Consider the following 1,153,433-nt stretch of genomic DNA (forward strand, 5'->3'; position numbering starts at 1 on the left):
TATAAAGAATACTTAAAACTCAAAGATAATAAAACAACCCAACAGAAATCATTAAATCTGCACCAATTCTCCACCAAAGATAGAAAATTGGAAATAAGAAATAATGCATCCATGATGTGTTACTAGGGAACTGCAATTAAAAACAAAGTTATATACACTATTATGCACCTATTACAATGGCTAAAATAAATTAAAGCCTCCAGCTTTGTTCTTTTCCTTCCAGGATCACTTTGGCTATTTAATGTATTTTGTAGTTCCATACAAATTTTAGATTCTTTTTCCTATTTCTATAAAGAATGTCATTGATATTTTGTTTTCTCTTGGTAGTATAACCATTTTCATAGTATCAGTGTTCCACGCATTGGAAGAACTGATACTGTGAGAATGACTATACTTCAATTACCTTCATTGGTGTTTTACAGTTTTCCTCATGGAGATCTTTCATCTCTTTGATTAAATTTATTCCTAGGTATTTGATTTCTTTCCTTTTTTTTTTAACACTACGGTTTGATTCTTATCTTTATCTCCTTTGTGTGTCTGCTCTGCCATTATGTTGTATATTTTTGTGTGTTTTATAATAATGATTATTTGTTTTTTGCTTCTAGTTGTAGGTCTCTCTTAAGCATCTCTTGTAAGCCCAATCAGGTGGTGATGAATTCCCTAAGTTGCTTGTCTAAGAAAGACTTTCTTTTTCCCTCATTTCTAAAGGGTGTAGTATCATGGCTGATATTTTTTCCCAGCATATTAATAAATCATTCCATTCTCCCCTGGTCTATAAGGATTCTGTGGAGAAATCTGTTGTTAATGTAATGGGGATTTTCCTTATATGTGACTTCATGATTTTCCCTTGCTGATTTTAGAATTCTCTCTGTCTTTGACTTTTGATGCTTTGATTATAATGTTTCAGGAATAATCTTTTTGGATTGAATCTATTTGTGAACTGTAGAGCTTTCTGAATCTAGATGTACGTATCTTTTTCTAGACATGGGAAGTTTGTACCTATTCTCTTATTACATAGGGTTTCCATACCTTTTTTCTTCTCTTTCTAAAAATCCCTTAATGTCAATGTTTATTCACTTCACAATGTCCCCTTAAGTCTCCTAGGTTTACACTTCTTTTTTGTTCCTCTGACTGAGGAAATTCAAATGATGTATCTTCAAGTTTACTGATTTTTCTGCTGGATCAAGCCCACTTTTGAAGCTTTCTGATGTATTTTTTATTTTGTTCATTAAATTTTTCAGCTACAGTATTTCTGTTTGTTCCTTTGGATAATTTCTATCTCTTTGCTGTATTTCTTATTCACACTGAATTATTTTTGCTGATGTCATTGGATTCTGTGCATTTTCCTGTATCTTGCTGAATTTTCTTAAGAATATTATTTTGAATTCCTTTTTCAGCAATTCTTTGATTTTTCTTTTTATTGAATTCTGCAATTTGACATTTATTTTGTTCCTTTGGGGTTGTCATACTGTAGCTTTTTCATTTTTCTTGGGTCCCTGAGTTAATGTCTATAGATTTGGTTAAATAATTGCCTGTTCCAAACTTTCTAGAGTGGCTTTCATAGAGAAAGCCAGTAGTAGGGTTTGGTATTAGTGTGCTGGTTGGGAGTGTGTGATGACTCTGTCTCCAGATAAATGCAGTTATGGTATATTCTCCATGCAGCCTCTTCAGCTGTGTTCAGTATCAGCAGCAGCCGGGCACTTCAGGCCATAGTAGCCTAAGCTATAGAGTTCTGTGGCAGTGGCAGCCTAGGTTGTTAATATTTTCAGTGTCAAGGGCTTCTTAGTTTCTTCCATTCTGCTGGAGACACAATGGGGAGCCTTAGCACAGATGTTAGGTCTGACACAGCCTTGAAGCAGTTGCAGTGGTGCTGGGCTCCCAGTGCAGGTGCTCAGAGTGGCTGTGGGGCTGAGATCCTAGGCTAAAGGTTTCATGACCCTATTACAGTACTAGTGTCCCGGGGTGTAGGTTTGCTTTCTGTGGTAGGGTTGAATGTAGGGTGCTCATATAGCCAGGATTTGTGACTGAAGCAATACGTGGTAGCTTGGGACCTGGGGGCCAAATTGTAGCTGTGGTTCTACCAGCGGTGGGAGGTAGGGCACAACAGGATTCAACTCTGGGGAAGGAGTCCTCTGAAGTTTGAGGCTGGGGAATGGGATACAGCAGCAATTCAGGAACCTGAGCCAACAGGACTCATGATAATTTACATAGCAAGGGTAAGGTACTGTATTCTAGTGACTCTAGACCGTGGGACAGAAGGGCTTAGTAGACACTGTGAGGGAAGGTGCTATGGCAGGTAATTACCCCAGAATTCATTTGGGCCCTGGGAGGAGGCACAAAGAAGCACACAGTGATGACTGCACGTCTCAGGGGTAAGGTGTCTCTGAGGCTCAGATTCTGGTGCAAGGAGTCAGGGTACTGGAGTTGCTTGTCCCATAGGGCAGGGTCTCAATTTAGCCACTGTCTGTCCCCTGGAAGGCAGGGGATCTTAGAAGTTCAGCCACTGTCTGTCCCTTGGAAGGCTGGGTATCTTAGCAGTTCAGCCACTATCTGTTCCCTGGAAGGCAGGGGATCATATCATTTCAGGCAGAAATGTGCCGCTGCTTGGCTCTCCCAAGGCACCAACTGTCCACCCAGGGCACAGTTTGCCACTGGAGCTCTAGCCTGGGGCCAAGACTGTTCCGGCTGGCTCAGGCATGCTCTCCCTGGGATGCTGGGTGCCACTTCATCCCAGCTATTGGGTGTGCCACTGCTCTGGGCAGCTCAGGAGCCAATTCCCATGTGGACTTCAGGCAGCTCCCCTGGCTGGGGTTGGGTGGTGAGGTTCACAGTGTTGACAGGGGTTGCTGGGGTGCTCTTGCTCACCTCCCCACCAAAAGGAGAAGTTTCTCCTGGGTCCCAGCTGATCCTAGTCGGAGAATGGGCTGGTAGAGGCCCAATGTTTCCTTCCATTGGAGTTTCTCTCCCCTCCCAGGGTTACTGATACTCCTCTGATACACTGCCACCCTCTATGGTTATTTCATTAAACTATTTGTTTGTCTGTTGTCTGGATGTCTTTGTCAAGGGGCCCTGGGCCATCATCTCTCCCTTTGGTAACTCCCCTTCCCTCCCTCAGGGGACTTCTTGTGGCATATATGCTGAGTTTCTGACTGGGCTGGTAGCTGTGGGACCTGGGTCTTCGCGTAGGTCAGAGAATCAAAGCACCACCCCTCCCTGATACCTACTTCCTGACAGACCAGCATTCTTCCCAGGACTATTCTGAATTAGAGTTGAAGAGATGGCTCTCTTGTTCCCTACATCATGACCTGTATGTACATGACATCCCTCCCACTGGTGAGGTGACTAAGAGAAGGAACCGAGATGACAGGCAGGGAGGAGAGAGACCAGGAGAAGCAGGAGGATCGTCACAGCTTGGGTTTCCCCAGGGGCACACTCCGAGGCAAGGATGTCAAGGCAACTAGTGTATATGGAAAGTAAAGGAAATGCCAATAGAGACTGTGAAAGAGAAACGTGGAAGAAGAGGAGGCCAACAGAGTGTGAGTTACCAAAGCAATTACCCCTGGGGTCAACGCACAACAACCCAGAAAGCTTTTTTTTTTTTTTTTTTTTTTAATTTACAGCAGTAAAGTAGATGCCTTTGGACAGAGCTTCTTGTGCTGGCGTTTGGAGAGCAGCAACTCCCTGGCTCCAAGGGAAACCAGATCATAAACAAAGATTGCTTAACAGGGATAGAATCAGAGCAAGATGGCTTAGATACTGGAATTCAACATTCAGTGGCCCCAGGCAAGGCAAGCAGGGAACATCTCTCACCACTACAGAGAATATGTGTCCTGGCCCCAAGAGCATGACGCAGAGGCTATGAGTCGTCATGGGCACCAGAGTTCATTTCATTTTTTTTCCTCAAACTTCCCAGATACCTTTTCATGTGGAACTATGTATGGATTCCCTCTCTCTCTATCTCTCTCTCTCTCACACACATACACAATCTTTAGTGGTTTCTGTATATCTAGCACAGTCCTGAGTGCTTAACATGCATTATCTCAGTTAGTTAACCTTCCATGCAGGTGACTTATCATCGTAAGCATTCCAAGATTATGACTCAGGTACTACTAACACTGTCCTTTTACAAAGGAAGGCATTCTTTCACCAGAGGATGTCACAGCATCCACTATGGGCTCGTATGTTGATCAGGACTCAGAGTTTGAAAGTGTTTCGTTGTTTTAACAACACTCCTTATCACTCTTCCTCAACATTTACTCTACTTTTTGTTTTTATTATACTTTTTGAATCCTTTTCTCTTCCAAAGATACTCTCCCTCTTCTTCTCTTTCGATATGCCCAGTTTTTCAAGAAGTACATTGTAAACAGCACTTGTTTTAGATTCAAAAGAGGGTCAGGTTTGAAACATACCTGTTTTACCAAATAGCCGTTTACACTACAGCAGGGCTCTAAACACTCCCAGACTTTCCCCCAAGGGCTCTGTAGAATCTACCTCATGCACTAAACAAGGTCACAAATGTAGAACCCCTTTGTGAACTGATAAATGCTGTGAAGACAGGAGGAGGCTAAAGCACAGGTGTGGTAAACCATATCCCATTCCAGGCTTGGGGCATCTCCCAAACCAACTTGTGGAATAAAGTGGAGAGCGTGCATGCCAGAGAGGGGTTTACAGTTGCTGAGTTCTGAAATGGATTGGCTAAAGTGTTGGGTTTTTTTTTTTTTTTTTTAACAAAACTGTTGACTAAGTAGTTTATCAGTCCTCGTGTTCAACCTGCACACATGTTTCATGCTCTGCAGCATCTCAGCAAATGCTTTAGTTAATTACCCACTAATTATAACATCATTGAATGGCTATACTGAGGCAGCCATATAATTATGGAGCAAAAAGCTCTGGGCAATTACAAGGCTGAGCATATTGGTTGATTACAATAAATTCCCAGCTCATTGTTGATATATGTCACTGCTTAATGTTCTAATCTCTTGATGCATGTGATAAACCATGTACAATACAAGAAGTAGGCTCTTTGGAGGGAATTTCCAATGTAAGGGGGGAGATCGGAACAGGTGTACAATTTATTAATGAATTGGATGACATATCCACTTCTATTTGTCTAGCCAACATGTAGTTTTAGGGAGTTGCAATAGTGGTCCTGGCGCTCTAGGGCCTTAAGAAGGGAGACAGTCATATGTGTACAATACACACACGAGATAGCATTGATGGAGAAGGGTCTGGAACGTTATGGAGTTAAACCAATGACTTAACCAAACACTGGAGAAGATCCCAGAAATTCTTCACAGAGGAAACATTATTAAGGTCTAGTTTCGACTTCAATAATGAGGTCAAAATGTGGCCAAGTGTACAAGAGTGAGAGGAAGTCTTTGAAAACAAAAGATTTTCAAAAAGGATGTGAGTGATTCAACATAAAAATTAGTGCAGCAACAGTACTGAGGAGCAGTGAGCCCAGCAGTTATAAATGGGGGACATCTCATGAGGAAACTGCTGTGAACAACTATTTTTCTTTTTTTTTAATTTTTGTAGATTTAGGGGGTACAGGTACAGTTTTCTTACATGGATATAGTGCATAGATGCAAAGTCTGGGCTTTTTAGTGTGACTATCACTTGAATGGCATTCATTGTACCTATTAAATAATTTTTCATCCCTCGCCCTCCTCTCACCCTCCCACTCTTCTGAGTCTCCAACATTTATTATTTCATCTATGTGTACACATTATTTAGCGCCTGCTTGTAAGTGAAAACATTCAGTATTTGACTTTCTGTTTCTGAAATATTTCTCTTAAGATAATAGTCCAGTTTCATCCATGTTGCTGCAAGGGACATAATTTCATTATTTTTATGGCAAGCTGATTTTTAAATGGGGTGATTCTTTACACTACATCCAGTCTCCTCAAGCAACCTTTTTGTGTTTTAGAAACAATCTTACCTAAAACCTTCCCTTGGCAAATCCTATAATTGATCTACACCATTGGAACTGCAAAGCAACCCTGAATCAATCTGGAAAAAAACTGTAAAATATAATGAAGTAATTTCAGAAAAGTTACTTTACATACTCACATTGCCATCCAACTGTAAAACTTTTGAAAGTGTCTTGGACATGTCAACTTAATCATTTTCTTAGAGGGAGGTTGTAAATATTTCAAAATATTGGATTGACATTTTCAGTCTATGGTATATGGATTTCCCTGCAGGTTTCTATACATTTTTTTTTTTTCCAAATCCTGCAGGCCAAAGCAAAAATTCCACTACTATATAATTGATATTTACCTTTAATACCTAAGATTGGTTTGGGAGTATTTCCCTGAGAAAACTGAAAGTAATTGATTGAATTTATTACATAGCTCAGAGCCATGTAAGTAGATTTTTTATGTGTGTAGAACTATGTTTCCCTTCTCAGCAAAAATATTGAACACATGATGAGTAAAAGTAGCAGTCAATTTCCCTTAAAACACTGTGACAACAGTTCTGTCCTATGCTTTGCGCACAGTGACATTTAATAAGCGTGTGTTGACTGACTTAGGAATTTAAGACATTACTTTGACAGAATTTCATCTGTGCTTGTAAGGGATTTAGGCTGGGGACAAGAAAGCAAAACACTATCAGAACTCTACACACAGTCAAAGCTTATTTTTGAAATCATTTTATCATAGTTTTTCTCTGCATGGCCTTGGAGAGTTCGCACCATCTCTTAAACTCTTGCCTAATTCTACTGCCCAATGTTCTTCCATGGGAACAGGTAACTGTCAGCTGAACCTTTCCAACCAATCACTGCTCAGATGCACTAAAAGTGCCAACATTTATTTACAAGTATTATTCTGTTGATTTAGGAAAATTACTTGTGGACATTATTGGACATTTTATTATTATTTTTTTTTGCAGGGTTTTTTTTTGTTGGCGGGGGGCCGGGTTTGGACCCGCCACCTCCAGTATATGGGGCTGGTGCCCTACTCCTTTGAGCCACAGGCACCGCCCCAATTTCATAAAATTAGAAGAATGAGGAATCATTGTTTTATCACATCTTAGACGTTATTAACACCCTCTTTGCCAATGTCACGTCTCATATGATGTCCTGAAGACTGGAGAGACTTTTCAACATTTTCTTTTCTTTATTTAAATTGTGTACATTTAGCTTCCCAATTTTACCAGTAAGGTTTATATTATGATAATTATACTTTCAATATATATAAATATGCCTATAATTCCTATTACTATAAATTAATATAACTGTAAATATTATATTTATAATAGGAGGCAGACATAAAGTTTGTGTGCAACTTAAAATAATTTAACATCAATTCATAATTGCCAAGTTTTAGAAGCAACCTAAGTGCCCATCAACCCATGAATGGATCAATAAACTGTGGTATATGTATACCATGGGATATTATTAAGCCATTACATCTTTTACATTTACCTGGATGGAGTTGAAATACATTCTTCTTAGTAAAATATCACAAGAATGGAAAAATACATATCCAGTGTACTCCACACTAATATGAAATCAATATATAAACAGTTGCATTGTCATAGGAACAATAAAACACTAATATAGTCTGGGGGTATTAGGGAAGCCAGAGGAAATAGGGGTGAGGACATACGGCAGAAGGAGGGAGGGCACAGGGTGGGATCTCACCTAATGTGCACATTGTGAGGGTGTATAACATGCCCCCCTGGGTGAGGGGCTCTTCTACAAATGTACCTTTACCCTGGAAGTGACAACAATGTAACCTAAAAATTGTACCTTCGTATTAATTTGGAAAAATTAAAAAATACTCAAAAAATAAAATAATTTAACATAGCAAATTGCACACAAACTTCATGTCCACCCTGTATATAAAATATAACGTATTTTGTTTTAAAAATTGGCAAGCAGGGCGGCGCCCGTGGCTCAAGGAGTAGGGCGCCGCCCCATATACCGGAGGTGGTAGGTTCAAACCTGACCCTGGCCAAAAACTGCAAAAAAAAAAATTGGTAAGCAATGCCCTGCCCGTTCCATAATTACCAAATAGAACATGGTATAATATAATCCACACTCATGCTAAGTAACTGGATGTTTATTGTGTCTAGTCAAGATAACCTGTCCAAGATTCAGTTTCTCATTTGTAAAACTGTAATGGAGATATGTATCCAGCCTTACAGCACAGTGCAAAGGACATAATGGCTCTCAAAAGACCTGCAGACTGTAAAGCTGCCTGCACAGGCAAGGAGTTGTCACCACTTGGAAAGATCTTTAGGGAGCACAGCAGAGGTATGTGAGCTGCTACTTCATATATGAGCCCCTCAGAAGAGCTAAAGCAGTTCCCAAACTTTTAAGTAAAGAAAGGGAATACTTAACTCAAAAGTGAAAGACCATTTGTCACTTTCCTCAGTGTCATGCGAACTCCAGGTCAACCTGCTCAACCATGCAGAGCCTCCAGCTGAAGACACTACATCATCCTTCCAAAAACATTATGTGATTTAATCCTCAAATCCTTGGCTTCAAAACCACTGAATACATCATTTCTTTCCAAGCCAGGCTGCTTAAAAAAGAAAGGTGTTCAGTAAATGTGATAATAAATGAGTAAAGTAGATTCTAGCTTCTAGGGCAGTATGAAGATTGTGTTACATGGGGACACTGGGACTCTGATCTAGTGCTGGAATTCTCATCCTTCTGTTTATTTTTTACGTATATATCATTAAAACATAGTATCACCTTCTTACGTCATATCCCCTTCTTATGTCATTATGCCTTTAGTGAATGGAATATCCTAGAACAGTGCTTCTCAACCTTCCTAATGCCACAATGTATTTTCATTGTTAAAAAGGGGTCGTGACCCACAGGTTGAGAACTGCTGTCCTAGAAGATGGAAAATTAGAAGAAATGTGAAAAGTAATACAATATTTCCTATGGTCAAGAAGGAAATACTTTTGAATCAGGAGGTATCGTTGTCCTCCATGATTTAATCTTAAAGCAGCTTTTTTGAATATTTAAAGAATTTTTAGAATGGAAGTTGAAACTAGTATAGAACTCAAGGATCATCTCATATGTAGTAGTGTCTTGATAAGGTGACATTCTATTGCCTGAAACTTGGTTTATTGTCGAACAAATCCAACCCATTCTTAAAGCTATTCATTCTAATCCCAATTTGGTATCTTTTGTTCAGTTCTTGAATTCATAGAAAGCTCAGGGACACATGGATTTTGAACCCTCTGTTTAAAAAGTTACTATTATGCAAAATAACCATGGAGAAAATACCATATTTACATTTCAGAAGAAACTGGTGTGGAAAGATTAGAGGAGTTGTGGGTACAATCTAGTATCAAAAATAGGAGACTGGCTTTCTTAAGGCTGGCAGCTCTCTTGTCTGTGCTGAAGGAAGGTGTATCTGGTCACGTGATATCAAAACATCCTAATAACTACCAAAGGAAACATGGAGTCCACATGCCTTAAAGTACTCAAGAAGAATTATGTACATACATACATACATGTGTGTACATATATATATATATATATATATATCCTTTCCTTACGAGTTTTGGAGCTAAAGTTCCTGTGTGATTTCTAGTTTGTCTGAGGTGTTTTGACAACAGAAGACTATTTAAGTCATAACAAGTAATTCCAGCCACCCTGATCTTTGCTTCTGAAACCAAATCTAAGTTGTCGATTGTTTTCCATGCATAAATGTAAAGGCTAACGTTCAGACACAAGGATATAATAACAGGCCCCTATAATAAGAAGTGAGGATTAAAGAAACAGATTGAGATATGCACACATATCCCTTCATTAGGACACCATAAACGGTGACAAAGTTTTCAGTGTCAAGGTGACTTTTGCCAAGGATGTAGCATCATGTGGAGAATAATTCTCCAAGGACTTCACTTTTTTTTTTTTTTTAATTCTAACTTAAATTTTTGACCAACATAGCAATGGTCAAAATCCTATATTTCCATCTAGTTGAAATATATATTTATATTTATGTATAGGCTTAAAATACATATACTTGCTTATCTGAAAATGTTTGGACACACCCTCTTCATAATATTTTTCCCTACCGCTTTAGGAAGTTAGAGTGTATGGGCCCTAGATGGCATATAATATAGTCTTCAGGTGCACCAGATGTGACAGTTATGCTGAGAACCATGTCTGTGAATCATGATAACTATTCCATTCTCTACACCATACTTGGGAGCTGGTGGCCCACTTGTCCTTGATTAATATTTTCAGGCAGCCATGAGCATGTGATCTCACCACTTCCTTTTGCCACGCACTGTCAGCCCTCATCTTCCATTTCCCCAAACCTAAAGCACGCCTGGATTGATTCTTTCAACAGACATGGATTTTTAGCTGGGGTGCATGGCTTTCATGGGATAACAGAATGACTAATGCATGGCCATGACTGTGCATGAGCTTTAGTCTTAAAGATAAATGAGCAAAGTTGCCAATGAATATACATACAAAGCAGATTGGTTTGCTTGTTCTAGGAGAGGTTAAAGAAGAGACACTGTGGTCTTGGAGGAGCAGAGGAGAGATGAAAATAAAGAGTATTAAGAGTAACATGGGACTCAAAGTGACTTTTAAGAGAATACAATAATCCATGTGGGAATTATTGCCACCATATAGATGAGTTGGAGGAAAGGATTGTGTTCCACAGCCTCTTTGACTTTTGGGGGGTAACTAACCATTCTGGTTTACCCAGGACTGAGGGTTTCCCCTGGATGTGGGACTTTTCACATTAAAGCCAGGAAGGTCCTGAACAAACGAGTCACCTAACATTCCTACTCTTTCACCCACATACGCATGTAATTTAGAGGTGAGCAGTTGACTTCACCTCCTGAATATTTCTTTAAAGCATCTCTGCCTCTCTTTTACCATCTTCATACTTCTATTCAACCTCTATAGTTTCTTGGCTGCATACTTCAATGGCCTTCTATTCATCTTTCTCCCAGCTGACAAGTGATCTTTCTAGGATGTAAGTCTTGTCATGTCATTCCCCTACGGGGAATTCTTCAATCACTCCTTATCACCTTCAAGATAAAATCTAATTATCTTAGTCTCTTAATTTTCAAGCTTTAATTGCATGTGTAATAATCATGTAACAGGAGGATCTCCTTAATAAATGAAATTCCCATTCATACATATATTTATAAATCCACAAATTCGTGCTAATGGTCTAACATATGTCAAACACTGATCTAGGAAACAGAGTTAAGACGAGCAAAGCAGGCCATGTCCCTGTCCTAGTGAAGCACATTTTCTTTCCTTTTTTTTTCCTTTGAGAGAGAGAGTCCCACTCCGTCACCCTGGCTAATGTGCCATGGCATCATAGCTCACAGCAACCTCAAACTCTTGGGCTCAAGAGATTCTCTTGGCTCAACCTCCCAACTAGCTGGTACTATAGGTACCCACCACAATTCCGGACTAGTTTTTCTGTTTTTAGTAGAGATGGGGTCTTGCTCTTGCTTAGGCTCATCTTGAACTCCTGAGCTCAAGCAATCTACCTGCCTTGGCCTCCCAGAGTACTAGAATTATAAGCATGAGCAGCGTGTCCCACCTGGAGCACACCTTCCGGTGAGGCATGGACGGCCTATTACCAAACAAGTATTGAGTGCAATGTCTGGTAACAGTGGGCTGTTAGGCTTTCCAAGAAAACGTGGCAAGTAAGAATATTAATGATATTTTAGGGAATATGGTACAATTTTAGGGAATATGGTCAGGAAAGACTTCTCTGAATGACACTTGAGAAAATAAAACAGGGTCCTAAGAATAGGAAGCGAATATTTTAACAGAAGAGAACAGCAGGTGTCCTGAGGTGGGAGAGTGCTTGGTGCTCTTAAGAGAGCAGGAGTCTTGGTGTGGCTGGAAGACAGAGAGAAAGCAGGAGAAGAGGGTGAGCCCAGAGCTGGAGCAGGCGTCCTCAAACTTTTTAAACAGGGGGCCAGTTCACTGTCCCTCAGACCGTTGGAGGGCTGGACTATAGCTTACAAAAAAAAAAAAAACTATGAACAAATTCCTATGCACAGTGCACATACCTTATTTTGAAGTAAAAAAACAAAACAGGAACAAATACAAACAAATACAATCACACGACCTCATGTGGCCCGCGGGCCGCAGTTTGAGGACCCCTGAGATTTGTAGGCCATGTTAAGAACTTTTGATTCCATTTCAAAGAGATGGTCAGCCACTTACATTTCAGATCAAATGAGTGACTGATTTGCATTTTTAAAAGATTTCTCTGATAGCTGTTGTGCAGAAGACTATTAGATAAAAGAATAAAAGCAGAGAGATCGTGCAGGAGGTTACTGTAGGCAGAGAAATGTTAACAGCTTGGGACGTGGTGGGATCAGAGGTTTAGGAGTTGGGCAAGATCCAGGCTTCCCTCCAGCAGCCGCACCTCACCCTTGTGTGCTAAGCTCACACCTCCACGTGTTGTTCACTCTGCCAAACATTTCTTTCTTGTGCACACGTGCCTTGCCTCGCCCTGGATAGCTCATGTTTTTAAGTCTAGTGGCAAAGTCATCTTTTTCAGGACATCATCCACAGTGCGGTTGGGTTTGGTGTTTTGCCTTCCCTGCATGGCTCCTGTGCTTAATGTACGTGCTGGATGGTCATGGCCCGTTGACTGCTCTATTTATATCTCACCCTGCTGATGCTTATTGTCAATCTCCCTTTCTCTCTCTCTTTCACGCACACCCCAGATGTGATCCTTTTGAGGGAAATAACTGGCACATTGTAAATGTAAAATATATATGTGTTGGGTAAATGAAGAAAGGAGCTTGCCTATTAAAATGAAAAGAGCAGATATTGAGCACTCTCTGAAGCTGTATCTCAGAAAGGCATTATAAAAACAGTGATAGTCTATCAATGGACTCATTCGCCTATTCTGCATACGTTGTTTAGAGCCTCCTCAGTGCAGATGGTGTGCTAGGTGTTGGAGATGCAATGATAATTAGACAGGATCCGCACCGATTGCTAGCCCAATCATGAATGCATTTCAGTTGTGACGGCAAGAGGCGTGCATTATCAAAGACACCTAAAACTAATAGGCAAACTGGATGCACAGAGCCTCCTACCTTGTGAAGTAATCCCAGATGGGACTTTGCAGAAAGCTCTCACTCCTGGAGTTGTGCTTTGATGCTACACACAGTAAAAAATCTAAAATGTGGGTGGCGCCTGTGGCTCAGTCGGTAAGGCGCCGGCCCCATATACCGAGGGTGGCGGGTTCAAAACTGGCCCCGGCCAAACTACAAAACCAAAAAATAGCCGGGCGTTGTGGCGGGCACCTGTAGTCCCAGCTACTCGGGAGGCTGAGGCAAGAGAATCGCTTAAGCCCAGGAGTTGGAGGTTGCTGTGAGCTGTGTGAGGCCACGGCACTCTACCGAGGGCCATAAAGTGAGACTCTGTCTCTACAAAAAAAAAAAAAAAAAATCTAAAATGTGTAACAAATGCTCTCTCTTCTAAAGGATCCAGACAGAAATGATTTTGATAGAAACTGTGGAGATGCATATTTAATTATGAGTGACATGAAACCAACCCCAGGCCAGGTCAGGAGCAAGCTATACAACACACTGCAGGCCTATAATAGAATGAGCAATGTGCCCAGTGTAATTCTGTGTAATGGAATCGTGATGGCAGCTATAGAGAGCAGTTTTTCTTTGTGCATAAAGACAATAAAGACCTAAAAGCAATTTACAGGACAGGTGGCTTGTGGCAAACACCACCTTCTTGTAAAAATTATATAAGACTGATGAAAAAATCCTGGAGCGAACCCTGAATAAGCGAAGCTCCCCAGCGTATGCTGAACCGACCGGGGACTTGACCTTCTGTTCTCACTATGACCAGGTTTTGCACAGGACTGTGGCCTTCTACTACCCACATTGTCAAACAGCTTGCAGCTGGAGCAGATAGCTTAATTACTGACATCCACAAACGCCATGGCCAACAATCCTCCTGGGGATTTCTGAAACTACTCAGCTACAGACGGAAGAAAGGAATCTGCTGCAAGATAAAGAACGGCTTGGGTTAAAAAGCATCAAGGCAACCGTGCATGCTGTGAAAACCATAACAGCATACTGCTCCTGTCTGCGGCTGCGAAGATGATAATTAACAGGAAGCCAGAAGGTGACTGCAGTCTCTGAGAATTGATTAGTGAAGGGCTAAAAATTCAGAGCTGGGCATTTGTTCAGGGCCCAGACTCTAGACAGACCTAAGTTCTGATCACAGCATTTTGTGTTTTTTGTTGACAGATCATGAAATATAATACCATTATTTCTTCTATTTATGTTTAAAATAATGTTCTTTAATAGCATTACATGCTCTATTGTAATTAGTCAACATTGATTCTTGCATATAACATCAAAATGTCTTTAGAATTAAGACCTCCTTTGGTCTCTATTCCTCATCCACGTGTATCATAACGTATTTTATGCTGATTTCATCAATGGAGGAGAAAAGAATGAAAATACCTGTATTTCTTTCTTCCTATTTTCCTTTATTCTGTTCTTATAGTGATTTCTTCAAATAGAAATAAAATAAAATACCTAGAAGAAATCTTGTGGACAAAGAAACTCAAAAGGCAGTTGAATCAATTGAATTCAGGTCTCTCACATTCATTCGGAAAATGATTATTAGAGACATTTCAAAAGCCCACATCTTCCTCAGTGTTTATCGAAATACCTTATGACAAAAATCAATCACCATGTATCAAGCAAGCATGAAAAGTTATTGATTTTATATTTAACCTACTGCTGGAAACTAACCTTTAACCCAATTTCAGCTGGTGCTGGTGAGAGGGCATCTCTGCTCACTGCACCAGGCCTCAGTGTCAGTTTTCCTCCCATCCCAAATAGTCTTTTTGACGCTTAATTGTGTCCATTTCAGATTATTAGTGAACAGCATTTATTATGTCTTGAGATTATATAAAGAATTCTTTGTAATCATATTTTTGAACCAATTGAGAATGAGAAAAATTTATATCATGTGGGGGAATATAAGACATGGATCAGAATAACTATTAGAAATAGTATCATCAATAAAACACCATCTTCAGCATCTGCTATGTTCTACGCACAATACTCATTTTATCAGGAAGTAAATTTTAATTCTTGTTCTGATATTAATTTTGTACATTTGAACAACTTATTTGGGCTCTCTCAGTCTCATTGCCTTCTATCAACAGGGTGCACTATTTCCTCTCACATGGGGTTGTTGTGCAAATTAAATGAGACAAAAATGCAGAAGTGCAGTGCCTGGTGTGGATAGATAAATGTTCAGCAACCATCTGAAACATGGCGTCAGGAGCTGACCTGCTATAAATCTGGTAAAAGAAAAAATAATGATGTGCTATTTATGATCATTTACTTCATAACTCTGTGTCTTCATACAAGCTTTGGACATGCCAAAACCAGAAGCAGGAGAGAGACAAAGGAGGGGAGCATAGCCCTGGAGTTAGATTTTAGGTAAAGACCTTCAGCTGATGGGATCTTGTTGTGCATTTGTAGTATGTCAATACTTCAAGACATGGCAAGATCACTGTGAGAATCCAGTGAATATCTGTTAATCAGTAAAAATGAGTGAGTGAATAAATGTATGAAAAGGAAAGAAGACGGAAGGAAAATGATTGCTATAAATTTATTACTATAATTTATTTTATTGCTATAAATTTATTACTATGAATTAGTAATGCATTCTAGGAGCCAGTAAAGCTTTGGGAGATGAGTCTGTGGTAAGCAAGGGTTTTCTTTGTGAGAATTTGTTTTTATTCACTAAAGCAACCCAGTGTCCGTCTCCAGGAACCACGTGTTTTTACTTAAAGGTGAGTCCACGTTTACCATTTCCTACGGAGAAACTTCTCACCTGTCCCAGCTGGGGGAGAATCCTGAAGAGTTGTCCTTATAGAGTAGAAAGGCCAGTCTTCCTAGAACACGTACATGGAACATTCATATCCAGCCTGGTACATTCACATCCAGTTTGCAGCAAAATATTAAGACATCTGCACTAGAGCTGGGCAGTAGCCAAGGCAGTGGCAGTTTCAGGGCAGTCAGAGAACTGCCTCCCAGGGCCATGGCCTGCCTTAGGCAGCAGTCGGAGCCATGATGGGCAGAGCAAAGTGAGAGGTCGGTAGTGTTTGTGTGGATGTCACTAAGGAGGTTGCATTTGTCAAATGCATCAGTGTGTGAGGAATCCTAGGAGAGACTGGCTGTCAGGGCAAGTGTCCACATATCATTCCCTCCCTATATGAGGGAATCATTAAAAGATATGCAACTGTGAGAAAGAAACCAGATCAATTTACTGGGACTAGAGGTACAGGCCAGGGTGACACCTCTCTGCCAATCATATGGTCCTTCCAGCAGCATCCACACTGCCTGCAGGAACAGTATTCTGGTTGGGGCGGATACCTCTATATGACTTTAATTGTAGAAAAATTAGAGATTTGAATTACAAGTATCAATTCCCAACTTGCGTAAATATTATTCAAAATCAATGTGCATGTTAAGTTCCACTTCTCCCTTTCCTTCCCCCTGACATGTATACCTTCATAAAAAAATGAATCTAATTTCCTCTCTAACTCAAATTATCTCTGATCTATTGGGTAAACAGGTCAAGGAACCCACACTGGAACTTTAATATGTGCAAATGGCAGCTAAGTTTAAAGACAGTTCTTCCTTGCTCTGAATTCGACCTCTGGCTCTTATGCTGACCCCCATATGTGAGCTCTACATGGCTTTCCTGGTCTAGATCTGCCTGGCTCTTCCCTAAGACTGACCTCACTCCTTAGCAATAACCAGCTTTTTTAGGCATCCCTGATGCTTTCCTCTCTGCTGAAAGCCGTTTGCCTCTTCAGTGCTAAACACACTTTCTGAAGTCCTCACCCAGCCTCCCTGGAATGCAGCAGTGTCTGTCAAGGAAAGTTGACTTGCTGGCATCTCTGTTCTCCTTACCTGTTCCCTATAGGTCTTACACATCCCAGACATCCTGTGAGTTAGTACACTACATGGAAATGGCTCTGTTATAGACTATGTTTTAGCCAAGTCAGGATGAGAAATCTCAGATAAGAGGGTGCTAAATGTGAGGGAGTGAGCTGTAAAGAAATTGTTTTTCCAATTTGTTGGAAGGTGGTACCAGAGATATTCATCAGATCCACCTGTGCCCTAGCTGAGTTTTCTCCCTGTGATGCGATCTGCTCATATGCCAAGGATGAAAATATGTTTTGTCTGATGCTGACATTGATCTAAAAGGTAATTTGTCACTTCTCAAACATACCACTAAATGGAAACGTGTAGACCGTATACGTTATTTATGAATATGCCAAACTTAAAAGAAAATAGATGTGACATAGTAGGAATCACCCTTGTCATGCCTTGCAAAAGGCCTATGTGGTAAAGAAAGTGTCATCCACATGCTGTGTGTGCTCCTAGGACCCCTGGAGAACAGGGATTGGCGCTGAGATGTGCCGTCACTTCCTCTCCTGTGACGCCACCTTGCTTCTAATTAGACTTTGTAACAGTGTCTAAAATGAAAGGTGTGGATTCCTATGTTTAATCTTTAGCCCACCTGCCATGTTGCAGATACTCAGAAGATGCCAAATAAGTGCCAACTGTTGAATATGGCCTTACAGACGCTCCACAGTACCATTCCCACCTGTGTCTTCAGCCTTGCCCCCACCCCTAGATTCCTGGGGGGCAGTTTGTGCTCCAGCTGAGCTGCGTGTGTGTTGGCACTGATTTTCACCCTTACCTTTCCACACGTGTGCCTCTCCTCCCCTGAGCTCCTGGGAGACTCTTCTTATGTGTAACTCTAAATGTCCAATTCATCCCAAATTTTGTTTCAAATCTGCCTTCTGTGTGCCAATGAATCTCTCTGCTGAACCCCTTATGGCACTATATTAATACTGTTTGGGGGTTTTTTTGTATTTTTTTCAATCTGCCTTTTGCTTTTGTATTACCATCAGCCTCTTCCTCATTTTTACCACTGGATTTGACTTCAGCGTTGTATCCTTTGGAATGTTTGATGATTTAAATGGTATATTTTCAAAAAGGGAGAAATCCTTTTAAAAAATCATAAGCAGAAGCTTTAAAGTCAAGTCAATAGCAGTGGCTCACAACCTTTTCGTGGGCAAAGCCAAAAGGAACTTTATTTATGAAGTCGGCTCAGGAAATTGCATTTTAACAAGCAACTCGAAGGATTTTGATGCAGGTGGTCCTAACGCCACACTTTGGGAAATGCTGCCAGCAAGAACAATTACCAGAGGGAGCAAGGGCAGGTGGTAGCCAATGTGTGAAACAAACAAGTATCTGTCATTTAAAACTGAACTCGGTTCTGGCTTCACAGGGTAGAAAGCTGGTCCAAGTATAGAAAATGGTTAGTTCTTGAGAATGAAAATCTCAAGCTTGAAAAAAGTGCCGTGGGAGGGAATTGTACTAGATGACAGTGCTGTACGACTTGAGAAATGAACGTGCACAACTGTTCTTTTTAAAAAAGGAAATAAGCTTTTTTTGAACGGATTCTGTTGGGTATGGTAACAGGCGGCAGAAATTTCACACAGATACCAAGTAAGAAACTTACTTCTAACCAGTCAATACCAAAAAAACCTTGTACAACATCAGGCGAAAGCTTAGTGTAGCTGAAGGACTGTAAGTTAGAGGAAGAGTGAAACACATAGGAAATAAGCAAATGTTAAGTATTAACTGCCTATATCTAATTGCATGCAGGAATTGTCTTTTAATTCTTTTTCTGATTTTGTGTCATAAATGGCAGTGGTTCTGATTTTGCTTCTAATTGTTCCACTTGCAAAAGACTCTAGTCCCACTGCAAAGTTCTCTCTGCTCCTGGGAGAACTCAAGGAGTAACATACACATACAGAAATATTTTAATTATGCACAGATGCTGAGTTGCTGGGCATCGTCAGGGTAGCACTATGTTTGCCAGGCTCCTACCATCTTTTGTCAGTCACCATGGGGTACGGCCCTGTCCACCAGATGCCGTAATCTCCTTCCATAGCCCAGTCATTGGCACACCTCCTTGGTGTTCCACACGAACAAGGAAGGCTGATTCTCTACTTTGGTTTATACTACGTTAGTGTGAACTTGCACTTTCTAGCTGAAGACCAACACTTTACAGAGCTTTTAGCTCTTTGCTGACAAATTTTCTTTTTCTTCCCCCCCCCCTTTTTCTTTGAGAATCTCCCTCTGTTCCCCAGGCTAGAGCACAGTGGCATCAGCCTAGCTTGCAGAAACCTCAAATTTCTGGGCTTAAGCAATCCTCCTACCTCGGCGTCCCTGGAAGTTGGGACTACAGGAGCCAGCTATGACACCCGGCTAATTTTTTCTATTTTTTAATAGAGATGGGGTCTTGCTCTTGCTCAGGCTGGTCTTGAAGTCCTGAGCTCAAGCAATCCTCCCACAGTGCTAGGATTACAAGCATGAGCCAACATATCTGGCCAAATTTTCACGGCACTTAGCTATGAACCTAAAGGCAGCTAGGCCAGAAACTAGTACGAACTATACACATACCACTGTCCTCCCTGATACACACCTGTGTATAAGCTGCTCCCAAAGTTCCCCATTCCTTGTGTGATTGAGCGTCTCTTGATCCTCCAATACCATCTGTGTCTAATTTTGTGTAAAATCCAACAAAGAGCATGGTTAAGTCACAGCTATGTTTTATTGTTTAAGTTCAGAACTCTATTTTATAGCGAAAACATGCTCTAGTAGGGTGGAATTATGATATTGTATGAAATATAGGCAGCGTGCCTATGAGAAGTTGCCTTTCTTTTTAGTTATAAAAGCTTAATGCAGAGACTACAAACCATCTGATGTATACCTATATACATTATATCATCAGTGGCAGAAATAAAAGAACATCTAGAGAGGTAATTCAGTTGCACACTGGCCAATATTTTTGTTTAGCCTGAACCATGTTTATGATTTTAAAGAATAATAATTGATAGCTCTCATTCACTCTGTGCTTATCACATGGGGATTTGCATGAATTTGACTCATTGAGACCTCAGAAAATACTATCTGTGATAACAGCCACATAGTTCCCCTAGCCTTTGAGACAGCACTGTCTTTTAAATATTTTCAATGTTTTTTTGTGATAGAATTCATGAATGGAAAAATTAACCTATTTAAGTGTGCAATTCAATAGTTCACTTCAACAGTTCAATTCAAATATATTTACAGAGCTGTGCAGCCATCACCATATTCTAATTTCGGAACATTTTTTATCATCCTAAAAAGAAAACTTAACCCTGTTAGCATCCACTCCCTCTAGGCCTATTACTAATGTCTCTATAGATTTACCTATGATGGATGTTTAATAAAAGTGACATTTTGTAATATGTGGTTCTTAATTTAATTTTTTAAAAGACAAGGTCTTGCTCTATTGCCCAGTCTGAAGTATAGTGGTGCAATCAATCCTGTAACTCACTGCGACCTTGAGGTCTTAGGTAGGTTCAAGCAATCTTCCTGCCTCAGCCTCCTGAGGAACCCTGATGACAGGCATACACCAATACACCTGGCTAAATATGTTGCCCAGGCTGGGCTCAAACTCCAGGTTTCAAGTGATCCTCCCACCTCAGCCTCCCAAAGTGCTGGATTACGGGCATGAACCACTGTTGTCAGCTGAGACAACACTGTTCTTAAATTCCTTTTTCAGCTGAAAACAACGAGGCAGAGGTACAGAAGAGCTGAGTAACTCATCAGAGATCCAGCCTAGTGAATGGTGGAACCAGGAATCAAACAGAAGGTCTCAAGCTCCACAGCCAGGCCTGTGTTAGATTGCCTCTGAAATCAGAATATTTCACTCCACAAGTCATATTTCTGGCTCCTGTGGAAAAATTAGATCTGTTAATATGAGCCCACCATTTTTGCAGGGCCCCAAAGAGTTGGAGGGGATGACGGCTGCCACCTACACCAGCGCACACACATAGCCACCTCAGCACAGCCCATCCCTCTCTGTCATCTCCTAACAGGGAGCCTTTCAGCATTATATTGGCTTGGTTGTCCTTCCTATAGAAAAGCTGAAGGGAAAGTGAAAGTTTTCCCTATATGCCTTGTCTCTAACCTGCAAGTTCCACAAGGCCACCATCCCACAGGCCTTCTTCACATGCTGCTTGGCCCTGTAGGACTGTGAGTTTGTGAGTGTAGACCTAGGCTTTCCAACTAAGACTTATGAAATGACAGCAAATCTCAAAAAAACATCTGTAGCTGCACAGTCTTCACTTCTACCCCAAAGGAGTAGAGCATACAGGTTTTGATCACAGGCTTTGATTTAGACAAATATAAGTTAAAGACTAACTCCATCACCTAGTAGCGGTGGGGCTCAGAATAATTAAATTTTAAACTCTGAGCCTGGTTTCTATTAATGTTCTGTGCATTTAATAAAATGCACAATACAGCCAACACATTCATAGTGAATGAGTCACCAATCAGGTCAATTAAAATACAAACGAGACTCTGTAAAGTGCTAAATGAAGAATGCCATTTTTTATTTTTTTTTTATTTTATTTTTTTTGTTAAATCAACTGTATACATTGATATGATCATGGGGCATCATACACTCGCTTCATAAACCATTTGACACATTTTTATCACAGTGGTTAACATAGCCTTTCCGGCGTTATCTCAGTTACTGTGCCAAAACATTTACATTCTACATTTACCAAGTTTCGCAAATACCCCTGTAATATGCACCACAGGTGTGATCCCACCGATCCCCCTCCCTCTACCCACCCCCCACCCCCCTTTCCCACTTCCCCCTATAACATTCCTTTTGGAAAGATATATGGAGAACACTCAGAGATCTAAAAATAGATCTGCCATTCAATCCTGTAATTCCTCTGCTGGGCATATACCCAGAAGACCAAAAATCACAACATAACAAAGATATTTGTACCAGAATGTTTATTGCAGCCCAATTCATAATAGCTAAGTCATGGAAAAAGCCCAAGTGCCCATCGATCCACGAATGGATTAATAAATTGTGGTATATGTATACCATGGAATACTATGCAGCCTTAAAGAAAGATGGAGACTTTACCTCTTTCATGTTTACATGGATGGAGCTGGAACATATTCTTCTTAGTAAAGTATCCCAAGAATGGAAGAAAAAGTACCCAATGTACACAGCCCTACTGTGAAACTAATTTGGGACTCTCACATGAAAGCTATAACCCAGCTACAACTTAAGAATGCCATTTTTTAAAACTCAGTTTCAAAAAATACTTTTACTTTGAAAAGGAAAAGTGCTGGTACTAATCATTCAAGGCTGTCTATATGCTGATGATTTTTCCCTTTGATTCCCCTAATCAAGATGCATGAGACAATGTTAAAGCTGCAGTTCTCTTGGATCTGTCCATTCTGTAGGCTAAGATCATCCTGCAGAACTAGCAGAGAAACCTGGCAGTTGATACCTAGACCGTGATCGATAGTTCTATTCTTCTAGAGGAGCGATTTTTCAACCAGTGTGCCCTGAGAAGGTCTTAGGTGTGCCACAAACATTTTTAAAAACCATTAATTTAATTATTTTCAAAAGAAGTTCAAAGCCCAGTAAGTATATTCTTTTCTTTTCACTCTTTTTTTTTTTTTTATCAACATAAGTCTGCCTTGGAAATTTAACTATAGGTTCAAGTGTGCCGTGACATAAAAAAGGTGGAAAAATACTGTTTGATAGACTGAAATGACTTTCACTACTTGAATGTACTCTCCCTATAATACTAACCGTGGGGAGGTAATTATTTGCTTGAACAAACACTTATTCCTTATCAACAGATCATTTACAGGATGATACCAAGACTGTTATTTTCCTATAACATTCACCTCTTTGCATTATAAAGTTTGGTTATATTACTGTCACAGTATTAGATCCTGGGAGTCCAATATTATTGAGGGTCCAGCCAAGTGTTTTAAGGAAAGCAGGCATTCCATAAATATTTTCTCAAGTTGCAAATGAATGGAAGAATAAAAGATGGAACGCAAGACAGGATGTTCACTATGTACATCCTGGTTTTCACTGAGATACAATTGGCCTCAGCATCAAGAACAAAAATAACAAAGATTAAGTCAAGGTCTCAGCAAAGCACCTCTCACCTCACTGAATTAGGCTCCCTTTGCATTTCCAGAGGTGGGCAATGAGATGCAAAGCTGGCTGGCTATTCCTTTGAGCATATAATGATTTCCTAATGGGAACTTAAAGGGCTGCATGACTGCCCCCATTAAATATACAAAGATTTCCTAAAGTTGAATTCAAAGGGGCATTTCTCATGGGAACTGGATGTAAAATCAAACTCCAAATGTCTCCTTTAAGCCACAGCATGGACCAGCTGTTTCCAAAAAATTTCTTAAACATGTCAGGATCAAAGAGTATTGTGAAGCAGGCATGGAATGAGAAGTCAAGTTCCAGTTAAACATCAGATGGGAGTTTTTATTATTCCAGAAATGAAGAACTGTCAAAAGATCCATAAATATACAAATCAGAATATAGGTTATATTTAGCATAAATAATTTCAAGAAATGCTTACATTTTATTTAGTTCCCTATAATCTGGCATCTGTGAAGTTTTCCAGTAAATGTTGCTATTATTGACAGTGAAAACATAAAAGTATGTTCTTATCTATTAAAGTATTATAAATGAGTAATTTGAAAAAAAATAAAATGCACAAATATAGCTTATAATTTGATGGTGAAAAAAATACATATTTTAAATATTTCCATATAGGGGGGGCACAGTAACTCATGCCTGTAAATCCTAGCTACTTTGGAGGCCTAGGTGGGAGGATCCCTTGAACTCAGGAGTTCGAGACCAGCCTGAGCAAGAGAAGAATTAGCCAGGCATTGTGGCAGGTGCCTATAGTCCTAGCTACTAGGGAGGCTGAAGTAATAGGATCACTTGAATAAAGGAGGGTGAGGTTACTGTGAGCTGGGCTGATGCCATGTCCCGACCCGCGGGACAGCAACGGGGGACTCAGGAACCACCTAAAGGAGAAAAACAAACAAGGGGCGCGAGAAAGGGAGACAAGGCAGTTTTCTGATCAAGTCTCCAACTTTATTGAAAAAACTTGTGCCTTATAAGCATTACCGGGAAGGTGGGTGGGTCTTGTTGGGAGGTTCAGAGGAGTTGTTAACTGGGGATTGGCTAGAGTAAGTAAGATGGGGCATAAGGTGATTGGTTGGCTAGTTGCCAGGTAAAGTTACCGGGAAAAGGTAAAACTGTTTTTTACTTAAAAAGGAAGTAAGGCCAAGCTGTACCTTATATGGCTTCTGACAATGCCATGGCACTCTAGCCTGAGCAACAGGGTGAGACTCTTATCTCAAAAAGCAATTTTTTCAATATAAATTAAGTTAATTTTAAGATGTATTGAAATGTGAATGATTAGAGCAAGAAAAATCTAATATCTTGAGATAATATCACAGGTATTCTTCATTATTTTCTAGGAAACATCATACAATGAATGATAGCTTAAACAAGAGAAATGCAGTAACTTCTAATTCAACATGATGGGACTAGAGCTATATTTATTTAATTAATTTCTCTCCCTAAGTAAAATAAATGATTAGGAAAAAGTGTGATGAATATCCTCTCTACAAGGAGAATAAAAATGGATACAAATCTCAATCCATAATCTGTCAAAGATCCCAAGAAGTACTTGGTTTAAACCAAGATGGAATTCCGAAGCTCCATGCACCTTATACCAGTCATGAGCAAATCACAGACGTGAACAGAACCAAAACACATTCAGAGTTAAAAACTAAACTAACAGCGTCCATAATGGGACCTACTAATACGTACTTTCTCAGGGGGAAGAAGAAAGAAACAAAACGAATTGAGGAAATGAATACATGATGAAGAAGGAAGAGGAGGTACTTTACAAACCAGAAATGCGCAAATCGTGTCAGTTTTGGCGCCTACCAGGAGTCAGTGATGTGCTTCCAGCCGGGATCAGTCCTTACTGCTGGAGGACTGAGTTTATGTTTCTTGCAGCCAGGGGTCTTTCTCAGATCCCTGTGGCTGCCTGCATTCCTCGACACCTTTCCCTTCCACCTTCAAACTTGCAAGTGTGTTTTCCTTCACATGCTTCTAATCTCTCTGATTTTTCCTTCTGCCGCATCTCGTCTGCTTCCAGCTAGAAAAACCTTCTCTGCGATTCAATTTGGGCTAATCTTCTATTTTAGGATTCCCAACCTGCTATGGTTTGAATGATAGTGTACCCTCCAAAATTCATGTTAAAACTTAATCTCCATTGTGGTGGTATTAAGAGGTGGGGTCTTTCAGGGAACTGATTAAGCCCCTGGGAACTGGCAAAGCCCTCATGAATGGATTAGTGCTTTATAAAAGAGTTTAGGCTCTTTTAGCCCTCTGTCCTTTCTGCCTTGTGAGGATACAGCGTTCAAAGAAACATCTTGGAGGCAGAGACATGCCCCACACCGGATACTAAACCCACCAGTCCTTGATCTTGAACTTCTCAACCTCCAGAGCTATGAGAAATAAGTGTATTATTTATATTTTACCCGTCTGTGGAATTTTGTTACAATAACACAAATGGACTAAGACAATAACCATAATTACATCTGAGAAGTCCTCTCTGCCATGTTACATGACACATCCACAGATACCAGGCATGAGAAAATATACATCTTGGGTCACCCTGCTTAAAACAACAGCAGCTTACATCCAACCTCAACTGAGTCCCTGTATTAATTTTTCTCAAAAGCACTGATCATAATTTACATTACAAAATTTACTTATTTATGAACTCTTCCTAATATGTAATTTCAAAAATGCAATAATTTTACATTGTTTTATTTTTTGCTATATTACTATAGACTAAAAGGATGCTGAGTATTCAAGTATTTATTGAATGAATGTGTTAAAATCTATTTGTCTAAGAATATAAAGAAAAAGTAAGTAGTATTCTGTATCAATTTATTTCAGATTTAGTGTAATATGTTAAAGTGTGACAAAGGTAGCTCAAACAGAAAAAAGTATTTTAAAAATGACTGAAAGTATAGGCACTGCACTACAATGAATCCTAGAGGGAAAAGTAGAATTGGTAGAGAGTAAAAAAAAGTAATTTCATACTTCCTTCTGAATAATTACTTATTGTTTAAATGTTTTAAACCAAAGATACATTTAGTTATTACTCAGGTAATTTAAATGTGTACAATGATCATTTATTTCCTCAAAACTAAAACACAAAGAAGAAAACTTCTGATCGTAGTCAAACTGATGAAAATCAAAGTTCTCTCAAAAATCATTGGAACACTGACAAGTGTTTTTCATGTTACTCTGAAAAAAAAAATAGGTTGAACAAATCACCAGAAAATTTCTTCATCAGAAGAGTAGGGAATATTAGTCATACATGATTAGATGGTATAGATTTTTATTGGCAAATGGATAAACAATTTGGAAACTCCAGAAACAGCACAGAACATATATAGGAAGTTAAGGTATGACATAGAATTTAATTCTATCCAGTAAAGATTTCTTCAGAAGTAAATTTGGATACCTTTACTAGTTGGAAAAACAAATAAATAATTCCACATCAGTATCTGATTCTTCATGCCCAAATAAATTCTAAGTAGGAAATAAATTTTAAATAAAAAACACTATTGTATTGCTAGAAAAAAAAACAAAGAGAAGAATTTTTATGTTCTTGAGTTAAATAAAACCTTTCTATGAAAGGCATAAATCCTAGGAAGCAAAATGGAAACAACTGATAAGCTTAATTATGTAGAAATATTAAATTTATGTACAATAAAGCTTCAGCCAACATTGGCAAAATAAGAAAAGCAAGTCTGATAGGATATATATATATATATATATATATATGAACGTCTGACAATGAAGTTCATGAACATATATATAGAAAAAGTGCTACCTACCTCGTTGCTGAGCATCACTACAGTCACCTTTGAAGTGCTTCCCTTGGGAAGCCAGGCACTAAGGCCAGCGCCTAGTCCACTCTTGCAATTTTGGAACTTCTTCCAGAATGGCCATCAGAGCTGACATTTATTGTCCTTGATGTTTTGAATGTCAACAAAATGTCTTCTTTTCAATATTTCCTTTATCCTCATGTAAAGAAAAAAGTCATTGGGGGCCAGATCAGGTGAGTAGGGAGGGTATTCCAATACAGTTGTTTACTGGCTAAACACTCCCTCCCAGGCGGTCCTGTGTGTGCTAGTGCATGTCCTGATGGAAAGCCACACCTTTTCTCATACTGAGATTTTCAGTTAAGATTTTCCTAATTGTTTCTCTATTAATGTGTATTTGGTCTGCTGTGTTCTCACAGTCAGCCAACAATTTTGACGTACAATTCCGTGATTTTTTTCAACATTTTCATCAGTTATGCTCATTACTGGCTTCCCTGACCTCTCTTCATCAACTATTTCTCTCTCCATAGAAAAACCTTTAATCAATTTGTACACTGCCAATTTCCTCATGAAATTATCTCCATAAACTTGACCAACGTGAGCCTGATTTCACTTCCACTCTTTCCACGGTTAACAAGAAATTTAACATTTGTTCATTGCTCTAATTCAAGCTTCAACATTCTTTCCATAGCACACAAACACACACAACAATAATAAATGCCACTCAGCAGCTCAGTGGGGCACCACCACATGTCCACACAAACACCACTGTGAGACACTGATATACTAAGGTTATGAAACCTTACTGAGTTATTGAAACCTTACAGCTCTGCCCACGTAAGCACACGTGGAGAGTTCACAAACTTTAATTATCAGAACTTGTATCTCTTTTTGCATAAAATGTATGTACAAATGGTATATTTATGTGACAAGAGATTAATTTTTCTTTTTTTTAAAATTGTTGGGAATTCATTGAAAGTACAAAGAACCAGGTCACATTGATTGCATTGGGAGATTAATTTTTCTTAATATAAAAATCCTTTTAGAAATAACCAAAACTCAGATACACAACATGATAAAAGGAAGTAAACAACATTACTTCTGAATGCATCAAAATACAGAAATGAACACACAGTTAAAATTGCAGATATGAACACTTTTGGTAGCCATGTTCACCAAGGAGATACAAAATGCTCATGCACAGTAAGAAAGACTTTAGAACATCATTTTAGAAGACATTTTGATTATCCATCTATCAGTCATCTATCCATATGCACATAGAGCATAGAGATCTCAACAGCAGCACAAAATACATAGGAGAAAATAGGTATTGTAGTAAGTACATATATTGATGCCTATCAGCTTCATTCTTATGTGTCATATACTCATACAATTGTACAAAGATATAAATTGAAGACTGCACTACAGTCTTTTTAATTATATAAACTGCAAAATAAGTAAATTGTAACTATTGTCAAGTGAATTATTGGCTTTTCATATGACAGCATGCTATACAGCTCTTATGAAGAATGGGTAACAAAATATACTGCTTCAGTAGCTACTTTTTTCCTCTGTATAACTCCTCTTTGTATTTAACAAATATCTTGAGGAAAATGCCTTGCTATTATGCAATTGTCTTGTTTTTCCTCAAAGAGGGAAATACATTTACTAGAGAATAGCATTTTTGTACAGTTTTTATTGTCTTTAGTCTTACAAGAGGGAGTCAAAATACCATTTTCTAAAGTTAATTGTGTCAGCTCTGTTTTCCTATCCCTCTCAGTGTGGTAATGTTAGTGAACTGTAAACCAATTAGACTAATTTGTTTTAGTTGGTATTCCGTACGGGGTTCAAAAAATGGCATGAGTCTGCAGCGCATCTTGCTTTTGTCTTTGCATATTTAGAAATGTCACTTTTACCAATGGTCTATACAACGCAGTGAAAATTAGAAGTTCTAATTTGCCTTACTTTTCAAGTGAGGTTTTCTGTTAAATTAAAAAAAAAGTAAGTCATACTCAAAAACAATCCCCAAATCATAAATGCACAAAAATAAAAACAATGTCTCATGCAGTTATTGAACTGAAATTTCAAGAGACAAAATTCTAAGTATATTCCTTGGACGTCCTTGGGTCCCTTGGTCTGCAACCACCACAATTTGATTTAGGAGATGCCCAGCCACATTTCAAATGCCACTCTCGGCTGTCTTTGTTGCCCTTTGGGCTCTCAATTATTCCCTCAATGTAGCTGTGCTCCCATCAGCCTGGGTAAGTACCCAAGATTTTTTGAGTGAAGATAAATAAAATGGTAATCGAGTGAATGAGATTCTACTTTGACCTTCCAAGAACCTAGTTTTCTTTGTAGATGTCTATTCAACTTCTTAACTAACGTGGAGCTTTAGACAAGAATTTCTAAGGTATTTTGAGAATCAAAGCAAGTGATTTTAAATCAGGCTGCAGTGAGTTCATTTTAATTGCAATTTACAGATGTGTTTAGATTTTTAAAATGTAGAGCAGTATATAATAAGAACAGATTTTCTTTGTATTTTAGGTCTGTCACTTATAAAACACATATACTACTGTGCTATCAATAGAACGATTTGAAACACCTGACAAGTGTTGAACAAACACAGTAATTCATTAAAACCTTGGGGAAGTTTTCTCTCCAGCAGTATGAATAGCTCCAGTTTTACTCCTGGACAGAATACTAATGCAGAGAGCCTGTGATCAAAGTGCACTGGAAATGTGCTTTTAGGACAGGGAGTTGCCCTACACTAGTGCTTCTGTTTGATTCTTTTGTTAAGTAAGAATGCCATTTGCAGCAAAAGAGCACACGCAGAGCAGAAGCCTGACAATTCTGAACAAGGAAATAAGGCAAGGCTGAGGTGTTTCCGATATCTTGAGAAATCTAAAAGGTGTTTCTTTGTAGACCAGTCTTTGCTATCTCCTCCCTCTGTTGTAAGCAGATCCACTGGCTGGGAAAGCGACAGCACCTCTTTCTAGCTGGCAGAAGTTGACAACCAGCCCACACAATATGGTGCATACTCTTGTGCTCTTATTACCAAAGACAGGCTGAAAATGCATTGCATGCTCTGGTGTCACTGTGGCAGCTGTTGCTAATGAGGTCTGTGTTTTTTTTGTATTGTTTTGATAACCAATTGAGAATTCTGTCCTAGGATAAGTCACATATGTGATTTTTTTTCAGGTGTGGATCTAGATAATTCTATCAGACTTGTCTGTAACAAGCTTAACTATAAATGGCTCCATTTCTTGTTTGGATGCACTAATTCTAGACTTTACACTTTGACATTATGTCTAAGTGCTTTGTAGAAGCATTTAACTCTCAGTCTTGCTTGATGTAACAAGCGGATTTAAATTAAAAACTAGCTCACTTTTAAAATATTTCTTTCTGATTATTTCATCTGTAATATGAAATTTTTACATGGAAATACATCTAACAGTAAAGAATAGCTATCATTTTATATTTATAAAATTTAAATCAAAGAATAGTTAATAAATATAAAATGGTAGCTATTCATAATATGATAACAGATATAGTAGGTTTAAAGATGTCATTATTTCAGTTCAATAAAACCACGTATACCTCTCTTTGCATTTCAACATGTTTATCATTGGAACCAAGTAAAAAAATCTAGAAATAATCCAATGTATGGTTGATTAACTGATATCAAGGATCCAAGGTAATTCAATGGAGCATAGAAAACTTTCTTCTGAAAGTGGCTCTTGTCAATTGGATATCCACATGCCAAAAATTAAATAATAAAATTAAAGGAACCCTGAACTTACACCTTATAAAAAATTTTTCAAAATCAATGGCAAATTTAAATGTAAAGCCTAAAACTGTAATATTTATGGGAGAAAACATAGGAGAAAATCATTCTGATGTTGGGTTGGTCAAAGATTTCTGAAGGTGAAAAGAGCCCAAACTGTAAAAGATGGGTAAATTGGACTTCATCAAAATTAAAACCTTTGCTCTTGAAAAGATATTGTTTAGAAAATGGAAGGACAACTCATAGAATAAGATAAAACTTTGAAAAAAATATATAAAGAATTCTTAAATATCAATATATAGAAAATAATCCGACAAAAGATGGATGTACATTTTTAATAGACATGTCACATATTGTCAACACCATTAGTCATTATGGAAATAAAAATTAAAATCACAATAGCATACTACTACCTATTTATTAGAAGAGACTGTATTAAAATTAAAAATAAAAACTGCTGCAAAAAGTGTTGGCAAGGATGTACAGCAACTGAAACTGTTATATATTGTTAATGGGAGTGCCAAATGTCAGACGCTTTGGAAAGAAGTTTGGCACTATGTTATAAAATGAAATATGTGACTCAGCAGCAATCAGACTTCCAGTGTTAACCCAAAATTGGCATAGACTTATCACTGTGCTAGAATTTTCTTGAGAAATTGTGCATCTAAGTTCATCATGGGTATTGGTCTACAATTTTCTTTTTTTGTTGCACTTTTGTCTGGTTTTGGTATCAGTGTGAGTGTGAGAGTATTTCTTCCTCTTCAATTTTTGTTTGAATAGTTTAAGAAGTATTACTATATAGTATTAGTTTTTATTTGAATACTTGGTAGAATACAGTAGTCAAGCCATCTGGTCCTGGGCTTTTATTTGATGGAAGACATTCTATAATTATTTTTGTTTGTTTGTTTGTTTTTTATTTTTTATTATAAAAGTAAAAGAAAAATGGACAACATAAAACTCATGAGTTATCTGACATTGTACTTGAGAAACTAATAAATCAATGTCTGGTTTGATACAAGTAATTGTAATTCTCACTGAGTTGTCAATCAGATATTTTGGTTCTAATTACACTGTTAATGTACTTCATCCTTGAAAATGCTCAAAAATGTAGGTGCTGCCAAAAATAGATGACATGAATATGGTGTGATTATAAAGCAAGGGATATTTGTTTGTGGGAAGATAGGACCTATAAAAGTCCAGTGAAGAGATATGATCAAATTATCAAATTTTTCAGTAAGTTGAACGTCAGATTGCAGCTCCAGGTCACCCCTGCTAAGACATTTTATTAATTCTTCTATTTTGTTACTTGCTATTGGTTTATTCAGGTTTTAGAATTGCTTCCTGGCTCAATGATGGTAAGTTATATGTGTCTAGGAATTTATTCGTTTCTTCTAAGCTTTCCAATTTATTTGCATATATTTGCTCACAGTAGTTTTTAATGATCCTTTGAATTTCTGCAGGATAGGTATAATGTCTCCTTCTCCATTTCTGATTTAATTTTTGTGGGTCTTCTACTTTTTTCTTAGTCTAACCAGAGGTTTACCAGTTTTATTTACCTTCTCCAGAGAACAACTTTTTGTTTCATTGATGTTTCATATTATTTTGTTCTTGGTTACAACAGGATCTATTTCTGATCTGATCTTTATTATTTCTTTTCTTCTACTAATTTTAGGTTTCACTTGCTCTTTTTTTTTTGTTTGTTCTTTAAGATGCCTCATCAGTTTTTTGAAGCTTTTCTACTTTTTGCAGGTAGACACTTATTGATATAAACTTTCCTCTTAGTACAGGGTGGACATAAAGTTCATGTGCAATTTAAAATCTGGATGCTCCAGTATTACATGTACGTATATTGTACACTTTTGGAGTACTCTCTCTCTCTCTTCAATAAGAGTATATATATATATATGTCCCTTTTATTATTATATACTGATCCTTTTTATTTCTTTTTTTTTTTTCTTTTTTGTAGAGACAGAGTTTCACTTTATTGCCCTCAGTAGAGTGCCGTGGCGTCACACAGCTCACAGCAACCTCCAACTCCTGGGCTTAGGCAATTCTCCTGCCTCAGCCTCCCGAGTAGCTGGGACTACAGGCGCCCGCCACAATGCCCGGCTATTTTTTTGTTGCAGTTTGGCCGGGGCTGGGTTTGAACCCGCCACCCTCGGTATATGGAGCCGGCGCCCTGCTCACTGAGCCACAGGTGCCGCCCCTTTTTATTTCTTTTTATAAATTTAGAATTGCACACGAACTTTATGGGCACCTTATACTGCTTTCTCTGTATCTGTAGTTTTCTTTTGATATGTTTTATTTTCACTTAGATTTATTTCGATCAATTTTTAAATTTTTTTTTAATCTCTTTATCGACCTATTCGGGAGCGTGTTGTTTAATTTCCATGTGTTTGTATAGTTTCCTATTGTCATTGATGTCTAGTTTTATTCCATTTTGGTCAAGGAAAATACTTGATATGATTTCAAATTTTTTTAATTTTTAAGGACTTCTTTTTTGCTCTAACATATGGTCTATCCTTGAGAATGATCCATGAGCTAGGGAGAAGAATGTGTATTCTGCACCAATTGAATGAAACATTCTGAAAATATTTGTTAGGTCCATTTGTTCCATAGTGCAGATTAAATCTAATGTTTTGATTTTATGTCTGGAAGATATGTCCAATGCTAAAAGTGGAGTATTGATAACTCCAATAATTATTGCATTGGGGTCTATCTCTTCTTTTAGCCCTGATAATTGTTTTACATATCTGGTTGCTTCCAGTATTACATATAGATACATTGTACACTTTTGGAGTGTCCGCTCTCTATATAGAGTTGTATATATGTATTCAATTCTCATTGAATTGTTCCTTTTATCATTATATAATGATCTTTTTTGTTTCTTTTTATAGTTTTTGACCTGAAATCTATTTTGTCTGGTAGAAAGATAGCTATTCCTACTCCTTTTCAATTTCAATTTGTGTGGAGTATCTTTTTCCACCCCCTTCATTTTCAGTTTATCTGTGTTTTTATAGGTCAAGTGGGTTTCTTGTAGACAACATATAGGGTTAGGTCTTCAAGTTAACTAGTTCTTTTTCTTGCATGATCAGTTCTGCTATTGAGAGACTCTGATACATTTTTTCAGTTTGTCAATTGAAATTTTTAGCTTTAGAATTTCTGCTTGTTTTATTATTATTTCTATCTGTTCATTAAATTTCTCTGATAGGCTTCCCAATTCATTCTCCGTGTTGTCTTGAAGTTCATTGAACTTCTTCTAAACAGCTTTTTCAAATTCTTTTTCTGGAAGATCACATATCTGTATCACTTTGCTATTGGTCACTGGTAACTACTTTAGTTGTTTGGTGAGGTCATGGTTTCCTGGCAGGTCTTGAGGCTTGAGAATATTTGTCTGTGTCCGGTCATTAATGAGTTAGGTGTTTATTCTAATCTTCATAGTGTGGGATGGTTCTTGAAAAGGCTGTCCAGATATTCAAAGGTACTTGAAGGTTTTGATACAAGTCTTTTGTCGCTGCAGCCATGTCAGCACTGGGCATCCAAGCCCAGTAATACTCTCACCCTTTCAGATTCTCAGTGGTACTGTATTGGCAGATTTGGTAAGATTTCCCTGGATTACCAGGCAAATTCTCTCATTCTTTTCCATCATTGCTATAGCTGGGCTGCTGGAATTCTGGGAGAAGTGATGTTGGCAGATCCTTGTTGGCACCACAACTGGTACTGTACCAGGTTGTACCTGAAGCTATCCCAGTCTCACCCAAAGCCTTTAGTGACTTCTTCTTGGTTACCTCTGAGTTTCTTCACAACCCAAGGACTCTTATGTCGGCAAATGGTGACTCCTGCTAGAACTGTGTCCTTTCCTTCGAGGTAGTGGCTTTTCTTCTGACCCAGAGTAGGTTTGGAAAGTCCATCCAGGAATTTAGGCCTGGAATTAGGGTTTTCAGTAATCTGCTTTGTACTTTATTTTACTCTGACTTTTACTAAACAAAGTCCTCCAAACTTGTCCCTATCCTTTCCCCAACTAGAAAAAGACTGCATCTGAGCTGCAGTGCCTACAGCTGGGGGGTGGGGTGGGGTGACAATAGGGATTGGGTTGGCTGCCACTGGTATCTCACTGAGTCAAGTGCACCCCAGTTCAGAGACAGCACAGCTACAAGAATTGCCAAAGAAATGCAGACTTTGTGGCCTGACTCTCTCTTTGACAGATTTATTCCAGGCCTCAAACTGCTTTTTGTCAGCTGGAGGTGGGGTTAACTGTGCTCAGATTTTAGGGCGGAGGATTTCCCTCTGTTCAGGCTGGTCAAAATTATCCCTCTGTGTGCACTGGCAGTATCCTGGCCTGTGCTATGTTCCCCTCTGACAAGGTGGCTTTGAGTTCCAGTGCAAAGTCCCTCAATCACTTCACTCTTCCTCCCCAGGGCACCCAGACCATTTTTTCACTAAGCATGCTGTGTTGACACTGCAAGAGGATGAGGGAGGGTTGGCATAGACAATGAAAGACTGTCTTTTCTGTCTTTAAAACCAAGTACTGTGATCACTCCCTTGAGTTTTTGTTATTCTGAAGGTGCTTCCTTGCATGGATAGTTACTGAATTTTCTGTTCATGCAGAGGGATGATCACTGGATTTATCTTGCTCCATCCACTCTTGATTTTGTTTTTTGATTTTGTTTTTGTTTGGTTGGTTGGTTCTTTTTATTTATTTATTTATTTATTTTGGTCAGGGCTGGGTTTGAGAGTTTGAACCTGCCACCTCTGGCATATGGGGCCAGTGCCCTACTCCTTTGAGCCATAGGCAACACCCTTGTTTTTTTTTTTTTTTTTTTTTGAGATAGAATCTCACTCAGTCACCCTGGGGTAGAGAGAGCACCATGGGGTCATGGCTCACAGCAACCTCAAACTCTTGGGCTCAAGTGATCTTGTCTCAGCCTCCCAAGTAGCTGGGACTATAGATGCCCACCAAAACTCTAGTTTTAGTAGAGATGGGGTCTTACTTTGCTCAGGCTGGTCCCAGACTCCTGAGCTCAGGCAGCCCACCCACATTTGCCTCCCAGAGTGCTAGGATTATAGGCATGAGCCACCATGCCCACTCTTATCATTATTAGTATTATTATTAGTATTATTTTTTGAGACAGAGCCTTAAGCTGTCACCCTGGGTAGGTGCCATGGCATCATAGCTCATAGCAACCTCCAACTCTTGGGCTCAAGCAATTCTCCTGCCTCTGCCTCCCAAGTAGCTGGGACTACAGGTGCCCCCCACAATGCCTGGCTATTTTTTGGTTGCAGCTGTCATTGTTGTTTGGTGGGCCCAGGCTGAATTTGAACCGGCCAGCTCAGGTGTATGTGGCTGGTGCCTTAGCCGCTTGAGCCACAGGCGCCAAGCCACCATGCCCACTCTTGATTTTTAAAAGCCTGAAAGCCAAACAGAACAGAAAAATAGTAGAACTTCCCCAGTTGACCACCTCCTTAAGTTGACCTAATTTTCATAGACCAGGCAAGCGCCACACGTATATCAGTACAGTAGGCCTAGTTCCTCTGTATGTTAACAACTTTGTTACAATCCCCTGGGGGTTAACTTATAGAGATTCTACTGTATTTGATTTTCAGAATAAGAAGACATAAGTACTACCTTTTTAAGACCCTGAAGTTCAGGGACATCAAAGATGTCCTCCAGAGAGCTGATTCCTAGTAACCGTTAAAAGAAATTCACTCTTTCAGGCCCCCAGAGTACAGCATGGAGGTCCCAAATTCATGTATGTATTATTGTCATTTTTTTCTTAATAAGTAATTTTAATTTTTATCAAACTCATACATGTCTGGCTCAGTGCCCATAGCTCAGTGGTTAGGGTGTTGGCCACATACACTGGGGCTGGCGGCTTTAAACCCAGCCCAGCCGTCCTAATCAACAATGACAACTACAACCAAAAAACATAGTTCCAGCTACTCGGGAGGCTGAGGCAAGAAAATCGCTTAAGCCCAAAAAGTTTGAGGTTGCTGTGAGTTGTGATGCCACAGCACTCTACCGAGGGTGACATAGTGAGACTAAAAAAACAAAAACAAACAAACAAAACTCGTGTATATCATTCAGTTAAAAGTAAAACAACACAGAAAAGTTTGTTTTTTAAATTCACCTCATTGTTCCAAAGACAATGAGACACTTTAAACTTTTCTAGGTATTTATTGGCATGTTTAAAATAATGTCTTTGTACTGTTAATTATTTTATTATCAATTTTAGCTGCCATCTATGGACTCTGTAGTATCCAATCGCACACCCAAACATATCTTCTTCCACATTGTTCTAGTAATGTTAAAAATTTTGATAAGTGAATAGCAGTTAATAGTTATAACTATGAAAATATTTATTTTTGCTTACCCATGCACAATATTATGACTAAGCTTTTTTTCTTCTACTGTTCTTGCTTCTCTTTATCTTAGAAGCAGTTATTTTCTTGTTCTTCCTTTTACTTCGATTTTTACCATTTATCTTTTTTCCTCCAAAATTCTTGCAATATTTTTAACTGCTCAGTGACATCATATAATTATTATAATTGATGTAATTTATGAATTTTCACTTTCTCTACTGGAAATCTGTCTCTTTCTGTAAGACTGCTCTGTGCCAGATAGATAGCTGTCATTCTGGGACCTGCCTTAGAAATTGTTCTGTGCTACTCCATGGCTTCCAATATCTTATGATTTACTATTTCTTAATTTACTCTCTCATTTTTTTTGAGTTACAATCTTATCTTCCTATGATAGAGTAAATGGAAAACCAATTTTTTGAATGCTCACATATTTTAAAAAGTCTCACCTTACCATGACATTTGCAGATAATTCTACAATGAAAATATATTTCCTAAGGATATTGAATGCATTACTCAACTTCCTTCTAAAATCTATGTTGCTCTTGAGAAGGCATATTTTTCCCTCATTAGAAGCTTTTAAGATCTTTATATTATGTCTGGAGTTTTGAAACTTCATGATTTTCATTGGTTTGGGTATTAATTTTCTTTCCATTTACCATACCAAGCATTCATAGGAACTTATTAATATGAAAAATTGTTTATGTATCTGATAACTTACCTTACTTTCATAATTTCATTTCCATATTTTTTGTTCTCTCAGGATCTTATATAAAGTTATAATAATATATTGTAAGATTTTTTTTCTTTTTCACTTTCCACATCTGTCTTAGAGTTAGGGAGCTTTTCTCAACTTAATCATCTCATCCTATAATTTTTCTCACAAAAATTTAACATTCTTCCAAGAGTTCTTTTCAGTTACTGATTGTTTTTCTTCATTAGCTTAAGTTTTAATTTTGTATACACAAATTGTTCTGATTTTTATCGATGATAATTCTTATCCTCCCACACACAGATAAATTTATAGAAATATATAAACACAAAAATATTCTACATTTGTTTTAATAAAATTCTTAATTTATGGATTCAAGAAGTTCTACAAAATTGAATTAGGATAAATACAAAAGTATCCACAAATAAACCCAATAACTAAATTTTTTGAAATTCATAAAATAAATATGTAAAATAAACAGAGAAAAACAGCTCATTATATACAGGGAAATAGGAATATTAACAGCAGACTTCATATGAGAAACAATGCAGGCCATAAAGCAGTGAAATGACATAACCCATGTACTAAAAGAGAAAAACTTGGCCAAGAAATTTATATCCAGAGAAGCAGTCTTCAAAAGTGAAAGATACTTAAAAACAGTAGCAGTTAACACAGGCATGGAGAATTCATCATTAGCAGACCTATCCTATATGAAATACTAAAGGAACATCTTGATGTTACAAGGAAATAATATCAGATGATAAATTGATAACTTAATATATAAATACAAATGTTTGCTTTATCCTATTAACATATTTAAAATACTTAAGATTATATAAAGCAATGTTCATATTACATAAATTTGGGGGTTATATCTAAGTATAATGTATATGACAATAATGCAAAAAAGGAAGAAGAAAAAGGAGATATATTGGAGTAAGTTTGCTATATTTAGGTGGAAGTGAGTATTTTGTTGAGGAGAGTGTCATAAGTGAAACAGTATAGTAAATAATGTAGTCACTATAGTAAGATCTAAGAAAATGAATTTTTGTAAACATAATAAAATAATTAAAAATTCTTTTTAATTAAAAAGAAAAAAAGAGTGCACTAAAAAGAATTATTGGACACAAAACAATAAAGTAGAAAAAGAAGCAAAAGAGAAACATCAGATATATAAAAAACTATTATGAAAATAGATGTGAATTGAAATGTGAAAGAACTAAACACTTCAAACAATAACAATAACAAAAAGAAAAACAGAAATAGGAAGGCTGGATTTTTAAAAAATAGCCAACAATATATTGTGAATATAAAATACACATTGGATTTAAATATACAAAAAGTTGAAATTTAAAAGGATAAAAAAAATGGCAAAGGATAAAATGAGTAATCATAATTGTTCTAGACTACCTGTGTTAAGAACAGACAAAGCAGACTTTAAGACAAGAAATGTTCCTAGGGACAAAGGGAAACACTTCATTGTGGTAAAATAAGAAGACTTAAGTTTTAAGTGTACACATACCTAAAAACATTAACCTCAAATATCCATAGAAAACTAACAGACTTGAAAGAGAAGTATAAAATTAAAAAGTAATAATTGGAGACTTTCACTCTGATTAATAATAGAACATTCAGACAGAAAACAATTAATGATGTGAAGAACTTGAACAACTCCCTGAGCCAGTTTGAACTATTTTATAGTATATCACTTCATCACTCCCGTCAAAGAGCATATGGACTATATGTCATGATAGGTCATATACAAGGTCATAAAACTGGTCACAATAAATATAAAATAGTGAAATTTTATAATACAATAGTATTACATATGAAATAAATAGTATAAAGAAATATAGATAATCTCAAAATATTTGAAAATTAAATCACACATATCTAAATAAACCATTGGGCAGAGAAAAGAAAGACAGGGGTGGCTCAGCACCTGTAGCACAGTGGTTATGGTGTCAGCCATATACACCCAGGCTGGTGAGTTCAAACCCAGCCCAGACCAACTAAGCAATAATGACAACTGCAACAGAAAAACAACTGGGCATTGTGGTGGGTGCCTGTAGTCCCAGCTACTTGGGAGGCTGAACCAAGAGAACTGCGCAAGCCCAAGCATTTGAGGTTGCTGTGAGCTGTGAAATCAGCTCTACCTAGGGGAACATAGTGAGACTCTGTCTCAAATAGAAAAAGAAAGGGGAAATTAGAAAGTATTTTGAAATGAAGAAGAAAAAAACGAAAACATTATAGTTTATGCAATGAAGCTAAAGTAGTAAGGGAAATTTACATCTTCAGCACTTATTAACCTACAGAAACTAAAACAATTACAGGTGATTACTCGGCATAACCTTATGTCAACAAATCAGACAATGCAGATGAAGGGGACAAATTTCCAGAAAGACACAATTGCCAAAATTGACTCAAGATGAAACAAAAATCTAAATAAATCTCTAATCAGTAAACAAATGGAATTTGTGATTAGAATTCTGCCACAAAGACCAAGACCACACCACTTAATCTTGTAAAATTTATCATTTACTTCAAAGAAAAACAAAAAAAAGAAAAAAGAAAACTGCATCCTTTAGGAATAAAATAAAATATATTTAACCAGCATATACTAAAACAAATCCACAACAACATAGACAAGAGGTTATCAAACAAGACAAAGTGAAATTTATAACAAGAATATAAAGTTAGTTTAGCATTAAAAATAATGTAATATAGGCTGGGCATGGTGGCTCACGCCTGTAGTCCCAGCACGGTGGGAGGCTGAGGCGGGTGGATTTCCTGAGCTCGGAGGTTCGAGACCAGTATGAGCAGGAGTGAGCCACAGTGAAACCGTCTCTACCAAAAAAAAAAAAAAAAAAAAAAAAACCCGGGTGTTATGGAGGGCTGCTGTAATCCCAGTTACAAGAGAATCACTAAATGAAGATCAGAAAAAAAAAGAAAATATGAAAAAAAAAAACCTTCAAACTAAGAAGAGTGAAAGCCAGCTGAAATTGAAAGCAAAAATAAAAAAGAAAATAAAAATAAAATAATGTAATACAATATAATATTAATTGTATAAAAGATAAATACTATATTTTCAATAGAAGATGCATTAATAAAATTGGATTACTATTCATGATATAAATCTCTCAACAGTAGGAATAAAATATATTCATCTATTATAATTCATATATATATAATTTAAGATGCATTAAATACAATTTGATTACAATTCATGATATAAATCTCCCAATAGTAGGAATAAAATAGAACTTTCTCAAGTGGAGAAGGGCACCTAGGAAAACCTGCAACAGTCTTCCTAATGTTAAATGACTGAATGGTTTCCCCATAATATGGTAACAAAGTAAGCATGTCCACTCTTGCTGCCTTTATTCTACTATTTAGTTTTGGTTGTTGAAATAAAACAAAAATAAAATAACATAAAAACCCTCAATATTGTAAAGAAAGAAGCAAAACCTGTCTTTGCAGATGTTTTGCTCTTATTTGAAAATACATACATGCATATTCTCTGACAGAACTAGTAAGTGAATTGAGCAAGGTTGCAGAATGCAAAATTAATTCTATTTCCAAATATGCCAATGCATAACTGAAAATAAAATCAGGAAAAAATTACTTCAAAAAACAATTTTTAAATTTTAGAAAAATGTTAACAGAAGATATGTACATGGGAAACTACACACGTTGATAATAGAAATTAAACAATATTCAAACAAATCAACATATTTCATGGTTATGGAGTGGCAATGATGTCAATATTATTGGGCACATTCTTCTATTCAACTATATAAATCAGTGTAAGCATTAGGCTTTTCTTTTCTAGATATTAACAAGTTTGATATGTATTTATAAATGCAAAAGAACTGAAATAACTGAATAACTTTGAAAAAAACAAGTAACGTTGGAAAAGTTGCACTACGCACTACTTAGTAATCAAACAGTGTAATAGTGGTGCAATAATGGGTAGATGGATAAAGGAATGGAATCGCAAATCCCGAAATAAACCTTATATCTATATTCAAAGAAATTTGATGAAGAAAAATTCAATAATGGTCTGAGATAACTGGATTTGGATATCCAAAATATTAATGTAGACAATTATCTCATACCATACCAATAGACAATTGTCCCATATAAATAGTAACTTAAAATGACATACAGAAGTAAAAGCATAAGCTAAAATTATAAATCTTCTGGAAGAAAACATAGGAGAAAGTTTTCATGACCATAGGTTAGCTAAAGAATTCTGAACCAAATCATTGGTCATAAAAGGAAAAAACTGATAAATTGAAATTCATCAAAATTTAAATTTTGAAATCTTTAAGCTATATCAATTACAAAATGAAAAGACAAGCACAAGCTAAAATATATTTCAGTCATGTATCCAATAATGGGTTTGTATCCAAATTACATATGAAGAACTCTTACAACTCAATAATAAGAGACAAAGAGAATAATTTTTAAAAATATCAACATTTTACCATAAAAGATATATAAGGAGGTAGCAAGCATATGAAAAGATGTTTATCATTGTTAGTCTTTAGGTAAATACAAATTGAAACCCTAATGAGATATCTTTCCACTTGAATGACTGTAACAAAAAAAATAGAAAATAACAATTGTTGGTAAAAATATGTAGAATTCTGCTCTTGCTGGTGGGAATGTAAAATGATAAACCTATTTTGGAAAATAATTTTTCAATTTATAACTCATAAATCATACTCTCATACCTACCCAAGAGAAATACAAACATGTCCACACAAAGAATTTTGTATAAATATTTATAGCAAAATTACTAATAATAGGGAAGAAACTGGAAATAATTGATATGTCCATTAATTGGTAAAAAAAAAAAATGAACAAAATACAGTACATACATATAATAGAATTTTTTTTTTTTTTGAGACATAGTCTCACACTTACCCAAGCTAGAGTGCTGTGGCAACAGCCTAGCTCAAAGAAACCTCAAACTCCTGGGCTCAACTCCTGATCCTCTTGTCTCAGCCTCCTGACTAGCTAGGACTCCTGGTGCCTACCACAACACCCAACTTATGATAAAATATTATTCATAAATATGAAAGAATAAGCCACTGATATGTGCTGTGACACAGATGAACCTTAAAAACATTATTCTAAATCAAAGAAGGCAGATACAATAATCTACATGGTATGGTATTTCGTTTCCATCAAAATTACATAAAAGGCAAAGCTATTGAGATAGAAAGCTGATCTATGTTTATCTAAGATTGATGGTAGGCACAAAAATTGACTTCAAATGGGCATAAGAGAATATTTAGGGATTATAGAAATGTTCTGAAGATTGGCCTGACAGTTGCACAACTCTAAATTATCAAAAAATATTTAATTTTAATTGTATAGTGTGTGAATTTGTAGTACAAAATTTATATACTCCCCTGGAAAACTATAAGAATAAAAAATAATACAAATAAGAGGGAAGAATAATGTATATGTTAATGTCAGTTCTTTTCAAACTTAAGAATTCTGGATAAAAGAAAAACTATAGAGTTCTAATAATGTTGAAAGGAAAAGTAAAGCTTCACTTTCCCTTTCCCGTTCCTTTTGATGGCCGAGTTTAATGTCAATTACATGAAAGCACTCAGATTTTAGTGGAACTCTTAGTAGAAGGTAGGTCTACTTACTGTTCCTCTTACTTTTATTCTTTGCTTTAGCCTTTTTCCAGCATGTCTTGCTGAGCAGCAGATTATAGTCTCAGTGCTATCAGTTCTACAGATAGAATTCCCCTAAGTGTGTTCCCAGATGTTAATGGGTGTTATTACCCCTCCTTACAATCATTGTTAAGAACCAATGAGCTTGGATAACACAGTGCTGGAAAAGGTTTCATTATTGCAGAGTCTGTCAGAATCCTCCGGATGTTATTGTAATTTTGTTTTGTTTTTACAAAACATATATTACATGACCTCATCCCATCACTCAAAGACCCACCAATGCCAATTTCAGTGATCAATTTCACAACCCAACCATATGATGGAAATGGAAATGGAAAACAATTTTAGCCTGCATTTCCCTTGTCAGAGCTCCATCACATGATTGCACTTAACTACAAGGGGCATTGGAAATGTAATCTAACACTAGGCAAATGAGAAAAGAAGAAATAGATGTGGTAAACATCTACTCCTTGTTAAAACCAAGTAACCTCACCTGACTCTGGTTTGTAGACTATGCGCTCCCTAGTGATGTATGAATATGACTACCCTTTGGTATACACTATACTTCTTCACCTATAGAAGAATATACTGTATCTAACATCATTTCTTCAAATTCCCAACTTTATCACCATCACCCTTTGTCCTCTATCTATGCTCTTTGAAATACTTTGCCTGAAATTGCAATAAAAAATGATCCCACAGAGGCAAATTGCATTTTTTAAGGGCACTTAATATTTTTTTCGCTAAATGTATAATGTGTTTATGTTATTTACGTTTTCTTTAGGTCACTCATTTAATAACATGACTAATGATTGTGGTGTGTTGTACAGCTTTCACATCACTCTTCCATGCAAACTTCCTTTTAATACTCATACTTTTCCTGGGAGGTATATATTATTTCCTCCATATTACAAATAAACTGCAGACGGTAAGGGACAGCATACTTTTTCACTGACACTAAGAGTCTCGTGATTTATTTTAGGGAATGTCTCACAGGAGTCCTTGGTACAAGTTCAAATCAAGTAAGACTGAGGGATTTTTCATGTCAGTCATTCACTGAAAATTTTCGAGAACCTGGCTAAATGACATAAAATTTACATTCAAAAGAAGGACTTACTCGTGTATCCTTTAAATGATATCCCCAAATTCACTAAGTACTTCTTTTTGGTCCCTATGTCAAATAGAAAGATTATGAAGGAGTTTCAAAATCAACTTTTTATCTCCTGCATGTAGCTTTAAATCTAACTTAAATGGCAGACTTGTCTGGGCAATACTGAATAACCCATGTGGATGCTTGTGGTAGTGTCGAATTAGTGTGACAACGAGGACTACGGATGTGGATTTAAAGTGATGCCTTGGGTTGGAGTAATTAGGAAAGGCTCCCCGAGGCTATGGAATTGAGCAGAGATGAGGAATATCCCTAGGTGTCTCAGAAGAAAGAGAGAAAGTAAAGTAATGACAGCATGAGCAATGGCGTGAAGCTAAGCAGAGAAGGAAGGAGTAGCATGGGGCATGCAAACGGCATTGTGCAGACCTGCTTCACCCAGTAAGACTTCCTATCAGGAAAACGAAGATAAGATTAGAGAGGAAACAGATGATGGAGGTTCCTGAGCCAACCATTTCAGAACAATTTCTATATCTAAAATTATTTTATTTATTTGTATCCTCTCGTTAGAAGATAAGCTCTCTGTTCACTAGACTTAGAAGAAAATTTACTTTCCATTCATGATACAAGCTCAGTAAGTGTTGACTACCTGCCTGATGGGCATGTAAGGTTTGTAGCCAGACTAATTTCCTGAACAATATAGATTAATTTATAGAATTAATTTATAGTGAAGGCAGAATGGATCCATATATTGGGAGACTATATAAAGGGAGTCCAGTGAGGGAGTTGTGAAGGAAGATCATAGGAACTTGGGGAATGATGAATTAAAGATTTTAAGTAGCAGGCAAGCATCATGGATAAATCTCTAGTTAAAAATTAAAATGCAGTTTCAGTCTTCCGCAAGTCGCCAGCCAGTTCACCCTGCACCATTTGTTAAATAGGGAATCTTTCCCCCATTTTTGATGGGCTTATCAAAGATCAAATGACCATAAGTGTCTGGGTTCATCTCTTGGTTTTCTAGTCTGTTCCATACATCTACTGCTCTATTTTTGTGCCAGTACCATGCTGTTTTGATCACTATAGATTTATAGTATAATCTGAAGTCTGGTAGCATGATTCCTCCTGATTTGTTTTTTTTTCACACCATGAATAAAAGTTGACTCTCACTGGATAAAAGATTTAAACTTAAGACATGAAACGATAAAGATTCTTGGCAAGGGCGGCACCTGTTTTTCAAAGGAGTAGGGCACCGGCCCCATATACCGGAGGTGGTGGGTTCAAACCCAGCCCTGGCTGAAAACTGCAAAAAAAAAAAAAAAAAAAGAAAGAAAAAAGATTTTTGGAGAGAGTGCAGAGGAAACACTTGAAAAAATTGGCCTGGGAGAATACTTTATGTCGAGGATCCCCTGGGCAATTGAAGCAGTATCAAAAATATACTACTGGGACCTGATCAAACTAAAAAGCTTCTGCACAGCCAAGAACACAGTAATTAAAGCAAGCAGACATCCCTCAGAATGGGAGAGGATATTTGCAGGTTATGTTTCAGACAAAGGTTTGATAACTAGAATACACAGAGAACTCAAACTTATTAATAAGAAAAGAACAAGTGATCTCATTTCATTGTGGGCAAGGAACTTGAACAGAAGCTTCTCTGAAGAAGATAGGTGCAAGGCCTACAGACACATGAAAAAATGCTCATCATCTTTAATCATCAGAGAAATACAAATTAAAACCACTTTGAGATATCATCTAACTCCAGTAAGAGGAGCCCATATAACCAAATCCCCAAACTAGATGTTGGCATGGGTGCAGAGAAAAGGGAACACTTCTGTACTGCTGGTGGGAATGTAACCTAAGATATTCGTTTTGAAAAGAAGTTTGGAGAACACTTAGGGATCTAGAAGTAGATCCTACTCACACTTTCATATGAAAGATACATCTCACAACTATAGCCCAGGATGAAGGAAGGAAGAGGAAGGAAAGGGGGAGGGGAGGTTTGATGTGGAGGGAGGATAATTGGCAGGACTACACCTATGGTGCATATTAAGGGTACATGTCTAATCTATTAAGTATAGAGTATAAATGTCTTAGCACAATAATAAAGTAAATGAGGTGAAGGATATATTAACTAGTTTAATATAAGCATTCCGAATTGTATATAAAATTAGCACATTGTACCCCCTAAATGCCTTAATATATACATGAAAAAAGTAAATACTGAGGTTATACTGAAAAAAATTAAAGTGCAAAAAAAGCACTACAGATTCTGAATGTCTTCTCCAGAGAACAACAAGAACATTGACAACAATTGGCAAAATCCATCCTTACGGAACTCTGTAAGTTAATCAAACTATTTGAAAATTTGAGAAGCATTTGCTAAGTGTTAGAAAGAATGCCAAACTTTTGGTTGTTTTAACTTATCATGTTTCCATCCCCTTCTGTCCAGCTCTGCAGTAGCCTTGAAAACCAGTCAAAATCATAATCACTGTAGCTCTGATAGTCAGCAGTCTTGCAGCTCCTAGAAGGAGCATCCAGGTCTGGATCTTTAGAAAACTCTTGCAATTTGAAACATCTCAAAGTTCTCTGGAAAATCCCTTCATAGGGTTTCTCTTTGAATTTGAATTCTCAATCCTATTTGCCTCAGAGTATTCTCAGTGGAGAAAGTCACATGTCTATATGGTATGTCATAAATATTCAGGAACAATTGTTTAACATTTCAGACTAGCTGAGTTAACATAACAAGTTGGAGCAAACAAGAAATTGATCAAAAAACTAAAAAGGAAAAGTTTTAGGATGAGGTATCACAGGTTTCTGAAAATTTCTAAAACATTCTTGGGAATCTAGAAAGATATGCACAAACAAAAGGCTGTACACATGTTCAGGGAAGGCATGAGAAAACCTTATCTCATGTCTGTCTGACTATGAGGTTTTCCTTTCCAAGCAGGAGGTGAAGAGTAAGCAAAATTGTAAACTGCTTAAGTGATAAGGATGTTTGTCAACACAAATGCAAAGCCCCTTTGCAATGGGTGGGGAATTTGTTAAAGAATTTAAAGAAATCTTTGTCCAATCCTTAGCTGACCATTATGCTAACTGAGCAATGATTTTGTAGCCACACAAAAGCAGTATGGCTCAACTTTGTGAGTTGTTCTTCAGTTGCCATGGACCCCCACAGGTTGAAGGTCACATAACCTGAGAATGTCCAGATAAACCAAGCATGCAACCTCATATAAAAGTATGGCCCATACACAAAGAAAAATGTAGCTAATAGAAATTATCTCTTATAATGTCCACGTTTTGGACTTAGAAAAAACTTAAAATTAGATATTATAAATTTCAAAGAACTGTAGGAAACTGTGACTAAATAAAGATAGTATAAGAATGCTGTATTAGCAAATAAGAATTACCAACAAAGAGGAGTAAGTTGCAAAAAAGAGAAAAAATTGAAAATTTGCAGTTGAAAAGTCTCACTAGACCTAGCAAATTTGAGCTGGAAGAATAGAAATTCAGTAACGTGAAGATAGGTACAATTGAGAATAATCTACTCTGAAGAACAGAAAGAAGAAAATAATTTAAAAAATTAGAAAATGTCTCTAAGACCCGTGGTACATCATCAATGATACCAATATAGGTATAATGATATACCAATAAGAAGAGAAAAAAAAAAGAGGCAAAAAAAATTTGAAGAAGTAATGGCCAAGAACTTCCCAAATTTGCTGGAAAAATAAAAATTAAGCATTACATCCCTTGTTTATGATGAGTCACATTTTCGTGCTGCCCTCTAGATAATGGCTTTGTCTTTCAACAGTTTAACTATCACAAATCTAGCTGTGGTTTTCTGTGAATTTATCATCTTTGATGTTCATTGAGCTTTGTAGATGTGCTGGTTAATATTTTTTCAAATTTGGGAGGATGTTAGCCATGAGCAATCATATGATAACAAATTAGATAATTTAGGTAAAATAGATAAATTCCTATAATGCAAAGCACTAAAACTGACTCAGTATGAATAGATAATTGTAATTGACTTATAAGAAGGAATTGAATTAATCTTAAAACTTCCCACCAAGACCAGCTTATGGACAGCTGACTTAATTGATAAATTCTAACATACATTAAAAAAAAAAAAAAAAAAACCTGTTCACAAACTAAACCAAACAAACAGAAAAAAGATGAGACTACTTCACCAGCCATTCTGGGAGGTCAACTGAAGGCATAACAAGAGAAGAAACTAGAGACAATATCTCTTACGAATTCAGACACAAAATGGTGAATAAAATATTATTAAACCAAAAGTAGTAATAGATAGTATGATACTGCATGAGGAATTGTGCTTCATTCCACTAATACACCAGATGGTTGAACATCCAAAATAATCGATGTCATAAAATTTATTAATAGAATAAATGGCAAGAGTACATAGTGATTTTAATAGATCTAGAGACACAAAGAGAGCATTTGATAACATCCAACATTCTTTTATGATAAAAAAAAAAAAAAAAAAACACTCAAGAGGCCAAGTAACTCATGCCTGTAGTCCTAGCACTCTGGGACACCAAGGCAAGTGAATTTCCTGAGCTCAGGAATTTAAGACCTGCCTGAGGAAGAGCAAGACCTTGTCTCTACTAAAAATAAAACAATTAGCCAAGTGTGCTAATGCACACCTGTAGTCCCAGCTGCTTGGGAGGCTGAGGCAAGAGGATCACTTGAGCCCAAAAGTTTGAGGTTGCTGTGAGCTGTGACACCACAGCACATTAGCTTGGGGCAGCACTCCAGAAACTAGAAATAGAAGGGAACCTCCTCAGTCTAATAAAGGGGATCTATGAAAAAATGATATGTGATGGTTTGCTGTATGGTTAAGATCAAATGCTTTCCACCTAAAATCAAGAAGAAAGTGAGTATGTCCAATCTAGTCACTTTTATTCAGCATTATAGTGGAGGCTCTACTCAAGGATATTAAGCAAGACAAATAAATAAAAGGCATCCAGATGAGAAGAGAGGAGTAAAACTGCACCTATTCACAGATGACATAATCTCTTATATATAGAATCGTTAGAAATCCAATATTTTCATAAGCAATTTCAGCAAGTGGCAGGATATATGATCAATCTACAAAAGTTGATTACTATACCATAGTAATAAATAATTCAAAAATAAAATTAAGGACATAATTCAATTTACAATAGCATCAATGAGAATAAAATACTTAGAAATACATTTAACAAAATATGTGCAAGATTTTTACAATGAAACTACAAAAATTGATGAAAATGTTAAAGAAGACCTAAGTAGATGTACGGACATCCCATGTTTATATACTAGAAAACAACATACTCAAGATGTCAATACTTCCAAATAAATTTACACGTGAAACACTGTCTCTATTACAATTCCACGTGGATTTCATTGCAAAAATTGACAAATTTATGTTAAAATTTATATGAAAGTGTAAGAATCCCAAAATAGCCAAGACAATCTTTAAAAAGCAGAAAGAGTTGGAGGATTCACATTTCCCAATTCAGAACTTACTACAGATCTACAATAATCAATACTGTGTTACACTGGCATAGGATAGACATATAGATTACTAGGATAGAATTAATAGTTCAAAATTAACTTTTATATGTATGATCAGTTGATTTAGACAAAAGTGCCAAGATAATTCAATGAGGAAAGAAATTATTTTTGTTAAATGGTGCCAGTACACCGATATCTAAATATAAAAGAATAAAATTAGACCTCTACCTAAAACCAAATACAAAAAATAACTTAAATGAATATACAGCAAAATATAAAAGCTAAAATTATTATATTAAACATAAATGTCAACCTTTCGTCTTTGGATTAGGCAATAGTTTCTTTCTTTTTTTTTTTTTTTTTTGTAGTTTTTGGCCGGGGCTGGGTTTGAACCCACCACCTCCGGCATATGGGACCGGCACCTTACTCCTTGAGCCACAGGCGCCGCCCATAGGCAATATGTTTCTTTTAAGTAACACCCAAAGTACAAGAATAAAAGAAAGGGATAAATTGGATATAACCAAAATCAAAAACTTTTTTTTATAACATACTAGAAAAAGGTATTCGTAAATTATGTATGGGATAAAGGCTTTATACTCCAAATATGTGATGAATTCATGCAATAAAATAAACAAAGAACTCAACCCTAAAAAGACAAATAAGCCAATTTTAAAAATTGACCATGCTTTTAAATAGACATTCCTTCAAATAACTCATATAAATGATCCATAAGCACGTGAAAAGATGCTGGATATCTTTAACCGTTAGGGGAATATAGATCTAGCCCCAGTGAGGAACCACTCTGATATAGCTTCAGCAGCCTCCTAACTCCCACTTTCATGACATTTCCTTCACTCAGTCTACAAAACATAGGGTCAGAAGGGCAACAGAATTGTATAACTTCAGAGGCCACCATTTACATTGCATTCTATTGTGACAGCGCTCCCTGGATTTGTGCAATGTCTCAGGACTGTCTGTATGTTTGAAACTGAAACAATGAGAAAACCCTGATGGATGGCGGCATCACACTCTGACAACCTGAAATGCCTCCTTCCTCTTGAAGAATTGATGTGGCAGTGGAACTGGCCAATTCTAACATCTGGATAATGCTAACATGCTAGGGAATGTAAAGGCCATGGATTTTTAGCCCAAGTTATCATCCTGGTGATATTTTGAATTATTGTTTAGAATATCACTTTATTCAGGCAAATGTCTTTCCACACAGCTGGACATGAACTTTAGTCACTTTATAGAGTTATCCCGGCACGTGGCTAAGCTCAGTAAGTTTGATTCTGCTACTTTCACAATCAGAAAATGGCCTTTGCCTTACAATTCTCTAAATATACTGATTCCTTTATTATAACAGCGTAAGGATAAAATATCAGCCAGAGAAGAGCTTGATCTCAGTACTCCGTGATGTTAAATTAATGTAATAGCCATAAAGATGTCAGTGGATTGATCAACAGAGTTTTCTTAGATATCATATTTACCTTGTAGGACCCTAAAAATACACAAAGGGAATTTTTCTGAGTGAGTTTGGCCCATCCCACTATTTTCCCATCAAAGTTCTAGATTTTTTTCCTTTTTTTTTTTAATCTATCACCTTTATTTTCATTAGGATTTCTGGAATTGCTTAAGACCTACAGAAGGTAATTATAATAACTTTTTAATATATCTGAAATGAATTGATAACTGTGGAAGGAATTATACTATACAAAAGCATTCTTTAATTCTGAATTGATAAAGAATTGAAGCTCAGGATTTTAGGAACTCAAAAGTTACTGGAAACAGAAGTGTTTGATGTATTAACTTGTTATGACCGTGCTACCTAAGTACCTTTAAATCTTCTAGTCAAAATCAGTTAACACAATGCAGTGAATCTTTGTTAGACTTTGTGCTTTATCACTGGCAAGGCTGGTTCTTAAATAATCCCCCACCACTCTATGCCAGGAATGAACGAATAATATTTCAATGTAAGGGAAGATGTTTTAATTTAAAGATGTTTAAATTAAACATCACTTGATGGCTGGTAAACTTTTGGGACTTAGAGATAATCAGAATTCCAAATGTCAGTTCTGTCCCTTTTAATATGATGACTTAGTATAAATCATTCAATCTCTTATACTTCAGTGACCTCATCTTCACGACAGGGTGGAGTGCACAGACCTCACAGGGCCATTCTGGAGCTTAAATAAATAATGTATCTAATGCATGTGGAAGCAGCTAGCACAGTGACCTGCACATGAAGCGTCATGACAGAAGGAAGTTAAGTAAACAGCAGTTTCACACATTCAACCAATAGTAATTGTTGAATGTCCACTCTAGGCCTTGAGATAGCCAATAAATAAAAATTGATTTGGGGTTAAGGGATACATTTGATTGTTCCTGAAGGTTATTTTTGTTTAAGACTAAGATTAATGTGTTAATAAAAGTTATCTTACATCAGCTAATACAGAGCAAATGAAGACCTGAGAGGCGCTAAGATATTTTAGACTCCAAATATATTCTTAATTCTAGGAGTCAGAGTTTTTCATATCCATTTCTTGCATTATTGAATAGCAATACACAGCTATAAGAGTATAAGCTCTAAAATCAGACCCCGTGGAATCAAGTCCTGGCCCTGTCTCCTTAGCTCTGTAAGCACGGGCAGTTCACTGAGCATTCATCTGTAGGGCGGTGGTACTGATAGAGCTATCTTTCAGGGTTGCTGTCAGGTTCAAACACATTAATTCATGTCAAGCCTGATACACTATAAGCTCTCAATACTTGTGGACTGTTTTTTTGTTTTTATTGCATGAACTTACCTAGGCCTCCTCTTTACCGAGTTATCACTTAGCTATGAAAATACAGAACAATATACTAAGAAGCATGATTTTTAACTTCTTAAAAGCTATTGTAGTTTGACTCATAATTTTTTGACTGGGCTTTGGTGAGGGCTTTGAACACTCTTTGAGCTGTGGGAGACACTTTTTTTCCTTTCTTTTTTTTTTTTGGTAATTCACAAAGATTTCCAGATCTCCTGAGAAAATTTCTCACATTTTTATCAGAAATGGGGTGGAGGGAGGGAGCATGAATTCTGAACAGGTTGAGAGAAAACTACATGGAGAACAGATTCTCTGACAATGGGAACAAAACACAGTAATAGACGACCAGAATGTCTTCTTTCATTTTTTGACCTTTAATTGAAAGATTGAAGATAAGTAGTTCCTGTGAGAAAGCAAAAGGCTGATTCACTTACCCTGTAGCTTAAAGTAAAAAAGCTTCCAGGAAGCCTTACTCTATATTATGAATCATTCTCTTGTCACTCTAAGAAGTTCATAGCTAAGTAAAATGCTGGGAATGGATTGATGCGGCTCTGACAGGCACCAGAACTGGAAGAAGAGGTGAAAGGCCTCTGGATGATACATCTGGGTCTCCCTCAAGGCATTTTGTGGTAAAGCTGATGTTTCTGACCTGAGGCTGTCCTGTCTCATTGTATCAGGAATGATTGCTCTTTAAAAATGCCCACGATTTTAGAGCATACCAGTCTGTAGGGTAAGGTTATAAAAAGCCAAGTGCATTTTATTGTCCTTTCAGTTTGAACATCCCCTGTGCCTTTTGGAATTATTTGGAGAAGGCATCTATAATAAGCCCTAAGGAACCAGTAGTCTTTGTTAAAGAAGTCATAGAAAATCCTATAATAGTGGAATCCTGGACAAGAAACTGCTAAAGAGAGAGAGAGTTCAATTTACGTCACTCTCGAACAGGTCACTTTAACAAGTTATACAATCACAGGTCATTTTTTTCCATCAATTTTTCCCCCCAAGCCAATCAAACTCATGTGTCTCTTTATAATTCAGCCACATTTGTTACCAACCCTTTATGGATTTGAATGCTGTCACCAAAGAGGCTCATCTTCCTCATTTAAATTAAGGTATCATTTGTTCCCTCCTCAAGATTTCCCTTCAATATTCTGGACTTTACAATATGCAAGGCATAATAAGTGCCTCAACCTACAGAGTGGTACAGAGGTCAAGGAGTATATTTAACTGATTGAAGATAACAAAAAAATTATGAAAATTACATGATTAAAGGCAGCTTCAGGTTAGTATCATATGGTGGTACAAAAAAAAAAAGTCAAAGAGGTCTATGTAAAGGACGGTTATACTATGGTGGAGAGTTCTAGAAGCTTCCTGGATCTTGGATACTATGTGAGAGAGATTGGGGAAACAGAGACATAGAGAGAGAAAAAGACAGAATCCTAAATCCAGAACTCAAGGTGACATTGTACAGAGGAAAAAAAGTTCAATAATGTGGTTTGCGGAAGAGTGAGCCGCTCCCTATGGCTTGAGGACATCACACAGGAACTGAAGTAGGCAATACTTCAGACAAAAGGATGAGCAGGCCCAAAGGTGTTTTACTTAATATTAAACAAGTTATTTAGCCATTTACATGCATTAAGCCACGGAAGAGGGGCCGGCCACACACTGCAAGAAAAGTGGCTGAGTTACGTGATCAAATAGACAAAGTTACGTAATGAATCTAATGTGTAAGAGTGAGTAAACCCACAGCTCACCACTGATTCCCACTGATTGCATGATGCTAAGCAAGTTACTTCTTATCTCTGAACCCCAGTTATCTCATTTATAAAAGGGAAATCATGCCTTATTTTAATGGCTGACTAATGTTTATAAGTAAGGTATATAAAATGTCTATCATTGTGGTTGGTAAAATCAGGCATAGGACAAAAATGATTAATAATAAACATTCATACCAGAGTTGACTATCTTATAGAAATGTTTTAAATTGTCATTGTTATTTGTATAATTATTATGGTCACCAGAATCTAAGCTCCCTCAAGACAGGAACTTATTATATTTACTGCTATATTTTTAGTGACTAGAAAATTGCCCAAACTGTAACATTTGATCAATCGACATTTGTTAAATAAATGAATAATTATTAATTCATTTTATTATTATAAATACTCATCGCTGTCAAAGTAAAACTTTAGGAAAACTATTCTGAAAGTTCTATGCAGGAAGGATTGGAGTAAAAAGAGAAGAAGTAGGTATGATTGCTCTGAGAATAGGTGGAATTAAGGGGGGATATTCAAGAGACATTACAGTGTGTGTGGATGAAATGCCAGAATTGATCATATGAAGGTGGGCTGAGAAGGGGACTGAAAAGAGATAGGCTGTTTTAATGTAAATTAAGAGAGTCCATGATGCTTAACAATTTGACCCTTAACACTTACAAGGATATTGATCTTAATTCACCAAAATGTGGATGTTAGGACATGTTATTGCCTTGCTTGTCATATGAGCTGTATGTATACACATATATATGTGTGTGTCATAATTTGTCATATAAGCTGTATATGTGACACACACATATATATGTGTATGTATATCATACCATATAGCAAACACAAGGATATAGATATATATATATATGTGTGTGTGTGCGTGTGTGTGTGTGTTTGCTAAGTCAGGCACTGTGCAAAGAACTTCATTATTACTTTAAATCTTTCTTAATGGTGGGTATAGTATTTACCTACTTTTTACATAAAAGAGGAAATTAAGGTATAAAGTAACAGCATAATATGCCCAGGGTAACATAAATAGAATGTTGAGATTTGCCGCAAGGCAGTCTGAACTCTAGAGATTCTAACCACAAAACCTCATTTTCATAGTTTGACATTGAGGTGCTATTGGGACATCACGAAGAGGAAGGAAAAAAAGTCATTCAAAACCTTGAGTGGAAAATTTTGCTATTCCATCATGATATCAGGCCCATAATATGTCTGGAATGATTTTTGATTTTTCAAAAGTCTCTTTCAAATTATTTCTGGAAATATCCACATCATAGAATAGCTTGCCAAATAACCCCAACATTTATATTTTCAATCATAAATATTTATTTGAATCTAAGCAGGACTTGGCAAAAATAGGATTCAGTTAACTCCTGGGAGAGCAATGTGAGGACTCCAAGGTGATACTGGCCTTTCCCTAGACTGAAACCAATAACACTCACCTGATACTCTACCCTGGGCTCCACAGGTTCTTAATTCCCATGTGAATTTCTTTAGAAACTATTAAAAATATCATCTCAATTCTCATTGATCAAATTTTCAATTTTCAATATAAATGGTAAAAGCAATTTAAGGTTGTATTTAGTTAATACACAAGATAAACTTCAGCAAAAGTTCTTGAGAATCTCCCTTTGTTTCCCATTTATCCAAAGAAGTCACAGATGACTATTCTAGTAAAGTTGAAAACGTTAGCAAATTTCTGATTGAGCCGGACCCTTCCCCTTTGCTTACATTTTAGCTTTCATGTTATATCCCAACAAATGCTTAATTATTAATCAAATTCATTTTTATGACATGGTGTCGTAAGTATCTAATCATATGGTGCTGATAGGCCAAAATCTAACAAATTGACTTGGAGACCTTGACAATTGCCGGCACCTAGGCAAGATAGCCAATAAGCAGCAGGATTGTTGAGCTGGGAACACTCATTTTTTCAGGAGCTCTGGTGGGAAAAGTTAGAATTTACATCTCAGGGATCATATGTCCCATTTGAATTTCCCAGTGGAAATTCACCAGATCTTGCACTTCAGGCTTCTCCTGCAACTCTGCAATGTGTCAATACAGAGCCCGAAAAAGCTCCTTTCTGAAAACTTTTAATTACTTTAATAATGACAGCAGTCGTTTCTTCAAAGAGAGTCAAGGAGCATTGAGAGAGACCCTTTACAGCAGTGATGCTTTGACTCAAGGTAATAGCAGGTTCTTGTGTGTATTTGAGGCTCTCCTTTGACTTCCATGCTGAAGAGGTTCCTACTGACACCCGCTGGAGCTTGCCACTTCACTAGGTGCAGAAGGCACACGCAGAGCCTGAGTGTAGTCGGTGGACACTTGTGGGTGTTTAGGTTGTAATCATATTTATTGAAAGGAGGTGCTCTTTTCCTTTGGTTTCTATCACAAGGATGCAGCAGATAAGTGAGAATCTTTTCAGCTTTTTCTAGCCTACTGAAAGTTTTGAGTTGTCTTGGAAAATGGAAATGAAAATAAAAGATTTTCTAGGTCTCATCTTTATAAAGCATTTATACACACACACACACACACACACACACACACATTAAAGAGCAGAGCAGAACTAACATTCCAAATGGATGGTGACAGTAATAGCCCATGAAATAAAATAGAGTAAAAATTTCTATTTGAACTTCATTAAGTTGTAATTTATATAATGTCAAGCTAGACTAGACATCAGTCTATTTTTAGAAAAGGGTTTACTGCCCCCAAAATGAAATAAGATAGAACAAAATGTTACCATAGATGGCCTTCACCAAGTTAGGGCCTTTTCAACTCCTTAAGCAAAGACATTGGCCATCAATTAATAAAAACTTTAAAGAAACAGAAAATAACAAATAATGATCTAATCATTAAAATATCAGGATGTTCCCTTGTAAGAACTTGAAAGTTTTGTTTTAGTTAATATCCATGTAGGGATCAACTATTTTAAAGCCAGTGTCACAGAGAAAAGATTTGTATCAGTGACTTGAAGAGAAGGCACTTGGTACCCATCTATATAAAAATTACTGACATTTATCACACATCTAATATGTGCCAGAACTGTGCCTACATTGTCAAATTTAATTATCACAACAAACTAGCAGGTGGTTATTTCCTTATAATGTTTTATAGACTAAGATACTGTAGCTTAAAAAGTTAAAAGCAATTTGCCCAAGGCCAAATGGCTAATATGTGGCTAAGACAAGCTTCAGAGCAGGGTCTGCCTGACACTAAATCATCAGCTCCTCTGTCAAACTCTTTCTCTGATTTACACAATGATTTCCATGTACAATCCCTAGCATATCAGCATCGAGATACCTTTACAAATTCTATTAAATGCAGAAATTCTATATCATGTACATACTACTTTGTAGCCTGGTTGTGTATTTTTTCAGATCTTTAAAACCATGTTGTTTTGATTAAGTGTGAGAGATGTGTTTCTGTGTGGATGGTTAGTTTGGAAGCACTGATATCAGAAAGGTATCGGTATAGTAACTAAAAGGCCACTATATCAAAGTGGACAAGGGAAGGGTCATTGTTAGGGATCAGGACATAGAAAGACAATGTTCAATTTGACAACAATTATTATTTTTTATATTTTTTAATTAAATCATAACCCTGTACATTTATGGGGTACCATGTGCTGATTTTATAGACAATTCGGAATGCTTACATCAAACTGGTTAACATAACGTTCACCTCACTTCTTTGTTCTATTAAGACATTTATACTCTACTTTTATGAATTTTGACGTGTACCCTTGCATTGCACACATTAGGGAGACTGTCAGCACTTTCAGGCATTCCTAAATTTTTTTTTTGGGGGGGGGGATTCATTGAGGGTACAAAGAACCAGGTTACACTGAATACATTTGTTAGGTAAAGTCCCTCTTATAATTGTGTCCTGCCCCCAAAAGATGTGTCACACACCATGACGCCCTACCCCTCCCACCTTCCCTCTCTCTGCTTTTCCCTTCCCCCACACCCACACCCACCTTGTTCTAGGTCATCAATTGTCCTCATATCAGAATTGAGTATGTAGGATTCTTGCCTCTTGTGATACTTTACATAGAATAATGTGTTGCCCTCCATACGGGTTAATACAAGAGATGTAAAGTCTCCATATTTTTAATGGCTGAATATTATTCCATGGTATACATACACCACAGCTTGTTAATCCATTCCTGGGTTGGTGGGCATTAAGTTGTTTCCACATTTTGGCAATTGTAAATTGAGCTGCAATAAACAGTCTAGTGCAAGTGTCCTTATGGTAAAAGGATTTTTTTTTTTTCTGGGTAGATGCCCAGTAATGGGATTTCAGAACCAAATGGGAGGTCTATTTTGAGTTCTTTGAGGGTTCTCCATACTTTCTTCCAAAAATGTTGCTCAGTTTGCAGTCCCACCAGCCATATAAAAGTGTTCCCTTATCTCCATATCCATGCCAACATCTACAGTTTTGAGATTTTGTGATATGGGCCGTTCTCGCTGGGGTTAGGTGATATTTCAGGGTGATTTTGATTTGCATTTCTCTAATAATTAGGGAAAATGGGCATTTTTCATATGTTTGTTGGCCATTCATCTGTCTTCTTTAGGGAAAGTTCTGTTCATCTTCCTTGCCCGTTGATATAAGGGATTGCTGGCTTTTTCATGTTGATTAATTTGAGTCTCTGTAGATCCTAGTTACCAAGCTTTGGTCTGTTTCAAAATATGCAAATGTACTTTCCCATTGCGTAGGTTGTCTATTTGCTTTGGTTGTTGTCTCCTTAGCTGTACAGAAGCTTTTCAGTTTAATGAAGTCCCATTTATTTATTTTTGTTGTTGTTGCAATTGCCATTGAAGTGTTCTTCATAAAATTTTTCCCCAGGCTAAATCTTCAAGTGTTTTCCTCAGACTTCCTTTGAGGATTTTTATCATTTAATGCCTTAGATTTAAATCTTTTATCTATCTTGAATCCATTTTTGTGAGTGGAGAAAGGTGCGGGTCCAGTTTCAGTCTTTTATAGTATTTTATATCCAGTTCTCCCAGCACCATTTATTGAATAGGGATTCTTTCCTCAAGTGTATGTTGTTTGGTTTATCAAAGATTAGGTGGCTGTAACAACAGATGCCACAGAGATCCAAGAGATTATCTCTGAATACTACAAAAACCATTGTGCCAGAAATTTGACAATGTGAAGAAAATGGATCAATATTTGGAATCAGACCATCTCCCTAGACTTAGCCAGGAAGAAATAGATCTCCTGAACAGACCAATTTCAAGCACTGAGCTCAAAGAAATGATAAAAATTCTCCCATTAAAAAAAATGCCCTGGTATAGGCAGCTTCATGCCAGAATTCTATCAAACCTTCAAAGAAGAGCTTATTCCCATGCTGCAAAAATTATTCCAAAAAAATTGAGGAGGAAGGAATCTTCCTTGAAATGTTCTATGAAGCAAACATCACCCTGATACCAAAACCAGGGAAAGACCCAACTAAAAAGGAGAACTTCAGACCAATTTCACTAATATGTATAGATGTAAAAATTCTCAACAAAATCCTAGCCAGTAGACCACAGCTTTTCCTCAAAAAAGTCATACATCATGATCAAGTAGGTTTCATCCCAGGGATGCAAAGGCTGGTTTAACATACGCAAGTCCATAAATGTAATTCACCATATCAACAGAAGCAAAAACAAAGACTATAAGATCCTCTCAATAGATGCAGAAAAAGCATTCAATAAAATCCAGCATCCTTTTCTAATTATAATGCTAAAGAGTATAGGCATAGGTGGCACATTTCTTAAACTGATGAAAGCCATCTATGACAAACCCATAGTTAATATTTTACTGAATGGAATAAAACTGAAAGCTTTTCCACTTAGAACTGGAACCAGACAAGGTTGTCCTCTATAGCCACTACTATTCAACATAGTGCTGGAAGTTCTAGCCAATACAATCAGGTAAGAGCAGGAAATAAAGGGTATTCATCTGGGAGCAGAGGAGGTCAAACTCTCCCTCTTCACTGATGATATGACCTCATACTTAGAGAACCCTAAAAACTCAACCAAAGACTACTGGAAGTGATCAAAAAATACAATAGTATCTCAGGATATAAAATCAATGGCACAAGTCAGTAGCCTTTGTATATGCCAATAACAGTCAAGATGAGAAGCTAATTAAAGACACAATCCTCCTCACAGTAGCTTCAAGGAAAATGAAATACCTAGGAATATACCTAAGAAAAGAGGTGAAGGACCACTATAAAAAAATATGAAACCCTAAGAAAATAAATAGCAGAAGATATTAACAAATGGAAGAACATACCATGCTCATGGCTGGGAGGAATCAACATTGTTAAATTGTTGATATAACAATGTTGATTCTTCAACATTTACTTCTAATATACATCCCAAAGCAATCTACAGATTTAATGCCATCCCTATTAAAATGCCAACATCGTACTTTCAAAACTTGAAAAAAATAATTCTTCATTTTGTATGGAACCAGAAAAAAAAACATATAGCTAAGGCAGTTCTTAGTAATAAAAACAAAGCTGGGGCATCAGCCTACCAGACTTTAGGCCGTACTTCAGGCCATAGTGATCAAAACAGCATGGCATTGGCACAAAAATAGAGACATAGACATCTGGAACCAAATAGAAAACCAGGAGATGAAGCTAACATTCCTAATTCTCATGTACTAAAGATGCTGGGCACCACATTCCAAAAGAAGTTATACAAAAATCCTGAAAGTTTGATATTATTTCAAAATTCAAAACATTTTATCTATTGCTTTATTAAAAAAAAAAATCAGAGGGAAGAATGAACTCCCTTTGGTGTCCTTTCATTTAAATATGATCTCAGTTTGTCAATGGATCACATTAGAAAACTTATTTTAAGTAATAATAATGAATAAAAATACATTTCCTTAGATATTCATTAAGTCAGAGCTAAATTCACTAAGTATAGCTGAATGAACTTTTATGTTGTTCTAAGTACAGTTTTTCTCTAAATTTCTTTGGCATAGCATACCACTATTGAACCACACATTAAATAAACCCAACTTAGGCTTTTACCAGATAGACTGTAAAAAAAAAAAAAAAAAAAGCCTCAAAAGAGCAGAGCCCCAACACTGGCTCTGCTGCCAGTGATTTGTGGACTAGAGTTTACATATATACACTGATTTGATAGACTGCAGACTATGAATGATCCAAGAAATGTGTATCTATGCATTAAAAAGAAATTTTTATTCTAGGATCCAAGAAGTATGTATCTATGCATGAAAAAGAAATTATTATTCTAGGATCATTTTTAAACTTTTCCTTTTTAAAAGTAAAGACTTGGTCATAGTTAAGGGAAAAGTTGACTCCTTTTCTTGACCTTCTCATTGCCCTTTTAAAAACTGAAACTTAGAAATGAGAGAAGGAGGTACTGATGAAAACCAAAGCTGTGACTTATCTTTGGCCAACAAAGGATAGGGGAAGAGTATTTGAAATCTTATGCTAACCCCTCAAGAAAACATTTATGGCTGGATAGAATTTAATCCTTAATTCCTAATGTTAGTCATCCATCAAGCTAAAGTATCTGAGTAATAAGTATGTACCATCTGGAAACATAACACCTGGAGCATCATAGGAAAAATGAGGCCCAGCCAAGTGGAAAGGCACATAGGCATATTAAAAGAAGTGATACAATGTTTCACCAAATGTGTATTTGTAATTATTAGGTTATTAAGTATGAAATGTCTTATTTTCTTAAGAATGAGGATGAACCGTCACAAGAAGTTTTAAATGTCAGAGATACCAACTGCCAAATGCACATTTTGGCTTATGATTACATTTCAATATATATATATATATATATATTTTTTTTTTTTAGAGTAATTTTTGTGAAACCATGGATAAGTCAACATTTTGTTTATTTTTGAAAATGAGTTCCACCATAAGACCAATACAGCACAAACAGGTCTAAGTATCAATGAAATGTTTAGGAAGAATGGCTAATGAACCCACTATATGTCAATGATTTGAGAAGTTCCATTCTGATGATGTTAGTCTTGAAAATAAACCACGTGAGACCAAGGTGTATAGTGATGAGCTGAAAGCTGCAATGGAAGTGAATCCATCTCAACTTATGCAGGAATTAGCTGCAAGGTTTAATGTTACTATTCCAACCACAACAGACCATTTGAAACTAAGAAGCTAGATAGATGGGTTCCACGTGAATTAAGGAGCATCAGAAGAGAAATGGCCTTGTGGCTTCCTGTTCTTTGATATCATGACATAAAGGCAAACCATTTCTGTATCATAGTGTTATATGTGATGAAAAATGGGTTCATTTTGACAACTGCAAGCATTCAGCACAATGGCTGGATAAAGAGGAAGTGGCGAAACACAGTCCCAAAGCTATGGTGTATGATGGTCCGTGCTGGTATTATCCATTATAGTTTCATAAAACCTGGTCAGTCAATTTCGCCAGATGTCTACTGCAACAAAATGGTGAGGATTCTTGGGATTAAACAGCCAAGATTGGCCAACAGAGACAGGCCAATCCTTTGTAAGACAGCACTCAACCACATGTCATACAAACAACGCTGGTCAAACTGTAGAAGGTGGACTTCCCCAGACCTTGCATCAACTGACTACCACTTCTTCCAGGCTTTGGACCACATCTTCCAAGGACAAATGTTCAATTCTCAGCAAACTGTGGAAAAAGCCTGTTGCGATTTAATCTCCATTCACTCTCCAGGCTTCTTTGCTGCTGGCATAAGTAAGCTATCATTAGGATGGCAAAATTATGCCAAAATTTTAGGTGCATACTTTGATTAATTGTACTGCACCTTGTTTGGTATATAATAAAAGAAGCCTTTGACTCAAAATTGGACATTTCATATTTAGTGACCAGAAACTAGGTGGGAAATACTGAATAAATCCTGAAAATGAAAATAAAGCTGCCAGGATTCTGCCTTAGAGGAACTCAAATCTAACAAAAATGATAAGATATGGGCCATGGACAGGATAATGTTCCACAAAATTCAGATGTTTATGAAAGATTGTAAACACTAGCCTCCAATGTACCTGGAAATAGGGCTTTTAGGAAGAGGTCATAAGAGTAAGATCCTATTCCAATAGAAGTGATGCCTGTAAGAAGAGGGAGAGAGAAAGCTGCCTTTTTCTCTGCACTCACCTGGGAAAGGCATGTGAGCACACTGTGAGGGCCCTCAACAGGAACTGAATTGGCTGGCACCTTGACCTTGGCTCCCCAAACTTCAGAAGTCTGAAGAATAAATTTCTATTAACAAGCCACCCAGTCTGTGATATTTTGTTATGGTGGTCCAAGCTGACTCATGGCTTATAAAATAAACAATTTTTAACCCAAGTAAATGTCATAGATAATTCAGAGAGAACCAGGGATGGAGCATTCAGGAAAGCCTTTCGAGAGGAGAGAAAGCCTTTATATCTTTACCATTTCTGCTTCAAGTTAGGAAGCAAGGACTTGGATAAATCCAAGTTGAATGGTGTGAACACAGTAAGAGTGAGGAGGGCTGAGCATGCCCTGAGCACAGCTAGCTAATGTGGGGGTTCACACATAGGGGAAAGGGGGATGGAGTCATGGGAGTAGGTTGGGCCCTGACTATTGAATCTTCAACACCAAGTTAAGAGAACTGATGCATCAGTGTGTATTGAGGGACCGGAGAAGGGGTAGATACAAAGAAGGGAGATCAATTTCTTTTGCTTTAGTGTAAGCAGACAAGGAGAGTTTTACCTCTGATGGTGACATCCAACAAGAGTTTTTTTCAATTCATGTGTTAGGAAAGAGGAAGTAAAATTATGTTTGTCATGCATAGCACTGACTTCTGAGGGGTCTAAGAAGGTTCCCAGCTGAAGGGAAATAGTGGAACAAGGTAACAACAGTCAAGGCACAAGCTGAGAAGGAAAGCACAGGGCTACCTGCATTTGGAATTTGTTGTTGAAAGGTGATTAGTTAGCTCCTATAAACACTGATGACTAACAAATACTTTCTGTCACCCAAACCTTTATCTTTAGCTGCTACAAAGATGCTTTCCTGGGCTTACTACATACCTCATAAGTACCTACCTCAAAATGAAGCATTCTCAAACTAAAAATCATCTTCCGAATCCCTCATCTCCGCTAAGAGAACGCCTACCAACCAACCCACCAGCCTGAACTTCTTTTTCTCTCCCTCTCACATTCAAAGGGCCAAGAGAGTTACATTATCCCAGGAATCTCAGCACAGTATTGTCCCTCTCTGTCCCTCCCTGCTGTATAACATTCCACTGTTCACAGTTCCAAATTCAATGACAATAGTCTTTCTGCTTTTTACAACTTTCTTCACAGACCTATTTCTAAAATGTAAATCTGATCATGATATGTACCTGCTTAAAATCAGTCTTTGACTCTTCATTATCTGCAAAATAAGTCCAAATGCCTTGGCATGACATTATTCAAACCTGGGCTGACTCCCTTTACAGTCTAGATTTCTGCCACAAGCCTCCTGGTGCACTGATCTGGTTTGGATGTTTGTTCCCTCCAAATCTCGTGTTGAAATTTGATCCCCAGTGTTGAATGTAGGACCCAACAGGAGGTGTTTGGGTCATGGGAGCAGAGTCCTCATGAATGGTCTGTGCCCTCCCTGTGGTGATGAGTGAGTTCTGGCTTTCTTTGGTCACATAGTGCTGGTTGTTTAAGACCAGCCCTTTCTTTTGCCACATGATACACCTGTTCCTCCTTTGCCTTCTGCCCTGACTGGTTGCTCCCCGAATCCCCCACCAGAAGCACATGCAGGTGCCATGCCACGGTCTGTAGAACTATCAGCCAAGCAAAACCTCATTTTTCGGTACATTACCTTAATAGCAACACAAACAAATACACGCACCATCCTATCCATCCTATGCCAGAGTTCACCCAAAATGCTTAAAATTGTGAACTTACATCCTATGTGATAAATTGTGTCACTCCAAAATTCACTTTCAAGTTCAATATCCATTCCTCAGAATATGACTATATTTGATGACCAGGCCTCCAAAGACCTTACTCAGTTAAAATGAAGTCATTAGAGCTGTCCCTACTCCATTACTCCTGGTATCCTTGTTAGAAGAGGAAATTAGAACACAAACAGGTACGGAGTGAAAATGATGTGAAGACATAGGAAGAAGACAGCCTTCTACAGAGAAGCCTGAGCCAAGTTATTGGTCCTTGGGGGAAACTAATGATTTCAGATTTCTAACTTCCAGAATTGTGAAAAAATAACTTCCTGCTGTTTAAATCACACTGTCTGTGGGGCTTTGTTACAGCAGCCTTAGAAAAATATTACAAAATAGCATTCACTGAAATGCCTGCTATGGTCTGAATGTTGTGTTCCCCGCAAATTCAGACATTGAAATCCTCATGCACAAGGTGATAGTATTAGGAGGTGGGGCCTTTTGGAGACAATTAGGCGATGGAGGCAGAACCTTCATAAATGGAACTAGTACCCTTATAAACAAGGCCCCAGGGACACATTTCATCCCTTCTACCATGTGAGGACACAATTAGAAAGTGCCATCCATAAAGAAAAAAGGGATCTCTTCTCAGACACCATCTTGGTGTTGAATGTCTAGCCTCCAGAATATGGAGAAATACATTTCTAATATGTATAAGCTACCAAATGTATGGCATTTTATTACAGCAACCAGAACAGACCAAGGCCTTGTTCAAGACGGTATTTATTAAATTTTCTCCTCCTCCTGCCTAAGATGTCTTTCTTGTATTGTCTTCCTGGCAAGATTTCCTTTATCCTCCATGACTCAACTCAATATCTGAGAAAGTTCCTCCTTGTCCCCTCTAAATACTTGCTACCTTCCTCACTCATAGCATGCGTCACATCACATTTTAATCACCTTAAAATGACTACTATTTAATGAAAGAATATTTGGACTAAAAATTTTGTGTGGAGGTATAGAATTATAACAATTTCAGAATTAGTCAAGATACTTGCCTGGACTTTCGTCTCTATTGAGTAGAACCACTCACTCATAACCTGTACTCTTTTGTCTCAGATTTTCCCTCTTTCTTCTAGTTGCTATTCAAGATAAATGTAATCCTGGGTATTCATCTGCCAATCTATTAATGCTAGGTAAGGGGGAAAACTCAAACTGGCAAGGTGATTTTATAAAACTTAAATAATGTTCTCCTGGCTGACATGTTATAAGAATAATAAAAAAAAAATTGATAGTGGCTATATTAACTCAATCTTTACTGATAATACATCCTCGGTGCCCTTCATCCCCATATCATGAAATAACAATATTTAATTTAGGATGAGCTAGAAAACGTTTTCTGTAAAGCACAAGATAGCATACATTTTTGACTTTGTAGGACATAAGTCTCTGTTTGCATCTACTCAAATCTGCAACTGTAGCACAAAAATAATCATAGGCAATGTGGGTATAAGTGTTGAATAAAAATGTACCTACAGGCTCTGCACCCATAGCAAAGTGGTTAGGGAACAACAGGCCACATACACCAGGGCAGGCTGGTTAGAACCCGGCCTGGGCCTGCCAAACAACAATGACAATTACAAGTACAAAAAAAATATCCAGCCATTGTGGCAGGTGCCTGTAGTCCCTGCTACTTGGGAAGCTGAAGCAAGAGGATCGCTTAAGCCCAAGAGTTTGAGGTTGCTGTGAGCTGTGACATCACGGCACTCTACCGAGGGTGACATAAGGAGACTATCTTAAAACAAAAAAAGTACCTACAAAACCCCATTGCAAGGTGAATTTGGCCTGAAAGCCTAGTTTTTTGGCCTCTAATTTATAGGAGAATAAAGGATATTCCTTTTACTACACATGGGATTTTGAAAATCAGCCCAGAGAATTTAGATTATTTGGTGGCCAGGATAACCCACAGTGATATATACTAAACATCTTCCTATAGATATTTGAAATTACCAATGAAACAATTTTATAAACTACTTATATTAAAGAATGGAAAGATAAGTCCTAAACTAAAATTTTAAAATATTTATATTTAAAAAGCCCAGAAAGAATACATGGAAGGAAAAAATAAAGATTGGCTTGATGAGAGCAATATGCTCATTAAGAAATTCTCTACTTATGGGTGGTGCCTGTGGCTCAAAGGAGGAGGGCGCTGGCCCCATATACCAGAGGTGGTGGGTTCAAACCCAGCCCTGGCCAAAAACTGCAAAAAAAAAAAAAAAAAAGAAAGAAAGAAATTCTCTACTTAATCATAGATCCCTTTGCCAATTGACCGTTCACAATCATTCATTTCCTGTCACTGATAACTCCAAATAACAGATCTGCATGCAATTTGCTCAAACTTATTATTTCCACAGTACAGGTAAGAGCTTTTCTTAGAGTAGGCCCCGTACTTTCTAACATGTGTTTCCCTGGCTCTCACTCCTTAACTAACAGAACTCCAAATCTGTTCAAGGTAGCACTGCACCCAGCTACAAATATCAAGTTCTAAGCCATCTTGTCACAAGGATGGCCAGATATACTTGTCTGCCAGTGATATAAAAATATGAAGAGGCTAAATGAGCCTTCTGGAAAAGTTTTATAAAGATGCTACCCAGAACTCTGCTCACTCATCTCTCAACCTTCTTCCTTCATGGAGAGAGGATGAGATAGCAAGAGAAGCAGCAGCCCTCTTGCAACAATAAGAAGGAAAAACATCTGCTGAGAATGCAAGAGCGGGAACCTGGGGGAGCTGGGTGTGGATTACACTCTTCAGCAGGAGCACCTGCTATGGGCTGCCTACCTCTGGATTCTTTGTTCCAGAAGAAAAGTAAAACTGTATGCTTAAGCCAGTGGTAATTCAACTCTGTATGTTTTTTATTATTATTATTATTAAATCATGTATACATTAATGCAATCATGGGGCACCATGTACTGGTTTTATATACAATTTGAAATATTTTCATCACACTGGTTAACATAGCCTTCCTGGCATTTTCTTAGTTATTGTGTTAAGACACTTATATTCTACATTTAGTAAGTTTCACATATACCCTTGTAAGATGCACCCCAGGTGTGGTCCCACCAATTACCCTCCCTCCACTCATCTTCCCCTCTCCCCTCCCTTCATTTTCTCCTTTCCCCAAATTCTTAGGTTATAAGAATTCTTGGGTTATAGCTTTCATATGAAAGCTATAAATTAGTTTCATAGTAGGGCATTAGATACTTTTTCTTCCATTCTTGACATACTTTGCTAAGAAGAATATGTTCCAGCTCCATCCATGTAAATATGAAAGAGGTAAAGCCTCCATCTTAACAAAGATAAGAAAATTGTTGCTTATAATAAACACAAGAGAACACACTGTATTGTTTTAGGGGTGCTATACCTAAAAACTTAGTGGCTTAAAACAGGAAGACTTGACCAGGTGTGGTGGCTCACACCTGTTCCTAGCACTGTGGGAGTCCAATGCAGGTGGGTTGCTCACAGGTTCAAGACAAACCCAAGCAAGTGCAAGACCCCATCTCTAAACAATATCCGAGCATCATGGCGGGCACCTGTAGTCCCAACTACTCAGGAGGCTGAGGCAAGAGAATCATTTGGGCCCAAGAGTTTGAGGTTGCTATGAGTTATGATGCCACAGCCATGGAATTCTACAGAGGGCAACAAAGTAAGACTCTATCTCAAAAAAGAAAAACAGGAAGACTTACTATTTTACAATTTTGTGTATAATAACGTTGAGATAGTCCTTGCAGGGCTAAAATTAAGGTGTTCCTAGTTATGGTTTTTTTCTGGAGGCTCCAAAGGAGAATGCTCTGTCTTGTGCTTGGTCCCCGGCCTCTCTCCTAGATCTTCAAGACAATTCTTCTGTATGTCTCTCTCTCTCTCACTCCAGAAGGAAAAAGTTGTCTGCTTTTAAAGGTGTGTGTGATTAGATTGGGGCTGCATATTTTAAGACAATCTCCCTATACCCAGGTTCTTAACTTAATCACATGTGCAGTTTTTTTTGTCATGTTAGCTAACATTTATAGGTTCTAGAGAGTACAATGTGAACACCTTTGTGTGGCCATTGTTCTGCCTACCACAAAAACATAAAGAAAATCATACAAATTGTGAATCATACGACCTTGTTTCCTGGTATAACACAAGTTCTTTAACAGTGTTATGCAAATAGTAGAAAGAAAATGAAAAAATAGCTGTTTTATCTGGCATGGGAAGTATTATATCAATTCTGGATATTTCATACTAAAGTAATACTATTATATCAGCAATAATCTACCTTTACAGGCTGGATAATGAGCCTGAACTTCCCTTAAATTGGGAAAGCTAAAAATTGAATTAGGTAGAAATAATGAAAAATTTTTATTATTCACACATGGGTTGTTGTAATTTTTCAGCAGGACAGATTATAGAGGTAGAAATTTTTATAGAACAAATGGCTGCTTCTCAGGAAAAGAAGTAGTTTTAGAAACCAAAAAGAAAATTAAAAAACTTATGTAAGGATACATATTTTTAAATCTTTCATAATTTATAATGTTAGGTTTTACATTCATTGCCCACTTAAGCCTATATTTTCCTTAGTATTAAGATAAAACATTAAACATGCATTTTGATCACTCCCTTTTATTTCATCTTCTAAATATCAAAAACCATGAAATCATTTTGTTCTTTTGTAGAAATTCCTTTTGGTTTCCATGCCTTTGCCATACCCACTGCCAATACTCATGCCTGGGGTTCTCATAATTTAGGGGTTAGCTTATCTAGTTTATTTGCTCTAAACTCTCTTCCCTACAACATATCCCCTATGCTGCTGCCAGAAAAACCTGAGAAACAAAATTTAACAAGTGTTGTAGATTTGTAATGGATATATTCATTTAAGGGAAGATTGAGAAGTAGTTATCCAGTCTTTGGTTTGGCACTTCCCGTAGCATATGATACTATGTTTTGCAAGGCTCTCTATACTATTTGTTTTGTGTTTTAGAATATTTCCATTCCATTTTCATCTCACTTTCCACTTTTGCTTTAAAGCTATCTGCATTAAAATCTCTGTTCTATGAAATGAATTTTCAAATATTTGAAAATAGTTCTCATTGGGCAGTGCCTGTGGCTCAAAGAAATAGGACGCCAGCCCCATATACGGGAGGTGGTGTGTTCAAACCCACCCCGGCAAAAAAAAAAAAAAAAAACTGCAAAAAAAAAAAATAGTTCTCATATCTTTTGTAAATCATAACTTATTTCAGTTAAGAATTCCCTATTTCTACAATTCCTCATTGCACACAGGAATTCAACATCTTTTTGCCCTCTTTTGAATACATCATAGTTCAGTGATGACAGACAGAAAGATGTATTGCTTTAGTTAAACTGCACTGTCCTAAGACTAGGACAGCAAAGCAGTGCATCTGGCCTTAGTCTTTTACATTATATGTGATTACTACTGGTTGTATGACTTACATGAAACATTTTCTCCATGACTTTTCATATGATTTATTATACATGTAATCTGTATCATCTGGATCTTTAATAATTCATATTTTCAAATATTTTTATCGTTAGGTACCTACATATATGTTTATTATAGTGAATAAACATTAAACAAAAGAAAAAGCAAACATTGTAACCAGTCAAAAAATTATTAACTGATGCAGACTATGTGTGAAAATTTTTATTTTCTATTTCAGTAATAGTAAATTAAATAATTTGGATGATCTTCTCACCAAGAGCAACTAGAACTGACAGATAAGAAATAGATGACTGAGAAAAGGGGAGCAAAGTATAAAGTAGTACAGTGATGTATAGATGCCTTCCAATTTTGAAAAGAACTATTTTATAGCAACCCTATTTTAAAGAAAATGGAAATCAGAGAGTTTAACCAGAAATTATTACAGATTTTTTTTTTCCCTGCTAGTGTTTGATATGCAGAGTGTTTGAAAAGCAATTGCGATAATATACTGGGGCAGGGGGAAAGCTTTTAGGGAGTCCAGGGTTCAAAAAGTATGAAAGTCTTTGGTAAACTCAATAATGTGGGTTAGCACTCTAAAGGGCTACAAGCTCAGAAATAGAGTTAACTAATAATAAAATAGGACTGGCTCTCACAGAGACTGCAAAAACAAAATAGACAAAAATTCTTCCAACATCCTAAATTCCCAGATTGCTGGCATACTCAGATATGTAGCAGAAGTAAATGTGAGCTCTTTATGCAAGATAATAGCATTATTCTAATCTTTAAATTACTTCTACAAATAAAATGTCCATTATAATATCAAAATGACCATGCCTAAAGTCTCCATAATTGAAAACTAAAAAAAGCAACAGATATAAACAGAACGACAGGAAATATGACTAACATTTTAATTAAGAAGTTGAGAAATTTTAAAGAGAAATTGTATAATACATCGTATAATATAAAAAGAGTGGGATTTGAAAGAATAAAGAAATTCTAGAACCGGAAAATATCAGATATAAAATCAAGAATTCATCAAATAAGTTTAACAGCTAATCTCACAATAATCATTAAAAAATTATTAATTAAATGTTAAAATACCAAATCCAACAGTATATAATGAGGATAACACATCCCAACAATGTATGCTGAATTCACAAGGGTTATTTAACATTTGAAAATCAATAAATGCATAGTAATTCACCTCCTTAGCAAAATAAAGGAGAAAAGTTGTATGATTTTTTGAATAAAGGCTGAAAAAGCATTGGATTGATTTCAATACCTTTTTATTCTAAAAATACTCAACGAATTAGAAAATTTCCATAAATGGCAAAAAGTATACAAAAATTCCTACATTTAACAGCATCCTATAACATATTGACCAATTCCCTCTGAGCGAAATAAAAATGTCAACTCTCTTGATTGGTTTTAGACACTGTATTCGAGGTCTTGGTCAATACAAAAAGCTATTCACCATAATGAAATGAGATTTATCCCCAGGACATAAAGAGGTTTCAATAAGTGTAAATCAAAAATGTGGTACAACATTTTAGCAGTTTTAAGGATAAAAATCATATTATCGTCTCAATAGATGCCAAAGAAAAGCATTACACAAAATTTAACAATTTTTCCTGATAAAAACTTTCAACCAATTAAGTATGGAAGGAATGTACTTCAAGATGATGAGACTACATATCACAAGCCTACAGTTTACATTATACTCAAGAGCGTAAGAGCTGGAAGATGGAAAGGGTATCCACTCTCACCTCTTCCAATCAATGGGGAAGTGAATGTCCTAGCCAGAGCAACTAGACAAGGAAAAAATAAACAAGTAAAAGTCATCCAAATCAGAAAGAAGTAAAACCGTTTCTGTTTACAGATGATATAGTCTCACTTATACGGAAAACCCTAAAGACATCACCAAAGAACTATTATAACTAATGAACAAATCTGTAAAGCTGCAAGATTTAAAAAAAAAAAAGAAAAGAAAACTGGCAAAGTCAGTAGTATTTCTATACACTAACAAGGAACTACCTGAACGGGAAGTTAAGGAAACTAATTCAAATAAATGGAAAGATGTATGGTGTTTGTGGATTTGTAATAAATAAAATTATCAATAGTTATACAAAGTGATTTGTATGTTTAATGCAATCCTTATTAAAAGTATAATGACTTTTGTTATAGAAAAACAAAACACAATTCTAATATCCCCAAGAAACACAGAAAGAGCCAAAGCAAAAAAACATGGCTGGAGGCATTATATACCCAGTTCTAAAATATGCTACAGAATCATTATAATCAAAGTGGCATGACACTGGGCATAAAAACAAGACAGATAGACCAAAGGAACGGAGCAGAGAACAAAAAATAAATCCATACATGTATGGCCATTTGATTTATAACAAAGGAGCCAAGAGCTCATGTTGGTGAAGGATAATCTTTTCTACCAAGTGTTGGATAACTGGATAACTGCTTGCAGAAGAATAAAACTGGACTGTTATTTCACAACATATGCAAAATCAAATCAAAATGGATTAAGACTTATAAGTCCTAAAAACTTAGGAAAAAGAACTTTTGACATTGATCTGGGAAAAACACAGGCGACAAAAGCAAAACAGACAAATAGAATTAAATCAAACTAAACTGATTCTGAACAACAATCAGCAGAAACAATCATTTCACTGAGCATTACTGTGCTCCAGTTCATCCATGTTGTTACAAATGATAGGATTTCCTCTTTCATGAGTCTGAATAACATTCTACTGTATGCATACATACCATATTTTCTTTTTCCATTTATACACCCATAGACACTAAGGTTGATTCCATATCTTGGCTACTGTGAATAATGCTGCAACAAGCAGGGAGATATAGCTATGTCTTTAATCAACAAACTGGACAGATAACCTATATAATAACAGAAAATATTTGCAAGCCACACATTTGAAAAGGGGTTGATATCCAAAATATATATGCAACTCAACACAACAGCTGCATGACAAATAGTCTGATTTTAAAAATAGGTGAAGAACCTGAAGAGACACTTTTCTCCTCCCAAAATAAAATATACAAATTAGCCAACAGTTATATGAAAAGGTGCTCAACATCATTAATCATTAGTGGCGTGCATATGCCCGCAATGAGATATCAATTTACGCCTGTTAGAATGGCTGGTATAAAACTGATAGCAAAAAACAAGTGCTGGCAAAGATGTAGAGAAAAGAGAAACTTTGTATATTATTGGTGGGAATGTAAACTTAAACAGCCATGGAAAACAGTATGGAGTTGCCTCAAAAAATTAAAAATAAAACTACCACATCACCCAGCAACCCTATGCCTAGGGTATATATATCCAAAGGAATTGAAATCAGTATGTTGAAGAAATAGCTACATCTCCATGTTCATTGCAGAATTATTTGTAGTTGCCAAGATAGAGAATCAACCTCAGTATCTGTGGATATATAAATGGAAAAAGAAAATGTGGTATATATGTATACAGGGGCATATATTATTCAGCCTTATGAAAGAAGGAAATCCTATCATTTATGACAACACAGATGAATGGGGTACATTATGCTGAGTGAAATAAGCTAGATGTGGAAAGACAAATACAGCATGATCTCACACATGGAGTCTAACAATGTTGAACTCAGAGAAGCAAGGGACAGGATGGTGATTGACAGGGGATAAAGGAGAAATGAGAAGACGTTCGTCAAAGGGTACAAAGGTTTATTTAGGCAAGATGAATAAATCCTGGGGAGCTAACCTACAGTAGAGTGAATATAATTCATAATACTGTAGTTCATACTTGAAACTTGCTGAGAGAACAGATCTTAAACACCCATTCTCAACAGAAAAAAGTGGGTGAGATGATGAATATGTTAATCAGTTTAATTGTGGCAATTATTTCATAATATACATATTTCAAGACATCACATTGTATAATACAAATATGTACAATTTGAATTTCTTAATTAAACCTCAGTGAAGCTAGAAAAAGATCATAAGGGCCCTTGATGATGTTCTATCCCTCCCAAAATGGTTAAGTTTGTTCTGGGAGGCAGAAACACCTGGCAGAACACTGCAATCCTTAAGTAGGCACAGCTTCATGCTTCCTAGCCCTGTTCCTCTTCTGATTTCCCCTTAATCCCCAAATATGATACTTAATCCCTTTTGTGGGATTGTCCTCCTAGGACGTGACCCTTTTGGAGTCTCATCTGGAAGCTCAAAGTGTTCATGACGCCTCTTCCACCTTTAAAATGCTTGAATTCCAGTCTCTGTCCACAACATAGCACAGATGCTGAAGTCGCTGCTCAGCTTTTCACCTTCTAGATGCCACATTTCATTTGGTTTTTAGTGACTCGCTCAATACACTCAGATCTTAAGAACTGGCCAAAGTCTTATGAGAGTATGCAGACAGATTTTGGATCTCCCTCACATTTCAGGATTTGGCTTGTATAATTCTAGATAACCTAAACTCTGTTTTTTTCCCAAGTGTTACTGGGGTGCAAATATCTTTGTTTACATAAATCATTTTAATAATGCTGGAATCCTGGTTATAAGCGTGCCTGTCGCACAGATAGTGCTCATTATACTGTTAGGTTGGTTTTCACTTATCCCCTCCTCCCTTCCTCCTGTTTGATTTTCATCGAGTTTTACTTGCATCTATGCACATTGTGTTCCTTGGTTGGTTCCAATTTAATAGTGAGTAGATGTGGTGTTTGCGTTTCCATTCTGTAGATATTTCACTTAGGATAATGGTCTCCAGTTCCATCCAAATTGTTATAAAAGGCATTAAATAATCTTTATTATCATTAAGTAATCTTTATTATTCATGGCTGTTATTCCATGATACGTATATAACACATTTTTAAATCCACTCCTGAATTGGTGGGCACTTGGGTTGATACCGCATCTTTGAGATTGTGAATTGTGCTGTAATAAACATTAGAGTGCAGATGGCATATTTAAATAAAATTGCTTCTTTTCAGTTGGGTAAATACCCTGTAGTGGGATTGCTAGATCAAATGGCAGGTCTACTTTTAGGTCTTTAAGGCACCTCCACACTGTTTTGCAAAAACATTGTACTGATTTGCAGTTCCACTGATAGTGTAGAACTGTTTCTTTCTCTCTGCATCCATACCAGCATCTATTGTTTTTTAACTTCTTAATAAAAACCATTCTGAAAGGAGTAAGGTGATATCTCCTTGTGGTTTTAATCCCTGATGATTAGTAATATTGAGGCTTTTTTTGGCCATTTGTCTATCTTCTTTAAAAAGCATCTGTTCACGTTCTTTAAAAAGCTTCTTCTTTTTTTCTTTTCCTTTCTTTCTCTTTCTTTCTTTCTTTCTTTCTTTCTTTCTTTCTTTCTTTCTTTCTTTCTTTCTTTCTTTTTTTTTTTGTAGAGACAGAGTCTCACTTTATCATCCTCAGTAGAGTGCTGTGGCATCACACAGCTCACAGCAACATCCAACTCCAGGGCTTAAGTGATTCTCTTGCCTCAGCCTCCAAAGTAGCTGGGACTACAGGCAGCCGCCATAATGCCCAGCCATTTTTTGGTTGCGATTTGTTCGGGGCCGGGTTTGAACCCACCACCCTCGGTATATGGGGCTGGCGCCTTACCCACTGAGCCACAGGCACTGCCCTAAAAAGCTTCTTTAATGGGATTGTCCTTTCTTGCTGATTTGCTTAAGTTCTTTGTAGATCAGGCTATTAGTACTTTATCAGATGTATACCTTTTGAATATTTTCTCCCATTCTGTAAGTTGTCTATTTGCTCTTCAGATTGTTTCCTTGACTGCACAGAAGCTTTTAATTTAATTAAGAGTCCCATTTATTTATTTTTATTACTGCTATGATTGCCACTGAGGTCTCTCTCAGAAATTACTTTTCTAGGAAAATATTGAGAAGAATTTTTTCAACATTTGCTTCTAGAATTCTAATGGCTTTATGGCTTATATTTAAGTCTTTTATCCATCTTAATTTTTGTGAGTTGTGATATATATGGACCCTGTTTTATTCTTTTGCATGTGGCTATCCAATTTTCCTAGCACCATTATTAAAAAGGGATTTTTTTTTCCCCAGTGTAGACTGTTGTCTGTGTTGTCAAAGACCAGTTTGCTGTATGTGGTTGTTTTTATATCTGGGTTCTCTGCTCTGTTCCATTCATTATTCTTAGTCTCTATTTCTGTGCCAATCCCATGCTGTTTTGGTTACCATAGTAGTACATTTGACGTCAAGCAATGGGATGCCTCCAGATTTGTTCCTTTTGCTTAAGATTGCTTTGGATATTAAGGTTCTTATCTGGTTTCAAATAAAACATAGAATTATTTTTTTCTAGATCTGTGGTATATAACATTGGTATTTTGATTGGTATTGCATGGAATGTATATATCACTTTGTATAGTATGGACATTTTTAAAAGTGTTGATTATAACAGTCCATGAACATGATCTGCTTTTCTGTTTGTTTAATCATCTGCAGTTTCTCTCCTCACTGTTGCATAGTTCTCTTTATAGAGATCTTTTACTTCCCTGCTTAAGCATATTCCTAGGTGTTTTTTTTGGGGGGGGGGTGTTTGTTTTTTTGTTTTATAGCTATCATGAATGGCATTGAGTCTTTGATTTGAGTCTTAGCTTGATTGGTATTGATAAGAAGGAATGCTGCCAATTTGCGAAAACTGGTTTTATAATTTGAGGCTTTGTTGAATTTATTTATCAATTCCAGGAGTCTCTTGGTTATATGTTTGTGGTTTTCTAAATACCAGTAGAAAATGATATTTTGACCTCCTGTTTCCTGATTTGGATGTCTTTAATTTATTTCTCTTGTCTAATTGCTTTGGCTAGCATTTCCAGCACTGTGTTGAATACAAGTGGTGACAGGGCATCCTTGTCTTGTTCCGGTTTTTAGTGGGAATGTCTTCAACATTTCCCCATTCAGTAAGATGTTGGTTTTACATCTGTAATATTTGTCTTTTATAATTTTAATGTATGCTCCATCTATGCCTAGTTTGTTGAGTTATATACATATATGTATACATATTTTATAATATATATATAAAAGAGTGCAGAATTTTGTTGGGTACTTTTTCTGCAACTCTTGAGATGATCACATGATCTTTGTTTTTGCTTTGGTTTATCTTTTGAATCACATTTCATCTATTTACCAAGGAGTTTTCTATTAATCAAGGAGTTCCTTGATTAGTCCTTTGCTAATATTGGATTGAACCATCCTTGTGTTCCTGGGATGAAGCCCATTTAGTTGTGGTGGGTTATTTTTTTGATGTGCTTTTAAATTCAGTTTACTGATTTCTTCTCACTAGCACATGGAATGTTCTCCAAAATTTATCATATTTTAGGCCACAACACACGGCTTAACAAATTGGAAAAAATTGAAATCAACATACCATGTATCTTCTCAGATCACAGTGAATAAAACTAGAAATCAACTCTAAGAGAAACACCTAATTCTACACAAAGTCATGGAAATTAAACAGCCTGTTGCTGAACAATTTTTAGATCAATGATATAATAAAGATAAAAATTAAAAGATTCCTTAAACTGAATGACAAAGAGGACACAAGATATCAAACTCTGTGGAATTCAACAAAAGCAGTCTTCAAGGAAAATTCAAAGCCTTAAATGACAGGAAGATCACAAATTAACAATCTAATGACATGTCTCAGAGAACTAGAAAAGGAAGAACAAACGAAACCCAAACCAGCAGAAGAAAGGAAATAAAAAAGGTCAAAGCAGAACTAAATGAAATCAAAATCAAGAAAATAATACAGAACATCAATGAAATAAAAGGTTTGTTCTTTGAAAAGATAAACAAAATTGATCTATCTCTTCTTAGACTAACCGTGATTTGAAGAGAAAGGGCCCTAAAAAGTTCAATCAGAAATGAAAAAGGAGATATTAAAACTAATGCCACAGAATTACAAATATCATTTGTAAATACTATGAAAATTTTCCATGCCCCAAAACTCAAAAATATAGAGGATATGAACAAATTCCTAAAAATATACAACCTCCCAAGGCTCAATTAGGAAGAAATAGAACTTCTTCCTGAACAGACCAATAACAACCTATGGGATTGAAGCAGCAATAATCTTCCAGGCCACAAAAACCCCAGACCAGATGGACTCACACAAATTTTATCAGACCTACAAAAAAGAGTTGGTATCAATACTGCGGAGAATATTCCATGACATCAAAAAGGAGGGAATCCTCTCCATTCATTCTGGAAGCCAATATCACCTTGATATCAAAACCCAGGAAAGGACACAGTGGAAAAGAAAACTATAGACCCATACCCCTATGAATATCAATGCAAAAATCTATGAAATGCTAGTGAACTATGTCTTCCTATCCAATTAATTCTACCAATCTTACTTTCTCAGCAAAACAATTCTGAAAAAGCCCTTAGAAGAAAAAGCAGGAATGATGATGGAGCTCATTTACCATGTGTCTCTCTTCGCACTGATCCTGGACCCTGAAGCACTACTTCCATTGGGTGCTTTTCAATGCCTTCCTGTATCTTTTTATTTTGTACCTAATTTTCACAGCTTTTATATTTCCACTTTCTACTATCCTCTTGGCCCCTCAGTAGGAAAATTATGCTGGCATAAACTTCTCTGCCTTAGCCAGAATTCCAGGTCCATCTTCTTTCTTCAAAATGTGTATAAAACTTTCGAGATGAAGAAGCACATCATATACTTCTATATTTCTTTGGTTGTCTAATTGATTTCTCTGGTTACAGTTTCCAACCGGAAAGATTTTTTTTTTTAACTACTTCATTTGAACTTGAATAAGGAGAAATAAAAAATGCAGACAATAGTTTTAAGTGAAACATTGTGGTAGTGAGAGAATCTCCGTTAAATCCAATATTAACGAAGGACTAATCAAGGAACTCCTTCAGGTATTTGGAACTGTGGGAATCATCCTTCAATAAATTGTGATTCCCTGACATCTTTCTGTGTACCTTTCACCAGACAGTGTGGGGCAGCAATTTTAATTCCTTTTGAAGTGTCATTGTTGAATTTGTAAACGGAAATACAGATCTACTTTCCTCAAGTGCTTCAGAAAATTTTATTCATAACAGATGAGGAAACTGAGAATCAGAAAGGATAGAAAAAGCAGAGACTAGAACTGAGTTTCACTGAATTTCCACTGAGAATCATGCAGGTTTCTTACACACAATGTCTTTTAATTTCCCACAACAATCCTAGGAGTTGAGGTTAGTAATCTCCAGAGATTAATTTCTAATTCTAGTTTCTCAAGTAATAATAAAATGTTCCTGGAACTTCAATTCATCTTCTAATTTACTTCAGTACAGATTCATATGCGATAGAAATTAGTATACACTGATTGAAGAACTTAGTGCTCAAATAGCTGCTATATACCCAGTTTGAGGGGACTGGAAACAACATGTTCAAGAATAAAAAAAACTGCTGATTAAAAGCAATTTTAAAAAGCTCATCATGATACAGAGTCATTAATAAAGAATTGAGTATCAATGTGTGCTTTGGAACAACTCTTTCCTAAGAGTTTTCACATTATTCAAATGCTACACACAAGTACTAGATGTAGATCTTGGAGACCTTTTAGAGAAAGATATCATAAAATTAGAAAATATAAATCTGACACCACAAGCTGTCCAGTATTTTGCTCTAATGTTCTATGGTATTTAAAGGAAATTGTTCCCCTTTGACTTAAAGCAAGGCTGGGAACTGCAGCAGACACTTTCATCAGAACAACAGACACGCACACAAAAATAAATCAAAAAATTATAGGCAGTCTGTACATATGTTCACACAAGTCAGCTGTTCCAAGGATTTATTGCGTTACTTCTTTTAAAATTTGGCCTTTGCACAAAAACATAACCAACATGAAGATCGGAAAAACTTCTCCAGTAGGTAAAAATGATTTTGCTAATTTCAAGTGAGGGAATCGGTAAGGTTTGTACTCTTTACTATGAAGTAGGATAAGGACCTTTGAATATCTCACATGTGCTTTAACTGCATATGATCTTGAGTAGGTGTGCGTAGTCTGGGTGAGCTAGGCAGAGAGATAAAAGTCTGGTACTGTCTGGGCCTCGAGGCTGATCTGCTGCTCAGTGTGCTCTGTCAATACCGTAATTGGGAGAACCACCTCCCTTGATGAAACCTCAACACAACTGAGTCTGTAATTTCACCAGGTTAAGCAAGGAATCTTGACTTCTAACAGAAAAAAATCTGCCCTAGCAATCATTTTCTTCCAAGGTTTAAGACTTTTCTGTTAAGATACTATTCCAAATCCTAATTTTTTTGACTCTGTCACTGTCCTGGAGGGGCTGACTGTACTTACAAAGTTCTCTAAGGTGACCACAGCTGTTCCACCTGAACGCCAAGTAAATATGATCTAGACAAAATACCTAAAATGTATTGTGTCTTGTTCAGGGAAGCGCAAATCATCTAACTTATTAACTCATTTATCAAAACACATTCTATTAGCAAAAAAAGTTTACAAAGAAAGGAAACAAATTCAAATATGCTCTTGCAACAAATTATTTATGCAAATTCTAACCTACCACATTGTCTAGAATTTATCCCTTAATTAAAGTCATAAGTGAAATGTAAAGAAATACATGGGAATGTAATTCTTGCCTCATCTTTACCATTTTCAGACAACTTTTTCCTCTGTTGCATCTCACATCTTAGCCTAATATTTCCTTTCCGAAATCAATATTATTTTAGAATTGTCATGAGTTGTAGATGTGTTCAGCCTTTCTCATTAGTATTTTTATTAAGAGTACCTCTTTTTGAAATTTCACATACTAGTAGAGGAGTGTTAAGCAAGCAGCACTGGGCAGAGAGAGAAGCTAAATTGTGATGTATTTCCAGTAGAGAGTCCAACCTATTCTGTGGTGTTCTGTAGAGCTCAGAGGGCCTTCAGAGTTTGCTTGACTTAAGATAACAGGGAAAGGTCTATTCCATTCCTCCTTCATTGATCAGTCATTAAATTGGGACTTCCCTCAAGAAAGTGGTCTGACCTTGAGTGAGGTCATTTTTTAAAACAAGAGTAAGCTCCAGAGTAAGATTTAGCTGCCATCTACCAGCTGGCAACATTGCTGGAAGCTGAGGAAGGAGTGCTTTCTTCCTATTGGGTCTCGTGGAGGGGAAACAGGTGGCAAGGAAGCGGCTAAGGGTGGAGAGTAGAAACCGAATTGTGGCTAGGAACCAACTGCAGCTGGGACTTGTTCCTTGCTAAGAACATACATAGTAAAAAGTTCCTAGTGAGGTCAGGTGTGGTGGCTCAAGGCAGGGTAATTACTTGAGCTCAGGAGTTCAAGAGCAGCCTGAGCAGGAGCAAGACTCCATCTCTAAAAAATAGCAGGGTATTGTGGCAGGCACCTGTAGTCCCAGCTACTCACGAGGCTGAGATAAAAGGATCACTTGAGCTCAAGAATTTGAGGGTGCTGTGAGCTATGACACCATGACACTCTACTGAGGATAATAGAGTGAGACTCTGTCTCAAGGTGTGGGGGGGGACTAGGAATAATAATAATAATTTATTTCAGTCTCTCTAATGATTCTGCTACATTCTCAAAATCACAATTTGGCAGAACTTTTTGCATTACATGGGGTTTTTATATATTATTCAAACATAAAAAGCCATTATAGCAAATTCTATGAAGCAAGCTAAGTAGTTTTTAAAATAATTGTGTTAGATGCATACCTCCTGGAATTTCTACTTCCAGATGACAGAAGGCTCTGTAAGAAGGAAAATAAGAGAAATTATGTTTGGATCTTAATGCCAGCACTTTAAAGCTGGCCTTTAAATAAATCACTTAACCTTATCTTAGTATCTAAACTTTCTCATCTGTAAAATGGTAAAAATATTATTTGGTTGTTTATATAAGACCAGCATGTTAATCTGATTCAATTATCAATCATTTATGCATCAAATATTTATTGAGCGCCTACTATGTGCCAGCTATAGTCATGCATGCCATTACCCATTACTGTGTTTGATATTATTGTTGTTATTATCGTGTTGATTATTACGCCACATGATTCCAGAGGGGCAAAAGAAAAATATTACATCTACTCATTTACTTCCTGATCTTCCTTAAACCGTTAGGGCTTTGGCCCATTATTTTCTGTTAGAAGTCCTTAAAGTTTATTCCGTTTGAGCCACAAAATTCCATGAAAATGAATAAACTTCTCTTTTTGTACAATGAAAAGTAACTAACTATTAAAACTGGGAAACATGTCGTTTGTCCTCTGTTTGTGTGCTGTTGTTTGTTTCTTTTCCTAGCAATAGAGACTCTAATCTCTAGCAACAGAGGATAGAGATACAGTCAATTGGCCTAGAGCCTACAGCTAAATGGTTTGGTTTTACATCTGCTGTGTGACCTTGGGAAAGTTATTTGCTTTCTTTCTGCTGCAGTTTATTTATATGTAAAATGGGAAAGAATACTAGGTAACTATTTTCTAAAGTTGCCATGGAGATGAATGAGTTAATAAGTACACTGCAATTAGAAAAGAGTACGGCCCATAATCAGGACTCAATAAATGTTCCCTCTTCGTATTATAAGTGTAGGGCATAATAAAGAATGATCTCCAATTTACCACACGTGTGAGTACTGCTATGTTAAGTTTACTGCATCAATATTTCATTGAGTCCCACAAAAATTACTATGACCTCCCAACATTCCATCATATATTTTTCTGTTAACCATTAGAAAAGAATTCAGACCTCCTATCTTCCCCTAGCGATGTAAACAACACATAACTATGACCCTCCTCTTAGGGAGTGGAGGTCAAGTGGATGGTAACCAGCAAATTATTTATTCAATATTATTTGTGGGTTTGCCCAATAAGAGAATAATGTTTAATTGGGACATAGATTGGAAAAAGGCATAACTTTAATTATATGCCTACTTGTAAGAAGATGTTTGCTGTAATGATGGTAAAAGTTGAACAAAGGGCAACAGAAAACTATCTGATAAAACATCCAAATCAAACAGTATAAATATTTCAGCAGTATTAGACCTGTCTCTCAGTTTTGTTTTCATTCCTTTTCTTGCCAACACTGGTTCTCCATTGCTATGTTAATAACATATTTTAACACTCAGTACTTTGTTTTATTGCCTGCCCTTACTTAATCATTCTGCGCTTGCTTTTATTGGCCTCAGAACTGACTTTGTGTTCCCCTTAGTATAAACCACTGTAGTAATTGTTGTAGGCTACGATTTAATTCAGTACCTCAATCTCTCTTTAATTATTATGTGCATTCTCTTAGTCTCATTATAAATCAATCTGCTGCTGAAGTTAATGATAGATAACTTTTATTAAGTTTATGTTATGAGCCCAGCATTGTACAAACTCCTTTGCATGTTATTTATTATTCACAGAATGCTCTGGCAGCATTGTCAACCCTTCATAGATAAGAAAACTGATGCTCAGAGAACGTAGATAACTTTTCCATGTTGATATAGCTGATAATTGTCGATAGTGCTATTCAAATCAAAATATGTCTCTAATGACAGATCTGCCTTGTATAGTCCTCTCTTAAAATTTTGAAATATTATTGAAAATACGTAACCATTGAATTATATCTAATCCTGCCTCTATAATTCTTTTATATCATTTATCATAATTTATACTGGGAGATTACCTGTTTCCCTATAATATACATACATACCATGAGTGAAGGGACTTTGCTTTACTCATGTTTGTTTTCCTGGCACATGGCAGAGGGCCTGGCATATAGTAGACACACAGTAAACATGACTGAGTGACTACGTGGGTCCCTAATTGATACATTTTAGAAAAATTCCTTTTTGCTGAAATCTGCCACCTGCCCAAAAGAATGGCCACACCATCTGTCTTAAGGAGATATTAACAATGTAGGGGGAGTCGGTCACAACTCAGAATTAGTATAAGACTTACTTTAAGAACAAAAAACACTTTCTGTTCTGAAATAATCACAGACTCCTGGGATATCACACACACAAAAAAAAATAGTACAGAGAATCCCATGAACTTATTTTTAAGTAATATACAATAAGGGTCATTGCAGATAATTTAAGGAAAAATAAAATTACAGGGACAAAAATCATGACTTCTTTCCATCCTGCCAGTAGTTCCCATTGCTGACATTCTGCTGTGCTGCCTTCCACAATTGTCCGCGTTGTCTAGTATAGGCATTTCTAAAGATTGGAATCAAATAATATGAACTTGCAATTAGTATCCTGATGTTTTCACTTAATAGTGTGATATGAGATTTTTCCTTTTTATATTTCAATATTAAGGAAATATAGAGTGTTTTTATTACATGGATGAATTATAGCTGAACTTAGGGCTTTTACTGTGCCTGTCGCCTGAGTTGTGTACATTGTACCTGACAGGTAGGTTTTTATCCCTCACTCCCTTCCACTCTCCCTCTAATTAGTTTCCAATGACCTTTACACCACTAAAGAACCCTGGGTACTCATTGTTTAGCTCTCACTTATTAGTGAGAACTGAGAACATGTGATGTTTGTTATGTTACTTCTGAGATACTTGGGATAATGTCTTTTGTTTCCATCCAAGTTGATGCAAAACACATTATATCATCCCCTTTTATGGCTAAGTAGTACTCCTTGGTGTATAAGATATATATCACTTTTTAAAAAAATATATATCACTTTTTTTTTTTAATCCACCCATCAACTGATGGGCACTTAGGTGGATTCCATGTCTTTGCAATTGTAGATTCTATCATGATAAACAGTCAGGTACACGTGTCTTTTTGATACAATGACTTCCTTTCCTTTGGTGGATAGATATCCCGAAGTAGGATTGCTGTATAAAATGGTAGGTCTACTTATAGTTCTTTGAAGAATTTCCATATTGTTTTCTGTGGAAATTGTACTAATTTACGGTCCCCTCAACAGTGCATAAGTGTTTCTTTTTCTCTGCACCACACCAACATGTATTCTTTTTTGATTTGTTAGCAATGGCCGTTTTGTTAGGGGTAAAGTGGTAGCTTATTGCACATGTAATTTGCATTTCCCTAATGATTTATGATGTTAAGCTTTTTTTTTCATGTTTTTGTTGTCTATCTTTTGAAAAGACCGTATTCATGTCTTTTGCCCACTTTTTAATGGAGTTGTTTGATTTTTTTTTTCCTTGCTAATTCCTTTGAGTTATTTGTAGATTCTGGATATTAGTCCTTTATCAGATGTATAGTTTGCAAGTATTTTCTCCCTTTCTGTAGGTTGCCTAATTACTCTTTTGATCATTTCTCTTGCTATGAAGAAACGTTTAGTTTCATTAAGTTCCATTTATTTATTTTTGTTGTTGTATTTCTCATTTGGGTCTTAGTCCTAAATTCTTGGCCTAGGCTGTCTAGAAGAGTTTTTCCTACATCATCTTCCAGAATTTTTATGACTACATGTCTTCCATTTAAGACTTTAATCCATCATGAGTTAATTTTTGCATATAGTGAGAGAGAGGAATCCTCTTTCATTCTTTTGCATGTGGCTATCCGGTTTACCCAGCAACACTTCTTGAATAGGGCATCTTTTCCCCAGTATATATTCTTGTCTGCTTTGTCTAAAATCAGTTGGTCACAGCTAATGTGGTTTTCTTTCTGGATTCTTTGTTCTATTGGTCTTTGTCTCTATCTGAATACCAGTACCATGCTGTTTAGATTACTATAGCCTAGTAGTGTAGTATGAAGTCAGGTAATGTGTTGTCTTCAGATTTGTTCTGTTTGCATAAGATTGCTTTGGCTATCTGGGCTCACTCTTGGTGCTAATGACGGTAAGATTAATTTATCTAGATTCATGAAAAAAGATTTCAGTATTTCGATGAGAATTGCATTGTATCTATATACCACTTTGGGCATTATGGACATTTTAATAATTTTGATTCTATCAATCCATGAGCATGTGATGTTTTTCCATCTGTTTGTGTCATCTGTGATTTCTTTCATCAGTATTTTGTAGTTGTCCTTGTAGAGATTTTTAACCTTCTCAGTTAAGTGTATTTCTAGGTATTTTATTTTCTCTGCATCTATTATAAATGATATTGATTTGATTCGAGGCATGATTGTTACTAGTGTATAGAAATGCTACTGATTTTTATACCTTGATTTTATAACCCAAGACTTTGCTGAATTAACTCAAGATGACTTTTGGTGGAGTCTGTAGGGTTTTCTAAATACAAGTATAATCATCATCAAACAGAGATTTGGATACCCTTTAATTCTTGCTCTTACTTATTGAAGTTCCAGAGGTTTGTTTGACAGGACACTGGCCTGATTGCTCTGGCTAGGAATTTGAGTACTATGTCGAACAGAAGTGGTAATAGTGGGCACTGCTATAACATGTGCACAATTTTCTATTATATTGTGTAGCCTTAAAAAATACCACATAATGTTCAGCTAAGATTGCTCAAATTAATTTACCATAAATAATTTAATTTAGGTGTATTTGATGTGTTCATAAAATAATCATTATAAATAATGCTATCATTGGGAATTTGAAAAATCTTGCATGACAGAATTCTTATTTCCTTAGGACAGTTTCCACAATAGTATAATATATGATAAAATAGTATTATTTTGATTATTTTTGATGCACACTGAAATATTTCTTTCCAGAAATTTTCAACTCATTTATTTTCACATGAGTTTTTATGAGAATAATTAGGTCTACTGATCCTTATCAAAAATAGATATATTTTAAAAAGCTTTTCCAAACTGATAAATGATTATGTCAATTTATTAAAAGTAGATATATCTGTTTTAAAAGCTTTGCTAAGTGAATAAGCAAAAAATAATGCTTTGGCCACTGTTACTTGGAAACCACAGTGCCACTGGTAGTGGTCTGCCTTTCCCTAGAAATAAAAATTAGTACACCTGAGGCCACATTGATAAGCCAGACCCATAACTAGAGAATTCCTGAGATGGACTAGTGGCTTCCCTTCCAAGACTACTTCATTTCATTTAGTTAAATATTTATTTTTTTAAAGGACAGCATGAAAGTGGAATATCCTAGGTAAATCAGATACCAAGAAGACATCTTATGGCACTGGATGGGATCAGGCCATGGAATCTTCCCACAAATACTCAGGCCCATTGTGGAACAAAGATATCAAGTCCATCTTGTGCAATTAGGTCTTTGTAAAGAACATCCTTCAGCAGTGACAGGCATAGCTGTATCCTAGGAACAAACACTTGAGGAAAATTTCCCTACGTCTCCCATCCTACCAAGGAAATCTATATGCCTCTAACCTGTCCCATCCTCTTGGGTGGCCAGAAGATCTTCCTTAGCTTCTGTTCCTGCATGGTGGACCCACCTGTAACCAATTCAGTCTACTGCTTTGACGTGGGAACTGCCTCCATTAGCCATCCATGGGTGGTATTCATAACTCAAACAGTCCTATTTCGTACACTTTTATGTGGAGATATTTTGCTGGTAATCTCCTGTAATTCTAGCTATCTAAGCCCCTTTATTTCATAAAAGATATCTCTAGTATTGTACTATGGCAAGATAACAGTCTCTTGTCAAATAAACTTCTAGGACTTCAATGAGAGGTTTCTCCAGGGCAGTTTTCACTTAAAGAGGAAGAATGTCTCTCTGTCAAAATTCAGTATTCATAAACACAGTTCAGCTTTCCTCCCAGCCCAAACTATACCCTCTCAACCTTATTTCAGCAGATTTGCAATTCCCCTGTTATCTCCAGCCTCAGTGCCATGGTTTTGAACACGGATTTATTCTCCCTTGAAAGCTACTCCAACAATTAGGAAATTGTACACTCTAATGAGCACTTACTGTGAGTTCTCCTGGGAGACATCTATGTTTTAAATTTAACTTTGTATATGTACCTCGGATAAACTTATTGAGTTGAGTAAAATCTACTCTTAATTCGCAGAGCTCCTATCATTTATCCAGGTAAGACGTCTCCTTTCCTTTTAACTCTTTAACCCCTAAATACAGTATCACCTGTGTAAAATAATGCATGTACATGGGAGAACTTCTGCTTTTGTTGTGATGGAATAACTGGAAGCAGGCTTACCTTCCTGCCATAAGAAACTAGAAAACAAGACAAAAGCATAAGAAATCACTCTACTACACACTGATTACAGGAATGTGGTCAGAGGTATATATAGGAATGTGATCCCTGTGAGGAAAAATATAAAAAAGATAGGTGAGTTCAATGATCTCCCTGGTAGAGATGGGAGCCCATTATGTGTGTGAAAGAAAGATGGAGAAGCCAGGCAGGAAAGTTCAGTGACACACAGAGCTGAGGAGACAGAAATTGGAGGAGGGGAAGAGATTACATAGTTCAAGAGTAGGAGAGGAGGAAGACCACAGATAATAGTTTTGGTACCTGTAAAATGACCCCTCGAGTGTGCGCCAGACCATAAATGACCATGTATATCATGAGACTTCACGAAGCTAAGCCAAGGCAAAAAATTAAGCTGAAGAATTCCTGGAGCTCACACTACACAAAGAGGTAGGAAAACTCTGACAAGCCAGTGTGGAGAGACTTTGTAGAATACTGGAGGAAGTCATGAGATACCTCAGACGAATCATGCCTGAGGAGGAAGGCAAAATTAGTCTTACTGGAAAAATGAATCCAGGCTTGCCTTAACAATATTAAAACCAAGCCTCAACATGATCAAGCTGATTCATATGTTATAGAACTATAACCCACAAAAAGATTCAATTTCCTTTTTAAAAGAAAACAAATACAGAAACTCAAAACTAACATATTCTCAATGATAAGCCTCTGAGACAAATTATTTGACATATGAAGAAAACAATAAAAATTTAAATTCAGCAAAATAACATTTTTAAATATGATAATGTCAGGACATTATGTCTATAAACTTAAATGCTTAGACAAAATAATAAACACAAAGAAAGGGGTAGATGTTGGAAAACTTACTGAATGAAAAAAAGTTTTTTTAATGAGATTCATAGTACAACCTCATTTAGCTAAATTTCAAAGATATACTTAAAATACCATTATATATTTTATAAAAGTATATATAATTATTATTTTTTTCCAATTTTTTACCATAATTTATGAACAATAGAAATCTCTGATTTTAAGTATAATGATTTTCTGTGTTTTACAATATATTTGACAACACAAATTTTCCCCTAATGACTCATCTAGGTATATCCAACAGATTCTGATATGTTGGTAAGACATTATCATTCATTTTAAAGCATCTTATTTTTTTTTGATGACTTTTTTTTTCTCTGACCCACGAATTATTTACCAGTATATTGCTTAATTTCATCTTCTCATTTTCCTTTATAAATATGGCTACCAAATTTTTTTAATTATATATAAATAATTTAAGTTACTGATTCAAATAACATGAGGTTTACATATTTCTAGTGGATAGTGCTATTCTAGATCCTTATTAATCTTTAGACTGTATAATTTATCAGTTATAAGAGAGAGAGAGGAAAGATATTCTTGGCTTGTATAAAGTTAAAGATTCTTACCTATGTCCCTCATTTCCTGAATATTTTTTATTACAAATATTATTGGACTTCATCAAATTCTTTTTCTGCATGTATTACAATAAATACATTTTTCTCCTATAGTCAAATACATTGGTGAAATATATTAAAAAATAGTAACACCTCTTTGTTGTTTCAGATTAGGTCTTTAGTTAACAGTGAAATTGAAAATTAATGACACATAATTACTTACATAATAAGTATTCCAAGTGAGAAAACTAAACTCAACACAGTGCAGACGTGTTTTTATTTTATTGAAGGGGGGTTAATGATTAACTACAAAGAATACCAAAAATGTGTCCAGGAAGTCGTGTAACCCAGAAGGCAAATCTAGAAAGACTGATTTACTGTGGTTTTGTGGGATCATCCATACTAATGTCATTTGAAGATGGTAGTTAGTGACAAACAAAGGCTCGGCTTGACTGTCCTCACTTGTTTATCTCTAACCCAGAGGTTTGTTTTATGAGACAGAAGAAAGTCTGCACCATGACAATCCTATCTTCTTTACTCTAAGCACCATTCACTCATCTCTGCAGAAACACACCCCAAAAGGAAAATTTTTCTTCATCTCTCAGAAAAATAGCACATACTAGAAAATTAGCTAGCACAAAAATAATTGCTTGACTATCATCTCAACACAATATATTTATTATCTGACATTACCTTTGATTTCAAGAAACCATAAATATAAAGCAGAGAATCCTGAAGAAAACAGTTTATTGTTTTTATATCTTAACATTATTTTACAATGTATAGTGTTCTGTGACCTTCAGGCAGCAAAAAACATCACATTTGGTAATTGAAGCTATTTTCTAATTTCTTATAAATAGTCCACTATAATATTACTTCCCTTTAATAACCCAATTCTCATTGTGATTTTACTAAGCTCTTGCCAAAAGTGAGATGTTAATCAAGACATGGATTGGAATATGACGTACATCCTTATGTTCAACACCATAAATATCTGGTTTATTCCTACATAATGACTTAAAACCTCTTACCCACAGGCTTTAACCAGAATTAGTATAATCATCCATTTTCTGGTCTAACACATAGCAACCCAGTCTGCATATGGCATTAATGCCAACAGTATAAAAAGAAACATTTAAAACCAGTAATAGGATTTTTAATATTAATGAATAAATTCTCTACTCATGTGTATTTCCATAGTTGCATTAGAGTTTCCGTGTATCTATTTATTTGTGTGCACCTAATGATAACAATTATACCTTGCTTGATAATGGAGACCAATTCTGAGAAATGCATCTTTTGGCAATTTTGCCATTGTGCAAACATCATAGAGTGGCCTTACACAAACCTAGCCCCACACACAGTCAACTGTAACACATGGTAAGAATTCATGTATCTGAACATATTTGTCTAGAAAAGGTGCATTGAAAAGGTACATAATAAGGGGTCTCCCAAAAGTCACAACAAAGAGAAAGCCAGTACATAGAGAATATTTTGTAAATAAAGGTAATTTGGCTACAATTTCCCATTTTCCCCTATGTAGGATGACTTTTGGGACCTGTGAGCTATGGACTTTTGTATTATGAGACTACTCTCACATTATGAGGTCCATCATTGACCAAAACATAGTGTTGCAGAGCATGACTGTAATTTGAACTTTGAAATATTACATGATGATTCACAAGTTGTTTTCCCATGTGTCATATCTTGTCTTTTTATTTTTTAAATTCTGGCAGACTTTTCTCCTCCTCCATCTTTAAGACCAATGTCTCATGTGTTTGAAATGACATAATCACATAAGTGAAAAAACAGACCACAAACATTGTACATAAATGTTTCACTACGTCTATCAATTTCTTGAGAGAACTAAATGATTACTCTCACATCAAAACAAAATGAAAATTTTCTTGGATTTCCTTCTTTTAAATTTTTATTACATATAATGGAAAGAATTGATTTTCTCCAATCAATATTTACAGTAGAATATAATTATTCTTGTATAATATATATGGAAATACGACATTTTGTGATTGATTACTTTCATACTAACATGCAAATAAAATTTTATTCATTGGAATACATTTATAGTATCTTTAAAAATTTCATAGTCATTATTTAATAGATTAACCTGAGATAGAAATTATGATGTTATATGGCCTGTACGTGTTACTGAAATTACAAGTGTTAACATTACAAAGAAATTAAAATGTCCAATTCATCACACAGAAAGTCCTTTTAAACTAAAATTATTGATCTGTGGTCAATAAAGCAAACTAAATTGATGTCTCACCTACCACACATATAACCTAAACATAAAGGAGGGTCTAATTTAAAAAATGGCAAAATATTTATATTATAGCTCGAAGCCAAGAACAAAATATCTAGAAATCAATGATTCAGAAGAGAACATTCAGGACTTGCTGTCTTATCTCCAATAAGGGAGGGGCACTCAATCGCTGTATATGACATCTCAAAAAATTCTTCTATACAAAAAACAAAAGTAGGAAATCCTTCTCTACTAGCCCATAAGAACTTGCCATCCTTGGGAGCCATCGGTAGAAATAATGTAAACAGCAAAGCACTGAATGTAATTCCTGTGCAGCATCTATGTGAAGCCCAAAACACACAGTTCTTGTGGTGCTGGATCACAAGACAAGCACTGAACATAAACATAGTCTGTAATAAGTAAAACATATTAGGCCCAACAGGGTCAGTATAAAGTCATCTCTGTAAAGTCACTTCTATGACTTGGGCACTCCCTTGGTGTCAGTGAAGTTTAAATTCATGATCAAAAATCACAAGCTACTATTTGGGAGATACTAGATATTTCTAAACCAGAATTACTAGACTATTCTAAGAGTGACATTTAGGCTAAGAATGTTTTAAATATTCAAGGATATTAATGGAACAGAAACCATAAGGCAAAAACAGAGCCATATGAGATAAAATGATTCCTGTGTAGTCTGAGTTAAGAGAGAAGGGCTGTAAGTAGAACCCTGAGAGGGAGACCAATATAGCTCCCAAAGGTTGGGGATCGATTTCTGAATCTAGCCGGAAACCTACAAAGGACTAGAGGTAAGTGGACCTCCCGCTCTGGAAGTGGGCTGAAGGCAAAGTGCTACTCCATTTTGATGCACCTGTTCAGCATCTGTCAGGACCAGGAATTCATGAATGATCCCTTGGGCCACGTGTGGGCCAGGTAGATGGAAAAGCATCCTTAGAGTAATAAACACATTAAGAACACATAGCTAGAAATGGGCACAAATGTATTTATGATCTATGTACAAAAGACTTACTAAAAAAATAAAATTATTAAAAAAAAATAGCACATAGCTAGATAGGTAGGTACTTAAGAAAGAGGCATCAAAAATCTGTGATCAGGATACTATCTCCCTAACGCTGCAGGAAGATACTGCAGGATATTGGAGGGCAGAGTGAAAGAACTTGGTTTATTTTATTCCCCCGGCTCCCTCACAGCTAGGCTGCAGCTTGGAAGTGACCACACTCCTCTACTTAAGGCCAAAGCTTTCTGGAGTGAACTCCGGGATCGTAGTGGCTTTGCACTGTCCCTAGCCATAGGATATGTCACTTTTCCTTAGAAAACATTCCTTTCATGCAACTGTTGGCAATCACCCCTCGTGGATGTGTTTCCTGCCAGGACCTTGACTGTTACAGACCTTTACGCATTAAGTTAGAACTTTCCTCATCTCCTTACAACACCTCCCAACCTCCTTAACCCTGCAGGCCTCAGACATGGGGTTAAGAAGCAAGGAAAGCCCTGTAGAAACTCAAAATAGAGAAAAGAAGCAAACCGCACCTCTCCCATCAAACCTCAGGCTTGCCTTATGTTCTTGGACCATGCTAGGCATGAGGAGCAGTTTCAACTTTGTTTGTTTATTTGTGTGTTTGTTTGTTTTGAAACAGAGTCTCACTTTGTTGCCCTTGGTAGAGTGCAGTAGCATCATAGCTCACAGCAAAGTCAAACTCTTGGGCACAAGTGATCCTTTTGCCTCGGCTTCTCATGTAGCTGGGACTACAGGCACCTGCCACAACACCTGACTATTTTTAGAGACAGGGTCCCCCTCTTTTTTAGGCTGGTCTTGAACTCCTGAGCTCAGGCAATCCAGCCACCTCAGCCTTCCCGAGTGCTAGGATTATAGGCATGAGTCACTATGCCGGGCCAAGTTTCACCTTTAAATCAAGTTTGGAGCCATGACAATTATGTGGGATTGTAATAATCCTATGGGACTGGAAACATAATTACTAAATTAAGACAATACTTAATGCTTCTAAATAACCAACTGACTCTGTTCTAACAGTAGGGAGGCAGAAATGTCATAGACTATCCACATTTTGCCTGCTACTTAAAGAGTAAATATCCAGAGCATCAGTTGAAGGAGACAAAGGGGACACAGGAAAATGCTTTATGATTGCATTCCCCAATTTTTGCATGTCCAATTGACCATACAGAATTTACATATAGAAGCAAAACACAGGTTTAAAAGCCATACACCAAAAATTTGATGGTAATGGCCCTTGGAGAGATGGTAACCAAAGGTAACTCGCTATTATAGCTTTACCTACTTTACATCTTTTATCAAAAAGATATCTAAACAACAGACCTTTTAAATAATTTTTGGAGGGTGGGTGCATGATTATTTATTGTATTATTCTTGATGCTCCCTCTTCTTTCTTTTTCAACTGGACTTCAATGTATTTCTAGTCTTCACAAACCCTATTTTTGTTTATTCCAAAGACAAGTTGATTTATACTATTAGCCTGAAAAATGACCCTTCAATTGGTCATTTCTTAATTGACAATCTGCTTTGAAACGTCAAGGGCCCTCACAAAGGCAGGAATTCAAAACTCCACTGCAATGATATAAATGCTAATGGAGAACTAAATGACATTGTTAGCTACAGTTCATTTTCCAGTTATAATTAGGGGCAGTCAGACATGGGCCTGTAACTCAAGAACTTAATGGGAATCCCTGAAGCAGAACTATTGAACTGACAAGAAAGTCAGTAAGAACTAGATATAACACACCCCAACAAGGATCTTTCACTGAAATGACTTCCTAAATTTAGAAGTTGACACTTGTCTGTTTTATGACTACGATTTAGAGGGAGTTGTTGATTTTTAGTTTTCCTTTTTTTTCCTACACCATCCAGTCCAAACCCTCAGTCAATATTACATTACTGTTCTATAATTTTATTGAAAGCTGTAAGGAAGCATTTTTGGCCTTTGACAAGATAGTCCCCATTCTCTGAAAATGATCAATGTACCTGGGATTGTGACATAGCCTAAATTAAACAGTCATCCAATTCTAGCTAGATGTCAAAACTTAAAGAAACAAAAACTCACATTCTTTTCCCTTCCCCTTCCAAAAAGAATGTGGAAGAGTGATGTGTTTCCTGAAGTCTATTGATGAGGCAACAGAGAAGATTTATGTTTTATACCAAAAAGCAAAAATTTTTGGAAATCATCTCTTCCAGATTTTATTCCACATTCCCCTCCTAAGACGGCACATGTTTCCTAAACTCCCTTACATCTTGCTTTTCACTGTTATTTCTCCATATGTTTGATGCCTTTGGTAAGACACTGCAACTCATTTGGGGGAAAATACTCTCATTTTGCATGCTTTTACTTTTTATATTCATCAATAAAGGGACATTTATAGAAAAAATCTAAGGAATGTCATCCAAATCATCTTAATCATAAAAGGAGGGACTTTCATAATTGTCTTTGCTGCTCAGAGTCTGTGTTAACAACACTCAGCTCCCCTCGGACTCTAAGAGAGAAATGCAAAGGGGGATGGAGAAAGTCTAAAATGCCCTGAAACTGAGTGTGGTCCGGAACACTTTTGGATTCAATTCCTGGGCTGAATTAGATGTATGATCCAATTTTCCTCCTCAATCTTTTTGCTCAAAAGAGAAAAAAAAGAAAAAAACTCCTCAGTTACTTAATAACTAAAGATTTTAAAGCAATTGACCTTAAGTTCCCTGTTATAGTGGCTTTTGTGCTAATGTACTTGGACCGAATTATTTCAGTTGTAAGGAGAAAGACGTAGGACAAATTTTTGGTCGTTACGTATCATTACCCGTCTCATATGGCTGTGTGCACTATTAATTAAAGTGGTAAAAACAAAACATTTCTTGAGACAAGTAGCACAGCCCATTTAATTTTAGAAGTAGGATATGCAAAGGTTAAGTGCATATGTGCACTGGGTGTGCCTTGACTTCTTTGGCTAAAGATATATTCTCTGGCAAATAGATTTTTTTTTTTTTTTTTTTTTTGCAGTTTTTGGCCAGGGCTAGGTTTGAACCCACCACCTCCGGCATATGGGGCCAGCACCCTACTCCTTTGAGCCACAGGCACCACTCCTCTGGCAGATAGATTTTAAGGAAAAGAAAAGCAATGGGTTTACACTCACAGAATTTATTACCTTTTTTTTACTAGTCAAGCAAAGCAGTGGGAGTGGGGAAGGAACAAAGGAATCTGTTAATACACTGGCACATCCCTCTCCTTAGAGCCTTTGGTTTAGCAGAACAAGGACTGCACTGCTTACCTGCAGCACCAGCTGACAGATAATCCCACTCTGGGGTGCTGTTTAACAGATACAATAGACCTCTTAAAACAAGAGCCAAGCATGGCTCTATCTTCTCCACATAGGCCCAGATACCAAAAAAAAAAGAAGATGGGACTGACTTTTCTTCCTATTATTCCTACCAATGCAGTTGAAGAATCTAGGATTCGTGTCATTGTGACCTTCACCTCAATGGGTTTAGGCACCCAAAAGCCAGAAGGAGAGAGGTTTTTAAGACCAAACATCATCAGGGTTCAAGTGATTTAGATGCTGCAAACACTTTTGGACAATTTGAGTTTCTATATAATGGTAAATGAACTGTTAGAGAAAGGGGTCACTTTACTGATCAGGGTGACTGGTCATGATTACCAGGGACAGTTGTACTGATGCTACGCACTGACACAGTAGCACTGTTTGTGTCCAAGAAATGCATAGTACAGTAGAACCTCCGCAATGGACCACCTCCCTATGCTGGCTCCCTCCGAGTTGACCTACTTTTCACAGACTGGACATGCATCCCCTGTACACATCAGTACAGTAGGCCTAATTCCTTGTGTTGACGATCTCTGTATGTTGACCAGTTTGTTATAGTCCCTTGAGTAGCCAAGTTACAGAGGTTCTACTTTGCCCAGTAGTCATAATAAGAGTTGGGAACTGCAGTAACCCAGTAAAGAAAAAGCCACCAAGAACTCAGACTCTACAGGAATGAAATGCTGTGTCACCTAATGGGTAAGAAATGCCATGGAGTTAATACACTAACAGATGTTACGGGAAAAACAGAATGAGTGCCAGGAAAGTATGGTTATGACTTCATTGATGCCTTCAGGTAAAACTTCACATTTCCAACATATGAACATGGCTACTAATATTTAACTTTCAGACAGAATTATTATTAAACTGCTATCACTCCATGATGATATGGTAATTTATAAATGAATTGAGGAGCAGGGGTCAGATGTGCTAGATAATTTCCATTTGCCGTCCATAGGCACTTTCTACATTTCTTCATTCTAGCTGGAAATCTTAGGCGATATACTGAACTTTTGAAATTAAGTTTCACGTGATGGCTCATACCTGTAATCCTAGCACTCTGGGAGGCCAAAGCAGGTGGATTTTCCTGAGCTCAGAGGTTCAAGACCAGCCTGAGCCAGAATGAGACCCCCATCTTTACAAAAAAATAGCCAGGTGTTGTGGTGGGCGCCTGTAGTCCCAGCTACTTGGGAGGCTGAGGCAACAAGAATCGCTTAAGTCCAAGAGTTGGAGGTTGCTCTGAGCTATGATGCGAGGCCACAGCACTCTACCAAGGGCCACAAATTGAGACTCTGGCTCAACAAAAAATTAAATTAAATAAAACAAAAAAGATGTATGACATTTAAATAAGTTTTCGAGCATAATTTTAAAATGAGAACTCATGAGCCTTTTATCCACATAAAAAACTAGATTACTAACATTCTTATTGTTGTACATTTGATCCCTTTATTTCTGGTTAATTTCTAGAAACATTTTTTCTCACTCATAAAAGATATAATAAACTATCCATCATCTGATTCCATTCACTCAGTCTTCAAAATATATCTAGAATCTGGTCATGTATTAACACCTCCGCTACTGAAACCACACATCCCCTAGACAAGTCACTGTGTTCTCCTGTTTGAACTTTAACTGATTTCCCAGGTTTCTCATTTGTCTGCCTCCTTTCTCTTCTCTCCATCAGAGATAAAATAATTCTTTTAAAATATAAGTTAAATCTCTTCCCATAATCATCTTATCCATTTTACTTCAGCCACTCTGGTCTTCTCTCAAGCTCGCAATTTTTTGTTAACTCTCTGCCTTTGTAGATATCTAGTCCCTCTGACTGTAATGCTCTTCTCTCACACATCTCCAGGGTTCATTCCCACAATTAGCTCAATTCTTGGTCTTTTCTAAATCCAGCTTTTCAGGGAGCCTTCTCAGATGACCTCACCTAAACTGGCACTAGCTTATCTTCTTGTCCCATCACTGCTCATTCCTTGTCCCTAGTTATACTCTATAGACATACTGTGTGTTTGACCTCTATATAGAGCCCACCCTTACAATACATGACAAAGATGGGATCTTTCCCTATGCTGTTCACTACTATATTTCCAACTTTCAGAATAGTCCTGGTATCAGACACTGATCCTTCAGTGGCTAAAGCCACCAGACCTTTTACTGGAAGCAGCCTTATGTCTTTATTCACACTGTGCTAATATTATTGTTGCTTAAGTGTACTGCGATATGAGAATGCAAAATGTTGGAAGGACTTAATTACACAGGAAAAAAGAAATATGAGGTACACACTTAACCCATGTAAAAACTTTTATGACAGTATTTAAAAACCTATAAAAGCACTGGACATGAATAAATACAAACCATAATATATTGTGTTAATGCATGTTTAACTCATAACTGCATAATCTGAAAAACAAATGCTGTAGGCTTGCAAACTGATGGTAATGTCCAATGGAGAGATATCAGACAGCATTTCAATGTGAGAAAATGACATATAATTATCAATATGAAGATTAAAAAAATCTAGGAGATAATAAACTTCTAAGTGATCACTGGAATATCAGCAGAAGAGATTTCAAAATAAAGAGGTTCATTCTTGAAGGCCTCAAAATATTCAGCCATTACAGAAAGAGTATTGAAGAATTAATTAAGACAAACTTGGAAGAAATATGCTACATTGGTTTATTTGAAGGTATGGGTTTATAATCAGATTTATACTCACTCAGAAGAATGCTTGCCTCTGGAGGAGAGCCACATAAACATGTCTAACATGATTGAAGTTATTATAAGAACAGATTCCATAAAAAGGTTCTTTAGGAAGAGTCCATGTAAAAATAGCTCCCCAGGAGGCCAATTCTGAATACTTAAAGATAATTAGGGATGTCTGGCCTTTTTTTTATTTTAAAGACCTTTTTGGGCGTGTTCAAGTGCTATCACAAAGCAATCGTTTTGTACTATTTTAAAATTTGTGTAGTGTAAAGTAAGAGTAGCGACACCAGCTACAATTATCAGCATTTCCTTTCACCTCTGCTAAGCCCGGCAACAAAAACACACATATGAGAAAAGTAAAAGCGAAAGGGCCAAAGAACAGGAAGAGAAACAGATTCTGACTAGAGAAGTAGCAACACAAGGCACTAAGTTTTCTTAAGAAGATTCCTAAAGAGTCCTTTGCACACCTATGAACAGACCATATGATCTTCTTTGAACAAGACAGAGCTCGGTCACTTAAGAAATTATACCCAAGGAACATATAAGTATGTTAGATATACAAAGCGATTAAGTTCTGAAGCCAACCACAAAAACGTACAAAAGAAACGGCAGCTGTTTTTTCACATGAAGCCAGAACAATCACTTTGTACTTCCTTCACAACATCTTTAATAATGCCCTATCCGTGTTGCCATCTTCGTCAGCGATCTTCCATGAATTGTCAGCATAAAATGAAATGTAGAAAATACAGAAGAGTCATTAATCTATCGAGTAAGCAATAAGCAGTGACAATTTTTGCCACATAGACCATTCATAGTCTGTAAAAATTATTAAGAAATCCCAGTGTGTTAAGTAAATTCTGATAAACTTTGTCCCGTGTTACAATGAGAGGGTGTCTAGGGAGGCCATTCCTAAGAGAGTCTTGTTGGTATTTTTATGATAAATAAGTACAGTGAAAAGCACTATAAAATTATTTTTGTTCAAAATTCATGTAGCAGCCACTCAATAATAGATTTTTATTACATATTGTTTTTACTTCAAAATAATAGGAAGATCTGAGTTGAATTATTCATTTTGTCTGCGGATTATTTGTGTTTTGCTTTCATAAAGCACTCAGTATTTAACACTTAATGTTTCTTATCTCTTATAATCTCAAACATCTCAATCATTTTAATCAGAAAAGCATACCCCAAATCACAAAATTCAAGACAGATTAAACTTAAGAAGATGCTTCTATTTGAAGGAGAAAATAAGCAGAATTAGGTATGTTCAGATATTTCCCCTTTTCTTTCTGTGAGTCAGAATATTTATTTTTGTGCATTAAGATCATAACTATGAAAAGTTGAGTATCATTCATTTAATTATTAAAACCTCAACAATTACTTTTATGAAATTTCTTTGTGTTTGATTTCAATATCTAAGAGATTCATTCAAGCTCTAATGTGTATTAATGTTTAGTTCCTTTTATCACTGAATAGTATTTAATTATACGAATATGCCAGGATTTGTTTGTACATTCTCCCGATGTCAGACATTTGATTGTTTCTAGTTTCTGACTGTTATGAATAAAGCTTATGTGAAATTCTGCACAGAACTGTCTTTCTAGACAGACGCTTAATTTTTCTTGGGTATATGGAATTCCTAAGTCATAGCAAATATTCTAGCATGATAGAAATGCTCTCTTTCTTTATTGTGGTGTCAGTGAAAGGGTTGTGCAAACTTTTTAAAGCTCATCATCCAGCTGTAAGCTTAAGATCTATACAACCTACAGCATATAAGCATAGCTTTAAACAAAAATATACTTAGAAGGTATGTCCCATTACTTTACTCACACAGTTAATAGTTTATTTATAACCAAGACTTAAGCACAAACAATTGTTCACCTATTCATAGACCATTTTATGTTAAAGAGTTTTATGAATATTAGTATAAAATAGCAACTTTATATACTTAATCGCTTTCACTCATTTCTAGATATGAAAAGTGAGGCTTCCAGAAACCAAGTGGCCTGTCCACAATGCTACAGATACTGGAAGAGCTCAGAATCATTGTTCTCTTTTGGGTTTTTCGTTTGTTTGTTTGTTTATTTGTTTTGTTTGTTTTTGTTTTTTTTTTTCAGGATCATTGTTTTAGTGGAGCCGACAACCACCAATGTTTTATGGAGTTATATTTGTAGAAATCCTCCTTATCAAATTTAGAATATTTCTACGTAAATAGGTTTTTAAAAAGAGCTTCCAATTATAATCTAATATACTGCTACTTGCTACTTCAAGCTAGAGGCAGTGGTAGGAGACCCTGCCCTTTCACAACCTCCCAAATGTACTGACAGCTAACAACTACATTTACTTATACTTATTTTTTAGTTGAAGTTGTGCTGGAACAGAGATTTTGTATGTGCATGCCCATTGTTGTTTCATCTAATAAAACATTTAGGAGGCTGAGGGAGAACTGGCAGAAATTACTAGATTTACTAGACCAAAAAGAACAGCAGCATTCCAGTAATAAAGCTGTGCCCAGAGCAGATGCTCATCTTCAATGCAAACAGCTCTTCTTGATATATTATCAGTATGAATAGTTAGTTGCCTTGTTGTACGCTATCATTTTTATGTCATGTGAATCTGAGAAAATTCCTTTGTGTACTTTCTTCTTGCCTCTCTCTACCTTTTTTCCCCATCTGGATTGTTTAGCAACCGACAGGCATGGCAGTGATGGGGCAAACTATTACTTTCATGTCCACACTCTAATCCAAGGTCATAATTACAGTTTCTTTCCTTTATATTTATATATATATAGTGATTTTTACAGGAGACATATGAAACAGTAACTTCTCACCTCTTTTGATACCCTCTGCTAAGACATATTACTAGTTCAAAAGCATTTCTCTAAAACTGTCTTTCCTCTTCCTAGCAACTATCAATCCTTCCCTATTTCTGTGTGTTTCTATGAACCAGGGAAAGGAAACAAATGGGAAATATGAAACAATTTGGTGGGGTGAGGGTTACAGAAAATTAGAGACAGTTCTCAACCATCCTACGTCTGACAGCAGCTACTGAGTGCCACTTATTTATTCTCACACATAAATTCAAACTCAAAGTACAGATTTTTATGTAAAATCTCAAATTCAGGGCATGTTGTAAACTTAATCTGTTTATTTTAAACACTGCACATCTGTTTATTTTAAGCCTCGATTCTCTCCTTTTTCTTTTGGGACAAGATAGCTGCATTTACCCTTTTTAGTTATTCCCAACTTAAGTTACTGCATGTTGGACGCTGAGTCTGAGGTGCAACTTGACTACCCTGGATCTCTGCCAATGATGGATGAATTATCAGTTGTAGATACCTCTCCTTTATTTTATAGAGACTGACATTATAGTCCTGCTTTGCATAGGTTATTCCTACTTAATAACACAAAGTGAGAACAGAAAATAAATACATGGAAACCAATGAACCCAGATATAAAACAACAACAACTAAATAACCACAATTTACCAACAACAAATCTGTCCACCTACTTGTGCCTATGTACCTCTCGTCTTTCTCATTTTACTATATAAACTACTCCTAATTATATCTAATACCAACCTCTCACTGTGTGTATTCTAGTTCTTGATAAGTTGTTTGTTTATTAACATTCCCCCATAAAAGGAATTTTTAAATAAAATTTAAACATATAAAATATCTCTTCCAAAAAATAAACTTTATAGAAACACAATATTCCAAAACATGTAGAATACAGTGAAAGTAGTTCTAAGAGGCAAGTTTATAGCATTAAATGCCTACATCAAAAAGGTAGGAAGATTACAAATTAATAGTCTAACATCACAACTCAAAGAGCTAGAGAAATAAGAACAAATCAAATCCTAAATTAGTAGAAGAAAAGAAATAATAAAGATGACAGCAAAATTAAATGAAATAGAGACTAAAAAGAACAAATACAAGGGACCAATGAAAAGAAAAGTTGGTTCTTCAGAAAGATAAACAAAATTGATAAACCACTAACTAGACTAACCAAGAAAAGAAGAGACAGATCTACATTAAAAAGTGATTAAAATCAGAAATGAAAAGGAAGATATTACAACTGATACCATAGAAATATAAAGATCATCAGAGACGATTACGAACTACTATACCCTCACAAACCAGAAAACCTAGAGAAAATGAATAAATTCCTGGAAATTTTAAACCACCCAAGACTGACCCAGAGAGAAATAGAAAACCTGAACAGAACAATATCAAGTAGCAACATTCAATCAGTAATATAAAAAAAAAAATCTCTCAATGGAGAAAAGCCTAGGACCAAATGTGTTCATAATCAAATGCTAGCAAAGGGACAAAGAAGAAATAATACCAATCTTCCTGAAATTGTTCCAAAATATTAAAAAGGATAGAATTCTCCCTAACTCATCCTACAAGGCCATGTCACCCTGATGCCAAAACTAGACAAGAACACAACAACAAGAAAATACAATGTACCAATATCCCTGAAGAACATGGTTGTAAAAATTCTCATTGAAATACTAGCAAACAAAATCCAGCACATAGAAAAGATAATACCATGATAAAGTGAGTTTTATAACAGGGATGTAAGGATGTTTCAACATACACAAATAGACAAATGTGCTACAGCACATCAAAAGAATCAAGGACAAAATCAATATGAACATCTCAATACATGCAGATGGCTTTTAATAAAATTCAGTATAACCTGTTGATAAAAATCTTTAACAAATTAGGCATAGAAAGAACATATCTAAAAATAATAATGGCCATACATGCAAACCCACAGCCAATATTATACTGATTAAGGAAACGTTGAAAGCATTCCCTCCAAGAACAAGAAGAAGACAAGCATGTCCACTTTCAGCCACTCCTATTCAACATAGTATTGGAAGTACTAGCCGAAGCAATCAGACAAGAGAAAAAAAAGGCATCAATTTGCATAAAAGGAATTCAATTATTCCTGTTTCCTGATAATGGGATCTGATATCTACAAAAATCTAATGTCTCCACCAAACCTCTTAGATTTGGTAAATGAATTTGGGGATATAAAACAAATGTACAAAATGCAGTAGCATTTTCATACATCAACAAAGATCCAGCTGAGAATCAAAGCAAGGAGGCACTCTCATCTACAATAGCTACAAAAAATATCCAGGAATGTATTTAACCAAGGATGTGAATGTACAAAGAAACTACAAAACATCTGTGAAAGAAATCCTAGATGACACAAACAAATAGAAAAGTTTATGGAGTAAAAGTGCAATATTTCCATATTCATGGATTGTATAAAGGTGAAACCAGGGCTTTTGGATAGGGCATCCATTACCTAAATAACATACTTTGCACTCATTTAGTAATTTCTCATCTGCCACAACCCTCCCACCCCCTCACCCTTCCACCCTCTATGTCCATGTATACAAATTATTTAGGTCCCACTCATACGTGGTAACATAATGTATACAGTAAGCCTGCGGAAAAAATAAATGGCAAGCTGGAGAGGGAGGAGCCACAGGCAACTTCTTATATTTCTGGTCACTTTCTTTCTTGTCCTTCTTAAGCTGATGATTAATAATCAGATGTTCATTTTATTATTATGTTTTTAAACTGTTCACATACTTTACACCTTATGTCCGCTTCTAAAGGTTTGATATATCCCACATAAAAACAAATATGGAAATATGACAACCTAAGTTTCTGGAGTGAAACTGCAGGTGAAGATAAGGATAATAAATTGCCAATCTCTATTCTTTTCTTGGAACTATCCAAAAGCTACAAGAGGAATTTCTTTAAATTACACACTCCATTAACTATGTAACAAGGACACGGATAAAAACCTCGAAATCCAATACAGTGGGAAGTGCGGTCTCACATAGTGGAAGGTGAGCAGGGCTATTCTCAGGGGAGAGAGAAGAGCCAACACAGAAGCTGCTGATAAGAGAAAACCAACAAAGGGACCCACGCTTCTCACAGGGGCGAGGCGTGTCCTAAGGCATCCACCTCAAATCTTGCTTGTTAAAGGAGAAATAGTGTACATGTGCTGGAATTACAGTATATAATCTGATAATTTCCTCAATAATTCTAGATAATGAGAAGCCCAGGAAATAGAACCAAATACAAGTCAGACGACTAGTTAAATTTTCACTGAGTAGTCTGCTTCCGTGACTTCAAGGGAGAAGGAACCTGTCACACTGAGAAATATCTCAGAACTACTTACTAGCATCAGGCAGCAAGAAGGAAAAGCCACTCAACCTCATATACAAAATCCTGGGACATAAAAGACACTTCAGGAACCCACCCTTCCTTTGAGCAAACACCTAAAAAATAACTATTGTGGGGAAAAGTGATACTCATCTGTTACTTAAATGATTAGTCAAAAAAGGAAACAGCAGAAAAACCTGCACAGATGTATTATAAGGAAAAGGTAGAAAACCTGGGTAAAGATAAAAAGTATGACCAAATTTCACCATAATTTTTTTTAATCAACAAAACCTTTGCTTCTCTGAAACAAAACCCAAGAGTACAAAGTACAATAGTTCAAGGAGGCAGCTGCCAATAGCAACAAGAAATAACAGCAAGTAGATAGTATTCAAGAGAGTACCTTAAGATTAATAATGTAAAATTAACTGTCACAGGAATTGAGGTAAATTTTAAAGGCCAACAAGAAGAATCAGACAATGTTGAAAATGTAATCATAATCATATATCACAGAAATAGAAAATAAAATGAGCAAAATTAAACAATCATAATGAATAAAGAGACACCTAAAAGAATTAAGTAGAAATCCCAGTTGTAGAATAGTGAAAAAGGGGATTACATATTGTAAAACTTAGTACCCAATTTATTAAAAATCTGGTATAATAATGTCATTGCTGCATAACAAATTACCTTGAAATTTAGTGGCTTCAACCGTTAACCATCTCATTTACTCAAATTCTGTGGGAGAGGAATCAGGAAGGGCTGAGCTGGGGAGCTCTTTGCTGTGGTCCTGGGAACTGCAGTCAGCTGATGTCTGGGCTGAGTCAGCTGTTCCAAATACATTTGGCTCTTAACACATGCCTGTCTTTCTACATGGCTAATTTGGGCTTCCTCCCAGTATAGTCTGACAATCTGACCATCTGACCATCCCACAGATGGCTTCCAAGAGAGAGAGTTCCAAGTGAGGAGAAAGTAAAAGTTGCAAGTTCTTGAGACCCAGATTTAAGGGGAAGATAATATTCCCTATCACTCTTTTGGTGGGGAGTTGCAAAGAATATGCACCCATCTACAGTCTAATTCATGGCAAGTACATCATTCAATAAAATCATACTGGAAAAAATAAAAAGAAAATGTGAAAAACATGCTGAAAGTATACTCTGTGTTCCAGAAAAATCTGAACCTTACTGAATAATCCCCATCAAAATGTAGGCTTATAATTTTCACAAACTCCAAATTATGCAAATAGATAACACTTCCTGAGTACCTATCACATGCCAGACATAGGGTTGCCCCATGCAATACTTGGGACATTTACAATAAATTATTTTATTTTTATGGAATTCAAAATTTAACTAGGCATCTTTTTACTTTATCTGGAAGTTCCTTCTAAGCAATATTTAATAAATATACTAGAGATGGAGCTTCAGAAAAATGAAAGAAAAATTACAAAACTAGGATAAAATATCAGTAAGCATTGAATTTAATTAATAAAATAACAAGATAAAAATATGTCAATTAGTTTATAGAAATAGGATGTAAACATACTCTGACTATGTAGACACCCTGTAACTGGTGAACATTTGGAGGTGGGAGTAGGAGGTGAAAGATGAGTAGAAGTGGAAATTGTACAGATTTTTTTCATTTTTAATATTATACAAGGAAATCAGAGTTTGTAAGTTAAAACTGACTACTCAAATTAAGAGCTGCAATCACTGTTAATAGTGTAATGGTAGACATTAAGAAAGATCATAATTAAGTAAAACTTGGAATTATAGCAGTGTGAGGGATGGAAAAGAAAAGGAATTATGCTAACTTGATCACTGCTTATAATAGACATCCTAGTCAGGGTCCCAGCAGGAAAGAGATGGCATTCTCAAAATAGGAAAGTTTAAGGAGGTTTATATTCTAAGGAACAATATACAATGTGTTGGTTTGAGGAAATCACAAGGAATAGAACATACATTAGGGTTGCTATTCCTCGCCTAGAAATAATGAGAGAAAAATCACTGCTATAATCCTGGAGTATGGAGAATTACATAGCATTGGTCCCAATAAAAAGAACAATGAGGGTAAGTCATGGGACATCCTATTTCTTGCTGGAGTTCATTGTTGGCTGAGCCCAACCAGAAACTAAACATAAGAATTTATTTATAAAGTCTAAAAGGATCAGACTTCTGGATCAAAGAGAGAAGGAAGAGAGGAAAAGTGTGGTAACAGAGAAGTGATAAAAGCTATCCAAAAATACAGATCTCTCAGGAGATTATATGATGATACAGTTGTAATAGTAACCACTATGGCAAAGTAAACATATCAAAGAAAACAGACATCAAAAAACAAAGCAAAGAAAGAGCCACATTAAACATCTTTACAAGCTATTAAAGCAGACAGTAGATTATAAAATACTTTGAGAAAACTCATATATACCATATGAATAAATACAAGTGGCTTGTCCTCAGTAAAAGAAAAGGTCATTCATATTAGCTTTCAAAGTAAAAAATCCTTTGGATTATTCATGAGACACATTCACAATGTGACTTTGGAAAGTAAATAATAGAATCTGTAATAAATGACATAAAAAAATGCAAACAAACAAACAAAAAGGAAGAGTGAATGTGACCTTTATATCAGATAAAAATAAACTATTTTAAAAGGCATAGATAGGACACTTCTAAAACCGATAGAAGCCATCTACAACAAACCCCCAGCTAATATCATACTGAATGGAGAAAAATGGAAAGCATTTCTTCCTAGAACTGGAACCAGACAGGGATGTCCACTGTCATCACTATTCAACATAGTTCTGGAATAATGGAGAATCTTCAAAGAGCTAAAAGTTGACCTTCCATTTGTTCTGCAATCCTATTATTATGTTTCTACCTAGAAGGAAAAAAAAATCATTTTACCATGAAGACATTACACTCAAACATTTATAGCAGCTTAATTCACAATCACAAAGATGTGAATAACCCAAGTGCCCATCAACCTATGAATGAATTAATAAGCTGTGGGATATGTATATCATGGAGTACTATTCAGCCATAAAATGATGGAGACATTGTTAACTTTCGTATTTACCTGGAAGGATTTGCAGAACATTCTCTTAAGTAAAGTATCCTAAGAATGTAATAGCAAACATCCCATGTACTTAATATTAAGTTGAAACTAGTAGAATAACAACTATAGGCCCATGTTAGAGAAAAACACAAATTCAAGAAAGGGCTGGGGGAAGGGGCTTTTGTAAGTTCCCACCTAAGAGGTCCAATGTATAGATATATGGCAAACTTACTGGGTGAAGGACTGAACTGCAACCCAGACTTTACCTTACAAACAAACAATGCAACTAATTGTATGTACCCTCATATTAATCTTAATTTATTTTTTAAAATTCTCTTTTAAAGCTTTAAAGCCATCTAAAACCTATCAAACAATATCCTCATCAAGTACCACATTTCTCAAAAATTTGCATTCTTTAGACATTAAATTATTAATGTTTTAAACTAATTTTTAAAAGTAAATTTGGTAATGAATTATGACTTCCAATAAAATTTATGGTAGATACTAAAGTTATCAACCACACTTAGGAGATGTTCTCCATGAGTACAATGAACAAATATTTAAAAAACAGAATTAAAGGCATGAACAAATATTTAATAAAAACAGAAATTAAAGACACTGTCTTATTTTAGGGTGTGCTCCCAAAGATGCGCTAGGTCTTATTTTCAGGGGACGTCTTATCTTTCCTGTAAGTAGGTCTTATTTTTGGAGGATGTCTTATTTTTGGGGAAACAGGGTATCATCCCCATTTTCTGAGTTGGTGCATTACTGATAATTTTCAATAGCTTATGAGAGCTCCTTTCTCTCTGCATCCTCAGCAATGGATTGAATTATTTATGGAGCTATTAAAATATTTAATTATGTCAACTTTCTTTGAAAGTTAATAGAATATATCAGTGAAACCCTTTGACCCTGGACAAATGTTTATATTTATCAAAACTTACTCTAAAGGAAATAGAAAATCAGAAAAGACAATTATAAAAGGAAAAAAAGGTTGTCAAACAAGTACTTCTGACAAAGCACCAGGCTGACAGCAAGAAGAGGTCTGCAACATCTTTTAAGACCAGCCAACTTAATGCTGTTTAAATCTCTCTAAAGCACAGAAATGAAAACTTCTAAATTCTTTATTGAAATGAGGATAACAATTTAGAACTAACAAGAGAAACAGCATCAAATAATACCATAAAAAATGTAGCAAATATCACTGTGACAATTGATGGTAAATTGTAAGTAAAATATGAACAAATAGAATCCAGTAGCACATTAAAAACTAATACAGACCCTGTGGTTCAGTGAGTAGGGTGCCAGCCCCATATACTAAGGGTGGCAGGTTCAAACCCGGCCCAGCCAAACTGCAACAAAAAAATAGCCGGGCAGTGTGGCAGGCGCCTGTAGTCCCAGCTGTTCGGGAGGCTGAGACAGGAGGATTGCCTAAGCCCAAGAGCTTACTGTGAGCTGTGACACTTAACCCCTCAGGCCTTCCCTCAGGGATAGGGTTCACCTTTGGGGCATGGGACACAAATATAAAAGGGTTCTTATCTTGGGCGGCACCTGTGGCTCAAAAAGTAGGGTGCTGGCCCCATATACCAGAGGTGGTGGGTTCAAACACAGGCGTGGCCAAAAACTGCAAAAAAAAAAAAAAAAAAAAAGTCCTTGCCTAACAAAAGCAATTAATGTAAGCTACTTCTGTGTACCCTCAATGAATCCTCAATAATAAATAAATAAAAATGTAAAAAACCTCTGACATAATTAAATACTTTAACAGCTCAATAAGTGGTTCAAATCTGGTGCTGAGGATGCAGAGAGAAAGGAGCTCTCAGAGCTATTAGTGACACTAAAAATTACTGCAACCTCTATGGGAAATACTATGGAGATCACTCAAAGAACTAAAAGTAGACTCATTCTCTCCAGCAATCCTACTTCTGGGTATTTACCCAAAAGAGAAGAAATCATTTTATTAAAAAGATGTATGTATTTGAATGTTTATTATAGCACAACTCATAATTTCAGAGGTGTGAAATCAAACCAAATACCCATCAATTCATGAGTGGATTAACAAAAGTAAAATATTTATACTATAGAGTATTAGCCAGGAATAAGGATGACTTAATCCCTTTTGCTGCAATTTGGATGGAACTGTAGGCCTTTATCCTAAGTGAAGTCTGTAAAGAATGGAAAAATACACAGCACGTGTATTCACTGCTAAATCAGAACTAACCAATGAGTACACAGTTACATAGAAGTCAAACAGGGACTAGAGGGGAGGAGATGATGGGCAAAACCCCTTCCTCACAGGCACAATGAACACTGTTAGGGTAAAAAGGCACTTTATACCCCCCTAATAATTTGAAATTAGAATATAATCTATGATAAAAAGATTAATGAATAATTTTAAAATATTTTGTATAGGTAAGTTACAAGGACAATGACAAACTGAGAATATTAATTTCAAATCATATCATACGAGCTAATTTTTAAAATAGGTATAGAAATCCCTCAAATTTAAAAGGTAAAAAGTCTGTTACACAAGGGAACATAGAACAGAAGGAAAGAAAATTTTAACGATTTCTAAACTTTAAAAATATAGCCAGTCTTATTTAGACTAAATGAAAATTAAACTATTTTTTAATACCGCTTTTTACTTATTAATAAAGATCGAAAGACTCGATGACTCACTGTGTTGGCAAAGATACGGTTAAAGATGTACCCACAAATATGGCTGAAAGAATCCATCATGTATCACAGAATCTAACAAAATTAAAAATGCACAGTCTTCTTTTAACCCTCTGTTACACCCAAGGGTTCCTTCACACTGATTGAAACAAGTGTGATATTTTTAATATATGTAGGCTCTAGGTTATACATTGAGTCATTGCAGGTAAGATTTAGAAATAATGTAATAAACTTTCATCAATAGAGGGTAGGCAACTTGGAGGAAGAATATCCTTACCCTGAAAACCTATTTGGCCTGAAATTATATTTAGATAGCTCTTTCTGTAATTACATAAGATGACTTCCAAGACATTTTAAGTGAGAAAACAAGCTCCATTTAGTAAATAAGAAGGAACACGCAAAAGAACATATGTGTGTATTTGACAGCATGTATATGCAGATTTTTAGAAAATACCTGAAAGACAGAAAATATTGGTTTTCTATAGTAAGGAAAATGGCCGAGGTCAGAGGTGAATCAAAGAATGTTTTCTAAATACTTTATAGGATGTTTTATTTTTATATTTGTATATTTCAGATCAATATGAGGATATAAATGATTAGGTTACAATGTTTGCATTTGTTAGGTAAGGTCCCTGTTGTAGTTGTGCCCCACACCCAGAAGGAGTGCCATATAGCCTTGCATGTGCCCATTAAGTAGGAGCACGCCAATCGCCCTCCCTCCTCCTTGTCCCCCACCCTTTCCCCCCTCTCTCCCCAACTTGAATTAAACGGTGTTTTTCTCTTGTATGGGCATGTATTAGTCATCGACTAGCTTCATATTACTATTGAGAACAGTTGATACTTGCTTTTCCAGTCTTGTGAAAAAATAGGGAACACTTCACGAGTTTGCATGTCACCCTCATGCAGGGGCCATGCTAATCTTCTCTGTATTGTTCCAATTTTAGTATATATGCTGCCAAAGTGGGCACTATATGTTATGTGTATTTTCCACCATCTGTATGCATTACCCTTTTAAAAATTAAAGATACACGATTTAAATAGATTCACAAAGGTGGGGGGTGGCAACTGTTGTTCAAAGAAGTAGGGCGCCGGCCCCATATACCAGAGGTAGCGGGTTCAAACCTGGCCCTGGCCAAAAACTGAAAAAAAAAAAAAAATAATAATAATAATACTAAATAAATAAATAAAAATTCACAAAGGGGGTAAAAGTAACTTTCTATTCAAGGAATAAACTGAAACATTATCATAAATAATTCAAGCATCTTATAAGGAGGGAGACATCTAACCCCTGAAATTACTGTTATGTCTCTACAAGCTCGCCCTATAGATTTTGTATAAAAAATGTCCTGGTTACACTGCCCTGTTCAATCCATGCATCTTCAGTACACCTGGAAATTCAATGTCTTTTGCTACTATTGAAGGATTAAAAAAAATTGACAGTAGATTTTTTTTTTTTATCCTCTCTGAGTTCTTGAAGTTAAAAAGTAAAGAGACACAAAGAAGATGTACTATATTTGATGGGTTGTATTAAAATTTCCAAGAACATAAAAATTTAGGTTTTGTGATTTTATTTTAAGACCAGGGTCTGGGTAGAAACCACATATCCACCAGCAGATGCATCTGGTGAACTCAGCCAAAGCTCCATTAGAATGATAGGAGACTCCTTTGTGGATGTTTGCTTCTGACACAAGCAGTCTTAAGTCAAAATAGATTTATGTGCATTGGCAGAGCCAAGTAACAAATGGAACATGTTCTCACAGTACGTCTGGCCTGAGCCTTTGTGATTAAATCTTGACTTTGATGAATCCCAGACCTTCAGGGAAGAGAAAATAAAGTCAGAAGACAGTTGGTTAATAAGAAATTACTGAATCAGCCAAGTTCTAAGACAGTGTAGCAAAAGGAGCAAAATACAGTAAGTATACATAGCAATAGAAGAAAAAAATTAGAGAATAAATATTATGCTTTTCCAAAATTATAACCCATCTTCCCCTCCATTTTGTTTTTATAAGTTTAGATATTGTAGACAGGTAGGATATTTTATCATTCAAGTTGAGTCTTTTATTAAATTCAGAGACAGTTTTATTATAACAATTACATTATTGCAACAAATATAATCTAGGACTGTTCTGTGCAAATCAGCTTACATGGTCACCCAAAGGCACTTATTCCAAAGTCTTACAAGATTGTGTTTATGTACCTGTTTTTTGAATTGTCTGTGTATTCCTTGAAAAGAAAGAAAATGTGTTAACCTTACATCACAGTTGACTCATAAAATGTGTAGTACATGGTTAACATTCAACATTTTGTTAAGAGAGGAGGACAATAGGTGTGTACCTTTGGATCAATGGAAAAATATCAGGGACACCCAATCTTCTAATAAAATTTCTTAGTATAGCGTATTGTCAAATGATGTGTTATAAAATTATTATAATAAAGTAATTTTATTTTGTCCATATTACAAAGTTATCAAAAAAGATATTATGTATCAAAAATGTGATAATTCAAAAGGTTAGAGCTGAAATTTGGAATGTGTGGATATAGAAACCCACATTCTACATGAAGTATTGCTCAGTAATTTTCAGTATTCTCAGTGACTTAGGCCTGGGTACTAGAGAGCTTTCTATAGACTGCTACTGTAAGCTTTACAAAGCTCAGTAAAATCTTGAGTCAAAATCTTGAGAAATTGAGTATTATAATAAAAATTAGTTAGAAGTGATTTATGTCAGCATCTAATAAAAATGCTTCTAAAATCTAGCAAACTATTTCTCAAAGTTCCCCTGATAAAATTAAAGTCATTCACTCTATAACAACATTATGGTCAGTGACAGATTACATACACAACTGTGGTCCCATATAATTACAATATAATATTTTTACTTTACCTTTTCTATGTTTAGATACTCAAATATTTACTGTTGTGCTACAATTACGTCCAATATTCAGTATAGTAACATACCCTATAGATTTGTAGCCTAGACTCAATAGGCCATACAATAGAGCTTAAGCCTACAGTAGGCTATATCATTTAGGTTTGTGTAAATATATTCTATGATGCTCACAAAAAGACAAAATGACTTCATGACATTTCTCAGAACATAGCCCTATTGTTAAGCAATGTATATCTGTACTTATAAAGATGTATTTATTAAAGAACTAATGGCCATTGTGTAGAATATCCATTTTAATTCCACAGAATTGTAGATAGAAAATTAGGCAGGATATACAGGACAATGCCTATTGTAAACTCTTTTTAGTTACTATCTCCAATGAAAAATGGAAAACCATGATACCATATCAGATAAGAACATCATGAGAATAGGTTCCAAAAATCTTAAATGAGATATTTAAGGATCCAAGTGCAGCCATGCATATAGACTACACATCGAATTTAGCCCAGGAATTTGGTCATGGCATATTATTAAGAATTTATTAGAAGTGACATCAATAAAAGTGGTGGAGTAAAGACCTCTGAGAATTTTCTCTCCCACAAAAGCAATGAGGACACTGGCAAAAATATTTATCAGAATAAACTTTTTCAGAGCCCAGAAATGTATTTTTATTTTTATTTTTTTGAGACAGAATCTCACTCTGTCACCCTTGGTAGAATGCCATGGCGTCACCATAGCTCAGAGCAACCTCAATCCTTGAACTTGACCAATCCTCTTGCTTCCTTCTTCTAAGTAGCTGGGACAACAAGCGTATGCCACCACATCCAACTAGTTTTTCTATTTTTAGTAGAGATGGTGTCTTGAACTCCTGAGCTCAAGCAATCCACCAGCCTTGGAACCCCAGAGTGCCAGGATTACAAGCATAAGCCACAGTGACTCTCCTGAACTCTGGAAATTAACCAAAGTCTTGCAGTAAACAAGACAGCATTTATCAAAGAAAAGAAAGCTAAGTCTCCATAAGCAAATTTGTAGCAACTTGCCCCATTCCCATATCCACCAGTTGTACAGCTTTTTGATATTTTAAAACCAGCGTCCTGTAATTGCAGTTAAGTGAATATCATAGTAGCCACCAAAGAAAGCAGAAAAGGACTGAAACATCTTCCTCCAAGTCCAAGAGGACTTTTGTTATCTGACCTATCTGGTGGTTTATTGGAAGATGCCTCTAGCAAGTCTGTCTTTATTTAAAGTAATTAAAAGTTGCATAGTATGAGTAGTCTTTTTTTTCTGGGGCTCATTTGCAAAATGAGGGGAAGTATTTGTAAAAGGAAAACAACAGAGACAAATGTTGAACATTACAGCTGCCTAAACTGTTGGATAACAGTTGGAGCACGTAATAGGCTCCCCAAACATAGGAACTTCTGGGTAATGGATGTCCACAGAATATTTGGAGAAACACATCCATATTCATGGGACTCTAAAATGTCATGGATGTTTTGTGTATTCCCAGGACAAGGTACATTCTCAAAAAAAGGAAGGAAACAGCCCTACACACTCATCTATAGCTTATCTTGATGCTCTGGACAAGTGAAGGCCAAGGCAGTGTTGTAAACTTCCTGAATGTTCAAGACATGCACTTACACATACATGCAAAAAGAGTCACCTGACAAATATCTGGAAATTATCGATTTGAAGCATCTAAGAAATCTCTGTGTAATTATCAGCTGACCACTAAGCTAACTTAGCAGAGACTTAAATGACAAAGACACCCACGATAAAGAGCATAAACCTTACAGAATTATACCAGAAAGTTTCCAAACATACAAACATACTATAACAAATAGCAAAACAAAATTCTTTGAAGCATAAAAAGAAAAATAAAATATGACCTCTAAACAGAAAAACAAACAAATAAATTGTCCCTCAGGAACTCCAGAGTTGTTTTTGTTTTACAACGACTTTAAGCTTTTTAATATATGTTTTTTTTAAAAAAGGATAAACATTTAAAGAACTAAAGGAACACATGAGAATAATGTTCACCAAGTAGGATATTAGTAAGAAAAAGAAAATTATAACCACAAACAAATAGTAATTTTGAAGTTGAAAAGTATTATCTCAAAAATTAAATATTTACTACCAGAACTTAATAGCAGATGTAAGCAGAAAGCATAAAGTGCCAATTACCTAGAATATAGCTTAATTGATTAAACACCCAATGGAACAAAAAAGAAAAATAAAGAGAGTAAAGACAAAGGAAGCAAGCCTCACAGTCTCATAGGACACCATCAAACATACCATACTCACACGATGGGAACTAAAGTGGAAAGGAGAGAAGGGCAAATAAATATATTTTTTAATAATTGCTGAACATGTCTAAAATTTGATGGAAAATATTAATCTACACATTCAAAAACTAGTGAACTCAAAGTACAATACACTCAAAGAAATCTAAACCTAAACACTTCCTGACTAAACAGTATAAGGCTAACAAGTGAATGAGTATCCTGAACACAGGGAGAGAACCAGCTCACCACCAATAAGTGATCTTAAATGTGACCACAACTGATTTCTCATCATAACCATTCAGTGCAGGAGGAAGTAGGAAAGTATATCAAAGTCTTGAGGGTAAAAGACTATGAAGAATTCCATTTAAAGTAAAACTCTTCTTCAGAAGAAAGTGTAATTAAAACACTGCAAAAAAAAAAGTTTATTGCTAGCATAACTTTCTTACGAAAAAAAAAGTGCTAACTGATGTCCTTCAGGTTGAGATAAAGGCATTAGATTATAATCCTATTAAAAAGTGGGGAAAGGATCTAAATCAGATGAAGACATTCAGATGGCAAAGAGGTATATAAAAAATTGCTGAACATCTCTAATCATCAGGGGAATGTAACTTAAAGACATAATGAGATGTCGTCTTACCCCAGTTAGAATGGCTACTATCAAAATAACAAAAACTTAGAAATATTGGCAAGAGTACAGAGAAGAAGGAGCTTATATTCTGTTCATGGAAATGTAAATTAGTATGTCTACTAGGAAAAAATATACAGAGGGTACCAAAAACTATATACACATTTTAAGAAAGGAAAAATCTATGTTAAATTTGTAATATTCAATATATGCCAATAACAAATCGTATTGAGCACCACTTGTAATTGTAGTAGTCAAATATGACTTGAGTATTATAAATTTAATATAGCCTTTTCCTTTCTTAAAATGTGTATATATTTTCTGGCACCTTCTATATATAAGGTTTCTGGAAAAACTGGATGTAGAACTGCCATGTGATCCAGCAATCCCTGTACTGTGTTTCTACCCAAAGGAAAGGAAATCAGTATAACAAAGGAAAACCTGCACCTCTATATTTCAACACTATTCACAAGAGCCAAGTGATAGAATCAACATAATTATCCATCAGCGATGAATGAATAAAGAAAATGTGGTATAAATTGCATAATGGAATACTATTCAACCTTAAAAAATCCTATCATTTGTAGCCATGCAGATCAAAGTGAAGGTCATTAAGTTAAGTAAAGCTAGGCATAGAAAGCGAAATATCACAAGTTCAGATTCACATATGGTGCTAAAAAAAAAAAATGATCTCATGGAGATAGAAAGTAAAATGATGATTATAGGGTCTAGGAAGGGTGAGGGATAGACAAAGAAAGGTTGGTTAATGGGTACAAGCATACAATAAGATAGAAGGAATAAGTTCTAGTGTCCAAGAAAAAAGTAGGGTGACGTAGTTACCAATAATTTACTATTTATTCCATCATAGCAAGAAGAAGATTTGAAATGTTATCAACCAAAAGGAATGATAAATGTTTGAAGTGATAGATAAACTAGTTACCCTGATTTGATCATTACACATATCATTACATGGTATGGATGTATCAAAATATCACATGTACCCCATAAAATGTGCAATTATTGTGTATCAGTGAAAATTTTAAAATGTAAAAGAAACAAATAGCACAAGTAAAAGTATTGATATAAGTAAATACAAAACTATATATATAAACAAATGGAAAAGTGAGTGTATAAATATGTTTTTGTAACAATTTTTCTCTTATTTATTAAACAGTTAATTTATTAATAAACAGTTTATTTCTCTAAATTAAAATGTACTAGATAAAGCAGTAATTGCAAATCTAGGCATACAATGGATAAAGATTTAATTTACATGACAATAACAGCAAAAGTAGGTGGCAGAGAGTGGCCAGGAACAAAGGCATTATATATAATTGAATTTACATTGATACTAACGTGACTCAGATTGTTTTACATTAAAATATTACTTATGGAATCCAAGAAAACCACTTTAGAAACAAAAAATAGTAAAATAAATGACAAAGGAATAAAAAGTACACTAGAAAATGTTTACTTAATAAAAAATTAGTAATGAAGGAATAGTGGAAACAATTATTGTATATGCGAAAACAAATAACAAAATGTCAGATGGAAATCTTACCTTATCAGTAATTACAACACGTATAAGTGGATTAAATACTTCATATCAAAGAAGCACAAAATGGACCAGGATAGTATCCATCAAAATGTGTTGCAAATTAACACAAAAAATACCATCCAGAACACACTAAAATTTCTACACACAAACTCTATTAAGAAAGTATCACTCACATATCAATTGCTAGAAATGTGACCAAATATCATGAAGGTGGGAAGAAAGGTGGAGACATCATCAAAACAGTCTTTCAAATGTGGACTATAAAATAATTCTGATTACTATATTAAATAAAATAAATTACAAAGTGAGAAATTGTACCAAAGGACTCACATTACTAAAGAATGTGAAATGTAAATTTTAGAACTGAAAATTACTAGAACTGAAGAAGAGAATGTAGTATATTGGAGTAAAACACTTGACATGTGACACACAAAAGCACTAGTGAATTGATATATTTCAATAGAATATATTCATACTGAAACACAAAGATAAAAGAATATAACCAATAAAGAAAAGAAGGCTAAAAACTTGTGAGCCATAGTGAGAAGAACTAAAATAATTATTTTTAAATATCCCAAAGAAATGAATTAATGTGCTAAAAATAACGAATGAACATATACAGACCAAGAATTTTCCGCAATTGAAAGAAAACAACCACTTACTTTTATGTAACTCATAAATAATCATAAGAAAGAAAAACACAAAACTATACATAACCAAAATGAAGACATGCTGCTAAAAACTAAATATAGAGAAGAAAATCTTATAAGCAGCCAGAGTAAAAACAGACATATCACCTTCAAAGAGCCACAATAAACTCACAGCTTACTTTCCAACAAAAATATTGGAAGCCAGAAAAAATAAGAACTGTCTTTCTTAAGTGCTGGTAGTATGAAAAAAAAAAAATGCAAAATTAGAATTGTATATGCAATGAGAATATTCTTCAAAACTGAAGGTACAGTGAAGATGTTGTTAGGAAAAGAGAAATCCTGAAAAAAATTATATCCCCTGCTGAATCTTACTAAAAGACTCACTAAAGGCACAAAGTGAATTTTTTTTTTTTTTTTTTGGTCAGGAGAGAAAGCATGCCTAATGGAAGCTCAAAAAAAAAAAAAATACTGAATAAAGAAAAACAGAATATATGTGGTTAAATATAAATATTGACTGTATTAAATAATAGTATTTTGTGGGATTATATAGTGGTATAGAATTAAGATATATGACCCAAAGGCACATAAATTCTTAGATAGATACATGGACTTACGTGTTCTAAGGTTTTTACACATTTACGATAAATTTGTAAATGCTCAATTTACCTTAAGTTTTAACAAGTGAATTATTTATGTTTTAATCTCTTCAGTAACCATGGAAATAATAATGATAAATGCATAACTACAAGGCCAACAAAGTAAAAATATAAAAATAGGCTTAATAATTTATTAATTTCTAAAAGAAGAGAAGAGAAAAAATGGAACAAAGAAAAAGAACAATGAGAAACAAATAGTACAAGAGATTGAATTCCAGATATATCTGTAATTTTATGTTAAGTGGACTAAATGTTCAAATTGGTTTAAAAAAAATAAGTTTTTACTGCATATGCAATGTAGTATACATTTGAGAACACAGAACAATTGAAAATGAAATAATGGAAAAAGTGTCAGGTGACAACACTAACCCCAAGTGAACATGATACAGCTGTAGTAATATTAGACAGAAGATGTACTGTGTTAAGATAAATCATTATTAGATATGAAAATAATGCTCTTTATTGGGTATGAAAAGGAATAACAAAAGTTTATAATATGAAATATGTTCTGCTCTCTATATGCCTAATAAGATAATGTCAGTAGAAAAAGAAAAAAAAAGATTTAAAGAGATCCAAACCATAGGGAAAGATTTTTCACACTTATTACTTAGTAACTGATAAAATAGAGAAATGAAAAAAGTTGTAGATGATTAGGAAATGTGAACAACACAAATTTTAGAAACAGAATCCAATTGAAATATATTAAATATTGCAATTAATAAAGAGTACACATTTTTCATGTGCCTACAGAATATTTACAGAGTGATATGTATATTTAAACATAATTAAACCCGCAACACTACTCTCTGACCAAAGTAGAATTGAGCCACAAACCCATAACCAAAAAAAAAATATATCTAGAAAATGCTCAGATAAACATTTAGGATATTAAGCATATACTTTTAATAACATAATGGTTAAAGTAGATAAGGACATTACACAATATTTTATCTGAAGGCCAATTGACATGTTACATGAAAATATAGCTAAATCAGCACTTACAAAGAAATTTAGAGGTGAAAACGCATATAAAATAAGTCCTGGAGATTAATATATGCATCCATTTTAAATGCTAGTGAATACCAGCAAATCAAATTCAAAGAAAATTGTTAAAGAGAAACTTAAAAAAAAAATCTGTAGCTATTAAGAAAAAGAAAACAAATTCACAATTGACAGAATAGTCACAAACATGGTCTTCTTCGAGAAGACCAATACAAGTGATAAACTCCTAGCAAGACTAAGGAAGACAAATCAAAATCACAAATTATATGTACTAAAAATTAAAAAATGGGAATTTTTACTCCATATTCTGAAGACATTAAATAGGTAATAAAAATAATTTCCAAGGAATTTTAACTAATAATTTTGATGTTTCTTTGAAAATACCACATACCAAAACTAGAAGAAGAAATGAAAACGTGAATAACCTATCTTATTAAAGAAATCAAAATTGCATTTAAAATGTTCCTACAAATATAGCAAAAGGCCCAGATGGCTGCCTCTTAAGTTCTTTTGAAGTTTTTAAAATGAAATGTGTTTTTAAAAACACAGAAACTATAGTGGATGTATTCACATGTACGTGTGTGGGTATATATGTGTGTGTGTATATATGTATTTATAGCGTGTGTGTGTGTATATATATAGTGTGTGAAAAAATATATATACACACATACATATATGTATATATGTATACACACTCATATGTGTACACACACACTATAAATATTTATACACCCAAATATGTATATACACACACTATATATACACAGATACATGGGTGTATATATATTTATAGTGTGTGTGTACACGTGTGTGTATGTATGTGTGTGTGTCTATAAAGACACTGTATGTACATAGTGTCTATACATATTTGGATGTATATGTATTTGTAGTGTGTGTGTGTACATATATATAGTATGTGTACACAAATGTGTTTGTGTGTGTGTGTGTGTAATATGTGGAGAGAGAGCACTTCCCATCTTATTTTACATGGTCAGTAAAATTTAATGTCAAAACCTGACAAGAAGCAAAATTTTAAAACTAATCTGGTATCATTCACATAAATTCTACCTTAAATAAGGGTAAATAAAATTTTGTAATTTATATAAAATATGAAAAATTTGGGATATTCCATGATTTGCAGTTTGGTCCAAAAAAGTAATAGTACATTATAATTCAGCATGTTACACCAACAAAGACAAAAAATGCTAAAATCATTTCATCATAGGCCATAAAGTTTTTCATCATTTTACCATCTTGCTTGTTCTGATAAAGAGTTCCTACAAAAGATGTATGTATCTTAGCAGTAAAAATGGAACTTTTATCCCATGGAGATAGTGAGCCATGGAAACATAACTTGTTATTAACACTTCTATTTAATATTGCACTAGAAGTCATAGCAAGTTAAGTAATAAAAATTTTAGGTAAACTAAAATTGGACTGGTCACGAACTCAAATGTCAACCAGCATCTAACTTCAGCTAATTCCAACAAACCCCAGCAGAACTTGAGCCTATTTGCACATCCATGAGAAGGGAATAAATGCTTATTGTGGTAAACCACTGAGTTTTGGATTGTGTTTCTGTAGCATTATCTCCTAATGCTGAAATCTGAACAATACAGTTTTCAAAGAATGAATGGATCCATGCGTAATTATTAAATGGATCCATGGACAATTATTAATTTGAGCCTGTAAATTTCTGAAGCCTTTGAGAAATAAAAACGATTGAATAATCAAATATTACTGGACAGTTGTGGTAAATTATAATATTTTAAATGAGTTAAATATCGCATGTCATTGTTTTATGATTTTCATAATATTTCAGAGCATTGACAACATAGAATATATTTGTGATTGGCGCTGAAAACTTTTCCTTCAGTAGAAAAACAAAACACTGTCTTTTCTTTTTCAGTGAAGAATGAAAACATGGGCAGGTTTCTTGCTTCTGGTGACATTTTGATTAAGCATGGCTGGTGACGTAAGTAAGTACATGGGGAGCTTGGGAACAGACATGAGAATTGGGATCTGTGCTTTTCTTTGGGGTTGCCTGGGACATCACAACGTGCATTCCCAGCACGAGAACAGACGCGCATGTAACTCTGCCTCTGCCATAGCCTTCAGTCTGACTGCATCATTCTCCTCATTATGTTCCTTTTCATATGCAGCGCAAGGTGTGATGTGCCAGTTTCTTCCAGCTGGGAAATCCCCAGAATCATATCCAGCAGAACTGCTGTGCAGATATATTTTTATTACCCCTCTCTACAGTGCTGCCAGTAGCAAATGATGTAGTAAATCCATTCTAAGTTTTCACACTAAAGTCCCTTAGCATTTTGCAAGGCCGAAACACAGATGGGCACTATTTTTAATTTAAAAGCACACTCAGATATTGAAAAGAAAAGAAGCTATTCCTGTTAAAAAGTATCACATTCTTTAAAAAAATGTATCTTTTTGTCTTAGTGTATGAAACCATTCTTACTTTTAAATATTATCTTTATTATTATTGTCTATATTCTTGTTTTATTCACATTATTACTCTGTAAAATACTTGCTTATACAAATCTGGGCATCACTGCATCTAATATAGAACTTCCTAAGAAAATGTCAACTGAAAGAAAGCTATAGACTTTTGTTGCTAATATCAATGCCAGATGCCTTGAAAACCCCTTCTGTACTGTTTAATACACATGGTTTCCCCATCTTTAAACTAGGAAGTCTTGCAAATCAAAATTTATCTCTTATAAATAATTATGCTATTTACTAATACAATCACAGTACTCAATGACAGTATATTATTTATAATCTTCTGGCTCCATATTTTGTCCATTTAGAAAATGAAATTAGGTTCAAGCTGAGAAATTTTTAAAATTAAAATACCCAATCAGATTTAATTAGAACATACTTCTTTTTAGACAAATTAAACTTTTTATTTTGTGACACTTTCAGATGCACATGCAATTGTAAAAAATAATACAGATAGATCCCTTGTACACTTTACCAAATTTTCCCCACAGCAAAATCTTGCAAAGGAATAGTACCCTGTCACAACCAGGTTATTGACATTGACACAGTCAAGGTCCTCATGGCTCATCATCACCTTACTTCTCCTCCCTCATTTTATAGCCATACTCATTTTCATTCCGGACCTTCCCCTTCCTTAACCATAGGCAAACATTAAAGTGTTTTCCATTTCTATAATTCTGCCATTTAAACAATGTTATTATAAATGGAATCATATAATACGTAACTTTTTGAGGTTGCGTTTTTCCACTCAGCATAATTCTCTATAGATTATCTAAGTTGTGTCTATCAATAGTATGTTCTGTTTTATTACAGAGTGTTGTTTCACAGTATGGAAATGCATAGCTTGTTTAAGCATTCACTCTTTGAAAGACATTTGAGTTTCTTCCAGTTTAAGCTATTATGAATAAAGCTATTAAAAATATTCTTACACAGATTTTTGTGTAAACACAAGTGTTTATTTCCCTGGGATAAATGCCTAGGAATGCAAATGGTGAGCCATATGGTAATTGTATGTTTAGTTTTTAAAAAGATTTTCTGTTTTTTAAAATGAAACTAGCTTTTCAGCCCTGGAATAAATCTAACATGGTCAGGGTTTATACTCCATTTTATATATTATTGGATTCTATTTGCTAATATTTTGTTAAGGATTTTTATATCTATATTTATGAGGAATATTAGTCTGTTGCTTTATTTTTTGGTATTACTTCTGTCTGCTTTTGGAATCAGGTAATATCAGCTTCTAAAAATGAATTGAAAAATCTTTCCCCTTCTACTATTTCCTGAAGACATAATGAAGATTTTTTTTTTACTTACTTTTAAACATTTGGTAGATTTCTCTAGTGAAAACAGTGAAATCAACAGGGCTTGGAATTTCTTTTGGGGGAGGTGTTTTTTAAATTAGAAATTCAATTTCCTTCATGGTTACAAGATAATTAAAATTATCTACTTCACAATGATGAGTTTTGTAGTGTGTGTTCTTAAGGAATTTGGAACATCTAGGTTATCAATTTTACTTGTAGAGGGTAGTTCATAATATTTCCTTATTATCCTTTTGGTGCTACAGAATCTATAGTGCTACCCCCTCTCCAATTACTGATCTTAGCAACTGTGCGTTTTCTTGTTCTTCGTCTTGTTAGAGGTTTGTCAATTTTATTATGACTTCAGAAGAACCAGTTCTCTTCTTCATTGCTTTTTTCTATTTTTTTCACCCTGTTTTCAATTACATTGGTTTCGTCTTTTATCCCCATTATTACCCCCTTCCTTCTGCAGCTTGGGGTTTAGTTTGCACTTCAGTTTCTGTGTCCCTTAGGTGAGAGTTTAGATTATCGATTTAAGCCCTTCCTCTTTTCTAATGCATGCATTTAGTGTTACAAGTTTCCACCTCAGGACAGTTGCATAAACTTTGACATGTTATTGGTTGGACCCAGATTATTTAGAAGTGTATCATTTATTTACCAAACGTTTGGAATTTTTTTGTTATCTTTGTGACACTGATTTCTAGATTGATTCCACTGTGAATACAGAATATCGTGTATGAATTTATCTTTTAAATATGTTGTAGTTTGTTTTATGGCCCAATATGTGTTCTACGTGGGTACAACTTCTGCCAGCATGTGAAAGCATGTCTGTTTTGCTATTGTTGAGTGGAATGTTCTATCAGTGTCAATTAGATTCTGTTGTTCCATGGTTTTGTGGAGTTGTTCAAGATCCTTCCTAATTTGAGCATTTTTACCAAATGCTCAGAGAGGGTGTTGAAGTCTCCATTGATAATTGTGGATTTGTCTTTTCCTCTTTTTTCTTTTTGATCCTATTGGTTTTCATATTGCATATTTTGCAGCTTTGTTGTTTGCCACACATTTAAATTCTGCCTTATTGACTTATTATTATATAATGTCTCCTATCACTGGTAATTTTCTTTGCTCTGAAGTTGCTCCAATTTGATATTAATGTAGTAATATAATACTACTGCTTTTCTTTGATTAATATTTACATGATGTATTTTTCATATCCTTTTTCTTTTAACCAGCCTGTATTGTTATATTTGAAGTGGCTTTCTTTTAAAAAGCGTAGAGTTAGATCATGTTTCTAATCCACTCTGCCAACCTATCTCTTACTTGGTATTTTTAGACCATTTCCATTTAATCTAACTATTGATATGACAGCATCAAGTATACCATTTTATTTCTTTTATTTTTGTTCTCACTGTTTTAAATTACTGTTTACTTTACCTTGTTGCTATGGTTTGAATGTCTGCTCCTAAGCATATGTTGAATTCTAGTTGCCATTGTGACAATAGTCAGAGCTGGGACCTGTAAGCAGTGATTACATCATGAAGGCTCCACCCTCATGAATAGGTTAATGCCATTGTTATGGGAGTGAGTTACTTATTACTGCATTCCTGCCCTATTTTCTTTCTTTTTCTGTCTCCAGTGTTATTGTACTTCTCAGCCTTTAGAACCATAAACAAACACATTTTTTTTCTTATAAATTGCCCAGTCCAGTGTGACTGCCTGCTCCAGTTCTATCTTTTCCCTTGGAGGAAATTACAGGGCCATGTGACCCAAAGTCACTTAAATGCTCTAGGTAAGATGGAAATGGAGGCATGTTTACATCACAAGAGCTAAAAACAGAATACCAAAACAGGGTTATATAATTATCTCTAAATGTTGCGCTATTATAACTTTGGGTTTCATTACAGATTTGTAGTAATTTATTATATAAAACATGAGCATTGTTAACCATTTAAAATGAGAAATTTAGACTTACATAGCAATATTTTTTTGCAGTCTCTTTAGTAATTTCTCCTAAGATGTCTATTAAATTTCTTTTTCTTTCTGTCTTTCTTTTTTTTTTGAGATAGTCTCACTCTGTCGCCCTGGGTAGAGTGTCATGACATCATAGTTCACAGCAACCTCTAACTCTTGGGCTCAAGCAAAAATCTCCCGAGTAGCTAGAACTACAGGTGCCTGCCATACACCTGGCTATTTTTTTTAGGGAGGGGTCTTGCTTTTGCTCAGGCTGGTCTTGAACTCAAGCAATCCATCTGCATCAGCCTCCCAGAATGCTAGGATTACAGGCTAAATTTCTTATTGCATAAGAGAGTCTAGTTGCGTAAACCCTGTAAGAGGGGACAGTTATACCCAGGCCGCTTACAACAGATATCATGATATCCTCTTTTAAGTCCACTGGAAGCAGGGACTTCTTTATGGTTGGAATGGATGCCTAGGTCCCGTGGCCTGCAAAGGCAAAATCCCTCATTTTGCCACCTGTTTAAGTACCTCTGATCTGAAGGATCAAAACTAATTTCCTCAAAATTAGCCCTTACAATCCTACATGACGCCCTTCTTTCATGATAGTCCCTGAACCTAGAGAAACGATGTTTGTAGTTTTAGCAGCAGGGTTTTAGCAATAGAATAGCTTTACTGAAAGCTCAGCACTTGTCCCTGAAGCCACATCAAAAAAAAATGGGATAAGCAATTTGATGAGAAAGAGTTTATTAATTTGCAAGCAAATAAGAAAGCTGGCATATCCTTGCCTCAAAGATGTGAGCATCCCCCTCCTACCAGAAGAACTTAACTTTTAAATGTTCTGATTAATCCTGTCATCCCATTTTGGGCTAAAACAATCTCGTAGTTTCTGCCCAGATTCATCTCCAACTAAGATAATCCCCTAACCTCCTCCACCCAGAAAATTCCGTCCAGCACAATTCCCTGGCACAAACAACAAAAGACATTCCCCTCCCAACCACTGACATAAGGCAGGGAAGTAGGTTTTAGTTCTCAAAAAATGAACAAACAAACAAAACAGGGGTTTTGAAGAGACAAAATATTTTTACCCTTTTTTCTCTCAGGCCATTCTCTCCTACAGTAGTTTTAAATTCTAGAGATATAAGGTAAATTTTGTTATTTACTTAATAATTGTCATAAAAAATTCTGTTTTTGTTTTGCAGTTGTTTTTTTTTTTTTTTTTTGGCCGGGCCGGGCTTGAACCCGCCACCCCCAGTATATGGGGCCAGCACCCTACACAGGTGCTGCCCCCCATAATTCTGGGTAGAATGTCCATACTACCCAAACTGATTTACAGATTCAATAAAATGCCCATAAAATACCAATGTCATATTTCAGAGAACTAGAAAAGATAATACTACCCTTCATCTCCAACCTGAAAAAACTTTTTTTTCAAAGAAGAAAATGTTGGACCATAGCTGATTACAAACTGTTGAACTTAAGACTATGTTTCCAGAAATGCCTCAGACATTTTATGGTTATCTACTGCTTAATTTACTTTAAGATTTCAAATTAATGAAAGGAATCTTAAAACTAAGACATAAAAACAGTCAGAAGCAAATCTCATAGATTTATAAGATTCTTCCTTTGCCAGTTTTCAAGTAGTTTATCTCCTCCACTTTAGATAATTTCTTGATTACTTAATTTAATGCCTTAAATAATTGTTGCTAGGCAACTCTAAATTTGCATTTCTAAAGACACGATTCTGTTAGAAAATTTACATCTCAACAAAATTTACATCTCAATGCATAGAACTTACATTTCAACAAAGGTTAAGTTTGTTATGTAACCATTGAGCCATTGTCCTTTTTGTGCTAAAGTTTTTAGTGGTTTAGGTGCAGAGTAGGAGGTGCCCACATAAATGACTTTTAAAATTCCAGTATCACCTCAATACAAAATCTGGGAAAAGACACACACAAAAAAGGAAAACTACAGACCAATATCACTTATGAAAATAGATGTAAAAATCCTCAAAGTAATACTAGTAAACTGAATTCAGCAGTACATCCAAATTATAACCCACCATGATGAAGTGGGCTTCATCCCAGGATGCAAGGATGGTTTAACATATGGAAATCATTAAATGTGATTTAACACATAAACAGAAGCAAAAAAAAAAAAAAAAAAACAGACCATATAATCATCTCAATAGACCCAGAAAAAGCATTTGACAAAAATTCATCACCCTTTCATGATTAAAACTCTCAACAAATTAGGCAAAGAATGAACATATCTCTAGATTATAATAGCTATATATGAAAAACCCACTGTCAACATCCTACTGAATAGGAAAGAGTTGAAAGTATTTCCAATAAGAACTAGAACAGAAAAAGATTTTTATCAACATAGTGAAAGAAGTCCCAGCCAGAGTAATCAGGTAAGATAAAGAAATTAAAAGTATCCAAATTATGAAAAGAAGGGGCAAACAAATTGCTTTTTTATAATAATAAGATATTATGTTTAGGAAATTCCCAAAACTCCATCGAGCCTCCTGGAATTGAAAAATAAATTTAGTGATGTCTTGGGTTATAAAATCAATGTACACAAATCAATAGCATTTCTATACACTAAGAACAGTGATACTGAAAATTAAAGACTCAATGCCATCACAATATACACAAAGAAAATAAAATACCTAGGAATATGCTTAAGCAAAGAGAGGAAAGAACTCTACAAAGAAAACTGTGAAAAACTGAGAAAAGAAATCATATTAATAGATGACACTAACAAATGGAGGAAATGTTATGCTCACAGATGGGTAGAATGTCCATACTACCCAAACCAATTTACAGATTCAATAAAATTCCCATAAAATACCAATGTCATATTTCACAGAGCTAGAAAAGATAATATTACCCTTCATTTCCAACCCGAAGACAGCCAGAGTAATCAGAGCAATTTTTAAGCAAAAACAAGCAATCTGAAGGCATGATACTACCAGAGTTCAAACGATACTATCAGACTGTAATAACAAAAACAGCATGGTATTGGCATAAAAATAGAGGCATAGGCCTAAGGAACAGAAAGAAAACTCAAGATATGAAACCATCCACATGCAGCCAACTGATCTTTGACAGAAGAGAAAATAATAATCACTGGGGAAAAGAAGCCCCATTCAATAAATGGTGCTGGGAAAATTGGATAGCCACATGCAGAAGAATGAAATAGGATCCATATCTCACACCACTCAGAAGTTAATTCAATATTGATAAAAGAATTTGAATATAAGGGGTTCAGCGCCTGTAGCTAAAAAATGGATAAAGAAAACATGATATAGTCAGTAATAACTAAGTATAATACTAATAAAGGCTACAACATGAATGAACTTAAAAGAATATGGCAAATAAAATAGTCATTCACAGAAGACCACATATCATATAATTCCACCCATATACAGTGGCTAGAATAACCAAATTTATAGAGTTATAAAGTAGATTAATTCTTGCTTAGTGCTGAGGGATATGGTATTTATACCCAAAGTACATAATGCTTCCTTTTGAAATAAAAAAAAAATATTTAAATGTTTAAATATTGACTAATAATAGTTGCATATATTGTGAATACACAAAAATTCACTTAATTGTACATATTAAATGGGTGAATTGAATCATATATGAAGTATATCTCAAGAAAGGATTTTTTAAAAGTTAAATCAAAACTGTTACGATCTATGGATGACCAGGCTGGTGTCTGGGTCCTCAGCAACTAGGCTAGTATCATGGTCCACTGGGGCAGGCCTCATGCCTGGATCCATGAATTCAGGCCTGAAGTTCATGTCTATGGAGGTTGAACTGGAGCTAAAGCCACATAGCTGATGTAGAATCTCTGGTCAGGCTGACGGATGAACAGCTTTTCCTTCCAAAGCTACTTTGTAAAGACTAAGAAGTGACTTGTTAAAATGGGCATACACCAACACAAGGCTACATCACAAAGGATCAGAGAACCATGGCACCACCAAAGGAACAAAGCACCAGTAACTTGAGTGTAACAATTACAGATTTAGGTGTTACCTAAAAAGACATTCAAAATAATCACCTTAGAGAAGCTAAATAAGAGAATACATATGTATAAAAACAAGGAAACAATAAATGAAAAAAAAAGCACTTTAACAAAGAAATAGCACAAAAAAGAAACTTTTTTTTTTTTTTTGAGACACTTACTTAGTCTCCATAGGTTAGAGAGCTGAAATGTTATAGCTAGCAGCAACCTTAAACTCTTGGGCTCAAGTGATCCTCTTGCCTCAGCCTCCAAGTAGCTGAGACTACAGGTGCCTGCCACAATGCCCCGCTATTTTTAGAGACAGGGTCTTCCTATGGCTCAGGCTGGTCTTAAACTCCTGACCTCAGGCACTCTGCCTGACTTGGCCTCCTAGAGTGCCAGGATTATAGCCATGAGCCACTGAGCTGAGCCCTAGGAAACAGAAATTTTAGAAGTGAATAACACAATGAAATAAACTGAAAATCCAATAGAGATCTTCAACAGTAGACTCAATCAAGCATGGGAAAGAATCAATAAGTTTGAAGAAAAGTCAAACACAGATAATTTTGAAAGCAGCAAGAGAAAAGCAACTTCTCTCACTCCCATAAGACTATTAGTGGATTATTTTTTTTTTTTTTTAGAAATGATACTAGTAATTTTTTTTTTTTTTTATTTTACAAACTTTTTTTTTTTTTTTTTTTATTGTTGGGGATTCATTGAGGGTACAATAAGCCAGGTTACACTATTGCAATTGTTAGGTAAAGTCCCTCTTGCAATCATGTCTTGTCCCCATAAAGTGTGACACACACCAAGGCCCCACCCACCTCCCTCCTTCCCTCTTTCTGTTCCCCCCCCATAACCATAATTGTCATTAATTGTCCTCATATCAAAATTGAGTACATAGGATTCATGCTTCTCCATTCTTGTGATGCTTTACTAAGAATAATGTCTTCCACGTCCATCCAGGTTAATACGAAGGATGTAAAGTCTCCATTTTTTTAATGGCTAAAGAGTATTCCATGGTATACATATACCACAGCTTGTTAATCCATTCCTGGGTTGGTGGGCATTTAGGCTGTTTCCACATTTTGGCGATTGTAAATTGAGCTGCAATAAACAGTCTAGTGCAAGTGTCCTTATGATAAAAGGATTTCTTTCCTTCTGGGTAGATGCCCAGTAATGGGATTGCAGGATCAAATGGGAGGTCTAGCTTGAGTGCTTTGAGGTTTCTCCATACTTCCTTCCAGAAAGGTTGTACTAGTTTGCAGTCCCACCAGCAGTGTAAAAGTGTTCCCTTCTCTCCACATCCACGCCAGCATCTGCAGTTTTGAGATTTTGTGATGTGGGCCATTCTCACTGGGGTTAGATGATATCTCAGGGTTGTTTTGATTTGCATTTCTCTAATATATAGAGATGATGAACATTTTTTCATGTGTTTGTTAGCCATTTGTCTGTCATCTTTAGAGAAAGTTCTATTCATGTCTCTTGCCCATTGATATAAGGGATTGTTGGCTTTTTTCATGTGGATTAATTTGAGTTCTCTATAGATCCTAGTTATCAAGCTTTTGTCTGATTGAAAATATGCAAATATCCTTTCCCATTGTGTAGGTTGTCTCTTTGCTTTGGTTATTGTCTCCTTAGCTGTACAGAAGCTTTTCAGTTTAATGAAGTCCCATTTGTTTATTTTTGTTGTTGTTGCAATTGCCATGGCAGTCTTCTTCATGAAGTCTTTCCCCAGGCCAATATCTTCCAGTGTTTTTCCTATGCTTTCTTGGAGGATTTTTATTGTTTCATGCCTTAAATTTAAGTCTTTATCCATCTTGAGTCAATTTTTGTGAGTGGGGAAAGGTGTGGGTCCAGTTTCAGTCTTTTACATGTAGACCTCCAGTTCTCCCAACACCATTTATTGAATAGGGAGTCTTTCCTCCAAGGTATGTATGTTCTTGTTTGGTTTATCAAAGATTAGGTGGTTGTAAGATGTTAGTTTCATTTCTTGGTTTTCAATTCGATTCCAAGTGTGTATGTCTCTGTTTTTGTGCCAGTACCATGCTGTCTTGAGCACTATGGCTTTGTAGTACAGACTAAAATCTGGTATGCTGATGCCCCCAGCTTTATTTTTGGTACAAAAAACTGCCTTAGCTATACGGGGTTTTTTCCGGTTCCATACAAAATGCAGAATCATTTTTTCCAAATCTTGAAAGTACGATGTTGGTATTTTGATAGGAATGGCATTGAATAGGTAGATTGCTTTGGGAAGTATAGACATTTTCACAACGTTGATTCTTCCCATCCATGAGCATGGTATGTTCTTCCATTTGTTAATATCCTCTGCTATGTCCTTTCTGAGAATTTCATAGTTTTCTTTATAGAGGTCCTTCACCTCCTTCTTTAGGTATATTCCTAGGTATTTCATTTTCTTTGAAACTATGGTGAAGGGAGTTGTGTCCTTAATTAGCTTCTCATCTTGACTGTTATTGGTGTACACAAAGGCTACTGACTTGTGGACATTGATTTTATATCCTGAAACATTACTGTATTTTTGATGACTTCTAGGAGTCTTGTGGTTGAGTCTTTGGGGTTCTCTAAGTATAAGAGCATGTCGTCAGCAAAGAGGGAGAGTTTGACCTCCTCTGCTCCCATTTGGATTCCCTTTATTTCCTTGTCTTGCCTAATTGTATTGGCTAGAACTTCCAGCACTACGTTGAATAGTAAAGGTGACAGAGGACAACCTTGTCTGGTTCCAGTTCTAAGAGGAAAAGCTTTCAGTTTTACTCCATTCAGTAAAATATTGGATGTGGGTTTGTCATAGATAGCTTCATTCAGTTTTAGAAATGTGCCACCTATTCCTATACTCTTCAGTGTTCTAATTAGAAAAGGATGCTGGATTTTATTAAATGCTTTTTCTGCATCTATTGAGAGGATCATGTGATCTTTATTTTTGCCTCTGTTAATATGGTGGATAACGTTTATGGACTTGCATATGTTAAACCAGTCTTGCATCCCTGGGATGAAGCCTACTTGATCATGATGAATGACTTTTTTTGATGATAAGCTGTAATCTATTGGCTAGGATTTTGTTGAGAATTTTTGCGTCTATGTTCATGAGTGAGATTGGTCTGAAATTCTCCTTTTAGTTTGGTTCTTTTCCAGGTTTTGGTATCAGGGTGATGTTTGCTTCATAGAATGTGTTGGGGAAGATTCCTTCTTCCTCAATTTTTTGGAATAATTTCTGCAGTACAGGAATAAGCTCTTCCTTGAAGGTTTGATAGAATTCTGGAGTGAAGCCATCTGGACCAGGGCATTTTTTGGTTGGAAGCTTTTTTATTGTTTCTTTGATCTCAGTGCTTGAAATTGGTCTGTTCAGGAGCTCTATTTCTTCCTGGCTGAGTCTAGGGAGAGGGTGTGATTCCAAATATTGATCCATTTCCTTCACATTGTCAAATTTCTGGGCATAGAGTTTCTGGTAGTATTCAGAGATGATCTCTTGTATCTCTGTGGGATCAGTTGTTATTTCCCCTTTATCATTTCTGATTGAGGTTACTAGAGATTTCACTTTTCTATTCCTCGTTAGTCTGGCCAATGGTTTATCTATTTTATTTATTTTTTCACAAAACCAACTCCTTGTTTCATTAATTTTCCAAATGATTCTTTTGTTTTCAATTTCATTGATCTCTGATTTGATTTTGGATATTTCTTTTCTTCTACTGAGTTTAGGCTTAGAGTGTTCTTCCTTTTCCAATTCCATAAGATCTCTTGTGAGATTGTTGATGTGCTGTTTTTCTGTTTTTCGAATGTAGGAATCTAAAGCAATGAATTTTCCTCTCAAAACTGCTTTTGCAGTATCCCACAGGTTTTGGTAGCTTGTGTCTTCATTGTTGTTATGCTCAAGGAAGTTAATGATTTCCTGTTTTATTTCTTCCTTCACCCATCTGTTATTCAACAGAAGATTATTTAATTTCCATGCCTTTGGGTGGGGTCAAGCATTTTTGTTAGAGTTGAGTTCCACCTTTAGTGCCTTATGGTCTGAGAAGATACAAGGTAAAATTTCAATTCTTTTGATTCTGTTGATATTTGTTTTGTGTCCCAGGATATGATCAATTTTGGAGAATGTTCCATGGGGTGATGAGAAGAATGTATACTCTTTATCTGTGGGATGGAGTGTTCTATATGCGTCTATCCAGCACAGTTGTTCTAGGGTCTCATTTAAAACTCTTATGTCCTTGTTTAATTTCTGTTTAGAGGATCTGTCCAGCTCTGTAAGAGGAGTGTTAAGGTCCCCTGTTATGATGGTATTATCAGATATCATATTGCTCAGACTGAGTAAGGTCTGCTTCAAGAATCTGGGAGCATTTAAATTGGGTGCATAAATATTTAGAATTGAAATGTCGTCTTGTTGTAGTTTTCCCTTGACCAATATAAAGTGACCATCTTTGTCTTTTTTGACTTTAGTTGCTTTAAATCCACATGTATCTGAAAATAAGATTGTAACTCTTCTTTTCTTCTGAATTCCATTTGCCTGAAAAATTGTCTTCCAACCCTTGACTCGGAGCTTTAATTTGTCTTTTGAAGCCAGGTGTGTTTCTTGCAGACAGCAAATGGATGGCTTGTGTTTTTTAATCCAGTCAACAAATCTATGTCTCTTTAGTGGGGAATTCAAGCCATTAACATTTATTGAGATAATTGATAAGTGTGGTAGTATTCTATTCGTCTTATTTGGTGAGAGTCCATTGCTTAGTTTTATTTTTTGCATCAGTGTGGAGGTTTGGTTCTGTCCTTTAATTTCTGAGTTCTTACTTTGCTGCTGATCCATTGTGGTGGTCAGTGTGCAGAACAGGTTGAAGTATTTCCTGTAGGGCTGGTCTTGTTTTGGCAAATTTCCTCAATGTTTGTATATCCATAAATGATTGGATTTCTCCATCAATTTTGAAGCTTAGCTTAGCAGGGTACAGAATTCTGGGCTGGAAATTGTTCTGTTTAAGTAGATTAAAGGTAGATTACCATTGTCTTCTTGCTTGGAAAGTTTCATTAGAGAAGTCTGAGGTCACTCTGATGGATTTGCCCCTGTAGGTCAACTGGCGCTTACTCCTGGCAGCTTGCAGAATCTTTTCTTTTGTCTTGACTTTGGACAGGTTCATCACAATGTGTCTTGGAGAAGCTCGGTTAGAGTTGAGGCGACCTGGGGTCCAATAGCCCTTTGAAAGCATTGTGTCAGAATCTTTGGTGATATTTGGGAAATTTTCTTTTATAATATTCTCTAGTATGGCTTCCATTCCTCTGGGGCATTCTTCTTCCCCTTCTGGAATTCCTATAACTCGTATGTTGGAACGCTTCATAAAGTCCCATAATTCTGACAGGGAACATTCTGCTTTCTCTCTCTTCTTTTCTGCCTCTTTTACTATCTGAGTTATCTCAAGAACTTTGTCTTCTACCTCAGAAATTCTTTCTTCTGCATGGTCTAACCTGTTGCTGATACTTTCCATTGCATCTTTAAGTTCCCTAATTGACTGTTTCAGTTCCTTCAGCTCTGCTATATCCTTTTTATATTCTTCATATCGTTCATCTCTTATTTGATTCTGTTTTTGAATTTCCTTTTGGTTATTTTCCACTTTATTAGCAGTGTCCTTCATTGTTTCCATCATTTCTTTCATTGTTTTCAACATGTGTATTCAAAATTCCCTTTCTGTCATTCCTAACATTTCTTTATAGGTGGAATCCTCTGCAGTAGCTACCTCATGGTCCCTTGGCGGGGTTGTTCTGGACTGGTTCTTCATGTTGCCTGGAGTTTTCTGCTGATTCTTCCTCATGAGTGATTTCTTTTATCTGTTTCCTTGCCCTAATTTTCCTTTCACTTCCTCTTGCTCTTTAAGTTCTCGTGCCTGTGGACTAAGGGTTACAGGACCAGAAGGGTGAGAAGGTTGAAGAGCAAAAAAAGGATGAAAGAAAGGAGGACCGAGTGATAAGAAAAAAAAAAAGAAAAATAGAGAAAGGAAAGGGGGTGGGTAAAAGGAATATTGACAAAAAGAAGAGAGGCACAGAAAGAGGGAGACAGAGCAATATAGGTGTACAGTAGGGTACTTTGATACAACCTTAAAAAAAAAAAAAACACCTTCTGGGGGTGCCCAGTTGGGTGATTCCCTTGAGGTCAGCAGCTCTTTGCTAACCTGATCAGACACAGTACCCCACCTCCACAAAGTAGAGAGGAAAGACAAAAATGCTATAAATCAAACCAAAACAAGCAAACAGAAAACTTTACGGGATAAAATTGGGTGGAAAACCAAATAATAGTGGTAGAAACCCTAACAAAAATGAAGTTCTAATTTTTGAAATAAGGCAGCAATGGGAAATTATAATTAAACTAGAAAAATTGAGAAAGAAAAAGGGATCTGTATGGAAAAGGTTGAACTTAAAAAACAAAACAATCTACAACATCAAAATAAACAAAAAAAAAACAACCAAACCAAAAAAAAAAAAAACACAACCAAAAACAAAGCAGTATGTATATATTATTGAATATTGTCTGGGCAACACGTGGTCTTCTAGGGTATGAGATGTTAATCACAGTTCTGATACGACTGGAAGCTGCTAGTTTCTCAAACCCCAGCAGGTAGACACCCTAAATCTCTCTTCAGCCCACTTAAAAGGCTCTTTGAACTTGTTCACTTGTTGAGCAGAAGCTTTCCCAGGGAAGTGCTTGTCGCTGGAATCACTGCTGAAGTGGCTATCCACTTACCCTGTGTGCCAAAACTGGTCTCCCTCTGCCCCCGAGGGTTAGGGCTGCAAGGCGGCTCAGACCCCACCCTTAGGCTACTTGGTGGCTGGGTTACCAGCTCCCACCCAATTCTAGCTCTGCGACCCTGAGGGCGGAGCTTGCCGGGGCAGATCGCTCACAATGGCTGCCTGTGACCCAGAGCCAAACACTATTAGCTCCGTCTGGCTCAGCGGCTCAGACTGGGGCCTTAGACAAAGGCCAAAGTTCTCCACACTCCCGCTCAGGCTCTCCCCAAGGCAGTTCAGGGAGTGCCAAGTCCAAAGACACCAAAGCAGTTCACAGGTAAGGCCTTTCTGGTTTGCAGTCTCGCTGCTACTGAACTTACAGTTGCGGGCGGGTTTAGACGGATTGAACACACGCGACCACTTGCCGGTTTCCCACTGTTTTAGTCCTCCTCTTGGGGTCCAGAAGTCTCTCGCTAACTCCCTGTATCCTCTCAGGGGTGATGATAGGCAGATCCCAGCAGCCAGAGATGCCTGGAGTCCTATCTCCCCAGACTCACGGTGCCCAGATGCAAGGAAGCTGTTACTCGCTGCCATCTTGCTCCGCCCGATCCGATACTCAGAATCCTCTTTGGGGTTGGGACTCTTTTACTGCCCACTCAAACACTTGCTTTAAAACACGGCCAAAATATGACATTGAAGCCAAATATGAAGTATTTGATGCAACAACTGACTTCAGGACCCTTGTAGTGCTTCCCGGACATCCTCTGGGTTCATGAAGGCACTTGCCCCGGCAGCCCAAGTTTGAAGCCCCGAAGCACGGTCGCTCGGAGCAGCCTGGAGGGGAGCGGGGGCTCAGCCGCGCCAGACCAACCGGTGGAGAGCGGCTTCCGCACCTCAGCCCCTCGCGCGCCGAGGCCACCGGAGCCGGGGTGGCCGCGAGCGGGCAGGGGAGCCGCGCACCAGAAGTCCGTGCCCCGCCGAAGCCGGCCCCAAGCACAAAGTGAGCTCCAGCGTCCGTGCGCTGGGAGATCGGCCCGTCGGTCCGTCCCAGGGCTTGGGCAAACGCGGCCGCGGCAGATGCTGGCGGAGACGCGGCTGGCTGGCTCTCCCCAAGACTATTAGTGGATTTTTAAAGCAGAAAACTTACAGACCCGAGGTCTTTAACAGAAATATAATACCCAGCAAAAATGACCTTTAAAATAAATGAAGGAGAAAGCCAGGCATAGGAGTGTACCTTGTAGTCCTATCTATTTGAGAGGCTAAGGCAGGAGAAATGCTTGAACCCAGGAGCTTGAGACCAGTTTGGGCCATATAGAGATATTTCATCTTTCCAAAAAAGAAAAACAAACACCACCCAGGGCATTTGTCACCGCTAGACCTGCTTTACAGAAAGTGCTAAAGGGGATTCTTCAAGCTGAAACCAAGGCCCCTAAACAACAACCTAAAAGCATGTAAGTGTATAAATGTGTCTGATACAATTAATTATATGGATGAAAATAGAGTAATATGATACTGTATACAAGATATGTAAATGACTTTTAAACCTGGTATAAAAATATGAAGACAAAATTATGACAAAAATATAAGTGAAATAATTAATTAGTTGATTCAAAATAGAACAAAATGTAAATTCTGACATTAATGGCATATAGTGTATGTATTGGGATAAAGTATTGAATTTTTGCATGCATTGAAATTAAGTTTTTATCAGCTAAAAATAGTCTATTATAAAAATAAGAAGTTTCTCTGCAACATTCATAATAACCACAAAGAAAAAACCTACTGCAAATACAAAAAAACAAAAATAAATGAAAGTACATCACTTAAAAAAATTATTAAATGACAAAGGAAGACTTTAAGCATGGAAGAGGGAACAAAAGTATTGCAAAATAGAAAACAATTAACAGAATAAGTTGTAACATATTAATTATCTTAAACATAAAGGATTAAACTTCACCAATTAAAAGACGGAGCTGTGGATAGAATTTTTTTAAAAAGGAATAATCTGACTGTATGTTGTCTACAAGAGATCTGCTTTGATCTAAGTACCCATGATCTAAAAATGAAGGAATGTGAAAAGAAATTCCATGTATATAATAACCAGAAAACATTAGGGGTGGATATACTTATATCAGACAAAGTTGACTTTAAGTAAAAATATATCACAAGAGACAACAAAGGACTTTACATAGTGATAAGACCATCAATTCAACAGGAGGTTCTAACATGTGCCCAACGTCAAAGCATCTAATTATTATGTATAAAGCAAACATTGGCAGATATGAAGAGGGAAATAGTAATATAATAATATGAGACCTCACAACAGCACACTGTATACCTTAAGTATATGTAATGTTTATTTCTTAATTATGGCTCAATAAGTCTGGGGAGATAAAAGAGATCTTGTCATTTACAACAACATGGATAAGACTAAGAGGACATTATGCTAAGTGAAATAAGCCAGACACAGAAGGGTAAATACTACATGATACCATTTATGTGATCATCAAACCCATAGACACTGAGGTGGAATGGTGGATGCCTGGAACTGGACCTGGGGGAGGTAGTAGTTAAAGTGTCTCTTTCATTGATAGAAAATAAATAAGTCCGCGTTGTACTGTATATCACAGTAACTAAAGTTAGCAATACTGTATTATATACAGGTATGTGCTAGAAGGATAGACTTTATGCAGTCTTCCCATCACAAATAATAATAAATAAGGCAGAAGAAATTTTTGCAGGTAGTAAATAGTTTTATGTCACAGATTGTGGCAATTGTTTCATGGGTATATATCATCAAATTCACATATTTTATACATTAATTATGTACAGGTTTTGCTACATCAAAAATTAATTTTACAAGAATGTTGACTATGAAAGAATAAAATAATACAAACCTAAAAAAACTCAAAATTAGAATGAACATAGCAAAGAAAAGACTTTTAAAAATACAAGTGAGTTATTATTATTATTATTTTTTCTTTTTTTGAGGGGAGCCGAGGCTGGGTTTGAACCCGCCACCTCTGGCATATGGGGCCGGCGCCCTACCCCTTAGAGCAACAGGTGCCACCCAAGTGAGTTATTATTATCGACCCCCTTTATTGCAGGTAAACATCAAGAAAAAGGAAGGTAGTCCTTGGGTTAGAGTGATCCCATCTGGGAAGTATTTGTAATTTACTTTGTTTGTGTTCATTTATGAAGACGGAATTCAGGGAACTCATAGTACATAGTACATATGCTACATATTAACCAGAAAACTGTACTAAAAGAATGATCCTTATTCAGGCCAGGATCAAATAAGAATATATTTAGCTGATGACCAAACCATAAAAATTAAGGTCATAAAGAATTTACATATGGAAATTTGGATGACATTTGATGTGGTGTTTTGTGGCAAAGACTAACATCAATGTTGAGCCCGTAATAACAAGTAAAGAACTATAAATATATATTTTAATTAGTGTTAATTAAAAATACATTTTTAATTTATTTTTTCTTTAAATTTAAATTTTATCAAATCATCACTGCATACATTTATGGGGTACAATGTGATGATTTGATATACAATGTGGAATACTTAAATCAAATTAACATAACCATCATCTCACTTAAGACATTTATAATATACTCTTAGGTGTTTTGAAATGTGCCCTTATATTATACACATTGGGTGAGATCCCACCAAATACCCTCCCTCCACTCGCCCTACTCCCATCCCTCTCCTCTCCTCCTTTCTCCCCTCCCTCCTTCTTTAGAGACTATATTTGTGTTTTATCATTTGTATGAATCTCTAAGTGATTATATATTGGTTTAATAATAGTATTAAGTACATTGCATACTTTTTTTCCCATTCTTGAGATACTTTACTTAAAAAGACTGTGTTCCAGCTCCATCCAGGTAAACATAAAAGTTGTAAAGTCTTCCTCTTTTATGGCTGCATAGTATTCCATGGTATACATATACCACAATTTGTTAATCCATTCATGGGTTGATGGGAATTTAGGCTGCTTCCACTACTTGGCAATTATTAATTGGGCTACAATAAATATTCTAATACAAATGTCATTTTTGTAAAATGATTTTTGTTCGTTTGGGTAGATACCTAGTAATAGAATTGCAGGATTAAACGGTAGGTCAAATTTTAGTTCCTTGAGAATTCTCCATCCTTCTTTCCCAAGACTGTATTAGTTTGCAGGCCTACACCAGCAGTGTAGAAGTGTTCCCTTCTCTCCACATCCACACCAACGCCTGAAGTTTGCATGGGGAGTTTGTGATGTGGGCTGATCTTACTGGTGTTAGGTGATATCTCAAAGTGGTTTTGATTTGCATGTCTCTGATGATTAAGATGATGAGCACTTTTTTATGTGTTTGTTGGCCATTTGGCTGTCATCTTCAGAGAAGTTTCTGTTCAAGTCTCTTGCCTACATAGAAATGGGGTTGTTTTTTTCTTATTGATTGAGTTCTCTGTAGATTCTACTTATCAGACCTTTGTCGGAATCATTACCTGCAAAAATCTTCTCCCATTCTGAAGGCTGTCTGTTTGCTTTTCTTGCAGTGCCCTTAGCTGTGCAGAAGCTTTTTAGTTTGATCAGATCCCAGTAATGTATTTTTGGTGTTGCTTCAATTGCTGGGGAGGTCCTCCTCATAAAATACTTTCCCAGGTCAATATCTTCAAACATTTTCCCTGCACTCTCTTCAAGTGTTTTTATAGTTTCATGTCTTAAATTTAAATCTTTTATCCACTGAGAATTAGGGTTTTTTTTTGGTTGGTTTGTTTGTTTTGTTTTTTGGTGGTTAAAGGTAAGGGTCCAGTTTCAGTCTTGTATAAGTCACTAGCCAGTTCTTCCAGCACCATTTATTAAATAGGGAATCTTGAAAGATTTCTATAATAAGAATTATGAAACACTGAGAAAAGAAATAGCTGAAGATGTTAACAAATGGTAAAACGTGCTATGCTCATGGCTGGGAAGAATAAACATAGTTAAAATGTCCATAGTACCCAAAGCAATCTACAGATTCAGTGTAATCCCTATCAGAGCACCAATGTCATACTTTAAAGAACTTGAAAAAATAGTACTTCATTTTATATGGAATAAAAAAAAACTCAAATAACCAATACATTACTTAGAAATAAAACAAATCAGGAGGTATCACATTACTAGACTTCATGTTATAGTAAAAATCTCTAGTGATCAAAACAGCATGGTACTGGGCATAAAAATAGAGATGTAGATATATGGAACAGAAAAGAGAATCTAGAGATGAACCCAGCCACATATCATCATTTGATATTTGATAAGCCTAGTGGGTTTTTTAAAGGCAACAAAGCAAATGAATTTTTTGTGATTAAGAGCCATTTTATTTGCTTTAAAGTATCACTTTACTTACATAGGCTTTCTATGATTAATAAATTACATGAGTAATGTATGCTGATTACCACTGAGAAGCTAAATATAAATATTTTTTTCTCTCTTTCCCAATACCTATGTATGTACTTAAAGATTTGTACTTTTGTTTGATCATAAATACAAATAAACATACATTTTCATACACACATTTTCATACATAAATATATTCTAGTTTGGATGAATCTACCTATACTCAGACATACATATTACTTAAAACTTCATTTCAATCAGATAAATGTTTAAATGTCAACACATCAGAGAGGCCTTTCTTGCTCATTCTTCTATTATTACTCTACACTTTCCCACCAACTTAATTTTTACATAATTTTTCACTGATTAACAGGGCAGGGATTTTGTATATAGTGTTCCCAATGACTAGAAGAGTATCTAAAACATATTACATATTAACAATATTTGTAGAATGAATAATATGTGTGAAAGTTCTTTTTAAGATATTATTGATGTCAATACTTAAATAGTCCTCTAATTTTTCTGATGACTGCATAGTATTCCTCATGTCTACCACTATGATATATTTAAATTGTGCTTCAGTGATGAGATCTCCCATCCCATGATATGTATTTGTTGCCTAGGCAAAGAATTTATGACTTATGACCCAAATGACAATTGAAACAATAAAAATAAATAAATGGGACTTAATGAACCTAAAAATTTCAGCATAGCAAGGGAAATGATCAACAGAGTAACTAGACAACCTACAGAAAAGGAGAAAATATTTGCAAACTATACATCTGACCCAGAATCTACAAATAACCCAAACAAATAAGCAAGAAAAAACACATAACTCCATCTAAAAGCAGGCAAAAAACATTAAGAAGTTTTTCAAAAGAAGATAGACCAGGCATGGTGGCTCATGCCTATAATTCTAGAATTCTGGGAGACCAAGGCTGGAGGATCACTTGAGCTCAGGGGTTTGAGATGAGCCTAAGCAAGAGCAAAACCCTGTCCCTACTAAAAATAGAAAAACTAGCCAATGTGGCAGGCACCTTGTAGTCAGAGCTACATGAGAGACTGAGGTAAGAGGCTCACTGGAGCCCAAGAGATTGAGATTGCTGTGATCTATGATGCCACAGTGTTCTACCCAGGGTGACAGAGTGAGACTCTATCTCAAATTTAAATAAATAAATAAATATAAAATGCCCTCAAATCTTATAAAAAGTGTTGAATATCACAAATTGTCAGGGAAACTTGAATTGAAACCACAAGGAGATACCACCTTAACTCCTGTCAGAATGGCCATAATTAAAAAGTCTAAAAACAACAGATGTCTGGCAGAGATGCAGAGACGATGGTCTGCATGTACACAGTAAACGAGACTGAAAACCAGCACCTTCCCTATGGAAAACAGTACAGAAATTTCTCAAAGAGCTAAAAGGTGACCTCCCGTTTGATCCAGTAATCCCACTACTGGGCAGCTACCCCAAAGAAAAGGAATCATTTTATCACAGACACCCCCCTGCACTTGAATGTTTATCACAGCCCAATTCACAATTTCAAAAATATTGTTCATGCTCATCAGTTCATGAGTAGATAAAGAAAATATGGTATATGTAGATAAATGGAGTACTCAGGTATAAAAAGGAATAGAGTAATGTCATTTTTAGTAAACTTGGTTAAAACTGATGATCAGTATCCTATGTGGAGTATCCCAGGAATGGAAAAGAAACCCCACGTTTTTCACTAATAAGTGAGAGGTACACACTGGTACAGAAATATGTAAAGGGCTTTGGAAACTAAGAAGGGGCCATGGTGAGAGAGGATGAGGGATAAAAAAGTTACCTGTTAATTGCATGCGCACTATCCCAGTAGCAGGCACATTGAAAGCTCTGACTTTGCATTATACAGTGTATTCATATAACACAAATATTTGTACTTAATATTTTTGTAATTAATATTTTTCTTTCCTTTTTTTCTTTTTCTTCTGTTTTTGGCCAGGGCCAGGTTTGAGCCCGCCACCTCTGGCATATGGGGCCGGCACCCTACTCCTTGAACCACAGGTGCTGCCCCTGTACTTAATATTTTTCAATAAAAATAATTATTCTTACTGAAATGCAGTTTAAATAATTTTCAAAATCTTGAGGGAATAAGACAGAATTTATAAAATGAACATAATAAAATGCAGATGGTTAAAATAAGAGATTCACTATCAGACCAATAATAACTCCAGAGGGTGAGAATCAGATAGTCAAAGAACATTTAAGATACATGCACATCTAATGATTGAATAGATCTCTCAAGTGCCCAGCAAACTGAGTGAAAAGAGACATGTATCATACCAGCCAAAAAATTCTGAAAATTAGAGTTGAGTTTCTTGACAAAAGCCAAGGGGAAAAAAAAGAAAAGAAATGAGATATAAAGAGAAATAATAATAAGAACGTGAGATGATTTGACAGCAGTAATGGCTACTTTAAAGAAAATGAACATTACTATCTTATTCTGCCTGGGAGACTATAAAGGAATACCATCAACTGGGTGGCTTCAATAATAATTTATTTCCCTTAGTTCTGGAGCCTAGGAGTTCCAAGATCATGGTGAGAGGGTGATTGGATTCTACTAAAGGAGGGGGAAAGAGGGAGGGAGGGGGAGGGGATGGGAAACAAGGGAGGGGAGGGAGAGAGGAGAAGGGGAGGGGGAGACAATCCCATGACAAAATTACCTCCCCAAGTCTCCACTCCAAACACCGTAACAATGGAAATTAAACTTTCAACATAGGAGATTTGGAAAGGTACACAAACTTTCAGTTCATAGCAATTGCTTTTAGAATTTTGAGGAAAAAATAACTTCAACCTAGAATTTTATAGTCAGTCCTTGATACCCTTGAAAATAGAGTGAAATAATAAAGTATAATAAAGGCATTTCCCAAAATATAATGGTACAAACTTTTACCTGTCATTGATACGTTCTAAGAAATTTACCACAGGGGGTGTAATAACAGAATAAGGAGGTAACAGAGAATGTGAAAAACTTGGGGTTCGGGTAACAAATAGATCCCTTCCTGATAGATTGATTCAACGTAACAAGTCTGGAAATAACCAGCACAAATGGACAACGTGACAGCAGAGAGTTCTCACTGGCCATCTCCTGCAATAGAAGGAAACAGAAAGATAATTGATATGATAGAGCAATAGAAATGTTTCCAAAAGTAAATACACACACACACACACACACACACTAATACACACCCTTAAGATATTCAAAGTGAAAAAGGCAAAAGGAAGTTAAAGTGAAAAAAGGGCTACCCAAGTATAGAAGGATGACAGCGCTGGAAGATTTGGATGATGATATTCATGTGGGCATTTTATTTGTGTGGGAAGTACTGTTTCAACAATTTGGGGAGTTTGGGGTGGACGGGCAGTGTAAGAGAGCTACATTCTCATCCACGTCAGCAAAAGTAAATCAATAATTTCTAAATAGAATCCATCGATTATTTGTTTATGAATATTTCATTTTCCTTCTCTATGTGGGTCCTTTTTATTACATTCATCCCTTGATGGGCCATTTTATTATGAACATTCTTTTCACTCAAAGGAAATTTTTTATATCGTCTTATGGATTGTTCTTCTCTTGTGTATTTTTGACTCCTTTAACTGGACATACTTATCTAAAGATTTGGGATATCCTAATCAAATCTTCATCTCTTTTACCTTTTTCTCATATTTTTAATTCCCTGTCATTAATCATTCTTGGACGTTTTCTTGGCTTATCCTACTTTTATATTCATTTATATTTGCCTTTTTCATTTTATCACAAATTTGTTAATTAAAGTGTATAACTATTTGAGTTCCTATCTGCTATCTCATGCTAATTGCTATCCTTTTGCCAAAATAATACTTGTTAATTATTGTAGATTTATAGTAAGTCTTGGTATTGGATAGTCTGTATCCTCCAATTTGTTGTTCTTTTTTCAAAATTATTTTAACAAAATTAGAATAGTCACAATTTTCCCTATTAATTTTAGAATCACCTTGCCAGTATCTATTTTAAACCGTGAATGAGCATCTTAATTAGGATTGCACTGAATCTTCTACAGAGTAAATTGATGAAAATTGAGAGCTTAACAATACTGTATCTAGTATTTTGCAGACATTTTTTGGCATGTCAATATTGCTAAACATTTTAGATAGTATATTTAAGCTTTGGAGGCAGCTAAAATTATTTAAAACTAATTCTGCTAAGGATGTAGGTGGTCAAGCTGCATAATTGGATAAAAGTAAGTTGTAAATCAAATGTAACGAAACAGATGTCCTCACATAGCTCGTGAAATTTCCAAAATATATTTTGCAATGGACACATTATAATAAATGCTTTCCAAGGTGACTATACTAATTCTCATTTAAAAATCACATTAACAGCTCACATTTCTTACATTTTATATTTACATGTGCATCAACCATTTTCCACTTTCCTATTAAATTGAAAATACATCAAAAGAGAGATCTCGTGTTACTGTCAACTTTCATGTGCCGTTGTCACAACAGTGTGCATTCCATAGGTAGTCACTGCTGGTGCAGAGAGAGTGAACGCATGACAGAGCTTGGAAATAACTCTAAGCTGAAATTCTAAAATGTCTCTCTCATTTTTTTTTTTTTGTGGTTTTTGGCCAGGGCTGGATTTGAACCCGCCACCTCCGGCATATGGGACCGGCACCCTACTCCTTGAGCCACAGGTGCCGCCCTACCTTCTTTTTTTTTGTGTGTGTGTGGTTTTTATTTTGGCCGGGGCTGGGTTTGAACCCACCATCTCTGGCATTTGGGACCGGCGCCCTACTCCTTGAGCCACAGGCGCCACGTCTCTCTCATTTCTTAATCCTGCTAGACAATTCACGTATCTTTCATGAGCTTGGTGGACACATGTATACAAACCTTTGTCCTCGGGTCTCATAGTTACATGAACATGTTTCACTACTTTGCAGACTGCTCAAATCCATTTAGAAAACAGAAACTTCTATTAGTAAGATATTCTAAAAGGAGAAAGGGAAGTTCTTTGTCCACTCATCCCTACAATTCCTCTAAGCAAGACAGAGTATGAAAGATGAAAAGCTGCAAAAGAAAATATAGATCGTTAACAAATCTTATGCATTACTCGCTTTGCTTTCATAAAATAATAATATAAAAATGAGTGTAAGAAAATGTCTCAGCAGAAAAATGCTCTATTTATATGTATGTAAAGTATAGTTTTGCAGGATTTCATTGGGACCATTTCCCCTGTTTATGACATATATATTCATATATGTGTTTGTGTGTATGGGGGCCCTGCTATGTGCATTTCTCCTCTGTGTTCATGATGGGAAGATGAGAAATAATAGTTGGAAATAGATAACCTTTTCTTTTCTTTCTTTTTTTCTTTTTTGGAGGCTGAGTCTCATTTTGTCACCCTCTGTAGAGTTTTTATGCTGTCACAGCTCACAGCAATCTCAAACTCTTAGGCTTAAGTGATTCTCTTGCCTCAGCCTCCCAAGTAGCTGGGACTACAGGCCCATGCCAAAGTGCCTGGCTTTATTTTTTTTTTTTTTGTTATAGCTGTCATTGTTTAGCAGGCCCGGGCAGGGTTTGAACCTGCCAGCCCTGGTGTATGTTGCCGGTGCCCTAACCACTGAGCAACGGGCACCGAGCCTGGATAAGCTTTTCTTTAGGGTAATGATTTGCAGGATTCTTTTTAGCGAGATGGGTATGTGATAACTGTGTAAAGCAAAGAGTCACAAACCTCATTCACTGGGCAGTTTTGACATACTGAATTCTGAAGGCTAAGTAAAGAAATCTACTTTGTTGTAATAATCTTAGCTGATAAGAGAAAGGATTGGTGCCCATTAACTCATCTTGCGGACATACATGTTAAAAAACAATCATCAGTTTGTCTATTTAACAAAATGCTATTTTGTTTGAATTCATGTATTTAAGGAAGATAAATGTTAATGATTAGTATATAGAGGTTGGGGAAGAGGGAATTAGCTTTTACTGAATATTTCTTGTTGAGGACCTTAAACAGTTGATCTCTTTTTCACCATTTTCTTATCTTTATTTTAAATGTAAGTTAAAGATGAGGGAAATGAACAAACTGGCCCAATATTGCAGAGCTAGTGAAAGAGACTCACCTTCAAAGCCCACGATTGGATTGTTCTTTTTCTAATTCATATGGGAAATGTGATAATTAATTTTGTATTTCAGTTTCACTGGATCACTTAGGTGCCCAGGTATTTACCTAAATGTGATTTCTGATTGGGCCTGTGGGGTTGTTTATGGGTGAGATTAGCATTTAAATCCGTCAACTCCCTAAAGGACATTACCCTGCTGGATGTGGGTGGGCGTCATCAAATCTGTTGAGGGACTACATAGAAAAATAGGCCAAGGAAACAAGAATTTATTCCTTCTGCCTAATGACTTGAGCTGGACGTTTGTCATTTCCTGTTCTCAGGTTAAGATACTACCAGCTCCCCTGGTTCTGAGCCCTTCAGATTTAGACTGAACTGCATCACCAGCTTTGCTGGGTCTCCAGCTTACACATAGCAGATCATGAAACTTCTCCTTCTCCATCATCCAATGAGCCAGTTTCTCACTTTGTATATGTATCTATGCACACACACACACACACACACACACACATCCTAGAAGTTCTGTTTCTCTGAAGCACTGCCACTAACACTATACCTATACCTAGGACCAACTATTCAGAGAACTAGTGGTCACTTGAGGGAGCTCATCTTGACCTTCTAAAGGGACAAGTGTAGGTGGGGTGAGAGGCAATGCTCACCTGACTTACTCCAGAAAACAAGTCTACCCAATTTTACTGGGCTGTGCTATCAGGTATCAGAGAGGAAGGGATAAGGAACTTGTCACTTATGGTTAGACACTGACAGGTCATAATTCATGAGAAACGCCAACCTTGAATGATGGTCAGTAATTTACAATTAGGCAGAGGGATGTGAGCCCAGGACAGGCAATGTAGCATTTTCTAGTAAGTCTGATGCAGGAGTCTCAGGAGTGGCATTTTATGGCACTGCCCAAAGCTCAGGCCCGTGAAGATACAAACATTGCTCTATATTCCAAAAAGGTGAAGAGAGAAAGATAAAATGTCAGGGGGAAAGAGACAAAGGAGGTTACTCCAGCGGGCCTTTAGAATCAGGGCGGGAGAGTTTTGTTCAAACAATGTACTTGCCGTGTTACTGTGAGGAGATTATTTGACTTTTCTGAGCGTGCCTTCTCACTGGTAAAATGGACTGGAGAAGATTGTAAAATGCAATGATCTTAGTGGGGACACAGTGAGCACTCGGTAGATATTTATTATTAATCAGGAACAGATTGGTGAAGACTGCAAATGTGTCATCTGGGCCAAGAAAATGGTAAGATGTGTTTCTGCTTCCTCTTGTTCCTCACATCCTGCTGTCAGAACTGGGAGCAAGGCCCAAAGCTTCTGTAGAAACAGTCTCGGTGCTGTGGGCAGTGAAGTCAGCCACCTTGAGATCCATATCCACAAATTCCACCAACCACAGATTGAAAATATTTGGGAAAAAAAAACAATACAAATAATAATACAATAATTCAAATAACAAAGCAATGCAGTATCGCAGCAATATCCATAGCATTCACGTGGAATTAGGTGTGATAAGTGACTAGAGATGATTTAGTGTATACAGGAGGATGTGCATAGCTTATGTGCAAACACTGCACCTTGTATATAAGGGCCTCCTTCGTCCATGGATTTTGGTATCCACAATGGATCCTGGAGTCAATTCCTTAAGAATATTAAGGAACAGCTGTACCAAGATGCAAAATATTTCTAACAAGAGTAGAAATCTCCAGTGCTGATCTCATGTCTCTACACTTCCTCCCAGGTGGCTGCACATCCAAGCTCTCGGCCTTCAGAACCCAGTAATTGAGCCCACACCCCTAAACTGGATTTTCACTGGGGGGATCATGTGTTCACATGGGAAAATCAGAAAAATGAGAGATTATGAGGGACAACTTTTGACACTTCTGCTACTATGACTGTTGAGATTGTCAGAATTTGTGAAAATATAAACTTGGAAAAAAAAAATAGCTTTGAAATGCTATAGCTTAGAAATGCCATCCAAGAAAAATTTCTTAGGAAGCAACGAAGAACTGTATTACGGTCATGTACCACATCGCATTTTGGTCAACAACAGACTTCATATACAACAGCGGTCCCACCAGATTATAACACCATAGTTTTACAGCACCTTTTCTGTTTAGAGACACCAGACACCAGTGTGGGACAATTGCCTGCAGGATTCGGTACAGTAACATACTGTACAAGTTTATAGCCTAGGAGTGATAGGCCGTATAATATCGCCTAGCTGTGTAATAGAGCATACCATCTAGATTTGTGTATGTACACTCTATGATGTTTGTACAGCAACAAAATTGCCTAAGGACACATTTCTCAAAATGTATTTCTGTCACTAAGTGATGCATGACTGCTCTTTTAAAATATTCCTTATAGTATATGATCCTCAAAACAACAGCTGATGGGTATTTTTAATTCTATTTTAAAGATGTGGAAAGTGAAGTTGAAAAGTAAGATACTAGTCAAAGCGGCACAAAATGATTCAAATCCATATTTATTATTTTAAGAATAACCTCAAAAGTTTATGAGTAGAAATTATCCATAACAGAAAAAAAAAAATCTCAAGGTAAGTTAAAGAAGAGGTCAGGCCTCTGTAATTCCAGCATTTTGGGAGGCTGAGGCTGGAGGCTCAATTGAACCCCGGTGTTCAAGGTTACAGTAAGTTATGGCCATGCCTGCACTCCAGCCTGGGCAACATACCCAGGTCCTGTCTCTTAAACAAACAAACAAAAAACAGAAGAAGAAAACAAAGTAAATAATAATCGCTCCTAAGTGCAAATGTATTTATTTTTATTTTTCTTTATTATTATTTGTTTTATTAAATCATAGCTGTGTACACTAATGCAAATATGGGGCACCATACACTGGTTTTATATACCATTTGACATATTTTCATCACACTGGTTAACATAGCCTTCCCGGCGTTTTCTTAGTTATTGTGTTAAGACATTTATATTCTATATTTAGTAAGTTTCACGTGTACCCTTGTAAGATGCACCATAGGTGTAATCCCACCAATCACCCTCCCGCCGCCCATCCTCCCCTTCCTTCCCCTCACCCTCCCCTTCCCATATTCTTAGGTTATAACTGGGTTTATAGCTTTCATATGAAAGCCATAAATTAGTTTCATAGCACCATTTTTAACATCATGTACAATTGCTGGCATTTTGCTATATATATTTTTAATAAAAATTTTAAACTCTTAAATGGGTTTTTTAAACATATCTCCTTAGTATTTTAAGGCACTGCTGGTATATCATATCAACGAATGTGCTTTTAAAGCATCATTTTAAAGTACTATGTAGTATTCTACTCTATTGATTTGATTTACCAATTATTCATTTTTTTCCTTTCTTATCTACAATATTTTGATGAGACATACTTATAGCTAGACAGTTGGTATAATTTTACTTCTGTTCTGAAAATTTCTTCAGTGAAGATATAAGACAAAGTAATAGGCAATTTCATAATGCTTGTATTTTCAGTATTATCTTTCATACTACATCAATTTCATATTAATATTATATCTTCTTATAGTAATGTAATATCAGTATTTATCAGTAGATGAAAGTATGTTTTTCCCAAATCTAAATAAGACAATAGTTTTTAAATAACATTAAATAGAAGTTTGATCATGAAACAGATAATATACGTTTTAGCTGGTATTTTCATTATTGGAAATGATGTAATTTTAAAATATGTGTTCTGGTCAATTGCATTTCTTCTTTGAGAAACTTCTTATTCTTGTTTAATAGATTTTTCTATTAGATTGATTCCTATTTTAGTAGTTAATTTATTAGTTCTTTCTCATAAATATTTTTTTTTATTAGAAACAAAAACCTTGTAAAGGACAAACAAACATAAATACATTCAGAAAAAGAATCAGACATCTGCTACATCAAAATATTAAGCAATAATAATAATAATGCAAAGAAAGTAACATTCACATTGTCAAATAAGGGTATGTCTATTATAGAATGCTTTGACTCTGAGATGCAGTATGAAGTCATCAGTTAACTTTTTTTTTAAGTATCAAAAAATAAACAACCAATATTTATAAATAGAAGTAAAAGAATTTAAAAAAACAGATCATGCTAAGTCTTGTAGACAACAGAAAAAGAAGAAATACATCAAATTAATTCTACTTGATCTGGGTACCCCTGATATTAAAGTTGGAGAAAATATATTATTATAAAGGAGAAATTACAAACATATGTCACTTATAAATGAGGATATAATATCCTAAACAACATGTTAACATGTCGAGTTAAAAATTAATGTTTAAGTAATATACTTTGGTCAAAATTAAAACCAATTTATGTAAAGATTAGTCACTATTTTCTTTTCTTTTCTTGTTGATTTTTTTTCTTTTTTTCCTTTCCCTCAGCCCTTCCCTCCTTCTCTGTCTGCTCTCCCCTTCCCTCAGGCCCCACCAAGTCATTAATTGTCATTAATTGTCTTCAAATCAAAATTGAGTACATAGGATTCATACTTCTCCACTCCTGTGATGCTTCACTAAGAATAATGTGTTCCACCTCCATCCAGGTTAGTACAAATGCTGAAAAATCTCCATTTTTTTATGGTTGAATAATATCCCATTGTATACATATGCCAGCCACAGCTTACTGAGCCATTCCTGGGTTGAAGGACATTTAGGTGTTTCCACGTTTTGGCAATTGTAAACTGGACTGTGATAAACAGCCTAGAACAGGTGTCTTCTGGGTAGATGCCCAGTAATGGGATTGCAGGATCAAACGGGAGGTGTAGGTTGAGTTCTCTGAGGTTTCTCCATACTTCCTTCCAAAATGGTTGTATTAGTTTGCAGTCCCACCAGCAGTGTAAAAGTGTTCCTTTCTCACCACAACCATGCCAGCATCGGCAGTTTTGAGATTTTGGAATATAGGCCATTCTCGCTGGGGTTAGGTGATATCTCCGGTGGTTTTCATATGCATTTCTCTAATAATTAAGGATGATGAGCATTTTTTCATATGATTGTTGGCCATGCATCTGTCATCTTTGGAGAAGATTCTATTCATCTCTCTTCCCCATTGATGTATGGGGTTGTTGGTATTTTTCTTGTGAATTAATTGAAGTTCTGAATAGATCCCGGTTATTAAGTGTTTGTCTGATTCAAAATATACAAATATCCTTTCCCATTGGGTAGGTTGTCTGTTTGCTTTGGTTGTTGTCTCCTGGGCTGTATAGAAACTTTTCAATTTAATTAAATCCCATTTGTTTATTATTGCTGTTGTTGCTATTGCCATGGCAGGCTTCCTCATAAAATCTTTCCCCAGGCCGATATCTTCCAGTGTTTTTCCTGTTCTTTCTTTGAGGACTTTTATTGTTCATGCCTTAAATTTAAGTCCTTTATCCATCTTGAATCAATTTTTGTGAGTGGAGAAAGGTGTGGGTCTTTTACATGTGGGTATCCAGTTCTCCCAACACCATTTATTGAATAGGGAATCTTTCTCCCAGTGGATGCTGTTGTTTGGTTTATCGAAGATTAGGTGGCTGTAAGTTGTTGATTTCATTTCCTGGTTTTCTATTTGATTCCAAATGTCTATATCTCTATTTTGTGCCAGTACCATGCTGTCTTGACCACTATAGCCATGTAATACAGCCTAAAATCTGGTATGGTGATACCCCTGGCTTTGTTTTTATTACAAAGAACTGCCTTAGCTATATGGTTTTTTTTTCTGGTTCCATACAAAACACAGAATCATTTTTTGCAAATCTTGAAAATAGGATGTTGGTATTTTAACAGGGATGACATTGAATCAGTAAATTGCTCTGGGAAGTATAGACATTTTAACAATGTTGATTCTTCTCAGCCATGAGCATGGTATGTTCTTCTATTTGTTAAGGTCCTCTGCTATTTCCTTTCTTAAGGTTAAATAATTTTCATATAGAGGTCCTTTACCTCTTTTGTTAAGTACCTATGGCTCAGTGAGTAGGGCGCCGGCCCCATATACCAAGGGTGGCAGGTTCAAACATGGCCCTGGCCAAACTGCAACAACAAAAATAAATAGGCGGGTGTTGTGGTGGGTGCCTGTAGTCCCAGCTACTGGGGAGGCTGAGGCAAGAGAATCACCTAAGCCCAAGAGCTGGAGGTTGCTGTGAGTTGTGATGGCACAGCACTGTACTGAGGGTGACAAAGTGAGACTTTGTCTCTAAAAAACAAAAAAAGTATATTTCTAAGTATTCATTTTTCTTTGGGGCCATGGTGAAGGGAGTTATGTCTTTAATTAACATCTCATCTTGGCTGTTGTTGGCGTATAGAAAAGCAACTGACTTGTGGACATTGATTTTATATCCTGAAACATTACTGTATTTTTTAATGACTTCCAAGAGTCTTGTGGTTGAATCTTTAGGGTTCTCTAAGTATAAGATCATATCATCAGCAAAGAGGGAGAGTTTGACTTCCTCTGCTTTGATTTGGATGCCCTTTATTTTCCTGTCTTGTCTAATTGTATTGGCTAGAACTTCCAGCACTATGTTGAATAGTAATGCTGACAGAGGACAACCTTGTCTGGTTCCAGTTCTAAGAGAAAAGCTTTCAGTTTTACTTCATTTAGTAAAATATTAGCTGTGGGTTTGTCGTGAATAGCTTCGATCAGTTTCAGGATTGTGCCATCAGTGCCTATACTCCTCAGTGTTCTAATTAGAAAAGGATGCTGGATTTTGTTGAATGCTTTTTCTGCATCTATTGAGAGGATCATATAGTTTTTAGTTTTACTTCTGTTGATACGGTGAATAACGTTTATAGACTTGCATATATTAAACCAGCCTTGCATCCCTGGGATGAAACCAACTTGATCATGATGTATGACTTTTTTGATGATAAGCTGTAATCTGTTGGCTAAGATTTTGTTGAGAATTTTCGCATCTATATTCGTTAGTGAAATTGGTCTGAAATTCTCCTTTTTAGTTGGGTCTTTTCCTGGTTTTGGTATCAAGAGTGATGTTTGCTTCATAGAACGTGTTGGGGAAGATTTCTTCCTTCTCAATTTTTTTGGAATAATTTCTGCAATATAGGAATAAGCTCTTCTTTGGAGGTTTGATAAAATTCTGGTGTGAAGCCATCCAGACCAGGGTATTTTTTTGTTGGAAATACCATTTCCAACAATGAAATAGGCAATTTCATAATGCTTGTATTTTCAGTATCAAGTTATCTTTCATGCTACATCAATTTCATATTAATATTATATCTTCTCATAGCAATATAATATCAGTATTTATCAGTGGATGATGAAAGTATGTTTTTCCCAAATCTAAATGAGACAATAGTTTGTAAATAACTTTAAATAGAAGTTTGATCATGAAACAGATAAATATACGTGTTAGCTGGTATTTTATTATTGGAAATGATGTAATTTTAAAATATGTTCTGGTCAGTTGCATTTCTTCTTTGAGAAACTTCTTATTCTTGTTTAATAGATTTTTATTAGATTGTTTACTGTTTTAGTAGTTAATTCATTAGTTCTTTCTCATAAATATATTTTTTAACTATTTTTATTCTTATGTAGTCACATGATCCTTTTTTTATACATGGCTTCTACATTTGATCTCATTCCTTCAGAATCCTCCCTCATACTTGAATTACATAGTCACTCTGATGCTACTTTCTCTATGTTTTCTGTGCTCCAACTACTCATTCATTTTGCATTTGTTTCACATAAAATGTGAGATAAAGAGACAATCCTAAATGTAACAGTCACCCAGCAGTCACATTTGGCTTTGATTTAAAATGTTGATTTAGTCAAATTCTTAATTCTTAAGTCATTGAAGCTTATATTTCTAATTTTAATTATTAGAACTTGATAATGGGTGATGTTTAGTCCCTGAAGACCTTTTAAACCAGCTGATAGAGATGCTACTCTTCACCACAAATGGACCAGAAAGAACCCATTTCACTGGGATGTCCAAAGACTATTGAATGTACTCTTTTCCTCCTTTACCATCTCCTCTACCAGGTGTAGCTAAAGTCCTGGAACACCCTAACCATTTACTTCCATTCATGGCTAAGAATCTTCTGCCTCCTTTACCTGACAGATTATGGAAGACCAGCAGTAATACTAAAATATATTTCAACTTTATCAAAACCTTGATGACTTCATTCTCCAGGAAAGTGCTCTCAATTAAAAAATATAAATAAATTTAACCTCCAAAACTAGAAAGTTAGGTGTTATTCAAACATTCATCTTAAGTACTTAGGGAAGAATTTTCCAAAAATTTGATAAAGAAGGGCTAATTGTGCCAATAATTTCTTACTCAATGTAAAATATTTTGGAAAAATAAATTGTAATTTGTCCAAAAGCAGGACACATGTCTGTCTTATGCCGGCCCCACTGTACTTTACATAATCCCCATGGTGCAAAGAATACTCAAAAACTATTTTGACTAATTGATTACACTTCCCTATTTGATTAGTTCTTTGCCTTCCTCAGAGGTTAAACAAGTTACCGAAAGGTGGAGGGAGGGTGATTAGTGGGTCCCCACCTGTGGTGCATCTTGGAAGGGTACAAGTGAAATTTACTAAGTATAGAGTATAAGGGTTTGAACACAATAATTAAGAAAATGCCATGGGGGGCTATGTTAACCAGTTCAGTCAAAATATTTCAAACTGTATATAAAACCAGCACATTGTACCTCATGATTGCATTATTGTATACAGCTATGATTTAATTTAAAAAAAGGGAGAGAGAGAAATAATTATGTAATTTTAATTGGCAATACTATGAATTTATAAATGTGTTTTGTTGGAAGAATCAAAACCTTTACCGTCTTGAATTTTTCCATCTAGGACATGGGTATGACTTTCAAATTAACTGAAGTCTTATACAATCTATTTCAGCAATTTTTTTCTTCTTTTCATGTGGTTCCCATTTGTTGTTGTATTCATTCCAAATGGCTTATTATGTGTGTTTCTATTGTAAATTAATTTTTAAGTTTATATTATCTAAGTATTTATTATTGCTATAAAAATAATTATTTGTATGTCTTTATATGGTAACTGGTCATATAACTGAATACTTTGTTTAGTTTTGGTATTTATGCAATTTTTCTAATTATCCAGAAATATAAGTATATAATCTGAAAATATTATTTTTGTCTATCTAACAACTGTATAGTAGCAAGTACATAGGAATTATTGTGATAAATATGTGGTACTGATATGTTAGCTAAATATTTGTTCAATGAATTAAAAGATGATTTAATGGGTATTAAAATATAGTCAACAGGACTCTATAATAAAATTGACGAGAACTAAGATAAGCATGTTCTTATTTGTTGTATTTCTTTTATTCCCTTGTTTTGCCTGGTTACATGTAAAAATACTAGTTAAAAGTAGTTAGAAAAATTAAGAAACTAAACAGAAATGCTGCTTCCACAGAGGATGCAAAAAGCATAAAGAAATTATTACACACATTCTGACAGTTAGAAAGCTCAAGATAATGTACAAAATCATCATTCATTGAGCTCATTAGAGAGTTGAGATTACAGAACCATCCAGTGATCTGAATTCCAAAGTGTGAGAAACTCCTCCAGTGAAAAGTCAAACACTCACCTCTTTTACTTTTGACAGCATGAAATGAAGAGGCTGCCATAAATCACTTGAAAAGAAAATGACTGAACTTTTAACAAATTCTTAAATTAAGTAAGGCCCAAAATGAATGTTTTATCTCTGAAAGATTCACATGTATAGTCCACACCAATTTACCAGTCTTCTCCCAACAAGGTCCTTCTCATCACACACATAAAACAATGTCAGGACAGGGTACCTGAAAGAACTTTCCTCAAAATCAGCAAGAAGGCAAGAATATGTAGTAAGCTACTTGTATTTCTCCCAACAACAGCTAGAATTATGCACCCCTCCATAGAAAAAGGCTCTTTGCAAAAGCCTTGGGATTCAAGTAGAGATTGTGTTGTAACATCTTAGTGAAGCCCAAAGCCTAGGAGGGTCATTCTAAGAATCATACCTAAGAGGCAGACTCACCAATTGTGGTCTCAGCTCCAGACCTAGAAACAGCACTGTTTTTCTTTTTCTTTCTTTTCTTTTCTTTTCTTTCTTTTCTTCCCTTCCTTCCTTCCTTCCTTTTTCTTTTTTTCTTTTTTTTTTTTTTTCAGACAGAGTCTAACTATGTCACCCTCAGCAACCTCAAACTCCTGGGCTCAAGCAATTCTCTTGACTCAACCTCCCAAGTAGCTGGGACTACAGGCGCCCACCACAATGCCTGGCTATTTCTTGTTGCAGTTGTCATTGTTTAGCTGGCCTGGGCTGGGTTTGAACCCACCAGCCTTGGTGTATGTGGTTGGTGCTGTAACCACGGTGCTACGGGAGCCAAGGGGAAACAGCACTGTTTTTAAAAGGGCTTGGCTACAGACCATTTTTCCTTGATCCTGCTACAGACCATTTTTCCTTGATCCTCCTGCCAATGTCATCAACCAAAGAATGCCACTGAGGAGGAATCACGCACCATAGTGCCTTGGCCGTCAGGCTTATCAGCTTGTCAATGTCAATCTCAGTAGTGGACCTGAAAGTTATTTTATAACTTGGCAGTCTGGAAGCAATTCTACCTGCATAGGATCATTTGTAGTGAGTTTTTCCATCAGTGAGTCTCATCAACAGTTCTAGTTTCCCCACATTAGTTCCATGGCAGCTTCTGAAATAGCCTAAAGCTTCTTTTCAGTTCTTTCCCAGATGTGGTTTGAGAATGGCTCTGCCTACCTGAAGAGAGATACATTCAGGAGTGCCCTTGAAGGCTGATTCCTGGCCTTAGTCCCATTGTGGAAATTAAAATGACCCTATAAGTTGACTCTATCCCTTCTCATGTATAGTCTGAGAGCAGGCCCGCTCACTCAAAAATATGACTGGAGACACACCAGTTTGTGATCCTAGAGAGACACTTGAAGATTGCAGTGTTAGCTGTGGATGCTGAAATAAACCTTGTGTGTAAGTTCCAGCCCATCTCAGCACAGACTGGATCAATATGGCAAATCCAATGACCCATCCAGTATCCAATGGCATCTCTCCCAGATACCCAGAGGAAACCATGCTCATCAGCACATCTGGTAACAAGCCCACTGTCTGTGTGATTCTGAAGCAGATCCTCATCCCAGCACCAGAAGACCAAGGTCCTAGAGATGGTCCAGTCCAACCAGGAACCAGATAGGACCCACACTCACTGGAGCCCCTAGTACCAGCCTGCAAACCTCTGTCTCCACTCTAAACCCAGTATCAGCCACAAGATCCAGATCCAGCCCCAATCTACTATGATCAACAAGGCAATTTCATTAGCCTAGAGACCTAACAGTAGAAAAATTAAAATTACTTAAAACAGTCTATAAAGACTGAAAGAGGATTTTGCTCTTTTAAATACACAGATCCAATGCAAGTATATACAGGTAAAAAGGAATCAGACAAGCATGACACCACCAAAGGAAATTATACTAAAACTGGTCCCAGATAAATGGAAATATATGAAGTACCTGAAAAATAATTAAAAATAAATACATGATTTAAATATTATTTCAAATAATTAAATGAAGCTCAATGACAAGAAAAATGGCAAGAAAAATGCAGATAGCCAACTATATAAAATTAAGAAAACAATATGAAAAAATGTGAAATTGAAGAAAGAAATAAAAATCATAAGAAAACATAAAAATGACATGAGGCAATAGCTATCTGTCAAAGAGGGAGAAGAAGGAAATATTTTCATATGGGTTGTTACTCTGGGCATAAATAATCTATACAGGGTGGCCATAAAGTCTGTGTGCAGTTTTAAGTTGGACACTATTTTAAATTGCACATGAACTTTATGGCCACCCTGTATATCAGTTGATATTCTTCTTTTATCACAATGTCTAATTATTTTATTTGAAAACTTCAAGACACATACATATACAAAAAGAAAAAAAATTTAAAGGGGCCTTTTATCAAAAGATAAAACAATCAACAGAACCAGATCTATAGGCTGCGCAGACGTAAAAATCATACTGAAATAATCATGATTGACATGTTAAATGATTTAGTGAAAAAAGTGGACAATGTGAATATTTAGCACCTTTCAAAGAGTTTGCACTATCATATCACAATTAAATGGACACATTAAATATAAAAAATGTAATACCTAAACTAAAAAATTTCTTTGCTGAGTTTATCAGCAGAGAAGAAACATCAAAAACTAAGTGCACTTTAAGAAAGTTTGTTAAGATGAACTCCATCAAAGTGCAAATTAAAAAAACACGTTTTACAAAACCAAAGAGTTAGTTAACAACAGCAACAAAAGAGGGAAAAAAGCATTCAAAATCTGTAAGACAAAATGAAACATAATAATATATCTATAATATGAGTCCTAGCAAAAGAGAGAGAGATCAGGGCAGAAGAAATATTTTAAAAGATATTTCAAATATTATCAAGAATTTTTCCAAAATAAACATGGCAACAATTCATGGTTTCACACAATAAATACCAAACAGAATAAATAAAAATATAAGCACTAGTAGTCATGTGATAAAATCTAAGATCCAAAGGTAAGAAGATGATGTTGAAACTTCTCTTAAGGGAAATCTTGCATTTAGTTAAAACTGTCAATGCATATCCTACTTATTACTTTAGAAGGAATTTCTAATGTTCTGCCTTCTAGACTAGACTTTCAGACATCAGTGCTTTTGGCAGCACAGGAGCAATCATTCACAAACATTTATAGCTCTGGTAAAACCTTCCATGTCCATTGGAATCACCCTGGAGCTTGTAACATTCTGGTAATCAAGTAAAATTCAAACACATTCTCAAGAGAATGAATAGACAAATTACAGAATGGGAGAAAATATTTGAAAAAGACATGTCCAGTAAAGGAGTGTTAACCAAAATATGCAAAGAATTCTTTTCTAATTTATTTTAATCAAGAAGTAAAGATGGTGTTTACTTTTGGTATATTGCATGATGTTTTGATATACATGTATGTTGGCTAAATGGCTAAATCAAATGGATTTAACATATGAATTACATTATCACTTTTGTGGTAAGAACACTTAAATTTTTCTAATATACAATATAATTGCTGTTAACCGAGGTCATCGTGATGTACAATAGATTTCTTAAACTTACTTCTTTTAACTGAAACTTTGTGTGACCAGTGTCTCCCCGCCCAGCCCAGCCCAGCCCACAGCTCTGGTAATCACCATTGTACTATCACCAGGAATTTAACACTTTTTCACTCCATGTACATGTATAAGTGAGATCAAGTTGCATTTAACTTTGGCTTATTTCATTTAACATATGTCAGCTAAGTTCCTGTCTGTTGCTATAAATTATAGGATTTTCTTCCTCTTTAAAAACAGCTATTATGTACATACACCACATTTTCTTTAGACGTTCATTTTTTGTTGACATTTAGGCTGACTCCATAACTTGGTTATTGTGAATAATGCTGCAATGAACATGGGAATGAAGATATCTCTTTAGCAAACTGGTTTCAATTCTTCACATATATACACCCAGAAGTGGATTGCTGAAATATATGTTAGTTCTATTTTTAACTTTTTATGGATACTCCATAGTATTTTCTTAATGTCTGTATTAATTTACATTCCCAACAATTCTAGGTGTTCCTTTTTCTCTACATTCTTTTCTTTTTGGTAATAGCCATTTTAACAGGTATAAGGTGATATCTCATTGTGGTTTTGTATTTCTTTGTTGAGTAGTGATAGTGAGCATTTTTCATATACTTGTTGGTCATTTGTATGTCCTTTGTGTATCTTTTGAAATGTCTGTTCAGATTTCCTTGCTCATTTTGTGGTTGAGTTCATTGTTCTCTTGCGATTGAGTTGCCTGAATTCCTCACATTTTGACCCTAACTTTTTATTAGATGTATGATCCACAGACAGTCTCTCATTCTGTAGGTTCTCTCTTCACTCTGTTGACCTTTTTCATTTTTTGTACATAAGCTTTTTAGTTTGAACAGTCTCCTTTGTCTATTTTTGTTTTAGTATCCCCAAAATATTTTTCCAGACCAATGTCATCAAGCTTTTCTCTTATATTTTCTTCTAGTATTTTCTGGTTTCTGGTCTTTTGTTTGAGTCTCTAATTAATCTCAAGTGAGTTTTTGCATATAGAGTGCGATGAGGGTCTAATTTCATTCTCCTGTGTGTGCATATCTAGTTTTTCATTACTAATAATTAAAGAGACTTCTTTCCTCCCAATGTGTATTTTTGGTGTCTTCAAGGAAAAAAAAAAATTGGCCATAATGCATATATTTATTTCTGGACTCTCTATCCTGTTCCATTAGGTTGTGTGTCTGTTTTTATGTCAGAACTATACAGAGAACTCTAACAACTCAAATCTAGAAAACCAACAATCTGAATAACAAATGGGCGAAATATCTTGATAGACATTTGATCAAAGAAGATGTATAAACATCAAATAAGCATATGTAAAGGTGTTTTGCATTTAAATGTCATTAGGGAAATGCAAATTAAGATAGCCAGGATTTATTACTACATTCCTATTAGACTAGCTAAAGTCCAGAATATGAACAACACCAAATGCAAAGATGTGTAACAGCAGATACTGTCACCCATTGCTAGTGGGAATGCAAAATGACAACCACGTTGGAAGACAGTTTGGCATTTTCTTATAAATATACTCTTGCCATATGATTCAAGCAGTCACCTTCCTTGATATTGACCCAAAGGCACTAAAAATTTATGTTCACACAAAAACCTGTACTCAGATGTTTATAGCGAAACTTGGAAGCAACCAAGATGTTCTTCAGTAGACGAATGGGTAAAATAAACTGTGGTGCATTCAGGCAGTAGAATATTATTCTTTGTTAAAATGAAATACACTATCAAACCATGAAAATACCCAGAGGAAACTTAAACTTCCCTAGGTGAAAGAAGCCTATCTATAAAGGCAAAACTATGAAGACAGTAAACAGTGATTGCCAGGGGTCAAAGGGGAAAGGGAGAATTATTGGCAGAACACACGAAGATTTTGATGGTTGCAAAACTACTCTGTATGATAAAATGTCATTAAATTTATTAAAAGGATTTGTTCTGTAAAATTTGGATTCAGTCACAAGGTCACACCCCAGTGATCCAGAAGGCCACATGTGTCCCCACCAGTGGAGGAGTGAACCCTAATGTAAACTATGGACTTTGGGTGATAACCATGTGTCAATGGAGGGTCAGTGGTTGTACCAAATCTACTACTATGGTGGCTGATACTGATCATGGAGGCCCCTCTGCAAATGTGGGTTGAGGGGTGTGGGGAATACCTTTGTACCTTTCACTCAATTTTGTTGTGCACCCAAAACTTCTCAAAAAAAGTCTATTATTTTTATTTCAGATTAATATGAAGGTACAAATATTTAAGGCACATTGTTTTTGTTTGTAAGGTAAAGTTCAAGTTGCAGTAGAGCCCTTCACCCAGGGGGCCAGCTGAGCACCCTCACTGACAACTTTGGTGCACGGGATCTGTGGGTTACACTTACAGAAGCAACTGAACTGTAACTAATGAAGTTTCCTAGAATAGGCATATTTTACTGATTCAGTGACATTTTTGTACTTTCTCAACTAAGCATACTATAACCAGGTGCAAGTAGGTTTAATTGGTAGGTGCCAGGGCAATAACAACTGTGGTGCCAGAAGGCATGAATACTGTGGAATCTACGGTGAAAATATCACCAACCCACACCTCCAAATGGAGGGTTAAACAACAATATAACTACTACAGTTTTGGTATATGCTAACTAAGGACTTACAGACAAACACTCATAATACAGATAGGATTTAAGGTTCCCTAAAGGCTCAGCCGGTGAAACTATTTTTAGAGAGACTGCTGTGCAAATTGTATTTCATGGGCCTCGACATACTTGTCAAGTTGACCCTGATTATTGTATCTTACTGGCACTCAACAAAGTTAGAGCTTAAAAAGCACCACATTTCTGTCCTTAAACTGTTATAATCTAAGATGATAGAGATGAGGATAAATACAATGAAATATGTAGCACAACATCGCTAGTCTTCCTTGAAACGATCTTTTCCAATTACATCATCATGGTGAAATTTATCGTCAACTTAATTTAAAATATTTCCTGTCTTTGCAACTACATTCCTTTTAACCAGCTAAACCATGAATGCACAAGAGAACTCTGAGTATAAATTTATTTGTTTTGAATGACAGTTTGCTTTTTTTTTTTTGGTAACACGTACTTAAATAATACAACATTATCTCTCCTAGGAGAATCTTCCTTGTAGCAGTTTTCTATTTTGTGGGAGAAAATTTGCAGCTGAATGCCACATTAACATATTCATTTAATAAGGTCATGAGATAACATTAAAGCATTTCCTGCTTCTTCCCTTCCAAATATTTAAATATAGAAATTTTCTTTGCAAGTTGCAACTCTCAAGTTTTCTGGCAAAAGACATCATGCAACAATTTAAGGGAAGACTTGCTGAAGCGATAATAATGCTTTGTCATCACACCTTTCCCTCAGCATCGGCAAGCCAGGCTCTCAGCTGAAAGTACTGAAGGACTCCAAGTCCAAACTTTTTTTCAGTAAAAAAAATAATAATAACCACAGTGGTCTTATAATGATTCAGAACTACAAAGTCATATGTCTGTATTATAAAGTCCTGTTCTATGCCACTTTCAGAACCAACCATTTTATAAAAGTCCTATTTACTTTTCCTTTAATTTACCATTATTGAATTTTCATAGAATTTCATAGCAACACTAGACATCACATACTTCTAGGGAGGAATTATAACTTTACTGCACCCTGAACTGACAGCCAACTCATAAAAATGAATGACATTCCATATCATAACAACTCATAAGCTGTTCAGAATGTTAATAGCTTACTTCATCTTTCTTTAGCATAATGAGGCAGACAGTGTAACAATATTCAACATGAAAATGAAGATTTAGGGAATCTGGATTGAGGCAGGAAGGTAACATTTAGGATTCAGAGAGCATGCAGATTAAAAGTTTCAATTAGCAAGCTTTTTATCACAAAAGCAAAGCTTTGTTACCCAAGACCAATCACTATTTTGAAAGATGTTTATCTATAGACACATTTCAGTCTTCAGCCTCTTTTTATAAAATGTGATAAAGTTTCTTACAGAGTTCAGCACTGCACGATTCATTAGATCAGATGGAACTATAATAGGTCATGAGGTAAAATCATTAAAAAGATGTCTTTCAGACACATAATGAAGTAATGCTTATCTCTGTAAAAACTATATTTAATCCTGCATTTCTGCATTTTTAAAAATTCTGTAGGTTGTGTTTGGATTGAGTTTATTTAAAAGACAGTTGAGGACATGCAAATGCAAACATGTATATTACATAAATATAAATTTTGTATAAATATATTTTTATAACTATGTGAAGTATTATATTTTAACGAATAAATGAAACAAATTCAGATACTTATAGTAGCATATAAACCTTCTAATTAGTTGTTCACCTTTGCAAAATCATACTACAATTCTTAACAAAAATAGGATATTTTGGCTCTCTGTATTTTTGTATAGAAGTAGCCTAGTCTGATAATTTGTTTTTCTTTATGTTTTCTTTTTCTTTTTGAGACAGAGTCTCACTCTGTTGCCCAGGCTAGAGTGCAGCAGCATCAGCCCAGCTCACAGCAACCTCAAACTCCTGACCTCAAGCAATCCTTCTGCCTCAGCCTCCAAAGTAGCTGAGACTACAGGCACCCACCATGATGACCAGCTAGTTTTGCTATTTTTCGTAGAGATCGGGTATGACCCTTGGTCAGGCTAATCTCAAACACCTGAGCTCAAGCAATTCTCCCACCTTGGCCTCCCAGAGTGCTAGGATTAACAGGTGTGAGCCACCACGCCCAGCATATTTTTGTCATCTTTTTAGGTATTTGAAGTGTTAATACAGCAAATTTTTAGTCAGTTAGGATGCCCTAACTGAAAATGGTATAGCCAGCATCAGATGGGGATAATGCAGTTTGCACACTAAAGCTGAATACAAATTGAGGGATGAGAATGTGGCCAGGAACAAGTTAGCTGTGCCTGATAGACTCACTCTGCCAAGGAGAAAATAAGTAGGAGTGTATGTAATGTGTCATATTTGAGCATTGCCCTATCCTCTATGTAACTTAGTGATGGCGTTACACCATCACTAAGACACCAAGATAATAGAAAAAACAAATATATTAATTCACATTTTCAAATATGTAAAAATTTATTTAATTAAATTTTGCTCCTCACTTTTCAAAATTTTAGAACATTCTTTATAGCCGTTAATGAGTGCTATAACATTAATAGTGATTTGAGATTTCTAAAAATTTGTGTACATAATTACATTATTTAAATTTCTTTTTATTTTTTTATTTGGATTTTATTTTATTTATTTTTGAGACAGAGTTTCAATATGTCACCCTTGCTAGGGTGCCCTGGTGTCACAGCTCACAGCAACCTCAAACTCTTGGGGTTAAGCGAGTCTCTTGCCTCAGCCTCTCAAGTAGCCAGGACTACAGGCACCCCCCACAACGCCTGGCTATATTTTGTTGTTGTTGTTGTTGTTTAGTTGGCCCCAGCCTTGTTCGAACCCACCAGCCTGGGTGTATGCGGCTGGCACTGGAACCACTGTGCTACAGGCACCAGGCCTTATTTTATTTTCTATTCTGTGAGTCCACTTTCTTGACCATACCAACTAAATGTTTGTTGTTGTTGTTTTCTGGTTTATCTTAATTGCACATTTATTTTTATGTATTACCCAATCCTCAGAGGTCTTTGAATTGCAACTTGTATTTTTCATTCAGTGCTTTAATTACGATGGATTTTTATGGGTAATCTAAAATTCTGTGGTGATACTATTGTATGACTATAGATTTAATGAGTTATTGAATTCTTTGAATTTATCACAGTATGTTAATTTTTCTTTGGAAAATCTTTCTACATTCATCCATTGCATTTCAGATTTGTTACATTAATGCATTATAAATTCTTATATGTGTAACTTCTAATTATGAATGAAAGTAATAATTGCTTCCATTTTCTTTCCTTTTAATAATTGCTCTAGTTTTTTATACTATGAGCTGCATTGTATTTTGGATCCTAAACTTAGAAGATCAAAGCTTATGCTTTATTTTCAGAGAAGGGAATCTCTAAACTTTATCTTTTTCTGTAGTATTTGTTGTTAAAGAGTATATTTTTGAGATCATACTATTTTATGTTCACTGCCTTAAGGCAAGAGAAAACATATTTTCTAAAGTACGATAATGCAAAGAAAGGACTGGGTTTCTTTTCTGGCCCTAGTTGTCTTTGCTGACCCTTGCATAAGGAACTGAATATTTTTGCATGCTAACTTGTTTCAGAAATAAAGGGGACAGAGCTTTTTTACTACACTTTTCAAATTGGACATAACTAGTTTTTCCTTCTTTTCTTTCTGGTCAATTTGGAGAACAGTCTTAGAATTGAACACTTAGAGATCTAAAAATAGACCTGCCATTCAATCCTGTAATTCCTCTACTAGGTATATACCCAGAAGACCAAAAATAACATTATAACAAAGATATTTGTACCAGAATGTTTATTGCAGCCCAATTCATAATTGCTAAGTCATGGAAAAAGCCCAAGTGCCCATCGATCCACGAATGGATTAATAAACTGTGGTATATGTACACCATGGAATATTACGCAGCCTTAAAGAAAGATGGAGACTTTACCTCTTTCATGTTTACATGGGTAGAGCTGGAACATATGCTTCTTAGTAAAGTATCTCAAGAATGGAAGAAAAAGTATTCAATGTACTCAGCCCTACTATGAAACTAAATTATGGCTTTCACATGAAAGCTATAACCCAGTTATAACCTAAGTATAGGGGGAAGGGGGGGAAGGAGAAGGGAGGATGAGCAGAGGGAGGGTGATTGGTGCATCTTACAAGGGTACATGTGAAACTTAGTAAATGTGGAACATAAATATCTTAACACAATAACTAAGAAAATGCCAGGAATGCTATGTTAACCAGTGTGATGAAAATGTGTCAAACTATTTATAAAACCAGTGTATGGTGCCCCATGATCGCATTAATGTACACAGCTATGATTTAATATTAATAAAAAAAAAAGAATTGCTAAATTTCCAAAGAGTAAAATAACTTTTAGGAATGGTGTAGATCAAATTAGGAAGGGAGGTGCTATTAAAGGCCAGTGTTTGACCTTTTGAGTAAAACGGACCAGAAACAATAGGAGTTAAATTCACCATATGACCCAGGAAAGAGTACACCATCCTGGTAAAGGATCTGAATCACATTTAGTGTGGCTTTTGACACATCAGCTCTCGCCTCTTTCTGCCTGGTTTTATTCCCCATAAACATAATAGAGATAATAAAATCTGATTCTGAATGTTAGTGCAAGAATTAAATAAAATATTAGAGGTAAGGTTATTAGCACAGTACCCAGTAAATAAAACAAATTTTAAATATCCAGCTATTTGTACTGGCTTTTACTGGCCTTTGTTCATTTAATGACAAAATTGTATAGCACAAACAAAATCTACAGGGTAACAAAAACCTAAACTTCTGGTTTCAGAAGATTTCAGAAGTTTTCTTCCATACTTAAGAAATGGGTATTGATGTAAAATTTAAATAGCTCACCTTAGAAATAGCTCAAAGTAACCCTTATGAAAAATGTTTCTTTCTGGGAGAAACTGGTTTGAAGATGATGAATGTAAAACTATCTAGATGTGCACATCTAGATGTACAGTGTTCTGATGCAACTGCAGAATTAATCTGATAAAATAACACCATAAATCATTGCAAATGCACACTGTGTAGCTTCTAAAAGTTAAATTGACATTCTTGTCGGAGTAGTGGAAATGATTATGTATTATAGTTTATGTTATGTCATGCAGTAAACGCGTCCGGTGGAGTAGGGCACAGAAAGACATAAATCTTCCTGACTAATGATTTAAATAAAGGTATAATTTCATTTAATCTGAATTTCATTGATTCTACCTCTAGCTAATTTCTGATGAGCTACAAGCAGAGATGCATAAGGCAAACAATTCAAGTAGCTTAGGAACTGACACAGCAAGTGATGTTACGTCAGTCAAGGAGCCTCTAGCCTTCTGCTCATTGAGAAGAAAGAAACTGGGTACTCGTTGGAAATCGTGAACTAACTTTGCCAGAGACACAGCCATAAGTAATGACAGGGCAGACTCACCACTTGGATGACTGATTCATGAACAGTACTATGGAAAGAAGATATCTTGGTTAGCTTACGAAATAAAAAAAGAAAAATAGAACCTAAGAACTCATAGAGAAACGCCCTAGACAAAACTGTCTGGCAGCATTCTGGTTTGCAGAAACAGTTACTGGTATTGGAATTGAGGTCCAAATACTGACACAGTCACTTAGCAGCTGAACTCTCTTTTGCAACTCACTTAATATCTCAGAGCTACTGAGATATTAGCGGAGAGATATGGTCATAAGTAAGTGGAAATAACACTATACTTGCAGTGTTGTGAAAAGGATTAGAGGTGATATATGCAAAGCAAACTGCAAGTGACAAATACATGGAGGCCATTATACATTCACAATGACGATGATTACCCCTTGCCTACAAATTGCCCATTTTGAGACGCCTTACAAATCTTCTCCTAGGAGGGTGCCCTTGATGCTTATGTGAAGCGGATTTTGCTTATTTTTAAATGAATGAAAGGAGAAAATAATGTAATCTAAATTTCTAGGACTTTGTATTTTCACTCTGTCCCTCAGGCCACACCCGGGTAGGTGCTGTGAAAAGAGTAAGAAGCTGTCTGGTACATTTCCACACCCATTCCCTGAATGTGGCATCCGAGAAGAGATAAACCAAACCCTAACGGCTGTCTTCTACAAAATTACAGAATTAAATGAACAGAGTTATATATGAGAAGGTTTTCTTCCAGCTTAAAACTACAAAAAACAACTTATTTCTTGTTAGTCCTGAAATTGTAAGGACTCAAGTTTCCATTCCTCTACTCTGCAGTGAGTGATTATTTTCCTTTTAGTTTTGTTGATTTGTTCCTTAGTCTTACTTCCCCCTTAAACTTTCTGGATTCCACAGAGTCGGCTCATATACATCTGTCCCTTGTAGCTCAACTGTCTGTCTGGCTGACTGAACTGCTGACCACCTCCCCAGGTCCCGGAGTGCTTGCATATGGATGGAAACATCTAGGATTACTTTTGTTCCATGTGTGGGGAAAAGCACATTCCTTAATTTCCAACAGGATAGCTGAAATAATACTTCAACATTTAAACAATTTGTACAAAAATTGAAGAATAAAAGAAAGAATGTAAGTATGGCACACATAGGGACGTGCAGCTAGATTTCACCAGACTGTGAGTACATGGCTTTAAAAGCATATACGTTCTTAGGGATTTCCAATGAGGTGTCCCGCCTAGCTCCTTGACCACTGCCCTGAAGCAGAGGGTGGCTTACTTTAGAACAGTGATGTGCTCCAAGGAAATAACCACAGAGTTCAGAAAGGAAAAGAAAACACCTCATGGCCAGAGCTTGAGATAAGGCTTTCTAGCCTTCATTTCTTGTCCCCTCTTCCAAGGATGATTTATGATGAGCAATTCCACAGCTCTCAAAAGACACCCATTCTCACCCCTTGGGGTGAACTTGATTGATGACCATCCATGGAATAATCCAGCAACGTACAACTGCATGATGGGAACATCTTTTCTAAGCCTGGGTACTCAATCACATCTGGGAAGCCATCACACTGGTCCAAATTGAGCTTCAGTTGTCCATACAGTCAGTACTTTTTACTATTCTACTCCCTTGGATTGACTATCAGGCCTGCATTTTTTTTTTTCAATCTCTGTTGCACTGGTTGGTAATCCAATAAAACAACTAATTGAAAAGGATTTAGCAAAAACATTTCCTCCAAGATTAAGTAAGTAATGATTTCAGAGATGGTAAAATCTAAAACCATTAGCGGAACTCAAAGCAGAGTATCTGCATAGATGAACTCCCATTTGCACCAGCCAAGTGGTTGATTTCTTAGTCTTGAGGAAGCTTGATTCATCACCTTTATCACTGATATTTAGGAGGAAATTTTCTATTTCTTCTGAAGCACAAGAGAACTTGCCAACATTATTTCTTAATAACTTACATTAAAAGTTTTGACATTTTCTCAATAAGACTAAAAAAAATCTGTTTAATAATTTTATTTTTTGAGACAGAGTCTCACTCTGTCACCCTGGGTAGAGTGCCGTGGCACCATAGCTCACAGCAACCTCAAACTCTTGGGCTCAAGTCATTCTCTTGCCTCGGCCTCTCCAGTAGTTGGGACTACAGGCCTGTGCCACCATGACTGGTTAGTCTTCCTTTTCTTTTCTTTTTTTTTTTTTTAGTAGAGGTGGGGTCTCACTCTTGTTAAGGCTGGTCTCCTGAGCTCAAGCAATCCACCTTTAAAGCTCAGCTCCCAGAGTGCTAGGATCACAGGTGTGAGCCACTGCACCCAGATGTTTAATAGTATTATTTAAAAACAAAAGTTTTCATTTACTTTCCCCAGCTTTAGTGAGGTAAAACACAACAAAAATTGTATATATTTAAGAGGTATGACATGATGTTTTCACACATGTATACATTGTGAAAGGATTACACAACCAGGCTGATTAAACATACCCATCACTTCACTGCCTTTATGCTAATTTCAAGTATACAATACAATATTATTAACTACAGTCACTGTGATATACTTTAGATCACTAAAACTTACTAATTCTGCATAATTAAAATTTGTGTCCTTTGCCCAAAATCTCCCCAGCTCATCCTCCCTATCCTTCTCTGAACACCACCATCATACTTTGTTTCTATGAATTTAGCTACTTGAGTGAGATCACGCAGAACTCATCTTTCCCTACCTGTCTTATTCCATTCAGTGTGTCCTCCAGGTTCATACACGTTGCATAGGACAGAACTGCCTTCTTTTAAAACGTGTATTATATTCTATTGTCTACACATCTCACATGGTCCTCATTCTTTCCTCAATGATCACTTAGATTTATTCCCTATGTTGGCTACTGTAAACAGTGTGGCAATGGACATGAAGGTAGAGATAGGCCTTGCACATGATTCTGATTCCTTCTGGTACATGTCCAGATATCAAATTACTGGATCATAGAGTAGATCCATTTTTAATTTTTTTGAGGAAGCTCTTTATTGTTTCCCAGAATGGTTATACCAATTTACATATCTGCCAACAGTGTACAGGGTTGCATTTTCTTCACATCCTTGCTGACATTTGTTATCATTGGTCTTTTTTGATAATAGCCATTATAGCAGGTATAGGATGATGCCTTATCATGGTTTTGATTTGCATTTCCCTGATGATTAGTGACGTTGAGCAGTTTTTCAAGTACCTGTTAGCTGCTTGTATGTCTTCTTAAGAAGACTCTTTTTAAGCTTGCACATGCTTTTCCCAAGAATAATTAGTGGATACTTGTTTTATATGTCAATAATTAAATGATTATTTTTGCTTTTATTCAGAAAAAACGGAAAACTTTAAAGGTAAAGTCATGTCACAATATCTTTCGAATAGAAAACTTTGCCCCAAACCGAGTTTACTATCTTTCTATTAAAGTTGCAGGAATAAAAGATAGAGGTGGAGGGAGGACGGGGAGAGAGAGAATGGTACCATATGTAACTATGTGCTCTTTATAAGATTAAAGATTACGATTCTTTATAAAAATTTGCTATTCATTATGAGCATTTGCTTTTGTAAAAGTAGACCCTTTAGGGCAGTGCCTGTGGCTCAAAGGAATAGGGCACTGGCCCCATATGCTGGAGGTGGCAGGTTCAAACCCAGCACGGGACAAAAACTGCATAAAAAATAGACCCTTTAAAATGTCACACAGCTATTCCAAATAGCTTTCCTGATAGACTTAGAGAAATACATCATCTCCAGGTAGATGGGTTCCTCAAGCTCATAGCTTACCCCACCTAAGTATTATTTACAAAATTAGAAAATGGAATCTCTTATTTTCTGAAAACTAGGGGAAGCCATCCCACTGCATGTTCAGAACCAGACAGCAGAGCATTAGTGAAGCTGTTCTCCACGTTCCCCTGTCTGTTGGGTAGCTGTTGGGATACGACCTATAAAACTTTATGCAGTAGCCGTAAGCCCTGATCACAGAGGTGTGATTGTGGCATCTCGCCTCTGGTTAGGGATCCCTTTAACTTCTTATTTCTCCAAATTAGAGATTATTCTTCTGGGTTCTTATAATAAATCTATTTATTAATTATATCAATTAGAATGTTTTAAATAGTTTAACAATATTACTCTTCTTGGTTTTTGTGGGTCAAAATAATTGACATCTTTCAAAGTCAAATTCTGAGTTATACGTAGACATTAACCCACAAGTCAAGGCTAGGAAAAGATAGTGAGAGAGGACCTACCAAATGTCCATCAACAGAAGAGAAACCAATTGTAGTATATTCATGCAGTGAAATACTGTTCGAGAATAAAAAGAACAAACACATCAACATCAGTAAATGTCAAAACATCATACTGAGCGAAAGGAAGAATGCAGACACAAAAGATAGCATTAGCTACAATTCCATGCATAAGAAGTTCAAGACCTGGCAGAACTAACCTGGAGAGATAGAAGTGTAATTTTATAAATACACTTTTGATTTTATTTAACAACAACAATAACAACAAAAAAGATGGAGAAATGAAAGTCGACACAGTGAACATGGACACACTGGTTTCTACCATGTGCAACAAGGCCGTGTCACCCAGGAGACGCTGGAAGATGTAGAGCACACCTCGTAACTGTCCACCTGAACAATGAAGCAGCTGTATACTGGGTGGTTTTTCTGATTTTATTGACTGATTGAGGGATATACCTTGAGGGAATGACTTCCCAGCTTTGGTTGCCTACTGGGAAGATCGCCCAGAGAATGTCCTCAGGCAGGGAGGTTTGGAGGTAGAAAGCTCTTTGGAATATATGAGAACTGTCAGCTGAAGCAGCAGGTGATTTCAGAGTGGCCTTAAGAGGTAGGAGTGGAGAATCCACAGCCTCTATTATAGGCATCGAGCCCAATGCACAAGAGCCTGTTCTCATGGGTTGTCTCCAATGTGTGGGCACAGATAATTTCTGAGAGCAAAGAAAAATGCTGTAAAAATAAAACAGAATGTGATAAGGAAGGACTAGAGGACAGAATGCAGGAGAGAAAAGAGGAAAGAGGGCAGATTAGATTCAATCATTACAGGAAATCTCTCTGAAGAGGAGGCATTGACATAAGTTCTGCAAAAATCAGCGGATAGAACGTTCCAAACAGAGCAAAATAGAACAACAAAGACTCTTGATGCAGGTAAATCTTGGCAATAGGCTCAACAATCAGGAAAAAAAAAAAAAAAAGCAAAGTAATGAGAGGTTCAAAAGTGATAAAGTAGAAGAGGGGGTCTGGTGACATGGATATTATAGGATATTGTCTATCAGTTAGACTTTATTCCAGTACACTGAGGATTCACAGGCCATTTTAAGCCCGAAAATGGCATGATCTTGTTTACCTTTTAAAAGTCATTTGGGTGTCTCGGTATGATATAGACTATCACGGTAGCAAGAAGGGAGTTCTCACAAGTAGTTGAGAGATGATGTTTGCTTAGTAGAGCTTGGTGGCAGTAGAGGAGAAAGAAACAAGCGGAGCAGGATATCTCATGAATATTTCATGGATATCTGGTGGCCACTGAAAGGGTTAATAGACTGGAGCGGAGAACATAAATAAAATTCTACTTTTGGGCCCGGAAAGTCACAGAACATTGAAAGAAAATGGAATGTTGGGAGTTCAGGTAATTTGGTTCTTGGCTTGACCTTAAAACATTCTAGCTGCATGATCTTAGATCAGTGACACAGCTACTTTAGGCTTCAACTTCTTCATTTCTGCTAAATGGTATTGACAATACCAATCCTATGTCAGGGCTATTAAAGTTAAAAACCACAGATGGAGAGGAGCCTTGAAAATTTCAATGTGGTATATAAATCTCAGGTATTTTTACTATCTTGCTTTTAAAAAATGCTGTGCTATCACATGCTACTCTTTGATAACCTTTTATTTATGATAATTAATGTGATTAGTACACTAATTTTCTACAGTTGCACCCTGGGGCAATCGTGTTACAGTTTTAATTTTAAAAATTGGGCAAATAAGTAAATGTCAATCTGTAATAAAAATCCAAATGAGTCTTTGATGAATGTTGATGGTGACTGGTAAAATATTGTAACTGCCCACTTACTTTGGAATAACTGATTTCTCGAAGTAATTACCGTGTTCTGCATAGTAAAGTGTCATCAGAGGGGATTTTAACACATAGCAATAATTTTTAATTTGCTGATTTAAGTATCATATTGATTCATGAAATAGCATTTTAATTCAGATTTTTAAGTCAAAAAAAAGGAACAAAGACTCCGTCACATACCACGGAGTGCTCTGTTGTGCAAGGGTGAGGCCCTGAGTCCTTTCTGGAATCTAGCACAGCTGTGACTTACAGGAAAGATGGCAGCAACTGTTGCAGTACAAAAGGGCGGCTCATTTCTCACCTTTTAAAACTCCCATTTAAAAAATGTCTTTCCTAGGACAGGCTCAGTGGCTCACATGTGTAATCCTAGCTAGCAATCTGGGAGGCTGAGGTGAGAGGATTGCTTAAGCTCAGGACCCCATCTCTACTAAAAAAAGAAAAATTAGGTGGGCACCTGTAGTTCCCAGCTACTTGGGAGGTTCAGGTAGACGGATCACTTGAACCTAGGAGTTTGAGGTCGCTGTGAGCGAGGCTGTTGCCATGGAACCCTGTCTCAAAAATAAATAAATAAATAAATAAATGATAAATAAACAAACAAAAATAAAACAGAAAATCTTTTTTTCTGAGAAAGTAAGATCTTACTGGAGGAAGCAGTTGGATACCATCTACCACTGGGTACCTGACCAATCTTATCTCTAAGACATGTTTAAGAAGTCATCTCTACCTTTCTGTTTTCTGAGAGTCGTACGTTATGATTTTATTAGGTCTGCAAGTAAACAACAAATGTATCCTAATGGTGTGGTATTCTGACATTGGCCATGATATTGCTCATTGTTCAGCAAGTTTCTGACTTTTGGTTAACTTTGCGTCTTGTTGTTTTTGTTTGCTTTTAAAGCATAAGTCTCACAGATACTATCAGTTCAAGAAAGCCCAGGCAAACAAGCTCACGATCCTGACTTGTGGATAAATGAGAGAAAGCCACAGTAATTGCCTGGAAAAGATAAGCGAGAGGTTGGGAAAAATTTAAAGGGACACAGGCGGACTTGGATATAGACAATATTTTCCAGGATATTTGAAACTGATACATGACAAATAGGCACTGAATAAAAAAGGGGTAGTCTTTTCAATAAGTGGTGTTTAGCAACCAGGTATCAATAAGAAAAAAGAAATCTGGACCCTTACGTTATTCACAAAAATCACTTCATTCATGTAGAGCTCAATGGGAAAGGTAAAACAATAACTTTGGAAGATAATAAAGCAGAATATCTTCAGAGTTTTGTTAGGCAAAAATTTCTTAAGCAAGATATAAAAAATTAAGATTTGAACTTCATTTCAATTAACTATTGGAGTTCCTGAAAAGTCACCAGTAAGATAGCAAAAGTTAACCGAACGAGAAGATTATTTGTAACTAACATAATTCACAAATGGCTTACATGCAGAATGAATAAAAACTCCAATAAAAAGAAATGCAGCCCTATCAGAGAGTAAGCAAGAATTTTGAAAAAGTAATTTACAAAAGAGGTTATACAAATAATCGAAAAACGTTTAAAAAGTAATGAAACTCTTTAGTCCTCAAGTAAAAAATAATTAAATCTATCATGACAAAGCACTGCATGTCCAACAGAACAACTAAATGAAAAAAGTAATTTGAAGTTTGGATGTGGATTTGGAACAACTGGAAATTTCTTATGATGTTATTTTGGAACAACCACTTTGGAAACAGGTCTCACATTGTCTGCTAAATTTAAAAACATACTTAATACATGCTTGGTGCGACCCAAGAATTTCATTTCTAGGCTTGTATTCATCAGAAATGTGCATACATATACATCGGTACAGACCTATAAAAATGTCCACAAAAGAACTATTTACTTCAGCCATAAACAGAAAACAACCTCTAGCAAGAAAGGAAAAAATAAATAATGGTGTATACATAGATTGGACTACTACTATGACAATTAAAGGTCTGACAATTAAATTGGCAAACTCACCACCATGCACAGAGCTGATGAAAATATTGCAAAAATTAGTCAATACAAGCCCAAATCATCTGGTGAATGTGAGAAGCATAGAAGATCAAGTAAATATCAATAGAGAAACAATTAAGAAATCTTAACCGAAAATCGTGGCATGAAAAATGTGTGTACAAAAATGGGCTCTTGCCTCGTAGCAGTGCAGCTCACACAGCACTGTTTGTGAGGGAGTTTTTAGCCAGGAGACAAATAAGACTCTTCCTACTCACCTGGTCCCATCTATAATGACTTTTTTCATTACCAGAAGATAAAGGAAATATTGAAAGGAAGACATTTTGAGGACATTAAGGACATCAAGGGTAATACAATGACAGCTCTGATGGCCATTCCAGAAAACGAGTTCCAAGATTGCTTTGAAGGAAGGACTAGAGGCTGGTGTCAGTGCACAGCCTCCTGAGGGGAGCACTTCAAAGATGACCATTGTGGTGCTCAGCAATGAGGTAGGTAGCACTTTTTCTAGGATGAGTTCACGAACTTAATTGTTAGACCTTTGTGCAGCTATCAAAATATATATGTAAAGATACAAACATAATTTTAAGAAAGAGGAGCAAATACACACAGATGCAAGTTTATTTAGAAAAAACTTAAAACGTGTTCAATTATTCTTTTCCATTAAAAGTCAAGATAATGGTTACAGTTTGGAAGAAGGGTCATGGAAGTGACAGGTATGGGACATGAGAAGCCTTCCTTGCCCTATTAGTCTTTCTTGACCTTGGTAGTTTCATGGGTGTGTTCACTCTGAAAAAATTTCTTAAGCTGCACACTTATGAGTTCTACAATTTGATGTAGGTATAGAAGAGTTCAGTGGAACATTTAAGAAAGAGAAATACTGCTGCTAAAATGTAGTAAGCAAATGGTTTGGGGGGGAGTAGACATTCACAGAACCCCATGTTTGCAAGAGGAACAATCTAACTGAACAACCAAAAGATCACATATCACATAAACAGGTGATCACAGACTGGGAACAGTGGCTCACACCTATAATCTTAGTATTCCGAGAGGCTAAGGTGGGTGGGTTGCTTTAGCTTACAGGTTTGAGACTAGCCTGAGCAAAAGCAAAACACCGTCTCTACTAACAATAGAAAAACTGAGGCAAGAGGATCACTTGAGCCCAAGAGTTGGAGGTTGCTGTGGCACTCTACCCAGGGAGACAGCTTCAGACCCTGTCTCAAAAAACAAACAAACAAACAAAAAATAATAATACAAGTGATTGCTCTTACCATTATTAACTGTGAGTCAAGTTGATATATTAATATTTTCTGATGTGGTGCAACAGGAGGTGAAAAATATCATCTAATATGCATTCTAGTCAAGCATGTTTACCTTGAAGCCTTTAAAGAATTAGTTATATTTTTAGATACCCAGATATAAGCTCAGTGATTCAACAAGAAAGCAATCAAGCCAAGTCTCAGAGGCAGGACATTTTGCAGGTCAATTGACCCCATTCCTATAAGTCACTATCATATAATCTTTGCAGAGTCAAAGAAAATTAAGGGGCTTGACCTTGAGATAGAAGGGGTGGTACTATACTGATACTGGTTTGAAGAAATCAGTTCTAAATAAACAAGTTTTAGTTAATTGAAAAAGTCTAAATACAATCAGGGTATTATATGTAATAAAAATGCATAAAAATATCAATGTGAAGATTGTTGGCTAGAAAATCAGGTTACACACAACAAGAACACAGGGAATGTTCACTTGATGAATACTAATACGTAAGGATGGAGGCAAAGTTATTAACCATGGCAGTTTCTGGTTGGTGGGAATATTTTAGCCTATTTTGCTCCTCTTCATTTTCTGACTTTTCTCTAAGAAACTGACTACTTTTATTTGTAATCATAAAAATTTATTGTTAAGTATGTCAAAATTTCTAAGCAGCAAGTTACGGTATATGTAGGCCATTTGTACAGCAATTGTCTAATGTTATAATATCTGCACATCATTCAGATAATATCTGCACATTTTAGCTTTTAAGGTTTAATCACAAAATCCTAAACTCATTAGTGGCAATTAATACCTTTTCCCAAAGTTTTATTTTCAAGGTTTTTGAGCTAATTTTTATTAGAGTTGTTGGTTTTCTTACTTCTTAGAATTCTGGAAGTGATCATGATTCTCTGAGATGTTCAACTGCAGAGAACTTATTAGCCTGCTTAAGGGGATGTAAACAGGGTTAAACATATTAGAGAGAACAAGGAGAAACACCCCCAAGCCAGGAAGGCCCAAGAGGAAGGGCAGCTTTACCTGAGCCAGATGAGGGCTGGGGGTGCAAGTGAAGGTCGTGCAGTAGGAGTCCTAGATTTGGAGCGAAGCAGCCACTGGTAGAAGCACAACACCAAACCAGGGGGAGGAAGCAGGGAAGAAATATCTCATTCTCCTCTCCACCTACCTGGAGCCCTGCAGGAGCCTCCCCCTGAGAGTGTTCTACTGGAATTCAGCCCATAAAGGAAATGATGATTTTGCATCCACAAGTGTGAAGCAAGTTAGACAAGAGTCGAAAATAAATGCAAGAAGCAAATAGAAAATACTAGAACGGGGGGCGGAGCAAGATGGCAGCCGAGTAACAGCTTCCTTGCATCTGGGCACCGTGAGTCTGGGGAGATAGGACTCCAGGCATCTCTGGCTGGTGGGAACTGCCTATCATCACTCCTATGAGGATACAGGGAGTCAGCGAGAGACTTCTGGACCCCAAGAGGAGGACTAAAACAGTGGAAAACCGGCAAGTGGTCGCGTGTGTTCAACCTGTCTAAACCCGCCCGCAACTTCCACAGGCACGAGAACTTAAAGAGCAAGAGGAAGTGAAAGGAAAATTAGGGCAAGGAAACAGATAAAAGAAATCACTCATGAGGAAGAATCAGCAGAAAACTCCAGGCAACATGAAGAACCAGTCCAGAACAACCCCGCCAAGGGACCATGAGGTAGCTACTGCAGAGGATTCCACCTATACAGAAATGTTAGGAATGACAGAAAGGGAATTGAGAATACACATGTTGAAAACAATGAAAGAAATGATGGAAACAATGAAGGAAACTGCTAATAAAGTGGAAAATAACCAAAAGGAAATCCAAAAACAGAATCAAATCAGAGATGAACGATATGAAGAATATAAAAAGGATATAACAGAGCTGAAGGAAATGAAACAGTCAATCAGGGAACTTAAAGATGCAATGGAAAGTATCAGCAACAGGTTAGACCATGCAGAAGAAAGAATTTCAGAGGTAGAAGACAAAGTTTTTGAGATAACTCAGATAGTAAAAGAGGCAGAAAAGAAGAGAGAGAAAGCAGAACGTTCACTGTCAGAATTATGGGACTTTATGAAACGTTCCAACATACGAGTTATAGGAATTCCAGAAGGGGAAGAAGAATGCCCCAGAGGAATGGAAGCCATACTAGAGAATATTATAAAAGAAAATTTCCCAAACATCACCAAAGATTCTGACACACTGCTTTCAGAGGGATATCGGACCCCAGGTCGCCTCAACTCTAACCGAGCTTCTCCAAGACACATTGTGATGAACCTGTCCAAAGTCAAGACAAAAGAAAAGATTCTGCAAGCTGCCAGGAGTAAGCGCCAGTTGACCTACAGGGGCAAATCCATCAGAGTGACCTCAGACTTCTCTAATGAAACTTTCCAAGCAAGAAGACAATGGTCATCTACCTTTAATCTACTTAAACAGAACAATTTTCAGCCCAGAATTCTGTACCCTGCTAAGCTAAGCTTCAAAATTGATGGAGAAATCAAATCATTTACGGATATACAAACATTGAGGAAATTCACCACAACAAGACCAGCTCTACAGGGAATACTTCAACCTGTTCTGCACACTGACCACCACAATGGATCAGCAGCAAAGTAAGAACTCAGAAATCAAAGGACAGAACCTAACCTCCACACTGATGCAAAAGATAAAACTAAGCAATGGACTCTCACCAAATAAGACGAATAGAATACTACCACACTTATCAATTATCTCCATAAATGTTAATGGCTTGAATTCCCCACTGAAGAGACATAGATTGGCTGACTGGATTAAAAAACACAAGCCATCCATTTGCTGTCTGCAAGAAACACACCTGGCTTCAAAAGACAAATTAAAGCTCCGAGTCAAGGGTTGGAAGACAATTTTTCAGGCAAATGGAATTCAGAAGAAAAGAGGAGTTGCAATCTTATTTTCAGATACATGTGGATTTAAAGCAACTAAAGTCAAAAAAGACAAAGATGGTCACTTTATATTGGTCAAGGGAAAACTACAACAAGAAGACATTTCAATTCTAAATATCTATGCACCAAATTTAAATGCTCCCAGATTCTTGAAACAGACCTTACTCAGTCTGAGCAATATGATATCTGATAATACCATCATAACAGGGGACTTTAACACACCTCTTACAGAGCTGGACAGATCCTCTAAACAGAAATTAAACAAAGATATAAGAGATTTAAATGAGACCCTAGAACAATTATGCTTGATAGACGCATATAGAACACTCCACCCCAAAGATAAAGAATATACATTCTTCTCATCACCCCATGGAACATTCTCCAAAATTGATCATATCCTGGGACACAAAACAAATATCAACAGAATCAAAAGAATTGAAATTTTACCTTGTATCTTTTCAGACCATAAGGCACTAAAGGTGGAACTCAACTCTAACAAAAATGCTCGACCCTATCCAAAGGCATGGAAATTAAACAATCTTCTGTTGAATAACAGATGGGTGCAGGAAGAAATCAAACAGGAAATCACTAACTTCCTTAAGCATAACAACAATGAAGACACAAGCTACCAAAACCTGTGGGATACTGCAAAAGCAGTTTTGAGAGGAAAATTCATCGCTTTAGATGCCTACATTCGAAAAACAGACAGAGAGCACATCAACAATCTCACAAGAGACCTTATGGAATTGGAAAAAGAAGAACAATCTAAGCCTAAACTCAGTAGAAGAAAAGAAATCTCCAAAATCAAATCAGAGATCAATGAAATTGAAAACAAAAGAATCATTCAGAAAATTAATGAAACAAGGAGTTGGTTTTTTGAAAAAATAAATAAAATAGATAAACCATTGGCCAGACTAACTAGAAATAGAAAAGTAAAATCTCTAGTACCCTCAATCAGAAATGATAAAGGGGAAATAACAACTGATCCCACAGAGATACAAGAGATCATCTCTGAATATTACCAGAAACTGTATGCCCAGAAATTTGACAATGTGAAGGAAATGGATCAATATTTGGAATCACACCCTCTCCCTAGACTTGGCCAGGAAGAAATAGACCTCCTGAACAGACCAATTTCAAGCACTGAGATCAAAGAAACAATAAAAAAGCTTCCAACTAAAAAATGCCCTGGTCCAGATGGCTTCACTCCAGAATTCTATCAAACCTTCAAGGAAGAGCTTATTCCTGTACTGCAGAAATTATTCCAAAAAATTGAGGAAGAAGGAATCTTCCCCAACACATTCTATGAAGCAAACATCACCCTGATACCAAAACCAGGAAAAGACCCAAACAAAAAGGAGAATTTCAGACCAATCTCACTCATGAATATAGATGGAAAAATTCTCAACAAAATCCTAGCCAATAGATTACAGCTTATCATCAAAAAAGTCATTCATCATGATCAAGCAGGCTTCATCCCAGGGATGCAAGGCTGGTTCAACATACGCAAGTCCATAAACGTTATCCACCATATTAACAGAGGCAAAAATAAAGATCACATGATCCTCTCAATAGATGCAGAAAAAGCATTTGATAAAATCCAGCATCCTTTTCTAATTAGAACACTGAAGAGTCTAGGCATAGGTGGCACATTTCTAAAACTGATTGAAGCTATCTATGACAAACCCACAGCCAATATTTTACTGAATGGAGTAAAACTGAAAGCTTTTCCTCTTAGAACTGGAACCAGACAAGGTTGTCCTCTGTCACCTTTACTATTCAACATAGTGCTGGAAGTTCTAGCCAATACAATTAGGCAAGACAAGGAAATAAAGGGAATCCAAATGGGAGCAGAGGAGGTCAAACTCTCCCTCTTTGCTGACGACATGACCTTATACTTAGAGAACCCCAAAGACTCAACCACAAGACTCCTAGAAGTCATCAAAAAATACAGTAATGTTTCAGGATATAAAATCAATGTCCACAAGTCAGTAGCCTTTGTATACACCAATAACAGTCAAGAGGAGAAGCTAATTAAGGACACAACTCCCTTCACCATAGTTTCAAAGAAAATGAAATACCTAGGAATATACCTAACGAAGGAGGTGAAGGACCTCTATAAAGAAAACTATGAAATCCTCAGAAAGGAAACAGCAGAGGATATTAACAAATGGAAGAACATACCATGCTCATGGATGGGAAGAATCAACATTGTTAAAATGTCTATACTTCCCAAAGCAATCTACCTATTCAATGCCATTCCTATCAAAGTACCTACATCGTACTTTCAAGATTTGGAAAAAATGATTCTGCGTTTTGTATGGAACCGGAAAAAACCCCGTATAGCTAAGGCAGTTCTTAGTAACAAAAATAAAGCTGGGGGCATCAGCATACCAGATTTTAGTCTGTACTACAAAGCCATAGTGCTCAAGACAGCATGGTACTGGCACAAAAACAGAGACATAGACACTTGGAATCGAATTGAACACCAAGAAATGAAACTAACATCTTACAACCACCTAATCTTCGATAAACCAAACAAGAACTTACCTTGGGGGAAAGACTCCCTATTCAATAAATGGTGTTGGGAGAACTGGATGTCTGCGTGTAAAAGACTGAAACTGGACCCACACCTTTCCCCACTCACAAAAATTGATTCAAGATGGATAAAGGACTTAAATTTAAGGCACGAAACAATAAAAATCCTCAAAGAAAGCATAGGAAAAACACTGGAAGATATTGGCCTGGGGGAAGACTTCATGAAGAAGACTGCCATGGCAATTGCAACAACAACAAAAATAAACAAATGGGACTTCATTAAACTGAAAAGCTTCTGTACAGCTAAGGTGACGATAACCAAAGCAAAGAGACAACCCACACAATGGGAAAGGATATTTGCATATTTTCAATCAGACAAAAGCTTGATAACCAGGATCTATAGAGAACTCAAATTAATCCACATGAAAAAAGCCAACAATCCCTTATATCAATGGGCAAGAGACATGAATAGAACTTTCTCTAAAGACGACAGACGAATGGCTAACAAACACATGAAAAAATGTTCATCATCTCTATATATTAGAGAAATGCAAATCAAAACATCCCTGAGATACCATCTAACCCCAGAGAGAATGGCCCACATCACAAAATCTCAAAACTGCAGATGCTGGCGTGGATGTGGAGAGAAGGGAACACTTTTACACTGCTGGTGGGACTGCAAACTAGTACAACCTTTCTGGAAGGAAGTATGGAGAAACCTCAAAGCACTCAACCTAGACCTCCCATTCGATCCTGCAATCCCATTACTGGGCATCTACCCAGAAGGAAAAAAATCCTTTTATCATAAGGACACTTGTACTAGACTGTTTATTGCAGCTCAATTTACAATCGCCAAAATGTGGAAACAGCCTAAATGCCCACCAACCCAGGAATGGATTAACAAGCTGTGGTATATGTATACCATGGAATACTATTCAGCCATTAAAAAAAATGGAGACTTTACATCCTTCGTATTAACCTGGATGGAAGTGGAAGACATTATTCTTAGTAAAGCATCACAAGAATGGAGAAGCATGAATCCTATGTACTCAATCTTGATATGAGGACAATTAATGACAATTAAGGTTATGGGGGGGTGCAGAAAGAGGGATGGAGGGAGGGGGGTGGGGCCTTAGTGTGTGTCACACTTTATGGGGGCAAGACATGATTGCAAGAGGGACTTTACCTAACAATTGCAATCAGTGTAACTGGCTTATTGTACCCTCAATGAATCCCCAACAATAAAAAAAAAAAAAAAAAAAAAAAAAAGAAAATACTAGAACACTACTCCAACTCAGCATGCATTCTTGCGTTTTGCTTACGTTAAGAAAATGCCTACTAATGGGATTGCAGGATCAAATAGGAGGTCTCATTTGAGTTCTTTGAGGATTCTCCATACTTCTTTCCAAAAAGGTTGTATTAGTTTGCAGTCTCACCAGCGTCTACCCAGAAGGAAAAAAAAATCATTTTATCATAAGGACATTTGCCCTAGGCTGTTTTTTGCAGCTCAATTTACAATTGCCAAAATGTGGAAACAGCCTAAATGCCCACCAACCCAAGAACGGATCAACAAGCTGTGTTACATATATACCATGGGATCCTATTCAGCCATTAAAAAAGATGGAGACTTTACATCTTTTGTACTAACCTGCGTGGAGGTGAAACACATTCTTCTTAGGTAAAGCATCACAAGAATGGAGACAAGAATCCAATGTACTCAATTCTAATATGAAGGCAGCAGATGATCTAATACAAGATCATCTTGTAGTGAAAGAGGAAGGGGTAAAGGGGAGAAGAGAGGGGATGAGGGTCATGGTGTATGGCACACCTCTTAGGGGCAGGACACAATTATAAGAGGGACTACCTAACAAATGCAATCAGTGTAACCTTATTCTTTGTACCCTCAATGAATCCCAAACAATAAAAAATTGAAAAAAGAAAATGGCACACCTCTTGGGTGAAGCACTCAAATACCACTGGAACTTTTCCTAACAAATGCAAATGCTGTAACCTACTCATATGTACCCTTATATACATTTGAAATAAAAAAAAAAATAGAAAACTGCCTCTCTAGCACAGGAGACCACAGTTCTAGTATGATTTAAATTGTAGTAAGCTGTCAGGACTCAGTTAAATTCCTGAACCTGAATTTTAATGTTACTCACCATCAGTACCCTTCATACAAGATAGCAAGAAAAGTGGGTGGAAAGAAATACCCAGTCAAGATAAGTATGTTAATTAGATGCTACTATTTTTGCTTTGGGTCATTAGGCCAAGTTTGATTGTTGTGATTTCTTTTTTCTATCATCCATTCCGTGTTCAAACTACACTTTCCTAGACTGCAGGGCAGGAACTTTTGTCCCATGAGATGACCCAAATCTTCTTTTCACAGGATCAAAGTCCCTGCTGATCTTGTCTTTATTATGTATTTGCCAGCCACATTTCTTTATTGGCTGTATTTATGGGACATGTGAATGCTCCATAGCAAATCTCCTGGGTCCCAGCTAGTCCTACTTGCCCAATTTTCCCTTGCTAATCAGTATTAATCACCTCTGCCAGCACAGTAAAGTTCTCTGTTACCAGTTAGGTCAAGGCCATTAGGAGCTAAAAATAGTGAAGGTGTAGTTTTTGGAAACACAGCTATATTTCTTGGCAGACATGTCCCTTTCTTGGAAAGCAGAATCTCCAATGCCACCAAGTACAAAGTTCTGGTTAAGGGCAACAAAATTCTGTGAGTATGAGATTAGGTAAAACAATCCATTTCTTGGACCTGTGTATTCTGGCATTTGGAAATATGGGACTATGTACTGGCTGATGGTTTAATCTGCTAGGCACAGCACCACAATTTCAAACAATGCTGAATCCCAGCTGACACTGAAACTGAGCCTTCAGGAGGGCAGTCTGTCACTCTATCAGGCCAGCTGCTCATTGGTAATGGGACATGTGGGGAAACATGAATTTCATAGATATGAATCTACTCTGACAATTTTTTTTGCTGTAAAATTAATTTCTTGGTCAGAGGCAACTGTAGTTTGGGATATTACAGTGATGACTAAGGCATTCCTATAAGGTGATGTATGATGACACTGATAGAAGCATTGAGGGCAGGGGAAGAAGCCCATCTCTAGAGTGTATCTGACTCTATCTAGACAAATGATTGTTTACTCCATATTGTAAAGGTCTAATGTAATCAGCCTGCCGCCAGGTGGCTGGCTGGTGTCCCTGTGGAATGATGCCATGTCTAGAGCCTCCCCAGTGTCCTCTAGTTTTGGCAGGTCACTCTGTGGGAGTAGCCAGAGCAGATTTGCTAAAGGATAGTGCATTTCGATGAGCACAGGCATATTTACCATCTGTGCGACTATGATGATTTTCTTTGTGGCTTCACTAAGTAAGTACTAGGGTCAAAAAACCTTAACAGACACCCAGAGGAAAGTTCATGCACTTTATCTGCTTGATTATCGAGCACTTCCTCTTTAGAGGATTCTTCTGGTGAATATGTCTGATGTGGAGGGAGACTACATGACTAGGCAGTGGGAGATGATAGGGGTCTGAGTCATCTGCTCATTCGATAGCCCATGACTGCTATTCCTGTTCATCTTCAGTTTCATTTATATCCTTTCCTTTTTATAATGATCTGCTTCTTTTTACACACAATTTTAAGATTCGATAACTCAGTGATGAACATTTCAAATCGCATGCTACATACTATCAATGGTTGGGTATTTATCTATTCCTGGGTTCAGTAACAAGCCAAACTTCTCAAATAGAGAAAAATATTCAGCAGAAGGGGACATGGCTTTGTTCATCATTAAGTAGGTGAACTATGGCTGTCTTCTAAGGATTAGTTAGAAGCTTTGAACAGCATCACTCTCAGCCATAGATACTTCGATCTCATGAGCCATAACCCCCACATATCAGGGAGCCTAGAGCACCCACAGAACATGCTGCAGCACCTCTTGTGTTCTGTTCCCCTTCTAAAAACTAACATTTTTTTAGTTAGCCCACAAATGGGTTAGAATACACACAGACGTGGTAATGCTGCTTCCGAAGTCCAAAGAGGCCTGTCAAGCACTCCACTCTTTCCACATTGTGGGCAGTACAAGGCAGTTACCTGTCCTTCTCTGTAGAGGAGATATCCGTACATACCACACTTTGTGATGGCTACTATCACAGCGGGGATCCTTGGGAGAGACGGAAAGCTATTCAGTGAGGGACTGAAGAGAGTCCAGCAGAGAGACTTTGGGGAAGGGTCCATTTACCTCAATTCAGAGGAGGATTTAGAAACCCAACAAAGGATGCTGTAATACCCAGAGACAAGAAACAGGGAGAATGGGCAGTGCCTGTGGTCAGTAGGTAGGGCACCAACCCCATATACAGAGGGTGGTAGGTTCGAACCTGGCCCCGGCCAAACTGCAACAACAAATAGCCGGGCGTTGTGGCGGGCGCCTGTAGTCCCAGCTACCCGGGAAGCTGAGGCAAGAGAATCGCTTAAGCCCAGGAGTTGGAGGTTGCTGTGAGCTGTGCCACCATGGCGCTCTACCGAAGACAATAAAGTGAGACTCTGTCTCTAAAGAAAAAAAAGAAAACGGTTTTGATTTGCATTTCTCTGATGATTAAAGATGATGAGCATTTATTCATGTGCATAATGCAAGGGTATATATCGGATTTATTAGTATAGAGTATAAATGTCTTAACATAATAACTAAGTAAACGAGATGGGGTATATATTAACCAGTGTGATGTAAGTGTTCCTAATTCTATATGAAATCAGCACATTGTACCCCATAAATGCATTAATGTATAAATGATCTATGTGTTTATGATTTAATTAAAAAAAAAAAAAGGCATTTCCCAAGAAACAGGGAGACGCTGTTAGCATCCTGGACCTGCAAGGACAAGGGGTAATACATGGCCATACTGCAGCCCAGGAAGAGCTAGTGCAGTGGAGAAGAGTCATCCGGTGGAAACTGTGCCCATGCAGAATCAGAAAGGAAATTGCAGAGAAATGCCAGAATTCCTCTTGCCCTCTGACCTCCTGCCACAGGTCATCACATTAACCCAGTTTAACTTGCAGTCAACGGGTGGTGGAACCTGAATGAAAGAGTCTTAGTAGTTCACATCCTGGAGCAAGGACGGAGCAGGGAAGGCTGGAGAAGGGATCAGAGTGAAGCTGACAGAATAACCAACACGTTATTTTTCTCCAACATGAGGTTTTTTCTATGATTATTACTTCATTTGAATATAATAATAGTGAAGATTGGCCGTCTTATATAATGATTTTACTTTGTTTTCTTATTTTTTACATCATCCTGTAACATATTCCTGTATGTTTGTGTTCGCGTCCATCAGACTTTGTATGTAAGTGTGTGTATCTGTTATGAAGGCACATAGTAGAAAAAATTAAAAATGACTTTTAAATTTGCAGATATATGTATATAGTAGAAGGACACCAAATACTCAGCCCAAACACTGAAAGGTTGAGTATCAATCAACACCACTGGTAACCTGAAACTAAATATTACTATCATAGCACAAATTCAAAGTTTTATAAAAGTCAAATTTTAATTCAATTTTGTTAAATTCCAGGATTCCAGGTCTTTGAGCTTATTGTGATAGTTCAGAGATAGCAATTCCTTCACATTGTCAGGGGCACGATTGCTCCTGTGGTCACCGTAGTGCAGGTAGATGCTAATTTGGCTAACCTTTCATTATCGTACTTAGGATAGAGCTCCTGAAAAATTATTATACATCCTCCCTGTATAATACAGGGTGCCTCAAAAGTCACCATACATGGGGAAAATAGTGGCTAAATGGACCTTTATTTATAATATTTTGTATGTATTGGCCACTTCTTTCTACAAACACATGAAGCCCTCTCTTCCACTCATGGTGAATACATTCCAAGATACCCGTGGTTATGAATTTTTCCTATGTTTGATGACTTTGGGGACACCCTGTATAAAGAATTGGATAAGTATTTAAAGATTCTGGATCACAAAGATGTTGATGGTGATGATGCAGCAGCTTCACTAAAGCAATTCCAACAACCACAGCTTTGCAAAAAACTGAATATTTTCAGAGGGGGAATTAGAATGAATGCCCTGACTTATATGTTTTTATTTCTCCATTTTTCTGCATTTGTTGCTCAATAATAACTTAAAGATATTTGTCTCTAAGTCTTGGCTTTTAAATATGGCAATGAAAGAATGAAATTAGCTTCCAAGATAAAACAATTGCCTTTGAATTTTCAGCTGTAGCTAACCTTTTCAGGATGCATGCTAATTTCAGCAATTTCCCCAGTTAAGATGACAGGGAGATATTCACTACAGCTGTCCTATAAAAAAAAAAAATGTGCATTCTAAAGGCACATTGGATTAGTGGTCTTCTCAGAAAATTCCTGCAAACAAAATTATTTCTCAACAAGAAATCACTGACTCTTAATAAGTCCTCCTATACAACTGTGCTATTAAGTTTTGTTCATTCAAGCAGGCACTTTAACACATAATTATTGCTAATGCATCTTGTATAGGTTCATAACAAAGCAGCTCCAAAATTTTATGCATGTAAGTCTATAGCTAAAGATTTTAAGATCTGGGCTAATCAACCCTTGAAAGTAAATATTCAGTTATTATAATAAATCTGAAGGCTTATTGTATAATTGATCCCATACAAGTTCAGGGATACCAGAAATGATGGAGTAGGTTTGTCTGATTTGATCCACATATGAGGTGAAAACTGAAGATTAATGGGTATGTGGGCCAATACGGAGGTAAAACTGAATATTGGTGCATTTTCAACATGTGTATGTGTGCACGTGCATTCCTACATGTGAATGCATATGTGTTCTGGCACCAGGTATGTATTTTCCTGGGCACTGAGAGAGTAGTAGCAGAGATAGACTGTTTAGGGACACATGGACACGGACCCTACCTTCATACATTTGTTAGGAGTATGGACTGATTCTTCATTTCAGAGAATGATTATGGATTTCTGACAAACAACAAAGAATATGGCAAAGAATTATAGAAAGTTCATTTCCTTTTATAGCCTAAGTAAATTATCAAAATAATGGCCTATGAATGATTTGACAGCAATGCTGATTTCCTCTACAGGAGCAAGGAAAGGGATGTGCTCCTTCATGTGTAAATCTGAGTCTCTGTTCTAAATTGAGAATTGACATATTTCTGGGACTTAAGAGACACCCACAGTCAACCAGAATCTAACATTTTATTCCATCTAAGAGTTTTCTTCATTCACCTAATAAAAATGTGTATCATATCTATTCATAATCTCTTTTAGTCCATGTTTTTTCCATTATGTCCAACTCCCACCCATCAGCTGTTGATCTACAGTGAAAGCTATTTTTAAGATTGTATAATTAATTATTCAAAATATGTATTTTCTAACTCCACAGATTTATAAAATCCATTTTAACCTCTGAATTTCTTTGCTTATCCATCTGACCCAGTGGTCAAGGAAAAATGGGACACGAGTCACGTATCATCCCCTCACTGTCTCTTTTACTTCCTTTTACTCACTAGTCACAGAAGCATAAGAGACCCAAAGGATTGAAGGAAGAAGCCAGGTGATTAAAAAGTTTTTATAAATATTTTTACATTTATAATATTTTATGTAATATATTATGTAAATATTATAAAATAGGAGCCACCTGTTCAAAAAGAATTCAGATGTCCTACAGGAAGACTCTGACCCTGGGTTTTCATTTTTAAATTGTAATTAGTCTAACTCTTCTAGTTACCAGAGGAAAATTTTTCTTTATCTTTTTATGTTGTTTATCTCAGAAAGGTAAAGTAAGAAGAGCTTTGTAACAACACCTAAGATAAGGGCCTCACAGATGGTGTGATCATATGGGATAGTGTGTTTGATAGTTTTAGATTCCTTAAAAAAAACTAGGCCACAACTAAAGAATATTTGATGTAAAAGCAGAAACCAGAAAAGAAGAGCAAATAAAGCAACTAAAGATGCTTATCTTGAAAGAAGATTTAAGGGTGACTTTGGAGCTCTTTTTGAAGTGTTTGAAGGCTTGCCAGTGAATGACCAAGGAGACAAATTTCAAAGGCATTTTATATATAAGTTTTACGATGGTTTATTAGAACTACTATAAGGAATGAATGATGCATATTGGGTGTAGGTTGATTTAAGGGTTTGCGGATGCAAACAGAAGGGTCAGAACATTAACAGTCTTGTTAAGAATACTGCAGAGCAAATCTGAACATTAAACAGGATGTTGGACTAATTAACTTCTGTTGGCCTTTCAGTTGGGTTGAAATTGTGTGAATTTGCCTGGATTATATAAAATCATATGACATTATACTGATATTTAAAGATTATGGTTTTGTTTTTTCCTATTGGTCGGGTTAATGAGATTGAAGACAATGCATGGTATATATTTCATAGTGTAGATGACAATATTTGTAGTTGAAAACTTGGGGGTTGAATTCGGTAGTATGACTGACCCTAGTACATTAGGATAAACAATTAACTTACCTGAGTCTCAGTTCATTTATTAAGAATCATCACAATTGTACTTTATACAAGGCTGTTATATTGGTTAAGTTAGATAGCACATATTTACAACAACCACCCCTTAGAAAGGACCTAATATGTGCAAGATAGTGTTATAAGCTGAGACTCAAAGATGAGAAAGAGGAAGCTGTAGCCTAAAATCTTTCTAGGTTTTCATCACATGTAGAGACAGCTATAATTCAGCATGGCAAAAGAATGGCATAATGGAGGTAAATTAAAAAGTAGATTATGTACAAATAAAGTTGGGAAAGTCAGATTCATTTGGGAGATGCATTAGAAAAAAGGCGCAGAGAAGAGGGGTCATAAATCTTACAAGACAAACAGAATTTAGGCAGTATGTAAAACGTATACAGGAAATAGCATGAGTAAGTAGATAGATATGAATAAAAATCTACCCTGAGCCCTCTGTTTGCAAAGAAATAAAATGTAAGCCCCACCTGCTGAACAATGAATAGTAAAATCTAACTTGATTGTATACTGAAAAACATCTCATATGGTACATGGAAAATAGCAGGCACATAGTACGCGCTTTTTTAAAAAAAACAGATTGTTTGATTTTTTTGTTCTGGTCATAACAAAATAATGACCTTCAGACTTTTTCTCTTGCAATAAACATCTATAACACTAGACAAGATATATGACGCAACTGATTCAGAGCATTGTACAACAATCAGCATTGAGTTGTGATCTTTAAATTGAGCTCCACATTTAAAGCTGGCCTCTTATATAGGGCTTCTTCCAAAACTTCAACAAAGGAAAGAGGAACCCAAATAGCAACAATTTTCTGAACAGAGAAACAGATTGTAGGATGAAGCTGAGGTGGCTGAAATTTATGAGAAAGACTCCAGAGAGGAAAGGATTACACTAGCAAAGAGATCCAAAAACCTACAAAGGGATCTTCTTGAATTTTTAGATTGAATCCTAGCTATGCGTGCACAGAGTAATATTTCACAAGGCCAGACCAAGAATTGTTCCTGAGGGATAATGAACTAAATAGACAGCACACCAGTTGAGCAGCACAGAGACAAAAGCCAAAGTTAAGATATTCACTGAACATCTATCTCTAGGCGTTTAAGTGAGAACCCAGAAAAGTAATGCTTTAAAAGTGGGCTAATCTGTCCTATCAAAAGAAATACTCTAAAATCAGCCTTAAAAAGTTTAACACCAAGCACCAAAGGGATCAAGCTGATGTTCTAGTAAACTAATTGCCTTCTCAGAACAAAATTCAACACAATACCAGAAAAGATGGAGATCTAGAATCTAAATAAGCCCTTCACTGCAACTGAACTTTACCTTATAAAGGCAAACAATGTAACCAATCATTTGTATCCTCATATTAATTTTAAATAAAAAAATTTCCGCAAAAAATAGAATCCAAATAATAAAACATACAAGATAAGAATAAAATAAAAGTAATTATTAAACATGCAAAAAGAAAAAAAAAAGCAAGAAACTGTAATAAAATCAGAAGAAGAAACCAGAAATAGAAACATACTTATAATCAGGACATTGTTAACAGCAGAAGATCACAGAACAGGTACTAATATATGTTTAAGAATTTAAAGGAAAAGATGAACAAAAGTGAAGAGGTCAAAGAATATCAGCAGAAAAAGAAAATTGAAAATTCTTATATGTAGCCAGGAAGAAAGGCACATAATATAGAAAGGGATGATGTTAAAGAATACTGCTCACTTCTCATCAGAACGAAAGTAAGTTAGATGACAATTAAAAAATACATATTTAAAGTACTATAAAGAAAGAATAATCACAGAATTATATAATCAGTGACAATAATCTTTAAAAATAAAGGCTAAATGAACACTTTTGGATTAAAATAATAAACAAAAGAATTTGTTACCTGTGGAATAGTACTATCTTAAATGCTAACGCAGTGTCTTAAGCTAGCAAACTTAGATATGCCAAAGACATAAAGAGTGAGCACAAAGGGAGACAGTTTTCCTTAAGAAACTATAACAAAAGCAAAAACATTAAAATTTCAACAGGAAAATCCAAAGTTGCATTCTCTATATTAGTTAGCTTTAGATTAATGTCTTGATTTAGTAATTGTCATATGTGTATCTGATGATCTCTGACAGGAACTTAAGATACACAGTTGAAGCGTTTCTTTGTTTTTTTTGTTGTTGTTGTTGTTTTAAAATCTGAAGTCTTTATTCCTTTTATTGAAACATGAGCTCCAAAAGGCTTTTGGAGCCATGAGACTTCTCAAATTTATTTTGTTTTCCATTTTTTACTCCCATGCCTTTGAGTTGTTATTATACAAAAGACCTTGAAAATGCCAAAGGTAGGGCAGAGGAAAAGAAACAAACAAAAATCAAGTATAGATTTCTTATGATGAATTGCTTGTATTAGTTTGAAACCAGGTAGGTACAGGGGTACCTTTTTCCAAACTATTGTATTTAGTCTAGAAGATCTTAGAAAAGTAGGGTGGCACCTGTGGCTCAGTGAGTAGGGCGCTGGTCCCATATGCTGGAGGTGGCGGGTTCAAACCCAGCCCTGGCCAAAAACCACAAAAAAGAAAAGTAGTATGTTAATTTCAAACACTAACCTCTGTAAATATTATATAATGAGGATTATTTTCAGTATCTTATATAGCAATATCAGGTTTGTAAACTGGATAATCTACCATTTTATGAGAATGGTAGTAGTCCCTTCGATTAAAATAGTCATGTTTTCAGTGTTTTCCATCCTTCAGAATACCTCTCACTGTATATGTGCATATATTCACCAAAATCAAAGCAAGCCTCAGTAGGTATTATGCTTCTGGGCAGGTAATCTAAAATTTGTTTACCTAAAAATCAATGTGACTGCCTAAATAAATAAATTGTACATTTTCCAAGTAAGCATGATTATGAAATATCATCAAGGCTAGCAGTAATGAAGGTAACAGATTATTTTTAATAACCCAAAACTGAAAAACTCAAAGGCCCAAAAAGTATAGAATGAATTATTTAAAAAAAAAAAAGCCATGATACGAAGAATTGAAAACTGCTCTTAAATATTACAGCAATAATAAGCATTCCACATTGTATATCAGATCATCACATTGTACCTATAATATGATGATGATACAGATATGATTTTAATTACAAATTTAAATTTAATAAAATTAAAAAAATTTTTTAAATAAATTTTAATTAAAAATTAATAAAGTAACAAAAATAAAAAATGAAAAAGATAGCAAATTTAGATGTTGATAGCCAAAGTTCATATATGTATGACCTAAAATACATGAAATGAAGTTATACTTACCCTTTCTTAAAAAAAGTAATGACCAATTGATTCATGCAATGACATAAAGTAATATCCAGAATATGTGAGCAAGAAAGCCAGGCACAAAAAGTCTGCATTGTAGCATCACATTTATATAAAATGCAAAATGCACAAAACCAATCTGTAGTGATGAAAAGGAAAATAATGGCTGAGGGTGATGAGAACTGTTTGGAATATGGCATGGGAGGGAAATGTTCTACTTGATTAGATGTGGGTCATAGAGTAATGCCTTAAGATTCGTGCATTTCACTTTATCTGAAGCATACCACAATTAAAAGGAAAGAAATAAATCTAAAAACTTGGAAAAGTAAAATCTGAGTCTAAAAGACTAATGATTTCTGATATTCCTCTTACTCTATTAATATGATTTTCACTTTGGATCACCTAGGTTTTCTAATTTTGCTTCAGCCCACCAAGTGAATATTTAACAAAATGCAAGGAGTATGTATTTCAGTTAAGTAATGACCAAAAAGTAGGCAATAAAAAATGTACTACCAGCTTTACACAATAGCGGCTCAAAGATATCCACACCCTAATTCCTGGAATCTGTGAATATGGCAAAAGAGACTTTATAGTTAAAATTGAGATTATGAAGCTTAAGATAAGAAGATATTCTTAATAGAGTGAGCCCAATCTAATCATATGAACCTTTAAAAGCAGAGAACTTTCTCCAGCTGGAGAGAGACTTGGCAGGGGGAGAAATTGGAAAGATTCCAGGTGAAAAAGATGGGAGACGCCATTGCTAGTTTGAAGGGCTCACAGCAAAGCACTCTAGGTACTAACACCAGTTCCTACCAGCCGATACCAACAAGGAAACAACAACCTGCGTAAGATACTAGACATCATTACGTATTGCTGCAAACAACTAAATTCTTCCAGAAACCCCAAGTCAACTTGGAAACATACTCTTCCCCAGAGCCTCCCAGTAAGAGCCCTGTCCACTAACACCTTGATTTGGACCTTCTGAGACCTGGAACAGAAGAACCAGCTGAGCCTACTTCTGACCTGCAAAAGCATGAGGTAATAGTTCGTGTTGCTGAAGTTGTGAAATTTGTTGTAATTTGTTATGGTGGCAATAGAAATCTAATACATTATTTTAGAATTAGACTGGAACATAAAGGGATTTTTGAGTTTTAAGGAGTTTGAAAAACGTATCTCATGGGTCTATGAAAACATGGAACATCTGAGGGGAGAATGAAATTGGCACCATCTTTAGCATTCACATTTTAGTTGTATCAAGTTCTGTTACATCACTCCTGCTAAACCATCCCTCTCCTTTTTTATCATCCTAGAGCTTTTCATTGCTTACATTAAAATCCTCTATAAGTATGCACTTTGTCCCAGCTACTCGGGAGGCTGAGGCAGGAGAATCACTTAAGCCCAGGAGTTGGAGGTTGCTGTGAGCTGTGTGATGCCACGGCACTCTACCGAGGGCCATAAAGTGAGACTCTGTCTCTACAAAAAAAAAAAAAAAAAGTATGCACTTTGTTTTCAATAAAACCTTGCATATATGGGTATACTTTAAATTTTCATTTCATTTATATTAGGGAATTTTTTTCACAAAAATTAAAATTTTCCTTTTTATTCCACTAATAATACAGAGGAAAATGAAATACAAACCAAACCAAGATCTTCTGATATTATTGCCTCCAGGCCTGTTTGTCAACCTCATCCATTTCATAAATTGGCATCCGTGACCACTATTCTCAGATTCCTTCCTTCTTTCCCCACATATACTCTCCCTACCCCTTCCTGAAAATCATTACTTCTAGTTAAAATAGATTTTTCCCATTTTTCATTCTTGTCACCATTTTCAGTAAAGCTTTTAAGAACCATTGGTGCTTTCTTTCATCAAAAGCAACTCGCCAAATACAATGTATTATCTTGCCTGTGAAGTAAATTTTTTCATGCTGGAGAGGACCAGAAGATTAGAAACCAAACCACACACTGTCTTGCTCACTGTAGTCACCAAAGGGGTAACTTAGGCCACTACTCAGACAAATGTGCATTGGGTTTTTTTAATATACCTTGATCTCAAAAATTCTCAATTGATGAGAAAATATATATCTAATTGAAAAAGGAACTGTTTGAGTTATTATTCAAGAGATACTAAGTCAAATAAGAAATTTTAAAAGTTTTTAAAAGCAAAACTTTATTTTCTTGATAAAACACGAAATGATGGCTTATTCACATTAAATTCCATGATTGCAACAAGCCCCAAAGAGAAAGTCTGGCTATTTTTCATTGAAAGCAAAAAAAGTTAACAATTGTAATAGGACATCTGAATTTATTGGCTTTAATTAAATGAGTTTGTTCAAAACTGATATAATTTAGAGATTCCCGTAGCAAAGATCTATTGTATATTCAGTACCACTTTGCCTGTCCATATAAGAATATTTTATAGTCTAATGAAAATAAGTCTGACATAATATATAGAAAACTATAAAATCTCTAATAATTTATTTTTTAATTTAAAGGCAAAAGTTTAAAAATAAACTTTATGTTTTATAAAGGAAGATAAAGTTTTTTTCTTTTCCTTAACTAAATACAAATGTTGCAATTTTAGAAGCAGCAGCAATATGAATTTCTGAAATCGTATACATCATCATAACAACTTAAGTGAATATTGTGGTTGAGATCAGTAACCAGAAGGTTTCTAATAATCTTATTGATTATTTACTTTTATTATAAATAACCAATAAACTTCTTCTTGATATATTTGAAGTATTAAGCTCATTTTAAATATTTTAGGGTCAGCGCAGTAGCTCACACCTATAATCCTAACTCTCTGGGAGGCTGAGGCGGGTGGATTGCTTGAGATCAGGAGTTTGAGACCAGCCTGGACAAGAGCAAGAGCCTGTCCCTACTAAAAACAGAAAAACTGAGGCAAAAGAATCTCGTGAGTCCAAGAGTTTGAGGTTGCTGTGAGCTGTGATGATGCCATAAGTACTTTACCCAGACTCTGTCTCAAAAATAAATAAATACATATTTTAAACATTTTAAATTGAACCAACATAATGAATGATTTACCATTAAGGTTTATGTAACACCTTTGTGATTATAGCAATAAAAGACATACATAGGAGCATTAAAAACAATTTTTTTTTCAGTTCTTACTGTGTACTATGTAATGAATTACCTCTTTATCATCAAGTTGAGGAATAGGAAGCAGAAGAGAAGAAAAGAGACAGGAAAGTGAGTAAGTTCATGCGGTGGACTACGGATGGGATGAACTTCCTGTTCATGGTATTTATTTACATAAGAATCTTATAGATTCAAAATTATCCCTATTCTATATATAAGAAAATCGAGACTCAAACAAGTAAAGTAACTCATCCAATGTTGCAGAAATGAGATTTCAGTTTTTAATTTGTCCAACTAAATCATGCCCGTTAAATGGTTCTCTGGAAAGGGAATACACTGGAAAGGAGAAAGAATAAACAAAGAATTAAAAAAGTTTCCAGTGAAACCAGGAAACACTAAACTCTGTAATGCACTCAGGGACACACAGACATCTTCCTGGAGCTAGTACCATGAGATTACAGCCCTCTCCCAAACTCACCTACCATTTCTTTTTAGTGAGCTATAGAGACATATAGAAGGCCAAGGCTCCAACTGCCTATTGAATGCTCCTAAGTGGATATAAATTTAAAATCTCTGTGTCTTGTACTGGTCCTGACCCAGGGTGAAGAAAGTGAGGCCATTGCTACTGGTGAAAAATTTAATAGGGTACCAAATAGAGTCAGTAATCAAGGTAAATGACAAGGCAGTATTTCATTGAATAAAAGTTAAAGTAAAAATCTATGATGAACATATATCATTGCCTTAAATAAAGACAAAACCAATATTGCTCATTTTTCCTTTCCTTTCAGACTCACATGTAGCTGGGCACTGTTACAAATCATGTTAAACTACTGAGTATCTGCTAAAGATGATAAGTAAACTTGATGAGTCAAGTGATACGTTCATATAAAATTTATACAATGAACATATTTCATGATGGTAGCTTGAAGTTTTAAAATTTCTTCAGTGTCTGGAGGTATAATACCTTTCTCTCTTTTAAAAATTTTCTCCCTTCTTTCTACTTTTTATTTGGACTAGCTAAAAATTTATTTTATCAGCTTTTTCAAATATTATATTTTGGATATATGTTTTATGTATTCCTGTTCTTCTGTTTTCAGTTTAGTAATGTTAGGCTCATTGGTTCCACCCGTGTTCTTTCTACTGTTTAATATAACCATTAGTTTTGAATTAGAAGTCTTATTTTAAAAAATGTCCAATATAGCTCACATTGTTTTCATGCACATAGTAGTTTCTCACATTCTGTTTATGTCAAAAATTCTTATTCCAAAGAGTCTTTACTCAGTAATTATAGATGATGGATAAACTCTGTTGTGTGTTTTCAAATAGATTTTCCTTTGAGTAAGTAAGCTTCCTTTTCCTCCAATGGAAGTGTAAGTTACCTATGTTAATAAACAAAAACATTCAAGCAATGATAAACAAGATAATTTCTAAGGAGAGCAGGCAATAAAACCTTAAATAAAAGTATTTAACGCTGAAATTAATAACTCACATTGAAACAGAAGAGAATAAATAGTTCAGAAATATAGAGAGATTTCCTAAAATAAGGAAGGATTAGATATAGATTTGAGGGACAGACATGTTACCATAAAATGTCTTAGGAAAATAAAAGAATGATTTAAAAAACATGAAATCCAAAATGATCATTCAAGAAACAAATCTGCATAAAAGATCCTGGAGACCATACCCCAAAAATCTAAGCCAGTCAAAGAATGAGCCAAAATAAGGGGCTGGGAACTAGCGATACTTTATGAAATGATGAAAGATAAACAGTAAATCCTATGAATACAGAATACAGATTAAGAAAAGAAAAAATTGTGATAGAGTTTGGATCACTGTGAAAGTTTTGAGATACATAAAAATCAAGAAACTTAAAATTTGTGTAGATGAAAACAAATGAAGCCCTCCCTGCAATACCACTAAGCCACACAAGTTAAAACTTGCATGGGTGAATCAGAAAGCATAATGCTGACTGTGTTTCTTGGAAGTCAAATAATGAACCAGAACACAATCTGTCTCAAAACTTTCATAGTGGGCCATGTCTAAAGTTAAAAGTATACATTTTGATAGCATAAAAATAACACAAGTCACAAAACTCCATAGGTTACAGAAAACAGGTTAGAAGAACTAAAAGAAGGCTAACTACATAATCTCTTTTTAAAAGACTTAGATTGATTCAATTGAAAAGTAAAATTTAGGCTCAGTGCCCAGAGCACAGTGGTTATGGCACGGGCCACATACCCTGAGGCTGGTGAGTTCAAGCCCAGCCCAGACCTGCTAAACAACAAAGAGAACTGCAACAAAAGAGGTCCGGACATTGGAGCAGGCGCCTGTAGTCCCAGCTACTCGGGAGGCTGAGGCAAGAGAATCGCTTAAGCTCAAGAGTTGGAGGTTGCTGTGAGCTATGATGCCAGAGCACTCTACCAAGGGTAACATGGTGAGACTCTATCTCAAAGAAAAAAAGAAAAAGAAAAGAAAAACAAAATTTAAAGCTCAAAGAGAAACCATGGAGACTTCTATAAACAATAAAAGCAGACTTGAAACTGATGTCAGAGCTCGGCACCCATAGCAAAGTGGTTACAGCACCAGCCACATACACCAAGGGTGGCGGGTTCAAACCCATCCTGGGCCTGCTAAACAACAATGACAACTGCAACAAAAAAATAGCCAGGCATTGTGGGAGGCGCCTGTAGTCCCAGCTACTTGGGAGGCTGAGGCAAGAGAATCGCTTAAGCCCAAGAGTTGGAGGTTGCTGTGAGCTGTGACGCCATGGCACTCTACCCAGGGTGACATAGACTCTGTCTCAAAAAAAGAAAAGAAAGAAACTGATGTTGATTCTCCCACTGAGGACAACAACTACAAAATCTTTTCCAACATATTAAATATTAACAAATTAATAGGGAATTATAAAGCCAAGATTCAAGAGGTGAGCTTCGCATTGAGCATCATGTTCTAGCTTAACGTTTCTACTGATTAGGAAGCTATAAAATAGGTTAAAAAACTGAGAAGTACTTTTGGCAGCCAAATGTACACGTTTGGGAGAGTGAGAGGCGTGGTGGGGAGATTGGAGGATAGGGCCAAGTGAGTTGGGGTCAAGGACTACACTCTTAAAAAGCCATGCCATGCATGGACATGGGGCTTGTGTCTGATCATCTGGGGACATTTGTAGATGGCGTTAAAGCAACCCTGAAATACTAGTTCCCTTAGCTTCCTGCAAAGAGAAGATATAATTCCTCTGAGGAGAAGGTTAATATTTTTTCAGAGCCTCAATTTCTTTTCAAATGTTCATATATAATGTCTATAGCTTAATTAAAAACTACAAATAAATAATCACCCAAGAGATATGATGGAGAAGAAATCATTAAAATAGAGGACATACAAGAAAGTAAATCAATAGAAAAAAGGTTTCTCCTTGAAAAACAGATAAATTTGTGTATAATTGCTTAAAAACGAGTACAGACATTTCTCAATTTATAATGGGCTTATATTCTGACAAAACCATCACAAGTTGAATATATCATAAATTGAAAATGCATTTACTATGCCTAACCTATTGAACATCACAGCTTAGTTTAGCCTACTTTAAAAGTGCTTAGCCTATGGTTAGGCAAACTCATCGAATACAAAGCACATTTTACAAGAAAGTGTTAAATATCGTATGTAATTTATTGCATAGTATACATTACATTGCACCATCATAATGTAAAAAAAAAATTGAAAGTTACACTATTACTAAGTTGAGAACAATTTGTATATTTAATTATGTCGTATCTATGTATAAGGACAGAAAGGAGAGAGGTAGAGAAACAGAGACACAAAGAGAAAACATAAATCACCGGTATCAAACATTAATAAAAGATATCACCACAGATTCTATAGGCAGCAAAAGAATTACAAAAGATATTCTGGTGGTCTCAGCTAGTGCAACAAGGCAATAGAGAGAAGTTAAATGTATAAAGATTAAAAAGGAGAGGAAAATGCTGTTTTGCAGATGACATGGCTTTGTGCACATATCCACAACTCTCTACAAACAATTAGAATGAAATGTCATTTAGTAAGGTGGTCAGATTGATGACGAATGCACAGAAAGCAAAAATCAATTGCATACCTATTGGGTACTTATTGTACCATTTATTTGATAAAGTAGAAATAATGCATCAAAGATAAAAAGAAAAATGAGGGGGAATGAGCCCGTCCTTAAATTGTGTACCCTAGGCGCTCTCTTGCTTCACACTCGTCTCAGCCCTGATGAAAAACTATTTATTATGTGTCAACGAAATTTAAATTAAAACTGTAATGACACGTCATTCTACATATACCAATTTGTCTAACATTAAAAAGAATAACAAGACAATTATAAATGAAGATATGGAACAATGGAAATTCTCACGGACTGCTGGAGAGAAAGTAAATGGATGAAGCTGTCCACTTGCATATTTACACTGCAAGATATATGCAAGAAGGCTGATAGCTAAAAATACGTAGGAAGAAATATTTAGCAATGAAAATGAACAAATTAGAAGTACATGTAACAAGGTGGATCTATGTCTCATGCAGGATGTTATGCAAAGAAAGAAGAAAGGGTGTGTATTAGTTTCCTGGGGCTGTTGTAGTAAATTGCCACAAACTTAGTGACTTAAGACAACAGAAATTTATTCTCTCCCAGTACAAGAGAACAAAAGTTCAACACCTGTTTTGCTGACCTAAAGGCAAGGTGGCAACAGGGCTTCTTTCTCCCTGGAGTCTCTAGCAGATAATGTGTTTCGCCTTCTGAAGCTACGTTTCTCAAATCGTGATACCTTTCTCCATTTCCAAAGCTATCAGCATAGCATCTTCAAATCTTTTTTATTTTTATTATTTTATTTTTTATTAAATGATAACTGTGTACATTGATGCATTTCTGGGATTCAGTGTACTGATTTGATATACAATGTGAAATGCTTACATTGAACTGATTACCACATCCATCACCTTGTTCATTTGGTGTGGTAAGGCAATTATGCTCTTTTCTTAATAGTTGTGAAATGTATCATTGCATTATGCACATTAGGTGAGTTCCCCCCAAATACCCTCCCTCCTCCCCTTCCCTCCCGTCTCCCTCCTCTTCCCTCCTTCTTTCTGGACTATAGTTAAGTTTTACCATTCATATGAATGTGTAGGTGATTATATATTGATTTAATAGTAGTATTGAGTACGTTGGATAATTTTTTTTCATTTTTGAGATGACCAAAAGTCATTTTGCAACAAAGACATTTGCACCAGAATGTTTATTGCAGCCCAATTCATAATTGCCAAGACATGGAAACAGCCCAAGTACCCATCGACCCATGAATGGATTAACAAATTGTGGTATGTGTACACATGGAATACTATGCAGCCATAAAAAGATGGAGACTTCATATCTTTTATGTTTACCTAGATGGAGCTGGAACATATTCATCTTTAAATCTTCTTGTTTTCATGATCACTTTGCCTCCTGCTTTTGGTGTGTATACCAAATCTCTCTCTGCCTCGTGTGTGTGTGTGTGTGTGTGTGTGTGTGTGTGTAGTTTTCGGCCAGGGCTGTGTTTGAACCCACCACCTCCAGTATATGGGGCTAGCACCCTACTCCTTTGAGCCACAGGTGCCGCCCTCTGCCTCCTTTTTATAAGGACATGTGGGATGCCATATCGGGCTCACCCAGTTAATCCAGGATGATCTCTTCATCTCAAATTTCTTAATTTAAACACACCCACAAACACTCTTATTTCAAAGAAAGTAACATTTATACAGCCTCCAGGGAGTAAGGTGTGTACATATCTTTGGGAGCCATTAAGGGGCTATCACAGAGTGCATGTACACATTTTAAAACATTAAAAAAAAGAAGTAACTCCAAATAGTGAATACCTTAGAAAGCATATGAAAAAGTAGTAATGTATTTTGCAAAAAAATTTTATCTTGTTCTGAGTAGTATAATTGCTGTGGTATTTGTTTTGTGATCATTTCTTAAGCTGTATAAATCTTTTTATATTTTGGACCTGTATATACATATTTATACATCAATATACATATAATTAAAATTTAAGAAAAAGCTATAATGACCCAATCACCTAATGTATTTTTTCATATTTTTCTTTTCTTAATAAAAGCATTATCTGTGGGGAAATATGAAGCAAGTAAATAAATGTAGCATTCTTAGTTAAAGAAATGGATATGATGGTATTCTCTTATAAAATTTTTCATATATTTGTCTTTTTCTATACATGGACATGTGTTTATAAACACATACATATTCCATCAGTATGCATATCTACCCAAGCATTTTATAGTATGAAATTTGAAACACATATAATTATTTTATAGCTTTTACAATAATTGTAGTTATTTGTTACTTTTAAATTTGAATAACACCAGAAAATGCAATGAAGAAAAAGAATATTACCCAAAATGAATCTTACCAACTGTTACTTCTGGTAATTTTGGGAACGTTAGGGAAATTTTTTGGAACTTTAGGGAATCGCTCATACTTAAAATAATAAGCATTTAGTAATTTATAAAATAAGCAAGGTTATTAGTACAAAAATCACTTAAATGAAACCTATGCAGAAAGTATAATAATGGAATAAGAGGAATAGGCATTTCCATAGCCACTTACTTAGTACCTATCATTATCATGCAATATTCATCGCGTATTACATTTGCTTTTTAATCATCATGATAATTTTGCAAGAGCTATACAGAAAACCAATCATTGTATCTATTTTATAGGTGAGGAAACAGCTTTGTGAGTTTAGGGGCACGGCCAAACAAACAATATTGCTGGGATGTGGTACCAGCTCTGCTGGCTTCAATGTGAAGAAAAAAAAAAAAGATTCTATATATTTTACTGCCACGCATGATGGCAGTACAATTACAAACTAATTATGACTGAATCAGCTGGATATACTTGCATTTCAGCAGCGTAGACTATTCAATGAATGTATCATGAACCATGTAGATCTGAACGTTTGTTTTTTCACCACACCTTTCTCTCTTTCCTCCTCCTCTATTATCTAACCTCTTTCTCAAAACACACACAATACATAGAAACACAGCTCATTCTTAATAGTTGAGGCCATAGCTAGCATGTATTTCAACACCAGAGTTTATCACAGTATCTAGGCCTAAAAGTTACCCTCAAGATGTTTGTTACAAACGAATTAGTGATTTGATTATAACTTAAACCCATGACCATTACCTCGGTTGCCATATTTCCAAGCAAGAGTTAGGTGCACCACTGAAGTCAGGTAGTCGTGACTTATGCACAAGCTTTGCAAGGAAAACCAGAACTTGGGTCTCAGTAGTAATCTTTCTTTCCCTGCTCCCCACGTGGAAAGACAAACTCATTGCAGTCACCAGTTCTCATACTCAGCAGTCACACGGTAGCTGTCACAAGAGCATGCAGGGCAATAGTCTTCCAAAATGATGCTAACTGAAACTGCGAGGAGCAAAACAATTATCAAACCGGATCAAATCAGTCTGACCACATTCTCTCTGTCAAGATTTTTACATTTGAGGATATCATAAAGGGAAGCAATTCCGAGGTAATCACATGCCTAATATGCAAATCAATCACATGCTGTTTTAATGCTTGACTGCATGAGATTAGTGTTATATAAATGGAGGCAAAAGCAAATAATCAGGAGCCAAAATTGTCTCTTATCAGGAAGAATTCATAATTAGTTTGCATTTTCACAAAATTCCAAATAGTACTGATTAATTAAGCCAATATGTATTCCAGGCAGTAATAGCTGCAATAGCCAGCCTGTTTGGGGAGAAACATAAATCCAATAAACTCAAATTTAATATCCCTAATTGTACCAATGTAAGTAACAATCAATGACGGAGCACACAGCCCTTTCCCTAGACAATCTCTAAAATTGTCTTCTGCTGAATTTTGTGAGCAGTATGTAGAGAAAGTCTAAAGAAAAGAACACAGGGAAGGCAAAAATATCTAAAATGCAAATCAGAAATCATTAAAATGTTTCCATGAAAAGACTGGTTTTCACAATTAAGGTCTTCTCTCAAGTTCAGTTTATCTTTTTGTTGGTGGATTTTTTTTTCAATTTTTCAATTTCTGGACATATTTATGTAACTCTTATTTGGTAAAATGTCTAAATTCTAGAAAAATTTTGTTAGCTTAAATGCCATAGAACAGGTTATATAGATTAAAAAAAGAACAGGATATATAATAAACAATTCTAACATATAAAATGTCTTTAGGATTTATAACCAAGCCCTTTTATTCCTAATCGAACTAAAATATATTACCTTATATCTGTGCCCCAATTAAATTATGATGGAATAAAATGAATATTTTAAGAAATGTCAGTTTTCAGCCTTTTATTTCTGCTTTATATCTAGTAAAAAACTAAATAACTAGCCCACCTTTGTGTAAGTAACTTTGTATAAGTAACCTTTCAACACTCTCCAAGAAAAAATATTTAATTCTGAGAAATCGTGACAAATAACATATATATGTATATATCTACACCTTGCTTTCAAAGAGAAAGAGATCAAATTGACAGAGAGTGGAAAGAAAGATGATTTGTTCTTAAAGATGCACAGGAAAGGTCAAGGTCTGAATTCTAGACAGGGTAACAGTTTGACAAGTGAAAAGAGGAAAGACTTTCTGATCTGTAATATATTTGCCATGTCAGAAAAAATAAGGTATTATGTTTCAATGTCAAAATATCGTGTATGATACTGTAGTTAATGGCAAGGGATATGGGTTTTAGGGAGAACAAAGGGACCAAGAAACAGACTTGGCTGCACTTCATCCAGGTGTTTCCTCTGAGTCTTTACCAAACTAAGGTTCCATATATTTGGGAATCATTGCTAGAACTTTAGTGTGCCTTAATGTTGCCTTTCAGCAGCTGCTTCTCTGTTACCTTGAAACTAGATTGATTTATTGATTGTGGTTTTGATTTGTTAAGTAAGAAGTACAAGGATATTTTAGTGCCAGACCAAGCTATCCACTTTATAAGGTACTGAAAATATTGTATGAAGATGCATCCTTTCCATTAAGTTCTAAAGAATTTAATTGACCTACTAACATAACAGGTTTCACTTAGAGACCTGATCGCCAAGTTACAAAGTGCTGGCTGGCTCACATCGGTCACTTTTAAGCTTGATGACCAGTCTTCCTTCAGCTTCCAAACATTCCATATGGAATTCCATATTCCATTAACTATAGTACTTGATGGAACACTATGCGTTCACCAAGAAAGAGAAATTCAATACCTTTACTCTTAACTCTTGATTGAGTAGCCTATATGGAGACAAAATGTAGCCTACGTGTCTCTAATGATTTATATGGTTGGAGGAATTCTGGGTTCACTAGATTCTGTACTCTGGGGCACTTATGTAAAATGTGCTGCCAGAACATGTTTGATTGATTTGGTTTCATTGCTGATCCTCTCACAATCTTGATTTCCCTTGACTGCCCATTCTGCAGGCTAGTAAGAGAATGTATTAGTGACAGTATCATCACACTTTTCTCTGAGGAGCTCAAAGTATTTTTCAGGCATCTCCTCATTAATCCTCATAACATTCCTGTGAAGTCAACAGCAGAGATATTTTATCTACTTAGTAGGTAGGATCGGATTTTTCTATGAAGAGGTAACTTGTCCAGAATTGTGTAGAATGTCAATGGAAAGGAGGGAAGAAAATTAGGTTTCCTATATCTTAGATATCTATGAAATTTAGCCTCCAACCTCAAAAACTTGTGAAAATAGAAAGGGCACAACTATGTCAGGGCACTGTCATAAACTGTGACATACAGTCACTCTACCTATATACCACTGAATGGAAAGAGTAACAAACCACAATGCTTAGCTGAAAGTCAGAGGTTTAGGAGAGAAATAGTGAGCTTGCTCATATAAAGAAATATATATTGAACATAAGCAGGACATCAAAGGACTTATTTCTTTATTTTGAGTTATTATAACATAAAATCCCAATACTACTAGTTTGTTACATTTACTTTCAATCTTTTGCTATGTGCTTTTTCAAAAATAGTTGAACTTATACCTTACACATAATGCAGTGTTCGGAATTTTTAATTTGACACGTCAATTTTTCCCCAATATACTGAAAATGCTTTATATACTATATTCTGTACTATATAATTATAGTATAAATAATATATAAATTATACATATACATATATATGGGATTTATATTATAAAAGTAAAATAAATATATATATGAGAATTAAAAATAATTTACTAAAACTGCAAGAAAAGAAATCTCAGATTCAGCCCAGAAATGGTATGCTGGGTAAGGACACAATGAAATAAGATTCAGAGAAGAGTTAACTCTAGAAAGAATTTAAGAAGACAAAGGGAAAAAGGCACAAGTCAAGAGGGTTAGTGCATTATAGTTGGGAATCTGTAATGTTAGTCAATGTGTTTAGATTTCATCCTATAGTTAATTATGAAGCGCTAGAAAGTTTTAGGAGATTAAAAGAAGAAGGGTAAGTAATGTGATCAGTTTGCATTGCCAGAGTATTAATTAGAGTTATTAATTAGGTAAAAGTAAAGGTATGACTGAAAGTGCCTTGCTTATATATATGTATGTATATATATATAGAGAGAGATACTCTAGTTCAAGATAAATTCAGTGACCATGTGTATCTGGATTGATTTAGATTTCAATGAATTTAGAGAGACAATTTCCATTTTTATAATTTAATCTTCTTGATAAAGTATACTTTCTACTTTTTAAACATCACCTTTTGTCCATCAGTAAGATATGGTATTTTCTTCCTGTAAATATTTTTCACTTATTATTACATTTATCATTAGGATATTTTTTAGTTGTGTTTATAAAGGGAAATTATTGATGCTCATATATTAATTTCATCACCAGCCATCTTTATAAATTCATGTAAGGTATTTTTTTGTTAATTATCATAGAATTTACAATAAAATAATTACCGATAATATAAATCTTGCTCCTTGGCAAACGGCAATTTTTATATCTGCTTTTTGTGCAATACATTACATTTATCTTGTAATATGTTCAATAATATATAATAACTACAATATGCAAAAAATAATATGTTTAGAATTGAAATCTTTGCCATTTTTCTGAATTTAATGAAATTTTATATTTAAACATGTTTATAAATTTGGTTCAAATTACATATATTTCATTATGGCATTCTATTAAGATCATTTGATGGCGAATGTGGGGTAAGATTTCTGAAGATAACCACTATTGATGTACTTCGACCTATTAACATAATAAATTAAAGTATTTCCCAATAATCATTTATTTTTGTTACCAATATGAACACCGCCTGATTTTGAAGTATGGTTTTGATTTGATTGTAACTTTTCATTATAAAATATATTTTTAGAATATTTGTATTAATATTCATAAGTGAGACAAGCCTGTATTTTATTCCATATGGTGTGGGGGGTGGGCATAGTAGGAGAATGCATGTTCAACTTTGATCAGGCTTATTTTGAATCCAGTGTTTATTCATAAATATATTTGAAATACTCTCATTTTATTTTTATGAGTATTAATAATGAAATTTTATTCTCAGATAAACACACATACATTGAATTATTGTGAATTGTTTTTACTTTTTTCCAAATAACAAGATCTTGAGTTTATTTCCTTACCCTGTCATTATATTTTCAAGTAATGATTAATTTTTTTAAAATATTACCAATCTCCTTGAAATTATTTTGTTAACATTTTGTTTTTTAACTTACTGCACAATTCAGTATATAATATATAACACAGGGTATCCCAAAAGTGATCCCTTAAGTCACCATACACAGGGAAAACAGGAAATTATAACTAAATGCACCTTTATTTACAAAATATTCATTATAAACTTTTACAAAGAAGTGGCCAGAACATAGAGACTATTTTGTAAATATTTTATAAATAAATATCTTTAATCTAAAAAATACATATTACGCCAAAAATAGCAAATTGTAAACAAGATAGGCTATGGTTAGAAGAATTATACTTACCAACATGGTGAAGTGCTTTTTACCATGTTAACCCTCCAGCCACAAAAAAATAAAATTATAAAACATATATGGCAACCTAATTCGGTCTGCTTTGTCTGTCTTCAAATAACTCTAAATAGTGTTAAACTCTTACTATTTATGTATTATTTTCATCTTGTTTTGTTTGATTTTTTTTCCTGCTTATACTCCATTTCCTTGACTAAATTTTGAAAATATCTATACTTCAATTTGCTATTTTTAGTGTGATATGATTTTTTCAGATTAAAGATATTTATTTTCTCTTTTGTCTTTCCTAAGTTCACTTTTCATATATTGAATTTACCTTATAGCTTCTTTAGAACCTATGTATCTTTCTTTGGATAACTTTTATTAGAAGAATTCCATTGTTATGGGGAAGATGATGTTTTGATTTAATGGAGCAGTTCATTTAAATTTTTATTCAATTTTTGACTCAATGATAATTAATTTGACATGCATTCTTGTTCATCTATTATTCTCATATTGTCCTTATTGATTTTTCCTATTTTACATGAAATATGTTACACAGGCATAATTGTGATATCTTTGTGATTGTTATGTTTGAATGGGGTCTGTCTGAGCTATTTATTAAAATTGTAAAGGAGGAAATCCGTAAATTATATCAACAGGCAACATCAATTCAGCCTATTTTCCTTAAATATTTTCTCTGCAGTGCAATGAACTGTGGAAATATTTCTCTTCACAACCAGCAGTACTAATTTGGCCTTGGGAACTACAACCACAGAACTAGATTTAGATATGGCAGGAAGAATCCAGTTGTATGTCACTTTTTATCTAGAAAACTTCTGACTTCATCAGGTAGAAAGAATTAGAAAAAGGCCTCTGACACGAATCATACAATAAGTAGTTTTTTTTTTTTTTAATAAAATCTAGTGCTTAAATAGTTTGGGTAGGCAAGATAGATATTAAAATCAGTTTAAAGATATAAGAAATATGATCTAGGGAATAAGGAATGCATTTTTACACCATTTAGAGTTTGTGAACAACTCTAATTTTCCCAATTTGTTCCCAAATTAATGGAGGGAAAAACCCAATTATTCTTGAGTATTTGTAGTTCCAGATCTCATTTTCCGATCAAAATTTCTGATAAATAATCAACCTGAGAAAGTAGCCACAATTCACTTGCATTGATAACTCTATTTGCTTAACATAATTAGTTGCTCAATATCTTCCCCTCTACCCCCTGTGGAAACTTTTAAAGGATAGAGATGAAGAAGTATATAAAACTAGAATATTCACTTTTTAATGATATTATATTTATTTACTAGGGGTATTAGTATTTAAATGTTTATAGATTAGCATTTAAAATGTTCAACTCAGTAGTTTAGGCTAGTACAAAAGTATAAGTTGTCAGTGGTTTAACATTTCACATAACTTAAGATTCATGATTCTGTAAGTTTTATTAGCTTTAATAAGGTTTAAGTACTCTGTTTGTTAGATAATTGAAGTGTTCACCAAGATAATTAAACATAGTAAATTTATAAATGCAGTTGAGGGAGTTTAATTAATTTGTAAATGGAACCAAACATTAATCAAAGTCTCTCTTAAAGTAATGTTTAAGGGTGGTGCCTGTGGCTCAGTGAGTAGGGCGCCGGCCCCATATGCCGAGGGTGGCAGGTTCAAACTCAGCCCCGGCCAAACTGCAAGAAAAAAATAGCCGGGTGTTGTGGCGGATGCCTGTAGTCCCAGCTGCTCGGGAGGCTGAGGCAAGAGAATCACGTAAGCCCAAGAGCTGGAGGTTGCTGTGAGCTGTGTGATGTCATGGCACTCTACCCGAGGATGGTACAATGAGACTCTGTCTCTACAAAAAAAAAATAATAATAATAATAATTTTTAAATGTCTTAAGTTTATAAATAGAATAATATTTCTAATTTAAATTAAAAAATTTTAAAAAAACTAACAATTTTTTATTTTAGCATGCTTTATATTAATTTAAAATATGAAACTTATTGTAAATAGTTTTTTTAATATTCAAGAGTCACACTGGAAAACAATACAAAATGCCCATTGGTAACTGCCTCAAACCCTGTAATTCACAGGTCCTATAGTGTATGAAATTTACTCTCTCTAATCTGAAGATCTTGCACCAATTTCTTCTTATTATTTTGTTTTTAATTTTAAAATGTTATACATGCACACAGATTAAGGAGTCAAATAGTTCTTCCATACATGTATGGTAAAACAGCAGTATCTTAGACCCTTTATCCCATTTGCTGCTTCTTGTGAGACCTTACTTTCAATTAGCGTAGCAATTCCTTGGACTTCACTTCTCTATATCTAAGTAATAAATCTGAAACCTTATTATTGCTCATCAATGGACATTTTATATTTATTTACCATCATGGCAGCTAAAGATTGAGCTCTCTTTCCCATCCTCCCCATTTAGGTCTGCCTTAACTTGGTTTGGGATAATAGTATTCATATTGTTATGACTAGGTCAATGCTACCCATAACTGGTCCATGGAGTGTAAATAGTTGTATTTCTTTGTTATGTAACATTTTCTTCTCTTGAATTGACTTATTTTTGTCTTATTTGGCTTTCTATATCTGTATCAAAAAGAAAACCCTCCAAACTCTACCCCATTTGTCATAATGAGTCCTACAATACACTGAGAACATTAGGTATTTTATCAGCTTTATCTTTTTGAAGACATTTTTTTCTAGCCAGTCCTGAAGCACCTGGAGAGTCCCTGTACTGTATGCCTTTCTCTTTCCTCATCTACTCCTTTATTTTAGTGGAATATTCTCCAGCAACTTCCTGAGATACAATATACTGGCTATATAGTTTTAGAACTTGGCCTATTGAATATACTGAAAACTTTTTCATTATTTTCTCATATCTGAGATAAGTTGAGTGCATATGTTATTCTACATTGGAAATAATTGTCTCCTTCTTCTGTTTTAGGGACAATTTTGTTTTTCCTCTCTGGAAATTTGAAGTCTTTTTTCTCAGTGTTCTGATTTTTTCATGAGTTTTTTTTTTTTTTTTTTTTTTTTTTTTTTTTTTTTTGGTTTGTTTGTTTTTAATTTTATGTTGGTATAGGTCTGTTTTCACTCCCGGAATTGAACTCTGGTGAGTGCATTCAATCTTAAATTCATGTACTTTAACTTTTACCTATTTTAAAAATTTACATGTATACTATCCTCCATTATATTTTTCCCTTTTTTGAAGGCCTATATATTATTGCCGGCCCTATTGGACTAGGGCCACTCCTCCTATTAAAGGAGTGAATCCTTTAATTCGCTAAACTTTTTCTCTCCTAATTTGCAACTGTTATTTTTACTTACTTTCCCAAAATATGTAATCAACTTTATCTTCCAAATCTACATATCTGCAATAAATTTTCAAGAATGCTTTGTTTTGAATATTCATTTTATGTCATACCTTGTATTATCTTAAGTCTCTGAAAAAATAAAACAACTTTTATAGACATGTATAAATACTATTAACTTCCAATTGCTTTATTTTTCTTTGTGTTTCTTACTGGCTATGCTCAGATTCTCATGGTTGTTGGTTATCTGTTTATGTTGAAGGGCAGTGCAATAAATGCTTATAATAAGCTCCAAGTAAAGGTAGTAATTCTCATGTATGGCTTTCCAAAAGAGTAATCTGGATGGACTATATCCTTGAAAGACCCCTTCATGACCTCCTTTAATTTATTACTTTCGGAAAAATCACTTTCTTACATGTAGAGTTTTTCAGTCACCTTCCATGAGCATATAGAATTAACAGACTGTTAGGGGGAAAAGAAGGATGAAGAATGGGGAACTCTTAGCATGCAGTAGTTACTGTTTGTTTTGGTCACCTATTTTATGTAAGACCAGTGAGATGATGTATCTGATACTGAGAGCCCCTATTTTACCTCTCAAGAGGGTAAATCTCACAGGGGTCCTCAAACTTTTAAACAGGGGGCCAGTTCACTGTCCCTCAGACCGTTGGAGGGCCGGACTATAGTTTAAAAAAATAAAAAAACTATGAACAAATTCCTATGCACACTGCACGTATCTTATTTTGAAGTAAAAAAACAAAACAGAAACAAATACAATCACACTGCCACCTGTGGCCCGCGGGCCGTAGTTTGAGGACCTCTGATAGAAGCATTCACGAGGCTTAATAAAGTGTGCATTGTGAAAAGACTTCTAATGAATCTTCCTGGCTTTCAACCTTACTTTTACCTCTAGTTTCAGGGGTATCCTGTGCAAACAACTCACGGACCTTTTATGGAATCATAAATCCCCACTGCCAGCTAACATTTTTTTTCTCTTTTATCAACTAAGTTAGTACTCACTCATCCACAAACATCCTATCTTTAAAAATGTTGCCATTTTCTCTTTATATCATTTTAATAATCCATTTACCATCACATTGTAGTTTCAGAAAGCAAAATATCTACATGTGTTCAATATGCTGTATTTGCACAATCGGCTGCTTTTACTCTTGCCATTTTTCTAAGAGAGGATAAATTGTCATGGTGTGACTAACTCATGGAAGGTGTCTGGAAAACTCTACCTGTAAGAAAATAATTATCCTAACGTAATAGATTGAAGGATGTGTCGTAAGGGGTTCTTTGAAGGATATAGTCCTTCAGAGTTTTAGTTGTCCATGGTGTTTACATTTAATAAAATTGGTGGCATTTTTTTCTTTTTCCATTTATTTCCCTTTTGGTTTTAGTTGTTTTAAGAAAGAAATGAAGGGTAAAGTTGCATTTCCTCTGTTCTTATTAACAGGAAGAACAGTTTGCACAACACAAACTCTTTAACAAAAAAGTTAACTTTTCCATTAAATTTGATAAAACCTGCTTGGGACATCATCTGGGACTCAAGCATTCAGGGTGAAATGACTTTACAGCTTTTTTATTACCTCTATTTTTGATATTGTCAAATGTTCTCATTTCTCTCTGCTTTATTTTTATTTTTATTTTTTTTTTAGGAATCTTTTTTTATTTTTTTTTATTTTGTGGTCAAAAAATATTTTTTATATTTTTTTATTTATTTATTTATTTTTATTTGGCCAGGGCTGGGTTTGAACCCACCACCTCCAGCATATGGGACCGGCGCCATACTCCTTGAGCCACAGAAGCCGCCCTCTGCTTTATTTTTATAGCTAAATTTTCCTTAAAAATTAACACCTTCATATATGTTTTCAAATATGTTGACCAAGATGCATGCATTGCATTCTTCGAAAATTTTAAATTATCCAGTTTCCCGTTTTTCTTGTGATATGTTAATATATTCTTGTTGGTTTTTTTTTTGGTTTGTCATTTAATTTATTTGTCTTATCAAAGAACCCTTTCCTGGGTTTATTGAAAAATTCCATTGGTGTTGGTGTGGGAGAAGATTAAATTCTTTAAATAAGAGTATACATTGTTTGAGATAATAGAAGTAATAGATGCTTACTGGAAAATTCACAAATAGTGCAAAATTTATTAACATAGACAGTGAAATACTTCATGCTACCATGTTATCCGTGGAATACTATTGGGCCTTCAGACTAAACAATTCTTCCTTGTATGGGACTATCTCTCCTATTGCAGACTGCCCATTATCTCTAACCTCTACCTCGTAAAATGCTAATTCGTACAACCCCAAATGACCCATGGTTACAAGAGCATTCTAAAGGAGTGATCCTGTGAAAGAGTTGAAAACTCTCTCAACTGTCTCAATTAGATCCCTATTAAATAGTTGATTGTGTACATTACCTCATATTTGTAAGGCTGTTTATAATTTGATTATGAAAAATGAAATAAAATGGTAACAGCTTAAGTTTTGACTAGTTATAATTTGTTTAAATGCAGGTAAAAAATGAGACAGCCATTTTAAAATAATGGTTAAATGTTTAATGGATATTTGAATGAAACATCAGGTCACTGCACATAATAATTACTATAATTTCATTTTTTAAATGTATATATCTATGTCTACTATGAGTTGGAGTTTGGGATTATAATTTAAATTTGTATTGGTGGGTTACTAGGAATAGAGAAAAGAGTAAGAGACGTAGAATTGTGGACAGGGAGCACTTTCAATTTATATTCAATCCACTTTGAGACTGAATTTCTATAACTAAACATAAAATGTTGTATCATTTATAATATCATTTATAAAATTTATTTCAATTAAAAGGAAGAACACCAGGTGAAAACTGCAGCATTGTAGTTTTCATAAGCATCTTTGTCCATCCTTCATGTCATGTTAATTGGTGCCTACTAGGGCAAGAATGAGATCCCATTCTGTATGCAATAAGGATGTAAACGTAGAAAACAAGGCCTACCTATCTGGGGGCCCTGCCTTCTCTGCTTCCTGTGCAAGATGGGAAGCTGTGGGTCCAACCTTACCTATATAGACTAGTGAGATACAGATACTTTTGCCAAATAACATTTCTCTCGGTAGTAAAAGTATTTTATGTTAGCTAACATAAAAGGTATATGAAATATGTTAAGGGAAACTGTGGTTCAGTGATGAAGAATTTTAATCAGAATTTTAATCATTTTTGAGATCACGTAATTATAGCCATGAGACAAAATGAGTTTGACTCAGAATAATTTCTATCAAAATAAAGAATGCTACTGCTGGCCTGCTTGTTCCCTGTCTACTGACCATTGCTCTAACACTGAAGCAAAAAACATTTTTAAATAACAGGTTAAGAAATAGAAAAAAACTGCTGCCTTTTGAAGGACAGGTTGTAAGTACTGAAGGAATTTGCAAAGGACAGTGATCGAGATGGTAATATATGAAGGGTAAAAAAAAACTGTGGGGCGATAAGGAGTGGGTAATATCTGAATGGCAAGATGGAGAAGAGCATTCTTGGTCAAGATAACATGAAAAGAAAGTCACAGAGTTGGACATAAGATTATACAGGAGGGGGCGGCGCCTGTGGCTCAAAGGAGTAGGGCACCAGCCCCATATGCCAGAGGTGGCAGGTTCAAACCCAGCCCTGGCCAAAAACTGCAAAAAAAAAAAAAAGATTATATAGGAGGGAGAGAAAAGAATATTCAGTGTGAATATTGAGAGCTGAGGTTTAGAAAATTTAAACAAAACCAAATGAAATAAAGAAACCACCAAGCTTAGTGGTATTATGGGGCCAGAGAAAAGAGAAAAGTTAAAGCAATAAAAAAGAGATTAAATAAATATAAGGAGAGAAAAATTAAGAATGTTTGTAGAATTTGATCAAAAAGTGGAATTAAAGTTATGCTATAAATGATTCTGTACACAGAATTAATGATGGATCAAAAAGGATAATCATCAGAGAGACAAACTATAAGCTTTTCATTTGTACTTTAGTTCAGAGCTTAATAATGTGCATATTTAAGTTAATCAGACATTTTTGGGTATAATTTATGCAAAAAGTATATATGTATAAGTTTAGAAAGCATCTTTATTGCATGTTTTCTAAAAATTAAAGTGTAAGATTTTACTACTTTACTAACGTCTTTCACAAAAAAAATCTCTTGGGTATGGCATCTAACCATGATGTTTCAGGTTTGATTCCCTTTCAGAGAGGTGAGATCTGACACGATGTCCCTTTATCCCCAAATAGACATAGTTAATGTGGCCCATAATCAGAGTCATCTTCAATACAGGAGTCATATCTGGAATCATTCATTTTAAAATGGTTCTCAGCTAACTGGGATTACTATCTTACGGGTAACTTTCACTTTTAGTCTTTACATTAGAAATGGTCCTGAAACTCTTTCTTAGTTTAAGAAAGATGTGACTATGTTGTTCTCATAAGAACTGTACCCTCAAAGAAAATAGAAACTCTCATGACGGGAAGATTAATGGGGGTCCTATAGTCTACAAAGTCATCTAGAGACTGAATGTTTAAAACAATTACTTCAATGAGGCTCAAAAATTAACACTCCTCACAGATTAGGTAGCAAGAGAGAGAGACCATTAAGCAATTAACCCACAGTGCCAGGCATTCATAGTAGGAGAACGAGATTTTTGTTCTCTGGGCGAAGAAACAAAATTTGTTTTATAAATAACGAAATGTAAATAGAGATGTTTTAATTTCTCCAATGGGTAGTTAGATAAAAATTAAAAGAATAAAAAATGGTTGTTATTATTGTATAAATATGAAAAGAATTATTGTATTCTTATTTTTTGTATAATACCAATGTCCCATAATTTCTATTTGGAATATAAAATCAGCAAAAAAGTATTTTTTTTTTTTTTTTTTTTGTAGAGACAGAGTCTCACTTCATGGCCCTCGGTAGAGTGCTGTGGCCTCACGCAGCTCACAGCAACCTCCAGCTCCTGGGCTTAAGCGATTCTCCTGCCTCAGCCTCCCGAGTAGCTGGGACTACAGGCGCCCGCCACAACGCCCAGCTATTTTTTGGTTGCAGTTCAGCCGGGGCTGGGTTTGAACCCGCCACCCTCGGTATATGGGGCCGGCGCCCTACTGACTGAGCCACAGGCGCCACCCACAAAAAAGTATTTTTAAAGTATTAAAAATGAATAGTGCTAAGTGACTTTAGTATGAAATATAGTAGTGTATATAAAGAATGTAATAAATTCGGGGAATTTTCTTTTTTAAAAAATACAATTTCTAACATTATATTAAAAGGTTTCCCTAATAATTCATTATAGTGTAGTTTTCCAAGAATGTCTGCTTATTTTGGTAAAATAACTCATTGCATGTGTTCAGGAATCAACCAAATTGCCTATGTTTTGTTATTAAAAATTATGCATTAGGGCAGCGCCTGTGGCTTAGTCAGTAGGACACTGGCCCCATACACCGAGGGTGCCTGTTCAAACCCAGCCCCAGCCAAACTGCACAAAAACTAGCCAGGCGTTGTGGCGGGCACCTGTAGTCCCAGCTACTCAGGAGGCTGAGGCAAGAGAATCGCCTAAGCCCAAGAGCTGGAGGTTGCTGTGAGCTGTGATGCTACAGCACTCTACCAAGGGCAACAAAGTGACACTCTGTTTCTAAAAAATAAATTAATTAATTATGCATTACAAATCCAAAATAAAAAGTAACTTACATTTACCTAGAACATTTTTATATTTCTGGATAAACTAGGCCCCTGAGTTTACTTGTTGACTGTTGATCGTGAATCTATTTTAAAATAGATAAGAACTTGAATCTATTTTAAAATAAACAAGTTTCTTATAAAAACAAATGGCAAAGATAGAAATTCAAATTCAAATTGAAAGATGGAACCAGAGCTTATCTGCAGTATCTGACAACATAGAAACGCACATCATACAAAAAGCAGAATTTATAAAGCCTCTCTCCAAAAGAGCACAAAACCAACCAGTTAATAGTTGATGTTTAAGTGAATAAAGGAAGTATAAGAAATGATAATTATATCAAAATCCCCTTTTAAATGTAAAAGTCTTAAAGTTTTGGGCGGCGCCTGTGGCTCAAAGGAGTAGGGTGCTGGCCCCATATGCCAGAGGTGGCTGGTTCATACCCAGCCCTGTCCAAAAACTGCAAAAAAAAAAGTCTTAAAGTTTCAGAAATCTAATTCAGATAAGAAATTGTCACCTGCATTCCACTACAAATAAAGCTCTCCATCTACCTTTCACCTAAAGGTTTTAGTTTTCAGTGTGAAACTTGACTCACACATTATTTTACTAGTCATTATAAAAAGGTAGTACATTCTCATATTTTTTCTTCATTAATTAATTAAATAATTTTGAAAATAACATTTTCTCCAAAATGTGTGTTGGTCACCTAAAACTATGGTTTGAAAAAGAAAAATAATATGAATAGATAAAAGCTTGTTTCAATTCTCCACCGGCCTTTAAAAAGGGATGAATTGGTGCTTCAGCAAACTTTAAGAGTTATTAAAAATGTGTTTTTGGTCTTATTTTTTTCTTGGAGATAGAGTCTCACTCTGTTGTCCAGGCCAGAATGCCATGGGGTCAGCCTAGTTCACAGTAACTTCAAACTTCTAGGTTCAAGCAAGCTTCCTGCCTCAGCCTCCGAGTAGCTGGGACAACAGGTACCCTCCATAACGCCCATAATACCAGCACTCTGGGAGGCCAAGGTAGTAGGGTCCCTTGATTTCAGGAGTGCAAGACCAACCTGGGTAAGAGCAAGACCCCTGTCTCTACTAAAAAAAAAAAATAGAAAAATTATCTGGGCATTGTGGTGGATGCCTGGGCTAGGCTGATGCCATGGCACTCTAACCTGGGCAACAGAGGGAGACTCTATCTCAAAAAAAAAAAAGGATAGATAGATATAAATGTATTATGTAATGAAAATTTAATGCAATTGTAATTGAACAATAAATGATGATTTACCTAATATTTTATGGCTGCCTACTATCCTCCACATTCTATTCTCCAAGAAGAGGAATAATGGCAAGGTTTGATATTCTCATCAGGTCATCAACAATATAATGGACTAGAAAGCCCTGTACACACCTCCCCATAGAAGGTTGGTATCATAGAGACACCAGTGCCCTTTGTGAAAAATCCAGAAACCAATTAAAAGACTCATGATGTACTGGTGAGCTCGAAATCAAGTGCATCCAAACCAGTCTGTGAATTTGTGGCATTCATTCCTCTCCCCTCAGCGTGGGTTGATGCAATAGGGAGAAATCCCCAAGCTCATAGTTATCTCTGGAGTGAGAAAGAGAAGTCTGAATGATAGTCCAGTATTCTGACATTTGCGGGGGGCAAAGGCTGCCCAAGAGACTGGCTTCTGTCTTCCCCGTGCTTAGCACACACAGGACAGGGTGCCAGATTGGGGGACTGCTGAGAATAAGGGCATAAATTGGACTAACAGTCACTCCAATTAGGGGGTATTTATCCAAAATAATTGTAAGCAGAATCTTGAGGTTATATTTGTACCCTATATTCCATTGAGGCATTAATCACAATGGCAAAAAGTGAAAACAACATAAAAGTTCATCATCAGATGAACAGATAAGAAAAATATGCTATATACACACAATGGATTATTATTCTGCCTTGAAAAAGGAAATTGTCTCATATGCTCCAACGTGTGTGAATCTTAAGGAAATTATACCAAGTGAAATAAACCAGTCACAAGGACAAATCTGTCACGATCCCAGTTATATGAGGTACCAAAAGTAGTCAAACTCATAGAAACAGAAAGTAAAATGTAGTTGCCAGGGCCCAGAGGGAAGAGAAAATGGGAAGTTGCTGTTTAACAGGTATAGAGTTTCAATCAAGCAAGATGAAAAAGTTCTCAATTTCTGGTGTACAATAATGTGTATATAATTGACACACTGTTCTGTATAATTTGAGGGCGCTAAAAAGGTGAAAAATTCTAGCTTTTAATTTTTAAGAGGGTAGAATTCATATTAAGTGGGGTTTTTTAATTACAAAAATATTTGGTGTGTATTTAGCTTACATTTTAGTGGGTTACAACAAATAAACTAATAAATCCTAGTCATAAGTACTGTAAGACTAGAGCAATAGAAGACATCGTATATGAGAATAAATTTAGGTAGTGATGATTAATGCACTCAAATGTCACGTGGACAAAGAGCTGCAGGAATGAGGGGGAGTCATACGGACACCCCAAGGCTAAGAGCAAAGCAGGTGGAGAAAGTAGGAAGGATAAAGTGTGGAATGCTTGCATGTTTCAAAACGACAGCAAGGACCCTAGCGTGACAGAGTAGAGATTGCAGGTTTCTTGAGAGATGTAGATACAGAGGCTGGTAGGCTTAGCAAGAACGTTGAACTTTATTCAGAATGAGATGGGAAGCCAGTGAAATGGTTTTAAGATGAGTGATATGAATTGTATTTTACCAGCTCTGTGGAATAGGGAGGTAAAAGGGCAAAGCTTGAAGCAGAGAGAAGCAGGATTTGTACAATATTTGTATGTGGGAAATGGTGAAGGAGATGAGAGGTGGTTGGCCTCAGACTGCCATTTCCTCTGCACGTTAGGGCTCAGGGACTTTCGCACTTTCTGGGGGGGGCCTCACAATTTTTATTTTTATTTTTCAGGTGCAAACATAATCCCTTCACTCTGTGACTGTCTCTAGATCAGCATCCTTGTTAGGGAGGCAGCAATCCACTTTTACTTTCTCGTCAGCAACTAGTCTTTAAATATTTTGATTTAATTGGTACAGTAATAAGGCTGGTGAGGAGGATAGTGAAGAGGGAAAGTTCCCCTCCTATGACAACATCAGCACTGGGAAAATGGAAAGAAACGTCTACACCTTTTTCCTATTGGCATAAACCCTTGTATTTTGTTAAGGAACAGTTATAAGGGAAACCTAAAAGGGTTCATGTACTTACTTTTAGGATGTCTTTTTTTTTTTTTTTTTTGGCCAGGGCTGGGTTATGAACCGGCCACCTCCAGCATATGGGGGCCAGCGCCTTACTCCTTTGAGCCACAGGCAGATGTCTTTTCTTTATCCTGGAAAGACTCCAAGATATTTTTGCTTCTGATTGTTACTTTGTGCATATCTGCCACCATCTCTTGTTACATTACTGACACTTTTCCTCAAATTTCGGCATGCTATTGCCCTTCATTCTAAATTTTCAGTAGCTGAAATTTTTCACCTTTTCAGTGCCCTCATGTTTATCTTAGTAAAATGTTGAGAAACTCTATAATGGAGTCAATCAGATTTTATTTTTCATCTGCCATAATTTTTGAATAAGGAAAACATCAACTCTTTTTCTCTTGACTTTGCACAGAATTTCCATGGAGAGGAAAACAAATCAAAACAGCTGCAAAATGTTACAGACCAAGGGACTTTATGAGGTGAAAGTTAAAATGAGAAAAAATGTCCACATTACTTTGGGCAATGCAACTCCTGGGAAATAGTAACTCAGCACTTGAGAGCTAAAGGATTCTATAGGACTAAATATATATTCTAGTTTTTTGGGGGGGTGACATCATAGAGAGATTAGGTCTATTAAAACATACATTTGTAAACATGTTGGTATGAAAATTGCTTTTCAGGATGAGAAGAGAAGAAATGCTTGTCTTATTTGTCTAACAATTCTGTTGGGTGCTTTTCCCTAAAAAAGAACCCCACCTGTGCTTGTAACAGTGAGGGTATAAATTGAAACAGTATGTTTCAATGAGAAACTAAAGATAATGTCTCCATTTCAAGTCAGAGTAATGCATCCTTGTTCAGTGTTTGTCCCTAAATTCTGTGATTCTATGAATAATTCCGAGCAATGATTTTACTTTCTTTACAGCAGCATTTGGCAAGTTTCCACTTCATTTTTGTTGCAAAGACACAGCCAAGGTTCCTAGAATGGGAACAACATCCAGACATAATTTTTCCATAATAAGCAGTATTGTGAAAGGGGCAACTGAGATATAGGTTATAGGGTTCTCAATTGTAAGGAAAACAAAACAGACTTCGCCTCAAGGAAAACTAGCAACTTGATAACTGTAGGTGGTAAAAGAGAGAGAAAATGACTGTGGGCCAGACTTGGAAAGGAAAAATTTTGTTAGATATATGTCACCCTTCCCCCAAGAAAAGAAGCTTGAGCTGAGCTGACAATGATACTTGTTATGAACTGGGTATCTTTGGGCCGCCAAATTCATATGTTGAAATGCTAACTCCCAACGGGATGGCATTAGGCGGTGGAGACTTTGAGGGGTAGTTAGTTCATGAGGGTGGAGCCCTTGTGATTGACATCAGTGCCCTCATAAGAAGATACAAGTAAGATGATTTTTCATTATGTTATTTAAGGATACAAGAAGACACAGTTGTTTGTCAACCAGGTAGAGAGCCCTCACCCAAGACCTAACCATGTTGACACCTGATCTCAGATTTCCAGCCTCCATATCTGTGAAAAATAAATGTTTGTTGTGTAAGCCACAGAATATTTGGTATTCTGTTATAGCAGCACATGTTGACTAAGATAGTACTAAGCCATTTATTGATGAAGATAGTATTAGACAAGGTATCCTGTGAGTGAAAACCTTGGGGTTATGGGTGATCATTTTGCTTTGGAGCAGACTTCAGCTGCTAAAACTTGAGACCAAAGAGAACTAAATAATTTACAAGTATCTCAACCAAAACATTTGGGGCAGAAATGCAGATCTAGTAGGGGGGTTGGGGGTGTAATAATATGTAATCAAGGCAAAAGTAAAATCACAATTATAGAGAAAATCCATTGGACTAGGTTCACGAGAAATCCATGATTCATTATATACCTGGATGCTTGTAAAGCATCAATCCTAATTCTAGATCTGCCTTCAGGTATGGGTCACTCTTTTCAAATGCTGCCAGCCTTACATCACAAATGGCTTAATATTGAAGGTAGTTGAGCATGCAGGTGTCTGTCTGGAGCTGAAAGAGGTCAGAGGTTTACCTTTAGGTAAACTGACCTGTGGTTAGCATCCTTCCCTTTGATTAGGGCATTTCAAATGGGAAAGTAAAACAATTACGTACATATAAACAATTGACAGTCTTTATCCAGTAACTTACGGAAATTCCTTTCTTTTTCAAAGTCTTCATCGTTAGTCTGTCTTACCACCACCAACTTCCCAGATGATCTCAAGGATTCAAAGAAATAACAAGTAACTTCTGATAAAAATGTTGGCTTCCCTGATATCATGCAAGACAAAACTTACCCTATGCTTGCTTTAACTATCTTTTCTTTCTGGAATAACCTGTCTCTTTCTACATACCTATCAAAATTGAGGCAACTTTTCCAAAAAGTCTTCCTAAATGGTTTCTTCCATCTCAGACCAAATTAATCTCTTTTTATTTATCCATTTTAAGAACTAGGAAAATAAGACTTGGTTTGAGTATATTATAGCACTTGTGGCCTCTTACCTAACGTTTCAGTGATTTCTGTGTGCTTCTGACTTGTGTATATTGTCAGCCCCCGGTGAGTTAGCAGTTTTGGTTTTCCAAATTTAAATCCATCTCTGTCATCCACTCTCATCCTCACCCCTCCCCATGATTAGCATATTATCAATAAATATTTATTAAGCTGAGCAGAACTTCCTTATTCTGTACAACCACCATATGCTCAGGCTCCCCTAGGACAGCAGAAGATAGTTTTTTGACTAGTTTATCTACCGATAACAATTGCTGCAAGGTCAGGAGCCACACCTTAGGTTAGACATGTCAATCTTGCCAAAACATTCATATTAAAAATAATGGAGGACACGTGCAAACAGAACTCAATAAATTATTTGTCAACAATCCCTCCAAAATATTAATCCTTCTCCTAACATGAGGTCCAAAATTTGATAAAATCCAAAAAGATTTCATCTCAGTTAAAAAAAAAAAAGCAACATTTTGATGTGATGTTTAATGAACTGTTGTGAGACTGAATAGAACCTACATTCACAGTTCTTCCTCAACATTTAAGTTGAATGATTCTCTCCGGGATTTTCTCTGTTCACATTTCCTTTCATTCTGTTGTTAGAATTGGCCTCTCTGAATGGAATCCTTTGAGCATTCTAGGCTTTCTGCTCTTTTCAAATAGGTATTTTGATCAGGACACCAAACTTTCAACTTTTGGTTGAAATTATGCTATTGGCTGAATGTTGGTGTCCTTCTAAATCAGCGGTTCTCAACCTCTGGGTCACAGGTTGCAGCATTAGGAAGGTTGAGAACCACTGTTCTAAAGTGATACAATGAAATTTAATCCCCAATGTGCTAGTGTTGAGGTGAGGCCTTTGCTATGTTACTGGGTCAAGAGTGGGGAGTCCTCATGAAAGGCATGGTGCCTTTATAAAAGAGGCACAGGGGAGCTTGTTTGTCTCTTTTGCCTTGCTGTCATGTGAGAATACAGCAAGAAGATACCAGCTATGAGGAATGAACTCTCACCAGATACACTATCTGCTGGTGCCCAGCATCCAGAAATGTGAGCAATCAATTTCCCTTGTTTATACATTACACGGTCTAAGGGATTTTGTTGTAACAGTGATAATGGACTAAAATAGGCTGTGAATATTTTTGGAAAAAAAATTAATATTTGTGTTACATTGCCTACTTTAGCTGAAATTTGCTTCTAGGAATATAGAATTAATAGCTGACTGACATTCAGAATGGCCAAGATTCCTTTCTATTTCTAATATTTTGTCTTTAACCATATGTATTGAACATAACAATTTGTTATAACTTCCTTTCTTAATTAACAAATAATTATTCATATTCATGGGGCAAATAGTAATGTTTCTGTACATATACTATATAGTGATCACATCATATAATTAAAATATCCATGGGAGAATTTTTATCAAAAAAACCCAGACAAGCTAAATTGTCCCTTATTTTCTGCTTTTACTAACTTCCTTTCTTTTAACTATATGCCAACATTTGTCTTCCTATTGTAATCTATAGATTAAAAGTAGTGTTATAAACACTCAAAGGTTAAATTGAGCTAGCTGCTAAAGATAGTATTTAATTGCCATTGTAACCATATTTACTAACCTTATTTTCTACTCTTCCTAGATTTCTAGGTCATGGCTCACTTGAACAATTATGATATGATTTACAATCCCATATGTATTTTTGCTTTATCTTAAAATATATTTTAATATATACATCTATATTTTTTCCTTTTGCTTTCAGAGAAATATTACAGTCATTGGGGCCTGTGTTCTTTACCTTTTTTAAGAGTTTTAAGAGTTTTAGGATTACACCTATAATCCTAGCACTCTGGAAGGCCAAAGGCGGAGGATCACTTGAGCTCAGGAGTTCAAGATCAGCCTGAGCAAGAGCCAGACCCATCTCTACCAAAAACAGAAAAATTATCTGGGCATGAGTGCATGCATGTGCCTGTAGTCTACCTGCTTGAGAAGCTAAGGCAAGAGGATCACTTGAGCCCAGGAGTTTTAGGTGACAGTGAGCTACAATGATGTCACTGTAGTCTACCCAAGGTGACAGAGCATCAGGGCCACTCTGTCTCAATACAAAACAAATAAACAAGCAAAGGTTTCCTCACAATTTATATCAAAACCTTGTTCCCTGAAATGAATAAAGCCCTTCGCTAAAAACTGCATTTAATGCATTATATTTTCTAATGTGGCGTCAATTCTCTAAGTGTTTTTTAGCTAAACAGTTAAGTATAGGGAGCACGTGTAGTTAGTGACGTTTCTTAACGTACTCCTCTGATCCAGAATCGCAAACACAATGGAGTAGGGAATAGGGAAAAGAAATTAAGCATGACTACATCTGCAAGTAACAATTGAAGCCACTTTGTCAAGGGTAAAACAATCATCAATGAGCTGTATAGATTGTTTGTCACCAGAATAACTAAATCAAGAAGTTCCGACTCATTGATTTTTTTCACTCCCACATGCCTGAACATCTGGGACACAAAGAAATAGTGTACGCGTTAATAGGCAAAGCAGTGGTAATGACTTCTACCTATTAGACGCAGTTGTCTATTTTCTCTTTATGATCTAAATTTTTCAAGAACATACTTTAGGTAAATTCTGATAGAAACTTAGAAGTATGGTATATGTGAATATAAAGGTAGGGTATTAACAGCATAAAGATTATAGCTTAAAATGTTTACAGTGAGAGAATTGTTGGATAAGCCATTTATAAGTTTGATATGAACTGATCATTTATAGCTAAAGGAGTATCATATTCTTAACTTTTTGTATGTGTGTTTTTTTTTTTTTAATTAAACAACTACCGTTAAGTGGCAACAAAAATTGTAGAGAATGTTGAGTTGTGTTTCATGTCTACACCTCTTGTTAGATGTTCTGTGTTTCCAATGTTTCATCAGGTCTTCAGCAGGTTAACAACATCCACTCTGTGAAAAGTAACACATAAATTATTGTGCAGTATAGTTGGAAACACTTGTGGTTTCTTCTATACTCAAATTTATAACCCCGTTTGGAAACTACCCCCTATAAATGTGGAAATACTATAATTACGCTCACAAATTGCTTTCTTAAGCATGCAAATTAATATGGTACAAACTGAATACATAAGTATGGGTGTGTAGTATAAAATAATTATCAAAGCCAATGGGATTAATCAAGGAAGGTTTCTTGAGGGAAGTGAATTCTAAACAGAATTTGATATATTTATTTAGCACTCATTTTATGTTTTCTAATTATAAATATAATATATTCTCATAGTCTCCTGGTAATTAATTTATCAATTTCAAGTTAGTAAAAAGAATAAAAGAAATTAAAACCCCACTGTCCGAAGATAATCACTCTTTAGGTTCTGTTCTTTTCCTTCCATTTTTTCTCTGATATTTTCTGGATAGCTGCCATATTACCCACTTTGTGTTTTGATTAGTCCATACATATAGACTTTGATTGATTCAAGTGCTTCACAGAAACTAAACTGAAGGCCATTATATATCAATGTACTATAATCACCAACTGTTAACTCCACCTAAATATTTGTTTTCTCCAAATCTGTTAACATAAATAACTCCAAAAATATCATTTTTATTTAGAAAATTGTTCCTACCGTTATTTTCTTAAAGTGGACTTCAAAAATTTATTATGATATATTATAAATCATAGTCATTTTAAGATTCCTGATGCATTTAAGTTCATCATATTTTCTATAAAAGGTAGTTTAAATCTACTCATGGTATATCCTTTGACTGTTCCCTTTTTCTAATTAGTTCTCTGGTAATTTTCTACTTATCCTCCAATCTGGCTTGTAAGAGGCTTTTAAGTCACGTTTTCAGAGCTGTCCTAATGTATGCAAGGAATTAAATCTCTGGCTTCTGTGCTGTTCATTTTATTTTACAATTAAATACCAAAATAATGAGACAAATCACATATCCTAAGTAATTTTGCATTTTCTATCTCAGGTACTATAGTTTGAAGTGTTTGAAGATAGAAACAATGGAAGCAGGTCTTTGTGCACAAGAGTTATTCAGTAAGAATTTCCTGAATAAATGATAATATAACATCCTTATACTTCCCTACAAACCATCAAAGAATTGCCACTCAGTCTGCTCTGTCTGCTTTTCTGATTTGAATAAACCACTCTCTATATCCAACTCAAAAAAAAATAAATAAATTGGAGCATTTCAAGAAGTAAAAAACATAAAAGAAATTATTCTAAATAATCATTCATTTACATATGAACTCATTCACTTCATAATTTGCTCCATAAACATTGAATGCCTACACATTTATAGGTACTGTGAATATACACGTAGCAGTGAACAAAACAGATTGGCAACATGAAATTTATATTCTAGTGGTCATTAGAGCCTGACAGGAGTTAGGAAAGAACAAGATCTGTTCAGATTAAATATAACCTTTACGTACAATAAGAGTGAGGTCACTGTCAGATATTTTGATGTTTGTCCAGGCTACTTGGCCTCTTCTACACAATCAGTGAAAAGCCATTAGTGACTTTTAAATGAGAAATTAATATGATCACAGAATCTCATGACATAGTGCAAGTAAAATGAAAAATACACATACAAATATTTTCAGCCCCCGATGTTCCCCGATGACAGATAATAGAAATTTGAATTGAAATGTGTCAATGGAAATAATAATGAAAGGGTGAATGTTAAATCATCACAGATGAATAAAAACTGGTAAAACTTGGCAAATGATGCGTAGTGCAAGGCGAGAAAGAATAAGGTATCAGAGATGATTATAAAGGGTAGGAGCCCGAGCGAAAGCACATCACTGACTTAGACATTACCTGGGCCATGATTGTAAGATGCTATCATTTTTAGCAGAAAGTTTCAACCTTCAGAGTTGAGATACACTGATTAAAAAAAAAAAAAAAAAAAAAAAAAGCTGGAGGCATCAGTCTACCAGACTTTAGGCTGTATTGCAGGCCATAGTGATCAAAACAGCATGGTATTAGGGTAAAAATAGAGACATAGATATTTGGAACCGAAAAGAAAACCATGAGATGAAACTAAGGTCTTATAGCCACCTGATCTTTGATAAACCAAACAAGAACATATACTGGGGGAAAGACTCCCTATTCAATAACTGATGCTGGGAGAACTGGATATGCACATGTAAAAGACTAAAACTGGACCCGCACATTTCTCCACTCATAAAAATTGATTCAAGATGCATAAAAGATTTAAATCTAAGGCATGTAACAATAAACATCCTGGAAAAATGTGTGGGAAAAACATTTGAAGATATCAGCCTGGGGAAAGATTTTTATGAAAAAGACTTCTATGGCAATTGCAACAACAACGAAAATAAACAAGTGGTACTTAATTAAACTGAAAAGCTCTGTACAGCTTAGGAAACAGCAACCAAAGCAAATAGATAACCTTCAAAATGGGAAAAGATATTTGCATATTATGAATTGGATAAAAGCTTGATAATTAGAAACTACAGAGAACTCAAATTAATCAACAGAGCCAACAATCCCTTATATCACTGGACAAGAGAGATGAATAGAACCTTCTCTAAGGAAGAGAGATAAATGGATAACAAATATATGAAAAAATGCTCATCATCTCTAATTATCAGAGAAATGCAAATCAGAACCACCCTGAGATATCACTTAACCCCAGTGAGAATGGCCCACATCACGAAATCTCAAAGCTGCAGATGCTGACATGGATGTGGAGAAAAGAGAACACTTTTACACTGCTGGTGGGACTGCAAACTAACACAACCTTTCTGGAAGGAAGTATGGAGATTTCTCCAATAACTCAGATTAGACCTCCCAATTGATCTGCAATCCCGTTATTGGGCACCTACCCAGAAGAAAAAAATCCTTTTATCATCACAACATTTTCTTTCTTTTTTTTTTTTATTGTTGGGGATTCATTGAGGGTACAACAAGCCAGTTACACTGATTGCAATTGTTAGGTAAAGTCCCTCTTGCAATCATGTCTTGCCCCCATAAAGTGTGATACACACTAAGGCCCCACCCCCCTCCCTCCATCCCTCTTTCTGCTTCCCCCCCCCATAACCTTAATTGTCATTAATTGTCCTCATATCAAGATTGAGTACATAGGATTCATGCTTCTCCATTCTTGTGTATCATCACAACATTTTCACTGGACTGTTTATAGCAGCCCAATTTACAATTGCCAAAATGTGGAAACAGCCTAAATGCCCACCAACCCAGGAATGGATTAACAAGCTGTGGTATATGTACACCATGGAATACTATTCAGCCAATAAAGAGAAATTTTACATCTTTTGTACTAACTTGGATGGAGGTGGAAAACATTGTTCTTAGTAAAGCATCACAAGAATGGAGAAGCAAGAATCCGATGTACTCAATTCTAATATGAAGACAATAGATGACCTAATACATGGTGGGGAGGGAGGGGAAAGAGGGAGCGGGGAGAGGTAAGAAGGGAGGGTGTTGGGGACCACTGTGTGTGACCCACCTCTTGGGGGCAGGACGCAATTATAAGAGGGAATTTACCTAACAAATGCAATCAGTGTAACCTAATTCTTTGTACCCTCAATGAATCACAAACAATAAAAAAAAAGAAATGCACTACTGATTACAAAGTCTCGTAATTATGAATAATTTGTTTTTACTTAAGCTAACGAGGATTCACTGATTTCCCCAGAATAACAACTCTCAACTTCTTTCCTATGTGCTTCTGCTCTGAGAGAGAAAGAAAAGTTGGTGGAGGTTTAGCTAAAGTTGAGATTTCTCTCTCGACAAAGTTGGCCATAGACAATGAGTATAAATTCAGTTATTATAACAATTCACTATTTCTTCTCCTAGCCTTTACTTCTTGTAGGGAAAAACTTTGGAGAAAAAGTTTATTTGCAATAAAGGAGAGATTGCCTTATGATTATGCCTTATGAAACAGCTATAAGGAAGTCATCTTTGACAAAAACTTGCTTCTTTCAATCTACCCAGACGTGAAAAGAAAGATTCTCTTCTACATCTTCATTACTTACTTACGCTGCCCTGTTCCACCCATACTGAATTAGTGCTACCTTCCTTTAAATAGTCAAGTTCCTTTTTGAAATCCAAATCTCTCTTTGGTATGTTCATAAGCCCCAGTACCTACCTTGGATAAGCACTAGACCTGGTACATTTACAGAATAGATGGACTTTTAATCCAAAATATGATCCAGTGAATTTCACTGATATATTTATGTTAATTTAATAATTAATATTCACTGAGCTTGTTAATCCATTACTGTCAAATATTAATCCATTACTGTGACCGTATGTATTTTATAAAAATATACATGGCTGGCAGAAAATAAAATATTTTATGCCATAAAATGAAGCAGATGTTTTTTATGAAATAAGACTATGTCTTTGCGAAATACACTCATTCTATAAACACATGCTTTCATGAAATTTTATTTGTCATGATACATGTATAATTACCCGTTGGTGTGCTGACAATATGTACAATGAAGTTAAACAGTTCCTATGAAACTGTGGGAAATTTTCAAATACTGAACTTGTAAATATATATCATGTATTGTAGCAACTTATGAATTTTCCTGGGATCGTTGCTATGTTTAAAATTAGATAGCTTAAAGAGCTTATTAGCTATAAGTCAAATTCTTTATTTCCTATTTTTATGTTAGTCACACTACTTTTGGATTATTAAATTTTCACTGTTCAGCTGATCAGAAACTCAACGGTGTTCATTTCATTACCCCATCTTTCTTGCATGAAATAGACAAGTTCAAATTATAGCAATTATGCATTTTTACACTAGTTTATTTGACCTTATTTAAATATAAAGGAGTATATTATTTTTCTATCTTCTAATGAAAAAGAAATAATTTCTTTATATATAAAATAATAATTAAAATTGCTATGGACCCTAGGTAAAATAATATTAAGAAAATTATTTTGAAAGATAACATATTTTGAATATTTTTAAATAAGTATTTGAGGTTTTGTGAAAATACTAGAGTAGGTTATTCAAATAATTAAGTATCTTTAAAAAACAAAATAAAATAATTCAGTGCCCCTAAAGTTTAAAAAATAAAATAAAATAATTCAGTGCCCCTAAAAAATGACATCACAGTTATTTGATTAAGATAACAAAAATACCAGGAATATTCCAAAGGCATTTATTGCTAGTGGTGAAATTTAGGGTATATTTTTGGTTTTGGTTTTGTTCATCTGTATTTCTAAGTTATCTACAGTGAACATGTATTATGGTATACTTTTTAATGATCACTTCACTTAAATCAAACCTTCTGTTTTGTTCTTGTCAGTGCTTGTACCTGACTTAATTCTACATTAGTGAACAAGTTGCAGAAGTTAGGAGACATCAAGAGATGCAGACACTTCACCAAGGATTCCCTGCAGAGCCCAGGAGCAGTAGGCTCATTCTCCTGAGGAACAAGTGGCTGATAGGAAACCTGCTCTAAGGGAAGCCCCAGCCAAGGGTTAACAACGCAGATAGGAATAAATTACGATGCCTCAGAACCTTTTTCTCCTAATGGAAGCTCAGGATGGTCTGACTATAAATTAGGACCTCCGGGGATAATAATACTCTACACTGGGCCCAACAAAGTATTTCTGAAATTTAGAAGAGCCATAAGGTTACAGAACAAGGACTTCAAAAAGAAGCATTTAAAATAGATTTTCATGGCTCAGTGCCTGTAGCTCAATGAGTAGGGTGCCAGCCACACACACTGAGGCTGGTGGGTTCCAGCCCAGCCCGGGCCTACTAAACAACAATGACAACTGCAACCAAAAAAATAGCTGGGCATTGTGGCAGGCACCTATAGTCCCAGTTACTCAGGAGGCTGAGGCAAGAGAATTGCTTAAGCCCAGGAGTTTGAGGTTGCTGTGAGCTGTGACGTCATAGCACTCTATTGAGGGTGACACAGTGAGACTCTGTCTCAAATAAAATAAAATAAAATAGATTATCCCTGATTCTGGGATAGTGTGGTATACCTCCTCAGTAAGGAGGACACAGGATTGCAGCCCCGAAAGTAGTTTGTCCCTGTTATATGTGAATCTATTTTTTATTTTTTTAAATATAAACCAATAGAAAATATATGGTTTTATACCTGAGATTTTAGTTTAGTTTAAAATTCAGTCCATAATCTTCTGCTTAACAAAATGGGTCTATATTCAAAATAATTTCTATAAAGCAGAGAGTAAAATTAATCAGGGTCCCAAAAATATAAGTTAATTAGTATTTGGAGGTTATTATTCTGGTTTGGATTTTTTATATATACACACAACAGTTTTAAATTGGCTTTCAAAATGTCCTTTTGGGACAATCACTTGTCCAAAAGATATAAACTATTTTCATAATAATTCTAGAACATTCTTTGCCTTCTGCACTCTCATTCTTTTGCAAGTGTACAGTAGAATATTACAAAGTTTCTATACATGTAATACCAGAACAGATTGAATGCAACAGTCAGGAGATATTCCTACTGTTTTTAATTAAGCCAAACATTGCAAAAATGTAAAGCAATGTTAATCTTTTCAATTATATTTGCTTTATAAAATATATTTGTCAGGAAAATGTCATTTATTTTAATATGCAATAAATTTATTATGTTTGCGAGTTAATAAAATATTTTTTAATTTCTGATTTTAATTTTAAATATGATTAATATACATATAACCAACATTAATTGTAAGGAGACCCTGACTCCAAAATGTTTGAGACTCCATCTATACCTCCAAGGTTAAGTCTCTGTGGTTCAAGGAAATAAACACTGGTGATAAGACTATTCATGTTTTAATCTTGTAATACTAGGCCCTTTATCTAGACCATGGACCAGGGATCAGCAAACTTTTTGCAAAGTGCAATATGTAGTTTGTGGGTCATATTGTCTCTGTTGCAGCTAGTTAACTCTGCCACTATAGTACAAAAGCAACTATGGTTAATATGTAAGCAAATCAGTGTGGCTGTGTTCAAATAAAACGTTATTTACAAAACAGTGTGTTAAATTTATCCCACAGCCTGTGAGTTGCCAACGAGTTCCAAATTTATGCTTTGGAGTAGATGTGTCAATATATGTGCATGGGGTGGGGGAGGAGTTAGAAAAAATCAGTATTTATGGTCATCTATTATGCATTTGACATTTACAAACAAATACAAAATTTATATATTAAATATAACTTTGTGTGTTCATTATAAACAGTAACACTAACTTCAATTTACAGGTAAAGAAACTATGGTATAAAAATGTGACACATGCTATAATCCCAGCACTCAGGGAGGCCGAGGTAGGTGTATTGCCTGAGCTCACATGTTTGAGACCAGCCTGAGCTAGAGTGAGACCCCATCCCTAAAAATAGTCTGAGTGTTGTGCAGGCGCCTGTAGTCCCAGCTACTTGGGAGGCTGAGGCAAGAGAATTGCTTGAGCCTATGAGTCTGAGACTGCTGTGAGCTGTGACATCACAGAACTCTACTGAGGGTGACAAAGTGAGACTCTGTCTCAAAAAAAAAAACAAAACAAAACAAGTGATGCAGATTAAACAGTAACACACACTTTGCAGAACATCAACTTAGGTTTGTACGCTGTCCTGACAACCAAGATGCCATGATGTCTGTGGTGACCTTCAGGCACCAGCAGCGGTAAGATCAACAGCTAACACTTTCATAATACTTTGTGTGTGTTTTCAGAGTCTTACTCTGTTGCTCTGGTAGATTGCCATGGTGCCGTAGCTCACAGCAACCTCAAACTCTTGAGCTCAAGCCATCTTCTTGCCTCAGCCTTCTGAGTAGCTGGAACTACAGGCTCCCGCCACAACAACCCATGAGGTTTCCTATTTTTAGTAGAGATAGGGTCTCACTCTTGCTTCTCAGGCTGGTTTCCAACTCCTGAGCTCAGGTGATCCACCCACCTTGGCCTCCTAGAATGCTAGGATTACAGGAGCCTAGCCCAGAGTATATTTTACGAGGTCTGACAATTAAGACTATGAACTTGCCACTGTGCAATTACATTGGCAACATTGCACAAACAACTTGTTAAGGTTTCATAACTTTGATATATTAGCATCTCACAGTTATGTTTGTCTCAATGTGTGGCAGCAGCTTGCTGAGTTATTGTTGTGTATTTTTGTGTGCCTTTGTAAGAATGTCAGAGCTTGAATTAGAGCAATGAACAGACATTACATTTCTTGTTAAACTTGGCAAGAGTGGAAGTGAAATCACATACATAGTAAAGCAAGTAAACATCAATGGAAATACAGGAAAATCTTAACTAAAAATCTTGACATGAGAATGGTATGTGCAAAAGTGTTCCCAGAGGAGCTCCCTAATGAGCACTGTCCATGAGGGTGTTTTTAGACATTCAACAAATAACTGTATTGGAATACCCTACCTACTCACCACATCTGGGCCCAGTGACTTTTTTTTTAACCCAAGGGTAAAGGAAGACATGTTGATGACATTCAGGACATCAAGGATAATATAATGACAGCTCTGATGACATTCTAAAATGTTCCAAAATTGCTTTGAAGGGTGGACTAGGTACTGGCATTGGTGCATAGCTTCCCAAGGGGAGCACTTTGAAGATGACCCTAGTGATTTTCAGCAATAAGGTATATAGCACGTTTTCTAGGATGAGTTTGTGAACTTTATTGTCAGACCTTCCTTGTGCCATGCATTCATAGGAATTACCTCATTTGCTTTTCGCTTACCTCAACGAATACTCTCCAGGTAGACCACTTAATACCCTGTTTCCCCGAAAATAAGACATCCTCTGAGAATAAGACCTACTTACAGGAAAGATAAGACGTCCCCTGAAAATAAGACCTAGCGCATCTTTGAGAGCACACCTTAAAATAAGACACTGTCTTATTTTCAGGGAAATAGGATGTTATCCCCAACTCACAGATAAAGAAAACAAGGTTCCAATTATGAGATTTGCAGTTATTAAATAGCAGACACAACTCTCACCCATATCTTTCAATTGCCATCCTAAATGTTCTTTTTTTCTAGATGACTTTGTAGAATTTGCTTCATTTTGAGATTCCTACCAATCAAATATTTATCCTTTCTTTGTACCTAATGGTTTTGCACAAACTTCAAAGTTACTATTTCTCTAGTAGACATGTATGGAATGGAACATAGAGTAGAAATGTGCAATTTTATTCCTATCACTATGAAATAGATTTTGTGCTGAATCAATGGAGAAGCATCAAAGGGATGGAAAAGACCTCAGTTAAAAATCAGTAGCATTTTCGATGACATATTCTTCTTTGAAGTGGAAGGTAATGGCGCTCCTACACTGTATGTGAGATACAGTTACAGTGGTTTTCTTTCCTTTATATCTATGATGACTGACTTGAAACTATAGCTCCCCAACAAACCATGATTATAATCTATGAACCAACCTCTTGTTGACCATTTAAAAAGTCCCACAATTAAAGTTGATTCACCTATTGGTGAAAATTTAGTATTTTCTACATTGATAAGAGTTGAAGATCCTGTGTAGTTAAATATTTACTTTGGAAAAGAGCAAGTTACAAACCTATGAATTGAAATAAAGTTGACATTTTTTTTTATTTTTCTTAAGCAAAAGCCATTGATTGAAGAATGAAATCAAACAAAACAAACAGGATAAAACTAAAATTGATTGTGAGCTTGAAAAAAAAAAAAAGCCAGAGTCCTATGTGTTAATATACATGTTGGAAAAAGGAATATTGAAGGTTCCCAGTTTCCCCAGCATGTTCCCCTTATGAAGTTAGCTTCAGCTGAAGTTGTCATTAGAAGCCCACTTTCTCTTTTTCCTACACTGAGCGTCCTCCTGCTGGCCACAGCCATGTAAATATCCACTATTTTCTAGATTATTCTCCTCATTTAACGTCATGTGCTTCCCCCACTCACCACCACCAGAGGCTGTAACGGTAGGGGGAATGTTGGACAACTCACTCTAACTTTTACTGTCAGTGCCCCTGACATCAGGGACCAAGAGAGAGCACTATTTTATGAAAAGCTGGCTGATGTTGATACTGGATTTCGTTTTCAGTAGGTTCTTGGTCTCGGAGACTTGAAGAAGGAATCCACAGACCACAGATCAGTGGTAAGATAGGGTTTATTTACAGAAAAGAATACAAAAACAGGGTGGCGCCTGTGGCTCAGTGAGTAGGGCCCATATACCGAGGGTGGTGGGTTCAAACCCAGAGCAACCAAAAAATAGCCGGGTGTTGGGCGCCTGTAGTCCCAGCTGCTCAGGAGGCTGAGACAGGAGAATAGTGGAAGCCCAAGAGCTAGAGGTTGCTGTGAGTCCTGTGACATCATGGCACTCTACCTAAGGCGGTAAAGTGAGACTCTGTCCCTACAAAAAAAAAAAAAAAAAGAATACAAAAACACTAAAGCTCCTGGCAGAGAGAACCCAGGTCCTGGAAAGAGCTCTCTCCCTCCCTTTGACCCACGCTCTCTGGGCTCTTTGTTCAGGGTATGGGGTTCTCTGTAGTTACATTTAGCCTGAACTCAGTTGTTACTTTCAGCAGGCAAGGGTCCTCCGTAGTTACATTTAGCAGGAGCTCAGTAGCAAATGAATGGCTAAATCCCCTTGGCGCCCAGGCCTAGGAATCTTACATGAAAATTGACCAGGCCTAGGAAATGGGAGGTTCCCTATTCAGCCGCAAGTGCAAGGGGAGGGAAACCTAAGGTGCTGGTGTCTCCCCAGCAGTTGTCTGGCCCCTCTGGCTACTGGAGCCTCCTGCAGGAGTGGGGGGCCCCTGCCTACTCTCCAGCCCACAGGTTCTTCTGCAGGCTGCCCCCTCGCCAACACCACCAGGGCTGAGTCGCAGGTCCTCCCCTCTCAGCTCGGCTGAGCTGATTGGGGCACCACCTTTCCTATATCAACATCACTAGGGTCTATAGAGAAAAACAAAAGGGAAAGAAAAGGTATGTCTCCCATAAAACTTTGATCTTATAACAATTATTTGATCATGGAAGTCTCACATAAAAGAGGAGTGAATGAAGTCAGCAACATGTTCAGACAACCTGCCACAGTGACCAACATCTCTTCCCCAAGGCTGAAGCCTAGGGCGTCTAATATGTGTTTTCCATCATAATTTCCATTCTTCCATTATAATTTTGATTTCTTGCTGTGTTATTCTCTCCATTTCTGAGAAACTACTTAGAATTCTTGAGTGAAAGCCTGTGGAAAGCAAGCTGAAAGAACTCCAGTAGAAATGCTGAATACTGAGTTATTCAGCCACTTGTGATTATTTTACTTAATGTGAAGTAGTACTGAAGTTTTAACTGGTTGTCCTTGTGGTGTTAGAAAAATTCTCCTCAATTTCAAAATGAGAACAAGCATAACGTGAGAAATGAGGAAAATGTGACAATGTAAATGCAGTGATTTATTTCCTCGGGTGGTTTGGACTCCAAGACTGAAATCCTTAGTGTGGGAGAGCTGGACTTAACAGCCTGTTTGGAAACCATGTAATGGACCTGCCTCAGACACAAAACAACCTTAGATGGGATAATTTGAAACAACTCCATGGCTCAGAGGAGGTCTCATATCAGGCTTTCTTACGACAATTTCTGCTTTGGAGGGCTTTGGTTCTCAAAGACTAGTGTGCCTAAAAATTACCTGGCTTCAAAAATGATATGCTGAGGGAAGAAAATCAGAAACAAAAGATTACTTATCATAAGGCCCATTGTTTAGAAATTCAAGAATAGAAATTCAAGAATAGAAATAATGAATGTATGCTGAGTAATGTTAGAATTAGGCTTAGCGCAGTTGGTAGAGTGAGGGACATTGACTAGAAAGGGGCAGGACGGAACTCTCTGGAATAAGAAAAATGTTTTCTATCTTGGTCTGCGTGGTCATCACACATAATTTACTGTATGTAATTACATCTCCATGGACTATGATTTAAAAAAGAACCCACTAGGTATCTGGTTAGAAATGTAAATTCTTGAAAAACAACCTCAGACTTCCTCATTCAGGAGATTTAGGGTGATTTTATTTCAAATGAGATAATATTTGAATCACACTTTGAGTTTCACTGATAAAGTGAATAGTGCTTTAGTTTTAGACAGAGCAAGTCTGGGGCTTTCCGGAAGCATTTTGGAAATGTCTTTTCAGCTTCAGGAGAAGAAACTAGGTTCTCCCCGTTCCTCTCTGCATTACATTAAAACCAGGCAGGTAGTTCTGCTCCTGCCTTTAGTCTCCAGGGGGTAATTAAGGTGGAATAATTGTTCCTGTCTCTGACGTGTGTCCTTGTCTGCGGATTCTCACGTGGGCTGCTCTTAGAGTTGAATGTTAATTTTGTCAGCTTACACCAGAAATGCTGCCTATTCTGTTTTCAAGATGCTACAGAATAATTGGCTGAGTTGTCAGGGGTCATGGGAAGATGACGAAACTTTGGAATATTGATGATTAGACATGTAGGTGTGTGCGTATATAGACATGTATATACTTATTTTGTTAATCCATTCCTTTATTTGTGGGGTTTGGGGTTATTTCCATGTCTTTGAGATTGTGAATTGTGCCGCTATAAATATTCAAGTGCAGGTGTTCTATTTACATAATGACTCCCCCCCACTTTGGGTATATGGTAGCTCTAACTTTAATTTTTTTGAGGTATCTTCATACTACTTTCCATAAAATCTTCTACTTCATAAAATCTTTCCCAAGTTTATACTAGTTTGCAGTCCCACCAAATGTCTGTTCCTTTCTTTCCACATCCATGCCAGCATTTGTTATTTTGGGACTTTCTGGTAAAAGTAATTCTCACTGGAGTTAGGTGATATCTAATTGTGGTTTGGGTTTGTATTTCTTTAATGATTAGAGATGTGGACCATTTTTTTCATGTGTTTGTTAGCCGTTAGACTGTCTTCATTTGAAAAGCTTCTGATCATATTTTTTGCTTCCTTTATAATGGGGTTGTTTGATTTTCTCTTGCTGATTTGCTTGAGTTATTTTTTTATTGTGGTTACTAGCCCTTTATCATATATATAGCATGCCGATATTTTTCTCCAATTCTGTGGGCTATTTACTCTATTGATGTTCTTCTTAGCTGAGCAGAAACTTTTCAATTTGATTGGGTCTCATGTGTCTATTTTTATTGTTGCTGTGATTGCTTTTAAGGTCTTCTTCATAAAATCTTTCCTGAGGCCAATACCTGTAAGAGTTTTTTCAATACTATCTTGTATAATTCTTACAGTTTCATGCCTTAGGTTTAAGTCTTTTACCCATTGTGAATTAATTTTTGTGATTGGTGAGAGGTGTGGATCCTGTTTCAGTCTTTTACATGTGGCTATCCAATTTTTCAAGTCCCACTGTGGAATAGGGAGTCTTCTCCCCATTGTACACTTTTATCTGCTTTGTCAGAAATCAAATTGGAATAGGAGAATGGTTTCATTTCTGGATTCTCTCTTCTTATCCATAGGTCCGTGTCTCTTTTTTTGCCCCAGTACCATGCTGTTTTGGTTTCTACAGCCTTGTACTATACCTTAAAGCCTGACAAGGCTTTGTTTTTATTCCACAAGGTTGCATTTGGGGTCTTTACTGATTCCATATGAAGGGTAGAAATATTTTTTCTAGATCTTCAAAAATTGGCATTAGTGTTTTAATGGGGATTTCATTGAATCTTTAAATCACTTAGGGCAGTATAGTCATGTTAATATGGCTATGCCATGCCATGGGCATGACATATTTTTCCATGTGTTGACATCCCCTGCAATTTTCTTACTTAGTGTTTCATGGTTTTCCCTATAGAGGTCTTTCACTTCCTTAATTAAATATATTCCTAGCTATTTTTTGTTATTGTTGTTGCTACCGTGAAAGGTATTACATCTTTTATTTGATTCTCCACTGATACTATCTTAATTTTTGTCTCAAAGCTCTAGACTTTTAGCCTCTTCCTTATAATTTATGTTTTTGATGTCACAGTTTGCATATTTTTATATCAAACTTTAGTTATTTTTGGTCATTCTGAATTTCTTTTTTTTTTTTTGTGGTTTTTGGCCAGGGCTGGATTTGAACCCGCCACCTCTGGCATATGGGACCAGCGCCCTACTCCTTGAGCCACAGGCGCGGCCCTGGTCATTCTGAATTTTAACCTTCATACTAGAGATAAGTATACACCATCACTACACTATTGTTGTATTCTGAATTGGACTATGTATTTACCTGTACTAGTATGTTTTATGCTTTGTAATGTATACATACTAGTACAAATGCTCCTTGACTTTAATGATAGTTATGTCCTGTAAAATCCATCTTGAGTTGAAAATCCTGTAAGTCAAAAATGCATGTGTCACACTTAACACATCCAACATCATAGCTTAGCCTAACCTAACTTAAACATGCTGAGAACACTCACATTAGCATATAGTTGAGTAAAATCATCTAATAAGGAGTTTATTTTAGAATAAGGTATTAAATATATCAGGTATTACATATACCTAGCCCAGGAGAAGTTTTTTACCACCATAAAGTAGAAAGCTAGTAAGCTGATTCATTGTAAGTGCATGAATTACTTACTGTTAAAAAACAGTAAGTCAAACTATCATAGGTTAAGGAACATGTATAATTATCACCTTTTTATTTTCACTTGAAGAGCTCTGTTAAGTGTTTCTTCTAAGACAGGTTTACTGGTCATCGATTCCTTCAGCTTTTGCTTGTCTGGGGAAGATTATTTTTCCTTTCTTTTTGTTAGACAGACTTCCTGGATATAATACATATTCTTGGCTCATGGCATTTTTTTTTTTTTTTTTTTGCTTTGAGAACTTTTTTTTTTTTCTTCTTCTTCTTGCAGTTTTTTGCAGAGGCTGGGTTTGAACCTGCCACCTCGGGCATATGGGACCAGTGCCCTACCCCTTTGAGCCACAGGCACTGCCCCTTGCTTTGAGAACTTTAAATATACCATCTCATTTTCTCATTTTCTCATTTTCTCCTGGCCTGCAAGGTTTCTGCTGAAACATCCACTGTTAATCTGTGGGGATTCCAATATATCTGACTTGTTGCTTTTCTCTTCCTTCAGAATGTTCTCTTTTCTTTGACTTTTGACAGTTTGACTATAGTTTACCTTAAACAGGACATCTTTGGCTTGTATCTGTTTAGGCATTTTGAACTTCATTAATCTGAATGTCTATATCTTTTCTAAGACTTGCAATGTTTCCTGCAACTATTTCATTAAATAAATCATTTTTTTTTCTCTTTAGCTATCTTTTTTCCATGAACTTCTCATAAGGTCAGTATTTATTTGCCTAATCATACCCCAAAAATCTCTCTAAGCGTTCTTTAACCATTTAAATTTTTTCTTTTTTTTTTCTAAGTCATATAAAAATACCTATCTTAAAGTTCCCAGATTCTTCTGCTTGATCAAGTCTGCTGCTGAAGCTTTCTATTGTATTTTTTTTTTTTCTCGTTTCATTGATTTACTTCATCAACTCTAAGATTTCTGTTTGGTTCTTTTATATGATTTCTATCTCCTTGTTGAATTTCTCATTAATCCAATTATGGATTGTTTCCCTGATTTCACTGAGTTGTCTATTTGTATTCCTTTTGTCTAACTGAATTTTCTTAAGATTGTAATTTGAATTCCGTCTTATGCAATTCATAGATTTTTGTTTCTTTGGTGTCAGTTACTAGATAATTATTTTCTCCTTTGGTTTATGTCATATCTGCTCGCTTTTTTTTTTTTTTTTGTAGCGACAGAGTTTCACTTCAACTGTGCTGTAGGTGAGTACAACCTCTCTGGTGCCCAGGAAACTAAAGACCTGGAGGCGGGGGGAGGTATTTCCTTCGCCGTGGCAGCAGGGGGCACAAATGCTCTGGTTTTGATAGAAGTATGGGGTCCTCAAGGGATGGAGTGCTGCCTCAGCTATGGTGCTAGGGCAAAACTGCTTCTGTGTCTAGAAGGCTCGAGGTCCCTGTGAAGCGTGCTGCCACCTGGCTCAGCCCCAGGAGGGAGTGTGCCAACGACTCCTTGGGGGGGGAGCCTGGGCACCTCTGCTGTGGCCTGGCTGTGGGGGATAGAGTGCCGCGGTGGCAGCAGCTTGGCACTATCTACAAGGGCACAGGACTGGGCAGCCAAACCTCAGAGATGTAGGGGTGCAGGGGCTGCCTGCCCCTGCAGCAGGAGGCACTCTAATAGAGGCCCTGCTCCCCAGCTGGGGCAGCGTGGTAGAAGCTGGGGTCACTCCTTCTCTGGGTGGAGCTTAGTGCGTGGACTCTGGGGAACTCCCTTGGCTGGGCTCAGTGCCTGTGAGGCGGCAGGTGTTTGTGGCGATGGCGCTGCTTGGGTCCTCTTGGTCACCCTTTCCTTTCAGAAAGCAGTCCCGCCTGGTTCCTAGCTGATGCCAGCTGGAAGACATGTGTCAGCAGTGAAGTTTCCTTTCTCTTTCTCTGGGTGGCTGTTCCGAGTCAATAAAATAACAGAATAAGGAGTCATAACTAATATGGCAAGAAAGATAAAATAGGACTATAAAATTCTCAATAAATCTAAATGAAGAAAGAAATGAAGATGTGGAACAAATGAAAAACAAGTAGTAGGATGATAAATTTAACCTAACCATATTAATCATCATGTTGCATGTAAATGGTCTAAATAACTTATTTAAAAAACAGAGATTAGCAAATTGGATAGATTGACAGATTTGCTACTTGCAAAATACTCACTTAAATATCGAGACAAATATAGTTTAAAAGTAACTAACACTAATGTAAAGAAATTTAAAATGGCTATATTACATCAGAGAAAATGTGTTATAGAGCAAAGAATTCTAACAGATTTAAAAATGTCATTTAATCATGATACACAGGTTACTTTTTTTAAGAGGAAATTACAGTCTAAGCATTTATGCACCTAGTATCAGGGCTTCAAAATATATTAAATAAAAACTGAGAGAATGGGAATGAGCAACAGATAAATGCTGAGGTATAGTCAGATAGCCACATCAACAGAAGAAATCAGTATAACTTTACACACATATAGAAACTTGCTATATGTGTATACATTTATATTTATATAGCAAGTTTCTATGTGTGTATAAATTTATATTGCTATCAACAAACTTGATCAAATTGACAATTATAAAACATTTGATCTTACAAGTATGGAATACATAATATTTTCAAATATGCAGGGAATATTTATAGATCTTATTCTGTGAAATAAAATTAGACACAAGATATTTAAGAAGATCCAAACTCATACAAAGTGTTTTGTCTCTCTATAAGGATATCAAATAACATCATGAACAGAACGATAGCTGAAAAATTTATAAACATTTGGAAATTGGAAAACACGTTTCTAAATAATCCATGTGTCAAAGAGAAGTCTCAAGGGACATTTAAAATATTGTGAACAAAATAAAATTAAAAATAAAGCAGCAAATTTGTGGAATATTGCTGAAGCAGTGTTTACAGGGAAATTTATACCATTAAATATTTATATTTAAAGAGAAGAAAGATAGAAAATTAAGAACATAACCTTCTACCTTAAAATACTTGAGAAGGAAGACAAATAAGACCAAAAGTAAAAAAAAAAAAAAAAAAAATCGGGGATGGAATTGAAGCAGGAAAACAACAGAGAAATTCAATGAAACCAAAATATGGCTCTGGGAAAATGAAAAAAAACTGATAACCCCCTCTCTATTTAGGAGAGAGAGAAAGGAAAGAGAGGGGAGATGACTAATATCAGGAATTAAACGAAAGACATCCTATTACTCCCACACACATCAATAGGAAAGTAAAGAATTAGGTAGTACTTACTATAAGCAACACTGTGCCTGCAAATTTGAAAACTTATAAAAATGGTCCCATTCCTTGACAGTCACAAACTACCAAGACTCATTCTAAGTAGGTAACATGGTTTCACAGTAATTAAAAACATCAAATTTATAGTTCAAAACTACCAAATCAAGCCCAGATAGTTTTCACTAGAAAATTCTAACAAACATGTAGGGAAGAAATAATTACAATTGTTCACAATCTCATCCAGAAAATAGAAGAGGAAGCACTTCAGAACTAATTTAAGAGGCCAGCAATACCCTGATTACAAAATCAGACAAAGCCATTATAAGAAAGGAAATATCAAATATAGTAATACATCAAATACAAGATAAGACACCATCAATAAAGATAATACATATGACCAACAGGGTTCATTTAAAGAATACAAGATTTGTTCAACAATTAAAAAGCCATGCATGAGAAAGTAGAAAGGTGGTTACTAGACATTGGGGAGCTGAGTGGGGTGGGAAGGTAGGAAAATGTTGGTTAATAGATATAAAATTATATCTATACAGAAGGAATAAGTTCTGGCATTCTATAGCATGGTAGGGTGACTATAGTTCCCAATAATTTATTGAATGTATCCAAATAGCTAGAAAAAGGGATTTTGAATGTTCCCAACACAAAGAAATGCTAGATGTTTGAGATAATGAATACTCTAATTATCCACATTTGATTATTGCACTTTGTATACGTGTATCAAAATGTCACACTGTACCCCACACATCTATATAGTTGTAATGTAAGTTAAATAGAATTAAAAGATGATATCGATAGATGCAAAAATATTGACAAAAATTCAAAATTCAACATTCATAATTTAAAAATTCCCCAAAGAACTTCCTTTACCCAACAAGAGGGTATTTGCAAAGAAAACCTCAGGTAATATCATTGGTCTATAATCCATTTTGGGTAATTTGCATTTACAATGTGAGATACGTGTTTCCTTTTATAAAAATCCACTTGTTCTAGCACCAGTTGTTAAGAATATTATCATATCTCCGTTGACTGACTTCGGAGGTTTGTCAAAAATAAATTGGCCCTGTTTATCTGAGCCTGTTTCTGGGTTCTGTAATCTGTTACACTGTCAATGCATTTTATACGTTTACCAAGACCACCACTATTTTAGTTACTGTAGCTCTATTATTAGTCTTGAAATTGAGTAATTTGTGTCCTTCAACTTTGTACCTGTTTCAAGAATTGTTTTGCTTGTTCTAGTTCCTTCACCTTTCCATATAAATTTCAGAATAACCTAATTTATAAAAATTTCTTAGCTACAAAATTTTGGGGGGGGTGAATTTGGGGATTAGGTTAAAGCTTTACACCAAATTGGAAAGAATTGACATCTTATTATTTGGTCTTCTGATTCACGAACATATGACAGTGTATGTACTAGAAATTTGATTTATTTTATCAGTGTTCTATAGTGCAAGCAATCTTCATTTGAACGAACTAAATGCTGGAAACAACACAAACAATCATCAATAGTGAATGGGTAAACACATTTAGGCATATCTGCTCAATAACAAAAAGAATGAGCTATTGATACATAAAACATATCTGACCTTCAAAATAATTATACTGGGTGAAGGAAGCCAGTCAAAAAAGAACACATTCCGTTTGGTTTCATTTGTTGGAAACGCTGGAAAATGTAAGCTAATCAATAGTGACAGAAAGCGGGTCAATGGCTGTCAGGGGATATTGCAGAGTTAAGCAGTGAAGTGTAAAATGGAAGATTTAAAAAGGGACCCAAGTAAACTTTTGGTAGTGTTGGGTATGTTCACTTTCAATGTAGTGATGTTTTCATGTATGTATCAAAACATGATACATGTTTTCATACATGTATCATGTATGTTTGGTCAAAGCTGATCAAACTATGTACTTTAAAGGCTAACACTTTATGGTAAAGGAATTTTAATTCAATGAAGTTTTTAAATTAAATTTGGTTCTGGGTTTGTAATCACTTATCAATAGCCACTTTGTCACTTGTTCCATATTTTCTCAAAAATTAAATCTAGAGATTTCACATAGATATCATCCTATGAAACTCTAGTAACTCTATCAGAACCAGTTATCATTCTAAGGTCAATCTTTTCTAAATATACTCCAGTAGCAAAGAAGCAACATAATCATACATTTATAACTAAACACTTATGTAAGGTAAAGGGTATTTTCCCCCCTGGAAGTCATAAATTGTAATGATATATTGCGTGAGGCAATTATAATTTGGAAGAACAGATAGTGCCCCATTCAGAGTGGTTGCTTAGGACATTATAATGAGAGTGTCAGATTTGTCACAGAATATAGGAGGCAGGGTGGTTAAATACAATGGAAAGGCCATTAATGTAGAAAGGTTTTAAAACTGTCATCAGATCCATTAAAGTTGATACCAGTATTTTACATAAAAATTGCCTGCTGTGAGGGTAAGGTATCTGAGATCAGATCATTTGAAGAAAATCAAATCAGATTTGTGATCACTAGATGACACGGCTGTTAAAAGGACAGATACAAATATGTATGAATAGAAGCTTGATGCGTTTGAAAGCAGAAATGTCAAGAGAAAGACTTCCTTAAAATATAGCCTGATTCTTTGGTTAGAAGCCAAAATAAAATGGAAATTCTTTTTTCAGAATAGACTTGGGGATAATACCTTTTGTCTATCACAGAAAAATATTCATAAACATGTTCATGTACTCTGCGCTCAGCCAAGTAATCCAATCAAGTAAATCATCAAAGTGACCTTTGTTCTCTTCTTTCTTAAATCTGAACATGGAAAATGCCACTAGAAAGTTGTTTAAACTTTTAGTGTCTCAGTATTAGGCTTTAAAACAAATATTATGGTTTCCTTTTCATATTTTGATATTGACTAAGATGTGTACTTGGACAAAGACCCGATGTAAACAGATTAGTGCACAGCGCTCTTCAACTTTTAATAAGGGTGTTATTAGTAGGACTTATGTATACTACAAAGAAACACTCCTCTGGTTTCAGTCTGGAGAGAATCAACCTTTTGGAGCTCTGAAATGAATCTTATCTTGGTAGTCATGTTCATGATTAGCAGAATTGTTAGGGGTTTCTTTGAGGTGATTACATTTCTTATGCTTAACGAATAACAGACATAAGGAGACAACTGAGGGGGGAAGAACGTTCTGCTTAATGGATTAACATGACAGCATTGTAATAAATTTATGGCAGGTCTGTAGTCCAATCTGGATAATTGTTACATCATCTTTATCACTTAACTTGAAATTTCACTCCAGGATCTGCTGAGGTTAGCCTTACTAACCAGAATGAAGGCAAAATCCTATGAAGAGCTCTAAGTTCTTTACTCAGACAGCTAGAATCTGAATGTCAAAATGTAACAATGGAATTAACGGTAGAATAAGAAAGGAGCATCCTGAAAAAGCCATTTTGTCCAGAACAAAAATCCTATTGGGTTTCAGAATGCCCAAGAATTGTTCAAGCTGTGCTCTCTTGTCCCTATACCCTCCTCAATTAATAATGCTGGCAGTTGGTGGGGTGCCTCGGGAGGGTCCCCTCAGTTTGTAGTGGCATGGTGTTTGAGTCCCCTGTGCCTTTCTCCAATCTCGTGGTCATGGTTTTTTTGTATGTGGATTCACGCTTCATCGTACTTACATCTGTGTTTATACAACATACTAATGGACAGATGATGCATACACTTATTAGGAACGAAAACTCCTTTCATTTGTTCAATAAAAATACTTTCTGAAAATGTAATAAAATGAAAATGCATGTATTTTACATTTTGATAAAAGTTTCCATCCTAAGGGGAGCTTTCTCAGAGGCATTCAAGCCACATAGCATAGCAAAATGTTCATCGGGAGAAAAAGACTCTAACAGGTTTCTTCCTCCTCCTTCTCTACTTTACTCCCTTTTCAGAATATGTCAAAGGAGCCAGTGTTTGTTTCTAAAACAGAAAAAATTAAAGTAAACTTTAATATAGAGTGGATTCTAACTCAAGAGTACAGTAGCTTTTTAGACAAATGAAGACATAGCACTAGCAAAGTAGCTAATCAAAAGGAACATTTTAAATTGAATATTATACATCTTTTGTTAGACTATTTAAAGCCACACTGAAGCAAAACAGGAAGAGGAGTGACCTCCCGTCGACTAATTGCTGCAGGTCTTCCAGTAAATATCTCCAGTTTCAGGCATTGTTTCCTAATTCATTACTTGATGTAAATTAAATTTCTTTTACATCACTTTGCTTTGAAAGAAGAAGGAAACCTCCATCTCACTCTGTAACCTTGTTTGCTGCGGACTATCTGTTTTGCTTTTGCGGTCATTCTTGGGAACAGCCCCTTGAGCCAGCTGATTACCATGAGATAGTGCAGTCTAATGAGACCACACAATCCTCTTGATAGGTCTTAATTCCTCCTCTTAATTCTATTTTGTGGTCTATAAACCATTTTGAACATATGCTACTTTTGGAATTTAATCAGAAATACTCCAACCAAAGAATTTTTCATTTGACATTTTAGGTTGGGAAATTGCTATAAACCATTTATTAATGACTTCTTATTTTACTAGAATAACACAATTCTTAGACTCATGTGGTCACTAATGGTACAAAACAAATGATGAGCCCATCATTATTTTGATTCTGATGGTGACCTAAGGTGTAACTTTGTTCTATATTAATGTTTAATTCATAAGACTATTTTGATTTTTCACATACAGGTGTGTATGTGTGTGTTTACATGTTTTTAATTAGTGAGCAACATTACATTTTATCAGTTTATTTTGTTATTTTGTTTTAATTCTCTTTATTTTCTTATTATTGTCTTTTAATGCCCATTTAAACCATCATCTTTAGTTAACTGGTATCAGAATGACAAATGACACATACACTCATTAGGAATGAAAATTCCTTTCATTTGTTAAATAAAAATACTTTCTAAAAGTGTAATAAAATGAAAATGTCTGTATTTTACATTTGATACCATTTTCGGTATCTTATAGCCATTTGCAAATGTACTCTTCTGCCAAAGCTGAAAATACTTTAAGTTTAAAAAAAAAATGGAACACCTGTTTTGGGTCCAATTATGAATTACAGAGAATTATCATTTATAATTACTAAATAGCTGAAGAATTCCCATTTAAGTCAAATCAACTACACTTGAAAATAAACCTAGAATTTAAATACTATCATCATTTATAATTCATTCTGCTTCTGCACACAAAAATAAGGCTCAATTCAAAAGCAAGCCTTGGGTAGGATATGTGCTTTGCAAATCTTACTGGGTGGTTTTCACACAAATAGCACCAAATTTTGAAAAACTTAATGAGAAGGGTTTTTCTTCTTAATCACCATTTGAAAATTAATCATAACTTATTCTTGATAGCTTCTTTATATCCCATCCCAAGTAAAGATAACATACAATAATTCTAAACTTATTTTTTACTGTTATCATTTAAACCTTCCATAAACCCCCAAATATGAAGCCAAATTTAAGAATTTTTGAGAATAAAATAACTACTTTTAATTCAAAAGAATGAGCATAATTAGATTTCAAAATCTAAAACAGGTATAGCTACTACTCCCGTACATTAGTAGAATCAATGACCCGCAGAAATCCAATGCTAATTTCTCAGGCAATACTAAGGGTATGACTTTTAGACCTCAAATGCACTTAATGTTCTCTTGGGAAAGACTAAAGTCTCCTAGCATCAATCTTTAATCGGTAGGTATGTTTTAGCTTCCTTCTGGATGCTACCAATCAGCAATTTCAATGTAGGGAACATTTATGTTGATTTGGAGAGAAGACATTTCACTCATTAATTTATGCCATATATTATTATAATGATTATATGTTTATTTTAAAAGGCATTTACCTATATTGATAGACACATGAGCTGCTATAAGAAGAAGAAGCCACCTTTTAAAATTCTGTTTTGTTAACCAAGCTTCCTTTGGTACATCGTTTTTAGACATGTTTGTTTATTGCTACTTAAAATAAGGTCATTCATAGACTTGCTGAGTATAGGAAATTCTCTTACTCTAAAAATTGCCTGATGTAGCACATACCTGACCAAAGCACACATTGCAGTATTGATTTGTAGAGGAATACGACAATAGTTCAGGTTAGGTAGATGGCAAGGTTTAGCACTCCCCTAAGAGTCTCTGGCCTTGTGATGATTTACGGTCAGTGGAGTGCATTTTGAATTAAACCATGTGTGCATCAAAAACAAAACCATAAATTTCTGTGTTGTGCTTTTTTTCAGTTTGTATGTCCCTTGTTTCTTTGCATTTTTCCATGTAAGGTAGTGTTGGTTTAGTACCCATAAAGAAGGTATGGAACCTCTGGGCCCGTTTTTGGAATCAGAATAATTCTGGAAACCCTCACTAATCATTGGTAGGGATAATAAAAAAAAATCCCCTGTGCCTTGTTCTTGGTGTATGACTCTGGGAAAGTGTAGCTTAGTATACATATACACCTCACTTCCAGCTCTTCTTCCAATTGTAAAGAGAACGTTCAAACACAGACTTTGGAATTGGCAGAACCATTTTTGAGTTTTGGCATTGTCATTCATTGAGTGTGTGACTTTGGGAAAGTCACTAACATCTTTAGGCCTCAGTGATATGCCCTACAAGAACGGAGTTAATGATTGCATCAAATTCTTAGCATATATAGGATAAATTGAAGAAACAATAAATGTAAGGAAATTAGTATCTGGCCCACACTGTTCAATAAATATTACTGTTACCATTATTTCTGAAAGTCATAATTTTTGTCAGCTTTATTACAATAACACTTACCAATACATTTTTTTATTGTTAAATCATAGCTGTGTACATTAGTGCAATCAAGGGGTACAATGTGCTGGTTTCATATACAATCTGAAATATTCTCATCAAACTTCAATGTAGCCTTCATGGCATTTTCTTAGTTATTGTATGTAGACACACTTCCCACATAGAGTCATGGACTTAAAGAAAATTTTGTGGCATCTGGTTTTATTTATTTATTTTATTGATGAAAAAAGTTAGGCCCTCTGAGGTGCAGAAAATTTTCAATGCTCACTAGCCTCAGCAGTGTCAAAATCTGTTAAATATCTCTCTCTTTCCCTTGGAATCAATTCTCTTCTACTTCACCAGACTGGTGGTTTTCTGGTTTAAAAAAAAAAAAATCTATCTCTGTGTGTTCCACAGGCCACTGTACAGAACAGAAACATTTTCAAGGAAGGCTAGAAATCCTACAGAGCTATCCAAGAAACAGGGCAACACGTGGGCAAAGGACCAGTCCACAGTAAATATTGCCCTCTCCCAAAATTTAAGCCCTGGAGACATCACTTGGTCTTTCAGTCTGGAAATCACTATAAAATTTTCTTTATCATTAGAGTTCGGAGATTTCAGTAATGTATCCAGAGGAAAACATATTTAAGAGAAAATAATATGCAAATTAGATAACTAAGGTATGAAACTTGAGGATGAAGTGAATGTAAAATAGAATAAGACAATTACATTAGAAAAACATGGAGGACTCTATCCATCACAAACACAAAGCAAAAATCATATGTTCTTTTATTTTTCTAATTCAAACTGTTGTTCTTGGGACAATCTGATGTGTCTTTGCTGGAAGACCTTGGCTTCTTGTATGATGAGTTATGATGACCTTGTATCCTTGCTTTGATTGGGCTTTTTAAGCATTGTAGAGCTTGTCATCAGAGTCACAGAATTTTAGCAGTGCTGATTCTCTTCAGAAAAAAGGGCAGGACTTAGAACCCCTAACATCTTTGTCTTAAAAGCCTGGTGACAGAAATGTTATCTACACACAATAGATAAAAATAGTGGCTTTCTAACATTTTATCACATATATTTTAAAACAATTTTTTAAAAGCCATGAATTACCTTGTACATTTTAAAATGACATCCAAGATTTCCCAACACTTTTACATTATATAGTTTCAAGGAATGTATTAACTAGTTTCAAAGAGCTAGGTTTTTAAAAAAAAAAAATTAATATGTAAAGTGTAATTTGTCTTAAAGACAAAATGAAATCACTATTTCAATTATTTTGAATGAACTGATCTCATTGTGATCTGGTACTCACCAGCATCCATGGGAAAAATGGAACAAGGTATCTCTCAGAGACTTGTCATTGTTTTTTTTTTTTTTTTTTGTAGAGACAGAGTCTCACTCTATGGCGCTTGGTAGAGTGCCGTGGCCTCACACAGCTCACAACAACCTCCAACTCCTGGGCTTAAGCGATTCTCTTGCCTCAGCCTCCCGAGTAGCTGGGACTACAGGTGCCCGCCACAACGCCCGGCTATTTTTTGGTTGCAGTTTGGCCGGGGCCGGGTTTGAACCCACCACCCTCGGTATATGGGGCTGGCGCCCTACCGACTGAGCCACAGGCGCCGCCCAGAGACTTGTCATTGTTCTGGTCCACCTGACCATTCTAACTCACCATATAAACCTTATCACTATAAAATAAATGTCATGGTATTAAAATATTTTATAGATCTTTCCATAATACTTAATAGCAGCAAAACCACAGGTAAATATCACTTGGTGTATCATTTCCTGTGCATATCTGTGTTGACCAAGGAAAAATAAATTTATTACAAATTTTGGCAAGTATTCATTAAAGATAATAAGTAAAATGTTATTAAGAATGTGTTTCTTAATGAAATAGATGATTCTTTTATTTTATTCAGTTAGTTTTTATATCCTCTATGAAAACAAAACAGGATTCATGCCTGTTCTTATTAATATGTGGAAGCTAAAAAAGTTAAATTCATAGAAGCAGACAGTAGCATAGAGGTTACTATAAACTGAAAAGGGTGAGGGACTAGGGATGGGGAGGGGTTAGTAGATAGATACAAAATTATAGCTAGAGAGAAGGAATAAATTCTAGTGTTCTATAGCACTGCAGGATGACTACAGTGAATGATAATTTATTTTATACTATCAAGCAGCTGCAAGAAAGGATTTTGAAATTTCCCAAAACAAATAAATAGATGTTTGAGGTAGTAGATATGATAATTATCCAGATTTAATCATGATACGTTATTTATAAATATCAAAATATCACTCTATATCCCATAAACATGTACAGTTATTATGCTCATTAAAGTTAATTAATTAATTCCTCTTTAAAAATAAAGCTGGGTTCAGGGTAAACTCTGTCGCCATGTTGTATAGACACCCATTAAGATAACTTGTTCTCACATGTAAATAGATTGGCATGAAGGGAGTTTTGTTATAGCAGTGAAACTTAATTTATTATTGAACTATCCTCAAATTATTAGACAAAAAATCACAAATTCTCATTAAGATAATGATCTGATTATCTTATAGATAATGATCAGATCTATAATGATCTGATTAGTAGATTGGTTCTTCCTCCAATGTTGTTGAAAGCAAAGATTTAGAACCCCCCTGATTGTCAAAATACATTATTTCCCTAGTTATTGCTATCATTGAAATTATTACTTTCATTAGACCTTAACCTACAGGTAAGGTATAAATGTAAAGAATCCCTTTGTGTAAAATTTATGAATTTCTTTTGTAAAATAGGAGAAAGGCAATTATGAAAGAGACATGGGTAAAAAAAGGATGGTGGGAAGCCTCCAGCATGATTGGCCTCTAGAAAATTATCAGGCAAATCAATCCTAGGAAACTACACATATGGCAGTAGAGAATTTGGAAATAGATTTTCTTAAAAATATTCATGCCAGAATGCCTGATGCAAAGTCTTCATGGATTCTCAGGGGAAAGTATATTCCAATATGAAGATCACTGCAGCACTGAAGTAAGAAATGTAAGACTAAGCCTAATTTTATCTATGAAAATTTTTTTCTTATGTTGCACTTTAGACCTCTATTAAAATACATCATCAGAAGTCTACCTGCTTCCTCAGAACTATCCTCACTAAAATATAATATCATTGATATTTTTGAAGAGTGAAAGAGTAAAAAAAATCACATATGATTAACTAGAAATAAGATTAACTCAACATTGCACCTATGGGTCAATAGGAAAAAAAAAGGATTACCCAAAGGTAACTTCAAGACTTCCAGTTTCTGAACCAACACCTAAGGAGCTTAGAAGTTGCCACTCCCTCCTTATAACAAATAAAAAGTGGAACAAATTACAAAGTTTAATTATCTGTAAATCCATCAGAGAAATGATGTCACAGAACAAGCCCCCAGAATTAGCAAGACAGGCAATATATAAAATCACAACTTCCTGGAGAAAACATCTTCCCAGGAAGCAGTGTTAGAGTCAGAAAACCTCAACTTTAATTGACAAATCAGTAGAGGCCACTAAGGCAGACAATTTTGACAGTTAAAAACTGACATCCCAGGAAAAGGGATATCAGCAAGAGAGCAGAATAGGAGGTCACAAACTTCATTAGCCCCAACATAAAATTCAGCTAGCAACTATTCCTGGGTAAGAACATCTTGGTGAAAACCCAAAACTTGGGAAGGAGCCCAAGACACCTGTGTGGAGCACCAAATTGAATAAACTACACATTGCAAAGGCAAGAGAAATGGCCTCAGTTTGACAACATTGCCCTTCTCCTCTTCCCCCCAAGTCAGTAACACCACACAAGGTGTTTCACCAGGGTCTGTGATTTTTACAGTGACAAAAGAGAAGTGCAGGTGGACATTCAGCTTCACAGGAAGCCTACTTCCATTTCACCACATGGGGGAATGCAAGCAGTAACATCATGGCTAGGTCACCTGGGATCAGGTAGAAACAGTGAGGAGGAGGAGCTCATCATGACCAATGTACAGATCTTTTTGACAGTTCTGTGTACTGCCAGAGGTGGTGTCTGATTAAATGTAGCAAGAGGTGGTGTCTGATTAGATGTAGCAAGGTAGCCCATACACAAAGTCAAACTATTTGCTCCCAGCAGTGATTGGAAGTTCTACCAGCTTGAATTCCTGGATGGCCAACTCTCAGCCCCTACCTTGTCCTCTAAGATCTCACCCACAGAAGAAAATTTCCACAGCATACTTCAATAAAGTGCAGGGCCTCATTCTACAACATCCAGGAGTTTAAATAGTACTCAGCTCACCCTTAACCCCCCACCCCCACAGGCAATGAGGCAATGAGACAAATTTTGATTATGTGTTTCTAATGAGCATAGCAGCCACCCCCAACCATCCTGAGCATCTTCTCCACCTAACATTGAGGGCCTTCTTAGAAGCCTGTCATTATGCAGAACTCAAAAAAAAAAAAAAAAATACCACTTAGCCAAGAAATCTACTCTGTGGCCCAGTCCAATCAGAGGTTATTCAAGTGCCCATCTGATAGTTCTTCTGTCCACCAGGGCCCAGTTATGTGTCCCATCCAAACTCAGAACAAAGACAATAGCCCAGCCATCTAGGAGAACAGGAAAGCCAGCTCAGCCTTTCCAGTGCCACTACCAGCTGGCCCATCCAGAATCACAGAATAGACTCAAGAGTGAAGATCTGTCTCCGACCAATGAAGACCTGTAAAGCCAGAAGTGATGGCTGTGTCCTGAAGTGCACAGACAGCAAAATGAGGACCTGAGGATTACAAAGACTCAGAAATTCATAGTACATCAAAAAGAAACCAAGAAATTCCAAAAATAAATCCTAAAGAAATAGAGATTTGTGATATAGCAGAAAAAGAATTTAAAATAATCCTTTTAAAGGAGTTTAGTGAACTACAAAAAATACACAGATAAAAAGTTACGTAAAACTTACAAAACAATACATGAAGAAAATTAAAAGTTTGACAGCAAAACAGAAACAGCTCACAAATAGAATAATGAATGAGAAAGACTATATATGGTTGTTGCTGATCTGTAAGCTAATAGTGTATCTGCTGGTGGTGATGAACAGCTATCGGTCTCTACTTGGAGCAGTTACCAGACCTGCTGACAGGACACATGACAACAAGAGTAACCGCAGCTAGAAATGGCAATGGTAGAGAGACCACATGACCTTGTTTCTATTTTCCACTAATGTTGAAGGAGAAGGCCTGCCACCTTTGTTGAATTCATATAGGTGTAAAGGTGCAAAGTAATAATCTTAATAATCTTCAACATTATCCTCAGTGGAGATTATATCATATTGTGTTGCTCAAAAAAACATGTGACTTTGAAGACTCAAAATTCCAAGGTAGAACCTTGAGTAAATTGTGTGAACCAAATCAATGAGTTCTCAAATTCCAGGCTTTATGTTGTGACCCATTGGTCACAACTTTTGGGGGCAAGACACGATTGCAAGAGGGACTTTTCCTAACAAATGCAATCAGTGTAATCTGGTTTATTGTACCCTCAATGAATCCTCAACAATTAAAAACAAACAAACAAACAAAAAACCATAGGTAGATATGCCAGCTGTGAAAGTCCATTCGCTGTGTGAGTGTTTTAGGTAACATGTTTTGGGCCATTCTAAATTCATTTACTCATTTTTCTAGTGATAACAGATTTCTGAATGAATCAATACTAACCACTTTAATTGGCAAACAATAATTATCTCATTTATTATGTTTCAAGTTGTGCTTCTAACATGAAAGATTGTAGATTAAGATTTTATTCCCTAATTGCAACTTTATGGGAAAAAATATTTTAAATTTAAGTTAATATAAGAAAATTAAAGATTTAGAGTGTAGATGTACTTTTGAAACTTACGTTATTTTTTATTGATAGATTGCTCTGGATGATAAGCCATTAAAGGTCTGAGCCAAACAAACAGAATCCTAATTTTCAATACAGAAATAAATGTGATGTTAATTATTGACTTGGCTTACAGCCTATTTCCAGACTAATTTTCTGTTTATTTCTTTAGACCTATCAGACTGTGCAAAAGACTGAGTAACCGGAGTTACTGAGTTTTGTTACAAAATTATATTAAGCTCTATAGGTTATGTGATCTCAACTCTGCTCTAAAAAAAGTTCTTGGGTGTACATGTATATGTGAAAATACTGGAAGACAACAAATGTATGAAATATTACTGGCTAAGAATATAGTTCATTTTTAAATTTTCTTTGTGCTTTTCTGTATTTTAAATGTACCATGTGTGCATAAATATGTTTTAATATCAAAGAATACAAATAGATTGACATAAAAAGAATAATGTGACAAGATTCTGACTGAATTTTTATAGATGACAAAGACATAGAATCAAATGAGGTTTAAGTTCTAACTTGACTACTACTAACTGTATTGTTTTAAGGAATATTGTTGTCTGACATAGTCCTTCTGCAAGATTGGGTGGCTGCATCGCAAGGGAGGTAACTGTGTGAGCTTTGAGGATCTTCTATGTGTAGTTTTACTTCTTCAGTGAGCTGCGTGGTTATGGGGTACATATAGATAAAATGTTCCATGCCTAACTTTACCCCCTCTTTCTCCACTTTTCCTACTGTTTATCTGAGTATCCTTCCTCTAAGGCAAGCAAACCTTTCAATTGTACCAATGAGCAGGACAGTAATTAACTGGGTGAGAAATACGCCCAGAGTCCATTTCACATGGAGCTTTATTCCAACCTAAGTAGGCCTACAAATAGTTTAGTAAAGTAAAAATAGCTGGGACAACCCTCTCATTACACAATAGGAACTAATACATCTATAAATAGTCACACTGGGATACTCCAGCCCAGGTGATAATCCTGGCAAGACAAACTCTGGGACTGGCTTTCCATCGCACTAGGCCTGAGGGACTTGGGAGGGCTTGACTCTAATTTCTGCCCCGGCAACAGATGATACACTGCTAAACAAACATACTCATCTCCGGAGAGAACACATGAAGCAATATAAAGAAACATTCAGGTGGTCCTTATATAACGATGTAGATGGTCAAATTCTCGGTAGTATGTTTGAGAGCGTGACTTTTCTAATCGATTTTCTCATATGTGCTCTTCACTCATTTATTTGTTCACTCATCTATTTACCAAACATGCCTTGAGCACTTTTTAAAAAATGTCAAGTCCAGTAGACAGTTTTAAGGGACAATTAAGAAGGCATAGAACTTGGGATGGGCAGGCTTGGGCTTTGAATTCTGATTCTGACATAAGTTGCATGGGGCAGACCCAGGTTTTAGAGTCCTGAGGCTTCCATAATTTCTGAGTTCTTCCCTAAGAAAAATATATAATATAAAGACAATGGGTTCATGCAATTGAGAAGCCCAGAAGCATAGCTTCATCAACTTCACAGAAATTCACATTTGTAGTGGAGCTTCATCTTGTGCCTCAGTGTTATGTTAAACAAGTTAGTTAGCCTTCTTGAGACCCTGTTCCCTCTTGTGTAAAATGAAGGTAAAATATGTTCCTTGTGTGACTATTTGACAGTGAAATTGTTATCAGAATTTCTTTCTTCAGTAGGTCCTTGGTCTGTGGGATTCGAAGAATGAACCCAAGGAACACAGATCAGTGGTAGGATAGGATTTATTAGAGAGAAAAGAATACAGAAAAAGCACCAGAGCGCCAGGCAGAGGGAAAGACTCAAGTTGGAAAATCTCCACCTGGGTCCTTTGTAGTTACATTTGGCCAGGACTTGGTAACAAATGAATGGGTACAGTCCCTTCTCTTGGGCAAAGTGAATGAGCCATTCCCTTCTTGAAATTGTCCAGGCCTAGGAAATGGGGTTCCCCCTTGCTCCCTGAGTGCAGGAACCCTTTATCACCCTTGGGACTATGAAATGCTCACAGGGGAGTGGCACAGCCAGAGGAGGGCTTTCTAGGTCCAAGGTGGTTCTGGGATTGGCACAGGCAGCAGCCCAGCCTGTGCCATGGTCTCCCTCAACTTACTAGGGATGGAGTTGGGGGGAAGGGGCTTCCTCTGCGCTCCCTGCTCTCTGCTGCACTTGGTTCTCCAGCCCTCTCCTCCCCGCATTCTGCTGCACCAACACATCCAGGGCAGCGATGCAGAATGTGAGGCAGGTCCTCTGCAGCGGCCAGCGTGACCCCAGCTGGGTGCCACCCGCCCTGTATCAAAATGAGACCATAAATATATGTAAGCTCTTTGTCCAAAGCTTGGTGCAGGGCAAGCACACGTGAAATGGTAGTTGATGATGCTGCCAGGGAGCAGGCTGTGAGGTCAGGCTTCTAAAAAGCTTATACAGACCACAGCAATCCATTGGTGGTCCCTTCATTTTTCTTCCCCCAGGAAAATGCATGCAGTTTAGTTGATTTCCCAGAAGCCCAGACAAATGCTGGAATGATGAAGTAAGTTTAAACAACAGAGAGACCCTCCGGAAAGGAATAAAAGAGTGCACCTGGCCTTAGGTAGTCTTTTATGTTGAGTTAATTGGATTCACTGAACTGACTTTCGAAATGACAAAAAGCAAATGTTTGGGATAGAAACCTTTCCTCAGTCGAGCAGAGCACCAACATTTCAAATAAATATTTTGATCAAACATTTCATCACATAGATCCTGTTTGCTCACAAAAATGCTTCTGCACCCATGTGGACTGGTTTTCTTCTTCTCAAAATATTTGCTTGGCATCTCCTGGACATAGATTGAGAGCACCAAAATAACAAACAAACAAACAATTTTCTTTTTACTTTTGTTCTTTTCTTTTTTGTTTCTTTTTTAAAACTATGCATTATCTAAACTCACTGTTGTTTTTTTAAATACTTTTTAAAAAGTATTTGATTAAGACCAATGGTAGGTGATGAGGAATATTTTGCTCTGAGTGGAATAAAACATACTTTTTCATTATGTTCTCTGGTTCACTTCCTTACTTTCTAGCACGAAACTCACAATCTTTCTCCCTCCTTCCATGTTTATTCCCAAATTCTGCATTTATCTGCCCTCTGCATAGGTTTAATCATCTTGATTCTCTTGTTTATTCAATGAAACAATTTTCACCTAATGTTTTGGGTTCAGAAATGCTAAGAGAAATAAGCTACCATCTCTTCTCTCGAGGCATATGGGAGTAATGATTCTACTATATTATGAAATATCTTGTAATAGACATATGTCCTGTATCTTAAGTATGGAAGATAAAATGCCTCAATGTGCCAAGGAAGGGGACAAAGTTAGAATGGGTGAGAAAAAAGAAGTCATGATGAAGTCACATCGTAGAGAGTGAAGTTTTACGAAGAGAAATGGTGATTGTCAAGAGGGAAGCGCATATACAAAGATCTTTTCAAGAAATCACATGGCATATCAGGGGAAGTATAAAGAACTCAGTAACACTGATGAATACCATATGCATGGGACTAGAAAATTAGGCTGCACCTGTATTTTTAAGATTTATATCAGGATGAGTTTAGTTTTTATCCTGTAGGAAATTAGGTAACTTTTGGGGTAGGATTTGTATTCTGAAAGATCAAGCTGGCTACAAATTCTGTGTCAGAATTGGCAGAGAAAGAGACAGGGTAAGTAGTAAAAGAAAAAATGAGGATCTGAACCAAGTTGAGATGATGAGAATGTGGAAGAGAGGATGAATTCAGATGTTATGTAGAACCAGCGTGGGGAAAGATGGGAGACTGAAAAGTCATGGTTGATTCCTGGATTTTTACATCTCTCTAGTAGTCATTTATAGAAATTAGACACTCACGTGTAGGTTGTATGCTTCTTAAAATATGTTGTGTGTATATTTTGTGATAGGAATTCCTGAACAAATGGTACCACTAAGTATGTTTCACTATTTATGAGTCTGTTATTAATATTTTATTATTGTGTTGCTAATAGAACATGAGGCCAGAAAGTCTCATGGCAATTTTTAGAAAATCTGTGATCCATTACAAATTTTATATCCCATAAGAAAGTTGCCAAAGTCTATGAATTTCTTGAAAAGAAGGGCTCATCTATCAAATTTATTTTAGCCATTACAGTAGGTAGAACTATTGCTAGATGTTTCCCCATTTCTTTTCATTATGGTGCTATTAATGTTTTGATATTAATTATTGAATACATATGAAATTAAATATAACAAAAGGAGCCTCCGTGTATTCCCGTCCTCCACTCTAGAAATGGAATGTGACCAATACTTTGAAGCCTCTGGATGCTTCTTTTAGAAGCATTTAGACCCTGGTTCCCAACCCCTTCCCAGCCCACAGAATTCTCACAGGCTACACATGGACACTGGCATGGGAGCACTTAAATACAAAGGATTCTGCTGTCACCAACAATTTAGGGAAAACACAGGAAATCAGAACATAGGCTTCCATAGGATCCATCCAAGAAAGCACACAGAATAATTTCTGTTGGTGTGGGAACCTGGTACAGACCCCTGAAATACGCTCTGGATGCTTCTGAATGCTTTGAAGCCTCTGGATGCTTCTCCCTGATCTATTACCTTCCCTCTACCCACATCTTTGTAAAATCTGTTAATACAGATTTAGTTTTCTTTCTGTTTGTTGTTTCCTGTTTAACCTCATATATATCATTAATCAATAATGATCATTTTGCATATAAATTAAATCCTACTTATGTCCTTGTAGTTATTTTTTTTTTTTTTTTGGCAGACAACATACTTCTTAGCTTCATCCATGTTGATTCATATAGCTGTGATCAAGCTTTGACTCTTGGGTTACAAACACAGCCTGATTTGTTTATCTATTCTTTTGTAGACTGATCTACTATGAACATTCACACTTTGAACATTCCTCCTTATCATATGATACATGACAATAGCTAATCAATTGTCTTTTGCTTAGAACTCCCTGTAATATCTTTTCCCATCATTTTATTTTCAAAGATTTAAAACTCCTTATATTTTAAAGGTATTTCTTATTAAACATATATACCATGATTCTCAGTCCATGTGTCCCCAAACTTCTATAAATACATGTTGTATATTATGTGTTAACTTAACACATTTATTAACTCCTGGAAGAAAAAAAATGCTGTCAACTAGAATTAGACCATCACTGTTATAAGAAGAAAGAAAGGTGATGATTTGTAGGAAAAATGGAACTTGATTAACATGAGATATATACTTAGAAACAAATAAGAGTCACCAGGAAAGAGCAAAGTATAAGCAGGAATAGTTCATACAGAAATAGTACCATGTGATTTAAAAAGCAGTGGTTGCTGGGAGGAATTACGGACCTTAAATGGAGGAAAAAGAAGAGGGGGAATGAACAGGGCCTAAACCTTTCCGAGGAGAAGGCCCCATAGTGCAGAATGCTCTAGTCCTGGAAGACTGCCTGGGGATACAGGTAGGGAGGAAATGGCATGGAACAACGGATGTATGTATTGCATGCTGATGTCGAGTGAAAATTACCGTAATTGCGGGTCAATAGTACCTGGGAAGATTCCAAGCGGTCATGAACTTAGACTGTTAGAATCATAATTTGTGAAGTAGAAGTGTCTTTCTTTGCGAGCTCCACTAATCCCGGTCCCTTTGGTGAGCGCTGGTGATCAGCCCCTCCATGCTTCCTGCTCCACACCCTCCAGTTGAGCACATTGTCATTTTCCTACTCCCACAGTCAACTTATACCCCATCCAACATGAGAAAGTCTCAGGCAGTGTACCCCCTAATCTTGATCAGAGCATAGAAATTACTCTCATAGGTAAACTGCAACATTGACTTCTGAGAAATGGGACACTTTGTTACATAGTTGTGAAAGATACAGAGAGCAGGGCAGCGAGAAGTAAGCACGGCAGTCATGCTGCCATCAGGGCACGCTCACTGCATCACATGAAAGCTTTCTGTCCTGCTGGTGTAACAGAACTTAATCCAGACAGCAGTGTTCAGAAAACGCAGGCTTGGTGCTAACAGATTATGTGACTCTTGGATACACTTATAAAATCTGTCTTACACTATGATCGTGATTACATTATGAACATTTTTTTTTTTTTTTTAAGAGATAGTCTCACTCTATTGCCCTTGGTGTGGTGTCACAGCTCACAGCAAGCTCCAACTCCTGGGCCCAGGTGATTCCCCTGCCTCAGCCTCCCTAGCAGCAGGGACCACAGGCGCCCACCACAACGCCCGGCTATTTTCCTGCTGCAGTTTGGCCGGGGATAGGCTCGAACCCACCACCCTCAGTAGATGGGGCCGGCATCCCACCAGCTGAGCCACAGGTGCCACCCGACATTATGACCATTTTTAAAGATTTTTTTAATCTATCAGTAATTCTAGCATTTGCGAGTCTGTTGTAAGTACCAGATGTTTGGGGACTCAGGAGTAGATGTAAGTTCTTTTAGGGTAGTGACTTGTTCCAATTAAGGGAAAGAAGGCTTACTAGCAGTGCCAGATAAATACCTGTTGGAAGAATGAATGCTGTCTCTTTCCATGTTTTCTAAGAGCGGCAATCTGAAAAACATATTTAACTTTTTAAAGATGATAAAAGGTAGTAATGTTAGCTAATGGTTAAACTTTTAACAAAAACGTGCAAAGTTTTATTATAAATAATCCTATTCATGTAGCAGGGAATTTCAGACAAAAAACCTACAGGGAAACAACTAGAAATGGTGATAATACATAAACTCAGCCAATTTCCCAAATCACAAAAATCAAGTAAATGAGATTAGAAAGAAAAATATGTGGCATGACTTATTTATTTTATGGATTCCTTACCTAGATATTAGTGCGTACTAGGGGTAGACACTCTGACTTAATGGGAAGACACTGACAATCAATATTTATAAATAAGGAATTGTTTAGCGTTAGAAGGACTCAAATGCTATGAAGAAAATATTAAGAATGAGCAGAAGGAGTTCAAGAGAACAGAACAAAGAAACTAAAAACCCCCTCCTTTATTCATTCTCAGGCATTCAGCCAGTAATTCCTAAGCTTCCACTTTGTCCCCAACACTTGGAATCTAAAGACAAATTAGACATGGCCCTGCTTAGTCTAGTTGACATACGTGAACAACAGAAAGAGACAAGCCCTCGTTTTCTAAATGCTCTAATAAAAATGGGTGCACAGTGCTGCGGGGCCTCCCAATAACGGCCAACAATTTGGGAAGCCTTTTCAGGGAAGAGAAAACATTTGCATTAGATCTTAAGAACAGGGTATGATTTAATCAGTGGAGAGGAGAGAAAGGACATTTCAGGTGGCAGGAACAGCGAAAGTAACAGCTTGCAGCTTTGAAAGTGGATAGCTATTCAAGGAGAGGAGAAAAGTTTGTTGCAGCTGAGACATAATTACAAGGGAAAGGAAAAGAGGGGTGTGTGGCAGGGACCGGCGGGGCTGAGGGAGCAGCTTTGTAGACGAGCCTGGAAAGGAGCCAGTCTTTCTACACACATCGCCACTTTCTACATATGCTGAATACATTTGTATGCCGCTCTGTATTTTGATCATATGAAACAGCGGGCTTAAAAGTGCGGTGGAACAAAGCAGTATACTTTTGTTTTTACCATGGGTATGCTTGGCTTCAACTAGACCCAGACTACAAAAATCCAAACTTACAAAACAGATAAAATAGGATGTGATTATTTTGTGAACAAAGGGATTCTTAACTTTATAAAAGGATTTACGTTCTTTGTTCTCAAATACAAAACTAGTGCCTGAGCTTGCCAACTCTCTGGATGTGTCAGGAAACTCCCAGAATGGAGCTCTTCCTGACACGCTTCTGACTCCTCAGTAGAACGAATTGTTTTCCTGCTTGGTTTTTAACATTAAAGTTCTGTATATACAGTTCAAGACCAATTCTCCATAAGGTCTGAATTTTTATTTCTATTATGGTTTTAGTAAATATTATGACTTTAGCTTCCTCCCAGCACATCCTCCCCATCCTTACAGATAAACAATTTGAAAGGCAGAAAGGGAAAGGCTTCACTTGCCCGGCTCTTATGGGGAGCATTCAGAACAACCCAGAGTTGGGGCTGGAGGAGAAGTGACAAATGAAGCTCATGAAGGAGATGAGAGCACCAGAGTCTACAGGGGGTGCTAACGGGGCCGCTGGCTCTGTGTGATAACCAATGCCAGTGATTTCTGGTAATGGGTGGGAATTGGGAGCCCTGGAAACAGTGGGACGGTCGTGATCTTCCTGATTGGAGCAAGTGAGATAATCGAAATTTCATAACAGGCAAATAATATCCCCAAATTTAGTTAAGTGGCATTTCTACTTGGAAGATTAGCTCACCAAGAACCTTAGTGTTGTGATGTTTCCTAGGAATATAGCATTGTAATTCCATGCCTTTATCAGTTATTACTTTCTCCCGCTTGAACGTTTAGTGGACCAGCAATTTTTTTGTTTAAAAAGTAACACATGCAAAGGTTTGGGAATGACCTCCTCCAGGTACCCTACCACCTCTCATGATGTTAGTTTTAATGCCTGAATTTATTAAAGGCTCAAAGTTTAATAATTGGATGGGTAGACATTTACTACTTTAAAAGTAATGTTAAATATACAGAGGATGCTGAAAAATGTATACACATTTTAAGAAAGGAAAAAACTGTATTAAAATTGTAATGCCCAAAATATACTGATAGCAAAAGATGAATATAAGTGACCTTTATATACACACCTCTTGTAACTGCAGCATTCAAATGTAACTTGAGTATTACAATTTTAATGTAGTGTTTTTCTTTCTTAGAATGTGCGTACATTTTTTTGGCAGCTTCTGTGTCAGTAAATGTACAAATGAAAAACATTTACTTTGTTGGCTAAAAATGTATGCTTTTCCATGCGTAGTTACCTTCAAATGATATATTTATATATATATATATAAATTATATAAATATATAATCTGGCATAGTACTTGAATCCAAAACATATAAAGGATCCTTATAATTGAATAATTTAAAAGTTAACATATCTAATAAAAAATTTGCACTAACTTGAACACATCCAAAAGTACCTTTACAACAAAGAACTTCACTCCTTTTAATTATCATTGTTGAAATAAAAAACCAGAGAGAGATGAATCTGTAGGAAAAGTTTTATTTGAGAAAAATATACAGGAAATAGGATTGTAATCTGGCTCATACGTATTGACCTTGGTAGCTTCTAGTGTGCTCATAGCACAAATGAAAAGATGAGGGTTTACTGAGGGGAAAGGAGGTTATGCAATTATTAGGAAAGAAAGCTTATTGGCACTGGCTGTGTCTTATCAGAGCCAATGAGTTCTGACTGGTGAGTGTCAGTAGTTGTTAGGTAGGACTTGTAATTTTGGAGTTACAATTAGGTCCTTGTAATTTTGAATTGGGTTTATGAGACAGTTTTTGAAACATAAAGTGGTTTTCGTAAAGCAGCAAGCTTTTTTTGTTGCTAGTACTTTCATATCATCATAATCTGAGCCCCCGGTTTTGCATCGTAATTATATTTGGTGCTAACAACCCAGTGATAACACGTCAGCAGGATCCACTGGAGTGAAGGCAGAGAAACCCCACAAATAAAGGTAATAAAGTTCTAATGGCCCATTCTACTCTTGCACATACCCGCCCCATTAAAGAGTTATCATTTAGCTTTATAGCATCAAAATCGTATAAATGCTAACTATAGTACTTCATGGTCTTCCTTCTATCTTGGAATTTTCCCAGTGTTATCCATTGAGGAGCAGATTGATCTCATATCAAACCCAACAGAACTGGAATGAGAATTTTATATCATTGTAACCAAATAGCCTGACAGATATGCAATTCCTTTATTGGATAAGGAAATAAAAATATACACAAAAACACTATTGTATTATTTTATTTGAACATTAAATTTAATCAGAACATAATTATGTAATTACTGTTTGATTTTACAGGTGCTATCTATTAAATCAAGTCTCATAAATGCCATTCATGCTTATGCAATTCTAAGAGAGAAGTTCTTGCTAATTTCAAAAGACAAATACTATGAAATACTATAAATAGACACATCTCAAATTATGAAAAATACCATTCTTAAATTTATAAATGATATTATAATTTAACCAACTTGGTTCCTATTGATGTTTCAAATTGAACTTATTTTTTTCTGCCTGTGAAAGTAATATGTTCTCATAAGAAAAAATAGAATATACAAAAGTGTAAGGGAGAAAAACTTTCACTTAATTAAGTTATCTAAACTTTTCCATGCTGATTACCATCATTTTTCCAGTAACTTTTTGTTTGTATATTTAAGATCATATGGTATACACATTTCTTTATGCTGCCTTTTTATTTGCTGACATATGAATGACATATTTTAATTATCTATTTTAGTCTAATTATAGGATTAATTTTCTGCAAAATTTTTGAGCAACACAGAAAATCATAAAACAAAAATAAAAACCTATACACTCCTACAGCCAAGAGATGAGTTTTATTGTACATTGTTGTATTAATATTTCCATCCAATTGTTCTATGTATTTATAGCTATTTAACATATGTATGAAGTTTTACATCCTGAACTAATTTAGCTTTGTGACTTTATTGTAAGATTATATACATGTTATTATACCCCTTATGAGCATTTCACAGTATAATTTTTAAAGCCTCTCTGAATATGAGTAGTGATATGTGGCTTCCAGTACCTTAATTTCCTTTCTGTGTTTCTATGGAAGTTTAGACATGTTTTCCAATGTTCTCTGCTATTTTTACAATGAGGTCTTACTATTTTTCTTAATAATGTGTAACATTTTCCCAGAAATTAAAGATATTAACCTTTGTCATAGCAGGTGCCAATTATTTTCCCACTTTGCCTCTTAACTTGCTTAGTCTTTTGCGAGACTGAGATTTTTAAATGATTAGGCAATTCACTAGATATTCTGTAGTGTAATTGCGTCTATTTCCTTCAAGCTTAGAAAGTCCTTATATATCCAGCCCTTTCTTGATATTCACCTACATTTTCCCTTAATTTTTTATGCAATGAAACACTTAAATTTTCTGCTAAATCTCTTTTACATTGCTTTGTGATACCCCCTAACATATTAGCATCTGTTTTGGTGGTATCTGCTCTATCCTATTTATCTAATTTTTAGTTCTCATACACAGAAATCTAATACTTTAATTAATGTTGTTCTATAAGATCCTAAAAATGTGTACTAGAGTAAATTCTTTATCATGAAATCTTCTTAGCTATGCTTATCTATTCAATTTCATCAAAGACCTGTAGAATTATTATTTTCTATTACTAGAAACAAAAAATCCATTTGTGTTGATATTAATTGTCTTAAACTATAAATTAATTTGAAATAGCTTGAAATATCTTTACAATACTTAAAATATGGTTTGGGTTGCATTACATACACCCATGTAATCTATGTAATCTCTTAATATGATTATAGTGAAAGTCATTATAGTTTTCTAAATGTTAAGCCATCCTTGCCTTTCTGATATGAAGTCCTGTGTAATTGAAGTGGAAAATTTATTAAGTGTGTAGTGCTAAACATGGTCTCTTTGTATTATATTACTGAATTATGTATTTGTTACCAACGGACTTGCTCTATACTCGTGAGCTCTTGGACATTTTTGTTCATTTGTTCCAGTATAATGATAGTTTAATGGAATAATTGGGTTTGTTTTCCAGGTATTTTTAAAGCTCTGAAATACTTTATATAACTCCGTGATTATCTGTTTTTGCAAACTCAGAAATGGCAAAATGTACTTGTAAAACATTCTTAATCAAGATACAGCATAGCTACACAAATAAGCATTTCAATATGATCTACTCTGATTTATATTTTTGTATAAGATTACGATTTCCCAAAATATTTGTATTCAAGTATACATGTTTTTTTTTTTTTATTAAATCATAGCTGTGTACATTAATGCAACTGTGGGGTACAGTGTGCTGGTTTTATATACAATTTGAAATATTTTCATCAAACTGGTTAACGTAGGCTTCATGGCATTTTCTTAGTTATTGTGTTAAGACATTTATATTCTACACTTAGTAAATTTCACATGTACCCTTGTAAGATGCACCATAGGTGTGGTCCCACCGATTACCCTCCCTCCACCCATCCTTCCCCTCCCCTCCCCCTTGTCTTACCCCTTCATCTTGGGCTGTAGTTGGGTTATAGCTTTCATCTATATAAGTGTGGGTACTTATAAATTGGTTTCGTAGTAGGGCTGAGTACATTGGATACTTTTTCTTCCATTCTTGAGATACTTTGCTATGAAGAATATATTCCAGCTCCGTCCTACATGGATTTTTTATGTAAAGTTAAAATCTCTTCTATACATGTTTTTATAGATTATAGCATAACACAGAGTTTTTTTACCATCCTAAGAATCCTCTCCTTATTTATTCTTCCCTCTGATTTATTCTTCTCTCCTTTTGTCATTGATTTTATATCAATTTGTTTCTAACATTTTTGTTGTTGTATGCACTTGAAGATTGATTACTGCTATCATTTCATAATTGATTTTATTAATGGAATTGCTCACTATCCCACTTAATGCTTTTTTTCTCCCTTGAGTTTCTCTTTGATGTTATTATTGTGACCGTTGTTTCCATTTCTTTCTTTTTTTCTTGATAATAGGAAGTTTACCCCATATATAAATTCATAACCAGTATCATCAATTGATTTAAACTTAATTCTATGACTTACTTTCACTCTTTCTCTAGGTTTTTTGCTCCTTAGCTACTCTGTATTTCTGGATTTTGTTTTGTATGCTTTGTTTTATATTTGCCAAGTAAATAAACATCTTATTTCTTGTTTGACTGGAAGTTGTCTTTCAGTTTGTAAAATATTTTTGAAACATCTTATTTTTGACAGTCATTGCTTAGAAATACACATTTAAAATGCATTTATTTAAACTGAGACCAAAATTCTGCATTACATAGTTGGGGTAGGGCATAGTTAAACGTATGGCTTATATATTTTAATAAAATAACTCCCCAAAATGAAACTAATTATTATAAAATTGGTGTTTGGTTTACTAATAAAATACTTATTATCATATTAACTAAATTTCATAATTTTTAGAAGGCACAAAGTGACAATTTTCCTGTCATCATTTTCTCAACAATATATGAAGCATTTTCAGGATCATGGTGCAAATGTACCAGGTTTATTTCATCTGAAATATTTAAAATACATGTAATCATTCTTCATTATTAAATGTATTTTATTTGTTAGGCCGTCATGAGAAATTCATGCAATATACAAACTAGTTGGGGAAACAGATATTAAACACGTAAATGAGAACACATACGTACACACAAAGGGACACACACACTCCTCCAGTCTTTGGTCACCTGCTTGATGTATTTTAATGAGAGGAGACAAGTTGGAATTTTCATATGCGGGTTAGAAAGTGAGGTGAAGCAAAGAAAAAAATATTCTGTCGTTCTCAGTCTTAGCCCTAAGCCTGTTCTCGCTCTGACAGTTTTTAGAACTGTTAGGAGGTCTTAAACTAGCACTATGGTATTAGACCATCTGTTTCCTAAGTATATTATTTCAGAATAACATTGTTTTTATTTTGGTGAACATTCTTGCTCCATTTTAAAAAAATTTGCTTATTTATTTAATTTTGGTATACAACTCACCTTTCAATTCTTACGTTATTAGGTTTTACACTTTCTTCTGACTACGGGGCAAGGCAAAACTAACCATCAGTATAGTCGTGGAAGGATTATGTAAGAATAGACATTGCACAATTGAGAGTTTTGTTAATTTATTCACTCAATATTTATTGAATGTCTTCTATATGCTAGTTGATGTGATAGGCTCTTGAAATACATTAATTAACAAAAAAGACAAGACTTCAGGCTATTGTGAGATTTCTCTCGTGAGAGATATCAGAAATGTAGATAAACAATAAAGGTGAAAATACTTTGTGTATTAGAAGGTGCTTTTTGCTATAAAAAATAGCAGAGCTGCACTCCAATCCAGGTGACAGAGTAAGACCTCCATCTCAAAAAAATAAATGAATAACAGAGCAAATGAAAAAGATAGGGAATACTGTGAATGAGAGCGGAGTAGAATTTTAACTAGGCCTTCTGGATAAAGTGACATTTATGCAAAGATTTGCTAGAGGTTAAGAGAGTTATGTGCACATACAGCTCGGAGAAAGATGTCCCAGGCATAGGGAATAGCGGCAACAAAGGTCTTTTTTTTTGGCCAGGGCTGGGTTTGAACCCACCACCTCCGGCATATGGGACCGGCACCCTACTCCTTGAGCCACAGGGGCCGCCCAAGCAACAGAGGTCTTGAATCAGGAGTGGTCCTGCTGTCTTGGAGGAATAGAAAGGACAACATTCCAGTAGGAGCAGGGACAAAAGGAAAGAGTAGCAGGGGGAAATGGCGAAGGAGGGAAAGGGCAGATAACTTAGGCCCTGCCGATTTGCACAACCAAAATTGTACGTAAGAGAAGAGTTAGCTACGTATTAAACAGGTGAAGTAATTTATATACCTAATTAAACGTATTTAGTTGGTTTTAGACCAAAGGACAACAGGAACATAATTCCATAAAGGAGTCCCCCCTCACTTGGAAGCCTTTTTTAAATCACCTCCATCATTCATTTAATAATTTAAAAAAAGAGCCATATGTGTGAAACTTCTATTCTCCTAGTCTTTGCAAACAGGCTGAACCCTGTCCACCACTTTTCTCAATGCAACCTACATAACTAATTTCCGCAATCGTGTTTGTGTTCTTCTAATTACCTGTGAAGAAGTTTGTGATATTTCTGCAAAATAAATTATATCACTGTGCATGCTGGGCTCCATTTACTACCTAAAACAATTGATATGAGTCAATGCACCCTTGGCATAATGAAGTAAACTGAAATGGATGTCATTAAAAATGTTAAAGTTGTCTCATGTGTACCCTTCAGGCTTCTCTCGTGGTGCTGAAATGAGGTGATGATTTCATGCAAACTCAACAAGCAAGCTCCTGCATTCCTTGTAGGCAGAGGAGGTTTACAAGGAAACCTTCTCTGATAGGCAGAGTTTTGCAGGGAGATTTAGGGAAGACACAGCCCCCTCTTTCCATATCCTCCTGCAGTGACAACCCTGTTCCAGCCCAGCTCAGAGGACAAAAGCCTTCAGTCACACTGTCTGCAACTTTTGCCTGTCATAAGAATTCTGCCCAACACTGTGGAAGATACACAAAGGTAAAAACTGTTCTCACATCTTCACCATTTGTAAAATATTTTATAAATTTTGAAAGAAGCCGCATACAATGTTACCTTTTTTTTCCTAATGGCATAACCAAAGGTTAAATATGCAGATTAGAGAACAGTTAGGTTCTAAACTATACACCCCTAGCCATAACCTCATTCTTACAGTGCGGAGGCATCTTCACTAGTATTAAAGATTGATCTACTGCTTACTAAATCCCCATGTGTCTCAATTTCCTTGTCTGTAAAGTTGGGGTAATAAAAATGACTTCTAATTGACATGAGGATGAAATGAGATAATCCTTTTACAGTGTGCACCATGATGTCCAGGACAATAAATATTGCAACTAGCATTTTAATTCTCTGTCTCCCATTTCTTATTTCTGGGTATGGTAGGGAGGACAAAGGTTTACTTCACAAAATTCTGTTTGTTACAAAACTGACAAATATTTTTCTCCTTTTTAGAGTAGTGTCTGCTCTTAACCCAACTATGGGAGTATATTAGCTGGTGACAAAAATGAAACCTAAGATGAAATAGAAAGGGGAATATGACAAAAATGTGGAAAAGAACGAGATTCCATATTTAAGTGACATTCTCTATTTGATGGAATCTTCCCCAGCTAAATAAAATTGTTTCTTTATTCATTTCCTGCCGGGGGAATAGGGAGGAAATGAAGCAAAACTACAGTTCAGATGGTGTTTCGGTCGGCACAGGCTGTGGTAACGGAGTATCACAGACCAGGTGGCTTAAACAACACTCATTTATTCTCATTGTTCCTGGAGGCTGGGAAGTCCAAGATCAAGGTGCTGGCAGATTAGATTCATCCATGAGGGCCTGTTTATTGGCTTGCACACAGCAACTATCTGGCTGTGTGCACACGTGGGCTTTTCTCAGTGCAGAGAGAAAGAAAAAAAAAACGGGGGGTGGATGGGTGTGGAGAGCTCTCCTATTATTCCCCTTCTAAAAGCACTAATCCCTTTATGAAGGCATTCCTTCATATGTTTAGTTGCATATGTTTAGGCTTGGACATAAACAAACATAATGCAAAGTGAGACTTAATAAATGCTTAAAGGTCTGTCTTCTTGGAAGACCCCCTCTTAGAAACTAGCCACCATGCTGCAGGCTTGACACTCATAATGAAAGACCAGAGAGAGGGAGGCCTAGAGAAAGAAAGACCATCTTGGGCATTCCAGTCACAAGAGATCTCTCAACTAAACGTAGCTACCTGAGTGACCTCAGCTAACCATGTGCGACACAGTAACTACTGAGAGTACCCTGGCAAACCCACCGGAACTGTGAGTAATAATAAATCATTGATATTTGCAGCTATTCAGTTTTGGAGTGATTTATTAGTAACAATGGTTACCTGAAATAGTCGATATATCCTTCCTTTAATTTAATGTAATTGTTACACAACTTCGATTTTGGCTTTTGCAATAGATTTTTATTTTTTTTGACTGGTTTGAACAATAGCAGATCAAGCAGAGAAGAAAGGTTTTATGACTGGACCTGGGAATGGATACAAAAATTAGGTGTAATGAGGTAAAAAATAAAGTAAATTATTAATAATGGCAGTAGAATTTCTCTTACATTCAGAATTGCATTTGTTTAGAAAAAGAAAATTCTTCAGTAAGTATATCAACACAGATTAGGTTTGGCAACATGTAATAGAAAAAAAAAAAACAAAAGCACAATAGCAGTGGCTTAAATAAGAGATGTTTATTTTCCTTATGTTTAAAAGGAAAACCAAAGTAAGAGAGTCCAGAGATATACAAGGTCTCCTATGATTTTCTAGAACTTAAGCTCTTTCTGTCTTGATTCTCTGCCATGTAACAGTGTTACCTCATGGTGGGTGATGGCCAGTCAGCCTCTGAAATTCAGGTCAATGCCAATCAGCAAGAAAAAAAGGGGAAGGTAAGGAGGCAGACAAAGCTGCAAAATATTTCTGCTTACATAAAATTAAGTAAAAAGGTTGCACATGGCTCTAAGGATTAAAGGAAAATGGAGTCTTTTATACTGCTAGACAATATGTGATGTGAGTGTTATCTATGGCCAAGAGCTCTTCATAAAGACTATCTTACTCAAATTATTTGGCATGAGAGAATTATGTGCCTGTGTTTATGTGTGTGTTTAATTTGGTGAAAAGACTGAGAGTAGCTCAGTGGGTAGGGCGCTGGTCACATACACCCAGGCTGGCGGGTTCAAACCTGGCCCAGGCCTGCTAAACAACAATGACAACTGCAACAACAACAAAAAAATAGCCAGGCGTTGTGGCGGCACCTGTATTCCCAGCTACTTGGGAGACTGAGGCAAGAGAATCTCTTAAGCCCAAGAATTTGAGATTGCTGTAAGCTGCGACACCATAGCACTCTAGAGAGGGGGACAAAGTGAGACTCAGCCTCAAAAAAAAACAAAAGCAAAAACTGAGAGTCACATATTGGAAGACGTGGCTGGAAGACTGGCATCAGTGTGATAGAAGATCCCAGAAGTGGTGGTGACCAACACTATGTAAGCCTCCTAGAGTTTTCTGTCTGAATAAATTTTAGGGGAGCACGTCATATAGATTTTAGTAGAGATATTGAAGCCAATCATGTCTTTCCTTACATTTTATTATATAAATTTGAAAGCATGCACAAGATCAAAGTAAAGATAAAATGGACCCCCATTTACCCCCATTTCATTTAAATAGTGAAATATGCACAAAGGAAAAGGTGGGAGAGAATTATTTAAGATTTGTCAATTGGATAACAAATAAGAGCTCAGAAGGTGAAGATAGAAGACAGATGAAGAGGTTGATGCAAATACCACTGACTATTTGCCTAATGTCGTTTCTCCTTAAGCTCCTGAGTAGTAGAACCCTGACTGCTTTCAGGCAGCAATGTGTTCTGCCAAAAGACATGACTAGCCCAAGAAGGTTAATTTCACTGAGAGGAATATTGAATAGGCTCTTTAAAGGCCTAGTGCAGTGGCTCCCACCTGTGAGAGCCAGTAGCACTCTCGGAGGCAGAGGCAGGATTGAGCTCAGGATTTCGACACCTGCCTGAGAAAGAGTGAGACCTCTAACTGCACTAAAAATAGAAAAACTAGGGCGGTGCCTGTAGCTCAAAGGAGTAGGGCCAGGCCCATATGCCAGAGGTGGTGGGTTCAAACCCAGCCCCGGCCAGAAACTGCAAAAAGGAAAAAAAGAAAAGGTAGCCAGGTGCCTGTAGTCCCCCATGCTCGGGGAGCTGAGGCAAGAGGATCACCTGAGCCCAGGTGATTAAGTTTGCTGTGAGCTATGACACCATGACACCACATCACCTCAGGGTGACAGATTAAAACTCTGTCTCAAAAAAAGAAAGAAAGATGAAAGAAGGAGGGATGGAAAGCAGGAAGGGAGGAAGGAAGAAAGGAAAGAGAGAGAGAAAGAAAGGAAGGAAGGAGGGAGGGAAGAAAGGCTCTTTAAAGGAGGTTGGTTCAGCTGGATGGGCTCAATTTTCACCTGTTGTATCATTTACCCTTTTCCTTCCACTTCCAGTAAATAATAAGTGATTACTGAAGTCCGAAGAGCCATCACAGGCCAAAAGACAGGGCATTGGAGCTCGCAGACCTGATGACTGTGGGGCTGACACATTGACTGTGGCTGACTGAACGGAGCACTTCTGACCCAGGAGAGAGAAGTAAAAGCTACTTTTGCAAGAGAAAGGGGGAGGGGAAGGTCTTCCTTAAATTTAGCCAAGACTAACTACACTGATAATAGGTACAGTGAAAGCAATGTAGTACAAAGTATTTGAAAGATGAATGGGGATTTTCACTGAGCAAAGTGGGATGAATGGAACATTTTTCAATTAATCAATAGATGTTGCTGTTCTGTAGAAAGTGTCTCTTTCAATTGAATTTTTAGATGACAGAGGCAAAGCATCAAACATTACTTGCAGAGCAGTTCTCCAAAGCTGAGCCAGAATCAAAGACTCCATGGTGTCACTCATTATTACTTATTAATTATTACTATGAGTACTAACCTCTTAAGTTCTGCAGTGCTTTGCCAATTTTACAGCGTTTTCATATAAATTGTCTTATATTCATTCATTTAACTAATATGTTTTGAGCACTTAATATGTGAAAATCATCCAAGTTAGACATGCTGAGGGGATAGAGCACAGCATGGAAAAATCATGATCAGGTAAGGCCATTTCTTTTGCCATACTTTGGACCCCCACTATGAGGCGCTACATTGAACATTTTACAGATGGTTTCTCATCTCACTTCATAATAATTTTGAGGTGATTATTGTTATCTCTCTGCTTTGGGGTCATAATCCTGAAGTTCAGAGAGATTAAAAACTCACCAATTCCCTCAACTGGTAAGCAAAGGCACTGGGAACCAAATTGAGAAGTCCAACTCCTAAATCTTCAAACACTTTTAACTCAAAATGGAGAATGCTAGGCATCTAAAAAAGATAATTAAAATGGTGTAATTAAGAGCTTAGAGATATAAAGTGCATGGGATCAAAGCTTGTGTTCTATTTCTACAGAAGAGGAAACTAAAACTGAAATAACTTTAATGATTTACCTGACTTGTCGCCACTCATGTTTCCCATACAAGGCACACAAATTATTATCCTCTCTTGCCCCTGCCCTGCTGGACAACCAGCTATACATCTTGCTGCCAGAAATCATAGGCGAAAGCATGTGAAGGGACAAAAATATTTACCTTCTGCTGGCCAGAATTATTGTATTAAGTCCAAGGAACTGTGAATGGAGGTAAAGCTGTTCACAAGGAGAAAGAGGTTTTGATCTTAATTCAATCTACCATTTGCATGATAAATAGTAGCCTAGTAAACACTACCTAATGGGAAATCCCCTACAGACAAGATAGATTTAGACTCTGTGAAGAGTCTAGGGGAGTCATGTCATTCTTTCCCTTTGGCTGTGTGAGGCCAGGCACCAGTAGTTGGCCAGTAGAGAGAGGTTAAATCTTGTTTCACCCCTACTTTTAAATGAACAATAGTTAGTCCCAGTGAAGACTGGGGATGAGGGGTGAAATAGGAAAGTGCATGAGCAACTGGACAGTCAAAACTAGGGTGGTCTTATTTGTCTATTTATTCATTCATTTTTTGAGACAGAATCTCACTCTGTCACCTTGGGTAGAGTGCTATATCATCATAGCTCACAGCAACCTCAAACTTTTGGGCTCAGGTGATCTTCTTGGCTCATCCTTCTGAGTAGCTGGGACTATAGGTGCCCATCATAAAGCCCAGATTTTTTTTTTCTTCTCTATGTTTAGCAGAGATGGGATCTCACTTTTTTTTAGGCTGTTCTGGAACTCCTAAGCTCAAGCAATTCACCTGCCTCAGTTTCCTAGAATGCTAGGATTACAGGCATGAGCCACTGCGCCTAGCCTAAGGGTGGTCATAATTAGCAAATAAAAATACACAGTGACTATCTAAACTTGAATTTAAGATAAGTAATGAATAATATTTTAGTATAAGTATCCCAATTATCACATGGTTAATAACAGGCTGCAAAATAGAGAAAATTTATTGTCTCCAATATTGTGTGCCACATGCACTCATACTAAAAAATATTAGTTGTTTGTCTATAATTTAAATTTAACTGGATGTCCTATATTTTATCTGGTGGCTTTAGCTAAAAAATATCTAATACTCTTATCAAGGTTTCTTGAACTTGTTAGAAGTTGAAAGTGAATGGGTCACATTATGAAAAAAGTTACATATTTTTTTCATTTTACAAGTTTACATTTCTAACACAATGCAAATACATTTTTGGTACTTATTAGCTAATTATATATTATATATTTAAAAATTAAATCAAGTATTATTGTTTAAAATTTTATTTTATTGTGGTAAGAACACATAAGGAGATATATATACCCTCTTAAATTTGTAAGTGTACAATGTATAATTTTTAACCATAGGTACAATATTGTACAGCAAATCTCTAGAGCTTGTTCCTTTTGCTTAACTGAAAGTTTATGCCTGTTTATTTGTAACTCTGCCTTCTTACCTTCTAGCAATAGGTAATTCCTACACTATTAAACAATGTTGCTAATATATTAAATAAAATATTAGTAAATTCAAATAAAATTAAATCATCATGCACTTTAGGCAGTATGGTTGTATAGCACACAAAAAATTTTAATGTTATTTTATTTCATTATTTTTTTTTTTTGAGAGAGAGAGTCTCACAATGTCGCCCTCAGTAGAGTGCCAAGGCATAAGAGCTCACAGCAATCTCAAACTCTTGGGCTTAAGTGACTATCTTGCCTCAGCCTCCCAAGTAGCTGGGACTATAGGTGCCCGCCACAACACCTGAATATTTTTTTGTTGCCATTGTTCAGCTGGTCCAGGTCAGGTTCCAACCTACCACCCTCGGTGTATATGGCTGGCACTGTAACCACTGTTCAATGGGCACTGAGCCACAAATTTAAATTTTATTTTATTTATTAATTTCTTTTTTTTTTTTTTGCAGTTTCTGGCTGGGTCTGGGTTTGAACCTGCCACCTCTGGCATATGGGGCCAGCGCCCTACTCCTTTGAGCCACAGGCACCGCCCAATACAAATTTAAATTTTAAACTCTACTTTAAATCACACTGTCTATCCCATGAAGGTAATTGCAACATTTAAATTGGAGGGCTTTAAAATAGTATGCTGGGAGCCAAACACCTCTCTCCCTCCCATAAAGCACTGGCTGCACTAGCCTCAAAGGAGGGGACTGGTCAGTTTCTTGGACTATCTTCCTTTCATTTCATCCCCTGGCATAGAAAGTCATTTTCCAGATTTGAAGACTGTGTTTTCATTTCTTTTGGCTACTGTAACAAACTACCACAAACTTGGTAGTTTAAAGCAAAACATATTTATTTCTGTACAGTTCTGAGAACCAGAAGTCCAAAATTACTTTTGCTGAGTGGAAATCAACACGCAAGCAGGATTGTGTTTTCTCAAGAGGCCCTTGAGGAGAATCCCTTCTTTGTTTCTTTGAGCTTCCAGTGCCTGCCAGCATTCCTTGGCTTGTGGCTATGTCACGCTGTCTTTGTTTTGTATTCAAATTACTTTTTCCTCTTTCATGTGTCAGTTTCTCTCTGCCCCCTTCTAATAGAGATATATGATTGCACCTAGGGCCCACCCTGAAAATCCAAGATAATCTCGTCATCTAAATATCCTTAATATTATCACATCTGGAAAGTCTACTTTTTGTGTCTTGTAAGGTAACACTCAGAGTTCCTGGGGATTAGAGTATGCATCTTTGAAGGTCATTATTCTGTCTGCTGCAGGGACTGAGGGGATGCTTTGCACACAGTCTTGCACACAAGCAGGTCCCTGAAGGACACAGGCTTCATTGCCGGCTCTGTCAGGAGTCAGTTTAGCTGTAGATGTCTCTCACTGACTGTGAAAGATCTGGAATTCAAACTTGAACTCTTAGTTATCTCACATACACCGTTGAAGTGATGAGCCTGAATTTTGTTCCTCTTTCAAATACAGACCTTAGGCTAACCTATATGTTCCCACCAAAGAAAGCAGTTCTTGTGGTATGGGGGCCAATCATATGTTCTCAATAACCTGAAATTCTGTCCATTTATTTACTGTCCCTTTTTGCTACAAAGAAGCTAAGTGTGAATGGATACATATTCACTATTTTAAAAAATTCTTGTTAGGTGCAAGAGATTGCAGTAGGCCACTTAGCATGGTGGTTAAAAGAACAGTGTCTGAAGCTGATGGTCAGGCTCTAGTTCCTGATCCTTTAACTGCTGCCTATTTGATCTTACCTCTGTGCCTCTCTTCCCCATCTATAAAATAGTTTCTGCTTCCTAAGGTAGTTGAAGATTAAATAAAAATATGTAAAGGATTTGAAGCAATGGCTGGCTGCTAGATGATTTCCCATCTCTTTAATTTAGTAAATGTTAGTTGCCATTTATTTGGATGGAGAAACCAAAGAGATAAGGAGTTGGGAATGGTGGAGACAAAATATAGGCAAAGAAAAAAAATTGTTTTTTCTGTTTGAGAGTTAAGATAAGTTCAACAAGAGGTATGCCCTTTGAGAGGTGTTTTTGTTTGTTTTTCCTTGTTCTTATTTTTTAGAACTCTGAATTAAGGAAATCAGGTAACAGATAAGGAAGAGGGAAGGAAAAAAATAAATGCTATGCTTGGAAGAAAGATGGTTGTGTGAGCAGGAAGGAAAAAATAAATGCTATGTCTGTAGGAAAGTCGGTTGGGTGAGCGGGCTGTGGGGTTACTAGTGAGCTTTGGGATGTGGTGGCCAGTTGGGCAGTGAGTTGTGGCTTGTGCTGGTATGAAGCGATTTGAAGCTCCAGCTCTGAGGTTTGGGACCAAGGTAGTTGTCACTAATACCTCTCTGAGTATTATCTTAGAATAAGTGGGTAATATCTACAAAGACGATTTGTTTTAAGGACTAAAGGATCTGAGAAATCACCCAGTTAAATGCAAAACGCTTTTGGTTTTCTACAGGACCAATTATTTGGGATACAGGCAAGCATGCACTTGAAGTCTTGATTCTGTTAAATATAATCTAAAATCACCAAACCTTGCCTCATAGTTAAGGAACATTTATTTCTTGGACATTCTTTAAACGTATATTGTGTCCTGGTATGATGCTAGGAGTTGCTGATACATTTATGAATATGAATACTAATATGAAATATTTCTGCCTAGAGAGACGCAACAGATTTAAAGTTGTGCCTAGAGAAACTTATGGACCAGTAGTAGGAGCAGTAATGCAAAGAGAAAATGCCACAAGAGGTGGGGGGGAGTAAGTGTAACACCTTCATGAAACTACCAAGGGACCACTGTAGGGAGCCTTTGGAAAGGAAGCTCTGTCTGCAGAAACTGGCAAAAGTAAATACAAGAATATTTTTATAAAAATCACATATAAAGAAGAGGGCTAAGTAGAAAATGACATGTTTGGTTTGGACTGGACTAAAAAAGATGCTCTGGAACTTTGCTGGGCTTTCTGCATATGGAGAAAACTGGGCTGACAGTCTAACTCCAGGGCCAATGAATACCTGCTAGATAATTACTCTGACACCTGGGAACACATGTCCTTAATATTAAAGGTGGCGTCTGGCTTATTAAAAAATATATCCTTGTATGTAGTATACAACACGCCTAAACAATCGCAGTAACAAAATCAAAGCGGGGTGCTGCGCACCCAGTGGGGTGGGGAAGGTGGGCGAGGACCCGGCACCTGCCCGCTGCTTGCTGACCTCGGGTTTTCAGAGCGGGGTTGGGGGGCTCCCGGCAGGGGAAGTTCAGAGCCAGGGAGCGGCAGAAGCACGTGGGCTGAGGGGGGTGGGAGGACGCAGACCGAGGAGTAACCGGTGGAAGTGTCAAGGAGGAAGGAGTGGAGGGCTGCCGGGGTGACAGGGTGTGGTCTGCGGGGGAGCTGGCGGACTGAGAGGAGGGCTGAGAGACCCACCAGGATCCGGGAGGCAGACGGGAACCTGGCTGCGTTGCTCAGTGCGGTGACAGCCAGAAGCGCGGCGCGGGGCCCGGTGGCAAGGGGAGTTTCCCGTCCTCGCTAAGTGGAGCTCCTGCACGGAGCTGCGCCAGCGCCTTCTGCCTGGGCCCGCGGTGCCAGACACCTGCCGAGTCCGAAGCCGGAGTGCGGCTGAGCCGTCAGCGCCCAAGTAAGTCTCGCCTTTTCTGTCCATTTCTGCTCCTCCGCCTCTGCCTCTTTATCTGCGGAGCGAGGAGCTGCCCACCGGGGCTGCGCGCTGAGCGCACCAGGGCGCTCCGGCGGCGTCCAGGGATGCTCCAGCCTCCCGGCGCGCCCCGGCGGCACGGGGACCGGCCCTGAGGCCCTGCCGCCCAGTTCCTGTGCCCAGCGCGGGCCGAGGCGGGGGCAGAGTTGTTAGCATTGATGGCACTCGTCTTTCGTGTCTTGTCCGATCCCAGAGCCATGCCAGGCCGGGGGGTGGGGGTGAGGGGCTGGGGGAGGCGGAAGCCACTTTATGGATCCTGGCCCCACCTCTTGCCCCCACCCCAGATCTTTCGGGATTTCCAAATGCCCCGGACACGGCGCAAGTGAGCGCCAAACCCTTCACTGGGCCAGTTGGATCCGGGTGGGCGGCCGGCTGGACCTCCACGCCGTCCCCTTCTTCTGATTTTTTATCTTTTTTAAGATACAGAATCTTTAACTGGTGGGTGCTGAGAGAAAGGGCTGACTCGGTGTCTGAGTGAAGGGAACGACCTACCTTCTTCTTTTTCGTGGGTTTGAAGGGAAAAGTGTGGGGGCACCAGGCGCCCCGAAGCCCAGAGCGTCCCGCGCTAGGTCTGGATGGCTCGCGCGCGGCCGGCGAGCTGGCGTTCGCTGGGTGGGTCCCTTGTCTGGCTCATTGTTCGCGGTGACTGTTCCTGGGGCTGGGCTCAGCAACAGAGACACTGCTTGAAGGGTTGTAAATAAAAGTGACGACTTGGAGGAGTGAAGGTCAAGGCCTCCGGGGGCGGAGGGAGGGGAGGGGAATGGATTACGCATTTTGGAAACGGACTTTAGCTCTGAGGGCAATAATAGTGGACGGCGAAACCGCTTCTGAGTGGAAAACTTGGATCTGACTCTCAATTCACCGACACAGCCTAGTGAATTAAACCCTCAGTAACAGAACCCAGCATTTCCCCCATTGAAATTTTTTTCGGAGTAAAGAAGATGGAGTTTTAAGTGTTATTGGCAATTGGCTGCTTTCTCTTGCTAGCACCTGTTTCCCTTAAAGGTTCCTGGGTGGAGTTTATTTTTTCACGCCCTCCCTCCTTTTATATGTGTATTCATAACATCTGTGCCTTCAACGGTTCAAATTGCTTGGTTCTGGGCGAAGAATCCATTTTTTGAAAGCAAAGTGTAATTTCCACTCTACAAATGGCCAAGCGCTGGTGTAGACGTCCCTTGCGCGCACACACCCCCTCACCCTAGCCGTGTGCTGACAGTCACAGAGACAGACGCGCACCCAGAGGCGGAGGGAGCCTGCTATCCCCAGTTAAAGATGCCAGAAACATCCCTGCGTGGAGTATCCTTCCTTTTGTTGGATGGTAGATACTCTTACTGGATTCTTTTCCATTCTTTAAATTTCAGTGTTGTCATTTATCACCTGCTCGTGGCGCCTAGTCCTTAGCCCACTACAAAGGGGGATGCATTTTGCTGAGAAAGATTCTCCTTACTTTCCTAAGGTCCTTGGTAGTAGTCAAAATAAGCTCTTGACAAGTCATATTTTTTAAAGATTATTATTTTATATAAGAATTTGGGTATGTATAAATGTATATATACATACAAGTTTAGAATTTAATATACAAATCTACAATATTTGTATTTATCTATATATGTATATATGAATATGTATTTGTAACTAGCAATAAATCCTAGCGATTACCTACCACATCCAACTTCCCTGGTTATATTTTACTTTGACTGCCTGATACACCTGCTAAGTGTATCAGACTGCTGAAGGCTGGAGTTCCAGTCCCCAGGAGAAATATGTAATATGAACACCTCTCTCTGACCACAGTCTAATTGCCCAAGGAAAAACTAAGCAGTGGGAGTATTGTTTAGGATATGGAGAGCTGTGTGACTTATTCTAAGGAGGGAAGAGGGAGTTAGGGAGCTGAAAATAAAAATGGAAACCTGAGTAGGCATCTGAACCATACTCACAATTCCACAAATAAGCAGAGAATACTGTGTTCTCTCTCTCTCCTTCATCTCTTTGTGTCTAGACCTTTAATACTTTTCATAGCAGCACTTGTACCTCTTGTTTGCATTTTCAGCTTTAAAAACACTTTTGTATTTTTAGCCTGTTATGTTATGTTTTTGATACCAATAGTGCCCATTGGATGCACTGGATCAGCTTTCAATTGTTCTTTTTGTCTATGGCTTTGCATACCTTATCCAACTTAGTGTGGGACCACAAACATAAGGAATCAACCAGGTTCTAATGAAGATTAAGGCATGAAAATTATCCACAGCTATGCAAACTGTATACTCATTTGACCACCTTCCCACATGACCAATTTTAGCTAGTAACTTGTTCATCTTCTCAAGTCTCCAGACTCCAAATTCCACCCCTATTGATTACTGCACTAAATCTTTGATTGTGCAAGGAACAGAACTTAATTATTTTGGTCTCATTTATCAGTCAGCAGAATTCAGTATTGCCAAGATAATTATATCATGGAAATATACATGACTTTAAAGTATGTTGGAAAAGTCTTTTTAAACTTGTTTCTTCATAAAGGAAAAAAAAAAAGTCCTTGTGAAGCCATAATTTCACGGCTGTGAGGGCCCCTGGCCATTTGTGTTTATTGAGTTTACTTTTCCACAAGAAGAATGAAGCATTGTTTTGTTGTTTAGGAGCTGAAGGAAGATGGAAAGGGAGAAGAGAAAATGAAGCACTTGTAAATGTTATTTTCTGTATTTGGAGAAAATATATTTTCAAGTAAACAGTGATTATTTTCTTAAATATTAATTAAGGGATCTTGAGGAGAAAGAATTTTCAGAATAGAAATCCTAGCTGTTTCCATATATTCATAAAAGGTTGGTGTACATAGACACATGTAGTTTTGAATCAATCTCAGGATGTTTTTGTCTTTCTACAGAATTATGAAATGTTATTCAATTATTGTTATTAAAACATTTTAATCTCATCGAAACCTATATTTCAATGTACTATCTTTTTGCAAGTGGTTTAATTGTAATAGCCTGTTTGTTGAGATTAAAAAGAACATCATTGATGTCATGGTGTGCTTTGCATTTTAAAATAGTAGCTAATGAATCACAAACATTCATTACTCCACAACCACTTGCTGAAATTTCTCAGGACCCCCAAATAGAGAATTATTTGTACTATATACTGTCACTCATGCCCTTGCTGAGTTTAGATGGATCCCATTTTCTTTTTCAAAAGTAATTGCCTTTTAAATTAATACTCTGTTGGATCTGAGCCTTTTATTATTTTTCTTCTGTCATAAATTTATGTGGCTATATCTTCAGTATGGTCTGGTTAGAGAACTGACTGTTAAAGACGTGGGAATTAGTGGGAGGAGGGGGTGAAAAGAGAAGAACCACTTCTAGTAAGCCTGCAGAGAGTCAGGACATGACACAGGAAAAGAAGGACAGGTTTCAATGAGGGAATTCTTTTTTGATGGTAACAAGTCCAACTTGTGTAGCACCCAGTAAACGTTTGGGGAATTCAGGAACTGAGTTCATATATCATAAGTCAAAGTGATAGAGTGTCATGGTGCCTTTTCTTTGTTACATTTGAATGGTGGCTTTTATTCTATTCACTTTTCTTAATAATAAGTATTGAAAACTACCCACCGTTTGTTTTCTTATGCTGTTTCTTTTGGAGAGAAGGGGTTGCTCTTCTATTTATGTAAAAATGAAAGTTGCGGATGTTTATTTTGGGACCATTTTTGTTTTAAAAGCTTTGTTTCTTCTATGAGGTTTGTTTACTAAATGGTGTTTACTACAGAAGATGATGTTTGACACTCAATTTTCATAACTGGATGCAACCAGAAACACATTAGTTAAGTGATTCAAATAAATCAATTTAAATACTAAAGTCTTCTCTCATAAGTTAATACGGAGAAAAACCATTGAAGTAGATTTTTATTTTTCCTCTTAATGGGAAGATTAACTTGATTGAGTAATAAAAAATGTAAACATCTATGAAATGAAGATATAAGACAATGCAGATTGTTAATATAGTATACTTACAATTTATTGCTTTTTTCCCAATAAATTTTTTAAATTTAAATTTAAATATTTAAAATAAATATTTTAATCTCAGAAGGAATGTGATTACTTAACTGACCACATTTTACCTTTTTCTTTGGGCGTGTGAAAGCTCAGAGCTAATTGGAGATCTAATTCGTTAATCATATAACACCCTGTAGGATATATACGTGTGCTATATTTCCAAATGACCTTCTCTTGGTCTGCATACGTGTACATTCTTTTTTATTAGGATGTCTCATTCTGTTTTGTTTCTGTTTCTAAATTGTGGAAGGAGACAGACCCATCAATGTTGATATGAGGAAGTGTTAGTAATACAGCCAAGTCTGCCAATAGTTATTGAGATCTAATACTGCAAGTGCTGGGGGGATGTTAGACAAATTGAGACAGACTTCTGAGCTAAAGATACTTAAATTCTGGCTGCATAGAAAAGTCATAAACACATAACAAATGAACTGATAATGAGCCGGCATACACAAACATCTGTTGCATTGAAATGCGAGCCCAAACCCTGTGTATCACCGTCCCAGTTCAGTTTGGGGAGTGAGTGTCTCTACCATCAGTTTTCTCTCTCCTGTGTGGTTTATGAACATGTTTCTGCAGATTTTTTTATCGTACTGAAACTGACCTTCGAACCTGAATGTACAATTTGGCATGCCAGTGAGAGTATTGATTTCCCCAGCCTGAATTTTTATTTTTTGGTCCTTTTGAGCAGTGCCAGATGACATGCTACTTTGAAGAAAAACATTGTTATGGCACCAGCCAACCAGTAAGGCAAAGTAGCCCAAATCGTTTAATTATCTGTGTACAGTAAAATATAAGTAGTTTGAAGATATGAGGGTGAGAATAAACGTTGGAAAAATTATTGTGATTCCATGGTAGCGGAAACTCCCACATCTATCTGTCTCTTTTCTTCTGTTCTTCTCGTTCTTACTTCTGTCTCTTCCTCGCTCATTGACTTTCTGCCTGCTGCCCTGGTGGACCTGATGGACAGGTGTGTCAATTCCCAAGACAAGCTAACCCTGCTGGGCTGGCAGCTTTTCATATTTCTGGCTATATAAATACAGTATTTGTTCTAAGTACTGCACTTAAACACAGTAGTTAAGTTTAAGTGCCTACTGGTTATTTCCCTTTGTACTTGAATCAACAACCATTTTCAGCTTTTAGAAGGGACCACCCACAAAACTGTTCTTTTGACTGGAGAAAAACTCTGGGAGAACAAAAAAAAAAAAAAAAAAAAGAGGCAAAAACTGGAAGAAAAATAGAAGTAAATTATTGACCCAGGATGACATGTTTATGGCTAACGTCACAAACTCTGAATTAAACTTCCAGATATAACCAGCCACCTCTAGACATAAATCTAATTCTCATCTTCTCTGTCATCCACATAGACGTGACTTTTTTTTTCAGACATCTTGATGACTGTTAATGTTAAAATAATTTAAAGTCTAAGATGCAGATATGCAGTCTGAAAGTGAAACAGTCATCTAGCAGACGGATGGTAAATATACCCATCCTTTAAACCTGGCCTTTTAAAAAGCACGTTGGATACAATGAAAATCAGTGTGTTAGTACTGTGTTCCCATTATGATATAAATAGTGCATAAAACTTAAAAATTTTCATCAAATTAATGTTTCTCTGACATACAAATTAACTACTGACATCTAAGGTGCAGGCCATGTGATGATTCTTAATTGGCACGTGAACCTCAGAGGATTATTTATAGATTACATTGCCACAAAGTGCTGGTGTAACTTCGCGTTGTGCAGCTCAATTCACATTGATGTTTGAGCTTTGATTCTCTTCACTTTTTCACATCCCTTTTGATCTTTAAAGCTTCTCAGAAATAGGCTAGCTAAGGTGCTAAATATATAATTAATAACGTTTGGACAGAGAATTTGTCTTCAAATTATCCCTGAGGGATTTGGAGACCAGTTAACGTTCCCTCACCAGCTTGTTCAGGTAGAAACATTCTTGGGGCTGTGAATTTAAACACAAAGGTTTGGTGGTATCTTTTTCCATCTAGAGCACATAAGATAAATGTTCACACAGGAAAAGCATGGAAGAAACTTAAACATTTATCAAGTGAATTAATTTTTAAGAATAGCTTCTTCTAAAGATCTAAGCGGAAATCCTATTTTATTCTGTAATGGCAATTGAGGTTTCTTTGATCCCATCTTTCCATGACAGCGTGTGTATGAGGAATGCAATAAGAGAATTATAACGTATCTACATGTTGTTAGTTCCAAATCTGGCCTTTCCTTTTTTTATTCCATGTCTGTGTAAAGATAGAATGACCCAATAAAAAATGAAAACATGAGGGAGAATGGGCGGAGGGAGGGTGATTGGTGGGATTACACTTATGGTGCATCTTACAAGGGTACGTGTGAAACTTAGTAAATGTAGAATATAAATGTCTTAACACAATAACTAAGAAAATGCCAGGAAGGCTATGTTAACCAGTGTGACGAAAATGTGTCAAACGGTCTATAAAACCAGTGTATGGTGCCCCATGATCGCATTAATGTACACAGCTATGGTTTAATAATAAAAAAATAAAACATGAGTCCATTTATTCTGCACGTTTTGTCCATTTTATATTTTGTACATCTCATGAAGCAATCAAAAGATATGTAAGTTTAAATTCCTGTCTACAAAAATCAAACTTATTATAGAACTTCATTGACCTTTTACATGTTTTCTTCATGTTGTACATTCAGCTTGGCATGTCCAGCTTTCCCCACAAAATTGGTCAAATGGCTACCTTTCCTTAAAGATTTGTGGAAAAGACACTTTGTTTTGGAAGGAACAGCTGCAGTTGGATTTAAACTTGACACTCTTTTGGTATGAGAGTGTGTGTGTGTGTGTGTGTGTGTGTGTGTTATAGTCATACTGAAAATAGGAAAAATGTTTAGAAAATCTAAACAATTCTACACAAATAGAGTACTTATTATAATGATTACTGTCATTCTGAAGCTAAGGCGTCAAACTAAATGTTGGATGCAAGCGACATGGAGAAGTGAGTACTTCCCTTGTTTTTAACACTTTGACTAGCGGGTGAATCATTTGTTCCTATGCTTGTTGCCTTTCACTGACAGATGCCTTCACTAGTGAGGAGACCGGGGTATGAGTACTCTCTAGGAAACTAGATTTCTCACTAATGACGGTTTATAAGGAACTTTGTCCCTTCATTGAGGAAAACTCACATAATTTTTCATAATAAACATTGGATGTGGACTTACTATGTGCCAGCTATTGAAATAAGAAATGAGCATCAAAAAGAAATTCAAAGGTCCCTGCCTGCAGGTATTTAGAATAAGATGAGGAATTAAGATACCAAATAAATGTGGTAAATAAAACCGTAAAGATCAGGATGCGAGATTTGGGGGGCTATGAGGAAGGGTATGTATCTCAATATGGGTTGGGGCAGGTGTCAGGGGAAAGCTCACTGGGAGAGGTGAAGCTAAAAAGGCAGGTGTAAGTTTAGTGAATGAAAAAGCAATGGAGTAGTCTCTGACATAAAGGTGCTGGAGAGAAGACAGGAAAGTGAGGCCTGCATGGGAATCCAAACATCCAAAAGAAAGTATCACGCGGTAGACTAAAGGTTACTATTCCACTGTGGGCTAGAGATAAAGACTGGGAGATTTAATCCAGATTAAATCTAGCTCTCTTATACTCTGCCTGCACCCACGCAACTGAAGATATCTAAGGAAAATTACACAACCACAGTATTTTACATTTATTAATCTTACATGGGTTCTTAAAGTTGCCGGGTCATCTTACTGTGCTTCCCGATCCCATTCCCTGTCCTAGAAGACTATCGGGAACACGTCCTCCTCTTCCCCTTAAACACTCAGTACCTTCACCCTCACTCTCAATTGAAGGCCTTGCACCCTATTCACTGATAAAATTGAAGCCACGAGAAAAGCTCTTTCATGGACGCCCATTGCACATGTATAATCCACCTTCTCACGCAAGGTTCTTTCACACAGCACTGACAGAATTTCAACAGTAACAATGTAGAAATGTGTGAATGCTGTTTATCGATGAATAAGACTATTTGCTTAGACCTAGAACTTCCGTTTTCTAGTTGCTTAGCCTTGGGAAATAATCAAGTTTTAAATGGAAGATTTATGGAAAGGAAGTTACCTAGAACAATGCAAAATTAGAAACACCACACTGACCCAAAGACAGTAAAAAACAATGGTAAGCATCACTTAAAATCCTTGTTTCCCAAAGAATAAATATCAACAAGTTAAGATGATATTATATAAAAAGAAAACTGAGTCACAACTGCATATAATGCATATAAAGACAATTTTGTGCAGAGGCACAAAAATGAGCAGAAAAATGATCCATGTTAAAAAAGTTGCTCTAGGGCGGCGCCTGTGGCTCAGTCGGTAAGGCGCTGGCCCCATATACCAAGGGTGGCAGATTCAAACCCGGCCCCGGCCAAACTGCAACCAAAAAATAGCCGGGCCTTGTGGCGGGCGCCTGTAGTCCCAGCTACTTCGGAGGCTGAGGCAAGAGAATCGCTTAAGTCCAGGAGTTGGAGGTTGCTGTGAGCTGTGTGAGGCCATGGCACTCTACCGAGGGCAATAAAGTAAGACTCTGTCTCTACAAAAAAAAAAAAAAAAGTTGCTCTATTTGAATTTGAGCTGGAAGGTGTTCTTTATAGTAGATCTTTTGTAAATATGTTCAGCTTAAAAGAGAAAACCTGATGGGAAACCTGGAGACAGAGAAAATGGGAATAAAAACAACTTGACTCTGTAGGGGTTCCCCTTGCCTACCACATCCAGCCCACAGACCAGGCCAGTAATAAGTGCTGCAAAATATGTCATGAATCTATTTAATTTTCACCATCTCCAGTGCTGTCTTTCTATTCTAAGATGCCATCCTGTCTGGCCTGGGTTTTTGCCTTGCTTTCCATCAGGTTCTTCCCATTGTTGCTCTTGCAGAAATAATGATCCAACAGGCCATGTTGCACAGTACGTGTATGAGTCCCAGCATTGCCCCTTAGTAGATGTGAGAGTGAGACAGGTTATTTGCATTTTCCCATTAATACAGTTGAGGATATTAGTATATGTCTTGTAAGGTCACTGTTGAGTGTCACTAATCCAAAACCATGAGATACAAAATAATCTAACATCTGAAACTTTTTGAGTGAAGAAATAATAGTCAAAGGAAATGCTCATTGTTGGAGCATTTCAGATTTTGGATGTTCAAATCAGGGATGATGAAAAGGGAAGTATACTGCATATTTTCCAAAATTAAAAAAAAAAAAAAAACAGTAAGAAATTGGAAACACTTCTGGCCAGGAATTTCAGATAAGGGATGCTGAACCTGTATCTAGAATAAAGAAAGTACTTTTATGTATTAGCTATTTTTCAAGACCTAAATTAGACTATATTTCTCTCTGTTTAAAATCATTTAATGACTTTTCATTACAATTTAAATGGAACCCTTATGATCACATATGCCAACTTCAACTCTTGCCATTCTCTGGGTCCTCAAAAACAAAAACAAAAACAAGTCCTGTTCTGTCACAGGGCCTTTGCATATGCTTTTCCCATTGCCTGAGACAGTCCTCCCTGACTCTCCATAGCTTCCTTCTGTCCTTCATGTCTCAGGTTTTGATTCCTCCTCTGAAAGCCTTTTCCTGACTTCTGTTCATCTATAAGACACCTTCTCTCTCCATTCACTCTTTATAACTTACTGGTTCCCTAAAAGACTTTGCCACAATTTGAGCTTTTTTTGTTTGTTTTGGTTAACTCTTCCTCCTATTCCTGCAATTTGATCACTAGAATTTAATTCTTTGAAATAAGAAATACAGATTACAATGTCTATTGTGATTACACTTGTTTCTCTTAATACCTAACAGATAGCCTAGTGTGTCTTAGATAAATAAGTATTGGATGGATGGATGGGTGGGTGGGTATGGATGGATGGGTGGATGCATTAATGGATGGGTGGATGGATGGCAGAGATTCTAACTATTATAATTGTGGAATTGGATTTTTAGAAGGGCTAATTTAATATCTGCAAGGTCTATATGTCACTAAGGAGATACAGAATGTTAAGTTATTAACGCTCATTATCACTTTAGCTGTAATACATGGTGCCTTAAAATGCTTGTCAAAACACAGGTGCATTTTGAAAGAGGTAGAGATGGATTGGAGGACTCTAGGCTTGAAGATTCTCCAGGCCGGGGCAGACCCATGTGCAGATGCAGTATTAGGGGTAGAGGTGGGCTGGGACTAAAGTGGGAAATATTGGGATGTTGTTAGTCCAAGTATTCAAGAGGAAATATCAGACCACCCTTTCTCAAAGAACCAGGTTAAAATACTAATGAGGAAACTTCCATAACATTTTGCTTATTAGATTTATGTTGAATAGGGCTTTGTATACATGTAAACAATGCTAAAGCAAGTGAATGAAAGATTTTTAAGATTAAACGAAATAGTTTATGTCACGAATTGAAAACAAAACTTTTTCTTTGAATCAGCTGGTTTTTAAAGACAGGCAGTCAAACCTGAGCAGGGGTGTTATGTGAGTGTGTCATCACAGACCAACTTTGGTTTTTGTTTTTTTCAGAGAGGAAGACACTTTATGTGGAAAAGGATGTTTTTGCACATTGCTTTTGATCATAAAATGGTAAAGTCACAGAGGTTTGTGTAAAGTGATGTTCCCTTTGTCTTACCAGGAGGTGGCACTACAGCTCATCAAAATCACTAGTGCATTCTGTAGGGACCCACTGGTGCCAGCGTTTTATCAGAATAGCAGGATCTGCCCACCCAGTTGTCTACCAAGTTACCTAAGGGAAATCTGATGAAAAGAAATGAATTATTCCCAGTGTCTATTTCTCCTCTAAACTAATGTTCCTCACATGAACTAGAGACTTCTTTAATATTCTGGAAACAAATGTCGTTCTTACTTTCCGTTGAGTGTTGAATGAGGACAGTGGAAAAGAAAAAGAGCAGAGTGAAAAAGGAAAGATGGACACAGAGGAACCTGAAGAGTGAAACCAGTGTTTCCAATCACAGCGAGCTGCGTGGAGCCCCCCATGCATGTGTTCTCTCACCCTTCTGACTTGGTGGGCGTCGTTGTCCTGCCCCGCCCCTTTACTAGCTCTCTCTGCCAGAGCTGTGATAATTGGAACAAAAACTATAATCTGGTGTTCTCTTAACACACCATCCCAGCTCTTTGGTACATATAATTTTTATCTCTTCTGATAATGTTATAAAACAAACATTAATACTAAAATTTTACAGGTGAGGAAAATCAAAATTGGAAAGGATGCCTGATTTGCAGTTATGATTGTGGATTTGACCATAGACTTCCCAGATTTCAAAACCACACCCTTATTCTTTTCATGATGCATTCCTTTCCACTGGAGACTTTCCTAATGTCCTTTCACCTCTGACCTTGACCCTGAGCTACTTAGGCACCCCTCCTCTGGGCCCCAAAGCATGTGCTGCTCACTCTGGATGAACACTCATCCGTCACGTGGCACAGTGTGGCCAGCTTTGAGGGTGGACAGGATGTTTTGTTTTTAGAACAGGTCGTAAGAGTCCTACCAACTGAATGGATGAACAAGAGAAAAAGTTCACGTACAGATGGGGCTCCAGGGTGGGTGAGGGTGTGGGTGAAAAGGCTGCAGAGAAAGGCAAGGACTACTGGGCCACCTGCCTTGACCCACTGCCATCGGCCGTCACAGGCTCCACAGCAACTTGACAGTACACAGGAAAGTCTCCACCTTTTTTTAAAGAGAGGGAACAGGGCTAACTACTCAAGAAGGAGGAGAAATTCATTGAGCACAGCCCACTCATTGTAGCTCCTCTGGGATTGGAGGTAAGGAACTGGTTTCTGAGGAGCTATATGTCCTCTGTCCTCCAGGTGGCAGTATGGCCCAGCTGTCAGAGACCAGCTCAGTTCTTGGACATTAATGCTGCCAGACTCAGACCTGTTCTCAGGGCGTTTAGTGTACTGGGAATGATTAATGGTGCTGCCCACTCACTGCACCCAGAGGGTAATTGAGCCTGCAATATTTTGGAGGCTGCAGAGAGGCTTTCTGAGCTGCCGTTTGATAGAAGGGTCTACGACATTTTGGACATTTTATACCTTGGGAGATGTCTTGGAGGACTTCTTGTGCCCGAAAGCAATCTTTGGCAGAGCTCTTTAAAGGGGGAAAAAAGACACCTGCTCTAAAATAGAGAGAAATTGAAAAGCGTTTTTTGTTTGTTTTTTTCTTCAGATACTTAGTTTGCTATGTACTCTATATTCTTTTTCCTTCCTTGGTTCTGAAATGATATTTCTTTCCACCTGACTTAAAGCCAATCCTCTGGAAGGTAGCTTATGTTAATTGACTGAGTATTTTGAAAGAGTGCAGGCAGAGCTATGTAAAATACCTTAATTCAAATAAGCTGTAAGTAAGCCCTTTCATATTGTAAGCTGAGGTATTTAAAAGGAGGATGATTGGAAATTTCTGAAGTTCCGCATAATTCACAAGAATGTGAAACATGGCAGAATGAACAACTGGCACAAGGCTACAGCTCCAGCTCCGTTTATTCTAAATATACACATAATATCAATTAGAGAAGACAACTAACAAAAGATCTTCAGCTTGTTGGGTTGGGTTTGTGTGACTGCTTCTTTTCATTTGGATTTTTAGTAACTGGGAAATATGCCAGATTCGAAACGCTGGAAAATGGTGTCTTGAATAAGATACACTAGTAGATGCCGAGAAAACAAAATCACTTAGGAATTCAGCAAACCTTTTCTTCATTTATGTAGCTAGATGGAGAATCTGAACCCTATCTCTCTGTAGTTTGGATTTGTAGCTTCCTCAGTCGTTTGTTTAACATTACTTTGTTACTTTCCAGAACAGTTGGTCTTCCCTAAGCCGTTGGGATTTTACTTTCCTTCACAGAAGATTCTTTCATGGTAGCCTATGATGATCCAAAGTTGTGCTCTTTAAGGGAGGTTATCTTCTACATGTTCAGAGAGCCAAACTTAACTGGTTCTCCTATGTGCTGGCACTTTTAAGTATCTGCAGGCAGTGAACTTGGTCTCTTTCCATCTTTGGAATAGAGTGGAAAGTCTGAAGAACAATTAGGATGACCCCTCAAATTGTATTTTTAGATTAGGTTGCAGGTGTCTCACAGAGTGTTCTATGCGGATCTATCTTTGCTTAGTTAAATTTATCTCAAAGATTGAATTCACGGTAGTTTTTTTTGTTTTTGTTTTTGTTTTTGTGATGAAGATCTAGGCATGGATTAAAAGTAGGGAGTGAGGGATCAGTTGAGATAGATCCACAGTAGTCTCTGACGTAACTATACCAATGGCAAAATTAGAGGAAAAAAACTTCTCAGGGTAGCCTAAAGTCCTGTTTGATGGTCTGTGACTCACTGAAGGGCTTTTTCCAGCCTGCCAATTTCTATTTCATTGGCTGCTTTGAACAATTTATCACAATGTCTTGATTTGATCCTTTGATATAGAACTCTGTATTTCTGTTCTCTCCTTAATTATTATGCTGTTCATATATGAACATTATGTAGTGTTCTAAGTATTATTATTATTTATATTTTTTGCCTTTTGATAATTTTTTTTTAAAAAAGAGATTACATTCTTGTTGATATTTAACTCCTAATTGCCAAGGAATAATTTTTGGATATTTTAAAATCATTTCCTTGTAGAGTTAAAAGGTTAACTGTCCTAGAAAAGAATAGTGTTGGCTCTACCTGAAACAGAAAGCCCAATGATCAGCTTTACTTTTCATAGCTTAATTTCTTGACATCTTTACTTTAGAACAATAATAGCCTTAAAAGTCAGGTATTGTTTGGGAAAAGAACTATCTAAATATGTTAGTCCTGAGTGACAAATCAAGAAGACTGGTGAAACAGAGGAGAGAATTTTATTGCATTGTAAGGGGAAAGCAAACTCCAGATAAAACAAAGGAAAGGAAAGCCCACTGTTTTCACCCTAAGGAATTGTGGCAGACAAAACAGTTATGGAATGAGGGAGCCAGGTGGTGAGTTATAAAGATGTTGACCTACTTTCTTTGAGGTCAAGATCAGAAAAAGTCTGTGTATATGGAAAGTGGGGTTGAATAGGGATGTTAGTTACATGTTTCCCAGAAAATCTGTAGGGAGACAGTAGGGTTTTAGAAGCTAGAACATGACCCACACGAGAGGAGAGCATGGTGGTGATAGTCTGCTTGGCTAATGAAGCCCCAAAGAGGGATCCAGAAGTCACACCCAGTGAGGCATTTAGATAATTTTGGACAGCAAGTGGACCAGTGAAGATTTAAGGACCTAATGGAGAAGCTGTTTGCCACGAATGGAGACTTAATAACTTGGAGAAACGACTGTGTCTATGGACACCGGTGAAGGGCACCAGCAGGTGTCCTTCCAAAAGACCACAGGGAACACATTTTAGTCATGACCTATAGATCTTCCATTTAGTAGGCCTGGATGACATGTTTGCACCATGCCGTACTTGTTAAGTATTTTGAGTCTTACTCAGTTATTCACAGAGGGAGTAGACTAGTTCTCCTCCTCTATGTCAGGGACCTTAGAGCATTCCAAGTTCCCTGGCATGGGTTGGAGCTACTTTTCATTTATTTTCATGAGCCCATAGTCAGCAGGGAATTATCTTAGAGAAAAAGGAAGAAATCAGAAAGACTAAGCATTACCATAAATAGTCTATATTCTCCAGAAAAATGAAGATATAAATGGCCCTAGTAAGAACTTAACTTTGACAGACTCAATATTCAAATCTCAGGGGACTAAAATAGAAAAATATTAAAATATTATGAAGTATTAAGGCTAAGTGGAGTGGGAAATTTAAAGAAGAGTGAAGTCAGAAAGAAATGATACATTCTTTTCACACCTCACAATAGGATGAGTAAATCTATGCCTCCCTCATACCAAGGGAGAACTTCAAAGGTGACTATAATGATATTCAGCAATGAGGTGTGAAGCACTTTTTCTAGGAAGAGTTCAAGAACTTAATTGTCAAGCTGCATACAATGACAGCTCTGATGGCCATTGCAGAAAAAGAGTTCCATAATTACTTTCAAGGGTAGACCAGAAGGGTGTAGGTGCCTCACTTCCCCCTTGAGGGTGACTGTAATGATACTCACCAGTGAGGTATGTAGCAGTTCTTCTAGGAGGAGTCTGTGAACTTGTCTGACCACGTATGTGGAATCTAAAACAGTTGATTTCATAGAAGCTGAGAGTATCATGGTGGTTACCAGGGGCTGGGCTTGGGAGTTTCGGGAAGATGTTGGTGAAAGGATACAAAATTTAAATTAGATAGGAGGATTAAGCCCAAGGGATTATTGTACAACATGGTGACTGTAAATATCAATATATAAAAATGACAACTAAGTGAAGTAATGTATGTTGGTTGGCTTGATTTGGCCATTCTGCAACCCATATATGTTCTACAATGTTATGTTGTATATAATATAGACAATTTTATCTGCCAATTAAAAAAACTGAATTTTAAAAATTAAAATGTGTATTTCATTGTGTCTAAGATCATGTTATTCCCCGAAGAGAGTGCTCTAAGACAGCAGAATAGGTGAGAACAGTAACACCTTGGCCTCTTCTTCATCTTTGCTCATTCTGCTTAGAAGGGCTCCTGTGTTGGACAACTCCTGAGTGAATCTTTAATATGGAAGGACGAAGCAGGGACCTGGGTTCACATTTGCAATTGGATGAGAAGACTTCTTTTTCTTTTGTTTCGTGAGAACAAGGAGAGTTAATAAAGCCAGGATTCAAACTTCACGTTTTCTAAATCCAGAGCCCAGAATTTCGATTCTACTTCATTGGCGCCAATATTTTTGATAAACTGTTGGTAGCAAAGGGTAACAAAAATATGGTGACAGGAGAGTGTGCAGCAGTATGTCATTGGTTTTGGGCTTCTCTGAAACAACTAAACGAAGATATTTCAAAGGGTCCAGTTTGGAGTCCCTTCCTGGGAATCGACTTTCTTTAAGTGCATCATTCTGAGGCCTAAACAGGAGAAAGGATGATGTGGACTGGTTTCCTTTCCGTCTTTCCCCTGCTGGTTTTGTCTCTGTATGTGAGCATCTATGCCAGGTAATTAGACCGTTAGGTCATTGGAAGTCCAATTTTTTATTTGTTTTTGTCTCTTTATTTCTAATTTTTCCATAAAAAATATTTGAGGAGGCAAATCAGTTAGGATAGTTAAATGGGCCTGTTGGCTAATGAAGAGGTTTATATTAAGGTGGGAAAGAAAGTTGACAACATACGGTTTCTGCTGCTATCATTACTGCTCGTGAATTACACCACCTGGAGAACTCAGTGATTTCCGTGAATTATCAGTGTCTTTCCGGCGAAGTGTTTTGGTAAGTGGTCTGGATGGGCAAAGCCAGGAAGTGATGAGCAAGGCAAAGCTACCGGACAGCTCCATGCCCAAGAATGCACGTATGTGTGCGTCTCCCTCCAAAAGGGCAGAGAAAACAGACACTCCTGTTTTGTTTGGAATATGGACACGTGTCCATGTGTGGATACGTGTGATATTTTAGGGATGCCCTCTAGCAAATGATGCAGTGTCGCTGTGAAAATCTGACTACAAAAGAGAGAGAAATTAATTGATGTCGTCTGTCTTGACCTGTGCTCAATTCTACCCTGATGAAACACTCCTCAAACCCTTGTTTTCCATAAGAATGAGAATTGGTATTTTTTTCTTCTCTCATGCCTTCTCAGAAGCAACGTGTAATGTGTTACTTGTTTAAGGTAAACATTTTACATTGTATGTCAAAGCAGTATCCTGAACCCCATAAATGCATCGATGTACAAAGTTATGATTTAATAAAAAATAATTTTTAAAAAAGATGTATTCTAGAGTATTGTGTGTGAGCTAAGATGCCTCAAAAATTGATGTTGTCTAAGTTCATACTGTATTCCTAGCACTGTGCTGCGTTAGCTAGTTCCATACATTCATTCATTTAGTTTTTGTTACGGAAGTTAACATTATGAACACTAATTGATGGATAAAAAAATGGAGTCTTTGAGAAGTGCGGGAGCATGTCCAACCTTCAGCTGAGGCCAGCCTCTGCAACTGTACTGTTCAAGGCCTGTCCCCATGCACCTGTACCTAGGTTGTGGGGGACAGCAGTTATATTTGTGAGAAGTGTTAAAGACAGTAAAGGGCTAGGAAACAAAGGACAATCAACCAGATAAACAAATCCAAGGGGTAGTTGTTGGAAAGGAAGTTGTCAACCCTTCTCTGGTTGGAGATTTACATGTTATAACATTCATGTTATCTATTAAAAACACAGTGTTGACAAAAAAAGCATAAAAAAAGCCTGGAGTAAATTCAGAGTCTTACTTTTAATTTGTAATTCTGAATATTTTAGTCGGGGTTAACTACTGTTAGCTCTTTTATTCCAGGGAATGTTTAAAATAAAGAATAATTAAGTATGCACCATTCTAAACAGCTCCAAATATCTGGAGTAAAGTCATTAAAAGTTTCAACCTAGTAGTAGGATAAAATTGTACATACAGTTTTGTCATTTCATGAGTGCTGACATTTTGAGGTTGAGTTAAAAAAGCATAGCAGTTTTTATTTTATTTTCTTTGAAACTTTATATGCATAGGTCTTACACATTTATAAGTACCAAAGAACGGCATTTGCTAACATTAACTTAGAATGCTGCCCCAATATTTCCTTGTTTCTACCGTTAACGAAATAATTCTTGAATTTTGTTTTGCAAAAATGTTACCAGAATTGGGTGGCGCCTGTGGCTCAAAGGAGTAGGGCGCCGGTCCATATGCTGGAGGTAGTGGGTTCAAACCCAGCCCTGGCCAAAAACTGACCCCCCCCCAAAAAAAAATATATATATAATCAGAACCATATGATAACTTAATGATTCCCAATTTCACCAGGCTGTGAGGTTTATCTGAGTGTACTTACAGGGAGAGGGTGGAGGCATGGAGGGCCAGAGGAGCCCATGTGAGCTGTTTGGGGGTAGTCTGTGTTTTTAGAACTCTGAGAAAGTGTCTTTTGCCTTGTCTTGTCTATTTAGTGGAAAGCTTGTGTGATTTGCATGTTGGAAGATTCCGTCTTTGTAATTTACTTCCAAATATAATTTGTTTCTCCATGATGCTGCTTTGTTTGTGGAGAACAATACTTACACAAATGTTTCACAAAGTAAAATGAGCTATCACTGTACTCTACAAAGAGAATTTCAAAATAAAAACTATTAAGGATGAATGGCATGCATTAAAGAAATCTCGACCATATGTCTGAATGGGCCTGCTGTACCAAGCTCCTTTATGAAATTCATAGGCAGTAGTTTAGGAGGAAAAGAAAGTGATAATGCTTTCAAGCCATAAAAGAACATAGAAATGTAGTAGGTATAAGAGATACATTAATAATCTTTCTTGTGACCCCTATTTCTGTCTTTTATATTGAATTATCTATTCTGAATCATATCAGAAGAATTGTTTTAATAATACAGACATTATTCAATCTCAACAGAAGTTTGCAATATCATTTCCTGGAGTAGGTGATTTGGAGGGTGGGAGAACTTGTAATCTCATGACACTACGAGGAGAACGAAATGAGGCTGAACTGCAGGAAGTTCTGTAACCAAACAATTTCTAAGATACAGACTCTGTCTCCACCATGGTTCATTAAATATGTCTCAGACGGTTCCCACCAATGATATTGAGCGTCTCATTTTAGCGGAAATGGTATAAGAAAGGTTTATGTAATCAGATTGTCTCTAAGTTCTTTTCAAAGAGAACGTGGACTCTTGTTTTTTTCAACATCATGTTCTGGGTCTGCCTATTGGAACAGACTCAGGTAATAATACCTTTTGCTATTAAAATTATGAGGGCTCAGAAAGGGGAACCCCAAAGCCTGGCACGTTGATGTGCTGAAAAGTCTTAGAAGCTGCTTCAGAACCAAGGCACTCTAGCAATGTCTCCCCCGGAATCCTCACCTCAACCGGGGGAGGAGCTCTATTTGGAATTTCCTTGTCTTACTAAGAAGACTCCTTTAAAAAAAAACGCAAATTTCTTAAGACATTCTCCTCAAAGAACCAGGAAAGAGTAATCACTGGGGAAGACAAATTTTTCTTCTAGTCTTGAGGGTACCTCTGAGGGATTGCTTGGAAGATTTTATCTGGGTAATAACTTTGACAGCACACTCAAATTATGTTGATCCAAAAAAAAAAAAAAAAAGTAAAAAAAGAACCTGGTTGAGTTTTCCTCTTACGTGGGTATATATTCGACCGTCTATTGGCTTCATATTAGAATTGAGTACATTGGATTCTTGTTTCTTCATTCTTGTGATACTTTACTAAGAAGAATGCTTTCCAACTCTGTTTGGGATCAGGGGAAGGAGGAAGCAGGGAGGGGGAAGGAGGGTGGGGGGTGGGTGTGCTCCAACTCAGTGGACACAATGTTAGGGCATATGGCACACATCTTAGGGGTGAGTCACAGTTATAAGAATGGCTTTACTTAACAAATTCAAACAATGTAAACTAATTCATTGTACCCTCAATTAACCTGAAATAATAAAAAAAGAATATACTTACTATGTTTTGAATTTCTTTCGAAAATAATTTAATTAATGACCTTTAAAAATTTTCACAGCACATCTAAGATCCTCTCATAGCACACCAGTTGAAAATCCCTGCTGTAGATGGTCTCTCCGAGTGATTTGTGAAGAGCTTTCACTTTGGCTAGAAGCGAGGGATATTAACTTATCTTAATATAAGATAAGATATTCTTTAATCGTTAAAGCCAAAGTCAGTGCAAAATTTAACTCATTGTGGTGCCGTGTTTTCCAAATACAATACCAATGGAGACGCGATAATTTTCCTCTATGAAGTATAGAACAATTCTCTCAGAAAATAAATAAAAATGCCAGTTCTTTCACTGTGGACCATTTAACTTGTGTGAAAGATTATTAAGGAGGTACTGCTCAACATATGGCCAGAGATAATTATTTATGATAAAATTAGTTGACAGATTTGGCCACTTATTTTATAGCACGTCAGATTTTACTACGTTTTTTTCGTTTTGATTCACCAGCATGCCATTCAGTAGACTTCATGCAGAGGGGCTGGGCATTGGGATTGGGCCTTTTCCCAGAGTTGGATCACAGAATGATATAATACAGAGATCATCTGGGTAGAAATCCCTACCCCATTAGTGATGCTTTTGGTTGCTTTGAGAGAGGTTTATGTTGGAGAATGGTTAAACTCCTTGGAGTGTAGGGCAATGTGGAATTTTTGAGGTGAAGAGATTTGAACATGAAGAAGATAGTACATGGGCTTGGAGATGAAGGAGAAAGGTTATCACAGTACAGGTTTATGAAGCACCCACTATGTTTTAGATATTGTGTCTGCACGTGGAAGAAGAGAAAGCCGTAAAGGGGAAGATGGGGGAGCATGGAAGGGGCATTTACCTGATGATAGTTTCCCCAATTCCCTTGCAAAGCTTCCTGCCTCTGTCATGATGAGTCACACCTTTAGAAGTAGTTTGCTCATTCCTGGCGTGTATTATAAAACCAGTTTCTGGATTACAAATGCCCTGTATGTTTTGTAGAAAGTATGCTACTAAGGAAAAACAATGAGAGATATATTGTCCCCTCCGTTCAGCCATTTATGCTTCTTGGAGTTTTCTGTGATCAAGACAGTGGCCATATATGTGCCTCTATATATACATATTTCTCTCAAAGGCATGACTACCCTTAGGTAGCCCAGCACGTAACTTATTGTCGTGACATAGTTGTGGCTGACGAAGAGTTTTTGAATGAATGAGTGAGTTAAGAGTACATTAATGAATAATGAATCTCTAGATTAAACCCAGAGTTTTTGTGAGCAGAGGCAAAAGCATATTTGTTGAGGATCTTTTATTTATTTTTATTTTTATTTAAGACTCTGTCTCACTTTATCACGCTAGGTAGAGTGCTGTAGCGTCACAGCTCACAGCAACCTCCAACTCCTGGACTTAGGCAATCCTCTTGCCTCAGCCTCCCAAGTAGCTGGGACTACAGATACCTGCCAGAGCACCTGGCTATTTTTTTGCTGCAGTTTAGCTGGGGCCGGGTTTGAACCCCCCATATATTGGGCCGGCGCCTTACCCACTGAGCCACGGGCGCTGCTCTATTGATGATCTTTTCACAGACACATTAATATGACTCTGCCAAGTATTGAAATGTATAAAATAGTAAAATAGTACATCATAAAATGATTATTATTGAAGAGACAGTGAGATTTTGGTAAAAAATAATGTGTATATTATTTGCTGGTGGTATTATCAGTTGATAAACCTTTTAACAGGGCTAGCTGTAGCAAAAGCCACAGATACAGTCGTATCCATTGCATTATACATTTTTCTGCTCTTCTGGGAACATTTGAACAAACTAAACATGAAAAATTCTTGTTGCAATCAATATTAATAGCAAAAAGTTAGAGATAAGTTAAAAATTCAGTAGAATAATGATTTTATAGATTATGGTGTATCAACCTAGTTTAATACTATGAAACCATTATAATAACAACTACACAGAAACATTGGTATGTTTATGGCACAGTATAAATGAAGATAATTAAATATAAAATACTATGATAAGATTATTGCAACAATGTAAGTATAGTGTTATGTGTACGTAATATGCATAAATCAAAATGGTAGTTGGATACATAATTTTTGCTTTTGGACATTTATTCATCTTATATGGCCCTTCAGTACGCTTCTAAAATTATCCTATTTTAAGGTCATAAATGGAGTCATGTAAACACAGTGTGCCTGTTCTTCTGACAATTCAGTGTCTTTAAAGAGCCTTAGACTCATTGGTTTCTCTCAATATTCCTTTACTGAAATTTTGGAATACATAGCTATTCAAGTTATATGTTATATTCATTCACTATATACATACACATACATACATACATATATATTAGTGACTTCAGGCCATATGCCTTTTCGGTTGTTTTTAAAAAAATAAACCATCCATATGCATTCATTTTCTTATTTTTTTTTTTAATTTACCCAAAGTCAATATACACTAAAAAAAAAGCAAAGGCCACGTGTACGTGTATTCTGGTGAATCTGTTGGCAGTACAATATAATGACCAGCAGGTTGGACCTATTAATTTTACAAATGGAGAACCCTGTGAGGCAAGGAGACAAAGTGATTGGACAGGGTAACAGTGCCCGTTAGTGGCAGAGCCAGGATTAAAGTTTATAAGTTCTGAGTGAGTTCAGAACTCTTCCATCCACCCCTTACCCAGAATGCTTTTCCCATTATCCAGAAATGAGCTGTCAGCTTCCTTCCAGCTTCATAACCAAAGACTTTTCTGTACCTACAGAGTCACATCTGCACTGCATTCCCAGGACTAAGGAAAACAGGAGTTTCCATCGCCAGCAATTTCTGTGTGATGCTGTTACACAGACCTGGGAAAGGCAGTTGCGCTGGGTGGTCCTGTCTGCATGTTCCCGCTGACTGCACCTCCTCAAACTCCGGAGTTCTGCAGCGCCTTGCCCTACAAAATTAGCCTGTTCACCTAGCTAATAGCATCCTCTCTGTCACAACAGCCTGCTGCAGCCCCCTCCCCACCCTCCACAGGCAGAAATCCTGGTCACAGCAAGCTGCTCCCTCCAGGGAAGTTTCCAAAAACCAACAAAAGCAAAATTAGTGCATGGAGCTGGAACATATTCTTCTTAGTAAAGTATCTCAAGAATGGAAGAAAAAGTATCCAATGTACTCAGCCCTACTATGAAACTAATTTATGGCTTTCATATGAAAGCTATAACCCAGTTATAACCTAAGAATAGGGAGAAGGGGGAGAATGAGGGGAGGGAGGGGGGAGGTGGGCGGAGGGAGGGTGATTGGTGGGATTACACATGCGGTTCATCTTACAAGGGTACATGTGAAACTTAGTAAATGTAGAATGTAAATGTCTTAACACAATAACTAAGAAAATGCCAGGAAGGCTATGTTAACCAGTGTGATGAAAATGTGTCAAACGGTCTATAAAACCAGTGTAGGGTGCCCCATGATCGCATTAATGTACACAGCTATGATTTAATAATAAAAAAAAGCAAATTAGTGTCCCTGATTTGCTTCAGAAACAAACAGCAAAGAAGCCTCTCCAAAAATGTTAAAAAAAAAAAAAAACGAATAGAGAAAATAGCTTCAAGGGACAATCTACTGCTACTCTTGAAGGCCACTCTGGAAGGAGACTTCAGAAAAGATAAATGGTTGCCGAGGACGGCTCACCCCTTAGCCTGTGGTGGGCAACGAGGCAGCAGTGGAAGGGAGAAGGAGAGGGGCTCAATTCATTTGAGGGTCCTGGGGAGCCAGCCTTGAAAGAATTAAAAAAAATAAAGTCACTTGATTCAATGAATATGGTGACATGAACACTGACTGTGTTTAATCCCTTCACTGATGCGCCATGTTTCCAGCCAGACATCATTTCAACACGGCTTCCTCCTCGGTGCCGTTAGTTCTTGCCCTTCTTCTCCCTTCCTTTATGTCACTATGGTGCGTAAGCCCTCCTCCTGTATCTCTCTGTTATGGTGTTGTGGGACATTTTATGATTCTTTTATCATCAGTAGGCAATTACTAGAAAACTCTCCTGAGTCTCTTTGGAAAACCATTATTTTATTGTCCTTTGCCAATAATATTCACCCAGAAACCTAGACAATAAATATGAACTGAGCCCCCAATGTGAATCAGGCACTAGTCTAGCCATCATGGGAGTTCCAAATCTGAGTAATGCTTTGCCCTTATCCTCGAGAATTTCAGAGTGTGAGAAGAGGCTGTGAGCAGGTAGAAGGTGCTGATTTAGTCAATCTATCTCCGATCTATCTGGCCACCCTGTGCATCTTCCATTTCTCATAGCTCCTGTGCACCACAAAAATATCCTTGATGAAAAAGGCAACCTCCTCCTCCTGCTTCTTCTTCCTACTCTTTTTTAAAATACAGGCTATTTGTTTCTGAGGTTGGAGAGCAGTGGTGCAATCATGGTCACTGCACCTTCAGACTCCTGGGCTCAAGCTATCTACCTGCCCCAGCCTCCTAAGTAGCTGGGATTATAGGTGCATGCCACCTGGCTTGTCTGATTAGTATTATTATCATTATTATTTATACAGATGGGGTCACAGTATTGTCCAGGCTGATTTACACCTCCTGGTCTCAAGCGATCCTTCTGTCCTGGCTTCCTAGAGTGTTGGGATTACAGGCCCTGAGCCACCATGCAGGATCTCCTTTGTGTGTTTTGAAACTACTTAATTTAGTACTGGATCAGAGAATCTTGGAAAGAGGATGGGATGTCTATTTTACAGATGTGTTCCAGGGAATGCTGATAGTTCACCAGGTGTGGAAGTCAACACTGAAAGAATCAATAATGCACAAGAGGCAGTGACTGTGGAATACCTGTGGTAGATAAAGCCATTGGCAGCCACACATGGAGACACGCTCCTGTGATGGCTAAAGATTGACACCTGTGGAATAAGATGGCCTAAATTGAAGTCCTGTCTTCCTCTTAGAGCCATGAGATTTGGGGCAAGCGTAAAATTTAGCTGGTCGCCAGTTCGCACACAAATTTTAAAAATAATGTGATCTATCCCGTGGGATTATTACAGAGATTAAATGAGTTAACACACTTAACATTTAGAACTGTGCAAGAGATATAGAAGAACCGAACAAGTATTACCCATTATTAACATTATAGTAAGGAAATTCAGATCATAGTCTCATGAAAATAGAGGATGAGGAAGTGGGTTCTCTTCTATGTAAGCCCCCAGAGTACATAAAGTCGATAACAACTTTGTGATATGTGCAAATCTCTCAGGAGATTTTTGATTTGTGGTTATTAGAGGCTGGCAGGCTGTTCCGTGTTTTGTGTGCTCGAGGGACAGGTGATAACTGGCCACTACCCTCATCGCTACTCTGTACTGCGGTACGTTCTGTGCCTTTCCATTTCTTCTGTTCAAAGATTTCAGGAATAATAGAAATTATGAAACATAGAGGAAATATGAAAGAGTTTTAACATCTCTTTCATTTTCTGTTTCTAATCATGGCCTTACATGGGCCCCAACGTAATATTAATATTCTGTTGTATTTGAATCAATCAAAAATCCTTCTGCTTATAGGCCAGTGGCTCACGCCTGGAAACCTAGCATCCTGGGAGGTTGAGATGGGTGGATTGCTTGAGCTCAGGAGTTCGAGACCAGCGTGAGCAAGCATGAGACCCCATCTCTACTAAAAAAATAGAAAAATTAGCTGGGCATGGTAGTAGGTGGCTATTGTCCCAGATAGGGGGCTAAGGCAAGAAGATTGCTTGAGCTCAGGAGTTTGAGGTTGCTTGCTGTGAGCTATGATGATGCTATTGCTCTACCCAGGGTGATAGACTGGGACTGTCTCACAAAAACAACAACAACAAAAATCTTCTTATCACTTACCTGATTCCAAGACTTCTAACTACCAGGTTGATCTTAGGCATGTGGTGTAGTACCTTGGGCTTAGTATTTTCATTTATAAATAAGCTTGGGTTGACCTCTAGGTTTAGCTGAAGAGTCTTCCCACCCCTGTGGTTCTTCTCATTCTGCCTCTTGTCCGAATTTGAATTGCAATAAGGAAGCTCTCCATTAATAAGAAGGAGTCTAATTGATCTAATTTCAGGATGCTGATTGGACCACAGACTTAGCCTGTGAATCTCTCCTTGGTACCCTTCCGAGGATGCTCACTGTTTTCTATGGTAGCTGGGCCCAAGGCCACTCCATTACTTCCAACAGGTAAATCTAGAGCTTTGAAAGGTATCACTGTGTATTCAATGAAATGTTAGTAAGTACATCAGAGAAATATTTCTTTGATAAAAAGATTAAGACATACTACATTAAATTTAAAGCAGTTCTTTATCTTTTCTATTACTCAGAGTAGAAAACGACTCCAAAACATTTTGATCATGAATCCTAACTTTCAAAACATATCTTGTGGTGTCAGCATTCCATGGAGGACATTTTTGCAAATGCTAGATGACTTTTGACCACATTTGACTTTCCATAAACAGGTACAACCATGTATCATAAGCAAGTTTCCTGAACTTCACTGAGGAAAAGTAACTTTCCTGTAGATGCATTCATTGAAAATAGCAGATGTGGCGCCTGTGGCTCAGTGAGTAGGGTGCCGGCCCCATATACTGAGGGTGGCGGGTTCAAACCCAGCCCCGGCTGAACTGCAACCAAAAAAATAGTCGGGTGTTGTGGCGGGCGCTTGTAGTCCCAGCTGCTCGGGAGGCTGAGGCAGGAGAATCGCTTAAGCCCAGGAGTTAGAGGTTGCTGTGAGCCGTGTGATGCCATGGCACTCTACCCGAGGGTGGTACAGTGAGACTCTGTCTCTACAAAAAAAAAAAAGAAAATAGCAGATGTGGCGCCTGTGGCTCAGTGAGTAGGGTGCCGGTTCAAACCCAGCCCCGGCTGAACTGCAACCAAAAAATAGTTGGGTGTTGTGGCGGGCGCCTGTAATCTCAGCTGCTCCGGAGGCTGAGGCAGGAGAATCATGGAAGCCTAAGAGCTGGAGGTTGCTGTGAGTCCTGTGACATCATGGCACTCTACTGAGGGCGGTAAAGTGAGACTCTGTCTCTACAAAAAAAAAAAAGAAAATAGCAGATGTGAAACTTTACAGAATTTATCTACCGTTGTGCTGTCATACATTCCATCATTCATATCAGAGATCTCAGGAGTGATGCAAAGATTCTGAATATTTCATTAAAGACTGTATACAAATGTGGGATGTGAGGAAGGAGGCTTAAGTCCAGATCATCTTCTAGTCCCTGTTGCCTGTCCAGGTCTGCTCTGCTGATCTTCACCAATGCTCATACTCCAGACAACACAGCTTACCTTCATGACAAGTTTTTCAAAGTTTCCATGTGTGGCTTAGCCTCTATATATAAAAAGGAAAAAGATTGAGATTCTGACTTTGCTTATTTCATGGGGCCAAAGAAGAATTGCCAAGGGTCTATCAAGTCCTTACACTGGAATGCCGGGCAGTTCTCATACCACGGTCAAAGTTAGGTTTTTGTCCTGAATGAAAGAAACTTACAACATTCTGTCATCTTCTTTTTTTAAGGGTGAGAGGAGGTGGGTAAAGAAAATGAGATAATTAGTCTTTACTTGTGATTGATATCCTGTTTCTGGAAAGATAACCATCCCCTGACCCCAGACCTATGCTTTAAGTTTCAAACTTTAATTTTTTTTAATAAGTTTAGCTTATTAAATTTGGTACCATTTTCCTAATAATAAAGGAAGATGTCATTAGCTTTTATGGTAGCTATACTTTTGTGCAACCTTGAATGAGTTTCAAATAATAATTCATCCAAGCCAGGATTTCTTCTTTTTGTACATTTTTATCTCAATATTGAATCCCGGGGAACACTCACAAAAAGCTGGATTTTCTGAAAGTATCTTGAATAAATTAAGGTCATTATGTGACCTCCTTTTCTTTGAAGATAAAAGCTGTGATTTTTTTGTAGGGTGAGTGTACTTGGCCACTTGATATTTCTTTGACCAAGTTGTTATGGGCCAAAACCAGAATTGATCTATTTTTTTTTTTTAAAGGCCTCCTTTTAAATATCCAGTCATTTAGCGATATGATTTTGGCAAAGAAAATGACGGTCCAGTTTAACATTTCATCAATAATAATACTAAAATTCACTTAAAAATAGTATAACTCTATTTTTTCCTTTAAATGTGAGAAATAGGAAAAGGGAACCATAATGCCAATGCCCATATAATGCCTGATGATATTTTGAAAAAGTCATGAATGTTTACAATTAGAAAATTCAGATTGTACATAAATACAAATTAAAAATATAAATGTCTTAATATCCTAACCTATCAGAGGTAATGGCTATTAACAATTTTTTTGTGTATAAATGCTTGATAATGATTACCATCATCTGTTCATTTTTGCAAAGTCCTGTATATTTTTTGTCTTTCAATTTGAAAATAGTTCATATTTACAGTTTGCTTAAAAATGCATAGCCTGGGGCGGCGCCTCGGGCTCAGTCGGTAAGGCCCCGGCCCCATATACCGAGGGTGGCGGGTTCAAACCCGGCCCAGCTCAACTGCAACCAAAAAATAGCTGGGTGTTGTGGCGGGCGCCTGTAGTCCCAGCTACTCGGGAGGCTGAGGCAAGAGAATTGCTTAAGCCCAGGATTTGGAGGTTGCTGTGAGCAGTGTGAGGCCACGGCACTCTACCGAGGGCCATAAAGTGAGACTCTGTCTCTACAAAACAAAACAAAACCAAAAAAAAAAAACGCATAGCCTGTATGCACTTGCACACCTGACTGTTTTCACATAACTATATATTTTGCATGTCTTTCTCCATGAATAATTACAGATTTACTTCATCATCTTTAATGGCTACACAGTATTTAGCCACAATATCTACCATAAATTATTCAGTGGGCACAATGTCTATTTTTTATTTTTGAGACAGAGTCTCGCTATATCACCCTCAGTAGAGTGCTGTGGCATCACAGCTCACAGCAACCTCCAACTCTTGGGCTTAAGCCATTCTCTTGCCTCAGCCTCCCGAGTATCTGGGATTACAGGCTCCTGCCACAACGCCTGGCTATTTTCTTGTTGCAGTTGTCGTTGTTTAGGGGGCCTGGGCTAGGTTCGAACCTGCCCTCCTAGGTGCATGTGGCTGGTGCTGTAACCAGTGCCATAACCACTGTGCTGGAGGCGTCAAGCCAGAGAAAATGTCTAAAAACTATTTTTCCTGAGCTTTTTTAGTCCATTGATAAGACAAAGTAGTATATTTCTAAGAATATATTTCTTTTCTATATACATGTATAACCTTTAGCTGCATGATTCTAATCTGATAACCTTTTGAAATAATCTACGAATATAATCTAAGGATGCTTTGACATATATATAATTAGAGATGATCTGCAAGCCAGAAGGGCTAGTTATTCTTCCAAAGCTATATTTAAACAAGATTTGAAATAAAAATTTTCCTTTTCTATTGTGACCTTAAATCAAACAAGAAAACATTTGGCCAAATTTATTACAACTTACTATTGTAATCTTACCATCAAGAAGGTTAGGCTAGGAAAGGGGAAAAAAAGGAAGGTGACAATTATTGAAAGGGTTTTATATGCCAAGGATTGGCTTAGATGTTAACACATATCTTTAATTAAAGGATTATTGTTATTGATTATTTAATAATTAGCTTTCCTAAAGTTACTTACAGCCACCAGGAGATAGATACTGGCCAAAAACTGCAAAAAAAAAAAAAAAAGAGAGATAGATACTGTAGATAGTCAAGGGCTTTTTTACTCCCTTAAATGCCATTTGTAACAATTCTGCCCATATGACTGATGATGAAAACTGCTGGGAAGGAGATAATATTGGAGAAGGCTCCGATGGACAGAGATTCTGTCCATCCGTCAACTGACAGATCCCCCACAAAAATGTACAAGCTGTGTTAAAATTAAGTTAACCCTGGCAAATTTTAATGTCAGTCTTGCAAATAAGTGTGGGTGCCAGATACCAAACTTAGGGAAAAAAATCTAGGGCATAAGCCAGGATAATTAAGAAATAGGAAAATTAAAATTCCAACAGTGACTTACAGTAGGGACAGTGAATTTTTCACTGACTGGTATTGGTTGTTATCTGTTCCTTTATCACTTTGTTGTGTGTACCTGTAAGGAGCCTTTGAGACATTTCACTTTAGAAGATAAGAAATAGGTTAATCAGTCAGAACTTTCTGCTTCCCAGACTGCTATTTTATCTCTGCCAGTGACATCCTCACCTGAAATTTGGAGGGTCCGTGATTATGAGCATGAAGCATTGAGCACAGTGAAAATCCAAGAGATGATTACTATTGTTAGGACGATCACTATTACGACAATTTTAGATTTGGCAATCCAAGCATTTCCGGCTTCCCTTAATAATAAAACTATCAATCATTCACTTTCTTAATTTCATTTCTTTTTGAGGGTATCCCCTCTCTCAAAGTAATGTGTACATTTGCTGCCCAATATATAAAGCAGCATTTCCTTTCTTTTTGCATCCCTTCATGACAACGCCTCCTTTCGTAATCTTTTTTTTCGGATGGGCTCAGAGCGACTCTACGAACACCGTCACATAGAAATCAAGGGGGGTCAGACGGAATGCAGCACACACCACGTGAGAGACGTGAATTCAGATCTTTTCAGAGCCTCCACTGTCCGCTGAACGGCAAGTCCTGGGGCTGAGATTATGTGAAGGCACAGAGTGCCTGGCACGTAACGGTGGTCAGAAAATACTATTTTTTCCACCCTGGCATCATCCTTGTTCTTTACATTCTTCCCTTCCCTCTTCTTGGCATCCCAGCATTGGTTACATTAAAGTTACATTAAATTATAATATCAGCTTCTCAGCTCTACTAAGTCACGTGCTCAATAGCCACACAGCTAGCAGCTACACATTTTGGACAGCACAAAAGTACGGTATTCCCAGTATCGCATTAAGTTCTAAAAGACAGGCTGCTCCCAAACAGTAGGTTATAAGTGAGGTCACTGTGACTGCAGAACCGAATTCTTAATTTCCGTTCATTTTAGTAACTGGCATTTAAACTTGAATTGATCAGCCGTAAGTGACCACGGCTACCATCTTGGACAGCACAATTCTAGAGTATCACAAGTATTCTTCAACTGCCTGGCAAACTTTAATTAGCTTTCTGTGGTTTTATCTGAGACCAGTGATTCTGAGCATTGGGTACACGATTCTGTCAACCCCAAGTGTTTGTAATGAATGGGTTTTTGATTCCTTTTCCTCCTCTGTGACTAGGCTAACTCAGCCCACATCTGATGTTCATGCATGCTTAATTGTCCCTATTTTTTTTTTTACTTGAAAACTCTTTTATATCCCATCAGATTTTATTAGCCTCCCTTCTTTTTTTTTTGAGACTGAGCCTCAAGCTGTTGCCCTGGGTAGAGTGCTGTGGCATCACAGCTCACAGCAACCTCCAACTCCTGGGCTCAAGCGATTCTCCTGCCTCCGCCTCCCAAGTAGCTGGGACTACAGGCACCCGCCACAATGCCTGGCTATTTTTTGGTTACAGCCATCATTGTTGTTCGGCAGGCCCAGGCTGGATTTGAACCCGCCAGCTCAGGTGTATGTAGCTGGCGCCTTAGCCGCTTGAGCCACAGGCACTGAGCCTAGCCTCACTTCTTTTTACACCTAGTGCAGAATCAACAGAGGACTTTTTGTGGTATGCCTAACATTGTTCGGTGAATGACAAGGTTTGAAGAAAGTGTATTTAAGAAAGTGACAGCTTGTAGCAGAAGGTCGTAACCACAGAGACACAACACACTGATGTCCTGTGATAATTCTGAGGTGTGTGGCAAGTAATTTGCGGCTATTGATAAAGTGTCACCATGTGCAAATTATCCCCCTTTTATTTTAAGAAATTAAAACAGTCTCTATCGCTGGGATAATGATGTCCTATTACTCATTTACATTTTCACATGCTCGCTTGAGTGGGAGAGAAAGGTAGCGTGGAGTTGTGTCTGGTATGCTGGTGGTTACTCGCAGACCTGGGCTCACTGAGGAGATTGGATCATTGATCTGAATGTCATCCACATGTGTCACCATGGAGAACACTGTTAAAAGCACCATGAGCAATAAGATGTCAAGCAATACGTTATACTGATGCCTGGTCATGGAGACTGATCACTCCTCTCTCACTGCCTGAATCTTAACAAAACAAAACAAAACTAGATGGCAGTAATTTAGTAATTAGACTGTTTTAAAATATAAAAACATTTGACTTAAATGAATGAGTTTTCAAGGTGAAATAGGGCCAGGGATTCATCTTGTTGACAGAGAGAAGGGAAAGGTGATGGGATGGAAGAGGTATTAGGGGATTAGGACGGAGTTGAAAAGCACAGTCTGGAAGGCTTCACAAGCAAATAGAGGTTTAAGCATTTAATGGAAAAGGAGGAAAAGGTCACACGAAGATGTGTCTGAAGGTCAGGAAGTCATATAAAACCGCTAACAGCAGGCACAATGATTATTTAACTGAGTTTCCTGAATAGGTGCAGGTTTTGTTGTAGATTCTGAAGTCACTTGTGTTTAGAATACACGTAACGAGGGAGTTTGACATCTGTTCTTGTCTGGTGCCTTTACTTTACTTACGGGTAGAAGAAAATTGTTGTAGAAAAGATGCCATGTTAGAAATTCTCACTGGACTCTGTAGTCTTTTGCTCTGATACAAATAAGAAACACGCTACAAAGGAGCTTCATTCTGAGGAAAATTACGATCACTTCTAATCTTGTTATGAAGGTAAACTTAATAACTTAAAAAGTTATTAAGGTGTAAATCAGAAGACTTTTGCTCAGGATAGAGTCTGAGTCTGTTCTAGAAAATGCAGGCAGGCAGGAGGAGCGCAGCAGACCTACCACTGCCTGCTAGAGGGAGGAAGAGGGGAATTTGGCTAATAAAGTATCGTCTGCCCATTTAGTTTGTTCTTTCTTCACTGATAGTTACATGGATTTAAAAGCCTATTAAGAACGAGCATGTTCTGTCTGTAAGCAGTGGAAGCACATGATCTGATGATGACTGTTCTATAAACAGACCTAAGCTTCATTTTAGACAGAAATAGGTTTTCATTTATTTGGAGGCTAATTATAAATTGGAACGATATTCTTTTTGATGGACAATTCAATTGCATTTAAATTCAAATTAGCATCTGCTGTTTATCTTGTGCCGTCTACCTGAATCTAGATAGAAGCTATTAAAGATCTGTGGCTAGAGAATCTTTGTTCTCTGAAGACTTTAAGAGAAAAAGAGCAATCTCTAAACCCTCTTTATTAGGACTATATGTAGTTGCCCTTGAACATCAAGGATGCTTTTCTTAGTCTATATTAAAGAGGGTTGTGCATATTTAGCACAAACACATATTGCTACAAAGGTGGCTGATAACAAATGTTGCACATTTTTTCAAATAATATATGTATTTTAAATGAATTAACACACACATGTGCTACTCATATTTTTGTTCATACGTAGACTTATATAAGAATTTAGTTCATGTATATTCATGAGTACATTTAGCCTCCTAGATATATTAATAGTATTAACACAGGATTAATTTATAGCACTTGATATATAGGAACTACATATTCATAACTGGTAAGATTTATAGGTAGATATATCATGAATATCCTAAATCAGTTTTTCAAAATTTCAAAACTGGCTGGAAATAATTAGCTAGAGCTTACAGTTTGGGGCATTTCCTTTTCTCTAAGCAAATTTCATCCACCTGCAGAACACTTGATAGTGTTACAGATTACGTGGAGCTGAGGACTCTTGTGGTGCTGAAGGCTTGAAGAACGTTTGTGTTTTTCTCCTGAAAAGCATGTGGTGTATAATAACAGAGAGGTGAGAATTGATGTCCAAGGATGGTGACAGAACCATGATCAGAGACATGTACAATCTATAGGTGTTATTTTTAAAATTATAGAATCGTAGAATTGGCATTTTTCTCCAAAGTACTCAGGCTAAATGTATAAAATGACAAGAGGCTCTTAGGACACTAATAGTCCTCTAAATTGAGTCCTGACATCTTACTTACAGCTCTGAAAAGAGGCAAACTATATCACATGGTCGTTTTTATCTTTCAAAAATACCAATAGGATGATGCGTGCATACCTGATAAGTGGAGGAGAGTTTAGTGTTAAATCAGAATAAAATTATAAAAATATATTTTTTGAATGAGAATGCACTTAAATAAACCTTACAAAGTCTTTGAATTATGTAAGTATTTGTTTATTAATTATTTGTTTGACAGATGGTTGTTTTGAAGCTGCAAAAGCTGTAACCTATCCGAAAGATGCTTAACTGCGATGTGTTACTGTCATTCCTCACAAAAGATCTTAGGAGGGGCACTGAGCTCTGGAGGTTCAGATTCCTTCAATTCTCCCTGCACAGAATCTCATCTTGATAAATGTCAAAAGCTGTTTTATGCTCCCCAACAATTCGTCACCCCAGAACTCTTCCTGGATAGCAAAGATTGACACATGACCCAAGCCTTATCTTTAAATTTTTCTTCTGTTGATGTCCAGAATGTGCCATTAAATTTTGGAGGAAAGGGATGAAGGTGAGGCTGGGGAATTGCAGAAGAAGCCAAGCCAGTAGTGTTCTACGTGGTATGTAGTGAGCCGCCTCGCGGAGAGCAGTGAGAATGGACTTAACAGTGACCCTGTGTGCTGCTCTCAGGCTTGCAGGATAGAATCAGAAACATAATTTCTTAGCTCAGATCTTAGAACCAGATCTGCTTTTCAAGGGGAACTCAAATTAATAAAGATTCAAAAATAAACATACGTGTATACACACATACACACGTAATCCTGGGTAGTAAATGTAAAGCAGTTTGCCAGTTTACCACTTCATCACAGAAGGAATAATGTAATACATGCTAGGATGTTCTTAACAGCACAATCTCAACATGTTATGTTGCAGGCCAATTTATGAGGAACCCAAATCATTATCAGAAATTTGCTTTTACAGATGAAGTCAAAGGAGTGACTGAATGGTAAAAAAATGTTTCTTTCAGAAAAGATATGCAATGCACATGAAAAATAAAGAGCTAAGTGTGAGCAAGAGCTTTACTCCCTGCAGAAAAATGAAAACATTAGCCAGGCACCGTGGTGGGCACCTGTAGTCCCAGCTACTCAGAAGACCAAGGCAGGAGGATCGCTTGAGCGCAGGAGTTTGAGGTTGCTGTGAGCTATGATGCCGCTGCTTCATTCTTCCATGCAAAACAGTAAGACCTTGTCTCCAATAAATAAATAGATGAGTCAATTGATGAAATAGTCAATTCCTTAATTTTTTTTATATCTGAATATACATATACATATATTTATTTATTTTTTATTTTTAAACTTGTTTCTAGTGATAGTCACAGTTCCTTTTTTTTTTATTGTTGGGGATTCATTGAGGGTACAATAAGCCAGGTTACACTGATTGCAATTGTTAGGTAACATCCCTCTTGCAATCATGTCTTGCCCCCATAAAGTGTGACACACACCGAGGCCCCACCCCCCTCCCTCCATCCTACATCCTTTGTATTAACCTGGATGGAAGTGGAAGACATTATTCTTGGTAAAGCATCACAAGAATGGAGAAGCATGAATCCTATGTACTCAATTTTGATATGAGGACAATTAATGACAATTAAGGTTATGGGGGGGAAATCAATTCCTTAATTTTAAAACGAGGAAATCATCAGAGAAATGGGCAAAAAATATAAATACCCAACAAGTAAAAACAATTCACAGAAAAATAAGTTCAAATGACCAGTAAACACATACAAATGATAAACATCACTCATAATTAAAGAATGATAATAAGATACAATTTTTACTCTATGAGTTTGACAGAAACTTAAGAATTTGCTAATACTCACCACTGGCAAAGATGGGAAGAAGGAGCTGCTATGGTATGGAAGTGTGTACCCCAATATTAGTATGTTGACATTTTATATGGTATGGAAGTTTGTGCCCCCAATATTAGTATGTTGACATTTTATATGGTATGGAAGTTTGTGCCCCCAATATTAGTATGTTGACATTTTATATGGTATGGAAGTTTGTGCCCCCAATATTAGTATGTTGACATTTTATATGGTATGGAAGTTTGTGCCCCCAATATTAGTATGTTGATATTTTATATGGTATGGAAGTGTGTACCCCAATATTAGTATGTTGATATTTTATATGGTATGGAAGTGTGTACCCCAATATTAGTATGTTGACATTTTATATGGTATGGAAGTGTATACCCCAATATTAGTATGTTGACATTTTAAAGCCTAAGATGAAAGTATTAGAAGGTAAGAGTTTTTGAAAGATGATTAGATCATTAGAGTGGAGACTTACTTCATGGATGGCATTAGTGACCTTCTAAAAAATTCTCCAGAGAGAACCCTTGTCCATTGGACCATGAAAAAGCCCAGCATGGTGGCACCATCTATGGTCCAAAAGGAAGCAGGCTCTTACCAGATACTGACTCTTCTGGCACTTTGATCTTGGACTTTCCAGCATACCAGAATAGGAGAAATACATTTCTGTTGTTGATAAGCTACCTGGCCTATGATATTTTGCTATAGCAGCCGGGATAGATTAAGACAGATACCCTCTGTGATAGCCTGAGAGGAGCTGTAGACTGCTGCAGCATTTCTGAAAGGAGATTTGTCATTTTTAATCAAAGTATCTAAGTCACAGTACCTCTGACCCAGAAATTTCACAGCTCAGATTTACCCTAATAATGTACTTGCAAAAGTATGCTAAAATATTTGTACTGGGTGTACCATGTAATAGCAAACAGTTGGAAAACACAGAAATTTGAATCAAAGGGAATGCAGATACATTTAAGTTTTAATGTACTGAACAAAATACTCTGCATCTCTGAAAAGAATAGGTTAGATTTATTGGTGCTGATGTAGAAAGAGCTTTAAGATGTATTATTAAGTAAAATACAAATAGAAATTGTGTGTGCGTGTATGTATATATGCGTGTATAATCCTCTTTGTAAGTATGCTACCTTTGTAATAGTTATGGGTTTACTAAAAGAATGCAGATAAACTTACAGGCAGTGGGAGATATTCAGCTTTCATTTTATACCTTCCTATACTACTTGAAAAATGTTACACAATTTGCCTACATTTCACTTAATTAAAATTAAATACATCCAAATTGTCACATTATATGTGTAATATATCTGAGTCTGTATATATGATCTATGAGCATACACATACACTTTTATAAAGTTTTCCTTAGCTAAATAACTTGAAGGAATCTTCTCCAGTATTGGAATGATCTGATCTGAAGTCTATTAGCCTAAATTTTGTTTTCTGATTATTTCTTGATTGGTCACCAACTTTACCTAATTCAGTTTTCTCTTCTATTTTCATTATTTGCTTGTTATGTGACTTCGGGACCTATTAATTAACCCTTCTGAGCTTGTACATGGCTATTGTTGTTTGTTTTTATGCATAAACGAGGTCAATGCCTATGTTCGAGATGCCGTAAGGATAGATAACGAGATAGCTGTGTGCGAAATTCAGTGCCTGGAACCTAAAGGACGCACCATCGATGGTGGCTGTTTTTCATTCGTCCAGTGCTTTAGGTTTGTTTTGTTTATTTATTTCTTTATTTCTTTATTTTCATCCATAATGCTTCTTATCCCCCTTCTTCATTATGTCTTTTTCTTCTACTTCCACTGCTTTGGGAAGCCAGAGTTAAAATACTTTAGTCAACCTTATTATGGGTCAAATATACTCTTCTAAGGTGGCTTGAGAATCTAACCGCCATCTATAAAATTGTTTACAGAAAATGACTCACACATTAAGTTGTGGAACACAATCTGCTGAAAATTGAAGGGTGCTTGGACTGTGACTAATGCGTCAAACAAAGATGCATTCTTTCGGCCTTGTGCTGATTATCTACAACTCAGTCATGCTTCTCACTGCCTTCCCAAAGTGTGATTGAGCTCTCGATAAAACCCTTTTGCTTTAAATACCATGATAGCCAAGCAGAGTATACATAGAGATGATGCTTCGCCTCCACCGCAGGGAACAGGAAATGTAAATTTATTGATCCTGGCCGTGTGCCATACACTGTGTCCATTGTCTGATATATGTTATCTCATTTAATCTTCACAATAACCCTGTGAGGGAAAATATCACTCTCTTCATCTTGAGAAGCAGGGAATAGGCTCAAGGAGGTTAAACAATACAGGAAGGTTCGTAGAGCTTCTTAAGTGGCAGAATCAAAGTTCAGAGCCAGGTGCAGGTGGTGCCAAAGCCCACCCTTCTCTCTTGATTGTTAACTATTTGAACTTTTCTACTCCAGTGATTTTGGTTTTTGTTCTTACATTTTTATTTTATTATGTTTTTTACGTTAATGCATTTATGGGGTACAATGTGCTGATTTCATATAGAATTAGGAACGCTTACATCACACTGGTTAATATATACCTCATCTCATTTACTTGATTGTGTTAAGACACTTATACTCTATACTAATAGAACTGACAGGTACCCTTGCATTATGCACCATAGGTGTGATCCCACCGTTCACCCTCCCTCCATTTGAGCTTTCCCCTCTCCTTTCCTGCCCCCCCCTTCATCCTGTGATTTTTACATCCAATTTCCAAAGCCATTATTTATATTTTTCTGAGTGTTGGCCTTGGCACTACACCATTTAACTCATATATAGTCCTTTCTGTACAACTTTAAACTTGCTACTTAAGGAAGTAAATTTTTGTTGACTGCCTTATAGAAGAATACGTTAGTGGTTGGCAGGAGCCATTATTGCTTAGATGGTTGCCAGGCACTTGTTAGAAGTGCTGGGGTTAAGAGTAAAGGTTTTATAAATGTACTACGTCAGGATGCTCCCCACTTTTCTCCACAGCTAGTAGAAGGGGACCATGGACCTGACCCCTGCCCATTCACAAAAGCACATTCAGTAAGATTCCATGCGGAGGTCAGAGCTGCCGGGTCAGAAGTACCCTTCCTCTCACATGGCTAAATATAAGATTTTAGGAAGCACAGGGCACTTAAGAAGGTGCTTTGTTTTTATCACCCTTTTCTCTTTATGGCCGTGGTTATCTTCCTCCTTGTGTTTTGTGCCTCGGTCTGCAACTGTTTCCTTCACCATCAATCCTGTATATAGACGTGACGTGTTCAGAGTTTATTTTTGTGTGTGGGGGGGATGGTGGGTGTGTGACATTCATTCTGTACTTCCTGTCAACATCTTCCATTCATTTTTTTCAAATACAAGGAACCTGGTTTCTTGATGCTGGCTACAACGCATTCAGTACTGTGTACTACAAGAGACCAGGGAAAATCGTATTCTGTACTTTACTATATGAAGTAGCTATTGCTGCAAGGCAAACCACCCTAAAAAGTAATGGCTGAAAATAACATCCATTTATTTAGCTCGTGATTGTGCAGGTCAGCAATGTAAGCTTCAGTTGGATGGGTACCTTTTCTGGTCTTGGCTGGACTTCTTTTTTTTTTTTTTTTTTTTGATTTTGACACTAACCAGTAGTTATTGATTTTATTTCTTTACCATTTAATTTTAAGATGTCGTATTTGAATAATATGCAGTCAAATACATGTAATCAAGTTTCTACATTAACATTTTTTCTGTATATAATATTCTGGGGAAATGTATATAGGTAACTTTATGCTAATATGTTATTTTTTTTTTTTTTTTTTTAATTTGGCCAGGGCTGGGTTTGAACCCGCCACCTCCGGCATATGGGACCGGCGCCCTACCCGCTGAGCCACAGGCGCCGCCCGTTATTTTTATAAGTGTAATTTTTCGTCTTTTTTTATTATTAAATCATAGCTGTGTACATTAATGCAATCATGGGGCACCATACACTGGACTTCTTTATGACTTTGTGGTCAGCTTCAAGTCAGGTGTGGACCAGTTTTAGTGATCTTGGATGGGCTCTCACGTGCCTGAGTCCTTGGCTGGGATGAAAGGTCTGTCTTGGCTCTGATCTACCTGGTGTCGCACCATCCAGCTCCCAGAGAGCGAGCAGATGGCAGACACAGTCTCGTAATGTCTGGGCTCAGGACTGGCTCACTGTCATCTCCACTATATTCTGTTGGCCAAAACAAGTTGCAAGGCCACCCTGGCTTACAGGAGGTAGGGAAATAGACCCCATCCCTTAAAAAAAGATCCGCAAAGCCACACTGCAAATGGTGTGGGTGCAGGAAAGAGTGGAGAATTCGGTCCCTTTCTGTAAGCAATCAACCAAAACATCTTTCTTTACTGCTCATCACTAACTCTCTCTAAAGCAACTTTTAGTTCTTGGCTAATCTATGGAAGGTGCTGTCAGAGTGAGCTATGTAATGGTGTGACAGGCACACAATGGTTTATTTGTGATGTTTTAAAGGTACGTTGTGAAAGAGTGTGTGATTAGACTGGCTACCACAAGCTGCTGTTCTCAGTGGAAGGCTGTAGGACACACTCATCTGCCTGGGACCCCAGCTGACTACTGGGGGTCTGTGAACTGCTGCTCACAGAATGAGTTTTGAGCTGCTGAGCTGGGTATGACGGGATGGGTTACCAAAGATGCGGTAGTGAAATGGACACATTCTCGACTATCTCTGATGAGAAACAGGACTAATTATCAAGGCCGTATAGATATCTTCCTACCAGATGCTCATTCTCAGCTGTCACTGCTGCCAAACATTTATCACCGCCCCAGAAATCAGGTCCTTCTGGTCTCTCAAAGGTGTTTGCTAACTAATCTGCTACTCTGGCTAAATAACTTAATGCGGGTCAGATATACATGTCTGCAGAAAATGCTAAAGCAGTGTCTGCAAACTTTTGATCTATGGAATAGTAACCCTCTTTGTTGTTACTTAAAAATTTGTTTCAGAGATAAGATAGGTTTGATAAATATTCCTTATTAAAATAATGATTAATACTTGTGTTGAATCACCACAGTGCATCTTAATATACTGTAATATCTGCAAACATCTGCCCTGAAGGAACATAGCTGCCTAGTAGGTTCATTTTTCCAATGTTCCTTCCTACAGTAAGCCTGAGGTCCTCTTTCACACACCCTGCTGTGAGTCCCCTGGAGAATCTCCCCTGTGGAAAGACTCACCCCGGCCCTGTGATGGCTGACCATCTGTTGGGTTTGGCCAATGGAAGACACTTGTAAAGGATAAAAGGGCAGGAAGAGAATGGATCCCCCACCCTTCTTCGTCTACATTGGCACCAATTCTCCAACAGTGGCTGGGCTCCTCGGTGACGACAGCAGCTGTGAGGCAGACCTGCCTTGTGACCCCAGCTCTCCCAGTTCTCTTATTTATGCTCTCCCCACATCAGCCCAGGGGACTTCAAGGGCTTCCTCTTGTTGCTGATCCCTGGGTACTTCCGCCTCTCTTGATTATTTAATTAGCCTTCAGGCCCTTCCTTAAGCAGTTCCTAAATTAAAGTCTGTCCCTAGGGGTTCTTGTCCAATAGAGGGCTAGTAAAGTTATACAAGAAAAAAAATGAACTGTGAACTTACATGGTTAAAAAATTACCTCTATTATTTCCGCTAATTTCTCAAAGAAATTTAGCTTTTCCTTTAGTTCTGAATATAAGCCAAAGCTATTAGCAGCACCCCTGCCTTTGTCATTAGCAGATACCACAGATATTTTCATATCACTACAGATGTTGTAGATATCCTGAAATATCGTTTATCATTGTCCCTGTTTTGAAGCTATGTGAGTAAACAGGGCTGATGCTACATCATACCATTTAAATGGATTAATAAAGAAGCACATTTTTTCCTAAACTAGAAATTTATTTTTAAAAAAATGTGGAAACAACCTAAACAAGCTTTGGCATATGTATACCATGGAATACTATTCAGCCATTAAAATAGATGGAGACTTTACAGCCTTTGTATTAACCTGGTTGGAAGTGGAACACATTATTCTTAGTAAAGCATCACACGAATGGAGAAGCAAGAATCCTATGTACTCAATTCTCACATGAGGACAGTTGATGACTTAGTACACAGTGGTGGGCCGGGGAATGGAAGAGCAGAGAGAGGGAAGGAGGGAGGGGGTGGAGGTGACAGTGTGTGACACCACTTCTGAGGACAGGACACAATTATAAGAGGGACTTTACCTAACAAATGCAATCAATGTAACCTAGTTCTTTGTACTCTCAATGAATCGCCAACAATTAAAAAAAATTTTTGTTAATTTAAATTCAATTTCATTGGTATCCTTTCATAATCTTTATGTGTTTCCTTTTACATATTTTTTGAAATGGAGTCTATAGGTTTTACCAGACTCCATGCCACAAATACACATGTACACACACACACACACAGACACACACACACCCCACACATGCAAATGTGCAGGATTAACTCCTGAACCACCTGAATAAATTATATTTCCCACAGGGTCCTAACTAACGTAGCACAAGTTCTTTGATTTATTTGACCAGGGAACTCATTTTTTGTGTTCATGGATCAGTATTTCATGGAACTAGTTTTTCACAAAATAAACACAGGAAAAGATATCCCAGAAGAATGAGTGGATAGGAGCCATAGTTACAGAGCTGCCCGGTCACGTCGTGGCTGCCCCTGGAGTCCCACCAGGTGCAGGGCAGTGCTTCTCAGACTCTGCCTCTTATGTTTTCCCCAACCTGTTTCCTTTCCAGACACCACACTGTTGCCACTTTACACCCTTCCCTTCTTAGTCCCTGGCCAACACCCTCTCCTCATGTCCTGAACCCTCTTAGTGAACCCCCTACTTTTATTGTCATGGTGAGAACACACTTAGCCTTGGCCATGACCAAACACACCAAAAACAAAATAGTGATTCAATGGTAATAAGAAGCTTCAGCCTAAGACAGATCTTTCAGCTCCTCTGCCTTTGCCCCCCAAAACGTGATTTGATTTAGTCCTGTTGGGGTAGTCAGCCTAGTCACAAGCATTTTTCCTTTTGTATTCATCTCTGGCTGCCTATTAACTGTGAAGAACTACAGACGACTACTACTATGATATTACAAATGCATGATCGTCTCCGTTGGCTGTGCTCTTTCAGAGTGACATTTTCCTTTTATTTATTTTGGTATTCTCAAGTCCTAAGGCCAGGCGCTCAATTATGCTTATTGGCTGAATAAATGAGATGCAAATTTAAGCTGGGGCAAAGAGGGTTTGCTTTGTCAACAGATTTAGTGACTAAAAAACCATACCAAAGGAACTTTAAGGACAGCATTCATATTTTATTCATCGTCAGGCCCACCAAAGACCATGAACATAGTGTTGGCTGCTTACTGACTGATCCCACATTTCATCCCACGTTCCTCAGAGGCACAGCCAGGGTTAGCACATTTACCCTTTGGAAAGGTAAACCGCAGTACTGACCATTCTCCTGAATATTTTGTCTCTTTGCAGATATTTACAAAGTCTTCACAAGGATTACAACTGTCTTCTTTGATTTTTTATTTTTTTTATTTTTGGTTATTCTCATCAGTGCTAAAACCTATCCATGCTAAACTTATCCATGTTAAGTTTAGGACTAACCTTTCAAATAATAAATCTTTGCTATTTACTTTAAGCAATATAGGAAAAAATGCGTTTATCTTTATAATTGCTTATGTGTAATATATAATACTAAATGCAGTTGTTGTTTATGCTTATTCAAAAGTCTTAAAATAAAAGTATTTTCCCTTTCAGCTAACCATCCTCTAGCATTTCCTTCAGCCCCTTTTATTATTTATTTATTTACTTATTTTTTAAGAGACAGGATTTCACTGTGTCAGCCAGGCTGGAGTGCAGTGGCTGTTCACAGTGACAGTCCCCCCACTGACCAGCACAGGCGTTTTGACCTGCTCTGTTTCCCCAAGCTGGGCTGGTTCACCCTTCCTCAGGTAACCTGCTAGTTCCCTTCTCCCAGGAGGTTACCATGTTGATGCCAGACTTAGTACAAACACCCATCAGCATGGTGCCCTGCAGCCTAGAACTCTGGGTTCCTGTGGTCCCCTGCCTTTGCTTCTGAAGAAGCTGGGACTATAGGGCTGTACCACCACACCATGCCTCCAACCCATTTTATTTTATTTTATTTTTTATTTTCTCTTTACATATACATGTGTTTATTTGGTTGCCACTTTTTGCCTTCACAAAATTAAAAAGGCTTAAAATTTAATAACAATAACAATGTTTAAAATAAGGACTAGAAACAAAAACCTTGTAAAGAACGAAGATAAATACATTCAGAAAAGAAATCAGACGATTGCTGCAATAAAATATTAAGCAATAATAATAATAATAATCCAAAAAAGTAACATTCACATTGTCAGATAAGAGTATGTCTATCAAAGAATGCTTTGACTCTGAGGTTCAGTATGGAGTCATCAGGTAACTACTTATTTTTTTTTACGAAGTCTCAAAAAATAGACAACTAATATATATAAATAAAAATAAAAGATAATTTCAAAAAACAGAACATGCCAAATCTTGTAGACAATAGAAAAAGAAGAAATACTTTAAAATCATTCTACTTCATCTGGATACAACCTGATATTCAAATTGGAAAAATGTATTATTCTAAAGGGAAATTACAAACATATTTCACTAATAAATGAGGATGCAGTATCCTAAACAACATATTAACAAGTTGAATTAAAAATTAATGTTCAAGTAATGTACTTTGGTAAAAATTAAATCCAATTTGTGTGAGAATTAGTCACTATTTTCTTTTCTTTTCCTTTCCCTCACCCCCTCCCTCCTTCTTTCTCAGTCTGCTCTCCCCTTCCCCCATGCCCCACCATGTCATTAATTAATTGTCTTCATATCAAAGTTGAATACATAGGATTCATGCTTCTCCATTCCTGTGATGCTTCACTAAGAATAATGTGTTCCACCTTTAAAGCTAACTTCTTATCTAAAATATGAAAAATTATGTTCTTAAAATTATCTTATTAAAGTACTAGGACTTATACATGATTTTTAATTTGCAAATTATATCTTCTACAAAAAAGTAGACACTAACTTATTGATTATATTCACTTTGTTGTGCTATTAAATATTATCCATCCGATCTATTGGTAACTAAGTATTCCCTGTAAAGATATGTAACTATCACATTCCCATGATAATTAAAAATAAAAATAAAGACATTTTTTAAAAGGTAATTTCCTAGCATAATTAATCTGTGAAGAATGTTTTCTCCTTTTTATCTGTTCTGTTTAAAGCCCATAACTTTTCTCTCAAAGAAATGTATGGTCTCTTTTCCCTGAAAGCTTTTTAAGAGTCTTCCTGGAGTTCGAGTCCTTTCCCTGTTTTCTCCCTTTGATTTTCATTTGTTGTCACCTGTGGCAGTGCTTTTGAAGGATTTTTATATTTAAGTCAGTATTTTAAACTGCACTGCACACGGCCAGTTTTCTGACATCAAACTTTCATGTTGTCATCCTCTGGCAGATGGCTCCGAGTTACCCTTCAGCTTTGAAGGAGAGGCTTGAAACGGGCTTCCTTTGTGTGCACTTTAGCAGTTGATAAATAAAATGGATCCTATGCCTCTGTCTGGCTTTTTTTTTTGGTGTCCAGTAATCTTACTGTGAAGCCCAAATTCTGTCTGGTAAGTAAAACTCTAGGTAGATTGGGAGAGGCTATTATCCTGCAAAATGTAATTTTTGGATTTACAAATGGTACATATATTGATTTGAATTTCTTTTTTTATATCTCCAGTAACATTCCCTTTCTCTGTGCTGTATCTTTTGAAGTAATATCTATAATAATTTACAAATCTTAGCAATAACTATAGATTCTTTTTATATGTTTGGTTTTAATTCTGGACAACTTTAAAGTTTACGGTTGGAAAAGATCGAATACTATTCGCTTTTAAATTTTCATTGTTTTAACTCTTACCCTAACCCTCACTTCAAGGACCAGGTTGAATATCCTTCCTCTATTCTTATATTACTGTTTACCATCAGAATTAATTCTCTTCTCTTATCCTTTGAGCTAAAGATATAATCAAAATAATGATAACTGCGTTCACTGGGCACTTACTGTTTGCCAGGCACTATGCTAAGTACTTTCCGTAAACTCAATTTTAACAATAACCCTGTGAATTAAGTACTCATGTTGTCTCCATTTTACATGCCAGGAAACTAAAGTGCAGACCATGCAAATGAGATTTGATCTCTGGTGTCTTTAACTCCACAACCTTAAACCACCCAGCACCATTGCCCCCATAGCAAACAATGACTTATTCATCATGTTATTCCCAGCCAGTAAATTCTTTCTATGTGGTAGGTGCTCAGTGAATATTTGTTAAATAACTATGAAAAGAAGTTCTTCACATCAATGAGAATTATCCAGTGGAATTACAAGTGCAAGTCTGGAGCCTACTAACAACTATAACTCATCAAAAATTTGCTTTTTTATTCTTTTTTTTGTCATTTGAGACAGAGTCTTATTTTGTCACCCTCAGTAGAGTGTAATGGTGTTACAGTTCACAGCAACCTCAGACTCTGGGACTCAAGTGATTCTCTTGCCTCAGCTTCCCAAGCAGCTGGGACTACAGGTGCCCACCACAAGGCCCGGCTGTCTTTTTTTTTTTTTTTTAGTTGTCATTATTGTTTAGCAGGCCCAGGCCGGGTTCAAACCCACCAGCCCTGATGTATGTGGCCGGTGCCCTAACCCCTGAGCTACAGGCGCTGAGCCAGCTCTTTTATTCTTAATTACTCCCGTCCTGATCCCCCACTTCCTGTCACTCTACAACAAAACTCATCTTTCCTGACATCTGCTTGGGTGCTCCCTCCTTCCCTGTTTAGTGAGGATATGGAAATGGCAGACCCTGATTGGTTTGTGTAGTGATGGAAGATCCTTGTTTTGAAGACCTAAAGGTCAAATGTCTACTTCTTCCACTCTCTTACACCCTGGAGAGCCCCTGGCATTTCCCAGTCTTGTGTACAGTAGAACGCCAAGGCCAAATCTCATGCCCTGCCCATAATTACTAGTTCTGCTCATTCTAACTGGAGGCCTGAGTGAGGAAAGCCCTGCCTCTCAGGGGCCACTTTTAAACAGGAGCCCCAGTAGACTTCCTTTTCCTTCCTTCCTTCTTTCTTAAAGACTTAATTTTTTAAAGAGCAGCTTTAGATTCACAACAAATTAGAAGTTACAGAGAGTTTCCATGAACTCCATGCCTCTACACATGCATGGCTTCCCTCGTTATCAAACTGCCCCACCAGAGAGGCCCATTTGTTACCAGAGATGAACCTGCCTTGGTACATTGTTACCCCCTGAAGTTCATAGTTTCTGTTAGGGTCCACTGTTGGTGTCACATCAATCTAAATCTGTGGATTTAGACAGATGTATAATGGTACGTATGCATCATTAGACCATCGTACACAGGACGTTCACTGCTCTCAAAATCTCCATGCTCCCCCTGTTTACCTTTGCCTCCACCCACACCTGCTGGCGGCTGATCTTTTTATTGTCTCCATAGTTTTGCCTTTTTCAGTTACATAGTTGGAATCAGACCATATGTAACCTTAACAGTCTGGCTTCTTTCACTTGGTAATGTGCAGTTACCGTTCCTTGTTGTCTTTTAATGACATCGTACTCATTTCTTTTTAGCACTAAAAAAGATTCTGTTATCTGGATGTGCCAGAGTCTTAGCATTCACTCACCTGCTAAAGTACATCTGGTTGCTTCCAAGCTTCGGCTATTGTGAATAAAGGTGGTACAGAGATCTGTGTGCAGGTTTTTGTATAGAAATAAATTTTCAGCTCCTATGAGTAAATACCAAGGAGCAGCAATGCTGGATCTTATGGTAAGAATATATTTAGTTTTGTAAGAAACTGCCAGACCGTCTTCCGAGGTGGAGGTGCCATTTGGGGTTCCCGTTGCTCTGTATTCTCGCCAGCACTCCGTGTTGTCAGTGTTCCAGACTTGGCATTCTAATCAGTGTGCTGTGGTATCTCGTTGTTTAAATTTTCTTTTCCCTGATGACGTATGATGTGAAATATCTTTTCATATGCCTATTTGCCATCTAAACATTGTCTTAGTTGAGTTGTCTGGTAAGGCCATTAGCTTGTTTTACTAAGGTGTTGTTTTCTTGTTGTTGAGTTTTAAGAGTTCCTCACATAGTCTGGATAAGAGTTCTCTATCAGATGTGTCTTTATTCAGAATAGACACACACACAGATAATAACATGGTAACATTACTATATAGGTTGAATTGTGTCTTCCCAAAAGATATTGAAGTCCTAATCCAAGACCTTATTTAAAAATCAGGTCTTTACAGATATACAAGTTCAAATGGGGTCATTGGGGAAGGGCCTAATCCTAATGTGACTGTGTCCCTATAACAGGGGGAAATTTGGATCAGGGACAGACCTAGGGAAGGATACCGTGTGACGGTGAGGGCAGACACAGAGGTGGTCTTAAGAGATCCTTAAGTTGAGGAGGCCAAAGGTCCATGAAACCTCCAGAAGCCAGGGCAGTGCCGAGGAGCAGACTTTCCTGCATGGTTCTCAGAAGGAGCTAACCCTGTCAGCACCCTGATCTCAGACTTCTGGCCTTGAGAACTGTGACAGAACGCACTTCTGTTATTCTAAGTTATCCACTTGATTCACAGTACTTTGTTCTGACTTAGGAAGCTAATGCAGTTATCTATGCTGAGTTCTCCCTCTCCCCATCTCAAACATCAGGGAAAGCCAGAAATAAACTAAGAAGGCATCCAAGTATTGGCCATAGATGCCATAAAAGTCACAGATCTACACCTGAGTGATTTGTTGCTTATGGGGTGTCACTCAGTGCCTTTGAAATGGGCAGTTCTCTCTCCTGTCTATCCGCTTTTCAAATCTGTAGCTGCAAAAGATGAGTCAGAGTGCCGAGAGGAATTTCCATCCAGAGACTGACAATGGCAGGTACCAACATACACTGATGAGATAGCAAGGGAGGAGTCCGAGGACTCTGGAGTGGTGGCTGGTGCCAGAGACAGCTGAGAACACAGCTGTGGGCAAAGAAGCCACAGACGAAGAGGAAGAGCCGAGCCTGGCTCTTGGTCCACAGACCTAGCTTGGGGGTTTTTCTCTCTAACTCCCCAGAACCTGTTCCTTTAGCTCATTCCACATCTTTGCTTCAGCTCTCATCAAGGATTGCTGTGACTTCTTTTTTTAAATTCATTTTTTTTTTTTTATTAAGTCCTTCGTGGCTTAATCATGCTTTCCAACCAAGTAAGTCTGTTGTTTCTGTATGTGCTTTATCCCTAAACAAGCTTTCCTTCTAAACTTCTCCAGCCAGCAAGAGGTCATAGGACTCATTTGCTAAAATCCTGATGACCACAGAAAGCAAAGTGCTCAGGAGCTCCCTTGGGTAGAGGAATTCCTGTTTGAACACATGATTAGTAAGTGTTCAGGGCATCACTGCATTGTCCGAAATATGACATGATTATCGTAGTGACCCTGAATCACAAAAATATTAAGAAAATAGCTACATTGTATATATAATAATACAGCTTAGAAAATCACTTTTGTTGTTTAAATTGTTAAAAGCTTAGTTTCTTTAAATTTGTGGCAGCCCACTTTAACTGTGTATGGGTATTTGAGAGCTGCTTCTGGGTCTCTGTTTTGTATTGTCACTATCTCTCTTTCCCTCTTCTTCTTCCCCTTCCTCTCATCTAGCACCTCCCTCCACTCACTCAGACACAGCCACAAACACACATGCAAGCATACATTCTCCTCTGTGTATGTGGGGCCAGCAGTACACGTGTGAAAGGCTGATATCTGCAATCAAGGTGCAATTTCAGGATTGAACTAAGGCTCACTTATCTCAAAACATCTGCACATTCATCTGGTTGCCACTCAGTATGTGGTGACCTTTTCCTGCTGCAGTGAATGATGTAAGTCATTGGGTGATCAAATATTCCTGTGCCAGGATTATGTGCATGCCCTTACACTTGGGTTTCTACTTAGAGCAACACCGAAGGTTTGTTGGAAGGAAGTCACTGAAACAGATATTATTACAAATAAATGGAACCTACATTTAAAAGAAACAAAAACAAACTTTTAGTTACTTTAGCATTGTAGTGGATACACTGCACAAATGATTGAGATATACTGGCAGCCTGACACTCTGCCTTGCAGATCAGCTGATTTACCAGGAAAAGCATTGGTTCTGTGTTAAGACAAATCAAGGCCTTGATGCCTTTGACCTGGGGCAAGTTTACATCCCATTTCCTGCCTCAGGTTTATCTATGAGGATAACAAACTGTCGTCACAAGATGCTTGTGCAGATCAAATAAGATGATAACACCATAGCACTTGGCTCTGTCCCAGCACCACCCAAACTTTTTTATTTCCTGCTTGGTTTAATCCCAGTCAATTCCTACTTGAAGTCCCTAATGTGTAGAAAGAAAAAATAGATTTAAGATCACCATTACCTTAGTGGTGTGGCTCCTTCCTTTCTTTGTTTAGGGCTTTGTCCCATTTGAATTTATCTCAACCCTGGAAGACTGAGACCATAACCCCCCAGGGAATGAAGTGCAAATAAGTGGAGTTTCCTTGGGCGGGAAGGAACTAAACACAGGGAAGGGACTAAAATAAAAATCAAAGAGAGGCAGGAGACCGGCTGGAGCACGTCTGGCAGCCTGAGTTCGCTGGGCCAGAGGCCAGCCCTCCCTGGGGTGCCCAAGAGGATCTTGCCATGTAAGGATGGGGAAAATGGGAAAAATAGTTCCTTCATAGGTTTACCTAGTGATGAATAAATAACTAGGAATGACTGTCCTTCTCTGTATTCATCATCACTCCCAGAAAATGGTCTTGCATATGGCAGCTTTCGGTACGTGTTTATGGAATGGATGATTTATTCAATTCATCGCTGAATATTAAATTGGAAGAGCCCTGAGAGAACGTAATCCCAAACTGTTTCTTTACAGCTGGGACGCTGAAGCCTAGAAACCACCTCACTGAGAGCACTCCGGAGGCTTGGACCCAGGTCTCCCGACTCTAAGGCGAGGCCCCGTGCAGTGGCCCTGGGTAGCCAGGCATGGAGGACCTGCATGTCAAACCACAGTTAGAGGGAAGTTGACTTTCGCCATCTGCTGCCTTTTTCCCTCTCTCTAGTTACAAATGCCCAGGTATCTTTTTCTTGGCATTACAACCAAAAGGCTGTTAATTTTCTAATTAAAAACACCCTGAGCATTAGATGCCATTCTTTGGTGTCAAGGGCTCCGAGTGTCTGGGTCCCCGTGGTGTGTTAGGCTCTCAGAGTCTCTCCACATGGTCCTCCTCATCATCGTAAAAGTGAGGTGCGGGTTATTGCAGCTTGTGGTCATGAATATCAGATGAAACGCTATTGACGAGGGTCAGTAACCATACTCTAAGGTGGCTGGTGCTGTGCAGCTGGTGAGGCTGTGCCTTGTGTGCGGAAATTAGCTCAGTCCATCATCACTGATGTCGGTCTCCTGGTCCAGACTCTACAGTTCATATGCACGCTGATCACTGCTTCTGCATAGCCTTGGTACTAGCTTTGGGCTAATCAAATGCTATGCAGCAGCAGTCACCTGTGCTGGGTAACACAGCTTCCTACCCTTGACGATTACAGTCACATTGGTTGGTCTCCCTCACCGCTGCATCCTTAAAACCCTTGCAGTTGGACTATCCATTTATTCTTTGTTACATTAGGTGTGGGACAGGATATGCTGTATGGTTTTTTCTTTGGTTTATGTGTTTGAAGATAGGGCCTCACTCTGTTACCTGGGCTAAAGCATATTCCTGTCTCTTACAGAAGACTGAAAAAACGTATTAATCCCTCACTGAATGAACATTAGGTCCCAAGCTCACTTGGATTAGGGTTGCCCAATAAAATATAGGAAACTAAGTTGAATTGGAATTGTAGATGCACCATGAAAAACTTGCAAGTATAAATCTTCCCCAAGTGGTATGTGTAACCTTACTATACTAAAAGTATTATTTATTTTCTGAAATATAAATTTAAGTGGATGTCCTGTTTTGTATTTGCTAATTCTGATAACTGTAGAATTTAGATTCTCCTTTGAGTAAAGAATGTGTGGGGATTAGCAATCAACTAAGCTTTTCTCTTTTAACTTTTGGAGCACAGGTCTGCCAGGATTTCCTGATTCATCAGCCACAGCTTTTGAGTGTATAACAAACACAACTTTTTTCTTATATAGAATCTGATGTATGTGAAGTTGTATATCTTTAATATATAATCCTTTTTACTTATCCTGGATTTTCATGGTTACATATTGGAATAATTAGCCAGCATATAAAATTCAGGCAAGAAAGCACCACAGTTGACATATAAATGCACGTAAACGTCAGTGTATGGTCAGCTTTGCCTGCCTTGCCCTCCGATGTCTCTGATCTCCGGTACTTAGCCTGGGGGTGGGTGCTCGTACACTGCCTCTCTGCTCTCACGCCCCAGCCTTCTTCATACAGTAGAGTCACAGGCCACAGGATTTCTTCCTCTGTACCCTGCCGGTCCAAGTGAGTACTTCCCAAAGTCTCCTTGGTCTTTGGGCCAGCAAGTGTCAGCCACACCCGGAAACTTGTGGGAAACACACATTCTTAGTCCCCAGTCCTGAGAATGAAATGGGAAACTTCCTGAGAAATTCGAGAGGGGGGGGGGGCCTCACAAAGTAGCTTTTATCAAGCTCTCCAAGTGGTTCTGGTGCACTCTTAAAAAGATCCACTGGGAGAACCGATGGTTCCCTGTGTTTCTCTAGGTAAAAATACAGATAATTGATGGGTAGGCAATGATCGCACTGCTTAAATGTACTTGATTTAAACAAATCTGAGGCACTCCTCAGACCTTAGTAGGCCTTGCCTCTCTGTTCTGCGTCCCCCTTCCACTCCTCCTGTGTGGTCTCCGCCCTCACAAGCTCAGGCCTTGTTTCTTCATTTTTGCTCAGTAGGTTTGTTGAAAAGAAAAGGGCTGCTCATTCTTCTCAGCTTACCCCTTTTCTTCCTTGTTCCCTTCCTTCTCCTCCCTCCACCCCCATCTTTTTTCCTCATTTTTCTCCATTTTATTTGGCTGGAATGTGCAGTTTAGCCATTGCAATCCTTCCAGCAGGTAGGGCCCCACCCTGTCTCTCTGTCTTGTTAGTGACTCTGGACTGGCATCTTCCCGACTGGTGCTACAACCTCCTCTCAACGCACCAGCCCTGGCTGCTCTGACCCAGCTCCGCACACCCTCCTGCTTGGTTCTCCAGCTTCTGAACACGTCTCCCTCTATCCCATCACTCTTCTGTAATGTTTGGATGTCTGCTGTTACTCACTCTGCTAGCAGGTCGCTGTCCAGCAAACACTCCTGTCCTGACAGATGCTTCCCCATCACTAAAGTCCACTTTCCATCACCATTATTCCCACTCTTTCCAGGCAGAGATGCTTTTAAATTCACACACATATTTGAAGAACTGAAATTTGCCACTTCTACTTTCCAGAATTGGCCGTTTACTAAGATTCCATATTTCTAACTTATAATTACTTCTGTTTCTTTTAGAGGACAGTTCTTCTATTTCTTATTGCATAAAACTGTGCCCCAGCAGTTTATCCCTTCATAAGATGCCAATTAGAACAAGAAATATTTCCTAATTCTTATTCCAATTTTCTTTCTTTTAAAAAAAATTGGTCCAGGGTAATTCATAGGCTGACCAGCAATTAGAATCTCTCTTTGGCAATTAATTTAATTTTATTTTATTTTGGAAACAGAGTCTCATTCTATCCCCCAGGATAGATGGCAGGGGTGCAGTCCTGGCTCACTGCAGCCTTGAAATCAGGGGCTCAAGGGATCCTTCTGCCTCAGTCTCCCAAGTAGCTAAAATCATAGGCTCGTGCCACGACACCAGCTAATGATTTTTGTTTGTTTGTTTTTTAGTTTTTATAGAGACAGGTCTTGCTGTGTTGCTCAGGCTGGTCCTGAACTCTTGGCCTCAAGTGGTCCACCTGCCTCCTCTTCCCAAAATTCTGGGATAACAGGCATAAGACACCATACCTGGATCGTTGATCTTTCTTTTTTTTCTTTTGAACATAGAATTCACATAATACGCAGTTCATCATTCTAACTATTTTAAAGTATGCAATTTGGTGGGTTTTAGTACATTCTACATTCACAATATTGCCCAAACATCACTACTCTTTTATTTCAGAACATCACTCCAAAAAAAGAAAAAACATTATACCTGTTAGTAGTCGATCCCAATTTCCTCCAATATATAATAAGAATATACTATATATTGTTTATCAGATAAAAAGATAATGAACATTTAGATTGTTTCCACTATTTGGCAAAAATGAATAGTGCTGTTGTAAACATTTGTGGTGATGTTGTGTGAGCAGTTCTCTTGGTTATATACCTAGAAGGAGAATTGCTCTGTTATATGGTTACTACATTTTGAAATTTTTGAGGAACCGTCAAACTATCTTCCCCAGAAGCCGTATCAATTAACATTCCCGCCATAAATGTGGGAGGCTTTAATTTTTCCATAATCTTTTTGAACACTTGCTACTTTATGGGGTATTGTGCGTGTGTGTCTGTGTGTGTGTTTTATGTTAGCCAACATAATGGGTGTGAAGTGTTATGTCATTATGGCTTTGATTTGCATTTATTCACTGAATAATGATCTTCATCATTTTTTCATGTGCTCATTTTCCACTTGTATATCATATTTGGAGAAGTGACTGTTCAAATCATTTGTACATCACACTTTTTTTAAAATTAGGCTGTTAATGTGTTTATTGTTAAGTTGTAAGAGGTCTTTACATATTCTGGATACCAAATTCTTATTAGGTATATAATGCACAGATGTTTTCTCCCATTCTATGGAGGTCTTTTTGCATTCTTCATAGTGTTCTTACAAAACAATTGAATTATGATGAAGCCATATTTTTTATGTTTTTATTTGCTGCTGTGCTTTTGGTATCATATTTAAGAAACCATTTTGCTTGGTCCAGAGTCAACGAAGATTTACACCTGTATTCCCTCCTAAGAAATTTATGCTCTTATCTTTTACATTTAGGTCTTTATTGTATTTTGTGTTAATTTTTCTGTATAGTTTTAGGTGAGGGTTCAAATTCATGCTTTTGCATGTGAATATCCAGCTGTTACAGCACCATTTATTGAAAAGGCTACTCTTTCTCCATTGAATAGTCTAGGATCATTTTATTGAAAATAATTTGAACCACTAAGGTTTATTTGCGTTTTATCTATTCCATTGACCTCTATGCCTGTTTTTACGCCTTCACTATATTTTTTTGATTGATGTGCTTTAGCCGTAAGTTTTGAAATCAGGAAATAAAAATTCTTTAATCTTGTTTTTCATTTTCAAAATAGTTTTGGCTATTTGGGGTCATTTGAATTTCTGTATGAATTTTGAGACAGCCCAACCCATGTATTCATAAATGACAGTTAGAATGTGGTAGGGATTGCATTGTACCTGTAGATCCATTTGAGGAATAATGCCATCTTAATGGTGTGGCTTTTAAGTCTTCCGGTCTGTGGACAAGGAATGTCTTCCCAGTTGTCCAGCTCTTCCTTGATTGTTTCAATACATTTTTGGTAGCTTTTAGCATATAAAGTCTTTTACTTAATTAATTATATTTTTCCTAATTATTTTATTCTTTTTGATACTATTGTAAATGGGATTGTTTCTTAATTTCCTTTTCGGATAGTTTGTTCTTTATAGAAATGTAATTGATTTGGTATGCTGCAGCTTTATTGAATTTGTTTATGAATGCTAACAGTTTTTCTTTTCTTTCTTTCTTTTTTTTTTTTAGACAGAGTCTCATTATGTCGCCCTTGGTAGAGTGCTGTGCGTCACAGCTCACAGCAACCTCCAATTCTTGGGCTTAAGCAATTCTCTTTCCTCAGTCTCCCAAGTAGCTGGGACTACAGGCACCTGCCACAACGCCTGGCTATATTTTTGTTATTGTTGTTGTTGCATGTTGTTTAGCGGGCCTGGGCTGGGTTCAAACCTGCCAGCCCCAGTGCATGTGACCAGTGCTGTAACCACTGTGCTATAGGCACCAAGCCGCTAATAGTTTTTTTAAGGTGTCTTAGGGTTTTCTATGTATAAAATCAAGGCATTCAAAAACAGTGATAATTTTTTTCTTCCTTTTTAATTTTAATGTCTTTTATTTCCCCCTTTTGTTTTGGTACTTTGGCTAAGAATTCCAGTACACTGTTGATTAAGGGTTAGAAGGGACATCCTCGCCATGTTCCTGATCCAGGAATCTAGGGGGAAAGATTCTGGGCCTATTCTAGTCTGTGCTGCCAGAAAAAAAGTGGGTAAGGGTTGGGATAAGCAATGTACTAAACAAAACACTTGAGAGGAATGGCTAGGAATGAGGTGCTTTTGGAATATGGACTTTGGAAAATCCTTGACATATTTCTAGGGATCCCCAAGAACAAGTGCAGCCCTAGGGATGTGTACAGGCTCAGGAAAGACCTGAGAAGGCCTAAAATACTCACTTCTGGCTCACTCTGACTCACCTCCAGGCTCAGTGAAACCAGGATGTGAAAATCTAAGGCAGAGGGTAAAGCATTTATTTATGCTCGTAAATGTTTTTGACAACGTCCACTGGGGTAACAGCTTTACTACTAGGCACATTTCCAGTCAGGTAGAATAAAGACTAACCTTCAGAGCTGGCCTTCCAGACAGCCTTCCAGGAGGCCAGGGGACTAAGAATTATTTTCTAGTGTGTTCTGTCTGTTCCCTTAGCTATCAGTACCTGGGATGTGGACTGTTATTTTCAAGGCTGCTGTTGAGCTGGGTAGCAGGGGATGGGACTGTGGTAAATTAAGACACAAATTCTAACTTCTTACAGACAATTAGCCAGATATTTTTTGTTTGCTAATTTATTTTACTAAATGTTATCTGGATTGCTGCAAGCATTTGGTTAGATTCCAGACTTCTGAAAAGGTTGATTCCAGTAGTTATTGCCAAATTTTTCACTGGAGGGGCACGTGTTTGAGTTCTTTAACCTGCCATTTTCTATGATATATGGGAATTGATTCTTGAAGGAGGGCAAGCTGTCTTTTTTCCTGGATAGCTTGTGAAATGGATCACACCCACTGGACGTGCTTAGTCCTGCCAGAAGATAAAGGATTAACAAGGAGCTTTCTCTAGCCCTGTGTCTCTATATTTTTCCAGAGAAGAATTCTAACTATTTAATATTATGATTCATAGCATTCTATGTGACCAATATCAGTAATAATGCAATTAATAACCAAATCATAAATTTATACAGGACTTTTAAATTTGCAACAGTGGCCACTGTTATATTATCAGTTTATTTTACTCTCCACCATAATGTGTAAGAAAGGTTTGTTTTGTTTTTTTTACATAAATGATTAAAGAAAATATATGAGAAAGTAATTCTGATTGCCTTCAGATAAATCCTGCCGTTGCTAAAGGTTATCAGAAGGAATAATTGCTTAAGTGCGTTTTATATGGACAAAATCCTACTACAGGTATGGTTAGGCTAAGGGTCAATTCCTCTCTGTAAAAGGAGAAAATGATGAGGAATTATTTGCTGGTTTTGAATATTAGCTAACATTTTCTTCAGGAATGGGAAGAACATAGATTATGAAGCAACTTGGGCAATAGCACCGGCCTAGGAATCAACATGTATAGCCTCTCATGCTCTCTAAAGTTCGATTTATTATATAACTACTGAAGGGATTTGTTAAGCAAGTGGCAAGCAAGTGACAGTGACATTGGAGCTCTCTGTTGGTAATGCTTGTGTTGTATTGAATCAAATTGATACATATAAAAAATGCCACCAGCTTTTAGAGTTTTTTGTGTTTTTGAACAGAGTCTTATTTAGAGTGGTTCAATGGAATTGGGTAGATTAGCACTACTCATGGGAATAAAGTTGAACTAGGGAGTACAGATAGACACTAGTTCAACTTTTTCAAACTACCTAATTTAGTTGTCCTGATCAGGTTCTCAGTATGACCAGACTCCCTATTGGCTTCCAGAACATAAGGAACTTTACAGAAGGAATTTAATATGTTCTATTCCAGGTCTCAGCACACGGGGTAGACATCTTGAGTCTGTGCACTTTACTTTATTAGTCCAACATTCAATATTATTCCACTTGCTAATCACCTTTCTAGGAGTATCTGACAATTCTCAGGGGAGTTCTGTTTTGCCAGCACTGGAAAGCAAACTGTAGGGATAAATAGTAAACTGTCCCAGTAGTCCCTGCCTCAAATTGCATTACTTACGGAGGTGGGAGGTAGTGTGAAAAGATTGCTGGACTAGGATTAAAAGGGAAGGAATGTTAGTCCCCACTGTGCCTTTAACTTTGTTCCCTTAGCTCCTGTAGGTGCCTCGGTGTTCTGAGTCTTCGTCCATAAAGTGGAGTAGATACCCTGTTTCCCCGAAAATAAGACAGTGTCTTATTTTAAGGTGTGCTCCCAAAGATGTGCTAGGTCTTATTTTCAGGGGACGTCTTATCTTTCCTGTAAGTAGGTCTTATTTTTGGATGATGTCTTATTTTCGGGGAAACAGGGTAAGTGGCTTTCCAAGGGTGATGTGCAGAACTCTAACAACTCTGTGGAGCTGCTTCGGATGATCCTGGATGTTGGGTAGGTCTGTATAGTGGAACAACATCCACAGTTCCTTTCCACCATAGCAATTTAAATTGTTTGTTTTGTATATTTGAGCCTCTGGACAAAAAGTTTTTGAGAGAAGATTCCGAGGCCCTGAAAATCTGTTTCGGAATGACTGCTCTTATAAATCTCCTTGACTCCTTGTTTCTGAACTCCATATTTCTGGGGTAAGCATGACAAAACTGCACAACTTAAAATTAATGGGCGTTCCAGAAGTAGCAACTACAAAACCAGAAGCACCCTTTAGGGGAAGGTCAGCGGTCAGAAGGACTCGTGGTCCGAGGCAGTCTCCAGAGCATGCCCGTCCACAGTGTGCATGTGCTGATAATGATGATGACACAAGTGTTCTGACAGCGGCTAGATATTTTTGGTGTGTGCGTGTTCTTTTTCGCTGTAGTGCATTTTTATTTTTGTCATATTTTGCTAAACAATAAGTAAAGACAGCATTAATATTCATGAGAGGTTGCAGGCAGAAAATGTTGAGTTTATTTTGCTCTCAGGGACACAAACCACTGAGAAGAAGATGCTATAAACTTGTCATTGGAGAATAAAATAGCAACAACAATAATAATGATCTGCCTAATTCTCCAGGGTACATTAGAAGCACCCAGTTGCCTTTCTGATTGTAAGTCACCACATCTCACCTTTTTTTATCCACATCTCACGTTTATACGCATACGTATGCCTTGATTGGACCCCCACCCAGTATACCTGCGCCCATTCTCATTTCCTCACATACAACAGAAACTTGAAGTTAGGTACAGAGCCAAAAGGGCTCCTTGGTAGTACAGTATGAATTACATTTAGCTGCCAATAGCTTTTGCTTTCCTTGAGCACAAGGAATCAGTGCTCCCCAAAGTGCCCAGAATAGCATTTGCCCATACATGAAATTCAATACATGTTTATCAGAGGGAAAAGTTAAGGGCACTATAGACCAAAATTTTATCTTTGTACATAAAAGCCTTTCTGCAGAACTCATACAGGCTTCCTGGCCTCAGTTTGCTGGAAGCCATGCTTAGGCATGGACCCAGGTCCTGCCTCAGGCTACCGACAAGTCAGCTGGTGAATCAAGGTGAGAACTTTAAGCAGAAGGAAAGGTGCTCCTCTTCTCTTTTATAGGATTTACTAACACTTACAAATAAATAGACAACTGAACTAAAAGTTCATTCAGTTTGCACATATGAGGAAATGATCGCATTCCCTTCAATGGAAATCCTACTTTCCAGATGTTCCCCAGGTTATTCTAAAGAGCAGCTGGAATTGAGAATCATGAATACCAAGAAAGAATACCGGCTTTGGAGCCCAACTCTCAGATTCAAACTCTTCTTTTTCCACTTGCTGTCTGGTGGGTGGAGCGGACAGTCTAGCTGTGAAATCTGAGTCTTTTACCTTGCAGTTGTTTATCAGTTTCCCATGTGGTAAATGGGTATGGCACTAGTATTTGCCTTATAGAATTGTTATGAAGATTAAATAAAACGTACATAATAAGTGAACTTATACGTAAGTAACATGTGATCAAGGACTTTGCCTTGGCAATTCTATGCAAATGTTTTCTGTTGTCATCATTGTTATTTGCCCTTGTAAGCTTTAGTCACTTCATCTGTAAAATAGGTTGTGCTATTTACCTTTGAAGGTTACATGAAGCTTTGAAATGAAGTTTTCGGTACATCATAAATGTTCACTAAAATGGAGCTGTTGTTTTTATAACATGATGATTGTAAATTTTGATCTCAGTAGTCTGATGTCCTTCTGCACATACAGTGATTTGTCATCCCCAAAGAGGGGCACACAAGTGGTCCTATAATTCCCTGTGGTCTCTGTCCAAGCTATCTGTGGTAAATTGTTTCTCCTAGAAAGGAAAATTCATTGGTCAGTTTGTTGGTATTTTGCTATTAAAGGAGACTTAAAGGTTTTTGGCTTAATCTCTGAAGTAGCACCTCTGATACAGAATCTGGGGTTTGATCATGGTCATACCACCTAATTTAGGTAAATTATTTCACCTCCCAGGTGATTGTAATCTGATTATTCTTAAGTAAAATATATGAACTATAATGGAGCTCTGATGAGGGCTGAATACACTGGTGCAGTGAAGCACTTAGTACAGTACCTCTGGTTGCTCAGGAAATTTATTTTCCCTCCTTTGCTCATCTCCAGAGTCAGGCCTTTTCAGTAGCTTTTCTTTTTACTATCGCTTCCAACTTCAATGCTTAGTCTTGATATGGGGGTGTTATAGAACTGAGTATGCTTCATGCTTTGGCATCTATGTGGACATCTTGCATCTGGATTTCTCATGTCATTAGGGGAATTTGAGTCCAATAAAACAGTCTTATAGTGCTGTTGAAATATTAACAATTCTGTTCTCATCATTAGTTAAACCAGATTGTCCTGACTATCTGAAGAGGGAAGATATTTGAGACATGAACATAACGACTGTCAAGCACCCGATATTCAAATTCATTGATTAGTCATAGCCAAACATTCTGAGATCATACAGGGATTTAGGAAAATTAATCAAACTATATGAATACATTGACTTTATGAATCCTATTGATGACTGGGAAAAATAGTATATGAAAACATAAATATGGCTCAGAGAGAAATCTTTGAAGCCAAAGCATTATGGAAGGTTTTGCTCTAATCCATTCAGACATCCTGAAAAGTAGATTGGATCTATCATCCTTGCTTAACCATTGAGGAAATTAAAACACCAAAAAGAATGAGAGATTCATCTATCTTCTAGCAAGGCAGAGACAGAGCCAGGATTATAATGCAAATGGCACTGTTATTAGACTTAAATAAAACAGTGTACAGCCCAAAATGTGTATTCAAAAATGCTTGCGGGAGTTACATGCTTTGGGGGTGTGTTTTCCCTCTGACTACTCAATGATCCATTCCAATCTTATCTAGTGGGCAGTATAAGGACAACAGAATGGTAAAGGTAGAGGAATGTTTGGAAAGCAGAATCCCTCCCCTGGATTTCACAAAGGAAATGACTGAAATCAAAAGAGAGAAAGGTTGGCGGTCCACTCGGCCAGACCCACACATACGTGGTCACTACCTACATGGTACAAAGTGTCCCTACGCGCTGTTTTAATCCTAGAAGCTCGGTTTTGTCTGTTTGAAGCTACAGTAGGGTTCGTTCTCTCTTTCTTTTACCCTCAACCTCTTCCTTCTAGTTCTTTCTCCTCCCCACCCTGCCGCCACCACCCCACTTACTTTCCAGGCCTTCTGGTTCCACTATAGTCTAAGCCAGGCGTCCTCAAACTTTTTAAACGGGAGGCCAATTCCCTGTCCCTCAGCCTGTCGGAGGGCTGGACTATAGTTTGAAAACAAACTATGAACAAATCCCTGTGCACACTGCACATACCTTATTTTGAAGTAAAAAAACAAAACGGGAACAAATACAATCACACCGCCTCATGTGGCCCGCGGGCCGCAGTTTGAGGACCCCTGGAGCCAAGCATATCGAAAGAGAGGAAATAATGGTTATATGACCCAGAGTTTGGCTTGATTTAGATTGTAGAAAAGTGGAAAACAGGCAGGAAGGGAGGAAGGGAAGGAAGAAGAAAAGGCTGAAAAGTGGACTCTTAGAGATCAGCCTGTGGAATAAAGCACTGCTTGCCAAACACGTGTCCAGTTCATGAGGACATTCTAGTTCTACCTGATCACACATTAGGTTCCCTCATCCAGGAGAATTACCTAGGTAGATGGGGAGCAGGTAGGAAGACAGCTCTAGAATACACTGGCTTTCCTCCTTGCATTCCTGACCCTTCTCCAAATTACCTGACAGGGCCAGTTGGGTATGCAGGAGGGAACTAGAGCCCAGAGTCAGGCAAACGGGGGTACGAGTTCCAGTTTTGCTATTTACCACTTGCGTGGCCTTGGACAAGTCACCTGATCTCTCTGGAATCCTAAAACTGCCTTTAAAATGGGATGAAAATATTTTCACAGCTTGTCATGGCAATAACATCAGATAATTCATACAGAAACCTGAATCAGGGGCTAGCACAGATTAGTACTTAATAATTGCATGGTATTATTATTTTGAAAGAACATGGACTTAGGTATTTTGAGTTTTGAACCCATTTTTGCCTGATTATGTGGGATTCCTTCTTGTAGTTGCTTTACCCAGGTTTTAAATAGCAGAGCAGCTAGGGGATCCTCAAAGCTGAGCTGCTTAATCAGAATTTTCTTCCCAGCTGTTCCCTTGTGTTCTGCATTATGCTTTACAGACCTGGGTCAGGCTCAATCAAGTCAGGCTTCATGCTAATGACCTGTGGTTGGTAGTGATGAGGAAGGAGCCGTGGGGCATATGCGAATGTACGCAAACTTTAGGGGTCAAGTTTGAAATTTTGCTAAATCAGCAAAAGAAAAAATATATATATTGAGTTAAATTACAGACTAATGACAGTTTGAAAAAGTTATTGGCATTCTTACGGTCAACTATATGCTGGATTGGAAATGTATCTCTTTAAAAACAATATTCCCAATAATAAAAGCAATCTCTGATCATTATAAAAATGGGGAAAATTCAGACAGTAGAGGTAACCATTATTAATAAGAAGGTATATTACCATTTAGTGCAAAATTTAGGTCAGTATATTATACATAGTATTATGTGAATACCTACTATTTAAACATGTTTTGGAGAAGTGGGTTTAAACTCTATTATTTAACAGCTGTGGTCTATAACTAAAGCTCTTGATGATAAGTTGTTGGAGGAGGTAGTGGCTGTCTGTTACATCCTTGACACCTCACAATGTACATTTCCAACACCCTGGAAACACACATAAACAAGCGTTTACATGCACTCACAAAGCGAAACTGAGCACCTTTGTTTTGTGAGCTATTTGAAAAATGGGAGTTTCCAAACTTGAGTATAGTTTGGAACTTGGGAAATCATCCACTGAGATACACAATTTTAATACAAAAGCTGGGGAAGGATTCAAAATAGAAAAAAAAAATAGCAAATAATAGAATAGAGACGGGGGAAGTTCACTGTTGCAAACCTAGGCTGGCAGAATGATTTGTGTGATTCACGGACATCAACTCATGAACTGGTTATTTGTGTGTGATTTGTTCCAATATAACTAACTTCTTATATCATTATTATCTGTGCTAAATTTTAAGAGCCAAGAAGGCAAGCACGAAGACAATTTAATTTTCTTCTACATTATACCATGAAGAAAAAAAACCCAAATGGTTTGTAATGATTTTATTGGAAGCCAGCCTTTTAGGAATAAGTGGAAGTTACTATGAGACGATTTCAAGTCAGTGTAGTTTTGTTGAATATGAAACAGACAATAATACTTAGGATTTGAGACATACTTGGAAATGAGAAGAGTTAGTTTTAAGACAAAATGAAGAGGCTAGAAAAGAGGCAAGAATGCCCTGATTAGAGGCTAGTTGCAAGATGTGCTAGCCGAAGGTGAGCACAGTAAGTTTTTATTTTTAAAAAAGTGGATATATGTATTTTTTAACTTTTAATTATGTGTACATAATTGTTTATTTTATACAGCTCATGTGATGTTTTGATACAAACATACAATGTGAATGATTAAATCAGGAAATTGGAGTATCTGTTACCTCAGGTATTTATGATTTCCTTGAGTTAGGAACATTCCAGTTCCATTCTTTCAGTTATTTTAAGGTATACCCTAACTTACTGTTATTATAGTTTTTTGTGCTATTATATATGTGTATTTTTTGTTTGTTGGTTTGTTTGTTTTTTGTTTTTTTGAGACACAGTCTCACTATGTCGACCTCGGTAGAGTGCAGTGACATTGTAAGCTCACAGCAACCTCTAACTCTTGGGCTTAAGTGATTCTCTTGCCTCAGCCTCCCAAGTAGCTGGAACTACAGGCACCTGCCACAATGCCTGGCTATTTTTATTGTTGTTGTTGTAGTTGTCTTGGTTGTTTAGCAGGCCCGGGCTGGGTTCGAACCTGCCAACACTGGTTCATGTGGCCAGCACCCTAGCCACTGAGTACGGGCGCCGAGCCTGTGCTATCAAATATTATTCCTTCTATCTAACTGTCTAACTATATCTTTACACCCTTTTCCATTCCCATTTTATCCCCCCGTTACCCTTGCCAGCGTCTGTGTGGTAACCATTGTTCCACTCTCTCTCTCTGTGAGATCAATTATTTTTAATCTTAGCTCCCATGTAGAAAAGGAACATGGCAAGATTTGTCTTTCTGAAGCACAGTTTTTAAGAAGGGATAGAGCATGATGAAAGGGGTAGACAGTGTTTTCACTGCTCTGTGTATCCCTTGATGTGGAAAATGACTTTAAATGGTAGAGCATAATAAAACAGAGATCACTAATGTGTGAGCTTTATGCTCCAGTAAGGGGTTGTGATTGGGAGCCTGGAAAGAAAGCAATAGATATGCAGTGTGTTCTTGCCCACGGCACTTTCTCCAGGACTTACTGAGCGATAGAATTTCATTCATCCATTCCTTCATTTATTCATTCATTTAGTTTTCACCAGAATTAATTTTGAGCATCTACCGTGTTCTAGACTGCATCCTGCATACTAGGGATACAGCAATGGATATAATTGCTAACAGTCCTTACTTGCGTGGACTTTACAATGTGAGTGGGGAAGATGGGAAATAAATATATAGTGTGATGGCAGTTAGTGATTGGTCATATGAATAGAAAAAAGGCAAAGGAAAAATTAGAGAGTGTATGGTTGTGCGAGTTTCGATGGCATTTTTAAACTGAAGAAAAAGAAGAGTTAAGCATAACCTAAGGAAAGTGGACCTCAGGGGCACTGAGCAACAGTGGGAAGGCTCAGAGGAAGAGCGGACAAAGTTACAGTTCAGAATAAAGAAGTCACAGCATGAGAAAGTCTGAGTGGCAGGGACTTTAGAATCAGAGAACTCTGGATTTCAATTTTTTGCATTGAGTGAGAATGTCGTGACTTTGACCAAGTGACTTTAAACTCTGTGAACTGTTGTTTTATCATCTGCAAAGAGGAAGATTACCTTTTCTTCAGGGTTAAGGATTCATGGTGTATGAAAAATGTATGAATTTGATTTTCGTTCTAATATCCTCATGTGTTATAAAGTATTGTCTCCTTTAATTCTCAGAGCAACCCTGATGTAGATAGCTTCACCCTCGTTATGTCGATGTGAAAAGTAAAGCAACTCGCCCAAGTTTATACAGTCTGGTGGCGGAGCAATGTTCCAAACTCCTGAGCAACCCAACTTCATGGTCCAAGTCTTTAAGCACTGCACATGCTTGTGCTGCCTGCTGCCCATTTTAGGGCTTCACCATCATCCTTTATGAAATGAAGGAGCCAGGATAGATGGTCCCTCAACACCATCTATTCTTGTGTTCAAGAGCGCAGTGAGGAAGAAGTACGTCTTTCCTGAGAGGTACAGTCAGCATGCACAGATGGGGCAGGGATACGGTTGTCTGGGCATGTCAGCTCTGGCCACAGTGCAGAATGCTCTGAAGCATCTGGGTGTCTGTCCTGGTCAGGAGGGTGCTTTGCTGTTTTATACCCATCTGAGTATTCACAGTCACTCTCCTGAATGTTCCCACTGTGTGCGTGCAGAGCATGGAGTGTGAGGTGTACTGTTGCACAGACACATTGGTGATCTTTGTGATGCTTATATTGAGAACTTGATCCTCTTCTTTTCAAAGATCTGTTTGTGTTCTGAACATTAAATACAGAAAGGTGAAAGAGGATTCTAAGCATAAGAGATTCCAAACACAGAGAGTAAATATCCATCAAGGAAAAATATTTATCTACGGAAGTCATGAAAAGGTGAAAGTGGAGACCGCAAGGGCGCAGGGACATCACAGAATAAGGAAAATCATAAACGTGCCTCGTGGGGATGGAAAAGTCGGAAGGAATTGAAGTTCCTTTCAGGGGTCGGATGGTTTCTCATGACCTTTCCCCGTCTCTCTGCTCTCTGCTCCTCTCTCAAGTGTACATGAACTTTTAGCAACCTTTCGTAATACTTTAAAGAAACAAGGCTGCCCCAGTCTGGGTCCTAGCAGTGAAAGAATCGAGCCCAGATTGTTCACATTAAAGATGTACAATGAGAGACTGCTGGCAGGGGCGTGGGCAGAATAAAGTAAATAAACAAGGGAAGAGATGCTTTTACAAGTAAGCAACTGATGGAGAGTTATTACTGTCCTTAAGTGTGAAAGGATAAAGGGAGAAAATAATATTAACAGAGCAAAGTAGAAGGAGGGAGCGCCAGCCCGTGGGAGTTAGAGGTGTGAGGGACACAGGTACAGACAAAGGTGCGGGAGCTGAGAGGAAGCAGGGAAGATATTCCCCATTCTCTTACAGTTTTGTAGGTTAGAAGCTCAATATGGCTCTCAATGGACTAAAACCGAGGGGCCCATAGGGCCACATTCCCTTCTGAAGACTCTAGGGGAGAATCCATCTAGTTGCTTTTCCAGCTTCTAGCCACCACCAGGATCCGTTTAATACATGGCCCCTTCCCCCATCTTTATAGCCAGCAACGCAACAGAGTTGAACCCATGTTTACATCCTCACATCTCTTTCTTTGACCACAACTGGGAGAGATTCTCTGGTTTAAAGATTATATGTGACTACCCTGGGTCCACTCAGATTGTCAAGGATGATAATCTTGCTAACTTAATAGCCTTAAGTCTAATCACACCTACAAAATCCCTTTTGCTGTAAGGTAGCAGATTCATAGGTTCCGAGGATTAGGGCATGGACATCTTTGGGGAGTCATTATTCTGCGTACTACTGCAGTCTCCTTGTGAGTGGTCTTCCTCATTAGGCGCACAGCCAGACAGAGAGGTAGGAGATGGGTCTGCGTGCGTGGAGGAGGGCCTAGAAAGAACAGCCAGCACAATGGCAACATGACGTCTATTTTTCATCTATAAAGTGGATAAATTTTATGTTTTTAACCACAAAGTGGTTAATTTTAATGTTACTAGTCTATTTACTTTTATATTTATTCAGTTGTTATGTCACCAATTACTATAATATATGGCTAGACTTTTGCTAACTACAAATGGAAAAGCCATACTAGGCATATGTGGTCCATAGATACGCAGTCTTGGATCCGAGAAGTTGATTATCTAACTAGGTCAAGCGTCGTTAGACCTGAAACTACTGGTGATAGGTTGGGGATAGGGTGTTGGAGGAGTGAGAAGAAAGGGGAGACAGAGGAGTTCTGTGGAAATCATGGAAGGTATTTCCTGCAGGTTGTTAGTTGAAATCATGGAGAGTATTTCCATCAGGCCAAACGCTGAACGGTAGTTTGGATTATTAGAAAGGAGAAAGGATTCCAATAATGTAGAAAAGGAAAGTAAAAAACTGGAATAAAAATATGAAATTTGAATACATTGTTCCTCCTGGATAGGAAGAGTAAAAAAAGAAGAAAAAAACATTCATTAAAAGGCAACCAGGCCTATAATATGTAAAGATCTACAGCGTATCCTTGGATTCCTTATTTTACATGAATTACTTAATTATATATGATATTTACTAGTAATAAAGTCATCACTAGTAAGCCTACTTCCATTTCTGTCTATTTATCATCTATCATCTTGCTTTCTTTTATGTTGCTTAATTTCTTCTAGTTCCCAAACTCCTAGTCAGTATGCATATACGTATCTGGATTAAGTATTGACATCTGACTCTAAACAGGTGAAAAGAAGTCCATCAGCCATTTTGTCATTTGCAAGATTATCAGACCCTCAGTGGTCAATTAGTTTTTAATAGCCCAGAAAGTTTGCAGAGTGTAGTTGAGCTTGGCACTTCCTCAGACTTTGGGATCAAGAGGCAAGGGATGGAGTTTTAATAGTCTCCGCTGACGATGGGGATGTGGACCTTCTAAACTCACATCTAGTATCATAAAATGATTCTCAGAGGATTAGAATGAGAATCAAATGCCTCACAGCTGTGGCATTGCTCTGAAAAATGCAGAGTGCCATGTAAATACATTAAAGCTAGCTACAATATCATGGCCTCAACATAGCCGTGAGCCCAAGGGTACCCAAACTGAATATCCTTTTCAGCAAAAATAGGTATTGAAATATCAGCTCAGTCAAAATTAGAAACTATTCTTATTTATTCTGAAAAAAAAAAAAAGAAGCATGATTTACCACATCCTAAGCTGTAGCAACTTAAGCAAAATATTTAAAAGCTATGCAGGAAAGACAATAGTTTTTATCCAACAAAGCCTATCACATTATCAAGCAACAAGTGAGAAAAATGTTTACAAAGGAAACACTCAAAAGTAATGAAAGACAGATGCCTGTGGGTTTAAGAAAACCCAGCAATCAGGAGTATATCCTGTCATAGAAAAAGCCCAATTTATTCCAAAGTGTCCCCAAAGCATCACTGTTTATGTGGACTGGAATCATGACTGTAATGATCAGATTATCACAGAAAGGTTAAATTGTGTTTGCTCTGATTTACTCAAGGCAGCAGAGATCTACACAATATATTCTAGAAAGATGTTCATTCAAAATGGTTAAAAATTTAATGACATTGAGAGACTTAAGGAGTTGTTTGGAAAATTTAGCTCTCAGGCTCTCAGATATCTGAAAGTTGTGGATTCTTTTTTTTCTTTTTTTAAGCATTATTCCACTGATTTACAATACATGTAGAGTGCTAGACATGACAACCTCTCATCCGTCTGGCTCCCTAAGACATATGTATTTCCAGAGTTGAGTATGAGGTAACAGTGGCCTCCGAGTTCTGGGTGTCCTGTTACCTTGTTTACAGAAGTTTGGCTAACTTTGGCATTAGAACTGGGAACTCTCAGTGGCACAACCACCGAGTGAAGCAGATTTGTCACACGTGTGTTTAATAAAAATTGCCAAGTTCTGAAACTAACTAATAGTGGACCAGCTGTATTCCAGGAACCTATCGTTGGCATAACTAACATGACTTCACCTGCATTGCCTTCCCACACATTGAATATTCACGAATGCCTCATCTATGCCAGGCTCTGTGTTAGGAACGGGGGATAACCTGCAAACAAAATGTTTTTAATTTCCTGTGGGTTCATCAGCAACCACCCTGCTACTTACTCCATGTTGCTCTCAAGCTTCAGGAAGGTAAGTGAGGTGGGGGCATGCTAGCGTGTAGACCTCCCCACGTTGTAGAAAAGAGTTCAATACTTGTGATTCATGGAGGTAAAGAGCTAGGCTGTGGACTAGAAGCCACAGGGTGGCTGAATCCATGTCACAAGAGGTGAAGGGACCAGAGAAAGGCATGGGAAGAGCTAACATGGAAAAGCTGCTTGAGAAACACAGTGGTTAAAGTCTTTCCCATAGGAGGCACGGGGAAGGAGGTGGTGTGAGCAGAAATGATTTGCATTTTCTAGGACCACTCTTTTTTTCTGAGACAAGATCTCACACCGTTTCACCTGCTAGAGTGCAGTGGCATCATCATAACTCACTGCACCCTCAAAACTCCTGGGCTCAAGCAATGTTCCTGCCTCAGCCTCCTGAGTAACTGGGACTAAAGGTATGTGCCACTGTGCCTGACTGAAGTGATTTTTCTGCCTCCTGAGTAACTGGGACTAAAGGTATGTGCCACCACGCCTGACTAATTTTTCTATTTTTTTGAGAGATGGGGGCGTAGGGTGGGGGAGGGGTCTTGCTCTTCTGGTCTCAAACCAGGCTGGTTTCAAACTTCTGACCTCAAGCAATCCTCCTGCCTTGGCTTCTCAGAATGCCAGGATTACAGGCATGAGCTGCTGCACCTGGCTTAGGACCACTTGAATTTGATGAAGAGATGTCTCAGCAACAAGCTTAAAAGAAGTAAAGGCAGAAACCATTCCCTATATTTATGGACCACCTAAAGATCTGGGACTATCAAACAGCTGGGGCAGTGGAAGGCCAGGCTAACTTCTAGTGAGGAATTGGAAGATTTAGTTTGAATTAAAAACATAAAGTAAGGTGGATATTTCATGTGCTTGAGAGCTGTGAAGCAGATTCATAGCCATGACTAATGAGTAGGCCATGGATCCTACCCTAGGGGAGCTTGCAGTCCAGAAGGATAATTTCCATAAAGTAAAACAAATCCTCTGTCATATTTTTTACTGGCAGGTTTTTTAGCATTCACAATAACCCTGCCAGGTAGAAAGGTTTGCCTGTGTTTTATTAATGTAACTAAAGGGCATCTAGTATGTTCTATCTATTAATGGAAATGTATACACAGCACAGAAGTAGCATTCAGAACAAGGCATGGCATACTGTGGATAACCATGGAATGTCCAAAATTGGAACATTAAAAAAAAGAGAGTGAGAGGAAAAAAAAAAAAACTTAAGCAAATGCTGAAAGAAAACACTTTCAAATGCTGTTATAGAGGAATGGCTTCATTGTGTATATTTGTTTAAAAACTTTGGTCACATAATTTTCCAAACCCTTTGGAAATTGTATAAAATGAGTGACAGTTCTTGTAAATAGCAGTTGCTGTCACTGGCACTCAGTTCAACTGAACGTTATCTTGGAGGAGTGAATGGAATAAACAGTCTCTGCTGTGTCCAAAAGGTCTGCCACAGAAAATGGTATCGGCCACTCCAGATTGAGAGCTGAGGGCCAGAGGTGACGAAGGTCACTGCATGGGGCTCTCTTCTGTCACAGGACAAGTGCTATTTGACACAGTTATGGACAACTTGAGCGTGAACCGATGCCATGTTTCTGCCTTAGGAATTTTCCAGTAGTCTTTTCAAAAAGGTAGAGGGATGACATACAGAGAATCCTTTTTCTGGTTCATGATATAGAAAGACAGGATGTTCAAGAATTAACGCATTAGGTGGTTTAGGCACCCAGCTTCACATTTACTTACTGCCTTCCATCTTAAGGCATCAGATCAGAGTTATCTGTGATCTGTCTTTGAAAGAGCACCTCCCAGAAGTAGCAGATACAAAAGGATAGGTCAGAAGGTGCCAGAAACCTTCCATACAGAGATAAATTGCAATAAAAAGTAGTCACAAGCCTTTCCTTTATGAAAAGCAGGTTTCTAGTTAGATCCACCATAGCCCTCCACAGTTCTAGCCTCTCTCTGAATTGTATGAGTCTTTTCTACAGCATTCCTGACCTAACTTTCATCCTGCCTTCGCTGGGACTCACCCTGTACTTCGTGAGGCAGATTTATGATCAGGAAATCTGTTGCAGTTAGTTCTACCCGTAGCTTTTGTTTCTAGAACATAGTGCATAATACCCACTTTCACTTTTGTTATGAAAGCCCTCAAATAATTTAAACATGACTCTGATCTTTATCCCCAAATACTGTACTTTAGGTTTCCTTAAATAACTCATACTGGTTGTTTTAATTTGGAGGTTCTGACGTTTTTAGGGTTTTTCCCCCTAAATTGTATAGAAGGGACTCAAGATATTTGATGAGGTTAGTATAGTAGAATTTAGAGTAGTAGAATTATTGCTTATTTTACACTTTATTTTCAAATAAATAACTACCATCTTTTAAATATTAATACCTTATAAAAGTTCAAGTCATTCCAATAAATACTAAGAAAATGGCAACACCTTGACCTATAAATTACATCTCAGCAATGCGTACTTCCTTTCTTCTCTTATTATAGCTATTCTGATAGGTGTGCAGTTGTATCTTTTCCTGGTTTAATTTTCCATTTCCCTGTTTGTTAAAGATGTTGAACCTCTCCTCTTGTGTTTATTTGCTGCGTGTTTATTCTCTTCAGGGAGTCTCTATTCATGTATTTTGTTCACTTCATTTTTAGCTATAGTTATCTTACTAAGAAAGCAGCAGAACTTACTCTTTCAACCTAATTGTAACTCGTAACTTTGGTCTCTTTCTCCGTCCACCTCCTCCCCCCTGCCGCCTCCAGGAACCACCATTCAACACTCTACTGCTCTGTGATCAGCTTTCCTGGATTCCAAATATAAATGAAACGATGCTGTATTAACCTTTCTATTCCGAGCTTATTTTACTTAACATTATGTCCTCTGGATTCATCCATGTTGCCACAGAAGGCAGCATTGCACACATGTTTACGGCTGGATAGCGTTCCATTTTCTTTAGTGTCTGCACACGTGTTTACGGCTGGATAGCGTTCCAGTCTCTTTAGTGTCTGCACACGTGTTTACGGCTGGATAGCGCTCCACTCTCTTTAGTGTCTGCACACGTGTTTATGGCTGGATAGCGTTCCACTCTTTAGTGTCTGCACACATGTTTACGGCTGGGTAGCGTTCCATTCTCTTTCTCTTTAGTGTCTGCACACGTGTTTACGGCTGGATAGCGGTCCATCCTCTTCAGTGTCTGCACACGTATTTACGACTAGATAGCGGTCCATCCTCTTCAGTGTCTGCACACGTGTTTACGACTGGATAGCGTTCCATTCTCTTTAGTGTCTGCACACGTGTTTACGGCTGGATAGCGGTCCATCCTCTTCAGTGTCTGCACACGTGTTTACGGCTGGATAGCGTTCCATCCTCTTCAGTGTCTGCACACGTGTTTACGGCTGGATAGCGGTCCATCCTCTTCAGTGTCTGCACACGTGTTTACGACTGGATAGCGTTCCATCCTCTTCAGTGTCTGCACACGTGTTTACGACTGGATAGCGGTCCATCCTCTTCAGTGTCTGCACACGTGTTTACAGCTGGGTAGCCGTCCATCCTCTTCAGTGTCTGCACACGTGTTTACGGCTGGATAGCGTTCCATCCTCTTCAGTGTCTGCACACGTGTTTACGGCTGGATAGAGGTCCATCCTCTTCAGTGTCTGCACACGTGTTTACGACTGGATAGCGGTCCATCCTCTTCAGTGTCTGCACACGTGTTTACGGCTGGGTAGCCGTCCATCCTCTTCAGTGTCTGCACACGTGTTTATGGCTGGATAGCGTTCCATCCTCTTCAGTGTCTGCACACGTGTTTACGGCTGGATAGAGGTCCATCCTCTTCAGTGTCTGCACACGTGTTTACGACTGGATAGCGGTCCATCCTCTTCAGTGTCTGCACACGTGTTTACGACTGGATAGCGTTCCATTCTCTTTAGTGTCTGCACACATATTTACGGCTGGATAGCGTTCCATTCTCTTCAGTGTCTGCACACGTGTTTACGGCTGGATAGCGTTCCATTTTCTTTAGTGTCTTAGGTTGATTCCATCTCCAGGCTATGGTAGATAGTGCTGCGGTACACGTGGGGATGCAGGTATCTTTTTGACACAGTGATTTCAATTCCTTTGTATATATACCCTGTGGTAAAGTTGCTCAGTCTAATGGTACTTCTATTTTTAATTTTTTGAGGAAATCTTCTGTAGAAATTATTTTCTATAATGGATGTATTAGTCTAGTACATATTTTTACCAATTTATTTGTAGCTGTTATAAATGGGATTGCTTTCTTGATTTCTTTTTTAGATAGCTTGTCATTGGGATATAGAAACACTACTGATTTTTGTCTGTTCATTTTGTAACCTGTAATTGTATTGAATTCATTTATTAGTAATTTTTTGGTAGTTGGTATTTTCTACATACATCAGTGTGTTGCCTATAAACAGTAACGATTTGACTTCTCCTTTCCAATTTGGGTCCCCTTTATTTTTTTGCCTTATCTTATTTCTCTGGTTAGAAATTCTAGTACTATGTTGAAAAAAAAGTAGTGAAACTGGGGAAACCTTGTCTTGTTCTAGAGCTTGGGGAAAAAGCTTTCAACTTTCCCCTGTTCACTTTGATGTTTGCTGTGGGTTTGTTGTATCTGGGCTGTATTGTGTTGAGATATGTTCCTTCTATACCTAATTTGTTTAGCATTTTGTCATGAAGTGATGTTTAATTTTTTTTCAGCATCTATTGGAATGATCATATGGATTGTGTCTTTAATTCTGTTAATGTGATGTATCACGTTATTTGATTTGCATTCGTTGAACCATTCTTGTCTCCTTGGGATGAATCTCACTTGATCCTGGTAAATGATCTTTTTAATGTGTTCTGGGATTCAGTTTGCTAGTATTTTGTGGAATATTTTTAATTTATTATTAAATTATTGGCCTTTAGTTTTTTTTTATTGTATCCTTGTTTGGTCATGGTATTGGTTTTGTTAGGAGTTTTCTTTATTTATTTTAAAATTAATACTGGCCTCAATATGAATTAGGAAATATTTCTTTTCTTTTCTAGTTTCTGGAAGAGATTGTGTAAAACTGGTGTTAACTGTCCTTTAAATATTTTATAAAAGCATCTGCTGAAACCATCTGAGTGTAGAAATTTATTTTATAGAGCTTTTTTTCTTTTTTTCCTCTTGAGATAGAGTCTCATACTGTTGCCCTGGGGCTAGAGTGCCATGGTGTCAGCCCAGCTCACAGCAACCTCAAGCTCCTAGGCTCAAATGATCCTCCTGTCCCAGATAGCTGGGACTACAGGTGCCCACCATGACACCCAGCTGATTTTTCTATTTGTAGTAGAGATGGGGTTTCACTCTTGCTCAGGCCAGGCTCAAACTCCTGAGATGAAGCAGTCCTATCTTCTTAGCTTCCCAGAGTACTAGAATTACAGGCATAAGCTATCACACCTGGCCAGTTTTTCTAGCGCTTTTAATCATAAATTCTGTTTTCACATGGCCAAAGGGCTTTTCAGACAATCTGTTGCATCTTATATGAGTTTGGGTGGTTTGTGGTTTTTTGTAGAAATAGTCAATTTCTTTTGCGTTTTCAGATTTATGAAAGTAAAGTACAATTGTATTATTCTTTTATTATCTTTTTAGTGGCTGAAGTATTTTTAATGATATTGCCTGATTACTGATATTGATGATCTGTGTATTCCTTCATTTATAAGAAGTTTATTACTTTTTGAAAAAATACCTATTTTCCATTTCACTGATATTATCTATTATTTTCCTATTTTAAATGTCATTGATTTCTATTCTTTATTATTTCCTTTCTCTGCTTGCTTTGGGTTTTTATTTTCCTTTTGATTTTTTTTTTCTAGTTTCTTTAGGTAAGAAATTAGATTATCAATTTGAACTTCCTCAAATCTAATATAAGGATTCAGTGTTATCAGTTTCCCTCTGAGCACTGCTTAAGATGTAAACCACATATGTGGATATGTTTTATTTTTGTTTACATTCACTTGTGTCTAATATAATTCTTTGTTGAACTCTGAATTATTTAGAAGTGTTCTGCTTAGAGATTTTCCTCTTGTCTTTGTGTGATTGGTTTCAAGTTTGATTCCATTAAAGCCAGGGAACAAAGTTTGTATGACTTAAATTCTTTAAAAATTTTTTTGTTTGTTTGTTTGCAATTTTTGGCCGGGGCCGGGTTTAAACCTGCCACCTCCAACATATGGGGCCGGTGCCCTACTCCTTTGAACCACAGGCATCACCCTCTTTTACATTTTTGAAATGTGTTTTGTGGAGCAAGATATGGATCTATCTTGGTGCATCTTACATAAGACCTTGAAAAAATTTTGCTCTTTGGGAGTAAATTGTTTTATGTATGTCAATTAGATTCTGTTGGTTGATTGTTTCATTCAGATATTCTATATCTTTTCTGAATTTCTGACTTGTTAAGGAAGAAGAATCATTTCCAATTATAATTGTGGATTTGTCTATTTCTTTTTCCAGCTTATCAGCTTATGCTTAAGGTATTTTGAGGCTAGAGTGTTCAGTGCATGTATACGTTTAGGATCATAATGTCTTCTTTATTGATTTATTATTTATTATTATACAGTATTTGTCTCTAACAACTTTCTTTATCCTGAAGTCTAGTTTAATGGCTATTCATAGGCCACCGGAGCATATTTTGATTAATGTTTGTATATCTGTTGGCATCTTTTTATTTTTGAATTGAAGGAAGCTTTCCAAGTTAATTTTTTAATTGGGGAAGGTTTCTTGTTAGTAGCATATAGTTGAGTCAATTTATTTAAATGGACAATGCCAGTCTCTTTCTTTTGTGGGGTGTATTTAGACCATACATTTAAGTAATCATTGATACATGATAACCTAATATGTTGTGAAAGTTATATGTATCAACTTTATTGGGCTAAGGGATTTTCAGATAGCTCATAAACTGATTACTGGGTGTCTCTGAAGGTATTTGCAGAAGATGTTACTATTTGAATCAGAAAAGTAAGTAAAGAAAATAAAGAAGATCCTTACCAGTGTAGGCATCCATCATCCAATTTGTTTAGGGTGCAAAAAGAACAAAACTGTGTATGAAGCATGGATTACTTCCTTGAGCTGAGACATCCATCTTATCATGCCCTCAGCATTAGCTCTCCTGGTTCTCAAGATTTTGGACCCTGAGACTTATACCACCAATAAGTGCCACCAATGTCCCACCTGAGCTCCTGGATTGAAATTACCCCACTAAGCTTTCCCAACAATCCAGTTTGTGGATGGCCAGTGGTGGACATCCTCAGCCTCCATAACTGTGTGAGCCAATTTCCATAATAAAGCTTACAGATGCTATGTATGTATGTATGTATCATCTATCTATCTGTGTGTGTGTGGGTGTGTATTTTGTATTGATTCTGTTTCTCTGGGGGACTCTGAGTAACACCTATATATATTTATATGTTTGAAGCCATTTTATTATTTGTTTTCTTCTCATTCTTCTCTGTTTTTCTTTTCTTGCCTTCCTGTGGGTTACTTAATTCTTTTTAGGATTTCATCTTTATTTAGTGTTTGAGTGCATATTTGTATATATTTTCTTAATAGTAGCTTCTAGATATTTTAGTATACATGGTAACTTAATCTACCTTCTGATTGTCAAAATTTTACCACTTAAATTGAAGTGTGGGAACCTCATTTTCATTTAGGTCCCTATACCTTTCTCAGTTCTAAATATTATTTTCTTGAGTATCAGATGGAGTTATCATTTCTACTGGGCATCAAATTTGACTTATAAAAATAGTTAGAGAGTAGTCTATTGTACGGACCCCTACTGCTGCTCCCTCCATCACTCATTCTCCCTTCCCAGTGCTCCAGGGTTCCTTCTTTTATATTTCCTTTTTATTTGAGGATGTTCCTTTAGCCAATCTTTAGGGATATATATGCTCGTGACAAAATTTTAAAATGTTTTTAATGTCTCAGGGTGTCTTTAGTTCCTTTCCTTTTCTTTGGGATAATTTTTTAAGATGTAAAATAAGGATGGCACATTCTTTTCTTTCAGCACTTGAAAAATATGGTGACACTTTTCTTCTGGCTTCTCTGGTTTTTGATGAAAAATCCATTTGTCATTTCTTTGTGTCTGATTTCAAAATTTGTTCTTTGTCTTTAGTTTTCAGAAGTTTCATGGTGATGTATCTTGGCATGTATATCTTTGGAGTTGTCCTGTCTGACATTTCTCGGAGTCTTGAATTTGCACATTTGTTTATTTACCCAAATTTGGGAAGTTTTCAGCCATGATGTTTGCGAATATTCTTTTAGCCTAGCTTTTATTCTCCTTTTCTGAGACACTGATGATTATGAATGTTGGACTTTTTGTCATTGACCCACAAGTCTCAGAGATTGTGATTTCTTTTATTTCGTTTTTGTTGTTTTTAGATCATTATTCGGATTGGGTAAATTATATTGCTCTCCACCCTCTGCCATCTCTATTGTGGTACTGAGACCATGTAGCATGATTTTTATTTTGGTTAATTTAGTTTTCAGTTTTATAATTTCCATTTAGTTCTTTTTGTAAAACATATTTCTTTGCTGAGATTTTCTTTGTTTCAAGAGAATTTGCAATTGTGCAATCAGTGTAACCTGGCTTATTGTACCCTCAATGAATCCCCAACAATAAAAAAAAAAAGAAAATATCCTTCATCCTTCATGAAAGAAAATGAACTACAGGTTATCTCAAAGATTGCATACATAGGAAAATTTAACAAATTCATATTTATATTTTATCTTATATTTTATTATTTTTACATTTGTATATGAACACAAATATTCTGTAAATATTTTGAACATTTAAAAAAAAGTGTTTTGGGCAGCGCCTGTGGCTCAAGGAGTAGGGCGCCGGTCCCATATGCCGGAGGTGGCGGGTTCAAACCCAGCCCCGGCCAAAAACCACAAAAAAAATAAAAAAAATAAAAATAAATAAAAAAATAAAAAAAAAGTGTTTTTATTATAGCTGCTTTATATCCTTTGTCAGATGATCCTCACGTCTGATTCAACTCAGTGTTTTATCTGTGATTATTTTTTTTTCACTCAAGTTGGAATTTTCTTGGTTCTTGATAGGATGGGTGTCTTTCTATTATGTCCTGGGCATTTTATCTATTATATTAGATATCTCTGCATATTATTTAAGTTTATTATTTTAGTAGGTATTCACCTTGTGTAGGTTTAAAATACAGGTCCCGACTAGGCATCTATAATCCTAACACTCTCAGATGCCAAGGCAGGTGGATTGCTTGACCTCAGGAGTTCAAGACCAGCCTGAGCAAGAGCAAGACTCCCGTCTCTTAAAAAAAAAAAGTAAAAATATCCAGTCTGTAGTACCAGTTACTCATAAGGCTGAAGCAAGAGGATTGCTTGAGCCCAAGAGTTGGAGGTTGCTGTGAGGTATGGCACCATGGCCCTCTACCAAGGGCAAGACTTTGTCTCAGAAAAATAAAAATAAATAAAATAAACATCCTGACCTATTTTGTGGGCCTTAGTACCAATGACACCTTATTTTTCAGAGTCTTTGTTATATTATTTAGGTCTTCCTGGTTTATATGGGGCACTAGGCGCTCCAATGATCCATGTAAGGTACTGCCTAAAGAGAGGATGTTCTTCCCCATCAGCGATCATAGTGTCTCCCAAAGGGGAAGAGAAGAGTCAGGCCTGTGCAGACAAAGAGACGTGCCTGGCTGGGCACTTGATGTGGTGGAGTTCCCTTGCTTGCATCATTCTGGTATCTCTGGTATCTGTTTATGTGGAGAGGGATGTCAGGCCCTTGGAGACCAGAGGCTGCTAGGAGGAGCTGATTGTAGAAGCACCCCTCTTGCTTGCGTTGATTGATAGTCCTGGTATGTCTTAGGGACCAGGGATGGGGTAGGAAAATTTAAAACGTGGGAGGAAAAGATAATGCTTCACTTAGCCACTTACTGTTAGTAAGGCTGCCGATTGATCCCTGTGGTTATCAGAGGGACTTCCGTTTGACCTGTGGCAGGAATGAGTCCAACTGGCTTCCTGCCCTTGTGATTTTGGCATCAAGAAATTCTGAGCTTTGGGGAGGCATTTTTCTGTTGATGCGGGGGGTGGGGGGGGCTTAAGATGCCCAATTGCTCTGTTCTTCCTTCAGTTCTGGTGTGTCACACCTGTTCACCTTCTTACTACCTTTCAGGGTTATCCTTTGGTGACACCTTACATCATTTCCAGGGTTTATAATTGTATATAATATAGCAAGGAGGAATAGGGAGAAAAAGTCTATGCCAGAAGTCTATAGCGCTATTTTTAATTTGCTGCATGGATCATTTTATTAGCTGATTTTTTGCCTTGTTTGTTCATGTGTTTGATTATTTACCGCCAAATGCTCCCTGTCTTATTAAAAACCTGTGACAGAGGGAACCATGTCTGATTTTCTCACTGTTGTATTGGTAGCACCTGTAACCTGACCTGGAAGATGAGGGGAATATTACTAAAAATCTTACCACTTGCCTTTCTGTTTGCACTCTGACTTCCTTTTCAAAATTCTTGGATCATTTTTTCCTTTTCTTCAGAAACTGCAATTTTCTGAGGTGTGTCATTTTTCTGTTATTTAGATGTATTGACTTTCAATACTATTTTATTTTATTTATTTTTAACATATTTATGGAGATATAAATCACCTATTTAAGTCAAGGCATGATGTGGGCTCATGCCTGTAATCCCATACTTTGGGAAATGGAGGCAGGAGGATCTTTTAAGGCCAGGAGTTTGACACCAGCCCAAGCAACACAATGAGCTATCATCTCTGGGAACGAAATGCTAATATAAATCACCCGTTTAAAGTGCATAATTTATGTTTTTGGTGCATTGAGAAATATGTGCAACCATAACCACAGTCAATTTTAGAACATTTTTAACTTCTCCGAAAGGAAACCTTGTATCCTTTAGCTATAACCCATTCATCTCCCCAGTCCCTAATGTTCAGTTTTACGAAACAAACAACTAAACAACTTTCTGTCTCTATAGATCCTCCTGTTGGACACTTTAGATAAGTATAATCATATCATAGTAGTGTTTTCTGACTAGACTATTTCACTTAGCATAAAGTTTTAAGGTGTAACCACATTGTAGAATGTGCCAGTACCCCATTCCTAAGTGTGGCTGAATAATACTCCATCGTATGGATATACCACTTTGGTTTATCCTTTGTCTGTTCATTGGTTGATGGACATTTGTGTTGTTTCCACCATCTTGCTATTATGAATAATGCTGCTGTAAACATTATTGTATGATTTTTTGTGCGTGTACATGTGTTTTCATTTCTCTTGAGTGTATACCTAGGATTAGAACTGCTGGTTGTGTACTAACTCTGTTTCAGCATTGAAGTACTGATGGAATGATTTTCTTTTCTTTCTTTTTTTTTTTTTTTTGTAGAGATAGAGTCTCACTTCATCACCCTCAGTAGAGTGCCGTGGCATCACACAGCTCACAGCAACCTCAAACTCCTGGGCTTAGGCGATTCTCTTGCCTCCGCCTTCCAAGTAGCTGGGACTACAGGCACCTGCCACAATGCCTGGCTATTTTTCTGTTGTAGTTTGTCTGGGGCCGGGTTTGAACCCACCACCCTCAGTATATGGGGCTGGCACCCTACCCACTGAGCCACAGGCGCTGCCCTGATGGAATGATTTTCAAAGTGTCTATACTGTTTTACATTCCCGGCAGCAAGGTGTGACAGTTCTGTTTCTTCACATCCTCCTTAACACTTTGCATTGTGTATATGTATATGTGTTTTATCATAACCATCCTCGTAGGTTTGAAGTGGTATGCCATTATGATTTTGATTTGCATTTTGCTAATGACTAGTGATGCTGAGTAGCTTAGCATGTGCTTATTGGCCATGTATATATCTTCTTTGGAAAATATCTCCTCAGATTCTTTGTCCATTTTTAAACCGGGTTTTTGGACTTTTTAATTATTAACTTTATTATTTTAAATATGATTATCAAAATATATTCCAGAAACATATTTATCTTACATATACTGTATATAATTTGGAGAAATTTTCTCCCATTTCTTGGGTCGTATCTTTACTTTCTTGAAAGTGACCCTTGAAGCACAGAAACTTTCAATTTTGATGAATTCTAATTTATCTGTTTTATCCTCTGTTGTTATATTTGCCACCAGAACCAGAATCTGATGGCCAGGTACAGTGGCTCTTGAATGTAGTTCCACCACTTTGAGAGACTGAGGTGGGAGGGTGGCTTGAGGCCAGAAGTTTGAGACCAGCCTGGACAACATGGCAAAACCGATCTCTATAAAAATAAATGCAATAATAGTTGGGCATGGTGGCATGTGTACCAGTAGTCTCACCTACTTGAGGGGCTGAGATGGAGGTTGACCCTAGGATTTCAAGGTTACAGTGGATTATAATTGTGCACTGTACTCCAGCCTAGGCAGTAGAGCAATACTGTCTCAAAAGAATAGAATAAAAGAACCTGTTGCCATCAAGCTCTACGCCTATTTTTTAAATACCCCTATCTATTAAAGATCTACCCATATTTTTTTTCTAAGAGTTTTATAGTTAGGTTTCCCCTTTCAATTAGATTTTTGTATATGGTGCCAGGTATGTGCAAAAGAGTCCAGTACATGTGTGTGTATGTTGAAATGTTGCAGTACTATTTATTAAAAATATTATTTTCCACATTGAATTATCTTGACACCCTTGTGAAAAATCAGTTGAGCATAAACTAAAGGATTTATGTCTGTACTTTGACTTCTACTCTCTGTCTATCCTGTGCCAGAACTACATTGTCTTGATTACTATAGCTTCATAGTAAGTTGAGATCCAGAAATGTGAGTCTACCGACTTTGTTCTGAGTTTTCCAGAATGTTTTGCCTATTGTAGGTCCCTTGCAATTCCATATGAATTTTAGAATCTGCTTGTCAATCTCTACAAACAAAAATCTGAAACTCTGCAAGGGATTTGTATTGAATCTTAGATAATTGGGAGAGTACAAGTTTTACCATCCTAACAATATATAGTAATTAAATCCATGAACATGAGATGTTTTTCAATTTGTTTAGATTTTGTCTAATTTTATCTAACAATGTTTTGTGTTCTTTCTGGGTGTTAGTTTTGCATATCTTTTGTTAAACTTATTCCTAGATGTTTAGTTCTTTTTGATGCTATCGCAAATGGAATTATCTTAATTTCGTTTCCACAGTGTTCACTGGAAGCTATAGAAAGGCAACTTTTGTTTATTAATTATGTATGTTTCAGTCTTGCTGAGCTTGTTTATGAGTACTAATGGTTTCTTTTAGTGGATTCCTCCATATTTTGAATGCATGAGAACAAGTCATCTGTGAATAGTATAGTATTAGTCCTTCCTGCCCAATACAGATTACTTTCTTTCTCCCTCTTGCTGAGTATCCCTGGCTAGAATTTACAGTACAGTGCTGAACAGAAATATCAAGAGTAGATATCTTTGGCTTCATTCTATTCTGAGGGTAAATACATCTGATATTTCACCATTAAATATGATATTCCCTATGGGCTTTTCATAAATGTTCTTTATAAAGTCAAAGATGTTCCCTTTTATTCCTAATTTATTATGTACTTTTTAGTGCAAAAAGGTATTGGATTTTGTCAGTTCTTTTTTTTTTTTTTTTCCTGTGATCACTGAGATAATCATGTGAATTTTTATATTTTATTCTATGGAGTTAGTATACTGTATTGCTGTAAATGATTTTTATATAAGAAGACTTTGCATTCCTGAGATAAATCCTATTTGATCATAATTTTTTAATGTTTTGCTGGATTTATTTCATTATGGATTTTGTTGAATGAGATATATTGGTCTGTAGTCTCCTTTTCTTATGATGTCTGTGTCTAGCTTGGGCATCAAAATGAGTTGGTCTGTGTTCTCTCCCATACCATTTTTTGAAAGACTTCAGGAAGCACTGGTATTAATTCTATAAATATTTGGTAGAATTCAATGTGGAAGCTATCTAGGCTTAGGTTTTTCTTTCTGGGTAGATTTTTAAGCAATAATGAACCTCTTCATTTGTTATAGACTATTCAGACAGTCTGTTTTTTGAGTCAGTTTTGGTAGTTTCTTTCTCAGAATTTATCTTTTTCATTTATCTAATTTATTGGCAAGTGTTCTTCACAGGATTTCTTTGTAATCCTTTTTTATATTTGTGATGTCCATCATAATATCCCCTCTTTGGTTCTTAATCTGGTGGTTGGAGACGTCATCTTCTTTTCATCAGTGTTGCTACAGATGTTTTAGTTTCCTCTGGTTGCCATAACATTCCTACAAAGTGGATGACTTAAAACAACAGAAACTTATTCTCTTACAATGGTGGAAGCCAGAAGTCTAAAGTCAAGGTATTGGCAGGGGATATACCCCCTCTGGAGACTCTAGGGAAGGATCTATTCCTTGCCTTCCTCCTAGATTCTGGTGGCTGGAGCATAACTCCAGTTTCTGCCTTCAAAATCACAGTGCCTTACCCTCTTTGTGTTCTCCCTGTGTTTCTGCATCAAAACTCTTTCTGATTCTATCTTATAAGGACACATATGATGGCATTTTGGCTACATCTCTGATAATCCTCTCTAGGCCCTCAAGATAATCATACCTTTTACCATGTAAGGTATCACTTATAAGTTCCCGAGATTGATAAGGATATTAATTCAGAGAGAATTTTTCAGCCTACCAAAAACAATATCAGTTCTATTGATCTTTTCAAAGAAGCAGCTTTTGTTTTCATTGATTTTTTATCTTGATTTTAAAAATATTTCATTAATTTCCAGTGTAATCTTTGTAATTTCATTCATGTGTTTGATTTAGATAATAGTTTTCTCTTCTCTTTCCAGTTTTTTAAAGTGGAAGTTTAGGTTATTGATTTGAGGCTTTTTTTTTATGTAGAAATGTACAGATATAAATCTCCTTACAAGCCCTGCTTTGCTGTATCCCATAAGTTTTGATATATTGTGTCTTCCATTCATCTCAAAAGTATTTTCTAGGGGCGGCGCCTGTGGCTCAGTGAGTAGGGCGCCGGACCCATATACCGAGGGTGGCGGGTTCAAACCCGGCCCCGGCCAAACTGCAACAAAAAAATAGCCGGGCGTTGTGGCGGGCGCCTGTGGTCCCAGCTACTCGGGAGGCTGAGGCAGGAGAATCGCCTGGGCCCTGGAGTTGGAGGTTGCTGTGAGCTGTGTGACGCCATGGCACTCTACCAAGGGCGATAAGGTGAGACTCTGTCTCTACAAAAAAAAAAAAAAAAAAAAAAAGTATTTTCTAATTTCTATTTTAATTTTTTCTTTGAGCGTGTTGATAATTTCCACATATTTGCAAGTTTGCCAAGTTTCTTTCTGTTATTGGTTTCTAATTTCATTTCATTGTTAGAGAAGACACTGTATTATTTTCTGTCCTTTTAACTGTAAAATGTATTGAGGTTTATTTATGGTCCACAATATGCTCTATCCTAGAGAATGTTTTATGTACACTGGAGAAGGATGTAAATTTTGCTGTTCTTGCATGAAGTGCTCTATAGATGTCTGTTATGTCTAGTTGTTCTATTGTGTTATTTAAGACTTCTGTTTTTTTTTTAATCAACACTGCCTAAGTTCTCTATCTATCATTGAAAGTATCTTATTAAATCCTCCATTATTATTGTTGAATAGTCTATTCTTTTCTGTCAAATTGCAAATTAATTTACAGAAAATAATAGACTTCTATTAAGTCATAAATGTTTATAATTGCTATATATTTGTGTATAAGTTATTTGTATATGTGTGTGTTGACTCTTTTATCATTATAAATGTCCTTCTGTATATCTCTTAACATTTTTTGTTTAAAAGTCTGCTCTCTCTTAGTATAACCACTCCCAATTTCTTGGGGTTATTGTTTGCATGATAAATCTTTTTCTAGTCCTGTACTTTTAATCTTATGTCTAGGTATTTAAAGCCTGCCTCTTACAGAGAGCATATTATATGTTATTTTGTTTTGATGCAGTCTGACAGTCTTTGTCTTTTGATTAGATTTTTAAGCCATTCACATTTAATATTGCTGACATAGTTAAATTTATATCTGCCATTTTCCTTTTGGGTTCTACATAGCTCATATCTTTTTTATACCTCTTTCTCTCTTTTATTACTTCTTTTTAAATTAAGTACCTATTTTTCTAATACTTTATTATAGTTTTTTACACCGTATTTTTTAAATTTTTGCACTACATTTTTGAGTTATTTTCTTATTCTTTAGGACTTACTATATTTACCTTCACTTAAAAGAATTAGCTGATATGAACTTAATTCCTGTAAGCCATAGAAATTTTGTTCCCTTCTCCCCTTTTTTGGTATTATTTTTATAATGATATATTTATATCATGTCTTCAAATGTTACAAACTCAACAGCATATTGTACTTTAATTATTAGTTTATATACTTTAAATCTTTTAAAGAAGCTGTGAGAATGGTTAGCAACTATGTATTTATAGTCTGTTGCATTAAGCTTCTTATTTTTCATTTACCTTCATTTGTTCCTGTGCATTTCAGTTACCATCTGGAGTCAGTTTCTTATTCTAATACATTTCTTCTCTCACTCTCCTTGCAGTGCTATAATTGATAAATGTATTACATTCATATCTTTTATGCAATTGATTTTTAACTTAGCTAAGAGAATAAATAAGAAAAAGATATACTGTCTTTTATGATTAAACTTAATCACATTTACTGGTGCTTTTTGTTATTCAGATGCAAATTAATATCTGGAATCATTTGCTTTTAGCCTGCAGAACCTCCTTTATTCTTCATTATAAGTGGGTCTGAATGTAATACATTCTCTAAATTTTTGTTTATCTTGGTATATATTTATTTCTCTGTCTTTTTTGATGGATTTCTTCTTCAGAGAATGTGTAGTTGACAGTACTTTCTTTGAAAATTTAGAATATGTTATGCCACTGCCTTCTGGCTTCTATAGTTTTGATGAAAAGTCAGCTGTTAATCTTAGTAGGTTTCCCATACAAGTGATGAGGTTTGGTTTTTATTTTGCTGCCCTCAAGATTTTCATTCTTGTTTTGGCTTTCAGCAATTTTTACTGTAATTGATATGTTTGTGTGTCTCTGAATTTATCCTACTTGAAGTCCATTGAGCTAGTTATGTTGATTAATGTTTTTCAGGAAATTTGGGGGAAATTTTAGCCAACTAAAAAGTTTTCATACACTTTTTCAAGTAAATGTTTTCTAATTTTCTGTTGTAATTAGGACCATTTCCAGATACCTTAAATATTGTTATAGAATAATTTTTCACTAGAAAGCAGATCTATGGAGCTCTTCTCTGTATCATGTCAGAAGGAGAAACAGCTCTAGTAATTTTGACATGCCTTTCACTATTTCTGACTTCCTTGTTTACTTTATGCCTTGGTTTGCTGCATATTATCACTGATCCATTTGTACTTTTTAAGAAGAGTTCATGAGTATTCTCTGAGTTCTCTTGTAATCAGTAAATCTTCCTTTTGCATTTGAACTTGAATAAGATTAGGTACTAAAATATTCTTGTTGTATATTTTTGTTTTCTTTAGAAATGTGTACAACTCTTTCTGTTGTCTTTGACATTGGAGAATGTTATGGGAAAGTCTGGGACCTTTTCTTTTATTTCTCTTTCTACCTGAAATTAAAATCATTTTTCCTTCACATTCTTTATTCTTAAAATTAAATATTAGGTTATTAAGTATGAAGTTTCCAGTTACCTGAGTACTAGGGTTGACAGTTGATATCACTGACATTTCACTTTGACACTTCTTTTTTTCTTTTATTGTGAAGAAACATCCTCATTTTTTTAAATAACACATTTTGGCTTGTGATTATCTTTCATCTTTTTGTAAGCAATTCTTGTAAAATCATGGATAAGTCAAAAATTTGTGTTATTTTTGAATATGAATTCCAGCGTGGAACAAATGTAGCATAGACAGTTCAAAAAATCAGTGAAGGGTTTGGGAAGGACGTGGCTTGTGAATGCACAATACTCCAGTGGTTTGAGAAGTTCTGCTCTGGTGATATTAATCTTAAAAATGAGCCATATGGGTGACCTGAGACCAAGGTAGATAATGATAAGCTGAAGGCAATAGTGGAAGCAAATCCATCCAACCAACCTACATGTGATTTAGCAGCAAGGTTTGATATTACTGTTTCAATGATATTGGGCCATTTGTAATAATCAGCTAGATAAAGAAGGTGGATGGATGGTTTCCACATGAATGAAAGAGTGTCAGAAGAGAAATTATCTTGAAGCTTGCCTATCTTTGCTGTCACAACATAAAGGTGAACCATTTCTACCCTAAATTGTTACATGGGATGAAAAGTGGATTCTTTTTGACAATCACAGTGTTCAGCATAATGGAGAATAAACATGAAGTTCTGAAACACAATCCAAAAGTGAATATTCACCATAAAAAGCTAATGGTGTCTGTTTGGTGGTCCAGCACTGGTATTATCCCCTATAGCTGTGTGAAACCTGGTTAATCAATCGCATCAGAGGTCTATTGCAACCAATTGGACAAAATGATGAGGAAGTTTGTGATTAAGCAGCCAAGATTGGTCAATAGAAATAGGCCAGTCCTCTTGTAAGACATGTCACACAAACTATGCTGCTCAAACTACAGAAAATGGACTTGGAAACTCTGTTAGCCACTGTATTCACAAGACCTTGCACCAACTGACTACCACTTCTTCTAGGCTTTGTACCACATTTTATGAGGAAAAATACTCCATTCTCAACAAGATGTGGAAAATGCCTTTCAAGATTTTATCACGACTTGCTCTCCAGGCTTCTTCACCACCAGCATACAAGCTATACTTAAGATGACAAAACTATGTTAAAAGTTTAGGCACATATGTTATTGGTACAGCTTCTTTATCTCAGCTTCTTGTCTGAGATAAAATCGGTTTTTGATTTGAAATCACACATTTCAAATTTAATGAACTAATAACTTATTATGTATATATATTAACTTGACAATTTTACATGGTTCATATTGTATCATTTCAAACTATATATTCATTTTTTTTCTTAAAGAGAACATTTCCTATATGTCTCTGAATATATTTTCTTACCCACATGTTGGGTTCTTTAATTTAGGGATACCAGTTATCCACATTCAATTATATGTATCTTATATCCATCATTTTCTCACCATTTCTCATAATCTTTTTGATGTATGCTTTTTGTTGTTTGCTATGATATTTTACAACTCTAATCCATTTTTCATTAAAAAAGAACTTTTAGGTATCTGATAATGTTTTGGTTTTCTATTTATTCTCCTTATCTTGGCATTCTCTCATTTTGTCATTTTTATCTATTGTTTTACATGTTCTTCTTTTCGAATTGATATTTTACTCCATTCAAATTCTTATTAAATTCTGGAGCCTGGAGCGCTTTTCCATATACTGTTTTGTTTGCTTATTTTTAGATTGGCTTTTTTTTTCCTAGTGGATTATTTGACTACTTTTTACTTTATGTCCCTTATTTTCATTTGTTTGCTTGACTTTTTTTCTTTTAAAAAGATGTATGTTTGTATAATTCCATGCTTTTCACTTCCCATTTTTCTCAACTCTGCACCATCGCTTCAGTCTAGACGTTTGTCATTCACAGAGTGGTCATCCAACCAGAGACTTTGGTATCACCTGTAAGTTTATTAGAAATACAGAATTAAAGACCCTGCCTAGGCCCATTTTTGAAACAAAAACTACATTTTAACAAGATCCCCAGGTGATCCTTATGAACATTAATGTTTGAGAGGCACTGTTCAGACTTCATTGCACATTGAAGTACCCTAGGGGAATTTAAAGCATAATAATACCTGAGATTCTTATTTAATTGCTCTGGGATATGGCCTAAGAGTTATTCTAAAATGCAGCTCTGAGGTGTGGCCTAGGCATAAGAGTTATTTTAATGCTGCAAAAATATTATGTGGGTCACTTCTTCTTGTAATTTTTCTAAATTTATCTAGTTTTGTCATCTGTCCCTTCTGTTCTACTCTCCTCTCTGCACAGCCCAGAAAGTAGATATTACCTATTATTTTTTTCTGTGTTCTGAGAATGTCAAAAAGGTGGAGGTGGTAAGGGAGGAGGAAAAGTTTAGGTATGCTTGGTAGTACTGGACTCAGCTCTTTCTTCTACAATCCCGTGAAATGTCTGACTTCACCAGCCAGGGATGCCTCTGACTCCTGTGGGTGTCATTTTTGGAGTTGGAAAGCCCTTATGGCCATCCATTAGAATGCAAAGTTGGGAGCTTTCACTCTTAAACATTGTTCCTTTAATTGTCCTAGAACCACCCATACAGGACCTGGACCTGCTTCTTATACATGTGTTGTAGGAAGTTAGTGAATAATTCTCAGGATTTTTTGACATACTTTTTTTCCTTAGTACTGTTTTTGTGGATTTATGGTGGGGCTAGGAGTTATTTTAAGACATTTTATAATTAAATTTTCTGTTTCTTTTTTGGTATTTGTGTCTCAAGGTTATCTACCACTCCATTCTTTTACTGCTGGTGAATTTTTACTCTTCATTTTTCTTCATTTTATTGGAAAGGTCTTGCTTAATTTTTCTATTAATCTAGATGCTCCATAGTTATTCACGCAGCTAAATTTGCGTTACTATTTTCAGCAAAAACATTTGACTTGACATTTTGTGTATACATTAGGTAGTAAACTGTAGACTCCAGTCAGGAATCTTTAAATGCCAGAGATGTTCTATTTGATTTTTTGAATTTTCTTTATTACGTTTTTATTTTCTGTGTTTTAATTATTTAAAAAACGTAAGTTTATGATGTGGGCTAATCTTACTGGGATTAGATGATATCTCAGAGTGGTTTTGATTTGCATTTGCCTGATTACCAGGGGCAATGAGCATTTTTTCATATGTTTATTAGCCATTCATCTGTCATCCTGAGAGAAGGTTTTATACATCACAACATTGCAGATGCTAGCACAGATGTGGAGAGAGGAGAATACTTTTACACTGTTGGTGGGACTGCAAACTAATACAGTCTCTTTGGAAAGAAGTATGGAGAATCCTCAAAGAACTCAAATCAGATCTCCCATTTGACCTCATGATCTCACTACTAGGCATCTACCCAGAAGAAAAAAATCCTTCTTTTTTTTTTTTATTAAATCATAACTGTATACATTGATATGATCATGGGGCATCATACACTCGCTTCATAAACCATTTGACAGATTTTTATCACAGTGGTTAACATAGCCTTTCCGGCGTTATCTCAGTTACTGTGCCAAAACATTTACATTCTACATTTACCAAGTTTCGCAAATACCCCTGTAATATGCACCACAGGTGTGATCTCACCGATCCCCCTCCCTCTACCCACCACCACCACCCCCTTTCCCACTTCCCCCTATTGTTAAGTTGTAGCTGGGTTATAGCTTTCATGTGAGAGTCCCAAATTAGTTTCATAGTAGGGCTGTGTACATTGGGTACTTTTTCTTCCATTCTTGAGATACTTTACTAAGAAGAATATGTTCCAGCTCCATCCATGTAAACATGAAAGAGGTGAAGTCTCGATTGAGGGAGACAAGATGGCGGACCGAAGCCAGCTTTCAACAGAGGCTCCCGTCCAGAAGGAGAGTTAAGGGACAAGAATTTAGTAGGTGTCCTGGTGGACTTGAGCCTCACCAAGAGAGAAGGTTGAAGAACGTACATCAACACCGCTGAGGCAAGCTGTGATCACAAGGACGCAAACAAAAGGTACAAAATCCACCACCAGGCGGACGGGAGTCCACCTCCCCCATGAGACCGGCTCAAGAGCCCCACAATTGAACAAGCGGGCAGAAATTAAAGGTCCTCCCACTACACTCCAGGGAGAGACCTTCTAAAAACTGGACCTACCTCCCCTACTGGGGTGCCGTGGCATTCTCCTGCCGGACATAGGGCTGAATAAAACTTTGGGAATCCTTTGCCGGCAACCCTGAATCCCCGGCGCTCCCCTCCCGCCCACTGAGATCTGGAGGCCTGTCCCCCAGGAATTCGGATCCTTGGGTGATTTCTCAAGGGGAGTGGACAGTCCCCGAGTTGCGACTGGTCAGCATTGACTCTGAGGCACGCGAGTGAGGAGAGGGCACCGGGCTGAAGGGGAGTCACGCCTTGGCGGCACTTCCCTGCGGTGCAGTGCACCAACCCTCCCCGGGCAACATTACGGGGCACAAGACTGAATAAGACTCTAGCTTCCCCGCTGAGAGCTGAGAGCCCCTACTCTCACTCGGGGTATGAGGGCCTATCCCCCCGGAGTTCGGATCCTTGGGTGATTTCTCAAGGGGAGTGCACAGTGCCTGAGCTGCGTCAGGTCAGCGCTGACTCTGGGACACGTGAGCGAGGAGAGGACACTCTGCTGAGGGGAAATCAAGCCTTGGCGGCACTTCCCTGCGGTGCAGTGCAGGAGCCCTCCCCGGGCCGTAGTGTTGCGTAAAACTGAATGAAACTCTAGCTTCCCCCCCCCCACACTCCCAATCGGGGTCTAGGGGCCCATCCCCCAACAGTTCTGATTCTTGGGGGATCTCTTGAGAGGTGTGGACCCAGCACAAACTGCGGCCGCTCAGTGCTGACTCTGGGGCGCGGGACAGAGGAGAAAAGGGTCGCCTGAGTGCCCACACCAGAGCAGCAGTTCCCTGGAGGTAGATCAACAGCCGTTTTTTCTTTAACGGCAGAACGCTCACTTCTGGATATTCTGAGGCCACACCCCCTGTCTCCCTGGGCAACCAGAGGAGGCCACCGGTGAGTGGGGGATTTCCTGACATGGCTCACAAACCCGGGAAACTTCCAGGGCGGGGCCGACCCAGAGAGGTGTTCGAACGCAAATCTCCAGCAGCAAAGACGTTTGAGCTCAAAACAGCCCATCTTCTGTAGGCGATTTCGACAGGAACAGAGACAGAACCCCGCAAAGTTGTCTGTTCTGTTCTGTTCTGTTCTGTTCTGTTAGCAGCATCCATCAGGGACAGGGCTAAGCCTGAGTGAACACCTCCTTCCCATCACCTGCATCAAACACTCAAAGATGTCAGGCCCCATCTCTTCCTGCTAGATAGCGGCAGTCTGCGGGGGCCTGGCAGACTTCCTTGTGATTCAGGCAGGTGCAAACCCCTGGAGTGTCTGTTCACTGCAGGCAACTGGGTTAGCCATCTGCAGAGATACCAGTGACTGGGTCCGACGGAGGGGCAAAGTGGGGAAGGAGACGTCAACCTTCCTAGACTGCTCTGTTTGCTGGGTGGCTTCTCCTGACTCCACGTTGCACTGGGGTGAGCCGTGTCAGAGGAGTCACCAGGCCCCTGTGATCCAGTTCCCAGAGACCTCTTGAACTCTCCCACCCGAGACAAGTGCCGATTGAGACAGTGGATTTGGACCTTTTGAACTGGGCTAATAGACTGAGGACTTTTCAGGCGGTGCCCTGGGTGTGCGATTGTAGGAAGGTTTGATTCTCCTTTTCCAACTGGGGCCAGAGGTGGGCAGGCGGGGTGACTTAATTGCTAATTTTTCCACACAGCTGAGACTTCAAGCCAGAGTAGAAGTTGCAATAGGATCGAACAGAAACCAGCTGAAAGCAAGACAGAACCACTTTGCTCCACCACACCAGACAGGGCCCCAGTTTCTCAGGCCACAGCACTGTACGGGCCCTCGATAAAACCCTAGGGGAAAAACCAAAGGGAGTAAAATAACCATGGGGCGGAATCAGCGGAAAAACTCTGGTAACATGAATAACCAGAATAGATCAACCCCCCCAAGAAAAGATACGGCAGATATGATTGAAGATCCCATTCATAAACAACTGGCTGAAATGTCAGAAATCGAATTCAGAATTTGGATTGTAGACAAGATTAATAAAATGGAATTAGGAATTCGAGGAGAAATTCAAAAATTGTCTCAAGAATTTAACGAATTTAAAGACAAAACCACCAAAGACTTAGACACACTGAAGCAAGAACTTACAGCCCTGAAAGATAGGAAAAATACAGTAGAATCCCTTAGTAACAGAATGGAGCAAGCAGAAGAAAGGATTTCTGACATTGAAGATAAAGTCTTCGAACGCTCCCAATCTCTCAAAGAGGAAGAGAAATGGAGAGCAAAAACGGATCACTCACTCAGAGAACTCTCAGATAATTCGAAAAATAGCAACATAAGGATTATAGGAATTTCTGAGAATGATGAAGTCGCCTCCAAGGGCACAGAGGCCCTTCTGCATGAAATTATGAAAGAAAATTTTCCAGACATGCCTAGAGAATCTGAAATTCAGATAGCAGACAGCTTCAGAACCCCAGCACGATTCAACCCCAATAAGTCATCCCCCAGACATATCATAATTAGCTTCACTAAAGTTAACATGAAAGAGAAGATTCTCAAAGCAGCCCGGCGAAAGAAAACTATAACGTACAAAGGTAAGAATATTAGAATAACTGCAGATCTCTCTGCTGAAACTTTTCAAGCCAGAAGAGGCTGGTCATCAACTTTTAATCTCCTAAAGCAAAAAAACTTTCAACCCAGGATCTTGTATCCAGCTAAACTGAGTTTCATCTATGATGGAGAAATTAAATACTTCAATGACATTCATATGTTGAAAAAATTTGCCATAAGTAAACCAGCTCTTCAGGATGTTCTCAGACCTATCCTCCACAATGACCAACCCAATCCTATACCACAAAAGTAAACCCACTCAGAAACTTCGGATCAAACTCCAACTTCCACACTGGTGAAAGGATTAAAAATGTCCACTGGACCTTTGAAAAACTCGATACCCAAAATTCCACCAGACTTATCAATGCTCTCCATCAATGTGAATGGCTTAAACTGTCCTCTAAAGAGATATAGGTTAGCTGACTGGATACAAAAACTCAAGCCAGATATTTGTTGCATACAAGAGTCACATCTCAACTTAAAAGACAAATACAGACTCAGGGTGAAAGGATGGTCATCCACATTTCAGGCAAATGGTAATCAGAAAAAAGCAGGTGTTGCAATTTTATTTGCAGATACAGTAGGCTTTAAACCATCAAAAGTAAGGAAGGACAAGAATGGTCACTTCATATTTGTTAAGGGTAATACTCAATCTGATGAGATCTCAATTATTAATATCTATGCACCCAACCAGAATGCACCTCAATTTATAAGAGAAACTCTAACAGACATGAGTAACTTGATTTCCTCCAGCTCCATAATCGTTGGAGATTTCAACACTCCCTTGGCAGTGTTGGATCGATCCTCCAGAAAGAAGCTGAGCAAAGAAATCTCAGATTTAAACCTAACCATCCAATATTTAGATTTAGCAGACATCTACAGAACATTTCATCCCAACAAAACTGAATACACATACTTCTCATCAGCCCACGGAACTTACTCCAAAATTGACCACATTTTAGGTCACAAGTCTAACCTCAGTAAATTTAAAGGAATAGAAATTATTCCATGCATCTTCTCGGACCATCATGGAATAAAACTTGAATTGAGTAACAACAGGAATCTGCATACCCATACAAAAACATGGAAGTTAAATAACCTTATGCTGAATGATAGCTGGGTCAGAGATGAGATTAAGAAAGAAATCGCCAATTTTTTGGAACAAAACGACAATGAAGACACAAACTATCAGAACCTCTGGGACACTGCAAAGGCAGTTCTTAGAGCGAAATTTATAGCACTGCAAGCCTTCCTCAAGAGAACGGAAAGAGAGGAAGTTAACAACTTAATGGGACATCTCACGCAACTGGAAAAGGAAGAACATTCCAACCCCAAACCCAGTAGAAGAAAAGAAATAACCAAAATTAGAGCAGAATTAAATGAAATTGAAAACAAAAGAATGATACAACAGATCAATAAATCAAAAAGCTGGTTTTTTGAAAAGGTCAATAAAATAGATAAACCTCTGGCCAACCTAATCAGGAAAAAAAGAGTAAAATCTCTAGTATCATCAATCAGAAACAACAAAGACGAAATAACCACAGACTCATCAGAAATCCAAAAAATCCTTAATGAATATTACAAGAAACTTTATTCTCAGAAATAGGAAAATCTGAAGAAAATAGACCGATACTTGGAAGCGCGCCACCTTCCAAGACTTAACCAGAATCAAGTGGAAATGTTGAATAGACCCATATCAAGTTCAGAAATAGCATCAACTATACAAAACCTCCCTAAAAGAAAAGCCCGGGACCAGATGGTTTCACGTCAGAATTCTACCAAACCTTTAAAGAGGAATTAGTACCTATATTACTCAACCTGTTCCAAAATGTAGAAAAAGAAGGAAGATTACCCAACACGTTCTATGAAGCAAACATCACCCTGATCCCCAAACCAGGAAAAGACGGAACAAGAAAAGAAAATTATAGACCAATATCACTAATGAATATAGATGCAAAAATATTCAACAAGATCCTAACAAACAGAATCCAGCAACACATCAAACAAATTATACATCATGACCAAGTTGGTTTTATCCCAGGGTCTCAAGGCTGGTTCAATATACGTAAATCTATAAATGTAATTCAGCAGATAAACAAAAAACAAAGACCATATGATTCTCTCAATTGATGCAGAAAAAGCTTTTGATAATATCCAGCATCCCTTCATGATCAGAACACTCAAGAAAATTGGTCTAGAAGGGACTTTTCTTAAACTGATAGAGGCTATCTACAGCAAACCCACAGCCAATATCGTATTGAATGGAGTTAAATTGGAATCATTTCCACTCAGATCAGGAACCAGACAAGGCTGCCCATTGTCTCCATTGCTTTTCAACATTGTAATGGAAGTTTTAGCCACCGCAATTAGGGAAGAAAAGGCGATCAAGGGTATCCATATAGGGTCAGAAGAGATCAAACTCTCGCTCTTCGCAGATGATATGATTGTGTATCTGGAAAACACTAAGGACTCTACTACAAAACTCCTAGAAGTGATCAAGGAATACAGCAGCGTCTCAGGTTACAAAATCAACATTCATAAATCGGTAGCCTTTATGTACACCAACAACAGTCAAATTGAAAAAGCAGTTAAGGACTCCATCCCATTCACAGTAGTGCCAAAGAAGATGAAATTTTTGGGAATTTACCTAACAAAAGACGTGAAAGATCTCTATAAAGAGAACTATGAAACTCTAAGAAAAGAAATAGCTGAAAATGTTAACAAATGGAAAAACATACCATGCTCGTGGCTGGGAAGAATCAACATTATCAAAATGTCCATACTACCCAAAGCAATATATAATTTCAATGCACTCCCTATTAAAGCTCCACTGTCATATTTTAAAGATCTTGAAAAAACATTACTTCGTTTTATATGGAATCAGAAAAAACCTTGAATAGCCAAGACATTACTCAGAAATAAAAACAAAACAGGAGGAATCACACTACCAGACCTCAGACTTTACTACAAATCGATAGTGATCAAAACAGCATGGTATTGGCACAAAAACAGAGAAGTAGATATCTGGAACAGAATAGAGAACCAAGAGATGAATCCAGCTACTTACTGCTATTTGATTTTTGACAAGCCAATTAAAAACATTCAGTGGGGAAAAGATTCCCTATTTAGCAAATGGTGCTGGGTGAACTGGCTGGCAACCTGCAGAAGACTGAAATTGGACCCACACCTTTCACCATTAACTAAGATAGACTCTCATTGGATTAAAGATTTAAACTTAAAACATGAAACTATAAAAATAGTAGAGGAGAATGCAGGGAAAACCCTTGAAGAAATTGGTCTGGGTGAGTATTTCATGAGGAGAACCCCCCGGGCAATTGAAGCAGCTTCAAAAATACACTACTGGGACTTGATCAAACTAAAAAGCTTCTGCACAGCTAAGAACACAGTAAGCAGAGCAAGCAGACAGCCCTCAGAATGGGAGAAGATATTTGCAGGGTATATCTCTGACAAAGGTTTAATAACCAGAATCCACAGAGAACTTAAACGCATCAGCAAGAAAAAAACAAGGGATCCCATCGCAGGCTGGGCAAGGGATTTCAAGAGAAACTTCTCTGAAGAAGACAGGCGCAAGGCCTTCAGACATATGAAAAAATGCTCATCATCTTTAATCATGAGAGAAATGCAAATCAAAACTACTTTGAGATATCATCTAACTCCAATGAGACTAGCCTATATCACAAAATCTCAAGACCAGAGATGTTGGCGTGGATGCGGAGAAAAGGGAACACTTCTGCACTGCTGGTGGGAATGCAAATTAATACATTCCTTTTGGAAAGATATATGGAGAACACTCAGAGATCTAAAAATAGATCTGCCATTCAATCCTGTAATTCCTCTGCTGGGCATATACCCAGAAGACCAAAAATCACAACATAACAAAGATATTTGTACCAGAATGTTTATTGCAGCCCAATTCATAATAGCTAAGTCATGGAAAAAGCCCAAGTGCCCATCAATCCACGAATGGATTAATAAATTGTGGTATATGTATACCATGGAATACTATGCAGCCTTAAAGAAAGATGGAGACTTTACCTCTTTCATGTTTACATGGATGGAGCTGGAACATATTCTTCTTAGTAAAGTGCCGCACCCACGGCATATAGCCGTAGTGAGGCAGTGCTGTCCGCGTTACAGAACGACGGGAAGGTGGTTTGTGCTCCCCGGAGCTTTGCCCCCAGCGCCCCCAGTATGCACAGCATCAGAAATGTTGCCTAGCATACTCAGTTACCCGCTTAAGTTTAAAGATTGTGGCGTCTACTCATGTGTTTGTCATCCTGTACCAGAAGTCTGTTTGTTCTGATAAATTGTCAATATGTACTTTCCTAAGAATGAGCACAATACACTACTAATCCAGATAGAGCACAGCCTTGTGAGCTGCTAAACTCAGTGACACCAACAATGAGCACATAAAGATGTTTTCCCACCAGTGAGCTAAGACAATAAGCCCAAGGACATGAAATACAAATTATCTACATAAGTTACAAAGTCACTGAAACACATCCACCCACCATAAAGTCCTGTTCAAAACATCTTGTTTCACCAATTGTCACGCATAATAAAAATCAATAGGAAAAATAATACTTGTCAAGGAATTTACTCTAAATCAAAATTATAATTATCAATAACAATAAGATCAAATAGTAAATGTAAAATTAGTCAAGCATTAAACATAAAGAAGATGTCAAGCTGTTCTAAAAAGATAATAAGAAACTGAGATAGGAGAAAGTGGGCAGAGTTGACCAATAACCGCCACCCTCCGGAAGCGGAACGTTAAAACATAACAATGCATAATAAATCACACTTGTAAACGCAAAGATAACCCGCACACGTAAGCAAAAAGATTGCATTATGTAAGCTCTGTAAAAATGTATAAATACCAACATGTATACCCAATAAATTTACAGCTGCTTCCTTCATCACATGCTGTGTGGCAGTCTGTCATTTTTCCTGCGCCGACCTCTCAACTTTCCTCGTTCCTTCTCCCTGCACCCCCTCGGACTGAAACCCACCGACAGGGCGGGCCGTTGCAGGTGGCGCCCGAACAGGGACCTGAAGGACAGGTAATCTTCTCTCTCTTTCTTTCTTTTTCAAGGTTGAGGGCGGCTCTCACCAGGGAGCTGCAGTCCCGCCGGTAAAGGCTGACCGGTTAAGTGTGAGCAATCAGCAGGTACCATGGGGCACGCATTAACCAAAGATATTAAAACATGCATGGATGCCTCACCAGCGATAGTCCAAGATATGGCCTATGCTGCAGCAATGCAAGGACAGAAATTCAGCGCCTATATTAAAAATACCTTCAATAAGGGAGGTAAGGGGCCGAGAGCTCCTGCTGACACTTGCTACAATTGTGGCAAGCCAGGTCACATGCAGAAGGACTGTAAACAGTCCCATGCCAATAAGCCGAGGGGGGAACCGCCCGGCTTATGCCCTCATTGTAAGAAGGGGCGACATTAGAGAAATGAATGTAAATCAAAATTTCATAAGAATGGAACCCCCTTAAATAACAAGGGAGACACTGATCCTGAGGATCAGGACGTACAGAGATCAAAAAACTAGATAAGGGGCATTCTCCCAGCCCAGGCCCCAAGGGAGAACAGGCTGTAGCTTGTAACACACAGCCTTTATCTACATTGAATCCTCAAGCCCCTGAATTTACTATTCATGACCTTTCACGGGGCACTCCTGAAAGTGCAGGTTTAAATTTAGCAAATGAAAAGAATGTCTTATTATCCAAATGGGACGGTGTTACTTTAATCCCCACTGCAATGAAAAGGCAACTTTTACCTGGAACGGTTGGAATTATAATTAGTAGAAGTTCAAATTATACTAAAAACTTTGAAGTTATTCCAGGAGTAGTTAACTCAGATTCGGAAAAAACAACGCAGAAGGAGGCGCCAGCAGCTGCTGCAAGATCTCACCCGCCGCTTGAAGAAAATGAAAGTACACTCACCGATAGCGAACAAAACCACCGGACGCATTTCCACTGACTCCAAGACAGCTGAAAAAGCCCAGCAGAGAAGGAAGCTAGGGGCCCCCCTGCCCTTCATGGGGCGGGCCTGCCTCCCAAGTGTTACAGCCCCCAGACAGCAACACTGGCAGAATCCCAAGGGTGAGGTTTAGAACCTTTATTATTGGCCCTTTGCCACTAGTAATTTGTATAAATAAGAAAAATATTTTTACAAACTGAATCTTTGTCAACGGATAAAATTCTTACCTTTTAAACCTTCTAATTATCAGTTTAACTGAGTGAATAAGTGACTTCATGGTAAACTGGAATCCTGTTTGGTGAAAAGTAAGTTTTTGAGAGTAAGAGAAATTAAACAGAAAGGAGAATGACATTGTGTAAAGAAAGAATCTTGTGTGATAAATTTTGTCCTGAAACAAAATAGTTATGTAAGAAAGTAAAAGGCAGGACAAAAGTTCAAGAAAGTTTAGAATGTTTGTAGATGGTCTGTGCAGGTTAAATGAAGCTCATAAAAGAAAATTTGTGAAAGAATTTACATGTGATCCAGTTAACTATGTATTTCCTTTAAAATCTTTTAACTTGTAAAAATAACTAATTGTATTGCGTCCTTTAATATGCAACATGATAAACAAGTAAATGTTATGTTAATTGTAAAAAAAACCTTCATATGTAATGTTACCTGTAGATCTACAAGACAATCCATGGTATGATAATGCAGCATTACAAGTGTTAGAAACACTTAATGAATTAATTAAGCCTAAGAAATTTGTAACAGCTTTAATTTTAGGCATTACAGCTTTAATTTCTATAATCACTACTTTTGCTGTAGCTACTACAGCTTTAATACAACAAATGCATACAGCATACTATGTCGATACTCTTAGCAATAATATAACTTTAACATTAATGACACAAACTAATATAAATAATAAGCTTAAAACTAAATTAAATGTGTTAAAAAAGGTAGTCTTAACTTTAAATCAAAACATTAAGTACATACAACAGAAACTACAAACAAAATGTCACTCAGCATTTCAAGCCATTTACATTACACCGTTACCATATAATGTATCTAACTCATAGAACAAAGTACAAACACATCTTCAAGGTGTCTAGAGAGACAATAATATAACACATAATTTACACAACTTACAACAAGATATTACAGCCATGAGTCAAGCTCATTTACCAATAACTTCTCTTAACACATTGGCTCAATCTTTAACTAATGGGTTTAGAACACTCAATCCTCTTAACTGGATCCAGTATATTGTGCTCATAACCATTATTAGTTGTTTGTCATTTTATGTTGTGTTGTTGTTACCATGTCTCATACAGTATCTGTTTTCCTCTATTAACTCTATACGCCAAGAAGTCTTTGAACTGCGGTTTAAAAACAAAAAAGGGGGAAATGCCGCACCCACGGCATATAGCCGTAGTGAGGCAGTGCTGTCCGCGTTACAGAACGACGGGAAGGTGGTTTGTGCTCCCCGGAGCTTTGCCCCCAGCGCCCCCAGTATGCACAGCATCAGAAATGTTGCCTAGCATACTCAGTTACCCGCTTAAGTTTAAAGATTGTGGCGTCTACTCATGTGTTTGTCATCCTGTACCAGAAGTCTGTTTGTTCTGATAAATTGTCAATATGTACTTTCCTAAGAATGAGCACAATACACTACTAATCCAGATAGAGCACAGCCTTGTGAGCTGCTAAACTCAGTGACACCAACAATGAGCACATAAAGATGTTTTCCCACCAGTGAGCTAAGACAATAAGCCCAAGGACATGAAATACAAATTATCTACATAAGTTACAAAGTCACTGAAACACATCCACCCACCATAAAGTCCTGTTCAAAACATCTTGTTTCACCAATTGTCACGCATAATAAAAATCAATAGGAAAAATAATACTTGTCAAGGAATTTACTCTAAATCAAAATTATAATTATCAATAACAATAAGATCAAATAGTAAATGTAAAATTAGTCAAGCATTAAACATAAAGAAGATGTCAAGCTGTTCTAAAAAGATAATAAGAAACTGAGATAGGAGAAAGTGGGCAGAGTTGACTAATAACCGCCACCCTCCGGAAGCGGAACGTTAAAACATAACAATGCATAATAAATCACACTTGTAAACGCAAAGATAACCCGCACACGTAAGCAAAAAGATTGCATTATGTAAGCTCTGTAAAAATGTATAAATACCAACATGTATACCCAATAAATTTACAGCTGCTTCCTTCATCACATGCTGTGTGGCAGTCTGTCATTTTTCCTGCGCCGACCTCTCAACTTTCCTCGTTCCTTCTCCCTGCACCCCCTCGGACTGAAACCCACCGACAGGGTGGGCCGTTGCAGTAAAGTATCCCAAGAATGGAAGAAAAAGTACCCAATGTACACAGCCCTACTATGAAACTAATTTGGGACTCTCACATGAAAGCTATAACCCAGCTACAACTTAACAATAGGGGGAAGTGGGAAAGGGGGATGGGTAGAGGGAGGGGAATCGGTGGGATCACACCTGTGGTGCATCTTACAGGGGTATTTGTGAAACTTGGTAAATGTAGAATGTAAATGTTTTGGCACAGTAACTGAGATAACGCCAGAAAGGCTATGTTAACCACTGTGATAGAAATGTGTCAAATGGTTTATGAAGCGAGTGTATGATGCCCCATGATCATATCAATGTATACAGTTATGATTTAATAAAAAAAAAAAAAGAAGTAAAGTCTCCATCTTTCTTTAAGGCTGCATAGTATTCCATTGTATACATATACCACAATTTATCAATCCATTCGTGGATGGATGGGCACTTGGGCTCTTTCCATGACTTAGCTATTGAAGCAGCTTCAAAAATACACTACTGGGACTTGATCAAACTGAAAAAAATCCTTCTATCAGAAAGACATTTGTTCTAGATTGTTTATTACAGATCAGTCACCAAGATAAAGAAATGATCTAAATGCCCATCAACTCAGGAATGGATTAACAAACTGTGTATATGTATACCATGGCATACTATTCAGCCATCAAAATGGTGACATTACATCTTTTGTATTAACCTGGATGGAGTTGAAACACATTTTTCTCAGTAAAGTATCAAAGAATGGAAAAGCAAATATCCAATGTACTCAATACTAATATGAAGCCAGTAGACAATCTTTATGCCCACATAGTAGAAAAACTCATTGTAATTCAAGTTGGGGGGAGAGGGATGAGAGAGAGAGAAGGGGGTTTTGGGGTGTTCCCACTTAATGGACACAATGTAGGGGTGTATGGTATACTTTTGGGGTGCAGGACACAACTACAAGACACTACCTAAAAAACTGAAATATCATGACCCGGTTGTTTATACCCCCACATTAACCTGAAATTAAAAACAAACAAACAAAAAAAAAACACAGAAAAATGTTAGTTTATTCAAACAACCTAGGCCTATTCCCAATCTTATAAGTATTGCGTGCCTATGTATACAGTATAGTACATAAGTAAAAATAATCTGTCTTTTAAATAGGACTACCTGTATATTCAGAAGTGTTCGTATTAATAGTATTGTTAGTGATGAACCAGATGAAATTTATCTAAGCATTGATAAGTCTAATTTAGAATTTAAATAACAATAGAGCTCAATTTAAGGTAAAAGAGCTAAATATATTAATTTTTTTTAAAGCAAAAGAAATTGTATTACACATTACATTCTCATAGACTAATATATAATAAGTTACGTCATTGTAACTTACTGTGTATTAATTCAAAATCTTATTTTTACTTTGATTCCACTTCTATTTTTAATTACACATAGTGTAAGGGTCTTATTTTATAAACTGTTTTCAGTTTTCAGTAAAGTTTTTCTGGGACTAACAGGGTTTCTCAACTGAATTTCTAATGAGTAAAAGTTCAGTTACGCATCTGAGGTCATGACAAGATATATGGACATAAACAACATTGGAATCTTAGTTACTTAACCAATTCCCAGCTCTTTCTAATAAGATGCTTCCTTGAATTAAGGATTTTTGCAGCATCAGCAGATAAATTCTATTCAGGCAAAAACTAGCTCTCTTGTCTTTAAAAGTCTCCCATCATCCTCAAATATGAATTGCTAACTTATATTTTTAAATTTACCTTTATTTAATTTTTACTATCATATGTCTGAGGCCACTTGAAATTTTGGTGAATCTATGAATCTGAGGAGAATTGACATCATCACAATATGGAATTCTAATTCAAGAACATGGTATAGCTACATTTATTTAGCTCTTCCTTATTTCTCTTAGAAATGTCTTATAGTTTACAGAGTAGAAATCTTGAACACCTTTCATTATATTTATTCCTATATTTATCATATTTCATTATATGTATCAAATTCATTTTTATAATTCATCTGATTTTGATACCACAGTAAATGCTGTTTTGAATTTTTCATTTCCTAATTCTTTAGTATAGTTAGTATATGAAAATATAAGTGATACTCATACATTGACCTTCTATCCTATAAGTTGGCCTAGTGCACTTACTACTGCTAATAATTGCTTTATATAGATTGTTTAGGGCTTTCTTCATAGACAATCACACCATATAGTGACAATTAAAACAGTTCTGTTTTTATATCAATCTTTATTTTTTTCTTCTTTAGTGCACCAGAGGAGATGTCTGGTACAAATTTGAATAGAAATGGTGAGAGAAGAGATTCCTGCCTTCTCAATCTTAGGGGAAAGAATTTAATATTTTTCCAGTAACTTTGTTGTGAACTCTATTAAAGTCATGGCTTGGATTTTGTAATTAATTTTTTACTATATTTGCTTTACTACAAACTATTTAGCAATTCATTTCCCTATGGATCTGCCTCTCTCTTTTTATAAATATATATTTCAAACTAAATTACAGACATCTACACATCTTACCCCCAAACAAGGAAGTGCACATATTATTAACTCTGTATGGTTCATTGTTTAGCCACAGTCCTAATTTTTTTCTTTTGATGTTAAATTTATATTTAATGCATAAACCTGAATTATTTCATGATTTTTTGACAAATAGGTTTGTAACCCAAACTCTATTGTGAAAGACAAAACACACTGGGCAATTAAGGATGTTATTTTATTTGTGCTATTGTGAAAATATTAGTGAGGAACGTTTCAAAGGAAAGGAAATGGACACAGGGTTTTATAGAGTAAGTAAACAAAGGAGTCATCCTTGCCAGAGTGGGAAAGGGTGGAGATGAGTGTCCACTGGTAGTTAGCTGCTTCTAGGTGAACAACACTGGGGATGTCTCAGCCATCTCTGTATTTAGGGAGCACGAGGATTATGTAAAGTTCAACATCATCAGTTGCTGCTTTGTTTAAGAAGAATGCCATTTGTTGTACAGCCCAGAGATGATACACTTCATGAACCCCCTGAGTGTAGCAAAAAAAGGTCTAAGAGAGAAAGTTTCTGAAGAACACGAGCAGCATGAATCCTGTACGATCAGTTAAGTAATCTTTGAGAGCTGGTGGCAAAAGTCAGTAGTTTCAGAGTCCTAGAGATCAGGTATTTTAAATAAGGGATGCCTGAAATTAAAAAAGAAAATATTAATATAAAAAGTCAGGTTAAAGAAAAGAACCAGGAGTGGGAAGGACCCTGGGGGTTACCAGTCCAGTGTATTAGCAAAGGTTGGGTAAAAATCTTCCTGTGTACAGACAGCACTGCTCCTGGGGCTTGAAGCTGTCGAGCTGGGATGTTGGTGCTCATGTTGCCCCCATTCTTTTTTTTTTTTTTTGTAGAGACAGAGTCTCACTGTACCGCCCTCGGTAGAGTGCCGTGGCGTCACACGGCTCACAGCAACCTCTAACTCTTGGGCTTCTCTTGCCTCAGCCTCCTGAGCAGCTGGGACTACAGGCGCCCGCCACAACGCCCGGCTATTTTTTTGTTGTTGTTGTTGCAGTGTGGCCGGGGCTGGGTTTGAACCCGCCACCCTCGGCATATGGGGCCGGCGCCCTACTCACTGAGCCACAGGCGCCGCCCTGCCCCCATTCTTAATACAGGGGGATGTATGACCCAAGCATTTCACTAGACTTTCTGTCTAGGGAGTATTTTGGCCCATGCATCATCTTTTGTTCTTCTGTTGTGGTTCCTTCCCCCACTCCCTTTATTCCTCCCTTTTGAAACAGCATCTTATTCTGTTGCCCAGGCTGCAGTGCAATGGTGATCACAGCTCGTTGCAGCCTGGAAATCCTGGGCTCAAGTGATCCTCCCACCACAATCTTCCCTGGCTAGGACTTTGGGCACTTGCCATCATGCCCAGTTAATTTTTATTTTTTTATTTTTTGGTAGGGACAGGCTTTTACTGTGTTGCTCATGTTGGTCTCAAGCTCTTGGCCTTGAAGGATCCTCCCACCTCAGCCTCCCAGAGTGCTGGGATTGAAGGTGTGAGCCATACCCCTGGTCAATTTGTAATGCGTCTTTTCAAGGCTTATGTCAAGTTGCTAGGATTCAGTTTTACCTGGAATGTAAAGAGTTGCAAAATAGCTTGAAGACATTGAACAGAGGCAGCCCTCTAACAACCCAGAGGAGCGTGATATTGATGGCCAGTGGTTTTCCCCTTAGAACAATACTTCTTTCTACCGTCACCCTTCTTTTAATTGAATGTAATCACAAAGAAAAATTATTCTTGATCACAGAAAAAGGCTGATGATCAGATTAAATTTGGCCTGATTATTTACATAATCCATCATGAATAGTGATTTACCGCCATGTAGACCCGGTTGGCTGTGCTGGAAATTTTCATAAGGAATCTCAGAGTTGACTTTTAAAAAACCTCTTAAGAACAGGAGACCAAATCAAGAACTTGCCACCTAACTTCACCTGTGACACCTATAAATTGGGTGGAATTTCTCTCCTGTCAAAGTTCCCATAATATCCTACGTGCCCTGAGCCCAAGATCCAACCTTCCTCACTCACCTGTGAGCCTGGGAACTCCATACGTTTGTTATTGGTTCAGTAGTTTGTGGGTGCACCATTTGCTGTGAATCTCCTAGGGAATTCTGAGGGAATATGTGCTGTTTGTTTTGCCCTTTATGGTTAATTTTAATGCCTCAAGAGTGAGCTAACTCTTCTAAACTGGGAGCCCTCTTTTGTTCTGCCTTAATAAAAAATAGGACCGTAGACGTTGTCTTTTGTCCTTACAGCGCTGGAGCTTGTTACCTGGACAACAACATCTGCACTCTTCCCTAGCAGCATTAATTTTAATAGAGACTAGCTGGGTTTGGGCACTTATGACTTACGTTAAGAGGACCTAAGAAAGGCTAGAGATCGATAGTCTTTGCTGCCCCTGTTGAATAAAAGCCTTTGAACGTGCTAATAGCCACATAGAAGGCAAAAATCTGTGCTTAAACGAACAGTTAGCCTTGAAAATAATGCTAAATCAACACAGGTAATTTCTATTTATTCAGTTTTTTTTTTGCAGACTTTAGCTAGAGTTTTATCCTTAGCCAGAAAATATATTACTCTCCACATCAAAAAAAATAAGCCTGTTATACTACCAAAGCACTTAGCAACCTTTTATATGTCATTCAGGTGTAAATTAGTGAGTGTTATTTTTTCTAATCACAGTTGCTATCATGATGTATTAACAGGGAAGCTAATTGAATAGCAGAAATCTTTGAGTGAAATAGCTCTTTCAGTTGGCTCTGGTTTATCATATCATAGCAGCGTTTCACTAAATCCTCATAAAGTACCACAGTTATTTAAAATGTAATAATTGACTGTCAGTGGAAAAGAAGTGATAATGGCTAGTAGAGGGAAGGGGAAACTACTGCCAGCGGCTAGTCTACCTGCTGCGTTTTCTCACAGTCAGGGCATCTCTTTGGTATGGGCCAGAGAGAGCTGAAATGTACTGACCCCTTTGTAGAGCTGGGGGTGTGGACCCAGAGGCAGCGGAGAAACACAGCACATGCTGGGCGGCCCACAAAGCCCCCATTATTGCTGTGCAGGGCAACTCCGTTTGCATCTCATTGAAAATGTTGTCTTAGGCATCCACATAAGCAATTAAAAAATAAAAGAGGAAAAACATCCGCCTGCTTGTTTAAGATGCTCAGCAAAAGAAGGGAAGCTTGAGATTTGAGAGAAAGGGGAAGGGAGGTTTGTAATATCAAACTCCCGTCCTCACCCCCCTACTGAAACTTGTAAAGCTAATTAAAAAAAAAAAAAAAAGCCTTTAAAAGAAGAGGCGAGGAAAGCTCTGAAAGAAGCTTTCATGTCTGCCAAAATGTAGGTTCGTTAACCAGTATATAAAGAAATGAAATTTTGGTTCACTTGCTGTAATATTAACTCCAAAGTAAATTGAATACAATGTATTTAATTTTTTCAGGCTGTGCCTCCAGGGCGCAAGTTCTATTTATGAGCTCAATAAATACACAATAGCAAATCGGGATTGATAGAGAAATAGAAATACAAAGCTAAGAAAAGTTGAAAGGAATCCTAGAAGCAGGGCAGGGAATCGAATGTGTGAAGAGAAAACAGATGAGAAATTAGGGAATGAGCCGGCAGCGAGGATTTCAGAAGTTGTAGCTGAGGAAGGGAAAGTCCCCCAGAGGTCAGCTTCACAGGCCGTCTCTTCCCCCTCTGCCGCCCCAGCTCTGCACACCTGATGTCACGGCATGCCTCTCTCCCCAGAACCTGTTCATCTCAGTCCCCTGGGCCATTCGTGTCAATCAGGACATTTCAAAGATGCGCCAGTCTCCCAGTAGGCAAATCTGTCTGTGAAGATGGGGAATCATTCCTTACCTGAATGCCACCTAATTTCTGACAGAGATTGGTATCCACAAATAGATCTGCACATGCGTCCCGTCCGTCCACATAGAAGCTGCAGTTTAGATTTATTGAGGAGGGTGAATCTGGCTTCTTTTGCTTGACATTATGCTGAGAGATTCATCCTAATTTTCATGATAGAATACTGAATACTAAATGTAAATAATCACACTATCCTATTATGTTTATCACAATTCATTAATCTGGTCCACTGTTGATGAGCATCTGGGGAATTTTCAGGTTCTTACTATTGTGAGTACTGCTGCTACAAACACTCTAGCAAATGTATTTTGGTAAATGAATGGACACATTTCCGTTGGATATATACGTAGGAGAGGGACGGTCATAGAGTATGCATCTATTCAAAGTTTTAATACTTTTAAATGTTGTACATAGTGCAGACTTTTTTTTTTTTTTTACAAAATTTGGAAACTTTATGGGAAGGGAAGGGAAGGTGCTAATATGCTTTGAGAGTCTGCTATATGTGGGACACTCTGCTGGATGTTTCCTGGCAACTTTTAATGTAGGTGATATAGAGGACCCTTGCCTATGTGTTCTTTATGGCATTTTTCCTGGAATTAGTCCCAAGGCTCAAACTATGTCTTTTTCCATTTCCAAGTGAGCTTATACCAGCACTGTCGGGCAGCAAACAACACTCCTTATGTGACCTTATTCACTGTGGTTCCCCGAAATTGAATATAATAGGACCTAGAATTTCTAGACTCTAGAGAGACTTTTAGTCTGATTTCTCAGAGACCAAATGACTGGAAAACCCCTCACAGTGGTTTTCTCTCTCTCATTGGAGGCACAGAAATGCCCCATGTTCCACCCCATCCCCATCTTCCTTTTTGTTAATTTCCTAAGTTCTCTAAACCTCAAAGCGGCAGGACCTGGCGTGTGATCGTTTGGCAGACACACCAAACAAAATCAGCGGAAGGAGAAGTGCGTGTGTGCATGTACATGTATGTGTGTGTGCATATGTGTCTGTTGTGTATTTTTTCCCTCAAGCACATGTCCTGTCCTGAATCACTAAATTTAAACACTCATGGAAGTTGGAACACCACAGAGTCAGCTGTTTGGCATTGGAGACTGTTGGCAAAGACTGATAAATTGGTTGAATTGTTCTTTGACTTTCAGTTGGAAGCTTTGGTGTTTACTTACAGCTAACATCTGTCTCCTCTCACTCAATCCCTGGCACAATTCTTGTCATACTCTAATTTTTCTTTGCCTATAAATCCCTTACTTTGATGACTTTCACATTTGACCTGAAGTGGACAGAGAAGTACTTGGGTCTGTTTGACCCCAAGAAGAAAGCGCCAAGCCTCATCAATAGTGGGTGGGCTCTGATTGTTGCTTCTGCTTTCCCACCATCCTGGAGGAAATGTCCAGCTGGAGAGAATTTGGGGCTAGACCAGCAACACCACAAGCAAACCAGTGCAATACTTCCCACATGGGTGAACCTGTCTCGACTGTGTGATCATAGCCAGCCCACCTACTCACCCTGCCACAGCTGGCACAGACATGCACAGACAACATCTGCTCCCGCCGGAGCCTTCAGAAAGGGTCCTGACCACATCTGCTACTGCTCTGCACTGGTGTCCCAGAGATAGGAAGTGCCAGGTTCATAACATCTCTTTCTTTTTGATCTATTTTTTAACTCCCTCTCATGGTTGAGTGAGCTGTGACTTCCATTTCCTGTTATCAACCCTACTCCCAATTCCAGTTTGATTTACATGAAGAGCTTATATCTAGGAATCCCACAAGCCTGGCCATTGCCACCAAAACTGTCACCAGCACCCACAACATATCCAAATCATAGGTTTCCAACCAGAGTCCTTTTCTTAAACCAGAAGCAAAAGGCATGCATCAAGTAGTGTACCTGGTGTCGAAGCTGTGAAAGTGTTTGAGTATCCGTCGGTAGGTATACTTGAACCTATTGTTTACATAGTGAAATTTAAACACTTGTTATCATTGACATCATATTACAATTAAGTTTGTAACATGCTGCCATGTGCTTGCATTGGCAGCACTGTACAAACAACTTGGTAAGGTTTCATAACCTTAGTATATTAGTGTCTCACCGTAGTGTTTGTATCAATGAGTGCTAGTGTCTTGCTGAGTGGCCTTCATTATTGTGTGGTTTTATGTGCTGTCATGAGAATGTCAGCACTTGAATTAGAGCAATGAACAAATATTAAATTTTTTGTTAAACTTGGTAAGAGTAGATGTGACAGCACAGACATGTTGGTCCAAGTTGATGGCAGATGATCACACGAAAAAAAATAGCAGTGTACAAATGGATTAAATATTTTTCTGAGGGGAAAGAAAGCATGCTGATGAACAGAGGTCAGGGTGGCCAATAATGAGCAGAAACTGACAAAAACATTGCAAAAATTCATCAAATTGTGCATCTGAATCATTGACTGAGTGTGAGAAGCATAGCAGACCAAGTAAACATCAATAGAGAAATAGTTAGGAAAACCTTGACTGAAAGTAATCGTGGCTAACAACTCATGGTTCTTGCACCTCAGCAATGCATCAGCACACACAGCACTGTCAGTGAGGGAGTTTTTAGCCAGTAAAAAAATAATTGTATTAGAACATCCTCCCTACTCTCCTGATCTGGCTCCATTGCTTTTTTCATTACTTTAAGTTAAAGGAAATGTTGAGAGGAAGACATTTTGATGACATTCAGGGCATCAAGAATAATATGACAACAGCTTTGATGGCCATACCAGAAAAAGAGTTACAAAAATTTTAAAAGACAACCTTAAAAAACCATAGGGCATAGTAGAAAAAACACTGATTTACATTGAATCTATAGCTATGGTTCTATATATGCCGCTGGGTCCCAGTTTCTTAACCACTCACAGAAGGTTATTTTAATGGGCAAGTCCCATTGTCCTTTGCAGGTTTTTAAGTCAGATACTGTGAATCTATTAGCAAGTGATTAGGCTTGAACATCTAGGTTCTCCTATAAATTTAGGATTCTACTATAAATTTTGTGAGTTCTCTTCTCAGTTGCCCTAGAATTGGAAAAAGTATAGGATGTGTTTTCCGAGGTAATTACAAGGACCGTGTCCTGGAAAATGTGCTGTAGAGTTAGGAAAAGTTCTGAGGTGCTGTTTGCCATGCCATTCTATTGTCAGTGTTGCATTATTTCCCGTATCTTCTTTTTAACCCAATTTCTAGTATTTTCTAGCAGAAATGGGACAAGCTTCCTTAAAGTGCAACAACAATGATTTCCTTTATCACTCAGTTCTTTAGAACTTTGCTTCAGGTACTTTTAAATGAGCAGTCCCGAAATCTTGAAATTAAACTGCCTGTTATTAGAGGTGATATTTCATGCCTCACATGGGGCGCACCTCCTTTTCATATTGCATTTGTGATAGACAGTTCCTTGCATGAATAATAGAATGGGCCTGAATGAATTCACGTCAGCTCTGCCTCGGGGAGAAACGCAAGGTGAGCTCTGTGACTCCCAGTGTGATCCTTTGCCTGTTGACATTACTTTTAAACTTTTCTTCCTTAGGCTGCAGCCGTGTGTATTAAATAAATGATAAACACTATTTCTCTCCCAAGGCTGGCTCACCATTTGAGCTACAAAGAATGCTTTTTAGGGAGTTGAGAGGTTAATATCACTGAATTATTTATTCTGTATAGTTTAAACATTCCTATTTTCTGCCTTCTTCCCCTTCCTCTCTTTTCTTTTTAGCCTTCTAGGGACTGATTTGGAACGGAAGAAATATATAATCTCCAGCAAGGAGAGAGGACAAAGATGGCCTCTGCCTTGGTGGAAGAAAAAGAAAACGGGTAACAAATTTTGTTACTTTGTTGGAGAGGAGTTCACATTTATTTTTGGTTCTACAAGAAAACAGTTGGGAGAATGTAGACACTTTAAAAAGGGGAGGAAGAGGAAAAAAGGAGAACAGAAAAGGGTCAAGGGAGGATTCTGCCATGAGGGCACTGCCTGACACCGTGCAGATTTCTCAGAACCCATGTTGTATGTTACCTGCATCACCTTCTCCCCTGTAATTATAATTCACATGAAGGTGGATGAACTGAACAAGGGCATTCTTAAGGGTAAACAAAGAGAAAGAGAACTGCAGAAAGCATCACTCATCCTGAGGAATTAAGTCGCTAGAGAGCTGCTCCTGTAATGCTGTGACACACTTTTGTAAGTCCTTCAAGCACCCTGAACTTGCAAGTGAGAAAATCGTTGCACACATTCCCACCTTTTGTTCCTGTCTCATTTCTGTCCTGGCTTCATACTTGAAATTATCCTCTCACTGGTAACAGCCTCTTTAACTTTCCCTAACATTTGTAGCCTATTAGATGACCATTTTTAAAAAAGGAACCAAAACTTTTATGATTGCTTTTTTGAGTGATAATGAATGAAGAACAACCACGCTGGGCATATTCACCAGCTAAATCATCCCATGCAAGTGTGAGTTCTATGCCTCATTCAAAATGCAGGTACCCTCAATGAATCCCCAACAATAAAAAAAAAAAAGAAATATCCACCATAGGGCAGGTACCATGGCTGAAGACTGTAATCAATCCAGGCACTCTGGAAGGCTGACGTAGGAGGATGGCTGGAGCTCAGGAGTTTCAGACCAGCCTGAGTAAGAATGAGACCTCATTTCCAACTGCAAAAGTAGAAAAATTAGCCAGATGTTGTGGTGGGCACCTACAGTCCCCGCTTCTGGGAAGATGACTTGAGCACTGGAGGTTGAGGGTTCCCTGAGCCACTCCAGCCTGGAGCCACAGAGTAAGACTCTGTCTATAAACGAACAAACTAACAACTCAATTTTATTTATTGGAGCTCTGGTATAATACATCAAACTGTTGGAATTTCATTATATTAATCCTAGTATTTATTTTATGTCACTTATGGGGAACATTTTGGGGGACTTGTTTTTAGCTTCTAGAACTATATGTAAGACAATGAATTTCTGTTGGTTTTAACTCTCCCTGACCCCACCCCAGTGTGCGGTGCTTTGTTACATCAATTCTAGGAAACTGACACAGAGAAGTTTAATAAAGAGAAAGCTGTGTGAGAGGGAGAATAATGATGGAGAATCCCAAAATATTGGCTCTTGAGAACAAAGCAGTGTAACTGAGAATGGTAAAATCAAACAGCTTTGCTGTTTGGCCTAGGACAACCCTGAACCTAAGGTTAGTGTTTCAGACTGAAGTACAGTAGAAAGTTGATGATTTTCTAACAAGTGCTAAATAATAAAAGCGATTCTGTTTCACAAGAATGAGAAAGAATCAAGCCACAGGCTGGGAGAAAGTATTTGCAAAACACATCTAATAAAGGACTGTTATCCAGAGTATATAAAAAAACTCTTAAAACTCCAAAATAAGAAAAGGAACAACACCATTAGAGAATAGGCAACAGACCTGAAGAGACAGCTCACCAAACAAAATACACAGATGGCAAATAAACAAATGAGGAGATACTCAACTTCGTATGTCTTTGTGAGCAACAAACAACAAATTAAAACTATAATCAGATGCCATTACAAACCTATGACAATGGCCAAAATATGAACCGCCAACACCACCAAATGCTGGTGAGGATGCACAGGAACCCATTCACGGCTGGCTAGTACAGAATGGTGCAGTTGAGAGAGGATACCAGAGAAGGGTGAGGTCTAGGAGAACAGGTCTTCTCAAGGAGATCACAAGGATACAGCTGCAGGGTCCTCTCCATGGTGACTCAGCTCTTGGGAATTTGTAAACTTAACTTCCTGGAACTTGGAAATTTCTAAGTTCTGTGAAATCCTGTAGTTCTGTAGGGGGTGGAATAGCATCTCCCGCTTGATTCAAACTGGCCAATGAGAAGGGTACCTGTGGGGTGGAACTTTTTGACTGTCGATAAAAAGGGAAAGACCAAGCCAGTTGGGGAGTGCGGCCATTTGGAATTCTTCTATGCCGTAAGCTCCCGGGTGGTGAATAAAGCCCTTCCTCTTATAAAAAAAAAAAAATGCAGGTCCCTACCAGGACTTGTCTGAACTTTAGAACTCTGGACTGGACCAGGCCAGCCTTCAGGGTGCCTCATCGCTCAGTCCCTGAATCTATGTGTGTGACCTACCTAGGAGGTGAGTCTCTAAACCCTGAGTGGATTCCTTCAACCTACAGAGATCCCGGAGCCCCATTCTCTGCACAATGAACTTAACCAGGCCTAGAATTTCTTAAGCCTATATGACTGACATAAGTTGGTTTCACATTTTTTATCTCAGTACACCTTTACACTCTTAAAAATTATGTTTAAGAGGGTACTGTCTATCCATACATAGCATATTAGACATTGAAATTAAAAAATATATGTATTATTTCATTTCAAAATAATAATGACACATTAATATGTAAATAACTAATGGCAGGGCATAGTGGTTTGTGCCTATAATCTTAGCACTCTGAGAGGCCAAGGCAGGTGGATTGCTTTATTTCAGGAATTTGAGACCAGCCAGAGCAAGGTCGAGGCCCCTTCTCTATAAAAAGAGAAAAAAATTAGCCAGGCATTGTGCTGAGTACCTGTAGTCCCAGCTACTTGGGAGGCTGAGGCAAGAGGATGAGTTAAGCCAAGAATTAGAGGTTGCTGTGAGCTGTGATGCTATGGAACTCTACACAGGAGAACAGAGAGAATCTCTGTCTCCATAAAAAAAAAAAAAAGATAACTGATAACTTATTTTTTTTTTTAAAAAAGAATATATTTTCCAAAACAAACAAAAAAATTCATTGTAAAAATTGGCATTGTGTTACAATTTTTGTAAATTGCTTTACTATCTGGCTTAACAGAATAATCTCTGTAATGATAGAGTTACTAGAATATAGCTAGATTCTTATATCTGCATTAGCAATTGAAGCTGCTATAATATGTTATAAGTGAAACATATAAACTCTAACCTCCCACAGAAATACATTTGGAAACAGGAAGACTTCTCAGATGACCCAGAATGGTCTTGCAGCTCTCCAGAGCTCCTTGGCCCATACTTGGAAAACCTTTCATAAGCAATAGTCTCTGCCTCTCAAGGACTAACCTACTTTTCGCATAATCTGAGCCTCCCCACCCCCTTATAGACCATTCTTACCATTAAAACTACTCTAAAGAGATTGAAGCCGGCTGTACAGGGAAGGAAATGGTCCAGCTCATCCCAGTGTCTAGCAGGCGAGTGACTGGAGCTCTCTTGTGTCCTCTTTTCTCAGGTGACAGTGTAGCTCTCAGCCTCTTTGCAGTGAGTGGGGCCATGCGAGCTAGTTTTGGGAAGGAAGGCGTAATGAAGGATGATATCTCATTTCAGAACTTAGGCACAATGAAAGCTCAAGGGCCTTTCACCCATGATGTGGGAAGAATGACTGAGCTGTGTTCCAAGTGGCGCAATCAAAAGACGGTGGCTTCTCCATCAGCTGGGTCTGTGAGTGACTGTAAACCAGAGCTGCTCGGTCTGTATTGGATACACAGTGTGAGCAAGAAATAAGCCTTTCTAAGGCTAACGCGTTGGTATGTGGCTGTGAATTCATTACTGCAGCATACCCTAGCCCACATTAATTTTTTCTTAAAAACAGCTCTCACAATTGGCCATGCCTCTTCATTTCTACTAGTAAAATTCTGTTCCTCTCTTTACTTCATGCTTGAGATACAGCCACACGTCCCAAATTAGCTTGAGATACAGCCACATGTCCCAAATTAGCTAAGGTGCCTCTGATTTTTCTCCCGCATCCCAGGACCCTGGGGTGGAAAGGCAAGTGAATTCACTGAAGGTCTAACCTGGGCATTCACTGTAGTAGTTGCTTTGGATTTTCTGTCCCTCTTAAGCTTCACAATATCTCTTTCAGGGAGGCCTTGATTACCCTGTTTTACCAATGTTGAAATGAAGACTGAGAGAGTTTGATATCACAGAAGTAAAAAATGGCAGAATTAGGCTGGAAACAAATGCCTGGTTTACCCCAGAGTCCACAGAATTTTTATACTGGTCTGTACTCTTTTAATAAATACTGAAGGGCTAAGGGAGTGAGTGATGAATGGATGAATTCATGAATGGGAGGAGTGGTGGGCAAATGACTTGTAATGCGATGATTTTGTGTTCCTTTGCAAGCAGAGGGCTGTTGCTATCTCAGAGGTGGTAGCTGCTGTCACCCTGCTGTGAATATTCAGTTTTCAGGTCTGAGGCAGGTCTCCCACCTGTACTCTCTTCCTTAGGACAGCAGTGTGCAACTTAATCAGCTGGTCTTGAGAGAACTCTGATTGGGAGCATACTAATGCTTCCTTCAATTAGTTTCCTCCAGAGTTAATCTCATTTATTTTTCCTGTTCGGGCAACCAGCTGTTCAAGGTTGCTGGGCAACCCAGAGTAGAAGTGGGGAGGGAGGAAGGACAAGGAGAGGTAGAGGCCCAGAACCTTCTACCAAGGTGAAGATTAAATGAGAATCAAATGTCACAGAGGATTTATTCTAGGGGCACCAATAGATGGTTCCAAAATGAACATTCAGAAGGTAAGCTAAACTCAGTTCAGAACATTTGTTTTTCAGTGTTTATATTCTTGGCGTAATCTAATTTTTCTTCTGAAACACTGTAGCAACAAAGAGCTGAGGGGATTAGATTTTGAGTGAAAGGAAAAAGTGTGGCTTCGGGGAAAGCAGGAGTGGTTGTGAAATGGCAGCTTTCCTGTGGGATAACTGCGTTGTTTCTATAGAAGTGGATTAAACAATTGAGTGTGTTCAATCCTGCAGAAACTTCCTAGCACAAAGCAGGCAGCTGGATCTTACAGGAAGTACTAATATTGGAGAGAGAGAGAGAGAGAAAAGAAAAACAAACCTCAGAGATGGGAAAAACTCCAGACTTTATGTACACACATCAAAGAAAAAAGAGGAAATGGAGTGTGGGCCCTAAGCCCCAGCCCCATGATGGTCTAGATCCCCAACCTCCCCCCCATCAGCCTGGTGAGCGTTAGTGGTGACAGGCTGAAGCTTAGAAGGGGCCGTGGCACTGTTACGTCATTCTAGGGTCCAAGTCCTTACCCGAGGAAGGCAGGCTCCTCTCAGGTACCCATGCGTGTGGAGTACAAAAGGTAAGGGCCGGTCAGTAACCTAAAAGTAAAGACAAACTTCCAGGTTGTCTTGGGGAGAAAGTTCGTTTCTCTCTAACATCTCTGCAGTACTTCATCAGCAGACTGCCTATTTGACAGAGGTATTTTCCTTCTAAAAAATACAAGAGTACATTCACATCTCTGGCTCAGGCCTATACGTAACAGAAATTGCAGGAATCACTGCAAAGATGTCAACTGAGGCTAAAATTCCTGAGACCACTGGGGTTGTTATGTCACCTTTGACAAGTCAAATAGTAACCCAGACACGAAAACAAAACAGCATTCTTTTTTCCTGAAAATCAGAGTGTTTCCCTTAACACCCAGCCTCACGTGCTCAAAAGGCAATTACTTCCACCAATTCTATGGGAATTGAAACGAAAGAGGAAGAGAGGCATCGAGAAACTGGGAGATTGAGAATTGTTCATTGTAAACAGATAAATAGCATGGTTGAAATGTAAACAAATATATCGTTTGATTAAATAACAGTCATTGAAACATTTTAGATGGAAAAATCTAAAATTTAAATAAATGTAAGTCATGCATATCACTGGAAATGATTTATATTTAGTTAATATAAATATAGTATACAACATGCTATCAATTTAATTATTTATACATGCATATATCGAAATGCAGAGTAACCATGCTAATGTCATACCATTTCTTTGACAATAACTGAGACATGAAGATAAGACTATAAAAATGACCAAAGCTTCATGAATTAATATTTTCCGTTAGTTTTTTTTCTCTCTAATACAAACATCCAATATGTGGAGCCAGAAAAACAAAAACTTTCCCACTCACATGCGTTGACAAAGTAAAACATTTGTTGCATGAGTTTATTTATTTTAAGAAATATGCAGCCAAATGAACAGAGCTGTATTACTCAGATTCGTCCATACAGATGTGGAAGTAGCCCTCTTACACAGAATCATTTCTATGATGCCATCTCGTATAGTAAATTTCTTTGCTTTGGAAAATACAATATTTCAATACTGGACACACAGGCTGCCTCAGTTGTCCCACTGTGTTTGGGTCTTCACTCAGACTCTTGGATGAAAGGACTACAGCATAAAATTCATATCCACGTTGGATATTTAATGGCAGACAAGTTAATGGAGGAAAAAAAGAGCCTCAAGTCTAAGATGGAAATTCTTTGAAGGGCCATGAAAATTTGGATAATTCCATTCGGAGTTTCTGAGTGCTACAAGGACAGACAGATCTTCTTTTCTGTGTGAGAGTAATGATCATGTATTGCCTTTGTGTTCATACGTTGCCCCCAGAGAACAACCTGGGCCGATGCCCAACGTTGTAAGCCTATTATCTGCAGCCTCATTAATTTCTCTACTTCTCACTCGTGTGATTCAGAAAACCAAGTCAGGAAAATGTGGACCCTGAGGTTCAACCTTAGAACTCTAGCCCTGGACTCTCGCCCACAGATGTCCTCTAGGATCGGGCTGGAAACTGATGACTGAGCCTTTATTAAGCCCAGGTGGCTGTCTGCCTTTTCTTCCCCCTCCTTACCAACTCATTTACGTGGAGCTTTCGGCCCAGTTTTCTAGAGAGTTTTAGGGAATGGAGATCATTTCCTTTTTAAACTGATACCACCTTTACTTCCAGATATTCACCACTGGGCCCTACCTGTGCCACTCTTGTCTCTGCCTCTTTGGTTTTCTCTTTACACCTCCTTCCAGCACTCATGCACTTGATATTATTACAGAAAGTTATTTTCGTCATTATTATTGTTTGATGATAACTTCTCTTGGTGCTGGCCTATAACACAACACTGCCCATCGTGTTTGATTACGTCTGTCTAAGCTAGATCAGTCTTCACAGGTTCATTCTTTGTCTTGTCTCTTTCTCTCAAGTCAAAACAAAGTCTGCAACAGTAAGCCAAGTTTTGGCCTCTTGTCTCCTATGAAATTGAGTTAACATGTTCCACCTGTTGACATGTTTGTGCAGGAACTCTTGTGTATAGGCACAGTCATGCAGAATTTCTGCTCTCTGCTCCTCAGGAAATCTCTTTTCTCCAGTGGATGTAGCACACATTAACATGGATAAATAACTCATGTTATTTTTAGAAAATAGAAAAACAAACAAACGTGTGAATAGAACATGCACTGTTTTACTCCTGGAAACATTGACGGAATGTTGGACATTGGTTGAAAGGCCACCATGAGCTTTGAAAGACCACTGTGTTTAGAGAATTGGGCCATAAACTGCAGGAGTATCCCTTCATTTTGAGGGGTTTACAGTGGGACTCAGGAGGAAAAGAAAAACAGGAAAAACTGTAAATGGGAATGGCAGTGTCCTCGGTGAGTACCTACTGGCTGTATAAAATTGCTTTTGGACGTGTTTCATGATTCCTCATAAAACAAAGACTTAATAAGTTTACTTGGCAGCTGATGGGCAAAGTTTTAAAAAAGTAAAATGAGTTTTTTGTTTTCCTTTAAGCAGATCCTGGCAATACTTTCTTTTTTATTTTAAGCAGATGGGTTTCAAAACAATGATTGTATTTTGAGCCTTCAAGAAAGCTTGTTAAGCATGGGTTTGATGAGCTGCCTTAGATCTGAACCGTGAGCCAGCTGGGTACTCAGGTTGCAGGGCCCAGGAACCCTCGTGTTTCTCCACGTAGGACAAACGTGGAGAAAGGAACATGGGAAGGTGAATGAACATCAGCCTTGCCCTGTCTGAGAGTGAACCACAGGGCATGCTGTGTAGTGCTGAAGACTGACACTGTTAATGAAGCCTGGGGTCTGGTCAGGCACGCAGCGGGATGGTGACCTGGATGGAGTAAATCTTTATCATCAGTTGTGATAGCATCATCCCTGAAACTGTTTCCCAAGTGAACGGATATGCCAGTCCAAGAATTTGCCATTCATTTCATGCAGGTTGGCAGTCTTTGCTTCCACTGCACTGTGCCTTGCTCTCCTGGCCGTGCGGTCGGTCTCCCAGCAGTGCTCTTGATGAGATATTTTGTCTTTATCAGGAAACCGATTTTCTTGCATCTCTTTCTGAGATGACAGACTCCAATCTTAAAGTGAAATGACTCAGTTTTTGGAAAAATGTCTAATTTGGGACTGTGGTGGTTGGTTTTTAGCAGTCATAGGATCAAGCTGAGATTGAGCAAGTCAGCGGTGGGGGTGGGGCTGAGGGTGGGGGGTTGGCAGGGCAGCCTAGGTGTCTCTTGGCCCACCCAGTTCTTCCCCTACCCCCAGGCAGCACCTGCCCCCTCCATCAATCCACTTCCTCACAGCAGGCTTCCACCCTGGGGGCAGCCTACTCCATCAGAGCTTGTCACTCAGTTTCCCTCCTAATTCTGAATCTTGATTGAGCTTTCTATTCCTATTTCTTATTCTAGGCATCCTGGCAGTTCCTTGCTGGGCTATCTGCCCTTACAGTGATGCATTTTTTTGATTTTTGGCAGATTGGCCTCAAGTCACTGCTCTTCCTTGATGCTGAGAGGCAGCTGAGTGGCCTGAGCGTGGCTGAATGAAAGCTGGACGCCTGGGTCCCGGACTGGCAGAGTTGGTTGCACTCTGTCTTCCACAAGATGTGTACCAAGCAGTTTTGTTACATGGAAGGGCTTTGGCCACAACTCCTATGAGGAGGAGGTGTGTATTTATATTTCACCTTGACGTTTTATTCGTGACTCATCCGTTGTTTAGTTAGTGAGGGCAACAGGGAGTAGGGAGTCAGCCTCTTTGTCTGAGTGTAGTTAGCTCAGGTCCTAAACTCAGAGCTGGCTTCGCACAGCAGATGTGTCCAGATAGAAACAACTATGGCAAGAACGCCCAACTAGCACTCTGGGAGGCTGAGGTGGGTGGATTGCTTGAGATAAGGAGTTCAAGACCAGCCTGGGCAAGAGCAAGACCCCATCTCCACCAAAAGTAGAAAACTAGCTGGATGTGGTTGCAGGTACCTATCGTACCAGCTACTTAAGAGGCTGAAGTAAGACGATCACTTGAGCCCAAGAGTTTGAAGTTGCTGTGAACTATGATGATGCCACAGCACTCTACCGGAGGTGACAAAGAAGACCCTGTCTCAAAAAAAAAAAAAAAAAAAAAGAAAAAAAGAAAGAAATGCCTGGGTGGTTCAATTCATTGGATTTTGCCCTATGACTATTGTGCTCTTTCTATATGAAGAAATGGACTCAATTAAATCTTGCATAATGTGCACTTTGTCGGTGCAAAAAGATACTTTCTTCTGAGTTGCTTGTGGCGTCCCTGGTATTTATTCTGCAGCGTCAACAGTGCTCGGGGGCCAAATGCAGAGCAAGGTCGAAGCAACTTTTTTTTTTTTTTTGGTTGTTGTACCCGGGCCAACATTTTTAAGAACTGCCTGAAAAGAAACGTTGGAACTGTGTTTTGAAAGTACTTCTCAGAGCCCTGTACTACTGGAGAAGTTAAGAACTTTATAGTTCTGAAGAGAAAAAAAAAAATGTAAAGACTGTGGGAATCTCTCTCCCTCCTCCTTTGTAACTATGCTAATTCCTTTCAGGCTCTTCTCAAAACTAAGAAATAAAATGTAAAATGTCACAAAAAGAGTTTCTGTGTTGTTTCTGATGTTCTGGCTTCCCTCTGAGGTAGAAAAAGAACAGCTCTTGTAAATAATGAAATGATTCTGTCTTGTACAGAAAACAAAACAAAACAACCCAGTGCTCTCTTGGCAACACGCCTCTGGGTGTCTTCTGCAGGACTCTCCTTCCGTACTTTTCAGAGACCTTCATTTTTCCCTACCTCTAGCTGAAAGGCTACTTCTAAGGTGGAATGTGTATATTGCTTACATTTTTATTCTTTCCTTCCCAGCGATTGCCAACAATTGACAAAGAGAGAGATGGGAAGCCAGTGATCTTAATATTTGAGAATGTTTATATCTCTTATTCTCTGCCCAGTGTGGAACAAAATCTGAAGCATTTCATTCTCTTGTGCAATATTTCCTTTGTCCTTGCTGCCTCTGAAAGGAATCATTAACACCCCTTCAGCCTTCACTTAGCCCTAGAAGCCAAGAGAAGCAGAAAGACAATAGGCTAGAAAGAGGGGACTGGGGGTTGAAGCTGCAGTCACTTGGCCCCGCTAGCTGGCCGGCCTGTGTTCTCTGCAGTGCTATAAAACAAACTTAAATATACACTTACTTGGGAATTATGAATTGTGCTGCAATAAACATTCTGGTGGAAATCTCTTTGTTGTAAAGTGACTTTTGGTCTTCTGGATATGTACCTAGTAGAGGATTTGCAGGATCAAATGGTAGGTCTACTTTTAGTTCCCTAAGTGTTCTCCAAACTTCTTTCCAAAAGGAACGTACTAGCTTGCAGTCCCAGCAGCAGTGCAGAAGTGTTCCCTTCTCTCCACATCCATGCCAACATCTGTAGTTTTGGGATTTTGTAATGTGGGCTAATCTTACTGGAGTTAGATGTTATCTCAAAGTAGTTTTAATTTGCATTTCTCTGATTTTTAAAGATGATGAGCATTTTTTCATGTGTCTGTAGGCCATGCGCCTGTCTTCTTCAGAGAAGCTTCTGTTCAAGTCTCTTGAAGACAAAGAAATGGGATCACTTGTTCTTTTCTTGTTAATAAGTTTGAGTTTTCTGTGGATTGTGGTTATCAAACCTTGTCAGAAACATAACCTGCAAATATCTTCTCCCATTCTGAGGGCTGTCTGCTTGCTTTACTTACTGTGTTCTTGGCTATGCAGAAGTTTTTTAATTTGATCAGATCCCAGTCATGGGAGAAGCCCAAGTGCCCATCGACTCATGAATGGGTTAATAAATTGTAGTATATATATACCATGGAATATTATGCAGCCTTATGAAAATATGGAGACTTTACCTCTTTTATGTTTACATGGATGGAGCTGGAACATATTCTTCTTGGTAAAGTATCTTAAGGATGAAAGAAGAAGTATCCAGTGTACTCAGTACTATTATGAAACCAATGTATAATCACCCTCACTTTCATACGGAAGATAAAACACAACTATAGCCCAGGATGGATGGAAGAGGAGGGGGAGGGAAAGGCAGAGGGGAGGTTGGCTGGAGGGAGGGTAATTGGTGGGACCACCCCTTTGGTGCATCTTGGAAGGGTACATGTCAAATCTATTTAAGTGTAAATGTCTTAACACGATAATTAAGTGAGGTGAAGGCTATGTTAACCAGTTTGATGGAAGCATTCCAAATTGTATATAAAATCAGTACATTGTACCCCATAAATGCATTAATGTACACAGCTATGATTTAATAAAAAATACGTACATATGTATCTTACAGAGAAGGTTTTTTAATGTTAGATTTTTTTTCGGGCTTAGTTATGTATTTGAAGATTTAAGGGTATCAAGAAAGCTCATAGATGAGAAGTTATTTTTGAAAATCACAGGTTACTCAAACATAAATTGTTAACCTTTATTTTCCTCCCACTTCAGTGGGAGCCTTGATTCCACAGTTGGAAGAATGAAGACACTTTCCTTGCTCTATTCTTCTTCTCCTCTCTCTGAAATGGCGATGGGTTGGCATGAGTATTTTGGTCCTTTTCAAGGCCTAATTTCACTGTGAATTTATAGAACCAAACTCCTGAAAGAACTATTGGTAACTCTCTAGGAGACCGATCCAGAGGCGTATTGTTGCATGGGGAAGGAAAATGTCTATGTCAGGGAGGTGGAGAGCTTTTAAGCAGTGATTTAGGAGTGGTATTAAAAACAGGTACAGCATACCTGGTACAGGCTGTACAATTAAGTTAAAAGTTCAATGTTAGAATGAAGCACAGAGTTAAAAAAAAAAAAATACAAATCTAATCAGAGTTAAATTTAAAATTTGCTTTGACATATACTTGGCCCCATAGTTAAAAGCCATTTAGTTGGGAGCCAAACCAAATGCCAGAAGATCTTATTTTTCCTGAATATAGCTAAGAAACGTTTCGCAGCCTTTCAGACACCTGCCACAAATATGTTCTATTTTTAGCTCCACCTCTGGAAGATTCTCTGATGCATGTGCCAAAATACTGGCTCCATGACTAACCCATTGTTGCCCTCCTGCTGGCCCACAGGGCCGGAATTTGGTAGTGCTTTCTCTTGGGTTGGGGCGGGGGGGTTCATTGAACCTCTCTCGACCCTGGAAGGAACCACTTATCAATTTTCTGATTTAATCAACCATTTACACTAATGTGTTAGAGGTGAAAGTCGTGTATCACATTTCTCTTTAATTAAGGACTTGCCTTTCAAATTCAGCTCCTTTTTTGAACCTACCCACCTAACCCCATTTTCTTTACCTGGCTGTTTAGTGTAGGGAGACTTGCTATTTGATGTATGAGAGCACAACAGCTACAGACAAGAATAGTCTACCTATGGGTTTTGGGGAGATGAATGGAGAGTGTGGGAGTGTGCAGATACAGCAATTAGGCTAATTTCATCAAGGCATGGCAGCCTATGGAAATAGCAGTTGCTATCCTATTGCCCTTTTTTCAATATATATTTTCCTCTATGACATTATGAAAAATCGATACAACTTTAGCACGCTGAAAATTAAACAGTCACAAAAAGCCATGGTTGTATATGCAGCTGAGCCTGTCCAGATAACCAGCTGACATTTATACATTTCCTTATTCACTGAAGCCTGTGCAGGTGAAACAGAAAATAAAGCAAGAGAGAATGTTAACTGAAAAACAATTTATGTGCCTGAACATATTTTATGACAATGTAAAAATAAAGAAGTAGATATACTGTTTTAACAGGGGATTCCTTTAGAAAGGTGGAATATAATCTGGTAAGTGTCGTATCAAGATATGAGACTTGTAATGGAAAAATACTCTTTCCTTTAATGGATGAGCAAACTCTGCCATAAATATTCACACATTGGTCACCAAGTATAATTTAAGGCTGTGTTTGAGGAACATTTTCCATATGAATGTGCTTCAACACCTGCACTCCTTTAAAGCTCACTGCTCAGTAAGGGGAATTGGTGGGCACATGGCTGGGTAGAAAAGGAGAAAAGCGAATGGAATTCTAAAAGTCGTCTTTACATTTTTGTCTGTAAAAAGGAAAATAAAATGGCTGCAATTATAGCACAGCCCTCTTCTTCCCCCTCCGAAATAGTTCGCAAGCCCATTTTGAGAATTTTTTTCTACTTTCAAAATGAATCATCAGAAAGCGGGTATTTTGCCTTGTTCAAGGGCACACCGAGCTCAGCCGGAAATCCCTGTTGCAAGCCAGTTTGGGGAATAGATTACTATCTGTGATATCCAGTAGAACGCCAAGTCAGGTTCTTTGGAAAGGAATAAATAACATATTTAAAAATATATGTTTGTCTTAGAAATATTTAGGCCCTAAATTCACAAGACATCCTTATGACTTCTCTATTGCTTTGTAAAGCAGACATGTTGCCAGGTACAGTGGCTCATATCTGTAATCCCAGCACTTTGGGAGACTGAGACAGAAGTATCACTTGAGGCCAAGAGTTTGAGACCAGCCTTGGCAACATAGTGAGACCCTCCCTGTAAAATGTAATAGTAAAAAAAAATAATAATAAAGCAGACATTTTACCTACAAATATCTATTAGTCCTTGATTTTGTTTCTTGCACAAAATTTCAGAAACTCTCTTTTAAGCCACTGTGTCATCAGGTGATTTAGTGCTCATCAACATTTTCCTGGCCTTTGTATACAACCCATTACTTCTTTCTTTTTCACTGTGACTTGTGTGATCCCATTTCTACCTCCAAAAAAATGTTCTTTATGATACCATAAGCATAATTATATAATGTCATGCTATTTTGGAAATGATAGAAAAGTCTTGTGGAAAGTGTTTATTTGTTCATTAAATACATAATCACATCTTCTCTAGACCAGGCACTGGCCTGGTTGCTGTGGCTATAGCAGCAATTTATAGGTCCCTGCCTTCAAGCAACTATTGTTATTACTAACTGAGTAAATGTGCAAAATGAGTGCCCATTGGAATAAACACTCTCAAGGTGTAAAAGGACTGATGAAGTAGATGGTGTTAGTTAGCTACAGCTTCTAACAGAAGAAGAGCGTCCTGGGAGGGACTGGGATGGGTCCTAGATGAGTCTGGAGGTGGGAAGAAGGGCCAGAGCATACTGGTCCTTTGTGGAGCTTATTCTAAAGTTTCATGATTCTATGTAGGTTAAGGAACATGACTAAATTTATATCCTAACAGGGTCACTTTACAAGGGGCAGTTGATGAGAAAGCCAGCATGGGTAAGCGGTGGTGAGGAGGTAATGAGACTGGCTTTGAAGGGGTGGAGCCCGCGGCCGTGAGGGTGAGGGCACAAGCTGGCCCTGGGAAGAAGAGCACCCACGGCCATCTCAGCTGTGCAGGGCTCTCAGCATGGGTGCCAGTGACCAACATGTAACCTTCACATCTTAGCTTAACGTAGACAAAACATTTTTTTCCTTCTCACTGGGAATACACACCTTGATTCTAAACATCAATAAAGGGGAAGTAAAAAATGCTAAAAGCATTTAGGACAGCTGTCAGCATGAGTCTGCCTGCAGGAAACAACTATTTGATATGGAATAAAATGGGCTAGAGAGTTCCCAGAGTGTGACTTAATGACTGAACTGTATCCACTGGATGGAACATTCACCCAACGCCTTTCATAGAAGTCATCGTGTTCCTATTTACCCAGTGGTAAAATGACCCATTATGTCAATGGAATGCTCCATCAGCTTTGTTTCACATCTGCCCTCCCGCAAGCTGGAGGGTCAAGTAGAGTGCTGGCTTATGGTTGTGTTTTAGGCCTCAGTCCTTGCCTCTCCTCCCACTGTGAGGGCTCCCTTAGCTCTTCTGCAAGAACCAACTCTTCTGACCCAGCTCTGGGCCAGCTTCTCCAGCATCCAGATGTTACCTTCAACCCTCCTGTTAGCAGGAGGGAAAGAGACTAATGATGATAGTAATATTAATAATAATAATGATAGTAAATTATATTAATCAAATATTTACTGTGTTTCAGGTATTGTTCTGCTTTACCTACATTGCCTCATTAGGGCATCTATAAAGGTGTCCAAAGTTAAAAATTACTACAATTTTAACATGAAAACTGAATGTAAGCTAGACTATGACTTGCCCAAGGCCCTGTTGGAACAGTGGGGTAAGCAGAGGTCCTGAGAAGAGCCAGGGACACACAGGCAAGGTGCAGAGGGAAGGCTGGGGTGGTGGAGGTCAAGGTGATTGCTTGCTGGGTCAGTATCAGGTGAACATATGGGTCAGTCTAGCCACAGTAATGCTCAGTGTGCAAATGAATCATTTGGTCCTTAGAGACTAAATCAATGAAACACACCACTGCTTTCCAACCAACTGTTTCATTTTTCTGTGCAGGACCACTCGAAATAACCAGTTGGGACAAAACTCAGTTTGATTGGAATTACTTCAGTCACTTAGGAACCTCCAGCTTATAATAATGCAAATCTCTCTCATAGCACATAACCTCCAAAGACAGTTTTTATCCAAATTAAAGCACAAATGATGCTCATCCAAATTTTTATTCAGTGTAATTTTGGATTGCTTTTGGGTATTTACCTTTGGCAGGGGAAGTAAAGCTGAGCCACATGGCCAGTAAACAACAGTTGTTTCAATAGAGACTGCAGGAGGGCTTTCTGTTAAATGAAGATGTATACTGTAAATTTAGCATCTATGGAGTCGCTCCAAAATATGGACTGGTAAGGAAATAATTAATGAGCCTGGCATACATCAAAATATTTGTATTGTTATTCTTGATGACAAACTACCCTTGATGGGATCTATTAAAGACACTTGAGTAACCTACATCCATTAAAAAGTCATTTCTCCCTTAGAAGCTACTGCTTACCGGAGCCATCTTGTAAAATAATAAGATTCTGTAGACGCTTGCTGACAAATTTCAGATGCATGTGTGTGAGCACTAAGAACAATACAGAGCTAGCGTGGAGAATTATTAAAGACATTCCCATTCCTTCTCTTTTTAAGAAACGCTTTGCAGTTGTACAGAGGAGCCAATCTCTTTAGGTAATGACTGTGGGGCGTACACATTAACAGATTAGCATAAATTTATCCTTGATGTAGCTATTAGTTGGGTGTGAGGGAGCTGCAGAAGATTGGAGATTCTGATTAATCGGAGCAAACATGGAGAATAATGGGATCATCAGATGCCGGGGAGCAGATGAGTTGTGCCCCGTCGGTGCCCTCCGGGCTCAGCTGCAGAGCCTGCCGCCCTCACGCTGAGGACTTTCTCCAGCACGTGTCGCTACTGTCTGCTTTTCTAGTCTTTCAGGCATTTCATTCTTAGCTGATTGCTCTTGTGTTGTCTGCAGTGCCAACTGAACTCGGACCACTTGAAAAATCATGAAAAAGGGAAATTGTGACTTTTGCCTATTTTAATTAAGTTGTAAAAGAATGCAGCCAAGTTAAAACGTTTAATGAGTACCCGGCGTGGGTACTACACAGTGTTGCTTCCGGGCATGTGTGTGAGGAGGCAGAACAGTGATCAGGAGAACTAAAGCATGTGTGAGATGTGGTCCCTGCCACTGACCAGCACACAAGCTTCTGTCCTACAGTCCTTTCACTTATGCCACCGGGTGTTTCTCTAACACAACAGATGGATTGGATATTTTAGAAGATTTCCTTCATGCCTCTCATTCTGCTACTTGTAGGTTTTACCTTGTTAATCAGTGGTAGCTGCCTGTCGTGGAAATGGTGGATCTGTTTTCAGAGAGGTTCAGGAAATGTGTGTATTGCTGTTGCTCTGGTCACTCACCATCTTTTGCTTGTGCCATCCATCTGTCTTCTGTGCGGTCCCCAAAGGCTAGGCATAGGCCAGCACAGCTGTCGTATGTGATGTAGCCGCTGCTCTGGGTCCCTGGTGTGCATCTTAAATGGGGCATTGTCTCTGGCCATCCCTGCTGCTGCCCTAAATCGCCCGCCACATTATATTGCCTCCTGTTTTTTTCTTATGTAAGAAAATCATATTCAATATTAAACTCGGGAAATAACATGGCTACTCAACTGCTTGCTCCATGCAAGGAGTGTATCGGAGTTCCAGGGAAAAGCAGCATCAACTCAAAATGTGGGTGAAGGAAGTGCCATGGAAGGAGCCAGAAAAAACAGGGTTCTAGTTCTTGTCTTTGGGCAAATCACTGTCCCATTGTAGACCTCCATAACCTTATCCCTCATATTAGGTGGTTAGACTCGGTGATCTCTGAGATACAAATTGAACATTCAATGGCACCATAATTTATGTCAGCAAAGATCAGAGAGGCAAACTGCTGTAAATAGCGACAAAAAGACCTCCATCCACCCAAATGCTAGCGTGAGTCCAGACCAGTGATTTTTCAGCTAGTGTGCCTGAGAGGATCTTAGGTGTGTTGCAAAAATCTTTAAAGATAATTAATTAAATTATTTTTGAAAGCAGTTCAAAAGATTGTAAGTATATTCTTTGTAGGGTCTTTTTTTTTTTTCAAAATAATTTAAATGTGCTGTGGAAGTTTAACTATAGGTTCAAGTGTGCTGTAAGATAAGAAAAGGTTGAAAAACGCTGATCTAGACAGAGGCTACTGGTCCATGCCATCCAAATCTTCTATGATGTCAGATATTAGTACTAGACATGTTAATTTTCTAGCCTTGGGACACCTGGGGGGCTTAACACCAGCACAAGAGAGGAATGTGAAGTTCATCAGAAATCAAACAGAAAGGAAAACAGTAGCTGCTCGTAAGCTAGGCCTTCTCTAAAGGTTACTAGTTGCCCTGGGAGCAGCCTGACCTTGGGTGTCGCTGCTCACCTGAGCTAGGCTAACAGCTGCCTTCAGCAGGACGCAGAAGCCCTGGTGCTGGGCCATAGCCTTACCTTATGCGTGGAGCAGCTGCTGCTGCCACTACCTCCCTGGTGATCGTCTCTCTCATCAACAGCTGTGAGAGGGGAGAAGCCCGAAGAGCAGTGGAGACAGGGTGGTTCTCTTAAAAATAGCTCCAGGTTCTATGCCACAGCATACTGATTTGGCTTTTGGGCAAATTTAATTTACATAGACTTCAGGAGTCTTCCAAACTCTGAAGGAGAAAAAATGGCAATATGTTTTATTTGGGCCAAATGGAATATCTAAGACTGGGTTGAGTAGAAAATATCTTAAATCTAGGACTTTTATTCAGATGTGAAATTAGGGAAAGTAGGAAGCAAGTGAAAGTAGAAAATTGTTGATGATGACTGTAAGAATAAAAACAATAAGGACATAGTAAGCTCCCAGTGTGGCCCAGTCCGCTGTTAGAGGGCATGCAAGTTACCCTTTTTAGTTCTCATAACAACCCTGAAATGTCGATCTAGGGAAACTGAGGTTCAAGGTGGTCAATTAATTTGCTCCAATTTACACATCATTAGTATGTGCCTTAATGTAATGTCTTCATGGTTTTTGTCCTTTTTAAGATTTTGTCAGTGTATGTTGCCCTTTTTATGGTGATATTATACAAGAAAATAGTTTTGGTTCTAATAATTTCCCATATGTCAGAGGATTTTTCTGTCCCTTGCCAGTTTTTCAGTGACTGATGTAAACTTTTCTGATATCATTTTGATCGGATCCTGAAAATTTTAAACAAAAAATGAGACAAAGAAAAGTATATTAACTGTGGTAGGTGGAATAATGGCCCCCAAATAACATGCATGTCTTAACTCTCAGAATCTTTTTTTTTTTGGGGGGGGGGGTTTGGCCAGGGCTGGGTTTGAACACGCCACCTCTGGCATATGGGACTGGTGCCCTACTCCTTGAGCCACAGGCGCCACCCAACTCTCAGAACCTTTTAATATGCTATCTTGACATGGGAAAAAGGGCTTTGCAGGTATGATTCAGGAGGCAGGTGAGGATATTTTGTGTTACTGGGTGAGTCCAATATAGTTGTAAGGGTCTTAAAAGTGAAAAAACGAGACAGAAGAGAGAATGGAGAGTTAGAGAAGGTGTGATTAGAGAAACAAGCTCAGACTGGTATCCTGGAGAAGGACTCACTTGTCTTTGCTGGCTTTGAAGACAGACAAGAGGGCCATGGACCCCAGACTGCAGGTGGCCTCAAGAAGCTGGAAAGGGGGCGGTGCCTGTGGCTCAAGGAGTAGGGCGCCGGTCCCATATGCCAGAGGTGGTGGGTTCAAACCCAGCCCCGGCCCAAAAAAAAAAAAAAAAAAAAAAAGAAGCTGGAAAGGGCTAGGACACAGATCCTGCTCAGAGCCTTCAGAGAGCAGTGCAGCCTTTCTGACAGCTTGATGTTAGCCCGGAGAGACCTGTGACCTACAGGTCTGTAAGATAATACATTTGTGTGGTTTTGAGCCGCTAAGTACATGGTAATTTGTTCAGTAGCCATAGAAAGGTAACACACTAAGTGACACTAAGCAGTGTAGTTTCGAAGTTTTCACAGCAAGGACACATGTCCTCCACTCTGGACTCTGAGTGGGCCTGTGTTGACTCTGGCTGTTTCAGGATAGACTGGCAATTCTGATTTCATTCATCTTCCTTTTCTAGATACATAGGAAAAATAGCCCTTTCCTGATTTAAAAAAAAAAAAAAAAAAGGAATGATAGAGCAAAAGTATGCCCAACAAGATGCCCAAAGATAAATAGGAGCGAAACTTCACCATAGCCTTGTGCCCCAGAAGTATAAAGCAACTAATGGACTTGGGCAGTTATTGAAAGTACACTTCTCAACAAATAGATCTGAATTTCAAGATAGATCCACTTGGTGTCTATGTGGCAGTGATTTGGATGCAGAAATTCTCCAAGTCTCTCCTGGAGAGATTTTAATGTCCCCTTGGGCACAAAAGGATATTCAAAAGGGATTTTAATGTCCCTTTGTAATAATTGTTCCAGTATCCAGAATGCTCCTCCCCAAGTACTTGGCTTACTTCCTCACTTCAAGTCTTTGCTTGATTCCATCTTCTCAGTGGGGCCCTTCCTGACGAACCTATTCAAATCATGTTCCCCCCAAGCCAGTCTCTTCACACTTTTCTTGATCCTCCCTGGCCCTTATTGCCATTGGATATACTCTATGGCTGACATGTATTATTTTTTTTTTAACTTTTTCCCTCCTCACAATAAAATATATTGTTCCCTTGTATATTCCCAGCATTATTGGGCACATAGTGGAAACTCAACTAGTATTTACTGAGTTAATGAAGGGCACGTATTTGTGAAGTGTAACCTGTCCCTGAAATGATGTCACTCGGTATATAAGTTTAAACCCAGTGTTGATGGTGGCACTCTTTCATCAGTTACAGTAAAGAGCAATCAAATGATATAGCCCTCAACTAGTGTGACTGAGAGCTCAGATGAGTGTTTGCCACCTCCCCTGATGTTAAAATATCTCCCTCACTACCTGTCCATTTGTCCCTTGCCCACATCACTCTGTCTGGTCAGAGCACATGGATTGGGTGCAAGGTTGATTGAATGTAGAGCATATTATGTTTAAATGCACCACCCAAGGGATTTGGACCAGTTGGCAATGTTTTAGCATGGATTTTATACCATTACGCGCAAATCACATTCTTTCTCCAGAAAGAGATTGTTGTGTTATCTCAGTCATACTATGAGTGACACCTCTGCGAATTTTATATATAACAGTTTCTGTTTGGGTCAATAGGGTAGCTTAGTATTTATTCTCATTTTGACTTGAACTGAATATGTCATATCAGACTATTCTGCTTAATGGAAAGGCATGTATTCTTCCATTTAAAAAGGACCAAATAAGTTAATTTTGGTTAGAACTGTTCCAAATCTTGTCAATCTTAGGAGTTTTCTTAAGATCACCCAAAGTATTTCAAAGTTCATTGTAAACTTTTGTTAAACAACTTAATAGTTCATATTTACTTCTTATTTGCTAGACATACTCTTGTTCTGATGAGAGAGATGTGTGTTTTCTGGCTGTAGTTACATTTGAGCTGAAAGTCTGATGACTATTCTTATCTGAACTATCACCTCACACCGAAGACTGAGATTGGCTTGATGATGTGAAATATGGGACGTTGGCCTACAAGACCTGCCAAGTTTGCAATCACTCAAATACATACAACAACAATATTCACTCTTGCTGAATTATTAATGACGTGAAGCTGAAAGACTTCCCCTGACCATCTCTATTCATAGTTAGATAAGAATTTATTAGGGAAACAAAAATATGCACCGAGTGTTGTGCTGGCACCTGTTTTTTCTCATTGATGTCTTCTATCAAGGTTAGAAAGAATAAGCACATGGATGTCTTATTAGAAATGTGAATTCATGGGCTTCTTCTTAGACCAACTAAATTAAATTCTCTAAGAGTAGGGCCTAGAGAGTCTGCACTTTGAGATAAGTTTTCCAGATGACTATTATGTGTTTTAAAATTTGACCAACCGGCTTAGAACATACATAATGTGGCCTTCCTAATATAGTAACACTCATTGGGTCGATGAACAGGGAGTGAATGGATTGCTGTGGCATTGCCGTGGATGTGGCCATGGGACAACCTGGTAATTGCAAAGTCATTAGAAATATTTATTGAGCAAGGTAGAATTGACTGACTTGGCTCTCTCTCCATGGACTATTCCAAAGTGCCCTGTGAAGGCTGTATACTCCCATCATGCTCATACTTCCTACTCTTGGGGGCTGCCCCAGAGGAAGTATCATGTGAGAAAAGAGAGAAAGAACAACATATTTTTTCTGGGATTACCAAATTATGTTGACAAAGAATAAAGCTGTTTGATACATTGTAAGATGCTGTCATTCTGTGCTGGTTGTTTTATGCCATCTGAATTCTTGCAATTTTATACTGTAGTCCGTTGAATAAAATTAAGGTACATTTTTTTTTTTTCATGAAGAATACATTAGTAAAGAATGTTCCTGTTTTGCCAGTTTTCTTGTTGCTATTGTCAAGACTTTGCCTTCTGATTTGAAGAAGCTTTGCGTGCTCTGAACTTTCCTGACCACATGGCGGCCCTTGCTTTTGGACCAGAGGCCAGAATACTTCCGTGAGATCTGAATTGCCCCCAAGGTAGCCAAGAGTTCCTCACCCAAGAAGGAGTCCTTCTCCTATAGACCAGAGCCTGCTTCCGTCCAGGCTTTCACACCTTTCACTGTGTCCGCTGTATGAGCACCTGCTACTGGCCGTCCTCTCTTCTCCCTACCACAGTGAATCGTAAATTGAACTGGGGGTGCTGATAGATAATGCTTAGAGAACATTTGCAAACTTTCTGTAAGCTCTAAAATGCTATTCAAATGAATCCATCTTATTGAAATAGTAGACAGGGGGGATTTCCAAGTAGAAGAGAGTCAAGGTTTCATGGTAACGCATCTCCTAGCTGGCTCTCCTATGAGGAGGCTCAAAGAAGAATTGTTTCCTTTTTTTTATTTTTGCTTTTTAAAGACTGTTTTCATTACAAAAGCAGTATGTGTTCATGGTGGAAAGAAATAGAAAATATGGATAAGAATAAATAATACATGTAGATATAAATAAAAATAGAAATCAATCATAATCCTACCAAGTAGAGATAAGCACCAACATTTTCCTCTCTAACAAGTTATATACATATTATTCTCTAAGTAATTTATAAAGATCTGTGACTCTTGAACTCAATATAGGTAGGAATATCTTCAATTTCAAAAGTGGTTATTGACAAAACAATATTTATACATGAGCATATTTCACTTTGCTAGTGGCACTCGATATCTTGTAGTATTGATAACAAAAGTGCCTGAGCCAAACTGCTTGTGTTTGAACGCTGATTTCCCCTAAGGGAGTGACTTAAATTCTCTGTGCTTTCATTTCCTATATACTGTGGATAATACCCCGTTTCCCCGAAAATAAGACAGTGTCTTATTTTAAGGTGTGCTCCCAAAGATGCGCTAGGTCTTATTTTCAGGGGACGTCTTATCTTTCCTGTAAGTAGGTCTTATTTTCGGGGAAACAGGGTAGCATTTATCTGATTGGGCTGTTGTAAGGATTAGTGAGATAATTAATTATGTGTTAATCACTTAGAATAACGCTCTACGCAGAGAGGACAGTCAGTACATGTTATGTTACTATTAACAATCTCGTTATTGCACATTCAGATGTAAGGAGTTTATTAACTGCAAATTTATATCATTTGGGCAAATCAAACCTCTTAGAATTAGATACTTAACACTTTTTTCCTAGGACTTGAAAACTATCAAGTGACAGAGGACCTGGGAAAAAAATTTAAAAATGGGATATGCATTTGAGAGAATGGTGGCAATGAAACTGATGGGAACTCTTAGATTTTTTTGCTCAGGATTTTCCTTAACAAGTCCTTCTTATCCCAGGCCTAAGGAAAAATACTATGAATTTTCTCAGCCCAATGACTACAAGACTTTTTCAAAATTTCTGTAGGAAATTAACAGGTGTGTTAATTTCAGAAAGGTTAAGTGGCTTAACTCTAGAATAGAAAATGGAAAATTTGGTAGCCATTACTGTGAGCCAAGTGTTCACTTCCGGCCGGCTGTTTGAGACAAGCTGAAGTTAGGTAAAGGATATACAATTAGGAAAAGAAAGTATTTCTGATAGTTTTGTCAGTATCTTTCCTTCATCTCTAAAATGTCTTTTCATTTTCTTCAAAGTAAAAACAATGACTGACTGTTACTTGCAGAATGGCAATTATACTAATTATGCTTCATCTTTTAAAACCATCTTCTCAAAGATACTTAGAAAAATTACATAAAAGAAATCTGTATGGGATGACATACTTGTTTGATCAAAGTGTGTTTTGTTTACAAATTTAATCAGGAATCTTGGGATGAGGAGAGAAATTCTGATGAGTTTTGCATGTTTGTTGCCTGCAAAAATGTATCAGAGTTTGATGTGGCTGTTTTTTAAAGATAGTTGAAGAGGTAAAGCATCTGGTATTAAGTACATATGTTTCAGGGCATAGTCAATGAACAAGTAGGAAGCCAAAAGGATCATATTCTAGTACTTAAGTATTGGCCTAGCCATAGTCTTTTCTCCCCAGTGTCTGTTTTTCTACATAGGTGAAAGGACCCTCTGTTCAAACCCCACCTCTCCCTCATAGTCATTGCATGTTGCTGGGTAAATTGCCCTTCTTCCCAGGCCTCAGTTCCCCTATGTGCCAAATGAGAATGTGCCATCTAGAGGTTATGTGAGAACTATGTCTACTGTATCTGGTGTAATTCTGGTGTACGTACATACAGCAGACATTCAGTAAAGACTGAGGCATTATCTTTCCTCATCTGTTGAGTCACCTATAATTCCTGAAATAAGTGAAGATTTGAGTAGGCCCTCTTAAGCAAGCCTAGAAAATCACCTTGTAATTTTTAGAATGAATGCCCCTGAGACACAGATGGGTTTCAAGGCTCATTAGCAGAACAGTTCCACATGCTTCCCCAGAGAGATCTGTGGACAAACAGCCCAATGGTCTCACAGAACGGGGTTGGCAATGGCATAGAAGTATGGGCTCATCATGCTTCTCTGTAAAATGTAGTGACCCTCGGAAGAAAACAAAAATCAAAATTTTGCCTTTTCTCCCAATAGCTTTAAAATAGAGCTTCATGGAAGAAATTATGGGAGTGGTAATTCCTCTCTTTTAGTTTGGACCTATTTTGGACGGGAGCTGAAGTGAAACAACCGAGGCTACTTTAGTTATTCACAGTTTTGCAGCTAACCCACTCAAACATTTTAATTGTCTTCTCTGTTATTTATTGCCTTGGCATGTTTTATCATACAGAGTGACCAAAGTTAAAACAGAACTGCCGTATCTCCTGACATCTTTCAAGCATAACACTCAGATTGCCCCCCCCACATTACTATAGGATTGACATTTATTTCCAGAGATGCATTTATAAAATTATAATTTACATTTAAAAGAAGTAATTTCTGTTGAAAGAAAAAACAAACTATAAACGAAGTGCATGTGCTCCTTGGTTTACAATGAGTTCCCATCCCAATAAACCGATCTAACTTAAAAATATCATACGTTGAAATGTATGGAGCCCCCTTATCTGTGGGTTTGCTTTCTGTGGTTTGTTACCCCCATCAACTACCCTTTGAAAATATTAAATGGGAAATTCCAGAAATAATTGATATGTTTTAAATTCCACACCGTTAGGCTAGGTGCAGTGGCTCCCAGCACTTTGGGAGGCTGAGGTCGGTGGACTGCTTGAGCTCATGAGTTTAAAACCAGCCTGAACAAGAGCGAGACCCTATCTCTAAAAAATATATATATATATCTATATATGCATTGTGGAGAGTGCCTGTAGTCCCAGCTACGTTGAAGATGAGGTAAGAGGATCTCTTGAGCCCAAGAGTTTAAGGTTGTTATGAGCTATGACACCATGATACTCTACCGGGGGCAAGAAAGTGAGACTCTGTCTCAAAAAAATAAAATAAAATAAATAAATAAATAAATAAATTCCACACCATTCTGAGTAGCCTGATGCAGTCCTGCGCAGCTCTACTCCCCTCCCTGGGGTGTGGGTCCTCACTTGGTCCAGCATATCTACGCTGTCTATGCTACCTCCCCGTTAGGCACTTGTTGGCTGTCTCGGTTACCAGGTCTAGGTATTGTAGGACTTCTGCTCAAGTACACCTTATATTACTTAATAATGGCCCCCAAACTCAAGAGTAGTGATGCTAGCAATTCAGATATACTAAAGAGAAGGCATAAGCTTCTTTAAGTGGGAAAGTAAAAGTTCCCAACTTAATAAGGACAAAAACATAGCGTATATAGGCTTCAGAACTCTCCACAGTTTCAGGCATCTGCTGGATATTTTGGAACATGTTCCCCATGGATAAGGGGGACAACTGTATACCTAACCTCCCAAACACCATAGCTCACACTAGGCTACCTCAAATGTACTCAGAACACTTACATCATCCTGTAAAGTCTGTGTTATAATGAAGAGTTTAATAGCAATAGCTCATGTAATTTATTGGACAATGGTTGTATGTCTTCTTGAAGTACAGTTTTCACTGAATCTTTACTGCTTTTGCACCATCATAAAGTTGAAAAATCATAAGTCAAATCATCTTAAGTTTGGGGACCCTCTGACATCATTCCTGAGAGAATGCAGGGTCACACTTCTCAGAAGGAGCCCTGACTAGTTGTGCGTGGAAACAGGACGTGGTTCATTTTGCCCCTGGTTTTCACCTTCCTCACAGTAAATTCTAAATTTGGGGGATCTGTGTGGTGTCAGAGAGATTCTTGTAAACACACGTTTTTTGTTTTTTTTTTTTTTTTAGTCCAGATTTGTGGCAAGTGAAAATGATAGATGAAGTGCATCTTTTTTATGTAACAAGAGTTTACTCAGTCTCAGAAAAACTGTATGCCCAATACTTAGTGATGTAAGGGTTGCGAGCTCAGCTGGAGTTTAGAAACCATATATTCCACCATGGTTATGAACTGAATGCTAAAAGAAGCCAGTCACAGTGCAGAGTCAGAGTGTGGGGTCACAGGGGTTATGGGGGGTGATCATGGGCAAGACGTTAGATTTCTGTTTGAGGTTGTTGTTAGGCCTTGACCTGTGTTTGGTAGAGTAGACAAGACTTACTTTAAATGTAGTCATTACTTACTGGAAATGGGCCAACTCCCTTTTTGGTACTAGTTCCCATGATTTACCCAGCTTGTAGAGTACAGCAGAGTCAACTCTGTGAGTTGACCATCCAAGGGAGTGTAACAAACTGGTCAACATAAAGAGGTGGTCAACATAAGGAATCATTCCTTTGAATGAATTGAATGAATCAGTTCTATTGAGTACATGTGGTGCATGCCTGGCCTATGAAAATTAGGTCAACTTAAGGAAGTGGTCCACAGTAGAGGTTCCACTGTACTTTGAAGGAGGATGTAAACTCCTGAGGAAGTTGCCCGGGGACAAAAAGAATGCTCTAAGTGTATTAAATGTAGTTGATGCCTTTTTTAACCTAATCTTATGTACCCTTTGAATCGTGATAGTAGTTGTTAATTGTTATGGAGATCTACCATGTACTAGAAACTTTTGTCTCATGTAATCCTCACAACAGTCCTATGAGGACAAGTAGCATTTTCCATGTCTTATCTGTGAGGAAACTAAGGTGCACACACAGCTCCTTCCAAATGTTACCCTGCATCACTGTCTAAGGGAAGATTCAGTCAAAGCAGAAGGAAAGAAATACCTGAGTATCATCTGTAGAAGTTGAAAACAGGCATATAGGTTCCTTGTTCCTTCATTGTACTTTTTCTTAAAAACTTCCTGGAAATGTCCTTGCCATGGTTTTATGGTCATTGTTGACCATAGTTCTTGCTTAATTAAGATTAATTATAGTGTGTAATTTCTTGGCCAAAACTGTAAACAAAGGTACAACAGTTTGCATACCCATTATTTAGTGCGCTCAATCTGACATCCTTCATGAGAGCTAACGTCATTATTGTTTTAAAGATTCAAAGTTATTAATGTAATTACCACCTCAGAGACACAGGAGTCATTTTAATACCCTTTTTTGTCTGGTGTTTTCACCTCTTGATTCTTGAGTATAATCTACTTTGGAGCCCACAGGGGATTGTGGGAGGGCATTGAATGTGATGCCTGCAGGATGGGTTGTGTGGGTTTTTTTAAAAAAAACATATTTTGTGAAAGGTATAACCCAGTTACAACCTAAGAATAGGGGGAAGGGGAAAGGGAGGCGAAGGAGGGGGCAGGTGGGTAGAGGAAAGGGGGTTGGTGGGATTACACCAGCGGTGCATCTTACAAGGGTATATGTGAAACTTGATAAATGTGGAATGTAAGTGTCTTGGCACAGTAACTGAGAGAATGCCAGGAAGGCTATGTTAACCAGTGTGATGAAAGTGTGTTAAACGGTCTGTGAAGCTAGTGTATGATGCCCTATGATCATATCAATGTACACAGCTATGATTTAATAAAAAAAAAATATTCTGTGCCAGAATAAGGTCATTTTGCAGTACAGTGATATTTACCCCAAAGTAAAAGATGTATTTCCATTTCTTTTACAAATTAAAAGTTATATTCTGGATTGGAAAACCATTTAACTTTGGGTCTCATTAAAATTACAGAAACAGAAATAAAACAAAATCTGTACATAGCTTTTTCTTTCACACAGCAGTTAACAGCAAAAGTCAAGAAGTACCCGGCTGTTCACATCTCTTCCTTGCCTGTGAGAAATCTCTTTTGGTGGGTTTATCTTGTATCTACCTGAGGCAAACCAATGTCTGTAGCAGCTAAAAACTGCGGGAGATAGTTCCCAGCCATTGGTCTTAATTATGGAGCTATCTTCCGTGACTTTGCCATATCCTGATCGTCTCTGTAAGGAGACTTCCTAGTTTGCCATACTTAGCAGTTTTTATCCAATAAAACACCTTCCCCAGGTTTGCAAAGGCAGGAAACAAGGTGTAACCTCACTTCCCAGGCATCTCAGCTCTGGATATGATGTTGGCCTGACCACTCCAGTGATGGGCTAAGGTTTATTCTGCAGTTGCAATGGACAGCATTCCTTTTTACTTAGGCATCTTTCTTGGGTTTCCCTTTTTATCTTCCTATTACCATCATCCGTATCTAAAACCACTTCATGTCACTGCTAGGTGATAGCCGTAGCTTCCTCTGCCTTCTTGTCTTCAGTCTCTTCCTCTCCATACTTTTCTCATGTGAACCAATGATTATGGTTCTTCCTAAAACAGTGGTGTCGCCATGATACTACCCTTTCCAGTTTCTCTCTATTTTCTACTGCACCTAAGATTGGATATAATCATTCTTCATTATCTGTAATTAAATTCCCTTCTTTTTACATGTTTATCATTCACATATTTGCTCCAGCTGGGCTGTTTTCCTCACCATGACCTGTCACAATGATACTTGATCATGTCTTTAGTGCTTCTACTTTCTCTGTGTCTTGTATCAATCCCTGAACAGCCTCTCCCTCCCAACACGGGCCTGGACTGCCCTTGCTTCCCTCTTCAATCCTTAAGTCCTACCATAATGTTAAGGGTGGAGTCATTAGACCAGCACTGTCCGGGCGAGATACACTGCAAGTGGCATACATGATGACACATGCAATTTTAACATTTGTAATAGCGCTGTTAGAAAAGTAACTATAAATAGGGGAAAATAATTTAAATAATATTTTATTTCACCTAGCATATCTAAAACATTATTTCAATGTATCTTCCATGTAAAAATTATTAATGAGATACTGTACTTTTTTTTTCTTAATGAAGTCTTTGAAATCAGGTGTGATTTCATGCTTACAACACTTCTCAATTCAGAATGGTAACATTTCAAGTGTTTGGTTGCCACCTGGAATCAGTGCCTACAATATTGGATAACACAACTTTAGGCCACTTTAGGCCATACTCTTTTCCTTTTGTACAAGTGTTATCTTGTAGAGCAGTTTTAGGTCCACATCGAAATTGGAAGTGACGTACAGAGATTTTCTGTATATCCTCTGCTGCCTAGCCTCCCCCATTATCAACATCCTCACAAGAAGAGCACATTTATTACCATCGATGAATCTACATTGACACATTATAATTGTCCAAATGCCATTAGGGTTCACTCCGGTGTGGTATATTCCGTGGGTTTGGGCAAAGGTATAATGACTTGACCTTATCATTATAGTATCATGTAGAATACTTCACTGCCCTAAAGATATTCTGTGTTTTGCTTATTTCTGTATCCCTCATCCCCAACCCCTGGCAAACACTGGTGGTTGTACTGTCTTCATAGTTTTGACTTTTCCAAAATGTCATATGTATTTGGAGCAATACATTATGTAACCTCTTTAGATTGATTACTTTTACTTAGTAATATGCCAAGTATCCTCCTGGTTTGGTAGCTCATTTCTTTTTAGTGCTGAATAATATCCCATTGCCTGGATGTACCAAAGTTTATTTATCCATTTACCTACTGAAGGACATCTTTGTTGCTTCCAAGTCTTTGCAATTAAAAATACAGCAGCTATAAACATTTGTGTGCAAGGAAAAGTAACTATAAATAGGGGAAAATAATTTAAATAGTATTTTATTTCACCTAGCATATCTAAAACATTATTTCAATTAAAAATACAACAGCTATAAACATTTGTGTGCAAGGTTTCTAGTGGACATAACTTTTCAACTCTTTTGGATAAATATCCAGGGGCATGATTACTGGATTATATGGTAGAAGGATGTTTAGTATCTTAAGAAACTGCCAAACTGTCTTCCAAAGTGGCCAAACCTTTTTGCATTCCCACCAGCAGAGAATGACAGCTCCTGTGGTTCAACATCCTTGCCAGCATTTCGTGTAGCCAATGTTCCAGATTTTGGTCATTCTAATGGGTAAACATTAGAATGGCATTTGTTTTAATTTGCATTTCCCTGTTGACATATGATATGGAGCATCTTTTCATACACTTATTTGCCATCTGTACATTTTCTTTGGTGAGGTGCCTGTTAAGATCTTTGGGCCACTTCTTAATTGAGCTCTTTTTTTCTTATTGAGTTTTTAAAAATTTATGCATATTTTGCACAATTGTTCTTTATCAGATGTATCTTTTGCAAATATTTTCTTCCATTCTGTAGCTTGGCTTCATAGTCCCTGGACGTTGTCTTTTGCAAAGCAGAAGTTTTTAATTTCAACAAAGTCCAGATTATCAATTATGCTTTCCAGGGACTATGCCTTTAGTGTTGTATTTAAACAGTCATCTCCATACCCACAAGGCCATCTAGGTTTTTCTTTTATGTTGCTTTTTAGGAGTATAATAGTTTTGTGTTTTACGTTGAAGCCTATAATGCATTTTAAGTTAATTTTTGTGAAAAGCGTGAGGTCTTAGTCTACAGCAGTGGTTCTCAACCTTTCTAATGCCGCAGTGTATTCTCATGGTTAAAAAAGGGGTTGCGACCCACAGGTTGAAAACCACTGATCTAGAGTCATGTATTTTGCAGGTGATGACCAGTGTTGCAGCACCATCTGGGCATCTACACTCTCTTGATTACTGTAGCTTTGCATTCCCAGCAAATCTTGAAGTTAGTTAGGGTAACTCCTCTAATTTCCTTCTTTTCCTTCAATATTGTGTTGTTTATTCTGGTTTATTTGCCTCTTAATATAAACTTTATAATTGGGTTGTCAACATTTACAAAATAACTTGCCGAGATTTTGTTTGGGATTATGTTGAATCTACAGATCAAATTTTTAAAGTTTTTAGTGATATAATCTCAAGTTCAAAGATATTTTTTCTTCAGCTATGTCTGGTCTACCAGTCAGCTCATCAAAGGCATTTTTCTTTGGTTCTTTCTTAGAATTTCCATTTCTCTGCTTACATTGCCCATAAATTCTTGTATGCTTTCTGCTTGATTTATCAAAATTCTTAGCAATTAATCATGGTTGCTCTAAATTCCTGGTCTTACAATTCCAACGCCCCTTCTTTATCTGGTTCTGATGCTTACTCTGTCTCTTCATATTGAGGGATTTCTTTTTTTTTTTTTTTTCCATTTAGTATTCTTTGTAATATTTTCTTGGTAGCTGAACATTTTGTGCCTTGTAAATGGAACAGATGTAAATAGGTCTTTAGTAATATGGTCAGGAGTGAGTGAGAGACGAGAATTCTGCAACTCTATGATTAGGTCTCAGTCTTTTAGTGAATATAGGTTCCTGGACTGTGAACATTGCAAGTTTTCTGTTTGTTTCTTTGTTTTCTTTCCTCTTCTTCCTGTAGGTAGGACAGGAAGGTTAGAAGGGGATATTTCCTTCTCTCATGTAAAAGGCTAGAGCTGATTGGAATTTTGTATTTCCTTTCACCACTTCATTTAGACTCTGATAATACCCTAGCAGGTCAGCCTGTGGTTAACTAGTTTCTCCTAAGGGCAGATTTCATGAAGACATTTAGGATGCTCTGATGTATTTCAAATATTTCTCTTTTTCCTTTCTCTACTGAAAGCATGAAGGAAGTTTTCTTCCATATTTCCCCTGAGAACCTAGTTGAGTTCCTCCAGGTAAATCTCACAATCCTGGGGGCAGGGGGTGTTCGACGTATTTCCTAAAGTTTTTAACTCTCAGAGTTGTCCACATGGAGGTTTCGACAACTCATCAAGTACAGTTCCAATGACTGGTTCCCAGGGAAGTTTCGTATGCATCTCTGTTAAGCCGTAACTCCTTGTATTCACCTGTCTGTGTCTCCCACTTGGGGAAACAGTGGTTTGCCCTGTGTCCTCCCCTTTCTTACAGATTCAAACAATTTGTTCAACTTTTTATTTGTTGTCAGGACAGGGTTGCATTTTATTCACTCCTTCCAGGTGTGAAACCTGGAAAGCAAAGTCCTCATGCATTTTTATTTCCGTCTGCCTTTCTTTGCTTCAGTATCTCTGACGACCCACTGAATGTCTCTGAAGGGAGCCTCCCCAGCCCCTTTCAGCTCACCACATCCAAGGAGACCTCATGAGCTTCCTCTGCATTCCTCATCCCATCACCATCCACTCAGTACCCTTGACCATAAACAAAGGTGTCCTGTCTTCTTACCTCTATTGCCCTGGTTCCACATTTTTTCTTTGTTACAACAAAAGCTATACCACCTAATTTCCCTTAATATGCAGTGATTCCTCATTAGGTGTTTTTTAAAGCCTGTGCTCTTCAATGTGTTAAAAAGGCCTTCTTGTCCTGACCCCATCTGCCTCCTTCTCTCTACACATCACATACTATAAATACCCCTGGGCATCACATACTATAAACACCCACGTGTTTTACAACTACACACAGTTAACCTTTTTCATGCTTTCCTAACTTAATATCTTCTGTTCCTTATGCCTACAATGCCTTTTGTCCAAACTGTGTTCTTTTTGTAAAATTTTTCCCTTCATCCATTAAGTCTTAGCTCAGCCATTACCTCCCCTTTGGAGTCTCTCTCTTCCATGTGGGTAGAGTTTGAGTGCCTCCTGTTTTGTTATAATACTTCACTGCCTGTGTTGCTTTTTTTGTTCTTTCCTAATTCCCCTTCTTAGACTTGTGCATTCCTTGAGAGCAGAGAAAGTGAGTGCTCATCATTTTTTTCCTAACACCATGAAGTGCCTGTTACATGAATAGCAGTGACTCGATACCTGGATATTTACTGTGCTGTGCTGCCGAATATTACATTGGCCTCTCTTCATGGCTTCATACTTACATATTTTGCAATTATTTTAGAAATATTATTAGCACTGTGCTGGGCAGACAAAAGTTAATTTGAAGCATGTGTGTGTGTGTGTGTCTACCCCAGGTCTTATCAACTTGGTTCAACCCAGGGAAGCCCTTCCTCCTGGTAAAGAATATCTGGTATAGAGGATTCCCATCTCTGTGGGCTTTGTCTCTCCCTAAGGCAAGCGGAACAGAACTGAACATCCAAATTGCAGGCTTTGGATCTGCCCCACAATGGGATGTAGGGATTAAAACCAGGGTTTTTGGTTTGGACATTTAATAGATACATGATGGAATACATTTATTATATCAGTCATCATATAGTAATATAGTAAAAGCTTCATAGTGGACCACTTCCCACATGGATCACCTCCTTACGTTGACCTAATTTCCATGGACCAGACATGCACTGCATGTACAAAGGCCTGTGTCAGTTCCCTATGTTGACCACCTCCATGTGTTGACCAGTTTGTTGACAGTCCCTTGGTTATACTGTATTTGTTGAATACTTACTGAGTGAAAAAAATGTGGTCATTCACCACAATCTCAGAGTCAAAAATAAGAGGTCTATGTCTGTTATAATTTTTTCACCCTCCCTGAAGAAACTAAGTTATGTATTCTTACCATCTTTAAATAGAAGAATATGTACATTCCTGTAAAAAAAAAAAAAAAAAAAGATCCCATAGTGCAATGAATATACATTTGAAGAAATATTTCTTTATGAGGAAAAATCACTTTTTCTTTCTGGATAATGAAATAGAAGCATATAGTTGTTTTATGTTCCTTATTCATCTGCCAACACATATTTATATGTCTAAAACATTTTTAGGTACTGAGCACTTATATTGTGATTGATGATCACAGAAGATGACTAGATAAACCCTTTCAGCTCTGTTCTATGGGATTGTTTTTTAAAAGCTTAGTAAAAACTTTTTCTCACTACACTACTCCCTAGAAAGCTGGAAAGCCCCTTTCTGGTGGGAAGACTCCATTAAAAACAGTAAGAGGCCAGTGCAATATCTCATGCCTGTAATCCTAGGGTGAGGCCCAGGCAGGCAGGAGAATTTGAGGCCAGGAGTTGGAAACTAGCCTGAAGAAGAGTGAGACCAGGCTCTACGAAAAATAAATAAAAATAAAAATAAATTAGTTGGATGTGGTGGTGTGTACCTATAATCCCAGCTACTCAGCGGGCTGAGGCAGTAGAATCACTTGAGTTTGAGATTGCAGTGAAGTATGATTGTAAGATTGTACTTTAACCTGTGCAACAGCAAGACTCTGTCTCTCCCCCCCAAAACAAACAAACAAAATCACAACTAAAACAAACAAACAAAAACAGTGGGAGACACTATCTATTTATCAAATTAGCACTATTGATTCTGAAAGTCTCTTTTAGCCATATTGTTAAGACTCAGGATAAGTCTATGATCATATAAAATAGGAAACTGTATGTAAAGACCTGAAGTTTTCTTTGACTTGTATGGAACAAGAATCAAACCCAGAAAGCAAGCAGATGACAATTTCTGGCAATTTCATCCATTTTTAAAAACCATATTTTAAAATAACTTTATACTTACTGAAAAGTTGCAAAAATAGTACACAGTTAACTAATTATACCTTTCAGTCATCCTTTCCTAATACTAGGAAATTAACCTTGATAGAATACATTCTTTCACAATTTTTCAGTTCTAGAATCCAACCTGGGATCTCACCTTCCATTTAATGGTGTCTTAGTCAGTTTCAATTTTTGACAATTCTTCATTCTTTCCTTATCTTTCATGTCCTTGAAACTTTTAATGAGTTCTAGCCACATTTCATAGGATGTCTCTCAATTTAGTTTTTTTGGATGTTTCCACGTGATTAGATTAATGTTATACACTTTGGGGAAGATGCTACAAAAATAATGTTGTCTTCTTCTCAGTGAAATATATCAGGGGTACAGGGCATCTATATGCATCATTACTGGTGATGGTAACCTCGATCACTTTGTTAAGGTAAGGTCTGCTGAGTCTCTCTACACAAAGGGGGTATTTTTCTCTCCAATCAATAAATACCTTGGGGGAGATAATTTGAGTTAATGCCAACAATCCTGTTTCTTCTCAAACACTTGTACATTGATTGTCGTGTCCACTGGTGGATGTTGCCTGCAACTGTGGTATTTCCTAAATGGTGAATTTGCATTTCCCCCAGATGGCGATTATTTTTATGTCTTCTTTCCCTAACTGAACATATTGCTACATACACCTAAACTCCAAGGGAAGAGTCTTATTAAAAACTTGATGTATTTGCAGAATTGATACATGCACTGAGTTTTAAAACCTGTTTGTATTAGTCTATCTCAGTCATTGTCTATCTCCATCTATGTATCTATCTTGCTACCTAATGTACTGACACACCTTTCTATCTATCCCCCTCTTTATTTTATGCATTCATGTTAATAAGCTCATAATAATAGAAGGTCAAGTTATTCAACCCTTCTTTCATTTACCCAGCCAAATATAATAAGCTGATAATTGTATATCTCTCACCTTTCCATATTGTCTGGATGAAGAGGTGGGGCATATATAGTATTTATGTTCAAAGGGCAATTGGAATCTTGTAAATCAATATAAAAACAGAAATGAAAAGAAGTAATATATTTCTATATTATTTCCTCTAAAATCATCACTCTTCCATTTTGTTCTTTGAAGAATCAAACCTCTTTCTCAGCTCACAAAAGGAGCAGGTATGAGGAAAGAAAAGACACTAACTTTGTTTGGGGCACAAATGACATACACAAGTGGCCAAAAAAAGAAAAAAAAATCCTAATGGAAAAAAGAAGTTCTCCATATTTTTGATATCATGGCAGCTGAGAAGAAAGTATGCAGGTGTTTGGTTTGGTTTGTTGTGGTTTTCTTTTCTTCAAGTACATAGACTAGAAGAACAAAAGAAACACATCAAAATGCCAACAAAATAAAAGACAATCAAGAAATAAATATATAACACAAGTTTATACATATTTTTAACAATCCTGAGATAACCGTATAAACATTTTGTTGTACCAAGATATTTACCTATATATTTTTCTTTTATAAATATAAATTTGTAAATCTAAAAATTAAAATTTAGTTTGATGTCTTTGTATTTTATCCTTCCCACAAAATGACTTGTCCTATGTTTACCTAATTTAGAGGTAATTTATGTGTTAAGTAATGTCATAAAGGTGTATTAGTTTGAAATATAACTACCAAATAAAAGAGATTTAGAATCATATCTTCAAAACTGAAGACTTCAAAGCATTATAATAAGCTTCTCTCCATATGGAAAATGCTACTGGCAAGGTGTAAGTTGGATGGGAACAAAGATTTATTTAAAAAAAAGGTTAATGATTGTCTTAAGCAAACACAATTAGCATGTGAAGAGTGTGTGTGTATCTAGTATACTACATAAATGTAGGCTATTTATACTATTGCTATCTCCCTACATATGCTTTATATATGCATATATACGTACACGTGTGTGTGTATAGTAAGTGTAGGATATATATGTGTTTATATATGTGGGTATATATAGATACAGTAAGTATAGTATGTACTGTTTTATAACCTGCTTTTTTCACTTGGGAATATTGTGAACATGCTTCTGTGACAGAGAATGTAGTTCAACCTCATTTTTAAGTGTGTTATTGTCTCATTGTAACCAGATCCATTAATTTATTTAAAGTCCTCTATTCATTGGCATTTGATTTTGGCTCTGGTATGTGCCATTGTAGACAATCTTTGTGGAGCTGTTAGGTCAAAGACTATGTCTATTTCTATACACATTTCTAAAATCACACATGGCGGATGTACCACACCTTCTCCAGATTCTCAGTGGCATTGTTCTTATCAATCTTTTCCTAGGAAAAACAAAGAGCATCTCATTTTTTGAAATTTCATTTCTCTGTTTTCTATGGAGTTTAAAAATCTCTCCCGTGTTTCTGGGCCATTTGGGGGTAGGGGTTTCTGAACTGCTGTGCTCAACTTACCAACGTCGTGATAGTGGGTGTTCTCTCCCGTGAGTTCTATCACAACCATATCTCAGAGGAAAAAACGTTATGCTCCACCTGGTGGCACTTCCCCAACTTAATCAATTTTTATAGAGAGTAGGGAATACTTAATTATCCATTGTCCTTAACTATTACATGCTTCTTTCAAAATAGGAGCAAAGGATGACGGTTTTCAAGTCCAAACTCTATGAGCATTAGTTCCATTCACATATTCTAATGAACTCTGACAGAATGCCCACCCTGTAAGATGCAGTGCCTTGCAAGGCCCTAGCTCCAAAGGAGAAAACACCCGTAACACTCCTCTTTACCATTCAGTCTCGTTTATGCTGCTTCCTGGTAGCCAGTGCTTTCCTCAGCATCTGCAGTCCATCCCTTGTGGTTGAGTTTGACCACTCCGGGTCTCCATTGGCCAAACTGTGCTTTCTTCAGTTGCTAAGGAGTTGCGTGGAGTTGCTAATCCTTAGAGAAAGGAATGGCTTACATTTTAATATTTCATTTGCCTCTTTTATTGTATCTTTAAGGCATCTTTTGTAGTCCAAAAATGAAATCTGAAAGTTGCTCATAAGAGACATAAATTTGCTGCCTCAAGCCCAGGTACCAGGAAAAAAAAAAAAAAAGAGTAAAATACTCATGTAACTAGTTATTAGAGCCTGCATGGGTAATTGGATTTGGATTTGTGGGAAATTCAGGTTTTCCAGAAAAGTGCCAAAGTGCCTCCTGTTAAATTACTTTGAACATTAGGGGTCCAAACCAAAGGTACTGTCCACTCTTCTCCATAAAAACCTTGCTAAGCTATATCAAATTGGAGGAGAAAAGCCACATGTTAAGCCATTACAGAAAGGGATTCTCTAATGCAATTTTCACTAATTTCTTTGCTGCTGGGCATGAAAATAGCAGGAACTAAATTCTCCCACAATCATGCTTAAAAATCTCCAATCAGAGGAAATGTTAAGGAGACGCAGAAATGTTATCATAAACACGATTTCATTTTACTTATGGCAATAATGGCTTTGCTTTTAACAAGTGCAACCCTCATGCCACTCTCAATCAGATAGGAGAAAGGCTCACTGCATTCCATATGGTTTGCCCTGCTGAGAGCATTTGCTGACCTACCCCTGTTCAGAAGGTGTTGCTTTCCTGATGTGCTCACTTGGGGCGTGAAGATCTGAATTGCAAACAGGTCAAATGGGAAGGACATCTTTTTCTTTCCTCACTCTTAAGATTTGCTGCTGCCTTCAGTTAAACAGATGCAGCCTGGTTTACATTTACTTTGTGGTTAGTAAGGGCAGAGGTGTCTACAGATAATGTTGCTGTGTGAATGTTGAAAACAGATCTGACAGGATGGACGGGGTATTTTGAAAGTACCAAGTGAAGCTCAGAATGTGGTTTGTAACATGTTGATTGTTAGGCACTGCTTGTTGAAGGAAAACAGGTGACTTCCTTAGAAGTGTGTGTGTTTAAGTAATTGAGATTTGTCATTGGTCGGGGAGAAAGAGATCCTCCCCCCCCCAATGCTCTTTGCTTACCTCCCCAGCAGAATCACAACAGCCTGGTTATGCATGGCTATGGTGAGTGGGCCGCAGATGTCGCTCTGGAAAAATCTAAAGACATATCCCAGAACCCAGGATTATGGTCTGGACACCTCAGAAGTGCCGTTTCTACCAGACAGGCTCCACAGCCAGAGGTGAGGTCTGTGCTAATTCATTCCATAACACTAGAAGTCAGCCCAGAGTCAGGGGACAACATGCCTTTTGAACAACCAGGTGCCTTTTGGGGAGCAGATACTATCTGGATGCCCTGTTTATTCCTTGGTGTCCACTGGGACTGGGCCAGCATCCTGGCTCCTCACCTACTAGTTGGGTGACCTTGGGTTGCCTCCTTTTCTGAAGTTTCCTCACCTGTGAAATACTGATAAACACATATAACTTGCAGAGCATAAACGTCAATCATTTGACCAGTGGCTCACTCATGCCCTGCAATAGATAAGCATAATAAAAATAGTAGTTACTCTAGTTTTGCTAATTGCTATGCCTCCGTATTTTCTAAGTGATTTTGTTAAAATCCACAAATGAGGGCATTCGGTTAATCACATTTCATTGTGAGTAGGCACACATGTTTGGATCGAAGGTTGTGGTAAAATTATGTTTCTGTGTTTAAATATTTTAAAGTCTTGTTTAAAGGTATGTGAGGAGAAAGCTTACCTTTGTCTTTACATAAAAGCCTTTTAAGAGTCCTTTTCGTCCCTGACCTTGTGACTTAGAAGTAAAAAATATAAACACAAGGTAAATGATAGATGTTAGGCAAGCACCAGTAAAGAACATTGTTCACTTAGCTGAGAACTTGTCTTATTAAGGAAAAGCAGGGCGTGCTGTGTTAGAGTAGGAAGCACTGTTGGGAGTGGTGCTTCTGCCTGGGAGAAGCGTTACAAACTTCTCCACGTTGCAAACCTCTCCACATTACATGCTCAGGGAGGCTCTGCAGGCAAGCTGAGACCTTTTCTCAAGGACAAGATAGGGAGAGACACTGGTGAATGCCTACTAGAAACGAGGATCAAGATGCTATTAATCTTTCCCTTATTTCATTGTCTCAGCATTATACCTATTGTGTTTACCATATCACCATTTTGCAAATATGGAAAACGAGGCTACCCTACTTGTTCCTGGATATACCACAAGTGACTAACAGAACAGATGTTTGAATCCTGATGTGCTAGCTTCCAAGTGTATTCCCCTTCCGAGTGTAGGTCTGGGGCTCACAGATGGAAGAAAAGCTATAGAACAAATTGCCAAAATCTGTAATTCAGGTGAAAATTTTGAACCTCGATTCTACATACCTTAGATGAAACAAAGAAGGCAGGAAGCATAATTCCCACCCCAACCCCCACCCCTGGGTAACTACATAGGGCTCTTCTTGGACATCAAACTAACATGAATTCTAAACTCATGTATATCAGGATACTTGGAGAAGCTTTTCTAAAACACTTAAATGTGTCCCTGAAAAGTCCTCATTTTCCCATCCAGGGAAATACTTCTGCCCTCGGGCAGTCAGCCTGACATTCCTGAGAGGATGACGCTTCTGCCAATGCAGCTCAGGGACCTGGCTGGCTGGAAGGCATAAGGAGTTCTTGTTAAGGCAGAAACAGTGATGAGGACCTCAACGGCTGTGGATAAAGGGCAGCATTCGCTACAGACGGTCGTTGCAGCCTCCCCAGGTGTTCCTTCAGGTTGGGGACCAAAGCATGGCCTGTGGCTTCACTGAACAGGATGGCGGCCCACATCCTGCCTGCGATGTGACCCACCCTGTCACTAGGGGCCAGCCCTGTCTCCTGCCGCCACTAGCTCTGGTGCATCCCTAGCTCCTGGTGGGGTCCTCATCTTCTTGCCAACTCGCAGCTGTTGGGACTCGGGGAAAGTAGACGAGAGAAGAGGCCCGTCAGAAAGAGATGGGGATGAAGCCTGCCTGGGGGAAACAGCCTTATCCTTGTTTGATCATTTTAATATTTGTCATCTTGTCATTTAGTTATTGTCCCTTCAGTCAAATTGTTGGAATAGACTTTACTCAGTAGTCATTCATTGTTACAGCAAATCCTAAGCTTCTTATTTCATTACTGTCTTTTTAGCCCTGATACTTGGTATAGATATTTTCATCAATTAAGATTAAGCTTATTCATTCTTTCAGAAAAGAAAAGAAGTTTTGGAGAACCTAAAATGTGCCAGGTGCCGTTCTTGGTGCTGGCTCTACACTACTGAACAAGACAGGTGATGTGACTCTCTGTCCCTCGGTGCTTTCCCAGGGGTGACCAGGGCAGAGTGAGAGGGACTAATTTCAAGTGTTGCAGATAGGAAGGAAAGAAACTGTGGGATGCCTTTGTGCAGAAAAGGAGCTGAGAGGGCAGAGAAGGCTCTGTGAAGGGGGTGTTTGAAACCAATGGAAAGACCACCTTCTGTCCCTGTCCTTAACCTCTTCACCAGTAAGCCACACAGCTCACAGATTGCACCTGTAATGAAGGCATCATGGTCCTGTGGTGACACTGTATGTCGCTATTATAATAGGAAGTTACCAGTATAGACACCTGAGAACATCAGGAGGTTTATGAAGTCCCAGCACCATTACCTCAAACCAACAAAGTAATATTAAAGTCAGAATGTTTTGGATGAAGTAGAGTGAACCATTGTGATTTCTTCTAATAATTGTCATATATCAGGGTGAGCATTGCTTGGGTACTTTCGGGTAATTTACTTCCTGCCTCTGTGTCTCTTTTCATTTCCTATATAACAATATTTCCTTTAAGAATGGCCCTCAGACCTAACTCAGAATCCACTTGGGTGGTTGTTAAAAATGTAATTTTTTGGCCTCTAGCACAGACTTTAAAAAGCCAAATGTATTTAGGTTTGGGGCTGTGTACTTTTTAAGCATCATCCTAAGACACATCTCCCAAGACATCCTAAAGTTTGAAAGACAGTGCTTGCTAGTCAGATCTTCCTGTCGTCGTTGTTGTCTCTACACAGTCATCACTGCCTCAATCCTTGGCAAAGATGCCACCCAGAGCCCACTCCCTTTGTGCCAGTCTCCTGCTTCCAGGCGGCACACTTAGGAAGGTGATAGAGTAAAACAGAACTAAACTGCTGCTCTGGTGGCCCCTGGTGGCCCCTTTACTGAACACACATGGACCTCCCCTCCCTCCCACCCAGGGATCCATTTCTCACACACAAAATGTGCACAATCTCTCGTTATGCTTCTCCTTTGACAGTCTGCACTTCCCATTTCATTCTTTTCCCTTTTTTTCTCCTCTGGTCTTGCCTAGGGCTGAGCATGTGTTTATGTGCCTGTGGATACGGAAATGTGTGTATGAGTGTATGTCTGCCCATGAGCACGTGATGTGGCTGAGGCGCAGTTCATTGGTAACAAGCTTTCTCTTTTCTTGCTGCCTGGGATAAGGTGTTCAGGGACAGGCACTATCTCATGAGAGGGATCATTACTTAGGCCAGATGTCTTATGGAGTTGGCTAATACATCCCAGCAGTGACAGTGACCAGAGTCACTGATGGGTGTGTGAGGCTGGAGTGATAAAGAGTCAGGCACTAAAACAGCACCTCTGCTTGTGTATGTTCCATGTTCTAAGTAGGTAGGTCAGTAGGTAGAAGGGTGAGTGAACCACACTTTGTGGGATTGGTATCAGTCCTAAACACCATTCATTAACTCAGCCAGGGTTTATTGAGTTCCTACAATATACCAGAATCTGTAGACCTACAAAGATAAGCATGGTCCTTGTCTTCCAGAAATGTTGCTCAAGAGTAGCCTTACATACATGAGCAAATAATGATTTCTCAATGAAAAATGTTGTGGGATCTCAGAGGGAGCCATGATTGTCTGGAAGGATCAAGGACACCTTGTCAGAGGAAATGACATTCAAGGTAGACTTTGGTCAGTGCATTATGAGATTGCAGATAAATGAGAGCGACAGAGTTTGTAATTACAGAACAAGGGTGTGAATCAAGAATGCATGCTTCATTATGGATGTGGAAGAATTAGGGCCATCCTGGAAGTGTGTGTGTCCCTCCTGCATGTCACACAGTCTGGATTTTGTTGGCCTGTTTTAGTCCTTAGCTCTCACAAGACCATCAGGATCAGAATGAACTAGGATCTAAGTTTCATTTCTGACCCTACCCTAAACCTCACTGACAAATTCTACTTGTCATTAATTTCACAATATACTCTGCCACAACTAAGGCCACAGTAAAAAAGGGACATGGTAGGAAAGTCTGGGTGGATATTTTTTGAAATAATCCAACCTCTGGGCAGCCCACATTATTTATTTTTAATTTTCTTGATCTAACACCCATGAGCATTGGGCAGATCAATGACCATATATTTCGTGTGTGTGCTTTGAAAGCACAGTCTGTAAGGAAATAATTCATATGTGTGCAAAGATATTTATAAAAGAATGTTCAGTGCAGCATTATTTATAATAGTGAAAAATTGGAAATCTAATAAATTATGAACAATTTGCTTAAGTAAATATTGTACATCCTTAAGATTGAAAGTGATGCAATAATTACATCATACTTTATCTATATGGAGAAAGTTAACTGAACTGTACACCTTGGGAAAAAACATGATATAAGACTAAATGTTTAGTGTTATACCTAGTTGGGGGAACAAAATAATACATGGAGTCAGACTAATGTATAAATGTGTGAGTGCCGAGATGAAATTATATAAGAAAAATGCAGCAAAACAGAAAACAGTATCTTTGGATGATATAATTACAAATGATTTCAAAATTTTCTATAAGAAAATATTGTTCAGGCTCGGCACCCATAGCACAGTGGTTATGGCGCCAGCCACATACACTGAGGCTGGCAGGTTCGAACCGGCAAGGGCCAGCTAGATGACAATGACAGCTGCAATAAAAAATAGCCGGGCATTGTGGCAGGTGTCTGTAGTCCCAGCTACTTGGGAGGCTAAGGCAAGAGAATTGCTTAAGCCCCAAGAGTTTGAGGTTGCTGCAAGCTGTGAGACTGAGGCTGGGTGTGGTGGTTCACACCTATAACCCCAGCACTCTGGGAAGCTGAGGCGGGAGGATCGCTTGAGCTCAGGAGTTCAAGACCAGCCTGAGCAAGCACGAGACCTGTCTCTACTAAAAATAGAAAAAATCAGCCGAGCATTGTGGCAGGCGCCTGTGGTTTCAGCTACTTGGGAAGCTGAGACAGGAGGATCACTTGAGTGCAGGAGTTTGAGGTTACCATGAACTGGGCTGACATCACAGCACTCTAGCCTGGGCAACAGACTGAGGCACTGTTTCAAAAAAGTAGAAAAGGTAATAAAAAAAAAAAAATAGAAGGACTGAGGGTTAAACACAGAAGCCAAAAACAGATCTTTAGTAGCTGTTTCTGCCATAGCTATTGTGAGAAGCCGTGGTACAGGAAGACATGCAAGCAGTGATGGCCCCATTTGCAATCCCCCAGTGCGCTCACAGTCCTGGACTGCAGGAGCAGCGGCCTGGGGGAGCGCTGAGAAGAGCTCAGTACACAGTCTGGTCTATTCCCTAAAACTGTGCATGACTTTGGCACGGGACTCACCTCTCCCTGCCTCTTTCTTATTATTCTTCTGATGTGTCAAGGTTCTGAATAAGAAGTGCTGAGTCTGTTGCCAATTAGTTCGCTTATCTGAAGAATGAGTGTAAATGGCATTAATGCACTTAATAGACATCTTTGGTAAGTCTACTCTTCCTTAACTAATGGCACTACAGGACGCCACAGTGCCAACAAACGCTGCCCCTTATTTACATAATAACTGAGCTGTAATTAGTTTGTGCATATTTATGTGACCTTGAGTGATGATGGAAGAATGCTTGCGAGATTGGCTACCAGTCTATCCTTGGACGTGTCAGCCAAGGCAGGCTGCTGAAATGTTGAGTCTAAACAGTATGCCCGTGAAGGAAAGGGGTCCTGTCCTCAGTAGCTTATCTTTAAGCTCAAGGCTTTTGCCTAATTGTCTGTTGTTGGTGTTGCTGCTCTGGTTAAACATAACCAGAAGGAACTGGGGAACTTGCCCCTGGTGGCGCAAGCAGAGGGAGGTGGCGGCTTTCCTTATACCATGCAAGCTGTGTTTTCTTTCCTTTGGGATGTAACTCAAGATGATTTCCTAAGTCCTCTAAAGCTTTAAATCAAGAATAACACTCTCAGTCTGGAATCTAGCTGTGGCTGTAAGGGACATGCCTGGACACAATCATAAAAGCTGGATCTGCCAGGTTAGGCCCTAGGGGTGCTCACAAGATAATGCGGATTTTTGAATAAAGGACTGTGACAGGACAGTAAGGCCCCAAAGTGGATGCGCCCTGAGTCATAGAACAGATATGCATACGTGTACAGCACAGTGCCCTGAACGTGGGCACTGCTCGGCCCTGGGCACGCGTAGCCTGTTGTCTATGCCATGTCGCCACCCCAACAGCTATTGACCATCTGCTGAGCTGTGTTACTGGAAGGACCAGAGAAAATCAAATTCAATCATTCAAACAAACCCTTACTGTAACCTCAGATCATTTAAGATAACAAGTTGATACATGACAACTGTTACTTTCGTGATTATTGTATATTATTTTTATTAGAAAGAATTCACAAGATGAGAATATAGGTTTGGTGATTTTTGCTTATTCCTTATTCCTCTAAAAGTTCATGAGTTTAAAATGAGCTCTGTTCAAATCTATAGTGCTTACTCTGGCTATCTAAGCCAAGTCATGGTTAAGAGCTTACAATATAATGAGTAACAGTTTGTTGTTAATAAGAGTTGCATTGTTGTCAGGTGTATATTGTAATACAAAATAGGGCCATTGATCAAAATGTAAGGAAAAATGAAGAAAAAATGGGTGAGAATTTGAAGGAAAATTCTGTAACCTTAAGTGAAAGCAGAGGCATGCTAATGTAGTTCTCTTGTAGTGAAGGTAGGTCAGATGTACAGGCCATCGGCAGGACCCCACTGACGACTTTATAACAGCTTATCTGAGTATCTCGATGGCAATGGAATCTTTAGTCCTGGACCCAAAAGTACCACCTAAAATTTGATGGCAATTGTCATAACATGTAATGGAAAATCGGCAATCGATTTGATGGTGCACATCATTCACTTAGTTGGCAAAGACTGATCGCATATCCCCTCTTCCTGGCTCTAGTTTCTGGAGATGATTAGGAAATAGAACAGACAAAATCTTTACTGTCATGGAAGTTATATTCCAACTATGTTCCCAACCGGGGAGGCAGACAGTCAACATGTGAATGTGTACTATGCCACTGTTGAGGCAGGATCAGGGGATGAAGAGTGCTGTGAGTTGGGAGGTGACTGTTTTTTGCAGAGTAGTTTTTAATCAGGTGACATGTGAGCCAATCCCTGAAGGAAATGAAGAAGCAAACCACAAACCAGATGGCTGTCTGTGGAGAAGACATTCTAAGCAGAGGAACGCGAGGCACAAAGGCCCCGAGGTAGAAGCATGCGGGGCAATTTCAAAGAAGATTTAGGATAAGTGGATGGAGCAGAGTGGGCAGAGATCACTAGAGTGGGAGCCACGGAGCTGAGCTGGAGTCTGTTGATGAATGATGGGACACTGTTGAGAAAGGATTGCCTGGAAATTAAGAAAAATGGGAGCGTGTTGGAGAAGGTGACAGTGAGTTAAGTAAATTGTTTCTCAGAACCAGCTTTATCTATAAACCAGGCAAAACAACTTACCCAAGTTACTAATAAAAAAAAAAGAAGTCAACAAGAAATGTACTTGGAAGAATGTGCAGTTGTACTGGTAACTCTGCTACCCTCTCTAGGGAGAACAGAAACCCCTCTGTACTTCCCAGGTACTTGCGGATGGGCATCTACTTTTCTGTTTCTCCTTTTAGGAACATGAAATTTAGGTATATGCGTATGTGTATATATATATATATATTTTCATTTTTTTTTTAAATCACATTTTCTAGAAAATATTTACTTTCTTCAGGGGTCAGATCTGGAAGCCATCAGCTGAATCCCCAAAGCTGGTTTCAGTTGGCTGACAAAAACACTGCAGATGTGAGACTGGAGAGTTAAATCTTATTGTTAGGCTATAGCCCCAGGCTTAAAATAAACCATATTAAGCATAAGAGTAGTGAGGACTAAGAAGGCACTGGTCCAGATAGAACTAGAAACAATAACACTCCATCCTCCTTTAGATTCCTGGTGTTTACTGATAGAATTCCCAGTGTCTCTAGTTGCCATGGGAATGGAAGGAACTGTTGGGGGTGTCAAAAGCTAAGGGATTTTTCCAACATTTTCTCCTAGAATTTTTGTGGTTTTTGGCCTTACATTTAAGTCTTTTGCCCATCCTGTATTAATTTTTGTGAGTGGTGAGAGATGGCTGTCAGCCTAGGCAAAGAATTTATGATGAAGACCCCAGTCCCACTCACAACAATAATGAAAATAAATAAATGGGACTTGATTAAATTTAATAGCTCTTGTGCTGCTAAAGAAGTAATCAACAAAGCAAATAGACAACCTACAGAATGGAGGAAATTATTCACAAGCTACACACCTGATAAAGGGCTAATATCCAGAATCTAAAAAGAGCTCAAGTAAATCAGCAAGAATAAAACAAACAACCCTATTAAAAAGTGGGCAAAAGACATGAGCAGAACCTTTTCAAAGATGATAGACAAATGGCCAATAAACGTGAAAAAATGCTAAACATCAGTGATCATCAGGGAAATGTACATTAAAACCACAATGAGATATCACGTTATTCTAGTTAGAATGGCTCTTGTTAAAAAGTCCAAAAACAATCCATGCTGGCATGAATGCAGAGAGAAAGGAATGCTCACACACTGTTGGTGGGACTGCAAAGTAGTACAACCTCTGTGTAAAGCAGTATGGAGAGCCTTCAAAGAAAGAAAAGTAGACCTACCATTTAATCCGCCAGTCTCACTTTGGGTATTACGCAAAGGAAAAGAAGTCATTTTATCAAAAAGACACCTGCATGAGAATGTTTATTGCAGCACAATTCACAATTGCAAAGATGTGCAAATAACCCAAGTGCCCATAGTTCCTGAGTAGATTAGCAAAATGTGGTATGTGTATACTATGGAATACTAAGCAGCCATGACAAAGAATGAATTAAGGCCATTTGCAACAATTTAGATGGAAATGGAAATATCTAAAGAATGGAAAAACAAACACTGCACATGCTCACTATTAAATTGGCGTTAACTGAGCACACATGTACACAGAGAGAAGTGAAATTCAGTGGAAAGCACATGGGGGTGGGGGAGGGGGTGTGTGAAAACCTACCCAACAGGTACAAGGAACACTATCCGGGTGATGGGCACACTTACATACCTGATTCAGGCATAACAGAATTGATACATGTAACAAAAAACATTTGTACCCCCAGTTAAAAAAGAAAACCTGAAAATAAAAAAACGGAGACATCTATAACTGAAGTTTAAGTGAACATTCTAAAACTAGAGCATGTTGTACCTTTCTAATTTTTTCTTTCTTTCTTTTTTTAATTTTCTGAAAATTTTCTTAGGCAATTTTTCAAATATACAGTACAGTTGAAAAAATTATACAGTGATCACCCAGATACCCACCACATACATTTTATGATTTTCTTCTTCTTCACATGCATGTTGTACCTTTTAAACCTATTCGGGATCTTAAAGCCTTGAGCCTCTCAAAAAATAAAATTAAAACAAAACAGAATAAAATAAATCATATATATGAAATCTACTTAGGTATAAGACCTCTCATGCCTGCCAGAGGAGTTAGGTTATGTTTATTCACCCTACCAGAAGACCAAAAGTGGGATTAGGTATGAGACCTCACTAATTTCTGGGTATTAGAAATAGCACCACTTGCTTGGGAAATAAAGGTCTATTTTCATTTCCATGTTTTTCCACTTAGAGATTGTATGATATCTCTCTCTATTAACATTGAGGTAAGATGTGATCAAATACTTTAATTATAAAATTATAAATAGGCATTTACTTTCATTATTAAGCAGCTTTGCAGGGCATCCCTCTGCAATGATTCTTATAACACAGTTTCAGTGAGGCACTTGTCATTCCAGGAAAAGTTAGACAAAGTAGGGCTGGGCGCCATGGCTAACACTCTGGGAGGCCAAGGCAGGTGAATCACCTGAGCTCAGGAGTTCTGAGACCAGTCTGAGCAGGAGGGAGAAAGACCCTTTGCCTAAAAACAGCCTGGTGTTGTGGTGGGGCCCCATAGTCCCTACTCTACTTAGGAGGCTGAGGCAAGAGGATGGCTTGAGCCCAAGAATTTGAGGTTGCTGTGAGCTGTGTCACCGTGGCACTCTGCCAAGGGCAACAAAGTGATACTCTCTCTTAAAAAAAAAAAGAAAGAAAAAGAAAATCTCCCTCTGGGGCTTCAGAAGGCACTGCTTTCAGGCTCTTCAGAGTCCTCCTGCCATCTGGGAAGGTGTCTTCACTGGTGAGCTCAGGTTTTGTTCCACTCCCCTTGTCCCACCTTCACCAGCAGATCTGACAGATCACCAGGCTACCTGAACACTTCTGAGCTACTTCATCTTTGGGCCATCAAATCCAATGACATTGATCCACATTTGCCCTAGTACACTATATTACTTTACCTGGTTTTTTTTTTGTTTGTTTTTTTGTTTTTATTTAATGCCAAAGGGAGCCCATTAACCTGATAAGGCTCCAGTTCCTATGTAAGCAGACTGGAGCCCACGTAAACAGTAAAACCCAACTGGAGACTTTCCCAGTCAGCAACTACCAACTAACCCCTGATTGAGGCCTTCTCATGCTAAACCAATCACATGCATTTTCTGTGTCTGCACAACCCACTCTGAATCTTTGATGTTGAGCACTACCTGATTTATGAATTATCTTTGCTCAAATAAACTCTACTAAATTTAAGTTTTTCTTTTAGTAACTGTTAACCTTCTAAGAAGTAATAAGAATAATATTCTGTAGTTGTGAAGAAACATTATTAAGATGTTCTAATAGCATATCCCTAAGACTTATATTTTAAAGCAAAGAATTTTCACGTATTTGTTAAGATGATTTCAATGTTTGTTGTTTCTAAAATATATTATGATTACTCACTTTAGCATGGTATTCTGAACATAGTTCAAACTTTTTTTAAAATCTAAAATTATCTGTATGAGTAGCAGTTATCCTTTGTTCTTTAGAGCTAGTTACTGAGGGCAGCTCCCTTGTCCCTACACTAAACAGGCTCATATTACTTTTAAGGCATCCAGATGAATAGCTTTCTTGCTTCGAGTCATTTGTATCTTTCCTGTTGATTTACTTTTAGTGTAAGCCGTTGCTTTTATTTAATCCCTATTATGGTATTTCCCAAACTTAGAGATTTTAGTAGTATCGTTAGGCTCTTTGCCATATCAGTTTAATGTGTTATTATATATATAAAATATATGTAAAATATATATACATAAATATACACAAATACATATATATCACAAAAATAATGTTTCTTCTTTGAAAAAAGGATCTTTTCAAACTTAAAATTATCTAAAAAGAAAATTATATTACTCTATTAGCAGTATAAATATGATTTTATTTTTGTGAGCAAGAAAATAAATATTTAAGTACTTCTACTTCTGAATAAAATGAAGTTAAAAAGAGTAGATTCATACTCCTGCATGAAACAACTAAAAAAAATGGACAAAATATATGTCCATAACGGTTTTCGACACATTGTATGTCAAGCAGTGAAGGACAGTGATTCCTAAGGTATGAGACTAAAAGCAGGGTAGGGGCTGTGATTGCTGCAACTTCTCTCTTTGGAGGATTTCCAGGTCAGAGTGCAGGAAACCCAGGAAGAGCCTGGCATACTCCCAGGGTGAGGATGTGAAGCTGAGAGTCTGAGGTCAAGTGGCTGAAGTTCTCAGAAATTCTGAGACAAGAAAAGGGCATAAAGGAGAACTCCAGAGATCTGCTGAGGGCCCTCCTGAGAGGTCTCTGAAGATCTGGAGAGGGCCCTCCTGAGGACCCAGCTAAGTACTGAACACTGCGATGTTACATGGCAAGTTCTAGCTAGCAAAGTATGGCAAGAAAAAAGTCATCTAGGAAGAGGAAAGAAGTAAAACTCCTGTTTGTAAGTAACATGAATATCTATGTTAAAAAATCTAATGGAGTCTGCAAAAAGCTCCCTAAACGGGGAAGTAAATTTGACAAAATGATGGAAAATAAGATCAATATACCAAACTCTATTATACATTTATAAACTGGCAACGAATATTTGGAAAGTGAATTTAAAAGTTAAAGCTATTTTGAGTAGGATAAAAAAAAAATATGAAGTTGTTAGGAATTAATGTGAAAAAGAAAAAGATGCCACAACTTACAGAAAACTGTAAGAAATGAACTTAAGAACTAAATAAATAGATAAATATACTGTGTTAATGAATTGGAAGTCTTGATATTATTATATTAAGACGTCATTTTTCCTTAATTATGCTACACATTCAACACATTTTCAAATCTAATATGCTACACATTCAACATGTTTTCAAATCTAACGGTATGATTTTTTGTAGCAATTGACAAACTGATTCTAAAATTCACATGGAAATGTAAATGACCTGAAGTACCAAATGACAGAAAAGATAAACTCAGAGGAGTGACATTATGAAATTATAAGTTTTATTATAAAGCTGCAGTAACCCAGGCTGTGTGATAAAGATAGACAAATAGATCAATAGAACAGAATAGAGGATGCAGAAATAGATCTGCTCATACTTGGATGCTTGATTTTCAGCATAGGAACAAATGCAACTCGATAGAGAAAGTGTGGTTTTTACAACAAATGGAGCCAGAATAAACGAATAGCCATATGCAAAAAAAAAAAAAAAAAAAGCTTTGAACCATACTTCTTACCATATACATAATATTAAGGATTACAGACCTGAATGTAAAGCTAAAACTATAAAACTTCAGAAACAATATGAGAAAATTTATTTTCTTGAGTTAGGGCAATATTTCTTCGCTATGACACCAAAAGCATGATCCATAAAAGAACTAATCAGTAACATGGGCTTTGTCAAAGTTAAAAATTGTTAAAACACTGTTTAGAGAATGAAGAAGGAGACACAGATGAAGTACGTATCTGATAAAGAGAATATGTTCACAATGTGTACAGACTGCTCAAACTCCATAACAAGAACACAACCCAACTAACATTGGGCAGAAGATTTGAACAGACACCTCATGAAAGAAGTATGTGCGTATACTACTTGACAAGTAAGCACAAATTGGCAGGATTTGGAAAACTGGAACTTTCACACTCTCCTGGGGAGATTGTAAAATAGTTTTACTACGTTTATAATTTTCTATTTTTTACAAAAAGTTAAATGCACAGCCATTCCCCTAGATTTTCACCCATAAGTAAAGATACGATAGCATTGTATGTTCATACAAAGAATTGTGCATGAATGTTCATATAGCTTTATTTGTAACAGCCCCAGACTGTTTATCAACCAACTGTTTATCAACAAGTGAATGAATAAACAAACTGTGATACACAACATATTCCTATAATGGAAGACTAATCTGCAATCAAAAATCAAAAACGAACTATTGGTACATATGAAAACATGGATGAATCTCCAAATAATAAGACTGAGTTAAAGAAGCCAGATGCCCCTCCAAAAAAAACAAAAAACAAAAAACAAAAAAAACTATTTGATTCTATTTAGCAAAAAGTATAAGGCAGGGTGGGGAACCTGCTTCCTTTGGGTCACGTGTGGCCTTCTGGGTCCTGAAGTGCAGTCTTTGGATTGAATCCCAACTTCACTGATCTTATCATTTTTATTAATACATTTTTGTCCATCTTTTATATTTTAGTTTTATTTTTTAAATGAACATATTAAAAATACAAAAGAATAAATGAAGTTTCAACCATTTACACCCGTGATTTAGTCCTAACTCCCCCTGCCTGACCGGCACCACGATTGCACAAAGCTGGTTGGTGAGAGTTGGTGAGGGTCGAGGACATCAGTCTTTCATCAGCTTTTGACAGCAGTGCACTGTGTTTCCATACTGCCTGCGTACTAGCCCATTAAGAAGAAGGCTAAAAGAAGGAAACAGATTTTTTTAATGAAGATTGGGAATTGTAATATTAGCTTGTTTCTGCTAAAGATAAGATGATGCGTTTGCTTTGTGATACTGTAATGAAAACATTAAAGAAATTCCATGCTCATCAGCATTGTAACACTCATAAGGACCACCAATATTCTAAATTAAAGGTAGAGTCATGAAAGGTTGTATTGCAGAAATTAAAAGATGAAACGCAAAGCAAAGACAATGTTTTTCATGCAGCAACAAGACGTGGCAGCAATGTCTCTGAAGCATCTTAAGCAGTAGCTGGTATACTCAGGAAGAAAGGGAAGCCACTCAGTGATGCTGAAGTTGTGAAAGAGTGCGTTGTCTCTATTATGGGATGCTTAGACTCCAATGACATTTCAAAGTACAAATAACTGCCTGAAGTTTAAGGCTTACTCCTGCTGCCAATAACTGATTGGCAACAGGAGTAAGCCTTAAACTTCAGGCAGTACTTCAAAAGGAAAATATGTTATTCAATCACTTTGGATGAATCAAACGATACTGTTAACTTGGTGCAGGTTTTTTACTTAATTCGGGTCAGATTTTCTTTGCTCTGAAGAATTACTTGCTTTGGCCTCTATTGTGAACAGAACACAGGGCATAGGTATCTTTAACAACTTTCAAGATAAATGTTATGATCTTCAGTAGTTTTCAAGGTAAATGTTGTGAAATTGGACTGAATTTGGTCAGTTTAGTGAGTATATATGAATAGTGCACCTTCTGTGGCAGGAAAACATGAAGGTTTTCTTGCACGGATAATTGATTGGCGAATACATGAAAGGTTTGCTGACTTTGAGAATCACATCACATTCAACTCAGCATTTCAGCCTCCCCTTGTTGATGTCAGCAAGGCACGTGAAGAACCACAGGTGGAATTGACTGAGCTCTTGGAGATGACAATTTAAAGTCATTGTTTCATGCTAAGAAAGATCCAACTGAAATACGGAAAAATGCAGTAGAATACCCAGGCCTTCAGCAACGTACCTTAAATATGCTTACTTTTCAACTACTTACTGCTGCAAGCCTGAATGCCTTATCAGCTGAAACTGTAGGCGTCCTTGCTACAACCAAATATTGGAATGCTTTCCAGCAAAAAGCAGATACAACAAAGTCATTACAAGGTTAGTTAATGTTAAAATTAACGTTAACTAAAAAAAATTCATTTTTTTAATTATTAAGTACACAATAGATTTTTACAAAATCATATACATTTTTAAGTATATCTAATTGAAGTTTCTTGAATGCAGCCTTATTTATTTACAGCTAAATTAATGTGGCCTTCCAACATGAAAAATTCCCCACCCCTGGTAAGGACATTCAAACGAATGTATTATGACAGAAACCAGATCAGTGGTTACCTGGGGATGGGATTTGGTAAGGTCAGATAAATGTCAGAGTGGCACACGGAAGCTTTAGGGAGTGATGTTTCTTTTCTTGATCATGGCAGTGGTTTCACGAGTGTGTACATCCATGTTTAAACTTGTCAGATTATACTGTTTTGTCAGATTACACAGTTTAAAATACGGATATTTTATTATGTCAGCTATATCTCACAACAGCTATTAAAAATACTAAGTATATAATTGTTTTGTTTTGTTTTTGAGACAGAGCCTCAAGCTGTTGCTCTGGGTAGAGTGCTGTGGCATCACAGCTCACAGCAACCTCAAACTCCTGGGCTCAAGCGTCTCCTGTCTCCGCCTCCCAAGTAGCTGGGACCACAGGCGCCTGCCACAACGCCTGGCTATTTTTTGATTGCAGCCATCATTGTTGTTTGGCGGGCCCAGGCTGGATTCAAACCCGCCAGCTCAGGTGTACGTGGCTGGCACCTTAGCCGCTTGAGCCAGTTGGTTTGAATACCACCCCAAATCATCCTGTATATTACCGTCAGGACACTGTTGCTATCTGTGTCAGAATTCGGGGTTCCCAAAGGATCAGTAAGGCAAAGACTGAGTTTAGTGATTCCGGTTTTGCCAGCCATATTACAGCAGTGAGTTGGGTTTGCTGGTTCGTCCAGCTCTCCTAATCAGTATGAGGACTCTAAGAGGCTAGGTTTTTATGTTGCTTAGGGGTTTTCATTTCAATGAGGAAATAGAGTCTTGAAAGGCAGTGGAATAGGATTAGGAGACCAAAATTCTTGGATGGCAGTACTTGGGTTCTTATCTCCATTTGTTCCAGGTGTCCAAGAAAGTCATTCAATGTCATCTCTGGGACACTTAGAAAACAAGAAGCTTAAACCTGATCCCTAAAGCTTCTTCCATGATGGTCCTATTATCTCTGGGACGTAGCTGTGTTGTAGAGGACTGGGGTCACTAGATGTTCTATTACCAGATGACAGCACGAGGGAATGAGAGAAGAGTTAAGGGACTTTAAATAAAAATCAAATAAAGCCAATTCAAATTTAGAAACAGAATGATTAAAGCGAAATTCTATGGTGACATAGTAAGAGCTGAATAAAAGTATTGCTTATCTCTTTCTCTAATTTTATCAAAAGAGTTTTAAAAGCACATCATTTCATCTAGGAATGGTGCCAAGTTTCTGTCTTAAGAGCATTTTTCTATTTTTTTCTCACAACATTTAAAAAAGAAGTTAATACTGTCAGAGCCCCACCTAACTCCAGCAGAACCTCTGCTTGCATTAATATAATTGATGACAGCCTGCAGTCCTACCATAGGCTCTGTCATTCCTCTGAAATATATTTTTTAATATAAAGCCAATTACATAAAGCCCATTTACCTTGGAATGTCAGGAACAGCTTTAGAGTGACTGAGAAAAACTAAAATCTAAATTAAAACCTAAAAAAACTCAGCATACTTGATGCTTCTTCAACAAACAGAGACTTATTTGTAGCTGGTGTTGAAAATTAAATGGAGTAGGCTCTTCTGAGAGAAAGTAGCTGTGTCCGTCCAAATAACAAACGAAAGTATTGATCAAAATTTCTGATCATTTCAGACTGTAGCAGCACTTGTTTCAGTGACCTGCTAGACACCCGTAATCACAGTGCAGACTCCAGGTGACTGGAACTGAAGAGATACTTAAAAATCTATGGGTGAAAAAGAGGGTCAAAAGTAACAGTGCTTTTGCTCTTCAGGTTCTTCTATAAACCCGGTGTAGAAGCTGCTCCTCTGCTGAATGGGTGAACGCGTTGCAGCTCTCAGAAAGCAGCACAGGAGACACAGAATCACCACGTGCTGTCACTCCCTTCATCATGCCTTTTCCTCTGACGGAATCCGTCCTTGGAAAGCCAGCGGTCACACATTCCCTGTATTTCTCTAAAATAAATCGAATCTCCTGGGCCCAGTAAATCACTAATAATTTAGCATGAATACACTTGGTGTGTCATTCAGAAACTTGACAGTGTTTCCATGATAGAAATTGATGCTTCCAAACAGGAGAGTTTCTGAGGTCCTTCCGTCTTGCTGCACAGACACTCCTGCCCTCTGCTCCCTGCAGGCTCCACTCACAGCCTGCTCTCCTCCTATGAAGGTCTGGTTCAGTTCATGCTGTTCAATAATAATCTTTCCAATCACAATAATTTCAAATTTTGTGTCCTGAACACCATTCCCAGAATACATATTTAGGGATAAGGCTGAAATATCTGCTTCATGCTCCCTGGGGAAATTTGTTTATTTGCTATTTATTCTTTTATGTCATTTATCAAACACTTACTGTGTACCATGAGCTCTGGAGCCAGCCAGAACACCTGGGTTCAAACAGACCCATGTCAGTTATTAGCAGGGTGACCTTGGAAAAATTACCTAATGTTTTTCTTCCACTTCTTTACCATCAGTAAAATGAAGACATTAGTTCTTTACAGGGCTGGTGTGAAGAGTTAACAACTTAATATATACAACCTCTTAGAACAGTACCACGCAGGTGCATACTACATGTGTTGGCTGTCACCACTGAGCTGCTACTGCTGCTCTGGGTTGAGAACCCTGATCCAAAAATTTGAAATCCAAAATGCTCCAACATCCAAAACTTCTTAAGTGCCAAAATGAGGCCACATGTGAAAATTTATACCTGACTTCATGTTGCGTTCAAAATTTTATTTCATGAAAAAAATATTTTAAATGTATATAAAGTTACCTTCAGGCTATATATATATATATGGTGATATGATATGAAGCATAAATAAATTTATTTTAGACTTGGGTCCCATCCCCAAGATCTCTCATTATGTATATGCCAAGATGTCAAAACCTGAAAAAATTCAAAATTGAAAACACTCTGGTCTCAAGCATTTCAAATACAAGATGCTCAGCCTATGTTATTACTGTGAACGGGGGAACAGGAATTCAAAGGTGCGTAAGAGAACCTCAGCCGCGATGATATAAGATCAGGAGGTGTTGTTAAAATGGAGGCAAGGACTAAATTCCAGTTTAAGCAGGGTCGAAGTAGAGAAGCAAAGGGTGGGGGGTGTTTAGGTAAATAATTAAGATGCACTGAGTTCCTCATATCCTTAGGGCACTTTGCCAGTATATATGTAGTCTCATCATATCTGAAAGCAATCTATAGAAAAAGCATAATATACCAATAAGAGATCATAACCTCTGATTTTTATTTATTTATTTATTTTTCTTTTTTTTTTATTAAATCATAGCTGTGTACATTGATATGATCATGGGGCATCATTCACTAGCTTCACAGACCGTTTACCAAGTTTCACATATACCCTCGTAAGATGCACCGCTGGTGTAATCCCACCAATCTCCTTCCCTCTACCCACCTCCCCCCTCCCTCCTCTCCCTTTCCCCCATCCCCCTATTCTTAGGTTGTAACTGGGTTATAGCTTTCATGTGAAAACCCTAAATTAGTCTCATAGTAGGGCTGAGTACATTGGGTACTTTCTCTTCCATTCTTGAGATACTTTACTAAGAAGAATATGTTCCAACTTTCATGTAAACATGAAAGAGGTAAAGTCTCCATCTTTCTTTAAGGCTGCATAATATTCCATGGTGTACATATACCACAATTTATTAATGCATTCGTGGATCAATGGGCACCTGGGCTTCTTCCATGACTTAGCAATTATGAATTGGGCTGCAATAAACATTCTGGTACAAATATCTTTGTTATGATGTGATTTTTGGTCTTCTGGGTATATGCCCAGTAGAGGAATTACAGGATTGAATGGCAGATCTATTTTTAGATCTCTAAGTATTCTCCAAACATCTTTCCAAAAGGAATGTATTAATTTGCATTCCCACCAGCAGTGCAAAAGTGTTCCCTTTTCTCCACATCCACGCCAACATCTCTGGTCTTGGGATTTTGTGATATAGGCTAGTCTCACTGGAGTTAGATGGTACCTCAAAGTAGTTTTGATTTGCATTTCTCTGATGATCAAAGATGATGAGCATTTTTTCATATGTCTGAAGGCCGCATGCCTGTCTTCTTCAGAGAAGTTTCTCTTCAAATCCCTTGCCCAGCCTGCGATGGGATGCCTTGTTCTATTCTTGCTAATGCCTTTGAGTTCTCTGTGGATTCTGGTTATTAAACCTTTGTCGGAGACATAACCTGCAAATATCTTCTCCCATTATGAGGGCTGTTTGCTTGCTTTACTTACTGTGTTCTTGGCTGTGCAGAAGCTTTTTAGTTTGGTCAAGTCCCAGTAGTGTATTTTTGAAGCTGCTTCAATTGCCCGGGGGGTTCTCCTCATAAAATACTCGCCCATCCCGATTTCTTCAAGGGTTTTCCCTGCACTCTCCTCTAGTATTTTTATAGTTTCATGTCTTAAGTTTAAATCTTTGATCCAGTGAGAGTCTATCTTAGTTAATGGTGAAAGGTGTGGGTCAACTTTCAGTCTTTTAAGGTTGCCAGCCAGTTCACCCAGCACCATTTGTTAAATAGGGAATCTTTTCCCACTGAATGTTTTTAATAGGCTTGTCAAAGATTAAATAACGGTAAGTAGCTGGATTCATCTCTTGATTCTCTATTTTATTCCAGACATCTACCTCTCTGTTTTTGTGCCAATACCATGCTGTTTTGATCACTATTGATTTGTAGTATAGTCTGAGGTCTGATAGCGTAATTCCTCCTGCTTTGTTGTTATTTCTGAGTAATGTCTTGGCTATTCGAGGTTTTTTCTGATTCCATATAAAACGAAGTATTGTTTTTTCCAAATCTTTAAAGTATGACAGTGGAACTTTAATAGGGATTGCATTGAAATTATATATTACTTTGGGTAGTATAGACATTTTAACTATGTTGATTCTTCCCAGCCATGAGCATGGTATGTTTTTCCATTTGTTAATATTTTCAGCTATTTCTTTTCTTAGAGTTTCATAGTTCTCTTTATAGAGATCTTTCACATCCTTTGTTAGATAAATTCCCAAATATTTCATCTTCTTTGGCACTACTGTGAATAGGACAGAGTCCTTAACTGTTTTTTCAACTTGACTGTTGTTGGTATATATAAAGGCTATCGATTTATGAATGTTGATTTTGTAACCTGAGACGCTGCTGTATTCCTTGATCACTTCTAAGAGTTTTGTAGTAGAGTCCCTAGTGTTTTCCAGATATACTATCATATCATCCGTGAAGAGTGAAAGTTTGATTTCTTCTGACCCTATATGGATACCCTTGATCACCTTTTCTTCCCTAATTGCAGTGGCGAAAACTTCCATTACAATGTTGAAAAACAATGGAGACAATGGGCAGCCTTGTCTGGTTCCTGATCTAAGTGGAAATGATTCCAATTTAACTCCATTCAATATGATATTGGCTGTGGGTTTGCTGTAGATGGTCTCTATCAGTTTAAGAAATGTCCCTTCTATACCGATTTTCTTAAGTGTTCTGATCATGAAGGGATGCTGGATATTATCAAAAGCTTTTTCTGCATCGATTGAGAGAATCATATGGTCTTTGTTTTTTAATTTGATTATGTGCTGGATTACATTTATAGATTTACATATATTGAACCAGCCTTGAGATCCTGACATAAAACCGACTTGGTCATGATGTATAATTTGTTTGATGTGTTGCTGGATTCTGTTTGTTAGGATCTTGTTGAATATTTTTGCATCTATATTCATTAGTGATATCGGTCTATAATTTTCTTTTCTTGTTGGGTCTTTCCCTGGTTTGGGGATCAGGGTGATGTTTGCTTCATAGAACATGTTGGGTAGTCTTCCCTCTTTTTCTACCTTTTGGAACAGGTTGAGTAATACAGGTACTATTTCCTCTTTAAAGGTTTGGTAGAATTCAGACGTGAAACCATCTGGTCCCAGGCTTGTCTTTTTAGGGAGGTTTTGTATGGTTGATGCTATTTCCGAACTTGATATGGGCCTGTTCAACATTTCCACTTGAATCTGGTTAAGTCTTGGAAGGTGACGTGCTTCCAAGTATTGGTCAATTTCCTTCAGATTTTCATATTTCTGAGAATAAAGTTTCTTGTAATATTCATTAAGGATTTTTTTGATTTCTGAGGAGTCCGTTGTTATTTCGTCTTTGTTGTTTCTCATTGATGAGATTAGAGATTTTACTCTTTTTTCTTTTTTTTTTTTTTGGCCGGGCCTGGGTTTGAACCCACCACCTCCGGCATATGGGACCGGCGCCCTACTCCGTGAACCACAGGCACCGCCCTTTACTCTTTTTTTCCTGATTAGGTTGGCCAAAGGTTTATCTATTTTATTGACCTTTTCGAAAAACCAGCTTTTTGATTTATTGATCTGTTTTATTATTCTTTTGTTTTCAATTTCATTTAATTCTGCTCTAATTTTGGTTATTTCTTTTCTTCTACTGGGTTTGGGGTTGGAATATTCTTACTTTTCCGGTTGCTTGAGATGTCCCATTAAGTTGTTAACTTCCTCTCTTTCCGTTCTCTTGAGGAAGGCTTGCAGTGCTATAAATTTCCCTCTTAGAACTGCCTTTGCGGTGTCCCAGAGGTTCTGATAGTGCATGTCGTCATTGTTGTTTTGTTCCAAAAAACTGGCGATTTCTTTCTTAATCTCATCTCTGACCCAGCTATCATTCAGCATAAGGTTAACTTCCATGTTTTTGTATGAGTATGCAGATTCCTATTGTTACTCAGCTCAAGTTTTATTCCATGGTGGTCCGAGAAGATGCATGGAATAATTTCTATTCCTTTAAATTTACTGAGGTTAGACTTGTGACCTAAGATGTGATCGATTTTGGAGTAAGTTCCATGCGCTGATGAGAAGTATGTGTATTCAGTTTTGTTGCGATGAAATGTTCTGTAGATGTCTGCTAAATCCAAATGTTGGATGGTTAGGTTTAAATCTAAGATTTCTTTGCTCAGCTTCTTGTTGGAGGATGGATCCAACACTGCCAAAGGAGTGTTGAAATCTCCGATGATTATGGAGCTGGAGGAAATCAAGTTGCTCATGTCTGTTAGAGTTTCTCTTATAAATTGAGGTGCATTCTGGTTGGGTGCATAGATATTAATAATTGAGATCTCATCATAGTGAGTATTACCCTTAACAAATATGAAGTGACCATTCTTTTCCTTCCTTTTGTTGGTTTAAAGCCTATTGTATCTGCAAATAAAATTGCAACACCTGCTTTTTTCTGATAACCATTTGCCTGAAATATGGATGACCATCCTTTCACCCTGAGTCTGTATTTGTCTTTTAGGTTAAGATGTGACTCTTGTATGCAACAGATATCTGGCCTGAGTTTTTGTATCCAGTCAGCTAACCTATGCCTCTTTAGAGGACAGTTTAAGCCGTTCACATTAATGGAGAATATTGATAAGTCTGGTGAAGTTTTGGGTATCGAGTTTTTCAAAAGTCCAGTGGCCATTTTTAATCCTTTTGCCAGTGTGGAAATTGGAGTTTGATTCGAAGTTTCTGAATGAGTTTACTTTGGTGGTATAGGATTAGGTTGGTCATTATGGCGGATAGGTCTGATAATATCCTGAAGAGCTGGTTTGGTTATGGCAAATTTCTTGAACATATGAATGTCATTAAAGTATTTAATTTCTCCATCAGAAATGAAACTCAGTTTAGCTGGATACAAGATCCGGGGTTGAAAGTTGTTTTGCTTTAGGAGATTAAAAGTCGGTGACCACCCTCTTCTGGCTTGAAAAGTTTCAGTAGAGAGATCTGCAGTCATTCTAATATTCTTCCCTTTGAAGGTAATGGTTTTCTTTCTCCTGGCAGCTTTGAGGATTTTCTCCTTCATATTAACTTTAGTGAAGTTAATTATGATATGCCTTGGGGATGTCTTATTGGGGTTGAGTTGTGCTGGGGTTCTGAAGCTGTCCGCTATCTGAATTTCAGAATCTCTAGGCATGTCTGGAAAATTCTCTTTCATAATTTCATGCAGAAGGGCCTCTGTGCCCAGCGAGGCCACTTCATCTGTTTCTGGAACTCCTATGATTCGGATATTCGCCTTCTTGAAATTATCCCAGAGCTCTCTGAGAGAGTGATCCATTTTTGCTCTCCATTTCTCTTCCTCTTTGAGAGTTTGGGAGCATTCAAAGGCTTTATCTTCGATGTCAGAAATCCTTTCTTCTGCTTGCTCCATTCTGTTACTGAGGGATTCTACTGTATTTTTCATATCTTTGAGTGCTGCAAATTCTTGCTTCAGTGTGTCTAAGTCTTTGATGGTTTTGTCTTTAAATTCATTAAATTCTTGAGACAACTTTTGAATTTCTCCTCGAATTCCTAATTCCACTTTGTTAATCTTGTCTGCAATCCAAATTCTGAATTCGATTTCTGACATCTCAGCCAGTTGTTTATGAATGGGATCTTCAATTGCATCTGTCATATCTTTCCTTGGGGGGGTTGATCTATTCTGGTTATTCATGTTACCAGAGTTTTTCCGCTGATTCCGCCCCATGGTTGTTTTACTCCCTCTGATTTTTTCCCCTGGGGCTTTGTCGAGGGCCCGTACAGTGTTGTGGCCTGAGAAACTGGGGCCCTGTCTGGTGTGGTGGGGCTAAATGGTTCTGCCTTGTTTTCAGCTGGTTTCTGTTCCACCCTAGTGAAACAGATACTTTGGATTGAAGTCTCAGCTGTGGAGAAATATCAGCAATTAAGTCACCCCGCCCCCCCACCGGCAAGCAATTGGAAAAGAAAAATCAAACCTTCCTACCACCATGCACCTAGGGTACCACCTGATTTGTCCTCAGGTGATTGGTTCAGTTCAAAAGTGTCCAAATCAATTGTCTCAGTCTGCACCTGTCTCGGGTGAGAGAGTTTAAGAGGTCTCTGGGAACTAGATCACAGGGGTCTGGTGACTACTCTGGTGTGGCTTGCTCCAGTGCTGCGTGGAGTCAGGAGAAGCCACCCAGCCTATAAATCAGTCTGGGAAGGTTGCTGCCTCCTTCCCCACCTTGCACCACTTCACACCCAGTCACCGATAGCCCTTCAGTTGGCTGACCCAGTTGCCTGTAGTGAATCGGTACTCCAGGAGTTTGTACCTGCCTGAATCACAAGGAAGTCTGCCAGGCCGCTGCGCTCTGCCTCTCTCCAGCAGGAGGAGGTGAGGCCTGACAACCTCAGGTGCTAGATGAAGGTTGAGGGGTTTTCACTCAGGTCCAGTCTCGCCCCTGATTAATGTTACTGACAGAACAGAACAGAACAACTCTGCGTTTCTCCTGCAGAAGAGAAGCTGAATTGAGTTCCAAATCAGCTTGTCTTTGCTCTTGTATTGTCTATAGGCTGACGATCCCCTGAGGGCCAGGTGCGTCTTAGGTTTAGTAAAGTGGACCTCTGGGTCAGCCCCGCCCTGGGAGTTTCCCTGGTTTGCAAGTTGGAGTTGCCTCAGGCAAACTCAGAGTCTCTGGTTGCCCAGGGAGACAGGGGGTGTGGCTTCAGAATCTTCTGTAGTAAGCCGTATTGCTAGCAAAAGAGGGCTGCTGCCTTATGGCTCAGGCAACCGTTGCTCCAGTGTAGCTCCCCTCCAGCCAACCGTCCTCTCTCCGCTCCCGTATCCCAGAGTCTGTACCCACCAGCTGCAGCCCAGCACTGTCTACACCCCTCGAACAATTGCCCAAGGGTCTGGACCCCTGGGAGACAGGCTTCCAGACCTTGGAGCGAGAGCAGAGGGGAGTGCGGGGAGCGCTGGAAGCCTGGGGTTGCGGGCAGAGAACACACACAGCTTTACACAGTTTTATGCCTGGCCGTATTGTCACCAAAAGACGGCTGTCGCACTGTGCCTCAGGGAACTGCCACTCCTGTGCATTCCCCTCTCCGCACACTGACCGGGACTGGCCTCCAGACCCCAGTGTGAGCGAAGGGGAGCGCTGGGAGCTCAAAATTCCAGGTAGAGACTATATACAGTTTATACAGTTTTATGCCTGGCAGGAGGACGCCCTGGCACCCTAGTAGGGGAGGTAGGTCCAGTTTTTAGAGGGTCTCTCCCGTGGAGTGTAGTGGGAGGACCTTTGAACTCTGCCCGATTGTTTGTGGGGCACTCTGAGCCGTTCTCATGGGGGAGGGGACTCCCGTCCTCTTGGTGATGGATTTTGTACCTTTTGTTTGTATCATTGTGGTCCCACAGCTCGCCTCAGCGGGGTTGACGTGCGTTCTACAACCTTCTCTCTTAGTGCAGCTCAAATCCACCAGGTTACTTGCTGAATTTTTGTCCTTTAACTCTCCTTCTGAACGGGAGCCTCTGTTGAAAGCTGGCTTCAGTCAGACATCTTGTCTCCTCCCCCCCAACCTCTGATTTTTAAAATGTGCCCAACTGAGTTAATCTAACTGGTAATTGCCAAAGCCAGCGTTCAAAGCCAGGTCTCCTTGACTTAAGAGTGCACACACAGACACACACAAACACATTGATTTTTGTTCCTGCTGTGGCATACCATCAGCGACTCATTCTATGGAAAGATTCAGTGATAACTTTTCAAAGGAGATGATATTTAAAAAGTATCCTGAAGGAAGAATGAGAGCTATCCTGTAGAGAATGGAAAAAGCATTTGAGGTGGCGGAGACAATGGGATTACAGAAATTGAATACATTGGGTGGCTGGTGTTGTCCTTAGCCAAGCAGGTGCTGTAGCTACCCTGACAATCCACTCCTCAAGGATATGGCATAGGAGAACTGGGGGAAAGGACCAAGGCATCTAATGGCAGAAGCATTTCCCAAGCTCCCGGCTCCCCTGCTCTTCCAGAGCAGACCTAAGTGAAGAAATTGCTCTCCATTTTTCTCTCCATGGTATAAACACAGAGTGGCTCAGCCCTAGTCATTTGTCTAAGCCTGATTCTCCCGCACAGAAGGGAATCATATTCATTAGGAGCAATACTGCCAGGAATATTGATAACTACTTTCTTCTGAAAAGCTGAAGGCACTTTTTGTGGATTTGATTTTATTTCATCATCAGAGGATGTTATGTGAAATTTTGCAGGTGCAGGCTAACATCTCTATGAGGCACGGGAGCTTTTATTTGTTTGTTCACCCTTCATGACTCTACAGGGCATGTTGGTGCATCTGGTTAAGCCCAGAGAAGAGACATTCACAGGATTGGGCCCCAACACCCTAGCACCGTGCCAAGATGTTTTGCATATAAAGACAGCAGAATATTATTTAGTGGTTCTGCCGCTCAAGGGCCTTTGTCTGATTGTTTTAAAATGTGAATGCTTTTTTCATAGATGATTATCATGTGGGGCTGTAGTATAAATAAGGTGCTACAATGAATTTTAACTGCATTTAAGCAGACACTGCTATTACCAAAAGATGCAGGAAAGAAAGTGGAATTGAGATCATTATAAAAAAATATGGATCTAGAGATAAGGCCTAATATAAAAGCAGATTTTGGTAACTGCCTGGAGTAAATTGGAATTTGGTCTCAATGCTAATGTTGTTGAATATATTCAAGGATAAAATACTGGCTTAATCTTGATTATCACTACGTGGAGATAAACTCCTCATCCGTGGAAGATGAAATGAAGGTTTCACGCCGGGACTGTGTGGTGCACAACCACAACAGCTATAATACAACAACAGCAAATTAACTAAGTGGGGTCTATTATGGAGAGCGACTTTATGGCAGCTTCAGAGCAAGTTACTCATTTTAGAAATCAGTAGAATACAAGGTTTGTTTTACCAACGTCTCTAGGAAAATGCAAGTGTGTGTTTGTATCTGTACGTGATCCTCTAAGAGTGTTTTCATTATAACCCAGTCGTGTTCCTTAATCGAGTTTCTGATTGCACTGACCTTGATTAAAACGTCATAGAATTTCATAGGTTGGAAATGAAAAACAATATCCAGAGATTGTATAAAATCTGCTCCGGACTTCTAATCCACAGCAATAATTAGGCAGAAGCTAAGTGAATAAATATCATGGGCTTCCCGACACTGGCCTTGTATCTTACACATAGCACATAAAAATAAATGTTAGAAAACTGAATTACAAACAGTAACTTGAACATGGATTTAAATGTTTGCGTATCTTTGAGGTTTGATATTCAAAGTATTTTGTCAGCAGGGCTTATTTTCACACGTTCACTGTGTTTCAAGTAACAGCAGCAAACTGCAGACGTTCTGAATCGAGCCATTGTCCCTTTCCACCTGCTAGCTCCACAGACCTGGCCTTTCCACGTAAACACAACTTTCAGTGTTTGCTTTTCTGGGTCTTTTTCAGAAAAAGGGAAGGTGCGGGTGGGGAGAAGACAAAATCCGAATGTTTCTAATGCAAAAGCTTATGCTCACCTTTATTATTAATAATAGTAAAGCATTATTTATATTTCTATTAAAATACCTAAAATGGTTGGACTAGTATTTTAAAACGAACTGTAAGTGTTCTAGTTTTGGCTATTGAGCTTACGAGAGATGTTGTGGCTATTTTCATCAAGCACAATTTCTTTCTAAATGGCACCATGAGTGGCTTCTTTATCTTACCTCATCAGACCAGACCATTCTGTTTATAAGATTTCCTGTACCTATTAGGAGGTAGGGAACCATAACATATCCATTACTGCTGCTGTTTTGCTTATATGCTAACTTTCAGCACCAAAACTCCTGAAGTATTCTACATTTGCCGTAGAATCATAGTCAAAATCAAGGTCAGATTTTTCTGTTGGATAGATGTTAGAATTCTCTTCAAATACCCCATCCATCTCTCAAGCTGTCCAGTCCCCTCTGGGTACCTGATGCTTTCTTGGTCCTGTCTCTCATTGTATCTTTTTCTTCCTAAATAAAATATTCTTTCCACCCATTTCCATGTGTTTATATCTTATCTACCCTTAAATGTTCAACTAAAATGTTAAAATTCTAGAAGAATTCCTTCATTCCTAAGAGTGACATAACTTAAACGCTCTCTCTTTCTCTCTCTTTCTCTTCCACCATATGTATCTAGAGAGGTAGAGAAATATTATTATTACTATTACTAATTAAAACTTCTGCCCACTTTAAAGGTTAATATGGCACTATGATGAGCACTTTAGTATAAAATAATGGTAAATATTAAACATATGTTCTATAATATGAAAAGTTTCTCATGTTTATTATCTGATTCAATCTACAAAATAACCTTATAAGGTAGGTGCTGTTATTATTCCTAGTTTGTAGAACAAGTAATTCTTTTTTTTTTTTTAATTTAGGGGCACCCAGCCAGAACAAGTAATTCTTAAAGAGGGAAGAAGAATCTTCCCTGTTTAGATGGCTGGTTTGGGGCTGTGTCCCTGGCAAATATACTGTCCCTCATAGCTGTGCCTCCTTTTCTGTGTCACCTACCACTTTCCAGTTTGTTGTGTCATTGTCTGTGACCTGGATTGCTAAACTTGTTGTTTCTTGAAGGCTAAATTTGTTTTTGATTTTCCTGGTGTTCTAAACAGGACTCAACCCAGTGCCCAGTCCAAAAGTAAGGGTGTTTTAAAGTATCTGGTAGGCAAGTGAAAAATTTAGAACCTTTCATATATTCTTTTATAGCTCTGACATGGAAGGGTTTTTTTTTTTTTTTTTTTTTTTCCAGACAGGAAAGTACTATGTTTAACTGTTATCCAAATAAAATGAAAAATATAGCTTTGGCCAACAGAAATGATGTGTTCTAAAAGAAAAAATGAAAACAGGACTTTAAAATCCATTATCCAGTAGATCTGAAAATAAGTAAGAAGAGTGACGGAAGGAGTAAACACCTGTAAGCTTTCATGCTCTTGGTATGATACCCATCAACATGGAGGCTAGAGGTCTGTTTCCCATGGAAACTGAAGAAATTGTGCTTGACAGAAAGAAAAATTAACACTAATGAGACAATAACTAATAGTAATAACATTCCTATAATTAATACAAAGTGAGTCATAACATTTCCTTTTATTATAAATACTTTATACCCTATTTATTTGCATTTGTAATATACCAAGCAGAGGGATGGGGTGACTGACTGATCGTCCTCCAGGTGCTTGTCACTGAATTGTCAGAAGCTTCTCATTAAAGTAGGGAAAGGTGTTGAAGATAAGATGTCTTATCTAGAGACTAATAACCTTTTCATCCTTAACAGGCTGTCTTATCTTTACTACCCTGCTATAAAAACCCAAGAGAATAGCAGCCTTAGATACATACTGCTGTTTTCACCTTCATGTCCTCAGGCTGAGGCAGAAAGGACATGTCCCATCAGAAGGACGGCATGTAGTCCAGGATTATGACCTGTGAGTGGCTCACCCTGAATGGGTGAAGAACCTTCCATGCAGGATCATTTCACTGGGTCTTCCTAAGCCCATCCCCAATGGTATCTTGGAGAGTAAGTTAGAATTCTTTTAGCTACTTTCTATTCATGAGATAAACAGAGATGGGGATGAAGCCTTTAGTTGAGTGACAGTTTTTGATTATATCATTGAGGGCTTAATTGAAAAACTTCCTGAACATTAAGTATGTTCTCAATATTGGATATGTTGCATCAAAGACCCAGTCACTCAAAAAGGTTTCTTGTGGTTGCCTCCTTCCCCTGTGTACTTAGCATCACTAAAGACACAACCAGGCTGACCTAATTTTATGAAATGGTTGTTGGATATATATTGTTTGGATACTGGGACATCGGCATCCTAACTGGCAATTCTCTATATAAATGTGTAACATTATACAGATATCATGAGTGGTACTCTTAAGGTCTTTATTTACTATTTTTATTTTCTAGAGACACGTATGTTTGTGTATGCACATATGTGTATATACACACACACACGGAGAGATATACACAGAAAAAAATTCATTCAACAATGAATGTTTAACCTTTTCAAGTATCACAAAAGATGCCGGGTTTTTGTTTTGTTTTGTGAGAGTGTTACTTTGGTATCCTCAGTAGAGTGCTATGGCATCGCAGCTCACAGCAACCTCAAACACTTGGGCTCAAGTGATCCTCTTGCCTCAGCCTCTCAAGTAGCTGTGGCTCCAATTGCCACGGTGCCCAGGTAATTTTTAGAGGTGAGGTCTTGCTCTTGCTCAGGATGGTCTCAAACTCCTGAGTTCAAGCGATCGATCTACCTGCCTTGACCTCCCAGAGTGCTGGGATTATAGGTGTGAGTCACTGTACCCGGCCAAGATACTGAGTTTTATGATGGTGAATTATACTGAAACTTCCTTCAGAGTTAGATGCTCTGTTTTTGTAATGGAGACCTTAGATCTACATCTCATTTAGGATACCCCTGACCATAATGAACAAATTCAAGTGTTTCCTAGAGCTAACAAAATAAAAATGAAATTCTTTTTCTTGGCATTCATGGTAGATCGTGCTTTTGCTCCCACTTCTGCCTGCACCCTGTCCTTCTAACAAGGAGGTGCACACCCTGTGCTTTTACCTTGATATGTTTCGTGTGCCCTTCCCACTGAGCATATTCCAACTGAGGGAGTACGTTACCTTCTCCCTGCAGAATTCTGATGTGCTCCAGAAGGACTCATCTCTTCATCTTCTGAGCTTCAATGACAGGTTATACCACTCTTGTCACCCTTATTGTATTATTCTAAATTTTATTATTTGATGTACCCAGCTTGAGGGAGTATATGAATCTCATTCTCAAGTCCACCACGGCAACTAGGGACTTGCCTGAAAATGGTAGAGAATAAACATCTGGTGGGAAAGATCGGATGAACTGTCCTTTGCCCAAAGACAATAATGAAGGCAAGTCTGTACCATTTGTGTAAAATATTGGATAAAGTGATCAAGACTGCTGCATGAAGAATCTTTTCCTTTTTTTAATTGAGAGCATTAACTCAGACAAAGGATATGCATACAATAATGAAGGCTGTATCTTAAGTTTTAAGATTTAGAAAATATGTTTCGCAAGAAATCAGCATCGAAAATATTTAGTTTTTCTTCCCCTTATGGAATTCTTAAATCGCTGATAAGCTCTTCCCTTCTTCCCCATATATATATATATGTATATATGTATGTATACATACACATGTATATATATTTATTTTTGGTTTCTAAGGTAATATTTACTGTCTAGGCATCATTCCATGGCCTTTGATGTGCTGATACTTTTTTCAAGAACCCTATTTTGAGGCGATACCTTTTCTTGATTTAAGAGCAGAGGGAAAAATATTTTCCCCATCAAATGTCATGATGGCTTTCAGCAGAGAGGTGGACGGTGTTCATGATTCAAGTGACTCCAATTCTTACTCTTCTACTTGAGGGAGTATATTAATTTCAGTATCACAAAATGTCTACTCAGTATCTCTTGAGGGAGTATATGAATCTCTTGAGCTCAGGGTAGATTATAGAACCACATATACTCTTCCTTTAAATTTAACTGTACTGGCCCATCTTTCTACTCTTCTCATACTGTCTTTATTGAAATGTTTTCTGAGTGGTTTGATGCAGGTATGTACATTGGCAGTGGGGATGGTGCAAAAATGAGGTGAATTCATGAGAGTTTGGGGATAAAGATAGAGCAATATTTGAGATTTTATAGCACTGGTAGAGCATTGGCCAATATTTAGACTTGTGGCTCCTCAGTTCTAGGAAAAAAAAAATACTACTGTGTTACGAAACCCTTGTCTTTCGTCCTGCAAAAGCCTGTAGAGCCGGAATCTTTTTCTTGGTTCTCTATTTTACTTTGAGCAGCACACGGCAGAATGTATCCTCAGTAAAACCCAAAGGCTCTGAACCTAGTTGGGTATAACACATTTTGCCCTCCATGCTACTTATAACTTCTCCTCACACACATTTTTCTGTACCATTTGCAGGATACAAGTTGACTGATGTCCTCAAGCACCTCTTGTTACCAGTGGGGCTTTCACTGAACTATATCAGGGTAATAGTTTTATGACAATCTGTATGGAAAGAATAAAATCTGAGAGAGGTACATTCAAATAGTACCCCCAAGTTGTGTCTGCATGACCCCTCAACATCTCACCAGTTCATAACCGACAAGTAAAGTGTAAAGAAATAACAGTAAGATACTATTTAATATGAGAGCTGGGAGGACTATAGAAATAAGCATATTCAAATCTCTCATTTTGAAGATGAGAAAACTGAAGTTTAAATGTTTTAGTTCATTTCCTCAATATCATATAGCCATTAAGTGACAAAACAAGGACTCCCAATTCCCGATCCAATTCTTCCTCCTTTGTACCATTAGGTCCCTGTAGGAAGAACAAGACTCAGAAATGAATTACCTGCTATTTATTGAACATATGATGAAGAACTCAGAAGCTTTAAACTTTATCTTGTCTTCCACTAAGAAGTTCCTTCCTATCATTGGATAATCTGACTATATGCACCACATTCCAACATGGTTAACATTCTCAACATCTAGTCAACCCAGTGGTCCTGGTTATTCTTAAGAGCATGTAGAGCAAACCTGTTTCCTCTTTCCCCTTGAAATAGTCTCGCTATTCAAAGACAGCTGAGGTTTCTTGTACCCACACTCCATGCTGTCCTGCAATTTTCTTTTCAAAGGGAAGCATTCTCAGTTCCTTTAGTCCTCCATGTAAAGAAAGAAGGGAGCGTTTTACTAAGAAGAATATGTTCCAGCTCCATTCATGTAAACATGAAAGAGGTAAAGTCTCCATCTTTCTTTAAGGCTGCATAATATTCCATGGTGTACATATAGCACAATTTATTAATCTTCTTAGTAAAGTATCTCAAGAATGGAAGAAAAAGTACCCAATGTACTCAGCCCTACTATGAAACTAATTTAGGGTTTTCACATGAAAGCTATAACCCAGTTACAACCTAAGAATAGGGGGAAGGGGGAAAGGGAGGGGAGGGAGGGGGGAGGTGGGTAGAGGGAAGGGGATTGGTGGGATTACACCAGCGGCGCATCTTACAAGGGTATATGTGAAACTTGGCAAACGGTTTGTGAAGCTAGTGAATGATGCCCCATGAATATATCAATGTACACAGCTATGATTTAATTAAAAAAAAAAAAAAGAAAGAAGGGAGCGGGGAAAGGGTGTTTTTAGGACTGCTCATTGACTGGTCTATATTTTTTCCACTGTTTTTAATTTTACATTTTGTGTTTAAGTTTTATAAATCATAGCTAATGATTCCCATGGCTTAATAGATCTCCTCGGCCATCACTCCTCAATCATTCTGAGGTTAAAATTTAAGATTAGAAGAATCTTCTGTTTTTGACAAAGGAAAGGCAAGTTGGGATTTATTATTGAGCCAGAATATGTCCTTTTCCCTGAAGTTTTCCATGTCTCCCATTTAGTGAAGAGGAGGTTAGGGTGCGTGGGGTGGACGGAGCCCACAGTGAATAGGCACGTCATGCTGTAGTTAGAATGGCTGCTTGCCTTTCTGCAGAGGAGAGATTCTGTGGTCAACAAAGGCCTTGCACCCATATTGTGTCTCTATTACTGGCACATAAATGCAGAAAGAAGAAAAAAGGGGGACAAAGTGAGTTTATTTAATAGCCTTAAGCTGTCTAAAATGCGTGTGCCCAGCCCTGAGGGACAAAAACATTCAAAGATTTGTGAAATTGTTCTAATGAATTCATCAGATATTCTACGTATTATTTTAAACCAATTTAAGAGAAGATTCTTAAAGACCAGAAAGAAATATTTACATATGCCATTAAAGATGGAAAAGCTGTGCTTTTTCCAGCTGGGGCATCACACTGTAATCTTGTGTACCCAGGTTCTGCATTCTGAGACTAGGCTCTTCAGGGGTCTCACTGGATGTTCAGCTTCTAGGCGGGCAGAGGGACAGACCGAGAGAACTGGAGAGGGAAGTAGGGAAGAAGGCGAGGGGTGCTGAATGAAGGATTCCAAAAACCCAAGTGCCACTCAGTTAAGTACAGACAGGAGGGGGAAGATGCTAAAGGGCTGAAACAAAAATATAGTTGAATGTCTGTAAATTGACCACCCGTGGGGCTGTGACAAACGGGTCAGCATATGGTGGTGGTCGGCATACAGAGCTAGGCCTCCGGTACTGGCAGGTACATGGGGTGCATGTCTGGTTTTCAAAAATTAAGGAGGTGTTCTATGCAGGGAGATGGTCGACTAGGGTTCTACCATAATTAAATTTGTAAGAAAATAGTAGATGCTGATAACTTTACCTCCTCCAAAATTTTGTCTTGTAGCTTGTTCTCCTTTTACTTCTAGATACAAATGAAAAGCTTCATGTTTTGTTTGTAAATGATGTTGCCTAAGCTTAGATATTCATAAATCAAAAATCAGAGGCAGGGAAAATAATTCAGATTAGATAATTATCAGAATAAAGGGTGTGCGTGTGTGTGTGTGTGTGTATGAGAGAGAGAGAGATTCAGAAATACATTCATCATTGCAGTCGTTTTTGAGATAGCAGATGTCTGCTCTAACTCCGCAGTTTTGCTGTACCCTGAAACCCTCCTTTCCATTTGCTTTTCCTTTCAGGACTATGCTCCCCTGCTTAAATAGCTTTTAAACCACCTCTGGGAAGAAAAAAAAGGCAATACACTTGACTGCAGAGTTAGAGAACTGCTCTCTTAAATCTAGCAGCCTTTCCTTGTGATTTATATTGCAGATCAGAGTGTATCAGACCTTTGGGCTAGAAGGACATGCAAATTAGAAGGCTGTGTTTTCCCAAAGCAAAGATTATAATCACAAAAACAATTTCAGGGGCAACATTTTTCTGTCTTAAATTGCTCTTCCAAGTCTCTGTTTACAGTATTTCTAAACACGACATTCTACACTGGATACCATCGTGGGTGAAGGAAAACCTTAGAATTTTAGAGCTTGGACGGAGACAGTCTAACCCCAAGGGAAATTCTGAGGACTGATGAGAATTGGCAGCCTCCTCAAGCCTGGGTTATTTGGTTATTCCTATTATAATCATACCTCCGTCTTTTGGTTCTTCTCTTTCATTTTTTTTTTTCTTTTTCCTTCTCCTCACCGTTTACAAATGTTGATTTAAGAGAGACCAGCAGAGAAGGGGGGGAAAGGTGGCAAGAGAGAAAATAAACCTAAATCCCTTAGGGAGGATCATCCTTAAAGCAGAAGGAACAAGTAACAATAAGTACTTATGAGGTTTCTACTGCTGCTCTGCAGAAGGAAGAACAGAACTCGAAGTCTGAAAGGCGGAGTGAGTTAGGCCACGAGCATTTTACAACACGAGAAGTGCTTCAGAAGGCACATAGGAGCACGGATGAGGACACAATTAATTCTGGGAGAATCAGACAATTTTGAGCCAAGATTTGAAGATCTGTGCATGAAGGTGCATGCTGTGGGAAGATGAAGAGGAGGAATTTAAAACAGCCCTATATAAATAAAGAAGGGAGGAGAAAAATGCTTTACCAAGGTGCGTGTCATGGGATGTGAGCTGGACGGTGCCTTCGTCCTCTTATTTCACAGAAGGATAAAGAACAACTGAACTAAGTTTCCCGTTAAAATTCAAGTGCAGCCGCATGGGTAAGGCATTCATTTTTCAGAAAGATCTTCTGTCAGGTCTGTCCCCGCGTTCATTTGACCCCCCATCTCCGTCTTCATCTCCCCTCTCATGAATCTCTCCTAAGGGCCCCACATCATGCTGGTGGACCCAACTCCCCCGACTCTCAGCCCAGTGATCATTTATAACACAGCCCCAAACCATTGTATTGTATTCTATGCATGAATGAGAATAGGGAAAAATCTCAGTTGTTTATAGTCAGGTAAACTACCCGAATGGGGGGGTTAATTTTCAAATCCTTCCTATTTGGATTGTGAACACATTTTAACACTTACATAAAAGGGAACTGTGCATGAAATTTTGGTAAAATACTCCAAACAAAACACAACAAAACAAAACAGAAAATAACAAGAGAGAAGATGCCAAGTGAAATCTGTCTCTGGAGGAGCCTGAGAAATGTTTGAATATGTATGCAGCCATCTACTGTGTTTACAAAGTAACAAGTAAAGTCAGAGACTGAATCCCTTTCACCCTTCTAGCGATGACATGCATCAGCTTCTCCACCCCAAACAGGCCATTTGGGTGGGGAATCCTCTCCACAATTATCCTTAATAGATAGGCATATCATAACAATGTTTGCTAATATGTTTCAAATTTACTAAATATATTTAAACCCAATTTTGAAAAATGTCCATATTTCCATAGCCTTCTGATATTTTTAAAAAATCATTTCCCAGAGCCCCCCATACTCTAGACCAGGGCTTTGAGTTTTCCCTGAAGACATGTGATGCTGTCCTCCAGACTCTTCATGTGCTTCTCCAAAGATTGTGTGGGTGCTACAGGTGAATGGAAGCCTCCCCAAGTCTTTGAATTAAATGATGCTAATGTCCCTGGATGGATAGCAGCTACTTTCCTCTGGGGAGTGATCGCTGTGACTCATGGAAGACCAGCTATGGGTACCATCAGAACCACTGTTTATCACTTGGCTTTTTTTGTTTGTAACCTACTTCATAACAGGAGTTTAGGGGCCTTCCCAAGTTTATTTATAGGGAATTTTTCTCAGTAATAAAATGACAGACTAAAGATTTAGTCTTCTCCTGCAATTGCTTCTGAGTGACGATGTCCTTCTAAGCATGGGAACTTACCATGGTCGCTAGAGAGGAGGTAGAGGAATAAACTGGGATGACGGGAAACACGACTCCTTGATCTTTCAAAAGCCTTCTGAGCCATCTGCTGAAAGGATCATCTTTATGTGTTCTACTTTCCTGGTTTCTGAAATGAGTAGGAGCCCACCTGGCTGTAATTTGTTCCATGGGGCAGAAGTGGTGCTGTACTAATGAGGCTCTTTCCACACCCACGTGGGTGGAGGTCTGGGCTGCTTCAGTCCCAGAGGAAGGCTCTGTGTGTACTCAGGGATGGGAGCCCTGACTTGGGCAGCAGGGCTGCAGCTGTTTCATACACAAGAACACTCTACTATTTTATGAGATGATTTTCAATTTTTAAACATACATTTTGGGTGTCTGTCTCTGGGCAGTAGAACCTCATTCCTTTGGTGTTCACCTTAAATGTAAACTTTGGGGGCTTCCAGGAAGCCTGACTTTTCACACTGCCACTGAGAACAGTTTTAGTTCTTCCTGATCATATTCAATGAGCTGTAAGATCTTTTATGGAATTGATTATGTCATCCCCTTGAATCTTAGACATCCAGATACAGTTCTCCCTTTTCTGGACTCAAAATGTCTTAAGCATAAGAACTGTATTTCTTATGGCACCTAGCAGAGTGAGATACGTATCTGTATATACATACATGTAGACGCAAATCTATATATATGTATATTCATTGGTATTTATTGAATAGTCAAGCTCGTTAGTCTATCTGTACTTCATTTTCTTATCTATAATAATGATTTAATCAGGGCTGTTTTGAGGATTAAATGACTTAATACACGTGTATCTCTCAGAACAATTCCTGGCTCATGGTGGCAATTGATATTTTCCTGGGAATAGGAAAGTGTGGAGAGATGGAGAGGGGATTTCTCCCTCCTCTGCTTGTTAGGAATGATGCTGAGTCAGAATGAAGATTTAAGGTTCTGCAACAAAGACTATATGCAATTAGAAGACAGAATAGGGCCGTGCCTGTGGCTCAAGGAATAGGGCGCCGGTCCCATATGCCGGAGGTGGCGGGTTCAAACCCAGCCCCGGCCAAAAAAAAAAAAAAAAAGACAGAATATATGATCTATTGCAAGCACTTGAATGTTACCTTAAAAACTCAAATTCTTAGTTTAGAACAATTAAAACAGTCTCTCCAAAGATTAGTACTTACTAATTTTATTGATAGAATGAGCGTGGAGAAAAGAGAAAGAAAAAGGAAACAAATGGTAATTGAAAATGGAGAAAAAAAGAAAGAAAAAAAATGTTCCTCACATTTTCACCAGTTTATAATGGCTTTTCATTCAGAGATGCTTTTTCAAAGTTAGCTTCAGTCTTGTGACAACTTTACTAGGAATACTGTGAAACTTTGTGTAGGTGTTAAGAGATCAAATAGAGCTAAGGGTGAGGGGAAATAGCACTGGTGGAGGTTTTGTTTTATTGTTAGGGATTCATTGAGGGTAGAAAGAACTAGATTTTACTGATTGTATTTGTTAGATAAATTCTCTCTTATAATTGCGTCCCACCGCCAAGAGGCGTGTCACACACCATGAGCCCTCACTCCCCTTCTTCTTTTCCTCCCCCCACCCCCATTCCCCTATCCCCCACCATATACTAGGTCATCAATTGTCCTCATATCAGAATTCAGTACATTGGATTCTTGCTTCTCCATTCTTGTGACGCTTTACTAAGAACAATGCATTCCACCTCCACCTGGATGGATCATTCCTCCATCCAGGTTAATACAAAGGATGCAAAGTCTCCATCTCTTTTAATGTCTGAATAGCATTCCACAGTATACATATACCACAGTTAGTCCTTTCCTGGATTGGTGGGCATTTAGGTTGTTTCCAAAATTTGACAATTGTAAATTGACCTGCGATAAACAGTCTAGTGCAAATGTCCTTATGATAAAAGGATTTTTTTTCTTCTGGAAAAAAAAAGATCCCAGTAATGGGATTGCAAGAGCAAATGGGAGGTCTAGTTTGAGTTCTTTGAGGGTTCTCCGTACTTCTTTCCAAAAAGGTTGTAGTAGTTTGCAGTCCCACGAGCAGGGTAAAAGTGTTCCCTTCTCTCCACATCCACACCAACATCTGTTTTGAGTTTTGAGACTTTGTGATGTAGACTACTCTCACTGGCATTAGGTAATATCTCAGGGTGTTTTTGATTGGCATTTCTCTGATAATTAGGGATTATGAGCATTTTTTCATATGTTAGCCATTCATCTATTTTCTTTAGAGATGGTTCTATTCATCTCTCTTGCCCAACGATATATGAGATTGTTTACTCTTTTTTGTTGATTAATTTGAGTTCTCTGTAGATCCTAATTATCAAGCTTTTGTCCGATTCATAATACGCAGGTATCTTTTCCCATTCTGATGGTTGTCTGTTTTGGTTGTTGTCTCCTTAGCTATACAGAAGCTATTCAGTTTAATTAAGTCTCATTTGTTTATTTTTGTTGTTACAGTTGCCACTGAAGTCTTCTTCTTAAAGTCTTTCCCGAGGCTGATAACTTCAGGTGTTTTCCCCACACTTTTTTTGAGGATTTTTATTTTTTCATGCCTTAGCTTTAAATCTTTGGTCAAGATTGAATCAATTTTCGTGAGTGGAGAAAGGTGCAGGTTTAGTTTCAGGGTTTTACCTGTGGATATCCAGTTCTCCCAGCACCATTTATTGGGTAGGGTTCCCCCCGCCAGTGTATGTTCTTGTTTGGTTTATCAAAGATATTAGTTTCATCTCATGGTTTTCTGTTTGGTTCCAGATGCCTATGTCTCTGTTTTTGTGCCAATTCCATGCTGTTTGGATCAGCTGATGGAGATTCTAATGTGGTGGGGGTAAAAGACAGTAGAACAGTACCGGAGCATTCACATCCACAGCCCATGCTTGGTGTGACTTCAGCTCCAAGGAGATTTCAGAAGGGCTTTGTATTAGACGTGGTCCTTCAGGCTGAGAACTTCTTTTTCCCTACCTAGCCTTCTAACCAAGAGCATACATTTTGCAGGATGTTCATTCTGGCTGTAAGAGAATGTGCCATGGCTAGCCATATCAGGCGAGAGCATCCTGCTCAGAGGGGAGACATGCTAACACTGAGTGAATCCTTAAGTCCACTAATGATGTTTGGATATTCCTGAAGCTGTTATCCCAGATTGCTTCTGACATTTGTGCTTTTGTATCAGAGTGCAGCATTCTTCAGGGTCCCCCCAGTACATGTTGAGCTTAGCAGACACGCGTAGGTCTATGTGAGCAGCTTACGTTGACAGAAACCTGCAGACCTGTGCTATCCAGTGTGTTAGCCATTAGCCACAGTGTGACTGTGCACACCTAAATTAAAAAATGAGCAAAATTTAAAATTCAGCTGGCAGTCACATGGGCCATGTTTTAAGTGCTCACTAACCATGTATGATTAATGGCCACCATATTGGACCGCATGGGTTTGGATACTGCTGCTTGAGACTACAGGTAAAAGGCAAGAAAATTAATCAGGTGCTGAGAGAGAACAAGTTTTAGAAAAACTCAACCTGTGAAAAGCAGATTTACAGAGAGGAAAACATTAAAAGGAATTCATTCTGCTCATATGGCAACACAGTAAACGTTTCTATAAATGTTTCAGTAAACTGCCTCCACTGATTTTTTAAGTGTTAAGAAGTCTTTAAGCATATCTAGAAAATAGTCAGAAAATAAAGTGAATATAAAAGAAAGTAAAATAAAATGTAAAACTATAAAGAAACAGTAATCATGGGAAACCATGTACATGGGTCATTACAAAAGATTTGAGATATAAAAAACTCCAGGAACATAAAATCTGCGGGGATGGAAACAAAGCCCTCCCAGCAACACAGAGCAGTTGAGCAAGTTGAAACCTGCAGAGTGAATCAAAAAGGACGCTGTTAGCTGTGTTTCATGGAGGTGAAATAAGGGACCATAACACAGTCTGTCTCAAAACTGTTGTAGTGACCTGTGTACTGGGCACATTTTATCAGTGAGTGCAGTAGGAAAAAAAAGACATTTGAAGTATATATCCACATATTTATTTGAAACCAGCTGGCCTGGATTTGGGTCCAGCTTTGTCTCTTGGCTAATGGTGGTCCCATGAGGAAAAACTGGCAAAACCCTGTAGGGTTTGCATGAGGATTCACTGAAAGCATCTGTGCAGAACAGCACACAGGATGTGGCTACCCTGTTTCCCCGAAAGTAAGACATCCTCCAAAAATAAGACCTACTTACAGGAAAGATAAGACGTCCCCTGAAAATAAGACCTAGCACATCTTTGGGAGCACACCTTAAAACAAGACACTGTCTTATTTTCGGGAAAACGGGGTAGTAGCTACTGGGCACTTTCCCAGTTCCTGTCTTCTTTTCCTCTTCCTCGGGGGCTTCTTTGCCTCCTTCCTGTCTTGCATCTCAGAAGCCTGGGCCATGCCAGTTCCACACTCCCCACTCTGCATCTCACGATCTGGCCATATGGAGAGAGACACCCCCTCTCTTTCTGCGACAGTCCCCTGACCAGTCACCCCTCATTCAGTCAAAATGTGCAAAATGTCTCCCAGGAAGGGACCCCAGCCATGGGAAGTTCATGGCCCATGGTAGGCCACCGATTACACCGAGAGGAGGAAAATAGCTTTAAAGGAGAAATCAGAAGTTTAGGGTACAAATTTCAGTACTGACAATGATCCCTATGAATCCTGTACTTCATGACGAGTTTTAATTGCTCTTTATAAAATGGAAACTGCCCTGTTCAGTGTAAGCTTCCATAAGGACTACTGGTCACCTCCCAGCTAGACTGGAAGCTCCGGAACGGCAGGGATGTAGACTGCCTGTCCCTGCTGTGCCCCGTGATGGGATGGCTGGATGGACAGGATAGGATGGATGGATGGATGTCCCTCAGTGCACATGTGAGGGACAAATGAACGAGTGGAGCCAACATGCCTGGCTTGAATGTGCTTCTGTGGGGAAGCCCTGTGCCTCTCTTAACCCTCTGCCTCCTCCTCTCTCTGACATCACTGCTACCTTTGTAGAAAGTTTCGACAGTTCCCCTGTGTTACTCCACAATTTCTGATTTCTGCATGAAGGTTGGGCTAGGAAACAAACTGAACTGTGTAATTATCCTTGCAACACTCTTTGAAGACTTCCAATTTAATAGAATTACCAAGATTTAAAAACATTAAAACAAAAATGAGCTTGTTAGAGTAAATTAGGCTTCATAAATGTGTTCTCCTTTTATTACAAAATACTGATTTCTGTGGTCACCTTGTGTAAATTATTGAAAATCAAGTGAACTGCCTTCATTGGCAAGGAGAAATGTCACAGCTGACTCCCATAGAAGCTGGAGGATGGGTTGGGGGGAATGAGTGGAATAAAGAAAGAAAGAGGAAGGGAGGCCGGGGCCCAGCTGGCCACATGGTCAAGTGGAAATCATCATGGGGAAACAGACACACAGGAAGCTCTGTTAGGATAACTAGACCAGTCTGGGAGAGGAGTGGATACATACTATGCTAATAGGGTACAGAATAATTAAAGTGCCTTATGATTCCATAGCAGGAAGCAGAACTCTTTGTTTCCAAGGCAGGAAAATCCTTGTTCATGACACTGGCGCTCAGCCTCAGGCAGACTAAGCAGTAGACCGACCCCTTGCCAGGATGGCTTTAATCCCCAGGCTCTCTGTGTCCCTGTCTCACACTGTGAGTGATGCCTGCTGTCTGGACTCTTGGAGGGCTCTTATGTGGACTTGCCAGCCCCAAAGAAATTTGCTCTAGGCTCTGAGCTTCTTGGAGATCACAGTAATCAGTGGGGACAAAGCCAACTGCCCTCTCTGGAGCCTCCTAACCACCGGTTGGAGAGGAGACCAGTGGCTGCGGCCAGCCATAATGAAGCCCGCACAGTGGTGGCTGGTGCAGGGAAGGGTGGGGAGGAGGCAGCTGCAAGCCTCTGAATTCTGCCTTTAGAACTCACTCATTTTCTTGTTACTGGGGGATTGGCCGATTGAGAGGCTGGATTCCTCCAACTAGGGCCAGTGGGATCTTCCAGAGGCAATAACCTCAGGCTGCTCATTTGTTCTTGGGGAAAAGTGTAGGCTCTCTCAAGACAAAGACCAAACCCCGAACCCCAGAGCCTGCTGAACTGGTCTGACTTTTGTAGCAAACTTTCTGGATACTGATGCCTTTTATACCTGGGTTGAGTTTAATTAGAAAGAAAAGTTCTCCAAACAATGATAACAGTAGTAACAACAGTAATTATAACAGCAGCTGATACATAGTGTTCACTTACTATATATCAGAAACTGTTCCATGAACTTGGTAAGTGTTAATTACTCTCAAAAAAAACTTGTAGGAGACAGCTATCATTACCATTCTTCTGTTTTACACCTGAAGAATCTGAGGCACAGTGGGGTAACCTATGAAAGATCACAGAATTAGTAAGTGGTGGATTCTGAAATGTGAAACCGAGTTGTTTGGTCTCAGAGTCTAAACTCTAAGCCACTGTGGTCAGAACACTCTCTTGAAACTGAACATTCATTAAACATTTATTATAAGGCTAACACAAAGTGGGCCTGATGGGGGTCTAGGAATTTGAGTTGGCCTTTTGAATGCAAAAGGTAACCCAATTCTGGACTAGGTAAATAACATGCTGGGTCCCTTTTTCAAAAAGTATGAAGAATTTTCAGATATTGATGTTAAACCCAAGGTGGGGCCTTCTGAGCACAGGTGGCAACCTCAAAGCTGGCCCCACCCCCTCCTCCCTGAGTGACAAATCCGGACCTAGTGTACAAAGCAAGTGGCAGACATATTTGTAGAAAGAGAATGGAAAGTGCTGTGACTCTGTCACTGTGCAGGCGACAAAGGCAAAGGCAGTCTGTGCCAGGGAAAGGCAACGGGCAGGAAGCTGACAAAATGAAGACATTTACTTCCGAGTCTGGAGCCAGGTTGCCTGGGAGCCTGTCCACCTTGTTGATCAGAGCCTCACGCAGTTCTTCTTGTTCTGAAACAAAACTTTTTAGAAGAAGTCCTGGTAGGTGGGTGTGGGACTGTTTATTCTCAGGCCTTTGAAGCTGCGGGTCAAACCAGCGGTGACTCAATCCAGGAGCAGCAGGAGCCCAGCTGTATTATATTATCGCAGCTTCAAAATGACCAAGGCCTCCAGGACTGTTTGTCTCATAATCAATCATTCGACAAATATCAGAGACCAGAGAAAAAAAGGTCTGAAGGGATTTTTTAGTTCAAACAGGCTAGCTCCAGGGGCCCACTCAGGGTCAGCACGCAGGATGCTGGGGAAGGAGCAGGGTCATTGTCATTATTTAGCTGTGCACGCACCTGTGGGATTTTATACAGTAGCTATCATTTGTTTTCTATGTAACCAACATAGAATGGTTTCCTGAAATGCGTTTCCTGACCCCGGGAGGAAAGCAGGCAGCCACCCCTTCATCCAGTGTCTCTTCCTGCTGCCCGTCCCCCAGTGTCCTCTCTGCTTTTAGCATCACACCCACTTCCTGTCCCTCATTCCCCCCTTCCCTCCCACTGCCCCCTTTTCCTGGATCCCGGACATAAATGATTCTGGCCATCTCAGAACAGCTCCGCTGTGGTCTGTGTGCGTTGGGCTGTATCTCAATAGGATCCGGGCACATCTGGCTGCCCAGTGGGAGCACCACACTCCAAAGTGCAAAAATAAAACCACAAAAGATCAAAAGAAAAGCATGGTAGGCGAGAAATTACCCTTATCTTTATCTCCACGGAATCCATCAAGTACAAGCATCTGAGAGATGGCAGGCAGCCAGATAACAAAAGGGAAGCTGGGAGGAAATTAAAAGCAGCCTCCAATCATTAGCCTTTCAGCTGGCCTGGCGGGGCCTAAAAGGCTCTGAGAGGGCATCCCACAGACACAGCCTTCGTTAGGAACCAACCTGAGCAGAATGGACGACACGCTGATCATCAGGCCTTGAGATGACAGCCTGGCCGGGCGAGGTTAAAACCCAAAAGCCGATTTTATTTATGCTTTGCAGTTCGGATAGCTTCCTCCCTTGCTTAGCATACGCACTTTGCTGTTTCCTGGGGTTTGGAGTTTTGTTTGGTGAAGTGTGAATAATTTTCCTGCCCCTGCCCCTGCCCTGTAGCTGTGCCCAGGGACTCCTGAAGGTGGATAACCCCCTGCAAAGCCGAAGAACTCTTCCCTGTGAGATGAGGACTGTGAGTATCTTTCCCCAATAGCAATTTGTTTCAAAGTCCTCATCGAATCTCTTGACTGGGTCCAGTTTCCACATATTTACAATGAAATGAGTCTGCTGATGCTTGAGCACTGTTCAACATAAATTGTGCTATATGTACACCATAAAATATTATGCAGCCTTAAAGAAAGATGGAGACTTTACCTCTTTCATGTTTACATGGATGGAGCTGGAACATATTCTTCTTAAGAATCTCAAGTATCTCAAGAATCTTAAGTATCTCAAGAATGGAAGAAAAAGTATCCAATGTACTCAGCCCTATTATGAAACTAATTCATGGCTTTCACATGAAAGCTATAACCTAAGAATATGGGGAAGGGGGTAAGGAAGGGGAGGGAGGGGGGAGGTGGGCAGAGGGAGGGTGATTGGTGGGATTACACTTACGGTGCATCTTACAAGGGTACATGTGAAACTTTGTAAATGTAGAATATAATTGTCTTAATACAATAACTAAGAAAATGCCAGGAAGGCTATGTTAACCAGTGTGATGAAAATATGTCAAATGGTCTATAAAACCAGTGTATGGTGCCCCATGATCGCATTAATGTACACAGCTATGATTGAATATTAATAAAAATAAAAGCAATCCCATATAAAACAAAAAATAAAAAATAAATGAATAAAATACGTAGGAAAAATTTAGCCAATAAACTGAAAAATGTATGCATGATAAACTCTAAAACATTAATGAAAGAAATTGAAAAAGAAAGAATTAAATGAAAAGATATCCCATGTTCGTAAATTGGAATAATTAATATTATCTTTGTATTTTAAATTCTTTCTTTCTTTCTTTATTATTAAGTCATTTGTACATAGATCATAATTGCATTTATGCCATTAAAAAAAAAGAAACAAAATTCACCCAATTTCTTTTTTCTTTCTGAATGTATTTAATTTACAAGATTTTAGAGTATTACCTGGGTCTGTTATGAGCTGAGGGAGCTCTTTACAGCAGTTAAAGTTGTATTCAAACTGGAATATAACCAATCACAAAGGATAGAAATGGTTTAGACAGAAGGTCAAACTCACGTCACTCTGATGTGTCAGTTACATACAATGTACAACGCCATGTGCCACAATTTCTTAGTCTGTTTGTCCCTTGTGCATCTATCTTATTAAATATCTGATTGTTGACAACAGGTGTTGTGTCTGGGTGTACACAGACTGCAGTGTGAGATGCCAGGGGAGCCATTCAAGCTGTAATTTTCACAGGTGGCACCCTCTGGAGTTGTGCAGTGTGAATCTGTGTGGCAGCTCTGGATACGTCTGTAGTACTGGGACAAAAGCAGTCATCTGTTCAATAACAGTAAGAATTCTGAGAGGATAGTACAGTCTCTGCCTATCAAAAATACTCTGTGAGAAAGACAAGGAAAGCCAGGACATCGGCACTGAAGGGCCTGAGACGTGTCTGAAGCATGCACAGAACGCAACTGGGAAGCAGAGAGGAGACAGATTACCTCTGCCAGAAGGGATCCAGGGAGACTTCACAGAGGAGATGACACTATGCCTTGGTATTGAGGGATGCGTGATTATGACACGGAGTGAATAAAGATTCCAGGAAGAGGAATCTTTATGTAAAGACCTAAGTTAATAAAGAGCACTGGTTGTGGAGGCAAGAGATTCCTTAAAGCTGGAAGCAGTGGGGACACTTGTGGCAGACAAGGAGGGGTGTAAAGAAAGACACACTTAACAAGGTCGGGTTGTGGCAGATGACGAAAGACCCTTGCTAACTGTTTGGGGGCTAAGATAAAATTTTTATCAAGAAGTGGGTTCCATACTGACTGCTTAGCCAGGTAAGCGCCAGTCAGAAAAATGAAATTCTGTCTTGCCTGTAGAGGCATCAGAGTAATGTTTAAAGGGATGTAGTCTAGAATGCAATTGCATGGGTTATCCCTTAAAGTTAACCTCTGTACTCTTCAGTTTCATCAGCTCTTAAAGAGGATTCAGCAGCGTACTGGTGCAATCGGTTGGTGTGAACTTGACCTGAGATAATCTACGCTGCAGTTCTCTTGCTGGAGAGTCTGCTGCTCGGGAAGCATGCAGTGGCTGTTGGGGGGTCTTCCCATACTTCTGCTGCAGCTTTCTTTCCCTCTTGGCCTCCTCTTTGTCCCCTCTCCTTCAGATTTCCGTTACTATTGCAGAGTTCACAGAGCCAGTGTCCAGATTTTCTCCTTAATTCTACTGTAACTGGATTACACATAACTAGTCTACTTTGGGCAGATATCAAATCTCAGGTCACCTAGAAATCAACTTGGTGTTCGCAACACTGAAATCAGAAGAAAATCAGGTGGATTCCAAGTGGTTTGTCTTCTCACACCAAAGTTATCCCTTTTTCAAAAGCTCCACTGTCTTCTGGTATGGGGCATATGAACTGATTCCTGTTTATTGCTTTATGATAATTTACATTTTTCTAAAGTATTCAGCAGGATTACACTTCAAGCTGTTTTAAAGGGAATTGCTAGAAATGAAAACTGTTAATCCATGATTTCACCATTATGACTACTTTTCCCGTTCTGAGAGAGAAAGATATTAATGTAACCGACTTTCTTATTAAGTAATACTACAAGCCCTATATTTAAGATGACAACATAGGTATCTCGTTAACATTTTAATTAAATAATGTTGGAGCAAGCCCTTTTCCTTTCTGAAGATAAGCCTTGGCTCCTAGTCAAAAGTTTCAGTTTAGCTTTGACAAGTTGAGGACACTTCTGAGAAACCAAGGGCTTTCTGTGGCTTACTGCTCCCTTTTTCTTTTCATAAGAACATTTAATGTGTAACTTGAACATGATATTTAGGGCAAACATAAAATAGTGAAAGGACAATCCATTTAGCAGCCCATCTGATCTCTCTCCAGAGGGGCACACAGCATTTCATCTTCGTATTTAGGTTCCACTGTGCATAACCCTAAAGCTGTTACAAGAGTCACCCCTTTCTTAAGACATGGCCCATCAGCTCCCTGTCTGGCTCCCCTGCTTTGACAAACCCCACAAGCTGCTGACCATGCAGTGGTCCAGGGAGACAGCTCATCAGTTGCTGATCAGAAAGCTTTGAGTCTCCTCGGCATGAAAGAATCCCATAAATCTTACTCCCCAACACTGCAGTTAGGCAATGAAGTAAGTTTGCCTGGTTCCTTGATTCACTTCCCCTCAATACCGACTTCACGCACCTGGACAACCCTTTGGCTAGCTTGTGCCTTTTAACAGAAGGCAGGAAAATCAACCTTACTGAACTACATTTCAGGCGCATGTAAGGAGTTCAATAAATGCTCACCAAATCTCTGCATTGATTGCCAGACCTTTCCATTTCCATTTCACAGTTGTGTTTAACTGGAAGCTCAAAGTTTGTGCCCGAGTAACAGAACAAGAATTGGAGATCACATTCATCTGATCAAAAATCTTTAACTTTCTATTACGTCTTAGCTCTTCACATTTCTTCCAATCACCCATGGAGAGAGATGCCGTCTTCCCTAGAGAATCTTCTTAGTCCCTTTCTACCTCAGGGATCACACTGAACTTCCCAGATAATCTGCGGGTACTTGGCTGGGGACCTGCACCATGCTTTACTTGATAAATAACTTGTGGGCAACCATATGGGTAAATGTCACAAACAAGGTGAGGCAAAAGAAGCCAGATCACCTCTTATGGTTCCCTTCCAGAAGTTAAAGACAGGCAAAACAATTGGTGGTGTCAGAAGTCAAGGTAGTGCTTGAAAGGGGGTCCAAGGGCTTCTGGGCGCTGGTCATGATCTGGAATTGATGAGCTGGGAGCATTCTGTTTGTGAGAATTAGAAGATATACCTATGATTTGTGCACATTCCTGTGTGTTATAATTTAATAAAAATATGTTCAAATGTTGCATCAGGCTTAGAGCTTAGAGGGTTTTGAAGTAACTTTGAATTCTCTGACACCTTTACAATGGACTGAAATTTTCTGGGGCAAAAAAAAAAAAAAAGACAATTGTTTGTATAAAAAAAAAATCTTAGAAAATTGCCCTCCTACATCTTTCCATTATTGCTTCATCTTTGTTTCATCTACTATGTTGGGCTTAGATTTGAATCCCAGTCTGTTATCAGGATTTTAAATCCTCCTGTTGAAATTCAAAAGTAACAGTTCTCCCCTTTTCCTTTCACTGTACGATGCCAGTTGTGATGAAAGGTGATTCATTTTTTTTTTTGTAGAGACAGAGTCTCACTTTATGGCCCTGGGTAGAGTGCTGTGGCCCCACACAGCTCACAGCAACCTCCAACTCCTGGGCTTAAGCGATTCTCTTGCCTCAGCCTCCAGAGTAGCTGGGACTACAGGCGCCCACCACAATGCCCGGCTATTTTTTTTTTTTTTTTTTTGGTTGCAATTCAGCCGGGCCGGGCTCGAACCCGCCACCCTCGGTATATGGGGCCGGCACCCTACCGACTGAGCCACAGGTGCCGCCCAACGTGATTCATTTTTGAAGCTGACTGATGATTGTAATAGTCACAGATGTAGTATTTTACCATATACATGAAAGGTTAGTGTGTTAGAATTGTGTTGGATGACCAGCCGCTGCTACAGTGTGGGTTATTGCTTGCCATAAGAATAAAAGGAAGTTCCTGATGATAGACAAAACTTTCAAATAGTGAGAGACTGTGGTTCTGACTAGATAATCTACAAACAGTGTGCAGCAAGCATTTATGTTTTTCATGAGTCACCTACTGCAAAGTAAGTATGAAAATAGCGTGCATGAACTGAGTGCATGAATGCCAGAAATGCGTGAAGACCCCATGCCGTTTTAAGCTTGTCGCATTGGGTTAACTCACAAAGCTTCATGACACAGTTGCTCTTACCATCCCCATTTTACAGATGAGAAAACTAAGGCTCTTGTCTGTTACATAACTTGCCTAAGATTGTAGGGCCAGTAAGGGGCAGAACCAGGATATAAAATAGATCATCAATTTGGCTTCTATCTCCTGGCAAAGGGCAAGCTGGTCATTCTCAAAGTTTCACTCCTTTACCTTCCCTACTTAAAGTCTGTGGTGATTTCAGGAATAAATTACATGGGAAAGTGGTGAGGATTTAGCAAGGTTGAAATAAGAAAAATCTCGTAAATTAAAGGATATTAATGATAGTATAGAGAGGGTATTGTGTTCATTTGATGGAGAGGAAAGAATAGGGGCTAATGTGGGAGGGAGCAAAAGAAGTGATATAAGTTAGGGTTGCTTTATAAGAAACTTGGATGCTGTAGTAAACCTTCCATCTAACTTGCTGCCAGCACCCAGACGCAGCAGGATCTGTTTAGTGGGTCCAATGTCAAAGGAAACAACATGTGGCCAAACATCATAGCTGGCTTAGAGTTCCCCTAATCAACATGGACTCCCATTTACTTTTCCTTTAGGGCTACAGTTGGTAAAAAGCCAGTACCCAGGTGTTTCATTAAACCAAGTTCTTCATCTAGGATGACATTCTGTAGATCTTTTTCTTTCCACCATAATGTTCATTCATCGTAAAAATGTCCTCAAGGTCTAGCTTCCTGCCAGAGAAGGATGATACACACTTAAGTCCTATCTCCATGTCTCATACAGACTAATATTTATTGAGTAAAGTAAATGAGCTATTTTGTGATTGATTAATCAAACAAATGAATCACACCAGTTTATCTGCTAACCTCATGCTTAAGAAATTTTTAATGTGTTAACCACTCTCTCCTCCCACTTAGGATTCCAACCCAAATCAATGAAATCAAATACTTTCTGAAGGAAACCCTTCTAAAAGTGGTACAGAAGCCAGCTGCTTCAGGAAGGGTAGACGGAAGACACTGTGAACATACAGGAGCCTGAGGGACCCCGCAATGCTCTCACAGCTGCATGCTCTGTACATGTAGCTCAGAGAAACTTGTTGACTCTTGAATACCATTGTTTTCAGGAAAAACATGGTATCCTGTAACTTGTGAGCCATTAAAAAAAGTTGAGACACGCTAAGTCTTTGGAAGATGGAGCTCTTGCCCCCGACCTCCACCTCCCCGTGGCTGCCTCTTGCTCTGTTTTGTGCTTAGAGATGGTGATCATCTTAGGTAATGTTTACGGAGGACTTAATTCCTTGCCAGGCCCTGTGCTGACAGACATGTTCTCCAGGATGACAACAGTGCTATGAGATGGCAGCAGTGACTCCCCCACGGACAGAGGAGGATGCAGAAACATAGCAAGGTCAGGCCCACGTCCTTCCGGTCTCCAGGCTGGCACTGCCAACCCCTGGAACGCAGGGTGTCTGCCTGGAGCAATCTTACTTTTTCCATTTTCATCCTCACTTCTCAGATCTTCACCCATTGCTTGGACCTGGTAAAATCTTTGGCTTTAGTGGTTTTGACCTTAGAGCCCTTGCTTGGTTGGCGCCCAGCCTCTGGCTTTATTTGCTCATGGCTATTCCCGGTAACCTTACCTCCAGATCGAACCCAGACCTAGACGCCAGGTCGTTTTTGGTTAGTATCACTCCTGACCTTCAGGCAAGGAAGAGATCCACCATACCAGCCTGGGACACTAACAGGAAATTCTCATATCTCACGTGCGTGAACTGACGGGTGGTATAAAACATGGAAATTGCGTCTTTCTTTTTGTTTGCAAAGGTAGAGCTGGCCCTGGTGAAATAGATGCAGAGCAGACGCTGACTCCATATTTAGCCTCAGAATACGCATAACCCGAGCGCTCCCTGTTTAGCTCACCTCCCAGCTTCTGCTGCAAATGTTCCCTGAGCTACAGCTTACAAAGCACAGGTCTGCAGGGGCCCTCTGAACCCCTTTGATACACTGTTTCCCATGATTAGGTGCGTGTGGTGGCGGCCATGTGGTCAGTGGAAAATCACCATGTATTTAGTGTTTTAATAAAACCACAATGTTGTTTATTTTGTGGCCTCTGGTTCCAAAAGGGAAAGGAACAGCCACATTAAACTTTGCCCCTAAAACTCCAGAAACTCCCTCCAGGACTCTTACAAATGTTAGCCTCCTGCCACCCAAGCTATGTTTGCACTAGAACATCCTCCACTGCTAATTCGAGTCGATAATCATAGGACTGGCCAGGGTCATTTTCAGGCTTGAGGAAAGAAATAGAATCCAGATTGTGTGTCACAAGAAACATAACTTTAATTCCTAACTTCCAGCTCTTTGATGAGAAGGTCACCAAATGCCAAACTTAGATCACGGAACAGTAATTCTCCCCAAAACACACAAGCACGGAATCTGTCTCAGCTTTTACTTCCCTGCCTGCCCTTAAAAGGACTTCGTGGCCATCTTAAGCCTACTGGGAAGCACCTGCGTTGTGCCCCGCACTGTGCAGTACAATGACCAGAATCAAGCCAGCGAGGTGTGACTTCACAGGGCCCAGGTGGCCCTGTGATGCCGTCTCAGGGGCTGTTGGCACGGCCACCCACTTGTGCGTGTGGTGGCGGCCATGTGGACAGTGGAATTGTAGCAGGGTAGAAAGGCTCTTCTCCCACCTCCCTCTTCCTATTCTGCAATGCTTGCTGTATTTTTAAAAGAAACAGTGGCGGAAATTAAAGATAACTGAAAATGCAATATCCCCCGTATTTGACATACATAATGAGAAAAATTAACTCTCACGCATGCTATGATCAGCATCTTTTCAGAGTTTCTTTTTTAAGAAAAAAGAACCCCATAGCATTGGATCCTGCAGACCTAGAGTGGGAAGAAAGGGGCCTCTATAGAAGATGAGAATAGGAGAAAGGGAGAAAGCAGTGTCCCTACCTCGCTCCCCAACACGCCCATCCACAAAGAAACTGAATTTGCCTTAATAGTACATCCTGAGGCATCTGTACATGTGTGATGGAGAAGCTGATTATTTCTCATCCTCCTAACTAAATATCACTATTTAATTTATCACTATTATTCTTCACAATACTTCCTGGTAAATTTGAGGCTGTTTTCTACAGAGTTTTTTTTTTTTTTTTTAATTTTAAAAAAATTATTAGCAAGCCTATTTTCTCTACTGTAAAAGTTTCCGTGGCTTTTGAATGAACAATCTAAATGGAAGACTGAATCTTTTAGTTAGATAAAGGCAAATAACTGGTTTCTCCCATTTCACTGAGCTTCTCAGAAGCTCAAGCCTAAGGCTTGACCATGAGCAGGGGTCATGGCAATCTATTCAGCAATAAACAACTTGTTCTTTTTTTTGTTGTTGTTGCATTTTTTTATTTTTATTTTTTTATTAAATCATAGCTGTGTACATTGATATAATCATGGGGCATCATCCACTAGCTTCACAGACCATTTACCAAGTTTCACATATACCCTTGTAAGATGCACCGCTGGTGTAATCCCACCAATCCCCTTCCCTCTACACACCTCCCCCCTCCCTCCCCTCCCTTTCCCCCTTCCCCCTATTCTTAGGTTGTAACTGGGTTATAGCTTTCATGTGAAAACCCTAAATTAGTTTCATAGTAGGGCTGAGTACATTGGGTACTTTTTCTTCCATTCTTGAGATACTTTACTAAGAAGAATATGTTCCAGCTCCATCCATGTAAACATGAAAGAGGTATGTACTGGCTAAGCACTGGGCCTCAGAAGCTGTTCAGCTTAGCTGGCAGAAACTAACCTTACTTTGAACATGTATTAGGGCAGAGAAGGCTGAGTAATAGCAAATAAAAAGGAAAACATTGTACCTCCCAATTTTACTCACTGTCGGTATGGAGGTCACATATCTACTCTGTGTTATCCATGCAGATTAGAGACCTAGTGGGAAGAATATTACCCTAAGGACCTGGAACATTTATTTGGAAAGGAAAACATGGACGAGAATCAGCAAATTGGTCACGGAAGAAACCCCCTTGGGGCGGGGTAGGGGTAAAGAGAAGTCCTGGAATTTCTGGTTACCCTTCTTCACAGCTGTTGAAAGAACCAAGCAGAAAGTTGTGGTAGAGCTCGTTCTTGGGGTTAAGGCTGAATCTTCTTTCTTTTGGAGGAGCTTCTTAGCAAGAATGGCAATGTGTACAAGCCAAATATGAGCTGGTGAGATTAGCTGCCTCCTTAATCCTGCTAGACACACCCTCTCTGCCTCCTTCCTGACATTCTCTCCAGGCAGAGTACACTATTCCTTCTCTAACCAGGAGGCTCCTACAGAGGCCACTTGCCAGTAGAAGTTAAAGTTTAGATTGGCTGTTTGTACTGCAAATGAAGCACACTGTATTAAATATGCAGGTTGCCCGTGTGATCAGTGAGGCATCTGTCCTCAGACTCAAGGCTCTTATACAGAAAGGAGGGAGGAGCAGCAAGGTTAGAATACAAATGGCTCCATGCTGAGCGAGATGCCTTATGCATCCTGCTGTCAGAGGTCTCCAGGAACCCACATGGAGGAACATTAGCAGATCTTGGTGGCTGGAGCTGAGTGGGAAAGGTAAGAAAATGACTGCTGAAATGTCTTCCCTCCTCCTGATCAGATGAAAGGCTAGTTTCTCCAGCTCCGCTGTAGACCTGTTACAGAGAAACACAAGGACAGTGTGCTCCAGCTGCTTACGACTCTTTCTTGTTTCCCACGGGGTACTTCATCACTCTTCATCTCAGAACATATATATTATTTGTTGTCTGCTCCACTTTTCGTATTTTTTAACTGCATTCTGTTTGTATTGCTCCTTGGGAGATGTCTGAGAAAGCTGACTTAGCCATACTAGGAGTCTAACATTTAGAGACTAGAAGTCTCCAGCCAGTATTGATACTGTGAAAGCGAAAATTACCTGGACTCAAAAAGATCTGTGGGGCAGGGCCTGTAGCTCAGTGGGTAGAGTGCCGGCCACATGCACCAAGACTGGCTGGTTCAAGCCCGGGCCTATTAACCAACAATGACAACTGCAACAAAAAATAGCCGGGCGTTGTGGCAGACACCTGTAGGCCCAGCTACTTGAGAGGCTGAGCCAAAAGAATGGCTTAAGCCCAGGAGTCTGAGGTTGCTGTGAGCTGTGACGCCAGTACTCTACTGAAGGTGACATAGACTCTGACCCCCTCCCCCACCAAAAAAAAAAATCCATGGAAGCTGGGAGCAGCATGAGTATGAATCAAAGCATGTGGGAAATTAAGGAATGTCGCTGGGGCAGAACAACCCTAAAATCCTGAATAGAAAGTTTTTCAGCGACCATTTGTCAACCGTGCAGCCCCATGCTAACCTTCGCTTTTCCTTCCCTCTGTTCCTCTTTCTTCTCTGATTTTCCTTCTCCACTTCCATCTTTCTGTTTCTTCTCAGAGTCTCCATCTCCTCCTGTCCAATCTTCAAGGAAGATTGCTTGTTGTTTTAATTTTTCTTAGATAACGCCCGTTGAATGATAATATTGGTGTGTATCCTAGTTATACCAAGTGTGTTAACTGCCTGGACAGCAGAGGCCATGACTTCATACAAGGCTGGAGAAGGTTAAAAAAAAAAAAGTCAAATTCAGTTTTCCAACACTTCAGAAAAGAATTTGTCTGTTGACCTAGTTACAGTTGTAATTCTCGTGAGACTAATTCGTACAAAGCAAAAGAAGAATGTGGGTTTACTTACATAACTCTGTTTAAAAAGTAAGTGACTATGGGTACATAGCAAATATAATTTTATTCCTCTAACAAATCGTACAGATTAGCATTTACAATGCGCTGAAGGAATTTAAAGCATAATAAATATTACATATAGATTTATATTCCAGCAGATTAATTGGGGAAAAAGTGAAGAGCAAATGATGGTATGTATGAAAAAAATAGCGCGTTCCTAGAATACGTTTGAATCTACTCAAGCTGCCTGCCCCAGCCTGCAGGTGTACATTGCTTGTGTTAATAACTAGAAAGCAAATTATTTAAGTGGAGCAGCACTGTGTCTTCAAACAGTACGCACTGTTAAAATGGACTTAAAAGTTCAGTTCCTCTCTTTAGAAGCAAACATGTCTGTAACACCTGATGGGCTATTTTCAGGGACAAGACTTTCTGGTAGACACCCGGAGGGCTGAGTCCTGCGGCCCTGGCCTCCCCTGGCTCACGCACACTCTTTCTGCAGCAATTCTGCCCTTTCTTTGACAAAGCTGTCTGGGGGGGTGGGGGGGATACACCTTTTAACTTCTTTTCTTATCTCAACCTGCATTTCAATATGACTAATTCAGACTGAGGCTTGACGGTGAGCACAGCAAAAAATGTACCTCAGCACCCCCTGCCCAAACTGCCTTCTACTTTTGCAAAAGCAGATGCCAGACTGGTTTCACAATGGAGATGTTGACCGTAAAAGTTGGCTCCATCACAGCGTCCACCCGGTGGTTATGTGAATGGTTGTTTATAACTTGTGTTCGGCGTCCTAGCCAAGCACTAGTGTCGCCTAAAATTGCTACTGTGAGAAAACCAAAATGCTATTTTGTCAGCCCAAACTGTTCATCTAAGTTTTGGAAAACTGCTCTTCTTTCTGCAGAGCTTGCTAAAGAAAGATAAACAACTCTCCCCAGACAATGGGAAGCCGGGGAGCAGTGGCTGTTTATTAGGTTACATGTCACTGTGGGGAGGGACAGGGAAATGTGTGCCTAAAAGGCGGTTGCCTTCTGGAGGGGTGAAATATATTACATATCAGCAATCTCCACAGATCCGTGAGTTGACCCTTTGTGGATTTTTTAATTTTATATTTCCCATCATCATGTCAGAACCATAGTTCAGATACAAAGTCATCTAATGTTTTTCGGTTGTAACCGTAGTTTAAACAATCAATTTGACTTAAAATAATAAAAAATGAGTACCTAAAAGCCGGATGAGGGTCCCTGTTTTCCCCTACAATTCCTTGCCAGCCAGCATCTGGACGTCTAAAGAAGCCGTATGTGATGAGTAATTGAATGCCTGGAGATACGTTAGATTTTTATCTCAGGGCACCGTACAATTGTAAATAATTTATTTGACCTGCCTAGAATTATTAAATTTCAAATGAAAAAAATTAGTAATAAAATCTATGCAGGGTGATAGTAATAATCTAATTTTTTTTTCATTTTGACTGAATTTTGAATCAAATATATAATTCATTCCGTGATAATAAATTTGTGTCTTAATAACATGAAATGATTTCAGGGATTAGTTGTCATCTTTGGAACCATAAGAAAATAGGTACAAATGGGCTTCTGGGGGAAACTGGATAATTCCTAGTAATGTAAGGAGATGGAAGCGGGACTGTCTACAGCTTCTGCTGAGTGCCTCCCGGGCTGCAGGGATGAGAGAGAGCAGGCAGTGCTTAGGAGTGGAAAAAGCTGTTTTGTGGAGGCATGAAGATCAGAGCCCATGAGTCCTGGCAGGAAAGTAGTGAAGGGCATGTGGAAAATGAAGCCACATAAAATGCAAAGGCATTTTACTTAATTAGTGGAAGGATCAGAAGTTACCCGTAGGTGTTCTGCCTTGCTAGCCAATGTGGAGGCTATCCCCAAGTAAGGCAGGGAAGGAGGGGCTGAGTTAGGTGGGACAGTGCCTGGGGGTAGAATTGGAAACGTTGTCTGGAGCGTAAAAAGTCAGCATAGTTTTACAGGTGGGTAGCCTTTACTCCCTTGCCCAGGAGTCTAAAGGGGAATAGTAAGGTTTTTATGGCTGATGAGAAGCGCAGAGGGAAGTCACAAAACGGCTTCCGCGTTCCTTTTGGTGGGAAAGTGTTGTCTTTCTGATCCACGTTTAGGATACCTACCTGTTTGCTGACATTCCTGTGTGTTTGTTTATAATAAAATGTTCATATGAAGGTATATGTATGTTATCTGGTCATTTTCAGTTGAATATATTAACTGGAAATAGTCTTTATGGGAAAAAAATCAAAAGCACATTACTTAGGTCTTGAAAACAGTCTTGAAACATCTTGGTTGAGTGATAATTGAAAGGTGATTATTTTTTTTCTATCTAGAAGCAGACTGTCCCCACCAAGGGTGGCTTCCAAAAGAACTGTGTTTACAGGAAATGCTCTTTTCGAAATGTTAAATAGTGAAGGACAGCCTTCCTGAGCAAGTGTTCCGCCGGTTGCTGGATGTGTTATCATTAGGAAGTGTGCTTTGTGCATCTGTTAAAATTCAATCTTCCCTCCCAATCTAAGAATTTTCATGATAAAATAAAAAGTCCCTGCCTAGTCCCTGTGCCTCAAAGTTGGTGCCCGCTTCTAAGACAGATTTCTTACTGTCTTGCTTATTTCAGTTAGGACAATGCATTGCAAGAAGCTGGAATAAATTCATTGTTTTCCACCAGGTTCTGCCATCCGTACCCTAATGTGCTATGGCTTGAAAAGATCAAGTTATGTATATATATATATATATATATTTAAAAAATCAGATTGTGCTCAACGAATCCAGATTTGACTTAATCATGTCTGTAATCTGCAAAATGGGATTAACTGAAGTGGCCGAAAGCTCTGTTAGTATTAAACTCTGTTTTGCCATCGCAGAATGGAATGAGCTACACTCTGGGCCATTTCCTGAGTGTATATCTTACTTCCATATGTAAGCTGGACATATGGAAGGCACATTAACTCTGACAGTCAAGGTAAGCAGTTTGTAGTCAGTTGGCAAGGGATCCCAGAAGAAATGTACTTCATTTTCTCAGATAATTCTTTCCCTTCTTCTCCAACCAGGGACTTTGTTTTAAAACAGAAACAATCAGTTAAAAGGTAGAATTCTATTAGAAAAATGGTTCTGCCTTTATAACTGCTATAGTCTGGAATATAATTGCCAACCTAGCTATGAACTTTTGAACTTATAAAGCCTTCATTGACATAGTTAACTGATTGAGACCTCTTTTATATTATCTCATTAATAAATTAATTCAAATCTTTTACATAAATTTTTATAGCCTTTAGGGTAGAAATGTGCTTGGGGAAACCTTTCCCAATAGTGGTATTTGCAAGGAGGAAGGTATGTATGTATACAAAATCATTATCAAAATCAGTATTTAGCCCCTTCAATTACATCTCCAATATGATAGCCAGAACTCTGCCCAGATGGGCTGAAGCATCAATGAAGATACAAGGTTCTTGCCTCTTTGACCCTAGAAAAATCATGATCCTCCACGTCCTTGGAAATAGGGGGACAGCTGACAATCACATACTTCATCAGGGCTATAAATACCAGGGGGATGAGAGAAAATTCTGTCTTCTTCAGGACAGTCACAGAGGGAAGTCTCCTGTATCATTCCAAGAGACAAAAATTAGGACCATCACAAGCCACTATTCACCCAATAGTACTATGAGATTAACCATCAGGAGTTCAGTGCAGTCAGAGGGCTGAGCCTCTGATTTAGCCCATGCTTTACGCTGCTGCCCCTGGTAGACTTCCAACTCCAAGAGGATAAACTTAGGGAGAATATACCTAGATCTATACCCTACCTGGGCACTTGAGTGGCCCCTGGGTTGTCTCCAACATCTCCACAAGTGTTTGTAGGCTTGGTTTATACTTTTAAAGGAATCTTCTTTAGCATAAAAATGGCTCAGGGATCCCTGTCTTAAAGACTTGATTCATCAAGTAATTATCTATTTGCAAGACAGTTTCAACAATAATGCTGTTCCCTCTTGCTATATTAATTTAGGGATGTTCTACTAAAAGCAACAGAGATTACATCAAATATTTCCTCACCAAGGAATAAAGCAGTGTGCAAAGTATCCTCAGAGCATTTACAGAATCGTATTCACCTGTGTCCCCCTCCAAACCCAGCACTGATTTTGGTCCACCGTAAACATTCAGCATATCTTTGACAAGTGAATAAATAGAGAGGGCCAGGTAGGAAAAAGATCATTTATAACCATGCATAAGGGGAGGTGGTACATATGTTCTCAAAGTCTCATTAGTCACTCTTCAGAAAGTTCGTTAATGGTGGCAGCAAGTTCAATGTCAATTAAAGATGTTAAAGCATACAGCACATATCCCCCATAATTCTATATTAATTACATCATCACATTACCTTGCACTTGCATACAATTGTGAGCTTTTTCTTTTCAGGGCCATCACAAATGTTATTATACTTGTCTTTGCTCTGTTAAAAAGGTTTTCATTTATAATAAACTCTACAATGCCCCCTTTGATAGATCATCTTGAAATCTTTAAGGCCCACCAAGCCAGAAGGACCACCTTCCTGATGACCTTTACTAATTCCCAATTAGACTGGTTTCATGAATGTGAGACAGGTCTCACATTAGGGACTGATTTGAATAAGACAGACCCCATAGAAGGAAGTCTTTGGTGTGCAAGACTGTGGATGTGTTCTTGCTCAATAACAGAAACAGCACCCATGGGATATTTCTACTAAAGGGCTAAACCCACAAATGTGATGCCACTAATTGGATTTCCCAAGTGTCTGGTGGAACCTGGGAATTTGTTCTGACATGTTTCATTTTAAAGATTGTAAATCTACCATAATCCATTGTAGTTTACACCATGTAGATATAGTTGAAGTTCTCTGCTGCAGTTATGTTGAACCAGATGTTCAAAGTGTGAAATCTACTAAAAGAATGTTTGGCTCTGAGCCCAGGAGGCTGGGAGCTTCAGCCTGGCTCAATTCATAACTTTGCATTTCTGTTATGTGTCTGGGCTACAGAGATGGTTTTTTTTGTTTTGTTTTGTTTTTATTGCAGTGGTTTTCATTTTCTCTTTTTAGTATTTTATTTATCATCCCTAGGGTTTGGCATGGGGGTGAGGTGTGAACACCTCCAGCTATTTTGACTGAAAGTTCCTGAGTCACTTTCACTTGACTCCTAAATCTAGGCTCATCTGGGAGCCTTCCTCCATAACTTTATTATAACAGCTATTTCCATGAATATTCTATAGAATGTCTATTGACTGATCATAACGGACTTAACGTGAATATACCTAGATCTATATCCTACCTGGGCACTTCATTTCTAAAATACACGTAAGGAGACCCTCCACATGAATTCCCTCATTTGGCATGTTCTCCTTAGTAAGCCCATGAATTGTCAGCATTTTAACAGTCACTTGTATATGTCCCTACGTCCATGCATGTAGTTATTCTTATTATTGCATTTATAAAATTGAATTGAAAAAATAATTATTCAATCAAATATGAATATGAAAATAAGAGCTGTTATTAGGGCAATTTGCTTTGATGTTGTGGAAACAGTCTTCTAAAGGCATGTCCCTTAAAGAATCTGTTGACAAAGTTTGTAAAGGTAACATAACTACAAACATTGGTGGGGGGAGGGGACCGAGAGCCACAGTTTGAAACTGTTCAGATTGCTTACCAAGCGTCTCAGAGTTCTGATCTAGCTTCCAAGGAGCTGAACCTGGAAGTTGAGGATAAGATATGGGGGTGTGGTTAAGGCACAGAAAATCATTAGAAAGAGGAGAGAAAACTCAAAGAAAATGTCTTGGCATTGTGTTGAAAATGTGTGAGTGCACAATACAGGCTTAAAGTTAAAATGCGCAGGGAACAGGTGCTTCGCTTCGTATTTCATGATTCCCCCTTTTTACTGCTACTTTTCATTTACCAATCAACATATGGCGGATGAAAGGTCTTCTTCTACATTTCTGTATGTGGTATTTCCCCAGGCTAAAAAAATCTGATTCTCTCCTCAGAACTTCCCATTTCTTTTTTTTCTTTTTCTTTTTTTTTTTTTTTTCATTAAATCATAGCTGTGTACATTAGTATGATCATGGGGCACCATACACTTGGTTCATAGACCATTTGACACATTTTCATCACACTAGTTAACATAGCCTTCCTGGCATTTTCTCAGTTATTTTGCTAAGACCTTTACATTCCACGTTTACTAAGATTCACATATACCCTTGTAAGATGCACCCCAGGTGTAATCCCATTAATTCCCCTCCCTCCACCTACCTCCCCCCTCCCTACCCTCCCTTTCCCCCTTCTCCCTATTCTTAGGTTGTAACTAGGTTATAGCTTTCATGTGAAGGTCCTAGATTAGTTTCATAATAAGGGTGAGTACATTGGGTACTTTTTCTTCCATTCTTGAGACACTTTACTAAGAAGAGTATGTTCCAGCTCCATCCATGTAAACATGAAAGAAGTAAAGTCTCCATCTTTCTTTAAGGCTGCATAGTATTCCATGGTGTACATATACCACAATTTATTGATCCATTCGTGGATCGATGGGCATTTGGGCTTATTCCATGACTTAGCAATTATGAATAGGGCTGCAATAAACATTCTGGTACAAATATCTTTATTATGATTTGATTTTTGGTTTTCTGGGTATATGCCCAGTAGAGGAATTATAGGATTGAATGGCAGATCTATTTTTAGATCTCTAAGTATTCTCCATATATCTTTCCAAAAGGAATGTATTAATTTGCAATTCCACCAGCAGTGCAAAAGTGTTCCCTTTTCTCCACATCCACGCCAATATCTCTGGTCTTGGGATTTTGTGGTATAGGCTAGTCTCACTGGAGTTAAATGATATCTCAAAGTAGTTTTGATTTGCATTGCTCTGATAATTAAAGATGATGAGCATTTTTTCATATGTCTGAAGGCCGTGTGCCTGTCTTCTTCAGAGAAGTTTCTCTTCAAGTCCCTTGCCCAGCCTATGATGGGATCCCTTGTTCTTTTTTTGCTAATGTGTTTGAGTTCTCTGTGGTTACTCAAAAATAAAAACAAAGCAGGAGGAATCACGCTACCAGACCTCAGACTATACTACAAATCGATAGTGATCAAAACAGCATGGTACTGGCATAAAAACAGAGAAGTAGATGTCTGGAACAGAATAGAGAACCAAGAGATGAATCCAGCTACTTACCGTTCTTTAATCTTTGACAAGCCAATTAAAATCATTCAATGGGGAAAAGGTTCCCTATTTAACAAATGGTGCTGGGTGAACTGGCTGGCAACCTGTAGAAGACTGAAACTGGACCCACACCTTTCACCATTAACCAAGATAGACTCTCACTGGATTAAAGATTTAAACCTAAGACATGAAACTATAAAAATACTAGAAGAGAGTGCAGGGAAAACCCTTGAAGAAATTGGGTTGGGCGAGTTTTTTATGAGAAGGACCCCCCGGCAATAGAAGCAGCTTCAAAAATACACTATTGGGACCTGATCAAACTAAAAAGCTTCTGCACAGCTAAGAACACAGTAAGTAAAGCAAGCAAACAGCCCTCAGAATGGGAGAAGATATTTGCAGGTTATGTCTCCGACAAAGGTTTAATAACCAGAACTTCCCATTTCATGTCTCTCATTAGTTTTTCTCCACTAACCTTCGTCTCAAAATCCTATTCGAAGTTCACTTCTTCCAGGAAGGGACCTCTGATTAACTTCACCTGTGAGTTTATTGCCTCTCCCCTGCGTTGTCCCTTTAGGCTCAATCTACCCCATCTCAATGGCTTATTCTTTTTTATTCAAAAAGCGAGTATTACATGCTTTTCTTATTGGCGACATTGGTCTTTCATAATAAATTACAAATTTTTCCAAGGCAAATACTACTTCTTCTCTGTTTCAAAACGTCCTTTAACGTCTCTGATAGCATGGGGTCTCCTCCCCAGTGACAGCAATTGTATGAAAGGAATAGAAAAGTCCAAACATTGTATGCCTGCTTAGCATTGCACAAGAGGTGCTTTAGAACAGATTGGAAAAAAAGGGCAAATTCGAAATATTTGCCGCCTTTCTAGTTAGTGCCTGTTTGCAAGTAGTCTGTTGTTTTGAGCTCAGCAGCCTGGATTTTTCTCCTGCCTCACCTTTCCCTTTCCCCTGAAACATCTTTATCAGCTTCCCACTCTTCCATCTGTCAGAAGTTCCCTTTTTCCTTTGAAAGGATTTCTGAGCAAGCTGACCTCTGTGGATTTCATCAGCCCTACTTGCTTCTACATGCTGCGACTCATTTTCACTAATTTGTGCAATGAGCAATGAGAAGGGGCCAGCAGAGGCCCTGCAGCCTGCAAAGGACTAATCAGCTACCAACTGTGGAACAGGAGATTGTCTGAGCAGAGAGCTCCAAAAGCATCTCCACGCCTCGCGCCCAGAAGCTCCTCCCTCCCCTAGATTTTGCTCTTGGATAAATGATGTGAAAGCAAACATCTCTAGCCCCGAGTCAGGCACACACTGCCAAAACCATGTAGAGGGGTAGGTGGTTATTTCCCCATTTATCTGTTTCAAAATTAACATTTGATTACTAAATTATGTATTTATTTTTTTTTTTTGTTTAAGAAAAAGAAACATGTTTCCTGTAGTCCTGGCAGATCATTTGTTGTGTTTTCTCACCCCTCCTGCTTCTCTCAAGTGTATTTGCAAAATGAGCGAAGGCTGATTTCTAGCAGAGGATATTTCGTGGCTTAGTTTCTCATCAAGATGATAAATCAGACTGGGTGCCTGAATAATTACATCCGTGGAGCTGGACTGTCATCTTCTACCACAGAGCTCACAAGGCAGTGTTCTGACTCACACACAACAGTTTTCGTAACTCATGCAAATATTGCATCCAACTTTGGGATGGATAGAGGGGTATTTTAGGGATTTTCATCAATACTTAATAATGCAATTTACACTACAAACAGAACGTTGTGATAAAGAATTCAAGAGCAAATAAGGGCCATTAAGTCAAGTCAGGGGCTTCGCAGACCTAGCTCCACTTATAATACCTTGTCTCCAGACGTGTGAATGTACATTTTGGCATAGTCCTAGTACACAGGATGTTATTCCTTTCTACTGTGAAGAGAACATGATCTTTGCTCTGGTAACAGGGAGTATCGAATTCCATTCTAATTTCCATAACCAAATAGCTGTGTGAATTTGTAAAAGTTTATTTCTTTTTGTTTTAATAGAGAAAAGCACCGCCTGGCCTCTGCTTTCCCTGAGATTATTTTTTTTGTAGCCTACTTTGGCTTTGACAGAGAAATGTATCTCTACGTTCATATACGTCTGAACTCAAAGCCTACAGATTCTATTAGAACTACAGCAGTAAGGATGTTTTTTGTTTTTGTTTCTGTTGTGTTTTTTTTTTTTTTTTTTGAGAACTGTAACAGTGAAGTTGGAACGAGGGATAACTGTAAATGAACTGTAACTGTAGATAATAACTCTAAATGAACCCCAAGTAAAGGACATCTGGTCCAACAGGGTATAAAATGTAGTCTGCTTCTCGGGAGTTAAGATAAGAAACAAGATGAGCCATCTAGCACTTACCGTATCAGCAAGGGCTTTTGACAGGAATTGAATAATAATTGGAGCAGAAGATTTAGTGTAAAAGCCTAAATTCAAAATAAGGTCTACCATAGCTAGTTTTGCAGCACTGGGCAAGTCGTTTAATTTCTCTGGGCTCCAATTTCCTTCTCTGTAAAATAGATTTGATAATGCATCCCTCACAGCATTTATAAGGATTAGATGGACTTGTAACATATGTAAAGCCAGTAGTACAATGCTTGGCATAGAGTGGCATAATGTGTCAATATCATTAGGTTCAAGGGGCTCACATTTGGCAGAGGAGATAAAATATCTACACAGATAACCATAACCTAAGATAAAAGAACTTAAGTATCCTTTTAAAAAGTGAAGATAAGCGGGAACAAGAAAAGCTTCCAAGTGGGTGTAGGGTCTTGGGGGAATCAATTATTTATCCATGGGGAGGATACGAAGGGTATAATTGAAAGAAAGCTAAGCAAAAGGAAACAAACTGTGTTAGCCCAAGGTCTTTGAGGAAGATACCAATACGTGATTAAATAGATGAGCATTTTATAAGGGGAACACCTGTGAGCAGAAACGTGGAGCCAGAGGGAGGCTAGGAGAAACGTCAGACCTTGATCTAAGACTGCCCCCAGGGGGAAGAGCGGAAAGGGTCCTAGAGGGTCATGCAGCCTGATGAAAGTTCAGTAAGACCAAAGTTGGCAGGTATTGGAGTCCGTGTCTCCTGGGCATGGACTTGACTTAGGGTCCTGTCTGCTCAGGCATGTGGGAAGCATGGCCTCTGAGCAGACCTGGAACTGGATTTCAGAGGGAAGCTGCTGGGAGGCTTGGTCATTTTCCCTCCTGCTAGTTGGAGGTCTACCAGGCATATTTATGAGGCCACCTCATAAGCCATTGCACAGAGACTGGAAATCAAGGGCTATTATAATAAGAATTAAATATCCTATGCATCAGTTGGGCTTGGACACAGAAGCAGGCACATTTATCTGTCCTTTTGTTTATTTACAAATAGAAGAGAAGCAAGGTATGGCAGTTAAGGAAGCAGTGGTTAGAACATTGCCCTGCAAACACTGTTATTATACACTTTGGGGCAGTCCATCTGTGCTCACCCACAAGCCCTCCTGGCCCTGTGGTTTCACCCTATTTCTGCTTGCTTCTCTTAGCAGAATAATTCAGAGGCAGCTAATTGATGTGACCACATCCCCAGAGGTAAGTTGTCTTCTAAGACACTGAGAATCCTTAGTGAGTAGTAACCCAGAAAGTGCAGTGGGAAATAATTTTCAAAGCATTCCCTCTTCTAAAAGTGCTCATCTCTAGTGCTCAATCAAGGAAATTTAAGGTAAATCTTGTCATCCCACTTTACTATTGATAATCTGAAGGTGCATTACAGATGTAATTTTCCCAAGGTCATACTTAACACTCTATTAGTGGACAAAATGAAAACAAAACCAAGCATGGATTGAGAGGAACTCAGATTCAAACCTAGATTTACTCCTTACAAGTTTCGTGACCTCGGATTTGTAACATAAACCTTTTGAGTCCCACTGTGCTCAATAAAATCGACCCTATGAAATTGTGAGGATTAAATGAGTAATGTAGAAAGTGCCTGGTCCCACACCTAGCATCTAGCAAGGATTCAGTAAATGCAAATTTCTTGCCTCGACTCAGTTACCGATTGGTTGAAATGACCCTTACATCGAGACATACAATATTAAAAAGAAAAATCAGAAAAAAATTTAGAGAAAGATGAGAGCTCCTCACCTCAGGAATGTAACCAAATATTGTGTGGTTAATAACAGAGGTTTGTGTGGCAAACAGACCCGAGTCCAAAATCCATATGTGCTATTTACTAGCTCTGCAGCACTAGTGAGTTATTTAACCTCCTAAAAACTGGTTCCTCATCTGTGACGTGTGTAAAATGATAGTAACACACTCGTAAGGTTATGTTATTAAAATTAAGTAAGGTCATTTGTTACAAAGGGCTTGGAATAGTCCCTGCCTAACTTCTAATACCTAGAAGAGTGATAAGCACACAATATCATTATATAATTTATGTTACTATTTTAAGGGTGATTAGTATTATCGTAATTTGATATTGCTCTTAGGCACCCTAAGAACAAAATAGAAAAGGGTTGGAGAAGGGGAACCATTTTCTGAGCAAATCTATTCTACTTAAAACATTAGAAATGGTAAAAAAAAAAAATGTCGTTAAATGCAAACAAACAATAACTAGATATGTATTTAATAAAATCTATTCTTTAGAAGTTACACACATTTTGAGTTGTTTTATATTTATTATTTTTTTTAAGGCTTACCTGAGTCTGTTGGCAGAACCCCACACATACCCCATTGGTTTCAGTTTGTACGGTTTCCGTTACCTGTGTTCAACAGCAGTTCAAAAATATTAAATGGAAAGTTTCAGAGATAAATTCATAAGTTTTAAATGTCTTGCCATTCTCAGTATCGTGATGAAATCTCTCATTGTCCAGCTCCACGGGCCTAGGATACAAATCTTCTCTCTCTCTCTCTCTTTTTTTTCTTTTTTTAGTAAATCATAGCTGTAACCACTAATGCATTTGTGGGGTACAATGTGCTGGTTTTATATACAATTTGGAATGCTTACATCAAACTGCTTAATATAGCCTTCACCTCACTTTTCTCATTTATTGTATTAAGACGTTTATACTGTACACTTAATAGATTTAACATGTACCCTTGCAAATGCAAAAAAAGGGTGTGTTTCCACCAAATACCCTCCCTCCACCCATCCTCCCCCCTCCCCTGCCCACCCCCCCTCTTCCCCCCTTCATCTTGGGCTATAGTTGTGTTATATCTTTCATATGGAAGTGTGGGTGATTATATATTGGTTTCATAGTAGAACTGAGTACTTTGGATACTTTTTCTTCCATTCTTGAGACACTTTACTAAGAAGAATGTGTTCCAGCTCTGAATCTTCTCTTTATTCAGCATATTCATGTTATAGACACTATCTGCCTGCTAGTCACTTAGTAGCTTTTTGATTATCAAAGTTTAAAAAATGTAGCATATTTATGTAGGGTTCTGTACCATCCCCAGTTTCAGGCATCCGCTGGGGGTCTTGAAATATATCCCCTGGGCATAAGGAGGACACAGAGGCTTTTGTACTTATTTATATCTTGTTACAGAAAGGCTTTAAGGAAGCTTTCAAGGATGTATAAAATCCACAACTCTATAAATTAAAATTAAACATACAAAAGAAAGAAGATAGCGTGGAGGCCTAACGGGTCTAGGAATGACGGTAAACATGAATAGTGTAAAGATTTAGACTCTTAAAACACGTGGGCTGGACACTGGGCTCCAGAGTTTTAGGGGGTAGCACTTAGTCAGTTACAAAGATAGACAAATAAAAATCGACCATTTCCTTAGAAGAAACACAATGATCATTTGGTGCAAAACTCCTCAGATAAAAATCTACCATTTCCTTGGAGTAAGCACAAAGATTATCTGGTGCAAAAGTAAGAAATGGTTTCTTCTACAGATCCCAATTTAATACCTGTGGTGAACTAACCCGTGTTTCAGTATCATCCTTAACATACTAAATTCTTCAAAACTGTTTATATTCTGATAGTCCAGTTAATTAGCATCTCTCCCTCAGATTCCTTATCTGCAAAACGGGAATGATATTAGAACCTACTTTATAGAATTGGCATGAGGACTGTATTAGTTAATGCACACATGACGTGCTTAGAATGTGCCTGACACATATAAAGCACCGCATAAACGTTTCCTACTGCCATTATTAGGAGCCTTAAAAAGCCGCGCCACGTCCCGGCGGCAGGATGCTTTGGGAGCCTGCTTCTTCCACCTTGCTTGCTCCACTTCCTGCCTCACAGAGGAATGGAGTCTGGAGAAATAAAGCAAAAGACATCTCTGAATTGCTTTCATCCAGTTATCCCATTTCTGGGAGTCCTCCCCGACAAAAAATCCAAGGCATAAAATACATTTTATTCTAAATGTATTTAGAAGTTAACTGTTGAGTGTTTGGTAAAAAAAATAAAGCTAGATACAAACCACCCTTCAACATAAATTAACGATAAGTAGTTGCCAAGTGACTATAGCTACTTAAATTATTATCATGGGTAAACAAAATAACGTGGAAAGCTGAAAATGTTTTACTCTCCACCCAGCTGTTTGGGCTGGAAACCTGGGAGTCACCGTTTAGTTCTTCATTTCCTCTCTCTTTCCGTACATACCTCATTTGTGGGAATTATTGGTTCTGCCTCCAAGAATTATTTCAAATGTATTTACTTCCCTCTGACTCCAAGCTACCTTTCTCTCCAAGTGGACGATTCCGACAGCTTCCTCCTGCTGGCTTCTCACAGTGCTGAAATGAACTTCCAGAAACATAATTCATTTCTATCACTCCCTCCCTACTTAAAATGCTTCAATTATTTTTCCACGAGAGCTCCGTTAGATGATCTTTATAGATTCTATCTGTTGGCTATTCTCATAATAACGCTAAGTAAATAATTACCAAAACAATTATTTAATCTTAAGCATCTGGAGGTCAGCTGGAGGTGAGTTGATCACAGTGGGGCTTAGCTGGACTTGACCCCACACTGCACGTTGGATCTGTGTCTACTAGAAGTCTCACATCCTTCTGTTACCAGTAGATGATCAGGATGAGTTCTACCAAAGTGACAGAAGAGCAGCAGTATGAACTTCACTCGGCAAGCGCATTTTAAACCCCTTTTTGCTTCAGATCTGCTAAGGTCTTCTTGACTAAAGACACAGCTGAGCCTAAAGTTAAGGGTTAGCAGAGTGCCCTAAGCCAAAGCAAGTCTCATGGCCAAGGGCAACAACAGGGAAGTGGGCAAATAGATTCATTCTCTGGGGGTGGGTGGAAGCGAGGAAAGAATTCAGCACAAACGCCTTTCTGTCCTAATCTCTGCCTCTCACCTAGAACCAGCCTCATCAGGTTTTCTTTCATTCTTCAAACAGGACAAGCTCTTTCCTGCCTTAAGACATTTGCAAATGTAATTCCCTCATGCTCTTTTCAGAGATGTTCTTCCTAATTTTAGCTTAAATATCAATTCTTCTGAAAGGTCTTTCCGAAAAACATTAGTAGGAGGTAACCTCTTGTGATTCTCTCAATATCCTGCTTCCTTCATAGCAGTTTTTATAAGTTTATTGTAGAATCCATCTCCCCTGCTAGACCAAATATCTTTTCCCTATTTTCTATATTGTCTGAAATGTTAGCTTCCCTTTACAAATTATTATTAAGAAGTGGGGGGATCCAGTTATGCCATTTCTAGGAATCTATTCCTCTCCTACCACAAAAGAATCTAAGATATATATAAAAAAAATGTTTTTAGAGGTTAACTGTTGAGTGTTGGTAAAAGAATAAAGCTGGATACAAACCAACCTTCAACATAAAATAATGATAAGTAATTTATACTAATTGACTATAATCATTTAAATTATTGTGGGTAAAAAAATAACATGGAAAGCTGAAAATGTTTTACTGTCCCCCCTGGGAGTTGTTTGGGCTGGAAACCTGGGAGTCACCGTTTAGTTCTTCATTTTCCTCTCTCTTTTGCTACATACCTCATAGTGAGAATTATTGGTTCTGCCTCCAGGAATTATTTCTAACGAATTTACTTCCCTTTTATTCCGTGCTACCTTTCTCCGCAAGTAGACCATTCTGACAGCTTCCTGCTGCTGGCTTCTCATAGCAGCTGAAATGAACTCTGCAATTCAGAGCAGAGTCTGGGACGTCTGAAGGGGCACATGAGTACCAAATTCTACTGTGGCCCGATTCTTGTTCTTCTCAAGGGTGGCATAGGTTTTCCTTCCTGAATTTGGCCCTTGCTTCCTCAGTTTCCCACAGTCTGACAAGTTCATCCCTTTTGCCCTGCTTCCTGTTGGGGGGTATTTCTGTCTATGCTGTGAGATACTACAAGCCCTCTACCAGACAGACGCTCATAAAAGCTTCCCCCAAATCAGCCATCAGCAGGTAACCCCCTCAGCCAGCCTGATTCTCTCCACTTTCTGAACCACTCTTCCCTGCACACTGCACACCAGCAGGGCCAGCCCAAAGCCAGCCTCCCGCCTGCCACTGTAGAACGCTTTCTTGTGATGGAAACCATTCTAGATGCCAGATCAGGTAGCCTGAGGTTTACACCAAAGGCTTCACTCAGCTCTGAGTAAGTACTGACAGTAATGAGTCTTCCAGCCTTCCTGCTGAACATTGTGCGATGGTCCCAAGGATCAATCCATCAGACGGTGCCTCCTATTACTGATTAAAAGACAGTGTCAGGTGGGCCGAGGAGAAGTGACTGTGTCTAACCAGAGTACTTTGGTTTCCAGTTGGCTGGAAATTAATACTGAATTGAGATAAACTCACCCTGACTGGAATGACCTTATCAGCACTAAATTGAACGGCACATTTCACAAAGAGCCCCAAGATGAAATTTGGGGACAGAAACAACTATTGATTTTTTTTTTTTTTTTTTTGGTAAGAGGCATGAAACTAGCTATTGTATGTTTTTGACACAAATGCATTTTTTGCTGAATGTTTCTTGTGGGCGTATCCACTGAAGTATGCAAGGGTCATTAGAATAAAGGCTAGATTTTCTAAAAAGAAAGAAAGGCAACTTTGATAGTTGGTACATTTTTAGAAAATAATGGAACTTGGGGGCACCAGCTATTCATACAGTCGCGCCTCTCTTCCCTGCCACTGTCCCTCAACGTCTCTCTTTTCATCCCTTCTCTCTAACTGCAATTTTTTTTTTAATTGTAAAACTGTCATCCCTGCAGAGCCTGATTGCCTGTTTATTTAAGGTGCTGTTCTCACCATATCCACCATGCATGCTTTTATAGCCCAAGTTCCTCATCTGAAGCACAGGGCACAGAAAACGATCTGAATTATAGCTTTCTTAATTGTTCTGAGGATGACACATAATTAGTACCATTCTAGGTGCACAAAAGAGAAGTTCATTTATTACAAACAAAGGATGCGGGAGTAAGGGCCCCCACCCAAAGATGTTCACTCCCTAATCTGTGGAACTGTGAGTCTGTTACTGTGTATGACAAGTGGAGTTTGTAAATGTGATTAAGTTTGCAGGGGAGATTATCCTAGATTACCTGGGTGGGCTCAATCTAGTCAAAAAGGTCCCTGTAATCAAAGAAGTCCAGAGGATCAGAGTCAGGGATAGATGTGAATATATTATGCTTCTGGCTTTGAAGAGGGAGGATGGTGGAATATGACCAGTAATCAGGGAATCCAGGCAGCCTCTAGGAAATGGACCCCCACTCCCCTCTAAAACGAACACAGCCTTCTAGGCATCCTGAGTTTAGCCCAGTGAGACTTCTGGGCCTAAAAGTCTGACTTCTCTAGACTTCTGACTTCAGAAATTAAGAAAATGAATTTGAGTTATTTTTAGCCACTAGTATATGGTAATTTGTTATGGTAACACCAGAAAATGAATACAGATGCTTTGGAACATTAGTCTGCAGAAATTCCAGTTGAGAAGAGTTGCCACCAGTTAAAGAAAGGCTCCCAGTGGAAATGGGGGACATTTCTGGTTGCCTTTGGCCATTGAGACCTTCATGGCATATGTCTGTAGCAGGAGACTCCCCTCCTGCAAGGTCATGATTTAGATTGGTTTGGCCACTTGCATGTGGCACAGTAAGAACAATGTATTTATGAATTTATGGTATTTAAAAAATCTTAACTGGGTGGCGCCTGTGGCTCAAGGAGTAGGGCGCCGGTCCCATATGCCAGAGGTGGCGTGTTCAAACCCAGCCCCGGCCAAAAAATCACAAAAAAAAAAAAAAAAAAAAAATCTTAACTTGCGTTCAAAAACAGACTCACCATTCCTAAAGAAAAGTCAATAGCAGAAATATTTCCCTCAGGGAAATAGGAAAACATGTCTCAGCACTGGAGAATATCAGCATTTCGTAAGTATTCATAGTGGGATCCAGAACCTATATTATTCTAATGACACCATATTCTTAATATACTTTAATTATCAAAAAACTAGGTTAAAGTATTCTACAATATTCATGGAGTGTTTACTTGGACTCTGCTAATCATTTAGTCCTACAAGATTAACAAAGCGGATACTAACATCATATGCACTTGGGAGGACCTGGATGGGAAACCAAGCATGCCAGCAGGGTATCCCCAGGTGTTCTGCTACTATGGGAATCTTTGCAGAATTCTGTGCAGTGTGGATCAACTACAAGGGAATGAAATCTACACCAGGCAGGTGCCTGAAAGCCTCATGCCCGCAAGAACCGCTATCTCTTGTGATAACAATGATATCACACATTATACCACATAGGCATAATTTCAAGGGTCTCTGCAAAGGACATGTCAGTTCAAAATTCATCATGCTCCACGAAGGCCCACGTGTGACTTCCTAACAAATATTTATAGCTCATGAAGGTGCCTCCCAATCTACAAGCAATTTATCAATCATGGGGGAGGTTGCATCTTACCATCAACAACATTGGTTGGCAACATAGCAAACATATTACCCTAAATAGGTTAGCCCAGCTTGAAAGGTAAATGAAGGGCATACTCTCATGCAGAAAGGAAAGGGTGATGTTAACTCTACTCAAAAATATGTTCTAAATTGTCCCTTTCCATGCATAACACTGCGTTATCATCATCACTGTTGTTCTTCATGGCTTCTTCTGAGGATGAGTATGCAAGTAAAGCTTTATGCTTTATATGCATTGGCTCAAGTTACCATATGAGCCTTACAGGGAAGACATAAGTAATGCCATCTTTTCCTAAATACATTGAGATTCGGAGAAGTTGACCAAACTGCTGAGTCTTTTAGCAAGTGAGAGGCAGGACAGTTGTTTGGAGCCAGTTCTGTCTGGTTCTTAAATCCACTCTCCTTCTCAGTTTGCTGTATTCTCATCCTTTGTTGCCAAAGTTGTGGCCCTCGTCATGGGCACCTTGTCTGTGTGCAGCAGGACTCTGCTCCCTCGGGACTTGGGCGCTGTTCTCAGCCTCTCAGACTCCCTATGGCCAGTTTCACTAGCTAAGGAGGGCATTCGCTTTGAAATAAATGTGCCCATAAAACAAAGAAGGAATTTGCACATGCTTAGTTTCTCAAACTCAAATGGGCTATCTTTAATGGTTAAAAATAATGAAAGAAAAGGAAGAAAGGAGCTGGGGATATATGAACACTTCAGCAGTTCACAATGGTCTTTTCACAATTACATTTAACATTTGGTACAACTATGCAACCCGAATGTGGGCAGACTGTGAAGAGTGCTGGATTCATATCAAAAGAGAGTGGTGAATTAGTTGGGGAGAACAGCCTTTAACTTCTTGTGCAAAGGAAGTCTTGAATGTGGAGGTAGTGAGGGTCAACCATATTCACTAATCACTTCCCTCACAAAAGAGGCTGCTTTCAGCTCTTGCTGACATCAATAGGAATACTAAATCCCTTCCTAGCATTTCAGCTGATTCCTTTCACAGCGGGATCACTACTGTTTCACCTCACTTTTGAAATACTGCAGTCTTCACTGGCCATTTGGTGGAGTTATAAATGATTGTTTATCTAAATCAACAAGTGGTAAATCTCCTTTAGTTCTAATTTGATTTAAATTAGCTTACCTTGGGAAGCAGACCTCCACACGTGCAAATTACCGTAAACAGCAGCCTTCTTTGATGATTTACATAATTAAATGAGAGAATATTAAGACATTACTGTGAAGTGGCAACCTATGATGCCTATTTTTTAAAGTGAAGAATAGGGTAATCCTTCACTGTTTCCCCGCTGCCATTTTATACTAAAGCAAACCTCATTAAGATCACTGTGGTCTAACAGATACGTTCTTCTGAGATGCCTTGCCCCCAAATGTATACAACTTTCCTAAACCTTTTTGAAAAACTGAGAAATGATGAAATGTCCAAATATATATATAATAATTTCCAAATATATATTATGGTATTACGGTATATCTGATTTATAAAATCACATATAGAATAGGTATTTTGAAATGTAGGAAACCAAGAAAGACAAAGTACTTCAATTAGTTGTACTTTGGAAAAGGTATTATACTACATTGTTCTACTAAGCATTGTGTGGGGGAAGAGATTTTCTTCCAAGTACTCTTGGGATTTCAAAAATACTTCTGCTTTTGGGGAGTGAGAGTTTTAAAATGTTATCGGAAAGTCTGGCAATTTTAGCATGAAAAATCTTTAGTAGCTTTGTCAATAGAGAAATCTAATGAAGTAGTTAGATTCTATGGAGCAGGGCAAGCCCTATTTTTTAAAACAGAAGGCTATAGGGAGAAGTTCACTCTGCATCTGTTTTTTTTTTTTTTTCAATCCTTTCATGGACTGTCAAAAAGATGCTTTGTTAATGATTGTGTGGTATAAAGAAAACCCTTTATTTTGAAAGAATAAGAAACTACAGTAGCACCTTTATACTCATAGTTGACCACCTCCTTAGATTGACTTAATTTTCATAGACTAGGGTCTAACAGTCAGTACAGTAAGGCCTAGTGCCTTATGTTGACCACCTGCATAACATTGACCAGTTTGTTACCATCTCTTGGGTGGTCTACTTAGAGAGGTTCTACTGTACGTGGGCATCACCAGTCATCACCTGCCTCTCCAGCATGCAGGTACTGTCACGTGGAGAAATGCCTTGATACCATGATAGCCTCCAACTCCACAACCGAGCAAGCTATACTAGAAGTTCTGGAACAGAAAGACCAAATGCTGATGCTCGGATCAATTTAAAGCACATAGCAGGAAGCATGGGGGAAAAATGGGGTAGATTAGCATGCCTAGGGTAGAACACAAACGTGGCTTAAGGATCACACTACTGGAGTCTCATTTGCACAATGTTCATATACATGATCAGCTGCTCAGTTCACGGGGCTGTATTGACAGAATGTGTATGTCCCCTTAGTTCAGTGGTTCTCAACCTTCCTAATGCCACAACCCTTTAATACAGTTCCTCATGTTGTAGTGACCACCAATCATAAAATTATTTTTGTTGCTACTTCATAACTGTAATTTTGCTACTGTTACGAATCGTAATGTAAATATCTGATATGCAGGATGTATTTAGGCAACCCCTGTGAAAGAGTCGTTCGACCCCCCCAAAGAGGTCACGACCCACAGGTTGCGAACCACTGCCTCAGATTCATACGTTGAATTAACCCCAATGTCCTGGTAACAGGAGGTGGGGCTTCTGATACATAATCAGGTTTAGATGAGGACATGGGTTGGGGCTCTGGGATGGGATTAGTGCCCTTTTAAGGAAAAGAAGAGACACCAAACATGGGTGGCTTTCTGTCTCCCCTGTAAAAAACAGCAAGAAGTCCGCCTTCTGCAGACCAGGAGGAGAGCCTCACTGACACCCAGTTATGCTGGCACCTTGATCAAAGACTTCCAGCCTCCAGAACTGTAGGAAATAAATGTCTGTTGATTAAGATACCCAGTCTATAGCATTTTATTATGCCAGCCCAAACTGACTGGAGCAGGGGCAAAGTGAGGATATGAGGCCCCTTGTTCAGAAAGTAGGAGGAAAATGCCATTGAAGATAATAAAATATCAAGATCTATCAATATCTATCTACCTATCTGACAGACATCTCCCCTCCTCACACACATACTCCATTGTCTTCTTATACAAAAGTTCAAAGAAAAAAAATGATTAAGGATTCTAGACCACAGAATTGTCCTTAGCTTGTCCTATGTCTCTGCCACATCAGCTTTGTCTGCTGATGGCCTTGAACAATATAGTAAAGGTTAAAGGACTAAGAAAGTAAAAGCAGAAATGGCTGGCTTTGATTTGGATACACACGTTAGGGGAGCCCCCTTAGACATCTACGTAGACCAGCGTTAGTACTCTCGGGCTCAGGCTTAGCTGGCGTATGAGTCTTGTGCTCAGAGGAGAGGTCAGGCTAAAGAGATCAATCAGAAATTCATCTACCTGTAGAGCTGATTCAAAGCCTTAAAGCAAATGAAATCACATGGAGAGATACAGAGAAGAGAAAGTACACTAGAGGAGAAAATGTTTGTTTTTTCTCTCTAGATTAGAAGCCTCCTGAGGGCAGATCACATGCTTTGATTTGTTTTATAATCCTACCAGTGAGCAAAGACTCTTACACATTACAGATGTTAAACATAGGTGCAGAGAATGAATAAAAGTGTAAACAGGCTATTGCAGAGTATTACTATTTTTCTCTAAGATTTTTTTGTAACTCTCCCTAATTTGAAAAGGGTTTGCTTTTCCAGCAGAAATTATACATTGATATACTATGTGCATGCTTGGTAGAGGTGATTTTACTGTTTTATTCCTGTAAGTAATTAACCTGTTTTCCATGCCTTCTGTGATACTAATTAAGAATATTTAGTGTGGAATAACTCATTCAGATGAAACTCGCATTGCCTTGCTCTTTCTCACTTGTCATTGAAGATGTTTTAATATAACTACGATATCATATATCCATTATCTCCAGGAGCTTCATAAGCAATTTCCAGTGGCTGTTAGCTTCACTGTTTGTTGACATTTTGTTCTTTTGGAAGAATTTCCATCACTGTTTTTCATCTCCTTTGGAAAGGAAAAAAAAAGGCAAAAAGAGAAAAACAATGTCTTTCAAAATGTGCTTTATGAACAAATATAAAACCTGGGGACTGAAATTACTGTACAAATTGAAAGGGTGTCAGCACTCCGTGCATCCCCCAGCCCCCAACACTTGCCCTAGCAAAAATCCACAGCAGTTTCTGTCTTAAGAAAGATCTTTTAATCCTAACCAAGGCATTTGCGACTTGGCTAATTATGAAGTACAATTAAGAAATGATTAAGAATTTTTCCCTTCTTAGCTGGAACTCAGGAAGTCTTCTCTTTGTTCTCACCTACTTAATCACCTTTGCAGTCATTTCCAATCTAACTTTACTCCTTTTGACATATCCTAAAATAGCCCTTTTAATTCTGGCCGGAGATGTTCTTTCTTTTTATCTGATCTGGCACTGTCTCCTGCTTTATTGGCTGCTATCAAATAAGATACCCTTTTATAGCATCTAAAGACATGGATACCTCACTTTTGATGCTATAAATCCCTGGACTTCTGCTTTTCTTTGTTAAGTCTCCAGAGTAGGACCACAAGTCCTAGGTTCTGTGTCTATGCCAATAAAATGAACAGGGTTTGTGGGGTTTTTTCCGTGTTTGTTTTTTTTTGTGTGTGTGTGTGTGGGCTTTTTTTTTTTTTTTTTTAATATCCTTGAAATGCTGATGAAAAACATTCCAATTCCTTTTCCCTGTGCCCCCTGAGGACTCAGCTAAGGATTTTAAAGAAATGGAAAGATACGGCTTAGCACAGAAAAGGGAAGATACAGTAAATTGAAACATAGGGTAAGGCGCGTGTGAAGGCTTGTAAATGAGAGCCAGGAAGTGGTATCATGAGGTAGCTTGGTCTATTCTAGTGTCCTGATGTCAGGTGATGGCCGAGTAGCTGTCATCAGCCTCTCAGAAGCAACCTAACGCCTTTGCTGTTAAAGCTCAAATAAGCCACAGGGAAGACCCTCGTCTAGGGAAGACATGCCTTCTATTGCAGGAAGAGCCACAACTCCACAGCCAGACTGCCTAGGTAAACTTACCAGCAACGTAACATGAAAATAATTTACAAATTCAAAGATATTTTAAAAATGTAAAATTTCGTACACTTTCCCAGTTAAAAGAAACCTTGTTGGCCATTTTTAATTTTTTCCCATTATTATCTGCATTTGGGGGATGAAATAACAACAGGGAATAAAAGAGATTTAAATGATTTGCTCAAGGTCATGTGGCTGGTCATTCTAGGCCTCAGGCCCACAGTGAGCTTTCTAGTCCAGTAAGATTCCCAGGACAGCTCCGCTCCCAACAATCTATTTCTAATCAAGCACCAAAGCCATATTCAACTTCCTGATTCTCTTACCAGTCGCCATGTGCTGAATCTCTCCAAGAATTTTCCTCCACTCTGGGCTTGGTAACTATACATCAGCCACCTGAATCCCCATCGTCCTGAAGCCTGACCTTCTAAACTTCAACTACACTGACATCCTAGCTGATGCCCGGGGTCTGCTTTTTGTATCTACGAATATGTAAGAACAACTAAAAAGATTTGAATGTGGCGGTTGGAGAACATGTTCTTCCTCCAGTATTACTCATCATCGTCGGCAGGGAAGGAAGGCTGATGCTGGCCAGTGTATTTTGCTGAGGAGGACGTGGTCATCTTCACCAAGGCCCCGTGAGAAGAGCCTGGGGAACTAAAGCACTGAAACGAATTTGGAAGACGATTATGTTATTGCACTCATTAGAGTGGAATTATGTGAGGACGAGCGTCAAACTAAAGGACAGAATATCAGGAGAAAAGACGCTAGGAAGAATGTCCCTGAGAGATGGGGCCATTCGCGAGGTCTGTCCATGAAAACATCAGTATGTTAGCATCACCCGGGCCCAGCTTTGAGCAAACGGTGGAACATACTGGAAAGTGTTGGTGGATATTGAATCAGACAAAGTTTTAAATAAGAAGAGTGGAAGTTCAGATCATAGACTGGGTTGTGTTTATTTGGAAGAATTTCACCTTTATGATCATCTTCTTAAGATGGTCAAGAGAGTTTGAATGAGTTCTGTGGAAAGTTTGCCGGGACTCAAGACACCCCATGGTGGAAGATGATGCTTTAAGTTAAAGAACAGAAATCACAACCGCGAAAGCTGCTTTTCAATGAATACCTGCTCTGAGCCACACATCAGGTCAGGCCTTTCTATGCATTCTCATTATTTAATATCCCTTGTGAACCACTAAGGCAAATGATACCCCCAAATTCATAAAAGAAATCTGATTTTAGAGTGACTTAACCCAAAATGAAAGGTCACTATAGGCTCAGTGTTGTTGAGAATGCTTGGAATTGTGCTCATGTCTTGATTTTCCAAGGAGGTTTTTGAGCCTACTTTTCTAATGATTTATAGTTTATCCAACAACTAGCCATTTCTTTTTAGATGAACTTTTATGGGATATTTCTAGAGCACACTTACAGACTCCCTGGCTTTCATGGTGTGAGGGTGTTGATTTTGAAAGTGTGTACTTAAATGATTTTGAAACCATGCTGGTGAGTGAAATAATTCAATATAATGTTCAAGCAGGCTTTTGTCAAAGAATTCCTAACAGAAGCAGGGTACAGAATTTCTAATATGAGCTAAGCCAGATGTCTGGATTCGAATCCCACTTTTGTCACTGAGCAGTATGTGACAGATTATTTACCTTCTTTATGCCTTCCTCGTCTCACCTGTAAAGGGAAGATATAAATGGCACCCCACCTCATAGGGTTATTGATTGAGTTACATGAATTAACTTCTTAAAACACTTGGATTCCTGTCTGATAGTTGGAAAATTCTCAGTGACCATTAGCTGTTGTTATTATTGACATTGGTAATTGCCTCACCTTACTTTTGCCTATGATATAATTATTTTATTTTGCTGTTCAAGTCCTTTCATGACCCCACATTTATTGTAGATTAAATGGTTGTCACTGTTATTTTGAAATGTTTGACCTGTGCCGTGCACTGCCATTTAATGCCCACAGGCATCAGAATTTGGCAGTGCCATTGACACCACCCTACAGATGAGAAACACCACCCTATGGAAGAGAAAAACGGGCTTCCAAGAAATGTTTAAATTTGCCTAAGACGATAAAACTAGCAGTGGAAAATTTTGAGCTGAAAGCCAATTTCGTAAAGATGTGATGCTCTGACTACACTGTGTTATAATTTGTGACCTTTCTTTCTCCCACCACCTGCTCACCCAGTCTCCTTGTCTTCTACTCTGTCAGCCTGTTCTCACCCAACTTCCCAAGTTTACACTCCACTCTGGGAATACTCAAGGGTTCACAGTTCCCCACACGCACCAAGCTCTCCATTCCCAGGGACTGTGCTCATGCTATTCTCACCATTTCCAATGCCCTATCCCCTTTGTAAATTAGGCAAGTTGCTGCTCATCCCATAAAAATCACATCTTTTTTGAGGTCTGCTCTTAAGTTTTTAAGTCAAATTTAGGCTGTTTTGCCTCTGGTGCACTCATACCAATCCACAGCACATCTGTCCATTTATTTTCCATTTAAAAATATTTGTCTTCCTCACTAAACTTCAAGCCCTTCAAAAATAGATGACTTTTACTTTCGAGTTTTGCCTTCCCAAGTCAGAACTGAGTTTTTTACCAACTAAGCAATTCACAACGTCTTAAAATCAATCAATCCACCAATAAAAAAAAAAAAATTCAGATTGTTTTCTAGAGCTTCAGAGTCCCATAGAACTTTCTGTGGTGATGAGAAAATCTGTACTACCTGGTAGCCATTAGCCACATGTGTTAAATTCGATCTCATAATGGGATGGTACCAGGGAAGACCTGGGATTTTAATTGTATTTGTTTCATAGTAATCAGTGGTTCATGCCTTGGGCAGACAGTTCTAGAAAGAGAACCAGGGCAGGACTTGATTGAAGATTCTTGCTGAGTGTGCCTCATCCGTGTTTCCTTCTCAGCTACACAGTATTTCTTGTCCGTGGTCAAAGAGAGGGTGTTACATACCTTGGAGACCAAGATCTCAAGATGCTGCAGTGAGAAAATGATGCTCTTCCATTAGACAGTGGCTCTTGAGAGAGGAAATTTGAGCTCATCGCACCACTCTGCTAACTACAGCAGTCATTTCTGTGATAGGGTTAACAGTATTCCTGAAGAGCTATTTCAAGTTCATAGTGGATATTTAGAGCTGGAGAGTGATTTCTCTGTTGGGGTGCTTACAGGTTCTCTGCAGAACTAACAGGTGGGAAATGGCGTCATCCTGTCTTTATCTGCCTCCACTGGGCCTGTCCAACGTTGCACACAGATGTTTATTTTCCATTTGTCTTACTATACTGTCACTTGTTTGTGTTCTGTTCTCTCTCCATCCTAGGTAACCTCCCAGGCTCTTTTTCCTCATGCATCTTTATTTCCCTCGGTTTTACCATTTGACATAAGAAAACAGGGCAATAAATGTTTGATGAATGAATAAATGAACACTGAACTAAGGAATAAGCCAACGGTTCCTGCAACTCCAACAGGCATTGCCACCGTCACAATGGGGTGAATGTTTTTGATGGATCCCAGCCTGTAGCAGTGTTACCCACTAGGAAGGGAGACATGAAGGAACAAAATCCTGACCTGTTCACAGGACAATCACAAAGAAAAGCAGTTCTGTGTGCTGGGCTTGTCCAGGCAGTTAGAAAGGATGGCATTTCAGTCAAGTTGGCAGTACCACCTTGCAGTTCACCTGGGTAATTTTAGATTTAATGAGTAGGAAGCAACACGATGTTTTAACAAAGGCCTTTTCTCCACAATTCCTGTGTTGGCTAGAGAGGTTACCCAGCCTGCCTCAGTTCTGAAATGAACTTAATTGGTGAACGGGCGACTTTTTTTTTTTTCAACGTTTCTGTTTGAAAAGAAAGGGCCTAAGGAAAAAGTGTAAAAAGTGATGAGAAAACCCCAGCAATAACTATCACACATACACACATCGCATTTATCCCACAAGATAGTGGTAGGGAGGCTAATGGTTAAATGGGGCATGCATCTCAGCTCACTTTTGTTCAGTAAGTATTTAGTGGGCAGCTCCTTTATGGAGAGAAACATAATTAAGGCACAGTTTCTTCCTTTAAAGACTTCACAATCTAAGACAGCAGTAAGGCTCCTAAACTAATACCTTGTCTCCGATGTGATGCAGGCAGTAACAGAGGTGGCCCGGGTGTGTTGGTGGCACAAAGGAGGAGAAAGTTCGATCTATTGGAGTTCATCTTGAATGATGTGTAGAAATCGTTCAGCTACATGGTTGGGGAGGGGCATAGGCTGGGGAGGGAGGGCCCCTTCACTTAGAAGGAAGAATGTGGTAAAAGACAAAAAGCAGGTATGAAGCTTCATTTGGTGGGGGAGGGCGTATGTGGTTGGCTGCGCCCCACTGTCGAGGTGCCCATTCCATCACAAGGTCACTCTGCATTTCTGGAGTTTGCAGGGTGATTCTTGCTTTTATACATGACTGACAAAAGGAAAATGTCTGAATGGGAAGGTCAGCCAGGAAGCTGTTAGAGTAACTTCAGCCTCAGCAGTGTAGGGTCCTAGTCAGAATGGTGGCTGTGAAAATAAAGAGCAAAACTTTCAAAAGTATGTTCTAGAGAAGTGATTTTCAATCCCCTTTTGTGTCTGAGAACTCCTGAGAAAGAAAGCTCGCTTCTGTCAGTTAATAGAAATGGTACTCCATACCAGTGTTTCTCAAAAAGAGTGGGGGATTTCATTCGGAAAGTCGCCCTAAGTGGTCCTGGTATGCAAACCACCCTCTAACTGCTCTACCAAGGATGATCCCTATTTTAGAAAAAGAGCAGAACTTTGTGAGAAGCTTGAACCAGGAGGGGCAAAAAGGCTGAAGGTATTAAAAATAAATGTTACTGTTTACTGAGAAAGGAAAACATGGGATGCAATGAACCTTCCTCTGGGAAGCCAGAATTGACTCTGTTTTCACAGGAGCATGACAGGGTAGGTACTACCATCCTCACTTTGCCACGGAGAGACCTGAAGTTCAGCAGAGTCTCAACCGTCTTCCAGCTCCATTTACTATTGTGACCATGGCTGGTTCAAGCACAGGACTACTGATTGAAAAGCCTGGCCTCTTTGCTGCATAGAACACTGCGTCTTTCTGGGACCTATAAGACTGTGACCTGTGTGATCCCTACAATTGTAGCAGGGTGTGCTATTCATAATGGTAGTCACCCAAAAGGACAGGCTTTAGGAGAAAGCCACCAAGCCAGTACTCTGGGCTTCTACCGTCTCTCTCCCTTTTCTTCCTCTAATATCACCATTAGAGTATGTCTCAAAGAATGATGAAGGCTCACATGCTATTTTGCCAAGAGTGTGTGGGAGGGAAATGAGTGAGTCATTCATTCATTTTTATTCAGTTGTCACATATTTATTAAGCTAATATATGCCAGGCACTTTGCTCAGCAAGAAGGATAAAAAGGTATCTTTGCAAGCACTGCTTCCGGAAATCCATTGTTTCATACAAGCTGAAGCATGTGAAGCGTAGCGGGTGTTAGGTGGTCAAATGGAGATGTGACAAGGTGACATGAGAACGTTGCCACCTCCCTGGTCAAGAGGCAGGTGCTTCATAAGGAGTAGGGAATGTGCCTGGGAGCAGAGCGAAGCGAGAAAGGCATTCGGAAGAGTCAGAGCAGCAGGCAGAGGCACTGGGGGCTGATGTTTTTTGGGAGAGGCATGCAGTCACGGAGCAGTAGCTGGAAAGGAAGGACTTGGCTGGGAAGGGTTTCATGTTCTCTCTCGGAGGGCTGGAATCACATCCCCTGGGTGAGGTGCATTGGTGGCGAGGAGGGAGGCAATTGTAAGGCAGTGCAGGGGGAGCATGATCTTAAGGCAGCGGTTCTCAGCCTTCCTAATGCCACCACCTTTTAATACAGTTCCTCATGTTGTGGTGACCCCCAACCATCAAATTATTTTCATTGCTACTTCATAACTGTAATTTTGCTACTGTTATGAATTGTAATGTAAATATCTGATATGCGGGATGTATTCAGGAGGCCCCTGTGAAAGGGTCATTCAACCCCCAAAGGGGTCGTGACCATGGGTTGAGAACTGCTGTCTAAGGGTTTCAGAACAGAATTGGGAGAGCCAGTGGGGGAGGATTTGGGTGGAGCAAGGGTGGTGCTAGGATTTCCTCCCGAGTCTGCTCCAATCCCCCCTCCCTGCCAACACACACACCTCATTTTGCTACCTCAGAGAGCTGAGTCATTGTGGGGGTCAAGGGAAATGGAGGAGCAGCACTAGCTGATCTGGGGAGTCCAGGGTTGAGGGTAGCATACCGGCCCTAAGTGAATCAATGCCGCGGGGCCTTCCCTACAGCAACAAAGTCGGTCCTTGATGTCTAGAGGGTTCTCCTTTCCTTTGTCCCTGCGCTCTTGTCGCCTGGAGGCTCGCCTCTTCTCGGCCTTGCATAATTCCCTCATCTAGCTGGGGGCTGCCTATAAACTCTACTTCTTCTAATATTTCACTGTCATTTTCAGCTCTGTTCCCTCTTTCTCTCAATCATTCTTTAGAGCAGGAGATGTCATCCAGAGGGGTCTGCGGCTTGCATAAATGAGTTATGAATCCTCATAATTTCAAGTGGGTTACCAAACCCCTTCCGCGCAGAACCTGGCATCTGGTAGCTCCAGAGTGTGAAAAGGACATTATGCATATGTATGCAGAGTCACATGCCCTGCAGTGCCGCAGGAGGACTCGCCACACTCTCAGGAGATGGCCATGTGCAAGGAAGCCTGAGAACTGCTCTTTGAAAGGAAAAACTGCGCTCGCAGATCCTTACTGTTCTGTCTTCTGTTTACAAATCTTTGCTTTTCTTTTTCTGAGCCCATGAGAGGAGGGAGGAAAAGGTTTGACTGAGTGTGTAAATTACAAGGAATATATAACTTTGCACATACGTAGGCAGGTAACCATCGGCAACTACTGGAGACAGTGAAGAAAAAAAAAAGCCACCAAGCACAGTGCGTGCTCCTGCGTGAACACAATCGCAGACCTACGTTCTCTTGATGACACTGCGTGAACTGTCTGCATCACAAAAATAATATGAAAGGACTTTGACCTGATGTTTCCATGTTCAGTGTGATACAGAGGCTGTGGAATGTCACACAAGGCAAGGCAGGCGGAAGGGTCTTGTTCAGGCAAGTGGACATGATAGGACATTACTTAGACTAGAGGGCAGATATTGGGTAAGATGGTGAGCTCAGACTCATCCCTGGACCCGCATCCCAGCTCTGCTACATGACCTTAGTATGGCCATTTGACCCTCTTTAATCCTTAAATTCCTCATTTGTGGATTTGTTATGAGGATTAAGAAAGAAAACATAGGGTTATAACCTCTAGAATGGGGTGTGGTACATAGCAAGAACTCCAGAACTACAGCTGTTCTTATGTGGACATTGTTACACCAGTATTTGGGCACCTCATTTGGCTTCAAGTTTCTTAGTTCTGTAATTGGACTAGTGCTCACTGACAGATTAATGTATAAAGAAAACGTGGGAAATATATACAATGAAATGTTATTCAGCCTTTCAAGATAAGGAATCCAGCCATTCGTGACAATGTGGGTGAACCTGGAGGTCAGTGTTCTAAGTGACGTCAGGCACATAGAGGCAAATGCTGCAGGATCTCACTTAAATGTGGAATCCAAAACAGTCAACCTCAGGGAAGCAGAAAGCAGGACAGTGGTGAGGGTCTGGACGGCAGTGAGAGAGGGGAGGTGTTGGTCAAAGGGTGCAGACCACCAGTTAGAAAATGCCTAAGTCCGAGAGACCTAATGTACAGTATGACATTAGGGAACATTATGTGTGCTGATGGGTATGTTAGTTGGCTTGAATGTGGTAATCGTTTCATGATGGATACATAATTCAAGCGTCATGTGGTACACCTAAATCTGTTCAACTTTTTCTCAAACTTCAATAAAACTGGGGAAAATAAAAATAAAAACAAAACTGTAAGTTTAAAAAAAGTTCCCATTTATTTTTATATAAAGTAGTAAAAATAGTAGTATTCTGTGGTATACATATACCACAGTTTGTTGATCCATTCATAGGTTGATACTACTCAGCCTTTAAAAAGATGGAGACTTTACAGCTTTTACATTTACCTGGGTGGAGTTGAAATACATTCTTCTTGGTAAAGTATCACAAGAATGGAAAAATAAATATCTCAATGTACTCAATACTAATATGAAACAAATATATATACAATTGCATGCTCATATGAACAATAAAACACAAATACAGTCTAGCATGGGGGTAAAGCAGTGGTTCTCAACCTTCCTAATGCCGTGACCCTTTAATTCAGTTCCTTATATGGTTGTCACCACAGCATGAGGAACTGTATTAAAGGGTCGCGGCATTAGGAAGGTTGAGAACCACTGTGGTTGAGGGAGGGGGGTGGATGTGTGACAGAAGGAGGGAGGTCGTGAGGTGGGATCTCAGCTAATGTGCATATTGTGAGGGTGTAGAACACACCACCTGGGTGAGAGGCTTTTTTACGAATGAAAATTTACCCTGGAAGTGAGAGCAATGTAACCTAAAAATTTGCACCCTCATATTAATTAGAAATTAAAAAGTAATAAAGTAGTAAAAATAGTGCAGGTAAAGACACCTTGTAAAGTGAAAACTTCCAAATGATTGGAAAATATGATTATTATCATTAATTTGGAGGTACTTAGAATTAAGGGAAAGGGTTATTTGAATAGATAGAGAATGTTACTGACAGGCAGAGGAGCGGATGTCTTGTCCCTCAAGCCCAATCCTCCTCCTCGGGGCAAAAGCTGCCAGATGCCTCATATGTGTATAAGGTGGATATTATTTGGAAAAAGAACTAGAAGATGTTCTTTTCTCTTTCAAAGTGGTATAGACAAGGTGGAAACCTGCAGTTATTTGCATTTCACAGCTACTGAGCTATTACCATTCCTGGGGCTTAAAGATTTAACATGATTGCCAAAGCACATCTGATTGATAACCAGCCGGAAGCTCAGATGCGTGCACTTCCTGCCAGTCTCCTCTGCTTGCTTTTGCATAGAGATGATGCCCTCCTGCCCTTCTTCCTCCTCTCTTCACCCTAGGAGGGGAGGGAGTGTGGGTCTCAGAAGTAGGACAGTAGATTGGACCCATGGCCAGGTTACCAGGGACCTGCTGGTTATCACTGGGGCTGCCCAAATCCCCTTTCTCAGTAAATCTCAGCACTTCCCCATCCATCTCTGTGGCCTGGTGTGAAAGTGAAGTGAGGAGGGGTGGGTAAGATAGCCACCTCCTGGGCATGGTCTGGCATCCTCAGACCAGCCTGGAGTTGAGCCCGCCTCAACCACTTGAGCTGTTTGACCTGGTTTAAGTTATTTATCCCTTTGAAACTTGCTGACTGCCTTTGTAAATGGGGGATAATAACATATCTACTGCACAGGACTTTCTAGGAATTAAATAGCATGTTCCAAAGAACATAGCATAGAACAAAAGCTAAACAGACATATACTTTCCATATTCATCCCTTTGATTTGCTATAATATAAAAACAATAACTGCATTCCTTCTTTCTAGCTTCCCTCATCTATTAAAAAAAAAGCTTAAATGATTTATAATTCCTGTACACAAGTAAAGGCTTAAAATTCCTCCACTTCCAGTGCTATAAAAGAGCAGGGAGATTGCTCTATAGATTGTTAGGTAGGTGGGATACAATTGTACTGAGAGATTAAGAGAGGGAAATTTGACCTTGGTGGTGGCGAACAAACAAGGTTGTGGTAAGCAAATGAGCATAGAGCAGTGTTTTTCAACCTTTTTAGTCTCATGGCACACTTGAACCTATAAACTTCAATAGCACACTTAAATTATGTTGATCAAGGAAAGAGTAAAAGAAAAGAATATACCTACCCGTGTTTTGAACTTCTTTTGAAAATCATTTAATCAATCATCCTTAAACATTTTTGTGGCACACTGGTTGAAAATCACTGGTATTGAGTGAAAAAGGAAAGACTCATAGAGTGATGTTTTGTTGGGTTTAAGAAAAGCAATTTGGATAAACTGACCTATGCAAAGATAATAAAGATTCTTCCAAGGGCTGTGCTTGCAAATTTGAAAGAGGGCGACTCAAAGGAAGCATAATCGTGTGTCTTGGAGAGAAGATGCCCTTCCCTGCCTTCCAAAGCACACAGGCAGGAATGCCGCAGACCTTACAGAAGGCCGCATTCCCTGCTGGACAGTGATCTCCCCAAGAGCAAGGACTCCTCTGTGTTGTCTCCAGGTGAACTTGCTGAATGTTGAACTTTGGATGCATAAATGAGTATTAGTTGTGCACTTAAAATATTAATGCCTGAGTGTGGGGTAGAATCCAGGAAAAGAGAACCCGGTGATCTTTGTATAATAGCAACTCTCCTGGAACACTTCCTGACGACACCCCAGAGCACTTTTGCAAAGCCTGGTTATTTTATTTAAGCTTGTAGACAGGTTTTTCTTGCCTGCCGTACAGCTGTGAGTGTGGGAGTGCAATTCTCTGGGGACCTGGGCATATGTTCTTTCCCTGAAAAAAATTCTGGGAGAGAGCCCCAAAGGACACGTTGTACCCCTCTCTCATCCAAGAAAGTAAACTCCTGCCTGAAATGCACCCTTGGCCAATGAGTAAATGTGTGAGCTGGAAATAGAGTTTCACCAACTTAACTGTGTGTTGGGATGAAGAGTGAAGTGATGGATGAGTTGGAATTTCTGAGTTCAATTTTGGATCTCCCACAATAACTGTCTCCCACAATAACTATCATATGACAAGCTCTCCGGGTTTTGGTCTCTCCCCCATAAATAAGGAGATTCATCTATAGACATGTGGAGATACTTTCCAGCCCAATGCTCCCAATTTTATTGGCATTTACTGCAGTTGTGAAGCTGGAAGAATACTCAGATTTTTGGAGTCCAGCTTTCTCATTTCACAGATGAGAAAACTAAGATGCAGAGAGGTGAAGTTCTTTTGTCAAAAACCACAAAACCAATTAGCAGTGATCTAAGATTGGAACCAATATCCTCAGACCTCCAATCCAAAGACTTTTAACCTTTTATGAGTCTTGGTTCAACTTAAAAATCTGATGAAAGCTATGGACTTTCTTGGAGTGGGGAAGGGGATAGGAGCAAATGCATCACACGTAAATACAGAAAATTTTAAAACTATTTAAGGGATGTGCCTTAGATTTCAGGTTAAAATCTCTATGAAACACTTTATTACCCAAAGTACATGTTGGAACCAAATGTTGCAAAGAACACATTTCTAATGTGATGGAACGTGAACCCCTGGCTTCTTTGGTTTAATAACCTCATTCGTACAAAAAGCATTAAAACACGACTAGAACAAGTTTGGGTTTATCTCTACCTTCCAACTAGGGCTTGCTCACCTATTTTGTTGAAGGCAGTTTCTGATTTTTTAAAAGCCAGTTCTTCTTTTAAATATTACAGTGGTTGTCGCTCTTATAAATACTCCTGTTTAATCCAGCATTCAACTTATGTCAGCTGTTGCCAGATAACACAACAAGGGTTTGGTTAAAACAGAAAAGATTTTCTCATTAACTGGATCTGGAAGTGGCCTCTACTAATTAGTTCTTGAATTAGATGTTTGGCCTAGGTGTATGAAAATAACCTGTTCTCCTTGAAAATATATAGTATATAGACCTGGACCCCAGCCCAGACCTATTGATTCAGAATCTTTAGGAAGGATAGCTAAAGAATCTGTTTTTACAAACTTTCCAAGTATCCTTAAAATACTCCCCTTAGGAAGCTATGCACCAACTCCAGTGCCTAGACCACTTTTCAAAGCAATTTTGGAAGTCATTTTCTAGAATGGCATCAGAACTGCCATGGTGCAAGGACTGACCATCACATTCATGAACTCATCCTAGAAAAAGTGCTACATATCTCATTGCTGAAGATCACCACCACTGTCCCCAGACGGCCAAGGGATGTACTTCAGAAGCAATCAGAGTGATATGCAGCAATAAGGTGTGTAGCACTTTTTCTAGGATGAGTTCACAAACTTAATTGTCAGATTTCATATAGAAACTGCTATTCTCAATACTTGTCTGAATGTTTTTCAGTCTCTAATGAAACTAATGATAACACCACTGTAAAAGAGTCTTTGGTCTTTGAAATGTTAGGGTAACTCAGAATTCAAACTTCTGGAAAACATTCTTGTGTTTTGCTAAAGTTTGTATTCTTCCATTTTTTAAAGAAAGTATTTTTTTTCTGACAATTGATATATAAGGAGATGAGTGGCCATGGCTTAGCTAATGTCATGCTGGGCTCTGTGTAGGATATCAAAACTCCCTGTCTCTGACCCTCATTTTTTAAGAACTTAGTATACTTATTTTAACATTAACAATTGCATGTATTCCTGCCATTGAAGAATTACTCCTATAGTTATTTTATTTAAATATGGATATATCAAGTGGATTATTCCAAAAAATACTTCAGTAGATGGTAAATATAAAATTTGTATCTCCTCTTAACATCAAACAAGCTACTATACATACTCGTATACTAGTAGAACAAAAGTCTGTCTGAGAATGACTAAGTCTGAGATTTGCTAACTTTAAAACACTACAGCTTTTCTATGTGTCTGAATGTGTCTCTGGTAAACAGGTGGATGGGAAGCTGTTATGTTGGGACATGCTACTGAGTTACTCAGATACACCTGAAATGTATGTCCTAGGCACCCTGCAGCCAGGGAATGAGCTAGAACCTGTGTTCTAGATGTGTCTGAAAGATCCCTGACATCCCTGTTTCTGTATGGTTGCTCATGGATTAGGTCCCTGTACTCCAGCAGAGTGGTCAGAGGAAGATCAGCATACTCCAGCCCTCAAAGCTTCATCTCCAGGGCAATGCAGAAGCTTCTTTTGAATAGGAGGAGAGGGTCTCCTTGGGACTCTGTAGTCTTCCTGACATGGTACTCCGTGAAAGCCCAGTTGCCCAATTGCATGGCCCACAGAATGACCACAGCCTTTGCAGTCCAGGAAGCACATGCGTCATTAAATGGGATCGGTTACCTTTTTCTTCCCCACAGATAGCATATCACAGTTGCAGTTTATTAAAACTACCTATGCAATGTACTGTTATTCTTTATCTTTACATTCGTGAGTGGCCAATTCGCAGTAGGAATTTCCAGGTGGAGATTAATAATCGGTCTCTTAGGGCAAGGAAAAAAAAAAAGAAACTATTGGCGCACTGCATTCAACTGTGTTTAAGAGGTCTTATCGTTAAAGCAGCAACAGGCATTCTCTAAACCAAGCTTGCTGGCAGTGCTGGGCATACAGGATTAGAATAATCATACATCAGGCTCTGTCTCACAAACGTTTTTCTTTGACTTTTGGCAGGATCTCCAACCTGAGTATATGCCAGTTGAAATGGGAACACTGAGGCCAGCAATTTAAGGATTTCACATTTGCTTGCAGTGGTAAGATTTAAAGATATAACAATGAAGGACATTCAATATTACTGGGTTAGATGTGAAACTGAAGGTGTTCAGGTGTATCTTTTTTAGCCAATACCGATTTCTGTTCACTTACTTTGCAAAACCATATCAAATACGAGATAAATCTGTAATCCATGAATATGGAAGGTAGAATTGTTGGCATGAGGGAAAATGAGAAAACTAACAATAATTAAGCTTATTTATGTATGCACATTCAGACCAAGTGAAGGAAATGGTTTTCATTTTTTGGCAACGAAACTGTTTCTCTTCAAAAAGATGATCATTAGGGCACCAAGGGATCCAAAGTTTAAGATCAGTGGGGAGAAAGGGAAAGTGGAGGTGACTGTTTCCAATTGTGAATGGCATAGTTGTACTCTTGAGTCCGAAGATTTGGTTTCTGAGAGAACCAGATCTGTAGTTAATTAAGAAATGGCATAAAAATGAAGCCTGTCTCATGTTAATAACAATGCACTTTCACACACTGGATGCTTGCTGCCCTCAGAGATCCATCTGTGTGCCATTATGTAAAAAGTGGTCATAATCGTGAAGATGTTGACAGATGGATTGCAAATTGTGTTACTGGAAGATTATTTTGAAAAGAGAAATCCTCCACTCCTTTGGGTGTGTATGTATACCCACATATGCACACACACTCACACTCTTTCTCTCTTACATCTGAGGCCCAGATATAATATTGAAAAGTAATAAATATTTACATCTTTTAGGAAAGAGAGCATAGTCACTGAACACATGTCCGATATAATGTAGAAATCATTCCATGCTATGGGTAGACAAAGTAAAACAAGATTATCTAGGCTTCAGTTGATTCATTGGACACTGAGTTGTTGACTTTAATAGATTAAATTTAGAAATAATCCCCATTCCATTACCAACTTTAAGTGGAGCCAGGTCTTCATAGGGTGAAGCTGTGGTTCAGCACATTTAATTCTCTGAGAGCTACCATTTTAATATATTTTTATATTTTTCTGAGTCCCTAATTTCATGTGGCCTCAAAGCATGTCCATAATACCTTGAACAAAATGTGACTTTTACCTGTCTGATTTGTCCAGTCTTGGATACTGGCCTCATATCTATGAATTTTTGAAGGATGTATTTTGGAAATTCAGCATTCATATTTACTCCTCTTAGAATTTTCCTCTGAAATTGCCCTGCTGCTTTATCCACTTATATTATTGCAGTAACTTTTAGTTTAATAGCTTGTATTCTCAAATCCATTTATGGAACAATGGGAGAACGATTGTGAAATAGTCTGGAAGATGCATCCCTCAAACCAATACCTGAAAGCATGATATAGCTTCACACTTCAATTCATAGAAAAGTGAATGAATGTGGCATTATGATTTTTTTATTTTAATATCCTATTTTTTTTGAAAATTAAGTAACTTTGCACGTGAGTTTCACATTTTACTTGATAATTTAGAAGTGTGTTCTAGGAATTAGCACCAATGCCTAATTTCCATACATAAGAAATGGTTTCTCCATATATCCATGGAATTGAAGATAACATCTTAATGAGAGTCATTAAATCTCAGATATTAGAAGGGGAAGAGTTAAACTGGACAGGGCTTTTTCATCCCAAGGCTGAACAATTTGAGGAAGAGAAAAATGAGAGAGAGGGAGAGAAACAGGCATGTGATTGGCCTTAATGAAACATAAAACTCTATGGAAGCCATCCGTAACTCAACTTCTGGACCACAGAAGTCATCATTTTATCTGAACTCTCAAATTGTGCTTTTTGTTATCAAAAGTGAAAGCCTACAAAAAAGCCTCAGTAGATCATGCTAAATTGATTTGCATCATTTAGGACAGTGGTTCTCAACCTTCCTAAACCCGCCGCCCTTTAATACAGTTCCTGTGGGTCGCGACCCACAGATTGAGAACCACTGATTTAGGATATGGCGAGTTTTCTTTAAATTAGCCTTGGCGCTCCTAATCTCTTCTGAGAAACAATGATGCTACTGAATCCTGTCCCACTTCTGCAATACCAGGACACAGTGCTTATTGGTTAGACTTGATTGATTAAGGCTGCATCAACACAGGGCAGCAGTGTAGACGAGCAGAGCACTGATTTGGAAATCAATGGACTTCCGTCCTAGTCCTAACACAATAGCTACATTAGCTAGAGGAATTTCTCCTTCTTTTGCCTCTTGAGATTTTAAATAGTCTTTTAAATGTCAGGCCTTAGTTTAATCTGTAAAATGAGGTCAATACTCATTCTGCTTCTCTGTAGGTTTACTTGGAAATAAAATAATAAATAAGCGACACTTTGGGAACTTAAAATCACTGTGCAGAATTTAGTATTGCTGGAAAGTCAGTTCTTCACTAACAGCACTTGCCCGATTGGCATGTTACATCAGAAGAGCATTTTCATCCATCCTGTCTGTGTTTTCACATTGACGAAAGGCTGACAGTTGTTCTGAGCTCCGATATTCTTGGCTTTTCTCATTAAATAGTGATAGCAACAAAAGTCAATTATTACCTTTCTATGACTTTTATGTGAACCTGTCTCTGGTGTTTGTACTACACTGATCCTAAATTTCATGAGATACAAGAGAAGAAATGTGTGCAATCCAAGCCCTGTCAGCAAGAAGGAGAGAAGTGGGTCCCTGGGATGGACCCTAGACCTCCCTCTCTTAGACCTCCCTCTCTCCAGTTCTTTCCAGATGTCAACTTTTCACCAAAGCAGACACTGTATGTCATCTTACCCCTTCTCCTCCTCTCTACCCACCCGTCTCCTTTCTCCTCTCCTTCACACCTCAGAAAGTCCTTTGATTGTTTACAATCTAGGTTTTTTTTAGCTATTGACCCACAGCCCTCTGCTTCCATAAATTCTGCTTTAAGTGTTTGATCTGTAAGACAAATACACCCCCGTAGCCCTGAGTTTACTCTGTGACTCTGTTTCATTACCAATGTTGTAGGCAATCAATATGAGTTGGGGGGAAATGTCTTGGGTCAAAAAACACAATTTGCTTGAACACACCATAATCTTTGCCCTTGCAAAGAAGTTGTTGATCATATGTCCTTTAAGAGGACAATAAAGCCAAATTGTTGATCATTTGTCCTTTAAAGAGACAATAAAGCCAAATTGTTGGACAGTGTAACTTAAATAATACGCAAGAAATTCCAACAATTACACGACATAGAAAATCTTACAGAGCTCCCAGTTCATGTACTAATGTTAGAAGCAATCAAGGACTATGAATAATGGATGAAGTTAAACATAGTGGTCCAAATTTTTATCCAGAGTGCTAGAGAAGAACGTTAACATAATGGATGTGGATCAGAGAAATTGGCTGACATACGAAATATCAACCAAAAGTATCATCCATTTACCTTTTTTTTAGGGATAAAATTTACACACTGTTATAAGGTCACCACTATGGAAATAGTGACCTGTGTGCATTACCCTCCTCTCTCAGGAGACTCTTCCACAATCCCAGAACCCCCAGCCACATAGAAGCATCATTATTCCTTCTGTGACTATTATAATCTGCCCTTATTTCTATCAATGTATTATCCTAAAAGAGTAAAAGTAGCTAGTGGTCCCTTCAAGTCTGTCTCTGGTCCATTCTGTCCTCGTGTGAGAATATAACTTAGACCATATTTGGGTCACACAATTCTGAGGCTAATCTGGGAGAGAGTAACCAAAGAGAATTAAGATAAGAATAAAGTTAAGTATGGGAAATGTCTTCCTAAAATTTCCCACCCCACTGGATTTCCATGTATTTATAACGGACCCAATTAGCCTAAAAATTATAGTTTTAGATCATCACAGCAGATCACACAACTAGCAACTCATTAAACCAGTATTCTCAGAATCTGGCTAATCTGGACACTTCTATGGTTTCCAGAGTTACCAACTCAAAAGGTCATTTCTCCATTCAATAATTGACCCCTTCTCCCCCACACCAAGCTGGAGATGAGATGTAATCAAGAAAGAGAGCTCCTTAGGACCCTTCTCAGGAATGAGATCATGAAATTATGGAAATTGAATGAAATTCAAGTAGGGTCTCTAAAAATCTCAGCTATTTTCATTTACATTTCACTGAAGCTCCAGAAAACTGCAGGTATTTTCTATTCTAGTCACCCCCTGTTACTTTGCAGCTGATCAAAATAACCCATGACTAACAATAGGAACTTGGGAACCGCCAGATCTGCAGTGGTCCCATCTATCACTCAGACATTTTTGGTGTAATAAAGTCCAAAGCAAATTTTCTTCTTTCATTTTCAAGTTTTGCATCTGACAAAATGTCGTTAGAGCTCAGTGACTTATAGAAAATTGGGACAGATTGAGAGCCTCCGATAAAAGGCAATCTTTATATCACTGAAGGATTCTACTAAATTAAGGGGCAAGGGGAGTAATAGTTCTTAATAATGTGTTGTCTGTTGTCTTATGAACCATCTGCAAAAATTCTAATTAAATATCGAAAGATACATTATAACGTATATCAAAAAGACACAAATATGATCCCAGAAAACATTTTAAAGGCTTAAAAATTTAATATGTTTGTTTTGGAGGATAGAGGGAAAGAGGAGCTAAGGAACCTAAATTGTGTAAACATATTATTTCATCCTAATATCAGGCAAGAAGACGTGCTCTGACATCTCATCCCTTGGTTATGGATTTCACCTTTTAAGCTCCATCTGCTTATAATGTGTGTGTGTGTGTGTGTGTATGCATGAAAAAGGGGAGAGGAAGGGGGAGGAGAGAGAGACAGAGAATGTCTGATAACATAGGAAGGACACATCAAAAGCAAAACATTTAAAGGTTACCTGAAAGGGTGAGATCTACCAAATATATTAAGGAGTGGCAATTACTGCTTTAGGATTGTTCAAGGATTAATGTTAATTCTTAATGTTTCTATGTGTTTTTTAATAAGTTATACTGCTATATTGTCATGACATAATCATGACAACTAATTCATCCTTGGATCCCTCTGAAATCCTGTTTTCATAAACAGGAGATAGCATAGTTAACACAGACATTCCACGTGGAAGACATTTGTAACTTTCTGTTTTCCCTTAATCGTCCTATATCCACTTTTATTGTTGGTTTATCCATTGAACAAATATTCATTGATCATCACCTAGGTATTAGTAGTCATCATTTTGGGTACTGAGGATATAGAAATAAACTCAACAGGTAAAAATTTCTGCATTCAGTGGTGCTTGTGGCTCAAAGGAGTAGAGCGCCGGCCCCATATGCTGGAGGTGGTGGGTTCAAACCCAGCCCCGGCCAAAAACTGCAAAAAAAAAAAAAAATTCTGCATTCATGAAGATTAACTTCCAGAGGAGGAGGTGAATTATAAAAATATCTAAAATATATAGCATTCATAATTTTTATGGCCTGTATATATTTTATATTTAAATGAGTGCAGAGGAGAAAAACAAAGGGAAGGAGATGTAAAATGTTAGGGGTAGGAGGCAGACTTTCATATAGGTTGGCCTGGTAAAGCTATTCTGTGCAGATGCCTTCTGAATAAAGGACTTGAAGGAAATGAGGGAGCAAGCAGGCAGATATCTGAGGGAAGATTATTCTAGGCAAAGAGAACAATTAAGTGCAAAGGCTCTCAGATAAGAATGCCTACTAGATTTGCAAAGCATAAAGGAGGCCTTTCAGGCTGGATCATTATGAGGAACATTCTGGTTGCCATGTTGAAAGTGTGTCCTACTCTTTTTGCATTGCTATAACAAAATAGCATTAACTAGGTGGCTTATAAACAACAGAAAAGCATTTCTCATAGTTCTAGAGGCTGGGAAAACCCAAGATCACTGGCAAATTCAGTGTCTGGTGAGGGCTCACTTCCCAGTTTATAGCCCAATTCTTCTTGTGTCTTCACTTGGTAGAAAGGGCAAGGGAGCTTTCTGAGGTTTTTAAAAAATAAGTGTACTAATCTCATTTATGAAGGCTCTGCCCTTTTGGCCTAATCACCCCCCAAACACTCCGCTTGTTGATACCATCCCCTTCTGGGTTAGGATTGCAACATAGGAATTTGGAGGGAAATAAACATTCAGACCATAGCAGAGTAGGAGGCAACTCACAGGGTGGGGAGGGAAGGCGTAAGTGGTAAGTCCACTTAGGAGATAACTTCACTAATTCCAGTACAAGAGGAGAGGGGAGTGTCCTGCGTCTACATGTTTTATAATTCACCTCCTGCACTAGAAGGTAATCTCCATGATCTTAACTGGAAGTATGAAAATCTTATCCATAAAAACAGAAGTGTGGATTGTTGGGAAGCTGTATAGTAAGAGCATGTGGATGTTCTCTTTTGACTATTTACCCAGTATGAGACACATGAGGCTACATGAGTGTTAGCATACAGTGGTCACCCAATTGAATTTAATGGGGGCTAAGATTTAACTGGGAAAGTTTGCCAAAATAGAAAAGGATTAAGATAAGATTATAATGATTATCTATGGAATTTAAGCTAGAAAGGAGGGAAGAAGGAAGAAAGGATATCATAGGACAGCTATATCTCAGGAACACATAGAGATTGGATTTGGGGTCCTTATAGAGTTGTAGAATTGCAAGAGTTACGGTTTTTAGAAAGAGTGATCAAGAAAAATAAGAGATCGTGATTACAGGAAGTAACATTTGTAATTGAGATTTTGCTGCAAGAACTGCAGTTATTAATAACAACAAAGTCATGTGTGCGATTGTGGAAGTGAGTAGCTCAGACAAGTGGCTGATAAAATCTCTGGAAGAGAAGTCTAGAAACTGAGAAGATAGACTACTGGATGGATCATGCCATTGGATATTAAAATGGTCAAAAATTAAATAAGACTAGTACAGGGTGTCCTGAAAGTCACCTATAAATTCACTATATGCAAGGAAAACAGGAAATTATAGCTAAAAGTATTTTCATTTACGAAACAGTCATTACTAAGTTTTACAAAATATTTACAAGATTTTCTCTACCTGCTGTCCACCTCTTTGTAAAATTTTGCAATGAATATTTAGTAAATAATGGTACACATTTTCTCTATGTATGGCAACTTCATGGGTGACTTTTGGGACACAGTGTATTAGAGTGATATTGAACCAAGTACTAAAATCTCCAACAAGTGAAGAAAGAATGCACTGGAGAATGGTGGACCATGCGCTAGGAATGGCAAGGGGGTATGTAGGCTGATGACGGGAAAGGGAAAGCTGCCGTTTCACTGAGGGAGAGGGGACAACATCTAGACACAGTAATGAACAGCAAGGCCACCCACCATGCTTTCAGGTTCCTTGGAGGGGACAACATCTGGACGCACTAATGAAGAGCAAGGCCACCCACCATGCTTTCAGGTTCCTTGGGAAGAGGGATCTAGGAAAGTAAAGTAAAAGCTACCTCTTGAAAGGGCTTCAGTAGAATGAGTGTTATCCGGAAAAGCCAGGTGTCAACTAGTGCAGAAAGATGAAAGGGAAGTTTCCAAAGGAAGTTGAGAATAAGCAGATTTACTGGTGATTGATCCAGAGTCCCAGAAGGTTCGGTGAAAGGCTGTCCGGAGGTACAGGGTCAACATCAGAACAAGTCACGAACAAAGCCATGTGGAGATTAGAGAAGAAGGGGTAAGAGGTGACTGGCAAGTCCTGGTCTGGGCTGGTGACTGACCCGCAGAGGCCTGATGATAGCTGTCCCGCTGGGGCAGGGCAGATAGTGGTGGTGAGGCTGTGAGTGTTGCAGGGAAGGAGAGTCACGTGCAAGCTTTGGGGGTGGCGGGGCAGTCCTTTTAATGAGCATGAAGAGTTCTGAGGTGAACATTTGACTGTTGCTGAGGAGACACTTGTCTTTCAGAAGGTGGTGGGCTCAGAACACACAGGTACTGTCTTGACTTGAGCCAAACAGTGGCCTTCAGCTGGGTGGCCTGCACAGACTGGCTTCTGGTGAATTCACCACCACAGAGCTGACTGGCTCGACTTTAAGGAGATGCCCCTTTAACTTCTTTCCTGAGCAGAGCATGGCATTGTTTGGCACATCATATACAGACTCCCCATGGAATCTAGTTTTGCCATTTATGACACTCATCTGTGATCTTCAGTCTAACTCTAATCTGCTTGTAAACCTTTCTTCCCCCTACCCAATGTCCTCTCCTGACCTGTTCCTTTCCTTGATGAATGAATTTGTATTCTGGACTGGATAAAGGCACAAGATCTAACCATTAAATTAGTAAACTCTTCCTAGAAAAAGTGCTACATAACTTCATTGCCGAATTTCACTGTGGACACCAGCGGAATGTTCCCGTGGGAAGCTACGCCCTGATGCCAGCCAGCACTTAGTCCACCCTTCAAAGCACTTTTTCTAGGATAAGCTCGGGAGTGTAATTGTCAGACCTCTCAGGACAGCTCCAGAAATAGAGTTCCAAAATTTCTTTGAAGAGTAGACTAGGTGCTGGTGTGGGTTCATAGCTTCCCAGGGGGTGTAATTCAAAGGTGATATTCAGCAGTGAGGTATGTAGCACTTTTTCTAGGACTAGTTCATGAACTTAATTGTCCAACCTCACATTTGCTTTGTATGTTCTGGAGGTCCTCTGCTTTGCCCTGCCTTTCTGCCTTTGCAGAATTGATGTGAGAACTACAGCTGCATGGTAAATGACTCTTAACTTTTCCTCTTTACACATTTTGGAAACCAGCCTTGGTTTGGGGGGCATAATATTCACACAGTTTTTGCAGGCACTACCATGGTCAGTGCTCTGTCTGACTACAGTGTTGGAATGAACTCTAAAGCGTCAGGCCCACTATCCCCACTTTCTCAGAAAAGTAAAGATGTTTTGTGTTTGTTCATGAATGGACGTGTGTTCAGTTCTCTGGGGGAAAAAAATGAATGGGCATATGGAACAGATGTAAATGGAAGCAGGATCACAATTAGTGACACAGACCATCAATACGACTGGGGTTACTATGAACTATACAATTACTATTTTTCTTTTTCTCTTACAGTGTAGAAATATTGCAAGGATTTTGAAGTGTAATATTTTTCTACTTCTAATAGGAAACGAATGCTCCGAGTCAGTGAAGAACACATGATTTAGACGAATGAACGTTTCTTAACAGTTAAATGATTCATTATTCATGCTCACCTGTGCTGCTGGTAGTTTCTCTCTGTCCATTCCAAGACAAGATTCAATCTTCTTGTTGTCTCCTTGATATCTTTTAAAACGGTTCCCACCACCCGCAGTTTTCAAGGCAGTGTGATATAGACGTAAGAGCATTGGAAGTGGCATCAAAGGACTGGCATTTAAATTCAGGCTTTTCTACTTACTGGCTACACAGTGTAAAGAAGTTAGAGTTAAGTGCTGTTATCCTCGGCTTTCTAATTACAGGGCCGCTGTGCTTAACTGCCCTAATATATTTGAAAGTGCTCAGTAGGTGCTCAATAAATGCACACTAATAATCTTCATTTATTATCTGCTCCTTGGTTTCAGCCTCAGCTGATGAATTGATTTTTATGCTTTACATTGAATGTTTTCTATTTTTCTGGCTCCTGGACTGTTTAGTCCATCTTTCTGCTTACACATTTTTTTGACTTCACCGTACCCTCGAACACTGAGTGTGTGCCTGTTAGATTACTTTTTGTGGTTGGGATGGGTAAGTGTTAGAAATCTCTGTTTTTGATACAGAAGATCTGAAGGAAAAGTGCCATTGACATGCACGACAGAAAGTAGATATTTTGGGGATGGAGAGGAAAGATGAGGTGATGGGAATCTGAGTGTGGGTTGATGGTATAACGTTTTCATAAACCAAACCTCCAGCAACATTCATAGTATGGGGGAGCACCACAGGGTAAAATAATGTTTGACTATCTTTTCTGGAATCTGTCCCCATCAATTTAATATTATTTTATTAATAAATTATTATTATTCTGTTGTTTTCATAAAATTACATTTCTGTAACTTTATAGCATGTGATTTTATTTCTTAACTCATCTTCCTTAGCACATAGAACACAGAACCTTTAAGAATTAGGAAGACAGAAAATGACTAATGAGCAGCAAGAACTAAACCCACACTGTTAAGAGGGAGGGTCTATGCTTTGATTATTTCTTTTCTTCTTTTTTTTTAGAGACAGAGTCTTACTCTGTTGCCCTTGGTAAAGTGCCATGGCATCACAGCACACAGCAACCTCCAGCTCTTGGGCTTAGGAGATTCTCTTGCCTCAGCCTCCCGAATAGCCGGGACTACAGGCGCCCGCCACAATGCCCAGCCATCTTTTTGCTGCAGTTTGGCTGGGGCCGGGCTCGAACCCACCACCCTCGGTATATGGGGCCGGAGCACTACCCACTGAGCAACAAGTGCCGCCCGCTTTGATTATTTCTAATAGAGAATAAAACCACAAGGAAGTGATTTAAAATTAACACTTTATTTTTATTTATTTATTTATTAATTTATTTATTTTTATTGTTAAGTCATAGCTGTGTACATTAGTGCAATCAAGGGGTACAATGTGCTGGTTTCTTATACAATCTGAAATATTCTCATCAAACTGTTCAACGTAGCCTTCATGGCATTTTCTTAGTTACTGTATGTAGGCATTTGTATTCTGCATTTAGTAAGTTTCGCCTGTATCCATTCTAAGATGCACCGTAGGTGTGGCCCCACCCATTACCCTCCCTCCACACCAAAACCTCCCCCCTCCCTGCCCCTTCCTTGGCCCTTTCCTCATAGTCTTGTGCTATAGTTGGGTTATAGCCTTCATGTGAAAGCTATAATTTAGCTTCATAGTAGAGCTGAGTACATTGGATGCTTTTTCTTCCATTCCTGAGATACTTTGCTAAGAAGAATATGTTCCAGCTCCATCCATGTAAACGTGAAAGAGGTAAAGTCTCCATCTTTCTTTAAGGCTGCATAATATTCCATGGTATACATGTACCACGATTTGCTAGTCCATTCGTGGGTTGATGGACACTTGGGCTTTTTCCATGACTTAGCGATTATGAATTGGGCTGCAATAAACATTCTGGTACAGATGTCTTTGTTATATTGTGACTTTTGGTCTTCTGGGTATAAACCTAGTAAAGGAATTATAGGATCGAATGGCAGGTCTATTTTTAGGTCTTTACGTATTCTCCAAACATCCTTCCAGAAGGAACGTATTAGTGTGCATTCCCACCAGCAGTGTAGAAGTGTGCCCTTTTCTCCAGATCCACGCCAACATCTCTGGTTTTGGGATTTTGTTATGTGGGCTACTCTTACTGGGGTTAGGTGATATCTCAAAGTAGTTTTGATTTGCATTTCTCTGATGATTAAGGATGATGATCTTTTTTTCATGTGTTTGTAGATTGTGCATCTGTCTTCTTTAGAGAAGTTTCTCTACAAGTCCCTTTCCCACCCTGAGATGGGATCACGTGTTCTTTTCTTGCTAATACACTTGCTAAATCTCTGTGGATTCTGGTTATTAGACCTTTATCGGAGGTATAACCTGCAAATATTTTCTCCCATTCTGAGGGCTGTCTGCTTACTTTACTTACTGTGTTCTTGGCTGTGCAGAAGCTTTTTAGTTTGATCAGGTCCCAGTAGTGTATTTTTGATACTGCTTCAATTGCCTGGGGAGTCCTCCTCATAAAATATTCACCCAGGCCGATTCCTTCAAGAGTTTTCCCTGCATTTTCTTCAAGTATTTTTATAGTTTCATGTCTTGAGTTTAAATATTTAATCCAGTGAGAGTCTATCTTAGTTAATGGTGAAAGGTGTGGGTCCAGTTTCAATCTTCTACAGGTTGCCAGCCAGTTTACCCAGCACCATCTGTTAAATAGGAAATCTTTTCCCCACTGAATGTTTTTAATTGGCTTGTCAAATATCAAATAATGGTACATAGCTGGATTCATCTCTTGGTTCTCTATTCTGTTCCAGACATCTACTTCTCTGTTTTTGTGCCAGTACCATGCTGTTTTGATCACTATCGATTTATAGTGCAGTCTCAGGTCTGGTAGCATGATTCCTCCTGCTTTGTTTTTATTGCTGAGTAATGTTTTGGCTATTCGAGGTTTTTTATAATTCCATATAAAACGAAGTATTATTTTTTCAAGAACTTTAAAATATGACAATGGAGCTTTAATAGGAATTGCATTAAAATTATATATTGCTTTGGGTAGTATAGACATTTTAACAATGTTGATTCTTCCCAGCCATGAGCATGGTATGTTTTTCCATCTTTTAACATCTTCAGCTATTTCTTTTCTCAGGGTTTCATAGTTCTCTTTGTAGAGATCTTTCGCATCCTTTGTTGGGTATACTCCCAAATATTTCATCTTCTTTGGCACTACTGTGAAAGGAATAGAGTCTTTGACTGTTTTTCAGCTTAGTTGTTGTTGGTATATATAAAGGCTACAGATTTATCCGTGTTGATTTTGTAGCCTGAGACATTGCTGTATTCTTTGATCACTTCTAAAAGTTTTGTAGTAGAATCCCCTAGTGTTTTTCAGATATACGATCATATCATCTGCGAAGAGTGAAAGTTTGATCTCTTCTGACCCTATGTGGAAAGGCCTTGATGGCCTTTTCTTCCCTAATTGCAATGGCTAAAACTTCCATTATAACGTTAAAGAGCAATGGAGACAATGGGCAACCCTGCCTGGTTCCTGATTTAAGTGGAAATTATTTCAATTTAACTCTATTCAATACAATATTGGCTGTGGGCTTGCTGTAGATGGTCTCTATTAGTTTAAGAAATGTCCCTTCTATACCAATTTTCTTAAGTGTTCTGATCATGAAGGGATGCTGGATATTGTCAAAAGCTTTTTCTGCATCAATTGAAAGAATCATATAGTCCTTATTTTTTAGTTTGTTTATGTGTTGAATTACATTTATAGATTTATGTATATTGAACCAGCCTTGAGACCCTGGGATAAATCCCACTTGTAGGATTTATTAATGGTCATGGTGTATAATTTTTTTGATGTGTTGTTGGATTCTGTTTGTTAGGATCTTATTGAGTATTTTAGCATCAATATTCATTAGTGATATTGGTCTATAATTTTCTTTTCTTGTTGGGTCTTTCCCTGGTTTGGGGATCAAGGTGATGTTTGCTTCGTAGGATGTGTTGGGTAATATTCCTTCTTTTTCTATATTTTGGAAGAGGTTTAGTAGTATAGGTACTAGTTCTTCTTTAAAGGTTTGGTAGAATTCTGATGTAAAGCCATCTGGTCCTGGGCTTTTCTTTTTAGGGAGATTTCGTATAGTTGATGCTATTTCAGAACTTGATATTGGCCTGTTCAACATTTCCACTTCTTCTGGCTAAATCTTGGTAGGTGGCGTGCTTTCAGGTATTGGTGGATTTCTTTCAGATTTTCATATTTGTGAGAGTAGAGTTTCTTGTAGTATTCGTTAAGGATTTTTTGAATTTCTGAGGGGTCTGTTGTTATTTCATCATTACCATTTCTGATTGATGAAATTAGAGATTTTATTCTTTTTTTCCTGGTTAGGTTGGCCAAAGGTTTATCTATTTTATTGATCTTTTCAAAAAACCAACTTTGGGATTTATTGATCTGTTGTATAATTCTTTTGTTTTCAATTTCATTTAGTTCTGCTCTGATTTTGGTTATGTCTTTTCTTCTGCTGGGTTTGGGGTTATAGTGTTGTTCCTTCTCCAGTTGCTTGAGATGTCCCATTAAGTTATTAACTTCCTCTCTTTTCGTTTTCTTGAGGAGGGCTTACAGTGCTGTAAATTTCCCTCTTAGGACTGTCTATGCAGTATCCCAGAGGTTCTGGTAATTCGTGTCTTGATTGTTGTTTTGTTCCAAAAATTTGGTGATTTCCTTCTTAATCTCGTCTACAACCTATCTATCCTTCAGCATAAGGTTGTTTAGCTTCCATGTTTTTGTATGGGTATGCAGATTCCTGTTGTTTTTGAGTTCCCTTCCCCTTTCCCTTTTTTTTTCCCTTTCTTCTTACACAGCATATTATGAAAGTCTTTAGTTGGGCATCATTGAATTAAAAACCAAACCTAGTAATCACCATATTTAAGTGATGGAATATAAACAATGGAATTCCAAATAGTAGAGATGGTTAAAATAGATAAGTTTCCAAGCTTAGTTTCTTAATTGATAGTATCTTTTCAAAACAATTGGGTATTCCATGTCATTAATATGGCAGAGAGTAAAAGTGAATATATCCTGCCTGACTGTCTCTCTTTGGGCATCTTTCCACACTCCATTAGAGTCTTTATCCAACATTTGTGTTCAGAATTTACTGTATTTTTTTTGTGCTGGAAGAAACTTCAATGAGGACATGATGAATGTCCATATTAAATTCGTTCCCCTGCCCCTTTTAATTAAGTTCGTTTAAATTTAATTTTGTAATTTTACTTCCGTAAACAATTTGACTCCAGATGTTGGATGTACTTTTTCCTATTTCTGTTGTCACATAATTGTACCTGCAAAAGATTTATAGCTGCAAGAGATGTTTTAGAACCTTTTCGAGCATTTCCAGCATATGGTTCATGGATGACTGGTAACGTGAGCAATTAACATCCTAAAATGTTGTTCTGCTCCCCAGAATATTTTTAATGGGATAAGTTATTTTTATTAGCTTGAACTTTAAACAAATAATCATCTTAAAGGAAACATTATCATCAAAATAACTCAGTTGAACCTGAAGGCCAAGCCGCAAAGGAAATTGATAGGAATAAAGAAGAAAAGACCCTTGGGCTCAAAGAGCTTTTAACAAAGATATATAAACAGAAGGTGAGCACTGGTCTTTTGCTAAAATGAGAGCCGTAAGCAGAGTTCCCATTCCTTCTGGCTGACTTGGAGGTACTTGTGCTGTGTGTGTTGTAATGCATGTTATAGAATGATGCTGTTAAACTCAGGGAACATTGCACTCTGGCTTTGGGGGAGGTAAGAGTCACCTAAAGGACAATTTGAGCACTACCTGCCTTGCAAACCAAATATGGAGGTTCTCCCAAGTGTGTTTGTGTGCTCTAGAAACACACAATTTCTGTGGAGCTTAGAACTCAGACTTACTCCACTGATAAATGATTTCTACTATCTCCTTCTATCAGGCATTCTTAGCACAAAAAAACGATTGCTTGTCAATTGCCTTTCTTGTTATGAGAATTATTTGAATGCTCACCATTGTTCCGAATCTGCCTCCTTGCTTTCTTCATCAAAGCATATTTATTTAATAACATACTTGATAGCTCCCCTGGGACCTTGTCTAATGAAACTCCAAGTCCTCATCAAAGAAACATAGACAACAATTCAACCTTTAGATGGCAGACGAAAGAAAAACAGCAACTACGTTTTTACAGTATAAAGGAATCAATTTTTTTTCCTCAAGTGAAAAATTATACTTCATGCTTTAGATATATAATAATGTGTCTTGATGTATATGAAATATTCACCGCTGCAGTAAACAAGTGAAGAGTATGGATTTTTCCTGAAGACTTAAGGGACCCACTGAGAAAGCTCTGCTTTTATTCTTTCGCAGCCTTAGTCTATTTTGCCAGCGCAGGTATTTGTGGGTGCACTGGGGGTGGGGGTTATCTAAAAACTACTGGAGTTCAGCATTATTATTGTCAAGTCCTTTCCTTGCTCAGAGTGTCAAATAAGACCAAAATCTCTTAAAATAACACTATCCATTGGGACTAGGCACAATTTGTCCATCTTTGACAGACAGGAAACTCATATTTTCTGCTTGTTTCTAATATAACAAAACAAGCTCATGGAAAGCTTCTGTAAGTCATGGAATTTTGCAACTTTACTAAATTTTAAACAGGAAACCAGTGAAGGCCGAGAGAGGGAAACAACATCTGAAGCAGCAAATGGCACATAGCATGTATAGAATTAATAAATTGTCATGCTATTCAAGGCATTTATTTAGACAGTAACTACACTAACCAGGCAAGTGCACTCAAAACATCATGGGTCTGCCAGACTACTTAGTGACTATTTTCCAGAACCTCTAACTCCTGCTGGGAAATAAAAATAGGTGGCTACATAGGTAATTTATTTCCCAGTGGGAGTTAGAGCATGAATCCTATGTACTCAATTTTGATATGAGGACAATTAATGACAATTAAGGTTATGGGGGGGGAGCAGAAAGAGGGACGGAGGGAGGTGGAGTGGGGCCTTGGTGTGTGTCACACTTTATGGGGGCAAGACATGATTGCAAGAGGGACTTTACCCAACAATTGCAATCAGTGTAACCTGGCTTATTGTACCCTCATTGAATCCCCAACAATAATAAATAAAAAAAAAAAAATAGATGGCTACCATGGACTTATAAAAAGAGGAATTTAGAATCCATACATACAAAACTATAAAATACTGCAGACATTTCATGAAATAGGAAAAAAAAAATCAGTTTTGAAAAGAAAAAAATGTATCATGCTTTTAGTTGCTTCTATAGATCACTCGATGAAATAAAACAGATTTTAATGAAATCATTTTTTTTTAATTGTTGAGGATTCATTGAGGGTACAAAGAACCAGGTTACAGTGATTGCATTTGGTAGGTAAAGTCCCTCTTATAATTGTGTCCCACCCCCAAAAGGTGTGTCACACAACATGACTCCCCACCCCCTCCCTCCTTCCCTCTCTCTGCTCTCCCCTTCGCCCACCCCTCACCTTGTACTAGGTCATTAATTCTCCTCATATCAGAATGGAGTACATAGGATTCTTGCTTCTCGAAATCAAATTTTGATCTACCATAATCTTTGGTCAAATTAGAGCCTATCAGTTTATAATTACTTGCAAATCTATTCAGAATAAGGGTGTGAGACACTATCTCTGTCCTCACTTTGTTTTTTAGTTTATTTATTCACCCTTTCATTCACAGACAATATGAGTACTTTTTGGTACAAGACGTGTCATAGTACATAAGAAAACTGAAGTGAAAATCCAGAGCTGGGTCCTACTGATGTAGGTGGAATAAATCTGACTAAGATGTATGAATTTTAGGGACAAAAGAGATTTTTCTCTACCCTTTCGAAAGTTCAGGTCTGCTGAAATAAATTGACAACAGATTAACAGGAACAAAGACATATACATTTATTTTATTTTATTTTTTGTTTGTTTGTTTGTTTTTTATTGTTGGGGATTCATTGAGGGTACAATAAGCCAGGTTACACTGATTGCAATTGTTCGGTAAAGTCCCTCTTGCAATCATGTATTGCCCCCATAAAGTGTGACACACACCAAGGCCCCACCCACCTCCCTCCTTCCCTCTTTCTCTTTCCCCCCCATAACCATAATTGTCATTAATTGTCCTCATATCAAAATTGAGTACCTAGGATTCATGCTTCTCCATTCTTGTGATGCTTTACTAAGAATAATGTCTTCCACTTCCATCCAGGTTAATACGAAGGATGTAAAGTCTCCATTTTTTTTAATGGCTGAATAGTATTCCATGGTATACATATACCACAGCTTGTTAATCCATTCCTGGGTTGGTGGGCATTTAGGCTGTTTCCACATTTTGGCGATTGTAAATTGAGCTGCCATAAACAGTCTAGTACAAGTGTCCTTATGATAAAAGGATTTCTTTCCTTCTGGGTAGATGCCCAGTAATGGGATTGCAGGATCAAATGGGAGGTCTAGCTTGAGTGCTTTGAGGTTTCTCCCTACTTCCTTCCAGAAGGGTTGTACTAGTTTGCAGTCCCACCAGCAGTGTAAAAGTGTTCCCTTCTCTCCACATCCACGCCAGCATCTGCAGTTTTGAGATTTTGTGATGTGGGACATTCTCACTGGGGTTAGATGATATCTCAGGGTTGTTTTGATTTGCATTTCCCTAATATATAGAGATGATGAACATTTTTTCATGTGTTTGTTAGCCATTCGCCTGTCATCTTTAGAGAAAGTTCTATTCATGTCTCTTGCCCATTGATATATGGGATTGTTGGCTTTTTTCATGTGGATTAATTTGAGTTCTCTATAGATCCTAGTTATCAAGCTTTTGTCTGATTGAAAATATGCAAATATCCTTTCCCATTGTGTAGGTTGTCTCTTTGCTTTGGTTATTGTCTCCTTAGCTGTACAGAAGCTTTTCAGTTTAATGAAGTCCCATTTGTTTATCTTTGTTGTTGTTGCAATTGCCATGGCAGTCTTCTTCATGAAGTCTTTCCCCAAGCCAATATCTTCCAGTGTTTTTCCTATGCTTTCTTGGAGGATTTTTATTGTTTCATGCCTTAAGTTTAAGTCCTTTATCCATCTTGAATCAATTTTTGTGAGTGGGGAAAGGTGTGGGTCCAGTTTCAGTCTTTTACATGTAGACATCCAGTTCCCCCAACACCATTTATTGAATAGGGAGTCTTTCCCCCAAGGTATGTTCTTGTTTGGTTTATCAAAGATTAGGTGGTTGTAAGATGTTAGTTTCATTTCTTGGTTTTCAATTCAATTCCAAGTGTCTGTGTCTCTGTTTTTGTGCCAGTACCATGCTGTCTTGAGCACTATGGCTTTGTAGTACAGACTCAAATCTGGTATGCTGATGCCCCCAGCTTTATTTTTGTTACAGAGAACTGCTTTAGCTATACGGGGTTTTTTCTGGTTCCATACAAAACGCAGAATCATTTTTTCCAAATCTTGAAAGTACGATGTTGGTATTTTGATAGGAATGGCATTGAATAGGTAGATTGCTTTGGGAAGTATAGACATTTTAACAATGTTGATTCTTCCCGTCTATGAGCATGGTATGTTCTTCCATTTGTTAATATCCTCTGCTATTTCCTTTCTGAGGATTTCATAGTTTTCTTTATAGAGGTCCTTCACCTCCTTCGTTAGGTATATTCCTAGGTATTTCATTTTCTTTGAGACTATGGTGAAGGGAGTTGTGTCCTTAATTAGCTTCTCATCTTGACTGTTATTGGTGTACACAAAGGCTACTGACTTGTGGACATTGATTTTATATCCTGAAACATTACTGTATTTTTTGATGACTTCTAGGAGTCTTGTGGTTGAGTCTTTGGGGTTCTCTAGGTATAAGATCATGTCGTCAGCAAAGAGGGAGAGTTTGACCTCCTCTGCTCCCATTTGGATTCCCTTTATTTCCTTGTCTTGCCTAATTGTATTAGCTAGAACTTCCAGCACTACGTTGAATAGTAAAGGTGACAGAGGACAACCTTGTCTGGTTCCAGTTCTAAGAGGAAAAGCTTTGAGTTTTACTCCATTCAGTAAAATATTGGCTGTGGGTTTGTCATAGATAGCTTCAATCAGTTTTAGAAATGTGCCACCTATGCCTAGACTCTTCAGTGTTCTAATTCGAAAAGGATGCTGGATTTTATCAAATGCTTTTTCTGCATCTATTGAGAGGATCATGTGATCTTTATTTTTGCCTCTGTTAATATGGTGGATAACGTTTATAGACTTGTGTATGTTAAACCAGCCTTGCATTCCTGGGATGAAGCCTACTTGATCATGATGAATGACATTTTTGATGATAAGCTGTAATCTATTGGCTAGGATTTTGTTGAGAATTTTTGCGTCTATGTTCATGAGTGAGATTGGTCTGAAATTCTCCTTTTTGTTTGGGTCTTTTCCTGGTTTTGGTATCAGGGTGATGTTTGCTTCATAGAATGTGTTGGGGAAGATTCCTTCTTCCTCAATTTTTTGGAATAATTTCTGCAGTACAGGAATAAGCTCTTCCTTGAAGGTTTGATAGAATTCTGGAGTGAAGCCATCTGGACCAGGGCATTTTTTGGTTGGAAGATTTTTTATTGTTTCTTTGATCTCAGTGCTTGAAATTGGTCTGTTCAGGAGCTCTATTTCTTCCTGGCTGAGTCTAGGGAGAGGGTGTGATTCCAAATATTGATCCATTTCTTTCACATTGTCAACTTTCTGGGCATAGAGTTTCTGGTAGTATTCAGAGATGATCTCTTGTATCTCTGTGGGATCAGTTGTTATTTCCCCTTTATCATTTCTGATGGAGGTTACTAGAGATTTTACTTTTCTCTTCCTCGTTAGTCTGGCCAATGGTTTATCTATTTTTTCACAAAACCAACTCCTTGTTTCATTAATTTTCTGAATGATTCTTTTGTTTTCAATTTCATTGATCTCTGATTGGATTTTGGATATTTCTTTTCTTCTACTGAGTTTAGGCTTAGATTGTTCTTCTTTTTCCAATTCCATAAGATCTCTTGTGAGATTGTTGATGTGCTCTCTTTCTGTTTTTTGAATGTAGGCATCTAAAGTGATGAATTTTCCTCTCAAAACTGCTTTTGCAGTATCCCAGGTTTTGGTAGCTTGTGTCTTCATTGTTGTTATGCTCAAGGAAGTTAATGATTTCCTGTTTTATTTCTTCCTGCACCCATCTGTTATTCAACAGAAGATTGTTTAATTTCCATGCCTTTGGGTGGGGTCAAGCATTTTTGTTAGAGTTGAGTTCTACCTTTAGTGCCTTATGGTCTGAGAAGATACAAGGTAAAATTTCAATTCTTTTGATTCTGTTGATATCTGTGTCCCAGGATATGATCAATTTTGGAGAATGTTCCATGGGGTGATGAGAAGAATGTATATTCTTTATCTTTGGGATGGAGTGTTCTATATGCGTCTATCAAGCACAGTTGTTCTAGGGTCTCATTTAAGTCTCTTATATCCTTGTTTAATTTCTGTTTAGAGGATCTGTCCAGCTCTGTAAGAGGAGTGTTAAGGTCCCCTGTTATTGTGGTATTATCAGATATCATATTGCTCAGACTGAGTAAGGTCTGTTTCAAGAATCTGGGAGCATTTAAATTGGGTGCATAGATATTTAGAATTGAAATGTCCTCTTGTTGTATTTTTCCCTGACCAATATAAAGTGACCATCTTTGTCTTTTTTGACTTTAGTTGCTTTAAATCCACATGTATCTGAAAATAAGATTGCAACTCCTCTTTTCTTCTGAATTCCATTTGCCTGAAAAATTGTCTTCCAACCCTTGACTCGGAGCTTGAATTTGTCTTTTGAAGCCAGGTGTGTTTCTTGCAGACAGCAAATGGATGGCTTGTGTTTTTTAATCCAGTCAACCAATCTATGTCTCTTCAGTGGGGAATTCAAGCCATTAACATTTATTGAGATAATTGATAAGTGTGGTAGTATTCTATTCGTCTTATTTTGTGAGAGTCTATTGCTTAGTTTTATCTTTTGCATCAGTGTGGAGGTTTGGTTCTGTCCTTTGATTTCTGAGTTCTTACTTTGCTGCTGATCCATTGTGATGGTCAGTGTGCAGAACAGGTTGAAGTATTTCCTGTAGAGCTGGTCTTGTTGTGGCGAATTTCCTCAATGTTTGTATATCCGTAAATGATTTGATTTCTCCGTAAATTTTTAAGCTTAGCTTAGCAGGGTACAGAATTCTGGGCTGGAAATTGTTCTGTTTAAGTAGATTAAAGGTAGATGACCATTGTCTTCTTGCTTGGAAAGTTTCATTAGAGAAGTCTGCGGTCACTCTGATGGATATGCCCCTGTAAGTCAACTGGCACTTACTCCTGGCAGCTTGCAGAATCTTTTCTTTTGTCTTGACTTTGGACAGGTTCATCACAATGTGTCTTGGAGAAGCTCAGTTAGAGTTGAGGCGACCTGGGGTCCGATAGCCCTCTGAAAGCAGTGTGTCAGAATCTTTGGTGATATTTGGGAAATTTTCTTTTATAATATTCTCTAGTATGGCTTCCATTCCTCTGGGGCATTCTTCTTCCCCTTCTGGAATTCCTATAACTCGTATGTTGGAACGCTTCATAAAGTCCCATAATTCTGACAGTGAATGTTCTGCTTTCTCTCTCTTCTTTTCTGCCTCTTTTACTATCTGAGTTATCTCAAAAACTTTGTCTTCTACCTCTGAAATTCTTTCTTCTGTATGGTCTAACCTGTTGCTGATACTTTCCATTGCATCTTTAAGTTCCCTGATTGACTGTTTCTTTTACTTCAGCTCTGCTATATCCTTTTTATAGTCTTCATATCATTCATCTCTTATTTGATTCTGTTTTTGGATTTCCTTTTGGTTATTTTCTACTTTATTAGCAGTTTCCTTCATTTTTTCCATCATTTCTTTCATTATTTTCAACATGTGTATTCTAAATTCCCTTTCTGTCATTCCTAACATTTCTGTATAGGTGGAATCCTCTGCAGTAGCTACCTCATGGTCCCTTGGCGGGGTTGTTCTGGACTGGTTCTTCATGTTGCCTGGAGTTTTCTGCTGATTCTTCCTCATGGGTGATTTCTTTTATCTGTTTCCTTGCCCTAGTTTTCCTTTCACTTCCTCTTGCTCTTTAAGTTCTCGTGCCTGTTGACTAAGGGTTACAGGACCAGAAGTGTGAGAAGGTTTCAGAGCAAAAAAGGGATGAAAGAAAGGAGGACCGAGTGATAAGAAAAAAAAAAAAAAAAAGAAAAATAGAGAAAGGAGAGGGGGTGGGTAAAAGGAATATTGACAAAAAGAAGAGAGGCACAGAAAGAGGGAGACAGAGCAATATAGGTGTACAGTAGGGTACTTTGATACAACCTTAAAAATAAAACCACCTTCTGGGGATGCCCAGTTGGGTGGTTCCCTTGAGGTCAGCAGCTCTTTGCTAACTTAATCAGACACAGTACCCCACGTCCACCAAGTAGAGAGGAAAGACAAAAATGCTATAAATCAAACCAAAACAAGCAAACAGAAAACTTTACGGGATAAAATTGGCTGGAAAAACCAAATAATAGCGGTAGAAACACTAACAAAAAATGAAGTTCTAATTATTGAAATAGGCAGCAATGGGAAATTATAATCAAACTAGAAACATTGAGAAAGAAAAAGGATCTGTATGGAAAAGGTTGAACTTAAAAAACAAAACAACAATCAACAACATCAAAATAAACAAAGAAAACAACCAAACCAAAAAAAAAAAAAAAAACACAACCAAAAACAAAGCAGTATGTATATGTTATTGAATATTGTCTGGGCAACACGTGGTCTTCTGGGGTATGAGATGTTAATCACAGTTCTGATACGACTGGAAGCTGCTGATTTCTCAAACCCCAGCAGGTAGACACCCTAAATCTCTCTTCAGCCCACTTAAAAGGCACTTTGAACTTGTTCACTTACTGAGCAGAAGCTTTCTCAGGGAAGTGCTTGTCGCTGGGATCACTGGTGAAGTGGCTATCCACTTACCCTGTGTGCCAAAACTGGTCTCCCTCTGCCCCTGAGGGTTAGGGCTGCAAGGCGGCTCAGATCCTGCCCTTAGGCTACTTGGTCGCTGGGTTACCAGCTCCCACCCAGTTCCAGCTCTGCGACCCTGAGGGCGGAGCTTGCCGGGGCAGATCGCTCACAATGTCTGCCTGTGACCCAGATCCAAACACTATTAGCTCTGTCTGGCTCAGCGGCTCATACTGGGACCCTAGACAAAGGCCAAAGTTCTCCGCACTCCCGCTCAGGCTCTCCCCGAGGCAGTTCAGCTGAGTGCCAAGTCCAAAGACACCAAAACAGTTCACAGGTAAGGCCTTTCTGGTTTGCAATCTCGCTGCTACTGAACTTACAGTTGCGGGCAGGTTTAGACGGATTGAACACACGCGACCACTTGCCGGTTTTCCACTGTTTTAGTCCTCCTCTTGGGGTCCAGAAGTCTCTCGCTGACTCCCTGTATCCTCTCAGGGGTGATGATAGGCAGAACCCACCAGCCAGAGATGCCTGGAGTCCTATATCCCCAGACTCACAGTGCCCAGATGCAAGGAAGCTTTTACTCGGCTGCCATCTTGCTCCGCCTCAACATATACATTTAATAACATGCAAATGCGCACAGGAGCCATACAGAATTCAAGACTCAAAAAAGGGTCTAGATGGTTGATACTTAAATACTCCCCTCTTCATAGGGGAGAAAGAAATGGAGGGTGTGGGCAATTTTGAGAGGGTATAAATGATGTTCAGGAGCAATGAATGAGCCTGAAGAACAGACAGTGGTCTGGGATAGGGTTCCCCTGAGCTCTGGGGGAGGTGGTGACACAGTGTAGGAAGTTGAGGGACAGAGGTGCACTGTGAACACAGGCCGTGGTCTTACCCAGGCAAAGTTTCCTCCCCGGTAGTCTCTGGGAACTGCCTTTGGAGGAGCAGATGAAACGTCTGTCTGGGCACGATGATGACTTGTAGTCTTTTCTCTGGTGGTGAAACTTTCCTGGTTATTTAGTAAGATTCCTAAGAAAAGGGTTTTAAGACAACGGCATTTTGGGGGGAGAAGTTTGTTATCTGATAGGGGAACTCCCAGAGAGAGCCCTTCCTGTGGTTAGCTTATGGTGGTGGTGGTGGTGGTGGTGGTGGTGGTGGTGGTGGTGGTGGTGGTGGTGGTGGTGGTGGTGGTGTGTGTGTGTGTGTGTGTGTGTGTGTGTGTGTGTGTGTGTGTGTGTGTGTGTGTGTTTAGAAAGTCCTTAATCCCGAAACTGATTCCAAGTCCTTTTAATTTCCTTTTGTTCAAAGTGCTTAGTGTGCCAAAGCATCATACTTCCAGATATCATTTTCTGAACCTCAACAAAATCCTAACTTTAACCTCTATGCTGGCCTAGGAGGCTAATGGGCTGATCAAAGGCTCCCTCAAAAGGAACATTAATTCACTGTACTGTGGTTTAGCTCTTATAACCCTCGTAATAGCATTGGCCTGGCTTGGAATCCGGTACATCCTTCTTAAATGCAACTGGATTTGTATCACTGGACTTGGTCAGTAAAGGGAACTTTTCTTCCATTTCCAAGTTTTCACCAAATATGAGGATATTTGGGGGTCTAGGAATGGTATTCCTTCCCTTTGATATATAATCTAAAGTTTTTTCTAGGTCTTCAGACTAATAAACACCTGTTCTAATTATTTTAAATCATTCTCTGTGGGAGATTATTGTGTGTATGTTGGCTATTGACAGGTGTTTCATAATAATAATGAGAAAGAGCCCATAAGAGACTTCTTAGGGAGACTGTGTATATACTCATAAATGCTGTGTCTATTTCTCTCACTCCTTGAAAATTTGTTTTGCAATTTTCTGCTAGGTTCCCAAACTCAACAACAATATGTACACACAAATTTTTGTCCTATCTAGAACCAGAAAGAGCTTAGTGCACAAGCTTTGTTATTTTGTTCTGTTTTATTGACATGGTTTCTCATGGTTCCTTATTCTATCACAGGAACCTACAGAGAGCTTCTGATACAGAGCAAGCACAGTGGATTCAAGGTTAATAATCAGTGCACTGCCTCAAAGTGTGTAGATTAATCCAACCAACTCTCTTCCGGTCCTATTACGTGGGAGACACGAGGACGTTGTCTTTGTAAAAGAAGGGACAGGACGTTAGGACCATTGCTGGTAAAATCTTTCTTCCCCAAAGTTGCTAGTTAAAAAGAATAGAGATACAGAAGGAAAGATTGAAGATATATGTTGGTTTTTCATGAACGTTTTCTTTCACACATATAGCACATCCCTGACGTATACTTCCTACAGGTTATAGAAACTCAACCTCTTTTGCACACATATGTGATATCAAAATTTTATTCCTCGTGTGGAGCCCAATGCTTAAAAGGACTGGTTTTGAATATGTTTTGTGATATCCTAAGGGCCGCTGTGATTGTTATTCTTGTTACTGTTGTGGTAATGAACTGTATAAATTATACAGTTTTCCTCTGCCAGATGTAAGTCATAAATCTGAAGAGAATATTTTCTGTTAAAAAGACATAACGATCATTTTACTGATAGGGTTTAAATGGTGCAAGTCACATGCTTCTTTATATGGGTCAAACTGTTGTAAAAAGGGAATTAATAAGTCAGGTACCAAATGCAATTTCAAATACCAGTAGGGTGCAGGAAGACATATTTGCATTTTCTTTTGTGATTGTATTGAAGTAAGATCCACTTTCGGTGATAGCATCATTTCATTTCATTTAAAGACATGACATTGCAAGTATCCACAATATGAACCAGTTTGATAGGGAGAGGGGAGGCAGTGATGGAGATCATTATTGCCCAAAGCGTGTGCTCCTAGACGTGAGTTACAGGAGATGTTGGTTAATACTGTGATCCTTTGGACACAGGAGTTTGAGAAGCACTGCACACACCTGCTGTATACTGTGCCCTCCACGGTCTGCTAGGTCTGACAGATGTTGCACACTCATGTAGCCTGCTGTACTGCACCCTCCACGGTCTGCTAGGTCTGACAGATGCTGCACACTCGTGTAGCCTGCTGTATACTGCGCACCCCACGGTCTGCTAGGTCTGACAGATGTTGCACAGTCGTGTAGCCTGCTGTGTACTGCGCCCTCCACGGTCTGCTAGGTCTGACAGATGCTGCACACTCGTGTAGCCTGCTGTATACTGTGCCCTCCATGGTCTGCTAGGTCTGGGAGATGTTGCACACTCGTGTAGCCTGCTGTATACTGCGCCTTCCACGGTCTGCTAGGTCCGACAGATGCTGCACACTCGTGTAGCCTGCTGTATACTGCACCCTCCACGGTCTGCTAGGTCCGACAGATGCTGCACACTCGTGTAGCCTGCTGTATACTGCGCCCTCCACGGTCTGCTAGGTCTGACAGATGCTGCACACTCGTGTAGCCTGCTGTATACTGCGCCCTCCACGGTCTGCTAGGTCTGACAGATGCTGCATACTCGTGTAGCCTGCTGTATACTGCGCACCCCACGGTCTGCTAGGTCTGACAGATGCTGCACACTCATGTAGCCTGCTGTATACTGCGCACCCCACGGTCTGCTAGGTCTGACAGATGCTGCACACTCGTGTAGCCTGCTGTATACTGCGCCCTCCACGGTCTGCGAGGTCTGGGAGATGTTGCACACTCATGTAGCCTGCTGTATACTGCGCCCTCCACGGTCTGCTAGGTCTGGGAGATGTTGCACACTCGTGTAGCCTGCTGTATACTGCGCACCCCACGGTCTGCTAGGTCTGGGAGATGTTGTACACTCGTGTAGCCTGCTGTATACTGCGCACCCCATGGTCTGCTAAGTCTGACAGATGCTGCACACTCGTGTAGCCTGCTGTATACTGCGCACCCCACGGTCTGCGAGGTCTGGGAGATGTTGCACACTCGTGTAGCCTGCTGTATACTGCACCCTCCACGGTCTGCTAGGTCTGGGAGATGTTGCACACTCGTGTAGCCTGCTGTATACTGCGCACCCCACGGTCTGCTAGGTCTGGGAGATGTACACTCGTGTAGCCTGCTGTATACTGCGCACCCCACGGTCTGCTAAGTCTGACAGATGCTGCACACTCGTGTAGCCTGCTGTATACTGCACACCCCACGGTCTGCTAGGTCTGACAGATGCTGCACACTCGTGTAGCCTGCTGTATACTGCGCACCCCATGGTCTGCTAGGTCTGACAGATGCTGCACACGTGTAGCCTGCTGTATACTGCGCACCCCACGGTCTGCTAGGTCTGACAGATGCTGCACACTCGTGTAGCCTGCTGTGTACTGCGCACCCCACGGTCTGCTAGGTCTGGGAGATGCCGCGCACTCGTGTGGAGTCACAACATGGCAGCTTAGGAGATCCTTGAAATGGTGCATTTCCATGTTGTGTAACTTAGGATTTTCCAAGCTTATTACCCTCCTTTTCTTTTTGTCACATTTTATAACACAAAGAATTATGATTCCACAGAAAATTCTTAGAAAACATTGATCTTGGTAATATTACCCTTTATATCATAAATGCATTTATTTGTAAAGAAGAGAAATACACACATGTAAAAAGACACTGGACGTGACATTGGAAATCTGTGTTAGACTCCTGCCTGCCCTTTGCTGAGTATAAGACAGTGGAGGTACCATCTAAACTTGCTGTGAAGTGGAAGTAGTATTACCTTCTCTAACTCACAGTGGCCTGTTGAGTGCACAGTCTAAAGGAGATAGTGCTTCATGAGCCTCTGTAAGTCATGAAACACTCTCACGTATGGTATGTATGTATGTATTATTATTGCTGTTATCATTTACTGTAAGAGCTGGGGTCCGGAAGTAGCAAAAAAATTTTTTACCTATCCTCTTGGAAGCCTTTCTGATTCCCAAACATCCTCTCTGAGGAGGCTAAGAGGAAATTATATATCCTTCATAGGAACTATGAGAAAGGAAATGGGGTGTGTGAAACAACATAATGAAATACATTGCTTTCCCACAAATTGTTTTGAAATAGCTCCCCAGAAAAGGTCCAAGATTCGGGGGTTTTACACCTGTTATACATGAAGCGTACCCTTAAGAAAGGTAGAAAATGGTGCATTATCAATAACAATAAGAAACAGGTGAATTATTGTCTGTCTACCTACCCATATTATAAGAGACAAAAAAGGTACCAATAAATCATCACTGAGAATTTATTTAACATATATTATATGCCCAAGAATGTTCAGAAGAAACCACATCATTGTGGTTTAAGCATCTTACCTGAGGTCACACAGGTCACTTATATTTACCACATATTTTATGGTAAGGGAATCGAACACTAATATAATTGTGCACTGACCCTAAGCCTTTGGCCTTCCAGAATCAACTGCTTGGGAAGGAGTACAGCAGAACAAATGGTTACTTTTCAGAATCATCCTTTCCTGTATTATGTGGTCAAGGCCATTCATTATACTCTGTCCTGTCAAAGTCAACCGATGACTAGAGTGGTTCAAGGCTGTTTCTTAGGATTTTTAAAAAATGTCTATTATTGTCTCTGGGAGTGACCAATTCAGTTAGCTTTCCCTACTGACTAGAAAATTATAGTTTGGGGACCTACTAGTAACTGAGTGGTCGCCTGTGGAGAGTGCCCTTTCCCTTTCTGCACCTCTAAGTTATGTGATACGGACCCAGCATCGGATATGCTGCTTTGGAGCCCATCCACTCCAAAGAGCCCGCTCTGAAGCTCTCTCTGCAGGTGAGTCGCTCCTCCTTCCTACCACGTGCTTTCTGGTCTAATGCAACACTGTCCCTGGGACCTTTCTCAGAGTGAGGGGAAGTAATCTAAGTGCAGTGTGCCAGACACTCAGACCTCAGCTTTACATCCTTACTCAGCTTCACTTTCGTCTTTCCCACTTTGGCCCATTCTAAGCAGTCTCCTCCTTGATAGGGCAAAACATTTTCCCTGCTTTACAGAGAAAAAGGGAGACCACCTTTTTTTTTGAAATAGAGTCTCAAGCTGTCACCGTGGGTAGAGTTGCCGTGGTATCATAGCTCACAGCAACCTCAAACTCAGGCTTAAGTGATCCTCTTGCCTCAATTTTTGCTATTTTAGTAGAGATGGGGGTCTGTCTTTTGCTCAGGCTGGTCTCGAACTCATGAGCTCCAGCAATCCACCCGCCTCAGCCTCCCAAAGTGCTAGGAATACAGGCCTCGGCCACTCTTTTTTGATGGCGTAGGTGCCTCTAGCAGAGGAGGAGGGGACACTCAGAGTTTCCTTGGGGCCCACTTTCACTGGCACAGTTGCTGAGACCCTCTCACCTCTTAAGCATGTGTCCACTTGTTGTCTGTGATCACCCAGGAAGCATTTATTTATTTTCCCTCATCAGGCTGAGGGAAGGTCTGGGAAAAACAAGTTAAACTGTGCCTTTTCCAAAAATACAATATGTATTTTTCCTTTTATTGAGGCAGAGAGAAGGGCGGAAATAGAAGCAACAGAAACAGGCTAATAGGAGCAAGGGTTATCCATGTGGCAGGTCAAACTGTCCAGTGTCTGTGCCTGGAAAGATTAGGTAGGCCAGAGGGACAGGAAGGAAATGCGTGAGGTGCTGGAAGAGAAAGGGCAGGCGTTTCCTCTCAAGGTTCAAACTTGCTCTGCCTGCCTCTCTCCCATCCCAGTCCCCCAAGGCCCAAGGTAATGTCTCAAAGTGTAGTAAGTCACAATGACAAGATATGGAGATAGTGACAGACTTTCTGAAATTTATGTGCACACCCTGTTTGTTTGGTTTTTTTTGGTGTCTATAAAAATGCTAAATTTTCAAGATTTGAAAACGATAGTAGAAAAGTCGTGAATGACAGCTCCTGGAGATACTGCCAAGACCAGATCAAGGCACAATTGACAAGCAAGGCATATATATGACAATGTGAGTATTAAGATTTCTATTTAAAATCTTTGATTTGGGGGGCTTTTATCACATGGTTCACTATATTCTTATTTTATGTGTGATATTAAATTTAATAAAATTAAATGAAATATCTCTAGAAGGATTCCCTTGCAATTAACATTTCACAGTAAAGTTGAGTTTAAATACAGTCTCTCTTCCCTTCCAAACATAACGGCTCCAAACTCAAATCTCGACCTCTTTCTCTGTATGCTCTTTATGAACAGAATGTTCTCTCTACAGCTCTTCCCACTGTTCAGCAAACCTACACCCTCCCACGGTGATCCCAGATTGCCCACCAGCCGCATCTTCTTGGTGGCCTGGATAGAGTTGTGGGCTGGCGATAGGGCTGGCTGGCAGCGCTGCCACCACGGATAGCAGGGACACTGTTTTGTCATTGCCCCTTGAGGTCCAGCATGTGGATGTGAGTGAATCATGCTGGTGCCAGTTCCAAGGCCACCCACAAAAATGCTTCCTGTGTGATCTGTTTCAAATACCTCCTGTTGACTCACATGCACACACAAAATGCCCAGTTTAGACTTCGGATAGCAAGACAGCTGAAAATGCCTCTGACATCAAGTCATGTCTTAAGTGACTAAAAGATACCTTACACCTTAATGCTTCTGTTGAAACAGGATAGTAACTACAAATAAGCTTCAGATTTATTTCATGAGTGTCTTCTGTGTATGCACAGCACTTGTATTCCTTGAGACAACCTGGAAATAGCTAAAACAGATCAATGGTATCTTTTTATTCTTTTAAATATCTACCCCTAACCACCAGGAATGCTACATGGCCGGACTGGGGAGCTGTTCCAGGACACTGAGTGATGTGAGCCTCTTGAGCCATAAAAGATCCTTTCTTCTGCAGGAGGAGAGCTGTGTGTTCAGAAAATTGTGAATGCACCTCATACGGGCAAGAGCAAGTTTAGACTTTCTAGTGCCCCAGTTGGAAACTGGCGGGTTAGCCAATGTCCACTCCACAAATCTATAGAACTACATATGTTTGACTCTTACATTTTCTATCTTTAAGGCATAGAGATAAAAAGAGAGAGGGGCAAAAGGTCTTTTCCTGAATAAACATAAATACTGGTCAGTAGAAACAAATAAAAAGCGATTTTATGTTGAGATTGGTGAAATTTTCAAAGAAAAATATTTGTATTAAAACCTGATAGTTTCTGATAATTCTCCTTTTCTCTTCCTTTTTTGGCTTTCTCTATCTATATATCACACACACACAATTAATAAGTGATCAGCCAAAAATGAGGAAAAAAGCGAAGTGGCTTGGCTTGGTCTGAGAAGAACCAGAATAGGCAAATGTACTAAAAGTCCGTGTGAACACACTTGAGATTTAAAAAAAAAGAGCTCGAAAACCAACCACTCCAAATTATGAGTTGGTCTGAGTAGCTCTCTGGAGAACTGTGTTTTCTAACTCAAAACAATTTGACTTAGAAAAACTGAAAATTTGAATGATCACACGTCTATCCTTTTTGCTTTGGTGAGAAATGTGAGTTTGCAAGATGGGAAAAATTCTTTTAAAGTGAAAAATAAACAAGGCCATCCACGATTCTTCAAAAATTAATTCTTTTTAAAAACTGAGTAGAACGATTTACCCATTTCTTGTGAAGAGGTCCTTCCAATGTTTGTAGAGTACTCAAAAAAATTAACTCACCTCACAAAAACGTCCTGAGCCTTGGTGGCAGACGCTGTGCTGGTTGCTGAAACACAGAGGTGTATCACTATTTATAACCTGCAAATAGAGTATGATCTATAATTACCGATTGTTTTAAGGGCCATTTGTTCTTTTTAGACATTGTCACTTTCTTCTCTATATCCTTAATTTCTTTTTCTCAGCTCTTTTCATGCACAGTGCGAATGTAAGCTTGAATTTGGCTCTTCAGTTTTTTGCTTTACTGAAATACTAATAAAAGGTTTTATTTAATACATTTCTTGATCTATAGACACCTATCCAAGACTATCATTCTACAACCCGCCCTCTAAACAACAGATTATTTTGCAGAATAGCAGCAGTAAAAGCAACGATGGAGACTGTGATAACTTTCCCTTAACTAGTCAACATCTCCAGCTAAAGTAAATTATGATTTTTGTCTCAAAAGATGACCAGGTTTTAGATTTTAATAAAAATTGACCCATCGTGGAGATGTTTGTGCGATTATTACATTTAGTGTATCTTTTGCTTTATTTTATCAGAATCTTTTTCTGGCAAACATTGTAATTCAGTGTTTTATAGATCACAGGTTCTAGAAATGGGTGTTAGTTGACGTTAATGCTTAATTTGAAAACTCACTGAACTTGCAGAGTATAAGAAGTACCTGATTTATCAGATAAAAAAACACATCATCAAAACCTTGGAAAGCCTGGGTAACTCTTAGTCTCTTTCCAAAGCATAATGGGGTAGACATTAAACATGGCTTAGATGTCAGAACCAATTCAATTATAAGTTGTGGAGTAGATTAAAAAAAAAGAAATCCTTAGTAGTGAGAGCATCATATGCTATCTGGAGATCCCTTGTACTTTTGAAGATGCCAACTATGAGATGGACTTTTAGTAATTACCTCATAATACTGATTGTTAAGATTTTTTAGCAAAAAGTCACCTAAGTTATATTATCTCAATAAATTCCAAAGATCATAAATGATGGTGTGGAGGTAGAAGACTAAAAATAAGAAAGCCACGCTGACAAAAATTGTGGGATGAAATGACGAGGACTCAATTAAGATGGAGGCAGCGGGGCGGCGCCTGTGGCTCAGTGAGTAGGGCGCCGGCCCCATATACCGAGGGTGGCGGGTTCAAACCCAGCCCCGGCCAAACTGCAACCAAAAAATAGCCGGGCATTGTGGCGGGCGCCTGTAGTCCCAGCTACTCCGGAGGCTGAGGCAGGAGAATCGCTTAAGCCCAGGAGTTGGAGGTTGCTGTGAGCTGTGTGAGGCCACGGCACTCTACCGAGGGCCATAAAGTGAGACTCTGTCTCTACAGAAAAAAAAAAAAAAAAAAAATATGGAGGCAGTGTTAACACAAAGTGAGGAATGATGTGCAGAGAAACGGGGCAGTACAGGTACGTTTGAGGACTGAGGGAAACGGGAAGAACAGGCTTGATTTTATGCTTGGTGATGAATACAAAAAAATTGACAAAAGCAAGAAATGTTGAATGAAGCAGTTTGGGCATAAGGGTTCCTCCTGTTCAAACAGGTGCATTCTGGGTCCTGCAGACTGGAAGTCTCAAGAGGCTGATGGTGACATGAAGTGAAGCAGAGGGAGGAGCATCTGGGCTCTAAGAGGATGAACTGTCTGATTCAAGGCAGATACTTTTTTCCCTTCCTATCTTCCATCCTTCTGTCTGTTTTCTAGTTACATGCCATCCTGGCAATTTTCTGCTGTTTTCCTTATTTTGGTTACCTCCAGGAGCAGTGATATATAAACATAGCTTTGTGTTTTGTTTTGTTTTTTTTCTCCATCTTCAGAAAAACAGACAACAGGCAAGTGAGGCACTATTGGACTGAAGCTGCTTTGTGAGCCACATCTGTGTTTGATCCAAGTTTGAATCCTGCATAGCACATAAATAATGTCTGGTACATAGGATTCATTCTGCAAATGGATAATGTGTGGTCCCGCGTAGCATTGCTCCCTCTGAATCATATGTGAGGGCCCATTGACTAAACTAGAACCAGTCCAAGGATAAGACCTAGTGCACAAGAGGAATATGTGTGTTTATGTCAGTGTGTTCTTTGTAAGAAATACGCCAGATGGGAAGAAAGAGGGACCTTCCTTTGACCGTGAAGAGGGACTAAACACAGCTGGTAGTCAGGAACAAACACACACACACACGTATACACATACGACATACGTCACGGTTCATTCACAGCTTTATCTGGATCCCAAAGCAAGATAATGTTAAAAAATAAATCACTGGATTGTAAACTCGTGGAGAATGGTCTGATTTTAAGCTTAACTATGTTGGAAACAACACGTTGGATTTGAGTTTCAGTTCTTTTTTATACTTTGTCTTATTCTTCATAGATTTTGTGGTTAGCAGTAGGTCATGGGGAAGCTGGGCTTTTCTTGGAAGAACATACTTGAAAACACATTTTCCTGAAAGGAGAAGAAAATGTTCTAGACAACAGTTTACTAGGGTCTACAGAGAACGCAAATTAAGCAACATGACAAAAGCCAACAATCACTTAACATCAGTGGGCAAGTGAGATGAATAAAATCTTCTCTAAAGAAGACAGATGGATGGCTAACATATGAAAAATGCTCATTGTCCCTAAGTATAAGAGAAATGCAAATCAAAACCACCCTGAGATATCATCTAACCCCAGTGAGAAAGATCCACGTCACAAAATCTCAAAACTCCAAGATGCTGGCGTGGATGTGGAGAGAAGGGAACACTTTTACACTACTGGTGGGACTATAAACTAATGCAACCTTTTTGGAAGGAAGTATGGAGAAACCTCAAAGCACTCAAGCTAGACCTCCCATTTGATCCTGCAATCCCATTACTGGGCATTTACCCAGAAGAAAAAAATCCTTTTGCCATAAGGACACTTGCACTAGACTATTGTAGTTCAAGTTACAATCGCCAAAATGTGGAAACAGCCCAAATGCCCACCAACCCAGGAATGGATTAACAAGCTGTGGTATATGTACACCATGGTATACTATTCAGCCATTAAAAAAATGGAGAATTTACATTCTTTGTATTAACCTGGATGGAAGTGGAAGACATTATTCTTAGTAAAGCATCACAAGAATGGAGAAGCAGAATCCTATGTACTCAATTCTGATATGAGGACAGTTAATGACCTAGCACACGGTTGTGGGTGGAGGAAGGGAAGAGGCAAGAGAGAGAAGGAGGAAGGGGGGTGGGAGGGCCACAGGGTATGACACCTTTGGGGGGCAGGACGCAATTATAAGGGGGACTTTACCTAATAAATGCAATCAGTACAACCTGGTTCTTTGTACCCTCAATGAATCATCATCAACAACAACAACAACAAAAATAAATAAAATTTGTGAGGTTGCTACAGTGGAAACAGAGCAGTTTGTAAACCATCTGTCACTATCTTTGATTCCACAATCCTTCAAACCACCTCTCCCCACTCTGTCACTGTCTTCCATGGTGAAATTTGGCTTCACAGAATGGTAGAAACTCTGTTTATCCACCTGGGGAGCACTTCCAAGGTGACTGTAGTAATATTCAGCACTGAGGTATGTAGCTCTTTTTGTAGGAGGAGTTTGCAAACCTATCCTCCAACCTCATACATTCTAAATGGCCCCCGTAAGAAACACTGAATTGCATATGGCAGGTCTAATGGTGCACAGCTGCCTACCCAGTGGGTCTTACCTGAGGGAAGATGAGGCTGCTGGGTCAGAAGGGTCTGCTTCAGTGTGGTTTATTATGCTCTGGCTCCTGAGGGACATAAGATTCATACTGGACTCTTTCTTGGTAGAGACACTACTGACTGGCATAAATTGATCCTTCTCTCTGATTTTTATTGACCGTTTAGAAATTCTTTTTCTTAATGATTTTTCATTGACTTCTGCGTGTATTGCAAAGCGGAATCATGTTTTGAGTCGCTAAGATGCTATCTCTAAGTCATATTATGATGTTTTTCTTTCTTTAAAAAGAAACAAAATGGTGATATGGAAAAGACAAGTGCTTGGCAGATATCCCTTGTATTTGGTGGGGATGATATGATTTGCTTTGGCCTATGGGTTATGAAGGGAAGTGTTGTGAACCATTTTCAAGCTGAGCAGTAAGAAGTGCACACTCAGCGTAACAGTCTCTCCTCTCCCGAGGAAGCTGAGTGTTCCAGCACTCTGGTCTCTGAGTGACTCTGTGGAGGAGAACCCTCTACTGTACTAAATACGAAGTACAAATTCCACTTTCACTGCGTGAAAGCACTGAGATTTGGGGGTTGTTATCCTATCATTGTTAGCCTGATCGGACTAATACAAATACTATTTGTGATGCTCTGATAGTTTCTAAATGTCTAATATATACTGTAAATATTTATCTAAAATGGAAAAACTAAATTCAAACTTAATGTTTTGACTCCTCTGACATAAAAAATACTGTATAGAAATGATTGGTCAGGGCCAATAGTAAAAATAGATACTTCAGTTGTCTGTCCCCCACTGACCCCAAAAATAAGATTTCATTCTTCATTCTTCAAGATAAATTTCCAGTGGTTCCTTTAATCAAACATCTACTTAGCTGATTGCTGTCTTGTTCCCAATCCAAGTTGCGTCATACACCTGTTCAGATTATTTTAAGGAGCAGCTAGTCTTTTTATAGGATTGGAAAGTTCACAGTGATCATGAGGAGAAATAGTCAGATCTTACCATGTTTTTACCCCTGTCACTTATAAACTATTGATCCACAGTAGGCAATAATAAATGTTTACTGTTCAATGAGTCTGTAAAAATTATTAATCATCTACAAGTATGTTGAAAAAGTTTTTGAATACCCAGTTCCAGTCTGACCAAAAATACACTGTGCAAATTTCTCTTGGAACATTTTCTACATAATATTAATCCTGTTCCTTCATCCCAAATCACTGCCCACCCACAACCATCTGAAATTAGCAAAGGGACTTAGCAGTATCTAGTTAGTTTAACTATAAAAAGTGATCTCTCCCCTCGAATGCCAACCTCCCAGGCTGTGACTCTTAATCATTTTCATGTCCTTTGACTAAAGAAGAACCTACTTCAAGAGACCTGTACAGAATTGATTTGTCTGAGTCGTAGCCTGGTACAGGTGGTTCAGCTAATTCGCTATAATTACAAAGTTTCTTTTTCTTAGCAATGAGACAGAATAAGAATATAAACCCTGGGCCCAGATTTTCTCTGAAACAAAGAAAAATTCTTCTATCTCTCTGACTGTCTCTCTCTCTCTCCTGTTTGCCTTGACATCACCAAAAATAAACCCCTAACAATCTCTCTGATTCATGAATCTACTACAGAAATTTTCTTTCTCACTTGCTGCCTTTACTGTGACTGAAAGTTCTGGCAGAATCTGGGATGAATCGGGGGGGTAACTTATAAAAGTAGTCTCATTCCTGGAACTTCCAATTTATAACTGCTACCAAATTTGGTTATGTGAACGAATTGTTTGATTTCACATGTCTTAAAGTGAATTTTCAATCTTTCCCCCAAATTTATTCAAACTGTAGCAATCTCACTTTCTCAAACCCAAACATCTTGAAGCTGTCTTCAGCTCTTCTCTTCTTTCATGTAACACATTGAATCTATTCCATTCAGTACAGATGGTGAGTTTTTCCACTTCCCATCACCTCTGTTGCCACCAGTCTCCTATAAGCCACCATCATCTCTGGACTGCCACAGCTTTCTAAACTATCTTCCTCTCCCTCTCCTGATCTCTTAGAACCTATCTCAACACAGCAGCCAGAGTGATCTTTTAAACATAGATCAGATCTCAAAATCCCATAATGGATTTTCATTTTACATATGGTAAAAGCCAAAATCTTTACATTAGCTCACTGTGTCCTGTGAGATTTGGCACTTACTTCTCTCCTCTTCTAAAATCTCTTACCCTCCTTCCTCACTATGTTTCTGAAACCCACCTGACTTGTTCCTGCCCCAGGACCATTGCACCTGCCACTCTTCTGCTGGTTACATCCCTCACTGCCCTCAAGACTGCTCAGATGGCATCTTAATGAGGAATACTATGACATATTGCCCTTGCCCAATCCTGGGTATACCTAATGTTTCTTTTTTTCCAAAATAAAGTTGTCTTTAATGGAAAAGAAATTAAAATATCATTTTCAATTTAAATTAATTAAAATTAGATAATATTAAAATTTATTTTGCACTAGGCATATTTCAAGCCACATGAGGCTACTTGAGACTGAATTGTATAGCATGCATGTAGATGATCACTTTATTTTTTTTAATTTATTTATTAATTTTTTTATTGTTAAATCATAGCTGTGTACATTAGTGCAATCAAGGGGTACAATGTGCTGGTTTCATATGCAATCTGAAATATTCTCATCAAACTGTTCAATGTAGCCTTCATGGCATTTTCTTGGTTATTCTATGTAGACATTTGTATTCTGCCTTTAGTAAGTTTTGCCTGTACCCATTCTAAGATGCACCGTAGGTGTGGCCCCACCCATCACCCTCCCTCCACCCTAACCTCCCCCCTCCCTGCCCCTTCCTTGGCCCTTTCCCCATATTCTTGTGCTATAGTTGGGTTATAGCCTTCATGTGAAAGCTATAAATTAGCTTCATAGTAGGGCTGAGTACATTGGATACTTTTTCTTCCATTCTTGAGATACTTTGCTAAAAAGTATATGTTCCAGCTCCATCCATGTAAACATGAAAGAGGTAAAGTCTCCCATCTTTCTTTAAGGCTGCATAGTATTCCATGGTATACATGTACCACGATTTGCTAGTCCATTCCTGGGTCGATGGGCACTTGGGCTTCTTCCATGACTTAGCAATTATGAATTGGGCTCAATAAACATTCTGGTACAAATGTCTTTGTTATATTGTGACTTTTGGTCTTCTGGGTATATACCTAGTAAAGGAATTATAGGATCGAATGGCAGGTCTATTTTTAGGTCTCTAAGTATTCTCCAAACATCCTTCCAAAAGGAACGTATTAGTGAGCATTCCCACCAACAGTGTAGAAGTGTGCCCTTTTCTCCAGATCCACGCCAACATCTCTGGTTTTGGGATTTTGTTATGTGGGCTACTCTTACTGGGGTTAGGTGATATCTCAAAGTAGTTTTGATTTGCATTTCTCTGATGATTAAGGATGATGAGCTTTTTTCATGTGTTTGTAGATCGTGTATCTGTCTTCTTTAGAGAAGTTTCTCTGCAAGTCCCTTGCCCACCCTGAGGTGGGATCACTTTTTCTTTTCTTGCTAATATGTTTGAATTCTCTGTGGATTCTGTTATTAATCCTTTATTGGAGGTATAACCTGCAAATATTTTCTCCCATTCTTAGGGCTGTCTGCTTGCTTTACTTACTATGTTCTTGGCTGTGCAGAAGGTTTTTAGTTTGATCAGGTCCCAGTAATGTATTTTTGATACTGCTTCAATTGCCTGGGGAGTCCTCCTCATAAAATATTCACCCAGGCTGATTCCTTCAAGAGTTTTCCCTGCACTTTCTTCAAGTATTTTTATAGTTTCATGTCTTAAGTTTAAATCTTTTATCCGGTGAGAGTCTATCTTAGTTAATGGTGAAAAGGTGTGGGTCCAGTTTCAGTCTTTTACAGATCGCCAGCCAGTTCACCCAGCACCATTTGTTAAATAGGGAATCTTTTCCCCACTGAATGTTTTTAATTGGCTTGTCAAAGATCAAATAATGGTAAGTAGCTGGATTCATCTCTAGGTTCTCTGTTCTGTTCCAGACATCTACTTCTCTGTTTTTGTGCCAGTACCATGCTGTTTTGATCACTATCAATTTATAGTACAGTCTCAGGTCTGGTAGAGTGATTCCTCCTGTTTTGTTTTTATTTCTGAGTAATGTTTTGGCTATTTGAGGATTTTTCTGATTCCATATAAAACGAAGTATTATTTTTTCAAGATCTTTAAAATCTGACAATGGAGCTTTAATAGGAATTGCATTAAAATTATATATTGCTTTGGGTAGTATAGACATTTTAACAATGTTGATTCTTCCCAGCCATGAGCATGGTATGTTTTTCCATTTGTTAACATCTTCAACTATTTCTTTTCTTAAAGTTTCATATTTCTCTTTATAGAGATCTTTCATGTCCTTTATTAGATAGACTCCCAAATATTTCATCTTCTTTGGCACTACTGTGAAAGGAATGGAGTCCTTGACTGTTTTTTTGGCTTCACTATTGTTGGTATATATAAAGGCTAAAGATTTATGGGTGTTGATTTTGTAGCCTGAGACTTTGCTGTATTCCTTGATCACTTCTAAAAGTTTTGTAGTAGAATCCCTAGTGTTTTTCAGATATACGATCATGTCATCTGTGAAGAGTGAAAGTTTGATCTCTTCTGACCCTATGTGGATACCCTTGATCGCCTTTTCTTCCCTAATTGTGATGGTTAAAACTTCCATTACAATGTTAAAGAGCGATGGAGACAATGGGCAACCTTGCCTGGTTCCTGATCTAAGTGGAAATGATTTCAATTTAACTCCATTCAATACGATATTGGCTGTGGGTTTGCTGTAGATAGAAATGTCCCTTCTATACCAATTTTCTTAAGTGTTCTGATCATGAAGGGATGCTGGATATTATCAAAAGCTTTTTCTGCATCAATTGAGGGAATCATATGGTCTTTATTTTTTAGTTTGTTTATGTGCTGAATTACATTTATAGATTTACGTATATTGAACCAGCCTTGAGACCCTGGGATAAATCCCACTTGGTCATGGTGTATAATTTTTTTGATGTGTTGTTGGATTCTGTTTGTTGGGATCTTATTGAGTATTTTTGCATCAATATTCATTAGTGATAGGGGTCTGTAATTTTCTTTTCTTGTGGGGTCTTTCCCTAGTTTAGGGATCAAGGTGATGTTTGCTTTGTAGAATGTGTTGGGTAGTATTTCTTCTTTTTCTATATTTTGGAAGAGGTTTAGTAATATAGGTACTAGTTCTTTAAAGGTTTGGTAGAATTCTGACGTAAAGCTATCTGGTCCTGGGCTTTTCTTTTTAGGGAGATTTTGTATAGTTGATGCTATTTGAGAACTCAATATAGGCCTGTTCAACATTTCCACTTTGTTCTGGCTAAGTCTTGGTAGGTGGCATACTTCCAAGTATTGGTCAATTTCTTTCATATTTTCATATTTCTGAGAGTAAAGTTTCTTGTAATTTTCATTAAGGATTTTTTAATTTCTGCGGGGTCTGTTATTATTTCATCTTTACTGTTTCTGATTGATGAAATTAGAGATTTTACTCTTTTTTTCCTGGTTAGGTTGGCCAAAGGTTTATCTATTTTATTGATTTTTTCAAAAAACCAACTTTTGGATTTATTGAGCTGTTCTATAATTCTTTTGTTTTCAATTTCATTTAATTCTGCTCTGATCTTGGTTATTTCTTTTCTTCTGCTGGGTTTGTGGTTGGAATGTTATTTCTTCTCCAGTTGCTTGACATGTCCCATTAAGTTATTGACTTCCTCTCTTTCTGTTTTCTTGAGGAAGGCTTGCAGTGCTATATTTCCCTCTTAGGACTGCCTTTGCGATATACAGGAGGTTCTGATAATTTGTGTCTTCATTGTTGTTTTGTTCCAAAAATTTGGTGATTTCCTACTTAATTTCTTCTATAACCCATCTATCCTTCAGCATAAGGTCATTTAGCTTCCATGTTTTTGAATGGGTATGCAGATTCCTGTTGTTATTGAGTTCAACTTTTATTCCATGATGGTCTGAGAAGATGCAAGGAATAATTTTTATTTTTTTAAATTTGCTTTGGTTAGATTTGTGGCCTAGGATGTGGTTGATTTTGGAGTATGTTCCGTGGGCTCATGAGAAGAACATGTATTCAGTTTTGTTGGGATGAAATGTTCTGTAGACGTCTGTTAAGTTCAGATATTGAATGGTTAATTTTAATTCTAAAATTTCTTTGCTTAGCTTCTTTTTGGGGGGATCTATCCAGCACTGCTAAAGGGGTGTTAAAATCTCCAACTACTATGGAGCTGGAGGAAATCAAGTTGCTCATGTCTGTTAGAGTTTCTCTTATAAATTGAGGTGCATTCTGGTTGGGTGCAGAAATATTAATAATTGAAATCTCATCACGGTATTTCCTTTAACAAATATGAAGTGTCCATTCTTATCCTTCCTTATTTTGGTTGGTTTAAAGCCTATTGCATCTGCGGATAGGATTGCAACGCCTGCTTTTTTCTGCTTTCCATTTGCCTGGAGTATAGATGACCATCCCTTCACCTTTCTGTGTTTGTCTTTTAATGTAAGATGAGATTCTCGTATGCAGCAGATATCTGGCTTGAGTTTTTGTATCCAGTCAGCCAACCTGTGCCTCTTTAGAGGACAATTTAAACCATTCACATTATTTGAGAATATTGATAAGCCTTTCGAAGTCCGGTGGCTTAAATACTTTAATACTTAATTAAATTAAAGTATTTGACTTTAATTAAATTAAAGTATTTAATTTCTCCATCATAAATGAAACAGTTTAGCTGGGTACAGGATCCTGGGTTGAACGTTATTTGGTTTTAGGAGATTAAAAGTCAATGACCACCCTCTTCTAGCTTTAAAGGTTTCAGCAGAGAGATCTGCATTTATTCTAATATTCTTCCCCTTGTAGGTAATGGTTTTCTTTCATCTGGCTGCTTTCAGAATTTTCTCCTTCATACTAACTTTAGTGAAATTGATTATGATGTGTCTGGCGGATGACGTATTCGGGTTGAGTTGTGCTGGAGTTGTGAAACTGCTATCTGAATTTCAGAATCTCTTGGCATGTCTGGAAAGTTGTCTTTCATAATCTCATGAAGAAGAGACTCTGTGCCTTGTGAAGCCACTTTATCGCTTTTGGGGATCCCTATAAGACAAATATTGATTTTCTTGGAATTATCCCAGAGCTCTCTGAGAGAGTGATCTGTTTTTGCCCTCCATTTCTCTTCCTCTTTGAGAGTTTGGGAGTGTTAGAAAGCTTTGTCTTCAGTGTCAGAAATCCTTTCTTCTGCTTGCTCCATTCTGTTACTGAGGGATTCTACTGTGTTTCTCATATCTTTGAGGACTGCAACTTCTTGTGTCAATGTGTCAAAAATCTTTGGTCATTTGGTCTTTGAATTCGTTGAATTCTTGAGACATCTTTTGGGTTACTGCTTGGAATTCTAATTCAATCTTATTTGCTATCCAGATTTTGAATTTGATTTCTGACATCTCAGCTATTTATTTGTGCATGGGATCTTGTGCTGTGTCTGCCCCATTGTTCCTTGGGGAGTTGATCTACTCTGATTATTCATATTGCCAGAGTATTTCCATTGATTTCACCTCATGATTATTTTTCACCATTACCTCTGGCTGTCCTCAGAGATGGGGAGGTGTCTCTCCAAGATTAGACCCCAGTGGGATCACTCTATTGTTGCTGGATCTCTGTAGGGAGTGACCCTGTTTAGCTCCTCTGGGGCTGCCCCAGCCAGGGAGTTCTGGTTGTGGGAGCAGCTCCGAAGTGTGACACACCCGGATCCAGCAATAGAGTGGGGGCAGCCCCAGGGTGGGGGGGCGGTACACATGGTTCTGGGAGTGCCTGGCACCCAGTGACTTTGGCACAGAGGGCCCAAGTTTCCAGCAGTCTCTGGCCAGGAGACCGGCTCCACACAGAGGCAGGGAGGGCTCCTGAGGGCACACGGCTACCAGAGTCCCTGGCCAGATGCCGGGCCGGTGTGGAGGCAGGGAGGGTACAGGAGGGAGGACACAGGGTTGCACGGCTCCTGGAGTTCCTGGTCAGGGTGTGTGGAGGCCCGGCTGGTGTGGGTCGTGGGTCGCCGTGCAGCTCTTACAGAGGTCCAAGCAGGCCTAATTTTTCTTATTCAGTCAGTTTTCTCCTTCATTTTATTTATTGTTTCTCCCCCCACCTTATACACTAGAATGTAAATTCCGTGTGGAAGAGAGGTTTTTTTCATTTTTTACATTTGGCTCATTAGTGTATTCCAAATGCCTAGAACAGTATCTGTCACATAACAGATGTGCAGTCAATATTTAGTGAATAAATGACTTTCATATGGTGCTATGTCCAAGCAAATACCTTACAGCTGGTAAACAGTTGGTGTGGTGGGATGATATTTTAGGGAAGAGTAGAAGGAAAAAGAAGGAAGATATCTGAGTCTACCAATTAAAGACAGAAGCTTAGAAATCATTGCAGAACTAGAGCTTTTGTGAAATTTAATTTCTAATCTCTGTGCAATGTAAGATGAAGAGGCTCACCTTGTGTTCTCTGCATGTTATAATGACAGCACCGTGACAGTTAATTTGAGCATATACTCATGAATTTATTTCATTAGCAATGTGTTATTCTTGTAAACAAACAATAGCTATGTACTGATAAGTGAGTAGTTTGTGTACATATTTGTGAGTCAGCTCATTTCTATTTTTAAACCCTCTATAAACTAAATACTTACAGTCACTGTATTTGTACAGATCAAGTCTCTAGAAATCTCTAATTATAAGCTACTCAAGATTCTGTGCTTTTGTTTATATACTTACTAACAACAACTGATATAATTTGACCTGGGTTGTGCCAACACTATAATTCTGGGTGTACTTTCCTCTCTGGATATGTGAACTTTCCTTTATGGAGAGAATTTATCATGTGACTCAAGTGATGATATGATCTGCACAATATCCTCTTGGCCATGGTGTATCTTTTCATTACGGATTTTCCATGTGGGATTTATCATTCACTTCACAAAGGCAGAGCTGAGAGTAGATGTTGTATTATTGACTAAGCACTGATGGTATTCTCATGGCTGAACACTTTACACCTCATTTCTGCCCTGTGGGTTTAGAGGCCAAGTTAAGTAGACAGTAAAAATCAGATGAAAAGTATCTATGCTATCTCAAAATAGCAGACTCACTTAAGTCTAAAAACTTTTCACTGGGATACTATAACCCTACAATTTTTTTCCCCAGAAGATCACAACTGCCAAGAAAAATTTGAATACAAAGGAAATGATAGTTTCATTTGAAAAAACATTTTAGGCACTCAGGGGAAAAAATGGAAAAGAAATACATGCCTCCAAGATAAAAATCTCAAGTGGCAGGAAATGTCAGCCTTCTAGATTTATGGAACACACTTTTTGGTGAAGTCGGGCAAGTTACATAAAATCTAGTTGCTCACACATGGGTGAGTTGAACTTGGGAGAACACAAGGAGGGGCAGAAACCAAGGAGGTGGTAAGTATGCTAGGACAGTGGTGTATGTGTTAGAGATTGAATGGAGACAGTGGCTTTCAAAGTAGAGGAAGGGACATGTCTTAAGACTTATGAGGGAGAGAGAAATATAGGCACCTGACTGAATGAAGAAACAACAGAGAGAACTTAAAGTTGGCCTGCAGGAGTAGAGACACAGGTGGTAAGGGGTTATCAACACCATCAGTGAAGCCAACCAAAATGATGTAAAAGCAGGTATTTCAGAAGATCAGGGATAGGGATTTTATAATGAGCTTGGCTGCGGCTATATTTCTGTTGTATCGGTAAGACCTCTGTGTGACAATTGGCTGCAGTGAGGAAAAATGTCAGGTTGGGGATAGTTTTGGGAGAGTCTTATATAAGCTGGTATTGAGAGGAGCTGAGGCATTGCTAGCTAGGAAGGGATGGAGCTGTGAGGAAAGTGCAGCATCCTCCAACTAAATATCTAAAGAGGACGCTATGCATACATGAGGAAGATGGGAGGACCAGGTTTTCAGAATGACTTTGGCAGGTATCAAATTAGAAAGGAAAGCAAGTAGTTTTTGTATCTTCAAACAGTGGTTTTGGAGATTAAGTCATGGAGATGGTGCTGAATGTTGTCTGCATCAGGAGAGGCTCAGCTGAAGAACAGAAAGTAGACAAATTGCTCAAGGTCATGGGGGACCGAAGAGGACTTAGTGTCAATCAATGAGAAATGCAGCCAGGTTGCATGGATGTAAAACACTAGTAGCAAAGACATGGAGGTAGTTTAGAATACGTGCATTCAGATAGCTTAGCACATAAAAAGGAAATAAGAGAATGAAAATTGTGACAAATTTTTATGGAAACTGCTGGAGAATCTATTGCCAGGACTAACATTTATAATTCTTTCCTTGACCTTTAGGAGACCAGACACAACAAACAAGCTCATCTATGTGTCATCACCTTGTTTGTAACTAGCTCTTTTTCCCTTTTACCCTTGACATGCAACCATCTCCTTGACATTCTGCTTGACACTTACCATTTCATGGAAGCCCTGTGATGTTATCATAAAGTGTCCTGTTAGCTTTTGGACACTCACTTTGCATAATAGTATTTTGTTTCTCTTTATGAGTCTCTTTTGCCAATCCTCTGTATATGAGAGCTGTGTCAGTAAGTAGATCACATGTGCTCTAGTTCTGGGGCAAATCATTCGTAACGCCCCCCCCCCCCATATATTATTTTAAAATATTTTTTCCTAAAATATTTAATGAAAAAATAACCATCTGAAAACGGAAAGACATGAAATTTGCAATGTAAGTAGAGGGTAGGAATAAGGTGTGGTGAGAAATGACAAAATGGACCGTCCAGTTGCCACAGCAAGACAAATGATGTATTCATTGCTGTGAAAAATATATACACATTGCCTTTTTTAAAATAGTGGTTTGTCTTAATGTTTATGGGCAGGAGTTTCAAAATGCACGGTTGTCTTTTCATCATAGATGTTGCCTGATTTTTGGCCCTACCAAATCCCAGTTGACTGAAAGTAACTGACTTTAAGATTCCACACACAGAAATGTTTTTTTTTTTTCTGTTTTTTTTTTTTTTTATTTTGTAGAGACAGAGTCTCACTTTATGGCCCTCGGTAGAGTGCCATGGCCTCACACAGCTCACAGCAACCTCCAACTCCTGGGCTTAAGCGATTCTCTTGCCTCAGCCTCCCTAGTAGCTGGGCCTACAGGCGCCCGCCACAACGCCCGGCTATTTTTTGGTTGCAGTTTGGCCGGGGCCGGGCTTGAACCCGCCACCCTCGGTATATGGGGCTGGCGCCCTACCGACTGAGCCACAGGCGCCACCCCACACACAGAAATGTTTTATGGAGTCATACCAATGCATTTTATTTGTTCATGAGGTTGATTTGAATGTGTTCTAAATCACAGTATGTTATGAATACCTGTCAATAGAAATCTATCCATCCAAGGTGTAAAGCAGAGAAAGCATCTGTAGTTGTCTGTGGCAGATTCCCACGTGTTTCTTTAAGTTGGGATTGACGGAATGGAGGAGGTGCCACATCTCTACACTGAGAGACCACCTATAACCACAGATTCCTTACTTTATAATTGATACTACTATCACTCAATGAGATGATTGGCCAAGTTTTTAAGTCATGAATTATGAGCACTTTCCAGCAAGGTTACCACACCTCCTCATTATGTATAATTTTTTCCCTTATAAAGGCAGCTAAGTTCATCTTAATGTCATTCAGAATATTACAATTAGAGAAAATGGTTTGGAAAAAGATTGCGAATGCTTAGCAAACTACATATTTACAATACACTGACAATATTTGCACTCAAGTCTTTAAAACCTATGGATAATATTCTTTATATAGCACACATCAAATTCTGAGAATCACCAATGTTTCCAAAGTGGGTGACCAACATGGCCAACTTTGAGCCCCTTAGAACCTCAGTATTACCCCTGTACCCTCCTCTTCCTATGAGTGGGAGTGGGCTCTAATCACACTTGAAAGGATACCTTCCATGATGTGTGAGAAAGAGAATCTTGACTGCCTCCTCTTTGTTTTTTGGCACAGAAAATGTTATACCTGTTCAATGATACTATGAAGAAAGGAAATTTAGCCTGCAGTTGGGGCCTTTAGTCCTTATCCATGTTTTCTAGCACTAGAGAGCCATATGGCCTATGTCACTGGATCTCCATGTGACTCTCTCTTTCCTTGTCATCAGATGAGGGCAGTGTCTACCCCAAGTAACTTCAGTATAAAGAAAAAGCTTCTGTAGAAGTACTTAATATAATTTAAAGTTCTAAATATTACGCTGACATTATTTGGGCCGCCTTCCAGAGTAGAAAGTACTTGCAGGTCTCCATCACTGTTATTCATCAGGTCAGAAATGCCAGGATTGGAAGCACATCTGCCACGGTCATTCTGGCATAGCCTTTTTCTCGGCTGCAATATGGCAAAGTCACCTTTTATGGGTGTTGATTATACAACATAAAAAGCTTTGCTGTGAAATACAGAACACGCTGCTTCTACACAATAGAATCCTAAAACCTGTAAATCTCTATGAATTTCAAATTGACTAGAGTTATTATTTATTGTCCCCTTCCCTCTAAGCCTTAGATGTGTGCACCAAATAACATTCTCTAGAACCAAAATAGGCAGGCTAATCCTTCTCTAACGAAGAGTATTTTCAGATTATTATAAAAGAGTGCATTGACTAGAAAATTAGCTTTCTTCTGCCAGTGGTGGCAGGAAATTGCGTTCCAACTTAGCAAATTGAAATGATTTTTAATCACATGGAATGCAATGATAGATATGTCATCTGTGGCAGATGGTATTTTCCAAAGATATCCACAACAATATCTCTCATCCTGACACACCTCCCATTGAGAGGTAAAGTCTGTGCCTCCTCTCTTTGAATCTTGGCAAGCTTGTTATGCCAATGTTGGCCAACAGAACAGTTGAAATGTAGATTGTAAAATGAAATGCAGCTTCCACTTTGCTCACTGGAAATAGTTCTTCTAAAGCCTTTGGTTGCCATTTAAACACTTTGCTGCTCTGAAACCAGCATGCTCCTAGGAAGGCCAAGCCAGCACATTTGGAATGACCATAGGTAGGTGTTATGACACTACATGAACTGAGAGTGTTGTCCATCCAGCTCCCAGTTACTCTAGGACCTGCTATCCCAGCTCCTGTCATTATCTTACTGCAACCTCCCAAGAGATCACAGCCAGAACCGCCCAGCTGAGCCCTTCCCACATCCCTGACTCTCACAAACCATGGAAGATAACAAATTTATTATTGTTTTAATCCTCTAAGTTTTGGTGTAATTTTTCATGCAGTAGTAAATAACTGGAACACACTAGAAAACATCAACATAAACTCTTAAGGAAATGTTAAACGAGCATCTTTCATCAATATATAATAACCAAACATTTAACAACTTTGCAAGTTCCTTGGCTTTTTTGTGGTAAAGGGGGTATATTCACACATGAGATAGTTTGGGGAAATTAATTATGACCCCCAAATGAGTATTATTGACAGTTGGGCTGTAGATATTTAAAAAGAACAAAGTTATATCAGTTAGAATGGGCAAGGATGACTTTTCAATGGAAACAGGATAATATTAACATTCAGTGAAATGCTAGCAAGCAAAGAATAGGTAAGAGGTTTGGGTCAGTCAGTGAGTTTTCTTTTACTAAGCTACACTAATTACACTGCCAAAATGTTATCAGCACAATCCCACCTGTGCTGCCAGGATAAGCTTTCAAGGATAGAAGCGAGTCTGTTTCTACAGTCCTTTGAGTAAGAATAAAAAGTATGTGTCATGACACAGGTAATGAGGAAAATGCCCAGTTACCTCCCAAATCACCTGGACTAGTTTATATATTGGGAAAATAACAAAATCCCTATGTCCAACAAAATTTCTATTTATATCTCTAATTTTAAAAATGCTAATTAAATTTTTTGTTATGTTATTCTCACAATATTATCCTGTGTTACGATACTCTCATTAAAGAAGACTACTGGAAAATAGAGAAAATAAGCAAAACTCACCCATCTTTTCACCACAGTAATGTGGGAACTTTCTCATTTTAACCAATCTTTCCCCAGGGCTTTCCTACACCTGCATCTGTTGCACACATGAGATAGTTACTGGTAATTATGGTGTGTACTAGTTTTCATGCCACACTTGTTCTCTTAGAATAGAGTTTTCCTTAGCATGAGCTTTAAAAGCTACGTAGAAGTCCTTCTCCTTATGTGTCAACTGTTACATTCCCTTTTGTCAGGTACTTAGGTAGTTTTCAGTTTAGTAAGAGGATTTCTTTTTCACTTTTTAGTTTTTACTATTCTGGTTCAAAGTCCCAACTTGCAAAAAAATGAAAAATAAACAGATGGCTTTTCAGAAGTCAAGGCATGTCCTCCTCCCCCTGAGCATATGTTCATACACCCCATTCCAGCTTTGAATCTGTGACAAATAGCACCAGTTTCAAAAGGTTATGTTCAAAGGGTGCAATGGCTTGCCTCTGACACAGTTACACCTGCCACATGCTGGCAACACCTCACCAGGGACGTGGGGGAAGGGCTTAAACCTGCAAGCACTTCAGACTCCAGAAAAATGCACAGGTGATCGCTTACCTCTTTCCTCCTCTATAAGGGAAGTATAAAATCCTATGCAAAAGGATATACATTGCTTTACTCAAAAGTTTGTATTCCTACATGCAAATTTTCTCCATTCCTTACTTACCCTCCTCTCTTCTTCATAGTGTCCATCTGCCTCTGACTGATCAGGCTTACGTCTAGTCCCATTGACAGCCTGCTCCCCCCAACCCTATCCCTGGTAGGTGCAACAGGGAGAAACTGAACACTTCCAAGAGATGAGATGACTCCTCTGTCGTTGTGACAATGGTCTGGGAAGAGGGGCCACTAGCTTTGGAAGTACTCGCCTACATCATCAGGGGCTGGCAGGGAAGGTTCTGCTCTTCATAGATCCTGAGGATGAATATGATTATATCTGTGTTAGTGAACATAGTCTTAAGTTTTGTAATCACACTGCCAAATTGTATGCATATGTTCTGTGGAGAAATTATGCATACACTCCAATCCTTCAACTAACAAAATAGATTTTTAGACTTCTTAAAATTAGAACTACTAATGCAAATATGTGTTGTCATAACCCAGTGGCAGGCCCCAAACTTGTATAGAGCCAGTGTTTAGTTACTAATAATAATTCAGTAGTGAACTTTGCAAATGGTTTGTTTTTGTTTTCAGTGTTATATTTACAATAAATTTGCCTTCTTTTGCTTGAAATCTGACATGCTTCCTTTAGAAAGAGAGAAAAGTGCCAGCCACAATGGTTCATGCCTGTAATTGTAGCACTCTGGAAGACTGAGGTGGGTGGATTGCCTGAGCTCAGGAGATCAAGACCAGCCTGAGCAAGTGCAAGACCCTGTCTCTAAAAACAGAAAAACTCACTGGGCATTGTGGCAGGCACCTGTACTCCCAGCTACTTGGGAGGCTGAGGCAAGAGGCTCACTTGAGCCCAAGAGTATGATATTGCTGTGAGCTGGACACCACAGCACTCTACCCGGGGCTACTGGGTGAGATTCTATTTCCCAACTCCCCTCTCCCCCCCCAAAAAAAATAAAAAGGGAAAGGAAAAAAAGAAAGAGAGAAACAACGGAGTTACAGCCAGTGTGCTGGGAATGAAACATAACATTATCTACTTTCCTCATAATGATGTTTCCCTGGAAGCATTCTGTAGCTGGAAATATCATATGTCACATGTGTTGTAGTAAATTTGAGAACTATTTTGAAATGCTCAGCAAAGAGATGAGGAGTTCAAGAGATCCAATCCATTGTGGACTATGAATGTATTTTCCATCTTAAAAACCTTCATTGGTTCCCACTTGCATACAGAACCAAGTCCAGAAATCTCAGCATGGTGCACAAAGCTTTCCACTGTCCCTCCCTTGTTTCGTGCTTGTTGCCTTTCTCTATTCCCACGTACACTCCTCGCTGCGCCCCTGTGGAGTGGTGCGTGCCTTGTTCTTTGGTGTGCTTTACATCAGTGGACCTCTCCCCATCTTTAACATGCTGGCACTGCTGCTCAGCCTTCAAGACCCTTTCTGTTTTGTCAGCATCTCCTTTCTCCCAGAAACTGAGTGTAATAATGTGAAGTATATATTTGGTCTTCCTCCCATTATCAACTCCTAAAATCTGTGGGATCTTCAAAGTAGTGTTGTGTCATATGCCAATAAACGGACTGGTGGTTGGGGACTCCTGGGTAGCTTCAGCATGAAGGCTGGTTATAGAAAGACCAAGCCAGGCAGATCTAACTTCTGAGGAGGAGAAAGAGACTTCAGGTTGCCCTAACCATCAATGGCCGAGGGTTTAATTGATCGTGCCTATTAATGAAGCCTCCATAAAACCCCCAAAAGACTAGATTAAGAGAGTTTACAGATAGCTGAACTCATGGAGGCTTCTAGAAAGGTGAACAAGAACACATGCAACCTCATGCCAGAAGGGTGACGTTCCCCAGCTCCACAGGGACACCAGCTCCTGCACTTGGGAGCCTTACTCGACTCAACTTACCTGGCTGTTTTATTTGTATCCTTTAAAATATCCTTTGTAGTAAACTAGCAATGTAAGTAAATGTTTCCCTAAGTTCTGTGAGCTCTTCTACCAAATTAATTGAACCCAGGGAGGGGGCTGTGGGAATCCCAATTTATAGACAGTTGGCCAGAAGCTCAGGCAAAATAACCTGGCCCTTGTGATCAGCACTGGAAGTGGGGCTCAGTCTTACGGAACTTGAGTCCTCGCCTGTGTGCTCTAAAGCTATCTCCAGGTAGATAATGTCAGAATTTAATTGAATTACAGGACACCCAGCTGGTGTCAACTGAAGAACTGATTACTTGCTCAGTGTATGGGGAAGAAAAAACTCACACATTTGGACATAAAAGACTTTTGTGTTGATGTGGGCAGAAGAAAAACACTTTTTTCCCCTGTAGATGCACTGAGAAATTCAACCAGTTACTTTGTGCCTTGAGGGTCACAGATGCTATGCTTGTCATCAGGTGTAAACTGTTAGTATGAAGGATGCTGTGCTGATGATTTTTATCTGCTTGCACACTCACATTGCTACCCTTCTGTGGTTCTGCATTCCCTGGTACATACTCCCAACCCAGGCATGAATCCCACTGCAAGTTACAGCTTTGTTAAAGCTTGTCTGACAACTGAATAGAGAAGAGCTATCTATTTTCAAGAAAAATAACCTCAGTATGACCTGGGCTCACCTGATCTGGTCCAGGTCATGGATGGAGTTGTGCTGTGAGGCTTCAGTGGTCTGTGACGTGACCTCAGTTGTGCAAGGCAGGCCTGCTGAGGGACACCTGAGCCATTCGCTCTTTAAACAATCCTGAAAGGAGAGATGCCTGATCGATCACTTGCTTCTCAACCTGACATCTAGTTGGAGCTCAGTAGTATTTGTCAAATCAATGGATGGATGAATCTATTTATCATAATATTTTCCTGAACAGGACCTCGTTGTTGTGAGGAAAAAGACATGAGGGCCCCAGGTACTCACTCAATCTGATCAGAGAGGAGAAAAGGCTGCAGAAGGAGAAGCAGACAGGATCGAAGTGTCCTGCTTTAGAATTTTGCCCTGTCTGCCAGAGCAAGGGCTCCCTTGCTGAGAAGGAGGGAGCTTGCTCCTGCCTGCTGAAGCCACCAATGTGAACACCTTCTGAGTAGGGGATTGGATGTTCACCTTTACTCTGGAAAAGTCCCTGCCAGTAGCTCAAGCAGGGGCTGTGAAAAATCTTCATCTTTCCACTCTGGTCAAAACTTGTTGGGGGTCATGGTTGCTTTGTCCATCTAAGATCTCCTTCTAGCCAACAAGCTTGAGCCAACACTAACCCTCTCCATCACACATAGCTGCTCATGTGGTCATCGGAGAAAATGTGTGGATGTGTGTCACTGTGGCTGCAGGCTTTGACACCCTTCTATAAGTGTTTTGAAGAGGCTTTGATGAAGCAAGAAATATTCTAGACAGGATACAGTGAGTGAGCATGCCCCTCTGAATGGGATGGCTTCTCCAAACACTGGAGCCTGGTGCTTTATTGAGTGTGGAGGAAAATATTAGCACTTGTACTCATGTTTTATTTATAACATGAATTAAGCTTTACCAATATTCAAATTATGCAGCTTAAGAGCTAAGGAATAAATATACATATATTGCATTGGAGATGGCATTTACAAAAATACTTTACTGCTGGAGTCCACACTGGTGTCCATTATTCTGGACCACTGTAAGGTGTATGTGCTCTGAGCCAGGAGGATCTGACTAGGAAGGGTTCATGATCCTCGGTAAGACCTTGTTGCAATCAGCTGTGTACATTGAAAGGCTGTGTACATCTCTCACCTGGAATTGTGGGAAGGCTTCCTCTCACAGGTTGCCTTGAACCTGGATGACCCAGTACATATCAATTGTGTTTGGCCATTTACGGGCTGACATGTGAGCAATTGTATTGCATTATTTATGAGTAAAAACAAAGTGTTCTGAGCTCTTCACTGCATACTTTGTTTTTGTAAAGAATGAGGCTTAGCATCCTATGTGGAATTGGAGATTCTTCATGCCTTACCGATGGTGTCTCCTTACCTTTTCTTAACAGACATCCCAGTCTATCAGTGAAATATCATGAATTTTTTAAGAGACTAAATGCATATAATGCCGTAGAGCACAATCTTTACAAAAGAGTTATTATAAAGCTCTTTATTCCTTGTAAGAAAATCCCTAAATACATATTTATAATATGTATTAGAAGTCTCCAAATGCGTATTTAGATGATGAGTTATGTATTTAGCCATCCCAGAATACTTATTTTAAAATGTTACAAAAATTAAGGAAACTGCCAGAGACACATCCTGGTGTCTACAACTATGAAGCCACTGGGAGTTGTTTTGAGAAGTGGCTGACCTTTTGTGCATACGGAATGCTTTGGCACCATTTTAATTGTCTTAAAGAAAAATAAGATTGGAAGTGAAGTTAACAGAATGAATCCAGTGCTCACTGGACAGGTAAAGAACCTCCCAAGGTGGGCTCACCTTAAATGCATGTTTGATAAACCAGATAATCCCCATTAAAAATAAACCAAAATATCTAACTTAGTTATTTCTGTTCTTCCTCCTGTGCCCACTTAATGTAAGAGAATTTCTCTCCTTTCATGCATTTACTGAAGACATTCATTTATGGATTGCCTAGATGTGCCAGCTCACACTAGAACTCCGTGCCGCTGGGCTCGCCTCCCACTGCCACCCTCGTGTCCCCCCAGGACATCACCGTGCTTCTCAGTGTGGCCGAGACCTGAGCAAGTGCCTTGTTAGCCTGCTCACAGTCACTTGGACTCCGAAGCAGAGTGGGGTTTTCTGTGCACCCCTGTGGCAGGGCTTATTCCTGAGGGAATGGCTTAAAGAAGGTGGGTCTCTCCTCAGAAACTGGCTCTGTTGGGCTGTTTATATTTCAGGTCATTTCTCTCTTTTGTGGGCTTTTCAAATGTCTGGATGGTTCAGATGTGTGTGCTGGATATGATATTAAGGTGACCTCAAGTGTCCAGCGTATTTTATTTCAATTATAAAAAAGGAAGGGTAGTTTCACTTAAGGAGAGGTGTGAATGGGACAGAGAATCCTGGAATATTGAGCTTAAAGGCACTATCCAATCCAGTCTTTTCTTTCTGCCTAAGGAGGTCTGTGACTTTCTCAGCATTCAGCCATGGTTACATGGTAACCACGCTCAGCTAATTTTTCAGTGGTTTAGAGATGGAGTCTGCTTGTGTTGCCCATGCTCATCTTGAACCCCTGGCCTCAAGCAATCCTCCCACCTCAGCCTCCTGAGTAGCTGGGACCCATGTGAGCCATCCTACCCAACAAGCCTTTTCTTTTTCATATATCAACATTTTAACGAAAGATAATCTACATTGTTGGAAGTTAAGAAGGAATGTTTACTTTTTTTTCTTTTATAAGAAGTATTTCCTAAAGCTTCTAAGTACTTCTATTGCAGGATTATGTAATGGAGCATGAAAAAGAATTTTAAGTTATAAATAGTATGTTCGGTTTGTCTTAGTTCTTCTCTTTGGGATATTTTGGAGATCTTTACTTTGTATTATTATCATTAAGAGAAGTTTTAATTTGGCCTACTCAGTAATGAATAATTTAATTTCTGTTTAGTAATTTATTATGCTATCAATATCAAATAATGGAATTTATTAAATAGCAACATGAACATATTTCATTTTTAAATGATCATACTTACAGTTGAAATCACCCCCATGAGTGTTTTTTATTTGCTTGTTTGTTTTAGTTGATTTTTTATGATCTCATTTTTTATGTTTATTGTTACCCTCTCATTTGTAATCTATTTAAAAAGAAAAAGTAAAGCTCATGCCACAGCAGATAAATTTCCCAAGTCATTATCATTTCTTATTTCAAAGTTGAAGTCATTTTCAAAAAAGAAATCTATGCTGTTTTAACTTTGTTCAGAATCTAAAATGCTGCCAATGTTTGCCAAGCCAGAAAGTAAAATATTAGAAGAAAATTTAATTTCCAACTTTCCAAAAGGTCATGGAGTGGCAAATGAGGAAGATAAATTTAATTAATTTATTTTAAATAAAAATGACTTAAGTGCCCTTTAGAAAAAAAGCACCATTTCAACAAATGTGCTTTAAACGAAAGCGACAGTTTCTATCCCTGAGGGAACAGATATGAAAAAAGTAAATCAACAATGCTAAGCCCCACATAATAATCCACCGTGAGTCTGTAGAGGTTATGACAACACCGGCCTGAAGGGTACAAATCAGCTATTAAAATATCTGCGTTCATTATGTGCACAAAAGCTTTGTATCCTACCGAGAGGAAAGAACTGGGAATGGTTCTTAGAGTCTGTTGTATTTCAAGGTCAGAGAAGAGCCCAATTTTAAGCAGTAACAACACGTCTGCAAGTTTTCAGTTGTATTCCATGAACTGAAACAAATAACCCCACTCGAGAAAGAGGCAGAAATGTCACTGGTTTGATCTACTTCAAACCGTCATGCTTTATGAAATATTTCTAACAACTCCCTTCAAAAAGATGGCAGAGCAGAGGGATCAAGAGGGCCCATCTGTGGCCAGAATTCCTGACGTGCCATTCCCAGGCTTGAAAACTATTACAAATGACACCACAAGGTGGAGTGATCCCAGTCAAATGCCGGAAAACCAGAGCCCTCCTGGGATGAGGCTGGAGGAGCATGCTCTTTACCAAGCCCACTCCCTCTTCGGGCTCTCTTCAGCCATGAGGTTCTGACATCCCAAGGACTGTGGCTGCTGTTCCTTCATGAGACAAAGAATGAGCCAGCAAAAATAGCATATGCTGTCCGGCTGGCATTCTAAGTAATGCAAGGGCTGTGGTGCTTCAGTGGAGGACAGATTTAAACAGGACAGTTTTTTCATGCACTCAAAGAGCATTTGTGGAGAGCCTGGTGGATACGGGTTCTATGCTCGGAAGATACAAATTGGAGTTGAAGGCTGTGAATCCCTGCCTTCCTACAATTTATAATACCCTTCAAGAATTTATGGTCTAGTTTTGGTAACTGAGTGTCTGCCCATTAGTGATCCTTAGAGTAAAGCAGTTCTTTGTTTTTCTGAAGTTTGCTTAATTTCTAAGGTAATTTTGTAAATTATTTTTCCATTTTGATGTTTCCTGGTTTTGCTCCATTGGTATCAGAATCCAATTTCTTCATTCCACAAATGTGTATTGAAGACGTTTTGCTAAGCAAATTTTAGGGACAACAGATAGATGACTTCCCAAAAAGAGTGCCTGGCATTGTGTAAAGACTACCCAATAATAAAGCAATGAACTATCTAGAGATGGGGCGTGGAGGTGAAATTGCCTAAATCATGGTAAGAGAGAGTTCACCGTCTTGCACATGTGTGCACCTGCACACACACACACAGCTTTCTATTCCATGAATTAATCACAGGACATGCAAATATTTTTTTTCTTTTCTTTTTTTTTTTTTTTTTTATTGTTGGGGATTCATTGAGGGTACAATAAGCCAGGTTACACTGATTGCAATTATTAGGTAAAGGGACATGCAAATATTATATGATAGAATCCTGATGTCCCTTAGCTGCCTAATATGCCAATCTTTTGTTTATATTCTTTGAGTGTTGAAGGCTTTTCTTTATAGAGCAACCCCGTTAAGATGCTGATGTTCTCTCCATGAATCACCCCTGAATTTTATTCCTACCCCAGTAGGGTAGTATGGCGATTCAGTGGTTCTGAGCCCAAGTAAAGTCAAAGTGCCTCAGTCTGAGTCTTAGCTCCACTGCTCATTAACTGCATGAAGCTAGGCAGGGTACCTTGGTCCTGCGAGTGTCAGTTTACTGCTCTGTGAAATGGGGGTTAATAATACCTCTGTTGTGGGATTGGTAGGATTTTGAGATGATACAGTTAAAAAACAATCCAGATCCCGGCACATAATAACCACTCAATAAATATCAGCTAGCATTTTTATTATCATCATCATTATTATTACTTACAAACACCTCAGTTGGAACCAAAGAGTAATGAGAATCAGTCATTGGTAGAGGGTAGGGATTGGAGGGTGTAATTGGAAAAAGGATGACAAGAGTTGGTGCTTTCCCTTTGGCTTCCATATCCCACCCTTTCCATAGTCTCGACCTGAGAAAATACTTGATTTGACAGTAAAAATTTTAATAAAATTTGTGCCAATACTTAGGTTCAGTGTTTTGTTTGATTCATCATTTTTACTGTCAAAAATTTCCTGAGAAACAAAGCCACATTCATGCACCGTTTGGACCCCCTTGCATGGAGCATTCACTGTGTGCAATCGCTTTACTAGGTGATGAGAACAGGAAGGAGGGACACAGGCAGAATCCCTCCCTCCCAGCGATAAATTCTCTGTCGCTGGTCGGCTCTAATACCCCTGCTGTAGGGAACATGGGGTGGGGGAAATATCCTTCTAGGAGTGAAGCACTCATCTGAGGCCAGGCCTGGGAGTTGCCCTTTCCTATCTTCCTCGCACTTCCACATTTCCCCATGCCCTTACCTCCACCTAAGGACCAAGAGTTCTCTGTGGCATCATAAAGACCAGAAAGAGGAGAATGGCAACCAGAAGCAGGTGTATCAGGAATGTAATCAAGCTTAAGTTTCGGGAGTCCTCACTTTCCCAAGTTGCTTTGAGACCCTGGAGAGACCGTGTACAGCAACAGGTTCATATAGTCATAAGTGTCATGAAATTTGAAAAAAGAAAACATTTTATTGATTATCTTTGAAAGGGTACTGTCATATTGTATAGCTTTTCTCCCCCCAAGGAGTTCCCCCATAAGAATAATAGTGACAGTGATTAATACCTAATCTTATTGTAGCTATTGTGGGCTCCCTAACACTAAGGACGATGGTAAATACTTCACCTGCTATCCCACTTAATCCTTTGTTTCTTAGGATCTCGCTGGCAGGGAGGATATAGAAGCAGCAGCAAGCTTGGGCAAACCAGGTATTGGAGGAAGAAAATCCTGAGACCCATGTCTTAATGCTAAAATTGAAGAATTGGGTTGAGGGTGGTTCTCCACAACAGTATTTCTTTTCATGGGTCCCCTGGACCTGCATGATGTTCATGGACGATGCAGGAGTGCATGAACTTGGATAAGACCATCAGTACATGCCACTTTCACTAACCTCTAACTGAACTTTAGCATCCCTTCAATTATAGATGCAAGATTCAAATCTCAGTAGTGTTAGCAATTCTTATGATTTATCACTAGTAAAATTTACAAGTATTTTCATATCACACAGTTGTAGTAAGTATCTGTAAATATTATGTTCAACACTGCCTCAAATTTTGGCACTTCTTAGACCTGCTGCTAGAACTTTTTTAACATTTTAATAAAGGAGCAAATATATCCCAATAACATAATTAATGTTAAATATTTTCATAAATTTGATTTAGCATAATTGGTTTCTTTGCTATCCTATGCTTTTGGCATATGGATTTAATAACAATATTCTGATGAGAGTCCATGGATTTTACCAGACTGCCAACAGGAGCCAAGGCACAAAATAGGAAGAGTAAAGAATCCTGCTCACTTCTACTTTCAGCAAAGAAGATGGACTAGAGACCATATTTTGCCTCTCACCTTAAATGACTAATGATAAAAAGATATTCAAAACAATAGCCAGTGACACCTGATAGAAAGGAAACAAAGGAGGGAAGCCCTGTGACTATTTCCTCATACTGCCCCAAGAGTTTTTAGAAAAGGGATCTCAGACGGATGACAGTGGTCTCCCCGCACTTAGCAGGTGGATCTGAGAATTCAGGGAGGCCAGACTGGCTGGAATCTGAGAGGCAGAGCACTGGAGAGCAGACAGCTGCACAGGGAAAGGGCTTCGGGGGTCTCCAGAGTGAGTGTTCTCAAGTCTTCTTCTGCATTCTCATCAGCAGAAGGAAGTGAAGAAATCACTCACATATTGAAGAGGAACCTAGAAGTATAAAGGATCAGGTGAAATAGTCCCAAGAGATCCCAGAGGGCTGGCAATAATTTTTGGTCCTTCCAGTGAGAGTAAAAAAGTCTTGTAATACACAAGGCTTTGAGTAAGGTACTCAAAACTGCATTGGCCTTAGTAGCAGCAAAAAGCTATCGCTGAAGACTGTTCTGTGCCTCCATAATAGAGCTCATAGGCAAGCCTTGGAAGAATTACCAAATGATTTATCTGAATCTGAAAACGAAGCTCGAACAAAAAAATCCAATATTCAAAAACGGTAAAATTCAAATGTCAAGTATCTAATCAAAACTACTTATACATGCACAGGAACAGGAAAATACACCCATTATTAGGAGAAGAAAAATGTTTCAATATTAAAAGACTCAGAAAAGACACAGATGAAAGAATTAGCACACAAAGATAATTAAACCGTATTTCGATTATATTCTATCCGCTCAAGAAAGAAACTATGGGTATGTTAAAGAGAGATACGAAGGATATTTTAAAAGACCCAAATTAAACCTGGAGAAATGAAAACTGACTTCCTGAGATTTAAAAGATACATAGGAGGAAATTATCAGAAGATTAGACACTACACAAGAACATGTGAATGAATTTAAAGATACTGCAGTACAAGCTAACCAAAATAAAATGTACAGGAATATTTCAGGCAGACAAGTATATTTGTAGTTGAAGTGCCCAAAAGGAAAGAAACATTAAAAAAAAAGTGAGGAAATAAGGGGTGAAAATTTTGTAAGTTTGATAACAAATATAAACCCTGAAGTCTAGGAAACTCAATAAATGAATCCCAGGCGCAAACACATGAAAAAACGATACCAATGGAATTACTTAAAAATAGCAATAAAGGAAATATTCTTAAAAGTAGCGAAAGGAAAAAAAAAGACACAATTCATTATAAATATGGAGAAAACAAAAGGTGGAAATGACTATAGACTTCTCATTGAAATAATCCAAGCCAGAAGTTAGACAAGCAGCATTTTTTTTTTTTTTCCTTTTTTAAACAGAGTTTCCCTCACCTGACTAGAGTTCTGTTGTGTTAGCCTAGCTCATTGCAGCCTCATACTCCTGGGTTCAGATGGTCGTCCTGCCTCAGCTTCTCAACTAGCTAGGACTACCAGCAGCTACCACCACACCTGGCTAATTGTTCTGTTTTTAATAGCGATGAAGTCTCACTCTTGCTTAGCCTGTCTCGAATTCCTGAGCTCAAGAAATCCTCCTGCAGTGGCCTCTCAGAGTGCTAGGATTACAGGCATGAGACACCAGCCAAGAAAAAAAAATCTTTAAAATGGTGGAAAAAAATAATAATACCGGTGCCACCTGTAGCTCAAAAGAGTAGGGACTTGGCCCCAAATGCCAGAGGTGGCAGGTTCAAACCCAGCCCAGGCCCAAAACTGCAAGATAATAATGATAATAATAATAGTAATAATACCACCAACCTAGAATTTCTATCCAACAAAAACACAGAAGGAATGAATTTTTCAGACAAATAAGACTGAAATCTTAATCGGTACAGAGGAATGAAGACCACTAGGATTGTTAAACATATAGGTATATATAAAAATCTTTTATAGATTTTTTCAAAATGTCTTTAAAATGTGACTGATTACTTAAAACAAAAATAATACTCTTGTATTGAAGGTGTTTACCATATCTGTGATAGTAAAATATATGATGAATAGTTTCCGAAAGGCAGGAAGAGGAGAAATGGTTATATACTATTACAATGTTTTTATAATACACACGAAGTGGCATGATATTACTTGAAGATGGTGGCAATATTTGAAATATTTGTGGTAATGTTTTAGAGATAAGTATTATAAACCCTAGAGCAGCCACTATAAAAAAAAAGAATAGCTAAGATGTCAACAGAAGATATGAAGTTGAATAATTTAAAATATATTCAATTAATCCAAAAGAAAATAGGACAGATTTCTTAATCTGCTGTAGCTGCCATAATAAAATACCATAAACTGGGTGACTCAAACAACCAAAGTATATTTCTCACAGTTATAAAGGGCAGGAAGTCTAAGCTCAAAGTCCCAGTGAATTTGGTTGCTGGTGAGGACTCTCTTCCTGGTATGTGGACAGTTACCTTTTTGCTATGTTCTGACTTGTCCTTTCTGTGGTTTGCAGGCACACAGAGTGAGGAAGATCTTTCCTTCTTTCTCTTCTTATAAGGCCACAAACCCATCATGAAGATCCATCCCTGGTTAGGTCCCAAAGACCTATCCCCAAATACTATCACATTAAGGAGGACTTTACCACATAAATCTGGGGGGGGGTTGGGGACAAACATCAGTCCTTAACAAAAGAAGAAAAAGAATAGAGAAGAGATGGAACATAGAAAATAAGAACATGATGAAAAATTTAAACCCGATGATACCAGTAATTGCATTAAATGTAAACAATTTCACTTCCCAATTAAAAATGAGAGATGGGCAGTTTGAATAAAAAAGTAAGCTCCAAGATACGCTGCCAACAAGAATCTCACTTAAAATATAAAGACACAAGTATGTTAAAAGCAAAATGATATAAGAAATTATTATTTAATATAATAAAAAATAATTAGAACAAAACTGAGTGGCTGTATTGATGTCATAAAAATAGGCCTCAGATGAAAGAATAGCACCAGGGGTAAAGAGCATCATTTCATAATGAGAAAAAGGTCCACTCAGGAAGAGACCATAACCACCCCAAACATTTCGCACTGAAAAGTAGTTTCCATACATATAAACCAAAAACTGGTAGAGGTAAAAGGACAAGTAGACAAATCCACAATCATAGTTGGAGATTTCAACAACTCTCTTTTAATAAGTTGTAGAAAATCTATACTGAATAAGAATATAGAAGACAATTGACATTATCAACCAATTTGACTTGATTGTCATTTAAGGAAGACTCTATCCAATAATATATATGTTGTTGTTGTTGTTTTAATGCTCGTGGAACATTTGCCAAGATCAGCTGTATTCTGACCTTAAAGCAGTCTCATAAATTTTAAAAAGAATATAAAGCAGGGCAGCGCCTGGGGCCCAAGGGAGTAGGATGCCGGCCCCATATACTGGAGGTGTCAGGGTCAATCCCAGCCCCAGCTAAAAACTGAAAAAAAGGATACAAAACATACAAAATATATTCCATATCCTCAATGGAATTAAGTTAGGAATCAATAAAGAAAAGATATTATCACAGTCATTGAGGGTAATTTATATAGTATTAAACATTTTTTTTCTCTTTAGGAAAGAAGAATGGTCTCAAATCAATGGCCTATTCTTCCACCCAAATAAACCAGAGGGAAAATGGAATTTAAACCAAAGTAAGAAAAAGAAAGAAATAATGAAGTTATGAGACAAAAACAACCAAATAAAAACCATAATAAAGGACATCAATAAAGTTTTGTCAGGCAAACCCTCAGATAAATCCAATGATTTCCACCTCCTAATATTCACGTCTTTTCATACTCCCCTCCCCTTACGTGTCCATGGGACCTATAACTTGTTTCTAACAAATTGGATATGGTAAAGGGTAAGGGATGTCACTCACATGATTAGGTTTTGTGATAAGGCAAGGGTGATAGGATGCGACTCCCATCATTACATTATATTACGTAAAACTCCATCTAGTGGACCGAAGTCAAAAGGTTCTTCTTGTTGGCTTGATGAAGTGAGTGGCCATGTTGGGAAGCCCCATGTGACAAGGACATATAGACAGCATCTGGGCACCTCCAGTGGTTCTGGAACCATAGAATAGTGATTTTCAACTGGTGTGCCATGAGAGGATCATAGGTGTGCTGTGAAAATTTTCAAAGATCATTAATTAAATTAATTCAAAAGAATTTCAAAGCACAGTAAATATATATATGTATGTATATATTTTTTATATATAACACATATATGGTATATATATTCTGTTTTCCAATCAACATAATTTAAGTGTGCTACAGAAGTTTAGCTATAGGTTCAAGTATGCTATGAGATTAAAAAAAAGAAAGAAAGAAAGAAAAACACTGCCTTAGGGCAACCTTTAGCCAATAGCCAGTAAAAGGCCAGACCCCTTGGTCAAATAGCTGCAAAGAAATGATTTCTGCCAATAGTCTGCATTAACTTGGAGTCAGATTCTCTCTCTCCAGTTGAGCTTGCAGATGAGACCACAGCCCAGCAACACCTTGACTGTAGCCAGGTGATATATTCTGTAGACTGACTTGCAGATGGATTGAATACTTGTATTGAAGGCAGAATCATCTGAGAGAAAGAGTCAAGGAAGACCTAGCTTGGTTTGGCCTGGGTTGTATGGTGACTTACTAAACAAGACAGACCACAGAATAACAGATGGGGGTGGTGAAAGTGGAATACTCTGTATTGACCACACTAAGTTTGAGGTCCTTATGATACCAGTAGAGAGAAATAGTATTTAAATTAAAAACTTTTATAATAACCACAGAAAAACCACAATATTTTTTCTCCACTCTTTCCCCTAAAGCGTTCTATTTAAACCATTACTAGACTCTTAAGAATTTCTCATGGAAATTCTATTAAATTCTAGTTAGAAAGATTTCATCTCTGTGCTGATAACAGAGATAACTATCTGGAGGCAGATGCGGAGTAGTCCAGAGTGTTTAGAATATACATGTGGTTCTTCTTCAGTTTCCTAAATAACACAAGAACTGATGAAGTAAAACCCATTCCTTAAAATCAATTCTACTAACTCATTCATTGACCTTTTAAGCTCTCCAGACCCCTATATTCAAATCCCAAGTCAGGGAGTTTTAACATCTTAAACAGAAACTAAAAAAATAATTTTTAAAAAGCCTGTTTTCCAGGTTTTGTTAAGACATGGTTAGGTGAGGATAAAGTCTTCTAATTAGCCATCCCACAGCTGTGTCTCCTCATTTGCAATCAAATGACACTCAACTAAGAAGAGGAATTCACCTCCTGTGAATTCTCAGATATTATTTAGAGATTACTTAGAATCTAATTTTTTATGCCCAGGGAGTTCAGTAAGAAGGAGTCTGACACATCACTGTTTATCAGAAATTACTTTTCATCTCAAGTCTTTTTTTTACCCCGAAAGGCCAATTTTGATAAGAAGTGAAGATTTGAGGCAACAGGAGGGGGCAAATCACTGCACACAGTGATCAATGAAGCTGGGTTAGCCAGGGTTATTTAGAATTGTCTGAGAAATCTTCTTGCCAATGACTCAGGAAACAAAATAGTAAGTTTCCTACTCTAAGTGCTTGTTGAAAGAAGTGAAGGAAAATCATGCATCTGCTGTGATTACAAACTACTTCATGATGCCATATACTTGAGGATAAAGTATGAGAAGTAAGGAAAATAATTGAAAATAGGCAATTTGTTGATTTGCTTGAGTTCTTTGCAGATTCTGGTTATCAGTTCTTTATCAGATGCGTAACATGCAAATATTTTCTCCCATTCTGTAGGTTGTCTATTTGCTCTATTGATTGTGTTCATAGCTGTGCAGAAACTTTTTAATTTAATCAGATCCCATTTGTTTATTTGTGTTGTGGCTGTGATTGCTTTGGGGGTCTTTATAAGTTCTTTCTTTAGGCTGCTATCTGGAAGAATTTTCCAACATTTTCTTCTAAAATTCTTAGAATTTCATGCCTTAGGTCTTCTATCCATTGTGAATGAATTTTCGTGAGGGGTGAAAGGGGTGGCTCCTGTTTCAGTCTTTCCCCTGGGGCTGTCCACTTTTCCCAGTACCATTTACTGTACAAGGATTCTTTTTCCAATGTATACTTTTGTATGATTTGTCAAAATACCAGATGGCAGTATAAGGAGGGCTTTTTCTCTGGGTTCTCTGTTCTGATCCTCAGGTGTATGCCTCTGTTTTTGTGCCAGTACCGTGTTGTTTGGGTTACTATTGCCTTGCAGTACAGCTTGAAATCTAGTAAAGTGAGGCCTCCTGATTTGTTCTGATTACATTAGGTTGCATTGGCTGTTAGGGCATGTGGGGTAAATTCACACCTACCTGTACAATGTATACTTTCTGGATGAAAGGCACAATTATACCTTTAATTTAAATGTGCAAAAGCAAATTATGTAGCCAAACCTGTATCCCCTTGTAATCTTCTGAAATAAAAAATTACATGAATATAATTTTTAAAAATAAATGATTTGTTAGTGCTTTATGTTAAAGTAATTGTTATGTTTTTCTTTGTTTTCCAAACTTTTGTGCAGATAATATTGTGGGAGGGGCAATGGAAAGTAATGAGACATATTGCAAAAATCCTTTAATTTTTATTTAAGTAGTCATAGGCTTATCAAACTATGTGAACAACAACTCTAGTTTTGGCAAATGTTATAGATTTGATAAATGTTGTACATAAGTATAGAAAGTATTTACTCCCAATATGCATCGTGACATACCATAGCAGATATCATGACTTAGACATTAATTCAACTAAATTTGTCATCAACTTGTGAAATGCTGTTGATGTTTGCCCTGAACATACCGATTGAGTCCTTTCCTTGGTGCAGAGATGGTTTGACTCTGGCCTCCCTACTCTTCCTGCTTCCGTCCCAACCACTCCCCATGTCTCACTGTCTATAGCCCTCCTGGCCTGCCGGTTGCTTCTTGAACAAACTCCTTTCCATCCCCGGACCCTTATACTTGCTCTTCTTTCTGTCTGGACCATTCTCCATTTGGTTCCCACATCATTGCCTTTGTTCAATTCTTACTTCAAAGAATTCAAAGCATGGCCATCTTGGAGAAGACCTTAGTGACCACACTGTCTAAAATAACTGCCTCCCACTTCCACCACCCCAAGAGTCACTCTTCATCTCATCACACTGTCATTAATCTGCACAGCCCATACCTTGCGACTGAAATTGCCCTCATTGGTTGGACTACTCATTCTTTGTCCTCACCCAGTCACCACCCCCAGCCTGCAGACTCGAGTGTAAGCTGTATAAACATATCCACCTTGTGCTTTCTCATCCCAACATTCTATCTGCAACCCCAGAAACATCTCCCTAGTATAAAGCAATATTCTATAATATTTGCTGGAAAAATGATTAAGTTGATTGTGGTAGACCAAGAATCTGAGGTTTGTCTGTCGGATTTGATAATTTCATGAAAGTATTACAGATAGTAGAAAGCCAGTCTTCCCAGCATTAAAATTAGTAATAACAATAAGGATGCCATAAGTCAACTCTTACAGATAGAGTGATGATGTACAGGATGTTGGGGAAAAGGGTTTTTCATGGGAATTTAATTGCTTTCTGCTCTTGGATGAGTCACTCTATTCGGAATGGAAAATCTGGTCCTCACATGTTTCTGTAAGGAGGATGACCAACACAAGTGCACAAATAGTCCCCACAGGATAAATCCATGAGATTAGAACTTGAAGGGCACATTTATAAAATACATGAAGAATATTCATATTTCTGTTTGTGCACTCACTTTTATACTGTAAAGGAAGAAAACTGCCACTTGCGGATGTACCTTAGTTCAAGTCAATGACTCCCCGAGTGCGTCCTGCCACGTGCACGGGCAGACCTGTGCACTGTTAGACCATGTCAAATATTTCACAAAGTTGCCATTTGGTGATTCTATATATTGATTTTTTCCCCTTTTATATCCATCTACTATGATTTATTTCCAACCTTGGTACTGTTGTGGAGTTTTTCCAGACCACTCTAGTGTGACAGACTCTGTTTCTCTGACATCCTCTGGCAATTATTGATAATTAAATGTGCCCTGCCTCGTGCTGTTGTTGTCTAACACTCTTACTTGGGATTCTTTTTTTTATTGTTTGGGGCTATTATTTAAAATCTAAGACATTCACCTCATCTCACTGACTAGGTCTTTAAGTCTGGAATGATGCTTTAAACCTTTCATTTCCTCACTTCCCACCCAGTACCCCCAGCACTGTGCCTTACATAGCATGCACGCACTACATACCATGCTTGACCAGCAACTCTGCAAGGTGGGTACCATAGGCACCCCAGATGCCCCATCTCAGCCCCTCTTCTCAGATGGTTAATAAACAGATGTTTTTGAGGAAAGTGAACCTCGTTCCTACGGTCCTTGTGAATATTGATCTGGAGTAATACTGTTGCCACTCTGGACATAAACTTTTTTGCTTCTCTGCCTATTAGAGATTAAATCGTTGATGTTAATGAATTAGGTTAAAACAACCACATACTTTGGGTTCTCAGATAAAATGAACAACACATTAGTTGTGGCGGTCTGTTGCTATTGTTTTTTCCTCTTTCTGTGAGCCATAGCCAATTGTGATCACTATGTATACAGTGGGTACAAGGCCTTCCTTTTTATTATGGGTAGGCGAGAGTGCAGGTTATTTTGTCTCCTGTAAAGATGACTTAATTCACCTTGGGTGAGAGAGAGAGGAGCTGAAGGAAAACTGAAACCTGTTCTTCAAGAACTCAGCTTTTGTGCCTCTGTTTGTCCATGCCCTGGTTTGTAATTCATTAAATCCCTTAGCAAAACAGCTGCCATTGAAGAGGCACGTGGACAGAAAGAAAATGCCTGACCACAAAGAGCTGTCGCTACAAAACCAATTCAATAATGAACTTGGATGTGGGAAGGACATTTTTTTTTTTTTTTTAAAGAGGAAAGGGTCTTCAGTAAGTAAATAAGTACCTCGGATTCTTAAAGAAATAGCAACAATCCCCAATGGCAAGAACAGAAACAACTGATTCTAAATCTACTTAGTTTTTCATTTTGGTATCAGATTTTCAATTGCAAGCTGTGTTACACAGCTTATCCTTCACAGAGCTTGTAGTTTTCCCCTGGAAATATTGTTCAAACCTTCTGGGACCCCAAAATGTTCTACCCGGTCCTTCACAATTATCCAAAGGCATGCATCCTTTCCTTCACGATTCACAACTTTCTCCTCCCTAAACTCTTTGCTCATCATCTCTGCCCATGAGGAATTCTCTTGACTCAAATCCTATAGTCCTGACTATGTAGCTGTCTCATTTAAATCTGAATCTATCCAGTAGTATTTAATTTACAAAAGAAAATAGGTGGGAGCTACAAAGTGTATTTCCAAATAGTAGGCAATGGTGGCTAAACTAGATGTGAGTGTCATGGAAGGGCCACATGCCGTATGGCTGCAGCGTGTTGACGGCTTTCAGGGGGGAATCTCAGAGGGACAGAGGGGAAATCACCTTTAAAGTCAAACTCAGATCTGAAACACGTCTCCTCCTTTTAGCAGTTAATTGTGACACTTTCCTGTGGCTGCTGGAACAGATTATCAGAGACTTGGTGGTTTAAAAGAAAAATTTATTCTCGCAGCTCTGAGGCCAGCAGCCTGAAATGAGGCGTGTGCACAGCAGAGCTCCCTCTGAAGGCTGTAGAGGGGCACGCCCTGCCTCTGCCGTCTTCTGGTCTCCAGTCATGCTGTGGCCTGTGCCTACATCACTGTACTCTTTGCCCCTGTGGTCACATTGCCACCCTTTCTCCTGTGGCTTCCCTTTTGTGTCTCTGTCTGCAAACTCCCTCTGCCTGTCTCTTAAGAAGATATGAGAACGAAGTCTTTCTCTGGTTGCTACCGGGATAAATTCAGCCCCCCAGGAACCCCCTCTCGAGGTGTCTCATACGTGCACACAAAGACATGGATTCAGTTATATGAAATCAGCTACCTGCCCCCGCTCCCCCATCCTGTTTCAGGTCCTTTGGTGACACCTGTTGTGTCTGCTTTATGCCAAGCCACTACTACCAGTGCCCAGGTCCATTCCAAGGCCCTGCCTCCCGATGCTCCCGGATCTGCCAGCCATGTATTCACAGCCTTTTTATTGCTCTGGGACTGTTGGCTTGCAGAGACTCCGCTATGTGGCCATGGCAGACCACGCACTGCCACTGCTGTGGAGAGGCTGATGTACTCAAGCCTTCAAGGAACTAAAGTTGTATTGTACTCTTTGGAGTCCTCCTCCTACTCAAATCACCCTGCACCCTTGCCCAAAAGGAAAGACTCTCTCCTCCCCTTTCAATGTGTGACAGTGTGAGTGTGTGCACATGCATACTTGTATCTGTGTGACACTGTGTGTGCATGCATACTTGTATCTGTGTGACACTGTGTGTGCATGCATATTCGTATCTCTGTGACACTGTGAGTGTACATGTGCACACTCATATCCATGTGATACTTGAATGTGTGCACATGCACATTCATATCCTCTGTGACACTGTGCACATGTGCGTACACATACTCATATCTGTGTGACCTATGCGGGTGTGCACGTGCATATTCATACCTATATGACATACACGTGTGCATATGCACATTTGTATCTATGTTTTTTCATTGTTGAAAAAGCAGTTGCAGCTGCAAGTGATTTTTAGCATTGGAGTTTTCCCACGATGGCAAAATTTGTCCTGAGTTAACAGGATTAGTAGAAATGGTGCCTGCTTCAACTGCTGCGATCACACAGAGAATAAAATGGTCTGGAGACAAGTGGCTTAATCCCTGAGCACTAGCCTCGCAGGGAAGCAGGCAGTGAGGAGTAAGTTCCATCCAGGATTGCGGAAGGAGGAGTCAGCAAGGTCCACAGTCTGACCCCTCCTGTGGAAGGAGCGGGTATGAAGCAAGCCGGCTGTGGGGAGCAAGTTCCAGGCCAAAGAGAAGGTAGGAAGAGCAGCTGACCAAGACCTTCCCGAAGGTGATCTACTTACTGCAGCCCCTTATTTTATATATTGACAGAGCAGAATTAAAGCTCTGTGCAAGAATTAAAGCTCTGATTTTCCTTGGTTACTTTCCACATAGCAAAGACATCAAGAAAGTACAGATAAATTGATAGTATTCAACATTCAGTTTTGAAGGGCCCAGAAGATATTTGTCCACAAATGTTAGAAACTCGGGCCAGAGCGAGTTGTCTCGCTTCACCACACACCAGGAGGACATTCAGAATGATTCCCAAGACCAACCTTCTACTCTCCCATCCCAAACTTCTTGCAATTGCTTTATGTAAAAAAGTCTTGGATTTCCCTTTTCACTGACCTTTGATCTCTTGGGGTCTCTGGGTACACAAAGTCTGTCATTGCCAGATTTGTTATCAGCATAGTTTTTTAACTGTTTTAGGTAAATAGCTCATCTTTCTGAACACAGCAGTGTGCTATGTAGGGGGTAGTGGGAACTAACTGCCTGGAAGGGAAAAGTATTATCTCACTGATATGACTGAGAATTGTCAGCACAAGGTAGTAATGAAAAGTGGATAAACTTTTACTTGGATTTATTATTATTTTAAAAATGCAGACACTGCATGCTCTTAGATCTTGAACCCAGAGAGATTCCTTGACTTAGAATGCCATTGTCTCATCCCCAAAACTTTAGAACAGTTGCTTTTGTTTGGTTATATACATTCAACAAATATTCACAAAATACCATTGGGTTAAGGACGTGTGGTCAATATTAGAATTACAAGGATAGACTCTGTTCTGTGCCCACCAGCACCTCACACTTCTAGACATCGTCTAGATTCTCCAGAAGCTGTTTATTTGTTCATTTATATAAAAGAAATATTTCTCAAGTACCCACTGCCTGCCATGCTCTGTGCTAGATATTAGAGACAAAGTTAATAAAGAAATACTTGACTGTTCCCGTATAGTTTCCAATCTCCCAGGTTTGTTCAAACTCTCTTACTTACATAAACTTTATTGCTTAAACTCAGTCATATATTGTCACCTTTATGATAGATATATCAAAAATATTACTTAAGATTTACTTTATATATTTATTCACTCTTAAGTTTAAAACCACTTTATAAGATCATATACATTATTTCTGCTGTAAGTCAGCAAATGGAAACTCCCATGACTTGTGATAAATTTAAGACATGTAAATACGAATACCATGGAAACAAAACCCTATTAATAAATCCTAGTTGAATCTTGTCTGCAACCAAGTTAGTTAAAAGAGAGATTGGCAAAGTTTAGAGACATGCTTGAAGCAAAATAAGACTTTTCTCATGAATGGATCATCATTATTGAAAAAGAGATAACTTTGTTCCTGTGTGCCTTGGAGTGACTTCATTCCTTTTCCTGATTCAGACTGACGGAGTTATATGTACCTGCAATAACCATGTTTCATGCTTTGTCAGGCCTTGTACAAAACTGTTGGCTTATGTATTGGTTTTGTGGGGAGAAATCCTTTTGAAAGCCCAGAATTGCTTAGATAAAGTGGTATTATGAACCTAATTCCAATTTATTTTCTCTTTCTTTAGTAGGCTACAGGTAACACATTTTTGCTGCATTTGTGGCTACTCTAATACTTTTTCTTTTCCTTCTTTTTCAATCTACTGTAGAATACAGAGTCCTGGATCTCCTGGTCACAGATTGACAGCCCAGAACCCTGGGAAAGCCCAAGACTCCTAACAGTAAGGCATAGACTTTTTCTGTTGTGTCTCTTCCATATAGAATGATACTACTGTTTGGTTTAAGTTTGAACTTGGAAGAGTCATTATTCTTAGAGATATATTTAATCTAATCTGGATTTTTGCCTCACATTGGCCTTAGATGCTCTTGACTAAGGGGTCAAGTTGGGTTAGATTCTTGATTTAATATATCTCAAACTACAAGTTTCATTATTAAAACCCTTATTCCCAATTTGGAAAAACATGGTAGGAGGTAAATAATAAAAGTATTGCTCAAGCACACCATTTTTATTAAAATGTCTATCAGTTGGCTATATAGCATACATTAAAAATCATTTATGGATTATTTCCAAATTTCTTTCAATGTAAAATGTATTCTTTCCATAACTAAATATGTACTCTGTAATGGCCCTGAAGGGTCCACACAGGAAGGGAAGTTGTGATCTATAGATGGGAATGCTCCTAATTATGATCAAGTAATAGAAGTAGCAACTGAATGCCAGGGAAAGACTGTTAATTGGCATGGGACTGTTTTGCGTCAGGAACATTGGAGGGAACAGGGTCGGAGCAATTGGCAGTTCTTTTCACACAGGGACCTGGTGTGGGGTGACTGAGTGGACTTCACTGTGACTGTGAATGCCTTTACAGAGCCTGCACGACACTGACACCCTGGGACAGTCACTGTGTTGAAATCATTGCTGACCTTGAGTACAGCATTGTGTCTGTCAGTCCCTATAAATATATCTCCAATATGCTAGTATTTTAAAAATATCCCTTTCCCCTCCCCCAGCAACAGGACCTTCTGATTCAGGATTCATCTTTCTCATGTCACTTTTTCCTTAATTGTTCCTTCTTGAAATCAAGTTCGGATCTACACCTTGCTTAAACCTTCGGCTCATTCTGTAATTCTCTTGGTATTTTCAGTCTTCATGTCCTACACACTCTGTTCTAAAGACTGTTGCTCTGGCAGACATGACCCTTCCTAATTTGTGTGTGCTTCTGCCAGGGGCTGCACCACTGGGAGGCTAATTCTCAGAAGGAGGCTGGCTCACCATGAGATGGCAGTAGAGAGCAGGCTGGCCGACAGGCCCAGATCACTTGGGTTTGGAGCAAGACTAGGGTGTGGGGCTAGTGGGAGGAGCTACATTACTAAGGTAGGCTGCTTTGGACTTTCTCCTTTGTTTGCATCTGAAGGTGTCTTTCTGGAAGGGGAGCTAGACACATGGCTAGGAAGATACGTTCTGAAATGCACCAACCTCTAGTGGTGAGAGGACTGCCTGGCTGCTGTCCTTCTCACACACACACACACACACACACACACACACACAGACACACACACACACATTGTGGGGACAGAGAGAAGGGAAAAAGAGAAGAGGAGGACGAGGAGGGAAAGAGAAGGGAACAGGACACACATGTTTTAGCATTAGAAAGCAAAGTTAAGGGACATTGCCAAAAAGCCAGACAGCAGTTGTGACTGACAGGGAGCCACTGATGACAGCTGAGCTTTGAGATCCTGTCACCTTGGCTTTGCCTTTTCCATTCTCAAGAGTGCCAAAATGCCGCCGAACAGACACTAGGGTGGGTTCTAACATCCTGTGCTTTGAGATATCCCCGGCTGTGCAGAGAAATCAGAACATGTTAAAAATGATGGCATTTTTAAAATCTTCCACCCAGAAGGTGACATACCCTGTTCTGGGTCACTTATCTAAATATTGGCAATATTAGGATTAGAACCAATTTTACTTGTCCTCATTTTCAGTAGGCCATCCTTTCCAAATCACAAGAGTAGGAACAATTTGGTTTTTTTTTCCTCCTACATAGAGAAGATATTAAGAGTCTGAAATTTAGTCATTTTCATATTCTTTAATTAATATCTTGGCCTAGGAGATGAGATTGGGCCACAAGGGAATATACGGTATTCTTTCTGAATGTCTAGCAAGTTAACATGGCAATTAACACAAGATCCCACAGTAATTTTATCCTTAGAAGATATTTCAGCAGTTATTTATTGCTCTCTTAGCTCTTACCTTTTCCTAAGTAGGAAGTCTGAAACAGGAGGCCAAATGATGTAGTGTACTGTGTTCTAACTTTTCCTATCCTCAAAGAAAATCTCTTATGGAAAACCCATGTGAAAAACAGATTCAGGAAACCAGGAGACACAGTGTGGAGGCTGGAGTGTGATCGGCCATTGTCCCTCACTATCTAATTGGCCCCAGGCCTGTATCACAGGCCTGAAGATGCCTCCATATAGCAGAAGGAGTGAGAGAGCCTTTGTGGCCAAGGAGACCTAGAGTCAAATCTCACCTCCACTTTGTATAATCTGTGTGACACTGATCTTAGGATTTGTGTCATGATTTCTTCTGAGCTGAAAATTCCTCATCTAAAAAATATCAATAACCTTGATATAAAAAAGGAGGATTAAATGCGACACATCTGTAGAGGGGACAGGTAGGTGAAGACTGCATCCTGAAATTGTTGAAAGTGGAAATTGTTGCTTTCATGATTCGAACTGGACACTGCAATCTAAGGTGAAGGTTAAAGGTATTTGTAACTTTTTTTTTTTTTTATTGTTGGGGATTCATTGAGGGTACAATAAGCCAGGTTACACTGATTGCAATTGTTAGGTAAAGTCCCTCTTGCGATCATGTCTTGCCCCCATGAAGTGTGACACACACCAAGGCCCCACGCCCCTCCCTCCATCCCTCTTTCTGCTTTCCCCCCCATAACCCCCCCATTAACTGTCCTCTTATCAAAATTGAGTACATAGGATTCATGCTTCTCCATTCTTGTGATGCTTTACTAAGAATAATGTCTTCCACTTCCATCCAGGTTAATACGAAGGATGTAAAGTCTCCATTTTTTTTAATGGCTGAATAGTATTCCATGGTATACATATACCACAGCTTGTTAATCCATTCCTGGGTTGGTGGGCATTTAGGCTGTTTCCACATTTTGGCGATTGTAAATTGAGCTGCAGTAAACAGTCTAGTACAAGTGTCCTTATGATAAAAGGATTTTTTTCCTTCTGGGTAGATGCCCAGTAATGGGATTGTAGGATCAAATGGGAGGTCTAGGTTGAGTGCTTTGAGGTTTCTCCATACTTCCTTCCAGAAAGGTTGTACTAGTTTGCAGTCCCACCAGCAGTGTAAAAGTGTTCCCTTCTCTCCACATCCACGCCAGCATCTGCAGTTTTGAGATTTTGTGATGTGGGCCATTCTCACCGGGGTTAGATGATATCTCAGGGTTGTTTTGATTTGCATTTCTCTAATATATAGAGATGATGAACATTTTTTCATGTGTTTGTTAGCCATTCCTCTGTCATCTTTAGAGAAAGTTCTATTCATGTCTCTTGCCCATTGATATATGGGATTGTTGGCTTTTTTCATGTGGATTAATTTGAGTTCTCTATAGATCCTAGTTATCAAGCTTTTGTCTGATTGAAAATATGCAAATATCCTTTCCCATTGTGTAGGTTGTCTCTTTGCTTTGGTTATTGTCTCCTTAGCTGTACAGAAGCTTTTCAGTTTAATGAAGTCCCATTTGTTTATTTTTGTTGTTGTTGCAATTGCCATGGCAGTCTTCTTCATGAAGTCTTCCCCCAGGCCAATATCTTCCAGTGTTTTTCCTATGCTTTCTTGAAGGATTTTTATTGTTTCATGCCTTAAATTTAAGTCCTTTATCCATCTTGAATCAATTTTTGTGAGTGGGGAAAGGTGTGGGACCAGTTTCAGTCTATTACATGTAGACATCCAGTTCTCCCAACACCATTTATTGAATAGGGAGTCTTTCCCCCAAGGTATGTTCTTGTTTGGTTTATCAAAGATTAGGTGGTTGTAAAATGTTAGTTTCATTTCTTGGTTTTCAATTCGATTCCAAGTGTCTGTGTCTCTGTTTTTGTGCCAGTACCATGCTGTCTTGAGCACTATGGCTTTGTAGTACAGACTCAAATCTGGTATGCTGATGCCCCCAGCTTTATTTTTGTTACAGAGAACTGCCTTAGCTATACGGGTTTTTTTCCGGTTCCATACAAAACGCAGAATCATTTTTTCCAAATCTTGAAAGTACGATGTTGGTATTTTGATAGGAATGGCATTGAATAGGTAGATTGCTTTGGGAAGTATAGACATTTTAACAATGTTGATTCTTCCCGTCCATGAGCATGGTATGTTCTTCCATTTGTTAATAACCTCTGCTATTTCCTTTCTGAGGATTTCATAGTTTTCTTTATAGAGGTCCCTCACCTCCTTCGTTAGGTATACTCCTAGGTATTTCATTTTCTTTGAAAATATGGTGAAGGGAGTTATGTCCTTAATTAGCTTCTCATCTTGACTGTTATTGGTGTACACAAAGGCTACTGACTTGTGGACATTGATTTTATATCCTGAAACATTACTGTATTTTTTGATGACTTCTAGGAGTCTTGTGGTTGAGTCTTTGGGGTTCTCTAAGTATAAGATCATGTCGTCAGCAAAGAGGGAGAGTTTGACCTCCTCTGCTCCCATTTGGATTCCCTTTATTTCCTTGTCTTGCCTAATTGTATTAGCTAGAACTTCCAGCACTACGTTGAATAGTAAAGGTGACAGAGGACAACCTTGTCTGGTTCCAGTTCTAAGAGGAAAAGCTTTCAGTTTCACTCCATTCAGTAAAATATTGGCTGTGGGTTTGTCATAGATAGCTTCAATCAGTTTTAGAAATGTGCCACCTATGCCTATACTCTTCAGTGTTCTAATTAGAAAAGGATGCTGGATTTTATCAAATGTTTTTTCTGCATCTATTGAGAGGAGCATGTGATCTTTATTTTTGCCTCTGTTAATATGGTGGATAACGTTTATAGACTTGCGTATGTTAAACCAGCCTTGCATTCCTGGGATGAAGCCTACTTGATCATGATGAATGACTTTTTTGATGATAAGCTGTAATCTATTGGCTAGGATTTTGTTGAGAATTTTTGCATCTATGTTCATGAGTGAGATTGGTCTGAAATTCTCCTTTTTGTTTGAGTCTTTTCCTGGTTTTGGTATCAGGGTGATGTTTACTTCATAGAAGGTATTGAGGAAGATTCCTTCTTCCTCAATTTTTTGGAATAATTTCTGCAGTACAGGAATAAGCTCTTCCTTGAAGGTTTGATAGAATTCTGGAGTGAAGCCATCTGGACCAGGGCATTTTTTGGTTGGAAGATTTTTTATTGTTTCTTTGATCTCAGTGCTTGAAATTGGTCTGTTCAGGAGCTCTATTTCTTCCTGGCTGAGTCTAGGGAGAGGGTGTGATTCCAAATATTGATCCATTTCTTTCACACTGTCAAAATTCTGGGCATAGAGGTTCTGGTAGTATTCAGAGATGATCTCTTGTATCTCTGTGGGATCAGTTGTTATTTCCCCTTTATCATTTCTTTTTTTTTTTTTTTTTTTTTTTTTTTTGTGATTTTTTTTGGCCGGGGCTGGGTTTGAACCCGCCACCTCCGGCATATGGGACCGGCGCCCTACTCCTTGAGCCACAGGCGCCGCCCTCCCTTTATCATTTCTGATTGAGGTTACTAGAGATTTTACTTTTCTATTCCTCGTTAGTCTGGCCAATGGTTTATCTATTTTATTTATTTTTTCACAAAACCAACTCCTTGTTTCATTAATTTTCCGAATCATTCTTTTGTTTTCAATTTCATTGATCTCTGATTTGATTTTGGATATTTCTTTTCTTCTACTGAGTTTAGGCTTAGATTGTTCGTCTTTGTCCATTTCCATAAGATCTCTTGTGAGATTGTTGATGTGCTCTCTTTCTGTTTTTCGAATGTAGGCATCTAAAGCGATGAATTTTCCTCTCAAAACTGCTTTTGCAGTATCCCACAGGTTTTGGTAGCTTGTGTCTTCATTGTTGTTATGCTCAAGGAAGTTAATGATTTCCTGTTTTATTTCTTCCTGCACCCATCTGTTATTCAACAGAAGATTGTTTAATTTCTATGCCTTGGGTGGGGTCGAGCATTTTTGTTAGAGTTGAGTTCCACCTTTAGTGCCTTATGGTCTGAGAAGATACAAGGTAAAATTTCAATTCTTTTCATTCTGTTGATATTTGCTTTGTGTCCCAGGATATGATCAATTTTGGAGAATGTTCCATGGGGTGATGAGAAGAATGTATGTTCTTTATCTTTGGGGTGGAGTGTTCTATATGCGTCTATCAAGCACAATTGTTCTAGGGTCTCATTTAAATCTCTTATATCTTTGTTTAATTTCTGTTTAGAGGATCTGTCCAACTCTGTAAGAGGAGTGTTAAAGTCCCCTGTGATTATGGTATTATCAGATATCATATTGCTCAGACCGAGTAAGGTCTGTTTCAAGAATCTGGGAGCATTTAAATTGGGTGCATAAATATTTAGAATTGAAATGTCTTCTTGTTCTAGTTTTCCCTTGACCAATATAAAGTGACCATCTTTGTCTTTTTTGACTTTAGTTGCTTTAAATCCACATGTATCTGAAAATAAGATTGCAACTCCTCTTTTCTTCTGAATTCCATTTGCCTGAAAAATTGTCTTCCAACCCTTGACTCGGAGCTTTAATTTGTCTTTTGAAGCCAGGTGTGTTTTTTGTAGACAGCAAATGGATGGCTTGTGTTTTTTAATCCAGTCAGCCAATCTATGTCTCTTCAGTGGGGAATTCAAGCCATTAACATTTATTGAGATAATTGATAAGTGTGGTAGTATTCTATTCGTCTTATTTTGTGAGAGTCCATTGCTTAGTTTTATCTTTTGCATCAGTGTGGAGGTTAGGTTCTGTCCTTTAATTTCTGAGTTCTTACTTTGCTGCTGATCCATTGTGGTGGTCAGTATGTAGAACAGGTTGAAGTATTTCCTGTAGAGCTGGTCATGTTGTGGCGAATTTCCTCAATGTTTGTATATCCATAAATGATTTGATTTCTCCATCAATTTTGAAGCTTAGCTTAGCAGGGTACAGAATTCTGGGCTGGAAATTGTTCTGTTTAAGTAGATTAAAGGTAGATGACCATTGTCTTCTTGCTTGGAAAGTTTCATTAGAGAAGTCTGCGGTCACTCTGATGGATATGCCCCTGTAGGTCAACTGGCGCTTACTCCTGGCAGCTTGCAGAATCTTTTCTTTTGTCTTGACTTTGGACAGGTTCATCACAATGTGTCTTAGAGAAGCTTGGTTAGAGTTGAGGCGGCCTGGTGTCCGATATCGCTCTGAAAGCAGTGTGTCAGAATCTTTGGTGATATTTGGGAAATTTTCTTTTATAATATTCTCTAGTATAGCTTCCATTCCTCTGGGGCATTCTTCTTCCCCTTCTGGGATTCCTGTAACTTGTATGTTGGAACGCTTGATAAAGTCCCATAATTCTGACAGGGAACATTCTGCTTTCTCTCTCTTCTTTTCTGCCTCTTTTACTATCTGAGTTATCTCAAGAACTTTGTCTTCTACCTCTGAAATTCTTTCTTCTGCATGGTCTAACCTGTTGCTGATACTTTCCATTGCATCTTTAAGTTCCCTAATTGACTGTTTCAGTTCCTTCAGCTCTGCTATATCCTTTTTATATTCTTCATATCATTCATCTCTTATTTGATTCTGTTTTTGGATTTCCTTTTGATTATTTTCCACTTTATTAGCAGTTTCCTTCATTGTTTCCATCATTTCTTTCATTTTTTTCAACATGTGTATTCTAAATTCCCTTTCTGTCATTCCCCTACCATTTCTTTATATGTGGAATCCTCTGCAGTAGCTACGTCATGGTCCCTTGGCGGGGTTTTTCTGGACTGGTTCTTCATGTTGCCTGGAGTTTTCTGCTGATTCTTCCTCATGAGTGATTTCTTTTATCTGTTTCCTTGCCCTAATTTTCCTTTCACTTCCTCTTGCTCTTTAAGTTCTCGTGCCTGTGGACTAAGGGTTACAGGACCAGAAGGGTGAGAAGGTTGAAGAGCAAAAAAGGGATGAAAGAAAGGAGAACCGAGTGATAAGAAAAAAAAAGAAAAATAGAGAAAGGAGATGGGGTGGGTAAAAGGAATATTGATAAAAAGAAGAGAGGCACAGAAAGAGGGAGACAGAGCAATATAGGTGTACAGTATGGTGCTTTGACACAACCTTAAAAAAACCCCACCTTCTGAGGGTGCCCAGTTGGATGGTTCCCTTGAGGTCAGCAGCTCTTTGCTAACCTGATCAGACACAGTACCCCACCTCCACCAAGTAGAGAGGAAAGACAAAAATGCTATAAATTAAACCAAAACAAGCAAACAGAAAACTTTACGGGATAAAATTGGGTGAAAAACCAAGTAATAGCGGTAGAAACACTAGCAAAAATGAAGTTCTAGTTATTGAAAAAGGCAGCAATGGAAAATTATAATTAACTAGAATATTTGAGAAAGAAAAAGGATCTGTATGGAAAAGGTTGAAATTAAAAAACAAAACAACATCAACAACATCAAAATAAACAAAAAAAACAACCAAACTTATAAAAAAAAAACACACAACCAATAACAAAGCAGTATGTATATGTTATTGAATATTGTCTGGGCAGCACGTGGTCTTCTGGGGTATGAGATGTTAATCACAGTTCTGATACGACTGGAGGCTGCTGATTTCTCAAACCCCAGCAGGTAGACACCCTAAATCTCTCTTCAGCCCACTTAAAAGGCACTTTGAACTTGTAAACTTGCTGAGCAGAAGCTTTCCCAGGAAAGTGCTTGTCGCTGGAATCACTGCTGAAGTGGCTATCCACTTACCCAGTGTGCCAAAACCGGTCTCACTCTGCACCTGAGGGTTAGGGCTGCAAGGCATCTCAGACCACACCCTTAGGCTACTTGGTCGCTGGGTTACCAGCTCCCACCCGATTCTAGCTCTGCGACCCTGAGGACGGAGCTTGCCAGGGCAGATCACTCACAATGGCTCCCTGTGACCCACAGCCAAACACAATTAGCTCCATCTGGCTCAGCAGCTCAGACTGGGGCCCTAGACAGTGGCCAAAGTTCTCCACACTCCCGCTCAGGCTCTCCCCAAGGCAGTTCAATTGAGTGCGAAGTCCAAAGACACCAAAACAGTTCACAGGTAAGGCCCCTCCGGTTTGCAGTCTCGCTGCTACAGAACTTACAGTTGCGGGCGGGTTTAGACGGATTGAACACACGCAACCACTTGTCATTTTTCCACTGTTTTAGTCCTCCTCTTGGTGTCCAGAAGTCTCTGGCTGACTCCCTGTATCCTCACAGGGGTGATGATAGGCAGATCCCACCATCCAGAGATGCCTGGAGTCCTATCTCCCCAGACTCACGGTGCCCAGATGCAAGGAAGCTGTTACTCAGCCACCATCTTGCTCCGCCTCCGGTATTTTTAAGTTTTAATGTGCTTTTGTTCTGTGAAGGACAACTTTGAGGTTGCTAATAGTCATGTAGACGTAGAGTAAATAGAGACCATTTTTCTGGAAAAAGAGCTTAGGCTCTTGCCTAGTACTGAGCTTTTGAAGCTCTAAGTACCTGGGAGAAGTTAGCTCTCTGTTCCCACAGAGGGCATAGGATGTTCCTGGAAAAGAGAAATTCAGACTCTGCCTCTTCCCTGGAATAGTTGTGGGAAGGGGAACGAAGGAAGCCTGAGGATAGTTGTGGGAAGGGGGATGAAGGCGGGCAGAGGGACAGTCAGTCCTCTGTGGAGAGGAGAAGCAGCCTTGTACTTCACAGTTTATCATTCCTCCCACTCCTAGGCTTCCCCTGGGCCACCTCAGAGCTGGTTTTGGCTCCAGTTCACAACCAGTGCTGGAAAGATTTAGGATTTGTGAAGCCCAGTGGCCCCTTGACAATGTCAGGCCAAATCAGCGAGTCAGCACCACTTGACTCTGGTGTGTGGCTGGGCCAGGAGAGGTCCAGGCCCAGAGATAGCAAGGCCAACTTTAGAAAAGATCTCTAATGCTGGTCAAACCCAGTAATCATGCTTGAGTCCCCTGGTTCACATTAAACCCTCTGAAGGAGACAGAGTCACTAACTGGCTTTTCCTCCAGTCCCCAGGAAGTCTATATATAAAATAGAGATATGATACCAATATTTATACCGCTTCGTAAAGTATCAACTTAAATTTTTCATGCATTAGAGAATTGGGGTTAATGCTCAGAAAGAAAGCTTCTCATAAAATAAAACTAATGTAATATGGCTCTGAACGGATTTCAGAGACACGTCTTCCAGACTGCCTGGGGTTCCCTGGAAGGAAGAGGTTTGCTTTGATTATCAGCAAACTATGAAAAATCATGACTACACTGGTAGAAATTCGCCATTTTCTTTCTTTTCCTTTGACCCAGAAACTCTTTCTCCTTGGTATCTTAAGACATCTATTAGTGACTGTACTGTGACGGTGGCTTTGTAATCTCCCAATTCTGACTCTTACGTGGAATTTAAAAGAAAAAAAAAACACTTGCTGGCAAGCTTACAGGGTCTGGAAAGGCTGTCCTTTTCCCAGCTGGCCAGGGGAGCCGGAAGCCTGGGAAGTCTGGTGAGGGTAAAGGAAGAGAAAAGGAGGAGGAGGCTTAATTCCTCACTGGCTGGGCCTTGGAAAGTGGCCTCTTTTCCCTTTGGCTCATGAAGCAGAATAGAAGGCCAAGAATTCTAGCCTAGTTCCTGTCTGCTTGTCGCCTTGCTTTTGGGCTCATGGAAGAATTAGTCCGGAAGAAGCTGAAGGCTGCCTGACACAGGGTCACCGCTGAGCCCAGAGAAAGACACACCTCCAGATCCCCCAGCCCACGCTGCCACCGGGGTCAGACTCTCTTAGCCAGAAGTCTCTGTCCTCCCAGTATAGAGAAGTAGATTGAGGGTTAATAAGTTTTAGAACATTTACTCAATACTTTGAAAGTCTTTTCTATTTTCCCGTGAAATTACCATAAACATAAACCACAAGCACTGTTATTTGTAAGCAGTGCAAACTTACTGCACTAGGGGTACAGACATTAAGTGTTAAAGTTAGGAGTATATGCTTTGCAGCATATGTCATATATGACTCCAAAACGTCATCTTAAAATTGGATTCTTCTCAAGAAGTCTTGTGAGGCCTCCATGAAATTCTCATGTATGCAGTATCACTCCAGTAGTTGGTACTGGCTTACTAAAGACGTTTAATACGTATGCAAGTTGCTACATGAAAGAGGCACTAAGTCTTAGGTGTTTTTTTTCCCTAATGCTAAAATCGAGGCAAAGATAGTGATGCTCAGCAAGTGGGCCCTTTGTCATTCCCCCTGTATTCCTTGGCCCTTTTGTAATTAGGCAGAGCACTGTGAGCAATTGTGGACAGTGGATGGGATTGGAAGTGATATGTATGTCGCTTCCAGACTGAGACAGTAAAAGCCCAGATGCAGTGTTTTACTATTTTATGGTATTATTTTGTGGCATGATTTCATGGCAATCTAGCAGGCCTGTGTTCTGGATGGCATAGGTACAGAATGGCAGAGTCTCCATCAACTTGAACCCGTGAGTGAACTGGATCCACGTAGAGCAGACTCCCTGCTGACCCTCCATTGGATATGAAGTAGGAACAAGAAAATAGCCTTTGTAATATTAAGTCACTGAGATTGAGGGATCAATTTGCGACTTGTGTAATGGAGCCTAACCTGACCAACATAAGTGCCAAGCAGGTAGTGTGCATTCATTCAATTAATGTTTGTTGAAATAGGAAAGTGCTCTCATTGACCTATGCCAAAAAATGCCAATAAATGGGAGCCCTGCTTGTGTGGTAGGCACAGTGCTAAGTCATTTGCATGCACAATCTCTTTTATGTTGCACAACAACCTGGTGAAGTATTATCCTTATTTTTCAGATGAGCAAAACAAGGCCTAGAGTAGCAAAGCCTTGTCACATAGAATATCTAGAAAGCTTTAGTCACATAGAATATCTAGAAAGCTTTACAGATTCTGACTGTAGAATCCTTGGCTGAATATTTGATTTTTAGTTTTACATATCTTGCAGTCCTAATGACGTGCTTTGTTGGCAGGCTGTGTGTTTGTGGAGGCAACCTAAAGGCTACACACTCATTGTAAGAGAGCTTGTGATTCCTGGGAAGGAAAGGGTTTCAGGGCAGAGTTCAGCAGAAGGATGGGGTTGAGGGAGAGGAATGCTGACAGCATCCCAGTTCACACTAAGTCACATCTTATCACAGAACTTAAAGTATTGGAAAATAGGTCTGGAAACATGACATCAGGTTAGTTTTTATATATCTAAATTAAAAGCATAATCACTGCCTCTGAAGTTTGGGGTGATATATTGGATTGGGCTCCCCTCCCTTCAGTGCCTCCCCTTTCTATGTAAAAATATCTCTATATTCTCTTACTCATTGCCCATTTATTAAATAACCCTGCCCAGAGACTCAGGATGAGCACACGAGCACTTTCCTTAAGTTGTGCCCAATACTGCTGTATTGGGGGTTTGTACAGAGAGTGGTGAGAATCAAGAGGATGGCTGGAGAAACCTGTGTCACAGGATCTTGAAGGAAATAATGGTCATATTCCAGGCAGAAGAGGCAGGTAGGGCATTGTGGGCAGAGGCAGGGAGACAGGAAAGGCCTTCATATTTGGGGTGTTGACAGTTCATTCATTCAACCCCATTGTGGATGCTGGTGATAAGTTGAAGCATATATTTCTTGGGAGAATTGGTAGAGAAAGGAGCCATAAAAGTCATTTAGTATCAGGGTAAGAGGGGTTTGGTTTATCTCGCTAATTTAAAGGTTTCACTTCAGAAAAATTCTGAATGAATTTTATAATCTTAACATGTAAGCTGTTATTTGATTTTTAAAAATGGACCTAATTATAGTACTCATTTTGTGTGTGTGAAGAATCTGAGAATTTAATATACATTATTTTCAGGTTTAATTACAAAAAAGCAATGATGGAGCCTTGAAACAGCCTAGAATTAGGTATGAAATGGCTTACAATTATGTGATTTTTTTTTCATCTAACAATGGCCAAGTTTATAACCTTCCTCATGCTCTGTCTTCCTCAATAAAAGCCTGAAATTGTGTTAGAAACAAATACTGGAAAATAAAAAAAGAAACAAATACTGGGAGTAGGGCTGGGGGGACTTAGATGTAGACTGGTGCTCACAGGCCCCACGCATGCCATCTGATTTAATTCAGTCCATTTTTTCTCTCATGCCCTCATCCCACTCACCCTAGACTAAGATTCCTTTTGCTTCATTTCTTTTTCCTGACTCTGATGCATTTACTGTCTTAGGACCTTCTTCCTTTTCTGTGAGGCTTGAGTAGGATGTATCTTTAAGTATAAATCTATCATTGGTTCAAAAATATGTTGGTATTTGAAGAAAAAGGAGGTAATAATACTTCATTGTCATGTTAAAAGATCCTATTATATGATTAGAGGTCATGATGTAGGACCAGTGATGATGAAAACTGGCATTTCATTATGTGGAATCTATTTTATTTTCCCCCGAATGCTAATTCATTTAAGCAAAATTTGACTAGATTCACACACTAGATATTTTCAGAATTTCAGTAAAATATATTCTTTCCCTTGAACTAATTATATGGTACTTGTTTTGGTTTTGGTTTCCTCTGAAAAGGTGAGTGTTTCCAAATACCACATGACACCTTACAGGAAGCTGCATATAAATGATGTTATCAGTCCTATCCTGATAACTTGGGTAGAGTACGCAGTGAGGAACACCTGACTAATGAAATCACCTTCTCAGCTTCACCTAGATGGGGCCATCCATTTTAGACACATTGATGACTCTAACTACAGAGAGCTCACATGCCCAACCCTGGCCAGCTGCCCCTCCACTGTTACCGTAACTGTTACCACTAGTCTACTGCAAGAAAAGGTCAAGAATGACTTAAAATAACCTATTTTTTCCAGTAAGGAAAAGAAACTCAAATCATAAATTCTGGTAATTAAGACTAAAATGAATCGTTTTATACAAAGTGTCCATAAAGTTCATGTGCAATTTAAAATAGTTGTCTCTTTGTAGGAAAGCATATTGCTATCATTACAAATACATTTAGTCTATTTAATGCTTTAATAAGCAAGAGAATTATGGTGGAAGTATCTAACCAGCAGTAGTATCTAACAGCCACAGAATTTGACTTTTTGCCAATTATGTGGCTTTTTCTTTTTCTTTTTTGGATTGGATGACATACTAAGGAGCCTGTAACTAACCATTCCCAACACCAGTCATTTGCTCAGATTTGCAGTTGATGTCATCGGTAAAGCCTACCAAACTACAGTGCTGGGTAAACTGTTCTTTGTACCAGGTATTTTGATGTAATCTAGAAAACTGTGGCAGAGAGAATATTGGCTTAGAATCCTCAGAGTTCAGCTCTTTCTATGGAAATGCCCAATCAGGTGCTCATAAAAACTAAAATTATGACCTTCATTTTCTGTGCCTTGAAGTTAGAGCAAAAGTGTTCCATCAATAAAATCTTCAATGGTTTTTCGATCCTCATAATATCACCCAGCAATTCTCTCCTTGAGTTGAGATAATAGCAGCAATTAGGCAGCTTTTATTTCTCAACCCCTTTTAACTTTTGCTGTCTTATAAACGAGCACACAGCATATGTATGTAACCACTACAGAGGGGAACTATGCTGGCCCATTCATGAATTATCCTTTATTTTTCACTTTAGCCCCAAAGGTTAAATGTTAATGTGCTTTGTTTGCCTCACTTTCTATTTTGACTGCATGTGAAAGCTTTGACAGGGTTCTGCAGATGGGCAAGGAAAGTAAGGTTTATGAAAATCAAACACTCTTGCATTTATTAGTGGTCACTAATGGCATGTAATTAAAGGAATTACAGGAAGGCAAGCAGACAATTAACTTGTTGGAAGTGTCAACAAAGGGCAATAATGGAGTTTAAAGTTCTTGTCTGTCTGGGTCCTCTTTAAGTCCCACAAATATCATAAAGAAAGGGTGATGTTAACCAGAATGTTGGGCTAATATTAGACCTTTATGAAGCAACCATGAAGTCTGGGTGGTAAAGTAAACAGCCAAGGGCAGCGTGTCGGGGTGGGATGGGACAGAGGGAAGGGAACTGGAACCAAAACAGCCTTCACAAAGGATGGTGGCTAATCAGAGTTTTGAGAGATTGATGACAGCAGATGGCAAAGAGAAGGATGGACACAGGAGCCTTTCTTCACCCCCTTTTTACATATTTCAAGGTGTCAGGCACATTCTTCTGCCTGGTTGGTCTTGGTCAAAAGTCACTCACTCCATAGATATGCAGGGAGGCCATAAAGTTCATGTGCAATTTAAACTAGTGGGCAATTTGAGATTGCACATGAACTTTATGGCCTCCCTGTATTATTATTTTATTATTCTGCTCCCTGGGGGACAGAAGTTTGATTATAGAAATCTTCCATGTATTCTTTCATGCCCAGTACAGAGCAGAGAATCACCTGATGGGTAGAAATCTCCCTAATCGCCCTCCCAGGGTCTGTCTCTTCAACCTGCTTCTGTTTGCCAAGTTCAGTAAGAGGTAGGCATGATGCCAAGTACTAAGAACCTTATTTTAGTGGTTGAGATTTTCCCTTTATGAATCCTATACACAGTCACTGATACAGAAGAATTACACTAATAATACTAATAAATATATATGAACCAATTATCTTTTATACACTGTACACTTTATTATCTCATCAGAACAACTCTATGAGGTTGTCTTATAGAGCATGGGAAGAATCTGTATTGTGTCTACATAAAATAAATTGAAGTTTTAGAGTTTTGACTTGGAAACCATCCCTTTGGAAGGAGTAAACTAGGAGTCCTTTTACTATTACCTGAGTGATTACAATATTTCAGTACTGGAGATCATTTGTAGCCAGAGGAGTGCAGAGACAAGAAGGGATCCCCTCCATAAAAATGAAAACACATTATCTAAAGACAAATGTAAGTGGTTGGCAGTTCTGTTAATTATGTACTTCTTAAATTCATTATTTTCTTATCATTCTCATTGCACTTCCTGTGTTGTTATTTCTCAACTAAAGTTTCCTCAATGTTAACCCTTCCCATTTCTGAAGTATTTTATGTCCTTCTGCTATCTTGTGGGTATCTCTGATAGTATTACTGCCCCACTCAAGAACTCTGATGGCTCTTCATCCTCTACATGCCAGAGTTCAGTCACCTATCTTAGGAGTCAAGACTGCCCACAAGTTAGAATACTGGCCCCACATTCTTCAGATGTCCTACTCCTCCCCCACCTCCATTCCCTGGCTTTTGCTACACCAAATACTTTTCCACACCCAAATTCTGTCTTTATTTCAAGATCTGCCTCATGTGCCCCACTAATGACACATCCTTACCTAACTTCTTCCCACCCCACGGACCCCTCCTTCTGCTTCTGAATCCAGAAGGTTTGCATCTGAACCACTTGAACTTGTGTTTATATATTCATAGACCCACCTCAACTCCTCAGTAATACTGTGACATTCTCAAGGAGGTAAGTTTTGTGTTACTTCTTTTTGTGTCTTCATCAATAAATAACACACATTGTCCAGCTCTGCTGTCTTGCTTCACCTCATGAACTCCTGTGTAAATGTGAAGACCATGTTTGAATATAACCTCTTCCAAAAAACCCTTCTTTAAAACTTCAGGCTGGGTGACATGCACCTTTGTGTTTTCTCATTGCTTTTTGTTCACATTTTCATTTTGGATCTATATTGTCATAATGAAATTATCTAATTATAGGGCTGTCACCACTGTTAGATTAAAGATTCCCCCAAGGAATTATCTAGTATTAAATTTCCTGAGCCTTGAATCATGGCTGTCATATTGTAGGTGCTCAGTACAATTTGAATAGATTCTCTAAGGGCTCAGATCCAAGTTGGCTTTCTTGGTAGGAGTTGGAGAGAGTGTCTCCTGTAGATGAGGGCAATTTAGGTAAGACTTAGCCCTTTCTGAGGTGAGTAGCTACAGAACACTTCCAGTTTGGGGGTTGTTATGTTCAGCCTGGGCTTTGTCATCTTGAACTCCAGAGCTTCCCCCATTTGTAGCACAAAGTAGCTCTGAACTTTTGCATGAGGAGGATAAGTACTTTTGGCATATTTGAAAAGAGTTTGGATGGATTTGAGAAAGTAGCTAATGTTTTACATTCTTAAGCTTCGTTAGACACCTGAGCTCCAATTATTTGCAGTAGGCTATTTCCTATGGTTCTTCTTGAATCCACCTTGACTTAAATGTTTCTAAGAATTCGAGACAGATGGATCCAAGGCTGGTTTAACTCACAATCATTGCAGTTTCCAAAATTGTAGCCCTAAAGTCGAGCCACTGCCAATGCCATCACCTCCAATTTACGAATCCATTGAACTCTATTCCTTAGTATGCCTGTAGTGCTCTGAACAAGAGGGGAAGATGTTCAGGCTTCCTCTGTAATCAGTATGTAGCCCTGTCCCTACTGCTGGGGAAGAACACAGATGCAAGTTATAGGTAGTTCAGTCCTACCCATTTATGACATAGCTCGATATTTCTCTAGAAAGTCTGTAAAAAATAAAGTCAAGTCTTACATAGGAGTGCTGAAGAGGGACAGAGTGGAGGTGCGACCCCTCAGGTTAATTATAGAAAGCTTCCTAAAGAAGTTATATTTCAGAGAGATAAAGGAAGTATTTGGCAAGAAAAAGCAGGGTGGCAGTTTCAGGTACAGCATGCAGCTCTATGTAAGGAGACTTGGACAGGGTTGGGCAAAGCATGTAAGGAAAACAGGAAAATCCTTTGGCTAGAGCAAGAATTCTGAGAATCAGTAATTGATCAGTTAGATTAAAGATATAGCTGGGCATAATGACAACAGGGAGGTATTATAAATTATCGAGTGGTGGGAGAGAAACATGATCAAAATATTTTTTGAGGAAGATGGTTATAAAACTTTCATGTTAAAGATATTGAAGAATGAGTGAACTAAAACTTGGCACCATGAAGAGATTTGCTGCATTAAATGTATGAGTTGATGAGGACTAAACCAGGGATGACATGATATCATTATACGTTCTGTGACAGGCATCCCCACCATCCCTATCAGATGCAGAATGTTTTCAGAATGGCACCAGAACCTATGTACACACAGTTGTTTGGGAAATCTCTATGGATCAGTTGGAGTTGGCAAGCTATATGATGCCTAAATGCAATCCCTAGTTTAGAGAAATACTATAGCAGGGGCCATTATGTAGAAATCACATGTAGGATCTGCCATTAGGATGATGTGGGCATAGGGGATGAGGAAAAACTGATGAATAGGAAGTGACTGAATAATAGAAACTTAAGGGACTACAGAGAGTTGTTCCAAGAATATAATAGAAAAATAGAGGAGGTATTCCTATTGGTTTATTTATTTATTTTTATTTATTTATTTTGAGACAAAGTCTCACGTTGTCACCCTCAGTAGACTGCCATAGCATCATAGCTCACAGCTCAAACTCTTGGGCTCAAGTGATTCCCTTGCCTTATCCTCCAAAGTAGCTGGGAATACAAGTACCTCCCACAATGCCTGTCTTTTTTTTAGAGAGAGGGTCTCAGTCTAGCTCAGGTTGGTCTCCAACTCCTGAGTTCAGGCAATCCACCCACCTCAGCCCAGAATGCAAGAATTATGGGCATGAGCCACTGTGCCTAGCCCCACAATTCCTGTTTTGATAAAAAGAAATGATAACCTCTTTGTTAGCCTATTGGTCAATGGGAACATATTAACTAGATGGAAGTGACTTAGAGAGAGGACAAAATATAACATTGAGGTTGATGACTTTATTCATTCAACACTTGAAATAAGTAAATATTGAGAAATTACTCTGCACCAGGTACTTTCCTCAGCTGCTTGGGATACATCAGGAAACAAAGTTCGTATAGAAACTTGTCCTAGTAAGGGTGTAAATTCCAACAATGAGAAAGACAGACAACTAACAACAGGCATAAAAAATAATCACATAGCTTATTAGAAGATGATAAATATAGTAAAAGAAAGAAAAATGGGTAGCAACATAAGAATGATTAGAAATGCAGAGAGCTTGGAAGAAATTTGGAGTCATCTATTTATAAATGACCATTTTACCTATGGTCACAATATTTCCTAGGACAATGCCGTACAACTGGAAAAATATTAATATTAAAAATGAGGTTTCTTACCTCTGATCATAGAGACTCACCACATAGAGAACCCTTCAGGCTATTTTTCAGGGGACCAGAGACTGATCATCTTGACTCTTACACTGATCTTATCACCTTCCAAGAAAGGAAATTAATTGCAGGTAAGTCCAGTAGTTGAACAGGATGGACCATTGGATTCCCCATGTCTTTCATGGATGAATTTATGTTCCGAAGGATGAAGAGGGCAGCTTGCCTGTACAAGACGCCAGAATTTTAACTATACTGGTTAAGTACATAGTACATTCAGATTTCTATCAATTACAATACCCGGAGGTGATTTTTAACTCAAGACTTTTTGAAGACCATAGACAGGTTTGTTGGAATGAGAGAACTTTATGGATTTTACTATTCTGTTACCATGGGGACTACATTTACTATAGAACAACCATAAATTTCACTCAGTGGAGTTCAGTTTTTCAGCTTCACATCCTTCTGAGTAAGGATTTGTTAAACCCTCTGCACTTTCACGGCCAAGGAATGTTGTCCTTGCTATCTCAGAAGCTCTTCTCCACCTGCATTGTTTCTGTTTCTTGGAGTTACTGTGGTTTGCTGAAAATGCCTTGCCTCATTTCTTTCCTCCAGGATGTGGGTTTCTCATTCAGGGCCTTGTTGACACATTCTTGGGCTTCCTATGTGCAAAGCTTCAAGTCCACTCCACACTGAACCTTTTTTTGCAGAGATTTTTGTTTCACTCACTGAACTGTAGTCTGGCTGTTTTATTTGTTAGGTTCAGAAACAACCTTCTTACACAGGGGGGCTCCCACTTCACTCTATTCTTTTTGGCATAGTCAGCACTTTCTCTGCATTTTGTAGTCTTCTAAGCATACTCTGGCAGCAGGAAGGATATTTTCAGTCTCTTTTTGGCAGTAAGAGTTATCTTCTGCCTGGCATCATGCTGAAAACATTCCCCATCGTGCAGTACTTTGACATTAACCCAGCAGTACTAGTGCGAGGTACTTCCTGTGCAGCATCATTAAATATCCTTGCTCCATCAACAGCCATTCAGGGACTCTTCCTGTGTAGCACTATTAAAATTCCTCCCCCAGCAGTAGCAATGCAAGGGTATTTTTGTGGTATTTTGGGAATACTTCCTATGTAACATCATCAAAGATTCTTTCACCAAGAGTAGTAGTACTGGAATATTTTTAGTTTTGATTAAATATTTCATTGCAAAAGACACACAGCAACTTGGAATTTTTATTTATTTCATTTTTTAGCATTGCTGGTGTTCTTCACAAACATATAAAATGCTGTTAGCAGTTAGTTAATAAATTTAATATTTTATTCCCACGTCAGTCACTCAAGCCATAGAGACCCAGGCAAGGAATTGATAGAATCCAATCATGTTTAAGGCCCCAAATAACCTCTGAATTAGTAATAGTGTTCAAGAAGGAATTAAAACCCACGCTATGTTTAGTGTTTTTAGTTCTGCTCTTCATTCCTTAACAATAAATAAAAATCTAGTCTAAACTCTATTATTGCCAGAATAGTCAGTTCAAAGAGCAGTTTCAAATTGTACAGTTGTGGGAATGGGACAAGAGAATCAATGCCGTATGATTTCCTGTGGGATAATCCCAACTACAGTTGATTGATTGGAAAGGTTGTTTATTAAGTCTTTAAGAGCTATGCAAGGATAGCTATAGCATGTCACATTGGACAAATACATCTTAAAATTAAAACAATATAGTGATCTGTAAATAATTAAGAACACTTACTTTTGAGAACACTTCAAATTATAATTTACATGGATGTGGCTTTAATGCCACAGAAGATGTATATTCACCAAGTTCTTAATGATATAAGTGCCATATATGAATCACCATGACTAAATAAATATCATCTGTGTGTTCAGAATCTGAGTCATTATGACCTGGAAGGCAGGCATGAGACAGATGAATATTCCTACATCCCCATTAAAGTAATAGTCATGCTGAATGAAAACGAGTAATGTATTTTTGGTCATATCTCTGTTTCTCAAGGTATTTATAGATGTAGTCTATTTTTGGAGAAATGGTTAATATTTTGGCAGAAAGAATAAACCAAAAAAAATCAAAATTAAATAGGGAAATAACTGTCCCCCTTAAAAAAAAATGAAGGTCACCAGGAACAAGAACACAATAAAATATTTTGCAGAAAGAGTGAACTACTCTCATGAAATTACAATTAAATCTATACCAAAAAGAGTCATGCAGTACTTAAACCCAAAGAGAATGATATCAGGCTCAATTATGTGATATATCCAGCTTTCAACGTTGATGTCATTAAATTGGGTTAGCTTGACTACTGTCCAAAACTGATGACACATTGAGAGGAGAAAAGCATAAAACCCAAGCTGCTGTAACTCTTTCACAAAAGTGGCAGAATAGCACCAAACTCCAATGCCATTGTGGTCCATGCTTATTAAAATTACAAAGGAATGTGGCACCACTCCCCATGAGGCTCTTGAGTTTGTGAGCTCTTTTATCAATCTTAGTTAACCTGACACAAGACAATTGGTTTTCCAAAGGAGTCAGAAGTATCCAGTTCATAAGACCAATAACTTGTTTATTACAAATCTACATTATTGGTCTGTGTTTAAGTAGATAATGAGAGGAAAAATTCCAAAAGCCACTTTATAATAAACCGAGTTAGGGCAGCAACACCAAGTAGGAGAGTGTGGTTAGGAGAAATGTCCCACATATTTGATAAAGCAAAGTCAGCTGAAGTCCATAATCATGGCTAGTGGGAGGATGGAATTGCTGATACTTTGTGAGTAGGCATAAGAACTCATTTTTAGTTAAAGCGTCTAAAAAGAAAAAGTATACGAAGCAGGGTTGCAAACGATATCAGACTCTGAAAAGGACAGCTGCAGTCAATGTTCCCACTAATACTTTCCATCCGTGTACAGAGCGAATTTGTAATGTGCAACTCATGTCAAGAAAATAAACAGATGTGCGCCACAAGTGAAACAAGGAAAGAACTTACATAGATTTTATGAAGATTGAACTTTTGATGTTGATTCCACTGGTCAAAGAGCACTGTAGGCAAAGGTCTTGTATTTATAAAATTGTCTCCTGTTGAGTAAGATGAAGATGTTGATACCCCCCAGCAGAATGCTTTGAGCTCTTTCTAGTGGATCTATGCCAGCTCTGAAACACCCTCTCACCCATTCTCATTATGAGCTCAAGTACAAGGTTGCCAGACAGCTGGACGTGCATTACAATGAAGAAAAGAGGCCTACCAAAGAGTCACATCTGTTATCTTGGCCTCATATGCACCCTGCTGAAACCAGCTTCTCCACCTGGCCAAAGACACAAGAGAGCACAATTATATTTTGATGAATTTTTGACTTTAGAAAACTCTCTGCAACTGAGTGTGTGCATTTTTATAGCAGAGAAGGATCTAGACCAGAAATTTAATTGATAGCACAGATGCTAAATATATTTCATGGCTTAAAAAGTCCTTCATGATTTTCCCCTACATGTTTATCACCTTCATTAGCCCTGCCATTCTCAAAGCATCCTACGGTTAAGGCATATGCACAATTTAACTTTCCCAGAACACACTGTTATTTTTAAGTAAATATTTATTAAGCAACTACTAAACAACAGGCATGGACAATGTTTTTACATCGGTCCTTGCCCTCAAGTCTAGTGAGGCGAGGCAATGTTAAATAGACAGATGTGCAAATAAATATTTAAATTGGAGTGTGACATTTTTACATAGGAGCACACTAATACATTCTCTTTGTAAAGACAATCAAACAGTGTAGAAACACAAAGACTCAAAAGGAAGACACCTAGATGAGCCAAGACTTTCAGCTGCAAGTGTCAGAAACCAGATCAAATTGAGAAAAATGAGTGTATTGGTCAGGATAACAGAAATGCAGGGCTGGGGCTGTCTTTAAGGCATGACCAGTGAATGTATGACTAGATGCAAAGACTTCAGTGATTGGCCTCTACCCCATTCTCTTTCCTCTCCTGCTCTTCCTTTCACTCCTTTCCTCTCCTTCTCTTTGACTCATTTCCTTCTTGGGCAGGAAGGCAGAGGTTGGGAGTATAGCTTCAGACAGCTGTGGATTACGCATACTGACAGTAGCCCTGGAAATAGGAGAAAGCTTTCCTATTTCAGTGTGCACATATAAAATCTCAGGGAAGGATGCTGACTGGGCTGTCATAGGTCAATGTCTGTGCAAGAAATGTGTACGGTAATTTTTTTTAACTTCAGATTGATATGAGGGTATAAATGATTAGGTTATGTGGTTTGCCTTTGGTAAAGATAAGGTAAAGTTTAAGTTGTAGTTGAGCCCTTTACTTGGTGACGTGCTATATTCCCTTACATTGGGCCTATTAGGTAAGAGCTTATCAATCCCGCTACCTCCTTCCCTGTCCCCTTTCCCATCTCCCCCTTGAATTTAATTGTGTTTTTCTCTCATGTGGGCATATAGTTGTTTATCTGTTGGTTTCATATTAGTATTGCATACATTAAATACTTGCTTTTCCAATCTTGTGATATTTACTAAGAAGAATGTTCTAAAAAAAAAAAAAAGAATGTTCTTCAACTCCATCCAGGTTAATACAAAAGATGTAAAGTCTCCATCTTTTTGTGGCTGAATGTAACACAGTTTATTGATCTATTCATGAGCTGATGGGCACTTGGGTTGATTCCATGTCTTGGCGATTGTGAATTGAGCTGTGATGAACATTCTAGTGCAAATGTCCTTATGGTAAAATGGTTTTATTTCTTCTGGGTAGATACCTAGTTATGGGATTGTAGGATGAAATGGAAAGTCTACTTTTAGCTCTTTGAGGATTCTCCCTACTTCTTTCCAAAGAGGCTGTATTAATTTGCAATCTGACCAGCAGTATAAAAGTGTTTCCTTCTCTCCACATCTATACCAATATCTGCAGCATTGGGACTTGTGATATGGGGATAACAAACACACGAAAATATGTATACTGTAATTGACATTCCAATAAGAACCTTAGGGAATGCAAGAAGAGTAATTCCCTAAAGAAAATTGGAGGGAATGTTTGCTAATCAAGTAATTCTATAGGTGCTCCCCTCTCTAGCTCCACCCCTTCAAAAAAACTCACCATCATAAAAAATTAATCATTGTTTTCCAAACCTATGTCCATGAATTTATAATACATGTACACACATGCACACATCTGTGCATATGCATGTATGTATGTGTGTCTATATGCATGTAGCTGTACATGTGTCCATAAATTAGTATCTGTATATTGGTGTACTGCTCCTATTTTTAAAAGCACAAATTTGATGTATTGTGTAATAGTTTTCTTTAATTAACAACATTATATCTCGAAGACTTTAAAGAAAATTTTTTTAAAGTCATTTGTACATAGATCATAAATACATGTATGCCATTATGGGATTCGATGTGTTGATTATTTCTACAAATTGGAGTGCTTATATCCTACTAATCAACCTCGCTTTCACCTCATTTACCCAATTACAGCATCAAGACATTTGTGTTCTTTTCTGTGTCACCAAATACGGTTCATTTTGTGATTGCCGAATAATACATAGTATGCCATAGTGGAGATCTTTGACGCTTTACCTAATTATCTCCCTACTTATACATATTTAGGTTGTTTATAATTTTAACTTGCAATACTGCACTGAACATCCTCATACTTCTTCATGCACACCTGCAAGCATTTCCCAGGGCTTGTTATGTAACAGGCATTCTAGTCTCTGTTGCTCATGAAGGTTATTTCAGCATCAGTTTTATAAAACATATTATATTGTTTATTCTCTTAGTTTTTTCATATTTATTCTTTTTATATTAAACTTTTTTCTTCATCTGGGCTTTGGAAAGTGGTGAGAGGCAGGAATCTATTATCTTCATTCCCCTGTCCCAACCACCAAATTCCCAGTCCCTTACAGCAACATCGTTTATTGAAGAGTTGTACTTTTCTAGCTGATTTGAGAGGCCATCTCCATTTACAGGTGCATGTCAATCTCTGACATAAATGTACCTGTTTCTAGCCTTTCTATTCTGTTATACTAGTCTACTTTTTTTTTTTTTTTAACATAGAGTCTCACTATGTCACCCTCAGTAGAGTGCTATGGCATCACAGCTCACAGCAACCTCAAACTCCTGGGCTGAAGTGATTCTTCTGCCTCAGCCTCCCAAGTAACTGGGACTACACATGCCCACCACAATGCCCGGCCATTTTTTTTTGTTTGTTTGGTTGCAGTTGTCATTGTTGTTTAGCAGGCCCTGGCTGGACTCAAACCTGCCAGCTCCGGTGCATGTGGCTGTCACCCCATATGCTGAGCGATGTGTGTTGATACTGAGCTATGGGTGCTGAGCCAATATACTGGTCTACTTTTCCAATCTGGAATCAGTCATACTAGTTTGTACTACTTCATTTCTGTCATCACTGTTTTTGTTATGCAAGTAATATTAAGACAGTGTTTTCTTTGCACATGGTTGAAAGAGTGCAGAAATATCCAGAGAAAACATGGAAGACCCTTTCTTCCTCTCATTATTCCTCTGCTCTTATTTCAACTGTCAACAGTTGGGGGATACTATTCTTGTTTCCTTTGTATGTGTTTCCATATATACATGAATCTTTTAAGACGTGTGGCTTTAGTCCTTTTATTAAGATATATATAGAGAATTATGCTATATATATGATTCTCAACTTGCTTTTTGTCAATTAATGCTTTTGGAGATTTTTTCATATCAATACATAGAATTAGACCTCTGTTTCTTTCCTTTTTAAAGAACTGCATAAGATTCCACAAGAAGTATATGAGGTGAGGTATTTACTCTTACTTTGAAAACACTGTTTTAATGAATGTGGCCTTATAGCCTTTAAGTGTGTAGGGCAATAGAATGATGATTTTTATTTGCAGATTGGAGAAGAAAGCCTGAGAGCTGAGGAGGAAAGGGGGCTAGGCAGATAAAGACTAGGGGAAACAGCTCCCACCGTGAAGGAACTAGTATGCACAGACCCTGAGCAAGGAAGAGCCAGGCCTGGGGGAAATTCTGGAAGAAAGCCTTTGTGGCTGGAGTGGAGCAAGTGAAGAGGGGGGAGGCAGAGAGATGGATGCTGAGAAACAGACAGGGGTCAGATCCTTAGGGTTCTGTAGGGTGTTTAAGGGAATTCATTGAACAGGAGAAGGTCATTGAAAGAGTAAAGCATGGAAGTGATGTTTTGTGGTGTGTTAAAATGAGAAGCACGCCCCCCCCAACATATCCAAGTCCTAACCCCTGATACTTGGAGAATATGACCTTACTTTGGAGAAAAAAAAAAATCTTTGCAGATATAATCAAGTGAAGAATCCTGACATGAGATGATCCTGGATTACTGGTGTGGGCCCTAACTGTAATGACCAATGTCCCCAAAGGTGCAGGAGACACACAGGAGAGAGACCCACTCACAGACAGAGGCAGAGATAAGAGTGACTCTGCCACAAGCCCAGTGACACCTGGAGCTGCAGAAAGCTGGGAGAGTCAAGGAAGGATTCTCAGCGAGACTCCAGAGGGAACACAGCCACCAATACCTTGAATTCAGACTCCTGGTCTCGGGAACTGTGACAGTAACTTTCTGTTGTTTTAAGACACCAACTGTAGGGTATTTGGCTATGGCAGCTCAAAAAAATGAATACGCATTCTTTAATTTTCTCTTTTATTCATTTGCTCATATATTTGACAGATGTCCATGGAAGTATTCACTGTGTATCACAACTGTTCTAATCCCGAGGATACGGCAGTGACTAAGGCACACACAAAAGTCCCTACACACCTGTCAGCTGTGTCCCTCCACAGTGCGTTACCGCTCCGTGTGAGACCCTGGGGGTTGCATTCTTTAATGCCTCCCTTTTCTTCACTCTTGTCAATCGCCACGTCGGTTTGATTTACTTGCATATTTTCTCACTGTGATTTCTTATGTCACTGGGCCTTGGCATATGCTGATAAAGTTTCTTTCCTACAGTCGTTAAGTAGTAGCTTAAATATTTCATCTACTTCTATGAAGCTTTTCTAGTTTCCTCAGTTAGTTTTTCCTGTCTCCATCACAATAGGCATCATACTATTTTATAATTATTTACTTGTTCATTTTTTTCCCCCTAGACATTGAAGTCCTTGGAAGAATGAATTATTTTTGTTTTCATTTTGGCTTCTCCAGGGCCTGGCATAATCCAGACACATAGTGATTGCTCTGTATTTTTTTTAACTTACTTCATTTATAAAATTATAATGGCATATAAGACAGGATTGATACATTAGATGCTATTAAATTAAAAACTTCTATGCTCCTTCTCTACTATTGAAAGACTCTTTGAAGAATTGAAGAGAAAATCCACAACCTAGTGAGGCAATATTTGTAAAACATGTAACTGATGAAGAGTAGCATTCAGAATTTACAAAGCAAAGAAGGGAAACACAAAGGACCCAATACAAGTATACATTTTTTTTAAATCTCAGTAGACATTTTAGGAAAGATTGACGATATAAAGACCAAATAAATTTGGTCTTATAAATATAAGACCAAATCTTATATTTGGTCATTAAGTGTAAGAAAATATGTTCCAACCAATCAGTAATCAGAGTAATACAAATTTGCAATGCCATATTACACCCTTTTGACTGGAAGGAGAATCAGAGAAATCTAACAAAATCCAGTGCTAGAGAAGATGTGGTCTCTTTCAGATTGCTAAAGCAAATATAAATTGAAGCAACTAGTTTGGAAATAATCTGGCATTATCTCATAAAGTTGAACATTCACATACCCTAGAAAATACACATCTGTGCATGTACAATAACTTTTCATCAAATAACAAAATACCTTAATTCTCCTGCTCATCCCACCATGCTTCAAATAGCCCTACAGCTAGAAATAACCACGACATCTCTTATAACCCCGACAAGAGACTGGGTAAGTCACTTGTGATACAGTCTCACACTGAAATGTGACACAGCAGGGATGACATATAAACCATGTTGCAGACAACTCAGATGACTCTTAGCAACATGACGTGCACTCAGCAAAGCAAGTGTCAGAAGACTGCGTACAGTGCGATGCCATGATGGCAAAGTTCAAAAATAGACAGAACTATGAAATGCATTATTTATGCATATTTATGTGGTTCTAAAACTATATTCTTTTAAAGCAAGGGAATTATAAATACAAAATTAAAGATACTGCTTGCTTCTTAGGAGAAGGCACAGGATGACAAGTTGTTCATTAATAGATGTTAGTAAATGGGTGTTTTGAGTTCTTGGATGGGTGGTGAGTTTGAATTGTATTTTTAATTTGAAATGGAATAAAAGAAAGCCATGCCCAGACTAGTAGTATCACCTAAATGAAGACTAGGCTTGCTCTATTAATAATTAAGCCTGTTCACTTAAAGAGAGAGAGATATATATATTTTTGTTTGTGTTCTTTTTTTTCAAAATGAGCTTAGTTACTAAGTTCTGCCAAAGGAATCCCATTCTGTGTAATTCACCTTCTCTTAGGTCAGTATTCCAATTGTTTCTTGTGGTTTGTCCCTCCGTTGCAGCAGAAGGCAGTTTTATATAAGTAAATTCATTGCTTGAATTAAGTCATAAGCACATGTATTTGGCTTCACTTCTTTCTATCATGGTTTGTGATTAGTATTAGCTTTGTCAAATGGTGGATCTCAATCACGAGTTCTGGGTATGAGGCTTCAGAGTTTTAGATCATATTAGGAAATGTAAGACATGGAGATTTGAGAGCATGATAACATCCCAGTTAGTGGTTATGATAGTATTAAAGGCAGGTCAACTAAAACCCAGGAATAACCTGGGCCATAGAAGTGTAAGAGGACCCTAATTAGAAAAGCCCAGTTCAAATACCATGATATGAAGTTAATGAGAGTGAAAGAGAAAAATCCAAATCTAAATGAAAACCAGAATTTTATCTAAATTACATAAAAATTAGGGTAGAGGAAAACAAAAATAAACAAGAGTTTTTTCCCCATAAGATACCCCAGAGTCAAATTATCGAAATATAGTTTTGTCTCTACAATTCCTGGCAAAGAGAGCAAAAATAAAAGGCTATTAATACTTTAAAAGTTCTCTCCCGCTTCCAGTCCACAAAGGAAGGAAGTGCACATTTTTAAGGCAAATTTACAAATTGTTTATCCCAGCTCTCTGAGCATTTGATCCTTAGCCAGGACCTTAAAATGTGTGTATTTATTACACAGCCCTGCCTGTATTTTTATATCTTTCCAGCCAATACACAAAGATGTTTTGAAAAAGTACTTTAGCACCTGAATATGTCTTTGATTCTTTTAAGAATTTTAAAAAAACTCTGGAACTACTTTAAGTGCATTTTTAAAATGTGCAGGGATGAGGAGATCTGAAACGCTGCACACTTGTGTTTTTATAGGTGGCTTCCAAAGCCTGGGGACTGGGGGTTTTATGTGGAAGCCCTGGTATCACTTTAACTGCTGCCTCTTAAATGAAAGCAGCACAGGGTTACAATAAACTCACAATGGACCTTAGCAAAGAAAAGGTTAATGTTTTGCATATATTTTTGACAGTTATCTTTGTCTTAACTTTGGCTTAGATATTGCCAAGACACTTTTGAAGAGTCTTAGGGGTATTAAATCCCTCCATATCCATTGCCAAGGTCCTGTGAGCAGAGACAAGAAGAAACTAAGAAGTTACTCCTGCATCCAACCTTACAGGCTGAGCTGGAACAAAACACACTTAAGATTTCAAAGCCAAAAGGCTGGTCTGCAGAGCAGAAATAGAGCTATTAAGAGTAAGGATCAACCACCACAATCAGATTCAAGAAACGTCCGCTGAAGCCCAGTTGCCTATAGGAGTTCCCATCCCTCCCCCTTGCCATTCTGTAACAGGGGTGGTGGACATATCAGCAGAAGTACAGGTGGACACTCACCCATTCCCGGGGTTTGCTACTCACCTGGGAAAACCAGAACTTCTTGAAAGCACACCTCTGCCTGAGAAACAAACCTTGTGAAGTTTTGTTAGCAACCATCACCATTCAGCCTTTTCACCTTGTGGTCTTTTTGTTGGCAAGTAAAAGTGTCATCAAGGTCAATGTGGAGGCTTCCCTTTAGGATTATAAACATTATACTTACATGATATCTTAGCTAGAAAAACAGTATAGTGTATCTGAAGCAGAGTTAACCAGTACTGGGCACTGGAGGCAGATTAGCCATATTCCAACATTCACAGAGACCCTGGATAGACAGTCAGTAGATAAACTGAGCAATACTTTACAGAAGGAGGTTATGTATGTATGTGAATTTAATTACAGTGGCTAATAGTTTTGAGTATTTTCTCTTTACCAGGAACTCTATTACCTGCTTCATATGCACATGTATTATTTCTCATTCTATCCCTTGGAGGTCAAAATTACTACAATCCCTACTCTCAAGGTAAGGAAACTGAATCTCAGAGAAACCAAGCAATTTATCTAAGACCCATTATATGTGGCTGAGCTAAGCTACGATCCCAGGTCAGCCTTGCTCCAAAGTTCATACTTTAGAGTTCTTAATCATTTTGTTATTCTGCCAACCCTAGACTTTTTGTTAGAAAGTTCTTTTGTAAAATGAAGTCTTTTGTAAAATCCACGGCCAGACTATTGAAAATGAAGGGCAGTTTGCAAAACTTCAACTTGAATAAAATCTGCAACAGAAAATCCAAGCCCCAAATTTATGCAACGTGAAAGCTTCTGAAACAAGACAAGGAAAGCCAGCCAAAATGATATTTCATATATTTCTGAAAAAGTCTGCAAAGTCACTTCCTTTCTAAAAAGCAGAGAAGCTGCCCACTTGGAAGGGTATTGACTATCCGTGTGCTCATGGGTCTGGGCCTACCTGTCGTCGACAACATTGACTGCCAGTTATTATACTGGCATGACCGTCATCTTGGCATCATCCTCTCCGTTATTCACAAATGTCCATCAACTAGTAAATAGTAGGAATTACTATAAACACCAATGGTGCAGTTTTGATGGCTATCGCTGTCTATATTCCAGAAATGTAATCTCATACTCTGCCTTAAAATTGGATATAGCTTACGAACTCCTTCAATCATGTGGAAAGTGAAAATATATGTTATAAAGATCACTACTGTCTATAAAACAGCCGATGAAGAGTCACAAAAGGAATTTTAAATGCCCTAAAAGCATTTCTAAGCATCATTGAAATCTCAATAGGGAACAAGTCAAAGGCTTTTGTGTACTGAAAATGAGACTTTAAAAGTTTCCACATTAAGTTTTATTCATCTTGGAAGTAAGTTATTAATATATAATTTGAGGAATTTTGAATATATGTGACCAGTGAATAGTTACTATAACTTATTTAACATGATAAACAGTTGTTGAAGGATCTGGCAATATCTCCTATTAGAATTCAAAATGTGTGGATTTTTTTTCACTTTTTTTCCCTCAGCCCTAACGTACATTTAAAAATCTGTATATATACATACACACACTCACACACACTCATTCTGCACGTGATAGCAAGCCGTAGTTTTGACTGCCAGCATTTATATTTGTGTTTAACCACACACGCAGTTAGTTATCAGAAGTGTAATGCGAGTTGAGTTTTTTTGTTTTGCCTGGGATTTTTTGTTTATCTGTTTTGTGGAAAGATCATTTGGCTGTGGGCTTTTGTAATAATGTTCAACTATTCCCATGATTTGATTACCATACCAGTATCTCAGGGGAAGAAAACACAATGGACAGTTAATAAAAATATTGAATATTTGAAAAGGTCAATTACATATGGGAGCAAGTTTCTGATGCCTTACCATTTTTATTTTAAAAAGCCATTTTAAATGATAAAAAGAAAACTTGGGAGCCATTCTTATGACTGTTCACGGTTAAAGGAATTCTACACATAATAATCATTTTTCCAACTGTCCATTCAGTGAAATAGTGTATTTTTCTTTACTGTAAATTATGTTTTTGGAAAAACAAGAAAACTTCTCTGATTTTCTATTTGTTGATGAGTTCTATTCTCCCCTGTACGTTGGTTGTAAGTTGAAACTCTTGAAGTTAAAGTTGATGCAACTTTGTACTGGAGTTAAAGTTGATCCAATTTTGTACGGAAGCCAAATAATTTACTTTTTAACTGAGGATGTAGAGGGGGAAGGGTTGACTATAGAAGTTAGGGGCAAATTTTCTTCCTTTCCCCTACTAGTTCCATTACTATTCATGTTAGAACTCTTGTTACATTAGGTCTTATTTATGAATCTGTGAATCACAAGTGTAGAATTCGGAAGAAATAAGAAAAGAAGGGAAGGAAGGTTCTAGAACATTTTGGTCTGAATGTGTCTATCTGTGTGGGAGAATACTTGTAAGTTTTTCTGTATTCTCTGGCCTTTCTTCTAGCCTAGTTTGGTGTATCATTCTCTTCATAAATATTTTACAAGTAGAGCAATCACCAAGTTATTTTTTAATTCTAAGTAGCCAAAAAACAAAAACTCAGTAAAGTCTAGAAAGAATGACACATACTTTAAAGTTCTGAATAATAACTTTAGTCTTATAAGTACCTAATTCTCATAATTTCTAATGTATTTAAAAGGTGCTCTTCATTGAACAATACAGGTATTTTCAGCTTTGTATAGTTCAAAGATCTACCTAATACTCCTAAAAGGTCAATCAAATGTAATGAAATTGTTAAACTAATCAATATTTCTTTTATAGACACATTTTTTCACTTGGTCTCCTAAAGGAGATTCTGTAAGGGAAATAGACATGTTCACTAGAAAATAGAATATAATGAAAAAACTAGGGACTTGCCTCCATTTTTCCATTAAACTTCTTTTTTAGATTTCTGCTTACTGATGCTAATGTATACTAATGGAACAGTGGGGCTCATTTATTATACTTTCAGATTCAGTATTTTTCTAACTGGTCAAAGTCTAAGCAGTACAGTGATTTTTCATGATTTCCATCATTAGATCTAAATCATATTTTCTTCTCTCTGAAAGTGCTGGTACTATTTACTGTTTGAACAGAGGCTCTCCATATAGTGGATGGAGGATATAGTTTTTGAATTGTTTGCCCTTTGCATGTTTATAACATCTCCTTCACCATCTCACTGGAGACCCACCAACACTTTGCCCATGTCCTTATAGACTTTAGAACATAACTCATGGTTACCCTGTATATTGTGAGCTCACCTTTCTCCTTAAATTTACAACATACTCATGCTCTTCAGCTCCTAAAACTTATGTTTTCATTCTAGGTCAGGTGCCAGTATCCTGTCACCTTAGATCTCATCACCACTGATACGGTTCTAATTCATCTTTGATAACTTCTTACCCTTCACCTAAATCTGATGTTTATCCTCAACATCTCTAGCACTTGACCCCACATTTGCCTGGTTTGTTACCTTCCCACGTCCCTGTATTCCTAATTTCATTTCTGCCTGGATATCCTTTCAGGAAAATTCAAGGCCATAGCAAAGATAAGTCAAGAATGTTACCTACTCGACCTTCCACCCTTCTCCAGAAACTGCATAACTTCCACTGCTTACCTGCAGAGCCAGAAAAGACCAGCCACCAGAAATATTTATGCCATCTATATCAAAAGTTAATTAGGGATGTATTAATTTGTAACGTCATCAGGTCATCAAATTATAACTTATAACAAACAATTGAATAGGATTGTTAATATGATATTTTTCAGTTAAATATCTTGCCTCATAAAATATGATGAATAGATCATGCTTTCAAGACTGTTTTAAGATAATTCTAATACTTTCAATTACATGGTCTTAAGTTATATATTATTACTCAGGATCATATTTCTTATGAAACTTGAGGTTCAATTTTACTTTGCTTATAGTTTCTTGAATGGAAATAAAAGGCTCTTTAAATAAAAGATAGAGTGACGTCTGGAAGGCTAGAAATTGCAGTTCTAAAGCTTTCGCAGGTAAATCATGTGTTTATAGCCTGTTATTTTTTTCCCTGTAGAGTAGTAGGCTCACAGATGGTGGCATGAGAGATTGTCCCAGCAGGTTGAGCTTTTTTTCTTTTTTTTTTTTCTTTTAATCTCTAGTGCTTAAAAACAATACCAATATTTCCACCCCTGGAAATTCTTGACATTTTCATGGCTACTTGAAGGATAGTTGCTCAGGTACTAGCTCTTAAGACATCAGTGATAAACCTAAATTTTCCAACCACCCCTCTCACTTCATAGTCAAAATCCCTTTTGGTGCTGCAAAGTGAGGTCAGACAATTAAGTTCATGAACTCATCCTAGAAAAAGTGCTACATACCTCATTACTACAGTCACCTTTGAAGTGCTCTCTTTGGCCATCTGATGACAGCAGTGATATTCAGCAATGAGGCATGTATCACTTTTACAAGGATGAGTTCTCAAACTTAATTGTTCAACCTTGTACTATTAGACTTTCTACTTTCTTGAAAAATCATTTTCATAGCCAATTTTGTAACCAATCAGATGAGACACTACTGTGAAGACCCTTTTGATAAGAGAAAAGGCTACTCTACCCTTGGGAAATCTCTTTTTGTTTAGTAGGTACTTGGTGAACCACACAGAACCTGGTTGAGCTCCCATGGTGCCCTTTCATTCTATAAGTAGCTATTCAACAAATGTCACCAGATGTAACTGGACAGCTAAATTACAAATGGGAAAAAACATAAAGATAACACCATCTAGTAACAATTCCTAAATTGTACGTTTCTGTGCTCAATAATTGTGACTTTAATAATATGTATTTACATAATTTGAAATAATTAAGACCATGATATATATAATCAATGCATATTTGTTTTATACTTAAATGATAAACTGAAACCACTTTATATGATTTTAATAAAAATAGACATCATTTTAATTTTCTTCTTCACTGCTTTCAAACATCCTACAGCCAGGGTTACATTTTAATAGTTTAGCAGTGATTAGAATTGCTTGAAGAGTTTTGATAAATACCACCACCCAGGTTCTTCTCCCAGGGGATATGACATCAGCAGTGTGATGTGCAATCCAGGTATTGGTATATACATATCTTGGTGAGTTGTCACTTGTCATAAATCTCTTTCAAAGACTTCCCTTTACCAAATATAACAGATAAAAATTTTTGGCCTTTTGTCTTCATTTAACAGAGTCAATTGGTTCAGATTTACATTCAGAAAGGTGGTCTGAGATGAGAGAGTCTTAAATTATTACTCGACTTCCCTTTTGACTTTACAAAGATCAACACTTATGCCTCCGTTTGGTATGCTGTTTTGTGTAAATAATTCTGGTTAACATCTGTTGAATAATTGCTTCTACGCAGTAGAGGGAAGTATTGGTCTGGGCATTCCTAGAAAAGGCTATGCAGAGAGTTGAAGTAACTTCTGGCACCTGAGCAAATGAGGAATCCCAGAATTTTTTTTTTTTTTTTTTTTTTTTGTCCTCATCAGTTCAGATAATTTTTCCAGTTTTCTTATTTGCATTGGAAATCGAGCTCTCAAAGTTCCAGGCTTGAGATTAAACAGTGTCCTCTCTGTGCTCAGTGACACATCACTGTCAAGAGTTATTTTCAGATGTGGAATTTTTTTCTTCCCATCAAGTTTCTTGCTAGTTTCTCACTTCCTTTCCCTGTCTCATAAGTTATTTCTTTCTCTACTTCTTTAGCAAAGAAAATGAAATAAATTGTGCATCAGAAAATATATGAGGACTGACCAGGGCTTTTCCGTATTGCAAAAACTTATAATGGGCTAAGAGGAAAGATCCCACATGGAACCAAAGATAGATCTTGTGAATTGGACATCATCCTTTCTTCTTAATTTATAAGTTCTGGTTTAAGTTTTAGACATAGGGTCTAGTTCAAAAACTAGGTCTATATCTGCACTTGATTAATACATCAAGTGTCTCTCTTCTTCTCCATGAAGAGGATGGGGAAGTCAGCAGAGGATGCCTGGAAATAGTTAAAAGTATTAACAAATGTGCTGGTCACCCAGGGCCAAGGAGCTGAAGATGAGTTCTTTAATAAACCACTATATCATGCAGCAAAAGAAATTAAATTACATCACTTAAATTAATTGACAATACAATTAGCAAGCTATCCATAAAGCCCAAAGCAGCCAAACATTATAAATTGTGGCACCACCTACTGGCTGGAGGAGTTTTCTTATTTTGTTTTGTGTCATTTTCCTAAAAGCTTCATTTACATCATTTTTTTCTCCTACAACCATCAAGCTTCTGGCCTGTAGAACTTTTCATCACTGCTGCCTTACCTTCTTGGTCATCACTTATTCTAGTCCCAAAACCAGACAGTAATTCCGACTTTCATCACCTGAATTGGAGAGTAAAATGAGGAAAACATCATCCTGCATTTCTTCAGTTTTTAGCATCCACGCTAACAACAATTTCAATATTTATCCCAAGACAGATGAAATAATGGGCCTGGAAAATCTGTGCCGTACACATACTTCATCAGTAACCGTAAAAAGACATTACACTCATCATATTCAGCTCTGTTCCCAAAATACATTTTTTGACAGAAGACAAATTAGATCGTCTCACTGCATGGTGATGGGACCCATCTTTCTACAAGGGTTTGATTAAATGCCTTTGACCCATGTCATTGACCACAGAAAGGAGAGAGAGAACATAAATAAATTCTGTGACTTAAAAGCACACTACAGAAAGTGGGCTCCTCTGGGAATCGGTGCATTCAGCTGCATCTGTTCCTTTGTTTTGGTCCTGCCCCCCAGATGAAAGGGCTCCCTGGGACAAGGCCATCACATGGAAAGGAAGAAAGATGCCACTCTCCCACCTCTGGCCTGAGGTGCGAATGGAAAAAGCTGATAGGAGATGAAAACACTAAAAGGTATCTAATAATTGGTAAAAATCCGTGACCCAGACCATGTGAATGTGACAAGGGCATGTCATATCACCTTTGAAAGATGGTTCCCTTCTATACCAATGAATGGAATATCTTTTGTAGCAAGTTTTCAAACTCATTCAGGTTATAAAAATGTTCACTGGGCCATGAAATGTCTCTTGACTTACCTCCATGTATTAATATTGTTCCTGCCTTCTACCACTCCTCAGTCCTTTGACCCAAACTATGAGGTTCAAGACAAAAACATGTAATATTTTCATCAAAGCATGTTCTCTCTACAATTTCCCCATAAAAACCAAGCCAAGTAAGAATGAAAAAGATAGATCGATTGTGATCTCTCCTCTCCTACAACCTATCTTATGTTTGTTTATTACATCTTGGTCTCATTTTGTATTTTTGTCTTGATACTTAATACAAAATATCAGTAAATATCAGTAATTCTATTCCTGGCTGTATTGATATACCTTAAGAGCCAGTATGATTTTGCTTCTGCACTGAGTGGTATCTATTGACTGCACACTATTTTATTTGCATTGTTCAAGTAATATAATTAAAAAATCCATATCAACCAAATTTTTGAAGCTCGAATTGTATGTTATATTTCCTAGGGAAATTTCACCTTTGATGATATGTTGTGGTGAATTCTGAGACAAAATTCTAATATCCTTCTTCTTATACATATTTAGGGAAAAAGTAGTCCAATATTAATAGTTTTCTGTATGTTGATTCTCTTTGAAATCATATATTCAGAAGTCACCATTCATCATATTGAAACTTCATTCCAGTAGTGGTAATGGCTCATGCCTGTAAATTCTAGCACTCTGGGAGGCCAAGGTGGGTGGATTGCTTGAGCTAGGAGTTCAAGACCAGCCAGAGCAAGAGTGAGACCCCATCTCCTAAAAAAAAAAAAAAGAAAATCGAAATATATGGTGGGCGTTGTGGTGTACACCTGTAGTCTCAGCCATGCGGGAGGCTGAGGCAAGAGGATCACTTAAGCCCAGCAGTTTGAGGTTGCTGTGAGCTGTGGCCGTTGCACTCTAGCCTGGACAACAGAGTGAGATTCTGTCAAAAAAAAAAAAAAAAAAAGAAAGAAAGGGAGAGAGAAGAAAGAAAAGAAATTTCATTCCAAGTGTCAACTCTCCTTTTGTTAAAAAGTGAGTGGGACCAAATCAGATCTTCATAAACCTGTTGCTTATAGAAAGGCTGAGATTATCTGTGTAGTGCAGTCAAAAGAAGAAGGACTTTGGAGTATTTTCACCATCTGTCACTTACCAGCTAGATGGTGGTGAGCAAGTTGCAATTCCCATAACTGTGAAAAGGGAATAGGAAGTAATACTTAGAGTTTCTGTGAACAGACTTCACTCAATGCCTGCGGCTTACTAGCTTACTAAGGGCTTGAGGAATGTTATAATTGTTAAATGAATGAATACTAGGGTGCAAGACTTGTTGAATGAAGGACTAGCTGTCCAGCTGGCCAGGCCAGGTTACCAGGAACTATCCTAAGAGTATGTTATCGTCAGAGCTTCATTTCAGACTCAGACTAAGTCTTGATATGTAAATAAGCCTATATTTGGAGAGCTGCTGACTTTGGTGCAGATATGGGAAGTTTGGGCCTTTTCTGGTCTTGCACTGTCTTTTTACAAACATCCACAGACTAGAATTACAAGGACAGTACCCTGAAGAGCATCAGTCCTAAAATAAGGAGCCTCTGTAGCTGACACCTGGCCACTGGTGGTTGATACTACCAATCTGATGTCTTTAATGTTGATTGTTACCATTGAAACAGCACAGTTCCACGAGCATCTTGCTCTCTGCCATCCTGTGTGAGTTTGATAGAACAGGAACTTAGCAAGAGGCAAAAAAGTCCAGAGAGGTAAGGTGACTTGTTGTCAAAGGCTAGAGCTGTACTAGAACCCAGGTTCACAGTAAGTGGCGAAAGCTGGACCAGAACCCAGGTTTCCTGACTCTGAACAATTTAGTTTCTCCGAAGCCCAGTCTTGCTACTCTAGAGACCATGACTACTGCTGACAGCAAAGCTTGCTGGGGGGCAGAGGGGGTGGGCAGACATCCTTCCGAAAGAGAGGTACATGTATTCTCAGCTCTCCTGTAAGTATCATGATCATCAAGGAGACAGACACCCGCACATGGAAGCATCTGCTGAATGGTGGGAACCACTGGCAACGTATTTCACTTCACCTTAATAGCAAGCTGAGGGATGTCCAGTACACTAATGGTTGCACATTTCAGATGAGAAAAACAAGTTCTAACAGGTTTAAGTGACTTTCCCAACCTCAAGAGAAGTCACATATCTAAATATACATTTTTCTCTTTGATTCCAAGCATATTTTCTTCCATTTTTTCAGTGTTCTATATTCAAAGCCAGGGACTCCCTCTTTGGGTGCTCTGAGGAGCATCTCCAGGGCTCCACTGATAAGGACAGCCATGGTTTGGGAGAGCAGGAGAGAAAAGCATCCATGACCCAAGCAGATCCCTGGAGATGTCTGATGGAGAGTGAGGGGGCGTCGGGTGGGGGAGGGAGGGCTACCATGTGTTCATCTGCAGAGCTGTCCAGGGAGGGCAGTGGCAGCTCTGGTTCTGCTCTCAAATGTGCTATGGCAAAACACCTGTAGCTCTGCCTCCTAGTATAGCTGAGAAGAGCCCGAGTGTTTCTGTGGGGCTCTGGGAGAGAGACACACACAGTGCTGTGCTCCATATTCTTCAACGTGGTGGTGTAGGATTCAGATCCCGCCCATCGGAGCTGGAAAGTCTCCCTTGCGGAGACTCGCTTTGTCCCCCAGAATACCCTGCTAAGAAGCTACAGAAGAGAGGAACATAGGGTCTCCCGGGAACTTGAATTAAAAAATCCACATTGGTGCATCACAGGGAAAATATAAAATTGATAGCAAGAAAAGAAACCCAAAGTGTTTGGTAGTTTAGCTGTTTGTGAGCATTTTTGTATCCACACATGCACATACATACATGTACACATGTACACATGAACACATGTTCGGTGTACGTATTTATGGAACCTGTGCATGGCCTTTGCTTCTTCCAAAGAAAAGCTCCCGCCCCCTTCTCCTGATGATCCCAACCTTGTGAGAAGTCCCAAAACTGAAGCACTGCCACCTGGAGCAAGAATGCATTCATTTAAATCAAAAACTACACTTTTGAGTGTCGCAAGCTCTTAAGTTGGCATAAGAGCATGGCGGCATGTAGAGTACCATGTATGAAAGGATGGGAGAAATGCAAGATTTTGGCCCTTTATGTCTAATTCAGGGTATTAGAAGGCAGAGGAATAAGCTAATGTTTAGATTTGATTGTTAATACAAAATTTTAGAACATTGTCTATCAAATGACCATATATCAGATTTCTTTTCCAACATCCTTTTAGAATTTTTATACCCCCAGGAAAGGAATTCTCTAACAGACTAATGCAGATATTATGTAAAATTGAGAATTGTATTCAAAAAATTTCCCCAAGTTACTAGAACTTCAAAAGTTTCCTGTGGAGACTCCCCAGGACAACCCTGTCCTTGGCACCGCCAACCCTGCACCTACAGACACCAATTTGTTGATAAAAAACTAGCATCAGCACTAACCAAGACTGTATTGAGTTTTATTTGTTGCCAGGAATTCAGCTATATGCTTTAGCCATAGGAGGACCTGCTCAAACACCAGCACCGATTAGTCCTTGCAGTTATCTGTGAGGAAAATAGGTTAAGGAAGTCAAATGACTTAGCCAAAGTTACCAGATTAGTAAGTGACAGAAGGGTGTTTAAAACCCTTGCCACTCACGTCTGCAGACTACTGTTTCACACTCACGGAAATGGACACACACCCCTGACCCTTTTATTAGGCACATACCTCACGTCATGGACTATGCTAAGTCCCTCTATTGTAGGGTCTCAAAATTTGATGAGTGACCAATCTGTGTATTGCCCAACATACCAAGGCTGGCAGTGATTAGAGTTGGCACTGGGGGAGCAGCCAACTTCAAGGGTATGAAGGGCCATTGTATTCATACCCTTCAGGAAGGAAGACAAACAAGTATGTGGTGGTGGAGGTGGAGTCGATGGTACATGTCAAATTACCCAAGTATTTTCAGCCAGGTAGAAATGGTGTGAATATTAATTTCAGTCTTCATTGGGGGAAATATTGGTGTCTTTGCTCACATCTGCATGTGCAGGTATGGGTATGTGCGCTCTCTCTCTCTCTCGCTCTTGCTTTTTTCTTTCTTTCTCTCTCTCTCTCTCACACACACACACACACACACACACACACACATGTTCCCTGTATGGGAAAGCTCAAGGCCTGGACTGCTTCTCTCTCTTTTGGATAAGATTTCTTTTCTTTCCATTTCTTCCCACACTCAGAAATGAACCAGAACATCATTCAGGATAATTTAAAGTCTTAGAAATGTAAGCAGAAGGCCAAGAGACTCCAATCCCTGTATTTACTGCCACTTAACCTTTGTCTCACCTCCTCCCCCCAACCAACAACAGGCCATTTTTCATTGCATGTGAGGGAAAGGCTTTGTTCTAGAAAGGAGAGCTCCAGTCACCTCCTGGTAAAGAAGCCCCAGTGTCTCCAGAGAACTTGGTAGGAACTCCAAGGCCCAGTTTCTATAGCAAATGCATTAGCCCTTGGCAGTGGACACGGAGCCCTCTGCTCCTCCCTCTGCAGTCCTAGCCGCCTCTTGTCGGGAGGCCTATAGTGCATTGCCTGGCAGCATGGGGCTGGTTTGCCATTTTTCTAAAGAGTTAAAAATAGGGGGCTTTCCCCCTCTATTTCTGTCATTTTACATCTGCTCAGCAGAAGCGCGGACCTGTCCTCCCACCTTCTGCATTCTCCACGACGTCTCTGGGCAGACTGACTGGCCAGGACTCATCTGAGGCTGGCAGGCTGCCTCTGTCCTCACTGCCCCCAGCCTGCCTGGGTGGCTCTGTGTTTTCCTGCTGTCCCACAGCCCAGGCAGCCCCTCTCTCCTTTGGGAGAGCATTGAGAACAGCATCATGCTCACTCAGCCTGGTGGCAAGCGAGGCAGGAAACCTGCGTCACTCTATTATGCCTAATGCTCTGTAGAAAAGTGGGAGAGTCAGAGGGCCGGTCAATAAGACCCTTTGGCCCTCTTGAGACTGAAAACAACAGAGAATTGCAGGCTGTGGACAGATAAACATTAAAGCATCAGCTTTACTTTTGATAAAGCTAATTAGAGAGTGTCATGTGGCTTTGATGTCCTACCAAAAGGCGTCTTCGTATGCCCTCTGAATTGAACTCATCCCCTCCGAGTGCACCCACCACACACACAAGCATGCGGCCACAGAGGGGTGGTATGAGCACATGTGTCTCTTCCAGCGGGCAGCTCGGATCAAAGGCAGCAGAGGGTGACTAGCGCGTGCTCAGATTCTTCCTCCGAGTTTGCCAGTAACCTCCCCAGAGTGTCCACAAGTTGACCCCGGGGTGTTTCCCTTCATAGAGGGGAGTGGAAATCCCCTTCCCTCTGTGGGAAGGTAGAGGAGCGGGAAGTAGAAGCTTGTCTCTCAGGAGATTTCCTCCTTCCCGTCATCCGGGCCTCCCGAGACACGGGCCAGTGGGCAGACTCTCAGACGGCAGGCAGAATGATAGCCACCCCCGGGGGCCAGGAGTAAGACAGGAGGTGAGGCCTTCAGGGAGTGGGCTTTAGGGTTGTGGGAGACCTCCAGGGAGGGGAAGATAAAGGACCTACATGTGCTGTTCTGCACCAGGGCCTCAAGTTGGTCCCAAGCCTGGTGTCGGGAGGCATGGTCTCCCTCCTGGCCCCCTGCCAGCTGGAAGCTGTGTATCGGATCACCCAGCACTATCATTCTTTAGCTCCTAAGTGAGAATGAGAACTTAAGCTGTAACTGTGTCCAGGGATGTTTGGGACCATTAATGCAGTAGTAACAGAGGCAATGCTTTAGCAAATTTAAAGCAATGGGTACATTCTGCCAAACAACTGGCTTTTGTAAACTTGAGTGTCCTACCTAAAGACTGATAAGGGTCCTCATGAGATAACAGGAATGTGAATTGTGTGGTGAGCAGTAGCACAGTATCAAACTTGTATCTCCTATGTGTGATGATTGTCATTGCGGTTATTATTCTTAGGAGCTACATGTGAAGGTACTTGGGAGGACATTGTCAGGGTGTTTCTGCATCTCCTGTGCCGTGTGTACACAAATGCACGCGTATAGAGAAAGAGGAACGAAAAATAAATTAAATGTGGCAAGACGCTAATAATGGGTGACTGGAGGTGAAGGTTATACACTTGCTCTTGGCTCATCATGTATTCTTGCAGCTATTCTCTAGAGTTGACATTTTTCAAAATAAAAAGTTGTGGTGAGTGAGAGAGAAGCGCGGGAGAGGGCACAGGGGCCAGGGAGGAAGAAAGGCAGAGCCATGGGGTGACAGGGGAAGCTGCTGCCTCAAGGTGTGGAGAAGTCAGGGGTGGGGGGGCACTGACTGGGGATTTGGTCTGCCGGGGACTGTATCAGAAAAATGAGTCCAAGCGGGAGAACAGAAGGGGCTGGGGCGGGAGGTGGGAAAGCACGAGAAACAAACCTCGCCCCTCTTCTCATTATTTCCCCTGGGCCCAGCGTCTCTGAGAGCGAAACCCTGGGCAGCCACGATGTGTACTCCGGGCCTCCAGGGAGGTAATTTCCCATCCCAACATTAAATATGTACACAATGGCCAATTTCATTCCTTTGCCTCAAAAATTTTTAGCAGCCTGGGCCATCAGATCCCAGAGAGGCACCTTTAGAGATGTTCTGTCTTTTCCAAAAGCCATCAGGTAACATGCCTTCGTGTTAGCATGTGAGATTTTAGAATCGCTTTGTGACTGTGATGGCACCAGAGAAACCTGTGTTAAATTTAGCCTTGTTGCTAATTAGGAACAGAGGACATGTTAAGCTGGAGGCTTAAATACAGAACTTGGCAAGATACCAAATATGGAATCAAGTCGTCATTTCAGACCAGGGGAAAATCCAAGGCTGAGTTACCGTGGTAGCTGACCTAGTCTATTGTCATTTTAGTCTTCCAGGCCTCCTAAACTACATGCGTATACACACCCTCCCCACAAACAACACTCCCCATTATCCCCATTATTGAATGCCCGTCCCCCAGAATTCCCCTCTGCAGTGCGTCCTAGGGATAGAAGCCGGGCTTGAGAAAGAGCATCTCTGTCGCCTTTACACTGGACGTTATTATTGTATGGAGTGGCGTGCCCATTGAGAAGAGACATGGACCACATTCTTAGTTACACTACTTGCAAGGGTCACATTATTCCTATTGCCATATTTACATCACTTTAGATCCAGACAGGGACTGTAACGACAATAGCTACACTCATCCTCTAATCCAAGCACAAAGTAGGTCTTTCAAGTCAGGCTCTAGGCATCTACACAGCTGTATCTCATGCCACAGTGCTGCTAGTATTTAAAGAAAAAAGGCAGCAGTGCCTGAGATATTTGTCACTCTAAGGTCCCTATCACTTAACCAAAATAACTTGAAAAGGGTGTTGTTCTCACCCCTCCGAGCCGTGTGCGTTTCCTCAGGCCATTGGGGGGCCTCCAGGAGCCCAGTCTCTACCCTTCCCTCCTCCTTTCCACTGACACCACCATATTTAACATGCTGATGGGAAAATTCAACAGGGAAATAAAATAAAATGGAGATGAAAAGAGAAGCTAGGAAAGCAGGAGAAAGAAGTGAGAAGAGTGGCAGTTGTTATTATCGCTCTCATCCGCCTGTTCCTTCCAAGACAACAGCTCTTCCGGGCTCTCAAGTGGGACCCTCCTTTTATTCTTTGGCAGAGACCAGATGCTTCCTGGGTCGGAGACGGGCTTCTGGCCTCCGCTGTGGAATTGCCATTCCAACTGGGTTTCTAAGTGCTGGAGCCAGAGCAAGAAAAAAGGCAGTTCATTGAAAGCAGGCCTGGCACTCCAGAGTTGTTCTCAGGCGTGCCTATGGAGGCGTATTTTTCATAAAGGAAGAAAACAGCAATAGCCCAGAATTGTCTGTTTGTTCAACTCCAACTTGAATGATACCAAAGATTAAATCTTGGTTTCTGATTGTTTCATGCCAAGGCTGTTATATTTAAGGTCCAAATATGTGCACCATATGTCATACTGTAGCTTGACAATTACCTCAACAGGCAGTGTCAGACAGATGGTAAACATTACTACCAGGCATACGTACATTTAGAATTAGACATTTAAATAAATTCAGGCCTGTCTTAAGCTTATTAAAAGGATTTGGGTCTATAAAACCATTTTGGGCATCTGCATATGCTAAAGTGTCTTTTTGCATCCTGAGCAGATTCAGTTTGATTCAAGTACCTTCCGGCTACAGATGGCAAGTGACATGCATTCTCTTTGAGCCCTGTACCTGCAATTAGGCCAATAATGGCAATTAAGCAAAATGTAAAGAGATTTAAACTTCAGTTCTTAATATCACAAGCATGCATTCCTGCCTATGAAATGACAGAAAATCCTATGCAGGGAACACCAGGAGCCTCTCTTAAAAGCCCCTGAACTTCAGTGAGAGAGATTAGAAAGCTACAAAGGTACTTGCCTGAGGACCAAGTGGGATTCTCTCTGGTTTAAACCTCGGGCTATAGCAAGATTTTAACATAAGACTTGCAAACTGCAAATAAAGGTTAGTCTTCCATGGGAGAAATGCAAGAAGACTTCTCGAATGTGTTTTAAGATTCCCCCCCGCCCCCCGCAAAAAAAAAACTATATAAAGGCCCTCTTTATGCTCTCTTCTTCCAGGGGGGTTTGGATCCTATTTGGCATTGCAAAATGTTCAGTATGATGTGTGATAAGAAACCAAATGAGACTACAGATGTGTTCTTGGAATTTTATTAAGTTGTGAGAGGAGGCAAGGCTACTTCCAAGAGGACGGCCCCATGGAGTGGTTTGATCTTTCTGAAGACCCTGTGTCCCGCCTGTGTATACATGGTATAACTCAATTGTTTTCCTGCTTAGAATGGTTTCTTTGCTTAACTTTTTAAAAAGCAAGTTCAATCTATCTATCGTGCTAGTGCTCGGCACATCACTGATGCCCAGTAGTTTGGAAGGAAGGAAGAAAGAAGAAATCAGGGATAGACGGGAAGAAGGCAAGTGACAAATCAAATCTCATTTTTCAAATGCAAGTGGAAGCTCAGGATCCTTATCCCCCCTCAACCGTAATGCAGTGATAAACAGATATGCGCTGATTCTTGGCCTTTCTGAGTTCAAATCCTGGCTCCATCTCTTACTAGTCATGTGACCTGTCACATGTTTTGATTTCTCTGTCTCGGTTTTCTCGTCTATAAAATACAGAAAATAATAATTCCTTTTATGAGAACTAAATAATCTATTTATCATGCTTAGGACAATACCTGGCCCTGTATGTCTGCTGTTTGTTATGGAAAATGAGGCTGAAACTCAACCACTTTCTTGCAAATAGAGCCCCATTAAGGGGGTTGATGTCACTTTCCTCCTCTTCACCACTTAGTAGATCAAGTTTTCATTCTTGACAGCTGAGAGAACCACGTTACCACTGACATTTGCTGGCATTTCTATACCCAGACCTTTAGCACTGAGCTAAATCTTAACATCAGAGCTACAGATCCCTATACGCAGGTGTGTGAAGAGGCATATGCTAAGTTCGGGCATGCCTGTGTGTCTGAGGTGTGGTAATACGTGGGTCACTATGAAAGTTTTGAGACAGACTGTGTTATGGTCTTTATTTCACTTCCAAGAAACACACTTGACAGCATCCTTTCTGATTCACATGCAGGTTTCAACTTGCCCAGCTTATTGGTGTTGTTGAAAAGCCTTCTCCAATTTCCAGTATCTCAAAACTTCCATAATGACTTACATAAAAGTAGAATCCAAAAACCCTGCACTGTGGCTAAACTGAGGCCTTCGTCCTGCTCACTCAGATAAATTCCAGAAACATATGGAGTGGCTTTTGGAAGAACACATGTCTCAGTTCTGTTTTGGTTACCTCTTAATAAAGACAGCTTAGTCTAGTGGCTTAATTATCAAACCCTCTAGTCCATCCTGCCATTACCGCCTATTCTCAGCCTCTTCTTGGAACCTCTTCTCTCTAACCTAATAAGCAATCCAGGCTCCCTGCCATGATGTGGAAGCCTTACAAAGCAATGCCTCTGGATTCTAGTAGCCTCGCTCCCCATGTAGCTGCTTTCCATCCCTAAACACTTTGGGAGCTTCCATATTCCTACACCTTGACACCTACTATTTACAAGGCAGTGTCCTTCTCCTTTCATTTAAAATAGAAAGGTGAAAACAGCTGCTGAGATGCTTTTGATTATTTTGGACCTGTCCAAGTCCACTGGTTCTCACAGTATCAGTGTTGAACTAGGAACATCCACATCATGAGGTACTAGCGAAAAATGCAAATGTCTAGGCCATATTTAGACTGAATAAGAAACTTCAGAGGTAGGGCCCTGTGAGACGTGATTCCAATGCATGCTAACATGTGAGAGCCGTTGTCTTAGCCCATCATATAAAATGTATTGCTTTTCTCTCTGGTTGCAAAATACTTTGTTTTTGATTTGTCATGACTCTTGTGCCTTAGGGATTATTGTACACATTTCTCTCTTTCCTTTCCCTAAAATCCATTGTTGGATCTTCCAACCTGGCCCATAGTAGACTCTGAAAAGTCTGAAATTAATTCTGCTCAATCCACGTTCATCGAGCACTAAATATATGCCTGCCTCCAATCCCAGGCCCTTCAGGATACAAGAAAAGTGCTTCACAGGATCTTGGTCTGAAGGAGTTTTCAATCTGGTTGGAATGTCACGACTTGCACATGTGAAGTGATTAGCAGATGAGGCAAAAAAGCCAGAATGCAGAGGTGCAGTGTGAGGTGCGGTAGTGTCATGGGAAGTCAGGAAGAGGACAGGTGGGCTCAATGGGGCTGCTGGTGGAGAGAGGGAACTTGAGCTAAGCCTGAAGGGCAGAGGATGTCAGTGCGCCTAGAAGAACAAGATGCCTTCCTTGAATGGGAGCAGAGAGACTCAGCTGGGAATCTCACACCTCCTCTGACGCCACCTTCCATATGATTCTTGGTTCTTAGAGGGCTGAATAAGATCCATAAATACTTTATTTTTATGACTCAGATTAATGAGACATTAATACCTTGCTCGAATTAACCGAGTACATTATCATCTAATTTATGAAGAGGACAATCTGGATACGTAATAGGTATTCACAAGTACAGCCTTCTGAATGAATGCCAACAAGTAAAGCTTCCAATCTTCTTAAGTTTTCTATGGTCCCCGTGAAACCACCTTTTCAATTACACATGCTGTTGTTTTGAGTGCCTGCTTTGCAATTAAGTGTTCATCTGCCTTCAGACCTGCTTTGAGGAGCATGGGAGAGCATGTGTTGGTCTGGGGCATTTCTCCACCCACACTGGGGATTCCTTTAGCATCAGTTTCGTGTGTGTCCTTGTGCTGTCCAGAGATCACCCCTGCCGCACTTCATGCAGAAAAATCTTCACCTTCCGGATTTATAGTCTGCAATTTTGGTGGTGGCAGGTGCCTCAGAAATCATCTAACCTAATTCCTTCATCTTTACAGTTGAAAGGGAAGGCACCTTTCAAGATGGCGCAGTGGTCTAGTCATCAACTTCTGCTGGATGCCACATCTCCCGCCTCGCAGATCATTTCTACTCCCCCACCCTGCAGATACATTAGGTTGACCCTGTATCTTGACATTATTGTCTGTCTGACTTCTTTGCCTCACATGGCTGGCCTATAATATGTCCCTTTTGAAATTAAGTCCATAATGCCAGTTGTGTTAAAATGAATAACTAATAAGTTTCCAAGCTAATAGCTTTATTTTTTGGAAGGGGCTAGAAGAAATGGGGAGGGAGTTGAGTAGGACTTCAATTCAATTACTCCCAAAACTTTACTTCAATGATAAGGCAGGGCTAGGATCTCTAGCTGGTAGGAGGAGGAGATGATTGAAAGCCAGAAGGGCTTTTGGCACACCTCAGCCACACATGTGCTGGGAGAGCTCCTGCAGCCTGACATATGTGCCGTGTCATTTAGGATTACAGCCTCCGTCCTGGCCAACTAGCCAGCCTCCCCTCAGTAGGGAAAAGTTTCAACCTTATCGGCTATTAAATTATTTAATTGTACCAAGTGTTTGAGGTTAGGCATAGGGACTCACTTTGTTCCCTTTAACTCTGACCCTGTTTTTCAAGCTATAATTAAAGCTTATCAGGCTTCAAGTCAATATCTGCACCCTTAAGTGCTGAACTGGACACATATGCTGACAATCACTTAACTAGCTGTAAGCACAATCCTTTAGTTGTCCTGTCAGGATGTCAGGCAGTGGTTAATGTTAGGGTTGCTATATAGCACAGGTCCGGGGGTTCCATTTACATGTGACATGCTGTAGCTTCCCCACATTGCATATGGCACCCTCTTCAATGGAGCAATATGAAATCTACAGAGCAGTGACAATGACTTAGGTTACTCTTCTCTGGTTCTCTCACGTATGTGCACGTGGTAGAACAAATGCTCACATATCACTCACAGCAGCTGTACAAGCGAACCATCCAAATAGGTGGATCCAGCAGGCCATGAGTGTGCAGGGTCGGATGCCCAATATCTGTAGTCCTGCCAGGTAGACAGAGCAGTATGAGGAGATTCTAGCAATTCCAGGGCCCAGGGAACAAATTCCCATCATGCAGACGGAGGCCTTGGGGAAAAAGAGGAAGGATTATTCCTGGAAGGCCTGGAGTGCTAAACAGGTCACCAACTTGAGGACCTGGATACAACGGAGAAACAACGATTATGCTGCCAGACTGGGGGACAAGGTGGGAAGCTGATCTCAGGAATAAGACAGAGCTTATTTAAAGAACTGGGTCACGCAGTCTAACAGAACTGGCAGCTGTGCTGATTTGCTTCTACGTCAACTAAATGTTGAAGGAAACCTCTTTAAACCCTTGTGATTAAAGACAGAATTGGCTCTGGAGCCTGGGGAAAGGGATGTGTCCCTGGCGGTGTGGAGGGGCAGGCTCTGGGAGCAGGAACCAAGGCAGGCCTTGACAGATACCTTCTCCACAGTCACTTCCAGTGATGTGTCAAATGCTATGCCATTACCCCCAGGAGGCGGTACGTTCTCAAATGTCAATAGCTTCAGAGAAGGTATAGATAGATTCATGGATGAGGGACCCTGAGTGGGCTATTAATAGAAACAGGGAAGTTATGAGCCACATGCTTAACCTTTGGGCAGATGTCAGGCAATGACAGTCTTCTCCCCTGAAAAAAGTGGCCCCGTCCTCTGAGATGGAACAAGGTGCAGAATGAGTCTTGTATCTATGATGCGAGTTTATTATGTATCTGGAAGTTACAGGATAATGTTTATGCTACTATTGGAACACTTCTGTGCGTACTCAAAATGTGTATTCACACATACGTACACTGGCCGATTTACCATACTATCTTGTGATACTAATCTCTATTACGCCACAATTCTCTCGAGAAGCGTGTCTAACCATCTCCAGTTCTGAATAATCTGAAGACGTACAGCTTTGCTCTCTGTTGCTCATGGGAACTGTAGCTGCCTTAGACATGGATAGATCTGGGCCAAGCATGTATTCCAGGAAAATAGATCAACCTAAAATCCTGTTAACAGGGTAATAGGGAGAGAAAAGAAGGGTAGCAAAGGGAGAAACAGAAGCTTGACCAGATGGAGTGAGCAGATTTGCGAGGTGGATACAGGACAGATTCTCAGAGGTAAAGGAACGGGTAGGTTTTGTGTGTGCGCGTGTGTATGCACGTGCACTTTGTTTTTCTTAAAGCATATTAAGCATAGCTCAGCTGTAGGGTCCTGAAGCAGTCATACAGGTTAGAGCCACAGGTCACTCTCCTCTGTAACTTTTATATTGTTTAGGCCAGCACTTATACATGGCAGTGCTTGTTTTGGAATGACTTAAGGTATGCTTGTGTTGCTGCCTCAAATGGGAATTTGTCCTGGACCTGTTTCAACAAATACAAGGACTCCAAGTTACAGATCATTCAAATGATGATTTGTGCTGATAAATGAAGCTTCACCGTAGAGACTGAGATTCTAAAGGGCTCTGTTACTCCCATGTCTGAGATGTGGCATGGAGAACTTGAAGGAGATTCCAGGGAACCCTGAGAGAGAATTCTCTTTCCAGCATTCCTCTGTGTTGTTTCCCAGGAGCAGGAGACTCCCTGAAAGAACTCGGGGTGATGATCCGGTTGGCGTGACGCAGAGCTGTGACTGGTCTATTCTTTTCCATCTACACTCACCCTCTAGACGACCTCATCAGTCCCATGGCTTCTTATGCCAACCACTCCCACATCCATATCTATAGTTTACTCTCTTTTCCTAGTTCCAGTCTCTGTCTTCTTAACATCACCAGATGTTTTATGTCCAAACAGAATTCCTAAGTTTCCTCTTCAAACGTGTTCCACTTACAACATTCTCCATTCCAGTTCACGGCCTCTCTTTTTTTCTAGTTACTTTGCTAAAATACTTCAGCATAATTTTGGTCCCTCTCTCACTGTGACACACAACTTCTGATCCATCTAGAAACTATGAGACCTCTATCTTCAAAGCATGCCCAGAATCCAGCTGTTTGCATTCCTTGATCCATGTCCCTGCTCTCTCTCGCCTTTATCACAGCAGCGCCCTAAACTGGTCTCCCTACCTTTCTTCCTTCCCCTCACCACAGTCTATTCTCAATACTCATAGCATCGTTGAATGAATTTCCAAGGGTGTCCATAGAGCAGCAACACCAGAGACAACAGAGAACTTAAAGATACCGAAGTTCAGTCCTAAACCAAGTGGATATGACTCTTCATCTTCGCAAGATCCCATTAATTAGTGTGCAGTTGGAAGTTTAAAGCACATGGCCTGTAGGACCCCACATGATCTGTGGACCTATTATTCTTTGATCTCATTTCCTACTCCCATGTACCTACCTCCTGTACCACTGGCAGGGGTCACACTGACCTCTCAGGCTTTCTCAAATACGTTGGCATGCTCTTGACTTAATGGCTTTCCTGTTGGCTGTTCCCGCTGCCTAAATGACCATCCTCCTCACATTAATGTCACTAACTCCCTCACCTTTATCAAGCCTTTGCTCAAATATCAGTGCCTCAAAAAGGCCTTTCCAGATGACCTTATCCAGTTGTTAAATTCTCCTCTCCCTACGTATCCAATCTCTATACCTGTCTCCCGTCCTTCTTTTCTGTAGCTCTTATCATCTGCTAAAGAATTATATATTTTTGTTACTATATTTATGTTTATTATCTGTTTTCCCACTGTCTCATTCCATGAATGTCAACTCCACAAGGACATTTACTGCTATATCTCAAGTACATAAACTTACCCCGACACATAGTAGGCTCTCAGTAAGTACTTGTCAAATAAATTGATGAATGTAGTAGAGATATTCTGCCACCTGCTGCTTTGAGAATGGATATAAATTTCTGCAGCAACCCTTCCAAAATGAAATGGATTCCTTACTCCACCTGAGGTCTAACAGAAGTAGGTAGGACCCCCTTCCTGGAGGTAGCCCTCCCAGCAGAGTTAGAGTTTGGAGAATGTCTGAAGACTTGGAAGAATGTTAGCTTCTTCCTGAAACATGATCTGCTACAGGGTATTTGAGAACAAATGTCCCCAGCTAATAAAAGACATGAGCTATGCATGGCTAAACTCTTCAATGAGGCTTCCTCATGTCATTTTGATATATTTTTGACTCTGTGGGCTAGACTTGCAGCAGAACCGACAAATAGGGCAATCACTTTTCAAAAAAATACCTTTTTCACTACATAGTCATTCTTCTGACCTTTTTCCACAGCCAAAGCTATAATTTGGGTGGGTCTGAAAAGGATGACAGAGATAGAAAGTAACTTTTGGAGACCAGAGAACCATTCTTCAGACTGGTTGGCTACAGAACCGAGCCTCAGACCAGTGAGCTATTGGATTCTCCTTGTACAGTTGTCCCTGTTGAGCCATGTGGAGTGAATGGCTTTGCCCTGGGAGTGACATCATTGTTTATGGCAACTCTGCAGACCCTGATTTCTGGAGTGCCAGATGCCTTTCATGGCTATGCTGAGTTATGCTGGCCCTGAGTTACCTTGATCTTAACTTAGCTCATCGGTATGCTGAGCGACCAGATGCTCCCACTCAGATCCCCCGTACAAGTCGTCAGGCTTCCAAGTAACTTAGAGCTGAAATTGCAAAAGAAGCTCTGAAATGAAATGGGGTACACTCTCAGATGATCACAGTCGCCACTGACACATCAAGATGACATGGTCACCTTACTTTTCAGTGCTATCCGTGATTTTGTTTTGAATTTAACCATTACTGTCAAACTGAGTTGATTTAACAAAAGCCTTATTTACTATCTGACCAATTTATTGTACCTTCCCAGGAAATAGGAGGAAGTCCCAACTACAGATTGCTCAGTGTTCCTCCCCATTGGTATCCTGTGGGCAGACAGGCAGCTAAGGTACAGGGAAGTCTTCCCCAGGCCATACCGTTTCCCTCGTGGGGGACACTGTGACTTAATACATATCATGGTAGTGTGTCCTCAGCCACAGCTCACTGTGAGTTGCCTCACCTCTTAAAAGAAATTAGTTAGAAGAGGACATCATTAAAGTGATAAGTAATGAGACCTGCTCACGCAAAATAATTACCAGGTGCCAAAATGTTCTCCTAGCAGCCAGTCCAGAGCCCAGTGCGCCCGGTGTGTCAGGGAGTCCACACTCAGAAATAGCTGTTCTGAATAATGCATTTCGTTTGATTTGTTTCGCAGAGGGAAGAATCAATTTTAAAAGTAAACATGAAACACTCCCAAAGAATTAAAGCTTACTGAGGGATGTGTGGACCGAAGCCATTTCCTTGAGAGGAGAGTAGTACTTTCTAGAAAAACACCACTTTCAAGAGCCAGTGGTGCTCTCCAATTCTGTAGCTTCTAACTGCACTTCTAGGAAAAGTGATACCTTGGACAGTAGAATTTGGGGGTCTTTAGCTCTATAATGAATAAGAAATGTTATTTGTAACCCTTCGGTATTCAGGGGAAAGACACTTCCCTTGGAGGCAGTGTACCTGAGTTACCTTGATCTTAACTTAGCTCATGCTGAGCGACCAGGTGCTCCCACTCCGTACAAGCATCCCGTACAAGATCCCCCGTACAAGTAGTCAGGCCGCCCCTGAATCCCTGGCTGCCTGATTTTTCCACGGTGATCACATTGCCCACTATTGCTTACCAGGCTTTCAAGGTGGGTGTGTTGGAAATTAGATCATAGACTGAAAGGCAGATGTCTTTGAGGTCTAATGCTAAAAATCTGCCTACTTGAAGGACTCTGGCGTGACAGCTGAGTGCATTCATGTGTGTGTGTTATAAGAAAAACCTATTTTCTCCCTTCCATGCATTCATTACACACCTATATTGTGGTCCAAGGAGCGCAGTGAATTCTATTTCAGGCTTTCCTTTTTCTTTTTTAGATGTACCTCAGGAAACTGAGCTTGAGAGCAAAACATAGCTTCCAAAAAACACAGGATGAATTTTTGTTTTTGTTGGTCTTGTTGCTTATTGGCTTCCTCCCCCATCCCTCCCCATCTAGGAAATCTTCCCTGGGAGGGGACTCTTCTCCCGGTCTTGGGATGACTCTTAGCTGTTGGATCATCTTCATGTCATTTGTTTTCTTTTGAAGCAGAGCATCCTACACCTGATGCCTCTGGGTCCTTACCCGATACCTTTGGTCACCCTCAATAGACTGACCTCTACCCTTGGCAACTAATGAAGCTGCTTTTTCCTGCAGTGACAAGTTGGGGGAGCTGTGTTTTTTCAATCTTCAGGAAATGTCTCCTCTGTCAGCTTTTTTCCCCACAATGAGTCACTTGACTCACCTTGACCCACTGTTGTTTTGTTCTGAGCCCAGCCACACGTACTTATTTCAAGAAGCAGATTGCCCTGGGGGACAAGGGCTAGGGCTTGCTTCAGCTTCCTTTGACCAGTACTGTGTCCTGAACCTTATAGGAACTCGTTAAATGTTGATAATGGCAGTGAGATGAGGACAATTACGGCAGCCAGGGTATAGGGCTGTTCATTTCCTTTTTAAACAGGAATTACATGTGCATTTGTGTGGGTGTGATTTTGAGCCCCAAATAGGAATTTAATTTATAATAATGAGAAAAACAGAGAGGACCTACAGGGACAGAAGAGTGAGAGACAAAGTGGAGAGGGAGAGAAACCCTGGGAGAAGTCTGAGTGGGGAAAGGCAGAAGAAGGCTCTTTCTTATTCATTATTTTAAAGTTATTTTTATTTTTTGTTTTTGTTTTTTTTTGAGACAGAGTCTTACTTTGTTGCCCTCGGCAGAGTGCTGTGGCGTGACAGCTCACAGCAACCTCAAACTCTTGGCCTCACCTTCCCAAGTAGCTGTGGCTTCTCTTGTCTCAGTCTCCCAAGTAGCTGGGACTACAGGCGCCCACCACAATGCCTGGCTATTTTTAGAGATAGGGTCTCACTCTGGCTCCAGCTGGTCTGGAACTTGTGACTCAGGCAATCTGCCTTCCTTGGCCTCCCAGAGTGCTGGGATTATAGGTATTAGCCACTGCACCTGGCCGTTATTTAAAATATATTGACTAAAGATGAGAATTTATTTGGCTCATTCTTTTTTGTTTTATTTATTTGTTTGTTAATTTATGTTTACTTATTTATCTATTTATTTAGACATGAGTCTCATTTTGTTGTCATGGGATAGAATGCCATGGCACCATAGCACACAGCAACCTCAAACTCTTGGGCTCAAGTGATCCTCTTGCCTCAGCCTCCCCAGTACCTGTGACTACAGGCAACCACCACTATGCAAGTGACCCACCCACCTCGGCCTCACAGAGTCCTAGGATTACAGGTGTGAGCTACCATTCGCAGACTGGTTCATTCTTTTTTAGACAAAGAGAATCAAGGAACTAGAACTGAGATGGTAATTAGAAAGTGTTTGGTTGGTCATTTAATGACTGAAACACAGTTACATCGTGGAGTGCATGGACACAAACCTGGATGGTGCACCCTCCTATACACCTGGGCTATGTGCCACAGTTGCTCCTAGGCTGTGAGCCTGTATAGCATGTCATATACTGAATACTGTAGGCAGTTGTAGCACAATGGCAAGTATTCATGTATCTAAACATATCTAAACACGAAAAGGGTAAAAAATGGTACCTCTATACAGGGCGCTCACCATACATGGAGCATACGGAACGAGAAGTAACTGTGGGCGATTCAGTGAGTGAGTGGTGAGTGATTATTAGTATCACTGTGCTCCTCTTTCACATCTTGTCCCAGTGGACAGTCTTCATGGTCAAGAACACATATGGAGTTGTCACCTGCTAGAACAGCAATGCCTTCTTCGGGAATACCTCCTGAGGAGCTGCCTGGGGCTATTTGACAGTTAAGTGTTGTTGTTTTTTTTTTTATAAGTAGAAAGAATAGGGGGCGGCGCCTGTGGCTCAAGGAGTAGGGCGCTGGTCCCGTATGCCGAAGGTGGTGGGTTCAAACCTAGCCCCGGCCAAAAAACAAAAAACAAACAAACAAACAAAAAAGAGTGTGTCAGAAAGAATATAATCTCTAGAATAACCATAAGAGTATCAAACAGTAAGTAATCAACTGGTAATGTAGCATCCGGTTGTCATTCTCAGGTATGAGGAACTGCCGGTAACTCTAGGCAGGTACTTATATACTCCTAGAGACACAGCAATTTTGTCACCACAAACGCCTAATTCACTGTGCTAAGACATGCCCATGGCCACACCCTCACTGGATGACAGGAATGTTTCAGTGCCATTATAATCTTAAGAGACCTCCATCATCTACGTGGTTGGTCATTGGCTGAAATGTCCTTTCGGGCAGCAAGACCGTGATTGTCTGTACAGAGGATGATCAGAGCCTTAAGGGAAGCCCAGTAATCGCTGGTTTGTGGAAACTAGGTTTTCTTCCATACACAACATCAGGCAAAGATGACCTGCAACCATGAGATCAGACAGGCCTTAGTCGGTACCATGTTTAAACATTGGATGCACCTGCTTGCCCAGAGGTCCCCAAGGGTGTGTGACTTCTGGCCGTGTTGAATTCTCCCCCCACGTTCACTGCAGTTTCTGTTTGGCCATTGCCTCGAACTGAAGCCTTAGAAATAGTTCATTGATGCTTTCGGCCAACCAGAATTTATCTCACACATAACACATCATAATAGATAAAGAACATTATAAGGAAATTAAGATCCAAAGAAACTGAGTCCCTAGGCAGGGCAGAATGAGGGAGGATGGGGACCAGGTCGCCTGTGATGGAAACTAGTACTTGTTTTTTCTCATCATGTTACATTTTCTCAACACTTGAAAACTTAAGAGGGACATAAGATGCTTTAACGCCTTTCTACTCACATTTTGGACGAGACCTACAATAATGTAATTGAGCTACGAGAGGCTGGATCTAAAGATTTTACCTTCAATTCCACCTGTCACCATACAGTGCAAATAAAAAAGAGTAGAATTGTGATACTGTACCTTAATCTTCAGAAAATTCTGGAAGCAAATTATTTCTGAGAGGTATTCCATGAACAGCTGTGATCTCAAACACAAATGGCAGGGCCTTGAGGGAATGGTGGGAGACACAGTAGTTGACCCTAAGGAGTTTGCAGGTCAAATCTCCTTAGAACAGTAGGCAATAATAAACTGTTTAGATTTTTTTTAATTTCTTAGAAGTAGGAAATGTTTTACAAAGATTCATTAGCATAATACCCTTTATAGGACCTGGATCCCTTTCACCTACAAGTAATCTGAGTATATTTGGCCAGCCCAGCTCCAAACCACAGATGGTTAGCAAAGCTCTGTGGGCACCAGGTAACCTGTGCACACGTCCTGTGGAGCTGAAATGAAACCAGGGGACCATGCACTCAGAGCTTAGACAGAGTCTCAGAATACCCTGTGCATTTTAACAACAATACAAACATTTATAATTACATTGCAAACTTACATTTATTCAATTTTTTTAAATAAAGAAATCTGTAGAGGAAAATATTGTTATGTACCAACTAGAGGATATTCTTGGAAATCTGGCACCAGGCATTTCTCCCTTGTACCATTTATCACTGTTGTAAATAATATGCTTTAGTTATTGTCTGATTTTTCCCTATCACTGTATAAGCTCTATGTGAAAACAGAGCTTGGCCTTTTTGAACGTGGCCTGCTTTGTCCACACTCTGACTGGAGGGGCAGACACGGAGCCTCTGCACATACTCAATACACTCATTGAGTGATGAAAAAAATATGTGGACCCTTTCAAAAGTTCGTAATGTTTTATTTCCTCTAGGAGAGGAAGCAAATGGGAGTCTTGCGTAGGCATGAGTGCTGGCCCCAGCAAGAGGGGATGGAGCCCTCCCACCATGAGGAGGGGACATAGTGGCAGTGACAAGCCTTTGTGTGGTCACCTCTGTTTACCATGTCAGTCCTTTTCCTCATGATGGTTGATGGGCAAAGATAGAGAAGGAAATCATATTAGTTGAAACAGACAACAACTCTGTAACTAAGTAATGAGAGAAAATTTGATGAGTGGACTCTTACAAAGGTAAGTGCAAGTTATGGGAAATCTGTAAGGGATGTTGAAGCCAGCTATGCCCAGCAATGCGGGGGAGTCCCCTTACTACCCTGAGGCCTCTGTGGAAGGGAAGCCTCTGTGGAAGGGAAGCCCCTGTGCAGCCGCAGAGCATAGGAGAAGGTGTCAGAGGACTGTGACTTTCCAATAGAGGGCAGAGCCAGCCCAGCAGGGGCAGGGGGATGGGGCTGGTGGGAAATATCCCCATCTCTCTCTCCTCCCAGCTTCCATCTGCTGATGGTTCCCGTCACTACCTAAATCCAGCTGAAAGCCACCAGGAACGGGTGCCTGTGAGCACACCTGGAAGGTCGGCCTCACAGGGTGCAGGACAGGAGCAGAAGTGTAAATCCCCCACAGGGCACAGGGAGTATCTAGCAGAGAGGGCTACGCTCAAACACAGGTCTGGAGAGAGCTGCCGAACATCATCTGGGGTTAAAAGAAAAACCTGAAATAAAAAATTTCAACAGCAAAAGAGCCCCATAATTTGGATTTCTACTTTCAGTATCCATTCCGTAGGTAAGTGCTGAGTGAGCATGTCTTCAGGGCCAAGCACTGGAGGGCACTGCGGATTGAAGAGTGAGCACAACACAGTGCCCACCTCCAGGGAGCGCCCGGCAAGTGCAGAGAGCCGTGTGCCACGAGGAGGGAGGTGCTCAGGTCGCCAAGCAGGACTTCCCCAGACCTGGGGCTTCGACGGGGAGGGCTTCCCAGTGGAGACCAAGTTTCAGCTGCCCCTGGAAGGCTGGGAAGGAAGCAGGGGTGGGCAGGGAAAGAAGGGAAGAAAGGGCTGGAAGAAACACAGTGATCCAAGCTGGGGAAAGGGCAGGTGCAAAGACAGGAAGTAAAAGAGAGCATCGTCCTCTGTGGCCTCTTGTAGTGATGCCCAAACCCAAGCAGGAAGGTTTGGTGAGTCTCCCCGGCCAGGGGTCCTCAAACTTTTTAAACAAGGGGCCAGTTCACTGTCCCTCAGACCGTTGGAGGGCCAGACTATAGTTTAGAAAAAAAAAAAAAAACCAACTATGAACAAATTCCTATGCACACTGCACATATTTTATTTTGAAGTAAAAAAACAAAATGGGAACAAATACAATCACACCGCCACATGTGGCCCACGGGCCATAGTTTGAGGACCCCTGCTCGGGCGCCTTGGTTATTTACTCGTCAAAGCCTTCTCCCAGTTGGCTCTTGGGAGGTCGGTGAAGCAGACTGGTTGAGTTCACCATCCCTTTAGACAAGCCTAATATTTGTAAGCACCCCTTTGGTGGATTAAGCAGAACACTCCTAGACACTCCTTCCTGATAACTGTCACTGCCTCTGGTGTGAAAGGAGCCAGAATTTATTTTGGCCTATTATTTTCAGATTGCTTCCTCTATAGGAAATTGTGTCAATTCATTTGGCCATCTGTGGTTTCACTGTACTCCCGAGCCATTACATCATGATGTGGTAACGCAGAACTCCTGTGGCACATTATCAGCGCCGACTATTTCTGGAAGCCGAGAGATAACAAACAAAGCGGCTTCATTTGGCCTATACGCATGTAACACCCTCGGCAGAGGACAGCAGAATACCAATATTCCTCCTGACTTGTATCAAGGAGAGGCGAGGGACGTGGGATAGATATAAATTATGTGCCCTGCTTCAGCGTAGGATCTATCATAAAAATCTATTGCCAATGATACAAACTGGCTTCAGTGTATCATTTAGTGACAGTTTTGTGCCTTATGTCCCCTCACTGACAAGACTGCTGTGTGGTGACACTGCCGAATCTAGGTATGGATAGAAAGTCCTAAAGCTTTAAGCCATTTTACTCCAGGCTGAATTAACATGCTCCACGTAATCCCCCTCTCCCCTGGAGAATGTGAATTGTTCGGGAGGATGAGCAGAAGGCTTTTCGTGCAGGTGGCTGGGGCCCGTGTTTCCACTTGCCTGCATACCATTCTCCCTTGTGAGGCTGCTGATTGAAACTTACTCTGAGATTACCTTGGTAATAATTGGAGCCTTATCAGGGAAAAAAAAAAAAAAAACACAACAAATTAATGAGGTTTCTGCCGATAAAAGAAATATAAAGGGCTTACTTTCCTAAAGATGCCTGATACCGTGGATAAATCATAGACAAATAGAAAGCTTGCTATAGTTTATGCCTAATTATAAATGACTTAATACCAAGTCAGACCCAAAAGATTCAGGGGGGTGATCATTCTGAAACCTAATTAGTTAGAGAGAGACCATACTACACTATCGAGATTTCCATTAACACAATGAGGTTTGTTCTTTTCCACTCATACACAGAGTTATCCTGGTGGCAAGTAAAGAAATTTACCTTCCCATGTAGATGAATTGGGGTCAGGCTACTGATCTATATTGCTTCCTAGTTGTTTATTAGACTAGGCCAAGGCACTGAATGTTAGGGCCTTTTCTGAGAGCAATGATCCCAGTGGCGATGTATGTCTTCTGTGCTCTGAACCAGGTAGACTGTATTAATGAGATGACAAAAGATTCACTCATGAAAGTGTCAGTGGCCCCCTGAGCATCACTCCAGGCAGCTCCCTTCCTAAAGAGGGGCAGGCTGGGTAGGAAACAGTCTCTGCTTTGTTCCTCTCTCTTCACATTCACAGTGCCACTCTATGTCTACACGAGGGTCTCCACCTGTCATGGTGTGACCTTGCCCCTCTCCCATCCCATACAATTCTCTGCTTCTGCCTTTCACTCTTGTATCACAGGTCATTGAGATCAACGGGAAGAGATGATTTAAAGAGATAGAGATGAAAAATGATTGCCTTCAGGCTAGCAGAAATAAGAGATTTTTAATTGTCTGTGGGTTATCTAAAATCACCCTGGGCTGTTTATGGAAACAGAGTTCCAGTTCGTCCCTTTTTGTAAACAACTGCTTGATAAGTGTGACACCCAGAGCTTTCAGGTCAAGCTTTGGTGGAGCCATGTTAGATATTGGCTGCAAGAAACAGGCCTTCAGATGCTGGACTGTTCAGATTCTCCCGCGTGCTGGGGTCGTGGTCCTTCTTTTCTCTCTCTTTCTCGGTCTCTTTGTGCTCTCCCTCTCTCTTTTACCCAAACCTGCTTTTGGGGGCAGGGTTTAAACACTCATCTACAAAGAGGGATTGGAAGTTGAGAATAAGTATAATCATTGTGACATGGAGCAGCACTTCTAACACAATTGCTATCTACTGCTCATCTGCTAGAGAAGGTTAAGGAGGAGGCCCTGCACGGGCTGGAGCCTGATTTAAAATGCTCTCAGAGGCCTGACCCCGCTGTAAAATCCTATAATTCTAATTGTGCAATTGCAGCTTCCAAGGAGGTGGTGGAGGCTAGGGAGCCTCTCAGCGGTCCCTGAAACCTGATAGGCAGCTTCCTATGTCATTTTTCTCACGTGGTCATTAAAAATAGTGACAAAAAATACAACAAACAAAGAAAAACTAGTGTGATGGTGTGGGGAGGGGAGGAGGACTGGCGGCCACGGTAGAAGCTCTCTGCACCTCCAGGGGGAGAAGACCTTCTCAGGTAAATCACCTACCCTCCTTGGGCAAGTTGTAGGCTTTCAGAAAGCCATGTGGTAAGAAAGAGAAACCCCATGTTCTTAACCCGGGCTCCTCCCCGAGTCTCCGTCTTTCCTCCGCTATGGGACCTTAATTCCGCATTTCCATTCTTACTGCCTCCCTCCCTGCGACCCCCGAGGACCCCGTTCCTGCAGGGCTTTGCTCTCGGTAGCTGTCACCTGTACTTCCTCGTTCTGACCAACTAAGGCATGTGGACATCTTCCTTAGAACTATTTGCCTTCTGGAGCCCTCAGAGCTCTTGTGTACCATAATCGAGAGAAGGAAAGCTGGAGACTGGGAAGCTTTTTGAGGGCTGAGTCCAGAACAGCAACTCTAAAAGTGCCCCACAAGCACATCTGTATTGGTAAAGGGATAATTTTAAGGCAGACCGTGGCAGGGACCCACTACTGGGGACCCGCATGCTATTGATCATCTTCCCAAAGCTTCCAGCCAGTGATAAGGGATGTGACCAATATTCAGCAAAGCCTGTAAGAACATGGCGAACGTTTTAAATTTGAATCTGTTATCAGTAGGTAAATGCTGTCCTGGCCTGCCACAAATGGTGTTTGTTTGTTTGCTTTAGTTTTCGTTTTAGGTGTTGGTTTTTGGCACCACTATGGAACGGGTAATTCCCAATCGGATAGTCCTTTATTTGCTTATTGTCTTAGGATTTTGCTCCACAACTGGCTCCTGACAGGAATTACCCCCAAGAGAAGGATGTTTACCAAACACTTTAAAGTTCTGTCAGTTGAGTGGGTGCAAACTGGGCCTGAACATGGATGATGATGCTTTTCTAAGAAAAAGGGATGAAACAGACACAATAGTCCCCCTTAAAAAAAGATAAAAGTCTAATTTTCAACTGATAGTGTGACACGCTAAATATGTACATTTGCTAAGAAGAAATTTTGCCAAAACTAAATGTTTTGCTTGTATTATACAAGTGTTTTCGAGTGTCTGAGTATCTTGGGTGTATATTTTGGCAAAAGGATCTTCTAACCAAAAATTATGTGGAGACACACAAAAAAATTTAAGAAACCCAAACTTGTGATACCCAGGTAGATTGTTCTAGAGTTTGTCAGATATCTAGTTCCAAAGGAGAACAAGAAAACCAACCTCAAAGATTTTCTTTAGTGAAATTAATTGGTCATAGGCATTCTTACAGCTCTCTGTGTTTCTATGTTTGGATTTCTTTTTCCTAGAGAGAAAAAGATCAAGTTTGTAGGACATAATGAAGATGGCAGTTTTGTATGCCAGTCTTATGAAACTCATAGCCTCTTTCTTGAAGGCATTTTGAGAAGTGGGGGGAGGAAAGAAGAAAACTAAATATATGTTCCTCCTTAGATACTTCCTAAAGAAGAGGCAAAATAAATAAATACTCGGAAATGCATGTGAATTTTTTTCATGAAAATTTCTGTAAAATAATCCACTCTTGAAACTGCTAACACCTGTTTTTTCACATTCTATAACCCCCAGCAGGTAGGAAAATCCCCTGCAGATTTCAAGATATTACATGTCAGCGTAGCAAAGCACAATTCTTTGTTATTATTTTAAGGCCAGGTTTCCAATATCACTTCAACAAAAATAGTTCCTGTGCTCTATGAGTAAATGCTTCTCAACTGGGAAAGGGTAGTATCATTTTATTTCCAGCCAGATACAGGGTTGAAGAATCACCACTTCAACTCCTCATGTTTGTAAACAAAACAAAACCACAGAAAGTACAAGGCACCTGGGTGATGTCATCTGGAGTCGCTGTTTTAAACTTTAGTGTGGTCCTATGCTCATTTTCAACTGAATTATACCAGCGCTTCTGCTCCCTCACTCTGCTGTGCACTATCAGTGTTCAGGGGAGTAACCAAATTTGTATACATTTTTAGTTTTGTTTTTGCTTAGGCAATAACTAAGGAGAGAATTCCCAAGAGGAAAACGCCTATATCTAGATGTTTCTAATGACTTCAAGCCTCCTAAGGGCCATTTGTTTAGTCCTTCTACTAAGGTAACAAATGGTGCAATCCTCAAACTTTATGGAAAAGTATTCAGTTTTCAGTTGAGTTGGAAAACAGGCAAGTTAGTCTATGGGGTCATTTGCCATTTAAAATTTAAAACAAAGGTCTTACATCTGTCCTTTCGTTTCTCTCCATCCCTCTCAATTTACCAATATTTTGAAGATTGGATGTTTAAGCCTCATTTGAAATTGAAGAATGGAGAAATGTTTTTTCTCTTTAGGATGTGGCTCTCGCAGACATGGTAGCAGGATGGAAGAAAATAAAGGCCCCCTTCTAAGGTTGCTACTCAAAAGTTCGACTTATCACGTGCTATCATATCCCACTGGCCAGAACTAAAGCACATCTAGCTGTAAGGGAGGCTGGGAAATACAGTCTTCATCCTGGATGTCCATTTGCCCAGCTGAAAATTCTATTTCTTTGGAAGGAGAAGTAGATACAGTTGACCTTTGAACAACAAATGGGTCATCATAAAGGTCGTTATTCTTGTTGTCTTGATGTTGAGTAGGCTAAAGAAGAGGAGGAAGAGGAGGGGTTGATCTTGCAGACTCAAGGGTGGCAAAAGCAAAAGAGGTGGAGAAGGTGGAAGGGGAGGCAGGAGAGGCAGGTGCACCTGGTGCAACTTTCATTAAAGAAAATCTGCATGTCAGTGCACCCATTCAGCTCACACCTCAACTCTTCAAGGGTCAACTGTTTTGGGCAATACATTTTTTTTTGTGTGTGTGTGTGTTTTTTTTTTTTTTTTGGCCGGGGCTGGGTTTGAACCCACCACCTCGGGCATATGGGACTGGCGCCCTACTCCTTGAGCCACAGGCGCCGGCCTGGGCAATACATTTTTAATCGGTAGAAGCAGGTCAGGGTAATAGGGTGAGAAAAGGTAGGCGTTAGTATCCAGGGGTCCTCAAACTATGGCCCGCGGACCGCATGAGGCGGTGCGATTGTATTTGTTCCCGTTTTGTTTTTTTACTTCAAAATAAGACATATGCAGTGTGCATAGGAATTTGTTCATAGTTGTTTTTTTTTTTTTTTTTAACTACAGTCTGGCCCTCCAACGGTCTGAGGGACAGCGAACTGGCCCCCTGTTTAAAAAGTTTGAGGACCCCTGGTAGACTGTCATCTACTTCCTCTGTTTAACATATTCACACTCGTGAAAGAGATGTATATTCTTTGAGGTCTTTTCTAATTTTAGCCCTAAGTAACCATACCACTAAAAAAGTCAGCCTGTCAACCTAAGTGCCCGTCAACCTATGAGGGGATTAATAAACTGTGGTGTATGTACACCATGGAATACTATTAGGCCATAAAAAGATGGAGACTACGTCTTTTGCATTAACCTGAATAGGGGTGGAGAACATTCTATTTAGTAAAGTATCACAGAATGGAAAAGCACATATGCAATGTACTTAGTACTAATATGAAGCCAATAGATAAACAAATCCACACCCACACAAGAGTAAAACACAATTAAACTCAAGTAGGGGGAGCAAGGAGGAGGGCTGGTGTGTACAATGTATCAGGACATGGCACACCTCCTGGGTGAGGAGCACAGCTACAACTTGGACTTTACCTAACAACCCTTCAGCCTCACTTTGAGGCAATTTTTTTTACTTCTAAAAACTTAATTTCTCAATCTTTAATGAATGATGGTCCCACTAGCCCTATATGGAAAGTGTTTTTGTTTCACAAATGATAATAATTGATATAAACCTCTTGAAGAAGATTTGTGGGGGGGGAGGGATTATATTTACTTTTTTTTTTTTAAAGCATTTTTATTTTATTTTATTTTATTTTATTTTTTTGTGGTTTTTGGCCGGGGCTGGGTTTGAACCCGCCACCTCCGGCATACGGGACTGGCACCCTACTCCTTGAGCCACAGGCACCGCCCTGTATTTACTTTTCAAAACTTGTATTTTTCTTAATTTTTAAGTTGCTGCATATGAAGGGGAGATTGCTCCATCAATTTGCTGCTAGCCCAGAAGAGTGTGTTCCAGGAAGATATCTAAAGCCTCACATATTTGTCTTCATTCTTTGGGTAATCGTCTCAGTCTGAAATGTAACTCCCTCTGAATATCATAATTTGATCTTGACCTTCCCAGCTTTCACTACCCTAGGGAGGAGGAGTGGTCCACAGCTACACTCAGCTGTCAGAGAAAAGCAGAAGTATCACATCTCTTGATTTCCTCTTCTGTTTTTGGACCAAGAAGATTCCCTTTTGATGATCCTCTCAGGCCCCAAATCACATGGCAGAAGAGGAGAAGCCTTTTGCTGTGACAGGCACATAGCAGTCCTTTAGATAAAAGGTGATTTCATATTTTTAAGTCTTCCCAGCAGTCCCCTTTGTCATGACAAGTTCATTTAGAAAGAACATCTACCTTCAGAGTAATTGAAAAAAATTCGAGCGGATCCATTAATACATTTCATTCTGAAGATCAAATTTCCTACTTTACAGTAACAAAATTAGGTAATTCATAATAACCAATGATCACCTAAATTAAGGCATTTCTGTAAAAAAACAGTTGCTATATAAAATGTGTGCCTAAACTCGAACCCTCTTGCTCTTTTAAAATATGTCGTCTATGATTGTTTCTTTGGCGTAGATTGTAAGTTTGTGTAATTAAGATCATAAGACATTTCAGGAAACCTCAGAGAGATTCTGAATACTTTGTGAAGACTAAAGGACATGTCCCAAGGTCAGAAATCATGATTTTAAGGTCCAGTTTTACAAAATAGAAATCTAGCCTGAATTCCCTGCATTTGTAGAAGATACCGAGAAATAGAACACAGTGTGATATGGTAAATTTAGAGAGAGGCAAACATGGGGTGAGGCAAATCCTGCTTCTATCATTAGCTGGACTATCGTGGAGAACTTACTAGAACTTCTGAAAGTATCAGCTTCACCATCAAAAAATGGGGCTGATAATGGTGCCTATGCCAGAATTTTGACATAATTAAGTGATATAATTCAAGTTAACAACTTAACACAGTATATGGCTACAATAAGCATTCAATAATTGTTCATTACTACTGGTATAATCACCTTATGATATGTATTTACAAGTAATAACATATTTATATGAAGAATTAAAAATAAAAATGAATCATGACAGTCTATCTGATGTCCCTTTAAGCAACAAAAACAACATCTAAGTGAAAATGAAAATCAGTCAAAGACATATACTGTTCATACGTGTGTGAAAAGTTTCATACCACATTAGACTCCAAGGAAGAAACCAGGTATTGTCAATTTGCTATAAATATGCCTGTAGGAAATAGACACTTTAAAATGATATGTGCAAAATATCAGCCTAGCATTAAGATTGTGATTTGAAATACAAAGAGAACTAGGATTCCAATAGGAAATTTCCATTATAACCTAACTTCTGCCCTTTTGCCTCTATATTCTTAGAAAAAAATATATTTGGTCTTTCATCACATGGCCACACATAACTGAACTCTGTAACACAGTTTGAGCCCAAATTACCAGGGATTATATTAGGAAAAAGCCACACATTTGGCAGATGCTATTTTGAATAGCACCTTGCGTCACTGCGTGTATTTTCAGGCAAAAGGATGGTGTCTACATGCATGTGCATTTGTGATCATCTCCATGTTGGCAAATGAATCCAATGGGGTAGTCTGCGTTTCCTGTGTGGATGTTCATTACAACAGGGGTTGGTGAGAGGCGGGGGACACCGCCAGTCTCCACAGACTCGTCGTCTCTGGGGGTCCTGGGTCAGGACACAGTGGTTTCCTGGGAATCAAAGGGAGAGAAACAGCCTAGTTGCAGCTTATCCTCCCCTCCTGCAGCCTGCGCCCATCATTGTTTATTCACTTTTGTAATGAACGTCCAACTGCAGGTCAAGCTGTTGCACTTGGTATGTGTTGGGGGAGGGTCCTTGCTCTAGAACACCCAGTGGACTAATAGAAATGTTCCCTGGGGTAGAAGGGCACCCTGCTCTTCTCTCCACTCCCAGCACTTATCTCCTCCACTTCTCTTTTTTGTATCCAGATGCCTTGGCCATGGTAAGATCTTGCAGAACTTTCTCAAGCACAAATCAATGTGAAATCAAATCACAGTCTAAGAATTTCTCTTTAATGGGAATGAATATATTTTAGTCCTCTGAAAATTAGCCTGTCTTGGTTGACTAATGTCTTTGTCAAGGATAATTTAATTTTAAAGAACTCCCTCTAACCACCACCACCAAAATTTAAAAAAAAAAAATCTTCAATGGATAAAGACATTAATTAAAGGGCTACAGTAAAATCTTACAAAATCCAATTTCTTGAAGCACATCTGACTTTCTTGGAACTTCTGCCTGTCTCTCTCCCCCTTCCTTTGAGTTTGCGCTGTTACTCACCTCCGCTGTACATTGGCCTTATCTTTTTCACTACATGCCAACTTCTTTTCAAGGCTCCTGGCTCCAGCTTCCCATCACTTTGGCTTATAGGAAGCTCTGAGTTGATGGGGCACTGATCCTGGCTTCAAACCTTGATCAATGTCAGAATCAAATCCCACCCTATCGTTCTAGGTCTTTCAGTTCAAATTCTTAAGAGGGATTATTCAGTTAGTGGCTGGTCAGATGTGAGTGGATTGACTCACATGAGGTCTCTTATCTAGTCCTTGCCCTATCAGCAGGGGCTAGTAGAGACTTTGTGGAGATTGCCCTTCAAGGCTATTATCTATGGCAAATTAAGCAAAAAGAGAAAGTTGAATATGCTTGACAAATTGACTAAATATCTCGACTTCAGTGAAATCTTGTATGAAGCTGAACATTCCAAATCTCAATACAGCTTGACACCAGAACATTTATTATATATACATTATGGTGTCCTCATGGCCCATGTTAGCTGGCAAGGGTATAAAAGAAGTGTAGATCGCCTGATGAATAGTGTTCTAATCTGGTTTTTTGATAAAATTGCTTGATGGTATTGATGATGATGATAATGATGAGACAGCTAAGCCTAAAGAAGAAATAGGCTTGGCTATGTCACATCCAACAAGTAAAATAAGAAAAAACAGTCCTCTAAGGTATTAATATTTTAAGTGCTACTGTTGGGCACTTATCCAGAGAATAGGTATAATAAAATAGACAGGTCTTCTGTTTTTAAAATTTTTATCCTGGAGATGATGTTGAATTGCCTTTTCCTACCTGTCTAATGCATCTGTAGATGGTAAGAAATTACAATGATCACTCAGCTGAAAATTTTTAAAAAGAAAACTTGAACCTAGTTCAGGTGGTCTAAGTGTAAACCAATAAACTCAACCAAAAATTACATTACAAGGCAACAAAAGTGACGACCTCTCCCCTCTTCTGAAAGCTGTAAAAAGCAAACCAAAAGCCTTGAATACAGACATGGTGATAACGAATTGAGTACTGCATTTATCTGTAAAACACACCATGCTGTGATTATTGAAACACACCATGTTTATGGCTATTTTATCTTTTGAAATATTGTAGAGAGTACAATAGTGAAAGTGTTTTCACTTGGTTGTTTTCTTTAAAGTTCAAAAGGAAGTCTGTAGATTCCCTCTGTCTGGGGTGTGTGGGAAGTGCAGGAAGTGAGGACATAGGAGTGAGAGTTCACTGAGCTGAGACGGGCACTCAGGACCGGTGGCTGCCTGAGGGGGTGAGTGAGGTCTATTACCGCTGCAGAGGTGCACCCCGCCAGACCATTCTCTCCTGCTTGTGGGAGGACCGTGGGTCAACTGGAAAAAGAATGTGCAGGGGGAAGCTTTTTGGCTTCATAGCTGGATGGAAGATGGATGGAACTTGTTTACTGACTTAACACAGAAGCCCAAACTGGGATGTCACTGGGCCTTTGCTGCTTAGCCTGAATGTTCTGTGATTGCTCTAATTGGGTAAAAGACTCAAAATTCAAAATGGCAGAATTGTCTCAGATGCATGAGTAATGTAATTGCTTTTCAAAGTTTCCCTGGAAAATGTTACTGATATGTTTTAACTGAGAGGCAAAGACAGAAACTTGTATTTGATATTAAATTGTCCCATAAGAAATCGATCCAGAGGTATATCATGTTCTTTAGCACAGATGACTACCAAGGTGCCTGTTACCTGGAAAAAGGGAAGGGCACTGAGGAGACTGTGGAGATACCCTGTGTGTGTGTCCATCTGCACAACATCACCAGCGAAAATGCATCTAAGACAACAGTGACCATTTATTTCCTAAAGGTAAATGCTAACACAGCCTTCAAACTAAATTTTCACTAAAAATAAATAGATTAGTTACTAATGTTGATGCAATTATGTTAAAGAGATGCTAATGTTGATTTTCATAAACAAATGCTCAGATGTATAAGTTATGCAGGCTGGCAATATCTCACTGTTGAAGAGACCATGTATTGCTTTCTGGTATTTGTGATTCTTGAAGAAGGTTTCTATATGGAAGGATTAGTTTTTCACCCAGCATGAATTATACCTGATCTCACTCTCCCTTTCCTGCACACTCACACACGCACACGTGCACACATACACACATTCCTTTCTTAACACCATTTCTGCTTACCGCCTCCCCCTTATCTCTCCCTCCCATAGCAATGAAAACCCTATTCATCATATACATATTGCAGACCTGCCACTTAGTCCTGCCTGGGAACACGAGCCCATGCATAGTAAACGTAAATGCAGCTGTTTGTAGGATTAAGCTGAGGGAAACTAGAAATAGACTTAATAAGAAAAAGAACAGTGACAGGGGAAAAGCATTCAATATCAGATAATTCTGGATCAAGCAAATATGAAAGATGAGAGGCAAGAATGTGACAAGAAACCAGTGAGCTGACAGGAAAAGATCTTGCAGAAAATTAGTACTAGAATCTGAGAAACTGCTCTAGGGGGCTGGGCTAATGCTTATGTGACTATGTACCAGGTACTAGTCTGTTTTGCATGTCCTACACATTAACTTCTAAATCCTATGAGGCAGATACAGTGTCACCCCAGACCACAGATAAGAGCATGATGACAGAGGTGAAGCAACTCCCCCAAAGTCCCTAGGTAAGAAGAGGTGGAGATGGGATATGGACTAACTCGGGTTGCTTCATAGCCCACTCTGTTAACTAGTGGGCCCCAGCCTTTTTGACACCAGGGCCCAGTTTCACAGAATTTTTCCCATGGCCTGGGGATCTGGGCTTGGGGGGAACAGTAGCATTAGATTCTCACAAGGAGCATGCAACCCAGATCCCTCATGTGCAGTTGACAGTACGGTTCCTCCTCCTTTGAGAATCTCAGGCCCCAGCTGGTCAGACAGGAGCTTAGCTCAGGCAGGGAGGGGATGAGAGCAACGGGGCAGCTGTAAACACAGATGAAGGTTGGCCTGCCACCCTCCCCCACCAACCAACTGCTCACCTCCTGCTGTGCAGCCTGGTTCCTAACCAGACCAGTCCAGAGCCTAGGGCAGTTGGAGACTATTAACCGCTATTAACCACTACACTAAACAGCCCCTGGTTCCTAAAAAGGGGCAGCAAACCTAGATTCTGGAAAAGCATTCTATTAGCAATTCAAAAACTGTTTTAAGCACCTACTATGCATGAGAATTAGATACCTTAGGGAAGTAAAAACATAGATAGGTCATCTTCCTAGAGAGAGTTAAGACCACTACAAAACCCACTCTAATTCTAGGTAGAATTAGAATTTCCAGTTAGCAAGGAATAGGGATATGGACAAGAGGGAGAGGGTACAAGGGACAGCCTAATGAAGGGACATTTAAAGGGCAAATTAAATTTAGATATGTGAGCATCGAACGAATACTCCAGTAAAGGACAACTACATTGTAGAAGGTGCAGTGGTTCTCAACCTGTGGGTCGTGAACCACAGGAACTATATTAAAGGTTTGCAGCACTAGGAAGGCTGAGAACCATTGTGTTAAAGTAATCCAGGAAGGCAGTGTTAACCAGTGTGATGAAAATGTGTCAAACTGTTTATAAAACTAGTGTATGGTGGGCAATGCCTGTGGCTTAAAGGAGTAGGGTGCCAGCCCCATATGCTGGAGGTGGCAAGTTCAAACCCAGCCCTGGCCAAAAACTGCAAAAAAAAAAAAAACCAAAAAACTAGTGTATGGTGCCCCATGATCGTATTAATGTACACAGCTATGATTTAATATTAATAAAAAAATAAATAGTTTGGGAAGATTTAACAAGCAATCTCTCAGCTCATGTTGGCTTCTTGGGGAGGAAAAATAGGCAAGGATCAGGAGGCAGGAAAAGTGGGTTTGGATCAGGCTATAAGGATTCTTGAATGCCATACTATAGGATTTGGATTTTATTTGATTGGGAACTATGAAAAAAACATTTGAACTGTGCTTCAAAAAGATTGATCTGTGATTTATAGTGGCATGATTACTTGAAACGCTGATGTTCTTGGTGGATAAAGCTGTTCGTTTGTGTTCATTTCAATGCAGCAACCATCTATCTAGAACTCCCTAGGAACGTGGTTTTGAGGTGGGCTTGGGAAATATAGACATAAATAGGGTATTATCTTCAATTATAAGGAGCTTCATACAGGTATTCCAACTGTTAGGAAAGGCTCAAAGTCCTGTGCATGCCAAGAAGAAAGGGCTATGGATTGCGACTGGGGAGGAGCCCCTTCCTCTCTTAGCCACTGCAGATTCCATCTCAGTTGTCAGGTTGTGCACTTGGCTGCCAGACTCAGCCCAAGTGACTGTTCATCACTGAGCGTCTAAGTATACACGAGTCAGTATTGATATCCATGCCTTCACACGGAAAGTGTATCTCATTGGTCCCCACTTGTCTTTTCCAGGGCATATATTGATTATGAATGTTGAGAAAAATTATGTAGTTAAGAACAAAACATACAATCACCTACTCCACATCCATTATGACCAGGCCAATCAGAATGCCTTTAAATAATTAACACTAAAAACCATAATTTCCAATGACCATATTATTCTACAGGGTGGAAGTTATGGAGAAAACTGGCAAGATGGAAAAAAAGCAAGAAAGAAACCCAACTCAGATAAGCCATCACTGAATTTCTAGGGAGTAATCTCATATACAGTCACTGCATGCTCCTCGCTGTAATGTTTTGTTCTGATACATTTAGATAACAGTGCATGAAAGAATTTAATTAAGAAAATACCAGTGTGATGCATCCATAAGCATTTAGATACAGGAGTCAGATAGGGCCAGGGTGGGATTAGAAGCATCTTACAAGAGTAGAACCAGGAAATGCTGGTTACCACAAACTCTGGCAGGTGGTGTATAATTTGGAAAATCATGATACGTGTGAATTAATTTCATATTCAGAAAGTGAGAAAAACAATCTTATTTGTTTTCATAATAAAGATAGTAGAGAGTAAAGCTTGCAAAGGGCATCATGGGGGCATCCCCATGGGCAGTGGGGATGGGTTTAAACAGATTGTATAACAAAGTAGACCCTCCTTAAAGAAAATAATGCAGTTTGTAGAGTAGGGCACAATGTTGTTTGTTAAGAACATGATAAATAAATGTACAAGGGAGAAGGTAGAGATTAGCCCACCTTGAGAGGGAAACACTGCTTCCCTTGTTTAACTGAGGTGGCACTTAAATCACTGCATGAAGAAATGTTTGGAAGTTAGGCAAAAAATGTTCAACTCGGATGCTAGATGGTATTAGGGAATGATTACAAGTCTTAAAATGAGAAAGACATTTAACATTTTATTTATAGGAAATTAAACAGATCTATTTAGAATGAAGAACACTGGTTTGAAGGCCCTGCCATGAGTCAGGGTTGAAGTACCTGGGCCTGGGCTAGAGTGTTGGTTGTCAGAATGAGAGGTAGGGAACACCCAAGAGTCACCTCCTAAGGCAAACCTTGGGGCACAGTGAGGGATTGGCTATGGGGGTATGAGGGAGGAAGTGATCATGGATGACCAAAGCATGTCTCCAGGGTTTCTCCCTTTGTAATTGGGATAATACATGGCTATTATGATAGCAGGAATGGGGTTTGGGGATTTTTGTGGATGGGAGAATAGATAGTCTGGTTTAGCATGTATGGAGTTGGAGATGACAAGAGACTGTCCAAATCTAAAACAAGGGCAGCAGTGCAGGGAAGCGGTCAGGAATGGAAGTGAATCTGAAGGTGGGTGCCATGGCTGCGATCACTGAATGAGAGATTAGATGATCTGGGAAGAAGCAGGATGAATGGCAGAGGCTGTGCAACACACCCAGAACTGAGGGCCAGGCAGGGAGACTGGGGAGACGTGGTGATCAGAGAGGGAAAAGACAAGCATGATGTGATGTTCTCCCAAAAGCTGTAGTAATTATATGGAAATTAAGAATTGTCTGGTTGCTCAGGATCCAGAACATTCGAAAATGCAGACAGTGGTTCAAATTTCTTCTCCCTTTTTTCTCTTCCCATCCAGATCGTTACCCTGGTTTTGCTGCACATCTGTTTTGGTTTTGCGCCCCTCTTTTGAATCTTACCCTCTTCCTATCACCATGTTCTATGTCTCCTGACCACAACTGATCCCCCCTGTGGGCGGCAGAAGTCTGTTCTGAGAAGTGCCATAAACTGTACTGTCTTTGATGTCTCCCACCCACCTGCCCTTTCTCCCTCTCTCTTCGTCTCTGCTTTTTTCACTGAAGTCTCTCATTACATGAACCTTCACTTTTCAGCCTGTCCCGAGCCTTGGCTCTTTACGCCATTCTTTTTAAGTCTCCTTTAATTCCTGCAACAGGTCAGCTCCTCTCAGTAGGGGAGGGAGGAACTCATTGAGGTTCACTATATATACTCATAAAATGTTCACATTAGACCAGAAGTCGTGGAATCTGCTAGACCCCTTCTTTTTAGCTAATGGATACTTTCATTTGGGCCCTGTTCTCTTTTATAAAAATTTCTAGAAGAGGCAACACTTATGTTTGCTATCAGTTACTTCCTGTTTAGATGAAATCTGTTATGTGCCATCATCAAACCATCTTCCTCCCTTGGGAGCACTTGCTACAGTTGTGATTTTGACTTTATTAGTACAATCATCTGAGCAATATGGTTTCTTCCTTTTGCTTCTGAGCTGGCTGGGGAAAAGGGAACATGGCTGTGTGTCTCCTATTGTATCGTCCACCTAGCAGAGCCACTGGTCCAGAATAGATACCTATAAATATTACCGCAAAATGTAAAAGACCTCTGGATTTGAGTCAATGGGGTTAGAATATTTTGCTATATGTCACCCTCCAATCTGGTTCCCACAGGACACAGCAGCACATCAACAAGTTCTTCAGGGTTAAAACTCAAAACTAAGTCCCAACAGTAAACTTGGACTACACTATCTTCAAAAGGAAAAGAAAATCCAATAGCTTAGCAAAGATAACTTGTAGAGTCAAATGAATTCTTTGCTCCAGAATCTACTGGTCTCTTGATTGGCGTGTGGGATAACCACAGTAGTTACGGACGCGTATCCGAGTATGTGTGGGAGTGTGGTCATTTGAAACAGCAACGAATACGTGTAATTCAGGCAACCTTTAATGTTCTAACAAAAAAAAAAAAAAATCATTTTTGATTGAGCTTAATAACAAATAATCTGACCAGTCTTTTCCAATTGTCATAAAAATCTACATAAAATTATAATTTGGTGTCAGCACAATTGATATATGGGGAAATATCAGCAAAACTCATTAAAAGTTAGAAAACGTAATTATTTAAAGAGAAAGACCAGGTGTACCTTCAGCAACTATGCGGACGATGTAAATCCAGAGAAGAAAAAGACATAATTTCCCTGGCATCAAGAAGGTCTTCTTAGAGCTCATGGGATAAGATCAGGAAAAAGGGCCCTTAAGCTAAGAATCCTAAAAAAACCCTCTTCTTATTTAATATGTTCAAGCTGTGACTTAAGCTTCAGGGAAATTAATAGGCATGCCTTTCCCAGACAAGGTGTAGAAAGCATATTGCAAGAAATATTCTGCTTTGCTCCATTTCATGATCGAGCCAAATAATTTCAAACACAAAAATTTTATTTCCAAGCCCTCCCTATATTGTGATATGCTTGTCATCACCTGGTACTGCCACTGAAATTTCTTCTAACATGTGCTTACAACTGTGTCACTAGCTACCACCCACCCTAGTGACAATTAAAACATTGTAAATTTATTCTCGAAATGGGCTCACATGACCAAGAAGTTAATGATGGTATAATAATGCCATTTTAAATGCCTCTGAAACAAAGGCCATTTGCCATGTAACACCAGGCTCGGTTTTATATCGAGGAAATACGTACACAAGCAGGAGCAAAGACAGGGAATCATTTCTTGATTATGTGAGCTGAGCCCATTGGAAACCCAGATACACCTGCACAGAAGTGTGGTCAGAAAGACAAGTCTGGACCAGGGGGCAGTGGATCTGGGCTCTGTTGTTACGAAGTTGCGTTTCCCTGGGAAAAATCATTGGTCCAGTTGTCATCTGTTTTGTCCTCTGTAGAAGGGGGTGACACCAGCCTTCCTAGTCCCACAAACACATGTGAACAACAGGTATGGAGGGTCTGAAGGATCTTCTCATATATGATCTGACTAGGAGCAAGATACAAAAGGCCTGTGTAGTTAGCTCTGTAATATGTGACTTGTTTTTTTTTTTTTACACTTACATTTGAATACGGATGTGTCTGGTGCTCTGACATTTCAAAACACTTCAAACCATGTAATGAAGCCACACTGTGAACACTTAATTAATTTAGAGTAGGTGCTAATTCTTACTAAGAACTTTAAAATGCAGTTTATTGTGAATAAGCCATAATTCATGGAGTCCACCCACATGTAAATGACTTGCCTGTAGCTTAGAAAGATCCACTTTAAACAGGATCTGAATAAAACATTAAGAAACTTTATTTCCAGGTTTCTGTGGTGGGTGACTTCATAAATGCAAGGTAACATTTCAAAATTAGCAAGGCATTCTTTGCCCCTAAGAGACAAGGGAATAAGTTGCTTCCTAAACTTGTTATGAAGAAAAAAATTGTTTACTTATTTATTCATTCATCAAATGATTGTCTCAACATGTTCACTGAATGGCGAATGAGTATCTGGCAGGTCCTGGTGACGCAGGCAGGCTGTGCTCAGCCAGGATGCACAGTGCACAGTGTGGGGGAACTAGATTTTTGTGTGGCTCATGTCCTGATTAGTTGATACCTGTGTGTTACTTCTGAATACAAGAATGAAAAGACAAGACTCTGGCCCCAGGGAGCACTTCATCTTATTGAAAAGCAGTAAGATCAATCTTCTAATGAAATAATTCACAGTGTCTTCAAGAAGGGCTGGGAAAGGAACAGGTAGAGCTGGCCCAGGGGAGCTGAAGAATGGTCTAAAGGGAGGGTCCTTGTGCCCTGGATGGACAAATAGAGACAAGTAGGGTGTCCCAGCAGTCAGGAGGCAGAGTGGAGAGCATACTCCAGAGACAGGGGGAAGTTGCAGTGAAAGCAGACAAGTGTGAGCAAATTTGGAGTGTCTCATGGACAAGAAATGTAGAGAGCTGGCAGAATGGAGTTCAGGAGGTAAGACTGAGTTGGAAGTAAGAATTAGGTGTATGATTACCAAATAGAAGAGAACCATGGGCTTGGCTCCTGTAGCTCAGTAGGGTGCCAGCCACATGCACTGAGGCTGGTGGTTTTGAGTCCAGCCCGGGCCAGCTAAACAGCAATGATAACTGCAATCAAAACATAGCCAGGCATTGTGGTGGGTACCTGTAGACCCAGCTACTTGGGAGACTGAGGCAAGGGAATCGCTTTAGCGCAAGAGATTTGAGGTTGCTGTGAGCTGTGATGCTACAGCACTCTACCCAGAGCGACAGCTTCAGACTCTGTCTCAAAAAATAAATAAATAAATAAATAACAGAACCATGGAAGAATTTTAATGACATGAACAAATTTGTGATGAGTATCACACAAGGATACTGTATGAGAGAAAGGGTGCAGAGCCTCCCTCGGGAAGCTTTCTGGAGTGTCTGGACATGACAAAACATTCATAGGCAACATAGTAAAAAACTTGCAAGTAAGAAATACTCAAGTTCTGAAAGTGCTGGAGATGGTTGGAAAGTTTTCCTGGAAGATGTTTTAGCTCCACTACACTAAATCACCCATCTAATTTGACTACATGACATCTAAAGTATTTCTATAAAGACAACATGAGCATAAACAATTATCCAGATAATTGAAGATGAAAAAATCCCTGTTAAATTAAAAAAAAAAAAAAAAAGAAGAAGAAGAACTTATATGGCCAGAACCATGCAGATTCTCTGTTATTCTGAGGCTCAAAAAATAATAATAACAATAGTAATAATAATAATGTGCTCATTCTGTACTTGACTTCATGTGGACTTGGCCAAAACTGATGTTTCTAACCGTAGTTTCCACGGGATAAGATGGCGCCACGGACATGGGAGAGAAACAGTGCAGGAGGGGAAAAGAACTGCGAATGAATTCTCTTTGCAATTCTGGATTTTCTTCAGAGATGTCCATCATCTTTCCGCTTTGCAAAATACTATTCAAAACCAGAATCCTGTATCTACAGATGATCAGGGGAGCAGCCCAACTGTGCTTTTCATATATGCACCTAACTTATTTCAAGGGTGTTTCTGTTTTATTTTTACAGCTGCAGAGAGTTAGCAATCCAGAAAGATCTGTCAGGAGTACAATCAGATGAATTAGCTTGGGGCTGGTTTTCATGGTATATTCAGAGCTGTTCTAAATAAGTTCTCTGTGCCGTTGCTGAATACCCTGAGTGATCAGAGCTGTTTCCCAAACAGAGTCGGAATGGTTATTTCCCCATTTGCATCTGCTTATTTGATTTTTAAAAAGACCCTTAGAAACATTTTAATGTTCCCTTAAAAAACTGCTCTGTATGCATATAGAGAGTGAGGTTGCTGTTAGAACAAGGAAAATGAAGACATTGACAGTCGGTGAAATCCTCCCGAAGACCAATCACAGAACTGAAGTGCAGGTGCACGGAAGTCTCTGGATATGTTATAATAATCAGCCAATGATAATTCTGATAATATTATATTCTCTTTTCCAGTGACTTCTAGTGTAATATTCAAGGAATGGTTTTTTTTTTTCTCCAAAGTGAAATAACCTAATATCCTGAAAAGAATATTTTTTGAGGAGCTGATTAGACTAAAAGGCAAACCTGTGGTATCCTGGAATATATGAACCTTGGAGAGCTTACACGGCTTTCTAAACTTGGCAACGTGTCATCACTCTTAGGATCCCCCTTATTCTACGGATGGCACTCCCTTCCAACAGACCAGAGGCATATTTTATTCTGGAGTTCTACTCGTACAATTCTAGATTCTATCCCTGTGAAGCTGCTGGTTTGGTCTGGTGATGGACGATGCCTGGTGAGCTTACGTGCAACTCCATGGTAATGACGCCACTAGACACGTGGCCTATCTTGGCTTAACATCTCACCAAGCCAGAGGTTGTGGCATTCCTACTTTTCCTGCTACTCACTCCTGCCTCCTGACACTTAGAATACTATTTTGCTTCAGACAGTGCTTTCTTTTCTTTTCTGAGTTGTTTTCATTTCAGCCTATTTTTTCTGATGGTTATAGTCAGTACTACATAGAGTAGGTCACTGGAATGTCACCAAAGCACTACTGTGACTCTGGAGGAAACATTCTCAGTAAGTCAGATGCTCTTCTTAGCAATGACTCTATGTATCTGTTCAAGTTAACTAGAGGGCTCAGAACAGAAGCTTCAGCTCAGCGGGTCTCCCTGACCTTAGGCCAGTCCGGTGCACTGTTAGATGCACCCACCCCACAAGGCCTTGTACTGTTACATTGTTGGTGAGTATCCCACAGTGCCTGGTATTGTGAAGCTGTTAATAAGCATCCTACAATGCCTTGGACTATTACGTTGCTGATAAGTATCTGTGTAGACGCTAGTCCTGGTCATGGACTGTGAGCATCCTGAGGGTGGGGCAGTGCGTTGGGATATTCTAAACCTTCTATCAGTGTGTCACTGATGTTTTAACAATGTTAACGAAGTATGAACATTCTGGAAAAATGGTTTTTTAATTAAGTAATGACCTTCTGACTAATGGTTAAGTACGATGCTACAGAGAAACCCTGAAACAAAAGTTAGGGGGCCTGATATTTTTTTTTATTGTTAAATCATAGCTGTGTACATTAGTGCAATCAAGGGGTACAATGTGCTGGTTTCATATACAATCTGAAATATTCTCATCAAACTGTTCAACGTAGCCTTCATGGCATTTTCTTAGTTACTGTATGTAGACATTTGTATTCTGCATTTAGTAAGTTTCGCCTGTACCCATTCTAAGATGCACCATAGGTGTGGCCCCACCCATCACCCTCCCTCCACTCTAACCTACCCCCTCCCTTTCCCTCCCTTGGGGGGGGCCTGATTTTTAATCCACACTTACTGTGTCACCTTAGGCTGGTTCTTCAGCTGGTTTTATCTGCTGAAGGGGTTGGACTAGATGATCTTGTAGTGTTTCTTTCCAGCTTTGGAATTCTATGACTGTTGGAGGGTTATTTCATTCCTATGATGCTATGTCAAGGAGATGTTAACCTACTAAAGTTGATTCTGAGTACCTTCCTGTGCCAAATTGAAGAGAGAAGAAAAGAAACAAGCCTTTCCTACAAAGAAGTAAGAATAGAGCTAAAAAAAAAAAAAAAAAAACAGAGAGAGAGAGAGAGAAAGAGAGAAAGGTAAGATGGATATGCAGGATGAGAAAATAAAGAATCTGCCAGACCAGAGGATGTGAACCTCCTGAGTGAAACCATAGTCTGGTTGGTAAATTTGCTTTGGAATATTTGGAAGCCTCTGCCATTGATCAGAGAAGCTTTCTTATTCATCTCTAAAATAGTAAATAAAGAAGTTTAATTAATTATAATCACTGGAATAAACCAAAGTGAAGAATTTAGGCTGAAGGTTAAACATTCCAGATTTGAATGGATATCACTAGGTATTATATAAAACTCTATTTTTGTAAAATTAACTTTATTAGCTTTACCTGTGGTAGATTAGAAATCTGTTAATAGGCAGCATTCAGCATCATTTCCTCCAGTACTCCTTTGAAGTGGGGTCTGACTTTGATAACCACATCATCCTAAAAACATTTGGGTTAAATGATTAAAACTAATATCCTTGTTAGAAAGCAAATAGTATGGCTATTATCTATTCAACAAATACCTATTGAATATGTGTTGCCGGCTCAAAATTGAGTGTTTACTATTTGTCAGGCATAGGGCTAGAAACCCAAGGCTCAAAAGTAAGTTAAAATCTGATGGTCCATTCTCTTATAAAGCTTATACCTTAAAATATGGAAGTAGCAGTACACCAGGCCACTGTAGCCCAGTGACAATTAGTACTTGCCATTCAAGAAGTCATGGAATAATGGAATTTATGGTGAATAAGATGTGAGGGAGAAAGGAGCCAGGAGACCTTCTAGAATTTGAAGGATTTTGGAAACAAAGAGCAGGTAAGATGCTTCTATACAGGGCTCTGGGCCATAAAGAAATAGCTTTAGGGGAGACAGAAGAATCAGGCACGAGCAGGGTGACTTGTACTTTGGGTAGCTTTAAATACAACTGCAGCCTAAAGCAACTATTTTTTTTTTTTTTTTTTTGTCTTAAGAACTTAGATCAGCAGTCTGTTAAGGAGGCTGAATGGTTGTGTTGTTCATTAAGTGGACGGTTACCTTTTAAAGAAAATTATAAGGAAAATTCTAAACCTGGAGAAAGGCAAGCTGTCATTAAAATTATAGCTTAATCTAAAGCTGCTGTAATGGAAAATTGCTGTATATAAATTGGTTTCTTTGCAAGATGTCACGGAGTGAGGGAGGAGGAGGACCTTTAATTATATGAGTGGGTTCATCAACCACCAAATCTATAGCTTGGACCTTGCCAAGACAATTTAGACATATACAAAGAGTTGAGATTTTATTTTAAAAAGAAATGATGCTTTAGGATTCTGAAGGGACCCAAGATGACACATCAATCTGCTTTGATTGAAAATTGCCTAACATGGGGGTGGGTGGAATACATAACCAATTGAATTGCAAGTTAAGTAAATTAAAGTAGGGGCTGCTGAGTTAGCCAACACTGGGTGAATACTGTGGCCACTTACCAAGTTGCTCTGTAACTACCAATACTATTCTGGACCAAATGACCAGTAACTAAGGCTGTTAGTAGTCTGTCCTGAAAAACATATCCCTTAGGCTGTGACACCTACTTAGATTATAATTTGCCTAGTGCTACAAAAACCCTACCAGTGGGCATAGCAAGAAAACACACTTTCTTGGTGCTTATAACTATTAGCTCAGAATATCAGCATGTATTTCTAATTTGTCAGATTCTGAATTCAATTAGGTAGTCTTTTTTTATTTTGCATGTCCATAAATAGATTATTCAGATCTAGCTTTGAAAGTTTAAGTAAATAGAATCAATTTTTAATATAGACTCATAGGATCCCTATGTTTCATGAAAGAGCAAGAAGATGAAAATAGTCATTTCTGCTACTCAGAGAGAGGATGAATGGAAGAAGCCCCGGAATGACCATCTGAAGGCCACCTAGCAATTTCCACTGCAGAGTCTGTCTTCTGTCTTTAGTTTGTGACATCACCTTCTCCTAGCATTTCTCCCTTCTTTCTGTTTTCCCAGCCCAGTGTGGCAGCAGGACGAGGCCACGTGAGAGGCCCCTTCCAGACAGGAAGCAGGAAGGTGCACAAAACTCAGGATCAAAGTGTGGGGGTGTGTGAGTGAGTGCCGCCTGAAGCTCTTACCATGTCCTCACAGGCACACGCACTCACTCCAGCACCCTTGTCTGAGAGCGGTCAATGGGGCAGGTGGGAGCTGGCCCTGCTGGGAGGGGCAGGGGATGCTTCAAGGTTGTTAGTGGCTGGCATGGGGAATTTGCATTTAAGGAAACTTAAAATTCCAAATCATGGATAAGAAAAGAGCTAAAAAATAATGTGATGAACTCCTTGTGATGACAAGGAGTTCAGAGTATCACCGAAACCAAATGTATCTCGTTTTATGGTTTTGGGAAACTGAGGCTCAGTCAGTTATTGAACTTTCTCAAGGTTAGAGAAGTAAAAAAATAGTGTGGCATTGGGATTCTAATTTAAATTTGTCTCCAAAGTTGAATTTCTTTTCGCTACCCTATCTTGTCTTCCTAACTAATAAAATGTAGCAAATTAAGCTGCAGTGAAGAGATGTAGTATATCTGTTCATCCCTGCAGTATATTACGTCTCTACGTATTTTGGAATATAATTCTCTCTCAGTACATACCATAGTTGTGAATTATAATCACTCCTTGATTTAATGTGGCTGACCTAGAAGATAAAGGCATGGAGCAGAGAAGTTTCCTTCCCCACCCCTGACCCCTTTTTATTTAGGATACATGACCACCCTGTGGCCATGAAGAAGATCCCCACTGTGGCAGGGCAGGTGAACTTGGCGTGTATCTCAGGGCACATCCTACGGCACCAGCACGCTCAGATTTCCCTTGAAGCCATATGTACAGCTCCAGTCAGATGAACAGGGCACCTGTGTCCTCAGGACACCTAGTAGTGTTCCCACTGCAAAGCTAATTGGTATCTAGCCTGTGACCTTGGCCTCGTCACACCGTGTTGCAACCCAGTTCTGTCTGGTGCTTGTGCATCAAGAGCCAGACATTCTAGCTGACAGAAATAGTCTGTTCCGGGCATGGCCTGCTGTGGGGACAGGCAATGGTGGGATCACTGCTTACAAAAATACACACACACAAATAACTCTGGCTTTACTTGCAAAGTAAACACTAGGTTTACATTACATTATATTAAATATATCTCAGTACTTATTGGGAAGATTGTTAGTTCTGGTGGATCCTGATTTATGTGACTGCAGAGTCAAGCAAGTCTGAGAACTCAAGGAAAAAATTGTTGGAAGTATATTTCCCAAATCAAAATTCACCAGTTTATAAACCCTCATGCCACATAAGCCTATGGTATTTTCCCAGAAATGTTAACAACACCACTGTCACTACTAATCACAGGAACATTGTTGTGCAGCTAAATTAATACCCACTGCTCAGTTCTGTATAGCCCGAAGCTTGAAGAGGACCTTCCTGCAGACTGAAATGTCTTGCTTTCCAGCTCTCCTAGTAATTTCTGTGAAATATCGTCACTAGGATTTTGCTTTTGTTTTGGTTTTAAACATCAGATATTCCAGCCCAGCTCCTGTTTCTGTGCTATATTGGCTTTTGACTTCTTCTTTTTAACTTTGAACATTTGGTAAGTCCCAATAACATGAAAGAAAATGCGTTCATCCATCTTTGTTCTTCTTTAATAGAGATTTGTTTCAATCATGTTGTTATCTGCACTTGAAAATAGCAGGCTCATAGAATCTCAGTTTGCAGCTCAAAAATGTGCACACAGCATAAAGGAAATCTTAGAAAACCAGCCACATTGGCCTAAAGCCTTTGAAACCCTTATAAAAAATGTATGTCTAAAACATTATGAACACCTATCTCCTCCCTACGTGAAAGTAATCAAGATGAAGTCCAGTTTCAGTTCACTGTGGCTCTCACCCCGGTAAGCAGATAAAAAAGAAAAAGACAACTCCATTTTCTTAACCTACATGTCCTAAGTTGAGTACAGACACAGAGGATTCTAGAATTTCCCACCTATGACGTGATAACGTGTTTCCCACCCAAATACATTAACTGCGGACGCATTTTCCCCCTTGAGTCGGTGTCATCCCTGGGTCTTTTCATTTGCTGTCAACACAAGCTCTTTGAGGAAAACGTGTTGAAGATGAGACAATGTGCTCTGCCTACCACAGATGAGAACTGATGAGAACGGGTGGAAATTAAGGGCTTTTCAAACTTTCCTAATTTAGTGACTGGGAATCCCCAGTGATGGGCCGAGTGGTAAGAAGATCAAATGGTTGTAAACACAGAAGTGGGTCCGTGCAGTTTTTGAAGCCAAGAACACTTGCAAAGCAGGCTTTAGTAGGCAGCATGGAGAGGCAGCTGCCACCCAGCTGAGGGGACTGCTGGTTGCTGCATGTTTTTATTATCTTAAAATCCTTACACCTGCCAGAGACGCCTCCCTCTGGAACGAGTTCAGCTCTTTCTTGGCCCTCTCCCTTCTGGAAGCAAATACAGAAATGGGGAAGTATACAAAGTGTAGGCAAGGGAATTTGCACATGTTCAAAAATATGGAAAGAGCCATTGCCCTTCTAATGTAGCTTTCACAGAGCTCTCCTGAGTGGTCCCAGTTGCCATTTGGACATTCTTCAAAGCAGCATGAACACCGTTAGGACACTACATTGTGCTCAAAGAAAAAAAATGACTTGCAGAATGAGAGAATCCCCTTCTCTCTCGCATGGGATGTCAGCTTTAGAGACACACACACGTATACACATATACAAATATACGAGAGGTCTGACAATTAAGTTTGTGAACTCATCCTAGCAGGAGCTACATACCTCATTGGTGAATATCCCTAGGGTCAACCATAGTGATGGCCTGTGCAGTGAAAGAGTTCCAGAATTGCTGTGCAGAGTGGACTAGGTGCTGGCGTTGGTGCATAACTTCCTAAGGGGAATATTTGGAAGGTGGACATAGTGATACTTAGCAATGAGGTATGGAACACTTTTTCTTTTCTTTCTTTTCTTTTTCTTTTTTTCTTTACTTTTTTTTTTTTTTTTTTTTTGTAGAGACAGAGTCTCACTTTTTCACCCTTGGCAGAGTGCCGCCTGGCTATTTTTTGTTGCAATTTGGCCGGGGCTGGGTTCAAAGCTGCCACCCTTGGTATATAGAGCTAGTGCCCTACTCACTAAGCCACAGGTGCCGCCGGAACACTTTTTCTAGGATGAGTTCACATGAATTGTCAGGTCTCTGTATGGATGTATTCAGATCTGTACACACATACACATAAATTCTTTAATCTAAAATAACATGTTTATTGTAAACATTTAGAAAAAGATAGGAAAGTATGATTGCATAAAGTTTTAACGAACTATCCTGGGACATCTTTCTATTCCTATTGTTATTAGAGGTAATATCAGTATTATCATGAATATTTATAACGGCAACAGCTGTGAAGCATGAAGCAGGGCATCCCTGTTTCTGAGTCGCTTCCTGAGCTGTGAGGATATATTGCTGAAGACCACCTGAATCCATGCATCCAGCCTAGGAGCTAAAAACACTTATTCACTTAGCCATGAGTATTTTAGGAGATTCTCCAGCCCTGATGGAGCCAACCATGTGCGTTTCCCCCACAGCAACTGACAAAGACAACACCTGGCAAGAAAGCCTGCAGTCAGCCCTGGGAGCGGGCATGGAGGGCGGCCTAAGCTTCCCTGCTACAGGAAACCAGCTAGCTGTGGGACGCAGAGAAGCTCCACCTCCTGGCAGCAAGGTCAAAGTGAGGACGTGACCCTGAGGGTCCCAGAAACCCCTCCGCTTTACAGAGCAGCTATAGGCAAAGGTTCTTCTTGGCACCCTTGAGGGTCTTTTTCTTTCCCAAGCGCAATCTGCTTGTTTCCTATGAAACTGCTGTCAGTGTGAGAGCCTGTCATGACTGCAGTGTTACTTCCTGTCATGGAGGTATTATCGGGAAAATCGCTTAGTCCCATCATATATGGAATGGAGATAATTTTTTAAATGTGAATTTTTTTAAATCTAAAATACCAGCACATTTTTGACTGTGGGTTTCATGCACAAGGAAATAAATTTGTGCGCTACCAAATAACACAGACATCCGAGTCTACTAACCACTTATAACTAGGAAACTGGCTTCACAGTTATTGAAATGAAGAAGATGATTATAAAAATGCTTGGTATTGAATTGTATAACCTTCCCACTCCTGCCCAAATTCTTTTAAGACAATGAAAGGGGTTCTGGAAGTAAAAATGGACCTGGGCAAGGGTCATTCACCTTTGATGATGTCACTTTTTTTGTTGTACCCTATCCCATAGGACACAACCTGTGGGATAGGACACAACCTGTGTTCCCTACTATGGGAACTGAACGATAGCCAAAGATCCTGAGAATGTTCTCAGGGGAGAACCCGTGACAGTATTCCTCTCTACTGCTGGGCTGAATCAGCTCCGTCATGGAGGCCACTTTTCTCCACCTACCTGTCCATCCACGTGGGTTTGGTTCTAAGCTGCAGTGGATCAGTGAGCGTCCTTTTCAGGCTTAAGGAACTGTCAAGCTTATTTGTAAGAATTTTCCAAGAGGAACATGGTGCCCTCATGATTGTTTCAACACTCTCCTGTGCCTGGGAAACCAATGTCTCATAAATCCCACGGAGCTGACATCTGTGACTGCTGTCCCAAGCAGAAACTTCCAAAAATCGAAGTGAAATCTTCGGAATATAAAAGCAAATATGGCATTATCATTTTCACAGTGCATATTTGCTATAAAGTAGATATAAAGTCCCCCCATAACATCGTAATACAAATTAGACTAGACCCATCCCATATGAAAGGTTAAAGCTATGATTTTTTTATGCAAGCTGGGACAACTCAGGATATTGATAAGCGTTGCACCTGGCGCCTCCAGTTATATGGAGGTTTTCACCTTTTGATTGCATCAGTTCAAACTTATTTCTGTGTTGGGCTCCTGAGTGACCTGTATGAAATGAGTTGCTGGCTCTGTTCCATTCTCTCATGATTAGATGACCACAACTCCTGATCTGTATGGGTGAATGTTCAGAGATTTATTCATTGCTTGGCCAGCTGGGAGTATACTCCTCCCCTGTATTTTTCCTACTCCTTGCAGGTCTCTTGTGTATTTGGGTGGGAACAGGTTATATATTTGGGGGAAAGATGGATCGAATATACATAATGTCACCGTGGCTTTCAAAGGCAGTTAGACTATGATAAAGGCTAGGTGGAACAAGAAAAATGCACAAAGGCCACTGTCCTGCCCCAAATAAAAGAGAATCCAACCTCCACAGGACCTGAGGCCTAGGATGGAAGGAGTGAATTAGTGGAAAAAAGAGGGGAGAAGGAAGTGAAAAAGAGAAGACTGAACTCCACGCCCTACATCTCATTTTCCTTTTATCTTAGTGCATTTAATACATGAGAGTAAATGTTTGACTATGTCCCCATCTCTCACTTCCATCCATGGCTGACATTGGGGACTGTGCATATGCCTGTCCTTACACTTGAATTTGGATGCTGTGACATTAACATCCATTAAATCTGTATGACCAAAAGGACTTCAACCAAGGCAAAAGATTCAGAGCTATTATAAATGCTTTCGAGTTATGTAAAATATCATTGAAACCGTATAAATAAACATGTTGCTACGAAATTGAAATACACAGGTGAACTCATACATCGCTGGAGGTCAGGTTGATGATGAAACACTTTGAAAAGCAATTTGACCTTCAGTGTAGGTATCAAGAGCTACCAAAATAAAAAGTGCATACATTTCCTTTTGACCTGGCAATCCCACTTGTAGGACTCTAACCTGAGGAAATAACACTAAAAGACAGAGAAAGCCCCAGCATTAAGGTGTCCACAGCGCTGTGTACACTGCTGAAATAGTGGAAACCAGCTAAGTGCGCACCAGTTGAGAACGGTGTAACGAATTAGGGGATAGTCACTCAGAAGAATATTTTGCAGCCTGTTAAAGTGATGTCGGTGGGGACTATATAACAACACTAAAATACATAATATGAATATTGAGGGAAACACAAAATTGTATGTACATGGTGGTTGCCGTTGCAAAAGATGTAAATGTACATAGGCAGACAATAAAATAGCTATGAAGAAAATATGGTAGTAGGCAATTTTTCTTTTTTGTATGGCTTATAGCTGGCAATGTACTTTTTACTAATAAAAAGAATAGAAAGTGATAGCTTATACTTATCATCTAAAGAGTGGCAAAGGAATCTATAGGGCAGGGCACCGAGAAGCATCTGTTGTATTTCTGCCTGCGCACATATTCCACGTTTCTCTGGGAGCGCTGACATCTTTAAATCTTAAATTCCAAATTGTGGTTGTTTTAGAAAATAAGGATTTTCCCTCATGAGCACTGGGACCGTGAGACACATCACGGGCACAAAATTCAAGCACAATTATGAGAAGATAGGTTTGATTTTATTTCCCAGGGACAACCTGGTTCAATTTTGTGCCCTTAGTCATAGAGTCGTTCTAAAGTTGCAGGTGAAATTATTTAAAAATTTGTCACACTTCAAATGACAGTTTTGGAGCTCTAAAGAACATAAATATTTTTACTTTATCACGTAATTGCCGCTAACTACCAGTTAATTTAACTACATGGCTGTAAAATTGTTTTCTAAAGTGATGATGTCCCAGTGAGGTTGCATAAAACACCTTTCTCCTACACCCACGCCTATCAGCCTATCACCCTTTTCCTTTCTGCTGGTATATTATAGCCCTGCTAATAGTTCACATTTCCTGCCTATAAAGAGCCCTTTTAGAGCTACTGATGTATTATACCAGTGACTATTGGACTTCAAAGAGAGAACAACCGGAGGGTAAAAGGACTTCCAAATCATGATTAGAAATGAAGCTGAGGTTGTGTTTGGGGTGCAAACCAGGTTTCAGTAGCTGTGTGTGAGGCCAAAGCATTTTTTCCCTATGTTGCCCCTGTCTTAAAGAAGGAGGTAAGAAGGGGAAAAAATGGGTGAAATGTTTGTGAACAAATAGATCACATCTAAGGGGCTTTCCCAAACTCTGCTGTAAAAGAAGTGGGTTGTATTTAAAGGTATATGGTATTAGAAAAACGTTAAGGTCTGGGATAAGAAAAAAAAAAAATATCCCCAGGGTAGTGGATTGCAGGTGCACTGTACTTTTAGCAACTCATCTTCGGAGGAAGGTATAAAAAGAATGGAAAGGAAATGAACTTCTACTGAAGCCCGTACAAGGAAGCAGTGGATCTATGAATACCTCATTTGAGCCTCTTCCCACACAGCGAGGGAAGTGTGAGCCTCTCCCCTCTTCCCATAGTGAGGGAAGTGTGTCACCACACTATCTGACAATAAAGCTGACAAATACAGGAGTGGTGTTACTTGTCCAAGCTCACACAGCTCCTAGGTCATGTAGGCAGAATTTGAACCCAGGCACTCTGGCTTGAGAGTTCATATTCATAACCATTGTACTCTCCAGCTGCCATACATAGTCACAAGACAAAGTCAGAAGTCTGTAGATGCCTGGCCTGTTGAGGCGGGGAAACAAGGCGTGAATGCAAGTTACATGAGGAAAGGAGGGCATTGAACCAATGTGTGGCTACAGACCAAGTGGCAAGGGAGATGCTCTTTAAGGAGGCAAGGATGTAGCCGTGGAAGGAAACACACTTTGTCGTGGCATAGATTGGCCGAGGGTCAATCATGGCCCTACACAGACGGGAAAATAGCTTTATGTTTTCTACCATTTTGTCATCCTGATCCTCATTTTTAGCAAGACGTGTAGCAGCACAGCCCAACTCCAAGTGACACACAGATAAGGAACAGTGAGTCATGCTCCGTGGAGGGCGCATAGACCCTTAAGTTCTCTGTCGTGTGTCTCTGCTGTAGGTAGCATCTTTGATACATCTCGGGTAAGTTTTGTTTTGGTCCTGTCGTTTCTGTGTCTTCTCTGCAATAAGCCCTCGGTGGGGAAGTGCTGAAGCAAGGAAGTCTCAGTTCCGAGGGGGATTACGGTGATCCCAGGATGAAACCGTGCTCAGCGGGGCTGATTCCAGGATAAATGATTTATAATTATACGTGAAGGCAAGACTCGAGCTGCACATTATTTTTGCTCTGTTTGAAAATAGTTTTGCATGCCGTAAGTAGTTTCCATGATAGTCAGTGTAAGTAGGCAGTCTTTTATTTTCTAGACAAAACTTGGGGTATCTAAGCAGGCCCGTTTAAAAAGCCAAATCCCTAATGGATGTTCACAGAATGGAGCAATCTTTTATTTACAACAAGTAAAGGTAGACTTGAGCTGCTTCCAGAGGAGGCTGTGGCACTGGTTTTAATGAATAGGATGCAGGATCCAGGTTTACCCCTTTCAAGAATGTCCTAATGCTGCTCTCTGCCAACCCCACCAGCCGCTGTGATAACTGCTGCCTTCCTACAGGTGTGGCTTACCTTCTCATTACTCTTCTCTGTTGTTTAATTCCTAATTCCCAGCCCCTAAGAAACCCATTCATTCAAGGAAAACTGATAAATTAATTCCATCTAGTATTTTAAGGGCACATAACATCTTTGAAGACAATCCCTTCTATGTAACACATGGTATTTTACTATCTTTCATTGTTTTAACCCAAAATAGTAAACTAAAATTAACTAAGTGACCATTACTGGAAAAAGTAAGACTGTTAGACATTTCACTAAAGGAGGGTGAGAGCACACTGGGGGTATGTTTAGTCCAGTGGTTCTCAAAATTTACTGACCAATAAAAGCACAGGGAGCAGAGTTGGCTCTTAAAACACAGGCTGCTGTGCCCAGTCCCAGAGTTTCTGACTTGAGAAGTGTAAGGAGCCAGACCGTTGCATCTCTGACAAGTCCCCAGAGTAGCAACTGGGGCCACACTCTGAAAGCCACCAGTTGAGACCTTGCGGTGCTATGAGTCATCATCACATGGCAAGATGCAACAGATAAAGACAGCAATTTGGGCCACTTTAAGGAAGTCAAAACATAGGTGTTTCCATGATTGTCAGTATAATTTATTGAGAAATGGTCCCCAGAACTATGCCTCTCAGGCCCTCCAGCCCATGGCAGCAGGAAGGTTTCCATTGGAGTAGCTGGGGACCCCTGGGGCCCCTCATCACCGTGTGTTAAGACGACTCTCAACAGTGCTTCTGTCCCTGAATGCAGTTGCTTGGGGATTGACTGTGCTTAGTGACAGCCAGAATGAAGATCTCACCAGAAGCCAGAATTTCAACAGAAATAGAAACGCCGCGTTTGCACATCCGGATGGAGTTGGCACACACCTTTCATGTTTTATTTTTCATTGGTATTCACTGTTACCCTTTTAAAAAATCATTTATGGCACAAACAGCACCATAATAGCTTTAACAAGCATCAAAATGGAAGAAGAAAATTGTCCTGCAAGGCCACCACACCAACAAATTATTGCTTCTGTTTTTGCACTCCTTTCCAATTCTCCATATGCACCCATAATTTTTCCTAATGGTAATCATAGCATGGATAAAATTTTGCTTTCTGCTTTTTCCACTTAACATTATAACTGTGTGTAATGAAAAGACAAGAATTACCATATGAGATGCACCAAGAAGTAAATTTTTGTGAGAACACTTCTTATCAAAAACGTCAAATTTGTCTGTGTTGCTTACCCACTGTGTGTGACACACTGTGTTGGTCACTGTGTATATAATACATCAGGGAAAAGAAGTTTCTTGGCTTTCCTGCTATTTTTGTTATTGTGTGTAGGTCGTGCTATGGAAGTACACACCGTGGGTGGCTCCCCAAAGATATTTTGGACATACAGAACCAAATAAGAAAAATTATGTGAAGTCCCATCCTCCGATTGCTCTTTCTTGCTGTGAAGCCTCTCTTTCTAATACAGCAAGCCCTAGGGAGCTATTACAGAGCTGTGAGCTTTTTATGCTCAGATTTAGACAGAGGATGGAGAACAGAAACTAGGAGTGATGTCTTTGGAGTACCTAATGTCAAAATCATGGTCGAAAGTATTAACACAAGGAGTCGGTGCAAAGGCTGTCGTGTGCCCACAGCCTGTCTTTGCCTTTTACCACTGTGTGACTCTGTGCGTGTCAGTGAATCTCGGAGTCTTGGGTGCTTCATCTCCAAAATGCATGTAACAATACCTACCGTAGAAGACTTGTCGCGAGTAACTGGGCAAGGTAGAGCATCTGGTAAAGAACCTGGCACATAATATCTCATCAGGCTATAAGGGCAGCTGTCTCTGGCTGGGTTCTCTCATCTACTACTGGGGGAGCCAGTGTGGAGCAGAGGATCACGAAGGGCCAGGGGAGGAGGGCCAAGGAGAAATCCCACAGTTGCTTCACAGGAAATGTAAACACACAGACTTTTTGAAAAGGCCAGGAGTAGAGTCTACATCCGTGGCAGTGTGGGTTACACAGCAGACACTCTATTAAGACCCTTTTGCAAAGTACCCTCACCTGATTAAAATGAAAACGTAGATACGGCAGTTATGGAACTGCTTTTGGAGAACCTACTACCATTGTGATACGACTCTTTCTTTAATTTGAGGTTAACATGCTCTTAAACATCAATAGCCTAGCAAACACGGTGCTCAGTCTGAACTAGGATTGTAGATAAGCTTTGTGCTTGAAGTTGATGTCTTGGGTGCCACCTTCGTTAAGTACAGCTAGAGTGGAGCCTGTATTAGCTTGCTAATGCTCAACTACCTGCCAAGTGCAGTGAGAGCAGCCTGAGTTCCAGTCTGTATAGTAGATGAACCAAGGACTTACTACCACCCACATCAAGTAGAACTGATATTGTCATCAAAGTTTAGTAGTGACACACTACGCAGAGAGGAGGGTCTATTGGCACTCTGTTTTGGTTAGAGAAATTGCATCAGGTTTGCATTTTCCTTTTAGTTCTGAATTACTTCCTTGTTAAGAACCAGTCAATACATCAGAGTCTGTTAACATCTTTTCATCGAAGGGAAAGCTTAGTAACCAGACTGGTAACTCTATTGTTAGACTGGGCCTGTTAATCTGTAGTGGTAGTTATATATATATAATAATCTGCAGTGATATAATAATCACTACAATTATATATAATAATAATATATAATTATTATATATTATATATAATCTATATTATATATAACTACCACTATAGATCACTACAGTAATACTATATTATTGTACAATAACTATATAATAATAATTGTAGTGATTATTATATATAATAATCTATGGTGATTATATATAGAGAGAGAATGTAGTGATTATATATATATTATTTTAAGGGCACATAACATCTTTGAAGACAATCCCTTCTATGTAACACATGGTATTTTAATATCTTTCATTGTTTTAACCCCAAATAGTAAACTAATATTAACTAAGTGACCATTACTGGAAAAAGTAAGACTGGTAGACATTTCACTAAAGGAGGGTGGGAACACAATGGGGGTATGTTTAGTCCAGTGGTTCTCAAAAAAAAAAAAAAAATCACTCCATATAGTGGTTAGACTGGACCCATTAATCTTCACTGATTAGTATATATATAATAATCTGTATTATCATTATATATGTAATCAATATATATAGTGTTAGACTGAGCCTGTTAATCTGTAGTGATTATTATATATATATTTTATATATGTAATTATTATATATAATACAATATATAATAATATATATTGTATTATATTGTAATATAATATGTAATAATATTAATATATCATTTCTATAATATGTAACAATTATATGTACAGGGTAGTGATTATAAGATCAGCTATACTGTTGAGGTGAAAGAGTTTGAATATAAATTCATTGACATGAAGAGAAGTACTATGTGAAACCTGGAATTTTGATGAAGAACATAGTTATTTGCAATGTGCAAAGCCACAGTTTACTCTGCATCCCTGAATTCAGAAGGATGGGCAGAAGCATACATGGCAATCTCACCAGCCTTCTAGAGACCTCTGCCACTCATTCACTGGAACCAAGTCCTTCCACCTCACTGATCCAATATTTAAAGTAACCATAATTCTAGCTCATCTCTAAGTTCCTTTATAGCACTGACTTCTTCTGACTTCATAGGATACACTCTGTATATTCAACCACCAGTTCTATAAATCAACTGAAATGTATGAAGCCAAGTTTGAACCTTATTCTTTCATTCATTCCTTCATCCATTTAGTATACAGGTGCACCCTGTCAATTGTATACTTTGACATTCCGCCAATGAGGTTACAGAAATAAATTCTTTCCTGAAGCCGATGCTCATATATAACAGAAAAAGACATGTACACAAAGAAAGATGATACAAAACAGAAAGTGGTAAATTCCACAGACAGTACACAGGATACACTGGAAGTTCAGGAAGGAGAAAATCGAGAAGGGCTTTGTGAAGGAGGTATTTTATCTAAATTTGAAAAGTAGAGTGAATTAGCCATACAGAGACTTTTACAGGGTGAAGATGAATGTAAAACATCTTTTTATGATGCCAACTTTTCCAAAAGCATAGGAAACGATCATCAATCAGGCAACCATTTACATTATCATATTCAATTCAACCTATTATCTCTAAATTGTGCACTAGTTATATTGAGGATTTCAGCAAAGTCTATGAGACATGGAAAATAATAATGCTTCTGCCTTCAATAAATGTGATCTCTCTAGGGATATTAGAAATAATAGTGCATAAAATAATAGGAGAATATATGATAGAATCAGTGTAATTTCTGAAAATAATGGCTAAAATTAGAACCAGAGTCAAGGAGAAGGGTAGTAGAGTGAGGTGAAGTAATTAGGAACAACTTTAAAGAGGATAATCTTTAACACAGTCTCAGAACAGCAATTGGCTTGAGACAGGAGAGGTAAGACATACTGGAGAGAGCTAATAGATGAGAAAATGCATGGGTGATTGAAAAAACTTATCTTTTTCTTATGGATAGATTAGAAATAAAGGCTTTGTCTATTGTGTTTGGTTCAGCTGTCTCCAGAATTAGTCTAGCCTATTTCCCAAGCTGCTAGAACCAAAGACATCTGGGAAAATATCCTTATAAGGACATGGCAGAGCACTAGTGTACAATGCTGAGGAATCCAAAGACAAGATTATCAAAAGTCACAAAGTAAGAGATTCTCTTCAAGCATGACCAAATGGGGAGGTAATCAAATTCTCTCCTCCAAAACCAACTACAATACTGAACAAAATCATCAGAAACAGCCATTCAGGACTCTGGAAATTAACCACAGCCAGGACAAATTAAGAAATATTTATTCGTGAAAAATAACAGAGCTTCTGGTAAGAACAATGTAAGTCTAGGGTGTTCTACCAGGGTAGATACGCAGGAAAGACTGAGGCAGCCAACCCGACTTGGTCAATGGAGGATCACACACTCAAAGGAAAAAGAAGGGAGCTTAGAAGGAAGCAAAAGCGGGGACAAACTTGAGAATGGCCTAAAATGTGAATGTGCTCCCCCGCCTCACCCAGATCTATTAGCTGAGAGTGAAAGCTTTACTGGCTGGAGTGCTGGAGCACAACCTCTGAACAGTCTTGGGCTGAACTCTAAATTACGCAGACACAGGGATGATCCCTAGGAATTTGGCTTAATTATAAAAACAAAACAAATGATAACATTGAGTAGGGACATCAGCAGCTATAGTGTGCAGTGGAGACAGACTTCACAGATTAACCCATGCAAATTACTAAACAAATAAAATAAGAATACAAACAACAACCTACAGGAGGGGGGAAATCAGAAACCAGAGATGGTTCAATGTGTTATCTAAAGTGTATTCAACCAGAAGTTTCAAAACCTGTAAAGAAACTATGACCAATATTCAGAGGGGAAAAAAAGCAGTCAATAAAAACCAGCTCTGATTGTTTCCAGATGTTAGATAGCAGAAAAGACTCTAAAGCAGTATTTATTAACAAGTTCAGTGAACTAAAGAAACCTGCTTTAAGAACAAAAAGAAAGCATGATGACAGAAACTCAACATATAGAGAATTCCATTAAAGGGATAAAAATCATCTTTTACAAAAGGAAATTCTAGAGTTGAAACATAAAATATCTGGGCGACGCCTGTGGCTCAGTGAGTAGGGCACCAGCCCCATATACTGAGGGTGGCGGTTCAAACCCAAACCCAGCCAAACTGCAATAAAAAAATAGCCGGGCATTGTGGCGGGCACCTGTAGTCCCAGCTACTCAGGAGGCTAAGGCAAGAGAATCACCTAAGCCCAAGAGCTGAGGTTGCCATGAGCTGTGACACCACAGCATTCTACCAAGGGCAACAAAGTGAGAGTGTGTCTCTTGAAAAATAAAATGTCTCAAAATGAAAAATTTCAAGATAGGACTTGACAGCAGATTTGATATGAAAGAAGAAAAATTAAGTATTAAGTTGAGAATAAATATATAGATTAGCCAATCTGGAGAACAGATTAAAGCAAAATGAATGGAATTTAGAAATCTATGGAACAGCATCAAGCATATCATCAAATGCAGTGAGAATTCTAGAAGAAAAGAAAGGGCAAAGGGGACACATTGTGATTTGAACTGTGTTCTTCAAAAATGTGTTAAAGTTATAACCCCAAGAACCTTTAAATATGAACTAATTTGGAAATAGAGTCTTTGTAGATAATCAAGTTAAAATGAGATCATTACAGTGGGCCTTAGTCCAATGTTACTGGTATCCTTATAGAAGGGGGAAATTTGGACACAGAAAAAGACATGTAGGGGAAGGATGATGTGATGACACAGAGAAGCAAGCAGAAGCTATGGGAGAATCATAGAACAGATTCTTCATCACCAACCCTACCAATACTGTGATTTCAGTCTTCTGTTCTCCAGAATTGTGAGACAATAAATTTCTGTTTTTTTAAGCCACTTAGTTTGTGGTATGTTATAGGGCCCAGGAAACTAATACAAAACAGAAAAAAAAAATTTCAAGGGATAATTGTTTAAAACTGCCCAAATTTAATTTTTTAAAATGTTAGTCTACATATCCAAGAAACTCAGTGAATTTCATGTACAAAGACTCCAGGAGTCATAGGAAAGGGAAAAGTCTCAACAGCAGCAGGAAAAAAAAACGATCCCTCACATGTACAGAAATGATTAACAATTGATTTATCATCAGGAACAATGGCTTCCAGAAATCAGTGGAATGATATCTTCAAATTAGAGGGGAGAAAAAAACTTGTCAACCAAATCTATATCCAGAAAAACTATCCTTCAGAAATGAAGATGAAATAAAGACATTTTTAAATAAACAAAGACTGAACAAATTGCTGCTATCAGATATACCTTACAATAAATACTAAAATAAGACATTGAGACTGAAAAAATGACACAATAGCATAACATAAATCCTAAGGAAGAATTGCAGAGTACAGGAAAATGTAAATATGAATAAATATAAAGGGTTCTATAAATAATCTTTTTACTTAATTTTAAAAATTATAGAAGATTATAAAAGGAATAATTAAAATATTGTGTTGGCTTTGTAATATCCTTAGATGTAATACATATAACAAAATTACATGAAAGGGGAAGATGTATTAGAGGAAAGCTTCTTTATTTTACCATATCTAAGTTAGTATTTTTCTGAAGTATATTGTTCTATGTTAAAATGCATATTGTATCCCTGTGTATTTTATATCTGTATCTATCTATCCACCTGTTTAGATCTACCTAACTATCTAGAATGAGAGAGCAATTAAAATAGAATACCAAAATATATTTAGTTAATACAAAAGAAAGAAGCAAAGAAGGAATGTAGGAACAAAAAGACATGAGACAGAAAACAAATAGCAAAATTTCAGGAGTAAATATGACCATATTAATAAGTACACTAATTCTAAATGGACCAAACTCCCTATTTAAAATGTAGAAATGATAAGACTTGATAAGAAGGAAAAATATGTTGTGCACAAGGAACATATTTTAGATCCAAAGACACAAATAGGTGCAAAATATATACAGAAAAAATTTACCATGCAAACCCTAGTGGTAGGGTTAATATATTAACCCATTAACTGCAGAGCACTCAAAAAGGAAATGTGCCAACTGAGGCTTGACGTGATTGCAACAACAGTACAATATATGGCATGCTACTGGAAGTTATTTTGTTCTTACTAATCAAAGTAATCCTCCCAAGTTGGTGTCAGTTGTTTCAGGCACAACTATGAAAAAAATTAGGAATAAAGCATATGATGCTTACAGACTCATAGCAGTGACATGTGTCCTCAAGTTTTTGTTTGCAAAGTGAACAATGCCTACCAGCATCATATGCACCAAAGGAACATCTTGTTTGACTGCCTATAGGCACTGTTCACAGTCAAAAGGTTAATAAAAGTAAATTAAAGTTAAAGACAAGAAATATTATTAGATATTAGAGCTATATTAGATATTAGAGATAAAGAATGTGATAATGTATCAAGCAGATATAACAATCCTAAATGTATATATACCTAACAACATGGCACCAAAATACATGAAGTAAAAACTGACAGAATTAAAAGGAGAAATAGACAATTCAACAAAAGTTGAAAATTTCAGTAGGTCTCTCCCAACAACTGATAGAATAAGTAGTCATAAAACAACAAAGATATGGAAAACTTGAACATTATCAATCAACTTAGTTTAAATGCCATTCACAGATATTTCCGCAAATGACGGCAGACTACCCTTTCTTGTCAAATGTACATATAACATTCCTCAAGATGGACCATAGTTTGTATAACAACAATTTCCTGATAAATATAAATAAATTAAAATGATGTGAAGTGTGACATATAACCACAACAAAATTAGATATCCCAAAGAGGAAGAAATCTGAAGAAATCCCAAATACTTTGAAATATAATGATATACTTCTGAATGAGCAGTTTAATGAGATGAAACATGTTTACTTAACATTTTGAATTGAACAATAATGAAAGCATAACATAAAATTTGTGTAATATAGCTTGAGCAATGCGGAGAAGAAATATTATAGTCTTAAATACCCATCACAAAACAGAAGAAATTATGTATAATTTAAGATGGCACCTTAAGAAACTAGAAAAAGAACAAAATAAAATCAAAGTAAGCACAAGGAAGGGAATAAAGATTAAAATAGAAATCAATAGAACAACAAAAAAGCAATAAAGTCAATTACTCAAGAAAGGGATTCTTGAAAACAGCAACAAATTGACAAACAGCTAAAATGACCAAGAGACTAAAAGAAAATATAGTAATTACCAAAATCAGGTTCAGAGCAGACACTTCATTACTGACAACAGAAAATTTACAAATATATGAAGGAAATAATAGGAACATAAAAGAGAAAAATAAGATTATATAAATGAATCCATAATGACTACATATATTACCATTACTGACTCAAAAAGAAATAGACTATCTGAGGAGAGCAGTAATTATTTAAAAAGTTGGATCAGAAATATAAAATATTCCTACACCCACACCACAAAAAGCCAAGGTCAAGATGGTTGCACTGGGGTTTTCTGGCATATAAAAGTGTTTTTTAAAAAATAATCGATTTTTAACAAACTCCTTCACAATGTAGAAAAGGAACAAATTCTAATTCTTTCTATGATGCCAGGACACAGATTAATATACATATAAAAATTAATTATACTTTATGTACCAGAGAGGGTAAAACTAAAGGTGAAATTAGTTAAACAATTTCATTTCCTATAGTATCAAAAAGACTGAATAAATTAAGAATAAATTTAACAAAAGTAGTACAAATTTAAGACACTATAAAACTGTGTAAAATTGCTGAGAAATTTGAAGATATAACTAAATGGAGAAATTTTCATTTCCATGGATTTGAAAACTTAATATTTTTATGATGCTACTTCTCTCCCCAAATTGATCTATAGACTAATGTAATCGTTATCTATATCCCAGCAGACTTTTGTAATAGAAATTGAAATTTTTATTCTAAAATTCAAAGAATCTAGAATATCCAACACAACTAAAAAAGAAAAACAAAGTTGGAGGACTAAGACTACCTGACTTGAAAGTATATCATAAAGCTATGGTAATCAAGATATTGTGGTTCAGTCTTAAATGTACATCAATATTTGCCTGGGCTAAGGGATAGGAGCAGAAACTGATTACAAATGGAATTAAGAAAATGTTATGGAAATATCTTAAAACTGGATTGTAATGATGATCACAAACTTTATAAATTTACTTTAAAATAGTTGAAGTGTACACTTTATTTCTTTTTCTCTCTCTCTTTTTTTCTTTTTTTATTGTCAGGGAGTCATTGAGGGTATAGTGAGCCAGGTTATACTCCTTGCATTTGCTGGGTAAAGTCCATCTGTTAAAAGGGTCCTGCTCCCAAGAGGTGTGTCACACACCATGGCCCCACACTCCCTCCCATCTTCCCTCTCTCTCCTCCCCCAACCCCACTTCCCCCATCATGTACTATCATCAATTGTCCTCAATGAGAATTCAGTACATTGGATTCTTGCTTCTTCATTCTTGTGATGCTTTACTAAGAAGAACGTATTTCAACCCCATCCAAATTAATACAAAGGATATAAAGTCACTATCCTTTTTAGTGGCTATATAGTATTCCATGGTATACATATACCATAGCTTGTTAATCCATTCCTGGATTGGTGGGCATTTAGGTTGTTGCCACAATTTGGCAATTGTAAATTGAACTGCAATAAACATTCTAGTACAAATGTCCTTATGGTAAATGTTTTTTTTTTTCTTCTGGGTAATTGCCCAGTAATGGTATTGCATGATCAAACAGGAGGTCTAGTTTGGGTTCTTTGAGGGTTCTCCATACTTCCTTCCAAAAAGGTTGTATTAGTTTGCAGTCTCACCAGCAGTGTAAAAGTGTTCCCTTCTCTCTACAACCACACCAGCATCTACGACTTTGAGTCTTTGTGATGTGGGCCATTCTCACTGGGGTTGGGTGATATCTCAGGGTGGTTTTGACTTGCATTTCTCTTATAATTAGGGACAATGAGCATTTTTTTATATGCTTGTTAGCCATTCATATGTCTTCTTAAGAGAAGGTTCTATTCATCTCACTTGCCCATTGATACAGGGGACTGTTGGCTTTTTTTGCTGTTGTTGCTTAATTTGAGTTTTGTGGATTCTAGCTATCAAGCTTTTGTTAGATTCATAACATGCAAATATCTTTTCCCATTCTGAAGGTTGTCTACTTGCTTTGGTTGTTGTCTCTTTAGCTATACAGAAGCTTTTCAGTTTAATTAAGTCTCCTTTGTTTATTTTTGTTGTTGTTGCAATTGCCACAGAAATCTTGCTCCTAAAATCTTTCCCCAGGCCGATATCTTTAAGTCCATTAAAAATTCAAGAAAATAATTCAGAGGTTTAGGAAAAAAAAAATATGTGCTATCATATATGCCACTCTTCTAATGATGAGTACAGAAAAGAAAAAGAAAGAAAAAGAAAAATGTCAACTAGTCTTGATTGATTATGTCTCTTATACAGGGAATGCTGTTCTTCTGACCTCCCTCCGTCTCCAAACCCATTCTTACGCAGTGATCATCTCCAAAGCCCTTCTTGAACTTTCTGGTTAGAAAGTTTACTTATAGTTTTCTTCTGACCTTATTAATTCTTTACTTTGTATTATAATTCACTCTTTGTGTGCCTAATTCTTCTTCGTGAAGGCAGGAAATGAGCCTTCCTTATTTTTGAACTACCAGTATGTTCTAGCACCATAACTCACATATAGAAGTTGTTTAAACATTGTTTACAAAATTAATAAAGATATCACATTTATATAGATTACATATCATCATAAAGATCCATACAACAAGTATTCATTCACTTGTAGGTCTTCAGTCTATATATCACAGGCATAATGCTCATGTATGCTCCCCTGGAAAATATTAAAAATACAAAGACAAGTGGCTCAGTGAGTAGGGCGCCGGCCCCATATACGGAGGGTGGCGGGTTCAAACCCAGCCCCGGCTGAACTGCAACCAAAAAATAGCTGGGCATTGTGGCAGGCGCCTGTAATCCCAGCTGCTCGGGAGGCTGAGGCAGGAGAATCGCGGAAGCCCAAGAGCTAGAGGTTGCTGTGAGTCCTGTGACTCACTGAAGGCGGTAAAGTGAGACTCTGTCTCTACAAAAAAAAAAAAAAAAAAATACAAAGACAAGTGGCAGCCTCAGCCTGCCCAGGCAAGCTGACTCACCACCTCCTTGAGAGAAGAAACTCCCTCCATGGAGGCAGTGACATTGAGGACTTTGATTTCCAGTCCCATTTCTGGCATCAGACTGTTTGAACTTCAGCAATTACTTAAACTCTAAGCCTCTATTTCTTCATTTGTGATATGATAAGAATACAGGATATTAATGTAGATACCCAATCCCTTATCAGCAATTTCACATTCCAGAAATCTCTCAAAACAGAATCTGTTTTTTATAACTTGTTTGATGTTAAAACCTGACCTGATCTGAACTTGGTGGGTTGCAAAACCTTACTTGAACTGATGTGAGGCTATTTATATTCTTCATTTAATCCCACTTAATGAGAATATGCATACTTTTGGCTAAAGAAATACAAATATGTTTGTTACCAGTATACTATCCCAGATAACTGTTGAGCATGTTTTGTAATTTGTGATAAATACTCTGCATTGATTCCCTAAAATCTAAACAAGTCTGAATCTGGGAAGCATCTAACCACAAGGGTTTTAGGTTTTAGGTAAGGGATTGGGAACCTGTTCCTACTTCTAAGATTGCTTGGAGAGGAAATGAAATTAGTAACAAATGTATAGTGTATAATACATTACATTCTTCCCTTCCTTTTTCCACATCTCCATCATTGTAAAATTCCAGAAAGGCACCATTGGAAACGCAACATCTATTTTATTCAGTACGAAGCAGGAAGTCAGCAGAATTTATCCTTTCGTCTTCTACTTTCCTTTGAGATCCTCTCTCCGCCTCCATTTTTGGTGTTTCTGTCTTTGTCCTCAACCCTGTAAATACACAATTATTTTTTCCTTGATTTACAACTGAGTTATAAAAGCTAAAAGATTTTTTAAATATCTCCAAACCTTAAGGAAAGGCTCTTATCAAGTAAAAGAAGCTTCTTATACTCATTATACTGGGTTATCGGCCTTCACAGTCACTGTGTTAGCGCATGACCTTGAGTTGGTCACATAATCTCACAGAGTGCCAATTACCTCATCATCAAACTTGAGATAATGTCTGACAGCTGACAAAGGTAGATGTCTGAATGAGGTCATCTCCTGAGGTCACTTCCAGCACTCAAATTTGTAAGTTTCTGGATTCATAAATGAAAAGAGATAGGATGTTCCCAAATCTTTTGGTTTGCTGTGTTTGGGTCACCACCTGCTGTGCTAAATTCATGAAGAACCTATGTTGGCCATATTCAATAAAAAGGAGATTGCTTCAGTAATGAATTCCAGATTTCATTCAGATTCCAACAGTAATGAATGGAGAAGGCACGAGGCTGATGATGGGGAGAGGAAGAGATAAGGGCAGAGTAAAGCTGGAGTGTGTTCACCAGAACTGAGTGAGTTGTGGACCAATTTTATATTATGCATCAAGGATTCTGAGCCCAAATGAAACTCTCTCATGTGTAGGGACAAAAACCATGTGGCTGAGGTTTCCTGTCATTCTCACAAGCTTCTTGGGTAGATCATTTAGCTTTAATGCTAAGCAACAGCCACTTGAGATCAGAAACATCTGGCTAAAATATGAGCTCTAACACGTACAAACTGTGTGACTGTGATCAAGTCACTTAACCCAGCCAGAGTTCCCACATAGGGAAAATGACCTTAAACACTCTCCTAGAATTATTAGGACAGTTCAAGAAGCTTATGCATGGAAAGTACTGTGTACAGTGCCTATCACATGATAGTATTTAGTAAAGGATACTTGTTTAGTCCTGGCAGAAATCTGAGACATTCTGAAGAAAGATGGAAGATGGTTTTTGTTTGTTTGTTTAAGAGGAAAACAAGAAGGTGTTACAGAGGAAAAAAAAAAAAATGAATGGACCTCACTTCTTGACTTCTTGGAAAAGATAGGAAACTATCAGCTTCTCTTTCCTCAAAAAGAAGTCATTGTCGGAGGCTGAAACTTGTTTAAAATTATTCTGCCACTAGTATTTATAGTGGCTGTGGAATAGCATGGAAGAAAATGAAGGTCTTAGAAAAGGCTCAAAAATTTTCAGAGAATTTCTTATGAAAGAGTCCTGTGTAAACTTCTGCTTTTAATTATAATTTTCCACATATTTGTTCTGCATTTATTATTGTTATTTGAGAGGGGTAGCATGATAAAACAAAAAGAATATGAGAGATTTTGCACTGGAAACCCTGGCTTTAAATACAGGCTCAGATGTTAGATATAATCAATTACAACATGTAACAAACATCCACATGCATTCGGTATATGTTAAAATACATAAACTTTAAAGGAATTAGCAAGTGATATTGAGGAATATAGTAGACAATTGAAAAAATAGTTATATTAGTTAGTGTTCCTTAGATCTCAAAAGTTGTTCTTCATGACCTTTGCTCCAATTTCCCAACCCTGAAATACTTTTCCACTAAATCTTCCCAAAGTCCTTTCCTTCTCTTCATTTAAGTCGCTACTTAGTTTTGACCTCCTTTTTTATATGGTACATACACACTTCCTCACTAGTCTCTACTTTTATTATTATTATTATTGAGAGAGAGTCTCACTTTGTTGCCCTCAGTAAAGTGTTGTGGCATCACAGCTCTCAGCAACCTCCAACTCTTGAGCTTAAGTGATTCTCTTGCCTCAGCCTCCTAAGTAGCTTGTACTACAGGCACCTGCCACAATGCCCAGCTATTTTTTTGTTTTTAGCAGGCCAGGCTGGGTTTGAACCTATCAACCCTGATGCATGTGGCCAGCGCCCCACCCACTGAGCTATGGGCACCGCCCACTAGTCTCTACTTTTTCATTTAAGTTGTATTTCTTCCTAACTGTCGTCATTATCTGATGTTGCAGTGTATACTTTTTCTGCTTATTGCTTATTACTTTTTTTGTTGTTTGTATTCCTCAGAATATAAGTCTATCAGAGAAGGGACCCACCAGGCTCCTTTAGAAGCAGGCCTGGCATATGGTAGGTCCTTAATAAGAAATTATTGAACAGATACATGAAGAAATGAATGAATGAAAGAATGAATGAGTGAAATGAATAAGAAAATGAGAACCAACTGAGAAATTTCAAAAAAATTTAAATAGGTGTTATTTAGAAAAGGAAACCCACATGGCCAGTAAACGTGAAAACATGCTCCACTTCACTAGTAATGGAGAAATCCATTAAATTGAAATAATACAATACTATTTAACTCACATTACATGTAAAAAAATTAAAAACTGGCAATTCAAATTTTAAGAACATAGATATATCATAGCTTTCATTCATTGCCTGTAGGAATTGTAACTTGGAGACCAAAGTGGCAGTATCTAATAAAATTGATTATACTCATCAATAACCTGTAAACTAACATCATCTGCTCTAGGGAAACTATTTCAATCATGGCCCTGTTTATCTCCGTAGCAATGTTTATAATAACAGGCAGTCAGAAACCACCCAAAAGCCTATTGGTGGGAGGAAGGATTAATTAATGACGGTGTAATCCAACGATACACTATGAAATGGTGTGAAAGATGATATGATGTTGAGTGACAACCCAAGCTTCTGTGGTAGCAGATATTTATGTAAGTTAAAATTTACAAAACAATTCTATGTATCATTTATAAATAACACAAACACTTGGCCCACGTTACGTTAATTACACTGGCTCCTGGGGTTGTGGGGGAGAATGAAAGGACTTCCTTCCTAGGGAGGAAAACAGGGAAATTTTTGATCTGTAATTTTCTATTTCTTGATTAGTTAGATCTCAGATAAATACAATGAAATGTTAATATGCATTTCAGGTGATTAGATCATAAATGTTTCTTATGTCTCCCCAGTACTTTTGGTATACTGTTTTTTTTTTTTTCCCAAATTAAAAAATTATCAACGGAAATAGGCGCCAAACATACTGGGACTGTGCTCAGGAGAAGTTGCTTCATCTTAAGAATTCGGATATCTACCTTATCTATTTCAAGGTATTTCAGATATTAAATGAAATAACACACACACAAGTGCTTTTTAAACTGAAGAACAGTATGTTATTGGTGTTATTTTTAGGACAAAGTAGAAGAGTAGTTCTCAAAGTGTGCTCCATGGAATCCCGGAGCCTTCATGGAATGCCAAGGTCTCCAGAAAGCCTCGTGGGTGCTGTTTGGTGAAGGGAGATAGAACTTCAGGCTTTAGAGTCCATTTCAGTTTGAAAGGTTTAAAATTTAATCTGTTTTTCACTTTGGGCCTCCAAATAAGGTTTATTTCAAAGAAAATGTATATAGCTCTGTGATACCTATACTCAGTCGGCCATCACATGAAGGTGGAAGAAATGTCGGATGACTTTTTTTCAAAATTAAATTAAGTGTAATTCTGATTGTGCATCTCCATTCCACCTGGCTGCTGAGTAATTCAATATTTGATACTACTGGCTCCCCTCTTCTGCCCTGCCATCTATTCCCTAGGACCATGCAAGTTTCTAGATGTCTCATACAAAGCAGAGCATTTCATGAGAACCCTCTGGCCTACAGCGCCCTGCTCATGGCTGACGCGCTTTTCATACAAGCTGGTGTGAGTCCTGACGTGGTTCAGTGGATCCTGAGCCACCGTGGGCACAACACACTTACAGCAGCTGGCGGCAGGTACTTGGGTCTAGCCAGCCAAGGAGACCACACAGCAGTCCCCTCAGAGGACCACACACCATTCCAGGGTATCTTGCAGGTGCCAAGCAGATGTCCCTGACACTCAAGGGCCTCCAGACATGTTCCCATTCTAGTGATGGCCCTTTGCTCCCCCAGGATCTTCTACTTCTATCTTTAAAGGAGCAAACAGCTGGCCACTTTCTTGGAATGGAAGACAGAAAGAAATACAATGAAGGAAATACACACACGTGTTCTCTCCGACACACAAATTAATACTTTAATAAATGATCTTGCTGTAGATCCTTTTACAAAGACTTAAAAAAAATTCACTGACCGAGAGCCAAGTTTCCCTGAGGGCTGTTTTTTAACATCAAAAACTTTCAGAGATGGGTGCTGCTCCATCCCATCCTGACACCTCCCTCCTCAGCAGTCTCTTGTGTCACTTGATTAGGGAAATACAGAGACCTGTGTGCTCATAAAGGCCTGGCACTGGCTCCCTGCTGCATGTCCTGACCCCCAGGGAGGTCTCTCATTGGGCCATTACCCACCTGGATCACCGGGTTTGTTGTTGTGAATCCTATAATTACCTCATGGAGGGTACAATTATATGGGATTTTTGTATGTGTGAAGTGGTTTTGTTTTGTTTAAATGTAAATATTTAAATAGGCCACAATTTGTGAAATCCCATTTTGGCTTTTCTTCTTCTTCTTTTTTTTTTTTTTTTTTTTTTTTGCAGTTTTTGGCCGGGGGCCGGGTTTGAACCCACCACCTCCAGTATATGGGGCTAGCACCCTACTCCGTTGAGCCACAGGCACCGCCCCTTCATTATTTTAATGTACCTTTGACTGCAAAAAAAAAAGAAAAGTAAGCTACCATTTTATTTCCCTACATATCTCTGCATTCAAAAGGATGGGAACTCCAATTCAATTACTGCTTCTGTTCTCAGCCTCTGCTGGGTGAGCCTCTCTCTGGGTGAGCCTCAGTGCTTCACCCTCCACCTTGGCCTCATCAGAGAGATCTTCCTCCCACTACCAAAGCACACTCAGTTCAGCTTTGAGTCCAGGAAGCTGTCTCTCCATGCAAAACAAATCAGAGTACTTTACAGCTCTTCCCGGACTGTTCCGTCCCAAATGATTAAGTTGTAGCCAAAAGACACAGCAAGGTCCAACCTAATGCTTTAGCCGACTGGAAGAGGCCAGGGGAGTCGTGGTGATGGAGTGGCTTGAAGCTCTGAGAAAGGCTCAGTAGGTATCAGCTAATCCAAAAAGATGGCCAAGGTGCAGACATTTTTATGCTCAGCCAAATCTGCATCTAGGGCTGAGGAATTTTAGACTCTGTGAATATCCAAAAGCTTACATTAATTTGAGACCATATACAGTCCAAAATAATACAGAAACCCAAACTCGATCTGAACTCTCTCCCCTCCACACTCCCTTCTTGTCTGTCTGCAAGCTGTGGCTCAATCTTTATCTTGTACGTTCATTGCAGCTTTTTTTGTTTTAATTGATAAGGTCATAAGTTCATTTCTGATGGAGAATCACTTCTTAGCCCACTTATTTAAAATATAGTTGAGGCTATTATTTAGAGCACAGCTATCTTCACTGTATAACTGAAATAGAAAAAAAAATTCTAGAGCCCAATTTGGAAGAAAGCATTTGAAAATAAAACAAAGAATATTTTCAGAGGCTAATGTTCCTGGAATTTATTCAAGTGGCCACCACGGCCATTGGCCTCGAGAGTGCCAAGTAAATATGTTCTGCTGCCTGAGTAGAGAATTCTTGAGTTCAGAGCAGTACATTAAGTCAAAGGGTAAGTCTTTGAATTCTGCAATGAATTTGAATAACCATTTACAATTACTCCATAATTGTAAATAGTTAATCAGAACCATCACCAATCTTTAATCTGCGTTGAAGTAAACTAAAAATCTGATGCTGAGAACTATCTGTGGTTGGGATGGTTTCCTGAAAAAACATTGCAGAAACTATTCTGTTAAATAGTTTTACCAATAACTGTGGTTTAGGTATATTTAGAGTTCTGTAGGCCTCATTGGATAATGATCACAGGAACTACAAATATTGAAGTTTTGCAAGATTTTTTTTTTTGTTTTTTTTGCTAAGGAATAGGAAAGTGCCCAAATTTTGGTTAAATTATAAGATTTGGGGTTTCAAAATTGAGCCATACAAATGCACGTTTGTGCATATCTGCACATGCTGTAGTTTATCATCACCTGGAGCTAACAAAAAAGATGATTTGTTCTTCTGGCAAAAAAGTCCTTGAGAAACAAAATCTATTATTTTCTGGTGGGAGCTGAGTTTGCTCTTCAGTACTTAGTCGAAAGTATTATAGAAACAGAAGCCAAATTATACATTGTCCTGGGTTTAAATCAACACACTTTTGACTCTAGATGTGCGTGACCATTTCAGCTTATGAAACACCTCCTTGATCATAAGGCAGTATGTGTTTCTGAAAGTAAAGGGCAGTGGGTTAGTCATTTCAGCGCAGATGTCATCTCTGCGGAGAAACAAAATCTAAAATCTTTCTTAAAATGTGTCTGTAATAGTGGCTAGTTTCCTCTGCCCAAATGTTTATCAAATGGGTTCGTAGGTCCTTTTTAATCTGTAAAACCTTTTTATATCTCAGCAATTTTCAGAAATAAATTATGTGTATATTATACTATCATCGATATTTTTAAAAAGTTTTGTTGTATATCATACATACAGGAAAGTACACAAATCCTTCATATTTTTATAATTCTTTTCCTTCTACTGTTGGTGTTTTAAAACAAAAGATTTGATTTTAGATGTGACTTCTGAATTCAGCCCAGGAGCTGTGACAGACCTTGGCCTTTCTTTTATTGGACTCTGCCACCATCTCTCCTGACAATACCTGCCACCCTTTCTCCCGCTTTCCTGGATAGCTGGAGTCAACCTTGAGAAACAGGTGCTTTTCTTGCAACATATGAAGAATCAAGTCACATGTACTCCCACACATACTCATGCAAACACACAAACTCACATATACAGCGGTTTCTTTCAGTACAAGGAAAACGCAAACACAAAATGTGTACAATTGCTTTTCTTAGGAAGTCTTAACATGTTCAGATTTAGGGCGGTGCCTGTGGCTCAAGGAGTAGGGCGCCGGCCCCATATACTGGGGGTAGTGGGTTCAAACCCGGCCCCAGCCAAAAACTGCAAAAAAAAAAAAAAAAACGATTTAGTCAACTAAATAAGTCATTAATTTGTTCAATGAATGTTTTCTGAACCTTTGCCAGATACTGTGCTAGGTTTTAAAGCAGACATGACATCACATACAGCAGGCTCGGTCCTGATGGAATCACATTCTGAAGGTAAATAAACCAGAGTATTTAAAAAACAAATTTGATATTTTGAAATTGTTTTTTTTGTTTGTTTGTTTTTTGCAGTTTTTGGCCTGGGCTGGGTTTGAACCCACCACCTCCGGCATATGGGGCCGGCACCCTACTCCTTGAGCCACAGGCGCTGCCCTTTTTTTTTTTTTTTTTGCACAGTTTTTGGCCAAGGCTGGGTTTGAACCCGCCACCTCTGGCATATGGGGCCAGTGTGCTATTCCTTTGAGCCACAGGCACAGCCCAAAATTGTTGAGAATTTTAAAAATAAAACCTTATTTTAAACATTGAATTAATCACTAGATCAGTGACTACTCTGCATGCCCAACATTCTGATAAGCATTACACATGAGAAAAAGAAATCAAAAAGTGTAAGAAGTAAGGTGGCTTAAACTCACTTAGGAAGAAACAACCAGCATAAAAGAGCGAGGGCAAAAGTTAATTTTTAAATTAAATTAAAAAAGCAAGCATCAAAATGTGTTAGCAAAAAAAAAACGGCTTCTGAACTGTGTAAAATTCTTAACAAAAAAATGAAATAATTTTGTTATACTACAAAACAAAATTCAAAAATAAGCTAAAACATTAAAAATACTTTATTAAACAGTCAAATTTTATCACAAAATGCATGCTAAAGAATTTATTCCATAGCTCCAAGATATAGAGATTATTATTTTTTTATTTTTTTATTTTTCGACACTGTGTTGCCCTGGGTAGAGTGCTGTAGCATCAAAGCTCACAGCAACCTCAAACTCTTGGGTCTAAGTGATTCTCTTGCCTCAGCTTCCCAAATAGCTGGGACTACAGGTGCCCACCACAACACCCGGCTATTTTTTGGTTGTAGTTGTCATTGTTGTTTGGTAGGCCTGGGCTGGATTTGAACCTGGCAGCTCCAGTGTATGTGGCTGGCGCTCTAGCCGCTGAGCTACAGGTGCCGAGACTTTTTTTTTTTTTTCCAGTCTCTCACTGTGTCACCCTCTGTAGAGTATAGTGGTGTCATAGCTCACACCAACCTCAAAACTCAAGCGATTCTCTTATCTCAGCCTCCTGAGTAGCTGGGACTATAGGCGCCTGCCATAAAACCAGATGCTTTTTCTTTAGAGACAGTGGTCTCACTCTTGGCTCAGGCTGGTCTTGAACCTGTGAGCTCAGGCAATCCACCCCCCTCTGCCTCCCGGACTGCTAGGATTACAGGCGTGAGCCACCATGCCCAGCCTTTAAATGCTGTTCTTTTGGTGGCTCTGAAGTGAACCTTATGTCTCTTGGTTCAGTTTCTTCCTATCATTTCTTCCTTCAGGGTATTTTATGAACCTGCTCACCTTGCGCGTTTCCTCTGCCACCGTCCTAGTCCACCCCTTATCCTGAGTCTCGCCGAGATGACTGGTGGATCATTGCTGGTTTTTCTTTCTCTCATCCCTCATAGCTAACCTGACACTGAATCTTCCTAAATTGCTAAATTATTAAAACATGTCCCACACTGACCATCTACTAGATAGACTCCTTATGCCTTCTAAACCAAGTCTGAAGTTAGCCTGCCTTTAAATTTCTGCAAGAATCAGCCCTACCTGTCCCACTTTATTTTCCATCCTTCCCAACCACTAAAGCTTCAATCTTACAATGTTAGCATCTAAATGACACTCAGATCACTTGTCACCTTCTCTGCCCCGTGCTCCTGATTTCATTGTTCCTTCACCACTGATGCCTTCTGTACGCCAACTCGGTCTGCCCAGCATAAATTCACATAGTCTTCTGTGACAAAGCCAGTCTGCCTTGGGCTCTTCTTTCCACTAGATTTTCACTTCTCACGGAGTATATTGTTTTCATGAGAAATGTTGTCATTTCATAGGATTCAGGATTTCAAGAACTTGATCTCTGGTGTCAAGCAAACTGGGCTTAAATTCTGGTTTTGCCAGTGATTCATGATGTGACTCTAGAAAAGTCACCTAATTTTGTCATCTGTGTGGTTAGGAAGAGTATCAGTATCTCTTCATTTGGGCTGCTGTGAATTAGTGAGCTCTGTAGTTCTTAATTATCTAAGTCAGTAGCAGGAAGCTGTTGTATTTTGCCAGCTATCTGAGACTTCAGGTTGATATTCCTCACCCACTTATGACTTGGCTCTTCTGACATTAAAAGGGAGACCTCAACCAGCTGTTCCAATGTATCCATTTTATCAATACCTCAGTTCTGAAAGTCTTCCTCTCATTTGATTAAAACTGATGTGGAGCATTGATACAAAATCCTATATGCATATCAATAGGAAGAACCTATGATTACTTTTTCACCCTTGAAGGGAAGCAAGTGTTTTCTCTCAAGGCTAGAGAATTCCCGACAAAAGTTTAGCTGGATCTTGTATGCACAGAAAAAATGCTTAAACTTGTCCACTTCTTGGAGACCAACTCAAATAATGAGCGTCAGCTATAGAAATCTCATTCATGACAAAACAAGATACTTCTACAGAACCATCATTTTTTGAGACTAGAACATTCTTGTGCAGAACCATGAAATAGTTTTAACCTCTACTTATTTGTATCATAATAGGTAATACTTTCCAATATTGCTATATAGTGTTCTTATATATGGTACATTTAAATACAACAGTTATTGAATTAAATCTCAGTTCTTTTAAATTGAGGCTGACCTCATTCTCAGATCCCTGGTGGGTGTCTTCTTGTTTTTCCACACTATTAAGAGTAGTCAGTATTCACAAAGTAGTTTTTATTTGATCTTATTTGGGTCTGAATACCCTGATCTACTTGAGAAATGACTGATCAGGATAAATTTAGACTAAATCCTAGTATACATTGTGAAAACCAAAAAGTCAACACCTTCTTGATAAGCAAAACCTAGCCATAAAAATACGATGCCACAATGTTTATAGACTGGAAGGACTTTCCAGTGCCGTGTGCTAAGCTCAACCTATGTAGTGAAACCAGACCTGGTGATCAGATGGCTGAGCTGATGAAAATAAGGGCACCATGGACACCATTGTCATTTTGCTCTTTGAAACAAATTAATTATATTAATTATGTAGTGCTCTCTCCTACTCTACCTCTTAATTCTTTTGAGGTTGCTGAAAGAGGATCAGAGCATATACAGCTTTCTCCCAACACGTGGTCTTTCTGAAGTAAAAGAGAATATTCTAAAGGTACTGGGCAGGGAGGGGTGGGAAGGAGATCAGTAAAAGACCCAGGACTGAGAGGACCAAGAGGGGAGGGTTGGCATGGGGGCTGGTTAGTGCAAGAAGTCAGTGTTCTTGCAGTCTGGGCTTCAAAAGGCATCTAGGAGATCTCCTGGAATTAAAAAGACATCACGGTATCCCGTCTTTGTACGTGTAAAGTCAAGTAATGGTGTGCAACTATAAAAATGAACATGCTATGGGTGCTCTGCACATATTATTTAAATAAATATGTAACCTCTTTTCTGCTTCCTATCTTTTCCAGTCTTGCTTGATAGTGAAAATTCTGGATTTACTCACATGAAACGTTTGCATCAAATTTTTTTTTTGTATGACAAAATGATTCACAATGATATTCCTTGAAACTGCAGTTTCCTGGAAGCATTACTAACTGACCATGATTTATTAAAAATGAAACAAAAGTTTCAGGAACTAATTTCTTGCCTACGCTTGTTTTTAATTTTAACTGAAATGCACCTTGCGTAATGTTGAAATCTGGATGGGAATTCGCCTTTAAAGTGCAGAGTAATGGAGATAGAGAGCCTGAAATAGAGAGAAACCCAAATGACTCGTTACAAAAGACTACAGGCCAAACGTGACTGACCTGGGCCTGTCTTCTCAGCACAGGTAAAGCAAGCCAAGGGAGGAAGGTACCTGGGAGTCGGGCTAATGCAGGATGAGGCACCAAAGTAAGCCCCGTCCCCCAAATGAAGATACTGATGTTGAGCGCAATGGAGGGAAGAGGGTATGGTCTGATCAGCTCCCTACCTATGATGAATTTATTTGAGAACTTGGGCTGGCTGACATCTTCACGTGGCTCTAGGTAAGGACTGCCCTTGTCTGAGCTCAGCACATTAGAGGTGGCTCAGTGGCATCAAGTCACCCTGGCACCAGGCCACTGGTCACGGAAGCATTCCTTCTACCAGCAAATCTAGCATTGAATTAGCAGGCTATTAAGGTCTCTTATAGTCATGTAATTCTAAGATTTCTTTTATTCAAATACTTACTCCTTGGACATGGGCATTCAGCAGAATTCTTTCAGTCGGGGCTGTCTGTGGCTTGGTAAAAAGGACTAATCCTCTTTAATACTCTCTCTGTCCAGATGATGTCTTCTAAGCCCCTTTCTTCATCGCTTATCAATCCAGAACAAAACGGGCCCCACGTGCCTGTCCCATGTGAGAAGTCAGAGGCTCTCTCTAGTTTGTGAACTTGCCCTGCTTTTGTCACACATGCGTGTATGTTTGTACACCCAAAGAAATACATCTTGGTGTTTTTGCACGCGTGGAGTGCTTGCTTTCGCCTACAGAAGAAACTTGCTGTCAGCAAAAGCATTAATTGTCTTTCTGTTTATGCTTCCTAGTCCCCAAGCTCAGATTTTTGTTTGAGCAAGAATTTGTGCCTTAATTATAAACATTAGTAAGTGAAAAATGTTTGCATTTCACAAATATATTTTCTGTTTCACCATCTATTAAAGCAGAAAGTCAGGCTGGTGGAATATATTTACTTGCATAATCTTCTCTCCTTTCCCCTGGTATGTTGGCTTCAACAGCAAGGGCGAAGAGAGTTAGGCAAGCATATGGGTTCACCCTAGCAATCATCATTAATCTTTGCTTTCCTCATCCTTGTTTACTATAAGACCAAGTTCCAGTGTATCTGGACTTTGTCAAATTGTTCTACAGCTGTGCTTCACATTTTTTAAAAAGTCACTTTCAGCCAAAGATGGCAGGGAAGGCACATGGCTGTGTGAGTATTTCCGAGAAAAAGACAGAGATAATTTGCAAGTGATAGAAGGCTGGTATTTATGGTGTTTAAAATATGTTTGAAGCTGGGGAGCTGTAGAATTATTTCCCTCCCTCGTGGCATTGAAGTTGCCCTGGGGAAAGAGCCTTAAGCCTCACAGCCTGGGGAGGGTGGGGGAGAAGGCAGGGGGAACTGGACAGTGATGGAGGAACGATGGCTAAAATTAGTTCTCGCTTCCCCTCCCTTACCATTAGCAGACAGTCTGCCTCTCCAGCTGGCTCCTCCTGAAGTCAAGAAGTTAACCTGTTCTCTGCCTGGGCAAGGACAAAACACATTCCGCTTTTGCCTCTGTCAGTGTGGCCAGAGGTTTTCAAAGGAGAGAGGGAAGATGGGTGCAAAAATTGTCGTATTTTTTTTTTCCAGAACAGGCATAAATAAAAATAATAGAAGTGCCAAACATAATTACACAGGCAGTCCCCAAAGTCACCATACTTAGAGAAAATTAACAAATTCACATTTTATGTTTTTAATACTATTTATATGTTTAAATGCTTGTGGGGCCCCTTAAAAGCCATGGTATATAAAGAAAAGATTAGAAACATGGATCATTTAAAAGAACAATTACTTGCGTAACAACAGATGTCTTGACCATGGATGTGTTGACCATGAGTGAGATGACTGTGTGTGTGTGTAGAAAGAGGTGGCCAGCAGGTAGAGAATATTTCATAAATATTTTATAAAATTTTCTAATGAATATTTTGTAAACAAAATACATTTAGCTGTCATTTTCCATAAGTATGGTGATTTGGGGGCACCCAGCAATATTTCTGTAGTATTTTCATGTTCAATACATTGATAATAGCTGAATAAATGGAGATTTAGAGATAGCAGCAGTGTCTTAGGCATTTTTCATGCATTATGTTATTTTTCCCACCAAATGACCCATTTTTCCCTTTCCAAGTGATGCATTCTTGTTATTTCTGATTTACAGATGAAGAAACCACAGTCATGTGCCTGTGGTTTCCTAACTATTATAAAAAATACTGGGGCAGGAGTTCTCCGACGACAGGTCCTAAAGACCTTAACCATCTTAATGAATTATCTCAATTAGTGAACAAGTCTTATATCAGTAGGACTTAGTGCATGAGTGGGTGCAGAAGGGTAGAATTACATTGAATGAAGTAAGTGCTCAGTAAATACCTGTCAAAAAACGTTTACCCTGTTCTAACCCATAGCCCCTAGTCTTTCTGTTGCAATTCCTTCGGACTGTGTGTGTACACACCTATACAGGAGTGCATTCGCTAAACTCTAAATATCTAAAGTAAACTGAATATAAATAACCTGTATGTAATGGAAAACCTAAATGGCAGGGACTATTCAACATACAATAACACTCCTGTGTCTTTCTAGAAATTGGGATTAAGGATACTTCTCAAAGTATTATCTGAAAAGAAAACTAGTCAGATACTCAAAAACAGGAAATATGCCAACTAAGAACCCTTTTTTTCTTTTCGAAATATTTTGCCTGTTGTGTTTTGAGGAAATCCTACTGGTCAGAGCATTTTATGAATCTAGGGCAGATGCTCCCAGGGCACTTTGACCTCACCTCCAAGAGTCACACTCAGTAGGTATGAGATGGGGGGTCCAGAATTCTGCATTCTTAATCAGCACCCACTTTTGAGAATAGTTGATTGAGGAAATGCTCTCTGTTAAGAAAGACTGTTTTTGTTTCCTACCCCAAGACAGAAAAGCAGGCCTCTGTACTTTGCTTCATAAAGCCATATACATCATTTTGCTTGTATTAAATAAAATTTTCACTGCATTCATTTTGCTTGGTAAGTGGCATGTGACTACAGTACATAGTAATTACATGTTCCTGAAGACTACTTGGTAATTTGCACTTAATAAGACCAAAAATAATTACCCTGTACTCCAATCTAGAAAACATAAATAATCATAAATATATGGCACTCACCATGTAATTACTTTGCCACTCCACTCAACTCTCCATAAGATTGAGCAGTTACTGAGGAAGTAAAGAATCACAACAAAATATTCCCTATTTTGCGTGATAAACCAGAGCAACACAACCACAATGTTTGCATTTTCAGATACATTTTCTTAGGTTCAGAATTTAAATCAGAAAATTTAGAGGCAAGAGCATTACTTAGCTCTTTAGGGGCTTTCTGATTTGACCTTTTACTTAGTTATGCTAGGAAATTTCCCTGAAATTTAAACAATTTTCAAACTCTTTAAAAATATGACATAACCCAGCTGTCTGGGATGACCTTTCAAAACTACTTCTAAGTCTGTTCCCTGACATAGCAGAGAGTGATTAAATTTAAGGTCTGAGACACACTTCTATGGAGAGGAGGGATAGCAGCTAGCATTTCCCAAGCATACTCGCCAGCTTACACTTAACCTTGAAGCTCCTTTTCTTCCTGATGGAATGACTCCAAGAAACTTTCCACATAACACTGGGTTCCACACAGAATTTCTACACCCTACTCCCATCCAAAGTTCTGCACTACTCTGCAAAACAATCCATAAATCTGTCATGAATGAACTTGGAGATCTCTCCCTTGACTAGCGTGGAGGGAGGACGTAGGTGAATATCAGGATCACCTGTTGTACATTTGATTTGTTTTGCTTTCTCCATTTTGGGGATTGTTTTCCCAAAACACAGTATCCTCACTCAATGAAAGCAATCCCAACAGCGATAAAGATCACTCTACCCCTTGAAAGGGGATCGCTAAAGCGTGGGGAGGGAAGAGTGTTGAAGAAATATCCATTCATTCCTTGGTTCAACAAATCTGGATTGAAGGCCTGCTATGCACTAGGCTGCTTAGATGCTGGGAATATAACACTGTATTAAATAAATAAATGAACAGTGTATAAATAAAATAGATAAGTTCTCTAATCTTATGGAACTTATATTCAAGTAGGTACAACAAACAAATGCTGTCAGAGCTCCTATGATTCTTGCTTTGGAAGAAAGAATTTGTCCCAGTGCTGTTGATACCTTAGGGAATTTGAGCATAACACAAATTTTGTGTTACTTATATGTGATTTGTCCACAAGAAACACCACAAAGCAGAAAACCACCCCCAGCTGAACTGAGTCACGTAGGCGTATGCAAAGTGGACATGTGTACACACACAGAGCAGGTACCAGCTACCTCAGTTCTCCATATGTCTAATGAGCCAGATCCGTTTGCATCTGGTGTCAACAACCATTCCATTCCTCAGGTTTCCATGACCCTCCTTCCTTGCTCCATAATCATTCACAGGCTGAGTGATTCTACACAAAAACTATAGATATTTTTTCAAGATGTAGTGACTTAACATTATAAAACTGTGCTACTGTTTTTGATGTTTCAATCTTTTTTATAATTTATAGCCATGAAGGTTTTGTGTGTTGGGCCTCCAACCCCATTTTCCTCATAAGTCTTGTGTTTGTATTGTTCAGATCCACCTATAACTTAACATTAGGAACATGTATGTCAAATGACAGCAGAACTGTTCGTAAACGTGCAAACTACGAAGCAGACAAGATGATTCCAGGTAATGGGAAGTGATTTGAAAATGTAAACCGGGGAATGTGGTTGGGAGTTGTCTGGGTGGAATGAGAGGCACTCCTTTAGACTGGGTGGCCATGGAGACCTCCTCTTTGGACTGATGCCTGAAAAACAAGGAGAGTCCTGCCAAAATCTGGAGCAGGATCAAGGAAATTGTGGGGATCCAGGGGTGCAAAGGTCCCATTTACGAATAAGCTTCTAGTGTTATAAGGACAAAAGGGCCAGAGCAAGGAACAGAGAGCTGGGAACTGTAGCTGGGCCCAAATCAATACACTGTAAAGGACTGGGATTTTAAGGGTGATAAGACCTCACTGCAGGAGTTTTCCCTACCGATAAAAAAACCTACTCGATTTACAGATGAATATCAGAGACCTGATATTAGAGAGTTTACCCAAGGTCATCCCCACAGTCACATCACCAACTAGAGCAGTGGTTCTCAACCTTCCCTAATGCCTCCTAATGCAGTGACCCTTGAAGACAGTTCCTCATGCCAGGAAGGCTATGTTGACCAGGGTGATGAAAATGTGTCAAACTGTTTATAAAACCAATGTAGGGTGCCCCATGATCGCATTAATGTACACAGCTATGATTTAATATTAATAAAAAAAAAAGATAGTTCCTCATGTTGTGGTGACCCCCAACCATAAAATTATTTTCATTGCTACTTCATAACTGTAATGTTGCTACCGTTATGAATCATAATGTAAATCTCTGATTTACATGCAGGATGTATTTACATTGTTACAAATGGGTTGTGACCCACAGGTTGAGAAACACAGAACTAGAGTCAGAATCTAGGTCTCGTATCTTTTTGCATGGAGTAGGGATACACTCACAGCCATTCTTAGACGACTCCTTCCTTTAAACGCTGGCAAAGAGGATAAATTGGGAAATTTTCCCAGATTTTCCAAAAACAAACTCTGGATCTATGAATTCCTTCCTCGAGCATGATGGAATTGGGCAGAAATCCATTTTAACCAGGCTGCCTTCAGTGTCCTGTTTCTTTCCACTGGGAAAAGAAAAACAGACCAGACGAAATGCCAACCAAGCCATCATAGACACTAGCAAGATTTGTAAGACAGCCGGTCCTGCTTAGAGCAGCTGCCAGGGCCCAGATCCCCCCACCCCTGAAGCCTAATGATGCAGACAATGGGTGTCTGGATCGCAGCACCCTGTCCTGATAACTGACAGGAGACGCAAGGCATGAGAATCTCTTGACAGTGGACTACAAGGCCCCAGCGAGTCACTGAAAGAAGGTGTGGGATTTCTCTTCTTAGATGGACTGACACTTGGTTTTGATCAAAGCCAGTCAGAAGACAAAAGAATAAATGTAACCTGACAATAGGCTGACCGCCACAGGGTAGATGCCTTGGTGAGAAGCAGCAGCCTGTTTGGGGTTTTGCTCTCCACCAAGCAGAAGGGCAGCTGCTGTGGGTCTGGAGCAGGCTGTCCTGTGTGTACAGCCCCTGCAGTTGTGGGCTCCCATGGAGGTGAGTGGCTGGGTGCTGAACAGGCCTGTGACTCTCAGGCTCGGCTTCAAACCCTTTATTCCATTGCCGTCCCCCGCCTTCTGTCAGCTTCTTGAGGGCAGGGCATCGTCCACATGTGATTCCTACCCTTGGTGACGGATTTGTTCTCGGCTACCTCGTTCCATAGCTACATAATCCAGAGTTCTTCATGTGGGCACTGCTATGTCTCTACGCCTTTGAGAAAGCTGTGCCATTCACCAAATCATGTTGCCAAGTCACCTGCTTCCAGGTTCCAGGAGGCAGAGCAGGGCCCCATTCATTCACTTACAAAGTCAATGGGATTTGATTTGGGGATGTCTAATTGGAGCTCTGCACCACTGTCAGTGTTAGGAATTCATCTATGAATCTTCTGGACCTCTAGATAGCACATCCCTTTGGCAGTGTATGGCCAGTGGGGTTCTCAGACCACCTCCCCTCAGGCAGCTGTGATGCTCATTAAAACTGTGAACTCCAGCACCCACCCCAGATCTCCTGAAGAAACAGAGTTTTTAGGATGCAGCCTCAGACTCTGCACTTTGCACATGCTGCCTTGGTGATTCTTAGAGAAATGAACATTTAGGAATTACTTGGCCAAGGAAAGAAAGACTAGCGGTTCTCTCTCCTCCTTCATGTCTGGCCCCAGAGCTAGGCTGGATCTTTTTCTGCTGGGTGAGATCCTTCAAGGATGTTTTCTCGGGAGATTCCAGGCCTTGTAGGTATGCAGGGGTGGGAGTTGTGTGGGGCTTGGATTTGGGGACAGCCAGAAAGTTCTCACTTCAACAAGAGGTCTCCAAGGAGCCCTGTGTTTTGTCAGGGCCGCTTGCTTAGTGCCAAAGCATGGTCGTCTTTTACAAGCAGCTGTTTGCAGGCATAGCTTGGTAACAAATAAACTAAGGGTGTTTACACCCTTAGTGTAAACAAGGTCTCCTATCCCTACTGTCAGTGATCGCCAGTACAAAGCAGAAGCCTACAGAAATGGGCATTTGTATCCTAGGACGTGTTGCTGAGTTGGCCCAGCCGTTTTCTGGGAAAGGTGTAGGGAGGCCCTGGGACAGCATGAGGGACATTCACAGGGCAGAGAGGTTACTGGAGGCTGAATTCTTCCATAGCTTTCTCTGCAGCCTGACGTTCTGCTTCAGGTGCTGGGTCTAGGTTGCACAATGAGCAGACAGATGCAGCCTCCCCATCCTCTTTCCCCCACATGTTCTGCACCCTGTTCACAGCCCCGACCTCTTCTGCAGCTTACCCACCCCTCCCTATCATCTACCCCTCCCAGGGCCCCCTGCACTAATCTGTAAACTTCTTGAAGGCAGGGAAAGATGCCCTTCTGCACCCACCCCGCTTTCTCACAGCACTTGCCTGTGGAATGTGCTGAATAAATATTTGCCAGCAGAATGAATGAAGGCAGATCGAGCTGATGGAAATGTATGGAGGTCAGAGCCTGGCTCTGCCTGATTTATTCAGCCCCTGGCATAGCATCCTATGCAAATAGCCAGTTAATACTCCTATTTGATTATCATGAAAGTGATAATAAAACCCTGCAAGGGATGATTGAGAATAGGCTCTTTATTGTTAGTATCTTTTATAGTAAGCTGCCTCAAATCTGTTTTAGAAGTAGGGAGGGTATAAATATTAAAAGAGTAAGTGAAGGAGGCTTTAAACCCTGGGGGCATTCTCCACACATCCCAACGCCTTGCATACCCCTAGAGCCAAGCAGCCTTCTGGGTGGGAGGTGAAGAGAATATTTTCATTCATTCATTTATTCATTCAACATAAAAGTTTTGAAAGCCAGATCATACTTCTGTTAAGCAATCACCTTGCTCCAGGGTTTAAAGCCTGGACAAAGTGACTTCTTAAGGCCTCTTTCAAGGCTATAAGTCTTTATTCTGCTCAGAAATGTTGGGGATATTGATGAAGCAATATTGATAAAGTCGCACAAGCATTGGAGATGTGGTGAGTATGTGCAGGCAGCCGGTCTCCCTTGCTTCTCTGTCCATCTTAATCCGCCAGCACCTGGTGAAATTGCTTTAATGCTTTGTTTGGCATCTATTTATGTCAAGTCAGATCTTCTCCAGACACCCAAATGAAACCCGATGTGACCTCACATAATATAGTAGATGTGTCACCTTGTAGCAAACCAGGAGCAAAGGTCTTACTTAACTTTTAAATGCATCAAAATGGTAATTATTTATGATCAGATTTACCTTTCCTAAGCATTTTGCTTCTGGTCATAGCTAAATTATACCAGTTGATTAAAATAGGCAATCAAATGTCTGCCTCCTGGAGGTGTCTTAACTTGCTGTATAGACTTTTGGTAAATATCACAACGTTATTTTAATCTGTAAATCGGATTTGTCAGGCCTGATTCATTTAAATGGCTCACACGCCCCAAATTCTCTCTGACAGCCCTGTTGTGGGAGCCTGTCCTCATCTTGAAAAGGTAATATTGCCCGGGGCTTGTTGCTAGCTTAATAGAGGCAAGGACACTGCCAGGCAGTAAAGAAAAGAGAGACGAACACCTCGGCGCCGACAAGTTCCTGCGGGCGCCCGGCAGGTCCACCAGGCAGCATCTTCTCACAGAAACTGGAGAGCACCCTGACTGAGCAAAGGGAGAGCCCCCAAAGCATATTATTTATGTCAGTAGTACTGCTGATAACAGTAACAAAAATGTGTCCATCAATTTCTGTATGTTTAAAATACATTATCCTAGGCAATTCCTACAGCAACCCCATAAAGCAAGTCCTCTTTATATATATGCAGAAGCTCAAGTTGAGAAAAGTTGAGAAACTTGCTCAGAATCTTTCTGGTACAAGCCTGCAGCCCCAACCACCAGGCACACAACCTCTCTAAGTGGAGTTATTATGATTAACAGGCTTTTTGATGGAGCAATGGGACCTCCAGACACTGTTCAAGACTAGTCCTCTACCCGAGACCCCTATGGGTCCCCTAAAATCTGGTAATATGTACTTTCAGAATCCTATTAGTGTGCTGTTTCTCAGCCTTTTAAAATGAGCAGCACTTTCTATGATTAAATGATAAAAATAATGGACACTTACTTTTAGTATTTGATGATTATAAAACTAACAAAAGGCGCCTTTTAAATGGTGATTATTATGGCTTTCTCTGTGTGTTTGTGATGTGTCCCTTATTGGATGTGCAGGTGGTCGTTAGCAGTGCTGGAATTTACGGACCTCTTACAAGAAACAGTAAGGGCCTACTGTGAGGTTGAGAAGCTACATGAGCTTGGAAGACCTGGCGCAGATGCTAGGGAATTCCCTCAGGACTCAGAAACCCAGTCTGGTCCCTGTCTTCTTTGTGTCCTAGGGAAGCCTTGGTTGGTCAAGCCTTGATTTACTTATTTTTTTCAAAAAAATAAGTTATTTTCAAAAAATAAGTTATTTTCAAAAAAATAAGTTATTCCTTTTTCAAAGGAATAACATTTTACTAACTTTCCAGATTGGCTGGGAAGACCAAATGTGGTCATTTCTGTGAAAGTGCTTTGTTTATTGTAAAGTTTTACACAAATATATAAAAGACGGTTATATAATAATTTCCAAATGTCTCATGTCCCATCATTGAACACTTCAGATTTTATAATGGGAAGATAAAGCCATTTTTAAACGAACAGCATTTTTTTCTTTTTGTTTTGTTAAGACATAGTCTCACTGTGTCACCCTCAGTAGAGTGCCATAGCATCACAGCTCACAGCAACCTCAACCTCTTGGGTTTAAGTGATTTTCTTGCCTCAGCTTCCTAAGTAGCTGGAACTGTAGGCACTCACCACAATGCCCGTCTATTTATTTTTATCGCAGTTGTCATTGTTGTTTAGCAGGTCCAGGCTGGTTTTAAACCTGCCAGCCTCGGTGTATGTGGCTGGCACCCTAACCACTGAGCTACAGGTGCCGAGCCACAAACAGCATTTTAAAATTGAGTCCCGTGGGTAGAGCGCCCTCCATGCCCAGCAGCTGGCTCATGGTAACAGTGCTTTGTGGAACTAAATGAATTGTCTTCAACAGGAAATCCTGTAGAACAGATGTATTCACATGCTCCCCCACCCTGTAGCTGTCAATCTGTAAAGAAAACTCCATTCTGTTACTTGTTTTATGCTAGAACTGTAACTGTATTGAAATGCAGGAAGAGATTTTCAAAATAAAATCTGACAGGTTTTTTACAAGACCCGCCCGGGTTTGTCTTCAGTTCTCCTCTCCCCAGGGTGCTTCCAGTGGGCTGGGAAGGCTGCCAAAGGGTAGGCTGGAGGCTGGAGTCTCCTGGGGGGTCTGGGTTTGAGGAAAAAGAAGAGAAAAGCAAAGGGTGGTCATAACACAGGAGTGACAGACAGGAAGAAGGGGCCCTTGACACTCCATGGGCAGCCAGCAGAAGGCTCTCCCTGGCTACAAGAGCCTGGGAGCACATGGAAGGAGCGGAGATGGAGAAGGTGGGGCAGCTGGGAGTGCGGGGGGGGCGGGGCCTGGGAGGCCAGCCTTCCGAAGCTGAGCCTCACCCCACCAGCCAGGGCTCTATCCTGGGTTTTCAAAGTAGTCTCATCACCTCCTCTTCACTTGGTCCATCCAGACATCCCCTCGTGTCCTTGCCCCACATTACCTCCCTGCCATCAAGAGGGTCCAAACTGGTCCTTGCTGGCAGTGTTTCAGACCTGTTTGGAAAGCATCATTCATTGAAAAATAAAGAGGCCCACAGTCCAAACTTACCTTGAACAAAAACTGTCAGTCTTATGTTGAAAACCCCCCCACTTAACTTAGGTATAGCTATAGTCAGAGAAGAAGAGCAGGCATCATCCATGATCATATCAATGTACACAGCTATGATTTAATAAAAAAAAAAGAAAGAAAGAAAAAGAAAAGCAGGCGTCATATGTATCGTACAAAGCAAATTCTGCTTTTAGTGCTCTGGAGCCAAGGTTGGCAAACTTTGTCTGTAAATGGCAACCATGTCAGTATTTTAGGCTTTGAGGGTCATAGGCTCTCTGTCACAACTAATCTAGTCTGTCTGTGTAAGTAGCCACAGAATTGTGAGCATAGCTGTGTTCCAATAAAACTTTATTTACAAAAACCTGTACAGGGGCTGTTTGCTGACTGCTGTTCTAGAGAAAAGGAAAATGTCAAGAACTTCTCCCCTTGCTCTCCTTTACTCCCCCATCGCCTCCCCCTCCTACCCCTCCTCCTCCCCCCCCTTTTAGTGAGGTACCACTTGGACATCTTGGTTATCATCTGAATCTCCTCCCCCTGCGCTGCATTTGCATCCATGGTGAGCTTGTTGCTGGAGATAAATGAGAGTTGGGCTGCAACACTGATTTACCTGACAATTGTCATCTCCCTGAAAAGAGTGGCTGGGTGGTTGCATGCAAGCAGCTTCTTCCCTAGGAAAATTCAGAAAAAGATAATGGATGCTGATGTCATGAGGAAATTCCCATCTCCCAGGGAGAGACTGAGCTGCAGCGGTGTCTTCTTCCTGGCTCCCCTCTCCTCCACACACCCCTAGTCCCTACGGTGACAGTTGTTCTGCTGCAGGGGTCCCATGGGTCCCACAGAGGACTCTAGCCATGAACCCAATTGGAATCCATCCTCTCGCTCTCTGAGATTTCCCTCCACCACCCCATTTCTCTGAGTCTGAGTACCTTCCCTCAAAAGAAAGTGAGGCTGGCCTTCCCAGGGCACGGTTTCTTTTCAGAGAGGGTAATTAAGCCAAATCATACTCCAGCAAGGTCAGTTGTCTAGCAGGCAAAACTTTAGCCTGTTGTATCCCAGTTCTTTAGAGAGCAGTTTGCCCACTTGACTAATTTCAGTGGAGTGGAATCCTTCCTGTCAACTATGGGCCACCCACCCCTCCCTGTCCTGCCACACTCCGTGGACTCAGTACAAAGTCATTACTCAAAGAGAAGTTTTGTTTTAGTGCAAGAACTGCATGTCTCTGAAACCACAAATCACGAATTGGGGACGGCAGAAAGCCTCCTTGCAGGCATTTGCAGCTGCAATCTGAAGACCTGCCATCTGGACACTGTCTGCAAGTCTGTGCCTCCCGTGTGGCTCCATCTGTGAAGGAAAAAGTTAAGTTAAGAAGGATTTAGAGGGTGGGAGTAGGGGTTCAGAGGCAGTTACACTTAGACATGACTAGTATTTCCTGGAAGATTGAGTTTTATGATCTCCTAATAATGAGCAAAGAGTCAAAGAGTAGGTCATGAATGAGAAGCAACCGTTCTCAGCTGGGCGCAGTGGCTCACGCCTGTCATCCTAGCACTCTGGGAGGTGGAGGTGCTGGATTGCTTGAGATCAGGAACTAAGGAGTTCAAGACCAGCCTGAGCAAAAACAAGACTCTGTCTCTACCAAAAATAGAAACACTAGCCAGCCACTGTGGCATGTGCTGATAGTCCCCAGCTACTCGGGAGAATGAGGCAAGAGGATTGCTTGAACCCCAAGAGTTTGAGATTGCTGTGAGCTATGAGTCCACAGAACTCTACCAATGGTGAAAGAATGAGACTCTGTGTCAAAAAAAGGAAAAAAAGCAATGGTTCTCAACCAGGGGCAATTCTAACCACTGGGGATATTTGACTACCAAAGGCGTGTTTGGTGGTCATAGCTAGCAGGGAAGGTGCCTACTAATGACATCTAATATGGAAGCTAAGGATGTTGCTAAAACCCTATAATGCGCAGGACAGACCCCCATAACAAAGAATTATCTGCTCCCAAATGCTAGTGATGCAGTTGAGAAACCCTGAATTAAAGGCATTTGTTTTTTGAGTAGCCCTGTGCTATCTGTGGTTGGATCCTGAGGGATATACTGGCTGAGTCACTGGAGGTTCCTCTGGGTGTGTGTCTGACTGGACAGCAGTGGGAATCTCCCCTCACTCTCCCTCTCTCCTCCCCTCCGCGATCGTGGTGGCATGAGAGGGCAAATGGGTGCAACGCACTTTTCTGGCTCCTGCCGGGAATTATGTTCCTTGTCTAACACACGTAGGTGAGCGTGTGCGTCTCCACCACATTCTGTGTAGTTGGGGAGCAGGAGGCTGGCTCTGACCCTGATGAGAAGGTTCAGGCTTACTGTCCCGCCTCCCCTCGGCCTGTGCAGCCCCCGGGTCCCTGGCTGTGTTTCGGCTTCCTTCTTCCTTCTAGCTCTATCCATTTGCATTATAAAGTAGCCCTGTAACTGACAGACAAATTGTAACGTAGCCCATAATACATCTAATGATCATTCATCATAACCACATCTATATTGCTGGGGAAAAGTAACAATGTTGCGTATCCTGTTCATTGTTTCTCTTACAGGTTTAGTGATAAAGTACAACAATGAACCTAACTTTCCAGAATGTGTTCACTGATGGAATAAACAATGCTAGGTCTTGGCACAGTAGAGGTCACCCAAGAATGGACTTGCCCTTTGGTCGCCTCCAGAGAGCCACAGCTGTAGGGGTCATCTGTGCTAAGTGTTCAAGATTCTAAATGGATCTAGAATCCCAGAGGTATTCATTACTCTTCATCCCACAATTCATCAAGAACAGATCTATACCCTCAATCCAAATAAGGAATTACATGAAAATTTCTAAAAATGAAGATTTTAACTCAACCACCTGAGTTTGGACAATTGCCCGGGAAGACTTTAATTTTTTAATCAGAAGAAAATGATCAAACATAAGGATGGTCTCCCTTCTTTCCAAATTTGAAGGGTGAAGTTTCAGAAAGACAGAGTATCACAGTTAACTATGCCTGAGAGGATTTTTTCTTTTTTATTAAGTCAAATACACATAGATCATGAATACATTTATGCATATGTGGGGTACAATGTGTTGATTTTTTTTATACAATTTGAAGTGGTTAGATCAAACCAATCAACATAGCTTTCACCTCATTTACTTGATTATTGTGCTAAGACATTTATGTTCTACACTTGATAGATTTGACTTGTACCCTTGTCATATGCTCCATAGGTGTGGTCCCTCCGTTGACCCTCTCTCTATCAAACCTCCCCACTCCCCTCCCTTCTCACTCCATTTCTTTCCTTTATCTTGGGCTGTAGTTGTGTTCTATCTTTCATAACAAAGTGTGAGTAAATATAAGTAGGTTTCATACAAGTACTGAGTACATTGGATACTTTTTCCTCCATTCTTGAGATACTTTACTCAGGAGAGTATGTTCCAGATCCCTCCGTGTAAACATAAAAGAGGTAAAGACTCCATCTTTTTTAAAGGCTGCATAGTATTCCATGGTATAAATATAATAAATATACCACAATTTATTAATCCATTCATGAGTCAATCGATACTTGAGCTTCTTCCAGGACTTGGCTATTATGAATTGAGCTGCAATGAATGATCTGGTGCAAATATCTTTTTTGCAAAGTGATTTTTGGTCTTTTGGGTATACTCCTAGTAGAGGAATTGCAGGATCCAATGGCAGGTCAACTTTTAGATCCCTGAGTGCTGCATTCCCATCAGCAGTGCTGAAGTGTTCCCTTTTCTCCACATCCACGCCAACATCTGTAGTTTTGGGATTTTGTTATGTGAGCTACTCGTACTAGAGTTAGATGGTATCTCAAAGTGGTTCTGATTTGCATTTCTCTGATGATTAAAGAAGACGAGCATTTTTTCATGTGTCTATGATTCTTGGAAAGAGTGTAGGAGAAACACTTGAAGAAATTCGTCTGGGAGAAAACTTTATGAGGAATACCCCCAGGGCAATTGAAGCAATACCAAAAATACATTACTAGGATCTGATCAAACTAAAAAGCTTCTGCACTGCCAAGAACACAGTAAGTAAAGCAGGTAGACTGCCCTCAGAATGGGAGAGGATATTTGCAGGTTACGTTTCCGACAAAGGTCTGATAACCAGAATCCACAGAGAACTCAAACTTATTAATAAGAAAAGAACAAGTAATCCCATTTCATTGTGGGCAAGAGACCTGAACAGAAGCTTCTCCGAAGAAGGCTGAGGGGATTTTAATTCATCAGTGCATAGACAATGTAATTCACATCTCTTGCTCAGCAAGGGTAACACGTGCCACCAAGGCTTACACACTTGGAAAGATAGTAGTTTCTTTATAGAGATGAAATCACTATTATAGGACTCACCTTGCCAATATCCCTAGGTACAAACACATTCCTTGCTTTAAAGTTTACTTTTTTAGCCCTGGTCCCAGGTTTGGTTAATTTGGGGGGCTTTCCTCCTCGTTTCCCTCTTTTTCCTTCTCCGTCTGCCCTTTGATGGGCAGGACTCATTCTGAAAATGATTACCATTTCTGAAGTCAGTGCACCAAAAGAGTTACTAACAACTCAGATGCTTCCATGTCCATTTTTCACAGACACCCACAGGTAAATTTAAGTAGGCGCTTAATGACAGTCATTACATCATTGAGAGAATTTATGCTTTAAATCAGCTCATCAAGTACCCGTAGGATACTGACAGTGCTCTCCTCTAGGCCCTGTATTTCAGGCATGGACTTCCCCAGAACAACATGCAATGTTTATAGAGTAAGCAGCAGTGCCTGCTTACAGGAAGCCCCCAGTCTAATACGAGAAGCAGACTTGGACATAGAAAAGTACAGTAGAGTTCAACAAGGATTCTAGAATAGGTAGGGAGAGTTACAATGGGAGCCCAAAGTAGGAAGTAACCAAGTTTGGGGAAGTTGAGAAAGTCCCGGCAGAGGTGTTGGGTTAGATTTTTGAAGGAGGAAGAGGTGTTTCTCAAGTGAAAGGAAGACTTGAAAGCACTGTCTGCTGTCTCTGGGGGCAGGTGTAAACCCACCTGGAGAGGACTGTGAACTCACATTTTCCAAACAAGGATAACAGCATGTGCAAAGGCCTGGGGGCCAGAGCACTGGAGTGGATGTCCTTGTGATGTCCTGGTCTGGCGTTGGTATAAATGTAATCCTTGCTGTCCTCATAAAAAAAAAAAAAAAAATTGGAAGTATTCCTCTTTGATTTTTTGGAAGAGTTTGAGAGGATTGGTATTAGTTTTTTCTCTAAGAGTTGGGCAAAATTCACCTATGAAGCTATCATGTCCCAGGCTTTTCTTTGATGGGAAACTTTTGATTACTAATTCTATATCCTTACTCATTATTGGACTTTTCATATTTTTTATTTATTCTTTATTCTCTGTTGGTAAATTTTATGTATCTAGGAATTTTCCATTTCTTCTATGTTATCCAGTTTCTTGGCATATAATTGCATAGTAATCTGTTATGGTCCTTTGTATTTCTGTGGTATCAGCTGTGTGTCTTTCACTCTGATTTTATTTCTTTGACTCTTCTCTCTCTCTTTTTATAGCTAAAGGCTTGCCAATTTTGTTTATATTTTCAAAAAGTCAATTTTTAAACTCAGGAACAAGTTTCAAACTCAGAAACAAACTCAGGATGCCCATTCTCACAAATTCTATTCAATATAATACAAGATATCCTTGCCAGACCAATTAGGTAAAAGAAAGAAAGAAAAGGTATTTGAATAGGAAAGGAAGCAGAGAAAATACTGCTGTCTTCTGGCAACATGAGCTTATATAGAAAAAATCCTATAAACCTGTGGCTGAAGTAGTCAAAGGAGGAGCCTAGCCTGGAAAATGCCCCTGGGAGAGAGAGCACAGGAGCTGTAATTAAACACCTGTAGCAGCAAGTCATTTGAGGTGATGCATGCAAAGTGGTCATGCTAGGGAACAGTAAGAGAGAAGGGGCCCGGGTTCCTGGGTGACCCCCGGGCTGGATGGACCACCTCCCTCCCTCTGGACCAGAAGTTCTGAAAGTGTAGCATCAGAATCACCAGGAGGGCTTGATGAACTTGTGGTTCAGTAGGTTGTGGGGAGAGTTTGCATTTCCAGTAAGTTCCCAGTTGATGCCAATGCTGCTCCTCTGGGGAACCATACTCTGAGAACCACTGCTTGAGACTAAGGCATTGGGTGTATTAGAGAGAAATATTGGTGATCTTGTGTAATCCACTGTTATTGTGGCCTCCTTATGCACAGCTGAATCTACCAAAATGATCAGAAAGCAAGAAGACCTGGAAGGCAAGGTCTGCTGTGGTGGGAGTGGGGGACCACACCTCCCTGGGGACCCCATGGGCTTCTTCTCAAGGGGCCTTTGAACCTGCTGCCTGCCATGTTACGCTCATTTCGGATCTACATATGTAATATTTCTGGAATGTAGCTCAAAAATTCCTACAAGCTTACCCTTGGGGAGTGGGAGAATGGTAGACCTATTGACTAACTGGCAGGTCAGGCAGCAGAGAATTGAGGGGAAACTATAGAATACTTTCTGCAGAACACGAGTTTTGCAGCACATTAATAGGTGCTATGTGCAAAAAAAAAAAAGTTTCCTGCAGAAAATGAGATTTTTAAATGATGGATGAAATGAAGGTAGCATTTTCCATTGTTTTAAGAGAAGTCTGAATCTGTAGTATTGTGCTCTAAGGCTCATCACCACTGTTTTGTTCTAAAAAACATCTTCAGGGGTGAGTGTGGTGTCACATGCACCCTGGGAAATGCTGCCTTTCAGAAACAGGCTCAGACCTTTGCATCTGTGGCTCCCGAAAAGTGTAATACAGACTGGTTGTGGTCCGTGGCAGAGGTATTGCAAGTTGACAGTAATACGGAAAGCATGAGAACAACGTAGTATATTTTACAGAGCTGAGGTTTTTGTTTTTGTTTTGTTTTGTTTTTCATTTTAAGAGTTATCTTTATTTTGAAATTATGTGCTTCCTATGCTTTTAGTGTTAAAATTTTCCCTTCCACTGAAATTATGGCAATGAGACAGATGATCATTTCTCGAATATTCTTACTTATGTTTGAAAGTGTAAGTTGGCATCTTTTTACCAGTCCCTTTACTTTAGCTTAATTGTGTTGTTCTGACAGATACTGAGATAGTGTCGGGTCCAAACTCAACATCTTATAGATGAAGAAAGTGAGCTCTTGAGGCTGCTACAAATGATAACAATGGGGTCCTTACCATTTGTGCAAGCTCTATGTGTATAGGAAAAGGCCATCCCACATCTAAGGACTTTGGGGCACCTGTTTGGACCCTTGAGTGCCTTTCAGAGAATTAACTATAATTGGAAGTGGAAGGGTTTGTGCCCTTTCAAAGCAAAGCCCAGTGTTTCGTGAACTGGTGGAAAATTAGGACCAGCAGGGTGCCGTGTGTCCATTTCAGCATTTTAGTTCTAGGCAAATCCAAGACAGTATATGATTGATCATGATTAATTGTGTTTACTTGCATACTTCTCTTTGTGGATATTTCCACCTGAATTGGGAAGGAGTAAAAATGAAGCAGACACCTGGGAATTAGTCAAGCTGGCAGTTCAAAATTTTCATTAATGTGTCAGCTCGCCCCATATATAGAATAATCCTAAAGTCAATTCATTTCTCTGCATAAAAGGGTTTTCACCTGAAAAAATGAAAAGGTTGGACTAAAATTTTTTAAGTCCTTCCAGCTATAAATTGCAAGGATTGTATGCCTTACACAGAGTTAGACGGTAAATGAGGGCCAGTTTAATTAGGTCTACAATGTCTCCCTGTTTTAGTGATTTAGATTACCAAGGCATAATAATGCTAAGGCAGATCAGATGTCAGTTTAGAAATCATACAGAAGGAAAAATATTTGCAAATAATAATGTCGCACTTATATATTAAATGCTATTTTTAATTTAAATATGTATTAAGTATGTACTTGGAGATGGGCTATCAGCTTAAAACTGCTTTCCCCTTACAGCTTGGGACTACATGGCACGGCCACAGTCACCTTTCATATCCAAGTCTGTGTCTCCCAAAATGCAGTCTTTAGACCACCTAATCACAATTGCCTAGAAGCTTATTGAGAATGAACAAACCTGATAATTAACCCCCGGAGATTCACGTTTCCTCAGCTAGGCTAGAGCTCAGGAATCTGTATTTTTAAGAAGCTCCCCCAGGGGATCTCATACACACTTAAACTTCGATACCACTTCCCTTAAGATTTAAATTACTGTCCTGGGTGCTTCCAGTTGTCCAAACAACATGTAATAGGAGAGGCACAGAGATAAGATTCAAGTAAAGGAGGAAACACCACTGGCATCACTCCTCACGCTTCAGGCTAGTCAGTGGCAAGGAACCAGCTGTTTCTGTTTCACCCCTCGTCTTTTCTGAAAGGTAAACAAACTTTCCTATAGAGAAGCTGCTTCCTGAAACTAGTTTCAAAGATAAAAGGTGCGGGGTGGAGGGTGGGGGTAGATTGGGGGATTTATTGGGGGAAAGATTGGTCTTAAGTTTTCTTTTCTCAAAAAAGTATATCGAATTTGATGAGACTAAGGTGATCCCAACGTTTGCTATATAAACCATCCAGATGAAGACTCCATACAACTGGAGACACACATTTGATTCCCAATAAATAGAAGAATTTTACTGTGCTTTCAGACCTTGCTTTTTCTTTCTTCTGTTTTTTTTTTCTTTTTTTCTGCTGCTGCTTTTTTTTGATGCACTCTGTATTCTCAAATGTTGATTTTCTTTTTCTTTTTTAAATCCAGCCTCCTACTGTGTACAAAGCTCTCTTCATGCCCCAAGGCTAAGAATGTTCTAGGTGAACTAATCAATAAAATTTTCGCCCATTAAGAAAGAACAATAAAATAAAAAGAATCCTAACCTTTTGATGGAGTTTGTAGCTGTTTGCTAAATACCTTTTTTTTTTAAAATGGAAGAACACCAAGAGAAGAAACAGTCTTACATTTTAAGGAGAGGAAGAGTTCCCAGGTCCCAGGGAATTATGGAGCATTTGGGGAAATGTTTGCAAATCCTGGAATATTGACCAGCTGTAGCATTGCTTGGTAGTAGCAGTGTTATAATATTTTCAGTTAAATCTTTCTAGCCCCAGCTGAAACCTGTGCATATTTAAAATGTAAAATAAATGCTTCTGCAAAGCAAACTGGGAACAAGACCTGCTGTTCGGCTTAAGTGAACACCTACCTCAGCCATGGCTTTTGCACAGTGCTGTTCAAAATATCTTTCTTCCAATTTTCAGGCACTTAGGCTTGTAGAGTTGATGGAGTAACTGATTTACTTTGTAGGATGTGGAACTTCCAACTTGTTATTTCCAGGTTCCTGTGTTAGATGACTGAACTTGTTAGCGGTATGTGCGCTTTTCAGCTTAGCTGTTAAATTAGAGCAGTTTATGAAGAAAAATGAGATACGATGTTGCATTTCACCAGAGTATCTCAGCACAAAGGAATTTTTCTCTCCGCTGTAGAGGCAGATAAAAGGAGACATTGCTGACCAGAGATCTTCAAGTCGTGTAAAGTTAAAATAAATTTTTTTTTTAAAAGGGTGACACAACTACGGTGTCTAAGCTACTAGGCCACCATGGCATCCTACTCAGGCCTGCTGGGGGCTGCTTTCCTTCAGCTGAACTCAATACTAACTAATAGAGCCATGAAATAGATTGGATTCAGGTTCAAATTCAACTCGGCTCTAACTGTTCTGTTACTTCACGCAAGACATATGTAGAATTAGAGAGTGACAAGCTGATTTACTGAACTAATAGGCATACCACAGCTGTGTTTAAGTATTATGGTTTCAAGGGTCAGAAGTAATAGAACATTAACACATTTATCTTTTTTTTTCTTTTCTTTTTTCAGGTTTTTGACCAGACAAGCCAACCATCTCTAAGGTAAGCAACATTATACTTTTTCCTGATTTGCTAGCAAAATCCACCATAATTTGGATACATTTTTACTGTATGTCTTGAATGAAACATTCAAATGGTGTGCAAAATCAGAATTTTATTGGTGGTGTTAGCAATGAGAGCACCCCACATATATGTCTTGGCTAAGTTCTAGAACTAGACTGAGCCACGGCAAGTGAGCGGGCGCTTGTCTCTCTTTTTCTTGCTTGATTAGCCCATCAGAGACAGCAGACTCCTTGTCTCTGATGTTCCAGGACAGCTTTCTTCGTGAGCGGCTGGATCAGGGCCTTGCACCTCTACTGAAGCTGTTTTGGAAGCATTAGAAGGCAGAGAGCTCCTCAGAACACCCTTCGTTCCTCAGTCCCTTCCTCTCCAGCTCCAGCAGGAGAGCAACGTAGTTGAACTTTCCAGGAGGATCTATAAAAACTAGCAGTTAAGGATGTGTTAATCATATGAAAGAACACAATAGGAATTCTTTTTTATTTCATTAGAAAATCAGGATGCATTTGACGTGCACCATCTGGTTTGTGAACGCAGAAATAAGTTTTTCAAAAGGGCACATTTCCAAGTTGTATGTTCACAGGCTTTAGAAGGAAAAACCCATACGCAGCTCTATTTTTAATGAGAGCAATGCTTGAGCTAATATGACTGGGGTGGCTTTCCAGCATGCTCCATTTCTCCTAAACTACATGTGCTTGCAACGCGTTTGGCAGACTTGTCCTGTTTGGAGGCTGGGCTTCCAATTGGAAATTTTAAAGTTCTCCATGTGTTAATTGGAAAATAGAGAGAGGCATCATTGTTGTAGATCGTCTGGCTTCTTAGGTATATTAATTACGGCTCCATCTATGCAGAAAGACTAGTATTTTAAAATTATCTCCTATTATTCACTATGTTACTTGTGTAAACTATAAGTTTCCAAGTCACAGAAAAAGTCAAGTGATTCTTTTTATAAGTAATAAGCAGTAACCAAGCCGTCATAAAATACCAGATTTACGATTGCTCCTGACTCCTGTTGAGTCCTTAAATATATTTTTAATTTAAATAATAATATAGCTCATGTCACTCATATGGTATAGCTCTACAGAAACATCTTTGGATCAGAAAAGCTGTGTTAAAGGAACAATTCCTTCAGCTTTCTAAATAATTTTTAAAATTCTGTACGGTAACAAACATGATTTGTGAGGCAATATAATGCTCTCCTTAACCTCTCCGTGATTGGAGGCATCTTTGGTATGTGTTCCACAAGTCCAGCTCACACTGATGAAGGAAGCATAATTACATTACAGGCAGTCTCATCTACGGTAATTACAATTGTCACCATCAATCCAATTAAACAGGATAACTAACTCTACTGAGTCAGAAATGCTGCAAAGCTTTCTGACAAAATTCAGGCTTTGGGATCAGGATGTGATTAGGATTTTGAGAATTTTCATTTGCCCAGATGCTGTTGCTTATAAAAATAGATAACAGTATTGCATGGGGATTAATGGGGCAAGATTGAATATTGGTAGACTCTTCCATCTACTGATCAATTTCTTATTTCAAAGCACAGAAATCAGTGCAGAGTCTCAAAAGCAAAGCTTCAGGCCTCACATGTTTGTGCAAAGGTTAACACAGCCTCAAAACTTCTTAATGGTCTACTGTACCCATCTGGCGTCTCATCCTAAATCACACATTATTCCTTCAGAGACCTTTCATCTTGTTCCACTTGGAAAGATGCAATACACCATTTCCTCAACTCTGTCCCTATCTTTGCAGGCTGGCAGAAGTTGGCTCAAGAAATAGTGATGCTCCTCCCGCCCCCAAAACTCTTGCACTGGTTAGGAATCTCTTCTCTTGAGTTCTTAAATATATATTTTAATATAAATAATAATACAGCTCATGTGTGGGCAGCAATGTGATCGTTAAGAATTACAGAGGTTTAATACAAGTGGGTATAATGCACTTCTCAAAGATTTCACCTCTGTGTGTGGGAACCCAGGCCAGAGGATAAGACTTGAATAACGGGAATCAGAGAAAAACAAAATGAGAATGACGTTGCTCATGGCACCTAAGATTTGTAAAGGGCCTAAGTGAGATGACATATGCCTTCATGGGATAATAGTCTATGTGCAAATAATGGTATTTTCTTTATGATAATTCATGTATGAAGAGATAGAGGAGATAAATTTCTTTGTTGGGAGCAGGAGGAGAGAATTTACTATCTGCTGTCACTGGCTCCCTCGGTCCACACTCACCATCATCTCTCGGAATCCTAGACCCTGGCTTTTCTGCTCTGTTGCTGGGACCTTCCACCTGTCTCTGTAATGTTCTCCTGTGAGTGTTTCCACTCCCACTCCCTGGCACTCTTCAATACCTCTTTTCTTTGGTCCTGTAGGCACTGCCAATCCTGCTTTAGAACTTCCCTCGTCTTCCAGGAAACCAGTTCATCACAGATACGTGAGAGCAGGGTAGAGAAAAGAGAGGGTACAAGGTGAGCTGAGCTCAGTTTGATATCCCTCTACTAACCAGCTCTGCGTGACTGAACTGGTCATCAAAGCTCCTGAGTCCTGGTTGCCCACCTGTACGGTGAAGAGGTTAAAGTCTGTCCTGCCAACCTCATTTCATCTGTCTAATATGAAGCTATAAATGTGGGGGAAGTCCCTCGTAATATATATAATTCTATACAAATGGGAGGGAACATATATAAATAATAACTTTTATTATGAAGCCCACTCTCCTCTGGCCATTTCCTTCCATTGATTCCCTCCAGCCTGTGCAATTCAATGGTACTTCTTAAAATGCCTTGCTTTTATACCTTGGCTTATTATTTTTGTACTTTTTGTTTCCTATTGAGTATCTAAGAAACCTGAAGGCTGGCACCCCGTTGCTTACTTCTTTTCTGTTTTTCCTCGCTTTTGATTCGTGCTCTGACTCGGTGTGATGGGATGATTTGTGGAGGTTTTATACAGTGTTTATTTTCTCTTTAGTTTTCCTCCCACCATCATAAGCTTATGGCTCAGCTTGGTCTTGAAGAAACCACGCTGCAGTATCAGATAGTGAACGTATAAAGAGCCAGGGTAGGTAGTGAATGCCAAAAGCCCTCCACGATGCCTTTGGCAATGACTAAAACCGTGGCCTGACCCTGGGAGAAGGCAAGGAGGGAGCCCTATAATAACTGAGATTGGATTTCTTGTCTTTCTGGGAGGATAGAGATCAGGAATCAAATTAATTCAAATTGTTTAAAATAAAGACGAGCTATTTCTTGCATATTCAAGTTTGTGGACTAACCCTTTACATAAATAAAGTGCTCAGCACGTAATTGTTGTTATAGGATGTAATTGTTAAAAAAAAGATTCTAGAATCCATCTGGTCAGATAACCCTAATTAAAAAAATAGAGCCTAGGAAGTATGGAGCTTCTGAAGTTCTTAGAAGCAGAGGAGTATACCCTTCCCACTGCTTAATTAAAGACAACCAAACAGAGATATGCCAATAACTTCCATAAAAACAGTGGAAGAAATAGTCCAGGGAAGATATGGAGCCGTGAAATTTTATGAGCTTGAATGAACTATTGTGAATATCCAGAATTTCCATTAACATATAAAACATATTCTACTTAAAATGTGTTTGTTTTGTTTGAAATTCAGGGGGTAATTTGTTAGGTTCTTTCTTTTTTAAAAACTCTGGGATCTACTGTGGGTAGATTTTATGACAGGTCTGTTAAAGCAGAGTAGCTACAAGGAATCATTCATTCACTGTCATCATTATCTATTGCTGTGTAACAAGTTACCCTGAAATTTAGCAGCTTACAAGAAGCGTGTATTATCACACATGGTTTCTGAGAGCCAGGAATCTGGGAGCAGCCCTGTGAGGTCCCTGAGGAGGCAAATTCGTGGTCCTGCAGTCATCTGAAGGCTGGACCAGGGCAGGACCATCCACTTCACTCATTCACTTGGCTGTTGGCAGGGCGCCAGTGCCACCCTGCCTGTTCCAGGAGGCTCAGTTCCTTACGCATTGGCCTCCCCATAGGTGACTTGGATGTCCTCAAGACATGGCCTCTGACTTCTCCCACAGTGGGTGATCTGAGCAAAAGAGAAAGGAAGAAAAAAAGAGAACAAGCAAGGATCCACAATGCTTTGGGCAATGGCACCAACCAATTCTCTGACGCCTACAAAGTGCCCAATAATTGAATTCGATTGTGATGCTGATTCCCAGAGTTAAAACCAGTCTTCCCTCTCCCGGATTAAGAGCTCAATCCCACAGGACTGCCCCTACCCCAGATGCCAACCCCAAATGGGGTGCCTGGGCTGCTGTCTACCTCACCAGGGCAGGTCCCAAAATGTGCTAAAATTACTGGGGGAAGTGCCTTACTTACTATTACAGGTTTATTAGAGAGGATATAACTCAGGAACAGCCAAAGGGAGAGAATGCATGGATGGTGTGGGGAGGAGGAGTCTCTGTGCACTCTCCACATGGGCCACCCTCCCATCACCCAACTGAAGCTCCCTGACCCCACCTTTGTTTAGGGGTTTGGCTGACAGTTTTGTTAAGTAGGCATGAGGAGTTAAAGCATTAGCTATTCATGGTTAACTCAGTCTAACCCCTCCCTTCCCTAGAGATTAGGGGGTGGAGGTGGCATCTTTATGGTGACCAGCCCCTGTCCTGGAGCTATCTAGATGCTTGTTAAGAGTTGCCTCATTAGAACAAAAGATGTGCTTATTATTAAAAAAAAATGAATTTAATTTACATAGTAGTCACTGGGAGGCCAGTCAGGGCTGAAGCAGTGGGAGGCTTTAATCCCAGAGGGCACCTCACAGCCTTCACTGGGAGACCAGTCCTCTTGGACGGGGCTCCCCAGGTTGTCCAGATGATTCTCCTGACAGAAGGGAAGAGACTAGGGAGTCTGGCTGTCCCCAAGTAGGGGAAAGTCTGAGGCCTAGAGTTGGATGCCTACATGATGGCCTAGGAGTATGAGAGACCAAGTGTTTCAAGGGTTTTAGAAGCTCTATGCCAGGCACCGGGGGCAAAGACCAAGTACCTTTTTTTTTCCTATTTTTAGTAGGGACAGGGTCTCACTCTTGCGCAGGCTGGTCTCAGACTCCTGAGAAAAGGGCCCTTTTTTTTTTTAAATTTATTTATTTTTATTGTTAAATCATAGCTGTGTACATTAGTGCAATCAAGGGGTACAATGTACGGGATTCATATACAATCTGAAATATTCTCATCAAACTGTTCAACATAGCCTTTCTAATTACACCACAAAGCCACCATACCTCCATGGCCTAGCTTCAGAAGTGACACTCCATCACTTGTGCTATGTTCTATTGGTCACAAAGACCTACTTGGAGACGGCATAGGCGGGAACTACACCAGTTAGATGATAATGCAGGATTTATGTACATTTCTAGACTCTTGGTGACTTTATCACCTATGAGCTGTGGACATCAAAGCTTGCTGGCAATCCTCACTGGAATCCCCAGGGGCTCACAGTGGGCTGTGTCCCACTCTAACGTCTCCTGATAGCTGCCTCTGGCAATGGAAGGATCACTGTCCCAAACCAAAGGACCTGGGCTGCAGTACTGCTCTGGCTGCAGACTGTGCCATGACTTCAGTCTGAGCATCTCTAAAGCCAAAAGTCAAGGGGGAGGATTTGCATTGGTCCTTCTTGTACTTGCTTCATAGCTGTGAGAAGGACCCCCTCATCAGATGTCTTCTGGAAAAGGTGAAGTAAAGGGCCTGGGAATGTGGTGAATGGATGGAGGCAGGGTAAGAATTCACATCCCTCTCTTTTTTTAGGAGTATATTAAAATTCTATGTAACTCCCCCAGTCAATTACCACATACTTTAATAATTGATCCTTAGAATGGTATCTCTGGCATGGCATTTTATAATTGACTAGTGTGGTTAGATCACAGATCATCCAACTAACCAGCAATTTACACGCAATTTATACATAAAGAAACCGAGGGTCCTCAAGGTTAAGCGACTGTCTCAAAGTTACGAAGCAAGGTAACAGCAGCAGAATATTGTCATCCAGAACTCCTGGACCTTGTTCCTTTCTACCCACCTGCTGCACCACGTGGCTGGTGTGTTTCTCCTTCTCACTATCAGTATATGTCTGCTTATCTTTTATTCAAAACAAACAAAACACACAGTTTGAGAACTAGGGCACTACTGGCTTCAAGTGAAAAGTCCCAATGCGTTTAAGAAAATATTTTCATTGAACAGAGCAGGCCTGATTAAGATGTAGTCCCCTGTTTTTATAAACCTCGTAAATGAGTAATCTTGTTCTTATGAGAAACCGCTGCTTTGGAGAACCATGAAATATGGGCTTGCAGCCTATTTACATCGTTCTCTATGCCATCTCGGTTATTGATGAGGCTTTGGAAGGGGTTCACCAGCGTTTCATTGGGGGAGAGGGAAGCTGGTGGTAGATAGGTGACAATTCTGCAAACAGGAAAAAGGCTTAGGGAGGAGATGCCAGGAGTATGCTGAGCTTCTGCCAAATATTTCTCTGGCCACTTTGTTTTCCTGTCATTTCTTTGTCTTATCTTATCCTTTTTCGGGGTTTTTTGCACGATCTGTTATAACTGAGGTCATGATTTGACCTCAGAGAGTGGTGTATATATTCCACCCTCAAGATCATTGAAAAGTTTTCCAACTGATACGTAAACAAAGATTGATGTTTTTGCAGTGAAGATAATATTATTTCGGAAGGGCTCATCTGTGTGCCACATGGGCGTAGCCTTGGATTCTCCGCCATTTCCTTAAAGGGACATCATGGTATTTTACTTACTTGGATGATTTAAAAGATATAAAAGTCTTTAATCCATAGATTATTGATTCATAAACTTCTCTTCTTAACGCTCTATCACTGGCAATTATCTTCTTAGGTTAACCTAAGTGACACGTCAATGACCAAGAACCAGGCTGATTACATGGGCTGGGGTGGTTTTTCTCAGAGAGGAGTTTTCATCTCTAGACTTCAACAATAGAAATGAGCTTCATCCTTCTCTCTTTGGGCAAAAAAGAAAACGGTCTACAGTACCTGATGTGCTAGATTTCCATAGTTACCAAATATTACCTGGTGGGGGCAGGCTACTTTTTTAGTTTTTCTCCATTTTTTCCTTCCTAATTTATTTTCCCATAGTTAAATAACCCTGTGTCAAGAACTCATAAGCATCAGTAAACCCTTATATTTGGAAATGAACATGTATATGTCATGTTATGTGTTATTTATAAATACATGTGTTATTTAAATCATAGATGTATAATCCTATAATCTTTGTATAATATTTCCTCTGAGTCCACATTCAGCAAAATAGTTCAATCTCCTTTCTCTCAGAATGAATATTTAACATATCTGAAGTATATCTATTTAAACCACACTTTCAGCAATTTGTCTGTTTCTGGATATGGTAAAATGACCATTTGTCTTTCAATCTTTTCCTTTTGAATTTATTGTAATCTCTAATAATTTCTTCTCGTTTAAAACTATAAATTATATGAAAATAATCATAAATAGAATTATTGTGGAACATTCTGTTTTTGTCTTGTCCATACTCATATACATATATTTTATTTGGGTTCATACTTTTACAAGAAACATTGCAGTTAGGGATGTAATGTGTTCTCCCTGCCTTCGTTAAACACATAGAAGCACTCAAAGGCCCAGTTTGAGATTGTATTGTGAATGTTCCTGCTGACTGTCAGACCTGGAAGGTGTAAGAGGCCACACTAGTTGGGCAGTTTACTGGGCTCATACAATTTATTTCCTCTGCTGAGGAACAAATGCCCTTAAGTACATATGCAGGACTAAATTGACCGCAAAGGAGGTCTTTGAAGCTCCTTTGAACCTTTGAACCTGCTTCTAACCTTATTTAAAATTCAAGTCTTTCTATTCTACAATAGCATGTATATGTAATATGTAAGTCAAAGGACTTACTAAGTCTTTATATAACCCAGGAAGCCTATTGTAAGTGTCCCCATGCCCAAGTCTTCCCAGGAAGTTCCCAGGTGATGTCCCACGTGAGCTCAGGAGCAACTTTCACAGCAGGTGTGTTCTTTGCTGGAGGCTCCATGGGGAACGGCACCGTCTCCCACCACCTGCCACAGCTCCTACTGCTTCAAGGACCCTGCTGCCTTGGCAGGACCCACCAGGTACCCCATGTGTGCTCTGTTCTGCCTTAATGCCCGTGTCTTTCTGGCTGTGCAATCCAGCCTGGTCATCATCTCCTGGTGACTGTTTTGAGGATATCTAGACTGTTCATTAGCTTGTAAGAGAGTAAGGAGAATTGATTTCTTCTGTGAGTTAAGAGGGACCCTAAAGAAGTGTTTCTAGAATCCATGTGAGTCAGACTATTTAATATAAAGCTGCTTTCAATTTCTTCTTCTTGCCCTCTCTTCCCTCAGGTCCTTCCTAGCTGTATTTCAGAGTACTGGGCCAGAGACTGATTCAAGATACAGCCACCATGCCAAGGCTGAATCCTTACTCCTCCCTAAAGCCTAATAAATTTACATTAGCAAATAAGATCATCCGTAATGAGTCTCTCTGCCATTTAAAAAGAATTCTTCCTTGGAAGATGTTTGGTGCCACTGCCCACCCACAATAACCCTACTAGACTTTCACTAATTGAGAATAACATTAAATGCCCAGCTTTATTTGCATTCCAATGGTGTATTCACCTTTAACCATATGCCCTCACCCCCAGGAACAGCTTTGGCCTCTGTACGAATGAATTTCCTTCTACTTTTCCTAACAGTGCATGAAAGCTTGCAGACATGTCTTGAGCCTTAAAAGTAAGGAGTAACAGGCTGAAGTTCCTGCCATCACGTGTACATTCATCATTTTTCACTCATTTTTCACTCTTGGAAGAAATCTTTTTCATCATCTCCTTTCCTAGACAGATCATCGTACTCATTCGCAGTACAATAATTTATTCTTGATACCATTTTTCTTCCAAATGCTTAATGTAAGTAGCACTGCTCTGTGCTGAAATGTTAAAGAAGAAATGTTTCCAGCACTTACATATTTTTCTGCTGCTGAAGAATCTGGTTAATAAACTATAGAAATGCCCAAGGTGATTGTTTCCAAAGTAGAGAACAAAATGAAAGAAAGCAAGAAAAGAAAGGAAACAGATACTCTTACAGCTCATTTCAAAGCGGATTAAGTTATTTAAAGAAAGACTGTATGTTATATGGCAGTTAAAGAGATTTTAAAACAGCTATATATGCTCACAGCATATGTCTTTTTACGGCAAATGGCACACAGATGACTGAGGCTCTGTCGTCATTTTTAATGTGTGCAGCACCTAGGAGTGACTGTGTAAGAAATCCTGTCACAAGGAAGCAGTTGCACAGAGGAACCTGTACCAAGGTTGCACCTAATTGCTCAGCCTGCCCACTCGACCTTCCTACACAAACACACACAGTCTCTAGGACTTAGCTTCGGAATTTAAAAGATAACCATGTCTTTGCATTTCTCTACCTATCTTGCCTTGTCTAATCATAAAGAAATGATTCAGTAATGACAATGCTATACTTTTATTAAAAGTCTTATGCATTAAAAGATTTTGCAATCTTCAGTTTTTAATGATATGTGAAAATACTCAGCTAAAACAGTATGTGGAAAACCAGATCACAATGCTTTGTTCATAAGATGATGAACACCTGAGTGTGTGCATGTTTATAGGCATGAGGCACACAAAACATGTTTATCATTAGTCTGATGTAATTACAGAGAATTTTTTTAGTATAATATTCTGTAGGGTCCATATTTTCTATAGTGAATATAAATCAATTTGATAGAGGAAGAACATGGCATTCTGTAGGAAAGTAAATCCCGGAACAATGTTTGCAGAATAAAGATACTCAGGATTATTGCAAATGTCACAGTCCCGGTACACTAGGAAAAACATTACATAGTTTTTAGGGAGAGAAGGCTCACTAGAGCCACACTAAGGTGAAAGTCGAGAAATCAATAGTCAAAAGTCATGTTTTCAGAAGAGGCTGTGGTTTTGATTAAGCTGAGGCAAGATGGCCACATCTAAGTGGAGCCAGTGGAAGGTGGAGAAACCAGGTAAGAACTGTCTAACGGTGGCGCTGAGAAAAGCCTGTAGAAATAAAAGTCAGGTATGAAAATAGCATGTGGGAGAACAATGGGAAAATGACCAGGAACAGAAAGGAGAGATGTGAGTTTCTGCCCCTTGGCTTTGTTCTGTGTTTAGACGATCATGTTTATGGAAGTGACATTAGTTGCCTAAGAGTCGAAGCTGATTGTTGAGCATAGGAATGGATGTTCTTGAGAGAATGGTGTACTGAGTACAAATTTTATAACACAGTAATGCCCTCCATGCCTTCCCTGAGGCTGTACCATTGTCCCTTTGCATGTTTAGATTTGTAATTGACTCCTTACAAGAATTGAGACTGTAGTTTAGTGACCAAACCTAAGGGCTCCTGCTGACTAAGACGGAACTTTCTACTGAGCAAATAAGCAATTTGGAGAATAATACACACATACAATGCAACCATCAGTCCCTTGCCTGCCTAAACAGAAGAAATTCAATACACTTCTCCCTTTGGAGAATAGTTAACACAATAAATTATTGCGTTGGAGGGTAATGCCCTTAAAAATTGGTGTAATATAGAAAGCACTTACCAAAATAATTCCAGGAGGGCTAAGCTTGTGGATACCTTGTTCTACTTTTCATAGGTATTACTTTTGTTTCTTTAATTTCCTGGGTGTCTGCTATGGCTTATCCCTGTCTTTAGCAATCCCCAATACCTTCTCATTTTCCCCTTGCCTGGTGGTGTCTGGGTTTAGAAAGTGTTTTTTGGCCTGGTGTCAGAGGCAAGGGCTCAGGGAACTTTCTTGTGAATAGAGGGCATAGGTTTTAGCACTCTAACTTTTATGAAGACTGTTTTAATAGGCATTTTGGGGTTTTATTTTTTTTCTTTTTAAATTTCAGCATCTGAATTCTTGCGATTGACAGATGGGTGACTTTTTATAAATGAAGTGATATCAAACCATGGTTTTCTCGGCAATTTCTTACAAATCTGCAACTTTTACAACTGTTTCTCTGGATCTTGTAGTAACACAATCCCCAACAATGTTAACATAAACTTTACAATCAATATAAGACACAATTCAGAACCGATGTTCAGCAGTGTGTTTATGAGAAACATAGAAAATGTTTCATGACTGGATTTTAAGCTATATGAAGTCTGAGACTACAGGCCATTTCTGTTTCCATTATTTTTGAGAGAAAGAATACCACTGATTTTTCTGAAATCTCAGGAATTTAAAAGATGTCCATCTACATAACTTGTAGCTAAATAACTTGGATACAAGGACGGCACTGAGAACGCCTCCCACCCCCACGTACAGACTCTTACAGAATAATTAGATTTCATCTCAATTCACTCTGACTTCCTTCTTCAGCTGGTGGGAGGGTGGGTTTGCTGCTCACTTCTTCATTTTTCAGGGAGCATTTTAAGTCTCTCCTGCCTTCGTGGCATCCTTTCCTTTACTCTATCCTTCATTCCTCATCAGGTATTTGTTGAGTTCCTCTGTGCCACGGGCATGCCTCCCACGTGTTGGAGAGACAATGGTGAACCACACAGATAAGGTCTCCTCCCCAGGAAGCTTAAAATTCTACTGGGGGAAGACAGAAAAAAACAAAAAAGACAAAACAAACCCCGCAAACCCACAACACCATTCATAATACAAAAACATCAGGCAGTTGTATCTGAAGGTGCAGTACACTGAGTAACACTTGACCTTTGCCATCATGGTGCTTACAGGACAAATTAAAACTAAAGAAGATGTTTATAAATGCAGTATATCTGGACTATTAAGGGTCCCCTAAAACTTTGTTTTTAAATTGATGTGATTATTTGGGGGAATATTTGAACTTAAGTTAGCGCCATTACTTAGTTACTTAGTCCCATTTGCACTGACAACTTAAGTTAGTACTACTTAGTGCCGTTTGCACTACCTGGCAGTTAAGCCTTTGTTCGATGCAGTTTTAACTCCCTAAAAAAAATGTCAGCTAGTTCATAGGTAGAGGCCCCAAAGATCTTTACAGATATTTGCACTAGAATGCTTATTGCAGCTCAATTCACAACCACCAAGATGTGGGATCAACCCAAGTGCTCGTCGGCACATGAATAGATTAGCAAATGGTGGTATATGTACACCATGGTATACTATTCAGCCGTAGAAAAGATGGAGATTTACGTCTTTTATATTAATCTGGATGGACTTGGAGAACATTCTCCTTATTAAAGTATCACAAGAATGTAAAAGCAAGTATCCAATGTACTCAATAGTAGTATGAAACCAGTAGATAAACAAATATATGCTCACACAAGAGAAAAATACAATTAAACTCCAAAGGGTGGGTGGAGGGAGGGAGATTGGTGTGATTTCATGTAACAGGCACAATGTAAGGGTATATGGCACATCTCCTGGAGGAGGGGTACAACTACAACTTGGACTTCACCTAACAAACACAAATAATGTAATCTAATTGTCTGTACTCTCTTATTAACGTGAAATAAATAAAATTTTAAAAATAAAGTAAAAACATTAGCAGCTGAAAGAAAAGAAACCTAAACAAAACAAAACATAAAACAAATGAAAAATAAATCAGGTGGGGGAAAAGAAACATACACACAAACCTGCCTCTTACTATAGTCACAAAGTTTTCCCCAGATGACCCCGCTGTCCTCTCCATAATCAAGAATCAAAGCTTCTGTTTGCAAATACCTCACACAGCAGAGTTACGGATTTTGTCACTTCCCTCTGGTCATGGTAGGCAATATGTGACCATCTAGGTGCTTCAGATGGGTTAGCATCAAGTACCCAAATCCTTCCTTAATTTGGCAGCTCTGATTTAAACCTTTGCAGTTTAAATCCAGCCTCCTCTTTCTCTCCAGCCTCCTGTTCCTCCCTGAGCAAGCAGAACTTCTTGTCTCAAGTCATTTGGCTCCTGGCTAGAACCATAGAACCTGTGTAGTTGGCCAATTGATTCTTCCTCCCTGCTCCACAGTCTTTTACACATCTGTTTTCATAGCTCTCCTGATCTTGCTAAGTATTTTTGTGTACATATCAACTCATCAGTACATGGCAACTTCCTTCTATAATCTCTGCAGGGGGGCATAGCGCGGTGCCGGATGCACAGTCATTGCACTAAACGGCCACTTTGTGCTTGAATTAAGTCTCTGCCAGTCAGAATGTGTGACCTTGACAATTTACCTCTTCCTTGGAGCCTCAGCATCTTCACCTGTGAGATAGGGTTAATAACAACATCTCTCTTGTAGGTTTATTCTAATAATTATTAAATGAGATAATAATTCACTTACTATCTTGCCATTTTTGCCAATATCTGGCCATTACTTTTAATAATATTTTGCTCAATACATTCAATTTTTTAGGGCCCTAGGGTAGGCAAATGGCAACATATTAGACGAATAAACCTAATGATTGGAACTCAGGGTGAATTGTAGGAGCGTTTTAAGAAAATCTTCAACCCAGGAAAGCTGGCCCTCCTCATCCACAAATTTTCCATCCAAAGATTCAACAAACTACACATAAAAAATATTTGAAAACAAAGAGAAATAAACAACAGTACAACCCAATAATAAAAAATTAAATTATAGAATGCAGTATAACTATTTACATAGCATTTACATTGTATTAGGTATTATAAGTCATCTAGAGATGATTTAAAGTATCTGGAAGTATAAGTTCTGACAATTATTTCCAAGCTCATCCTAGAAAAAGTGCTACATACCTCATTGCTGACTATTAATCACTATGGTCACTTTCAAAGTACTCCCCTTAGGAAGCTATGCACTGACACGAGCACTTCGTCCATGCTTTAGAGAAATTTTGGAACTCTTTTTCTGGAATGGCCATGAGAGCAGTCATCACATGGTACTCAAAACCATGCAACAATCATGAACACCACTCAGCAAGACACTGCCACATGTTGACATGAACACAGCTGTGAGATACTGATGTACAAAGGTTGTAAAACCTTACTGAGTTGTTCATGCAGTGTTGCCAACTTAAACAAATGGTGGTAAGTTCACAAACTTCGTTGTCAGATCTCATGCAACAACAGTGCCAAAACTGCTTTAAAGGGTGGAATAGATTCTGGCGTCAGTGCATAGCTTCCCAAGGGGAGTACTTCAAAAGTGACCTTAGTGATACTCAGCAATGAGTGTTTAGCACTTTCACTAGGATGAATTCGTGAACTTAATTGTCAGACCTCATATGTGTGTAGGTTACATGCAAATACTGTACCATTTTATATTAGAGAGACTTGAGTATCTATGGATTTTTATATCCTTTGGGGAGAGCCCTGGAACCAATCCCCCACAGATACCAAGGGACAACTGTATGTGACAACTTCCATGACTCTAACATGTGAAAGCTTTGTCATAGTTATTTTCTTTTCATATAAGTATAAAAATTAAGATTTAATTTATACATATAAAAGGGGAAATGTCTTCTTATATTTATTTTGTAAAGATGAGGAAGTTTCAGGGTTTTATTTTTCACCTATTTAAAAAAATATACCTATCAAAGAGAACAAATAAGGAATACCCAAGGGTCATAAATTCTAATGTGTTTGAATACTTGGCTTCAGGATCTTTTATTACCACATCAGTCCGGATGATTATAATGAAAGGAAAGAAAAGTGTGCCACACGTAAGTAGGAAATTCTATTTTATTTGACACTCATGCAAGCCCTGTACAGAAGTTCTCTCTTTGTGAAAGCATTTGCATTAATAAAGCAAAAATATGAAAACCACTTCAGATGGATTGTTGAAAACATAAAATGGTCATGAGCTTTGCATTTTAAGTAAAAATGTGTACAGTGTCATGAGTTATCCAGTTACTGAACAGCATATTTTTTTCTCTAAATGTCTTGGAAACTCCTAACACATGTTAAGACCCAATTCAAATATTCAAATATCACCTACACCCTGAAGTCTTTCTATAGATTAGCAATATCCACTTTGGAGCACCTTTATTCCTCTGTGTATATTCAACAAAGGTCTTGTAATATTTTAATTAATTATTTACTGATATCTCACTCTCTTTCAACTGTGATCTTCTCCAGTATCTAAACCTTGAGTTAGAAATTCGTATTTCCAATGCTCTACTTAACTATGGAGTAATGGTAGGCCATTTGGGGCAGTTGTTGTTATCTTTTAAAAACAGTATAAGGATTATTAAAGAGGAAAAAAAAACACAGGTAAGTCTAGACAAGGAATTGTTTAATTGTGTAGTTATTTGTATGGGTTATTAAATGAAACATGAGTGAAAGAAAGGTTTGGGTAAGACAAGGTTTGTGTTCATTTTCTACCTGAAATACCCGTGTCTAAGATGGAAAAGTAGGTGTTAAAAATAAAAGACTGTGCACTTTCCTTTCTTAACACCTTACTCCTTTCCCCCTTTATGGAATTCAAACTCTAGCTTTCTTACCTTGTCCCAGCAGTTCTATGACTTTGAGACAGTACTGCACATATGTTGAAAAGTAATTTAGATCTCCTCAGCTGCTGCAGCTCAACTGCTAAGAAACAGTTGATTTGGGATATATGTTTTTTTACACCTGACTTTCTGGTCACATACTAGCCCAGGGCCAAGACTCGCAGCAGCAAACTTCACTCCCTGGCGTGATTGTTAGCAGGAGTGAGCTGTTGCCTTCTATGAGCTCAATGGTGAGCTGCTTGCCAAAGTCATCACTTCACCTTCATCCTACGGTTAGTCAAGTTCAGTCAAGATTTCCTTCAGAAGCTAGAGCTCGTTACTGTTTATCAAAAGTCTCTTTCAAGGTTACCTGCCCTCATGGCAGAGGATCAGGGAGAATCCATCATCTTTCAGACTCCAGTCTGTGGCTTGGAGGTTTGGAGGAAACTGGCTGAGAAAATCATAGTTAGTGTTGCTAATGGGCCAATGAAAACTAGTGAGACTAAGGAGACCAAGGAAAGTCATTGCTAAGGGTACGTATTGCTATGTAGCCTGTGATGAAATTCACCCTCTTTAAGAAAGTCAGTAAAAACTTTCATTACTTTTCACAGATGCTATAAACAAATTTTGATTTGCCTTGAATGTGACACCATAATGGAAATAGGCTCTAAGGAAAAAGGAAAGTGGCTAGTTTTGTATGTTTGGTTTAATTCAGTTTCTTTGTGTTTTTTTTCTACTTTAAAATATAAATAAAATAAAATAAAGAAATATCGTATTATAAGATATTCTCTCTTTTTTGAGAAATATTTAGCATCATGCCTAAGAATGCCTTGCAGTGTTAAATCACTATCTATGTTTAAATCTCAGATCTGTTGACCTAAGGCAAGACTGAGGCAGATTCAGTTTTTCACCTGTAAAATGGGATAATACTTAGCTTTTGCAGCTGAGCTAGAGATTAACTGAGTTTATTTATGTAAATACTTAGAACATTACCTAATACGAAGTAAGGGCTAGGTGCTGTATAATCATTAGCCTACTCTGAACATTTCCCTATCATTTGAGTTCATTTCCTCCAACTGAGATTTCACGAGGCATCCATTTGGTATGGTCCTGATAAGATGTCTGTTCTAATTCCTGTCTATTCTTCCTTAATTGAGTAGATTCTCAAGGTTAATGCATTTTCATTGATTTATCCACACAAAGGCGGAAGACAGTTCAGAGAATATTCAAACTGAGAGAGACTATTTTGGCCCCAGTCTAGCCTGCTGGGTGACCTAACCCTTGCTGGGCTCTAATCCCATGTCTGTAAGATGGGGATAATACTATTGGCATGCTTTCAGTGCTTAGATTGCTAACAACACAACAACAACAACAACAACAACAAAATCACAGTAATTTGTAAATGTAAAGAGCTAAAGAGGTATTTAGTAATTGAAATGAGATTGTCCTGGGAGAAGCACATTTGTTTGAAAAAGTGATGCTCAGATCCTGACCTAGGCAAGCAGCCCTCTGACAGAGTCTCTGAAAGTGCTGTCCTGGGAAGCAAAGGAGGCTGAACCAGCAAAGCCATTGGCTGGTGCCATGGCAACACTTTCAGAAGAGACTTGCCTGCAGCTATGTCTACACAAGCCTCTGAAAAGTAAAACATTCAATCAATGAGTTGCTTTGTCCACCGGACACTTCAGCTGATCAATGTGGCTGATCTCGTCACTGAATTAATTGGGTCACTTTTCTGTGATGTGGCTTTAGGGATTTTGTGTGTTTTTCCCATTATAGAAATAGTAGAGTTAATCTGCAGTCTGTATTTAGTTTCACGTTTGACCTCGGCCACCTCTCTGTGTTGGAAAGGGCAGAAAGAAGAACATGACTGAATGAGAACAATCTCAGAAGTCATCGTATGGTGCAGCCAGGGTGGAATGACTGCTGTGATGCAGAATAACTTCTTAGCTAACGTTGGGTAACATGGAGCAGGTTCACTGATTGCAAAGATCAGTTTCTTCATCTATACAATGGAACTGATCATTACTTCTTTAATGGTTGTTTTGAAGTGTCAGAGACAATGTGTGTGAGCAGGCCTCATAAACAATGCAGTAGTTTGATAGAATATAAATAACCACTCTCCCTCCTTCTTAGTCACTTTCCAAACCAAGATAAAGGAGACATTTCTGGAGTTGTACCTATGGGCCAGAAGAGCTGTGAGCTGGTGCACTTTGGGGTAAAAGTGCATTGAGGGGGACTCATCAGATGTTGCAGGACTCGGCTGCAGACAGGTCTGCAGGTAGTTTCCAGTGCAGAGACACTCCGGCTGAAAGAGCCAAACCAGTAAGACATTTATTAGTCACCATTGAGACTTGGACAAAGCTACCTCCCTGTCTCTAGTGTCTTCCCTCCTGGTGCTTCATCTTCTCCCCTCTGGAGGGAATTAGGCTGTACCCTGGAAGGGGGTGTTGGATGAGTGGTGCAGGAGGCCATCCTATCTGTCTTTAACCTTTAGTTAAAGCTACAGAGCAGAGGATGGGATTACTCACACTCATGGGTGGCATCTACTTTGATGTGCGGTGAAGGACCAGATTACGAGTCACACTTGGCCACTGGGTCTGCAGACCAAAGCCCAGGCATAAGGAAGTGTTCCCTGGATAAAATATGTATAACAAGTACACGTTATTGAACATTAACCAAGCTAATTAATTTTTTTTCAGTATTGCTCCTTGAGGGATGGCCTGCAGACCAGCAGCATCAGTATCACCAAGGAAGTTGTTAGAAAGGTAGAATTCAGGCCCTGGGGACCACATGAGTCAGCACCTTGGGGAGAGGCCTAGGACTCTGTAACAGGCTTTCCTGGTGACTCAGTTGCTTGCTTAAGTTTGAGAACTATTGATGTAAAGGACTGCTCTGTGGTCTCACTCAGGGCATCAAAATGCCTTTTTAAAATTAAATGATAAAAATGGAATTCGCAGGCATCCTTACTTAGAAGGGAGATTAGCAACCCTATGTCACTTTTACTGGCCTGGGAAATCCAAAGGTCAAGTGAAAAATTTCTTTGAAAGAACTTCTAAGACTTACATGTTATTATTTTGATTGATTTTGTCTTTCCATTCACATTACATCTGCTGATCAATATGTGGTATGAGTGAGGGACAACATGTCTATAAAGGGGGTGGGTGTCAACAGCAGTAAAATCAGTGATACCCAGGTTACAACGTGAGCTCCACATGTGAGGCGTGATCCTAACAGGCCACAGGCCCCACTGCAGTCATCTCCTTTGCCCGGACAGCAAAGCCTCCATTCATGTTGCCTGAACTTGCGCTGACTTTCTAAGGAGCGATCTCACAGGGCAGTGCAGTGGGTGTTTCTGAATTCTGAAAATGAGTGTGTCCTTTTTGCAAGGGTTCCCCCCCCTTTGGGGGGCCCTGAGCAGGGAGGCTCTTTGAGCAGAGCGGTGTACCTAGGCTGCTCACGCCCTCTGGAGGTGGGGCAATGAGAACTTCAGCATGTCAGCCCTCCACAAACTTTGTTCTCAATACCAAGTCAATGGAGACTTCTTATAATTTCAGGGCCCAGAAGAAAGAATAAGTCATATTTAAAGTTTAAAAATTAAGATGAACATGCAGCCTCTGGTTACTTATTGATCTGATCCTGGGTTGTTTTTAAAAAGCAAATCAGCCAGCTGTGCTGACACGCAGTGTATGCGTCTGCCTACTTCATCATCCTGCCAACACATCGTGATCTCCTTGGTACTAAAGGCAATAAATTAGGGGGTGGTGGTTGTGGCTGAGTGGACCTGCTTGTCTTTTTAAAAAATTATCCTTTGTGTATGCAAACATTATTTCATCATGAGCATTTTTTAATCACCTTGGGTTTAGAGGGGTTCAGATATCTTAGTTACCAACCCCTCCAGGGTAGGAGAAGGAAGTTGAGACAGGCCAAATTCTCATCTGACCACAGGCTGGGGACTTATGGCCCATGAGTGCCTTGGCCCATACCACCTTGTGACCAGATCTTGACAGTACAGAATCCTCCTGGATGTGTATGATAGAAGGGGCGTGGTGGGAGGGGCAGAAGAACACACAGGATAAGAAGAAAACCCACAGTGGGCATGTAGACTCATAGAGATGGGACTGTACACCCTCCTTAGTTCACAGACAACAGCAAGAAACTATCCTGGAACTAACCCAGCCTGTTCCATTTTCTCAAACCTTCCCTAGTGAACACATGTGCACACATGCTCGAGCACCCACTGCAACAGCAGGTGAGAACCTCACCAGCTAAATTCTGCAGTGCTCACTTGCATCATAAATGCCTGTCTCTGACTTTGTGCTAAATAAAACAAAAGGATCACCAAATGTCATAAACCACAGTCAGTCACGATCAGAAATAGAAATGTGGGAGTTAAAAGCTCTACATGTCCAAACTCTTCCCACAGGACAGACTTTTTTTTTTTTAATTTTAGCTGAATTAGCTAAATACATAAGCCCGGTGAATCAACAGTGATGACTCACTGCAGATCTTCCTTGGCAAGGAAGTCTAAACGTGTGCAGGGAGAGCAGCTGTGTCCTGACTGAGCCAGTTTGTGGCCATGGGCAATTTCTGAGAGCCCCAGATGCCTGAGGTCACAACCACAGTTAATTTTATTTCTACTTGTTCTTGGAAGCTGCTGGATGCTCCAGTGGCCTAGGCAATGAGAGTTGGTGAAGGTCTGCTCGTACTCCCCAGCCCCACCCCCTTTGCATAGCACGCATCAGGAGATGGTGACTCGGCTTCCAGTCTCACTCCTTTCCTTTCTGTGGCTCTAAGGATCTCACTTGAACTGTTTTGACGTTGGCTTTCTACCTGTATGAGCAATAGGCATAATCCAATCAACTCCATCTTCTTCAGAATATTACAATAAAGAGATAAAGAGCATCAGGGTAGTATATATGAAAGCACTTTGTAAGCGTGAAGTGTCTTCTGATACTTTAACCCATCCCTAATTTTCAGAGACAATGACAGCTGGTGGCTGCTGTCTCCTTGATGTAACCTGGAAGCTTCTGTTAGCAGAGAGATGTTCCTAGAAGCACCACAGAGAAGGCTGATGTAACAGGACCAAAAACTCACCCGGAATCATCAGGGTAGATTGCTGGTGGTTGAGGTTGTAAACAACTTCCTGACCAAAATCTCTTGTGGTAGCTTCAAATGAGTAAGCCTGAATCTACGCAGGTCAAGCCCAGCCATTGAAAATATGGCAAGTTTTGCTGACTTGGCTACCTTCATTCACTGGGAGTTTCAAAATGAGAATAAGAGTTACTGAAGTTCACCTACCCTGTCTGCAAATGGAGCTGAAGTTCTGCTTGATTTTCAGGAGGTTTCTTCTAATGTTGCCAGTGTCCCGAACATGAAACAAGAGTATGCTAGAGCCAGGAAATTCAGCCTCTTCAAAGGAAACAGCGCAGACACCACTATGGAATCAGCACAAACCCGCAGGAGCTGCATTTGCCTTTAGCACCCTTGGATTTTCATGTTTTTCTCCAGCTTTCCATCTCCTCACTCCCTGCACCTGTCTTAGGAAGTCCACAGAAGCAGCCCCCCAAACTAACATTTGGGTAAGAGTGATTGGCTAAGGAAATTCTCCTAGGACATACCAGGAAGGGGGTTGGGGAGCAGGAGAGGAAAGAAGACAAGGGAGGCTGTGACCTCAGGCAAAGGGATCTCGGAAGCTTCAGTTGCACCTTAGAGTTTGTTGCACTGAAGTTTTTTTTGGAGGGGGGCTTCCATGAGCCTGCAGGAGTTGGTTATTGGTAAGGCTCCTGGGGGGGGCTGTAAACGCTCAGAAACTTCTGGCATTCTGCAAGTGCAGGCCCAATAGCTCTTGGACAGACCTATGAAGAGTGTTGCAGATATGACACTTACAAGTCAAAGAACACAGACTCTGGGGCAGGATGCATGGGGTCGGTACACCCATGCACTGGATAGAACTCAAAGTCTAGGACCCACTGCAGTAACCATGCTTTCTCTCCAAAAGCACCCTCCTCTTCCCTCCTCTCTCTTTGCCAGTCCTGTTTTCAAGTCAAAAAGGAGAGTAAAGTCATGTTTCTATCTTGCTTGGATGGAAATGGGAACTTTAGTGCTTTTGTCTAATGTGCGCCCCTCCCTCACCTTGCCAGGCCTGGCTCCTGAGGGCCGTCTCCTGCCCTGCTCAGGCTCAACCCCATGTCTTAGTTGAGTCTTCCATTATGTGTAGCTAGAATAATTACAATAATCCCAAAACAGCAGGTAACATTTACTGAGTGCTTATTTCTGTACTGGTTTATCCACGTTTCTTATATTAATTCATTTAATCCTCATGATAACCCCTAATATAGGTAAAATGATCATCCTTATTTTGCAGAGGAAGCAATTGAAACAAAATAACATTTGTTTTCTGGCAGCCAAATATATCCTAATGTGCCAGCCAATAGAATAATCATTCTTAGGAATATACTGGGATACATCATCAAGCTAATATTTAGCAACTGCTTAGAAAATAAAAGCTGTGTTGATACTCTCAGCAGTAGTTTGTGAAAGGCAGGTAAGCCAGATCAGTTTCATTTTCTCCCATAATAGAATGGTAGCCGCTGATAGACAAGGGGAAAGCTAAGGGTGTGATGTATCTTCTTTCCTCTACTCAGTAAAATATTTTCAAGGGCTCATGCTTGGTAATGGAAGACAAACAAGAAACAGACCTATGTCCTGTTTCAGAGTGCTTGTAGCCCAGAAGGAAAAGAAGACGCACCTATAGATCACTATGATATACCTCTGCTTCAAACCTAGCCCTCTCTGTAATCCATTCTTCACACCAAAGGGAAAAAAATGTTTCATTTTTCTACAAAACAATCTGAGGATATCAGGATCCTGCTTTGGAAATTCTCTAGTGTCTCCCAAGTGGCATCCAAGTCCAGGCTCCCGACCATGGCCGACCAGGTGACCGGGTCCCACCAGTCTCTCCGGTCTCCTGTCTCCCCAGTACCCCTCCTCACCCTCTGTCAGGAACTGTTTTCAGTACCCGGAACAAATGCAACCAGCCTGTCTCCCCTTCAGACCTTTGTATCTATTGTCTGGAGCAGTGTTTTCAACCCTTTTTCTCTCACAGCTCACTTGAACCTACAGTTAAACTTGCATGGCACACTTAAATTATGTTGATCAAGAAAAAAAAGAATATACTGACTGTGCTTTGAACTTCTTTTGAAAGTAATTTAATTAGTGTTCTTTAAAAATGTGGAGGCACACCTGAGATCCTCTCACGGCACTCCCATTGACAATCACCGGTCTGAAGTGTTCTTCACACCCTGTTTTTGCCTGGTTCACTCCTACTTGTCCTCCGGGTCTCAGCACAGCTGTTGCGTGCTGCGCTGGGAAGACTTTCTTGACCCCCCACTCTCCCTCAAACTGTGTTAGGAGCCTTAACCTGTGTGCGCCCTTAGCTCCAGTACTTCCTCTGTGGCTGCACTTAGCCCACTGCCTCCCACATGTCTTTGAACCCAAGGGAATAAGATAAAAAGACTTATTTGTGACATTGACCTGAAAAGACCTATCAAATGCTCTCTGATAGGGACTGTGTTGTTTTGTATTACCTGTGTAAAAATTTTACAAATATCATCATCAAATGTGTATATGATATTACAGGAGATGGGCTTGCCAGAACTGAAGATATGGGGGAAAAATAGAAAGTGTCTTGAAAGATTAGAAAATGATTTCAGCAACCAAGATGAAATGTAATATGGCAAATGCCAGGTCATCCTCCAAAGAACACAAATCCAGTAACACAAATACAGGATGGCTAAGCAGAAATATCGTGGAAAAACACTTAGGACGCATAACTGACCGTGAGATAAATGCAAGTCAGCAATGAAGGGCCATTACAGAAAGAAAATGCGGGACAAATTCCTATTTCCCAGATGCATGAACGGAGGTTTGATGTATTTGTCTGGGAAGGGATTTTTTTACTTTCACAGTGGCCTTAGCAGAATACAGCACCTACTTTCCAGCACCAAGTCATAAACTAATGAAATATGTTTTGGAGAAATATTGAAGACAATGAGGTCATTTAGTGTAGACTGGAGAAGGGAATTACTGTTTCTGAGAATGAAACAAATGCCACTACGTTACATTTTTAGACTTATTCCAAGTAAACAACATGCTGCATTAATGAACATTATCTCCTTCAATTTTACAGTAGCCTTAGAGGTTAAAAACATTATTATCACCGATTTTACAGATTTCTTTTTTCTTATGAGAAGGTTGAATTGTTCTTCTATGTTTGGGACAGGCCAAATGGGCTTACGATTCTGGTTGACAAATCACTCTTCTCCCAAAGATTGTTTTCTTGGGGAAAAAGTTTTGCTCATGAGAAGAAAAATAATTCTGAGCCAAAGCCCAGTAGCTCACTGCTTATGACCTAGTTGTTACATGCTACAATAATTGTTAAGCAATAATAAATGCATAAACACGGGCAGTGATCAACTATTTGGATGAATTATCACTGAAGGATGTAAAATCTCTCTCCGTAAGAAGCAAATAGGCAGTTGTCTGTCATGCGTGGTTTAGATGAGTGGGATTTCCCTGTTTGATCTTTCCATCTTTGTCAGTAAAATACCTATTGAGATTATGCACCACAAATATGAATGGGTATTTACTGATAAATTACGTGCGTGATTATGTACTGTTAAATTTTATACATTTACAAAAGTAATTTTAAAGGATGCAGTAAAATATAGACAAATACGACTTTATTTGTTTTCTTCCTATATCCCAATATAATGGTGTTCCTAGTCCTAGGTAACTACTTCTCACTTCGAAGATGAGTTAAAACATTGGCTAGCTAAAGATTTCTCAGGGTTACGAGGGTGAGGAGAAAGGGGGCGGGGCAGCGGGGAAAAAAAGAGTCATTGTGCATTAATAAACTTTTAAAATATATAATTCTTGCCTAATTTATCAGTTCCAAGTAGAGTTCCTAGGCCAGAAGTCTTTTTGTCTGCCTGTCTGATAAGAGTTTGAGATCCTGTGAACCCCATTTTTTAGTTTGGCCAGGGATAAAATTCTAACTTGGCCTCTATCATGTTTCCTAAACCACATCAATTCTCATCTCTGAGCCTTTATTGTTTTTCCCAGCTGTAAAACGGGACAATAATAAGCACCTAAGAAGTGCTCAGTAAATGCTGGCCCTCCTTCACCTCCATTTGATTACTCTACAGCTTTTTAGCGCAGACTCACTTAGCATTTGCTATCAGTTTCCTCCCACCCTGGCAGTGAGGTTGGAGTTGTGAGGGGATGCACATGGTGCTGGCTCTACGTGGAGTCAGGGCTCTAAGGCAGCTTCCCTGCCACTGCCCCGGGACAGAGGAGCAGGCACAGAGTTTCCAGGACACAATGCTTTGTGATTTATTTTTCTACAAGAATGTGAGTTCTCTGAGTGTGTGACAACCCTTCAGTGGGCATGTCAAGGGATCCTTAGACTCAAAAGGGCTCTTTTTTTGGTTTGTTTTCTTTGGAGACAGAGTCTCACTCTGTTGTCCTAGGCTAGAGTATCATGGTGTGAGTCTAGCTCATAGAAACCTCAAACTCCTGGGTTCAAGCGATTCTCCTGCCTCAGCCTCCCAAGTAGCTGGGATTAGAGGCACCTGCCACAGCAATCAACTAATTTTTCTATTTTTTTTTTTTTTTTTTTTTTGTAGAGACAGGGCCTTGCTCTTGCTCAGGCTAGTCTCAAACTCCTCAGCTGAAGGAGGAGTCAGCTCAGGCTAGTTGCAAACTCCTCAGCTCAAGCAATCCTCCTGCCTTGGCCTCCCAAGAGTGCTAGCATTACAGGCATGAGTCACTGTACTCGGCCACAAAAGGGCTCTTTTTAATAAAATCAGCTAGCAAACTATGTGTTTATCTGAGTATTGACTCTCTGACTATTATCAGTTTCCCCAAAGACTAGGAGAAACTGAGGCTGTTCGGTTAAGCCCTAAAAACCAAAAGTTTTCATTATCTTTATTAGATTGAGAAAACATGAAAGATGAATTAACGAAGGGTTCTTAAACAATGGTTTTGTTATTGTTGTCAATGGTGTTTTATTGCTACATTTTTCTCTTGCTCTTCTATATAACGCCTTTTTATTTTTATTTTTTTGTTCTGGGCTATTCTTTGTCTATTCTGTACTCTTTTGATTTTAAAAATGAATAACAAGTCCCCTTATTTGAGAGGCTGGGGTGTTAAACAAGTAAAAGGAAGTCAGTCAAAAAAATCAATGCTTTTGTGTGTGTAAGGGATATTTGAAATTTAATTTACTGATAGTTAAAATCATTTGACTGAGAAAAGGAGGCACAAAGGAACACTAACAGTAGGGACATCTTATGAAACAAGAAAGAGAGAGGATTTCCTACCAAAAAAGTTTAATTTTATAAAAGCAAGCTGGTGGGAGAGGGAGAGGATGACTCATCACCGGAGCCTGAGCTTTCCTGGTTTGGCACAAGAATGGTCATTGGTAGGACAGTGTTCTTGAGTAATAGCACAGATTTCTCAGCATTTACTACCAGTTTCCTCCCACCCTGGCACTGTGGTTGGATTTGGGAAGGGGGAGGAAGAAGGGTAAGGAAATAAAAATCACTTCATCTTGTTTTTGATGTGATTTTTCTCAGATCCATTCTCAGATCCCCATCTCAAATGATGCTTTGAAATCAGTCTCAATCTTAAAGGCACACCACTGAGAGTATTCAAGTGTATCCCATAAATAAGAATTATGAGGATATGGAATTACATAGATGAATCTATTAGTTGGTAACGCTGATCTGTGTGCCAACATGTTTTAGTTTGGCTTGGGATAAAATTCTAACTTTGCCTCTATCTATCATGTTCCCTAAACCAATTTCATTCTCATCTCTGAGCCATCACTGTTTGCTGTCTGAAAAATGGGCCACTGATACAGAGATATGGTGAGAACGTATGCCATAACATGTGAAAAGCACTTAGCTAAGTGCTGCTGGTGTAGTGAGCACTCAGAAAATGCTGGCCCTTCTCTTGCCTCTGGTTTGATTACTTTTAATCAAAGTAATAATTGTGAATTCACTTACCCTCATAAGAAATAATACAGGCAGATCCTGGGTATGTTTTACCCAGTTTCTCCCAGTGGCAATATCTTAAAACACTATTACACATACACACTATCATGACCAGGATGTCGACAGTGATAGATTAGGATAGAGAACAGTTCTGTCACCCTGACTCCCAGCAACCACTCACCTCTTCTCCACCTCTATCATTTTGTCATTTGTATTATATATATTTATATATTAAAAATCGTGCAGTCTGTAAATTTGGGGGGTTGGCTTTTCTCACCCACAAAAATTGCCTGAAGATTCATGCATGGTGTTGTATCTGATTCTATTATTTGACCCTTCAACTAACAGCACACCCTCTTGGTTACATGCTATGGGTGTATCTAGCACATGTATTTATCTATTCACCTGCGGGAGCCATGTGGGTTCTTTCCAATTTGGGACTATTATAAATAAATTATTATAAAATTATAATTATAATATTAAAATTTTATGAACATCTATATCCAGTTTTTTTCCATGAACATAAGTTGTTTTTTTTTTTCATTTCTCTGAGATAAATGCCCAAGTATGCAATTGGAACATTGAATAATAGTTGCATGTTTAGTTTTTTCTTAAACTGGCAAACTCTTTACCAAGGTAGTTATACCATCTTACATTCCCACGAGCATCGTATGTAATGTAACTTCATCTACATCCTCACCAGCATTCGGGATTGCCACTGTTTTTCATTTTAGTCTTTCTGACGGGGGTGCAGTGATATCTCAGTGCAGTTTTTATTCTCATTTCCCTACTGGCTGACGATATTGACTATCTCTTCATGTGCTTATTCTCCACCTGTAGATCCTCTTCAGTGTATTCCCCCATTTTCTTTTTTTTCCCTTTTATTAAGTCATATACACATGGATCATGAATAAATTTATGCTTTTGTGGGGGGCAATGTGTTTTTTTTAATACAATTTGGAATGTTTACATCAAACTAATTAATATAGCTTGCACTTCATTTCCTTAATTATTGTGTTAAGACATTTATGTTCTATACTTGGTAGATTTGACTTGTACCCTTACAATATGCTGCATAGGTGTGGTCCCACCATTTACCCTCCCTCTATCGAACCTCTCCCTCCCCTCCCATCCCCCTCTACTTCTCTCCTTCATCCTGGGCTATAGTTGTGATCTATCTTTCATAAGAAAGTGTGAGTAATTATAAATTGGTTTCATAAAAGTATTGAGTACATTGGATACTTTTTCTTCCATTCTTGAAATACTTTACTAAGAAGAATATTCCAGCTCCATCCATGTAAACATAAAAAAAGAGGTAAAGTCTCCATCTTTTTTAAGGCTGCATAGTATTCCATGGCATACATATATTATTAATCCATTCATGGGTTGATGGGCACCTGGGCTTCTTCCATGAGTTGACAATTATGAATTGAGCTGCAGTGAACAATCTGGTGCAAATATCTTTGTTGCAAAGTGATTTTTGGTCTTTTGGATATATACCTAGTAGAGGAATTGCAGGATCAAATGGCAGGTCTACTTTTAGATCCCTGAGTATTCTCCAAACTTCTTCAAAAGGAACATATTAGCTTGCATTCCCACCAGCAGTGCAGAAGTGTTCCCTTTTCTCCACACCCACGCCAACATCTGTAGTTTTGGGATTTTGTTGTGTGGACTACTGTTACTGGAATTAGATGATACCTCAAGGTGGTTTTGATTTGCATTTCTGTGGTGATTAAAGATGATGAGCATTTTTTCATGTGTCTGTAGACCATGTGCCTATCTTCCTTAGATAAGCTTCTTTTTCACGTCTCTTGCCCGTGATGAAATGGGATCACTTGATCTTTTCTTTTTTTTTTTTTTTTTTAATTTTATTTTATTTATTTTATTTTTTTTTGTAGAGACAGAGTCTCACTTTATGGCCCTCTGTAGAGTGCCGTGGCGTCACACAGCTCACAGCAACCTCCAACTCCTGGGCTTAAGCGATTCTCTAGCCTCAGCCTCCCGAGCAGCTGGGACTACAGGCGCCCGCCACAATGCCCGGGTATTTTTTGGTTGCAGTTTGGCCGGGGCCGGGTTTGAACCCGCCACCCTCGGTATATGGGGCCGGCGCCTTACCGACTGAGCCACAGGCGCCGCCCACTTGATCTTTTCTTATTGATAAGCTTGAGTTCTCTGTAGATTCTGGTTATCAAACCTTTGTCAGAAACATAACCTGCAAATATCCTCTCCCATTCTGAGGGCTGTCTACTTGCTTTACTTACTGTGTTCTTGGCAGTGCAGAAGATTTTTAGTTTTGGTATAGCTTCAATTGCCCAGGGCAGGAGGGGGGTCCTTCTCATAAAGTGTTCTCCAAGGCCAATTTCTTCAAGTGTTTTCCCTGCACTCTCACCAAGAATCTTTATAGTCTCATGTCTTAAATTGAAGTCTTTTATCCAGTCAGAGTCAATTTTTGTTAGAGGTGAAAGGTGGGTCCAGTTTCAGTCTTCTACAAGTCACCAGCCAGTTCAACAAGCACCATTTGTTAAATAGGGAATCTTTTCCCCAATGTATGTTTTTGATAGGCTTATCAAAGATCAAATGGCAATAAGTGTCTGGGTTCATCTCTTGATTCTCAATTCTGTTCCATACATCTACCTCTCTATTTTTGTGCCAATACCATACTGTTTTGATCAGTATAGGTTTATAGTGTAGTCTGAAGTCTGATAGCGTGATTCCTCCTGATTTGTTTTATTTCTGAGTAATGTTTTGGCTACTTGAGGTTTTATCTGTTTCCATACAAAATTAAGTACTGGTTTTTCCAGATCTTTAAAGTATGACAGAGGTGCTTTAATAGGGATTGCATTAAATCTGCAGATTGCTTTGGGTAGTATGGACATTTTAACAATGTTGATTCTTCCCAGCCGTGAGCGTGGTATGTTTTTCCATTTGTTGACATCTTCAGCTATTTCTTTTCTCAGAGTTTCGTAGTTCTCTTTATAGAGATCTTTCACTTCCCTTGTTAGGTACACTCCTACGTATTTCATCTTCTTTGGCACCACTGTAAAAGGAATAGAGTGACTGTTTTTTCAGCTTGACTATTGTTGGTATATATAAATGCTACTGATTTGTGAGTATTGATTTTGTAGCCTGAGACACTGCTGTATTCCTTGATCACTTTTAAGAGTTTTGTCGTTGAGTCCCTGGGGGTTTCCAGGTATACCATCATATCATCTGTGAAGAGTGAAACTTTGATCTCCTCTGACCCTATATGGACACTCTTGATCACCTTTCTCTTGCCTGATTGGAATGGCTAAGACTTCGATTACAATGTTAAAAAGCAGTGGAAACAGTGGGCAACCTTGCCTGATTGCTGATCTGAGTGGAAATGTTGTCAATTTTACTACATTCAATATAATATTGGCTGTGGGTTTGCTATAGATGGCCTCTATTAAGAAATGTCCCTTCTATACCTATTTTCTTTTCTTTTCTTGTTTTTTTTTTTTTTTTTGGCTGTTTTTGGCCTGGATTGGGTTTGAACCCGCCACCTTCAGTATATGGGGCCAGTGCCCTGCTCCTTTGAGCCACAGGTGCCACCCCCTTCTATACCAATTTTCTTAAGTGTTCTGATCATGAAAGGATGCTGGATATTATCAAAAGCTTTTTCTGCATCAATTGAGAGAATCATATGGTCTGGTTTTTATTCTGGTAATATGATGTATTATATTTATAGATTTAGGTATATTGAACCAGCCTTTAGACCCCGGGATAAAACCCACTTGGTCATGGTGTATAATTTGTTTGATGGGAAGCCAGATTCTGTTTGCTAATATCTTATTGGATATTTTTGTATCAATATTAATCAGAGATAATTGGTCTATAATTTTCTTTTCTTGTCAGGTCTTTTCTTGATTTGGGAATCAGGGTGATATTTGCTTTATAGAATGTGTTGGGAAGTATTCCCTCTTTTTCTATGTTTTGGAAAAGGTTAAGTAATATAGGTCCTAGTTCCTCTTTGAAGATTTGGTAGAATTCTGATGTGAAGCCATCTGGTCCCGGATTTTTCTTTTGGGGGAGATTTTGTATAATTGATGCTATTTCAGAACTTGATATAGGCCTGTTCAACATTCCTACTTTTTTCTGGCTAAGTCTAAGAAGGTGGCATGCTTCCAAGTATTTGTCTATTTCCTTCAGATTTTCATATTTCTGAGAATAGATGTTTTTGTAATATTCATTAAGGATTTTTTGAATTTCTGAGGAGTCTGTTGTTATTTTGTCTTTGTCATTTCTAATTGATGAAATTAGGGATTTTACTCTTTTATTTCTAGTTAGATTAGCCAAAGGTTTATCTATTTTATTGAGCTTTTTAAAAAACCAACTTTTTGATTTATTGATCTGTTGTATAATTCTTTTTTTTTTTCAATTTCATTTAATTATGCTCTAATTTTGGTTATTTCTTTTCTTCTGCTTATTTCCCCATTTTCTAATTGAACTGTTTGCTTTTGACAGTTTTTGATTGTTATGATAGTTTGTTGTTTTTGTTATCATTATTTTGTTTTGTGTTTTGAGATAGGGTCTCCCTTGGTCACCCAGGCTGGAGTGCAGTGGCTACATCATAGCTGACTCTAGCCTTCAACTCCTAGGCTCAAGTGATCTTTTTGGCTCAGTTGACAGTTTTTTAATATATATTACAAGACATGTGGATTTTGAATATTTCCTCCCATGTTATAACTTGTCTTTTAATCCTTTAGACAGGGTCTTTTGCAGAACAAAATCTTTTAATTTTGCAGAGGATTCTTTACTGCTGTTTTCCTCTTATGAACTGGACATTCCAATAAAGTCTTCAGGATCTATTGCAACATTACTTCTAGATCCTGAAGACTTTCTCCTATATTTTTTTAATCTAAAAAGATAAAAGATAGAGTTTCTATTTTACAGTGATGTCTGTGATTCATTTTGAGCTAATTTTTATATAAGTTGTGAATTTTGGATCAAGATTCTGTTTATTTATGTAGCCTATGGTTGTTCATTGGTTGCAGAACCTATCCTTCCCTCACTGAGGATCGCCTTTCCCAAAAATCAGTTGCGCCTGTTCAGTGGGTTCATTTCTGAGTTCTCTAGTCTACATCAAGGATCTCCCTCCTCTAATACCACACTTTTGATAACTGTATCTATGTAAGAAGTCATAAAATTGAATAGATTGGTTACTGCCACTGTATGATAGGCCCTAATACCAGAGAGAATAGTTCCTCTCACTTTATTATTCTTTTTCCAAGATAATTTAGCTAGTATAAGGCTTGCGCTTTCCCTTACACATTTTAGAATGACAGAAAAACATTGCTGGGAGCCAAATAGGAACTATGTTAAATCAATAGATAAATTTACAGAGAATTGATATTCTTACCAGGTTGAGTCTTCCAATTCATAAACATGGTATGTCTCTCAATTTATTTTTCTTTAGTCTTTTTCATCAGCAGGTTGTATTTTCGGCACACACATATATATTCTATATGTATTTTGTTAAATTTGCCAAAGTATTTTTTTTCCCCTTAGGAGTGATTGTAAGTGGTACTGTGTTTTTATTTTTAGTATCCACATATTATTTTTGTTTACTAACCCTCTGACCTAACTGGGTCACACTTATTAGTTCCAGGAGTTTTTGTAGTTCCAAGAGCTTTTGTAGATACTTTGGTATTTTTTTTTTTTTTTTTTGTAGAGACAGAGTGTTACTTTAGGGGCCCTGGGTAGAGTGCCGTGGCCTCACACAGCTCACAGCAACCTCCAACTCCTGGGCTTAAGCAATTCTCTTGCCTCAGCCTCCCGAGTAGCTGGGACTACAGGCGCCCACCACAACGCCTGGCTATTTTTTTTTTTTTTTTTTGGTTGCAGTTTGGCCGGTGCCGGGTTTGAACCCGCCACCCTCAATATATGGAGCCAGCGCCTTAACGACTGAGCCACAGGCACTGCCTGATACTTTGGTATTTTTTATGTAGCAAATCATGTCATCTGAAAATGGGACAGTTTTTTTTTTTTTTTTTTCTTTTCCAGTTGGTATTCCTTTTATTCCTCTTTCTTGGCTTATTGAAGAGACTAGTGACCCCTCGTACCCCCCAGTGCTATGTTGAAGTTGTAGTGAGAGTAGACATCCTTGCATTGTTCCCACTACTACAAAGGCAGCATTCAATATTTCACTATTACACATGGTATTAGATGTTGGGTTTTTGTAGATGTTATTATCAAATTAAGGCAGTTTTCCTCTATTGCTAGTTTGCTGCGATTTTTCAAAATCATAAATTGGTGTTACTTTGTCAAATGCTTTTTCTATGTTAATTGATAATAACCATGTGATTTTTCTTCTTTAGCCTGTTGTTCTAGTGTTTTACACTGAATTATTTTGAATGTTTGACCAGGCTTTATAAGACGAATATATCCCTCTTGATCATGTATACAGTTCTTTTTATATATTGCTGGATTTGATTTGCTGAAATTTTTTTGTGTGTGTGGATTTTTCATCTAAGTCCATGAGAGATATTAGTCTATAGTTTTTGAGTGTGTGTATGTTTTGTTTTGTTTTGTTTTTGTACTGTCTTTGGTTATAGTATCAGGGTATTATTAGTCTCGTAATTGAGGGGTGATATGTTCTTTCTTCATTTATATCTGAAAAAGAGTATATAAAATTGGTGTTAATTATTCTAAATGTTTGGGGTAATTCTTCAGTGATAACTTCTGGTCTTGAAAATTTTCCTTCAGGAGTTTTTCTTTTTTTTTTTTTTTGTAGAAACAGAGTCTCACTGTACCGCCCTCGGGTAGAGGGCCGTGGCATCACACGGCTCACAGCAACCTCTAACTCCTGGGCTTACGCGATTCTCTTGCCTCAGCCTCCCGAGCAGCTGGGACTACAGGCACCCGCCACAACGCCCGGCTATTTTTCTGTTGCAGTTTGGCCGGGGCTGGGTTTGAACCCGCCACCCTCGGCATATTGGGCCAGCGCTCTACTCACTGAGCCACAGGCACCGCCCCCTTCAGGAGTTTTTTAAGTTAAATATTCAGTTTCTTTAATGGTGTAAGACCAGCTATAAATGTCATTTTGGTTAAATTTTAGCAATCTGTGGTTTTTGAAATCCATTTATTCTAAATTATAAATTTATAATATGAGCACAAAGTTATTTATTGTATTTGGTGGTAAACTGAACAATAGCCCCCAAAGGCATCCAGGTCCTAATGCCTAGAAATCTGTAAATGTTACTTTGCATGCAAAAAGAGGCTTTTCAAATGTAATTAAGTTCAAGATCTTGACATGTGGAGATTATTCTGGATCATATACATGAACCATAAATGCAATAATAGTGAGGAGGGGAGAGAGTTGTCCAGATAAGGGAGAAAAGGCAATGTGACAGCTGAAGCAAGTTGCCAAACTACTGATTTTTAAGATGGAAGATGAGAAGCAGATTAGCACAAGGAAATGGATCTTTCCCCAAAACCTCCAGAGAGAGGCCCAGTGAAACTGACTTCAGACTTCAGCTCTCCAGAATTGACATAGATAATTGACATAGCTCTCCAGAACTATAAGATAGTAAGTATGTGTTGCTTTAAACCACCAAGTTTTTGTCATAGCAGCCACAGGAAACTAATACGTTCTCCTTTATTACAGTGTCTTTTGGCATAGATTTATTTTAAAGGTAGTAAGATATGCAGTGATCTCTCCTGTTTCTTTACTGACATTAATGATTTCTATCTTCTTTCTTTTTATCTTTAGCAGTCTCACTAAAAAATTTTTAAATTTTATTGATTGTTTTTTAAAGCCACTTTTGTTTCAATGATTTTTCTGTTTTTATTTTTAATTTTATTGATTTCTGCTCTTATCTGTGAGATTTCATTTCTGGACATATTTTGCTTTTATTATTCTAGTTTCTTGAGGTAGGAAATTACATTATTCATATTAGATATTTATTTCTAATGTAAGCATTTGGGGTGAAATAATTTCCTCTCACCACTGGCTTTAGCTGCATCCCACATAGTTTGATATGTTGTATTTCCATTTTTATTCAGTTCTGTATGTTCTTTAATAGAATTTATTGAGGAGGGAGAAAGATAGGCTTATGGAGCAAGATTAACCTGTAAGATACTTTTGCAATAGGTAAAAAACAGACCCCACTGTGACAGCAAGTAGGCAAAGAGGCAAAGAAGCCTGTATTTTTTTAAATAATGTTTCTCTCATAAGCTATATAAGATAGCCTAAGCATGTAGTAGGCAATAACATCCAGGTTTGCGTAAGTATACTCTGTCATGTTTGCACAATGACTAAATCATGTAATGACACATTTTTCTCTCATTCATTAAATGATGTGTGACTTTTACCTTGTTGATGTATTGCTTTTACCTTGTTAAGAATAAAACATGTAGTTTCCAATACAATCGTTTCACATAACTTTAAGGGCTTATATTAAATTACTGTTATTTTATCTTACTAAGCAGACTGGGATATGGCTTAAACAATTAAAGCCATACAAAGTCTGAGAGTCAAGTTTCTGTAGGGTAGGCTTGGGAAAAACATAACCAGATGCTCCAGTGGCATGCATATCAGAAGCCTAGGGCCCACTCTCTGCACCATTTATGCTCATGTCCATCCTTTTCTGAGACCTCATTTATATCTTGCTCCATCTTGAAATCTCCCCTACCAGAATATATTAGTGATGATGAGAATTTTGGGTGGCTTATTCTCCCACCTCTTGTTTTTTCTTTTTAATTTCAAAATATTACTGTGGTACACATCTTTTAGTTACATAGTTTGCTCTTGTATATGTTAAATCAAAGTTATAGTTGTGCTCCTTACCCAGAAAGTGTGCAGTGTATATGTGCAATGTTGGGTGGGAATTCATCCAGACCCTTCTCCCACTCCTCTTAAATTTCACTGAGTTTTACTTCCATATGGACACATATGAGCTGATCAATTAGTTCCAATTTAGTATTGAGTACATTTGGTGTTTGTTTTTCTGTTCTTGCAGTATTTCACTTAGGAGAATGGTCTTCTGTTCCATCCAGGTTATCTTTTTTAAAGATACTAGATGGCCATCTTTTGTATGGCTTAATAATATTCCACGGTATATGTATATAACATTTCATTGATCCATTCATGAATTGATGGGGCCCTGGGTTACTTTTACATTTTTTCAATTGTGAATTGTGCTGCTATTAACCTTCCAGTGCAAGTGTCTTTTTCACAAAATGTCTTTTTCTCTTTGGGTAAATACAAATTATGTATTTTTTTTTTTTAGAAACAGAGTCTCACTTTGTCAGCCTCGGTAAAGTGCCTTGGCATCACAGGTCACAGCGATCTCCAACTCCTAGGCCTAAGTGATTCTCTTGCCTCAGCCTCTGGAGTAGCTAGGACTACAGGCACCCACCAGAACACCCAGCTATTTTTTTGTTGCAGTTTGTCCAGGGCCAGGCCACCCTCAGTATATGGGGCCGGCACCCTATCCACTGAGCCACAGGTGCCACCCTAAGTTATGTATTTTTAAAGATTTCTTTCAGGACTTCCTTTTTGACCATGGGTTATTTAGAAGTGTTTGTTTAATTTTCAAGCATTTAGAGATTTTCCTCTTGTCTTTCTGGGTTTTGTTTTGTTTTGTTTTTTGCAGTTTCTGGCCTGGGCTGGGTTTGAACCCACCACCTCCGGCGTATGGGACTGGCGCCCTACCCCTTTGAGCCACAGGCGCTGCCCTTTTTTTTTTTTTATTTCTAGTTTGATTCAGTACGGTCATGGAACACATGCTTTATTATTTCAATTCTTTTAAACCTGTTGAGGTTTATTTTATGGCACAGGATATAGTACCTATGTTGAAGAGTGGTCCATAGACACCTTTTTTTTTAAGTGTATTATGCTATTTGGAGGTAGAGTAGCCTATATATATTGATTAGACCATCCTGGTTAATTGTGTTTTTCTAATCTCAAACAGCCATGCTGATTTTCTATTAGTCCTGTCATTCCTGAGAAGGGTGCTTTGAACTCTCCAGCTCAAACTTTGCATTTGTCTGTTTTTCCTTTCAGCTCTCAGTTTGTGGAGTATGTGAGGCTTGATATGTACACGTTTATAATCACTGTGTCTTCCTGATGGATTAATCCCTCTTTGTCTAGTAATGCTCTGTTTTCTGTGAGTTCTACTTCATCTGATATTAATACAGACACTCTTGATCTTCTTTTTCTTGGTTACTACTTGCATGAAATATCTTTTCCATTGCATTGTTTTCAGCCTTCCTATATTAGTGAATTTGACGTTAGTTTTCTGTGAGCAGAATGTAGTTAGGCCATTTTTTTCTCTATCTACCCTGAGGACTTTTATCAGGGTGAATTTAGACCATTTACATTTAAGGCAATTTTCACTATGTTACAGCTTAATTATGTCATTTTATCATTTATTTTCTGCTTCCTCTGTTTCTCATTCCAGTCTTTTTTTTTTTTTCTTATCTTGCCATAGGTCATTTGAATATTTTTAGGATTCCACCTTGATTTATTTATAGTACTATGAGTATATCACTAACTATAGTTTAATTTTTTTTTAATGGTTGCTTTAGGTATTACACTATATGCACATAACTTACCATAGTCTTTGGGTATCAATTCTTTACTACTTCAGGTGAAGTGTAGAAATCTTATTACCATTTAGATTCCTTTGCCCTCCCTCCTTTTAAAATATGACTGTCTTAAACATACTATCTACATATACAGAGCACCATATCAGATGATATCATTTTTGCTTCAACCAAAAAATATGTTTTAGAAAACTTGTAGAAGTAGATATTTAATTATTTATGTTCTACTCCTATGGTTACCCATTCCAATGCTCTATCCTTTCTGAATTTCCCAAACTTATTGTTATTAGTTCCTTTCATTTGTTACTATTTCCTTCTAGGCCATTCTTTAAGGATGTTTTTCAGTGGCAAATTTTCTTACTTTGTCTGAGAATGTCTTGATTTCCCCTTCACTGAGAAAAGATAGTGTCAAAGGACATAGAAACCATGGTTGACAATTCCATGTCATTTCTTCTGGCTTCCTTGGTTTCAGATAAGAAATCCCCTGTCATTCAAATTGGTGTATCCTAAAAGTTATGTGTCTTCTTTCTGTGGTTGCTTTCACATATTTTTCTTTGTCTTTAGTTTTCAGAAGTTGGATTATGATGTGTTTGTCATGGATTTCACTATGTCTATTTTACCTGTGGGTCACTTAACATCTTGAATCTATAGGTTTATGTCATTTGTAAAATTCAGGACATTTTCAGCTTTATTTAGTGGAATGGTTGGTTAGTACCGTGCTTTCTCTCCTTTCCTTCTGAGAGATGAAGATACAAATTCTACCTCTTTTGTTATTGTCTTATAAATCTCCAAGACACAATTAATTATTTTACCTTTCTAGTAAAAATGGGGCACCAACTGGCACTACCTCATTGCCTTGAATTGTCTTGAGTGAAGGTGGAAGATCACCTCCCCACTGGGCTCCACTGCCATCAGGGAGATGGGGAAGGAGGAGTGACTCACACCACTTTGTTGTTACAGGATGGGCACAGAAGTTCAGCTCTCTTCTGAGCCCCACTGACACCATTAGAGGAGAGAGGAGGAAGCAGAATGCCACCAGTGTGTCCTCAAACCACCTCATTCCATTTCATTGTTTCAAGGTGAGAGTGGAGGCTCAGCTCCCCACTGGACCCTGCTGATAGACTAGAGGCAGAGAGTCAGGGGAACAAGAGTATCAACTATCTTCATTCAGTCTCATTTATTCTTGGATGGGTATGGAGGCTCAACTCGTCACTAAACCATGCTGACTCTACTCTGATGGAGGAAATTGTAACGTTTTCTATATCTGCCAGGTAGGAAATAGAAGATCCGTTTCTAGTCCACAGGCATCACCATAGAAAAGAATCAGAGCATTGCCTGCTTCTTCAGACGTAGGGAGTGGTGTGGATAATCAACTTCTAGGTTGTCCCATTGAAACCTCATGGAGGTGATAGTGTAAGTTTTTCTGTTGGTGTCTGACTGGCATATGGAAGGCATTGCCAAAAAATTGTTCTCTTTTTAGGCCAGCCTTTTCCTGATTTTTTTGACTAGGAAAATTGACTCCTTTTTTTTTTTTCCTAAGCTTTTTCAGTCAGTGTCTATTGGTTCCACATTGGCATCTTCTGCAGCTCCCTGGCCAGGAAGATGTATGGGAGACAAAAAGGAAAGCAGAGAATGCACCACCTTGTTCCTCAGGCCCTGTCTGCAGTCTTCCACACTTCAGGGGCACGTGGGAAAGACACTAGCATGATCAGGAGACAGAGGACAGGAGTGAGACAACTGCCTTTATTGGGGTTTCCGAGGGAAACCTAGTTGCCTGGAGTCTGGTCATGGGATGGTTAAGGCAGAAGAATATTCTCTCCTGGGCGTACTAGTCTAGTGCCTGGTTAGTTTGCATATCCTGGGCATGTCCCCTGCTGGTTCTTTCGTTATCTCTGAGTGTTGGCTAACCCAAAGAACGATGTCTTTCCCTATCCAGAAAGGTTTACTTTAAGGACACCAAAACATCATAATATACAGAAAATGTTAAAATATTTATAATATATGATCAATCAGAAGTATGGGAGGCCCAGGGCTTTTAATTGGATCTGAAGTTCAGGGCTGTCTTAGGAAATTGTGACCTTCACCTGTGGTGTCTGAGACATCCCCAGGTAGTTAGGAAATATCAGAATTGAGCACAGAGTTGGTACATGGAGAATCAGGGTTGACTGTGAGTGATGTAGAAACCCCAGACCAGGGCACCAAAATGTGTGACCAGAGTTGGGGACCTTGGCTGGCAGGCAGACAGTCATGCTAGCAGGTGCATATGGCAGATGTTATGTATGTTTTAACTAAATACAGGATAAGAGTCAAAAATTCTCTCCTGGCCGTCAGTATCAATGAAGACTGTACATGACCAAAAAATAAAAATTCACAAACCTTAAATGCTAAAAACATCTTATTACTTAAGAGAATCAGTCCATTTAGGGGCCTCGTGCGTGCAGTTGTTTTTACAGAAGCATCTTGAATATTCAGCATACATATATTGCATTTGCTGTCAAAATTGGCGCAGATGGGAAGCAGAATTGATTCAAACAGTTACAAAAAAATACTTGATGGAAGGATCCCTAAACTGGACGATGGTGTTGGTTCTGCAACTTCATAAATTTGCTAAAAATCCTTAAACTGTGAAAAAAATAACAGTCATAGAATAAAATTCAAAGTACCACCAAGAGAATCTTTTTGTTTCTGAATTAAAAGCAGTTTCCAAACTTGAATAATGTTCTTGAAAAATAATGTTGATCATAGATGAACCAGCATAAGACCCAAAAGGGAGAGGAGTGTACGTCTTTGTCCCTGGTAAAGCTCTTATTAAAGCCAGGTGCGTGCAGGACCCAGAGGTGCAGGCTGTGTAAACACCTCTCTCCACTTTGCAGAATGGATTAGGGCCATCTTCTGAATTTGTGTCATTATCCTAAATTTCTCATCAAACTGGATCTGCCCTCTTCAACTAGGTGTACACCGAGGGCTGCCCGCCTCTGCTGTTACCCAAACCCTTAGCATTACTTTCTGGTCAGTCTTCCTCTGTCACTTCCTCTTGAGATTCCTCATCTCCAGACATCAAAAATGTCTCATGGATAAGACAAGAGACTTCCCTTTGCCTTGGTGCGTTTTATTTGTTCCCTCTGTCAGGGTTCAGGCGGAGCAGTGCCCTGGCTTGTGCTCTGCTGCAGCGCGGCTGGAGTACAGGGGCCTGTAACACTGAAGGGCCCCAGAACCCCATCTGATGCATGTGAATACAAATTTCACGTCCATGTTCCTCTTTATTAGAGTATCCCTAATGATTTTTTCATCAGATCCAAGCCTGCATGTGCTGCCCTAAGCTGGGCTGAGCTATGTGGACACATTTGGTAAGTTAATAATTTGTTACCTGATGAGACTGGTGTTCTGGAGAAGCATTTATGTAGAGGTGAGTGTGATGCTTAGGAAAGAAAGGAACAGAAGGAACACAGTGTGACAGGCTCAGACCCTGTTTTTGATTCTGAGCGACTCAACTCTGGATACAACATTTTCACATGTTCTCAGCAAAATAAAAGGTCTGCTTTGATCTGAATATATTCTCTTCACAGCCAATGTTGGTACCGCATATTACTGGAATATACCCCTACGAGACCTCACCCTATATTCCAGCAACCACAAAATATGCCTTTATCCCCTAAACAGTCTTCCTAAGAGTATGTGCAGATTTTGAATCTTGTTACTTTTCCATTCTTTCTCTATCAAGCCTTATGAGCTGGGAATCAGGGCAGCTGTCTGACTGCACCATCTGTTCATCTGACTCTGCCCTGACAGCCAGCTTAGTGTCCCAAGGTGAGTCACTTGGCTGATACGAGACACATCTTTTTCCTACTGTATCATTCAGTGGCAAAGAGCCCATGGGCCTTCCTCAATGCTCAAGAAATGGGAACATTTCACACTAAACTCCTTTTCCCAGCATCTTACCAGGTTTCCACAGAGAGTCATTTTCCTGCTGGAAATCACAGACTGGGTAGTAACTAATGAGATGCAATAAAAAGCTTTGTTGAATAGATATTTTCAAAGAGGCTCGTAGGCTCTTTCAAATCATGTAAATAAAGTACTTGTTCAATACAAGTGCAAGTAGTGGCATCATACCAGCTGTCTTTTCTGCTGGCTGTCTCCAACTCCATTATCAGTTCTTCACGGTGGGAACGCTCAATGCTCTCACACCACCTTGACCGTCTTCATGGGCATCACACGCTGTAGTACAACTGAGGAGCTACATCCTTCAGGAAAGCCCCTATAACATGTAAATCCCAAGACTTTCATACTGCCTGACATATTCAGCAAACCATAACCAGAATAACATCCAAGTAGAAAGGTTAGGTTGCTGGCACAAACTGATTATCTGTAGGGTTTATATTATATAAACAGATTTGACCACAAAAATGAATGGGGGGAAAAAAAACCTTATTTTAAATTCGATTGGTCTGGTGACTGGCTACTATGCTGCTTATTCCTTTTCTTTCATGTATATTAGACCAAAAAACCCAGTTTCCCATTTCCCCAAACTCTATAATAGCAATTTCATAACCATTTCTTTCTGTGGTCTCTTTGAGATGTGATCGTATGATGTGTGATGATGCTGCCTGGTTTGTTCAGCAATGTTCCCTGAGAAACTGAACCTCCTCTCTGTTTGCCTTGGAGTAAAATGGGTAAGAGGGTGGGCAAGATGAGTCAGGGGATGAAACTCTTTCAGATCCTCTGATGACAGTTAAATTAAGGATTATTGCAACATTTGGTGTCTGGCTCTACAGTCTTGATTAAAGTTGAGATTTTCAGAGTGATATCAGACTACTCAAGTCATACATTTATAAAGTAGGCACTCGCACCCCTTAACAACCTAACAAATGTGTATGAATCATTTATATGATTTTTTTCTGTCCAACGATGTTTGACAATAATCAGATGATAATGAAATGTATAATTAATAATAAAAATGCCAACATCTGTTAGCTTGTTATTACAGACTGATTTTCTAGTGTACTATTTCAAATGTGTCACCATTAACCTAATTTATATTAAAATCTGCTAAATACAATCTGCTTTCATTAGTTGTTAATTCGGGTTGGCACATGACACCAAGGAGATGCTTCCCCTCTGCAGTCCCTCCCCATTTCTCACTCTTATATAAACTAAAGATTCTCCCCAAATGTCTTTAAAAATGGGCTGCCTCAACTCGAATGTTCTGTTAGCAGATGGATCAGATTGGCCGCATGTTCGCTCTCAGCTGTGAATGATCAGTCCTCTGAGCCTGAGGAAATAGCACTTGATTTCAGGAAGAGGACTGGTCCCAGTTGCAACCTCTTCTGATGTTCTTCTGTCAAGTGGTCTGCTGGTGTGTGCCACCCTCTCTTACATCCACAACCAATGCCCCAAATCCTGGGCCACTAGCCAGGAGGATGCAGACTCTGCTCATATGAGGCACGATTCTGTGTGGGGTTTTAACTTACATGCACTTAGACCCTTTGCTCTCATTCAAGGGCTGAAGGCAAAGCTCTTTAAAGAGACATTTACTGGTGACCAGACATTTTCCACTTTGTGTACAACACAAGCCTGGTGAATCTTGTAATGCCAGAAAGTAAGAAAGTGCTCCAAAGAAAGAAACCGGTGAGACACATGACAAAAGATCTCAGGGTGCAACTGAAAGATCTCCCAGTGCCCCAAGCTGGAATGACTTATGGAACAAAATAAAGTAATCTTGAATTAAAACTCAAAATATAAAATAAATATTGATAAATCCATGCTGTTATAAATAAATGATTGAGTTTATTTATTAATCAATGGGAAATAAGAAACTAATCTTCTTTGCAGAAGAATTCCAGATACTTTATTAGGTTTGACACCCTCAATAAGGGGAAGTGTAGCTCCCACTCTTTAAGTGTGGGTTACACATAGAGACTGCCTTCCAAAGACTACTATGTGGAAAGGGAGACAAAAGAGTAAGTAACTTTGCAGCGGAGACAATTGACAAATACTACCTAAGGCAGGTGATCAAGGCCAGCACTGATAGTCATAAATCATGTTGGTGGTACATAACTCTGGTATGATGTGATGAAAATGGTACTTTGCCTATGGGGTCTTCCTTTCTATAACCCCAACCCCCATCTTATGATGAAAAAAACATCATATGAATTCTAATAGTAGAGCATACCTGATGATGAATACTCCTCAAAAACTGTCAAGGTCATCAACAGCAAGGAAAATCTGAGAAACTGCCACAGCCAAGAGGAGCCTAAAGAGTCATCACATCCACATGCAATCTGGTTTCTTAGATGGGATCTGTTAACGTTAGGTGAAAACTACAGACATCTGACTAAACTGTGGGTGTTAGTTAATAATGATATAGCGATATTCATTACCTATAACAAATGTATCATACTAATGCCAAGACATTAATAATGGGGGGAAAGGGGTTAGGAAGTCTCTGTAACCATCTCCTACATATTTTCTGCCTGTCTAAAATTGTTCTAAAAATTCAAGTCTATTTTTTACAAAGCACACGTAATTTTTTCTTTGAAGAAATATTGGACACCAGGAATAATTCACAGTTTGGAAAACCAACGGGCTGGAGCCCAGGCGAGATTCCCATGTATGAGTCCTCATGCCATCTGCAGGGAAAGCCCTGCAGATGGGACTAACCAAGGTGTCTCAGGAAGAAGATATATAAAGAATTGGCCTGCCTTTGAAGATGCAAATGTATCAGTCTGTTATCTTCAAAAGCTTGCTGTGGTTTTAGAACAGGCCTTGAAATCCTGCCTATTTTCTTCACCTTCCAGTCAACCCATGACATTATCTGAGCCTGGATGGAGCTTGGAAAATGTCCCCACTCTAGTGAAATTGGTGATTCTCTCACAATTCTCTCTCTATGCCTGAAAGTGTTTTGAATGCACTGTAGGAAATCACCAAAAGGAAAGGTGTGTGTGAATTGATTAAGTTCTATACATCCAGTCCTTGGGATGGACTGATTTCTCACTTCTAAGTATTGGGAGTAAAAGGGTTGTTATGTAACACATCTCAAATCAGAGTTAACTAGTCAGAAAAAAACATCCTAATTAAATGCACCCAAAGGACTATGATATTAATGCTAAATATGGCCACAGGCCAGTCTGGAAGGAAAGCTGAAAATTACAGACCTTTTTTTTTTTAATCTTTTTAAAGATCACTTCTTGAACGGAAAGTGGTAATAATATCACACACCTACACAGTCCTTTATATTCAAGAAACCTCAAAGTACTTCACCAATTATTTTTCATATCCACAGGGCTCACATTTCTTGGGAGAGAAAGTCACTAGTGATAAAAACCCACTTCCAGTGGTCGGCCTCTTCAAAGCCAAGTTCAATGGAGCAGAGTGGGAGAGGAGACGTTCCTTCCCTTCTGGCTGCTGCTTCTGCCCAGGGCGACTGTGGCCTCTACTCCTTTATCCCCTTCCCACCTGTGTGTGCAGCTTGGGGATCAGGGCGAAATAATGAGTGGCCACGGAGAACAACAGGGACAGCAGGAAATGACAACCACATCTAGAAATATCGTGGCTTTAAGCAGATTTTTTAAAGCACATGGCAACTCTTCAAGACGCAGGGCTGGAGAGGGTGAGAACCGGGTGTGTTGGCGAAAGAGCTAGCTGTGAACGTGGGTCTGTTATTTGCTGTCTGTGTGGCCTCAGAAGCCTGTCTGCCTGTCTGTCCCTTCTCCCCCTCTCTACAATTCCTAAAATGTCTGATTCCTAACACCTGCCTCTTGCTTATGAAAATGCCTGGTAGTATGGGAGCCCTCCGTGAAGACGTGAGGACTCTGCATCCTGGTAAGGCTTGGGTCTGGGACAGCTGGGCTCTCTCAGAGGAAATGCAGCTTTTGGGAGGAAGAGGAAATTCCCCTGACTCATCCCACCTTGACTCCCACTCTGGGTTGCAGGACATACGGGACTCTCCAGCATTGCTCCTGCCTCCTCTACAGCCTTATCTGCCTGCAGGTCTCACCCTTCAACTCTCAGGTCTTGGATCCACCACTTTTCTGCTGTGAGACGCTGGGCTTCTCACCCCATCAACTACTATCGTTCACTCTAAAACCCACGTGAAAAGTCAACTCTTTGACATCTGCAGGCACTTGGATAGTGCTCTGAGTATGCCCTGTTGGGGGCCATCACTGCTGTCATTTTCTTTGCCTGCCCCCAGGTCCATGAGGGCTGTATATGGCTCAACACAGTGTCTGGCACAGACAGACTCAGTAGATGTTTACTACTGGAAGGCCATTTCTCCAGCCTTCTTAATGGAGGCAACACACCTAATTTAGCAATAGTGACGGGATCAGATCTTCTTGTAATATTGAGACAAACTGATGGACCTTACTGTTTGGTGCACAGATGTGGAGTATGCCCAGTAAAATGGGTTCCGAAGCAGCCAGTGCAGGTAGAGGCATTATAGCTGTGGGCACTGACAGATATAGAGCGAGTCTGGGCTGCAAAGAAACATACAAATCGTTAGTTCAAGGACTTACTCTTACAGATAAGTAAACTGAGGTGCACCATTTAAATGTCTTGACAATGATCATTCACAGTCCACTGTGATTTTCTGACTTAGCCCAGTGCTCCTTCTACTCTCCGGCGTCATGTGATAGAAGCAGTGTCGTGTCTGTCTGTCTCTCTCTCCCCCTTTCTCTCTCTCTCCGTATATAGTTGCTGAGCACCACTGTGAGTACATGAGAAAGCATGGCTTTTCAGATACTCAAAGTCATAGGCATGATCCTAGAAGGCTTCACTGTCTCATTGGCGAGGCCAGGCATGCACACATCTAGATAAAAGCAATGCAGCAATCCGAGAGCAGGTGCACGGGGCAGGAGGCCTGGGTGGCACAGCCAGGAGTCTGAGAGAGGGAGTGCAAAGGGAATGAGGAAGTGGTGCAGAAAGACAGCAGACTGCAACCTCTCAGGGAGTAGGGCTGAGAATGGAGGGTTTGGGGCGATGTGTGGTTTTTTCCTGTGCTTTTACTGTGAACTGCTTCATATAGCATGGAAAATGATGAAAATGATGGATCGTCATTGAGAGAGAGAGAGAGAGTTAGAGATGGAAATGGAGAAAGAGGTGGAGGAACAGCATGAGAGAATGAGAGGGAGGGGGTGGAAATGGGAACAGAGGTGGGGATGATTCCACAGATCGACTACCAGGAAAGATTCCCCCAAGTGCACAGGACAAGGAGGTCAGCACTGGGGAAGCCTCTGCAGTGTCCTATATGGGAAATGCCTTTTTCTGTGGTCACCACGCTTATAAGAATAAGAAGACGGTAGGCTTTCCACACCAGCCACTGTGAATGGAATTGCTTTACCCCACTGTGTAAAGTATCCAGGGTCTACATTTCTTCTATTTGGCTAATAGAGGGAAATGTGTCTGGTCGCACCGCACAGCCTCTCGGTACCAGCAGCAGAGGTCCTGACGCACGTTTGAAAGACAAAAAGGGTGAGGCTTAGCTACAGGCTTCAAATAACTTGCCCAGCTGTAGCGTGTGACACGAGAGAGCAGGTCTAGTCCCTCGGGAGGAGGGTCTTCAAATGCAGGTTCTGATCCAGCTGGTCTAGCACGAGGTTCTGCATTCATTACAAACTCCCACGGGCTGTGGACACCAGTCGTAAGCAAGGTCGTAAAGCCAGTCTTTCTTTTTATTGATACATAATAGTTGTACATGTTTATGGGGCACAGAGTGATACTTTAATACATGATCACATTAGGAAAATTAGCATATCACCTCAAACGTTTATCATTTCTTTCTTTGGGGAACATTTAAAATCTTCTCTTCCAGCTATTTGAAAATATACAACAAATTATTGTTATCTACAGTCATCTCACTACGGTGGTACATTGCCCCAGGACCTAAGCCTGCTATCTGGAGGTAATTTTGTCACCCTTAACTAAGCCCTCCTATCCCCCTCCTGCCTACCCTTCCTAGGCTCTACTACAATTCTACTCTCTGCTTCTCAATGAGCTCAACTTTTTTAGCTTCCACATATGGGTGGGAATAGCCAGTGCATCCTCCCTTGTCTAGACCAGCGAACCGCATCTCTCGGTACAGAAGGGGACCTTTTTTTTTTTTTTTGAGACAGAGTCTCACTGTGTCACCCTCAGTAGAGTGCCGTGGCATCACAGCTCACAGCAATCTCAAACTCTTGGGCTCAAGCGATTCTCTGGCCTCAGCCTCCCAGGTAGCTGGGACTACAGGCGCCCGCCACAATGCCTGGCTATTTTTTGGTTGTTGTTGTCATTGTTTGGCAGGCCCCGGCTGGATTTGAACCCACCAGCTCCAGAGTACGTGGCTGGCACCCTAGCCCCTGCATTACAGGTGCCAAGCCCAAAAGGGGAACTTTTAAAAATCATTTATGCTAGGTCTCACCCCAGGGTTTCCATTTTATTTGCTATAAAATGGTTTTTAAAATTTCAAAGAAAAAACTGCCCACACCTTTCTTTGTTCTTCTAGTTAATATTTTCTTCTTCAAATATCATATACTTAAAAAAAAAATTCATCAGCTGCTGGCATACTGTAGCCTTGCAATGCATGGTTGATAAATGAGTGAAAAAGGCGTAACAGATGTTAAGTGCATACACAATTACACAGTTGGCATTAAAAGTCATTGTGTCATGGATAATGCCATATTCATTTGAGTTAAACTGTTTAATTATGATAAAATTAGATTGCCTCAACTATATATTTTGAAGGAATGAATTCTATCTAGCTTCCTGCTCACTTGTGATAAGGAAGATGCTGTGGTTTGAATGAGTCCCCTCAAAATTCAGAGATTGCCAATGTGATGATATTAACAGGTGGGGCCTTTAAGAAGTGGTTGGTCAGGAGGGGGTCCCCCCTCGTGAATGGGACTGGGTGCCCTTCAAAGGGGCTTGATGGTGGGAATAGCTTGCTCTCTTGCCCTTCTGCCTTCTGCCATGTGAAGACACAGCAAGAAGGCCCTACCAGACACCGAGTGCTGGCACCTTGATCTTGGACTTCCCAGCCTCCAGAACTGAGAAAATAAATTTCTCTTTTTTATAAATCACCCAGGCTCAGGTATTCTGTTTTTCTACATCAGACAGTGTATACTGACAAATCTTAGAGACAACTAAAGTGGATTGTTGGGCTGCTCCTGTTCTCACTAACTATAGGTATTTCTTTTAGAGACCTGAGTTATTCTCAGAGGATCAAAGGAGGCTTAGAAACATTAGGACAAAGACTAAAATTACCATATTTTAGTTTTTTTCAGAGATACAGCATGCTAATCTATGTAGCTCTAAAAGGCAAACATATCTGTTTCCAAGACAACTAAAGAGCCTCCACTGTGGTGAAGATGTTGATATCAGCCTGTCTTCACTGAAGTGAGCACGTGGGGGCCGGGGCTGTACCTGGGGGTTGGTTGGGCTCCAAATCTGTTTCATTGCTAACAGTGTTGATGATCCAAAGAGGGAGAGAGGAAACTTGACCTCATAATACGATACTTTAGTCCCTATGGAAAACAACTTTAAGAGAAGGGTCAAGTTGTGGGAAGTGAGTGTATTTCTTTCCTCCTCACCTTCCTCCTCTTCTCGTGATTGTGCTAGGGCTGTTGTCATCATTGTAACAATTGCCAACTCAAGGGGCAGCTTCTCCCTCTCTGAAGTCACTGCGGTAATCATAGGCCACCACAGTATTTTATAAAACTCTAAGGAAGCAATAAAACCTTCCACAACGTTTCCTTGTCCAGCCTACCCCTTGGCCTCTCTTCTTGTCTTCTCTTTAGAGAGACGGACGTCTTTGGGGATTAGATCCAAGGTGCTGGCAGAATGGGTGTGGCATGTGCTTTTAGATAGGAAAAAAATATCTCCCAAAACAAAGCGTTTTTTCCTTTTTTTTTTTTTTTTCTTATTCTCACACCACTCAACACAATTGCCATGTATGGAGAGATTTTTTTTTCCCCCCCACACATCAAGCAGTTCCCCAGTTGACACCAGCTGAGTGTTCTGTAATTCAATGCTGCCCTTATCTACCTGGAGATAGAATCAGATCACAGAGGTTAGGGGTTCTATCTCACAACACTGTCCCCCACTTCACATGCCAGTCACAGGTTCAGGCTGTGGCTTGTGCTTCTGATTGACTGGCTATAAATTGGGAATCCCTCAACTCCTTCCTCAGGTTCCATTAATTCACTAGAGCAGTTCATGGAACTCAGGGAAACACTGTTTATGTTTGTCAGTTTATTATAAAGGATATTACAAAGGATACAGATGAACAGCCAGATGGAAGAGACGCACAGGCCCAGGTATGCTGGATGCGCTGCAGAGCTTCATGCCCCCTCAGGGGGGCGCCACCCTCCAGGAACCTCCCTACGCTCAGCTACTGTCATGCTCTCCGCAACCAGTTTTTCAGGATTTTATGGTGGCTTCATTACATAGCTATGACTGACCGCATCCTTGGCCATCTATTATCAACTCAGCCTTCAGCCTCTCTCCCCTGCCCTCGAATCCTGCCTTAGTCTTTCAGGTGAGAGGTCTGGTCCCCATCCTGCAGTCCCCCAGCCACTAGTCTTTTCATTAGCATACCAAAGACACATTTACTACTCTGGAGATTCCAATGGTTTTAGAGTTTTAGGTATGCCAGGAAATGGACCAATTATTATGTATATATTTCAGATTATCACAGATGTGTGCCAGTCAGCCTGAAAATGGATATTTGATGTCCTAGTGCCTACCTAGCTAGACATGAGAAGTGGCTGAACACACGTAAAAGTATCTTCATTTTTAAATAAGAAAAAGACATGTTTAAAGAAGAAAACATTAGTAGAAGTGTGTGGGGCGGGGCAGAGAAAATCTGATTTTCAGGATTTTTAGAGTAGAAAGAAGAAAATCAGACCGCTGCGGCTAAGCTGGAAATGTTGTGTGGCCCGGGCGATTCTGCGTCACAGCTCTTCTTTGTAAGCCCCCGGGCTGCACCCAGAGGAAGGAGCCGTAGCCGTAGTTAGCCCGGTGCGTTCACTTTCTTGGGATGTGATGTCCAAAGCAGCCAGGGAGTTCAACTTCAAGGGAAAAAATGAAAGGAAATGACTGCTTGTGTGCATAGGACTGGATTTACATATTCACTAAGCAAACGTGTCCCCTTTGGCAAAATATGTCACTAGCTGAAAAATGTATCACTCTCCACCATCTTCTCTGAGAGAAAGCTGTGGTAAACAAAATTCGTGAAAGAACAAGATTTTCAGAAACTAAAAAGGGTTGGCATTTAAGTTTCATCCAGACTGCAGCTGTGACCAAAAATAATCAAGCAGAACTGTGGTTAATTGTGCAGCAACTTACACCCTCCAGATTCTGCTCTTTCTTCAGGTGACAGCGTTTTTTGTTTGTTTTTTTTTTCTTCCTTTCTTATCACTACTGTTTCAATGACAGGTACAATTTTAGCTTAGTATGAGTTTCCCAAAGACTAGACAGAGCTACGTGGTTTGGCTATGTAGTCTAAACGTTGTAATTACAATTGTCCTATGAGAGCCATATTTTGGGTATAAAATGTACTTTACAATGTAGTAGGCTTTAACTACCAAGATATATACCTTTCTAAGTAGGCCCTATTAGAACAATTTAATAGTCTGTCAACAAGTACCAACGTGTACATAAAAACAGAATTGTGTGGTTTGTTTTCATGCAGCGAGCTGGTTTTGCCGGGGTCTGACAAGTGCTATTGAAGCTCGCTAACAGGATTACATGATGGCAGTTGTATTCGGGGAAGTTTTTTATTCTTCGTGCTGACAGATGAAATGCCTCCTAAGTTATGGGGGAGACACTCAAGAAGTGTCAAGTGGTTTTGTGCGGGTGCAAATGTATAGGTTCACACACGCTTCCACACTTAACAGAGACATACTGATAGTTGAGTGACAGCACACATACATAAAAAAAGAGCAGAAAACAGAAACACGTTCTTTCCTAAATCAGCCTAGTTAATTGCAGATGAAACTTAAATTCATGTATTTTGAATCTTTAAAGTTCTACTGAATAGAGTTTTCCTAGATCAGAATTCACAGTGAGCATGCTCAACTCAATTGTGGGCAAACAAAATCAGTATTGACAGGCTTCTTGGAGGCAAATTATGCAATGGACCCAAATAGCCTGAAATAGTCTACAGATCATAATGCAGTGATAACTTGTTCTGTGTATTTGCTTGGACATAAAGCTGTGACAGGAAAGCATAGCCATCTCAAAGCAAGGACAAAGGGATGGTGGCTGAATTATTTCTTTCCACACACTTACATATTCTGGACAATTTGGGGCATGTAAAACCCAATAGAAAAACAAAGGAAGCCTGTAAACTTGATGATATAAACTATGAAATATTTATATTTAATATACACCTACCTACAGATTTATATATAAGTAAATAGATGCTGTGTATCTTTTTATGTGCTTATTTTATCCTGTTAATATAATATTGATGATACAAAAGATATAGATCTTCAAATCATGTCATCTACAGATCCTCAAATCATGTCATTTCATTAAAACATGGATAAGAAAAGCAGTCAGTCCTGGCCAGTGCCCCTGTCTGTTTGCACGTTCTCCCCAGGTCTGTTTGGGTTGTCCTTCTGGTTCTCTGTTTTCTTCCTGCATCTCAAAAGATGCACATGTTGCAAAACTGAGGCGTCTGTTTGTCCCATTGGGAATGAGTATGGTGGTGTGTGAGTGTGTCCTGTGATGAAATGGGGTCCAGTCATGGGCTGCTTCCTACCTTGCTTCCTGAGCTTTCAGAACAGGCTCTGGCCACCTGGGATCTTAAACTGAATAAGTGGGTTAGAAAATGAATGAACAACAGGCAGGCATGGTCACTGTGTAATCCTAGTACTGAGGGTGGCGGAGGTGGGTGGATTGCTTGAACTCAGGAGTTCCAGAACAGCCTGAGCAACAGTGAGACCCTATCTCTAAAAAAACTAGCTAGGCATGGTGGCAGGCGCCTGTCATACCAGCTACTCAGGAGGCTGAGGCAAGATGAACGCTTGAGCCTAAGAGTCTGAGATTGCTGTGAGCTATGACTGCACAGCACTCTACCAAGGGCAGCAAAGTGAGACTCTGTCAAAAGAAAGAAAGAGGGGAAGGAAGGAAGGAAATGAATGAATATAACTTACTGTAAAATAAAAAGTTGTAAAAAGGCCATAATCATACAAAAGCAACATCATGGAGGATGCAGTGGAGAAGGCCTCAGGGAGCTACCACATTTAGGACTGTTTTGGAACCACAGCTTGGTAGGAGGTGTTCTTTACAATTTTTGCTTTGCAAATATTTACTTCTGGATTGAACCTACCACCACTGACTACTATCACTCTCTGATTTACCAAAAATTGAGTAAGTGATGTTTTTAATGCGATATTTTCATGACTTGTTTTTACTGATCTTTCTCGATCATACAAATAGCTCACATGCATTTCCATGTTTAATATCAGACGTGTTCTAGGTCTGCATTTAGCAGTTTGGTGATGTTTTTATGACCAGAAATATGCTGTAGGAACTTTACTCTGGTTTATAGCAACTAACCGGTGGTAAAGTTGGTTTCGTTAATACATTATTTTGCTTAAAATAACAAGCAACCGAGAGTGTAACACACCCATACGTGCATTTATGTGTGAACCATATGCACATCTACATGTCCGGGTGTGTGTATACTTCATTCAGTTTGCCTGTTTTAACATTTCATATTGAAGTCATTACACTGAAGACACTATGTAATAGAATAAAATGGTAATTTGTGCAGCTCTGTGTGGTTGTTCTAAAAAAGAGAAAAGAACGAAAGAGAAAAGCTATGGAAAGGCTGAGGTATAAAGAATTGGACACAAGGTTTTACATGTCACTTACACAGAAACATTGAGCCAGACACACAGATGGAAGGGACACATCTGAGAGACGTATCTGTGGGGCAAAAGGTACTAAAAATAAATGCTGATGCAGATGTCTCTGAGTCACTTAAAGCTAAACTGCACAAGTCACGGGGACAGTATCAGCTAACAGGACAACAGCTATCCAACACCAATCTAAGTGGCCTACACAGGAAGGGGCTTCTCTCAGGAGACCTTAAAAAGAAAATAGAAAAACAAAACAAAGCACTTGCCCAAGGTCATGAAAAGAAGGAGGACATAGTTGGGTGTGGCAGCACACACCTGTAGTTCCAGATGTCGGAGGCTGAGGTGGGAGGATCACCAGAGGCTGGGATTCGAGGCTGCAGTGCACTATGGTCATGTCTGTGCATAGGCACTGCACTTAGACCCCGTCTATTAAAACAGAAAGGGCTACGAGTCTCGTGTGGATGTTCACAGAAGCAACAGATGGTGGTTCACTTTCATAGTAGGAGACAAATGTCTACAACTCTTCAGAGATACTACTATAAAATAGCTCATGCTGGCGGCTTCCATCATGAAGGAGTGAGAGCTAGCAGTGTACTCTGAAAACTTCTTCCCTATCAGCTCAGAGTCCTGACTGAAGAAATCTAATATGAAAAAGCGTAGGCTACACTGAAAGTATTTCTTGCGAATTAGCCGCTTACCATCCAGAGGTAACAGAGTTTGAAAGCTGGATTATTGGTCCACAGTACCAGCACCACTGCCACCACAGATAACATTTACTGAGCGCCTGGATGTGCCAGTAACCTGCTGAGTGCTTGCAGGCCTCACCACATTCTCCCCGCAATCTTGAGAAGGCTTCTGCATTGGGTAACTGATTTGTGGAAGGTTACCTTGTTAATGAGTGCAGGATTTGGAAGCAGACACAGGTTTGTCTTTCTCTAGAGGCCTAGCCCATAAAAGCTGAACTGCGTTATCTCATCCAACAAGTCCACATACCAGGCCATGGATGAAGATGTCGACGTCACGTGGAAGGGGCTGGGAATGCAAAAACCACAGCAATATCCTGGCCCCATAAACAACAGTGGCTATGCATGAACCCACAGGGGAATGACTTTCCCTTAATTCCAATTTAAGGATATGTTACCTGGCATATAAGAGAGGCTTATTATAAATGCTAATAATATTTATGTCCAAAAGCCTGAGGCACAGCTGACCCCAGGCTCAGTCATCAGTGCTGATTTCCCTGCTGATAGATGGAAGTACGGCCCCTTCACAGAGTGGTTGGAGGACAGGAAGCTTTCATTTCAAACTTCACGTTAATTCACTCATCTTCACAGCAACACTGTGGCAGAGGAAGAACAGTTATATTAATTCACATGTAAAGATCAAGTGTAATTCACCAAAACCACAACGCTGGTACCACATAGACATGAGGCAGAGGCCCAAGACGGTGTATCTCTTTCTCTGCTACACCTCAAGTCAGCTCACATCACACTCCCCACTGGGAAACAGAAAAACGACACTCAAGTTTTCTTCTGTATTGTAAGAAGAAACTTTAACATTATCTGGGAGTTCATGCTGATCATGCTGGCGTCCTTGATTCATTAGATCAGCCAACATTTGCATCTGTTCTTTGTTTACTGATTGCTTCTGAATATGTTTGTGATTGTCTGTGTGTTAGTTCTTTGTTTCTGGTCCTATTCATAATTTCAGACAAAGCTTTATCTAAATGACACGAGGGGGCAAAGATTCATTTTCCTCTCCTTTTACTATAACATACAAGCTATGAAAACATTACTAAGCTTCTGTGAGAGGAGGCACAAAAATAAAATAAATATGAATCTTGTCCTCAAAGAGCTTCAACCAGTGGAAATTAGTCTGTCTGATCCTTAATCCACTCACGACTGATCTTGCTAAGGTCTTTAAACTACAGTTAACCATCTTGTATTGTGAATCTTGACACATAAGGAAAGTTCTAGAGTGAGGCAGCCCCTGGGGATCTTCCCACACTCTTCCCCTATTTTCAGGCCTGATTTACTCACAGTGGGTGTCGTAAGTCAGGCCTCCTGAGGCTACTATATCTGATGCAAAGCTGATGTCTCCTTCAGGATTTGGCCCCTTTCCCAATGTTCATCTCAGCACGTGGCCCCTTCTACATCCACACATTTTCTGATGCACTATTCAAAGTAGCATTTCCCTTAAAGACTCCTTGCCTTGGTATCTATTCTCAAGGAAACTAAGCCCTCTGCCAACACAAAGAGCTAGAGTTTCAGAGTACTGCCTTATTTGCATATAAAAGATCTTCTTGCCAGAACTTAGGGCAAGAGACACTATATACTCACGAAAGTTTGTTAAATGAATAAGTGACTATAATTCAAGACGTTGCAACACAAACCTCTGGTAACAGAAAAAGCTCATCTTTACCCTCAGTATCTCCGTGAAATGAAACTGTGAGCTATTTACAGATGAATGTGTAGTAGCCAAACATCAGTTTCTTTTGTCTGAAAAATCACATAGTATGCCAACATTTTACCAGCTTAACCTGTATTAACCAGTGTTGTTATTCTCTGTGTGTTCCTCCTTTCCAAAACGGACATGCCTCTGCTAAACTCTTACCCATAAAAGTTATATTTTGAGCACATGATAAGGCATTAGCTATGAACCTGTATGTATTTTCCCAGTACTAACCTAGTTGATAAGTGGGGGATACAATGAAAATAAACCAGGTGAGGTCTCATCTCATGTACCTATACATTTGGAGATAACAGACTGACACTTGAGAAATAATCAGAGAAGATATTAATGGTAAGGAAAAAAGCTGGATTCAGAAAAGGGAGAGGTCATCAATGAAGCTTTATAGGAGTTGAAAGAGTGTGGGAGTGTTCTCTGGCCCCCAGTGCCATGTCCCGCAGACCAGTCTCCATACTGGGGATTTTTTTGTTTACATTCCCTTTTCTTTTTATCCTTTCCTTCTCTTTCCCTTGGCTACCATCCCAGTTCATGGATTTGAGACCCTAGTGGAACAGTGGGAACTGTAGTGCGTTGGGACAATTCCAGAGCCCGACTGGAGTCTCAAGGGCTGGCTGTATTTTGAGTTCTGGATTCACCAAGGGGGCAGTGAGATTCTCAGAGACCCAGTTTCCTCTGCTTGCTATGTGCAATGAGACAAATGTGAAAGCACTTCGTGAAAAGGAAAGTTCTAAAGAAAAGTGTGAGATTATCGTCCTCATGTCCCCAAAAACTGCACTGCGTGCCCCATCTTCTCCTGTCTCCAAACAATATGGCTTACCAACCCCGCAATTATTTTCCTAAAACGTGCCCTCGACGGTGTGCCTCTTGGCGGCTCTAACAATCACGCCCCGAGCTCCCCGTGGAGCGTTGGAACGACTGCTGGCCTGTGTCAACCTTCCTTTACTTTCCTGTGTGCTTTGCAATTACAACCTCTTTTCTCCCCCTGGACGTACCCCGGATGATCAGGAATCTGCATGTCCTTCAAGAAGGGCCTGCTTAAATAAAAGACTATTTCCCTGACTTCCAAAGTCAGTGGTGATCTCATCCTACTCTTAATATTCATAACCTTATCTTCTGAACCATTTTTTGTCACACATAATATACTGCTCTACCTTCCCTGGGAAATTAGAAGTCCTGTTGGTCAGGAAATAGTTCTTAAACTTGGAATTCTCTGCTGTCCATATGAAGTGCTTTGCATGTGAGAGCTTCATTCAGCTGGTTTTGAGAGAATGAGTGCTTCTAAGGTATAGAAAGATGACAGAGAAAGGAAAAAAATCCATCATTTTCAAGAGATACTTTGAAATGGGTCTTTGTGTGGTTTTCTGAGTTACAGGGAACTAGCGCATGAAGGGTTAAGATAAATTTTACCCACAACTGCAGCTGTTCGTGGAGGAGCTCAAGGACATTATGAGATTAGCAGGAATAGGACTTTGAAGTCTATGCTAGTCTCTGGAATTCCCCAGTCCCCTCCTCACCAGTCCCATCCCACCCTTTCTCCAAAACCCCCACCCTTCTCCAATTTCCAGAGAGTGTTAAACTGTAACTGCAGAATTATGTAGCTAGATACTGCTGAGTGCTTTCAAATCATCTATCAACAGAGATCCTTGCTGGACAACCTTTGGTCCCCCTCTTGCCACACCGCATTCCCCATTAAGAGGTAAAGACTTGGCATGTTGTGTCCAGCATGACTCAAAGGTCAGCAAGGTCCAAAGGAAGATTGGAGGACTGGCCTGGTGCTATAATCTCTCAATGGTGTATCACTTATCTAAGGAAGCAATCCGTTCTGTCACTGCTTTCCCTCAGCGTTAAATGTACCCTCCTAAAGCTGTTCCCCATCAGTGAGTGGAAGTATTTTGGAGGGGCTCTCAGTCCTGCTGCAGTGAAGCTCGGGTTAAACCAAATCCTTGTTCAGTGACAGCAACCAAGATGATTTAAATACTGAAACATACAGGAGCCCAGAACTCCTTGTACACGAAGTGTGCGGTAGCAAGGACTTAAGAATGCTGATAGACTTACTCTCCAAGAATAACTTATTATTCCCAATTCTCCTTGGCTACAAGAGGATATGATAAAAATACTTCTGTCTTCTTAGCAGATAAACATGCCCATACACCTGGCAAGGTATAATTGAAGGAAGATTGGTGTACAAGGAAAATGCAAGATAATGAGAAATTTTCTTAAATCAAGGCTGAATCACTCTTTACATAGAAAAACTTCAAATAGAACTGTAACCTGAAGCTATTCACATGTAAACGTGCTTAATGTGCGATGGAATCTGCACATAAAAAGAAACTTGACTCTGCAGGAAATAATAGAGACTCTTCAAATTACACAGTGAAAATAAAAAGTCACAAAAAGGCAGAGAAAATCGACGGCTCCTGCTCATCCCCTAGTACCCACACATTCTTCTCAAACTCAAAGAAAATGCCAGCTGCTTCATTCAGAGGCCTGTTGAGAGCTGATACTTCATCTGCTGGGTGTTCTTCTGACCAACTTGCTCCTTTCCGCCTAGACCCAGCCTAATGGGTCTCAGGGAGCCACTTAGAGACCTAGTGCCTTGGCAGAGCTTTGCTTGAGCAACTGCCAACAGCAATACTTATTGTTTTTGTGATTCAATGAGGTGCTCTAAGATAATTAGAGCATTATTTAATGCGGATTACTAGTATTTCATGTGCCTTGACTATGCGACAAAATTTTATTTTTCTTGGTGGTAAAAACCGTGTCTTATATCTCTCTGTGAACTGCACAGTAAACACCCACTCAGAGGCATGTACGTTGGAAGCCATGCTTGTCCTATCCAGGAATAAGTGAGTGGAGAATTAATCAAGAATTAAAGGCTCTTGACATTATCCATTCCAGAATCAATACACTACTTCATCAACATAGTCAACACAAACTTAAAGAGACTTTCATTGTTCCTGACACTGTGCTGGGTTCTGTACGTTCAGTGCTGAGTGAAATCATTCCTGTCCTTGGGGATTTATGGTGATATAGAATTATATCTTCCACTTGAATATGATTGTAAATCTTTGACTAAGGTCCCACAAAATTAGTGTTGTCTTCACCTAGAATGAGGAAGAAAGAGGGATGATGATAACTTTTCCATCCCGAATTGCAAGGCTCTTTGTCTTCCAGTTTAATTCAAAAGTGCTAGATTACCATTTAGACCACTTTTTAGCCAGTTTTGTAATTACAGCTTTGACCATGACCTTTGAGCAACTCATGGGCTAGGGGCAACAATGCACTGTGTAATCCAATATCCCCATATAACCTTCAACTCTCCCAAAACTTACCTACGATTAGCCTACTGTTGACCAAATGTCTTAGTTGATTGATACATATTTTGTATGTAATATATATAACACAGTGAATTAATACATAGTTTGTATGTTATGTATATTATATACTTTATCCTTACAATAAAGTAAGCTGGAGAGAAGAAAATGTTATTAAGAAAATCACACAGAAGAGAAAATATGTTTACTATTCTTAACATGGAAGTGGAGCATTATAAAAGTTTTCATCTGGCCAGATGTGATGGCTTATGCCTAATCCTAGCACTCTAGGAGGCCCTTGAGGCCAGGAGTTCAAGACCAACCTCAGCAACCCTGTCTCCACTAAAAATAGGAAAAATTAGCTGGGCATAATAGTACCTGCCTGTAGTCCCAGCTACCCAGGAAGCTGGGGCAGGAGGAACACTTGAGCCCAGAGGGGAAGCATGACGGGAAGAAAATCTCTGCATAAGTGGATCAGTGCGGTTCAAACCCGTGTTGTCCAAAGATCAACTACATAGGAGAGATCTTAACCCTTCTCTCCACACCTTCATGATCTCTTGCTGAAGAAGATGGAATGAATTGTCTTGGGTGATTTCTACATACTGCAAGTCAGTGGCCCGCCACTGAACTGCACGTTCAGATGAACTGGGATGATTTTAAATCCATTACAGATGCTTAGGCCTTGCCCACGGAGCTTCTAATTAATGAGCTGTGTCAGCTTCGGGGATCTATAGTTTCTTTTTTAACTTCTCAGGTGATTCTGATGAGCAGCCAAGATTGAGAACTGTTGCCATTATTCCTATCTTCCCATGATTATTTTCTTACATCTTGCTAAACAGGAAGTCAGTAAGCTAAGATGGAGTAACATGTGCATATATGTTGTAACTACCAACACTTAACAGATTGTACTTCAGATTGCAAGAAGCCCAAGAAAATCGATATCTTATTTTCAGTGAGCATGCATCAAATATTGCAACTATATTTAATTCCTTAAAAGGAGATGAATTATAACTTCATTGGTCATACTTAGGAAATTTGAGGGATGATCCAAGGTCTTAGAATTAAACAAAGCTCTGAAAATTATTAACTTGTCCTTGAAGTTCTCTGTTAAACAGTTTCTCTACACTTTAGCATTTTTACCTGTAACTGGAGATGCTAAAATGAAAACTCAAATACAATTGGCCCTCACTATTCGTGGATGTAGTAATTGTGAAGTTGCCTACTCGCCACAGTCTATTTGTGACTCTCAAATCAACACTTAAAGCGCTTTTGTAGTCATTGGTGGATATGCACAAAGTGGTGAAAAATTTAAGCTGCCTCACATGCACGTTTTCGGCTGAGGTCGGACAAGGAGATGCTCTTCCTTCTTGTGTTAGCCCTCCTTTTGTAAACAAGAGTCTTTTTCATGGTCTATGCGAGTGCTTTTTCACACGGGGCGTTTATTGGTGATTTATTGTTTTAAACAGCCCCTAAGCATAATGCTGACGGGCCGTCTAACGCTCCTAAGAAGGAGAAGGTGGTGATGTGCCTTATGGAAAAAAATATGAGTGTTAGATAAGCTTTATTCAGTCATGAGTTAGAGTGCTGTTGGCCATGAATTCAATGCTAATGAATCAACAATATATGTATTAAATGAGGTGCCTTTAAACAGAAACACAGATAAAACAAGGTTATGTATTGATCTGTTGACAAAAATGTGACCAGCGGCTCACAGGAATCTAACCCTATATTTCCCCGAGGAGCAGTGGTTCAGGATTTGCTAATTCAGGGTTTGTGTTGGCTTTATAAAACATAGCTACCCTGAATAATGGAAATTGACTGTATAAAGTGTCCAGCATGGTGCCCGAACATAATTCTTGCTAGAAAATTTTGGTTTCTGTGCCCTTCTCAGGCAGTATTAGGATTTTCACTTGAAAATTATTTTAAAAGATATCAGTGGAAACCCTCATTTTACTTGTCTTAAAAATCACATTATTTCCTCATATATAAGGATAATTCTATGTTTGAACCTCTGCTGTTTAGAATTGAGCCTTCAGGAATGGCTAGACTTCTAGAAAGCCTTTAAATTCATAAAGAGTTGGGAAAGTAGCTAGAAACTCTCCAGCAGCAAAGCAGCAGCCTGGCACCAAATGCAGCTGGTATGAGCTTTGTGCTCCATGAAGTCTCTTTGCTATAGAGATGGGAAGAGCTCCTTGATGACAAATGCTAAGCCCGCCTTTTACAATCAGCTACAATACATGCAAAGAGAGTAGAAATCAGTATACACACACACACACACACACACACACACACACACGGTAGAAAATAACGAGCAACAAAAGAGGAAAAAAAGATAACTACTACACACTACCAGGGGGCCGAGAATGCCTTGTGTGATGCCTACAACCCTCCGAGGCTTCAGGCCGCCATGCTGACATTGTATCAAATGCCCAAGTGACCTGAACTATGCCACTCTGTACAATGACATGTGTGCATCTCTGCTGTGGATCAGAGTGTTGGAACAATTGTATAATTTGATTTGTCTTCCTCTAGTACAAGATAAAAGGCAGAAACAAAAATATTACATGAACATTTATAGAAAAAAATGGGTGAGCACAAACAAATGATAATGAGCCAACTGAATGGTCAGTTCTTAAGCCCTAATATCAAAATTAAGAAAGGAAAGCCGTTCAATATTTGTAGCTTCTGAGTGCCTTCATAGTAGGATTTCTGTACGGAGAAGCAGTATGATTCCCCGGTGTTCAGGCTTGTATACTTCAGCAGACTTTTAGGAGTCCACTCATTCTTACACACTTAGCTTTTCCCCAGGTTTATAACATTAGTGTTGTCATGAGTAGAATCTTTCCCACTATAATTTTTAACCAGGGATTTCAAGCATATAAGAAAGTTACTGAGTTTTGTATTTCCTAATTTTCCGACAAATTTTATTTTAAAATTTAATTCAGGAAGGCAGAATATACTTCAAATCAACAATGCATGTTTTCTGCCTTCTCAACCTTTTTTAAGGTGGGATTGAAATTTTTTGATCTAAACTTAGGCTAGAATTCATAGAAAACTTTAATTCATGTTGTGACAGGGAGTTCATTTATTCATCATCTGACTTTAATGTAGTATATGCAGTGTCCCTTGATGAGAATGACAGTGGTGGTTGGTTTGACATTGACATTTTATTATGCAAATGAAATGTTCTTTACATAATATGTTAATTAATGTTTTAACAAATTACTAAGGTGTTAAATTTTACTCAAATTTTTCAATATTTCTGAGTACCTATATACATTTTTATCCTTTGAGAAACAGATGAAACTAATCATATTAATAAATACACTAAACTATCCTTGCTTTCCTGGGATGGGAGGTGAGAACCTACCTGATTATAAGGTAGTAGAGTATTTCTCAATTCTTAGATATTATTAAACATTCTGATAAAGAACTTTTCAATAAGAAAAAGAAATATGAGGGCTGTCCCGAAAGTATGCAGCCAGGCATATGTCAATGGACATATGAATTTTTCGTATTACGTGACTGGATACGTTCCAGACAGCACTCCTCGGTACATAAGAGAGATATAGGGATAATAAGATACTTCTCAATTCCAAAAACATTAAAATGTGGGAAAATGTATAGCTTAAAATTAAAGAAATAAGATATAACTCCTGAATTTGTTGTGAGGATTTTTTTAATGTTGTCTTTAATTTTAGCAGAAGTCTTCATTAATGACTGAACAAAGCTATTTGGGCACAGATCCAATTTTGGTATTAGATTATGCAGTCTTAAACCCCCCCCCCCCCCGTATACTTCTAAAGATTTTGCCAGTCATCTTCTAGCATCCATTATGATATTTTACTTACTTATAGTTTATCATATTGGTTAGTCACAATAGTCTACACATAAGAAACAATTTGTATTTTTTACAAAGGTTAAGTTATAGTAAGCAAATTCTATCTAAGAAGGCATAGGAGGCTATCATTCAACTTCCCTAGATACAGAAACACACACACACACACACACACACACACACAATAGTTCAGAAAATGGAATGACAACAAAAAATAGTAATAAACGTAACAAGAAGTCACCATGATTTTTATGTAGAAAACTTTACAGCTTAATTGAAGAACAAAAAGAGTACACTTTATCCTTAAACAGAGAGATCAGTATTTTAAAGAGGTCAGTTGTAAAATGAATGAATTTGGTGTAATCTAAATTAAAATACCAATGGAATATTTAAAAAACAAATTTTAAAGTTGTCATGGAAAAATTAAACACAGAAATAGTCATAAAATTTCAGAAAAATAGAAATCATAAGTAACATATGACTGACTCCATTACTATACAAATGTGTTTCTACATAAACAATTTGATATTAGTACATTATATTAAATGTAGGTCAATAAAATATGGGAGAGAGTCTAGTGATAGATCCAAGTCTAATTAGAACATTTCATGTATGGTGAAAGTAATGTTAAAATCAATGGAAAAAGGAGAATTGATCAATAAAGTTATGTTAGGAAAACTGGCCAGCCATCTGCCAAAACGATAAAGCTATACTTGTTATTAAATACAGATATATCTATGAATCGAATGTTAAAAAAGAAAGTACTAGAACATATGGGATCATAGTATTTATGTTGTTTACAAATTTGAAGTGTAAAAGGTCTTTGTAAATAATAAAACAGTAATTAATAAATTTAACCACAAAAAATTAAATGTACATGACACAAATATTTACCAAAAAAATGACATATTTATATTTGTAGCCTATTACAAAGGGCTGATTTCCTTTATACGTGCAATGTATTAAAATGCAGTAAAGGAAAGGGCAAAGATAATAAATACACAGATCACAGAAAAAGATATATGAATGGCTTATAAATATATAAAAGATGCTTAACCTCACAATTAAAAAGATATAAATTAAAATAACAATACAATTTTTATGCAAAAATTAGACAAGTTGGATGATATGTGTTGGTAAGGATACTTGGAAACAGATACTCTCATTTTAACTTGCTACACCCTCTTTGAAGGATGGCTTGGTGATACATATTAAAATGTGAAGCACGTCTCCTGAAGCAGAAGGGTTTTTTTTTTAGGAATTTATATAAAATATGCAATCGCACATGGATGCAGTTACTATAATAATAGTAACCATGATAACTGTCACTGAGCATTCATTACACATCAAACATTATTCTAAATGCATCACATTATCAATTTATTTGATTCACACAAACCCTCTCTAAACTGTGTATCAATTAGGAGTTGCACTCCTGCAAGTAACTGAGTACCCACCAAAACTCTGGTTGAACAATTTGTAAATCTGTTATCTTACAGAAAAATTATGGCAGTAAACAGTTCCAGGTGCAGATCGGTGGTCTGGCAGTCAGTGAAGTCCGAGTTGTAGTTGATCCCTCTACAGTTCCCTTAACCTTCTCCTCAATGGCAAGATGGCTGCAGCGGCTCTATCACAGTCTCACACAATGTCACATTAGCACAAGAAGCATCAGAAGCAAGAAAAAAACCCATGCCTCCTTAGTCCAGCCGTTTTGTTCAGAAGTAAAATTTCTAGCCACCTCAACCAGGCTTCCTGTTATGTGTCAGGGGATAGATACTATTCATATCAACATTTATTGAGCACTTACTAAGTTCTAGGCACTACTTTAAATTTTTTGTATCAACCCATTCACTCATATAATCTTCACAATATCCTTTGTGCAGTAGGTACTATTAGCATCTCTGGAGCACAGAGAGTTTAAGTGACCTTCTCAAGGTTACACCATTAGGAAATGCTGGACTCTGGAGTCAAATTCTTAAACAATTACCCTTATTGCCAGATCTGTGCCTAGGCTTAAACTGGTCACTAGCAAAGAGGGAAATTATTGTCAATCTTGCTGAAACCAATCATTTTTTATCTTACAGTACTGAGGCAGGAGGGCATTCTAGTTACCTAAGTATGTTGTGTGGTCACCAAGACGAAGTAAGGATTCTAGAACTTAAACAGAAGGCTATATAGAGTTCCTGGTCAGGCAATCAGAAGTGTCTGCAGTAAAAACTACTATTGTTATCCCCAGTTAACAAATAAGGAAACAGAGAAATAGGTTAAGTAACTTGCCTATGGTCATAGTTTTTTGAAAGGGACATAATATATTTCTTGAAATGTCATAGTAAATGCCTGGAATAATCTAAGTGTTTATAAACAGAAGAGGCTCAATTAAATAAATTACGGACATGAACACAGTGTGATAAAATGTAATTAATTTTTAATGGGGCGTGTCTATATGTAACTATATATAAAGGCCTAGTAGAGTAGGTATCTCAGAGAAAAGGGTGTGTGGGTTGTGGGCAAGTGTGCAGACACAGGCAGACTCTCACGCTCCCGTAGGATCTATTTGCCTGTGTCTGGATGGATAAATGAGTTGCTAATAAAAGGATTTTCTCTGAGGAAGTGGACCTTGTGACTAGGGTCTCAGGAAAAATTACTTTTTGATGGATGGTCTTAGGGCTTTCCCCCCACTTGCATGTATTACTTTATCAGTTAAAATATTTACTTCCTCTAAAAACCAGTCTTAACATCATCAGTGATTCTTTTCCGTATCCAGAGTGATAAGTACACTTCCTAAAGATCTTGAAGAGTTGATTTTTCACTTTCCTTCTTTACACTTGTTTGGACAGTGGAAGGGAACTCGTGTTTTCAAATGCAAATTTAAATAATTTGAAAAGCAGTCAAAGCCAGCTGCTTTGATTTCTTAATAAAGTTAGGTTTGGGATAAAGGAACGCAGTAACATTTGCCAAATCTTTTCTCTGAGCAAAAGAGAGCCGGCGAGTCAGTTTTGTGATCTAGTTACAGATACCAATTCTTTTCCATGTTCGCTTAGTTTTCTCAGGAAAAGTAGATCTTTATTCCTGATCAACTTTAGATACTTTCGTCCTCACATATTTCTTTAAAGATTATTCACCAGGAAAAAAAAAAGATTATTCACCTGGAAATCCTGCCCTACCCTTCTTCCTTAATGCCTCCAACGTGCACTCCCCCAGGGAAATATTTCATAAGAAATGTGTGCAGAGACTGAACTTGACGCTATCTGCTTTCGAGATAGCCTGTTGGAAACACCTTCTTCTTATATACTTTTACACCTTCCTTTTTTTCTATTTGAACAACACGAACTAAAAAATGACAACGATGAAAATGCTGATGACATAATGTCTGCCTAGCAGGCTGAATTAAGATTTTTAAAATCCATTTTGCAATTGACACCTCGGCACTGCCCTGCTAAATCTACAATCCTTAAGATTTTCTGGATGAGGGGTGAAGCTATGGAAACTGGCTTCTCACATTCTCTCCTGAAGGGAGGAACTCAGAGAGAAAAACAGAATTAGTGTAAAGCTCGTTCCAGGAAGGGAACAGAGGGACTGAAGCTTTGGCTCTGTGGGAAAATGGAGACTTCGAAGGTAATAAAGTTTGTCCATCCAAGAAGAAGAATGACCAGTTTGTGTCCTGAGAAGGTGATACTGGAGTTCTTTTATTCAGAGTGAAACCACATTGCCTAGTTAAAGAGATACTTTGCTCTAAATGTCAACTGTACAAGCAGGAGTAGAATTAGAACTCATGTCCTTAAAACATAGCAGACGTTTTAAAAAAAAAAAATGCTAACACAGAGCTTTGTGTTACTCCTCTTCATGTCCCAGATGGAGCATCAGCCCAGACATCTTGCACAAATCACAGTTGAAACCGCCAGCTGCTTCTTTGTTTCATTTCTGGTATTCCTGATAGCAGGAATGAATGGAGGCACCCTTCCCAGCCAGTCAGGACAAACTCCGAATGTGGTATGCACATCCCAGTGTGCATCTGAGTTGCCTCACTGGAAGCAGAAAGATGGCGAGTGGGGTTGTATGTAAGGGGATAGCAGTGTACATCTGCGGTGTCTGGGAAGGCAGGGCAACAGCTTGGATATTTCCTACAGACTGTGCATACGTTGGAGCAAGAGCTATTGCCACCACCATTGCCCACCCCCACACACATACATGGGCACACACGCATTGGCAGCAGAGTAATGTACAAGTGACCCTGTGGTTCCCTTATAATCTTCGAGTGACGTCTCCAAGAGCAGAAGGAGGAGCAGCAGAATGACAGTGGCAAATCCATTAATGGATGCCAAGATTTTGCCATCTTCTTGGAGTGCACGAGTGAAATCTAAAATTAGCCAAGTCTTTACGAAGTAGCATTCAGATTATCTCACTTTTATCTGCTAATGACAGTGTTTTGAAACCAGAAAGGTCAGAAGATTCTCTCATTTGTTCACCAACTTTTGTGCATCTTTCTTAGAAGTTATCTTCCTGTCTCCACAGTGAGTCCTAAAGTGTCTAAACACATTTCAGCCATTACCTGCCCCCCCTCCCCCGCATGCTCTAAGCAGACGCATTTACATCCCGTCTAAGGACTTAATTGCTTTTAAACCTAGACTTTAAAAGAAGAATCCACACATTCAATTCAACTCAATACGTATATTCTGAAAACCACTCTATGCCAACTTTGAGTTAGTAGTGCCCAGGAGTCTTTTTTAAGCAAATGGCATTTCACCTAGATTGAGGGGGTAGGTTGGGAGAGAGAAGGAGGTAAAAGTGAGCAGTCATTGTTCGAATGTTCACACACACACACATAGTGAATCATATGGAATGATAAGGCTTATAGAAATGGCAAATCAAGGATGTATATTTTGGGCATGGAAAATAGTTGAGCTGAAAAGAAGCATCCCCGTGTTATTTGTTGGTGGGAAGTAGGCACCAAAGGTAGTTAAAATTGTACTTCAAAAGGCACTCTGAAGATCAGAGTAGGCTACTCATAATTTATTTTAAAGCAATTTCAGTGATCAACATGAGATCACATATATAAGGCATTTAACAGTGTATACTACAGCTCAGATGCCCAATAAACATCAACTCCTTAATGTAGTGGGCACTGGGAGCCCTTCAAGAGTATACAGACACTAACAATTCCAGGGGGAATGTTCCAAGAACATTGCTCACTGTGAAAAAGGCTAACTGTGTTCAGTAATGGAAAATTACTTTGTTCCAGCTAGTAAGGTTCTTGAAATCTGTAATTCTTTTTGGCCAGTAAACTGTCTATTCTGACTCAATTCAGTGTCACTAGAACCAAATTACCTTATTTCCTGACCCTGAATTAATCTTGGATTGATCTCTGTCTCTGAGGTAACAGATTCAGGACTTCATTTTGTTTTGTTTCTGCGGTAGTAATAGGGTTGGGAGCAGCTAGGAACGGAGACAAGATATTTATTTGCAAACTAATGCTAGACCTCATTGTGCCTAGAAATAAAAACATGTGAAACTTCAGCATCTTAGTATGTTGGAACTGGAAGGGAGCACAGGGAATACAGTGGTCATAATTCAGTACCAAAATTCTGGAAACGAATCCATCAGAAGACCTCAGATCTTCCTTGAATTCAAGGCAGTCTATGAAAGTAATTTGAAAATGGAACTGCTGGAATTTTCAAGATATTCCAGGGGTTTGCATTGGAGAAGAGAAAAAGGTTTGAAAATACCACTCTCCTTCAGAAAATCCAGGCCCATGGATGTGATAATTAAAGTCTTCTAAGGCAAGGCTTTTGTTTGAAGGTACAGACACGCAGCCCCACGGACACCCAGAGACTCAGGAGCACTGGTAAAACCAGAGCCTGAGTCTTTTGACTTCTGGGCCTGTTCTTATTTTATTATGTCTTAGCTCTTCACCTTGACTAAGTAGGTGTTTTTCTTATGAATAAAAAATCCAGAAATGAGTGTTAGGACAAATCTGAAGATAAATGACACTGACTATATTAATAGGCCTTCAAAGCAAAACAATGTCACCCCATGGTACTATGTCAACTAAAGATATTGCTTATTTATTTACAGTTATTTCTGCTCAGCTAACCTACATTTATATACACACATACACGTATAAAATAGTGTCACTTGTTTTACAATCTCTGAGGTGCCTACCTTATACTTTACAAATATAGGCACAGGGATTCCTCCACTTAGCTGGTAACTGAGCTCTGTTTGCAGAATATTTAGTGAGCTCCTACCACATGTGCCAGGAAGCACTGTCGGTAGGGATGATTCCATTAAAGAACTCTTCCTAACTTAAAAAGACAATAACATAATTAGTTAGACTTGAACCATTTATCCTGCATCATAGCTATACATTATTCAAAAACCAGAAGCATAAAGATGGACCTACAACACATATCACAGAATCAGTAATTGCTCCTCATCAGGGTCTAACCTGGGTGGACCATGGAGCTTCTCTGCGAAGGAGCTTTGACAGCAGGAAGGAGACTGTTCCCAGGTTCTACTTTCTGCCTCCTTTTTCTTTGTACCAGTGTGCATCACACCTGCTAGTCTGTGGCGATTAGCCACTTTTTAGGCTCAGACATGATCGCGAAGTTTTCTAGCTTTCTTTTTGCCGTTGTTCAAAGTTCATCTTTAGATTTAACTTCCACCAATAAACTCTGTATGCTGTTCATGGCTTTGCATTAATGTCACAGATAGATGCAAATGCTGGACAGCTTTAATGAATAGCCTCAGCCATCATGGCTGCTACAAAGCCTCTGCTGTGACTCCCGCAGGACTGGATTCACCTGCCCAACTTCCATGGGGGTGTGGAGAGTGGGTAACAAATCCAAGGCTGAGTGCTACCCAAAAGATCTTCTCTTGTCACTTCTTAGGAAGCCCTTCATGCTTTCTAATTTGTTGTCTTCTGTCATATATAACTATAGCCATAGCATGAACTGGTGGACTTGGTGGGGTTCCTATTTTACTTTTTTATTTAAGTTATGATAGGAATGGTTCTCACTTGGTATTTTCAACCTTTGGAGAAGGAAGAAAGGAGGGTTAAACTCCTGATGTCAAAGGTTAAGTTCGTGTCATCTACTTCTTTCTTTCTTTCTTTCGTTCTTTCGTTCTTTCATTCTTTCTTTCGTCTCACTCTATTGCCCAGGCTGGAGTGCAGTGGTAAAATCATAGCTCACAGCAGCCTTAGACTCCTGAGCCCATGCAGTCCTTCTGCCTTAGTGCCCCAAGTAGCTAGGACTACAGGTGGGTACCACAACCACCATGCCTGGTTAGTTTTTTTTTTTTTTTTTTTTATTGTTGGGGCTTCATTGAGGGTACAATAAGCCAGGTTACACTGATTGCATTTGTTAGGTAAAGTCCCTCTTGCAATCATGTCTTGCCCCCAGAAGGTGTGGCACACACCAAGGCCCCACCCTTTCCCCTCCCTCCCTCTCTCTGCTTTTCCTCCCCCTCCCCATGACCTTAATTGTCATTAATTGTCCTCATATCAAAATTGAGTACATAGGATTCATGCTTAGGGCCTTACTCTCTTGCCCAGGCTGGCTTTGAACTCTCAAGTTCAAGGAATCCTCCTGCCTTGACCTCCCAAAGTGCTGGGATTACAGGCGTGAGCCACCACACCCACTCAATCTCTTCTGCTTTTCAGTGTTTTAAAACTATCGCTTTCCATCTTCCTTTCCGCTCTTTTTGCCTTTTCTTCCCTTTCCAGTTTTTATTTTTGCTTTTGTCTTTTGTTTTCTGCATTTTCCTTCATCTTTCTCTCTATTCTGTGATCTTCAGGAAGCTGGAACAGCAGATGTGCAGAGAGTGAGCTCACATTATGGAGAGGACATAGGCAGACTTGGGCTGGGGAAAATACAGTCAGTCCCCTTTCAAGAAACTTTTACCCACAGTTACTAGCCTCAAAGAACTGGTCTGCATTAGATCACCAAGACCACCGCCACTTTCCCAGATGAAGAAACAACTGTAGGGAGGCTAAGTTTGGCAACAACACAGCCAACAGTATCCGGAATAAACTCAAAGTTCCAGGTTTTCTCCTGGACCATGTGTCCCAATTCTTAGTGTGCAAAGCATCACTATACTAAAATTAGGTGTGTGCCAATAGTATATAGATGTTCTCAGTAGCAGCATCAGAATGCAGAGTTCCAGAACATTTCTGGTGCAATTTTTAGCCAACAGTTAAGAGAAATGTTGTGGGATACCTTTTTCTGAATCTATAAAATATTTTTGTCCACAAATTCATATCCAGATTTCCTGCTGCAATGGGGTTTATATCTTAACTTTGTTGAAAGATGCTGTGAAGGGAAATAAGAAGTAAAACTTCTTGCTTCAAAAAGTGGGGCCCAGACATGTCTCTGTCTGTAATGACAAGGCCAATGCCCTAGGAAAACCCCAGTTTGGCCCCTGTTGAGTAATTGTTCTAGGAATTATATTTAGTACCAGCCTTGCTGTGGGCAAAGTTATGACATTTACGGGATCATCTCATGCTTAGTCACCAACTCTTTCTCTTTTTTCTTTTTCTTTTTTTTTTTTTCTTCACTTAGGAGAATTGGGGAGGCTGTAACTAAGATCACGCTTTCAAATTAGGCAAGTCTAATTGGTTTGATGGCATCGTTCTGAAACCAGAACTGTGGAGGGGGTGGAAGACAGGCAGTGACCACTGGTATGCAGAGTACAGTGGTAAATTTTCTCTGTTGTTACAGAATTCTTTAAGAGTTATCAGAATCCCACAAAACTGTTCTTCCTATAACTCACTTACGAGAATTCCCTGCTCCTTTTGCTCTTTCTCCCTATTTTTTATACCTAGGGCATTTATGTTCATCCCATGAACAGCAAATGAAGCTTCTCGATGTGAATGCATTTTCAGTGCTTTGTAAATACAGTCATCATCCCTGTAGCCCTAAATAACCCCTCAGGTAGGGAGTCCAACTACCCAGAGGCTTCCATGGTAGGAGAGAGCCCACGCCACACGGGGAAGCTACTTGCCATCAAATCAACGCTCCTGACCAAGCTCAGACTTGCAGCCATCCCAGGCCAGCTGTCCCACCCACAATTCAAGAAGGCTCCCCAAGATTCTGGCACTCAGCCACCTGATCCTCTTTCACATCTTTCCAACTGACGCCCCAGAAATTGTGGAGCATGACCATGTCACTCTTGCTATGACCTTGTCCTTATTCCTGAACTCCAGAATTCTTAAGCAGAATAAAACAGTTATTTTACATCACTAAATTCTGGGGCAGTTTCATGCAAAGCAAGAACTGGAACAATCGCCATCACCATCAAGTTTTGATTGTTTGAAATACTTAAATAATTGTGCTGAACACTAAAGGATATTTAAAAACACTGCTCAAGCACAAGGTCCTCTAGTTTCATGGAGAGCCGTAAGTGTCCTTGAGCAGGTCAGGCATCAGTATTCCTAGATTCCTAGGGGGCCGCACACAGAGGCCTCACCCTCCAGTGCTGTAATCTGTTTGGGCTGCTATACCAAAATACCATAAACTGGGTGGCTGATGAACAACAGAAATTTATTTTCTCACCATTTGTTCTCGAGGCTGGGAAGTCCAGAATCAAGGTGCCAGAAGATACTGTGTGGAGGGAGGGACCATTCCCCGGCTCACAGATAGCCGTCTTCTCGCTATGTCCCTACATGGGGGAAGGGCTCAGCGAGCTCTCTTGGGGTCTCATTTGTGAGGGCACTTGTCCCTTTCATTAGGCTCTGCTCCCAAGACCTCATCACTTACAAAAGGCCCCAGCTCCAAATATCATCCCCTTAAGAAATTCAATTTATAAAACCAGTGTATGGTGCCCCATGATTGCATTAATGTACACAGCTATGATTTAATAATAAGTAAATAAATTAATAAATCAGTACACAGTATTATGGATTCTAGGTTGTACCCTAAAGGCAATGGGAGGTCACTGAAAGGCTTTAAGAAAAAGAATAAAGTCCTCCTACCATCAAAAAAAAAAAAAAAAAAAAAGAATTTCAGGTTTCAACGCATGACTTTGGGGGCATAGAAATATTCAGTCTGTAGCACTTGGGGCCCTTCCAACAAAGGCCCAGCCAGCTATGTAAACAGTAACACTGAGAGAGTTTTCCAGGGTCCAGGAGCCACACCTGGGCAGGCTCCAAGGACAGGAGAATTTTTTCTTCTCTATTTATCCCAATAGGCGTTTTCTCTGCACCTATACTTATCTTAAAAAGTTTTAATTCTTTACTTAAGTTTTATGAAACAACTATCATTAATGAAAATTTTCTTGGAAATTGTTTTGGAAAAATGAATGCCCTGGTGGTGTCACTGTAAGGTATTTCTGTTATCTTCAAGATTGCTTAAAATTCTCACTCACCCTGACCTCCTCTGACTTCATTTCCCCTTTCACGTACCTTGTGGCCTAAAATTAACTTTGTTAAAACAATAATCTAAAATAATTCACAGTATTAATGGCTTTCAAACAACTTGGGGCAGTCTGTTCTCATACTATAAATAGCTAGTAGATGTAACACTGGAAAACATTAAGACTTAAAGAAAAAAACAAACAAGCTGAATTATTCTAGCCTGACCATGGCCAACTAATTTCCTCTTAGCTGTTTGTAATATATACACGATTGCGACATCTTAGGTATAAAGAGCTGGGTAATATATGGGCTCTATTCTGCTCCTAGCTGCTTACTCTGGTTTCATACATCTCAGAAATTACAAAATCAATGGGACAAACACTACCCCGCCTTCCATCCCCCTCTCTCTGCACACTCCAAGAAACCAAAAGCATAGCTGAACCTACAGAGAGCCATGCTCTGAAGACTGGGTAGGAAGAGGCTTTTCCTGCTCTGACAGCCTATCTCTTGGCTTACAGGATGGCCCTCTTCCCGCCGTGGTTTCTCTGCCTCTTCAGTCTTATTGCTCCCCTTTTCCACTTGCACCCAGAGGTCCGACCGTCCTGAACATGGGAGCTTGTGACGCAGACCATGTCTCGCCGCCATGCTGTGGTCACTGCTCCTGCCCTAGCACCCTTCCCGTCTACCAACCCTCCCTCCACTCCCAGCCCTTGCCCAGTAGCAGGAGATAAAAGAAAATGCAATTCTTATGCTGAGCTACCTCCTCTTGTTTCCCCGGCACTTTTTATTAAAAAAAAGAAATGAAACTTGCAGAAAAGTTGAAAAATACTACAATGAACACCTGGATTGATTGACCAATTGTTATTTTACTACATTTGGTTTTATTTTCTCTCTTTTTCCTTTTCCTCTGTTTCTTGGGTTTTTCGTTTGTTTATTTTGAAACTGGGTTTTGCTCTGTCACCTCTACTTCCTCCTGCTTCAGCCTCCCTACTAGCTAGGACTACAGATTTGCTCCACCATGCCCAGCTAACTTCTCTATTTTTTGTTGAGAGAGGGATGTTCCCTGTGCTCAGGCTGGTCTTGAATTCCAAGCCCCAGTCTGCCCAGCTTGATCTCCCAAAGTGCTGGGGTTATAGGCCTCAGCCACCAGGCCTGGGCCCTCTATCTATCTCTTTTTCTTTTTTCTTTTGCTAGTGATTTGAAAGCAAGTTGCTCAGGCCCATCAGCCATTTCATCCCTGTTTAGGGGCAAGCAGCCCCTAGGAATAAGGCCATTTTTAACATACCACCTTTTGAAGACCTTCCTAGAACTTTCCCTGCACGTGAATTAAATATCTGCATCTCCTTTTGAGCCTCCCTGGATACATTTCTCACACACACACACACACCTTTATCTTAGCATCTGTAACCCTTACTTGAAAGGAGTGTTTCTAAGTCTGTACCTTTTGAATCAGCTATGAGCTCCTAAGGGTAGGGCTTCTATTATTTTTCTCCGTAGTGTAAGTGTTGGCACAGGGCCTGGCAATATGGTCTGTGCTTAGCTGTTAGCCACATAAACAAATGGCCGAATGAAAACAGTTCTCTCTTGGTTTCCCATCTCAGAACTCAAAAGCCACCTGCTGTGCCCACCTTGGCCATTTATAGACTTCCTGTATCATTCATAGTCCACGGCTGCTATTCCAGTCACTTCTCACACCGATCTCTTCACAGACATGTAAATTCCACTGTCACCTTTCTTCTCCGCAGCACCTACATCTGTCCTTTCCTCCTCTGTGCTTCCAGAAAGAAGCGTTCCTCTTCCTCTGCTGAGGGCACCACACTTCCATCTATCTGTGCATGATCACGTCCCACGTGAAGGACAGCAACTACCTCCACTGACCTGGACTTGAATCCTCAGCCTGTGACTCAGCAGCTGTCACCAGTCTGGCTTCTGGCAGAGGATAGTGATTGCATCTTTGCAGGAAACTGTAAGTTTCTGATAACTTTTGTGAAACAACTCCCAGTATAACAGCAGCCAGTTAGTTTACCTCAATCCCCTTCCTTGTTCAGTTCCCCAGAATGCATCGAGTTCTTCCAGTCACTCTGCACTGGGCATGCTGCTCTCTGCCCTCAATGTGCTCTGCACTCCTCCGGGTGGAGAAATCCTGCTCGTCCTTGAGACTGGGTCAAATGGCACACTGGCATTCCCGGGCATCACCACACCAGCTTGGCCACCTCCAAACAAAACAGAGCTAGTCAATTCTGTCTAACCTTTCGTAACTACCATTGAAAAATCTCCGCAAGGTTGCACTGTGAGCAGCTGGTGAGGGTCTTCTGCGCTCACTGCACTCTGAGCTGCAGGGCGCTCTTGGTGTGTGTGCTAACTCCAGCACTGAGAACACACGTGGTACACTGTCTACCAAGTGACTCTCTCTTCAAAAGTGTCTTGAGTAAGAGGACATGGTTTCAGGGCATTAACCTTGCTGCTTACTAGTGTGCCTGACCAAACGACCAAGGAGAGGACTCCTGGGTCGTGTCGGCCGAGGCCCAGCCAACAGAAAGAAGGCAGGCAGGGCAGAGGCCATTCACGTGGGGAGAGCGCTGCACTAATGATTTCTGCCTAGCAGGGTGCCCTCTCCTGGAGTGAGACTTGGTAAGCTCTCTCTTCCTATGATGAGCACAGGAATATCTACAAAGGGATTAAAATAGTCAAGGGATTGAAGTTTGAAGAACAAACACACGCTTCAACACTTACAAACCCACTCACCTCCCTCTTTCCTCACTCCTCATTTTCAAAGGTCTGCTATTAAATTTCCAAGTCCAATGATTTTTTTCTCTGATGTATTTCAGCTCCTTTCTCCTGTTCTGTTACTAAGCATTAGCCAATCCTATGTTTATTGTAAGAAATATTATGCAGTAATGTTTTACAAGGATCTGAGTTTCCATTTAATTACTCTCCATAAGTACATTTCCTAAACCAAGTTTACATTCTTGAGAAAACAATGGTATTGTTGAGATGATAGCTTTGGATTTAGATGTTTTGATAATAGGATGTAGAAAAAAAATCTTTGCGTTTTTGTTCCATTTTGAAAGAAATTGGTGGTGGGATTTTTCCTTCTAATTTAAACATTTCCCTACAGTGTTGATAACTCAAAGCGAATCTCATTACACACAGCACATAAGAACTAGAAAATGATGCTGAATTGAGTTGAAAAATGAAGCTGAGTTATTTCAGCTACATATGATAGTCGTTCTAAGAATTTTTGAAATGCCTACCCTTTTCCTCGTCACTGTGCCAGACAGAGTAGGGTTTATGAGAGAACCATCAGGCCTTCAAGGATAGATATAAAATGTGGACGTAAAATTATAAAGTAATGCAATAGATCCTTTGTTTCTATTGGCAAGAATGGAAAAGGTGTAGATGAGATGTGTAGGAAACAGCGTCAGGAGAGAAGCCAAAGGTCTAGGAAGAAAAACTTACGTAGGAAAGCAGGTAGGGTTCAGAGGAGACTTCAGACAAAGGAAAGGTGATCATGACAATAGCTTTTGGGGAGCACCAAAAATGAATCAGCCTGACTGGAGGACTGGGCAGTGGAACCTAAGGGAGGCCCAGAGATGAAAAGCTTAGGTTGATGAAGTAAGGAATCCAGATAGTGGGGGTCTAAGTAGTCAGTGAGCAGTAAAAAAAAAACCATGTCTTTGAATACCCCAAAGGATGGATTGAAATGGGAAAAGTTTGGAGAGAAAAATAGCAGTTCAAAGGCTATTAAAACATTTTAAGTTTGAAAACATAGTGGTGGTAGCAATAAAATGGAATTGAAGTGATGTGAAAGGCACAGCCCCAAGGCCTGGAAACGGGACCAACATAAGGGCAAACAAGAGAGTAAACAAACGGGATTTGTATACGGGATTTGAACGAGATGAGTATAGCACCAACACTCACAGTAGATTAGGAAGTGGGGACATCCTGCTTTGTAGACTGCTGTGGGTGAGTGAGTTTGTACAATTACTGCTACTGTTTACTAAGCATTTACTGCATGGCAGAGAGTCTGCTAATACTAATAGCAAATAAACATTTGTGCCAAACACTGTTCTAAAACACTAGCTGCATGAATTCAGAGAAGACCTTTAACGTCCTATATGACATTGTTATCACTGAGAACCATAGACTACCCCTTCTTATGCGTTTGTCCCCATTTTACACAGGAGGGGAACAAAGCACACAGAGGTCAAGTGACTTGCCAAAGGTCACACACAAAAGCAGGATTCAAAATCAGGGCTCTGTCTTTAAAGTCTCAACTCATAGCCACCGTGCTGCGCTGCTGAGCATTTTATGAGTCGAGAGTCATCATTCTACAGCAAAACCCTGCGACAGGGAGCAACAGGCTACTGATTATCCCCACTTTCCAAATCAGAAACCAACTCCTAGGAAGTGAAGGATGGTGGGAATGTCCAATGATCTGTTAACGGTAGACCACGAAAGCTTATGAAAAAAGGCAAAATCGAAGTTATACATCGAAGTCCATTATATGGAAACTGAAACCCTGAAAGTAATATAAATAGTAAGGAACATAGGGTTATATCCTAATTTTTAAGAAAAAAATGCCAATAATATTTTAACTGACTTGAACATGGATGGAGCTGGAACATATTCTTCTTAGTAAAGTGTCTCAAGAATGGAAGAAAAAGTACCCAATGTACTCACCCTTATTATGAAACTAATGTAGGACCTTCACATGAAAGCTATAACCCAGTTACAACCTAAGAATAGGGAGAAGGGGGAAAGGGAGGGGGGAGGTAGGTGGAGGGAAGGGGATTAATGGGATTACACCTGCAGTGCATCTTACAAGGGTATATGTGAATCCTAGTAAATGTGGAATGTAAAGGTCTTAGCAAAATAACTAAGAAAATGCCACGAAAGCTATGTTAACTAGTGTGATGAAAATGTGTCAAACGGTCTATGAACCAAGTGTATGGTGCCCCATGATCATACTAATGTACAAAGCTATGATTTAATAAAAAAATAAGTAAATAAAAAAATATTTTAACTGACTTGAAATATTAACATGACTGGTATAAGTTATTCTATCACCAGTCTGTATTAACATTTTTATCAGCAATCTTGAGTATGTGTATTAACGACATCAATAAAAACATTTGGAGTAGGTCTTATTTTCCTAATTGCATTCAGCTTCTCTTTCTGGTTCAATAATGATAATTGTATAACATTGATATAAAAATTTCACTCGACTTGAGGTGCTCTGTTTTATTTTCTACTCTAGGCAATGTATTAATAATTATTATAATAATTCCGTGAAACACAACAAGTATGACCTAATAATATTTAATCACATTAATAGTGTGAATGGCAAAAAGCAAATGCTATCCAGAAAATGTTCCTAAAATTTTAACACATTGGTTAAAGACAAGAAACTTTCTCAAATGGAATTTTTATTTAGCTTCTGATGCCTGAAGCAGAAAGATCCATCACTTCCCGGGTCGCTGTCTAAGACACAGGGGGACCACGTCTGTGGCCTTCATCAGGCCATGCGTGGCACATGCCCCTAGCCTGGCAAGTCTTTTCTCACCTCTAGAAAATCCCCAATGGCCAGCTACGCACTTGAGCCACATCCCTCCAATTACTCTTTGCAAAGGCAAAAAGAACTAAATTATGTGCAAGAGTCAAATCTGTACCCAATCACAAGAAGCCCGAGGCTAAAAATCTGTTGCATGCTTTTCTCCTTTCTAAAATAATATTAAGTTCAGGCATATATAATTATACAGGAACCACCAGGCTGTGAAGGATGAGAAAATATAACACAATTATCTCTTCACAAACCCTAGCCGAAATCTGACAGAAATCAACATGAGCCGAGAACACTCCTTCCCCTCCCCTTTTCTCTCTCCGACTTCACCCCTGCCTTCAAATGGCTGTCTACCAGCACCCTGTCTGGGAGTGCTGCCTACACGCCTGTCACAGAGAGACTGGGCTGGTCCAGAAAACGTTCTGTGGAAGATGTCACGTTCCATCCAGGGATAAGGTTTGCAGGGTAAGCGTGTTGTTTTGTTACAGTGGGAACAGTGTAAGCTTCATAATCAGCTGAAATGCAGCCCAGTTTACCAGGCAAGGCCAGCTCTGCTTAGAAACTTGCAACAGGAAGAAAAAGAAAGAGGGAGGGAGCTGTCACGTGGTTGGGAGGTGGAGGGGGGGGGAGAATTAGCTCCAGGATAAAGAGAGGAAAGATAATGAAAAGAGGCCAGGAGTTAAGTTTTCAGACTAGCCTAGTGTCAGTGGAAGTGCCCTTCTCCCCATAGGAAAACTTCCAGGCATGCATAAAAAGATCTGTGTGGAGGGGTAATGCTATGCCCCAGTCCTCAGCATATGTCCTTGGGCTGTGCCCTCTGGACACTGCTTTCTTCGGGTAGTTTTTCTTCCTGGACACTTCTGCTGCTTATCTCATCGTCTCTTATCTGCTTCAGTCTCTGCATCCCTGCTTTTGGCAGTTTCGTCTAACACTGTTCCCAGACCCTGTAGATCTCCCTGGACACAGTGCAGCCTTTGGGACAGCCCCACCTCAACACAAAACCAGCACTGGCTCACAAGGACCCTGTCCTGGGCCAAGTGCCCTAGACACCGATTGGTCCGACCCCACTTAAAGTGAAGTCAGGAAAATACGCTGTTGGTAGGAGAAGCATTTCCAAATAGAAAGAGTGTCTTTAGGGTAATTTTGAAATCTCTGAAATGTCATCAACCCTGGCTTTCTCTCCTGGAGGAAAGGTGAGTGGCAAGGCAGTTGGAAGGAAAGAAGTAGACGGTGGAAAAACTGACCCCTCCACCACCACCATCATCGTCATCCGACATCACTGGGGCCATCGTAGACCCTTCAAATTCAGCTCGAATAAAGTCTGGTCTTGAGAAAGCTTGATTCATGTCAAAAACATCATCAACAAACCATTCTTTGATAAGAGAAGCACTTGAAATGACTGCTTCCCCGGCCACTTTTGCCTCCTTTGCTGACACTCGGCCCGCTTCTGCTTCCTCCGGCTCTGCCTGTCGGCACTACCATCGGAAAGCTGAGGGTTCTGTGTCTCACCACTCAGGCTCACTTCTTCGACTTTGCCTTTTAAACTGAAATGCTAAATTACGTCCCTAGAAACAGCACTGTGTAGCTAAAAGCAAGCTTTGGGGGAAGGGATGGCAGCTGGACTGGGCTGGGGCTTCTGTAGTCTCAGAAAGAACTGTGTGCAGGAGGATTAAGGTGGAGCTAATTATAGGCATAGACCCTGGGAGGGACGCTGTTCTGCAGCTGCCCCTTTATTGTGAATTCACTGTGCATCTGCTGGAAGGGTCCCAGCAGAAGTGGGAATTCCTATTAGCAGAGGGGTAAGAGAAGAATTAGCACCTGCCGAACTCTCGGTCTCCTGGAAGACCTCCTGGCTCAGGGATCTAAGTGAAAACTAATGGGGAGCCCCCGCATGAGCAGATAAGACAGACGAAGTTCCGTGTCAGCCTCCAGCAGTGCGGGGTGCACGGCAGGATTAGGACACGGCTAATCAGGGAGTGACCGTAGCATTTTAAAGCCACATAATAACGTTTCTTAGATTATTGGCTCTTGGGCATTATCAACACTATGATTTCCTAGTTAGCATACATAATTCATGGTTATTTAGTTTTCCAATTATCTGATTCTTTTTCTTGTCCCCTGTTATGAGTGGAACTGTGTTCTCCTCAAATTCATATGTGGAGGCCCTAATGCCTGGTACATCAGAATCTGATCATATTTTGAAATAGGGTCTTTAAGGGGATAATAGGTTTAGCTAAGGTGGTGAGGGCAGGCTCTAATCCAATCAGACTAGTGACTTCACACAAAGAAGAAATTTGGACAGGCAGAGTGACAGCAGGACGCATGCACAGAAGAAAGGCCATACGGGGACAGAACAAGAAGGGGACCGTCTGTGAGGCCAGGAGAGAGACTGCAGGAGAACTCCTCCATCTTGGCCTTCTAGCCTCCAAAATCGTGAGAAAATATGTTTCTGTTGTTAAAGCAACCCATTCTGCGGCATTTCATTATGGCAGCTTTAGCAAACTCGTATGTCCTCCCTAAGAGGTGTTTGACATCAATGTCAGTTAGTATTGTGTTTTGCTGTACTTAGGGGAAAACGTCAGAAATAATGACGACTTTGAGAAGATCGCTGTTTATTGTGTATGGCAATGCCATGACCACCAGGCTCAGCCCACCTCTATTCTCTGTTTCATCTCCCAGCACTGGCTTGCATGATGGATCTGGGCTTCGCTGCCCTCAGAGCCATTCCCACGCTTTTCCCAGATACTCCTTGTACTACAGGGATGCTGGCCCCTCGAGCTTATATTTCCCTGGTTCCTGAGTTCATGGGCTTTCTGCTGAGTTAAGCCAAGTGGAGGCGCTGGCTGGAGATTGGTGCACAGAAAGAAGCCTTTCTACCTTGGGCTAACCCCTGACAGCACCTGTCTCTTGGGGACTCCGGCTCCTGCAGGCCAGGCCCACAGCTTCTTTGGGAGACTCTGCACTCTAGAGACTCTGCACTCTAGACTCCAGCAACTCTTTCCTTTGCCTTCCACTTCAGCACTGGTAGTGGCTACTCTTGCTAACCTCTAGGTTTTCTCACCATTCAGTTCAGCTTCTCAGTTCTTCCAATACCTATGTAATCAACCCCTGCTTTAAATTCACTCAGTGTTAGATACAAGGCATGGTTTTGTTTTCCTGGTGAGACTCCCACTGAGGCAGCTTCTATCCTCAAGATTACCTCCTTGTGCAAGCTAGCTGCCTGAGCTCCACCTACCACATCTAGTCCTAGGACAAAGGGAGAGAGAAATGAAGTAGAAGAAAAGGTCTTGCCTCTTCGCTAACTCAGCTCCTCTAGGCCACATTTGGGAAATCATATACATGTCTGCTTATACTTCATTGGTCACCATCACATGTGTGTTTCTAGCCACAAAGAAGACTTTCTATGCGTGCAGAAAGATGGGAAGTTATAATTTGTGCAGGTTTAGGATTCCTCACATTAAATTGTTCCTCCAGACAAACTCAAATTAGCGGCTCTCACTTTTAAATCTGTGCAACAATTGAGGTCAGGACATTAATTACATTTTTCTGCTGATCTTACACAGTTTACTCAAAAAACAAATAATGTGGAATCTGAGAGCCAAGGAAGGATAGGGTACTGCTAAGTTCACCTGTTGCTATAAAACCAACTATCCCAACATGTATGTCTTGAAAGGAGTATTTATTATCTCTCATGGTTCAGGAGGTAGGCTGGACTCAGGTGGGGAGCCCTCTCCTAGGGTGTCTCATGGAGTCATGGATGGCTGGTGGGACTTTAGTCTTCTGAAGGTTCCGCTGAGCTGGACGTCCACGAAAACCCCTCTGTTGGTTGGAGTAGGTGCTGCTATGGCTTTGCCGTGTGTTTTGAACTTCTCACAGCCCTAGAGCTGAGTTCCAAGAGAGAACATCCGACCAGGCCCCAGCCAAAGCCCCTGGGTCCCTCATGGCCTAGCCTTGCAATTTCCCAGTGTCACTTTACCACATTCAAAGGGAGAAGAATTAACCTCTCTTAAGAAGAGAGTGGCAAAAATCACATTACAGACAAGCATGTCTTTAAAAAAGACAATTTGCCATAGTGACTAAGAACCAGGAGATCTATGTCCATTCCTGTGTGACCTTGTTTTGGATACTTTCCCTCTCTGAGCCCCAGGATTTCCTATTATTAAATAACAGAATTTAACAAGATACTTTTACAGTTCCTTCATGTAAAAAAAAATTCCATTTGTCTCATTGTGAACAATGATATCTATAACTACCTAGCTCTAAGGTCTTGAAAACCAGGAAGTTGTATCATCTGAAAGTAAAAAGCTTAAATTGCTAGCGCTTCTGATGTAGTTCTTAAACAGAGAATGTAAGAAATTAGATGATTAAAGACTTTTCACAAAAACAAAAGCACACCCATGTTTCAAAGCTGTAGAGCTGCAAAGAAGCTTTATAATTCCACTAAATTAAAAGCCTCAATAGAAGAATGGAGTGTGAAAATGAGGAGTATCCTCTCTCAATAAGAACCACCCTGTGAACATGAACTTTCTCCTGCAAATCTCAGAGCATTTGACACATTCACTAGCCTACGGTTTTACTATTTTCTTTTTATTGGAGAGGCACCACTGGCACAGAGAACATAATTTTATCATAGAAAATTAGAGTTGAAGGGGACCTCAAGGTCATCTTATCCAATGCAGTGACTCTGGGCAGAAGAGTACAAATTATATACACCCACTGAGATAGTCATCTAGAGATTAAATTATTTTCCCAGCATCAAACAATGAGTCAATGGCTGAGCTGTAGCAAAAAGGTAAAGTTCTCTACTTTTCAGCAATAAAGTAGTAGAGGCCTCTACTCCCTGACAGCTAAAAAATGCTTTATCATTTTCAAATGATTTAATTTCTCTCCTTCCTTCCTTCCTTCTTTCCTTCCCCGTACTTTCTTACACATGTTATATATCGGAGAACATTTTCTAAATTACCTGTATTTCATTTGAACCTCATATCAACCTTATGCAATACTTCTAAATACTAGTGTCCGCATTTGACAACTGAGGGAAATGGAACCCTTCTAAGTCAAGAGATTTGCCAAAGAACACCTAGCTAGTAAGCAGCAACGTGTGGACAGAGCAGCAGAGTACAGATTTCTAGTCCTAACCTTATCCCCAGCATATGTTCTCTTTTCTTTTAGACATAATTATTTTTCAAATGTCTAAGATTCACTGAATCTTTTCTATGTGTTGGCCTCCGTGGTAGGCACTTTATATATATTTTATAGGTATGTGTTTACTTACATTACCTAATTTTTATATATCATATCTTATTTGATACTCATAATAATGTTATTGTGGTATAGTTGTTATTAGCACCATTTCCAGGTGGGTAAACTGAGGTAAGAGACATGAAATTAAGGTCTCAAGTTCATGAGGCTACTCCGTGTTAGAATGGGAATAAAAACCAGGATGTCTGACTCCAAATGTCAACTATTCATGGAATATTTTCAAATCTTCATGAACTCTTGTTATCTGAGAAGATCACACCTCGTGCTTACATTTAGACTCTTAAAAAATAAGAATTCGATATTAAAAACCTGTCTGATGTTTGAAACTGTGTATTCATACACATAGAGTTAACATTTGCTACTGCAAATATGTGCTTAGACTAACTTCTGCACTACAGACACGTATTTTATTACCCTGTGAATTCAGTTGACATGAAATGAAAACACTGAATTGAGAATCAGAAGACCCAGATCTGGGACAAGCTCTGCCCCTTGGGGCTGTATGACTGTGGGAGTTAATGGCCCTCATGTGGCAATTAGGCAATTGCCTTATGTATAATATAAAAAGATTGTATTAAGTGGGGATGAAGATGACTCTGAAATTCAAAATCATGGTACAGCCATCTACACATATTTTCAGGCTGAGAAAGATTAAAAATCTTGAGTCTTTCACATTTTGCTGGGAAGAAGTTAGGGAAGCCTGGTTTCCCAGGGCCTCCACTCTGGCTGCTCAGCATCCCTGGGTCTCCTGTTCACTCCCAACTTGGCCAGACAAGCAACACCTTGATACTTCTCCCAGCTTCCCTGTCTGCTTCTCAAAGGGCTTCACAGTGTATATTTATTTTTAAACTAATACAAATTAAACTAAATTTCCCCCTGGGAAATTTTGCACAATGTTGAGACATTTGATGGAAAAACAATTATAACAGTCACAAATAATATGGCCAAAACATTCTGCACATACAAAGCATTTTCCTAGTCAGTGGCTTTTTGGTCCTCATGCCAATCCTGGTTTCCACAGAGGAGAAATCTGGAGATCCAGTTGGTTGAAGTGATTTGCCGGAATGGCTAGCCAGGTTGTCTTCTGTTTCCAAGCTGGTAAATAGCAGAAGTGGGCTTCAAAGTATCACTTGACAGAATCCAGCTTGGTATGCTATGCCAGAGGGTAATGTCTGAGAATCATCAGATATTTTGCACCGTGAAACTTCCCCAAGCATCTGAGTAAGGGCCTAAAGATGCAGCTGCCTCATGAAATGGCTGGACATATATCCGACCTCCCCACAGCATAGTGTGAACAGGCCCTGTGCTGTGTGAGGTAAGGTTGTGAAAGCCAGCTTCCTGTCATCAGAACAAAATGGCAAACAATATGCTTCTGTTGACCTTTTCATCATCTGCCCATAGCAACACCTAGCATATGTCCAGAATGATTCTTTACACCAGTATATTTCTTATAATTCAGACTCTCCCCTCCCCAGCATCCACCCCTACACCACAAAGCCTGTCCTCTGTCATCCTAGACATACCAGTGCTCTTCAACTGGCTTGACATTCTCAACTCACAAGAGATTTTTTGGTGTCACTTCATTTCCAAATTCTACTCTGAACCAAAGAACAGGATGGAAACTTTATCAACAAATTCATTTTTATACAAGAGGAAGGGCCCAATTGATGAACACATTGCCATTTTCAGATAACATGTGTGCATTCAAAAGACTTTTTGCCCTTACCCTGGAAGAAATGAGGCTGATGACATAAATGTAGAAACTTGGACACATCAGAAAGTCAGACACATCAGATATTTGTTGACAAGGTAGAGCCTTGTCTACTGCTCTGATGACTCAATGTAAGCAGTTACTAGATGGCATAATAGAAAGAGAAAAATTTGCAAGCCTAACATCTGGTAAGGAGTTAGTATCCAAAATATATAAGGAACTCATACAACTCAATAGCGAAAAAATAACCTTATTGAAAAATGGGCAAATGACCTGAATAGACATTTCTTCAAAAAAGCCACACAGATGGCCAGCAGATATATGAAAAGATAGTCAGTGTCACTGATCATCAGAGAAATGCCAACCAAAACCACAATGAGGTCTCACTACGAATCTGTTAGGCTGGACCTTATCAAAACAATGAAAAATAACAAATGTTTCCATGACTTAGAGAAATTGAACCCTTTCTGCATTGTTGGGATGTGGAATGATGCAGCCACCATAGAAAACAGTATTGATATTCCTTAAAAAGAAAATTAGAAATAGAGCTACCCTATAATTCAGCAATCCCACTTCTGAGCATTTATCCAAAGGAATTGAAGTCAGTATGCCAATGAGATACTTTCACTCCTATATTCACTGCTGCAATATTCAAAATAGCCAATAGGTGCGAACCAACTAAATAGATACGAAAATGGGAGTGGAAAAACAAAATAGAGTGTGTGTGTGTGTGTGTGTGTGTGTGTGTGTGCACGAAAGAATATTATTTCTAAATGAGAAGAAAGAAATCTTCTCATATCCTAAAACATGAATGAGCCTTGAGGAGATTAAGCTGAGTGAAATAAGGCTGTGGCAGAAGGACAAATACCGCTTGACCTCACTTAATATGGGTTATATAAAGTAGCCAAATTCATAGAAGCAGAATGTGGAATGGTGGTTGCCAGAGGCTAGGAGGAAGAGAATGTGAAGAGGGATAGAATTTCAGTCATGCAAGATGAAAAAGTTCTGGACATTGATAGGGTAGATCTCATAATATGTGATATTTATGACAAGAAAAAAATAAATGAATAAATAAATGGATGAATGAATGTCTGCTTCATGCCAACCTTGGATGGTCAATTACTGCATGACATTGGACATGATACTTGACCTTTCCAGTCCTCAAATGGCAAAATCTTCTATACAGTGGTGATGAGAGGTTCAAATGAAATGATTAATTATAAAACATTCTAAACTGAAAGGTGGATTTATTATTGTTATCGTAAATTATATTGGTATTTTTCCACCTGAAAGATACCATCATGGACATGTGGTTGGTGTTGGCAGAATTTCTCAAGTGTTATTGGTAATAAAAGTATTTGATCATAAAAATTATGCTCAGCAAAAAAGCTTTTAGGTTCAATGGCCTAGTTGTTTCAAATAATATTCAATTTTTATAAAAGCCAAGTTTCAGCTCTGCAACATTAATCTTACTAAATGTCACTGAGTAAGGCATGTTTTAGGGGACATATATAAACCCCTACAGGGTAAATTTAGGCCTTGGGTCTCTTCTGAACCAGTTTTTATGTCAGCAAAGGTGCGACAGCCTGCCCCAAACAGGGCCACTTTTGTATCAGTTACATTTATGATACATCACACCAGGGGCTTATGTCTTCAAATCATAAAAGAAAATATGTAAAAATTGGTGACCTCAGTGACCTGCTTCCCTCAATTCCCCTATTTCCAGGGCTTACTTTATCCAACCTACATACTGAATCTTAGATGGTTCTTTACCAGGATGGCTTTGCCATACTACTCCACATGAGTAAAAGACCTATTAAATTATTGAAAACCATTTGGTACTGTCACTCTGAGAATAACACAACTCTGCCAAGTAATAATATCCTAGTGAAATTTATAACTAAATCAATTTTGATAGGAGTTCGTTTCACCTGAGCAGTATATAAAACTCCTCTCATAAACATACGCTGATGGAGATGACAACGGAAACCTTGGACGTCACATAAACACCATTTGAGAGAAGAGGGACAGATCTCCCAGCAAGACAGCATGTTCGTCACTGATGCTTAGTGTAAAAAAGCTATTGATTGGTTTCCTGAATACCACGAACATGTTCAGGTTTAATTCCAGTGGCTGCACTGAGAGTCTAAACAAGCAGACCATGAGTAGAAATGATTAGTCTGTGCACATATTTTTATGTCAAGATTTCCACCTGAAAGAACTTATACCCAAGTTCTGAAGATAGAAAACCGAGTAGCTTATGAAAATCTCAAAATCCTCAAATTTGCATCAGATTATAAACTCTGCACTGGGAAAAGGGGCACTTTTTAATGTTTTGTATCTGTTATTTTACTTGAATATGATGCAAGTTTAGTTTTGTATCTTATCTGCATTTTTTTCAAGAAAAAAATCAACCTTATACATTCTGTTTAATTTGTATTTTAATGACATTTTATTAATTAGTATTTTAATGATATTTACTCTGTTTTCACAACCAACATCCTACATCATACACGCAAAATCATTATTTAAATATTACTAGTATTAGTATGGCTTTACTAGCACATGAATGATTCTTCTTTCTTGCTGGTCCAGGCATCAAGACCATAGCTGAATAAAATACAGACAGCACAAAGGAAATGCCTTGTGGCCTCAGTGAGTTCGGATCTCATAATGTGTAACTAATGCTACTTTTTTTCTATCAACATGCATTTAATGACCCTCATCAAGTTTAATACCTAGTTATAGCAAAATCCAAGAGCTGCTCAAGACAGATAATAAACAGGAGGGATTCTTGAAAGGGATGGATGATGTTTTGTATCAATTGATGTGGACACATCTTCAGGATGACAGACTCAGTGGTCTTCACATCTAAGCAGATTCGGAAGAAAGGAAAGCATCATAGGCCCCATTCCACTCTCCACGAAAGATCCTGATGCCTTTCTAAGGCCACATCAAACACTACCTACACTAAAAAGGGTGGTTGTGCTTGCATTATTTATGGAATCTTTCCCAGCCTACTTTGTCAACAATGACAATCACACAAATAACACACACACAAAAAATCAACAATAATGACAATTAACATTTATTGAGTACTGATTATATTGTGTGTTCAGTGAGTTCTATTTTAAAATTCTGAAGATTATGTATCTATAAAAATTACATGTAATTTTCAAGATATGTTACTAATCAAGATATACAAACTAGTCGGGATTTATTTATTTCCCATATTATATAACATTTTGTCCTTTAAAGAAAGTTGAGATAGGAATTATACCTATTTTACAATTAGTCATCTAGCACGGAGCTTTGATATAGATTGCAAGCTCCATGAAATCAGAATGTTTGACTGTTTGGTTCACCACTGCTCCCTAAGTCTATAATAATGCCTGGCACACAGTGGAGGCTCAATAGCTACCTGTTGGATACATGAATCAATGAACATAGCCTGTCTAAGTTTACTATGCCAGCAGTTGTCCAATAATAATTCAAAGTCAAACGCAAATTTTAAAACATTTTAATATGAGAATTCTCCTTTTAAAAAATGTGTATGAATTAACAGATTAACCATAGCTATTATAATTTTCAATTATTCAATATTTATTAATTTTGAAAGAAAAAATAAGTAGTACTCTATTTATTCATTCATTCATGAGCGGATTTAAAAGTATTTGCTCTATGGATTCATATGACTCAATGTTAAACACCAATGACATAAGGAAACTTACTATGGAAACCAGGGTAGAAAATATAAGAGATGATTATATCACAAAAGAAGGAAGAGGAAAAGGAAGGGGAACAAATAGTGGACTAAAATTCAAGATTAAATATAGTACTGAAAAACTCACATTGAATTCCAATCCTTCTGAAATGTTTTCCCTGAAGAATCCCTCAGAGCAGATGACAGCAAACGTGTCCTTCCAAGGGGTCTGATTATTTATCTTGAAGAGCCCCTTATAAGCATTAAGTGTCTTTAAAAATTCACTTTTTTTATTGTTTGGGATTCATTGCTGGTACCAAAAATCAGGATACACTGATTGCATTTGTTAGATAAAGTCCCTCTTATAATTGTGAAGTCGTGTTTTATTATATTATAAAATTCATGAAACTTTTGTGTCATATCATCCAATGAGTCTCCCCAGTATTCCTAGAAAACAGAAACTGAGGAGAATCTCCCAGAAACACTTTCCTAAGTGGTATAATCCCAGAGAGTAGGAGGGAGGGAGGCAGGCCTGAGGCACACAAGGGTGAGTGCAGAGATGGGGGGATCACCAGGTGAGCCCTCCCTTTGCAGCAAGCAGCTGATTTCCTGGTCTGGCTGGAAGTCTTTCAAAAGGCCATGTGGGGACTAGTGTGCTGCTGAACAGTCCACCAAAGGGTGAGGGAGGAGATGAGAGGGAATTTGTGTGCTGATTCCTTTCCAAATTTACCAAAATTTGCATTTGCATTCTGGGTGGGCCACATGGCCCCTTGGAGATGCCAGAGCACATGCCACTTCACTCATAGGTAAGGCAGATCTCTGTCTGAGACCCCTGGTGGGAGCCTCAAGCCAAAACAGCTGTGGTGGAAGGTGTGACTAAGGATGCTGGCGACAGGGTGAGGCCCAGGGGATATGGGGCTGATCAGACAAGGAATCTGATACAAGCTGTGGGTAAAACTGACCCCAGGAAGATGTGTTGTGTTCCTGTTATGGCTTTGCATGTCCTTTAGACCCCACAAATACCTCTAAGAACTCAAAAGAGAAGGAAACCTGACCTGATGAAAGGGAGCACATCTGAGGGATGAGCTAGAGGGGGAGTGTGGTACTGAGCCAGACAGCCCCCTGGACAGCAGCGAGGTCTGGATTTGCAGAGAGGAGTAGAAATGGAAATATCGTGAACATTTACTCTCATTACTGTCCAGATGGGGAAAAAAAATGGTGATGCCTTCCTGCATAGAAGAAAGCTATATTATTAAGAGGGCATCAAGTCTTTTATCATCTACCTGTTTCCAATAGAAGGGGTCATATTATAAAATCATTTGTAATAAATGGTTCAAAAATAAAATTAAAACTAAAGCATTAATTGGAGCAAAAATAAAAAGACTTTGAAGTGTTTAGATGTCTTAGAAGGGGCATTTCACTAAGTTCCAACCTTCTGAAACTTTCTTGACTTGCTCCAATGATAGTTTCAATCCTACACGTGAAGGGTTCGCCATCTAACCAAAGTTAGACCAACTTCAAAAAAAGGCATAGAGGAAGGATACCCATGATTACAGAGTATGAAGTCTTGTAAGAAAATCCAGCTCTGGGAGATTTAGGAAGGGCTCAGTGATGGTGCATTTACCTAGGCAGTGAGACCCTTGGGTAGCTCCTTTGTCATTTCCCCCATCCTCCTGGTCAGCCACGCCCTGTCCCCTAGGCCCTCAAACTCTCCAACATACATACCTGTAGGCATAAGGATCTTGTTACCACTTCAACATGTGTGTCAAATTCCTCGAATGAACAACAGATAGTTTTGCCAATATTGTAGGTGACTTGATATGAAAATGCTACTTGTTATGATATGCAGAATACATAAAAAGGACAGGAAAGACGTGAACCATGGAACAGATCTAGAAATAGGAAGCTTTTACAGAGATAAAATGGAAGGTATCACACTTGCCTTCCATGAATAAGTTTGATCCTTTGTGATATGCCCATCACTATGCCAAGCACTGTGGCTACAGTAGTGGTCAAAACAGATGATTCTTTGAGGCAGGCATCAAGCTAGCTGAAGTTAAATGTGTGTCCAGGAGTTAACGATAGTAGGAATAATATTAGAGGCACCTGACTTACTTATATGGAGGATACTTTCCATGCCCCAAGAAATGATATTTAGGTGGCCATCAAAAAAGAAAATTGGAATTAGAATTTACCTAAGTGAGGCAGAGGGCTGGAGTATTCCACATAGAGGGAACGGGAATAGTATGTGGCATGATTTATTCAAGAAATGGAAAACGTAGTAAAAGCTGGAACATTCCTCATTAAGAAGGTCTCTTAAGCGAACTTAAATAATTAGATTTTATTATAAAAGCAATGGAAGGTGGCTGAAAGGTTTTAGCAGGAAAGTAATATGATCTAATATGAGTCCTAGGAGTACCAGTCTAGAAACAAGTGAGGAACAAAGAATTCAAGCAACAGGAGCCGACAGCGGCCATGGTAAGAGTGCGGAGAAGCAGAAAGAAGTGAGGCAGAAGCAAAGGAAGTGCCGAGTTAGTGGACACGAGATGTGACGATGTGGAGAAGACTTATGGATAGTACCAAGAGTTCTGACTTGAGTATCACATCATACGATGGTCCTATTCAGTGAGATGAGAATGTTAGGGAAACAGCAGTTTAAGGAGAGAAAATAATGGCTAAAATTTAGAGCATGTAGATTTGATGTTGCCTTGGCCTATCCATATACACGTGACCATGGTGTAGTTGAACATGAGAATCTGGAACTCACAAATGAGGTCTATACTCATGGAAGAGGGTGCACATTTCTTGTATCCCTTCTTTCTAGTGTTGTGCTTTCTCCCTGGACTCATCTGCAAATACCACAAGCTACAATGGAAAGGAGGAGGTGTATATTCGAGCGTCAACATACATGGAATAACTAAAGCCCTGGGAGTAAATGAGAACAGAGAATTAGAGATAGAACATTGAAAACAGGACTTGAATTCATATGCTGAGTTCATGGAGTCAACAATTTGGTATGGCTATCAACATGGTATAGTGATGATAGTGTGTATTAATGCAATATTTGCCTTTAAATTAAGGTTGTGGATAATCCTCTTGTCCTTGGAGCTGATAAGACGGATCATGCTGAATATCATATTAACTATTGGGCACAGTCCTAAAATCAGGTTCAGAAGAGAGAGTCCAGGAAAGAAGAGTGTAAAACCAAGGCAGAACCTAAGAACTACTGAAGGGGTAGTTGAGCATTGGTCAGGGGGAAGATCTGTTAAAGAGTTTGTAGAGAGTATAATGAGATCAGATGGTTGGGGAGGTTAACAAACCTTCGATGTACTGTCCAACCTTGAGCCTCTGTAAATTTATCACATGTATATTTGGGTAGTGATTCTCTGCACTCTTACCATGGCCACTGTCGGCTCCTATTGCTTGAATTCTTTGTTCCTCACTTGTTTCTAGACTGGTACTCCTAGGACTCATATTAGATCATATTACTTTCCTGCTAAAACCTTTCAGCCACCTTCCATTGCTTTTATAATAAAATCTAATTATTTAAGTTCACTTAAATAATTGACTGGGATGTGCCAGGGACATCTGTGAGGCAACATAATTCCACTGGACCACCTGGAAGAGGACTTGGTTTCAATTCTGAGCCTACCGTTTCATAGTGTAACTTGGCAACCACACCAAACTCTAGGTCCCCCCATTTGTTTCCTGGCTGAAAGATGAAAGATTGATAACATGTACGGTTTCTACACACATCTAACCAATACACTTCAATTATGTAAATTTATCACATGTATATTTGGGTAGTAAGAAAGGACTTAAAAAAAAGTGAGGGCTTCTGGGGAGGCAAAGGAAATGAGTCACAGCTCATTGTGCAAGTTGGCAAAGACAGTGTAAATTAATTTTGAATCACAGATAAGCCATTTTGAATCATTACAAGTATAATTGAATTAATATTCTTCAAAAATGCACCCAGGAAAAAGAGGCCTGGGAGGCAGAGGCAGGGGAATGGATTACGCAGCGCTGCCCTTCCCATGGATCAAAGCACATCTCAGCCGAGACTTCACACTGAAAAATGTATCACTGAGATCTGTTTGCATTCATCATGGTCAACAGTACACTTATATTCAGACTTTTAAAATGGACCCTTCCAGTTTTAGTCATGTCTTTCAGTTTCCTTTTTATATAGATGTTTGGAATATCCCTAGGTATATATGGAAGGTATCCTATGCCCTCTTTGGAAAAGGCTGAAATCCTAGAACATGCCTTAGGAAGGCAGCCTTGGACAGCATGTTACTGAATTTCATGGTAAAAATTGGTTGGGCTCCTTCATGGATGAGCATATAGAAAAATTATACCAATCCGACAGCAATTCCAAGAGAATTTTTTTCAGGCTGAGTCAATTGTTTCTTAGGGTATGGATCCTGATATTGTAAAGGCAGCTCTGGATCAATGAGGTGATAGAAAAAGCAGAAAACAAGCAGACCTCTGCATTGCTTTTGCCAGCATCTTTTCCGTAATATCATAGTGGAATGTTTTACCTTGAACATTGGGTAAAATGAGGAAGGGCCTCTCCTTTCTTTAAAACCTTTTGTTGTTGCTAAAGAGACAGGTTCTCATTCCTTTGCCCAGGCTGGAGTACAGTGGCTCAGTCAGCTCACTGCAGCCTTGAACGCCTGGACTCAAGCAATCTCCCATCTCAGCCTCACAAGTAGCTGGGACTACAGGTGTGTGCCACCAGCTAATTGATTTATTTTTTGTAGCAGTGGGGGTTTTGCTGTGTTGTCCAGGCTAATCTCAAACTCCTGACTTCCAGGGATCCTCCCACCTTGCCCTCCCAAAGTGCTGGGATTACAGGTGTGAGGCTCCATGCTCACCCTCTTCAGAGCCTCTACAAAGAGCCCCAGTAAAGCTCAAGGCTTTAGCAAGTGGGGATACTTGGCCACTGAGAATTCTGACTTCCCTGGCCTTGCCCCTCCCTGAAGGTGTGCAGGAAGTGGGAAGGACTGTGTATTTCAGAGCAAGGCCCTTGCTCCATCCCTGCCCCTTCTTGGCAGGCCTCGCCTCAGAGCCTTGGCTCCTGCAGCAGTCTGAGGAAGGGAGCTTGCCAGGCCACACAGCTTTTCACTATGCATGAATTTGCTCATCATCATCTCTTTCCTATTTGCAGCTCCTCAGGGGCTTCCTGGGCAGCAAGAGATTTTGCTATAGGGGGAAAATCAGGGATTTAGAGCAAAACGTTGCCTGGTTCTGCAATTTAAAAACACCTCCAGGGCCACCTGCCTCCATTTCTCTAGGAAGAAGAGTGCTCCTGCCACACAGACAGAGGCTCTGTCTGCTCCAACAATTATACCCTGCAATGTCCATCTGCAGACGTAACGCTCTGCCCATTTATGAAGCCATAGGCCAGCTGCAAGAGGAAGCGTGCTGCAGCTACTGGGAAGCTTACGACATAGGTGAATCCCTCTTAAGGCTTTGGGAGGTCATTATAGCCAGATGTAATGAAATTATTCTGAACTTTTTCCTGGTCTATTTCAGGTGTATGGTGAAGACAAGGAAGAGATAATAGCTGACTTAGCCTTTCCCCATAGATGGAGAAAAAAGAAACCACAAACATTAAGAGACTTTATAGTTATTTAATAGGCAATTAGCATCCACTTCCTTTCTTGATTTGAGACGTTGTCCACTATTATCCATGAGGAATTCCTCATTTTTTCTTTTTTTTTTTTTTTTATTGTTGGGGATTCATTGAGGGTACAATAATCCAGGTTACACTGATTGCAATTGTTAGGTAAAGTCCCTCTTGCAATCATGTCTTGCCCCCATGAAGTGTGACACACACCAAGGCCCCACCCCCCTCCCTCTGTTCCTCTTTCTGCTTTCCCCTCTCATAACCTTAATTGTCGTTAATTGTCCTCATATCAAAATTGAGTACATAGGATTCATGCTTCTCCATTCCTGTGATGCTTTACTAAGAATAATGTCTTCCACTTCCATCCAGGTTAATACGAAGAATGTAAAGTCTCCATTTTTTTTTTTTTTTTTTTTTAGTGTCAGAATTTTTTTTTTTTATTGTTGGGGATTCATTGAGGGTACAATAAGCCAGTTACACTGATTACAATTGTTAGGTAAAGTCCCTCTTGCGATCATGTCTTGCCCCCATAAAGTGTGACACACACTAAGGCCCCACCCACCCCCCTCCCTCCATCCCTCTTTCTGCTCCCCCCCCATAACCTTAATTGTCATTAATTGTCCTCATATCAAGATTGAGTACATAGGATTCATGCTTCTCCATTCTTGTGATGCTTCACTAAGAATAATGTCTTCCACTTCCATCCAGGTTAATACGAAGGATGTAAAGTCTCCATTTTTTTTAATGGCTGAATAGTATTCCATGGTATACATATACCACAGCTTGTTAATCCATTCCTGGGTTGGTGGGCATTTAGGCTCTTTCCACATTTTGGCGATTGTAAATTGAGCAGCAATAAACAGTCTAGTACAAGTGTCCTTATGATAAAAGGATTTTTTTCCTTCTGGGTAGATGCCCAGTAATGTGATTGCAGGATCGAATGGGAGGTCTAGGTTGAGTGCTTTGAGGTTTCTCCATACTTCCTTCCAGAAGGGTTGTACTAGTTTGCAGTCCCACCAGCAGTGTAAAAGTGTTCCCTTCTCTCCACATCCATGCCAGCATCTGCAGTTTTGAGATTTTGTGATGTGGGCCATTCTCACTGGGGTTAGATGATATCTCAGGGATGTTTTGATTTGCATTTCTCTAATATATAGAGATGATGAACATTTTTTCATGTGTTTGTTATCCATTCGTCTATCGTCTTTAGAGAAAGTTCTATTCATGTCTCTTGCCCATTGATATAAGGGATTGTTGGCTTTTTTCATGTGGATTAATTTGAGTTCTCTATAGATCCTGGTTATCAAGCTTTTGTCTGATTGGAAATATGCAAATATCCTTTCCCATTGTGTAGGTTGTCTCTTTGCTTTGGTTATTGTGTCCTTAGCTGTACAGAAGCTTTTCAGTTTAATGAAGTCCCATTTGTTTATTTTTGTTGTTGTTGCAATTGCCATGGCAGTCTTCTTCATGAAGTCTTCCCCCAGGCCAATATCTTCCAGTGTTTTTCCTATGCTTTCTTTGAGGATTTTTATTGTTTCATGCCTTAAATTTAAGTCCTTTATCTATCTTGAGTCAATTTTTGTGAGTGGGGAAAGGTGTGGGTCCAGTTTCAGTCTTTTACATGTAGACATCCAGTTCTCCCAACACCATTTATTGAATAGGGAGTCTTTCCCCCAAGGTAAGTTCTTGTTTGGTTTATCGAAGATTAGGTGGTTATAAGATGTTAGTTTCATTTCTTGGTGTTCAATTCGATTCCAAGTGTCTATGTCTCTGTTTTTGTGCCAGTACCATGCTGTCTTGAGCACTATGGCTTTGTAGTACAGACTAAAATCTGGTATGCTGATGCCCCCAGCTTTATTTTTGTTACTAAGAACTGCCTTAGCTATACGGGGTTTTTTCCGGTTCCATACAAAACACAGAATCATTTTTTCCAAATCTTGAAAGTACGATGTAGGTACTTTGATAGGAATGGCATTGAATAGGTAGATTGCTTTGGGAAGTATAGACATTTTAACAATGTTGATTCTTCCCATCCATGAGCATGGTATGTTCTTCCATTTGTTAATATCCTCTGCTATTTCCTTTCTGAGGATTTCATAGTTTTCTTTATAGAGGTCCTTCACCTCCTTCGTTAGGTATATTCCTAGGTATTTCATTTTCTTTGAGACTATGGTGAAGGGAGTTGTGTCCTTAATTAGCTTCTCATCTTGACTGTTATTGGTGTACACAAAGGCTACTGACTTGTGGACATTGATTTTATATCCTGAAACATTACTGTATTTTTTGATGACTTCTAGGAGTCTTGTGGTTGAGTCTTTGGGGTTCTCTAGGTATAAGATCATGTCGTCAGCAAAGAGGGAGAGTTTGACCTCCTCTGCTCCCATTTGGATTCCCTTTATTTCCTTGTCTTGCCTAATTGTATTGGCTAGAACTTCCAGCACTATGTTGAATAGTAAAGGTGACAGAGGACAACCTTGTCTGGTTCCAGTTCTAAGAGGAAAAGCTTTCAGTTTTACTCCATTCAGTAAAATATTGGCTGTGGGTTTGTCATAGATAGCTTCAATCAGTTTTAGAAATGTGCCACCTATGCCTAGACTCTTCAGTGTTCTAATTAGAAAAGGATGCTGGATTTTATCAAAAGCTTTTTCTGCATCTATTGAGAGGATCATGTGATCTTTATTTTTGCCTCTGTTAATATGGTGGATAACGTTTATGGACTTGCGTATGTTAAACCAGCCTTGCATCCCTGGGATGAAGCCTACTTGATCGTGATGAATGACTTTTTTGATGATAAGCTGTAATCTATTGGCTAGGATTTTGTTGAGAATTTTTCCATCTATATTCATGAGTGAGATTGGTCTGAAATTCTCCTTTTTGTTTGGGTCTTTTCCTGGTTTTGGTATCAGGCTGATGTTTGCTTCATAGAATGTGTTGGGGAAGATTCCTTCTTCCTCAGTTTTTTGGAATAATTTCTGCAGTACAGGAATAAGCTCTTCCCTGAAGGTTTGATAGAATTCTGGAGTGAAGCCATCTGGACCAGGGCATTTTTTAGTTGAAAGCTTTTTTATTGTTTCTTTGATCTCAGTGCTTGAAATTGGTCTGTTCAGGAGCTCTATTTCTTCCTGGCTAAGTCTAGGGAGAGGGTGTGATTCCAAATATTGATCCATTTCCTTCACATTGTCAAATTTCTGGGCATAGAGTTTCTGGTAGTATTCAGAGATGATCTCTTGTATCTCTGTGGGATCAGTTGTTATTTCCCCTTTATTGTTTCTGATTGAGGTTACTAGAGATTTTACTTTTCTATTTCTAGTTAGTCTGGCCAATGGTTTATCTATTTTATTTATTTTATCAAAAAACCAATTCCTTGTTTCATTAATTTTCTGAATGATTCTTTTGTTTTCAATTTCATTGATCTCTGATTTGATTTTGGAGATTTCTTTTCTTCTACTGAGTTTAGGCTTAGATTGTTCTTCTTTTTCCAATTCTATAAAATCTCTTGTGAGATTGTTGATGTGCTCTCTTTCTGTTTTTCGAATGTAGGCATCTAAAGCGATGAATTTTCCTCTCAAAACTGCTTTTGCAGTATCCCACAGGTTTTGGTAGCTTGTGTCTTCATTGTTGTTATGCTCAAGGAAGTTAATGATTTCCTGTTTTATTTCTTCCTTCACCCATCTGTCATTCAACAGAAGATTGTTTAATTTCCATGCCTTTGGGTGGGGTCGAGCATTTTTGTTAGAGTTGAGTTCCACCTTTAGTGCCTTATGGTCTGAAAAGATACAAGGTAAAATTTCAATTCTTTTGATTCTGTTGATATTTGTTTTGTGTCCCAGGATATGATCAATTTTGGAGAATGTTACATGGGGTGATGAGAAGAATGTATATTCTTTATCTTTGGGGTGGAGTGTTCTATATGCGTCTATCAAGCATAATTGTTCTAGGGTCTCATTTAAATCTCTTATATCTTTGTTTAATTTCTGTTTAGAGGATCTGTCCAGCTCTGTAAGAGGTGTGTTAAAGTCCCCTGTTATGATGGTATTATCAGATATCATATTGCTCAGACTGAGTAAGGTCGGCTTCAAGAATCTGGGAGCATTTAAATTGGGTGCATAAATATTTAGAATTGAAATGTCTTCTTGTTGTAGTTTTCCCTTGACCAATATAAAGTGACCATCTTTGTCTTTTTTGACTTTAGTTGCTTTAAATCCACATGTATCTGAAAATAAGATTGCAACTCCTCTTTTCTTCTGAATGCCATTTGCCTGAAAAATTGTCTTCCAACCCTTGACTCGGAGCTTTAATTTGTCTTTTGAAGCCAGGTGTGTTTCTTGCAGACAGCAAATGGATGGCTTGTGTTTTTTAATCCAGTCAGCCAATCTATGTCTCTTCAGTGGGGAATTCAAGCCATTAACATTTATGGAGATAATTGATAAGTGTGGTAGTATTCTATTCATCTTATTTGGTGAGAGTCCATTGCTTAGTTTTATCTTTTGCATCAGTGTGGAGGTTAGGTTCTGTCCTTTAATTTCTGAGTTCTTACTTTGCTGCTGATCCATTGTGGTGGTCAGTGTGCAGAACAGGTTGAAGTATTTCCTGTAGAGCTGGTCTTGTTGTGGCGAATTTCCTCAATGTTTGTATATCCGTAAATGATTTGATTTCTCCGTCAATTTTGAAGCTTAGCTTAGCAGGGTACAGAATTCTGGGCTGAAAATTTTTCTGTTTAAGTAGATTAAAGGTAGATGACCATTGTCTTCTTGCTTGGAAAGTTTCATTAGAGAAGTCTGCGGTCACTCTGATGGATTTGCCCCTTTAGGTCAACTGGCGCTTACTCCTGGCAGCTTGCAGAATCTTTTCTTTTGTCTTGACTTTGGACAGTTTCATCACAATGTGTCTTGGAGAAGCTCGGTTAGAGTTGAGGCGACCTGGGGTCCGATATCCCTCTGAAAGCAGTGTGTCAGAATCTTTGGTGATGTTTGGGAAATTTTCTTTTATAATATTCTCTAGTATGGCTTCCATTCCTCTGGGGCATTCTTCTTCCCCTTCTGGAATTCCTATAACTCGTATGTTGGAATGCTTCATAAAGTCCCGTACTTCTGACAGTGAACGTTCTGCTTTCTCTCTCTTCTTTTCTGCCTCTTTTACTATCTGAGTTATCTCAAGAACTTTGTCTTCTACCTCTGAAATTCTTTCTTCTGCATGGTCTAACCTGTTGCTGATACTTTCCATTGCATCTTTAAGTTCCCTGATTGACTGTTTCATTTCCTTCAGCTCTGCTATATCCTTTTTATATTCTTCATATCGTTCATCTCTGATTTGATTCTGTTTTTGGATTTCCTTTTGGTTATTTTCCACTTTATTAGCAGTTTCCTTCATTGTTTCCATCATTTCTTTCATTGTTTTCAACATGTGTATTCTAAATTCCCTTTCTGTCATTCCTAACATTTCTGTATAGGTGGAATCCTCTGCAGTAGCTACCTCATGGTCCCTTGGCGGGGTTGTTCTGGACTGGTTCTTCATGTTGCCTGGAGTTTTCTGCTGATTCTTCCTCATGGGTGATTTCTTTTATCTGTTTCCTTGTCCTAATTTTCCTTTCACTTCCTCTTGCTCTTTAAGTTCTTGTGCCTGTGGAAGTTGTGGGCGGGTTTAGACGGATTGAACACATGTGACCACTTGCCAGTTTTCCACTGTTTTAGTCCTCCACTTGGGGTCCAGAAGTCTCTCGCTGACTCCCTGTATCCTCATAGGAGTGATGCTAGGCAGTTCCCACCAGCCGGAGATGCCTGGAGTCCTATCTCCCCAGACTCACGGTGCCCAGATGCAAGGAGGCTGTTACTCGGCTGCCATCTTGCTCCGCCCCCAGTAAGACGTATCAAGTCTCCATTTTTTTTTAATGGCTGAATAGTATTCCATGGTATACATATACCACAGCTTGTTAATCCATTCCTGGATCGGTGGACATTTAGGCTGTTTCCACATTTTGGCGATTGTAAATTGAGCTGCAATAAACAGTCTAGTATGAGTGTCCTTATGGTGAAAGGATTTTTTTTCCTTCTGGGTAGATGCCCAGTAATGGGATTGCAGGATCAAATGGGAGGTCTAGCTTGAGTGCTTTGAGGTTTCTCCCTACTTCCTTCCAGAAAGGTTGTACTAGTTTGCAGTCCCACCAGCAGTGTAAAAGTGTTCCCTTCTCTCCACGTCCACGCCAGCATCTGCAGTTTTGAGATTTTGTGATGTGGGCCATTCTCACTGGGGTTAGATGATATCTCAGGGTTGTTTTGATTTGCATTTCTCTAATATAGAGGGATGATGAACATTTTTTCATGTGTTTGTTAGCCATTCGCCTGTCATCTTTAGAGAAAGTTCTATTCATGTCTCCTGCCCATTGATATATGGGATTGTTGGCTTTTTTCATGTGGATTAATTTGAGTTCTCTATAGATCCTAGTTATCAAGCTTTTGTCTGATTGAAAATATGCAAATATCCTTTCCCATTGTGTAGGTTGTCTCTTTGCTTTGGTTATTGTCTCCTTAGCTGTACAGAAGCTTTTCAGTTTAATGAAGTCCCATTTGTTTATCTTTGTTGTTGTTGCAATTGCCATGGCAGTCTTCTTCATGAAGTCTTTCCCCAAGCCAATATCTTCCAGTGTTTTTCCTATGCTTTCTTGGAGGATTTTTATTGTTTCATGCCTTAAATTTAAGTCCTTTATCCATCTTGAATCAATTTTTGTGAGTGGGGAAAGGTGTGGGACCAGTTTCAGTCTTTTACATGTAGACATCCAGTTCTCCCAACACCATTTATTGAATAGGGAGTCTTTCCCCCAAGGTATGTTCTTGTTTGGTTTATCAAAGATTAGGTGGTTGTAAGATGTTAGTTTCATTTCTTGGTTTTCAATTCGATTCCAAGTGTCTGTGTCTCTGTTTTTCTGCCAGTACCATGCTGTCTTGAGCACTATGGCTTTGTAGTACAGACTAAACCTGGTATGCTGATGCCCCCAGCTTTATTTTTGTTACTAAGAACTGCCTTAGCTATACGGGTTTTTTTCCGGTTCCATACAAAACGCAGAATCATTTTTTCCAAATCTTGAAAGTACGATGTTGGTATTTTGATAGGAATGGCATTGAATAGGTAGATTGCTTTGGGAAGTATAGATATTTTAACAATGTTGATTCTTCCCGTCCATGAGCATGGTATGTTCTTCCATTTGTTAATATCCTCTGCTATTTCCTTTCTGAGGATTTCATAGTTTTCTTTATAGAGGTCCTTCACCTCCTTCGTTAGCCATATTCCTAGGTATTTCATTTTCTTTGAAACTATGGTGAAGGGAGTTGTGTCCTTAATTAGCTTCTCATTTTGACTGTTACTTGTGTATACAAAGGCTACTGACTTGTGGACATTGATTTTATATCCTGAAACATTACTGTATTTTTTGATGACTTCTAGGAGTCTTGTGGTTGAGTCTTTGGGGTTCTCTAAGTATAAGATCATGTTGTCAGCAAAGAGGGAGAGTTTGACCTCCTCTGCTCCCATTTGGATTCCCTTTATTTCCTTGTCTTGCCTAATTGTATTGGCTAGAACTTCCAGCACTACGTTGAATAGTAAAGGTGACAGAGGACAACCTTGTCTGGTTCCAGTTCTAAGAGGAAAAGCTTTCAGTTTTACTCCATTCGGTAAAATGTTGGCTGTGGGTTTGTCATAGATAGCTTCAATCAGTTTTAGAAATGTGCCACCTATGCCTATTCTCTTCAGTGTTCTAATTAGAAAAGGATGCTGGATTTTATCAAATGCTTTTTCTGCATCTATTGAGAGGATCATGTGATCTTTATTTTTGCCTCTGTTAATATGGTGGATAATGTTTATGGACTTGCGTATGTTAAACCAGCCTTGCATCCTTGGGATGAAGCCTACTTGATCATGATGAATGACTTTTTTGATGATAAGCTGTAATCTATTGGCTAGGATTTTGTTGAGAATTTTTCCGTCTATATTCATGAGTGAGATTGGTCTGAAATTCTCCTTTTTGTTTGGGTCTTTTCCTGGTTTTGGTATCAGGTTGATGTTTGCTTCATAGAATGTGTTGGGGGAAGATTTCTCCTTCCTCAATTTTTTGGAATAATTTCTGCAGTACTGGAATCAGCTCTACCTTGAAGGTTTGATAGAATTCTGGAGTGAAGCCATCTGGACCAGGGCATTTTTGGTTGGAAGCTTTTTTATTGTTTCTTTGATCTCAGTGCTTGAAATTGGTCTGTTCAGGAGCTCTATTTCTTCCTGGCTAAGTCTAGGGAGAGGGTGTGATTCCAAATATTGATCCATTTCCTTCACATTGTCAAATTTCTGGGCATAGAGGTTCTGGTAGTACTCAGAGATGATCTCTTGTATCTCTGTGGGATCAGTTGTTATTTCCCCTTCATCATTTCTGATTGAGGTTACTAGAGATTTTACTTTTCTATTCCTCATTAGTCTGGCCAATGGTTTATCTATTTTATTTATTTTCTCAAAAAACCAATTCCTTGTTTCATTAATTTTCTGAATGATTCTTTTGTTTTCAATTTCATTGATCTCTGATTTGATTTTGGAGATTTCTTTTCTTCTACTGAGTTTAGGCTTAGATTGTTCTTCTTTGTCCAATTCCATAAGATCTCTTGTGAGATTGTTGATGTGCTCTCTTTCTGTTTTTCGAATGTAGGCATCTAAAGCAATGAATTTTCCTCTCAAAACTGCTTTTGCAGTATCCCAGAGGTTTTGGTAGCTTGTGTCTTCATTGTTGTTATGCTCAAGGAAGTTAATGATTTCCTGTTTCATTTCCTCCTGCACCCATCTGTTATTCAACAGAAGATTGTTTAATTTCCATGCCTTTGGGTGGGGTTGAGCATTTTTGTTAGAGTTGAGTTCCACCTTTAGTGCCTTATGGTCTGAGAAGATACAAGGCAAAATTTCAATTCTTTTGATTCTGTTGATATTTGTTTAGTGTCCCAGGATATGATCAATTTTGGAGAATGTTCCATGGGGTGATGAGAAGAATGTATATTCTTTATCTTTGGGGTGGCGTGTTCTATATGCGTCTATCAAGCACAGTTGTTCTAGGGTCTCATTTAAATCTCTTATATCTTTGTTTAATTTCTGTTTAGAGGATCTGTCCAGCTCTGTAAGAGGAGTGTTAAAGTCCCCTATTATGATGGTATTATCAGATATCATATTGCTCAGACTGAGTAAGGTGTGTTTCAAGAAACTGGGAGCATTTAAATTGGGTGCATAAATATTTAGAATTGAAACGTCTTCTTGTTGTATTTTTCCCTTGACCAATATAAAATGACCATCTTTGTCTTTTTTCACTTTAGTTGCTTTAAGTCCACATGTATCTGAAAATAAGATTGCAACTCCTCTTTTCTTCTAAATTCCATTTGCCTGAAAAATTGTCTTCCAACCCTTGACTCGGAGCTTTAATTTGTCTTTTGAAGCCAGGTGTGTTTCTTGCAGACAGCAAATGGATGGCTTGTGTTTTTTAATCCAGTCAGCCATCTATGTCTCTTCAGTGGGGAATTCAAGCCATTAACATTTATGGAGATAATTGATAAGTGTGGTAGTATTCTATTCGTCTTATTTGGTGAGAGTCCATTGCTTAGTTTTATCTTTTGCATCAGTGTGGAGGTTAGGTTCTGTCCTTTAATTTCTGAGTTCTTACTTTGCTGCTGATCCATTGTGGTGGTCAGTGTGCAGAACAGGTTGACGTATTTCCTGTAGAGCTGGTCTTGTTGTGGCGAATTTCCTCAATGTTTGTATATCTGTAAATGATTTGATTTCTCCGTCAATTTTGAAGCTTAGCTTAGCAGGGTACAGAATTCTGGGCTGAAAATTGTTCTGTTTAAGTAGATTAAAGGTAGATGACCATTGTCTTCTTGCTTGGAAAGTTTCATTAGAGAAGTCTGCGGTCACTCTGATGGATTTACCCCTGTAGGTCAACTGGCGCTTACTCCTGGCAGCTTGCAGAATCTTTTCTTTTGTGTGACTTTGAACAGGTTCATCACAATGTGTCTTGGAGAAGCTCGGTTAGAGTTGAGGTGACCTGGGGTCCGATATCCCTCTGAAAGCAGTGTGTCAGAATCTTTGGTGATATTTGGGAAATTTTCTTTTATAATATTCTCTAGTATGGCTTCCATTCCTCTGGGGCATTCTTCTTCCCCTTCTGGAATTCCTATAACTCGTATGTTGGAACGCTTCATAAAGTCTCATAATTCTGACAGTGAACGTTCTGTTTTCTCTCTCTTCTTTTCTGCCTCTTTTACTATCTGAGTTATCTCAAGAACTTTGTCTTCTACCTCTGAAATTCTTTCTTCTGCATGGTCTACCCTGTTGCTGATACTTTCCATTGCATCTTTAAGTTCCCTAATTGACTGTTTCAGTTCCTTCAGCTCTGCTATATCCTTTTTATATTCTTCATATCGTTCATCTCTGATTTGATTCTGTTTTTGGATTTCCTTTTGGTTATTTTCCACTTTATTAGCAGTTTCCTTCATTGTTTCCATCATTTCTTTCATTGTTTTCAACATGCGTATTCTAAATTCCCTTTCTGTCATTCCTAACATTTCTTTATATTTGCAATAGCTACGTCATGGTCCCTTGGCAGGGTTGTTCTGGACTGGTTCTTCATGTTGCCTGGAGTTTTCTGCTGATTCTTCCTCATGAGTGATTTCTTTTATCTGTTTCCTTGTCCTAATTTTCCTTTCACTTCCTCTTGCTCTTTAAGTTCTCGTGCCTGTGGAAGTTGCAGGTGGGTTTAGATGGATTGAACACACGCGACCACTTGCCATTTTTCCACTGTTTTCGTCCTCCTCTTGGGGTCCAGAAATCTCTCACTGACTTCCTGTATCCTCACAGGGGTGATGATAGGCAGATCCCACCAGCCAGAGATGCCTGGAGTCCTATCGCCCCAGACTCATGGTGCCCAGATGCAAGGAAGCTGTTACTCAGCCACCATCTTGCTCCTGGAATTCCTCATTTTTTCACGAGCGTGTTTAGAAATGGTGGAGCAGGAGGATTCAGAGATTGTCTGTTTCTGTCCTATGTGTGAATGCAGATATCCTGAGGACTTCACAAGTGTTTTTCTTGATTCCTGCTCTGAGAGACAAAATAATGACAAGCATTCCCACCTTGTATCTTCAGACTCTGCATAACACCTTTGGCACCACGTGGTGGTTCCCAGGGGCACAAACTTGTCCAGAGTTCCCAACTTTGCAAGCAAGCTTTGTTCTAAATGCCCTCGGTAAGTTTTTGTTTTAGATTTATGAGCTTGGAATCATATTTTGTAGAAACCATGCTACTTTATAACATTTCATTCGTAATAATTTTAAACTTTAAAAAGTTATAAATCTAGACGTGGTGGCACATTCCTGTAAACCCAACACTGTGGGAGGTTGAGGAGGGAGAATTGCTGGAGCTCAGGAGTCTGAGACTTGCCCGAGGGAGAGTGAGACCCTGACTCCTAAAAATAAAGAAAAACCCGGCTGGGTGCCATGGCGAGCACCGGTAATCCCTGCAGTTTCTGGAGGCTGAGGCTGAGGATGCTCACAGCCCAAGTCTGAGGTTGCAGTGAGCTATGATGCCATTGCACTCTGCTCAGAACATAGGGTGGGGACTCTGTCTCACCACCACCCCACACCCAAAGAAAAACTTATAAAAAATATACACACAGAATTACATGATACCCTTTGCCCAACTTCCCCTGATGTTAAGATTTTACATGACTGTAGAACATAATCTAAACCTTGCATTTAGTTTCATGTCTCCTTAGTCTCCTCCAATCTGGGACTATTCCTTGTGACCGTAACTATGAGCTAGTTACGGAAGACTATGAGCTAGTTATTGTTTAGCATATGACTCAATTTGGGGTTATCTGTGTTATTTCATGATTAAAATATAGTTATGCATTTTTGTCAGACATACTAAAGAAGCGATACTCAGAGCATCTTCCTAGGAGGCACTTGATATCCATGTATCTCATTATTAATGATGTCAACTTTGAGCACTTAGTTAAAGCTGTATCTTCCAGGGTTCTCCACTGTAAAGTGACTATTTTTTCCCTTTGAAATCATGATCTCTGAAAGGTAGAGTTCTAGGACGATACATTAAGGCTTGTGGAACCCATCTCAGTAATCACTGTGCCCCTCTGGGTGCTTGAAAAGAAGGCCAGGCAGGAAGCCACAGCATGTCCTTTCTGCTGTGCATCTATGTTTAATGAAGGCAGTCTAAATCCTTCTTCCATCTCTGTCACTGTAATCACAGGGGACCACAGCGACCCAAGGGACAACTGTTACTCTCATGATACGATGATAATAGGAGTCAGATTGTCCTAGATTTGAATCAGAGGTCAACAACACAGACAACCCCAAATTGAGGCATATTGTGGTGTTGGACAAGTCACTAACCTTCTCTTCAGCAAAATAGTGATAATAGTTTCTATCTCACAGGCTTGATTTGAACATTACAGACTATAAATACAAGGTCCCCACATAGGACTAGAGCCATAGTAGGTACTTAATGAACGGTATTAACCAAGCCTGATGGAACATGGCTGACCAGCTGTCCATATTTATAAATCATTCATTCATTCATTCATTTATAACAATCTGTATGCCAGGTGCAGGTTCTACAGTCCCTGCTTTCATAGAACTTATACTCTAGTAGAAGAAAAACAAATAAACAAATGGAGAAGACATAAAATATTAAATGCTTAGAAAGGAAGAATGAGAGAGGGAACATATTTAGAGTAGTAGAAGAAAACGTCACTCAAGAGGTGACATTTACAATGAAATGCAAAGGATGGCAAAAATCACTCTAGGCAAAAGGCCAGAGGAAAAGCATTTCTAGTAGGGGAACAGCCAAGGCAGAGACCCCCAGATGGGAAAGAACTTAGGGTATTTGGAAAATGGCCTGAGTGGCCAGGCACAGCAAATAATTTAAAAGCTACTTGGTCTTAATAGCCAGAACTATTCAGAAGGCTTATTTGCATATTTTTTCCTAGCTAATCACCACCTAGACTTCTGCTCAGTGTTAGACATTGCTGCAAGGCACTGGGAGTGTTAGAAATGTGCCTTCCCCCTACCTCAGCCCTTACCTGAATTCTGCTTGTAGTTGAAGATGTATTTTATTCTGTAGAGGTTTTCCTCCTCCATAGTGAACATATCAGAATATTGAACGTGCACCCGCTTTCTGTCTTTGCGTTCCCACATCTTCCATGCCAGCTATGTTCTGCAGACCTCGTTAACGATCCTGCTAAGGTCCACTTCCTGATTGCACAATTCGCTCTGCTTAAAAAATCCCCAAGCGTGTTGCAAACGTAGCATCCTTCAGCACAGAGAGTTAAGCTGTGAAAACAAGGTTGTCCGGCACCTTAAATATTGTCGCGTTACATTAAAAACACATTATACCTGATTCTCCCCAATGCTCAGAGAAAAGCATTCATGTAAACCTGTTGGAGAATTCTTGGCTGGGTAAACTGAAAAGGATGTTCAGTGTTTCTTGGGGTCTGTTTGCAGACATGGCACATGGTGCCACCGGGATGTGCCGATGACCTTCTATGTTCTAGTTGTGTAGCAGTGACCCTGGGTCCTCATTCTGGTGTCTGGCAGCTCTGCCTCAAAAGCATCATGTGAAAAGTTTGGAGTCTATAACATAGGCTGAAAAGACTATGGTTGCAAAAAATTGATCTTCTGCGATTAGGAAAGGTTTTGGTTTGAATCTGCAAAAAGGAATAGAGGGCATTCCTCTGTCATCTTTAGACATTCTCAGTTTTAGAATGAGCAATTTTAGTGTTAGAGATTGAAACATACTTCTCCCTCCATAAAAATTGATACTTTGAAGTCCTAACTCTCCGTACCGCAGAAAGTGACCTTACTTGGAGACAGTCTTTACAGAGGTCTTCAACTAAAGTGAGGTCCTTAGGGTGATCCCAAGTCCAGTGCCAGTGTTGTTCATATGAAGAAGGAAATTGATACAGAGAGACACACACAGGGAAAAACACCATGAAGAGACACAGGGGAAAGACCACCATCTACAAGGCAAGGGAGGCCTGGAGCACACCCTTCCCTCAAAGCTCTCAGAGACAGTACATTTCTGTAGCTTAAGCCGCCCAGTCTGTGGTATTGTCACACCAGCCCTAGCCAAATAATACAGTTGTTTATGGCCTGAAGTGAAAGTAAGATTAGGGGGTAAATAAGTGAAAGTGAAAGGGGTCTTCAGTTCCAATCCATTCCCCTACCCTACTATCACGATGGTACCCACTAGCTTCTAAGGCAGTGATTCTCAGGCCTGTCTGCATTAACAGAATCACCTGGAAAGTTTTGCAAACATGTGAATGCCTTAGCACCTCAGATCAATTAAATTAAAATTTCTGGGAACAGAGCCTAGGATCTGATATTTTCTAAAGCTCTCCAGGTGATTCTAATGTATAGATCCGTTTGGAACTCCTTGCATGAGTTTAATGAAGTAGTTGTCAACATGTGGGCTCTAGACCAGCTCCATTAGGGTTACCTGGGAACTTGCTAGAAATGTAGATTCCTGGGTCCCATACCCGGGCTACTGAACCATAAACTCTTGGGGGAGAGTCCAAGAATCAGTATTTCAACAAGTCCTCTAAATTACGCTTATACATGTTCACATTTGAGAAATATTAGTCTAATACATTGATACTTTCCATGTTGGAAGGTAAAGAATATCTGAAAAGTTACGGGCCTTCTCCACACACACAAAAAGTATATATGCACAAAATTCGATATTTAGTATCAGAGAGTTGTCTGGTCTGCCTCAGTCTGGTCCATGAACATCTCAGTACCTAAGGATCCCAATTTAAAAACTGGAGTCTCCTCCAATCCACCAAACCACACCTTTAGAAAAAAGTTTCTTGCCTTTCCTATCACAATTACAAAATAAATTCCAAGGAAAAGGCCTCATCCCCGTGCCCCTCACATGCCCTTCTCCTGCTAGTTTGGGGCCTGCTTAGGTGAAACCTGTGCCTCTTGCTTGTGGCCATCAGTCTTCACGCCAAGGTTTACAGGTCTGTGTTTGAGCTGTGTGTTCACTCATCTAATACAAATAGCAATATTTTTCCTAGGCTCACATGAGTACAAACAACCCAGCTGTGAACAGATCAACGCATGTGTCTGCTGTGGCCAGTCAAATGCAAGTTATTTTTTGCAGCAGGGCACAGGAAGAATACGGCAGCTTTTCTCAAATCAGAATCATTTTTATATGAAAGTGTCAAAGATGAAAAGTCATGGCAGAGAAGGTTGGTAATTAAAATACATCTGTGTCTAATTAGTGTATGACTTACAATTACCGAGATGGTAGTGATGTATGCCGGTACCAGGGAGAGGATCCAGAGTGCCCTAACCCACAGGTTTGTGAGCTGGGCATTGCCTTAGGCAAAAATTAAAGTCAATATGGATGGAGATTATTTACTCATTGAATAGCAGCACCGTGCCTGGCATATGCCCCCAGGGTTTAAAACCTGAGTTCAACAGACAGGCAAGACTGCATAGTCACTAGGTGATTAATGCTTGTTATGTGGCTATACTTAATGATATTCTTCATCTGTCTCCGAATGTATATCAAACTTCTGTGAACCCACGGTGGTTTGTAAGACTGAGGCCAACCCTAAATCCTTGTTTTTTAAATACAGAAAAGAATTTTGTAAAAGGTAATGTACTGTCGCTTGCCTTTAAGAATCTTGGAATCTTAGCCTGTAAATTATGATCTTTTCAACGAAACTCTATTTGAGGCCCTAATGTGTTATGGAGACAATATGAGCATCCTCTGTCCTTTACAAAGTGCCAAGAATGGTCTTGGCTAACAACAGCTGGAAGAGATTGGCGTTCTGGATTGAGCTTTGATAATTTGAATCGTGGAAGCCCTGATAACTTCTACCTAGGAAAGAGGGAGGTGTTGTATGTGCCTGCATGAGTGTGACGTGCACACACACACACACACACATTTATAGATTAGCTCTTTTTTTCTTTTCTTTTCTTTTTTTTTTTTTTTGAGACAGAGTCTCACTATGTCACCCTGGTTAGAGTGCCTTGGCATCACAGCTCACAGAAACCCTCAAACTCTTGGGCTCAAGAGATTCTCTTGCCTCAGCCTCCAGAGTAGCTGGGACCACAGGCATCTGCCACAATGCAATGCCCAGCTAATTTAGAGACAGGGTCTCACTCTTACTCAAGCTGGCCCCAAATAATCCACACACTTTGGCCTCCCAGAGTGCTAGGATTATAGGTGTGAACCACCATGTCTGGCCTTTAGATTAGGTCTTTTTCTCTTTTTTTTTTTTTTTTTTTTTTTGCAGTTTTTGGCCACAGCTGGGTTTGAAGCCACCACCTCCAACATATGGGGCCAGCGCCCTACTCCTTTGAGCCACAGGCACCGCCCTAGATTAGGTCTTTTTAAATAAAGTTCTTAATTCTTATCATCATCTGATGTTTCTCCTTCAACCATCACAACTTTCATGTGAAAGAAACATAACATTTATTATTTTTCCAACAACATATAAAATGTATTTTAATGCCCAAAACTAAGATAGAAAGGAAAAATGGAGAGTCACATGACCAAAAGCCCATATTGGTGTGAGATTTGAATTCCTAGATGTGACAGCAAGTTGATTCATATTGGATTTTGTATATTCTGGAGCATGTAATGAGTTATTGATCTGTGATAAACCAAGCTGACATTTTTGTGACCAGTAAACCATCAGTATGTCCAGTACGCATAGATTTGAGTAATGTACTGTTATATTCAGGTCATCTGTAGTTTTAGGACACATCAGCAAACAGTTGTTGCAAGTAGGAGCATAAACATATTTACAAATATGCATGCATATGTACACTGTTTAATTCTCTCCTCTACCCACCAGGACATATATTCTTCCTTAGCACGAAGAGGTGTTTCTTTACTCACCTCTAATATACTTCCTTGACTTCAGCTGAGGATGGATTAAGAGGTTGATTTGATCTCTACTGTTTCCCAGGATTTCATCAGGGGCTTAAAAACTTGTTTTCAATTCAATGTTTCTTTAGATGACCCAGCCTTCAAATGTACCAGGTTATATTATCTACTTCAAGTATGGTGGAAGTTCTGCAATCTTCACCCCTTCCCACAAGTCAAAGTTGTCTCAGGCCAAATAAGTCTCCTGAGCAATGGTGTTTCTCACTAAATACAAGTGGGAATGAGGGGTTTCCAAGGGTTTCCCTCAGCCTGAAAAACACACTTTAGAGATGGTTTTCAGGGATTGTAACTCTCAGCAGCTATTTTTAGAAGTAAGAGTAGGGTTTAGGGGTGGGAGGGTTTCTCTGCAGTGATACCTTTACTTGACAAAAGTGCCTATGGACTTGTCTTGCTACCAAAGGTAAAGAGAAACCATGGAGGGAGCCGTAAGGACCTGACATCTGCTATATAGCTCCTTGGAAAACCCCACCCTGGGGGGATTATAATTCTGATTTTGTAGTTGAAAATCTAAGGCTCTGACACATAAAACTGGTGATAGTCAGTTTGGGCATTTGAAGCTCAGCCCTAGGAAGTGGCTGAACATTTCATAGGTATAGATACAGTACAGTACTGGTGGTAATAATGCCTGTCTCATAGATTTGTTACAGAGATCAACATTTATAAATGCCTAATTGAGTACTTAATACCATAAGGATTATTGTTATTATCATCACCATCATTGTTGTGGTCATGATCATCTTCATTATAGTCATCATCATCATCTTATAAGTCCTACCCAGACCTCTGTTACTATGGAATGTTATGCTTGGCACTTCCCAGGGGTCCAAGACATTTTAACAAAATTATTGAATAGAGGAAAAGAGGTATTTACTGCTCTTCTCACCTTCCTTCTAGGCATAGGTTTTAAAGAACTTAATGAGGCCTAGTTCTCATTTCCAGGAAATATAATAATAATAATTTTAATCAAATTATTGAATAGAGAAAAAGAGGTATTTACTGCTCTTCTCACTTCCTTCTAGGCATAGGTTTTAAAGAACTTAATGAGGCCTAGTTCTCATTTCCAGGAAGGGCAAGGGCAGTGCATCTCCATTAACTTGGAGAAAAGAAGCATGAAAAGTAGGACATAGGGACCTGAGTATCACTCTCTACTGGCAGAACAGAGAACCACATGTTTGCTCACAAGGGTACCTTGATATGGATTCTGGGATTTAGAAGCTCACCTGCTCCCCTTCAAAGAGCAAACAATGCTTTGATTTCCTCTCTGAACTGCCACAAAACTTCTTATGACCCCAAAGTGTCCACAACGATGGTTTGTTGCCTTACTTTGCCTTACTTGCCTCTGGTCTACTAGCAAAGATTGTGGCAATTTTTCCCATTGGTTTTTTATTGACTAATATTTATTAATTTGCAAAGTTAGTCCTATTTTTACTTCTACATTCTAATTATTCTCAGGTAATACTTCAATTAACTGTATTTGTTAGAATTCAGACTTCAAGATTCCATTAGTCAATTGTTTGATTTTTCAATTGTCCTTCAGTCTCTTTCAAGATCTCTCTTCCTCTATGGAGAAGTTCTGATAAATTTAAAAGTAATTCTAATTAACCTAATTCCATCACTGATTAAACCTTCCTAGTTTTTCTATCTCAACATATCCATGTCTTTGCCTTAGGAAAAGCCTTATAGTTTCCTTAGCACATACAACATTATCTAATTTCTGACACAGCTCTTTGAGAGACAGTAATAAAAGACCAAGTGTCAAGAGGCCTAGAGTCTATCCCAACGGGATGCTTACCCAACACATTAAGGCCAAAAGATGGTTAACTTCTCTGGGTCTCAGTTTTCCCATGAGTAATACAGAAGACTTGGCCATAAACGATTTTTAGAATCCATTCAATTTTAAGTTTATTCTATCAGAAATCACTTGATCTTTAACATTTACTTATAGGAGCCATGTGTGTGAGATTATTCACTTTTTCATTTCTCCTCAAAAGGGTTATCTCTCATTATTAAAACACGAGTTTTGTAAGATTCCTTTGAGTTACCTATTTTTGCATAATCCACAAAGTTTAACGTTTAAACAATGCTCCTGGTGACATGGGGAATGGTCAATGAACGGGGAAATGCAAGCTATTTTATGTGTCCCACCACTATATTCAAGTAACCAATAGACCAGATACAAAATGAGAAAAAGAGGACCTGTATAAGTTTAGGTTTTATTTAATGGACAAAATGATCAAACTTTCTAATGGCAAGAACAAAATTTTATAAATGCCTTTTGCTGCTACTGCAAAACCTCTAGCAATAAAAATAAAACTCTCATAAGACTTCTCCAAAGCATGGCTACCAAAATCTTCCTACCAAGGAAAGCTTCTCAAGAGGGAAATGAAAAATTTTTTGATATAGATGAGAACTAAAAATGTGAATCTACTAAATGAGAAACATTTATAACTTGATTATTTCCTTCCTGTCTGGAAATCACTGCTTATTTTTTCCCTTCTTCCGCTTTTCCTCTGGTGTAGCTAATTCACATATAGGTAGTATAAAATAGAAATACATAGCATGTAGGCATCCAGTCCCTTTTGCTGCACACATGGCAGTCATAACTGGTTGATCATAATGCTCTTTTCCCATAAGTCTTGCTGCAGCCACAGCATCTTTATCAAAGCACCATCTCAGATACTTGCTATCAGAGTTGGCACAGTAGCATACACTGACTTGCCTCCCGTGAACTAGACACAAACTAGCTCCCTACTAGCATGGTTTTCCATTCACTGTCATAACCTGTCACCAACACCCTAAGTTGTAGCTATAGTGTTCTTACTTGTATGGTTCAATGAACTTAAATTTAAAATGGCTGTGAGTGAAGAGCCAGGCGCAAGGAAGTGACTATGATCATAAAAGAGAGGGAACTGAGAAAAAGAGCAATCTCTAAATTGCTTTTTTAACTTAATTATATACAATTTAATAAGTACCTACTCTGTTCTCAGTCCAGTGAAGATGAAATGGGTAAGCCTATGCTAGCCTTTCAAGGGCCTTTATTTCACATTTTTTATTCAACGCTGTTCAATAAGCATGTGTATTTTGCCTCTGAAACCAACCTCCATAAAATCATAGTATTTAGATAAAAAGCAAGATAGTTAATATTTGTCAGCCTACTATGTGCCAAGCACTGAGCTAACTACTTTTCCCTTGCTATTTCATTTGCCTTTAACAAAAAATCCTGTGAAGATTGACATTATCCCTTTTATACTTGAGGAAATTAAAAGTCATAAAGTAAAGTAACTTTTCTAAGATCAAACAACTGTTAAGGAGTAGAATTGGGATATAAACCTAAACCTTGTTGCATTTGTATCTGTGCAATGCTTTGTTCACTACATCAAATCACCTCTACAAAAGACTTTGGACATTTGTTGCTCTGTTTAGTTAGTAGTTCAGCGAACTGAATCCTGGAAACACAACAGGAGATTCTGTCTATCTCCCCAAGTCATGCCTAGGCATATACCTCAAGTTCCCCTCTTGCATTTAGCATCGATTCAGTTGTAAGGGAAGAAAAATATTTGTGTAAGAAAGTGTGAGATATTCCATTTTACCTAAGAACAGGAACAAGACAAGGCTGTCTCCTCTCATTACTGCTTTTGACACATACTGGAAGTCCTCGAGCCAAGAAAAGAAAATAAAACTGTCTTTGTTCACAAATAACATTATCGTTCTATGCAGAAAATAAGAAAGAATTGACAAAAAAACTTCCTAAAACTAATTAACAATTATAGCAATGTTGCAAGATCAAGGCTAATATACAAAACTCATTTTCTTTCTTATATATCAGCAATATGCAAGTAGAATTTATTATTAAAATCTTTATATTTTATACTAGCACTCCCCAAAATGAAATACTTAGGCTAAATATAACAATATATGTGTGAGATATATATGAGGAAAACTACACTTCTCTGATGAAAGAAATCAACAAAGGGCTAAATAAATGAAGGGATATTCCAGGTTCATCATAGGAATATTCAGTATTATCATGATGTTAGTTCTTGCCAACCTGATTTATAGATTCAACGCAATCCCAATCAAGATCCCAGAAAGTATTTTGTAGACATCAACAAATTGATTCTAAAGTTTACATGGAAAGACTCTAGCCAACACTACTTAGAAGGAGAAAAAAGTTGGAGGATTTATATTTACCTCTAAACTTACCTCAAAAGCTACAGTAAATCAAAATACTATAATATTAGCAAAAGAAGAGAGAAATAGATCAATATAATAGAATATAGATCCCAGAAATAAACCCCACAAATAGGAGCAAAAGTAATACAATGGGGAAAAGATAGCCTTTTCAACAAATAGTGAAATAAGTGGATATCCTCTGGCCAAAAAAAAAAAAAAAAATGTATTGTTTTTGACAGTGACTTTTTAGATACACTATCAAAGGCACAATCCATGAGAGAATTGATAAGTTGAGACTGCACTGATATTTTAAAAATTCTGCTCTGTAAACGACACTGTCCGGAGAATGAAAATACAAACCAAGGACTGGAAGAAAATATTTGCAAAAGACCTATCTGTCAAAAACTGATTTCCAAAATATATAAAGTACTCTTAAAATTCAGTAATAAGAATACAACCTGATTAAAAACAGGCTAACAATCTCACTCACATGTGTAATCTAAAAACATCGAGCTCACGGAAATAGAGAGTAAAATGGTAATTACCAGGGCTGAAGAGGTGTTGGTCAAAGGATACAAAATTTCAGTTATTTAGGAGGAATAAGTTTAAGAGATCTATTACAAAATATGGTGACTATAGTTAATAACAGAGCATTATATTCTTGAAAACATCTAAGAGAGTAATTTTAGTGTTCTCACACACATACACACACACACAAAATGGTAAGCATGTAAGGTAATCTGTATGTTAATTAGCCCCATTTAGCCTTCCATAAGGTATACATATTTCATAACAACATACACACAATAAATACAAAATTTATTTGTCAAATTAATTGTTAATTTTTTTTAAATTAAAATGAACTTTGGTTCAGAAAAAGATGAAAGTAGAAAAATGTACTACAGCATAATAAAAATTGCCTTGCATGACATTAGAGAAGATGTTTGAGTGGTGCTATCTTCTCTCCCAGGGCTAATGTATGCAATGCGGGGAGCCTGGCCCTGGGCTCCCCTCACCTGCTTCTTCATACAAAGTACTACTTTCAACAGTGAAATTCTGACACATCTCCCTCAGTAAGGAGTGAGGGAGACACAGGGAAGCTGTGTCCTTACCATGGACATATCCACTCATTGTTTGCTGATTCCACAGTAGATGTAGGAATGGCCCATTGTTGTCAGACTTGGCTCAAAGGTGTTTCCTGTACTAGACATTTTTCCTTTTCCTTTTAGCCAAAATTTTATTTAGAAATTTATAGTGACCTTAATCCTTCTTGCTTATAGTGGCACGTTTTCCCTATGGTTTTTACCTTTAACAAGACATTAATGATCATACTTGGCCAGGGCCTCTCAAAAATAAGGCCTAAACCTGAAAAGACATCTCACCAAGGAAGGTACGCAGATGACAAATAATCACATGGAAAGAAGCTCCATATCATATGTCATCATGGATATGCAAATTAAACAAGATACCACTATACACACACCTGTTAGAATGGCCAAAATCCAGAGCACTGACAACACCAAATGCTGATGAAGATGTGAAGCAATAAGAATACTTGTTCATTACTGGTGGGAATACAAAATGCTACAGCCACTCCAAAAGACAGTTTGGTGATTTCTTATAAAATGAAACACACTCTTTCCATTCAATTTAACAATGGCGCTCTTTAATATTTACCCTGAGGAGCTGAAAACTTACGTTCACACAAAATCTTACATTCAGATGTTTATCATGGCCAAAACTTGGAAGCAGCCAACGTGTCCTTCAGTAGATGAATAGATAAATGCAATGAAAAGACATGGAAGAAACTTAAATGCACATTAAGTGAAAGATGCCAATATGAACAGGCTGTGTACCAAATAATTCCAACTGTGACATTCTGGAAAAAGAGACCAAAACTATGGAGATAGTAAAAAGAGCAGGGGTTACCAGAGGTTAGGAGAGAAAGAGGGAGGGGATGAATAGGCAGGTCACAGAGAATATTTTTAGGACAGTGAAACTGCTTTCATGATACTCTAATGGTGGGTACATGTCATTATACATTTGTCCAAACACAAAATGTACAACACCTTGAGTGACCGCTAATGTAAAGTGCAACGTGTGTGTATTTAAAGAAAAGGAGAGAAAGATTCTGAACATAGCTCTATGTGTAAATGAATGTATTGTTAAGAGCAAAAATATCCTTCATTCAAATTTCCATGAATAACTTTTTCAAAAAGCGTAGTCTATTGACACGATTCTTCAGTAGAATTTCCAAATTGTCTAGCATGTGTACATATTGTTTATCAAGTGTTTAATGTTTAGCTAGCCCATTAACTTTTGACAGCTGTTATATATGGCATGAATAAAGTTGAGTTTGTATAGGCTATACATTAATTTTATAGCACTTTGGGGCCTTTCATATAATCAGCAAAAATATCTTCATGCTTTTTTTCCCAAAATACGAAATATAATTTTGCTATTTAAAGTGAATACAAATGTGCATATTTGAACTTATGACATAGGCTGTAACTGTGACTTATGTCACAGTATTAGTAACATAACACATTTCGATCAGCTATGCAAACCTTAATGTTTAAAAGAGAAAAGCACCCATCGTGCAGCAACCCATTTTGTGACAATTTCCAGAAGCTTCTGCAGAGAAAAATGATGACATTGAAAAATGATTCCTAATCTCTGAGTTTGCATTTACATGAAAGAAAATATAAAATTAAAATAATTATCTAGATGATTCTGGCAAAAGGAATCACAAAAAAAAAAATCTCCCTAAAATATCCAAATCAATAGTTGAGATAAAAATAACAATTAATTTCAATGCTAAGTAATGACCTAGTTCTTTATCTTTTTTCAGGGCAAAAGGAGATGGGGAAATTCGTGAGTGTGTTCACCATCAAAAGTTGGAATATTAGGAAAAGTTTTACAAAGGTTTTTGTTTTCTTAAGAAAGATTAACTTTTTCTGCTAATAAAACTAATTATTGCCCAATGAAAGAAAACCCACAGTGTCTGGTAGTGTATAGAACAAAGACAATTATCTGTTTTGAAAACTTAGGGATTTTTAATGTTTTGATTTATACTCTTTTGCACACACACACACACACACACACTTTTTCTTCTGCTCACACACACAGCTTTCATTTTGTTTTCATTTTTTCAAAAATGCCTATCTTTATTGCTCAGTACACATGTGTAGTCAAAATCTTTTTATGCACAAAATTTTAATATATGCGATCACTTTAAATAGTGAGTTTTGACTACACACTTCATTGAATAAATGATAATTCATTGTTTTAATTTGCATTTTGATTACCAGTATAGTTGTATCTTTTTCCAGGTCAATTGGTTGAAATTACCTGTTCAATATAATTTTTCGATTTTGTTATTGGTATGTTTATATTCTTATTGAGATGCATTTAAGGATATTAAGAATATTATTCTTTTCACATGTAAAGGAATGAACTTAGACCTCTACTTCACATAATACAAAAAATTAACTCAAATGGATTAGAAGAGCTAAAACTATAATGGTCTTGGAAGAGAGCATAGCATTAAGTTTTATGACTTTGGATTAGGTAACAATGGTTTTCTAGATGTGACACCAAAAATGCAAGGAACAAAATACAGATTACATTAATTGGGCATCATTAAGATTAAAAATTCTTGGGATTCAAAAGGTACCATCAAGAAAATGAAAAGACAACCCACAGAATGAGAAGAAAAATTGCAAACCAAACATCTGGTAAGAGATTTGTATGCAATAATAATAGAAAGACCTCCAAAGACTCAGCAATAAAAAGCAAATAACCCAATTGTAAGATGAGCAAAGATTTTAAATAGACATTTCTCCAAAGAAGACATGCAAAAATCCAATATCCACATTAAAAAGAGGCTAAAACATTTTTAGGCAATAGGGAAATGCAAACCAATGCCATAATGAGGTAAGACTTCCTATGCACTAAGCTGGTTGTGATCAAACAGACAGACAGAGATAAGTGTGGTAAGGAAGTTAAGAAATTAGAATCTTCATACATTGATGGTGGGAATATAAAATTGTATACCTGCTGTGTAAAACAGTTTGGCAGTTCCTCAAAAATTTAAACATGGGATTATTGCAGCATTTCTACCCATAGGTATATATCCAAAAGAAATAAAAACATACCCATGCGAAAACCTGTCTGCAAATATTAATATCGGTGTTATTCCTAATAACCAAAAAGTATAAACACCTCAAATGCCCACTAACTGATGAAAGGAAACACAAAATGTGATATGTTCACTTAAAGGAATGTTATTTGGCCATAAAAGAATGAAGCAGTGATAAACAACATACATGAATTTTTTTTTTTTTTGAGACAGAATCTCACTTTGTCACCCTGGGTAAAGTGTCCTGGCATCAGAGTTCACAGCAACCTCAAATTCTTGGGTTCAAGTGACTGTCTTGCCTCAGCCTCCCCAGTAGCTGGGTCTTTAGGTGCTCATCCCAATGCTGCAATCTCACTCTTGGTCAGGCTGGTCTCCAACTCCTGAGCACAAGCAATCCACCTGCCTTGGCCTCCCAGAGTGCTAGGATTACAAGTGTAAGCCACTGTGTCCAGCCTAATGTAATCTTGAAAACATTATATTAAGTGAAAGGAGCCAGACACACAAAAAAACTATATATTGCATGATTCCATTTATAAGAAATGTCCAGTATAGGCAAATTGTGAAAGTATTTATTCATATTTCTTATAATCTCATTTTAAAAGTTAGATTCTTGATCCATTAGAAATTTCTTTTTGATAAGTAATGAAGGGTAAAATAGGATTCTAGGTTTTTTTTTCTTAAAACAGATACTCAAATTAGTTATTTAATAATTTAACGTTTACATGATGCTTGAAATGCTACCATAATTGTATTTTTATTTGCACATATATTTATGTTTATTTTTATGTTCTACTCTTTCCATTGACTTGGATGCTTCTTCCTGTATCAGGTGCAGTGGCTTACACCTGTAATCCTAGAAGTCTAGGAGGCCAAGTTGGGAGGATACCTTGAGCTAAGGAGTTCCAGAATAGCCTGAGTAAGAGCCAGAAACCTGTCTCTACTAAAATAGAAAAAATTAGCCAAGTGTTGTGGCAGGTACCTGTAGTCCCAGCTACTTGGGAACCTGAGACAGAAGGATCCCTTGAACTCAGGAGGCTGCTGTGAGCCAGGCTGACACCATGGCACTCTATCCTGGGAAACACAGTAAGACTGTATTCTAAATGTGTCGTAGTCTTTTATATCCCCACAAAAAATTTAGAAATTTAATTACAATTATGCTGTATTTAGAAGTAAAATTAGATATCACAGACTTACTTATTAAAATGAGAATTTCAATATAATAACAAAATCTGGCTGATCATTTACTCAAGTCTTTTGCAATCTTCTGCAGAACATTATAGTTTTCTTTAAATATATCTAATATGTTTCTTTCCAACTTTATGCTCAGGCAACCTGTGTGTATTTTACATTCATGAATAGGATATTTTTCCCATTATTTGTTGCAGTAATATTAGTGTATATATTTGGCATATAGGAAAGCTAGTTTTTGTATTATTTTATAAACTCAATTTGCTAAACCCGCCTATTCTTTAAAAAAAAATTGTACAAGGTTTACCTCTCTTTTTTCCAACATTTATGACTATATATCATTTTCTTGTCTTATTTCATTGGTTAGCACCTTCAGAATCATGGTCAATAATAGTGGAAAATAATGAATGATATCCAAGGCTTTTCTTTTCTTTTAAAGAAATTCTTATATTTTACCATTAAGAACTGTTGGGTTTTGACATGAGAGATTTACATTTTGATCATGTTAGAGAATTACCCTACTCTAGTTTTGTTTCAGAATGTTAATGAAGATGCATTTAATTTTTTTTAAGTGTACTATCGCAGCAGGAATACATTCACCTTTCTGGTAAGCATCTGTGTTATTACTCAAGCCATCCACTCGATAAATATGTATTTAGCCAGGCTTTGTTCAAAACACCAGGGATGCAAATATAGTCCATTTTTTCTAGCACTTACTGCTAAAGGCAGTTATTTTTATCCATTTATATTTGAGACCCGTGGAATACAACACAACAGTGGTACTCAGCAGAAGACTGGATATGAAGGACACTCCAGGGGTTTATTATAAAGTGGAAGGGAAGGAGGTAGGTGTGGCACATATAGCTTAACAAAGCACCCCTAAATGATTCCAATAAGGCCATAAAATTGGATACTGGACCTTGATAATATCTAAACTTAATACAGGGTTTTACAGTCTTATTTTATAAAACTTGCATAATGTTTTTTGCAAAGATCATTTATTTTACTCCAAACAGTAACCCTCATGTTAAACATTATCTCAACAATACAGGAGAGGAAATTGAAAGCTGTAATTGTTAGACTCCCAAAACTAAGCAAAGAAAATAAGAAGTAAAAACTTATGCTCTTTGCATTTACCCTAATAAAAGAACTGAATAATGTAGTATATGAATTAATAATTTTCTTAATTTGGGGCAGGGGGAATCTCAAGTTCATGCTTCCCCGATTTTCATTTTTACCCAATTCTTCTCATTTCCTCCTTCACCCAGTCTCCTGTTAATCACCGCAAGCCTTTTCCCCAACCCTCCTGAAGTACAGGGATGTCTAAGATCTATCTACCAAGAAAGTTCTGTGTTCCTGTCCACATTGACTTGTGCTGATCAAGAGATAAAAGAGAAAATGCTCCACCCAGGGCCAAAGTCTGTGCTGCAGCACTGGCTTTCCAGCAAGCTCTCAAGCTAAGGCCATTAATAGGGAGTCAAAACCTTCACTAAGTAGCCATAGTCCTGCGGCCTCTACCTAAGGACAACCTGCCTTCTCCAGAATGGGGACTGCCTCAGTCCCAGAGTCCTCTTCCTCACCTGCCTTAGTTGCAGAGCACAAATTAAGAGGCTGCGCTGAGCAAAGGATGTTGTATTTTTCCTCTTCTTTGCAACTTAAGGAATATGAAAGGAAGAAAAATGGTAGAGGGAACCCAGGAGGCCAGATTGGAAATTCAATCTCTGCTGAAAACTGTCCCAGATCTCACCGCTAAAGTGGAATCATGAGAGCTCTCTGCCATATTAAATATTCATCAAAAGCCAGGCACGACTTTTTCAACATTTGACTGAATAAATGTGTAGATTTGTCCCATCTCTACTCTTGGATTGCTCAGCAGCACATAGCATTAAATTAATGATGTAATGAAGTCAGTTTAAAAAACAAGGAAAGAATCCTTTGTAGTTTATCCTTGCCTTTCATTTCCTCTTAATTTAATCATAAACTAAACAGATTCATAAAATGTTTATAGAGGGTAATAAAGTGATGTTTTTAATACAAAGGTTGCTTTTGTAACTATGCATACATTCTATGATATTCCGTGTACTTTGAAATGGTTTGCATGAAATTAATAAATACTTATGTCTTATTTCTCCCTCCATTAATGACAAATCATAAAACAAAAAGACGGGAAAAAAGTAAGTTCTTGCCAATGTAAGTACCTACAGTTCAGAGATGCTGATGCTGCTAAAAGACTTTATTTTTTCTTGGAAAAGTTCCATTAAATTTAATTAGATTTCTCATTTTCTTTTCTTTCTCTCTCTCTCTCCCCTTTTCTCACCCCCTTGGATGTTAGGAGAACACCATATATGTTCAACATATATGTTGTTTTAAAATTACCTGCATAATAGAAATAAAGAAACTAATCTCCAGAAGGAAAAAAAATGGCCATTTTTGTAATCCTATCACTATAGTATCATAAATTGTCTTGAATGTATTCTACTACTTAACAGTACCCCGACCTTTAAACAATATGATACATCCAATACTCATACTCACTTTTCATAATCTTATTTTTTCCTAAAGAAAATGGAAAACTGTGCTTGAAGTTGGAATCATGCACAGACTGGAATCATGTCTTATTTTTTTTCAGGATTTTTTTTGTAAAGCAAAATGGAAGTGATCTAATCTTTATTGTTACAGCATTTTATCATCCAGCTGTCAAGATGTGAGTTCTTCCTCTGTAATGATCCATTCTCTATTATATTTCATGTTAACATCTCAAATCAAGTAAAATGGCATGTTCATATTGTCCAGAAAAATTGAGAGAACCCACTGAATTATATTTCCTCAAGTTCCTTCAAACTTTAGCAACAGATATGGATGATCAGAGCCCAAAGATGCTAGATTTTACACAGGGTGGTAATGGTTGGGTAAATTAATTTAGAAATATTTCCTTCTCTGCACCACGCTAGGAGATACCACCATTTCCTAAGCATACTAAGATAATGATTTTGAGTAGTTTCAAAAAAAGTTCTAGAAGTATCTATTAGCATTTTCTATCAAAGTGTCAGGTTGGAAAGATGTCACCAACCAGTGGGGTGAGAAAGATACCTCTGTTTGTAAGACACACATAAGGTATGGGAATAACTCCATAATTCTCCCTTCCATGGTTCCCGTGTGGGAGGACAGAGTCCAGGGGTGTGAGGGATGAAAGGTTTCCCACCCAGGCCTTCCTCAGCATGGGTGACTACCGAAGGCAGATAGGTCAACCTGCTTAACTAGATTTAAACTAGATTTCCTCTAACTTTCTCATGTATATCTGGCTCCTTCAGATTTTGGCCTTTCTCTGGAAGATGTAAGTGTCCTCTGTCTACTCCCTGTAAAATTATAGCAATAATTTCCAGTTTTCTGCTGGGCATCCCCTCATGGATCCCACCATGCCAGCACTTTAAGCTCCATTTACTCAAAACCAAAGTCAATTATCTCCCCTACAAAGCTCTCCTACCTCCTGTGTGTGTATCTTTTATAATAACTCAAACTTTTCTTAAATTCAACCAGAGTGAGAAACTTGGAAAAATCTCCCACATCCTTCTCTCTGACACTCAAACATCCGCCGACTCCACTGTGTCTTCTGGTGCGCGGTTGTCCTTTTCTCTTGATCCCACCTCCTCTCAGTCGTCTCCTGTCCCGACCTCTACACTAGCATCCCTACTTCTGAAACCTCTTGCTTCTCCACATTGTTCCTCCTTCTGGTTTGAGATCCATCTCTCTCTCAAAAACTTTATGATCACAAAAAAATCTATGTCATATAAATACTCCAGAAAAATACTCACACTCCAGCAGGTACCAATTAAGGAGCCCCATCCAGTGACGCCAGCCTGTCTTTCTGGTCACATCTTGCTACTTGCCTCCAAGAGCACCACGTGTGCCCAAATACACCACGCCCTGCCACCCTCCCCAGACTCTGCTGTGACCCAGGACCATAGTACATCTGTTAGAGTCTCTCCTTGTGGGCTCTTGTCCTTCAATGTGCTTGATTCACTCAGGGGATCCATGTCATGAGGCCTACAATTGATTGCCCCTTGGCCTACACAGCTACAACCCTCCACCCCTGGTTTTAGTAGTTACAGCCTTCTGCCCGTGCCATTAACTCCCTGCACATCGGTCTTTTCAGTCAGGTGGCACACTCTCTCACTCCTTACTCTCCATCAGAACTCTCCTCCAGGAGTACTGTCCCAGCCACTGTTCTAGACAGTAATGACCCAAAGACCTAGTTTCCTCTCTCAGGGAGCTCAGTCCAGTAAGTGATAAAACATGTTAATAAAGTTACATGGTGAGATAAAATGTAAGAAGGAAGTCCAAAGAGCAGAGAATATTGACACAGTGTGGTAAGTACCAGACTTAAATTAAGAAGGCCTAGGTTCAAGGTCTGGCTCTGCTGTGGAACTGGGTTATCACAAGCAAATCTTCTGGTTTCAGTTTTCTCATTTGCACAAGGAGGATCCCTACTACGTATAGTTTTCTGTAAGCATCAGAATAAAATTAAATAGTTGATTTGCTCCATCAGATCCACTCTTAGTCTTTTTTCTCCTTGCTCCCCTTGTGGTGACCTCTGCCAGGCCTCCTTGCCCTTAGCTTTCAGGGAGGTTGAACCACTGAGGAGCCATCAGGGCATCAGAGAGAGGAAAGAGAGTGGGTGGTAATACTTATTTCCACGTGTCACTTCAGGATGGCAGAGTCTTTTCGCTGAAGGTCACAAATTCTGCCAGGGAGTCCTCCCTACATAATCTCCATGTCCCCAGGGTTTTTTTGTTTTTTTTTTTTTGTAGAGACAGAGTCTCACTTTATAGCCCTCGGTAGAGTGCCGTGGCGTCACACAGCTCACAGCAACCTCCAACTCCTGGGCTTAAGCGATTCTCTTGCCTCAGCCTCCCCAGTAGCTGGGACTACAGGCGCCCGCCACAACGCCCAGCTATTTTTTGGTTGCAGTTTGGCCGGGGGCCGGGTTTGAACCCTCCACCCTGGGTATATGGGGCCCGCGCCTTACCGACTGAGCCACACGCACCGGCCTCATGTCCCCAGGTTGTGGTGGAGCAATTAGCTCTCTCCTGTGGCTTCTTAGGACCTGGGGGCAGTAAGGCCCCATATCTGGCCCTTATGGTCTCCCTGCACCCCACCCACTCCTTAATAAACAGTCCTTTTTAGTAAAGACTCCTCAAATTATCCAAGATGAGTGTGCCATCTGTTCCCTGCCAGGATCTGAATGATAAAACTGCTTTTGAAATTTTAAGTTGCTGTCTAAATGCAAGGTATTTCTCATTTATCTCTGCACAGTGCTTTACACAAAGCAGATTGCTGCTATTAATAACAAATGGTAAAATGAATGCATGCAGGAATGAATGAGTGAATGACCCGCCCCCTTCTACTTTAGTTACAGTCTTATTCTGGGGATATATCCTTGTCACCTTGATAAGAGTTTATAATGCTCTGATTTGATTTGAGAGGCCCCCCTTTTCCCATGGAACTCACTGTGGCTTAGGTAGTCACCTGCAGAAATCGCAGCCCTTGTTTATTAGTGTTTTAACTAGAAAGGGCAAACTCTGTTTCCAGTTTCCGGAAATATCCCTCCTTCTACAGGATATGCACTTACCTGATTTCAAAAATGGATTGCTTATTAGTTTGTTTTTTTATATTGTCTGTTCAACATAAAAGCTTGCAAAAAAATCAAAAGCAAGCAAATTGATTGTTCCCTTACTACATGGGAACAAAAAGCATATTTAAGTAATAAGTAGCTCAGACTGGGGTATTTTTTTCAAAACACAATGAGTAAATGTTGAGCAAATGAGTATCTCTACTACTCACTCCCTTTTATAGGCAAAAGCCTAGCCAAAGAATGGTTAATTGGAGAGCCCAGCCAAATGATCTGAGCAAAAATAAATTACAGGATTCAGCAGCTTAATATTTATGAGAAGCTGAAATCATGGTTGATTAGCCTTTAATATTAAGTTTATTTATTTCCATCAATTGTAAACTATCTTTGTCTCCTGAATCCCCACCTATCTCAATGATACAGAAGGTAATCATTTCCCTCTTATTTTATATGACAATTACTGAGGTTGATGGCTTACACATGGGAGACTGACTCATGGAAACCGTCTTTGGAAAACATATTTTTGAGTAAACATATTTAATGGTATGCCTTCATACTGAGTAGGTATTATTCATTAGCAAATAATTGCATAACTGGAGTTCTTAATTAAAATTTGTGATGAAAAATGAATCTGTTTACTTTGTAATTATAACTGAAAAATTTAGAACATACTGGGGTAGTTTATGAGCACAATTCCAAAGATTCTAATATTGGCCAAAGAACTCATAAGGCCTTTAAACAAGAACTTTTGGAAGAAAAATACGTATACACACAGAACATGTGTGTGGATACAGACGCAATGAGATTTGAAAAATCACCCACTGAATACAACTATAATGTGGAAATATTCTAATTTAATGGACGTGTGATACCGTAAAAAAAATAAATAAATAAAAACTTCTAAACAGTCCTGGATCTTTCTGGAGTTCCCAGAAAAGCTCTCATCCAAATAGTTTTTTGTTTTGTTTTGTTTTGTTCTTTAGTGTATAACTGAAACACGAATTCAGGCAATGGCAAATTCTATTAGCCTGCTATCTTAGACTTTCCATGAAACTCTAAGTTTGAAGTGATCTTTTCAGCACACATCACAGTTCAAGTTTCTAGAAGACAGCCACCAAGGAGCTCCTAGACTAACAGTCAAGTGCATTGGATAATGTGTAAATCTAACTTGGTTGCCAGGGCCAACCTACTAAGAAAGTTTGCTACAGAAATGTGTGGGCCTTACTGACTGGCAACTGATGGTAGAGTTTGAAGGGATTTGGGAATGAGTAGAATTTGGGGAGAATGTGTTGTGGAACCGAAGGCTCCTTCTAGGACATAAATGAAACCCCTTTAACTAGAACAAGTGTAGAGATGGCACCTGCTGTCACCTCATTTGTGTCTTTGCTGACGTGGTGTTATTCTTTCAGAGACCCAGAGTTAAATGTTTGTTAGCCAAATATATCTCCCCACATGTTTGTGTCATCACAATTTACTAGGGCATTTGGGATTTCAGACAACCCTATTGTTGCAGCTGAACCCAAATAATGTTTGCTCTTGATCTTTATCCCAGGATGTCAACTTCTTTCTGGCCCCTCAAAAAAAAAAAAATTCCCCTTCACTTTCTTGCATATTAGCAGTGTAATTTTTTAATAATTCCAATATAGTCAGTGTTAATAAAATGTCCATAATAGTAAGCATCCTATCGGAGAAGGCAAACAGGAAAGAAAAGATTATCACCCATTGAGTGACTTTATTTGGCAAGATGGAAATTACCTACAATTCTATTCTCTTTTTGTTAACTAGAAGATGGCACTAGTGTTTTCTGAGGATGAATCTTCTTTCTGTATTTGTAAGGCACAGAAGTATAGACCATTCAGAGATTAAGATTTGGGGGAAGGTGGGGAAGAGTGTGGTTCCTAACTATTAATTGAAACATTGGTTGCTTATCAAGTGAGGTTTATTTTAATACAAATTTGCGTGGTGTTAAACAGGTCTTTTTTCTTACTATTTTTGCGAATGATTCAGGCAGTTATTTGGATAATAGAATGCATACATGTATTAATGCACAGTGGTTTAAACTATGCTCTAAGTCCCATCCCAGGGATCCTGACACTAGATTTTATGTGACAAGTAAAATCTATCAAAAGTAATAGAAATTGAAACACACATTTGTAACCTAGCTTTGAATATTCTGTGAGTTTTTATTTGTTTAGTTAGTTTATTTACTTATTTTTTCTGAGACAGAGTCTCACTCTGATGCTTTGGGTAGAGTGCCTGGCATCACGATAGCTCACAGCAACCTCACACTCTTGGGCTCAAGTGATCCTCTTGCCTTAGATGCCTGGCTAATTTTTCCTACATATTTTTAGTAGAGACAGAGTCTCACTCTTGCTCAGGCTGGTCTTTTTTTTTTTTTTATTAAATCATAGCTGTGTACATTAATGCGATCATGGGGCACCATACACTGGTTTTATAGACCGTTTCACACATTTTCATCACACTGTTCAACATAGCCTTCCTGGCATTTTCTTAGTTATTGTGCTAAGACATTTACATTATACATTTACTAAGTTTCACATATACCCTTGTAAGATACACCACATAATCCCACCAATCGCCCTCTCTCTGCCCACCTCCCCCTCCCTCCCCTCCATTTCCCCCTTCCCCCTATTCTTAGGCTATCACTGGGTTATAGCTTTCATGTGAAAGCCATAAATTAGTTTCATAGTAGGGCTGAGTACATTGGATACTTTTTCTTCCATTCTTGAGATACTTTACTAAGAAGAATATGCTCCAGCTCCATCCATGTAAACATGAAAGAGGTAAAGTCTCCATCTTTCTTTAAGGCTACATAATATTCCATGGTGTACATATACCACAATTTATTAATCCATTCGTGGATCGATGGGCACTTGGGCTTTTCCATGACTTAGCAATTATGAATTGGGCTGCAATAAACATTCTGGTACAAATTCTCAGGCTGGTCTTGAACTCCTGAGTTCAAGCAATTCACCAGCCTCAGCCTCCCAAAGTGCCAGTGATTATGAGTTTTTGAATGTTTTTATTTCCTGTGTTATCCGAGACATATTTTTTGTAACTTGTGGTTTTTGTTTCTCATAGCGTGACATACTAGGAAGAAAAATAGGCTTGAGAGCCAAAGGGATTAGAATCTAGGCTCCCCTACTTACTAGACTGAAAAACCCTGGCAAGACAGTTAACTTAACCAAGCCTGGGTTCTTTGTTCATAATGTTCATAATAATGTCTGTCTCTAAGAGCTATGATGAGAATTAAGTGATTCTATTCTATTTGGCCAAAATCTGGGATGTTTAATAATAAAAGATATCCAATTAGTTCTTTCTCCTTTTATTGATTTAAGTTTTAATGTTGGCTGAAGCAAGAAAATAAGATTAGGTAAAGAGGTTTGCTTTTAAAAACCAATTTTAAAAAGTACCTATGTGTATACATATATATATATAATATATGTATGTATATGTATTTTAAATCAACTATCTTAATTCTCATCTTTGATTTTCATTATCTTTCTCCTGTAAGACATTCTAACATTTAATAGATATTATTCATCCCCAATTCCTCAAGGTCAGAGACCTGGTTACCATAAATTTGTGGAGAAAAGTCTGTCAGGAATTTAGAGACACAGCTTCCTTTTTACCGGATCTAAGATGGCATTTCAATATCTCAAGAGTATTCCTTTCTAAAGCATATAAGCAAAGCCCAATAAGTGACTGAGTTACTGGCTTTTTGTATGATCTTCCCTTCAAAAAGTTTATTTCGCTTCTGTTTGTTCAGATGATCTTTGATAAAATGATGATTGCCTTCATATCTCTGGTCGGTTTGCAAAATAGCAAATATTATCGAAGGCTGTTTGCTGTTCATCTTTCCAATGGAAATAATAATATGTTATTATTATTTTTATTTGGCTTGAGTCCTCACTGTCCTTCCACATAGTGGCACCTGCTAAGTTATTAGTAAAATTAAGTAACTGAGTTATTGTCTCCATAAATGCACAGGGCATTCCCTTTATACACAGTGTACAGCCAAAATTATTCATATTGAGGCAGAGTAATCAAAATGACTTTTAAAAGCACATTTTTATCATTCCAAACATAAGCGCAGCTATGGCAAAATACTATCATAGTACATAATAGTAGAAATGAATTATGTCAGTAGAATCTTGAGGTTTAAGATTTACCATGATAAATATTTTTCATTAAAGTGAAATATCTTGGCAGAGTCACTTTCATATGCAGACTGTTGACAAAAGGAGGCCAGCTGTGCCTATGCAGATGCTGATATTTCGTCTGTATTATTAATGATTTATCATGTCATGGAGAGCTTAGATTAGTTTGGAAAGCAATCCCTTGCCACAAAAGCACTTTCTATAATGTGCGAACGCAAGGAATACTATATATGCGTTCCAAATTAAAGTCATCACAGAAACTGCAGGTACCTTTAAAATTTCAATACCTCTATCTTTTTATTTTGAAACATGAAATTCTACATCCTAAACTATATTATTCATTAAAATTCTTTAAAATGCATTTCACATTAACTGGATAGTGAGTAGTGTATATATCTGAATCAACAGGCATCTACACAGAGAAGGACATGAAAGAGATAGAACAAAAATTTATTGCAAACCTGTTATGTACCATGTACTATTGCAAACCTATTATGTACCACGTACTTTTGCCCTATACATCATGTGTGAGTTTAGATTAAGTTTCTAATCCAATTCTGCAGGATTCTAAGATTGCACTGCCTTCAAAGTATTTAGAAAAAAACATTGTCTAATATTTATTCAATGCCAGCTTTGTTCCAAGTACACTGCTAAACATGTTATATATAGTATCTCATTCAGCCTTCCTAAAATCCATCTGAAGTATCAGTATCATCCCAATTTAACAGATGAGAAGATTGAAGCACAGTGTAGTTCAGTGGGTCTCAACCTTCCTAATGCCTCGACCCTTTAATACAGTTCCTCATGTTGTGACCCCCAACCATAAAATTATTTTCGTTGCTACTTCATAACTGTAATTTTGCTACTGTTATGGATCGTAATGTAAATGTCTGATATGCAGGATGTATTTTCATTGATACAAAGGGATCGCGACCCACAGGTTGATCGCTGGTGTAATTAATCGAATTATCCCAAATCACAAGTTTAGTCAGAGGTGGAGCCTGGATTTGAATTCAGACTGTCTAAGATGTATTCCAGAAACTTCACTATTAACTATGGCCTCACCATGAACTTTTTTTTTTTGAGACAAAGTCTCACTCTGTCACCCTCAGTAGAGTGCTGTAGCGTCACAGCTCACGGCAACCTCCAACTCTTGGGCTTAAGCGATTCTCTTGCCTCAGCCTCCGGAGTAGCTGGGACTACAGGCAGCTATTTTTTGTTGCAGTTGCCGCTGCTGTTTTAGCTGGCCGGGGCTGGGTTGGAAGCCGCCACCCTCCGTATATGTGGCTGGTGCCCTACCCACTGAGGCACAGGCACCGCCTGAACTATTTCAACTAATTAAGAAGCAGGATTCAAATCCCACTTAGTTACTACTTCTGTGATATTATTAGGAAAGTCAGTTAAATTCTCTAAGCCTCAGTTTCCTCATCTATATAATGATGAGGATAATTGTTCTTACCTTGTTGCATTGCAAATTAATTTTGTAAAATGCTTAGAACAGAGTTTGGGTTGCACATTAAGCACTAATGTTTTGTTTAATAACTGTAATGGTTAAGGGGTTGTACTTCCTGATAATTGAGGAATTTTTATTGGCAATTACACACAGATTTCCTATGACTTTCAGATGGCTTTTATGCTGAAAATTAGATTGTAAAGTTACTAGTTATCACTGATGGGAAATATATGGAAAGAATATTAAAGCATGATCCCTAGCCAGGTGAAGAGCTTGAACCCTTTCAATTCTTTTTCTGGGTGTGAAAACAGCCAGATATCTCCATTGGTTCACTCACTCATTTAACAAATGCACGTTCTTGTGCCAGTCCTATGCTGAGCCCTAGGGACATTGATTGTAGAGTAACTGTACTCTGTTTGGCATGTCAGAGAGTGTGAGAAAGTTGTAGGTTCCATTATCAGATCTTTTAAACAAGTATTTAGTGAGTGTCCCTTAAATGCCAGGCACTGGAGCTGTCCAGGTAGATCAGACAAGATCCTTGTTAAGAAGTGACAGTGGGGGAGACATCCTAAATAACTGCCCTTCAGTTTGGTAAATTACACAAGTGATCACAGAAGAGGGTCACTTACCCCCGCGGTAGGGGCTGGTTGGATGACAGAAGTTTTGAAACTTTAATAATTTTTTTTGTTAAAAGTCAAGAAAAGCAGAAATTAAGCTACAAGCCAGTGTGAGGAAAGAGAACCCAGAAAGCTGAGACACCGTTCAACAGTGTGGCACAGGGGGGACTGGAAGTATCTGGCCAGGGTCTGTACCTAGAGAATAAGGTAGCAAGAAGGGGGCCGTTGGGTTGGAGAAGTAAACACCGGTGAAAGGTTAAAAGTGTGCCAAATCAACTGATAAAACCAAATGTCAATAAACCACACCAGTTAGTAACTGAATAGCAAGTGAGAAATTTCCTTGGACCTCTTTTCCATTAAAATCCAAGTAGAGCGTTATTTTCTTGACTACCAGGATTCTTGGAACCAGGGAAATAATAAATCCTTTAGAGTAATATTTTGATCTTGACCAAAAGGTAAAGGATACCATTCTTTCCATGCCAAGGAATTGCCTCCCTCTTTCTGTTCCCCCTGCACACCAAATACAGAGATTGGGGCAGCCTGTGGCTCAAGGAGTAGGGCGCCAGTCCCATATGCCGGAGGTGGCGGGTTCAAACCTAGCCCCAGCCAAATACCACAAAAAAAAAAAAAAGATTGTCTAGAGATTGACTCTGAGGTTTTGACTGATATTTAAGCTGAAAGCATGCCTAATCCATGGTTTCGCCTTTTGCAACCTAAAAGATTTTTGATTCCTGGACTCAAGAACTCAATATAGGTTAGAAGTGTGCTCTCCAGGTTTCACTGGGAAGGTTGGCCATTGTGAAATTTCAGCCAAGAATTTAAGAATCCAGAGAAATGAACTTTTCCCTCTTGGCTGCTACTGCAAACACATGACAACTCAAAGCTCAGTCGCCAGGTGGGTGGCCATTTGATTTTTGTTGGAGCCAGAGACTACCCCTTTGCAATCTTCATGCAGAGCACAGTATCTTCTGTCTGAAGCAGGGCTTGCTCCCTTGATGGAGAAAATACGGAATAGCTGGATGCCAGGAAACAGGCACAGCTTTCTGGGTCAGAAGTTGGCTGGAGAAGGGCCCTGACTGCCAAGTAACTTGCAATGATGTCAGAGCCCAGCACAACCAGAAAACACCAGCTAGCTAGCCAACAAAAGACTTAAAACAACAGGAAAAAAATCACAGAGCTGTGTTGCTAAAGCTGTTCTTTCCGCCCCCTACTCTTTTCTTGTAATAGGAAGAACAGCAGGAAGGGGGTTTATATTTTAAAAGACTCTTCCCCTCCCCTTCTTCCTTTTGGATACAAAGTGTGAACTAGTGAGGAAACGGTTCTCCGGATGAGTCCTGCGGTAGTTCCTGGGGGTGTCTTTTTAAAGTTCATTTTTAAGACTGTCAGTGCAAGTTCCAGAAACAAGAGTTTTGGTGTGTTTTTTTTTCTTAATGTAAACATGTAACTTAGTGTTTTGGGAGAAAGCAGGGACCATTGAGGAAAGGAAATCCTCCCTGAGCCCTCCTCTTCTCTCTTTCACAGTAATTAACCCTACTCAAATGAAAATTAAAAGTTTGGCAGAAAAAGCTCTCTTCTTTTTTTCTTTAAACAGGCATCATGGTTCATTCTAGCCATTTAGAGCCCTCTGTGATTCATAATTCAACTGGAAATTAATAAAACACAGCCCGTTCTCTCAAATGAAGTTTGGATTAAAATCCTCTCGTTCTGCAGTATATGACTTTTCCCCCTGTCGTTTGTGACAGTCAATTTTAAATGATGTCGCTTCAAGGACATTTTCATTTCTCCCACAACATATTACACGAAACACTTGCCTGTAAAACCGGCTCATTAGCCTGCAAAATTATACTGTACAGAATGGCTTTCATTCAAAGTAGAAATGGGATTTTTAGTAGGCAATTTCTGTATTTTGTAAAGATAAAGCAATGTTTGATTGCTTCTTCCCAGCTGTTTTGCTTAGTAGTTATAAAGAGAAATGGGGTGGGGGGAGGTAACGTGGGGGCGGGTTTGTAAAGATGTGCTTAAAAAATAAATCTCAGATTAGAAAACTAAGGCAGAACTTCACGGAAGTGCGCCAGCAGCTCTCCTGGAGGTCTAGAGAAAAGCTCTGAAGCCAGTGAGGGAATCAGAAAAAGAGGGAAAGAGGGAGGGACGCGAAAAGGCTGCTTCTCTGGCCACAGCACCCACAGCGAGCTGGTTTACTGAGGCGCCAGGAGTTGCTGGAAAGAGCAGCTTTTCAGAGGTGGGGAGAGAGAAGGGTGCAAAGACGAGCGCCCGAGAGGAGGGACGCCGAGGCCACCGCGGGGTCAGCGGGCCGCGGCGCCAGCGTGGGGGCCTCCAGGCGGCGCTGGCCACCGCGCACGGGCGAGAGTGAGCGCGCCCCGCCGCCCGCGCCTCCTGCCGTCCGCGCCCGGGGGTGGGACCCGCGCCGGGAGCTGCCGAGTGCGTGGAGGGAGCCGGAGCCCGCTCTGGCTCGCCTGATGGATTGACTTGGGGATGGATCGAATTACACCATTTGCCTTGCGTCGGTTTGTTTTGCTCCTGCTCGGTCCCGCTGTTGTCGCTGCTGCTGCTGCTGCAAGGGCTAGTGGCGGCCAGTTTCAGGATTATATCGAGGAAGCCAAAACCTAAGGAGACAGAGGAATATCTATTTTTTAATGTTTTCTTCATTTTCTTTTTTTTCTTGTGCGTGACAGCTTTTTTTTTTTTTTTAACCAACCACTCCTGATGAGGTAAGACCGTCTTTTTAACATTTTCTAATGCTCTGCGCGCCGGGTGGGGTCGGACCCAGATCCCGAGAGCCTGTTTGGCTGCGTGTGTGTGTGTGTGTGTGTGTGTGTGTGTGTGTGTGTGTGTGTGTGTGTGTGTGTGCGCAGTGTCACTGGAGAGTTGATTTCTTTTGCAAGCAGCTCTTTCCGCTTTGCTGTGCAAAGGACGCGCAAAGCTTTGGCTGGAGAGGTCTGGCGGACCCGTCAAAACTGGCAAAGCTGGCGACTTAGGGGGAGGGGCTCGTGGACTTGGAGGCCCTCCTCCACTGTGCACCCACCGCGGAAAAATATCGGAGGAGGGGGCAGCAAGTAAAAGTTTCTTACCAGACGGGGCCAGCTCGGCGACCTCCCCCCGCCCCCCAGCACACTGTCTGGGGGAGCCAGGGCTGCTTCTGCGCGGGGCACCGCTGCTCCAGCCAGTGGGAGAGAGCCGAACCACCGCCAAAGGAGCTGGCTTCGGGCTCCCCTGCCTCTTCCGCGGACGCAAGGACAGTCCAGGTCCGGCAGCGCTGGGCCCGGCTGGGAGAGGGCGAGCGGGAGCAGGGGCGCAGCGGTCCCCCGCGGGCGCTGGCTACCTGTCAGTGCGTCCCCCGGGGTGCCGCGCCTGCGGGTCTGCTAGTGAGGGGCGGGAGCTCGGGTAACTTGACCGCCCCCCACCCGCGCCCCCAGGCTCCAGCACCAGCTCCAGACTCGAGGGCGGCCGCTTCCCACCCTTCTTCTCCCTCTGCTGGCCGAGCGCTGCCCACCGCCCACCCCACCTCCCACCGGGCGCCCGGCTTCTCCTCCAGGCCACTCTCCCCGGCAACTTTCCGGGCTTTGTTCTCTGGCTGGAAATGCTTGACGGAAGCGTCTTGGACAGGGTCTCCGCCAGGCGGCAAGAGCTCAGAGCTGAGACGCGTTGCGCTCTCATCTCCCCATCAATTATGGATGGAAACAAACAAGGAAGAGTCAATTTTGCATGAGCCCCCTCTCCGGCGGAGCGAGCCCTCCTGCAGCCGGGAGGGAGCCGCGCTGCTCGCGCCGGCAGCCGCTGGCAGGGACATGGAGACCAAGAAGGTAGGGAAACTTTTCTTTTCCTTCTTGACAGTCCTGGTGTGTGTCCCTGGTCTGCAGAAACTGACACAGCAGCCCACCTTGGGTAATTTGCACGGGCTTAAAGCTTCCTCTGCCATGTGGATTGAAACGGAAGGTCAGAAAGGACTTGGAGGTGTGGATGAGACCTGGGTTTGAAGAATTTCAGCTCAGTGGACTCATGGGACCATGGCTGTCAGATGATGGTTTAAATCCTGAACTTGCAGAAAGGGAAATGTCGTGGAGCTGGAGGGAATAGAAGGGCTGGCGTGAATTACAGCCTTGGAGGAACTTTCCGTGCTGAGGTGGCCAGTCAGTAGCCAGGGTTTCAGCATCTCCCAGCTGGGTAATTTTCACACAGAGGGGACAGCGCATCGTTAGTATAGAGCTGCAGACTTCGTAAACAGTAATTGGACCCTATGTGCACTGCAACGGGGGCAGCGTTCCCTTAAAAATGATCAGACTGTTTCCTCTTACTTGGGGGGTGGCAATGACAAGGGAAATTCCCCCCAAAACTTCGGACTACTAAAATTTTTAGTCTGCAGTAAAAAGTATGCGTGCTTTTTAAGGTTGCCCTCCCCCCCTTAATATTGGGGGGCAATAATGTGTGTTGTTTTGTTTATTTCAAGGCTGAAATCCTAGGGAAACGTTCAGCCTTTTTTCTAAACTGGTTTGATCTGTATTCCTGGGAACAGAAGAAATACTTGAAGGAAATTTTTCAAGGTGTCTTGTAGTATTGGAAAATTTCGCCTCAGACGCTCAGGGGGAGGATTTTACTATCCTTTTAGTGCTTCAAAACAATAGGTTTTGACGCTGGTTTCTTCATGCTGTTAAAAAATAGATCCCCCCTCTCTCTTTGGTGTCTAACTCAGGAAATTAAGTTGTGTGTAGTTATGTTTAATGTACTGAGTGACAGGCAGATTCTGTCAAGCTGGCAGATACTGCACAAACATTTATTCTGGCTTAGATAAATAGAAATTGTCAGATAAGTGCTGAGATTTGGGTCTATATTACCAAGAACCCAAACACCTTAAAGTAAATAAACCACAGCTCAGCCATGGCTGAGTTTGGTTTTTGATAGTGACTGCCTATGCTTTGGTTTTGGTTTGTAGAATGTGTTCCCAGAAAGATGGTCAAATAGAACTGTGTTGTTGAGTAGACCGTTTTCTTCCATTGGCACATTTAGTCAGATTAGCAATCAGCTACTATTTCTTACTGCATTCTGCAGAATATTGCTACCTGGCCTCATATACTAAAGATGATTATAGATAACCTTTCATTGAGGAACATTCCTGAGATGCAGGAGAGTGTGCCAGGAATATTGTGACTTCTCCGTCACTGACAGCTGGTTAACTTGAGTTTGATTTGGATTTGTGGGCACTCTTCCCTCTTCTTTGTATATATGTATTTTGGGAGGTGCTCTCTAATAGCACCATCTGGCCATGTCTCCTATGGTTTGATGGCTTGATAAATTTGAAAGATGGCTTGATGTAAACATGTTAGTCCTTGGAGTGATGGCAACTTAGAAATCCGGGGGACTTTGGGTTCACTTGCTGCATGAAAAGGCTCTGCCCAGTACCTGTGATGGGGGTAAGTGGGCCCCTGCATCATATGTGGTTGTTTCCATCGTTTGAAAGTCCACAGGCAGGTACAGGAATCAGAGACTTGTTTCACAAAGATGCCCGTAGTTGCTAAGAACTTAATGAAACTGGAGAAGTTCTTCACTTCTTGCTGCTCTGTCATAATAAACCATGGTAATTAGCTTACTCATTGTCCTGCATGGGAGTTTCACTAAGATACAAAGAGTGAAAAATGCATCTGAAATAGGGTAATTTTTCACTCTTCTGATAGGTTTTATGGACACATGCCTAACCATTATTAGTGTAGCCATAGGAGGTGAACTCTTTTCTTAGCATTTTGAAGGATAAAATACTATCCTTCATTACAATTAATACAAGTTAAGCCCACACATTCTAGATTCATTTTGAGAGGAAGCAAGAGGCGGTTGTGGTGTGTCACCCAGTCAGTATTTATCGAGTACCTATCGTTTTCAAGGAGCTGTGCCAGCCAACGTTCCAGTAGCAGGTGAGCTGGACATATTTCTGTATATTCAACTTGAGTGAGAATAAAAAAAAATTAAGACTAGCAAAAGGAATGGCTCTTTTGACAAGTGCAAAATAGGCACCTTTCTTAAAAGCATATTATTGTATCTAAGAGATTTAAAGCAGGATTATCCACACCAGTCATTTACAGGGGTCCAGCTTACCCGCCTTTAGCACCAATGAATGATTCCCGTACTATTAATGTAATTCACATTTTATATCTGTCCTTAGAATGGGAGGTCTCCCTTTCCGAAGCTCATGCAAATAGAGACTTACAGATAAAATCTACTAAAGCCATTGTTGCCACTTACTTTGTGAATAGCTGCCAACTTCCAGTGGGGGGAAAGGTGTATTTTTATTTATTCCCATGACACACGGAGAGGAGAAAAATCATGGAACTATATTAAGCAAACCATAACACTTTCCAGTTGAGGTAGCTATTGTCGGGCTGTTTTCTCCTCAGACCCAGACAACAGTGGCAGTGCAGCTGATAATTGAAGCTCCTTGCATTTTTCCCAACAGGAAAACTCTTGTTAAATGTTCTTACTTTGAAAAACAACCATTTATGTAACCAAGGGAGATCAAATCAGTGGTCCACACAGATCCCACGAGGTATACTTATTTCTCAAACTTTTCTTTCCTATTACACTTTTGTTAACTCACTCAAATTAGCATTTTAACAACCCTGAAGTGAACTTCTGCCATTCTCTCTACTTGGACACAGTATGTAGATCATCCATCATCCTGTCCTTGGCTACAACAGGCTGCTGGCTCTGTCACCATTTGGAGCTACACAGAATCCATCCGACTGTGAACAGCACAGCTGGCTACAGCAATTTTTTCTTCCACACCACTAGCAGCATTGTCTGACAGTGGTAACTAAAGTTAACACCCAGAACGGGAAGTTCTCATTGTTTGGCAACCTATCCCAGGCCCCTCATTCAGTTCTGAGGACGCACCTGCCAAAAGGTCCCGCCAGCTTGCAGTGGTGTGTTCCACTGGAGAGGGGACTTGACCTTACATGACCACAGTGGGACTCCTGCAGCTTGATCAGATTCAACCACTAGAGGCACAGAATTGGAAGAAGCCACTCGGATGCTACTCAGCATGCACCTTCAGAATTTAGTCTATTTGAAAAGAGGAAAAAAGCAATGAAGTAGCCTTTAACCAGTGGTTCCAAATGGCCAAAGACAGAAAAAACCCATTTAGTTTCTTGGTCAACCAAGCACGTGATGGGCCTAAACAGGGGACCCAGGTCTAATATTGCCTAATGCTGTGTTTTGTTTGCTTTTGCTCTTCTTGCCAAAGAAGATACCCACTGTAGTAGCCTTGCTTGTTGAAGAAGAATAACGAATTAGGTGGATTCATTTGTTAGGTTATGTTGCCAAGCTTTTTGTTGGTATGTTTCAACTTTTATCATTGGGAATACTACTTTTAGAATTTTATGGGCACAGGGTGAGTTGCTTCATGTTTTGGTGTGAGGTAACATGTATTTTCTCTTCTCTCCCTAACACTTACTAATTATATCAGCCACAAAAGAGCAGAGAGGAGGAGGATGGTGATGATGATGGCAGAGGAAGGAGAGGAGGAAACAGCAGTAACCACAGGATCTAAGACTTAACATTATTCTGCTTACTAAATTCCAGGCACCACATTAACATCTTTTATGTTTAACATAACCCTCAAGCAACTGCATGTGGTGATTTCATTTATTATCCCTGCTTTGCCTAAGAAGAATCCAAGGTCCTGAGAAGTTAAGAGTTTTCTCAAAGCTACAGGTTGGGAAGGTGGCAGGGTCAGTATTTGAACTCAGGCCTGCTGACATCTCAGCCCACTTTTTCATCACTGAGGTGAATCGCTTCAAGGAACACTGACTTCCTGCAATTTTGTGATACCCTGATATTTCTAACATAGGGGTATGCTCTTAAATCACAACCTTTTTTCTAAATTAAATCCTATCGTTAACACCATTCCTTCATGTTGTATTCCTAATGGCCAAATAATTTTTGCGCACTGTTTTTTTCAAGTGTCCTAGAACAGTACCTTCTCCCACTAATTCTCCTCCATGTTAGGCCTTTCTGTCCAATACTAAAGTGGCATAGGACAAATGGCAATATTCATCAGTCTCCACCAAAACGTGCTTCTGCCTCTGGATGCGATTGACACTCATTTCGCTGATCTTGGCAGGTGAAGATCCATTACATATCTTTGCCCCATTTCCCAGGAGTATTTATGGGCCCCATCGGCAAAGACAGTGAGAGCTGCAGCTGTTCAGGCATTAGTGGCACCAGGATGGAAAGTGTATTATTGACGTTTGACTATGCGTTTCATTGTACCATATATTTTTCTTAGTTATGATTGCGGGAGCATGTTTTAACCTTTATGAGTAATCAGACACAACACTGAGAAATCGTCACCCAGGCATCAGCATTTTCTGTTGTTGTTCCCCTTTATTCAGGATGCCTATGGGAGGAAAAAAAGAAATTCATATTACCACTACACATAATACTCAAATTTAAGGTTTTCAACATATATTTACAGGAAGGAAATATGGATTTTAAAAGCCTGATATGTTGGTACATGTATAATAAGCCGTCAGGAAGATGTGCAATTACTTAGCCTATTATTGGAGTCTATACTTAAATATAACGTCAGGAGTTTGTACTCTGGAACTGGCTCTAAGCATGAGAGCAGAAGAACCTCTCTGAGAAAATAACGCTTGCATTCCCCAGGCGCAGGCTCCTCCTCCCTACCTTGGCCTGTGCTCCGCTTGTTATTATAAGGGTCTTTGGAAGCTTTTTTTGGTCTGCAAAGTTGTCCACATTTCTCAGTAAGTCTTCAAACCTGCCCTGGGTAATTGGTGGATCAAACAAAGATATTTTTAAAAACTACAGAAGGAGAAGGGGAGGCAGAAGAAGGAATGAAGAATGTCGCAGTTGTTCTTGCCATGGCTGGCCGTGACACTTGTTCATGCGGCTAACTTGACCCTGTGCCTGCTCTGTACGAGTAGGTGCCAAGGCCAAGAGAGTTCCGAGGAGCCTGACACAGTTCCAGATCTCAAGAATCTTACCGAGTTCTGTAGGAAAGACGAGGTGAACAAATAGCTGGAATTTTGTGTGTTTTAAGTAGTGGACTTGTGGAAATTGAGAAGAGAGAGAGGTTATTTCTGGCCAGGGTAGCCAGCAAAGGCTTTGTGGAGTCACTGATATTTGAGCTGGTCCTTGAACTAGGTGGGATTTGGACAGGTGGATAGTGAGGGGTGGGGAGGTGATGAGAGGGAGGTCATTCCAGGCATAGAGAACAGCTTAGTCAAAGCCCCAGGGTGGGAGTCTCCATCAGTTGTCCATGTGGAGTCCTTACCTATGACAGTCTTGCATTTCAGGTGTAAAGAGGCAGTTTGCCATGCCATTCACAATATTTATTAAGCATCTCTGGTCAACTGTACTTAGCCATTCAGCAGATGGCCCCGCAGCTTAAGCCATCAGAATGAATGGGATCAATCTTGTGGCAATTCAGTAGATTGCTTCGTGATCAGAACTGAAACCCACACATCAGCTGCCAGCTGGTTCAGTAGTACCCACGAGCATGGCAAGGGGTAACATGAGTTCCCTCAAATTTCTCAGCACAGAGCTCTCCTCCTGGAGTTGTTTAGCAAATCCAAACTTGGAAGTTATTGCTTCTTTTTAAACTTGAAAAGACTTGAGAGTAAATAATAAATTGTTTATGTATGTGTGGGTTTGTGGCAGGGAGAGTGCAGTGGAAAGCTGCTGGGTAGGCTCTGGAAGAGAGGATGGACCCCATACTGAAACCTTGACAGTATGAGTTGGACCCAAGTGCTGCTTGTCCCCATAGCCCTTTGAAGCTTCCTTGCCTGCTCACTGGTGTCGGTTAGCAGAGGGAATGACACAGAGTAGATACGCAGCCAGTGTTTTAATAAATGTGCTAATTGAGTTGAACTTCTTGTTACATTGCAGATAGAGCCTGTCATGGCTGGTAAACTGTGCGAGGAATGGGGTTGGAGCTATGGCAGCCTCTTCCTAAAAGAGAGGGTAAATGAATTGGAATGTTTTTAATACTTCCTTTTGGAGAACTCCATTTTTAAGGGACTGCCAGGGAATTAGCACCCCATTCTAGGTCTGAGCTTTCAGGATAAACTCACCTGCCGTCAGACACTCCCCATGTTCTCCTCCTTCCCAACTGCTACCCACCACCCACTAGACTGTTTGGACATGGGGATTTCCAAGCCAACACTAACCCCTTAGTTAATATAAATTATAATCAGCCCACAGTTGAGTCTGATAGTGACAATAATAAGCTTCATGGGAGGAGAGACTGGAAGTTCTGTGTGGTATAATTATTCTTATTAAAACACCTAATAAAGGAAAAATAAACTGAAAAACAGCTACATTTGTGAATGATCAAATCAATTGCTTTGCCAAGAATTGCTCCTGTGATTCAATTTTCCATCATATATTTAAGTCTTTTACAAGTTAATGGTTACATGACTGACAGTCATAGAGAAGCATCTGAAGTCTGAAGAATCACTACAGATCATTCTGAAATTATAAAATAGCTCAATAAGGAAAAAGGATTAAGTGTATGTGGATTCAGTACTGGGAACTTTTCAGGAATATCTGGTGACATAAAGCAGAGAACCTGTTTAGTCTAGTAATTGGTCTGGCTCCTACCCAGGGACTTGTCGAAGTGAAGGGCAAGCTGCCTCCCGTCCCCCCCCCCCCACCGCCTTGGAGCCCAGTTGCCTCCAGACAGGATCTAAAATGAACCTGAGCTGGCTCAACAAGACTAATAATAACAGCTTGCACTTACTGTGTGCTTACCGTGTGCCATGGCACTGCGCCTAGCTCTCTAAATATGTTATCTAATTTAATCCTCACACTACCCCTGGGAGGAGAGGGCTAATAATAGCTAGCTGAGAGCTAAAATGTATGTGCCTGATACTCTTTCAAGAACATATATATCATTTGATCAATATGCTTTGACATGGATGTGTAATACTACTAAATCAAATACTCATTTTACACAGGAAGAAACTGAGGCACTGGAGATTGAGTAATTTTCTTAGTAACAAACAACTGGGGAGTAGTAGAAATAGGGAACTTGGATCCAGGAGAGCAGTGTGGTTAAGGACATGAACTCCTGGAGCCCCTCTATTGAGGGTGTGCGTCCCGGCTGTGTGACTGATAAGCTGTGTGATCTTGAGCAAATTACTTAACCTCTCTGAGTCTCATTTTCATCTTACAAAAGGTGGATGATGATGGCAGTACCCACCTTGTAGGACTACTGTGAGACCTACATGAATTAATATTTGAACACCACTTACAATAGTGCTTGGCATGTAGTGATTGCTATAAATATATCACTGTCTGTTAAATAAAAATAAATGTAGTCTGGCTCCAGAGCCTGTGCTTTTAGCCCTTGGACTGTGCTATCTTTTCTCCTATAATTTTATGATCTCTTTTACTGATATTTATACCTGGAGGCCAGTTCCACTCCCACCCACTACACTTGCCACACACTTAGCCGTAGTGGAAAGGTAAATTTGGCAGGCGGCATCCAGGTGCCTGGAGGTTTACCCCAGACCTTGAGGTCTAGTTGAAGATCTCTATCCCAGATGTTAGCTGCCTCAGAATCTTGTTAACAAAAACCTAGTTTTCACTGTCTGTAGTGCTGACAGATGAAATGTATATAATTAGCATCTCCTCTATGCTGGTGGCCCCTGGGCTGGGAGAAGTCTAAACAGTGCCATGAAATTTAGGCAAATTCCAATACCATCCCTTCTGTAACCCACATGACGATCTCTACCAGTGGTCTTCAACTTCTAAATTCATCAGAATCACATAGAGTTAAAAATGCAGATTCACAGAGCCCTGACAACACACGTCTATTTTTGTTGGTCTGGAATGGGGCCCAGGTGTCTGTGTTTCTAAGAAACACCCCAGGTAACTTGAGCCCATTGTCCCCTCAACACATTTTGAGAGTGTCATTCTAGTATCCCCAGAGCGACTCAGACATCCCTGTGCCGGCATATTGCCGGGAATCACGTTAAAGTGCAGATTCCCGTCCAAGCGAGGTGCTGGACTTCAAGGCCAGTGTCGGCAGGCCACCAGGTAGTGGACCTAAGACCTCTTGCCTGCAGCGCAGGGAGAATGATGATGAGCCAGCTAGCTCACGAAAGACTGGAGAAAGTAATAAAATCTGCTCAAAGCTAAAGAGGCTTTCTTTTTTTCAGTTTGTGAAAGATCTTCATAGCATGCAGAAAAAGGGCACTCACTTATTTCTGCTGACTGGCCTGTATCACTTCATAAATGGAGTCCTGGGCCAGTATTCATAGCAACAGTTTTTGATGTAATGATAAACTGAGATAAGGGTAATCAAACTTCATGCTTCAGGGCATAAGGTGATTGCCTGCTGCGGTCAGGATGGAATTTTTTCCCTTGTGCTTTGCACAATTGTCTAGATGCGTTAGAGGGAGTGCTGGGACTGTGCTTGGGAGAGTGGGGTGGGGGCCTGGCAGAAAGCTTCTCTGGCTGAGATCAGATGGGAAATGGTTTGGATTGCGATGAACAACCCCATCACCATTTGGTTTTATCATTTTTATTTCATATTAAGATTCTATGCACCATATATATGTATTTCTATAAACTGCACGATGAGTCTGAGAGCATACCATACTAAGAAGAAGATGCTCTGCACTCCGGCCATGGCCTCTTGGGGACCTAGGGAAAGCACTCGCCACTGGGAGACTCAGTTTCCCCATCCACAGATGTCTGGCTGTCCCTGCATAGTTATAATGGCATCAGATAAGATAGTGTGGCTGAAAGTGCTTGGTAGAACCCAGAGAGGTGGTGCTCAGATGAAAGGGTATTCTTATGATACAAGAAAATACGTTTTGGGGCATCACCTTTTATTATAATCAGCAATATATAAATTCATACTCTATAATACTATATACATAATGATAGAAAACATTTATTAATTTCTTTTTCTGTGATTACAGTGGGAACACCCAGATAATCCAGGATAATCTCCCTATGTTAAGATCCTTTACTTAATCACATATGCAGAGTCCCTCTTGCCATGCAAAGTAGCATCTTCACAAGTTCTGGGGATGAGAGCATGGACGTCCTTGAGTCGTGTGGATGTTATTCTGCCTCCCACAGTGAAGTACCTTGCTAGGAAGACACAGTGGCAGAGTCAGAATTCGCACCCATGTCTATCTGAATTCCAAGCCCATGATCTCAACCACTCACTATAAACCCTCTCAATCTAATCAGGGGAGGAAGCAAATTATAGAACATAAGTGATGAGAAGAGCCCTGTTGCTTTTAGAATAATCAATTGGAGGCTTTTAAATATAATCACCATAGTAGTAACAATACAAATATTAACCTTACTGGTCTTGATGCCCTACTTTGTAGTGAGGGCACTACCTACAAGCATTCATTCGTTTCCTCGGAGAGTAAATATTATTTACCCAGTTAGCTGAATTTACAGGGATCCCTGAATCCCTTTGTCTTTCACTGGGTGACTGAATGAATGAGGATCATTTTAGGGCCCAGGGAACATTTTAGAAGTCTATTAGAAAGTGTTTTGATGGAACTGCCAATTCAGCAAAGAACGATTAAAAAGGAATGACAAGGAAAATCATTTGATGGCTCTAGTACTGTCTCTTGGCCAGTTAGATGGGGTTCCTCAGTTAGAGCTACCCCATCTCATCCACGGATGGCCAAGGCCATGTCCAAAGATGGTACGGTTCTAAAGAATTGTAGAAAGTTTCCAGAAATTTCTCTCTCCCTCTCTCCTGCACTTTACCATACACTTAGATATCTTTGATGTTTAATGTAATGTTAAAGATAAAAATGTGTAGCCATCCCAGAAAAGACTCTCAGAGCAATTTGTAAAACAAGTAAGAACACAGAGCTGGGAGTCTGGAAACCTAGGTAGCTCGACTGTTAGTGGACCAGATGCCTATGGACAGGCCCCTGGCCTTTGTAGCCTTGGTTTTCTCTTTAGAACAGAGTGATGTGGGGATGGGTGGGAGAGCACCTACATGACCTCCAAGGTTCTTTCTAGTAGTAATACTCCTTCGTGCTATGTTAATCTTCCTATTTTAATTACCTAGGTAGCAGGATCAAATGAAATGGTGATGTTTAGAAAATATGAATCTACTTCATGAATGTGCATATAACCACCTGCAAAAAGAGACAGACACACCGATATTCCAACTGCTCAAATTTATTATTGCCATTTACATTTTACAACACTTTGCCCTTTTCTTTCGGGATCACTTAAACTTCATTGCTGCTAATATCATTTTTAGACTCAATTTCCAGAAATACATAGATAATATTTTCAGTAGCAGTAATTGCATCTCATTCAGCTCTCAGGGGCTGGTACGTTACTGTTGCACAATTTCCCTGTAATTTTCAGTTATATCCCTGAAGAGCCATCCCCCACTGAACACAGAAAACTGAGGGGGCAAATGAGATTCAAAGAAGAGAGCTGAACCTGACTTACTGGTAGTGGTTACTGCAGCTTGTGTTGGGGAAGTTTGTAGGACTGCATCCAAGGTCAGGGATAAAAAGAATGCCTTCATAGATGAGCACAGTATTCTATAAAAAAGGGAGTATGTGTGGTAACCCCTCTGCAGCCAGTTTGCCATCATGTTTAATTCAGGATTTTCTTGGGAGACACATGTCTTCCTTAAAATGCGCATGCTCATTAAGCATAGTCTGTGCACAGGTTGGTAAGTATTTAATGCAGAAGTCATTTGAAGTGTTATTCAGCTAGACGCAAGAACAGAACTTGAATTATCTGATCCATGAGAGGGAAGACAAGAAACTCCAAATTCAAAGGGAGACTTGGTAATAATGACTTTACCCAGTTCTTGCCATTTGATTTGTTTTGTTGCATATTCCCTCAATCCCACTATCTTTAACATTTGATCAAAGACCAAAAAAAAAAAAAAGTGATAAATGATTATGCAACTATGGATACCACCTTCATTGTACATACAGATATATAAAAGTATGTGTACACAATTATGCTACATATAGGTAGTTAAAAATGGATACACAGATTTTAAATGATAGCCTTCAAAGTTAGACAGACTTCAGTTGGAAACATGCGCTATTTGCTTAATAGATGTGAGAAAGTGGGTAGATCACTAGTTTCTCTGAGTCTTACTTTCCTTTTCTGTAAAATGAAGAAAATATTTTTAAAGAGAAGTGAAATCAGTTAGATATAATGCACGAAAATTGGCCATCACAGTTATTACAACACAATAAGGTGCTTAGTCATGTGGGATTTTGCCACAAAACAGAAAACCCAATTCAAAAATTGCTTGAACAATCAAAACCTTATTAAGTCACTTAAGTCCTGAGATGTGGTGGCTCCAGGGATGATTAATGGATTAATTCTTTGGCTAAACAAAGTCATCATAGACTCAGGTGTTTTCTATGTTCCTTCTCTGTCATTCTTAGCCTGTTGGCCTTCTGTTTAGCTAGCTCTTTCCATGTTCCTAAGAAGACTGGACCCTTCCAGTGAGAGTCCAACAGAGAAGAGACCAACTCTTCCCAGGAATCCTTTCCTAGTAACAGACCTCCCCTTGGTCTCCTCGTATAGACGCAAGTCACCTGCTCATGTCTGAAGCCTACAACAGTTTTGGGACCCTTACAGTTGTCTCAAATGGGGGAGATTGCCTTATCAGTAGATATCACAACAAAATCAGCATTCTGTCATAAAGTTTTTGTAATTATACATTGTTGCATGAGCATATTACTGATACATGATGTACATTACACAAACGCATTTGTGAGTTCACCAAATTGTAAAAGTTTGGTGTTTGGCCGGAAATACTTTCTTGTCATCCTTGGAAATTTTCACATGCCCTAGAATTATATCGAATTAAGCAATTAAAAATATAAAAGGTAGGACCTTGGAGGAAAATGCTACAAAGAAGTGGACAGAATGTATAAAATTGAGTCTGCTTTCAAAACCGTGCTTCTGTATTTCTTTCTTTCTATAGCTTGTTTTAAATGAGAAATAAGACACCCCTGCCAGATTAACACTTTGAAACATCATAGCCAACACAAGCCATAATTACGAAGGCGCTTTTATCTCTTGAGAGGTGGAGACAGAAACGCTGGCTTGATTCTCTTCACCTCTGTAAGACATTTCATGATTGTAAATTCAATGTTCTTATTGTATCTACTTTGGGAAAAAAAATCATTAACCCTTAAAGCTCTACAGTTAAAATTTCATGAGTTTTCATTACACGTGATAAATCCTGGGTCTACCGAGGAAAGTTGCCCACATTTGTATCTTTCTTGTCAGTTAATGAAATATATCTCAGGCTACCCAAGTGGAAATCTTGGCCTGGCTTTGAGCCTTCCTGTACTGCTTTTTTTCCTGGCACAGTAATACAGTAAATCAGTCCTAAGGCATCATAAAATGTGAGCGAGGAGGTTCCTTCCTTCCCTCTCTTTGTACAGCTGATGTGCCTTTGGATGAAGCTATACAAATTTACCACCTAGATTTTCAATATCTGAAATTTCTACTTGCGATGTTTTATAGTTGCCGTTTTGTTCACCAAGGTGAAGCTTCACCTGGGCTTTATCAAATAGAAGTCTTGATCATTAAAGGAAGGTGATAGTCCTTGCTTTGCTGTTCTTTGTACACTCAGTCTGAATTATTTTCCTTCTTAACAGTTAGTCCCCATGAATCCAAATGATCCTAAGTTCAAGTTCTGATCCCACCACTGAACCTCTCAGAGCCTGGTTTGCCTCCCTGGAAAGTTAGGATAGTATTTCTATCTCAGGGATATTATAGGTCTTCAAAGAGGAAATGCAAGGGACTTATCCTGGTATCTGACATAAGAAATTCCATACCTTGTTATTGTTTGCAAATTAAGGATGTTTGGTAATATATGAAACATGCCAATATGAAAAGCTTACGGATTTTGTACATAAATTGGTCCCCCCAAAAGTGCATTTGGATGGCTACTTCTAAATCCATAAAGAAACACAAACATTATAAGAACAATCCCAGTAAGACCTTGGCATGTAAAGTGTGTGGAAACGCCGCGGCACTGCTGGGTGGACACACTGCCACTCACTTGTTGCACGTGATTTCAGCAACTTGTTTGTGGTGGCGCTGGGAAGTTGTGATGTATTTTCAGAGTGTGAACTTTAACACTTAAATAATTGACTGAGTATTCTGGTGACTTGGTGGATTAGTTAACCCTGACCCTGAGTCTTTGGAATTTTCTAGGTCCTTAGGAATTTTCTAGGATATTCACTTATCCATGCAACAGATAAGTTGAGAGATTGTCAGTGTTCAAAGAGCCTTCCTTTCCCTTGGCCTTCCAATAGTCAAAGTCCAATAAATAGTGGAATAACTGCGTGCAGTGTCAGTCTCATGGATGTGTGACCTGCACTTCACCACTTGGGCCCATGCTTGAACTGCCCGATGGTTGCTATCTTGGAACTCTTAATACTCTTTGAAAAAGGAGCCCCACATTTTCATTTTGCACTGGGCCCCGCAAATCATGTGGCAGGCCCTAATGGCTCCTTTTCACCAGTGGGATTTGTTCTCTATCGATCTCAGCAGGCTGGGTGGTCTGAGTTCCCTTGTGTCACATACGCAGTCATCTGCCTGACCTTGGGCCTTGGCTTTCTCAATTGTAAACTAAGGTAGAATAGAAGATGTCTCCAGGGATACAGCTGGTAATCTTCACACCTCAGGCAAGTAAGACATAAATAAAATGATGTCAGGCCAGCATTTGAATTCTAACTGTGGTGACTATACTTCCAAAACCAGAAATTAGGACATGAAGATTTTGTGACCAAAAGGAAAATGAAATGAAATGAGGACTCTTCTTGAGAAAGTTGAGCTGTGTCGCTGAAACCTTTGATTTCTTGCCTAGGCCTGAAAGCTGGTTGGTGGTTTACAACATAACATCAGATTCATGGAGCCCTGGCCTTATTCTGCCCATTTCCTTTGGATGTGTCCTTTCCTGTCTATAGATTTTATGGTAATTTTCCAGAAGAAACTTAAGTCACTCCTGTACTTTTGCTACACTTCCAAAAAAAACCTATATCCAAGCTCTTAAAACTCTTGTCTACAAATATGAGCATCCTTGAGAGTTTTCTTATTTTCAGCCCAAGAAGTTTTGTGTATTGGGAGGTGATAAAAATATTTAGCCACCCCTCTGCATGGGCAGTGACCAATCCAGATAGACCCCTGAAGTGATGCTGAGTGAGTGGCAGCTCTGGGTGTATTCTTTGTAGTTTTATACATCAGCCTTAATTTTTAGAAAAGGCACTACGGCATAATCATTGTGGCCCAAATATCTGTCCTACGGAAGCCTAAACCCTCCAAGGGACAAGAAAGTGGCAACACAGAGTCTGTACTTATTCACTGTGGGAACCAAGGTGTCTTCTGGTTCAGTCATGGCAGCTTTGCGAGCCAGCCCTGGTACAGATTCCATATTAAAACGTACAGCTGTTTAGTGGCAGACAGACTTCAGGTGTATCTGTTTTTTCACCAATTTAAGGTCACGGGCAAATTGCTATGATAAAAAACATTTCAGAGCAAACAACTCTAAATTAATGGAGATTCTATAATCATCATTTTTAGACACACCTTCAGTACTGTCTGAAGTCACCTTTCAACTTGAGCAAATTTGAGCTCACATAAGAATCCGAGGCTCCATATCTCTAATCAGCCCCCTGAGCATGTTCATCTTTCCACGGGCCTCTCCGCTTCGCAAGCGTGCTGTCCGCCGAGGCAGCTTTCCTGTAATGTGAAAAGCCCACAGATAACTCCAGTGTAAGTCACAGTATCAGAAGCCAATTAAGATCAAAGCTATGATGCTTAGCTCTGCAAGTTTCATCACTTAACCATTAAGCCATTTTTACTATGATTCTTATGGAAAGGTGTTAATGCAGACTCTTATAAACAACTCAAATGATTTAGGATGTGGGGGGAGTGTTTTCTACTTTCAAAGATCATGTCTTTGAGCCTCCTAAAATGTATTCAGTTGGTGGGGTTTATTTACTTCTCTTAATTTAATTTAATTTAATTTAATGTTGGTGACTACCCTGACTTGTGCCTGTTCTGTGTGTAGCAGCTGGAGGCTTAGATTGGAAATCTTAGAACGAAATGGGTATTTACATTTTAACTCCCAAGGTATTTCTTGAGCTCCTAATGATTGGCTAGCCGCTGTGTTTACATTTGTGTTACTCTGAGTGGGCTAATGTGAAAAGGGCCACAGAGATAGCAGAAGTGTAACCCTCCTTGCTCTAACAACTGGAGGTAGAATTACAGAATCACCCTTATCTGCTACAGTATTTATTTTATGACTGAGAAAAATGGCTCAATGTGACTAAATTCTGAAATAGATTCAGTGCTCCCAGCAGCCGTTTATCTTCAAAGTAAAATATAAACAATTCAGCTGTAGAAATTAGTTTATGAAAACATAATTTGCTGTTTTGCGACACATTCAAACAGAAATTTACTTGACGCTCAGATTGTCACTTATTTGTATCATGGTGATGTACAGTGATGATTCTAGCAACAGCAAGAAGCCTGGCAGGGAAAATGCCCTTATTTCCTGCCACCATGCTCCCAGGCCTGTATGAGGGGGCTCAGAATATGAACGAGCCAGGTCCTCCTCCTCCATTTCCCTGTGCATGTTTTTTGGATAGAAGTAGGAGATCTTAATGCCAGTATTTGAACAACTGGGGTACAAATGTTTTTAGCTTTAAATATCCAAGGACACAGTTGCAATCCGTTTTCCATTTGCTTTTGCTGGTGTAGATTTGACCACTGAGAAGCCTAAGCCAGGTTTTCTTTCTCCTATGTGACTGTAATTCTTAATTTCTAATGCAAAAGCCAATCCCTGTATTAGTAGAATCAGGAGAGCAGCAGTGATTTTGAATTGGCATGGATCTTTGTGAAAATCGGATTAAAGTTTACTCTAAAAATAGAAACTGTTGTGGCTCATTTTGTTTAGCACTTTATATTTTGGAAGCTTGGAAAGGAAAAAGTAGGAGGTAGGAAAGGGAGCAGAGCAAAGCCAAAATTATAATATGCTAATTTAGCTGAAATTTCTGAATTACCTACATTTTCTCTTAGGGCACACCCACAGTATAAATATGACATATTCAATGGTGGAAAACTTGTTCTTGAGGAAGTTATCACCCAAAATAAGTTACATATTCAAGAAACATAACCCATAAGCCAAATGTTAGTTCCTGGCTTTATTTCACAGACAATAACTGCCTTCACCGAGCTCAGCTTATCTGGGTGCAGGGTGACTTTATTTATTTTAATGGAGTATTTCTCCAACTTTGCTTTTGTAAATGTTAAAAAATAATTATAATGTATTGCTTTTAAAGAGAGAGAAAAAACTGAAATAACTTTTTTAAATGCTTATTCCCTACTAGTATCTGTCTGCATGAACCTCTGGTTTTATAAAGTGGTGATTGGTGATGATTCAGTTTTATCTTGTGATTTTCTTTTCCCACTTAGTATTACATCCTAAGCTGAGAATTACTGTCCTTCATTATTATTATCTTAATGGTTGCTTGGCATTTTATGAGGCTAGCGTAATATATTTTCCTTTTAACTATTTCTCCATTTTTTGAATTTAAGCCATTACTGGTTTTTTCACCATTATTAAAAAAAAAAAAAAGCTTCTCCCTCTAATAATTTTTTTTCTACTTTATATTATTTGCTGAGGATAAATGATCAGAAGTGAAATTGCCGAGTCAGAGGTTGGTAGCCTTAGCACATGTATGTGTGTGGATAGAAGTGCGTGTGCTACACGCTGCCAAATTATTTACTAAAACAGCCTCATTTATGCTAATTTACTCTGCTGTGGGTAATATATTGAGTTCATCCCAACTTTGCTAACATTATATACCATCTTTTAAATTAAAATAGAAGCTAATTTCACTAGTGGAAAATTGAACCTCCTTTGTATATTTTGCATTTCTGTGATTAATAACAAGTAGCCCGATTTATTAAGAGAGTGAGGCAAGACATTTTAAGTTGCGTACTTGATACGTGGAAAGAGAATCTGAAGACTATTGCTAGGGAATTTGGATAACAGCTGTGTTCTGACCAAAGACTCCCCAATTCTCTGTCCTATATCCAACTGGATCTCTAATTTTAATCATTAGCTGGACCAAGAGAAGAGAGCAAAGGAAGCAATATTTCAGGACAGGCCTAGTACTGAGAGGATGCAAGGATGCTCTCCCAAAATAAGAATATCGCTTTACCTGGCTTCATAAGAAACCATCCCCAAACAAAACTACCACAGTCATTTATTTAACTTATGAATCTGCTACACAGCGTGGGCAGAGCTTAGCAGAGAAACTCATCCCTGGTCCACATAACATCAGCTGGGCTGACTCAACTGCGGGCTGAAGGATCCACTTCTGACATGGCTCACTCCCATGGAAGGGCAGTGGGTGCCATGACCTCACTTCCTCCTCACAGGGGCTTCTCTGCAAGCAGCGTGGGCTTCCTTATACTATGGTGGTCAAGTTGCAACAAGTATCCAAAGAAATTGGAAGTGGAAGCTGCCCATTTATTAAGTCCGGGGCCCAGAAATTGGCAAAGCATCTCTTCTGCTACATTCTGTTATTCACAGTCATGGCCATGATTCACAAGGAGGATACACAGAGGGTGCCGGGAGAATGCATACACATTGTAAGGAAGGAAAAAACTGTGTTAAAACTGTAGTACTCAATATAGACTGATAATGTTTTGTTGTCTTAGATATTGTATCTTTTATCTCGTGTAATTGCAGAAGTTAAACATGACTTATGTATTACCGTTATACAGCTTTTTCCTTTCTTATAATGTGTATACATATTTTTGGCACCCTCTGTGGACCACCTTCTTGTATTGACTGCTTCCTTAAGTTGCCCTAATTGTCATAGACCTAATTTTCATACATACATGTACCACATACATATATCAGTACAGTAGGCCTAATTCCTTATGTTGACCATCCCCGTATGTTGACTGGTTTGTTATAGACCTTGGGTGGTCCACTTACAGAAGTTCTACTATATATACCCACTTCTATGTGGGAATAGTATAAAAAACACTTGGAGATCGTGGCCTTAAATGGCCAGGAGAGTATTTGCAGCCCCTTAAGCAGCTGAGAATCTTGATACTTGGAACAGCGTGGACTGGGGGATAGAGCTCTACCCTACACCCTTGCTTTCTAAAGTACACCAGGACTCAGTTCTCCATTTATTTAATCCACCTTCTTCACTACAAAAAACTCAGCCTGGTGTCTCTTAGAGTAAATTTTGCGCTACAGTATTCTAGCTGTAGTTTGCCTCCCCCCAGCCCACCTAGGAAACCAGGCCTCAGTGCTTTTAATTAGATGTGTCATGACTTCTTACGAAGATAGATTTAAAAGGTGGGCCTGAGTGTGTGATGGATCTCAAGAAAAGTAATGACATTGAGTATGTTTGGAGCAGTTATGCTGGCAAAGTGCTCAACTTCTAATGTGCTGACAGCCTATTTATGACAAACCTGCCCGATTACTGAGTGGCTGATTTAGGTGTTTCTATTACTAGTGCCAGGAAAAGAGAAATTATGTGAACTTCAGTTTCTTGGTCCTGTCTTCCAAAAAATATTCCAAGAGAGAGTGTGGAACATAGAAGATACTGAAATTGTCAGGTTGATCTTCAGAGAAGGTTAGAATATCATGGGACAGAGGATGGAGAGCAGAGATAATAGTAATGATACTAATAATAATATCAGCAACACTGACCATAGTAATAGCTAATAATTATCGTATCATTTGCATAATTTTTCAAGTTCTGTATATCAAGTCTTTAGCCTTTAAACAACCATTTAAGACAGGTCTGGTTATTTTCTGCCTTTAACATGTGGGAGGTGAAGTAGTTTTTCTAAGATCACACAGCTAATGGGTGGTAGAGCCAAAATGTTCTCTTATGCTCAGGTGCACTGAGAAGATGAACCATGTCCAGTGACACCTTTGGAGGTTTCTTGTATTGCCACTCGTTGTTTCAGCCATTCGTGGAATTGGGTGGCATGGGGAGGAGAACGTCACCCTTCATTCTGCTTTAATTTGTTGTTGAACATACAAAGTAAAAAAGGTAGACCAGAGGCAGAGACTTCCCTTCTGATGTACTTCTGCCTCATATGCACTCTGCCTGGATGGCCATGCATTTGAAATGGGGCGTCTCCGTTTAACTGTGAAGACCTGTGGGCAGGGGAGAGCGTGGAGCCTTGGGTCCTCAGTGTGTTTCTAAGCTAGAGCACCTGAACAGAAGGAATCCCAGGGTGTCTTCCTGCCCTTGGGCAGTGGGCCCTGCCACACCACAGACTTGCAGTCCCTGGAAACAACTTAAGGGCTTAGCTCTTGGGTGAAGGGTAGCAGAGAAGAGGCCTCTGACCAGGGCTGACCCTTAACTTCCTAGATAAAGGTAAGAGGAGGGTGCAGAACCCAATTTCCAAAACTTCAGGAGACAGGTCCTGGCCCACTTCATGCATGAATCTTCTCTCATATTACTTTATTTTTTCATGGGAACTTTTATTTATTTAGTTTTCCAGTACAGTTACTAGGAAAAAGGATGTCCAGTGAATTATGCTATTTATGTCTTAAAATAAAAGCAAACTAAAAACATAATAGTATTCTTTTTTAACAATATTTAATTTTATTAAAATGTATTATTTTCCATTAAGTACAGTTTTGTGTATTTTATTTAACCTTTTTGTTTTTTGTTGTTTTTTTATTGTTTGTTTCAGGTTAATATACAGGTAACATATGATTAGGTTACATAGTTTGTTTTTTGTAAGGTTAAAGTCCAAGTTGCAGTTGACTCCTTCACTTGGGAAGTGTGCCATATACTCATACAATGTACCTGTTGGGTGGGAGCTTGCTCGACCCCTTCCCTTTTTTAATTGAGTTTTTCTCTTATATGAGCGTTTAGTTTCTAATCTTCTTGATTCCATGTAGTTCCGAGTGATACTTGTTTTCCCTTCTTGCCATATTTCACACTTGTTTTCCATTCTTGCCATATATCACTTAAAAGAATTTTCTCCAAATTTGTCCAGGTTGTTGTAAAAGATACCAAATCTCCATCTTTTTAATAACTGAATAATATTCTATAGTGTCCATACAACACAGTTTATTAATCCATTTATGTGTTAAAGAGCACTTGGTTCACTTCCGCATCTTTGCAATTGTGAAGTGAGCTGCTATAAACTGCTCATGTGCAAATGTCCTTGGAAAAAAGGTCTTTTTTTTTTCCTATTAGGTAGATAACTAGTACTAGGATTATAGGATCAAATCATAGGTCTACTTTTAGTTCCATGGGCAATCTCCATACTTCTTTCCATAGAGGCTGTACTAGTTTGCATTCCCATCGACAGTGGCTGAGTGTTCCCCACTCTCTATACTCACACCAGCATGTGCTGCTTTGAGACCTTGTGATGTAGACCAGTCTCCCTGGGGTTAGGTGATATCTCCTTGTGGTTTTTGACTTGCATTTCTCTGATGTTTAAGGATGATGAGTATTTTTTCATATATTTGTTGGCCATCAGTCTGTCCTCATGAGGAAAGTTTCTATTCATGTCTCTTGCCCAGTTTTTAATAGGGTTGTTTGCTCTTTTCTTGTTGATTTGCTTGAGTTCCTTGTAGATTCTGATTATTGCTTGTCAGATTTGTAGCATGCAAATGTCTTCTGCCATCCCAAGGGTCCTTGCTTTGCAGGATTGTGTCCTTAGCTGTGCAGAAGCTTTTTAACTCGATCAGGCCCCATTTATTTGTTTTTGTTGTTGCTGTGATGGCCGTTGGGGCCGTCTTCATAAATTCTTTCTTTAGGCTAATAAGATTAAGAATTTAAACCACACTTTCTTTTAGGGTTTTTATAGTTTCATGTCTTAGATTTAAATCTTCTATCCATTGTGAGCTAATTTTTATTAAAAAAATGTGGTGAGCAGTACAGGTCCAATATCGGTACTCTTATCCTAATAAATTACTAATGTCTCTTTCTCCACTCCTTCCCTTTTCTTTTGTGTTTTCCTATTTTGGTGCAGGGATTAAGAACCCAAACTTTGGAGTCAAACTGACTTATACCCAGCGGTTTAGTTTCGTGACCACAGGCAGAGTCCCTCTTTATTTCCTCCTGAGTAAAACAGCACTGTCCTCCTAGGGGGTGCTCAGCACAGTGCCTGGTGCTCTTGCTAACATGCAGCCCTGGCTTGTGATCCTCTCTGCTCTTCCAGTCTCCAGCATCTGCATGTTACACCTAACTGCAGGTGTATCACTGCAAAAACAAAATGAGAATGTTACCAGGCATGGGAAACATCTGATGGATTGGCGGGTGAAGTTATTTCTGCTAATAAGCCAGAGATCTTGCCTTTTAGGAGCCTGTCTAATGAGAAAGACAGGAAGATGGACAGCGCTGCTGCCGTGAATCTGAAGGAGAAGTGATCAGAGTGTAGTGTTAGGAGACCCAGGAGCAGGTGGGAGAAGCTTGCAAACTGTCGCTGGGTCTTAAAGATGTCTAGGAATTTTCTGGTTAACGGACTGTGGATTCAGAGAGCAATGGGAACAAAGGGCAAGAGGCCCCAGCTAGGCTGGTCACTTGCAGAAGAGCTGCATCCGTGGAAGCAGGAAGGCGAATATTTATTTGAGCAAAAGCATAAAAGCAATGCCGGTACACTGGGCTGATGCAAACTGCAACTAAATAAAGCAATGATAATAATACTGCTTCTTCACACTTGCATAGCACCTTTACAATTTACGAAGTATTTTTATTCCATTTTCTCACTTGTCCCTTTTAAAAACCATGGAGAAGGAAGGAGTCAGCAGAGATGCTCCCTTATCTTAGAGGAGATGAGGAGGGAGCTGGGAGCTGCAGAGACCCACATGCAGGTGGTGCCTTTCTGCGCAGGGGCCCCCCACCCTCTCAGGGGCCTCTTTTCCTCCTCCTCCCTTGGGCAGCTTCCATGCAGAGAAACACAGGAAGCAGAGAAGGTGTAACTGACCTTGAGGTAGAGCTTAGGGCCTGTGAACTTGTGACTAGAGCTCTCTGAAACCAGGTTGCCCCTTTTTGGTTAGGCCTGTGTTTGCATTTGTGTTAATGGTTACCTCTATTAAGAGTGTTGCTCTGTCTGGGACTTAAATTACACACAGCATAAAAAAGGCAGCTCTGCCTCCCTACCCAGCTTGGAATAGACACAACTGCTGGGAAGAAACCCAGGGGTCCCTTCTGTCTTTTCTTCTAGTTGAGCTAAAGCTCCTTGCTTACTCTGGTTATAATCCCAGTGTCCCTGTATCCTTTTTAACAAAAAACCCCACATCACCTGCCTGCCCTGGTTTTATATCCCTTCTTTTTATCAAAGAGCTGCAAGTTGATAGTAAGAGTAGGTGTGGAAAAGGAAAGTCAGTCACACTTTGCCCCTTCGATGATAATGAGATAAATTTCTCCCAGGTTTTTCCCCAGTGTTTAGCCTGTTTGCATGGCTAAAGCAACACTCTTCTTTCTGTGTCCCTCCCTGGGATACTACTTGGGACTAGAATAGAATTGGGAACCCCTGGTCAAGGGTGTTGGTCATTGTAGAACATGGACCAGAGACTATCTCTGGGGTTTTTCTAAGTCCTATGGGTCCTTCCTAGCGATTGCAAAATCAGTGAATGCCCAAATCTCACTAAGGCAGCTATATCTGCAGCTATAAGGGAATGCCTACCATACAAACTGCAGCATCATTTCATGCTTAATTTAATAATTTAATGCCTAATTTAATGTGTTGGTGGGTGTCTGTGTTCATTACTGGTGATCCTGGGTGACCTGTCATTAGCCATTTGCCATCAGTGGGAAAAATGCTCTTTGGACATTTTCTAAGTTTTTTTTTTTTTCTTTTTGTCTTAACAAAATACAAGGTTACACCCAGCACAATTCATTCAACAAACAACTATTAAAAACCTGGGTGCTTGCCACTTTTAAAAGTATTTGTTTGTGGGTATAAATACAGTTCCTACATTCAAGAAACTCAGAGTGGGGCTGTGGGGAACAGATAGAGAAACTAGGGCGATAGAACATCCTGTGGTCTGTGCTCTGATAAAGGTGAACCCAGATGGTGGTGGCAGAAGAAAGAAAAGAGGGAGAATCCTATGGGAAGTGATTTCTCATGAGGAATTAGCCAAAAAGAAGAAAAGATTGGAAGAGCGTTCAGGGGCTGGGTGCAGCACCTGCACAGGGAGGGAGGGAGGGAGGTGAAGCCAGGTTCAATATCGGAATGAGACAAAGCCTACGGGCCCAAAGTAGAGAGTTTTAAGAGAATTGTCATCGACATGCTGCCCTCTGGTCCCTCTTAGTCCCCGCAGTTGTAAGACCACTGCTAACGGTCACCTGGGAGCCTAGTTTTTATTTTTATCTATGCAAATCCACTTTGAGCCTTTCTGAGATTAGTTCTGGTGCAGATAGAAAGAGCTCTGGACCTGGAGACAGATGATCCAGAGCTTCTTACCAGCAATCTGACCCCACACAGTTCTTTAGCTGCTTGTCTGTAAAGTGGAGATTCATTCACTAATTCAGCAAACATTTAGCAAGTAGGTACTGCGCACCAGACCCTGTGGTGGGTTAAAACGGTAAAGAAGAAAACAGACAGGACGTGACTTCTGTCCGCATGAAGCTGACATGAAGTTTGGTGGACATCATAACCTCGGCCCTATGTCTTTAAGGGCAACTTTAAGGACCAGAATAGATAATGAGTATGTATGTATCCGCGTTGAGAAGTGTAAAGCACCATAGAAGTGAAAAGCTGATGGCTGATGGCTGCGGGCGGGGGCCCTGACTCCCACACAAGGCTCTGAAGGACCTTTGGGGATATAGAGAGGGTAAGAAAACTAGACAGAGGTCCTGAGTGTATGTGGGCTGAGCTTCCCACAGCACATCAAACCATTTAAAGAAGAAACTGGGCATGATCTATTGGCCTGTGAGAGGAGCTGTAGCACCCAACAGAGCTGGACTTAAAGGCCATGTTCCCCTCAAGGACACATGGGGGGAAATGCACCTTCTTCCCTCCCATCAGGGACACCATTGGCGTGCGGAACGCACACTCATAAGTGCCAGCGGAGGCTCGCTTCCGGTCAAGGCATCAGTCAGTTCACAGTACAAAGCGCACTTGTGATTCGGTGTCATAGAGGCGCAGCCTCAGCGTTCTCCTGTCTCGGGGTTCACAGGGAGCACATGCACTTTGCATCCTAGGCCACGCCAGTGCTTTCTGGAAAATTTAGAAGTGTGAATGGTAATCATCTCACTTTGAGTACAGAGCCTTTCTCAGCCCAGGCATTAAACTCAGAATCATAAAGTCTCACAACTTGGAAGCAACCTTAGAGGTTACTCCATTGCAGCTCTGCTTCTAATTACATAGATGAGGAAACTGAAGCTGGAGGAGGTGAATTGGCTTTCTTATGCTCTCTCAGTTTCTTAGAGGCCGAGAGTAAAATCCTTAACCCATTTCTTAAATCCCTCTTATTCTCGGGTATGTCTGAGGTCTGGGGTAAGATTACTGTTCCCTGAGGTGATTCATAAGGGGACATGAGAATAAATGTAGATAAGGGTAATATAATGTTTGAAGTGTAATTACCTTACCACTACCATTCCAACTACACGCCCTTCCTTCAAGGTTGTGCCTTTACCTTGAACAGTCTTCCTGGTACTCTCCTCACTAACAGAAATTATTATGTTGCTTCTCAGGGGCCAAGATATCTCTAGGTAGTAAACTCTAATTTATAGACCTGTTCAGTCCTTATAGCAGCTCTGAGGTAGCTGCTACTATTATCCCACATTTGCAAGGTGAGGGAGGTACCAGGGAGGTCACTAGCTTGCTTGGGGTCAGATGGCTGGCTGCACAGCCAAACTGGGACCCCTGCCAGGTAGGCTGGCTGGCTCCAGAGCCATGGTCATCACTCCCATAGTGCATTGCCCTACGCTTGAGTCCACCTCCATCCCTGGCCATAGGAAGGGGCAAGCTTTGTTTATCACCTGTTAATCTTGATTCGGTTTAGTAAAAATAAGCAACTGAGATTCTAAGAACTTGTATGGATTTACAGAAACTCCCATTCTGCCCTTGTACACGCAGAAGTTTCAGAAGGCCATAGAGAGAATGAGCCCAGACAAAGCCTGGCATGGGGACACAGGGGCACTGCCTCGGCCTGGACTTTGCCTGGCCATAAAGTCTATTTGGGTCGTTTATAATCTGTCTTGGTTACAGTTTCATTTTTTCAGGCCAGAACTATGGAGCTGAACTTAACTTACCAGCAACCTCATTCCCATCTGTAGGAAAGAATACATTTCAAAACCAAAATAATTATTTTGAAACAATGACAGACTCACAGAGAGTTGCAATAATAGTACAAGGAGTGTCGTGTCCCCTTCACCCAGGAGGTCCATTTTCAAAAACAAGTCAGAACAGATTTATGGAACGTCTGTAATATTAATGCTTTAGATCCTTCTGAACAATCAGTAATCCTGCTCTAAACTTGCCGTAGACCAGCAACTGGTAACTGTGTTTTCCAAGACAGAGAGCAAATACAAAGGCTGTCTTTTTGGCAACTGAAAACCAAAGGACAGGACATGAAATTCTCAGCTCATAAAATTTTTAATAGACCCATTTTCTTTCTTTGGGTTGTTAAGAGTTTTAACCCTTCTGTAAAGCCTTGTTTAAAACAACTGTTTTAAAGTATGACATCACCTGGGAAGCGCTGGTGAGGCAGTTTGCAGACTGTCAAGCATGAAGACACGAGTTCCTTAAAATAGAGTGAATCCCTAGTGTAGTTGGCAATGACGATAGACATAGATCACTGGACTCTGTGGTGATGTCTGGGTTCTGCACTGGCTTCCCCATTCTTGGATCCTAAGGCCCTTAATTTATCTGCTTATTCTCTCCCTTTGTCAGACAGGAATAGCAGCAGCAGCCCATCTGTAGTCCTGCTTGCTTAGGTATTGTTCCTAGTCTTTGAAATCCTGAAAAAGGCACCATGGAGTATATTCAAAGCGACAGCTCCATCGTGGTTGCATCAGACAAGTCAGGAGAATCTGAACAACATGCTCTACTTCTGTCATCCCAGCCCAGAGGGCAGAACCAGGCATAGACCCAGGCCCTATTATCCAGAACAGAATGTCACATGCAGGCCATATGGCAGCCACAGCAGGTCATCTGGAAGAAGCGGCCAATGTTGCAAAGACAGGCTGAGTCCTTTGGCATCTCGGTCACCCCTTGGAACCTTGAGCCCTTCCTTTGTCTAGAATGGCTCCTTTTCCTGAAGGCTGAAGGGAAGCAGCCAGGCCTGGCCAGGACTGTGCATGTCGGGGATATGGCCCAGGAAAAGGCTTTTAATTTCTCCTGTCACTAGTTACCCTGGAAAACTCCCTTAAAGAAAATTCCATTGTTCATTTCTGCCACAACAATCTTCACCATCTGGTTTTTTTTTTCTTTTTCAATTGTAGAGGTTTGCTTATGTTTTATGTTTTCACAAAGTCAGCCCTTATCATGATCTCTTAAGAAGTTGATTTATTTCATCATTTTCCAGGATAGTCTAGTCTCTCTACTTAGACCTGGGGCTTATCCATTAGTTTCTTATGTTACTTTCACTTTATTATTTTTTTTTGTTACTTTCACTTTAAATGAGGATTGTTTCTAATATAATTTCACTTTAAAAAAAATTACTGGATTTGAATTTAGGGCAGACAGGCAAAAACTTGTAGACAAGTTGTCACTAGCATTATGCTCCCCAGAGCAATGGTTCTGATCAGAGGTCAAATTCTGGGATCCCTGCTCAGGTTGGTTTAGAAATTGGCAAAGACAGGTCAGATCCTGTTTTCTGTCCCTTCCTGCCCCACTCTTTTAAAGTTCAGTTCCTTTTTGAATTATTAATATGTGACCGGAAGCATTACCGATTTAGATAGATGTTGGTATGCTTCACTTTAAGAAAATCCAGACTTAAACTGAAAACCTTGCATGAGAAGCGCTGTAACTTTCAGAAAACTTCTTTAAATTGCCAGCTTCATCATGCACATAAAATACACTTAAAATAAACAGAATTGGCCCAACTTTTAGGAAGACGCTGATTTTAGAAGCTCAGCACTAATCATGAACCCACAGGCCCCTGGAGTCCCTGCCTGCCCTTTACTCTCCCATCATGGGGTGTATTGACGCCTGTCTTTTTTTGTTTCTTCTACCAGAAACTCGCTCTAAGAAAAATCGTGTAAATGTATCCATACTGATTTCTAACTTATGTTATTATTATTATTATGCTATTAAGTAGCCCTACTTACTCTATAACTGGGAAAAAAGGCCAGTAGCCAAAGAAAAGAATCCCCCATTGCAGAATTTCAGCCATACACCAGCTATTGGACAGACTGACTTTTTATTTTATATTTATTTGTTGAGTAGTGGGGAGACAAGTAGGTCTCTTATCTGCCTGTACGCCCTGCTCCCTAACCTCAGGAACAGCTCTGCTTTCCTTCCTTTTGTTGTGAGAAAGCCGCAAAATAAGGAAGAATTTCAGGGGGGGAGAGAAGGGTGACAGGAATCACTCAGTCCTTTGGCCTGGGTTGCGTATTTCTCCCGGATCAAAGAGCAGTTTGTTAATGATGGGTAATTGTGACAAGAGGCATCTATTGCCTTTTATAGAGAACCTCTGGGTTTCTCAGCACCTGAATCAAACTCATGGCTGTGGCTAATGAGGCAGGATTGTGTGCCAAGGCTGTAGGAGAAGGATGATAGATTCAAGACTCGGTGCGGGGGGTGGACAGCTGTGGCACATGTGCCCCAGCTGAGTCCTGCCAGTGTGCTACCTTCTCCATCTATTTATTTCTCTCTCTTTTCATTAAATACTTACTGAGGACCTTCTGGGTGCCAAGCCCCCTGCCCCACCCTGGCAGTAGAGGACGATACTTCCTCAAGCAGCCCAGCTGGATAGAGAAAAACGTGAAGATGAGCAGCATTGCGACGAGCTATACGTCCTCTTAAAAAAGTACTGACACGGTATCATAGCAGGATTACTCATCCTGGGCAGAGCAGTGCGACTGGGGGAGAGGAGTTCAAGGTGGGGAGGACTGCAGGAAGTGGGAGGGCCAGGGAATTTTAGGACTGGGGAGTAGACAGTTTCCAGGAAGGGTGTTTTAGAGGAAATAGTGTATACAGACAACACTGCTTTGGGATCAAAGTAGAGAAATATCAGTAGGTGAAACAGAGAAGCTGGCAAGAATTGGATGGCAAAGGACCTTGTAAATCTTGGAAATGAATTTAGACTTTACATATAGGCCTTTGGGAACCTTTAAAGTGCTTTGAGACAGGGAAGTAACATGATACTGTTTGTGTTTTGGAAAGATCATTCTGGTGGCTCTGTGCAGAACACACCAGGAATCTAGGAGAGCACAAACTAGCCAAAGGTAGATTCTAGATCAGCAAAGAGATGGAAGCAATAGGATGTACCGACATCCCAAGAGAGGATGATGGAGAGAGAGCAATCTGGGATGGCTCCCAGGCTTAAGTCACTTAAGTGACTGAGTAGGATATGAAAAATGTCAATGACAATAATGACAATAGCTAGAATTACTGGATTCTTACCAGGTGCAAGGGGTTTGATAACATGTTTACATGGGATATTTTACTGAATATTGTCATAATATTAGCACTATTATTATTCTCATTTTAGGTAGGAAAACTTGAGAAATTGAGAGGTTAAGTATTAATAGCATGTCCAAGTTCACATGGCCAGTAAGTAGCAGCGCTTGGCTTAGAATCGAGACATGCTGAGCTGTGGCCTGTGCTCTCTGGGGGATTTACAGGAGAAGTAAAGGTAGATTATCTTAAGTTCACTGTTGGACTACTGCGTCTAAATTGCCTGTATTTCACTGAGGCAAAAATATCTAGTGAATTTAGATGGCTGGATGTGGAGCTGAGGAATGTGATCTCTGCTAGATGTGTGGGTTTAGGTTGTAGAGAATTGGTAGCGGTGAAGAAGGGTTCGATGTGAGCAACTTCCCAGAGACCCAGTGGAACCGTGAAGAAACACATCCAAGGGGTGGGTATATTAGCACAAATGTGGGCGGGTTGATGAAATAGAATAGCTAGAAAGCAGGGGGAACTAGGAAAGCCAGAGGTGATATTTCAGGATCTGATGAAATAGCCAACATGATTAAATGCCTCAAGGAGATGAAGGAAGATTTAAAATGAGGATGGCCTTGGATTTGGAAATTAGTTGGAGAGTAGATAGGGGTTAAAAGTTAGGCTAAAGTGGGCTAAAAAAGTAATGAAAAATGAGAAAGTAGAGACTATGGATTCAGACTTCTCTTCAAAGAAGCCTGGCTGGAAAAGGAGGTAGGAGAGGGAGATCTTGGAGGCAGCCCAGGTCAGGGAAACTGCTGTTCAGAATGGATATCCTCCCAGACTCTCATGTGCCAGCAGGACTTCAGCTGGTGCAGAGTGAGTCAGAGAGCTGCGCTGTCATTTCCTCAGCATGCTACGGGGCAAACTTTTAGGTGGTTAATTATAAGATGTCATTAACCAAAAGTACTGGAAGCTTCTTCCTCTAACCTGGGAACCCACTTTCCCAGAAGGAGGAAGACTCTCAGAGTCAAGGGCCTTTCAGCAACTTCTTTCTGGCCCAGAGTAAGAGAGGATGCATTTATTTGTTTATACATAGAATCTGGTCCCCAAGCCTGTGTGCAGGAGAGGACTGGGTAGGAATGGTGTGGGGTAGCCATAGAGATTCCTTAAGTGGAAGAACTGATGCTCCTCCAAGACACCCCATCAGCCAAGAGTCACTTGGTGAGCCTGGATGAAAGTAGCTACCCACCCTGTTCAAAGGAACCCAGAGGACCCACCCCAGCTAGAAGAAGACTTTTGAGTCTTCTGGAGTTTGTAAATATCTACTGATGGTTCCTAGTCTTGTCTTCTCACCACAAATGGGAGGTGAAAGAAGGCTTTGCAGTTCAATGTATGTTACCTTTTCCTTCGCCAGAGCCTAGTTACCATACCACTCCCATTAAACTGATGTGATCACTGATTAAAATCCATAGCCCTACACAAAACACACTGCTTAGAATTTAGGCATGTGGACACTACCTAAACTTAAACCTTTCTTTTGTAATTTCCCTTCAACTACAACCTTTTTGTCTTGCTAGGCTCCAATTGGTAGCAATTAATTTGCTTCTCTTGGTTCTCTTTCAGTCTACCTAAACCCATCACTGCTTTATCATTTGGTCATGTGGGGCTGTCATGAGCCGCAGGCAGTAGATCTGTAATCCCTGTGGCTCCAGATGCATCATCCTCATCTACTACAATGGACGATTCTCCCTTACCCCTTGAGTATCATATACTCCACAGTCAGTAGTGCCCCTTCTGCTGCAGGTCTAGGTCCACCTGCTCTTCTGCCTTTACTTCACAGCATTCTCAAGTAAAAGCATCAGTCCCGTTTGGGACTAGAACCCCAAATACCCATCCTCCCTGGGTCTGCTACCATCTGTTGTTTGTCTAATAGTATTATATAAATCTAAATGAGACAAGAGTCTTACCCTGAGAGATTCAGCAGTGCTGTATAATTTAGGACACACAGTTGATTCTTTTATTTATTCCTTCATTCACGGTTCATTCACAGTTGTCTCATGTATTAACAATAATGAGACATACTTGACTCATGGGACTGAAAAAAGCTTCCCTAGGCTCTGAAAAATGAGGAGGGCTTAACCAGGCCAAAGATGGGAGGCAAGAAGGGCCATCTAGAGAGAAATTAGGAGCAAGGATTGATAGGTCGCATACCACACTGAGGGCCCAAAACAGAGCCAGGTGGAAGTGCCACAAGAAAAGGGGGATAGAGGCTCAGGTAAGACTGGGGAGGGAGGCAGGACTCAGAACATGAAGATCTGTAAAGGTCTCATGAAAAATATTTGGGCTTTATCCTAAGTCTAATAGAAAGTTAGTGGAGGATTGAGTATCCATGGTCAGGTTTATATTCTGAAAAGATAATTCTTTGTTTTATTTATTTATTTTTTTGAGACAGAGTCTCACTATGTCACCCTGGGTAGAGTGCTATGGCATCACAGCTCACAGCAACCTCAAATTCTTGTGCTCAAGTGATTCTCTTGCCTTAGCCTCCCGAGTAGCTGGGACTACAGGCACCCACCACAAATCCTGGCTATTTTTTGGTTGCAGTTGCCATTGTTCAGCTGGCCTGGGCCAGGCTTGAACCCACCAGCCTCGGTGTATGTGGCCAGCGCCCTACTCTCTGAGCTAAGGGCACCAAGCCTGAAAAGATAATTCTTGTTGCAGCCAGAAAATTAATGGGGTAAAAGCAAGGGGCAGACAGTGAGGTGGGCAAACTATCAGGAGAGTGCAATACAAGAGTAAACAAGGAAAGTCACTGTGTGACTTAGTAGCTGTGTGAAGCTACTAAGCAATCAAATGAAGTAGGACTGGAAATTTTCTATTGCAAGTAGGTCCCTGGAGGTCATTAGTGTCTACCAGGAGAGGAACTGGAATGCAGGAAGCAGAAGAATAAGCAGAAGTTAAGGAAATAAGGACAGTGAGAATATAAAAGTTTTTTCCATGCCTGTGAAAAGAGGGGAAGAGACAGGTGATGGCTAGAGGGGGCTTTGAGGCCACAGGAAATTGCTTCCCTTATTTTTCTTTTTTTGGGGGGTGAGGAAGACATGGACATATTTCAATGCTGACGGACAATATTTAATCATCTAAAGATTACAGAATAAACCAGAGAATAAGAAAGATAATCAATGTCTTTCTTTTCTAGAAGAGAGTGAAGGGATTGGGTTGAAAGCACAAGAGGAGGAGTTGATGTATTTGGTGAAGGGCAAGGGGAAGATTGAGGAAGTTCTTTCATATGGCTTCTATTTTTTATGTGAGGTAGCTGTGAAGCAGGGGAAAGGAGGGTAGCAGACTGTGGAGAGAAAGCAGATCAGGGCCTTGAGTGAAATGGAAAAATTTTAGGCTTATTTGTTTGGAGACTAGGCAATATTACTAGAGAAACATAAGATCTCTGGAGTTTTACAGTGTTATTTGTAGTGGAAGAACAAGAATTCTGTTCTATCACAACCAAATTGCTCAAGGATGTGCTTGTTATCACTAGTGCTCAAGCTGATCTAGGGCAGGTGCAGAAGGTGAATGGCTGAGATTACCTAAAACAAGACTCTGCAAGACAGTCTGACAAGGACATGGAGGATGAGAGTCAGGAGCTTAAGCAGAAGTATTATGGAAATTACTGACCATTGACGATTATTATCTAGATGGATAAGAGGAGGTATGTTGGCATCAGATAAGGCTAATGATGAGAAGAAATTTGAGCAGTTAGCGAGTTGAAGGCCCTGATGAGTAGAAAGAGAAGTCATGGTGAAAGTGGTCAGACCCCCAAGCTGGAAGGACAAAAGATGAGGATGAAGGCACATGGTGATTGACTTTATGATATTTGAGGTGAAGTCCTAGTATGGAACCCTGGGGTGGGGCTATTAAAGTCTTTGAAAGGCTAGAGAAAATGACTGGGAAGTATTGTGTAAAACAGAGAAAGGGCAGAACCTCAAGAAAAGACTTTCCATGGAGGCACAAGGTTTGGAAGAGTCATTGGGAAGCTAGAAGAAACAACTCTTCTCTTAGATCCTGAGGTAGCTGGAGTATAAGAGTCTGCACAGATCTCTCTTGAGAAATGGCATCTCCAAAGAGGGCCGGTGTGGGGGGTGAGTAGCTTTCAAATCAACATAGTATCTCTCTGGGTTCTTTGAGCTAAGAATAAAGTAGGTCTTCCCCATTTCTGCAATTTTTTTGATCTAGGATTCATTAATTTCAAATTTGACCACAATTTTATAACAATAAAGAAGAACTTGCATTAACCTCCCTATAAATTCTTCTCCCTAACGAATAACTTTTCTGTATTTCTTTTAGTTTGGGTCTGCTAACAGATAATCTCCCGAGTTTTTATTTGTCTTACACATCTTTATTTTGCCTTTATTTTTAAAGAATATTTTTACTAGTCATAAAACTCTCAGCTGGAAATGTATTTTCTTTTAGCACTTTAAAAATGCCATTCCATTGTCTAATGTCTTCCATCGTTTCTATTGATAAGTGACAAGTCAATATTAGCCTTGCTTCATTGAAGGTATTATATCTTTAGCTTTTAACGTTTTAAAAATTTGTCCTTGCTTTAAGCAATTTAACTACAATGTGTCTACATGTGATTTTCTTTGTAATTAGAAGTTCTCCCATTTTCATGAATGTGTGGCTTATGATTTTTTGTCACTTTTGAAAAAGAAGGCAGCCATCACTTTGTTGAGTATTGCTTCTGCACATTTCTCTCTCTCTTCACTCCGAGGGACTCCAAGGTTAGATCTTTTAACAAGATTCTGTGTCTTGTACTGTCCTGTCTTTTTTTCCCCAGTCTTTTTGCTTTCCATATTTCTGTCTGATAACTTCCATTAACCTATCTCTTTGTTCTATCTTTCTTCAGTTCTGAAAAATATGTTGATAAACACGTCTATGAAATTTTAGTTACTTTGCTTTTCAATTGTAGAATTTTTTATCTAGGTTACTTATGGGCGTTGTTCTATTGGGCTTATGTGCGCTCGGTCTCTTAGTTGTAGTTCTTGGAATGTCTGATAATTGCTGCTTGAGTGTAGGTCATTGCGTGTAATAAAACTACAATCTCTGGATGATGTCCTTTTCTGGAGAGGTTCCACTTTATCTTTTCTGGCAAGTGGCTAGAGTGGGAGATTACGGTCCATTCACTCTGGTACTAAGCTTCCTGGAGATCAGGTTGGAATTTTTAAAGTTTGGTTCACTTCGTGTTTTTCCCTTCTCCTAGGGTGTAGATTATAGAAGTTCAAATGAGAGCCTTTGGTTATTTACTAGTACTTCTTGGTGTGTTCTAAATTTGAGACTGTCAAAAATTTAACTCCTCTTTATAGCTCCACTCATTTTTGTAGAGCTTAAGGAGTAGCAAGTCCCATAAGGTAAATTGAAATAAGTGCTGAGTGTGGAGCTCAGTTCTTTGCACCTTCCTTCTCTCAGGAATCCTGCTGCTCAAGGGCTGGGTTGTCTTGGTGACTTTGAACTCCTTTTAAGAGCTACTCATTATATGTAAGATTTAACACCAGGAATATATGGGAGAACACCATATAAAGTACCAAAAAGTGACAGAATAATTACTCAAGTATCTGTGCTTTCTGTCTAACTGAACCTCATGTAGTTATGTTCTTTATTGTAAGCTTACATTGGAGAAGGTTCTTTCCTTCTCTTTGGAGGCATCTTCATCTATGAAGCTGCACCCTACCCTCTAGGGATACTCCCATCATTGTTTATGATAGCATTCCTTAACAATTCTGCAAATAGTTGTACAAGATGAATGAGGAAACATTCCTCTTGTTTTTTTTTCTGGCCTTTTTGCCCAAGAAAAGATAATTATAGTAGTCATGATAATATTCACTACAATTTACTAAAGATTTACTATCAGTTAGATACTTTATGCAAATGACATTATTTAATTCTAAGAAGAACCTAAAAGGGAGTAAAGATAATTATTCCCACCTTATACTTGATTAAAACAAGGCTTAAAGAGATGAAGCCAACTTAAACAGGGTCCCAGAGCCAGGAAGTAATGGCATAAGCAAATTTGGATTCAGGTTTTTCTAACCTCAAGGTCCATGTTCTTTTCTAGAAATTTTGTCCTGCCTCTGGGCTCACCCTCATTCGACATAAATAGTTTCACTATCGCAAGTTCTAGAATCGTGAAATACATTCTTAAATAAAGTGAAAGCTAAATATTCTTAGGGGTTTACTTGCAAATACATCTCCTTTCTTATATATTTCTCTCAGGTATTTACAGATTCCTCCTTCCTCCATACAGCTTTACTTTGATATATGTGTAACATTAAATACTTCCATTTATAACTTATATGGCAAATCAGAAAGTAATTTTAAAAAATAAAGCTTTATGCAGAGACAGGAAGCAGTTAGTGGTAGGGTTTTATTTTTGGAGGATTAGATTGGCGGGAGGCGGGGTGTGGGGAGAAACTGCTTTCTGCAGTGTCAGATGAATGAGTTATAGGAAATGATAGCTCAGCCGGCAGCTTGGAACTTGCTCGTGAGTCAGCAGTGACTCCATCCTCAGCCTTAATGCTGGGATCACACTATTCCTGGTGAGACCTCCTCCCTGCCCAGCTGTCTGGGACACAGAGCCTCTACCTACCTGATGTGAGCCACTTACCTGTCATGGAGGAGAACTATATTTTTGTTTTTATGCAGATAGTATTTCTACATTTCTTTTGCATCGATTGGTCTTTCTGATTCTTTTTTCTGATATCCAACAGAAAGATCCAGTGACTTTCTATCTAGAATAGCGGTTCTCAACCTGTGGGTCGAGACCCACAGGTTAAAGGGCCGCAGCATTAGGAAGGTTGAGAGCCACTGATCTAGAGGATGATGTTTGGGATGGTGCCACAGCAGAAGCTAGTGCTTAGGGCAACATTTTGTACTTTTATATTACTTCAACTTTCTAGTGTCTTTATGAATGACATTACATTGTGGAAAAGCAAAATGGGAAGACATTGCTTCAGAAGAAGTCTCAGACAGAAAGAGGCCATCTTGTCAGGACAGTTGAAAACAGGTGCAGGTGGCATAATCAGCATGGTCGTTAGGTTAGAATGGTAGAATTGTTGATGAATCTTTTATTACTTTATTGTGCAGGTTTATTTAATAGGTATAATTTACAAAATTCATTCTAAAAGTAGTCCTTTATTATTTTTTTCATTTATGGGGAAAAATTTACCAAACAGCCTTAATATTTTAGAACATCTTCTCTTGAGGCCCTCTTCTGACTCGTAAAGTCAGTCTGGCCATACTGAGGATTCTCCAGTAGGAAATAGGTAAGGGGGACTATCTTTCCTTGGAATTTGCTACGTACCAGGTATGTGGTTCCTTTTCGCCCCAAAGAGATGGTGCTATTTTATTTTACAGATAAAGGAATTAAGGCCTTTTCACCCCTTATTCAAGGTCATTCATGTCACTGTTTCCATGTTGGTCTTACTAAGCTTACAGACCTACTCGACTTAAGAAATCAGGGCTAAAGCTTGGGCAATGCTGGGAATTTGACAACACCATAAACAAAGAGCTGGGGAGAGGGTGACAGGATCATCAACTCTCTGCCTATTTGGGGGGCAGATTGAGCATTTTGCTGGGGCAGAGACAAGCTGTATTGGATGTATTGCAGGACTGGGGCAAGGGATGCAGCTTGGAGTTTAATTAAAATTCTACTCCCAACTTTGTCCAACTTCTTGCCAAGTCAGCAGCCAGCATTTCTGTTCATAGTTCTGGTGATTCTGCTGTGATGACATACAATCATTCTTGCAAATGTGCCTAAAATGTCAGTCGGCTCACCAGATGCTTTAGTCGGGCCCAGCAGGCTGCCATCTTTTTGCCTGTGTTTTCAGAGATACCTGATCCATCACCACCAGCATTCCCAATGGGAGGGGGCTCTGGACGGAGCAAATGGTGAAAATTGATCTGAGAAAAGGAGAAAACACTTTTATCACAGCGTAGAGATCTTTGCAAACTACTTCTGTTTTCTAGGTAGCTCGGTGGGATTTCTGAGGAGGAGCTGCTCTGACTTCCTCTCAGCCCACCATGAGGGTCTCCCTGTTCTGTGCCTACACACTGCTCCTGATGGTCTCCCGGCTGAGGGCAGTCAGCTTTCCCGAAGATGACGAACCTCTTAATACCGTCGACTATCACTGTAAGTCATCTCAAGAACACTGGCCTTTTCTGAGAAGGAGCTTATTGTGTTTTCATTTGCTAAGCATATATTAACTTTCAGAAAGAAGGAAAGAGAGATTTTTATGCCTTCAAAATGTTTCACGTATTAATTTTATCTGTAATCATCTCCTAGTGTTCAGAGGCCATGGGACAATTTTACTGGTTGCTTTTTCATAGCAACCCACATCAAGGTTATATATTTTCAGTTAAAAGAAAAAAGACCATTTGCTGGCATTCGTTGTTTTTTATTCATTTATATTCAAGACCATACGAGAAGAATTTAGTTAAAACCCTTCTACAACTAGTATATACAGCTAATCAATGCTGTACATTGATTCTTCAGCTCCATAATCCTGACTGATGGTGTAGCCCATTTTTACTTGCAGATTCAAGGCAATATCCGGTTTTTAGAGGACGCCCTTCAGGCAATGAATCTCAGCACAGGCTGGACTTTCAGCTGATGTTGAAAATTCGAGACACACTTTATATTGCTGGCAGGTAATTTTCCTCTCGTTGGTTTATTAGATTAAAATTCTTTTCTCTTGTGGTGCTTGCATTAATGTGTCTACTTCATGGAAAACTAATATGTGATTGTGATCAAAAATTGCAAGTAGCCAGAAATATCCACTGAGAAGATTCAGTGCTGTGTACCAGAAACAAAATACAGTGCTAAAGCCTTCAGCGATGCTATTTTATTACTGCCATCAAAAAAAAAATCATACACCATTCTTCTCCCTAAAGCAGCAGGAGAAAAGAAAAAGACCTTTTTTTTATTTCTTTTTTAACTTAGAATTATTCAAGCAAATATTAGAAATATGTCTATGCTAATACCGTGGAGCAGTTTGACCCATGCCTGCAGAGAATAGCTTCCTTTCCTCTCTGACTACAGTGATATATAAAAGTATCTTACTAATGAAAAAGTATTCTTTGTTGGCTTTGCTTGAGACAGAGAAAATCCAGATGATCTCCAAAATACAATAAAGGCAGATCCATAAAAATAAAATAAGAAGCAGCTTAACATTTTTATGTATTCACATGATCTGACTTGTTGCCTTATTTCCAACAGGGATCAAGTTTATACAGTAAACTTGAATGAAATCCCCAAAACAGAAGTAATACCAAGCAAGGTGAGCAACTGTAGTTAAACCATGTATTTGCATCCCCTCCAAGAATGTCCTTCTCTCCTCCAAAAATATTTCCCAGTAAAAAGTTTGTTTGTGCTTGATTGATACAGAAGCTGACATGGCGATCGAGACAACAAGATCGAGAAAACTGCGCCATGAAAGGCAAACATAAAGTGAGTGAGATAGACAAGTGCCTGCAAGATTTAGTCTTTGTGTGGGCTTGATAATGTCAGCAAGTTGAATGTCTGATTTTAATTTAATCATTACTTTCTTTAGGATGAATGCCACAACTTTATCAAAGTATTTGTTCCAAGAAATGATGAGATGGTTTTTGTCTGTGGTACCAACGCATTCAATCCCATGTGCCGATACTATAAGGTAAGTGCATTTGACACGATGTATTTTCTGGGATCACCTTTTCTTCCCTCACTGGTATGTTGTTAAGAGCTGGACCCTTTCTGTTTTCTAGTAATTTATTTTACCTGTAATGCTATGAAAGAATAAAGATAATTTTTCTTTATTTCAAAACCAATAAAGCAGCATTGCCTTCCAACGGGTACTTTGTTTTTTTTTTTTTTTTTTTTTCCTCTCATGATTTTTATTTTTTATTTATTTATTTATTTTTTTTTTTTTTTGGGGTACTTTGAACCGTTATGACGCCAGCTATTTATTTTTCTTTTGTAGTTGAACACTTTAGAATATGATGGGGAAGAAATTAGTGGCCTGGCAAGATGCCCATTTGATTCCAGACAAACCAATGTGGCTCTCTTTGCTGGTAAGATCTTCAGTGTAATGAAGGCAGATGATTAATGACATTGAAGGTGCAAAAGGTATTTAAAGGAAGAAGAAAGCTTATAACTTGAATAGCCACCCTGATATAAGTGTTTCAAAGGCTAAAATCTATTGACAAATTTCCAGAAGAGGGAAATTAAAACCAAGCCTCTTCAGGGCATGTTAGAAGTATTCTGTTGCCTGGCCCTGTCGTTAACTAAGCCAGTGACCCTGAATAAGTTGCTTAACATTCCGATGTTTAGATTCCTTATGTGTGAGACTGGGTGATGCCGTGGGCCACCCCGTCACAGGTTGATCGCAAGCACCTGGTGCTGGTTTACTTGTGTAACTAACAATAACACGGGTGAAACCACACCAAAGGGTTGAGCACACTGCAGAAACTCACACACTCCAGGATAATTCTGGTTGTTTTACCGAAATTATAACTTTGGCTTCAGATGGGAAGCTGTATTCTGCCACGGTGGCTGACTTCTTGGCCAGTGATGCCGTTATTTATCGAAGCATGGGTGATGGATCTGCACTTCGCACAATAAAATACGATTCCAAATGGATAAAAGGTACCTTTGAAGAGCAGTGACATGGGAGTCACCAGGACGGTGGGATGGGCCGGGTGGAAATAGCAGTTACAGCCATCGGGAGGTTTGGTGCATGAATTTATGCTGTTTATTTAGAACACATACACACTACTCAGGTTTTGAACAGGACCGTAAATGGGGAATGAGAAGACTAGCAGTCATGTCAGAAAAGTCAGTGCTGTAAGTTGTGTAAGATGTATATCTTGAGTGCACAGAACAAAAAGAGAGAGAGAGAGATCTGGTCTCTGTGTGCACCCACCTGTCTAACTCTCAGTTCAGGGAATACAACTTCCCTATTCGTGTACCTGTCATGGAAAGTTAACAGTGAGAATCGATTAGGCCATAGCTACAGAGTTATTTTGTTCCTCAGAGTCTAGAAATCAAGATTTTTTTATTCTCAGTATAAGAGATTTTCTTCCCTAGTTAAATAGGTTAATGAATAAATCTGTTTAAACGAAGACCTCTGCTGTAGTTCAGTTCCCTGGAGGCCTTTTTACAGTCCATTAGCTGACTTTAAAGACAGCGGGCCCCCTGAAGCTTGCACACGCACACTGGGGGAGTCCTCAAACCCGGTGGCCTATCGGAGTCCTTGCCTGCTTTGAATGTAACCTGCTGCATCTGTCAGTCACGCCCAGCAGTCGGGATCTGGTACTAATGGAATTACTCTTTAGGAACCAGTTTGTTTTCCATTTTTCTTTCAGAGCCACACTTTCTTCATGCCATAGAATATGGAAACTATGTCTATTTCTTCTTTCGAGAAATTGCGGTAGAGCATAATAATTTAGGCAAGGCAAGTATGCGTTTGACTCATGTTGTGGACCTGCACTGCATGACACTGAGACCACTTTGGGAGAGCTAAGCATGCTCTCTGGGCCTGGCTTCCAGCACTCCATTCAAGGCACACAGGGCCACGTGCAGAGAAGCGGGTGGCTATCACGAGAATAATTGCTAGAAAACAATGGCCAGAGTGCGAACATCAGCCCCGGCCTTGGGAATGTTTCCTTTCTTTTCCCTGCCACCGCAGAAAGTGTTCCACAGGTACCCTTGAGATGTGGGTGCTTTTACTCTTTGGAAATCCGCAGATAGTCTATTCTTTATCAGTGTCAAAAGGCAGACTAGAAAGTGGGAGCCCCATTCAATTTTGAGTGTTTCAGTGAAAGCCCATGTGATTTTAAAGCATTGCAACCCTGTCTTTGCATATTTCATTAACAACCCAAGAAGCGAAGTTGGAGACAAAGTGCAGGAGTGGTTTTCATTCAGAAAGACAGATAGATGGCTCATTTCTTGGGAAGCATGTTTGGCAAAATGGGACATGGCCTTCTTTTCTCACAGGTGAATCTAGTTTACATTCTTACTGTCCAGACCCCTAGAGAGAAGGCCGCTAGTAGATTCTTTTGAACCAGATATATCTTTAGCAATTTCTTTTGTCCATCCCTTAAATAGCATCATTTTGTTTCCATTCTTCTTCCTCACTCATAGCCCTGTTGCTTTGCTTTTATCCCCTGGGCAGGCTGTCTATTCCCGTGTGGCCCGAATCTGTAAAAACGACATGGGTGGCTCCCAGCGGGTCCTGGAGAAACACTGGACTTCATTTCTGAAGGCTCGGCTTAACTGTTCTGTCCCTGGAGATTCATTTTTCTACTTTGATGTTCTGCAGTCTATTACAGACATCATACAAATCAATGGCATCCCCACTGTGGTCGGGGTGTTTACCACCCAGCTCAACAGGTGAGGGCAGATCCCCGGCACTTCAGAAGATGTTCTGCACATGCGTGTCAGAACCGAGAGGCAGCCCCTTGCCACCAGCCTCTTCCTGATGGTTTTCCCTTTTTCCAGCATCCCTGGTTCTGCAGTCTGTGCGTTTAGCATGAATGACATTGAAAAGGTATTCAAAGGACGATTTAAAGAACAGAAAACTCCAGACTCCGTTTGGACAGCAGTGCCCGAAGACAAAGTACCAAAGCCAAGGTAAAGAAAAAGGGCAAAGCTGGTTTGGTCTTGAACTTACATCCCCGGAAAGCAGCTGGGCCAATCTCCCACACCTGGAAGGGGGTGCTCTGCAGCATCTCAGACCAAGTTAGTAAACATGGCCTTGGGACTTGCGAGCGGGAGTGTGGAGAATCCATTGAATTCAGGGAAACAGCATCGCTTCTCAGGGTTCACTCACTCCCCTCTTTCCATCCTGTTCTTTCAGACTTTACACTTACTCCTTAGATGCAGTGTGTGGGGGGAGTAGGGGGATAAAACAATACTATTTTCCTTTCAGGCCTGGCTGCTGTGCAAAACATGACCTTGCTGAAGGTTATAAAACCTCCATCGATTTCCCGGATGAAACCCTGTCGTTCATCAAATCCCACCCCCTGATGGACTCCGCAGTTCCACCCATTGCCGATGAGCCCTGGTTCACAAAGACTCGGGTCAGGTGAGGTTGTTGGGGACAGCGGCCCGCTCCTGCCCTGTTCTCTTCTGGTCACCCTCCCTCTGATGTGCGCCGCCTCCTCCTGCAGGTACAGGCTGACGGCCATCGCAGTGGACCGTTCTGCCGGCCCCTACCAGAACTACACAGTCATCTTTGTTGGCTCTGAAGCTGGCGTGGTACTTAAAGTTTTGGCAAAGACCAGTCCACTCTCTTTGAATGACAGCGTATTACTGGAAGAGATTGAAGCTTACAACCACGCAAAGTAGGTATATTTTACCAGAAGGCGCTTCAGCACTGCTGAAAAATTTCCCGTGTGTGTTTCATCTAACAGTTTCTTTTTAGCCGTCTAAATTAGTAGTGGTTTGGCAAATTAGTGGGGTTTTTTTTCCCTCATTGAACCATAATAAATCCTGTTGTTTTTTGTTTTGTTTTATAATTCATGAGCCCACTAGGGCAAGGAGGTGAGCAGTTGATGAGTTTAAAAACAATTCAGCCCATGTTTTTCACCTATGGAAAATGAGGGTGTTTTAGTAGCACCCCTTGTACATTGCAGATATGTTCCATGATGCCACATGGCAACAAACAGTTGTAAGTGCACATGTGCGCACACACATAGAATATGATTCTGGGTAAGCATTTTCTTCCGACCATTGATATGTAAGAGATTGGGTCATTGAAACAAACAAGAAATAGGTGAGACAAATGGAACTAAAGAGAGACCCAGGAACATCTATCACAGGAAGATTTAAATGCATTAACACATTACGCTTCTCATTCCCAGTGGTCTAACATGGCCTTCACAAATGCAATTCCCTTTGAGCCCCTTCACAGGAAAACAATCTTACCGAAGCCCTTTGTCCAGCCAGAAAGTTAGCCAATGTCTAGCCAATCATGCAGAGAAGTAGTAGATGAATCTCGTAATTATTTCCCTAACTGTGCACTTGCCTGGTTTGTTACGAAGACGATTTCTTAAGATTTCTCCAGCTCTCAGTAATTGCTAAACCAAACCACACTTGACTGACTCAACATATGGCTCCAAAATGTATTCCACAAAATAGGTGCAGTGCTGAGAACGAGGAAGACAAAAAGGTCATCGCATTGCAGTTGGATAAAGATCACCACGCTTTATATGTGGCTTTCTCTAGCTGCGTTATCCGCATTCCCCTCAGCCGCTGTGAGCGTTATGGATCATGTAAAAAGTAAGCTCATGTTTCTTTACTTATTCTGGTATTGCAGGGAAAAAAAAAAAAAAAACTTTGATAATGAGGAAATCCAAGTCGCATTCTGTTCGGTTTAACACAGGTCTTGTCTTGCCTCTCGTGACCCGTATTGTGGCTGGTTAAGCCAGGGAGCCTGTGGTAGAGTGACCCCAGGGATGCTGTAAGTATACTTTGTCATGCAAGCCAGGATGCACTGTCTTCCCAAGGCTCTCTAAAGCTAGAAACTGTAACAAACTTCCACGTATATTACTTTGCTTTCCTTTCTTTTTTTATTTTATTTTTGGTATGGAAGAGAAAGAAACAAGAAAACCTGGAGATGTGAGAAGGGAGATGATAGATATAATCACACTTAAGGGAAATGGATGGAGAGAAAAAAATAATTATCTTCTATTCCCTTGAACATTGTAGTTGACAAACTTTGAAAGGAAATAGGTATTACAGCAAGTTAAGTTGAAATGTTGATTTTTTTTTTTCTCTCTGCCCATTTTTACTATCCGTCTATGTTCTTGGTTCTGCTCTGGCTGTCACTCGTGTTCCTATGAAGGTTGTTAACTGAAGACTTCTTTGCTTTCCATAACCACAGTGCTGGAGGATATGAACAAGACACAGAATACGGCCACACAGCCCATCTAGGGGACTGCCATGGTAAGACAGAATCTTCCATTCCCTCCTGGAGCTTCCTTTTGACAACATTTGCACGTGGACATTATTTTATGACCAGTCTTTTTAATGACTTTGGGACACATACCACCTAGCACTGAACTTAAACTTCGCAAAAGCTGAGCTGTTTGTTCATGGGGATACATTAGAAAAGAGTCTTACTTTGTCTTTTCCTTCACCATTTATAATTTGGTAGGAGATCTAGAGAGAGGTAGTCTATCCAGTAGGCTAATCTTTTAATTTATAGTCTTTTTTGGTTGTTGTTTTTTTTTCCTACTTTTTTAGTTAATTGGAATTCGTAAATTTTTGCTTTCTTTTGGTTACTTTTCACTGATTACTTGTTCCTTTAATTCTTTTAGAAATTTTGCCTACTTCAACTACACCAGATTACAAAATATTTGGCGGTCCAACGTCTGGTTAGTTTTTTTTAATTTTTTTGAATTAACAACCTTTTCTTTCCTTCAGTTCAGCATTTTCAGCCCCTTCTCCCCACCTTTTGCGCAGTTTGGCAGCCCTTCATTTTTCTGCTTTGATTCATAATCCCACTGACAGTACCAAAAGACTCTTCTTACGTAGCACCTCACCCTGTGTAGCATGTTATTGGTTCATCATTGACCAAGGCACATCCTTTTTGAAAAACCTACTGGGTTAACATAGACTGCATTCCAGCTGCACGCCCGCCCACCCAAGCTTTCTTCTTCCTCACCCCTCTGCATCGTGAATGCTCCCTCTGGCCATCTGTATTTCACGGATGGTGGAATTTCATTATTCTCCCCATCTCTCTTCACCTTTCCTAAGACCTAGTAAACAAATACACATTTCCAAAAAATGTGTATTTTAACTTTCATAGATTTTTTTTTTTTTGAATGATATATGGTAATCTTGGAACCTTTGAATGTTGTGGTCTCAGTGGTGTGAAAAGAAGCTTCCGTGGAATGAAGCTGGGTCTTGATGTATTGAGATTGTATTGAGCCCAGCGGGCTCCCCACGCCTTTCTGCCTGTGTCTGTTTTGGCACCTTCATTTATGACTATTGTGCCAGTCTGAATTGGGGTCTCTGAGGTTTTAGCCTGTAAGTGTGTGCTTACATTTCTAAAGAAAAATTGTTGGGAATTCATAATAGACATGCTTAAAGATCAAGTCACTCCTGGTCCTATTACTGTTTCTAAACTTGCCAGCAGGTTCATTCCTTAGGGTGAGAAAAAGACGGCAGATCCTGTATATCAGAAGGCCCTTGTTCAGTTTGTAAATACCATTGCTTTTGCATTAGTTACCGCTAACTCTTTGGAAGAAACTCCCTAGGCATTTTGGAGGGTGCAGGTGTAGTTTGCGCCTGCTTTCATGTTTTACCCCCTATGAATGGTAGGGCCTCAAGGCAGTGGATAATCTGTAAGTGGACAGGAGGTCCATGGTAAACCTGAATAGCCCCTTGGCAGAGCTGGTTTATCAACTCCAGGAACTTCGTGATGAAGTTATATTGTAGCTTCTCCCAAGGCAGGCTATCCAGTTTCCAACCATCTCTGAAAGTGCTCTTTTAATATACAAAAAGAACTAAAATGTTTTCTCAGAAGAGAATGAGAAAATAGTAATTCTGCCCTGAAATTTGTATTAACTTTTTCACAAGTATCATTAACAACCACAGGGGCTTCAGTAGGAACCTTCTGAGTATCTTGATTTTGAAATCTGTTTAATATGTCTTTACTGTTCATGTTTAGTCCTTTACAAGAAAGGAACCTGATGTAGTCTTTCTGAGGTGTGTTTTTGTGAAATCCTAGAACAAGCTTTCTCATAAAATTTAGTTAAACTTTACTTAAAAATGCAACCAACCAATCAGAAAGATCTGCTGACACTACCCATGTTAATAAAAATCTGTTTGCCACCACAGACATGGAGGTATCTTCATCTTCTGTTACCACAATGGCAAGTATCCCAGAAATTACACCTAAAGTGGTTGATACCTGGAGACCTAAACTGACGAGCTCCCGGAAATTTGTAGTTCAAGATGACCCAAACACTTCTGATTTTACTGATCCTTTATCAGGTATCCCAAAGGGTAAGGCCTCTCCAGGGAACTCATCTCTAACTGTGTGGAAACCTGATCCCTAACTTTGCTGAGGCGTGTGAAACCTGATCCCTAACTTTGCTGGGGAGTGTGTGGTTTTTCCAGAGCTGAACCTCGGAGGAGCTGCTACGACTGTGCATCCACCTCCCCTGACCACAGTCTCTGCGCTTCTCCGTGCTTTTATCTGAGTGCATTCCTTCAAAGATGAAAGAGGTGGAAAGCTGTTAAAGAAGGGGTTGGTGAAGCAGCCGCTCAGACAATCTAATCTGTGTTGATTTCTGTCTGAAGCAGCAGAGAGCCTGATAGATAGAAGAGAATTTCAACGGTCACCCCAGCAACATAAAAAAACAAAACTCATTAATTGCAAATATCCTGATATCAGATATTGTGTCTAGGAGCCTTTCCCAATTTCTTGTTTAGCTTTGATTCCGAATGTGTAGGAAAAGCTTATGTAAGATGTAAGTTGCTTGAATGCCGCAAGCAATAAAACATGACAGAGCGTTTGTCCATAACTATCATTTTCAGCCCATAATAGAAGCAGATATAAAATAGCTGCTTGTTGAATGAGCTTATTAGATACATTGCCCCAGAAAGAAAAATCTATTATTTAGTGCTTACTGAACTATGGTATCAGGTTTCCAATCAGTTTTTATGGCGCTGCATTGTCATTTATGATTTACGTCTTTTGATTTTAGTTTTATATGTTTTTGTTGTAAACAGTTATAATCATTGTCCTTTCTGCTTTGCTTTCTTTAATAATTCCATTTTTTTCCATTTTCTTTCCTGGTCCTTCATAATGCCATTGAATTCCATAACCCTGAACATTGATTACAAACAACTAATGTGCAAAGGCCTTAGTACTAACCCAAAGTAGCAGAATCTTCAAAATCACCAACTTAACCTTACTCTGGGATAGCTGTGCCGATAGCACGTAACAGACTTGGATACCTCTTAGACTAACATTTCTCTGATTGGCTGTTAGATGTCTGTGGTTGCGCTGAAAATTCCGATAATTACAAACTAATTAACTCTTCCTTTTCTAGGTCTAATTTAAATATTTTCAAATATCTCCAAATGACTTAATGATGTTACTTCATAAATGCATACTGTGTTTCCTAGACTGTCTAGGTTGTCTTACATGGCAGGAAATTCAAGAGCGCTTCATCCCAAGATGCTATAAAAAAAAAACAAAAGCAAAGCAAACATGAAAGTCTGTGTTTGTAGGTTACAGTGACCAAACAGATACATTTAGCTTATGAACAAATGATGTGTTTTGATTTTAGTTAAGTTAGCATAGTTGTATTAGAATGATATTTTAGCATAGTATATATTTACATGCATTCATACATTTCCCCAATCCCAACAGTTACCCTTCAATCCTGATTGAGGAATTAAGAGACTATTGTGTGATAATACATTTAATGAGCTTAAAATTAGCTGTTGAAGAAATGTACACTTTCTAACTATTTTGTAGGTAGAAACTTATAATTCCTAATGTTGTATAATAACTGTTTTAAGAGGGGTTGGGAGAGAAATACAGAGGAGTGGGAGATTAGAGTTATGCTGGCACTTGCAGTAGTCAGATCTATCTCTGGGAATCCCATTATTATTATAAAAAAAATATAATTCATGAAGCCCTGGAGTTTACCTGATCCTCCAGGCTGAGCATATGGACCATGTGAAGGTGGTGTTGGCTTATTGAAAGCCATTTACTGTTTAATATTACTTTTAAAAAGCATCTCTTTCACACTTTTCCCGTGTGTCTGTTGCAGGTGTACGATGGGAGGTCCAGTCTGGAGAGTCCAACCAGATGGTGCACATGAACGTCCTCATCACCTGTGTCTTTGCCGCGTTTGTATTGGGGGCGTTCATTGCGGGTGTGGCGGTATACTGCTATCGAGACATGTTTGTTCGAAAAAACAGAAAAATCCATAAAGATGCTGAATCTGCCCAGTCGTGCACAGACTCCAGTGGAAGTTTTGCCAAACTGAATGGTCTCTTTGACAGTCCAGTCAAGGAATACCAGCAGAACATTGATTCTCCTAAACTATATAGTAACCTGCTGACCAGTCGGAAAGAGCTACCACCCAATGGAGACACAAAGTCCATGGTCACGGACCATCGAGGGCAGCCTCCAGAGCTGGCTGCCCTGCCCACCCCTGAGTCTACTCCTGTGCTCCACCAGAAGACCCTGCAGGCCATGAAGAGCCACTCAGACAAGGCCCATGGCCACGGGGCTTCAAGGAAAGAAACCCCTCAGTTTTTTCCCTCTAGTCCTCCTCCTCATTCCCCACTAAGTCATGGGCACATTCCTAGTGCCATTGTTCTTCCAAATGCCACCCATGACTACAACACATCTTTTTCAAACTCCAATGCTCACAAAGCTGAGAAGAAGCTTCAAAACATTGATCATCCTTTCACAAAGTCAGCCAGTAAGAGAGATCACCGGCGTTCTGTGGACTCCAGAAATACCCTCAACGATCTCCTGAAGCATCTAAATGACCCAAATAGCAACCCCAAAGCCATCATGGGAGACATCCCAATGGCCCACCAGACCCTCATGCTGGATCCTGTGGGACCCATGTCTGAGGTCCCACCGAAGGTCCCTAACCGGGAAGCATCTCTGTACTCCCCTCCTTCCACTCTCCCCAGAAATAGCCCAACCAAGCGAGTGGATGTCCCCACCACTCCTGGAGTCCCCATGACTTCTCTGGAAAGACAAAGGGGTTATCACAAAAATTCCTCCCAGAGGCACTCTATATCTGCTATGCCTAAAAACTTAAACTCACCAAATGGTGTTTTGTTATCCAGACAGCCTAGTATGAACCGAGGAGGATATATGCCCACCCCAACAGGGGCAAAGGTGGACTATATTCAGGGGGCTCCAGTGAGTGTCCATCTGCAGCCTTCCCTCTCCAGACAAAGCAGCTACACCAGTAATGGCACCCTTCCTAGGACGGGGCTAAAGAGGACACCGTCCTTAAAACCTGATGTGCCACCAAAGCCTTCCTTTGTTCCTCAAACCCCATCTGTCAGACCACTCAACAAATACACGTACTAGGCCTCAAGTGTGCTATTCTCGTGTGGCTTTATCCTGTCCCTGTTGTTGAGAGGATGATGTCGTGAGGATACCTTCAGACAAGGGACTTGCTTGTATTTAAGAGAACCAAGTGGCCAAAGAAACTCTTCCTGACTTTGGCAACATCAGAACTTGCCACGTGTAGCTACCGCAGCAAGCCTTCTGTGTACTTGCCCGAAAACAAAGGAAGGTGCTGGTCATTCCATTTCTTTTGTTTGAAGCTAAAGAGACCAGTAGCTCCCAGGGGCTACCTTACCAGTCTGATGAGCTGATACAGTACTCAGAAGAATCTGTGAACAAATACTTGAAAATGGGTTCAATTAAGACTGCCATTATGTGTGGTCTTCCCATTAAATGTGAACATTTTAATATGTATGCATTCACCTTGCCTCTTGCACAAATGTCAAAAAAAAAAATGGTAATGTCTCAAAGAAATGAACTTGTAGATTACCAAGCAGTTTGCTGAAAATTCAATCCTTGACCCAAACTGTAGCATTTTTTTCCACGCGTGGCATTTTTTCCATGCCACCCGCAAACTGTGTTGCGAGTGTGTGTGTGTGTGTGTGTGTGTGTGTTTGTGCCCACTAGGATCTGTTTAGATGCTCATCGCATCTTTCTGTGCTATGGAGTTGTTTACATTGAGCATGACTGAACAAGAAGACCGTAACTTTTTCCCACAGCAGTCCATTGGGTTCAGCTTTGAAAAAGGAATAAAACCAAGGCTCCTTTGATCGTGACAATGGTGAACTTGATTTAGTGGTACCCAATGCCAGAATGTAAGAGTTGCAAGTAATACTGTGCTGCTATTCGTTAAAACTTCTATTCCAGTCTTGCCAGCTTAAAGAGATCGAGACAGTAAGAGGTATCCTTGATTTCTCTACCAGTATACAGTAGTAAAATGTACCTGTCCACTGTGAGTCAAAGCCTGAGTCACCCTGTTTAACCTTGGACACACTAATACAGTTTTATTTTGATTGTGTTTGTTTTTCTTCCCCAGGTAGTAAAATTTCTTCTCCTTTGGCTCCTCCTACCCCCAAGGTAAAAAAATAAAAATAAAATAAAAATAAAAAAAAGAGAAAAGAAACACATATGAAAGGAAGTGTAATTGGCTTAACAGAAACAGTCTGTGAAACCCTAACAGTGGTGCAATCATGTTGTCCATGTCGTGTTACGTGAGAGTTTTCTCCTAAGTCATGCAGGTAATGACAGTATACTGTAAATACCACATGTGAGTTTACCTGAATCTGTGCATTTTGTGCCTTATTCATGAGAATGATAGAAGTACTAAAATATGTCAAGTGTTTTCAATAGAGCACATTCTCTACGGAGTGCCAGTTGTAAATGTTTTCCAACCAGCACCTGAAAAGACTTTTAAAAATATCATAAAAAAGAACCCTAGAACGATTAATTTGTTAAACACTCCACCCTAGTAGCCGCATTACATCCTTTGCCATGATAAACATTCCACTCCTGCTTTCCTAAGGATGCAACATCGATAATGTGAACTCAGAGGAGGTTTCCCGGATAATGTGGCACCTGCGGAAACCATATAGAGTCATCTATAAGTAGTTCGGCAGAAACCATTTACAGCTGCTGATGTGCAACCCTGATGACTATTTCAGTTCATATGCCACACACCACACAGTTGTTTGTTGAACCTAAGCTAGAAAGTACCAAGACCGAGGAACGCTCCCGACTTAGTCAGGCAAACAAGTTCTGCTGATTTCTTGTGATAACATTCATGCTATCCATTACTTGGGGGAGGACAGGTTGTAGAAGACCAGATCATTTTTCTACAGAACATACAATACTGATAACAGTTATTCTTCTCCTTTGAGAACATTGTTTTGCAAGGAACATGATTTCCTGGGATCTCTAGAAGCTTGAAAGCTGAAACTTCTGTTTTTGAAACACTTCAGCTCTGCAACTAAAATATTACAGATTAACAATAAATAAAACCAACCAATGATAAAACAACTCAGTCCACCACCAACACACATGTGTTTGAATTCACCTTACCAATATTAATCCCAGCGTGTGTAAAACGGAACAGTAACTTTATGTGACCCTCGCCCGATAACATTTTGTAACATTGTGCTGCCTCCTAGTTCGTAATGTGAGTTCTATCAGTATTTATGTTGAAATTTCTAACATTAAATCTAATCTCTATCCTGATAATTTAATTTTTAAATGCTTTATCCATTTGTGCAAAGGTAAACACAGATTGTATCTTTTTTAATGGTACGGCATAAAAAGTAACCCTAAAGTGAAGTGGCTCTATACTGTTTTATAGAGTACTTTAACATGTATAGATATCTTGTAAACTTGTATTGTGGATGTGTAAATAATATGTACTTTGGGTTTTTAACACCGCATGTAAAGTCAAAATAAAATATACAAATCATAACCTGTCTCTTGGTTTTAAGGAGGTTTATAACATATCCTATTTATTAAAATATTTTCAAGTCAACACCAGTAACAAGTTTTCTTTTCCAATTTCTGCCAAAAAATTCTTATCTGGAACATTTGCTACCTGGTCAAGTTTTCACCACCATTCTTGTCTTGCAACACTGATTCTAAAGGCCAGAGCCCCCGAAAAAAGAAACAGAAACGCTTCAGAAAACCAGCTGACCTGTACTGCAGAGGTCAAGTGCTTCAGTCAGACACAGGTGGCTTACACACATATCTAGTTCAGCAGGCATTTTTAAAACTCTTGATTCATAGGGCCACAAACACTGTTTAATGTAACTTCAGTTCAAAATTATAAGTGCTTGGGCGGCGCCTGTGGCTCAAGGAGTAGGGCGCTGGCCCCATTTACCGGAGGTGGTGGGTTCAAACTTGGCCCTGGCCAAAAACTGTGAAAATAAATAAATAAAAGAATAAATATGGCTTAACTTAAAAAAAAATTATAAGTGCTAGTAGAGATCTTGTGAACATTTCTTAGTGTTAGGTATTTGCAGTTTCTCAATTCCATCGTTTTAACTGAGTGGGATACATTAGGAGATAGCTTCCCCAAATCCTGAAATGGAGGATAAAATCATGGCTGCGGGGTTCTTCCTCAGCATGTCAGCAGTGGGTGGCTGCTGTCATCGCCCTTCATGGAGGTGGATGTCCAGCCAGCCACTTGTGAGAGACATGGGCCTGCTTGTAGCAATCCCTGCCCTCTTGGTTCTAATGGCTACTCCTGGCCAAACGCAACTTGGCGCCTCCGGCTTGGCCATGTTTGCGAAGGAGCCTCAGCAGCTGCTTTGGCGAGCAGCAGGAATGGCCACCTTCCTTTATTCTCTTTTACGATGTAGGGAGTTGCATTTCAGTGTTAGTTCAGTGCTATCAGGAGGAATCTTTTTATTCCTATCATGGCATGCTCTAGAGCAGGCATCTTCAAACTTTTAAACGGGACCAATTCGCTGTCCCTCAGACTGTTGGAGGGCTGGACTATAGTTTAAAAAAAAAAAAACTGAACAAATTCCTATGCGCACTGCACACATCTTATTTTGAAGTAAAAAAAAAAAAAACGGGAACAAATACAATCACACCATCACATGTGGACCACGGGCTGCAGTTTGAGGACCCCTGCTCTAGAGCCTTAAGGAAGAGGGTGAAAGAAGCTTCTGGGGAGAGAGGAGAAGGTTGGTGGGAGGCCCTGTGCCCCTCTCACAGCTCCCCGGCACCACTATAGCCATGCACACAGCAAGGCTGGGCCAGCAGTGAAAGCCTGACCTTGGCATTCCAAACCCCTCCCCTCCCCACCACTGGACGTCTGTGCGAGCCCGTACCCCAGTGCAGTGCTGGGAAACATACTAGGAGGGGTCTCCCATCACACTGACTTGCAGAAGTCAGTGTGTAACTCTGAGATGAAGTAGATGAAGGAAGAGATAATTCAGGGAAACGTATCCTCAAACTTGTTTTTCCCTACACTTCTTTAGAATTGTTTTACCTGTCATTTGCATGGCCTATTTCCATTAAATTGGTACTTACCACACCTAAGGTCAGTATATCAGATTTCCTAGGATCAGTGATTTGCTTTTTCCTCTTAAAAAGTGCATCTTTCTTTCCTGACTTATAAAAGTTCTTAGCTTTTTCCCATCATGGACATCTTTGATGATTTAATGAAGGTCGTGAACTGAAAGGTGGATTTCCACTTCCTTCTCTAGAGATGATCCCCTGGAATTACATCTATAAATCCTTCAGATGATGCTCAGATCCCATTTGAGAGAAGTGGGGTAAAGGAGCTGGGGGCTTCACATAGTGGACACATGAAACTGGCGAGGAAAGTTACAAATAAAATGAACTATCAAGGACGGGACATTTGTGCTCTAGCTGCCGAAATCCCCTTGACTGGGCATTTAGGTTACCCTGGGAAGAGGCGGCTTTGAAGCCAGATGGAACAGTTGAAATGCTCATATAGCCTATGAAGAAAGGGCCATGACACCCCAGGTGTTGGCCCACTGCCAGAAAGGCTTCTCTTCCTGCCAGGGGAGAGGGGCCAACTTTCTCCTCCCCTCCCTCCTGGTCTCTGTCATCCTCCTTCTCAGAGCAAAGAACAAAGTGCCCCTGGAAGCCCTGGGTCCAGGTCTGCAGAGCTGAGTTCTAATCCTGACTCTCTCACCCATCAAGTCATCTGGGGACGCTCAACCTCCTTCATTTTGCTCATTTTTGAGAAGAGATGGCTTGACATCCATTTCTCTGACAGTTCTATAGTCCTTGTCACTTTGTAATTCTATTACTTATTTTATGAATGCTGTGCTTTAATATTACTCATTCAATAGGTTGGCTTGTCATCTGTTTATGGTTGTGTGAGGCCTGTTCCCTGCTAAATGTAAGATGTATGTGAGATTAGCAGTAAAGTGAGGCATGATAAACAATGCACTTTTAGCCATTTAGCTTGGATCTATATTTGATGCTTAGCCTTTTTGCATATATAACATGTAAAAACACTTAAATCTCTGCCAGGATTGCATTCTTTATCAAACAGATGTGATGCCGTAAACAAAGAGCAATGGGCCTGTAGTAAAATCAATCTTAAATTCTTGGGGGGGGGATAGGAAAGTGAGATGATACAGAGGGGAGGTAACATCTCGGACATCCAGACCATGAATCAACCAGAATTTATAAAGGAAAATAGCATCATTCTAGCCCCTGTCTTGGGATATAATTCTTTTTAAACTTAGCTATTGATTACTGGTTGGTAAATCTCTTTGTACCATGTATGTGAGTACCTCCTGGGCTCTTAACGCTGGGTTTGGTGAAGGAAAGGATGAGAATATCTTATTTGTTACACACATACTGTAGTTGGCACATGTTCTTCATTGGTGAGATGGCCCCATCCACTACGACTATAAAGTTTGACTTCAGAGGGGTTAGCGTAGTATTGAGAGGGAAGATTCACCTGTGTTGACCAGCCCCATCCAACAGCATGTTCTGTGCTGATGGAGGTTCTGTATCTGTGCTGTCCAGTATACGGCTACTGAGCAACTGAAATGTGCCCAGTGCCCCTGAGGAACTTACTACATTGAACAGCGCCAGTCTACACGGTCCCCACTGCTGCTGGCACAACCCTAAGTGGTCAGGCTGAGACTCTCCATACAGCATTTCCACAGTGTATTTAACTCTAATTAAAAGTTGGGACATGCCTCGTACATTTTGTCTATCTGTCCTTGCTCTTCACAGAAAGTTGGACTCAGAATTGATCAATCAATCACAGATCTAGTTGGATGTTTGTTTTCCTATTCAGATATTAGGATAAGCACATCTTTTGGCTCTAACAGAGCACCTGTGCCTGGTTTATGTGGACAGGCTTCTTTTAGGTTCTCCTTGTACTTGATCCACAACACACATTTTTATTTTTTCCAGGAAAAGGATAAGATTTGTCACTTCTAATTTCAAGGTCTAGAAATGAAGGTCAGCAGGGCTGTGACAACTATGGGAATGTAAATGACATGCAGTTCACAAATCAGGCCTAATTCACATATTCTCACACTCGTGTCTGGTATACAAGCTAACACCCTTTGTGAGAGGGTTGAAAATGGAATATCAGCGTTCAATCAGTAAGGATGGCCTCTCTCTGGCACTTAATATATAATGAAGAGAAACAAAAAAGGTAGAGTAATTACAGGATCCAGGGGTATGAGCCAAATTGCCAATGAAAAACGCAACATTCAGTATAATCGGTCCCACACTGGGCCATCATAATGAACATGCCAAATCAATTATGAAATAAAAGAATACGCGGACTGAGTTGACATGGTGTAGGCTGAAAGCAACCAAAGAGGATGAATTCAGAGACGTTACAAAAAACTCACCTCCTGTGTCCAAACTGTAGCCATCCGAGGCTCTAGGCATCCCGCCAGGTCTCCATCTGTGGGCTGTCTTAGAGAGTCTCTGGGGAGAACTTGTTTATTTCTTATTTGGGAATTTCTTCACATTGAACTGGGTTTGTATACTGAGACTTAGCATGGCTGTAATTTTCCTACTGCTTCCTGTGTCTGGGGAGCTATAGGAGTACTACTATCATAAAAAGCGTTTTCTGATCATTTGAATTGCCTGGCCTTCCGTGAGGCATTACAGCAAGCCCATGAAACTGTGTGTTGAAAATAAATTTGACAACTCTCTCAATCTTGTCCGAAGTCAGGTGGCAGGGCCTGGCCAGCTATTTGCAATCATGAAGGCTAATAAGTATAGCATAAAAGAAGTATATTCCCCTTCTTAGCATTTGCAAATCAGATTCCCAAATAAGAGGATCATAGCATTCTTTAATCATTCTTGGGTTTGGGGGACAGCTTTGGTAAGGATAAAAAAAGAAATGGAAACTTTGAGGTACTTTTGCAAATTTGAAAATCTTGGGATTTGGTGAGCTCCTAGAATATGAATTAAGCTATAAAGTTCAGGGATATCTGAGATGGAGAGACAGCATCAGGCAGCCTCTCTTTGATGGTTAGTACAGAACTGGAGTAACCTGCAAAAGTGAGATGAAAACTTAACGTTCCATCTGACCTGTAGATAGCCTCTTCAGGCCGCCCAAATTAAGGCTGCTTCCTGAACTATTATCTCCAAGTACCTAAGGAACCCACCTCTAGAGGTAGAAAAGATTGAACTCATGATTTTGCTTCATTTGAAGAAGTATTTATCATAAATAAATTAAAATAGCAAAATACTAAAATTGAAGAATGCATTTCAATTCATTTTAAATACATACACACACATGCACCAGTCTAGAAAGAAGTATACACAACTATTAAAAACTGGTTATCATTGTTAAAATTGACATTATTTTGAAATGTGCTTCATTCAAACATACTTTTGAAAATTCTTCGTAAATTTGTATTCTAAATTTGTTTTTAAAAAGGAAATCTTGCAAACAGCCTCTGACTTTGTTTAGTGATTTGGTCTCAAGAAAAGATAAAGTCTCTGCTCCACCATCGAAAACAAACTCCAGAACATTTGACTTGTCTACAAGGGAGATGCCAGCGATTGTCATCAACCCTGATGTTTTTGGATTCTAAGGTTTGAAAACAGTATTTCTTTTTCAGTTGGAGAATCTGAGACTAAACTGATAAAATGTGGAAATTATGAAAATACCAAAAGGCAGAAAAGAGTCACCTCAGAACAGAACTAGGATCCAGGCAGAGCAGCCGGGGCTGCTGCCCGGCAGGGTGTGAATAAGTGGCTGAGACGGCAGAGCAGGGACCCAGCAGCAGAAGCTGCGTCAGCCTCCCTCCTCTCATGGCTCCAAGAGCGACACTCAGAAAGCTGAAAGCCTCATTTTCTCTTTTGTCTTCTCTTCCCTGGATTCAAGAATAACAGAGAGCAAGGAAGTGGATGAATAGAGAGCAAGGAGCTTTGAGGAGAATGAGATTGTTATGGTAATGACAACTGGTGAAAATATGAAATAATTAGCAGAGCAGAATCCTCTCCTCTTTGACAACATGCCAGTTAAAGATGTCAGGAAAGCCACACCCCTTTCCAAAATTCCCTGTGGTTTCTCATTTCCTTCCTTCCTTCCTCCCTCCCTCCCTTCCTTCCTCCATTCCTTCCTTTCCTTCCTTTCTCTCTCTCTCTTTCTTTTTTAAGAGACAGAGTCTCACTTTATTGCCCTTGGTAGAGTGCTGTGGTGTCACAGTTCACAGCAACCTCCAGCTCTTGGGCTTAGGCGATTTCCTTGCCTCAGCCTCCCGAGCAGCTGGGACTACAGGGGCCCACCACAACACCCGGCTATTTTTTTTGCTGCAGTTTGGCCGGGGCCGGGTTTGAACCCGCCACCTGTATATGGGGCGGGCACCGTACCCACTGAGCCACAGGCACTGCCCCCTTTCCTTCCTTCCTTCCTTCCTTCCTTCCTTCCTTCCTTCCTTCCTTCCTTCCTTCCTTCCTTCCTTCCTTCCTTCCTTCCTTCCTTCCTTCCTTCTTTCCTTCCTTCTTTCCTTTCTTTCCTTTTTTCAGACAGAGTCTCACTCTGTCCCCCTGGGTAGAATGCCCTGGTGTCATCAGAGGTCACAGCAACTCAAACTCCTGAGTTCAAAGTTTCTTCTTGCCTCAGCCTCCCTAGTGCTGGGACTACAGGCTCCTACCATGACTTCCAGCTAGTTTTTCTATTTTCAGTAGAGATGGGGTCTGGATTTTACTTAGGCTGGTCTCGATCTCCTGAACCCAGGTGATCCCCCCACTTCTGCATCCTAGAGTGCTAGGATTACAGGTGTGAGCCACTGCACCCAGCGTCTAACCCACCTTGAATTTTCTCAATATAACAAGTCCTCCCTTTGAAGAAGTGACTTTGCTTCTCCTTTCTCTTGAAGCTGTAGTCTATCTTAAAGAGATTAAAGACAGTGGAAATAATCTCAGCCACCATAGCCAGCCAAAATGGCACTGGCATTTAAGGGCCTAGCTGTGTGTCTGATTTTTTTCATTGGTGTTTCCACTGTTCTAACTTATGTCGAGAGTGTCAAGACCAAGATAATTCAATAGGATGATCTAGTTCTCTGAAAATGAGCCTAGAGATAGGGATAAAGCCATTATAGTGAAAATTTCCCCCAATGTTGAAAAATATTAAATTATCACATAACGGGGCATATGTCTCTTGGTTTCAGACTGCTAACCCACTGCCAGGGAACAAAGAGATAATCTCCAGAAGAAGAGAATTTTTTTTCTCAGCTGCATATGTGAAATATCCCCAAGTGAATTGTTTTGCCTTTTTTTTTGAGACAGAGTCTCACTATGTTGCCCTACTCAGTAGAGTGCAGTGGTGTCACAGCTCACAGCAACCTCCAATTCTTGGGCTTAAGTGATTCTCTTGCTTCAGCCTCCCAGGTATCTGGGACTACAGGCACCTGCCACAACACCTGGCTATTTTTGTTGTTGTTGTTGTTGTTGTAGTTGTCATTGCTGTTTAGCTGGCCCAGCCCGGGCTTGAACCCACCAGGCTGGGTATATATGGCTGTAGCCCTACCCACAGAGATATGGATGCTGCCAGCCCAAGCGAATTGTTTTAATTTCTAAATCTCCAGTACCTAGAATGGATACTCTGGGCACACTAAAAACACATTGGTTACAACTTTCTGAAACTCCTGCTTCTCTGGGCCTTATGCACATTGATTCTGATCTAACAAAATTATTGCTCCATCCCTGAATTGAGAGTGGCCAGGAGTCACAATATTTTGCAGTCTATTTTGCACTATTATATTTATATAGTTATTTAGAATACATAGGTCACTGTGAAAGTTTTGAGACAGACCAGTTTATGGGCCGTTATTTCACTTCCAAGAAACACAGTTGACAGCACCCTTTTTAATCCACCCAGACAGGTTTCAATTTGTTAGGTGGGCTTCATTTTTTTCTTGATTTTTGTCTATCTCAAAACTTTCATAATGACCTATATGCAAAAAAGACTTGGGTTAACTATATTTGACAAACATCTATAAGGTAATCCCTGTATGATACGTCTAATAATTATATCATTTTGCTCATATTTGATTAAAACACAACAGAAAAAAGTCACAGTCCCTAAAAACAAACAACACAACAAAAATTCTTAGCAGAATGGTTGATTTTAGATCTTTGTGTCAAAGCTCCCTCTGATGTTGGAATAAATATTAAAAAAAAAAGAGAGAGAAAGAAAGAAAGGGAGCCTGGAAAGCATCAATTCTCCTCCAGTCTATAACTCAGAGGCTTCCACCATTTGGGTGGTAAAAGTCATGGGGAATGTGGCATGTTTAGAAGCATAAAGCATCATTCAAAGTCTTGTATTTCCCCCAAGAGAGAATTACTTTAACTTATTGAAACTTAGGAGGGATGAAATTAATTACAAGCTTTCACTGGGAACATAGAAAGAGAATGATGGATCTTAAAAATTAAACGGCAGGGTCAGGAGACCCAAGAAACTTCTCTAAGTGCAAGCACCTAACCATACAATAATACTTTCAGACCAATGCTGCTTCATAACTCTGATACCCTGACATCCCAAACAACAAAGTAGGAGGTAGGCTAGGAAGCTCTGTACTCACTCTTAATGGGACTCTTTGATAAAAATAGAAGGAGTTAGAAGGGGAAGTTTCTAGTAGAATAGCCATAACATACTGCATGATATTATTTTGTAAAGAAATAATGACACCTCCACTGCATAAGTCTATGCATACTTTATGATTGATATAAGCGTTTAGAAAATTTGGGGATAAGCCAAAATTCTAACAGCAATAATAGCAGGATCTAAGAGGAAGAATGACCACTGTGAAGAGCATGTACCATAAATCCCAATCACGTGTGTAGATCTGTGTTTCCACATAGATACATAAAAGTATGTGTGGTTTTATATGAGGTTACAAAGATGTGCGCAGAAGATCAACATGGTTGCTCGTCTACACACTAACTCTTCACCCACCTACCCTCATTCTAACTTGCTGAGGGAACTACTGCCCCCTATGAACCCAGAAATGTGAAATACTTTATTTTCCAGAATTTTGTACAGTGAGGACATTGAAATGTGACCCAATTCTGGCCAGTAGAACCTGAGCAAAAATCTGGGGGGACTTTGGGAAAGGTCTTCTTCCCTAATAAAAAGAGAATCTATGAGGAGAAAGTCCCTGTTAGCAAGCGACAGATGGCCCCTGGGCCAGTAGCCACCAGCTAGGTAGTATGAAGGTGGACTAAGAGAAAGGCTCACATGTGGAGATGGCGGAGCAAAAAGATGCAAAACCCTGACGTCCTGAGAGCTGCTGGAGTAACCAAGTCTGAAAACCCCTGCCTTTGAGAGAGATGAAGGTTCTTCTCCTCCCATGGTTCATCAGAAATTGGTCCTTCCAGCTGAAAGCACCCTAACTGATAGAGTCACCAACATGTTCAAAGTAGTTATCTCACAGTGGATGGTAAATGAGGTGACAATCTCTCTCTCCCTCTCTCTCTCTCTCTCTCTCTCTCAACAATCTATTTGCCCTATATAATTAGTTTTACATTAGTGGTTATCAATCCTGGCTGGATATAAGAGTCACCTGGGGAACTTTCTAAAAATATCATACCTGGGCCACATCCTAGAACAATTGAATCAATTAAATCAGTATCTCTGGAGTAGGCCTGGGCATTGGTATTTTAGAAGTGCTCTACAAGGTTCTTATGCCCAGCCAGAGTTGAAATCTCTTATTCTGTCTTTGCTATGTACTGTAAAAATGTTCATGTGTCTTTTCATCATCAGTTGCTATGAAATAAACCCCCATTAGTTTTATATTGCTGCCTAACACATTAGTACAAATTTGGAGGCTTACAACTTTATTGGCTCACAGTCATGGAAGTCAGAAAGAAATGTTGGCAGACTGGGCAGGGGCAGGGGTTCTCCACCCAGGGTCTTAACACCTCAGTAATCAAGATGTTATCTAGACTATGCCTTATCTGGAGGCTCTGGAGATGAATCAATCTGCTTCCAACTTTCTCAGGCTATTGGTAGAATTTGCTTTCTTATGTTTGTAGGACTGAGGTCCCAGTTCTCTTGGCTGTGACCTCAGGTGCTCTTAGCTCTAGAGGCTGCCTGTATGTCATGTCTTTGAATCCCTATGATTTTCCCTTCTTCTACCAGCCAGAGAAAATTCACTGCGTTTAACACACTCACTTGAGAATTTTTAAAGATCATTGGTTAATTGCAATTTAATAATGAGTACATACAGTGCTTGTTTTTCCATTTTTTAGATACTTCATTTAGGATTATAGTCTCCACTTCCATCCAAATCATTGCCAAAAGCTTTAATTCATCCTTTGTTCCTTTTTTTGTTTGTTTGTTTGTTTTGTTTTGTTTTTTTGTAGAGACAGAGTCTCACTTTATGGCCCTCGGTAGAGTGCCATGGCATCACACAGCTCACAGCACCCTCCAACTCCTGGGCTTAAGCAATCCTCTTGCCTTAGCCTCCCAAGTAGCTGGGACTACAGGCACCTACCACAACACCCGGCAATTTTTTTTATTGCAGTTTGGCCGGGGCCAGGTTTGAACCCGCCACCCTCGGTATATGGGGCCGGCACCTTACCGACTGAGCCGTAGGTGCCGCCCTCTTTAATTCATCCTTATTTGTGGTTGCATAGTATTTCATGGTACATATACCACATTTTGTTAATCAACTCATGAATCAATGGGCACTTGGGTGGATTCCACATCTTTGCAATTGTGAATTGTGCTGCAATAAAAATTCAAGTACAGGTGTCATTTTTATAAAATGACTTCTTTTCATTTGGGTAAGTACTCAGTAGTGGGATTGCTAGATTGAATGGCAGTCTACTGTTAGATCCCTGAGGAATTGCCATACTGTTTTCCATAGAAGTTGTACTAATTTGTAGTCCAATGAATAGTGTGTAACTGTTCCCTTCTCTCTGCATCCATGCCAGCATATATTATTTTAGTCTTTTGAATAAAAGCCATTCTAACTGGGGTGAGGTGATACCTCATTTTGTATTTCCCTGATGATCATGGACATTGAGCCTTTTCTCATATGTTTATTGGCCATTTGTGTATCTTCTTTTGAGAAACTTCTGTTCATGTCTTTTGTTCACTTTTTAATGGTTTTTTTTTTTTCTTGCTGATTCGTTTGAATACTTTGTAAACTCTGGTTATTATCCCCTTATCAGATGGGGATAGCTTATGAATATTTCCTCGAATACTGTAGACTGTTCATTTGCTCTTTTGATTATTTTCTTAGTTGTGCACAGAGGGAAATAAAAGCAGGAAATCAAGCAGGGAGGAAGAAGGAAGAGGGAATGGGTGAAAATCTACCTAAACTAAGCTAACGGTAGCTGGGTAACAATCTGGGTAATGGCTACATTTACAAGCCTGACGTAAGCATAATAAAAATGAACCATGTAAACCAAATATTTGTACCTCCACAATATTTTTAAATAATGATTTTTTAAAAGATCATAAGTAAGCGAGATGATGGTTTTTTTAATCAGTTCAATGTAAGCATTCCACATGGTATATCAAATTGGAACACTGTACCTTATAAATGCATTAATGTACACAGTTATGATTTAATAAAGAAAAAAAGACCAAAGAATAGCAAAAAGAAAAAAAAAATATTATATAAGGCTCATATTGGAAAATCAGCTGACTCTTGAGACTTGAATTATAATTGCAAAATTCCTTCATTAAATATTAGTATTTGATTGAAGAACTAAGGAATAGGACTCTCAGGAGTCTATCCATCACAATATCTCCAAATATAATGGCTGACAACAATAGCCATTTATTTTCTTGCAATTCTGTAGACTGGCAATTTTGGCAAGACTCAGTGAGGCCGGTTCACCTCGGCCCCGGGGAGTGTTTGTTGACTGGGCTCACTCATACATCTGCAGCCAGGCAGTTGGCAGAGTTGTCTGTGAAGCTAGCTGGTCCTTGATGGACTTACATTTCTTGGGCCTCAGCCTAGACATCTGGGACAACATCTCTTGTCACAAGTCCCCTGTATCTCTCTCCACATGATCACTTATCTTCAGTGAGGCTGTCAGGGTTTTTTGCAGTTGCAGCACTCTGACACAGCAAGAGTGGAAGCTCCACAGCCTCCTTGAGCAAATGCTTAGAAATCGCACAGAATCACATCTGCCACTCCTGCAGGTCAAAGCAACTCATGAGGCCGGTACAGGTCAAGGGAGTAGGGAAAACAGACTCCACTGCTTGATAGAAAGAGCTATAAAAAATTTATAGCCAAATATTATATGTTATAGTGAGTAATCAATATTTATGATAATATATTAACAAAGATGTTTGGATGGTTTTAGAGGCACAAAAAGCTCAGGTAGGTGGATCTGAGTTATCCTCAGCCATAGCCCAACATATTTCAGTCAGTTCTGGCAGAGAATGTTCTAAATGGTTGACCAAAGCAGTATGTTAAGGTGTAACTATCAGGTGAAACAAACGAAACAATCTGCTTCTCCAGTTTAACTTTTCAAATCTTAGAATGACTAAAAAAAAAAAATCATACAATTTGAGGCCCAGCACTTTAAAGGGCCACTGGAATCAAAGAATTCTCTGTCAGAGTGATGCAAAAAGTGAGAATGGGAGCGTTTCTCTTTCCTAGTTTGAGGAAAGAGTCTTGTTTGTCATCAAAGATATAAGAGTGACTTGTGACTTTGTGACTTGTGACTTTATACTTTACAGAAATGAGAAGCAATTGAGAACATTTAGTTGATACTAATCTCTTGAGGATGCATTGTCTTCTAAACTATGAAACACCTTTAGAACATGTAAGATGAATAAAGTATGTAGTAAAACCTCCCTACACTAACCACATCCTTAAGTTGGCTGAATTTTCATTAACCAGACAAGCATTACATGCACATATCAATAGAGTAGGCCTAGTTCCTTATGTTGATCACCTCGGTATACTGACCAGTTTGCTACAGTCCCTTGGGTGGTCAACTTACAGAGCTTCTACTGTATTTATTTCCACTAGTAAACAATAGAGTTAAGAGAGTTAAGGTAGCCACACCTATATTTCAACTCAAAGCCCTTTATTTACTAGTTTCCATTGCTACTTTTTGAAAACAACAAACACTTAGATGTACCATTGATGTGGTAAATTTATTACCACAGCAATTGATCTTCCATACAACAATCAGGATGATCTTCATAAAGCAACCTTGACCACTAAATCACTCCCAGATTGTTTTAAATACTTCAGTTATACCCTATAGCAAAATAAATAAATAAATAAATCATAAAACCCAACCTCCTTAGTCCTAAATATAAGGCCCTTTGCAACATGGCCTCCAACTTCATGATGGGACTTCATTGTCTCCCATCATTTCACTAGATCATGCATAGAAGACAGAATTGTTTATTCAGAGTTTTAGCTATTCATTCATTCACTCAAGTATGCATATGGTTCATGGTATCATGGACCGACCATACACAGCCTCTAGTACCTGGAAATTCAAAAATGATCAAAGTATCATTTCTGTCTACAATGAGGTCAAGACTTACTAGAGAGAGGAAGAAAATAATAAATGGCAATTAAGTACATTTTGTGTTGCTATTATAATGATTCTTTAACCTGGCTACCCTTTTGCAAACACTCGTTCATTGAGCATGCATTTATTTAGTGTCTATTATGGAGCCATATGACAGCTCCTGGAGGAACCAGCAGGAATGTATTGAGTCCAAGTTTTCCACTTCAGCTGGGCTTCGATGGTGAATGAAAAAACAAACAAACAAAAGCATAGAAAGGGCCTGGATAGTTTATGTATCTGTCCTTAAGTAGGGCCAACCCAGGCAGTGAAAGGGCCTCCAGTCTGGGTAACCATACAGTGTGAAGGCTGCTCTGTAGACAATGAGAAAGCACCTGGCTGGAATGCAAGTCAGGCTGTGTACATGGCAGGGACAGGGAATGAATCAGTTGCCCATTGACATGGCCACTGGTCTTTGAAGAACCAAAGACAAACTAACATTCTCTAAAACGTCTCCTTTCTACTTTCTGTGTTTTCTGCCGTTGGTTCCCAGAACATGGAGAGAGAGGCTAGAAAGTAGAGTTAAAGGGATTAAGTAAATAATCTTTGCTCTGTGGTCATTTCCTTGTTCCATTGTTTCTCATCAAGTCAGGTGATTCCAGGGATGAGACCGAGTTAGAGCTCGGGAAATCCAGGTCCCACATGCTTTTCTGACATTCCACAGAACCTGCTCCACTCCCCTTTGCCCTTGTACTGAAATGCTCCACTCATAAAAGAAGATAACAGGAATGAGAGAAAGAAAACATCAGCAAAACAGGGAGGGTAGGCGTGGGCTGAAAGAGGAAAGGAGAACAGCAAGAGGATGAAGACTGGACGGATTCATGGGACGGCACAGTCTAAACCCTAAACCTTCCTGGGCTACAGGCTCTAGTTGAACCTGTTCCTGTACACACAGCCCCGGCTTCTCTATCAGCAGCCGGTGACTGATCCTGGTTCATTCCCTCACTTGAAATGCCCTTGTTGTCCATCAGTGCCACCTGTCTGAATCCTCTCTCCCCTAAAGTCCAGGGCAGACGCAGCCTCTTCCTCCATAGCATCCCCCTGACCTGTGGCTGGAAGTGGTATGGCACCGGGCACTGGCTAGCCCTTCCATGAGCTCCTCTTCAGATACCCACCATTCTCTACAGCGTGGTCAAATCCAGTGAGTATGTGTTGTTTCCCATTCTTGCCTGTAAGCATATTGGAAGCAGACTCCGTAGCTGGTGTTTTCTGTAATCCCAGACAGTGCCTAATCTAATCCCACACAGAACAGACTCGCGAATGTCTTGAGGCTATGAGACTAAAGGTTTCAGTTCAGTCTAGCTGTCCGCTCCACACTCTCTCTTTACCTCCCTGTGCCGGCAGCCTCCCCCCCTTTCTCGGGTCTACAGTGGGCCATCACTCTCTGTTCCCCGAGACCCCAGATACTGCACTTTCCTTCCTGTTGTCTTATCAATTCTGTCTCTATTCAACTCTATCAGATTATCCTGACACAGTGTGTACCAATAACACTACCAGCTAACACCCGTTGAACCATTTTATGTGCAGGTATACACATTACTCCTCTGCAGATATTCTCTCCTTTGTTGTTGTGTTACCTACTCATCTTCTCCAACCAGAATGTGCACTGTACAAGGCAGGGCTCTGTTTCGCTCATGGCTTTATCCTCCAAAACATCCTCAATACTTTGGAAATATGTGTTGACCGAAGAAAAAATTTTCCATCTTCAGTCCTGTGTGCCTCCGTGCACACTTTGCCATCTCTCATAATAACCCAGGATTATTTCCTTTCCATTCACATCAAGATCATCAAACCTGGGTGGGATACAGTGGCCTACACCTGTAATCCTAGCATGCTGAGAGGCAGAAGGATCGCTTGAGGTTAGGAATTTGAGACCTGCCCAAGAAAAGCAAGACCCTGTCTCTACTAAGAATAGAAAAAATTCTCTGGATATGGTGGCGGGTGCCTGTAGGTACTCAGGAAGCTGAGCACTCTAGCCCAGGTGACAGAGGGAGACTGTGCCTCAAAAAATAAAAAATAATAAAATCTTCAAAGACAGAGTGGCAATCATTCAACTCTATCCAACTCCTTGTACAAAATATACAGTCCCAAAATTGATTTTGATGCTTTAAGAGGAAAATTAAAGAGCCAAGAAGAAGCAAGATAAAGATATAGAGACAAAGAGAGATGAGTAAGAGAGTTAGAATTAGAAAGAGAGAGAGAAGAAAGGAGGAGAGAGGAGGGAGAAGGGGAGGGAGAGAGAATGGGAGGGACAGTGGAATTTGCCAGGGCTAAAGCTGCTGCTGAGAGCTGTTTGTGGACCTCTGATAAGGAGCAACAGGCCTGATCATCTGCAAAGCCCCATGAATCACTCCCTGAGTTGCATTTAAGCTTGGGGTCCTCTGGTCAGTCACAGAGTAATACAAACACTGCAGAGACTATTACCATTCTATGCCTTGAAGGAACAGCAAAGTTAAAATACTCATCATTTAATAACCCTGTAAAAGATCAAAACCAAACAACCAAGTGTTTTAAAAAATTCAACTAAGAATATCATATGTAGTACATGTCCTGTAAATATTTTACAATCTATTTCCTTTCAGTAAAAAAAGCTCAGATTATTCTCTAATAAATTTACTGCTTATATGTATAGTATAAACCTATACAATTTCATGTTTAAATGTTTCAAAATTTCAATATGAAAGATTTTAAATTCATATGATCTTTCTTTACATACAAGTAGTTATTCCCCCCCAAAAAAAATTACAAAATAATTTTGGAATTAAAGAATTCTTCTGTAATCCCAGCTTCTCAGGAGGCTAAGGCAAGAGAATCACGTGGGCCCAAGGGTTTGAGGTTGCTGTGAGCTATGATGCCACAGCACTTAACCCCAGGGAAACTGAGTGAGACTGTCTCCAGACCAAAGAAAAAAAAAGAATTCTTGTCAAATTTTTGTTCCAAACACTACTCTCTCTGAATGAAACTTATCTCTGCCAAACCCTTGTCTTGAACTTTTTCTGTTTAGAAAGGACAGGATGAAGTCACTTCTCCACTGTGTGTTTTTTGTTCCTCGTTTCCCAGTTCCCACGAATGATGCTGTGAGGGACATTCCAGATAGTTTTCCAAGAACTATAAGCTGTAGTTCTCCAGGTTGTGTGTCCCTGAGGGAGAGGAGCTGGTATAGAGCCATGTGCATTCATAGAACTCACAACTATCCTGTTGGCTGGCTGGTTGAATTTATGGCTTCCTCGGGAGGGTACAACAACCTATTTCTATGGTGGTTATGGCCAATTTTTAATCTCATAATTTTGACACTGTGTTAACCAGGTAGGTATAAGAACCGAGTGCTCCTCGAAACTGTTTCTGAGTGACTACAAATGGGGCCTTAAGCCCCTGGAATGGGCATAGACCAGCATGGGTGCCTGGAAGAAAACATCACAGTTTCAAACCAGAAGAGTGAGATACAGATGACAACATAGGGTGGGGACAGGCCTGAGTGACCCCTCAGAACAAGAGCCATGAAACCAATGACTGCTAAGAAGGGCCTGTGGTCAAAAAAACATAGCACACCTATCCACATCATAACGTGACTCCTCTTTAGCAAACCTAGTGAATTTATAAAAAGTGTTGTCTTTATTCCTGTCTGATCGTTTCTTTGTATATAAAATCCTTGTACATCCCATAGTGATACAGTTCACCAGAAGTTCTTGAAACCACCGAGGTGTCATCTGACCACATCAGTATCATTTTTAGAAAGAAAGAAAATCCATGCTACAAATGTACCAAAGATGTACCATGGTCTCCATCTGTCACCCTGACTAAGAAGACACAACCTGTGGAGGACCACATCTTACCAAGGCTGACTTGACTTTGCAGGGTGTTTCTGGCCTGACCCTGTCTGTGGCAATGCCTAGGTCTCTAGGGGGTTTAAAGGGGCAGATTCTCTGAGAGGTTGAGATAGGAAGACCTCTTGAGGACAGCAGCTTGAAACCAGCCTGGGCAACATATTGAGATCCCATATCTACAAAAAATTTAAAAATTAGCCATGTGTGGTGGTGCACCCACTGTAGTCCCAGCTGCTTGGGAGGCTGAGGGAAGAGGATCACTTGAGCCCAGGAGTTTGAACTGAGGTTATTGTGAACTATGATTGTATCATTGCACTCCAGCCTGGGTGATAGCAAGAGACTCCATTTCTAAAACAAACAAAACAAAAACAACAACAACAAAAAAAAACAAACAAAAAACAGGAAGGAGCAGCTTCACAGAATATGCATAAAACTTGTGCCTTGTCAAAGTGGTTCCCATCTTTTCTGTGTGAGTTTGAAACTCACTAAAACATTCAAGGCTTCGCTTTTGTGATAGTTTGCACAGGCAGATGGCAGGCTCCAGAGATCGTTGGCCTGCAGTCACATCACGATCTCTGATGTTTATTAGCCTATATAAGCTCTGTGAATTTGTCCTGTTCCGAAAACTAAACTATACTCAGTTTCCAAATCTGCTAAATAGGGACAATAACAATAGTTACCCCGCTAAGAGAGGCTGTGAATTTAAACTAGTTTATGGCTACTAACATTTTTTTTTACTTTTTTTTTTTTATTGTTGGGGATTCATTGAGGGTACAATAAGCCAGGTTATACTGATTGCATTTGTTAGGTAAAGTCCCTCTTGCAATCATGTCTGATATTATTTTGTCTTCATTGAAGGAAACTGAACAAAACCTCCTTGTGATGAGGGAAAATGCAGGCAGAATGACTGTGTGAGTGTTCATAGTCACAGGTTGACGCGGCAAGGTTTTGCTGAAGGAGCTTCAGTTTTCTGATATACGAATGATAGAGACACGAATCCCCTTAAAATTCTGCACAGGCTTTCACAAACATGGCCCTCTTCCCAGCGAAGTCACTTCTTTCTGGAAAACAAGTCAGGCCCCATCCAGTGGAAGTCCTCCAAGTGAAGCCTCTTTTTCGGTGAGATAGGAGTCTGAAATAAGCATTTCAATTAGATTCATTAAGGCAGTTATTACTTGGTAATTGAATAGCAACAGATTGCAAAGGAACACTTATTGAGGTCTAATAAGTATGTAGAAGAGAAATCTTCTTCTTCCGTAATTCCATCAGCTATAAACCAGTGTAATTAGATTCTTACTAACACATCCAAATTGAAGGAAATGTTGAGGCATATAATTGGCACTTAGGAAGATACCTGTATTATGTTAGGGTACTTTCCATTTACATATTTATTAAGTGTCAGTTTAAGCTGTTAAATAATTGAGACTAGTGGACAGTAGTAGGTCAAATGGTTAAGCAAGAATTAAATTCTTAGACATATTAATAAATTAGGGTCAGATAAATTTTAAAATGCAACTTTATTGCGTCTATAACTTTGCATCAACACACATGCTATTTCAATGCTTCCCATGAACAAACTTAGGTCTCTGAGATGATTTTCTCAAGTATAATGGATACACTTATTTACTTATTTACTCATTCATTTATCCATTAGTGATCATTGTTTGGGCAACTACTATTTGCAACATAAAGTGTGTTATTTGCCATCGATTTGATAGTAGAGATACGATAATTATATATGAAAACTCCATAATTGGCCCCACAGATCAAGTGTGCTGGGAGACCAAAAACAGAAGAAAAACTAACTCTTTTCATATTTTCTCTTTTGAATAGGACACACTATCCTGTTTAAGATTTCGATTTCCTATCAATGATAAAACTAAATGTTTATGCCTCCTAAATTACAGTACAAATGTTAGTAGTAGATCCTTCTTAATTTATTTTCAATGCAACAAGATTACTAAGCACTATGTGTATAGTGAGTTAAATTAAGTATTTACACAGCAGGTAACTTTTTGTAATAAAAACATATTAAATTTTTAGAGAACTTTAATTTAATTATATTAATGAACAATCAAAATTTGGATAATCTATTATAGTTTGTCTTGAGATGAAACCAATCCTAAGAAAATATAATTTCTCTTTAAATACAAGACAAAATCCAATCTCATAGAAAACCCTTAAGGAAACAGAGGAAAACAAAACTAAAATTGCTATATATGTGTGGTTGCTGTGAATAGTTCAAATGGTATTTATAAGAAGAAAGGCTTGATTGAGTTGGGGTGGGAGCAGTAACTATTTTGCTAAAAAAGCTTCGGGGTGGCAAAAAAAAAAAAAGAAAAGAAAAAGAAAGCCAACTACCACCATGACCACTACCATGTCCCACACTCACATCAAAACTTAGGACTAGAATAAAATCCATTTTTGATGTATTTCTAATGCCAGAACATGTAAAGTTACTAAAAGTTATCATTTGCCACATCTTTCTCTCTCCTCTTTTTATAACTTCCTACTTATCTAAGAGAAGACAGAGAAAGAGCAAATATCTTCTTTACTATTCCGGCACCATTTTGCTTTTAGTAATGAAAGCTCTGGTAATACCACCACCTTATATTTATAAATCCAACTCCTTATCTAGCAGACCCACCTCTCCCCTCTCCCTCTTCGTCAGAGTTACCCTTGTCTCCCTCGTCTTTCATGCCCACTATCACATCTGACTCTACCCTTTCCTCCCTGTCACCAAGAAATGGATGTTGCTAAGCCTTGTTACTTTTCCTCTGCAACATCTCTAAGGCTCCATCTCAACTGTCCATGTCTCTAAAACCTTTACTCATGTTTTATCCTGTATAAAGACATAAAATGGTCTTATGTGACAACCAGGGATTTATTTCAAACATAAGAGAATTTCTTGAATGCGAAACATTGGAAAAGGCTCCTGAAAGAGTCTGTTGTGACATTTAAGAATGGCAGCCTCACCTTGGACAGGAACCATTTTAAATTTCCTGAACCCTGACTTTACTCATCTACTTGTTTGTGGTCATTCTTCTCCCCCTACTCCCCCTGATGCAGCCCTCACCCACCACTTCCTTCATATTATATTCTTACCTTCATTTTTTTTTTTTTTTTTTTTTTGTAGAGACAGAGTCTCACTTTATGGCCCTTGGTAGAGTGCCATGGCCTCACACAGCTCACAGCAACCTCCAACTCCTGGGCTTAAGCGATTCTCTTGTCTCAGCCTCCGGAGTAGCTGGGACCACAGGCTCTTACCTTCATTATTTCTCCCTCAACTTAGTAGATGAATTCCTTTACTGCTGACACCTTAGCATTTCTTTACAAATTACCATGAATATCCCCCTTAACAGTCATGTAAATGGCCATTGCAGTGGAGGCTAAGTTTTATTAACCACCATGAGCCAAGGCACTGTCTTTAACACTTTCCTTGTATTGTCTCAATCTCATAACAGCCACTTAAAGCAGTGATTACCAATATCCTCATTTTCCAGACTCAGGAGATGATGCTTAGCTTAAATAACTTGTCCAAAGTCATGTGCCTATTAAAGGTAAAACCTCAATTTTAGACAGCCTGTCACCAGAGTCCTTCTCTTAGCTACAACTGCATAAAAGAAGTCACTTTATTAAATCTCAGTTTTGTTTTCAATAAAGCTGATATTTGCTGATAACTCATCTGGTATTCATCACCCCTCTTTTTGAAAATGTTACCTAAACTTTAAAGGGAAAAAAAGATCACTCATCCCCAAACTTCTCTGAGTCCTAGTGAGAAACTGACCCTACTCACATCTCTAATAGTGGGTCCTTATTGGTCAAAGCCAAATAAGACATTCCGTTTCCTTGGCTGTGTCAGTTATAAGCAATGGGAATGTGACCCAAGCATCTGAACCTTGCAATTCTCACTTGCAATACTGGGCTAGAAGTGGTTTTTCTGTTGCTGAATGTGAAAGAGAAAGCACAGAGCTCCATTGCTGCTGGTATCCACCTATGGCCACAGAAAGCACCATCTTAGGAGAAAGCTACTGAAGATACAGACATTCAAAGAAACTTAGTGAGCTAGTTCAAAGCCCACTCAACTCTAGACTTTCTGTTATGTGGACAGTGAATCTCCTTTACTGTGTAAGCCAATATAAGTTAGAATATTGCATGGGCGGACATGCACCCCTGTTTGCATAAGACCGTCCAAATTTGCACTTGTTGTCCTGGTGTAATTATCAATGGTGCCTCCTTTCATTCTCAAAGGATCCTGGTTTAGATAATGAATCATATAGCTAAATCATATGATAATGAATCATATACCTAAAAACAATAAGCCCTCACTAACACATTTAATTCTTCCTCAGTACAGTCTGATTTCTTCTTTGGGCTATTTAGAAAATATCCTACAACACGATGTGAGAGGATCAGAAAATAATTAAAGATTCCCTGATAAATGGGACATAGTAACTTGACGCATCTAGTTCCTAAACCTGCCTGGCTTTTACCCAGCAAAGAAAAATTCTTGTCCTTCTCAGATTTAAAGAAAAGGCCCTTTGGGGATCTGAGACCCAGGAAGCTGCCACCTGCTATAGGCCACACCTAACCCTGGCTGATCATCGCTCACAAGCATCAGTGCCAAGAATCCGGAAGCATCTCACTCATATTCATTTTGTCAGCAGGTGAGCATTAGGCTGTTTCTTGTGCTCTATAAACAGTCCAAGGCAGCCCTTAAAATAGAAACAGTTATGCATCACTGAACATCATATTGATGCTCTCAGCGTAGAACATCAATGCAGACACCCTGGGAACCAGACGGAAAAGGTGTTCTTGGCATCTGACTCAGAGCTGGAGCAGGGTACTAAGTTAACTACAGATCTCTGGGAGAAAATGGAAGAGGAAATGAGCAAAATAGCTCTAACAAAGAGTAATAATTCAGAACTTTAGGATCTAAGTTGAAATGCAGTGCAGGATTTAAGAATTGAGCTTTGGGAAGGAGAAAAATATGATGATTCTAAAGAAAAAAAGAAATAAAGAGTAAAGTACCATAATTATTCGTGCACTGCCCATCCTTGAATCTTTCCTCCTTCTAAAGTTGTAAGGAAAATTTCAAAAAATGCACTTTTTTATCTTGCTTAAGCTTCAGCTCATCTTTTTTAAAACCTTACTATAGCAACCATGGCAATAAAGTTCATGTAACAGGGCAGCCTGCCTGGGCAGAGAATGGGGCTCCCTTGTTTGGAGTGTATCTCTTTGTATGTAGTAATTGCAAGTAGTAGGGAAAAACATGCAACTCATCTAATGAGCCCTCTTGGACTGACAAAGACTATATTTCCAATGTCCCAGGAGATTTGCACACAGTGGATCAAAGTTTGGTGAGGAGGGTTAGAGGAGGAACAGAAACAAGGTCCTAAAAGGGGATGGGAATTCTGAACAGAGCCTAAGGGATATACAGAACTTGTCATTATCCAGGGCTCCAGAAATTTATAGCTGCCTAACAGAGTATTCCAAAATCAATGAATTAAAACAAGAATTGTTTTGTATGAGTCAGAATTGGTGGATTTCTCTGCGTTCCGTGGAGCTGACTGGGCTGACTAGGTGGTACTCAGCCTGGTTGGCTAGACTGGAAGGTCCAAGCTTCACGTTCATACCTGGGTACTCTTCCTCCCCACGCTAGCCAGAGCCTCTCCATGGAGCTGCTCAAGCAGGGCAGTAGTCAGGCATCTTGTATGGTGGCACAGTGCTTACAAAAACCAAGGTGGAGGCTGCCAGTCTTCTTAAAGGCCAGGCCTGATCCGACATAGACGCCCTTGCACAGTACTCTGCTCTGGCAGAGCAGCCCAGATTCATGGGAGGGCAAATGGAGCCCATCTCTCCATGGGAAGCTTGTCAAGGAATCTGCCACCATCTGTCATCTGCTACACCCAGGTATCCTGGTACTCTGTGTGTGTGTGTGCACCTGCGTGTATGTTTATGTTCATTGAAAGAACATATCTCTAAGTACTTGAAACTTGTTCATGCACTCTTGCTCTGGGAAACTTACTTCCTTTCCAAGCTGGAAATGAAGTCCTTTCCCCTTTTTGTTTCAAAAGTATCGCCCTAAGCATTAAAGTGGCTCACCACTTCAGACGTTAGGTAGGTGATACTCACTGTTATAGGGACACAAGCAGGTTTCCACCTTTAAAGCTGTACCTCTGAGCAGTTGCAAGCCTGTGGCCCACTGGATCCAGGCTCAGACCCTCCACCTAGGGACGAGGACAGAGCTAGACTACCAATTGCTATGATATTTTGAGGCTCATGCTGAGTTTCTGCAGGTAATTCTGCCTTTCACCCTCAAGCAGCCTCGCCCTCCTCTTCTGACCTTGCAAGGGTGGTGATGGAGACATCCGGTGTAGGTTTCCACAGTCATAGATGTGGGGAACAGCTGATTTTCAGTTTCTACAGGATTTGATTCAGGCAACAGCAGCAGAAACTGGAGCCACATCTAGAATCAGAATGGTCTCTCTCTAGAAGTATTGGGGTGGGACTGCAGAGGCTCCGTGAAATAGACAAGATTGAAATGAAAAAGAGACTGATTACTGGAGAAGGTGGAGTAGGGTAGGGAATGCAATTAAGCATAAGCCAACGAGATTTGGGCATTAAAACTACAGAGAGGGAGTTGTGCTTATGGCTGGTAAAGCCCGTGATGGGCATGTGGCCTAGAGTAAAGAACCAGTTAAATTAAAACGCTGGCTGGCTGCAGATATCTGACTTAGCAAAAGCAAAGAGAGTACAATTGGAAAGTGATGCAAAATAATCCCCCTTTTTGCTCCATCTACCTGACTTCACTAATGCGGTTTGTGTTTCAACCCAATAGAGAGCAATGGTAAGTATTCCTGAGCTCCTGTTACAAGGCTTTTGTAGAGGTCCCCAGGGCCGCCACAAAACAGTCTTGCTTCTTGCTGTGTGCTAGGGCTAACCAAGCCAAGCATTCTTTTCTCCCCTGGGTTATAAGTGCTTAAATTGTAAATCTGAAACTTGAAGGGAGGTGAAATTCTTAATGGAAACATCATTTGTAAATCACCTCTTGCTAGTGGGCTCTTCTGGCTTATTTCTCTGAAATATGAACACTGCATTTTACTATAAATGGTACTTTCATGACATGGAAAGATTGTTTTAAGAAAAGAGAAGCTATCTGATGATCTTATTTTAAACTTCAGTATGAACCATGGTATAACTCTTTATCCATTAATGATATGAAAACTTTTAATAACAATTGCTGTGAATTAGAAGGTACTCGAGGCAATGCTGTGTTTAATTTCTCTCTTTTCTATATCCGTTTTAAGAGGAGTTTTTCATATAGGCCAAAAAAATCTGTAATATTTAGATCCATTATTTGAGGACAACAACTATAACCCTGAGAAGAGAGTAAATTATTTGAATTAAAAATGATCTTACTGACTGAATGTCCCAATATACAGGAGGACACACTGAAAACTGCAAGTGTATGTGTGGTGGGTATATGCATGTGTATATATATATATATATATATTTATGTAGGTACATGAAAGAAAAAGGTCAGTAACCAGTTTAATCATCCCTCTCATAAAGATCATTCTTTTAGATAACAAGATAAAAAGCTAATTTACCTTTTAAAATGAAAATTAAAACTGAAGAAAATTTCATAAGTCATTATGTAGACAAAATATACAGCCTATTCTCAAAGCATGCAAAAAATGTTGAGTCTTGTGATAGTTAGAGATATTGGACTCCCCTTTCATGAATGTTTCTGCTACACCACCCTGTAGACACAGTGAATGCCTTCTATGCTTGAGTGTTAGAAGAGCTAGGCATGAAAAGATGGAACACATGAGGCCTGAGGCCCTGGACCTCAAGCTAACAAACTACTGTAGGAAACAGCCAGACTACCATTGCAATGCAGTGTGACAGGTAAACTGATAAGTGTAATAAGAGGAGCACCCGCCTGCCAGGTACATGGGCACATGGATGTGGCCGTGAGAAGGGAATGGCAAATTCTGTGAGAGGTAATAGTTAGTCCATTGGGGTGTCAAGAAATGAGGGAAGATCTGAAAGTGGTCTTAAAGTATAGCATACAGATTAGGTAGGGAAGAAGGCGGCAGAGGACAGGAGACTGCAGTTGCTCATATAAGATGTGATGACGTCCTGAAGTACATCTACTGGAACGACTAAAAGGGAGAAAACTGGCCTTACCACGTTCGGGCGAGGATGCAACTGAAACTCCAATACACTGCAAGTGGAAATGTAAATTGGTACACCACTTGCAAAGCCTAGTTAGAGCTTTAGAAACTAAATATTCCACACCTTAGACAAGAGAAATGAAACCATACAAATAAATCTTCACAGCAGCTTTGTCTGGAATAGCCACAAACTAAAACACAACCAAATGTCCCTCAACAGGTGACTGGACAAACTGTGGTATACCTACATGATGTAATAGTACTAAGAAATAGAAAGGAATGAAGTATTGATACACACAACATAAAATGAATTTTGAAATAATTATGTTGAATGGCAGAAGCCAGACAACAGAGGGTGTAATGCTGAATTACCTCCTTTATATAAATTGAGAATACGTAATCTATAGGGAAAGAAGGAGAGATGGAAGGAACTATAACAAAGCAGGAAGAAACATTTGAGATGATGGGCATGTGCATTACCTTGATCATGGTAATGGTTTTCAGCTCTACACATATGTCAAATGTATCAAATGGTACCCTTCCAATATATGAAGTTTATTGTTGACCAGTTTTATGTTAATAAGGCTAATTTAAAAAAAAAAATATCTACCTGGCAGATGGAGATACATGTGTAAAGCTCAGGAAATAAATCTTAATTGGAGATGGAGGAATCAATATGTTAATCATCCTTGAAACCTTGGATATGGACAAATATAGATGAGCAAAAAGAAAAGAGAGTCCCATGGGAATGCCAAGTTGAATGGCAGGCAAACCAAAAGAACTCATGAAGAAGGCCGGGAAGACACTGTCAGCAAAGTCTCTATTTCCCAGGTAGTTGCACACTTTTCTTGTCATCCTTTGGTAGCTGGACAGCCCACAGCGTAGTGTTGAGACATGTTTGCTGACCTTTCTGTTCTCAAGTTAGGAATGTAGACTTCACTCATGGATCAGTCTCTCCACACAGTATTTGCAGTCCACTTGGGCATTAGCTCTGATCTTGGGTGAACTATACCCAGATGAAAGATGAAGCCAGAAAAGAATTTTTTTCTTTTCTTGGGCAAATCAGTGATTTTATTGATCCCACCTTATTTCTTTCTCCTTTCACATGTCACTTCCAAGTCCTTCATTGTCAGTAAGCCATGCTCTTTGATGTATGCACCTTGAGCTACTATGCCAAGAGTGGAAACAGATAGTCACAGTTCATCTCCATTGCATCCGCTGGGGCCCCATGTCTGCTGGAAGTGATGGCTGATCCAAGCCTGGTCCAAGCAAGGGTCCATTTATATGGCAGTTTCCAACCTGCACAGCTTGTTCTAGCAGTCTCTTTGGTGTCACAAATATTATTTTTGTAATAATAAAACACAGAGATGGAGATAGCATTGCCCTTACCTCCTGCTCCTAATTTCTTCAATTTTTACATATGTATACACACATAAACTAGATAAGGCAGTTGCTCCCAGGAGCCTATATTGGAGCAGTGATGTATACATATATGTATACATACATACAGGAATAAGAAAAAACAATGTAGGAAAGATAAGCAAGATAATTCAGATGGCAACAAGTCCAGAGAACTTTACTTTGTATGAGAACTTTGCTTCAGGTAGTGTAGTCAAGGGGGTCCTCTCTGTAGACAGGACCCTTGAGTTCAGGCTTGACAGAGAGAGTAAGCCATGTGATCCTGTGAGGGGGCAGCCTGTGGGTGGAAGGGCCCCCAGAGCCTGGGAAATGTTCAGGAAGTGACCCCCAAACACTTCTCCTTTAACAACATACTTCCTACCATCTAGAAGTTACGTAGCCCATACATAACTTTCCTTGTTATCAGCAAGCACACAGTTTTTCCTCTTTAAGGTTGATCTCTATCCCATGTGTTAAGATTTATGCACCCTTGTATAAATAAAGCTGTTTCCATGGTTCAGGTGATGGCTGCAGCCATTAGCTGTGTCAGTCCTCCCGACACTATCCTGTCTCTCGTCTCGTGTGTGTCCCTCTTCTTCAGCCCCCCCCTTTTCCACTCAGATCAACTCTCCCTCCTCATGCTGGGTCACGCGGGGTCCCTCCGTCATGCCAGTATGTGACATGATCCTTTGGGGGAAGAGAGTTCCAGATGAAGAGAAGGGGCAGTGAGGTAACCCACAGATGGGACTACTCTAGGTGGCTGGAGTAAAGTGAGAGAGTGAATTGGAAGAAATAGAGGCAGAGATGGAGAAAAAGGCCAAACTTCATCATGCCCTGTTTGGATTTTCTCCAAAAGACATTTGGGTGTTTTAATGTTGGAGATGGGAGCTGTCATGATGAGAATCTGAGAAACGTTTTTGAAAAGTTCACTCTGGCTTCCGTGTGGGTGCCAGACTGGTGGTGGGGAGACCAGTCGGGGATGGTTGTGGCCTGAGATGGTGGGTCAGGGCTGTGGAGGTGACAGTGTGCACACTGGACTGTATTGGGAAGTAGAGCTGACAGGCCTTGTTGATAGATTAGATGTGGGAGTGATGGAAGGAAGATTTTAGGACTGACTGCTACCTGGGATCTCAGCTGGAGCAACTACACAGCTGGTGATGCTTTTTACTGAGTTGGGAAAGTTCCATGAGGGAGAAACAGGTTTTGGTGTGGTGGGGTGATTCAAAGTTCTGGTTTAAATAAGGATAAACAACTCTTAGGCCAAAGAGCTTCAAGTGCTTCTGACTACATCACCTTTTTTGTTTCTATGGTCAAGCAACAATAAATGGGTTCTTACTGCCTGGATTGATATCTGGATGACAAAAGGTCAATTGAGCAGAACTCAGACCCAGGACACTGAATCCTGTGTCAAGAGCTCAGGAACCAGGTGACACGACCGAGCTGAAGAGGAGAGCTGAGCTGCTCCAGATAAGTGCTAGCAGATCACGGGGACACGAGCAAGACTGAAGTATGAGTCATGTGTACAAAGAGGGGGTGCACATTTCAGAATCCAGATGGAGAGGCCTGTGACATGCAGGCAGAAGGCCTATGTAACCATCTACAAACATGCTGTGTTTACCTGCTGCAGCTCTGGAGCCACCCTCCGAATGACAAATCTCTGGAACACAGGTCACCACAGCTGTTACCCTGTTCTCATGTGCTTACAGGGAGACTCTTAGAACCAGGATCACAGCTTCTTCTGTGAAGCTTGAGGCGCCCCCCTTTAAAGCCATAAACCCCAGGTACCTCTGCAGGATGGGTGCCCAGCAGGATTCACAGAGCTTCTCCGGCTCTCACACCTTTCCTTCCCTAGTCAGTGTGGGTCATGGGATAGAAATCAGCATGACTAGCTCTGCCACAGAACTGAGACCTGAGGCCAAGCCTACTAGACAAGGAGTAGCAAAGATACGCGTTCTAGAACCCTGCTGCCAAAGCATAAGCCACAGACCAACAGCACTGGCCTAGCCTGGGAGCTTGTCAGGAACAGCTGATTGTGCAGGCGAATCTCCCGGGGTCTCGTTCAAGGACTTTCATTCGTTGTGAGGTCTGGGGTGAGTCCTGAGATTCTGCCCTTCCCCTGGTGACTCTGCTGCTGCTCATCCTGCAGCAGGCAGGGCTCTAGGACACCTTCTGGTCAGTTCAGTGAAGGTTACTCTCTTTGTTTTAAAGCAAGTGCTTTTAAAATTGTCAAATATGGATAGATGTTCTCATGAAATCCGTCTCATTATCCTGGGGGCTAAGAATATTGCAGCCAACGAGGAACGGGAAATGGTAGTAGAGGGAGCAGTGGATAGAGAAGAAAAATTACTAACAGTTGTTCTAAAACCATGTGTTTGCCCACAAATTTGAGAATGCCTGTCTTCTAGTTGCCCTTTCTGTAAGCATCTCTCACAATGCTCTATATTGTTATGCTATTACTACTGGGTACACCATTACCATCATTATAGCAGCATGGCAACTAGGATATAAGACCCCTGTGAAGGTTCCAGAAAGACAGCACCCCTGGTTACTGCTTGTGTGACCCCCAGACAAGTCACTTAACCTTTGAGCTTCAACTTTCTCATCCATAAAATGCAAATAATAATTATTCCTCTGTCACCGAGTTAAGACTGAAATGGAAATAAAGAGATTATGAGGTTAACCAGTAATGACCTATTCAGATGTTAATTGTTGATTCTTCTATTGTCAAGTATTATACTGCATGGATGTTTGTCCTGGAGTGGGCCTGGATGCTTCTTCCTTAAGCACTAGTGATAAATTGAATCCTTCTAAACACAAAAGATGTAAAGACTCTGTCTTTTCTTATGGAAGAAAAGTATAGTACTCTCTGGTATACATATACCAGTTTATTAATCCACTAAGTCTTGGTAATTGTGAATTGAGCTCAATAAACATTCTAGTACAAATCTCCTTGCAATAAAATGATTTTTTTTTTCTTCTGAGTCGATACCTAGTAATGGGATTGCTGGATCAAATGGATGGTCCACTTTTAATTCTTTGAGAATTTTCCATACTTCTTTCTTTTCATTGTATTAGTTTGCAATCCCACCAGCAGTGCAAAAGTGTTCCCTTCTTTCCACATCCACACCGGCATCTTAAGTTTCAGGACTTGGTCATGTGGGCTATTCTCACTGGGGTTAGGTGATCTCTCAGAGTGGTTTTGATTTGCATTTCTCTGTAGTGAGGGGGAGGGGGGAAGAAGGAGGGTGACTGGCGGGATCTCACCTAATGTGCAGCACAATGTGAGGGTTTTCAGCATGCCCCTGGGTGAAGGCTCAATTACAACTTGAACTTTATCTTAGAAATGAAAATAGGCCTGGCGGCTCACACCAGTAATCCTAACACTCTGGCAGGCAGAGGCTGCCTGAGCTCAGGGGTTCCAGACCAGCCTGAGCAAATGTGAGACTCCTGTCTCTAGAAATAACCAGGCATTGTGGCAGGTGCCTATGGTTCCAGCTACTCAGGAGGCTGAGATAAGAGAATCCCTTGAACTCAAGAGTTTGAGGTTGCTATGAGCTAGAACTCCAAGGCACTCTACCGAGGCTGACAAAGTGAGACTCTCTCAAAAAAAAAAAAAAAAGAAATGAAATGAAAATTTGTACCCTAATATTAATCTTAAAAAAAAATCGAATCCTTAATATTAAACTAAAATTATAAAAACAGTTCAGAATGGGAAATTATTGGAATACCAAGCAATTTGTCTGAGCTATGTAGGTAACTACTTCTAGAATAAATGTACATGTCCTCAGAGGACTCAGCCAAGTTTGAGTGACCCCACCTTACTTTTGCCCTTCATCTGCCTATCAGGCCACAGTTGAGCTCTCTTGCATTGGCCCAATAGCCAGAGCGTGGCCCTGTGCCTGGTTCATGGGACTCACCTGATGGCAAAGTCCCATGGGGTGCTGCTGATTGAGGTGAAATTAAATGATGCTATCAAAAGAGAACAGAAAAGAATATTTAGGGACTGGCCAAGCGAGGACTTCCAACCCACATGGAGATTCTGTTGCTTTCCCACCTGCTTGTTAAACTCTGCTGTAGAGTATAGGAAGGGGGGGACTAAGATCTGATTAAAAGTACTCTGTGAGTCCATTTCAGATGCTATTATCCCATTTAATGCTGTTTAATGACAACATTATGGGTTAGGAAAAATTTCCACTGTTTCAGAAAGACTGAGCTCATATAGGTTAAATTGCATGTTTGGCTAAGCTCACACAACTCCTAAATTATGGGGCTGCGATTCAGACCCAGGTCTGGCCTAACTCCAAAGCCCATCATCTTTCTGTAATATTTGCTGCTTCCTGAAAAAGATACCAACTTCATGGATGAACAGTAGCTACACGATGGGGTCAATACACTGTTGGTGGATTCCTAAAAATTTTACCTAAGGCAATTTCTCTCAGACTTCAGCACACATCAAAATTACCTGGATGGTTTATGAAAACACAGATTGCTAGGCTCACCCCCAGAGTTTCTGATTCAGTCTGTCTGATATGGTACCAGAGGGTCTGCCTTTCTAACAAAGTCCTAGGTGATGCCAAGTGCTACTGGTCCAAGAACCAATGGCTTAGAGAAATGGTTCTTAAACTTGGCTGGACACAAGAATCACAGGGGTAGTTTAAAATTTCCAATGCCCAGGCTGAACCCATACCAATTACATCAGAATATCTGGGAATGGGATAAAGGCATTAGAGTTTTTTTTTAAACTCTCTGGGTGATTCAAATGCACTGACAAGTTTGAGAACCTGTGGCTGAAGATATTGATGTGATGAACAGTGATCTGGCTATGCATAGGCAGGCAGGAGCATTTGTGAATTTCAATGGATTGTTATTCTTAAAGTTATGGTATGGAAAAGAAGAACAAGAAGGTCTTCTAGGGAGGCTTCTTAGGTGGAGTAACCCACCCAAAATTCACGAATGGGAAGTTGTGCAAGAAAAATCTCTACTCCACTGCATTTTCTATTTTCAATTCCATTTCAAAGAAAACCAGTGGCCTGCTTACTCTCTCCAGCCTCTGTGAGTGACTTCCTACAATTCTCCTGCTTTTAGAGCTGGAGCCCATGATTTAGAAGAAACAGAATACAAATCAGGCCTAACTGCTGTCTACAGCTCATAAACTAAAAGTAAGCAAACTTGATTATGCTAATGTAGCGCCGTGCAGTGTGACAACACCCGAACTTTGTAGCATATTTAAAATCAGAAATGTACATTGTGTTTTTCTTCCCCTAATCCCCCAAGCCTTTGTTCTTACACTACTCCCCTGCTTTTTCACTCATACATTAGAAGCTTATGGTTCTTAATTTTTAATAAATGAGGTATTGATTTGTTTTGCAAAATGGTCCAGCAGGTAAACTTTAATTGACTGTTCCTAAGGATCCAAGTTATAAAAAAAGCCATCAGACCCCACAATTACACTTTGATTTTTTTTCTTCTAACTTCTAGAGGAGACATTAATAAGCATTCCTGATTCAGTGACACCCCTCAGACCCACTCAGCCTCCTGGAGAACAGAAGCTTTGCTCCCTCCCAGAGGAGCTGTCCAATAGAATGTTGGTCATCCTCTTGCACACCATCATTTCCAGAGTGAATTTTCATCTCAGATATTTCAGCTTGGCTTGAGTCTCAACTCTGCTTGGGATCACACATTTGGGGGAAGAAAAAGGTAGCATTTTCTGGGGTGCCTAGGAGTCAGATGCTTAATGGTGATCAAGGAAAGGGTAAGGTTTCTGAATGTAAAAGGATTACTGGAGTCTTACAGCCAGCTCAGCTGCAGTAGAACTCTATGAGATGTCCTGCAAAATCACATCTTTGCTCTGCAACTTACTAAAATGGCTTATTGATGACAAAGAAGTGAGATGGAGGGGAGGTGGCAGGTGGGCAGGCTGGCGGGTCGGAGGGCTGGAGGATCATCTGAGTACCACATTTCCAGACTATGGAATGGTACTTTTCTGTCAGATAATTAAACATTAACGTTTGACACGAAAATTAAAAAGCATGGCTGTTAAACTAATGCACGAGGCCATCAGGCTAAACAGCAAAACCTAATTGTAGTCGCATTCTTAGCCCTAAGCCTCTGCCTTCCGGCTTGGAGGCATGGACTGAAACGTTCATGTTTCAAAGTATGGCGGTGCATCTTTACAAGGGTACATGTGAAACTTAGTAAATGTGGAATGTAAATGTCTTAGCACAATAACTAAGAAAATGCCAGGAAGGCTATGTTAACCAGTGTGATGAAAATGTGTCAAACGGTCTATGAAACTAGTGTATGGTTTCCCATGGTGCCCCATGATCACATTATTGTACACAGCTATGATTTAATAAACAACAACAACAACAAAAAAACAACAACAAAGTATGGCAAAAATTAGCACTTCACACCAGCTCTACAGCCTAAACAGTCTAAGAATAAATTCATTCAGGAGGCCCCTGGTTCATACTGGGGTAATAGTCTAAGTGGCCCTCAAGCTGTTCCCAGACAAATGCTCTACAGACATCCCGAACAGATTCGTGCCAGCATTTGGTGGTGGGTACACGTAATTGGCTGCTTACTGTTTCTTTAATTTGATTACCATCTTCCTCCAGTTTGGCCTACCTGCTGTAATAGTGGTTATCCTGTCAAAAGGAATTATTTCATACTGTGCAAAGATTCAGTTGGGGCAGCATATGGTGCTATTGCAAATTCAGAGGGATGATGCAAATCACTTCAAGTAGAAGCTGCTCCGGATGACATTGGCTGATATCACCAGTCCAGAGAACCCTGATTAAACAACCTGCTGAATAATTACTAGTTCTCAGTAAGGGAAGCTAATATGATTTTCTTTGTTTTCTCTAAACACACATATATACGTTCACTCTGGTGTTTTTGTAAAAATGATAGCTGCTGATGGAAAAAAATTCAAGCAATGAAGAGTCAAAAAAGCAAAGTAACAAAGCAATCAGGTGAAGGTACTCCAGCTGGAAATAGCCTTTCAGGGGGGCTTTAGGAAGCTTTGGGGAACATAATTCTGGATATCCAAACACAGATAGAAGAAAAGAGATTGAGAAGCAAATGTCATAAAAATTAAGGTACTATGCAAGACATTATTAAAATATGTTAAGTTTAATTTACCTAAAGGTTAACAGGATGTAAACAAATAAGGTAAAATGAACATACTGATCTTCAGATAAAATTTTTCCAAGTTTCCAAAATATACCTATAATTTGAAAGAAAAGATTATATGTTAACATTAAGAGACTGAGAAATAATTTCAAAAAGGAAAACTACATATTTTGACTTCAGTCCAGCTCTCAGATTTTTCAAGTCTGGAGCAACAGTAAAATGAAAACTCACTGTATGTCTAAATATTTAAATATTGCAAATGTTAACTTTTAAAGAAAATATACTTTATCCTCCTACCTTGACAAGTATACCTTCAAACTAGCAAAATTAAAAAACACGCATTAAAGGATAGTTTTTTATGTAGTTAAAAGTTGGGAAATGTTATAGAAAAATGAGTATAATTATCTTTATTCCTACTGATATGTTTTGATGTTTAAATAAGTAATAAAATAAAGACATATGGGGTGGCGCCCGTGGCTCAAAGAAGTAGGGCACCGGGCCCCATATGGCGGAGGTGGCAGGTTGAAACCCAGCCCTGGCCATAAACTGCAAAAAAAAAAAAAAAAAAAAAAAAATTAAAAAATAAATAAAAATAAAGACATACATAACTAAGTATTATGTATTTTCTTGTATTTTAGTGAGATCACATATTATGTTTTTATAATTGACATTTTAACGTAATTTATTTTCTACAGACAGTAATGAAGCAAAGGACTTAAAATAAAATGTAATTTTCATATAATATATTAATATATATGAATATGCTTAAACCCACAGTGTAAATTAGACTTAAAAATAAAAATGTCAAGATTATTTTTCACATGGATTTTCACCTGGGTAGACAATTACAGTTTATCACTGGAGTTGTCATGGTGAAGTTTGAGGCCACTCAGATTTTTTTTCCTATACTTAGCTAGGATTTGCTAAGATACCATGAGCTACCTTGATGTAGGTTCTTTTTTATCAAAATAATGTGCTATTTTGCACTGCCCAGCAGGCAGTCAATGCCATGTAATATCTTACCATTACTGCTAATATTTCCATCAGTTTTTCTCTTATTATGCCTTTAAGTATTTTATGACTCCATTTACTCTGTATCACATGTTAGAAGCGGTCTAGCACAGCAGTTTAGAACAGGGACCCCAGCCAGGCGACATGTTTCAAATCTCAGCTCTTAACTACTTGCCTCCAAGTCAATGGTTCTCAGCCTTCCTAATGCCGCGACCCTTTAATACAATTCCTCATGTTGTGGTGACCCCCCAACCATAAAATTATTTTCGTTGCTACTTCATAAATGTAATTTTGCTACTGTTATGAATCGTAATGTAAATATTTGATATGCAGGATGTATTTAGGCGGCCCCTGTGAAAGGATCATTCGACCCCCAAAGGGATCGCGACCCATAAGTTGAGAACCACTGCTCTAAGTGATCATGGGTGAAGTTACTAAACCTCTTTGTGCTTTGTTTTCCTCACCTATAAAACGGGGGCCTAATTTAATAGGGCTTTACTAAAGAGTAAATGACTTAATACAGCTTTATAAGATGTCTAATATACAAGAAGTACAATATAAACATTAGCTAGATATAGTATACATACATAACATATATGATAAATCATATATATTATGTGTATAATTGGTCTTTGTCTACCTTCTATATTTATCATTATATTGCTATCACATTTTTAAAATTAAACACTAAAATTGAAATTTTAAAATTATTATTCTAAGATGATTTCCCCAGGCCTATTATCCATGTCTGTGACAATGCTTATATCCAATTTTTATCTATTTCTTGTCACTCTTCTTTGAAATAGGTCTATTTTCTCTTCCATTTCTTTTTCTATGCTCTGCCAGCTTAGATTTTAACTTTTCAGCTGTTTTATAGTCTTTTCTTTGATCTTCCTTATTTATTTTCTTTTTGAGCTTTTGCCCCCCAGAAAGTCTATGTCATCTTTCATTTTTCTAAGACTCTAGGATACTATTTTGTGAACTGTTCTGTTTTCTGTGATAATGAATTTGTACAGACTTGATAACAACGATAGATAGAACTCAAACTAACCTTGCATAAAGGCAAATGTATTTGTTCCTATCACTGAAAAGTCCAAAGGTGATATAGCTGTAGGAGCATCTGGGATCTCCACTGACTGCTTAAACTCTCTGCAGGTGGCTGCCATGACGGCCGCCCTCATATTCCACTGCTTAGTGACCCGGAGTGCTGATTGGGAAGTTGTAGAGAGGACTCCATTTGGCCCAGGTTCCTTCACATGCCCATCCCAGAAGGTGTCGGTCTGGCTAGATGATGAGTTAGTGGCTAGATCTGGATCACATATGTCTGGCAGGAACAGTAGGAGAGAAACAGTGGTAATCATATCAGCAGCACATGAGAGTGGGGTAGTTCCCCAAAAGGAAAGTGGGTACTATTACTAAATTAGAAGAAAGCAAATGTTGACTGTATGCCTTTGCTGATACTCCCTCCCAGCTTTCCCACCATAAAAATCATTGCATAAGTTCTACACTGGTTCTTTTTGCTAATGTTAATCTTTGAATGAAGCTCTCTTTATTGAGGCCAGCTGGACAATTACCTGTGGGGCAGGAGGAGCAAATTGGCCGAGTTCATGATTTTAGTTGGGATGTGCTTTCCTGACCATTCTCTCACTAAATTTGCTACACCTCTCCAGGGGCAAATCATCTCTTAATAATTTAGCATTCCTACCTTCTGAGAAAGCAAAAAGTCAGTGAAATTCACAGTAATGTCACCAAAGTCTCTAGGACCCTCAGTGTGGTTACTGTTTCCCTCCTTCCTTCATTGGGCATATTGCCAACAGCCTATCTTCCATACCAGACCCTCTGGCAGGTCTGAGCAGTTTTTTCCTTTATATCTACTTATCATTTTAATGAGGAATTAAATATGCCCCCCTCCCCACACACATTATTTAGGTGGCCCATTCTGGCTTGTAGATCATTGGATACATCTTTTAGGATTGTGACATATTTTCAGAAATTCTTATTCTTCCTAAAGTAATATGTATTAGTTTTCAGTGATCCCTCACATTTTATCCCAAATTCTATTGTACTGGTATCTGTGTACCCCAAAACTTAGAGGCTTAAAACAATGAAACTTTATTATTCATAGTTTTGGGGGTCTCTCCTGAGATTGCAGTTAAAATATCTCCTGGGAGTGCAGTCATTTGAAGTCTTGACAGAGTCAGAGGATCAACTTCCAAGATGACTCACTGATAGGGCAGTTGGCAAGAAGCCTTAGGCCTTCGCTATGTTGGCCTTTTCCATGGGCTGTTCAAGTCCTCAAGATGCGACATCTGCCATTCCCTAGTCCCAGTGATCCCAGAACACCAGCCAGAAGCCACACTGTCCTTTGAGACCTTACTTCAGAACAGGCACTCTTTCTGCTGCATCCCGGCTAGTCAAGCCAGCCCTGCTCTGTGTGGTAGGAAACACTAACAAGTCCATGACTACTGGGACCTCCTGGAGGCTGGCTGCCCTGGGCAGATAGTATTCCTGGTTCAATAACAGCAATGGGGTTAGAGTTTTCTCTGTCACTTAGTAGCTATTTGAAAATTTTGGTTATAATAGAAAGGGCAGACAGTATCCTCCAAATGTGGAGATAAATGCAAGGCATATGGTGGCCATGACTAAAACAAGTTTAGTGTCAGACCTGCCTTGGTATATAGGAACTTGCAGTGTGCAGAAGCAGATCCCCATCAGGGTGTAAGAATATCCCAGACTGGAATCACGTTCATCAAGTTTTTGCATAAGCAGAAATGACTAGTCTCGCATGAGCCAGCACTCCCAGAAGGAGGACAAAGATGCACTGCCAACTCCTGAGGCCCCTGGCTGAGGACACTCACCCATCTACACGTGTCCTTCAGAACAGGGGTGGGGGAGAGCTGGCCACTTTACAGAAGCCTCTGAGTCAGGTAAAGTTTTTTTTTTGATTTTTTTTAGTTTTCTCCTTTTTTTTTTTTTTTTTTTTTTTTTTTATGGTTGGGGATTCATTGAGGGTACAATAAGCCAGGTTATACTGATTGCAATTGTTAGGTAAAGTCCCTCTTGCAATCATGTCTTGACCCCATAAAGTGTGACACACACCAAGGCCCCACCCCCCTCCCTCCTTCCCTCTTTCTGCTTTTTTTTTTTTTGCCCTCATATCTGGCCCGTACATACCATCCTCGGGCAGAGCCAGGCCTGAGCACAGTGTGGAAACCGCCCTTCTCAGCACCTTCCCTTCCGGGCACCCAACTCCCTGCCCCGCAGGCGCCTCATCTGTTTTCCTTCCTTGCAGACCTGGTTTTCAGCTAACTGTCATTTATCCATCAACAAATTTCTTGAAGGTAGTACCTGATGGATTATACATACTTATTTATCTTACCCAGAGGCATTACATTTTAATAGGGCATACTTACAGCAAAGACATCTTCAGTACCCAAAGGAATAAATCCTAAACAGTAAATTTTAAGCATTCTGGCTGAAAAGGGCACTAGATATGATCAGAAAAAGATCTAGGTAGTTAAGAGACCCTAATGTTTGCTCTTCAAATCCCTGGCCACAGGTCAAGCCTACTTTGGGAGCTTAATCCTCTTCGTCCCTTCCCTCTCTCTTCCCTCTTCATTCACAGCTTGATTTCCAACCCAGAACTCACACACCATTTCTCCTCTAGAGTCCATTCTACCTCCCCTGGCTTATTTTTATTTTTTTTAAAAAGAACGATGCTTATAGTTTCTGCCATTAATTAGCTCTGTGCTCCTGGCCAAAACATTTCCATTTCTCTGGAAATGATTTAATATCATTAATAGGAGAAAGCTAGACAAGGCCTTTTCCAACTATGAAGTGCAAGACAACAGCTTGGGCGTCATGGCCCAGTATCTCCAAAGTGAAGAATTAATATTTTCATCATAGTATGATAAGAAGAGTGGGTTTGGTTTTTAGAGGAGTGTTGACACATATTTGTGCAAATAAATTAACATTCCCATCTTTACTGACTCATTTGGCCTGAAACACAAGTTTACATACCACGGAGAACTGAGAAGGGTGATGAGAGAAATACTTTCCACTTCAACAATGTAGAAGTATCATACACCATGTTTACTTCAGGAATTCTGGCCATGGTCAGCCTCCCTCTGTGCAGAAAGGGAAGGTCCCGGATGACTTCTCCGGACAGCACTTTTCTGGGGCCAGGGACGGTTACTGTATCATCAGGACATAACATCACATCTGCCCTTCCCCTGGTTGTCTTGGCTTATTGTGTAACTGAAATGCAGGGAAAACCCTAAAGGAAATATGAATCTGAGAGGGACATAGCCCTCTGACCATGACCACAAAAAGAGATAAATGCAAACACATTCTTCTGATAGCTTCACTTGGTAGCCTGTTCCCAGCCCTGATGGGTCCAAGCAAGTGCCCATTTCCAAAGGAATGTTAAGAGAGGCTTAACTTTTTTCTTCTCCCCACTGCTAAACGTTTCCCTCTGCTCCTGTAATAGATTGTGTGGGTGATGGGACCAGATCCCTTTAACCCATCGGCACCATGAGCTCACCTATGGTGGTGGGTAGTAGGTAATGACTCACAGCTGCCTTCTCCAGATAACTGCTTTCAGGGGACAGGCACCATCTTGCCAGGAAGGTAAGCACCCTTTCTGGAGGACCACAACCAATGCCTAGTGGACATGGGAAATAGAAGCCAACTCCCTTGCTTACTGTGTGGGCTATTCTGTGTGGCAAGGGCTTCAGAACTGTCCTCCAATGGATGAGATCAACGCTAGACCTTCCCAAGTCTGCATCCTAGCTAGGCTCCTCCCCTGCCCTATTCCGTGTCAGGCTCTGTGTCTAAGGAACACAACCTAATTCAGCTCATCTCGTCTGCCATTCCATATACCCTCTTCCAGAAAAGCCATTTGAGCAGGTAGGCAGATTGGTTTGTGGCACAGCTACCTCTGTGGTTGATTTATATTTATAGGGCTAGTGAGTCTCTAGTAGGCATTTTGAGACCATTGGGAAGGAGGACATGAGGTAATGTGGAATAGAAGAGGGAGCAGTGGAATGGCAGTGAGTTGGAACTGTGCTCATCTCTACACCCAGTGGTCTTCTAGACCAAGAATCAGCTGGTGTAGCTGTTGGGTCACAGTCTGTCAAGTAGAGAGAGGATAGAGATGAGTCCTCAAGGTCCCTTCTGTTCTGCCTTTCTACAACTTTAGCATTTCTATTCCTCTTTTCATTTTACCCAGAAGGAATATACAGGAAGAGCTGCATGATCGCAGGAAGTGGTGTGTGGATGGAATGGACCCTGAGCTCATTTCTTCATTTTCTATCTCCAAAGCAGAAAAGCCACACACATATTTTGGTGATATTTATTCAGCACACAGTGCATTCAAAAGACTGGTTTTGAATAAAATGGTGTCAGCGCTTACTTTTTGGTGGGAAACTGGCAGCAAGTCTTCCTCATTTTCCTCTGGCAGCCGCTCAACATCTGCTCCTCTTGGCTGTCTGCATTCATGAAACTATGTCAGAGGCTGCTGAAAAGACAAAACCTGCTCCGATGAGAGCCGGAATCGTTTGTACAAAGGAGAGTGCTCATTGAATCCATCGTAGTCCATGCCGTGCATTTAAAGAATAGAGATCATTTGTTCTTCCTTTTCTTATAAGTTTTCAAAGTGCATTCACCTCCATCCCTTCGACTGGTCCTTTTGGCAGCCTTGTAGCATATTATCAGTTCCATTTAGAATGAAGAAACTGAGGTAGGGCCTGATTCTGTGGCTTAATTTTTAAATGACAGAGAGTTAAAGTTAAAAGCAGGCCCAGAGCATGGTGCCAGGCTCTCACCAGCCTGAATTCTCACCATATCACACTGCCTTTCAAAATAGTCTAGAGTTTAGCTTGGTGTTGTCTAAAGATTGTGGATAGGAAGTTTTCTAAGAAAGGTGGATGATTTTTATAGAAAAGGAGGAATCTCCCATGAAATAAATTTTGAAAATGCTTGCTAAGCAGACTTCTTCATAATGAGACATCTTGGAGCCCTGAGCTGATGAACTGTTCCAAGAGAAAGCGTTGCATGGAGCATCTCCAAACGCACTGGCCCACGCAGTCCTGTCCTCCCAGGTCAGCTTGCAGCTTGGAAAGGCCTCCTGTAAGTCAGATCCGCTAGTATACATAATACCCTCAGTTTGGATATTTGGATGATTTCTGGGACTAAATAGGCATAGACAACTATTCCAACTATTTCAGTGACCAGTAACCTGATACCTTGCTTTTGTGTGTTTGAGTGTGCATGTGCATGTATGCTGACAAGCCCTACGTGGTTGCAATGTGAGGAGTGTGATACCCAGGCCTTTGTCTTTGAAAGGTTGCTGCAAAGGACTCGCTGATAACTCTCTTTTAAGAATTGATTCAGATGTCACCCTTTCCAAGTGTCCACTGAGTTAAAAATGGGCCTCATGATTTCCAACAATGTGAATATTCCAGGTGTATCAGTTTTGACAGTCTGTAATCTCTTAGTCTTCTTTTTAAAAATATTTTATTTTTAATATTATGGGTACATAATGGGCATATGTATTTATAGGGCATATATGAGGTTTTGATACAGGCATACAATGTGTATGAATCAAATCAGGGTGATTGGGGTAGCCAATGCCTCAGGACTTTATCATTTCTTTGTCTTAGGAACATTCAATTCCACCATTTTATTTATTTTAAGTATACTCTAACTTTCAATTCCACCATTTTATTTATTTTAAATATACCCTAACTTTTTGCTGATTATAGTCACTTCATTGTGTTATCAAATATTGTTCATTCTCTCTAACCATGTGTTTGTACCCATCAATCATTCCCAACCTCTCCCCCTCCCCCACCAGCCTCCCCAACCTCTGGTAGCCGTCATTCTACTCTCTGTCTCCACAAGATAAATTGTTTTAATATTAGGTACCCCATATGAGTGAGAACGTGTGAGATTTGTCTTTCGGTGCTTGACTTATTTCACTTGTCTGAACGTTTTCCAGTTCTATCTATGTCATTGCAAAAGGCAGACAGAATCTCTTTATCTTAAAATTTAAGTCTTATTCACGTTTCTTTCTTCTGAGAAGCCCTGCAGTCCTCCAAAACAGATGGATGTCCCTCTATAATTATAAGCACTTAATCGCTGACATATAGTAAAATTTCAAGGATAGTGATCATTGCTGCCACATAAAAATACAAGGTCAGACAATGAAGTTCATGAACTCATCCTAGAAAAAGTGCCACATACGTCATTGCTGAGTGTTGCTAGGGTCAAGTACTCCCCTTGGCCATCTGGTGACCATAGAGATATTCAGCAAGCAAGGTATGTGGCAGTTTTTCTAGGATGCATTCTTGAACATCATTGTCCAACTTCAAATCACACCTCCTGAGATTCAACCCCAAATACCTGTGTTGGAAGGTGCCTCCACCAGAGATCACGTGCCTTCCCAGATCACTCTCCCCTGCACGGCCCAGGTCTTGGATGTCGCTCAGCAGGGAGCCCAGGTGTTGGCAGCCCACTTCATGTCACCACTGGCAGTAGCTCAGAGACCCTGTGCAAACATCATTGAATCCAAGGAAGCTCGAGTCCTCATTTGGGGGAGTGTGTGAAAGACCACGGTGTGGGGCTGGGGCTTAGTTGTCTCCCAGAAGGGGTGAGTAACACAGGTGGGGAGCAGCAAGGAGGAGGGTGAAATTAACACTCAGTGAGACCCTCACCAGTTAGAGGCAAGAAGCAGAAGAAAGCCACCAGGAACACTGTGCCCCCGTCCTCCTCCTGATAGCTTGTTCTGAGGTGCAGTGCTTTCTCATGCCACCTCCAGTCGTGTTTTGTTTTGGAGTTGTTGCTGGCTTAGACTTACTCTGCCTACTTCCCTTGGCTTACCCTCTATGCCCTGGAATTATATCCCCCAGAGAAGCATGAGCAAGTTACAGAAATCCAGGCTGAAAATTACATACATATCTAAGAGTGGTTTTTTTTTTCTATTTTTAAAGTAATCATAATTTTAGGTCATGTGTACTGAACCTTACTATACATACTCTTCAGAAACAATGGTTCCAACTGCCCATTGGATGAGAATAAAATTGTGATAAGCCACTGTCTATCACCCTTTTTTTATTCTTATTGGTCCTAAAGCTGATCTATTCCAAAGTTTCTGCAGATGGCAGATATAATTGTTCATTAATAAAAGAATTATGCCTAGACCAGAATGCTGCCAGATTTCATTACTGCTGACACATGACTAGTTCATAATCTTCTACCCAATCCTATTCAAGGGGTAAAAGATATTCAGATAAGGAGGAAGAGTTGCATATATATGGTATTGTATATTGTATATATACAGAAACAGACAGATTACTTTAGCTATAAGTTTAAACAAAGAAATAGCAAAACAGTGGTTAATTCTCTATCCTTCCATGGAATAGTCATGAAAAGGTAAATTTTTATGAAACATGGTTCTTTCTTGCAGCCTAGACAATATATGGTCCCCTGTACCAGACGTGAGACTTTTTCAAACCCTCATGTGCAGAGATGTTCCCATAAACATAGATTATTCCCATTAAGTGAACTTCTATTGGCATCTAGAAGTCCTCATCTTCTCAAAGGAAACTGAAAATCAGAAAAAAAAAAAAAACAGAACAAGCTATGCTGCGGTAACAGACAAGCCAATTAACTTACTGGCTTGTAACAGGAAGAGCTTATTCCTCACTCTTGGTACATGTCCACCAAGGGCTGGCAGGGGACTGTATTCCAAGTCATCCTCCTTTTGGCAGCAGCCATCCCCTGGACCATTGCCAGTCACCTCGGCAGGTAAAGGAAGTGTGAATTATGTAGTAAATCTTAAAGTTTCAACAATGAAGAGGTAATTATTTCCACCCATATTTTAGTGAGCAAAGCAAGTCCAATGATCAGAAGCCCACACCTTATTTCAAAGGGGATGGGGAAAAATAGTTCTACCAAAGATCCTAAAGAAAGACTATCATATTATTTGCTTTTAGCTCTAACAACCGAGGCTATACACATGCACTGTCATCAAAGGAAAAAATTATGTCCTGGACAAGGAAGGTCAGTAAAGGAGTTTGTTCCAGGTGCACCTTGCCTGGTCAGAGGTCACTACAGATATTCAGGTGTTCTCTGACCTTGAAAGGGGGCTCCCACAAGTGTACAACATACTGTCACCACTGCCACTCCTTGCCCCTGGCCACCTCATGTTAGTATGTAAATGTTTACTTAAAACCCCTCTAGGAAGGGAGCAATTTGTGCTAAGGAGTGTGGATGGAGGAAAAATAGCAACTTGGCAGCCCCATTCTGATGCAGGATGGTACTCAGAAATCATCACCCACATGTCCTCCACTGTGCCAAAGGCTGGCTTCGTCTTGTTCTGCAGACTGAAATGTGGCAGTAGAATGAACTTTCTAATGATCTGGCATCCGAAGTACATTATATCCAGGCTTATCAGACTGCTCTGGAAGCCTTTGCACATGCATTCCCCATGTTCTCTGCAGAGAGCAACCTGTCTACCTGGAGTTGGCTTGTTTTCTGTGGTGTTTTCTTTGGGGGGTATGGTGGGGGGGAGGCCACTTTCAGAGAGTTTCTTTGGATGGTTCCTATAAATCAGAATTGCAAGACATTGTGGCCAGAAGCCTTTTAAAGAAATGGCTGCTCTTTCCTTTCCAGGCTTTTAAAAGACCATGTATTCAGAAGCCATTAAAAAAAATTGTCTAGGGCTAAGTAGAGAGTCCTGTAGAAAAGAGGTGAATTTTCAAGGCAGACAGGCAGGCAGGAAGGAAGGAAGGAAAGAAGAAAGGAAGGAAAGAAAAGAAAGAGAAAATCATGAAGAGATTTTAGGCCTTGGAACTGAGACGCTTCAATACTGAGTACATTTTTGTAAGTCTGTAAGTCTACAAAAAATGTCTTTATTTCTTCTTCAGCTCCATTAAATGGGGCAAAGGAGAAATGCTTATTTCCAATTTTCTCCTCTGAGGTTATCCACCCTTACGCTGTCCATGTGCCCAGAGGTTAGTGAATTAGCATCACCCAACCCCCCAAAGGTCTCGCCTCTCTGCTCAGATCTCTCTGGCTGCTTGGAAAGCAAGCAGCAGTTTAATGAGACAAGCTCCCCTTGGAGACGCCTCTCCCCTCTAGGAATACTGTAAGTGCTTTATATAAAACAGTAATAGGATGGTTCAGCCAGACTCTCTGGCTCAGATACACTAACCAGTGTTCCCTTGAGGGAGGAGAAGTAGGTAGCCGAGTGCTAAGACCATTAGGACCAACTGCGCCCCGTGAACTGGTAATCCCTGAAGCCACTTTTCTTGCCTGTTGTAAGCATGAAAGGAAGTGGAGGGAAAGGCTGATGAGACAGACTTCCTGGTGGGATTTGAAGCTGTCCATGGACAGACTCTGGATAATAATGGGCAGAGGATGATTTAGTACCATGATTACTGCCGAACAGAGGCTGCAAGCCCTGGCTGGGCAAGCCCAGAGGAGCTGCAGAGGAGTGATGAGTGAGAAATCAGCAGTGTTGGTACCATGTTGGTGAGTTACCTGCTTGTCATTGGCAGGAGCCAAGGGTACCCCGTGGGAGCCCTTAGCAACACCTCCCAGGATCCAGGACTCATCCGATAAAGGAGACTCGCAGCTGTGGGGAATTTCTCTCCACTTTCCATAGCCACTACACTTTGGACTCTGAGTTCATAGATTTTAGCTTTCATAGGATTCCAGGCTTCAGGAATAGCTGACCTTCTCTACCTTGTAATTTTTTTCTAATTAGGTTTTCTAATAGGGTGAGAATATTGTTGAGATTTACTGATGATGGAACAACAATTGGAGTCAGGGAAAAGTTAGTTAAAGCCAAGAGCCGTGTCATAGAATGGAATGAAGCATAGAAATGAGACATGGGACAGAAGTTAGGAGGCAGGATAAAATGTGGCCTGAATAAAGTCGTACTTTGCTTTTTCTTTCTATCTTTTCTTCTTTTTTCTTCAGTGCATGATCAATATCCTATAGTCAACTGTACACGTGAGAAATTACATTCAACCCATGGGATGATTTTAAGATACACCCACAAATCGATATTCTTCTCTTTAAGAGATGGGGATGAATTCTCCTTCCCTCAAATGTGTGAGGGACTTAGTGATGTTTTTGTAAGAAATATATTTAAGCTTATGTGATAGTGTATGACTTTCAAGACTGTGTCATAAAAATTCTTGTGGCTTTCTGCCTGCTCTCTTTTACTCTGTCAGTTGGAGCACTCATTCTGGGGGAAACTAGCTGCCATGTCATGAGGACTCACGGGCAGCCTATGGACAGGTGCACTCCATAAGGAACTGCAGCCTCTTAGCAACAGTCCCGAGGGTACGCCATCTTGGAATCAGATCCTCCAACACCAGCAGCCCTTCTCAGCATCCTGACTACAGCCTCACCTGAGCTAGGTTATCAATTATGCCACTCCTGAATTCCTGATCCACAGAAACTATGAGGTAATACATTTGTTGTTTTAAGTCATTAAGTCTGATGGTAATTTGTTGTGCAAAAATAGATAACTAAGACGACATTATGGTCACTATGGCACAGATAATGTGGCCTAAAGCAAGTTGCTGATGACCAGAAGAAAGTCTGCACCAATGTTCCTCTAGTTAATGCCACAGTTTATTAGCATTTACTCTCATAAAACACCTCAAAAATCTGAAGACTGGCAAGAAGGCAGCCACCTCAGGCTTGAACAATTTGTGAAAACTGCTTATACAGCCTTAAAATAGAATATGGACCTAAATAACCAGAAGCACTGCCCCATTGTAAGCCTTGTAACAAAAATTAATGTGAATAGGGTTAATAGTTCTAATGGAGTGGTGGACCCAAAAGCCATATCAGTGCTAGCAATATGGCAGAATTCATATAGCATCAAAGTTGCCCTGCAAGAGCTTCGGTGCCTAATGATATCTAAAGAAAATATGAAACTCCCTCAGCCACCTGAAGGACACTGTTACGACAATTAATCAAAAGGAAAACCATGGACCCTTCCCTTCCCCCACCACCATTGGATTGAAGTAGTCTTCCTTTTCCACAATAGCAAATTTTCTAGATACATCTTATAGACCTCAAAGTACTGGAAAGGAAGCTCTCATTCAAAGGTCGTTTATCTTAAGATACTATAAGTGATGGCTAATTTTTTTGTCCATTTGAAATATAAGTTGCACTGTAACAAATCATCCCATCAAGTGTAACCACTGTCCATGTAGCTGAACTTCTGGGATCAAGAAAATATATTTAAATTGATTCCCATCATAACTGGTGGGGCCCATCTAACTCAACTGTGAAAAAGAGGCATCACACAATCACCTTGCTGCTGATTAGATGGCCTGGGGTCTTTGCCTTCTTTTGTTTCCCCTGCCCCGTCTCCTCCTCTTCTCCTAACAGCTGTGTAGCTTGGGGGCTTATTAGAGTAGAGTGACACAGGTCACAGCCTGTGGGACTACTGCTTGTATATGGGGTGCTTTGCCTGCACCCCTGATTCTTTACGTCTTAAACGATCTCCCCTTCCCACTCTCTTCCACTCCTGCCTTTGGCCAAAGGATAGATTGTAACCCCTCTGCTCAACTCTGAGATTGGCCTCTGGTGAGGAATTTGGGGCTTTCGCTATATCTTCTCTCCCTCACCTTTCTCGAGGGGTGCTGATTTCTCCCCCCTCCTCCTCAAGTCTCTCTTTACACTGTTACCACCTAACACTTTCCATAACACTTCCTTGCTTTGGCCAAAAGCCATCAGGTAAGGTTGGAAAGTCTCTGACCTCCCTCGTTTAGTTTTAGAATCACATTTATTCAATCCACTAGCCTGGGAAATGAATTAGGCCCTCAGCCCTGCCACCTCTGTTGCTCTGTTGCCATCAGCAGCAGCTGATGCATTTTTTAGCTCAGGTTTTGATAAGTTGATAAGAACAGTCACCAGGGTTCCTCGGACCTATTAGTTCTCTGAGTCCTTGGTGGTTAAACTTGGAGAAAACCCACATGAAGACACTTGTAAGCACACACGATCCTTCTGAATTGTTTTGTTTTCCTGTAGTTGCTTTTGCTTTTAAAAATCGAAGAAGTTTTAAACAGGGCTCTCATTTTGTCATCCTCGCAATTGATTGGGGTCTAGTTTGGAATTTGACAACTGGAACAAAAAAACCCTGAATTCAGTGCATGCTTTTGTATGGGTGCTGCTGCTTCTCACGATCCAGTCCTCAGCAGAGATCCAGAAAGAACTGGGTGTGCGCAGCTGATTCCCAAAATTGGCGGGCTTGACTTCCTGGCAAATTGCTATGGTTTTTTCATGTACTGTTCAAGAACACTAAATGCTGAAATGCAATGTGTACTGAAATAAAAGCAACTCATTGTGTACTCAAGTTGTTGTTGTTGTTGTTGTTTTTTAGTATTTGTGTAAAACCACCTTTTGAGTGGCAGCTGTCAAAAGACTGGAAAGCAATTGATGTTTCCATTAATCTTTTTCTGGGGAAAACCTTAGTTCTAAGGATTTAGCATCCTGTAAGTAAAGTTTAACATCACAGTATTCCATAAACAGCCTTTTGATTGTCAGACCATTGCCTGATTTTAGTATAATAAAAAAGTGTGCGTTCATTAAAAAAAAAAAAAAAAATCTGGGAAAGGAAAAATGAGCCAAAGGTTCCCAATCTGTTTTCAGTTCTGGCAAAATGAATCAACCATTTTAGAGCATCTTAGAATCGGTTTCTTTGGACTTTCCCTTGGATTCAGTGAATGAGTCCTCAGGTTAAGGCAATCTATTTTCAAAGCTGTGGTTAGGTATTCTTTTGATGATCATGTTAAAGTAAATTAAAAGACACATGTTTCTATTCTGGATTTAGACATTGACTGTAGTGGAGCAAAAACAAGAAAAGGAATGAGCGGGGGCTGTTATGACTGAGAATGAAATCTATAGTTTATATTAGCTTCTCTGTGAAGCATTAAAAAAAAGTTCACAAATTTCATATTTTAGCAGCTAGAGAAAAGGTGTCCTCCTGCAGTTCATGTTTTTATGAATTTCATCCCTAAGCTTTTCATACCCACCTTGATTTATTATCCTTTCTCAGCATTATATCTTGTAGACCTGCCAGAGGAACACAGCGTGGTGAAACATCTGGTAAATTTTCCCAGATCCTATTATGAAATATCTTCAATTTTCAATTCAGTGAAAAGTAAACAAGTCATTGTCGTCCCCAGAAGTGATTCACTTTGCTGTCAGAACCCACGGGCCATAGGTGATGGAGGTTTCAGAGTCCTTCCTCAGGCTGGTGGGCACATGGAGCCCATCTTTTGCAGTCTGGGGTAGCCAGAGAGGTCAAATAACTCTTGAGCGCTTCACCTAAATAAATACATCTGCTTGCTCAGTGAGATGATTATTTTTTAATTTCCAAGTGATGTTCTTTGTTGCTGTTGAGAGGTCACTTATGAATTGACATTGCATCTGCAAACAGTAATTGCTTAATTTCTGCAGAAATGCTTCGTTTCATTTCCATTCCAGCTTCACAACCCCAGAACACAGGTGCGCGCACACACACACACACACACACACACATAGAGAAACATACAGCTAGGCTTGAAAAAAACAATGTCAATAGTGTGACCACCTATAGCTGCTTATAATATTGCATAGCCTGCTTTTTTTTCCCCAAAGGAAAGCAGTTCAGCAGATCTTTCTGACAGAAGTATGTCCCAAACTTAAGTTAAAATGTCTCTATATTCATGAAACAGAAAACAATGCCCAATAACTGGAAAAGAGACTAATCAGGGTATGCCTTTTTCCAACAAGGCATCTTTATGGATATAACATGGGGACACCCTAGGCAGATATGCTTGACGGACAGACAGGGAGGACTGAAGCATAAGGACTTCCAACAAGCACGTTCTAGCTTCAAGTGAGATGAGCAGCTGCCAAGAAACCAAATGACTCAGAACCAGATGATTTTGTAACAACACATATGGAGAAACTGAGGTTGAATGTGGGAAAGAAATTTGGTTAATGTTTCACATAAATGATGTCAGTGTGGTGCAAACAATTCAGATGTAGGAAGTGGGGGAAAAAAGGCAAAGATAAACACTTCCAATATTGGAGAGGGCTGGCTTGATCCTAAATCTCTGCAGTGATCCCATTGCAGAAACTCAGAAAATGACCCCAATAGGATATTTGAACCATGGCCAGTGGCTGATCTGTTTGAATCATCGCAGAGCGTCTGCAGTTCAGCAAATGGAACATGTTCTTTCGCAAAGGTGAACTCGATGACTGAGTCTTTTCAATATGAAAGACTGTATGTATGAACCACAGTCCCGGGCACACGGTTAGCATTCAATAAATGTTTGCTCAAGAAACAGTGGAACAGTTTTCATCATTTTGGCTCCCACCGCTGCATGAGCTGTGTACTCCTAGCTTTTCTCCTTCCTTGTGACACTGAATGAAGACAGAAGGGGCTCAACCCCTCCCTAAATCTCCTTCCTTGAAACAAATGAGCCTGCTGGAAACCCTCAGACTTTAGTGCCTCCTGTAACATTGTTCACGCAGCTTCTCTGTCTTTCTGTCATTTTGATTTCACCTTAATAAATGCTAATCCTGTTAATGCTTCCACCCAGGGAAGCAAACAGCAAACCAGGGTGGAGGGGCACAGGGGAGCAACACAGCTGCATTCTGCCCAGCCTTTTCTCTGGGAGCCAAATTATGTTATTTCTATAAAAGCATCTCTCCTCTTTTCCTAGTCATATCTTAGAGATGATGGTGGAGCACCTCAGCATGGGGGCTGCTTATCTTGGTGGAGACCTGGTGGTGAGCTTTTAAAGTTGGCCCAAGTGGAGCTGGCTAGCTGTAATTATTAATGCCATTTATTTAAAAAAAAAAAAAAAAAAGAAGAAGAAGAAGAAGGAAGAAGCTATAGTTGTCTCCTCTGGTGTGCTGGTGTAGAAAATGCTAGAGAACATTTTCATTTTCAGCTCCAGTTTCTTAATCCCTTGCAGTGGAAGAAAGACAGTCAGCCAGTAAACTTAGGACTTCACGGCCCCACACTCGCTGATGCTCAGCTTTTTGTAAATACTATAATACAGCACCAGGGAAGTAGGACAAAGGCATGGAGAATGTCTAAAGGCAGCCTGAGAGTGCCCCACTCAGTAGCATTTTCTTCTATGACAAATAGTTATCCTTTTGGTTAAACCTGTTTTAAAATGCTAATCCAGATTTGTTTATAGTCAGCCCCAGCCAGCAAGCCCTCTGGTCCAGCCAAGCCAGGCATCCCCGAGTCAGAAGTCTTATATAAGAACAATTTGCCACAATATAAAATCAAGGCAGTAGATGCTGGAGCCCGGAGCAAGTGGCCTTGGTGTTATCTTATTTGAAATGAAAAATTTGGCAATGCCTATTCCCAAACTGATTTGGGAGACCAGGGTTCAGATGACAGTGGTCAGGAAACATTAGATGAGGCTAAACTTAGCAGTACAGAGAACTTTGATCCTTCCACCAGCCCCCTCAGTTAGGAGAGCCAGTGTGAAAGCCACTGCCCAGCTGTAAAGCATTTAGCACAAATGTGTGGGCTCATAGCATGCTGGCCCAGTGACAGAGAGGTCGTCTTAGTGGCCAGAACTGTTACCGCTTAGTTCAGTTCACATCCATGGGCCTCACTGGCCTGGAGGAAAGAACCTAAGTGAAAGAGGTAGGTGCTGGCTCATCTTATCTCTATACCCATAATATAGAATAATTAAAGTGAGATCTGAAAAATAAAAAAGCAAAAAAGTCCCACACGGCCAGGCAAGAGCCAATGCACATAGCACGGGTTAGCTGAGCACTCCCCTGCCAGTTCACCTCATTCTAGGTTGCACTGCGTTCTATAGAACGCTGGGCTTCCATGGACACATAGCCTACATAGCCTCAGGGTCAGAACAAATTCAAAGTTGACAATAAATTAATGAGAAGGATAAAAAACGTTACTATTTTATGAAGGTAGATTTTTATCATATTGGATAAGGGTGTCTGTGAGACAGGACAATTAAGTCCCTGAACTCATCTGGATAAAGTGCTATGTACTTCATTGTTGAATATCACTACGATCACCTTTGAAGTACTCCCCTTCGCCATCTGGTGACTGTCCTGACACCAGGACACAGGGGCACCACTAAGAAATTCTCAGAAATCTGCAAGAGAATACTAATGGTGTGGTCATGACATGAGGAATAGGCTGACGCCGTCTCATTTTGATGGTAAAGCCAAAGCTAACTTGGAAGTCTAGGACTTGGAGTTGACATGTGGCATGAGTATCAATGCTATTCATGTTGATGGAAAACAGAGAGCCCATGTTGTCCTGTGAGCATAGTAGGACCACACCTGATCAGTAAGCTGGACAAACATGCCTCATATCAGAATGCTGAATCAAGTGCCCCGCCATCCTCCATAATTCCTAGGCATCCTTCCTCTTGCTCAGATTCTCTAACTTCCCTCCTCTAATCTTCTCCTCAAATCTCCTTGGCTGTGTAGCAATTAGCAAGGCTGGTGGTGCAGGTCCTGCCAAGCCTGGCGGCTACACTGTCAGTCAGCTGCTTTGGGCCAGCCAAGGAGTGTGGGAGGCTGTGATGATTTATTGAATTTATTATTTCCACCAAAATGAGTAAACAGGCCAAACTGCTTTATATATATATGCTAAGAGCAAAACTACTACTCCTGGGGAACCATTAAGCTGAAATAAAATAATTGGTGAAGAGCTTTAATGTAACACCACGCTAACTATATAATGGTATAAGGTTAAATCACTTTCTGCTCTCTGCTCTTTTTGTCTTGTGGTCCGACACTTTGTGTGATATTATCTGATGGTATGTATTTCTATCATTAAACCAGATAAATGCTCCTTCTTCATTGTCCTGAGACTTGATTAAATACTTCATTTTGGTTCTGTTAGTTGCTATTTGGGGGAGGGGGATTTAATGCTATTCCTTTCTATCATTACTGAGATGAATTTATATATAGATAATGAACTCTGATAAGTGTATACACCCCTGTAACCACTTCCCAAATTGAGTCATAGAATTGCTTCAGCATCCCAGAAAGTTGCCCACATCCCTTTCCAGTTACCCCCAAATATCTTCATCCCTACCAGGTAACCACTGTTCTGACTTCAAAGGTCAGTTTTGTTGGGTCTTGATTTTCATATAAAAGAAGTACATTGTAAGTAGTCTTTGGTGTCTGAATCTTTTTCATAACAAGTTTTTTGATATGTATCTGTGTTGTTACATGCCTCAATGATTTGTCCATTTTTGTTACTAAGCCATATCGCATTATGTAAATGTAACACAATTTGTGTATTTATTTCCCTGTTGATGGATGTTGCAGTTGTTTCTAGTCTGGAGCTATAGTGAATACAACTGCTATAAAGATTCTTACTCCCAGTTTTTTTATGAGGATGTGTTCATTTTTCTTGGGTAGGGTAAATTGGATGATCAAAGACTGAATGTATGAACATCATAAGGAACTGCCAGATAATTTTTCCCACAGTAGTTACTACACTTTTACTTTCCACCAGCAGAGTATAAGGATTTCTGGTTGTTCCACACCCCCTTGACACATTCTTTGGTTTCAACCATTCTAGTAGACGTGGCCACTTGAACATTTTATTGGCCACTTGAATATTTTCTTTCAAAAATTGTCTATTCAAATTTTTCCCCATTTCATTATTGAGCTGTTGTCTTATTTGTTTATTTATAGAAGTTTTTATACATTCTAGATAAAGTCATTTGTCATGTTGTGAGTGTCTTCTCTGGGTGTGTGGCTTACCTAGTCATTTTCTTAACAGTATTTTTTAGTAAAAAATTTTTAATTTTGACACAGTGCAATTTATCAACTTTTTTTCTTTTATATTTAGTGTTTTTTGTTTCCTCTAAGAAATCATTATTTACTTGTTTGAGTTACCTTTTGATTAATTTTTTTAAATAACATTTTAAATTACCTGATTATCCATGTTTGGAAAAATGTTTTTTATTACTTTAATTTTGGTTACCCAAATGCAATGATGTGTTGGTAAACTGACTTTCTGGGGGGACAGAAGAAGTCTTAATTTATAGTTTGTGTCAATTTCCATGCTCTGAATACTTTCACCATGACTAATTTCAAACTACCAATGGTTTAAGAACTGGCTCACAAAATTCCAGAATATTTGACAATCAGCTCTCATTAGCCATTATGAGCCCCTCCTGCACACAACTGCAATGCCACATGAAAAAACTTGGGGAAGAGTTGTTCCCAGGAACATGGGGAGGAAGCCACGTTTTGAGGGAAACTTATTCACCCAAATTGGAGCATCAGTGACCATGACTGATGACAGAGCCTGCTGTGACTTCCATGCCTAGTATACACAGAAGTGCAGGTGAGAGTGATGGGAGAGTTAAAAAGATAAACCCTGAAAATTAGAAACCCACTTTCCTGGAAAATTAGTGTAAGAGTAAGAAGAGAGAGTCTATTGATGTTCTAATTATTGGGGAGACCAAGAAGGCTAAACTGTATGGGAGGACAGAGGACTTCATTGACTGGGGCTGGAGAATGAACATCTATGTTATAGATAAGGGAGTAGAATGAAGACCAACAGGGACTGAGCCATGGAACTCTCTTCTTCCAGTTCACTTGGAGCAGAAATTAAATGCTAAACACCAAAAGCCAGTAATAAGGTAAGTGGACACATTTCATCCACAGCTTCTGTTGCCAGGTGTTATACTGATGTAGTGCCAAAAGAAATGACTATGGGATCAAGACATCTCTGAATAATAAGGAAGGGGCTCACAATTTATCTTCTCATCAAAGAAAAATAAAAAATTTATGATAACCTCCTACCACAGTGGTAAAGACAAGGGGGAATTTCATAACAATAATTCTTCAAAGAATTTTATAATAGAGTAGGGAAAACCTGGAGATTTTCAGCTATGTCTAGTTCTCTGAAGTAGCAAGAACAGAAATGGAGGAGGGTTTGTTAGTGGAAACATCGGTTTGTATAATGTGAGAGGATGTTGAGCCATGGAGGGTCTTTCTGGTGATAGCTGGAGCCAAAAAGGGGACATGGCTATGGCCACAGAAACCACCCAACCAGAGTGTGAGGGGAGAAATAGCTGGACTTCTTCCTTCTCCTTGTTCTGCAATATCCTAGTGGTGCCTTACACAAGGTAAATTCAGCCAGAAGCCAACTGGCCCCAAGACCTGCAATGTAGATACACAGGAAAGGAAAGATGTAATAGTGACTCAGAAGTCCAGGACTGGTACAGTGTGGGAGCAAAACATTCTTCTCTCCTCTTTAGCAAACTTAAATGTGCATGAAAACAACATAAATGCCCCCAAATAGAAAAATGGTTAATTAGTTAAGAAATATTATGTGGGTTATAAAATAATATTGAAAGGAATTTATAATTATATAAAAAACTATTAAAAGTTTAAGGCTGAAAATATAGAAATATATTGGATATAATTTCAGCTACTTAAACATGTTTTCTACTTGTTTATATGTGGGCTTGACACCCATAGGTCAGGGGTTAGGGCACTGGCCACATACACCAGGGCTGGTGGGTTCAAACCCAGCCCTGGCCTGCTAAACAACAATGACAACTACAAAAAAAAAAAAAAAATTATATATATATATAGCTGGCATTGTGGTGAGTGCCTGTAGTCCCAGCTACTTGGGAGGCTGAGGCAAAAGAATCGCTTTTGCTGTGAGCTGTGCTGCCATAGCACTCTACCAAGCATAACAAAGTAAGACTCTGTCTCAGAAAAGAAAACAAAACAAATGGAAGTATGTACTAAAAAGGTAAATGAAGACATTAGAATGGTTTATAACCTACTGAAAAAAATAGAAAGCCAAGACTTTAACTGATATGTAGGAACGAATACAGTAATGAGTTGAAAGAGGAAGTTTTTCCTTATGAAAAGAAGTCAAGTAATAAGTGCAGAAGGAATAATAATGTTGGAAAATTACCATCAAGCAACCATTACAGAATAACTAATTCATTGCCTGAACAAAATGAATTAGTTATTGAATAGGTGCTAAAACTTGTGGGTAAAATTTGAATGAGGAATAGGATTTCCCATAGTGTCAACATATCACCCATAATATATTTATTTATTACAAAGATACCACCTTTTTTTTTTTTTTTGCAGTTTTTGGCCGGGACTGGGTTTGAACCCACCACCTCTGGCATATGGGGCTGGCACCCTACTCCTTTGGGCCACAGGCACCGCCTATTTATTACAAAGAAAAAAAAGATTGATTTTACAGTGAAGAAACTTAGCAGCACCATTTCAATCAAGTGATCAAAGTTAACATGACCAATCACAGGACAAATAGACATTGTGTGCCATTGGACAGGATGCACTAGAACGATCATGGTATCTGTGATAGTCCCTCCACAAAACATATAATTCAGGTCTAATCCTGAGGAAATTTTGGAAAACCCAGACTGAGGAACGTTGGAAAAAAAGATGACTAGTCTATAATCTTTGAAAATGTCAAGGTCTAAAGGTTAGAGAAGACAAGGAGCAAGTAAATTTCTTTGGTAAGTTTGAAACTGTTAAAAGAAAATATTAAGCAAATCTCTTAGCATGGCACAATACAGTCACAACAACTGATCAAGGTGGCAGGGGGCTGGAGAGTAGAGGGGCGACACTGTGCCTGAGGAGAGGTCTTAAGTCATTTCCAACATTTCTCACAGTGTTACCCAACAACGCCACCCTCTTGTGAACAATTACTGTTTCATTGCAAAAGTGGGTGATGGAGAATGATGATGGGGCTAGCTGGGTAAAGAGACTTTTCAATTTCTGCAAATTCCATTTTGAAGAGTCAGATAAGAGAAGGGAATTTAGTGAACACTGGCCCAGGAAACAGGAAGAGAAGGGCTCAGCAGGTAAAAGTCAGAATTTAAGAGCAGACAGCAGCCTTGGTGAGAAGAGCAGGAGTGGATAAAAGGCAGTGGGTAGTGAACATCAACTTATGGCTGAGGAGACCCTTGTCTCCTTGTTTATATGTGGTTTTGGCATGGGCATGAAACTGCCTGAATTTAGGATTGTTGAGTCTTCTTATTGAAATATTGTAAGGAACAATTCCTTATAAGGAAATTGTAAGGAAAAGAAGGGCAAGGCAGGGGGCTAAGAAACCACTGCTAGATAGCCAGGGTGCCAGACTAGGGAAAAGGGGGCCAGACTAGAAACTAAAGCAAAAATATGTAAAAATATAAAGATAGTAAGTAAAAAGTATGTCAAGTTGATAAAAAGCAAAAGGTCAGAGGGCCCCACAGAGATGAGTGGATTATTTATTGGTATTAGAAAGTGAGATTATAAAAAACTGAAATAAATTCTGTGCTTAAGAGTTCATGGGAAAGGCTGGCAGATGGGAGACAAAAATATAAATTCTAAGAAAGGAAAAAAATACAGTAGAAAAAGCAAGCAACTGTACACAGTTAATAGTACAAAGATTATCTTTGAATATTATGAAGCATAAAATTTGGAAAGACCCTAATACTATATGCCTCGTATTCAAAAGCAGTAGGGAAAAAATAGAGCTATTTCCCTTTAAAGCTGCATCTTAAGGACAAGAAAGCATTAGATATCATACTCTGTAAAAAGATGAACGTGCGATGCTAAAATTATCATTCTGGAATCAGAGGGGACAAGAAGAAAGAGGAAAAAATTCAACTGACATTTCTAGTTGGAAACCTTGGGCTTCAGACCCCACTGGTGAGAAGACACACAATGTGCCTTGCACAGCTCAAGGACATTCATCCCTGGATTCTCAGTACTTGACACAATTGCCAGTCACACAGCAGCTGCTTAATAAATATTACTTTAAATATATAAAGAGTAAAAGTTTCCATTAAAAAATGAAGGCCAATAAAGAAAAAGTTTGAAAGCTATATCATTAGGTGAAATCTCTGAGAGAGTATCAGAAATAAATAATTATGTAGTAAAAAGTTTCCCACCAGTGTAAAAGCATCCAAAATCTAAAGTCGAGAGCCCAGATAACACAATGGCTCAAGAGGTAAAACAAAGTAATAAAGGTCTACCAAACAGGATGAACAGAAACCTACTATACATATCAAGACTTTCAATAAATGTGAATGGCTTGAATTCCCCACTGAGGAGACATAGGCTGGCTGAATGGATTAAAAATATACAAACCAAATATCTGCTGTCTCCAGGAAGCACATCTTACCCACTAGTACTCATGAGTACTCAAAGTAAAAAGATAGAAAACAATATTCCATGCAAATGGAAACCAAAAGAAAACTTGTGTAGCCCTTTTCAAATCAGATAACATAAACTTCAAATCAACTAAAGTGAAGAAAGACAAATATGGTCACTATCTAATGGTAAAGTGAACAATTCAATAAGAAGACTCAACAATCCTAAATTCAGGCAGTTTCATACCCACATTTTATCAAACCTACAAAGAAGAACTTGTATGCATAGGAGTGCCCAGATTCATAAAGCAAAATTCTACTGAATCTGAACAAAATGAAAAATGCAGCACCATAATTGTTGAGGGTTTCTACATCCTGTTGAAAGAACTGGACAGATTCTCCATGCAGAAAATAACCAAAGAGGCTCGGCGCCTGTAGCTCAGCAGCTAGGGCACCAGCCACATACACTGGAACTGGCGGGTTCAAACCAGAGCCAGGCCTGCTAAACAACAATTACAACCACAACAAAAAAATAGCCAAGCGTTGTGGTGGGTGCCTGTTGTTCCACCCATTCAGGAGGCTGAGGCAAGAAAATCACCTAAGCCCAAGAGTTTGAGGTTGCTGTGAGCTGTAACACCACAGCACTATACTGAGGTTGACATAGTGGGACTCTGTCTCAAAAAAAAAAAAAAAAAAAGGAAGGAAAAGAAAATAAAAGAACCAAAGAAACAATGGACTTAAACAGAACTTTACAACAAATGGGCCTAAGAGACATTTAAGGAACATTCTACGCAAACATTACTGAATATATATGTTCTTCTAATGACCTTATGGATCATCCTCTAAGATTATTCACATCCTAGGCCACAAGACTAGCTGAATCGATAAACAGAACAGAAAGACTTATCCTGACACAAAGTCATAGAAACTAAACAACTTATTGCTGAATGATAGTTGAATCAATGAGGAGATAAAAATTGAAATCAAAACGTTCTTCAAACTAAATGATAATGAGGGCACAAGTCATCAAAATCTGCGGGATACAGCAAAAGCAGTCCTTTGAGGAAAACTCATACCTTTAAATGCCCTTATTAAAAAGATGGAGAGATCACAAATCGCAATCTAATGAATGGTTTCAAGGAACTAAAAAAGAAAGCACAAACCAATCCCACACCCATCAGAAAAAAAGAAATAATCAAAGAACTATACAGAAGATGAATGAGGCAAAATGTTGGTTCTTTGAAAATATAAACAAAATTGACAAGCCTTTTGCTAGATAAACCAGAAATAGAAAAGAAAGGACTTTAACATATCTTGGGGGAAAGACTCCCTATTCAATAAATGGTGTTGGCAGAACTGGATATCCACATGTAAAAGACTGAAACTGGACCCACACCTTTCCCCACTCACAAAAATTGATTCAAGATGATTAAAGGACTTACATTAAGGCATGAAACAATAAAAATCCTCAAAGAAAGCATAGGGAAAAAACTAGAAGATATCGGCCTGGGGAAAGACTTCATGAAGAAGACTGCCATGGCAATTGCAACAACGACAAAAATAAACCAGTGGGACTTCATTAAACTGAAAAGCTTCTGTACAGCTAAGGAGACAACAACCAAAGCAAATAGACAACCTACACAATGAGAAAGGATATTTGCATATTTTCAATCAGACAAAAGCTTGATAACTAGAATCTATAGAGAGCTCAAATTAATCCACGTGAAAAAAGCCAATATTCCCATATATCAATGGGCAAGAGACATAATAGAACCTTCTCTAAAGAAGACAGACGAATGGCTAACAAACACATGAAAAATGTTCATCATCCCTGTCTTTTAGGGAAATGCAAATCAAAACTATCCTAAGATACCATCTAAGCCCAGCAAGAATGGCCCACATCACAAAATCTCAAAACTGCAGATGCTGGCATGGATGTGGAGAGAAGGGAACACTTTTGCACTGCTGGTGGGACTGCAAACTAGCACAACCTTTTTGGAAGGAAGTATGGAGAAACCTCAAAGCACTCAAGCTATACCCCTCCCACCCCCCCCCACCCCCCCATTTGATCCTGCAATCCCATTACTGGGCATCTACCCAGAAGAAAAAAAGTCCTTTTATCATAAGGACACTTGCACTAGACTGTTTATTGCAGCTCAATTTACAATTGCTAAAATGTGGAAACAGCCTAAATGCTCACCAACCCAGGAATGGATTAACAAGCTTTGGTTATGTACACCATGAAATACTATTCAGCCATTAAAAAAAATGGAGACTTTACATTCTTTGTATTAACTTGGATGGAAGTGGAAGACATTATTCTTAGTAAAGTATCACAAGAATGGAGAAACAAGAATCCTATGTACTTAGGGCGGCACCTGTGGCTCAAAGGGATAGGGTGCTGGCCCCATATGTGGAGGTGGTGGGTTCAAACCCAGCCCCAGCCAGAAACTGAAAAAAAATATATATATCCTATGTACTCGATTTTGATATGAGGACAATAATGACAATTAAGGTCATGGTGGAAGTTGGGGAAGGGGAGAGAGGAGAGAGAAAGAACGAGGGAGGGGTACAGAAAGGAAGAGCAGAGAGAGGGAAGGAGGGCAGGGGGTGGGGCCTTGGTGTGTGCCACACCACTTGGGGGTAAGACAAGATTGCAAGAGAGACTTTGCTTAACAAATGCAATCAGTGTAATCTGGTTTATTGTACCCTCAATGAATCCCCAACAATAAAAAAAAAATAAAAATAAAAATAAACAAGAATAAATCACAATTGATATTATGGAAATATAAAACATCATCTCAGAATACTATAAAAATTTCTATGCTCATAAGCTTGAAAATATGAAAGAAATGGAAAAATTCTTGGAAAAATACAATCTCTGTAGTCTCAATTAGTAAGAAATAGAGCTCCTGAAAAGACAAATATCAAGCATTGAAATTGAAGCAGCAAAAAAAAGTTTTCTAACAAAACAAAATCCTACACCAGACAGTTATCACACCCAAATTTTACCAAACCTACAAAGAAGAACTTGTACGTAGACTGCAGAAATTATTCTATGACATGGAGAGAGAAGGGATCTTCCCCAACTCATTCTACAAAGCACACATCACCTTCATATACCTAAGCCAGGAAAGGACACAACTAGAAAAGAAAACTACAGACCAATATCCTTTATGAATATAGATGAAAAAATTCTCAATAAAATCTTAGAAAATAGAATTCAGCTGCACATCAAAAAAATAATTCACCACAACAAAATTGGCTTCCTCCTTGAGACGCAAGGATGATTCAAAATACATAAATCTTTAAATGTAATTCACCACATGAATATATGTGAAAACAAAGACCATATGATTCTTTTAATTGATCCAGAAAAAAAGCATTTGATGAAATTTAGCACCCTTTTAGGGTAATAACACTTAACAAAATTGGTATATGTGGGTCATACCTCAAAATTATAAAGGCCATATACTATAAACCTACAGCCAAAATCACACTGAATGAGGAAAAATTGAAAGCATTCCCACCTAGAACTGAAACCAGACAAGGTTGCCCACTGTCATCACTTCTATCCAACAGAGTTCTCAAAGTTCTAGGCATATCAATCAAACAAGAGAAGAGATTCAAAGATATCCAAACGAGGAAAGAAGAGGTCAAATTATTTCTCTTCGATGATGATATGATCTTACACCTAGGACACCCCAAAGATTCAACCAAGAGACTCTTGGAATTGATAAATTTAGCAAATTCTTAGGATACAAAATAAATGTACACGAATCAGTAGCTTTCATATATGCCAACAACAATTTGAGAATTGAATCAAAGATGCAATAACTTTCACAGTAGCAATAAAAAAAGTAAAACACCTAGGAATATATTTACTAAGGAGGTGAAAGATTCTGTAGGATAACTATGAAATTCTAAGGAAAGAAATTGCACAGAATGTAAACAGATGGAAGAACATATCATGCTCATGGATTGACAGAATCAGCATTGTTAAAGTGGTTATACTACCCAAAGTGATTTGCAGATTCACGATGACCCTCATTAGAATAACAATGTAATTTTTGGGAAGATATACAAAACATATTTCTGTGGTCCCTATTATTCCCAGGAAAGTCCCCAAATAGCCAATGCAACTTTATGTATTAAGAACAATGGATTAATAAATTGTGGTATATGTGCACCATGGAATATTATGCCTTAAAGAAAGTTGGAGACTTTACCTCTTTCATGTTCACACGGATGGAGCTGGAACATATTCTTCTTAGTAAAGTATCTCAAGAATGGAAGAAAAAGTATCCAAGGTACTCAGCCCTACTATGAAACTAATTTATGGCTTTCATATGAAAGCTATAACCCAGTTATAACCTAAGAATATGGGGAAGGGGGAGAGGAAAGGGAGGGAGGGGGTAGGATGGGCAGATGGAGGGTGCTTGGTGGGATTACACCTATGGTGCATCTTACAAGGGTACATGTGAAACTTACTAAATGTAGAATATAAATGTCTTAACACAATAACTAAGAAAATGCCAGGAAGGCTATGTTAACCAGTGTGATAAAAATATGTCAAATGGTCTATAAAACCAGTGTATGGTGCCCCATGATTGCATTAATGTACACAGCTATGATTTAATAATAAAATAAAATTTAAAAAAAAAGAACAAAACAGGAGGCATTACTTTACCAGACCTCACACTATACCACAAGGCATGGTACTGGCACAAAAACAGAGACATAGACCTATGGATCAAAACAGAGAACCCAAAGATGAAACCATCCTCATATTCCTATCTGATTTTTACGAGGCAGGTAAAAACATATGCTAGAGAAAAAAAATAAATGGTGCTGAGAAAACTGGACAGTCCAATTGTAAAAGACTGAAATAGGATCTACACCTCTCACCATTCATAGAAGTTGATTTGAAATGGATAAAAGACTTAAACCTAACACATGACACTATAAAAATTTTAGAAGAAAATGTTGGAAAACTCTTATAGATATTGACCTAGGGAAAGAATTTACAAAGAAGACCCCAGAAGTAATCACAGCAGCAACAAAAATAAACAAATGGGATCCGATTAAATTAAAAGTTACTGCACAGCCAAGGACACAATCAGTAGAGTAAATAACCTACAGAATGGGAGAAAATATTTACATGCTGTACATCTGATAAAGGACTGATAACCAGAACCTACAAATAAAATAAGCAATAAGCAAGTAAAGTCAAACAACCTCAATAAAAAGTGGACAAAAGACATGAAAGAAACTTTTCAAATGAAGATAGTCTAAAGGCCAACAAATACATAAAAAAATGTTCAACATCTCGAATCATCAGGGAAATGTAAATCAAAACCATAGTGAGATATCATTTAACTCCAATGAGAGTTGCTCTTATCAAACAGTCCCAACACAATAAGCACTAGTGTGGCTGCACAGAGAAAGGAACACTTACACACTATTGATGGGGCTGCAGGGTTTTCTTTGAATATGAATTATGCCTCAATAGAGATATAAAAGTGATAGTTTTGGGGGAAGAGAGTTGGTGTGCCATATATTCCCTCTCAACCTGCCCTGTGAGGCTAGGAGGTGCGCCCCCACTCCTCGCCTTTTAAAGTCATGTGAAAAAGACTTTAAAAGAATCACTCAGCAAGTTTGATATATGTCCTTTGGAATTCCAGAGAGGAAGAGGCTAGTACCTGATCCACATCTAAAATAAAAATCTTAAAATATGATGCTATAAGAACACTGATAAAGTCTATCAACCTAAGGGGACAGAAGAAAGAGAGGAGGCCTGCATGGGAACTGGAGGTGCTTCACGAAAGATAGGCACGTTTTCTCTGGGCCAGATAAGGACTTCAGGGAAATGAGCCAGATGAGGTCACCTCACAGGAATGACACAGGCAAAAACCATTTGCACAATAAAGCAAACCCAGATTTCAAGGTATTAATGAAATCACATTTGTTAAGATAAGAAGATGGAACACATTTTGTTAAATATGGCTTCATTACTACCTTGAAATCTGGGTTTGAATTTAGGATTGTCAAACATCGCAGAATCCCCAACTAGCACAAGAAGTTCAGGGAGACCCAGCTCCCATTACTGCTGTCTTGCCTGCCTTCCCCCTCTCCTCCTCCTCAACCCCTGACTCCATCCCTCACTATGAAGAGGTTTTTAGGCATACTTGTGAATACCCCAAGTATGTTTCCAAGCTCCATCCTATGCCCACATACAGCAGCCTGTTGACCAGGGTTGTGGACACCAGAAACAGGTTGTGTCCCCAGGAGGAAGGATGCAGGGCAGAGGCTTACTCAAGTCCTAGAAGCAGACTAAGGGACACTGGTCAGAGGATGGGGACCCTGCATGACAGGAGCATGGCCTAAGAGTGAAAAGAGGGCCTAGACGACGTGTTCTGTGCCCCTGGATCCACCAACTCCTTGGTGGGACACCAAGGAGGCAGTCAGAACAGGGCTAGGAGTTTTCTCTTAAGGGCAGGGCCAGAGCTAAGGCCCCTCCTTTCTGCCCTTAAAAGTAGGCTATGGGGCATAGACTCCTGAACATCTGGGACTAACAGGTGCTATCAGTGTCTAGTGGGAGACAGCATTTCCTGATTCCTGAGGGGAAAAGTACCTGAAGATACTGAAGACATGTCACCTAAGCAAAGGAATAAGACATTGACACCAGCCACACCCAGAAAATATGAATGCCAGGAACCAAGGGCACCAGCTGTGCATTTTTTACTCTTATACTTCTGAGTCCTCAGGCTCAGTCTATCAAAGAGTAGGAAGAGGGGGAAAGGAAATAGAAAAACAACAGACCATGACCTCCCTACCCTTCTGCACATTCTAGCTGGAGAAGGATGAGAGTTTATAATTTTCTTATTAGTGTAGGCTGGCATTTTATTACCTAAAAGTAACTACAAAAACTCAGGATCCTACAGGAGATTTGACTAGAGAAGAAAGCAGTTAACAGAGTGGATTTGCAGGAGAGCGATGGAGAAGAATAAACTTACTTCCTGCTTCATCCTTACCAATTCAACTCGTTACACATATTTATATTTATTTAGAAGGGGAAGAAACCCCGATGATGATCAGGTCCCTGTGTCCAATGATCCCTGGTTTATGTGGTCAGAATAGTCTCCATTTTGCCTAAGCTAGGGTTGGGTTTTAACCTCTTGGATCTGTGAAGCCCAATTTCTTTTGCTGAAGCAGGCTATGAGTCTGCAGGTCTAGTAACCATTTTTAGCCAGTCTTAAGAGAGCACTACATGATGAATAGAAGTAGTGACAGTGGACACCATTATCTTGACCCAGTTTATAGGGAGAATGCTTTCAACTTTTCCTCATTCAGTTGGATGTTGGCTGAAGGTTTGTCATATATGGCCAAATCAAAAAATAGAAGGTCAAAGTATTGCTTTATGCTGACAATATGATCTTGTATCTAGAAAACTCCAAAGATTCCACGAAGAGACTCCTGAAATTGATATATAAATTCAGGCAAGTTTTAAATTACAAAATCAATGTACATGCATTTTTATATGGTGATGGTCAAGCTGAGAATCAAATCAAAGACTCAATAACATTCATAATAGCCACAAAGAAAATAAAACACCCAAGAATATATTTAACCAAGAAGATCTACAAGGAGATTTACAAAATGCCGAGGAAAGAAATTTCAGATGACACAAATAGAAAATCATATCATGCTCATGTAAATGTAGAATAAATAATGTTAAAATTTAAATAATTTACAGATTCAATGCAACCCCATCAAAATACCTATATCATATTTCACATATCCATAAAAATAATTCTATACTTTGTTTGAAATTAGAAATGATCCTTAATAGCCAAAGCAATCTTAAGCAAAAAGAACAAATCACATCATTTTACCAGACTTCAAACTAGTCTACAAGGCTATAGTAACAAAAACAGCATGGTACTGGCACAAAAAATAGAGACATAGACCAATGGAACAGAACAGAAAAGCCATATTTAAATGATCTACATTCAGCCAATTGATCTTTGACAAAACAGACAACAATGTTCACTGGGGAAAAGAACCCTTGTTCAACAAATGATGCTGGGAAAATTGGATAGCCACATGCAGAAGAATGAAACAGAAACACTGTTTCTCACCACTCAAGATGGATAAAAGATTTCAATATAAGGCATGAAACCATAAGAACTCTGTGGTAGAAGATAATGCAGGAAAAACTCTTTTAGATATCAGCCTAGGCAAAGAATTTATGACTAAGAACCCAAAGGCAATACAGCAAAACCAAAAATAAATAAACAAACCCTGACTAAATTAAAAAGCTTTTGCACAGCTAAGGAAATAATCAACAGAACAAATAGAAAACATACAGAATGGGAGAAAATATTTATAAATTATACATCTAAGAAAGGGCTGGTATCTAGAATCTACAAAGAACAAAAGTTATCAATAAAACAAAACAAAAAAATTTAAAAATGAGAAAAAGACATGAACACACAGAAGTTTTTCAAAAAAAAGATAAATGGTAAAAAAAAAAAAAGAAAGAAAGAAAAAGAAAAAATGTTTAACATTACTAATCATCAGGCAAATGCAAATTAAAACCACAGTGATTATCAACTTACCCCTGTTAGAATGGCTATTATTAAAAAGTCCAAAAACAATAAATGCTGGTATGGAGAGAAAGGAATGCTATATACTGTTGGTGGAACTGCAAATTAGTGCAAACTCTATGGAAAACAGTCTGGAGATTTCTCAAAGAACTAAAAGTGGACCTATCATTTGATCCAACAATCCCACTACTGGGTATTTACTCAAAGGAAAAGAAATCATTTTATCAAAAGGATTCCTTTACTCAAATGTTTATTGTAGCTCAATTCACAATTGCAAAAATGTGAAATCAACTGAAGAGCTCATCAATTCATGTGTGGATTAACAAAATATGGTATATGTATACCATGGAGCACTACTCAGCCATAATGGCTTTTGCCACAATTTGGGTGGAACTGGAGGCCATTCTCCTAAGTGAGGTATCTCAGGAATGGATAAACAAATACCACATGTACTTGGAATAGATTGGAACCAACCAAGGGGCACACATGTGCAGATGGAAGTAAAGTTATTAGAAATGAAGAAGTGGGGGAGAAGGGGAGGAACAGAAACCTACCTAAATGGGTATAAGGAACACTATTCAGATGATGAACACACTGATAGCCCTGACTCAAGCCTTGCAAAAGCTATCTATATAACAAAAACCTTTGCAGCTCCTTTTGAAATTTAAAAAGAGATCTTCCAATTGGAGATTAAAGATGGCAGCCGAGTTACAGCTTCCCTGCAACTGGGAACAGCGAGTCTGGGGAGACAAGACTCTGGGCATCTCTGGTGGGTGGGATCTGCCTATAATCATCCCTTTGAGGATACAGGGAGCCAGCAAGGGACTTTTGGACCCCAAGAGGAGGACAAAAACAGTGGAAAACTGGCAAGTGATTGCGTGTGTTCGATCGATCTAATCACGCCGGCAACCATAAGTACAAGCAGCAGTGAGACTGCAAACCGGAAAGCCTTACCTGTGAACTGTTTCGGTGTTCTTGGACTTGGCACTCAGTTGAACTGCCTTGGGGAGAGCTTGAGCAGGAGTGTGGAGAACTTTGGGCATTGTCTGGGGCCCCAGACTGAGCCACTGAGCTGGGCGCAAGAAGCCATTGTGAAAGAACTGCCCCGGCAAGCTCTGCCCTCAGGGTTTCAGAGCAAGGATTGGGTGGGTCAAAGTAACCTACTGACTGAGCAGCCTAAAGGTGGGGACTGAGCTGCCTTACAGCCTTAATTCTTAGGGGCAGAGTGAGATGGTTTTGGCACACTGGAGCCTTGGGCCTGGGTAGAGTTCCATCACGTCACAGCTTATAGCAACCTCAAACTCCTGGGCTTGGTGCCGCCCAGACCTCCATAAGAGCTGTGCAGCGACCCCCAACCGGTGACCCACACCCACTGGGCCTCCACATTCCCTGACCAGGAACTGTGGGAGCCACGCAACCCTGTGTCCTCCCTCCTGTGTCCTCCCAGCTTCCACACTAGCCTGTTCATCTGGACAGGGACTCTGGTAGCTGCGTGCCCTTTGGAGCCCTCCCTGCCTCTGCGCAGAGCTCTTCTCCTGGCCAGAGACTGCTGGAGCCTTGGGCTCTCTGTGCCAAAGTCACTGGGTGCCTGGCACTCCCAGAACCATGCGCACCACCCCCAGCCCTGTTGCTGGATCTGGGTGTGTCACAAACCGGAGCTGCTTCCACAACCAGAACTCCCTAGCTAGAGCAGCCCCAGAGGAACTACACAGGGTCACTCCCTACAAAGATTCAGCAACAATAGAGTGATCCCGCTGGGGTCTAATCTTGGAGAGACACTTCCCCAACTCTGAGGACAGCCAGAGGCAATGGTGAAAAACAATCATGAGGCGAAATCAACAGAAAAACTCTGGCAATATGAATAATCAGAGTAGATCAACTCCCCCAAGGATCAATGGGACAGAAACAGCACAAGACCCCATGCACAAACAAATAGCTGAGATGTCAGAAATTGAATTCAGGATCTGGATAGCAAATAAGATTGAATTAGAATTCCAAAAGTTATCTCAAGAATTCAACGGATTCAAAGACCAAATGACCAAAGATTTCGACACATTGAGACAAGAAGTTCATCCCTCAAAGATCTGAGAAACACAGTAGAATCCCTCAGTAACAGAATGGAACAAGCAGAAGAAAGGATTTCTGACATTGAAGACAAAGCTTTCGAATGCTCCCAAACCCTCGAGAGCAAAAACAGACCACTCTCTCAGAAAGCTCTCGGATAATTTGAAGAAAACCAATATTCGTCTTATAGAGATTCCCGAAAGTGACGAAGTGGCTTCACAAGGCACAGAGTCCCTTCTCCATGAGATTACGAAGGAGAACTTTCCAGACATGCCAAGAGATTCCGAAATTCAGATAGCAGACAGTTTCAGAACTCCAGCATGACTCAACCCAAATAAGACATCCCCCAGACACATCATAATCAATTTCACTAAATTTAATATGAAGGAGAAAATTCTGAAAGCTGCCAGACGAAAGAAAACCATTACCTACCAGGGGAAGAATATCAGAATAACTGCAGATCTCTCTGCTGAAACCTTTCAAGCTAGAAGAGGATGGTCATCGACTTTTAATCTCCTAAAACAAAATAACTTTCAACCCAGGATCCTGTACCCAGCTAAACTGAGCTTCATTTATGACGGAGAAATTAAATACTTCAACGACATTCACATGTTGAAGAAATTTGCCACAACTAAACCAGCTCTCCAGGACATCCTTAGACCTATCCTCCATAAAGACCAGTGTAATTCTCCACCACAAAAGTAAACCCACCCAAAAAATTTTTGATCAAATTCCAACTTCCACAGTCGCAAAAGGATTAAAAATGTCCACTGGTCTCATCTCTCGAAAGGCTTATCAATACTCTCAATTAATGTGAATGGTTTAAATTGTCCTCCAAAGAGGCATAGGTTGGCGGACTGGATACAAAAACTCAAGCCAGATATCTGCTGCATCTAAGAATCGCATCTTACATTAAAAGACAGATATAGACTCAAGGTGAAGGGATGTTCATCTATATTCCAGGCAAATGGAAAGCAGAAAAAAGCAGGCATTGCAATCCTGTTTGCAGACGCAATAGGCTTTAAACCAACCAAAATAATTAAGGATAAGGATGGACACTTCATATTTGTTAAAGGTAATACTCAATATGATGAGATCTCAATTATTAATATTTATGCACCCAACCACAATGCACCTCAATTTATAAGAGAAACTCTAACAGACATGAGCAACTCGATTTCCTCCAGTTCCATAGTAGTTGGAGATTTTAACACCCCTTTAGCAGTGCTGGATAGATCCTCCAAAAAGAAGCTAAGCAAAGAAATTTTAGATTTAAACTCAACCATTCAACATCTGGACTTAACAGACATCCACAGAACATTTCATCCTCAAAAAACTGAATACACATTCTTCTCATCAGCCCACGGAACATACTCCAAAATTGACCACATCCTAGGCCACAAATCTAACCTCAGCAAATTTAAAAAAATTGAAATTATTCCTTGCATCTTCTCAGACCATCATGGAATAAAAGTTGAACTCAATAACAATAGGAACCTGCATACCCATACAAAAACATGGAAGCTAAACAACCTTATGCTGAAGGATACATGGGTTATAGACGACATTAAGAAGGAAATCACCATATTTTTGGAACAAAACAACAATCAAGACACGAACTACCAGAACCTCTGGGATACTGCAAAGGCAGTCCTAAGAGGGAAATTTATACCACTGCAAGAAAACGGAAAGAGAGGAAGTCAATAACTTAATGGAACATCGCAAGGAACTGGAGAAAGAAGAACAGTTTAACCCCACACACAGCAGAAGAAAAGAAATAACCAAAATCAGAGCAGAATTAAATGAAATTGAAAACAAAAGAATTATACAACAGATCAATAAATCCAAAACTGGTTTTTTGAAAAGATCAATAAAATAGATAAACCTTTGGCCAACCTAACCAGGAAAAAAAGAGTAAAATCTCTAATTTCATCAATCAGAAATGGTAATGATGAAATAACAACAGACCCCTCAGAAATTAAAAAAATCCTTAACGAATACTACAAGAAACTCTACTCTCACAAATATGAAAATCTGAAAGAAATCCACCAATACCTGGAAGCACGCCACCTACCAAGACTTAGCCAGAATGAAGTGGAAGTGTTGAACAGGCCTATATCAAGTTCTGAAATGGCATCAACTATACAAAATCTTCCTAAAAAGAAAAGCCCAGGACCAGATGGCTTTACGTCAGAATTCTACCAAACATTTAAAGAAGAACTAGTACCTATACTACTAACCCTCTTCCAAAACATAGAAAATGAAGGAATATTACCCAGCACATTCTATGAAGCAAACACACCTTGATTCCCAAACCAGGGAAAGACCCAACAAGAAAAGAAAATTATAGACCAATATCACTAATGAATATAGATGCTAAAATACTCAATAAGATCCTAACAAACAGAATCCAACAACACATCAAAAAAATTATACACCCTGACCAAGTCAGATTTATCCCAGGGTCTCAAGGCTGGTTCAATATATGTAAATCTATAAATAAACAAACTTAAAGACCATATGATTCTTTCAATTGATGCAGAAAAAGCTTTTGATAATATCCAGCATCCCTTCATGATCAGAGCACTTAAGAAAATTGGTATAGAAGGGACATTTCTTAAATTTATAGAGGCCATCTACAGCAAACCCACAACCAATATCGTATTGAATGGAGTTAAATTGAAATCATTTCCACTTAGATCAGGAACCAGGCAAGGTTGCCCATTGTCTCCATTGCTCTTTAACATTGTAATGGAAGTTTTAGCTATTGCAATTAGGGAAGAAAAGGCGATGAAGGGTATCCACATAGGGTCAGAAGAGATCAAACTTTCACTCTTCGCAGATGATATGATCATATATCTGGAAAACACTAGGGATTATAGTACAAAACTTTTAGAAGTGATCAAGGAATATAGCAATGTCTCAGGCTACAAAATCAACACCCATAAATCTGTAGCCTTTATATATACCAACAATAACCAAGCCGAACAAACAGTCAAGGACTCTATTCCTTTCACAGTAGTGCCAAAGAAGATGAAATATTTGGGAGTATACCTAACAAAGGACGTGAAATATCTCTACAAAGAGAATTATGAAACTCTAAGAAAAGAAATAGCCAAAGATGTTAACAGATGGAAAAACATACCCTGCTCATGGCTGGGAAGAATCAACATTGTTAAAATGTCCATACTGCCCAAAGCAATATATAATTTTAATGCAATTCCTATTAAAACTCCATTGTCATACTTTAAAGATCTTGAAAAAATAATACTTTGTTTTATATGGAATCAGAAAAAACCTTGAATAGCCAAAACATTACTCAGCAATAAAAACAAAGCAGGAGGAATCACGCTACCAGACCTGAGACTGTACTATAAATCCATAGTGATGAAAACAGCATGGTACTGGCACAAAAATAGAGAAGTAGATGTCTGGAACAGAATAGAGAACCAAGAGATGGATCCAGCTACTTACCGTTATTTGATCTTTTACAAGCCAATTAAAAACATTCAGTGGGGAAAAGATTCCCTATTTAACAAATGGTGCTGGGTAAACTGGCTGGCAACCTGTAGAAGACTGAAACTGGACCCACACCTTTCACCAGTAACTAAGATAGACTCTCACTGGATAAAAGATTTAAACTTAAGACATGAAACTATAAAAATACTTGAAGAAAGTGCAGGGAAAACTCTTGAATGAATCGGCCTGGGTGACTATTTTATGAGGAGGACTCCCCAGGCAATTGAAGCAGTATCAAAAATACACTACTGGGACCTGATCAAACTAAAAAGCTTCTGCACAGCCAAGAACATAGTGAGTAAAGCAAGCAGACAGCCCTCAGAATGGGAGAAAATATTTGCAGCTTATGCCTCCGATAAAGGTCTAATAACCAAAATCCACAGAGAACTCAAACGTATTAACAAGAAAAGAACATGTGACCCCATCTCAGGGTGGGCAAGGGACTTGAAGAGAAACTTCTCTAAAGAAGACAGACGCAAAATCTACAAACACATGAAAAAAAGCTCATCATCCTTAATCATCAGAGAAATGCAAATCAAAACTACTCTGAGATATCACCTAACACCAGTAAGAGTAGCCCACATAACAAAATCCGAAAACCAGAAATGTTGGTGTGGATGTGAGGAAAGGGCACACTTCTACACTGCTGGTGGGAATGCCCACTAATATGTTCCTTCTGGAAGGATGTTTGGAGAATACTTAGAGACCTAAAAATAGACCTGCCATTTGATCCAATAATTCCTTTACTAGGTTTATACCCAGAAGACCAAAAGTCACAATATAACAAAGACATCTGTACCAGAATGTTTATTGCAGCCCAATTCATAATTGCTAAGTCATGGAAGAAGCCCAAGCGCCCATCGACCCACGAATGGACTAGCAAATTTTGGTACATGTATACCATGGAATACTATGCAGCCTTAAAGAAAGATGGAGCCTTTACCTCTTTCATGTTTACATGGATGGAGCTGGAACATATTCTTTTTAGCAAAGTATCTCAGGAATGGAAGAAAAAGTATCCAATGTACTCAGCCCTACTATGAAGCTAAATTATAGCTTTCACATGGGGAAAGGAAGGGGAAGGGAGGGGGGAGGTTTGGTGGAGGAAGGGTAATGGGTGGGGCCACATCTATGGTGCATCTTAGAATGGGTACAGGCGATTGCACTAATGTACATGGCTATGATTTAATAATATAAATAAATAAATAAATAAATAAATAAAAGAAAAAAAAGAAATTTAAAAAGAGAGAGAGAACTACATCAATTTTTAAATAGCTCCTAACTATGTAAAATAAAATAATTAATTTTGGAAAGGTTTTTTTTTTTTTTTCCTTTTTAAAGAAGAAAATAGAAATCTAGTTCCTTTTGATTGAAAAGACTAAGTTTTAGGGACGATTCAAACTTGGGGAAAAAAGAATCCAACAGTTTTAGAGACTAGTAGGCTATCCTGAAAGGCGAGGAGACTGGCAGGGCTATCAGTTTGATTCCCTCTGTTGATAGAGAAACATTGGAAATTGAAGATTAGACATCAGGTTGTCCTAAGGTAACAGAGCCCTAGTCATATCATGACAGGAGACTGATTCAAAGAAAATGATTCAGGACGAATCTGAAAAGTACACTATATTATAATCTGAGGCTAAAAACACATTTACCTGTAACTAACAATAAAAAACACAAGATTATAGGTTAAATATGAATTTCCTAAAAAACTCCTTTCCCAGTGAAAGAAAAAATAGGCCCTTCTTTCTCACTGATTTGGCTGCACAATTAAAATCAGAGGAGATCCGTGGAGGCATATGCTGATTATAGAAGTTCTACAAACCTGGAACTGAAATAAATAGTGACTAGGAAAAGCAGTGGTGAGAACAAGTCTCATTAAAAACATAAAATATTAATTGAATTCCATTTGGTAAAGTGGAGAGCTCTCAATGAGAATGAATCAATACAAAACCCAATTTTCCTCTTTCTTTCAGAGTAGAATTCACGCCTTCCACTGGACTGGCTTTGTCATCCTAAAAGACAGCTCTGGCCAAAAGACTGGAAGGAAGATGCTGGGCAGATGGGGATTCAGTATGCTCTGAAGTTCAAGGTGGGCTGACTTCCTGGGGAGCCGTGGGATGGAAGGAAGACAAGAAAAGACATCAGAGAAGCCAAAATTCCCTGTAAAATCATATAGTAACTCCCTAGAAAAGCCTTTATTAGGCAGAATCTTGGGGCGCTATGGTGGAAGGAATTCACCCTGCATCTATGTGCTCAGCAAGCTCTTACTGAGCAAGGCACTGTTCCCGCTGCTCAGGCGATGTTCCAAACTTCGAATGCTAAGCCAATGTCAGTGTCACCAAAGAAGTGTGTATTGGAAGCACAGTGAGAAGAAGAAGGCAGACAGTGAAGCCTGAGATGAAGACAGGAAAATGGCTGTTCTCTGTCTGCTAAGAATTTGGAAAATTAAAGCTGGTGTGTTAGAGCCCATGGCTGGTGTATGTTTTGCAATGGGCACTGATTAGAGGAGGGCTTTCCTGCATTTTCAGGCAATGTTTGGGTGTTCTTCCATTTTAAGTCACATTCTATAGCCTTCCTTCCTTCCCGCCCTCTTTCTTTCTTTCCTTTTTTTCCTTTCTCTTCCTTCCTTCCTTCCTTCCTTCCTTCCTTCCTTCCTTCCTTCCTTCCTTCCTTCCTTCCTTCCTTCCTTCCTTCCTTCCTTCCTTCCTTCTTTCTTTCTTTCTTTCTTTCGTCTCACTTTGTCACCCTGGGTAGAGTGCCATGGCATCATTGCTCAACCCCCATCCTCTCACCTCAGCTTCCCAAGTAGCAGGGACCAAGGTACCCAACACAGCATCTGGCTATTTTTTCCATTGTTTTTTAGGGTGAGCTCTTGCTCTTGCTCTTGCTCAGGCAAGGAACTCCTGAGCTTAAGCAATCCAATCCACCTGCAACAGCCTCCCAGAGTGCTAGGAGTATAGATGTGAGCCACGACACCTAATCTTGCCTTATTTTTCAAATGTTTCTGTTCTGAGATATGTTTAATGCTTAACTGCATTGAGCAATTTGAGGACTAAACAATAAGTGAGACATAGCCTCTGACTCTAAAGGAGTCGTAACAGGAAATAAAAAGAGTACCCAAATAATATTCTATTTTTAAATTGCTTTCAAAAAGTAAAAATAAGCCACAAACGGAAACTACCTCAAACCAGGTGATCAAACAAGTTGCAGTGGATTGATTGCAAAATTTCCCCCAATTCTTCATTGTTCTCATCCATACCCACAGTCATGTGATTTTGCAATTCCTCCCACTGAAGGGTAGAGTCTAGTTCCCTGAGCCTTGATGCTGTGTAGGTCTTGTGACTTGCTTCAGCCAACAGAATGCAGCAGACGTGATGGTGTGCCAGGTCTAAGCCTGAGACTCAAGGGCCTTTGCCATTTTCTCTCTTTTACAAACCTGTCACCACAATGAGGCCAAGGCCAAATGAACCTCCTGGAGGATGAGAAAACACATGGAAGAAAGCACAGTTGTCCCAAATAAGGCCATCCTAGGCTACCTCCCAGCCAGCCACCCACTAAACCGATGTCAGGCAGCCCTTCCTGCTGTCTGCAGGTACATGGGTGAACACCACCAGGCCACAAGAAACATGCAGCTGGCCTAAAGCTTGAGAGAAAAGCATATTACCGTATGCTGCTAGGGTTTTGTTATTTGTTATGCAGTTTTATTGTGACAATTGATAACTGATACCCAAGGCTTCATGAAATCTTGTGGAATTATGAAGATTGAGGAGAATTTTAATAGGTTGTTTAAACAGGGAGAGTTTGGAGCCAAAGGAATAGCATAAATAATAGCATGGAGTGAGATAGCTCCAGGTATGTTCACAGAATGACAACACAGTTTTGCAAAAACAGCTCAGGATTTCAAAAGCACTACTATCATGCTAACAACTAGAAGAACTGAACCGGAGGGTGGCCATCCTCTGGTTAAGTTGGCTGGTGGAAAGATGGTTCACAAAGGGCCTCCAAAACACTGGGGTCATAGAAATGCAGATTGCACTCTTCAGTAGGCTGGCCAAGAAACTATAAGAAATGGAAAGTTAAATCTTATAATTGCCCAATTTTAACACATGCATTTGAGGAGAATGAGAAAGAAAATACTGTCTTGAAATGAGAATGCCATGACTGAATGGGGAAAGAGAGAACTGGAACAAGCACATCCAGATGTTTTAGCTGAGACTACTTTTTTATATTTTAGTGAAACTCAGGCACACGCAAATCAGATTTTTGCATTGGCTTGTGGTTGTTGTTGTGCCAAGAAATTAAACTTTGGAACTCGCAGGTGTTACTGAACTGCTATCAAATTGGACTGCCTCAAAAATCTTGGGGGAAGGAGGTGGCATATGAATAATCAATAAATAACTAATCCCTTTCTAGAAAAACTGGTAGAAAAACAGAAACATGGGCGGCACCTGTAGCTCAGAGGAGTAAGGCGCTGGTCCCATATGCCGGAGGTGGTGGGTTCAAGCCCAGCCCTGGCCAAAAACTGCAAAAAAAAAAAAAAAAAAAAAGAAAAACAGAAACATAGTATTGACTTCTTCATATTGATTGTTTGCTTTTACTTTTTATCATCCCTCCCATTCTCTGTTTATTGCCAGGATGCTGGGTGACCTTTCTGTGTTTAATTACCCAAAAGAAACATGCAAGAAATGAATGCCAGGGGAAGAGAGAGATCTCTATCCCTGAATGTCTTGTCAAAATAACACGCTCTTTTCTTTCTGTAAGATAAGTGATGCTGGTTTGAAATGAAGAGAAAGTAAAATGGAGAAAGCTGTCACCCTGAGGGTAGAGAAGGTGGAAGAGGGTGGGGAAGAGCTAAGCAAAAACATGCTTCTTCAAGTGAGAGACTCAGTGTGGTTCTTTGGAATACAGTGATTCCTAACTGGTACAATCCTGGGAACTCTTAAAAACAGACCTTCAACTCAGATACTCTACCAGGAGCCTCTGAGTAATTAGATCCAGTTATCTTGACCAACTGTCTGACCATTTCCAATGTGACTGCTACATAGACAGAGCCTCTTGTGTAAACAGTGCTGAAGAGAATAAGAAAGATGTTTCGAAGATACTGCTTCTCAGCCAAATGCCACATGCCCCTCTCTCCAAGGAGCACAAAGAAAATAATATTAATTTTTTCTCTCATTACTTTATTTGCACCCAACGCCTTAGGTACCCAATAAAAGCTACTTTACTGCCCTGGATTACTTCCCGATTTAGTGACTATTTTATTTCACTATTATGGGGCTTGAGAAAAGGGAGTGACACTGGAGGACTTCAATTTAAATGATAAGATTTCTCATTTGCAGTTTGGGCACTGAGACAGAACAACGTGGCTCCACTCTGCAGCCCTCCAGCCAGAGTCCACACACTGACGGGTGGCAATTCAGAGTCCTGGAGTGCGTGCATGCCAGGGGGCACCATCTGAGCTATAGAGAAACAACTTGGAATTTAAGAACATTTAGTGGGAGTTAAGAGCATAAAGCAATGTGAAAGGGGGTGAAGGAGACAAAGGAATTTTGCATACATTAAGGAATCTGATACTTGAGATATTGTCTCTATTATGCCTTTATGAAAGCAAACAGCTCAGCAGGGCACACATCAGTGTTATGGTTTGAATTCACATGTTGAAATCTTAACTCCAAGGTGATGGTCTTAGGAGGGGAGGCCTTTGGAATGTGATCGAACATGAAGGCAGCACCCTTAAGAAAGGGATTAGTGCCCTTCAAAAGAGACTCCAGAGAGCTTCCTTGCCCCTTCCACTATGGAGGACTGAGCAAGAAGATGGCCATCTGTAAACTAGGAGGCAGGCCCTCCCTGGACACCCAATCTGCCTTGGTCTTGGGGCTTCTCAGCTTCCAAAATGGTAAGGAATGGATTTCTGTTGTTTATAGGCTACCCAGTCTATGAGATTTGGTTATAGCAGCCTGAAAAAAGCTAAGATACTCAGTGACTAATCCAGATTTATGGGCTATACCAAATGGAATGGATGCCTGGCCTGCCTGGCTTCCCAGATCATACTCTGTTAAATTCAGACCGGAAGACTGGGTTGAACTACTTCAAATTACTTTCCCTTTGTTTTAGCAGACTATCTGCAGAACCAAAGGAAATGTATATCCTTATCTTTCCTGGATTGGACACTTTGTTTAAGCTACCAGCCACTGGACAGTTGATGGCTGTGGAGTTTCTTTATTAGACTCACGATCCCAGCTTTCTGGTCAGAAGTTCTGGAAACCCAGTCTTCAAGTGCTAGCCTAAAGAAGGAACAAGTGTCAAAACTGCTCATGAAATGTGACTTTCCTATCTTGCCCACAAAAGGAGTCATTGTTGTTAAAGCTGGTCAACAATGTGCATTTGAAGGGCTGAGAGAGTGATTTTTCATCTGTGCCAACAGAGCAAGTCCTTTTTGTCCAGTCTTTCCTGCAAACAATCATTTGATGTTGCCTGTGGATGACAGTGTCACCAGCAATGTTCTTAGGACCTATTAGCAGTGGTACTGAGAATAGACTTCATGGTACCCACTTTCTCATTACCTCTCCAACAACTGCCTCCCAATCTCCAATTTCCATGTACAAGAATATCAGTTTTCATATCTCAGCTTGAGATTCTCAATTTAAATCCCTGATTTATTTTTACTCCTGGCCCCAGTGCCAGGGTAGGAGAGTTCAGACATGTTTTCATATACACTGAGATATCAGAGAAATTAAAGAAGAGGCAGATTTTTCATATCAGTCAGTTAAAGACTAATTACAACTGTGCTTTCCAGCATACCAGTGATTGGAGGCTAATTTTCGGTTATGAAACAGAAACTGAGGTTAATGAGGCTAATTGTGTTTACCAGCATTTTTGAATAAAAGAAAAGAAGCCAACTCAATTTTGAAGAGAATTCTTTGTCAGGAACAAATTGGGGGAAATTGCTACAGTTGTATCAGCGTTTCCTAAAACTGCCATGCTTGGGAAACTAACATCCTTAAATACAAGCTAGCAGTCCAGAAAATCAAGTCCTTAGACAGCGAGGCTTTCCTGATCCAAAGGGCACTGCTGCATGACAGTGATAACTGAAATCTTGAAAGCAATGCCACACAGAAATGTTCAAGTGGCTGGCTTTCCATTCTGTCCTCTTGTGTAGGAAAGGCGAGAAGCAGAAGGAATCAGCATAAGCTGATGACTGATAAACCAAGGTTCTGGCTTTGCTAACTTATAAAGGTTGAGGGAGGTCACATGGACATGGTGCCACCTGAGAAGAATACTGCCTCTAGCAAGAGACTAATGCAGCCCTGACACCCTAATGTGAAGTCTCTATGGTATTGTCTGCCTCGTGGTTTGGATTGCCCATGAATGGTTAATCTGTTCTCCCCAGCAATGCCAGCAAGGAAAAGATTGGCTATAACAGCTCCTAGGGAAAATCATCAGCCAAGGAGCCAAAGTTTCCTGAGCTCATGAGCAGCATATCATGTAACAGAACAAGCACCATCTGAAAACCAAGTTCATGGGCAAAAGAAGAATGAAATTCCCATATTTCCCATGTGGACCTTATGGAGTTGGGGTGAAGTCTCCTCCCCTTCGATTATGCTAGACCATATGGCAGACCAGATGGCTCTGGAGGAGGTAGAGATGTGGCCACCACCATCAGATTACTTAGATTCTAAATTTAGGTTCTAACATCTCAATGTCTCTAAAGAGTCCTCTACAGAGAGTCCTTCAGGGACATTAGGAAGATTCTAGTGGTGCAACGGCTTGAAAGAAGGCAACAGTATTTTGAAATGTATTACATTGAATGTTAGAATTGTGTACAGCATACCCTGTTTTAAAGGAGGTCTGGGATCCTTCAACTTCACACTGCTTAAAGTAACCACAAACTATTGGCATTTGTCATGATGACGATGTGTCCATAGTCCAGCCAGAATTAATTGAGCACATGTTGCATGCTTGAGGAATACAGGAGGAAAAAATAACAGGACATCCACTAAAGGAGTTAACTCTCTACCAGGGAGACTAGACTCATCCACAGCTAACAAAATTAAGAATGAAATAAATCCCATATTTCAAGAGACTATCACATTGCATATCACTAAGTGCCACAGTACAATATACAACTGGTGCTGAAAACAATCAGAAATCAAAGATGATTCCTATTCAGCAGGGCTTGCTTCAAATGCAATCTTTTTTGTGGTCTCCCTTATCTCTTGGTCACTGTCAGTCTTATTTTCTTGAGGGTTCCCCAAATACCAGATTTCAGCCTTAATTTAGCACATATTTCACCAGGTCTCATTGATAATATTTGTCTACCTACCTACTTTCTATAAAATTGTATGTTTTTGGAGGATAAGAACCCCAACTTACCTTTATAGTCTTCACAGTATATAACTTTGGCACAAAATATGTATTTAATAAATATTTACTAAGATGCAAATGTAAGAAGGGAAGATATTGGTGTTCTCTAGAGATTATGGTGGAAAGAGTTATAGAGAATATGAAAAATAGGTCAGAGTCACAAGAGCCAGAGGGATAAGAATTTAGGTAAAAAAAGAAAAGTTGACTTTTTAAGAAAGAGAACAAGTTTAGAGAAAGTAACAAACTTGGGTGGGAGGTCAAGTGGGGTGATGTGGGGACCAATAATGGCAGTTTTGATGATCGATGAAGAATTGTCATAGATAAATAAAGTTGAGACAGATTTTGGAAAAACTAGTTAAAGTATAAGAAGCTTAGGATTGCCAAAATTCAATTCATTGATCCTTTATATCCCCTTCTGAAATGCATGAAGGTGTTTCTGGGATGCACTTAGGTGTGCTTAGAAAAATGTTTATGGTTGTGAGCTTTCTAGGTCAGATGCCTGTGGCTCTGGTGTTTTAGAGGCTGAGGGAGTTGGTGCTTAGGTCAGCAGCAAGGGTTTAGAATTAACCCTATGTTCAAGAAATGCTTTATCAAAAGTCATGCCAAGAAACTATTGTGAGGCTCCAGCTGTGTCTGTATGCACAGAAGAGCTTGGCCACTGTGATTAGCCTGGCCTGCCTGGCATACTAATGCGGTCTTGGCTCTTAGGCTCTGAGTACCAGCTCTCCAGAGTCAATAGGATTAATCAGTCATTTTCCATTGTGGTGGCTTTTCAGATAGCACAACTTTGCAGAGCACAGATTTTCCCATTCGATTTTCCTACTTTCTCATGGGATCTACAGGCTCAGTTTAGGAGAAAACAAACTAAGACCATACTTACCAGCTTGCAAAGACTGCATAATCATCAAAGGATAGTGGACCAGCTACTTTCTCTATGGTCACAGGCCTGAGTGTGAACATCTCTATTCAAGCCAAAGGCTACTTGGTCACAATAGGGCTTTCAGGTCACATGCATTCTGACATTCTCCCCAGCAGTCTCCAGAGCTCTCCACAGCAGATCCAGCCCTTGGTGGTTCATAATGGGCACAGAGCCTTGTTCATTAACATTTCATGTCTATGAGCTAACTGCATCTTGCTTTTGAATAGAAAACTAGTACAGAGTGGCACCCAAATGTACCCATGTCTAGGCATTCTATGCACTATTATTTGCAAAACTATAACAAAAACATGCACCCGTACTATTTCATAGCAGAGGAAGGAGAAAGAGTAGAAGGAAGGGAAGAAGAAGAAGAGAATGAGGAAGAAAATGAGGAGAAGGAGAGTAGAGGGGTGAGGAGGAGGGGTAGAAAAGAGGTAAAAGCCCTCATTGCTGCTACCAACCCAAAATGAATTGCTTCTCATATTTTTTCACCCAATGATTTAAAAGACTCTCCAGTCCCTATCTTTACTCTTAGAATTAAAAGATGTATATATTCTGAAGGTCAAGAGAGGAATAGGAAAGGTCCCAGGGCAGACCCAGCCCCTGTGCTCTTCATGATCTGTCCGCTCTTGGCTTTTGCAGCCTGGACTCCCACTCCCCCATCCCTTCACATCAGCTGGCATGCCCCGCAGTGACCTGTGCTTTCCTGCTCTGTTCTCTCTGCCGAGGCTGCAGCTTTCCACCCTCTGCCAAGTGCCAGAAGTGCACAGCATTCCAGAAGGCCTGGCTCAAATGCCATCTCTTCTGGGAGGCAGGCAGAGCTTGCCACTCCCTCCCCAGCACATCCACCACATGACACTGTGCACACTTGTCCACTACCTAATCTGTCATGTAGTGAAGTTAGTGTTTTGATTAATGTGTCCCCTGATTCTCTGTGAACTAAGTAAGGACATGGAATGGTGGTGCTCTCCTCCTAGGCTGGTATAAAGTAAGTGTTCAGAAATAACATGTACTAAATGAATGAATGAATGAGTGAGTGAATGAATTAAACAGTCATCTTCAAAAAGCCAGGGCTCTCTATTTTCATCTGGGAAAAATTCTTTCTAAATAGGAAAAGAGTACCACTTAGCATCCTACAGATTCTTCCTTGGCTTAAACTATTCTGTGGGCGTAGAGCTAAAGGCTAGAACTTAGTCTGAGAGAAATCTGATAACTGATAGGATAGAAAGAGACTCAAAAGAGATGAAAAGATAAGAGATTCTACTGCTGTCATAACAGAGTAGAATCCTTTTGCTGTGTGTCTGTGTGTAGGTGCATGCAGACATGAGGATGCCCAGCTTGTATGAGGGCAGTGTATGAGTATTGGGTAGGACTATGGGCATGAATAAGGAATATGGAGCATGTAACTGAGTTGATAGGGTTATCAGACTATCCACAGATATAGAAAGCACTTGCACATTGAAAATAACCATTACGATAACTATAAAAAATACAGAAAATCTTTAGATTTCTGGAACCAACCTTAACCTCAGATCTTAAAAAAAGAGAGTGTTTTATTATTGCAAAAATATAAAATCTCACTTGTCTTGATATTTTCAACTTTAGTTCTCCATATTTTTTTTAAAGTTAATATTTTGTATCTCAGATTAAAAGCAGGGAGAACCCTTAGCTACCTGACTGGGCTGAATGCTGTCTTCTCAGCATCAGGGAGGCACAACCTTAGCATCAAATAGGTCGAGACTTTGCTAAGGCCACTCCTATCACCAAACAGGAAGCCCATGCAGAGATTTTACAATTGGAAGAAGTTACTATAGTAAATCAGCATTTCCTGGGCCCACTGAATTAGTAGATAGCAGAGAAAATCTGCTTATTTATAAATGTTATCTATTTTTAGATACAACTATGTAATTGGAATTTTATTTTAAAAATGAGCTTCCATCACTAACATACATTATGCAGATCGTAGATGAGTTCCACATACTTTGGAGAGAAGTCAGGAAACATGGGATTAAAGAGAAATTTTTCTCCCTCGCCCTAAACGTTTTCATTATTTTTTTCCTCTAAAATTATTTTAATAGTTGCCTAAATTCTCCAATTCTCTTTATATTTGTAGCTTTAGATGAAAATGAGTTTGCTTTGAAAGTAAAATGCTTTCTAAATGAAGGCCAAAAAAGAAAAAGAAAGAAATAAAGAAAGAAAAATACTATTTTGTTGGAAGAATGTCTCAAGTTTAATTAAATTATAGGATCTCATGATTCAGAGGGACTTTAGAAGGCATCTGATGGAAGTCTTCATTGAGTTATTGAATTCTGGCCCAAGTGGGCATCAGCCACTACTTGGCTCTTCTCCTGATAAAAAGTGAAAGACAGGGCATCTTGTCTGTTTCCTGAAAGTTCTCATTGTTTCAAGTTCTGAGTACAGCCTGCCTCCTGGACATTCCATTCTAGCTCTGTATTCTGGAGCTGCACAAAAGCTTCCTCTTTTACATACAAGCATTACCCACCACCTTCAGCCTTGAGTGGAATTAAAGTTGCCTGAATTCACGACTCAAGGAGTCATATCTTACTTGAATGAGAATATCCCATTGTGAGAAAAGTAGGGCAAATTCATGGTCAGCACCAGTCAACATTTGAAAACTGTTATGGCTTGAATGTTTGAGTCCTCCCCCAAATTCTTATGTTGAAGACTTAACCTGCAATGTGAGGGAATGTGGAGGTGGGGCCTGAATGAAGTCATGAGAGTGGCAGCCCCATGATGGGATTAATATCATTATAAGAAGAGAAAAAGACCAGAGTTCGTTCTCTCTCTGTCTCTCTGTCTGTCTCTCTATCTCTGCCATGTGAGGACACAACTAGGAGACACCCATATGCAAGCCAGTACAGAGGCCCCACCAAGAACCCAGCATACTGGCACCCTAACCTTGGACTTCCCAGCCCCCATAACTATGAAAAATAACTGTCTGGTGTTTAAGCCACTGAGTTTACTGTGTGTTATTATAGCAGCCCAAACAGACTAATTTAAGATGTTACAAGGCTGCTCTATCCAATACAGTAGTCATTAGCCAGCCAAATGTGATCACTGAGCACTTGAAATATGGTTGATCTGAACTGAGATGTGCACAGCAGATTTTGAAGGCCTCTATGAAAAACATAATGTAAAATAGCTCATCAATTTTCTAGATTGATAATGTGTTGAAATAGTAATAGTTTGCATACATTGAATAAATTGTTTTTATTAAACTTAAATTTGTCAACTGAATTTCTTTTACATTTTAGAATGTAGCTACTGAAAATTTAATACCACATATGTGGCTCATATTATATTTTTATACAATAGCACTGCTCTAAGGGCAAGCAGCTGTTTGCAGATGTGATAAATGCAAGTGTAGCCCAGACCCTGCTTTTTATTCTTTTTTACTTCTGCCTTTCCTCAATCCCATCATCCCACATCCCTTCCTCTCTCTGCATGTTTGTAGAATGTTTCGACTTTATCTTCGTTAATGTCCAACCAAATTTCACACTTTAATATGGCTCCTTAGTTGAGTACTCAAAACTCAGAACCACATGTTTGAGGGCACTAATGATGCAGAAACTGGCCCCCAGCACACTAAGCTCTATTCATTCAAACATTCAACTATCTTTTTTTTGCAGTTAACATATGCTAAGTACCATGATAAGTACTGGGAATAGAAAGTGAATGAGATAAAGTTCCCTCCTATATGGAACTCCTGCTTGACTAAAGAGACAGATGTTAAGCAAACACACACGTACGCACAACGCACATCCAAGTACAATAACATATCAATTTGGGACCTGATAATTTCTATGGTGCAAGTGGTATGACCATAGGATGTAGTTTTTCGGAAAGCCACAGGTAGCATCTTCAAGGAAATGTCAATGAAGATCTGGAAGTTTGGAAGGAGTCATCTAGGCGAAGAAGGGAGAAAGAACTTTATAGTTGTGTGAAAGCCTCAAAGTGAGAAAGAGCTTGGCTATACTCTAAATGAAAGAAGGCCAAGGTAATTGAAATGGGGAAGGTCAGGAGGAAAATGGATCAAGATGAATTATAGACAGAGTGAAGGGTCACATCAAAAAGTTCTGTAAATAATGTCAAAAAATTTGCCCTTTAAGTATGTTGACCACCAACTGAAGGATTTTAAACTCAACTGTCACATGATAACAACTGTATTTTTTTTTTTTTTTAATTCTAACAATCATGTACAGAATACACTGCAGGAAACTACTTAGGCAATCTTGTTCAGGAAAGAGATGCAGGTGTCTTATCCTCAAAGGAATGTAGATACAGATGGTAGATGGACTCAGACACAGAGAACTTGGGACAGATGGTATAGAATGAGCACAGAAAAAAAATAGAGATGGAGTTTTACTCACAAACTTCTGGCTTAAGTATTTGAAGATGAAGAATTACTCATTGAGTAGAAGAAGACAGATGATGAAGTTGTAGAAAAAAAGATCAAGAGTTCAGTTTAGACAGTCCAAGAACCCAGTTCTTAGCAAGTCACAAATACTGGCTTGGAGAAGGGCCAGAAGGAACAGGGGTTGAGGACATGATGAGAAGTAGCTGCTAATAGTTACAACCTTCCTTGCAAATGAGAATGAACAAAGCTTTTTACCTGTCCTGCATTAACAACAGAAACTGGGAGGCATGCATGGTCAAAGGTTTCAGATGAGATAGTGAAAAACGTCAATGAGACATCTTCTATGGCCAAAGTTATGACCAGGAGCGAGTGTGTAAAATTATCCCAAATGGTTTTGACTATGACTGCCTCACTTATGACAAAGGGAACGTGTCCTCATCTGGCTGAATGCAACAAGATTAAACCTGGAAGCACTAGGACCGTCAAGCTTCATATTTGTCTTCAGGACTTCTCAAATGTTTATAAAAATAGTTAAGATTTCTGAACCTAAGGTTGAAGTAAAGCAGCAGCATTAAGTGGGAATACTAGAAAGTGTCTTACTCATAAGCATGAGTCCCCTAGGAAGTTTATAAAAATTGGATTATTTTGTGCTTTTTAGTTGGCAAGAAGAGTAAATTCCTGATGAGAAATATCTTGAGTCCTTCCTAAATCTCTCACCCTGTTTTATTTTTTTTTATTAAATCATAGCTGTGTACATTAGTATGATCATGGGGCACCATACACTTGGTTCATAGACTGTTTGACACATTTTCGTCATACTAGTTAACATAGCCTTCCTGGCATTTTCTTAGTTAATTTGCTAAGACCTTTACATTCCACATTTACTAAGATTCACATATACCCTTGTAAGATGCACCCCAGGTGTAATCCCATTAATCCCCCTCCCTCCACCTCCCTCCCCCCTCCCTCCCCTCCCTTTCCCCCTTCTCCCTATTCTTAGGTTGTAACTAGGTTATAGCTTTCATGTGAAGATCCCAGATTAGTTTCGTAATAAGGGTGAGTACATTGGGTACTTTTTCTTCCATTCTTGAGACACTTTAACTAAGAAGAATATGTTCCAGCTCCATCCATGTAAACATGAAAGAGGTAAGGTCTCCATCTTTCTTTAAGGCTGCATCGTATTCCATGGTGTACATATACCACAGTTTATTGATGAAACAGGACAATTCTACTAACTTCCTGGGAAATCAAGTATGTCTGAGCCTGCTGTGTCTTTCTTCCCATGGGAAGAAGGCAGCAACACAAGAATCTTACTGGTTAGAAGTCCACAGAAGACTTTTGGTGATAAACAAGGCAGATACGACCCTGTATACATAAGGAGTTCCTCGACCCCCTCTGTGGGTTCATCATGTTGCCTGACAAATCTGAAGTTCCATTTGCAGTGGGGCCCCAATGTGTCACTTTGGTTCCTCTCTGCTTGTGTCCTTCCTCAAGTTCTTCAGTGAAATACTGATCCCAGGTCCAGATGTTCTTGTGTTCTAGAGATACTACACTGCTCTAACCCATACTTTCTGTAGGGTTTCTGTTTTTTCCCTTCCTACCCATTCTAGCAATGGGTATTATTCCCAAATCTTTGTAAGCTTATTTAATTGTTATTCCTGCACTCTGTTAAAACCTCAAGTTAAATTTGCTATCCACATTCTGCACATTCACATTTCTTAAATAAGTTTTTTTGTTTGGGTTTTTTTTTTTTTTTTTGCAGTGTTTGGCTGGGGCTGGGTTTGAACCTACCACCTCCAGCATATGGGGCCGGTGCCCTACCCCTTTGAGCCACAGGTGCCACCCATTAAGTATTTTTTTAATACTAGAGATTCCAAATTGCCTACAAAACAATTACAAAACATGTCGAGCACACAACAAGGACTAGTCAAGTACGAAATAGTATGAGGAAAACTGTTTCAAGGCAGACAAATTGACCTAAATTCACAGACAATTGCTCTACACTGTTAGGATTTCACTAATGACTGTATTTGTTGCGTCTTGTCAAGGCTGATCTGCCATTTATGCAATCCATTGATCTACATACCAGAATTAATTATGGAACTCAACGACTTCTGTCAAAGTAAGGTGCTTAGTCTGAAAATGTGGTTTTCTCCCACAGATATTTGCTGATACCTTCTAAAATCGAAATTCAGGAGGTAACAACACTGAAATACAAAACAAAACAAAAAAACAACTCCATGCAAATCTAGACTTGCCAAAAGGAATTTGAAAACATATGCTTTGTTTCATATTCAGCTCACATAGACTTAAATATTTAAAATGTTTTAAACATGTTTATTGAAATAATATTCAGTAAAAGTTAAAATAAGTCATTGTTCTTTTATTGTGTACACAACACAAATATGGAAGGGAAGAACTGTAAATTGTTTTTTAATTCATTGTGACTTTTAAACTGCTGTTCATATAACAGGTCTATTTTTTCTTCTCCTGAAACAAAAGAAAGAAATAAACAGATACTATTTTGCACATTGTTCATTTGAAGACATTTATTTACTTTTTTTTTTTTGAGTCAGTATCTTGCTCCCTTGCCCAGACACAATCAGGGTTCACTGCAGCCTCAAACTCCTGGGCTCAAGAGATCCTCTCACTTCAGCCTGTGAAGTATCTAGGATCACACACATGCACCACTGTGCCAGGTGGTTTCTTTTTAATTTTATTTTTGTTGAGGCAGGGTCTTGTCAAGTTGCTCATGCTGGTCTTGAACTCCTGGCCTCAAATGATACTCAGTTCTCGGCCTCCCAAACCACTGGGATTACAGACACGAGCCACTGTGCCTGACCTAATCATGTTTAATTTACTCTTTATCAAAGTTATACGTGCACATAAACACATACTAACAGCTCAAGAGATAATCATGAAAACTAAAACTCCCTATCTTTCTCCTCTATGCTCTAGTCCCACTCCCATGAAGCAGTCTCAACCCTTCTCAGGTTTCAACTGTCCTCGGGTCATCACTGTAACTCTAGAGATACGCTTGTAACACCGTGTCTTGATTTGTTAAATTTAGAAAGCTTTCTGTGAACTCCCAAGTATAAAAGGTGAAGGTAAGGCTCTCTTACACTGCCCCCTTCTCTTCTGCTCCCAGCGTTTGAAAGTTAAATCGAAACATTTTTTCAAACGTTTCTCTTCTTAACTGTAAATGATATTATATTTCTTGCTCCATGACTTGCAATATGTTTTATGACACCCTACTTGTAAAATGAATGTATTCTTAGTCTCCCTTTTCTTCCATCTTTTCTCCTACCCTCTGTGTCCCTCCTTCTGTCACTTACACACTGGCATTGCCAAAGTTGTTTACACTTAAGTTCTGTCCCACAGCTATTTGGGACAAGTAAAGGTGCTATGTTCACAAATTGATCATAGACATTACAAACAACACCAGTCTTTTGTTATTATGATTATGTAAATTGTGCTCGTTGTTGTACTGAACAGCATGCTCACAATTACGCTTTTCCTTTGCAGCTCTCACCTTACAATGGTAAGCTCTCTCCCTGAGTCAATGGCAGCAAAAGTGTTGCCATGAAAGCTAAAAGGATTTTCTTCCTTTATACTAAATCAATTCCATAAAATCAAGTAATACCTCAGAGTTTCTAAACTTTTAATTTTAGTTTGCATTTTTGCTTTGGAGAGATCACCAAATATGCTTCAGCTATCTTGTGAAGACATTTGTAAATTCTTCTACGCAGAATCTAAACTCTGTTACTATGAATGAGGAATTTTCCACTGAATGAGGCTTTTGTAACCAAAGCCCAAGTTCTTCTACTGGAAGTTCAAAATGCTTATAGTTCATTTTTTTAACATCCTTTGCATCTAGGCCATGAGCAAGTTCCCTAGGATCTGCCTCATTGATTTCCCTGCTCAGGACTTTGAACTGAGAACTAATAATCACAGAGGTGGGTACCACAGAGTGCTCACTCTGGATGTGGGGGATGGGGCAGTGGCAGATGTAGTAAGCTTTTGTGGCCCTCAGGCCAGTGATATATAGGGTGTCCAGCATTCAGGGCCAGCAGCCACAGTGAGACAAGGAGCAAGGTCAGCCTTCCATGAAGGTGGGTGTGGTGTCCCATCAGTCTAAGCTTTGACCTAATTTTGGCAACTCTCTGGCTGCTGCTTAGCCGCTGGCTTTCCTCCATTTTTCTTATCCTGAGACCTCAAACTTACTTGTAATGAATATACATTTTCTAGGTATTTGCTATGTGAAAAGATTTCTCTTTTGACCTCCCATTTGAGCAGGCATAAAATTTTAGGTTGAATTTGCTGGCTTCCTGGTCTTCCAGCATCCAGTGTTGCTCTTTGGGAAGACTGATGCCAGTCATATACTTTTTCCTTTGTAGACATTGTTTAAAAAACAATTTCTGGTGTTCTGAATTCACAGCATTATATCTATAGAAGGGTTTCTTTCCATTATTTGGAGTTAGCACTTGGTGTACCTCTTCCATTGGAAGATGCCAGTATTTTGACTCTGAGAAAAAATTTTTTGTTACCTATTATTTACTTCTCTTTGTTTTCTTAATTCTTTCCTTCTAAGAAGCTTATTAATCTGATAGGCACTCTCTGAATGTTTCCTTACCCTATGTGTCCTATTTTTTTTTTATTATGGGTTAATATGAGGGTCCATATGATTAGGTTACATTATTTGTGATTGTAAAGTCCAAAGTCCAAGTTGTAGCTGAGTCCTTCACCCAGGAAGTGTGCCATATACACACTTTGTTCCCGATAGATGGGAACTAATCTGTCCTCTTCTCCCTCCTCACTTCTTAAACTTAGTTGTGTTTTTCTCTCATGTAGGCCTATAGTTGTTGGTCTACTATTTTCAGATTAGTACTGAGTACATGGGATGTTTGCTTTTCTATTCTTGAGATACTTTACTTAGGAGAATGTTCTCCAAATTCATCCAGGTAAATATAAAAGATACAAAGACTCCATCATTTAATGACTGAATAGTCCTCCATGGTTTACATACACCACAGTTTATTAATACATTCATGGGTTGATGGACACTTGAGTTGTTTCCACATCTTTGAGATGGTGAATTGAGCTGCTATAAACAATTGAGTACAAATGTCCTTATGTGTCTTTTCTTGCATTATTCCCCATCTCTGTCTTTTCCTTCTGTTTTCTGTGAAACACCTTAGACTTCAATTTTTCTTTATTTTTTGGTCACCTTTGGCAATTGTGTTTTAGTCAGTAGATGCCTTTTCTTCTTTTTCTCTCAGTGTTTTTTTTTTATAGCATTCAAATCATGTTTTATGAAATATACTTTCTAATCTCTCTGAGTTCATAACTTAGGAAGGTTTGAAACACTTTTCTTTCACTTAATGGCTTATTTATCTTCTCCCATAGCCTTTTGTTGAATGATTTGGGGTTTGGTAGTTCTCATTTGTTTGTGTTTTTTAGTTCCATTACTATTTACACAGGCGATTGGGGAACAGGAATGGTGTCCCTCTGATATCAACATAACTCAAACTGGCAGGGCTCTCCTATTTGCTGGCCACAAAAACTCCATGAAGTTGTTGCCGCCCAGCCAGGTTCATCTGCCCACTGGTCAGACAGATGGCAGTAACCTCAGACAGCAGCGTTTACAGCAGAGAAATAGTTTATTCCATGTAGTGCTAAGCAGGGAGAAAGGAGCAATTCTCACATCCACCTCTCTGAGAATTGGGGAGACAGGGTTTTTAAAGACAGTTTTGTGGGCAGATGTTGGTGCTGCTGTGGCATCCTGTCACCGTGTCAATAAAATAGCCGGGACACGGATAGAAGTACAAATAGGTGCAGGGAGGCCCCAAGTACCCTCTGCCATAGCCTTTCATTGGAACAGTATCTACAACAGGTGTGGGGGGCCCATGTACTAGGATCACTGCTTAATGACCGCTACGTGCTTTTGACTCCCACTCTGTTGCACCACAAATGTTCAAAGCATAACACCTGCTTGCCAATGAGTGACGATCTTATCTCATTAACACATGTTGCTTGAGACTTGTCTCTCAGAGGTCCCTCGAGAACTGGTGACCGCTCTTACAAGCCTGGTCTCTTACAGCAAAAGATTAGAAAACCTTGGTCTGCTAATGGGCTGGTTTCGGGGCAGAACTATCAGTCCTTTGGTATGGCCCGCTGTCTAGGTGGGTCAGCTGATCCACTGGGATGCAATTCCTTGGGTGGGAGGGTCTAAGACCAGTTGAGTCCATCCTGAGTCTGGGTGGATCACTCATTGGAATGCAGGACCTGGAAGATACCTCAAAAACTACCCCCAGATTCCAAGCAGGTGATGTTCCATAAGGGAAACATTAGGAATCTTTATAACTGACAACTATGCCTGACTCCAGGCTAAAGAGGCAAAGGAAGAGGCAATAATCAGTGATTATTATCAAGCGAATGAGGGGAGAGTGGCTGATTGCTATCATTATTTTAGCTAAGTTCACAGAGTTTGGGGGCCCTTACTCTAGCTCTCGCCCTGCACCCTTTCATCAATTTGTAAGGGCAGTTTCATAATTATAATTAATGTGTGATTGAAGTGAGGTGTTTCTCTGACAAGTCTTTTTCATAAGAAACTCATCACAGAGTAATGGATGAAGTCTATTGTGAAGCTGGAATACGGGCACAAAAGACAGAATATATTCCATCTGAGCCAGGCCCCAGGACCATGATTTCAATACTTGGACACTGCCAAGATATTGAGACTCACTTTCTTTTTCTGCAGACAGACCTACTGCTTTTGTCTCCCATTACAATTGACCTTTAATCTCCACCAATTACTCACTAGTGTTAAGGAAACTCGGTCTTCATTGGTGGTTTTTCAAATCTTCTAGGTCATTGACTGCTTCGAGAACCTGATAAGAACATTAGCTTTTATCCCCAGAAAAAATTTACATATCCAAAATTGTTTCCATAAAGTTATAGAGACGTCAATTCATCCATAAGCTGTGCGATCCAGAGCTGAAAAAGCTCTATGTTCTGAAAAGAATTATAATATCGTCTTCCAATTTATAATTCTGAAAAATTATAAATTGGAAGATGATATTCAACATCCAACAAAATGTCTCTTAACCACATGGGAAAGTGTCCCCCTACCAGCATTGGTCTGAAAAAAGAGCAAGGAATCTGATAATTGTAAAAGATTTTATGCTAATTGAAAACTAGAGCTGAAATAACACACCAAGAGTTGGATATTCCAGCCTCTTCCCTGACAAGGAAATCTAAGCTATGTGAAAAGGTGCCTCAAATTTAGTCCCTAGCCTGATTTTGTGCTTCCGGCTGGAGGAAATAAACCAGTTTTTCTGTCTGGTGACACACAGGAAATCTCCCTGGAATTAGTGTGAACACAGATTCACACTAATAGAGTCACACATAGATCTTCTGTAGATTTGATCCACAGAAGAAGCTATGCAGGTGGGAAACCAATTCCTGGTTTCACCATGCATCTGACCCAGCTCACTGCTCTCTCCGGACTCTTTTCCCTCATCTTGTCCCTGTAAAGCATACACACTCAGCCTGCTCTGTCTTCTACCCTTCGGGAGTGGGGGAATGGGGTGTTGTCCACAAAAATGGAACTCAGGGAATTGCATCGAGGTCAATAGTCACTATTACCCTTCCAGGTGACATTAAGAGATGTAATTTTTCTTTTTAGAATCTGAGTCCAGAAAATAGCATGTATACCACATGTTCTTACCCACTTGCCTTCCTGCCTAGAGGAATGAGTTTTCTAAAAGCTACCTGCTACGGTCCTAACTGACATACCTTAACTTCTAGGTGGAGAGGCTGCATGACCCTTAGGATTGATTCATTTAGGAGTAATGACTAACTAGCAATGAAAACACACTTTGAATTGCTAATTTAAAAAGCCCACATGATTTGCCTACATTAAGACGTAAGTGTTGATTATCCAGCACACACTTTGTATCTCAGAGCTATGTAATCACTCTGCTGCAAAGGTGTCTGATTGCCTCAAGCCTCTGCTGCATGGCAGAGGCAAAAGACCTCTGTGGGGTTACTTGGCTGTATTTTAGTACCTAGCTCAGGACTTGCTCAGGAGATGTTGACCTTTTATAATTGAGGCAATCTCCTCAAAGGTCAATCCTGACAGAAAAGCCTGTAATTGGTGTGGTTGGAATTGCTGAATTCAGGGCTACCTAAACAGCTCTTTCAATGACTCTGCTCAGGCGTCCTGGGGTTTTCATATCAACCAGGGGTGGAAATCAACCAGATACAATGGCTACCACTCCTTGAGGGCAGAGATTGAGGTCTTTTTCTATCATGGTGTCTGTAGTATTTAACCCTGCAGCCAAAGTTGAATAAATATTTGTTTTCTTACTGACCACTAAACAAATGAAGAAATGTTCTTATAATAAACAGTCACGAATACCAGCATTTTGTTGGAGTTTTCTCAAAGAGGTATATTCAGTTTCCCATTTCCTGGAGATGCTAAGGGCTCTCAGATACCTATACCTAAAAGGAAACAAAAGAGGTAAGGTTTTCTGAGCCCTGCAGTCTTATTCAAGCCTCCCATCATGAAGGAGAACCTACCATGTCATCTCTAAACCACCCCCTTGATGCATGTTATGATTCTCATTTTACAAATGGGAAAACTGAGACTCAGAACCACGAACATCTAGGTAAGTACACGGGGACCTGGGATTTGAAATCCAAATCTTTCGAATTCTGATGTAGAACTTTCTCTACCACATGGTTCTGAGGTAGCCCCAAATGCCTCTAACTTGTCCCTAAATGCCTCTAACTTCCTCCAAATTCCTATCACCTGTGATGTGGACATGAGGCCTCCGTTCAGCTCAGTTCCGATGCAGTCATCACTTACTCACAGGTGCAGGTGGAGCCCTTTCCCACAAGCTCTTTGTTGAGTCAGCTAGGATGAACATACATGTGATGTGCTCTGGAGCTCAACATAAATGCCTGAAGTTACAGACAGATTTGCAGATGTACAGCCAGGGCAATGAGAGAGGCCACCCCAGTGTATCCTCTACTCTCTACTCCTGAATGTGTCCAGGATCCTTTAGAGGGAAAGGAATGTTCCATTTTGTCTCATTCCTACCTAATGGGAAGCACTCTTAACTCTATTTGGAGAGTCCCTCAAATACTCTTGGAGAAAGTCAGGAGCCAAGTGGGGGGATCAACAAAAGGGCTAGTGGGAGAGACTGAACTTAGCCTCTCACCCAAGAGGCTGCACAACTCCAAGGGGAAGTAGGCCCTCCAGCCAGCTGTGGGTCCTCTCACCCAGCCAGCATGCTGAGAGCCCAGAGACTCTTAGCGCACCATCCCTCTCCCAAGGTGTGGGTACAGGTGTCTTGGTCAGAGGGCATCTCTTCTCTCCTTGGCACTCAGCACTCAGCAAAGTGCAACAGGAAGTCAGGTGCTGTCAGAAGTAAGATCCCTGACCTGTTTTTCTGCCAGACAGGGTTGATGTTATCTGGTTCCAGTCCCACCAAAATGTACTTTAGTAAACAGTGTTTTTTCCCTGAAGATTTCCTATTTCTGTCTTTTACCTCTCTTTCATATGGCAAGGAGAAATAAGATAATATATGTGCAATGGTTTGAGCTCCTTGGGAAAGTAGCACTCTCTAAGTGCATGATATTAATAATAGCAATATTTCTGTTACCACGAAGACAAGCTGAGTCCATCTTTCACATGTCCTTTTAAGTCATTTTCCCTGTGGCTGCCTTTTCTGGTAAAACGGTTTTAAATGAGCCATACAAATCTCTAGTTTTAAAATACTCATTGGGGAAAATGCTGGCTAGGCTCTGCCTTACCTGTAAGGGGAAAACTCTTATGTCTGTTTCCTGAAATGATGGTGACTGTAGTAGGTCAGGAATGGGAGAACAGTCAACCCTCAGGTAACAGAGCTGTGAAAGAGGCAAATGGTGTGGAAAATACAAATCCATACCATGCCCTGCCATCCATGGCCAAAATTCCAGGCCCACTTCTTATAGAGCAATATGACCAAGTGACAAGAAACTCCTTTCTTGATAGTCATGAAATGCAAGGGTCCAGACTGCCAAGACCTTTACTTTAATTAGAAATAGACTGATGCTACTATTCCCAACATTGGCAAAAATACTGTGAAGATGATAATAGCCACCATTTGCAAAATCATGCTTCATTCAGAGCTTGTGCTAAACTCTTCACATTCCTTGTCACGTTTATTTAATCCTCTCAACAGACCTGCACGATAGATGTTATCTTTAGCACTCAGAGAAACTCAGAAGGCTAATTATGTTTAGCACCTTGCCCAATGTTACATGGCAACAATTAAAAATGTGAACTTCAAGCTAAAAGTAATATGCTCTGTTTGGGGGTGGGGGGGTGTTTTTTTTTTTTTTTTTTAAGAAAAAAAAAGTGGGACTTGCTCTTGCTATACCCTTCTCAACTCTTCTCCATCTATACAAATGTGTTTGGTACTTGTGCTGGTTAATTGTATGTATCCACTTGACTGGGTCATGGAATGCCCAGATAGCTGATTAAACATTTCTTTCTGGGTATGTCTTTGACAGTCCTTCTAGAAGAAACCAGGCTTTGAATTGGTAAACTGAGTGAAACAGGTGCCCTTGCAGTGTGGGTGGGTACTATATGATCCCCTGAATGTCTGAATAGAATGGAAAGGCCGAGGATGGTTGGATTAACTCTGCCTGGCTGCTTGGGTAGAGACATCGGTCTTCTCCTGCCCTTGGTGTTCCTGGATCTCAGGCCTTCAGATCTGGACTGGGAGCTACTTTCTTGGCTCTCCTGGGTCTCCAGCTTGCAGATGGTAGATTATGAAACGTCTCAACCTGCATGTCATAATGGCCTCTGATAAATTTCTCCTTACATATGTGCCATATCTTGTGTGTGTGTGTGTGTGTGTAACTCTCTATATATGTATGTATATATGAGAGAGACAGAAAGAGATAGTGATAGATAGACAGATAGATATAGATAAAAATAGAGATAGAGAGATAGAGGGAGACAGAGATAGAGATAGAGAGGGGGAGAGAGTGAGAGAGAGACAGACAGATGGATCCTGTTAGTTCCGGAGAACCCTGACTAATACAGTGCTTCAATGTATGTATTAGACATTGTTAGGTTCTGGGAATATAGCAATGAATAAATAAAAGTCAGTGTCCTGGAGAAGCAGGAACCTATTTGAAATGATAGTAACAGGGCTTGGAGCACAAGAATGAGATCCATGTTTCCTGCTTTGTCACTGGTCCCACAACTAAGGGCAATCTGTGAGCCTGTAATTTCCAAACTTTTAGCCTCTTGAGCCCAGGCTCTGCTCTGTTTCCAATGCCTGTGTCCCTTAGTGTCCCAAATAAAACCAAGGAACACGGTGGACCCAAGGGTCATTCAACCTTGAACAGTAAAGCACACAGGCTTCCTTGTAAATAAGAGCTGGTTTTTACCTCTGGACCTACCACCTCCTTGCTGTGTGACCATGAGCAAGTCTCTGAGGTTCAGTTGCTCATGTATTAAATGGAAATAATCTTCCCCACTGCAAAGGGCGGTTGAAAGCATGGAAAACAGCACTGGTGCATCTAAAGGGCCCAACCCAGGGCTTGGCAGCTACATGAACTTCGTTTACAGTAAGTGCTCTTAACTGTTCAAAAATCCAAGAAGAATGTTCAAAAACAACCAGGCCTTAAGAGTAAAACCTACCAGAGCCTGGTGAAATGCCAGCATGACCATTCTGCAGCCTGTGAAATCTGTAGCAGAACTCCTTCCAGCATCCATACTTGTCTAAAACCCCTCTGCACAGAGAGATTGCTAATAAAATGGGAACAAAGGAAATTGCAAGGAAACCATCCATTCAACAGCCAAATAAAGCAAGTGCAAAACCACCCACTGCCCCCACCACAACAGACTGGCGGGTTCCAAGGTAGGGGGCCTAGGGCTGCTGCAGAGCCCCTTATTAAACAGAGCCCCAAGGAGAGGCCATCCATTCACAGGCCACAGCCCCCGGGTGTGGGGGTGGGGTGGGGAACTCCAGATTGTCCACCCTTTTCTAATAAGCACTCACATCCTCAATAGAGGATTGACACGGCATTGGGCATAATTAACTGCCTTCTAATTCACTCCAGTGCTACGCCTTGTTCTTAGAAAACTAAGGATGAATTTGGTATTTAGTCTTCACGAAGGAAAACAAGTCTTAGCCCCCAACTTTCTTCCAAGATTAGCAATCGTATCTAGTTTTAGTCTTTTACACCAACCACATAGTCTATTTTTTTTTTTACTTGCAAAAGAATGTCACTGTGAAGCGGACCAAATATGACAATTTAAATGTGTACCCCAGGGCTTAAGTACCACAATGCCAAAAATTTTAGTGATCCTGGTAGATACAGGCAGCCTGACCCTCAGCTGTAGGCCTTGGAAAAGGAGGCTGTGCTGCCCAAACACAAAACAAATAAGACCTTTTTTTTTTATAAAGGATGCTGTCAAGTGTCTTTTTCATTTATTTTGCCTTTTGTCACACTCAATCAGAAGGCTGACTATAAAAATTCTTTCCTGCTGCTCTGGGTCTATTTACCTTTTGTTACTAAAAATTTTCCTTGCTTCATTGAAGAAGACAAAATATATAAACAAATCCAGTTCATTATTTTAAGGTAGAGCTATAAAAGGACAACCAATTAAAAAGAAATTGAGCATACTGAAATAAGCATTAGCATACATAGTAGTGATCTTAGGGTGTTCCACAAATATATCAGAGAAGCTGTAGCTGATCCCTGGTGTCAGTGGCCCTTCAACCTTGCTGATGGGATCTGACTTGACTTTGGTGTCTACTCTTTCCTCTCCTGGGTCACAGGCACATTTTGAATTTCCCAAGCCAGTGTCAGGGATTTTGCATTATAGACACAGGTGTAGAAGTGAATAAGGACACCAGCCTTGGCCAATGAAATGTGAGAAGAGTCCATTGTCTTCAAAGAAAGGTTTTAAAAGAAATATTAAGCACAAGAGCTACCCTACTCTGTAATATTTTGCAATGTAAGATAATATTTTTCTTTATTCTTTAAGCCTATTGAGTTGGAGGTTTTGTATTTGTCACTGAAAACAGTCAAACTGATAAATGATAACTGCTTAAATCATTTTGTAATCTTGTCTATGGAAAATGCTGTCAAAATCAATTTAACACCATCATGGGGAAATTTGTGTAACAAACAACAACCGCCTGTTGCTTTTGCTTAGCATCAGCCCTCCTTCTTTAGTGAGAGTAATCAGTGCTTCTCAAACTTGAATGTGCAGAAGAGTCATCCTGGGGTCTCGTAAAGACACAGCTTCTGACTTAATAGGTATGGGGTGTCATCTGAGATGTCACATTTCTCTCTTGTGATGCTGACAACACTGTTCCCTAGACCACTCATTGCTTAGTAAAAGTCTGTATTTCCACTAGGAAAACTAGCCCTTTCGCATACTCTATGGTATTCAGGTGAAATTAGCTTAAGGTGGTACGAGAAGCCAGCCCATCCTGTGCTACAGTTAAAAGTCCAGAGATGGGCAGGTCACCCCACATGAACCAATGAAATGGAAGATGCTTGCTGGAAGCAATTGAGAAAAGAAGATACTTTTCTACTCTCTAAGAAAGGTACCAGGAGAGTTTTCTTTGAATAATATGTACAGAATGTAGTGGTTGGAATTACAACAGCCGTTTTTGGAGCCACATGTGGACAAAGCCTGTCCACATAGGAGGGCAGAGCTGCTGAGAAGCACAGAGATATGGGGCCCCTGAGGATGAAGCTGTAAACTGCCGGGTTGAGGTTTACATAAAAGCAGAGATTCTTGAAGATTCTTCAGTGACTTGAACCAATAAACTCCTTTCCCCCCTGTTTAAGCAACTTTGGGCTAGGTTTTACATTAATTGCATGAAAATAGTCTTAAGTAGTACAATAAAATCAATGTTTTAGCTTAGAGCAGGGGCCTGCAAACCATAGTGAAAAGTCTGTTTTTGTATTGCCCTGGAGCTAAGAATAGGTTTTTAATTTTTTAAACAAGTGTGAATAAAAAGAGGGAGGAAGAAAGGAAGGGAGGAATGGAGGGAGGGAGGAAGGAAAGGGGAGAGGGGAAAGCAAGAGAATAAGAGGGAGAGGAAGACAGAGGTGAAGGTGTAAGTGAAGAAGATGAAGATGACAAAGAAGATGAAGCAGCAACAACAACATAGGCAGCATGCGGCTCTAGGCGGGGATCAGCAAGTCTTTTCTGTAAAGAAAAAAATTTTTTAAGACAGTGAATATTTTATGATCATTGTAGCAACTACTCAATGATACTGTTGTAGTTAAAAGCACTGTAAAAAATATATCCATTAACCATGGCTGTGTATCAATAAAACTTTATTTATAAAAACAGACAACAGATCAAATTTGGCCCGTGAGCCATAATTTGCCTATTCTTCCTTTCTAGCCACATTTTATTTTGACCAAAAAAAAAAAAAAAAAAAACCAAACTAAATAGAAGAAGAAACGAAAAGAAAAAGAATCTAATCAATGCTAATGCCTTATTTGGTAAAGGTGTTTCTGAAAACTCAGAGTGGCAGATATTTGTCATCATTGGGGACATCATAAACAATGACCCAAAGATCTAGAAGGAGCAACAGAGGTAATCAAACTTTTCAGCAGTGACTACATCTGTGTAATAACTACAATCTTACATACTGTCTTTTAGAAGTCTGTTGTGAGCCTTCTCCATAGTCACAGGAGCTTTGGCATGTTTGTCTGACCTACATTTTCCAGCCCACCAGTCTACAGCAACAAATGGCTAACAGCTAGAATCTCTACACAGGCTTTTCTGGCTTGACCTCTCCACACTGGCCCTGTGGGAAATTTGTCTCCCTCCATATCCTCAGGTGGTTCACATAGCTATCACCTCTTCAGGCATTGAATATCAGTCCTTTTGGCTAAATTAAAAAAAATTTTTTTCTTCTTTTCTGTTTCAGATTTCTGTAGTAATAAGAAAGGTGGAAACTATGTTAAGCCAAGGGACAGTGATGAAATGACATGGTTCTGCAGCTGTCTTCTGAGCCGAGGTACAGAGTCCAAGGCCAGGAGCATTGATATTTGAACCAAAAGGTGTTTATACTGTCTGTATCAATGACTTCAGTGATTGACAGTAAGGTCCTCAACAGTGCTGCTGCCCTGCCTTTGCTCCTGGGGGCTTATTCTAGTCTACTGTCAACTAGAATGTGAAAAAATGGCTTTTGGGGATATTTTCCCTGAAGTACCTTATCACAACTTCCTTGACCCAAGATTTAGCCTGAGTTCTTTGCAACTGGTCCTTGCAGTAGGCCAAATAATGACCTGAAATGCTTCTAGGCCTTAATCCCTAACCCCTTTGAATGTTACCTTATATGGCAAAAGAGACTTTGCAGATATAATTATGTCAAGGATTTTGACACAGAGAGATTATCATGGATTATTTGAGTGGGCACCAATTATAATTACAAGTTTCCTTGTAAAAGTGAGGCAAAAAGTATGTTTTGACTGAAAAAGATGAGAAAGTAATGTGAAAATAGAAGCAGATATTGGAATAATGTGGCCACAAGCCAAAGAATGTTGTCACCCACCAAAAGCTAGAGCCTCCAGAAGGAATCACCCCACCTACATCTTCATTGTAGCACCATAGACCTCACTTTGGACTTATGGCCTCCAGAGATGTAAGAAGAAACTCCCAAATTTGTGGTAATTTGCTACAGTGGAAGTAAGAAACTTGCGGAGTCCTGGAGATAATCCTTGCATTCAGAATCTTCCATTCTTTTCAAGGTCTTTAAATCAACTAGGATTTCCTTAGGATCATCAGGTTAAGATACTCTTGGCAGGCACACCCCATCAATCCTTTGAACATAGCCAAATACAGCTAAATCCAAACTGAGGCCATACAAGGAATCCTGAAACTTATATCTTTACAGGTAAGTCACATTATCTTTGCAAATGACTCTAAAATGGTATTATTTTGAAATTTTCCTATCACTAACCTTCTGTCAATTTCCTCCAACTCTCAGGATAAATTCTATTAGAGGAGAGAGAGAGAAGGAGAGAAAGGGAAAGAGAGAAGATCTATCCAGCTTCTAAAGTTCCTTCTAATTCAACGTTGCTATGGTTCTATCTTGTAAAGAGAACGCAAAACAATGAACATCACTCTTCCCAAGGGTGAACATCTGTACCATACAATGAAGAGTGGCCTTCTAGAAGATGACCCCTGGTGCTACGGAGAAGGAACCTCAGCCAACTTGGCAGGAGGAACCAAAAGACTTTTAAAAATGTATATGCACTTTCACCCACAAGTGTTCTCATAGGAATGTCGCATAATCACATTAACCCAGATGTGCATGAAAATGTATCTGTAAAGATGTTGATCACAATTCAGTTTATAGTTGCAAAAGAGAAGAAAGAAAAAAATAGATAAAATATCTTACAACAGGAGATATTTTAAAAAAATCACAGTATCTTCTTATGATTGAATGCTATGTAACGATTAAAATGATGTTATAAAAAATTAACGTGGGAAATACTCACATGAAATTATAAAGAGACAGAATCGGGTTGTAAAGCAATACTTATGTTAGCTTCCCATGTGTATACACAAAGATAAAAGACTGGAATGATATACACTAAAATATTTAAAATGGTTATTCCTTGGCCATGAGATCAAAGATGATTTTTTATTTTCTTGTACATGTCTGTATTTTTAAAATGCATACCATTTATGTGATCTAAATAAAAAATGTTCATTTAAAAAACTAGAAATATCCCTAGTCTGAGAATCAGAATTCTGAGCTCCATCCTTCTCTCCAGCTAAAACCAGCTGAGTGACCTTGGGTAAGTCATTTTCTCTCACTGGGACCTAATGTTCTCACATGAAACAGAGCCATGGGTTGCACACTGGTGTCCAGTGGGAAGTGGAGAGGGTAGGTGCTGTGGATCCCTATCCCTGCTTTAATAAGATCAGCTGTGCTCTTCTTCTGTTCTAAATATCATGCATTGACCTTATCATGGGTTTTTTTGTTGGGGGGGGGGGAGCAAGAGGTTTAGATCATCTTTTAAATGTTAGAAATTGTTAATTTCAGAAGTTGCCAAAATCTCTTCCAGCAATCACATTCTTGGACCCAGTCACTATAGCTTTCACACCCATTCCCATAACTATTTCCTAAACCATTTAGACCATGTCCTCCTTTAATTGGAGGCTACCACTAAGTGCCCCCCAGAAGAAGTAGGAGACCCAGAAAAGAGGGGCAGTAAGTTCATCTGTCAGTTTTTGTCATGTGAGTGTAGCATGTCCAGGTGATTTTGAGTCTGACAAAATTTGATCCTCCGTCTTGTAGCCCACTCCCAACTTGGTGCCCTCTACCAGCAAGGTCTGTAGCTCTCTTTTGATGTACTCTGCCATTGGTCTATGTGTTCTACAGGTGGCAGATTATCCTGGACCTTTCTGGTCCTTCTTAACAATAGCCAACATGGACATCCAGACCTGTGAGTGAAGATGACTCCAGACAATTTCAGTCACCAGCACCCTTTGAATCTTCCCAGCTGGGGCCTGAGACATTATAGAGCAGGAACAAGCTATCTCAGTGGTGCTCTCCTTGAATCCTGACCCATATAATACGTAAGTAAAATGCAGTGGTTGTTCTATGCCGCTAAGGTATATGGTAATGTGTGCAGCCTTAGTAATGGTGTGCCCTTAAGCCTCATAAGCTGTGGATTCAAATAAAGTGTTCATAACCTTAAGAAATCAAATTTCTTACCATTATGCCTACTTATTTACACAGGCCCTCTGCTGTGATCTGAATGTTTGTGCCCTCCAAATTTCATATGTGGGAACCTAATCTCCAATATTATTAAGAGGTAAAGACTTTGGGAGACAATTAGGTGATGAAGGCAGTGTCCTCATGCATAGGATTAGTGCCCTTAAAAAAGAAGCCCCAAGAGTGCAGTTTGTCCCTTCCACCATGTAAAGAAGCAGAGAGAAGGCACCACATATGAAGCAGTAAGTGATCCCTCAGAAGACACTAAATCTCCAGCTCCTTGATCTTAAGACTTCCTAGCCTCCATAACTGTGAGCAATAAATTTCTGTTGTTTATTTATTACCCAATCTAAGACATTTTGTCACAACAGCTTGGATAGATTATAATATCCTTCAACCCCTGCCAAATTCTCTTGGGAGCTTCAGAGATTCAGCTTCAGAGATTCAGAGAAGTCTCAGAATCCCTTTGCTGACCCACTTCACCCCTCCCTCTATGTTGATGACTTATCTTGTCCACTAAGCATTTGCAGGGGCCTGGTAAATATGCACCATCTGTGCAGGTCAACACTGCCCTATCCTGGTGCTCTTTTATCTGGCGCATCCCAGAATTGAGACCAGCCCCCACAATAGGGTTGTGTTGCTATCACTCCTCACAAAAGTCTTCTTGAAAGAGCTCCCTCAGCTTCTCTTTGTACCCCATCTACCTGTAAGGGCTGTAGAGTTGGGTGCCATCACTTACCAACAACTTCTTTCTCTTTTAGAGAAAAATAACAATTCTGCACATTAGCTCATATCGACTGATACTTGGGAAGGTTCAGAGTCAACCAAAACAACATTGGGAACATATTTGGGTTCTCTGAAGGCATCACTAACTCAAGGAATTAGAAGCAACATTTTTACTCAGGGAAATGAGTCCACCTACTCCTGTCACTGGTCAGGATATGTCTATAGCAGCAGGCAATAAACTTAAGAACTTGAGCTTCAATTCTAGCACATGAAGCTCTGCTTAACCTCCTCCAGACCTCCAGGAAATCTGGATCCAGATTCCAAAGCTCTGATTACCACCTGTTAGTGGGGTTCCTACTACTCCTGTGTCCCTTGCTGGACCTCTGTGATAACAATCATCACCTATCTCACTCAAATTCCACGTAGCACCTGTATGATTATATGCTCCCCACGCTGGTCACAATCTGTTGGTCTAGACCTTGCTCCAGGTACCCTGAAAATCTGCCCCAGTCATCTGAGCCTCCCAAGAAGGTGTATACTCAGAGTCTTGTCCTCCCAATCTGTCCTGTCTGGTCCTCCAAGTCCTTGATCAGGTTCCAGCCTGAGCCCCCAATGCCTCCAACCTCTGCGTTAGCCAAGTAGGTGTCAGAGCCCAGTATAACCCAGACTGGTTTACTGAAAAAGGGGAAGGGAAAACTTTGACCCAAAAGCCATTGTTTATGATTTCAACTCTCCTCTGGCTTGTAAGCTCTTCAGCGTCTGCCCAGCAAATATAAAGCCTCTATCTGCTAACTCATGGATAGCCAAAAACAGGAAGTTGGCATCTTGGCCTGGGCTCAGATTTACTGTGTGATTTTGAGAAGCCACTCTTCCCTCATCTGTACTTACAGAGCTGTTAGGAGAATCAATGTGCTATTAATCTCCACAGTACCCAGGAAGTTATAGCCACCACTGATTTTTAGAAAGAAAGCTTTTGTTCAACATCCAATCACAAGCACACGTGGAATCTGGAGAGAGACGCAAAATGTGTTTTATTGTCTCCCGTCCAGACACTCCTTTGCCATAGATTCCCAGACCTAAAAGGAGTCTCTTGTCTCCCTGATCTCTATTCTCTTTCCATTTCTTTCCCTCTGCCATCACCCAGAGAGGCCTCAAGCTTGTAGAGAGCCACACCATCAAACCTCAGTGAACATTTTTCTAGTTCTAGCCTGGCTGGATGTGCGAATGCAAATTTCCTCTATCTTGTGATGACTGTCACACAGCAGCAAAGGTTATAGCAAGCTCAGATCATCCTGTCAGGCTCCGCGGCCTCATGAACTATTTTCTGGCAGCATCTCAGCCCCCTCTGTCTTCACCGATACCATCCCTCCCTGTGTGTAGCTGCTGGTCATGCAGCTCCTCTTCACCCTGAGCCCCAATCTTAAAGGACTGCCAACATGCTAGAGAGAAAGGGGCTCTCTCTGTAAGGAGACCACATGAGTCTGACCTACAAGCGCTCTGTTGGTGCCGTGTAGAAAGCTGGGCCTCGGCAAAGGCAGTGAAGCACAGAGGAAGAGCCAGAGAAAAAGATTCTTGTTTGAGCTACTTATTGAGAAATTAGTCTCAAAACACAAGTACAGGAAGGGTCTACTGAGGAGAGTAAACTAGGGACAAGGAAAGAAAGCTAAGCAAGGCCATGGTCTTTGCTGGGGTCCTTCCTTTGCTTGATTCCACAGAGAACTCTGGCATAGGAATTGCTCCTCAGTGTTGGTCGTGCCCTGAGGTGAGGGGGACAGCCTTTTGTACCCAAGTGACCATGAGCTATTCCTGAAATGAGGTGGGAAGGGGTATGACCTTCCCGACAGGAGAAGAGGCCATCAACTTTTAAGGGCCAAGGTCTGGCCGGGGCACCTCCATCCCACTACAGGGAGGCCTGGGAAGCAGTGACTAAGGGCATGAGCTTTGGAGCCCACTTATCTCGGTGCACGTCACAGCTCTGCACTTCTTAGATCATCCGGGCAAGTTTCCTAACTTTGGTATGCCAAAGTTTCTTCATTTGTCCAATGGGGAAACCAGCGATATTGACCTAATGAGAAAATGTACGTAAAGCATGTAGGAGTGTGCTTGCCACACCGAGCAGTGGTGTGTCCCTGCTTCGAGGAAAGACAGCCCCTGAGACACCCAGTTCCCAGGACTCCTGGTGAACTCACGCCAGGCCCCGAGCCGGCTAGTTTCTCTTGTAAAGGGAAATCAAGAAAAAATAAACAACAAAAACATCCAGGACTCTCACGCATTACTGGGGCTTGATGTTACCAGGAACAAGTGTCCCTAGAGAAGCATTTTTCTGAGTCACTTAGCAGGGAAGGGGGAGGGGAGAAAAGAGAGAGAATTGTTCATTGGACATTCCCTGGAGTGATTTCTGAGGGTTCATTTCTAAAGGCAAATACAGTAAACTGTCCCCCTAAGGAGTGAACCAATGTACCAGAGGCTCTGAAAATATGCAGATGGAATTTCTGGGATTCATGATGTTGCAATGGGTTGTTTTCCCTTTTTTTTTCAAGCAGCAACCCCAGGGATCTGGCAGCAAGCTTTCTCAATAGCGTAGATAAGCAGAGAGCAGCTGAAAGAGGCACTCTCACCAGTCCCCTGGGTACAGCCAGTCAAGCGAGTGTCCCAGCACCGCACACAAAGGGATGCAATTGGCATTTACACTAAGGATGCAGCGGGGTCTAATCCTCTGCCCTTTGACCCTGTACAGTATTCCGATAGATCAGAGCATCCTTGCTTGGTTTCTCTAATGTACATTATCTTCTCTGGTCAATAAAATCCCTCTCTGTCTCTATACTGACAATGGATGTGAAGGTCACCTGGCCCCCTCCAGCTGCCACAGTGCCTGAGCTGTCAGTGAGAATTTAAATTAAGGAGCTAGGTAATCATTTCACTGCTTTTAGGCAAAAAATGGAAGATCTGTTGCTTTGGCCACAATCAGATTCTTGGAAGAGAAGCAAAACTGTCTCTGTGCTCCCAGGGGAGACTATTTTAAAGTGCCTGTGGAGACTAAAGCACACAGTGGCTTTACGCTGCTGAAAACCTCCTAAGAGAGATGCTCCACCTATTACATTTTACCCATTGCAAGCCACCTTTTTCCTCAGCTTTTGCTGTCAAATAGTGGCACATCCAGGAGATGAGAGAAATCATGATTAGAGTAAAATGAATTTCTGACAAAAAGAAGTGACAAGCAGAGGGAGGCAGGAGGGAATGAGGGGATCTCTTCTGAAGAAGTGGCAGGCGGGGGAGCCGGGTGTGGGTCTGGGGTCTGACCAGCCTGCAACTGACCAGCCTGGGAACCTGGGCAGGTCCATTAACCTCTCTGGGACTTGGTGTTCTTATCAGCAAAATGATTCCATCAGGTTAAAAATTCTCTTTCGGGTCCCAGTGTTTCTGAGCTTTTAAGTTACTTCTGCTTAAGGCTACTTAGGGTCCACTCATCTCATTTTAGAAAGACAGAGGCTGAGAGATATGGTTTGCCCTCAGCATTCTCAAATCTTATCAAGGTGAGCTGGAATGGAGCTCCCCAGATTATCCTGTCCAACCTGCTTATTTCAAAGATGGAAAAAATAAAGTGACTTTTTAAACCAAAATTTTTCTCCTGATCTTTTCTCTTTTGTTCTTTCCTTCTGATTTCCCTCTGTTGAACTGTTTCCAATAATTGATGAGATAGCTTCAAATTTAGTTCAAAATTTTGCAAGTAGTCAGGGAGAAATAGAGGGAAGTATTAGCCAGAGAAAGAACTGATTCACACTTCATTAATAAGAAGATTCCTATTACGCACTTTATAAACAAATAATCACCAGGATGATTAAAGATTTAATTGCCAAAATCAAAACCACATAGTACTACATGTAAAAATAGATAAATACTTGTTTAATTTTGCTATTGGTGAGAATTTCTGTCTAAAAATAGAAAGCACAAATGAATAGATTAATGTAGCATAGTAATATACAAAATTAAAAATTATTATACACCAAAAATACAGACACAAAATTAAATGTCAAAAGAAAGTCACCGGAGGGCAGCACCTGTGGCTCAGTCGGTAAGGCGCCGGCCCCGTATGCCGAGGGTGGCCAGTTCAAACCTGGCCCCGGCTGAACTGCAACAAAAAAATAGCCGGGTGTTGTGGCGGGCGCCTGTAGTCCCAGCTGCTCGGGAGGCTGAGGCAAGAGAATCGCTTAAGCCCAGGAATTGGAGGTTGCTGTGAGCTGTGTGAGGCCATGGCACTCTACTGAGGGCCAGAAAGTGAGACTCTGTCTCTACAAAAAAAAAAAAAAAAAGCAAGTCACCGGAAAAATGCAATTCGTGGGGCAGACAGAGGTAGACTTCTCAATCTATGAAAGTTTCTTACAACTAATGTGAAAAATATGAACACGCAGTAAAAGGAAAAGAAGGTATGAACTGACGCATCATGGAAGAGATAAAAATACTCCCCCTGAATAATCGCCAACTAAATACCAATTTAAAAAGCTATCAGATGTATTTTACTTTACCGCAGTTTTGTAGTAGTGAGAATAGTCAGCATTGGCAAATGTGGCCAAATAGTCCTCGTAGAAGTGTGAATGCGTAGCCTTGGTAACATGGGGATGCACGTAACAATTTGTAATACTGAGTATTATTACCTCTAAGAATCCTATATCTAGTAATTTATTCCAAGGAAATAATCAGGAATGCCTTCTCAGAGCCCCTTTCAGCACCTACCATAGGGTGACGTCACGCCTGAGCTTTGGGATAGTTGTGTTCTCACCTGAGGAAACCCACAGGAGTGCCCTGTGTTGACAAGGTCTCCTTTCTCTCTCTCTTTGACCTAAGCTCACTAATAATACCATGAAAGGGAGACCCTGGGTGTCAGTCAGTATACCACAGACTGGTGGCTTAAACAATAGAAATGCATTTTCTCACAGTTCTGAAGGTTAGAAGCCAAGACTTTCGGTTTCTGGGGAGGCCTCACCTCCTAACTTGTGTACAGTTGCCTCTCATATTTTTTTTTAATTGTTGGATGTTTTCATTATTTTAATTGTGGTGGTGGCTTCAAACTTATTATCTGTTGTTGTAAAATTATATAATGTACATCAATGATACATCATTGATGATGATGTATTTTCAGATACATTGATGATGATGTATTTTCAGACCTTCACCATCAGTGAAGGTCTGAAAATATGTTGTTTTATTTCAGATTAATATGAGGTTACAAATGATTAGTTTACATTGTTTGTGTTTCTGAGGTAAAGTTCAAGTTGTAGTTGAGTTCTTCATCCAGGGGTTGTGTTGTATACCCTTACATTGTGCAAGTTAGGTGAGAGCTAACCAATCATCCCTTTTCCCTTTCTCTCCCCCCCCCCGCCCTCAACTTTAACATACTTATGTTTTTCTCTCATATGGGTATGTAGTTGTTTTTCTATTGGTTTCATATTAGTATTAAGTACATTGGATATACTTGTTTTTCCATTCTTATGATACTTTATTAAGAACAATGGGCTTCACCTCCATTCAGGTAAATACAAAAGATGTAAAGTCTCAACCTTTTTTATGGCTGAATAGCATTCAGTTTCTGGGGAGGCCTCTCTTCCTAACTTGTATACATATACTACAGTTTATTCATCCATTCCTGGGTTTGTGGGCATTTGGGTTGCTTCCACATCTTGGTAATTGTGAAATGAGCTGCAATAAACAGTCTAGTGCAAATGTCCTTGTGAGAAAATGATTTTTTTTCTTCTGGGTAGATGCCTAGTAGTGGGATTGCAGGATCAAATGGGATGTCTAATTTGGATTCTTTGAGGATTTTCCATACTTCCTTCCAAAAGGGTTGTATTAATTTGCAGTACCACCAGCAGTATAAAAATGTTCCTTTCCCTCCACATCCACACAAGCATCTGCAGCTTTGGGATTTTGTGGTGTGGGCCTTTCTCACTGGTGTAGGATGATATCTCGGAGTGGTTTTGCATTTCTCTGATGACTAGGGATGATGAGCATTTTTATCGTGTGTTTATTGACCTTCTCATTGCTTCGTGTCCTCACAGGGAGAAAGGGAGAGCTCTCTGGTGTCTTTTTGTTTTCCTTTAAGGACACCAGTGATATGGGATTAGAGCCCCACCCTTATGGCCTCATTTAATCTTAATTACATCTTCAAAGGCACTATCTCCAAACAGTCACTCTGAAGGCCAACATATTATTTTGTGGAGACAAAATTCAGACCTAATGCTCCAGGTCAGCCTATTTATTGTTCATTTAACCGATATTTATCAAGCAACTGCAAAGCCATGGGCCATGTCTGGGCTGCGTGTTTCTTACGCTTGTCTTTCCTCCTTGACATATAGGGCATATGAATTTGGGCTGGGGCTCTACCTAATTCAAATTCTCAATGTGCCATACCAAAAAATAGAAAGGCAAAAAACTTATGTCCACATAAAAACTTGCACATAAATGTTTACAGCACTTTTATCCACGATTGCCAAAACTTGGAAGCAGCTGTGATTTCCTCCAGTAAGTGAATGGATAAACAAACCATGCATCCACATGATGTTATTATTTTTTAGCATTAGAAAGAAATGAGCTATCAAGCCACAAAAAGACATGAAGGAAACGTAAAAGCATATTCCTAAGAGAAGGAAGCCGGTCTGGACAGCATGCACACGTGCTATGTGGCATCAGCTGTACAGAAAAGGCAAACCTATGGAGACAGTAAAGGGGGAGAGTAAGAAATGGGTGGTTTCCAGGGGTTAGAAGGAAGAGAGGGATGAAGAGGTGAGCGCAGAGAACGCTCAGCACAGGGGAACTATTCTGAATGATCATGTAGTGGGGGATGCTTGTCATTACACATTTGTCAAAGCCAGCAGAAGGTACAATCCAAAGAGGGAACCCTAATGTAAACTGTGGACTTCCATTCATAATAATGTGTCAGTATCAGTTTATCAATTGTAACAAATATGCCACAGAAACGCAGGATATTAATAACATGAAAAAGAAGTTGAAGGTGAAGAGTGGGGATAGGGGATCTCTCTGTACTTTCGGCTCATTGTTATGTAAACTTAAAACTGCTCTAAAAGATAAAGTCTAAGTCTATTAATTTATTTTTAAAACGGAGAAAATTGAAGGGCAAAAAAATTTTCTCCTGGCCTTTCCTCCCCTCCATGTACACATACACATTCAGTCAGCCATCTCTGCAAGGGCTTCCAGAGGCTTCCAATCTGAATATTTGAATACTTGGGACCAGCCCCGGGCTGCACCTGGGGGATCTTTCCTCTTTCCTGTTCAGCCTACATGAACTTTGTCTTAGCATCCTTGCTGTGATAACACTTCTCTAACATTATTCTGGAGAGAACTGCAGCCACAGCCACCACATTTATTGCTATCAGAGTTCACTACTAGACTGATAAAAAGACTCTCAGATAGCCCCTGGCGTGGAAAGTCAGCTCAGGAAACAACACGTGAAGAGGATGGCCCCCTCTTCCCTAAGGCTGCCTTTGTTCTCCAAATCACTTAAGGGGCTGGAGAGTTCCCTCAAATCACAATGAAGTTTCTCTTGGAGGTAACAGCAAAAAAAAAAAAAAAGAAAGAAAAAAGAAAATAAAGAAAGAAAGAAAAGAAAAGAAAACTGAAACGGAAATTGCTGAGGATTTCAAGTTAGCAGATCTTGGGTTTGCTCTTCCAACTCGTAATAGAGGCCCATTGTCTTTTAAAATTAAAAAAAAAAAAATCTGAATCTCAACTTTGATCTTTATGAATGGGGCCAGGAATCTGTTACATAATATAACAATTAAAATTTCAAAGACTTTTCTGTTTGATTCCAATGCCCACCACTCAGCCTGGTCATCAGGCCTTCGCACAGACATCTCAAAATGCAGAGTTCATTTCTGCATATCCAGATGGCAGCTGTGGGTACTGGGATGACCCTGGCTTGTTACCCTATCTGCAGGCCCCAGAGCTGGCCCTCTGGACACTATAGGAGGAAACATTTATCTTGTCTTAAAGGACCCAGGACAAGGGGCACTGCTCCACTTCCTCTCCTCCCTTCCTCAGGCAAATAAAAGTATCTGAATGCCAATGCCATTCTGGTATTAAGGAGAAAGAAATAAACCCAATGACAAACAAAAAGAGCCAGTAATGGTTTCACATACTATATCCAAAGTCTTTATTGCTTATTAAAAATTTACTCTAGGTATTTGGGCCTTTAAAAAATACTGTAATTACATCTTTGCTATGGGCAAGCCCCCTCACACTGGCCCACACTGGATAATAATATATAAGAAAATGGTTTGATTGGAGATGGTTAGGAGGATGTCAGAGGACCAAATCATCTGGCACAGACAGGGTTATTTTGTCCTTTTGCAAGGGTAAGAGTGCATTCCTGTAACAATATGGCATAAGTGGTATTCTGGTAACTTACCTATTTAAGTTGTCTTAAATAGTTACTAGACCTCTCTAAGTACCTAACTTCCTCCTGGGGAGGGATTCAGACACAGGGCATTATGGGACTATAGCTTATTAGATAATAAGCTAATAAGCTTATTAGATAATCTGTACCATACGGATTCCAGATAACCAATAGAAGCCCAATTTCTAGTCCCGTAATGGTATCACTGCAAATTGGAATGCGTGGGGCATCTCCATCTCTAAACCTCTAGTCAAAATTGAAGCTGTGTCTAATGAACTGGAACAACAAGACCATTGAGCAATAGACCCTGTCACATTGGATCACCCTGGCCTGTCTGCTCAATCCAGACAGATGTGCCTCAGGTCCCTGACCACTCAGAGAGTGATATAGACTGTAAGGTGGTGCAGTAGTCCGCCCAGTGATGTCTCAGGCTGGTCATTTCATTGCAAAGATGCATGACCTTCAATCAAACCATTCCTTCTTAATGTCTAGCAAATAGGGTTCAAAGATTTAAGTATTTGAATTTTTAAGCCAATAGCTCTTTCCCAAATTATATGCCAAAGAAAAAAGAATTATGTTGGGAAAATAGTGTTCATCTGTTCCAAGTGCTGCTAAGTTAATGTCTTTAGGTGAAGGTTTTCATAGGGGGAGAAGGAAAATGCTTTTCATCCATTCCACAGACATATAGCCTTCCTAGATAAATTGGCCCTAAATGACCCCTGGCACACTAAAAAGCCAGGACATTTATTCAAGCCTGCATTATCTATTGTCTATTTGTCCAGGTGTGCTAGCAGGTGACAGAACCGGAAGGGGAGCAAGATTCCCTGAAGAATAAAAGTCTTCTGTTCTGCCAAATGTCCTGGTTTCTTGGGTCTGGCTTCTCATGCCAGTCGATTTTATTGACATAATTGTTTGTCCCAGTTTCAGTATATAATTGGCAAATTTTTTATCTGTGATGGTGAGTCATTTGTTTCTCCTTGATGTTAATTGTATGGAGAGCAGTTGAAAGGAGAGTTCTGTGTTTCTCCTCTATCTAATAGGAAGCCTGTTTGAAAGTCACAATAGATGAAAATGAGAGGATCTGATTAGTCAAATGTACCTTTGGAAGATAAATGGCCGCCATCCATTGTGTGAGAAGATTCAATTTCTGAACAATTCCCAGTGCTCAGAAGCAAGGCATCTAACTCCGGGGGACATCCCATTGCAGATCTGAAACTGACAAACTTTCAAACAAAAACAAACTTTGATGAGAATATCTGCTGAAAAGGTGACTCAAAGCTCATCTTTCTTGAATCAAAGACTATATCTTACTTTTTTTGTTCACTGAAGGTGTATTATGATTTGTGAAATATCTGGATGGGTAGTGCTAAGTGTGAAAAGCATATGGCATTTTAGAACTTTTCATCCAGATATGTCACTGAAAGCTAGTATTTCAGACACCGAATTAAAAAACCCAGAGACACTTGTAGTTAGACTTTTTAAAAGATACCTGTCTTTGTTTATTTGTTTGCCTTAAAAAAATGATGTTTCGCTTTTTAGTTAAGAGTGTCTTTTCCCAAAGTCTGCCTCCCAATACACTAAGAAGAGTCCTTTTAGGACAGTGTCACTTTTTTCAAGGCAATAGCAACACTGAGAAATTCTCAATTAGGAAAACTCTGATTAGAAATTGAAACCAGTTGAGTCTATGGAATTCTCTTTATAAAAAAATCTAACCCCTGTGGCTCAGTGAGTAGGGCGCCGGCCCCACATGCAGAGGGTGGCGGGTTCGGACCCAGCCCCGGCCAAACTGCAACAGAAAAATAGCTGGGCGTTGTGGCGCGCGCCTGTAGTTCCAGCTGCTCTGGAGGCTGAGGCAAGAGAATCGCGTAAGCCCAAGAGTTAGAGGTTGCTGTGAGCTGTGTGACGCCACGGCACTCTACCTGAGGGCGGTACAGTGAAACTCTGTCTCTACAAAAAAAAAAAATCTAACCCCAAGTCTTGATACTTTGTATGTCTTAGATGCAACTTATGGTGAGTTTAAGAATATATAAACGTCATCAAGGGAAACTCAAAAGTAATGGAATAATAGAGTTAGTGTAGGACATGAGTGCCAGGATGGCCAGACATAACCACAAAACTGATAAAAGCCCTATTTTCATTTTCATCTAATGATCAGACTTTACCTAATTATCTTATCTAGCCTCTTTTTGTTAGTATTCACATGGTATATTGAGTGTTTGACTAATCATTTATACTATACCAACTGGTAAAGATCATGATAGTAGCAATTTAGAGGCACATCAGTGTAATTTTTTTGTTGTGCTGAATCACAACAAAAAATATTATTCCCCATTTCCCTTTAATGGTTTTACTGAAGCAATTTAAATATTCTGCTATTAGTCATCCATCTTTGACACTTCCCTTTCTGAGGCTGCAAAACAATTTTAAATTTCGGGTATGGGTAGAGATGTATGGATTCACATATATAGAAATCTGTTCTTATTTTCAATAATGCATTTCTATTAAATTTGTTCTGTGGATGATTTATATGTGATATTGCTGTGCAATGGGAAATGGCTTGATGAGGTATAACGGGGTTTTGTCTAGGCTGGACCTGGGGCTCCAATATCCCGATCTAGACTTAGTAACATGTTTTACCCCCTAAAGTATATATTTATCCCCTGCATGGTATAGGGGGCTAAGGAGATTCCCGAGGGAATAGTGAGCAAAATCAGAGTGGGAAAGACACATTTATCAGAGTAACAAAAATAAGATTATAATTACAAACTATAATTAGTGTCCTTAGAGGGAGAACTCACAAAAGGGGGTCAAGAAAGAGTTTCTGAAGAAGATATGTTTAAGTTGACAGCTAATGAAGAAATAGAAATAATTAGTTGGAGAGGTACAGTTTGGAGATAGATGTATGTGTTTGCCTTAAAAAAATGATGTTTCACTTTTTAGTTAAGAGTGTCTAAGATATTCCATGTGAGCAGAGGTCTATAGTGGGAAGGAGGATGCAGCATTCAAAATGAGAGGAGTCTGGATTGGTCGGTTCACAGAGAGTGATGGCATGAATGAGGCAAAGTAAGCAGCCAGATCATGCCCAGCCTTGTTAAGAGTTATAGTCTCTATTCTAAGATCAAGAGAGAGCCACTGGGGGTCCTTTAAGTGTGGCCACATTGGCATTTGCATTACTCTAGCTGTATGTAGGAAATGGACTTGAGGAGGCCAGTTTGCAAACCATCTAAGTCGCCCAGGTGATAGATAATAGTAGCTTGGACAAAGATAGGATGACGTAGATGGCAACAAATGGACTCAAGATATTGGGAGGCAGAGTGCATGGGCTTGGCCATGGACATTGTATGGTAGGGTGATAGGTAAGGAAGATGATTTCCAGTTTTCTCACTTGCATAACTGGATGGCTATGTTATGCACACAGCTACATAATCCTGGAGGAAGACCAATTTGGGAGGGAGTATGAATTGGGGGGGCATGATAATTAAACTTGAGATGCTCTTGAGACATCCAAGAAAATATGCCATGTAGACAAAGGCCTATATGGTTTAGTATGCCCCCCAAAAGATATAGGCTATACATATGCATTTCAATATCACTGGCAAATGAACAAGTAATTAAAGTGAGGACATGAATAGGTTTCTTGGGAAGAATGTATAGAATGAGAAGAAAAGAGGACTAGGACTGGTCTTGAAGAACTCAAATACTAATGGTCAGGTGAAGTGAAATATGCAAGGAAAGCCTTTGGACAAAGAGAAACCAGATAGCTAAAAGCAATAGAAGAAGAATTTAGTATCACAGTGACCAAAGGATGAGAGAGCTTCAAGAAGGAGGAAGAACCATGGTCAACAGTGGAAGGATTACCAAAAGATCAGATATGAGAACATTGAAAACATATCTATTGCAGTGGTAACCTGGAGGCCACTATCAGAACTGTTCTCCAGCATAACAGGAGCAGAGACCAGCCTGAAGCAGGTGGAGGGAGAGGTGGAAGTGGGGAAAATAAAAATCTTAGGTAGAGAAATCCTTGTCAACCTATAAACTCCAGGAGGGGATTTCCAGGAATCATTAAAGGAGGGAGATCTTTTAAAAATGTCAAAAGCGAGGAGAAACTTAGAACAATGAGAACTAGATATAAATGTTGACATGAATTTTATCTGTACTGCCTTCATATTGAGGCTTGATTAGTATTCTGCAAAGCCTATATGCCTTAAACAACCAAAATATAATCAGATCACATTGGTCACCTTAAAAACTGAATTAGTAATAGAGTACAACAAACAAATTGATTACCTGGAAATTGGCCTATAAATGATCAGTCCCAGTAAACATGGTGTCTGGCTCTGAGACATAAGCACAGACATACATCCATACATGGGGGCATTTTATCCCAACTAACGTAGAGGCAAGGAAAGATGTCTCTGTGTCAAGGGTGCCCAAAAGACCGGCAGGTGACATAAAAATGTTTGAAAAGCAACTGTGGAAAACAAGAGGGAGCAAGTTCCTCTAAAGGGGCAGCTGCTGCCCTGTTGAAGTTGACTACAGTCCTGAGAGGTGCCGGATATCTAGAGTTTTATGTGAAATCTGCTGATATGCCATCCTGTCAACATTTTAAAGATATTGCTAGCCTGTGACCTATCCATTTGTGACTTCTGTTGTGGGACTACAAACTTTAATTTAGTGGACATTTTATGGGCACTTGACATCTTCAAATGACTACCCAGGTTTATGGGGGTGTAGCGATGGTGTAGCCCCAGCTCTCATAGAGGTCTTCATCAAGTGGGAAGGTAGATCATGAAATTGCTGTCCTGTCAGGCAGGAGGACACAAATGCTAAAAGGAGGTACAAGTCAGAAGCTTCCAGAATACAGAGGAATGAGCTGTTAATTTTGGCTAGAGTAAGGGCCATCAGAAGACTTTGTGAAGATGACATTTGTACTGGCCTTTGAAGGACTGCTATGAGGAGGAAGACAATTAGAGGTATAAGTAACTTCTCAGCAGCAGCCCAAATCTTTCCTTATACGTGCACATAATATGTAATATACTGCAAAGCATCTTGGGTTCCAAGGGCCTGCTTTGTATGTTTCATCACTAGAGCACAACCAGGTAATTAAAACATATATATATATATGTGTGTGTGTGTGTGTGTGTGTGTATATATATATATATATATTTAAGACTGGCCAGCTCAAAATGCCCTTGTAGGAATTCTAGTCCACTGGAGCAATTCAAGTGTCTTTGATGATACGAGGTAAACCACAAAAATATGACCACTGGAAGGTGATACTTCTACAAAGATTATGAGCAGAGGTGGGTTTCTGGGCATCAACTTTAATCGTATCTGAAATCAGGTCTCATCATCCTCAATATCCACCCCACAGCTCAGGGGTTCTCAAACAATCAAACATTTCTGAGTCCTCAAACCACCTAAGCATAAATAAATGCAAACTCCTGAGACTCAACCCAAAGATACTTACCCACATCATCTAAAGTGGCTTCCCAAATTGAATTTCTGATGGAAACTCCAGATAATTCTGAAGTAGGTGACAGTCCATGGACTTAACTTTAAGAACCACTGGTGAGAACCACCTGCTTCCCCAATCACTTCCCCCTGCCGCACCTTAAATCAGCTTTGCAAACAGGTAGAAATGAAGTAAAGGAATCAGAAGAGTGGGAGGTACAGACTCCCTTGTGGCCAAGGTCTCCCATTCAATGACTGACTGAAAGATTTCTACCATTATCTCCAGACAAGGTTATTTACATATGTAATTATAGAGATGAACTAACAGGCCCAGATGAAGATGACATCCAACACATAATTTTAAACTTGTCTCACTGCTAGATCAGAACACTTATAAGCGATAACAGTTTCATTTTTAAAAGAAATCCTAGGGGGAGGAGACAAGATGGCTGACTGAAGCCAGATTTCCACAGAGGCTCCCGTCCAGTAGGAGAGTTAAAGGACAAAAGTTCAGCAAGTAACCCAGTGGATATGAGCTGCACTAAGATAGAAGGTTGAAGAACGCATGTCAACCCCACTGAGGTGAGCTGCAACCACAAGGATACAAACAAAAGGTACAAAATCCATCACCAAGCAGAGGGGAGTCCCCTCCCCCATGAGAATGGCTCAGAGTGCCCCACAAACAATTAGGCAGAGTTCAAAGGTCCTCCCAGTACACTCCATGGGAGAGACCCTCTAAAAACTGGACCTATCTCCCCTACTAGGGTGCCATGGTGTCCTCCTGCCAGGCATAAAACTGTATAAACTGTATATAGTCTCTGCCTGGAATTCTGAGCTCCCAGTGCTTCCCTTTACTCACACTGAGGTCTGGAGGCCAGTCCTGGTCCGCGGAGAGGAGACTGCACCGGAGTGGCAGTTCCCTGAGGCACAGTGCGACAGCCGTCTTTTGGTGACAATACGGCCAGGCATAAAACTGTGCAAAGCTGTGTGTGTTCTCTGCCCAGAACCCCAGGCTCCCAGTGCTCCCCACACTCCCCTCTGCTCTCACTCCAAGGTCTGGAGGCCTGTTCCCCAGGGGTCCAGACTCTTGGATGATTGCTCGAGCGGTGTAGACAGTGCTGGGCTGCAGCCAGTCGGTGCAGACTCTGGGGTACGGGAGCGGAAAGAGGACGGTTGGCCAGAAGGGAGCTACACCAGAGCAGTGGTTGCCTGAGCCATAAAACAGCAGCCCTCTTTTGCTAGCAATACGGCTTACTATCGAATATTCTGAAGCCACACCCCCTGTCTCCCTGGGCAACAAGAGACTCTGAGTATAGGATTTGCCTGAGGCTATTCCAACTTGCAAACCGGAGGAAACTCCCAGGGTGGGACTGACCCAGAGGTCCGCTTTACTAAACCTAAGATGCACCTGGCCCTCAGGGGATCATCAGCCTATAGACAATACAAGAGCAAAGACAAGCTGATTTGGAACTCAATTCAGCTTCTCTTCTCCAGGGGAATCCCAGAGTTGTTCTGTTCTGTTCTGTCAATAACATTAATCAGGGGCGAGAATGGACCTGAGTGAAAACCCCCAACCTTCATCAACCACCCAAGGTTGTCAGGCCTCACCTCCTCCTGCTAGAGAGAGGCAGAATGCAGCAGCCTAGCAGACTTCTTTGCGATTCAGGCAGGTGCAAACTCCTGGAGTACCGATTCACTACAGGCAACTGGGTCAGCCAATTGCAGGGCTATCAGTGACTGGGTGTGACAGTGGTGCAAGGTGGGGAAGGAGGCATCAACCTTCCCAGACTGATCTATTGGCTGGGTGGCTCCTCTTGACTCCATGCAGCACTGGAGCAAGGCACACCAGAGTAGTCACCAGACCACTGTGATCCAGTTCCCAGAGACCTTTTAAACTCTCTCACCCGAGACAGGTGCAGACTGAGACAATTGATTTGGACTTTTTGAACTGAACCAATCACCTGAGGACAAATCAGGTGGTGCCCTGGGTGCACGGTGGTAGGAAGGTTTGATTTTTCTTTTCCAATTGTTTGCTGGTGGGGGGTAGGGTGACTTAATTGCTGATATTTCTCCACAGCTGAGACTTCAATCAAGAGTATCTGTTTCACTAGGGTGGAACAGAAACCAGCTGAAAACAAGACAGAACCACTTAGCCCCACCACACCAGACAGGGCCCCAGTTTCTCAGGCCACAACACTGTACAGGCCCTCGACAAAGCCCCCGGAGAAAAAAATCAGAGGGAGTAAAACAACCATGGGGCGGAATCAGCAGAAAAACTCTGGTAACATGAATAACCAGAATAGATCAACCCCCCCCAAAGAAAGATATGGCAGATGCAACTGAAGATCCCATTCATAAACAACTGGCTGAGATGTCAGAAATCGAATTCAGAATTTGGATTGCAGACAAGATTAACAAAGTGGAATTAGGAATTCAAGGAGAAATTCAAAAGTTGTCTCAAGAATTTAACGAATTTAAAGACAAAACCACCAAAGACTTAGACACACTGAAGCAAGAATTTGCAGCCCTCAAAGATATGAAAAATACAGTAGAATCCCTCAGCAACAGAATGGAGCAAGCAGAAGAAAGGATTTCTGACATTGAAGATAAAGCCTTTGAATGCTCCCAAGCTCTCAAAGAGGAAGAGAAATGGAGAGCAAAAATGGATCATTCTCTCAGAGAGCTCTGGGATAATTTGAAGAAGGCGAATATCCGAACCATAGATGTTCCAGAAACAGATGAAGTGGCCTCGCTGGGCAGAGAGGCCCTTCTGCATGAAATTATGAAAGAGAATTTTCCAGACATGCCTAGATATTCTGAAATTCAGATAGTGGACAGCTTCAGAACCCCAGCACGACTCAACCCCAATAAGACGTCCCCCAGGCATATCACAATTAACTTCACTAAAGTTAATATGAAGGAGAAAATCCTCAAAGCTGCCAGGAGAAAGAAAAACATTACCTTCAAAGGCAAGAGTATTAGAATGACTGCAGATCTCTCTACTGAAACTGTTCAAGCCAGAAGAGGATGGTCACCAACTTTTAATCTCCTAAAGCAAAATAACTTTCAACCACGGATCTTGTATCCAGCTAAACTGAGTTTCATTTATGATGGAGAAATTAAATACTTTAATGACATTCATATCTTGAAGAAATTTGCCATAACCAAACCAGCTCTTCAGGATATTCTCAGACCTGTCCTCCATAATGACCAACACAATCCTATACCACAAAAGTAAACTCACTCAGAAACTTCGGATCAAACTCCAATTTCCACACTGGTGAAAGGATTAAAAATGCCCACTGGACTTTTGAAAAACTCGATACCTAAAACTTCACCAGACTTAGCAATATTCTCCATTAATGTGAATGGCTTAAACTGTCCTCTAAAGAGGCATAGGTTAGCTGACTGGATACAAAAACTCAAGCCAGATATCTGTTGCATACAAGAGTCACATCTTAACTTAAAAGACAAATACAGACTCAGGATGAAAGGATGGTCATCCATATTTCAGGCAAATGGTAATCAGAAAAAAGCAGTTGTTGCAATTTTATTTGCAGATACAATAGGCTTTAACCCAACAAAAGTAAGGAAGGACAAGAATGGTCACTTCACATTCACTTCATGATGAGATCTCAATTATTAATATCTATGCACCCAACCAGAATGCACCTCAATTTATAAGAGAAACTCTAACAGACATGAGCAACTTGATTTCCTCCAGCTCCATAACTGTCAGAGATTTCAACACTCCTTTGGCAGAGTTGGATTGATCCTCCAACAAGAAGCTGAGCAAAGAAATCTTAGATTTAAACCTAACCATCCAACATTTGGATTTAGCAGTCATCTACAGAACATTTCATCCCAACAAAACTGAATACACATACTTCTCATCAGCCCATGGAACTTACTCCAAAATCGATCACATCTTAGGTCACAAGTCTAACCTCAGTAAATTTAAAGGAATAGAAATTATTCCATGCATCTTCTCGGACCACCATGGAATAAAACTTGAGCTGAGTAACAACAGGAATCTTCATACTCATACAAAAACATGGAAGTTAAATAACCTTATGCTGAATGATAGCTGGGTCAGAGATGAGATTAAGAAAGAAATCGCCAACTTTTTGGAAGAAAACAACAATGAAGACATGAACTATCAGAACCTCTGGGACACTGAAAAGGCAGTTCTAAGAGGGAAATTTATAGCACTGCAAGCCTTCCTCAAGAGAACGGAAAGAGAGGAAGTTAACAACTTAATGGGACATCTCAAGCAACTGGAAAAGGAAGAACATTCCAACCCCAAACCCAGTAGAAGAAAAGAAATAACCAAAATTAGAGCAGAATTAAATGAAATTGAAAACAAAAGAATAATACAACAGTTCAATAAATCAAAAAGCTGGTTTTTCAAAAAGGTCAATAAAATAGATAAACCTTCAGCCAATCTAATCAGGAAAAAAAAGAGTAAAATTTGTAATCTCATCAATCAGAAACAACAAAGATGAAATAACAACAGAATCCTCAGAAATCCAAAAAATCCTTAATGAATATTACAAGAAACTGTATTCTCAGAAATATGAAAATCTGAAGGAAATTGACCGATACTTGGAAGCATGTCACTTTCCAAGACTTAGCCAGAATCAAGTGGAAATGTTGAACAGGCTCATATCAAGTTCAGAAATAGCATCAACCATACAAAAGCTCCCTAAAAAGAAAAGCCCGGGACCAAATGGTTTCATGTCAGAATGCTACCAAACTTTTAAAGAGGAATTAGTACCTATATTACTCAACCTGTTCCAAAAGGTAGAAAAAGAAGGAAGACTACCTAACACGTTCTATGAAGCAAACATCACCCTGATCCCCAAACCAGGAAAAGACCCAACAAGAAATTATAGACCTATATCACTAATGAATATGGATGCAAAAATATTCAACAAGATTCTAACAAACAGAATCCAGCAACACATCAAACAAATTATACATCCTGACCAAGTCGGTTTTATCCCAGGGTCTCAAGGCTGGTTCAATATACATAAATCCATAAATGTAATCCAGCACATAAAGAAATTAAAAAACAAAGACCATATGATTCTCTCAATTGATGCAGAAAAAGCTTTTGATAATATCCAGCATCCCTTCATGATCAGAACACTTAAGAAAATCGGTATAGAAGGGACATTTCTTAAACTGACAGAGACCATTTACAGCAAACCCACAGCCAATATCATATTGAATGGAGTTAAATTGGAATCATTTCCACTCAGATCAGGAACCAGACAAGGCTGCCCATTTGTCTCCATTGGTTTTTAACATTGTAATGGAAGTTTTAGCCACCACAATTAGGGAAGAAGAGGCAATCAAGGGTATCCATATAGGGTCAGAAGAGATCAAACTTTCGCTTTTCGCAGATGATATGATTGTATATCTGGAAAACACTAGGGACTCTACTACAAAACTCTTAGAAGTGATCAAGGAATACAGCAGCATCTCAGGTTACAAAAGCAACATTCATAAATCGGTATCCTTTATATATACCAACAATAGTCAAGTTGAAAAAACAGTTAAGGACTCTATCCCATTCACAGTAGTGCCAAAGAAGATGAAATATTTGGGAATTTATCTAACAAAGGACGTGAAAGATCTCTATAAAGGGAACGATGAAACTCTAAGAAAAGAAATAAGTGAAAATATTAACAAATGGAAAAACATACCATGCTCATGGCTGGGAAGAATCAACATTGTTAAAATGTCCATACTACCCAAAGCAATTTATAATTTCAATGCAATCCCTATTAAAGTTCCACTGTTATACTTTAAAGATCCTGAAAAAACAATACTTCGTTTTATATGGAATCAGAAAAAACCTTGAATAGCCAAGACATTACTCAGAAATAAAAACAAAGCAGGAGGAATCACGCTACCAGACCTCAAACTATACTACAAATCGATAGTGATCAAAACTGCATGGTATTGGCACAAAAACAGAGAAGTAGATGTCTGGAACAGAATAGAGAACCAAGAGATGAATCCAGCTACTTACCGTTATTTAATCTTTGACAAGGCAATTAAAAACATTCAGTGGGGAAAAGATTCCCTATTTAACAAATGGTGCTGGGTGAACTGGCTGGCAACCTGCAGAAGACTGAATCTGGACCCACACCTTTCACCATTAACTAAGATAGACTCTCACTGGATCAAAGATTTAAACTTAAGACATGAAACTATAAAGATACTAGAGGAGAGTGCAGGGAAAACCCTTGAAGAAATCGGTCTGGACGAGTATTTTATGAGGAGGACCACCCCGGGCAATTGAAGCAGCTTCAAAAATACACTACTGGGACTTGACCAAACTAAAAAGCTCTGCATAGCCAAGAACACAGTAAGTAAAGCAAGCAAACAGCCCTCATAATGGGAGAAGATATTTGCAGGTTATGTCTCCGACAAAGGTTTAATAAGCAGAATCCACAGAGAACTCAAACGCATTAGCAAGAATAGAACAAGGGATCCCATCGCAGGCTGGGCAAGGGATTTGAAGAGAAACTTCTCTTTAGAAGACAGACGCGTGGCCTTTAGACATATGAAAAAATACTCATCATCTTTAATCATCAGAGAAATGCAAATCAAAACTACTTTGAGATACCATCTAACTCCAGTGAGACTAGCCTATATCACAAAATCCCAAGACCAGAGATGTTGGCGCGGATGTGGAGAAAAGGGAACACTTTTGCACTGCTGGTGGGAATGCAAATTAATACATTCCTTTTGGAAAGAGATATGGAGAACACTTAGAGATCTAAAAATAGATCTGCCATTCAATCCTGTAATCCCGCTTCTGGGCATATACCCAGAAGACTAAAAATCACATCATAACAAAGATATTTGTACCAGAATGTTTATTGCAGCCCAATTCATAATTGCTAAGTCATGGAAGAAGCCCAGGTGCCCATCGATCCACGAATGGATTAATAAATTGTGGTACATGTACACCATGGAATATTATGCAGCCTTAAAGAAAGATGGAGACTTTACCTCTTTCATGTTTACATGGATGGAGCTAGAACATATTCTTCTTAGTAAAGTATCTCAAGAATGGAAGAAAAAGTACCCAATGTACTCAGCCCTACTATGAGACTAATTTAGGGTTTTCACATGAAAGCTATAACCCAGTTACAACCTAAGAATAGGGGGAAGGGGGAAAGGGAGGGGAGGGGAGGAAGGGGGGAGGTGGGTAGAGGAAAGGGGATTGGTGGGATTACACCAGCGGTGCATCTTACAAGGGTATATGTGAAACTTGGTAAACGGTCTGTGAAGCTAGTGAATGATGCCCCATGAATATATCAATGTACACAGCTATGATTTAATAAAAAAAAAATAAAAATAAATAAAAAATAAAATAATTTGATTCTCTAAAAAAAATAAATAAAAAATAAAAATAAAAGAAATCCTATATGTTTGCAGTTGTACAATAGTGTTTTCTGTGTTGAAAGTGTTAATATCTTAAATACAAATATTTAAACGATACCAACTTTGTAATTTTAATTTTGCATCTACTTGCTTTTTATGATATTCTAAGAGCCCCCCCAAAGTAGAAGTGACCTGGACTTCTCTCAGCATCTTAGAAAAGCAGTAAATAAAAAATAAACTTTCAGAAATGTTTGTGGGTAAGATTTTAAACATGCACTATTAAACCAGAGTCATGTATTTTGTCTCAGAGTCCCAGGCTTAGCATGGCTGAATTGCTTTCCTATTATACCATAGTACAATAGGAATTTATCTACATTAAGATGGGGAAAATAACTTCTCACTCTTAAAAGCTGAACCAGAAGAAGGGCCTTTCTTTAGTGATCACTAAGCTGAGCTGTCCCTGGGCAGAGCATAATAAAACATTCATTTACATTTAGAAGGTCTGAAACATTTACTTACTGTTAACTAGGTGTTTACCATCTATTTATTCCCCTCATCCCCCTACCCCCCAGTTTTTCACACACACAGCGCACACAAACAGCCACCAGTCCTTCAATTGATGTAATTGGTGCATCAATAGTATGAACCATTTCCTGCTTTTGATCTCAGGACTTCCAGAATTTCAGTAGGGAGTTCATCCCACTCTGTTTCCTTAGCAAATTCTACAGGGGATGCCTGTGGTTAATGGGATGCTAGGCAATTTTAGAAAACTAGTTATTTTCTGGTAACTTATGTTTAATATTGAGGGAGCTACACAATGTTATCTGTTTGTGAATAATTGGAAATCCTTCCTGAGCTTAGAGAGGGAAAGGCTTTATGGATAAATGGAGTTGATTTCCCTTGCAGTTTAGTTATAAATCTGCTTGCTGACCTCAAACCTGATACCTACCTTCTCTCATCCCTTTTTCTCCCTGGAGGAGAAAAAACAAATAAACAAAACTCAACTTGTTAGAATACAATAGTTTGTTAAGAGTGAGCTAGATTAGTTGGTGATTAGTGTTGTTCTAATTAAATAGGATACAAAGATGGAGCCCAGGGGAGGTTATTTACCTGCAGAGGAAATAAATTTAGAGCAAGAGATTAGTACAATGGGAAAGGTTTTGTATTGTAGCTTATATTAGCTTTTTTTAGGATTATACGCAATTTGGAGACCAGTAATATTTAGACAGCTTTTAAACACTTAATTCCTGAGGTCAGTTAAAATAACAATACTTTATATTTGGGCTGTGTTTTACAATTTACGAAATACCTGAAGATAGGTAAGTTTAGAGTTGTTCTTTCTCAGTATCCTATCTTGAAGCACCAAACTGAGTGTCCTTTACCCTATTCACAGCAATCACATCAGACAGAAGTCCCTAACTAAAATCTTAAAGTGCTTTCAATTAGTTTCACTAAAGAATAGAAACCTTCAAATTATGTTTTAATTTTTAATTAAAATACTCTTTATTGGTGTGTGTATATTTTCCATTAAGCAATTTAAAAAAAATCATCCACCTGAAAACTATATCCGACTGTATCCTGGGCTCAACATAGAGGAGATAGAAATAAAACCATCCTCCTCAGAAACACTCTGAGGAGCACCTAGTTGTAAATTACAGGGACGCGGGTAACTGCCAGTCAGGAGGAAATGGATTGGTATGAGGACATGCATCCATCAACTATCTAATGCACTTGCCTTACAGTGTTAAATCATAGCTGCAAAGGGGAGCCTCCTATGACAGACCCAGACTGCAAAGGGACAGCAGTCTGTGTGACGCAGCTGCCTTCCCAGATTTCAGAGGTTGGTGGAGTCCAAGAGCCCACACTGGTGGAGTGGGGGAGGGAGGGAGGGAGGAAGAGGAAAGCAGCCCCTGCTGGCTTTTGAGACCTCAAATAGGATTTTATTTCCACGAAGAAAAATGAAAATTAATATAAGGAGTTGTTAAAAAAATTTTTTTAAATAGCCCACAGGAAGTACATAGGCTAGAATTGGGGTCACAGAAGTAAAAACCAAACGTGGACGTAAATATGTTTTGCTGAGGTCACCCAGGAAGTAAATGCTTTTCCTTTGGAGAAAATTAGCTTTAAAATCACAATGTCCAAAACTCATCAAAAGTCATTTCCCAGTGTCCTCCTCCCATATTTCTCTGCCTTGCTCTGGTACCAGAGGTTGGCAGTCAACTCAAAGATAGGCAATCATAGAGGCAGACACATTCCAGATGGAAAGATCATTTTGTTTCTAGACACTGTAACAAAGGCTTTGGCAGTTGGTGAGTAACCCTCCTGCTGGGAGCAGGTGTCTTCTCTTTGACAAGATTGTATTTTTTTATAGAAGAGCTTGAAACGGACTGTAACTGGTATCAGGTCAAACAAGTTAGGATTTTGAAAAGGCCTGGATAACCAGCTTGAGGTGAGGAACAATGACATGGGAAACGAATTACCTGTTTACTAATGTCAAAATAATTCAGCCATTCATTTTGACTGGAGCATACAGCATGAACACTCTTTGCTGCCAGCCTCAGGTTCTACCCAGTGAAGGGTTCAAAGGAAACTGCTGGCTGACAGTATGTGAAACACACACACGTGCACAGGCACACACAGAGAGAGAAAAGAGAGAAAGAGATGGAGAAAAAGGGAGAATAATACTGTCCTCAGTATCAGAGATGTGGGATAAATAATTCCAATGTGAGCTAGTATTTTCCCTCAGTAGACTATAAGTCTACTGTCTAAAGTAGTCTAAAATATGAGTTTACTTCTTTTGAGTTAATGTTTTCTGCAAACAACTCAACATAATAAACAATCTTGAGGATAATTACTCAAACACCCAACAATAGAACAATGCTTTAAAGATGTGATATAGTCACACAATGAATGAACAATTACAAATATATGCAACGATATGGATGATCCTCACATGAGCAAGATTGAATAAAAGAAGTGAGAACCCAAAGGTACATACTGTATCATTCTATCTATAAAGATACAAAATAGAAGATACTAGTGTGTGCTGTTAGGACGTGGGATAGTGGTTACTCTGCAGATTAAAGGGACATGGTATTAATGACTAAAGGGAGCCTGTGGAGATGCTGTTTTTTAATATGGGTGGTGCTTGTGTGAATGTGCCCAGTTTGTGACAATTTTTCAAACCAAATCTTTTATGCTTTTCCTGGATATGCATTTTACCTTAACTCAGAGTTAAAACATTAAATTCCCCTATTACATGAAATGTTCTGATAAATAAAATAGGATTTGTACCTTTTTTGAAAATTGGGATAATAATCTGCCAAAGTGCTGCAGAAAAATAAATTAAACTTTAGATTTTATTCTTGATATGTGATGGCTGTGTCCACAGCTTAGAGAATCTTGGCTCATGAACAGACTTAGAGAATCTTGGACATGAGGCATCTGCAGCACAATGAGTTTCTTATGAGTAACTTCAAACACGTTCTCAACTCTTTCCCAGTAAAATCCCAACTACCACCTATCTTGGGTTAAACTGAAGCTGGAAATACAGTCGGTTTTTGCCTCATGTTGAATATAAAATTGTGCCTACCGTATAAAAATAAATTATTTTTAAAGTTACATATATGAGTTTCAGGAACAAAATTAAAATGAACCTTTTTCCTCTAGATTTTTTGACTTCTTCTCACATACATATTCATCTACCAAATCTTTTCACCACTCAGTAGAATTTGAATTGACTTTGAGGCTCAAACTTGACTTTTATTAAGCAGCAAATTCTGTCACAGAGTGGGTGGTGAAGGACTCGGATGAGGATGGAGAGTGTCGATGTCTAACCCAGCTCTTGTACTCTGTCACACTGGGGATTCCGGTAAATTAGTTCTTTTTTGGGAGTCCTCAGCTTCTTCATCTGTAGAATGAATCAGTTGAACTGGAAGATCTCTTAAAGATTCATGAATTAACACAAATGAATAGATAAAGGTTTGACAAAACTAGATACATACAGTAGAAATACCTCACCAGAAGGGTTTGTCAGATTCCTTTAACAGGAATGGAGAGTGTGTAGGCAGAAAGCCCCTGAAGATTGGTTGGGTTATGGCAAAGAGTTTTCTCACCTATCCCAGAATAAAAATTATTTTGAATTGCCTTGGGATGGTAGTGGAAGGTACAAAGGTAGATTATTTTTGGTTTCAATTCCACTTTTATTCCTGGTCATTACTTAAAACACTGGAGTTTTAATAAAGAGAAAAGAAAATGACCTTGCAGAATGATGTATGTCAAGCCAGAGCGACCTTTGTCACTCACAGTCGAGAAGCAAATCTTAACTGAAGCTCAGGAACCGTGTTATAGTAAATTTGCCCCATCAGCTTGTATCAGGTTTATAGTATCAGGTTAGGCCATATTCCCCTTCCCTAGAGGAGGAGTGGTTTATAAAGGACTGGTGTGTTTGAGGCTAAGAGAATGCTCTCACCCTGAGTAGACACTGAATTGAGCAGTACTAGTGTCACAAAGGGGCCATTTTCAGCACTGTAAATTTTCCTTATTTCTTCTACAACTTAGAGCTGGTTTAAAGTACAAGGTTATCAGAAGAGAGAATTTAAGTCCTTCTGGCCACATAATTCAGGCACCACATGAAAAATGTCAAGGTTTGGGATGAGAGAAGAGCTGCTGTGTCAGATTAGTTCCATTATTTTTCTACCTGGCAACTTTTGACAATTGGCTGCTGCTTGTTAGATTCATGGGGAACTCAAAAGGAAAAATAAGAAAATGGAGTTCTGGATTAAATGCCTTAATCTTGGGTCTATTTTAATGTGAAAAGAATACTTTACATCACATTGTTTGGAGTTTAACCCTCTGAAAGCAACTGTAAGGAATACCATTCAGCCTATTAATATATACGCGAGGGTGACTGGATTGTTGATGTTTCTCAAGGCGAAAGCATGTCCATGAGATTTGCCTCTTTACTTACTTAAAGTCATTTTCTCTGAATTGGAAATAATCTCCAGAAAAATTGTCTGATAGACCCTTAAAAGTGATCCAAAATCCTCTCTGGTAGGGCACCTCATGGAATCTCCTTAATGTATCTTTTCTGATAGGTGAAGGAAAAGCAACTGAAAAGATGTCTTTTACTGCCCTGGGTGGCTGTGGGTGCTCTTGAAAAACAAAACAAAACAAAATTTACAATGCATAATACAAGAAGGTGTTTTACTTTGTCCAAGTTACAACAGCTTGCTTAGAGTTTGGAGGTGAGGGGGAGGATTTATCAGCTTATAGCTAGTTCTACAATAATCTTCAAAAATGAATTATTCAGGTAAACATTGCTGTCTGAACTAAAGTAGATATTACTTGATTTTAAAGTTAATAGTACAATTGATATGTTACTGAAATAGTAAATAATATCTATGTATTAGAGGAGAGGTGATATAACCAATGCTTTTATTTTTAGTTAGAGAAAAAAGCACTTTCAATAAAGGAAAATTGAACAGTATTTGAGTCATGTATGTATGCATAAATATTCAGAGGGGTGTACTTACCTCAGGGAGCTTCCTATTATTAAAATATTGAAATACAAATGCTCTTCAATTTATGATGAAGCTATGTCCTGATAAGTCCATCAAAAGTTGGATGAAAGTTACCCACAAGGACTCAGATACACTCAAGGTGAAGGGATGGAAAAAATATATACCATGCAAAGGAAAACAAAAAGAGAGCAGGTGTAGCAATTCTCATATCAGATAAAATTCACTTTTAATCAACAGAGATAAAGAAAGTCCAAGATGGTCATTATATAATGGCAAAGGGATCCATTAAATAAGAAGACATACAATCCTAAATATTTATGTATCTAACACAGGCACACCCAGATTCACAAAGCAAATTCTACTAGATCTTAGCAAAGAGATAAATGGCAGCATTGTAATTGCCAGGGACTTTAACGCCCCACAGACAGAGCTCAACAGAACACCCAAGCAGAATAAAATAAATTAAAAAAAATTGGACTTAAACAGGACTTTAGAACAAATGGGCCTAATAGATATTGACAGAACATTCTACCCCAAAAAACATACGTTTTTCTCATAAGCACATGGAGCATCCTCCAATACTGATTATGTCTTAGGCCACAAAACATGTCTCAACAAATTAAAAACAATAAAAATCATACCATATATCTTCCTACACCAGAGTGGAATGAAACTAGAAATTAATTCCAAGAGAATTACTCAATTCTACAAAAAGTCATGGAAATTAAAACACCTGATGCTGAACAATTACTGGGCAATAATAAAATTAAGATGGAAATCAAAATTGAATAACAATTTGAACAAAATTGAATAACAAAGAGGACAAAAGTTATCAAAACATATGAGATTCAGCAAAAGCAGTCCCAAGGGGAAAATTCATAGCCTTAAATGTATACATCAAAAAGACAGAAAGGTCACAAATTAACAATCTAATGGAATAGCTCAAAGAACTAGAAAATAAGAGGATGATACTGGCACAAAATACTGGCACAAATCCTGTTTAAGTCCAATTTTTTTTAATTTATTTTATTCTGCTTGGGTGTTCTGTCAAGCTCTGTCTGTGGGGCGTTAAAGTCCCTGGCAATTACAATGCTGCCATTTATCTCTTTGCTAATACTGGAGCAATGTAACAGAACAGAGAAGCCAGATATAAAACTATCCACATACAGCCAACTGATATTTGACAATTCAGACAACAATATACACTGGGGAAAAGAGCCCTATTCAATAAATGGTGGTGGAAATACTGGATAGCCACATGTAGAAGAATGAAACAGGATCCCCAACTCTCACTACTTACAAAAGTTAATTCAAGATAGATAAAAGATGTACATTAGGCATAAAACCATAAGAATTCTAGAGGAAAATGTAGGAAAATCTCTCCTACCTATTAGCCTAGGCAAAGAATTTATGACTAAGACCCTAAAGACAATTATGGCAACAAAAATAAATAAATGGGGCTTGATTAAATTAAAAGCTCTGCATAGCTAAGGAAATAATCAACAGAGCAAATGGACAGAGTGGGAGAAAATATTTGCTAACTATACATTCCATTAAGGGCCAATATTCAGAATCTACTAAGAATTCAAACAAAGCAGCAAGAAAGAAACAAGCAAGGTTATTAAAAAAAATAGGCAAAAGATGGGCGGCACCTGTGGCTCAAAGGAGTAGGGCGCCGGCCCCATATGCTGGAGGTGGTGGGTTCAAACTCAGCCCCAGCCAAAAACTGCAAAAAAAAAAAAAAAAAAAATAGGCAAAAGGCATAAACAGAAGCTTTTCAAAAGAAGATATACAAATGGCTAATAAACAAACGAAAAAATGCTCAACATCAATAATCATCAGGGAAATGAAAAACTTAAAACCACAATGAAATGTCACCTTACCCCTGTTAGACTGGCTTTTACTAAAAGTCCAAAACCAACAGATACTGGCACGGATAGTGAGAGAAAGGAACACTTATACACTGTTGGTGGAACTGCAACTTAGTACAACTTCTATGGAAAACAATCTGGTGCTTTCTCAAAGAACTAAAAGTAGACCTATTAATCCAGCAGTCCAACTGCCAGGTATCAGACTGTTCTGATTTTCAGTCAGCCCCATGAGGCATCCACTTATTGAGCTTTTTCACCTTTCTAATTTGCTTCAAATGCTGAGCGACTGTAGAGTAGTCAACCTTGAGTTCTTTGGCAAGTTTTTGTATACTTATCAGAGGATCAACTATGATGATTACTTTCAATTGGTTGCTGTAGGCTTCCAATGCCAACCACTACTCTCCTCATCTTCAAGGCTCTCCTCCTTTGTAGAACTTCTAGAACCACCACTACACTGGACGGTCTTTAGTACTTCTTGGGCAAATGTGTTGTTCATGTTGCAAGTTGTCTCCACTGCTTTATAACCCATTTTCAAGTAGAATAAGAAAACTGCTCAAATTCACTTTTTGTCTAACATTATTTCCATAGTCCAAAATGAATACAAAATAAACACCAAATAATAAGACATTAGAAAAAAACTTAAAGAAATATGTCCTAAAAGGATGTATAACATAACTACATTTATTTAAGAATGTATTCCATTATCAAACAGCAAATTTCAACAATGCAAAAACTGCAATTACTTTTGCACCAACCTAATAACAATATAGCTAGAAGTTCTAATCAGTGAATCATACATCTACATGCAAAATGCTTATGTCAAAATCCTTCAGGAGAACATAAATCCCTCCTAGAGGAGTGGTTCTCATAGCAATGTCTGCTGGTCTCCTGGAGCCCTCCATATTACCTGCTGACCAGTCTGAGTGAGGTCCATGGCCAGTCCAAGATTAGACGAAGAACAAGAAGAGAAAAAGAAAAGAAAGAACTTATTATGTTATGTGTCCACAGCAACTTCTCCCCAACCAAGCATGAATGTTCTCGATAAAGTAATATTGTCACTATTGTTACTGGTTTGAATGGAAAGTACACACTAATCTCCTTCGAGATCAAGGCAAGGAATACTGTGCACAGGTTACAAGAAGGGAGAATATGAAAGTAATGAGAAAAGGACAGCTGAGGGGCTACTTAGGCCCACTCCGTGCTTGCTTCTCATTCTGTATTCCTGCATCTTCTCTATCCTTCCCATTTCATTTAAGACACAGCCGAAAATTAAGTAGCAGCAGATGACCCCAATAACTATGATTGGAGTGGGTCAGAGGGCACCACCCCTGGGACTGAAGACTATTGAGGTAATCACCTGCTCCGGTGAAAATGCCTCCATGACCTCGGCGAGCTCTCCCTGCTGTGACAAGCAGTTTCACAACAGATGAAGCAGGAACTTCCTGGTAAAGAAGTAGACGTAGTCCAAAAACTGGAGAAGGGCTAGGGTAGAAAAGTCGAAGCGCATTTTATGGTGCTGTGTCATCAGAGAGAGCCAGGGACAGAAAACACTCCCAGGGAATAAGACCATCAGGAATAAAGCTTGTGTCATTCAGACGCTCTACCTACACTGTGGTAGGTCCTCTTCCTCACATATGGAAAATTACATCTGAAGGCTGAAACAGTGGGCTCAGTGCACTCGGAATATTAACAGCATTTTTCCCTCTGCTCTTCGCCTCTATCTGCATAGGAGTTCATTGTCAAATTGTCAGAGAGCATGTCAATCTGCCGTTTGTCTTGCTTATGTGTTTTAAGATTTCTTAACCCACTGCACTACACTACAAAGAGAACACAGGTTTGCTTTTGGTGCGAACGAGGATTATATTTACTAGTCTCAGGTACAATATCAAATGGGAGACAAATGCCCACGGGAGGAATTCTGATCAAGAGATGCACAGTCTTCCTCATTTTTCAGAGCAGAGTAAAAAAGTAGTTTTCTTATTTTTCCAAATCCCAAACTACATCAAGGGCCGCGAGTCCATCTTACCTCTGATTTGCACGGAAAATGCTGACAGGAAGAGAGAATTATGAGAGGGGAAGGAAATAGTTAGCAGATTCTCTCTGATTCAATATGCAATCTTGAAAATCTGAGAAGGGTATTTGAATGTTGGTCACCAGGCTCAAAGCTCTGAAAAAAATGTAGAAGGGAGAGATCCTTACCCTTAAATGTTTTGTCTATGGTGGAGACTTGGCTTCATTAAGGGGCCAAAGAATGAAGCAAAGCTGTCAAGGAAACATAAAGATTACCCCCAATTGCTGACAGCAGATGGTGGCTAATGGCGAGTGTTCTTAACAGTGCTTTATTGTTCCAGGTTGAGGCATTAATGCGTCTCTGTGGGGTCTTTGGGGTTTTATTTTTTTATTTTAAAAAGTCACTTTGTAAAATGACAGTGTGACATGCATTGTAATTTTTGCCAGCACTGGGCTCCCATGTTATATTTGTCTTCCTATTTCCCTGACGTGGGGTGGCATTTGGGATCCAAAGAAAAAATAGGTTTATATTATTCTGAGCTTTCACAATTAACAAGGAAAGCATCAATCCTTCCAAATCAGTGCAAGGAATTGTCCCCATTTCCTAAGCAATTGCAAGAGCTTTGAAATCAAAGTAAATATAGCCTGTTTCCACATGCTAAGTGGGTTTTACATGACTCCATGTAAACAGTCCCAAACCTGTTTATGCCAGCTACAACTGTTCAGTAGCCTTAGAAGAAAAAAGCCTCTTAACACTTTTATTTCTCTAACAAAGCAACCTTAGTCATCGCAGATTTAAATTTGATTTCTGGGTGATTATCTTTGTGTTTGATTTCTAAATCCTAAGTATTTCACTGGACTCCAGCTAGCTATGACTAAAGCACAGGGCAGTTGATTAATGCCAACACAGAAATGCGCTGAAGACCCAGGAAGAGCCGGAGATCCATTTTATACTTGTCTCCAAATCAGAGTCCATCCGATTATTAATAGAGGAAAATTATAACCACGAGAAACCAGGCTTCCTCCCAGTCCATTTGGTCCTTCTAGGCATCCGGAGAGTCTGTCAGATTCACAAGCTCAGGTGGAGAGGTGACCACCAGTGGGAGGTGAGGTAAGAGCAGTGGCAGTCAGGTGGTACTGTGCTTTCTTAATCTCTATAAATAATTCTTGAGCACAGTCTGAAACATGCTGTTAGGCTCTAGGATATTCCATTGTGATCCCCTCCCTCGTTCCAATCAGGATACATCTTCCGTTGTAAAGCTAAGTGCAGTGACATTGAGATAAAGGGTCACATTCACCTCCAACCTGCAGGCAGCCTTCTGTGGCTGTCTCTGGCCTGGTTAGAGAGAGTGGCAGGAAGGAAGGGTGGGCATCTGCTGCCCTTGGGCTATTTTTCCATTTTAGCACCACCCTTCAGGGCCTGGTGATCCCAGGAAAGCAATTCTGGTGCAAGTCTCAAAGGGACATCTCCCCTGGGGCTCTGGAATCCCCACCATCCCCAAAGACCTGCCTCATTTTGTCCAGACAGCCATGCAGTTAGAAGTGTGAGGTCCTCAGCCACTAACTGTTTCCAGTTTTAAAGAGAAAATATCAAACAAGCAAACAAAACCAAATGAAAGATGGGGCTTTTTATTTGGCAGCTATCAGTTGCTTAGAATTGTATTCACTCAAGAAAAGCTGCAGAAAATCTCCTGCCCTTTTTTAATTGAAAAACAAACAGCTCAACCTCTTAGACTCTGATATTGCCACAGGGTAAAAGTATCAAACAGATTTTCCACATCTCTCTTTCCTCCCTGCAGTTTAAAGTATCTTGGACACTGTTTGTACCTCAAGAGAAAAGAAAAAAGCAGGGAATTTTGTACCTTTGATGCAAGTAAGAGCCCCATTACTAATCAGACCACAGCAGCCCAAGTATCAGGCTACCAGTGGGCACCCCCAGCGGAGTTAGAAGGTTCTGTTGAAATGGCTAAGGGGGTTGCGCCTCAGATAGAATCCAAGAAGTAGTCTGCATTCAGACTCTGCAGCCTTCTCTCCTGACTTCCACCCCTGCTCACCCCCACCCCACTACACTGGGTGGATAGGAGATAGCTTAAATCCCTTCTGCCTTGGGGCTCCAGATCTTGCAAGGGCCAGTTGAGCCAAAGTTAAGACAAAACTGTCCACAATCACTTTTGTATCAATGAAGATGACTTGGGCTGTAGATAACAAAAATATCTTACCTCATCTAGCTAAAACAGCAAGGACGTTTATGATTTCATTTGTCTCCTAGTGAGAAGAGGGATTCCTTTGTTGGAAAACTACATGATCCTGCTTACTTCTCTTCGGCTGGGTCATATGCTTGTCCCCCAGCCTGGTTACAGGCCGGGGAAATGGAATGGCAGGACTGACTGAGATCAATCTGGATTTTCACCAGACCCCGTGGGCAAGAGGGAGGCAGCTGAAGGAAATCAAAGCAGCTGGCTGTTGAGTATGTAACCAACATTCAGGTCCCAGTTTCAATAGTCAAATTACATCCTGAATACCTTTTATCCAGGATTCCATGAAATCCTCTCTGCCAAAGGTAGACATAATTTCTTTGAAATGCTTACTTGTTTACATTTTCTGGTTCCAGCGCTCACAAGTTAAAGACAGATAAAAAAAAAAAAAATCTGTAGAATGTTCAAGAATTAGTTCCCAGACTACACACATATATATATATTTCCATAGGAGTTTTTAAGTCACTATTTTAGTAAGATAATCTTGTTTTCAAGATTATTTTTTTCCCTTTTCTTTAAAAGTACTAGAAAAGCATGCTCCTCTCCCCTCGCCTCCCCCCCACCTCCCCACTCAGTAACTCTGGTTATCATGTATGAATAGGAGACTCCAGGTTTTTCCAAACAAGCCCGTGTGGTTCTAGCACAGCAGAAGAACTTTTCTCTGCTGTTAAGGTTCATGGCCTTTTCTGCTCTGCTCTGGCCTTTTCCTCTTGGTGATCACCTTTTCCTGACACCTCAGGATGTGGCTCCTTTCAGCCAGGAGGGGCTGTAACCCATTCTCATAGAGATGCGGGACAAAACAGACCCGGAGCCGGAGGGCTGATTGATATCAGGGTTTGTAATAAACAGATCCCACTGCTTACATGTATATATCCCATGCCAAACTGTTTGGATGATTTTTCTTGGCTACTGAGGCCACACAGAATTTCTTGAATCTGTTTCACTAAATGATAATTATATTTTCTAATGCACGGCATAACGCTAGAAACAATTTATAGAAATAATAAATCACAGTGTCTGTTGCTTAACAATCCCATGTGTTTCATTATCACGAATCATTCAGAATTTGCTGTGTTTTAAGGCTTTATAGGCTGCGTGGCTGCGGGGCCAGGCAGGCCAGAGAAAACTTGTCCTGGCAGGAGTTCTGATGTGGGCAAGATGGCAGCTGAAGATAAGGGGACACTCCTCTGACTACAAAGACTTAGAAAATGCTGCAAAAATATAACAAAATGAAATGTTTAAGTGCACCATGAACTTGCAAGTAAGAAGAGGAATGCCCAAGTGGCCTGAGACGAAAAATAAAAAAGAGGAACTGAAACAAGACTGGGAAACACATGAGCTAACGGGTCAAGAGTGCCAGGGTGGGGCTGCGCTGGGTCATCCTAACACCATGAGCAGGGATAGGAGACAGAGTCCCTAAACAAGTGAGAGGGCAGTGAGAATCAGGTCTCCCCAAGAAAGCTGGGAGCCTCCAAGGGCTACAGCCTGGGAAGAAGGGTGAACTTAAAACTATTTATCTTGGTCAGGGACATGATATAAAGAGTTGTCTGTCTCCCCCTGAGATTTGGATGAGAACACAGTTTTTTTCCTACAAGAAAAAAAAAAAAAAGCAGGTCTGTACTTAACAATCGTCTTGATTTTCCCAGAACCTTCCCAGTTTTAAGTCTGGAAGTCCACGATTTAGGCACTTCCTCAGTTCTAGACAAACCAGAAGTTTGCCTGTGTTGCCTGAAGTCCAAAAACATACTACTCCTTTCTAAGAACTCCCCATATGAAGAAATTACCATAACTTGGTCTCTAAACTGGTGATACCTCTGATACCATTGAGGCATCAGCAAATATAAATCCTCTTTGATCTTACAGGCCAAGCCACAGGTATTCCTGGGATGATGTAGGGGTTGGCAGAGACTGTTTGTGCACAAGGAAACAACCCACCACATGCAAGAGTCAGCAGCTGAAACAAGACATGGAAGAGAACATATAGTAAAAATATATTAAAACTACTCAAGGTGTGTTACATGTCTGTGCGTGTGTCTGTGTGTGGACACCCTAAGGGGAGCCCTAGGCACTGAGTGAAAGCACAGCAGGTTTGAAAAGAAACCTGGATGGTTAATACAGTTACATATTTTTCTCATTGTAAGTCTGTCAATTTTCTTTTGCATATTTTGTGCTATGTTAGGATTATGAATTAGTGATTGTTCTATTTAGTCCTTACAAACAGTCCCTTTAGCATTAAGTGATAGTCTTTATTCTTAATGGTTCTCTGTGCCACTTACTTTTTTGCTAGTATTAATATAGTTGTAACAGTTCTTTTTTTGTTTTTTAAATTTACACATATTCTTTTTTGTTCAGTCACTGTTTAAGTCTGAGCCCTCCATGCCTCCAAGATGCCACTAAATATGTCAGAAATTTGTTTCTGTGAGAGAAAATGCTGAGGAGGGAGCTGGGGGAGGCCAGAAGAGCCATTAGATTTCAATACACGTCTACCTTGAGGGAAGCAAGGAGGGAAGGAGGTTAGTTGGAAGCATCTCAGACAGAGGTGCAACCTTAAAGATGCTTGATAAGGCATTTCCAGAGAGTACTGGAGCCAGAGTGACCTGTCAGGGTCTGGAGTTTTCTAGGAACTGTCCTGCTGAAGGATCCCTTCTTCATGGAGTTACTGGCAGGGAGCAGCCCATGGGAACCACGGACTCAGAACATAGCAGCTGGGGCCCATGGGCAACCGTGCTCTACATTTCAAAATCTACGAAATACATACCTATAACTGTCACAGTTAACAGCAGACTAGTATTGTTTAAAATCATTCCTTTATTGACTGATTTTTTGTTACCTGTGACATGCATGTTCCTTGGGTAAAAGATACTAGAAAGAACATGATGTCATTTCAAAGGATGGGCAAAGGTTTCTTGTACTTAACTATAAAATCTTTGGACTATGGCTCAGAGCCTGTGGCTCAAGTGGCTAAGGTGCCAGCCACATACACCTAAGCTGGCAGGTTCGAATCCAGCCCAGGCCCACCAAATAACAATGATGGCTGCGACCAAAAAATAGCCAGGTGTTGTGGTGGGCTCCTGTAGTCCTAGCTACTTGGGAGGCGGAGGCAGGAATCGCTTGAGCCCAGGAGTTGGAGGTTGCTGTGAGCTGTAATGCTACGGCACTCTACCCAGAGTGACAGCTTGAGGCTCAGTCTCAATAAAAAAAAAAATCTTTGGACTATGGTATGATAATTGGAGTAATAATTTTCAGCTCAAATAAAAAGGACCTCCTTGACTGTTTTGGAGAGCTTGAATTTTTATATTTTAGGCAATACACAACATGAGAATGAGTTATTCACATCTGTGTTTTAGTAGACATTCTCACAGTGGTTTATAAAATAGCTTCAAAGGCTGAGGATCATTTATAAAGAATTTATAGCTGGACTTCTAAATTTCCAGTCTGAGTGTCTTTAACTTTTAACTGGTGAATTTAGTTCATTTACAACAATTATGATTACTGATATATTTGGCTTTGCTTCTTTTATAATATTTGTTCTAATTTACTACATTTTTTGGTTGCCTTGTTTTTTTTTCCTTAACTGCATCTAATGATGATTTATAGGGTCTCTAAAATGAAGTTAGTAAAGAGTAAATATAATAACATAGAAAAAGGCAGTATGTGATTGTAATGATGCCAATTTACTAAACTGTGTTTTCTTTATCTTTTTCCTTTTTAGCTGTTTTGAAGCTTTAGATTGCATTTCTATTTTTTAATGGTTATCTTTTGAATTTTAGATTGTGTTCTTGTCTCAACAAAGTTCAAAGTTAATCGGTTTTCTCCAAATTAATCTACACATTTAATACAATTACCATAAAAACATAAGCTGACTTTTTCATGGAACTTAATATACATTAACAATCTTGATATGATTCTAAAATCCTATATACTGTAAAGAATAGTAAGAGACAGTGAATAGCTTAGAAAATTTTAAAGATAAAAAAGAAAGAGGAGGGGAAGGATCAAGGATTTACTCTCAGATAACAAGATTTTCTATAAAGCAAAAGTAAATAGTGTGTTGTTGGCACAGTGACGGACAAACAGAGCAGGATAGACGCCCAACATTCATCTCTCTTCCTGCCTTTCTTCTCTCTCTCTGTCTTTCTCATCTACACACAAATACACATACAATATTAGTGAGGCAAAAGTGGCATTTCAAGACCACAAAGAATAGACAAATATATAATGCTAGGACAATTAAATACCTAAATAGATAACTTTATAGAAAAAAGGTGAAATTAGAGTTTTTAATGAATTCTATGAAAACATGCACATACACAATTCCAAATGAATCAAAGATTTCCATGTGAAAAAATACAGAACACTCACATCCTAAGATTGTCACAGAAAAGAGTTTTAAAATAAGATACAAGAGGGCAGCGCCTGTGGCTCAAAGTTGTAGGGCACAGGCCCCATATACCGGAGATGGTGGGTTCAAACTCGGCCCCGGCCAAAAACTACAAAAAAAAAAAAAAGGAATTAAAAATAAGATACAAGATACATAAGTTGTAAAGGAAAACATTGATAAAGTGCATATTAAATTTAAAAATAATATGCAATGAAAGCATTTTTAAAAGTTGAAGGAGGCCGGGTGTAGTGGCTCACACCTGTAGCCCTAGCACTCTGGGAAGGCGGTGGATGGATTGCCTGAACTCAGGAGTTCAAGACCAGCCTGAGCAAGAGTAAGACTCTGTCTCTAAAAATAGCCGGCTGTTGTGGGTGCATGTAGTCCCAACTACTTGGGAGGCTGAGGCAAGAGAATTACTTGAGCCTAAGAGTTTGAGGTTGCTGTAAGCTATGACCTCCTGGCACTCTACTGAGGGTGACAAAGTGAGACTCTCCCTCAAAAAAAAAAAAAAAGTAGTTGAGGGAAAATTCTTTAAGCCAAGAGATTTGCAAACTATTTTTAACAGATATAAAATTAATATCTATAAGGGATGTTATAAATTGATAGGAGAAAATCATAACTCAGTAGAAGACAGACAAAAACTGTGAAATTCTATAGGTCACTGAAGAGGAAATGGGAATGAGCAATAAATATAGGAGAAAATACTCAACTTCATAAATAACCAAGGAAATGCATATTAAAGCAAACTAATGAAACACAACTTCACATGCATCACATCAGGAAAGATGTCAGATAACACCAACACTTGGAAAAATATGGAGTGATAAAAATATTTGTATCTTGCTGATAGATACAAAACATGTTTACAGCAATGCTGAAGAGCAATTTAAAAATTATTAGGAAGGTGTGAGATGTACTCACCCTACACCTATATAAAGTCTTCCCTTGGAAACTCCCCATGGGCTCACAAAGAGGCACATGTAAGGTTATCATGGCATTGCACACCAAAGATCAACGTGTCCAGGAGACATAAGTAAACTAGGCTGACTACTACATGGGAACACCATATGGCAGTTACAGTGAATGAGATCTCTCTCCATCCAAAACCAATGCTGTGTCCTAGGTATCCACTCAAGAGAAAAGAAAGCATCTGTCCACACAGCAACATGTACACAAATGTTTATAGCTGCATTATTCACAATAGCCAAATGGTGGGAAAAACTATATGCCCATCAAGCGAAGAAAAAATAAACGAATTGTGGTATATTCATATAAAGGAATGTGTGTTACAACATGGACAAATAAACAAATTGTGATATAGACCAACTTTGAGGAAATTAAGGCTGGGCACCGTGGCTCACACCTGTAATCCTAGCACTCTGGGAGGCAGAGGCGGGTGAATTGCCTGAGCTCAGAGGTCCGAGACCAGCCTGAGCAAGAGCAAACCCTGTCTCTAAAAATAGCCAGGTGTTGTTGTGGGCGTCTGTAGTCCCAGCTAGGGTGAGATTGAGACAAGAGGATCACTTGAGTCCAAGAGTTTGAGGTTGCTGTGAGCTATGATGCCACCACACTCTACCAAGGGTGACAAGTAAAACTCTGTCTCAAAAATAAATAAATAAATAAAATTTAAAGACATTGTGCTTAGTGCAAAAACTAGTCACATAAAAGCACATATTATATGATTCCACATACAAGAAATTTCCAGAATTGGCTAGTTTATAGAAAAAAAAATGTAGTTTAATGGTTACTTATGACGTGGTGGGGGATGGGTAATGGAAGAATGGGAGTAATAGCTAAAGGGTACAGGGTTTCTGTTCAAGATCATTGAAATATAAAACAGGTGATGATTTCAAAAATCTGTAAATGTAATAAAAAGTGTTAAAATGTTTTTGTATACTTTAAATAAATTGTATATTAAGTGGATTACACCTCAATACAGTTGTTTTTTAAAAAGATAAGGACTAGCATAACATTTAGGTGAGTAAGAAAACAAAAGTACATATTGGTTAGGAATATACATAGGAAACTTGTTGTTGTTGTTGTTGTTAAGACAGTCCCACTCTGTGCCTGAGTAGAGTGAGTGGCTTCAGCATAGCTCACTGCAACCTCAGACTCCTGGGCTCTAGGGATCCTTTTGTCTCAGCCTACTGAGTAGCTGGGCAGAATTTTAAACTATGCATGGTAGTTATTTTAAAATAATTAAAAGAGTGAATATTCCTAACCCAAAGAAATAGTAAATGCCTGAGCTGATGGACATTCCAATTCCCCTGAGTTGATCAATATACATTGTATGCCTGTACCCAAATGTCACATGTACCCCATGAATATGTATATCTATTATGTGCCCATAATAATTAAAAATGCATTGCAATGATATATATGAAATTTGGGTTGGAAACTGCTTCTGCAGAGGGAAGATGGGGGATAAACAGAAACATACCTGAGTATATCCATAGCATAGCACTTCTTTAAAAGGCTGCATCAGAGGAAATACAACAAAATGTTTATACAATCTTATTCCTAAAATTCGTACATATATAATATTGAATACTGAATTCCTTTTTGGGTTTGGAATTCTTCATAATTTTTAAAAAATGTAAAACAAAAAATATTCTTGTAACCCTGTTAAATCCATTGAAATGAAACTTTAACCTTCAAGGATGAAATAAAATCCTTTATTCTGATCTTACAGACAGTAAATTTATCATCTTTTTCTTCCTTGGACCCTGTTTTACAATTGCAGAGGATGGTCTCAGGAGATAGGTGTTTGAGTTCATAAAGTGGGTTTTGCGTGAATCACACACCTTTCAAAGGAATATAATATAATTCTACCTATAGGGAACTACAAAACGATACTTTTTGTCTATCTAGAATAGATTTTTGTTATCCCTTCAAGAATGATAGAAAATAGATGATTCTTCCTTATAATAACACAGAAGCACATTATATAATAGCTTCAGCTTGCAAATAGATCACAATAGTTTGTTTTTCCAAAATACAGATTATGCGGTGGCCATGGCTATGGTTTGAGGAAATGCAGGCATTTTGGAGATTTTTGAAAATAGAAATGGAGTCGGGAGTCTCTTTATGTTCAATCTGTAAAGATGACAACTTGTTGGTTGTGAAAAATATAAATATTTTGTAGTCCAACTAAACCCAGGTTTGAAATGTGAAAGGCACATAAAAATCATTATCATGCTCTTATCTCAGAAAAGGCCACTTTTATAGCAAACTGTAAAACAGATTCAGCTACTTTAGCCCTTCTGAAATGGCATATTAAACTGATATCGGCAGTGTTCTAAGGATATCATGAATTCAGGTAAGTAAATGATATAAATCTGGGTTGTATAATAAGAGAAAACTAATTGCAAAATGTACACCATTCTGAGATTATTTTCGTCAGAAAATAGTAGGACTCGCTGGGTAGTTCTTGTTTGTGGAAGTATTTATGGGCAATCCCTGGTGTGCCTGAAATCAAGGATATAAGGTCCTGGCAAAACCTACTATGCTTACTGGCTTAGCTGACCATCACAAGAGGGAAGATTTTTATGGAGAAAAGTCTTTTAAATATGCAGCTGACTGCTAATAGATGGAACCAATTACCCAAGAAATTAAAATGAATAGATGGTTAGTCATCAGTGCCTGGATTATAGTAATAGCCTGTTTGTGAGTAGGTCTTCTTCCTGCCTAGACAATGATATCCCCTCTGAGAATGAATCCCAAGTTCTAAAGATAATAATTCATAGTTTCACTAGAAATTACCATTGGTAGACCTTTCTGCACTTCCGTAATCCACCAAGATGGGGGTTTATAATGAGCTTTAGCATTCCCTGTGTCTATTCTTCAAATTCATCAGTCTGAAGTCCATTCTTTTTTCCTGGACCACTTTCAAAAGACATTTCTGAACCATCAGCTTGGCCATTAAAATCAATCTGTTGTGTTCTTAAAACAGCCTAAAACATCTGATCAAGTATATTTGGAGCTAATGTTTAAATCACATAAACATTCCCCTGATCAACTAATTAATGGAGCATTCCCGAGAGTCCCAATAATTAGTTTCAGATGCAAACAACTTTTACTTGTAATACAGGACTGGATACATTCATACTTTTATAGTTGACTCAAATCCTGTTATGCCAATGAAAAAGCTGAAAGGAGTAATATTTTTTTTTTTTTTTATTTTGGCCAGGGCTAGGTTTGAACCCGCCACCTCTGGCATATGGGACTGGTGCCCTACTCCTTGAGCCACAGGCGCCACCCGAAAGGAGTAATATTTTTTAATGCATGTAGGAAGTTTCTAAAACTGTTAGAAGTTGTCAACCTAATATCCAATATTATTTTAAAATAACAGTTAGCTAAACCTAGATAGTTAAAATTCAGATATTATTTAAACCATCGTTTACCAAAATGTGTTCAATATCATACAAGTCCCAGGAGATGCTACAAAAATTGAAGGAGGGGAAGTTATGGTGAGATAGGTGAGGGGGACACAGGGGAGGGTCTCTGTGATGAAATTTTTTCAAGAAACAGCTCACTCTGGTGTCTTTTGGGAGATTTCTAGTGTATATTAGCACATTAAGAATTTTGATGGGAGGCCCAGGCAGGTGAATTGCCTGAGCTTCCATAAGTTGACCACCTCTATATGTTGGCCAGTTTGTTACAGTCCCTTGAGTGGTCAACTTAGAGGGATTCTACTTCATTTTTTTTTTCATTGTTGGAGATTCATTGAGGGTACAATAAGCCAGGTTACACTGATTCTACTTCATTTTTACTTATCCCACATAATGCACATTGGAAAACACCAGAAGAGATGAATCTATCCTCTGATGGAAAAAGGCCTACAAAGTTTAAGCTAATTACCCAAAATTACATGAGCTCTAACTGGGAGAATCAAGCATCCTGGCTCTCAATTCCAAGGATCATCCTATTAAAAAAAAAAAAAAAAAGTTTGTCAAAGTGATGCCTTCAAGTTACATGAATTTTAAAAGTGGTATAAAACAGAACCATTTAAGAATTACCAAGAAATTCAAAAAATCTAGGGATACTAGGTTCTTTTCTCTGGTTGAGGAATACCTTAGTAATGGGCAGAAGTCAGGCAGAAACCGCACATTGTAAGCAGATGATACATGGGTCACCTCCCTGACTTGCAGCAAAGCTTCCCCCTTGCTCAGTTCTACTCCACATTCATATTGCAGCTCCAAGCCTAGCTCTCCACTGAATTAAAAGTGTTTTTTTGACCTAAGACATAACAGAAACAGCAATGGGAAGGCTGAAACCTCAATAATCCAGAGGGCCAAGCCTGGCACTGGTTCCCTCATTTACATCATTCTTCTAATTATACATCAGTGCTCGTTGTGTGAGACCCTCAGGAAAACCCCCGTCTGTGCCCAAGACCCTCTGACTTCACCATGTAACCATTTTTCCTTCCCGTCAGAAGCAGATGGAATTAATAGACTGTGACAATTGTCTATTGTACTAAGTGAGTTACACCATGATCTGTATGCCTCTTTCCCAGAAGATGGACGGCAAAGTGCAATGAGGAATGAGAATGTGTAATGTCTGAGACTTTCTTATTAAAAGTCCCTCTTTGTTTAGAAATCATACTAGCTGAATACGCTGTGTTCTATTAGATAATGTAAGAAGCTCATTCCTCAGTGTCCCTGATGAAATGAGAGAATCATGATGGGGTATCACCAAGGTCTCATGGTTTTCCACTTTGAGGAAATATTATACAGGGATCAGAATGAATGTCCCATCCCTTGAAAAGAAGGCTGTCCAGGATGGCAGATACCTCACTACAGGGCAGGACATTGAGAGAGCAAAGTCAGCTGGGGCTCAGATCATTCAGATAACTGATGGGTCCACCTTCAGGCACAGGGCTAGAAGCCATGTGGGCAATACTTGACCTTTTTATAACTTCACCTTTGACAGTTCAGTTATTTCCTGGGAATTTCCATGTTATTTTAGATGGCCTAGTTTTAAAAGGAAAATTGCTCCCAATTTATGTAGTTTTTAAGTCAGTGTTGTTATACTTTTTACAGTGATTTGTTATATGGTTCGAGTTTCAGTTTTAATAAATACTGATATTTTATAAGAAAAAGTCTGGCTCATGGCTATCTGCTAACATCAATTATTAAAACTTATATACCCGTTGCACTTAAAAAAGTTACCTGCCTACGGCCCCAGGAGGAACCTGGAAAGGGAGAATAAAATAAACTAATATTAATTTAGAAGCTACTGTGCCAGATCTTCCATATATTATTATTCCAGTTAATTTTCAGTTTAACTGCAGAAAAGGAGCCTTCATTGCCATCCCTATTGTGGATGATAAAAATAAGAATGAGAAAGGATCATTCATTCTATTCAATCAGCATTTATTACTAATTTGAAGGAGGAGGAGAGGGAAGAGGAGAAATTAAAGATGCAGAGAGGCTAAGATAGTCTACCTCATTGCTGCTCAGAGGTGGCACACATTGGGGTTACCCACCCAGACACTTATTAAAAATGCAGATTGTTGGGTGCTCCCGACCAACCATGTCAGAATCTGTGTTTTAACAAGATCCCAGGTGATTCATGCGCGCTTTAAAGTCTGAGAAAGAGTCTCTACCTAATTAAAACTTGACCCAGAGGGAAAGAAGGAGATTGGAAGAAAACTCTCTATGGGATCAGAGTGACAGAGAGTTTAGAAACAGGAACAAAGGAGGTCTTGCAGGCCATTGTGTTACTGAGAGATGAGAACCAGAAGATCTTGCTGGCTGTTGTGCTGTGTTAGGAGGCTGAGGAGGAGGCTGGGGAAGTAGTATTGTAATACTTTCTCTGGAGGCTTTTAAATTAGATACCTTTTAATGTCTTTCTGGAGAGTCCTGTACCCTTTCACATTTTGTTTTCAATTATTCTTGATTTCTGGTCTGACAATGGCCTTTCACTGTACCATGAAGCTGCCCAATTTTCAAATAGATGCCACTTAATTAAGCTGCTGAGCTTATTGAATTGAGAGACCAGATGAGAGTCAGTGGTTCTGCAGGAGAAACAGGGAGCACACGGCAGTCGTGTTTTACCCTTTCTTCCCCTGGCTTGCTAAGGGCAGGATATTTGGCTCTTACAACCTTTATCTACAAACCACACAGGAATCAAATTTGGGCCAGAAAATTGGGGTCCATGAACTCCTCAGTGCTCAGGAAGTCACTCAGTCCATCTTATAGCCACTGCCAGCTCCCAGAGAGCCTAGCCACTCAGTGTGAGAGCAAAGGGATGGGCATCTTCTTGTCACCTGGGAGCTTGTTAGAGATGCAGGCTCTTAACCTCCTTCTCAGACCTACTCGGAATTTGCACTTACCAAATGCCCAGGTCATCTTTGTGCACTGTGAAGTCTGAAAGCACAGCCTCAGTGGCATCCACATATTTGTTGATAATCTCTTACCTCAAACTATCTTCCCTCTGAAGCTATTCCCCCCAAAACCTGTGTTTTAGGCTCACTAACAGAGACCTGGTTAATTTTTGGCATATTTTTCTACAAATATCTCAGGCCAGACCTCTCAAAGTGCCTCAGGAGATAGAATGATTCTGAACAGATGCCAAATATAATTTTTGGCAGAAGTAGAGAGGAAAAAAGCCTGGATTATCCACTCTAACTGAGCTGGAGGGCAGAAGAATGTTACCTTTTCTGCGCTTTGTTTACTTAATTATAAAACCATTTATGCCATGCCTGTCCCAGCAAATCTGACTCCAAAGTTTGAATCTAAATATGAAAGATTTTACTACTATCTAATTTGGAGCCTAAGGGATTTTCATATTCAATGTCTAGATTGATTTTGGTGATACTGATAGCAGGATCTTTTTTGTGTAGCCGTGTTGAATAATGACTGACTTACTGTCTGACCTGGCAACTTCCCTTCTAAGAATGTATCTAAGGAAAATGAAAATGTGCATCCACACAAAACCTTGAAAATGATACTGCTATGAACATATGAATGTTCATAGCAGCATCATTCATAATAGTCCAAATGTCCATCAGCTGATGAGTGGATATATTACATGTGGCATGTCTTAGTCCATTTTGTACTGCTGAAACTGAATACCTGAATTATCACCAACAGAAATTTATTATGACCTCAAACTTACTGTCTTGTGGTTCTGGAAATCTGGGAAGTATAAGATCAAGGGGTTGGCATCTGGTGAGAGCCTTCTTGCTGAGTCATCCTATAATAGAAGGCAAAAGATAGGGGGAGAAGAGATAAGGGGGCAGAGAGACATGGAGAGAGGGGAAGAGTGGGAGAGAAGTGGAAGAGAAGGAGAGAGTGGGAGAAAGGGGACAGAACTTGTCCTTTGGTAAGGAATCCACACCCACACTAGTAGCATTAATCCATTCATGAGAGCAGAGAGTTCTTACGGGCTAATTGCTTCTCATTAGGTCACACCTCCCAGCACTGTAGCACAAAGAATTAAATATCCAACACATAATTTGGGGGCGACACATTTAAACTGTAGCATCGTATGACCATATAATGGAATGTTCTTTGGCCTTAGTATGGAATGAAGTCCTGATCCATGCTGCAATGTGAATGAACCTTTAAAACATTATGCTAAATAAAATATGCAGATATTAAATGGCAATTATTGTATAATTCTATTTATGTGAAATATCTAGACCAGGCAAATGCATAGAGACAGAAAGTAAATTCATGGTTGCCAGGGGTGGGGGGTGGCAGAGGGGTGAGGAGAGGGGACCACAAAGGGACTGCTGAGCAGGGTGGGATTTCTTCTGAGAGTGTTGGAAACATTCTAAAATTGACTGTGGTGATGGTTTGCACAACTCTTTGAATATAGCAAAAACCACTGAATTGTATATGTTTAAAGAGCGAATTGTTAGGATGAAATGTTCTGTAGATGTCTGTTAAATTCAATTGTTGTATGGTGAAGTTTAAGTCCAAAGTTTCTTTACTTAGTTTCTTATTGGAGAATCTATCCAACACTGCCAAAGGGGTGTTAAAATCTCCAACTATTATGGTGCTGGAAGATATTAACTTGCTCATGTCTGTTAGTGTCTCCCTTATAAATAGAGGAGCATTCTGGTTGGGTGCATAAATGTTAATAATTGATATTGCATCATGTTGAGTGTTTCCCTTAACAAATATGAAGTGGCCATCCTTGTCTTTCCTTACTTTTGTTGGTTTAAAGCCTAATGTATCTGCAAATAAAATAGCCACCCCTGCTTTTCTCTAATTTCTGTTTGCCTGGATTACAGATGCCCATCCCTTCACCCTGAGTCTATGTTTATCCTTTAAGATGAGATTCTTGTATGCAGCAGATATCTGGTCTAAGTTTTTGTATCCAGTCAGCCAACCTGTGCTTCTTAAGAGGATAGTTTAAACCAGGCATCCTCAAACTTTTTAAACAGGGGGCCAATTCACTGTCCCTCAGACCATTAGAGGGCCAGACTATAGTTTAAAAAAAAACAAAAAACACAACTATGAACAAATTCCTATGCACACTACACATATCTTATTTTGAAATAAAAAAACAAAATGGGAACAAATACAATCATACCGCCTCATGTGGCCCGTGGGCCGCTTGAAGACCCCTGGTTTAAACTATTCACATTAATTGAAAGTATTGATAAGCCTGGTGGTATTTCAGGTGTCAATATTTTTGAAAGTCCAGTGGACATTTTGAATCTTTTCAACACTGTGGAAAGTGGGTTTTGGTCAAGAATTTCAGAGTGAATTTACTTTGGTGGTAAAAGCATTGTGCTGGTCATTATGGAGGATGGGTCTGAGGACATCCTGAAGAGCTGGTTTGGGTATGGCAAATTTCTTCAGTGTGTGTATGTCATTAAAGTATTTAACTTCTCCATCATCAGCACATTGTACCCCATAAATGCATTAATGTATACATGATCTATATGTTTATGAATTAATAAAAAAAGTAAAAAGAATAAAGGGCAAATTTTATGGTATGTGAATTATATTGCAATAAAAATGTTTTTAAAATGACTAGGAAGGGAACCAGAGCAGCCCCCAAGTTTGAGGTAGAAGTATGCTGGGGTGGGGAGGGGGCACATACAGTCCCAGCTCAGAGGGGCATGGAGAGGTGAGGCCCTCACAGCCATCCTTTTTCATCATCCAGGCCCCCTCAGGGACAACTGAGCACAGAATATGCTTCTTAGCAACCAGGACCCCAAGATGGAGGTGTGCTCAGTATAATACCTTCCTGCCTCACTGAGGAAGATATTTCTGACATTCATCTTTTTTTTCCTCTCCCAAAATGAATGTCATTTAGTTTTTTACTAAGTCACTTTACCAGGATATAAGTGTCTGCATTTAGTATAAGTAAGAGATCGTTGTTAGAAATGTGTTCATTCTCCTTTATTGTACATTTAGCCCAAACTCTTATTGGGAGTCACTACATCCTGTGAAGAAGTTGCCCCCAGCTGAGTCAGTCCCTCATGGTGAGGTAGGTCACTTCACAGGCTAGAGACAGATAGAGGAGGGGATAGGTCAGCTACATGCTTTGAGGGACCCAATGCAAAAGAAAAATGTGGAATTCCTTGTCATAAGATTATCAAAATTTTCAAAACAGTGACAGCTGAGAAAACACAGAGACCCTTTATGTGGGGGACCCCATGTGACTGTATGAATCATAATCACACAAGTCACTTGTCTATCCGGCTGGCCCTGAACAGACAAATAGATGGGATAGAGAGAGAGAATAGGAGAGAGCACCCCTTTCTTATATACTTGAAAAGAATTTTGAGACTTTTATTGGACACACCATTTCTTGTTAATAAAAGCTGCTTCAGAATGGTATATTTCTAAGGAGTGCCTAGAGGTAATAGTGTGAAATATAATCTGATTTTAAGGTGCTCTCCCAGTATTTCATTAAAACAGTCTATTTCACAGACTTTAATTTGCAGATTATTTTACCTTTCAACATTATCATGATGTTGAAAGTCAAAATTTAGCATACATTTTACCTATGGGGAAATTGTCATGCAAGGCATTGGGCGGGGGGAATGTGCAAAGGCTAAGTGGTAGTGGCATCAGTTTATTCAGTTTATATCAAATTATTTCTCCCATATCTTTTTATATTGGGTGATTATATCAAGAATAGTAATGTGGGGAGACTGTATGTTAACTCATTATGCTAATATAGGATATATTATTAATGATGTTAATAAATATAAACAAAACACACAATTAAATGTTTATGATACTCCAGGCACTGTGCTAATATCTTTACATACAAGGGCTTTCTGAATAGTATCCAGCCATGTACTATTAAAAAATGTGTCAAACGGTCTATAAAACCTGTGTATGGTGCCCCATGATTGCATTAATGTACACAGTTATGATTTAATAATTAAAAAAAATAATAAAACTAAATAAAAAATACAGGCATACATGGCTGGATACTTTCGAAGAGCCCTCTTATTTTATAGTATTTGAATTTTACTCCAAATCTCTTGCCCAAGTTGATTATTTATACACTGAGATTTAACTTCTTGCCTGTGTCATAATGTATGTTTGACAAGGTACAAGCCTATTTTAACAGTAATTCTGTTTTAAGAGAAATATTTCATGTGAACAACTCCAGATGTACACCAAAGTTTACCTGTGATCATACTTTGAACCTAGAGTGTGCCCTGACTCAGGGAGGCAGAAGAGCATGGGGCCGAATGTAGACTTGGGATCAGAATGCTGGGTTTGGATCTCAACTCCACTGCTCACTGGCTGTGCCACCTTGAGCCTGTCGAATACCTTCTCTGTGACTTGGTTTTCCTCTTTCCAAAATGGAGATTATAACAGTACTCACCATAGGTTTGTTGTAAGGACCACATAAGTATCTGTAAGACTTGCATTCTATCAGCTGTTTATCATTATCATCAAATAGAAAATCAGATCTTAAAATTCCTGGTGCCTATATATACAGCATGTCTTGACATTCGATTGAACTGTATTTAAGAACAGTGCATAGCGGTTCTCTAACCACCTCTAGGGCAGAATTAGTGGTGGGAAACAGATGAGGCTGCAGAGCCTGACTCCCAAACAGGGAAAACAAGTGAAGAACAGGTTCTTTTGAGGAGTATTCAAACCAATGTCAAACTCAGTCACGATTTGAATAATAGTTGGCTTCTAACTGAGGCATGGACCCCAAATCCAGCAAGAAAACTCCTGAGAGGACAGATAGTCATCCTGCAAATTCTCTCTAGGGGGAGCAGAATGACATCCCAGAGAGGAGGATCATCAAGGTAAGGCAGAACTATACCTTCCTGAGTCCAGAGACCATGCAATAGCAAGATTCTAATTCTAAAGGGCAGAGATGTGGGCACGAGGCAACTATAACTTGGATAAATCCAAATGTAGGGGGAAACCAATGGATCTGGACCTGATTAGTGAATATCTTTTGAAGGCCTGCAGGTGTTGCTGGTCCATGGGCCACCAGGTATATAATGGTGATGAAATCTCCGTGTGCACCCCTAGCTGAGAAAGAGGCTATGGACATAGTTCCAGTCTGTATCAGGATTGGCAAAGGACAGGACCAAGATGGAGAGTCCAAGTGGGGGATATCAGTGGTCCAGCTGTGAGAAAAGGGAGATCAAAGAAGAGGAAATAAGACCAGCTAGTACTCAGCCCAGCCTCTTTCACTGCGCCAGCCAACCCCACCCCTGGTCTCCAGCTTGACCCTTGTGAGCCTGTGGGACCTGGGTGCTGACAACTCCCTTGATAGTGACTCCTCCAGTTTTCACTAAGAAGAACCATTCCAGACCAACCGGCAGCCACACACATTGACCTTTCCCTGCTCCTCCCCTCTTTGGGAGAGCCTTGCAGTGAGTGACTTAGAAAGGATACAGGTAAGGAAGAGGTGGTGGCCCCACAGCGGATCCTAAACACTCTTGCATTTGGGGGAGTATTCCAGAACCCTTCCTTCTCTTTTCCCCCCAACCACAAAGCCACATACTGAGTAACACAGGTCAGTCCTCACCCATCCTCACATTTGCTCTGCAGTCTGCAGGATGTCTCCTTTTACATTTCAACCCAGAAGTTAATTTTAGCCTACTACTGCCTATACTGCTTATAAAAATATTGGGACATAACTGGCTGAAAATACAATGTACCTTGCCTTGGACTTGAATCTCTGAAATGGCCCTGGCTAGACCTTTACAAATCAGGAGCATAGTAGGAATTCCCAAATGTTCATTGGTAAGTAGATGGATAAAAGAATTATTTTTAATATTCTGAATTTGTAGCTGGCTGTCTAATGTCTAAGGGCTCTGTTGAACAAGAGAAGAATCTGTGTATTAGGGTAATAATTTACATAATGAGGTTTAAAAAATGCTTAGTATGAATTGGAGCAGAGAACCCCTTTTCCTGGGATGCTGTGTCACCACCCCCGTGCTTCCACGTAAGTTGGAAGAGAGAGGCAGCGTGGGGGGAAAGAATAAAGGTTCTAAAGGCCGCCAGTTGGTCTGGAAGGCAAGCCTGGTTCTGCTTGGGAGTGGAGGCAGGAGATGGGAGCTTTTGGGAAAGGCACATCCAAGGCATATAAATGCTTATTATTGATTCCTCAAATTGTTCAGTTTGTCCACATGTATCACACTGGCTTATGAAAGCCCATGCCCCATGCTACACAGGGCAGATGATGCTGAGTGCACTCACTGACTGTGGCAAAAATACAAAGTAATGGTGGCTTCCTGAGAGCTTTGTGAAGTGATGCATTAAAACCTATCTATTAGCAACAACCGAAGTCTGGGGCAGGGAGGGGTTAGGCAAACTGAGTAGCGTGATGTTTTGCGATCCACAGTTTGAGCAGCCTGCTTCTCAAAACACAATGTGCTAAAAAATGCCCAGGCCAGAGGTTTCCAAAACCTGAGGTCATGAAGCATGACATTAAGGAAAGTTAGATAAATTTTGCATTATCAATTTAACCTCCTAGCCTCAGAACTAGCAATGAACATTTGGGGTTCAATAAGATGGTGATATAAAGAAAAACACACATATTATTTTTAATGAACTATGGTCAGTCTAGGGTGGATATCTGTCAGTCAATAGGTCAGAAATGATACTGGCTCCTGCTCCCCAAGTGAAAGACAGGAGAGTTTTATGAGCTGGAGAGAAGAACTATCTGATGTATAATGAATTCATATGGGAATAAAACCAGGGTGTGAGTTGGAATCTATTGTTTAAGTCCAGCTGGATTCTTCTTTGCCGATGCCCGTAATTATGGTCCTAATGGTTTCTGTTTTCTTTTCGCCTACTAAAAGTACAGATTTATTGGCATGCTCCCTTGCTGTCAGGGGTGAAGGCTTTGAGTTAGCCAATATCATCACCCTCCATGCCTGCTGCTGAGATTTTAGTTGTTACACAGAAATGAACTACTCGTGATTAATTTTCCCCTAACTCTTTTTATGTTTGGGCTCTAATTTAATGTGGTTTTCTAGGGATAATAGTTTAGAATTATTTTTGTTTTCCAGGAGAGTAATGAAAGACCCTAATGAATGACTCCAACGTCTCCTCTGAAATTACTAAATTATTGACAATGCAAGATGTCTGTGGCTAAGAATATATAAAGGTGTTAATTAATCTAGTCGATGAACATCTCGTCATTAGGAGAGGCATAATGAAATCTCTGTGTTTTAAATCCCTAGGTGCATCTGTACAGAACCAGCATGTATAAACATCATCTTAAATGCCTATCAGCAAACACCAAACAGCTAAACAGGTGAAAGCAGGGTAAATAGAGTCACATCACAACAACAACAAAAGGTCTACAAAATTGTTTGTAGATATAAGATAGAAATACAAAGTAATAGACAATTTCCCCAGTTCAGGCAATTGTAAGTGGATCCATTTCTTCTTTAACAGGCAAAAGTCCAGCTACTACCAGCAGTCACATTAGTGTCATCTTTTCCTGCAGCAGCCATTGGTCATGCTTGTTAGTCAATGACATCAGGCTTGGCCAGAGCTGCTGGCATGGGAATCCTTTTCCTATGCAATACATAGCCAGCACTCACAAGCCTTCTAACATGACTTGAAGATGACAATTGGCCTTCTACTCTTTGCCAACCTTACAGCTTCTTGCTTCTCTCTCCAAAAATTTCAGAATGAATCAGGGTGTTCCCACATGCAAGTGTTCACTAAGGCTGAGAACATCACATAACCTTGGTAGCATTAAAAAATCAAAACAGGCCTAAGTCAATTTTCAAATGAACAGTATTTTGACCTTTGTTTTCTGGAAGCAGTACACATCTGAATCACTTATAGCTGGGCCTGGGTAGCCAGTTTTGGATGAAAGAGACTTAGAAATTCATTATAATTTTTTTTGAGGGGCAAGTATTAATGTCATCTGTTATCCTAGCCAGAGTTTCTTTTGTTGCTCAAAACAGAACTACACTCAAAATAGGCTGGGCTGAGCAGGCGGTTTCATTGACAGCAATCTCTCCAAAGGGCTAAGTGGCAAAAATCAAGAAATGAGGCTGCTTCCCTGTCTCTGAATGAACCCTGTGGACTTTGACTTGTTCTCTACTCTTCTCTTTGTTCCCATTGCAGATCTTGACTCTTCTGTTTCCTCAAACTGTCAGTTTGCATAAAATTTTTCTTGGGCCCAAATCTACATCACTTTTTAGTCTATACTGGCTTCATTACATAACTCAGGCTATTCAAATCGTGTCCTTAGACCAGTCTGCAAAAAAGATTTTTACCATTCTGTGATTTTAAAATGTGTAAAAATTGAAAGTAAATTGTACAGAGATTTTTCAGAGCAATTTGTTCTTGTGCCACCAGCCAAGGGAACGCTGCATGGACCTACCTTGTTGAATAGGCTAGAGACCAGGGTAAGCGTTGCCAAGCTCTGCTAATGAGTCACGTGTAAGGCACAACATACACAACCAGATTATGTGGCAACATGCGATAGTTTAATTTGTCACCATAACCTCAAAATGTATAAAATCCAGAACTGATTTCATTCAGCAAAATGTAATTTAAATTTAATTGTACCTTTACAGGTTAAACTTTTGGAAGTGCCTGCTGAGTCATTCTGAAGATGAATTTTGAAAATATATTATCACTTACTTCATTTTGAATAAAAGTTAAAATCCTAACCTCATGGAAATTGCTTTAAAATATCTTCTTCCATTTCTATCAACCCACTTCTGCAAAGTTGGTTTCTCTGCAATTGCTACGCAGACAAAGAATAGAGTAGATTAGATACATGTTATCCTCTTGGAGCCGTGCACTCATGAATCCTACCTAGATTACATTAGTCAACAAGCAAGAAGCAAGCTCACTTCTTACATTAAAAACTACATATTTTGATATGAGGACAATTAATGACAATTAAGGTCATGGTGGGGGTGGGGGAAGAGGAGAGCAGAGAGAGAAAGAAGGAGGGAGGGGTGGGGGAAAGGAAGAGCAGAGAGAGGGAAGGAGGGAGGGGGTGGGGCCTTGGTGTATGTCACACCTTCTGGGGCAAGACACGATTGCAAGAGGGACTTTACCTAAAAAATGCAATTAGTGTAACCTGGCTTATTGTACCCTCAATGAATCCCCAACAATAAAAAATAAATTAATTAATTTAAAAAAACTTTAAATATTGATATACATAGTGTTCATTTAAAACAAATACACTGTGGAGAATCACTATTAAAACCGTAACTTTTGTTTAGCGATGATTATGGAACAATGGAAAATTATAATCGTGATTCTATATAATATTCACCTATAAGTATATTGCCAATGGATAATGTGCATAAATTTTTGGTGGGCACCTAGGTGGACATGAAGATGCACAACACAGATTTTCCTTCGAGAATGGATTTGTTGCTGACTGAGGTGATGGTATCCCAAACAGCTCCCAGCTATCAGCTCCTTCAGGGTCTGTCTCTGGTGCCAAGAGCTGTGTTGCCTAAGGTCACACCTTTCCTGGAGCACCAGCACCTGGTGATTGAGTCAGATGAGGTGATAAAATCTTGGTTATTTTGCTCCAACCCTGGGTGCTAAAATGAACAATCCCCTTTCCAGAGCTCCCCACTGCGTTGGCTAAAGGCTGTGTTACACCTGCAGCTCCAAGTCTTCTCTGCCTGGCTCTGCTTCATCAACCTTCTACTCGCAAATGTTGATCCTGAATGACTATTTTCTACCTAAACTCTGTCAGTGTCTGCTTCTAGAAAATTAAACCTGCCATTTTAGCCTGGTGCATTGGGGGCCATGTGAGTCTACAGCAAGGGAACTAATACAGGGCTGCCATGAAAAGGCTCCCCAGAAGAAAGGAAATGCCAACTGAATTGGGGAGAATGAGTACAACATGGAGGCAGGGGCAGAGGAAAGTGACCACGCTCCCCCAGGGGCAGTAAACGGGTTGGTTGTGCAAAGGCCAGGAGGCATGTTCTTGGCATAGTGGGCTCCTGTCACTGGGCTCTGCTTGACTATGGCCTCTGCTAGAAGACTTTCCATTTAGAGTTGCCACCCCTGTGATTTCTCACATCACATGGAAATGTTGAGGGGTGCATTTGCCACTGTAGCCAGAGAGTAGACTGGCAAAAGCTAAGTCCGAACTGAGTCCTGAAGGCCACAGGAAGCCTATGGGAGATCCTAAGTGGAGACTGTAAGTGCTCTTCTTGTAGCTCCAAATTGTGCTTCACTTGGTGGCTGCATGAAGATGTTAATGAGATGAGGTGGGAATGGTATGGGAGGATGAGTTTGGAGGTTTTGCAATGATACAGTTTTAGAAAAAGAAAAAAATAGAGCTCAAGGGCAGATGGGACAGACCACACAAAGCAGAGGTTCTCAGATAGTAAGCCACCTTTGATTAGCTGGGAATCTTGTTAAATTACTCATTCTGATCCAGGAGGTCTGGGGAGAGTCTGAAAACTCTGCGTGTCCAGCAAGCCTCCCAATGATGAAGAATGTGGCCACTTTACAGAGACATCAAAAACCAAGAATTAAGCCATTAATCAGCAGGTGATACATACAGACCTAATATGGGGAGGGCTGAAGATGTTCATACTTCTATAAGGTATAGCCATGCTCTCTGGTATCAATTGGCCAGGAGAAATAAGTGTAGGTCTTTGATGCATAGATAGTTGGAGACATACCAGGCAAAGAAAGGGCCATCTAGTCCCCAAAGACCATAAACTTCTCCAAGTATAAGATGTGGGCATGTGGTTCCTTTAACTATAGCTTCATGTCTCCTGCTATGGACCAGGAATTAGATCATTTAACTACAAATGGATTGAGTCAGCTTTTGGCTTCTGCTAGAGCCCAAGATTCATCACAGTTTCAGCTGTTGTTAGTTCATCCAAAATATGGTTTTCACACACACAAAACAACCACAGTCATTCTAATCTTTTTTGGTTATTATTATGCAACGTTATTACTAAAGTAACTTGCCAAATACAACTTCAATTTGCAATTATGGATGGGCACATCTGAGCACTTAATCATTTCATCGAAGTCGGCTATGAAACATACTTTTACTATGGTCACACAAATAAGAACAGCCTTAAACAACATCATCTATTTTTAGACTAGATGGTTGATGCCTTTTCCTCTCCTCTCCTTCACTTCCCCTCACCTCCCTCTGTCCCTATGTTCATTAGATATTTATCACTCAGCAGAATATAGAATTCCTGCCGTGTGACATTGAATTTCATTATTTTGAAACTAAATTTTATTCTTTTGGGTCTTTGAAAACATGGAAAATCTTTCGGTTGTTAATACATTTTAACCTAGTAGTTTGCCTTATGCATATGTATATATTGCTGCTAAACAAAGTGAAAATTACCGAAATACTGATAATCTATAAAACTGCCTGATGCTTTAGAAGGTCTTCATTCTATACACAAGTGAGTGTGCTCACACACTCACACAGTGCTGTAATAGAATCATTGGTTTCACATGTTAGCTTTAAAAGTAAGATGTTTTTTTTAAACCAGAGACTTTTGGGGGAAGGTCAATATATTTTCCTGAAAGTTTTCAGTTGTCATTTAGATTTCATTTTTTAATTGTCTCATCAGGAACAATAAAAAGTACTTTCTTGCTAGCCCCAGTTCACATATGGTGTAAAGAAAAAATACTTGCAAATATCGCGCAGTGCCCCTGGGACTGACAAACCCACACAGAGAGGAAAGACAGGAAATAGTGATTATAAGGTTGTGATTCAATTTGGAGGACTCTAAGGGTATTGTCTAAATTTAGAATGAATGTGCCATCGAGTGTTAGTAATCTGCCTCCACGGCTAGCGGTTTCTGAACTTGGTTTAATTAAGATTGAACCTCATGAACTGAACAACATGTAACATGGTTAAAAAAGCAAACTGTGGAAGCATCACTAAGGTTTGAGAATAAAATTGGAAATTCCACATTGGGCTGATAGCCATTTCTGAAGCAAAAATAATAGTGCAAGTGGGTTTATGTATATGAAACTACATTGAAAAGTATGAGGTACTATACGAATGCAGTAGATTATTACTATTATTATTTAAAAGAGTGCTGTGTGAGAGAGAGAGGTCTCTCAGTGGGAGGATCATCAATTTTCTGGCTGGGAAAATAAAATAAATGCATACCTCTGGCAGAGCCAACAATACAAATGTGGAAAGCAAACAGCAGCCAAGCAAAACCTCTTCACACATCCGTGCTGGAGCGTCTTCACGCACACCATTTATATGTTACAGGCCACTGGAACTCTGCCATCCTGGGGTTATCACCAGGGGATTTTTCATTCCCACAAAGTATTTGCAGAAGGCCTTGGAACGATGTTGCAAAGGGCTGTAATAACATGACTGCACTTTCACCTGGGGTTTGCACACTGTTGTCAGTGGTGGATTCAGCATGGAGTTAATAAAGCTAAGGCTCCAAGGCCCCTCCCTCACTTGCAGGGGCCCCTGTGACTGCTGGAAGTTGGAGAGTGTTCGAGGTGCCACAGAGAAGGTAGGTTGCATCGGGCACCATTTCGGTGTAAGCATTTCTGGTAAACTGCCCAAAGAAATCAGAGGAGAAAGGTGCTGAGCTCTAGGCATGTGTTGTGATTCCTTTTATCACTCTAAATTACGTGCACAACCATATCTATTTTCATATTGGAAACAAAGATGAGCCATCCGATTTGATTTTTTTTTTGATTCACACATTTCGGTGTGATGTTGAATAAAAACTGACCTGTCTCAGTGTTTCAGTGAAAACTCTAATTTAAGGTGCTCACAAGTCTAATTTACACACCACTCACCAACTTGTTATTGAGAAGGTACAGTAGTCAGTAGACCACATACGGCTGGTCCGGCTGCCGTGCTCACAGCGCCCGGCCATGTCCTGGGAGGCACATCACCTCCACCCCACCGTGGCGCTGGCCTCATTTGCCACGCGCTCAGTTGATCGTTCATTTTTCCTGTATTTCTCTTCCCATTTGCACAGCCCTGATAGCAGTATTCTGCAGATGCTATTTTTCAGCGACCCTAACAGACGGATGTTAGTACCATCCCACTTTAGAAGCCCCACAGAAGCCATCCAGCTGTTCCATGCTTAGTCATGAGTGAGACGGGCAGTCTGCCTCCGGAGCCTGAGATCTCAAGCAGGGGTTGCACTCTGGTGACTCTAAATTTTCACAATCTCCTACTCTGTTTCCTTTCCCCCATTCCAACCATTAACCCAGTGGTTCCAACTAGGGGTGATTTTGCACCCTGGGGGACATTTGAGGATACTGGAGACATTTTGACAGGACTAGGGAGGAGAGAGCAGGGATGCTGTCAAAAATCCTGCAATGCACAGGGGGCCCCCATGACAGAGAAGTATCCTGCCCCAAGTTGCAATAGCCCTGCCGTTGAGAAACCCTGTCTTAAGCTAATACCCAAACAATCCACTTCAAATGTATCACTCCTCTGGAATGATTTATTCTTCCTTTTCCAGACCAAACTGATAAGCTTTGAAGTCGAATTCTGTGCCTTCCATAAGATTTCATTTCCTAATTTTCTACTTTTATTTGTGTTTTCAATTCTGCCACAGCCATCCCCACTCCCACATATCCTGCAGTAGAAACATGTAACCAAAGGACAGAGCCTGGGCTTTGCGCCTGCCTCTGTTGTAGTCCACTGGCATAGCACACAGCCTCTCCAAGCCTCTGTTTCCTCCCTGCGAAATAATGGATTTGAGCTACTGATCCCATGGGGTGGGGGTGGGGGTTGGAGTAGGATACTTACTCCAGTTTTCCACAGCAGGAAGAGGCATTTCCAGCTGGAAGGCCAAGCTCTGTGCTCAAGAGAGATCTGTTCCCCGATCAAGAACCAGGAATGCTGCTGGAGCACCCAGAAATAGCACGTGCAGGGCAGAGAGTACGTAGGCAGGAGGGGAGGGGAGAGGTGGAAAGCTGTGGGATGAGGGGAACAGGAGCTAGAACAAGGGCACGCATTCACATGTAGCTCATGAGCAAAGAAAGAATGGGTACAGGAAGAACGACTGGGGCTGTCCTTAGCAGGTGTTAGACGCTGCATGGCCTGCCAGGTGCAAGACTGCAAGTGGGCAGCCGTGGCTCCCTGCCGCTCCTGAGACGGCCCAAGGTAATAAGATGGGGGATCGTGTTCTCAGAATCATGATGAATGATGATGACTGGACATTGGTTTAGTCATCAAGACCCATGCTGACAATCCCACCAAAGCCAAGCCCAAGGGACCTCTCCAGCTGTAACCCTGCCCACCCCCATTGTCCAGTTCTGTTTTATCCTTTCTGAGGCCCCCTAGCGGAGGTCTTCTGCATGGGAGACTCCATATTGGCTCTGGCCACTGGCCAAGGAAGAAAAAATTCTTCTCTTAGGTTCCTTGCCCCTGTGCCTTCCTTGTCTCCTCTCCTTCTTTATGAGCCTAGATTGTAATACTCTACACAACTGGGGCTGGTGTGTGTGTGCACGTGCCAGAACAGTACAAGACTTTTTTCTGAACCATTGAAGAGTGACTTGTTAACATGAGGCCACATCTCTCCTGAATCCTTTCATATATATTCCTATAAACGAGGACTCTTACACAACCCAATACAACCACCAAAACTTACAAAGTAATGTTGATACCCTACTACTATATAATTATCAGGCCCATTTAAGTCTTAGCTATGGTCACAATAATGTCCTTTAGAGCAAAGTAATTCAGTCTGAAAAAAAAGTTGCATTTAGTTACTATATGTGTTTAGCATCCTTTGAGAGTTTTTCAGTCTTTCATAACCTGGGCATTTTTTAAATTATGGATCAATTATTTTCCAGACTGTCCCTCAATTTGGGGTTGTCTGATAATTTGTCATGATTAAATTTTGATTATGCATATGCGGCATCACTACCTCTGAGGTGACGCTGTGTTCTTTTTACTACCTCCTATAAGGTGACACACGATTTCAATTTGTTCCATCACTGGTGATATTAATTTTGACCAATTGATTAAGGCGGAGACTGCCAGTTTCTCCATGGAGAACTTAACTTTTTCTCCCTTCATTTTTAACAAGTATTTTACAGGGAGGTACTTTGAGGCTTGATAAATATTCTATTTCTCATCAAACATTTAACTTTTTCATTTGCTTATTGATACCAACATTGACTCAGACTCCTATTCCATTTGGTGGTTTATAATCCATTACAATCCTGATTTATCTCGTGTTTAAGTTGTCCATATTTGGACAGTGGAAGCCCCCAAGAATTATTTTTCCTAAGAAAAATAATTTGAATTAGGGAGAAAGATTTATGTACAAACATGTTTATCATCCAGCATTGGAGTAAGTTAAATGTTCAAAAGAGTGCAATAATTAGATAGATGAAGGAATAGTTATTTGAGGGAAGGATTTTACATGGTTGTTAAAAGATATGAGGGATGTTTAATAATACCATATTTTTTTCTTTTTTAGAAAAAACAGTAAGTTACATATGCCATCTAGAAATATAATAGTATTTTAACTACACAAACAGTTATCCTTAGGAGAAAAGATAGGAAGAAAATATAGCAAAATCCAAGACGAAAATAACTTATTGCTATTTGCTTTTGGGGGCATGTAAATTTTTGATGACAATATTTCATTTTCTTCTTTCTTTCTTCCTTTAGTATCAACATTTTCTGCAATATACATGTATTTGTTTTCTAATTAAAAAGCGTGCCTTTTGTTCTTCTATGGAAGCTAAAATAGTGAATCTTATGGATATGAAGAGTAAAATGGTGGTTACCAGAGGCTGGGCGGGGTACAATTAGGTAGAAGAAATAAGGTCTTGTGTTGAATAGTTCAATAGGGTGACTATAGTTGGCAATAATTTATTGTGTACTTCAAAATATCTAGAAGAGAAGGATTCAAATGTTTCCAAAATAAAGATAAGTGTTTGAAGTGATGGGTATCCCAGTTCCCCTGATGGGATCATTACATATTGTGTGCATATCTTAAAACATCACGGGCACTCCCAAAATATGTACTACTATTTCATCAATTCAAATGAAAGAAAGCATACAACTTAGCAAATTTTAAAGTACCTATACACACATTAAAAAGAACATGCTTTAAAATTCATCACACTTGGCAGGTGAAAACTTGTGATGATTATTAGCTTCAAGAGAAAGCTTTCTTGTAAGTATTTCATTAAAAGGCTAATGATACTCTATATTAAACTCTAAAGAAATACCTTAGCTACAATTCTGGCTATGTAGCTTTCTGTATATAAGTCTTGCTTTTGCTCTTCCTTAATTACATATGTATATGGAAAGAGGTTGTGGAATTTTATTATAAAAGTATTACTCCATTCCTAGGGCCTGTCCTGTCACATTACATAAGTCACACAGTACACTGATAATGGGCTCTTAACCTTCGTATCTGCCAAGAAGGAAATGAGAGAAACAGGACAATGAACATGGAAACACAAAATTTGAAGGAAAGAAAGTAATGAAACAAGAAGTATGGAAACAAACAATATATGTGAATTAAAAATGGGAGTCCTGTTTCCATTATGAGGCCTATCAAATTTTCTTAAGGATATGAACAGTATGAGAAACTGTGATTTCTTCCCATTTAATACTGACTAATCATCAATTAAACTGTTTCTGTTTTTAATGTAAAACAGACTTTTCAGCATTATAATTCCCAGGTTTCTAATCTAAATATATCTCTTGGCCCCATGCCCCACTAAGGAACCTCGGAAAAGAATGAAATAGTAAAATACAAATCTTTTAAAAAAAGATTTTAATGAAAATTGCCATCTTCTCCAGTTCAGTATTCATAAGAAATATAGCTCTAGCTATATACTCTAGCTCTCTTGGTAAATAAAAACAGCTGATTTTATAGGCCTTGGATATGATAATAGATATCACGTGTCATCACAAGAGGACCATAAGCGAGGAAGCAATTAGATGCGCTTGGGCAGCAAGTGCCTGAATGGAGGGATGCTGAAAAGATGGGGGATCAGAGGAAAGGAAGAGGGAAACCCAGGAGAATTATCTGTGGTGGGTGGCCAGGAAGTCGGCAGCTGACGTTCAAGCACGGCCAAGAGAAAGAAGAGGATGGGAGTGCTGAACAGGGACTCGAGAGACAGAGGAGCCTAGGAAGAGGATTGCATTCAAAAGGTCCTGGGAAGGAGCCCGAGGAACTAGATACTGCTTAACAAGGCCCCAGTGGTTGCTAAGAGCAAGAATTTGGCCTGGAACTGAGGGCTGGGCTTGGAAGCCTATAGAAAAGAACACACAGTCCCATCCAGGCCGGTGCTGATGTCTGACCCTTTGGGGGTGGCGAGTGAGAGAGAGATTCCGTAGGTGGTCAGTGCTAATCTAAGTCAGTAGAGTGAAGCACACAGGCTGGGGCCATAGCTTTGTCTTTGATCCGGAAGCCTTGGGTAGCCAATATTTCTCTGGCCTCCTTTGGTTTGAGGCATCTCTAAACAACAGGTGACGCAGGATGAAAAGTAGAAATGGTTGTGAAGTTTCCTGACTTTCTTTTTATTATTATTAATATTAAATCATAGCTGCGTACATTAATGCGATCATGGGGCACCATATATTGGTTTTATAAACAGTTTGACACATTTTCATCACACTGGTTAATGTAGCCTTCCTGGCCTTTTCTTAGTTATTGTGTTAAGACAATTATATTCTACATTTACTAAGTTTCACATGTACTTGGGTGATAGGTGGGTTTTCTGACTTTCTAAAGCCCAGCATCTCACAGAGAGTGAAGGGATCTCCGGAGTGACCCTGGGAAGGTGCCCAGCAGTTGCGTAAAGTATCCTTTCAGCCCGTGCAGGTTAACGCTTAGCAGGGGCCTTGAGCAACTTGAATATGCGGTCGAGCTTCGGCCGCGGCTTTTCCCAGCCTACTCCAGGGCCTTGTCTATAAGCTGGAAATGATTTACCCTGGAGGGGAACATGAAGCCAAGACTTTGTTCTCTAGGTCATAAGAAGAAAAGAAGAAAACTGCCTAAACCCTTGAGAACTTCCTACTTGAGAGCCTTCCTGATTCCCTTCCTACAGAGTTCTACACTCCAGGAGGGAGACAGAATTTACAGCTGTGAGCAGAGGCGGGCCTGCCTTAGCTCCGGCTTGGTCGTCGCCAGCATATTTAGATGAAATCATACAGCTGGTCCTATATCTCTTAACCAGATCCCTCAAGAATCTCAGTAATCTCAGCCCAGCATGGTGGCTTACGCCTGTAATCCTAGCACTCTGGGAGGCTGAGGCAGGTGGATTGCTTGAGAGCAACCTGAGCAAGAGTGAGATCCTGTCTCTACTAAAAATAGAAAAACTAGCCAGGCATTGTGGCAGGTGCCTATATTCCCAGCTACTCATGAGACTGAGGCAGAAGGATCCCTTGAGCCCAGGGGTTTGCGATTGCAGGGAGCTATGGATATAGCCTGGAGCAACAGAGTGAGACTCTTTCTCAAAAAAAAAGAAAGAAAAAGAAACTCGGTAATCTCCATCAGTCAAAGGGAATTAAGCATATTTGCCCTAAGGCCAGGAAGTGGGGAAAAAATCATTCAAGCCTTTGCAGATATGGTGTGACTCCCATAAAGTCTGATGACAAGGCTGTGGTGCAGCAGATGGGGGGACTGTCAGAGATGTGTGAATAGACTGAGGAAACAGAAGTTGAGATTCATCTGTTTTTACCCAGCAGTGAAGTAGTTACCATGGGGCCAGTTAACTCCAGGGAAAGGCCCAGGAGTCCCCCCAGGAACGGCATCGGTATCTTCCTGAGATCATTCCCTCTCAGGGAGGCCCATGGGAAGCAGGCGCCTGCTAAGAGGGCAGGTGTGGAATTCACTCTCGCGTGAGCGTGAAGAAAGGGAGATGGGTTGTGCTGATGTCTCTCTGACTCTGCCTTGATGTTAAGGCAAAATTATGAAGGAAACTGAGTTTGCTGGCCGGAGGTGTTTTCCGATTTCTCCCTTCTGTCTCGCCAACCTCTGTCATCCACATCACCCAGGACTCCTGCCGGCTTGGCTGTTCAGGAGCTCCCTGAGCACTGCACTGCTCTCGTCTGTCATTCAAACGTGCACTGAGCACTGCCTTAGTCCCCTTATGCTGCCACAACAAAACACCTGACACTGCTGTTTATAACGAACAACAATTTATTTCTTCATAGTTCTGGAGGCTGGGAAATTCAAGATCAAGGTACTGGTAGGTTCAGTGTCTGGAGAGGACCGCGTCTCTCTGCCTCCAAAATGGTGCTTTGAAAGCTACTGGCTCTGGAGGGGACTAAGGCTGTGTCCTCACATGACAGAAGGCTGGAAGACAGAAAAATGCCAGTTCTCCCAGCCCTTTTATAAGGTTATTAATCCCACTTATGAGGACTCTGCACCAATGACTTAATCACCTTCTCAAGGCCCCATTTCTTAATACTATCTCATGGGTAATTAAGTTTCAATATATGAATTTTAGAAGACTCATCAGATCATGGCAAGCACCTAATATAGCCAATACATTTTGGCCAGTTGGTAGAGATATGAAACTATGTAAGAAACAACCCATGTATTTGGGAGCTTATAGTTTTGTGAAGAGGTGAACAAGTGTGTTAAGCTATAAGTCCTAGAATAATGGTATAGTTATGCTGTGGGACCACAGGATGGGAAACCAAAGTCTGCATGTTCGAGACTGGGTCTAGGGTTGGGGAGTGAAGACTCCTAGGGTGTCTTTTCAAGAGATGACACGTCAATCAGGAAGGAGTGGACCCACACACTCTGGACAGACAGAGCCAGCAGATAGGGAGGCTAATGCCTGGGGAGGATGGGGCTGGGAGCAGGGGCAGAGAGACAGCCAAGGGAGATCTGAGACACTGATGGCTCTATTTAAAAGCTTGGGCTTTCGGGCAGGGCCTGTGGCTCAGTGAGTAGGGCGCAGCCCCATATACCGAGGGTGGCAGGTTCGAACCTGGCCCTGGCCAAACTGCAACAAAAAAATAGCTGGGCGTTGTGGCGGGCGCCTATAGTCCCAGCTACTGGGGAGGCTGAGGCAAGAGAATCGCCTAAGCCCAAGAGCTGAAGGTTGCTGTGAGTGTGATGCCATAGCACTCTACTGAGGGTGACAAAGTGAGACTCTGTCTCAAAAAAAAAGAAAAGAAAACAGTTTGGGCTTTCTAAAGAGTGGTAGGGCTCTGGGTATCTTTAAGCAGTAGAATGTTATTTTTTAGAAAAAGCACCATAATAGCAGCTTGGAAAGTAAATAGCAGGAAGAGAAAGCCTGTTAGAAGGTTCATTCCATAGCCTGGACGTGGGGTGATGGGAAGCAGTAGTGAGGAGAAGACACGGAGGGGCTGTTTGAGCTGACAGTTCAGAAAGAATTCACGGGACTAGCTGATCAGAAAATATGAGTGTTAAAATTGGAATTCAAGATAACCGTGAGGTTTTTTGGCTTGGGCAGTAGCTACAGTGATAGGTGCATGGCCTGAGACTGGGGTTTGGTGGGAGTGCACACAGGGACTGATGAGCCCGGATGGAGACCGTTATTCTATATGTGCCTGTGAGATGGCCAGACGTATTGAGCTCCAAAATAAGCCAAACTCAGAAGGGCCAGGTGTGGAGACATCAGTCAGCAAGTTATGAGCACACTATGGAGAGAAACCTGAAGGGAATAAAAATAACCGGCTGGAAGGGCTTTAAGCCTTGCTTTGGGCAGTGTCTTATAATTCAAAATTACTTCTCTCCACCTCTCCTGTGAAGTAAAACTTTCAATGCTTCTATGCCATGACCTCAACACACTCTTAAGAAGGATAACTAAAGGATAAATGATTAATTGCTGGCTTCATGGGTTAGTTTTTGAAGATAACTTGTCTATGAGGTAAAATCCAAAATCATATGGATGAGGGTGAAAAAAGGTACAGAAAGAAGAATAGTACATTGTACATATGACTTTCACTAACATGACCATCGTGTAATTTTATAATGCCTTTGGGAGGCAGCTGGGATTGATTTTATTAACGTTATCACCTGGATGAGTCACCTAAGCCTTAGATTAATTTAAAGACTTTTCCAAATTTGCATATGATGGAGTTGGAATTAAACTGTTTTCTTAAATCCTAGTCCAGTGAATTTAACTAGTCTCCATTATACTAATGTTCAAAAACAATAGGTAGAAAGGCCAACATTTTTGAAAGCTACTAGGAATTAAAAAATCATCTTTCCTCCTTTTCATGGAAGAGAAAGCTGGAGATGAATGGAAAGTATGCAAAAGCAAAAAATACCCAGGAAGTGATCTTGTGGGAGTAAACATCCAGATTTGCTTTGTCCTGGGATTTCAAAGATGGAGTTGTCTGGCCAAAGGTCTGCATCTCAACCACTGGGCTGGGACAGCTGTGGGGTTCCTCAGGCCTCAGCACCCCATGGCTGCTCTTTATTTTTCCCTCTAAGAGTTGTTCTGTTTTTCAATTCTCAACCGAACTAAAATCCACTTATGCATATTTTCATCCAAAATCACTCGAAAATCAAAGTTAAAATGAAAGGCTAGCATTTCTAGAGTTATATGTGTTGTAAATATGCCACAGTTTTCAGCCCCACAGTAAGGAATATAATCTTAATAGTTTTTCCTCCTAATACCCTATTATTTACCCAACCTGATTGAAAAAAGAGGAAGAGAAAAACCTTGACCTTTTGCAGTTTTCTTAAAGTGTGTTTTATAGTCTGCATAATAAGGTAGTGGCTGTTTCAGTGATATTTTGTCCTGAAATCGATGTGAGAGATGGCCTCACCACTGATTTGCAATGGAATTTTTATTTGATTTGCATTTTTACATTTACAATGCAATTTTCTCTAGCATGTTATTTTTCTTATAAGTTACACTAAAACACGATGTAAATAAGTATTTGACATTGCTAAAGAAAGGACAGGAAAAACATTCAAAATAAACCAGAATCTGAATAATTAAACTCTTTTTTAAAGACCAGGTCAATATACATACACATTTTATGCTTAGAAACTGAAAAAGTTAGCAATATATACAACACTAATAATTCTGAAATGGTTTTTTAACATGAGAAGATATAATAGTAGAAAATGTCCTTTTAAAATGTCCATTGGTTTCACCATAACTTCACTGGCATTTGCTTATTCAACAGATATTTATTTAACACTCACTAAGTTTCAATAACAGAGCTGAGTGCCCAGGATAAAGCAATCAATCACATAGAAATGGTTTTATCCCACAGGGAACTTTCATAACTTGGCGGGGTAGAGAGAGAGCGTGTGTGTGTTGTACATGTTCATAATATGGATATTCAGATATGTACACATATACGTGTGTGTATATGGGTCACATATGTACACATATACATATATGTGTATATGGGTCATTACACAAGTTTTGAGGTACGCAAAAATCAAGAAACATAAAATCCACATTGATGGGAACAGATGAATCCCTCCCAGCAACACCAACCAATGAGCTGAGCAAGTTGAAACTCGCATGGGTGAATTAGAAAGGACAGTGTTGACTGTTGAAATGGAGGACCATGAGTGAAATAATGGACCATAACACTGTCTCTCTCAAAACTTTTATAGTGACACATGTGTACACACAAGTGTGTGCAGTTACATACATAGTCTACTAAGAATTATTAGGGAGACTGTATCATTGAAATTTTAGCTGACATTTGATTTCTAATGAGGTTGAATGTTCCTTCATAATTTTTGCCAATTTTATTTCTTCCTGTAAACAGTTTTCTATTCATATGTGTCTCTTACTTTAGGCTTAGTAATTTTTTTTTATCAATTTAAATGATATATTTGTATAATCATGTCATATTTACTAAGAATGTTTTTCCAGATTCATATAATATGCAATTGCTATCTCTGAACATAGACAACTTTTTGTATAATCCATCTTTTTCTTTCTGATATATATTCTTATTTACGAACTTGGAAAGTCTCATCCAGCATCCAACTTCCTCTCCTTCCACCAACCCGAGTCCAACAGAGAGAAGGAAAAGATACCACTTTTTGAGATCCTACGTTTGTGTAAGCTAACTTATATGTGTGTACTACTTACCATATATCATTTCACAGACAATAAAAATGAGATCATAATTTACTGACTACTTTATAACTGGGGAAAATACAAATAAGAAATAATAAGACATTTGAAATAATAAGATATTGTCTTGAAATAATAAGACATTTTCTCATGTCAAGCAATACTATCATATTTGTTAATTCATGTAACCTCTAACGAATATTTATATTATTTTCATTTTTTCACTATTAAAATTAAGATTGAGTTGGTTGGACATATTTGAATATAAATTTTCCTCATATTCTTTCCTTAAGATAACATTTCTAAAAAATGAAATTTTAGCATCAAAAGGTTTTTTTAGATTTATCTTTTACATGTGTTGCCAAACACAGTGGCATTTTCAGAGGAGAGCCAGGATTCAGTTTAAGGTAGAAGTGAAAGGATTCTCCAAGAAAACATTGAAAATGAAGGAAAGTTTAAAGAAGAAAGAAAAAAAGAAAGGCTGTTACCAAAGTCACAGAGTGCCTATGGTAGCTTGTATGCCAACAGTGGGGAAAATGAGATGGAGGAAGGTTAAGAATCACAAGAAATGTGGCTTTCCTGCTATCATGAAAGTTACTAGATGATGGCAGGGAAGGAGAAAGAAAAAGAATGAAAACTAATTGACCAACAAGTTTGCTGGTGACTCAGAGTGAAACCTACCTCAGTGGTGTCCAAAAGAAGAATATGGAATTCAGAAAGCCAAGAGGAAAACAAAAAAAGCATTTTAAGACAGAAGGAAAATTCAAGAATCCTAGAGAAAAAAAAAAATTTAAGAAAGGTATGGCAAATGAGACTGAGACATTAATTCAAGCGCTGAAGTTGGCTGCTGGATCTGGCAAGATGTAAGTCTCCATTGGCCTTGACAGCAGATTCAGTGGAATGCTGGGATCGAAAATCTGAAGAGGTCAGAGGAGGGAAGGATGTATCTACAATGTGTTAGACCAACTTTCCTGGGGAAGTTTGCTTTAAAGGAAGGCATTTCTAATATTAATGTGAGACATGGAGAAACACAAGACCTAGGGACATATTTTAAAGATAGGAGATGCTGAGAGTTGAAAGAATTCCTTTGACATATGGCGAAATGCTGAACCTACTGAGAAATGAGAAACAGGCAATCAAAGATCAAAATACCACTTTCATTACCTCCCAAACTATGGACAGGTGGATTTAAGTCTATTTGCTAAATTACAATTAGTAATATTAGTATTTTACAGGGATTACCTGCCCATTCCCTGGCGTACCTGAATAATTGTAGCCCTTCTGTTCTTGTAAAATTTATGATTTTAAGAAAAGAAATAAATGTGGGTTTTCTTCAGGCACAGGGAGCCCAAGGAGGCAAGAGAGAGGAAGAAGGACCTGAGTGAGTTTAGCTCCTTGGTGCACCAGAGCATTTCTTCTTCCTTCCCCCAGGAGCAAATAAGCAATTCTTCCTCAGTAAGCATGTCTGCTTGTAGATGGAAATGATCAAATAAAAATATGGAAACGGATGATGCAGGAGGCGAGGGAGACTTTCCAAAGGAGTCCTTGAGTAGTTTGCAGGAGGCAAGATCCAGTACAGGAGCATTTGACAGCAGCTGGGTAAGTTTATCCCATGTGCTTCTGTATCTGTACAGAAGGGTACAGATATATTGAGACCAACAAATTTTGTACTGAAAGACACACTTTCTCTTCTGATTGTTCTTATTTGTCAGTGAAACAGGAAGTGAGAGTATCAGTTATGAGCAAGAAGGGCAGAACAGGTTTGAAGAGACAGAAGGTGTGAAATCATCTTCTCAAAGAGTGGGAAAGTAAATTGACTAGAGAGACAAAGAAAATTGGCTGGGCAGTACTGAGAGTTCACTTGAACGTTGTGATTTTAAATTTAAAATGTGTCCATGCAGCATGATGATAGGTTTTTTTCCTGGCCATACTCTACTTAGAAACCTGGAGATAGGAGAGGGAGAGTTTCATTAAACCAAGGTTGTGGTCTTGTCGAATGAGCCTTAGAGACAGAGAAAGGCTGTTTAGGTTGTATGCAAGGAAGTAGTCATCATGGAATTCAAACCAGTTAAAAAAGAAGAAACGAGAATAAAGGTATGATATAAAGGAAGGAGAAGCAAGGCAATGAAATGAAGGTCCTAATGAGTCAAGGGACTTTTATGTTTCACGTATGAAATAAATGCATTAGAAAGCTAGGAGTGATTGACAAAGATTGGGATATTTGAAATTGAGATCTGGAAAAGTTAAAGGTAATGATGAGGTCTATAGTCTAACTAATAGGTTAAGTTAAAGGTAATGATGAGGTCTAGAGTCCACTACTACTAGTGGCTAAGGTTGATTGGTTAAAGTCATCATTCTAAGTAACGAGATTTGAGAGGTGTCAGGGTCCCACCCAGAGAGCAGCGTCCACCGAGACTTGTGGAAATTGGCGATGGTCGACTGAAGAAATATAAAATTAGGAGCAACGGTTAAGAAAGACAAGAGACATAAAGTAGAATTAAAAGCAGGAGCTCAGGGGTCCATTGCCCATCGTGGGATTCCAGCAATGGTGCAGAGTGTTTGCTCCACTCTGATTTTATTGAAGTCTATTTGCCCAGAGGGTAAGATGAGGGAGGGAACAAAGATGTGAGCAGTTTCTGGGATTGATCCTATCAGCTCCTATTGTTATTATTATTAACTTTAAGGGTAGCCTTCAGAAATCTGAGCCTTATATTGGGAGAGCCTCCTGCTTGAGGTCACATACACAGATTTCTAGGGAGGTGTTAAGCTCCATTAGTTCTCTGTGGAGTAAAATGCCATCAGTGTTAATCTCCTCTGAGGGATGGGTCAGAGGGAGGCATTTTCCTCCCATCACCACCACAGAGGATTTTCCTCTGCCCGTATCTCTAGCTACTCCCTTGGTCTCTGTCCCAGGCAAATGCAAATCTCCACAACAGGTATCTGCTTTGCCTGTTTAATGGGCAGGAGACACCCTAGAAGATGTATCTTTTCCACAACTTGACAAAATCTCTTCTATGGCCATTACTCTCCTCAGAGTGCTCACAGACCCAGCAGGGTGTTTGTAAGCCATATCCCCAACAGGCTAGAATTTCAGAAAAGGCAAGAAGCTTGCTAGCAATGGCTAGCTTAAATGTAAACTCGCTGACTCAGCTTACTTTTTAGTTTTCTTCTTTTTCTGGGGGTGCTTTCCTTTGCCAAGAATGGGGTCTTCAGTTCCCATTCTCCCAGTAGAGAGGACAGGTTGTTGAATGCACCATCTACATAATTATTGAAGTTATCAAGGATGATGACAGGAATGTAACATAGATGGACTATTCGTTATCTCTAAAACCGAACTAAAAGCTTCCATGTGTTGTATGGCTAGATGATCAGAGTTATAAGATGGAAGAGTTGAAGGTAGTTTAGTTTAATGGTGTATGCCTCAAAACATCTTTGAGAGAAGAGAAAAAAGAAAATAGCTAGAGAAACAATAATGAATAAGAAGGGTGCCCATCAGCATCTCTTAAATCCACCATGTGGTCAGTGTGAGAAAGACCAGGTGCCACTAGAAAGGGCTTTGAGGACAGCAGTGTCCTCCTTTAAGGGGAGAATCCAGTGTTAGCCAGATCATAAGATAAAGGGATGACTTTTCAAGGGAGAGACTGCAGATGTGGGAGATTATGCCAAAGAGAGAGCCTAAGAGACAGAGAGCAAAGTGGAAGGATTTAGATTCAAGGTTCTCAACCTGTGGGTGGCAACCCCTTTGGGGGTTAACAACCCTTTCGCAGGGATCTCCTAATATCATATATTTACATCACAATCCATAACAGTAGCAAAATTACAGTTATGAAGTAGCAATGAAAATAATTCTATGGTTGGGGTCACCACAACACGAGGAACTATATTAAAGGATTGCAGCATTAGAAAGGTTGAGAACCATTGATTTAGATCGTTAGGGGACATATAGGGCGAGATCTCCACCTGTACTTTGATGACCTGGGTTCTCAGATTTCTGAAAGTCACTGAAGTATCTGAGGCATGATGGCATTCATACCCGATAAGTTTCTTAGAAAGTGAGTCATTTTTCCATTTACAGGCTTCTCCTTGGTTATAATACGGGCAAAGTGGGCAGTGTCTAATGGTGAGAGTGGTGATCTAACAACAGTCTTATAAAAATCTGGAAAGTTCATCAAATCCATATGTGGGGAGTACTGTAGTATATTGAGCTATCCAGTTAACTCACTTCTTTTCAGAATTCTCTTTAAGTCTTGTCTATTTACTCTATTGCATGTAATGTAATATTATGCTACAAAGTTTCTAAAAATTTCCTCTTGAATTTTGATGTTGGTTAATTCTTGAGATTGATTTGACACATAGGAGAAAAATATAATCCTCTTTTTCATTCCTCTCAAAAGTATATTTTCCCCTCTGAATTTCCTATAATACTTTATTTGAATCTCTTTTGTAACATTTTTAATAATTATTTTTATTATCTTATGACTTATACAATTTTCTCTTGTACTATAGTACCCAACACTGCACCTTACATAGACAAGGTGATTCATAAGTATATATAGAAGGTAGGAATTTAAAAAATCAACGAATAAGCTAAAAGCCAGAAAGTCTGTATTCTGGAATCATTCTGCTTCTTACTATGCATATGACCTTGAGCAAGTTATTTAACTTCTCAGATTTGCATCAGTGGCATGAGAATAATCACTGTGCTGCCTACCTAACAGGCCTTTCAAAATGTAAAAAGAGTGAGAACTAGATGCAGCTTTTGAAAATGCTTTGGAAATTGATTCCAATAAGCTAATTCAAAACTGAAATTTACAATTATCATTTATTACAAGACAATTTGATAATTTGAGAGAAGCACTCCATTGTATATGAGACAATTACTATTTTGTTTTTGCTCAGATATAGCTGGAAATAAAAGGCCTGGATAGGACACAGATGATAATTAGGCCCTCTCGTTCTGCCCGCCGTGTTATAAAAGTACTGCTGAAGGTAGCAGCCGTGAACTAGCATCCAGTTCAACACAAATTTTCTATGGCTTCATCTCATACCTGAAAACCAGCATGACTAATTTATTCCCTGAAGTTAAACATTATCTTTATTCTTTGGGTTGTATTTGAAAGAAAATAGAAGGGCATAGTACATGTGGCTTGGATTTGAATTTTAGCTTTGGGATTAGGTGACTCTATGACTTTCACAAAGTTTCCCAGTTGTAAAATAGATAAAATGATAGTACCTCTCTCCTAAATTATCCTGAAGACGCCATATGATACTATATAACCTGTGTGTGTAAAGTCAATCACTTGGTAAGTGTTAGGTATTTTTTAAGTTATCCAAAAGTGGCTCATAATGGTGAAGACAATAGATGAAACAGAAAACAAAGAAATTAGGTTAATAAAATAACCAAATATCTGAGGAAATTAGTCAAGAAAAAAATTAAGGAAAAATACACAAGACATCGTGGAAGTGAGAGGGGTCATCTGCAGATACAAAATAGATTAAAATTTAATAAGAGGGGCGGCACCTGTGGCTCAGTCGGTGGGGCGCCGGCCCCATATACCGAGGGTGGCGGGTTCGAGCCCGGCCCCGGCCAAACTGCAACCAAAGAAATAGCTGGGCATTGTGGCGGGCGCCTGTAGTCCCAGCTACTCGGGAGGCTGAGGCAGGAGAATCGCTTGAGCCCAGGAGTTGGAGGTTGCAGTGAGTTGTGTGAGGCCACGGCACTCTACCGAGGGCCATAAAGTGAGACTCTGTCTCTACAAAAAAAAAAAAAAAAAAAAAAATTTAATAAGAGAATGTTGTTAATACTTAATGCCAGTAAATTTGAAAACTTACATAAAATAGATAAAATTCTAGAAAAAATCATAAATTGTCAAATTTAGGAAGAAACAAAGCTAGAATATTCCTATAACCACAATTGAGTACCCATAACTGAGGGAGTGATTAGGTAACATAAGGTAACATTTTGGAATTTTATGTAGCAGTTAACAGTGACTGTCTAGATATACATATAAGCACTTAAATACATCTGAATGACAAGGATGAAAAGAAGAGAATCAGAAAGAGAAAGAAGCATTTTACACAATATCATTTACAGAAACTAACATACACGGAAAGCATGTGTGACAATAATACATACAAACCAAAAAATTCAAATCAAACCAATTCAAATATTAGCCTATGAGGAGAGACTGGGGAATGGAGAGAGGGAGGGAAAAGAGGAAGGAGGTAGAGAGAAGGAAAAAATGAAGGAAGGGAGGAGAAAAGGAGAGAGGGAGGAACCAATGAAGAAGGCGGCATGTTCAGGAATTCAAACAGTATTATAAATACATCCATTCTCTCCAAATTGATTTATAGCTTTGATAAAACTCTAATATAAATTCCTACAGGGTTCTTAGTGGAAGTTGACAAGTTGATTCTAAAATTTATGTAGAAGAACAAAAGGTTAAGAATGACCATTATAATCCTAAGGAAGAATAGCAAGGTGAGAAGACTACCAGAAATCATGACTTAGCGCAAAGCTTTCATAGTTGACAACATGATCTTGGTACAAGTGGAATATAATACAGAACTCAGAATGGGGTGCTGTAGAATATAGAACCCCACATATATGGAAACTTGGTAGTGTGGCAGAGATAGGAGATGGGGGTGGAGGTTATACAACAAATAGTAATGTGATGAGGATTTTGTGTCCCTCAAAAGCCATATATTGAAGCTCTAACATCACAGGCACCAAGTGGCATTTAGACATAAGGCCTACTAGGAGGGGATCAAGGGTAAATGAGGGTAGAACTTTTGATCTGAGAAGACTGGTGTCCTTTTCACATGAGGAAGAGACACTGGAGATGTTGCTTTCTCCCTGAGCACACGGAGAAGAGGCCATGTGAGGACACAGGAGGAAGGCAGCCTTCCTATGAGTCATGAAGAGACCTTGCCAGAAGCCAACCTACATGATAACTTGATCTTGGACTTACAGCTTCTAGAATTGTGGGAAAATAAACTTCTGTTGATTAACCCAACCAGAATACCACAGCGTAGCAATATTTTTTTATGAAAGATTGAGCAAAGTCATACACCCTGGATCATCTATTTGGTAAAAGATTTCTTCCCATGCCACATGAAAAGCAATTACAGATGCATCAAAGGCATAAATATGAAAACAAAAATTGGGCTGAGGCAGGAGAATCGCAGAAGCCCAAGAGCTAGAGGTTGCTATGAGTCCTGTGACATCATGGCACTCTACCGAAGGCGGTAAAGTGATGCTCTGTCTCTACAAAAAAAAAAAAAAATCGGAAACTTTAGGGAGGCAAAATAGGAAAATATCTTTATGATCTTGGTGTCAGGAATGATTTCTTTTTTTTTTTTTTCTTAGAGACAGACTCTCACTTTGTCACCCTCAGTAGAGGGCCATGGCATCACAGCTTGCAGCAACATCCAGCAACCTCCAGCTCGTGGGCTTAGCCGATTCTCTTGCCTCAGCCTCCCGAGTAGCTGGGACTACAGGCACCTGTCACAATGCCCAGCTATTTTTTGGTCGCAGTTTGTTCGGAACCAAGTCCAAACCTGCCACCCTCGGTATGTGGAGCTGGCGCCCTACTCAATGAGCCACAGGCACCGCCCAGGAATGATTTTTTTAAACACTACGAACAATACAACCACAACAGAAAATAATTGGTAATTTTCACTTCATTAAAATTTAAAACTTCTATTTATTTAAATAAAGTGAAAAGACATTCAGCACGTAGAAAAATAACAAAATATCAGTATCTGGAACACAGTATTTAAAGATTAAAAACTTAAATGAACTCGGGAGGCTGAGGCAGGAGAATCGCCTAAGCCCAGGAGTTGGAGGTTGCTGTGAGCTGTGTGATGCCACGGCACTCTACCAAGGGCAATAAAGTGAAACTCTGTCTCTACAAAAAAAAAAAAAACTTAAATGAAAAATAGCCAAAACACATGAGTCCAAAAGAGTAACTATAAATGGCCAATAAACTTATGAAAAGGTGTTCAGACTTGTTAGTATTCAGAGAGGTACAAATTGAAATCCCAACGATGTGCTCTTTCATACACATTTGATTGGCAAGCATTCTGAAGTCTGGCATCACCGAATGTTGGCAATGATGTAGGACAGGCTGATCTTTCAAATATTGCCGGTGGGAATATACATTTGTACCACTGCTTTGAAAAGCGATTTGGCACTAGGCAGTAAAATTGGTGGTTGGCCTACCCAGTGACCCGGCTCTTTCAAACATACCCATGCCCTAGAGAAATTTGCATATGTACACCAGGAGTCAGTCAGGAGGTCGTCCAGGGAAGCCCTGGTCACGTTAGCAAAGAAAACAGGAAGAGCACAGAGTCCATACACAGTAGAATGGGTAATGACTTGTGATGTAGTCATAATATAAAATGCTCTACAGGGGTGAAAATAAATGAAAATAGTCATGTAGATTAGCATGGAAAAAGAAATCTCAAAATCATTTTGAGTGGAAAAAGCAAACTGCAGTCACATATTCTACTTATGCAAATTTTAAAAACACATAGATACATAACAATGCTTGGTTAGGAATAGTCACATATGTAACAAAATACAATAAAATAGGAAGGAATTATAAACAGAAGGAGGAGGAGAGAAGAATTCGAATGATATGCTATCCACCTGGGTATTCATTTTATATTTTTACGCTATATATTACAAAGATTATATGCCTATATATACAAATAAGAATGTACATATAAATCTATGTGTTAATCATATATATTGATTCTTCTGTATCCTTAACAACACTTCATAGTAAAACTAAAAAGAAAGAAAAAAGTGAAGTAAGCTTCCAGCATGTAAAAGTTTCTAGTACAACCTATGACAACTGAGGCCCAGACCCTCTTTTCTTCCCCCATGCCCGATTCACCCCATCCTGTGTCTTTGCACAAATGTAATTCCACAAAGGCTGTGGCTGGGAACACACACACTCACACAGATCCACAAAGACACACACGTACACACACAGACTGCAGCCAGTGTGGTCACCCTTCCTGCCCCTTCCCCAGCAATTTTGCCAAGACCAGCAAATTATCAGGCCTCCTTCATAATTAGAAGTGCAGACCTTGGCTATCAAAGTCAGCCTTGAAGTGAGTCATTCACATTTCATTCTAGGCCTGAAGGAAAAGGAGAGGGCTCCAGCACAGGAAGAACATCTTCCCAGAGCCTGGAAGGTTTGCATGCAGGAGAGAGCTGTTTGAAGGGCCTGGGGAAATGCTGTGCTGGCCTTCAGGAAGACACGTGTGGTGTTGACCTTCAGAGATCAGTATCAGGCGTATCAAATTCACTCACCCTTCTGAGATTCTTCTTTCCTTTGACGATGCTAAAAATGGAATCAGCTGCAAACAGTATGTGACTGTGTATGGTAATTTGCGTAAAGCTCGTCAAGTGTAACATTGAGCCAGAAACATGCTATGATCTGGGATCAAAATATTATTTTTAAAATAAGAAGTAATAGCATTCTGGCAGGCCAGTGAAATCCCATAAGACTTAGCAAACCCTTTTACAACTTTACTCTCTCCCTAGACACTTCTCCAAGCCTTCACAGAGGCTATGCAAGGCTTTCCAATAGCTTGCCATGCTGGAGGTAAAAACACATCACTCACCCAGCAATAAGCAGAGTCCCCAGGGACTACTCTTACTAACAGGACCACATCATTTCTAAAGCAGAATCCTGTGAGATCCAAGAGAACTGGGTATCTTTTTAGGTGATTATGGCTTATCAAGTCACCATGTTCTTTCTACAATGTTTTTCCTTGTGAACCGAGACCACGTGGCAACAGAACAAGTTACATTTAGCCCGTTTACTAACACACAATTTTTGACCTGCTTTGTCTGCCTTGGGCTCACAGTGAAGTCTACCTCTGCGAACCAGTGTACTTAACTTTAGATGTTTTGAATTAAAGGGACTGGAAAGCCTAAGCATCTTGCCTATCAGCTGCAATAAATTTGTATTAATTCTAGGAACTGGGAAGCTTTTAAAGGAAGAAGAGCTCTTTGGGTTTTCTCCGAGTCATTCATGTGTGTCGCCGGATGTAATAAAGTCATACCACATTGTGCTTTATTTTGTCACGATGAATGCTGACCTTGGGGGTGCGTGCCATGACATGCCTCCTAAGTAATGGAATTAGCTTGAGTAAAGTCTGTACTTAATGTAAACCTGGGATATGGTTAGTGTGGCCCAGATCTCAACTTGGCTTGGGTTACTTCCCCAGCCTCTTCATTCTTTTCCCTGCACGCATAGTGCAAATTTCTTAAGGAATATAAAAAGTAAGAAAAAGAGAAACAAAAAATGAATAAGGACAGGAAGGAAGGGGAAAGAGGGAACAAAGAGAGAAAGACAGAAGATGCAGATGAACAGAGAAAGTAAAAAAGAGGAAAAAAATAGATTGGAGAATCAGGAGAGGAGAGAGCAGAGGTGACACACCCACTTACTCCCTGAATCAAGCAAGTTCCTACAAGGCTGGGGTGGCTCCCAGGGACACTGCTTCCTCCCTTAATAGAAGCATCCAGTCAAGGGTTTCACTGCCCACTATTTTTGCCTTTTATTTCCCCTAGAACAGTGGTTTTCAACCTGCCTAATGCTGCGGCCCTTTAACACAGTTCCTTAGGGTTGCAACCCATAGGTTGAAAACTGCTGCCCTAGAAGAAAGCATTCTGTTAGGTTAACAAGCAAACTGCCTGTACCAGTCTGGTTAACATGTAGATCCCCGTAAGAATGCACACACACACAGATTGCATACGGGGAACCCAAATCCTCCAGCATGACCCTTTGACCCAGTCAGCAGAGCTGACTACCAGAATGTGAAGTTAGCAGAAACAAAATTAACCTGGAAAGTGTATGATTCCCCACCCCACCCCTACCACTGAGTTTTGGTTATTTAACTTAAATGCACGCCCACATGTACACACACACTGCTTCAGCTTAAGCCTTTTCAAGCAATTAGGTACCAGCTTGTTGTACATCACTACGTCTTCCATTGCACAATTAATGCAAGATTGTCCTCGGGCCTGTGGTGACGCCCCCTTTCTATTCTCCATGACAGGATCATAGCCCCACAGAACCTCTCGCCCTGGCTGACTTTAGACTTCAGAGCCACATCTTTTCCTCCGTCAGCAGCCTGCATGACAATGTCACTCTTTGCTGCGGTTCTGAGGACACTCCAAGAGGGAGTTTGTTATTTACTGGCTTAACAATGAGAGCTAATTTCCAGAGTACACAGTGAAGGGGAGCTGGGCGTCCCAGCTAAATCCTCCTTTTGTATTCGATGAGCTCGAAGGAGGATTTGCATCCTCAGTCAGGAAAACTGACAGACACACACTCCGCTCCATGCTGCTATTTACCATCCTATCCCTGCCTCTCTTCTGTCTGGGTTGAACCCCTCAAATGTTCCTCTTAATTTTCCAAGTTTTGCCATTCTCACAGACTTCAGCAATGTCACCAGAAGGAAATGGGGGAAAACGACCTCTTTCACAAATGATATTGGGAAGGAGAAAAAAGAATTCACAGTTATATAACTAACAATCTAGCATTTATTTACCATTATATTTTTTATTATTAGATTATGGGAATATTATTAGATGATTACTTAACTAGGACAACAAAAGGTTGCACATCCATGTGTACATAGATCTACATATCTCATACTATGTTTTTTGCTCTTTTAGTTACTATTTAGTTATCTCCTTTAGTCTTCACAACAAACCCAGGAAGCAAGCAAAATCATTTTCCCTATTTTATACATGTATCACTTGAAGCTTAATGAAGAAAAATGCCTTGCTAAGATCATCAGCTATTAAGTGGAAGAGCAGGGATTCAAACCCTTATCTCTCCCTGGCCCACATCTTGAACTAACTATCTGGATTCAAGTTCTGGCTCAGCCATGTTGTATGTATTCCTGATTACGACAATGAGCTCATCAGTAAACCTGCCTGCACTCAGCTCCCTTCTCATAAAATGCAAATAATGGTGGGCACTACCATCATAGACTTGTTTTGAGAATTAAATGAAAGGATCCCTTTCAGAGCTCAGAACTGTGCATGTGATAAACCCGTATAAATGAAGCTATTATTAAAAATGTTTGTAATTAATAGATATAATCATCTTTCATTGTGTGGCCCTAGATTCTTTACCCAGATCTATTGTGGCTGCGCCTTTTAAGGAAAGCCCACTCAGATTTGTTTTGGAAGCAAAATGGGTACAAGTAACAGTGCTTGAATTAATTTCATATTTTGCTCTTTTGCAGGGCCTGCTGTGTAAATGTTTCTTCTGTCCTCCTGCCACTAGACCTGAGTGAGAACTGTCCATCTACATGAGGACCCCATCTGGCAACACTGACATTTTGCTCTTTCTGTATCCCATCACCAGGAAAATAAGCAATGGATGACTAGTGAAAATAAAGATTTTAGTTGGAAACGATTTGGGAACTGTTTAACTTTCACATATGGACACAGCCTGACCGGAACTGGGGGGATCGTCCCTTGATGGTTTCCTTTCAAGGTCTTGAGATAAGCTCTAGAAAACATCTCAGGCCATCTGGCTTGTTTTTTTCCACAATTGTGACTCCTAAATGAAAACATGGTTGGAGAGGATATTTGGAACAAAAGAAACAAATGAAATTGTTGTAACTTAATGGGGTTCTGCTGAGTCTCAGTCACTTATTTATTCGTTTTTTCTTTCATTCTCTCGATCATCAATCCCAAAGAATCTATTAAGAACAAAGAGCTGGACTGGCATGGGAAATTATGAGTATCTTAATAGTGACTGTTTATTTAATCTGTTTATTTAGCCCTCTGTGAGGAACAGAAAACCCTACTTAAACTAGCGTAAGCAAAACAAGAAATTTATTGAAACTCATAAATAAAACATGCAGGGGATGGATTTTAGCCTCAAGCAGGGCTTGATTTGGGGTCTGGAGCTGGCCTTGCAGCTGCACGCTCCTCTGAGGTGGCTTTAGTCTCTGCAGGCCTCCCCTTCAGCCCCTTGCAGCTTCAAATGTGTGCCAGGAAGGGTACTTCCCTTTGCCGGCTCCTCCAGCAAAGTCTCAGGCTTTTCTTTAAAGTGGTGTTTTGGGCCTGGCTGGGATCCTAGGCCCACTTGTGACTGCCTGGACCTATAGCATCCTCCCCTGGAGACTGGAATAAGGTTCACCTGAAGGACGGTGAGATGGAGAAGGATGGTTCTCAGAGGAAAGATGAGGTACTGTAACTACAGAAATAGATATGCAGGGGAAACAATAGATGCTCATGATTACATAGCAGGGAAATCTCTCTGAATCCATTCTCTGTCGTTTTTAGTTGGGGTCAAGGCCACACAGAATAAAAAGCTGGCTATAACTTCCTTCCAAGGTAAGTTGGTTGCAGGACTAAGTCCTGGTATGTAAACAGAAGGATCAAGAGAAAGCTGCCAGACATTTTCCTTAAAATACTGCGACTGCTTGCCCTTTGCATCTCCCGTCTTCATCTCTCCTCCTTTCCATGGCCTGGCTATTTTCTGAACCACAGGCAGATGGCCACACCCTGGGGCCAGCTGGAAGGAGCCAAGAAACGCCAAAGTCAGAATTCAAGCAGAGATTGGTTTGACTGTCAGTCCAACGCCCTTCCACTGTGCCATTTTATCAGGCCTTCTACACAAAGTTTACTTAACGAAAGACATAAGATAAATGCACCAAGAGACTTCAGAGTAAAGTGCAAGGTCATAGCTCAGTATTAACTTTGTGGACTTTAAAGGGAGAAGCTACCCTGCTTATTACGTGTAAACTGTGGGCAAGTAAATAAGCTTTTCCAAGGCTCCGTTTCTGCAGCTGTAAAGTGAATAATGATATTCCAAAGATTTAATGAGATATTCCATGTAGAGTGCCTAGCACAGTTCCTAGCACATACCTTATATACATTATAGCTCCCCTCCCACGCCTTCTCCATCCTCTTCCTCCTCCACGTTGGCATGTGATGAGTTCCAGAAGAAAAGCAGTAGGTGTTTTAAAGAGAGAAAGTAGTTCAACCTGAGTCTTAAGGATAGCTATATTTCAACTTATCGAGATAATCAAGAGAAATCTGAATTTCTCTCCCTACAAATTTCTATCCCTAGGAATTCTGGAGTCAGGACAAGAAATCTGCATTTTAACAAGTATTTTTAGTGATTTTTCTTCAGATGAACCACACATGACATCCTGAGAAAGACTTGATTAGGAAATGACACTGGAAAAATAGGTACAAAGAAAAAATGGAAGGAAGGGAGGGAAGGAAGGGGAAAGACATAGAAGAAGAAAAAAAGATAGGTTGAAAGTGGGTACTGGAAAGTCCTAAAAGATGAACTAAAAAATTTGGACTCAATAATTACTGGGAGCCACTCCATGGTTTTGAAGAGAGTTTTAATCCAAACTTTTGATTTAGGAAAGATAATCTGATAATTGTATGCTGGAGCATTTGAAGAAAGATAACCAAATTAGACATTTATTGCATGTACTATTCCAAAGCCAGGTAGCAGAAAGAACTAATAGAAATTGGAAGGGCCAGGCGAGGTGGTTCACACCTGTAATCCTAGCCCTCTGGGAGGCTGAGGTGGGTGAATTGCCGGCGCTCACAGGTTCAAGACCAGCCTGAGCAAGAGTGAGACCCTGTCTCTAAAAATAGCAGGGTGTTGTGGCAGGCACCTTAGTCCCAGCTACTTGGGAGGCTGAGAATCGCTTGAGCCCAAGCGTTTGAGGTTGCTGTGAGCTATGATGCCACAGCACTCTACCAACTTTAAAACGCTGTTTGAAGGTAAATGATGATGAACTGGGACTTGGATAGGTTCTATTTAAAATGCCAGTAGGACATGTAGCAATCAGTGGAAAGACAGATCTGTAGTTGTTCAAGAAGAAATCAGTAAAATACTATTATGTCATTCCCCAACTTCAGAGACCTTTTTATAAAATAACAACAGCAGCAGCAATAATAATTTGAACAAAAAGTGACTAGGCTATTTCTTAGCATGTTCAACCACATTGGCACCGCATCATTAGTAACTGTCATCGTTATTGGTTAGCAAGTAACTGAGCTACCTACCTTCAAGCAGTTGAAGAGCAGAGCAAAGCAGAATGTGTGTAACTCAACCCCTCCAGTGAAGCCGACCCACAAAGCACATGCAGTTGCCTCAGCTGAGGCCACTTGCCCAAGGCTTGTAACCCAATCATCTTGTCAAACTTATTGGTCACAGGTGGTCCAGAATGCTGAGTGAACAGCTGAACCTGTTCATCATTTTTTGAGGCTGCCTTAACAAGTTGCTTGAAATTGGGTGTTTATGAGCTCTCCACTTTAGTGGTTCTAAACCAGGGGTGATGTTGACTCTCAGAAAAGATTTGGCAATGCCTGCAGGCATTATTCATTGTCACAATTGGGGGACGTGTTGCTGAACACCCTAGGATGCTGCAGATAGCCTCTTACAACAAATAGACACATGCGCTCTGTGTCTTTCCTAGTTATTTGTTTAACAGAACACAATGTGACTGTGTGATGATCAGGAACCAAAGGGAATCCCAGCTCTGAACTTGGCAGTGGAAAAATATATCTAACCTCATCTCTGTGTGTATGTGTGTGTGTGAGAGAGAGAAATAGAAGGAGTTATTGTGAAAAATAATTTGCAAGCAGAGACAGCAATCTGAACCTGAACAAAGAAAATTGTTTAATATTAAGCCCTGATAATACATGCAGGGCAATGCCTGACTATTGAATGAGTGGGATGAATCTAACCCAATAACTTCCAATAAAATGTTTACAAATTGTGTGCAAAAGGCAGAATCTCCCCCCAATAATAAATAACAAAAGGCGAGCTATGCAAATTCAGTCCTTCACAAAAATCATCCTGTAATTTTTTACAGATTGGCAGTGATCACAAGAGTAGCATAACAAGAGTGTTGAAAGGCCAGGGAAGAAATACTTTTCCAGAAGCACCAGGAGTTGGTGGCACCAGGAATTTCCTGATGGGTTGTATAGTAACTGCCCAGTGGGTGGTCCTGGAGTAGCCCAGCGAGAGGGCTCTGCAGGACATAAATGATAATAGGAACAGTAGTCTGCTGTTCTAGTCTGTAAGTATGAAAGCCCCAGGACCTGCGGTTTGGAAAAGCAGAAGGGTGAACAAGCCCAGAGGCAAAGTGAAAATGTTATCCCCCCTTACTGTACCTCATTCCCTCTGCATCAACCCTGCTACTAAATGGCCCTAGCTTCCTTATGAGTGGCTACAATATTCCTGAGTAAAGACTATGAAATAAATTAGCTCTGGACCCTTCAGACTGGTGACTGCAAGTGACAAAAAAGTTTTGAAGAAATTCAACCACTAAGAGCACACCAATCCTCTCCCTAATGGACACAATGTAAGGGTATAGGACACACCTCCTGGGTGAAGGGCATAGCTACAGCTGGGCCCTTACCTAACAAATGCAAACATGGTAACCTAATTGTACCCTCATAGTAATCTGAAATTAAAAAAAAAAAAAAAATTCAAAGAAAAGAAATTCAAATGGAAGTTGTCAGCAAACTTTCCTTTTCAAAGGAAATCAAATTGCCCTCTCCTGGGATAGTTCCGCTTCTCTCATTGCTGAGATGTGGGGGTACTTTCCTGTTTTACTGTCTTGGCATCTGTTGTAGTTTCCTACAGCTAACATAAAAAATGACTACAGGTGTAATCTCACCCTGCGTGCATCTTACAAGGGTACATGTGAAACTCAGTAAATGTAGAATATAAATGTCTTAACACCATAACTAAGAAAATGCCAGGAAGGCTATCTTAACCATTGTGATGAAAATGTGTCAAACGGTTTATAAAACCAGTGTATGGTGCCCCATGATGGCATTAATGTACACAGCTATGATTCAATAAAAAAAAAATAATAATAAAATAAATAAAAAAATAAAAAATAAATGACCACAAACTTAGTGTCTTAAAATAACTCAAATTTATTATCTTGCCGTTCTGGAAGTCAGAAGTTCAGGGTGGAGCACAGTGGGCTGAAATCAAGGTGTTGGCAGGAAAGCATTCTTGCAGGAGGCTCTAGGGGAGGTTCGCTTTCCGGCCTTTTCCAGTTTGTAGAGGCCACCTGTCTGTGTTCCCTGGCTCAGGCCTCCTTCCATCACCATAGCTAGCACAGGTCAGGGGAACCTTTCTCACATGGCATCACTGACTTCTCTGCCTCCCTTTACCATCTTCTAAGAATCTTTGTGATTGGGGTGGTGCCTGTAGCTCAAAGGAGTAGAGCACTGGCCCCATATACCAGAGGTGGCGGGTTCAAACCCAGCCCCAGCCAAAAACAGAAAAAAAAAAAAAAAAAAAATCTTTGTGATTACATTGAGCCCTCCCAGATAATCCAGGATAATTTTCCTATTTTTAAGGTCAGTGAATGATCTACCTGAATTCTATCTGAAGATCTTAATTTAGCCTGACGTAGACATAAATTCCAGGGATTAGAACAATAGGCATCTTTGGAGAGGCCACCACCTGCCTATCACAAGTTTTCTGTTTGAACCCCCCTTCGCAAATTTGGGGTTGGTACCTCACTGCAGGTAAATAAATATTTGCTAAATGAATGCATTAATGAGTGGGTGAGGAAGGAACGAGTTAATTTTCAGTTTCCTGACTTTATAAATCCTGAAGATAGAGGTAATTCCTAGGGCCTCTGCACTCTTAGCCACAGAACTGATAAAAACCCTTCAGAGACCACACGTTCACTGGACAGCTTAGCTATGTTTCCAACTTTATTTCTGACTTTACTGACTCATCCCTTGGCCTTCTCAGGATTTAGTAGTTCGAGACCAAAATGGGCAAAATCTCTTTCCCATCTTACCCACAGAAGCCAGATACTCAATTATGCAAACCGTGTACTCTCCAAGCTCTACCCTTTATCCATTTGTGTAGTTTTAAAGTTTTAATCACTGTGATTCAGGATGTTTCTTTTATAAAAGAAATCCCATGAATTTATTCCAACTCATTAACCTCTTTTCCATTCACTTGAGAGCTTGGGCAACATGAATAAGATTGGTTAGCCACTGTAGAGTTTTTATTTACTGGACTCCTCCAGAAAGTATTGAGCTTCTCTGGATTCGGTTTTATTTTTCTATTAGGTTTCATGAAATTCTGACAGCTATAAAAATAACTATGCTGATAAAATAGAACATAAATATATGTGTAGATAAAAAACATTTTTTTCTTCCTCAGTTAAGACAAATTATTTGTCCTTTCCAACTACAGGCTAGTAATGACACGTTTAACTCTTTACATTCTGCAGGAGACTATTAATCAAAGGGAGGTCTTGTTGCCAGCGTGCACTCCCATGCTGGGCACCTTCCACTAGTCACTCGTGTGCAGACTTGTTCATTTAGATTACTGGTTTACAGATGTTAATTTTTAATACTAGCCTAATCAAAATACATTAGGATCCTAATCTCCTACTCTCCAAAACAGCATTTATTCATTCTCCAAATATAGTACTTATTTGTCTAATTCTATCATTCAACCCCTTTTCTCTGATATGATTGCTCTAAAACAGGGGGAATTATATAAACATCTGGCTGCCAGCTGTGGTAGTCATTAATCTTAATAAGTTTCACACCCACATTCATTAAAGAGCAGCATTTGGCCCAAAGTTACCCAACAATCAGTGACAAAGTTAATTGGAAGCTACATCTTCTCATACAACTTCCCTTCCTTAATCTCTGACAAAAAGGGACTATGGGAATCAACCAATTCCCAGCAGTGAAACTGGCTGCATGGATAGTAAACATCACCATTGATTGAGCTTGGGCACTTCCTGGAGATCAAACCCTTGAGATATTTTAACTATATTTTCACTTCATTTTCTACAATCATGGGAGGTGCATATTACTGTGTCTATTTCCTAGAAAAGGAATCTAGAGTTTAGAGATGTTAAGTAATTTTTCCACAGCAATACCACCAGAAAGTGACAAAGCTAGAAACTTAATTTTTTATAATGAACTGACTCTAAAACTCAGATTCTTAACCTGTTTTTTTTTAACTCTTAAATACATGTTTACTATTATAAAATGAAAAGAAAAAAGTGAGTAAAGATTATAATAGGGATATGTTTTCATAATGGAGAGGAGAAATATATCTGTGGATGAAATTTTAAATATTATTATTTTTTAAATTTAAAGTGTTATGGGGGTACAAATGTTTTTGGTTACACGGATCACTTTTATAATGCTTGAGTCATGGTTATGTGTGCTTGTCACCCAGATAGTGAAACTTGCCAGTTAGGTGTTCACCCAACTCCTTCCTCCCTCCCCCTTATTTGATTTCCATTAAGTTTTACTTCCCTCTAACCACAGGTGTGCCCCTCAGTTCTAGTTTAGCAATGAGTATATGTGGTGTTTGTTTTTCTACTTTTTTGATAATTCACTTAGGTTTTTGGTCTCCAGTTCCATCCAAATTATTGCAAAAGGCATTAATTCATCCTTATTTATGGCTGAGTAGTACTCCATGGTAGATATATACTACTTTCTGATAATCCACTCATGAATTGATGAGCACTTGGGTTGATTCCACATCTTTGCAATTCTGAATTGTGCTGCAATAAACACTCACGTGCAGGTGTCTTTTTGATTAAAAAAAATATATATATTTATATATATATTTGGTATTTACCAAAAAGAAATATATATTTTTAATATATATTTATATAATATATTTTAATTTTTATATAATTTTATAATAATTTTTAATAAATATATATATATTTCTTTTTGGTAAATACCCAGTAATGGGATTGCTAGAACAAATGGTAAGTCTACTTTGAGTTCTTTTAGGAATCTCCATTCTGTTTTCCATAGAGGTTGTACTAATTTGCAGTCCCTCCAAAAGTGTATGAAAATTCCTTTCTCTCTGCATCCACACCAGTATCTATTATTTTGGGACTTTTTAATAAAGCCATTCTAATACGTGTATGACTATATTTCATTGTAGTTTTAATTTGTATTTTCCTGATGATTAGTGACATTGACCATTTTTTCAAATGTATGATGGCCATTTGCCTTCTTCTTTTTATTTTTTTATTTTTATTAAATCATAGCTGTGTACATTAATGCGATCATGGGACACCATACACTGGTTTTATAGACCATTTGACACATTTTCATCACACTGGTTAACATAGCCTTCCTGGCAAGAAAATGCCTTCTTCTTTTTAAAAGCTTCTACAGAAGTTTTAAAATATTATTTATAAACGTCTTGTAGATAATGCTTTGCTGTGTGTTCTCTATACAGTCTTGCTGCTACTAGAATGGCTAGTTAGGACATGCTGCATATGATTTGCCTTCATCTTGGGCTTGGACTTCCCAGCTCAGTACCTTCTCTTCACAATGTTTCTGGGTGGGGGTTAAACCTGCACTTTCATTATTGGGGGTGGGGCATTCCTAGACATTCTTAATGGTCCCATCTCTCACTGGGGGCAGCAGTCAGTTCAAGTCCTTTGCTCTCAGGTTTGCCCCACACCCTTCTTCTCATCTTTCTCTGCTCTTTGCTAACCTCTGCTCATCTCCAGCCTCCTTGGCTACTCTGTCTTCTCCCGCATTTCCTTTTTATTTGTCTCCTCACATCACATCCCTCCTGGTCAAGTTCCAGAGTCAGCTCTTACCTTCTGCTCACTTTGGTCTTAATTCAGCAAGATTCCATTAAGAGCCGTTGAACTGACAACTCTGTGTTCCACAATTTCCCATCTTTCTTCTTGTCCTCTTTTTCTCACTTTTTCATCACTGCACATTCCTTTTCTATTGAGCTCCATTAACTAACCAGTACAGGTGCGGGACCAGGCTCCCATATGTATGCATTTGCTTTTGGTAGGAATTGTGGTCCCTGGGGCATTCACATTGCCTGTGAGTTACTCAAGGCCCTTCCCCTCCCCCCACTCATCATCCCTCAAGTCCACCATATGTCTTTGAGAATAGGGTCCTGGATTGTAGACACTTAGTTGCAACACTTAGTTTAACCTAGGATACCAACCCATGTTAATGTTCTCACAGACACCTTCACTTAGCATCAAAGACATTAATGCTGGCAGGAAATCTAAAGATAAGGGACTGATTACGTTTTTCTCAAATAAGTAAACCCACAATATCTTGTAAGGTAGAACAAACTTTATACAACTCTAGCCAGACCTTCCTTTCACAAACTTTAGTTGTACCTGTCCATAACTTACTCATGAACTATATTATTTCATAAAAGATTTGCATTTTTTAAATGTTTCTCCTTCATAAAAAAAAAAAGATTCTATAATGAGGTGTTCCATCCATGTATTCATCTATCCAACATATATTTATTGTGCTCTTTTGTGTACAAGACCCATTATTAGACATTCATGGATAATGTAGGGAGTATAGACTACCATGCCCTTACCCTAAAAGACTTCATAGAACAAGGGAGAGAAAGTAAACACAGCAGCAGGTGGGGACTGGGTGCACAGGCATTCTGGTCTTTGCTCCTTATCCTGAGGGATGCCTTTTCTCCATCCATCTAACTCGGGTTTAGTTTATTATCCAGGTGCTGGATAATAAATGGCATCCTCTGCCCAAAGCGTAGATACGAGGAGGGCATTAAAAGGGAAAATAAATATTCCCTAGCAGGGCTACCCAAGTAAGCATAACCAAGGCCTCCACGTGCTGAAGGGAGAAACACTACCTTCTCTGTGTGTTGGTGGCCACATTCAGTGTCAAGTTAGGACTCCTTCCCAGAGGCCAGAGCTGCCCCCAGCCTAACTTTGCTCAGATTTACATTACTGAAAGCAGGAGCCCCACCTTTCCCTTCCTTCTATCAAGATGTGAGTGGCCCATGAGGACAACTCCTATAGGTAGAAGGCAGGCAGGGAGTAAGACCCCAGAAATGCTTCCCCCGACATCACTATCCTGCTCAGAAGCAGCTCTGCTTGTGAAAACTGCTAAATGGTAGACAATCTAAGTATTTGCCCCAATATAACTCTAGACATTCCATTTTGTTGCTGGGCAGTCTTTTTTTCCTTCACATTTACCCGTGGTTCAGAGCAATTTAAATGGCAGCTATTATTTGAGAAAGACTCTACTTCCATAAAGTGACTTTCCCACTGGAGGAGATTATGGTTTAGGAGAGAGAGGCTAGTCATACCTGTTCCTTTTCTGAGGGCCCAACGTTACGGCTCTGTTATTTCTTCTAGGGGTATCAGCTAATACAAAGCTAGCCGGGCCACCTCACAAAACTGGCTCATAAAATGTGAAGGATGGCTGAGCTGGACCTAGCCCCTCTGGGCGATAGCAAAGAGAAGAGCAGGTGTCATTTCAGAAAAGTCAAAAAGGCTGCAACAATGTAAGAAGCAGCTTTTGTGACACTAAAATGGGATGGAAGAGGGTGGTATACAGCTACTGCATAAATCATTTGAAAAGCCTTCTTCTTGCTCCAGAGACACTTTGAGCTTGCAATAAACCACAGGAAGGAACCTACTGCCTCCAAGTCCAAGGTGTGGCCCCTCTTCTCCCATGAGCCAAGACTTCTGGGAAAAGATAAGAAGCCCTTGCCCTCACCTTCAGACTCTTCCTTGGCAATTAGCACTGCCATAATCCTTCTGAAAGCCAAACCTGCTCCCTCATCAGTTCACTCAAGCCCAGCCTCTTCCATGCTGTGTCTGAACTCTCCACTCTGTCCTGGTCTTTGTTTTTCCTGAACTGTGTTACCATCCATAATCTACTGGTCACTACTAAAAAAATATATAAATGGTCTTGTTGGCCATCTCAGACCTTTTTGGGATAAGTCAGGGTATTATTTGATGTTCGTATTGTCTTTTGATTCACATACAGTTTTCTTATTTCTCCAAGTTAGTAACTGTTTGAAGGCAGAAAACACATAATTCTGCTAAACTGATGGGGATCTTGTTTTCTGAATTAAAATTTGGCTCACGTGGGTCTGCAAGTCCAAGTATGGGAATAATGGCATAAGGTATTCTGAGTTTAAGCTGTCTCTGAACCTCAGTGTGATCTCTGTGCTCCTGTTTTCCTAGGATCATCCTCTCACACCGGAGCCAGCATGCTCCCGGGGTCTACACAGCCTGCTGTACAGATGAAAAGCATCTAAAAAACATCTTCTAGGAGCATTGCTTTTATTCCATAGTAAATAATTGTACATATTATTTATACATGAAAACAGATATTATAAAGAAAACTGATATTATATACTAAGATAAGACTGACTCGAATGAAATCCCATCTTGAAGCAAGACTCCCAGGACACACCCCCTAACCCTCTCCAGCCTGTGTCAAGCTCATCCTGGAGCCTGAGTCCAGGCTCTTCTGCTGTTAGGCAACCTGAGTTCACGTCGAAGAAGCCCTGCTTTCTACTCGTGCGGCAGGGTGGAAGAGAGGAAATGCTTGGTAAATATTTATTGACATATTGACTGAGATTGTTTCTTAAAAATTCAGAGCAGCACCAGGCAATTGAAATCAAATCTCCCTTTTGGTGAAGGTGGAAAGGACAATCGATGATGGCTTTTTTGGCATTGGAGAAACATCCTACGGGAAGGCCAGCCATGGCTTCCTCCTCCATGCAATAGGGTAAGAATGAGAAGGTGGTTCAAGAGAAGATGACACTGTGGAGGATGTGAACAGGCAGAAGGGCAAGACCCAGGTGGCAGAGAAGAGCCGGAATGGAGCAGAGCAGCGCCCAGAGAAACACGCCTCCCAAGTAAATGAACTGGCAAGTCTTGTTTCCCCTCCAAACCAAGACCTCCAAGAAACAAACAGTTGGTTTTTGTTTTCTTTGGGCTTCGTTTTTGTTTTGCTTTTGTGCCTCAGAAAGAACCAGAAAAATAACAGCAGTTCAGGTGAAACCTTCATGTCAGCAGGAAAGACAAAACCCAGATTAACCACCTTGGCAGTGCACCCCTCAGCAGCTCCCAACCACAAAGCCAGCACCCTGTCTTGTTTCGAGAAACCCTGGCCAAAACCAAAATTGCTTTACCAGCTTTGCCAAGCACAACTGGAGTTAACACAATTTATTTTTTTTAAACCTCACAATTTGGTAATTTGCAAGTTACTGCGACTTCCCCCATAAAACTGGGCCCCATGACTAAAAGTGTTTGTTGCAGTTGTGGTATGAAGGGAAACTGATTGCTGTGCACCATTTGTGCACCATAAACCCTGGGATCTCCACCATCTCTTCACTGGATCGCTGTGTCTCGGGGAAGGGGCGAGGCTCATCCAGGTTCTCCGTGTCAGCATCCAAGGATGCCCAGCGAAGCCCGCTGCTCAGACCTGGCCTCTGGGTATGTCCCTAACTCTGACCACTGTGGAATTTACCCAAGCTGTCAACTTGCCTGGCAGAAATAGGTCCTTCACAGAAAATACTAGAACTCCTCTAGGCTGCCAAGCCTTGGTGGTTTCAGAGACAGGTGGTGGGGCTGGGCAGTGGGAAACATGGGAGCCGACCATCAGCCATACTCGGAAGAAGTAACAGGCTGTGCTATGGCGGGAGGGTGGAGCAAAGCAGCCAAAGGTAGTTGGAGGTTAAAAAAGACTTCCCTGAAATCCTATGTATGTTCTGTCTGTGTGACCTTGGATGGGTCTCAGGGATCATGTAGTCCCTGACTCTCACTGGGCAGAAGTGAACAGCTGAGTTTCAAAGAGGCTGAATGACTTACTGAAGTTAGACAATGAGCCACCCCTGGGGGGTGGGGTGGAAATTCACAGTGCTTTTGTATTTGGTGGATAATTAGTAAGAGTTACTCTTCAAGATGTATTGTATAACTTATCTTTTTAAACCTCAAAAAACCTGCAGTGAAGGTAATATCTCCATTTTTTTCACCCCTCTATTATGAAGAAGGATTTATGCTATGAGAGGTCCAGTAAATCTGAAGCCACATTTGACCACAAAGTCCATGCCTTTTCCTCTGTCCACCTGATGCCCATCCGCCACTCAGAAACTATGACACCTTCCCCACAATCTAACCCAAGGAGCTAAGGACTGGGCTCCTGCTCAGTGGTGGTAAAGGGGAGGGCGGTCATTCCTAGAGCAGCAAATTGCACCTAAGAATATATGCATGTGTAGAAATCATAATATAAATTGATGTTTAGATTTTCATGATAATGACTAAAACCACCATGGCTTAAATAACGTTTTTGACCCTGTTGTTTGTGTGTGAAGCCATGCTCTGAGTTCTTAATAAATGATTACCTTTGTGAGCCTACTGGGGATGTTATTAAAATATAGATTTGGATTCAGTAGAGCTGCAGTGAGAGCAGAGATTCTTCATTTCTATAAATTCCCAGGTAACACTCGAGCTGCCAGTCCATGAACCACACTTTGAGTGGCAAAGCTTTGGACCACAACCAATTCACAACCAGGGACTCATTCTAAATCGAAAGTTGCTAATTAAGCTAAAGTGCCCTTTAAAAAAAATAAGACTGACCCCCTATGCGAGTTCTAGCCATCTGTCTGGAAGTTTTTCCTGTTTCCAGTGCAATAAGCCATTGCCTACCCCTAGTATTCTATATTCTCCAAGACATGCCTGGGTTCTGTGAAAAAGCGATCTTCTGATGCTCCACAAAAGAACACTCTTTGCATACTCTTAGGCACATCTGTGCCTGCTGCCCTCATCTCTTGACTCTTTCCAAACAAGCAAACCGAAGCGTAACAAGTTCCATAGCAGAAGGATGAGCAGGAGGCCTCCTGCTGGAAGCTCCCCTGTGCCTCTCCCACAAAATGAGGGCCTTTCAGCTCCATCTTCTCAATGAACCCTTCAGTGAGCCTTCCACGGCAAGCATCTCCCTGCCAGCCTGCGTCTGCCGCACATGTTTGCTTTGTAACATCCTTGTACTGAGTCATCTTTTCTTGTTTGTAGTTTTGCCTCCCCATCCAAATCTTAAGCCACCTGGGGACAGAGACTCTGTCTGATGTCTCATTGTCTCTTCCCACAACGCCAAGCCCAGTTTGTGCTCAAATTACAGGCTAAGTAAATAACTTTTAATTCACTGAAAGTTTCATTCTCCTGTTGTGTGAGACTGGAACTCTCTGCAAAGAGTGTCCGTGAAGACCATAGGAGGGAAGGACTCTTCAATTATTACTGAGTCAACAAATTATAATAACATCTTACCTATCATAGGGATGGCATAGTGAAAATTCATGCCAGACTTCACATCAATGCTGTATACAGATCACATGAGATAATGCAGGTGAAAGCATTCTGTAAAGTATAAAACCTATAAATGTAAGATATCCTGTTGTTATTGTTACTTGGTTGTTTGTTTTTAATCAGAAGTGAATAAACACAAGACCACCCAGAAATGATAAACAGGCTTTGACTATACTCCAAACCCCCAAACCCATTCCATATGAAAAGGGCTTTTTTTTACTCATTCATCCTTGAGTTATAAATCAATGAACTAAGACCCTCTCTTGGGCCAGGAAATTGAGAGAAAAGGAAAATAGTGGGATGGATCTGCAAACCTAATGGTAGTATCACATGGCAGCTCCCATTTCCTGAAGTTCAGGGGGAGCCAGGTATAATTTACCATGATCAGGGGAGCTATTTCATGGGCTGAAGGAGACGATGAGAATGAATGTCACTCACAGCGGGACAACCTAATAGCATCCATGTGTTTGTTTGAATACACACAGGCTGTCCATATGCACAGTACTGTCACCATATTGAGTAAGGCAGGCTACCTTGTGCTTGCCTCTGCCTGCCTACACATCTTCCCCCCACCCTGCCCTGACCTTCTTTCTCACTGCAGTTTCTTCTGCTCCCACAGACATCCGCACTGTACTTATTACAAATCAGTGTATTCCTTATCTGTCGCTGACAGTTGTTCAAAGGACTAGAAGTTCATGAACCACTAGAAACTATCCCCCCAACTGTACTCTGTATCCCAATTAACCTCATTCTTAGCTCTTTATCCTGGGCCAAGTTATTTAACCTTTTCAAGCCCAGAGTTTCTCTTTAGGAATATATAGATAATAAAAGTACCCACTCATGATGTTGTTAGCATTAAATGAGATAATGTAGAAAGCTTAGTAAGTGGGCTGGCACAAACCATAGATGCTCAAAAACTGCTGCTCAAAACAGTAATAAAAGCTGTTGCCACCATGTAGCTCTTGCTGTAGCTATTGATTTCGGAAACACTAGCCCTGGGCTGGAGAACACGGGCTCTAGATTTGCACTACTTGGGAGTAATTCCTGGTTCCGAACATTTATTAACCATGAGTCCTATATCCAAGTCTCCATTTCTTCATGTAAATGGAGATAATATAAAAACTACTTCATAGATGTTTGAGGATAGAACAAGCTACCTTTGAAGCACTTAGAACAGAACCTGGCATGTGGTAAGTACTCAAAAACTTTTGGCCTCTAATATATGTATGATTGGGTTTCATCAGCATCCCAGAGGGTTCCATGACTGCAGAAATATTGAGCATCAATGCCTTAGTCCGTGAACTCCTTAAGGGAGGGATCTTGTATGAATCTTTGTAATCCAGCCATATAGTACACACAAGATGCTCAATGATTTTGTAAATGAATGAAAGAATTGTGAACTGAGTAACAAATGCCAAATTAAACAATATCACTTTTTGAAAGGTCACAAACTGAGCAACCTCATCCCTTGAGAACATAGCTGGGAATAAGGAAATGGGAAAAATAGATGTTCCAAAAATGGTGCATAAAAGCTCACATACTTTATTCAGAGGGATCATAAAATGTGAGCTGGACTGGACTTTAGTGATGATCTATTACAGCTCTGTCATTTTGTAGATGAGGAAAACGAGCCAGCTTTTACAACCGATTTCCTCTCTTTAAACATGATTCTAAGAAGCTTCCTTATCTGGTTTCCTGGCCAAAGCACATTACGGGGAGCAAATTCAGAGAGGAGAGGGAGAAGGGGAGAGCTCTGTATACGTATGCCAAGTATCAAAAGGTGAAAGCTGGGCTGATGACAGAAAACTACATGAAAAGCAGACATAAAAACTGAAAAATCCCCAAAGCCCCCAACACTGCCCTAGGAGTAAAGGTGCTCCCTCCTCAACAGACCCTCCAGTCTTGACTATGAGCCAGCTCCAACCATGGAAAAGATTGTGTGATGCTTCATGAAAGCAAGATTTGCAGGAAATTGGACCTTCCTAAGTTCCAATCATTTCTACTGGGACCCCCTATCCCACTTGAGTAGATGAGGACTTCAAACAAGTTTTCTCAGCACCCCTCCACCATCTCTGAGGTTCTGTTCAAGGTTCCAAGAGATGTCAATAATATCAAAACACTGGGGCAATGGCAAGCTAGACACTGTGTCCCCAAGTCCCTGCACACTCAGATTGTTAGTGAGCTCTCTGTGGCTGTCCAGCTCCCCACCTCCAGCCTGGGCTTGCTGTTGCTTCTCACCCAGTCCTGGAGGGTTGAGCTCTTTCTGCACAGGCAAGCCTGGCCCCCTCTGCCTGGAAAACCCCTCAGTGTCTGTTTGTCTCTATCCTCCTACCCTCCTGCTGTCCTCCCTCCATCACTCCTCTTCTCTCCCTCCTCTGTCCTGCTATTCTCCCCTCTTCTCCTCTCCGCCCAGAGGGACACTTACTTTTCCTCTGGAGGATTATCCTTCTCCTTTCATGTTTCTGTACTCCAAATCCTATTTCTTTTGCAAATCCTCTGAGTTGTTCTTAGGGCTGGCCATTTGGAGCCCAAAAGCCAGACAGATGCACAGATGACTTCTGCCTTCCACCCTGCTTAGTCCTCCTCTGAGCCAATGAGCCCAAATAGGCTAACCCTGCTTGAAACAGGGAAAGGAAAAAAGGCAAATGCAAGCAGTAAAAAGTTTAGCAAATATCCTAAAATGTTATCCTGTCACATATGTAATATGTCCCAGAAACGCAGATGCCCATATGATATTCAAAACAGAGTTAATTTTTGGCTATCAAGAAAATGGCATACCTGTGACATAGTTTATCCTCATGCCTCCTAAGTAAATAAGTACCCTGGTAAAGTATGCCTGTGATAGCATTGAGCACTGTGTCCCCAAACCTGCTGCAGAGAACACTTATTACTCTAATTTAGGTTCTGAAGGAAAAGTCTTCTGCAATCAAAGCAATTTTTTAAATGTCATCCTTCTTGGAGATTTAGGAACTATCTCATCATGGTAAGAACTCTGAGAAGTTGGAGTGTGGTCCTGCCTCATTTTAACATGGAAACCTGATTTAGTTAATATCTTGTGGCATCTGTGGTATGCAGAACACACATTAGAAAGCATTGTCTGAGCTTCATGTTGATGGCCAGCTCAAGGTGAAGAAGGGCAAGTTTTATGTGGTGGGTGCTGGAAACAGAGACCCAGACTGTGTGAGTCACCACTTCCCAGGAGGGAACAAGCAACAACCCCTGGAGCCGGGAGCCCTTATTTTCAACCCTAGCCTGAAGGGTTTGTAGCCCAAGGTTGTCTGTACCTACCAAAGCTGTCAGGTCCACTTTCTAGGGAGTAGCACAGGTGATGGATGAACAGGCTTGCACTGCTAAGCTGCAGAGAGCAAGGCCAGGGAATGGGCCCTTGTGTGGAAGACACCCTCTTTCCAACTAGGATGAAGCTATTTGGATCTTCCAAAGCCATCATGTCTTATACCTGTTTGGATATAAAAGAAATCAAGAAAAGAAGTTATTTCAGAAGTTGGTGTCTCCAGCATTATTTTCAAACAGAACAAGCACTTACTCAGATTACCTCATCTTCCCTTTGTGCAGGTAGAAAAAGGCTCAAACTTGACAAAAAAAAATTGCAAAATTGTTCTCTGAAAAGATGAAAGGCATGGAAACTATGTAATAATAGGTCAAGAAAGTTGCTAAAATACTCAGGCCACTACAACAGTGAGCTCATCAGAAAGTTTCAGGCACCAGTGCAGAGCCTCATGACACACATCCCATATATCTATAATTTCAGTTTGCGAAACATTATGTGAACAACTAATTATCATTTTGCTAGGCATTATAAGGATCATAAAATATAAAATTCAAGCTTTATAACTTAGGGTATAAGGCTCTTTTTGAATAGCCATGGTCTATGAATCTTGGAGTCATAGCTTAAGCCTTCCTTCCTTACACTCTACATTCTAAGCTTAGAAATTTTCCTGCATCCCTTAATTTCACTGTGCTTTTTTCACCACTCTGTGTTCTGGTGTTTTTGCCAAAGATTCCTTTTCCTTCTATTCACACTTCAGTCTATTGGGAAAATTTGTATTTCTCCTCCAATCAAGTGTTAGCTTCACTGGGGACACTTTTCAGAGTGGCTCTCACCACTCAGAGATGTGGTTTTTTTAGACTTCTGTGTTCCCATATCACCTTGTTGATGAGCCTCTGACAGGAAGCATAGAATTTAAAAAGTAAACAAGTTGCCTAACCTCTTTCAATGCATCAGTTTGACTCATCTTTAAATTGTGGATAATGCCTCCTAAACATGAAGTTTAAATAATAGAATAATGGGTTTTACATAGAGCCTATTACATACAAACAATCCACCAAAACTTTGTTTATTGTACTACAATTAGTGGCCTGCCTTCCCTCCTTTTCTTCCTTCCTTCCTTCCTCTCTTTTTAGATAAGGCTAAAGTGCAGTGGAACAACCATAGCTCAATGTAGCCTGAAACTCCTGGGCTCAAGTGACCCTCCTGCCTCAGCCTCCCAAATATTTGAGACTACAGGCATGCACCACCACATCCAGATGATATATCTATTTTTTGTAGAGAAAGGGCTCTTGTTATGTTAGTCCCTCTTCCTAGGAGTCCTCCAAGGAGTTCCTCCTTCCAAGCAGTCCTCCTTCCTAGGTCTCCCAAAGTGCTGGGATTGCAGATGCAAGCCACTAAACTTGGCCAGTTAGTGATTTTATACTTTTTCCTATGTAGGTCTCAATCTTTTTTTCAGAGGGGACACATTCATTGAGAGTGGCAGTGAGCAGGTGGCATTAAGAGTAATGTGATTCTATTGACCTCTGTAGGCATATTCTCATTGAGAATATGTGAGGAGCAACTACAAGATTTCTGTACCTTTCTAAAATTACATTTTATTCTGAAGTCTCTTAGACAAATTAAAATGAATTAGAAATACTACAATGAGTATCTGTATAGTCACTGTCCAGCTGAAGAAATAAAACTGTCAAAGTTCCTTAACATGAGGCTCAATTTCAAATGCTACCATATTTGTTTTGTATTCTCAGTTCTTGGCATAACGTCTAACACATAGTAGGCACTCAGTAAACAGCATTAGTGAAACTATTTATTAGCTAAGGAATTAATGGAGAGATGAATGAGTTCTGTTTTTAACGGGCCATACCCTCCTCTAGGAAATGAGGCAGGAAATAGCTGGTCAACACACAAGGACAATAGGGCCCTGAAAGCCATAGGAGCCCAGTGTCATGAGATGTAAGTCAGGCTAGCACCTGTGGGAGGCACATAAGAGCATCTGAAGAAAGGATATAACTTAGGACATAATTTAGTAGAAAGAAGCAGGTAAACCATTCTAGACTCAATACATACAAAGGTGTGGAGCTCTTTCAAGATGAAGGAGACCAATGCATATTTGAAGGCTTTGGAAGGAAAAATCCACTGGGGAGGGAGATCTGAAGACACTGGCGAAGAGCAGTGAAGGGATGAGAGCACAGCCCACGTTCTCAGAGAGGGTCAGGGACAAGGACACAGCAAAGAGCTTGCACAGTGGGACTGGAAAACACCCTTTTCTGAGACTAAAATAATGAGGAGAGAATGGCTTTGGAGACCAAAAAAAGTATAAGATGGAGAGAGAAGAAGTGCAAGAAAGCCCACACATTATATGGACTTGATTTTCTCAGTAATGTAGGAAGAAAACTTGACTACTGAGTGAGTAGGGATGGGAATATAAAGACATGATCCTGCAGAGTGGTCCAGAACAGAGCTCCTACCACCCACTGTCAAATCCTGGCATCATTACAGACCTGTGGGTGCTCCTGGGAAAGTTTCTTAAACTCCTCATGACCCAGTTTTCTCATCTTCAGGAATATATTAAGTGATATTACAGCATTTTGCATTGCCCTTAGAAAAGCCTTGTAGATATTAGGACATGATTGGACTTAACCATTATAGAAAATGCCCTAGAAAATCAATAGAAATTTGTTATTATATAATATATGAATGTATAGTAGGCATAGGCAGTGTGGTCTTATGTCTCTTTTCATCAAGCAGGGGACAGAAGCAGAGAACGAAGCAGGAATTTGCCCCTGGAAGTGTTGGGACAAAGCAATGTGGGTAAAATACAGTGAGAAGACAGGATTCTAGAATAGTGATGAGAACATTAAGGTGCCAAATACAAAATGTGAGCCAGGAAAGGAGTCAAGAGAGGCTAAGTGTGGACTAATGGACTGATTATGAGTCCGGAGAGTAATTCTTATCTATTTATGAAGGGTAGAGCTAATGGCTTTTAATCTGTGAGATAGTCACTCTCTACTGGAAGTGTCTATTAAAGTTGGCAATGAGAACCAAAAGGCTATTTGGCCTTTAGTAGGTGTGAAATAGTTTTCTGAGCAAAGGAAGGCTCTGGAAATATATGATATAATTTTTCCAGACTTCTTTCCCATCCATGCTCTCCCTCCTCCTCACTATTCTGTATACACAGTCATACCCCCAAAGCAAGACTGTATCTTTCAGGAAAGTGGAAGACCCATTGATACTGAAGGGCAAGTTCCATCCCTCATTGGGGTAGAAAAAGAGCCAGCCAAAAAGACTCTGTTGGAGGGTGGGGACATTAAATGCAGGATAGGGAAGAAAGGAGGGGTTGCAATTTTATTTTCAGATATAAGTGGATATAAAGCAACTAAAGTTAAGAAAAACAAAGATGGATGCTATATTGGTCAAAGGAACAATATAACAAGAAGACATTTCAATTTTAAATATTTATGCACCCAATTTAAATGCTCCCAGATTTATGAAACAGACCTTGAGGGGTCTGAGCTATATGATATCGCACAACACCATAATAGCCAGGGGGACTTTAACATCCTTCTGATAGAACTGGACAGATTCTCTACACAGAAACTAAACAAAAATACAAAGGACTTAAATGCGACCCTAGAAAAAATGGGATTAATAGACGTATACAAAACACACCCTCCGAAAGCTAAAGAATATACATTTATCTCAAAAGCCAATGGTACAGACTCCAAAATAGACCATATCCTAATATACAAATCAAACCTCAGCAAAATTAAAAGAATAGAAATTATAACTTATATCTTCTCAGATCATAGGCAATATAGGTGGAACTCAACTCCAACAAAAATGTTCATCCCCACACAAAGAGTTGGAAATTAAACAACCTTATGCTGAATGATAGTTGGGTTCAGGAAAAGATAAAAGAGGAAATTATTAAATTCCTCAAACATAACAACAATGAAGACACAAGTTACCAAAACCTGTAGGAAATAGCAAAAGCAGTCTTAAGAGAGAGATTTATCACATTAGATGCTTACATTCAAAAAACAGAGAGAGCATCAACAAACTCATGAACCATCTTGTGGAATTGGAAAAAGAAGAACAATCTAATCCCAAACCCAGCAGAAGAAATGAAATAACCAAAATTAAATCAGAGATTAATGAAATTGAAACAAAAGGATCTTTCAGAAAATTAACAAAACAAAAAGTTGGTTTTCTTAAAATAATAAATTAAATTAATAAATCTTTGGCCAGATTAACTAGAAAAGTAAAATATCTAATAACCTCAATCAGAAATGATAAAGGGTAAATAAAAACATATGGCACAGAGGTACAAGAGATTATCTCTGAGTAATACAAGGAACTCTATGCCCATAAATTTGACAATGTGTAGGAAATGGATCAGTACCTGGAATCACATCCTCTCCCTAGACTTAATCAAGAAGAAATAGATCTCTTGAACAGTCTGATTTTAAGAACTGAGATGGAAGAAACAATAAAAAAAAACTCCCCCCAAAATAATACCCAGGTCCAGATGGCATCAGACTAGAATTCCATCAAACCTCCAAAGAAGAGTTTACACCCATAATGCAGAAATTATTCCAAAAAATTGAGAAAGAAGGACTCTTCCCCAATATGTTCTACAAAGCAAATATCAACCTGATACCAAAACCAGGAAAAGACCCAACTAAAAAGGAGAATTTCAGACCTAATTTCACTAATAAGTATAGATGCAAAAATTCCCAATAAAAAAAATAATTCATCACAATCAAATTCCAGGGATGCAAGGCTGGTTTAACATATGCAAGTCCAAAAATGTAATTCACCATATCAACAGAAGCAAAAACAAAGACCATTTCCTCTCAACAGATGCGGAAAAAGCATTCAATAAAATTCAGCATCCTTTTCTAAATAGAACACTTAAGAATATAGGCATAGGTGGAACATTTCTTAATCTGATCAAAGCCATCTATGAAAACCCCACAGCTAATATTATACTGAATGGAGTAAAACTGAAAGCTTTTCCACTTAGAACTGAATGCAACAAGGTTGACCTCTATTACCACTACTATTCAACATGTGCTGGAAGTTCTAGCCAATACAATCAGGCAAGAGAAGGAAAGGCATCCAAATGGGGCACAGGAGGTCAAACTCTCCCTCTTTTCCCACAGTATGATCTTATGTTTAGAGAACCCCAAAGACTCAACCACAAGATTCCTAGAAGTGATCAAAAAAATAGCAATGTCTCAGGATATAAAAATCAATGTCCACAAATCAGAAACCTTTGTATGTGCCAAGAACAGCCAAGATGAGAAGCTAGTCCAGGCCATAATTCCCTTCACAGTAGCATAAAAAAAAAAAATGAAATATCTAGGAATATACCTAAGAAAAGAAGTGAAGGACCTCTATAAAGAAAATTATGAACCCTAAGAAAAGAAATAGCAGAGTACATTAACAAATGAAAGAACATACCATGCTCATGGCCGGGAAAAATCAACATTGTCAAAATGTCTGTACTTCCAAAGCAATCTACAGATTCAATGCAATCCCCATTAAAATACCATCATCATACTTTCAAGATTTGGGAAAAAATAATTCTTCATTTTGTATTGAACCAGAAGAAACCCTGTATAGCCAAGGCAATTCTTAGTAATAATAACAAAGCCAGGCATATCACCCTACCAGACTTTCAGCTATACTACAAGGCCACAGCAATCAAAACAGCATGGTAATGGCACAAAAACAGAGACACCGACATTTGGAACCAAAGAGAAAATCATGAAATAAAACTAACATCTTACAACCACCTAATCTTTGATAAACTAAACAAGAATATACACTGGTGAAAAGAATCCCTATTCAATAAATTGTGTTGGGAGAACTAGATAACGACATGTAAAAGACTGGAACTGGACCCACACCTCCTATCACTTACAAAAATTGATTCAAGATGGATAAAAGATTTAAACCTAAAGCACAAAATAATAAAAATCCTCGAAGAAAGTGTGGGGAAAACCCTTGAAGATATCATCCTGGGGATACCAGCACTTTTACACTGCTGGTAGGACTGCAAAATAATTTTATGAAGAAGATTTCCATGGCAATTGCAATAACAACAAAAATAAACAAATGGGATTTAATTAAACTGAAAACCTTCTGTACCAAAACAAATAGACAATCTTCAAAATGAAAAAAAATATTTGCATATTATGAATTGGACAAAAGCTTGAAAACTAGGATCTGTAGAGAACTCAAATTAATAAAAAAAAAAAAAGACCTATCAATCCCACATATCACTGGGCAAGAGACATGAATAGAACCTTCTCTAAAGAAGATAGACTAATGGCTAACAAACATGAAAAATGCTCGTTGTCCCTAATCATAAGAGAAATGCAAATCAAAACTACCCTGAGATATCACCTAATCCCTGTGTGAATGGCCCACATCACAAAGTCTCAAAGCTGTAGATGCTGGCATGGATGGGGAGAGAAGGAAACACTTTTACACTGCTGGTAGGACTGCAAAATAATGTAACTTTTTTAGAAGGAAGTATGGAGAATCCTCACAGACATCAAATGAGACCTCCCATTTGATCCTGCAATCCTGTTACTAGGCATCTACCCAGAAGATGCCTACCCTTTTATCATAAGAACATTTTCACTAGACTATTTATTGCACCTCAATTTACAATCACCAAAATCTAGAAACAGCCTAAATGCCCACCAACCAGGAATGAATTAACAAGCTGTGGTATATGTACACCATGGAATACTATTCAGCCATTAAAAAAGATGGAGACTTGGAGAGGCGGAGCAAGATGGCAGCCGAGTAACAGCTTCCTTGCATCTGGGCACCGTGAATCTGGGGAGATAGGACTCCAGGCATCTCTGGCTGGTGGGAACTGCCTAGCGTCACTCCTATGAGGATACAGGGAGTCAGCGAGAGACTTCTGGACCCCAAGAGGAGGACTAAAACAGTGGAAAACCGGCAAGTGGTCGGGAGTGTTCAATCCATCTAAACCCGCCCACAACTGTAAGTTCAGTAGCAGCGAGACTGCAAACCAGAAAGGCCTTACCTGTGAACTGTTTTGATGTCCTTTGACTTGGCACTGAGTTGAACTGCCCTGGGGAAGGCCTGAGCGGGAGTGCGGAGAACTTTGGCCGTTGTCTAGGGCCCCAGTCTGAGCCGCTGAGCCAGACGGAGCTAATGGTGTTTGGCGGTGGGTCACACGGAACCATTGCCAGTGATCTGCCCCGGCAAGCTCCGCCCTCAGGGTCACAGAGCTAGAAACGGGTGGGAGCTTGTAACCCAGCAACCAAGTAGCCTAAGGGTGGGGTCTGAGCTGCCTTGCAGCCCTAACCCTCAGGGGCAGAGTGAGACCGGTTTTGGCACACTGGGTAAGTGGATAGCCTCTTCAGCAGTGATTCCAGCGAGAAAGCTGGGAAAGCTTCTGCTCAGCAAGTTTACAAGTTCAAAGTGCCTTTTAAGTGGGCTGAAGAGAGATTTAGGGAGTCTACCAGCTGGGGGTTGAGAAATCAGCAGCCCCCAGTCGTATCAGAACTGTGACTAACATCTCATACCCCAGAAGACCACGTGTTGCCCAGACGATATTCAATAACATATACAAACTGCTTTGTTTTTGGTTGTGTATTTTTTTCTCTTTTTTTGTTTGGTTGGTTTTTTTGTTTGTTTGTTTATTTTGACGTTGTTGATGTTCTTTTGTTTTTTAATTTCAATCTTTTCCATACAGATCCCTTTTTCTTTCTCAATTTTTCTAGTTCAATTATAATTTCCCATTGCTGCCTTTTTTAATAACTACAACTTCATTTTTCCTAGTGTTTCTACCCCTATCATTTGGTTTTTCACCCAACTGTATCCCCGTAAAGTTTTCTGTTTGCTTGTTTTGCTTTGATTTATAGCATTTTTGTCTTTCCTCTATACTTGGTGGAGGTGGGGTACTGTGTCTGATCAGGTTAGCAAAGAGCTGCTGACCTCAAGGGAACCACCCAACTGGGCACCCCCAGAAGGTGGGGTTTTTTAAGGTTGTGTCAAAGTACCCTACTGTACACCTATATTGCCCTGTCTCCCTCTTTCTGTACCTCTCTTCTTTTTGTCAGTATTCCTTATACCCACCCCCTCTCCTTTCTCTATCTTTCTTTTTTTTCTTATCACTCGGTCCTCCTTTCTTTCATCCGTTTTTTGCTCCTCAACCTTCTCACCCTTCTGCTCCTGTAACCCTTAGTCCACAGGCACAAGAACTTAAAGAGCAAGAGGAAGTGAAAGGAAAATTAGGGCAAGGAAACAGATAAAAGAAATCACTCATGAGGAAGAATCAGCAGAAAACTCCAGGCAACATGAAGAACCAGTCCAGAACAACCCCGCCAAGGGACCATGAGGTAGCTACTGCAGAGGATTCCACCTATACAGAAATGTTAGGAATGACAGAAAGGGAATTTAGAATACACATGTTGAAAACAATGAAAGAAATGATGGAAACAATGAAGGAAACTGCTAATAAAGTGGAAAATAACCAAAAGGAAATCCAAAAACAGAATCAAATCAGAGATGAACGATATGAAGAATATAAAAAGGATATAGCAGAGCTGAAGGAAATGAAACAGTTAATCAGGGAACTTAAAGATGCAATGGAAAGTATCAGCAACAGGTTAGACCATGCAGAAGAAAGAATTTCAGAGGTAGAAGACAAAGTTTTTGAGATAACTCAGATAGTAAAAGAGGCAGAAAAGAAGAGAGAGAAAGCAGAACGTTCACTGTCAGAATTATGGGACTTTATGAAGCGTTCCAACATACGAGTTATAGGAATTCCAGAAGGGGAAGAAGAATGCCCCAGAGGAATGGAAGCCATACTAGAGAATATTATAAAAGAAAATTTCCCAAACATTACCAAAGATTCTGACACAATGCTTTCAGAGGGCTATCGGACCCCAGGTTGCCTCAACTCTAACCGAGCTTCTCCAAGACACATTGTGATGAACCTGTCCAAAGTCAAGACAAAAGAAAAGATTCTGCAAGCTGCCAGGAGTAAGCGCCAGTTGACCTACAGGGGCAAATCCATCAGAGTGACCGCAGACTTCTCTAATGAAACTTTCCAAGCAAGAAGACAATGGTCATCTACCTTTAATCTACTTAAACAGAACAATTTCCAGCCCAGAATTCTGTACCCTGCTAAGCTAAGCTTCAAAATTGACGGAGAAATCAAATCATTTACGGATATACAAACATTGAGGAAATTCGCCACAACAAGACCAGCTCTACAGGAAATACTTCAACCTGTTCTGCACACTGACCACCACAATGGATCAGCAGCAAAGTAAGAACTCAGAAATCAAAGGACAGAACCTAACCTCCACACTGATGCAAAAGATAAAACTAAGCAATGGACTCTCACAAAATAAGACGAATAGAATACTACCACACTTATCAATTATCTCCATAAATGTTAATGGCTTGAATTCCCCACTGAAGAGACATAGATTGGCTGACTGGATTAAAAAACACAAGCCACCCATTTGCTGTCTGCAAGAAACACACCTGGCTTCAAAAGACAAATTAAAGCTCCGAGTCAAGGGTTGGAAGACAATTTTTCAGGCAAATGGCATTCAGAAGAAAAGAGGAGTTGCAATCTTATTTTCAGATACACGTGGATTTAAAGCAACTAAAGTCAAAAAAGACAAAGATGGTCACTTTATATTGGTCAAGGGAAAACTACAACAAGAAGACATTTCAATTCTAAATATTTATGCACCCAATTTAAATGCTCCCAGATTCTTGAAGCAGACCTTACTCAGTCTGAGCAATATGATATCTGATAATACCATCATAACAGGGGACTTTAACACACCTCTTACAGAGCTGGACAGATCCTCTAAACAGAAATTAAACAAAGATGTAAGAGATTTAAATGAGACCCTAGAACAACTATGCTTGACAGACGCATATAGAACACTCCACCCCAAAGACAAAGAATATACATTCTTCTCATCACCCCATGGAACATTCTCCAAAATTGATCATATCCTGGGACACAAAACAAATATCAACAGAATCAAAAGAATTGAAATTTTACCTTGTATCTTTTCAGACCATAAGGCACTAAAGGTGGAATTCAACTCTAACAAAAATGCTCGACCCCACCCAAAGGCATGGAAATTAAACAATCTTCTGTTGAATAACAGATGGGTGCAGGAGGAAATAAAACAGGAAATCATTAACTTCCTTGAGCATAACAACAATGAAGAAACAACCTACCAAAACCTGTGGGATACTGCAAAAGTAGTTTTGAGAGGAAAATTCATTGCCTTAGATGCCTACATTCGAAAAACAGAAAGAGAGCACATCAACAATCTCACAAGAGATCTTATGGAATTGGACAAAGAAGAACAATCTAAGCCTAAACTCAGTAGAAGAAAAGAAATATCCAAAATCAAATCAGAGATCAATGAAATTGAAAACAAAAGAATCATTCAGAAAATTAATGAAACAAGGAGTTGGTTTTTTGAAAAAATAAATAAAATAGATAAACCATTGGCCAGACTAACAAGGAATAGAAAAGTAAAATCTCTAGTAACCTCAATTAGAAACGATAAAGGGGAAATAACAACTGATCTCACAGAGATACAAGAGATCATCTCTGAATACTACCAGAAACTCTATGCCCAGAAATTTGACAATGTGAAGGAAATGGATCAATATTTGGAATCACACCCTCTCCCTAGACTTAGTCAGGAAGAAATAGAGCTCCTGAACAGACCAATTTCAAGCACTGAGATCAAAGAAACAATAAAAAAGCTTCCAACTAAAAAATGCCCTGGTCCAGATGGCTTCACTCCAGAATTCTATCAAACCTTCAAGGAAGAGCTTATTCCTGTACTGCAGAAATTATTCCAAAAAACTGAGGAAGAAGGAATCTTCCCCAACACATTCTATGAAGCAAACATCACCCTGATACCAAAACCAGGAAAAGACCCAAACAAAAAGGAGAATTTCAGACTAATCTCACTCATGAATATAGATGGAAAAATTCTCAACAAAATCCTAGCCAATAGATTACAGCTTATCATCAAAAAAGTCATTCATCATGATCAAGTAGGCTTCATCCCAGGGATGCAAGGCTGGTTTAACATACGCAAGTCCATAAACGTTATCCACCATATTAACAGAGGCAAAAATAAAGATCACATGATCCTCTCAATAGATGCAGAAAAAGCATTTGATAAAATCCAGCATCCTTTTCTAATTAGAACACTGAAGAGTATAGGCATAGGTGGCACATTTCTAAAACTGATTGAAGCTATCTATGACAAACCCACAGCCAATATTTTACTGAATGGAGTAAAACTGAAAGCTTTTCCTCTTAGAACTAGAACCAGACAAGGTTGTCCTCTGTCACCTTTACTATTCAACATAGTGCTGGAAGTTCTAGCCAATACAATTAGGCAAGACAAGGAAATAAAGGGAATCCAAATGGGAGCAGAGGAGGTCAAACTCTCCCTCTTTGCTGACGACATGATCTTATACTTAGAGAACCCCAAAGACTCAACCACAAGACTCCTAGAAGTCATCAAAAAATACAGTAATGTTTCAGGATATAAAATCAATGTCCACAAGTCAGTAGCCTTTGTATACACCAATAACAGTCAAGATGAGAAGCTAATTAAGGACACAACTCCCTTCACCATAGTTTCAAAGAAAATGAAATACCTAGGAATATACCTTACGAAGGAGGTCAAGGACCTCTATAAAGAAAACTATGAACTCCTCAGAAAGGAAATAGCAGAGGATATTAACAAATGGAAGAACATACCATGCTCATGGATGGGAAGAATCAACATTGTTAAAATGTCTATACTTCCCAAAGCTATCTACCTATTCAATGCCATTCCTATCAAAGTACCTACATCGTACTTTCAAGATTTGGAAAAAATGATTCTGCGTTTTGTATGGAGCCGGAAAAACCCCGCATAGCTAAGGCAGTTCTTAGTAACAAAAATAAAGCTGGGGGCATCAGCATACCAGATTTTAGTCTGTACTACAAAGCCATAGTGCTCAAGACAGCATGGTACTGGCACAAAAACAGAGACATAGACACTTGGAATCGAATTGAACACCAAGAAATGAAACTAACATCTTACAACCACCTAATCTTTGATAAACCAAACAAGAACTTACCTTGGGGGAAAGACTCCCTATTCAATAAATGGTGTTGGGAGAACTGGATGTCTACATGTAAAAGACTAAAACTGGACCCACACCTTTCCCCACTCACAAAAATTGACTCAAGATGGATAAAGGACTTAAATTTAAGGCATGAAACAATAAAAATCCTCCAAGAAAGCATAGGAAAAACACTGGAAGATATTGGCCTGGGGGAAGACTTCATGAAGAAGACTGCCATGGCAATTGCAACAACAACAAAAATAAACAAATGGGACTTCATTAAACTGAAAAGCTTCTGTACAGCTAAGGAGACAATAACCAAAGCAAAGAGACAACCCACACAATGGGAAAGGATATTTGCATATTTTCAATCAGACAAAAGCTTGATAACCAGGATCTATAGAGAACTCAAATTAATCCACATGAAAAAAGCCAACAATCCCTTATATCAATGGGCAAGAGACATGAATAGAACTTTCTCTAAAGACGACAGACGAATGGCTAACAAACACATGAAAAAATGTTCATCATCTCTATATATTAGAGAAATGCAAATCAAAACATCCCTGAGATATCATCTAACCCCCGTGAGAATGGCCCACATCACAAAATCTCAAAACTGCAGATGCTGGCGTGGATGTGGAGAGAAGGGAACACTTTTACACTGCTGGTGGGACTGCAAACTAGTACAACCCTTCTGGAAGGAAGTATGGAGAAACCTCAAAGCACTCAACCTAGACCTCCCATTCGATCCTGCAATCCCATTACTGGGCCTCTACACAGAAGGAAAAAAATCCTTTTATCATAAGGATACTTGTACTAGACTGTTTATTGCAGCTCAATTTACAATCGCCAAAATGTGGAAAGAGCCTAAATGCCCACCAACCCAGGAATGGATTAACAAGCAGTGGTATATGTACACCATGGAATACTATTCAGCCATTAAAAAAAATGGAGACTTTACATCCTTCGTATTAACCTGGATGGAAGTGGAAGACATTATTCTTAGTAAAGCATCACAAGAATGGAGAAGTATGAATCCTATGTACTCAATCTTGATATGAGGACAATTAATGACAATTAAGGTTATGGGGGGGGGAAGCAGAAAGAGGGATGGGGGAAGGGGGTGGGGCCTTAGTGTGTGTCACACTTTATGGGGGCAAGACATGATTGCAAGAGGGACTTTACCTAACAATTGTAATCAGTGTAACTGGCTTATTGTACCCTCAATGAATCCCCAACAATAAAAAAAAAAGATAGAGACTTTACATTTTTTGTATTAACCTGGATGGGAATGAAAAACATTCTTCTTAGTAAAGCATCACAAGAATGGAGAAGCAAGAATGCAATGTACTCGATTCTAATATGAAGGCAGTAAATGAGCTAATACAAGGTGGGGTAAGGGAATGAGGGAGCAGGGAGAGGGGAGGAGTGTGGGGGATGGGAGGTCACAGTGTATGGCACACCTCTTGGGGGTGAAACACAATTATAAGAGGGACTTTATCTAACAAATGCAATTGGTGTAACCTAATTCTTTGTACCATCAATGAATTCCCAAACAATAAAAAAATTAAAATTAAAACTAATTTTAAAAAGGAAAAAAGAAAAGGTAAATGCAAGCAAGATAGGAGGGAATGCTGGGCATGATGGCACATGCCTGTAATCCTTGCATTCTGGGAGGCCAAGGCAGGTGGATTGTTTGAGCTCACAAGTTTGAGACCAGCCTGAACAAGAGCAAGACCCCATCTGTATTAAAAATAGAAAAACCACGGCAAGAAGGTCGCTTGAGCCCTAAAGTTGGAGGTTGCTGGAAGTTATTATGATGCCGGGGCCCTCTAGCAAGGGCAACAGCTTGAGGCTCTGTCAAATAAATAAATAAATAACAGGAGGGAATGCAGGTCAAAGAAGTGGTCATGGATGGAAAACAGAGAGTTGGTATTGTGGATAGGCTAGTAACATAATGCCGAGCATGGAAGATGACAGGAGGGCCTAGGCAGAGTAGGCAATGGCATTCTTGAGACCCAAGTGGGCAAGAAAGACACCTCTTGTGATTTGGAGAAGATTATATTAGCAATAGTGAATTTAGAGAAGCAAATAACAAGGTGGCTCAGTGGTCCAGATATGGCCTAGAGGCAAAGGAGCAAAAAATAGACAACATGTTCTCTACTAAACAGGACCTTTAAAAGCTGAGCAGAGAATCTTGATTTTCCTAAAATTCCTTTAGGTTATTTAATGCATTAGCCTCAGCAAAAATTGGCTGTCTCTTTTCTCTATCTTCTATCTGGGCAATACAGGATCCATAGCCTTCTGACCTCACCCATCACACCATCACACACTTCCAACACTCCAAAAAAGTCCCCTATAAATATTTGTTGGCTGATTAGTTGTCCTCCAAAAAAACACTCAAGCCCTAAACCAGTACCTCCTGGAAAAAAATCTATAGCTACAGGAAATGTAAAAGAATAATGATTGTGAGAACTTATGGAGAAGTACAAAGATCCATTCAGATTCAAGAGGAACTATCATTCTCTTAGGGTTTTCTTCTTTTAGAAGTCCTTTTTGAAAAGGAAGTTCATGGACTAATTCATACTAATGGGTTGATGGTTCACTATATGTTAGACTGTTAACCTACCCTGAGTCACTGCAAAATGTTTCTTCATTTTAAGAAAATTCAAAATACATTGAGGAAAATTTTAAAAATAAAAATGAAGAGTCCTCTTAATTTTACAGTTCTGAAATAATAACAATATTTTGGTTATGTACTTTCAGTCCTTCTGCTAAGTCCATGCATATATATTAGCAATATATTTTTGCATAGTATAATAAGCCAAATAATCATTTCTCAAAAAAATGTTCACATCCCAATTCTCAGCACTTATGAACATGTTCTCTTACGTGGCAAATTTTGAAAATTTGATTAAGGTCATGGATTCTGATATAGAAGTTTGTGTGCTGGATCCAGGTAATATAATCATATGTGTCTTTAAAAGGGGAGTATTGTTCCCTACTAAGTCAGAGAGATATGATAGAAAAAGAAGGAGAGATTCAAAGTGTGCAAGGAACTTGACCCAACTTTTCTGGCTTTGAAGGTGAAGGAAGGGGCCATGAACCAAAGAATGTTGGTGGCCGTTGTGAACTGCTGTCAGTTGACAGCAAGAAAACAAGGATCTCAACCCTGCACCCACAGGGAACAGAATTCTGCCAAGAACCTAATAAGCAAGGAAATAGATTCTCCCCCAGAGCCTCTGGAAAGAAACACAGCTTTGCTGACACTCTGACTTCAGCTTGGTGAGACCCATGTCTGAACTGTAAAATGGTAAATTGTATTGTTTTAAGCCATTATGTTTGTTGTAATTTATCACTGCAGCAACCAAAAATAATACACATATTTTGAATTATACTTTACAGATTTTTCTCTTGTTATTTTTAATACAAAATTATATCAGGAGCATTTTCTCATTTCACATGTGTTATATTTTTACATTGCTTCATATTAGTCCATCACCAGATTGACCATGATTTATTTAGCTATTCCCATCATTGTAAGTTTAGGCTACTTCTAATGTTTTGCTTTTATAAATGGTGTTACAATGAGCATTTTGTATGTAGATTTTCAGCCCACAATGCTTATTATTTTCATGGAACTGATTTCTAGATGTGTAATTACCAGATCAACTTATGGGGACATTTTAAGTTTTTGGTTCTCAATTCTAAAATATGTTTCTGGGAAGCAGCATGTTACACACCCATCCAGAATTTGGGAGTGTCTATTTTGCCTCACTATCACCTGACTTCCATTTGGCTGGTTTTTTAATGTCAATTTCTTATATGAAAATAGTATTTTCTTGTAATATTATTTTACATTTCTTTGATTGCTAATAACAACAGACATTTATTCATATGTGAATTATCTATTCATTTTTCTGACTGATTTTTTAGAAAAGGTCTGAGAGATTTTCATATTGATTTGGAAAAACTCTTTATCCATTTATGGTATCAGTCCTTTGTCATATTTAATACAAATTCCCTCAATTTGACATTTACCTTTTAATAGTATTTATAATCTATCTTGACACACTGAAGTCTGAACCTAATATGTGGTCAAATCTACTTTTTTCCTCCATATTTTTTTCCATTGGTTTAGAGAGATTTTTCTGGCTTAACATCAAGCAAACATTGACTGATATTTCTTCTTGTACTTTAAGGATTTGTGTTTTTATTTCTACATTTAAGTACTACCCTTGTCTGGAATTTATCTTGGTTTATGAAGCTGCTAAGGTAGGATTATATTTTTATTATTTTCCAAATATTCAAAGAGTTCTGAATAATTTTTTTGTCCTGCCTATGAAAGGCAGTGCTTTTTAACTAAAGATTTCAAGAGACAAGATATCATGCCCCCCCCCCCAAAAAAAGGCTCTAACATGCAATTTTAGACTCTATGATTAGTGGTGGGTTAGGTTTCATTTTTTTAAGGGTGTTGGAGACAGTGGGAAGGGATTTCTCAGCATCTCTCAGACGATCCCAAGCTAGTTGTAAATAAGCTTCTTAAGGGTTGACAGCCACCTCACCATTATTTGCGTTTGCAAGATCCAATATTTTAAATGAGAGTGAGATTGTGGGAGTTGTGACATCCTGCGGTAGCACTTCTACAGGGACCATGGGCTAGATCAGGTGTTTGTTCAGGAAAATACAAATGCAATCCCACTAAATACTGTGGCCTGTGTCCACAGCAGGGTAAGCTCCCCAAAGGCAGAGAATCCTCTTCTCTTTCCTCCCTCCAGATTCTCTTACGTTGTCATCCATAACCTGCAGACCTGCCCTCCTGACTGACTGAGAGCCCAGGGTACTGGTGACCCAACCTCACCACTGATCCTTGTCTCCAGACTCACCTCATCTCCGTCTCTTGTCTCAACCTCTTATGCCCTTTTCTTGTTCCCTCAATGCCCCTCACCCACACCCTCCCTCCATCTGGAAGAAGGAAGTGCATTTGTGAACATTTCTCTTTCCAGGAATAGTCTCCGAGATGCAGACAAAGGAGCAGAAAGGACTAGCCGAGCCCGTGGCTGCCTAGCCAGGACGCAAACCCAGCTCTGAGCTCATCGGGCCACGATGGCCACTGTTGGTCTGTGCCTGCCAGCAGGAACAAAGCTTGGAGAGCTGGCTGCTCCCTGGTCACTCTCCTGGGGAGCAAATAAGATTTCTCAGAGCTAAAGTACACTAGACACCAGTGGTCAGAAGCAGCTCTTTAAAGCCCTATCTTTCTTAGTGATGTAACTAATTTTGAGGTATGATGAAAAGTTTGGGGGTGGAAGGAAGAGAGGAAGAGTGGTCTGAAGCCAGTGCTAGCCTGAAGAAGCAAGGCCCTTAATTTCTGCCTGGTGAGGAGCTCTTATGTGTGTAGCCTCAGTTACTCCCTTGGGCCAGGGGTTGGCCCTGACTATCTCATCCATAGAGAGTGGGATTTATTTTCATAGGAGGAACAGAGAGAAACAGGTAGGACTGGCCACAGTTGCCCTCCAGACCAAAGAAAATTGGGAGACAGGGCCAGACGTCATGTTCTACAGCAGGTCAGAGGGCTCTGAGGATGGGGGTAGGTATGCACAGTGAGTACATCACAGACTTCAGAGGGACAGTTACCCCAGCACAGGGAGTTTCCCTGTCCCCTGCATGTTTTCTGCTTCAGCCTGATATCTCCTGGAAGAAGAAACACCTTCACTGGGAGGGGAACAGGCATGGACCAAGGCCAACCAGGGAGTCCTAAGAAGTGATCTCCCCTCTACTCCTTGGTATTCAGCAGTTTAAAGCTGGACCTGCAGCTGAGGGCACAGTTATCATGGCAACTTGGTGGCCCAATCAAAGAGGCAGGCCCCCTAGAGGGGGTCAGCTTTAGGGTATGTTTAGAGGGGAATTAGAAACTCTTCACTGATCTTATCCAGATTTCTAAAGTTATCTTTCTCTGTAGTTATGCTGTTGGAAGCCCCAGGTCACATTTTACCTGACTGGCTCTCTGTATTTATCGTGGTCATCCTGAAAATCTTTAGAACTAGGTAATCAAATCAAAAGAACTTTTTACAAGCATTTATATGTGTGACATTTTCTGTATAACATATAAAAGCTCTTAAGATCCAAACTCTAACTTCAGGAAGCTTTTGCTGTAGGAGAGCCAAGCTATCACATCTTACACAGAGCTGCATGTAAGTTCTAAATGACAACCGAAGATAACAAGAGAAAAACAGGAACAGAGCAGCAAACACTTCACTGTCGATGGAGAGGAGCAACAATACATTCTTGAGGAGCTCATCCTGGGGAGGTCTTGGAAGGCTGTACAAAGGAGGCAGGATTCCAGAGGGGCTCAACATGGTAGGCTCTCTCTACCCGGCTGGGAAGAATAGAAGAACAGAGACAGCCCTAGGAGAATGTGGAACACGGGGCAGAAAGCAGATGGCGCACTCAGGAGACAATGGCAAACCTCCTGGCTGAAGTGAGAGCTTCAGATGGGGCGCCTACGTGGGAGTTATGAGGGAAATGGACAAGAAATGGAGCATATTTGACAGCAGGATGGGTGTGAGCCTGGGAATTAGAGTGAGGGTGACAAGGATCCCCAGGGAGAATCATATAAGCACTGGAGCCCCAAGGGATAGGGACGTTTAAGTCAGTGGGCCATGAAGATAAAGTTATCTAATTTTGTAGCGTTGCTGCAGAGCACCCCTGGGGATGAGATGCCAGTAACACATTCATTCTAGAGCAAGCTGATCAGCATGTAGGAAGGAATTGCTTCTGACTGTCTTGGGAGCCTAACTGGTGCTTAATGAAGGATAAATGCTGCCTTTAATATTATAACACAACACATGCAACTTGTCTACAAAAGAGCACAGAAAATATCCTGATTAATGATAAAATCATATGTATGAAGGCCCAGGCACAGAAGTGTTCACAAGGATGCATATGCTATCAGGACATCGGGACGTCTGGGATATATGATATTGTGCTCCAAATAGCAATTTAACAGTTTCTCAGTTAATTAAGCAGCCTCATGCATTGTTTCAGAACCACCTTCAAGCATCTTGACCACAGGCTCTTAAAAAAGATGAATCCCTTTTTCTCCAGTGAGAGACTGTGGTATGCCTGAACTTGCTTTTGTGTCCTTACCAACAGTGGAAGGAATCGCAAGTTGAATCCTGTTCCATCTTTCATGGCCATGAAACCTGCTTCCGTGCTATGACCTACACTGATCTTTCCAATTTTCCATATAGTTAGATAGGCAATGATACCTAGTTTTTTTCTGGTCTCCCCATTTAATGTGTATGACTTGTTGCCCTATCAGGAGTAGGGAACCTTGCCACCTGCAACATGGGCATCACTTCAGAAATAAGAAATGCATAATCTCAGGATCCCCTCTAGACTAACTGAATCGATATCTAAAATTTAGTAATACCTTGAGAGATTACGTCAATAATTCAAAAGCACAGGCAAAAAAAGAAAAAACAGCCAAACGGAATTCCATTAAGACAAAAAATTTCACAGCAAGGGAAACAATTAATGAAGTGAAGAATAGGGAAAAATATTTGCACACGGTTTAGCAAAGGGATTGATAACTTGAATTTATAAGGAACTTAAACAATTCAGTAGCAAAAAACAAATAACCTGATTTAAAAATGGGCAAAAGAACTAAATAGATATTTCCCAAAAGAAGACATACAAAAAAATGGCCAACAAGTATATAAAGAAAATGTCCAATGTCACTAATCATCAGAGCAATATAAACCAAAATCACAATGAGAAATCATCTTACTTCAGTAAAAAATAAATAAATAAATAATAATAATAAAAGTAAATGCTAGTGAAGATGCTAAGAAAGGGGAATGAATGTTCATTCACTGTTGGTGGGAATGTAAATTAGTATAGCCATTATGGAAAGCAGTATGAAAGTGCCTCAAAAACTAAAACTAGAGCTACCGTATGATCCAGCAATCCCACTGCTGGGTATACAGCCAAAGGAAATGAAATCAGCATATCAAAGAGATATCTGCACTCCCATGTATATTTTAGCACTATTCACAATAGCCAAGATATGCAGTCAACCTAAATGTCCATCAGGATTCATTGATAGATAAAGAAATCATGGTATATTTACACAATAAAATATTCAGCCATGGAAAAGAAAGAAATCCTGTTATTTACACAACATGGATGGAACTGGAGGTCATTATGTTAAGTGAAATAATCCAAGACACAGAAACACAAATATCATTTGTTCTCACTCATACATGGGATCTAGAAAAGTGGATCTCATGGAGGTAGAGAGTGGATGGTGGTTACCAGAGGCTGGGAAGGGAAGGGGGAAGGACGTTACCAGAGGCTGGGCAGGGAAGAGTAGTTGGTTAATGAGTACAAACATACGTTAAACAGAAGGAACAAGTCTTAGCATTCAACAGTATAAGAAAATTACAGATAACAGTAATTTCTGATATATTTTGAAATAGCTAGAAGAGAAGAATTGTAATGTTCTCAACACAAGCAAAAATGTTGGAGGTGATGGATATTCCAATGAACCTGATTTGATCATTACACATTGTATAAATCAATCAAAATATCATATGTTCCCCCAAGACATAGACAACCACTATGTATCAATTAAAAATATTTTTAAAGGATAATTAAAGGCATATGGTGACTGCCAAAGGGGAAGAAAGGAAAATTTGGAATTGATTAGAAAAAATATTGATACTTAAGAAAAATTTTACTCCAGTTTATCTTCTAATCTTAAATTTAAACTTCTCATCTCCTTTGCATGCCACTTATACCCCCCAAAAATAGTGAAGGGAGTGTGTGATCTCTTTCAGTAGTATCTTTGAATGATATGCTACTGGGCCCTGGACTACACACACAAAAACAATGGATTGAACCCATAAATTCTATTAAACGAGCTTTGGCCAAATATAGAATAGAAAGATTCATAATCTGTGTTGGTGTTTCTAACTGCCTTGTCCCAAAATAACCTTGCCTAAAAAAAGTAAAACATTCTTTATCCAAGGTATCTTTTAGGAAGGAAAGAAAGGATCTAAAATTGTTTGCATCTTGGTTTTCCCTAGGATAAATGGAGACTATTCTCAAAACAAGGATGTAGAGTCTATTGTTACCTACCTTTGTTTTTTTAAGCACAGCACTAGAAATGCTGGTGGTATTTGTTTGGGAAAAATACAATAAATTTTTCCAAAAGGTTGATAATAATTTTTTTTTAAAAAAAAAGTAAGTACAATGATCAATTGCATTCATTTACAGCCACAGCAAATAGCTAGAGACAAAAAAAGGTTCCATTACAATCGAAACTATTAAATGTATAACTATTTAATTCAAGGCATAAATGATTTAATTATTCAAGTAAAATTTAAAACTCCTAATGGAAGAAATAAAAGATGAGAGGAATAATTGAAGAGATATATATTGCTTCTTGTTGGAAAGACCAAATCCACTAGTAATGACAATAATTCCTAAGCAAATATTTATAGATTTTATACAAAACCAAGATGAATACGTTACAGACTCTGACAAAGTCACAATGTAATTCCTCTAGAAGAATAAGCTATCAAGAATGTTGAAATGTTCTTCTTAAAAAGATAATTATAATGCTTGCTATACCAGATTTTAAAACATGATTTACAGCAACAATTATCAAAACAATCAGTTATTGGATTAAAAATAAGAGAAGCTGACCAGTGGTTTATAATAGTAACTCTAAATTAAGTACTTAATATCCAAATAACCAAAGCAACACCCACATTACATTGATGATCTACATTAAATTTACTCTCAACCAATACCTCAAATCCTTTTCACATATGGTACATAAGGTATTATTAATCCAAGTAGTTTCTATCCTCTAGTTTATTAAAGGATAATTTTCAAAATTAGGTAAAATCATGATTCACAGAAATATAAAATGGGCATGCATTAAATATTTTATTTAACTCATTATTTAATGAAAGAACCAAGCAGATATTACTACCTGTTCAAAGGAGAATCCAAAGAACAGACACATTTATAGATTAGGAATAGTGAAGTGAATTTGCAAATAGATATAAAACTGGCTAATCCTCAGTGTCACTTGAACTTACACAGGGCAGAATTAATTTGCAAGTCTATAGATAAAAATTATTTTGCACTGCTTAGGTTATCTACAATTTACATAATTATAAAATAGCTCAGAGGTAATGAAAGGTGCAGAATGGCCACAGAATCAGAATCAGCTAACCCAGAAGCATGTGCTCTAAACAATGTATCGTTTGCCTTGGAAGCACAAATTTTTCTCCACAATTTGCACAATTGGGTTTCTTTGGTTTTATGTGGGTGTCTAAGTTCCCATGTTGATAGATTCAGCTTATCATATTCTCCACTCTATCATCTTCATGCATACACATATTCAATCAGGATGTTATCAATACCATTGTTCAAACCATGATTCTTTTTCTTTTCTTTTCTTTTTTTTTTTTTTGAGACAGAGTCTCACTTTGTCGCCCTTGGAGCCATGGCATCATAGCTCACAGCAACCTCAAACTCTTGGGTTCCAGCAATTCTCTTGTCTCAGCCTCCCTGGTAGCTGGGACTACAGGCATCCACCACAATGCCCAGCTATTCTTAGAGACGTGGTCTTGCTTCTTGCTCAGGGTGGTCTCGAACTCCTGAGCTCAGGCAATCCACCCACCTCGGCCTCCCAGAGTGATGGAATTACAGGCATGAGCCACCGTGCCTGGCCAAACCATTGATTCTTTTGAAAACAAGTGAAATGGGTCAGAAGATAAAAATATATTTATTTCAATCATAAAGGTGAGAAATCATTCTTTAAATTAAAAAACTGGAGGCTACCACCTGAGATAAAACAGATAGAGAAATATCATTTTTTTTCTAAACAGAATAAAGTAACCACCACAGAGAACAGAAAAAAACAAGAGTAGCAAAACGGAACTTGTATTTTATTTATCTAACAAGTGTATTTGAGACCCATTCAGTGCCAGGCACTATGCGAGGGTGGAGGATGCTGAGACTAATGAAAGACAGAACACTTGTGGGGGGGTTCATAGTCTGGGTGGACTGGGGGAAACAAAATCAAACAATCAATTTATACATTGAGAAGATGGTAAGTGACATACCTAAGGTGATTAACATTATCACAAAGAATTACAGCTGGGAAACAGCAGTGGAGAGGGTAGGTATGAACATAGGGATACATATACCCTCATCCTCGTTTGTTTCAACCTTGTAGCTATTAGATCTTTATATTTTACTTTCTCTGTTGTTTGGAGCATATAAAGATGCTTGACGTGAAACAAGAAGAAAGATTCAAAAGCTGAGATACAATTACTACCTAACAGCAAATTAAGAATGGTCATGACTTGCCTTAATATTCTCCTCTTTCTGATCAAGCAAACAGCACCAACCAAGTGTTTGCTTTATGTAAGATGCACTTGAAGAGGACAAGTTTGCAGCTGTTCAGATTCTCTTGTAAGAAGCTGAAATAAACACTGTCACTGCAAGCCAGACCCTAGGGTATAAAATAACTTTATTATGGCTGCAGTGGGAATTTACCTATTCTATGAAGAAAAAAACCATCTCTCTGTGTACCTATAATAAATGGTGAAAATATTAACACAATTTTATAAAGAAATTAAAATTCAACTCACAGCTAGTAGAAGACATTTACCACACATAATTGACAACCATTGATATACAGGATATTCAAATAATCTCTAAAATTAATATTCAATCTTGGCCTAAGATAAGAACAGACATATGTTTTATAGAAAAAGAAATATTTATGGCTAATTGATGTATAAGAATATGTTTAACCTCATCAAAAGATAGAGTACAATTTAAAAACACAACTATTTTGCTCCCTCTTGATTTGAAAAAGTATGTAAGTCTGATAATAAACAGTGCTGGAGGTGGTGTAGAAATCCTAGTTACCATGGCAGAAGTATAAATTGGTGCTGCTCTGGGAAACAATTTGTCGTTAGCTAGTCAAAGTGAAGATCTGCAATCCCCCCAAACATGACCATTCTGATCTTGGGGGTCATTTGCACCTGTGCTTCAAGAAATACAGACTTGAACATTTACATCAGCATGTTTGGAATTACTATACATAGAAAGAGCTTAAACGTGCCTCAACAAGAGTCTGGGTAAATAAATTGTGAGATATTCTTATAATCAAATACCGTATCACTATATAAAAAAAGAATTCTCAAAGCACAAATATGAGGAGAGCAAAGTTCCAGGAGTTGATACATACGCAGTATTATATTCCATTTGTATGAACTTCAAAATTAAACTATTTGGGATATAAATGTGGTACAAACTGTAAAGAAAAGCAAAATTCAAGATAGAGATTAGCCCTAGGGAACAGAAAAAGAGATCAGAACAGGATAAAACACACGGGGGCATCAGATAGTGTATATTTCTTAAGCCAGTGAATCCATTGGCATTCATTTCATTGTTACTCTTTAAATTGTTCATATAAATTATTTATATCCTTTGTATACATATTATGTTAAAATACATGTATATGAATATATTTTTGTTATGTGTGTATTATATATGTAAATTCCTAATATTTGTCAGCACAGTCACCAATGTTTGGAGGTCATCCTTTAGAGGACGAGGGTTTTTTTATTGGTTTTTGATGCGTTTCTCTTGCTCTAGGTATTCTGGTAGCTATTTGTTACTTTATAAATCACGCAAACCCGAAACTCTCCAAGTTTATTTTGCACCCACGTGAAAATGTCTCTGTGAAATAATTGCTATAAAATGCCTTCTCTTCTGCATTGCTATGTTGGGGAGGTGTTATAAATTATCTTAGCTTTTGGATAAAAAGGAAATAATTTCTAACATGAGTGCTATCTGGAAAGCGCTTCCTGCACGCTCCGAAGTTCTTCATGGTGATTTCTGTGTCACACTATCGAGCAGACCACCTGGCTGCAGCAGCTGTGGGTGAAACCTGCCCGCTCGCGTTCTTGCGGGGTTCATGCTGGTTAATATTTTAATTCCCACCTCAAATGGATCTTACTCAATGAAGTCGTGCCCGGCAGGGCCTGGGTCTCTCTTTGAGTTACATGTAAGATCCACCTTCTCCCTCTCTCTCCATTCGGAACGTTTATCTCCCGTGCTAGCCAAGGCCTCCGGTCTGCCTTGTGGTGGCCACAGCCCTCTCAGAGTCTCTACTTGGAACCTTTAAGGGAAATTAATCTCCTGACCACCTGACCTGAATCTCCTGTTCAGTGTAGAGTCTTTGCTCATAAGCTAATGCCAGAGCAACGGGCTCCTTCTTTAAAGATTTTTTTTTAACTATTACATCATTACTTTCCACACTTATAAGTACACTGACCACAGCAAGAGGACACATCAGGCTCTGTCAGTCATCAGCACTGATTCCCCAGATTGGATGATTAAGCCTCACACATTCATGATATCTTTCTAACACTCTTGGAACTGGGCTGGACAGCCCTCTCCTAATGACCACCTCTTGTTTACCCCAGTTTTGTCCCACTTCATCCCATTATCACAAGAAACATGCCAGTGGCAATTATCAAGAATATGTGTTTCCAGGGATCATAAGAGATTTTCCAGCATATTCTAAGATACATATGTGTCTTTGGCCCCATGGTCTGCCCTACACATACAATGTAGCATAAGAGTAGACCCCTCTTACATATTGAGAACAAATACATGCTGAGTCAAACTTCTCACATTAAAATATAAAGCATGTCCAAAAAGTTCATTTTTAGGTTAGTTGCTGAAATACAAAACGAGTGTTTGTAGGGTTAAGGCTGACCACAGACTTGGCCTCAGTGCCCTATATAACCCACAAAGTATTCAAAATAGCATATGATTGCAATGAAAATAAGTTGGACACAAAATTGTTGCAATCCCAATAATAAAATATAGCATACTACAGTGAGAAAGTAAGAAAATAAGAAATCATTTTTAATATACTCGAGTTCTGATGCTTGAGGAAAAGTCAATTCCTCCAGGAGAGACAAAAAGGCAGATAAAAATTGTGAATCTTCTGAAGGGGAATTCAGGTAACTTTCAAGGATTTCTAGAAACTGGTGATTGATGTTTTAGAAGTAGTGGAAGAAGAGTAAGCGGAATCACCGTCAACCTTTTTTCTTCCATATTTCTGTCTTTTCCTTGGTACAAACTCAATTCATTGGTTGGTTTATAGAGTGAAATACAGAAGAAGGGAAAGGGTTGAAATTGAGGTTTCCTGAGTAAACAAAGGAAAGAAGTACCTGGAATAGGATTAATTGATTAAAGAGCCACTTTTTTTTAGCATCTATTTTGTCCAGCTCTATACCAGGTCTAAGGGATACAAACAAAAATAAAACAGCTGCTACCAACCTATGATAGTGGGTGAGGGAGCAAAGTGAGGCAGGGGGCTGGGAGTGGAACAGACAGGTGAACACGTTAATGACACTCTACAGTGCTAAATGCTGTATTAAAGGAAGAGCAAGGTGCTATTTGGGAGATCTGCAAATGTTTCCCCAAAATGACATTTAGTCTTCAAAAATGAATGGGCATTTCAGGTGGTGCCTGTGGCTCAAAGGAGTAGGGCGCCGGTCCCATATACCAGAGGTGGTGGGTTCAAACCCGGCCCCAGCCAAAAAAAATGCAAAAAAAAAAAAGAACGTGAATTTCTCAGAAGGAACAAGATGTACAAAAACAGAGGCATAATATCATTTTGGAAAGGATGTGAGGTTCAGAGTAAACGGAGGGAAGGAGGGTAGGAAATGGAGGGAGATGAAGCTAAAGAAATCAGATGGAAAAACTAATCCCCGAAGGCCAAAAGCACAGAGTTTAAACTCAATTCTATCAGAAACTTGGGAGGCAGCAGTTTCAATTTGTAGTAGTTATGTTGGAAACAGCAAAGAAAGATGGAATTAATTGTTCTTTGCCTGGCTTTATTTTTTTTATTTTTAGAGACAGAGTCTCACTTTGTTGGCCTCGGTAGAGTGCCATGGCATTACAGCTCACAGCAACCTCCAGCTCTTGGGCTTAG

At 39.2% G+C, this 1,153,433-nt stretch overlaps 1 protein-coding gene, 1 non-coding gene and 1 pseudogene across 15 annotated transcripts; 2 read left to right on the plus strand and 1 right to left on the minus strand.

Moving 5' to 3' along the window:
* Window positions 1–112,569: 112,569 nt before the first annotated feature.
* LOC128589358 (U6 spliceosomal RNA) lies at window positions 112,570–112,676 on the minus strand. The gene has a single exon (XR_008380951.1). It is a non-coding gene; the product is annotated as a U6 spliceosomal RNA (small nuclear RNA).
* Window positions 112,677–285,152: 172,476 nt separating this feature from the next.
* On the plus strand, window positions 285,153–924,883 carry SEMA6D (semaphorin 6D). Of its 14 annotated transcripts, XM_053594672.1 has the most exons (22): window positions 285,153–285,399; window positions 528,842–528,921; window positions 736,583–736,614; window positions 811,312–811,496; window positions 910,366–910,528; window positions 910,935–911,046; window positions 911,615–911,675; window positions 911,783–911,845; window positions 911,949–912,050; window positions 912,357–912,447; window positions 912,902–913,021; window positions 913,741–913,829; window positions 914,550–914,767; window positions 914,876–915,007; window positions 915,306–915,461; window positions 915,547–915,720; window positions 916,517–916,657; window positions 916,761–916,838; window positions 917,223–917,323; window positions 917,698–917,754; window positions 919,223–919,390; window positions 921,172–924,883. In XM_053594672.1, exons 5-22 carry the CDS (start codon window positions 910,420–910,422, stop codon window positions 922,458–922,460), a joined length of 3,261 nt encoding a protein of 1,086 aa, XP_053450647.1. In that variant the 5' UTR covers window positions 285,153–285,399; window positions 528,842–528,921; window positions 736,583–736,614; window positions 811,312–811,496; window positions 910,366–910,419; the 3' UTR covers window positions 922,461–924,883. The 14 variants fall into 14 exon arrangements, with proteins under 14 accessions (XP_053450647.1, XP_053450652.1, XP_053450648.1 ...); XM_053594677.1 differs by lacking the exons at window positions 285,153–285,399; window positions 528,842–528,921; window positions 811,312–811,496 and having other exon boundaries at window positions 736,601–736,614; XM_053594673.1 differs by lacking the exons at window positions 285,153–285,399; window positions 528,842–528,921; window positions 736,583–736,614; window positions 811,312–811,496 and adding an exon at window positions 872,192–872,495.
* Window positions 924,884–971,221: 46,338 nt separating this feature from the next.
* LOC128588495 (ubiquitin-conjugating enzyme E2 variant 1-like) lies at window positions 971,222–971,489 on the plus strand (annotated as a pseudogene).
* Window positions 971,490–1,153,433: the final 181,944 nt, after the last annotated feature.

The sequence above is a fragment of the Nycticebus coucang genome, chromosome 6 (assembly GCF_027406575.1).
Source record: "Nycticebus coucang isolate mNycCou1 chromosome 6, mNycCou1.pri, whole genome shotgun sequence".
In the NCBI taxonomy this organism is placed as follows: domain Eukaryota; kingdom Metazoa; phylum Chordata; class Mammalia; order Primates; family Lorisidae; genus Nycticebus; species Nycticebus coucang.

What these genes read in the sequence shown, in the direction of transcription:
- SEMA6D (XM_053594672.1), top strand. Translation starts at nt 910,420, where the DNA reads ATGAGGGTCTCCCTGTTCTGTGCCTACACACTGCTCCTGATGGTCTCC. An exon ending in TTTACCACCCAGCTCAACAG is followed by an intron (nt 914,768 to 914,875) that starts GTGAGGGCAGAT and finishes CCCTTTTTCCAG; the next exon opens with CATCCCTGGTTCTGCAGTCT. An exon ending in GACAAAGTACCAAAGCCAAG is followed by an intron (nt 915,008 to 915,305) that starts GTAAAGAAAAAG and finishes TTTTCCTTTCAG; the next exon opens with GCCTGGCTGCTGTGCAAAAC.